The following is a 1153433-nucleotide window of genomic DNA, read 5'->3' as shown; positions in this document are numbered from 1 at the left end:
GGTAGTCATTTTTCAAAATAACCCGTCGTGGAAATGACCAGAATAATTCTCAGAAGATAAACCACTGGGACCTCATTATTTTGCAATTGCCACCCGACTCTTGAGATCTCACTTGAATTCTGTGACTCTGAGATTTTTATTGCTAAATGGTGACCGGGGAAACTAACAGCATGTCTTCCAAGCACTTTGAAGTTTTTAGGGGCCATTTATTGCTTTAGTGTAATAGCTTCTCCTCCTGGCATGTGTGTATATTATTGTTTGTTTGTGAACAATGGGTCCCAAGGAGGAAGAAGACTCGTCCCTGGCAAAGAGTTTGCCTTCCCTTCCTTACATCTGCAAGAAAACACGACTTTTCTCAAGAAAAGTGTTAGCACTGAAATCTCTAAACTTTATTCAGAAAGATGACTTTAAAAAAAAAAATAAAAAACTAGCTGCATCTTGATCAGCAAGATTTTTTTCACCCCTGTGGTGCTTTTAAATACACGTAGAAAGACGGTCAGTGACTGAGAAGAAGGCAGTGCCTCTTGCTGTTGGGAGTGAAGGAGAGCCAACAACATCTGTCCCCTGAATAGGGTCAGGGAGATGCAGGTGATGGAAACGGGGGTCGGGTGAGCTGCTCAGTTCAGGGGAGGACGCCAGGAAATAGCATCCCTGGTCGGCCGTAGGAGATTTAATCAACTTCAGGAAACAGAGGGAAAGTCTGGGCATTACCTAGCGATAGATCTTCTAGTGTCCCCTGTTATCGTAGTTTGTGAACAAATCACTCTTTGAGTCACATCTTCGTCTTGGGATGATCAAGCGTTAGCGATGGGACAGGTGATCATGTACAGAGTGTCCGCGGGCCCCAGGCTCCGTGAGAAGCGCGCTGCAGGTCGGTCGACCCCGTTCGGTCCGTCCCGGAGCCTGCGGGGCCGAGGCACTAGATGGCGGTGCTGCACCGCAGAGTTAACAGTCCGCTCAGGGGTCAAGAGCTGTAGGTGCAGGGATGTGAGCCGAAGCAGACACCGTCCCCCTCCCTTCTGCTGGCCGCCTTTTCCAAACGGTGGACTGAGCTGCAGTGCCCGAGGGCGAAGTGCCTGTCGTGACAAACCCAAGTTACGAACGAGGAAGCCTCCTGGCCTGCTGGGACTGAGCACCCTGAAGCGTTGACGGTACTGCTAACAAAATAAATGTTCCCGGGGCAACGGTTCGATATTTTAACGTGTTCTCTGCGCTCCCGATCGTTTACTTAGTCAAGCAAACCGAGAGGCCATCCGCTTTGCGAAGCTCGGTGAAGTACTGCGTGTCCTGGCGAGAGAAATCAAGGATCGCTGTTTGCCATCTGGAAAGTTCTATTGCGATGGTCACCCTGGGAGACGGCAGGAGGGTGAACGGATGGGAGACGATGCGGTGAGGGTCTAGTTTCGCACTGGCGTTGCTGATGATTTGAATACCCTACATGGAACAGGGCAATCACGTAGCAGTTGCTCAGCTAATTTCACCTGCGAGACCCCTTAATGGAATAAAGTGTGACTCCCTCGTCGCCTTCCCCAGTCCCGCCCCCATGTTTATTTGCCCTGGTGGAAAGAACACTTGCTTGGACGCGGGGAGCCCGGGGCCATGGTTCCCGTGCTACACACGGACTGCAAGACCCAGGAGGGGCGCCCTGCCGCTGCGCGGACGGCAGAGACGGCCAGAGCCACCGCCGTTTGCATTCACATCCTTTGGTCGTGCCCTCCCACACTGGTCCTGGGCTGGACCGCACGCCTGGCTTTGAATGCTGGACTTGAGCAAAGGTGACCTTGCAGACGTGCAGATGAGACTTACTCGCCTCTGCTGCTCTGGGAGCTCGGACCGCCGGGTGAGGACGCCCGGGTGGGCCTGTAGGGCGCTGACGTTCGCGTGGCCAGGTGTCCTGCCGTCTGGGCCAGACATATGAGAGAGGTCAGACTAGTCAGCGGCTGCTGGCTGCCTCGCTAGCCAGCCCTGCTAAAAGTAGCTGAGGAACCTGCCCAGCTAATTCACAGAATTAGAGCTCAATCAATGGTCGTTTCTTTAAGTCACTGAGTCTGGGGTGGGTTGTTCATAGCAAAAGGTAACAGATGCAAAATCGAATTAAAAATCATAAATGATCAGTAACCGCATAGGCCCTGCCTACCCCCAGGCCTTGCTGGAAAGGGCTGGTTGATGACCGCGCTGTGAACGGCAAGGCTCTGAAGGGCAGATCCGCAGATCCGAGAGGAGGAGGGCGGGGCAGCTGCAGCAGGCGGAGCCCTGGGTGGACGGAGCCCTGGGTGGACGGAGGCCAGGACGGCAGCCCCTCTTGGCCGGGGCTGACCAGCAGGGATTCCCCCGAGTTTCTCGCCACGGTCAGAAGGGCATTGCCAGCTGCTGTCTTTCCCTTTGACATTAACGTCTTCTCAGTCATTTGACTTCTATCCTCTCTTTCTTTTTAAAAATACTCAGCATGTCTGGATTCTATCTGAATATCAGTCACATGGGAATAGACATAGAGTCCATAATAAAAAAAATTCTGAGAGTCCAATATTGAGACAAGGAAAAACATTTCTAGTCTGTGGCAACACGAGGAATGCAAGGTCAGTAAACTAGAAGTGTTCAAAACGGGGGAAAAATTCTTCCTCAGCTAAAAATGTACTTGAGCCAACTGGGTCTGTAAGTGATAGATTTGTGTGTGTTGATTCACGTTTGTCTAGTGAACAAGTACTTCTTCATAATCTGGTGCTACTGTGAAATATAAGTCGTAGAGAGAAAAGTGCACAAAACCTAGAGGTACCATTTTTTGGAAAATTATAACGCAAACACCTCTGTGACCACGCTCAGGTCCGAGGAGGAGCCTTGCTCACACACCAGCGTCCCATCCCATTCACACCCAGTGCTAACCACAACCCTGACCTGTATGCAGTCAAGTCCCTGCTTAACTGGATAGTTTTACCGCCTCTGCAGAGTTTAACCATCTACGTGTGTATCCCCGAAACACGGCAGTTCAATCTTACCTCTTTCAAATTTTATATAATTGAAGTCATTCTCTATATACTCCTTTTTGTCTTGGTTTTTTTGCCTAATGCTCTTTATTGCTTGCTTTGCGTGGCTGTAGTCTATTCATTTTCTTTGACAAGTATTCCATTCTACACATACGCCAGAGAATTTACTGTGGAAGGACACATCTGTAGTTTCCAACATTCGGGTCTTACAGGCAGTGCTGCTGTGCATCTCCTTGTGCACCGGCGCCCATGTTTTTCGAGGGAGTGCCCTTTTTTGGGCCATAAGATAAATGTCTCCTCAAATTTAGTAGAATAGGCCGAAGTATTTTTTAGAGTGGCGTGACCATTTCGGCTGCAGGCTAATAGCGGGAGTGTTTCCAATGTTCCATATCCCTGTCAGCACTTGATTTTGTCAGACTTTTAATTTTTGCCAGTCTGGTGGGTGTGTGGTAAAATTTCCTTATGATTTTAATTTGCATTTTTTAATTATTAATGAGGCTGAGCATTTTTAAATGTTTTTAGCCATTGGATTTCTTTTTTGCGAAGTGCTGGTTCAAGGTTTCTTTTTTTTTTCTATCGTGTGACCTTTTTCAATGCTTTGTAAAACATGTTTTGAATATGAAAGTTTGTCTAGTTTTATGTGTTGCAATAGCTTTTCCTGTTTGGGGTTTTTTTTCCTTTATTAATATGTGTCTTTTTTTTTTCTGGTTGCTTGTTATATCGTATTTAAGAAAACTTTTCCTGCCCTGAAGTCACAAAGATAGTCTCTTATATCAGCTCCTAAAAGCTTTACAGATTTGTCTCTTACATTAAATGTGTAACACACCAGGTGTTAATTCATGTATGTGTTTGAAATAAAGCTGTAATTTCATTGTTTTCCATATGGAGACACACTTGCTCCAGAACCATTCATTGAAAAGAACACAATTTCTCCTCTGCCCTGTCCTGCCATCTCAGTTGTAACTCAAGTGTTCAGATACCCATGTGTTCATTTCTGGCCTTCTTATTCTGCTTCCCTGGTTAACTTGTCTGTCCTGGCACTAAGGCCGCATTCTCCTAATTCTCATGGCTTTATGGTAAGTCTTGATATCTGGTAGCACATATCTTGACACCTAGTTTGTGTTCAAGAGAGAGTCTTAGCAATTCCTGGTCTTTTCCACTCCCATGCAAATCTGCAATGAGCCTGGGAAGTTCCGATCACACACACAAATTGTTTGTTGCTGGTACATGGAAGGATTATCACATTCATTTTTATATGTTGAACTTGTATATTTTGACAGGGAATTGACACAATCAGAGTGTTAAAGATAACTCTGGATGTAATTTGGAGGACTGGATGGGAGGGAAAATACAACTGCAGAATCTACTGGAACTAGGACCAGGGCAACAGCAACAGAGGAGGCAGGGGAGCTTGTTTAGGAGCAGTTTAGGAGACAGTGGGGAAGAAAGCCAAGCCATTGTCTCCAAGTGACTGATGTAAGGGACGAGGCTTTGGGGGAGGAAGATTACATGAATGTTCCAAAAAAAAAAAAAAAATTACCGAATGGATGGGAACTTCAAAATAGGCTGCCCAAAGGCTATGTGGAAATGTTTACAACAGTAAAATTTCAGAAAAAAAAAAATCAGAATTGTAGAGAACTTTGAAAGAACAGAGATATGTGGTTGATATGAAACTAGTGATTGACAAATATGCTAACACAGGAATTACGCCTGGCTCCACTTTGTTTAATATTTTTCCATTTTTGACATTCCTAGCAGTAGGTTTTTTGATTTCTACATTTGGTGCCTTTCAGGTAACTTGATTTCCATTTGTCACATCATACATCTTGCTGGAAATGCATTTAAATATTTTTCAGTTGATAGTATCTTCCAGGGTTTGACTCAGCCTGTGTTTTCTTATAAATGCTTATTTTTTCTCCTACGCTGAATTTTTTTTTTTGTTATGTTCTTTAACAAGTTTAAGAAAAGCAGATCAGACAATAACTCGACTAGTATGTTTCAAATTTATATTTGGTCCTGTTCTTGTTGAGAGGTTAATAAGATACATTAGTTTGTGGCCACCAGGCGATGATTAGGTAAATTTCATTTGCTTTGAAATGTACGAATATGTAACGTGGTCATTGCCATCAGATATTTCACACTCAAGATCACACTTTCTCCTTCCACTCCTTGGCCTTCTGGGTTTTGCACTTTTGAGGGAAATGGGCCCTCTGGAGCGTGACAAATTTGATTCAAAGGTATCTGCGATAGGATGTTATTTTATCTGTCAAAAGCTAACGTAACTGTGGTCTCTCTCTTCTCAGTTTGGGACTCGTAGGCTTGGGAACTGTTAATGTAAATTCTAATCTTAGGCATGTGCAAGGCAAACATGGAGAAACCCCTCAGATAATTGCCCAGGAGATATGGATTAGGGAGGATGCAAGCCCCGCAATTAAGACATTTTTGAATTTAGTAAATTATAGCCTGATTTTCAAAAGCAATGGTGGTATTTGCAAATGAGAGAAGGGAAAAAAATGGTAGGATGTAGGCATAAACACAACTCAGGACTCAGATGTAAACAAAACATTTGTGCGTGTGTGTGATGGTGATACGGGTGAGAAAGGACATTTGAACTTTTTGCTGTTAACCTTTCAAGGTGAAACATCAAAATTTCTGAAGCAACGGTGACAGGATGCCTGGAGAAGAAAGAACCGGAGCCTCGGTGCTCCCTAGAAATGGATGACAGGCTGACGAACATACCGATGCCACGGAGGTGTGCCCTCCAGACTCGGGATTTAGTGAAAGTCACAAGACTCGAACTCAAAGCCCAATTATGTTTTTGGATATGTCATTTCATCTCTGTGTTCTGACTTCCGTAGAACCTGGTCCGCTGTGGATCTCTGACTCACCCCTTACTGTTTACTCAACGGTGGATGAAAGGGAATTCTTTAGCCATCTAACGTCTGATTTTGAACCTATCTTAGACCCCTGTTGTTCTACGTAAGTTATTCTACCTGCCCATTTCTCGTCACGCATAAAATGGATGTTTCCAAGGGGCGAGCCAGTCACACTTGCCCTCGAGGAACATGGTATCAGGAGCGGAGCTGGCCCACCAAACCGCTCGAAGGGTCTGTAGCAGCCTGGGTCTAACTGGGAGACAGAAACCGCAGAGCGGGTTAAACAAGGAAAGTGAAAAATGCTGCCTGCCATGTCAGCAGCCAAAGGATGTTGCAGCCCTCAAGCCACTACAGCTGCCCTAGGGACTGGGAGCCCTGAGGGGACTCAGCATGGAGACAAACGGGCTGCCCCCTGCCAAGCGCTCAGTCACCGCAGCCACCCAGACGGTGCACCTGAGGGGATTCGGGATGGGAAGGAACAGGAAGCTGGCTCCAGAGCGCTGAGGTGCACATCAAAGGAATGGTACCAGTGAGACCACACTCGAGCATCTTCCCATGCAAAGAAAAGCACTGAATTCCTTAACTTGAGATGTCTGGTTTTCTTTAATTAACAGTAATCTTTTGAAACTGTGAGTACCTGGTCTTTGTTGCAAAACCTCCTATATATCCCGGCCCCTCCCTGACCTCTGCAGAGCAGTCTATCTGAGAGGCTGCATCCTGGGCTGACGTCCTCAGTTTTGTCAGCCAAATAAAATATAATTCTCAACTTTCAGGTTGTGCATTTTTTTCAGTCGACATTAGCATAAGAATTTTAACTCTAATTAAAGAGTAACTAAGACACAAGGAAACTCTATCTAGTACCAAAGGGCTGAGGGAGAAAACCCGAGGAAGGCGACATCTGGGAGGAGTGCAGACTTCTTAAGTGTGCCTTGGCCTCCCAGTAGCAGAGAGGTTGGCTGGGGTGGATTTGGGGGAAACAGCAGGCGGCAGCCCTGCAAGTGCGGGTGGGGAGCAGGTGATCGATCAGCAGCAGGTCGTGGAGGGGGGCATTGGGGGTCTGGATGCCGGGGGGGGGGGGGGGTAGAGGCCTTCAGAGGGTGGGATGCAATGGATTCCTGAGCAGGCTGTCACCGGGCCACGGTGGCAAGGTTGCGGACGGATTGTGGTCTGGCCCTGCGGCTTGGGCAGGCTCCTTCCACAGCGGGAGACGTGGCCTGTCTCCCCACCCGTGGTGGGAATGGCCAGAAGCCTCTTCCTCTTGCTGAACGTCACGCTCTGCAAAGGAGACGTGCTGAAAGGAATTCGTGGTCATAAAGCATTATATTCCAGGATGTGCTCGGACTCCTGAGGCAATAGACTGATAACCGACGCAGAGTCCAGAACAGCGAAGAGCATGGCAAAAACGATCGGGGGCTCTTTGCAGTCTGCAAAAGGGGAGCCTTTAAGAAGACGCTGGCAAACAACCTTTTCTTCCAGTTGACAAAAGACTCGGAAACTTTAGTATTTCTTCAGTGGACTCTGGCATATTAATTTGTGCATTTCTAAGTAGAGCAGTTTCTTATCTGTATTTTTAAAAATACATGCAGGGCTTCCCTGGTGGCGCAGTGGTTGAGAGTCCGCCTGCCGATGCAGGGGACGCGGGTTCGTGCCCCGGTCCGGGAGGATCCCACGTGCCGCGGAGCGGCTGGGCCCGTGAGCCAGGGCCGCTGAGCCTGCGCGTCCGGAGCCTGTGCTCTGCAGGGGGAGAGGCCACAGCAGTGAGAGGCCCGCGTACCGCAAAAAAAAAAAAAAAAAAAAAACATGCAAACCTTAGAGAGTGATATTCAAACACGCATGTCCAAATAACCAAAAGTAATGAAAACACTCAGCCTCTGGAAAACAATAAAGGGAATGCAGTGCATAAACCCGGGGGATGCTTCTCAGGTCCTCTGCTTCTCTATCTCACGGTTCTTTTTCATACCACGTTACATGGAGCCCCTCGTCTGCAGTCCTGCCCTCCCAGCGCATGGCGAAAGGCCACAGAATAAACCCTCTTTTTCTCCAAACCCTATGACTCACTCTCCTCTCACACCTGCTCTCGTTCCCCCGCCTGGACTTTGTCTCTTTTTCACCCTCCTACTTACACTTCCTTCTCTCCGTAGGCTCTCGCTCCGTCTCCTCTTTTGCATTTTTAGCTCCAGTCCTCTTGGCCCGTTTCCTAATTCAGCCTCCCGAGAGGAGAGTCCTTGAACTCGTCTGTCAGAAGGCAGAGGCGGGGCAGTGGCGGGGCCCTCGTTCTCCCCACTGGGCTGGGCGGAGGCTGCAAACCTGCACCGATGATAAACGCTGTCCGCTTCACACTGTCTCCTCCTCAATCTTCCGCTGACTCCTGCAAAGAGACAGTCAATATTCGATATGTAAATATCCTTCCAGAAGCTCCTTGAATTTACAATCTAGGCCACCCTCTTCTTTCTCTTTACTGGGCTGTACATAATCTCTCGGTTCCTTGAAAGGGCAGCCAGCTGAATTGTGAGCGTGCACCCCCCCCCCCACCACGCAGACACACAGCACTCTCCATTCTAGAAAGCCATGAGCATCTGTATTAACATTTTTTTTGTTTGTTTTTTTGGGGTTGTTTTTTTTTTGTATTTTTTTTATTTTGTATTTTGTATTTAAACTCCTTGTCCTTTAGAGACGTACCTGTGTGCCCTAAGGCCCCGTGTTGGCAGTGCCGCGTTCTTTGTGGGCACCGAGACCCTGCCTGCGCTTGGCCCTCCCACGCTGCATGCGTCACAGAAGGCCCGAGAGTCCGCGCTGAGCCTTCAGGCGCCTTTTACTTACTGACACACCAAGAAAAGGAAGTTTCTAGGGTTTAAATACATCTTAGTTCATCATTCTTTTAAGATGTATACAGGACGTCACGGTTTTAATGGAGATCAGTCAGGATTTACTTTCTAAATGTGGTGGTCAGTTGGCGAGCTTCCTTTCTCTTCTGGACGCGCAGTCAGACGGTGCATTTCTGCCCCACGGCACTGAATTGCCGTTGCAGTGAGCTCGCTTTCTCTTAGTCACGCTGACTGGTCACTTTCGAGATGGTTGGTGGCTGCTCCATCAGCCAGACCCCAGCATGGGAAGACGTAAAGCAGAAAACTCTTTATAATTTCTCCCCTTTGTTGTTTTAAGGAACTAAGATTTGGGGCTTGTCTTGTACGTGGCGTAAATTGATGCTTTTCTGCTTAGCCCATCCTTGCCAGCTCCCTGAACGTGAACGTTTCTCCTTGCCCGAATGATTATATTTTTTATTTTAATTATTTATTTATTTTTTGCGGTACGCGGGCCTCTCACCGTTGTGGCCTCTCCCATTGCGGAGCACAGGCTCCGGACGCGCAGGCTCAGCGGCCACGGCTCACGGGCCCAGCCGCTCCGCGGCACGTGGGATCTTCCCGGACCGGGGCACGAACCCGCGTCCCCTGCATCGGCAGGTGGACTCTCAACCACTGCGTCACCCGATGATTATATTTTTTAATCTTAATTAACTATAGATTGTCACAGCGATTGTACAAGCTTCCCCATCTTGTGATGTTTCTGCTGTCGTTTTTTGAAAGAAAAATTTATGGAATTATATAAATAAAACTATTTTTGTAGCAAGGATCCCCATTTATAGGCCATGACTTTAATGTGTTAAAATTATTGCAGAGGGAGAGCTTTTCATTAGAGTACATCTTCTCTAATTTTCTGTACTAACTTCTAAGTGATTTCCTTCATTCACTTTCCTTCACTTTTCATTCATGAATTCATTCATTTATGTTTTTGTTCAGTAAACTATACTGAATGCCAGGCACAGAGCCAGGCTGGGGCTATCAGTGTGAATAAGACACAGTCTCTGTCACTATTCTTTTTTTTTTTCTTTTTTTCTGTCACTAATATTAAGTTACCAACCCATGTCTTGTTTAGAAAGAGTAGGAATATTTAAAAGCAAAAAAGAAAGTCATTTCTAGGGCTTCCCTGGTGGCGCAGTGGTTGAGAGTCCGCCTGCCGATGCAGGGGACACGTGTTCGAGCCCCGGTCCGGGAAGATCCCACGTGCCGCGGAGCGGCTGGGCCCGTGAGCCGTGGCCGCTGAGCCTGCGCGTCCGGAGCCTGTGCTCCGCAACTGGGGGAGAGGCCACGACGGTGAGAGACCCGCGTACCGCAAACAAACAAAAAAGTCACTTCTAAATAATCCTGCATTTAAATATATAATACAACGTCTTGTACACAGTGTGCAGGTTTAAAGCTATGAAAATGTATTTTAGACAGGGAGTCTCCTGCTGGTTCCACCCACATTTATACCTTACCAATTTGGGAGAGCTAACTTGAAGTACTGTCTATATAGGCAATACTAGTTTTCATGTGCATTTGGTATAATTGATATAACAGATCTGGAGATATAACAGAAACTTGGAAACCTGTGGAGGTAATTTTTTTCATTTGCCACGGCAGCTGAGCTGGTGTTGCCTATTTCCCACTCTTAATGGCAATTGTAAAATACCGCGACAGCGCCCTCCAGTGGTTGAATTCACTCATTTTAGGCGTACTCGGCTCTCATGCTGGGGCCTGCTGTGTTCTTTTTCTGGATGGCTTCCCACCACTGAGTATTCAGTTGGTTTTTTTAAAAAAACACCTGCAGATAATACTTGCCAAGACAAAAATTGAATTACGGAAAATCAACACCAAAAGAACAGAGCCCTCACAGGTTGGGCCCCCCTAGGCAGGAATGTAGAGAAGAAAACATATTAGAAAATGTTTACAGTGTGGGTGATGAGATGTCAAGGTAAGAAGTGGCGTGGGTGGATCAAGGACATGATGATGGTAAGTCTCCCCCACAAACATGCCTTGTGGCCGGTTTTCAGGTAAGTGCTTCTATTCAGGTTGACTTATCATATCTTCGGTGAGGGACTATCTATCTGTTCTTCTCTGCTGTCTCTTTTTCTGTGTATATCCCCGCATCTCAGTGATAATCCTAAAAATGTCTGAAGTGTGACAATACATGCTACAGTGTATGCCACACCTCAATGTCATATTGACATTTGGGAAGAATATATCATTCTATAATACTACCTTGAAGTATTTAAATGTGAAATAAGGACGTCTTTCTCTTCTCCTATATTTGTCACCAGGGATACTTTTGTTTTTTCCAGTGAGGTTTTAAAGGCCTTTTTAATCCTACATTCCTGCCAGTCCAGACAACAGTTTGTTAGAAACTTTGCAGCCTAGATCAGGTCCTGGGGGACGGAGCAATAAAATACAGTCCATTATGCTGAAATCATCCTGTCCCTTGGTACTAGAATTATAAAAACAATAAATTTGGCTCGTGCTGCTAAGTACAGGTGGCAAAGAAGGTATAAAGGACATACTGTGTCCTTTTTTTTCCTCTCTCCTAATAAACCTATAGAGAAGCAATTCTGATCATGAAGAGTCAGAGGAAAAAGGAGAAGAAATGGGGAAGATGGCAGACCGGATGTGGCATCATTTCTCTGGTGGATGCCTTTTGTAGAAGCCAAGTGGAATTGTTATATTTCCGTATACATAATATTTACCATGTATTTAAATAAGATTTAAATATAGTAGAGAAATTTAAAACTATCTGAGAGATCATGGCCGTCTTGGAGAGCTATGGGTGCACATGTAATGACATAACTGAGAGCTACAGATAAATTAAATGAAGCTATTTAATTTCTGGCTCACATTTTAGAGAAAGCCGTTTGAGCACACACGTGCACACACAAGCACATTCATTAACCATCTGTTCTAAAGTCAAGGAGCAGAAACATAAGCCTTTAGCCAATATATCCAATAAATGCTAAAAGGCACATTTCGATCCTCTGTGGGTACCATTCAAAGGTGAGAAAGAACAACGGGAATGCAGAGAAGATCCAAGGCTGTGAGATGCCTACTGGACAGTGCCGTCACTGCAGCTGCCTGGGCCTGGGGCTTGAGTGCCACCTAGTATCCAGGAAGATGAAAGTGACAGCTTCCTCACCAAACTTCGCACATAGTTCTTTAACTAATCTTCTTCTTAAATGGAGAGGTTGGTTTGGAAGGAATAGCTCCGGTCAGCCAAAGCTCAAGGCAGAGCTCTCTTAGATACACCGAGTTTGATACAGCGATGCTACCTCACGGGGCACCTGCTAAGGCCGCTTAGAGTCAAGACGAGGGGGCTGGAAAATGCAGGTGGGCTGAGGGTCCCCCAACCCCACCTCCAGACCTGCCCCTTCCCCAGCTCTGTCTGGCCTATCCAGTGGAAAATTCTTGCAATGAGAATTAAGATTCTTGCCGTGTCATGTTGCAGCAATATCACTGCCACTCTTGGGCCTGAATTCACCTATGTAAGCTGCAGAACAGCGGACGTTGATGGTGGCACCCTTCCTTGCCTACTGCCTCGTGTTAAAGAATTCTGCGTGAGACACGTAAAGGAAAAATGTTAACACGTATTTCTTCTGGGCGAAGGGTACGTGAGTGTTTATTTTACTCCGTATAGTTTGCTGCATGTTTGAACCGTTCCAAAATTTTTAGTGAGAAAAAAAAAAGCAGTGCTGAAAAGTTAAAAAAAAAAATAAATAAAGAATTCTGAGTGGCTTCAGAAGACTGTGAGATCCAGGGCCATCCCTATATCAATATTATCTACATACTTATAACCATTTAACAGTCCTCTGATGCTTACTGAGTGACAGGCACTGTATTGGCTATGGGCATAACTTCATGAGCACACAGACATGTACATTCTCACCTCTGTGTCTTCCCTTGTGCTAGAAGGCCTTCCATCTTTCTCACGGTGTTTGTTCTACCTGAACTTCAAGGTCAAGCTCAAGTCCCCACCCGCCCTGTGAAGCTTTCATGCACCCCTGTTTTCTAGAAAACTTTCTCTACTACATGCTTGGTGTTTAATTGTATCCTGCCTGAGCTTCCTGTTTTCCTATTTCCCTTAGCACCGTGCTGACCATGGAAATTACCCAGTAAGCACTGCAGGTTGATTACTATTATAGGCAAACGAGACAATAAAAACAACGTGCTTTGGACACAGTCAGATAAAAAAATGCAGTTGGAAGTCTGATATCTGGTAAGAATGCCATGATCTATAACAGAAAAGAAAAAAAAATTAGCTTGCCCATCAAAGTGAAGTAACAAAGGTTCTGCAAGCTGCTACAATTTTGTAAGAACGATAATGGCCCTCTCTAATGTGGTTTGAAAATTCTATATTTGTACCTGAATTGTGTTTTGTTTAGTTGCAACCTGGATATGTGAGAGTAGACAGTATCTCTGAGCCTTACTCTTTGTTTTTTGACTCTGTCGCTAAATGACTGCGGCATGCAAATATGTTTTCTGTGCCCAAAGCAATAACTAGATGTTTAAAGAAAGGATACCCCTGCCAAAAGAATTCTGGTTGGCTGTCTATCACACAAATTATTTCTTCCAAGAACAGGCTCTTTTCTCATTTGCTTTAATGGCGCTCAGAGCAGGTAGCTGTGATTTTCCGCTGGATCTTATGCTCATGAGCCCTCTGAGTATTTTATTTTGTGATGGCCCATTAAAGAGCGGGCTTGATAATGTTCCATCATTACGCAATCGTGCAGAGGATGGATTTCTTCTTCAGACAAATGGAGTTAGAAGACTATTATTCTTTCCCCACTTTCTTCCCCAACTAACGGATCATTTAAAAGTCATGGGGGGGGGCTTCCCTGGTGGCGCAGTGGTAGAGAGTCCGCCTGCCGATGCAGGGGATACGGGTTCGTGCCCCGGTCCGGGAGGATCCCACGTGCCGCGGAGCGGCTGGGCCCGTGAGCCGTGGCCGCTGAGCCTGCGCGTCCAGAGCCTGTGCTCCGCAACGGGAGAGGCCACGACAGTGAGAGGCCCGCGTACCGCAAAAAAAAATTAAAAAAAAATAAATAAATAAAATAAAAGTCATGGGGGAAGAGGATCTTAAAAATCTCCAAGAAGCAGTTTTAATAGTCATGATACATTCAAGACATAAATAAAATAAAATTAAATTAAATTAAAAGACATAAAAAATCTTGTGGGAAAATATTTCCAGTTAGTGGCTTTTCTTTGTTCTTCCCCAGGGTGTGTTTCTCCACAACATTCAAGAGAACCAACACAGAGACTCAGCTCAATGTTAGGTTAAGAGTATTGCAGCCTCCTGATTGGATATTGCAATCATTAAATGCATACCGATCAGCCAAACTACTTGATTCAGGATGAATCAGGTACTGCAATCATCAGAGTTGTACATTTGTATTTAAACCAACTGAATAATAATGAACCAGGGCTTCCCTGGTGGCGCAGTGGTTGAGAATCCGCCTGCCGATGCAGGAGACACGGGTTCGTGCCCCGGTCCGGGAAGATCCCACGTGCCGCGGAGCGGCTGGGCCCGTGAGCCACGGCTGCTGCGCCTGCGCATCCGGAGCCTGTGCTCCGCAACGGGAGAGGCCACAACAGTGAGAGGCCCGCATACCGCAAAAAAAAAATAAAATAAAATAAAATAAATAATGAACCAATGTAATTCGAAAAGACTGAAACTAAGAAAGATCATGTGACCATTTCAATATTTTCTAAATGAAATAAGTCACTATCACGGCTTACATAGAATTCATAGTCAATGGTTTTGAACTCTGTTTAAGAAAGGTTAAAGAGAGCATTTTTGTAATACCTTGCAAATATCACATATTAGACACTTATACAATCCTAACTAAGGAATATTCTCCCTGATGAGCATGTAACTTGTCAGAGAGCAGTTATGAATGGTGATAATTTTATATACGTCCCTCCCCCTGAGGTGACATTGGCTCAGGAGCTCTCTTTTAAAGGCGGAGGGGTGTTTGCAGGCCATCAGACAATGCATGTGTTGACATTCACTCACTGGCCAGTAAGATCATTATTGGCATCTGCTCTTTCCATTTGAGTTCCCTTTGGTCACGTTAGACAACTATGTCCTCTTGGTGTTGTATACCCCACACCCATGATATTCAGCAGGGCATCTGGCCACTCCGTGAACGTTTATTGAATGGAAACATTTGGGAAATCTTTGGTCCAGCACAAGAAACCACTGCTCATTTCTTTTACTGTTTTTGTCTCCGGGATAAGCATGGATAGTTTTCTTTCTGCTTTTTCCATTGGTGGATCACAACCAAATGGGAGGCCTTGGCGTTATAATTGAGTGATGCTATCTTTGCATCTAGGACTAAAGCATGAAAAGTGCACTTAGGAGGAGGAGGAGACAGGAGACTGAGGCCTGTCTGTGGGACCAGCTGAGCCTTCCTTTGGATGGCTCATGATTTCCCCCTGCTCTCCAAGTCTAGGCCAAGCTGCAATGGGAAACTTGAACATCCTTACTGCCTTTGTGCAACATGATGATCTAAACCCCTGGGAGGCTGTGGAAGCAGTAGAGGATCAGTATTATATAGTAGAAGCTTTACAAATGTGAACTTAGCATTTTAAATCAATAACTAGAAACGATCAAGATATCTTCCAGCCGGTGAAGAGTTAAACAAATGTCACATATCCACACCACGAAATACTACTCAGCAATAAAAAGGAACAGACTACTGACACACACAACTTGGGTGAATCTCCAGGAACTATACTGAGCGAAAAAAAGCAATTACCAAAGTCACATACTATGTGATTCCGTTTATGTAACATTTTGAAAGGGCAAAACTATAGAAATGGAGAACAAGCTACTAGGAGTTAAGGAGAAGATGGTGAAGGGAGGGAAGAAGGGTCCTCGTGGAGGTGGAATGTTGTACCTTGATTGCATAGATGTCAACATCCTGATTGCAATTTCCGCGCGGTGATTTTCCACGATGCTGCTGTTGGGGAAATCGGGGCAAAGGTTACATGGGATCTCTCCATTACTTCTTACAACTTATGTGAATCTAAATGATCTTGAAATTAAAAGTTTAATTATAAAAATTCATAATAATAGGAGGATGAGAAAAAAAATACTATCGAGTAGAATAAGTTGCTTAGATATCGTCCTCTACTTCCTACCTGTAAAAAGAAAGGGAAATTGTGCTAAGCATTGCTTTACAATGAAAATAATGTGTGTGAGAGAATATAGAATGGGAAACTCATTGATAATATTGATTCCTGTAGCCATAGTAAGACAGAAGTAAGATAGAATCCTAGTGTGATTAAATAGCACCATTATTTGCATTATCGCTAAATTAGGGGTATTTTCAGCTGCTTAATTCTCTGTCATTTCTCTTCTTCACTTTATGTAGATCAAAAACACTAGTAGTGCTATTGTATGAGAGAGAAATCTTAGTTGAAGGTATATTTATAACAGTACTAAGACTCAAATTTAAATGATGCAAAACTGAGGGTTATTTCTAAGACACTGCTATAAAACTGATGCAAAATAGAATTCTACCGTTATATTTATTCAAAAGTCAAAGTGATGTAGGGTGATTTGAATGAAGTAGGTCACTGCATTGCAAAATGATGTTGCTGGTTGCTTACAATTTGGGAGAGGGAGGAATCTGGCCATACAAAATGGCTTCAAAACCTGCATGCAACTGACTTGGAGGATGATTTATATTTCAAATTTATTTTTCAGGTGGAAAATAACCTATATAAATCTTAGTCACAATAGTACACAAACATGCGCTCAACATAGAATCATCTAATGTCACAAAACTTTTAGATCAGAAAGACATTATTTGCATTTATAAAATACCTTTATTTTTCTGAAAAGAAAACAAGAACACTTGATTTGATTGCTTATAATACCACACATGCAATGTAGAAACACACCAATGTCTGAACTAAGAAATAAATTTCCCTACATTTCTGCAGTAGTTTTATTCATTTTTGTTTCCTTTTAGTGTGTAATCAGTTAGCTTGTGGTCCTCTCTGGTGACAATTTTCCATGCCACATATATATCCTAGTCAGCTGGCATCAAACCAAAATAGCAGGTCTAAATAGCTAGGCATATTTATTTCCAGGCACTGTACTCAGTCTTTACATGGATTATCTCATTTAATCCTGACAACCACCGTATGAAAGGGACACTATTATTATCTCCATTTTCCAAACAAGGAAACAATGTTACTTTCTGTTTTGGTATCTGGCACAAAGCCACACAGTGCCTTGGTCTAACGATTTGATGTATGATTTAATGTGGCAATTTATTTTCTTCACACCCATTTCTTCTTAAAAAGCCAAGGGGGCTATATTTATTGTTGCCTGATAGTAATTGTGGAGTCACAAGTCTGGATTAAAACTCAAGCAGGTCAGCTACATTCATCTTCCCTTCAGATGGTTCCTCTCCCAAATTAAAAGGACCACGTAACATCACTTGGTAGAAAGAGAGAGAGACTCAGGTATCTGGGGACTCCGTCTATGGTGACACTCTGGTTGGAAATCAGAGAATAGTGTGGAGGTTCCTTGAAAAACTAAAAATAAAACTACCATATGACCCAGCAATTCCACTACTGGGCATATACCCTGAGAAAACCATAATTCAAAAAGAGACATGTACCACAATGTTCAATGAAACACTATTTACAATAGCCAGGACATGGAAGCAACCTAAGTGTCCATCGACAGATGAATGGATAAAGAAGATGTGACACATACTCAGCCATATGTAGAAACGAAACTGAGTTATTTGTAGTGAGGTGGATGGACCTAGAGTCTGTCATACAGAGTGGAGTAAGTCAGAAAGAGAAAAACAAATACTGTATGCTAACACATATATACGGACTCTAAAAAAAAAAAAAGGTTCTGAAGAACCTAGGGGCAGGACAGGAATAAAGATGCAGAGGTAGAGAATGGACTTGAGGGTGCAAGGAGGGGAAAATGTAAGCTGGGACAAAGTGAAAGAGTCGCATTGACATATATACACTACCAAATGTAAAATAGATAGCTAATGGGAAGCAGCTGCATAGCACAGGGAGATCAGTTTGGTGCTTTGTGACCACCTAGAGAGGTGGGATAGGCAGGGTGGGAGGGAGATGCAAGAAGGAGGAGATATGGGGAGATATGTATACATTTAGCTGATTCACTTTGTTGTACAGCAGAAAATAACACAACAATGTAAAGCAATTGTACTCCAATAAAGATGTTTAAAAAAATATTCTGTAATAACCTATAATGGAATAGAATCTAAAAAAGAGTGGAGATATATATATATATATATATATATATATATGTATAACTGACTCACTTTGCTGTATAGCAGAAACTAACACAACCTTGTAAATCATCTATACTCTAATAAAAAATTAATTAACATTATCAGCTATATTCTCTATGTTGTAGACTGCATACTTGTAATCTATCTTACACCTAATAGTTTGTACCTTCCACCCCTATATCTCCCCTCCCCCTACACTGGTAACCACTAGTTTGTGATTTATATGTGTGAGTCTGCTGCTTTTTTCTTTTTATTTGTTATATTCAGTAGTTTGTTGGGGTTTTTTTAGGTTCCACATATAAATGAGATCATACAGCATTTGTATTTTTCTGTCTGACTTATTTCACTTAGCATAATGACCTCCAAGTCCATCCATGTTACTGCAAATGGCAAAATTTCATTATTTTTTATGACTGAGTAATATTCCAATGTGTGTGCATGTGTGTGTGTGTATACACACACACACATGCACACACATACCACTTCTTCTTTATCCATTCACCTGTTGATAGACACTTAGATTGCTTCTATATCCTGGCAATTGTAAATAATGGTGCTATGAACATTGGGGTGCATGTATCTTTTCGAATTAGTGTTTTTGTTGTCTTTGGATATATATATCCAGGAGTGGAATTGCTGGGTCATATTGTAGTTCTATTTTTAGGTTTTTGAGAAATCTTCATACTGTTTTTCACAATCTACATTCCTACCAACTGTGTAGGAGGCTTCTCTTTTCTCCACATCCTCACCAATATTTGTTATTTGTGGACTTTTTGATGATAGCCATTCTGGTGTGAGTTGATATCTCATTATGGTTTATGGTTTTGATTTGCATTTCTCCAATGATTAGCAATGTTGAGCATCTTCTCATGTGCCTGTTGGTCATTTCCTCTTTGTAAAAATGTCCATTCAGTTCTTCTGCCCATTTTTTCATCTGGTTGTATTTTTTTTGCTGTTGAGTTGTATGAGCTATTTATTTATGTTGGATATTAATCCCTTATTGATCATATCATTTTCAAAAAGTTTCTCCCATTCAGTTAGGTTGTCTTTTTGTTTTGTCAATGGCTTCCTTTGCTGTGCAAAGGAAGTTTAATTAGGTCCCATTTGTTTATTTTTGCTTTTATCTCCTTTACTTTAGGAAAGGGATCCCAAAAATATTGCTCCAATTTATGTTAAAGAGTGTTCTGCCTATGTTTTTCTCTAGGAGTTTTATAGGATCTGGTCTCACTTTAGATCTTTAATCCTTTTTGAGTTTCTTTTTGTATATGGTGTTGGAGAATGTTGTAATTTCATTCTTTTAAGTGTAGCTTTCTAGTTTTCCCAGCACCACTTATCAAAGAGACTGTAGTTTCTCCATTGTATATTCTTGCCTCCTTTGTCATAGATTAACTGACCGTAAGTGCATGCGTTTATTTCTGGGCTCTCTATCCTGTTCCATCGATCTGTATGGCTGTTTCTGTGCCATACTGTTTTGATTACTGTGGCTTTGTACTACAGTCTAAAGTCAGGGAGTGTGATTCCCCCAGCTCTATTCTTCTTTCTCAAGATTGTTTTGGCTATTCAGTGTCTTTTGTGTTTCCAGACAAATTTTAGAATTATTTGTTCTAGTTCTGTGAAAAATGACATTGGTATTTTGATAAGGCTTGCATTGAATCCTTGGGTAGTATGGTCATTTTGACAACACTGATTCTTCCAATCCATGAACATGATAGTTCTTTCCATCTGTTTGTGTCATCCTCAGTTTCTTTTATCAGTGTCACAGTTTTTGGAGTAGAGGTATTTTGCCTCCTTATATAGGTTTATTCCTAGGTATTTTATTCTTTTTGAAGCTATGGTAAATGGGATGTTTCCTTAATTTCTCTTTCTGGTAGTTCATTGATAGTTTTTAGAAATGCAACAGATATCTATATATTAATTTTGTATCCTGCAACTTTACCAAATTCATTGATGAACTCTAGTAGTTTTCTGGTGATATCTTTAGGATTTTGTATGTATAGTATCATGTTATCTGTAAACAGTGACAGTTTTACTTTCTTCTTTCCAATTTAGATTCCTTTTATTTATTTTTCTTCTCTGATTGCTGTGACTAGGACTTCCAAAACTATGTTGAATGAAAGTGTTGAGAGTGGGTATTCTTGTTGTGTTCCTGATCTTAGAGGAAATGCTTTCAGCTTTTCACCATTGAGTATGATGCCCTCTCTGCCTGTTTTCTGGGGAGTTTTTTTTATCATAAATGGATGTTGAATGAAGTTGATTGAGAGTTAGGAGTGGAGGTTGTGACTACAGAGAAAGCTAAGGTTTTTTCCAGGTTCCAGGTTTCAACAGCGAGCCCCATGTGGTTTGGGGGGTGATTTGCTGATGTGGGGTGAAGGAGGTCATTTCAATCTGTTGAAGAACTTAGAAGCCAGTCTTTGGGCAAGTCATCTACTCAAATATTCAGTCACCCAGGACAATGGAAGGACTTCAAAGTCTTAAATGTATATGCAGTAGTGACCTGGAGTTCAACAGAAAACAGCAAGGAAAGGTGGTTACAAGGGAACAGGAACAGTAGCCAAGCTTCAAATAAACCAGAGAATGAGGAGAGAGGGAGAATGAAGGACGAGGGGACTTGAGGCAGCAGTCCGGTTTGGATAAGGTTGTGACTCCACCTTCAGATTCTGTGGAATTGGGAAAAGAGCAGTGTCCCTGTGAAAGGGCTGCAGGGGATATTGAGCCTCTGGGCAAAGCCAGTCTCAGCGAGGGCCAGGGAGTCAGGGAGTGGAGTGGAATTTCCAGGATAAAGGCTGGGATTAGGAGAGTTTGGAAACCCATAACTGAATTTCCACAGAATATAGGTGGGGGCTGGAAGGAGGCAGAGGAGGATGCAATAAGACACTTGTGTTTTTGATCAGGATTACTGTTCACTTCTAGAGGTTGTTTCTGCCCCATCGATCATCTCTTGAGGGGAGTACTGATGTCTGCTCTCACCTAGGGATCGTCTGTCACCTCATTCATTTTCTAAGTGTTCTTCAATGTGACTTTCATTTCTTCCTTTTAGGGTCTTTATTCTTTGTAAAATTCAAGTTACTTCTATCTCCTTAATCTCACTTTCAACTTTTATTTGACCTTTAATGCCTTGTTTGGATAAACTTTTAAATTTCAGGTATTTCGGAGTAAGATCTAGGAAAATTCGGTTATCTAAATGACAAAAAGGGAGCCATTCTCTCTTTTCTATCTTTTCAAGTAACTTAGCTCTTCTTCCTGCCCCTCCCTCCTTCCTTTCCTTCTTCCTCTCCTTATTCGGATGATAACATTGTCGTGTAAGGATCACAGTGCCTCTTAGCGGTTCTCCATGAGAGCTCTATTATTTTAATTGATATCTTTCTCTCAACATGTTAAAACACTTACTCCCTTCTCTTTGCACAGTATAGAGGACCTAATACCTACAAAATCTGCTTTGATGGTGGGTTGGCAGGTGTTATTTCTAAAACTAAAAGGTGTCTACCACTGAATGGGCTTAAATTCATGGAAAGGATTCTTGTCTGAGGGAGAAAATGATGCTGAACTGAATAAGATAATCAGGGACCAACTATCAAAATGAACTGACTATTTTAGAGGAAGGATGATAGTCTTCAATAACACCTCCTGGTTTAATTATGCATAATAAATGCAGATGAACTCTATATTTACTCTTTACTGTATCTCTAATCATTATACGATGTATTCCCATTTCTAGAGGGGAATTTAAGTTATTTGCATCCATGTGCTACAGGTGGTATCTAATGTTGCAAATCTTCTTGGAACATATTTATTTAACATTGAGTAGAGTAAGGCACCATGCTGGGTGTAACATTAAGAAAAAATATCTTATAAGGTTATAACGTGGAAAAAGAATTGTGAAAGAATTATCACATCTCTTTTCCTCATGTAATCTTACCTACTTTAAAATATACCTTAGGGTTTTAAAGCACGTAGCATTTATTGCTCTGTTTTAAGTAAAGGCAGAGCTTAAGAAATTGAGTTTTTAAAAGGTCACCACTTAAATACATTTTGTATCCTGTCTCCTTCAAGACACCTTAGTACATTAATGAGTGACATAAATAAATAGATGTAAAAGATGCATATTACAGACACACTCAAAGTGTGAATTTATTATAATCAAGTGTTATTATCTTGAGGAGGAAGTTCTGTTAATATTTTTATGTCTTTTGTGTGTGGCATCAACTGTGTTTCCCCTCCTTGCTAAGTACTAGCAGTTGTATGATCAAGTTATTTAATTTCCTTCCAAGTTTTATTTTACAGTTGTAACATAAATATTGAATTATTTGAATGTGAGAATGTCTCACATTTAAAGCAGACATCCTATCCTGGTGAGTTTTCTATTTTCCAGGTTTAAACATTCTCAGGGTTTCCAACTGACTCTTTATAAGCACAGTTTTTAATATTCTGATTGTCTTTGTCTCAAGGAACCTGTTTGCTAATATCTGATTAAAAGTTTAACACCTAGAACCATGTATAATACCCTTAATAAAGTCTAATTAATTAATCAGAGGTTTCATTTTCCACCTTTGGTACACTTTACTATTATTACTAATGTAGTAGAATTTATATTAGTTCGTTTGTCAATACATCACTTATATTTTATTCACTGTCAACTAGAGTTCTTATGCTATTTTAACTCATGTTAATGAATAATAACCATAACAGTTGTAGCTAATAGAGTGTTTAATAGCTGGCAAAGACTGTTTTAAACAGTTGGCATGATTAACAATTTTATTCCTTTAGTAACCTTATGAATTAGGTATGATATTCTTTCACTTTTTTTTTAACATCTTTATTGGATTATAATTGCTCTACATGACAGAAATTGTTTAGTTTCTGCTGCATCACAAAGTGAATCAGCTATACGTATACATATATCCCCATATTCCCTCCCTCTAGCATCTCCCTCACACCCTCCCTATCCCACCCCTCTAGGTGGTCACAAAGCACCTAGCTGATCTCCCTGTGCTATGCAGCTGCTTCCCACTAGCTGTCTATTTTACTTTTGGTAGTATGTAGAAGTCCATGCCACTCTCTCACTTCGTCCCAGCTTACCCTTCCCCCTCCCTGTGTCCTCAAGTCCATTCTCTACGTCTGCGTCTTTATTCCTGTCCTGCCCCTAGGTTCTTCAGAACCATTTTGTTTGTTTGTTTTTAGATTCCATATATATATGTGTCTGACTTACTTCACTCTGTATCACAGACTCTAGGTCCATCCACCTCACTACAAATAACTCAATTTCTATTCTTTCACTTTTAAAGATGAGTAAATTTAGACATTGCATAGGAAGTTAGGAGGTGGCAGAACTGGGATTAAAATTAGGCAGTCTGTCAAAGAGTGTTCTGCCTATGTTTTTCCCTAGGAGTTTTGTAGTATATGGTCTTTAATCCATTTTGAGTTTATTTTTGTGTATGGTGTTAGGGAGTGTTCCAATTTCATTCTTTTACATGTAGCTGTCCAGTTTTCCCAGCGCCACTTATTGAAGAGACTAGCTTTACTCCATTGTATATTCTTGCCTCCTTTGTTGTAGATTAATTGAACATAGGTGCATGGGTTTATTTCTGAGCTTTTTCTCCTGTTCCATTGATTTATATTTCTGTCTATGTGTCAGTATCATACTGTTCTTATTACTGTAGCTTTGCAGTATAGCCTGAAGTCAGGGCGCCTGACTCCTCCAGGCCCACTTTTCTTTCTATGTTTTTCTTTCTGTTTTGCTTTGGCTATTCAGGGACTTTTGTATTTCCATACAAATTTAAAATATTTTTGTTCTACTACTGTGAAAATATACCATTGGTAATTTGATAGGAATTGCACTGAATCTGTAGACTGCCTTAGGTAGTATAGTCATTTTGACAGTATTGATTCTTCCAATCCAAGAATGTGGTATATGTTCCTATATGTTTGCATCATCTTTGATTTCCTTTGTGAGCATCTTATAGCTTTCAGAGTACAGGTCCTTTTGCCTCCTTAGATAAGTTTATTCCTAGGTATTTTATTCTTTTTGATCCAATGGTATCTTTTGGATCTGTCTCCTAAAGCAATGGAAATAAAAACAAAAATAAACAAATGGGACATAAGTAAACTTAAAAGATCTTTCACAGCAAAGGAAACCATAAACAAAACAAAAAGATAACCTACAGAATGGAAGAAAATATTTGCAAATGATGCTACTGAGAAGGGATTATCTCCAAAATATATGAACAGATCATACAACTCAATATCAAAAAACCAAACAACCCAATTAAAAAATGGGCAGAAGATCTAGATAGACATTTATCCAAAGAAGACATACAGATGTCCAAGAGGCACATGAGAAGATGCTAAACATCGCTAATTATTAGAGAAATGCAAATCAAAATTACAATTAGGTATCACCTCACACTGGTCAGAATGGCCATCATCAAATGTCTATAAATAATAAATGCTGGAGAGGATGTGGAGAAAAGAGAACCCCCCTACACTGTTGGTGGGAATGTAAATTGATACAACCACTATGGAAAATAGTATGGAGGTTCCTTAAAAAACTAAAAAGAGAGCTACCATAAGATCCTGCAATTCCCCTTCTGGGCATATATCCAGACAAAAACGTAATTCAAAAAGATGCATGCACCCCAATGTTCATTGCAGCACTATTTCCAATAGCCAGGTCATGGAAGCAACCTAAGTGTTCATTGACAGATGAATAGATTAAAAAGATGTGGTATGTATACAATGGAATATTACTCAGTTATAAAAAGAATGAAATAATGCCATTTTCAGAAACCTGGATAAACCTAGCTATTATCATAATGAGTGAAGTAAGCCAGACAGAGAAATACAAATATCATATGATATCACTTATGTGTGGAATCTAAAAAAACGGATACAAATGAACTTATATACAAAACAGAAATAGATCCACAGACACAGAAAATAAACTTATGGTTACCAAAAGGGAAAGGGGGTAGGGGTACATTAAGAGTTTGGGATTAACCCATACAAACTACTATATATAAAATAGATAACCAACAAGAACCTACTGTATAGCACAGGGGACTATACTCAATATTTTGTAATAACGTATAAGGGAAAAGAATCTGAAAAAAATATATTATATGCATGTATAACTGAATCAATTTGCTGTACACCTGAAACTACTACAACATTGTAAATCAACTGTATTTCAATTTAAAAAAATAGTTAGGCCGTCTGGATCCAGACTCATGCTCGTATCTTGTGGATACTCTTTCTATATGATCTGATTTACTTACTCAGAAACTATAGATGCAATTATTACTATTTTTAAATAAACATTTTATTTAGAATAATTTTAGATTTACAAGAAAGTTGCAAAGAAGTACAGAGAGTTCCCATCAGTCGTGCACCCTGTTTACCTATTTAACATCTTACATAACCACTTGTAAAAACTAAGAAACCCACATTGGTGTATTACTATTCATTAATCTCCAGACTTCATTTGAATTTCACTAGTCTTCCCACTAGTACCCTTTTCTCTGCCCCCAGGTGCCATCTAGGACACCACATTACATTTAGCCATCTGACTCCTTGGTCTTCTCTGGTCTGTGGCAGCTTCTCAGTCTTCCCTTGTTTTTGATGACTTTGGCGGTTCTGAGAAGTATTTGTCAGGCATTTTGTAGAATGTCTCTCAATTTGGGTTTGTCTGATTTTCTTTCTCACTATTAGACTGGAATTACGAATTTTGGGGAACAGTGGCATAGAGATGAAGTGCCCTCCTCATCACATCATTCCAGGGTTACATGATATCAACATGATTTATCCCTGGTGATATTGTCCTTGACCACTTGGCCAAGGCATTGTTTGCTAGGTTCCTCCATTGTAAAGTTACTTTTTTTCTCCTTTCAGTATTCTGATGTATGGGAGCAATTTACTAAGTGAAACCCAGGCTCCAGAGGCCAGGAATGAAATTATTTTTAATCTATAAGTTTCAGATCATAACATAAACCTTTCCCTCCACATCATTTCAGGTATCCTCTAAGCATATCAGTGGCTTAAAAAAGTCAATAAGAGCAATGATTATTATGCCTTTTATGAATGACGTGAAACCGATAAGGATAAGGGGTGTATGAGATGAATAGGCAAACATTTACTCAGGCTCCTATACAGAGCTATTTTAACCTGTATTTTTAAAATTGGAGATCTTGATCCAGTGTTTCCCAATGTGAGTTACACAAAAATACTAGCTTTGTGGGAAGTTAATTGGCATTACTTGAATTAAGGAATCCATTACCAAACAAATATGAAAAACCTTGGTAAAACAAAGGAAACAATTTTTCTTTATTGAGTACTTTCCAGAGCTTTAAAAATGCCTATATGCATTGTACCTCTCCAAAAGAATATAATATGCAGTGTTTCCGAATTTTATATGATATCACAACACTTAGAGTATTCGAGCATCTCAAGGAACTAGAACTTTTGCAAATGTTTCAGGAGTAGCTGCTTTATTTTAGATCCAGTGAAGCCTTCTGGGTCCATAAGCAACTTGGTGACTTAGAAGACATTGTGACAGAGAGTCACCTGCAAAGGCCAGCTACAGACACTAATTATACTTTCTTATCATGTGGATCAAATTATTTACAAGATGCCTTGTGACTTGTTTTTACTTGTCACTATTTCCATTAGCAGTCTACTTGAGTACATTTTTTCCAAAATTGTTCTCTAATTGGCTATAGAGTAAGCATTACAATAGCGTAGTCATTATTTTTTTTTTAATTTATTATTTTGTTTATTTATTTATGGCTGTGTTGGGTCTTCGTTTCTGTGCGAGGGCTTTCTCTAGTTGTGGCAAGTGGGGGCCGCTCTTCATCGCGGTGCGCGGGCCTCTCACTATCGCGGCCTCTCTTGTAGCGGAGCACAGGCTCCAGATGCGCAGGCTCAGTAGTTGTGGCTCACGGGCCCAGTTGCTCCGCGGCATGTGGGATCTTCCCAGACCAGGGCTCGAACCCGTGTCCCCTGCATTGGCAGGCAGATTCTCAACCACTGCGCCACCAGGGAAGCGCCAAGCGTAGTCATTATTAAACATTTCTTTGGAACTGTTATTTTGGAGCACCTATAAAAGCTATAAAATACTTTTCATAAACTCATTGTCAGCAAATTTTCATTCATAATTTCAGAAGCAGTGAGAGTAACTGAGAGCATGAGGAATGAAGTCAGTGATCAAGCTGGGTAGTCCAGATTTGAAATTTTAAAAATGCAACTATAAAGTAAGTAAAGTGATTTTTGTGTGTGTATGTGTCTTGAAAACTATTCTGATGGTTTTTTCAGGAAAGGAAGACCAAACATTTTTGGTAGAATCACAGGAATAGCTACATAACCTCTAAGGTTTGACAGGTCTTTAAATTGGCATGTGAGGAATATTTTAAATCAGACAGCGATTTTATCCAATGGATAAGGAATAGCCATAAAACAGCTAGTAGGGGCTGATGTCCAACTAGCCAAGACAGGGCATCACCTTGCTGCAGCCTCCCCTGGCACCTCGGTGAGGTCTGCACTCTGGATCCCCTTGGTCTCAGCTCTCTTCTTTGCTCAGCCGACTATTGGAAGGTACACTGATTTAGATGCATAAGTATTGGAGAATGTGTGTGTGTGCACATGTGTGTATGTGCTTTGTCTTATTACAATACCTGGTCATCAAGTCTTCTGAACAACTGAAATGAAAGAACAGTCACAAATGTATTCAATGTAACTTTTAATTTTTACACAATAAATATCAGTGTTCCAAATTCAGGAAACACAGAGAAATGGATGTTGAAGTCAGTGTCTTGAATCAGGAGGCATCTCCTTGAAGCTTCAGGAGAATGGCTCGTTGGTCACACCTGCTGTCTGGACAATACTGCTGACTAAAGGGAGGGAGTTTTTATTACTACCTCATTTTTAACTGGTAAAGAATCAAGGACTTAGAAAATGCTACATTCACTTCGAAGAATAAAATGATACTGAATACTCTCCAGAACTGGGATACAAATGATTTCTCAGAATGTTTGATGCTTTGAATTTAATAATGACACAGAGAACTCAATATTATTATGATATTATTTAAAGCTTCATTTGGTTTTATTTTTAATACCATTACTTTGGTAATGCTAGTAAAATACTGTTTTCTTGTTTGTTTTGTTTTTTGCATGGGTTTTCTTTTATTTTTTTGGTCTTTTTATTGAATGAAAGATGCTTTAAATTCTACAGTGCTTTACAATTTTTGAGTTGCACGCAAATAGTTTCATATAATCCAATAATAACCCTATTTTCTCCTACCCCTATATAGCCTCTCCCCTCTTCCCTCTCCCCACTGGTAACTACTAATTTGTTCTCTATATCTGTGAATCTGCTTCTTTTTACTTTATTCACTACTTTGTTGTATTTTTTAGGTTCTACACATAAGTGATGTCAAGTTTAATACTATTACTTCTAACTTGTTCCCAAAAGTTCAAATAATACATAAGTTTATAAATAAGAAGTGAAATCCCTGCATACCAGCATCTAGTATGAGAAGCTGTTCACAGTTTGAAATGTGAACTGCTAGATAATATTCTATGATTATACAAGTACTCATACATAGGTGGTTTAAAAAACTAGTATGATGCTAAACACATTGTTTTGGAACTTTTTTTCTCTACTTAGCATATTTTGAGCATTATTCCCTGTCAGTATATGTAGATTTTGAAGGCTGCATAGTATTCCACTGTGTGTGTACGACACAATTGAAATATCTGTTCCCATGTTGATCAAAATGTACTTTGTATCATCTTTTTTTTTTTTTTTTTTTTTTTTTTTACAATTTTAAACAAAGCTGCATCAAAGACCTTTGTTCATATTTCTTAGGCACCGTAAATAAAGTTTCTGTCAGGTACACTTCTAGGTGCTCATTGTTACGTTTTGTTAGAGCGTGACTGTTCTCATGGACTGGATGAGCAGCTTGTCCAGATCACGCAGCTGCAACCAGCTCTCCCTAACCTATGCTACCCAGTGACCTTGTGTGTTACCAGAAGGATGTTTTCTCCAGGGCAGCCATGGCACACGGAGTGAGGGCATCTTTCCTCTCCAGCTGATTCCTGGTGCCCTCACTGCATAACTGGTGCTATAGTGGATGTAAAGCCTGGAGGGCAGTGGAATTGTCATCAGGAAGTGAGCCTGTGTGATAGACACAAGGACTGTGTCAGGGTGAATGTTGAGGAAAATGGGGATGTTTCTATTGTGTTTCTGGGAGAAGACTGCTGCAGTTCTGAGCTTCTGAACTGCCTCTGCTTTCTTCTCTAAATTCCTTTCATTTGGTTATCCTGAACATTTAATTCAAGTGATCACGGGGGTTTTCAGACTTCACCAACGCTCGGTTATTTGCTTCAAAATTTTAAATAACCCTAATAAGCCCAGTTATCTCATACTTTATGTTTTTACTTTCAATATATATTTTTGTCTGCTGAAGAAGTTAATATGGCTAAAGGTAATGCCATGAAATTCACTGAAACAACATAATTTCAGTGAGACCAACATGATTTCATTCAAAATAGGTCCATTCTGGAGAGAATTGCATTTTCTTTACATTTTTCCCCCTTAAGGTATTCCTATGCCCCTGGTCTAAAACTGTTTGCAGGAAGTCACCTTTAAAAGCCATTTTCTGCCACAGCCTATTTTTATCCCTCTCTTTTGAATTTATATATATACATTTTATATATACCACTGTTCCATACCTTAAATTATTTTGAAGAGTAAATCCACTCAGTTTACTATGACTTCTCAGAAATACTTTTCCCCTTCAGTCTTACTTTGGATTCTTTTTCACGGATCATTAGGAAGGGTAAGACAATTTAGAACCAATGAAGAAGAACTGGGTTTGATGTCAGGAGACGGGGGCCATGACATTTACACTCTCTGAGCCTCAGGATAGCATGTAAGCCTCAATTGCCTGACTTCCCCTTGGGTATTATATCTTTGGGGCACCCGTATGTACAAAACTAAATTTGCTTTTCTCCTGTTAACCTGTCTCATGTTAATTTAATTATTAGACTAGCCAAAGAACCTGGAAGTGGAGAAGGGAAAAATTTTCCACCCTGACACCTTACCCAGTAGCAAGAGTTAGTGTAACCTCAACTAATTTTCTTTATTAATGAGGTAGGAATTATTCTATTTTTAATTTTAAAAATTAAAAGAATTAAAAATTAAAATAAAAGAGCTGTGATTTCTGGACAGTTAAAGTTGAGATGAATGTAGGCTAAATAAGCACCAGTACTCTGTAAGTAGAAAAATGAGAACCAAACTCAAACCTTTGGATTCCAAACCCTGTATTTGTCCCCACTCTCCAGACTGAGGAAGATATAGGGTCGTTTGTGTCTAGAGTAGATGTAGGGACCAAAGAGGAAACATCATTCTAGGTAGTCTTTGCATAGAGACTACAGCAAGAATTAACTTCTGCTGAGGCTGGAAATGTGTGTGAGGAGAGAACCTTCTCCATCTATTCTCACACCACACAACTCTCAAGTTAATACATCTACAGCTATATTTCCATATAGGGAAATAATGTTTCTATATCCATATAGACCCCTCCATGGTGTGGGCAAGTATCCTCTACTATTCTATGAGGTAGGGATAGTCATCTGCACTTTCTTCTCTCACAAATGAGGAAACTGAGGCTTGGTATGGTTAAGTAATTTTCCCAAGATCACAGTTTCTAAAAGGAAGGGGCAGGATTTTTACACGTTTATTTATTTATAGCTCCTGCTAACTTTATATGTCACTCAACCGCTATACTATTTACAAGATGAGAAAAAAACAGTAAATAATATTTTACTATTATCATGGAAAGCCGAAGGTTGAAAATCAAACAAACTAAAGTGAGGTCTTGTATATATCAACATCTCTTCCGTTCATCCACTCTCAAAACCACGTGACAGCAACTAAGATAAATAAACTTAAAGGAATCCAGTGTCAATGCTTTTAAATGATTTTCAAATTTTAATTGTAGTTCTTTAGTCTGTATTTATGGACATCAGAAGGATCCAGTGACCTGATTATAGGTGTTTCACACAGATTACAAAGTGTGGGAATTGAAGGATAAAGTTGGAAGATTTATGTTTTTAATCCTATTCTGCATTTTAAAATACAATTTGAGAGGAAGCAGCAGGTATGTTTTGACCTACTGAATCACGGGAGTTCCCAAGGCCAACTGTTGCTTATCCTTAATTCATATTTCCTCGGGGGACTGAAAGTTCTCATCTGGTTGTCTGAACAAAGCATGCTATTAATTCTTTTTCTCTTTTCATGGCTTGATATTTCTCTGAGTTGGTAACTTAGATCAGATGCAGGAAAGTAACCCTCTCTGGAAAAAGAAGAATATTTTTATTTGTTCTGACTTGGGTCATCTGAAGTCTGTTATATTTGGAGCATTAAAATATTATGTGCTTGACCCATCAAGAATGGCAACCATTCAGCTACACAGAAAATCTGTATGGAAAACTATCTCCCTGTGGCTTTTATAAAGCACAAACAGTATAGTCAATATGATGACAGTTCAGTATGATACTTGTTTTATGTAATCAAATGAATAGTGCATTTATCCAGACAGTGCTAATGTAATAGCATTATTATCAGCAAACAGGAGACTTTTATATCCATGCTATAATGTAATAATGTATGTGAAATTTCAATAATGACCTTCTCTGTCGGGAAAGGGTGGTCATTAGTTGAGTTGGTTTCCCATCAAAGAGTGGGTAATGGTGTTTTCCAGTGGTGTTGATTTTAATATGAACACAAAATACCAATCCATATTATTCTTACTGACATCTACAGTAATCATAGTGGTATTAATTCAAGTTCCTCTTTCATTTTCCAGACCTTTATATTTACAATTTAGTCACTCTGTTTTTGTTCAAAAGGAATAAGTACAGACCTCAAGGGAAACAGATATGAGTCAGACAAAGACAATGCCCTGGAGGAGATAGATGTGTCAACAAATAATTGAAATGAATGCGTTAAGTGTTATGTCCACTTTTCACCTCACTTTTTCCCCTCAGTCAAACCCATCACTTTATCAAAAGCTAAATCCAATACATGTTTCTGTCTTAACTGACCTCCTGGATGCATTTCCCATCATGAGCCATTTCCATTCCCTCAAATTTCTCTTGGCTTTTGGTTTCCATAACATCACTAATCCTGTTTTTGAAGGCTACTACTTTATACTCTTTTCTAACAGCTTTTGTTTATCCTGTAGTGGCCTCCAGAACTTACTTTCATTTCACTCTGCATATTCACCTTTATTTCAGTGATCATCTTTGGACTAATCACAGAATCTGAACAGCCAGAGCTGTGAAAGCATAGGAGCCGTGAAAATTGCAGCCTAGGGGACAATGTAGAAGAGCAGGGACCCCAAGGGCTAGAGCCAATGTGCTGTGGGGGAAGAGCAGGTCCCACATTGAGTCTCAGTTTTTTATTCAACTGAGCCTATAATTTTAGGGTCGAAGATCAGACAGCTGTCTCCAAAGTGCTTTCTCTGGTATACTTAGATGCTAGCATTTTGTCTGATAGAAGCTAGCAATCTTTTCCTCGAAAGCATATTCTCCTAGAAGGTGGTGGAGCAAGAAGATCCTGAGCTCACTCCCTCCCACAGGCACACTGAAATTACAGCTATTTACAGAGCAACTGTCAACGAGAGCAACGTAAGGACCAGCAGAAAACATCTTCCACAGCTAAAGATACAAAGAAGGAACCACAGTGAGTCCAGTAGGAGAGGTGGAGATGAAGTATAGTCAAGACCAACACCCCACGTAGGCGACCCATAAATGGGAGGAAAATCACAATTGTAGAGTTCCTCCCCAAGAAGAGAGGGGTTCAAGCCCCACACTGGGCTCCACAATCTAGAGAGTCCACATCAGGAAGGCAAGCTTCCAGAATGTTTAGCTTTGAAGGCCAGTGGGGTGGCTGTCAGGAAAGCCAGAGGGCCATAAGGAACAGAAACTCTACTCCACTATTTTGAGAACCAGGGCAGAAACAGTAATTTGAAAAGACCTGGGTCAGACCCACTTGCTGACTGTGGAGAACCTCCTGGAGAGGCAGGACGCAGCTGGGAATCATCTAGGGGACGGGTTCAAGCCCTGGTCTAGGAAGATCTCAGATTCTGCAGAGCAACTAAGCCCGTGCACCACAACTACTGAGGCTGAGCTCTAGAGCCTGCAAGCCACAACTACTGAGCCCACGTGTCTAAAGCCTGTGCTCCACAACAAGAAAAGCCATTGCAGTGAGAAGCCCGCACACTGCAATGAAGAGTAACCCCTGCTTTCAACAACTAGAGAAAGCCCAAGAGCAGCAAGGAAGAACTAACACAGAAAAAAAAAAAAAATACAAAACCCAAGACCTGAATAGACATTTTTCTAAAGAAGACATACATATGGCCAAGAGACATGAAAAAATGATCAGCATCCCTTGTAATTGGAAAATGCAAATCAAAACCACAGTGAGATAATACCTCACACCTGTCAAACTAGCTATTATTAAAAAGAGAACAAATAAATCTCAGTGAGAATTTGGAGAAAAGGGAACCCTCTTGCACTGTTGGTGGGAATGTAAATTGATACAACCACTGTGGAGAATAGTATGGAGGTTCCTCAGAAAACTAAAAATAGAACTACCATATGACCCAGCCATCCCACTACTGGGCATTCACCCAAAGAAAATGAGAACACTGACTGGAAAAGAAATATATACCACCCTATGTTCATTGCAGCATTATTAACAATAGCCAAGATATGGATGCCACCTAAGTGCCCATTATAGATGAATGGATAAAGAAGTGATTTGTATATATATATATATACACATACATATATACACACACACACACACACACACACACACATACAATGGAATACTACTCAGTCATAAAAAAGTGGAATCTTGTCATTTGCAGCAACATAGATTAGATAGAACTAGAGGGTATTATGCTGAGTGAAATAAGACAGATGGGAATGACAGATATCATATGATTTCATTTCTTTTTTAAAAAAATTTATTTATTTTTTGGCTGCATTTGGGTCTTCGTTGCTGCACATGGGCTTTCTCTAGTTGTGGCGAGCAGGGGCTACCTTTCGTTGTAGTGCACTGGCTTCTCATTGTGGTGGCTTCTCTTGTTGCAGAGCACGAGCTCTAGGCACGTGGGCTTCAGCAGTTGTGGCTCGCAGGCTCTAGAGCGCAGTATCAGTAGTTGTGGTGCACAGGCTTAGTTGCTCCGCAGCGTGGGGGATCTTCCCGGACCAGGTGTCAAACCCATGTCCCCTGAATTGGCAGGTGGATTCTTCACCACTGCACCACCAGGGAAGTCCCTGATTTCACTTTTGTGTAGAAACCAAAAGCAAAATGAATGAACAAATACAACAAAACTGAAACAGAGTCATAGATACAGGGAAGCAATAGCTGGTTGCCAGAGGAGAGGGAGGTGGAAATAGGTGAGGGATATTAAGAGATACACACTCCAGTTGCAAAATAAATGTGTCATGGGTATGAAATGTAGAGTGTGAGGTATATATTAAATAATTACATAATATCTTTGTATGGTGACAGATAGTTACTAGATTTATCACGGTTATCACTTTGAAATCTATAGAAAGATAAATTTCTATACTGTGCACCAGGCACTAACATAGTGTTGAAGGTCAATTATACCTTAAAAATAAACAAAAAAATAAACAAGCAAACTCATAGAAAAATGGACCAGATCTGTGGTTATCAGAGGTGGGTGCTGCAGGGAGGGGGAATTGGAGGAGGGAAGCGTAAAGATACAAAAACTTCCAGTTATAAGATAAGTACTAAGGATTTAATGTACATGATTAGTATAATGAACACGGCTGTATGTTATATATGAAAGGTGATAAGAGAGTAAATCCTAAGAGTTCTCATCACAAGGAAAATTGTTTTCTATTTCTTTTATTTTGTACCTATATGAGATGATGGGTGTTCACTAAGCTTATTGTGGTCATCATTTCGTGATGTACGTAAGTCCAATCATGATGTTGTACACCTTAAACTTATACAGTGCTATACGTCAATTATATCTAAAAAAAACTGGAAGAAAATACAACTTCTTCTATTCATTAATGCTGCTTAAAATTCAAGAATACAATTTCTCTCTTCCCGTCATGAACACAATGAAAATGTATTTATTTTGAAAGGAATAATATTACGACACATATTTTTCTCCTTCAATAAAGTTTGTGTAAAAAGTGTTACCCAATTTTGCTTCCATCATTGGAATTACCAGTAGTCTTTGGGAGAGAGAGGCTACAGAATTGGGAGAATCATTGAGACAGGCAATGCAGGAGGGTTTCTATACAGGTGAGACTATGGAAATGGGGTATGTGTGTGTGAACGAGAGAGACAGAGACACGTAGACAGAGATAGAGAGAGAGACAGGGACAGACAGAGTCAGAGACAGATTTTTGTATCACGGGCTGGAGGGCTTCTCCAGCTTCCGATTTGTGTACCTCCAAGGAGAGAATAAAGAAGCAAACATGTAGCCTGGCAGAGTCCATAGCATTGTGACCTTCTCACATGTCAAGGTGAAAGTTTAGAAATTCTTTGAAAGGTTCTGTTTTACTTTGAAAAAGAAATAAAAATATCTCAATCCCTATTATAACCATGTTTGTTTTCATATAAAAAGAATGTTTCAAGTACTTTGCTAGAAATATGCTATTGCAGTAAGTCAAACAAATTTCAGAAAATGGTGCTGAACTGAACAAAAGCAACCTCATCCAATAGGTTCAGAGTCCTGGCAGTTTTGAGAACCCAGTTTCACATGAACATTAACCTACCAAAGGCATTAGTTTTTTAATTGCTTTTCAAGCTTTGCCATACTTGGAAGCGATATTCTGATGTTACCAAAAAGGCAGCAGTGCGGAATGCTTTCAGCCCCTTTGAGTGGAAATTTTGATAAATGTAGCTTCTTGCTATTTGCCAGATGAAAAAGGCCTTTGTACTGTTTTATTGCCCTAGGGAAATCCTTTATTCATTCACCTCAATAAATATTCCTTCATGTGACAGGCAGTGCTCTGGAATCATCAATGAACTTGACAAGGAGTTTTTATAGGGAAGAAAGATAAGATACTGATTATTTAAATGATAGTGCTATAGTAGTTTTTAATCCACATGTACCTGATCAAAAAAAGGACTGTAATTCCACAGTATGTTTTCTCATCTAATGTTTAAACTTATTTTCATTATAGTGATCAAGCCATATATATTGAAAGCATTCATCTATTCTTTGCAATCCTGGAATGAGATGGTTACTTTTAAAATATAATATTATCTGATAAATAAGTCAATTTTGAGAGTTGTTCCTAATTAAAGGGGGATAGCTACAGGTCAGGATCATACATTTCCATGAGCAAGTTTTCAAAATCACTTCTGTTTTCACTATAAGTTTAAATAAAGGTAAACAGCACACTTTATGGTGTAATACTCCAGGCAAAGGGTACAGTCTCTCTGCTTGAGTCTTCAGGCCGTTTGACGAGGGCCACTGCTCCCACAGTTTGTCATGTTTAAACCACACTTTGACCACATCCATGCACATATAGTCCAAGCGAACAAGGGCTTATGAAATATCATTTTTCTAAAACATGAAGACAACTTGTTAAAGATTTTCTCAGGGCTGGAAATCTCAGTCTTGAACTTTACTGCCTATGGGTTTTAGTTTGTCTTAGAATAATATTGTTTTTTACATATATAACTAATATACATTTATTGCAGAAAATTTGGAAAATCCTGAAAAGCAAATAAAAATGATCAGTAATCATACCACCTTAGGTAATCACAGCCAACATCTTTCCTTACAGTTTTTTCCATGCATACATATGTATTATGTGTAATAGGTCTCATTTATGGAATATGTCCTATGTACCAAACACTATTCTAAAAGTTTTTAATCCTTAGAACAACCCTAAGAAATAGATATTATTATAATCCCTATTTGCTTTGTGAAAACTGAGGCACATTAGGTTAAGAAACTTGCCAAAGATTACACAGCACCACTAGTAATAGTGGAGGTGGGATTTTAATCCAGGCATCTGCTCCATGGATTATACTCTTATTCCTGATATGACACTGTCTCTCCTTTGTCATAACAGATAATCTTAAATAATTTAGAGATAAACTTTTAAAATTTAGCACCACTATATTTCTTTTAACCTAACACATCATCTGCTGTAATTTGCACCATTATTTTACGTATCACTAAGGAAGAAAAAGAGCTACCAATTATAATTGTAAGACACCATTGATTATAACACACATCTCTCATAAAATTTATATGCTACCATAAAAGACACAGAATTGCCAAAGAAATTCTGAGGAAAAAGAACAAAGCCAGAGGCATAACCCTCCTAGACTTCAGACGATACTGCAAAGCCACAGTAATTAAAACAAGGGGGTACTGTCACAAAAACAGACTAGAGAACCCAGAAATAAACCCACACACCTGCAGTCTATTAAGCTTCAACAAAGGAGGCAAAAATATACAGTGGAGAAGACAGTCTCTTCAGCAAGTGGTGCTGGGAAAGCTGGACAGCCACATGTAAATCAATGAAGTTAGAACACTCCCTCACACCATGCACAAACATAAACTCAAAATGGCTTAAAGACTTAAGTATAAGACAAGACACCATAAAACTCCTTAGAAGAGAACAGAGGCAAAATATTCTCTGACATAAATCTTAGCAATGTTTTCTTAGGTCTGTCTCCCAAGACAATAGAAATAAAGGTAAAACTAAACAAATGGAACCTAATTAAACTTATAAGCTTTTGCACAGCACAGAAAACCACAAACAAAACAAAAAGACAACCTACAGACTGGGAGAAAATATTTGCAAATGATGCAACTGACAAGGGCTTAATTTCCAGAATATACAAACAGCTCATACAACTCAATAATAAAAATAAAGAAATACACAACTCAATCAAAAAATGGGCATAAGACCTAAATAGACATTTCTCCAAAGAAGACATACATATGGCCAAGAGGCACACAAGAAGATTCTTAACATCGCTAATTATCAGAGAAATGAAAATCAAAACTACAGTGAGGTACCACCTGACACCAGCCAGAATTACCATCATCAAAAAGTCTACAAAAAAACAAATGCTGGAGAGGGCATGGAGAAAAGGGAACCCTCCTACATGTTGGTGGGAATATAAACTGGTGCAGCCACTATGGAAGACAATATGGATATTCCTTGAAAAACTAAAGATAGAGTTGCCATATGATCCAGCAATCCCACTCTTGGGCATATATCCAGGGAAAACTATAATTCAAAAAGATACAGGGCTTCCCTGGTGGCGCAGTGGTTGAGAGTCCACCGGCCGATGCAGGGGACGCGGGTTCGTGCCCTGGTCCGGGAAGATCCCACATGCCGCGGAGCGGCTGGGCCCGTGAGCCATGGCCACTGAGCTTGCACATCCGGAGCCTGTGCTCCGCAACAGGAGAGTCCACAACAGTGAGAGGCCCCAACAGTGAGAGGCCCGTGTACCGTGCAAAAAAAAAAAAAAATGGCCCACATCAAAAAAAAAAATCTTAAAAAAATAAAATAAAATAATATAAATATAACTGAATCACTTTGCTATACATCAGAAACTAATGACATTGTGAATCAACTGTACTTCAATTTTTAAAAGTCTCAATTTCAGATATGTTAAATTATGTATGTATCATGTATGTACTGATGTATAGTTAATTTATATTACTGTCTTAGTTTCAGGTGTACAACATTGTAATTAAATATTTTATAACATACTCCACTTAAAGTTATTATAAAATAATGACTATATTTCCCTGTGCTATAAAATATATCCTTGTTTTGGGGCTTCCCTGGTGGCGCAGTGGTTGAGAGTCCGCCTGCCGATGCAGGGGACACGGGTTCGTGCCCCGGTCTGGGAGGATCCCACGTGCCGCGGAGCGGCTGGGCCCGTGAGCCACGGCCACTGAGCCTGCGCGTCCGGAGCCTGTGCTCCGCAACGGAAGGTACCACAACAGTGAGGCCCACATACCACCAAAAAAAAAATATATATATATATATATATATCTCCTTTTTTCTTATTTATTCTATACAGAGTAGTTTATTTCTCTTTATTCCCTTCCCCTATCTTGCTCCTCCCCTATTCCCTACCCTCACTGGTAACCAATAGTTTGTTCTCTATATCTGGGAGTATGTTTCTGTTTTGTTATATTTGTTTGTTTTATTTTTTAGATTCCATTTAAAAGTGATACCAACAGTATTTGTCTTCTCTGTCTGACTTATTTTACTTAGCATAATACCCTTCAAATCCATTCATGTCATTGTAAATGCTAAAATTTCGTTCTTTTTTATGGCTGAGTAATATTCCATTGTGTGTGTTTGTGTGTGTGTGTGTATGTATATACACACACACATATATATATATATCTCACAATATATATACCACATCTTTATCCATTCATCTGTTGATGGGCACTTAGGTTGCTTCCATGTCTTGTCTATTGTAAATAATGCTCCTATGTACATTGGTGTACAGGTATCTTTTCAAATTAGTGCTTTGGTTTTTGGGGTTTTTTTGATAAATACTCAGGAGTGGAATTGCTGGGTCATATGGTAGTTCTATTTTTAGTTTTTTGAGAAACCTCCATACTGTTTTCCATATTGGCTGCACCAATTTACATTCCAACCAGTAATGTACTAGAAATCCCTTTTCTCTACATTCTCACCAAGATTTGTTATTTATAGACTTTTTGGATAGTAGCCATTTTGACAGATGTGAAGTGATATCTCATCGTGGTTTTGATTTGCATTTCTCTTATGATTAGCAATGCCGAGTATCTTTTCATGTGCCTGTTGACCATCTGTATCTTCTTTGGAAAAATGTTTATTCAGGTTTTCTGCCCATTTTTCAATCAGGTTATTTGTCTTTTTGTTATTGAGTTGTATATATTTTGAATATTAACCTATTCTTAGTCATATTATTTGCAAATGTTTTCTCCCGTTCAGTAGGTTGTCTTTTCATTTTATCCTGATTTCCTTTGCTGTGCAAAAGCTTTTAAGTTTAATTAGCTCCTATTGTTTATTTTTGCTTTTATTTTTTTTGCCTTAGGAGACTGTTCCTAGAAAATATCACTATGGTTTATGTCAAAGAGTTCTATGTTCTCTGCTAGAATTTTTATAGTTTCAGGTCTTATATTTAGGTCTTTAAATCATTTTGAGTTTATGTTTTTATATGGTGTGCAGGAATGTTCTAATTTCATTCTATTACATGTAGCTTCCCAGTTTTCCCAGCATCACTTATTGAAGAGACTGTCTTTTCTCCATTGCATATTTTTGCCTCCTTTGTTGTAGATTAATTGACCGTAGGTATGTGGGTTAATTCCTGTGCTCTCTATTCTGTTCCATTGTTGTATGTGTCTATTTTTTGTGCCAGTACTACACCATTTTGATTACTATAGCTTTGAAGTATAGTCTGAAGTCAGGGAATGTGATACCTCCAGCTTTGTTCTTTTTTTCTCAGGTTTGCTTTGACTATTGGGGGTCTTCTGTGGTTCCATATAACTTTTAGGATTATTTGTTTTAGTTCTGTAAAATACTTCCTGAGTATTTTGATAGAGATTGTATTAAATCTGTATGTTGCTATGGGTAGAATGGCCATTTTAACAATATTAATTCTTCCAATCCATGAACATGGGTTATCTTCCCATTTTTTTATATAATCTTCATCAACGTTTTACAGTTTTCAGAGTATGCTTTTCACCTCCTTAGTTAAGTTTATTCCTAGGTGTTATATTCTTTTTGATGCCATTTTATTTTATTTTTTTGGCCACGCCGTGTGACATGTGGGATCTTACTTCCCTGACCAGGGATGGATTCTGTGCACCCTGCAGTGGAAACATGGAGTCTTAACCACTAGACCACCGAGGAAGTCCCATTTGATGCCATTTTAAGTGAGATATTTTTTCCTGGTAGTTTATTATTAGTGTATAGAAAAGACACAGATTTCTGTATAATAATTTTGTATCCTCAACTTTACTGAATTCACTGATAAGTTCTAGTAGGTTTTTGGTGGTGTCTTTAGGATTTTCTATGTATAATATCATGTTATCTGCAAACAGTGACAGTTTTACTTATTCATTTCTAATTTAGACTCCTTTTATTTCTTTTTCTTGTTTGATTGTTGTGGAAAGGACTTCTAATACTATGTTGAATGAAAGTGGTGAGAGTGGGCATCCTTGTCTTGTTCCTGATCTTAGAGGAGATGCTTTCAGCTTTTCACCATTGAGTATGTTAGCCATGGGTTTTTCATAAATGACCTTTATTATATTGAGATATATTTTCTTTCTACTTAGTTTGATGAGAGTCTTTATCATGTATATGTTCAATAGTGTCAAATGCTTTTTTGCATCTTTTGAGGTAATCACATCATTTCTTTCCCTTCCTTTTATGAAATTAGGTGAAATAGTTACCAATTTTGGCTTTGAAGAGGTGTTCCTGTGTGGAGCATCCCCATGCAGTCTGCATATGCCCAGTGCATTTGGTGCGAGAGCTAGATCTGATGTGAGCACTGGTCAGGTCTTTCCTCAGGGATTGCTGGCAGCTATCACCTTGATAAGAGGTGCAGCTGAAGATGGAGGGCTTATGTTCACAGCCAGGTGTGAGGCTCAGCTTCCCCTCTGCTCAATGGCTGTCACCTCCTACTGGGGGACAGGTCCCCAGTTGATGGAGCAGATGCCCTGAGGTTTGGGTCTGAGCTGGCTCCGTTCCCTCTAAGTTTGCACTCTTCCCCCTTGCATCACTGGTACCCTATCCCAGAGTGGAGCAGTGCTGGGGTACAAGGGTCTGGGCAGGCCCCTGTCATGTCTGTGTGTGGGCTGTGATGGTTCCAGCCACAGTGAGTCATGGACAACTTCTGATGTGCTGCCTCCATAAGTGCCAGTAATGGCTGCCTACCTGCCCACACCACCCCCCCTTTCAGGTGCTGTTCTGGATCTGGATGGGTCTGTCCCTCATAACTGACAATCCCCTCACCTTTGGCAGCCTTCAACCTAGTGTGGAACTGCCTTGAAGAGCAAGTAGGACCAAAGCAGCCACTCGGCTTAGGCTGGGGTGCATGTTGGGGCAATCATGGGAAACCAGCCAGAGTCCTGGGCAGTTTCCATTGGCTTCATCTGCCTTGTTTCAGGAGTAAGCAAGGGTATGCACGCTCTTCATGAGTGGTGTCTAGATTTCTTACAGCCCTCCTGTTAGTCTCAGTGGTTTTCAAAGCAGCTAAGTGGATTCATCCTCCCAGTGTTGGATTGCAAGTTGGGGGTGACAAACTGCTCACTCCCCAGGGAGGATCTCCACCTATATAACCCTCCTCTTCTGTGTCCTCTCCCAGGGCCACATGTCCCCACATAATTGCTTCTCTTTCCTTCTTACCCAATTCCTTGTGGATCTTTCCTAGAGCCTCGGTTATACAAGTCTTTCCGCCAGTCTCCAGTTAGTTTTCAGTAAGAATTGCTCCACAAGTAGATGTATTTTTGATGTGTTCATTGGGGAGATGAGCTCCATGTTCTCCTACTCTGCCTTCTTCATCTGATATTAATTTTTTTAATGGCTTTAAGAAGATATGAAATCCTATATGTAATGAATATTCCCTGTCACTAAAAATCACCATTAAAAAGCATCATTTAAAAGTAGCACATAGTATTGTAAAATATGCATATGCCCTAATTTGTTACTTGGTCCCTAGTTTTTTTTTTTACTTTTTCCCAACTAAAAATAATGTTGAAATTAGAAATAGTTCTCTGACTGTAGGTATCAATATTTTTGCACTTCTCCAATCAATTTCTCAGAATAATTTTCTGGTTGTGTAATTTTTGTCAAAGTGTAAAATTTTTACTATTTTTTTCTTATAGATTTTGGGGAGGAGATTTTATCAGTTATCATTCTCATCTTCAATATATGTACTAATTTTACGTTATTTTACGGTGGGATTTCTCATTTCATTTCAACATTTTCATCTTCTCCTGGTAAACACAAGTGTCCCCCCAAAAAGTCTTAAAATGAATGCATTGTAGGGTTTACATTGGAGTCTAATCAAGTCTAAATCAATATTTTTAGAAATATCCTGTCTAGGATACATTTGTTAAAAAAAAATAGAAAGATATGTTAATTGAAAACCCAGGCCTAACTTTCATACTTTATCATGCCTCACAGTGTTTTATTTCTACATGAACTTACATCTTATAGCTTGTCCTTCATAGTTTATTTCAGTTAATAGTTCCCTGGAATTTTAATTCCGGAATTTGACTCTGATTCTTTTTATAGTTTATACTTCTCTGTTGACGTTCTTTGCCTGTTCATTCATTAAGACCCCCTTTTCCTTTACTTCTTTGAGCATGTGCTCTTTTCATTCTTGAACATGTTTGTAATAACTGCCTTAGAATCTTTGATAAGCCCAATATCTGGGGCTATCTTAGATTGGTTTCTATTGATGGCTTTTTTTAAAAAAAAGTTACTACAGATCATATTTTCTTGTTTTTTTCTTTCTATGTCCAGAGATTTTTGGATTGAATATTGAAAATATGGAAATATGTTTTTCAGGTTCTGGCTTCTGTTATATTCTGAAAAGTATTGACTCATTTTAGAAGCCAGTTCATTTGCTGAACACTTTGAATTTGTTTAGATTTTACTTTGTGCTTAGCTATTGCATATTTGGGGAAAACTTATTTCCTCTAAATTAGAAAGTCTCAGTCTCCAAAATCGGTCTCTTTCGCTACTCTTGTTGGAACTTGGTTTTAGGCTTTCTTATGCATGGTTAGAGCAAGTATTATCAGGGCATGATGCATTCTTCTATGGTGTGGTGTTTCTGATGTCTCATCTGCATACTGGTGTGGTTGTTAACAAACTCTCTCCACTCTGGTGGAGCCACACATCAGCTGTTCCATGGAGCTGCTTTTCTGCAACACTGCTTCACATCTGGGAACTCTCTACTCTCAAAGCAGCCGATATTTCCTAGGCCACGTGTGGTCTCTCCCCAAACACACAGCCCGGCTCTCAGCTGTGGAGTCATAGGAGGCTCCCTCAACATGGACTTCGGTCAGTCCCGTCTTGCTCAGTTCCTTCCTGTTTGATGTCTTTCCTTGTAGATCCCATACATTGCAATTACTCTGAATTCTATTCTCTGCTTCCTCAGCTCTTCAGGCACATCATGCTCTGCTAGGACTCCAGCTCTTTGGGCTTTGATTGGAAAATTGTCCCCAGGCAGAAAGCAAGGGTAACAGTGGGGCTTGCCTTGTGAGTTTCCCTTGTTTCTGGGATTGCAGTTTTGTACTGTCTGCTGTTACCTCACTGAAACAGTTGCCTTATGTATTTTGTCCAGTTTTGTAGTAGCCTACTGTAGAGGTCTAGCTCAGTGCCAGTTACTCCATCCTCGATGGACATTTTCTGCAAAGCCTAGTTTTACACCTCTTCTCTAAATGCACTCGTATTGCTTTAGGAGACACAGGAGGACAGAATGAAGAATAAATTATGTAACTTCATAATCAACCTTTCCGGACGCGCAGGCCTAGCGGCCATGGCTCACGGGCCTAGCCGCTCCGCGGCATGTGGGATCTTCCTGGACCAGGGCACGAACCCGTGACCCCTGCATCGGCAGGCGGACTCTCAACCACTGCGCCACCAGGGAAGCCCATAATCAACCTTTTTTTTAAAGCAAATCTATTAGCACCTTCCATGAGTTAGAGGCAGGGAATGTAGAAATGGGATAGGCTCTTTTTAAGGTATTCACAGTGACAAATGCTTTCAGGACCCATGTTGTACATTTCCCAGAGACATGGTCATGGGAAGTCTGAGTTGAGAGCAACTCACCCTGTTCACTCACTCATTTGTTGTTAGAATCTTCACCACTCCACCCTACAGCACTGGTTTCTTACTTTTCTTTGATTATTTCCAATGACAGGGAATTCCATGCCTTATAATGCAGCCTATCCTGTCTTTAGATGACAAGAGTTAAAACTAGATGTTTCATTTTGATGAGCTGAACTCTGTCTCTTGAAGCCTTCCTCAGTTGTTCTTAGTTTTATTGGCTATAAATAAGCAAGAAAACTTATCTTTCATTACCGCTCCTCAAACATTAGCAGGCAATATCTGCTGCTCTTTGTGCTATGGTTGGGAAATTGTTACCAGGCAGACAGGGGGGGCATAGTGGAGCTTGTCTTATGAATTTTACTTCTTTCCGGGATTGCAGTCTTGTACTTCTTGTACTGTCTGTTGTTTGATGCCTGAAAAACAGTTGTTTTGTGCATTTTGTCCAGTTTTATAGTGGCATACTTTGGGAAGTCTAGTCGAGTACCACTTACTCCAGCTTGTGAAATAATGTGTTTTATTCAAAACATAGTCCAAGATTGCATTTTTGAAAACATAAGCTGTGATATCATGTCTTGGAATAATGCTCAGTGTCTTTATTACTTTATTAAATGTTCATAAAATCTTTAAGAGGTAAATATAATTTTATCTGCATTTTATATATAAGGATCCTGAGGTACAAATAGGTCAAATAGCCTGATATTAGAGAGAAGGTGAATATTTCTGAGCTATATCTGGACTAAGAAGTAAAGTTCATTCAATGTGGCTTCATTTTTTGTTTTTTTTTAAAAATAATTCATTTATATGTTCAATATTTTTAAATTTATTTATTTATTTATTTTTGGCTGTGATGGGTCTTCATTGCTGCACACAGGCTTTCTCTAGTTGTGGTGAGCAGGGGCTCATCTTTGTTGCAGAGCATGGGCTCTAGGAGCATGGGCTTCAGTAGTTGTGGCACAAGGGCTCAGTAGTTGTGGCTAGCGGGCTCTAGAGCACAGGCTTAGTAGTTGTGGCACACGGGTTTAGTTGCTCTGTGGCAGGTGGGAATCTTCCCAGACCAGGGCTCAAACTCATGTCCCCTGCATTGGCAGATGGATTCTTAACCACTGCACCACCGGAGAAATCCCCTGTGGCTTTGTTTCCATTACCTCTTTAGTTGAGTGAAAATCTGATTTCTTTTTTCCCTTTTGATAGCTTTTAGGAAGCTTGATCTCTGCTATCTCTTACTATTCAGTATTGGAAACCTAAAATTACATCATTATCCTATTGAAAATTATCCCATTATCCCATTCAAAAATAAATTTTGGAACCAGAAATCACTTTTGAGGATTACAATCCTCTAACTGGAATGTACAGTCCCAGAAGGCACTAACTTTTTGCCTGTTTTGTCCACTGCTGTATCTTCATGCTTAGAAGAGTATTTGGAAAGAAATGTGCCCTTAGTAAATATTAGTTGAACAAATAACATTTTAATATTTTGTTCAATTTCATTGAGGATAGGACTACATTTTCCACCTTCCACTACTTAAAACCTAATTATACTTATCCTGCAATTATAAAGGACAACTTTTGACTCTTCCATATTTACCATTTGCTATAAAATCTTCTAAAACTACCGGTTATCTCTGTTTTTTCTCATTTAATTATTTTTATACATTTATCTTTTGCCTTATGCAAATGTTACTCTTCATGTTAGAAGGTCGCCTATAACAAGGCTTATTTTAAGGATAATTTGATACTGGTAGAGTGTAAGAGACTTCTCACCACTTCAACATAAATAATAATACAGATAGAGCAGATAGATGCATTTGGGCAACATGTGCAGTATATTTACAAAATACATGCTTCCTTTAACAAAGTTATATTGGCTTGTAGTTTTCTTTCTTTAAGACATCTTTGTCTGGTTTTGGTATCAGGGTGATGATGGCCTTGTAGAATGAGTTTGGGAGTGTTCCTTCCTCTGCTATATTTTGGAAGAGTTTGAGAAAGATACCTGTTAGCTCTTCTCTAAATGTTTGATAGAATTCACCTGGGAAGCCATCTGGTCCCAGGCTTTTGTTTGTTGGAAGGTTTTTAAACACAGTTTCAATTTCAGTGCTTGTGTTTGGTCTGTTCATATTTTCTATTTCTTCCTGGTTCAGTCTTGGCAGGTTGTGCATTTCTAAGAATTTGTCCATTTCTTCCAGGTTGTCCATTTTTTTGGCATACAGTTGCTTGTAGTAATCTCTCATCATCCTTTGTATTTCTGCACTGTCAGTTGTTACTTCTCCTTTTTCATTTCTAATTCTATTGATTTGAGTCTTCTCCCTTTTTTTCTTGATGAGTCTGGCTAATAGTTTATCAATTTTGTTTATCTTCTCAAAGAACCAGCTTTTAGTTTTATTGATCTTTCCTGTCATTTCCTTCATTTCTTTTTCATTTATTTCTGATCTGTTCTTTGTGATTTCTTTGCTTCTGCTAACTTTGGGGTTTTTTGTTCTTCTTTCTCTAATTGCTTCAGATGCAAGTTTAGGTAGTTTATCTGAGATGTTTCCTGTTTCTTGAGGTAGGATTGTATTACTATAAACTTCCCTCTTATAACTGCTTTTGCTGCATCCCATAGATTTTGGGTCATCGTGTCTCCATTGTCATTTGTTTCTAGGTATTTTTTGATTTCCTCTTTGATTTCTTCAGTGATCACTTCGTTATTAAGTAGTGTATTGTTTAGCCTCCATGTGTTTGTATTTTTTACAGATCTTTTCCTGTAATTGATATCTAGTCTCATAGTGTGTGGTCAGAAAAGATACTTAATACAATTTCAATTTTCTTAAATTTACTAAGGCTTGATTTGTGACCAAGATATGATCTATCCTGGAGAATGTTCCATGAGTATTTGAGAAAAATGTGTATTCTGTAGTTTTTGGATGGAATGTCCTATAAATATCAATTAAGTCCATCTTGTTTAATGTATCATTTAAAGCTTGTGCTTCCTTATTTATTTTCATTTTGGGTGATCTGTCCATTAGTGAAAGTGGGGTGTTAAAGTCCCTACTATGATTGTGTTACTGTTGATTTCCCTTTTTATGGCTGTTAGTATTTGCTTTATGTATTGAGGTGCATCTATGTTGGGTGCATAAATATTTACAGCTGTTATATCTTCTTGGATTGATCCCTTGATCATTATATAGTGTCCTTCTTTGTCTCTTGTAATAGTTTTTATTTTAAAGTCTATTTTGTCTGATATGAGAATTGCTACTACAGCTTTCTTCTGATTTCCATTTGCATGGAATATCTTTTTCCATCCCCTCACATTCAGTCTATATGTGTCCCTAGGTTTGAAGTGGGTCTCTTGTAGACAGCATATATATGGGTCTTGTTTTTGTATCCATTCAGCCAGTCTGTGTCTTTTGGTGGGAGCATTTAATCCATTTACATTTAAGGTAATTATTGATACGCATGTTCCTATTCCCATTTTCTTAATTGTTTAGGTTTTTTATTTAAGTCTTTTCCTTCTATTGTGTTTCTTGCCTAGAGTAGTTACTTTAGCATTTCTTGTAAAGCTGGTTTGGCGGTGCTGAACTCTCTCAGCTTTTGCTTGCCTGTAGAGTTTTTACATTTCTCCATCAAATCTGAATGAGATCCTTGCTGGGTAGAGTAATCTTGGTTGTAGGTTTTTCTCCTTCATCACTTTAAATATGTCCTGCCACTCTCTTCTAGCTTGAAGAGTTTCTGCTGAAAGATCAGCTGTTAACCTTATGGGGATTCCCTTGTGCTTATTTGTTGTTTTTCCCTTGCTGCTTTTAATATGTTTTCTTTGTATTTAATTTTTGACAGTTTGATTATTATGTGTCTTGGCGTGTTTCTCCTTGGATTTATCCCGAATGGGACTCTCTGTGCTTCCTAGACTTGATTAACTATTTCTTTTCCCATATTAGGGAAGTTTTCAACTATAATCTCTTCAAATATTTTCTCAGTCCCTTTCTTTTTCTCTTCTTCCTCTGGGACCCCTATAATTCGAATGTTGGTGTGTTTAATATTGTCCCAGATGTCTCTGCAACTGTCCTCAGTTCTTTTCATTCTTTTTTCTTTATTCTGCTCTGCAGTAGTTATTTCCACTATTTTATCTTCCAGGTTACTTATCCGTTCTTCTGCCTCAGTTATTCTGCTATTGGTCCCTTCTAGAGTATTTTTAATTTCATTTATTGTGTTGTTCATCATGGCTTGTTTCCTCTTTAGTTCTTCTAGGTCCTTGTTAAATGTTTCTTGCATTTTCTCTATTCTATTTCCAAGTTTTTGGATCATCTTTACTACCATTATTCTGAATTCTTTTTCATGTAGACTGACTATTTCATCTTCATTTGTTAGGTCTGGTGGGTTTTTACCTTGCTCCTTCATCTGCTGTGTGTTTTTCTGTCTTCCCATTTTGCTTATCTTACTGTGCTTGGGGTCTCCTTTTCTCAGGCTGCAGGTTCATAGTTCCCGTTGTTTTTGGTGTCTGTCCCCAGTGGCTAAGGTTGGTTCAGTGGGTTGTGTAGGCTTCCTGGTGGAGGGGACTAGTGCCTGTGTTCTGGTGGATGAGGCTGGATCTTGTCTTTCTGGTGGGCAGGTCCACATCTGGTGGTGTGTTTTGGGGTGTCTGTAGCCTTATTATGATTTTAGGCAGCCTCTCTGTTAATGGATGGGGCTGTGTTCCTGTCTTGCTAGTTGTTTGGCATAGGGTGTGCAGCAGTGTAGCTTGCTGGTCGTTGAGTGAAGCTGGGTTTTGGCATTTAGACGGAGATCTCTGGGAGATTTTCACCATTTGATATCATGTGGAGCTGGGAGGTCTCTTGTGGACTGGTGTCCTGAAGTTGGCTCTCTCACCTCAGAGGCACAGCACTGACTCCTGGCTGGAGCACCAACAGCCTTTCATCCACACGGCTCAGAATAAAAGGGAGCAAAAATGAAAGAAAGAAAGAAAGAAAGGTAGCATAAAATAAAATTATTAAAATAAAAAATAATTATTAAGAAATAAATTTTTAATGGCCATCATCAAAAAATCTAGAAACAATAAATGCTGGAGAGGGTGTGGAGAAAAGGGAACACTCTTGCACTGCTGGTGGGAATGTAAATTGATACAGCCAGTATGGAGAACAGTATGGAGGTTCCTTAAAAAACTACAAATAGAACTACCGTATGACCCAGCAATCCCACTACTGGGCATATACCCTGAGAAAACCATAATTCAAAAAGAGTCATGTACCAAAATGTTCATTGCAGCTCAATAGCCAGGACATAGAAGCAACCTAAGTGTCCATCAACAGATGAATGGATAAAGAAGATGTGGCACATATATACAATGGAATATTACTCAGCCATAAAAAGAAATGAAACTGAGTTATTTGTAATGAGGTGGATAGACCTGGAGTCTGTCATACAGAGTGAAGTAAGTCAGAAGGAGAAAAACAAATATCATATGCTAACACATATATATGGAATCTAAGAAAAAAAATGTCATGTAGAGACTAGGTGTAGGACGGGAATAAAACACAGACCTACTAGAGCATGGACTTGAGGATATGGGGAGGGGAAGGGTAAGCTGTGACGAAGTGAGAGAGTGGCAGGGACATATATACACTACCAAATGTAAAACAGATAGCTAGTGGGAAGCAGCTGCATAGCACAGGGAGATCAGTTCGGTGGTTTGTGACCACCTAGAGGGGTGGAATAGGGAGGGTGGGAGGGAGACGCAAGAGGTAAGAGATATGGGAACATATGTATATGTATAACTGATTCACTTTGTTGTAAAGCAGAAACTAACACACCATTGTAAAACAGTTTTACTCCAATAAAGATTTTTTTTTTAAAGGAAAAAATTTTTAAGTAAAAAAAAAAAAAAGAAAGAAAAAAAAAAGGACGGAGAGAACCCTAGGACAAATGGTGAAAGCAAAGCTATACGGGCAAAATCTCACAAAGAAGCATACATATACACACTCACAAAAATAGGAAAAGGGAAAAAAATAATATATCTTGCTCCCAAAGTCCACCTTCTCAGTTTGGGATGATTCGTTATCTATTCAGGTATTCCACAGATGTAGGTACATCAAGTTGATTGTGGAGCTTTAATCCACTGATCCTGAGGCCACTGGGAGAGATTTCCCTTTCTCTTCTTTGTTCGCACAGCTCCCGGCGTTCAGCTTTGGATCTGGCCCGGCCTCTGCGTATAGGTCGCCTGAGGGAGTCTGTTCTCTGCTCAGACAGGACGGGGTTAAAGGAGCCGCTGATTCGTGGGCTCTGGCTCACTCAGGACGCGAGAGGGAGGGGCACGGAGGCGGGGCGAGCCTGCAGCGGCAGAGGCCGGCGTGACGTAGCACCAGCCTGAGGCGCGCCGTGCGTGACGTTGCACCAGCCCGAGGCGCGCCGTGAGTTCTCGCGGGGAAGCTGTCCCTGGATCCCGGGGCCCCGGCAGTGGCGGGCTGCACAGGCTCCGGGAGGGGAGGTGTGGAGAGTGACCTGTGCTCGCACACAGGCTTCTTGGTGGCGGCAGCAGCAGCCTTAGCGTCTCATGCCCGTCTCTGGGGTCCGCGCTGATAGCCGCGGCTCGCGCCCGTCTCTGGGAGCAGCTTGTTTACGCGGCGCTCTTAATCCCCTCTCCTCACGCACCAGGAAACAAAGAGGAAAGAAAAAGTCTTGTTTCCTCTTCGGCAGCTCCAGACCTTTTCCCGGACTACCTCCCGGCCAGCCGTGGAGCGCTAGCCCCTTCAGGCTGTGTTCACGCCGGCAACCCCAGTCCTCTTCCGGCTTCCGTAGCCCGGGGCCTCAGCGCCCAGTCCCGTCCGCCCTGGCGGGTGAGCAGACGAGCCTCTCGGCCTGGTGAGTGCCGGTCGGCACTGATCCTCTGTGCGGGAATCTCTCCGCTTTGCCCTCCGTACCCTGTGGCTGCGCTCTCCTCCACGGCTCCGAAGCTTCCCCCTCCGCCACCCGCAGTCTCCGCCCGCGAAGAGGCTCCTAGTGTGTGGGAACCTTTCCTCCTTCACGGCTCCCTCCCGCTGGTGCAGGTACCGTCCCTATTCTTTTGTCTCTGTTTTTTCTTTTTTCTTTTGCCCTACCCAGGTACGTGGGGAGTTTGTTGCCTTTTGGGAGGCCTGAGGTCTTCTGCCAGCGTTCAGTAGGTGTTCTGTAGGATTTGTTCCACATGGAGATGTATTTCTGATGTATCTGTGGGGAGTAAGGTGATCTCCGCGTCTTAGTCTTCCGCCATCTTCCTGTGCATTTCCTATAGTCTTTATATTAACAGAAAGAGTAACATTAAATTTAGCTTGCTTTTTGTATCTAACAATACACCTTGGTGACTATTTTATTATGGTATGCAAACGAACTCTCTTATTCGTTTTAATAACTGCATAGTAATCCATTTATTGATGTACAATTGATGGGCAACTGGGTAGATATCAATGTTTGCTCTTATATAATACAATGACTATCGTGTGCATATGTCAATACAGCCGTAGGATAAAGTTCTAGTAAAGGACTTGCAGGATCAAATAACATATGCATTTTAATTTTGAAATATACTGCCAAATTTTCCTCCATGGAAATGTTACCAATTAACACTTTCTCTAACAGTGTATGAAGATTTTTATCCTATTACTCACATGTTATCAAAGTTATCAAAGATTTTGTGTCATCAGAGGTTTTGATCTTAATAAATTTATTTCAAATCAATGCAGGCCTATAGTAAAAAGTAAAAACACTAAAATAGTACAGAAAGTACAAAGTGGTGAGTGAAAGCACCCAAGTCTTTCAGATCCTAATTGGCAACCTGTGAAGCTGACCATATTCAGCTGCATCATGCATATACATTCAGAAACTTTCAATACATATATAATATTATATACAAGTATAAACATAATATAATACTTTGTAACTTACTTTTTCATTTGATAATATATCATGGATATTGTTCCAATCAATAAATACAATACTGCTTTATTATACATATTTTTTAATAGCCACTCAGTAGAATATGTACCATAGCTTTTAAACCTAGTTTGTATAGATGAAAGTTTAAAACGTTCTGAGGATTTTAATTGCAAGCAAGGCTGCAATGAATGGCTTTATATATATGCATCATTACCTTATTATTTGTTAGTGCAAATACGTTTCTAACAGTCAAAATATATGTGCATCTAAAATTTTGATAGTTCTTTCCAAGTTACCCTCTAAAAAGGTTGAGTGCTTTTCTTGGAATTAGATATTTGGTTTCTCTACACACTTCTGTCCTTTATCATTGTTACCTGTTTTGTTTGCAGAATCAGTTTTTGTTCAGGTGATGTGGAATGGTGTGTGTTCTAATGGGATGTGACACTGGGAAAAGAAACAACCTTTCCACCACCGTTCTGAGACTTATACAAAATGCTATGTGTAGCAAACCCAGTGCATTTCCGATCTCTGGAGAGGCCTGCATTACAACTGGCTGCCTAGGAGAAAATGGCATCATGGCACTTATGCTACTGAAGTTAACAGAGAACTTTGTTACTTTAAAAATTTTGTACTCATAGGTCACCCTCCTACTGAAATTGTTTCCCATATGTGCCCTCAATTCTTCATCGTGACTCAGAGTTGCTATTACAGAAAATGAGTTGTCATGAATTTTGCATTATTGTGATCACCCTTAAATGTCTTTGCATGCTGCCTAAGCTCAGGAGACAGAGTTATTTACATATATTTTCAGTCTATTTAAAAACGATATATACATAGTAATCCAATGGCTCATTTATTCTATGTTCTTGATAGGAAAGCTAGGCAAACATAATGCAATAGTTTGCTCATGATTGCACGTATACAACAGAATGAACTATAAAATAAATTACTTCTTGTACAGATTTAAAGGTTGTGGCAAAAAAAAAAAAAAAAGGTTGTGGCAGGCACAAAATCCAGCAAAGTTGTTGTTGCTCTTATTTTGTTTTCCCAGGGGTAGGAAAACTATTTATTGAGTGTCTGTGCCTGATCTGTTTTATCTGTCAAATGACTTCCCTTTGTTTACTTTAGAAAGTGTTTCCTTCTACCATTTTATAGTGAACATCTTAGCTAGTTAACGCACTACTCTTTGTAGCTTCTAGACTCATAGGCACTGCTCAGGACGACTTAACAGGGCAGTTATTTATTTCAATACCAGGCCAGAGAATGGAGCGTGGAAGCAATCATTAAACATAGTCACCCTGTTATGCTGCAGATTGGGCAGTGGTAGAATAGGGGCAGATAGAAGGCATCCTGTCTGGTATTCAGTTCAGTGAGAGGGCAGTTTTGTAAGAAGACTAAAGTTCCAGGAAGGTCAAGATCAAAGGAAGTGAGGCAGGAGGACCTCTGGCTTAAGTCGAAGGCAGTTATTCCCAAGTTGAGTGATCATAAGATCATAGAATGATGTTTGTTACAAAACAGATTCCAAGACCTCACTTTGAGGCTCCAATTGAGAAGTCCTATTGGGGTGGGCGGGGAGAGAGGTGTGTCTAGGAATCTACATTTTAGCAAATGACCGTGCTGCAGATAGTCTACCTACTGCATGTAGAGAGATAGTCAACATCTGGGGAGTTGTCTCCGTCTAGCGGATCAGAGGTTTAACTAGAGCATCTCTGGTAAGCAGGGTTGCTGCACTCCAGTTCTAGATGGAGGATGCATCTTGCATCTGGTTTAATCTGCCTCAAAGATTTGAATCACCCTTGCACGTGAATCTGAGCTCTCATGGAGAGAGAGAGGTAAATATTAGGGTACCCCACGTCCAATACCAAACAAAGGTAAGGTTAATTAATACAAAGAGTCTCCTACTTACAGTTTAACTGAGGATTTTTCAATGTGTGAAAGTGATAGGTATTCAGTAGGAACTGTACTTTGAATTTTGATATTTTTCCAGGCTAACGATCTGGTGTAGGTCCTCTCCTATGACGCTGGGCAGCAACGGTGAGCACAGCTCTCAGTCAACCCCCCAATCATGGGGGCAAACAACCCGTACACTTAAAACCGTCTTGCTTTTCGTTTTCAGTACTGTATTCAATAAATTACATGAGATATCCAACACTTTATGATAAAATAGGCTTTGTGTTGGGTGCTGGTGCCCCACTGTAGGCTAACGTAGGTGTTCTGAGCACTTTTAAAGTAGCCAAAGCTAAGCTACGATGTTCAGTAGGTTAGGTATAGTCAATGCATTTCAATTTACTGTATTCAACTTTCGCAGGGAGTATGAGGACATAACCCATTGTACACTGAGGAATATCTGTAGTTTTCATTTAGTTGCGCTGCTTTGACATTTGTGACTTGGATCCAGACCTAACCTTGGACAGCTGGCATGGTATTCACTTTTACTCAGCTTTTCCTACTTAAGAAACTATTTTGGCTCTGGGTCCAAATTCTCCCCATCCAAGCCTCTATTTATACAGCTTCTGTGTGTTGTTTATTCTTCCATTATCTTCCAAATGTAAGTCTGTTTTCTCAATAGGAATAGACAATTGTTTTAAATCAGACAATTCAGAGAACTACTAGTTTACATGGATTAATGGTTGACCTTAATCAGAGGGTACAAACTTGAATGTTTTCAAAATCTGTGTGGGGAAGAGTGTATGTGGGGAACAGAGAGGTGAATCAGAAGGGAATGGTAGAAACTGCAAACCGACAAATGTACAACCTGCCTAAAAACATTAAAAAATCAAAACAAGGCACCATGTCAAAACAAAACAGGTCTTCAGACTAAATTCTGATGCTGGCCATTCTATCCATGACCTTGACTTAAATTCTCACATTGGTTGACTTGCAGCCCCTGTCTCAGGTGGTATGACTTCATGGTGACACTATTTTAGCGACACTACAGTAAAATGTGGTGTGCACATTAGAACACAATATGATACAAGACAGACACTTTGCGATACATTGGGAAGAGCAAGAATAAGAATGGGGCGGGGAGAAAGAATATACAAGTACCTACTTTAAATAAGCTACCAAGTTTCTCTAAGCCTCTGTTTCATGTATAAAATGGGCATAAGACTTCTGTCTCAGGGCTTCCCTGGTGGCGCAGTGGTTGAGAGTCCACCTGCCAATGCAGGGGACGTGGGTTCGTGCCCTGGTCTGGGAAGATCCCACGTGCCGCGGAGTGGCTGGTCCCGTGAGCCATGGCCGCTGAGCCTGTGCGTCCAGAGCCTGTGCTCTGCAATGGGAGAGGCCACAACAGTGAGAGGCCCGCGTACCGCAAAAAAAAAAAAAAAAAAAAAGACTTCTGTCTCAGAAGATTGTCTTAAGGTTTAAATGAGATGATACTTGTAAAACTTTATTCAATGCTTGAAGCATAGTAGGCACTAGATAAATAATATGTGGCAAAATTTACTGGGAGTATTCTGAAGAAGATGGGATTTCTCTAGTGCTAATATAGGTTCTTGGTGACATGAAATGTGATGTACAGATGCCTTCCCTCTTGCCTCGACAAGGCTGTTGATTTGTCTCTTGTCCAAGGCTAAGTGGAAACGTCCAACAGGTATTGTTCACAGCTGAGAACTACATCCTTTACCTACTAAGTTTGAGGGCATATTCTTACTGGGTTTTTTTGTGCCTTTTCCCCTTTTTCCTCACTTCTTGCTTCCAGGCGTGGTACACAATTCTTTTCTTGCATTTTCTGCAGGAAAACCCTTCTGTTGACCATCTTAAAGAGACCCTCTCATTCCACCCCCTTATTCCCTGCCTCTTTGGGTCGGGGAATAGGGAGGTGGAATGAGAGGGTCTCTTTAAGGTGGTCAACAGCAGGCTTCAAGGAGGGCTCAGCTGGGCACCTCAGGCCCTCTAATATGCCTCACAGAAGAGCCGGTGCCAGTTTCCTCTCAGAGAACAGTTTGAGTTCCTTAGCCTTGGAAAGCTCCTATAGCCTTGGAGCAGATGTGTACTCAAATGAGGGGTGGCCAGATCCATCCTTTGTTCACCAATGCCCCCCCCCCGCCACACCTGAGCTCTATGAAAAGAGGGTCACCAGCTAGAGGGTGAAGAGAGCTGTGGGAAAGAGACAGGTACTGAATTACCATAGGGATATCTGAACTTGATTATCTTTAGGAGATAAAGTGTTAAATCATAAGTGAGGGGAAATTTGTTGGATTGGATTGAACATAGTGCAACAGGTAGAATACGTTTTTTGGTCTGGATAGGGATGGAAGGTGAAGTGATACATGAAATTTTGAAAACACAGCAAATTCAACATATACTCGACAACATATATGATTTTACTGTTCAATTCATACATGCCATGCATATTCTCTGAGAAATATTCTCTGCTCTCTTTTTGGGGTTACCTTGTAAGTAGCTGCATGCAGGTTATAGTTAGAGAATACCAGCATGGGACAAGCATACAGCATTCATTTCTGCTCTGAACTGCTTAATTTCTATGGTTATCACATCAACAACCTTGACCTCAATAAATAGGGAGTTAAAAATATCATCTGAATACCTCATGTGATTTGAGTACTGGACTATACTCAGTTTTGCATTTCGTCATTCAAGAGTAATATTTATTGAGAGCCTGCTTTGTGCCAGATACTCTTTCAGGTGCTGCAAATGCATCTTTGAACAAAACAAAGGTCCCAGTTTAATAAAATTAACACTCCAGTGGAGGAATGAAGACCAAAGTAAAAAAAATCAATGGCAGAGGAGGTGGCACTTGAGCAAAAGGTTGAGACAAATAGTCGGGAGCTATATGGATAGCCACCTGCTATCCACACGGCTCCATAGCAGAGATGACAGTTCTACAATGACCCTGAGGCAGGAGGGCACCTGGCATGTGTGAGGAATAGCAAGGGGACCCATGTAGTTGGACGTGAAGAGGCTGGTGACAGTGGAAGTAGATGACACCTGAGAGATTCTGAGGGGCCAGGTCACAACACATCCTTGTAGGATTTTGGATTTTATTCAACTGAGGTGGAAGGACACTGTAGGGTTTGAATATGGAACTGATGTTTTAAAAAGATCATGGCTACTTTAGAGGGGAAAGGTCAGTTGTGCTAAGCAGGGCACAATGAACATTTTATCATCTTGTTTGCACACACAGGGATGACTTATAAAATCAGTCCACAGATTTTGTTCCATATTTATATGGCAAACTGGGCTCAACAATTGTTATTCATGGTATGAAATGCTACACATGAGGAAACACCTTTTAGGATGAAGTGCTTGAAGGACTTTTTTTCCCCCTTAAGTGTGTCTTTAGTTTAAATCCGTACAATGGTCTGTCCTGCTTTCAAAAGTTGTTGTGTTCTGCCTCTTTCATTCTGTACATGTCATAAACGCCTTATCATAGAGTGGTCTGTTTGCTAGAATTAGGGAATGATGGTAGATATCTTAGTTCGCTAGGTTCTAACTTACAGTAACGTGACTTTAAAAATTCCATATTCAAAAACTGGGATATTTTTGAAGTATTATTGACAAGCTTGGAATAATGTCAAAAGTAACTATCGAATGAACAATCCAGCTTGTTTCCATAGAATTACAAATTAAAGAACTCCAGAGGTGAGCAAAGTCAGACAGTTTTGAAAAAAAGAAAATAAAACATAAACGGAACAATTTTTAAAAGTTATAAGGACTCAATTATGACCAACAGAGAGTTTGGGTCAAAGGTAAAGGGACAGGTGTGAGCCAGGCAGGGACTTCCAGGAGACAGTGAGACATCACCAGTGTTAGACCATTTTGAAATATCTTGGTGATGCTCATTAAATGTTCTTTATTTTTAGAATAAGCTGAAATGTTACTGGACTATCATGAAATAGCTAAAAAATAGGATAACATATTCACCACATAAGTTAGGAAGGCCTTAGGGAAAGAGAATATGACATTTTCCCTCACAGCTGAGTCTCTTGGTGAATTAGGCTCTAAATGTCTGTGAGAAATTATTACTGAAAAATGAAATAACACCCAAATACTAAATAGAATATATTGGCATTAAAGACAAACTTGCATCTTTTATTCTTTCCTATAAAACAGTAAATTATACCCATTTTGTCAGTATTGGACTATTAGTGAGCTAAAATTTAATTTAAAATGAGGGAATTAAGTCAATTTATTCTATTAGGGAGATTATAAATGAGAAATATGACCTTTCCAACTTAAAGAGGTTAAAGTTTTGATACTTTGATAGATGTCTTTTTAGGAGATGCACAACTTTTCATAATTTATACTACTGTCTCACCATTTTTGACCATTCCAATCAATGTAAAAATATTTTACAATTAGGCCCTGAACCAAGATGGTGTAGTAGAAGGACATGCTCTCACTCCCTCTTGCGAGAACACCAGAATCACAACTAACTGCTGAAAAATCATTGACAGGAAGACACTGGCACTCACCAGAAAAGATAGCCCACATGCAAAGACAAAGGAGAAGCCACAATGAGATGGTAGAAGGGGCGCAGTCACAATAAAATTAAATCCCGTAACTGCTGGGTGGGTGACAAACTGGAGAACACTTATACCACAGAAGTCCACCCACTGGAGTGAAGGTTCCAAGACCCACGCCAGGCTTCCGAACCTGGGGGTCTGGCAACAGGAAGAGGAATTCCTAGAGAACCAGACTTTGAAGGCTAGAGGGATTTGATTACAGGACTTTGACAGGACTGGGGGAAACAGAGACTCCACTCTTGGAGGGCACACACAAAGTAGTGTGTGCATCAGGACCCAGGGGAAGGAGCAGTGACCCCATAGGAGACTGAACCAGACCTACCTGCTCATGTTGGAGGATCTCCTGCACAGGCAGGGAGTGGCTGTGGCTCACCATGGGGACAAGGACACTGGCAGCAGAAGTTCTGGGAAGTACTCCTTGGCATGAGCCCTCCTGGAGTCCGCTATTAGCCCCACCAAAGAGCCCGGGTAGGCTCCAGTGTTGGGGTGCCTCAGGCCAAACAACCAACAGGGAAGGGACCCAGCCCCACCCATCAGCAGACAAGTGGATTAAAGTTTTACTGAGCTCTACCCACCATAGCTACAACAAGCTCTACCCACCACCAGTCCTTCCCATCAGGAAACTTGCACAAGCCTCTTAGACAGCCTCATCCACCAGAGAGCTGACAGCAGAAGCAAGAAGAACTACAATCCTGCAGCCTGTGGAACAAAAACCACATTCACAGAAAGGTAGACAAGATGAAAAGGCAGAGGACTATGTACCAGTTGAAAGAACAAGATAAAACTCCAGAGAAACAACTAAATGAAGTGGGGATAGGCAACCTTCCAGGAAAAGAATTCAGAATAATGATAGTGAAGATGATCCAGGACCTCGGAAAAAGAATGGAGGCAAAGATCGAGAAGATGCAAGAAATGTTTAAGAAAGACCTAGAAGAATTAAAGAACAAACAAACAGAGATGAATAATACAATAACTGAAATGAAAACTACACTAGAAGGAATCAATAGCAGAATAACTGAGACAGAAGAATAGATAAGTGACCTGGAAGACAGAATGGAGGAATTCACTGCTGCGGAACAGAATAAAGAAAAAATGAATAAAAAGAAATGAAGACAGCCTAAGAGACGTCTGGGACAACATTAAATGCAAAAACATTTGCATTATAGGGGTCCCAGGAAGGAGAAGAGAGAGAGAAAGCACCCAAGAAAATATTTGAAGAGATTATAGTCGAAAACTTCCCTAACATGGGAAAGGAAATAGCCACCCAAGTCTAGGAAGCACAGAGAGTCCCATACAGGATAAATCCAAGGAGAAACAGGCTGAGACACATAGTAATCAAATTGGCAAAAATTAAAGACAAAGTAAATTATTGAAAGCAGCAAGGGAAAAATGACAAATAACATACAAGGGAAATCCCATAAGGTTAACAGCTGATTTCTCAGCAGAGACTCTACAAGCCAGAAGGGAGTGGCATTATATACTTAAAGTGATGAAAGGGAAGAACCTACAACCAAGATTACTCTACCCAGCAAGGATCTCATTCCGATTCGCCAGAGCAGAGAAATCAAAAGCTTTACAGACAAGCAGAAGTTAAGAGAATTCAGCACCACCAAACCAGCTCTACAAGAAATGCTAAAGGAACTTCTCTAAGTGGGAAACACAAGAGAAGAAAAGGACTTAAAAAAAAACCCCAAAACAATTAAGAAAATGGTCATAGGAACATACATATCAATAATTACCTTAAACGTGAATGGATTAAATGCTCCAACCAAAAGACACAGGCTCGCTGAATGGATACAAAAACAAGACCCATATATATGCTGTCTACAAGAGACCCACTTCAGACCCAGGGACACATACAGACTGAAAGTGAGGGATGGAAGAAGATATTCCATGCAAATGGAAATCAAAAGAAAGCTGGAGTAGCAAAACTTATATCAGATAATATAGACATTAAAATAAAGAATGTTACAAGAGACAAGGAAGGACACTACATGATGATCAAGGGATCAGTCCAAGAAGAAGACGTAACAATTATAAATATGTATGCACCCAGCATAGGAGCATCTCAGTACATAAGGCAACTGCTAACAGCTATAAAAGAGGAAATCGACAGTAACAAAATAATAGTGGGGGACTTTAACACCTCACTTACACCAATGGACAGATCATCCAAAATGAAAATAAATAAGGAAACAGAAGCTTTAAATGACACAATAGACCAGATAGATTTAATTGATATTTATAGGACATTCCATCCAAAAACAGCAGATTACACTTTCTTCTCAAGTGCCAATGGAACATTCACCCGGATAGATCAGACATTTTGGGTCTCAAATCAAGGCTCAGTAAATTTAAGAAAATTGAAATAATATCAAGCATCTTTTCTGACCACAACGCTATGAGATTAGAAATGAATTACAGGGAAGAACACATAAAAATTACGAACACATAGAGGCTAAACAATACGTTACTAAATAACCAAATGATCACTGAAGAAATCAAAGGGGAACTCAAAAAATACCGAGAGACAAATGGCAATGAAAACATGACGATCCAAAACCTATGGGATGCAGCAAAAGCGGTTCCAAGAGGCAAGTTTGTAGCTATACAAGCCTAGCTCAAGAAACAAGAAAAATTTCAAATAAACAATCTAACCTTATACCTAAAGGAACTAGAGAGAGAAGAACAAACAAAACCCAAAGTTAGCAGATGGAAAGAAATCATAAAGATCAGGGCAGAAATAAATGAAATAGAAACAAAGAAAACAATAGCAAAGATCAATAAAACTAAAATCCGGTTCTTTGAAAAGATAAACAAAATTGATAAAATATTAGCCAGACTCATCAAGAAAAAGAGGGAGAGGACTCAAATCAATAAAATTAGAAATGAAAAAGGAGAAGTTACAACAGACACGGCAGAAATAAAAAACATACTAAGAAATTACTACAAGCAACTCTATGCCAATAAACTGGACAACCTGAAATATATATAAAGGTATAACCTTCCAAGACAGAACCAGGAAGAAATAGAAAATATGAACAGACAAGTCACAAATAATGAAATTGAAACTGTGATTAAAAATCTTCCAACAAACAAAAGTCCAGGACCAGATCGCCTCACAGGCAAATTCCATCAAACATTTAGAGAAGAGCTAACACCCATTCTTCTCAAACGTTTCCAAAAAAGTTGTGGAGAAAGGAGTACTCCCAAACTCATTCTCTGAGGCCACCATCACCCTGATACCAAAACTAGACAAAGATACTACAAAAAAGAGAAAATTACAGACCAATATCACTGATTAACATAGATGCAAAAATCCTCAGCAAAATACTAGCAAACAGAATCCAGCAATATGTTCAAGGATCATACACCATGACCAAGTGGGATTTATCCCAGGGTTGCAAGGATTCTTCAATATATGCAAATCAATAATGTGATACACCATATTAACAGATTGAAGAATAAAAACCATATCATCATCATCTCAATAGATGCAGAAAAAGATTTTGACAAAATTCAACACCCATTTATGATAAAAACTCTCCAGAAAGTGGGCATAGAGGGAACCTACCTCAAGATAATAAAGGCCATATATGACAAACCCACAGCAAACATCATTCTCAATGGTGAAAAACTGAAATCATTCCCTCTAAGATCAGGAACAAGACAAGAATGTACACTCTCGGGCTTCCCTGGTGGCACAGTGGTTGAGAGTCCGCCTGCCGATGCAGGGGACATGGGTTCATGCCCTGGTCCAGGAAGATCCCACATGCTGCGGAGCGGCTGGGCCTGTGGACCATGGCCGCTGAGCCTGCACGTCTGGAGCCTGTGCTCCGCAACGGGAGAGGCCACAACAGTGAGAGGCCTGCGTACCGCAAAAAAAAAAAAAAAAAAAAAGAATGTACACTCTCACCAGTATTATTCAACATAGTTTTGGAAGTCCTAGCCATGGCAATCAGAGAAGAAAAAGAAATAAAAGTAATGCAAATTGGAAAAGAAGAAGTCAAACTGTCACTGTTTGCAGATGACACAATACTATACATAGAGAATCATAAAGATGCCACCAGAAAACTAGTAGAGCTAATCAATGAATTGGGTAAAGTAGCAGTATACAAAATTAATACACAGAAATCTCTTACATTCCTATATACTAATGATGAAGAATCTGAAAGAGAAATTAAGTAAACAATCCCATTTACCATTGCAACAAAAAGAATCAAATACCTAGGAATAAACCTACCTAGGGAGACAAAAGACCTGTATGCAGAAAACTATAAGTCACTGATGAAAGAAATTAAAGATGATACCAACAGATGGAGAGATATACCATGTTCTTGGATTGGAAGAATCAATATTGTGAAAATGACTATACTACCCAAAGCAATCTACAGATCCAATGCAAGCCCTATCAAATTACCAATGCCATTTTTTACAGAATTAGAACAGAAAAATCTTAAAATTTGTATGGAGACACAACAGACCCCAAATAGCAAAGCAGTCTTGAGGGAAAAAAGCAGAGCTGGAGGAGTAAGACTCCCTGACTTCAGACTATACTACAAAGCTACAGTAATCAAAACAATATGGTACTGGCACAAAAACAGAAATATAGATCAATGGAACAAGATAGAAAGCCCAGAGATAAACCCATGCACCTATGGTCAACTAATCTATGACAAAGGAGGCAAGGATATACAATGGAGAAAAGACAGTCTCTTCAATAAGTGGTGCTGGGAAACCTGGACAGCTACATGTAAAAGATTGAAATTGGAACACTTCCTAACACCATACCAAAAATAAACTCAAAATGGACTAGAGACCTAAATGTAAGACCAGACACTATAAAACTCTTAGAAGAAAACATAGGAAGAACATTCTTTGACATAAATCACAGCAAGATCTTTTTTGATTCATCTCCTAGAGTAATGGAAATAAAAACAAAAATAAACAAATGGGGCCTAATGAAACTTTAAAGCTTTTGCACAGCAAAGGAAACCAAAAACAAGACGAAAAAACAACCCTCAAAATGGGAGAAAATATTTGCAAACGAATCAACAGACAAAGGATTAATCTCTAAAATATATAAACAGCTCATGCATTTCAATATTAAAAAACAACCCAATCCAAAAATGGGCAGAAGACCTAAATAGACATTTCTCCAAAGAAGACATACAGATGGCCAAGAAGCACATGAAAAGCTGCTCAACATCACTAATTATTAGAGAAATGCAAATCGAAACTAGAATGAGGTATCACCTCACACCAGTTAGAATGGGCATCATCAGAAAATCTACAAACAACAAATGCTGGAGAGGGTGTGGTGAAAAGGGAACACTCTTGCACTGTTGGTGAGAATGTAAATTGACACAGCCACTATGGAGAACAATATACACGTTCCTTAAAAAAATAAAAATAGAATTACCATATGATCCAGCAATCCCACTACTGGGCATATACCCAGAGAAAACCATAATTCAAAAAGACATATGCACCCCAGTGTTCACTGCAGCACTATTTACAATAGCCAGGTCATGGAAGCAACCTAAATGCCCATCAACAGATGAATGGATAAAGAAGATGTGGTACATATATATAACAGAATATTACTCAGCCATAGAAAGGAACAAAATTGGGTCATTTGTTGAGACTTGGATGGATCTAGAGACTGTCATACGGAATGAAGTAAGTCAGAAAGACAAAATCAAATATCGTATATTAACACATATATGTGGAACCTAGAAAAATGATACAGATGAACCAGTTTGCAGGGCAGAAATAGAAACACAGATGTAGAGAACAAACGTATGGGCACCAAGCGGGGAAAGCGGCGGGGGGAGGGGGTGGTGGTGGGATGAATTGGGAGATTGGGATTGACATGTATACACTGATGTGTATAAAGTTGATGACTAATAAGAACCTGCTGTATAAAAAGTAAATAAAATAAAATTCAAAATTCAAAAAAATTTTTACAAATAATCATAAATATATTTCTTCCAGATACAATTACATATCTTAGTTTCCACATGCAAGTATTTTATATTAATAATATGCAACTTTACCTGTAATGACTTGTTACTACTGCCCTTCAGTGTGGTGTAGTGATTCCAATCCCCAAATAACTGGGCTATTAGAGCTAAATGAAAAGGAATCCTTTGTATAAATCAGGTAAATGGAAACCCATGAAATGTATAAACTCAGTCAATTGGTTTAATGTCTTTAATTGTAATTTTTTTCATCTATAGAAATGCAGTTACAGAAAGATTAAATTAAATATTATTTATAAATGTCTAGTATGGTAGATCCTACATAAAATTTGAGTTATATTTCTGTACTGTCTAATGAGTCATTTGAGGTATATCATGATGGTAGTTACATATAAAATACAGAAATGGCCCTTAATTGGTAAATTCGTAGATTTAAGGCAACAAGGGACTGAATCACTCTTCCCTGAACTATAATCTTAGCGCTAACATGACCTATTTCTCACCTCCAAACACAGGCAAATTTGGAGTGAATGGCTTGTTTTGGTGCCTTCAGCCTTATTTTGTACTCATTTTCTTGTTCTGTCGTTCTCCCTTTGTTTGCTTTTTGAGAAAACTATATGATAGATTCACAAACTCTTGGAGTATGAAAAACTCTTAGATTGGAACATGAGAAACCTTTATTCTGATGCAGGAATTCCTTTCACAGTACATCAAACAGGTGTCATCCATCCTCTACTTGCATACTTTCGACAGAAGTGAGTTGAAGCCTGTCTAAACATACTAATGTAGAGCAGTGACAGTTTTCACAGACTCCTTTGAAGTTGGGTTTTCACTGCTTACTATACTGATCCCAATGGAATGTGAGCAAAAGTGATACACACAATTTTAAAATCAGAGTTTTAAAATATTGAGGTTTCCATTTTCCATACACTCTCTGTCTACTTCTTATGAGCCAGAATGTGGATGTATCTGCAATCAATCAGACAAAAAAAAACAAAATCAAAACACCAAAAACCAAAATTCCTAAAAACAAGGTTGAAGAAACAGGTCCTGAATGACATCCCTCTCTGTCTAAAACACCAACCATGGATTGTTATGTAACAGAAAAACAAAATTATATCTTCTTTAGGCCACTGAATTAGTTCTGAGTCCCTGATACAACACTCTATTGTTATCCTAACCCATGCAGGGATACTTCACATTTTCTATTCTCTGGAAGAGATTGGTTAAGATTGGATTCATATATTCCTTGAATGTTTCATAGAACTTCATTTCATAGAATGCTTAAAAGATCATCTAAAATGATGTATTCGCTAGCAGAGGATTTTAAAGATGAGATTTAATTTATTTAATGAATATATGACAAGTCTTGTTGTTTACTTCTTCTTGAGTCAGTTTTGGTAAGTTAAATTTTTCTAGGAATTTTTCTATTTTGTATAAATATTAAAATTTAATTCCAAAGTTGCTGATAATATTCTCTAATTTAAAAAATCTCTGCTACATCTTTGGTTATCTCCCTTTTCTCTCTTGATGTTATTTGTTCATGTAATTTTTTCCTTTATATTCTCACAAGTTATGATTTTAAATTATATTTGTCATTTCCAAGAAGCAACTTTTGTTTTATTGATTCTTTGTTACCTGTTTGATTCCAGCTTTTAACTTTATTTTATTCCTTATTTTCTTTAGGTTTAATTCTATTCTTTTTTCTTAGTTATTAAGTGAGAAACTTGGTTAATTAATTTTGAGCTATGAAACCATGAATTTTATAGAAGTACATTTTAAAAATGTATTATTTATTTTATTTTATTTATTTTTGGCTGCGTTGGGTCTTCGTTGCTGCACGGGCTTTCCCTAGTTGTGGCAAGCGGGGGCTACTCTTTGTTGTGGGGTGCGGGCTTCTCATTGCGGTGGTTTCTCTTGTTGTGGAGCACGGGCTCTAGACATGCAGGCTTCAGTAGTAGTGGCTCGCGGGCTCCAGAGCACAGGCTCAGCAATTGTGTCGCATGGGCCTAGCCACTCCGCGGCATGTGGGATCTTCCTGGACCAGGGCTTGAACCCATGTCCCCTGCATTGACAGGCGGATTCTTAACCACTGCACCACCAGGGAAGCCCTAGAAGTGAATTTTTAAATTTCAAAATTTAGAAATGTAGTAGTTACTTCAAAGAATCGGTATTAATCATTGAGAAGGCTGTGTTAAAAAATGTGTCTTGATAGTAGATTTTTCAGTTTCTCCTTGAGGATCAATCTTTTTTTCTTTATATATTTTGAAGCCATGTTATTTGGTGCATATAAAAATGTATATACACTTACTGTATTTGATCTGTTTGGAGTTACTGCTACCTCTCATATTTTAAAAGCAGAGATTTTGGAGTGTCTGCTATATATCATTGATTTCCTTTCTTTTAGGTTCAGAAGTTAGTAGGAGAAACAACTCAATGTAAAAATCATGAAATGCTTCATGGACTGGGTTGTAACTTGGAAGATGAAGATTTATGCTCATATATAGCCTAAAAGTAGTGAGGATTAAATATCAAGACAGGAAACCAATATGTAGGTTAGAATTTTTTTTTTTTTTTTTTTTGCGGTACGCGGGCCTCTCACTGTTGTGGCCCCTCCCGTTGCTGAGCACAGGCTCTGGATACTCAGGCTCAGCGGCCATGGCTCACGGGCCTAGCCACTCCGCAGTATGCGGGATCTTCCCGGACCGGGGCATGAGCCTGTGTCCCCTGCATCGGCAGGCGGACTCTCAACCACTGTACCACCAGGGAAGCCCTACGTTAGAATTTTTAACCAGAGCAGTTTGTGTTGCCTTTGCAGTGGGATAGAGACCACACTGAATAATTTGACACTGAAAATAATATATGTGATCTGAAATTGACATCAAGCAGGTTAATGCACTGGGCCTGACAGGTTCCAGATCATCCCTAAAGTCAAGAGTAGCCTTGACCATGGGCTAGGCTTGTTTAAAGGAGTAACCTAAGGAATGAAGTCTGGCCAAGAAGCATGAGTTTCCATGGCTTGTGCATTTGCTCCAGGCCCTCTGGAAGGAGAAGCAGAATGGAGTTGAGAGGATGAGGTTTCCTCTGTGAACAGAGTCACGAAGGGCTTACAGAGCTCATCTCTGCTCAAACCAGGAGCTGTGGGCAGAGTGGATGAGAGAATTTTCAAATTGGAAACAGTCCAGTGTACTTTTCCTGTTCCTTTGATATATAGAAAATAACTCAGGAAAGAGGCAGAGGACCAAATCTCCTAACTTTTGTGAAGTAAAACATTATTCTGAAGTGGCTAGTCAATTCAGACTGCTCTTAAACATTCATAGACCACAGACATGTGGTCTATATGTAAATTTAGGGACCAGGTGGAGCGGTGAGTCATTATTTACAATCTTCCTCCTAGCTCTTTACTCTGTAGTTACTATTGCATATCAAATGAAGGGTGTTTGGAAATGGTGGTTGACTTTCTGATTACAGTTACCTTGCAGTTGTGTTCTTTCTTTCAAAGACAAGGGAGGCAGCAAAGCAGAAAGAAGAAAACATTCCCAGGTAGGCATAGGCAGTTAAGGCAGCACAACTGGAAACAAACCACACTTGGAACATTTGCCATCAGGCTGTGTCAGCAAATAGAAAAAGAAATGCAAGCCAAATATCACCCTCAACTTCACCCTCTATGCTTGACAGAGCTGACTGTGATTCTCAAGCAATGTCATCCTCAACTAAATTCCACGTTCCTCCTCCCCTTTGTGCATCTTTAAATGCCCTGGTTAGAAATGTCTCATTCAGCTTTTATCAAGGAGAGAGATTGAACTTCGTGGCCAAGGTGAGGATATTTGTAGTCAAGTTTCTGATGTCCAGAATAAGGTTAACAGGTAAAGTGCCTCCTTTATGGAATGCTCCCTGCACAAGGCCTGTTCTTGTGTGCATGTCTGTGTGTGTGTGTGTAAATCTTGCAAGGCATCACCATTGTATATAATTCACACATTAAAACTGCTGATAGGGGGCTTCCCTGGTGGCGCGGTGGTTGAGAGTCCGCCTGCCGATGCAGGGGACACGGGTTCGTGCCCCGGTCCGGGAGGATCCCACGTGCCGCGGAGCGGCTGGGCCCGTGAGCCGTGGCCGCTGGGCCTGCGCGTCCGGAGCCTGTTCTCCGCAACGGGAGAGGCCGCAGCAATGAGAGGCCCGCGTACCGAAATAAAAAAAAAAAAAAAAAAAAAAAAAACTGCTGATAGAAGCAAACTCAGGAAAATAATTTTTTTGGTATCACTGTTACATAATGAAAAGAACAATAGTGTATTCTAGTTTTTTCCACTTGGTTTATTGCTTTCATCACAATCCTGCTCCAGTACACTTTATCTCCTTCTCCTTTTCGTTCCAATAAGCTTTCTTTATCTGCTCCTATGTATTCTGTTATCTCTTTTCTACCTTTATGCTTCTAAGTACTCCTTTCATTTATTTGGAGTTAGTTTTCCTTTTTCCTTTACAACTCTCTCATCTCAGGAACTGCCACAGGATTCTGCATGGCTGTTATTGACCTGCTGACATTGTTCTTGATCAAAAGTCTGAATTATAATTTCAATTACATTGCTGAAGATTTACCTACTAATTGACTTGGGATATAAATTTATTCCTCAGGTGAAAGAAACATGGCTGGTGAAAAGCCTCTAATGGGGGGGGGAAGCAAACAAAACAACATGGAATTCTTATTTGTTCATTTCTAGAGCAGTGTAGGAGAGATATGTAAATAATGGAGCTACTTATATCAGCTGTCACTCTGCTTTACCCAAGAAGTAACTTTGCAGCTCCTTTAAACACTTGTGCTTGGCATCTATTTGGATGGGTGATAATTGTAAAACATTTCAGTGTCAAGATCTTTACATTTTAATGCTATTTTTCATTTTAGTGGAGTTGGAAGCTTTGAGAACAGTACTGATGGAAAGCTACCACTGACCCTGAATCCACTGTTACATTATACAGTTAAAGGAAAAGGCAACTATTTTGTCTCTGAAAATACATAATCCTGTGCCCAACCAGTTTTTAACTGAGAGTGAAAGAAGAAAAAATAACTGTAATGTTTTGGAACTGATTAGACATATTTCCCACTAGAGATAGGATTTTCCCAAATTAAAAACACAAACATTTTGGAGTATTTAAAATAAGTTTGTTGTTGTTTTGCTAACTATTTGTTGAAACATGTATCAATATTTTGCTTTTCTGGAAAACGTCCTCTGCTCTAGGCTATGTGATTCCTTCCAAAAATTTCTTTTAGTTTAGTAAATGTTTTTATCGAACTGATTGGTCCTGTGCTTGAGAAAATATGTCTTTATGGTTTTATGAAAAAAACCAATTCATTTCCTTTCTCCTTGTCTTTTATAGTTTTGACTACACTTTAAAAATCCAAAACATATGAAGCTAGCTCACTGAATATGTATTTAGAGATAATGGAATGTAAAAATTTGATATTTAATTCTTTTCATTGATGCACCATATTTAAAAACTTTGTAGGGCTTCCCTGATGGCACAGTGGTTGAGAGTCCGCCTGCTGATGCAGGGGACACGGGTTCGTGCCCTGGTCCGGGAAGATCCCATATGCCACGGAGCGGCTGGGCCCATGAGCCATGGCCGCTGAGCCTGCACGTCCGGAGCCTGTGCTCTGCAATGGGAGAGGTCACAACAGTGAGAGGCCGGTGTACCACAAAAAAAACCCCACAAAACTTTGTAAATAGTTTTTGTTTTCTTTTGTTTCCATCATACAATTGGATACTACAAAAATTGATACACTTTGTAAATCATTTTGTTTTCTTTTGTTTTCATTGTATACTTACGTATTATAAAAAATTGATACTGTGCCTGTATGAGGAAAAAAACCTCTCTTTTCATTTTCAGGGCCAGGAGACCTGGTTTAATTCATTTTTCAATGTGCACAGTACAAAAAAGAACAATTCTGCCTCTTTGAAAGTCATGCTGTGGAGCTGATGTTATGACTTTAGAAATGCACAATCTTTAGTGTAAAGAATGCGTATAAACTGTAAGCTCGTACAACTGGTTAGTGAGATTCCAGCCACAGCTCTGCACATTCTGGCATCATTTCACTTATCTGGGTTGTGTTTTCCTCACTGGTAGAACTGGAAGCCATACTGACCTTAATTTGCAGGGTTTTGAATATAAAGTAATCGATGAAAAATATTTTGCAGTATGCAGCTCTTTCCTAAGGCAAGAATTGAGATTGCCTTTAACTTTGCATATCTTCACATGATAGCTCTTCTGTGACCTGTGAAGCCCATGTGGTGCAGTTGAAAATAAATTAAAACTGTCTGGTAACCCAAACACAAAATTGCTTACTCTAGCTATCTCACTCACTTGTTAGTGATGCTGGCAGTTTATTTCACTTCTCTGTCAGTGGTTTCAAATATACTGTCAAGATGAGATTGACTTGTCTTACAATACTACTGTGATGAATAACCAATAAAAGAGACTTCCTCTATTTAGAAAAATCAGGAAAGACATCATAAATGCTATACAACAGTGCTATAATTCTACCTTCCCATCATAGCCTCTGGGATTAATGTATTCATGAATACAAAATAATGCACCGGCTTTAGTACGGAGTAAGCAAATGTCATTTTCCTGCCCATTCATGCCATAAAAATGCTCTTACTTCCTGAAATAGTTCATTCAGATTTTCAAGATTTGATAACAGTTGCATTTCACTGTATATGTGCAACTCCATTGCTTAACATTTTCATAAACCTAGAGAATTCACAAACTTGTAGTCCCTAGTTTTTCACTGCTATTGAACAAAACTAAAAACACAAGCTAAATGATGTTTAGAAAACATTCCTGGAAATACCCTCTGATCATGGGGAGAAAAATAAAATCTTACATGGTCAAACCACTTTATTTGAAATACTTCACTTATCTTATATGCGAGTACCAATCTGCAATCCCATGAGGTAAGTGGAAAGTGGAAGAGGTGCACAGCTCTATCTTCTAAATCTCCAAAAGGACCAGGTGAGATGGAGGATAGGATAGGACTCCCATTGGAGCTCTTAGGTGTGTTTGAATGACAGGGAAGTGCTGTGTCCTTATCCTGCATCTACCTTGAAGTAGAACTCAACAACTTGCCTAACCCTCTTCTGGCACGGCCCCGCCCACACCAGACAAAATTCCACTGCTCATTAGCAAGCTAATTAAGTTTACCTGTGGTTTGATGGGGAATATGGAGGGTGTTTAAATTGGATACCACAAGGCAAACTTCACAAAAGTTCCCATTGGTTGTCCTCCCCTCCCCAGTTCGTTCTCACTCTGAACTGCTTCATCATTTTCCTCTCCTTCTCCCACAACTACTCAGTATCCCCAAGTAAAGCTGCATTTTCCAAACAGTTTCCACATAGCCAACCGAGTCATCGCTGCCTGCCCTGTTTAGCCAAACAGAAGCCCCAGATGTCCCAACGTTGTCTTTGGAAAGCAAGTCAATGCTTAGAGAAGCCTGCCTGGGGAGCTCTCAACTGCCCCTACCATGACCTGGCAAGTCCTGACTCTGGGAGGCTCAGGAGGGAGCACAGAAAGTCCCCAAGTAAAATAAAGTGTTTCTCCTGTAACTTATTGCCAATCAAAAAGTATTTGTGAAGAACGTACTCTTGGGAACAGACACAAAGCAGGCATTTGAGTATGGCAAAGTAACAACCAGTAACAGTATAGCAAAACCAGAAACGAGGCTGGTGCCCATATAGAGGTAGCCGTTCAGTAGGAAAGATAGTAACTAACCAGAAGGAGACACAGATGTATGTGCGATCCTAATGGAGATAGGAATGAAGATGGGGAGAATCCCACTGTGCTATTAGCACGTAACACTGACCTGGCCTGGGATGGCACGGGGGAGTCTTCTCTAAGAAGCTGAGACACGAGGGAAGAGTAAGGTCTCAGTAAGCAAAGGAAGGGGTACGTGGTGAGTTGTTTCAGACAGTGAGGACAGCACAGGCAAAGGAGAAACACGATGTGCAGTGAAATGAAAGGAGGTAAATGTGGCTGGAAAGTGAGCAGGAACGTGGTATGAGATGAGCTCGGGAGAACAAGGGGCTGGTCTTCGCGGGTCCTTGTGGGCCAAGTCAAAGGCTTTGGTCTTTAAGTCCTTTGAAGGCTGTTAAACTGGAAGGGGGCATGGAGAAAAGGGAGGCCACACACCATATTTATGTTTGGATACAGTAGCTCTGAATAGAATTACAGAATGAATTGAAGTGGGCAGGTGTGGGCAAGTGGATATGGACAAGTAATTGGAAAGCTGTTGCCGTGGTCCAGTGCAGACAACAGGGTCTGGCACCAGAGGGTGGTAGCTGAGATAGAAGGAAGTGAACGCATGTGAGCGTTAACTTGGGTTTGATAAGGAAAGTGAGGAAGGGAAGTCTTAGAGTAGTAACTGATGGATTTGAGGCTTGCATAAGAGGACGAAGGCAGGTGGCATGTGTGTTAGATGGAGATACTACTTGAAATAGGTCACTTGGGAAGGGAGGCCAGGATGGCTTTTTTAATGTGCTGATCCAGAGATGCATTTGAGAAATGCATGTGGAGATTGGCTGTATGAGTCTGGAGTTCAGAGCAGAAATCTAAGTTGGACATAAAAGTTGGGGTAATTTCCATATAGTTGTTTTGTTGTTAATTTTTTAAAAATTAGATTTACTGAGATATAGCCCACATGCCATAAAATTTACCCGTATAAGGTGTATAATTCAGCGGTTTTTAATGTATTGCAGATATGAGCAACCGTCACTACTGCAGGGCAAGACCATGGGCTTATTTAAGGTGATGTTTATGAATTTATAGTGGAATCAATCAACAATCAGATATTTATTGTTACCTCTTGTGGCGGTTTCCCAAAAGTCTTTAAAAATGGGTTACTTTCCTTCCATCACAGTTCATAGCCTTGAGCATGAGGTTTGTACCTTATTAGTGGTTTAAAGATAACAGGGAATGAAAGTCGGTATATCAAGAAGATCCACTCAGGGGTAGCTTAATTACACCAGCGAGAGCTAGTAGCTAAAATCACAACTTTTGTGTTATTGGACCTCACTTTTCCTACTCTACTTCTGTTTTATCCGCTACCACTCATTTGCTTATTTATTGATTCAGAAATGTTAGTTTAGTGCCTACATGTGCCAGGCTCTCTATTACTTCAGAGATTACCTCTTCCTCCCCAGCCCTGCCTCATTGCTTCTCACACGAGCCTTCTCCCTTTCCTTTATACTCTCTCTTTTTTTCTCTTTGTTTCTGTATCTCAGGTTGGGAAGGAGGAGGTATCAATATTTTCCCAGACTCTCATAGCTTTCATCCATGGACAGAGGAATATGTCAAGCCTTGAGGTGACATCCGTTACGACACACAGCTGAGGCGTCTGTGAAGCCTGTGTTTCTGTGATACCCATACAGACCTGGGATTATGCAGAATATGTCACATTTGAATGGTTTATTTATATATTCTCCTTACTAGACTGCTAGTTTTTATGATAATTTCTGTATTTTATTAACCACAGTTGTTTATATAATAAATATTTATTGAACTACTCTGCACAGGAGGGGATGAGGGAGGATAGAGTATTTCGAAGAAATGATCTTTTACAAGGAGCTGAGTCCCACAGAGTAGATACACAGGTGTACATACATGAACATGATGTGACATAATGCCATAGTGTAAGTATGCAGGAGAAAAGAGTAACACAGAAGAGTTTGGGTTAGTCAGGAAATGCTTTTTGGTAACAGTTAAATTCAAAATAGATTTTGAATGGTGAATTGTTTACCAGGGACTAAGAAGATGGGGCCAAGTGAGAGAGACTTGTACCTTATAAGCAGATGGAACTATTAGAACTGCTAAGGCCTGAAAAATATGGAAAGATTGACTTGAGAAAAAGCAGAAAACATAGGCAGAAGCCAGATTGCAAAAGGCCTTTGATCCATGCTAAGTGTTTGGGCTCTGCTAGGCAATAGAAAATGGGTGAAGAGCTTCAAGGAGTTGGAATGTCATAATCTTAGTTGTCTTTTGGCAGAGTCATTCTGGTGGCAATGTGGAAGACTGCCTAGAAAGACCGAAACTCAAAAGAAGAGGATCAGTTAAGAGTTTAGACAAGTGATAAAGAAGTCCAGAACTAGGTTGTGGGAGTGTGAAGGCTAGTCTTCAAAGACAAATGTTCTGGGGGTATGTCTTTCCAGATCCCCAGGCGAGGGAGCCCAGTGTGGGAGAACCTCTGCATTGTAATTATTCTCTAGTTTGTGGGTCACCCACTCACAACCTGATAATGTCGTGAGTCTTCACCTCCTACTAGACTCATTGTGGTTTCTTCTTTATGTCTTTAGTTGTAGATCTTTTCTGGTAGGTTCTGGCCTTTTTCATTGATGGCTGTTCTGCAGATAGTTGTGATTTTGGTGTGCTCATGAGAGGAGGTGAGCTGAGGGTCTTTCTACTCTGCCATCTTGGCCACTCTCCAATGAAGATTCTGAGGACTAGGTGAGGAATAGATTTGGGGAGAGTAAAAGACCAGTTTTATATCTGTTAATTTGGAAGAGCCTCTGGAACATCTGGGTGGAGATACAAAATAAGCAAATTTACAGAGCTTAGGAAAGAGGTCTGTGTGAGTAGTAAAGAATTGTAATTTGTTAGCCTAAGAATGGTAATCATAACCATAAGAGCCAATGAGGTTGCTAGGAAGAGGTAAGAGTGAAAAAAGAAGAGAATGTAACATGGAAAGCTGAAAAATACTGGTATTGGACGGTGTGATAGAAGAATAAGATACATATAACACTGTAAAGGGGCTAGTGAGGTAGCAGAGAACTAGGAAAAGCCAGTGAAAGTGACAGATTAGAGGAAATTGGTGATAAATGTCAAAAATAGGTAATGTAGGAAGTTAGTCTTGTCCATTGGTCTGATAGTTAGCATATCTATCCTAAATGTCTTTTTTTAGAACAATTCCAAAGGTAGGCATGAGGAAATAGATTGGTGAGAAAAATCTATCAGTAATCAGATGTTACTCGGTTGAGGGATAAACAGAAAGTGAGGAAAATAACAAATGGAGTGTAGACATTTTTAATCATAGCACAGCCTAGATGATGAAAGGGTAAGAATATTCACTGTCCTAGGGGAGGGGCTCATTAGGCTTTTTTCTTTTAAATACTCTGAGGGCAACAGGTGGAGGTAGGAGTTTTTCTGCTGTGTGTTCCACCTGCTACTACTGTCAATGGTGAGTGACTATTACCAAAAAGAGGCTCTTCTAATAATTAACAGTTTTATAACAAGAATGTCCTTCTTAATAAAGAAAGAAATTCATTACCTAAGATATGTTAAGAAGATGCTGAATAGCCACTTATCAAAACACTGGAGAGGCAGGTGCTTCATCATTTAAGGGTTTGAGAGAGTCTTCTTAACATGAGACTCCATTAAATTATTACCATTTGTTTATAATGGCTGACAATTGTAATGTGAATTAAATTAAAACTCTAGATTTCAGTTCTCTTGACTTGCTTTATAATTCTCTTCTTGTCTGTGTGCTCTCTTTTCTCGTGAAACCTTAGCTTGTGCTTCCAAGAAACTCTTTCTCTTTCGACTTTGTCCCATTTTTTACAAAGGCTACCCAGTTGACCGAAATGGTCTCTCATCTCATCTGTATCACCTTTCTGTCCTTCTTGATGCCTGTCTTTCCTCAGACTAGTCTTCATCTGGTTCCTGTCACATCAGTTACTCAGACCACTGTGTCCTGGCATGGGACAGGTCTACAGGTCAATGACGCAGCCACTGCTTTTCAGAATGTCAGCGAACACACATGTGCTTTTAGATGAGTCATTTGCTAATTTGTCTAGCAACAGCCATCCTAAATCAGCATCCTCTAAGTCCATGCAAAAATTAACAAATGAAGAAAAGATGGACTTTGCAAACCATGAGCAAATGGAGAAAGGCGATTATTTTATATGCTAAACACCTTGTTCTTTTTTTTTTTTTTTTTTTGTGGTACGCGGGCCTCTCACTGTTGTGGCCTCTCCCGTTGCGGAGCGCAGGCTCCGGACGCGCAGGCTCAGCGGCCATGGCTCACGGGCCCAGCCGCTCCGTGGCATGTGGGATCTTCCCGGACCGGGGCACGAACCCGCGTCCCCTGCATCGGCAGGCGGATTCTCAACCACTGCACCACCAGGGAAGCCCAAACACCTTGTTCTTTAGATGTTTTCATATGAGGGAAAAACCCAAATTCAAATAAATTAAAAAATGATAATGTGGAGGGTACAACAATGAGGATTTGATTACTATTTTCTACCTATTTATATGAATTCATTGATTTATCAGCAATAGTCCTGAACTTTATCTACTTCTGTTTTATGTGCATTCATAAATGGAATTTTTATGAATTCTGTTCATAATTCTTAAGCTGGAACCATTTTAGGTACCTGTTTTTCAAATAATTGAGGGCTTGCATTTTTGAGTATAAACACTGCTTTATCTTTCTGAAATAGACTATACCTTACGTTTCTTTCTTAAAATGAAAATGCTAAATATAAATCTGACATTTTGCTGATTCAGAATTAACATTATATGATCAACTGATATACTCATCTCATGGAGTGACTCAGCCTTTTATGGAGCCCTGACCAGCTATCAAAGACCAACTTGGGCTCCGAGGCTGTAGTGTGGAGGGCGTGCTTGCCCTCGATGGCCACAGTTGGCTCTGATTTCAGACTTTCCGTTTTAGACTCCTGATTCAGGCTCCTGATTTTAGCTGTTTTTGAGAGTGGACTCACCTCTAAGCAACACCTTCCTTCACCTCTAATATTTGGGTAGATTTTATGTATATATAATACAAATGAATATATAAATTAAGTATATAAGTTAAATGCAGATCTGCCGTGAGTGTCCTAAAGGGGCTGTCCTTTGAGTAACAGCATAATTTTTTTTTTTTTTTTTTTTTTTTCCAGTATGCGGGCCTCTCACTATTGTGGCCTCTCCCGTTGCGGAGCACAGGCTGCGGACGCGCAGGCTCGGCGGCCATGGTTCACAGGCCCAGCCGCTCCGCGGCATGTGGGATCTTCCCGGACCGGGGCACGAACCCGTATCCCCTGCATCGGCAGGCGGATTCTCAACCACTGCGCCACCAGGGAAGCCCAACAGCATAATTTTAAGCCCAAATGTGTCATCAGTTTTAGGTGCGGAGAGGCCACACATACGTATAAAGAGTAGAAAATAGAAACATTGTTTCTACTAAAAATAGAAACAGATTGTTTAAGGGAGCGCAAACCATAATTGATCATGTAGCTGCCATTGCTTTTTGCTTTCATTAAGATTGTGGATGGGGCTTCCCTGGTGGCGCAGTGGTTGAGAGTCCACCTTGTGGATGTATAATCAATATTTATTGAATAATAATCTTTGGTTTTACACTCAAAACTTTAGATTTTTTAGCATTCCTCCATTTACTGGGTACAACTTTACTGACATAGAAAAAATTGTGTTCATAGAATTTGGGGGAGGTTGGGTTTGCAAAGATAATAAATAGCTCCCTGAGACTAAGTGGTATAATTCCCAAGCAGTTGTGGACAGTGGGGAGGGTAATGCGGAGGGAGTGTGGGCTGTGGAATCTAACCAGGCATAAAGGGAGATGAGGACTCAGTAAACTTACCACACTGCTAACATTGTGTGGTCACATATTTTGTGGAAACAAGGATGGGGCTGAGCTTCATTTCTGAGATAGAACTTGAGGAAATAAGGTTAGGAATTTGCAGAAGTCACAGGAATGATATTTCTGGACTTTCCAGGCCAAAATATTGGCTAATTAATCCAAATTTACTTAAATTTTTAAGGGAAAGAGAGCCTCAAATGATCATTAAGTTACATTTAAAGAAGAGTAAGTGCAAAAGTGAAAGACAAAACAGACCAGTTGTTCATGAACTTGCAAATGGTTTTTAACTATAAGTATGCATAAATTGGTAGTTACCATATGGGTTGGTGTTTCTGTCATTTTTTTTATAATGTAAACATATGGTTTTTTGTTTGGTTTTTTTGTTTTCTTATTACTCCTATTAGATTAAATTGGTAATTCTGGGGAGGGGTCTACTAGGTTTTCCATTCTTGCAACTCCTTACAGAGTCTAGTAGAAGCATAGTTAATTAATGTCGTTGATTGTTCCACTAACTGAATGACAGCAATAGTAGGTTTCTGTTAGCCTGAGTGAACCCAAATATGGAAAGAACAGCAGCATTGACAGGAGAATTTGAAAGATAGATAAAGGAATTGGTAGAAAAGAAATGGTATTGAATACTCTAGATCTCCACAATGGAATTACCTAAATATTAAGGTAAATATCTTGATTTTGACCCACATTATGATATGTCATTAAGGTTTCAACAAGTAATGTATATCATCCATCAAGCAAAAAAACAAAATTAAACAAAATCCAAAACTCTATGGCTTAAGTAAATGAAAAAAGGGAGGCATTTTAATAAGAGGCAAGCTTAGATATGGTCTGGTGGGATATAAATGGAAACAGCCTGTGTTTCTCAAAGTATGATTCTCAGACCACCTATATTATAATCAAGTGATGCACCTGTTAAAATGCAGATGTAAGTCAGAATTTCTGCAGAGAGGGTTCAAAAATCTGCATTTTTAATCTGTACCCCCAAATTATTCTGATGTATTCAGGTTTGAAACCTGGAATACAGATTTCAGTATGGTGTCAGAGTTGATGGATATGACTGATATTATAGGGTAGGGGGAAAATGACAAGGGAGTGTTTGCTGGGAACTAGATAGGCAGGATTGAGAGGCAGTGAAATGGGCTTTATAAATAAAACAGACCAGGATTTGACTACATGATGCCTTGAGCAAGTCATTTAATTTTCCCAATTCTCTGTCTTCCTTCCTGGAAAATGCATGGAAGAGTACCCCTGTAGGAGGACTGTGGTCATGAACAGAGATAGTTTGTTTAAAGAGGCTGACACATCCAGGGTCCTGATAAGTAAGTGCTATGATTGGGCCTTGGGAAAGGAGATTTTACTGTGCTTAAATTTTGTAACCTCAGGTCCCAGAAAACTGCTGAGAAGCAGGAAAATGGCACATTTGAAGAAAATATTTTGTAAACAGGTCCCCTAACCCAATCCAATCATCATCAATGCCACATACATGGAGAACAAATTAGAAATTCATGGCCTCAGAGAGAAGGAAATAAAAGCAGTTGCAGGAACATGGTAGAATAATGCTAACTTGCTACTGCTTTGCACCAGGACATGATTACAAATGAAATGTGTAACTTCCTGAAGAGCAAAAAAGAAATCCTTGTGACTAAATTTGATGGGCTAGAAAAGATAAATGCTGCAGATAACAAAGAAACTAAAATTATAGCTCCAAGGAAGCAAGAGAGGAACATCAAATTTTTGTTGTCTGTGTGATTAAATCTCAGAGAAGCATGCATGACAAGAAGACCTGAAGTGAGAAGAAGAGAAATGGTAGGTAAAATTTATAAACCTTCAGTGTCCTGTTAGCAAATTGGAACAGTTTTGTGTTTGTCTCTATGAGGAAATCACACTTCCAGGCATTAGGCCTTGGTGAAGACAGATTACAGGTTATGGTTGAGGTAAAACATTAATGACAAAGACTTTCTTTAAAATGGAGCATATTTAGTCATTTTTCTTCTCAAATTTTAAAAATGAGTATTTGGACATTTGAATGATTGTCAGATGTAGATCTTAATTTTTCCAGCGTTTTTCTTTTAATCGAGTGGAAAGGGGGAGCAAGGGGGAGGCATTGTCTTCCTAGACAGTCTGAGTAATTATTTGTAGTTTATTGTGTGGTTGTAGCTCCAGTGTTCAACTACTAGAAAGAGAATAATCTGGTATTTACATTATTAGCTTCAGGCAATTAGCAAAGAAAGTAAGGCTTCCTTATAAATCAGTTCATGTCGTTTTCATCCCCAGCTTTTTAGAGTTAAAATTGACATATGACCTTTTATAAGTACGTGTATATACATTCATATGTTGCAAAATGATAACCACCTAGCGTTAGTTAACACCTCCCTCATGTCACATAATTAATATTTCTTTTTTTTGTGGTGAGAACATTTAAGAACTGCTGTCTTAGTTCCTTTCAAGTATATGATACAGTATTATCAACTATAATAACCATACTGTGTATTATTAGACCCGCAGAACTTATTCCTCATATAATTGGACGTGTGAAATCTTTGACCACCATATTGCTATTTCCTCTAAGCCTCCAGTCCCTGGTAATCACCACTCTACTCTGTTTCTATGAATTTGTCTTCTTTATATGTTATATGTAAGTGAGATCATACAGTATTTGTCTTTCTCAGTCTGACTTATTTTACTTAGCATCATGCCTTCATAGTTCATCCATGGTCCACCCTTGTTCCCTCAGATGGCAGGATTTCCTTCTTACTCATGGCTGCATAATATTCCACTGTATATATCTACCTCATCTTTATCCATTCACCAGTTGACAGGCACTTGGATTGTTTCCATATCTTGGCTATTCTGAATAATATTGCTTTGAATATGGACATGCAGATATCTCTTTGAAATACTGATTTCATTTCCTTTGGATATATATAGAGAGAAGTTGAATTGCTGATTTATATAGTAGTTCTATTTTTAATTTTTTTGAGGGACATTTATACTATTTTCCATAATGGCTGTATCAATTTACATTCCCACTAACAGGGGACAAGGATTCCTTTTTCTCCATATTCTCCCCAACACTTGTTACTGCTTGTCTTTTTGATAATAGCTATTCTAATAGGTGTAAGGTAATATCTCATTGCCATTTTGATTTGAATTTTCCTGATGATTAGTGATGTCAGGCACCTTTTTGTGTACCTTTTGGTCATCTGTATGTCTTCTTTTTTTTTTTTTTTTTTTTTGCGGTATGCGGGCCTCTCACTGTTGTGGCCTCTCCCGTTGTGGAGCACAGGCTCCGGACGCGCAGGCCTAGCGGCCATGGCTCACGGGCTTAGTTGCTCCGCGGCATGTGGGATCTTCCCGGACCAGGGCACGAACCCGTGTCTCCTGCATCGGCAGGCGGACTCTCAACCACTGCGCCACCAGGGAAGCCCTGTATGTCTTCTTTGAAAAATATCTATTTAGTTATTCTGCCCATGTTTTAATTCGGTTGTTTGTTTTTCATTTATTAAGTTGTATGAGTTCTTTATATATTTTGGATATTAACACCTTGTCAGATAAAGGATTTGTAACTATTTTCTCCTGTTCCATAGGTTGCCTTGTCATTTTGTTGATTGCTCCTTTTGCTATACAGAAGCTTTTTAGTTTGATGTAGTCCCACTTGTTTAATTTTGCCTTCATTACTTTTGCTTTTGATGTCAAATCCAGAAAATAATTGCCAAGGAGCTTATTTCTTTTTCCTCCGATTTTATTGAGATATAATTCACATACAGTACTGCAAAAGTTTAAGGTGTAAGCTTAATGATTTGACTTATATATCATGATGAATTGACTTATATATCATGAAATGATTACCACAATAAATTTAGTGAACATCCATCATCTCATATAGATACAGAATAAAGAAATAGAAAAAACTTTTTCCTTGTAATGAGAAGCCTGAGGACATACTCTCTTAATAACTTTCATATTTTTAATATACATCAGTGTTAATTATATTGATAATGTTGTACATTATATCCCTAGTACTTATTTATCTTAAACTGGCAGTTTTGTACCTCTGGACCACCTTCACCTAATTTTCCCTCTCCATACCCTCTGCCTCTGATAACTACAAACATGATCGCTTTTTCTATTAGTTTGTTTGTTTTAGAAATATAATTGACCTACAAGACTACGTTCCTGTCACTCAGCATAGCAATTCTGTATTTCTATACATTTCAAAACGATCACCATGAAAAGTCATAAAAATATCACCATAAAATTTATTACATAGTTATCGACTATATTGCCCACACTGTACATTTTGTACCAGTGACTCATTTATTTTACATCCAGAAGTTTGTACCTCAATTTTTCTCACCTGTTTCTTTGCTATCCCCACTCCTCTCCCCTCTGGCAACCACCTGTTTTTTTCTCCGTATCTACAACTCTGCTTCTGTTTTGTTTTATTTGTTAATTTGTTTTATTTTTTTAGCATCCACATATAAGTGAAATAATACACTATTTATATTTCTCTATCTGACATATTTCACTTAGCACAATACCCTCTAGCTCCATCCATGTTGTCACAAATGGCAAGATTTCATTCTTTTTATGGCTGAGTAATATTCCATTGTGTGTGTGTGTGTGTGTGTATATATATATATATATATATATATATATATATATATATATGTATATATATACCACATCTTCTTTATCCATTCCTCTATGGTGGGCACTTAAGTTGCTTCCATGCCTTGGCTATAGTAAATACTGCTGCAATGGACATAGGGGTGCTTATATATTTTCTAATTAGCGTTTTTGTGTTCTTCAGATAAATACCAAGGGGTGAAATTGTTGGATCTTATGGTAGTTCCTATTTTTAATTATTTGAGGAATCTCTGTGCTGTTTTCCATGGTGGCTGCACCAATTTACATTCCCATTAACAGTCCACAAGCATTCCCTCTTCTCCACAGCCTTAACAAAACTTGTTATTTGTTGTCTTTTTGATAATAGCCGTTCTGACAGGAGTGAAGTGATATCTCATTGTGGTTTTGACTTGCATTTCCCTGATGATCGTGATACTGAGCATCTTTGTGCCTGTTGGCCATCTGTATGTCTTTGGAAAACTGCCTATTCCAGTCTCTCCCCTTTTAAAAATTGGGTTGTTTCTTTTTTGATGCTGAGTTGTGTGAGTTCACTGTATATTTTGGATATTAACCCCTTATCAGATATATGTTTTGCAAATATTTTCTCCCACTCAGTAGGTGGACGTTTCATTTTGTCAATAGTTTCCTTCACTGTACAAAAAGTTTTTAGCTTGATGTAGTCACATTTGTTTATCTTTGTTTTTGTTTTCCTTGCCTGAGGAGACATATCCAAAAAATATTACTAAGACTGTTGTCAAAGAGCATACAGCCTATGTTTTGTTCTAGGAGTTTTATGGCTTTAGGTCTTATATTTAAGTTTTCAATCCATTTTGGATTTATTTTTGTGCATGTGTGAGTAAGTAGTCCAGTTTGATTCTTTTACATGTAGCTGTTATATTTTCCCAACACCATTTACTGAGGAGGCTGTCTTTTCCTGACTGTATCATCTTGCCTCCATTGTCGTAAATTAATTGCCATTTAAGTGTGGGATAATTTCTGGGCTCTCTATTCTGATCTGCTGATCTATGTGTCTGATTTTGTGCCAGTATCATACTGTTTTGATGACTGCGGCTTTGTAGTATTGTCTAAAGTAAGGGATATGATTCCTCTAGTTCTGTTCTTCTTTCTCAAGATTGTTTGGCTATTTGGGGTCTTCTGTGTTTCCATACAAATTTTAGAATTATTTGTTCTAATTATGTGAAAAATGCCATTGGTATTTTGATAGGGATTGCATTGAATCTGTAGTTTGCCTTGGGTAGTATGGTCGTTAACAGTATTAATTCTTTGAAACCATGAGGATGGTATATCTTTTCATCTGTTTGTGTCATCTTCAGTTTCTTCTGTCAGTATCTTATAGTTTTCCAAGTGTAAGTATTTTATCTCCTTAGTTAAATTTATTCCTAAGTATTTTATTCTTTTTCATGTGATCATAATTGGGATGGTTTTCTTAACTTCTCTTTCTGATACTTCATTGTTAGTGTATAGAAAGATAACAGATAATTTTGCATCCTGAAACATTTCCAAATTCATTTATGAGTTCTGGTAATTTTTGGTGGCATCTTTAGGATTTTCTATGTATAGTATCATGTCATCTGCAAACAGTGACGGTTTTACTTCTTCCTTTCCAATTTAGACTCCTCTTATTTCTTTTTCTTATCTGACTGCTGTGGCTAAGGCTTCCAAAAGTATGTTGAATAAAAGTGGTGAGAGTGGACATCCTTGTCTTGGTCCTGATCTTAGAGGAAATGATTTCAATTTTTCACTGTTGAGTATGATGTTAGCTGTGGGCTTGTCATATGTGGCACGTATTATGTTAAGGTATGTTTCATTTATTCCCACTGCATTTTTAAAATCATAATTAGATGTGGTATTCTGTTAAAATCTTTTTCTACATCTCTCAAGGTGATCATCTGATTTTTGTTTGGAAGAACAATTGAAAATTTTTAATGTGGTATATCACATTGATTAATTTGCATATATTGAACCATCCTTGAATCACTGGGATAAATCCCACTTGATCCATTGTTTGATCCTTTTAATGATTTCTTGAATTTGGCTTGCTAATGTTTTCTTGAGGATGTTTGCATCTATGTTCATCAGGGATTGGGCCTGTAGTTGTATGTGTGTGTGATATCTCTGTCTGGATTGGTCTAAGGGTGTCTGGTTTGCTATCAGGGTTATGTTGGCCTCATAGTATGAGTTTGAAAGCATTCCTTCCTCTGCAACTTTTTGGATTAGTTTGAGAAGGGTGTTTACTCTTCTCTAGATGTTTGGTAAAATTCACCTGTGAAAGAATCTCGTTGTGAAATACTGTTAGGATTATTTTTTAATAACTGATTCAATTTTATTACTGATAATTCATCTGTTCAGGTTTCTCTTGCTTCCTGTTTCAGTCTAAAAAACTGTACATTTATAGGAATTTGTCCATTTCTTCTAGGTTGTCCATTTTATTGATGTATAATTGTTCATAGTAATCTCTTAATGATCTTTTGTATTTCTGTGCAGTTTTAACTATTCCTTTTTAATTTCTGATTTTATTTATTTGGGCCATCTTTTTCTTGATCAGTCTGGCTAAAGAATTATTGATTTTGTTTTTTGCAGAGAACCAGCTCTTAGTCTCATTGACCTTTTCTATTGTATTTTTCAGTCTCTATATCAATTATGTCTGCTCTATCTTAATTATTTCTTTCCTTCTACTAACTATGGGTTTTGTTTGTCTTTATTTTTCTAGTTTCTTTAGGTATAAGGTTAGATTGTTTACTTAAGATTTTTCTGTTTCCTGAGGTAGTCTTGTATTACTATAAACTTCCCTCTTAGAACTGCTTTTGCTGAATCCCCTAGATTCAGGATCATTGCATTTTCATTTTCATTCATCTCCAAGTTTTTTTATTGCTTCTTTTATTCCTTCAGTCACAATTAATTGCTTAGCAGCATATTGTTTATCCTCTACATGTTTTGAGTTTGTTGCCGTTTATTTTTTTCTTGTAGTTGATATCCGGTATAATAGCATTGTGGTTGGAAAAGAAGCTTGATATTTCATTTGTATTTAACATCTTTATTGGAGTATAATTGCTTTACAATGGTTTGTTAGTTTCTGCTTTATAACAAAGTGAATCAGCTATACATATACATATCTCCTCATATCCCCTCCCTCTTACATCTTCCTCCCATCCTCCCTATCCCATCCCTCTAGAAAGTCACAAAGCTCTGAGCTGATCTCCCTGTGCTATGTGGCTACTTCCCACTAGCTATCTATTTTACATCTGATAGTGTATATATGTCCATGCCACTCTCTCACTTCATCCCAGCTTATCCTTCCCCCTCCCCGTGTCCTCAAGTCCATTCAATAGGTCTGCGTCTTTATTCCTGTCCTGCCCCAAGGTTCTTCAGAACCTTAGTTTTTTTTTTTTTTTTGGTTCCATATATATATGTTAACATATGGTATTTGTTTTTCACTTTCTGACTTACTTCACTCTGTATGACAGACTCTACTTCCATCCACCTCACTACAAATAACTCAATTCTGTTTGTTTTTATGGCTGAGTAATATTCCATTGTATATATGTGCCATATCTTCTTTATCTATTCATCTGTCAATGGACACTTAGGTTGCTTCCATGTCCTGGCTATTGTAAATAGTGCTACAATGATCATTGTGGTACATGGCTCTTTCTGAATTATGGTTTTGTCACGGTATATGCCCAGTAGTGGGATTGCTGGGTCATATGGCAGTTCTATTTCTAGTTTTCTAAGGAAGCTCCATACTGTTCTCCATAGTGGCTGTATCAATTTACATTCCCACCAACAGCGCAAGAGGGTTTCCTTTTCTCCACACCCACTCTAGCATTTAAGGTTTGTAGATTTTTTGATGATGGCCATTCTGACTGGTGTGAGGTAATACTTCATTGTAGTTTTGATTTCAAATTCTCTAATGATTAGTGATATTGAGCATCATTTCATGTGTTTGTTGGCAATCTGTATATCTTCTTTGGAGAAATGTTTGTTTAGATCTTCTGCCCATTTTTGGATTGGATTGTTTGTTTATTTCATATTGAGCTGCATGTAAATTTTGGAGATTAATCCTTTGTCAGCTGCTTCATTGGCAAATATTTTCTCCCATTCTGAGGGTTGTCTTTTCATCTTGTTTATGTTTTCCTTGGCTGTGCAAAAGCTTTTAAGTTTCCTGACATCCCATTTGTTTATTTTTGTTTTTATTTCCATTTCTCTAGGAGGTGGGTCAAAAAGGATCTTGCTGTGATTTATATCATAGAATTTTCTTTCTGTTTTCCTCTAAGAGTTTTATAGTATTGGGCCTTTCATTTAGGTCCTTAATCCATTTTGACGTTATTTTTGTGTATGGTGTTAGGGAGTGGTCTACTTTCATTCTTTTACATGTAGCGGTCCAGTTTTCCCAACACCACTTATTGAAGAGGTTGTCTATTCTCCATTGTATATTCTTGCCTCCTTTATCAAAGATAAGGTGACCATATGTGCATGGGTTTATCTCTGGGCTTTCTATCTTGTTCCATTTATCTACATATCTGTTTTTGTGCCAGTACCATACTGTCTTGATTACTGTACTTTGTAGTATATTCTGAAGTCCAGAACCTGATTCCTCCAGCTCCGTTTCTCTTTCCCAAGATTGCTTTGGCTATTCAGGGTATTTTGGTTTCCATACAAATTGTGAAATTTTTTGTTCTAGTTCTGTGAAAGATGCCATTGGTAGTTTGATAGGGATTGCACTGAATCTGTCCATTGCTTTGTGTAGTATAGTCATTTTCACAATGTTGATTCTTCCAATCTAAGAACATGGTATATCTCTCCCTCTGTTTGTATTATCTTTAACTTCTTTCATCAGTGACTTATAGTTTTCTGCATACAGGTCTTTTGTCTTCTTAGGTAGGGCTATTCCGAGGTATTTGATTCTTTTTGTTACAATGGTAAATGGGAGTGTTTCCTTAATTTCACTTTCATATTTTTCACCATTAGTGTATAGGCATGCAAGAGATTTCTGTGCATTAATTTTGTATCCTGCTACTTTACCAAATTCATTGATTAGCTCTAGTAGCTTTCCGGTAGCATCTTTAGTATGCTCTATGTATAGTAGCATGTCATCTGCAAACAATGACAGATTTACTTCTTCTTTTCCAATTTGGATTCCTTTTATTTCTTTTTCTTCTCTTATTGCTGTGGCTAAAACTTCCAAAACTATGTTGAATAATAGTGGTGAGAGTGGACAACCTTGTCTTGCTCCTGACGTTAGAGGAAATGGTTTCATTTTTTCACCATTGAGAACGACGTTGGCTGTGGGTTTATCATATATGGCCTTTATTATATTGAGGTAAGTTTCCTCTGTGCTTACTTTCTGGAGGGTTTTTATCATAAATGGGTGTTGAATTTTGTCAAAAGCTTTTTCTGCATTGATTGAGTTGATCGTGTGGTTTTTCTCCTTCAATTTGTTAATATGGTGTATCACATTGAATGATTTGTGTATATTGAAGAATCTTTGCATTCCTGAGATAAACCCCACTTGATCATGGTGTATAATCCTTTTAATGTGCTGTTGGATTCTGTTTGCTAGTACTTTGTTGAGAATTTTTGTATCTATGTTCATCAGTGATATTGGCCTGTAGTTTTCTTTCTTTGTGACATCTTTGTCTGGTTTTGGTATCAAGGTGATAGTGTCCTTGTAGAATGAGTTTGGGAGTGTTCTCTCTCTGCTCTATTTGGAAGAGTTTGAGAAGGATACATGTCACCTCTTCTCTAAATGTTTGATAGAATTCACCTGTGAAGCCATCTGGTCCTGTGCTTTTTTTGTTTGTTGGGAGATTTTTAATCACAGTCTCAATTTCAATGCTTGTGATTGGTCTGCTTATTTTTTCTATTTCTTCCTGGTTCAGTCTCAGAAGGTTGTGCTTTTCTCAGAATATGTCCATTCCTTCCAGGTTGTCCATTTTATTGGCATATAGTTCCTTGCATTAATCTCTCATGATCCTTTGTATTTCTGCAGTGTCTGTTGTAGCTTCTCCTTTTTCATTTCTCATATTATTGATTTGAGTCCTTTCCCTCTTTTCCTTGATGAGTCTGGCTAATGGTTTATTAATTTTGTTTATCTTCTCAAAGAACCAGCTTTTAGTTTTATTGATCTTTTCTATTGTTTCCTTCATTTCTTTTTCATTTATTTCAGTTCTGTTCTTTATGATTTCTTTCCTTCTGCTAACTTTGGGGGCTTTTTGTTCTTCTATCTCTAATTGCTTTAGGTATAAGGTTAGGTTGTTTATTTGAGATGTTTCTTGTTTCTTGAGGTAGGATTGTATTGTTATAAGCTTCCCTCTTAGAACTGCTTTTGCTGCATCTCGTAGATTTTGGGTCATCGTGTCTCCATTGTCATTTGTTTCTAGGTATTTTTTGATTTCCTCTTTGATTTCTTCAGTGATCTCTTGGTTATTTAGTAGTGTATTGTTTAGCCTCCATGTGTTTGTATTTTTTACAGATTTTATTTCCTGTCATTGATATCTAGTCTCATAGCATTGTGGTTGGAAAAGATACTTGATACGATTTCAATTTTCTTAAATTTACCAAGGCTTGATTTGTGCCCCAAGATATGATTTGTCCTGGAGAATGTTCCATGAGCACTTGAGAAGAAAGTGTATTCTGTTGTTTTTGGATGGAATGTCCTATAAATATCAGTTAAGTTCATCTTGTTTAATGTATCATTTAAAGCTTGTGTTTCCTTATTTATTTTCATTTTTGGATCATTTGTCCAATGGTGAAAGTGGGATGTTAAAGTTTCCTACTATGATTGTGTTACTGTTGATTTCCCCTTTTCTGGCTGTTAGCATTTGCCTTATGTATTGAGATGCTCCTATGTTGTTTGTATAATTATTTAGAATTGTTATATCTTCTTCTTGGATTGATCCCTTGATCATTATGTAGTGTCCTCCTTTGTCTAATAGTCTTTATTTTAAAGTCTATTTTGTCTGATATGAGAATTGCTACTCCAGCTTTCTTTTGATTTCCATTTGCATGGAATATCTTTCTCCATACCCTCACTTTCAGTCTGTATGTGTCCCTAGGACTGAAGTGGGTCTTTTGTAGACAGCATATATATGGGTCTTGTTGTTGTATCCATTCAACCAGTCTATGTCTTTTGATTGGAGCATTTAATCCATTTACATTTAAGGTAGTTATCAATATGTATGTTCCTATTACCATTTTCTTAATTGTTTTAGGTTTGTTGTTGTAGATCTTTTCCTTCTCTTGTGTTTCCTGCCTAGAAAAGTTCCTTTAGCATTTGTTGTAAAGCTGATTTGGTGGTGCTGAATTCTCTTAGCTTTTGCTTGTCTCTAAAGGTTTTAATTTCTCTGTCAAATCTGAATGAGATCCTTGCTGGATAGAGTAATCTTGGTTGTAGGTTTTTCCCTTTCATCACTTTAAATATATCCTACCACTGCCTTCTGGCTTGCAGAGTTTCTGCTGAAAGATAAGCTGTTAACCTTATGGGGATTCCTTTGTATGTTATTTGTTATTTTTCCTTTGCTGCTTTTAATATTTTTTCTTTGTATTTAAGTTTTGATAGTTTGCTTAACGTGTCATGGCGTGTTTCTCTTTGTATTTTTCCTGTATGTGACTCTCTGCGCTTCCTGGACTTGATTGACTATTTCCTTACCCATATTGGGGAAGTTTTCAACTATAATCTCTTCAAATATTTTCTCAGTCCCTTTCTTTTTCTCTTCTTCTTCTGGGACCTCTATAATTCGAATGTTGTTGTGTTCAGTGTTGTCCCAGAGGTCTCTAAGACTCTCCTCAATTCTTTTCATTCTTTTTTCTTTCTTCTGTTCTGTGGTAGTTATTTCTATTATTTTATCTTCCAGGTCACTTATCCATTCTTCTGCCTCAGTTATTTCGCTATTGGTCCCTTCTAGAGTATTTTTAATTTCATTTATTGTGTTGTTCTTCATTGTTTGTTTTCTCTTTAGTTCTTCTAGGTCCTTGTTAAACGTTTTTTTTGTTTTCTCCATTCTATTTCCAAGATTTTGGCTCATCTTTACTATCATTACTCTGAATTCTTTTTCAGGTAGACTACTTATTTCCTCTTCATTTGTTTGTTTGCATTGGTTTTTACCTTGCTCCTTCATCTGCTGTGTATTTCTCTGTTTTCTCATTTTGCTTATCTTACTGTGTTTGGGGTCTCCTTTTCGCAGGCTGCAGGTTCGTAGTTCCCGTTGTTTTTGGTGTCTGTCCCCAGTGGCTAAGGTTGGTTCAGTGGGTTGTGTAGGCTTCCTGGTGTAGGGGACTAGTTCCTGTGTTCTGGTGGATGAGGCTGGATCTTGTCTTTCTGGTGGGCAGGTCCACATCTGGTGGTGTGTTTTGGGGTGTCTGTGACCTTATTATGATTTTAGGCAGCCTCTCTGCTAATGGGTGGGGTTATGTTCCTGTCTTGCTAGTTGTTTGGCATTGGGTGTCCAGCACTGTAGCCTACTGATCATTGAGTTGAACTGGGTCCTAACGTTGAGATGGAGATCTCTGGAACATCTTTCACTGTTTGATATTACGTGGAACCGGGAGATCTCTGGTGGACCAACGTCCTGAACTCAGGTCTCCCACCTCAGAGGCACAGGCCTGACACCCACTGGAGCACAAAGCCCCTGTCAGCTACCCAGCTCTAGTCACAAACAATAAAGCAGGACAGTCAGGCAGTTTAACACAGCTTGAGTTCAGCAGCCACCTTACACTACGATCTTCATCCAAATCTCAGAATGAACTCACATCAGATTTGTCCTTAGTTGGCAGAACACTCTCAAACTCAACCATGGCGCTTCTTCCTTCTTCCATCTTTTCTCACATCACATCTCTTTAGTTTATCACCTGCTCTACTCATCTTTAAATTGTTCTTACTCCTTCTTGGCTTCTATAGTTGATATGAGTTCTTTTTTTTTTTTTTTTTTTTCTGTACGTGGGCCTCTCACTGCTGTGGCCTCTCCCATTGTGGAGCACAGGCTCAGCGGCCACGGCTCACAGGCCCAGCCGCTCCACGGCACGTGGGATCCTCCCGGACCAGGGCACGAACCCGTGTCCCCTGCATCGGCAGGCGGACTCTCAACCACTGTGCCACCAGGGAAGCCCGATATGAGTTCATTTTTGAAAAATTTACTGAGAATTCTTTTTTGGCCTCACATGTGCTCTATCCTGGAAATTGTTCCATGTACTCTTGAAAAGAATGTGTGTTCACTGCTTTTTATTTTATTTTATTTATTTATTTATTTTTTGGTGGTACGCGGGCCTCTCACTGTTGTGGCCTCTCCCGTTGCGGAGCGCAGGCTCCGGACGCACAGGCTCAGCGGCCATGGCTCACGGGCCCAGCCGCTCCGTGGCATGTGGGATCTTCCCGGACCGGGGCATGAACCCGTATCCCCTGCATCAGCAGACGGATTCTCAACCAGTGTTCACTGCTTTTGAGTAGGGCATTCTATCGTTGTCTATATCTATACCTATACCTATACCTAATCTAAATCAGTATGTATATGTATATGTATATTAGTCCATTTGTTTTAATGTGTCATTTAATGCCACTGTCTCCATACTGATTTTCTGTCTGGGTGATCTGTCCATTAATGTAAGTGAGGTGTTAAATTCCCCTACTATTATTGTTTTACTGTCAATTTCTCCCTTTATGTTTGTTAATATTTGCTTTTGGATTTATATGCTCCTATGTTGGGTGTATATCTGTTTGCAATTTTTATATCTTCTTCTTGGATTGATCTCTTGATTATTATGCAATGTCCTTCTTTCTCTCTTGTTACAGTCTTTGTTTTAAAGTCTATTTTGTTTGATATAAATATTGCTACCATGGCTTTCTTTTGATTTCCATTTGCATGGAATACATTTTTTTACCATCTCCTCACTTTTAGTCTGTGTGTGTCTTAGATCTGGAGTCTCTTATAGGCAACATAAATATGAGTTTTGGTTTATATCCATTCAGCCACTCTATGTCATTGATTTTAGTATTTAGACCATTTACATTTAAATTATTAAGTATGTATTTATTACCTTAATGTTAATTGGTTTTTGGTTGTTTTTGTAGTTCTTTTTTTTCTTTTCTTCTCCTTTGGCTCTCTTCCCTTGTAGTTTGATGTTTATATTTAGTGTTATGGATGGATTCCTTTTTCTTTTATTGTGTGTATATCTATTATTTATTTTTGGTTTGTGATTACCATGAGGTGTATATATAGCAATTTTTATATATACATGATTATTTTGTTTCTTATCTTTTAACTTCAAACAAATGTTTAACCTTCCCTTTTTAACCACCCCCTATGTTTACTGTTTTTGACATTATATTGTACATATTTTTGTTTTGTATATCCCTTAACTACTTTTTGTGGATATACATGATTTTTGTCTTTTTACCTTCCTACTAGATTTATACATGGGTGATTTATTACCTTTAGTGTATATTTGCCTTTATCAATGAGATTTTTTACTTTCAAAATTTTATTTTGTTGTGGTCTTTTCTACTTATAGATGTACTTTAGTTTGTTTTTTTAATTGATTTTATTTATTTATTTGAAATATTGTTGATTTACAATGTTGTGTTAATTTCTGCTGTACAGCAAATGTATATATATATATACTTTCTTTTTCACATTCTTTCCATTGTGGTTTATCACAGGATACTGAATATAGTTCCCTGTGCCATATGGTAGGACCTTGTTGTTTATCCATCCTATATACAATAGTTTGCATCTGTTAATCCCAAACTTCCAATCCTTCCCTCCTCCATACCCCTTCTCACTTGACAACTATAATCTGTTCTCTATGTCTGTGAGTCTTTCTGTTTCATAGATATGTTCATTTGTGTCATTTTAGATTCCACATATAAGTGATATCATATAGGATTTGTCTTACTTTCTTCACTTAGGAAGATAATCTCTAGGTCTGTCCATGTTGCTGCAAATGGTATTATTTCATTCTCTTTTATGGCTTAGTAATATTCTGTTGTATATATGTACCACATCTTCTTTCTCCATTCCTCTGTCTATGGACATTTAGGTTTCTTCCATGTCTTGGCTATTGTAAACAGTGCTACTATGAACATAGGGGTGCATGTATCTTTTCGAATTATAGTTTTGTCTGGATATATGCCCAGGAGTGGGATTGCTGGATCATATGGTAAGTCTATTTTTAGTTTTTTTTCTTAGTTTATTAAGGAACCTCCATACTGTTCTCTATAGTGGCTGCACTAATTTACCTTCCCATCAACAGCATAGGCAGGTTCCCTTTTCTCCACACCCCCTCCAGCATTTGTTATTTGTAGACTTTTTAATGATAACCGTTCTTACCAGCCATCATTAAATGATGGTGGTAGCTCATTGTAGTATTTTTTAAATATATATCTTTACTGGCATATAATTGCTTTACAATGTTGTGTTATTTTCTACTGTACAACAAAGTGAATCAGCTATATGTATACATATATCCCCACATCTCCTCCCTCATGAGCCTCCCTCCCACCCTCCCTATCCCACCCCTCTAGGTGGTCACAAAGCACCGAGCTGATCTCCCTGTGCTATGCAGCGGCTTCCCACTAGCCATCCGTTTTACATTTGGTAGTGTATATATGTCAGTGTTACTCTCTCACTATGTCCCTTCTTTCCCATCCCTGCCATGTCCTCAAGTTTGTTCCCTACATCTGCATCTTTATTCCTTCCCTGCCACTAGGTTCATCAGTACCATTTTTTAGATTCCATATATGTACGTTTTCATATGGTATTTGTTTTTCTCTTTCTGACTTACTTCACTCTGTATGACAGACTCTAGGTCCATCCACCTCATTACAAATAACTCCATTCCTTTAATGGCTACTATTCCATCATATATATGTGCCACATCTTCTTTATCCATTCATCTGTCGATGGACATTTAGGTTGTTTCCATGCCCTGGCTATTGTAAATAGTGCTGCAGTGAACATTGTCGTACATGTATCTTTTTAAACTATGTTTTTCTCAGGGTATATATTCAGGAGTGGGATTGCTGGGTCATATGGTAGTTCTATTTTTAGTTTTTTAAGGAACCTCCATACTGTTCTCCATAGTGGTTATACCAATTTACATTCCCACCAACAGTGTAGGAGGGTCCTCTTTTCTCCACACCCTCTCCAACATTTATTTTTTGTAGAATTTCTGATGATGTGCATTCTGACCCATGTGTGGTGATACCTCATTGTAGTTTTTATTTGTATTTTTCTAATAATTAGTGATGATAATCATCTTTTCATACACCTGTTGGTTATCTGTATGTCTTCTTTGGAGAAATGTCTATTTAGGTCTTCTGCCCATTTTTCTATTGGGTTGTTTTTTCTTTTTTTTACCCGATTATTCCATCTGGATAGCAATGACTCATTATGACCAGGAACATGGCCCTAACAGTCTTATTTGAAGCTGGAAGTGCTATACATTTTGAGCAAAGACACATTATTCTTTTACAACAGGGAAAAATCACTGTGAATAGTTGTACAGAAAAGTGATGTTAAATACAATAGATAAAATAGTTATTAACCTTCCTTTAAGTGATTTCAACAAGAATCCAAATCTTCTTATGGAGGAGAATCTAATTTTTTCATGCAGTGTATCATTATTATCTGGGCATAATTCATTGGCAGGGAATGAGTCCTCACACAGACACTGGTGATAATACAGCATTTGCATTTTCCTTTCATTCCTCTGTAGTTCAGAACTTTATGTTTAAATAATGAATAGAGAGTAAGAATGGTATCTTAATCTGTTCCTACCTTCACTGAGACAGCAGTACCTCTCTGGCATGATTCCACCATGCTAGTTCAGGCTGGAGTTGCCATTTTGATACTTTTGAAAATATCTCTTCTAACCATCTCACCTAATGCTTCAAAGGTGATTATTTCAAGCTCAATTACATCTTCCTGGTGAATTTTGGCATTTCTGGTGGAGGAAGTTGGCTTTATTCTGACATATGGTAGGATGATCATCTCCAAGTGGATAATATGGACTTTAGTCAAAGGATGTGGACATATTCCTTCAAAAGGTATTTGGTATTCTAAACTAGGCAGCTGCAGTCATGCTTTTAAATCTTCTGTCTGACTTAGTGGAGGAAGAGAGAGACCCAGCCTGACTATTTGTGTATGTATAAGTAGTTCAGTTAGTTTTTCCCCCAAATTCGTATGTATGGAGTCACATATGAGAGTAGCACCTTCAACTACTTCCTGTGACTAATTACTGAACAACAAAGGCTTCCGCCAAGCCACTGGAAGAGCATCTTTCTGGTTTGTAATTAATGCATCTCCTTTGACAAGTCACTAGTAGGAGGGAGGAAAGAGCTTACCTTAAATAGTGAACATACCTCTGTTTGTCATAAACCCAAGCTGAGCTTTTCACAGCCACTTTCCATTTTTTTGTCTCCAGCCTAACAATCTCTAAACAAGGGAAATCTCTCTCTAGTTATGATGTGTCTGAGGCACATGTGTTAGCCTTTTGAAACATTCCAACCTAATATCCTTCCTTTCTTTTAAATACTAGGCATGAGGTCATAAATGAGAAAATGCATAGATTTTTTTCAGTCCTAATCTCATTTATTAAGGTCTGACAGAAAACTCCATCTAGTTAAATCTAGTTGCAGAGCATTAAGATTTATTAAAGGGAACTGTAATGCATCTCTTTAAAAGAAGAGCTGGGTACATCCACTATATTCAGAGTTAATGGTGATTCAGCATAAATGTATAGAACATTTTTTTTCCTTCTGACATACTTTATGATATTTTGAAAATCTCAAAAACAATAAACTATAAAATGTAATTTTTCTCTCTAAAAGATTGTCTTGTGGGTTTCTCACTGTCTAGAGTGCATTACTGTACATTTTTTTGCAGGTACATATATCTGATACAGCAGAGCCCTTGATGACAAGGAAGCAAATTGCAACAAGTCCATTTCCTGTGGAGTTAGAGGTGTTCTTTAGTTACTTTCTGATCTAAATTGTCCCATAAGACACAGTGTAAATATGACAATAAATAGTTTATCTGGTTACTTTTTAAATAGAGATATAATTTGGTCTCAATACAGATGAAACATTTTCATTATGTTTTGAGATGAAAAGTTAAAGTATGAGGATAAAAAAGTAAGTCAAATGAGGAGTAATAAGTAAGAAGATTAGCCAATTCTTTTTTTTTTAACATCTTTATTGGAGTATAATTGCTTTACAATGGTGTGTTAGTTTCTGTTTATAACAAAGTGAATCATCTATACATATACATATATCCCCATATCTCCTCCCTCTTGCACCTCCCTCCCTCCCACCCTCCCCATCCCACCTCTCTAGGTGGTCACGGAGCACTGAGCTGATCTCCCTGTGCTATGTGGCTGCTTCCCATTAGCTATCTGTTTTACATTAGGTAGTGTATATATGCCAATTCTTAATTAGCATTAGCTGATTATCCAGGTAAATGAACTTTGCTCTCTTTCGTTCTGTTTCTGGCAGGTTTACAGATCAAAGACAAGTAGGTTAAAGCAACATTTACAAGTTAAACATTTTTGTCACCTCAATCACTCATTTCACAAGTAATAAAAGTTACTACCATTTATTGGTTAACCAGTGTCAGTCTCTGAGTGAGGACTCGACCCACATTAGCACACGTTTAATCTTCACAGCAAGTCTGTTAGTTAGACGTAATCCTAGTGTTACAGATGTGAAAACTGAGATTTATACAGGCTGAGATCATATAGCTACTTAGTGGCAGAGTTACGTGATTCCAAAATCTGTGCTTGTAAACTTATACTCTTCTGTGACTTTGATGAACTAACCTGCTGACCTCTAAGAGGACATCAACTATTTGGGGCACAGGCTTAAACGAATCATTAAAATTATGTTTGAGTTTGTATCTTGATCTTATTTGCTCATTTAATCTTTGATTTTTTTTAAATCTTATAAGGAGAAAAAAGTTAAGAGTAAAGATCAGGCTTATATTAATCAAATCTCATCCTAATACAGCCATGACCACAACCTCAGGCAAACCTACCAGACTTCCACAGTTGGTTTCCTCTCCAAAATGACCATCTTATTCATCCTCCTCTCTCTGTTTTTTTCACCTCTCTGCCATTTCACATCCCCTGACTCAGCTGATAAGGTAGCTTCATTTTTTTTTTTTTTTTTTTTTTTGTGGTACGCGGGCCTCTCACTGTTGTGGCCTCTCCCGTTGCGGAGCACAGGCTCCGGACGCGCAGGCTCAGCGGCCACGGCTCACGGGCCCAGCCTCTCCGCGGCATGTGGGATCTTCCCGGGCCGGGGCACGAACCCGTGTCCCCTGCATCGGCAGGCGGATTCTCAACCACTGTGCCACCAGGGAAGCCCAGCTTCATTTTCTTTTAGGAAATCAGTACAACTGGAAACCTCTCATCTTCCCGTTATAAGCCCTACCCCGCTTACTGCACCTGAAGCCTCTACTCCTTCTACAAATGATGAACCATCTGCCCTTGCCAAGGACACCCCCATTTGAGTCCTGGATCCCAGTGACTCTTGCCTTTCAAAGATCTTCCTCCTGTGTTTATCCTCTCTCTCCCGCCCCATTGGTTTCTTCCTTTTACTGAATTGTTCCTACTTGTATATAGACATACTTTCACCTTGAAAAAGCATCCTCTCTTTAGCCCTCAAAACCCTGCTCTTCATAGCAAACTTCTTGAGTGTTCTGTAGTAGCTGTCTGTATTTTCTCACCATCCATTTTCTCCTCAGTCCACTCCCACCAGGCATACGCAGTCTCAGTCCTGAGACTGTGCCTGAGACGATGGCCGACGAAGTCCATTTCCCAAATCCAGTCATCACTCCCACGGACACTGACTTCTCAACAGCATTGGACACAGCTGACCACTCCCTTCTTTTTGAAACATGTTTCTTCTCTTAGCTTCCATGACATTTGCTTTTCTTGGTTTTCTCCTACTTGATCCTCTGTCTCTTTTAGCTTCTCCACTGGACCTATAAATGTGGAGCCACCTTTGGGCTCTTCCGTTTACACACACTTGCTTAGCCAATAATGGCTTTGAATGCTCTCAAAATATCTCTAGCCCAGCCTTTCTCCAGAATCGACTCACCTACTTAACATGTCATTTGCCTCATAACAAATGTCTCAAACTTTTATTTTTTTCCTTCCTGTTCTTCCTCTGGTCTTCTCATCTCAGTAAATAAAATCAGCATCCTCTGAGTTACTTAAGTTATTCTTGATTCATCTCTTGTCTTCTTTCTCCACATCCAGTACATCCATCAGAACGGCTCTTGGTTCTACCTCCAAAATACATTCTGCCCAGTGCTCTCGATCATTACCACTATCACCTTAGACCAACACGCTGGACTGCTGCTATGGGTCCCTCACTCTCCCCTGCTTGTCTTCTCTACAGGTGACTCTTTGCATTCACCCACATAAAACATTCCGCAGTACTGTCAAAGAAACCATTTCTTAATCTGCAGGGCAGATGCACTCCTAATATAAATATTACTTTATTTTCCATGAAAGATTCAGGTGTGTATATCTTTGTAGATGCCCCATGATTACTACAGCTAATTTGCAAAGTGCTCAAAAGAAACTAAGACATGAAAGAGCACAGTGAACAAGTATCTGCATCTCTTATTCTTGAGGAAATAGATGTAGGTTTCAAATATCTTACATACAAATGACCTTTTCACTATGGTTTCTTTGCCATGCAAAATAGAGAAATAAGCTGATGCTAATGGATTCCTACTGAAAGGCCAAGAACATAGTCCACTGACTATAATGAATTTTGGTGCATTACCACGACTGAATAAACAAATGGCAAGCCACCACTTCCACAACTGTAAATTCCTCCTATTTCGTTTTGTTTTTAAAAAGTCAGGTTATCTGTCTCTTTATTTCCACTGTCTGGCCATGATTGCAAACAATTACAACCAGACACATAGTTATTATTTATAAGTAGGAATTTTTATAAATACATATTTAACTTGTAGATGAGAAAACCTGCCTGACTTACGGGCTGAGCAGGAGGGGAAATTGAGGGTACACACTCTACCTGGGTGTGTGCCTTCAGTTAATGCTATTTTTTTGCTTCCTGACATGTCTTTTGATGGATGTCAAATCAATAACCCTTAATGCATAAGAGGGCACAAGAGGCTAAACACTTCTAAGAAAAAAAATATGTTTGTATGAGGGAACTGGATTCTAAACATAGTAAGAAGCAGAAGCTCAGTACTGAATTTGGTTACGGGATGGAGATTGGGTGACAGGGATTTTGAAGCTGATCCCTAGTAACAGCCTCCCTCCCTCATAGGTCTGTGGATCTAAGAGGGTCTTCAAAGCCTCCTAATTTGTGCTCCCCTCTGGCAGTGCTCACACGTAAGACGGTCTAGGCATGCCTGTTTGTGCATTCTGTGGTCTTTTGCTTGTTCTGTTTCTCAGTTCTTTGATTCGTCCTTCTTCCTGACTTTTCAGACCCTGGACATAACTAAATTAATGGCTTATCTCATAATTACTCCTCTGTTTATTCAGTTTAAAGAACAAGAGGAAAGAAAGTGGGGGAAAAGGTGTTAACAGAGCAAACTATCAATTGACTGCCCCTCTAAAATGTATAATGAAAAGCACTTTCAAGTTTTTATTTGATTTTCTAAAATTGCATTGTGGTTTCAATTCCCTAGCAATATGACTATTAAGTGAGGAAGACCTCTATGGCTGTCTCTTAGCAAACCAGCTAACTGGAAGGCAAATTTTTTTCAAGTAGTGTGCAGGTGTAATAGGGAAGAACAAATCTGACTCCATATTGGATCTGTTTCTTTTACTTTAACCTTTGTGTTCTATTGCTTTTGCTGCAAGAATGTTGGTTGCCTAGAGCCTGAAATATACAGGATAGCCCATTCTCAATGTTACCACGACGACCTTTAAAGCTATAATACTTTTCCATTCATATAGAGATAAAAAGTGGCAGAACAGAGAATAACGCCTGCCTTGTTGGAGATTTACAGGAACATTGTGACTGGACCTACCTGGACAGCTGCAAGAACAAAGGATTCTGACGCCAAGACATATGCAGCAACCAACCACAACCCCTCCCCTTTTAGTATAAAACAAGCCTGAATTCTAACTCGGGGAAGATGGGTCCTTGGGACACTAGTCCACCATCTTCTCAGTCTGCTGGTTTTCTGAATAAAGTCACTATTCCTTGTCTCAACAACTCATCTCTTGATTTGTTGACCTGTCATGCAGTGAGCAGTAAGAATTTGGACTTGGTAGCACGGTACTTAGGCTAACAGAAGAGACATCTTGAAGCTCCGCTGATACTGATGGGCATTTAATATACAAAAGGATACGTGCAATATTGATGGTTATTTTTAAATTCCTTATTAAATTATTTACTATATGTGGGCCTCACGAAGTATTCATTGCTGGCTCCTTGATGAGGGTGCTGTGCTTTTTTTTTTTTTTTTTTTTTGGTGGTATGAGGGCCTCTCACTGTTGTGGCCTCTCCCGTGGCGGAGCACAGGCTCCGGACCCACAGGCTCAGCGGCCATGGCTCAGGGGCCCAGCCGCTCTGCAGCACGTGGGATCCTCCCGGACCGGGGCACGAACCCGTGACCCCTGCATCGGCAGGCGGACTCCCAACCACTGCGCCACCAGGGAAGCCCTAGGTGCTGTGCTTTTATACACACTTTTTTGGCTACTCCCCATGGTTACAATATAGGCTGACTATATTTTAAGTTATTTTTTTTAAAAGCTTCTTGGATATTTTGGTTCCAGATTCTTCCAGGGCTGACTAAGAGTGCCTATGTTGTTTTTAGCTATTTTTTAAGAGGCAAATAATAATTTATATTATTAGTGGTTAGTATAGAAGTTTTCTTTCCTTTCAGAATTGGAGAACGCCCTGAGGCTGGAGCTAGCATTTGGTGGCACGGTGAGACCTTTGTGCTACATTTGCAGTTGAGCACCTAGTACCTGGAGGGATGAAAGACAATTTCAATGGTTCCTGGAATTCAGGTGTTCTTCTTGAACCCCCCTGTGTTACAGAAAAATGAACACGGGAGCTTCCTCTATCTCTGGTCAAGGTAAGAGTTTAGGGATGATGGTTAGGGAAAGTTACTTCGTTTGCATCATATTGGGGGAGAAACTAAGAACTCCTGTGATCATTTGAGAAAACTGTGTATGCCGGCGCTTGAACCTCTCCTTATGATATGCATGCCCTCAAATCTGTAATAATATCACCATGCTTTCCTCTCTATAAACTAAACCTCTTCCCTCTGATCAATGTGAATATTTTTGCTATTTATCTGTTTAGTTCTGTTATAACTATTCCACTTCTGTGGTTAAAAAAATCCTCTGTTGTTCTTCAAGTTACCTTATAGAGATTGCAGTGTGTCTTATTGTAAGCAATGGTTCCCAAAAGTAGTCTACTGTGGCGAGCATTGCCCTCTGAGGAAGGCGCCATTAAGACCCTCACAAGCCTCAGGGCCCGACTGTACTCTCCTTGGTCTGCATCCTGGACTTTATGGTATGAACGTAAAAAAGGAGATGGCCTTTGGCCAGATCGCCCCAGGGACCTGCTCAGTTACTGGGAGTCCCTGGTTGTTCCCTAAAGCTAGGAAAAGAAACCCTGGAGGGGAAGTTGGTGCCTTTGAGGGAGAAGCTGAGAAGCCAATCAACCAGCTGATGCCGATAAGGCGTGACTCAGCAAATTCCCTGCTTTAGGGGTATATATACGGCTACGCTTGGTTGTTAAACTTGCCTTGCAAGCGTCAGTTGTCTGTGCCCTTCTGATCCCATACCTTGGTGCGTTCAGTTCCCTACCCCCTCTCGTCGGTTGTTGCTGCACTTTGAGGACCCGCCGCGGCTGGCGGCAGTCTACAAGAGACTACATCAGAAATTACAGTCTTTTAATGTATGTATTTTCCCACCCTCATATGTTGGGGTGTGTGTGTGTGTGTGTGTGTGTCTGTGTGTGTCTGTGTGTGTTCGTGTTCCTGGGTCTCACCTCATTTATCAGGCAATTCCTGTACAAAAGCCTGTGTGGGAAACCCCCTAACTAATGTCACATTCCAAACCCCCTCATTCGGCCTTTATAGAAAGAAGTAGCAAGTCCTCATGTTATCTGTTGGGTCAGGTATTCAGACAGTGAAGTTTTTATGTGAGTTGTGAAGAGACAGAAATTTTTATCTTTGTGTAAGAATATCACTCTTGTAGATTTTGTGTCTTTTGCAGGCTTTTCCTGTAGGATTGGGGTGTTAAAATTGAAGCAAGTCTTCTCCATCTTGTGAAGATGTGCTAAAATCAGGCCACGGCTCAGGAGAAAGTAGGCAGGGTGTTGTATCTAGGTGGGCTTTCATCTAGGGCAGGTCTTGAGTTAGAGTGGAAACAAGCAGATTGGGTCCTTGTGGCCTTTCTGAGGTTCAGGGAGCAGGGTCCTGGCTTGTAATAAAGTATTTATGTGCCTGGAGGACATCATCTTTGTTGTAAATACTGCCGGGGGAACTTGCTGGTGTGTTACTGAACCAAACTTCGACCCACTTGCCCCTGGGCAGTAAAGTCAATCTACTGACACCAGGTTGGGGTGAAAGAGGGTGCAGCATTTATTGCAGGCACCAGGCAAGGAGTCTAGTGCTGAAAACACCCAAATTCCACTTGGGTTTCAGCAAAGCATTTTTAAAGGCCGGGGGTGGAGGGGAGTCCTAGGGTATGTGATCAGCTCTTGCACAATTCTCTGATTGGTTGATGGTGAGGTAACGGGGTCACAGGGGTTAACATTATCAATCCTTAGGCACCAGTAGGTCTTGGAGCTCGTGGTCATCAAGTAGTTAACTTCTTCCATTTGCTGGGGCTTTTAGCATCTGTAAAACAACTCAGGAATGGGCATCAGATACTGTTATCTAGGTCCTTCGGAGGAGCTGCGGTACAGGGTATGGGGAAGGCATCTGTCCCAGGAGGGCCCCGTGTGGTCCTGCTTGGTTACAGGTGTCGCTGCGCCCTGGAAGGCAGTTACAGACTTGGTGGAGTTAGAATTCTGCTCTCATGTTGTGGGAGACACCAATACTCACAGCTGCTGCAGTAAGGAAATGTGTACCTGCAGTCAGCAGGAAGTAACCGTCCTCGAGCGTCCTGAGCGGGTCATTACCTAGGAGACCTTAACTTTTTTGACCTGACGTGTCATGTTAAAAAAACAAAGCAAAATAAACAAGATCCAAACCTGTTATAAAAAAATCAAGGTTATCAGTATTAAAAGGCCCTTTTAAAGTCTTGGCCTTGATATGTGCTCTTGGACTGTCACTATGGACTCTCTGCTCTTTAATTCCTAAAATGAAGATTTGTTTGGGTCACATCTGACTTTGGGCTGCTCAGAACCCCAGCACTTCCCACTTTCAAAGGGGTTCAACTGCTGAAATGTAACACCCACTGGAGAGAAAGGAAAGCTTGAGGAGCCTTCCCAGGCCTGAGCGTGCCTGTGGAAGGGTTTACGAACTCTCACAGAGGGATGGTTTAACCCAAGTTTCATCCTATTTAGCTTAACCACTTAAAGGGCTGACCTTTTTTTATAATGTAGCAACTCGAAAAGATTCCACATCTCTTTCATCACTGAACTGTTTTCTTTTCTCCAACGTGTTATTTTTTATGTGTGAAAGGCTTTAGATCAGATACTGAGATGATCATAACACTAAAGGGAGCTTAATTAACATCAAAGGCAAATTCAAAGTAAGAGAAAATAAAAGCAAGCAATAGAAAGCACAGAGGCTAGACCTACAAGCCCCTCAGGAGTAAACCCACGAGGCTTAATGCCCTGAAGACTGTACCAAATCAAGGGGGGCAGAATAAAAAGTTGAATCTCAGTTAAAAGAGAAATCCCCTCCTTGCTAACCCCAGATTCTGCGTTCAGTATATCCTCAGCACAGACATCCCACAGGGGCAAATCCCTTTTCTTTTTTCTTTTATATTTACATTAAACCAGACTTTTGCGATCCCGTGGCATGTTCTGGGGCAGCCTCCGAGGAAGCCTTTCACGGGTGGACATAGGGGCTTGGTTCGGGAGTGGAAGGGTGACTTGGAGTGTGATCACCTTTGTGGCCTTTATGTCACGAGCAGTGTCCCTGTGGATGAAGCCAGGAGAAACGTAGCATCTGAGCGTACGCTGGCTCTACAGCGACTCTAGATTCCTTGGGTCACTGTCCTCTTCTGAGTTTCTGATGGCCTCGGCCCATCTGATTACTCAGCTCTTTGCTTGGTTTGAGCCTTTGGAGGTGTGGCACGGCACGCTGAACCCGTGCTAATGAGAAGAGCACAAGGGGCTGAAACTGACAGGATCGTTAACACTTCAAAATCTTCCCGCGGCCTCTTGATCATGTTTGCCATTTGTGGATCATGTGTGTTCCAAGGCCTAGGTTATAAAAAGAGTCATACATTTTCCAAATGGCCATTTGGCTGTTAGAAATTCTGATAGAAACCCCAACCGATTTTTATGCACAGTACATAGGTTGCCGTGGGAATATCATGAGCTTGCAGTCTCTCTGGTAGCCTAGCAACAGTTCCAGGCGTGACGGCTCCTCAGCACAGTCAGCAAAGCGGCGCGTTCAGTGCTTTCCTGTGAGATACTAGCCGCTGAGCCAACATCTGACTAAAGCCTGGCCTTCACTGATTATGCCGTGGGCGGCGCTCATAACGTGAACAGCAACAGAACTCTGCTTCAAAGCGCTTCCCTCTTCCTAAGAGAAAGTCGTGTGTAAGGGTCTTTGTTATTATTTATGTCTATACACATGAAACATGCCGTATGATATTAAGATCAAAGGGATCCTCTTAAATTTCATTTAAGATGTTAATTCCATAAATGATTAAATACTTACTGAAAAAGGAGAGAGGTCCATTGGTGTGATTGTCCGGACATTATTTTACAAGCATTGGCTTCATGTGCTCCCCTCCCCTCGAGGATCTTCTAAAACAAAGCGAACCCAAGCCAAATCCAATCAAAACAAGACAAATAAAACCCTGCAACAACAAACAGCTAACGTTTGAGCATGCTTCCTGTCTGCGCGAATAAAACTAAGCATTTCACTGATATCCTCATGAACCCATTACCCCCATTTTGCAGATGCAGAAACTGAGGCTCAGAGAAATTAAGTATGTTATCAAAACTACAGAGAAAGTTAGAGGTGGGATGTGAGCCCAGGTCTATCAGACTCTAAAACCTGTTCTACAAGCCACCCTCCCTTTTTCTCCAGGGACTGTGATCTGCCATTGTACCTCCAGCGGTGGGTCCAGTGCCTGATGCTTTAGGCATATGGTAAATATGTCTGGAGTGACTTGATCCAGCTCCACACAGATATTCAGTTAGTCTGAAGAGTTTTCTCTGTTTCTCTAGGCACTTTAGATTATGTTTGGAATTCCTTTCGAGAAGTCAGAATTCCAGGAACTCAGTTTAAAACTCAAGGACCCTGTAGCTTTGGTACAGGCAGCAGTCTTACTCGGGGACTTAGTCCACGCAGCCTGCATGACAAGTTGGCAAATGAGAAAAGTGAGGGGCATTTTGCTGAAGGACTGGAGTGAGGTGAGTAAGCAGGGAAGGGAAATGGATAAATTTGTTGTTGCCTCGGAGGTTAATGGAAAATGTCTGTGCTTTGCTGAGCATAACTCACTGAATAAAAGATGGAGCAAAGTTGCTTAACAAGGTCACTCAGCTCTGGGGAGATTTTGGATCTATGCTCAATCAAATCCTTTCACCTGCAGTGGCCGATCAAACCTTGCAAGTGGAGTCAACCAAATTAGTCACCCGGAATTCAAGGGCCTGGATTACACTTTCTTAGGATTTAATTCCTCTTACTGTCACACCTGGGAATGACAGCTCCTGAGTGTCTTCAGTAATGCCCAGAGGCTCCTCTGTGATAAGCCCCAGAGGACAACCATTTACCTTATTTGGATTCGGACTACTTGCTGAAGAAAGGCATTTGTGTCAGCAGAAGAAGCCAGCTTTGGAATATAAGGAGGACCCCAACACTGTATCACCTTCCAGATGAACAAAAAGGAGGCACGGTTTTTTAAACTATTGAAAGGCATAAGCATAGGGTTAAGAATTAAGAGCAGCATTTTTGGTCTCAGCTGCCATTAAGGAGCAGAGTACCTTGGCCCAATTCCGAACCACTCCAGACATATGGTGCTTCTACTCAGAGCCCAGAGTAACAGGGAGAGATGTCGAAAACACCCTATTTACTGCAATGGTGGATTATTTGCGTTCGGTTTCCTGGAAATCCTTTAACCTTGCTATTTTAAACATTATGATGGTGAGCTGTGATGACATGTCTTGCCTGATTCTATTTCTGCAGGTATTACAGCATGTAGACTACACACTGTGGTGCTCAAGGAAGACTAGTTTCCGTAGCATTGGATCTGTAACTTGCTTCTCCCCACACCAATTATTCCTACTCATCGCTGAGATATGAATCATAACTTTGCCTAAGACACTTTTTCTGCATGTACAATTTTTGTCTCCCTAATGCTTACAGAATGAAATCTAAAAATCTTAGCACAATCTTCCAATTATTTGTTGCACACGTTTAGCTATTCTGCAGTGAAACCTAGAGGCTTTTTCTGTGTGCAACATATATATTTTTCTTCCTTATTTTTATCTGTGCTTTTACTGTCACCTGAAATTCTTGTCTTCCTCATCTAGAGGACAGTCTTTCCATCTCTAAGTCTATCTTTTCCATGAAGTTTTCTGATGTTCTCAGAAAGATGTATTTTCTTCCTTTGAACCTGTATACTTAATGCTTCTCATGGTAATTATTCTTACAGTTTATTTTTATTCTTTATTTATTCTATCTTTATTATTGTTTATACATTTATATTATCCTCTAATCAGGTTGTAAGTAACAGGAGGTTAGGGATTATGTCCTATCTTTGATTTGCATATAGTAGGATCTCAGTTAAAATTTATTGAACTGATCTCCTGCTAATAAGACTGATTTAATTTTTCTTCTGTCTCCACTTGTTTCATTTCCATCTAGAAAGCAGTGTGTGTCATTGGTGATAATCTAGCACCTGTAAATTCTTTTCAGTAGTATGTTAAATACTGATGTCTGTCAAGTGTGATCCATTTCTAATGTTAAAAGGAAGTGGGTTAAAGCCCATGGGAAAAGGTTACATTTGTGCCTGAATTTCCGCCTACTTTTAATTCTCTTTGTCTTCAAAGGAATTACCCCTCTGCAGCATTTGATTACTTGTAACACTCCAAACTACTTGACATTCCACAAAACTAGTTAAGCACTGTGTTTTGTTGAAAACGATCAAGAAAACTAATTTTCATGTAATTTTACATATATTTAACTCTGAGAGGAACTAGAAAATGAGACTGCATCCGGTAGCCTTCCTACATTGAATTTGCTGTTGTTCTCATTGCTGTTTTGATTCTCAGCATTCTCCTCTGGCATTTAAATACTCCAGAGAGGGAACTGACGTCTGTGAATTACAGTGCTTTGCCACTATACTGAGACTTGACTGAAGAATGCTAGCATTTCAAACAGAATTGAAATAAAAATTAATCAGTGACATTCATGCTTCAGCAGGATTCACAGGACAAGAACTTGCTAAATGTTCAGTGGGCTCTTCAGTGATACCTAGTTCTCTCAGGTTCACAAGCTTCAGGCTTAAAAAATTTCTCAGAACTACAATGAAGTTTCAAGTAGAAACATAAATTGGAATTAACCTTAATTTCAAAACTACTATTCAGAATTATTCTGGCAGCTTAAAAACTGTAATTCAGGCTTTCCATATAAACTTTTAAATATCTAATATGGTCTATTGTCTTGCACCTGTGGAGACTCAAGAAAAACTAATAATTATATGAAATTATTAACTTCCTTACTATAATGATATCTTATTTTGTCACTTTTGTCATCCAGGGTTTTTTAGGGCTGTCTTGAACAATTAACTAATTTCAAGAAAAAACCCTCTTTATTGTTAGGCATGGGCCGGATACCATGTTTTAGGACTCAGCAAACTCTCTGAACCACAACTTGACAGTGAGTCTATATGTGTCTGTAGTTACCATCAACAAAAAGGTGATTATTTCTCTTCCTGATGATTTTAGAACTCGTGTATTTGCCAGCCTGACGCAGCTTTGAGGTGTTGTCATAATGGGCTTTTTACAAACTCCCCGTTTCTGTTATTACTTTACCCTTTATTGGAATCTAGCAGCAAAATAAATGACCTTTGAAATAAACACGCACTAATTTTAGAATAGTTTCTAGCTGCTCTAGAAATGTTAAGACTTTCTGCAGGGACAGTGTCTGGAGGCCAAGCTTAGCTTGGGCCCACCCCCGCAGGAGGCCGGGCACTCTTAGTGGGTGTCGGTTATCCCACAGCCACATGATGCTGTGGTGTGCAGAAGGTTTGCGAATATGCTCAGGAAGGTCCTCTCACGATTGTTAGTATCAGAGGCAGATCCCAGATGAAGAAGCAGTGAGTCCCAGTCACCATAGGAGCCTACCTTTGAGAAAGACACCAGATCACTGATGCTGTCACCTCAGCAAGATCTTAGCAGAAAAATACCTGAGAGGGCCACACAAGTAAAGAGACTGCCAAGTTTGGAATATGCCTGAATATACTGACTTTGTATGAAATAAATAGAGAATGGTCTAACTGATAACTGTCAGTGAATTCTGCTGCCTCTCCAGTATACATTTTCACAATTTATAAATAAAAATTTTTATTGAGGTTTAATTGACATACATCGTATCAGTTTCAGGTATACAACATAAAGATCTGGTATTTATATATATTACAAAATGATCAACACAGTAAGTCAGGTTAACACCCCTCACCATACATAGTTACAATTTTGTTTTTCTTCCGATGAGGACTTTTAAGAACTACTCTCTTAGCAACTTCACATATACAATACAGTGTTATTAACTATAGTCATCTTGCTGTACATTATACCCTGATGCTTTATTTATTTTATAACTGGAAGTTTATACCTTTTGATCCCTTTCACCCATTTTGCCCTCCCTCCCACCCTCCACCTCTGGCAACTACCAATCTGTTCTCTTTATCTATGAGCTTCGTCTTTTATTTATTCATTTGTTTTTAGATTCCATATACAAGTGAGATCATACAGTATTTGTCTTTCTCTGTCTTATTTCACTTGGCATAATGCCCTCCAGGTCCATCCATGTTGTTGAAAATGGCAAGAGCTCATTTATGGCTGAATATTATTCCACTGTGCATATAGATATCTGTATATAGATATATAGATATCACCTTTTCTTTATCGAGTCATCCATTGACAGACACTTATCCATACCTCAGCTATTGTAAATAATGCTGAAATAAACATGGTGGTGCATTTATCTTTTCAAATTAGTGTTTTCATTTCCTATGAATAAATACCAAGAAGAGGAATTGCTGGATAATATGATAATGCTATTTTTAATTATTTGAGAAATCTCTGTACTGTTTTCCATTGTGGCTGCACCAATTTACATTCCCACCAACAGTGCACAAACATTCCCTTTTCTCCATGTCCTTGCCAACACTTAATATCTCTTGCCTTTTTGATAATAGCCATTCTAACAGGTGAGCAGTGCTTTCTCCTTGTCATTTTGATTTGCAGTTCCCTGATGATTTGTGATGTGAACATCTGTGTATGTACCTGTTGGATAAATAAATAACTTTTGAATATTTGTTTTAAAAATCAGTTATTTATCTCAACTTTATAAAATGGTAAAAATGCATAATTGACAATGTTTCAGTGTACTGTAAACTCTCTGTTAATTTTTATTTTCTTATGAGAAAACAAATTTTTCTTTAAGAATATTAAAAGTAACTTGATTTTTCTGGTGGTCCAAACCAAACTGTTAATGGAAAAAAGTTAAGCCTATCACAATGTGAACGGTGGGTGAAAAGTGTTTATTTCGCTGTTTTTTGTTCGCAGCCATTTCACATAGACTTCTCTGGGTTAGTACTATGTTAAAAAATAATTTGTGCTTATCCATCTTTTGGTCAGAGTCCTGGCAAGAAACAGGTGAAACTGTCTTTGGGGTAATTGAAGAGAGTTTAATGAAGGGATTGTTTTAAATTCGTGAGCAGCTTAAGATAACCAATAAGAAACTTAATAGTAACTATGGGAAACCGTTACCATCTTCAGCCTGATGAGGAAACAAAGGGAGTTTTTACTGGAACCCTGGGAGGGCTATGGCTACAGGAAAGGGACTCCCGACAAAAGAGATATGCAGCAACTGTCAACCATTTTGGCACAGCGGGAGCCAGGGGAGGAAACACATTCTCTTTCCAACAGTATTCCAATATCCTGCTGTGTCCTCCACTGGCCAATCCCACCTGGAAGCCACTGGCAAGGGAATTGGTTAATATGATGCTTAGTGGTCGGCCTTCTTGGGCCATAGATCAGGGTGGCAGTGGGTAGAGTGTGGATCTGGTAGGGCAAAAGAAATGCCAGCACACCTATTGTCAAATCTTTTAAATAATGACAATGCACTTATTCATTCACATGAGTTGATAGAAAACCTGGCAAAATATCTCAAAACCTTAAAAATTCCCATTTTAAGAATGTATTATAAGAAAATGGCATAAATAGGCAAAATAACTAAGCTACAAGAATGTTCTTCAAAATAGTATTCATAATAGTATAGAGTTGGAAGTAATCTAGAGGCCTTAAAGCAAGAAATTGATTAAGAAAACTTTTTTATCAATATAGAGAAGTAAAATTAAGTCAAAAAATGATATTGAACTATAACTTATGACATGGTACTACGTTTCATCATAGCTTTTTATGAGATAGACTTATGGTTGACAATTATTTTGTATATAAAGAAATAAGATATATGTATATAAAGCAAAGGGGTTAGAAAGATTGTCATCAAAAATAGTTTTTAAAAAAACAGTGTTTTTTTCTGGTAGACGATAGATGATTATTTAAAGTAAACATATTGGTTTGTCCATAATTTTAATATTTTATTTATAATGAATATCTATATTAATTTGGTTACTCAAATAATATTTTCAGTCTGGTCAAGTGGAAGCTGTTCTTTTTAAGGGGGAGCCCTTGAGGTCCCAGTCAAGAAGGTGGAATAGGAAGCTCCTGAGCTCACCTGCCATGGACACGCTGAAACCACAAGTACATGCAGACTAACTGTCCCAGGTAATGACCTGAAGACTAGCAGAAGAGATCTTCTGCGATTAGAGGTATTAAAAGAAGGCCACATGGAGACAGGTAGCAGAGGCAGAGACATGATCCAATCAGAACCCCCATCCCAGCGCGGTGACCCACAAGGGGTATCACAACCGTGGAGGTACTCCTTGAGGAGCAAGGGTCCAACCTCCACATCAAGCTCCCTGAGCCCAGGGAACCTGCACTGGGAAGGCAAGCCCCCATAATACCTGGATTGGAAAACCAGCAGGTTTACACCTGGAGACAAAAAGGATTATGGGAAACTGAGACCCGGCCTTTTGTTTTGTTTTTTAATTTTATGTATGTATGTATGTATGTATGTATGTATGTGTTGGCTGCGTCGGGTCTTCCTTGCTGCGCGCGGGCTTTCTCTAGCTGTGGCGAGCGGGGGCTGCTCTTCGTTGCGGTGCGTGGGCTTCTCATTGCAGTGGCTTCTCTTGTGGCGCACTCGCTCTAGGCGCGCGGGCTTCAGTAGTTGTGGCGTGCGGGCTCAGTAGTTGTGGCTCGCGGGCTCTAGAGCGCAGGCTCAGTAGCTGTGGCACACGGGCTTAGTTGTTCTGCGGCATGTGGGATCTTCCCGGACCAGAGGTCAAACCTGTGTCTCCTGCATTGGCAGGTGGATTCTTAACCACTGTGCCATCAGGGAAGCCCCGGGACCCTGCTCTTGAAGGGTTCATGAACAAACTCACTCTGAGTCCCAGTGCTGAGGCAGCAGCTTGAAAAGCACCTGGGTCATATGAGGAGATTCAGTGACTAATTTTAGGGCGTGTGGGTAGAGATCTGGTTGAACTTTCCCAGTTGTGAGCGGACTGTTCAGCCAGGCAGGCCAGGGATCAGCCCCCGCACCAGGGTGTCTGCGGCAGTCACAGCTGAGCTACGTAGCTAGCTGGGCCGGGAGTCAGCCCTGCCACTAACACACCTACAGCAATCATAGCCCAACCGCGGCAGAAGGGCATGCACAGCCCTCACAGGGGGTACCCTTGGACACCTGGCTCCAGCGACCAAGGGAGATCGTGCCATAGGGCCCCACAGGACACCTTCTACACAAGGCGACTCTTTCAAGACAGGTAGATGTAACTGATACACCTAATATAAACAAACAAAGAGAGTTAAGCAAAATGAGGAGACATAGGAATACCTTTCAGACAAAAGAACAAGACAGAATCTCAGAAAAAGAACTAACCAAAGCAAAGATAAGCAATTTACCAGGTAAAGTGTTCAAATTAATAGTCATAAAAGACTCTCACTGAACTTGAGAGGAGAATGGATGAACTCATTGAGAACTTCAACAGAGATAGAAAATATAAAAAGAACCAATCAAAACTAAACATTACAATAACTGAAATGAAAAATATACTAGAGAGACTCAACAGCAGATGAGAGGATTCAGAAGGATAGATCAGTGATCTGGAAGACAGGGTAATGGAAAACATCCAATCAGAACAGTAAAAGAAAAAAAAAAGTAAAAAAAAAAATAAAGGATAGTTTAATGGACCTTTGGGATAACATCAAGCATACTAACGTTTGCATTGTAGCATTCCTAGAAGGAGAAGAGAGAGATAAAGGGACATCAACCCTATTTGAAGAAATAATGTCTGAAAGCTTCCTTAACCTAGCAAAGGGAACAGATATCAAAATCCAAGAAGCATATAGAGTGCCAAACAAGAGGAACCTCCAAAGACCCACACCAAAACTCATAATTAAAATGTCAAAATTTAAAGACTGAATCATAAAAGCAGCAAGAGAAAAACAACTAGTTATGCACAAGGGAAACCGCATAAGACTATAGGCTGATTTTCAGCAGAAACTTTAGAGGTCAGAAGGGATGGCACAATACATTCAAAGTGCTGACAGAAAAACAAAGTACAACCAAGAATACTCTTGATAACCCGCAAGGTTACCATCAGAATTGAAGAAAAGATAGTTTCCCAGACAAGCAAAATCTAGAGGAGTTCATCACCACTAAACTGGTTCTTTAAATGTTAAAAGAACTGATTTAAATGGAAAAGAAAAGTCCATAACTAGAAATAAGAAAATTATTAAAGAAAAAATCCCTCTGGTAAAGGCAAACATATAGTAAGTGTAGTGGATCAACCATCTATAAAGTTTTTGGGTTGGCCAAAAAGTTCATTCTTTTTCTCTGTAAGATGGCTCTAGGAGCACTTAGTTTTCTTTAACTTCATTTGAAACAATTTTGTTCGATTGTATGTGACAGTTCTTATATCAGCATGCATTTAAAAAAAGACTTATCAAACTGGTGAGTTTTTGTGTAGCCATTTTAATATTGAAGATGGAAGAAAAATGCAACATTTTTGGCATATTATGCTTTATTTTTCAAGAAAGGTAAAAACAGAACCAAAATGCAAAAAAAGAAAGAAAAACATTTGTGCAGTGTATGGAGAAGGTGTCAACAGTGGTTTGCGAAGTTTGGGGCTGCAGATGTCTCGCTGCACAATGCCCCACAGTCGGGTAGACCAGTTGAAGTTGATAGCAATCAAATCAAGACATTACCGGCTTCCCTGGTGGCGCAGTGGTTGAGAGTCCGCCTGCCGACGCAGGGCACGCGGGTTCGTGCCCCGGTCTGGGAAGATCCCACGTGCCGCGGAGCGGCTGGGCCCGCGAGCCATGGCCGCTGAGCCTGCGCGTCCGGAGCCTGTGCTCCGCAACGGGAGAGGCCACAGCGGTGAGAGGCCTGCATACCGCAAAAAAAGAAAAAAAAATCAAGACATTACTTGAGAACAATCAATGTTATACCACATGGGAGATAGCCGACATACTCAAAATATCCAAATCAAGTGTTGAAAATCATTTGCACCAGCTTGGTTATGTTACTTGCTTTGATGTTTGGGTTCCACATAAGTTAAACAGAAAAAACCTTCTGGACTGTATTTTTGCATGAGATTCTCTACTTCAACGTAATGAAAAGATTCCATTTTTAAAACGAATTGTGACAGGCAATGAAAAGTGGATACTGTACGGTAATGTGGAATGGAAGAGATCATGGGGCATGTGAAATGAATCACCACCAACCACACCAAAGGCAGATCTTCATCCAAAGAAGGTGATGTTGTGCATATGGTGGGATTGGAGGGGAGTCCTCTATTATGAGCTCCTTCCGGAAAACCAAACAATTAATGCCAACAAGTATGGCTCCTAATTATTAGTCAACAGAAAACGCATAATCTTCCATCAGGATAACGCAAGACCACATGTTTCCTTGGTGACCAGGCCCTAAATCCAATGACAAAGGTCCTTGTGAGAAACAAAGAAGAAGATACAGAGACACCAGGAGGAGTCGCGTGGAGAAGGAGGCAGAGCTTGGGACTGTGCTTCCATAAGCCAAGGAACACCTGGAGTAACTGCGAGTTGGGAAGGAAGGGAAGGATTATCCCCTGGAGCTTCCAGAGGGAGCATCTTCCTGTCGACACATTGATGTTGAACTTGGCGGGCTGCAGAACTGTGAGAAAATAAATTCTGTTGTTTTAATCCATCCAGTTTGTGGTAATTTGTAATAGCAGCCCTAGGAAACAAAGCAAGCAAGCAATTACTTAGGAGACCTCTCTTTGGGAAGCAGTATCTAATTACAGCCACACATGAGGACTTTGGTTTCAGGCAGACTTGTGTTGAAAGCTCACCTTTTTAAGAATAACTGTGATTTTGGGCTAAATAAGTAACCTCTCTGAGCCCAAGGTTTTTTTCTTTAACCTGTAAAAAGGGGTAATAATATTTACTTTATAAGATTGTAATAAGGAATTAAATGAGACAACCGTGGGAAATGCCCACAAGATATAAGAGCTCAATAAATATGAGCCGTGGTGTTATTCTTCTAAAACCCCACCCCCGGTCAAAACTGAGTGCCCCATTTTTCTGAGTTCCCATAGCATCTTTTATCAGCCTCTCTTATGGGGCTCATTACTCTGTAATCTCTTTACTTTTAAGTAAGATATGTTTATAAATCTTTCCCCCCAGTGCCTACTAAACTCAATAAAAGCAGAACTATGTCTTTTTCCTTCCTGTCTGCCTAGGGTGTTGTACAAAGCCAAGCACATGGTAGGCAGGCAGCACAACTGAAATGAGGGACTGTGTGTGGCACCAGGATGCTTTCCAGGCAGGGCCTGGCACAGCGCTATGAAAGGATGACAGGATGCTTAACAAATATTATTCTCTGATGCTCTACAACAAGAGTCCCCAACAGTTACCTGTCCGTGGCCTGTTAGGAACTGGGCCGCACAGCAGGAGGTGAGCAGCGGGCGCACGAGCGAGCGAAGCTTCATCTGTATTTACAGCCGCTCCCCACGGCTCACGTTACCGCCTGAGCTCCGCCTCCCGTCAGATCAGCAGCAGCATTAGATTCTCATAGGAGCGCGAACCCTACTGTGAACTGCACATGTGAGGGATCTAGGTTGAGGGTTCTTTATGGGAATCTAATGCCTGATGATCTGAGGTGGAGCTGGGGATTGGCTGCAGATACAGATTATCATTAGCAGAGAGGTCTGACTGCACAGAGACCATAATCAATCAGTTGCTTGCAGACTCGTATCAAAACCCTATCAGTGAGTGGCAAGTGACAATTAAGCTACATCTTACGGAGTAGACTGGCCATAAGCAACACACTTTGGGTATCACTGTCTCCCATCACCCCCAGGTGGGACCATCTAGTTGCAGGAAAACAAGCTCAGGGCTCCCATTGAATCTGCATTAGGGTGAGTTGTATAATTATTTAATTATACATTACAATGTAATAATAATAGAAATAAAGTGCACAATAAATGTAATGCATTTGAATCATCCCCAAACCATCCCCCCACCCCGGATCGTGGAAAAATTGTCTTCCACGAAACCAACCCCTGGTGCCAAAAAGGTTGGAGGCCACTGCTTTACAAGACTAACGGAAAAACTCTTGAAATTTATACAGAGACAGCAATGGACCCACATAACTCCATTTATTATTTTATTTTATTTTTTAAATTGAAGTATGATCGATTTACAATGTTGTGTTAGTTTCAGCTGTACAGCAAAGTGATTCCGTTATACATCAATATATATTCTTTTTCAGATTCTTTTCCATGATAGGTTATAAAAAGATATTGAATATTGTTCGCAGTACTATACAGTAGGTCCTTGTTATTTATCTATTTTATATGTAGTGGTGTGTATCTGTTAATCCCAGACTCCTAATCTATCCCCCCTTCCAGGTTCCCCTTTGGTAGCCATAAGTTTGCTTTCTATGTCTGTGCATATAACTCCATTTATTATTGAACTACTTCATTTTCAATTTTAAGATCACAGAATCTTACATTAATATGGGCCTGTATGCTCGTGACCTTGCTCAAGATAACCAACCAGGACCTACTGCAGAGCACAGGGAACTCTACTCAATATTCTGTGATAACCTGTATCAGAAAAGAATCTAGAAAAGAATGGACGTATGTAGATGTATAACTGAATCCTTTGCTGCACACCCGAAACTAACACAACATTGTAAATCAACTATGCCCCAATAAAGTAAAATAAATAAATAAATAAATATTTTTTAAAAAAGAAAAAGTAATTTCTTGCGCTGTGAAATTCTACCTCCCCTTCCCAACCAAGTTAGTTATTTCCTTTTGTCCTTTGTGTATGTTTCTGCTCTTCCGAATAGTGCGTACTTACTTACTTCTTTAGTTGTCTAGGCTGTGCACTGCGTGAGAACAAGCTCGTTGTGGTGTGCTTCTCTGTATCCTCAGCGCCTAGAAGGTGTTTAGGTGCATGATAGGCAGCAATGACTATTTCTTTTTTTTTTTTTTTTTTTTTTTTGCGGTATGCGGGCCTCTCACTGCCGTGGCCTCTCCCGCCGCGGAGCACAGGCTCCGGACGCGCAGGCCCAGCGGCCATGGCTCACGGGCTTAGTTGCTCCGCGGCATGTGGGATCTTCCCGGACCAGGGCACGAACCCGTGACCCCTGCATCGGCAGGCGGACTCCCAACCACTGCGCCACCAGGGAAGCCCAATGACTATTTCTTGAAGGAACAAATGAATGAATAAAATCCCATTGTTTACAGGCGATAAAAAGCAAGATCCAGAGATACCGAATTGCTTACAGTACCTATTTGAAAATTTGGGATTAGAACTCAGAACTCCTAGTATCAAGTTTTGTGTTTATACATTGAAAGGCAAATACTCTTTGGGAGAATATTGAGTAAATATCCAGTATCGGCGCTAATTCTCAGAGGGACTTTGATACTCTGCAACAAAGTTAATCACTCATCACTTCCGATTTATCAGCCCACTGAAACTTGGAACACAGAGGAATCAGAAAGCCCGAATTGCTTGTCATGGACTAGACTGCTCTCTTCCCACGAGGTTGTTTGCCCACTTGAATCAAAGTTCATATGCTGTGCTTTCTCGATTTAGGCTTCATGGAATGTCAGACATTTTTTTATCATTGGTTGCATAATGCAGCCCATGTATGAAGGTCAGTGGGTATAACAGTCTTTTCCATAAGGCTAGTCCCACAGAGGGGAGGATTCTCTCATGACACTGAGGAAAGCTCATTACGTTCCCCCTTCCAAAATCCTTGTTCCGTCACGCCAAGAATGACTATCAGAGGATGGCCAGTCGAGCCGCTCTCCTCTCTCACTCAGACTCCGTCAAGAACTTTATCTACCACGGAGATGGAAAGTGTCTTTCCCCTTTGCCTCAGGGCTTCTACGTATAATTTTGACAGCCTTTACTTTATCAAAGAAATTGTGTCAATTTAAAAAACCATAGCCTTTGTGACTCCAGTTGAAGATCAGATTTTAGACACAGAACGATCTCTTAAATGCCACACTTGAAAAAGACTTTGAGCCCAAATGAGTGAAAATTTATACTTTTGAAATGCCATTAGTGTTACAATGATCACTGTGGCGTTCCTTCAGAAAGATTTCCTTAAGTTTGAATTTTCACTGTACACCACTATCGTTTTAAGCCGTTAACAGGTATACCTGCCACATGCATGCCAGGCTATATATATATATATATATATATATGTGTGTGTGTGTGTGTGTGTGTGTGTGTATATATATATATGTATCTATATAATCCCAATCTGCATAACTTTAGGCAAGGATTTCTGATGGAAACACAGAGCTAAGCATCTCTGAGGCTGGTGCATCTCAACAAATGGCAGAGCAGGTGCCACTAAGGATTTGATGGATCCTTTCCAAATAGCAGCGGAAGTGCCCTTATAGACCAGAGCATACCCTGTCTTTGTATTGGGCATTTTTTCCCTGCTTTCCAGGGGTTCTGTGTCCTGGCTGCACGTTAGAAATATGTGCACATTAGAAATGCCTGAGGGAGCTTTTTTAAAAGTTTGAGAATTGGGTCCCGTCCTAGTCCAATTAGGTCAGAAAGTCCAGGGATGAGAGAGATCCAGGCATGGGTACTTTTAAAAAGCTCCCTAGGTCATTCTGGTGTTCTTTAAAGCCACATCCAAGCTAAGTTTTAACTTGCAGTCACATTAGGGGGCTGACAGAGTCCCCAGAAATGCCTTCAAAACATCGTAGCCCGAACCTCCCCTGTCAAGGAGCTACCGAAACAGTTATGAATGGTGTTCTTTGGCTTCGGTCCCCTCCCTGCTCACGACCTCGAACTCCCTCCCCAAGGCACAGCTTCCAAACAACTACAAATTTAAGTGAAAGGTCAAATCAAAGTAAGACCAGGGTGAGCAGAGGAGCCAGCCTTATACTATGCCCAGAGCAGCCTCTAGCTTGAAATGCCTAAACACACAGACATGACCAGAGGGAGAGAAATGGTGCAGCAGAAATGTTCTAGGCAGACAAAAGCCTTTTCTCAATTTCAGCTGCTCTTCTTTCAGTCTAGTCGGATCGTGAGGGCTGTCCTTGTGTTTCTCGTATTGCCGCACTGTCTTTTCACTGATGCTTCTACTGAATTCGCTGCTCCTTCCCCAGAATTTGAATTCAAGGTAAAGTTACTACGAAAAACCTTACCCGTCCTGAACCAGTTATTACGGAAAGAAAGACTTCACGTGATCAAATCAAGCCTTTCTTCTCAGCTATCAACCACAACGCCTGGTCCACAGCGCTCCGCAGAAGTTGAATCCCGGGGCTGAGACCCATCTCTCAGGGCCATGATGTCTGGTGACCTGAAAGGAAAAGTATTTGGGCTGCTCCTTCCTATTTAAGGTTCAGTACTTGGCGCTGACTAGAGTAGACAGACTGCAGCTGTGGTAAAACCTCTCTTTGTTCGAGTTGGTTCTTTGAGTCTCTCCTGGGCCATCTTTTCAATGGGCAGTTGTAAGTAATGACAAGGAGACCCCCTGAAGGTTGGCAGGTATGATGAGTAACAGGCTGACATATCACCTGCAGTAGAAGAATCTCTCAGCTGTCCCCCTGAGATGGAAAAAAGCCTGTTCACCTTTACCAGCTCCCCGCAATGAATCCTGAAATCTCAGCTTCTCTTCACCATGAGCCCTGACCCTTGGTTTGATTTAATCTCACAGCAGCCTCTAGTTTCTTCCTCTAATGAAAGCCTAAGCTATTTAAAAGGAAATGGAGCGAGCTGGCATACCTATTGGCTTCATTTTGGTAGGTAAGTTCACTGGCTGATGGAAAACATAATCCACCAGGATAGAAAGAGCCACAGACAGCAGCCCTCGGGCACACTAGCAGTTCAGGGTTGGCCTGGATTACAGCCATCAGATTCAACAACCCAGAGTGAAATCCACCAATGCATCACTGATAAAAAAACTCAACCGTTTTATAGAGTCATTGCCGTTTTAAAGTTGAATCCAGTCTATCAACATGTCATCAATTTAAATTTAGAAGGATAGATGTATTATGTATTTACATTTATTTTATTTAATTCTATTCTGTCTATGACATCAAGGGCAAATGATGTAGCTTTTAATCTGGTTTTTCACATAGCCCACTTCCTGCACGTCAAGCACTAGTAACTGATTTTCTGGATTATTAATCAAATCAATTTAAATTGATGAGGGCCTTTGGTTTGGGAATATTGTAATTCAAACTTTGTTGGTTTTTTTTTTTGAGTGGCTATTGGCCCCGATGTGTATTTTTAATTTGTTTTGTTCTCAGTTACCACTGTGGGCATATTTCTGGCACTAAATTCAATAATAAATTCTCTTTACTAATCTCCCAGAAAAATCAATTTAATTTTCATATACTTGGATTATAATAGCTTTTGAAAGCAATATGGATTAAAAGGCAAGGTTCAGAATTCTTGACCTATTATGAAAAAGAGCTATAATCATTATTACATCTATAATATTGTTAGAGACTCTTAATCCAGTGATTATTCACCCACTAGACCAAGAATTAGTCACACTTCTTTAGAAACATTGTGATTTATCATCTTAATAGGAATTTGAGTATTTTAGAAACAAGATGGGCTACAATGTCCGGACTCTTTTCTGCTGTTGCCAGAATGGTTATTCACTGGGAGGTTTCTATAATGAACAGTTAGCATGCCCAGTGAATGCCACCTCTGCTGTACACCTGGAATTGCTTTTTCATTTTTCTTACAAATGCCTCTAGGCATTAGGCCACTATGGAATAATGACCAATGACTCGTTGCTGCTAAAATGGAAAGGGCCCCAATCCACCTCAGCTTTGTGCCTTTCTCCTTGTTTTATATTACACATAACCTGATACCTCCAGTTATTGTCTTTTTAGATGAAAACCTCCTCTCTTGTGGTCTTCTTCATGCCCGTAAGCAGTTTCTCATTCCCAACTCTTGGAACCACAATGGAGGGTAGAAGAACAATGCCACGGTTATGGACCAGGCACCGATTTGGCTAAAAATAAAGTGGAATCCTGAAGTTCTCAGGAAAACTATTGTGGAAAACAGGATTATTTCAACATCAAAGATCTCTCTTACTGACTGTTTTGTTCTCTGTTAAAGAGAAGGCCAAGGGTGTCATTGGCTCCATTTGGTTCAGATTCTGGAGGTCACTTGGGACATTGGTCTGGGTTGGTAATAGAGAGGCATGTCAGCATTTCTAGGATCAAGACCAAGTACATCTAAACCCTGCATGGCCACGAATAAACAGTATCAGCTTTATTGATGTTTGAAATAAGAGTCAACAGCAATGTCTACTGCAACTGGCTTAAAGCTAAAGTTGGAAACAGTGGTGTTTTTTGTAATGGAGAGGCATTGTTTTGTCCCTTCCCTCCCAGGAACAGATTTTTCCCTTCTTTGGGGGAGCTGCGTTTCCTTCCACTTCAACTAATTATTTCATTTCATTCTCTTAGTCACAGGAGTAATAGCATAACCCAGGCTGGAGTACTTAGAGCACTTGTTCATTTCTTATTTTGTTGCTTGTGCTTTAGGTGTCATAACTAAAAATTTTTGCCTAGACCAATGTCAAGGATCTTTTCCCTTATGTTTTTTTCCAGGAGTTTTATGGTTTCTGGCCTTACATTTAAGTCTCTAATCTGTTTCAATTTATTTTTTGTGGTTGGTGTAAGATAGGGTCTAGTTTCATTCTCTTACATGTGAATATCTAATTTTCCCAGCACCATTTATTGAAGAGACTCTCTTTTCTCCATTGAGGATTCTTGGCTCCCTTGTCAAATATTATTTGACCATATGTGCATGGGTTTAGGCCCTCAATTCTATTCCATTGGTCTATGTATCTGTTTTTATGCCAGTTCCATTCTGTTTTGATTACTATAGTTTTACATTATAGCTTGAAATCAGGAAGTGTGATGCCTCCAGCTTTGTTCTTTCTCAGGATTGCATTGGCTATTCAAGGTCTTTTGTACTATCCATGATGGATTTTTAAAACATCAGGGCAAATAGACACTATCACCAAAACAATACACTCAAACTAAAAGGGTTTTATTCTAAGTATTTTTCCTTAACAATAAAAATATGTTTGTTTTATGAAAACAAATTTTGATTAAAATTTTAAAAATACTTTGTAAGTATGAAGTGTACTTTCTTTTTTTTTTTTTTTTTTTTTTGCCGTACGCGGGCCTCTCACTGTTGTGGCCTCTCCCGTTGCGGAGCACAGGCTCCGGCTGTGCAGGCTCAGTGGCCATGGCTCACAAGCCCAGCCGCTCCGCAGCATGTGGGGTCTTCCCAGACTGGGGCACGAACCCGTGTCCCCTGCATCGGCAGGCGGACTCTCAACCACTGCGCCACCAGGGAAGCCCTGAAGTGCACTTCTTATTAACAAAAATAAATTGAACAATATGTTGAAGTAAGGGATTGTACAATTTAGTCTTATTTATTTAGTCTTATTTTTTATTTATTTAGTCTTATCTAATAAGACACTATTCCTGTCTTATTTAAAGACTAAAAAATCAAAACAAAATATTCTGCCTTTTTCTTTCACAGTTTCTTTATTTAAATTGAATAAATAATATCTCAAAAATAAATTTTTATTTTCCAACTGCAGAAGCAGTTACTACTATCATAACCTAGATTATCTTAAATAGCATATGATGTACACAGTTCTCCAGTTTCTTTCTATAAAGTCACTTGGGGAGAAGTACTTCAAAGCCACACCAGGCTCCTGAAATATTTCACTGTGGTTGGTATTATAGAACATATTTGTAACATCCCTGTGTCATTTGTGGTTTGTTGCCCTGAGAGATTTTCTTCCTATCACACTGATTGGGACTGAGCTTTTGGAGGCATCAGCAAAGGCCAGATTATAGAACAAAAGAACCGAGGTCTCTGCAGCCTGACAGGGTTGAGTATGAAAAAAGGAAAAGAAAAATAGGAGACTGTTGTTTGGGGCATGAATCAACCTGGGAAATTTACCTCTGCTTATTTCCCCAAGGTGGTAGAGAAAAGGCAGCATGAACATGCTGTTGGAAAAGGTCAGACAGAGGAGGCCCAGATATCTGCTCAACTAGATACGGTTTGGGGTCTGGGTGAGTGGATTTGGGCATGTTGGGAATATCCCAGAATGACTATCAGGGACCTGGAAATATTGGGATATTCCAGGAATCTAGACTTTGGGTCGACATTGACCCCAGACAGGAAATTTCATCCCTGGAAGGAGTGTCCTTGGTGCCAGAATCTGGATAAGAGTTAAGTCACTGAGGACCTGGGTGCTGGTTGGGAAGCTCACGTTGCCCTAGTTTGTGAGGAAGGGCCTCGCCACAGGGAACTCAGTCAGTCCCGACCTGCTACTGGCATCCTATGCTTGAAAGAAGATGCTGGGATATTTCCAACTTGACTGAAAATAGTATCACTGATACTAACAACAGCTAAGAATTACCGAGGTCTTTCTAAGCACTGTTCTAAGTTCTCCACACGTATTGTCATTTAAATCTCGCAGCAACCCTGTGAGGTAAGCTCCGTCTTTGTCTGCCTGGTACAGAAAAAGAAACCAAGGCTAAGTAAGTTGCCCACAGTCCTATAGCTGGTAAGTGGTGAGCCCAGGTTGTAGCCAGGAGTCTGGTTTCAGAGCCTGTGGTCGTCACCACTTTACCATTGGGTGATTACAGCCTACTGAATGCATCAATGTATCAAGCACTGTCCCAGGTGGGGTTTCTGAGAAACAGATCCCGAGATGGAGCGGAGCATGCAGTATGTCTACTAGGGAGTGCCTTCGAGATCAACGCCTGGGGGAAGCGAGACAGGGCTGGGCGGAGGAAGAAGCCAGCCCACGGGGGCTCTGGAGCCAAAAGGGCCTGAAAATACTCCTGTGCTGGACTGAAATGGCCTGGGCTGCCCCAGAGGGCAAGATCTTGGGCAAAACAGTCCTCCATAGCTGAGGTGTTTATGAAGAGGCTTGTGGTGAAGGCTGCCTATTGACAGTGGTCCTAGGAGTTGGGGAACAGAGAGGAGGTCTGATCTGGGTAGTGCATCTCTATGTCCACTACAGGTACCCTCATGTTTTCTGAAAGTCTCTAGAAAATATTATTAATAGCTTTCCCTTTTACTCTTGAAACTATCTTCGTTGGATGTAAATTATTTTGTTTTTCTGATGATCTACTGCTTCTCCTTGTTCCTCGACTTATAATCTTTTATTAACTTAGTTTCTAGAAAAAAATTAATTTTATAGAAATAAAGACCATGCCTTTGTTTACAAAATCTTCCAAAGAGAAAACAATCATCAGGTCTGCCATGATTTATCCATTATAAGCATACTAGCTGAGAGAAAAACCCAAAGTTTGAAAACCACAATTAAATACATTTCTTATACAAATATTCATGGCATAGTTTTCTTTAGTCTTGTGTAATATAATGTAAAGATGACTCTCTAATTCCTTAAGACTGGGTACCCAAATTGAATAAGGTCTGTTGTGACACTTTCATCAAACGTTTATTTTAAAACTGGAATGAATGAAATACCTTCAGGTCTTCTTACACTGTATTCAGATGAGGTAACATCAGCATGGACACATGAATTTTACTAAGGCATCACCCCCTACCCCCCGGGGCATGTCCCTTACTTTAAAACCAAAGCATCTTTATCAGTTTTTCTCCGTTACGCTTGTGAATTTCAAGGTGGGTATACCCTGCGGTCTGAGAAGTAAGCCCCTGCGTGAACCTCTGCTGTGGTCTCCTGACTGAACTCCTTTTCTCACAAACCATTGGAAATGGGAGCGTGGAAGCCAGTCACCGCCGCCCTCACGGTCAGCTTGCTTCCCTGATGCTCACGGGGCTCTCTGCGGTGTGAGGGCCTCGCTCCCCCGCGGTCCCGCACACGTATTCACCTCCATTGGGGATCAGATGTGGCGCCGGTCGTGCTCTGAGGTCCGTCACAACAGCCTTCCTTGCACACCTGATCACAGTAGATCCCATCTGATCCCCAGACGGGGCCCGGGGTGAACCATCTACCTCTCTGTTCTCGTCTCTCTCAAAGTTGGTCTAGGCATCTATGCACAAAATATCAAAGGCAGTATTTGCCCAATACACAGACACTCCTTAAACAGATATCTGGGGCTTCCCCGGTGGCGCAGCGGTTGGGAGTCCGCCTGCCGATGCAGGGGACGCGGGTTCGTGCCCCGGTCCGGGAGGATCCCACGTGCCGCGGAGCGGCTGGGCCCGTGAGCCATGGCCACTGAGCCTGCGCGTCCGGAGCCTGTGCTCCTCAACGGGAGAGGCCACAACAGTGAGAGGCCCGCGTACCGCAAAAAAAAAAAAAGAAAAGAAAAAAAAAATACACTTATTACGTCAAATACCATATAATTAGAAGGTTATAATACTACCTTGCTGAAAATGGCCTTTAACTTGAACACGCCTATAATTAACTTAATGTAAATTTTTAAAAAGATAAAGTGATTTAAAGAAAAACTAAATCAAATAATTCATAAATCAGTTGCTTAAAGTATTTAACGATTATGGCGTTGAACTCTCAAAAACCTGGATTTGAATTCTAGTTTTAATTGGTTAGCGCAGGGAACTCTACCCAGTGCTCTGTGGTGACGTAAATGGGAAGGAAATCCAAAAAAGAGGGGATATTATGTGTATACGTATAGCTGATTTACTTCGCTGTACAGCAGAAACTAACACAACATTGTAAAGAAACTATACCCTAATTTAAAAAAAAAAAAAAAAAAAAAGAGTATTAGGAGCCCTGGTAGCTCAATATGAGGACAGTTTGGTTTGCATTACATTTTTAGCAAGATCATTTATCTGTGAAGAACTTCCTCAATTCTACATGTGGATGACCCATGGCACATAACAACATATCAGCACATTAGTGTCTCAAAGCACTTTCTGAATTTTAAGTAAAAATCAAATATTTTATAAATGCATATAAATATTTTGTGCATGTGAACATTAACAATAATGTAATTGTATGTAATGTAAATATTTTTCTTCTTCTAATGCAGGAGGGACTGTATGAGTTCACTAATCTAATGTCTAATATGGCAGCAGCTTTTGCCAACTGGCGTTTCTCTAGAACTATTACTTGTTAATGTTCCTAAATGTGCTACTATCATTGCTGTCCAATAACAGAACGTTCTGCTGTGATCTGAAGTGTCTACATTGAACTGAGAACAACACACTGCCCTCGCTTATGAAATATTTTATTTTTTTATGTAGTTGGAAAACATAACTGAATCAAGTAATAATTATTAGTTATTTATTTAAATATATCTCATAGGCTGTAGAAGTCTCTGGCAATCAAGGGCAGTAGTTGCTCATATAGAAAATTTGGAACTAGTTTTTCCAGTGAAAAGAAACTTTTACTAAACCCTAAGCTGTTTTCTACATTAATCCACAGTTTTAGAGATATATTTATCTTTTCAAAGAGTATTGTCTCTTTATTTATATTTTGTGCAGTTCATATATGAAACAAGGCTTCAGATAAGACTCAATTCTGTTAAGCACCTTGTTTACTCTGCAATGAAACTCATTTACTGAGGGAAATAATTATTCATAAAGTCTTCAGAGTTTTTCCAGGAAGGCACACAGTAAATGTGAAATATTCATTATAATGGGAACATTTCAACATTTTTCTCTGCTTGTTATTTTGCTACAGAGAATATCTACACCAGTATCTACTAAGAAGTTCACATTTGACCATTTTTAAGAAACTTCAAAAAATTGGTGATGTTGAACCTAATTACTTTTTCTTTTTTTTTTTTGCAAGAGTCACATTAACCCTTTTGCCTACTAAATATTTATTTTATTAAAGTTAGGCCTAGGTCTGCCACACCGTGGAGTATCTTGTGGAAAATCATAGAAAATTAAACTTGGTTATCTATTGTTGATCTGATATTCAATAGAGTTATATTAAAATCTATCTTCAATGACTGCTTTCTCAGAGGTCATAAATCCCAACTTCTGTAATCACTGAACTGTTTTTCTCATATTATTTTGCAAAATAATATATTCCATATCAGGGAGATAAGTTAAAATGCAGCTTATTGAGGCCAACTTGATCAGATTGCAATAGGTAATTCAGCTCCCATATAGATAGACAGATAGATAGATAGATAGATATTTTCAAAGTTGTTGGTTTGTTGGTTTATAGTCAGACTAAGCATCAAGAAACTGTATTTATCCAATTGTGCACAGCAGGGACAGGAAAGAATGTACATAGGACTAAGAGCCCTGGGGCAAATCAAACAAAATTCAGAAGTGATAGCATCGTATTCACATGCAAAAGTAACTATTGATTGATTCAACTCTATAATGTAGCATCAATTTTATACATATTAAAGAAATATGGAACACTTCTTAAAAGTTATCAAAAATATAAAATATTTATAGAGCTAACAGTTTTTCCAGTTTCCATAGTGCTCAGAAATATTTTGAATTTCTGTTTGGTCCTTTTTGTCTGTAGCACTTACACTATGTTCATCCAGAATGAGGAAAGAAATTCCTTAAATATATGGGTCGACTTCTGAGTCACAATGAAAGATTTACTATCCTTAACGACTTAGTATATGTTTTTAAATGTACCATAATGAAGATAATTTCTTTATTTTTGAATTTTAAATGAAATCTTAGTTAAAGATGAGTAGCTAAGATACAGTCAACTCCATCATTCAAAGGGAATCATCACTTACCATTCTGATTATAATTCCATGTGAAATAAGCAAAAAAAAAAAAAAAAATCTTTTAGCATCCAAACAATATGGAGAAAAATCACTTACTTCTTCATTGAAGCCAAATGCTTTAAAATTCTATTTATTTTTCTAATTACTGGCAGAGGGCTGGTAAAATGAATTATGGCATCTTTGCAAGGGAAAGTTCTGTAGCTTACTGGGGTCCAGGGCAGGCCACCCCTCAACGGCATATAGGTTATCTTGAATTAAAGATACTTAAGAAATGGCCAATACAAGAGGGATACTCAGACCCTCCCCTGTATCTCCCTGAAAGCAGGAAATAAATATCCACGTGAAAGGTCCTTTCCCAGCATCTGGACAGCCTACCCTTAGAGATCGGGAGTTTGGGCAGAGAAGCCTGTATAAACAAACATTGTTTCTTCTTTACTACTCCAAGCCCAGACTTTCTTTAGGTTCCTCCCTAATTAAGCACCCAAAGCCTAAATCCTCTGTCCTGTTAATTCCTCACAAATTTGTTTCTTTGTCTAAAAAAAATGTAAAAGCTCTTTGCTTTGGCCACTTCTTAGGTCCCATTTCTGAGAACTCCATGCAAATGAATTTAAATTTGTTTCTTTTTCTTCTCTTAATCTGTATCATGCCAATTTTATTAGTCCAGCCACAAGAATTTAAGAGGAGAGGAGTTGAGGGGGAAATTTCCCCCTCCCCAAAACTCATTAAAAATAATGGAGTAGATCCATATTTCTAGGAAGAAAGCAAATGGTGAACTAATATGTATTGTGTGATACTAATTGTTTAAACAAAGTTTAAAAGGTTGCCCTTTGTACGTCTTTTATCTTTGTGTATATGCTAACCATTTTCTAGAAGGGACTTTAGACATTTCCAGTGAAAATCTGGGCTGTCGATTTGAGTGGGGAGACATTTTTATGCAATGTTGGTTCATGTTCCTGCTTTACTTTCATAATTTAAAAAATGAATTCGTTTATTTTAAAGATCAATTGGTTTTCTCAGACCCTACTTCCTCAGTGTTGCATAGTAAGGAGGGAGGTTTAAAATTACAGAAACTGAACTTAAGCCAGTTTATGTAGAAAGCAGAAAGGATATTTTTTATTTGAGTTGGCCTCCTTCCAACTTTACCACATTGTGAAGGAAAGAGGTGCTGCCAGCAGGTAGGCTCATATCCTCATGGACTTTCCATTAGTCCCTAGAGGGCTCTTCGCCCCAGTCACATGAAGGAACTCAGATTATCCAGCTTGTGTCACTTGCTAAGGCCGTGGACCAACCCTTCACACAAGGAGTGGTGTTTGCAAACATATGCAATGTTATTGCCTCAAGACTCAAGGCCATTTATCATGGCAAAGAAAACACAACCAGGGCAAAAAGGGGTAGCCTGTTTCCCAGATAAGGGAGAGGTGCTAGGTGGGCAAAACCCACAATATACACACATAATATTTGGGACATTTATCTAGATATTATTTTGACTAATAAAATATAAATCATTTAAATGTACTAATGAATCAATAGTAGCTTTTGTCAGTATAGATTTTATCAAACATGGGCACTAAAATCATAAGTTTCTTTTTGTAGGAAGGAATAAACAATGTTATAACACTTTAAAATTTCCTCATGTTTAGAGTTGAAATCACTGGTTGAGGTCTGAACTAGATTGTTGGCAGTATTAATGGAGAACAGGTGCAGATGAAGAGAGGTACAGAAAGTAGAGAAGTTGGAAACTGTCAATTATGGGGGCAAAGAGGCGTAAAAATTATATTCTTTCAATGTCCTGCTAATTATTTTTAAAACTTCACAATAAAACAAGAGTGTCCAGATATATGACAGTCAAGAATCAAACTTAGTAACAAATATTCTGCCTTTCTGCTTTGTATTGTACTCAGTACGCTTATGCAGAAATAATACATCCTTTATTATTGTTTATTTTAGACAGGAGGGCTATCGTGTGTAATGGTATGGCAGTGCCAGAGCTGGGGAGAACTGAGCAGATTCGGTAGACATGTGCTGGACGTTTGGATTTGGCCTTGGTTTCTGCAAGGAGTATATAGTGAATGTTTGATGGTACAACCCAAATGCTTTTGGCAGAACAATACAGAGAAAACCCCACTGGACTCCAGGGACAGGAAAGAGTGATTGAATAGTGACACTGTGTCCTGGGCTGCTCTTTTGGTCCGATAGTGAGGACACTTGCAGCTGTGAGTAAACTGAGGTGCTGAGAGGTTGAAAGGACCAGCGAATACATTTGAGAAATGCTTTTCACTGTAAGAAACATCACCACCATCATGCACAGTACAAACATATTTTTGAATACCTACTATTTGATGTAGCTCTTAGGTTTCTGGAATGAATTTGAATTGCCTTTTGCTTGAAACAAGGACATTCGTTAAGGGAGAATATGTCATCAATCTCTGCTTCCTAATATAACTTAATGAATACCGAGGCCATACAAATCATGGGTAATTCAATGCTTAGTTAATGTTTGTTGGCTCAAAGAGAAGTCGATCCTACTGGGACACATTGTGATAAAGGGTGTTTTCTGGGACTGTCCAATGTGCGCTCTATAATATTCCCTGAAAATGGTAGATTCAGTCTATTCTTGACAGATTTTTGGAAGAACTATTTATCCTAGGATTTTAACGAAAGCCAAAAAAAGAAATTTTAGTGTTCCATTATTAAATGTCCTCCTGGCTGCTGTGGCTAGGATAAACAATAAATTGCTGTGTGAGCTGGGAGTGGGCGTTCAAGCACCTAGTTCTTGGGGGAACAGAGAGAGGCTGGTGGCCCAGTGGCCATGGATTTGCTGAGGTCCAATAGAGGCAGCCTTCTGCCCAGGGAGGCATGTGTCACGCGGTGAGGGTCTTGCGTTGTATATGGCTCTCCTGGTTGGTGGCCCCATTGCGGTAGGAAATGAGAAGTGAGCAGGCAAGAGAAAGACAAAGGAGGAGGTTCAGCTGGTAGCAAAGGGTCACCAGCTGTAGCTTCAGGCCCCGCAGGCCTAGGGCAGAGATCTGGCCCCCTCCACCTTTTTTCAGATGGAAGAAGAAAACAGACACCCAAGGGTCATCGAAATTGTGATTGGCTCACCAGTATCCCCAGGACAAAGTCAGAGATCACTACCCAAGCATAAGTTTTCCTAAGCTGCAGAAAGAGAAAGACTTGCTGAGCATGTCATAGAATGAATTATGGAAGACCCATAGGCTTCCTTACAGCAGTTAGATTGGCCCTGCCCACTTGTGCCCAGCAAGTGTAAGCTCTCCTGGAAACTGGTCCTGTGGACAAAGACCAGAGAAGAGGAGCAAAAGAAGAAACAAAAACATCTAGAAAATATTGCAAAAGCTAAGCATCTAACAAAGGATTGAAGGAATAAACAGGCTCTGCAACCAGAGCAAAATCATTTGATTATGAATCTCTGGGAGGAACACAAAGATTTCTTCTTTGGATTTAATGAAGATATTATTTAGTAAATGAAGTCTGACCTATGGAAACATTGTGTTAGTTGTAAACTCAGTACCATAGTAACTTTTAAGCTTGGGTGTTGTTTAAAAACAAACTCCAACTGAGCAAATTTAAAGATCTACTTGGCTTTATTTAATGATTCATGAATCCAGAAACATCCCACCTAGTAAATAGAAGGGCACTCTGCAGAGCTATACAAAATGGAAGCTTTTATAGAAATGGTGTGGGACAAGGAGGTTATTAGCCAAAAGAAAAGCAAAAAGAATTGTTTCTGGCAAGGTTATCTCACTAGTGCTGACCAGGAAATTCCAGAAATTTTATTCCTGGGAGAGATTGAAACTGCAATTAAGTTTTGGTTTGCTGTTCTGGGGGCAAGTGGCTTCACCTTCAGTTTCTTTCTTTCTTTCCTTCTTTCCTTTTTTCTTTTTCTTTCTTCCTTCCTTTCTTTCTTTTTTTTCTTTCTTTCCTTCTTTCTTTCTTTTTCTTTCTTCTTTCTTTCTTCTTTCTTTCTTTCTTCCTTTCTTCCTTTCTTCCTTTCTTTTCTTTCTTTCTTACTAGATGTATTTTCTGATAAACCCCTGCACAGAGATGTACAAAATGTTCATATCAGCACTACTCAATAGCAGTAAATAAAACCATTATTTCTATTTCACTTTATAGATTCAATTTATGTTTCTGAAAGAGTAAGACTTAAATGTAAAATCAAGATCTCAAAACTTTAGGGAACAATACTGAGAGAAAAATTGTCATAATTTTAGAAATCAGAACAACAAAAGATAAAATTACTATGTTGACACTAAGGACTTATTTCCTTATTAAAGACACGATAAAAAGTGACAAGACAAATACATAAGATATTTATGATATATACAACTGCCAAATAACTCATGTATATCAATAAGAAAACACAAAATGAAATGGGAAAAAGAACAAAATATGTGGACAAGCCTTCCACAGGAAGAAAACATGAATTATAAGTGAGCATTTGAAAATGTATTCAACCTCATTAATAAATAGAGAAATGAAACGTAATATAATTTACAGCTACTAGATTTGCAAAACTTGAAATTCGTTAGTATCAAGTGTTGCAGAGAATGTGACTCGGGAACATCTCATATGCTGTTGGTGGGAGTATAAATCGGTGCTACCAAATGGAAAAAAATATTTGGCATTATCATATACCCTGTGATACAGAAACTCTTATTTTAAATGAATTTTCTAGATAAACTCCTCCACAGGAAATATTCAAAAATGTCCTTAGCAGCACTATTCATCATCATAATAATTTAGAACAACTCAAATGTCAGTTAAAAGTAGAATTGGAAAAAGAAGTACAGACGTTGATGAGGGTATGTCAAAGGGGCACAGAAGCCAACTCAAAGAGCTCCCAGTGGCCAGAGCAGTATTTGGTTATAACCCCAAATTAGAATTTGATAGTGATAAATGTGACACAACATTATGAATGCACTAAATGCCACTGAATCGTTCACTTTAAAGTGATTCATTTACTGTTTATGTAAATTTCACCTCAAAAAGAGGTCCTGAGCTGCAGGATTAGAAGCAACCTCTGAAGAGCAAAATAGTAATAAAGTCAACAAAGTAGCATGACGTCACTCCACATTCTTCCATAACATTCTCTGTTTTCTTATATTTCTCGAAAAAATAAATGTTATGGTGGGAAATATTGAATTTCCATGGTAAAGAAACAAGAGCACGGAGCATTGATGTTTAGAGATGTGCTCTATTTGGTGTATACTTAGCAGAAAGTGAAGCTTGGGTCATAACAACTCAAAGTATTAACAGTTGTTATTAATGACTAAAGCGATCACACATTTACTGAATTTGTTTACAAAAAAGTGGTACACTGGAAAGCTGATTGGAAGTCTTTTGCACATGCATGTAGAGTGTTAGCAGGGACACTGAATGTCGAAGTCTTTAGGTGTTTCCTCATGAGCTGTTCAAATTCTTCAAACAAGTAGGTTGCCAGATTTAGCAAATAAAAATATAGGATGCCCAATTTAATATTATTCTATTTAAGCGAAGAGTAATTTTTTATCATAAATGTGACCCAATTATTAATGGGGATATAGTTACATTGAAAAATTACTCATTCTTTATCTGAAATTCACATTTAATTGAGCATCCTGAATTTTACCTGGCAACCTTATAGACAAGCCTCTTTTAATCTCCTGCCTGGGGGTGTAGAATCCTTGCTGCTGACATTCTTGGAGCTAGGTTCAAGCAGAAGACTGAGGTTACCATATTTCTTATATAAGTTTTCAAACAAATGCCTGCTTTGAATATAGTTTCCTATGGTCTGTTTTATTCCTGCGGAAGAATAAAGTTACAGTCTTCTGCTGGGGTGGAGAAGACCATTTGGCAACTCAAATCTTGTTAATCTACTTTAAAATTTTACATCTATTTTGAGTTCCTTGTTTACACCTACTTCACTTCTACATCCCCACTTCTAGATGTACTTGTTACCACCAGTTCCTGAGAGTTTTGCCATCTGTGGTGGAAATTGTGTTTCTTCTTGACTTTCTTTGCAGCCAGTTTAGGATTAAATTTACTCCAGTCTTCTGTGACAGTTATCACTTATCTACCTATTTTTCAATTTTATAAATCCATCCATTTGGGCAGGGAGAAGAGGCGAATATACGTCTTCAAATCTTCTTTAACTAGAAGACAGACTGTCTTTGTTCAGGCTGGTGTAACAGAATATCATAGACTGTCATACTGGTCATAACAATAGAAATTTATTTCTCGTCGTTCTGCAGGCTGAGAAATCCAAGATCAAGGTGCCAGCACACTTGGTATCTGGTGAGGTACTGCTTCCTTTTTCACATACAGCTGTCTTCTCCCTGTGTCCTCACGTGGTGGAAGGAGCAAGGGAGCCCTCTGGGACCTCTTCTGTAAGGACACTAATATCATTCATGAGGGCCCCACTCATTAACCAATCACCTCCCTAAGGTCTCAACTTGAAATAACACTACATTGGGAATTAGGTTTCAATATATGAATTGGGGGGGCCCCCAAATATTCAGTCCGTAGCACAGATCTAGATGTTTTCGTAGTGACAAAGAAGAGATCATCTTAAGTAAACTCTTCTTGAGAATAAAAAGTGAGAGGATAATTACTGACTCATTTTATGAGGGAATATAATTTGATCCAAAAAATCAGAAAAATATTTACAAGAAAATGAGTTTAATTTTTCTCACAGATATTAAGAAACCATGCCACACAATTTATTGTGTATTGTGTATATTAAAATACTTAAAAACATCTTGAGCAAGTTGAATTTACACCAGAAATATAAGGATATTTTTAATATTTTAAAATCAGTTAATGTAATTAATCAAAAGACACAAAGAAAAAATATATAGCTATATCAAATAGAAGAGGCATCTGATAAAATTCCCCATCTGATAAATTCAAGAGAAAAACTCACAGAAAATCAGAAATTTAAAAGTAGGGATAGGGCTTCCGTGGTGGCACAGTGGTTGAGAGTCCGCCTGCCGATGCGGGGGACGCGGGTTCGTGCCCCGGTCCGGGAGGATCCCACGTGCCGCGGAGCGGCTGGGCCCGTGACCCATGGCCGCTGAGCCTGCGCGTCCGGAGCCTGTGCTCTGCAACGGGAGAGGCCACAACAGTGAGAGGCCCGCGTACCACAAAAAAAAAAAAAAAAAAAAGTAGGGATAACCTATATTTCTACCAAATAATCAAGACTAAATTTCATATTTATCTACCAAATATCAAAAATAAACTTAATATTCACCATTCGTAGCATTCTAGTCCATGTCAAGAACAACAAAAGGATGCCCACTATCTCTACTGCTAATCAATTTATACTGGAGGCTTTGATCAATTCAGTAGTTTGGGAGTAAGAAATAAAAGGTGTGAGAGTATTAAAAAAATACACACTTTACAGACAGAAAGATGGTCTACAAGAAAATTGAAAATAATCTACAGGCAAATTATTAAAACTAAGTGCAGCACAACTAATGTTGCACAGAAAATATACAAAAGATAATTGCAATTTCATACATCAGAATTTTTTAAATTAAAAATGTACTTTAAAAAAAATGTACTTTTTGAAAGACAGGAAATGTAAGTGCCTAGGTAAAATCTAACAAATGAGGTTTTAGACTTTTATAGGGAAAATTATAAAACTCTATGAAAAGACATATTAAAATACCGGAGTAAAATGATGTTTAAGTTTGGAAAATTTAAATAAACAAAATGTAATTTAGCTTCTAATTAATTTTTATTTTTATTACAAAATCGCTTAAAGTTCCAATAGAGTTTTTGTGATTTTATATGGAAATTTAAAAGCTGATTCAAAAATTCTCTTGTATCAGTAAAGGGTTATGAATAAACCTAAAAATTTGAGGAATACAGATAGTGTGGATTCACCTTAGCAGATATGAAGACTTTTGATGAAGCTGTAAAAATATAAAATGTGACAAATTGATGCAGAGTTTGAATGCTAAGTAATGCAACTGAGAGCTAAGAATGAGACTCATTCATATGAAGACACTTTGTATATTATAGAGGTGTCATTACAAATCCAGGAAGGAAAGATGATCTATTCAACACATGGTGCTCAGGTATTGGAACAATAAAATTAAATCCCTGTCTCACAGTATATATAAATTAATTTCAGATGGACTAAAGGCCTAAATGTGAAAAAACAACACTTTAAAGTATTTAACAAAAACATTGAAGAATATCATTGTCACTTCAGCATAGAGAAGGCTTTCTTAAATAAGATGCAAAAAGCACCAAAAATTAAAAGAATTTATGATTTGATTTATATCAAAATTATAAATTTCTGCATTTCTAAAGACACTATAATCAAAGACAAGTCTTGTCTTGAGAAAAAAATATTTTCAACAAACGATTAGCATCCAGAATGTTTAAAGAAATGAAAAGCAATACGAAAAAAGACATCACACAAAACTCATAGATTAGGAAGCCCAAATTGGCAATAAAAATATAAACCTACATAATTATAAGTCAAGGAAATAAAATATTTCATACTCATCAGATTGGAACTCTTTTAAATATGAAAATACTAAATGTTGAAGACGCAAAGAACAGGAACACTCATACATAGCATGAAGAAGATGAGAGTGTAACACTACAACCATTTTGAAAAATAACTTCATCATATATAATCCAGAAACTTCACTTCTAGGCACAAATCTTTATTGAAGCATTGTTTTTAAGAAAGGAAAACTGAAAACAACTTAAGTTTTCATCAGCTGGATAACAGATACGTAAGTGTGGTGTTTTCACACAGGGGAATACTGTTTAGCAGCTAAAAGGAATGAACAGTGCTATATGCATCAGCAGTGACAATGCTCAGAAAGACCATAGGAAAGGAGGCAGGACTCAAGGTGGCAGAGTAGGAGGACATGGAGCTCCTTCCTCAATAAACACATCAAAAGTACATCTACTCCCTCCACCTGGTAACCATAAGCTTGTTTTCTACATCTGTGACTCTACTTCTGTTTTGTAAATAAGTTCATTTGTACCATTTTTTTAGATTCCACATATAAGTGATATCATATGATATTTGTCTTTCTTTGTCTGATTTACTTCACTTGATATGATAATCTCTAGGTCCATTCATGTTGCTGCAAACAGCATTACTATGTATAAAATAGATAACTAATAAGGGCCTGCTGTATAGCACAGGGAACTCTACTCAATACTCTATAATGACTTACATGGGAAAAGAATCTTAAAAAGAGTAGATATATGTATACGTATAACAGATACACTTTGCTGTACAACAGGAACTAACACAATATTGTAAATCAACTATACTCCAATAAAAATTAATTTAAAACAAAAAAATACATCTACATGTGGAACAATTCTCACTGAAAACGAACTGGAGACTGGCAGAAAGACTCCCGTACAACCATGGCTGTGAGAAAGATACACAAAGAATTGGGTAGGAAGTTAGGAAAGCAATCAGACCAGGACCTATGCCCGTGGGAAGGGACTCAGAGGAAAAAGGAGATTACATGGGTGGAGATCCTCCCTGGGAAGTGAGTGGTTCAAGCCACACATTGGGAGTCCCAGCCTGGGGTCCGACACAGGGAAGATAAACCCCTTTCAGTGGTTGGAGGGCTAGTGGGACTAGGAGGAGGGCTGTGGGAAGGCTGGACTCTGCTCTTTAGGAGACAGACTCACTTGCTTGCTCCTAGAACAGGACAGAGAGGGCAGGTTGAAACCACATGTGTGGCTGACTGGTATCTTGTGACCGCCCCACTGTGTACCCCAGCCTGAGCCAAGCGAATGCTCCAACAGCAATCAACTTAAGTACCCATATATATATGGACGTATATATAATGAAATATTACTCAGTCATTCAGCCATAGAAAATAATGATACTTTGTTCTTTGCAAAACTGTGGATGAACCTAGAGAGTATTTTGCTTAGTGAAATGAGTCAGACAGTAGAAGACAAATGTTATCAGTTATATATGAAATCTAAAAAATAAAACAAACATATATAACAAAACAGAAACAGACTCACATCTGTTGAGGACAAACTAGTGGTTACCAGTGGGGAGAGGGAAGTGGGGAAGGTCAAGATAGTGGTATGGGATTAAGAGACACAAAGTACTACATATAAAATAAATAAAGACAAGGATATATTGTACAGCACAGGATAGTATAGCCATTATTTTGTAATAACTTTAAATGGAGTATAATCTATAGAAATATTGAATCAATATGTTGTACACCTGAAACCAATATAATGTTCTACATAAGTCAACTATTCTTCAATTAAAAAATTTAAAAATTTTTAAATTAATATAAATTAAAATAAAAAGAACTAGAGGCAAAGAAGTTTCAGGCACATTATCAGCATTTTCAGCTAAAAGGAAATGAATAAGGAAATTGCTTCATACCTTTTGGCCATTTAAAAAATTAAAGTCTTTACAAAAAAATAAAGAACATATAGAATCAAAAATGCAAATTAAGAAATAATATGTAAAGTTTAACAGCATTATAAAGTCATGTGTAGTAAATCAAAATATTGTCCTTGGATTCACGCACAAGTAGCAAAATCATAAAAACATACATGAAAATGATAAATTCCAAATTCAAGATAGATGTTATATCTGGGGAAAGAATGAGAAGAAGGGAAACCAGAAGAGATATACAGTAGGCTTTACCTGTATCTGAAATGTCTAATTTCCTAAAATCCTCCAAGGCAAATTCAGTAAAATATTAAGATAGACAAGATTTTTCAGTATATTATTCTGTAGTTTCTCCTATATGAAATATTTAATGATACAAATTATTATTAAAGACAAATACTGTATGATATCACTTATATGTGGAATCTAAAGAATACAACAAACTAGTGAATATAACAAAAAGAAGCACTCATAGATACAGAGAACAAACTAGTGGTTACCAGTGGGGACAGGGATGGGGGAGGGGCAAGATAGGGGCAGAGGAATAAGAGATCCAAACTATTAAGTATAAAATAAGCTACAAGAGTATATTGTACAACACAAGGAATATAGCTAATATTTTATAATAGCTATAAATGGAATATAACCTTTAAAAATTGTGAATCACTATATTCTACACCTGTAACTTATATCGTACATCAAATATACTTCAATAAAAATAAAGTTACTGATATAATCACGCACACCCCCAAAAGATTTAGGCATAAAAATAAGAAACTTCGGGAGATAAGTGAAAGTTATTTGCTCTATCATGCGACAGGTCACTCTAAAAATATTTAGCCTTCTTTCTTCACTTTTTTCAGCAGGCAGTCTTTTTCTAGCATGCCTCACCAGTGAAGAAACACTCATCATATTTTAAAAATCTAGATCAAGTCTTATTATAAGTCACTGGGCCCATCTAAATGCACACAGTCCACTTGGCCACCCTCTCTCCTGTCTCCAATAATGGTCATTTTGTTATCTTTACCACCCTTTTCCCAATTTCTCTCAGCCCCACTCTTTCTTGTCCTTGTCCAATGACCTGCCCCTGAGAGGCTTCTCACACACCTGCTCCTATCCCTGCCTTTCCCTTGAGGCCCAGAGGATGTCAGGTCCCTCCTTTTATAAGCTTGTTGCTGCACACTTAGGCATCTCTCAAACACATTTCCTTGTTTTACTGTGTCTTTCTTACCTTCTCTGAATCTGTTCTCTTATCTGTAAAATGGGGGCAGTAAATACTAATTTCCAACGTTGTTATAATAATCAAGTGAGATCAAACAGAGAACCTATGTCAATGCTAACTTTTACTGTATAAGCCATATGTCTTAAAAGAGTTGTAATTTATAATCTAGGTTTTTAAGTGTAGGAAAATTTTATTGACTTCCTTAGAAGAGTTCTATTTATATAATATTTGTTTCTAAAATACCAACAAAAGCATTTGCAAAAATAAATTCATGAACATAAATCAGGGAAGGAAAAGAAAAGTAAATGTGTACCAAGTGTTAAGATGGGACTGCAGGAAAGATTTTTGAAAGTTTGCAGAGAATTATTAATTTGATAGTCATTTTGGTTTCTCTCCACTCTACTTTTTTCCCATAAGGTGATATTTTCTCTGCCAGAACTAGCCAGAAGAATGCTTGAGTTTTGAAAGTACATGTTTTAAAATTCATGAAAATGATGAATTATCTTATGTTTGAATTAGTAATTTGATATAATGCTTTGAATGAACAGCAGGACATCAAAACACTTTTGAACAGTATTATGAAGCATTAAGGATGCTTCTTTTGGACTAACTGCTCATTTCCTAAATAAATTTGAGAGCTTTTCTCATTTAATAAAAGGATGAATTGGAAAAATATGAACAGATTGTAATAACCAGAAATAAATGAACTCAACAACCTGGAAGAGGAACGATTGCCAAAAGACTGAATAATAATGTAGACGAACTCTGGCACGTACAATCGACGTATAAATAAGAGATACAATTTTTGGCATTTAATTTTAGAACAGACTGCCTAGAAGTAGATTTGAAAAAAATAACCTTTTTAATATCCTAAAAAATGTTTTTCTAAGATATACAGTCAGCTGTTTTACCTAATAATTTTAAATATCCTGTATCTCTCTCTCTCTTTCTTCCTTTCTTACTTCATTTCAAAAATGCAAAAAAAAAATCCTGTAAAGTATGACTATAATGAAGATTATAGTTCTTCCTATTTTGATTCCATAATACACACAAAAAGTGGAAATTTTGCTCTTTTGCTTAAATATCTTGATTATAACTGATATCTCTGAAAAAAGAACCATTATCTTAATAGAAAACTGGCATTTTCATTCCAGCCATTTCCTGCTACCTGTGCAATTTTGTGCAAGTCACTTAACATCTCTAAGTCTCAGATTCCTCATTTATATAAGAAAATAATCAAGAGTGTTGTGACAATTAAAATGAAGTAATGCATCTGACAGTATGTTAAAAACTATAAACTTTACACACCATGCAAAACTAATATATTTTACGTATTTTCACACATTATTATTTCCCCATTGGAATTGCCTGGCACCATATATTAAGAGCATCCAGGTAATGAGCTTTTATTTTTCATTCACATATTTGTCATTGTGTAGAAACATCCAAGCAGCCATAAATCAATTGAATCTAGTTAAGCATTTAAGTAAAGGGCCACAAAGAGGTGGTCTCCTCTCTTCATATCATAGCTAAAGAAACAAAGGCACAGAGAAGTAAAGGGAGAAACCCAAGGACAAACCAATAGCTCAGTAATAAGAGCAGGACTTTGAGCTCAGGTGTTCCAAATCTCTTTTTACTATTCCGTACTATCTTTATTTACATAGGATAAGAATGGAAACCAGTGCCTCCTGACCGTGAGTACTGTGTTAGGCGTTTTATATACCTTCTTCCAAACATGAAATGTTTGTTGAAAACATACCGTGATAGGAAATGGGAATTGAAAAATAAAGATAAATGGTGGGGGAAGGATGGTTTGGGGGTTTGGGATCAACGTGAACAACTGCTATATTTAAAATAAATAACCAACAAGGGCCTACTGTAAAACATTTTTTTAAAGAAAATAAATAAAAATAAAAGGTAAATAAAACAACCGTTGGCCACAAGGAATCAGAATGCAATGAGGAACAAATATATATGAAAAGAACAGCAATAAACCAGGATGTGTGCTTTAATAGAAGTAGGTTAAAAAAAAAAAGGTTCATTGACGATACTGAAAAAGGGAACAGAGAGGTTGTGGTCAAGTAAAAAGGGGGACACTTGACTGATTTGGATGAGGAGTTTGCAAATTGTGTGTGTGTGGACATGGGGCTGGAAGGACCTGGTGGAGACAGCTGGAAGAGAACATCCCAAGGATAAAAGGAAGAAACGTGCAAAAGTACTGAGGAATCAAAACACCTTGGTGTGTTGGTGAAAAGCAGGATGTGGAGCGTGAGGGAGGGATCAGCTGAGGAGGGAGTTAGGGAAAGAAGTGGTGGAGAGAGGTCCACCCCATCCAGCAGACCCGAGTTAAGATGTGGGAATGAAGAGGAAGAGTAAGCAGTACAGTGTGGAGTTCTTACCATCAAAACCACTGGAAAGATCTTCATGGCTTTAATGTAGGCAGTCTGGTCTCACTTAAACTTTTTTTTTTCCAATTAAAAAAAAATTACTGCCTGGAGCAGAATGGAAAAAGAATTAAAGTGGTAGGAATTCCCTGGTGATGCAGTGGTTAAGAATCCGCCTGACAATGCAGGGGACATGGGTGCCAGCCCTGGTCCGGGAAGATCCCCCACACCACAGAGCAACTAAGCCCATGCATCACAACTACTGAGCCTGCACTCTAGAGCTCGCAAGCCACAACTACTGAGCCAGCACGCCACAAGTGCTGAAGCCTGCGTGCCCTAGAGCCCACACACAACTACTGAAGTCTGTGCACTCTAGGGCCCTTGTGCAGCAACTACTGAGCCCGCGTGCTGCAACTACTGAAGCCCATATGCCTGGAGCCCATGCTCTGCAACAAGAGAAGCCACCACAATGACAAGTCCACACACGGCAACAAAGAGTAGCACCTGCTCACCGCAACTAGAGAGAACCCACGCATAGAAACAGACCCAGTGCAGCCAAAGGAAAAAAAAAAAAAAAATTAAAGTGGTGAAAAGTGGAGTGGGAAGGCAAGTTAGGAAACTATTGAGAGAAATGATGGGAGTTTGATCTGAAGTAGTGGCAGCAGGGATGGGAAAATGGATAACAAAAAAGATGAGGGTATTGATATCCCCATGCTTCAGGTGAACAAGTGGAAGCCCAGAGAAGCTAAGTAATTAACTCAAAGTCACACGTAAGGAGAAAAATCAAGATTGACTCTAATGCCAGGACCAGCTTCCAAACTGCATTCCCTTGGTGGGTCACATCCACAAAGAGGATGGAGACCTCCAAGTTGAGGTCCTCTTTCTTAATCAGAGGAAGGGGACCTCTTTCTTAATCAGCAAAAGGCACTTAATGAGCCCAAGAGCCATGTTCAAACATAACACTTTCTAATGTGGCACCATGTGTCCTGGGTCAGACATTTTACTTTAGCAATTTTATTTTATTTTGACAAAACTACTACAAGAGTACATATGACTTGCTTTTTGGAAACGCTATTCCTAATGATTAAGTAATATCTCTGAGCTAATCTTGGTCCCTGAGGGGGGAAAACAAAATGTTCTTTAAAAAAACTATTAATACAACACGTCTGTACTTCGGAACAGGCTTGCTAATCCTAAGTAATTTGCCTAGGCTCGTTTCCTTCCTTCCTTTCTAACTCCCTCCCTCTCCTCTCTCTCTCTCTCTCTTAGAGAATACTGGGAAATACAGTCAGCCCTCTGTATCCACAGGATCCACATCCTTAGATTCAATCAACTGCAGATGGATTTGCTAGAACCTGAGGATGTGGAACCAGCAGATACAGAGGGTCGACTGTATTACTGCACTACTGCCTCTTTATATAAGGGATTTGAGCATCCAAGGATCTTGGAATCCATGGGGGATCCAGGAACCAATGCCCCCAGGCACTACGGGATCACAGTAATCTGCAAAAATTATGGAGGTAGAAGAAAGTTAATAGAAAGTTTTAAAAAATCAAAGCCTTGGTTAGTACTTGGAATCATTTTTTTAAACATCTTTATTGAAATATAATTGCTTTACATAGTTGTGCTAGTTTCTGCTGAATAGCAAAGTGAATTAGCTATATGTATACATATATCCCCATATCTCCTCCCTCTTGCCTCTCCCTCCCACCCTCCCTACCCCACCCCTCTAGTTGGTCACAAAGCACGGAGCTGATCTCCCTGTGCTATGCAGCTGCTTCCCACTAGCTATCTAGTTTACGTTTGGTAGTATATATATGTCCATGCCACTCTCTCACTTCATCCCAGTTTACCCTCCCCCCCCCCCATGTCCTCAAGTCCATTCTCTATATCTGCATCTTTATTCCTGTCCTGCTAGGTTCTACAGAACCTTTTTTTTTTTTTTTTTTTTTTTTTTAGATTCCATATATATGTCTTAGCATATGGTATTCATTTTTCTCTTTCTTACTTACTTCACTCTGTATGACAAATTCTAGGTCCATCCATCTCACTACAGAAAACTCAATTTCATTTCTTTTAATGGCTGAGTAATATTCCATTGTGTATATGTGCCGCATCTTCTTTATCCATTCATCTGTCAATGGACACTTAGGTTGTTCCATGTCCTGGCTATTGCAAATAGAGCTTCAATGAACATTGTGGTACATGACTCTTTTTGAATTATGGTTTCTCAGGGTATATGCCCAGAAGTGGGATTGCTGGGTCGTATGGTAATTCCATTTTTAGTTTTTTAGGAAACCTCCATACTGTTCTCCATAGTGGCTGTATCAATTTACATTCCCACCAACAGTGCAGGAGGGTTCCCTTTTCTCCACACCCTCTCCAGTATTTATTGTTTGTAGATTTTTAGATGATGGTCATTCTGACTGGTATGAGGTGATAAGTCATTGTGGTTTTGATTTGCATTTCTGTAATGATTAGTGATGTTGACCATCCTTTCATGTGTTTGTTCACAATCTGTATATCTTCTTTGGAGAAATGTCTATTTAGCTCTTCTGCCCATTTTTGGATTGGGTTGTTTGTTTTTTTGATATAGAGCTTCAGGAGCTGTTTGTATATTTTGGAGATTAATCCTTTGTCAGTTGCTTTGTTTGCAAATATTTTATCCCATTCTGAGGCTTGTCTTTTCATCTTGTTTATGGTTTCCTTTGCTGTGCAAAAGCTTAAAATTTCATTAGGTCCCATTTGTTTATTTTTGTTTTTATTTCCATTTCTTTAGGAGGTGGGTCAAAAAGGATCTTTCTGTGATTTATGTCAAAGTGTGTTCTTCCTATGTTTTCCTCTAAGAGTTTTATAATGTCCTGCCTTACATTCAGGTCTTTAATCTGCTTTATTTTTGTATACGGTGTTAGGGAGTGTTCAATTTGTATTCTTTTACATGTACCTGTCCAGTTTTCCCAGTATCACTTATAGAAGAGGCTGTCTTTTCTCCATTGCATATTCTTGCCTCCTTTTTCAAAGATAAGGTGACCATATGTGTGTGGGTTTATCTCTGGGTTTTCTATCCTGTTCCATTGATGTATATTTCTGGTTTTGTGCCAGTACCATACTGTCTTGATTACTGTAGCTTTGTGGTATAGTCTGAAGCCAGGGAGCTTCATTCCTCCAGCTTCGTTTTTCTTTCTCAAGGTTGCTTTGGCTATTCGGGATCTTTTGGGTTTCCATACAAATTGTGAAATTTTTTGTTCTAGTTCAATGAAAAATGCCATTGGTAGTTTGATAGGGATTGCATTGAATCTGTAGATTGCATTGGGTAGTATAGTCATTTTCACAATGTTGATTCTTCCAATCCAAGAAGATGGTATCTCTCTCCATATGTTTGTATCATCTTTAATTTTTTTCATCAGTGTCTCATTGTTTTCTGCATACAGGTCTTTTGTCTCCGTAAGTAGGTTTATTCCTAGGTATTTTATTGTTTTTGTTGCAGTGATAAATGAGAGTGTTTCCTTAATCTCTCTTTCAGGTTTTTCATCATTAGTATATAGGAATGAAGAGATTTCTGTGTATTAATTTTGAATCCTACTACTTGACCAAATTCAGTGATTAGCTCTAGTAGTTTTCTGGTAGCATCTTTTTTTTTTTTTTTTTTTAATCTTACATATACTTGTAAGGGTCTTTTTCAATGGCAATGGGAAACCTTGATTCCATACAAGGACCAATAAATGGCTCTCTTCACTAGAACGTCTGTGTTTTTGGCTTTCAGTAACAAACAATTTCCCATTGTCTTTCTTTTTTTTTTTTTGAATTTTTGAATTTTACTTTATTTTTTTATACAGCAGGTTCTCATTAGTTATCCATTTTATACATATTAGTGTATCCATGTCAATCCCAATCTCCCAATTCATCACACCACCAACACCCCCCACCACTTTCCCCACTTGGTGTCCATACATTTGTTCTCTACATCTGTGTCTCTATTTCTGCCCTGCAGACTGGTTCATCTGTACCATTTTTCTAGTTTCCACATATATGTGTTAGCATACAGTGTTTGTTTCTCTCTTTCAGACTTACTTCACTCTGTATAACAGTCTCTAGATCCATCTACGTCTCTACAAATGACCCAATTTCATTCCTTTTTATGGCTGAGTAATAGTCCATTGTATATATGTACCACATCTTCTTTATCCATTCATCTGTTGATGGGCATTTAGGTTGCTTCCATGACCTGGCTATTGTAAATAGTGCTGCAGTGAACATTGGGGTGCATGTGTCTTTTTGAATTATGGTTTTCTCTGGGTATATGCCCAGTCGCAGGATTGCTGGGTCATATGGTAATTCTATTTTTAGTTTTTTAAGGAACCTCCATACTGTTCTCCATAGTGGCTGTATCAATATACATTCCCACCAACAGGGCAAGAAGGTTCCCTTTTCTCCACACCCTCTCCAGCATTTGTTGTTTGTAGATTTTCTGATGATAACTATTCTAACTGGTGTGAGGTGATACCTCATTGTAGTTTTGATTTGCATTTCTCTAATAATTAGTGATGTTGAGCAGCTTTTCATGTGCTTCTTCACCATCTGTATGACTTCTTTTTGTATCCTGCAACTTTACCAAATTCATTGATTATCTCTAGTAGTTTTCTGGTGGCATCTTTAAGATTCTCAACATATAGTATCATGTTATTTGAAAACAGTGACAGTTTAACTTCTTTTCTAATTTGTATTCTTTTATTCCTTTTTCTTCTCTGATTGCTGTGGCTAGAACTTCCAAAACTATGTTGAATAATAATGGTGAGAGTGGACATCCCTGTCTTGTTCCTGAGGAACAGGGAGAAAATGCTTTCAGTTTTTCACCACTGAGAATGATGTTTGCTGTGGTTTCTCGTATATGACCATTATTATGTTGAGGTAGGTTCCCTCTATGCTCACTCTATGGAGAGTTTTTATCATAAATAGGTATTGAATTTTGTGAAAAGATTTTTCTGCATCTATGGAGATGACCATATGGTTTTTATCATTCATTTTGTTAATATGGTGTATCACATTGATTGATTTGCATATACTGAAGAATCTTTGCCTCCCTGGGAAAATCCCACTTGATCATGGTATATGATTCTTTTAATATGTTGTTGGATTCTGTTTGCTAGTATTTGTTGAGGATTTTCGCATCTATATTCATCGGTGATATTGGTCTGTAATTTTCTTTTTTTGTAGTATCCTTGTCCAGTTTTGGTATCAAGGTGATGGTGGCCTCATAGAATGAGTTTGGGAGTGTTCCTTGCTCTGCAATGTTTTGGAAGAGTTTGGGAAAGATGGGTGTTAGTTCATCTGTAAATTCCTGATAGAATTCCTCTATGAAGCCAGCTGGTCCTGGATTTTTGTTTGATGGAAGATTTTTAATCACAGTTTCAATTTCAATGCTTGTGATTTGTCTGTTCATATTTTCTATTTCTTCCTGGTTCAGTATTGGAAGGTTATACCTTTCTAAGAATTTGTCCATTTCTTCCAGGTTGTCCAATTTGTTGGCATAGAGTTGCGTGTAGTAGTCTCTTAGGATGCTTTGTATTTCTACAGTGTCTGTGGTAACTTCTCCTTTTCCATTTCTAATTTTATTGATTTGAGTCCTCTCCCTCTTTTTCTTGATGAGTCTGGCTAATGGTTTATCAATTTGGTTTATCTTCTCAAAGAACCAGCGTTTAGTTTTATTGATCTTTGCTATTGTTTTCTTTGTTTCTATTTCATTTATATCTGCTCTCATCTTTATGATTTCTTTCCTTCTACTAACTTTGGGTTTTGTTTGCTCTACTTTCTCTAGTTCCTTTAGGTGTAAGGTTAGATTGTTTATTTGAGATTTTTCTTGTTTCTTGAAGTCAGCTTGTATTGCTATAAACTTCCCTATTAAAACTGCTTTTGCTGCATCCCATAGGTTTTGGATCGTCATATTTTCGTTGTAATTTGTGTCTAGGTATTTTTTTATTTCCTCTTTGATTTCTTCCGTGATATCTTGGTTATTTAGTAACGTATTGTTTAGCTTCCATGTTTTTGTGTATTTTTACATTTTTTTCCCTCTAATTGATTTTTAATCTCTAGTGTTGTGGTCCAAAAAGATGCTTTATGTGATTTCAATTTTCTTAAATTTACCAAGGCTTGATTTGTGACCCAAGCCTATGTGATCTGTCCTGGAGAATGTTCTGTGTGCACTTGAGAAGAAAGTGTAATCTGCTGTTTTTGGATGGAATGTCCTATAAATATCAATTAAATCTGTCTGGTCTATTTGTGTCGTTTATTTATTTTTGCTGTGTTGGTTTTCGTTTCTGTGCGAGGGCTTTCTGTAGTTGTGGCAAGCGGGGGCCACTCTTCATCGTAGTGCATGGGCCTCTCACTATCACGGCCTCTCTTGTTGCGGAGCACAAGCTAAGTAGCTGTGGCTCACGGGCCTAGTTGCTCCGTGGTATGTGGGATCCTCCCAGACCAGGGCTCGAACCCATGTCCCCTGCATTAGCAGGCAGATTCTCAACCACTGTGCCACCAGGGAAGCCCCTATTGCATCATTTAAAGCTTCTGTTTCCTTATTAATTTTAATTTTGGATGATCTGTCCATTGGTGTAATTAAAGTGTTAAAGTTCCCCACTATTAATGTGTTACTGTCGATTTCCTCTTTTATAGCTGTTAGCGGTTGCCTTATGTATTGAGGTGCTCCTATGTTGGGTGGATAAACATTTACAATTGTTATGTCTTCTTCTTGCATTGATCCCTTGATCATTATGTAGTGTCCTTCCTTTTCTCTTCTAACATTGCTTATTTTAAAGTCTATTTTATCTGATATGAGTATTGCTACTCCAGCTTTCTTTTGATTTCCATTTGCATGGAATATCTTCTTCCATCCCTCACTTTCAGTCTGTATGTGTCCCTGGGTCTGAAGTGGGTCTCTTGTAGACAGCATATATATGGGTCTTGTTTTTGTATCCATTCAGCGAGTCTGTGTCTTTTGGTTGGAGCATTTAATCCATTCACATTTAAGGTAATTATTGATACGCATGTTCCTATAACCATTTTCTTAATTGTTATGGATTTGTTTTTGTAGGTCCTTTTCTTCCCTTGGGTTTCCCACTTAGAGAAGTTCCTTTAGCATTTGTTGTAGAGCTGGTTTGGTGGTGCTGAATTCTCTTAGCTTTTGCTTGTCTGTAAAGCTTTTGATTTCTCCATCAAATCTGAATGAGGTGCATGCTGGTAGAGTAATCTTGGTTGTAGATTTTTCCCTTTCATCACTTTAAATATGTCCTGCCACTCCCTTCTGGCTTGCAGAGTTTCTGCTGAAAGATCAGCTGTTAACCTTATGGGGATTCCCTTGTATGTTATTTGTTGTTTTTCCCTTGCTACTTTTAATATTTTTTCTTTGTATTTAATTTTTTATAGTTTTATTAATGTGTCTTGCCATGTTTCTCCCTGGATTCTTTCTGTATGGTACTCTCTGTGCTTCCTGGACTTGATTATTTCCCATGTTAGGGAAGTTTTCGACTATAATCTCTTCAAATATTTTCTCAGACACTTGATTTTACTCTCTTCTTCTAGGAGCCATATATTTTTGGTGCATTTAATGTTGTCCCAGAGGTCTCTGAGACTGTCCTTCTTTTCATTTTTTTTTTCTTTATTCTGCTCTGTGGTAGTTATTTCCACTATTTTATCTTCCACGTTACTTATCCGTTCTTCTGCCTCAGTTTCTGCTATTGATTCCTTTTAGAGAATTTTTAATTTCATTTACTGTGTTGTTCATCATTGTTTGGTCTTTAGTTCTTCTAGGTCCCTGTTAAAGGGTTTTTGTATTTTCTCCATTCTATTTCTAAGATTTTTGATCACCTTTACTATCATTTCTCTAAGTTCTTTTTCAGGTAGACTGCCTATTTCCTCTTCATTTGTTAGGTCTGTTGGGTTTTTACCTTGCTCCTTCATTTGCTGCATATTTCTCTGTCTTCCCATTTTGCTTAACTTACTGTGTTTGGGGTCTCCTTTTCTCAGGCTGCAGGTTCATAGTTCCCTTTGTTTTTGGTGTTTGCCCTCAGTGGGTAATGTTGGTTCAGTGAGTTGTGTAGGCTTATTGGTGGAGGGGACTGGTGCCTGTGTTCTGATGGGTGAGGCTGGATCTTGTTGTTCTGGTGGGCAAGGCTGTGTCTAGTGGTGTATTTTGGGGTGTCTGTGACCTTAGAATAATTTTAGTCAGCCTCTCTGCTAATGGGTGTTGTTTTGTTCCTGTCTTGCTAGTTGTTTGGCATAGGGTGTCCAGCACTGGAACTTTCTGGTCATTGAGTGGAGCTGGGTCTTAGCATTGAGATGGAGATCTCTGGGAGAGCTTTCACCATTTGATATTACATGGAGCTGGGAGTTCTGTGGTGGGCCAGTGTCCTGAACTCAGCTCTCCCACCTCAGAGGCTCAGGCCTGACACCAGACCAGAGCACCAAGACCCTGTCAGCCATATGGCTCAGAGAAAAGAGAGGAAGAAAGAAAGAAAAAGAAAAGAATATAATATAATTAAAATTTAAAGATTATTAAAATAAAAAAAATTTTTAAAAGAGAGCCTTCTGCACCCCTGTTGCTGCGCTCTCCTCCATGGCTCTGTAGCTTCTCCCCTGCCCACCCCCCATCTCTGCCAGTGAAGGGGCTTCCTAGTTTGAAACTTTTCCTCCTTCACGGCTCCCTCCCAGAAGTGTGGGTCCCATCCTTATTTTTTTGTCTCCATTTTTTTCTTTTTTCTTTTGCCCGACCCAGGTATGTGGAGATTTTATTGCCTTTCAGAAAGTTTAAGGTCTGCCAGCGTTCAGTAGGTGTTCTATAGGAGTTGTTCCACATGTAGATGTATTTTTGATGTATTTGTGGGGAGGAAGGTGATCACATCTTACTCTTCCACCATCTTGAAGGTCCCCCCAGTACTTAGAATCATTTAAAATTGTTCATGTATATCAGATTAAATATACTGTTTCATACATCTATTTTCTAAGAAAAAGTAAGATGAAGATTATTGATTTTTCCTTTTACCTTGAGACTAATCTATAAATAAGAAAACTACACTCTGATTTCTTGTAGGAATCTTTTACTAAACTAAAGGAAGCTTTGTCAATGGAATGCTAAAGAAAAGAAAAACAAAATAAAACATTTTTTTCAAAAGTGTACAGTTTTGAATTGTCTAATTCAAATAGTTAATGGTTTATTTTAATCTTGGCAGGCTTGAGAGGGGACAATTTTAGGGAATACAACTTTGGTGAAAGAAGTCAAAAAATTTGCAAAATCTAAGTTTGATGATGACACAGAATCAAACTGTTAAATGCTTTAGTTTATAATTGCTCTTGATAAATTTCTTGTCTGTGGAATAAACAAGCACATGTTAAATGGTGTGTCTTCTTCTTTAAGTGCCTTGGTTTCAGTTGCCTTGAAAAGTAGAATAAAAAATGGGTTTAAGAAACTGTGAAGATTGACTCAGGGGGTACAATTTGATTCAAGACATATTTGACTAAAATTTTTCAATTTTCTCATCTAAGAATAAATAATACCCATCTGTATTAGTCAGTGTTCTACAGTGAATCAGAAACAACAGAAATGTTGCCGGGAGAGTTGTAGTTTGAGTCCAAAGACAGTCTGATGGCAGAATTCCTTCTGGCAAGGGGAAGCCAGTCTTTGGTCTATTAAGGCCTTCAACTGATTGAATGAGGCCCAACACCTTGTGCAAAACAATCTACTCAAAGTTCACTAATGTAAATGTTAATCTCATCCAAAAAAACACCTTCACAGAAAGATACAGAATACTGTTAGACCAAATATCTGGGCATCATGGCCACATAAAACTAAACATCACACCATCTCAAAAGAATATTCTGAGCATTAAATGATTTAATACATGTAAAGCACTTAGGACATTGCTGGCACCTAACCTTCATCAAATGTTAACTCCTATTATTGTTGCTGTTACTAATATTCAAGGTTACTTTGTTAAAGTGGTATTTTAAAAATGACTACTGTCTTATCGCTTGTATAAGATATTTCTATTGTTTGAACAATGAGGCATTTTAAGTGATCATGAAAAACAGCAAACATGATGTAGATAAGAGCTTCCTAGTAAATGGCCTGGTGTCCTCATTCACATTAAACCTTTCCGAAGACAAATACATTTATGTATCTATCCCAAGGTAAATACACAAAGAAAAAAATGTCTTTTACAGTGCTTTCCTTGGCACTTTTAGAGATACAACTCTTTCCTTTCCAGTGGTAGAAGGAGCTCCGTTCCTCAAATCTGTTGAGGAGAAGTGGCTTGCTTCCTTTTAAAGTTTGTTCTTTCTCTTTCTCTCTTCCTTTTGCTACGGCTGGGGAATCAGTGTAAAATAAAGGTCCACCTCACAAAATCTTAGGCTGCAGTGCACCTTTTAGTTCAAGCGGAGATGTTCATTACAACCAGGAGAGTTATGAAAGATGTGCAGTTCCCAAGAGGATTTGGCCTCCCACCAAATCAATCATTCATGAATGCACAAGGTCAGGAGCTGGCCTTTCCTCTCTGCACCCACTTCATTGTCGGGTCCCTTACTGCCCGGCTCGCTGATCTAACACCTGTAGCCCAGAGTTCAGAGGTCAGCGGTTTCTTACCCTGACAGTGATGATGTTCTCTCTTTCTTCATTAGTTGTGAATTCTGTCAAAGCTTTTTTTATTTTTTTGAATCATAGTTTTAGGAATGCTCAGATTCCTTAATAAACCATGTCTTTTCTCAAACAACTTTTCTGACCTCCCATGTATTGCAAGACGGTTTGACATTACTACCTTTGATTATGACACCCTTGGCTCTTATTATTTTTTGCACAGACTTTGAATTGCTTATTTCCTTCTCCTGTCCTATGGGAGCTCATTCCGTGTGCAGATAGTTTTGCTGCTTCTGGTATGAAAAAGCACTATTCTGCTGCTTCTCTTTTGTCCCAAGTTCTTTGTTTCTCAGCTTTATTAATAGTCAATCTTCTAAAGGCCTCTGCTTACACTGTGGTTGTATTTGTTCTGGGTGGAGACTGACAGGGGGGAGGGTAGGGCAGCTCAGTTGGGCCAATTGAGGAAACGAGGTAAAGGTGTTTGGGGTACCCTTTGTGCTAATTTTGGATTCCCAACCCTCCAACTCCTGAAGCCTGCTCCGCGCTTTTGCACTCCCCAGACAGTGCTCTCCCTCCCTTTAAGATCCTTCTACCTCTGAGAGGCTCATTTTTATTCAAGTGTTAGGTTACTCCTTAATTTCCATTATATATGAGGGCCATAGGAAGAGAGCAATATTCAGCCCAAAGAAATATGAGCTGAATACCCAGGAACGCATAATGTGTCCTTTCAACCATGTTATATAGGTGATTACATACTCTGTTTGTCTGGGGGTCCTTAGAGAAGGTCTCACCGTGAACTAGATTGTGTTGGATTCCTGGTAAGCACACCAAATGTAACGGAACCTCCTGGTTTCCCACTCTTACCCCCTATCCTGCAGGTGTTGTCATCCTCCAGTTGCCTACCGTGTCAGCTGCTAAGGATCACACCTGTACCCTTCTCAGAAGAATCCCCACCCACCAATCGAAGGCACCTAGCTTGAAAATTCCTGGGCAGTTATTCTCACCTCAGGGACAGCCCATGGCCATGGCCATGGCTAATGGCAGACTGATACACAGGACAAAATCCCAGGCACTCAGCTAAAGCTGGAACTGCACTGGGTTACCATTCAGTCTCTTGAACTCCTCATGGGCTCAGCCTGAAGCTGGTTTCAGCTGAACCCGCATCTTTGCATAGCTTCTACCCATCTTTACTCTGCTTCCTTCACCTCATAGGGTTCTCCCAAGAGCACGGCCTCAAAACCACTTGCACAAAAACACACCCTTAGGCTCTGCTTCTAGGGGACATGACTGAAGGCCCTGAGCATATACTTAAGGAACCAGCAAAGCATGGGACCTAAAAGAGACGAGGGACATTTGTTGCAGAGAGAATTTGGTATTGCAAATTTTAGAAACTAACATTGCAGCACTCGCCATGAAAGAAATCAGAATTTTGACTTCTAGAGTTTCGTATTGTTTTTCTTTTGAATTACATCAGACAGGGCACCTCATCTCTCGAGTGCTTAGTTACCGTACACATCTTAACCAAGCATTGGTAGTAAGAAAGGGCATCTGTTGCACATTCCTATTTGTTTTCCATTCATTCATAACCACATATCTCTGTGGATTCATGAAAGCAAAAACATAGCTAAACTGTAGAATTCACAAATTTAACCATGTGCAAATCTCATAACTACAAATGAATCTTCCAAAAGAAGTGCATAGGTGAGTTGCTGGGCGACAACGCCTACTGTAGGGATTTGCACTTGGCCACTCTAGGAGCCAATTCTGGTCCGGAGAGTTGTGGGAGGCTCTGATATATTCTGTATGTGAAAGGAGGTCGACCACTTCCAGAACTCAGTCACAACTGAGGGCTCATTTTGCTGGGCACCCTGTCTAGAAAACTTCCACAAGAACAGAGAAAACCCAAAGTTTTTCCGTCCGTGGCAGCAGGCTTCTGACTGACCATGGAACTGTTCAAATTTGGGTGATCCTCTTCTTAGATGGGCTGTATCTCTTCAGTTTTTCACAAACCCAGAACCATGTCTGTCTATGCTCACATCTCACATTCTAAGGCAGCTAGATTTCGCCCATGCAAGGAGCAATCTATCCATAAAATTGGCACCTTCCTTGTTACTCTGCATCTTCTCTGGTTCTGTCCTGATTGAACGGTTTTGCACCCCATCTCTGATCTGCCTCTGGACCTTCTCGTTTGACATTGTTATCTGGGTTCACTTAGTTTTGATTCCTTGCTCCTCCTTTACTTACCCCTCTTCCCTGCCTCTTCACAGGAACTCCTGCATATGGATAATCCATTTGGGCATATTTCAGGTTAGGTGTGCCGACACCAGCTCATCTCTCAGGCACCACTGCCTCACAGCGTCTTAGAAAATGTTCTCAGTGTATCCCTTAGGATAGGATAAGACAAACAGAACCCAAGGGAAACCAGCAAACAGGCAGGCAACTTTCCACTGTCAAGCTTCCAAGTAGATTAAGCTCTTAAATTCTACCACCTTTGCTCCAAGTACCGTGAGGTCCCAGTGGGGTGGAAGGTGAGCTGATTTCCTGAACCTCTCGGTTGACCTCATCTTGTCGACCGGGGTTTCTCACTACGGGAATTGCTAGCTTATAATCACTCCCCGGCCCACACCTCCGTCCATGTTGCAATTACTAGAGCTCTAGGAACAGGGTCAAAAATCTTTTTTTTTTACTATGACTACACCTACTGCTTGCTGTCTTTCATTGCACACCCACTATGGGACAGGAACTGTGCCAGATACTTTCAGAGTCATCATTTTTAATCCTTCCTGCTATGTGCAGACTACGTATTAGCTCCATCCTGCAAATGAAGTTGTGGTTTAGAGGGGTTCAAGTCAGATATTAGGTGATATATTTGAATATAAACCCACATGCGCCTGCGTTCCAAGCCTTTGTGCTATTACCTCCCTTTTTATTTTTATTTTTTTAATTTATTTATTTTTTTTGCGGTACGTGGGCCTCTCACTGCTGTGGCCTCTCCCGTTGCGGAGCACAGGCTCCGGACGCGCAGGCTCAGCGGCCACGGCTCACGGGCCCAGCCGCTCCGCGGCACGTGGGATCCTCCCGGACTGGGGCACGAACCCGTGTCCCCTGCATCGGCAGGCGGACTCTCAACCACTGCGCCGCCAGGGAAGCCCACCTCCCTTTTTATTATCGTCTTCCAGCCGCTCACTTCAGCCTAGCAACTCTCCATTTGCAGAGCCCCTCGTGTTAGTTACCTATTGCTGCCTAACAAGCTTAGCGGCTTCAAACAACACACATTTCTTATCTCAGTTTCCATGGGTCAGGAGCCTGACCATGACTTAGCTGGCTCCTTTGCTCAGGGTCTCAAAAACTGCAATCAAGGTGTCAGCTGGACTTCCTTCCTTTCTGGAGCTTGGTGTCCTCTTCCAACTGTTAGCAAAATGTGTTTCCTTGCAGCTGCATGCCTGAGAGCCCTGGCTTCTTACTGCTGTTGGCTGGGGGGTCCTAAAGGTCTCCCCTTTTATGTCCCAGGGACCCCCTCTCTTCTCCAGTGTGTTACCATGGCGTCTTACAAATGTAACATAACCAAAGGAGTGACAGCCCAGCACCTGTGCTGTATTCTGTTGGTTAGAGGCAATTCACAAGTCTCTCCCACGCGGACTCAAGAGGAGGGGATCCCACCAGGAATAGATTACTGGGGGGTGCTATTCGGGGTGTCTGCCAGACTCCTTTGCCAAAGTTCTCACAGGGCTGCTGAGGAAGGTTAGGAAAGCACGGCCCAGAGCAGGAGGGGTGACGTTTCTGCCACAGCCACTGGTCCCAGCTGCCATTTTCCTGCCCCAGTTAAGTGGGGAGGATATTATTTATCCACTTTGCTGGGCCAGGGTGACAATTTGGCCATAGAGTGCTTTGATACCCGTGATGGAAGGTTCTTTATAAAGCCAAAGTACATTTTTCCTCCACAAGAAAAATAGAAGTCATCTGTTGCTAGGGAAACCACAACCTTTCCCTGTGCTTATTTAGAAAAGACACATATTCAAGACTCTTCTCTGTAGGAAGAGAGATTGTGCTTTATGATGGTGAGAATAAACAAAGAAAAAAATATTCCACTCAAAAAAAAAATCCATTATTTTGTGTCTTGCGGAAAATAACTTTATTCTCCGCGGGTAGGGTGGGGTTCCATTCCAAATTCACCCCTTTTCCCCCTTGCTATTTACGTCTTGTTGGCGTATGAAACTTCATTTGAAGTCGTCAGAATCCTTGGGTCTGGGCCAGACTGGAGAAGCTGAAGGGATCCTGGACGAACCAGCAAACACCCGTCCCAGGAACGCCTCCCCCTCGCGCCCGGACAGTCAGGAAAGAGCCTCCAAGCATTTTAAATACCCTTAGGGCATCATCATACTGCTTGATTATTGCTAAACTGTCACATTCTTGTTTAATCTTCGGGTGTCTGGAATTTGAGCTAAGCCCCGCCGCCGTGGACCTTGCGATCGCGGCATCATGTCCTTTGGGGCAGGGCTGGGGCTGCCTCCTCCAGCGCCCGCCACTGGCTGCCTGAGCGATGCCTCCAGCCTGCTGGCCAGGCTGCCACCGCTCTCGGCCCAAAGGAGCTACTAGCTAGAATCTCTGCAGTGATCTCCTGGGGGTGATTTACTTGTAAAGTGTGGAGGAGAGACAGGATGGGGCACGGAGGAGATAATAACTGGAGCGAGCGTCCCGACCTGCAGAAATACGATCGCATAACGATGGTGGGTGTCTAGGAACGGGACCTTGCGTAGACTCAGAGTCGAAAATGAAGAGAAGAGGCAACTGAAGATGGAGGAGAATATTATTTTGGATTGGCCTTGCGTGTCTTCTCTACGGGACTAATTCTTCTGCTGTTAGTTGCTGTGGGGAAACTATCCCAAAGCGGATGTTATGCCTTCTCTTCCTAGGTGAGGAGCTGTGTGCTCTGGGAGATTTTCCTCACCTCCTCCTTCCAAAGGCTCCCCCCATCATCCAGGGGCTGGAGAGAGCGGGGTGGACCCAGGAACCGAGTCACCCAAACCCCATCTTCTGGGCAAGCACAGCACTGCAGAGGGCTAGCTGCAACTGAACTATAGGTAGTTAACTAACAGATGAACAATTGTTTTATTCCTTGCTTGTCTCAGACATCCCTTTCATATTGATCTTTGCTCTGTGAGTCAAGGCCTGTGCTGATGGCACAATATTTTTTATTCATTATTGTGCTGACTATGTTAGGGCTTGTTAAGTCAAGCTGTTAAGTTCTCTCTTGGAAAACTTCCCAAATGATTGCAACCACAGTTTAAACTAATCTTAATCATAAAACAATAGAAATAAGTGTGGAATAAAAAATGCATTCCTTAGTTTAACATAAAGAGTTAAATGTAACTTTTAAATCAATGGTTTTAATCATTATTTTGCCGTAGTCATTTGAATCATACTAAGAAAGAACTGTAGGAACTAGATTTCTAATGATCAATAAGGTTTAAATTTCTACAGGAAACTTTTTACGGGGAAACGACAGCCATTTTGAACTCTGCATCTGCCCACAAAGGAAACATTACAGGAGGCCAGATGTGTGAATTCCTAGAAATTATATGGAATACTTTATCTAGGGAATATAAGAAGGATAAGGGTTTCAAAAAGCAAACGTGTCCGGTTTCCCTGGTGGCGCAGTGGTTGAGAGTCCGCCTGCCGAGGCAGGGGACGCGGGTTCGTGCCCCGGTCCGCGAGGATCCCACGTGCCGCGGAGCGGCTGGGCCCGTGAGCCATGGCCGCTGAGCCTGCACGTCCAGAGCCTGTGCTCCGCAACGGGAGAGACCACAGCAGCGAGAGGCCCGTGTACCACACACACAGAAAAAGCAAACATGCCATTGAATTCCCTAATTTTCAATTACTATACTGATAATTGAAGGATCAAACATTTTGGTTAGGAGTGAAAATGCTAATATTCTTCTAATTACAAGTTATGGGCAGCGCAATATGTTGTTAATAGCACTAGATATTTTGTTGGTATTCTGTAGTAAAAGAAAAAACATTAAATCCAGTCAGTGGACAAGGATGCATACCAATAAGGCATAGCTGTTTTTAAGCTCTTCTTAAAAAGTGAAGCTCACACGCTACTCAGAAAATATGTAACTATATTCTCTGCCTCGGGTTTCTATGTTGCTGGTAGATAAAAGCATCAGGACGGTAAATGAAATGGTGAAGAAGAGAAAGAATAATTGGAAACACTTAACCGTGGTTGGCTTGTTCTGCCTGAATATAAGATTACCATGGCTTACGGTGGCAAATTCACCAACCAAATTTATTTATTGGTAGTCTATCGAACTGCTATTTTAGATTGATTCACAGCCTACCTAACACTCCGGGAGAGGTAATTTCATAAACTGGAAAAGAGGACTGAAGATTAAATATATTTCTAGAAAATAATTCAAGAAAAAATTTGCTAAGTTTGAGAAAAACATGTCTTTTAACATCAAATTAAGCCTAATTTCAGACCACACAAAAATATTTTTCTTCTTTTAAAAAACTCTTGGAAATGGAAATAACCATCAAATTATTTAGAAGTCACTTAATTACTTTGAATCAGATATCAAGCCATGGACATGGTCTGCAAAGTTACTGATTACAGGACTTAGAAGTAAGATTCATCAAATGAGGTTCTTAGCCAGCCATTCTAAAAGTCAATAATTGTGTTCTTATTCTACCTTCTCCATATACTCTGCTGCCTGTGAAGTTGTCCTGAAAATATTTTCAATGGGAATTGACAATTGAAATGGCAGAGAACTTTCAAATATACGTTTAGAGAATCTCCTAATCTTTTTCATCAGCCAGATAATTTCCTGTGTCTTGTCAGTAAACAGTGGGGTGATATAATTACAGACTCATTGTCTCTACCTTGTTTTGCTCTGTGGAAGGTGGGCAGACATGACACCAGATTTGTATTTTTCAAAGCCCACATTTACTTGTATAAATACAAATGCAGATATAATATTATATAGTTGAAAGGGACCTTAGCAATCAACAAATCCTAGATCTGAGACCTTGAGAGGTTAAAGTGATTCGTCTCAAGTCATGAAGACAGATAGTATCAGAGCTGAGATAGAAGTGAAGATTTCCTGGTTCTTAGCCCAGTGCATTCACAACCCACTACTGAGGCATTGGGATTTGTTTTAATTGTTTGAAGTAAATATAAAAGTACTACATTGTGATTTTCAGAACTCTTTGTGGACCTCCATAGGATGTGTTTTCCAAATGATTTTAGAAGCTTAAGTTAACATCTGCTGCTTTTTTTAAAAAAATTTTATTTATTTATTTGTTTGTTTTTATTTTTGGCTGCGTTGGGTCTTCATTGCTACACACGGGCTTTCTCTACTTGCGGCGAGAGGGAGCTACTCTTCGTTGCAGTACGTGGGCTTCTAATTGTGGCTTCTCTCGTTGCGGAGCACAGGCTCTAGGCATGCAGGCTTCAGTAGTTGTGGCACGTGGGCTCAGTAGTTGTGGCTTGCGGGCTCTTGAGCACAGGCTCAGAAGTTGTGGCACATGGACTTAGTTGCTCCGCGGCATGTGGGGTCTTCCTAGGCCAGGGCTCGAACCCGTGTTCCTTGCATTGGCAGGCGGATTCTTAACCACTGCGCCACCAGGGAAGCCCAACACCTGCTGCTTTTAAATAAATGAAAACATTTCTATTCTTTATACATTTTCCTTGCTTACACCGCAAGTGCCAAACAACAGTACACAAGCTGTCAGTATCTCTGTTACAAAACCCACAACAGACAGTGGTTTAGAAATTCTTTTTTTTTTTTTAACATCTTTATTGGAGAATAATTGCTTTACAATGTGTGTTAGTTTCTGGTGTATAACAAAGTGAATCAGCTATACATATACATATATCCCCATTTCCCCTCCCTCTTGTGTCTCCCTCCCACCCTCCCTATCTCCCCCTCTAAGTGGTCACAAAGCACGGAGCTGATCTCCCTGTGCTCTGAGGCTGCTTCCCACTAGCTATCTGTTTCACATTTGGTAGTGTATGTATGTCCATGCCACTCTCTCACTTTGTCCCAGCTTACCCTTCCCCTTCCCCATGTCCTCAAGTGCATTCTCTCCATCTGTGTCTTTATTCCTGTCCTGCCCTAGGAAGCAACATAAGTGTCCATCGACAGATGAATGGGTAAAGAAGATGTGTCACATATATACAATGGAATATTACTCAGCCATAAAAAGAAATGAAATTGAGTTATTTGTAGTGAGCTGGATGGACCCAGAGTCTGTCATACAGAGTGAAGTAAGTCAGAAAGAGAAACACAAATACCGTATGCTAACACATATGTATGGAATCAAAAAAAAAAAAAGGTTCTGAAGAACCTAGGGGCAGCACAGGAATAAAGACACAGACATAGAGAATGGACTTGAGGACACGGGGAAGGAGAAGGGTAAGCTGGGACGAAGTGAGAGAGTGGCATGGACATATACACACTACCATGTGTAAAACAGATAGCTAGTGGGAAGCAGCCGCATAGCACAGGGAGATCAGCTCGGTGCTTTGTGAATACCTAGAGGGGTGGGGTAGGGAGGGTGGGAGGGAGACGCAAGAGGGAGGGGATATGGGGATAGGAAACATGTATATGTATAGCTGGTTCACTTTGTTATACAGCAGAAACTAACACACCATTGTAAAGCAGTTATACTCCAATAAAGATGTTAGAAAAACACACACAAAAAAAACATTCTTTGCAAATCTGCTTAAATAAATAAATAAATATATAAAGAGACGATGTCGTGTATTTCAATCTTCTTTGGAGAACTGCTATTATTGTTTGTGCTCCTTGGGCCTCCTGGTTGTGTGAGGGAGTGAAACCAGTTTTTATAAATACACCTCTCCTTTCTTGGACTAAATTACTATGATGCAAAATGAGGGTGGAAATTTTCAGACCATTAAACTTAAATTTAAGCATCATCTTGTCCTTTTCATTAAAAAGAATAATCCAGCCTACATTTCCACCTTGATAAAATAGACTGCTGACTCCTAATTGGTCATTTTAATAAAAGAAAGTGACTTGTAATCATATAAGCTACAACTATTAAAAATGTTGTTTCAATAACTCTTTCTTTTTGTGTGTGGTACGCGGGCCTCTCACTGCTGTGGCCTCTCCCGCTGCGGAGCACAGGCTCCGGACGCGCAGGCTCAGCGGCCACGGCTCACGGGCCCAGCCGCTCCACGGCATGTGGGATCTTTCCGGACCGGGGCACGAACCCGTGTCCCCTGCATCGGCAGGCAGACTCCCAACCACTGGGCCACCAGGGAAGCCCTCATTAACTCTTCTATGTTCCTGCTCTAATGAACTCTTCTAGTTCTCTATGTGCTAAGAGGTTCACTCACGTGGGTCATTTAAAGTCAATTGTATGAACCTTTAAATATGCAAAATGATGTTAGTACTCTATTCTAAGGCTTCTAAAGTTTAAACGAGGGCTGAAATGCTTTTTATTAAGTTAATTGGCTCAAATATGAAGTTTATAATTACCAAGTACATGCCGTATAGAGGGGAAAATAGATAAAATGGTGCTTTTATAGAAAAAGATAAAGCTATTTACAGCTTCAGTTGGCTAACTGTTGAGATAGTAAATAAATAAAGCAGCAAAACACTCAGGAAATACTTTCCTTCCTGGAATGTTTTTGCTCTCTAGTTTTCTAAAACAGTTATGGAACTTCCACCATGACAATTTTAAAAGGCTGGGTTTGAAATCAGGATATCTGCATTTCGATCCCAGCCCTGCTCCTCACCTTTTGTACAAAACATAGTATCATTTCACTTCCCTTAGTTTGTTTGTTGCTGTTGGTTTTGGTCTATAAAGAACTTCAGAAGATTGCTGTGATCCCCAAATGGGAAGATGTAAATGAAGACACTTTTCAAGCCTCTAACAAGGTTTGTGCTGGCGTCAAATATTATGATTTTTTTTTCTGTATTATCAAATCTAGAAAACAGATCCAGCTTATTCTGAGAAAAGTTATTAGGTGTTTTGTAAGGAAAATGGTCAAGTCGATATTAGTATCAAGACACCGTTATTACTGTACCACGAACAGCTTGGGAAGCTTTAGAAGATGTGGAGTGACTGTGAGTAAATTCTACCACTTTGTACACAGTGCGCTCTGTCTCTCGTGGAGTGTGAGTCAGACACTAGTCTTTGCGCCGTATTCATCTGCTAAGTGACTGTGCGTCTCTGCATTTGAAATATATATACGTGTACATATATGCGTGTATTTGTTAAGAACTTTTGAGTTTTTATATAATGTACTCTTGCTCATATATTCATACACACGTAAACTCTAGTTTTCCTTCTCCTTTTAATCTTCCTTTTTTGTCGTATTTTTAGTTAAGGAATTCTACTTGTATTGAGCCATATGTGGCCATAAGTATAAAATTATACAGCAAGAAGCCCCTTTCGTGACATGACTTGAACCAACATCGTTCTCTTCCAGCAGGACGGCCTTTCCCCTTAACTATCCCTCCGTGTCCTGGAGCTCCTCTCCAGAGATGTCTGCAACGAACACGGGCCACCTGCGGCTGGGGAACCTCAGCGGGGCCTAGCGATCAGAGACCGCTCTGTGTCCCATCGTCTCTGCCTGGCCCAGCAAATGCTTGTTTACCAAACATTTGCTTCTCCACCTGAATTGCCTTCCTCCCCTCGGAAGTCCACAACCACTATCCCAACAGCGGCTTTTATGTCATTAGCTGAAGATCGTATTTAAAGTGAGGCCTTTGCACATTGGCTTGAGTTACTCATTTTTCCTGGGTCTCTCCCATATACACGTTATTAAACTCTTATTTGATTTTTCTCCCATTTATCTGTCTCATGTCAATTCAAGTCTTAGACCAGCCAGAACAACCTAGAAGGGTTGAGAAAAATGTCTTCCTCCCGGATCCTTTGAAAGCAGCTCTTTTGCCCCTTTCCTGTTTGCCCGCTTCTGTTTCCCTCTAACCTTGAAAGAACCTAATTGTAGGAATGAACCACTAGGCAATTTAACCTAACTCCTGACTTATGCTCTCCCGAATGCACACTATGTCTTGTCTAACCTGTTGACTATTTTCCTAGTAAGAATGAAGAATTCAGCAGTTGAGAAATGACTAGCACTCTACCCCAAACAGCACCCTTAGCAATCCTGCAGGCAGGTCACACAGGGAAGGTAACCTCTGAAGTGTCAGCTGGTCTGCACTCAATGGAGAATGATGCAGAACCCAACCTCCAGCCTCGATGACTCACTGAAATTCTTTCCCCCCCTTTTTCCCTTTAAAAACTGTCATGGTTGAGCAGACTCTTTGGAGTTGGTCTCCGGGCATGAGTCCATCTTCTTCCCAGATTGCTGGCTGTTCTAACTAAAGCACGTTTCCTCTCCAACACTTCCATTAACACTCCTCAGAAGTAGCAACTTTTATCGGTTTGTTGTGCGTCCTTTCGGAGCGTGTGTGTCTGTGTGTGCGTGTGTACTACTGTTCTGGTCAGGCTGCTCTAACAAAATACCATAGGCTGAGTACATTAAAAGACAGATATTTAAGACATTTCTTTTTCATGGTTCCGGAGATTCTGAAGTGTAAGATCAAGATGCCAGCCATTCCGATTCCTGGAAAGGCTTGTCTCCCTGCCTTGTAGACAGCTACCTCTCACTGTGTTCCTCATTAGCGGAGACAGAGCTGCCTCTCCCTTCCTTTAATAAAGTCACGGATCTCCTCCTGAGGGAGCACCGCCATCATCTCATGTTGCCCTAACGACATTCTAAATGTTTCCGTCTCCAAGTATCATCTCATTGGGAGTTAAGACTTTGACATTAGAATTTTGGGAGGAACCCAGTTGAGTCCAAAGTGTATGTATCTACACACACACACACACACACTCGCACACACACATTTAAATATATATGTGTATATATATAAAACAATTTGAATCATATCAAAACAATTGTAAAGTTTTTCACTGGAGTAATTTTTAAAATAGATTTCAGTTTTACAGAAGTTTTAGTTTCAGAGCAAGACTGAGTGGGAGGTGAAGAGACTCCCCATATAATTCTGTACTCCCACACGGGCCTAGCCTCTTCCATTATCAACATCTTTTACTAGAGTGCTACATGATTACAACTGATTAACTTACGTTGACACATCATTATCACCTGGAGTCCATAGTTTAAATGGGGTTCACTCTTGGTCTTGTACGACATTCTATGGGTTTGGACAAATTTATAATGACGTGTATTTACCATTATAGTATCACACAGAGTATTTCAAATGCCCTGAAGCCCCTCTGTGTTTCGTTTGTTTATTCCTCCCGCCCCCCTAAAACCTGGCAACCACTAATCTTTTAACTGTCTCCATACTTTTGCTTTCCAGAGTGTCATATATTTGGAAACCTCCAGTATATAGCTTTCTCAGACTGGCTTTTTTCACTTAGTAATATGCATTTGAGATTTCCCCATGTCTTTTCATGTCTCGATAACTCATTTCTTTTCAGCACTGAGTAATATTCCACTGTCCAGATGTACTGCAATTTTTTTTTTTTATTCAGTCACCTCCTGAAGAACATCTTTGTTGCCTCCAAGTTTTGGCAACTACGAATAAGGCTGCTATAAACATCATCAACATGCAGGACTTTGTGTCAACCTAAGTTTTCAATTCCTTTGGGTAAATACGAAGGAGGGAAGTTTCTGGATTATATGGTAATAGGTAATAGTGTGTTTAGTTTTATAAGAAATCACCAAACTGTCTTCCAAAGTGGTTGTACCTTTTTACATTCCCACCGGCAGCGAATGGCAGTTACTGTTGCCCCGCACCCTGGCCAGTTGTCAGTGTTTGATGTCAGTGTTCTGATTTTGGACATTCTAATCGGTGTGTTATCTCATTGTTTTAATTTGAATTTCCCTGATGACATTTGATGTGGATCATCTTTTCTTGTGCTTATTTGCCATCTGTTCAGTTATTTTGCCCTTTTTTTTTTTTTTTTTTTTGTGGTATGCGGGCCTCTCACTGCTGTGGCCTCTCCCGTTGCGGAGCACAGGCTCCGGACGCGCAGGCCTAGCGGCCATGGCTCACGGGCTTAGTTGCTCCACGGCATGTGGGATCTTCCCGGACCAGGGCACGAACCCGTGACCCCTGCATCGGCAGGCGGATTCTCAACCACTGCGCCACCAGGGAAGCCCATTTTGCCCATTTTTAAATTGAGTTGTTCGGCTTCTTATTGTTAAGGTTTAACAGTTCTTTCTATATTTTGGATAAGTTCTTTATCAGATATGTCTTGCAAATATTTTCTCCCAACATATTCTTTGTTTTGCTTTTCTCTTGACAATGTCTTTCACAGAATGTAATGTTTTTAATTTTAATCAAGTCCAGCTCATCAATTCTTTCTTTTATGGATATTATGCCTTTGGTGTTATACCTAAAAAGTCATTGTCATACCCAAGTTTGTCTCAGTTTTTCTCTTATATTATCTTCTAGGAATTTTACAGTTTTGTATTTTGCATTCAGGTCTGTAATTCACTTTAAATTAATTTTTTTTGAAGGGTAGAAGGTCTATGTTTATATTCTTTTTTTTTTTTTTTTTTGCATATGCACATACACAGTTCCAGCACTGTTTGTTGAAATGACCGAGTTTTATCCATTGTGTTGCCTTTGTCTTTGTCAAAGATCAGTTTACTATATTTATGTGGGTCTACTTCTGGACTCTCCATTCTGTTCTACTGCATTTTTTCACCAGTACCACACCCTGTGGATTACTATAATTTTACAATAAGTCTTGAAGTTAAGTAATATCAGTCCTCTAACTTTGTTCTTCTCTTTCAGTGTTGTGTTGACTATTCTGGATCTTTTGACTCTCCATATAAATTTTAAAATCAGTTTGTTGATATCCACAAAATAACTTGCTGGGATTTGGCTGAGACTGCTTTGAATCTATACATCAGTAGTTGGGAAGAGCTAACATCTTAACAGTATTCAGTCTTCCTATGAAAGAACATGGAATATCTCTCCATTTACTTAGTTTTCCTTTTATTTATTTCATCAGAGTTTTGTAAATTTCTTCATATAGATCTAGTACATATTTTGTTATATTTATACTTAATATTTCATTTTTAGGGGTGCATTTGACTAATTTTAACTTGAGTAACTTTCATTGTGTAAATAATGCAATAACAATATGAAGAGAACTTCAGGAAACCAAAATCACTAAAATAATGTTACCCATATGGTTTTGTTTATTAATATTCTCTTCCAGTTCTTTTCCATAAGAATGTCTGCTTTGCATAGTTATAATTGTGTTGCACACACACTTTTGAATCTCATGCTTAAAAATTGACATTTATATAAATATTTTCCTTGTGACTATGTGGTCTTAATAATTAGCCTTGTCAAAAATTGCAAGTATGTATATCATTATTCATTCCTATTGATAACTGATTTTTTTACTTATGACTGGGAAGTTGGTTTTAAAATTCACAACTTACTAGGAAAAGTAGTTTGAAAATACTCATATATGGCTACAAGTGTTCTGTTACTTTCTAGCTATGTGACTTTAAGTAAGTTCCAAGCTTACTGACTAACTATGCCCTGTTTTTCTCATTTGTAAAGTGGGTCCAAATAATGCATCTATCCTTTTCCTGGAGTGTAATGAGGGGTGACCTCATAATTAATTTTAGTTCCTTAGACTAGTCCAGCACATAGAATGTGCTAAATAAATAACATATATATATATATATGTTTATTAAAGATATTATTTACAAATGCTTACGTAAAATGTTTAACATATTTTAAATGTTACATATACGGTTAAATCAATATCAGAAAATTTGAGGTCCACAAACTAAAATATCAACCAAAAAACACTGCATTACTTCTATCAAAAGAAGTCCAATGATTATAAAGCTGTTTTTCTTTTCTGTTAGCACTTCAGTAAAAGATGAATAGACCAGTCATGGATGATTCAACTTTCCCCATTAGGCCAAAACTTCCATTGATTCAGTTGATTGCTGACAACTATTTTCTGAATATTTGCAAAAGTCACTGAATGGGTAACCTACAGAAAATATCACTGAGAGAAGACTCCATAAAAAAATGCAGTAGACCATTAAGAGTTTACTGCACTTAGCAGAAAACATAATACTCCCAGGTCTGTATCCTTGTTGGTGATGAAATAGTAAGTCTTTATGCCTAAAATGTTCATATCCTAGAGACACAGATGTCTTATTTCAAGGTTCTTCTGAAGAAGCCATGAAGGAACAGCATTAGCTTACCCTCAGGGTATGATTGATTTTGCTATACAGGGCAGCAAGGGCAACCTCAATTCTGTATCCATCAGTGGAGATTTATGATCTGATTATAAAAAGCAAAATGCAGAAAATGCATTAAATGCTAATAGAATCCACATGAAAAAAACTTACAGAGTTTTGCACACATGCACATACATGGATGCATTTTGGTTGTTGCTTTGCCAGAAAGAGGTACAGAGGAGCCTTCAGTGTATGACTTTTCTTGATCCAGGAATGACTGAAAATGATGAAAAAGTATACTTTGAAGTAAATCATGGTTTTATACCCCTTCCTTACACTTCTAATGATCCTGAAAATTTCCCTTAAGGTTTTTTTTGTTGAGAAGAAAGTCTGAATAGGTTGGATCTATGCATAATTATTTTATGGTTGAGCAAAATTTTATATTTCTCTACAACAATCCAAGAGAAGCTGGGATTTCTTCCAGGAGCTGTCCCATGCTTCATTAATTTTAAGGCCACCTTCATCTGCAAAGATCATGGTTACTTAAGAAGAATTCTTTTATCATAAGGACAGATAAAATTACTATTGGTTATTTAGGCATTTGATTCTTTTCCAAAAATCATAGGGGATGTTTCCTGAAATTCTGGGAACACATGCAAATGGATCACATTCAGGGATGGGGTGATCTTGTTTAGCCATAGTTTATATGAAAAATATTTGAGTATATTATTCATCAGAAATTGTTTCCTGCTGGAGTTAAAATAATCAAGTAGGATTTCAATAACACCATTGGCAACTTAGAGAATGATCCGAGGTCAAAATTTGGATTGCCATCTGATGTTGAATAATCTAAGAACTCTAGTCTTGTATCCACAGAACCTGGGGGAACAAAAAGATAAGGAACAGTTACATCGCATGGGGGTTTTTCAGTTAGTGGAATCTTGGACTCTAACGGAGCCTGGACATCACTAGCTTCCCACCCCACCGCATTAAAAGACCATCTCCTGTGTCTCCCATGGCGTTTTTGTCATATGGTCCTTCCGCTTCTTCCTTGGTATCCCAGTGTAGGAGAGCAAAACTTGTCACCCCCAAACGTGTCTCTTTGGCATGAGGGTGAATTTAGGCTGATTTTTTTTTTTTTTATTTTTGTGGTACGCGGGCCTCTCACTGTTGTGGCCTATCCCTTTGCGGAGCACAGGCTCCGGACGCGCAGGCTCAGCGGCCACGGCTCACGGGCCCAGCCGCTCCCCGTCACGTGGGATCTTCCCGGACCGGGGCACGAACCCGTGTCCCCTGCATCGGCAGGCGGACTCTCAACCACTGCGCCACCAGGGAAGCCCTAGGCTGATTATTTTTAAGAAACAGTCTAGGAAAGTTTTTCTTGTTACCTCCCTCTTAACTGCCTGAAGGATTTAGATAAAAGGTCCCGTTCTCAGAACAGAGCCATCTGCACCAGAGACATCTCCAAAGAGCATGAGCTATAGGTGTGGAGGGGGAAACCGCACAGGGCCTGGACTGTCTCCGGCTGACCCAGCAAACATTTGTTTACCAAGCATTTGCTTTTCCATGTCCACATGAATGGCCTTCCTCCCCTTTGGTGTTCCAAACTACCACCCCAACAACCTTTTTTGTCTTTGGCTGGAGACGTTGTTTATTAAGGCGAGGGCTCTGGCCATCTTGATGAGTTACTCGGTCTTCCTAGGTCCCTCCCATGTGTACATGTTACCAAACTTTTGTTTGATTTTCTCCAGTTAATCTGTCTTATGTCGATTAAAGTCTTAGACCAGCCAAAAGAACCTAGAATTGTAGAGGAAAATTTCATTCTCCACACCAGCAATTTCACTGTTGGACCCATCTAGTTGCTGAAATCACTTATATGGAGATGAAACTCCTCCCCAAAATGCTCACTAATTTCTCCTGGATCTGCCTCTAAATAGGAGAGAAGATTTGTTCCTTTTGTTTACTGATCACTATCTATATAATTAAAATATTGTAACAGCTTAAGGAAAACTATTATATTCCCCCCACCCCCATCTCTTCTTGCTCAGGCTAAGCAAAGTCACACGCACAGGTTTTGGGGCCCAGCTGAGATAAATTCCTTCTTGCCTCTTCCTAGCCGTGGGGCATTATTGAACCTTTCTAAATCTAAGTTTTATTGCCTGTAAAATAGCTACAAAGCAACTGACCCTATACATATTCTCTGAGGATTAAATAACAATGCAGGCTCTCAGCAGATGTTACCTACTATTTTTGTTCTCTTTAACCGTTCCTTGTGTAACGTAAATCCTTAAGAGCTAGAATAGATCCAGATAATCTTAATTTGAATCCATTTCTTTGAAAAAGGTCAATGTTTAATTTCTGTAATTTTTTGAGAGCGGGAAGGTGGAGAGAGGGGGTGAAGGAGAGGAAAAGAAAGAGAGAGGGAGAGAGAGAAAGAGAGGAGAGAGGTGTTTGGGTGGTGCAGATGCATTTCTCTCGTATCTCAGGCTCTGGCATTTTAACTCCATCGGAGGCCTGCTTTCTACTATGTAGGATGTGGCACTTCCTTGATTTATCCTGGAGTCAATTAAACATGAAATTCAGCCCCTTCCTGATAGCACACGTTCATACATAGGCACGCACACGCGCACACACACACTCACCAGGTCTCTGAATATGTAGCAACATTAATAAAGGTTTGAGAAATTAAAACGGCTTGGCTTTGCAGTATATGAAAACTTAAACTGAATATCTGACATGTTTGTTCTTGTGAGGGAGGAAAAATAATTTTCTCTTTACTCTTCTAGGTCCTTGGCTTAGGTTCCTCTGTAAGAAAAAGACAGATTAACAGGGAAAAAAAGACAGAAGTTTAATAACATGTATATGTTCTGGTATACAAGGGAGATACCCAGGAAAACTGAGTAACTTCCCCAAATGGACCAAGCAATCACCTTAAATATAATTTCCAATTAAAGACAAAAGAAAATGTTGGGGAGTCAGGGGAGAGTCAGTTATGAGAGGTTACCAGTAAAAGCAAAGTAAAACAAGGGTAAAGTTGTTAAATAATTTTAAATAGTTGCTGTCTCCATTGATAAGAATTTCTAGAGATTTAGAGACCACCCCCTCTTCCTGATACAGAGAGGAAGACATCTTTACAAATGGAGATTTCTCTTATATATGTAAATGTCCTTACAGAAGGGTAATTTCTACTCAATTTTCATATATCTGCTTTTAAAAAAAATCATCAGCCTATTGTGGGCTGGCCAATTCTGCTCTCCATTGCCAATTAAAGAATGTCACTTGCCAGCTGGTTCTACAAGGATTGAGTCACTCTCTGCTGTAGTCCCGGACCCACAATATATACCCTGGAAAGAATTGGGGGCAGGGACCCAGATGAGGCACACTGAGTCCTGGGAAAACTGGCGGGACAGGCTCTGAGATAGTTAGATATTTACATGAGAAAATTTGATGAACCCAGGTTCTGGCCTCTTCCCATTCTTAGAAATGCACTAAAATAATTGACTGAGGTATCTGTTCCTAGTGACTAGCCGTATCCTTCTATTCAGATGTGTGCTTGACTGTGCATACCTCGTCACCAAAATCACATATGTCCTGGCCTCTCCCCTTACCTATTCAGAGCATTTCTCAAAGCTTTCTGAGTGTCTGTCTCAGGGCTACAGACCTCAGGAAGTCCCCAAATAAAACCAAAACTCACAGCTCTCACAGCTCTTGTGCATTTTTTCCCCTCAATGAAGGATCCTTCATTGTAAATATTTCCTCTACAGTCAGCTATGTACCTTTGCCACCTTTTCTGGTCTCCTTCCGCTCTCCCGGGAGCAAACCAGAAAAATTCCTCTGAGAAGAGTCTCTTTCATTAAGGGATCAGATTCTTAAGATTCAATTGGTTAGACTCTAAGCGTACTAGTGACAGGTATTACAAAAGTGATTTGGCTCTAATTAATAAATTCCTTTTTTCAGAGATCTTATCCCTTTATAAAATTCAATAACAAAATAATGTAATCCTACAGAGAGTTTTTGCACTGCCAATTTGAGAAGGCAGTGTAGTTATTTATGGAAGATCTTTAAACAAGAACAGTTTTTATTACTTTGAAATCACTTGCAGATGTTATTCAACATCTTTGCAGTTGCCATAAGATCAAAACTAAGATATGGCACTTGTAACAGCCATCTGTTTAATGCTTTGTTGAGACACTTCATTTCTTCTAGTTTTTCTAGGATAATTTCTGTGAGTCCAAGTCTCTGCTAAGGTGAATGTTTAAAATCATTTTCTTCGTAAGTACCTAGTACTTGTGAAACTGCTAAAATACATCTCGTGGGGCTCTGAAGAGCTCTGGTCCTTTATGTCTCAGCACAGAAAGAATTCAGTGAGAAGCCAAGTGATAGATAAGAAGTGATTTATTAGAATAGGACACTTAGGAGGCTTACAAGTGGGCAGGTGAGAGGGTGCCGTGCCCTGAGAACTTAGTGGGCTACAGTTTTCTAATCAAAGGAAAAGTGGGGAGGGGGATAAGACCACCTTCTTCCTCATTCTTGAGTAGATGTCAAGCTTCTATTATCACCTCCTCCTCCATGTCGGGTGGGGGAGTTTTCTTGTGGTAGAAAGACCTCTTCAGGTGGGCAGAGCTCCTCGCCCACAGAGGCCTGGGGACGGGCTCTTATATATGGTAAAACTGGAACTGTCGTGGTGCTATGGAAATGATCAAAACGGCAGTAATATATACTAAAAATGGTAAATCATCTCAGATTTCAGTATAATGTCACCTTTTCCTTATACATTTGTTTTTTAGGGTGCACAGAGGAGCATGTACTAGGAATCATTAACTTACTGAGCTAACTGGGCAGGATGTGGGTCTCATTCCACCATTGTTTTTTTGTTTTGGGGCAGGTCTCATGTTTCTGTTGCATGGTTTTTTTATTTTTCTTTTTTGTTTTTTTTTTCATTTTAAGTAGACTTTATTTTTCAGAATAGTTTTAAGTTCATAGAAAAATTCATCAGAAAGTACAAGAGTTCCCATATACTCCCTGTCTCAAACACATTGCATGGTTTTGTTGCTAAGCAAGCTTGCTTGGCTTTGTGGTTAAGCAAACCTGCTTTCTTTCTTTTTTTTTTTTTTTTTTTTTTTGTGTGTGTGTGTGTGGTACCCGGGCCTCTCACTGTTGTGGCCTCTCCCATTGCGGAGCACAGGCTCCGGACGCGCAGGCTCAGCGGCCATGGCTCACGGGCCCAGCCGCTCCGCAGCATGTGGGATCTTCCCGGACCGGGGCACGAACCCGCGTCCCCTGATCGGCAGGCGGATTCTCAACCACTGCGCCACCAGGGAAGCCCAAACCTGCTTTCTTGAGTGATCATTAACTTACAGGGGTCTTCCTTAATTTTTTCTTTACTTACAATCCCCTAGTAGGATTTAACTATCTAATCACCTACTTTGTCCATTTACTCTGTCCCTATCATCCTCCCTGCAGGTGTTTACCCTTTTATGCTTAAAAGGGGGGTAAAGGGTGATGACCGATTGTTAACTGCTTCCTACTGAGAAGGGACACAGGCCTGCCTGGGGAAGGAGTAAAACACCTGGCTGACCGTCCCTTCTCTGTTGGGAGAACTATAAACCAATGTCACTTTGCTTAGTATCCTTTAGCCCTCTTTGATGTTAAGCAGTGGAGGATGAGTTTGTGAAAGATGTAAATTAAAAGAAATACAGTAATAAGCGTTAGAAAAGTCACTAAAAGAGATTATAAATGTGCTTTTGGAGATCCAAACCATTTTTTAAAAACAGTTTCCAAATCTGGAAGAGGGTCAATTAAAGTCTCAACCTGTTTGTTTTTGACTAGGTCTAGAACCTCAATGTTTCATACTTTGGGGTCTATCGAGTCTTTTATCTCAGTTATAGATTTAATCTGTTCTTTAATTTCTGTTGATATCTTTTGGTAATAAGGGTGGCTTCCTTGTCCCTCAAGAAACAGAGGGACATGGGCTTCCCCGGTGGCACAGTGGTTGAGAGTCCGCCTGCCGATGCAGGGGACATGGGTTCGTGCCCCGGTCTGGGAAGATCCCACATGACTGGAGCCGCTGGGCCCGTGAGCCATGGCCGCTGAGCCTGCGCGTCCGGAGCCTGTGCTCCCCAGCGGGAGAGGCCACAACAGTGAGAGGCCCGCATACCGAAAAAAAAAAAAAAAAAAAAAAAAAAAAGTCAAGAAACAGAGGGACAATTTAGTTAATAAGTCCCTTCCATTAAAGAGATAGGACAGTCAGGCACAAACAGACAGGAATGTAAAAAGATCAGTTTTTGCTGGTACACAAATGGGGTTCCGGGAAAGTGTGCCCCTGTCTCTTTCCTGACTCTCCCATTACGTAATTTTTTATGATTATTAAGGCTTCCAATCCTTTGGGTTAAGACTAAAAGGGTTGCACCAGCGTCTATGAAAAATTCTTTCAAATGGCCCACCGCATCAATGACCACCTGGGACTTCACACTAGTTATGTAAATGCATCTCTGGGCAGAGCCACTTTTGGCCTTGGGCCCCCTCAGCCTTCCGATTGCAAAACCATCAAAGGCCAGGGGGCCTCTGGGGAATTCCCTCTGCCAATGTCCTGGCTGTCTGCAAAGGGCACATCGACCACAACCTTTCCTCCAGTGCCCCGTTTGCCCACACATGGTATACTGGTTTCTTCTGTGTACCCATGGGCCTTGTGGTCTACCACAGCCAGATTGGTCTGGAAAGTCCGGCCTCCTATTTGGTGGTCTCCGAGTGGACAAAGCCACTGCCATCATTTGGGCCTTTTGTATATTTTTCTGGGTGTGTTCAGCCTTTTCAGCTATATCCCTAATATTGAAAACTGAATAAGCCGATTGGAGCAAAGCGTTCATAGGGGTCTGAGGACCAGCAGTTGCTTTTTGAATTTTGTGCCTGAAGTCTGGGGCAGACTGGACAATGACATACATAGCCAAAAGGGCCTGTCCCTCGGGGGAGGAGGGCTCCACATTCGTATACTTTTTTTTGTTTGTTTGCGGTACGCGGGCCTCTCACTGTTGTGGCCTCTCCCGTTGCGGAGCGCGGGCTCCGGACGCGCAGGCTCAGCGGCCACGGCTCACGGGCCCAGCCGCTCCGCGGCACGTGGGATCCTCCCAGACCGGGGCTCGAACCCGCGTCCCCTGTATCGGCAGGCAGACTCTCAACCACTGCGCCACCAGGGAAGCCCTCGTATACGTTTTAAAAGCTTCCTCTAATCTCCCTTGAAAACTGCCAGATTTTCATCTGGTCCCTGTTGGGCTTCTTTCACTTTTTCATAATTGACAGGTTTTACTGTAAATTTTTTCATACCCTCTATTAAACAGTTAATCATATGGGCCCACCTATGCGTATCGATAAAATTTATCTGGCAATTTCGTAGTGGATCCGAGTCTGGGACAGCATTGTTCCCCACCCGCTGAACAGCATGGCCCTGTTGGTCTCAGGCCGCCCCGTGGTCAGCAAGGACTCTGGCTGCCAGTATTATATGCTATTCTTTCTCAGAGAGGCAGCAGTGAGATAAGATCTGTAAATCCCACAGGTGAGATCAAAAGCTCTCATCAAGCTGTAAACTCCTTTGTAAAAAGTTCAGAATCCTCAGAAAAACTTCCCAACTTATCCTCTGCCAGACTTAGATCAGGCATTGAAAAAAGCACAGGAACGCTTGCTGTCCTTGATTTCTATCAGAAATTTCTCGCAGAAGCAGAACTGTAGGGGCAGTTGGTTGGTAACTTAGGCTGCTGTGGGTGCTAGCTAGGCTGAAAATGGGTCCCTTGGGTAACTCAGGGTACAAAGGAGCTTCTGGATACGGAGGTCTCTCCTCACCCTTGGGTGTGTTTTCCTCTGGGATAATGACCTCGGCTGGAGCCACGGCTCCCACCTGTGAGATAGCCGTTGTTGGAACAGCCTTTTCCCTGGATACAGCAGCTTCCATCAGAGCAATAGTTTTCTATTCAAAACTTTCATTCCCTTTGTCAAAATCCACCATGCAATTTAATTAAGATTTGTAGTTACAACTATAGATGTTATCCCGTCCAAAGCAGTCTCCCAATGAGGTGTTAACACCTGAGAAATTGCCACAAAGGGATAGTATAGGTATGAGCAAGAACTTGTCTGACTGCAAATTGGAAATAGAGGGTCAGCATTTGTAAGGGTTGGAGGGAGAGGAAGACTGATGTCAGGGCTCAGGAAGTCCTCTCTTGGGCACTTCTAGTGATTAGAGGAAAAGTACCTTAAGTCATGGAAGTTCATTCCCTTCAGTTTTCTTGGGCATCATGTACTTAAGAATATCTGATAAGAGGCTGGTTTTATCTAGGTTGGACATAGTGCTTTAAACAATTTTTGTCTAAAATGTATAATCCCCTGGTTATAGACTATGGGCATCTAACCTTCATCCAATGATAGATTACAGTGACCAGCATCAGACACAAGTTGAGAATATCTTCTTAATAACTCAGTTAAGCTTTACAATAATATAACATAGCAAGAAAGAGCTATTTGAAAAGTAAGTTTTAAACAGTAGGTACTGACCTCAATTAGCAAAACTAAAATTTAATATCATCTATTAAAACATAATTTCTTTTTCTCTAAAATTACCCTTGTTCTTACCAAACATAACCAAATTAAGATTAATTTGTTTAAAAAAAGTCAAGTTAATTGATCACACAGACTTGTTTAATTTGTCCAATAAAGTAGTTGCCTTGATTGCTTGCTAAAAATTGTAGAAAGTATACTCCAAGTGAGAAACATATCCCGTTGCGGAGCACAGGCTCCGGACGCACAGGCTCAGCGGCCATGGCTCACGGGCTTAGTTGCTCCGCGGCATGTGGGATCTTCCCGGACCAGGGCACGAACCCGTGTCTCCTGCATCGGCAGGCGGACTCTCAAGCACTGCGCCACCAGGGAAGCCCTAACCTTTCTTTTTTCACTATGAGGGCATCAGTCTTGTAGCCAAGAAAGGTTTTAACACATTAAATAAAAAATGAGGTTTGCCAGGAAGCTGGGAAGAGCCAGGTGACCATCTTAGAGTTCTCATAGCCCTGCCTGCTTAATTTATGCTGATGTTCACACATTTTTTTTTCTCTCATTTAACCATACTACAGGGACAGCAGGATGGCAAAAGTCTTGACAATAGGGGTGAATTTTCTTTCTGACAATTTACAACAAATATAAACTTACTGACTTTTAGTAAAGCCAGGTACAATAAAGTATTATACTTCATGGTGATGACTGTAAAGACATGTCTGTGTTATGCAGCAGAAACTCACACACCGTTGTAAAGCAATTATACTCCTATAATGATGTTAAAAAAATTTTTGAAGTTAAAAAAAAAAAAAGACATGTCTGTATTAATTAACAAACCTTAAAAGTGAAGTTTACAGGCTTGAGTTTAAACAGGGATAGACATAGAACGTAGGAGAAAAGTCTCAGAATTAAGGCGAGTATAGATTGCTAAATCCTGTCAAAAGCAACCCAGACAGTAAAATTTTTTTCCTTTTCACATACCATTTCCCTTGTCTCCTGCACCAGCAATAAGACCCCTTCCTCATCTCTAAACATCCCCACCACCTTTCTATGGCAACCATGCTGATTTCCACCATCCCTCTGGTTCCCTGTCTTTGGACGTCCATACCATCGTTCCTCTGGTCTGTACCTAGTACCCAATCAGAGCCCCAAAGCACTTGGGGTTGATCAGCCTGACTAAAATGGGCGGTCAGTCACTGGCTGAGCGTCCTCTCCAGTGCTCCTGGCTTGTGGAGTCCCATGGCCCTATTAGGACCCGACCCCTGACCTTCTTATTTACCACATCCCATCTGGGTCGCCAGCTGAAACTGCCAAAACATGTCTCAGGGGGCTCCGAGGAGCTCCTGTTCTTTATGTCTCAGTGAAGAAGGAATTCAGTGAGAGGCAAGTGATAGATAAAAAGCGATTTATTAGAATAGGACACTTAGGAGGCTAATAGGCAGGGGAGTGAGAAAGTGCCTCACGCTGAGAACGTAGTGGGCTACACTTTTTATAATCAAGGAAAAGTGGGGAGGGGACACTTCCTCCTCATTCCTGGGTAGACATCAAGCTTCCATCATCAGGTTCTCCTCCACGTCAGGTGGGGGAGTTTTCTTGTCCCTACATGGTCAAGCTGGGACTGTCCTGGTGCAATGCAAATGAGCAAAGGGGCATTAACATATACTAAAAATCGTTAATCTTGGATTTCAGGGTAATGTTACCTTTTCCTCCTATTTTTGTTTTTAGTGTGTGCAGAGGAGCATGTCCTAGGAACTGTGAACTTACTGAGTGCACTGGGCAGGATGTGGGTCTCAAGCCACTATTATTATATCATTTGGGGGCACGTCTCATGTTTCTGTTGCACGGTTTTGTTGCTAAGCAAGCCTGCTTGGCTTTGTGGTTAAGCAAACCTGCCTTCTTGAGCCATCATCAGCTTAACAGGAGTCTTCCATACTTTTTCTCTACTAACAATCCCCTAGTGGGATTAACTATATAATCACCTACTTTGTCCCTTTAGTCTGTATCACTTGTGGGGTTTTAAGTCTCTCTTTACTCCTAGATGCGATTGTAAGCTCTACAAGGGCAAGAATCCCGGTGTGTTGTTTCCTGCTTTTGCTCATCGCTTGGCAAAATGTCTGGCACACGGTAGAGTTGTGCAGTGGAGGGAAGACTTTCCTCTACCCTTCTAAGTTCTTCTGGCTGGTCTAATAATTAACTTGACATGAGGTAGATTAACAGGAGAAAATCAAATTCTAATTTCACACATATGGGAGTTTATAGAAATATGAGACTCAAAGAAATGACTAAAGCAGGCAGCTTTCATTCCTTTTAGACAAAGAGGCAATCAATTTGTGAAGAAATGACAAGACAGAGACACTTAGGTTTGGGTATTAATTAGTGGGGAAACTAAGCAGAGCTTGTTTACATAGCCTTTGGTTCCTGAATTCCCTGTTTCTGGCAATAAGCATGTGTCTCTACTTCCTGATCAGAGAGGGTACCTCCCACATGGGAGATTTATTTTTGCTTTGAGGAGGGCAGAGAGGAGGGTCAGAGTGTCTTTCTTGCATTGGCTGCTTCTCAAGTAACTTTACTTCAGAATAATCAATATGCCAAAGTGACATTTTGGGGGCAACCCCCCCGGATTGCATCAATTTCCATAAATATTGGTTGAATAAATAAATGAATGAATGAATAAAATTTTTAAGATTTGTTTGTTACAGAATAGAAATGGCAAAGACTCCCTGTAATTCATTTTTAGAGAAAGGAAATCAAGATGTTAATATCTGCCTAGTTGCCCTAATTTAATTTTTAAATTAAAAATTTAAAAATTTTTAATTTTTAAAAATTAAAACCATAGTTTTAATAATTACAAACATTGTAATTGCAATTTGGCACTAATCATAATCACATAATCATAATGCCTAATTATGACTTGACATTAAAATAAAATGTTATGGAGAAAAGCAAAAAAACCAGGGCTTCCCTGGTGGCGCAGTGGTTGAGAATCCGCCTGCCGATGCAGGGGACACGGGTTCGTGCCCCGGTCTGGGAAGATCCCACGTGCCGCGGAGTGGCTGGGCCCGTGAGCCGTGGCTGCTGAGCTTGCGCCTCCGGAGCCTGTGCTCCGCAACGGGAGAGGCCACAACAGTGAGGCCCGCATACCACAAAAAAAAAAAAAAAAAAAAAAAAAAAAAAAAAAAAGCAAAAAAACAGACCAGTGAGGCCTCATTTGAATTACTTTGATAACTACTGATATTTCTTTTTATGACTCACATCGGAACAATGATTATTGGTGAAAAACAGTATAGGAGTAACCTGTTATCATTTGTATAAATGCAGATAGAATTTTCACAAGACCCTTTTGTTAGAAGTCAATGCACAACTGCCTCCCTCCTCTCTCCTCCCACCCATAAAAGGCAGTTTAACACAAGGTCCAAGAGGGTGAACTCTGGAACCAGGCTGCCTGAACCCATACCTCAGCTCTGTACCTGTCCTAACTCTCTGCGCAAGCCGCACAGCCCTCATCAGCTCAGTTTCTCACTTGGAAAATAGAGATGATAATGAACCTGCACCTCAGTGTTATTTACTATTTCTAGAGGTCTTGAACAGTGCTCAGTCTTCTGCCTCCTCAATTCCCCTTCCTTCCTTCCTTCCTTCCTCTTTCTTTCTTTTTCTTTCTTTCTTTCTTTCTTTCTTTCTTTCTTTCTTTCTTTCTTTCTTTCTTTCTTTCTTTCTTTCTTTCTTTCTTTCTTTCTTTCTTTCTTTCTTTCTTTCTTTCTTTCTTTCTTTCTTTCTTTCTTTCTTTCTTTCTTTCTTTCTTTCTTTCTTTCTTTCTTTCTTTCTTTCTTTCTTTCTTTCTTTCTTTCTTCCTTCCTTCCTTCCTTTCTTTTCTTCTTTCTTTCTTTCTCTTTCAAAGTTGTATCCCCTTAAGTGCTGCTTCTTTCTATAATAATTTCCTAATCTACTTTATATTAATTTGAAACGTATGAAATGTGTTCAGTGTTGAAGGGAAGCAGAAAATGCCATCCCAAAATATGCCTCCTGGGCAAAAGGATGATTTTAGGCTGATTATTTTTAACAAATAGCAGACAGAGGAAATGCTCTGAAAACTGAGTATTTACATTCATAAGGGCAATCTCCATTTGTAGGGTGTCTCCCTCTCTGTACCAGGAAGAGGAGGATGACTAAATCTCTAGAAACTCTTATCAATGGAGAAGGCAAGGACTTAAATCTGCGTAACAACCTTCCCCTTGTTTACTGTGCTTTTCTTGGCCGTCTGCTGTAACTGGACTCCTCCCTCACGGCCACCCTCTTTTGCCTTTAGCTGGAGATCATATTTAAGGTGGTAGCTTGGGCCATTTCAGGGAGTCATTTAGTTTTCCTGGGTATCACCCGTGTATACGGGAGGTGTATATGTTATTAAACTTCTGTTGTTGTTGTTGTTTTTTCTCTTGTTAATCTGTCCTTTTATTACAGAGGGGTATCAGCCAAGAACCTAGAAGTGTAGAGGGGAAAATATTTTTCCTTCTCCACAATGTTTTTTGAGGACTACAAATGATAATTTATAGCCTTCAGAAAAAGATACAATAAACATAAGTAAGCAGGTAAATCATGCTTAGAGATAATGTTTCAATTAAGATTTGGTCTATCCTTTATTTTCCATATAGAACTTTTTTCCCCCATGCTGAATAGGACTATTGCAGCTATCACATTATTATCTCCATAACTTAATTTTATTTCTTTTAAGACTTTTTTCACACTTCAACCTCTCTGAAATTGAGATGCATTTTCCAATCCATAGAGGATGGTAACCACTGTCAGCCATGCTCCTGGCATTGTGTGTGTACATGAATTTAGTCATAGGTGTACATACTGTCCTACCTGCACCGGGGTTATATGCATTGCTGATACTGCACATTTTGAGTTTAACTGTGATTTTAAATGTCTAAAATGTATTAATTTATGTTTGGCCTTTTAAAAAAAGCTATGGGAAAAGCAAAGGAAACAGAACAGTGAGATATACTTTTGATATTAATGAAGGAAATATTCATTTGCTGTATCAATTCACATTCCCACCAACAGTGCAAGAGGGCTCCCTTTGCCATTTTGGTAGTTTTTTTCTGTTTTTTATTTTTGGGGTTTTGTTTTGTTTTTTTGCTGTACACAGGCCTCTCACTGTTGTGGCCTCTCCCGTTGCGGAGCACAGGCTCCGGACGCGCAGGCTCAGTGGCCACGGCTCACGGGCCCAGCCGCTCCACGGCACGTGGGATCCTCCCGGACCGGGGCACGAACCCGCGTCCCCCGCATCGGCAGGCGGACTCTCAACCGCTGCGCCACCTGGGAAGCCCCGTGGGGTTTTTTTTCTGTAGTTCTTTTTTGTTCCTTCCTTCTTTTGCTCTCTTCCTGTGAGTTGATGACTATATTTCGTGTTAGTTTTGTATTCCTTTTCCTTTGGGACATGTGTATCTTTTATAGGTTTTTGGTTTGACATTACATGTGGTTCATATAAAACAACATATACACATACATGATTATTTTAATTTGATAATCTCTTAAATTTTATCACATTCTAACAACCCTGCCGTTTTACTCCCTCCCCGTGTTTAATGTTTTTCACATCATGTTTTATAATTTTTTTGTTTTTTATATCCCATAACTACTTGCTGATATAGATGATGTTACTATTGTCTTTTACCTTTCTTATTAATTTTATATGTGGTTTATCTATTGCCTTTACTGTTTGTTTGCCTTTACCAAAGAGATTTTTCCTTTCATAATTTTCATACTTCTAGTTGTGCTCTTTTCCAGTTAGAAGACTCTCTTTAACATTTCTTGCAAAGCTGGTTTAGTGGTGCTGAACTCTATTTTAAGGTTTTGCTTATCTCTAAAACTCTTTATCTCTCCATCAAATCTGAATGAAAGCATTGCCAGGTAGAGTAATTTTGGTTGTAGTTTTTTTTTCATTGCTTTAAATATGTCCTGCCACTCCCATCTGGAAGGCACAGATTTGTACATTTTGTACCAAAATGTTCATTGCAGCTCTATTTACGATAGCCAGAACATGGAAGCAACCTAAGTGTCCATCAACAGATGAGTGGATAAAGAAGATGTGGCACATATATACAATGGAATATTACTCAGCCATAAAAAGAAACGAAATTGAGTTATTTGTAATGAGGTGGATGGACCTGGAGTCTGTCATACAGAGTGAAGTAAGTCAGAAGGAGAAAAACAAATTCTGTATCCTAACACATATATATGGAATCTAAGAAAAAAAAATGTCATGAAGAGATTAGTGATAGGACGGGAATAAAACACAGACCTACTAGAGCATGGACCTGAGGATATGGGGAGGGGGAAGGGTAAGCGGTGACGATGTGAGAGAGTGGCAGGGACATATACACACTATCAAATGTAAATTAGATAGCCAGTGGGAAGCAGCCGCATAGCACAGGGAGATCACCTCTGTGCTTTGCGACCACCTAGAGGGGTGGGAAATGGAGGGTGGGAGGGAGGTTGACCCAAGAGCGAAGAGATATGGGAACATATGTATATGTATAACTGATTCACTCATGAATTAGAAAATTTAATATTGTTAAGGTGTTACACTACACAAGGTGATTAACAGATTCAATGCGATCCCTCTCAAAGCACCAGTGACGCTCTTTACGGAAATAAAAAGAACTATTCTAAAATTCATATAAAACCATGAAGAATGGGTTAAATATTTAAACATAAGGCCTGGAATTGTAAAACTTTTAGAAGAAAGCATAGGGAAAAACTTCATGACATTGGTCTTGGAAATAATTTCTTAGATATGACATCAAAAGCATAGGCAAAAAAGCAAAAATACAAAAGACAAGTGGGACTGCATCAGACTAAAAAGTTTCTTCACAGCAAAGGAAACCATCAAAGAGTGACAAGGGGGCTTCCCTGGTGGCGCAGTGGTTGAGGGTCCGCCTGCCGATGCAGGAGACACGGGTTCGTGCCCTGGTCCGGGAGGATCCCACGTGCCGCGGAGCGGCTGGGCCCGTGAGCCATGGCCGCTAGGCCTGCGCGTCCGGAGCCTGTGCTCCGCAACGGGAGAGGCCACAACAGTGAGAGGCCCGCATACCGCAAAAAAAAAAAAAAAAAAAAAAAGAGTGACAAGGTAATCTGTGGAATAAGAGAAAGTATTTGCACATCGTCTATCTGCTGATGGATTCATATCCAAAATATATAAGGAACTCCTGTAACTCAATAATAACAAAAAAATAACCAAATTTTTAAAAGTTGGCAAAGGTCTTGAACAGACATTTCTCCAAGGAAGAATCAACAGGGGAAAATTAAATCAAAGTCACAATAATACATCACACCTGTTAGGAAGGCTATTATCAAAAAAAAAAAAACCCAAAAGATGTTATCTTGACAACACTTATTAGTGTTTTCAAGGATGTGGAGAAACTAGTTCCTTGTACACTGCTGGTGGGAATGTAAAATGGTGCAGCCACTATGAAAAACAGTATGACAGTTCCCCCAAAATTTAAAAACTGAATTAACATAAGATCTAGCAATCCCACAGAAGTATACATCCAAAATAATTAAAATCAGGTTCTTCAAGAGGTATATGCACTCCCATATTCATTGCAGCATTATTCATAATTTTGAAAATATTGAAACAATCTAAATATCCATCCACAGATTAATGAATAAAGCAAATGTGATTTATACCTACATCAATCAGCCTTAAAAGAGAAATAAATCCTGCCATAGATGACAACATATATGCAACTGGAGGACATTATGCTAAGTGAAAGAAGCCAGTCACAGAAGGACAAATACTGCATGATTCTCCTCATATAAATTATCTCAGTCAAGCCCATAGAAACAAAGAATAGGATGATAATTGCCAAGAGCAGCATGGAAGGGAAATGGGGAGTTGCCATTTAACTGGTATAATATTTCAGTATGTAAGATAAATAAGTTCTAGAGATCTGCTGTATGTACTTATGCATAACAATACTGTGTATTTAAAATTTTGTTATGAGGGTAGATCTAATGTTTCATGTTCTTTAGCATAATTTTATTTTTAAACCTATGGGAAAAAAAGTAGTAACCACTATTCTGTGATTTGATTATAAAAGTCGAAACCAGTAAACATTAGTACACATTCATTAATTTTAGAGTCTAAAATTAAGAAAGTTAAAAATTTTGTTTTATTCTGGGTTCAATGCCCTGTTCCTCACAAAGAATCCTTCTAGTATTACTTCAAGTGGATTTTCCTTTTCCATACTCCATCAGTTATTTTCAGAATATATTCCAGTTTTTCTGAATTCTCAATTACTTTATCTGTTTTATTTATTCTTTACTTGTGTTTTGGACAATCATCTGTTTACCTTCTCCACCCTGGAGGGCTTTGTTTCTGCAGGACTGCTGCATAGATATATGTGTGGAGGGGTAAACTTCATTGCTTAATTGGATTAGTTGCACTGTTTCTTAGATTACAAACGTTTCTTAGTTAACTTCCTCATAACCAGAAGTAATTTACCAAGGAATGGTTTGTGCAAAATAGGCTTATCTTAGCATGTTGAAAAAAGGTTTTTTTCTATTTTTACATTAATTTATAATTTTAAACCATAACAATGTAAAACAATCCTCAGGCCACTGATTTTTAGCATTCATTTTTGTTGGTGAGAAGTCTTACATTAGTCTGGTTTTTGTTCTTTTGTAAATAAACTCCTTTATTTCTTCCTTGGAAGGATTTAAAATCTTTTCATTATTGATGTTCTGAAATTCCACAGTCATATATCTTCTCTTGGTCACTTGTTTCTATGTTTATTTACTTACTGTTCTGGGTAGACCTTTAAATATGAAGGCTTGGGTCTTTCAATTCTAGCAAATGTTCTTATATTATCTCTTTTATAGTTTCCTTATCTACATTTTCTTTAGAATTTCTAGAATTGGAAGGTGGACTCTTTCATTCATGTGTGTATTTTATTTCTCATATCTTTTTTTGTTTCTTTAAATTGGAATAAAATTGCTTCACAATGTTGTGTTAGTTTCTGCTGTACAATGAAGTGAATCAGCTGTACATATACATATATCCCCTCCCTCTTGGACCTCCCTCCCACCACCCCCATCCCACCCATCTGGGTCATGTATCTTTTGAATTTAATCAATCAAGAAGTGTTCAGGCATAAGTGTTTTGACTACTTGTACACTGCATTTCTTTTTTATCTTCAGTCTTGCTTTGGATTTATATTAACTTCTGCAATCATCATTTTAATCTCAATTTTTTTCCTTTTTCACTGAACAAACATGCTGTTCTTGTTCTATGTATGCAATGTCATTAAGTGAGTCTGAGGTACTAATTTTTTTTAAATTTTCTATCCCTTGAATTATCCTTGTCTCCTTCAGTCTTTTTTTTTTTCAGTTTGAAATTTCTCTTTTATGTTCAAAGCACTTAAATATTGGATACTTCTGGTTTGTCCAATGAAGGATTGAGACAAAACAAAACGTTGATTTGAGGCTGGCGTATTGAACTTACTTTTTGATGATTAGGCATCACTTTAAGATGTTTCAGTGGTAGCTCTTTTAGCCATCTTAGAGCCTGTGGAGGCCTGCTGGGAGCAGGACTTCTAAAATGACAAATATGTCTGGAAGACTGTCGTCCAAGGCCATTTTTTCTGGCTATAAGCTCTGTCTATGGAACAAGAGGGAGCGTACAAGTCTTCTGAAAATTGAAGGTGTATATGCTCGAGATGAAACTGAATTCTGTCTAGACAAGAGATGTGCTATGTGTACAAAGAAAAGAACAACATAGTAACTCCTGGTGGAAAACCTAACAAAACCAGAGTAATCTGGGGAAAGCTAGCTCATGCTCATGGAAACAGTGGTATGGTTCATGCCAAATTCCAAAGTAATCTTCCTGCTAAGGCCATTGGACACAGAACCCAAGTGATGCTGTACCCTTCAAGGATTTAAACTTACTGAAAAGTAAATAAATAAAAATGTGGATTTGTTCTCTTGAAAATAAATAAATAAAAAGATGTTTGACTGGTAAACTATGGTGGGACACTTCCTTCTAATTGACAATATTGAGAGCATTGCCCAGATCAAGATCCCAAGCCAGAATATCCATTCAATTTCCGTTCATTTAGAGAAAAACTATTAGGTTTTTGTGCTTTGGTTTCTTTGTTGAGGAGAGAGAGTTAAACAATTTGGGAGGCCATTGTGAGAGGAATATTTGTATGTGTGTTATAAATACACCTATATCTGTATATGTTCAAAGTATTTTTATTGATTTTGGAACTCATTGTTGACAACAGTATATCCAGTTCAAACAAAAATGATTGAATCATTAAGCTTTGGCTTATATGATACCAAATTAAATGGCCTTGTCCATTACTTTAAATGAATAGTTAAATTAAGTATGTTATCTACATAATCAAAATTTGGATGTGGGATTGAGACTGGTGAGAACATGAAATTCATTTCTATATTCAGGTCTATGTGTTCAAGTTCATTAATATAAACTGTCGTGATGTAAAATCACTCTAAATAGAATAGTATCCTACTTAATATATTTACACATTGAGCTCCTTTTTTAGGAGAATCATTTGAGCTTCTGAAGTACAGAAGATGTAGTACTATAGTGCCCTATCCAGAATGCAAGTCAGCAGAATTCTGCGGAAGTTCTAACCATGATAGGGCACCAGGACACAAATGAGTAGTCTGGCTAATTCCTCAGGAGATCATAAGAAAGATCTTTTCTTACTGACACTATCTAGTTTCCGTCTTCTCAGCAATCAATAATACTTACCTTGTGCAGGTACTCTATAAGGCAGTGTGAGAATAATAATAATAATAATACACACAAATACCAAAATATTCCTTAAGTGTGACAAAAACTTAATATAATTTCCACTTTTCAGAAAGTTTTCTTTTTCTGGATGCAAGTATATATTTACTTTTTTGTGGTAAGAACACAATATGGTATTTCCTCGGTTAAGTTTTTAAGTGTACAACACATTAATGTTGACTATATTCTACAATAAGTAAGCTCTCTTTATTTATCCTGCATAACTGAAACTTTACATTTGTTGACTAGATACCCCTCATTTCCCCCCCAACCCCCAGCCCCTGGCAGTCACTACTCCACACTCTGAGTTTATAAATGTGACGACTTTAGATACCTCATATAGGTGTGAAGGGCCTCAACTATACTCACACCCCTACTTCCCTATCGATACCCAAAAAGTTTTTGGGCTTTCCGGCTGGCGGGTGTAGATAAGATACTGGAATGTCAGCGGGTGTAGATAAGATACTGGAATGTCCCTCTGGGCAGAAACCGTTCTGAGAAAAAGGCCTGGAAAACAGGACATGTCTGAGACATGCCCTAACCGCGAACAAACAAGTACGGCGGGGGCAAGAATGCCTAAGCCAATGAGTTTAAAAGTCGCCCCAGCCAATGAGTTTAAAGGTCGCCCCGTTTACCCAATCATTGTGAAACTCCAAATATACCCGCCCTATAAGTGAATAAACCTATAAAATGTGTGTGATTCCGTTTTTACGGGTTCCTCTTCGGCCTCCTGCATGAGGACCAAGGAACCCTGGTGCACCGGCTCCTAATAAACCTCTTGCGTGTTGCAACGACTCTCGACTCTTGGCGGTTCTTGGGCGAGCTGGGATCCCTCGGAGACCGTTCAGGTCTAACAGGTGGAACCATGCAGGATGTGTCTTTCTGTGACTGGCTTACTTAACTCAGCCTCATGTCCTCCAGTTTCATCCATGCTGTCACATATTGCAGCATTTTCTTTTTTTTAAAGGATAAATAGTATTCCATTATAGGTATATACCTTGTTTTTCCTTATCCATACATTTGTCAATGGACATCTAAACTATTTCCACAATATAATTTTGAATAGTGAATAATGCTGCAATGACATAGGAGTGCTGATATCTTGAGATCTTGATTTCAGTTCTTTTAGATAAATACCCAGAAATGCAATTGCTGGATCATAGGATAATTCTATTTTTAATTTTTGGAAAAACCCCCATAGTCTTTTCCATAGCAGTTGCATCATTTTACTTCCCATCAAAAACATGTAACAATTCAAATTTTCCCATATTCTCACTTGCTGTCTTTCTTTTTTTTTTTTTTTTTTTTTGATGATAGCCACCCTAACAGGTTTGATAACTGCACATGGTGTTGACTTGCATTTCCCTGATAATTAGTGATGTTGAGCATTTTTTCATATATCTCTTGGCCATTTTATGTCTTTTTTGGAGAAACATCTATACAAGTCCTTAGCCTATTTTTATTTGGGGGGGGTTTTGGGGGGGGTTGTTTGTTTGTTTTTGGCTGCATTGGATCTTCGTTGCTGCACATGGGCTTTCTCTGGGTTTCTCTTCATTGCAGTGTGCAGGTGTCTCATTGCAGTGGCTTCTCTTGTTGTGAAGCATAGGCTCTAGGTGCACGGTCTTCAGTAGTTGTGGCATGTGGGCTCAGTAGTTGTGGCTCATGGGCTCTAGAGCACAAGCTCAGTAGTTGTGGCATACGGGCTTAGTTGCTCCGCAGCACGTGGTATCTTCCCAGACCAGGGATTGAACCCATGTCTCCTGCATTGGCAGGGGATTCTTAACCACTGTGCCACCAGGGAAGTCCCCCTTAGCCTATTTTTAAATCCAGCTATTACTTTCTTTAAATTTATTTTTAATGAACCCTAATTTATTGTGCAAAGGATTTTCCAACTTATTTTGTTAGATCAAATAACTAAAATACACAGGGAAACTCATTTTTCCCTGTCATCCACCTCCTTCTCAGCTACTCTCGATTTGTTCTTAAATCTGAAGTAGAAAGGAGTAAGGGCTCTGGTGTCAGAAAGGCTCTTTCTAACACTCCCTAATTGTGATCCTGAGCAAGTTGGTGGCTTTCTCAACCTCAATTTGTCATCTGCGTAAAGATAGCAACAACAGTGACCTCATTGCATTGTTTGGAGGATTAAATTAGACAACACGTGACAGTGCCCAGCATTAGCTAAGTGTACAATATGGTCTTGAGAGTGAAACCCCTTTTCCAGTCGAATTTGTACCCTTCCTGGCGAGGTTTCCCATATTCCAGTTGACATTTAGCTAAGTCTTTGCAATGTTTTTTTCTCCAGCCTAGTACACAGTTTCCTTCACATCTTGATCTTTAGAATATTTAGGCCCTTCAGAAAATAAAGCCCACCACTGTAAGATCCCATAGCCAAGCTAGACTCATTCATTCTTTTATGGACAATTTTCCTTTGTAAGAGAAGCCAAAATCAAAGTTTCCTGAAACATGAGGGTTTTCTGTGCCACAGACCTTAAGGAATTCCTTTTATTCTCCAGTACCTTAAAAACAACAGCAACAGAATTTTTGGAGATAATTTCATTATTTCATGGCATCACTAACCAACTGTTGGTTTTTACGGGAGTAACTTTTTCATTTGTAGATTATCCTTGTCCTTGATTTCTCTGCCCTTATCTTGTCTGCCCCTTGGCTATTTTTATAGCTCATTAGTGCCTCCAATGGGAAATGGAAATTAAAGAAGGTGAAACTCAAACTCAGGCAGCACCTATGCAACAGAAAACGGAACTTCGGGGATGAAAGAAAACACACCGGGTTGTCTGTGGAGGTCTTAATGCCGGAATTAGGCTTACTATTTGATTTCAGGCTGTTGTTCACACAGTGCAGGTTGGCTACTAAACTCGATTTTCTCACAATCCTTAAAATGGTTTATCGCTACTCATTACTACAACGATATCCCTCAGGCAGCCAGGCCATCCAGCATGCTGACTGAGTGTCTTGGTCTTTGATCAGTGGGCAGGTGTCTTCACAGAGCTTCCAGCCTCATCCTGGTCTGTATGCTGATTCACGTCTTCCTGTTAGGGCTTTGCATCTCATAACAACTTCAAATTTAGCAGGAACCTGTCAGACACACTGAAATCCTGGGAGCCAATATAGCTAGTGACTTCTAGGACATAGAATGAACTGACTTCACTCACTTTTCAGGCTAGAATGAAGGTAGGATTGGTTTACATTCTTGAATGATGTATTCTCTGTAAGGCTTGGCCATCAATAATTTTCCATTTTTTTCCTGAGAGTTTGTTATTCTGTAAATGACGTACTCCTTGCCAAAAATATAACCTTGACAAAAACTGACTTGTTTTCCAAAACATAAAAATTCAGTTTATTACAACCCATTACACCATCTATAGTTATCTTAGTGTTATATTTTGTTAACACAGATTTGGTTGTGAAACTATAGATGTCTGTGGATTTTCAAGTAAGTCTGCTTTAACTTCTCATTAGCATGAGAACTAAGAGTGGGGTACAGTCAGTTGAATTGTGTGTAACTAAGTTATTGTTTAGAAACAGTATTAAGAAATGCTTGGCCAGAGTGCTTTTGTATTATTTAACTATATGAATTTTAATACAACTTTTTTTTTTTTAAGATGTTGGGGGAAGGAGTTTATTAATTATTTTTGCTGTGTTGGGTCTTCGTTTCTGTGCGAGGGCTTTCTCTAGTTGTGGCAAACGGGGGCCACTCTTCATCGCGGTGCGCGGGCCTCTCGTTGCGGAGCACAGGCTCCAGACGCGCAGGCTCAGTAGTTGTGGCTCACGGGCCCCGTTGCTCCGCGTCATGTGGGATCCTCCCAGACCAGGGCTCGAACCCATGTCCCCTGCATCGGCAGGCAGATTCTCAACCACTGCGCCACCAGGGAAGCCCTAATACAACTTTTGAAGCACCTATATATTAAACATTTGTTTTAAATTCAGTGTCTCCCAGGGAGTTTTCTTTCCCATAGAAACAGGAAAAAAAAGAAACCATGAAAAACTTCTAGTCAGACAGTCTTTGGATGTTGCAGTTGCCTGAGTGGGCTTAATACTGCTCTTTGCAGTTCCCAAATCTTATTCAGGTTTCCAAAAAAAAGTGCACTTGAGGGCTTCCCTGGTGGTGCAGTGGTTGGGAGTCCGCCTGCCGATGCAGGGGACACGGGTTCGAGCCCCGGTCCGGGAGGATCCCACGTGCCGCGGAGCGGCTGGGCCCGTGAGCCGTGGCCGCTAAGCCTGCGCGTCCGGAGCCTGTGCTCCGCAACGGGAGAGGCCACAGCAGTGAGAGGCCCGCGTACCGAAAAAAAGAAAAAAGTGCACGTGAAAACTGAAATATTGAATCTCCCTCACCCCATTAACTGAAACTGCCACAATCAACCTCTAATTGTATGAATGACCCTAGTAAGGAAATTTGATGTAACCGTGGCAGTTACTCCAAATTTTCTGGCAATATTTTTGCAATACTTAGACTGAAAACATTAATGACAGGACATGGTGAGGAGGCAAAGAAAACTGGGATTAGAAAGAAAAGGGAGGAACAGAAAACTAGTAAGGAATTTGTATGAAGAACAAGGAACAATAGAGCTGTAGTTTCCTAAGTTTAGGGCTGTATGACTCTGCTCTGTGTCCTGCAGCTTGAGAGACAGGTAAGCCAATTGCTGAAAGTCTGTTCTTCTTTGAACAGCTTTTAAAATTATTATTTTTAAAATAATTAGGCTGAAAGGAAAATGTGTAAGGTAAGTTGGCAACATGTAAAATTCATTTCACACCCATTACTGGGTCTTGAGAAACTGGCTCAAAGATTTGAAAGGGCAAATCACTGTATGTGTGAGAAGCAAGGACCCGGTCTTGAAGACACTGCCTTGGCAGACAGTAACCTCATTGTGAAAATTTAGGACAGCTGTGAAATTAATTAGCTGTCTCCTCCAACCGTGTGAGGCTACAGCAAGAGTTAGAACTCAGAGGAGCCCCCAGCAGTGGGCATGCAGTTTACAGGGAACTACGAACGGGGGTACTTTTCTCTCATCGAATTGTCACGTTGATGTCACAAAGAAAATGGATGAAAACAACAGAAAAAAAACACTTTTTTTCCCCCATCTTGAGCATTTAATTGAGATCTTAGTTGCTTTTAAAAATGAAATATGGTGGTGCAGTGATTAAGAATCCGCCTGCCAGTGCAGGAGACTCAGGTTCGAGCCCTGGTCCGATCCCACATGCCGTGGAGCAACTAAGCCCATGCGCCACAACTACTGAGCCCACGTGCCACAACTACTGAAGCCTGTGCACCTAGAGCCTGTGATCCGCAACAAGAGAAGCCACCGCAATGAGAAGCCCGCGCACCGCAATGAAGAGTAGCCCCCCGTCGCTGCAACTAGAGAAAAGTCCGCGTGCGGCAGCGAAGACCAAACGCGGCCAAAAGTAAATAAATTAATTAATTTTAAAAATGAAATATGGGATAATTAACTCTCTTATCAGACAACAGCCAGACTGCAGTGATTACTTAGGAGAGTTAGAAAGGATGTCTGTTCTACAGTCAACATGACCTTCATCATTTATTAGGTTGTTTATCTGGTTGCTTTAAAAAGTTTTTTCAGAATATTTTCTTTTTAACGACATGGGTAAATATCATCGTAGTCTTTACTAATTGATTTTTAAAGTCGCATTCAGAGTTCAACACCTTGCATTTGCAAAGGTCAGAAATGTTTTGAACAGAAATGGCATTGGGAAGGGAGCATCTGTAAATACTATTTCAGATTTTAAAAGGTCACGTGAGAAGGAAGAAAAAAATTCATCTTTGTACTTTGCATTTCTCAGACATATCATGTGCTTTTGTAAATGAGTCTTTTGCCAATATACCATATGATATGTTCTTATTAATGCTAACCTTTCCCCCTCCATAGTCTGGATTTTACTGTAACTTGGTTAGAAGGAAAGAGTATCCCTCACATGGCTCAGCAGTTGATACCCATCTAATTAGGGAGATGTTTGGAACCTCGAGACTTTAGAGTTGAGAAGAATGTTAAGGATTAGCTTAAATACCTTCTTTTACTAAAGGAGAGATGAAGACCAGGCATTTGACATGATTTGTTCTAGTGAGAGAACTAGTTATGTCAGAAAGGATCTAGAACAAAGGTACCCGGATTCCCAATTTGTGCTCTTTAGCGGTGCAATCTCTGTGAGCTACTAGAAATGCTTCCTTTGGAAGGAAGGGCTTCAAAAATCTAATTCTCAAAAATAAAGTCCTAATTGGAATTTATTTTATTTTAGTAATATTTTGTTTAAAATAAATCTTTATTGAAGTATGGTATAAATACAGGAAAGTGTCAAATGTAGCATGTATAGCTTGATGAATTATCACAAAGGAAACACATTCATGGAATCAGTACCCAGATAAAGAAATGGAACATGGCAAGCACGCCACAAGTCCCCCCTTGGGTCCTTTCTCAGTCACTACTACTACCTGCTCCCCAGAGAAATAACAGTCCTGATTTCTGTCACCTTACATTGGTTTTTTGCCTGTGTTTGAACTTGTGAGGCAAGGTTATAGAGAAAAGGGAACTCTTGCACTGTTGGTGAGAATGTTATATAGCCACTATGGGAAACAGTATGGAGTTTCTTCAAAAATTAAAAATAGAACTACCATATGATCAAGGCATTCCACTTCTTAGTATTTCTGAAGAAAACAAAAGCATTAATTCTAAAAGATTTATGTACCCCTGTGTTCACTGCAGCATTATTCACAACAGCCAAGTTATGAAAGCAACCTTAGAACCATCAATGGATGAATGGATAAAGAAGATGTGGTGTATATATAAAATGGAATATTAGCCATAAAAAGGAATGAAATCTTGCCATCTGTGACAACATGGGTAGATCTAGAAGATATCTTGCTAAGTCAAATAAGTCAGATGGCAAAAGACAAATACCGTATGATCTCACTTATACAGGGAATCTAAAAATAAAACCCCAAAAAACAAACAAAAAATAAACTCATAGGTACAGATTGGTGGGTGCCAGAGGTGAGGGGTTGGAGGATGGGTGAGATGAGTGAAGGGGATCCAAAGGTACAAGCAAACTTCCAGTTAAGAGACTAATAAGTCCTGGAATATAATATACAGCATGGTCATGACAGCTAATAATACTGTATTGCATATTTGAAAATTGCTGGGCTTCCCTGGTGGCGCAGTGGTTGAGAATCCGCCCGTCAATGTAGGGGACACGGGTTCGCGCCCCGGTCCGGGAAGATCCCACGTGCCGCGGAGCGGCTGGGCCCGTGAGCCGTGGCCGCTGCGCCTGCGCGTCCGGAGCCTGTGCCCCGCAACGGGAGAGGCCACAACAGTGAGAGGCCCGCGTACCACAAAAAAAAAAAAAAAAAAAAAAAAAAAAAAAACAGAAAATTGCTAAGAGAGTAGATCTGAAAAGTTCCTGTCAGAAAAAAAAATTATGTAACTAACTATGGTGACAGATGTTAACTAGTCTTATTGTGATGATCATTTTTCAATATATACACAAGTATTAAATCATTATGTCATACATCTGAAACTAATATGTCAATTATACCTCAATAATAAAAATCATTGCTTTTTATTTTATATAAAGGTGTTACTTATATATGTTCTGTTCAAATAAACTTTACTATATTGAATAATATTCATTATTACAACATTTGTAATAATGAATTGAAAGTTTAATTCAAAAACTACAAGGGGAAATCTTTCCTTTCTGAGGTCCTCCGCCCACAGAATATTGGCACTGAAAGCTCCCGTAGTTTGCTTTTTCCCATTTACATTTCATATTAACTTTAACTCATCTCTCCCCTGTCCTCCTTTGCCTAATAGCAGAATGGAAGCTCCACCATGCCTGCCATGTCTGATGCACAGGAAAGGGTACAAACCTAAGTCAATGCTTCAGTGAGTGCGTTCATCTGACCAGATGAACCAGAGACTTTTCCTACTGTTGCCCCATCACTAGCTGCTCCAGAAGCCAGGTCTCATTATATATACTTGGAGGCAAATATACAACACTCTCTTTCAGACTGATGGTCAGAAAGATTCTGGGCTTAGCAAAGAAGCAGATAATGAGGGGGGAAATCAAGGAGAGCAGAGTTGGAGTTAATTCATCATTGTGAAGAATTTTCATGGCAAAAACACTGGCAGAACCAGCCTGAGATTCTAGTTGAAGGTGAAAGGAAGAAAGTCTTATTTTCATTCTCCTGGAGAAATAAGGACGAAAAATGGATTGGACTTGGGGGAAAAAGTGAGCAGAACATTTTCCTCTGACTGATCAGATGTCTTCGTAAAGCTCCATATCTAAGATTTTCAACTTGCTCCTGCAAAGAACTGGAAACATGGAGAGATGCAAATTATAGGTGCAGTAAGAATGAAAGTAAATCCAACAAAAAGCTCTCATTTTCTTTCATCTTAGTGAAATATCTCTGCATGTCTTAGCTGCTACTTTAGTTTTTATTTCTGTTGTAATTCATGTAATTCGTAGTTGGGAAGATCAAACCATCAAGCCTCCATCCATGCTAATGTGTTAAATGGGGATCTTTTTCTTTTGTATCATCAGGATTTAAATGGTCCCTTGGTTGTAAGTTGTCTGAAAGTGGAAATCAACTGGACGTGAGTTGAGAGTAATTTCGCACTGAAACAAAATTTTATTGCATTTGTTAAAATCTCAGAATTTTAATAATGGATGATTTCATGTTTAAAGTGACAGAATATAATTTTGATTTTATTTGGTATATATCTTTTAAAAAGTATCGAGTGAGTTTTATGTGGGATGAACTATGGTGAATATTGGCTCTTATATTAGGTAAGGAGAACATATGAAGTGACTTCCTTTTTTATAGGTGCTGGTAGGTGTGGGGTGAAACGTACCAGGCTGACACTGAGAAGACTCACATTCTAAACCATCTCCCCTTTGCCTGTCCCAGAATCCTAGCTCCAGTTGAAATGCAAATGCTCATGTCACTGTTATCTTTCCCATCTCAATAGCAAAAAATTTAATCTTGCTGCACATAGAGGTTGGCTATTTACTGCAACAAACAAATTAAATCACAGAGAATATGGAAACTGCCCAGAATTCTCCAGACTTTTCTAGTCATTCTTAGTTTGACCAAATGCTAAAAGTAATTCGTCTTGTAGAGGTAATAACAAATTTAAGGCCAGATATATAGCTAGGTTGGAACTAGATTATATTTCGTTAAAAAACCTTATATTTATCTAGTAAGATTTGGTTCTTTGTCCAATCAGAAAGATACAAGACCAGAAATCTAACTGAAATTTGCCTGTTTGTGACTTTCTATTTTTCTTTAGCTCCAGTGAAAATAAATGTATTCTTTACCTTAGAGTCATCTATGAGTAAGTAATACCTAAAAGCTAATGTTTACTGAAAACCCACCTTAGATAGAGTTTTACAAGCACTATCTTACGTAAACTCGTGAAAGGTTCTATTCTTGTCACATTTATCTCACGTATGAGAAAACTGAGGCTTAGCAGTGGTAGAGCTAAGGTTAGAAATCAGACTTTTCAAAATCCAGAAGAAATCAGGACTGCCACATATGAGGCAATCCAGGCAGCTAGTCAGTGAATAATTAATCTAGCTGTCTCTATCAATATCTACCTATCTATATATCTATCTATCATTCATCATCTGTCTATCATCTATCTTCTATTACCTATCTCTCTATCATCTATCTGTCACTGATTTTCACAGAAATGTGTACAAAATTATGAGTATATTTACTGTAAATAGATGGTATGTGTGTGTATGTGTGTGTGTTTTTACAGCAGAGGAACATGTTATTGAATTTGCTTAGCTCTCTAAAATTAACTCATGTCTCTCTTAAGATTAAATTACACAGCATCGGTTAGGGTTCTTTTTAGTTACAGGAGATGAAAGCACTTAAACTGGCTTAAACAGAAAGAACAGTAGTAACATACTGGCTTATGTGAACTAAAAGGTCCAGAGATGGTGTGATTAGTGACACCATCAGGGCCATATTCCTCTTTATGTGGTGGTAACCTGGCTGCCATCAGTATCAGGTTTCTGTGCTCTGAGGACAAATGTAAAAGAAAACTTGCTTATTTTTCTTCAGCAGATCCCCCCACGTCCCAGAACAAATTCTGCTGACTCTTTGTCATGTGGCCATTCTTAAGCTATCATTGTCCGAGGGAAATGTTATGCTTTCCTTGTCCAAGTCTGGGTCATATATTTACTCCTGTAACTGGGGTTGAGGGCATGGGCAGCCCCGTGTAATCCATGTGGACTAGTGATGGACATGAGTAGTTTTCAAATGAAATTCAGCCAATTATTATCATATAAAGAGGGATGGATACTATTTGGCAAAAAAACCCCAAGTTATACTACAGTGTTCCCAATAGTTCAAACATTTTACAAGGGATATTGAATCCCTTTGCAAGAATGCATATCAAATACTGAATTTTGTAATAAAGCATTTGAAAATGCTGAGTTTTTACCAAAGACTAGGGTATGATTTTTGTGAGTTAGTTATATAATTGATGGATAATGAAAATAAGATGATCCATTATAATTGCTGACTAAAAATAAATCCTTGATGTTATTATATAGGAGGGCAAGACATTCTACATTGAACTACTGATCTGGTCTATCCTCCAGTCCAGAATTGTTTGCCAAGGGTCTTATTTTGTGGAGAAAACGAATGGTAGATGCCCACAGTATCACTTTTTCTAAATGATCTGATAACAATGTAACTGCCAGGTCAATGAACTTCACAAGTTCCCTGAGTCATTAGTTCCAAGATTGTTGTCTCTGTCGGTCTATATCTCTTCTCTTGGCACTTTGAGTAATGTCCGAAATATGGAGCTGGTGTGATCTATCGATCTTCTTGCTGGCACCCTTAACAAGATTATTGGAAAAGGAGTTCAGTTAGTAGGAAAATAAACACAAATTCCAACAGCAGAAAAACATTTGCAAGCTGAAATCTTTCATGTCAACTCACGTCAGTGCTTTAGATGCATCCCGTCTTATCCTCAGTGTCTGAAACCATGGAGAGACTTTCTTTGATCACTGACCTTAGAAAAGTGTGCATGATTTAACCCTGGCTAGAGTAACCAACATTTCCAAGTGTTAGATTGAGTCTATCCCTTTCAGGTGATTAAGATTTTTTTTGGTCATCTTACGGCTGTCATTAATGGAAGAGATTTTTAAGATTTTCTTTTCTTTCATCTTTATTGAGATATAATTGACATGTAACATTGTGTAAATTTAAAGTGTACAGTGTGATGATTTGATACACGTACTTATTGCAAAAGGACTATTGCGATAAGTGAGTTAAGGCTTCCATCACCTCACATAATTACCGTGTGTGTGTGGTGAACATTTAAGATCTACCCTCATAGCAGCTTTCAAGTATGTACAGGCATACCTCAGAGATACTGCAAGCCTGGTAACAGATCCATGCAATAAAGCAAATATGTCAGTAAAGTGAGTCTCATGAATTGTTTGGTTTCCCAGTGCACATAAAAATTATGTTTGTACTATACTGTAGTCTATTAAATGTACAACAGCATTATGCCTAAAAAAAGAAAATGCTAACCGGTATCTAAAAATGCAGCATTGCCACAAACCATCAATTAGTAAAAAATGTAATATCTGTGAAGTTCAGTAAAGTGGAGCACAATATGAAGTTTCCTTATCATAGAGTATTGTTAACTAAAGTCACCATTGCTGAACATTAGATTCCCAGAATATATTCATCTTATAACTGAAAATTTTTACTTTGGGGCCAACATCTCCCTATTCCCCTACCCTTGTCCCCAGCCCTTGGAAACCACCATTCTACTCTCTGTTTCTATGAGTTCAATGTTCTTAGATCCCACATATGAGATCATACAGTATTTGTCTTTCTCTGTCTAACTTATTTCACTAAGAATAATATCTGCTAGGTCCATCCATGTTGTTGCAAATGGCAGGATTTAATTTAATGGAGTAATATCCCATTGTGTATATATATATTATGTAATATCACATTTCCAGTATTATTATTATTAATATTATACATATATATATATATATCAAATTTTCTTTAACCGTTAATCCATCAGTGGGCATTTAGCTTGCATCCATGTCTTGGCTATTTCGTGAATAATGCTGCAATTAACATGAGAGTGCAGATATCTTTTCAAGATACTGATTTCATTTCTTTCAAAAATACATCCAGAAGGATTGCTAGATCACATGGCCGTTCTTTTTTAAATTTTTTGAGGAACCTCCATAATGTTTTCTATAATGGCTGTACCAGTTTACAGTTCCACCAGCAGCGCATATCCTTGCCAACACCTGCATCAAGCAAGGCTATCAGGGCCATTTTTCCAAGAGCATTATTTTAAAATTAATGTTTTTTTCTTCCAGTTTTCTTGACACAATAACTGACATACAGCACTGCGTAAGTTTAAGATACACAGCATAATGATCTGATGAACATATGTCATGAAGTGATTATCACAAGTTTAGTGAACACACATCATCTCATATAGGTACAAAATTAAAGAAATAGAAAAAATTTTTATTTCCATATACAACATACAGCAGTGTTAATTATATTTATCATGTTGTACATTATATTCCTAGTGTTTATTTATCTTATAACTGGAAGCTTGTATCTTTTGACCCCCCTTCACCTAATTACTGCCGTTGCCCTACACCTCTGGTACCACAAATCTGATCTCATTTTCTATGAGTTTGTTTGTTTGGGAAGTATAATTGACCTACACCACTGTGTTAGTTCCCGTTACACAACATAGTTTTTCAATATTCTGATACATTTCAAACTGACCTTCATGATGTCCAGTTACAATATGTCACCACACGACAGATATCATGTAGTTAATGACTATATGCCTCACACCGTATATTTCACATCCATGCTGTTTTTAACGTTTCATTGTTTTTTTAAAATGTAATGCCATTGCACACTTAACAGAGTACATTATAGCATAAACATACCATTTATATGCACTGGGAACCCCCCCAAACTGTTACTTGTTTCATTGGATATTCACTTTATTGCAGTTGTCTGGAGCTGAACCCACGATATCTCCCAAGTATGCCAGTGTTCGTTCCAACAGTTGTTTGGTGGAATCTTTCGAATTTTCTACATATAAATGATATCACCTGCAAACACAGATAATTTTAATTCTTCCATTCTGATTTGGATGTCTTTTTTTTTTTTTTTTTTTACTAATTGCTCTGCCCAGAGCTTCCAGTATTATGTTAAATAGGAGTGGTGAGAGTGAGCTTCTTTGTCTTGTTCCTGATCTTAAAGGAAAAGATTTCAACTTTTAACCACTGAGTATGTTGTTAGCTGTGAGATTTTCATCCGTGGCCTTTATTATGTTGAGGTATATTCCTTCAACCCAATTTATTGAGAGTATTTATCATGAAAGGATGTTGAATTTTATACATTATTTTTCTGCATATATGGAGATGATCATATCATTTGTATCTTTCACTTATTAATGTGGTATATTACGTTGATTAATCTGTAGATGTTGAACTATCCTTGTATCTCAGGGATAAATCCCACTTGATCATAGCATATGATCCTTTGAATGTGCTGCTCAGTTCTGTTTGCTAGAATTTTGTTGAAAATTTTTAATCTATATTTACTAGGGATAATTGCCTCTAGTTTCCTTCTTGTGGGTAGTGTCCTTATCTGGCTTTGGTGTCAGGATAATGCTGCCTTGAGGGAGTGTAAAGTGAAACTGGTCCTCTTACCCTCCTCAAAGCATCTAATTTTGGATTTCTTTTTCTCTAACAGTGTGCTGGAATTCCTGTGTTGGACTCCTGGACTTCCACAAAGACTCTCTTGTCTTAGGGTGAGTGTCTAAATCAGTGTTCTTCGAGGGGAAGATGGCAGGAAACTCTTGCTCTGCCTTGGTGATGACATCACTCTCCATTACTGAAAGGATTTAAGCTAAAGCCTGGAAAACTCTGAAAAGCAATTCATTAATTACAGGGGAGGGCTTCCCTGGTGGCGCAGTGGTTGAGAATCCACCTGCCGATGCAGGGGACGCGGGTTCGTGCCCCGGTGCGGGAGGATCCCACGTGCCGCGGAGCGGCTGGGCCCGTGAGCCGTGGCCGCTGAGCCTGCGCGTCCGGAGCCTGTGCTCCGCAGCGGGAGAGGCCACAGCAGTGAGAGAGGCCCACGTACCATTAAAAAAAAAAAAAAAAAAAAAATTACAGGGGAGAAATGTATGTTACCAGAGGTTAAGCAATGAATGGAAAGCTTGACTAGGATGCTCCCTCACGAGGCATAGGAGTGTAGGATTTTTCTTTATTACAAAATTGGATTATGTTTATATTTTCATTGGGTGTAAATTTACCACCATTTCAGAACGAGTAAAATGACTTTTTAATGTCTGATTGGCTTTAGTTCTCTTAGAGTCCTTTCTGCGTTGGTAATGGTTACATTTCTAAGCACTGATACGATATTACTCATAATACTATTACTAACAAATACAGCTGACTCTTATTGAATGTTTAGTATGTGCTATGTATTTTGTTAAGCACTTTTTAAGACTTTTTCTCAGCCCAGACTCCTGAACAGAAATCCAAACCCGTACACCTGCCTACCAGACAGCTTCCTTCGGGTATTTTTAAGGTCTATTATCATCTTCAACCCCAAACTTTCTACTCCTCTGTGTTGTCTGGGTTAGTAAATTGCATCCCTGTTACTCAGCTCCTCACTCTTGGATCTGGACATCATAGTTGGCTGTTGTTCTCTCTCTCCATCTTAATGGATGAAATATCAAGCCCTTGTTTATAAAGTTGTCAATTCTAGCCTTGCAAAGCAGCCTATCTTTCTTCATCTCCATGCCTGTCACCTGGCTTATACCCTACCTGTCCCTTTGCAAGGGGCTCTTAATGGATCTTCATATATCCATCCTTGCTGCCCTCTGACCTGTGTTCCACTCTGTAGCTAGAAACATGGTTTAAAAAGCCAACATATTCATGTCACTTCCTTATGAAACACCCTTCTGTAGAAGAAACATTTACTTCCCTACTCTATCTACCGCCCCCTCCCTTACTCCATACTTTAGCATTTCTGAACATTCAGGTCTTAGTTTAGAAGGCACTTCTTCAGAACATGTCCTTGATTTCTTACAATTGTGTTGGTTTCTCTATCATGAGTCCACAGTACATCTTTTCTTTTTTAAGTCTTCATAATTATGTTTATACTGCCTATCTTCTCCACAGGACAAGAACTGCATGAAGGCAGGAGATACAGTCATGCTGACCACAATATTTATATTGTTTGGCATAAGGTAAGACTTCATAAATGTTTTTTGAATGAACGAATAAATCCTACATGGGTCCTCCACTTCTAAGCCTGGCCCCTTTACGCTATGCCATCCTGCTTTTAGACACATTTTGATTTAACATTCATGTTATAAAAAGATAGTATTTGCCTCAGGGCTGCAAGAGGATCACCCAATATATTCAATATAGACATTTACATTTTGTTTTCTACTTAGCCAATATCTCAGTTTTTCTTATTAATAAAGATCTCAAGGCTCTTTTTGAAATCATTAGCAAAAAGATCAGAGAAGAATGGACATTTCTGAGTTAACGTGATTAAAGTATATTTTAAATAGTGCTGGATTATCCTAAGGCAAATTAAAAATGTTTTTCGGGCAAAAGATTTCGAACATTGACATTTCTCGAAAAGAAAAAAGGTAATCCTAATGGAAAAACCAGAAATTTATTAAATTTCCTAAAACTCATCTTGATGTTAATTGTTGTTACTTTCTTTTAATTAGACAAGAGGGCACAATAATATTAGAATCATTAAAGGTCTTAACAGGACTCAATTTTGAATATTAGTGTTAAAGAAAAATACTTGATTTTCTGCATTTTCTAAACCAAGTCTCTTTCAGTTTTTATGATAATAAAAACTGAGAAGTGTTGCCTCTCAGATAGTATGGTAGGTATTTCACGTGTATTTACTAGCTCTAATTCATGTTACCATGAAAGTTAAGTGATCTATATATATTTCTCATCTATATTCTATACATGAGAAGAGTCAGAGTTAGAATGGGGAGGTAACAGTAAGCTCCCCCCCACCCCCCCGCACGCTTTCTGCCGGGTCCAGCTGTTCACTCTGTGTGGCAAAGGGTGTGCCTTCTTCCTCTTCGTATTCATTCTGATAACACAGCTCCGATGCTGACTGTGCAGCAGGATTGCATATATCGCTCCAATCTGCTTAAACTGGCTCCTGTGCAAACCTGAAGTGAAGTCCTAGCAGCTCAATAGGAAACCTATATATTCCAACGGGATACCCACAGGGAAGCTGCAGATCTCTAATTTGTACCAATCAGCGTAGCAGGGAGTGTGACAGGGCTGCCGTGAATAAACGTACAAGAGTTTCAGTCCTTGTAGTTGTGGCAGAAGAACTGAGATTTAGTGTAGGAACTAAGCGTTTCCTTTAGAATCAGTCATTGCATGGGTCAGGAGTCAGCAGCTAAATTTCCTTTATTCAGGGGTGCATCTATGTCGCTAACTGGCCAAGTGATGTTATTTAGACAGAGACCAGTATTCAGTATTCATAATGCTATGGATAAAGTTTGAGTAAATTAGTTCCCATGGTAAAACTATTTTGATCCAATAAAGTGTATTGAATATATCAAATTTACCTAAGAAAGTCTAGAAATAGCTACGATGAATTGGGAAAATGCTACAGCTGTAATTTGTGACTGATATTCCTTGAAGAGATGGTCTGTCTTAACCCTCAGAATCTCTGGCTTCCCTCCCTGAGGTAGGCCCTTGAGTGGCCTGGGTCAGTGCCAGCTGCTCTCCTTTGGTGGCATGGGTATATCCTGGATGCCTAGAAAGAATGCTGCCGCTGAGCTGGACCTGGACTCGTGTCAAGGGGAACCCAACGTGTACAAGTTAGTACGAGTTTCCGAAGAAATACATAGGAAAAGCAGTGAGAAAAGTTAATAAATCATGCAGTAATTTAGTCAATGGAAAATGGATAGCTAAAAACCAATGAACCACCTTTACCTCAAAGGTAGAGTAATAACATTTTCCCTTAGTTTTAATTTACTAGAAAATTTCCTCTTTCTTTTTTAAAAAAACATCTCCTTCATAATGCACAAATTGCAGGCAGTCCTTCCCTTTACAAGCCAACCTCCCCTGCTAGATTACTCACCCTCCCCCATTTTCTTGATGCATCCTCATCCCCCGAGATACTGTTTGACAGACTCACTTTCCACCTGACACCTTCTTGCCTCTTCATGTGAATTTCAATGAGTCACAGTGACTGCCTATTTTAACAGTTCAGCACGCAGCTAGGTCTGTAGTTACAAATGCATCAACTTTCTCCGAATCATGGAAGCTGATGGTTAGAATATGGTGTGAAGGATAAGTGTGCTTATCCTCTTATAGGTAAATTAGCATTACTCAGAGAAATGGTCTGTTCTAAGTGTACCATTAAGGATGATATCTCTGACCCCAGGGATGGAGCATGCCATGCATATAAGGTGAAGCCAAGACTGCCCTTGACTGCTCATATCCATTCTGCTTTGACTTTAATCAGAGTGAATAAACACAAAGGACAAAATGCCTAGGACAGCATTTCCCAGCTTCCCTTGGAGCAGAGTGTGGTCATGTGTCCAAAGCTATACTGTAGGGATGGGAGTGATAAGCTGGAAAGAGCCTGAGTACCTGAAGCTTCAGAGCAGGAAAGCTCAACCCTGCACCGCCCGTGTCCAGATTTCTCTGTGAGAAAGGGATTAACCCCTGTCTTGTTTAAGCCCCTGCTGTTTCTGGTCTTTGTTACTCAGAAGTGAACCAATCCTAACTGATTCATGAGGCAAAAACGTGAATGTTCCAGAGACTGTTAAGAAAACCGTTGGTGTTATGTAGAAATTATATCTTCAGAATATTAGGCAAAACGATGAAGTAGTTAAGCACAATACTTAATAAGTGAGCATTCAGGATCCTATTTTGCATTAACTCTATTTAATAAAAAGTTATTGTGTCGTCAGATTAAATTACATGAGAACAAATATAGGTCACCTGATAGAGTACCAAGTACATAGTGAGCGCTCAGTAATAATTATACTCTCCTCCTTCTAAATAAAGGTACTCTGTTTCCTTTGTAAAACTCTTGCTACTTATTTTTATTACAAATATCATGATAAAGTAGTAAAATAGGGTTTTTTTTTCCTGACCTGAGTGAAATGTACCCCACTATAAAAGCATTCAGATAATCTGGTTATACTCTCTAGAATAATTTTGTCGAAACACACAAGTTGTTTATTTCAAAGTAGTAGTTTTTTTTCCCACTGTGGCACGTGGTCACCCAAGTGGCCCTCAATGCACAATGCCTCCTAGTAGCCACACTGTCGTGTGTTGCTTGTCCCCTCACATTTTGACACTGGGCTGGGCCAGGTGATTTTGCTGGCAAAATCATCAGCAAACACATGGCAAGCGGAAGCTTGATATAAATGTACAATTGGAGCTTGTTCTTTTGGAATATAGCTGCTATCCCTTGAAGAGGCTTGGGCTAGCTTCCTGAAGCATAAGAAATCACATGGAGTGAAGGGCCCAGCTGTACCAGATATCCCAGCTGAGTCCAGCCCCGAATAACCCTTCAGCTGAGGACAGCTGTTTCTGTGGCTCTAGGTTGGATCATCGGAAGACCTAGAGTCACGAGAAATAATAAATAATCATAGTTTTACACTAGTAAGTTGATTTGTTACTCATCCATAGATGGCAGATATGTTCACACACACAAACTTCTTTGTGTATGATGTATTTTATAGTAAGAGATAGAAGTAAAAGGTTACTGAGAATAGAATAGAATAAAATAGGGCTTGACTTTTCTCCTTGTACTTTGATATAAACTTCGGAAAAAAAAACTTACTTCGTATTTTGTGTGTTTGACAGCTAGAAATCAGAGGAATATTAACTATTAAATTTGTGCACTGTGTAAGATTCGACCGGTGACTGATGCTTTTGTTAGCTGCATTAGGAGCATGATAACACATTTTAATAAATGTGTTATAATAAATAAATGTATTATAATAAATTTTAAGTAGTTTATATTTAAATTTCACAAACTTTAGTGACACCAAAGCCCAAGTTGGGAGGGAGGGAGGGAGGGAGGGAGAGAGAGGAGACTGAGATTGTCATTCTATGCATATTTTTAACAAGCAAAGAACTGAGGAATCAATCGTATAACTCACTAGGCTATTCCCTAAGAGTCCGTTTGGGTTGAAGGGAAGCAGAATTTGTCACCACAAAATATGCCTCTTTTGCATATTGATTATTTTAACCTGGTTGTTTTTAAGTAACAGCACACAGTTGAAGCTCTGAAAACTGAGTAGAAGTTACCCTTGTGTAAGAGACATTTGCATTTTTAAGGGAAAGCTCCATTTGTAATATTTCCCTCTGTGAACCAGGAAGAAAAAGATGACTCTAGAAACGTCTGCTCAATGGAGCAGGCAATGACTTAAATCTGCGTAACAACTTCACCCCAGTTTACTATGCTTTTCCAGGTAACCTTTCATAACCCGCTTCCTCTCTCCCCCTGTGTCCCCCAACATCTTTTGTCTTTGGTTGTAGATGATATTTAAGGGGATGGCTTGGGCCATTTCAGCAAGTTATTTTTCCTGGGTCTCTCCTATGTTTACTGTAGGTATACAAGTTATTCAACTGATGTTTGTTTTGTTTTTACTGTTAATCTATCTTTTTATTATAGGGGTATCTCAGCCAGGAAACTAGAAAAGTAGAGGAAAAATTACTTTTTCTCTCCTACAGTTTGGCAACATATGTAGGGACTTTCTGAGACACCATATTCTCTCTGAAGACCACAGCCTGGACCCTAGAAAGCTAGCAGAAGCTGACGAAGGATAGGAGTTCTTACCAAGGTCAATCTCCTCGATCTCACTCTGTAGAGCCCAGTCAAGACAGTGTAGCCCAAATTCGTCCTCTGTGCACTGGCACCAAATTGGATCTCAGAGACAGAGTTTTGAGTGAAGTGGAGAAGAATAACTTTATCGCTTCCCCAAGCACAGGGGGCCATAGCAGGCCAATGCCCTCAAAACTGTGTGCTCCGACCTGAGGGGGCTTGTGAGGAGTTTTAGAATCAAGGGGCAAGGGTTGCTGATAAGGATTAGGGTGCCTGCAGTGTCTGCATTCCGTCAATCCAGAGGTCATCTGGCATCAAGTGGTTTCATGACGGACTTTTGTTGTTCTTGGGCTTATCAAACGATGACCTTCTCTCCGGACTGAAGAATGCTTTATCAGGTAGTTAACATCTTCCATTTGGTGGGGTTTTTAGTTCTGCAGAAGAGCTCAAAGATATATATATATATTTTTTGATTTTTGTAACAGCTTTACCAGATACAACTGACTATAGAATTCATCCATTCAAAGGGTACAATTCAGTGGCTTTTAGTATATTGGAGTTGTGCAACTTTACCACAGTCAATTTTAAAACATTTTCATCACTCCCAAGAGAAATTCCATACCCTTTACAAGTCACCTCATTTTCTGCCAAATCGCCAGCCCTAGGCAATTAGTTCCTTGGTTATAGTGACTTTGGTAACAATTTGTTCCGAGCGCTCTTGTTTTCTATTGGTCCGTTTTCTCCCAGAGATGGTCCTGGTTTTCTCTTGTCTTGGGTGTCATTTGTCGTAAGGCGGGAAATCATAGGTGTAATGGGGTTTTCCTTTCATCTCATTCTATATGCTCAGAGTGTGGCTTTGTGATCAGTGAGAATCGTCTGTCTGGTGTGTGCCAGCTGAAGGACGCATGTGCCGGCGAGCATCTATCTGGCAGACAGTCCGACAGGCTGAAGATCCAAGGAGTAGCAATCTCTTTGTCCCGCCTTGTGTGCTCGCTCCGGAGTCTGTCAGGACAAGTCCTGGTACACAAGGGATCTCTGTTCTCTCCGTGTCTCATTACTGCCGGAAATGTCCCTTTGCAGCAGAACCTGCCCGGCGTCACAGAGTATTGGGCCTGTGACCGCAGGTGTCTCACTTTTTTGTGGGAAACCAGGGACGCTGTTTTCACCACACCATTCTTACCACCTGTGGCAACAAAGATCTTTGCTTCCTTGGGCAAGCTTTGGGTGTAAACTTTCTGGATCTTGTGAGGACCTCATCTCTAGCACTCTCTTTTGGGATGTAAGTCCTAAAAAGCCTTAGTGGTTTGAGTGACCATTGAGATGATAAGATCCTGGCGGTCAATGGGCAGATGATGGGTCCTGTGAATTAGAAAACTTTCTGTCTTGGCGAAAACACTTAGAGTGTTTTCATCTAAAACAACTGTTTTATTGGTTCCTAGATGGGAAGACAAAGTTGAAAAAAGGCCATGAGAGTATGGTGGTTAGTGTTAGGGACTGCCTTAAAAAGATGAAATTACAAAGCTCTTTTTGCCTCCACTTTTAGAAGATTCTACAAAATTTAGAGGGGTGTTAAAAGATTCTTGGTAATTCACAACTCCCACTCATAGGGACCTTAATTAGCTGCTAAAGGCTGCTCTTTCCTCCCCTGATACTATACTTCATCAGATAAGCCAAACAGCCCCCTGGGCCCCCCCCTCCCCCCCTCACACACAGAACACAGAAGACTAGACTTTTTCCTAGGCCTTCCTAAAAATATCAGCTGAAGGCTGATATTCAGGGGCTGACAAAAACAATAGTAGAGGTTTTTCCCTCTAAAGGGAATTGGTCCCACTTTGATTTGTGCACTTAGAAAGAAAGCCATTGTTGAATGAATGCTTCCTACAGATTTTTGCAAGGTATACTACATCAGATTCTGAAGTTCCAGAAATCTTTTGATTTACATCTTAGTTAGAAATCTCCCTGATTTGATAAAGAAATAAAGTAAAAATTTAAAGATTAAAGAAAATATAGTTATATGGGCTGATCAGCTTTTTGATATCATTTAGTCTACAACTCAATGCTTTGAGGATTTGGAAACCAAATGCTTTTGTCTTGGAAATCTCTACAAAACCAGAATTGCAGCTCTAGGAGCAATTCAACATCCACCTATCCTTACCAATCTCAAAACCTTGCCGATTCATCTCAAAATGCTTACAGGTATTGCCAAAGATTAGGACATTGGAAATAGAACTGTTATGCACTTAAGAAGAAAACATTTCAATAGAAAGAGAAAAATGAACTATTTGGAAATTGGGCTAATAAAAAAAAAATCTGAAATGTCCTCTTCATAAATATTAGGAAAAGGGGGGCTTCCCTGGTGGCGCAGTGGTTGAGAGTCCGCCTGCCGATGCAGGGGACGCGGGTTCGTGCCCCGGTCCGGGAGGATCCCACGTGCCGCGGAGCGGCTGGGCCCGTGAGCCGTGGCCGCTGAGCCTGCGCGTCCGGAGCCTGTGCCCCGCAACGGGAGAGGCCACGACAGTGAGACGCCCGCTTACCGCAAAAAAAATAAAAGAAGAGAATATTAGTAAAAAGCTTTAGCCATATAAGTAGGCGAATTTAACTTATTTCAACTGCCGAAACAGAATTGGGATCCAAATGTTCTTTTATAAACGTTGTACTCTTGGACTTGACTCATAACTAAAATTTTAGAAACAATAGTTATCTGTTTGCATCTGTCAGTATGTTTATGTGTGTCTATATATGTATGTTGTATTTGTCTTATTTTTCTACCTCTGGATGGTATTGCCAAAATTAATTCGTAAAAGAGCTCTGTTTAGTTGAGTTGAAGGACAAGCACTTGCAAAGATTGGGGTATTCTAAAACTCTCAGAAATATGGAATTAATCCAAATGTTTCTCAAGTTCCTGTGATCTGGGACAATCTTTGATAGAAAAGCTAGTTGAACTTTGTTTATTTAATTGAAATAGGCATGTCTTCAGAGTTATTCAAACTGGGTTTGCTATTAAAATTTGTTACCTCTGTTAAAAAATCTGTCAGCAAGAAAAATAGCTTGACATGATGGCTAACTTCATCTAATGTCTCATGAAGTTTTCAAGTGTAGTCTAAACACAATTGTTAAGAACAAGTGATTTAGATAGATGCAACTGGGATAAGAATTTTACGGTGAACTTTTCACCTACAATAAGGTTTTATGTTGTGTCTACTTAAAAACAGTTTCCCAAATCTTTTGGTAACTTCCACTGTTCGTTTTGTTAAGTTAAATAGTGGAAATTCATTGACTAGGGCACATGCTTCTATAAATTATTAAATATATTCATAAATTTGCCAGTCTTCAGAATGTTGGTGTAACATACAGTTTGTAACAGGGAAGAGCCACATCGGACTCCATGTTGGATCTGTTTCTTCTACTTTAATCTTTGCTTTCCGCTGCTTTTGTTCACTAAAAGGATACTGTCTATGCATAATGACCTGCCTCGGGGAACCCTGCCCCTCAGCCTGCGTGTTAAACCCAAGTGCCTTTGTTCAGGGAAGCATCCGGACTCTGTCCGCCTGTGGACGGCTGCAGGAAAGAAGAAATTAACACATCCCCTCCCCGAGGCTGGCCATTCCAGGGGATATCTACAAAACTTATGGCCTTTTTACTTCATCTCCTCCCCCTCTCTGTGCTATAAAAGAAACTGGCATCCAAACCCCGTTAAGATGGTTATTTTGAGAGTTTAGTCTGCCATCTTCTCGGTCTGCCAGCTTTCTGAATAAAGTCGTATTCCTTGCGTCAGCACCTCATCTCCCGATTTATTGGCCTGTTTTGCAGCAAGCCGGGAGAGCTTGGACTCGGTAACAAGTTCACATCGTGTATTTCTTAGTTTTCACTAGAAATTAAGGTTTCTAAGGGTTAAAAATTCCAATTAATATATGTAATTAAAATTATTAGAAATAGTAAGGGAAATAACTCTGCAAAGAAGGTAGGATGTGTCTGGGGGGGGGTTGTTTGGCTTTTTTTGTTTTTTCCTTTTTTTGGTTAGAAAAGTCATGAAGTACAAAGGTGCATTTTTGTTGAGGGAAATGAAAGTGATTTTTTTTTCCTAAAGTAAAACTGGTTGTTTCAGAACAGGAAGGAGGAAAATGAAGGATAAACTAAATACAGACATTTGAAGAGTTACCGTGCGTAATCAAGCTGGCAAAAATTGAATTATTATAAGGGTTTTTAAATTAAGCTTTAATATCAAGTGTAGTTAGGTAAAACTGGAACTTAATTTTCTTACAAGTTCTATAAAGATAAAGTATATTGGACTATTGTCTACTTTAATAAGAGTCTGTGAAAAGTTTTTCTTTACCCTTTAAGTAATCTGCTTAGAAAGAAAAGATTCTGTTTTACCAAAATAATTTCCTAAGCTTTGTGTTGTCATAATTATGTCTTTGATTACCTAAGAAATTTAAATCTTCTCATTATTAAGAGCTAAATTTTGCTTACAACTATATAACCTTCTGTATTTGTCTTTGAAATCTTTTATTGTTACATTGGTTAAATAGATAACAAAGTATTGTTTTATAATGCTCCCTGAATCTTATTTAGTCAAGTGTCCAAATCTTTTGATCTTAACAAACTTCTGAAAATCAAATTCTAAATGAAGTCCTTTTGACCTGGAAGTAACTTTGAGATTTTCCAAAGGGACTGTGTAACATCTCAAAAACTTTGTTCTTTTTCCTTATAAAAGAGAGATATTAAACTAATCGGGTTTATTTGATATGTTAAATTAAATGAGATGCATTGTCAAATGAGAAGAAATACTAAGCCTTCTTTATGTTGTATTTGTGTATAAGTGTTTCAGAAGTTATGTGAAATTCCTAAAATTCTGATATGTGCTGGTAATGTTAATCAGTTATAATTCCAGCTATTATCTTAAAGTGTTATACGTAATGGAAATGAACAATTTCCTTGTCAACTGCATTGTAACGAACTCTCATTAAATTTTTAACCATGACAATTTTTAAGTCTTCTGTCATTTATAGTTATTATTATACTGTGATGCTTTTGCAAAAAGTGTTCCTGCAAAAGTGCTTCACCTTCAAGGAAATTCATGGAAAGCACTGTGGCAAACACAAGTTTCTGATAACTTTAAGATAATAAAGATGAACTGGGTAAGAATTTCCAGAACTGATTGTAATGTGTATGACTTTTATTTGGAACACTGATCGTTCTTTAATGGTTCTTTCAGGTTTGCTTTGTGGCTGCTGCTTTGTGGCCACTCAGAAAGTTTCGCTGAACACCCGATTTACATCATCAGGAACATCCAAATTGCAAAGGATACTTGGACCCTGAGATCTAGAAATCTTTTTGACTGGCTGCCCCTGAATCAGAGATGGTTTCTAATTTACTCCAAACGTTAACCTTTGTTTTTCTTTTATTTCTATAGAAATTCCTTTTACTAAATAGCTGGTTTCTTGAATAATATAGGCCTAACTTTGGGAGCCCATCTGCATCACGGCCTCCTGAAATGAGACGCAACAGTTTAACTGAATTTACCAATCTTCTGGACTAGGAGAGTGTTTCCATAAGCTGGAGCAGCTCAACCTCTGGATTATAAAGCTTCTGGGCGTAGTTCCAAAGGCAAGACTTAAGGGAATCAGGATTTGTCATCCCAAAATGTGTCTCTTTGGACTTCCCTGGTGGCTCAGTGGTTAAGAATCCGCCTGCCAGTGCAGGGGACACGGGTTCGAGCCCTGGTCCGGGAAGATTCCACATGCCGCGGTGCAACTAAGTTCATGAGCCACAACTGCTGAGCCCGCGCGCCAAAAAAGAAAACAAACAAACAAACAAAATGTGTCTCTTTGACATATTGATTATTATAAGCTGGGTTTTTTTTGAAATAGCAGACATAGGTGAAGCTCTGAAAATTGAGTAGACGTTACCCTTTTGTAAGCAACATTTACATTTATAAGGGAAATCTCCATTTGTGAGGGGTGTTTTCCTCTCTGTACAGGGAAGAGAAGGACTCTAAATTTCTAGAGACTCTTTACCGGTGGAGAAGGCAATAGCTGAAACCTGACCCTTGTTCACTATGGTTTTTCTGGTAACCTCCCAACACAGGCTTTCCTCCTGCCCAGGATCTTTTTGTCTGTAGCTGGAAATAATATTTAAGGTGGTGACTTGGGTCATTTGGGGGGAGTAACTCAGCTTTCCTGGGTATCTTTCTTTTTTTTTTTTTTTTTTTTTTTTCTGTATGCGGGCCTCTCACTGTTGTGGCCTCTCCCGTTGCGGAGCACAGGCTCCGGACGCGCAGGCGCAGCGGCCACGGCTCACGGGCCCAGCCGCTCCGCGGCACGTGGGATCCTCCCGGACCGGGGCACGAACCCGCGTCCCCTGCATCGGCAGGCGGACTCTCAACCACTGCGCCACCAGGGAAGCCCCTGGGTATCTTTTATGTATACAAGAGATACACATATTATTAAACTTCTGTTTGGTTTTTTCTTGTTAATCAGTCTTTTTATTACAGAGTGTCTCAGCCAAGACCGTAGAAGTATAGAGGGAACGTTTTTTTTCCTCCCCACAATGTGTTTATTCCATTAGCGAAAGACAGTAGTTGGAGGCTACCAGTAGATGGAATTCATTTGCAAACCAGGCAGAATTGAGTTCACATTTGCTTTTCCGTCATGATAATCTGCTTTCTGGACCAATGTTTTCTAAATGTTATATCTTGAAGCATTTTAGGGCATATAGAAACAAAATATCATTTATATTTAGGTGGTATTTGTTCCATAATTTCAAAATCACCTTCCCAGCAATAAACTGCTGGTATCATTTGCAAAACAAGTGAACTCACTCCTAATGAGTGTCTTTCCCCTTGATTCAGTCTTATGATAAGTCAGACACATAATAAAGCATATATTTTATTATAATTTTGCTATTTTGTTAATTAATTTCTTACAGGTATCCCAAGGATCTTTTTGTATATTCCTAATATTGTGGGTAAATACTGAGTCTGAAAGCCAGAATTCCTGAATTCTAGACCAGATGTAACATTGTCTAGTCACATGACTTACAAGCAAGCAATTTAATTAGTTTTTACTTTAAAACATGGGCTTAGTAATATCCTCTCTGTTCTCTTCAAAAGATTTTTAAAGAACAGAAGATCACATATGTGAAGGTATTAATATTAATGATACCTTATAATTTAGAGTAATAATAAAGTATCTCAAATTATAACTGAAAAATTCTTCCTTAAAACCTTCTTGATAGTTCTTAAGTATTTATGCATTATCAGTTTTTGGCACTGTACACTGCTGGTAGCCCTATGGTTAGTGGACTAAGAAATAAACATTCTCTCAATGCATTTGAGAGAATATTATTGAGGAGCAAACAAAAAACTTAAATCTGGAAAAATAAAAGCATGAGAAAATAGCACACTTTTGTAAGAGAACTTTCCAAAATCACAATAGAATTATTTGGCTTTTGAAAGTGTTGGTTAAGGATGATGTGAACTTTATTCAAAGTGACATTTGATCTACCTTGCTACATTTCAGTTACATATTAATTCCCTGCTAATAATTCTCAGCATTTGATAAGTAAAATGTTTATCACTTCCTCTGAACACCGTTTTCTTTGTACAGCAAGCACTTTGGAAAAACTATCCTAGAATATACAGAAAAATATATTACAGACAATGTTATGCATACTATCAATCTTATTTTTGACTTCAAAAACTACTGGAATCATTTGCATAAAAATAAGATCTTTGTCTTTTAAGAGTTTATCTCCTGCTATTTATCTTACACTGGATTATGCCTTCAAATGAGGGGAAAACAGCAGGAACAGGTGAATCCTTAAAAATAAAGATCCTGTTTTTGTGCAAATACCTCTCATAATTAAAACAGAGAAATAGGAAAGCCATACACAAATTCTCTGACAAAATCCAAAAGAGTTTTTCAAGAATAAAAAGGCTTTCATGTTTTGATTTAACATCTGATGTCAGTGGAGTTTGCATGCGTTACTTTGATCTTTAAAACCCTATGTGGTCCTCGGGCTGGTGACTTTCAATGAGGCCTTTTAGGCCTCCCGCAGCCCTCTTCAAAAGGGCTGAGGGGAAACTAAACATAATTGTTTTCTCTCAGAGTTTAGTTTGCAAGCATTTGTTGTATTTGAAGATTATAATAATGTGTGCGGTATATAACACAATAACGTGTGTATGTGTCTAATTGCTATAGTAGTTTAGATTTGATTAGCTGTATCCATTAAAAAATATTTCTCTAACAAAAGAGTAGCTTTCAGCCATTTCAATTATTATCCAATAATTTTGTAAGTCTCCTCTTCACATGATAAATGTTACATTTTTCTTTATTCTAACTTTGGACAATGCATATTGTGTATATAGATTTTGAACCTCTTTTTTTTTGCGGTCCTCACTGTTGTGGCCTCTCCCGTTGCGGAGCACAGGCTCCGGACACGCAGGCTCAGCGGCCACGGCTCACGGGCCCAGCCGCTCTGCGGCACGTGGGATCCTTCTGGACCGGGACACGAACCCGCGTCCCCTGCATCGGCAGGCGGACTCCCAACCACTGCGCCACCAGGGACGCCCCTGAACCTCTTTTGATCGCTGTCCTTACCCCAGTCCTCTTTGCAAAATAGCCAAGTCAGTATGTATTTGATTTGCTTGCTGGTTGCTGCGTCTCTGCTCCGTGCGCTGTGTACAGGGCAGCTTGACCGGGTTGGTGGACCTCCTTCCACCTTGGCTCACTTACATGGCAGCCAAGATGGGTGTGGGCTGGTGGCTGGGTGCTCCGCTGGACTGTCGGCCAGGGACCTAGCTTGCTTTCCACCAGGGTCTGACTATAGGGTGCTGGGGCTTCTTTGCAGTTTGAATGCTGGGTTGTAATAGGGAGTGGAGTATTCATTCCACAAGACACTGGAAGCTACAGATCACCCACTGGCTGGGCTCAGAAATGTGCCCAGCATCACATCTCCTGTACTTTTTCTGTCAAGCAGTCACAGATTCACACTCAGATTCAGAGGAGGGGACACAGACCCCATCCTTTGATAAGACTGTCAAAATCTTTGGCTGCTTTTAATGCACCACAGTTTGTTTGTTTGTTTCTGATTCAGGATCCAGATATTGGCAACCAAGCTTTACTTCATTCCTTCAAAAGTCAGCGTCCTCTGCTTCTCCCTGTAGTGGGCACAGCACATTCCAGAAGGCCGGCTGTTCCCTCTGTCCTGTGCTAGGGTCCCTTGAGGACTGCAGAACAGCTCTGCAGCTCTACAGATCCGCAGACCTTCTTCCAGGAGTTGTTTTTCGCACGCCACCAGTGGGCAAGGAATTCATCCTCATATCTGAGGTCCTTGGTGACCTTCGGGCCTTCACTGGGAATACTCAAACCTCCTGTGGAAATGGTAGCCGAAGATCAATGGAGGGAAACACTGTAATAAAGAAAAGCATGGAATCCATGAAGTGTTGTTGCTGCTTATCCCCTCCAGGAACCTCTCTCTGAGCCCCTGCTCCTAAGGTCTGGCCTCTTTCCTGCCCACACAGGTATGAGGAGAGTTGATTTTTCCTTTTTTGAATGGTTGGTGTCACACCTTTATAAATAGCAAGAGGCCTTACCTGAGTCAGCTCTAACTAAGAATGCTGGATTGTATGCAAATGAGTGGAATGTTGCTATCTTCTAGGCGTAAGGACTGGTGGTTTACTTCTCCAAATGGAGACTTTGTGGTTTAGATAAGCCATAGCTCGTGTAGTGGCCACCATTTCAGAGGACAGCATTACTGGGATATATGACTTACACTTGGGACAAAGGTTAACATTTGCAGGCAGCCCCTACTTCCTTCCCAGGTTTTCACCCACTCCGAGCCTCACCCAGTACCTCTTTTCTTCCTGTCACCTCAGGCTTAATATAAAGTTTCCAAACCTCCCTCCTTCTCTTTTGCCATGACCCAGGCTTTTGTAGGCTTGATTTGTACGTATACACATCCGTTTAGTATGACTTCGATTTATTCATTTTTAAATAGAATGGAGGTAGGTGGAGGATTTGAACTCAGTATAAAAAAGGAAAAATGACAGCCATGCTCCAGACTCTTAAGTTCAGACCTCTAAGCAGATTATACTTTTCTCTGAAAGAGAAATAACTGGCCAGGTCAATCCTGAAAGTATTATGCTTCTCACTTATATAGAACTAAAAACAGGTTGTGAGAATAATCTATTCTTATATAACCATTCAGTTTTAGTTGTTCCTGTCATGTTTCACTTTCATGATAAATAATGAAATATGCAGAAGCAGTAAGTTGATTTTCAATTGTCCTCTTGTCTACAAATGGCTCACAAGAGCCATTCATTTTCCTTAAGTTGTAAATATAGGAATGGGGAAAGACATCCATAGTTCTGTAATTCCTTAGTAGGTCTGCATGATCATAGCACAGGCAGGTGGTATCCTAAATACGTGGGCGTGGACCGTGCGTGGTCAGTGACAATCCATGAGTGGCACAGACTGCATTTCACACTGACCTTGTCAATCTGACCCTGGGAACACTGGACCTTTTCTCCTATCCTGGGTCATTAACTTAAGGTAGGTATCATCAATTCGTCTAGTGTGAGAAATGCACCCGTTTTTAGATTAAACCAGTTTAAGCTGTGAATTGCTCAAATAGAATGTTAAGAATTAAAGAGCGTATCAGTGAGGGCTAAAATTTCTAACATTTTGGGGAATGATTCTTACTTCTAGTCTTCTCTCCCCCTAATCATTTCCTCCTTTGTTCACCATAGACGTGCCAGTTTTCTTCTCTTGCTTTTCCATTCCCTTTGGATTTCGGGCAAACTATTTTTGCCTAAACTTTTTATTAATGGTGCAACTTTAGATAATAATCAGAACTTTACTAGCCTAACACCTCCTGTGATCTGACCCCTAAAATAAGCACATTTTAATTAGGGTGCCTCTTGGTACCATAGAATTGTCAAGTAGGAGAAAATATTTTCCTCCAAAAATCTTTACCAAATGAGCTACCTGATTGACCACTGGATATTAACAAAGTCCTGTGGTGCAAGACACCCAGATTAAGAGCAGTAATAATGAAAAGGTGAAAAAAGGGAAGCCTGACTCTGTCAACTGCAAAAATGAGATAAAACTATTTCTTCTAAACTTCTATTATTTTATTAACACTACCTTTCCCTAATGTAAGACTTCCATTGGATTTGAAAAGAATAGTGGTGACTTAAGGGAATGTCTGATTAAAGGATCATTCTTGATTGAATATCAGCAGAAAGCTCCCTAGAATAAGTACCTTTTGCATCTTCACCCAGAGTCCTCTCATTCTGTACCAGGACATAGTCTGGTCACTCAATCCAATCTACCCATCTACTCTGCTTCCTTACAGGGCTATTCCATAACTGTGGAGGTCCACAGTATGTGTTAGAAAAAGAGACCACAGGCCCCAAATGGAGTCCCTGTGCTAAGCCCTACACTTGCAAGCTAAGACTTAATACCTAATCTGACTGCAGTTTCAGCCTTTCCTGGAAACGTAATCTTAACCAGTCAGTCTGGAATTTCCTGGCCAGCACTAGTGAGGTACTCTAGTTCTAGGCCCCTGCCTTCCCCTCAAGGAAGGTGATTCTGCCTGAAATGATCCTTTTTTTTATGACTTCCCTGTCTCACCTCTTTCCTGTGTTGATAGCTCTTTCCTTTTCTGCGCCTCTTTGGAGCTCCTTTCTATTTGCTAGACAGCATGCTGCTTGATTCATGAATACTTGAATAAAGCCAATTTGTTCTTTAAATTTATCCGGTTGAATTTTGTTTTTCAACATATGGAAAACAGATACCAGCCTATTTCCCTTCTTTTATTCCTAGTTAACTTCCCCCTTCCAGTATAACAGATACATCAGCAAAGTGTTTCACAGTGGTGCAATTGTTAATTTCATGTGTCGTTTGGTTGGGCCGTGAGATGCCCAGATACTTGGGCAAGCATTATTCTGTAAGGGTGTAACATTTCAATCAATGGACTTTTCAAAAAGAAAATGGCCTCCATAATGTGGGTGGGCCTTCTCCCCTCAGTGGAAAGCTTGAATAGAATAAAAAGACTGGCTTCCCCCGGCAAGAGAGAATTCTCCAGCAATTCTCCCTTTCGTCTGCAACATCAGCTCTTCCTGTCTCTACAGCAGACAGACTTCAGACTCAAACTGGGACATTGGCTCTCCTGGGCCTCCAGTCTGTGGGCCTCTGCCCTGCAAATTGGGAACTTGCCAGTCTGAGGCCGTTCCTTTAAAAGTAACTTAAGACATAATAAATACATAAATAAATAAACACACACACATCCTATTGGTTCTGTTCTTCTGGAGAATTACCACAAGTAGGTTTCAATGTGACTTCAGCTAATAGTTTATTACCAATTAGCAATCATTTATACTTTAATTTCTCTTAATCTCTGTCGAATGTCTTTCGTTAAATCTTTCTAGGAATATTGATACATGGAATACAATATTTACACACTATACGCAGATATGCAAAAAATTAGTTTCCTCTTGTGTTTATAAAGGTCCTATTGTTGCCGCTGAACCACCACCCCACTATCTCGTCAAGTTTAGAACAGTTCCTTTAATGTCGTCTCAGTTTGTTTGGGGTAATAATTTAATGAAATTCAAGATTGCAACAGCCAGTTTTGCTCCTCTCTAACAATTTTACCATTGCCCCACCTCTTCCTCAAAATATGCTACTCAGATGTAGGAGGAAGGTCATGGTGATGGAAGAGAGGACACGGGAAGGGCTGGCCTGCATTCTGGCCTCTGTGTACTTCTCGCTGACCTCGTGGAAGTGTCCCTAGTCCATCTCGGTCTAGGGCAAGCTGTTGAAATCTACCATAGAGGTACATCACTAATGAAAATCATGACCGGTCCTTTCTAAATTGGCAAGAGTCCTGGGAAGTTGGGACCTTACCCTCCACAGAGGAAGATCCATTTTGGTTCTGGCTGGCGCTAAAGAGCTCTCTGGTTCTGGCTGTGACTTCCATTCAGTCTTAGGCTTGCTGGTCCACCCGGTCATTTTCCGTGCAAGAACACTTTACCTCTGCCACAGTGACCACCACTAGTCCCACCCACTAGCAAGATCGTTAGCCAAGAAATATCTGCTTGCTTCTATAGTTCCCCCTAGGTCACATAGGACTGGGGATACCTCTTATACTACACATGAACCTAGGGACATCACTCATACTTTTTCCAGGTAATAACCTCCTTGAAGTAGCCTTAAGGGTCAGAAGGAGTTACAGGGGAAATAATTGGATTAATAAGAAGGGAAAATACATTAATATTTTTAAAGCGTAATTCCTGTTGCTTTCTGATAGAATATTTCCCTTGATCGCTTGACCATTATGATATTATATTGCTATACTTATATCTTGTGAGTCTCTACTAATAGGAACAGCATTCTTTATTTTTCGGTTTTACTGAGAGTTGAATCTGAATAAATAAAAACATCAATATTCTATAGATCCTACTACTTAAAATACAAAGATTTTGGGTTCTGTGAAAGGTATTAGTAAATCCTTTTTAAAAATAAAGAACTTTAGGTATGTGGTTTCTTAACATAAGATTACCTTCAAAATGATTAAACAGTCCAAAGTATTTTGTGGAAATGTCATGATTAGCTGCAATTATCAAACCATGCCAAAGATTCTTAACGTTCAGCTGAATATTGTGCAGTCTACTAATTGCTAGTACTGCATTATTCTATACTTTGCATATAATGATGATTTATTTATTATTTTTAAATGTCTCAAAAATTGGAATAGGTTCTGCTATGGCTGGCTAGTTAATCTTTTTTTTGCCACACGCAGTAAGTGGGGTTTATGATTTAAGTCGGTTTTTCCCTGAGGAATAATCTGACCTCAGCTGCAGAGGCTGGTGGAAAAAAGAAGAAAATCTAGGTTTAATAGCTAGTATTCAATGTCCTATGTCCAAGGAGGCGTGAGAACTCAGTCCTGCACGGACCAAGGGCTCTAAGTTGGTGTTCTGGGCGCTGCAAGAACATAGGATGGGTCACACCTAAAGCGAGAGGGGTGGCACGATCAAGACGTGGGAAACGAGAAAAAGAGTCACAGAGGCGTAGGAATATGTGTCTTAGGGAGAAGATTTGTGACAGCTAGACGTGTGGTAAAGTGCTGATCAGTTACATTGAGGTCAGAAAGGGCTGCAATCCCAGTGAGGGACAAAAAAATCCACTGATATGTCTACTAGAGCTAAGAAAATATGGCAAGCGTTAAAAGAAAACTGTGGGGCTTCCCTGGTGGCGCAGCGGTTGAGAGTCCGCCTGCCGATGCAGGGGACGCGGGTTCGTGCCCCGGTCCGGGAAGATCCCACGTGCCCCGGAGCGGCTGGGCCCGTGAGCCGTGGCCGCTGAGCCTGCGCGTCCGGAGCCTGTGCTCCGCAACGGGAGAGGCCACAGCAGTGAGAGGCCAGCGTCCCGAAAAGAAAAAAAAAGAAAAACGAAAACTGTGGCCTGTGGGAAGGGAATAATTAGCACACTCCCACAGGTGGTCCCAGTCTTGGCAGAATGATTAGTTCTACAGTTCATCTGCTGACATGTAGGAGTCTATGGTCAGCACTGGGTCGGGAACAAATGATGCTGAGCCTGAAGGGTGAAAAATACGGGTGATTATCAGATAATACGGGACTGGGTGTTTAAAATATAGACATTCTTCTGGTGCGTCTAGTTCTCATTAAAAAGTTGACCTTATGGGCCATCACTAAAATACATAAAAATCCTGGATGTTCCAGACAGCCCTACTCTTTACTCTGTCATTGATTCAAGCAGCAAATGGTATTTTGGTTCCTACAAGGTTCTAGGAAGTGGGATGGGGGCTTAAAGAAAACAATGAGCCATCTTTCTAATGATGGGATACAGAGAGCAAGCAAGTAAATAGAAAATCAAGAAAATTTCATGGTGTGATAGGTTCTGTGAAGGAAATAAGCCAGGTAAGTGACAGAGAGTGGCCAAGTGGAGGGACTTGAGGTTGCATGGTCAGGGAAGGTATTTGTGAAGGGGCAAGTACCGAGCCGAGGCGTGGAAGCAAGATCAGAGACGCCACAGGTAAAGCATGCGAGGCAGGGGCATCTTGGGTCAGTTGAGTTGTACTGAAAATGCTTTTGAGGCCAGATCATAGCGAGAGGGTGAGCAGAGGTCCATTATGAAGTAGGTAGATGTGAGGTCTAGAAAGCATGGCAAGGAATCGAAATTTTACTCGAAGTACAAAGAGAAGCATTGGACGGTTTTAAGCAATAATGTGACAGTCTGGATAACACTTTAAAATTTTTATTCTTTTCAGGGGGAGACGGTGTTAAAGAGTGAGATTGTTTGCCAGGTTTCTTCTCCACTGTAAAGGTACCATTTCTCCTTTCCATACACTAGTCTTTGAAAGTAGGACACTAGGTCCAACCCATATTCAAGGGGAGGGAAATTAAGCTCTAATTCCTGGCAGGGGTTATCTCCATATGTTTGGAATTATTTGGATACTGTTTTATGCATGTTAAAGATTTAACCCTCATTACAATCCTATGGGCTACATGTGCTGTCACCATGACCCTATTTTACAGATGAGAAAACTGAGGCATAAGGGGATCATGTCATTTTCTTGAGGTTGTCCAGCTGGATTTGATATGGAGCATGCAGCTCCATGAGGCATTTTGTTGACCCTTTACTACTATTATTTTTCCCCATAGAGCCTGATTAATAAAAACAACCTGGAAAGTCAATTATAAAAAGAATGTAGACTTATGGTTCCCTAACCAATACCATTAAGAGTAAAAATAGAAATTATTCTATTTCTTGATGTTTCTTGAAATTTTTGAGCACCTGACCACTATTTCTGCATGATAATCATATATTTTCTAAGGTTTAAAAATTTTTAATGTGTATTTGATCATTTACAAAGCTAAACAATTAGAAGAAAATACAGAAGGGTGTGCATAAAATGGTAATTTAATCGCTGTTACTGTATCAGTTCTGTTAGCATTATTCTCACTTTTAATGTGAATTGCGTTTCATTGAACTTATATATAAAGTTATTATAGTATTAAACAGCATAATATGTTTGAATAAGCTGATAGTACATAAATATGGCTTAATCTACTTTGTTTACTATTCTTATATTACATATCTGGTAATGTCTTATAATCTAGAGGTGAATGTTTCTATGACATTATTCCAAAGCGTGAAAATTATCGTTGATAAAGAGTATATTGTTTCTTTTTTTTTTTTTTTGTCTTACGCGGGCCTCTCACTGTTGTGGCCTCTCCCGTTGCGGAGCACAGGCTCCGGACGCGCAGGCTCAGCGGCCATGGCTCACGGGCCCAGCCGCTCCGCGGCATGTGGGATCTTCCCGGACCGGGGCTCGAACCCATGACCCCTGCATCGGCAGGCGGATCCTCAACCACTGCGCCACCAGGGAAGCCCTATTGTTTCTTTTTAAGGTGATGAAAATGTTCAAAAATTGTTGTGAGGATTGCCCAACTAAATATACTAAAAATCATTGAACTGTATGCTTTCAGTGGGTGAATTGTGTAGTATGTGAATTATATCTCAGTAAAATTGTTAAAGAAAAGAATATTGTTTAATTCTGTCCCAGCAGTGAGCAGTGTTTAAGTCTATTTGCCTTAGAGCAGGGCGCGCTACGGCGGAATGTCAGTTTCAGTTTTTCTGGGTGGCATGTTCTCCTGTGCCATCGGTAGGCAGCGTTAGAAAGGAAACAACAGGCCCTGAATGGAGTCCTTTGTGCTCAGTCCCATGTCCGCAAACCCAGACTTCATACCTAACCTAACTGCGGTTTTAGCCTCTCCCAGGAATGTGACCTCTAACCAGTCTGTCTGGAATTACCTGCTCAGCACTAGTGGGGAAATCTACCTGCGAGACCTCACCTTCCCCCAAAGGAAGGTGACCTTGCCTGAAACAATCCACTCTTTGCTAGAATAACTTCCTTGTTCCACTTCCTTCTGCCTATAAATGTCTTCCACTTTGTACAGCTCCTCTGAGCCCTTTTCTATTTACTAGATGGGATGCTGACTCATAAATCATTGAATAAAGGTAATTAGGTCTTGAAATTTACTCAGTTAATTGTTTGTTTGTTTGTTTGTTTTTTTAACACCAGCATCAGCCTTGGGAGTCCCAATGGTCATAACAACTACTAGTGTCTGAGTTCTAATATGCCAGACCCTGTGCTGAGCATTTTGTGTACATTATTTAATTCATTGAGATAGGTAGGTGTTAGTGTCTCTGTTTAACGGATGAGAAAACGGAAACTGAGCATAGTTAAATAATGTAACTTCATTTGCATAGATGGTAAATAGTAAAATCAGGAAGGGAACCAGCTCTGCTTGATTTCAAATACTGTACTTTAGTTTCCTGTCCCCTCATAGGATCCCCTCCTCTTGTGATATTCCCTTGCATTAAGATGGTGAAGGAGGGCAGAATTTGCCACGCTAAAATATGTGTCCTAGGCATAAGGATTATTTTAGGCTGGTTTATTTTAAGAAACAGCAAACACAGGAAAAAAGCATTGAAAATGAGTAGAAGTTACTCCTTCGTAAGAGACATTTGTATGTAAAAGAGAAATCTCTATTTGTAGGGTGTCTCCCTCTCTGTACCAGGAAGAGAAGCGTGACTCAATCTCTAGAAACTTATCAGCGGAGACGGCAAGGACTTACATCTGTACAACGACAGTTCCCTTGATTATTGTGCTTTGCCGGATGAATTCCCGTACTGCTCTCTCGTCCCCCAACATCTTCTTTTATCTTTAGTTAGAAAAGGTTTTTTAGGTGGCGACTTGGTCCAGTTTGGAGAGTTACTCAGTTTTCCTGGGTGTCTCCCAGGAAATGTATACGGGAGGTATACATGTCATTACACTTCTGTTTGTTCTTCTCCTATTGATCCATCTTTTCTTTACCAGGGACATCTCAGCCACGGACCTAGAAGGATAGAGGAAACATTGCTTTTCCTCCCTCACAAAGGGAAATAGTTTAAATAATTACAAATATTTTCTTGAACAGTGCCCTTTCCTCCGGTAAGTCATTCTTTCCGGCTCCATCTCCTCCGCCCCCTCCTTCTCCTTGGCAGCCTCCTTTCCTCCTCCTCTTCTTCTTTTCTTTCTCCTCCTCTTGCTGCTTTGTTTTGAGGCAGGAGACAGATGGGCCCCAGGCTGAGAGGCTGGAAATCTGTCCCCTGTGGACAGATACTCCAAGATGAAGATAATGGCAGGGACAAGGCAGAGCTGAGCCCTGCCCAGATAAGAGAGAAAGAGACCACATATTTCTCATTCTTGAGGTCAAGGAGACCTCCTGACTACACATGCGCAGAAAAGCTCCGCAGGGATCAGAAAGGAAGGGGGTGCCACCCCATAATAGGTGGTGTCAACCTTCCCACCGGCCTCTGCACTGGAATCCATCTTCGCTAAGAGACGCGCGCATGCACACAAGGGAGGACACTGAGTTAAACCAAATATGGGCTCAGAGCCAGGCAGAGCAAGATGATTGGCCAGAGGAAACCCGGAAGACATGCCCCATAGAAGTCACTCAAACTACCACGAGGGCGTGACTCTCTGAGCCGCCCCGTGGGAGTCTATTCACAGGTACTCTTGTCCTCCTAATGAACACTTTAGTTGTTTCACTGCTTTCTGTCTCTGTTGAAATTCATTTCTCCAGAGCAGACAAGCCAGGGCCTTGTCACCAGCCATTGGCCCTTGTGGTCTAGTGGTTAGGATTCAGCGCTCTCTCTGCCGGGGCCCTGCTTCAGTCTCTGGGGAACTGAGATCCTGCTTCAAGCCGCTGCAGGCCGAGGCCACCCGAGATCCGTTTGAAGCTGAAAACTAAAAGATAATGAAGAACTTTGGAAAAAAAATAGAAACCTGAATACGTAATTCAGGAGTAATGGCAGTTTAATTAAATTCTGGCTCCTGTTTGCAAGTTTTATAGAGGAAAAAGATGTCGTCTTGGACTTTATCGTGTTATAAAATCTTGATTCTAATTCCTAAGAATAGACTTCCTTTTTAAGGTTGCCATCTGTCTGGGACTGGCTCAGAGTGGCCACAGATCACTGGACTGGTATAGTGGGACATTCCAGATGGGAACTGGGGCAGGGGAGACAACTGCAGACTGTCCGCTTTTTCATGAGAATATTGTCCTCTTTAATATCTAGGAAGGCACCTGATGTTTCCTGTCATTTGAATCTTCTCATATTAATAAAATTATACATCGAACATTCATTAAGTGCCTCGCATGTACATAGCACTATTATATAGCTTTGGGGCTGAGGGGTAATGGGGAGTCTTTATCAACCCAAAATTCTATCACGGGCTTCCCTGGTGGCGCAGCGGTCGGGAGTCCGCCTGCCGATGCAGGGGACGCGGGTTCGCACCCCGGTCCGGGAAGATCCCACATGCCGCGGAGCGGCTGGGCCCGTGAGCCGTGGCCGCTGCGCCTGCGCGTCCGGAGCCTGTGCTCCGCAACCGGCGAGGCCACATCGGTGAGAGGCCCGCGTACCGCAAAAAAACAAACAAAAAACTACAGGCCCAAAGTTGTGCTTGTGCATATTCTTTAAAACACATATGCTGGATCCTAGGAGTAGAAGTTTCCGTTTATGCTTGCTGAGTCACCCTTCAAATGGAGAGATTTTACTTGGAAAGGAGGGAAGCTGCAAGATACAGATAGTAAATCATATGATCTAAGAAAGAAGAGGACAATTTTATATTTTTTGTAATTTCTGCTTGAAATCTAGTGAGAAAAATACTTTGCACTGATGTTGAAAAAGTTAAGTAGAATATGTGGTAACATTTTAATAATTAGAATTCTCAAGGGCTATTTTCCTTAGCAAGGCACTTGAAGCATTTAAAGAATCACGGAAATTGGGACCTGAAACAAGAAAGGCTTAACCATGCTTGGTCTCAGAGAATATCAATCATCTCCGCTTTGCAAATGACATGGGAACCAGAAGTACACTCAGGCTAGATGCAGGAACTTAGGGAACAGTCCAGTGATAAGCCATTTCCTTGAAAACAGAAATGAAAGAAAACAGGAAAGGAGAAGGTGTAGGAATTTCAGGGGTTGAGAGCATTGAGAAAGGGTAAAAGATTGGTGTTTAAAATAAATGTGCTTCAGCCTGAAGTCTGAAAAAAGGGGGGAAAAGAAAGGAGGGAGGGAGGGAGGGAAGGAGTGAGGAAGTTTTTGTGGTCAAATTGGGAATTTTCCTAGTCTGTGCCAGAGCTTAAAAGGAGCACATTAGAGGAAGAATTAAGCTTCTTACAGATCAGGGTAAGAAAAGTTCTTGGGAGAAAACCAGAGAAGGGCTTCTCAAAGGCCTCAGAATCTTTGTGGATATTACAGTGTAGTAAGTTGATTTTTCTGGTAAACTTATTTGGGCGCATGTTAAGTGACTAATCGATTCTAATTCTCATCTCACTTTGAAGAAGAGGGTAGTTAAAGACCATTTTGTTTCTATTTTCCGCTGTGTAAACCTATTCACATGAAGTAAGCAAGTTAAATATTTCAACTGTGTTTTAGTATGACAATATTTTGTTGTAAGACTAGAGAAGAACTCAATCTTAAAATATAGATGAAGCCCTCTCATTTCCTCATCATGAAATTTATCAAGAAATGTATCATACACTCTCTCCACTTGCTTTTCTTCCACTTACTTTTAACTCACTAAAATAAAGTTTTACTCCCCCGTCAATCATTGACTCTTCTTATAAGGTCCCCAAGTTTGCAATGGAAACACTTTAGTCTCTATTTTCACGACTAGGGTAAAGCAGCTGACGGTAACCTGTACCTCATAAAATTCTCTCTTCCCTTGATATCTGTGACACAGATTCTCCACGTCTCTCTAGATTCCCTCCCTTTGTCCTTTAAACACCAGTGACCCAAAGTTCTATTCTGCTGTTGGAACTCTTTACTTTTGTATTTGCCATAGTTTTTCTTGTCAATATTATCTATCCTCACCCAAAATTTAAAAAACATTTTTTATTATATAAGTTTCAGGTGTACAGCATTATGATTTGTAGGGTATGTGTATACCCTACAAAATAATCAACATCACAAGTCTAGTTACCACCCATCACACTATACAGTTGACCCTCTTCCCCCATAGTTTTTATATCACCAGCAAGTTGTTTACTCCAACGTCTGTGTCTTTAGTCTTCTGTCTCAAGCTTAAAACTCCTATATTCAACTGTCATCTGAGCATCTCCTGGATGTTCCTGGCATCTAACACTAACTTACAAGACAGAAACTTGAGTCATCCTTGACTTTTCCCTCTTTTTTACCTTAAAACCCAATTAGTTACCAAGACTTGTTGACTAACAGATAATTAGGAAAAAATCTTTAGTGTCTCACTTCTCAGATCCAATTATAATATTGCCTTAGAGTTCTCTTTGTAAAACCCAAATAAATCATCATCCTGCTAGAGAACCTTAGGTGGTCTCTCATCCTCCTCCAGAGAGCTCACACATTTTTTAGCCTGGTAGAAGCGAAAGCCTTCACCAGTGGCTTCATGGTACACTTCAGCCTCATTTGCACCCACTTTCACTGCAGTTAATGCTGCTAGCACAGAACTATTTTGCATTTCCTGAATAGAGCATGTAATATCATGCTCTATAGCCTTGTACTTGCTAGTCTATTGGCATGGACACTCTTCCTCTCTTCCATCAGGTTATGGAATAGATTAAGGAAGGAAACATTCCTTAAGACACAGCTCACACACTCTTTGCCTTATGAAGTCATTCTCAACAGTCTCAATTTTTCTTCCTAGTCTTTTATATGTACTTTTATATAGAACTTATCACACTGATTTATAATCATTTGTCAACAACAGGGAACTTCAAATACGCAGTCCCTAGTGCAAAGCTTGACCGTTGGTATGATAGATAAACCAATCAGATGGTTTATTAATGAACGAGTGATAGCACTTGATTTTTTTATGCCAGAATCTCACATTCCTTGTCATACTTCTAATGCAGACTTTCAAGCTGAACTAAAAATGCATGACTTTGTAATATGAATGTTTCTTAGTTAGTATTTCCTTTCAAGAAAATGTGCTGGTAAGATTGACATTAAGAAGACAAATGTTGATGACTTGACTACTGCTCTCTTCTCTGTGCCCCCCCCCCCGCCCCCGAGCTAGTTTCTGAATCCCTGGGTTACTGATTATAATATTCCCGGCAATGTTGATTTTCATCTTGTTGAATGTAAATTATAGATTCAGGTCTCTAACCTAATCAAGGTTCTTCTTCATCTGATTTAAATTTCCACATCATGAATAACTCTGTCACTTTGCACTTTCACTGTGTTTGTTTAACTTGGTTTAGAGGCTCCACACATGGCTCTGTATACCTCACTGAAACTTAAGTGCAGCAGTTATTTAGAAGATTTTAGAGTGATAGGTGGTGTTTAAAAAGCCTAAAAACAAAGCATATATTGGCTTTTAGTGGTGACTGTTGATTTTATTTAAAACACTCTTTAAAAAATTATGCCTTTTCCTGGGTCAGGTAACCAAACAGAAAATTCTGGCTAAAATAGCACTTCAAGGTAGAAATCCAGAGATTTTGCTTATATTTGTGTTTTTTTGTCCTTTGAATGGTCACATTCTATTCCATTGAATAAATGAATCAAAATTTAACTAAAGAACAAAATTAGACCGGAGGACATTTGTACAGCCTCCAAGTTTTTACCACTACCTGCAATGCTATACTGAGCTCTTTTTAACAAAAATCTGTTGTCCGACTTTCAAATTGTTCCCAGACTGATAGAGGAGAAATGATATCTCAGAGCAGTTTTAAAATTTCATTTTCCATTATGATTGCTCAAGATCAATTGCACATCTTATTACATGTTTAAGGACATTTGCGTTTCTCTTTCCACAAATTGTTCACATATCATGCCCATTTTTCTACCTGATTGTTGCTTGTTCCCTCTGTTTTAAGCTACTTAAATATTAGGATTATTAATACCTTATCAGGATTTCCCTGGTGGTTGGGTGGTTAAGAATCCACCTTCCAATGCAGAGGGTTCAGGTTCAATCCCTGGTCAGGGAACTAAGATCCCACATGCCGCTGGGCAACTAAGCCCACGCGCTGCAACTACACTGAGCTCACTCACTCTGGAACCTGCGCCACAACTAGAGAAGCCTGCGCGCCACAATGAAAATATCCCACATGCCACAGTGAAAATCCTGCATGCTGCAACTAAGACCCAACACAGCCAAATAAATAAATAATTTTTAAAAACCTCATCAATGATAAATATCCTATAAGTTGAATATATGACATATAAGTTAAAAAAAGTTAAAAATATTTTTCTGGGTTTTCATTTTTTTAAATCTTGATCATGATAATATAAAATGCTTCCATACACAAGAGTACGGAATTTAAAATTTATTTAAATTTAACATTTTATTTAGTCCAACTTATGAATCATTCTCTTACTGCATCTTGATTTTGAGTAGAGTTAGAAAAGTTTTTTCCAGCCCCAAGTTATAGAAGAATTTAGCCGTGTTTTCTTGTAATACTTGAATAATTATATTTTTTACATTTAAATATTCCATCTATTTAGAATTTATCATAGTATACAGGAACAGATTCAATTTTATGTTCTATTATTTTGCTGTCCAGTTATTTCGATACCATTTATTAAAATGTCCATATTTTTCCCAATGATTTAAGATGTAGCCTTTATCATGTGCTAACTTTTTATATGATATTGATTCTATTTCTGTGTTTTCAATTTGCTTCCATTGGTCTACTCACTTATTCATGCTCTAATGCCACACCATTTTAATTACAGAAGCTATATAATATGTTTTAATATTTGACACAGCCAACTACGTCCTAATCCCCAATTGCTTTTTTTAAAAATGGAGATATAATTAACATAGAAGATTATATCAGTTTCAGGTGTACAGCATAAAGATTCAATATTTGTATATATTGGGAAATGATTGCTATAATAAGTCTAGTTAACACCAGTTAACACCCATCACCACACATAATTACAGAATGGTTTTCTTGTGATGAGAACTTTTAAGAGCTACTCTCTTAGCGACTTCCAAACATGCAATACAGTGTTATTAACTATAGTTGCCATGTTATACATTACATCCCCAGGACTTATTTAATTTATAAAATATCAAAGTTTATATCTTTTGACACCCTTCTCTCATTTTGCCCATTCCCCACCCCATCTGGCCTGGCAATCACCAATTTGTTCTCTGTATCTATGAACTTTTTTTTTTTTTATTCCTTCTACATATTAAAGAGATCATATGGTATTTGTATTTCTCTGTCTGACTTATTTCACTTAGCATAATGACCTCGGGGTCCTTACTTTTATGGCTGGATAATATTCCGTTGTGTGTATATATATGGAATATTATATATTGATATATATGGTATATATACCATATATATATACATATCACATCTTCTTTATCCATTCCATCTATAAATAGACACTTAGGTTATTTCCATATCTTGACTATTGTAAATAATGCTGCAATGAACATGGGGGTGTGTATATCCTTTCAAATTAATGTTTTCATTTTCTTTGGATAAATACCCAGAAGTGGAGTTATTGAATCATATGGTAGCTCTACTCTCAATTTTTTGAGGAACCTCCATACTGTTTTCCATAGTGGCTGCACCAATTTATATTCCCACCAGCAGTGCACAAGTGTTCCCTTTTCTCCACATCCTCACCAGCACTTGCTATTTCTGGTCTTTTTAATAGTAGCCATTTTAATAGGTGTGAGGTGAGATCTCATTGTGGTTTTGATTTGCATTTTCCTGATAACAAGTGAAGCTGAGCATCTTTTCCTGTACCTGTTGACCATCTGTGTCTTTTTTAGAAAAATGTCTACTCAGGTCTTCTGTGTATTTTAAAACTGGGTTGTTTATTTTTTGGTTATTGATTTGTATGAATTCTTTATATATTTTGGATATTAACCCCTTACAGATACATGATTTGCAAATAGTTTCTCCCATCAGTATGTTGATGATTTCCTTTGCTGTGCAGAAGCTTTTTATCGATGTAGTCCCACTTACTTATTTTTGCTTTTGGTATCAATTTTAAATAACCATTACTAAGACCAATGTCAAGACCTAATTCTTTTTGTTTTTAGTATTTTCCTGGCTATTCTTATTTTTTCTCTCAAATAAATTTCATATTCAACTTGTCTAATAGCAGAATAACCAAAAAATTAAGTGTTTTTATTATAACAATTATAATTATAATTAAGTCTTCCTGTTTGCTTTTGAATCCACCCCCAAAAATCCAACACTTCTCTAGACAGAGCCAACAATGTCACGTTTCAAAATACAATGGCCAATTTTCAGTTCTCCTTCTACTGGACAAACCCTTAGTATTTGACAAAGTGGGTCATTTCTTCTTCTTTGAAACACTTTCTTCACTTGATTTCCAGGACATCACTCTCCTAGTTTTTCTCCTACCTTATTGGAAGTTCCTTCTCCCTCTCCTCACCTGGTTTCTTTGAATCTTTCAGATCTCTAGACTGCAGGGAGTCCTGAGACTCAGCATTCTAGCTCCTTTTTTCTATCTAAACTCAACTCTTGGTGATTGTGTCATGCCTTACCGGTTGAAATATCATCTATTTGCCTATGACCCTCCTGCCTGGCACCTCTCCCATTTTCCAGCACCTGCATCCATCTGCCGTCACCTGAATATGTGATCGTCTACACCTCCACTTAGATTTCTAAGAAGCTCAAAGTTAGCACATCCCAAACTGAAATCCTGATCTTCCAACCTCAAACCTGTCACTCCCGTTCCCTTTTCCTAGTCTTGTAAATGGCAAATATATTCTTTCAGTTGTTCAGTCAGAAGTGTTGGAGACATCACTGACTCTCCCTTAAAAAAGTTACCACCATCTCTCTCTCCTGGATTAATGTGCTAGCCTCCTACCTGGTCTTCCTGCTTCTACCTTTGCTGCATGTCATATTTTCTCAAAACAGCAGGTAGAGTTATCCTGTTAATACACAAGTCAGACCATGTTACTCCTTTGCTCAAAATTCTGTGTTCCTATCTTACTCATCAAACCAAAGACCTTACAATGCCCCAGAGCCTAACAACATCCAGTCCTTAGTTGCTTTTCTGACTTCATCTCCCAACTCTCACCCTCTGTTTCAGCTGCTTGTACAAGGAAATGCTTTTTGCCAACACATCTACATCATTTGTCCCCTATACCCTTCAGGTCTTTCTCAGATGTCATCTTTATTAAGAACTTACCACACCACAGTGCTTAAAATTGCAACTAGGTTCTCATTCCTTGGTACATCCTACCCACCTTCCCTGCCTTATTTTTGCCCATGGCTTGATCATTTAACATTCTATTAATTTTATTTATTTAGTTTGCTAGTTCACTTTTGATATATCCTGCTGAAAAAATGTAACCTTCAAGGACAGGGTGTTTTTTATACTGCTATATCCCCCGCACCTAAAACAATATCAGGGACTGTTCACTAAATATTTATGGACTGACTCAACAGCAACAACAAAAAAGTGTGTATGCTTTCATTTCACTTAATATATTATTGATTTTGTAAGATGATCAATATTGAAAATGATCATATTAACCGTTAGATTATTAATTTATTTGACTATTAAATAGATTTCAAGACATTTCTTTTTTATTTTATTTGCATTTTTAGCTTTCAATATTTCCTTCCTTCTTTCAATCTATCAGAGATAGATGTTATTAAAAAGGCAAGTAACCCTAACACAACATTGTAAAGCAACTGTACCCCAATAAAAAAATAAGATAAAATAAAATAAAATGAAAAAAAGGCAAGTAACTGAACTCAAAAAGCTGAGCCAGCTTAACTTATAAACACATTACTAAATGAATAGACAGATTATTAAAATTTTTAAGAACATATGATTAACTAGGACTCTTTCAAGGAAATGTAAATCAGGCAAATATTTTTTCTACGGGGGTCAATGAATCTTTAAGTGATCTGAGGTCTTTTCACTTCCAACATTTTTATGATTCCATATGAGAAAATGGCCATTGATATTTTCCGGTAGTAATGTAATGCAAGAATCTGGTGGTGAATCATCAGTTTAGTAATGTTTTCCATAATATCTGTTCTGAAACAAAAATGGAAATACATGAACTTATGAGTTAAGTTCATTGGGCTCATAGACAAGATTATTCAAAATCAAAAGGGGATATTGGAAAATTTATGCCATGTGGTAATCATAAAATGTCTTACTGCTTTCCTATATCCTGGTGAACTATCTTCAAAGTTCAAGCTAAATAAATTAGGCCAATCTATGTTCCAGCAGGTTAGTCAGCCATACACAGTGTGGTTCAAAGACAACTGAGGAACCCCCCCTAACCACCACACACACATTTCCCTGCCCAAACTTCTCCTACTCTTGCAGTTCTATTTTTGAACTTTATTTTAGCCATCACATTAAAGGCATCTAGTAATATGTGTTTCTTGGGTGGGGTATCATTAGTTTTTGTTACCTTGGAACAATGAATTTCTCAATTTCTTAAGATGAAGAAGGATCTGGAGAAAATGGAACACAGGGCAAGGTAACTTGCAATGGTGAGAGAAGGAGACAGGAAAGACTGAAATCTTGAAGTTTTGCTTGCCTTGATGTTGGTAGTCCTCAGTAATGGGGAGGTAACATGACTAAATCAGCTACCTGTCATGGAGTTCTGGAAGGGACAGGTTTGATAGTGACATCTGATCAGATTTGTAACATCAGCTTTGCCTCCTTCGTGTTTTGGATAAAGGCAAAGGCAAGCAAATAGCGGAAGATGGTTTTCCATAGGTTACCCAAATAGAGGAAGCTATAGCTATAAGAAAATTATGAGGTAGTCAGCCCTCATGTAAGAAGATATCTTAATTGTTTCACATTACATCAGCTCATTCATTCTCTTTTAGTGTAAGAGATGAAAATGGAAAATCACAACATTAAGTAGCATGGAAAAAGTACCAGTGCACAAGGTACATATGAAGCTGAATTTCAATTATTTTAATCTTAATGTTGTTCGTGGTTGAATTGATTATCAAGCCAAACTCGAAAAGTGATTACCCCTGGGCAAATGCTAATGTTCTGAACACTCCTAACACGAGTATATTGAGAAAGGTGAAAAGAGGTTAATAAATTGCATCATGAGACCGTCCTTTAAGCTAGATGTGTCCACCAGAAGATCACATCTTCTCTTAAATGTATGAGTTTCCTTGAAATTATCCCAATTAGAGAAGCAGTCAGCTTTGCATGCCTGAAAGCCACAGCATAATCTGTATGTGAGTAAAATTCTTATATCCGAAGAGAAAAGCTCATTATCTCACAACAACAGCACCAGAAGTGCTGAGAGTGACTTTGTAATGGTTCGACTATACTCTGAAGAGGAGGAAGGGAGCAGGGGAGTGTCATCTCACAGATGATATGCTATGCCATGTGTGACACTGGACACTGGAAAGGGTCATGCTAGAAGGTGGGGATTTACAAATATACTTACATCATAAGCATATTTGTAAAGAGAATTAGTGTTAAACGTGATTGAAAAATTAAATTTCTGTCCTAAAACTTATGCTAAGCATCAATTGTTTTCTTTTTATTAATTTTTATTTTTAATCTATCACTGATTTATCAGATGATTTTAGGCAAGTTGACAGACATCAGCTGGACTGTAAGTGACAAAACTTATAAAACAAGAATAATTCCCTTAACTTGTTTGGAATGTCCCTGGTGTAACTGCTACATGAATATTGGGGTTTTGAAGCTATTTTAGGGAAAGTCTTATGTAAATAAATAACCATATATATTTATTTTATTGTATCAGCCAATATTCTTTGGATATGCAACAGATTCTTCCTTTTTATTACACCTCTGTATATGGTAGTAACATAAGGACTTGAGAAACATATTAACCCCTCCAAAAATCTTAGGGTCTTATACCGTGGCAAAATACCCAGTATATGACTTTGCGCCTAAATAAATAGTTGTTGCCACTTATAGGTCATCATTTGTATCCAAATCATTTCTGTCTATCAACAACAGTATAAAATTTGTTCAAGATTTATTTTAGATTACTAATAAATTCCCAGTTTTCAGATAATTTCATTTTATAAAGTATCTCAAAAATGTCTGCTCTTTTTTCTTTTTGTAACAATGAGAGCACTGGAGATATAGCATTGAATAACTAACTCAAAATCACAGACACAGTAAAGGATGGGACCCAGACTCAAGCTCTGGGTTTTGGACTCTACATTTTCCTCTGTTAACACTCATGTCAAAAAGAGGATATGAACATTTCAGTATACTGTCCAAATTGTTTATGAGTTCAACCAAAAAGAGCAAAATTTTCCAACAAATTGTCTCTGAATGATATGAGGGGCATAAGTATGTTAGAAATGAGATTTTTAGATGTGGTATAAGCATATTTAGCATTTGAAAAAACACTGTTAGTTCTGTGTCAAAATATGTGAGAAGGGCATGTATTTCTCTCTGAAAATTATCTCCCTGAGTTTCCCACATAATACAACTGTGAATTTCACATAATACCCTTTATAACGTTTTCACAAAATGTTCTTTAAAAGAGAGAGTTTGAAGATTATGCTGATCGCATTCTGTCTTCCCAAAGTCAAAATAAACTTTAAAAAGTAATCCATTGTTTTCTTTTCTGTTTTTATGATGCCAGGAATGAAAGGTTGAATGTTTCATGAAATTGGCTGATATTTTTATGGCAAAATTGACTGGATTTACTGGTTGTTTCAGTGGTGGGTAATGATAACTAACATGGAATAAATAAAGAATTCAAGGAAATAGATTGTGACTTGAGGCATTATTTTCAATGGTTTTACCAGTGAAGGTTTCTTAGAGGAGGTAACATCTGAACTGAGTCCTGAATAAAATCAGGAAGACGATACCTGGGGAAAGAATATCATAAGAAGAGAAAACATTCAATGCAAAGGCTTTGAGGTAAGAGCATGCTTGGCTGATTGGAGAAATGCCAGAGGCCAGAGTGGCTGGAGTTATAGCCACGGGAAGTTTACAGATTTGATAAGAGTTCAAGAAAGTGTATTGGAAGTATAAAACTGAATGGTGGGCTTCCCTGGTGGCACAGTGGTTAAGAAGTCGCCTGCCAACGCAGTGGACATGGGTTCGGGCCCTGGTCCAGGAAGATCCCACATGCCGCGGAGCGGCTGAACCGGTGCGCCACAACTACTGAGCCTGCGCTCTAGAGCCCGTGAGCCACAGCTACTGAGCCCGCGTGCTGCACCTATTGAAGCCCGCGTACCTAGAGCTTGTGCTCTGCAACAAGAGAAGTCACCTCAATGAGAAGCCAGTGCACTGCAACGAAGACCCAAAGCAGCAAAAAATAAATAAATAAATTTATGAAAAAACAAAACAAACCTGAATGGTGCCTTTAAATTTACCAGAAAAAGTGAAATGTTTTCAGGACCAAAATTGAATGACACTGTTTGATGAGTAAATGTGATGCTGTTTTCATTCAGATTTAAAGACTAAAGAAATAAACACAGCTTTTATCTTGTGACAACAGAATGCAGGCACGTCCATCTATGCAGATGATATTTTGTTTTGTTTGGTGAACTAAACCAAAGCATAAACTGATGAGGTGTGTCCTTGGATGGAGGGCATTTAACGACAGAGAGCACAATATCCTGCAGCACAGTTCTACAATCAGTAAAGAAAGCCTGTGCACTCTTTTTATTTTTATTTTTTAATCAATCAATCCTCAAAGATAGAGGGTTCGGCACTGAATTGTAACTGAGCAGAGTCCAAGCTGTGAGGCGTGAAGATGAAGTTGTGCAGAAGCTTTGCTCCTGATGGTCAAGCTTGAAGCGATGTCAGAGCTGATGCCTCTCCATTGAGTTGAGTAATTAACACACTCGTTAGGAAACAGCTCTCAGATATCCAGTATCATAAATGAGTTTTGTGCAGGTGTTGGAATTCATTCGTGGGTTCAAATGCTATGAGAGATCCTGAGTCACATATTTTACAGTTATGATCACAGCAAAGCCTGGTGACCAGATGCCCAACAGGAGGGAAGATGGATGAGATAGCAGATGTGGCATCACGTGGTCCAGCCATGTAAGGCGGCTATTGCCGCAGCTCTGTGAAGGCCCCCACTTAGCCTTGGAAGAGGGGGCCTCACCCACGCGGATCACACCAGTCCCTGCAGGGGAGTCGGAACTCTCACGTAATTTCCTGCTTAATGATGAGTTCCTTACCTAGTAGAACCTGATAAATTTGAACTCAGTATTTCATGGCTACATAGATCAACATAAAATTGATTCACAGATTGTGAGTTGCTCCTATAAGGGGTTTTCTTATGTATCCTATGCCAAAGAATAAAATTAAATTAAAATATTTCCCCCTTTTTGCCCTCTTGCTTATATATTATATGCGTTTTATCCTGTATAATTCGTTACATAGAATGCCTAATTTCTATTTTGGTGTCATGGAACTCAAATTCTATTAAGACTGTGTTTTATTAAATCTCATACTATTCTTTTTCCACCAGCATGATTTTGTGGCAGATGAGTAATGACTGCTTTCCAAAAGAAGAAAAAAAAATTACTCTTATTCACCAAAAGCATTGAATAGATATGAGACAAGTTAAGAACCAAAGAATTTGGCTATAAAAAATATGATACTCCCAAATATAGTTACATTTCAGATAATAAAAGATTATGTTTTTATTTTTACTTTTCCGTGTAGCTCTCTTCTTTTTTTGTTTTGGTACGCGGGCCTCTCACCATTGTGGCCTCTCCCATTGCGGAGCACAGGCTCCGGACGCGCAGGCTCAGCGGCCGTGGCTCACGGGCCCAGCCGCTCCGCGGCACGTGGGATCCTCCCGGACCGGGGCACGAACCCGCGTCCTCTGCATCGGCAGGCGGACTCTCAACCACTGCGCCACCAGGGAAACCCGTGTAGGTCTTTTTTAAAAGAAACCTTAGACATAAGATGACTCAGCTATTTTATAGAGTGTGTGTGTGTGCACACAAATTTTTATATAATTGATGATTTTTGGACACATAGAAACCTGCTAGTGGCCAATTTTCATTAATTTCCTTTTTGAATGAATACCTGATTTGGAAGATAAACATTTTATGCAATATGTTTAGCTGCTTTAGGTAGTATTTGATACACTGCATACTCTTCATGTTTTATTTTTAAAAATAGTGTGTTTTTTTTAACATATTGTGGAATTAATTGTTTAAAGCTCAATGCAACACCACTTAATTATGGGTATATTGTTTCAATTTAATGTATTATTTAGTTTTGAAGTAAAATACTTTTCCTTCTATCCACATATCACCATAGCATATGTTCTCTCTACTAAGTAAAATTGAGAAGGCTTCTTAATAAAGGTTTTGAAAATTCACTAGTAAAGTGACTCTAAGACAGAGTCCTAATTCTGCCAGGGGTAACCACAGAATCTTATAAAAGCCTCTTATCCTTTTGGGGCCTTAGTTATTTTATCTAAATATGGTCTAAATAATTTCTGAGATCCTTTTGAGCTTAATATTCTAAAATTCTATGAAATTGTCAAGCTGTGTTGAGATTTTTATGAAAATAGATAACAGTGTAATTACAGTGCTATGTTGGTATGTTATGAAAAGCTGTCATAATAAAGTCTAAACATTTATCAGCAGAAGTTTGTTTAATGACTGGTGTACTGACCACCAAAAAGTTAGTGTTATGTTTTCCTCTTAAGAGGATTTAATTTTTAAAATAAACCCCCTCATGTTCTTAAATCCACAGGTGGGAGAGCTTGCTACAAAAGGAAATCCCAAAGAAATATGCTTACACAAGATATGATTACTTTAAGGATAAAATACATAATGAATATATCAGATTAGAAAATGACTTCTTTTAAAAAGAATGATGTAAATATAAATTTCCCCTTGAAATAACTTATTTTTTAAAAAACCCTGTAAATATAAATTGACTACCTAATTTAAATATTCAAAATAAATACTTTTTAATTGAAATATAGTTGATTACACTGCTTCAAGTATACAGCAAAATGATTCATTTTTACATATATATGCATATATTCTTTTTCAGATTCTTTTCCATAATAGGTTATTACAAGATATTGAATATAGTTCCCTGTGCTATGCAGTAGGTCCTTGTTGTTTATTTTATATATAATAGTGTATAACTTTTAATACCAAATTCCCAATCCCCCCCCCCCTTGCTCCTTTGGTAACCATAAGTTTTCCATGTCCAAAATAAACAGATTATTAATGACAAAATCAGCTCTTAACAGTTTCAGATGCCTTTCAAATCCGTGTACTCATTAGATACTCACAACGCCTTAGTGAGAGTTGCAGTGCCCAGATGACCATTTCTAATTTACAGGAGAGGGAAATGGAGAGAGAGGCATAGTGCACTTTCTAAGGACTTACTAGGAGTCCCGCACCCCTCTTCCCACCACGGCCCCGCCTGGGCAACGGGGAGGTGAGACAGGAAACGCAGTGCCAGGCTTTCCCAAGCTGGGCCACGTGTAGGTCCGCAGCTCCCTTCGCTCATCCTCAGAAGCGGGGCTGGCGCTTTCTCAGCCTCTGCTTGCTTGGGTCAGAAATCAGACACCGGCTCCTCCGAGGACTGCTTACCCCAGAATAAAACGCACAGTTCTTTTCTTGAAGGGTCAGATTCATATTATACAAAAATATAAAATAAAATATACACAAAACAAACCCAAGAGCGTGGACCTTATTAATAGTATTGTCCCTGTTTTACGCAAGAAGGGAGGTCCTCCTCGTACTTTAAAGGCAGGCCCTCCCTCTAACCCATCTCCTTATTTCTTCTCCAGCTCCTCCTTCCAAGAGGGCTCCTTGCACCGACCTCTCCATGTCTCCGCAGGAGAGAGGCGTCCTCCTGGGGCCTTGTTGATGCACAAATGTCAGCTTCAGCCCAGAGGCTGCAGGGAACTTTCCTGCTGGCTCCTTCCTGATGTTGAAGGGAGCAGGCGGGTTCTTTCCTCAACAGGCAGTGGGTTCTCACCCTAGTCCGCCTTTCCCCTCCCCCAGCAAGTCACACCTTACCTCAGACTTCAAACCTTGACCTCACACGGTGAATGCTGATTTTCTTTCGAAGGCTGCAAATGTAGTATCCCGTGAGGAAAGTTTATTTGCACTATTAATGTGACTTAGACAGTCCTACCTTTGAGGGGATAATCCTGACTTCATGGTTCTAACAGCAGTCGACAAATTGCAGGGCCTGCTTAGGTTACAAGGACGACCTCATTAATCAGGAGTGACTATGAACCCACTGGCGGGGCAGGAGTCACCCCAATGCAGATGATTTTGATACCAAACTTTCTGCTGACTGGGGACGAGTTTGCCTTCCGCTCCCCGTGATGATGTAGCATGTATATGAATATTATATATGTGTACACACACATATATGCATATGTCTGTACGTGTACATATAGATATAATATCCAATGTTCACTATTTCACGTTGCCTTTCAATTTGGTAAATCTCTGATTTTTGCTTTCGTGTTACTAATTACCAAGAAAGACTTTACCAGTGTTTTCCGAGACTTTCAGTTTTCCTTTCTTTTTTGCCACACACCTCCTTGAAACTAAGTGTGGCAAAGTGACTTGCTTTGGGCAATAAAATGTGAATGAAAGTGGTCTGTGTTACTTCTGGGTCTGCCTTGAAAGCTAATGCAGTTTCTTCATTCACCTACCTCCTGCTATGATAAACTTTAAAGCCATATATCAAGGTGGTGATGTTATAAGATGTAGACATCTGTCTCTAGCTGAATCCGTGTTGGACATAAACAGTGAGTGAGAAATAAGCCTTCGTAATTTTAAGGGTGAGATTTCGGGGTGTTTTGAACACAATATAACCCAGCTTATCCTGACCATTAAAGCAACTCTTACCAATATGTTTTATTTTTTCTTTATAAATTTATTTATTTATTTTATTTTTGGCTGTGTTGGGTCTTCGTTGCTGCGCGCAGGCTTTCTCTAGTAGCGGCGAGCAGGGGCTACTCTTCATTGCGGTGCGTGGGCTTCTCGTTGCGGTGGCTTCTCTTGTTGCAGAGCACAGGCTCTAGGCACGTGGGCTTCAGTAGTAGTGGCTCGCAGGGTCAGTAGTTGTGTCTCACAGGCTCTATAGCTCAGTCTCAGTAGTTGTGGCGCACGGGCTTAGTTGCTCCGCGGCATGTGGGATCTTCCCGGACCAGGGCTCGAACCCATGTCCCCTGCATCGGCAGGCGGACTCTCAACCACTGCGCCACCAGGGAAGCCCTATCTTTTAATTTGTTTATTAAAATCAACCTTCTGAGCCTTCTAATGCTATTTCACTCTATTGAAATACCTTTTTTACTTACATTGCTTTGTGGAGTGTTTGTGTTTGTTCGTTTTTATACATACAAATTCTGCCACATACCTCAGGCTAAACTGGTTGTCTATTTTTTCCTGAATATTTTAAATACACAATACACTTTTGAACCCAATGGCACAATTTTTAATATTGCTACAGAAATTTTTTTATTAATTATTTGAAAATATTTGAGTATAAAGAGGGGAATAAGAAGAGGAATACACAGGCAAAACTCATAAGATGTGTTAGGTGTGGACATAAAGCATGTAAGCAAGTAGTTTGCAAAATATAGTAGATAAGTAAGGTAATAAGCAGAGCCTGGGTGAGCTGAAAATAGATACAATAAATAGAAAGGTCAGAAGGCACCTAATATTCATGGTACCCTAAACCTTATGTAGTATTCATGAGGTACTAAATAGATGTAAGTCATTGAGTGTTCATAAGGTTTTTTTTTTCCAGCATCTTTTATGGAGTACAATTGCTTTACAATGGTGTGTTAGTTTCTGCTGTATAACAAAGTGAATCAGCTATATGTATCTATACATCCCCATATCCCCTCCCTCTTGCGTCTCCCTCCCACCCTCCCTATCCCACCCCTCTAGGTGGTCACAAAGCACCGAGCGGATCTCCCTGTGCTATGCGGCTGCTTCCCACTAGCTATCTATTTTACATCATGAGGTTTTAATTTGGTCACTTATTACTAACGTCCTCTGGCCTATGTCCTCCACTCAAGAAGCACAGGTGAAATCCATAGCTTCTTACAGACTGAGTCCAGTGATTGGTTGGGCATATTTCCCTACATCTCTGTGGCAGAGCAAGTATGTGTGCTGGGCCCAGGCCTCTTCTGTCTGTTGAGTCTATTTACTCAGACGTCAACTCGGTGCTTATAGCTATACCATTAGGGGCTAGGGCAGCTCGGGAGAGAGAGAGATGAAATTATATAATATTATAATGTTATATAATAAATCTATGTGTCTATATATCTATTATATATTGGAGATATGTGTATATATCTATTATATAATCTATCTATCCATCATCTATCTCATCTTTCTATCCATCTATATAGAAAGAATCACCCAGAAGTTGGTGTGGTGTTCCATTCTTTACATTATCTTAAGTGTATTATCCTGTGCCATCTTTCCCCTTTGCTTCTCCCTGTGTGTTTCAGTTGACTAAATAAATCATGTTATTTGAGCATTTTAATTTGTTCTGTGAGCGTTTCTTTTCTGTGGCCTTTGGGATCTTGCCACCAGCGGATTTGGAGAATGTTGTCATGAAGTATGTAAGATAACTTACTTCATGACAGCATTTTTCATAACAGGAAATATTCTAAGGAAGGACTAATAGATATTTTAGCAATAACAGTTTGGCTGCTATATTTGATGATCATTAATTCTGCTGCCCTGTCAGCAAAATTTATTTGTAGAAACGCATATTTATTTTATTTTTCTGAAAAGTTACCGAAAGAAGAATGCTCTGAATACCACAAAGCATCCTTCAGCCTATATTTCTTTATAGGAGTTGTTTTCAAAGTATTTTACGACTCTTTCATAAACTTTGTTTAAGGGCTTTCTATGTGTAGTGCATTATGTTACATAATATGGAAATTACAAAGGTGAAGATATACTCTTTGTCTTCACGAAACTGATGTTTAATGGGGCAAGGAATGTTCATATAAGGTGAAACAGTACAAAAGATATAAAATGTAAAAATATGCAGAATAGAATATTATAGGAATCTAGAGGAGGGATCCAGAAGAGGGAAAGATGTCATTTATAAAAAGGGAATCTGGAAAGGCTTTCTGAATTTAGGAATAGAAGGCATGTGTAAAGATAAAAATTTCCCAAGAAAAGCCAACTGTCTGCTCAGGGAACTTACACAATAGCATTAGATTGGAGTGAATTTACCAATTGGTAAGGTCAGTTCAGAAGTTAATTTGATTTACCTTCAAATGCACTGAAACAGAAGTAAACTTAGTTATTATGCTACTGTAGTAGGAGCACAGTGAGAATTTATAATTCTGTAGTAAAATATTGAAAAACATGACTGCAAACATCTTTGGGGCAGAAAGCATATACTGGCCATGGAATTATCTTCCAGAGAATAATATTATGTATCTGTTCTTAAAATATCCTTTATTTAAAAAAATTATTGGCCATCATTATTATTTACATAAATTTTCTTTTAATGTCAAACTTACATAAAATTTGCAAACAATTCCATATATCCTTTATGCAGAGTCGCCGATTATATTTTGTCCATTTATTTTATAATTCTCTCTGTACATATGTGGGTACAATATACTCTATGTTCTATATTTTGTATATGTATAAAGTATACATAGTATATACACTATACACGGTATATATACTATACTTTGTATATATACACGTACACACGTTTTTCTTTTTGAGCGACTTGAGAGTCAGTTGAAGACATCATGCCTTTTTACTCCTAAATACTTTGGTGTACATTGGTTAGGACAAAGATATGCTTTACAGAACCATGATGCAATTATCAAAATCATAAAATTTAACACTGATACAATATGATACAATGCTGTTATCTCATCTGTAGTCCATGTTCAGATTTCATCGACTGTCTCAATCACGTCTCCTTTATGTCTATTTTTTTCCTGTTCCAGGGTCACCAGTTGCATTTAGTTGCCATGTCCCTTTAGCCTCCTTTAATCTAGAAGAACTCCTCAGGCTTTCTTTGTGTTTCTCGAACTTGATAATTTTGAAAAGTTCAGACAAGTTATTTTATAGAAGGATGTCACTCAAATTCTGCTCGCTGTCCTCATTATTAGTTTCAGGTTATGCATTTTTGGCAAGGTTACTACTCCAAAGGTGATTTGTGTCTTTCTCAGAGTATCAAATCAGGAGACACATGATGCCCATTTTCCCATTTATTAGAGAAGCTGTCTTTGATCCCTTGGCTTAGGTGGTGGGCACCCAGCTCCCCCACTGTACAAATGCTATTTTTTCTTTGCAATCAAAGAGCAGTTGTGGGGAGATTCTTTGAGAACATGTCCCTCATCAAGTCTTTACCCACTAGTCTTTATCCACTGATGATTTTCTAGTCCATTATTCCTTCCTGCTAATTGGTCCACTCAAACTCATTCCCTTGTCTTTTGACATGTCTCTATCAGTGTCTGAACACATTCTTACTTCGTGGCAGAACTAGATGTTCCAGGATCGTCTTGTGTTTCCTCTGCTCTGGCAATGATGCAACCATTTCACCAAGGAGTCCGATTTCCTTTTAATGGAGTATGGTATTTAAAAACCAAGATGTGGTGCTGTGTGTGCTTACTGATACTGGTGTATTATTGCTTCTAGTTGACCATTTTATTATCTGTTCACTTGGATGTGATGGTGGTGGGAACAACAAAGAAAACACAGCTTAGAAACGAAGGGAAAAGAAAGAGAAAGATGACCAGGACAGAGATTCCCCTCTTCCTCGATAGCTCTCTGAGTCTTCCCCACCTTCTCTTTCCTTCTAGTCACTCTTCATCATGACCGTATCTCCCTCATTTAAGAAAATTTTATTTTATTGGGGTATAATGGACATACTGTTATACTGGCTTCAAGTGTACAACATAGTGATTCAATATTTGTATACATTGTGAAATAATCGTCACAGTAAATCTAGTTACCATCTGTCATCATACAAAGTTAACTCTTGGGATTTACCCTCTTGGTAACTTTCAAGTATGTGCTACAATATTATTAACTGTAGTCGCCATCTGTACATTACATTCCCATGGCTTGTTTACTTTATAGATGGAAATTTGTATCTCTTGACCTTCACCCACTTTGCTCAGGCCCCAACGGTCCTCCCCTCCGGCAACCACCACTCTGTTCTCAGTATATATTGTTCTGTTTTGTTTTTTAGATTCCACATGTAAGTGAAATCATATGGTATTTGTCCTTCTCCCTCTGACTTATTTCACTTAGTGTAATGACCTCAAGGTCCATTCATGTTGTCACAAATGTTAAGATTTGATTCTTTCTCAGGAATGAATAATATTCCATCATATATATATAGTGTATATATATATATGGTGTGTATAAATATATATACTATATATATATACACACACACACACACACACACACACACACACACCATATCTTCTTTATCCATTCATCCATTCATCTATCATTGGAGACTTTGGTTGTTTCCATATCTTGGCTATTCCAAATAGTGCTGCAGTGAACATGGGGGTGCGTGTATCTTTTCAAATTAGTGTTTCTGTTTTCTTCAGATAAATGCCCAGAAGTGGAATTGCTGGATCATTTGGTAGTTCTATTTCTCATTTCTTGAGGAAAATCCATACTGTTCTCCATAGAGATTGTACCAATGTATATTCCTATCAATAGTGTATAAGAGTTCCCTTTTCTCCACATCTTCTCCAACACTTGTTATTTCTTGTCTTTTTGGCAATAGCCATTCTAACAGTGTGAGGTCATATCTCATTGTGGTTTTTATTTGCATTTCCCTGATGATTAGTGATGCTGAGCATATTTTTGTGTGTCTTTTGGCCATCTGTATGTCTTCTTTGAAAAATATCTATTCAGATCCTCTGCTTGTTTTTTAATCAAATTGTTTGTTTTTTTTGTTATTAAATTTTATGAGTTCTTTATATATTTTAGTTATTAACTCCTTATCAGATACATGATTTACAAATATTTTCTTTGATTCAGTAGGTTGCCTTTTTATTTTGTTGATGGTTTCCTTTGCTGTGCAGAAACCTTTAAGTTTAATGAGATCCTATTTGTTTATTTTGCTTTTGTTCCCTTTGCTTTTGGAGTTAGATCTAAAAATTCATTGCTAAGACCAGTGTCAAGTAGCTTACCATCTTTGTTTTCTACTAGGAGTTTTATGGTTTCAGGTCTTGCATTCAAGTCTTTAATCCATTTTGAGTTACTTTTTTGTGTGGTGCAAAGCAGTGGTCTAGTTTCATTCCTTTGCCTATAGCTGTCCAGTTTTCCCAACTCCCTTTATTGAAGAAAACATTCTTTCCCCCCTGTATATTCTTGCCTCCTTTGTTGCAAATTAATTGACCATGTATGAGAGGGTTTATTTCTGGGCTCTCTATTCTCTTGCATTGAAATATGTGTCTATTTCTTTTAACTGAAGTATAATTGGTTTACAATATTGTGTATTGTCTATTTTTATGGTTATACTTTACTGTTTTGATTTTTATAGCTTTGTAATAGAGTTTGAAATCATGAAGCCTGATGCCTTCAGATTTGTTTTTCTTTCTCTAGATTGTTTTGGCTAGTTGGGGTCTTTTGTGGTTCCATACAAATTTTAGGATTGTTTGCTTTCTTTCTGTAAATATGTTATTGGAATTTTTATAGGGATTGCATTGAATCTATATACTGCTTCGAGTATATAACAATTTTGAATATTTAAAAAAATATTAATTCTTCCAACTCATGAACATGAAATATCTTTTCATTTCTTTGTGCCTTCTTCAATTTCTTTCATCAATGACTTACAGTTTTCAGTGTAGAGGTCTTTCACCTCCTAGGTTAAATTTATTCTTAGGTGTTTTATTCTTTTTGATGCATTTTAAATGGAATTTTTTTCTCAGTTTCTCTTTCTGATAGTTTGTTGCTAATGTAGACCAAGTTTTGTATATTAATTTTGTACCCTGCTACTGTATTAAATCTGTTTATTAGTTCTAATAGTTTTATTTTTTTTTGGTAGAGTCTTTAGGGTTTTCTATATATAAAATCATGTCGGGCTTCCCTGGTGGCGCAGTGGTTGAGAGTCTGCCTGCCGATGCAGGGGACATGTGTTTGTGCCCCGGTCTGGGAAGATCCCACATGCTGCGGAGCGGCTAGGCCCGTGAGCCATGGCTGCTGAGCCTGTGCATCTGGAGAGGCCATAACAGTGAGAGGCCCGCGTACCGCCAAAAAATTAAAAAAAATCATGTCATCTGCAAATAATGACAGTTTTACTTCTTCCTTTCCAATTTGGATGCCCTTTCTTTTTCTTTCTTGCTTTCTTTCTTGCTTGCTTTATTTCTTGCTTTCTTTTTTTCTTTTTGTCCCTTGCTTAATTGCTCTGGAAAGGACTTCCAGTACTATGCTGAATAAAAGTGGGGAGAATGGGCATCCTTGTCTTTTTTTCCTGATCTTAGAGGAAATCTTTCAGTTTTCCACCATTAAGTATGATGTTAGCTGTGGACTTCTCATATATGGCCTTTATTATGTTGAGGTAGGTTCTCTCTATACCTACTTTGTTCCATGTTTATCATAAATGGAAGTTGAATTTTGTCAAATACTTTTTCTGCATATATTGAGATAATCATATGATTTTTATCCTTCATTTCGTTAATGTGGTTTGTCACACCGATTGATTTCCAGATGTTGAACCATCCTTACATCCCATCCCTGGAATAAATCCCACTTGATCATAGTGTATGATCCTTTTAATGTATTGTTGAACTTGGTTTATTAATATTTTGTTTTGCATCTGTGTTCATCAGGTATATTGGTTTTAATTCTTTTTCTTTTCTTTCTTTTGTTTTTGATGTCCTAATCAGGCTTTGATGTCCAGATAATGCTGGCCTTGTAAAATTAATTTGGAAGCATTCTCTCCTCTTGAATTCTTTTGAAGTGCTTGAGAAGGATAGGTATTAATCTTCTTTAAGTGTTTGGTAGAATTCACCAGTGAAGCCATCTGGTTTGGGACTTTTGTTTGTTGGGGGGTTTTTGACTACTGACTTAATCTGCTTACTAGTAATCTTTCTATTCAGATTTTCTATTTCTTTCTGATTCCATCTTGGAAGATTGTTGATAATAAGAACTTATTAATTTCTTCTAGGTTGTTCAATTTGTTGGCATATATTAAAACATCTTTAAGTATGAACTTCATACAGTACAAACGTTGCTATTGACTAAAATAAGACTTATAAAACATTATTGTCATATCTTATCAATCTCATGAATTCTGCCACTTTAAGTATTATAAGTTCCACTGCAATAAAAATATATAAATCAATGCTTTAAAAAAAAACAGGAAAATACCAATATGCATTCTTTAGGTGCAACTAGAAATATGGGAATAATATAGCACTGCTGAAATTTTAGCTATTCTTTTCTTCCTTGTTTAGCTTTTGCTTGAGATATTTGGCAACTAAAATGGTCTTGATTTCTTGGGCATAGAATAATTAATGGTGCTATATATACAAAAGATTAATGAAATTATATACGCATGTGTGTATTCTTGGTCAAATTTCTGAAACATACCCGGTTTCTTCTTATCGTGCCTCTTTGCTGAAGACCGTGAGTGACTGAGCAAGTGTCAGCATAGTGTGTCCCAGCAAAGTGCTGTCCATGGTGCTGAACCCAGCCTCCCGGAACCAAGCGCACGGCTTCATCATGAATCCAGCAAAGCACTTGCTCCTGCTGTACACGCGTGTGACTAGAGGACTCTCAACTGCATGCCCAGGAAACAGCCATCAATTTCTTATAGGTGACTCACAAATTAAGGCCTATCAGTCAATCCATGTCTAATCTTATGTCTCATCCTTGCATGTACTTCAGAACTTGTGGAAGAAAATTCAGTTTAGTAAGTATACAGTAGACTGATCTATAAATTGGAATAATAATTTATTAATTTTCATATTAAAAAGTAACTAAATGAATGCTTGCCAAGAGGATAAATGCTCATTTTAGTCAGAAATGATTAATAACCAGCATTTAGTCTGTGCTAGGCACTGTTTAAAGTGCTTCGTATATATATTAGGTGATAAAATCATCACAACAAACCTATAAAATAAATACCCATAGTTTTTGTTTTATAAGTAAAACACCTGAAGTACACAGAAAATGATGGAACCGGAATCCTGCCTCAGGAACCAGTCAGGTCAGGAATATAGGCCAGGGTCAGGAATATGGGCCCAGGGCCCTTATTTCTAATGCTTTTGTGTGTGTGTGTGTGTGTGTGTGTGTGTGTGTGTGTGTCCTCACTAATAATTGATTCAACTAGCTATTTTTTTTAAGTAAAGGCAATATCGCATAGTGATTAAGAAAGCTCAGAGGATAGACTTCCTGGGTTCTAAATACCACCTGGAACATCGGTAGTTCCATGACTTTGCAAGTTGCTTTCCATTTCTGCACCTCAGTTTTCTCATCTACAAAATGGGAACTATTAACACCTGTTGCATAAAGTTGTTGTGAAGGTTAAATTAATTAATGAAAGTAAGGTATTTAGAAAAATACCTGGCACATAACAAACCTCAATAAATATGAGCTATCATTATTGCAGTTTTCATGGCATTAATTACATTGCAATCAGATATTTGATAAACCTTATCTTGTTCACAAAAACCTTGTGGCCAAAGGATGTGGTTTAAATATTTATTTTCTTTCTTACGCGTTGCTTTTTTATAATTTAAATATAGAAGTTTGGCTGCTCTTCCAGCCCCATACACATCTTCTAAATTCGGTATATCTGACTGGCTAAACAAGAAACAACATAAATTACAAATGAAGACATCCAGATAGAGAGTGTTTTTCACTTTGCAGCTGATTTACAATATATAATATTGATAACAGAAAAGTCATTACTATCAGCATTCGTATGTGAACCAAGTCAATTCAGTTAACAGAAAAATTGACGTTTCTTAGCACGTATGATTAGTTAATCATTATTGGGCAACCAAGGAAAAAGTGGTCAGAAGAGACACCCTGTATAAACATCAAGCCGGTATTGAATCAGGGATTTAAATAAAATAAGCACTTTTGGAAATGTTGCAGTGCAACAGTTCCTCATACAAATTGTTTCATTTTAATATTAAAAGCAGTGTCATTCATTTACCAAGCATTAACTGATTAAGAAATCATTCTAGGTTTGATAGCTAGATACTCTATTAAATTCTAATAAGCAAAGTAAAAAAAAAATGAACAAACAGAATGCAAGATGAAGTTTTCACCCCTAAAATATTTGAAACTGATGAGAGTGATAAACAAGTAAACAAATCACGGTAATGAACTATGAAGAGGTATGTATAAAGTGTCATGGGAATAAACACAAGGAGAGGCATGTGAGGGACATTTCAAAGAGTATGTAATTTTCTGACCTTCTGGACTAGCATCTTATGAGAAAGTATAGTTTAGTTTTAAAGGTGTGGGTTTGAAGTCAGGCTTAAGTCTTAATTTTACACCTTATCTTTGGGTGAACTTGTACAAACCCCTTAAGCTTCATCTCAGCGATTATAATGAGTATTAAATGAGATAATGCATACAAAGTACTTAAACTCTAGCCTACTGGTTTTCAATATAATGTTTCTATTATGAAAAATGAGAACGAATTTGCCATGAAAAGTTTATGGAGGGTAGGTGAGTTCCCTTCAGAAATGGGAAGGAAATTACCTAAAGCAGAGATGCAGAGAGAGTGTGGCACTTAAGTAAAATGTAAGTACATGTGGCCGAGCGATAGAAGAATAAACTAGAAAATTAGAAAGAGTCTAGACTTTATTTTGAGTATGAACTTTTAAAAATACACACAAAGGAAGATTGAATGGCCTGGGCAAACACATAATGACAAGTCAGTATGAAGTCAGTCATGTTTTAAATGAGCTGGCATTTAATTAATCACAGTAGCCTAATTTTTTAAAAAATAGTAGTTTGCAAATGTAAAATAGATAGCTAGTGGGAAGCAGCCATATAGCACAGGGAGATCAGCTTTGTGACCACCTAGAAGGGTGGGATATGGAGGGTGGGACGGACATACAAGAGGGAAGAGATATGGGGATATATATGTATATGTATAGCTGATTCACTTTGTTATAAAGCAGAAAGTAACACACCATTTTAAAGCAGTTCTACTCCAATAAGGATGTTTAAAAAAAGTTTGTGTATAAATTAGACTGATTATTTCACAGAAAATTCTTGGGTGTATAAGGATTTGTAGATCATTTGCAGCACGTCTGGTTGGAAACTATTGCCAATGATGATGTAAAACACTGAAGGTATTGTTCAGGGAAGTGACATGATTAGGTTTGCATTTGAGAAAGGGTACTTTGCATGGTTGAAGGATGTGCAGTAAAAGGGCTGGGGAGAGGGTGAGGCTGTAGGCATGAAATCAATTAGAGGCCATTTCAGTGGTTTGGAAAAGGGCTATGTACCTGTGTGTGTCTTGATAGGAAACAAAGGGCACAATCTGCTAGTGTTTATTACAAGACTTTTTAGTAAAGGAAATCCTTAGTGATAGGTGAGTAGAGTTAAAGAAACCAACAGGTTAGGACTGGCAAGAATAGAAGCCACTACCACCCTTAAGCCTTACTATCCTTCTACTCTTAAGGTATCATGGGAGGCTGTTTGAGGGCTGAAATCCTGGGGGAAGCTGAAATCATGAAGCAAAGTCATAGCCATCAGAACCGCACTGAAACAGAGAGGGACTGGGGAAAATATCAAGTCAGCTCTCTCTCTTCCCACTCTCCAAACCCAACCCAACCAGAAGGCAGGGGGCAAAAAAACCCTCCATGGGAGTCAACTCTCCGGGGAACTGAGAAAAACAAAGAAGAATATAGAATGGAGGTAGGAGGGGAGACAGAGAGAATAGCCAGCACAAGATGAAAAGGGTCTAAATGAAGGAGATGGCAAGGGGGAGAAGAAGAATACCCAGAAGAGATTTTTGTGAAGTAGGATCCATAGGGCTTGATGACTATGTCCCATCCCTTAAAACTCTACTAATCCACATGATAGCATTTGATTGGAAAACATATAATGACTGAATCCTATGATGTCAGACATGTTTAAAAGGACTGGCGTTTAATTAATCAAAATAGAATAATCTGTTAAATAATAGTTGTATGAAATACAACTGTTTGTATGTAACTAGTTGTATGAAATACAACATGAAATAGTATGTTAAATAATAGTTGTATGAAATTTAGATTTCTTGCTTGAAAACTTGGATGAGTGGGGAATTGTTTACTAAGGAAAGAATTACAGAAGGCAGAGAAGGAAGGAAGAAGGGCTGGAGTTGGAGTTAAGAAAAGGAAGATGCATGAGATTCATTTCTAACGGTTAAAATTGCTATTTTATTATACTCTAGTTGGGTTAATTTAGTTCTCAAAGGCTTCAAAGTTAATACTGCTCTAAAGTTGCAGTACTAACTTTTTTGGAGAGAGGGACAGCATACAAGTCTACAGTGGAATATAAGAATTTATATTATATTTATATTATATATTATATATATAATATATATTATATATTTATATTATAAAAGTAAGTCATCACTTACTGTGGAAAAAATGTGTCTGCACTAAAAATTACCCTCCCACCTGATGACGACAACTTCAGAGAAAGCTCTCCCACTTAGATATATGGCTTCGGGGTCTCAGGTTCCCTGGCAACAACTCCAGAGAGCTTATTAATGTGATATCAGGAACTAAACTATGATTTTACAACGTTGGCAATTCTGTTAGGCTCAGCAGTGTCTTGAAAAATGGCATATTAGTTGCCCCAAACAATTTTGCATTGGTTAGAAGTTATTTTATCGACAACGTGACTCTCGGCCTTAAAAGCACTTGTTTCCTTTTTTTATATTATAAATCACTCTTTAATGAACATTTTGGCAGATAAAATTTTCCTCTCTATTTCTGGTTATTTCTCTATGGTAGATTTAAAAAAAAATCAACTCACTGCCTCAAAGGCTGTGGAAAATTTTAAAGCATTTGGCACATATTATAAGTTATAAGAATCTTTACTTGATACTTGAAAATTTTTACCTCAATTTCTAACTTTGAACTTTGGACTTGAATTTTCACACTTGTTTTGCCACTGGCATTTCTTTTGTTGTAACTTCTTTATGTCTTTCCTTCTCATCTACTGAGGTCCTAGTGCTTTTTATTGATTTGTATGAACTCTATATATTTAATATATCAACAATTTGTTATAAATATTCAATAGTTTATTAAACTTTAAATTTTTGATATTCAAATTTTTTGGGGGTATTTTTGATATTCAAGAAATTTTGTTCTTTAATAAAATACATTACTCTTTTAGTTTTTTATTTCCTTCATTGCTTATATCTTAGAAAGTCCTTTCCTACTGAGATAAATGGCTAACTATATATTCCTCTTAACTTAATTTTAAATTTATTTTTATAACGTTTAACACAAATCCTTCCAGACTTATTTGGTTCATAAAACAAATAGAGCAAGTGATTTAACCTTGTAGCACATCAGGTTTCTCTTCTATAAAATGGGAAAAATAATTGTACCTACCTTAGAAATTTGTTGTGAGGTTTAATTAAGTTAATTCATGTGAAGTGCTTCGAGCAGGACCTGACACATTGTAGGTACTTAATAAATGTTACCCATTATCATTCACAATTAATTTACTAAATTCTAAAATCTAGAAATCTCTGAATATTGGAAACATTTTCATGGCTCATTTGGTACAACATGACCTGAACTGACTCATGGCTTCTTTTATCAAGCTGGATGTGAACCTTCAATATTTTACTGCAGACATATTGCTGTGTTTGATTTCAGGGTGCTTACCTAGACCACTGTGGGGATATTACACAAAAGACATTATATACTCCTTTCTTTCTAAAAGGATAAATGAATAAAAACTTTTAGAATGCAGTTAGTCTCCAAACCCAGGATTTGGGGCCGTGTTAGTTACTGATCAGCTGCTAAATGCCAGACACCATCCTAGGTATTATCATTCTGTTATTTTACTTAATCATCATGATGATCCGGTCATATATTCACTCATTCAACCGACAGTTTCCAGATCCTGTTCAGGGTGTTTGGGTGTAGCATTAATAAAACAAATTAACTTCTCCTTCCTTCTTTGAGATAGCATCTTGTTTCTTTGAGACTCTATCACCAATTCTTGTTATAGTTAACAACTTTTTAGGCGTGGTGAGAAATAACACTGTATTAAAATTACTCTAGAAGTACACACATATCTTGATTTCAGAAACATTGCAATGAATTAAGAAAAAAATAACTTTAGTTGCGTTTTACAGGAGAAAGTGAGGTTCAGAGAGATTAAGATATTAATCAAGGTAAACGGCAAAACTGGAGGTAGAACCTTTTCAAAAGCCACTCTCTTTTCAGTGCTCTATTTTTACATCTGTTGGAAAAACTCCTCAACAGACTCGATCTTCCTTTCTTCTCTCTTCCTCTTCCTTCTCCTACTTCTTGTTCTAGTCACCAAAATCGACCACACATGACTGAATGTTCATTCTATCTGTACAAGACACAGCTCGGGAAGCCCATTTACATTTATTAAAACTATTACCCTACCTTTATATCACACTTCCAACTCTACTTTCTTTTCTCATAAAATCCTCTCAAGTACGACAGATGTCATAAACTTGCTTTCCCAAATGAGAAAGATAAGGTAGCTAGGTTAAATAAATTGCTTAACTCATAAAAGACATCAGTAAGAGAGTCAGGTCCAGAAGCAAGGTCATATCACTCTGAGCCCTTTGCATATGGCTCTCAGTGTATGCTGTACTTCAGGAATTAAAGTTGACTTGGAAAACCAGGAATGCCTACTAGGGTCTTTCCTCAGTAAATACGTTTGTTAGTGTTTTCTCCCATAATAGTTAAACAAGATATAGCCTTAGAAAAGCAGTATGCTATAAAGATTAAGAACTATGACTCAAAAATCAGAGAACTATCTCTCTGTTGTGAATATTTCATTGTGTTGTCCTTAATTCCATGCTTATAAATGGGGTCAGCCAAGGTAAGTGAAGTAATTTGAAGATATATACATGATCATGGGATACGGGTGGGAATATTGAAGGCAGATCATTCATGCTATTATGACAGCTGAATACCGTGAGCATTTGATTAAGAAAAATTCCCACTTATTGTGATGAAGAACTAACATATGCGTAGATAAATCAGCCTCTCTACTTTTCAAATACTTTTTTGTAAGAAGAGATTGTATACATACACTTTTTCAAAGCCTGCTGCTATTATACATAACTTCCCTTTCCTTTCACAAGCAGTATGCCCATTTCAAGAGAACTTTCCCTCATCCTTTCATCCACCTTTAAGCAAAAGTGGTTCCTCTATGACCATTTCTATGTCATGTGAGTGCCAGTGACCTGCTACAGACGCCATCGACAGAGCTCCTGGAAAATGAGCATAAGAATGGGACAAGCCTCCAGTCCTGTAAAATAAGCATGTTTAATGACAGAAGAACACTCTGAAGCCAGAGTCAAGATAACATAATATTTATATCACATGTGTGCAATAGATTAGTTGGCCTGCTAGCATATGTTATGAATATAAGGAGTCCCATTATTTGTTTACGTTTTTATTTCATAAATGAGAAATTAATACAAAAAGCTAGGTTAGCAGCACACCTTCGAAGAATGATAATCTGTGATGTGTACCTTTTAACCTTTCCACAAATCCATTCAAATAATCCTTGTTAGCAGAGTTGCTGAACATCACCCAACTATCAAAAAGGTGAGATAAAAAAGGATTTTGGAAAAATCTATATACTAAAACTTTAAAGAAGCTTGGTTATACCTCTGTGCCCAGGGAATATTATGTTCTGTGATGAAAAATGTATGGGTCCTTTGAGATACAATGTTTAAAATGATCTGTTTTCCTTGTTAATATCCAGAGTAGGGCGGGAAGCCTTTGGATGGCTGATGCAGTTTGCCTTCTCAGATCCACTAGTGGACTAACTATATAGAGAAGATAGCTGCTGAGGTAGTCTTTGTCTTTATTTAAATTGTTAATTTTTTTTTCTTTTTTATTTCATTTTACAGTGATCTGTCTCCAAGTATAAAATCACTGCACCTTGCTTTCTGTCTGAAACTCTTTAAGGATACATTAGAAACTAAAATGTATTTGGTATCCTGAGATTCCTTTTCTTTGTAAATAACTTTGGAAGCATTTCATTAACAGGGATAATGGAAATAAATTTTGTGATGGATTTAGTAACTGATGGCAAAGTTCACAAAGGCATATTGTCCACCTCACTAAATAGGATACGTATATAGAAAATCATCATGCTTTTACTCTTTCAGAGGAAAAATTACCTAAAAGTTGCTAGTGTACCATTATGAGGGCAGGCTTTATGTGTTTAGGCTGATATAATAAAATCTTAACTTTGACTAGTTACTGGTTTAGTTGCCTGGACAACTTTTGTAACTTTTGTATCTGTTTCCTCATCTTCAAGAGAGGTTAATAAGACATTCACGTCATGAGGCAATTTTAACGATCAAAGGGGCATATGCATGTAAGCATTTAGCACAGCATTTGACATATAACAAGGGCTTAATAATATTAGTTTTGCTTATTATGTATTAACAAATTCATATCTATGAAAGCTAGTTTTAAAGTCACTAGCTATTAATGAGTCTATTAATTAGGATAAACCCAGTGTAAAAATTTTACATTTCATGAAATCCACAAGGGAAAATACTAAAATGTGTTTATTTCCCCCCTGAACAGTCATTGTTTTTGTGAAGAGAATCATGTATCAATATGAAAGTGGTGCAGCCAAGCATCAATAATTGAGGCAAAGTTAATAATAATTGAGGCAAAGTTAATATTTCCCCTCTGAATCTTCAGTTTCAACGTTTAATATATTCACCATTTAAATGAAATTCTAATGTAAGGTTTATAAGATATGACTTCAGATGTAATTTTCTAAGAATTGTGATACTTTTTTCAATGTAACAATTGGATATTTTATCTTAGTTATTTATAGCCATCCATTTGGATAAAAATATCTTAAAATATTCAAACAGCATGACTTAAAAAATTATTAATAAAGAAAAAAGCATGTTTAGAAGTGGGAAATGTCAGTGACAGAGTCAAGGATCTTAGTAGGTTAACACACAGAGAAAAAGTTCTCGTAGAGATGTAGTCAATTCACTTTGCTAAGGTCAAGGGCCACAGCGAAGGCCACAGCACAGTAATTTTAATTCTCAAAGACGGCCAGAATTATAAACTGGAGACTTTTCCACAGGACCGAATAAATGAACACATATGAATGCATTTCATTTTTCTTAAAGTAAGAGATAGAGGTTTTGCTTTAACCCTTTAGAGCAGTGATAAAAATAAAAAGTTGAGGGACACATTTTCTGATCTTTTTGGTTATTTGTCTCCGTTTCCCAGATCTGCTAAGTCCCTATGACCTTCTCTTGTGTCTTAGTCCAGAGAACGCTGAAGAACGTCAAGATCAACCGAGGCTATGAAGATAGATGGGGATCAGAGAAGCAATCTAGGAAGGAAGGTTTACAACTTAACTTCTGATATACTTAGAACAGCATCATTAGCAGTTCTAATTATTACCGTCTTTCAAGCAATTAGATCGTTCTTCTATTCTCCAAGAGGGTCATTACTTACATTACCAAATTCTTACCTCTCTTAGTTTTTTTTTCTATCTAGTTTATTTCCTAGTTGCCTTGAATTTTAAAAACTTCATTATTTTGCTATTTAAAAATACTTGTTTCTAAAGTTGTTCGTGCATTTTACATGTCCTTTTGTACTTTGATTTGAAGGAAAGAATGTCATTAGCCTTAAAAGTTTATTTTAATCTAAAAAAAGTAAGAATTGTTAACGAGGATGTTAAAATACATATTTCTAATATATATATAAATGATACCCAAAATATTTTAACTTGAAAATAAATAAATGCAAGTCAACACAGATTTCCTACATTATTTGCAAACTATGTACTTCCTGACCTTTTTGATATTAAAAAAAAATAATTTCTGATCTTGCTTTCAAACAGTGTATTAACTTTTCTTAAGGAAAGTTCCAGTGAACTTTTATGAACACTTTTATGAACAATTTCATAATTCATAACAACACCTGTTGAATACAGCACATAGCCTTCAGGTTGTTATTCTACTGAGTCCTCCGCCTTGTATGTACAAAGATTAAGGAGTTCCTCATTGTACCCATATTTACAATCAATGCTGTTCCTAGTCTCTCCTTCTAAAGGATGATGGTGGATGAACCCGCAGGCAGAGTCCCATGTTCCTACCTAAGCACTCTCAGGACAGCCTGCCTCACTAGCACTGGCTGTTGGGTGGTCTCCTCTGCAACCTTCGTTTCTTCCAGGGGTGAGAGTGGTGGATAATCTTGAGGGTCTCGATAGACTCCCTGAAGCGCTGATTAATAAGAGCACAAACTCTCACTTGTCGGATTCCGTTCTCTGAACAGCCAGCGTTTTTAACATGAAGCTGCCCTAGATTGAGGGAGGGCTGGGTCCCAGATCTGGCTGGCGCGCGCGCGCGCGTGCGTGTGCGTGTTTCCCTTAATACGGGGAAATCTTCAAAAGTCCTGTTTGCTTACTCCTCTAATAAAACATTTATTGATTTTATAAAGAATATTAAGTAAAAAGAATTGGTATTACATCTTCTGTGGCTCTTAATGAACCTCTTGTGATTTAAATGGTTTTATCAGCTAGGGCCGCCCCTGGGTGAGGCCACGAGGAAGTCACCGCTAGAGTGCCCAACAGTGGTGGGGAGGAAAGGAGCAACATACTAGGGCCGCGGGTGAATCCCTGCCATTAGCTTCTCTCTGGGGAGCCGAGGTTTTTGCGCGTTAGTTTCCTGGGTCATCGCGCCCCCCTAGTCTCCGAATGCTTTGTTTCAGATTCTTTCACCCGTAATCAGGACACGCCTTTCTTCATCCTTTCAGCGGCTCGTCTCTGAGGCTGCCGCCGGCCAGGCATCTTAAACTCTCTCGCTGAGGTTGGGGCTCCGGTGTCCCGGGGAATCTGGTCATTCTCTAGACTGCAACGTAGGTGTCCGTCCGCGTGCTCGGGCGCACGAGCTGCTGAGAAGCCAAAAAACTTTCTCCTCACCCTACGCATCTGCCGTCAGTCCCAGCACCGAGATAGCAATCTTCGCAGCTGCGGCCGCTCTCCTCCTGGGCTCCTCCCACCCTCGCCCGGCCCGCACTCGCCCTCGGAGCCCCCGCGCGGCAGACCCCTCCCCGTACCGCCCTTGACTCCCGCGACCCGTCCGGCAGGGCCCCGGGTGCGCCTCGGGCTGCGCGCCGCCTCCGCCCGCGCCGCGTCCCCGCGTGCGCGCCGGCTTATCCAGTCTTTGAGCATGGCAGATTTCCGCCGGATGACATCATGGGAGCGAGTGAGTGCCGGCTCCGCCGGGGGGACGGAGAAGGGGAGGGGGAGAGGAGGGGAGAGGCTGGGAAGCGGAGCCGGTTGCCTGCCGCCGGCCGGCCGCCCGCCAGCCGGAGAGGAGCGCTCCGCCCGCCGCCGACAAAGGATGGGAGGATGCCTGCGCCCTGGGAGGCGGGCTGCGCGCGGCCGGGCGGCCGCCTGAGCGGCTTCTCCCTCCGCCGGTGAGTGACCGCCAAGATCCCCCGGGCAGCGCCGGTGCGAGCTCGCAGCCCCTCAGCCCGCCGTCCCGGAAGCCTGGGTCTCCGACCCGAGCGGGGCTCGGCGCGGCGCCCGCCCGGGAGCGCAGGCGGCAGGTGCCCGTGCCCGGTGGGTCGGCGTCCGCGGGGCTGCTGGGACCCGCCTCCTCGGCGGCTGCCTGGGCGGTCGCGCCCGCCCGCCCGCCGGCGCTCGCCCTGTGCGCCGGCCCTTTCTGGTGGGCCCCCCGGTGCGCGGCAGCGGCTGACACCGGCTTCGTGCTGGCGTCCGGCCGCGCCCCTCGGGCGGCGCGGAATCGATGCCAGTCCCTCGTGAGGCTCGAGTGCGGGCTTGAGGGGCTCAGACGCCGGCTCCCCGGGGAGGGCGCGCGCCGCGGGCCGCCGAGCGCCGCCTTTGTTTCGTGGGAGCGCCGGGGCGCTCAGCCCTGCGCGGGCCCTCGGCCACTGTCGAGGGGGGGATCGCGTCCCGGCCTCGCCCGCCTGGCGGGGGTGCCGTCGTGTGCTGGCCGCCGGCGGGACCGAGACCCCGGCAGGGTCTTGCGCCCGAGGGTGAGTGTCGCACTTGTCCAGGTGCGGAGCGAGCTTCTGCAGCTCCAGGAAGTGAAGTGACCGGTCGAGGCAGAAAGACGCGCAAGTTCTGTCCCCAGGTGATACGAGTGAAAGGGCAAACTTAGCGGGACTCCCTCGCGCTTTGTGTTCTGGTTTGCGAAGCGCTCTTCCCGAGGCTCGTTTGCGGCAGGTGGATGCAGTTAGAGGCACGTCTTCCTGGCAATCCCTTTTGTTATTCAGTAGTGCCGGAAGAGGTCCGCTTGCTAAATATTTTTGGGGCCGGAATCAGTTCTGTTAAAGAGCTTTGTGGGCCGAGCGAGGAAAGTGTGGGGACCTGCTCACGCCCCTTCGTTTAGCGTCGGGCTGCCTCTGCGAGCGGGAAGCCGCCGTGCCACACCCACGCCTCCTCGCCGCCGGGCGGTTCCACGCACCTTTCACCCGTGAATTTCTTCTGTTTGGGGAGAGTCCAATTTTCAGATCGTAGCGAAGTAGCGAAACCTATTGGAATATTTGATTTTAATGTCAGTTTATTTCCAGAAGAAACACTTGGTGGAAAAGGGGAAAGACAGTGAAAGTTTGCCACTTTGGGGTTCAGTTACTTTGTTCTGGAGTTTCATCTACTGTCATTGCCATGTCAGATATTTAAAATTTTAAGAGCTCCTTCATATTCATGAATTTAGTGTATAATAAATTATCTCGGAGTACTAACGAGATTCTTGGTGTACGAATTCGATATTCCAGCATCTAACATAGAACGAGGGTATAAGGAAGTAATCACAGTCATAATTCGGAGGGTCAGTTTATTGCCTTTTTATTAAAAAAGATTTGCGGTTTTCCTTTAGAATGTTTCTTTTCCTTTAAAGACAGGACTTCCTAAGTAAGCTTTTCCTGAACAGAAGCATCAAAGTGATTTTTTTTTTTTGATCAGTTCAAGCTCTTGTGACAAACTTGAGGTCTTTTCAGAACAGACTTGATAGAAAATTGTTGGAGTAAGAAATGGGGTGGAAGTGAAAAAGGAACTAGGTGAGATCATACCGTGGAACGAAGATGGGTCTCAGAGGATGTCACATCCGTTTTGCTCATTGTGGCTTTTACATGCTGCTTTCTCTTTCTGGGGAGGACATAATTAAATGTTTGATTGTGTTATGTTCTGTTGGCCGACCCGTGATCTAACCAAAGAGAGCCTATCTTTATCCAGAACTTCTGGGTTTGGAAGCAACATTTTCTCCCGTGATTCAGAAATAATTTTGACTTCATTATTTGTTTCCTGACTTCGTATCAGAAAGGGCTCCACCAGTTTCTTCAAAAGTTTTCTCTCTTTCTAACTTTGCTGTGCTCATCTCTTTGTAGTAAAGCTTAAGGAGCTTTACATGAAGGTTCTTAGAGAGCCTGTTGCTTATATTGGCTGTTCTCCTTAAATATAGTCATACCCAAATCTCTTTGAAACTAGCCCAGTGAATGTACGGTTTACCGATGTGCTCATGTGGTGATGTGCACCGGACATAATAATGTACATTTATGTAGAACATATAATCCCGATCTGACAGTCAGCCAGCAGACATAAGCAGGAGGTGTATGGTATTTGGCTCATGGTTTTTGGCACGCTAAGATATTTTGCTGCCTTTATATGGTGAATGACAATGTACATTAAGGCAACAGGTTATACTTTACGTCTGAAATCTTTTATTTAAAAAATATTTATCCAAGCAGGTAAAAATGCTCTGACGCTTCGCTACACACACACTAGAATATGTGAGGAAAGTCCTCAGATAGTGTAAGCATCTTAAGAAGTCTATATTGTTTAATATATTTGATAGGCAGTACAAAATGATTTTTAAAAAATGTATGAAGTAATAGTCTCATAATATTCTTTAATATATTTCACAAATATTTTGGCTGTTTTGTTACACTCGGACTCTGAATTGGGAAAAATGAGAGGAAGAAGAGGAAGTTGTAAGGGAAAAACAAAGCTATACAGTATGTTGCCCAGAGTAGGCCACAGTGGTGTTTCAAGGTCATGGAAAAAGAGTGCTATGTCAGAAGGCTGGAAGATTTCCAAAAAAGATTATGTATGAAGATTAAGTCTATACTATTTGGTGGCCTCTTGGTTTGTTGTTTCAGTTGTCTGATTTGAACAGGTAATGTAGGATTTCTGTGATACAGTAAAAGTCTCTTCACCTTCCTTGAGGCCAGATTAAATCTTGAACCCAATCAGAAGTTTGTTTTATGGTATTTTCTGTGGTGTAATTCAAATTCTAGCTTAAGGATGCTTTATGGATCACAAAGCGTCATGACTTTAACTTTTGTGTAGGCCTTGGATATTGAAGTTGTTTAGTAAAAGTCTTTTGGCTGAAAGGTTTTGGCATTTCAGCCTTTTCTTGGAATTATAATTTAAGAGTGAAAACCAACAGTATGGAATTGTTGAAAATATTCAGGAGTGTGATGATATTTATAGGGATAAGGTAATTTTGTCACTGCAGTTTTTAAAAATAAAATTTTAAAAAAATTGAGAAAAAATCCTCAGAAGCCAAAATTATCCCCTTTTTATGTATTGGACACGTTTTGCAACTTAATGGACTCCTTTGATACTATTAATTCATTTTCTACTTCCCAGTGTAAGAATGTGGAGCACTGGGTAAGAAAAATGTGTTCTAGCTTTGACTTTGTCATCTAATTGAGGACAAGTCTCTGAACTTCTTGGATAACACTTCCATTTTACTTAAAATAAGGATAGTATCTGCTCTGACTTTCTCACAGGGAGTGGTGTATAGTAAATGAGCTAATGTGCAAAAGTGACTCTAAAAATAGAGGAAAAACTGTCTAGCAAATATCATTTATTAGTTAACTTTTAAACTTCAGGTATTTTCAGTTAAAGAAGTAAACTTATATAAGGGTGAATTTAGTTTGTGATTTCTACTTTAAACATCTGGTATTTTTAATTAGTGGCATTCTTGACAACTCATTTATTATAATCTTAATAAAAATTGTTAAGTGGGCTGTTATATATCTTTATTATTGCAACTTTCCTGGCAACACATTCTCTCATTTTTGTGTGTGTGTCTGAAAATATTTTTATACAGCCTTTATTTTTAAAGAATATTTAAGGTGGGTATACAACTTTTATTTGGCAGTTGGTTTCTTTCAACACTTTACCTTGTTATTCTTTTGACTCTGGCTTCCATCAGACCTCTCAGTCTTGTTGCTTTAAAGATAATGGGTCTTTGTCTCCGGCTAACTTTAAAATTTTCTTTTTTTTTTTTTTTTTTTCACTTTTATTATGATGCGCCTGGGTGTGATTTTCTTTTGGTTTAACTTCCTTGGAGTTTGCAGAACTTCTTGAATTTATGGATTGATGTCTCTTATCAAAGGAAATTCGTGGTAGTGCATTCTTGCTACTCTACTCCATTCTCTTTTCTTTTTCTGAGATCTTAATTATATGTTTATTACATGGTTTCACTGTGCCCAGCATGGCTCTTATACTTATTTCACTACTTTCTCTCTTTATTTCTCTCTATGCTTATTTGGAAATTTTTCTTTGACCTTTTCTTCCAGTTTACCAATCATCACCTACACTATGCTGATTATGCTCTCAGACTCATCTATGGGTTATTACTCTAATTATTGTATTTTTTTCCAGTTTTCAAATGTGTATTTCATTCTTTTCTGTGGATACCAATTTATCTATTTTCTCCATCTTTTTCTGTTACTTTGCCCATGCTAATCAAAATTATTTTAAAGTTTTTTATGCTAATGCCAATAACTGGATTACTGTGAGCTTCTTTTCAGTGTCTCTCTTTACTCTTGATTTTAGTAATTGTGTATAAAAATCGTAGAGGCTCCAGACAAGTTCATCCAAGACCAAAGACTTGTCAACATTTCTTCTGCTAAGCAGATAAAATGGAGTGGTGGACAGTCATTGTAATCCAGTGGGTGATAGAGCTAACTCCAGTGCAAATGGACTTCACCCTTTGCAGGGTTACGTAGCTGCCAGGGCACGGACATCCAGAGGCTTCCACGGGTGCATTCACAAGTACTAAACACAGTCAGGGCAGGACTTCTGAGAATCCTGCTCATCTTTGCAGAAGCTTTCTTCTCACTGTCTTAGCCTCTCATCATACATGCAAACATCATATGAGCATGTGGGTAAAACCAGGCATGTGCCAGGTTGGTGCTTCATCTTTGGTTTCTCACTGGGATCTTGGCCCGTCCTGTATCTAATCTTTTATCTTTCACCCCCAAAGCGAACATTTCTTCTGGATTCTGTATCCCATCTCAGTAGTCCTTTGCTCAGGCAAAGCCCATATTCTCAACCTTTTGCCATGTGTTTAGAATGACACATGCCCCCATTCTCCATTCCAGGGGAGAAAAGCACCCTCAACAATTCAGTTTACTTCTTCAGTGCTTCCTTTATCTGGAGTCTTGAAGCCTCTAGTCTTGGCTTCTTCAGAAGATCTTCAATAGTTTAACAGATTTTTTTCTTATATCTGGCTTTTCTAGTTGTTCCAGGTGGTAATGTTGGTCCCTGTGAGTTACTCCACCTTAACTTTCAGCAGAAGTGAGTCGTCACTTTTCACTGAGTACAAAATAGATGTGTAGAGATGCAAGATCATTACTTTGTGATAAAGCTGGAGTTAGTAATCTCAACCTTACGGGCTCCTAGGCAATACAGCTAACTCCAAACCCATTTGATTTAAAAACGTATTGTCATAAAAAGAGGTCAGATTCTACTAATTACATATTATAATTATACCGTAGTCATATTTTGTACAATATGATTTGGAAACAGTTTGACTGTTTCCTTTTTGAGTTAGAATTTAGCAACAGTGAAAGACAATGATTCAGATACCTAGTAAATTTACATTCACGGTTAAGTAAACACAATAAATTGGCGAAACTTCTTCTTAGGAGTGATACACACAGCACACACGTGTGTATAAAAGATAACATTCCTTTCGGAACATAAGCACCCCATGATTTAGGACTCATCTTAATTTACAAATAAATTCTACATAAAAGGAGTGAATAATGTGGGAAGTCTAGAGCCTCGTTCTTTGTAGAAACAACTGTCTTTTGTTTTTCAAATTGTTACTCTGGAAAACAAAGATACAGACTGATAGCTTGTCATAGGCATGTAATAGAGTTAACAAGTTAATAATAGTATATCAGGTTTTTTCTTATTGGTATATCGATGAAACTCAGAATATATTTCTTCCAGAAGAAATGTTGTAAATGATGGTCAGTTGTTTTAGAAATAATGTCTTTAACAATGTACTTAAAGCATGACCTAATTTAACTATATACTTCTATGGATTAGCTTAGAAGTTTTATTGAATCTGTCTGTGGATGGGTGGATACTCAAGGTGAACTAAAATATGTAATGCTATTTCTAAGTGATTATATATTCTAGGTAACATAGAAGAAACCACTGAAGTTTTGGGGACACAATCAGGTGGACATTGGAGAATGCCCAGAATGAACTCTTTTTCTGCCTTCTATTCAGTGTCCTAAGGTCCGTCAGGAAACTGAGTAATGCTTGGTGGGAGTGTTCAAGTAGGCACTGTGGAGTTGCTGGCTCGCTATTTGGGGCCGACACTCTGTTGATCAGAGCTTTGATTCTCACAGGCATATCACATGCCTCTTGGGCCCTTCCTGGCCTCCCTTCAGCCTCACTTCTGATTCTGTCTGTGACTGTGGCAGACATTGTAAGAAGGCTGGGACTCAGTTGTGTTGACTTTGCACCTTGAGCTTGTGCTGAGAACTTTTCCTTTCTGGTCTGTGATGTAGCAGCATGTCTTAACCCCTGCCCCTGGAAGTGCAGTGCAGCCTGGAAGTGGGAAGAGTGGGACAAGTGGGCAGTTCTGAGAGACTTTCTATGGGGCCTCAGAAGGTCCAGGTTGGGTGGAACCTCAGATGGCCATGATCATGACCCAACTCCTGTGGTGGCTTTTTTTTTTTTTGTACGCGGGCCTCTCACTGCTGTGGCCGTTGCGGAGCACAGGCTCCGGACGCGCAGGCGCAGCGGCCATGGCTCACGGGCCCAGCCGCTCCGCGGCACGTGGGATCCTCCCGGACCGGGGCACGAACCCGTGTCCCCTGCATTGACAGGCGGACTCCCAACCACTGCGCCACCAGGGAAGCCCCCGTAGTGGCTTTTATTCTTTGCGTGTTTCACTTTACCTGGGGCTTCTTTCTTATTCTCTGAGATCACCTTATACTGTTTGCACGTAAATTTTTATTTCAGCCACTGCTTTTGAAGGAAGCTTGGCCTGAAGTATGTGGTAAATTAGCTTCTCTTCTCTAGAGGAAAATGAAAAACAAACAAGCAAAAAAAAAAAAAGAAACAGAATCAGGACTAAAGCCTAAGCCACATCCATTTACAATTCGAGAAAAGTGATAAGGAAGAAGTAAAACAACATATTTCTCAAAGGTATTTTATTTACAAAGACATCATTTTTCAAGTCATCAAATGGGGCCATTTAAATAATCCTTTTAGTAACTATGAGGTCACCTGTTGACTTAATGATTAATTTCCCTCCTTCCCTTCTTTTCTGCTTCCTTTTAATATATATTTACTGGTGATCCACTCTACATCCTGTACTCGGCTGGGTCCTGGTGATACGATGATTGAAAAATGTGGCATGATTCGTGCCTCTTTGGAGAGTTTTATTTTGTGAAATTAATTAAACACTCAGACAAGCAGATTGCACATATGGGAGAGTGAATGCATTGAAGGACCAGGTACACACTGATTAGAAAGCCGGTTACAGGGGAGTTTGACTTAGTTCAGCCATTATAGGAGAGGTCTGGCCAGGCCTTCTTGAGGAGGGGACGCTTGAGCTGACAGCAGAAGGGTGAGAGCGAGTTAATCAGGCAGCGGGAGAAGCAGAGTCTTCTAACAGAGGGACAAATGGGCTGTGCTCAGGGCCTTGTTGGGGGAAGTTTGACAATCTTGAAGGAGTCGTAGGCAGCCTGAAGGAGGGAGTGTGATATGGTTGAGGAGATGTGCCACATATGAGGGGCTGTCCCAGAATGTTCCAGATGTCGACGACTGAAGTGTGTGTGCATGTGTGTGTGTAACTGTGTTTGTGTGTGATGGTGGCAGTAAGGAGGGGCCTCAAAAGTAAATGAGAGGCTGTATTAGCAAAAAAGAAATAGGCGAGGCATCTGGGGAGAACGCTGTATAATATATAGATTAACAACTAGTAAATATTATGAATGTTTGAAAAATGTGAGAATTGTAGGAACGGATCATTCTAAATTAGTGCATTTCTAAAAAGATTTGAGAAAAAAGGGGAGTGAGATATTCATTTATTTGTTGCTCTATTTATCTTAAAAACTGTATAAAAGGCTTTTTAAGTTCTATGTATCTAAGTAGTTTTACATTGCTATAAAATTTGTGTAGCTTTACTAGTTATCTGTCGATTTGTAGGATGGTAGAACTGCAGGTAGACTTTTCAACTAAAATTTTACATACGGTTGCTTTTAACAGTGTAACATAGAAGGCATCTACACGGAGGTACTGCGGCACGGTGCCCGGCCACATTTAATTACCCAGTCCCAAGTCACTTCTGCACTGAGATTTTAATAAAGTTAAATTGCCTATGTACCCACATAAGTTTGGATCCTGGTTCTGCTAATTTCGCTCTAATTTAAAATTCAAGGGACTAGAGAAAAATTATTTTCCACTTATTATCCACAAGTTATTTTCCATATTTCCTTTGATATGTCTCAGGAATTTTGCCTTAATAGAATCCGAAGTTATATTCCAGGCACAGTGTGAAATGACCCTTTAAGATTTAGCGTAATATATATAGCAGCTCTTGCTAGTTATTCTCTCTTCTTGATGAGATAACTTGGTTTATTTTTATGTTACTTTTAAACTTAATCTTTTATGAAATCTCTTAATCTTGTATGTCTCATTTTTAAAAGTTTATTAAATAAATGGATATACAAGTATTGCTTTAGCAAGTACAACATGAGAGAAAGATTCGTTCCAGAGAATTAGACAGAAATGGGGGAATTAATTGGGCAGATTATTAAGATATTGAATAACAAGTATAAAAGCTAAAGTCTGAGATTCTTTGATTTGTTCCTTATGATGGTGGAGGATAACCACGCCTAGGCTCAAAAAGAAAACTTAGAAAAATCCCTTCCCCTATTTTTTGTAGACCAAAAGTAAGAAAACCAAGTCTTAAAAGCAATGACAATAGATATTATTTTCATGGACTTTTGTTATGGGGATGAACCATAGTTGTCAACTTACAGAGATTGTTAAAAATGATGCAAAAAGTGTTAAATTCTTTTTTATCACATATTGCCCAGTAACCCAAAAAGCCCAAAACTATATTTTGGGGACATGTAAAAGAGATCTTAGTATTTGAAGTCTAATTACAATAAACTGTTTTCCTTTAAACAATGGAAGGAAGTATTTCAAAATATTGGTATTAGTCATAGGAGTATGGTTCGTTGATTTCCTACTTTTTATTTTCCAAATAACTTTTCAATAAGTGTGATTTATTTTCATAATAAAAATGTAAATAAATACTTCTTGAATGGAAAAAATGAATACCTGAAGCAAACTTCAAAGTGATAACCCCTGTTAAATTTGAATCAAGGGTTCTTTTTGTGGATGTTTGTTATTTTTTAATACTTTTCTGCATGATATATATATTTTATGATAACATTAATCATAGAGAAAAAATGATATGAAAGGAATCTTCTATTTCATGCTAAGTTACCCTCTATGGTGATACATCTAGTGCAAAAATTATTTGAATAATGTGCCTCTCAACAGTATAAGAGACAACATATGTTTGGCTTTTTCTTACTGGGATCCAAAATTATGTTTGTTTCAAATGAATTGTTTTAAGGAAATTGTGTTGATTATCCTAACTTGTCCTAATGAGTAAGAGAACAATTTAATATTGCCGACTTTTACTTTTATGTGTTTTCATGAAGAGCAAAGAGTTCTCCACATTTTTTGCCTTCCTTTTTTTTTTTTTTTTTTTTTTTTAAATGGTGGTAACAGTTGTGTGGATTACACACTCTGAACTCACAAGCCCCTTAGCCCTGATTGGAGTCCCACTCAGCAGCTGTGTTGTAATTTGATCATGCACACTTCACCATGTAGGTGCTAAGGGTGTCCATGCTTTTAGAGATGCAGTGCTTTTACATTAGTTCTTCCTCGATGAATGAAAAATTATTATACTTAGGTTAATATTTGTTATATAGAGAAATTTTGAAAATTGGTTTTAAACAAAAAGACTCTCAGTATCCCTAATAGAGGAATGGTACACAGTGGTATTCAGAAAAAGCTCAGACTCTTAAGTCATTGAAATCCCCACGCATTAGTGAGGTACGCTAATCAAATTGCTTAACAAATGTTTGAATGTTGGCTCCCTTATCTGCAAAACATGGATAATAGTACCTTCCTACTAGGGTTGTTCTGAAGATCAAAGGTAGTAAGGAAATTCCCTAATAAATAGTAGGTATTTAATTAAAGTAGTTCATACCATTATTAAAGCTAGTATTATATATTCTCTATGTTGTCTTGGTACTTTTTAGGTGTGGATGAAATTTGAAGATTTAGTTGCATGAGAAACTAAGAAAGTTGGCAACTACCACTGCCACCTCCAAATGAATTAATTAATGCATGTATTCATAATTGGTATCAATTTACAGTCAGTGCTTTTATTTTTCCTTTTTCTCTTTATTTTTAAAACTTTCAATGATGAGAGCACAACACTTTGATAATAGCAATATGAAGGAAACTTTATTTGAAAGATGGATTATTTGCTTAATTATTAGTTTGTGAATCATAGACAACAAACATTCAATCTGATATCCAAGGGTATTGTTACTGTATCATAGTATGATAATAAACGGAATGCAAAAGAAAAGAACAAATGTGGATTTTTTCAATGCTTTTGTAGCTATAAAACTACAGGGTAAAACAGGCTTGTTGTAAAAAGTTTAAACAATATGGAAATATCTTAGTAAAAAGTGAAAGGCCCTCTTTAATTCCCTCCAAACTCAAAAGTATTGACTTTCTTCCTGAGATGTAGCCAAAATATAGACATTTTATGCTTGTATATATCCTATATATTTATGCTCAGCTGTATTAGAACATACACCATTTACTAAACATGTATCGGGCTGTGCCTTTTCTTTTTATCATATCTCTTGGATATCTTACTAGTATAGTCTACAAATTGTATGACATTACATTTCTGGGAGTATTTAGCGATTTAATTTCTAGAAAAACTCTTGAATGTGGGCACAAAGAGACATGAGTTTATGAGAGTATCTTTGTATTAATTTAAAAATTCTAAAAATCATCAATTATGGTATCTCGATGCAACTGAATACTAAATAGAAGTTAAATGAATGACCTAAAATGTACATGTCGAGGTAGATAAATCTGTAAAATTTAGCTTGAGTGAAAAAGAAGGTTGTAAAAGATAATTATAATGTTATATCACTTTTACAGTTTTACATACAAAAATGTAATTCTGTATATCAGTTACAGATACTTAAACATGTAGTAGAATTGTGAAAATGTGGTCACGGTGTTGAGAGAGCAGTTTCTATTTTCAATAGATCTTCATAGACCTATCTGTCCTCACAGATATTACAAAGTCTCTCTCCATAATGGTTGTAGCAGTTTACATGGCCTTCAGCAATGTATGGAGTATTATCAGACTTCTTAGTTTTTGCATGTACACGTTTAAATATCTCATAGATGTTTTATTTTCTTTTATCTGATTGGTACTCTTGAGCATCTTTTTATATTTATAAGGACTTTTCAGTTCTTCTCTCTCTCTCTCTTTTTTTTTTTTTTTTTTTTTTTTGTGGTACGTGGGCCTCTCACTGCCGTGGCCCCTCCCGTTGCGGAGCACAGGCTCCGGACGCGCAGGCTCAGCGGCCATGGCTCACGGGCCCAGCCGCTCCGCGGCATGTGGGATCTTCCCGGACCGGGGCACGAACCCGCGTCCCCTGCATCGGCAGGCAGACTCCCAACCACTGCGCCACCAGGGAAGTCCCGCTTGTGACCTTTTGATGTCAGCGGGCCAAAAACGCCACCCTCAGAGCATGCGGACGCAGCTGTTCGCTGAGCGCGCGCCCATGGAGAAGCCTGTAACTTCGTTGTGTCTTTGCAGGATGATTACCTCACCTTTTTCTTGTCGGCAGTTACCTTTCCCTGTGCCTCAGCTTTATCCCATAAATATTCCGAGCCCCTCACCTTCGGGTAGGCAGATTTGAGATTTATTCTCCCGTCTCACTCGGCCGCCTCGTGAATCCTCCCTTTCTTGGCTGCAAGCAGACCTTAGCATCTCAGCATTTGGCTTGCTGCATTTCAGGCAAATAAGCCTGGTTCAGTAACACTAATTCTTATTTTTTTTCATTGTCTTGGCTGTCCTTATAAACTTGTCCGTATTATTTTAGAGTCTGCCTGTTAAGTTCCATAAGACATTCTACGGGATGGATATTCTTTGGTTGCTTCTTTTGACCGTTTCTCCATGGAGCTACATCCCTCGTGCTTCTCCCTCTGTCTTCTGACTAGTGGCCGAGTTTAGCCAGTGGGAGACAGCAGCGGGAGATTGGGGTGGAGAAGAGAGAGGTAAGGGAGTTTTATTTTCAGGCCTCCCCTCTGGCCCTTGGCAGATGTGGCCGTAAATGCACAGTTCTGTGCCTGCAAGCCCTTCACGCTAGTCCCCCACCTTGTCCCGGATTTTGCTTTCTGAGGTTTCATTACCGTGGTCAACCTCCGTCATAAAATATTAAACGGAAAATTCCAGAAAAAAGCAAGATTCATAAGATTTACGTTGTGCGCCATTCTGAGTAGTGTGATGAAAGCTTGTGCCTCGCAGCTCCATCCTGTCCAGGACGTGAATCACCCATCCCTTTGTCCGGCGTATCTGCACGGAATAGACTCCCCGTCTGTTAGTGCTATAGGAGGAAACATAGTGTATAGGAAGTTCACTACTGGCTGAAGTTTCAGGCATCCACTGGGAGTTTTGGAGCATATCCAAGGTGGATAAAAGGAGGCTACTGTGCTACAAAGCTTCAGTTCCATCTGGATTCTGTAACTCCATACCTTCCCCTTGTCCCATCAAGCCTGGGAGGTAGTGGTGGTTGTAGTAGCGAAGGGATAGAGAACAGCATCCTTTTTTTTTTTTTTTTTTTTTTTTTTGCCACATGGCATGGCACGTGGGATCTTAGTTCCCTGACCAGGGATCAAACCCGTGCCCCCTGCAGTGGAAGCGTGGAGTCTTAACCACTGGACCGGAACGCCAGGGAAGTCCTAACAGCATCCTTCTTTTAACTATGATCATCTCTCAGCACTTTGTCCCTTTGGTTGTGATATCTGTTTCCTTCAAGCTTCTGACATACACCTGGTGGGATTGGAGGTGCATTTTGATCTTATAGTTTAACTTGAGAGAACTGTCATTTTTACGATAGAGCCTTTTTTAGGCATATATATGTTACACATCTCTATTTGTCGAATTCTTCTTCTGTGTGCTTCCATGAGGTTATAAACTTTTTATTAAATAAAGATCTGGCTTAGTTTTTTTTTCTGAGATTTATTCCCGGGATTATTATCATTTTTGTTATAATTATAAATGAGATATTTATAAAGATGTATGTTCTAAATGGTTATTGGTGATGGATATTGATTTTTACATGTTGACTTTCCATCCAGCAAACTTATTAAACTATTTCATTTCTTCTAGTAGATTTTTTTGGAGGTTCTCTTTTATAAGCTAGGTAGATAATTATACTGTGTCTTTATAATAAAAATAGTAATAACAATAATTACTAAAACTTATTAAGAACTAACTTTTCTGAAAGACATAACATTAGTCACTCATTTAATCTTCATTTCAATCCTATGATATAGGTATTATTATGCATTTATACTTAACATTTTTATTAAAAATATATACTATTTCCAACTTTATTGAGATATAATTTACGTATAACACTATACGTTTAAGGTGTACAATGTGATGATTTAATACATGTATATACTGTGAAATGATATATTTAGTTAACATATCTATCATCTCATATAGTTTATTTTTTTGTGTGTGGTGAGACATTTAAGATCTACTCTCTTAGCAGGTTTCACATATACAATGCAGTATTATTAACTATAGTTGCCTCCTTGTACATTACATCTCCAGGAGTTATTTAACTTATAACTGGAAGTTTCCACCCTTTTATCATCTTCACCTATTTCCCCCAAACCCCAGCCCTTGGCAGCCATCATTCTACTCTCCGTTTACATGAGTCTGGGTTTTTAGATTCTACGTATAAACAAGATTGTACAGCATCTGTTTCTCTGACCTATTTCACTTAGCATAATGTCCTTAAGTTTCAGTGTTACAAATGGCAGGATTTCCTTCTTTTTATGATAATATTCCAAAATACACACACATGTATATTAACATATTAATATCTATCCATCTCATGTTTTCTTTATCCATTCCGTCTATCAACATTTAGGTTGTTGCCATGTTTCCATGTCATGGCTTTTATGAATAGTGCTGCAGTGAACATGTGGGTCCAGATGTCCCTTTGAGATTGTGATTTCATTTCCTTTAGTTACATACACAGAAGTGGAATTGATGGATCATATGGTAGTTCTATTTTCAATTTTTTGAGGAACCTACATACTGTTTTACATAGTGGCTGTACAAGCTTACATTCCTACCAATAGTATACAAAGGCGTTCCCTTTTATCCACATCCTCACCAGCACTTGCTATCTCTTTTTCTTTTTTTTTGATAACACCCATCCTAAGAAGTGTGAGGTAATATCTCATTGTGATTTTGGTTTGCATTTCCATGATGATTAGTGATGTCGAGCAGCTTTTCATGTACCTGTTGGCCATTTGTATGTCTTCTTTGGAAAAATATCTATTCAGGTCCTCTGGCCATTTTAAAAATTGGATTATTATTATTTTTGTTGTTATTGAGTTACATGAGTTTCCTACATGTTTTGGAGATTAACCCCTTGTCAGATAGTTTGGTTTGTAAGTATTTTTCCCATTCCATAGGTTGCCTTTCTGTAGGTTCATTTTATTATTTCTTTTGTTGTGCAGAAGCTTTTTAGTTTAATGGTAGTCCCAGCGGTTAATTTATTTTTGCTTTTGTTAATTTATTTTGTACTTTTTGTTTTTTTTCGGTACGTGGGCCTCTCGTTGTTGTGGCCTCTCCCCTTGTGGAGCGCAGGCTCAGCGGCCATGGCTCACGGGCCCAGCCGCTCCACGGCATGTAGGATCTTCCCGGACCGGGGCACGAACCTGTGTCTCCTGTATCGGCAGGCGGACTCTCAACCACTGCGCCACCAGGAAAGCCCTATTTTGTACTTTTTTTTTTTTTTTTTTTTGTGGTACGCGGGCCTCTCACCGTTGTGGCCTCTCCCATTGCGGAGCGCAGGCTCCGGACGCGCAGGCTCAGCGGCCATGGCTCACGGGCCCAGCCGCTCTGCGGCATGTGGGATCTTCCCGGACCGGGGCACGAACCCGTGTCCCCTGCATCGGCAGGCGGATTCTCAACCACTGCGCCACCAGGGAAGCCCCTATTTTGTACTTTTGATGCCACATTTAAAGTATATTGCCAAGACCGATATGAAGAGCTTTCCCCTGTGTTTTCTTCTAAGAGTTTTATGGTTTCAGATCTTGCATTTCAGTCTTTAATCCATTCTAAGTTAATTTTTGTAAGTAATGTAAGATCTAGGGGTACAATTTTACTAATCAAGAAAAAAAGAGAGGACTCAAAATCAGAAATAAAAGAGGAGACATTACAACTGATAACCACAGAAATACTTCAGGGACATGAGACTACTATAAACAATTCTATGCCAACAAATTGGACATTTCTACCAAATGATTATTGGTGTTAAAATTCAGAACAAAGTATCTGGAAAAATAACAAATATGGGTTTATTAAAACAGTAACAGTATGAAAAAACTGGGGTTATTTCTAGGAGTACAATGAAAGTTTAATTTTGGAATACCTATTAATATAATTCATCCAATGAACATTTTAAGGATAAAATTGCCAGAAATTTTCAATAGATGCTCAGGTGATTTTTGAAAATACACAAATACATTTCTGGTTAAAAACGGTTAGTAAAACAATAGAAGAAAATTTTGTAGCATGTATGAATACATATCTAACTGGTTATAATTTCAGAATAACCTTCGGTGAAAAATTAGGAATAATACAAAAATCTCCACTATCACCATTATCATTTAGTATTTTTCTGTTAGTGGTAGTCAAAAAGTAAGAAAAATAAAATAAGCAAAAATTTGGACAGGAGTAGGGAGATTTATTGTTTTTTGAAATCTGACTTTCCCAGGGTGTGGTAGTGGCTTCTGTGATCACTCTCCCTTCCTGTGGTGCTTGGGTCCTCTGAACAGTTGTCATTCTGTAACAAGATTGTCTCTTTTTGGTAACTAGACTGCACCTGAAAGTACCGAAGAAATGATTATGAGATAATCGTGGGACTTTGCTATAGCAAGTGATCTGAATTTGAGTACAAATGTTATGTGGTTGTAGTTAGTGACGACACAAATGATGAGGAAATTATTTTGAACTGCTCTCGAACACTTAGAAACAAATCATCCTGTTTTTTTTTGCAAATGTAAATAACATGTACATTTAAATAAACATGTAAAATGTTTACAATATAAAAAGATATGCTGGGGCCTTCCCCGTTGGCGCAGTGGTTGAGAGTCCGCCTGCCGATGCAGGGGACGCGGGTTCGTGCCCCGGTCCGGGAAGATCTCACGTGCCGCGGGGCGGCTGGGCCCGTGAGCCGTGGCCGCTGGGCTTGCGCGTCCGGAGCCTGTGCTCCGCAACGGGAGAGGCCACAACAGTGAGAGGCCCGCGTACCGCCAAAAAACAAAAAAAAGATATGCTGTGACTTCCCTGGTAAAGTGGTAAAGAATCCGCCTTCCAATGCAGGGGACGCTGGTTTGATCCCTGGTCGGGGAACTAAGATCCCACATGCCACGGGGCAACTAAGACCGTGCGCCGCAACTACCGAGCTCGCGCGTCTCAACTAAGCCCGCCTGCCACAACTACTGAGCTTGCACACCTCAACTAGAGCCCGCGTGCCACAAACTACAGAGCCCACATGTCCCGGAGGCTGCACGCCACAACTAGAGAGAAGACCGCATGCAGCAACGAAAGATCCCGCATACCTCAACGGAGATCTCACGTGCTGCAACTGTGACCCAGCGCAGCCAAAAATAAATAATAAATAAATCTAAAAAATATATATGTTAAAAAGCGTACTAAAGTGTGTACTCTATGAATGCGATTATATAGATAACTGGCAAGTATTAGGCAAAAATGTAAATGTATTGTTACAATGATAAGTTTATGGTTGATTTCTTCCCTTTAAAAATGTATTTAATATTGTTAAATCATCTTTTTAATAAACTGCTTCCCCCAAATCATAGCATCTGTTATGTGGCTATACAGAAGAGTCAGGCCTAGTCCTGTTGATATAAGACAGACCCTTGCGTCCTGTGAATTTGAACACATGCAACGTAAGAAAAAGAATCACAATTTTAGCCTACATTTATGGTATTAATTTTCTAAGAGCTTATATTCACATGCATTATTCATTGTAGTTATAACTACAGTCTTTTACATGCTGGTCCTTCAGCTGAAGGTAAACTTTAGAAGAGCCAGGATTGTATATCCTTAGAACCCACCCATATCCTGGCCACAGTTAATTATCAGGTACAAATTCAATGGACTGTTTGTTGGGGTGGAGAACCCCTATGAAGTATGCAGGAGAAGGATTATTCTTATGAATGGGAAACTCTTTTAGAAAGGTTAATGATCTTGCCCTGATTAACACTGGCAGAAAGTGTTCTTTCGTATTAGGAGCCCTGTTCTTGTGCTTGCTGGGTTGTACATCGCTGATATCTCTGGACCATCTCCACACTCTCTGTTCAACAGGAGAATCGCTGAGGTGGAATATGCTGTAGACCCAGGTTGTGCAATATAGGGAAACACACACATATGCCTCTTGATATTAATATAATTGCTGAATAATGCAATACAGGCAATTACATTGAATGCCGGTCTTGTTTACAGTTCAGTGGCTGGTTTGAAGTCATCACCTGATCTTTTAAATTCTTTTAAGTCTTGAATAGCCCTGACTCCACTTTTGTTCTTTCTTCCTCCAAAGTCTCATGCCCTGGAACGATGGAGATGAACTTTGGTGGCTTCTCTTCTGATGGGGTCCTGTGGGTCCCTTTTAACGGCTGATGTTACTCTCTCTGTGATCCTATCTTAATTTGCCAGCTAAGCAAGAGAAAATTTGCAAGTGTTTGTTTTGGGACCTCTTTCGAAAGATAAGAACTAGTTCTATTTGCTTTAAGCTGTTTGTCAAACATTCAGTATTCGTATTTTCTCACTTCTCAGGGGAAAGAAAATTGGCCTGTCTTAAATATACCTGGTTTCTGCCCTCATTTTTTTTTTTAGATTCAGTCTGTATTTAGTAAATTTTTAATTTTACATCATCTGGAAATGTCTTTTCTTGTACCATTTATTGGTTATGTAAAAGTTTGCCACATGTAAGTTTGCAACAGAATGGAACATGATTTATGTTTAAATGGAGCATGTTTTATGCATACAAAACTGTTTTCTTACAGGATTTACTATTAATAAGTCTTCTTCTGCCTGGAGTATTGGATTGTTAGGGACTGTGGCAGTTGTGTGTGCAACAAGAGGCTACTTACCCTAGTCAGTAATATTTTTGTTGTTGTGAAAAGTGATTCTAGCAATTAAATTTTATAGAAACACATGTTTCCAGAAAAACAGTTGGAGCAAAAATGAGACAATCTGGTAGGACTGTAAGTAAAAGAAAATAAAATTTCAAAATAATAATTGGAAAAGAGGAACACCTATTTGTAGGTGATATTTGTAGATGAGTTTCTGTTCATCTCTGTTGCTCGTGAAACTGTGTTAAATCTTGTTATGCAAACTCCCTGCCTTTTTCTATCTTTGATCGTATCTTCACCTGTCATACCTGACTAGCCTTTGATCAATCGCAGATAATTATTTAAATTTAAACTAGTGACAAAACACACCATTTGAACCTCAGTTGTGTTGGTTATTACTTTATGTTATAAAGGAACGTTCCTGGCCACCTCAGGGTAATAAAAGGTGCCTGTTTTCCGGTCCAATTAGTCTTAGGTGTCTGTGTGTCTATAAACTTGGGTGCGGTCCAGTGACGCAGGCAGAACTTCTTATGGCTTCTGTATGGCCCTGCCTTTCACCCACATAAAGCATATGCTCCTGGACTCATGTCCCTCAGACATTCACACCAACCAAAACAGTCGTTGTTCATTTAGATCCTTCTGGTGTGGAATACACCACTGTTTTCTTCCAATAGTTTAGAAAATAGAGAGTTGGCCGTTTGAAAACAAAATAGATTGTTCCCATGTGTTTGAAGGATTATGTGTTTTAACGTATGTGTATCTGTGTATGACACACATAACTGTCCATAGGTTTTAGATATTATTCATTGTTCCCTAGAAAATATTTTCTACATAAGTCAATTTCTTTGTTTGTTCACCCACTATCTTTTACTTCAATACCTGAGGCATATACTTAAATTCAAACTGCGTGTTTGGTGATAAAGCCCTTTGATGTTCACTGAGGGTAAGAACATGAACAGTCAATCTTAGAATCCTACAGATGCTTAATACACCCAGTGTGCTCCAAACATATTGGATTTATGTTGATACTTTTGGGCCAACTAGGTAGGGATACATGATTAGACTTGTTGGTGTTCATTGTTGTAATTGAAATTAAACTCTGTGGTTATTACAGTACAGTGTTATGTACGTAATTTTGAAATCCATTCCAAAAGTTCATATCATGGAAGGCAAGTTCCGCCTTAGTAAATTACCTTTTGAAATTGTCCATGTTTAAAAGTAAACCTCAGAAAGGCATGACAAGGGTTGATGTTTGATTAATAACTTCTCATGGTGAAGTGTTCTTTCTGGTATATTCACCTCTCCCTACCCAAACCAGCTTCCTAGTTGTAGTGAAATACAGGCAGAGTTAATAGTAGCATGAATGTCTACAGAAATGAGAGAAGCATATACAAATATTGAATCATTACGTTGTACACCTGAAACTAATACATTGTTCTATGTCAGTTATATCTTAGCAAAAGCACCTAGAGAGTGGTTACAGAGGCAGAGCTCAAGAAAGAGGAGAGAGGGAAACTGACTCTGTTTTCAGATAAGTAGCACTTGCAGTAAACACTGCAGATTTTTTATTGTCCGTAATGGAGGGATACAAATCCCCTTATGGATTTATACTGTACCAGTCTATGTAATAGTAAATTAGGAAGTGTGACAACAGCTGCAGAGAAAGGAGGAGGGTGGCTGATGAAGGATTTAATTTAATTTGAACTTTAAATAACCGTAAACAAAGAGAATAAGAATTCTTGTAATGAGTACCAAAGGTTTGCTGTGAAGTAGCTATTTTGAAAAGCAAGTGTGGAACATACAATACTGTAGGAAAGGGAAGGGAATTAGCTAATCAAACACCAGAGGAGGAGGAGGATACAGTCAGGGCTGAGCTGCTTCAGCCTCATTTAGCCAAGTGTCCTTTATGTGAATGACTGATCCTTAGGACCAGAACAGTGCATATCATTAGGTTCAGCTTATGTGTATTTGCTGAAGTTATTTGTCAACAAACCATATACATATGGTTCCCTATCAGTTGTTAGTGCAGGTATTCCTCACGAAGTATTTCTGTTTCTATAAAATTCAGAGTTAGAAAATGCTTTCAGCTCTTATTATAAATAAGTATATGAAAATGATCATTGCAGTTGAAATTTTGGTGCCCACAGCTGGGAGAACAGTGCGAGGGCCATTTCTTCAATGTTTTCCCCAAGCACATCCATGGAGAGACTTTTAGAAGGGCCGTTAAAATGCAGAGCCCTCTTCCCAGACCAGCTCTTCAGGTGGAGCTGGGAAATCTACACTGAACCATCTCCCTGGGGGATGCGTCTGTAATAATAGGAAGAACATTTTGTATTCTATTACAAGTTAATCACTAAAAGGATGTGAACTGTAAGCTTAAATTATACATATGGCCCATCTCTAGGCACCCTGCTTCCCAGGTCATGAACATTAAGCTAAAATACCTTTGTTTAGCTCACAGGAAGCAGGAAACATCCCGACCAGGCCCACCTGTGAATGCCTGCAGGGAGGAAGAAATGAACACCTCTCCTCCAGAGGCTGATGGGAACCAGGAAGTGTTTGACTTTACTCCCTCCCCTTTTAGTATGAAAGGGTCCTGAATTCTAACTCAGGGAAGAAGGTTCTTTGGGACCAGAGTCCACCATGCTCTTGGTCTCCTGGCTTTCGGGATAAAGTCGCTATTCCTTGTCCCGGCAACTCATCTGTCAATTGTTGGCCGGTCGTGCGGTGAGCAGAGTGTGAGTTTAGACTGGGTAACACGTGTAGATAATGAGCCACAGCTTAATAGAATAAAGCCTGTTCCTGTTTGTCTGTGACCACATGCCACGGCCTTACCGAGGGCATTCTATTTTGTCTTATTTTTCTTTTAAGCCTTCTCTCTCAAACCGTTTTAAAGTGAAGAAATAATAGAGATGTAAAGATAAACAAATACCAGGAATGTTTGTTATGGATCCTTTGGGGACTAAGAATTCCTCTTCTTCTCCCTCAGTGAGGGCCAGATGCCTGAGAAGCCTTCTGCCTCTGGAAGCCTGGCAAGAGGCCACCTGCTGTGTTAAACATATTGCAAAACTTGGAAGAAAAAGAAAAAATTTTTTTTCCCCCCTTTGGGTAAAGCTGGAAGCTTTTATCTTGTACGATAAAGCCAGTGGGAGGAAAGTCAGTGGCTCTGCTGGGTCACAGAGTCTTAAGTATGATGCTCTTTAGTGAGTACACGAGACAGTTCTCCTGGGGCAGGTGCTGCAGCAGTTGAGGCCTGGTACCTGCCGGGCACACCGGGCACACGGATGGTCCTGCATCCAGTGGAGGACCTGCTCACGTGGGCTGCTAAAATATGCCACTCTCTGAAATAGTGCCATTTTAGATTTAAAAGTCTGTATCAGTAGCTCGCAGATTTTGGTGTAAATCACAATCACCTGTAGAGCTGCTAACGGTCCAGATTCCCGGGTCCCACGGCCAGAGATTCTGACGTTTTGAGTGAGAACAGCAGTCTGTCACTTTCCTAGTGGCCTGTGTCTCGCGGAGAGATGGACTTAGAGCTACAATGTAAGCACCTATGTGGTAGCACTACCCATACTTGTGAGGCTATTTAAAAAAAAAATAGGCATTGTTACAGCAAAGAACTCACTATAGGAAGAAAAATGAAGCTCTAGAGGGTGCCTTCTTTATTTCATAGCACAGCTAGTACATTGGAATTGCAGCATAAATAATTTGAATATTTTCTTGTGGGTACAGTTGGTTAAACTGTATTTTCACCACGTGTAGACTATGGACTGTGGTCTTCCATAACTTATTTACAGCACACCAGGAGTGAGGACTGCAGAGAAAATCTTTCTTCTCCACAGAAGCAGCAGCTAAGGGATCTGTCTTGGTGTGTAGCAGAAGCAGTAGCTTGATCGAAGGGTTTCACTTCAGACAGACCTGCTGAAGTTGAGAGCTTTTAAATGCCTCAGTCAGCAATATTGAAAACAATGGCAAATGAGAGAAAGCGTGAACTCCTCCCCAAGCATCGCTTCTTGAGTAGAACACTATCTCTCAGAACCAACACCCATGTGATGACACACTTCACTGGGGTTAATAGAATGCTTAAAGGCACCATGCAGACGTCCACATCTTCCAAAGGTTCCGTAACAGCTGGGTGCAGAGGAATGGAATTGCCTTCCTTTTAAGTACACCTATTGCACTAGCAGTGTTCTCTCTGAATCCCCAGAAGAAAGCTCATATCTTTGTGTTGTTTGAGGTTACAGTTTGTAGAGTAATTAAAGAAACTCCTTTCTTAAATGGATCGAGATATCAGAATTTATTAACATATCTTTTTCCAGACACTTTAAAGAAAAATGCTATTGCTATAAAAGTACGTGAAAATAGATTCAGAGACCTTTGGAGCTTCTTTTTACATTTCTATGTTTTTTATTTTAATGTCTGGTTGCTGAATGTCCCATATCATCAATACTTAGGAAAAGCCAGTTCTTACAATAACAAATATTACTCAATAACTTCTTCTTTTTTGTAAACTATGCTGAACTTGGTTTAGTAGCCAGAAAAATAGATTTGATTTTCTTGGGATGATATTAATAATATTAATCTAATTACAACTTGCTTTACAGACTCATGATCTTATTCCTTGACTTCCTTCTTCCTTAATGATATCAGCATAAATGAAATGATAAACTGCTTCTATTAACCAGCTCTCCTCATTCTCATTTGCCAAGAGTCCTCTCAGTGTACGCTGTCTTTGCACCCTTTTTATGTCCCCGAAGCAAAAACTGTGTTGAAAATGTCGTTTATTTTTGTGAAATTAATTTCAGATATTGTTTAGTAAGTCTCATTTTAAAATTCTCACTGTTCTGTTTCTTATCTTAGTTTTTCTTTTTTTTATTGTTTTTCAAATTTTCCTAGGTTTTATTTTACATTTTTAAAATTTTGCATTTTGATCATGAAGATAAACTAGGGCATTACCATTGTGTTTTTTTTTTATTTTTTTTTTAAGCATAGGTCTTCTTAGAAGCCCGTATGATTTAAATTTATTTATTTATTTATTTATGGCTGTGTTGGGTCTCCGTTTCCGTGCGAGGGCTTTCTCTAGTTGTGGCAAGCGGGGGCCACTCTTCATCGCGGCGCGCGGGCCTCTCACTATCGCGGCCTCTCTTGTTGCGGAGCACAGGCTCCAGACGCGCAGGCTCGGTAGTTGTGGCTCACGGGCCCAGTTGCTCCGCGGCATGTGGGATCTTCCTCATTGTGTTTTTCTAAATTAATTTTTATTGTAGTATAGTTGATTTCCAGTGTTGTGTTAGTTTCTGCTATACAGAAAAGTGAATCTGTTATACATATATCCACACTTCTTTAGATTCTTTTCCCATATAGGTTATTACAGTATTGAGAAGAGTTCCTTGTGCATGCAGTAGGTTCTTTTTTTTTTTAAGATTTTTTTTTGATATAGACTATTTTTAAAGTCTTTATCGAATCTGTTACAATATTGCCTCTGCTACATGTTTTGGTTTTTTAAGCTGCCAGGCAGGAGGGATCCCAGCTCCCTGATTAGGGATTGAACCCACACCCCATGCATTGGAAGATGAAGTCTTAACCACTGGACCAACAGGGAAGTCTCCAGTAGGTTCTTATTAGTTACCTGTTTTATATACAGCAGTGTGTATATGTCAATCCCAATCTCCCAATTTATCTGTCCCCACCCTTTCCCCTTGGTAACCATAAGTTTGTTTTCTACATCTGTGACTCTATTTTTGTTTTGTAAATAAGTTCATTTGTACCATTTTTTAAAGATTCCACATATAAGCGATATCGTATTTGTCTTTGACTTATTTCACTTAGTATGATAACGTCTAGGTCCATCCATGTTGTTGCAAATGGTATTATTTCCTTCCTTTTTATGTCTGAGTAATATTCCATTGTATATATGTTTTTCGTAAACCAAGCCAAGGTTTCTTTTATCTTCTAGTTCTTTCTCTGGCACAAAGGAAGCTTCCCTTTGCTTCATATTCAGTGTGACTTGGCCCGTGACTTTCTCAGCCTTATGCCCCTCAGTCACCTTGGTTGTCTCTAGGCTATCCGCTTAGGACCTCTATTTGTAGTCATGCCAGGAGATCCTGGGGGACCCTGGCACGCATCTAACTGTTCCCTCTCCCCTGGGCTCCCTGTCCAAGGAGCAGATATTCCCTAGCAGAGGATGCTCTGCAGTCTTTCCTGAGTCACACCTTGGGCTCTAGTTGTAGGCTGTGGACTGACTTTTGTAATCTCAGCATTGTTGTAGGGGAGATGTTTGTGCCTTCTTGGGGAGTAATTCGTATTCTATTTATTAGAAAACTATAGTCACAGTGTACAATTTGTGCAGTCTTTCCCTCTCTTTCTTATGATTCTCATCTTGCCACCCGTCACCTGAGCACTGGGAATTTACAGAATCTGCAGGAGAATCTGAAACTCTTCCTGATGTTATTATGATCCCTTCCAGAAAATGGATACTTCCTTTTCCTTACAAGGTTTTGGGGAAAAATTATTTCTCAAGTATCTTTTTTGTACAAACTTAATACTTAGCTGAAAGTTTTGTCAATATTGGGGAGGACAGAAAATACCTAGTTTTGATCAGTTACAAGATATTTACCGATTGACATTCAGTACTTAAGATAAAATGATAACTCACATTCATTTTTCCAATGCTTCCCTCACTGTAGGATTCAGACTTTCTTCTGTATTGAAAATTGATTGAACTATAATCAGAATTTTTTAAGTGTATTTTATTACATTATAATTTTTTTGAATTGGCATTTCTTATATGTCTTATGTGGGTGTGGTAGGTGGAATAATGGCTCCCTGGTCCCAAGTCTCCATTTCCTAATACCCATAGCCTGTGGAACTTACTTTATATGGCCAAAGAGAGTTTGTGAGATTAATTTAGGGATCTTGAGAAGGGGATGTCATCCTGGATTATATGCGTCGGCCAAAGGTTATTGCAACAGTCCTTATGAGAGGGAGGCAGCAGGAATCTGAGTTAGAGGAAGAGATGTGATGACAGCAGAGAATGAAGTGATATGCTTTGAAGAGGGAAGAAGAGGCTGCAAGCCAAGGACCGTGGGCGGCCACTAGAAGCTGAAAAGGCAAGGAAACAGAATATGTCCTCAGAGCCTCCAGAATGAGCCAGCCCTGCCAACACCTCAACTGTAGCCCAGGGAAACTGATTTTGGGTTTCTGACCTCTGCAATTATAAGATGATAAATTTGTGTTGTTTTGAGATGTTAAATTTATGATAAGTATTATAACAACGTCAGGAAATGAATACAATCAGCATTAGACTTGTTTCTCCCTGAAGATGACAGACAGTATTTTACTGTACTTGGTATGATGTGAAATTGGATTGGCACACATGATTTTTAAACACAGCCTCTGTGCACAGATGAAGCAGTATGGATATTTACAGTCCCAGGATAATACAAGTAATAGTAGCTTTTTCTTTTCTAGGATTATTGGAAATAGGTGCGTGTGTGTTTGCTTAAGTATTTGTGTGTTTATTATGAAACATTAATAGGTTTTAAATGCATTACAAAGATTACAAGTTAATCCTCACAGTTCTGTGAAATATGTGCTGTCATCCCAATTTTATGATGAGGAAACTGAGGTTTAGTTAACCAGAGTCATTCAATCACTAGGTGGAGAGTTGAAATTCCAGCTTTGATATTTCTGACTTTGGAAGCCAGATATTTACTTGGTAACCTTCAGTATGTTTGAAATTTCTTGAAACCTTCTGAACAATATAAGGTGATAAATTTGAAATGCACTATTACATGTGACTTTACTGTTTTACCTCAAATGCTAAAGAAATATTTTTTTCTTTTTCCTCCTTGTTTCTCCTTTTGTGTTATATTCTTCAGCAAGTAACTGCTGTGTATTGATAAAACATCTGTATAGGTATAGTGGCTCTGATTATGATATTCGAGTTCTATAAATTATAGAGTGTTTGAAGTCTTATGAAAATCCTTACTCTCTAAAATTGCATTAATTCCAGAAGCATTCTTATAAAAGGATATAAAACCTACAGTATTGGACAAACACTGGAAAATAAGTACTATACTCTAAAAAGGATATACTAGGGAAAAAATAATCACCAGCATTTCTTATATCAAGATTGGTGGTTCTGAATAAGATTGTTAGTGGAAAAAGGGTAATTCAAATGGGGAGCTGTTGAGTGGCTGATGTTTTGATATTATTAACTTTGTGCTTTATTTTAATAATACTGTCGGAGATGAGAAGAATTTGAAAATGCAGAGGCCTTGTAATGTTCTCCAAATTTTACTTCTATTCAGGAGTCGGACCAGAAATTCTTGTAGTTCATAGCAGATTGCATTTTGAGAAGTGCAAAGAACTCTTTCAAGTCACTGGTATTGTCTTTGGAGGACATACGTTAGATACCGTGAAGTTAAACATGAACTTGTGAGTGGGAGTACAGATCTTTTTTGGAAACGAACTGTAGATTGATTTGCAGAATTGATTCAAGAACTCTGTCAGAGAGAGGGCTTTCATCTTCTCCCCGACCACTACTGCACTCTGTTCTGTGTGCATCAGTACCACCCCTGTGTGTCAGGAAGAGTGAAAGTCCCAGGTAGAAGAAGATCTTCTGGTGTACGGAAGCTTTGCTTACCGCTAGAACCTCAAAGCAGGTTTTGTTGATCATAAACTAAGTCTTCACTAGAGTATAAGGTGCTCTAACACGGGGAGCTTGTCTGGCTTATTCTTTGGGATGGTATCTTCAGTATCTGGAAAGGTGCATGAAATATAGTAGTGTCTCAATAAGTAATGTTTGAATGTATGAATGAATTGGCCAAACATCCACTGCCATGGTCACATACAGCTAAAGACCAGGAGATCATATATTAGTTTAGGTAAGGATCACGTCCATGATTTTCTTTTTGCTTTGTTTTATGATGCTTACTTTATTATTATTAATTCATTCTCTGACCCTAGTCTCATTTCTATGTAGAAATGATATTGTTATTAACCCCCATGGAGTTTAGAACTTCATGGCTCTCAGACCAGGCTCTACGCCTTCTCAGAAGAGTGTGTTCTCTTCTGTTTGGGTCCTTTGTGAGGATCCTAGCACAGCAATGTCTATTTATAAACAAGGTATCTTATATCTGTGTATTTGGTTCCTTCAGATCATGGGAACACCATGAATCTCAGAAGTTGGGATGAGAGAAATCCCAACTTATTACATGAAGTAGAAGAGCCTTGTTCTCATAAGTAAGTTTTTTTTTTTTGTTTTTTTTGCGGTACGCGGGCCTCTCACTGTTGTGGCCTCTCCCGCTGCGGAGCACAGGCTCCGGACGCGCAGGCTCAGCGGCCACGGCTCACGGGCCCAGCCGCTCCGCGGCACGTGGGATCCTCCCGCACCGGGGCACGAACCCGCGTCCCCTGCATCAGCAGGCGGACTCTCAACCACTGCACCACCAGGGAAGCCCATAAGTAAGAATTTTAATTAAAGATTATCCCTCAACTTCTCATTTCTTCTTGCAACTAACCAGTATGAACTCGCCCCATTTCCCCCCAATAAAGGCAGTTTATAAATCAGCGTCGGCTGAAATGCAGTCTGGGCTGCTGAGCAAGCTTTCTGCTTTTAAATAAGGCTGATTTTCTGTAAAGAAAGTCAGGTAGATTCTCTTGATGCCAATTATTGGGCAGAATGCTAGATTTTTATCTCTCCCTCTTCTACCTGCTCCTAGAAAACTGCAGAAGTATCAGATTGCCACTCTCCACCCTGCCCCCAACAAGGCAAGTGTTCAATGTGCTTTCATTTAACGTAGTTTGTTATTGAATTCTACCTGTTCTCCCTTTTAAAAACAATATTTTGAAGTCTAATGGGATTAGAGATAAGGCTAACTTCTTAAATGCTCTGTACGGACAAAACGAATGTATAGAATACATTGTGTTAGATGTCATGAACAAACATTTTCTGTTCATTTTATTTAGCACTAAAATAGATTATTTTCATTTTGTTTCTTTGACCACCTTGATTTGGCTTTCAGTTTACTCTACTATCTCTAAATTAATGTCCAGGAAGCACAGAAACTCCTCAGGGACCACAGAACTCATAAATAACAATTTTCCTTAGTACTGCTCTCCATTAAACGGCTATTAAGCGTTTCATCAGATGTTTCATTTTGGGGACTAAGATTAGGAATATGTTTTGATTCTTCTAAAAAAATAGCAGCATAGTGCAGATACAAGAACTAAATAATTTACCCACTTTGGGAAATGGAATAAGCTGCCTTTTATCAGTATGATAAATGAAAATAAAATAAAAATAGCTAAGAACAGGCAAACGAGGTAAATTCAGCATCATTCATTAACATGACACAGGGGGCACAGCAGCCCCTTGGAAGAGATTGAGAGCAACATCTGTCCCCTTTGCTAAAAGAGACGCTTGTTTCTGGCAAAGAAAAGAACTTACCCGGTTCTCCATTGCTTCAGCTCTGTGGGCCCTTCCTTAGCTGGGAAGTCACCAGGGGCGGCTCTCGCTCAGCCGCATAGAAATAAGGGGCGGAATCTCTGCTAATGCAAAGTGAAGGATTAAATACAAATAAAGATACTTGAAGGAGATTTTCTGGAACACACGTAACTTCTTCTTTCAGCTTACTCCAAAATCAAGCTGTTTCCTACCATTATGTGGTGTTCATTTATTCATTCAGCAGGTGTGACGCACCTAGGATGGGCCAGACCCAGGTCAAGGAGCACGTGGGAAGCATCAGTAAATAAAAGCACAGCTCCACTCTTGCCCAACACACGCTCACTCGGAGACTGGTCCCATTTGTGAATTCTAGCATAGAATGAATGGACTGAAGAAATCTAGAAATGTGAATGCTGGCTTGTAAGTCTTAAAAAAAAAAAAAAAGAGTGGAAAAATGTTAAATTAAAAAATTAAATTAGTTTCTACTTACATGTACATTTTTTTCCTAAGGACCTGTAAAGAGGAGTAGTCCAGGGTCACTGAGGCATTATGAGAGTCCCTGTAACGTATATAGCTCTTTGTAAATCTGCATTCACTCACTTGTTCATTCATTGATTCGACAAATTATTAACGCTCGTGCCAGGTACCAGTGCCAGGTGCTGCACAATGAATCCATCTTTTAAAATGACGCGTCAGCATCTCTGAAGTGAAAAGACTAAGCATTTCTTACTATGTTTGAGTATATGCACAGCGGTTTGGGGATATCAGCTTTGACAGGATTGTTCAGCACGTGGTCCTAGAGATACCAGCAGATGAGACCCAGGCCTCCATGGCCTTTGGGTCTAGCCATTGCACATAATCTTTAACGACTAAAAGTATGTGAACAATGCAGTTTAGATACATAGTCTCTTCAAAAAACGATGGATTGTAGAGAATCACAAAATGTATTTGCTTTTTTTTTTTTTTTTTTTTTTTTTTTTGTTGTATGCGGGCCTCTCACTGCTGTGGCCTCTCCCGTTGCGGAGCACAGGCTCCGGACGCGCAGGCCCAGCGGCCATGGCTCACGGGCTTAGTTGCTCCGCGGCATGTGGGATCTTCCCGGACCAGGGCACGAACCCGTGACCCCTGCATCGGCAGGCAGATTCTCAACCACTGCGCCACCAGGGAAGCCCTGTATTTGCTTTTTAAAAGTATAGGGGATTCTTATGGCAATGAGTCTACCTATTCAATACCAGTATTTCTTTTGCCTCTTTATTACTTGAGCCCAACTCCTAGAAGACTCGTTTCCTATATCCTGATATACCTTGGCATTATCTGTTTAGTTCCACTTAGCTCATGTATTCAGAGCTAAGGAGAACAGAGTCTCAGCTCTGAAACCCAGGTATGTGTGGTCATGGGCTGCGTCCTTGCCAGATCAGCTTTAACGTAATGTGACTTTGTCTCAGTAGCAATTACGCCACTGGCCTGATAAAATTCATGTTATTGTTAAAACAGTCTTTATATAAATACCTGATCTTACTTACCTAATTACTAATAAAGGCATTATGAATGATTTTTATTACTGTGAGAATCATTAAAACAGGTTTTAGTATATTCTTATTAAACTCTTCAGAGATCTTCCAATATTTGCACTGTATTATCAGGCTCTGGAACTCAGAAATACTTTAGTGTTGGTGAAAGTGAGGAAATAAACACCTTGGAGAAAATGGCAACAGATGATAAAATAACAAAGTTTCATTTAATAGGGAAGCCAAGTCCTAACATTAATATTTGCAGTTAACCACAGTACAGTGGTAAGCAGAGTGACATCTGCTTGATGGTATTACAGAAACAATTTAAAGTCGTGGCTTATCGATTATAGATTTAGTACCTAGCAGCGTGCTTGGCACATGAAAACTGTTTCCCACAGGGAAAAATTCACTAAATGAGTCCACGAACTGCCTTTAGTTATGAAGAACCAAACTTTTGAAACACAGAGAACAAAAGACTTCTTTAGTTTTAATAATCAGTTTCCTTAGTTTGTAGGACTGGGTGGTGGGTTTGGGGTGGGTGTGTTCTTTTGTTAGAGGAGGTCAGTGAGAGGATGTGACCACAGGTTGACCCATGAGCTGGTCCCAGGGACCCGGGTTCCCCTGACCCTCCCTGTCCTTGGAGTGCACGCTCTAGCCCCTGTTCCCACAGTGGGCGCTGTTTTCAAGGACGCGGCCTGGGGCTTCCCTGGTGGCGCAGTGGTTGAGAGTCCACCTGTCGATGCAGGGGACACGGGTTCCTGTCCCGGTCCGGGAGGATCCCACGTGCCGCGGAGCGGCTGGGCCCGTGAGCCACGGCCGCTGAGCCTGCGTGTCCGGAGCCTGTGCTCCGCAACGGGAGAGGCCACGACAGTGAGAGGCCCACGTACCGCAAAAAAAAAAAAAAAAAAAAAAAAAGGACGCGGCCTGGAGAGAGCAGTGTGTTGCTGAGACCATGTAGACTGAATGTGGGACTGGGCACTGAGCCCCGTTGAGGCCTCTGTACCTACGTTTCGGATTCTGGCTGGTGGCCGTGGAGATCTTCTTGTCTGGTGGTGCCCACGACAAGCCGCACATGTTCCGTTCCCTGCTTATTAAAGCTGCCGCCTGCCGGTCTGGAGTGGCTGTCTCTTCTGTCTCTCCTTACTCTTTGTGTCCAGGGCCAGTTCAAATGTCACTTGGGGAGCTCTCGAGATTGCAAACAAACCACTTTTAGACCTGCTTTGTAGGTGTGCAAATGTATGGACCAAAAGGTTAGGTTTCGCCAGAATTTATAGTTAAGTAGTGGCAACAGTACCGACTCCAAATTCATTTCTGTGTACTGTTCTAGATCCTCTTTCTTTTCCTTCTTTCTTCCTTTCTTCCTTCCTCCCTCCCCCCCTTTTCCTCTCCTCTCCTCTCCTCTCCTCTCCTCCCCTCCCCTCCCCTCCCCTGAGATTATTTCATTCTCACTGTGGTGTGAAAGATTGGCCGGGCAGAATTTCCTTGAGCCATTAAAAAGCCAGTTAATAGAAATCATCCCTAACTTGTCGGATACAAAGCTTTCTGTATGATGCCGGCCTCATTGAACCCCTTTCCTGTGATGGGACACAGCCTTTGCTCTGACTCCCGACAAGAGCAGAAAAACAAAGCAACCTGGGAGTAAGCTTTGAGAGCTCACCCGCCACACCTGCAAACAGAGGTGAGAAGAGGGTGGCCCTCATACTGACAACATTCACAGACTGTATCCTTAGAGCAAATGTAGCCTTCATACAAGTATAAGCAACTCCTACTGTGAATGAAAATGTTCTTTCAATAGATTGGTTACAGCTTCCAAGATTCATCATTGTAAAATATGAATATTTGCTTTAAAAGGAGAGAAAAAACAACTTGTCCCATAACCATTGCTACATATGCTAAAATAAATGGAGTTAGGAAACTGATTTGTATGAAAAAATGACGGTAGTGACCTCTGGGCCCTTTGAGGCTGGTAGTTTCCTTTACAGTAGGTAATGGCACATCCCGTACCTAGCCCGGAAGACAAAGTCCTTTGTGGCTAATATTTCCATTCCCTTTGCCTCAGCCAAATACCGATACTACGTGACTGTTACCGGACCTCTCCCTGCTGTTGACTGAACACTCCTGCCTGACGTGGGCTCTCCTGCAGGCATCCTGGCAAGTCTCAGAATAGTCAGTTTGGGTGTTTAGTCTCTCATCTATCACAAAGACGGCACTTGTTTTCCCTTTGGTGGTCGGGGCAGAAAATCCCTTTCACAGCTCTGAACTTTCTGCCTCAGCATTTTATATTCATGCATTTGATACTGATGTTGTCTTTGGATACAGCAAGTGCAAGTTCATTAACTCCCCTTGAACAAGTAACTCTGTTCTTTCCTCAACTACTTGTTTTAAGTAGAAAAAGGAAAAGGTTGCTATTGAAAATATTACATAGTATATATACATTACTAAGCTTGCCTGATTGGCGATTGGAGGAGAGAATATATATGTATATATGTACATAATTTTATAATGTTTACATTTCATCTTATCTTTATTCTGTAAAATCGGAAACATAGACAGTATCAGTGAGGACAGTAAAATGAACACCCGTGTTTCTGCTACCCAACCATAACAGTGATCAAGTGGTGGCCAATCTTTCTTTTTGTCTTTCTTCCACATTCCTCCCATTGCCCCAGATTATATTGACGCAGTCCCAGACATTTCATTTCACGCATATATTTTAAAATACAAAGACTATTAAATATCTATACCCACAATTCCAAAATCCTACCTGAAAATTAGCAACATTGGAAGCAGAGTTAATAGAGGCAGCTTCTAACCAACTGATTTTATTGAAGTGTTCCCTTTCTAAGTCCACTTGCAGAAGCTCTCACTCAAAACTACAGTCTTACGATGCTGAGTTGGCATCCAGACTGTATCACAGATGGCCAGTTAATCAAGATGCAAGTGTGGCACTAATTGCATTGAGTTCTAGGTGCTGAAATCAGGGCTTTTCTTTCCTGTGCTCAAGGCCAGCCCTAACATAAATTTCAAAATGCAGTAAAGCTCATCTTCTTTTCTGCATCTTAAAAGCCAGCTCAAGCCTGTATCCTGCCCCCAGGGCTCTCAGTCTCTGCCTGCTGCCTACCCACCTCCCTTTGCTCCTTACTCCCAACCCTGGCGCAACATCTGCTTCTCTCAGAATCCCATGTCCAGAGTCAATTTTGGTGGAAAGGCCACACTTGTATTAATATACACCAAATGCATGAATTAGAAATAATCATATTTTGAAAAGCAACCTTTTTTATTTTTTTAACTTCTTAAATTTTTAAATTTTTTTAACATCTTTATTGGAGTATAATTACTTTACAATGGTGTGTTAGTTTCTGCTGTATGACAAAGCGAATCAGTTATACATATACATATATCTGCACATCTCCACCCTCTTGCATGTCCCTCCCACCCTCCCTATCCCACCCCTCTAGGTGGTCACAAAGCACCAAGAGCTTATCTCCCTGTGCTATGCGGCTGCTTCCCACTAGCTATCTATTTTACATTTGGTAGTGTATATATGTCCATGCCACTCTCTCACTTCGTCCCAGCTAGCTGACCCTTCCCCCTCCCCGTGTCCTGCGTCTTTATTCCTGTCCTGCCCCTGGGTTCTTCAGAACCTTTTTTTTTTTCAGATTCCATATATATGTGTTAGGATATGGTATTTGTTTTTCTCTTTCTGACTTACTTCACATTAGGGCAGTCTCTAGGTCCATCCACCTCACTACAAATAACACAATTTCATTCCTTTTTATGACTGAGTAATATTCCATTGTATATATGTGACACATCTTCTTTATCCATTCATCTGTTGATGGACACTTAGGTTTCTTCCATGTCCTGGCTATTGTAAATAGAGCTGCAATGAACATTGTGGTACATGACTCTTTTTGAATTATGGTTTTCTCAGGGTATATGCCCAGTAGTGGGATTGCTGTGTTGTATGGTAGTTCTATATTTAGTTTTTTGAGGACCGTCCATACTATTCTCCATAGTGGCTGTATCAATTTACATTCCCAACAACAGTGCAAGAGGGTTCCCTTTTCTCCACACCCTCTCCAGCATTTATTGTTTGTAGATTTTTTGATGATGGCCATTCTGACTGGGGTGACATGATATCTCATTGTAGTTTTGATTTGCATTTCTGTAATGATTTAGTGATGTTGAGCATCCTTTCATGTGTTTGTTGGCAAGCTGTATATCTTCTTTGGAGAAATGTCTGTTTAGGTCTTCTGCCCATTTTTGGATTGGGTTGTTTGGTTTTTTGATACTGAGCTGCATGAGCTGCTTGTATATTTGGAGATTAATCCTTTGTCAGTTGCTTCGTTTGCAAATATTTTCTCCCATTCTGAGGGTTGTCTTTTCATCTTGTTTATGGTTTCCTTTGCTGTGTAAAAGCTGTTAAGTTTCAGTAGGTCCCATTTGTTTATTTTTGTTTTTATTTCCATTTCTCTAGGAGGTGGGTCAAAAAGGATCTTGCTGTGATTTATGTCATAGAGTGTTCTGCCTATGTTTTCCTCTAAGAGTTTTATAGTGTTTGGCCTTACATTTAGGTCTTTAATCCATTTTGAGTTTATTTTTGTGTATGGTGTTAGGGAGTATTCTAATTTCATTCTTTTATATGTAGCTGTCCAGTTTTCCCAGCACCATTTATTGAAGAGGCTGTCTTTGCTCCATTGTACATTCTTGCCTCCTTTATCAAAGACTAAAGTGACCATATGTGTGTGGGTTTATCTCTGGTATGTCTATCCTGTTCCATTGATCTATATTTCTGTTTTGTGCCAGCCATACTGTCTTGATTACTGTAGCTTTGTAGTATAGTCTGAAGTCAGGGAGCCTGATTCCTCCAGCTCCATTTTTCGTTCTCAAGATTGCTTTGGCTATTCGGGGTCTTTTGTGTTTCCATACAAGTTGTGAAATTTTTTGTTCTAGTTCAGTGAAAAATGCCATTGGTAGTTTGATAGGGATAGCATTGAATCTATAGATTGCTTTGGGGAGTATAGTCATTTTCACAATGTTGATTCTTCCAATCTGAGAACATGATATATCTCTCCACCTGTTTGTATCATCTTTAATTTCTTTCATCAGTGTCTTATAGGTTTCTGCATACAGGTCTTTTGTCTCCTTAGGTAGGTTTATTCCTAGGTGGTATTTTTTTCTTTTTGTTGCAGTGGTAAATGGGAGTGTTTCCTTAATTTCTCTTTCTGATTTTTCATCATTAGTGTATAGGAATGCAAGAGATTTCTGTGCATTACTTCTGTATCCTGCTACTTTACCCAATTCATTGATTAGCTCTAGTAGTTTTCTGGTAGCATCTCTAGGATTTTCTATGTATAGTATCATGTCATCTGCAAAGAGTGACAGTTTTCCTTCTTTTTTCCCGATTTGGATTCCTTTTATTTCTTTTTCTTCTCTGATTGCTGTGTCTAAAACTTCCAAAACTATGTTGAATAATAGTGGTAAGAGTGGGCAACCTTGTCTTGTTCCTGATCTTATTGGAAATGGTTTCGGTTTTTCACCATTGAGGATGATGTCAGCTGTGGGTTTGTCATATATGGCCTTTATTGTGTTGAGGTAAGTTTTCTCTATGCCTACTTTCTGGAGGGTTTTTATCATAAATCGGTGTTGAATTTTGTCAAAAGCTTTTTCTGCATCGGTAGATATGATCATATGTTTTTTCTCCTTCAGTTTGTTAATATGATTTATCACATTGATTGATTTGCGTGTCCTGAAGAATCCTTGCATTCCTGGGATAAACCCCACTTGATCATGGTGTATGATCCTTTTAATGTGCTGATGGATTCTGTTTGCTAGTATTTGTTGAGGATTTTTGCATCTATGTACATCAGGGACATTGGCCTGTAGTTTTCTTTTCTTGTGGCATCTTTGTCTGGTTTTGGTATCAAGGTGATGGTGGCCTCACAGAATGAGTTTGGGCGTGTTCCTCCCTCTGCTATATTTTTGGAAGAGTTAGAGAAGGATAGGTGTCAGCACTTCTCTAAATGTTTGATAGAATTCACCTGTGAAGCCATCTGGTCCTGGACTTTTGTTTGTTGGAAGATTTTTAATCACACTTTCAATTTCAGTGCTTATGATTGGTCTGTTCATATTTTCTAATTCTTCCTGGTTCAGTCTCGGAAGGTTGTACTTTTCTAAGAATTTGTCCATTTCTTTCAGGTTGTGCATTTTATTAGCATATAGTTGCTTGTAGTGGTCTCTCATGATCCTTTGTATTTCTGCAGTGTCAGTTGTTACTTCTCCTTTTTCATTTCTAATTCTGTTGATTTGAGTCTTCTCCCATTTTTTCTTGATGAGTATGGCTAATGGTTTATCAATTTTGTTTATCTTCTTAAAGAACCAGCTTTTAGTTTTATTGATCTTTGCTGTTGTTCCCTTCATTTCTTTTTCATTTATTTCTGATCTGACCTTTATTATTTCTTTCCTTCTGCTAACTTTGGGGTTTTTTTGTTCTTCTTTGTCTAATTGCTTTAGGTGTAAGGTTAGGTTGTTTATTTGTGATGTTTCTTGTTTCTTAAGGTAGGTTTGTATCGCGATAAACTTCTCTTGTAGAACTGCATTTGCTACATCCCATAAGTTTTGGGTCATCTTGTTTTCATTGTCATTTGTTTCTAGGTATTTTTTGATATCCTCTTTGATTTCTTCAGTGATCTCTTGGTTATTTAGTAGTGTATTGTTTAGCCTCCATGTGTTTGTATTTTTTACAGGTTTTTTCCTGTAATTGACATGTAGTCTCATAGCATTATGATTAGAAAAGACAGTGGTACGATTTCAATTTTCTTAAATTTACCAAGGCTTTATTTGTTATCCAAGGTATGATCTATCCTGGAGAATTTTCCATGAGCATTTGAGAAGAAAGTGTAATCTGCTGCTTTTGAACGGAATGTCCTGTAAATATCAATTAAGTCTATCTCGTTTATTGTATTATTTAAAGCTTGTGTTTCCTTATTTATTTTGATTTTGGATAATCTGTCCATTGGTGAAAGTGGGATGTTTAAGTCTGCTACTGTTATTGTGTTACTGTCGATTTTCCCTTTTATGTCTGTTAGCATTTGCCTTATGTATTGAGGGGCTTCTATGTTGGGTGCATAAATATTTACAAGTGTTGTATCTTCTTCTTGGATTGATCCCTTTACCATTATGTGGTGTCTTTTGTCTCTTGTTATAGTCTTTTATTTTAAGGTCTGATATGAGAATTGCTACTCCAGCTTTCTTTTGTTTTTCATTTGTGTGGAGTATCTTTTTCCATCCCCTCACTTTCAGTCTGTATGTGTCCCTATGTCTAAAGTGGGTCTCTTGTAAACAGCATATGTATGGGTCTTGTTTTTGTATCCATTCAGCCATTTTTTTTGGTTGGAGCATTTAATCCATTTACATTTAAGGTAGTTATCAATATGTATGTTTCTATTACCATTTTCTTAATTGTTTTGGGTTTGTTATTGTAGGTCTTTTCCTTCTCTTGTGTTTCTTGCCTAGAGAAGTTCCTTTAGCATTTGTTGTAGAGCTGGTTTGGTGGTGCTGAATTCTCTTAGCTTTTCTTGTCTGTAAGGGTTTTAATTTCTTCGTCGAATCTGAGTGAGATCCTTGCTGGGTCGAGTAATGTTGGTTGTACGTTTTTACCTTTCATCACTTTAAATGTGTCCTGCCACTCTCTTCTGGTTTGCAGAGTTTCTGCTGAAAGATCAGCTGTTAACCTTATGGGGATTCCCTTGTATGTTAATGTTGCTTTTCCCTTGCTGCTCTTAATATTTTTCCTTTGTAGTTAGTTTTTGATAGTTTGAATAATTTGTGTCTTGGCATGTTTCTCCTTGTATTTTTCCTGTATGGGACTCTCTGCACTTCCTGGACTTGACTGACTATTCCCTTACCCATATTAGGGACGTTTTCAACTATAATCTCTTCAAATATTTTCTCAGTCCCTTTTTTTTTTCTCTTCTTCTGGCACCCCTGTAATTCAAATGTTGTTGTGTTTAATGTTGTCCCAGAAGTCTCGTTGAGACTGTCCTCAATTCTTTTCATTCTTTTTTCTTTATTCTGCTCTGTGGCAGTTATTTCCACTATATTATCTTCCAGGTCACTTATTCGTTCTTCTGCCTCAGTTATTCTGCTATTGATCGCTTCTAGAGAATTTTAAATTTCATTTATTGTGTTGTTCATCACTGTTTGTTTGCTCTTTAGTTCTTCTAGGTCCTTGTTAAATGTTTTTTGTATTTTCTCCACTCAATTTCCAAGTTTTGGATCAAGTTTACTATCATTATTCTGAATTGTTTTTCAGGTAGACTTCCTATTTCCTCTTCATGTGTTTGGTCTGGTGGGTTTTTACTTTGCTCCTTCATATGCTGTGTATTTCTCTGTCTTCTCATTTTGCTTAACTTTCTGTGTTTGGGGTTTCTTTCTTGCAAGCTGCAGGTTTGTAGTTCCCTTTGTTTTTGGTGTCTGCTCCCAATGGGTAAGGTTGGTCGAGTGGGTTCTGTAGGCTTCTTGGTGGAGGGGACTGGTGCCTGTGTCTGGTGGGTGAGGTTGGATATTGTCTTCCTGGTGGTCAGGACCACGTCTGGTGGTGTGTTTTGGGGTGTCTGGGAACTTAGTATGATTTTAGGCAGCCTCTCTGCTAATGGGTGGGGTTGTGTTCCTATCTTGCTAGTTGTTTGGCATAGGGTGTCCAGCACTGTAGCTTGCTGGTCATTGAGTGGATCTGGGTATTAACGTTGAGATGGAGATCTCTGGAAGAGCTTTCGCCATTTAATATTACTTGGAGCTCGGAGTTCTCTGGTGGACCAATGTCCTGAACTCGGCTCTCCCACCTGAGAGGCACAGGCCTGACACCTGGCCGGAGCATCAAGACCTTGTCAGCCACACGGCTCAGAAGAAAAGGGAGAAAAGGAAAGATAGAAAGAAAGAAAAAATAAATAAATACAATAAAATTATTAAAATAGAAAAAATTATTAAAAATAAAAAAGTAATAAGCAAAAAGAAAGAAGGAGAGGGCAACCAAACCAAAAAACAAATCCACCAATGATAACAAGCACTGAAAACTATAGTAAAAAAAACCAAACAAAGAAAAAAAAGCATGGACAGTCAGAACCCTAGGACAAATGGCAAATCCAAAGCTATACAGACAAAACCACCCAAAGAAGCATACACATACACCAAAAGAGAAAAAGGGGGAAAAAAGATATATATATAAAATAGGAAAGGAAGAGGGCAATCAAATCAATAAACAGATCTACCAATGATAATAAGTTCTAAATACTAAGCTAAGATAAACATTAAACCAGAAATAAATTAGATGCAGAAAGCAAACCCCAAGTCCACAGTTGCTCTCAAAGTCCACTTCTTCAATTTTGGGATGATTCGTTGTCTATTCAGGTGTTATACAGATGCAGGTACATCAAGTTGATGGTGGAGATTTAATCCACTGCTCCTGAGGCTGCTGGGACAGATTTCCGCTTCTGTTCTTTGTTCGCACAGCTCCCGGGGTTCAGCTTTGGATTTGGCCCCGCCTCTGCCCGTGAGCCGTGGCCGCTGAGCATGCGCGTCCAGAGCCTGTGCTCCGCAACGGAGAGGCCACAACAGTGAGAGGCCGGCGTACCACAAAAAAAAAAAAAAAAAAAAAAAAGTGGCAAAAAGGGTAGAGACATGGGGTGAATTAAAGCTTTCTTTTAAATGCTTTACAAAGTGACATGTTAAGGCCCATGATTTTAAAGAAAAAGAATGGAAATGCACTCCTATGGCATTTTAATGGCCTGGTAATAATACCTAAGAAATACATGCAAATATGCATGTAAAACATAAAAGGCTGAACAAAAGAAATTAAAATGCTAAAATCCGCTTGTACAAACGAGGAGTCTAGAATCAGAGATGTGCACTTTCCATCTTTTTATTCAAAATCTTGTGTTTCAAGGTTGCTTTGTAAAGCATTTGAAAGGATGCTTTTTTTTTTTTTTTTTTTTTTTTTTTTGCGGTATGCGGGCCTCTCACTGCCGTGGCCTCTCCCATTGTGGAGCACAGGCTCCGGACGCGCAGGCGCAGCGGCCACGGCTCACGGGCCCAGCCGCTCCGCGGCACGTGGGATCCTCCCGGACCGGGGCGCGAACCCGCGTCCCCTGCATCGGCAGGTGGACTCTCAACCACTGTGCCACCAGGGAAGCCCCTGAAAGGATGCTTTAAGTCACCCCATTTTACTTTTCTTCCTTTCATGGGACCTTAATTATTCACCATTATAATTAAATCTTGCATTTATATTATTTTTTAATGTTACTTATTATGAATGGCCTACTTACTATTTACTTTCCTATTACTTTGCCACCGGTAAATTCTCTAAGATTGTAACAAAAGTACTATTTACTTAGGAGAGGAAAAAAATATATATGTATGTGTATACATATACAAAAAGAGGCTTTCTCTGTGGTCACCCCAGGGGGCAGGTGCTGAAGCAAAAGAGGAAAACCGAACAGATGCCGTCTGCAGGGGCAGCTGGCAGACTGGTGTGTGAGCTAGAGGTCCTAGTAGAGCCCCAGGGAACACGGGGACCCTGGGAGGAGGGGGGGGCATTGATACAAGTATGACTTCTTTTCCCTCTTTCTTCCCTCCCTCCCTCCCTTCCTTCCTTCCTTCCTTCTCTTCCTTCCTTCCTCAAGCTGGTGAAACCTGGAGCACATCAACTACTTTCCTTAAATTTTAATTGAAATATATACTGTTTTAACACTCTGGGCAGGAAAAGCTTATAACTTTCAAAAGAATCAGTGGTCACACTTTCCATAAGTAAAAGATCGTCGTGGAGGTCAAGGACAGTTTACTTTTGCCAAAGCACATCTGTTAATTTCTGATGATAGTGAGGATATTATTTGTCTCTGGCAGTTTTTAATCTCTTTTCCAGCAATCAAATGACAGAACTTTGTCTGGGGTGGTGAGTCCCCTTCCTTCCACAGTGAGGTAAAAATGTAGAGTGTTGAGGGAATCACTAAGGGATATTTAAGTTCTAAACGTACAATGCGTTCCACATGCTTAGGTGGGTAAGGTGATTGAGGCACAGTCGTGATCCTGCCAGGAGAAAAATCTTTACTGGAAGTTTATTTTGTGGCAGGGATGCTGAAACTAGGGATCTTTGGTGATTTCCTCCAGCAGAGTGTTACCATTGAATGATGTAAATTAACATTTAATTTAAAAAGTAGATATTTTGTCTGTTGAAATATATGGCACGTAAGCCGAGATACTGACTTAGCTATACACTGCGTCTTTGTTCTTCAGTTGCCATGTTAGGCGTTAGTATTTGGCTGCTTTAAGAAATAGATAAAGGCTGACACTGCAATAAATTTTTCACACCTGACTGGGTGAACACATTCTTTCTTTAACTGTTTTAAGGTTTTGAAGTATCTCCTTGCATTTGATATACAGTTGTCGAATGCATAAATCTAAATATTATGTCTTGCTGTTTTAAAAATAAAACAAATAAGTGTTTGAGTGTTGTTAACATTTCATTATCTTTCAGAACACATCTGGTGTGTTGCGTCATTTTTCCTTTACTTATTTTGATATGAGAAAACGTCTTTAAGTGAAATATTCTAAATCTGATTTTAGAATTTTCTCCACAAATATTTTTAAAGCCCCTTGAAAATCCATGCTCCACAGTTAGCCTCCTGCTGTTTTGTTTCTCTAGGGTATAGGAGAATGTCTATCCTCCATTGAGATGGCACGGATTTTCACTTCTGAGTCTCAACCCCGATGCTAACTGCACACTAAGCATCTTTACTTGGACTCCCTGCATATGGCATGCATAGGACCTGCCCCACCGCGGGCTTCTCCCCATCTGCTTTTCCTCCTGGTCTACAGGATGCCCGCACCAGCTTTCCAGCTGCACAGGCTAGAAACCTCCCGAGCTGGAAAGTCGTCATAGATTCCTTTGTTTGCCCTGAATTCCTGTATCAAATTAGAATCCAGGTATTAATGACAGGTTTCCTTTGTTGCTGCTTTTTGTTTGTTTTTCCTTCTCTCTACTGACATTGCTTTAGCATAGCTATCCTCAGTTCTACTTAAATTACTGGCGTGTCATTCCAAGTGGCCACTGCTTCCAGTGTCGCCTTCATACCCATGGCTCAGGAGTATCTGAACTTGTCACTCCTTGACTTTAAAGCCTTTCACAATCATGTTCAGATTCCCATATGTACAGTATCCTTCCCATGTTACGTCTGCTCTTCTCACTGATTTTAGCCCAGCCATCTACCGCATTTTCCTCCCTCTTGCCCCCAACTTAAGTCCAGCTGTTACAGAGGTACCTGAGATTCGCTCTTTAATGCTCTGATGCTTCAGTCTACCCTTGCTTTGCACAAACTGTGCTCCTCAGTTTCCCTTCCTTCTTTAAGGCTCATCTCAAGAGTCACATCTAGCAGGGGGTTTTGTTGACTGTCGTTGATCTGTGCCACCCCTCTGCTTTCTCAGGCTCTGCGCGGACCTGGCAGAGGACTTGTAGCTGCTGGTCAGCTTGCGCATCTCCTCATTAGATTACTTGAGGTTGAGGTTGTATTTCCTATTACTTTTGTATGTCCAGTGCGTATAGCATCTGATGTATAGCAGACTCTCAAATATCTTTCTGCTGTCTGAATACAAGATGATAACAGTAGATCACATTGATTAGTACCTATGCGTGTCAGGGATTGTTCTAAGCCCTATACGTGTTTTCACATTGAATCCCTTCCAACAAGTCAGTGAAGGAAGTACTGTTATTAACCCTGTTTAACTGATGCAGAAGCTGAGACACAGTAAAGTTAAGTAAAATACCCAGGTAACAGCAAGTCAGCAGAGAATGTGAGCTTAAAACTACAGGCAGTCTTTTTATTTGGCTCCAAAATTTATTGTTTTTACTCATACCTATGAATAAGTGAACTTTGTGGTTTGGTTAATAGTTACTTCAGAAAATCGGTAGTTATTGCCAATCTCGGTTATATAAATAAAACGATACAATCAACACCTTGAACTTGTCAGACAGGCACTGCTCTACTCTGTGTATCCTCACATGCTAGCTTCCTGTAGCACTTTGCTGTGCTCCCAATTTCCTACCTACCAACTCGCGGGCCTTTGCCCGTCGCCTTGGTACAGTTTCCCCTCTAGCAGCCACAATTCTCCTAGCAAATTCCTATAGAGTCACACGTTCTATTTTCTTTATTATTACTTTTATCTCTCCAGGCATCCAGTTAATCCTTGTTTTTAAAAAATAACTTTCCTTTCATCAGAATTTGTTTACTTTTGAATGTGATGTAGAACTGGCTGGCTGTTTCTGGAGGTCAGAAGACGGTCTGGACGGAAAGATCCAGGCATTTTGCATCTCAATGTCCTGTAACTGTGACCACGCCCAGACTGTTTTGATGTTGCATTTAACCCTGTTTAAGAACTTGCTGTTTCCATCATGGTATCCTCAAAGGAAAGCTGTAATCCTAGTGAAGGCAAGGATAATATATGGAAGAGAGATGTGAGAAGAAAAAACATAGTTTGAAACTTAAAATAATAGCAAGCTTTATTTTGCTGACTAATGAGACAATATGATGGTTCCGGAGTCTGAAATGAAAAATATTATGGATTTTCTTACTGTTAAGAAAAGTTTTCGGGCTTCCCTGGTGGCGCAGTGGTTGAGAGTCCGCCTGTCGATGCAGGGGACGCGGGTTCGTGCCCCGGTCCGGGAGGATCCCACGTGACGCGGAGCGGCTGGGCTCGTGAGCCGTGGCCGCTGAGCCTGCGCGTCCGGAGCCTGTGCTCCGCAACGGGAGAGGCCACGGGGGTGAGAGGCCCGCGTACCGCAAAAAAAAAAAAAGTTTTCAAGCACTTATAACTGAAAGCTTTAGAATAGAAATAAAAATGTAAAATGATGAAATGTGACTAGTACATAGCAACTGTTCCATATGTTTTTAAATCTTAATGAAAAAATTTTTTATTTCTGCTTTTATTTTTCCTCTTGCTAGTAGATATCATTTATTTTGTGTATTGTATCTTTTGCTATATTATACATTTTTTATAAAGTAGAATGTTTCTGTCACATTTTTATACATCCTGGGATTCCTCTTTTAGTCAAGAAGGTGTGATTTGTACATGTAATCTCTCAGCTATTTGGTACCCTTCTTCCTAAATTGGTTTTGTAAGTTTTCTTTAACTTAAAACAATTTTAAAAAATTCAACAATTTTTCATTTAAATTTCAAATCATCTGAAATTAATTGTTGTATATGGAGTAAGATAAGGCTCCAGTGTAACATTTTTTAAAGTGTGTAGCTAGTTAAGCCAATAATTTTTATGTAATCTGTCATTAAAAAACCCTGTATTCAACTACAACTTTCATCAATACCTGTATAGATACATATATATATGTATACACACACATCCATATAATATTCTTATGCTAGTAACATATCAATATGATTATCCTGTAATATTTTATAAGGCAAATCTCTCCCCTTTCATATATATATATATTTTTGTTTGTTTTGTACTGTTGGATATTCTTGAAAATTTATTTTTCCATATGAGCTCCAATATCATTTTATTTAATTACAATTTATTGATATTTTAATTCAAGTTGCATTAAATTTATATATTAATTTATTATTATTATATAAGTTGCTACATAAGTCATCCAAAAAAATACAATGCATTTTAATTCATTACATCTTTTTCTAAGTCCTTCAAAATTATTTTATATTTTTGTCATATAGATCCTGTGACTTTCTTATTAAATTTAGTACTAAAGATTTTATACTTTTGTTGCTCTTGCAAATATTTTTCTTTTTTCCCTTCAAATTACTTATTGCTAAAATAGAGAATAAATATTGATTTCTTCAAGCTATTTTTATATGCAGAACTTTATCAAATTATCTTATTTAATATAACAATTTTTAAACCTAGATTCTCAAGTTTTTAAAGAATAAAATCATGTCATTCATTCATTACACAAACTTTCGTATATTCTTTTCCATTCTTTATACAGGTAATTTCATTTTCTTGTCTAATTATTTACTATAACTTCCAAGGTAATGTTGAATGATACTGTGATTTCCTGTGCAATCTCCAATTGTAATTGAAATTGTTTTAATGTTTCAATATTTGGATCATATTAGCTGTTGATTTTTCTTAGGTAATTGTCATTGTATATCTGTAGTGTTCTTTTATTTCTATTTCACCTAGAATCCCTTTTAGGAATATATGAAATGTGTCAAATGCCTTTTCTACCCATAATTATATGATTATATGATTTTCTCCCTCTGTTTATTGGTAAAAATGATGATTGTTATCAGACTTCCTGAAATTGAATCACTCATGCATATTTTTGGTATATGAGTGATTCAATTTCTGGAAATCTGATAACATATTAATCTGTAATAATTCATATTCTTTGCATAAACCCTGCTTGGGGCATGGGATTAATTGTTTTACACCAGACTAGATTTTACTTAATATTTTCTTTAAAATTTTGCATTGAAATAATTTAAATTGGTCTCTTTTTGTTTGGTTTGATCTTTATTAGGTTTTGGTGTTAAAGTTTGCTGTCTTTTTCAAATCAACTGAAGAATTTTCCAATGGCTTTCACATTGTTGAATATTGTAAATAACTGAAAACATTTGTTCTTTAAAGGTTAGAGATTAGATTGAATTTGCTATGAGTCCATCTAATCCAGATTCTTTTTAAAATAGATTTTTCATTACCTTTCCAGTCTCTTTATAGGTAATTGATATATTCCAAAATTTCTATATACTTCTTCTTAGGTTTAACTTGGAAATTTTGACTTTGCTATGAAATATTTTACTTCCTGTTCATTAAAAAGTTTATTGACATAGTTTCAATTATAAATTTTATCATGCAGTGTAATAGCTGGTTATGTCTGTTTTCTCAACCTTTATCTTCTATATTTTTTGCTATCTAACCACTCCTTAATCAAAGTTTTTATCTGCTTTATTTGTACCTTCATAGAAGTTTTTGATGTATTTATCCTCTCTAGTTTTAATTAATTTCTGCTTTGTTTTCTTTTCCAACTTTTAAAGTAAATTTTGTTAAAGGTATCTATGTTTCTTATAAGTTCTGTGTTTATGTGCTTTCATCTTTAATAATGATAAAGGCATGAAAACTGTATGGTTTCCTAAATCAAGCTTTTTCTATGTCCCATGTGTTCTGAGATGGTGTTTACCCATTTGTTTGCTTTTCATATTATTTATATTCAGTTTTGCTTTCCTCTTTGATCCAGGGATTATTTTAGGAATATATGTGTTAGTTTGAAATTGGTTAAGATTATTTGACATTTTAAAATTTATTGGAATATGGTCAGTATTTCTAATTTGTAAGATCTTCATAAAAAAAAACCCCACAAGGTTTCCTTGTGGCCAACTATGTGACTTATTTTTGTTAGTTACCCACGAACATACTAAAAAGTATAAATTTTCCAATTGAAGAATGTAAGGTTCTATATATATTTAAAATCAGTTTTCTTGATTTTTAAAAGTAAATTCTTCTTTGTATTTATGATTTCCATTTATATTTTTCTTGTTTTTAATATCAATTTTTCTTTTCATTTCTCTTTTTAAATACTATTTTTTTGGTAACAACTTTTTTGAAATATAATTCACATACTGTACAATATCACAAATTTAGAATGTCTGATTCAGTGGTTTTTCATATATTCACAGAGTTGGCCAATAGATACATGAAAAGGTGTTTCTTATTTTACATATTTAACTAGTATGTTCTGGTATCTTCAGGTTTATAGGCATCATGTCTCTTCTAATTACATAATATTCCCCTTTACATATGTAACTGTGTAAACCTTAGGCACCAGGTGATCTGATAATATTGCCATCCTAGTATTATTTTGTTTGCATTTATACGTGTTTTTTGTGGATAACAGCTATATTCCCTCAAAAGAAATTGTCCTTCCTTAACTGTCTTCTTGCACCCACTGCAAATTTAGAATATTTTTACTTCTCTGCTGACTCCCTCTAGGCTGAAACATTTAACACTGTATTCTTCCACCCACAACTCTTTGTTCTGAAATCACTGCAATAAAAGTTATGGGTTTGTTGTGAGAATTAAATGAAAAATAAGTGCGTGAAACCTTGCTTTTGATATGTAAGCAGGCAGTGTTTGCTATAATTATTACCATTAAGTCCACTATTTTCCACTTGGATTTATCTGTTAGTAATTGTGTTACAGGTCATTGGTCACCTTTATTGACTGTTCTATGTACCTTCCCATCTCCAGGTGTCTTGTGCTTTCTTTTCAGTTCCTATTTCATTTGCGGGAACATGGGTAATGTACTCGCAGATCCTTTGCCTAGCTTCAGAAGTCTTCTTTTAATGCTAACCGATGAATGAGAGTGATTCTTGGGTTGCTGTCCTTGAATTTCAGTCTCTCGTGTTTTTCCAATACCTTCTTGCTTCTGATGTTGCAGGTGAGAAATCATATGCAAATCTGATCACCTTTTCCTTTGCATATAACTTATTCTTTGTATATGGAATAGTGTAATACTTTTTTCTTTTTTGTCCTTGGCATTCAGACATTTTACCAGGCTGTATCATGATTTTTGTCCCCTTGTATCTTTTCTCCATTACTAAAATGTTTTTTTTACCTGATATTTCAAGCTACTAAAGCAGGTCTCAACAGGATCTATGCACTCTTTACATTTATCTACTGAATCCTTTACTTTGGGAATCTTTTAATTTTTAAAATGATTTTGTTAAGCAGTATTTTCTTCAGCAAGACTTTTCTTTGTACTGTAAATGCATCTCCTTAGGTATTCTGATTATAATTTTTGTTGAAGTCATCAGCTGTCTTCTCCAGTGGTTCTCTATCACTGGCATGTGCTTATTTTTATCTCCCTCTCATGATTATTGGGTCCCTTTAAATGTAAATATGCTGTTAAGTTACTTGAGAATCATCTCTATTGGAGCAGCCCAAGTGGCAACTGTCTCACGTGAGTCAGGTCACTCTCAGAGGCTGTGTCCAGACTCTCACTCAATCTGTCGTTGAGAAAAACCACACCAATTCTCCATCTTGAGACTAACCAACACCTCACACCTGGCTGGCCTTTGGCTCAGAAGAGACCGTGAAGCTGGAGCAGGGAATGGAGGGACAGTAAGCCATGTCTGAAGGCCATCTCCCCAGAACATTGGTTTTCTAAATTTTATATCCTTGATCATATTTTAAGGCCATGACTATAGATTTACCTATGGGAATCTTTTGTTACTGTGGGATCACCAGTTTCAAGGGCCTGGGTTTCTTGAAAGGATCTGAATCCCTAGATCTTTCCCAGTTATGGTTAATTGACATGTTTTGGGGTTTCAGTCTTCTTCTCTTTTGTTTGCTTGTGCATTTAATGTTCATGTATATCTGGGACGGTGAAGGGTTTAGATTTTGTAGGTTTCATAAGGAAACCTGTATCAGACCAGAAGCCTGTATTTGCTTACTGGTGGCTCTCAGCCTGCAGGTGGAGACTGGGGTATGAGGACAGCCTTGCTCTGTTCCTTTCAGAGCTGGGTAACTTCTGTGACATTATGTTTATGAGAAGCAATTCATCTTGTCCACTATTTCTCATAAATTGAGGAGCAAGAATTTCTTAGTTCTGCTTCTGGTGTTCTCCTAGGCCTTTCCTCTCAGAGATTTTGGGAAATATCTGGCAGAGAATTCTGGAATTAAATCCCTAATGAGTGAATTCTAGCTCATCAGAAAATGTTTGTGATTTCTATACAAGTTAAGTAGAACGCAAATTCCATGAAGATAGAAAGATTGTTTTGGTCTCCATTATTTCTCCAGCATCCAAGATAAATGTCTGGCATAAAGTAAATGCCAATAAATACATGTTGAATGTAAAGTTGGATTCAGTAATTGACTGAAAAAATTGCATATTGTTTTGCTGTTCTCATTCTGGGATATAAATATGACCCAGGCATGGCCCCAAACAGTGTATAAATCATTCACAAAGCCTATTATCTCATCTCTGTCTTTGTTTTCCTCTTCAAATAAATTATCTGAACTAAAAAGTAATTCTTTAACATGAGGTTGAACTTTAATAATATAACATTTTTCATGTTCTTTCTTTATATCAAAGAGCCTTATTAATGACAATTTTAAAGAGATCTACCACACATGGATTTATTAAAGTAGAACTTTTTAAATTAAAATATTTTTTCTCACTTTTCTCTGGAAGAACTATTGCATGTAGCACGGTTAGGGGCAGTCAGCCAGGGGAAGGCTCCTCTGTTTGAGGTGCTGCCTGTTTTGTTTGCTCACTGTGGCATCAGGAAAGTGTAATTGTCTTTGGGAGTCCACTCAATCAGGTCCAGACAACACCTGAAGAGGCTGTTTAACTCCATACTTTATAATGACAACCAAATAAGATGGGTATTATCGGGTCACAGGGTGAGCTGAAGATTATATAATTAATTTAAGAATAAAAACTTGTGTTCTCATATGGAAAAATATTACAAATGAAATAGATTAGAATTCTGGCATTAAATTTCAATTTCTCCTATAAAAAGTACTTCAGTGGCTAATATGATCTTGCATTTCCACTCCTGGGCATATATATGGAGCAAACTATAATTAGAAAAGATACATGCACCCCAGTGTTTATTGCAGCACTGTTTACAATAGCCAAGACATGGAAACAACCTAAATGTCCATCGACAGGTGAATGGATAAAGAAGATGTGGTACATATATACAATGGAATACTACTCAGCCATAAAAAAGAATGAAATAATGCCATTTGTAGCAACATGGATGGACCTAGAGATTATCATACTAAGTGAAGTATGCCAGACAGAGAAATACAAAGATCATGTGATATCACTTATATGTGGAATATAAAATATGACAAAATGAACTTATTTACAAAACAGAAACAGACTCACAGACATAGAGAACAGACTTGTGGTTGCCAAGGGGTGGGGAGCAGGGTGGGGAGGAATGGATGGAGAGTTTGGGTTTAGCAGATGCAAAGTATTACATATAGAATGGGTAAACAACAAGGTCCTACTGTGTAGCACAGGGAACTATATTCGATATCATGTGATAAATGATAATGGAAAAGAATGTAAAAAAGAATATATATATATATAACCCATCACTTTGTTGTACAGTAGAAATTAACACAGCATTGTAAATCAACTATACTTCAATAAAATAAATTTTAAAGAACAATAAAAAAATGTACGTTAGTGGCTAAGTGAAACGTAAGGGCAGTCCTTTGTAATTCAGGTTCTGCGGGGTCTGCCGACCTTGTCCTTGTCACATTACACACATTCCTTCCTGCTTCAGGGCCTCCAGTAATAGCTGCCTAGACTTCACAGTCAGTAAAAGGCCTCAAGGTTCTCCTTTACACAGTCAGCATTCAAAGGCATTTCTATAGACCAACTATCCCAGTCCCTCACTGTACACAACTTGACGCAATTCCTTCTGTATTTACCACATTTAAGAATGCGACTTCTTTTGTCCTATAACACGTTCTCTCTCTTTGTAGGGTACTATTTCTCTCTGACATCAGCGTCTATGTCCTTCCACATAATATCCAGTCATTTTCACGTCCCAGTTTCTGAATTATGTTGTGGTAGTATGAAGATTTTGTGCTAGTTCTCTCTTCAGAAGAAAAAAATAAATTCCAGATTGAGTATATGAGAAAACCCATATCTCCCCCACTAATATCAAACACTTCCTCAGACTGTGGTTCTTACATCTTTAGCCATCAACTGCATGGTTGCAGGCTATAGTGCACTGTTTTTTTCCAGAATACAAGTCTGCAGTTGATAAGAGCTAGCATTTTTTTGAACAAATAGCATGTGCAAGGCCCTATAATAAATATTTACAACTGTAAATTCATTTAATTCCTACACCAACTCTCTATCAATTAGATTTTGTTATTATCCCCATTTTTGTAGATGAGGAACTGGGGTGGAGAGAAATTAAATAACTTGTCCAACTCACAGTTTTAGTAAAAAGAGAACTTGAATTGAAATTCAAGCAATCAGGCTCCTGAGTTTGCACTTATGACCGTTACACTACGATGCCTCTCAAGAACTTGAATTTTCACTCTTTCTGGGGTTAAAAGCAAAGTGCAATTTCTGTCCTGTCAATGGTAATGATATATTTCAATGAAGAACATGGAATCAGGCTGGAGTCCTCAATCCTAGTTGAAAACGATCCGAAATTGCACAGACCTGGGTCTGAACGTGTTATCACCTGGGTCTTATGGCTGATGACTGTATCCTGAACATTGCTTTTTAGCCAGACCATAAGTGCCTCGCGAGGAAGGTACAAGTGAGCAGAGAAGCAACACACAATCTACACAATCCAGTCTCCCATTTTCTCAAGCCTGTGCAGAGCTATGCATCCTTTGGCTCTCAGATTTTTCAGCCATGATCAGTACAACTGGTATCCTGCCCTCCTGCCACAGGGCCGTCTGTTCTGCATTCTTTGATGTCCTTCCTGAGGCGGAGTCTGCTGCTTGTCTCCCAGTATTCACTCTCCCTTCCTGAGCAGAAGTGGGGCTCAGCCAAGCTAGTTTCCAGCTCCACTTCTTCGTAGGAGCGATCAGGGGACCAGGTTCCTGTCAATAAGACATGAGCAGGTGTGTTCAGGGTGTGGAAGGCGGCTATTCTCCCTGTTCCCCCTCTTGCCGGACGGTGGATGCTAGGATTGCAGGTCTGGCAGCCATCCTAGACCATGAAGAAATGGGGCATCGTCCACGGATGGCTGGAAGGAGGCTGGATCTGAGGACACCCTCGAGGGACTGCTCTGCTGGCCATGGACACCACGTGTCCAGGCGTTTTAAATGTAAAAGAAAGAAACTCCTGTCTTGATGAAGCAACTCTTATTTTGGGTTTCATTGCATCATACCAGCTGAACTTAACGGATTCATTCTAAGTATCAATAGAAGTGATGAGTTTTGAGCAATAGAAAAATGAAAGGACAATAGAAAATCAGGTAAACAGGTTAATAGTAATTTCCACGTGCTGTGGTTTAAAGTAGAGTTAGTTGCTGAATCTTGGACATGAAATTTATTTATTTTACTTGTATTGCTTTTCAAAGAAAATAGTATTTATCAAAGATATGTCTTCCAGACATTATCCACCAGAAAGAAAGTATAGTGATCAAGTCTACATTACAATAACTCAGCATAAAACAAGTACTTTTTCAACAAAAAGATATTCTTTTGTTCTCTTACAGGTAGGTATCTTTCACTTCTCTTAGGAAACTTTTTTGCGTTGTTGTTGCTTTAACAACAGGACGTGTGGAATTTGGATATTTTAAAATAGTTTAGATAGGTTTTGTTATTTTTAATTTTTTCTTTATTTTTAAAAACACGATATTGGTACTAATATTTAAGCAAAACTTTCCTTACTTTCTCTTCTTTCCTATCTCTTCCTCCTAAATCTCTTATGAATTTGTTGTTCCCTAAAAATGAGCCAACTGAGATCTGAATACTAACTTGCGAACAAAAGTCTTCTGTTGTTCTCAAAAGTTGTTGCTAGTGTGACCTATTCATCCCCATTTTTACCACCCCCTTACCCCAAACACTGAAGTTGTTGCCGTCTTCGGCATGACTGGCTAGCTGGGTCCGGGAGCCGGTAGACATGACTTCCTGTCCTGACTCTACCACTGAGGACTGTGAGGAATGGTAGTTGCTGACATTGTTGAGCGTCCCTGGGTGCCAGGCACTTGTCTGCACACTCTCTGGGTTTTAGCTCATTTAGTCCACACAACTACCCATCGAGATGAGTATTATCACTTCCAGGTTACGTATTAGGAAGGTGAGTCAGAGATTAAATAATTTGCTCAAGTTTTTGCAGTTAGAAAGTAAAGAAGCTAGACTTACACTCAACCCATCTGGTCCAGATCCTGCATTCATCACCTCTACTCGGGACCTCAAGGTATATAACCTCTATAAGACCGTTTACTCATCTCTTAAATAAGGAGGCCTCTTAGCCAGTCCTTTTGATAGCTTATATTTTCAGAGTTTGTTATTAACACCGTGTAGCTAGACTGTTATTGGGTATGACCTGGTTTTGATCTCATATAACTAACGGTTTTCCAATACCTCCCAGTGAAGCAGCCAGGTATTTTGTGAAAATAAGATTTCCTTAAAAAAAGATTTCCTGAGGCCACTGAAAGACTCCAGCTCTCTGATACAGGTGACTAGCTGGCCTGGAACATCTAGAACAAGTTCTAAATCATCAGCAAAATGGACTATGAATTCAGACACCAAACACATTTGTCTCCATATGGTATCTTTTTTAAAATTAATACATCTTTATTGTAGTATAATTGCTTTACAATATCGTGTTAGTTTCTGCTGCACAACAACGTGAATCAGCTATACATATACATATATCCCCATATCGCCTCCCTCTTGCGTCTCCCTCCCACCCTCCCTATCCCACCCCTCTAGGTGGTCACAAAGCACCAAGCTGATCTCCCTGTGCTATGTGGCTGCTTCCCACTAGCTAGCTATTATACATTTGGTAGTGTACGTATGTCCATGCAACTTTCACACTACATCCCAACCTCCCCTTCCCCCGCTGTGTCCTCAAGTCCATTCTCAATGTCTGCATCTTTATTCCTGCCCTATCCTAAGTTCATCAGTACCATTCTTCTAAATTCTATATATATGTGTTAGCACATGGTACTTGCTTTTCTTTCTGACCTACTTTACTCTGTATGACAGACTCTAGGTCCATCGACCTTACTACAAATAACTCAATTTTGTTTCTTTTTATGGCTGAGTAATATTCCATTGTATATATGTGCCACATCTTCTTTATCTATTCGTCTGTCAATGGATGGACACTTAGGTTGCTTGCATGTCTGGGCTATTGTAAATAGTGCTGCAATGAACATTGTGGTAAATGACTCTTTTTGAATTATGGTTTCTCAGGGTATATGCCCAGTAGTGGGATTGCTGGGTCATATGGTAGTTCTATTTTTTGTTTTTTATAAGGAATCTCCATACTGTTCTCCATAGTGGCTGTATCAATTTACATTCCCACCAACAGTGAAGGAGGGTTCCCTTTGTTCACACCATCTCCAGCATTTATTGTTTGTAGACTTTTTTTTTTGTTTGTAGACTTTTTTTTTTTTTTTTTTTAGGTACGTGGGCCTCTCACTATTGTGGCCTCTCCTGTTGCAGAGCACAGGCTCCGGACGTGCAGGCTCAGCGCCATGGTTCACGGGCCCAGCTGCTGCGTGGCATGTGGGCTCTTCCCGGACCGGGGCACGAACCCGCGTCCCCTGCATCGGCAGGCGCACTCTCAACCACTGCGCCACCCGGGAAGCCCCTGTTTGTAGACTTTTTGATGATGGCCATTCTGACCTGTGTGAGGTGATACCTCATTTTGCTTTCGATTTGCATTTCTCTAATGACTAGTGATATTGAGCATCTTTTCATGTGTTTGTTGGCCATCTTTATGTCTTCTTTGGAGAAATGTCTATTTAGGTCTTCTGCCCATTTTTTGATCTGTTGTTTGTTTTTTTGTTACTGAGCTGCAAGAGCTGCTTGTATATTTTGGAGATTAATCTTTGTCAGATGCTTCATTTGCAAATATTTTCTCCCATTCTGTGGGTTGTCTTTTTGTCTTGTTTATGGTTTCCTTTGCTATGAAAACCCTTTTAAGTTTCATAGGTCCCATTTATTTTTGTTTTTATTTCCATTTCTCTAGGAGGTGGGTGAAAAAAGGATCTTGCTGTGATTTATGTCATAGAGTATTGTTCTGCCTGTGTTTTCCACTAAGAGTTGGTTTTTTTTTGGGGGGGGGGGGCCACTCAGTGTGGCATGCAGGACCTTAGTTCTCTGACCATGGATCAATCCCATGCCTCCTGCATTGGGAACATGGAGTCTTAGCCAATGGATTGCCAGGGAAGTCCCCCTCTAAGAGTTTTATAGTGTCTGGCCTTACATGTAGGTCTTTAATCCATTTTGAGTTTATTTTGTGTATGGTGTTAGGAAGTGTTCTAATTTCATTATTTTACATGTAGCTGTCCAGTTTTCGCAGCACCATTTATTGAAAAGGCTGTCTTTGCTCAGCTGATAATATTATGGGGATTTCCTTTTATGTTATTCATTGCTTTTCTCTTGCTGCTTTTAATATTTTTTTTTGTATTTAATTTTTGAGAGTTTGATTAATATGTGTCTCAGCATGTTTGTCCTTGAGTTTATCCTGTATGGGACTCTCTCCGCTGCTTGGACTTGATTGACTATTTCCTTTCCCATGTTAGGGAAGTTTTTTTTTTTTTTTTTTTTTTTTTTTTTGCGGTACGCGGGCCTCTCCCATTGCGGAGCACAGGCTCCGGACGCACAGGCTCAGTAGCCATGGCTCATGGGCCCAGCTGCTCCGTGGCACATGGGATCCTCCCAGACCAGGGCACGAAACCATGTCCCCTGCATCAGCAGGCGGATTCTCAACCACTGTGCCACCAGGGAAGCCCTAGGGAAGTTTTTGACTATAATCTCTTCAAATTTTTTCTCAGACCCTTTCTTTTTCTCTTCTTCTTCTGGGACCCCCTATAAGTCGAATGTTGGTGTGTTTAATGTTGTCCCAGGGTCTCTGAGATTGTCCTCAATTCTTTGCATTCTTTTTTCTTCTTTCTGCTCCATGGATGTTATTTCCACCATTCTATCTTCCAGCTCAGTTATCTGTTCTTCTGCCTCAGTTATTCTGCTATTGATTCCTCTAGAGTATTTTTAATTTCAGTTATTGTGTTCATCATTGTTTGTTTGCTCTCTAGTTCTTCTAGGTCCTTGTTAAATATTTTTTGTATTTTCTCCATTTTATTTCCAAGATTTTGGATCATGTTTACTATCATCAGTCTGAATTCTTTTTCAGGTAGACTGCCTATTTCTTCTTCATTTGTTTGGTCTTACTGGTTTTTACCTTGCTCCTTCAGCTACTGCATATTTCTCCGTCTTCTCATTTTGTTTAACTTACTGTGTTTGGTGTCTCCTTTCTGTAGGCTGCAGGTTTGTAGTTCCTCTTACTTCTGTTTTCTGTACCCAGTGGCTGAGGTTGGTCCAGTGGCTACTGTACGCTTCCTGGCTGGTAGAACTGCTGCCTGTGTTCTGGTGGCTGGAGCAGCATCTGGTTTTGTGTTTTGGGGTTGTCTGTGAGCTTTGTATGACTTTAGGCATCCTGTCTGCTAATGTGTGGAGTTGTGTTCCTGTCTTGCTAGTTATTTGGTGTGAGGCATCCAACAATGGAGGCGTCCCGCAATGGAGCATCCAGCAATGCAGCTTGGGTGGAGCTGGGTCTTAGTTTTGAGATGGCCACCTCTGGGAGAGGTGTCACTGATTAAGAGTTTTATGGTGCTGGGAATTCTCTGGTGGTCCAATGTCCTGGACTCAGTTCTCCCACCTCGGAGGCTTGGGCCCAGCCCATGGCCAGAGCAGCAAGACCCTGCAAGCCACATGGTGGGGAAGAAAAGGAAGAAGAGGAAACAGGAAAAAAAAAAAAAGAAAAGAAAGAAAGAAAAAAAAAAGATAAAACCCCTCAAAAACAAAAAAGAAAAACCCAAACAAATGAACAGACAAAACCACAAGACAAATGATAAAAACAAAACAGACAAAATTACACAGAGAAACACACATGCAAGCAGTCACAGAAAGAAAAGAAAAGAAAGAAAAAAAGAGAAAACAAAGTAGAAGAGAGCAAACAAACCAATAAAGAAACCCCAAAATGAAAACAAACACTAAATGCTGAACTATCAAAAACATAAAACCAGAGACAACTCAAATGCAGAAGCAAACTAAAAAAAGGCAATGAAAGCATAAGACAAACACACAAGAACAATCGAAAATAAAATAAAGGTAAAGACAAAAGAAAGATAAAAACAAAAGGGAAAAGTACAAAACAATGAAGTAGTACATTAAAAACAGAAAAATGGGAAATATAGTTAAAGTAAAATGAGAGAAAAGCAAAACAAATGAAAAAACCAACACGAGGAAAAAGCACAGTATAACAAAGAAGTCCAGCAGAAATAGGAAAATAGAGTAAAATAAAAATATGTTAAAAATGAAAGCATAAAAATGAAAAGAAAAAGTAAATAAAAAATTAAAAGAATAATTAGACAACAGCAACAAGAAAGCAGTGATATTTTCCTGTGGCTTTAACTGTCAGTGTCCTTGCCCTCACAGTGAGCCCCAGCCAGTCCCTGCCTGCCCAGAACACCCTCCAGTAATTGTAGGTTGGTCTCTGGACCTGCTGTGGCCACTGAGGGGGCCGTTCACACTCTCGTCTGGTGTTACTCCCGTGTGTACTTGCCCCCAGAGTCCACAGTTGCCTCCAAAGTCTGCAGTCTCAATTGTAGGAACACTCGTTGTATATTCAGGTGTTCCACTAGTGCAGGGTTTACCCAGTTGATTGTGATTGTGAGGATTTCATCTGCTGCTCCTGAGGCTGCACAGGGATATTTCGCTTTCCTTTCTTTGGTAGCACAGTCCCTGGGGTTCAGCTTTGGTTGCGCCCCACCTCTGTGTGTGGGCCGCTGTCAGGTGTCTGTTCCCCACCCAGGCAAGAGGGGGTGAAAGCAGCATCTGATTAAGGCTCGCTTGCTCATTCAGGCCGGAGGAGGGAGGGATTCGGCAGTCACAATTGGGATGTGCGGGGAGTGCCTGCGGCAGCAGAGGCCAAGGTGAAGTTGCAAGAGCCTGAGGCAGGCTGTGTGTTGTCCTGGGGAAGCTGGCCCCGGCCCGTGGGACCCTGGTCGTGGCGGGCTGCGCAGGCTGCTGGAAAGGTGTGGACAGTGACCTGCTTTGCACCTAGGATTCTTGGGGACATCGGCGACAGCCTTGGGGTCCAAGCTCACAGCCGTAGCTTGTGCTTGTGCTCGTGTAGGTGTGGCCCTGTTGTCTGTGAGTGCACAGAACAGGAAACTCCTATGGTGGGCTGCCCCTCCAGCACCCCGCAACAATCGTCTCCTGCCCCTTCGGCAGCTCCAGACTCTTTCCTGGACTTCCTCCCGGCCAGCCGTGGCGCACTAACCCCTTCAGGCTGTGTTCACGCCGCCAACCCCAGTCCTCTCCCTGGGATCCGACCGAAGCCCGAGCCTCAGCTCCTGGCCCCGCCCTTTCCGGCGGCTGAGCTGACGAGCCTCTCGGGCTGGTGAGTGCTGGTTGGCACTGATCATCTGTGTGAGAATCTCTCCACTTTGCCCTCCGCACCCTGTGGCTACGCTCTCCTCCATGGCTCTGAAACTACCCTCCTCCTGTCCTCCACCAGTAAGGGGGTTTCCTAGTGTGCAGAAACTTTTCTTCCTTCAGATCTCCCTCCCAGAGGGGCAGGTCCAGTCTTGATTTCCTTTGTCTCTTTTTCTTTTTTCTTCTGTCCTACCCAGTTCCGTGGGGATTTTCTTGCCTTTTTGGAAGTCTGAGGTCACCTCCCAGTGTTCAGTAGGTGTTCTGTAGGAGCTGTTCCACGTGTAGATGTATTTCTGATGTATCTGTGGGGAGGAAGGTGATCTTGTGTCTTACTCCTCCGCCATCTTGCCACGATTCTCCGTATGCTTTCTTCCTTGCTGCAGTGTGACTACCTCCCTTCCTCATGATAATGTGGTTGGCTGGACCTTACTGGTATGGAACATAGTTTTGCATCTTAGAGTGATTTTTACCTTGTAGAATTAGAAAACTTTGATGTAAACATTGCCCATTGGTGTATTAAGTTCTCACATAGCTACCGTATTTCTGCAGTGGTTTGCTAACTGCTGTATCAAGATGGTAACGAGTCTTGCATTGCTTCAGTATTTTCCACAAGATGGTATTGTAATTGAAAGTTAAAGGTCTGTGGAATTTTTTTTTTTCCTTGAATTAATCTAATACAGAAGAAAGCTGAAGTTGGCCTTAGATGGTCTTATTGGCATTGTTCACTTGGTTTTAATGAAATCTGAAGTGATTTATGGGGCATGGACAATCTTGCTGCTTAGTGTTGAAAATGTAGCTTGGCCAACTCCCTCAGCATCTTGCCATACCCAAGTAAATTGCTCAGTAGCGTAATTCCTGTACCCTATTTGACGTTTACTTGGCAAGTGACTTCTAAATCATTTCTGAAAGTTGTATTGTCACTGTCATAGAAAAAAGTTTTTTGTGCAGGTGTTATCAGCAAAATAGGAATTCCTCGGTCCTTGTCCTCCTGAGGGAAAGAATACAATCAGGAAACACAGAGCAGTTTTAAGTAGCAAGCGTTTTATTAAGCGAAGTCAAAGTGTGCTTCCCGGAAAAGGGAGAGTGGGCTGTCTAGAAAGCAGAAGCAGCCCCACAGTGGGGGTAGGGTTGGCTTTTCAGAGTGGTGGAAAGTCCCTCCTTGTGTCCTGTATCATTTGATTGATAAGTTGATTGACAGCTTTAGGTTATATAACCTTTCTGCTTGTGCACAGGTTCTTACCCATAAGCACCTGAGTGAAACCCATGGCGGGGCAAAAACTGCAATGCTAATTTATTACAAATACGGTGTGATGAACCCTGGGTTGCTTTGAGCCACTTTTTGGGTCTTGGTGCACCTGTGCCAACCTGTGCTGGTGGCTTCATCTTGCTTGGTCCTGAGAAGGCTGGAAACTTAGTGGTGCTCGACCGCAAACGGGAGGCTTTCTGGGCACGCCCTGGTCCCCGGTGTCCAGGTGGGGAAGGAAACGATGCCCCCAACCGGGACAGGGCAGGGACCTGCTCATGCCTGACCTACTACCTAACACAGGTAGTCGAAGTATAAATTTTCCAACAATTTCTTGGCTGAGAAAAGGGACAGAGACCTGAGAGATTTCATTTTGGTTAGTACAGTGGAATAAAATCCATTGCATTGTAAACATAAGTGAACATAGCAGACAGTAAGGATTCAAGATATGTTAACTATATGAATAAGAAGCGATTAGGAGGTGGTAAGTAAAAGCCATGATGGCGAGGGCCACATGAATAAATTACCAACAAAGGACTAACAAATACTTATGTACAGTTTCTGCATGGTCTAAAAATTGCATCACATGATGTAGTCTTTAGAATATAGTAAGTTTTCTAACACTTATTATTATTAAGTGTGTATTAGTTTGGTTGGAGTTCTCAGGGTTAAAGTCTCACCTACCCCAGTGGGTGCATATATAAGTATTGACTGGCAACACTCCTGTTCCCAAAGTAACGTGTTGCTAATAAGCAGAACAAAGTGAATTATTTAGAGTCAGTGGCTTACATACAGCTGAGAAAACTTCTCAGGTAAAATAAACAGTTGAGTGCTTCCTTCTATCCCTTGGGTGGTGTGGAAGGAGACGAGTTATTTCCAGGTGACTTTCCCTAGAGAAGGGAGATGCACAAGATTGGTACGGTTAGTTCTCTCATTGTATGGATCTGTCATGCTGGCAAATAAGACCGAAGGGTAATTACTCCTGTAGACAAGTTGTGATGAACATTCCATCTTTAGGTCTGAACTTGACAGAAGTGTATCTTTCTCCAGTCTTCAGCAGTCATGATGAAAGAAATGATCCATTCTGATGCAGATCAGGCAGTGCCAAGGAGCAACTTGGGATAGAGGGCACAGTCACAGGTCATGCTGCATGAGCGTAAGTGAAGGATTCTGTGTAGAAGCTGAAGGATAATAACTTTATCTTCGAAGCAGTGAAGGATTTTAAGCAGGGGAATGTTGCAATTTGATATATTGTCAAGTTGAAGCCCTTCCTCTGACATCTGAGTAGAGAATGGATTAAAATGGATGCAACTGAAGCTGGGGAAGCTGTTTTCTTTCAGGCAAAAGATAACAAAGATCAGAACTGGGGCAGATTAGTACTTATATAGGAGAAGTAGTGAATTTGAGAATTATTAATAAGAAAAAAATATGCCAGGCCTTGATAATTGATTGAATGTGGGAGAAGAAGTTTCATTCTGACTCTCAGGGTGCTGGAGTGGGTGACTTGGGTAGATTTAATTGTCATTCACCAAGTTAGGCAATCTAGGGAGAGGGATTTTTTGGGAAGATGATGCATTCAGTTATTCATGGCTTTTGTTTCCTTTAAAATACACATGATTTTGGAGAGGAAACTCATTGAGCTGAGGAGCTGTTTAAAGCTGGTGATATTATCATTATGGGTCTTACTTGAAACTTGGGGAGTCAAAGGGAAGCAAGGTGGGAAAAAATTGGTCCAAAATAAAAGACAAGGGGCTTCCCTGGTGGCGCAGTGGTTGAGAATCTGCCTGCCAATGCAGGGGACACGGGTTCATCAGTCCCGGGAAGATCCCACATGCTGTGGAGCAACTAAGCCCATGCTCCACAAATACCGAGCCTGCGCTCTAGAGCCTGCGAGCCACAACCACTGAAGCCCACGCGCCTAGAGCCCATGCTCCACAACAAGAGAAGCCACCGCAATGAGAAGCCCGTGCGCCACAAGGAAGAGTAGTCCCCGCTCGCCGCAACTAGAGAAGGTCCATGCGCGGCAATGAAGACCCAACGCAGCCAAAAATAAATTTAAAAAAATAAAATAAAAGACAAGAGAATCATTGTTTAAAACATTACTGAGAAAGTCATATAGCTTCTCTCCATCTCAGGAAGAGCTTCATGACACATTTAGTCACATTAGATAGGATCTTTCTTATTTGATGCGTAAACATTGTTACAATCTAATCCCTAGTCTCCATGTAAATATGTATTCCGTATATGAAACACATCTGCATCAAAAATTTTTGGGAGTAGATGTAACCCAGATGAGATTGCAAATCCTTGACAAATTTCATCTAATCAGATTATGAAAAAAATGTTCACACACTCAAAATAATCACCAAGGTTAATGTGACTCAATATTTGGAACCATAATTTTTTCTCTGAGTTCCATAGCAACTGAAAATTAACTAAACTGATCTCTTTTTAAATGTTTCAGAACTTAAACACACGGTTTGGACAGATGGTCAGTGGAAAGGTTTCTTGAAGAATTGTTCAATGAATTGTACTCTTTAAGAAAATGTTATTTTTCCTTAAAATATGCATAGTAGAGGCATCAGTTAATTGTATGTATCCCATTCCAAGATGTTCGAAAATGTTTAACTTTGGTTACTTTCATATTGAGCCATAAAGCTAAAGAAGCTATTTCTGTAACTGAAATTCATATTTTATCTTTTTTCTGTCCCAAGATTACTAGAGAGTGACTGAGAGCTTGTTTTAAGAGAATCTTGGGTATTTTGAATAGTAATCCTCATAATGATAGCTCAGTATATGTCTGTCTACAGTTCAGTATAGAGCACAGTCAATGAAAAAGAATAACTAATTCAAGAACACTCACTTTTTTTTTTTTTTTTTTTGTGGTATGCGGGCCTCTCACTGTTGTGGCCTCTCTGTTGGGGAGCACAGGCTCCGGACGCACAGGCTCAGCGGCCATGGCTCACGGGCCCAGCCGCTCTGCGGCATGTGGGATCTTCCCAGACTGGGGCATGAACCCGTGTCCCCTGCATCGGCAGGCGGGCTCTCAACCACTGTGCCACCAGGGAAGCCCAAGAACACTCACCTTTTAGCATACTAAATAAATGATAAAGAGCAACTTCTTTGTCCCTGGAGTCAAATGCAACATGTACAAAGCTTTTGGAATGGTTCCACCTCTTGCTTTCCCTGGAATTCTTTAAAATGAGTTCTAAGGCAAAACCTCATAAGAAGGAAAGGGTTCTTAGTGGAAAGTTTGAGCACACAATCTTGAAACTAGGTTTTTAAAATTGAATCTGTTTCAGATTTTAATGTAGACCCACAAATTGCCAAATGGAGAAGGAAAGAATCAATATTCATTCTCCACTGTCATTACTAGAAAAATTTCTAAACTGTGTGATAAATATATTTTTATATTTTTTCAATGATCTCATTTGCTATGTTCTCTGAGTTTCCTTATGAAACTATATTTCTACTGTTTTGTTTAATGATTTAAAATGAAGGAGCTATATAATAATTTAAGCAACTAAATTTCTTGCAGGGCAAATTGTTACACATGGTAAAGGACTAAACACCATGAAATAATAAGTATATCATCTACTGTTGTAAATAAATTTCAATTATCTGATAAAGATACAAACATTTTCAGAAACAGAATGGTTTTAATGGTCTCTTAAATCAACATGTTCTTTATAAAAACACTTTCTTCTCAAGGTAGTTCAGTAAAACTCAAATTCTATTTTTACTAATGAGTTGGAAAATAATTTAAAAGGAACATCATTTTATGTGTTCATTTTTGCACTGCCTGAGTTTGGTTTTACACATCTTGATAAGGGAGCTGTCAGGCATCAGCAAAAGAGCAAGCAACATAATCGCTCTTTGTGATTCACTGTTAAGTAATTAAACAAAGCACAGAGTTACCATTACCTGGCTTGCCCAGAAATTCCTCATACATATTCAGTTTCTGGCTCAGTTCTTTTCCCCCTTAATATCTTTGGGCTTAGCATCAAATGGATCTTATTCTATTGAACTTGATTCATTTCCACAGCTAGTTAGTTATTGGTTGGTTACTGTGTCCTTGAGCTGTGCTAAGCCCTGAATATAGAAATTAAAAAGTACAGGAAGACGTGAATTACTTCTGTCCTCAAGGTACATACAAATGTGTTGAGTGCAAGTCATAGTTTATTCTTAACAGTTGTGATGCCTGCCACAATAGCCACTTTTCTAAACTATACTGCCTTGCACCCAGCCCCCTGCTTGAGGGTACTGTGCCTCCTGTTCTTGACCCAGAGGTGAACTGTTGACCCACAGCACACCATCTGTAGACTTGTAAGCAAACTCTCAGACGCACAGGAACGGTTCTGCCAAAAAGGTCTCATTACCATTGACTTTTTCAGAAATGTAGAGGGTGGAATAGGGCAGACACACAGAGAGAAGCAGAGACAAGATACGAACACACACACAAGGCGCTTTATGTATATATACTATGTATGTATGTATATGTGTGTGTATGTATGTGTATACACACACACTAAGAAAAGCAGAGACATGATACAAACACACAAGACGCTTTATGTATATATACTGTGTATGTATGTGTATGTGTGTGTATGTATGTGTATACACACACACACTAAGTTCTGGTTATGAATTAACCGGCACTTGGTAGTTTCCCAGAATTATAGAAATGCATTAAAAATTTTTTGCCATATACATCAATGGTAAAATAGACCTTCTTTAAAAATATCCAGGACAACTAATTCTATATAATTATATTTCTATCCTGTTTTCAAGTTTATTTGTTCTTTTGCTGCTTAATTTTTCTTTATGCCTAAATTGATGCTCTCTTTGCACAATATATATTTTTATTATCTATCTGTCCATCTATTTTTACTAATATGGAAGTTTTATATGATGTCAAGACAACACTCTTTTTCTCTGTTTCTTATCTGGTGATCATTTTATGAGATCATACGTCTTTTAAAAAATTTATACTTTGCTTTTTCTTCAATAATAGCTTTTGTAATCATCTCACATAATTAGTTGATCTCTTCTGGAGCTTGGGTAATCAGAGAAGTACAAGGAGTGCAGAGGGAGCTGCTTTTCTGAGAAAATGATCAGGCTCACAGAGCCATCTTTAGAGAGCGTGATTTGAAATCAATAGATTCCACCAATGATATCATTACCATTCTCTACTGATTTCTTTGTCCTGGAATCCAGAAAGGAAAATAGTAGATAATTTATCCTCCACATATGCTTCACAGTTTAATGTAAGTATAAACTCTCAGTTAATATTTGCTGATACATCTCACATTCAATGGTAGGCTTCAGTGAAATGTCAAGATCCTCTGTGAATTATGTCAAGTCATGGCATCATTGTGATTTTGTTCTACTTAGAATTAACGATATCCTATTAAGCTTTGTGATTTCTGAAAGGACGCTTGATCTAAGTACTCTAGGTAGAGAGGCACATTTTCTGGTCCTCTCACTCCAGCTTTTCTCATATATTTCTCTTTATTCATTAGTGTATAGCTACCCCATCTGGCAGATATAAAAGAGTCAGTGTAGCTATAAGACAATTTGAAAATTTGACATGTTTAGTAGGCTCAAGTGGCCAATAATGTGAATGAAGACACATGATTTGAAAGCATTACAGCACAATCGTTTTGAAGACTTGAACATTGAGCTCATATATTCTTCCAGAAAGGAGTCACATTAGGGAGTTGCACCAGCTTAGAGCTTCTTGGTCTTGCTATATTACACGTTGTGCCTATACTCTGTCTCCTAGCTGTAGCACCAATTTAAGGGCATAACCTGTTTTTTTGTTTTGTTTTTTGAATTAATTTTGATTGGAGTATAATTGCTTTACAATGTTGTGTTAGTTTCTACTGTACGGCAAAGTGAATCAGCTATATGTATACACATATCCCCTCTTTTTTTGGATTTCCTTCCCATTTAGGTCACCACAGAACATTGAGTAGAATTCCCTGATCTTTTTTTTTTTTTTTTTTTAATTTTTTTTTTTTTTTAAATTTATTTATTTATTTATTTATGGCTGTGTTGGGTCTTCGTTTCTGTGCGAGGGCTTTCTCGAATTGTGGCAAACGGGGGCCACTCTTCATCATGGTGCGCAGGCCTCTCACTGTTGCAGCCTCTCTTATTGCAGAGCATAGGCTCCAGACGCGCAGGCTCAGTAATTGTGGCTCACGGGCCTAGTTGCTCCGTGGCATGTGGGATCTTCCCAGACCAGGGCTCGAGCCCGTGTCTCCTGCATTGGCAGGCAGATTCTCAACCACTGCGCCACCAGGGAAGCCCTCCCTGATCTATTTTTAAATTAATTTGTACCTTTAGCATTTAGCACAGTCTCTTATGTAGAGGGTGACCGTCTCAATCCACAAACAGAATATTTCTCTTGCTGTTGTTGAATTTAATTTCTCATGGCGGTCTCCATTCCTTGAGTAGCAGAAATGCAATGGCATTGGATTCAGGCTTTTCCTTCCTTTTGCCCAGTGGGTTGGGGGTAGGAGGTAGGAGACAGTGGGGTAATACAGGGATTACATGGGGTTGGGATGGCCACACATACACTCATGGACCACTGACACATCCATCACTTTATCTCAGCCTTGGAGGAGTGAACCCATTGCTGCTGATTTTCCCTTCCATTCCAGAGCCCAGAGCCCCTTCAGATCCATCCCCTTTAGATGCATCAGAGTTCATTTGGTTACCCCCTTATCATGCTGGGCTGTAAGGACCTCTGGGAGGCTTTGTCTACCTAAATACTGGAGTGTATTTTTCCAAATATTTGAAAAGCACAGCTCAGTTTTTCCCTCTTCCCTAGATTTTATAAACTTATCTTAGAGTTCTGTGCTCAGTTCAGAAAATCTAGAGAAGCTATATTTTGCTGGACAAGACATGAGTTGTGGGTTGTGAGGGCATCTACTTTCTGTTCCTTTTGTGTTCACCCTAATCTTTAGATGTTTTGTTCAAGCAAGAGTTTTTCCTATTCCTCCAGGCCTGAGGGCTTAAAATTCAAAAATCAGAAGGAAATAATTGAAGATTAGAGGGCCACAGTGTAAGAAAATACAGAAAACGAGTGTGTAATATCCCTAAATATTACCTCTCCCAACATTTAAAATTACTCTATGAGTAGATGTTTCATTGATGATGATTAATTTATGGCACCTTGAATACCAAACTTTAATCAATATCTTTTGTGTAAGAGACTAAATTAATATTTTCTTTTTATTTTATTAAATATTGTCCCTCTTCCAGAGAGGACTCATTGTTTTGTTTTAATTTATAAACTTTCTGGATGTGCACTGACTTACATTTTGACATTCATTCATCTTTTAATCACCATTTGTTCACCTCAGTTTTAAGAGGAATATTTTACCGTTTGTCACAAGTATAGATTATAACCTCAGTTTAAGGAATATTGGAGAAAGGTCTAGGAGGTAACTTGAAATCAAGTGAGTATTAATGATTTCCTGAAACAAGGGAGGAGAGAATTGTCTAAAGCTGGATTGTGCAGGAGGATGAGTCTGATGTGGCAAAGGAAAGGGGAAGTGAGTTTAGCCACAACTATGAAACGAGGCTTGATTTCTGACTTGGACTGTGACCTTGGACTAGTCACCTTTTCTTTCTGGAATGCAGTTTCTTCTCTAAAAAATGAAAGTGTTTGATTTTAGTAGATAATTTCTCAAGACTTCCTAGAATTCTAATAAAAGAAAACTGCTGTTTGTATGTTCTCTCCCTGCTTTTGGACCCCTGCTCCTACTTCTTTGTCTGATTTCATCTAAATAACAGCTTCATCCTGAAGCCACAACTCAACAATGTTAGTCTTTCTCAAAGTAGTCTGTCCTTTTCCTTCATAGTACTGACTCATAGTTTGTAAATTTTGTATCTGCCAGTATGTTGTATTTATTTGGTTAGTATCTGTTTTCCCACCTCGAGTACAATGTACTTGAGGGAAAGGATCCTGCCTTTTTTGGACTACAGTTGTTTCCCATTTCCTGGGATAGTGTCTGACATACGTAGTGCACATTAAATTTGCAATGAGTAAATTAAGGTGTGACTTGATGACTGAGGGTGTCCACTATAATCAAAGCAATGTGTTTTGGGGTTTTACAAATGATGTTGGAAACTTAGACTATGTCTACATCCATAAATCTATTTGACGAAAACATTCAGATTCACCAAACACCTAAAAATCTAAAAAGCAACTTTTCTAAACAAAAACTAAATAAAAATGGTTTATTTACTAAATTTAGCTTTCTTCTTCCCACAAACAAAACAAAAGAAACAAAAACCTGTGGACCCCATAACAGACACAATTCTGCTGCTCAAGGACATACTTTATAAAGACCTAACAGGAGAAAATGATGGATGCATCAAGAACATAAAATTTTGAAGTGAGTATTTAAGGAATCAGGAAGCATTCATAAGTTCTAGGATCACAGGTGTTTTTATTGTAATTTAAGGAAATTACATATCTTGTTATGTGCCTTGCTGTAACCCATCTCAATATAAGGTATTTGCATTGGAGTGAGTTAACACTTGAAATCCAGAATAGGTAACTCTGAGAATTGATGTAAATTCTCGGAAATTATCCTTAAAGAAGGCTGAGCCATATTTGATCACTGCTGCTGACTGACTCTAAATAGTTTCAGAATGAAAAAAGACACGAAGAAGTGGCAGGGAGGGTCACTGGGAGGTCACACATGATTTCTCATTTATTTCAAAATGCACTTGCGGTGTAGGTAAAGGCTCTTAGTTTACATTAGTAACACATCTTCTATGTTACTGGCTTGGTTTGCTTCTTTGGAATGTCATCAACTGTGGCTAGAGATCTCACAGTTTGCATTTTCCTCCTGTAACTTGCTCTGAGCTCAGAGATGATCTTCTGGGATGTTTATACTTGTTTTTCTCCCTCTGGTTATAGCTAATCATTTAACATAATTTCTGGCATCTCTTCTGCAATCTCCTATCTATGATCCTAATTGCCAGCTTCTGTACTATTGCGTGGCTTGCAATCTCCCAGTCTTTAGGGATTCATTCATAATTTGATTGTTTTTAAGAATGTGTTTTAGAATGAAATAGCTTGCAGTAAGTAGTCCATTTGGAAGGGATTCAGTAGCATGTCAGCTTGATGTCTTCAGTGCCAGCAGTGGATTAGGGGTAGCGGAGCTTTGCTCAGACTTAGCACTCAGGGTGTTGATCACCACAGTAATGCCCACGGGGGCTGTAATTTTCTTCTTTCCTAATAGCAACTAAGAAAATCAAATTCCCTTTACTCTGTCCTCATGAATTTCACTTAAGATCCCAGACCTGAAATGTGTGTGGGTGTGTTGGTGGCGCAGGTTGGGGGCATGGGGCATGGGTAATGGGTACTTGGGGTAGTCAGGGCTTGGTGGAGTGAAGTCAACGCCTCCCCCCCCACCCCCAGCCCTGTGGTTAGTTAATATCACTTGTGTGGTCCAAGAACAGGTGAAGGGGCGTGACTGCAGTTCCATGTAGGGAGGAAGGATGGTGATTCGTGAACACCTGCTCTGTGCCGGGCACACTGACAGGTGGTCCACCCGCCATCTCATTGATCCCTCATTTCATCCTGTGAGGTAGAAAGGAGGAGGAGAAGGAAGCAAAGACTCAGAAAGTTAGATCACCTGTCCAAGCTGGCCCCTTTCCTCTGGGTGCTTCCAAGAAAGTACTCTCCTTCACCATGAAGACAGTCTTCGTTTCTTAGAAGAGAAACGTGCACTCTTATTAAAAGATTGAGTTTCTTAAGGTTATTCTACAGACACATCATAAAGTTTGGTCACAAGTCATTAGGCAGAGAGGGGCCTACTAAGCTCCAGGGGCCCCTTATGGAAAGAAGGAAGGCAAACATGAGCTGGGCAGCTGACAGCCTGTGTGTTCGCCTGTAGGCATGTCCAAACCAGAGACAGAACACCGCTCAGCTCCAGTGGCAGAGAGGAAATTACAGATCCCAGCCTGGTGTCCAGCTATTCCCACTCCAGAAAGATAAACATCTATTCGTGATTTTAAAGATCTCAGTTTGAAGCCTTATATTTGTAAGCATGAAAATATGCTTGTGATTATGTCTAACTGAACTTCCTTTTGCAGATAGAGTCCTTCTCCAGGCCTTCATTGAGTATTCTTAAAGAATATTCTTAAAATAAAATAATATTCAGGCCTAATTAGAATATGCTTTATAATAGAACTCATAAACATTAAAAAAAAGTGTTACTAGGCTTCCTCCCAGCCTTATCTTCTGTAACTGAACTTCTCAATTTTTTAGGAGTTGCAAATAAGTATTTGTGTCACACTTCATTTCGACTCCTTTGTCGAAGTCAGCCAAATTCATGAACTCTGCCAGCCTTCAAACCCTCCTACAATGTTTTTCCTTCCACTTTGGGACATTTTCATTCTTTTTGCTGTCTGTGATGTTGAACCTTTGGCAATCTTCCTTTATTGCCTTGATTTTTTTTTTCCCCCTGTTGGTTTTCTTCTTTGACTCTTTGACTCTCATTAAATATATGAGTTCTTTAAATTTCTGACATTGGCCTTCTTTCCTGGCTCAGTGTTTTCTCCTTGGGTAACTGCACCCACTCCCAAGGCTTAGCTATCTGCACTGTGCTCATGTATCCCTAATGCACAAATCCAGCCTTGTCCACTTTGCTCAGCTCCAAAGAGAATGCTTTTTCTGTCAGATGAACTTATTCCCTCTCTGTTCTACAGAATTCAGTGCAGTTAGGTCCAAATCTAATTTAAGACAGCCTTACAGTTACTCTGTTTCTTGTAACTATTTTTCACCCGAGCTAGAAAATACACAGTGGTCCACTTTCTTTTCCTTATTTGTCGGGTCCTGGCAATTATATCTTCAAAATACTTATGTCTTCCACTCTCATCTTTGATTTCTGCTGTCGCCGCCATGGATCAGTATATCTGGTTCCCCAACCTCTAACGCCTTTTCTCCTTCACCATTGTCTCAGAGTCCTGGAAGTTCGTGCTCCTTTTTATAAAACTTAAATGTCTCCTGTTGTCAGCACATTAAATAGTTAATTATGTGTTTGGGCATTTTAAGTTCTGGTCTCACCTTAATTTTTAGTGTTTGTTATTCATGATATCTCTCCAAAGACCCTATCGTAGGCAAATTAGGCAGGCACATATTCACATTTGCCTGGATGAGCTTTTTTTTTTTTCCTATCTTTTTTTCCCTTTCTATTCACATCTTCCTTATCCTTTAATGTTCACTTTAAATGCCACCTCTTTTTTGTCACCACCCTGAGTCAGATCAGGCAAATGAGTAAATCTCCCTCTTTTATTATTTTGCATGTAGCTATCTGATGCACTGATTGGACTTATTACCTGCAAACTAGTATCACTGTTAATTTCATGCATGTTTCTCTCCAACAGTATTATAAAGATGTTAGTTCAAAGAGTGGAAATTGTCAGGAGACTGGAAAATCTCTAGAGGAGATTTGGGCCTTGGGGGAAAGTGCCCTTTTTGCAATTTCAGGTTATATTGAGACCTCCGTGGGCAGACAGAAAGCTAGGCTTTAGCATTTATGTATCTCAAAAGCTCATTATGGCCAGCAGTAAACTCCCATAAGGATACACCATTTGGCTCCAATCAGCCTGGTGTACAATTCATTGTCTGAAATATTGTTTCAGCCAGAGGATTTTGAAGGTGAGCTGAGAGAGCCATTAAGGCAGATTCTTTGTGATAATGAAGATGATTATAAGGATAATGATATTCTGTGCTGGGGGAAGGAGTAGGAGGGGGAGAGAGAGCCACTTAGGGCTGAATTGAACACCTAGTCTTTTATAAATATCCTGGTCCTGGGAGATTAGGCTTAGGTAACTTAAGTTTTGACTTTTATTCAGTTGTTTACGGGTTCCAAGGCTACAAGTGGATGCCATATTTATTGATTTAGATGTTTTTCTTCCACTGAACACACTTGTTGATAGAATTTTGTTAGATAGTGTGTGAATTCTATTGAAAATTGAGATATTTTACTTCGAATAAGACATCTGTTGAAAATTGGTGCACTAGACAAGCAGCTCAACTGCTGCCCAACCTCAGAAAATCATGGAACAGAGATTGGAACACTATTTGAGATCTAGGTTATTTTCATCAGTTGCACCAAATAGGAAAACTCCTTTGTACATCTAGGGTCTTGCAGCCCTGGCTGGAATGCTTAGATTGAGTTTATCAGATTTAATTCAGGCCACAAAAATCCAGCTTCCCTAACCTCCAACAAATTGTGCCTTATATACTTTGGTTACTTGATTTGTTTCCTTAAGCTAATACCCCATTTCAATAATAAAGGCGAGTTCTAAATTTCTCTCTTATTATGTTAAGGCCTGCAGCTTTCAGTTGCAATGATTTCTTTCCATTACATTATTTCTAAGATTTCTATTTAACATGTTAATGTTGCCAGGACTTTTAGTGCTAGTTTTTTTCCCTCCATTAAAAATAGATTTGAGAACTATAAATTATTGTGGACAATTAAGGGATTTGGCCAGGAAGTGCTCTTAATGGAGGGAACATAGCTCTAATGGAATGAAAATAATGCTACCGTCTCGCATAAAGACTGGCACATAGTGGACAACAATAAATATTTGTTGGATGAACATGTGCTTAATACATATATATATATATATTTTTTTTTTTTTTTTTTTTTTTTTTGCGGTACGCGGGCCTCTCACTGCTGTGGCCTCTCCCGTTGCGGAGCACAGGCTCCGGACGCGCAGGCTCAGCGGCCACGGCTCACGGGCCCAGCCGCTCCGCGGCACGTGGGATCCACCCGGACCGGGGCACGAACCCGCGTCCCCTGCATCGGCAGGCGGACTCTCAACCACTGCGCCACCAGGGAAGCCCTCTTCCATTTCTTTAGCAAATGCTGCAACTCACTACCTGGTCTTCCTACTAATATTCTTTCTTTTTTCTCTTATGAGAGCTATCTTGATCACGGGGCATTTTTTCCTTAAAAGTTCCAGTGCCTTCCTGTCATATGCAAAATTGATATTCAAAGATATAATGCCAGGTTGTTTAAAAACGTGAGACCTGTCCAATGGTTCTACCTTAATCCAGCAAATGCTCTCTTGGGATCTTATACTCCCACAATATTGACTGTAGTTTAGTTCAAATAAAATCTTGTTTTATTTTTCTATGACTTTTCACATACTATCCTCTTGTGTGAAATGTCTTCTAGTGTCCTCTATGACATAGTAAGTATTTAAGTTGTGTATTTAAGTTGTCACACCCTTAAAAACTTTGTAATTATACACTCTGTACATTTTTTGAGACCAGGAATCATGAGATATTTTATTTGTGTTCACAGTTTCCGTGACAGTGCTGGACATGTCAAGTGGAAGTTCAATAAATATTAAATTGTATTGGAATGTATAATATGTGCCATGCATATACTTAATTGATGTGTGACTCTGCTAAAAATGTCTTGATTTGAAAAGATTTCATAGAGAAGACAGAAGAAGGGGATTGTAAAGGAGAGAAAGGAAAATTTAGAAAACCTTAGGAACCAGGTGGTTTATGTATATAGTCTAGACTTGGGACATCAAATAGATTCTACTTGTCGTATTGTCTCTAGTGAGTTGGTTGAGCCACGTGTGAGGAGAGTGTTGAGTCTGTGGCAGGATTCAGAAGGAAAGAGAGATACAGTTAATTTGTAATGCTGCCCCGGTCACAGGAGGAAGGATGGGGGGCCCTGAGCTTTGAATTGGTTGAGTTGCATCTCGAACAGTAATTCTCAGGCTATTTTGTCGTGGAACATGTATTGACAGGGGAAATTTCCATGTTTGGATCGAGGCAAAAGTAAGAGTCTTTTCAAGCTACTCCCTTTCTTGTCGCTTATGTTTTCATAATTGATCATGACACCAGAGTGACATGACATCAGGTTGAGAATTGCTGGTTTTCAGCAGTGACTTCCAACTTTGGGCCTTAGATTCCTGAAGCACCCTTGCTAGGGTCCTTCATGTTTATAGGCATGAGAAACATTCTGTTAATTTTTAAATAATATCATTTGATCATATGTACTGTAATTTTAAAATTTATATATCAGAACTGTGACTCTTAATAAAAGTAACATTTATATAAACAATTTATTAAGTGTATAGTAGCTTCTTGTCATTATGGGTTTTTTTGATTAATGACCACTAAAATATTTTTACTGTCATATAGGAACACATGATATTTTTTCATTTTCAAATGGTTTCTTTTTTTTTTTTTTAATTTTTATTTTTTCGGTACGTGGGCCTCTCACTGCTGTGGCCTCTCCCGTTGCGGAGCACAGGCTCCGGATGCGCAGGCTCAGTGGCCATGGCTCACGGGCCCAGCTGCTCTGCGGTATGTGGAATCCTCCCGGACCGGGGCACGAACCCGTGTCCCCTGCATCGGCAGGCGGACTCTCAACCACTGCGCCACCAGGGAAGCCCTCAAATGGTTACTTATACTCAAAAACAATGAAAATAATTGTTTAAGAAAAGACAGTGAATCAACTTTGACTTTCATGGGTGTTGTTAAGGAAAAGTGATGGGATGGTCGAATGATTAGTTAGTTAGGAGAAAGAATTAATATATAGTATATTAATATATATTAATATATATATATAGTATCCCGAATCTTACAAGATTAGTAGAAGATTTTAGGGAGGGGTGACATTGTATAGCAACACATGAAAAACAGTTTGCCAGTAGAGTTTGAAATGGTTACAAAATACACATACTCTTGATTTTATTATCATAAAAACATATATGGGAAAAAGTTAGTTATAATAATATTACTGTGAATTCATGGCCGCTGTTGTTCAGTGATTCTAAGATGTGCATATAATACACATTTTAACATTTCTGAAATTGATATACAAACTTGCAGTTGCTATTGGCCAGTCGGAAGTTGAGATACAGTTTTTATTGCCTTTACATTGGTAGACTGAGTCATGGCACGTGTCACTCCTGGAGGCATTACAGTAAAACCGCACCATCTTGGCAGTTTATAACAACCCATGTGAAAACCATTTAAGGGGGAAAATGATTCCTGTGTGTTATCTGGAAACTGTTTATTGACATCTGCTAAGATCAAGAAAGCATCAGCATCGAAACCTGTAGTGTGGGTGTAAGAAGCTTGGAGACAATAGTAGAACTGTCTTTTAAGAACTAATACTTCATCAGTTTCCTTGGTGGAATAGAGGATCATTCTGTATGAAAGAAAAAAAAATCAATCACTTTGAATTATAAAACGTTTCAGAGACTGTAGATTCTGAATATGAAAAAGCTTTAGAAATAATTTTAAGCCACTTATTTTGCATTTATTTTTCAACAGGAGTTGGTAGTAGTCTATGTACAAGTAAATCTAGAAGAGCCTTTTCAATAAGAATTAAATAAATATTCTGAGTGACAAGAAATTACAAGGTCAAAATTTTAAATAACAGATGTGGTTTTTCCTTCCTTAGTGATACATGAAATAATGGGATATTTATAATTGATGACATCTTAAAATCAATCAAATATGGAAAATCTTTAGTAGCTAGCATTATGTAAACCAGAATTGCTCTTAGTTGATACTTCAACAAAATTTATACAACAGTCTCAATAGTATTTGTGGAAGGCATGAATGAGTAAATTATACTAAGTATAAATGACATTAAAATACCTGAGAGAATATAATACATGTAAAGAATCCATGAATCATCAAGGAAATATGTAATTGTATTTTATTGTATATAAAATGGTAATCCAGACATCACTCTTTACAAATCAGATAATTTTGTTACCAAAACAGTGATTCTGTAAACCAGTAGTTTAAAGAAAATTTATTGTGTTTACATTCATAGCACTACAAATAATATGCAATAAATTATTTTACTTATATGTATGGATAATCCTCTACTTACAGTGGGGTTACATACCAATAAACCCATTGTAAGTTGAATATAGTAAGTTGAAAATGCATTGAATACACCTAACCTACCAAACATCATGGCTTAGCCTAACCTACTTTAAACGTGCTCAGAACAACACTTACATTAGCCTATAGTGGGGTAAAATCATTTAGCACAAAACCTATTTTATAATAAAATGTTGAATATCTCACGTAATTAATTGAATACTATACTGAAAGTGAAAAAACAGAATGGTCGTCTGGGTCTAGAATGTTTGTGAGTGTATCAGTTGTTTACCCTTGTGTTTGCATGGTTGACTCGGAGCTGAACTGCATGGAACTGCATATCACCAGCCAGGAAAAAACCAGAATTTCAAGCTCAAAATTCAAAGTGAGGTTTCTACTGAATGTGTATAGCTGTCTCACCATCAGAAAGTTGAACCATTGTAAGTTGAGGATCGTCTGTAAGTGAAAATCGATTACATTAGATCTTCTCTAAAACAGACTTCTTCTGTTACTGCAATCCAAGTTTATCCAAGTGCTCAAGAACTTCAATTATAGTGTTGGATTATAAAATCAGAATGGAAAAGCTGTAAGCAATCTTTCACAAATCCTTAGGTATTAAAAAATTGTAATTTGATGACATGCTTTATCATCAGCAGAGTTTGAGTTCTTTGATCCTTAATCATAGTCTCAGGGTTACCAAGTATTTTTTTTTTTTTTTTTTTTGGGGGGGGGTGGCGATACGCGGGCCTCTCACTGTTGTGGCCTCTCCCGTTGCGGAGCACAGGCTCCCGACGCGCAGGCTCAGCGGCCACGGCTCACGGGCCCAGCCGCTCCGCGGCACGTGGGATCCTCCCGGACCGGTGCGCGAACCCGCGTCCCCCGCATTGGCAGGCGGACTCTCAACCACTGCGCCACCAGGGAAGCCCCAAGTATTTTTTTTTTAATTTCAGTTTAAAAATCAGGATAAATAAACAATGGTAATACTACAGATAATCATCATATTAAAAAATGTCTACTTAAGATTAACACATGTAAAGGGAAGATACTAGTGACATATCTCAAGCTAAAGTTATTTAGATCTGTCTTCTTTGTCCTTGTTTGAAAAATGTGTATATTTCTAGAAGTTAAACAGAAGTAGATTTTAAGGATAATTTTTCATGATCTTTCCTTCATGAGCTATTATATGACAATTTGAGATACTGAGCATAAAATCAATTCTTAGCTTTCACAAAAATGAAGTATGAATACTTTTCAAATTATTTTCATTATTTGTCAGCACTTCCTTTTTGAACTACATGATTAAATATTCATTGATGCATTTTATCTTTAAGCCACATAATTGAGATTCTCATTTACAAATTAGCAAAAATTAGGCAAGTAAGTAAGTACTTACTTACTTACTGGAGAGGGGACGTTCTTGAGTTCTTAACTTCTTCTGAAGCAGTCTTTTTCTTTTCCCCCATCATGGTGCTAATTTAATGACATCACAAGAGTTTAAAATAGAGAGGATTTGTTTTTGAACTTTAAGAATGGTTTTGACTTTTGAAAAGCAGTAAGTTAGTAAATCTCAAAAGTTTATATAACGTTTTTTGTAATGCAATATCTTTTTGTTTCAATTGATGAAACTTCAAATAACATAGGAAAGAATAGGTAGGTCTCCTTGATTTTTTTAATGTAATCTTAGAGACATCATTATTCATCCATTCATCAAACTTGTACTGAGTGATTGGCCAGCCCCAAGGACAAGTGAAGGTGCAAAGAATGCCTCTTTGACTTGGGAGTACATTTGTTAGTGGGGAAAATAGATATGCAGATTGATAGTTCCAATCCTTGTGCGAGTGCTGTTGTAGAGGCGTATATGATGTGCATCAGGACACAGGGAAAGAAAGGTGTGTGTGTGCGCTCAAGGATTTCAGAGCAATCTCAGAGAGACCTGAAACAAGACATAAGAGAATTCCAGGAAGTCATAAACTTACTGGGAGACAGCAGGTCATTTGTTACAGCAGAATTGTAGACCCCAGTGGTAGATGAGGCTGGAAAGAAAGGCTGGGATTACAGTATAAAGGGGCTGAGTGTTTTGATCTTTATATTTATAGTGATGATAAACTACTGAGGTGTGTAACGTGGGGTGTGATACGATCAGATCTTTTTTTTAAATTTTTTAAATTTTTTATTATTTATTTATTTATTTATTTATTTATTTTTGCGGTATGCGGGCCTCTCACTGTTGCGGCCTCTCCCGCTGCGGAGCACAGGCTCCGGACGCGCAGGCGCAGCGGCCACGGCTCACGGGCCCAGCCGCTCCGCGGCACGTGGGATCCTCCCGGGCCGGGGCACGAACCCGCGTCCCCCGCATCGGCAGGCGGACTCTCGACCACCGCGCCACCAGGGAAGCCCCTACCAAGTGCTTTTTACATATTTTCAGTTATTTTTTCCTATTGAAGCCACTGTATTTTCATAGAAAACACATTAGTAACTCTGCCTTTGTTTGTTTGTTTGTTTTTTGCGGTACGCGGGCCTCTCACTGCTGTGGCCTCTCCCGTTGCGGAGCACAGGCTCCGGACGCGCAGGCCCAGCGGCCATGGCTCACGGGCTTAGTTGCTCCGCGGCATGTGGGATCTTCCCGGACCAGGGCACGAACCCGTGACCCCTGCATCGGCAGGTGGATTCTCAACCACTGCGCCACCAGGGAAGCCCCGATCAGATCTTTGAAAGGTTTTTGTAAGAACAGGATTGAGGATGGGGTGGTGGAGAGTGAATAGAGACGCGAGGATTTGTAGCCTATGAAAGTCTGGTCAAATGTGGGGTAAGGGAGGTAAACGGCAAGGTTGATTGACTCTGTTATTGCTTCAATCAGGGGAATGATAGTTTGACCATCATAAAGAAAACAGAAAGTCTGTTTTCTTTAATCACTCCCCCAAACTCACTAACTTCCCTCCTGCAACCCCTTGCCTCCTTCCATTACACAGAACTGGCTACATCCATGAAAATATGTTTGCAAGTCAAGCCCAACAGTTAAAAATCTGTTTCATAGTGATTATAAAACCCCAGGTAATGACTGATATATTTCCACGTTCATTAAAAAAAAACTCAAAAATCCAGATATCAAAAAATATAAACCCATCTGTTAAACCATAGAATACCAAACTACATAGAAATCTGTCCTAAGACCAGGGCCATGAGCAAGGCCACCCTTGGGAAGTGCCCAGACCTCCTGGGACTGGTATCAAACAACACCAAGAGTGGGTGTCACTTCATTGTTTGGCTCCCATGCAGAAAGCCCTGGTTACTAGAATTTGTTTTATATAAATGAGGCTTGATATATATGTAGCCAGAAAAATATCTGTAATAAGTGAATGAGGACATCAACTTAGTTAGGATAAATTGGCACAGTGTTTGTTAAAAAAAAAGAAACAACCCCCCCCCCCCCCAAACAGTATAGCAAATACCAAAAAAAAAACCCCCACAAAACCCCTCAGTATCCATAAAGTATTTTATCTGGAATAGTCCAAGTCTCAAGCATTCAAGATTTGAGTACTTTTTACCTACCTAATTCTAACAAGTACAGTGAAACAATTTGGATAGTCAAGGAATGAGAGAATTGGAAGTAATAGCAAGTAATAGGATTAGTTCATAAGTTTTCTTTATTGATGGAGAGCTAAATTGGTATATACTTCAAAGACAGTCAATTAGGAATGTTAAGTGAGTTCTGAGAATTTAATGGTGAAAACTCCTCATGATTATCTTGAGTCTTCCAAAGATTTCAAAAGGACTCCATCAGTGAATAGAGCAGGTCTCTAGAAATGGGGTGCAAGGTGAAAATGTCACTGGTACTTACATCATCATATAACTATGAGGAGAGAATCATGATTACTGAATGGTAGGGAAATCTCTTTTGTGTTTCTTATCTTTTACATTTCATCTGGCTTGTTGACTTTATGTTTTATCTTCACTCACAGTTAGTCTGCATTCATTCTGCTTTCACATGTAGAAATTGTCACTCTGTGTATTTCCTTTTTAAATCTCTTGTTCACATAGCCACCTGTTTTGTAATACTGCTGAATACCACCGTGGCTTGGGACGGACTCTTCTGTGACCCACGGGGCTGTCACTGAACGTCCTCGGCAACATTTGCTTTCCTTTTTCACTTCATTTCTTGGAATTCATTCCAGTGGATTCACTTTTTCAACCCCTACTAAAAATGCTCATTTTAAAAATTAAAAAATTTATCTTAATCTATTTTAAAGTATTCTAGGTAGTTCTGGCTCTTGGGGTAAGCTTTTTTATGTCTTTCTTTCTTTCTTTTTTTTTTTTTTTTTTTTTTTTGTACGCGGGCCTCTCACTGTTGTGGCCTCTCCCGTTGCGGAGCACAGGCTCCGGACGCACAGGCCCAGCGGCCACGGCTCACGGGCCCAGCCGCTCCGCGGCACGTGGGATCCTCCCGGACCGGAGCACGAACCCGCGTCCCCTGCGTCGGCAGGCGGACTCTCAACCACTGCGCCACCAGGGGAGCCCTGTCTGTCTTTCTTTATTCTATGCACAGTGACAGTGGCTGCTTCTAAAGTTTGTGAAAATTAAGACCTCCACACCAAGTCTCTTAACGTGAGGATTTGCAGCCCAGGATTTCGAACCATACGGATCATGGATTTAATCTTGCCTGTGACATTTCTCTTTCTTTCCTACACTCACACAGCATTTCTTCTTTATATACTCATAAGCTTCCCATAGCAGCCTGAGTTAAATTGTATTTTTGTTTTTTTTTTCTGGGCCAGTTTATATTAGCAGTTGTAGAATTCATTTTAGTATGCTCTGATTTTCAGCTTCTCAGGGAAATATATCACTGTAATCTAATGGTTTAGTAATAAATTTCTAAGAACTTGTTTCCACATGCAAAACCTTACATAATACAGTCAACAAGGAACTATTCTCAAGTGACCTTCTGGAATTCTTATGAAGACAAAGATACTAGTTAAGTTTTCATGCGGTGCCAGCACCATTGCCATCACAATGATGAAAAAGATGTTTTTCTTTGGCACATCGTAAAGTGAGAGAGATTGTGCAGATCTCGAAGTTTGAATAGAGGACTACTTCTCATTTAAGTTCTGCGAAGGCTGCACTCACGGTAGCCAGGAAAAGTGATGCAGTCTCAGTGACTTACAGGTTTGACTGACTCTAAGGAATGCCTTGGAGTGTGTTCTCTTAAATCTATATGCCCACCAACATGTTTGCTGCTCTGAAACTGAGATCTGTGTTATAACATGGCTACTTTCTCTTAAATTGTGTTGTCGTTTAGCTTATCCTGGAGGCGGTCCTTTGGAGTGACAGGCAAGGAACTTCATAGTGAAAACGATGACAGGTAGTCCCTTGACTACTTGCCCTTAAAATGGGTTCATTTGCCCTGAGGATGGGTTGTTTTTCCCTTGTTTCCATTTCCATGAAATCCTTGTCATATGCTTGAGTATTGATAGTAGTGACTTTGCAGAACCCTTGACCTGAGTGATACAGTGACCTTTAATGTAAACTTCCACCATTTTGCATTTTACACAATGTAATTTTATATACACATATGATATAACATATTTTATAACAATATAACATATGCACATAAAAATAATACATAAAATCATTTACGATATATTTCCAGGCTCCTTAAGGAGGGATTAAGATTCATGATACCAAAGAATTGCATCAGTTTTCTGTGTGCCTCTAGAGCTTTGTACATTTTCTAAAGAAATTTGTTATTCTGAGGAAATAGTTGGAACAAATGATCCAGTAATTATAAATTAATTGGCACCAAGCATTGCTAAAATATGTGAATACATTTATAGGTAGTAGCTAGTTTCAAGGATGTTGAGGGATTGATAAAGGAAAAAAATGACACAGTTCACTGTACAGTAATAGTCATGTGGAGGGGGAAACATTTTACTTAAAAAAAAAAATAATGTTGTGTACTGATTTCCAGTGTAGGGGTACCAGATAAAATTCAGGAGGTCCAGTTAAATTTAAATTTCACATAAACAATGAATGACTCTTTGTGTGTATGTATGCAATATTTGAGATACATTATACTAAAACAATTATTGCTTTTTAGTCTGAAATTCAAATGTAACTGGGTGTTCTGTGTTTATATTTCCTAACTCTGGTAATCCTACTTCTGTGCATGTTTATTCACCAGTTAAGAATTATCTCTGATCCCTTGATGGAAAGCGGCTTGCCTGAGAGATGTGTTTCCAAACATACTGATCATAAGTCATGTGTGGGACTTGTGAAACATTTCCAAATCACATTTTATTTACCCAAAACACGATGTCTACGGAGCTACATGCCATTCTCAAGCAAAGGAGTTGAGTCTGACTTCTTCCCGTCTCTGAGTCTTTTTACTGAATTTAGGAAGGCTTTGTCTTCATCGTCAGTTCCACATCGTTTATTTATTATTGTCATGGTTTTCATTATTATGTGTTTCTAGTGTTTGTCCCTGTGTCTAATCATTGAATCCAGAGTTTGACCACAACACACTTAACTCTGCTTGATGACCAAGTTGCATGTTGCTACTTATGAGAATAATGTGACAGGATTGTGATGAACTCCGACTTCTGGAAGGGGAGGGAAGACTAAAACAGTGATCACGAATAAGAGTTGACACATATTGGAAAAGGTTTCTATACTTGTAGTTTCCAGGTATTCATGCTTTAATTTTATTATATATCAGCTCTTTCCTAAACTTATGCATTAAACCAAGGTGACCAAGTCCACACGTGTGAACTCACAAAGCTGTATATTTTCTGTTCACTTTATGGGATGAATATTTATTTTTAATCTCAGTGGTGTCAGGATATATGGAGAGCTCTGCTCAAAATTAGCCTTCCTTAAAAATGAATGTGGTTTGGGTGACAAATTATTCCTCTAAGAGAATCAAGGAGAAATTTGATGTGTTATTGCAAAGAGATGAGGCAAAAATTTAAATTTTGTCAGTTAACAGAAAGAGAGAGAGAATGAAAGTTCAATTGTGTTTGAAATAAAAATGACCCGTCATCCAAGAGACTTCATGACGCATGTTGAAAGACGCTGCCTCTGTCTGTGCCAGCTTTTCCTTATAACTCCATGGTTCTCCACAGAAAACAGAAGACAGTAATCGTTAAAACAAGTCCTGTCAGGTCATTAGTTTGTTAAATTAATTTAGGTAAAATGTTTTGTGTTAGTATTTTTTTCATTCCTGATGGAATTATTTGTTAATCATGTAAACTTGCAATAAGTAAGCCCTTAGGAAAAACAAGATAAGTGAAAAATAGAGTTTTATTTTAAGACTAAAACTTAAACAAATTACGTTTATCTTGATTTTGTTTCCAATGAAATACCTTGCTTTCATTGAATAACATTTCAATGAAATATTATCTCACTTCTTCTATATTTATTTTGTTTATTAATTTTGGATCTGTTGGGTCTTTGTTGCTGTGCACGGGCTTTCTCTAGTTGTGGTGAGCAGGGGCTGCTCATCGTTGCAGTGTGCAGGCTTCTCATTGCCGTGGCTTCTCTTGTTGCGGAGCACAGGCTCTAGGTGCACGGGCTTCAGTACTTGTGGCGCGTGGGCTCAGTAGTTGTGGCTTGCGGGCTCTAGAGCGCAGGTTCAGTAGTTGTGGTGCACGGACTTAGTTGCTCCGTGACATGTGGGATCTTCCCAGACCAGGGCACGAACCCGTGTCCCCTGCATTGCCTGAAGGATTCTTAGCCACTGTGCCACCAGGGAAGCCCTCATTTATTCTATATAAGTGAGATAATATATGTATAATGCTCAAGGTAAATGTTGGACATATATTAAAAACTCAGAGGTTAGATACTGTGGTGTTTTTTATTATTCACATGATGAACTTCCGAATGTAAGTTTCAGAAAAATCACACAGCCAGGGCTTATGATTAAAATTTCCCTTTATCTTTTGGGGAGTCAAACACAAGTAGACTGCTCTGCTGAATACTGGGAAAAAGAGTTCCATAGCTGTTTGTTGTCATGATTACAGTTTTTGAAGTATTTTTCCTTGTTCTTATTAGTTAAATTTAGATTTCTATATTGTTTTAAAAATATAGAAATTATTTATTGTCATTGTTTTACTTGCATGTTTACTCCTCCCCAGGAGTGCTGGTAGGGATGAGCTGAGACCAAAGTAGTCTAGTTTGCTACTTTTTATCAGATATTCTGTTGGGAGAGCATTGCCATTAAATTTTCATTTTATATAATCTGTGGCCTCAGTTTGGCCTCTTTTAAAAAAATACAGTGAAAATGACACAATTACTAGGATATTCAATTCAAAACGTAAAGTAGGGCTTCCCTGGTGGCGCAGTGGTTGAGAGTCCTCCTGCCGATGCAGGGGACGTGGGTTCGTGCCCCGGTCCGGGAGGATCCCACGTGCCGCGGAGCGGCTGGGCCCGTGAGCCGTGGCCGCTGCGCCTGCGCATCCGGAGCCTGTGCTCCACAACGGGAGAGGCCGCAATAGTGAAAGGCCCGTGTACCGCAAAAAAAAAAAAAAAAAAAAAAAAAAAAAAGTAAAATAGCTTGATCAGTAAATAGCAGTTCAAATTTTAGGCTTTTTTTGGTTATAATGAAATAATAGTTCCTAGTGACATGTCTTACAATTGTCTTTGTTCTGAAGTTCTCACAGTTCTTAAAATTTTAATCATAGATGTGTTCTAGTTCAGCAGGGTCAGGTAATTTTTTTGTTGTAAATAATATTTTGCACTCCCCCCTGAAATAGTAAAACCACTTTTGTAAAATGAACACTTGCTGAAGAGACGGCAGTTGATTTTATCTATTATTATGTGATGGGTTCATGAAGGAGGAACAAAATCAGCCACCATAAATGAGTATGCATTTTAGCTAAGGTCACTGAAAGAAGCTTCACTTTTTGTAAGTTAAAAACCCAAACATATTGGATGACTTTGTATCTAATTTTCCCATGTTGTATTTGGAAGAGTTGTGCTAAATATATATGTTGTTCTACTAGTTTTACTTCTCAGTGTGTATCAAGGAAGGAAAATTGTTGTGATGGTTGAATATCTTTGTGGTTTTGACCCAGTTGTCTTATAACGTAGAAGGTAGGTACTGGAGCCAAGCAGGCATCTGAGAGGCAATAGAGCGTTTCCTGGAAGTCAGAGAGTGGGACCAGCCTGTTCTTGGTTTTCATGTGTTCCCAAGTGTGTGGGAACTATGTAAAACTATTTAAAAGGTTTTCTTTTTTAAAAAATATGAATTGGTTTTTCATCTCTTCCAAAGTGAGTTGCTTGTTTTAAGATATGTAGCGATGACCTGAAGACTCAAAGCCTTAGTGACCATGATTTGTTTTATAAAGGTGTAGGTGTCCAGAAACAGTATAGGACACCCTATTTCCTGTGAGATTTTTCTACCCCAGTGCATTGAAATAGACCAACTATCTTTTTTTTTTTTTTTTTTTTGTCTTCTTTAGCTTAAGGACTGGAGTAAAGACAAACTGAGTGACCTCCTAAATCTCTTTCCGTTTGGTCTACACTTACATCTGCATCAGAATACTCAAATGAATTTTCAAAAACATTTCATCCCGCACCACATGCAAACTGAGAATGTGTTTTTTTTTTTTTTTTTTAACATCTGTGAGGTGATTTGGATAGCCATCCGTCCAAAATCTTATTATCTCCTTCCGCAGTTTCAGTATGTTTTATATCCAGTTCATTGCTAAGTCTCTCCAATGGAGTTGATTTCAAACATACCACAGATCAATTTTAATTGTTGAATCGGTTGTCTTTTTAAAATGGCAGGCATTCTCTTACTTAACCTCAAGTAGAGTTTGACATTTAATAACTGTTTGAATCAGAAAATAATTTCTGTTCCTTCTGTTTATAACAAAATAGTTCCTTGCAGAGAAACATCGTAATATACTAGACCAACTCAGAATTCAAAATCTTTTTAAAAAATCCTTTTTCCCTTGGTTGCTATGATGTTCCCTGATGCCATCACCCTCCGTATACACTCCTGCCTGAGTTTTCTCCCATCTTCTTCTACCTGCTTGTTTTTTTGGGGCAACACCTTTCAAGGTTTTTGTTGGTGTGTCTGGACTCCATTATGCTTTTTTCTTTTCTTTATTTTTGCTTTTGTTTTTGTGTTTTGGCTGTGCAGTGTGGCATGTGGGATCTTCTTTCTCCAACCAGGTATCAAACCTGCACCCCCTGCATTGGAAGGGTGGGATCTTAACCACTGGACCACCAGGGAAGTCCCATTCTGCTTTTTTCTTACTGTATAAATCTCTATGGGTTGTCTTGACTGCCTACAAAGCCTTCAGTGAGTACACGTATATATACTGATGGGTTCTCAAGACTTTCTGGGTGCTGGCACTGCTGCAAACAATGCTCTTATTCCCCTGACCCCCATCTCTTTCTCTGTGTTCTCTCTCTTAGTGCGTAACACCATCTTTCCTCAATTCCCAGGCATCTTCCTTGAGGGCAAGGGTGGAAGAAGATAGACTTTGTGAAGAAAAGATGAGGAATTTCCTCTAAAGTGGCTTATATGTGGTGTGAATGTGGTAAGGGAGGTGTATTTGATATTGAGGAGAGGAACACCATGACCTACTGAACGCAGAGTGGGTAAATGAAATTAATAAATAAAAGAAGTAGGCTTTTGGGACAATATAGACTTTTTTCCCAAGAATAGAACGATCAGTGGAATAGCATAGAAAGAGTAGCAATAAACCCAATTAAAGAAACTAGTATATCATAAAGGTGGCATTTCAAATTAGTGGAAAGAAATGAATTATTCAAGAAAAGGTGTTGAAACAAGTGGCTCACCATTTGGAAAAAGAATAACATTGGTTCATTCCTTGTGACATAAAGCAAAATAAACTCCAGATGGATTATAGATTTATATTCAAATATTGAAACCAAATTTATTACACTTGTCAACTTGGCCCAGCAAATAGAAGGCTAGATGTTTTGTTTACAGATTTAGGTATATTTCAGGAACAGGTATGAGGCCCTTTAAGGTATAAATTCAGACTTCTGGTTTCCACTTCAAATTTCTTAAAATTTATTTTTTTCTAATATTATTAGACTCATTATACTAAGTGAAGCCAATGGATAGAACTGGAACAAATGTTTCTATTTTTCTATCCCTGAGCTCATGCTACCTAACTATAAAGATTTTGGCTGTGATTTTGTACTCCTGAACATTTCCCTGGTTCTTTTAGAACGAAACTGGTGGTGACTAAGAGAATCGTTGAGCAATTATACAGTACTTTGGGGAATGAAGAGGGGACTGAATGGGATGTCTTCTAAAGCTTTTACGTCTCAGGACAATATGGAAAAAATACATTGCTTATAACCAACCTGGATTCAGTTGTCTCTCAATGTCCTAGTCATTGTATTTTTGTCTGTATTGTGGCACATAATCTTCAGGAACATGAGCATCATTTATTGTGTTGCAAAAATACGTAAGGACACAGAGTAGTGGGATCAGTTACCTGGACTCTTCAGGCAGAAGCCTGATTGTGTTATGACTGTTTTTAGTTTGCTCGGCTCATTCATACTATAAAGAAGTACTGAGTGAGTAACTACCACGTGCCTGTTTTTCTTAAGGGCTGGGTGTACAAGTCATAATCCTTTCCATCCGAGAGCTTCCACTCAAAGTCAAAGATGACGTAGTGCAGCAGGCGCTCTCATAGAGATAAAAGACGTTACGGGAGCATTGCTCTGGGACCGGCGCGTAAAAGAAGGCTTCCCCGAGGAGCTGATGCCGAAGCTGAATCATGAATGACGGCTGCAACGGTCAGCCCAAACCAGGAAGGTGGAGCGGGTGGGAAAGGCATTTTTCAGGCAGAAGGAAAATATGTGTATAGATCTGAGGCAAGAGAGGGTGTGGAGTATTCAGGTGAACTCAGAGGGGTTCGGCAGGGCTGGACTGACATGTTCAATGCTGAGAGGTCGCTAAGGAGGGGCGTCAGGGATCCGGGTCATAAGAACCCACACGTTACGGTGAACTCACTTTATCATGAGGGCTCCGTGAAATACCACCGAGGGGGCACAGTGTGTGCCACCTGGGCTGCACGTGACACGCGCGACACACGTGACACGCACGACACACGTGACACGCGCGACACACGTGACTGCGGGCTGTGGGGCCGCCGATTGGTCCTCCTCCTTCCAAGAGATGATCTGAACTAGTCGCCAGACGTCCAGGCCTTCTGAAAGCTTGCGTGGCACCCATACGTTAGATCTCTCCGACTTTCAGTTACTGTAAGGTGATCCCGAGACCAGCGGCACATCCAGCCACACTGGACGTCTGAGGGCCCAGTGTCTCGTGTTTGCTTCCCTCCTTCACCTGTTTGCTCTGCCCCCTGGGCCTCTTCGTTTCTAATTTATAAACTCTCTCATACATCGCTTTCTTGCATGAACTGAATTTCATTTAACGGAGTTTGTTTCTTCTCTCTCACAGCACGTATCTCGTGGAAGGATCCTCCTTGCTGCCAGCAACCACTTTCACATCATTTTGACTCTTTGCTTCTCCGGTCCCGGGCGTCGTGAGCGCTCGGACCATCCGTTTGTACCTCTCTCTCTGCCCGCTAACAAACACCGACCCCAACTCTCCAGCCCACCCGTAATTTCGACTCTGCTCAAATCTTTTCCAACTTTATCATCCTGTATCCTGGCCTCCTAGCTCCTTGCACTCCTCACCTTTATCCACCTCCGTCACCCACTGGCGTGATTACACCTGCACTCTTATTATCACCGATCATTCCACTGTGTCCAGTGTCTCAGTTTCAACGAGCTTGCACTCAGACCACCGCCTCCCAGCTCCCTTTATGTAGGAGCAGTATTTCCAGCCCATCAGCCCTCCCAGTACGTTTACCCATATGGCCTCACCACCTGTCACCACTGTCCTGCTTCACTGCCCATAGAGGTCCTCACTATAAACACTCCCTTGCAAATGCCCTCAATTCTCTTGTTCCTCTTTCCCTCAAAAACACACAGCTGGTCTTTTGGACAGAATGCTCTTCGTTGCAAGTGTCACGAACACAACTCATTTGAATAAAGAGGGAAATTTGTTTTTCACAATTTGGAAATCTGAGAGTCCAGAACAGCTGGATCCGGAGGTTCTAGAACAATCAACAGGCTCTGTCTCTCTGTCGCTATGCTCTCTCTTCCTCTGTAGGAGTGTTATTCCCATGCCGTGAGAATGACCCCCCAATAACACTAGACCTAAACAGTCCTTAAAATCCGTGGCCTTAGAGAAAGGAGATCTCTTCGATCACTTATAAGTGACTCTGACCCTATTTGCATTATGTGCCCATCTTTGCATCAGTCACTACGGACAGTGATTTGTTGTTGTTAAGAGTTCAGTGTTTGAAGTCATACGGGCCTCTCTTCAAGCCTCAATTCTGCTTTCTGTTGGATTTGTGAATTTGAGGAAATCACCTTTTTAAACTTTAGTTTACTCAATGCTAAAATGAAGATAATTATGAAATGGGTATACCAAGAATCTTTCTTGTAGAATTATTGAGGGTCTTAACTGAGATAATCTATGTACATACTTAGTATAATTTCTGCACACATTAAATTATCCAATGAGCCATTAAATCTAATAATCTGTTATGAGGTGGGACAATGCCCCTTCAATTAACTTCTGTTTTAAGGTTTAATTTTTCCTATTTTTTCACTTCTGTACTAACACACAGACTTAAGAATCATTGTGTAAAGTTTTCAAAGAAGGTTTTTTGGCATTTTGTTTAAGGTTTATTAAACCTATGGGTAAATTCGATGGAAACTTTGAGTTCCCCCAAAGCATGGTGTGTTTCTTACTTTTATATCCCTCAGTAAAATTAGAAGAGCCTTTACATTCCTTAATATATATATTTATTGCTATAAAATAATGTTGGTTGTCTTTGAAAATGGAACCAAATTTTAAAGTCTTATTTTTCACTGATTATTGCTGATAGAAAGTTGCTGCTTTTTGAATATGAATTTTGTCATCTGCCACCTTCCTAAATTTTCTTAGTTCTAGGAGTTTTCCATTGTACTGATTGGATTATCAGGTAGACTGTCTTGTGCATAGATAACTTACACTCTTCCATTTTATAACATAAAAGTTTTATTTTGTCTTCTCTTATTTATTTGAAAAAGCTACAAGAATCTTTTGATAAACTGTACATTAGTGCAGGAATTATGTTACCTTTTTAACTATGTTTCTGACTTCTAGCACAGGGCAAGAATATAAAAATTTACCTTTTTTATTTTTATTTTTTTGCTTTTGGCACCTGGGGAAAAGAATATATAATTGTATTATTCAAATTATTGATGTAATAAATTATTCTAATCAATACTCAAAAGATAAACTATTTAAAAATTTCCAGAATAATACATACTTAGTTGGGTATTTGGTTCATGCTTTACAAAGCTGGTTTTAATTTGATAATATTCTATTTAGGAGTTTTCATTTGTATTCAATACTTAGATTGGTCTGTGGAATTTTGATTTTGTTTCTTTTGCCGTATTTAGTATTCAGGTAATTTTTGCTACACACAATGATTAGGTAAGCAATATTTAGACAAAATTTTTAATTGCCCCTTGTGTACTTTATCCATTACAATTTTTATTTCCTCCTAATTAAGTCTGGTATACTTATCTAAAACTGTTCAATTTATGAACATATAATTTTATTATTCCACAACTTTAAATAGAATTTCTCTCATTTTGAAAAATGTTCATTTATGTATGGAACACCTTTTATTTATGTTTGTTAAATTAATTTTGACCGAGGTGTTGTATTATATTGTTCTTTCTTATTTATCAATTCTGTTTTCCTATTTTTTCTAATATATTAATTTATGCACTTATTTAAAAAAATCTTTATACACTTTTAATTTTGTTTTCTTTCTATACTTTCTTCAATGATTAGTTCAGTCATTTTTTTCTTGTATAAAATTTTATCAGGTTAGAAATTTTAAATCTTGTGTAAAATTTTATCAGGTTAGAAATTTGGCTGCATTCTTTAATTTTTATATAGTCTAAATTTTGGCTTTTTTCCCCCCTAAACTAAGAGTTTATAGATCACATTTTAAATTGTATACAGATTTTGGTTAACCATGTAAAAGCATTTGTTGATTTTTAGGTGAAATAGAAAACTGAGTGATAGTGACAAAAACTGTGAATGGGCTTAACTAATACACTATTAGGTGTGTATATGCATGTATACGTGGAGATTTTGGTAAATTTGTGTATGGTGCATCTGTGGGTTTATTTTTACCTTTCCTAACTCATCGTCTAGTCTAAATTCTGGGGAGGGGGTGGGGATACAGCAATCAGATGGTGTGAATAAGAAATCAAGTCTGTAGAGGCAAGCAACTATTTTATTTTAACTCTCCACCCCCCTCAACATTTTGTACATGTAACAGATTGACTCCCAAAAGGAATTAATCCATATTGGGTTTTATCATACATGTTTCAAAAGCTGCTGCTAACAAAAGGGGATCTAAGAGTAATTTGATCTGCTGCTACTCAGATACATTTTATTTCAAAAACATACACTGAAGCATTGCTGATAGATCCTTAGAAAAACATATTCACATGTAACTTCCAATCACACTGAACCATATTTGAAAGATTTTTTAAGGTCAGCTCTGGCATAAGCTAACATTATACCATTTAATCCAGAAATTATTTTAGCATTTGATTAATGACATGTTTGATACATAATATAATTTTGTGAACACTAAATTAACTTTTAACTTTACTAGGTCCATTTAGTGGTTTTGGAGAAAGCTTTAAATCTTTTCTGCTAATTTGTTGCTTAGTTTTCTGTTTTACGTTTTTAAAAATTCTTATTAATCTTGAACCTGCCTTTTAATGATGATTCCCTTTAATTGGGAAGTAGTATGAAGGCACTACAGCAATTTGGCCAGCTTTCTGTATATGAGCCCTGCTATCCGGACTGAAAAATACATCAACTCTTTCTTTTCCTCATTCATTCCATGAACCCTTACTTTAAAAACAATTTTATATTGGGGTATGGTTGATTAACAATGTTGTGTTAGATTCAAGTGTACAGCAAAGTGATTCAGTTATACATGTACATGTTTCCATTCTTTTTCAAATTCTTTTCCCATTTAGGTTGTTACATAATATTGAGCAGAGTTTCCCTGTGCTATACAGTAGGTTCTTGTTAGTTATCCATTTTAAATATGGCAGTGTGTACATGTCAATCTCAAACTCCCTAACTATCCCTCCCCTCCACCCTTCCCCTCTGGCAACCATAAGTTCCGTGAACCTTTATTGAATACACCTAAGTGCTAGGTAGCGCAGTCAACATTGGAGAAATCAGTGGTGAGGAAGAGCAGAGTCCCTGCTTCCAGGAGACTTACAGTCCAGTATGGGAAATATAAATTGTTAAATGTGAAAGTGCAATTCATGTACATACAGTGTGCAGTACATGCTGATATGTGAGCACACAGTAAATGGTTGGGAGGCCGGGATGACTGCAGAGAGAGTGGATCTTCTGCTGAGACCAAAAGTTGAGCAGGGATTGGCTAGGCAAGGTGGAGAGGAGATCCTTTTTGGCGGGGGGAGGAGCATATGCAGAGACCCTGCGAGCAGGGGAAACAAGGTCTATAGAAAGAACTGAGGAAGGGTCTGAGTGGCCTGGATATTGAGAGCCAGTAGAAGGGGCGTTAAAAAGAGGCCTGAGAGGGAGAGGATGTCTGCACTGTGGAGGGCCTTATATTGTAAGAGAAGATGTGTCCTCTAGTCTCCATGCAATGTGAAGGCCAAAGAAGTTCTTAAAAGGGGTGACATGGGGGCTTCCCTGGGGCTTCCCTGGTGGCGCAGTGGTTGAGAGTCCGTCTGCCGTTGCAGGGGACGCGGGGTCGTGCCCCGGAGCGGCTGGGCCCGTGAGCTGTGGCCGCTGAGCCTGCGCGTCCGGAGCCTGTGCTCCGCAACGGGAGAGGCCACAACAGCGAGAGGCCCGCGTACCGCAAAAAAAAAAAAAAAAAAAAGGGTGTGTGTGTGTGTGTGTGTGTGTGTGTGTGTGTGTGTGTGTGTGTGTGACATGATCCGACTTACATTTATCACTTCATTTAACAAGTGCTTATCAAGTGCCTACTGTTCATCAGACATTGCTATGGGCACAAGAAATACAGCAGGGACTAAAACAGGCAAAAGGAACCTGTTCTCATACTGCTGGTTATGCAGTGCAGTGTGTAATAGGTCAGAGAAATCCTCGTAGAGGAAGTGACATGTAAGCAAGAATCTGAAGAAAACGAGGAGATCCAGGGAGGGACTGAATGCTACCGAAGCCCCGTGAATACACATCAGCCAGAAGAAACAGTTGCAGCCGGCCTGGCTCTGGACTCTGCAGCTCGGAGGGCATTGATGAGCTCTCACAAATATGTATGTTTGTGCATGCACGCATGTAATGTGCGGTAATTTAAGAAGTGGACATGAAGAAAATAGGCTACAGAGATAGCGTAGGGTGAGGGGAGAAACAGATGAGGACGAGATTTTATGGCTGGATGGAAAAAGATGAAGCTGCTCTGAAGATGGGAGAAAAAAGCCACAAGTATGTTGTGTGAACTCAAGGAAAAAGGAAGGCAGTGGTTTCATCGTTAAAGGGTGTTGACAGGTAAGGGTAAGAACGACTTTTTTGGGGTTTAGTGACTGGAGGGTTTTACTAAATCCTGTTTTGATGGCGTAACGGAAACCAAGTCCATTCGAGCGGAGAAAGGAGAAGGGGAAAGCGTCAGAATAGCTACATTTTTGAAAATTTCTCAAAGATACGAAAAAGAGAGACTAAAATAGCATCTGAAGGAGATGATAGAATCAAGGAAGTTTTTGTTTATTTGTGTTTAATGGGAAAGACTGTTATATATAGAACTTGATGAGATCCAATCAAGATGGAGATGTTGAATATACAAATGAAAGAAGGGAAGTTTAATAATACTGTTTAATGGGTAACTCGAACTCGGCAAATATTATAAACTTTTGTGGAGGCACAACTACAGAGGCAGTGTCTCTCTAATAATAATCACAATAATCAATTCATTTATTGTTATCACTTTAAATGTATTTTTCCAGTGTCAACAAATAATCTCTATTTAACTAATGATGTTGATTTTTAAGGAAAAAGGGAAAATGCCTTTATCTTTCTCTTAGTTGAGTATTTGACTTCAGTGATTCATGCTTCAGTCTCTCTTCACCAAAGATAAATGAAATCTACATATTACCTACTGTTACAGTGCATGACAGTTTATAAATAGCTAAATTTTAGGAGCTACTATTAAGTCTTTGAGTGGATTTTAATAAGCCATTAATCTTTTCTCACTTCTGTGTTATTTATCAACTTTATGTCAAAGGACAAGGACAAATTATCCAAACATTGTTTAGTACAATCATCATTAATTAATTAACACTTATCCAGTGGGGATTTTAACCTCTTCTCCCCCCAAGGGCTATTCTAATGTCAGAGTAGGATAGAAACTATCTATAGCGTCCCTTACCTCTTTCCGACTTAATGTTTATCGTAAGTCAATTAGCTCTCTACTAGAAGCAAGGAGGTGAACAGCTGGTTGTGGAAGTCTGTACAGCAACAGCAGAAAAGGAACACAACTTCCAGAAAAATCCTTCCTAATTCCTCTCTCATAATTTAAAATATATGACATAATTAATGACCCATCCTTCTTTACTTTCCATTTCTTTTCTTGGAACTCTTTGTTGATATGCAGTTACTATACTTAGATTAAGGGCAAACAAGTCTTATCTCATTACATTTTCACAACTTTCGGAATAGTATCTACTTTTTTTTTTTTTTTTTTTTGCGGTATGCGGGCCTCTCACTGTTGTGGCCTCTCCCATTGCGGAGCACAGGCTCCGGACGCGCAGGCTCAGCGGCCATGGCTCACGGGCACAGCCGCTCCGCGGCATGTGGGATCTTCCCGGACCAGGGCACGAACCCGTGTCTCCTGCATCGGCAGGCGGATTCTCAACCACTGCGCCACCAGGGAAGCCTAGTATCTACTTTTAAAAGTGGATTCTAAAGCACACGCCGTGTGTCATGCAGAGAGTTAATAAATCCCTGGGCCAGTGGTGACATTGCAAACCTAATCAACACTGGCATTCTTTACTTGCACAAACAGCCATGAACAACAGGGGGTTTGAGAATGGTCTTCTCACATGTAATATAACTTTCAAATTGACTTTTCTTTTAATAATTTTTTCCTGGCTGATCTGTATGAATCCCCTTTATTAAGACAAGTAATCTATCCAGGATTCAGTGAAGAACCAGCTAACCCTTTGTTAATCATTCTGGGAAATATTGCAGGCTTAAGCACTTTTAGAGGTAGATATTGAACCTACTACTTGCTGTAAGCAAACTTTGAAATACAGATAAGGCCCTATGAGTTATCTTCATCGGCTGAAAGGATGGTTAAGCTGCATATGCACAAATTATGATTTTCTACCCACTTGCTAACCAACAAGGAAAAGCTCCAGATAGAGTAGAACCTGAGTAAATAAGACTTGTTTGTTTCAGTAGAAAATAATTTACCATCACTGTCTAGTTAGTTTTAGACGAGATAAATTTAATTTTGTGATTTATTTCGTAAGATACTGTCTTCTCTACTGTAAAGCCTTGTGCCAAAAACAGTGATTTTGAGGGTTGGTGGCCTCTGATAAATTACCTGAAATACTGTCAGTTTGAGCTGAATATTGATTTCTTTATTCCTCTTTTAAGAACATTTTTATTTGTTTATTACTTTTTCAAAAAATTTGCAATAGATCTCATTTGCCTGTTTTCTTCTCTCTTTTCATGGTATTAGGGATTTGGCTTGCTTCTATGAATAAGCTGGAACATCTTCAGAAATTGTTTGATTGAAAACACCACCAGTGGGGTTTCATTAAATTTTAATTACTGTGACTAGTGAAACATATACACCTATCTTACTGAGATTATTCTACTATAGTTAGTGTTATAGTCATAGCTCTGTTTAAGATCAATAACTTGAATATTTTCTAAGGTTTTGTACCGGTTAATTTTCTTTCTTAGGAGGTCATATTCTGTCTTACAGCTAACCAAATGAGTTTTATGTCTTAGCATAGATGGTTTACAACTTTCTGTTTATTCTTTACTAAGAATTCTATTAAAACATTAACTCGAGGCAGGATTAAGATGGCAGAATAGGAAGACCCTGAGCTCACCTCTTCCCATGAACACGTCAAAACAGCAACTACATACAGAACAACTCTTTCTGAGAACAAACTGAAGACTAGCAGAAAGGTTCATCTACAATTATGTATATAAAGCAAAAGCCACACCCAGATGGGTAGGAGGGGAAGAGAGGTGATCTAGTCAGGACTCATACCCCTGGTAGGCAACCCAGAAGAGGAAGGGGATATCACCACCTCGGAAGTCCCCTTTAAGGAGCAAGTAATTTGAGTCCCACATTGGGCACCCCAGCCCCTGGGAAACGCCTGGGGCCTTCTGGTTTTGAAAACCAGCGGGCTTACAACTGCGAGAGCCAGGGGCTGTAGGAAACTCAGACTCTGCTCTTAAAGGACACAGACTTTGCTCTGCACAATCTTACTCCCAATCCCAACAGAGAGGCAGCAGAATGAAAAGTGCCTGATGTTCTAGCTGGCCCGACAAAACCACACCAGAACATCTCTTAGCCCTTCCACCACTGCCAAGGCAGCAGCTCTGGTGAACTCCAGGAAAAGCCTAGGCTCCCATGGCTTCAGCTTCACTCCCTGCCAAGGCAGAAGCTGCCAGTGTGCCCTGGGAGAAGCACCAACCTATGTCAGGCTCCAGCTCCATCCCCGCTTCACCAGTTTTAGCCCAACCCTGCCAAGGCAATGGCCCTGGTGCTTCCCAGAAAAAACCTGGCCCACAATCACTTCAGATCCAGCTCTCCCGCCAAAGCCAATGGACACATGTAGTCTGTAGTCTGTATAGGGATGCTCCTACACAACGACAGCCTTTGAAGAGTGGGATAGGTGATTGTTTTGCCTAATTTCATAGAGACAGAGAGAAAGAGTCAAATAAAATAAGACAGACGGATACATTCCCAACAGAAGAACGAGCTAAAACCCTAGAAAAAATCCTAATGAAATGGAGATTAGTAGTTTACCTAATAAAGAGTTCAAAGCAGTGGTCATAAAAATGTTCACCGAACCAGGGGAAAGAATAGAGGAACACAGTGGGAAGGAACTTCAACAAAGAATTAGAAAATATAAAAAAGAATCAATTAGAACAGAAGAATGTAGTCACTGAAATGAAAAATACACTAGAGGGAATCAACAGCAGATTAGGTGATACACAAGAATGGATCAGCAATCTAGAAGAGAGAATAGTGGAAATCACCCAATCAGAACAAGTAAAAAGAAAAAAATAATAATGAAGATAGTTTAAGAGGACTTTGGGACAACATCAAATACTAACTTTCACATTATAGGGTTTCCAAAAAGAGGAGAGAAAAAGTAGAAGAAAATGTATTTGATGAAATCATGGCTGAAAAAATTCCTAAGCAAAAAAAGGAAAGAGATATCCAGGTCCAGGAAAGACAGTGAGTTCCAAACAACTTTAACTCAAAGAAATCCATACAAGGTATATTATAATTAAAATGGCAAAAGTTAAAGATCAAGAGAGAATTCTAAAGGCAGCAAGAGAAAGACAAAGTGTCACAAGCAAGGGGACTCCCCACCATGAGGCTATCAGCTGATCATTCAGCAGAAAATTTGCAGACCAGAAGGTAGTGGCATGATACATTTAAGGTGTTAAAAGGGAAACAAAACAAACAAACAAACAAAAACTACAACCAAATATATTCTACTCAGCAAGATTATGATTCAGAATTTAAGGAGAGATAAAGATATTCTCAGACAAGCGAAAACTAAAAGAGTTCATCGCCACTAAACCAGCCACACAAGAAATGTTAAAAGGTTTTATTTAAGAGGAAAAAAAAATAGTAATAAAGAACATAATAAGAAAATATATGACAGGAAAAATCTCACTGGTAAAGGCAAATATATAGTAAACACAGTGGATCAACAACTTAAAAAGCTAGTATGAAGGTTAAAAGACAAGAGTTGTAAAGTCAGCTATAACTACAAAAATATGTAAAATATGATTTCAAACAGCAAAACATGGGGGGAGGTAAAAAATGTGTTTGAACTTAAATGACTGTCAGTTTAAAACAAATATATACCAAAAACCTACAATAGATATCAAAAAAAAAGAAAGAAGGGAACTCAAACATTACACTAAAGAAAACCATAAAACCACAAGGGAAGAAACTAAAAGAAGAAGAAAAGAGCAAAGAAGAACTTCAAAAACAACCAGAAAACAAGAAACAAAATGACATATAGGTACAATACCTATCAGTAATCACTTTAGATTTAAATAGACTGAATGCTTCAATCAGAAGACATACGGTAGCTGACTAGATACAAAAATCAAGACCCATCTATATGCTGCATACAAAAAGCTCACTTTAGAGCTAAAGACACACAGAGATTAAAAGAGAGAGGATGGAAAAGATATTCCATGCAAATGGAAAGGAAAATAAAGCTGGGGTAGCAATACTCATGTCAGACAAAATAGACTTTAAAGCAAAGTCTATAACAAAAGACAAAGAAGGGCATTATATAATGATAAAGGGGTCAATTCAAGAAGAGGATGTAATATTCATAGACATATATGCATGCAACATAGGAGCACCTCAATATATAAAGCAAATATTAACAGACATAAAGGAGGAAATTGACAATAATACAGTAATATTAGGGGACTTTAATAATGTACTTACAACAATGGCTTGATCATCCAAAATCAGTAAGGAAACAGAGGCCTTAAATGGCATATTAGACCAGATGAACTTAATAGATACTGACACATTATTCCATCCAAAAACAGCAGAATACACATTCTTTTCGAGTACACAAGTACACAAACACTTGCTGGGTCACAAAACAAGTCTTAATACATTTAAGAAGACTGAAATCATATCAAGCATTTCCCCAACCACAGTGGTATGAAATTAGAAATCAGTTACAGGAAAAAAACACAAACGTGGAGACTAACAGCATGCTAGTAAAAAATAAATCAGTCAATGAAGAAATCAAAAGGGAAATCAAGAAATACCTTGAGAGGAATGAAAACAGAAACAAAACTTTCCAAAATCTATGGTATGTAGAAAAAGCAGTTTCAGGAGGGAAATTTATAACAATACTGGCCTACTCCAAGAAACAAGAAATATCTCAGATAAATAACCTAACACTTCACCTAAAGGAATTAGAAAAAAGAAAGCTCATAGGTATCAGAAGAAAGGAAATAATAAATTGCAGAGCAGAAATAAATGAAATAGCAAAAAATGATTGAAAAGATCAACAAAATTATTATTATTTTTTTAAAGATAAACATAATTGGCAGACCTTTATCCAGAATCATGAGGGAAACAAAAAGAGAGGGCTCAAATAAATTAAATTAGAAATGGAAGAGGATAAGTTTCAACCAATACTACTAATATATAAAGGAGATTAAGAGATTACTATGAACAATTAAATACTGACAAATTGAGCAACCTGGAAGAAATGGATAAATTTCAAGAAACATATGATCTCCCAAGACTGAATCAGGAAGGAATAGAAAACAGGAGTAGAACAATTACCAATAATGAAATTGAATGATTAGTAATAAAAGTTCCCAACTAACAACATTCCAGGAACAAATGACTCCACGGGTGCATTCTACCAAACATTTAAAGAAGACTTAACGTTTATCCTTCTCAAACTATTTCGAAAAATTGAAGAGGAAGGAAATGTTTAGAACTCATTCCACAAGACCAGCTTCACCCTGTTACCAAAACCACACAAAGACACCACAAAAAAAGAAAATTATAGGCCAGTATCATTGATGAACATAGATGCAAAAATCCTCAACAAAATATTAACAAACAAAATCCAACAATACATTAAAAGGATCATACGCTATGATCAAGTGGGATTTATTCCAGGGATGCATGGATGGTTCAACATCTGCAAATCAGTGTGATACATCACATTAACAAACTGAAGCATAGAAATCATATGATCACCTCAATGGATGTAGGAAAAGCTTTTGACAAAACTCAACACCATTTATGATGAAAACTCTCAACAAAGTGGATATAGAGGTAATGTACCTCAACATAATAAAGGTCACATATGACAAACCAAAAGCCATCATCGTACTCAATGGTAAAAAGCTGGAAGCATTTCTTCTCAGATCAGGAACAAGACAAGGATACCTACTCTCACCACATTGTTTCAACATAGAATTGGAAGTCCTAGCCACAGAAATAGCCAAGAAAAAGAAATGAAAGGCATCCAGATTGGAAGGGAAGAAATAAAACTGTCACTCTTTGCATATGACATGGCACTATATATAGAAAACCTTAAAACTTTACCAAAAACTATCAAAGGAATTCAATAAAGTTGCAGGACACAAAATTAATATGCAGAAACCTATTGCATTTCCATAAACTAATAGTGAACTATCAGAGAGAGAAATCAAGAAAACAATTCCATTTATAATTACATTAAAAAGAATAAAATACCTAGGAATAAATCTCACCAAGGAGGTGAAGACCTATACTCTGAAAATTGTGAGACATTGGGCTTCCCTGGTGGCGCAGTGGTTGAGAATCCGCCTGCCAATGCAGGGGACACGGGTTCGTGCCCCGGTCTGGGAAGATCCCATATGCCGTGGAGCGGTGGGGCCCGTGAGCCATGGCCGCTGAGCCTGCGCGTCCGGAGCCTGTGCTCCGCAACGGGAGAGGCCACAGCAGTGAGAGGCCCGCGTACCACAAAAAAAAAAAAAAAAAAAAAGAAAAGAAAATTGTGAGACATTGATGAACCAAACTGAAGACAACACAAATAAATGTCTTATAATCTGCATTTCCCTGTTCATTTATGAGAGTGAGCTTCTTTTCATGTGTTTACTAGTCACTTTTTTCCTTTTTGTTTATGTATTTTGCTCACCTTTTCCATTTTATGATTCCTTTTACTTGATTTTTGAGAATCCATTATATTATGTATTCTGAATATATATTCATTCATTATATATGTTGTGAGGATTTAAAGTTTATATTTTTTCTTGCCACTTTGTGGTGTCTTCAAAATATAGAAGCTTTATATTTTAAGGCAGTCATAAATGCAATTTTCCACTTTAATGTTTGTGTTGCTTATTTTATGGCCTACCAAAGGACACAAAAATCCTTATTTATTTTTATGTAAAAGCTTTCAGTATCTTCCTGGAACCCATCTTGAATTAATTTCTATTTATGGAGTAAGATAGGTGATGCAGTTCAATTGTTTCACATATAGATAACCACTTGTTCTATAGCTGCTGTAACACATATCACAAAGTGGATTAAAATAACACATATTTACTATTTTATAGTTCTGCAAGTGAAAAGTCAGAGGTGAAGTTCACTGGACTAAGATAAGTTGCCACCAGGGTTTCTTTCTGGTGGCTCTAGGGTAGAACTCAGTTCCTTGACATTTCCAGCTTTTAAAGACCACCCACATCCTTGTCTCATGGTCCTCTTCCTTCAAACTTCAAAACAAGCAATGTCACATTTCTCTGACCCTTTTTTTCCTTGTTACAATTCTCTTTCTGCTCTCAATCAGAAAAAGGTCTCCATTTTTAAGGACTCGTGTGATTAGATTGAACACATCTGCATGACCAAGGAAAACAGGCCCACCTCAAAGAGTATATTCTTTTATTTTTAAAAAATTTTTTCTTTACTTTTAAACATCTTTATTGGAGTATAATTGCTTTACAATGCTTTGTTAGTTTTTGCTGTATAGCAAAGTGAATCAGCTATATGTATACATATATCCCCATATTGCCTCCCTCTTGTGTCTCCCTCCCACTCTCCCTATCCCACCCCTCTAGGTGGACACAAAGCACCAAGCTGATCTCCCTGTGCTATGCAGCTGCTTTTCACTAAATATTTATTTTACATTTGGTAGTGTATATAGGTCCATGCTAATCTCTGACTTCGTCCCAGTTTACCCTACCCCCTCCCTGTGTCCTCAAGTCCATTCTCTACATCTATGTCGTTATTCGTATCCTGCCCCTAGGTTCATCAGAACCATTTTTTTTTTTTTTTAGATTCCATATGTATGTGTTAGCATACGGTATTTGTTTTTCTCTTTCTGACTAACTTCAATCTGTAGGACAGACTCTAGGTCCATCCACCTCACTACAAATAACTCAATTTCGTTTCTTCTTACAACTGAGTAATAGTCCATTGTATATATGTACCACATCTTCTTTATCTATTTATCTGTCGATGGACACTTAGGTTGCTTTGATGTCCTGGCTATTGTAAATAATGCTGCAGTGAACATAGTGGTACATGACTCTTTTTGAACTATGTTTTCCTTAGGGTATATGCCCAATAGTGGGATGGCTGGGTTGTATGGTAGTTCTGTTTTTGGTTGCTTAAGGAACCTCCATACTGTTCTCCATAGTGGCTGCATCATTTTACATTCCCACCAACAGTGCAAAAGGGTTCCCTTTTTTCTACACCCACTCCAGCATTTATTGTTTGTAGACTTTTTGATGATGGCCTTTCTGACCGGTGTGAGGTGATATACCGCATTGTAGTTTTGATTTGCATTTCTCTAATGATTGGTATTGTTGAGCATCCTTTCATGTGTTTGTTGGCAATCTGTAAATCTTCTTTGGAGAAATGTCTGTTTAGGTCTTCTGCTCATTTTTGGAATGGGTTTTTTTTTTTTTTTTTTTTTTGATATTGAGCTGATTGTATATTGTGGAGATTAATCCTTTGTCAGTTATTTCACTTGCAAAGATTTTCTCCCATTCTGAGGGTTGTCTTTTCTTCTTGTTTATGGTTTCCTCTGCTGTGCAAAAGCTTTTAAATTTCATAAGGTCCCATTTGTTTATTTTTGGTTTTATTTCAATTTTGCTGGGAGGTGGGTCAAGAAGGATCTTGCTGTGATTTATGTCATAGAGTGTTCTGCCTATGTTATCTTCTAAGAGTTTTATGGTGTCTGGCCTTACTTTTAGGTTTTTAATACGTTTTGAGTTTACTTTTGTGTATGGTGTTAGGGAGTGTTCTAATTTCCTTCTTTTACGTGTAGCTGTCCAGTTTTCCCAGCACCACTTATTGAAGAGGCTGTCTTTTCTCCATTATATATTCTTGCCTCCTTTGTCCAAGTTAAGGTAACTAAATGTATGTGGAGTTATCTCTGTGCTTTCTATCCTGTGCCATTGATCTATATTTCTGTTTTTGTGCCAGTACCATACTGTCTTGATTACTGTAGCTTTGTAGTATAGTCTGAAGTCAGGGAGCCTGATTCCTCCAGCTCCGTTTTTCATTCTCAAGATTGCTTTGGCTATGATTTTGATAGGATTTTAATTTTAATTAAATTCTGGGTAAATTTAGGAAAATGTTTTATTGCTATGAGTTTTATTGTTTTATACACAAATAGGGTGTATTGTGTCTTTTTTTGTAGTTTGATAAGATTTTTTTTTTTAACATGGATGAGTATTTAATTTTATCAAATGTTTCTCTGCCTTTTCTGGCTTTATTGTGGTAGTGATATGATTTAGCTCCTTTAATTAGTTAATGTAATATTTTACATTTATGGATAGTTATAACTATTGAAAGAACCTTGAATTCAGCGATAAACCCAATGTGATATTTTTTCACCAGATATTTATTGAGTATGTCTATTATGTTACAAATACTTTAGGAATACTAGTAAATCAAACAGACAGAAATATCTGTCATTATGTAAGTTATACTCCAGAATTTGCAGACAGGCAATAAACAAATAAACATGTATATTTATAGGTCATTAAGGATTATAAGTAAAATGCAGAATATTAAAGTAGGAGAGAGCGTGGGAGTGTAAGACTGGAATTTTAAATAAGATGATCAGGAAGGTTTCTCAGAGAACGGGATATCTGAAAATACCCTTGAAGGACATGAGAAAGCAATTACTATGTTTATACGGGAGCAAAATCTTCCAGGCAGAAACCACCATAAGGCAAACGCCCTGATGTAGGAGCATCTTGGAGATTTTAGTGAACAGGAAGGAGGCCAGGATGATAGTGGCAGATTCAGCCAAGGGGGTGGTTAGAAGGAGATCAGGACAGACAATATATGGATACCAGATGGGGGCCATTTCCCAGGCCAATGCAAGGATTTCACTTTTACTATAAATACGATGAGAAACTATGAGAGATTCTAGGACAAAAGAAGTGGGATAATCTGTTACATGTTTTCAGTGAACTCTCCAGCTCTGTGTTAAGGATCAATTGTAGGGCCCAGAGCAGAAGCAGAAGGGGGCATTCAGAGGCTGTTTTGCAAAAAGTTTCATGAAAAGAACAGATTCCTAAAATAAAAGGAACATGCCCAAGCTGAGTTAAGGAGAAAGAGAAAATCCGAATCTTATCTTCTCATCTTGAATTAGTAGGTGAAACCTCCCCCTCTCCAACCAAAAAAGGAAAGCTAAAACGAAAACCAGCTCAGACAGTTTCACGCAAGAGTTCTAGCATGTAATGAACAGTTAATTTTACTCTCACAGAAACTCTTCCAGGGACCAGAAAATAAGGCACATTCTCCATTAATTTTTTTTTTTGCGGTACGCGGGCCTCTCACTGTTGTGGCCTCTCCCGTTGCGGAGCACAGGCTCCGGACGCGCAGGCTCAGCGGCCACGGCTCACGGGCCCAGCTGCTCCGCGTCACGTGGGATCTTCCCGGACCCGGGCACAAACCCGCGTCCCCTGCATCGGCAGGTAGACTCTCAACCACTGCACCCCCATGGAAGCCCTCTCCACTAATTTTATGATAGTCATATAATCTGCCCATTAAAGTTAGATAAAAATAGTACAAGAAAAGAAAATTAAAGGCATATCCCTTTCAAGAATATAAATCCCTGAATCATTAGAAAATGGTAAGGAACAAAAGAGCTAGTAAATTGTAATCGACATCTCAAAGTTAACAGAAATTCAGACCTTCCCTACACTATCACTGACAGTCTTTTCTCCAGGTAAATGGCAACTCTTTCTGTCACGTTGCTGAGGTTTCTTACTGCCTGTTTCATCACATGGTATTCAGAATTGAACCACTTCTCATCACCTCCACTATAATCATTCCTAGTCCAAACAATTACCCATATTTTCATTATCAAAAGTTTAATGTGTAGTTTTTTCTCATACCTTTCTGGACAATCTTTTTGTACTCTAATATTACTCAGAGTCTGATCAGGAAAACAAAAGCCATGGTACGTATTCCAGTAATCATAGTTTCATATTAATTAGGGGCTTATACGACTATTGGAAGGACTAGGGGAAGTAGACATTAGGAAAGCAGCTAGAGAAGATTAGAGTAGCTCTGTTTTATATCTGAGATCTCAGCCTGAGAGACCAGAGAGTGGGTACAAACACTAGAGCTTATGGAATTTCTGAAGAATTTGTAAATCCCACCTAGACTGACAGTGAGGGCTCCTGAAGGGGTCTGCAAGCCATCACATCCGCCAAAGCTGCCATAGCTAAGCCCAAACATCCTGAGTCCGAAGACCTTCTCTTCACTTTCCCTTCCAGCTTTCAAGAGGTTCTTTCGTTAGGAAACTCAAATCTGCACCAAGGCACGTGGAGGGAGACTTTGGTCCACACAGTTCCCGGCTTACATGGGAGTGGAGGTGGCACGCTGGACATCCAGCTGGGTTTTCTTGTTCTTGACTCAGAAGTTTGATTCCTTCTTTTATTTTTTAACCGCATTAGCATATTATTTTATAATCTCTCTCTGATAATGTAGACATGTGAAGTGTTCTCAGGTTTGAGTCTGCTGCTTGTGATTCTGCTCACGCTTGTCGCCTTGTGTTAGTGTCACCGAGTCCACGCTGTACTCCTGGCTGCCACTAAATCAAGAGACTAGTTGTTGGGGCAAAGAATAGCCACTTTATTCAGAAAGAAGACGGTGGACAAGCATCCTAAAGAACCGTCTTCCCTGAGTTACGATTCAGGCTTCTTTTATTCTAAAAGGGGAGGGAGTGTGGCTGGTTGTTGCAGACTTCTTGGTGCAGGAACCCTTTGTTCTTGCAAATGTCCACGGAGGTCAGGTCGCCTGTTCCTGTAAACCTCTAGCAAGACAAATGTTGTTCTCTGTTCTGCAACTCTTTATCTCTATATGAATGGAAGAGTGTTATACCTTTAAAGGTCAGAGGCTTAAGAAAGTGCTATGCTGTACATCTCAGGCTCTAGGCAACATTCTTTTGTGGAGGTGCAGAGCCAGCTTGGCTTAGCACAGGCAAGAGAGCACAAGGTTTAGAGCTAAAGGGATAGATCCAGTGCGGAGTCAAGTTTGTTCTTCTCTGTCACATCAGCATGTATTTTGTGATTTTTGTCGTCAGAGACTCATGGTCTTTGAAACCGGATATCTAGGTTTCCTGGGGGCCTGGTTGGATGGGGTGTTCCTCCAGAGAGGATTTTTCTCTACCAGACACTTTGGACAGTTAGTTACCAACCTGAAACCCCTTGGAATTAAATTCTCAACTTGCAGGTTTGGGCAACACACAGGTAGTGTGAGTTCAGGCTGAAACCTGTTTGAGAGCTGAATTTTGGTTACAAACCGCACAGGGACCATTCTCTATCCACTGGCACCTGGGGCCATGGGAAAACTTGCTGTCTGCCTTGCAGCATTTATTTATTTTTTATTTTAGTTCACACTTTTGCTGAGTGCATAGCATTTATGTGAGGATCTCCAAACCAAGTTTGTACTTTGTGTGAACCCTGGCTTTGTCCCCCTGCTTCCCGACCTCCCCCCACCTCCCATACGCTGTGAGACTCAAGGCATCAGCCGTTACTATGGTCACCTCAAAGTTTTGGGGTGAGTCCTCCTCCAAGTTCAATCACAGGATGCTTGTCGATATTCAATTTCCCTCAGGTTTCTCGCACATGGACCTTTTCATTGGGCAGCGGGACAGCTGGCTCCATCCAAGCGAGCCACCAAGAGGGAGAAAGAGAGGGGAGGAAGGTTGGAGGGAGGGAAGTCATGATATTTTATAACCTAATTTTGGAAGTGACATCTCATTACTTTTGTTATATTGTACCAAATAAAAGTAAGTCCCCAGGTCTGGGCCACATTCAGTGGGAAGGGATTACACAAGGGCATGAATAGCAGCAGACAGACATCATTGGGAGCTATTTTAGAAGCAGCCACAATCTCTTATCCACAATATATCTTATTCAGGGCTTCAAACATGATCTTCTCTGGTCACTCTAATAAGAAATGACTCTTCTACATTCCCCCATCTCACATTTTCTCTCTCATCACAGACCTGTGTTAGAATCTGTGTCTGTCTTGATTTGTCATGAATGCTGGACTGTGAGGTTCACAGCATTTCATCTCACTAAACCTTAGCAGCTTTTTCAATCTTGAGCACGTATGTGGCTCTTAATACATACTTCTTAAATTGTGGTATTGAATTAGTATCATACCTCCCTTGTTTGTCAGCTAACAGGAGGAATTTATCATGTCTGTATTTCAGTGAATGGTTGTATTAAAAGTTGCTTTTGTCCATGTTATTGCGTTAGATTTGAATACAGATGTTTAAGGCTAAAATAAATTCTCAATATTTTGTTGGAGTCACAGCCTCCAGTTTGTATATCAGACCCCTATTTTCATATGTAAAGTTCTTCTTGAAATGGGCAGCTGTTAGAGGGAATTCATCAATCCTGTGTCCTTTTCTGAATGACAAAAATAAATATTTAATTTGCAAATTTAGAGACATAAACCTGAAAGTCAAAGAGTCAGGTGGGATATGAGACCCGTTGGCACTGCTTAGCACAATAGTGATAAATGTGGGTCCCAAGAACTCTGGATTAGAATCTCGGAGGCACTGTGTGAGCAGACGTGTGTTTTGAGAATGGACCTAACCAAGTGATTCAAGGCTGTCGTAGATACTGATATTGTTAGTTGGAAATGTCATTGGTTTCTGATCGTAACAATAATGTTAAGGATAATAGCGACTGGTAGTTTTCTTTTAATGAGAGGGGTTTACGGTTTTCCAACGCCCGTTTTCCTTCATCTCACTTGATCCTCAGTAACAGTTTGAGGTGGGCAAGACAGCTCTGCTCTGGTCCATGTTTCCTCGTCTTTATTTAATTTTAATGTGATAAGAACAGTTGACGTGAGATCTACCCTCTTAACAGATTTATGAGTATATAACACAGCATTGTTGTAGGCAGAATGCAGTATAAGCAGATCTCTAGAAATTATTCATGCTGCTTCATTGAAATTTTATACCCATTGGTTAATAATGTCCCCTTTCCTCCTTTCTCCAGCCCCTGGAAACACCACTCCAGCCTCTGTTTCTGTGGGATCCCTCACATCAGTGGAATCTCTCACTACTTGCCCTTCCATGACCGGCTTGTTTCACTTAGCATAATGTCCTCAAGTTTCATACATGATGTCACATGTTGCACGATTCCCTTCCGTTCCCTTCCTTTTTTTTTTTTTCTTCTTAACATCTTTATTGGAGTACAGATGGTTTACAATGTTGCATTAGATTTTGCTATATAACAAAGTGAATCAGATATATGTATACATGTAACCCCATATCACCTCCCTCTTGTGTGTCCCTCCCACCCTCCCTATCCCACCCCTCTAGGTGGTCACAAAGCACCGAGCTGATCTCCCTGTGCTATGCGGCTGCTTCCCACTAGCTATCTATTTTACACATGGTAGTGTATATATGCCCATGCTTCTCTCTCACTATGTCCCAGCTTACCCTTCCCCCTCCCCGTGTCCTCAGGTCCATTCTCTATGTCTTTATCTTTATTCCTGGCCTGCCACTAGGTTTTTCAGAACCAGTTTAAAAAAAAATATTCCATATATATGTGTGTTAGCATACAGTATTTGTTTTTCTCTTTCTGATTTACTTCACTCTGTTTGACAGACTCTAGGTCCATCCACCTCACTACAAATAACTCAATTTCGTTTCTTTATATGGCTGAGTAGTATTCCATTGTATATATGTGCCACATCTTCATTCATTCATCTGTCAATGGACACTGAGGTTGCTTCCATGTCCTGGCTATTGTAAATAGAGCTGCGATGAGCATTGTGGTACATGACTCTTTTTGACTTATGGTTTTCTCAGGGTATATGCCCAGTAGTGGGATTGCTGGGTCATATGGTAGTTCTATTTTTAGCCTTTTAAGGAACCTCCATACTGTTCTCCATGGTGGCTGTATCAGTTTACATTCCCACCAACAGTGCAAGAGGGTTCCCTTTTCTCCACACCCTCTCCAGCATTTACTGTTTATAGACTTCTTCATGATGGCCATTCTGACTGGTGTGAGGTGATACCTCACTGTAGTTTTGATTTGCATTTCTCTAATGATTAGTGTTGTTGAGCAACATTTCATGTGTTTGTTGGCAATCTGTATATCTTCTTTGGAGCAATGTCTGTTTAGGTCTTCTATGCATTTTTGGATTGGGTTTTTGTTTTTTTGATATTGAGCTGCATGAGCTGTTTATAAATTTTGGAGATTAATCCTTTGTCAAATGCTTCATTTGCAAATATTTTCTCCCATTCTGAGGGTTGTCATTTCTTCTTGTTTATGGTTTCCTTTGCTGTGCAAAACCTTTTAACCTTCATTAGGTCCCATTTATTTATTTTTGTTTTTACTTCCATTTCTCTACGAGGTGGGTCAAAAAGGATCTTGCTGTGATTTATGTCATAGAGTCTTATACCTGTGTTTTCCTCTGAGAGTTTTTTACTGTCTGGTCCTACATTTAGGTCTCTAATCCATTTGGAGTTTATTTTTGTGTATGGTGTTAGGAAGTGTTCTAATTTCATTCATTTGCATGTAGCTTTCCAGTTTTCCCAGCACCATTTATTGAAGAGGCTGTCTTTTCTCCATTGTATGTTCTTGCCTCCTTTGTCGAAGGTAAGGTGACCATATGTGTGTGGGTTTATCTCTGGGCTTTCTATCCATTGATCTATATTTCTATTTTTGTGCCAGTACCATACTGTCTTGATTACTGTAGCTTTGTAGTATAGTCTGAAGTCAGGGAGCCTGATTCCTCCAGCTTCATTTTTCTTTTTCAAGATAGCTTTTGCTATTTGGGGTTTTTTGTGTTTCCATACAAATTGTGAAATTTTTTGTTCTGTGAAAAATGCCAATGGTAATTTGATAGGGATAGCACTGAATCTGTAGATTGCCTTGGGTATTATAGTCATTTTCACAATGTTGATTCTTCCAATCCAAGAACGTGGTATATCTCTCCATCTGTTTGTATCATCTTTAATTTCCTTTATCAGTGTCTTATAGTTTTCTGCATACAGGTCTTTTGTCTCCTTAGGTAGGTTTATTCCTGGAATTTTATTCTTTTTGTTGGAGTGGGAAAAGGGAGTGTTTCCTTAATTTCCCTTTCAGATTTTTCATCATTAGTGTATAGGAATGCAAGAGATTTCTGTGCATTAATTTTGTATTCTGCTACTTTGCCAAATTCATTGATTAGCTATAGTAGTTTTCTGGTAGCATCCTTAGAATGCTCTATATGTAGAATAATGCCATCTGCAAACAGTGACAGTTCTGCTTCTTTTCTGATTTAGATTCCTTTTATTTCTTTTTCTTTTCTGATTGCTGTGGCTAAACCTTCCAAAACTATGTTGAATAACAGTGGTGAGAGTGGGCAGCCTTGTCTTGTTCCTGATCTTAGTGGCAATGTTTTCATTCTTTCACCATTGAGAACGATGTTGGCTGTGGGTTTGTCATATATGGCCTTTATTATTTTGAAATAAGTTCCCTCTATTCCTCCTTTCTGGAGAGGTTTCTGTTGAATTCTGTTGAAAGGTTTTTCTGCATCTATTGAGATGATCATATGATTTTCATTTGTCAGTTTGTAATATGGTGTATCATATTGATTGATTTGCGTATATTGAAGAATCCTTGCATTTCTGGGATAAACCCCAGTTGTTCATGGTGTATGATCCTTTTAACGTGCTGTTGGATTATGTTTGCTAGTATTTTGTTGACAATTTTTGTATGTATATTCATCAGTGGTATTGGCCTGTAGTGTTCTATTTTTGTGACATCTCTGTCTGATTTTGGTACCAGAGAGATGGTGGCCTTGTAGATTGAGTTTGGGAGTGTTCCTCCCCTCTGCCATATTTTGGAAGAGTTTGAGAAAGGTGTTAGCTCTTCCCCAAATGTTAGAATTCACCTGTGAAGCCATCTGGTCCTGGGCTTTTGTTTATTGGTAGATTTTTAGTCATAGTTTCAATTTCAGTGCTTGTGATTGGTCTGTTCATGTTTCCTATTTCTTCCTGGTTCAGTCTCAGAAGGTTGTGCTTTACTAAGAATTTGTCCATTTCTTGCAGGTTGTCCATTTTATTGGCATATGGTTGCCTGTAGTAATCTCTCATGATCCTTTTTGTTTCTGAAGTGTCAGTTGTTACTTCTCCTTTTTCACTTCTAATTCTGTTTGAATCGTCTCCCTTTTTTTCTTGATGAGTTTGCCTAATGGTTTATCACTTTTGTTTACCTTTCTCAAATAACCAGCTTTTAGTTTTATTTATGTTTGCTGCCATTTTCTTCATTTCGTTTTCATTTATTTGTCATCTGATCTTTATGATTTCTTTCCTTCTGCTAACTCTGGGGTTTTTTTTGTTCTTTTTCCATTTGCTTCAGGTGTAAGGTTAGGGTGTTTATTTGAGATTTTTCTTGTTTCTTGAGATGGGGTTGTATTTCTATAAACTTTCCTCTTAGAAGTGCTTTTGCTGCATTCCCTAGGTGTTTCGTCATTGTGTTTTCACTGTCATTTGTTTCTAGGTATTATTTGATTTCCTCTTTGATTTCTTCATTGATGTCTTGGTTACTTAGTAACGTTTTGCTTAGTTTCCAAGTGTTTGTTTATTTTACACTTTTTCCCCCCGTAATTGATATCTAGTCTCATAGAATTGTGACCAGAAAAGATACTTGATATGATTTCAATTTTCTTAAATTTACCAAGGCTTGATTTGTAACCAAAGATATGATTTATTCTGGAGAATGTTCCATGAACACTTGAGAAGAAAGTGTATTCTGTTGTTTCTGGATGGAATGTCCTATAAATATCAGTTAAGTCCATCTTTTCCAATGTATCATTTAAAGCTTGTGTTTCCTTATTTATTTTCATTTTGGATGACCTGTCCATTAGTGAGAGTGGGGTGTTAAAGTCCCCTACTATTATTGTGTTACTGTCGATTTCCCCTTTTATGGCTGTTAGCATTTGTCTTATGTATTGAGGTGTGCCTATGTTGGATGCATAAATATTTACAATTGTTATATCTTTTTCTTGGATTGATCCTTATGTAGTGTCCTTCTGTGTCCCTTGTATTAGTCTTTATTTTAAAGTCTCTTTTGCATGTTATGAGAATTGCTACTCCAGCTTTTTTCGGATTTCCATGTGCACGGAATATCTTTTTCCATCCCCTCACTTTCAGTCTGTATGTGTCCCTAGGTCTGAAGTGGGTCTCTTGTAGACAGCATATATACGGGTCTTGTTTGGTATCCATTCAGCCAGTGTATGTCTTTTGGTTGGAACATTTAATCCATTTATATTTAAGCTAATTATCGATATCTATGTTACTAACCATTTTAAAAATTGTTTTTGGTTTGTTATTGTAGTTGTGTTTTGTGCCTAGAGAAGTTCCTTTATCATTTGTTGTAAAGCTGGTTGGGTGGTGCTGAATTCTCTTGACTTTGGCTTGTCTGTAAAGGTTTTAATTTCTCCATCACATCTGAGTGAGATCCTTGCTTTGTAGAGTAGTCTTGGGTAGTAGGTCTTTCCCTTTCATCACTTTAAATCACTGCCACTCCCTTCTGGCTTGCAGAGTTTCTGTTGAAAGATCAGCTCTTAACCTTATGGGGATTCCATTGTATGTTATTTGTTGCTTTTACCTTGCTGCTTTTAATATTTTTTCTTTGTATTTAATTTTTGATAGTTTGATTATTATGTGTCTTTGTGTGTTTCTCCTTGGATTCATCCTGTATGGGACTCTTTCCACTTCCTGGACTTGATTATTTCTTTTCCCATGTTAGCGAAGTTGTCAACTGTAATCTCTTGATTACAGTTGATTACAGTTGACAACTGTCTTAGACCCTTTCTATTTCTCTTCTTTTTCTGGGACCGCTGTAATTTGAATGTTGGTGCATTTAATGTTGTCCCAGAAGTCTCTGAGACTGTGCTTAGTTCGTTTAATTCTTTTTTTCTTTATTCTGTTCTGCGGTAGTTATTTCCACTATTTTGTCTTCCAGGTCAGTTATCCATTCTTCTGCCTCAGTTATTCTGCTATTGATTCCTTCTAGAGAATTTTAAAGTTCATTTATTGTGTTGTTCACCATTGTTCGTTTGCTCTTTAGTTCTTCTAGCTGCTTGTTAAACGTTTCTTATATTTTCTCCGTTCTGTTTCCACGATTTTGGATCATCTTTACTATCGTTACTCTGAATTCTTTTTTAAATAGACTGCCTATTTCCTCTTCATTTGTTTGGTCTGGTGGGTTTTTACCTTGCTCCTTCATCTACTGCATATTTCTCTGTCTCCTCATTTTGTTTAACATACTGTGTTTAGGGTCTCCTTTTCACAAGGCAAGTTTTTAGTTCCCATTGTTTTTGTTGAATGTCCGTAGTGGGTGAGCTTGCTTCGTGACTTGTGTAGGATTTCTGGTGGAGGGGACTGGTGCCTGTGTTCTGGTGGGTGTGGCTGGATTTTTTCTCTTTGTTGGGCAGGGCCGCATCCAGTCATGTGTTTTGGGGTTTCTGTGACCTTATTTTGATTTTAAGCAGCCTCTCTCTTAATGGGTGGCGTTGTGTTCCTGTCTTAATACTTGTTTTGCATGGGACATCCAGCCATGGAGCTTGTTGACCATTGGGTGGAGCTGGGTCTTAGCATTGAGGTGGAGATAACTGGGAGAGCTCTCTCTGATTGATATTATGTGAAGTCGGGAGGTCTCTGGTGGTCCAATGTCCTGAACTTCTCTCACGTAGCTCAGAGTTCAGGCCTGACACAAGGCCGGAGCACCAAGATCCTGTCAGCCACACGGCAAGATATGTGGGGTTTTTCTTGCCTTTTGGAAAGCCTGAGGTCTCCTGCCAGCTTTCAATAGGTGTTTTGTAGGAGTTGTTCCACTTGTAGAAGAATTTTTGATATATTTGTGTGGAGGAAGGTGATTTTCACGTCCTACTCCTCCACCATCTTGAAGGTCCCCCTCCCTTCCTTTTTAAGGCTGAATAATATACCCCACTGAGGAATCTGAAGTTATATGAGAGTAAGAGACATATCAAAGCCATGTATCCAGGAAAAGGTGGACTGGACAAGATATGTATCTCTCATTAATGACCTGTGTGAGTAGAGCTTTCGTGACCCCTTTAGCACTTTATTGTAAACATGAGATATCCACTCACTTACATACTCATTCATCTAGTACTCTTTTGGCATTTACTGAATATTCCAAGAACTCTATTGACGTTATGTAGAAGTGAAAGAAGGCATGGTCCCTGCCTTCGTGACAGAAGCTGATGTTAAATCATGAAACCTTCCAGCTGTTTTAAAATTATAAATATGGTGAGATCCTATATGATGACCATACAGAGGGAGGCAGTTAAGGAAGTCTCCCCTGAATCAGTGCCACTTAAGCGGAATTATCATTGATAATCAGTAATTTGTTTGGGTTAAAATTGTCTACACAAGAAAGAGCAGGTACAAAGACCTGAATATGGGGAGAGGTTGTCCTGGTCTAGGAACTGCAGATTGTCAGAAGGGCTGGATCAGAGTGATGAGGGGAAAGTGCTGTTAAATGAAGCAGGTTCACGTTGCCCTGGGCCCTGCAGACCACGCTAATATATTAATGTAAATACAGACAACTGGGAGTATAAGCTACGAGTGAAAGCATGATTCTATCAAATATATATCTGTAAAAAGTTCTTTTAAAAATGCCATTTAAACATTTTTGGTGTTCATATTTAACAAATATTAAATGCTTACTATTAGCCTGCTACAGTCTTTAGCTACTTTGAATGAGACAAATATTCTAAGTTGGCAGAATTTCTTCCATGAAGAATCCAGAAAAGGTGTTAATAACAGTGTCATCGGGATATTTTATGAATGCCTTGGAATGATTTTTATGTATAGTTTTTAGCAGAATTATAATTGTGAAATAGGTAATAAGTGTCTTCTGTTCTATTTTCAAAATTTATAATTACTTAGTAATTTCAAAATTTCTAAATACTTATCATATAAATTTATCATCAGTCTCTTTGTCAAATTCTGAATAACTTATTTCAACTTAATATTTACGCTAAGGCAGACAATCCTGCAGCCTGTGGAACTAAAACCACATTCACAGAAAGGTAGACAAAATGAAAAGATAGAGGGCTATGTACCAGATGAAGGAACAAGATGAAACCCCAGAAAAACAATTAAATGAACTGGAGATAGGCCACCTTCCAGAAAAATAATTCAGAATAATGATCGTGAAGATGATCCAGGACCTTTAAAAGGAAGGGCAGCAAAGATCGAGAAAATGCAAGAAATGTTTAACAAAGACCTAGAAGAATTAAAGAACAAACATCTAGAAGAATTAAGGGACAAACAGAGATGAACAATACAATAACTGAAATGCAAAATACACTAGAAGGAATCAATGGCAGAATAGCTGAGGCAGAAGAATGGATGTGACCTGGAAGATAAAATAGTGGAAATAACTACCACAGAGCAGAATAAAGAAAAAAGAATGAAAAGAATTGAGGACAATCTCACAGAGACCTCTGGGACAACATTAAACACAGCAACATTCGAATAACAGGGGTCCCAGAAGGAGAAGAGAGAGAGAAAGGACACAAGAAAATATTTGAAGAGATGAGAGTGAAAAACTTCCCTAACAAGGGAAAGGAAGTAGCCACCCAAGTCCAGGAATCACAGAGAGTCCCAGGCAGGATAAACCTAAGGAGAAACATGCTGAGATACATAGTAATCAAATTGACAAAAATTAAAGGCAAAGAAAATTATTAAAAACAACAAGGGGAAAAAGACAAGTAACATACAACGGAACTCCCATAAAGTTAACAGCTGATTTCTCAGCAGAAAATCTACAAGCCAGAAGGGAGTGTCACCATATATTTAAAGTGATAAAAGGGAAGAACCTATGAACAAGATTACTCTACCCAGCAACAATCTCATTCAAATTTCATGGATAAATTAAAAGCTTTACAGACAAGCAAAAGATAAGAGAATTCAGCACCACCAAACCAGCTTTACAGCAAATGCTAAAGGAACTTCTCTAAGTGGGAAACATGAGAGAAGCAAAGGACCTACAAAAACAAACGCAAAACAATTAAGAAAATGGTAATAGGAACATACATATTGATAATTACCTTAAATGTGAATGGATTAAATCCTCCAACAAAAGACACAGCCTCGCTGAATGGATACAAAAGCAAGAGCCATATATATGCTGTCTACAAGAGATCCACCTTAGACCTAGGGACAAATACAGACTGAAAGTGAGGGGGTGGAAAAAGATATTTTATGCAAATGGAAATCAAAAGACAGCTGGAGTAGCAATTCTCATATCAGATGAAATAGAATTTAAAATAAAGACTATTAGAAGAGACAAGGAAGGACACTACATAATGATCAAGGGATCAATCCAAGAAGAAAATATAACAATTTGAAATATATATGCAGCCAACATTGCAGCACCTCAATACATAAGGCAAATGCTAACAGCTATAAAAGAGGAGATTGACAGTAACACAATAATAGTGGGAGTCTTTCATACCTCATTTACACCAATGGACAAATCATCCAGACTGAAAATTAATAAGGAAGCACGAAGTTTAAATGACTTAATAGAGTAGATAGATTTCTTTGATATTTCTAGGATGTTTCATCTGAAAAAAGCAGATTACAATTGCTTCTCAAGTGCACACGGAACATTCTTCAGGCGGATCACATCTTGCGTCACAAGTTGAGCCTTGGTAAATTTAAGAGAATTGAAATCATATCAAACATCTTTTCTGACCACAACACTATGAGATTAGAAATAAATTACAGAGAAAAAAGTATAAAACACAAACACATGGAGGCTAAACAATATGTTACTAAATAATCAAGAGATCACTGAAGAAAAGAATAAATCAGAAAATACCTAGAGACAAATGACAGCAAAAACACGACAATCCAACACATATGGGACGCAGCAAAAGCAGTTCTTAGAGGGAAATTATAGCAATACGTTACTATCTCAAGAAACAAGAAAATCTCAAATAAACAATCTAACATTACACCTAAAGGAACTAGAGAAAGAAGAACAAACAAAACCCAAAGTTAGTAGAAGGAAAGAAATCATAAAGGTCAGAGCAGAAATAAATGAAATAGAAACAAATGAAACATTAGCAAAGGTCAGTAAAACTAAAACCTGGTTCTTTGAGAAGATAAACAAAATTGATAAACCAGACTCATCAGGACAATTATGGAGAGGACTCAAATCAATAAAATTAGAAATAAAAAAGGAGAAGTGATAATGGAAACTGAAGAAATACAAAGCATCATAAGAGACTACTACACGCAACTCTATGCCAATAAAATGGACAAATTGTTAGGAAGGTATAACCTTCCAAGACTGAACCAAGAAGATATAGAAGATATAAACACACCAATCACAAGTAATGGAATTGAAGCTATGATTAAAAATCTTCCAACAAACAGAAGTCCAGGACGAGATGGCTTCAAGGTGAATTCTGTCAAACATTTAAAATAGATAACACCCATCCTTCTCAAACTGTTCCAAAAATTTATGGAGGAAAGAACACTCCCATACTCATTCTACAAGGCCACCATCACCCTGATACCAAAAACAGACAAAGATATTACAAAAAAATGATACTACAGACTAATATCACTGATGAATATAGATGCAAAAAATCAGCAAAATACTAGCAAACAGAATCCAACAACCCATTAAAAGGATCATACAACATGACCAAGTAGGATTTATCCGAGGAATGCAAGGATTCTTTAATATATGGAAATTAATCAATGTGATAAACCATATTAAAAAATTGAAGAATAAAAACCATATGATCATCTCCATAGATGCAGAAAAAGCTTTTGACAAAATTCAACACCCATTTATGATTAAAAAAAAACTCTCCAGAAGGGGGCATAGAGGGAACCTCCCTCAACATCATAAAGGCCGTATACAGCAAACCCACAGTGAAAAAGATTCTCAATGGTGAAAAACTGAAAGCATTTCCTCTTAGTTCAGGAATAAGACAAGGATGTCCAGTTTCGCCACTATTATTCAACACAGGATTAGAAGTCGTAGCCATGGCAATCAGAGGAGAAAAAGAAATAAAAGGAATACAGATCATTAAAGAAGTAGAACTGTCACTGTTTGCAGATGACATGATAGTATACATAGAGCATTCTAAAGATGCCACCAGAAAACTACTAGAGCTAATCAATGAATTTGGTAAAGTTGCAGGATACAAAATCAATGCACAGAAATCACTTGCATTCCTATACACTAACAGCCAACGATCAGAGAGAGAAATTAAGGGAACAATCCCATTCACCACTGCAACAAGAAGAATAAAATACTTAGGGATAAACCTACCTAAGGAGGTAAAAGACCTGTACTCAGAAAACTGTAAGACAATGAAGAAAGAAGTCAAAGATGACACAAACAGATGGAAAGATATACCATGTTCTTGGATTGGAAGAATAATATTGTGAAAATGACTATACTACCCAAAGCAATCTACAGGTTCAGTGCAATCCCTATCAAATTACCAATTGCAGTTTTCACAGAACTAGAACAAAAAATCTTAAAATTTATATGGAGACACAAAAGACCCCAAATAGCCAAAGCAATCTTGAGGGAAAAACTGGAGGAATCCAACTCCCTGACTTCAGACTATGGTACAAAGCTACAGTAAAGAAGACAATATGGAACTGGCACAAAAACAGAAAAAAGATCAATGGAACAGTATAGAAAGCCCAGAGATACCCATGCACCTATGCTCAACTAATCTATGACAAAGGAGTCAAGGATATACAGTAGAGAAAAGACATTCTGTTTAATAAGTGTTGCTGGGAATACTGGACAGCTACATGTAAAAGAATGAAATTAGAACACTCTCTAACACCACACACAAAAATAAATTCAAAATGGATTAAAGACCTGAATATAAGACCAGAAACTATAAAACTCTTAGAGGAAATCATGAAGAACACTTTTGACATAAATCATAGCAAGATCTTTTTTTGTCCCACCTCCTGGAGTAATGGAAATAAAAACTAAAATAAATAAATAGGACCTCATGAAACTTAAAAGCTTTTGCACAGCAAAGGAAACTACAAACAACGAAAAGACAAGCCCCATAATGGGAGAAAATATATGCAAATGAATGAATGCACAGAGGATTAATCTTCAAAATATACCAAGCAGCTCATTGCAGTTCAATATTAAAAAAAACAAACAACCCAATCAAAAAATGTCCGAGACATAAATAGACATTTCTCCAAAGAAGACATATAGATGGCCAAGAGGTACATGAAAAGCTGCTCAATGTCACTACTTAGCAGAGAAATGGAAATCAGAACTACAGTGAGGTATCACCTGACACCAGTCAGCATGGGCATCATCAGAAAATCTACAAACAACAAATCCTGGAGAGGGTGTGGAGAGAAGGGAACCCTCTTGCACTGTTGGTGGGAATGTAAATTGATACAGCCACTATGGGGAATGGTATGGAGATTCCTTAAAAAACTAAAAATAGAGTTTTTATGTGACCCAGCAATCCCACCACTGGGCATATATCCAGTGAGAATCATAATTTACAAAGACACATGCACCTCAGTGTTCATTGCAGCACTATTTACAATAGCCAGGTCATGGAAGCAACCTAAATGCCCTTCGACAGATGAACGGATAAAGAAGATGTGGTACATACATACAATGGAATATTACTCAGCCATAAAAAGATATGAAATTGGCTCATTTGTAGATATGTGGATGGACCTAGAGAGTGTCATATAGAGTGAAGTAAGTCAGAAAGAGAAAAACAAATATCGCATATATGAGGAATCTAGAAAAACTGTACAGATGAACCTGTTTGCAAGGCAGAAATATAGACACAGACGTAGAAAACAAACGTATGGACACCAAGGAGGAAAAGTGGGGTGGTGGTGGTGGGATGAACTGGTAGGTTGGAATTGACATATATACACGAATATGTATAAAATGCTAACTATGGGCTTCCCTGGTGGCGCAGTGGTGGAGAGTCAGCCTGCCGATGCAGGGGACGCGGGTTCGTGCCCCGGTCCGGGAGGATCCCACGTGCCGCGGAGCGGCTGGGCCCGTGAGCCATGGCCGCTGAGCCTGTGCGTCCGGAGCCTGTGCTCCGCAACGGGAGAGGCCACAGCAGTGAGAGGCCCGCGTACCGCAAAAAAAAAAAAAAAAAAAAAAAAAAGGCTAACTAATAAGAACCTGCTGTATATAATATAAAATAGATTTCCAAAAAAAATTAAGGCAAAAATCACAAACTTATCCTCCACATTATGAATGAGATTTCTAAAAGGAGTGTGATAATATATTCTGTTGTGGTTGTATATTAAATAATGATGATGAATTGAGGGTTAATAATTTGTCAAGAGCAAAGCTATGAAATAAATCAAACTGAGGAGCAGTTCTGCAGAATTAAAATTCGTTTAGGAGCAGCTCTGACCGCCTCCACGAGGGGAACATTTGTAACATGATGGTGGCAGATCTTATATCTCAATTTGGACATTTTGTAACTCTCCACGCCTCAGTTTCCTCATCAGCAGAAAGGAATGAATAAAAGTAAAGTGCTTCTCATATTACCCTGCAGATGATAAGAAGAGCTTAATTTTCAGTAAGTGTTTGTATTATTCAGTGGAGCTGCCTCATCTAATCTGAGCATGGTTTTTCGTTTTAGAAAGGATAAAGAATATATTAATGCATATTAACTGTTTCAGTATATCTTTTAAAATATATATTCATATATAGATATATACAACTTGCAAATATCCAATGTGGTTTTGTGGTTTACACTCACAGCACACACTTCTCTGCTCCCCCCTTCTGCCCGTTGCTTTCTAAGTGTGTCTCTTCTGCCTCAACTTTCCCCCACGATTCTCATCTCCTGGTCTTCCCAGGTTTCCCTGTCTGCTTGTCTCTCACTTAGTAACACACACACACGCACATGAACACAGAACTTGAAAAGTACCCTCTTCTCTTTTTCTTATAGCTTCCCCCCAGATGTCCTTAATAAACTCAGCCCTCGTGGGCTCCCATCCTTCTCCAGTCCTCTTCTTGCCCCCATTTTAACTCACTCTGTTACAGAAGAAAGGGGCAGTAAATACTTCTATTCTTTCCTGTTATCCTGATCTTTACAAGATCTTTGTGGTTTCCTTGGATGCAGGAGCAGGCCACAGTATTTCTTTGATTCACTATAAAATCCACCCCACTTGCAATGAATACCCACTCATTCCTCCACCTTCTGTAACTGAGAGATTATAACTGCCATTGTGACACACACTTGAGCATCATTAAAACTGAACACTCTGGTTCCCTGTTTCATACCCCAAATAAGTGCTGGCATCCCACTTGCCGAAAGTTCAACAGGGTCCAGTCTTGGTTCTGAGTTGTCCACCATGCTTACAAAATGAAAAGAGATTGATTCCCCATTCACAATCATAATCTCATTTCTACAGTTGGAAAAAAATAATTTGGTTAAAGATACAAAGTGACTCAGGCCTGACTGGGGGTGGTGATCAGAACTGACAGAGCAAGATCCTTGCTTGTTGGGGATCTAATTTTGGTGAGCTGAGGCATATTTTCTTCCCACATCTGTCACGTTGTCATGCATTTCCTATTTTTGAACATTTTTATTTTATATTGGATCACAGTTGATTAACGATGTTGCATCATTACCTGTTAACAAGCACTTTTTATGTACCAGGGACTATTCCAGGCTCCGGGGATGTGTTCACTTCTAGGGAGGTGCACGAAATCATTCAGACTCATTGTCGCATGTGGCATTCTTCTCATGTTAATGGAAAGGGACAGTCAAAAAAAGTTTTTATCAATTGATGATATATTAAGTTGGTATAGGAACTATGATTCTATATTTATACATTTATTAATACATTCTGTTTTACTTACAAAATAAAACAGTCTTCATGGTCAGGAAGCGTTATTGTAGAAGTGATATTTGAACAGAGACCAAATCCCTGAAGTAGCTAGCTCTCTGAAGAGTGGGTGGGAAGGTATTCCAAGTAGAAGGAAGGGCAAGAGGAAAGGACCTAAGCTGGTAATTCCAGCCACTCTGGGGAGACTATAAAGATTGAGGAGAAGAGGGGTACAAGAGGGTTGTCACCAAGATAGTCAAGAAAGAGTTAATGTAGAGCTGTGATCAGAGTTTGCATTTTATTCTGTGGAGAGAGAAAGCCAATTGAAGATTTTAAGCAAGGACCTAACATGATTTGCAATACACGTTTTACAAGTTGCTGAAAGGAGAATGCATTGGAGTGGATCAAGAGTGGATGATTTTGGACAAGTCCCACTCTGAGGCATCACCTCCTCATATGCAAAAGGGGTGTAATGATAGTATCTGCCTTACTGATTATAAAGTGTACCCGTTTTCTATGGCTGCTTAACAAAGGACATCAAAATGAGCTTAACAGAAATGTATTGTGTCACAGTCCTGGATGCGAGAAGTTCAAGATTAAGGTGTCGCAGAGCATGCTGCTTGCAAACGTGCTGGGAAGGCTGTGTCCCAGGCCTTTCTCCTAGCTTCTGGTAGGTAGTTCCTTGACCTGTGTGCAGAACTCCAGTCTTCACGTGGCATTCTCTCCATGTATCTGTCTCTGTGTCCAAATCCCCCCTCCCCTTTTAAAAAATAAGGACACAGTCACAAGGGATCTGGTCCCTCACCAATGCCTCATCTTAAATAAGTACATCTGCAGTTTCCAGATAAGGCCCCATTTTGAGGTACTAGGCCTTAGGACTTTGTTATAGGAGTTTTGTGGGAGCACAGTTCACCTATACCGTGAAGATCAAATGAAATTGTATAGGTAAAGAATTTAACAAAATAGCTTCCAAACAGAAAACACTCAGTCTTTGTTATTTTGTCATATATAGCCATACCTTTGTGTTACTGGTAGGTATGTAGCTTGTGAAAGGTAGAGTGATTCATCTCCTGTCCCCGCTCCCCCGTAGCTCGTGGCGTGGGACCTTTGCATACTCCAGGCATTGAATATCTGACGAAGGCACTTTGGTCCTGTATAGACTGTTACACAGTTAATCTGTACGTTAATAAAGTGGGTGTTTCTGTGAGTATCTGTGGTCATACACGTTTACCCCAGTAAATACCTTGAATGAGGGAAAACAGCGTGAGTGGAATTGTCAGCCAGGGTTTGCTGAGCTCAGCTGTGTGTCACGTTACATTGGTCAAGAGGGATATCTAGTGAGGTGAGGCCCTGGAGCATGGTGGGTAGGTAAGCACCCCGGGTGGAACCCTTAAAACTGGAGAGAGACAGAAAAGGGATAGAGGGTTAATTTACCACTTGCTGGAGTGAAGACTGATCCGCAATTTCCACAAAACTTAAGTCATCTTAAAGAGCATGCCATTGACAGATTTATCTTTGTCTATAACTCTGGGCTAACAAATTGCTTCAAAACAAAGCAATTTATTCAACCCCGTAGGCTCATGATTCTGGAGGTTTATAGGTTACAAATACCTGGAGTTTTCTGAGCCGTAGAGCATGAAGTGGGACATGAATAGTGACGTGTGTGTTTGCAGCACCTGTGAACACAGAGACTGAAGCTTGAGGGCTGATGACGCTGAGTTAGAGGAAAAGAGAAGGTCAAACTTTATGTTAGATTCTTCTCAAAGTCAAGAAGAAAAGAACTTACCTCCACGTTCTAGGATATTATCTTTTTACAACTTAGTCACTGGTTCCTGCTCCTGGTTATATTAGAATCACCTGGAGATATCTAAAAAGTATGCTCAGCCCTGCTCCAAGTTCATTGAATTATTGCTGGGGGTGATGGACTGGTAGCCAGGGTTGAGGGCAGTGTTAGGCCAGAGGTTTTTGGTTTTTTAAAAATGTTTATTGAAATATAGTTGATTTACAATGTTGTGTTAGATTCAGGTGTACAGTAAAGTGATTCAGTGATACGTATACATAGTTATTCTTTTTCAGATTCTTTTCCATTATAGCTTACTACAAGATATTGAGTAGAGTTCCCTGTGCTCTACAGTAGGTCCTGTTGGTTATCTATTTTATATATAGTAGTGTGTATATGTTAATCCCAAACTCCTGCTTTATTCCCCCCTTTCCCCCTTGGTAAGTTTCCTTTCTATGTCTGTGGGTCTATTTATGTTTTGTAAATAAGTTCATTTGTATCATTTTTTTAGATTCCACTTATAAGTCGTATCATATGATATTTTTCTTTCTCTGTCTGACTTACTTCACTTAGTGTGATAATCTCTAGGTCCTTCCATGTGGCTGCAGATGGCATTATTTTATTCTTTTTTATGTAGTCCAGATATTTTTGGTGGCAGTCAAAGATATGTGAATTACAGAATGGCAACTGAACGTAGTTTAACTTATCTCCAAAGAGCTGAACACCTTTCAACCTGATGGTTACTGGAAAGTGACTAAATCTATGCAAATGCCAGAGGTTATGTCCATATACTTATTTCAAGGGTCACACAGAATTTACATATGTAACCGTCCTCAAGGGTCACAGAAATTCACCATTCTGGAAGAAAGCAGAAAGCTTAATAGTGCAAACTGCTGAAATGTTATCCTACTTATATTTATTGCAACTATGCATCTTGAGTAATCATTACAGAAGAACCAGTGTTGATGGGTAGGTGATTCACAGAGATGGCCTGAGGTCAGCCTTGCACCATGGGAGATTCAATTTAATACAGATTTACTGTTTATTGCTAATTTTTTTGTTAGAAATATACCTAAATCTCCTCTTTAAATATTATAAACATGGTGCCTATTGTATAGGAAGTCCTCAGTAGGTTTTTGTCTGCTTTTTCTTTGAAAATGAATTAACCATCTGGCATAAAGGATGGACCAACTTTTAATGACTATATACTTGATTTTATAATCTCATTTATGTTGGTCTGTAAATATGGAAATATCTTCGGGTCCCAAAGGTTAGTATCTGCTTCTGTAATCCTGAAATGTCATTATTTTTCACTGTTAATAAAAGCCTTTGACTTAAAAGAAAACAATTCCCCAGAATAATCAAGCTTGAGCTATTAAAGTGAGAAAAATGATGAAAAATAAATCCAGACCTTTTTTGAATACATATTTATAATTAAAGGGCTACACTATATTTTGAAGCTGAAAATGGAAATGGATTATAAAGTGCCTGCATACAATTATCAAAACATGAGCCCCAAGTGCATTTCCTTGATATAATCTTCACACATTGCAAAGACTCATTTTAACAGTTGCCATCCAGTGGCAAAGAACACTAAGACTCAAAAGTTAGATTAACTAGGATCCCTGGGACAGAAGATGATTAAAGCCCTGAATTAGAGAGTGTCACACCCTATTTAACTGTGGAACAGAAACCAGAACTCAGATCTCCCCACTCTTACTGAGATGGTGTTGCCTTCTATGAGTCCAGGCTACTTTTCTTAAAAAAGCTTTCTCTCTTGCTTGCTTTGTGGCTCTGTTTTATTGCTTTTGTGCCAGCTTTCCCTTATATCATACAAAACATGACAATATAGAAGTTTAAAAAGTATTATGTTTCTATCTTCAAAAGACAGTTTTATTTTTCTGTATTTTCCTGCAGAACCTATCCATATGCACACTTACATTTAGTACAATTTTCATTTTTGCATTCTACTAAATACTGAAAAATACCTTATACATTGTGTATTTATATTTTGTGTATTTTCAAGTTTTCATGTACATATTTTATTTATTGCTAACCCATGTTTTACCCCCAAATATTTACATTATCTAACAAATAGTTATTAGGTCATAATAAAAGTTAGCCTAATAAAATATAAAACAAATATGTTAGAAAGGAAAAGGGAACATAAAATGGCAATTTATTTTAACATACAATCAAATATTTTTTTGTGATTGGGCCTCCAATATAGATCTACGGTTTTTAATAGTCATACAAAGGGAAAAATCTAATCTATAAAATTTATTGTGTCTATAAGAAAAACAAGATAAATCATCTGATTATGTACCTCTCTTTTTTTCAACTCTAAGATAAAATTAAGGGTATAAGCAGATATTGATCAGTCTTGGTGTAGACATGCTTGTGTTTATATTCTGAATAGGCAAACTTTTTTTTTTTTTTTTTTTTTTTAGGGTTCTCTTTTCTCTACATCCTCACCAACAATTGTTATTTCTTATCTTTTCGTTTTTAATACATCTTTATTGGAGTATAATTGCTTTGCAATACCGTGTTAGTTTCTGTTGCACAATGAAGCAGATCAGCCATATGCATACACATGTCCCCATATCCCCTCCTTCTTGAGCCTCCCTCCCACCCCTCTAGGTCATCACAAAGCAACGAGCCGATCTCCCTGTGCTATGTGGCTGTTTCCCACCAGCCCATGGAACCAACCTGAATAGGCAACCTTTTATCTCTGCATCACATTTTAGAGTTTCACTGAGTAACTGCATTGAAATTTTAAGTGAGAATTCACCTATTGATTAATATTTGTGATATTTCCAAATTTTGTATATATTACGTGATGAACAGTTTATGGGTAGCTATTCCCTCTTTTGACTACTTCTTAAGGATAAATTTCTCTGATTATCTTTGATTTTCCCATGAAAATCTTTGATTCCTGGTGTGTACTGTTAGGTTATTTTTTACAAGAGTTGTGACAAATACACTAGTATAATCGATTTATGAATACATCAGCTTCCCCTACAGCCTCACCATCTTAAAGTATTTCTTCCTTTTTAAATAAGGTACACTTGGAAATAAAATTAGTAAGTGATGGGGTATGAAAGTTTAAAAAATAATTATGACCAAAATACACACCAAATTGTCTGTATCACCTTATATTCTTGCCTTTAAGTATGCTTTTTGGGCATAGTTATCGAAGTCTTCTAGTTTATTTTACATTACTTGTTTCAGCCATGTTTTCAATTTATTCTTGGACTTATTTTGAAGATTTATATTTTAAAAAATGTTATCCACATAAACTAGATTTAGAACTTACTTTAATAATATTTTCATGGTATTCTTTATAATACTTAAGTGTTTTCTCAATCTCTACAATCAAGTGCCCTTTTTCACATCTCATAGTGCTTGCTTTTGTCTTTTTTTCCTTATTTTTCTTGTCTATTCAATTAGTTTTTTGACAAAAACAGTGCTTTTTATATAGTCAACTCATTGTTATTTTATCTTTGTTATAGTCTTTTTCTCTTTTTCTTTTTTCCCTTAGTCTTGTGTTACAAGTAAGTACACATTTTCAGTCTTTTTGCTTCACCAAAATGCATTTAGGGGTATCAGTTTTATTTGGATCACCACTTTGGATATATCCTAACGTTTTGGAAAACAGTGATACCATTTGCATTAAATTTCCAAAACTTGTATTTTTATTTAACTCACAGTTTGTTTTCTAAATATTATATTGTGATCAGTGATTAGATAATGACTTTTATGAAATAATTAACACAATTTTTTCCTTGGAATGCCTCTGTGGTCTACTAGATAGTCAAATTTTATAAATACTCCTTCAGCATATGATTAGAAGGTATATTCTCTACATATTCGAGGCAGAAAGCAATTATGTCATTTGTTAATTATATAATTCATAACCTCAATGCATTCTTTAATGTATTTGGTCCATTAGTTTCTTTGAGAGTTATATTGTTATTGAATATGCTTTATGATATTTTGACTTTTCTGAAATTATATTTTTCTTTATATATTTTAAGGCTACTGTATAAGGTACATAAATATTTGGGACTCACATCATTTGTTATCTTTCTTTGTCCATTTGAAAAATTTTCCTCTTTGATTTTAATAATTCAACAGCTATTCTATTTTATCTTATGATATTACTTTTGGCATCCTATTCTTTTCAACATTCTTCTGCCATTTGATTTTAAGTGGGTCGATTATAAGCAACAGAATTTGGATCTTGTTGTCTGTGATATTCTCCATCTTTTAAATAAGTGTGTATAACTCATCTTTATGCATGGTACTGTTGAGAAGTTTGGACTTATTTTTGCCATATTATTTTGCCTTTTCTTCTATTTTTGCTTCTTTATTTTCATTTTTATTTCCATTTGTCTTTTTTTTTTGAAAATAAGTGCCTTTTTTTAAACATCTTTATTGGAATATAATTGCTTTACAGTGGTGTGTTAGTTTCTGCTTTATAACAAATTGCATCAGCTATACATATACATATCTCCCCATATCTCCTCCTTCTTGCATCTCCCTCCCACCCTCCTTATCCCACCCCTCTAGGTGGTCACAAACCACCAATTTGATCTCCCTGTGCTATGTAGCTGTTTGCCACTAGCTATCTATTTTACATTTGGTAGTGTATATATGTCCATGACTCTCTCTCACTTCGTCCCAGCTTACCCTTCCCCCTCTCTGTGTCCTCAAGTCCATTCTCTACGTCTGCATCTTTATTCCTGTCCTTTATAAAGGAATATTCCTTTATTCCCTAGGTTCTTCAGAACCATTTTTTTTAGATTCCATATATATGTGTTAGTGCATACAGTATTTGTTTCTTTCTTTCTGACACTTACTTCACTCTGTATGACAGTCTCTAAGTCCATACACCTCACTACAAAAAAACTCAGTTTCGTTTCTGTATATGGCTGAGTAATACTCCATTGTGTATATGTGCCACATCTTCCATATCCATTCATCTGTCAGTGGACACTTAGGTTGCTTCTGTGTCCTGGCTATTGTAAATAGAGCTGCAATAAACATTGTGCTACATTCCTCTTTTTGAATTATGGTTTTCTCAGGGTATATGACCAGTAGTAGGATTGCTGAGTAATATGGTAGTTCTATTTTTAGTTTTTTAAGGAACCTCCATACTGTTCTCCATGGTGGCTGTATCACTTTACATTCCCACCAACAGTGCAAGAGGGTTCCCTTTTCTCCACACCCACTCTAGCATTTAAAGTTTGTAGATTTTTTGATGATGGCCATTCTGACCAGTGTGAGGTGATACCTCATTGTAGTTTTGATTTGCATTTCTCTAATGATTAGCGATGTTTAACAACCATTCATGTGTTTGTTGGCAATCTGTATATCTTTTCTGGAGAAATGTCTATTTCGGTCTTCTGCCCATTTTTGGATTGGATTTTTGTTTTTTTGATATTGAGCTGCATGAGCTGCCTGTATATATTGGAGATTAATCCTTTTTCAGTTGCTTCATTTGCAAATATTTTCACCCATTCTGAGGGTTGTCATTTCTTCCTGTTTATGGTTTCCTTTGCTGTGCAAAGGCTTTTAAGTTTCATAAGGTCCCATTTGTTTATTTTTGTTTTTATTTCCATTTCTCTAGGAGTTGGGTGAAAAAGGATCTTGCTGTGATTTATGTCATTGAGTCTTATACCTGTGTTTTCCTCTAAGAGTTTTATGATATCTGGCCTTACATTTAGGTCTTTAATCCATTTTGAATTTAGTTTTGAGTATGGTGTTAGGAAGTGTTCTAATTTCATTCATTTACATGTAGCTGGCTAGTTTTCCCAGCACCACTTATTGAAGATGCTGTCTTTTCTTTATTGTATATTCTTGCCTCCTTTATCAAAGATAAGGTGACCATATGTGCATGGGTTTATCTCAGTGCTTTCTATACTATTCCACTGATCTATATTTCTATTTTTGTGCCAGTACCATACTGTCTTGATTACTGTAGCTTTGTAGTATAGTCTGAAGTCAGGGAGCCTGATTCCTCCAGCTCCACTTTTCTTTCTTAAGATTGCTTTGGCTATTCGGGGTCTTTTGTGTTTTCATACAGATTGTGAATTTTTTTTTTCTAGTTCTGTGAAAAATTCCATTGGCAGTTTGATAAGGATTGCATTGAATCTGTAGATTGCTTTGGGTAGTAGAGTCATTTTCACAATGTTGATTCTTCCAATCAAAGAAGTTGGTATGTCTCTCCAACTGTTTGTATCATCTTTAATTACTTTCATCAGTGTCTTATAGTTTTCTGCATACAGGTCTTCTGTCTCCTTACATAGGTTTATTCCTAGGTGTTTTGTTCTTTTTGTTGCAATAGTAAATGGGAGTGTTTCCTTAATTTCTCTTTCAGATTTTTCATCATTAGTATATAGGAGCGCAAAAGATTTCTGTGCATTAATTTTGTATCGTGCTACCCTAGCAAATTCATTGATTAGCTCTAGTAGTTTTCTGGTGGCATCTTTAGGAGTCTCTATGAATAGTACCACGTGATCTGCAAACAGTGACAGTTTTACTTCTTTTCTGATTTGGATTCCTTCCAAAGGTATGTTGAATAATAGTGGTGAGGGTGGGCAACCTTGTCTTTTTCCCGATCTTAGTGGAAATGGTTTCATTTTTTCACCATTGAGAAAGATGTTGGCTGTGTGTTTGTCATATATGGTCTTTACTATGTTGAGGTAAGTTCCCTCTGTGCCTGCTTTCTGGAGGGTTTGTATCATAAATAGGTGTTGAAATTTGTTGAAAGCCTTTTCTGCATCTATTGAGATGATCATATGATTTTTCTCCTTCAATTTGTTAATGTGGTTTATCACATTGATTGATTTACGATTATTAAAGAATCCTGGCATTCCTTGGATAAACCCCACTTGATCATGGTGTATGATCCTTTTAATGTGCTGTTGGATTCTGTTTGCTAGTATTTTGTTGAGGATTTTTGCATCTATGTTCATCAGTGATATTGGCCTATAGTTTTCTTTCTTTGTGACGTCTTTGTCTGGTTTTGGTATCAGGGTGATGGTGGCCTCATAGAATGAGTTTGGGAGTGTTCCTCCCTCTGCTATCTTTTGGAAGAGTTTGAGAAGGATAGGTGTTAGCTCTTCTCTAAATGTTTGATAGAATTCGCCTGTGAAGCCATCTGGTCCTGGGCTTTTGTTTGTTGGAAGGTTTTTAATCACAGTTTCAATTTCAGTGCTTGTGATGGTCTGTTCATATTTTCTATTTCTTCCTGGTTCAGTCTTGGCAGGTTGTGCGTTTCTAAGAATTTGTCCATTTCTTCCAGGTTGTCCATTTTATTGGCATATAGCTGCTTATAGTAATCTCTTATGATCCTTTGTATTTCTTTAGTGTCAACGGTTACTTCTCCTTTTTCATTTCTAATTCCATTGATTTGAGTCTTCTCCCTTTTTTTCTTGATGAGTCTGGCTAAAGTTTTATCAGTTTTGTTTATCTTCTCAAAGAACCAGTTTTTAGTTACATTTATCTTTGCTAATGTTTTCTTTCTTTCTGTTTCATTTATTTCTGCTCTGATCTTTATGATTTATTTCCTTCTACTAAGGTTGGGTTTTGTTTGTTCTTCTTTCTCTACTTCATTTAGGTGTAATGTTAGATTTTTTTTTTTTATTTGAGATTTTTCTTGTTTCTTGAGGTAGGATTGTATTGCTATAGTCTTCTCTCTTAGAAGTGCTTTTGCTGCATCCCATAGGATTTGGATTGTCATCTTTTTGTTGTCATTTGTCTCTAGGTATTTTCTGATTTCCTCTTTGATTTCTTCAGGAATCTCTTGGTTATTTAGTAATGTATTGTTTATCCTCCATGTGTTTCTATTTTTTACAGTTTTTTTCTTGTAATTGATATCTAGTTTCATAGTGTTGTGGTCGTAAAAGATACTTGATACGGTTTCAATTTCCTTAAATTTACCAAGGGTTGATTTGTGCCCCAAGATATGATCTATCCTGGAGAGTGTTCCATGAGCCCTTGAGAAGAAAGTGTAATCTGTTGTTTTTGGATAGAATGTTCTATAAATATCAATTAAATCCATCTTATTTGATGTATCATTTAAAGCTGATATTTCCTTATTTATTTTCATTTTGGATGATCTGTCCATGGGTGAAAGTTGGGTGTTAAGTTCCCATGGTATTATTGTGTTATTGTTGATTTCCCCTTTTATGGCTGTTAGCATTTGCCTTATGTAGTGAGGTGCTCCTATGTTGGGTGCATAAATATTTACAATGTTATATCTTCTTCTTGGATTGATCCCTTGATCATTATGTAGTGTCCTTCTTTGTTGTAAAAGTCTTTATTTTAAAGTCTGTTTTTTTCTGATATGAGAATTGCTACTCCAGCTTTTTTTGATTTCTATTTGCATGGAATATCTTTTTCCACCCCCTCACTTTCAGTCTGTATGTGTCCCTAGACAAGATATATGCGGTCTCTTGTAGACAGCATATATACGGGTGTTGCTTTGTATCCATTCAGCCAGTCGATGTCTTTTGTTTGGAACATGTAATCTGTTTACATTTAAGGTAGTTATCGATGTGTATGTTCCTATTACCATTTTCTTAATTGTTTTGGGTATGTTATTGTAGGACTTTTCCTTCTCTTCTGTTTCCTGCCTAGAGAAGTTCATTTAGCATTTGTTGTAAAGCTGGTTTGGTGGTGCTGAATTCTCTCAGATTTTGCTTGTCTGTAAATGTTCTAACCTTCGAAGCTGAATGAGATCCTTGCTGGGTAGAGTAACCTTGGTTGTAGGTTTTTCCCTTTCATCACTTTAAATATGTCCTGCCACTCCCTTCTGGATTGTGGTGTTTCTGCTGAAACATCAGCTCTTAACCTTATGGGGAATGCCTTGTATGTTATTTGTTGTTTTTCCTTTGCTGATTTTAATATTTTTTGCTTGTATTTATTTTTTAATAGTTTGATTAGTATGTGTCTTGGCATGTTTTTCCTTGGATTTATCCTCTATGGGACTTTCTGCACTTCCTGGACTTGATTGACTCTTTCCTTTCCCATATTAGGGATGTTTTCAACTATAATCTCTTCAAATATTTTCTTAGTCCCTTTCTTTTTCTCTTCTTCTTCTGGGATCGCTATAATTCGAATGTTGGTGCATTTAATGTTGTCCCAGAGGTCTCTGGGACTGTCCTCAGTTCTTTTCATTCTTCTTTCTTTATCCTGATGTGTGGTAATTATTTCCACTATTTTATCTTCCAGGTCACTTATCCGTTCTTCTGCCTCAGTTATTCTGCTGTTGTTTCCTTCTAGAGATTTTTAAATTTTATTTATTTTGTTGTTCTTCATTGTTTGTTTGCTCTTTAGTTCTTGTAGGTCCTTTTTAAACATTTCTTTTATTTTCTCCATTCTATTTTCAAGATTTTGGATCATCTGTATTGTCATTACTCTGAATTCTTTTTCTGTTAGACTGCCTATTTCCTCTTCATTTGTTTGGTATGGTCCGTTTTTACCTTGCTCCTTCTTCTGCTGTGTGTTTCTCTGTCTTCTCATTTTGGTTAAATTAGTGTGTTCAGGATCTCCTTTTCACAAACTGCAGGTTCATAGTTCCCGTTGTTTTTGGTGTCTGCCCCCATGGCTAAGGTGGGTTCCATGGTTGTGTAGGCTTCCTGATGGAGGGCGGTGGTGCCTGGGTTCTGATAGATGAAGGTGGATCTTGTCTTTATGGTTGGCAGGACCACATCCGGTGCTGTGTTTTGAGGTGTCTGTGACCTTATGATTTTAGGCAGCCTCTCTGCTAGTGAGTGGGGTTGTGTTCCTGTCTTGCTAGTTGTTTGGCATGGGGTGTCCAGCACTGAGCTTGCTGGTCATTGAGTGTAGCTGGGTCTTGGTGTTGAGATGGAGATCTCTGGGAGAGCTTTCGCCATTTGATATTGTGTGGAGCTGGGAGGTCTCTAGTTTACCAATGTCCTGAACTTGGCTCTCCCACCTCAGAGGCACAGGCCTGGTACCCGGCTGGAACACCAAGACTCTGTCAGCCACATGACTCAGAAGAAAAGGGAGAAAGAAAGAAAGAAAAAAAGAAAAAAAGGAAGTTATTAAAATAAAAAAAATTAGAAATAAAAATATAAAAATGTAATAAGGAAGAAGCGAGCAATCAAACCCAGAAACAAATCCACCAGTGATAAACAGTGCTAAAAACTATACTAAAGAAAAAAAAAAAGACAAAACTGGACAGACAGAACTGTAGGACAAATGATAAAAGCAAAGCTATACAGAGAAAATCACACAAAGAAACATACATATACATACTCACAAAAAGAGCAAAAGGAAAAAAAAATACATCTATAAATAAAAAAATAAGGAAAAGAGCAACTAAATCAATAAACAAATCTACCAATGATAATAAATTCTAAATACTAAACTAAGATAAACATAAAACCAAAAAGAAATTATATGCAGGAACAAACCCCAAATCTACATTTGCTCCCAATGTCCACTGCCTCAATTTTGGTATCATCTGTTGTCTATTCAGGTGTTTCATAGATGCAGCATACATGAAGTTGATTGTGGGGATTTAATCCACTGCTTTTGAGGCTGCTGGGAGAGATTTCCCTTTGTCTTCTCTGTTCACACAGCTCCTGGGATTCAGCTTTGGAGTTGTGCCTGCCTCTGCGTGTAGGTCGCCTGAGGGCTTCTGTTCCCTTGCCCTGACAGGACGGGGTTAAAGGAGCAGCTGATTCGGGGGTTCTGGTTCACTCAGGCCAGGTGGAGGGAGGCATACGGAATGCGGGGCGAGCCTGCAGCGGCAGAGGCCGGCGTGACGTTGCTCCAGCCTGAGGCGCGCCTTGTCTTCTTCCCAGGGAAGTTGTCCGTGGATCCCGGGACCCTGGCGGTGGCGGGATGCACAGGCTCCCGGGAGGGGAGGTATGGATAGTGATCTGTGCTCGCACACAGGCTTCTTGGCGGTTGCAGCAGCAGCGTTAGCATCTCATGCCCATGTGTCGTGTCCATATTGATAGCTGTGGCTCACGCCCGTCTCTGGAGCTTGTATAGCAGTACTCTGAATCCTCTCTCCTGGTGCACCCTGAAACAATTGTGTCTTGCCTCTTAGGCAGTTCCGGACTTTTTCCCAGACTCCCTCGCATCTAACTGTGGTGCAGTAGCCCCTTCAGACTGTTCATGTATCCAACCCCAGTCCTCTCCCTGGGATCTCACCTCTGAAGCTCAGGCCTCAGCTCCCAGCTCCCGCCCACCCTGGCAGGTGAGCAGACAAGCCTCTCGGGCTGGTGAGTGCCGGTCGGCACCGATCCTCTGTGTGGGAATCTCTCCGCTTTGCCCTCCGCACCCTGTGGCTGCTCTCGTCCACGGCTCCGGAGCTTCCCCCTCCGCCACCCGCAGTCTCCGCCCGCGAAGGGGCTCCTAGTGTGTGGACACCTTTCCTCCTTCACGGCTCCCTGCCACTGGTGCAGGTACCGTCCCTATTCTTTTGTCTGTGTTTTTTCTTTTTTCTTTTGCCCTGCCCAGGTACGTGGGGAGTCTGTTGCCTTTTGAGAGGTCTGAGGTCTTCTGCCAGCGTTCAGTAGGTGTTCTGTAGGAGCTGTTCCACGTGTAGATGTGTTTCTGTTGTATTTGTGGGGAAGAAGCTGATCTCCACGTGTTAATCCTCCGCCATCTTGAAGATCTCTCTTGCCATTTGTTGATCATTACATTTTCCCCTTCACTGGTTCGGCAGTTATAATTTATATTCTTTTAGGGGCTGTGCTTAGATTTTTGTTTCTATTTTTTATACTTTGTATTTTGAAATAATTATAGAATCAGAAACAGTACAGATATATCCATGTACCCATCATTCAGTTTTCTCTAGTGGTAACATTTAACATAACTACAGCACAACATTGAACCCCCAAATTAGCACTGGTATATATAATCAAAGAGACTTTAGATTTCACAGTTTTTGTATGTTTCAGTTATGTGAGTGTGTTGTTGTATGACATTTATCACGTGTATAGACTTTTATAAGCAACACTGCAGTCAAGATACAGAACTGCTCTGTCCACAAGGAATCCCTTCGTAGTACCCTTTATAGCACCTCCACCTTCCACTTACCCCTGGTTAGCACTCATCTGCTTTACTCTACAATTGTGTCTTGATAAGAATGTTATAAAAATGGGATCATACAGTCTGTACACTTTGAGATGTTTTTTTCATTCTATATCCAAATTTTGTGCAATTCTATAGTTTCTTCCTTTGTAATGCATCCATTGTATAGGTGTCCTAGATTCTTTTTATCCATTCAGTTCACCCCTTGAAGGAAATTGGATGATTTCCAGTTTGCGGCTATTACAAAAATCTGCTGCAAATATTTGTGAGCAGATTTTTGTGTGAACATATGTTTTCTTTTCTCTAGAATAAATGCCTAGGAATATGCTTACATTTTTAATACAAAATTATTCTTGTATCTTTTAAAACTATGTATAGAGTAATCAATAGTCATATCCTCCCCTAAAGAAATCAATATATTGAATATACTAAATAATCAGATTGTACTTTTGTTGTAATTCACTACTATTATCCTATTGTCTGGAATTTTCGTTCCAACTTCTTAAAAACATTGTTCCTAACTGATACCTATTTAAGTATTACAATAGATTTTATTCATTCACTTGCTTTACTGTTTCTGCATCTTATTATTTTCTTCTAGCATTTTTTTTTCTTCTTGGTTATATTTAGAAAAGGTTTTGTGTGTGGTCTATTTTTCAAGTCCTCAGATGTCTGCAGCTGCCTTTACTGAACCTATCTCCCTTTAATAAAAATTGGACTATTAGAGATTTCTAGGTTTAAATTCTTTTCCCACAGCATTTTAAAGATATTATTTCAATAGTTCTTATATTTAATTTTGCAGATCATAAGATTGAAATAGTATATTTTCTTCATTTGGTGTTAATCTATCATTTCTATTTGAAAGCTTTTAGTTTTTTTTTTTTCTTATCCTTTGTTTTCAAGTTGCATTTGGATTACATTATTAGGCCCTATTGATTTGTTTTCATCCTTTTCATTAGGCAGTGGGCTCTTCCAACTGGAGAACTTGCCTCCTTTTCCCCCTCCAAGCTTGGAAAACACTCAGGCATTCTTCCTTCAAATATGAATTAGTTTACATTCTTACTTATGTTCTCTCTTTTTTTCTTCTTGGGAGCTACTTAGAGATAGATTTTGGAAACTTGTAAATCCATGTTCCCCATTTCCTTCTTCAGTCATTTATTGAGTTTCTACTATAACAATTATATTTTTCATTTGTAATCATTTTACTACGGTTAGATGTTTATTGCATTACCTTCTATGTTTATTTCATGTAAACTTTTCCTTTCTTTCTCTGAGGATATTAACCTTCTTATTTTAATATGTTAATACTGATTGATTGATTGATTCATCTTATTGTGTCTAATTGTTTATTATGTGAAATTTGTTGATTCTTTTGATAGTGTTACCGAACCAAACTTGCCCCAAACCAAGATTGCCCAGTAAAGCCAATCTACTGACACTGGGTTGTGGTAAAGGAAAATGCAGAGTTTATTGAAGGTACCAAGTAAGGGGAACAGGCAGCTCATGTTCAAAATACCCCAACTCCCTGATGGCTTTGAGGGGAAGGGGTTTTAAAGGAAGTTTGCGGGAGGGAGCTGCAGGCAGTGTGAGGGAGGGAGCTGCAGGGTGTGTGATCAGCTCTTGCACAGTTCTTGGCTTGATTGGCATCAAGGCGTGGTTTCAAGCATCATGTACCATCTAGGTTTTTTTTTTTAATAGTTATTTTATTTTTGGCCGCATCATGTTTTAGTTGAGGCATGGGGACTCCTTGTTGCAGTGCATGGGCTTCTCTCTAGTTGTGGTGCGTGGACTCAGTAGTTGCAGAGCATGGGCTCCAGAGCGCATGGGCTCTGTAATTGCGGCATGTGGGCTCTCTAGTTGTGGCCTGTGTGTTCAGTAGTTGCAGCGTGCAGGCTTAGTTGCCCTGCGGCATGTGGGATCTTAGTTCCCTGACCAGGGATTGAACCTACGTCCCCTGCATTGGGGGGCAGATTGTTAACCACTGGACCACCAGGGAAGTCCCAACCATCTAGTTTTAACCAGTCTAGGGTCTTTGTACTTGTGGTCAGGAGTTTTCATCTGGTGAAGGTATGCTTCCTGTAAAAACAATTTAGGAACACGTGTTATACCTTTATAACTTTTGGGGAACTGGGAATTCGGTGCTTCTGCCACATGGCATATTTAGAGTCTAAATTGTTACCAGTTTCTCCAGCCAACAGCTATTCCTTGTTTCTACATCTTCACATTCCTAATCATTAACTCTGCAGCTGCCTTTAGAGACTCAGGGGAGGCTCCAGAGACTAAAGCAAAAGCCTTTTACTTCAAAAGACAGGGACCCAGGGGCTTGTATATGGTTTCTGTAGTGTTGGTCTTTCTGTAGTGTTTGGCCTCCCAAATGGCACACCTCTGAGGCTGTGTCTCTTTGGTACTGAAGCTGGTACTGAGCATGGGCACGGCTATGGGGGTGAGGATAGACTGAGAGGAAGTCCCAGTGCTTCCAGGTGGAAGTTTATTGCTAGGGCCACATCTCTTCCCTTTCCCTAGGTTGCCTCTACTGATTTTCTTTTTTTAAGGATGTATACAGTTATTAATTTAAAAAATGTGTATCTCTTCTACCTTTTCTAAAGGTTTGGTGCAAGAATGGGAGAATCCAGCTTGTGCCTAATTTTCTTATAAGTCAAACATTTTGACATATTCCTAGTAATAGTGGCCTAAATTATACTTAGTTATGTAGTAAACTCTCTTTCTTTATTCTATTGCTTGAGTTTTAGAGGATAATCAAATATCTTTGGATTTTTTCCTTGGCATCCATATACAGGGAAGTTTTAAAAAGTTCAAATGCATTTGAGGTTGGTTTAGCAATCATATTATCTCTATAATAATCTGTATATTTTTTCCCCCAATATTATTTTGTGATGCTTTATCTAAGATGAAAATTACTGATCCTTTAAGCACTCAAAATCATTTAAAAAATCCATTGGTGTTTTGTGCCTTTTTTGAATAAAATTAAATAGTTATATTTTATATTTCTCAATCTTCTTAAAATTGAGTTATCAGTGTATTATTTTGTCAGTTTTCAAATGTATCTTTTTATTTCCCCAGTGACTTCCATCCTGTTAAGAGTGTATTTATTAGTATGCAGCTATGGTGTATTCTGTTGCTATGTGGAGAATTTTGCTGGAAGGGATGGTAAGGCAATACAGAAGTGTTTTTATTTAAGCCAAGTCTTGGATTTCTCAAAAATCACTGTGCATTATAAAGAGGAAGCAATAAAAAGTTTCGTTTTATCAATACTACATAATTTGCTTTTACCATCATCCTGATACATAAAGTGCAAAGCCATATCCATTTACACATGGTGTAAAACAACAGTGTAACAATTGAAAGTGAACATTGTTTCCATGTGAATTTTGCTTTGGCCTGAGGCTAAAATTTGGCATCTGTGTGGTTGTGCAGGATTTGACTAGGAGGGGAAGGGCCAAGAAGAAGAGCTGCCGGGGCAGACATTACATTTCTTTACACATAAGCATCCTCAAATGTTCTCAGTCTCATGGCTTACACTGTATCTTTTTTCTATTGATCATCTCATAAAATGGCAGTAAAACATTGTGAGTTTGAACTGGGTAAATATAATTATACGTTCTGTGTTTGAAGTGGTATTATGCCTTAGAACTGTGGAAAGAATGGCATACTGTGCAATGTTAAGCAAAGAGCAAGTTCAAATAGATTTTGCGAGGGAAATACATTTCACAAATGAATAACTCAGCAAAGAAGAACATAAGTCTTCTATTAAATATTTAATTTTGTGTAATGACTAGCACATTGTTGACCATTTATTTATATTAAATCATTATGCTACTAATAATTGTTCATGGTAATATATTTCCCTATTTTTGTTGTGGTTCTATTAAACATTAGTAAGAAATGATATCATTCAAGTCTTCTCAATTCTCCTCTCCCAGATTAAAAAAGAACAAAATGAAACAGGTAGGGAATAATGAATTCACTTGATTAGGACACATTTAGATACTCCTGGTTGATGGATTTGAAGGCCTTGATTGATTCTTCCTTGTCCATTTCCCTTTTACACTATATTTCCTCCTTTTTCTTGTTCTAGTGTTGTTAAAACACTTTCTCATCCTATTTACCTAGAGTCTAGTTGTTTTTAAAAAGTTAAACTGCTTTTGTTGTAACAGATAATGCTATTGGTTTTTTAGTAATTAAAAAAACCAAACTCTAATTTATCATTTTACAAAACATGATTAATTATTGATTTATTTACTTAATCAACCTGGGATCACCTTGGGATGAGAAGTAATTTCTCAAAATATAATTAAAATAAATATCATTTATTAATATAATGTATGTGATATTAGTTTTATTAATTAAGAAATCTCGAAGTGGAAAATTATGTTACCATTTTTCCTCTAGATTTATTTGCCAGTTTACACAATGACATCAGGGTAATACTGGAATTATTTGTCCTATGCAATTTTATCTTTTAAATTTTCTATATTCAGAGCATCTTCAATGTTTGCTTTGTGAGAGAAAAATTCTAAATCTGGTAACAAGTGAAGATCTGTAAGATGTAATGATTCATTTAACTCTTTACTCTTACAAATATTTGCCTTCTATTTTCTTTGACTACCTCTCTTCCCTCGTTGCTTTAATGCTGTTAGACCGTTAAAGCTCCGTAACTTAATGGCTTGTATTGTGCATATGGCTTGCTCAAAATCTGCCTTGGCTCTGCCTTTTTTTGGAGCTCCGAACTCGGTACCCCATACCATCCCCTGAATTTTTCACCTCTTCTTCTAACTCAGCATGACTCAAGCTGACCTCGTGGTCTTCCCTGGGTCTGTCACTCACTCGCTAAGTGATCTTGGGCAAGCCGTCTTAACGGCCCCAGCTTCCCCGGCCAGTGTGAGGCTGAACGACGTACCACCAGGGACATGCCTACAGTTGTGTCTGGAGGCACCCAATAGTTGTTTGCTCTTAGGGCCAACTCTTCCCTCCCTGGCCCCCTCTCTCCAAGGAGTGAGTTTTCCATTTCTCTCAGGGCAACTGGCATCCACTCACTGGGTCATCATTTTTCAGCTTGTGATTTTCCTTGCCTCCCATATCAAATCCACGAATTCCCACCAATTGCATTTCTTTGATCCCAAGTGACTATCTTCTGGGTCAGGGTCTACTTGCCTGGTTCATTTCATAATTGGCTTTTACTGTTCTTCCTGACCGCTGGCTCTTCCTTCTTTGTTTAGTTTTTATATCTTGCTAGGAAGAACTTCTGAAAGACAGTTCTCAGTGTCCTTCCACTACTAATAAACTTTCAATGGATTCCCCAGAATCTACAAGATAAAGTCCAACTTGCATCGTTTTAGGTTCAGGACCCTCAACAGTGCGGTGCCTAGGCCTTTCCCCTGTCTTTACTGTTCTCTTTGCGAGCCTAGCCTCACATCACAGGAAGCCACTTTGATTAGACGCATCCACCACTCGATTTCCTTTCTCAGACTCTTTGTTTATGCTCCTAGTGCCTCAGAGCCTCTTTCTCCTGATGCCCATATGACCAAAATCATACACATATTTTATAGGTACAACTCAGAGCCTTCTCTCTTTCTAGTGATTTCCAGTAATGCAATTATTTCTCAATCTGAATTTTCACTTTACCTGTATGACTTGCCACTTTCTGCTTTATGTTAGTCATATGTCCTCTCTCCCCATAAGTTTCTTGATGGCAGAATCCATATCTCCATCTTGGAATTCACTCAAGGGTAATAACTAAAACTCTTCCTATTCTACTTCATAAACATTTGTTGAATAAATAAATGGATATGTATTGATTTAGTTATCACTCATGTGATTCCCCAAAGGATTTAAGAAAATTTGTGAGGAAAATTAATGAATATAGCAATAAAAATGTGCAGTCCTTGTTACAGTAGACTTTCTGTTGTATGAGAGTGGTCTCAGCATTTGCCACTTGTTGAGTATAAAATACTCTGAGACACTGAATGAATTTATTTTTACTGTGGTTTTGAATTTACATTCAGAAGTACTGAGCCAGTTGGATCTTAAAAAATTTAGACTCAAGTTAAAAATGTGAGAATCATTCCTTTGTTTCTTTTGCAAAATATTTTTCAAATTATATATTTATTAAGCAACCTTAGTAAGGTGGTGTTTCCCATTCAGTAAGACACATCATAGGAGAGGAAATATTTTAATTGATGATAATTTTTAATTCATGAACAATACTTATTTCTGCATAAATATCTTGTGGAACTGGGATTTTCCAGATTTTATTGCCATAAATATTCAATGATGTTTTAACAGTGGTTTAAATTCTTAACAACTTTACTGAAAGATTTTTTACATTTTTGACAAAAGTAGGTTATGTGATTTTTAAAGAGACAGCAAACTATTTGGAATGAACTATTCTCAACATGTTTTATGAGATGCAGAAAAGGTTATAATTGCCAATATACTTAACATTTTTGTCTAACAGATGAAATTATGAACTTTGAAGAATTTTTTTTAAAACATACTTTTCAGTGATTCATTTAGCCACAACATATTCTGCCCTTTAAAAAAGAACATCTCTGTCAGTACTCCAAATATATTCTATAATTTAAGCTTCTAATTAGGAGCTTTACCGCAAAAACTTTGCATTAGGATTTTGGCATAACATAAATATTGCACATTCTTGGTCTTTCAGTTCCCAAGACATACAGTTAGCCATTTGTGTGTGTGTGTGTGTGTGTGTGTGTTGAATTCTTAACTAGTAGCTTTTCTTTAATTTACTTTGAGATAATTATTGAATGTCCTAATTTTAATTACTACTTGGTTTTGTTGTATTATTAATAATAGCATAGCTTTTACTATGCTGATGAAAGTTTACATGGTAAATGTTTTATATTTTTAAAAGCTTAAGACAAAGGGCTGAAAGCTAACCATGCTGAATTTTAGTCTCAGTGTTTTCATGTACTCGCTTGTTTATTAATTCACACATTTGTATGTTCAACAAGTATTTCCTGAGTGCAATAAAGACAGAGTGGAGCTGCAGGATATCATAGATTTTGGAACTACCCCAACTCCCATCTTAGAGTCAAGAGGAAGAAAGGCTCAAGGCTTCCAGAGCTTGGATTAGTTGTCCAAACAGGAAACAGTGGAATCTGTGCCGAAAACCAGATCCAGCCTTTCCTTTATGCCGTGATCCATCACCACGAGGTCATTAAATCTCTGTGCCACACATTCTGTTAGGTTAAATGAAGGGAATATTCTGGATCTTCCCAACCAAAAGAATATGGTGGGTTAAATGAGATCATGTAATTGAAAGCTTTTTGAGCTTCTGTGAAGAATGATGCCATAAAATTTTAAGGTACCATCATGTGATAGTGGTAAATTTTATGAATCCATGATCTTTTTCTCTAAGTAAGAGGCTTAACACCCTGATAGTATTAGCCTGTGTTCCAACAACGCTTATATTAGAAATTGTTCTAGAAGTCTTATATAAAATATGAAAGGATATTCTTTTTCTCTAGTGTCTAGTTTGGTGTCAGGGTCTGGTTTTATAGTGTTTGGTTTTGGCCACTTAGAATGAATTTGGGGGACTTGCCTGGTGATCCAGTGGTTGAGGCTCTGTGCTTCCAATGCAGGAGGCATGGGTTCGATTCCTGGTTAGGGAACTAAGATCCCACGTACTGCGCGGCATGGCCAAAAAAAACCAGGAAAGTGTTTTTAAAAAATTGGATTTGTGAGTGTTCCATCCTCTTCAACCTTTTGGAATAATTTAAGAAAGATAGGTATTAGTTGTTCTTTATGTTTGGTAGAATTCCCCTGTGAAACCATCAGGTGCTGGACTTCCATTTGTTGGGAATTTTTTGATTATAAATTCAGTTTCACTACTAGGAATTGGTCTGTTCAGATTATCTATAAAGACATAGAAACAAACTAGTAGTGGTCACCAGTGGGGAGAGGGAAGGGGGTGGGAAAGATAGGGGTAAGGGATTAAGAGATATAAACTACTGTGTATAAAGTAAATAAGCAACAAAGATGTATTGTACAGCACAGAGAAATATAGCTATTATTTTATAATAACTTAAAAATAAAACATAAAATATGAAAGAATAACATCATAGTCATGGAATACAAATGATGTTTAGTGATGTGTAATACACATGCACTTGAAACAAACAAAAATCTTTCTAATTCAATTTATAGTTTTTGGTTTTGTTGTTGCTAATATTGTTATTAGCAGATTGGAATAATGAGGGAGAAAATGTTTACCTTTAATTAAAAAATATACATCTCGTTTCAAAATTGTTAAGGTTAGAGTTCATTTGTTTTTTCACAGATCTCACGAAGTAATTTCTGAACAAAATGCCAGCAACACTTGGTAAATAGTTTTGTCTTTGAAAAATAATAATCATGTCTTTATGGATCAGATTTGGTTTATTTACATATTCTAGTGAATTTATTATGAAATTTAAAATTTTCTCATTCTTATATGTAAAATAGTACAGTATACCGTGATCTTTATTTTTTAATCCTCCGGGTTATAGGAAGAAATAAATATAAAGGAATAAGTAACAATTGCTTTAAAAATAAGATACCCCCATTACTGTTTTTTACCTCTTCGGCAAATGTTCTTCTGAACTTACATTGCCAGTTGTAAATGCTGGGCAATTTATCATCCCCATGAACCAACGCAGAATATATTGCATATTTATTTTGATTATTAAAAATCATTATTCATTTATTCCTGTTCTGCTTATTTCCTCTCTTGACATGTAAAATAATTATTTTTCATATGGAAATTTAGGTTGAGTTTCAGAAGCTGCTTGAGGATTTGCTGGAACCTTTGATAATGTGAAGGGGAAATAATGGAGGCACAAAAGTCAATTTCTAAGACAAGTGTTATCATCATTTTTAAACCAAGAATCAATGTCACCATCACCACTGCAATCATTATGCAACCATTACTAGGCAGACATTTAAAAGTCTTTAACAATGGGACATTTACTCTCACCATGCACCTTGGAACTGATGCATATTAAATGTAGCTGCTGAAGTTCCAAGATGGTAAAAGACTTGCTCAAGGTCAGAAAAAAATTACAGAGTTTGAGAAAGAACCCATGAAATTACATTACTAGCTTAACTAGATCGGTCACAATAACCTTACTCTTCCACTAGTGTTTAATGAAAGCATTGTATGCCGTGATTGATGTATGGGGCAGTATTGCAGATGTAGTACAGGTCACCTGCTAATTTCTCTAGGGCCTGACCTTTGTATAGCTGTAAGCAAATCATTTTAATTTCTAGATCTTTAAGAGTGTGATAGTGTTCACCGATGACTTACCATGTTTACTAAGTGTGGGTTACTGTGGGGTGATATGGGTGGATTATATTTTTCAATATGGCCTCAACAGCATCTCATACTCTGCACGTACTCTTGAGCACTGTGACCTCGCCATCTCCCATCGAGGGTAAGGGTGTAATTCTGCTCACCTGACCTCTAAGCTGGTCTAGGTCACTTACTTATAAACAATAGAACCATCCAAGAATGATGCGGCGTGAATTCCCAGGCCAGGTCAGAAGAAGCCGGACCCCTTCTCCCTTGGTCTGTTGGAGCTCTCACTCTTCTTCCTCTCAGACTTCCCCTCTGGGAAATCTCAACTCATCCTGAGCTTCCCATCTTCCTGAGACGCCACATGTAGCATTTACAGTTCTAGCTGAACTCAGCCTGTACATCATCCCAGTTCTAAAGCCAGACTTCATTAGAGAAGGAGCCTCCAGATGATTCTAGACCCCAGCTCTTTGAGTCGTCTGAGACCCCAGGCAGCTAGTACTAGATACAAGCCACCTGTACTGCACACTCTCCAAATTCCTGACCTACAAAAATATATAAGCAAAATAAAATGATTTTTGTTTATGTTACTAAGTGTGGGGAACTTGTTTATGGCAGCAGTAGATGATTTGAACAGAGGGTAAAACTAAACTCTTTGGACAAAATAAAAATTGTCGTACTATCTATCTCTTGAGATCTCTGCTGGAGCAGAGAAGTTTTGATAGTGGAAGTGTAGAGACAGGTAACGGGGTCACCACCACCATGCATATTGAGCTTCTTATGCACGGGGCATCCTATGCCAGGGTGTCAGCAGCCTGACTAGTTGCACGTCTTTTCCATGAGATCAGTCATCTCCCTCACAAATTCTTCCCATTTGGATCAACAAAACTAGGAGTGTAAGCACTGATCTGTAAAGTACCTACCGCAAGCCAGTGGGCAGGGGTCTTTGAATTTGGGACACACCCACAGTGCTTAATGATCTCTGTAGAAACTTCGGAAGTTGGAGTTTATTTTGGTACAGAGGATATAGCCTCCTGGAAGACGGCAACCTGGGTGGGGGAGGGGAAGTCCCTGACCTTACCCAGAATCCTTCAGAAGGCTCTCTATGTCTACTCGTTTCTTTCGCTACCCCTCCTCCTAGGGTTGATTCGAGTAATAGTAAAAGGGTTAAGATAAACCTCTGAAGAAAACAGCAAGATTCTAACCAATACATATACCATAATTCCATTTTCGTAAAAGCTGTGTGTGTCTGCGTGTGTACATGCACACGGGAAATCTGTGTGTAAAAGAGTGAAAAATAGCCTTTTGGGGAATATACCACATTGTTGAGAGTGGGTAATCGCCTCTAAGGAGAGAATCAGAAGAGTTGAGAGGACAGTTTAGGAAATGAGGATTAAATCTCTGTCTCTGTCTTTGCCTCTCTCTGTATCTTTCTCTCCTTCCACCCTCCCCACTTTCCCCCTCTGTGCTGAATATGGCAGAACCAAATCATGACCACGTAGATCTCACCTTGGATCTAGATTTGTATCGTGTAAGACTCGGTCTCCTAGCCGACGTGTATGTTCCATGTTTGATCAGACATCCATCGCATGTCACCAAAGATGCTCTTGGGCTATTTTGTTTCAACTAGTACTGAGCCAACCAGGTCCACGTAGGTGCCAGTAGACTCACTCAGGTGCAACATGACAACCCCTCACCTCGTGCCCCAGCTACGTAACTGTGTTCCTTGCCCGAGAGCTGCTTTGTTGACTCCGCAGTGTGGGGTGCTCAGCACACGTGCAGGCAAAACTCAAGTGTGAGGGATTTAACAGTCCCTCACAGACACTTTTGACCCGTGGAAAAGGGAGGCGGTAGGTAACATTTTTCCCCTTTCCCCCTCCAGATGGAATGTCTTAAGGTGAAGTTTCTGTGGCTACTCACAAGGCAATTCTATGAGATTGCAGTCACATTGCCATGGCCAGTTTGATAGAGCAGCCTCACATGATCTCTTCCTTCTGTCCCCTTTCATTCCCCTTGTCTAGCACTGGTGTTGCCTGGCATTGCATTTCCTTATAAATTAGTAACATGAGTCTATGCTTCAAGCTCTGCTTTTTGCTAAACCCAAAATGCAATACGTAGAAAAGAGGAATTTCTCAATCGTAGGTCTCTTGTCAAAACCTCAACCACACATTATCTTGACAAACTATTGTCGAGCAAAATTAAGACTGTGGCTAAATATTAAACTATCTAAGGCTTAAACTCATGGCATCAATGCGTTCTGAGTGACCACTGGCCAAAATATCAAATGCAAAAAGTGAAAATCACAATTTTATTTTAGTGGATGCCATTTGTTTGTAGAGTGATTGGTGGGAACGAAGGTAAGAATGGCTTAGGGCCACTTATTTCCTGAGGGATTAAGGGACAGGCAGAGGAAGAAGAAGTAGTTCTTATTAGAAAAGAGCACTGGGAGTGCTGGGAGGAACCCGGGAGGGAGTGAGATCTGGAGGTAGAGCTCAAATGTTGCAGGAGTGTAAAGTGAGGTGAAGAATGAAAAGTCTCCACTGGACTTGGTCCTGGAAACTTGTCCAGGCAGCGGTATTTATTGTGGAAAACGCTCTCTCAAAAACATGGCTGAAGTTCTTTCAGTACAAAACCCAATACAATAAATAACAAAATATTATATTCAAGTTACCCTACATGCTAGTACTTAGTGGTCACTTCTAATGACTTGTTTACTACTTATATTCTAATGGAAAAATTCTGTGATCTAAAACTGAGCTTGAAGAAACTCATTGAAGGCGTGGGGACAGAGCCACATGGCTGATTGATGGTACAGCTGGGCGGGAGGCCAAGTCTCCTGGTTCTTATTCTGTGTGTGTCCCTTCAGGTCATACTGTCCTTGGAATGACCAAGTCTGTCTTACTCGTCCTATAAGTCTAGTGTCTACCTCAAGGCCTACCACCTAAAGAGTGCTTGATGAGCATTTATTGAATTAACAAATAGCTGTGACCACACCATAAATGTTTAAAGCACAGATGCTCTATTGCTATATTTAAACATGTGCTAATCAATACAAGATAAGGAGGACAGGAATGCTTTCATAGGATAATCATAGTGTTTAATTAAGAATGCTTTCTTGCTGTCAGAAAGATTTTCATCAATGGGAAATCAGTATTAAGTTCTGGAAAACTGCTAAGGGAGTCAAAGGTATGAAAGAAACACATGGCACACACACACACCTTTTAAAAAAATATTCTGTGAGTTTTCAGTTTCTCAAGAGACAGTCTATTTTAACATCAGTGCTTGCTTAAGATGTGATAGTTTTACTACTGGAAATGTTGACAGAGTCATGATTTAGATGGGTTACCGAAGTCTCTAAGTACAAGGCATTTTCAATATTGTCGAAACACTTCCTTGGGCTCAGAACATATTTGAATTACTGGTAATGTACTGCCTCCCAACAGAGTGACCTGAATGCTGTGTAATCCAGCAGGAAAATCAAAGATACCAAGGACAGCCTCACTCTAGTCATGTCAAACCACACGATTTAGACGGATCTCTGGGGAGGCTGTTTTGTGTTTTGTGTTCTTGTTTTTTTGACATACTACCGAAGTTTTTAAACAGTTCTCAAATACTGAAAAGTCTCACGATAAAACAATTAACTATTGGCAGATTTTGAAATAATGTTTTTGAAAACCACAGTAAGGCCTTGAGTGTTGTTACTGAACCAAACTTGGGTCTGCTTGCCTACAGGCAGTAAAGCCAATCTACTGACACTGGGTTGTGGTGAAGGGACGTGCAGCCTTTATTATAGGTGCCAGACAAGGAGTCCAGGCAGCTAATGCTCAGAAAGCCCCAAGTGCCCGATGTGTTTTAGCAAATTATTTTTAAGGCCAGGTGAGGAAGGGGAGTCACAGGGTAAGTGATCAGCCCATGCACAATTCTCTGATTGGTTGATGGTGAGGTAACAGGGTGGGGTCGCAGGGGTTAAGGTCAGCAATCCTCAGGCTCCAGTAGGTCTGCGGGCTGTGTCCTCATGGTCATCAAGTAGTTAACTTCTTGGTGGGAGTTTTCACATCTGTAAAATAACTCAGGAAATGTGCATCGGACACTGTTATCCAAGTACTTCGGAGAGGAGAGAAAGCAGAGGATGGGGGGAGAGGTCTGTCCGGGGAAGGCCCTACAGGGTCCTGCTCAGTTACAGTATCTGCATACAGGCAGGAATTAGTAAACAAGTAAAATTATGCCTTTATCCAAACAAAACAGATGTTCCAAACTTCTTGAAGTAAAGCGAATGTGCTTGATCATGACACAGCCACTTTGCCCCTCACTCAGGGCCGATTCACTTTTATTGATACAGATTTAAATACAGCCTCAGTCTGCAAATTAGGAAGGGTGACAGGAAAACTTTAAAAATGAAAAGATTTGACACTAATAGAAAGTCCTTCTTTTAATCAGAAATATCAGTACAGGGCTTCCCTGGTGGCGCAGTGGTTGAGAGTCCGCCTGCTGATGCGGGGGACGCGGGTTCGTGCCCCGGTCCGGGAGGATCCCACGTGCCGCGGAGCGGCTGGGCCCGTGAGCCGTGGCCGCTGAGCCTGCGCGTCCGGCGCCTGTGCTCTGCAAAGGGAGAGGCCACAGCGGTGAGAGGCCCGCGAACTGCAAAAAAAAAAAAAAAAAAAAAAAAAAAAGGAAAGAAATATCAGTACAAACTTGATCAGAATTTGGTTAATTAAGGTTTTATTTTATATGTTTATAAATACACATTGCTTCATTAGAGACATGGTTTCTTTTTCTGGAAACTCAGTAACTCTGTTTTCTAGATTCGACTGTAATCTTGCTACTCTAAAAATATCTTTCTATACCATATTTTGTTAAAAGCATTGTATGGGTCAGACCACTCAAGGTGGCTGCTCTCTTGCTCTCTGTGCATCCCCTGCCCGACCAGTGCCTGCTTCACCTACACCTACTCACATGACTGACCTTCCTACATACTTGCCCCAGAACTCAGCTAGTGATCGTTCTAGCTTTAGATCAGAACTCTCCACTATACTTATCAAAGCGGTGGTGAGGGGCCAGCCTTTCTGTTGGTTTCCCTGGTAACTGATGGGCCAACCTGATGTCAATCCCCCCCCACCACCAGTTATGGTAGATTATCAAGAAAAGCTATATAAAGAAGAGTAAGGTTGGTTTGCATATTTAAGTCATTGTCTTCGGCATTGATAAGAGGTTCTAGAGATAAGGTCATCTCTGCTTCCTGGTACAGTGAGGGAGACACTCTTAAAAATTGAGATTTCCCTTATACATGCAAATGTCTCTTTCAAAAGTTTTCAGAGCTTCATCTGTGTCTGCTGTTTCTTAAGAATAACCAGCTTAAAATAATCCTCATAGCAAAGGGACATATTCTGGGGTGGCAAATTCTGGAAACTGAATCTTCCCCCAAGAAGTTTCGTAGTCCAGAAGCGAAGTTGACAGATTCTTACCTATATTACTAAACCGTCTCAGTTTTCAGAATGGCTCGCTTCAGTTAAACAGTTGTGTCTCATTTCAGGAGATGGTCTTGCATGTGGGCTCCCAAAGTTAGGTATCTAATAAGAGGCATTTTTATGGAAACAAAAGAAAAACAAAAGACAATGATTTGAAGCAAATTATAAACCCAGTGTCTGAGTCCTGTGTGCTGCCAGTGGAGAAGATTTCTAGGTGTCAGGCTCACAGGATCTTCAGATTGAGTGAGGGCGGGTAGTGGCAATGGGACAGATTTTCCTGGTTTACAGTGTGACTGTCTCTGACGTCATGGAGTATATTGGTAAACTTTCTGAGTGAATCACACAGCAACAGGCACAAAGAAGATTGTTTAAACATGAACTATTGGAGTGATTTCACTGAAGTTTATATCAAGTTGTTCAGCTTCAGTTTGCAGGGCTTCAGGAAGAAGGGCAGCTTTAGTTCTCAATGATTCCAAGTCAAAAATATAAGAGAGAATTGAAAATGTTAATTTGGAGACTTGTAACCAGATGTTGGAGGAAAGTAGAAGAATTTAGGATCCTGGACAGTTTACAGTAAACAACAAAATGTCATCGACAAGGAACAACAGTGGAATCTAATAGCCACAGAGGTGTGCGCTACTGAAACATAATATTCCTCTATAAAATCATCCTCATTTCTACCAAAAATAGCCAAATTAAGACTAATTTGTTTGCAAAATAAGTGTAGATTCAATAAACTTGGCCTGGTTATTTATAAAAGTGTAGCAAGAATGGTGATTGATTGGATAGGCTCTTTTAAATCTGCTTTGCTGGAACTTTTCTAAGGAATCTCTTATTTAAACTGCAAACAAACAACCTCTTGAGGCAAGAAACCAGGCCAAATACTTGCCATCAGACTGTGCCTGAAATACTTATAGACTTGGGTGAATTTCTCTCTTCTTGAGAGAAAAATCCTGAGCTTCCTACCCCTGCCAGGAAGTGATCTTCCTTACTCACCTGGTAAGGCTGCCAGGAACCCTGTAAGCAAAGTACCAGACGAATTGTTCCAAGGGTCTTTATTGGCTCCATAAAGCCAACCATAGTTCCCTAAAGCTGTGGGTTAATATCTGAATCCATGCACGTCATTCACAAATACGACATTCCAGTCAAAGCCTTGGAATTATAACCACTGTTTCCAATTGGGTTCTGTTACAAGGTGAACAGGTTCTTATTGAACTTATGCAAATAAATATATAGTCTTGAAAATAAAAATACTAAGAGTTTTTGGATTCTGGAGGTATCAGGTAAGGAGCAAAGATAAATGTTTCATCTTTGTCCACAAAGGTATATTTTAGCAAATTGCTCTAGGTCATAGGTAGCTTAAGAGAAAAGAGGAGTTTCATTAAATCTGGAGAAATGAAACATTAAAAAATGAGCAATGTCGTAAAATTATAATCATCTTTAGCTCATTCAGGGCTATGTAATGAATTCTTATTGATCTTGATCTTTCATTAGCAGTTTTATGAATCCAGTATTTCCATTAAAATTCTGTAAATTCTTACCCAGTTCAATGGTATGATCTTAAATTTATCATAAACCTGTGTGTATCAAAAGTCCTTTCCATGAATCTCCTTGAGATTGAAGCATTTTTGCAGGAATATTTTCACAAAAGCATCTGAGTAAAACAGTGACTCTCTGTAAATGACAAAAGACTTAAAAATTGCCATGGTTAAAGATCTGATGAGAATTCATTGTAATGGAATTAACAAAGAAATTTGTTTATTTCTGTAACATAGCACATTTTAAGATAATAATTAGAATTATGACTGGTAACACTGCACCAGGATCTAACAGATTTCTAGGAATTTCACATAACTTCTGAAACACTTACATACCTACGTAAACACAGCACAAGGAAGGTTGTGTGTTACTTCTTTTTTTAAAAATTTATTTGTTTATTTATTTTTGGTTGTGTTGGGTCTTCGTTTCTGTGCCAGGGCTTTCCCTAGTTGCGGCGAGCAGGGGCCACTCTTCATTGCGGGGCGCGGGTCTCTTTCTATCGCAGCTTCTCGTTGCAGAGCACAGGCTCCAGACGCGCAGGCTCAGTAATTGTGGCTCACGGGCCCAGTTGCTCCACGGCATGTGGGATCTTCCCAGACCAGGGCTCAAACCCGTCTCCCCTGAATTGGCAGGCGGATTCTCAACCACTGTGCCACCAGGGAAGCCCTGTGTATTACTTCTTGACAATGTTTCTCATGTAATTTAACATATCATATAAGCCTAATTAGGTTAACATCTCTCTTTTTATAGGGAGAGGGAACAAACCTTTTGAAATGTTCCAGGGGCCCTCTGGAAGATTTAGAAGTTAGTTTGAGGTTAAAAAAAAAAAAAAAAAAAAAAAAGACTTTATTTAGAATTTGATTTTGAGAAATTTGTCAAAAAAATCAAAAAGGTTTTAAAATACTTGGTCAGATAGGCTCATGGATCAGTGTGAAACAATGCTTAGTTTGTCATTTAGCCAGAATGATGATAGGAGATGTTAAAGGTAAATACAGAAAGTTAAATCATTGTAAAAACAAACAAACAACGTAGTTCTTTTAATAGAGAAGATTCAGCTTTCTGAACACAGAAAATTGTGACAAAACACAAAATCTTGTTTTTAGACAAATTATTTTAAAAGGTGCAGAAGAACTTTTTACAGTATGTTATCAAGAGCAGACCAATAACCCAGAAACCTTTGTTCTTTCTAATTTTGTGGGATCTTACTTTTGATGTTAAAACTCACTTAATTAAATTTAGTTCAATCTTAGCCAGTCGTGACCACAAATGAAATTCATTTCCAAAGACTCCTTTTTCATGAATTTTCTTTTACTAAAAACACACATCATAGTTTCCTTGCACATGGAGATGGTTTCCTTATTGTTTGTAGTAGTTTTAACCACATATATATTTTTTTAACCCTTGAGGCCTTTAATTTCTAATGAAAACTAAAAACTAAGCAATTATGAACCATCTTTTACATTAGCATTCTGCAGATTGGTAAATTCATACTTTTTATAATTTCTAGAAACGTGCTTTCTCATAGAAGGTTTCTCAGTGTGGTACCAAATGTGTTTATTAATAAACCCACATATCTTTAGTTTGTCTGTAAGAGGAAGCCAAAGTGGATAAACCTATTTTCAGTAATTAATGTTTCAGTATTTTATCTTATTTGGGAATGATCTAGGTATTCAATGGCTATCCACCATTTAATCTAACTTAAGAGAACTTTAAGTATTCAGGTTTTCAAAAACACATGGTGAAAGTGTTTGAAAAGGTCACCTAGAAACTTTTATATCACTTACATCCATTTAATTTACTTGTTTTCAATGATTATGTTTGGATTCCTTATGAAAATTTCCTCTGACCAAGTTATTTTCCGTACTGACAAGTTATGTAACAGAGATAAATGAACTTATTTGACTAATGAATTCAGGAAGAAAAAAGTTGTATGTCTGCATTATAACCAATGTTGATAACTCTAAAGACAGGCATATTTTAATTAAACCGACAAATTTCAACTAGCTTTAATACCAAATAATTTCTCAAATCTTGTGAACCTGAAAAGCATTTGGGTTGGTTAGCTTCTATTATATTTCTGATACTTTTAGAATACCCAATTCTTACAAGCACTTGCCTTCAACCCAACTAAACAGACCTCTTTATAAATTAATTTTGGTAAAACCCTCTGGAGATAGAAAAATATCACACATCATATATATCTATATCATATATGTATGATATAGATATATATGAGAGATAGATATATATGAGAGAAAGAGAGAGAGAAACATACAGATAGATGCAAACAGAGATCTTACAACCTCTGTGGCTAATGCTTTTGTTACTAAAATATATGGAGAAGATTTTTAAGATTTCTCATTTGCCCAACTTCCAAATAGTCCCCTTCCCCCTTTATTTTTCCCCCTGAAGGGAATAATTTTCCTAAAGTTAGTGTTTCAAAGAACGGTTCTTAAGTCCTAGAGCAGGTAGGGTAGAAGAACTACATGACAAAGGCACAGAGAAAGTATCTAAGTTTTTTCAACCATGGAACTTTGGGGGCATATTTGACTATTATCAGAGGTCTAGGCTAGTTATTGTTTAAAATTCTTCTTCTTAAGTGCAGGACAATTCTATTTCTGATGTCTCAATAGCCACAAGCATTTTGACTTGAATAGGGGAGGTTTGGGGCTGGGTGAGACTGTTTCTGGAAGCACACCTGTGTTTCAGTAAAGACTAGGTTTGTAAAACAAAGGACGGCTGTTTTGAATTCCTCAGAGAATTGGCTTGTTGCCTGACTGGTATCAATGGCCTGATCTGCCCGTCCAACTATGTTATTTCTAATTTGCCTCTTTCTCTCTGTGTGCATAGTTAATTGAGGATCTGCTCTTGTCCAGGGGACATAAATTCTTTGTGGTGGGGATCCAGGATACACCCACAAAAGACATCCTACAGGAAGACCTGAAGCTGGCAGAGCCTGACTACAGAGCCCTGGCAAGTAGGAGGAATTGTCAAGGACAGCAAAGCAAGCCCTACTGCCCCTCTTGAGGCTTCCGCTAAGTTTATTTCCTGGATTTTTAATGTTTACACTAGTAGGTTGTATACTGCAGGCCTGGAGATCAGGCTGGAGTGTTCTCTGTAACTCTTGCAAAGGGAGGGAAATCAAAACAGGCAGCTGGGTATTTAAGGAATTTTCTGGAGAAGCCGGAGATTTTTTGGGTTCTGAGGGAATTTGCTAAGGCAGTGGGTCTGGATTTTGAGAGGGAGTGTTTAGACGAGGAACCCAGAGATCAAAAAGATCTTCTGGAGGGTTGGGTCAGGGAGTTGTGGATAAATGGGCATAGAAAAGGGTGGAAGTTACGTTAGATGTGGATTTTAATTTTTATTCTAAGTTTAATTTCTGTTCTTTCATCTTGTTAAAGGAGTCTTTAAGGCTAGTGGTTATATTTCTTTGTATCTGCTTTTTATTTATTTATTTTTTTTGTGGTACGTGGGCCTCTCACTGTTGTGACCTCTCCCATTGTGGAGCACAGGCTCCAGACGCGCAGGCTCAGCCGCCATGGCTCACGGGTCTAGCCGCTCTGCGGCATGTAGGATCTTCCCGGACCAGGGCACGAACCTGCGTCCCCTGCATCGGCAGGCGGACTCCCAACCACCGCGCCACCAGCGAAGCCCAAGAATGAGCTTTATAGAATGTTCAAAGTGGCAACGCGGAACAGGTATGAATGCCTGAGGTTGTGTATCTGACCTTAAGTAGAAAGATCAAGGGACAAGGAAGTAAGTGTAGAGCCCCGAGTTGGTGGCATTTGGGGATCAGCCGAGTAAACGTACAGCACTTCTGGTCATTTACAGGAACAGGAAAGTTCAGTTGGCTGACATGGCACCCTGGATGGGAGTGGTTCCATCTTGGGTCTAGAAATTTATTTCAACATAGTCAAAATGTTTGAACGTCCTTGGTCTTAGAAGTGCCTGCGGAGAGTGGGAGAGAAGCAAAGGAGGAGATGGTTGCAGAGATAGAGAAGCAGCGGCATCGAAGATCAAATGTCAGACAAGCAGGAACAGCATGATGTATGAGTGGAAAGAGCATGAAGCGGCAAGTGCCCCATGCTTAAGTGACATTGGAGCCAAAGCCCTCAGAACTGGCAGGAAAGAGCTTTTTGATGTCAGCGAAGAATGAAATTTTAATTGGGTGTTGGATGCAGTGGCCCAGACTTTTAAAGAATTAAGGGCTAATAGGGAGATGAAGTCATGTTATTGGATATCAGTGATCTATTCAAAGATTTGAACATAAAACAGAAAGAAAATGAATAACAGTTAAGGAACATGGCACAGTCTCAGAGAAAGTTGTTCAAGATGGTAGGAAGTTGAGTCTATTTGAAAGGAATGCTTGGATGTGGAAATTTGAAGAACCGAATGAGAGAGACGAAGGCGGAGTAGTTATGTGATGCTGAAAGCCGAAGGCGGAGTAGTTATGTGATGCTGAAAGCCGTGGCGGATTTACTGGCCTGCAGTTAACAGAGATACACAATGGCCACTGAAGTGGGGGTGGTCAAATAGGAGGATGTTGGAAAGACATCAAATGAACCCAGTGTGTAGGAGGCAAAGAAAAATATGGTCTTTAAATTTCAAGGGCGTTTGAAGTGTGTTCTAGTTCTTCACGGGTTCTGTATTTGTGGATCCATGTACTCGCTAAAACGGATTTGTTACCCCAGAGCCAGCGCTCTCAGTGCTCTCCCTGTTGCCCACACGCACAGAGGATGTAAGAATGTAAGTACCAGATGCACACGTTCCCAGCTGAGGTCAAACGCGGGGACGTGCTGACTTCTGGGTTTGTTACCAAACTCAGGTTCAGCCACTCAGCAACCAAACCTCGAGACCCAAGTGTTGGTTGGAAAGGAAGGGCTGCTGTAGTCAGAAGGCCAGCCACCTGGGGGGAAGGTGGACTGGTGTCCAGAGAGCAGCTGTAAAGACCAGAGATTTTAGAGGGAGAATCGTTTGGGGAGGGGGTCAGAGTATTGTTTATCTTCCACTGTGTGCAGACTTTCCCCTGATTGGTTGGCGGTGAGGTAACAGGGCGGGGCTCCAGGAATCTCGTGCTCAGTCTGAAGTTACCATCCTCCCCTTGGGTGGGGGAGGGCCTTAGTTCCTGCAGAAGATCTCAAAGATCTTGTTATGTGTATTCCTTGAGGAGGAACACACCCTGCTCCAAGGCTGCACTATTGTTTCTTGACTGCTCCTCCCTCCTCTCTGCCTCCCCTCCTTCCCTGATAAGCAACTCTTTGAACCTGGCCTTTGGAACTCAGGAAAGGTCAAGGAGGCTGAATGAAGCCCATTTACCATAAACAAGAAACGGGGGACAAGGATAGACTTCTGTGCCCAGGAGCCCCACCGGGTCCCGCTCTGTTTCAGTTTCAGTCTCTACTGTGGACAAGCCTCCTTTTGCAGTCTATTTAGTGCCATGTTTTTCACACTTTTGTGAGTTTCGTCTGTGATTTCACTGTTTAAAATGGCCCCAAGCCTAGTGCTGAAGTGTTGAGTAGCATTCCCACGTGCCTTTTAGAGAAGTTACGTGTGTGAGACAAGCATCATTCAGGTGTGAGTTAGAGTGCTTTGGCTGTGAGTTCAGTGTTAATGGAGCAATGGTATATATGAAAGAAGGTGTCCTAAGGCAGCACAGCTTGCCACCCCACCTGTGGCATGAGGGTTAAGGTAAGCTGGGTATTTTTTGTTTGTTTTTTTTGCGGTACGCGGGCCTCTCACTGTCGTGGCCTCTCCCGTCGCGGAGCACAGGCTCTGGACGCGCAGGCTCAGCGGCCGCGGCTCACGGGCCCAGCCGCTCCGCGGCACGTGGGATCCTCCCGGACCGGGGCACGAACCCGCGTCCCCTGCATCGGCAGGCGGACTCTCAACCACTGCGCCACCAGGGAAGCCCTAAGCTGGTTATTTTTAAGAAACAGAAGGCCCAGGAAATGTTCTTTTTACCTCCCCCTTAGCTGCCTAAAGAATTTAGATAAAGGCTCTGTTGCTGGTATAGAGCTCCTCCCCAGAGATATGTGCAAAGAATATGGGTTGGGTGTGGTAGGGGAACAGGGCCCAGACACCGGAGTCCACGAGTCCACGCTGTGTCCCATGGTGATCTGCAGGGCCCAGCAAACACCTGTTTACCAAACATTTGCTTTTTCATCCTCACCTGAGTTGCCCTCCTCTCCTTTGAAATCCCAAACCACTACCCCCAGAGTCCTCTTGTTTTAGCTGAAGATGGTATTTACGGTGAGGGTTTCAGCCATTTGGGGGAGTTACTCAGTCGTCCTGGGTCTCACCCATGTATACATGCTATTAAACTCTGTTTGATTTTCTCCTGTTATAATCTGTCTCATGTCCATTTAATTCTTAGGGCAGCCAGAAGGTCCTAGAAGGGTAGAGGAAATTTTCCTCCTCTCTGACAGTGTCTTTCAACAGAAACAGACCTAAAGCAAGGTTATTTATTGATCAGTTGGTAGAAATGTGACCACGTGTTTGCAGGGACCTAATCCAGTGTTTCCCCTAGAAACAGAGGTTCAGTGTTTGCTAATTCTTGTTCAGTGACTGTTCAGATCCTAACTACTGCCAATGACAAGAACGGAGTGTACTTATAAACAGCTCCAAACTTAAATGGGTGATTAAAATGGAATATTGATAATCCTTTAAAATATTTCTCAGGTCTGTGTTTTATTCTGCCATAATCATAAATTAACTGTTTTTTGAGTAGGGGACATGGTTATTGATAAAACATTTTTCAGAAGTTTCTATATTAAAGCAAAGAAAATGCATTTTATTAACTGTCCACAAAAGCTCAAACGGATTATTTGCAAGAAATTTCACAGTAATTTATTCAGTTGTTATGGATCTTTCAGATAATGAGCCATTCAAAGTGGCTTGTGTGTTAAAATGATTTTTAAACAACGTTTTTAAAAAATATTTTAAATGGTTTTATCATGTTTTATGCCATAAATAATAGAATATCGGGATGTGTGTTTTCTTCATCTGAATTTGTATCTTCAGTGCACACCCTTTTCTAAAATGTGATCAATATTCTGAACAATTCCTTAATGTTTCCTCAGCTTTCTGCTTCATTGGTTCAACTATTTTTCCTATAAGCATTTCTGGGATAATGTTGCTGTTTGTATCATAAGCTAGAAAACCTGGTAGAGAAGCAAAAATAGAAAATAAAATAAGTTAAATAAAAGCAGTGAGCTTTATCGTAGTTTTTGTAGGAACTATGGAACAAGGGTGGTTGAGATCTACCTTCCTCTGCCTATAGCTCTCTGCTTGCCAAAGAGGAATCACGTGACCAATCAGTTAAGTTACCACTGTTTGCATCAGAGGGCTCAACACACACAGCTTTCTTAATATTTAATAGAGATCCTTCTGAGAATTTAACAGAACGGCACAGACCGTTCATCAGTTTCACCAGCATTTAATAAACCAAATGAGGTTAAGTGGAGAAAGGGGTGAGAAAGTAAGCTTTCTGTGGTAAAGAGGTAGAAATGATTGAGAGGAGGAGTGACCAGGTGAAGCCTGCAAACTCCTTAGGGGCTCTGAGCCAGAGCCCCCGGGCCTCAGGGAGCGTGTGAGGTAACAAGTGCATGGTGTTTTAGTTTAGATTTCAGAATACAGGCGATGCCGTGTCCCCTCGTGCAAAAGGCCAGGCCGGGAGGTGGAGGAATGAGGCAAAAAGAAAGAATGGATTTAGCCAAATATAGCCAAATTCCCTATGTAACTGGGTTTCTTCACTCATAGCTTTGCTGGAGAAGAAGAGCAGTAAAGAAATTAGACAAGAACTTAGAAAGTAAGTTACAAGAAACTTACTCTTGAGGTTCTGAATCTCAGCACTTATCATAGGGGAAAAATACTAGGACAAAATTTTAGGTTAGGATCAAGAATTTTCCCGAAATATATGTTCTCTTGTAGTTGAAGGGGAGCAAAATATGCCTCTTTGGCATCTTGATTATTTTAAGCTGGTTATTTATTTATTTTTTCACCTCTATGGGTTATATTATTATTATTATTTTTTAACATCTTTATTGGAGTATAATTGCTTTACAGTGGTGTGTTAGTTTCTGCTTTATAACAGAGTGAACCAGCTATAGGTATACATGTATCCCTCCCACCCTCCCTATCCCACCCCTCTAGGTGGTCACAGGGCACCGAGCTGATCTCCCTGTGCTATGCAGCTGCTTCCCACTAGCTTCTGTTTTACATTTGGTAGTGTATGTATGTCCATGCCACTCTCTCACTTCGTCCCAGCTTACCCTTCCCCTCCCCGTATCCTCAAGTCCATGCTCTACATCTGCGTCTTTATTCCTGTCCTGCCTCTAGGTTCTTCAGAACCATTTTTTTGTTTTTAGATTCCATACATATGTGTTAGCATACGGTATTTGTTTTTCTCTGTCTGACTTACTTCACTCGGTATGACAGACTCTAGGTCCATCCACCTCACTACAAATAACTCAATTTCATTCCTTTTTATGGCTGAGTAATATTCCATTGTATATATGTGCCACATCTCCTTTATCCATTCATATGGAGATTTCCCTTATACAAAATGTGACTTTTTCTCAGTTTTCTCAGCGTTTCACCTGTGTCTGTTTCTTAACCACCTAAGCTGGTTATTTTTAAGAAACAGACACAGGTGAAGCACTGAGAAAACTGAGAAGAAGTTACATTTTGTATAAGGGAAATCTCCATTTGGAAGGTGTCTCCCTCCTGAACCAGGAAGAGGAGGATGGCTCTAAATCATCTCTAGACGTTTATCAATGAAGGAGGCAAGGACTTAAATCAGCATAAACCACCTTACCTTCATTTGCTGCGCTTTTCCTGGTCACCTCCCGTAACACGTCTTCCTCTTCCTAACAGCTTTTGTCTTTAGCTGTAGATGATGTTTAAGGTGATGGCTTAGGCCGTTTCAGGGAGTTACTCAGCTTTCCTGGGCCTCTCCCAGGTATACAGAAGGTGTACATGTTATTAAATTTACCTTTGTTTCTCTTCTGTCAGTCTGTCTTTTTATTACAGGCGTGTCTCAGCCAAGAAGAATGGAAGAGGGAAAATTATTTTTTCTTCCCCACATAATAGATGTAATACATTAAAACTAACAGAAAGTAAAATGCAACATTCTAAAGAGTGAGTTGACGCTTTCGTGTAGTTTTGTTCTGCAGCGCCATCTGAGATTTGGAATTTGAGATACAGGGAAATAGGGAGTATTCCCACAATCCTGTGTGTGGAGAAGGCAGGAAATAAGCTGGATGTAAGCAAGAATATTTTCTTGGAAACTTTACAATGTACACATGAGGAGAGAGTGATCTGAAAGGAGAAGCCTAGGGGGACAGTTTTAGGGAAAGTCCTTATTTAAGGCATGTGAGGAGAAAGAGGTGTGAAGAAAGGGAAATTAGAAATTAGAGCTAAACTGTAGAAGGAAAAACAGGATAGGTGTTACAAACGTATGGATACCTCAGCTTAATTTAAGAGTAATTAATTTGGTATAAATTCGCTTAATTTGGTATAAATTCACGTTTTCGCTCTTCATCAGCAAAGACTGTCAGAATCTCTTTAACTCAGTAATACCACTGGGTAGAAATTCAGATGCTGAGGTAAAGAAGGATCCTGGTAAGGGTAGTTTAAGTGGGAACCTTTCCCATTTTATCGGATGCTGGAAATCTTTAAAAGAATTCTGTATCTGTCTTTGATTTAAGATCTTATGGTGCCTCCAAATCACATCATTTTCATTGTCTATTTCTGTGGGTTTAAGAGAGTACGGAGAATTAGTTCTAATACCAGGGCATCTCTTGAAAAAGCTTATTCCAAGTAAATCTATTATAAACTTTCATTACCTTTATCTTTGACTGTTCCCCTTAGAAGTGCGTTACAGTTATGCATTTTGCCGAGGAAAAAAAGGACAAAAGGACAAGTAGTCTGAGATTCTGTATTGGTCACTTCTTAGTACTGTCACAGATGTCAGTAAAATAATTTCACTGGCTAAAGCAAGGTTTTAACAGTTTTATTGTTTTTATGGTCATCTCTTGTTATTTTATTTGAAGTTCCTGGCAAAATATATCATAGAAAAGGTAAATATACATGACATTATACTTTTGTAGGTAGGTACCATAAATAGCTCTTGTATAGTTTATTCAGCATGTGCATACATTATAAGACATTATAAAAAGGTATTAGAAGCCTATCAAATAATTAATATTACATATTTTTCTATCGGTTACCCAGATGTAAATAACTCTAGGTTGTTAAACCATTTTATAGCATCCAGAAGGTAATTTTTGTCCTTTCTAGTAATTTTTGATAGGAGACAACTCTGATAGGAGTTACCCAGAGATTCTCTACTTCATCTTAATTCATAGTGTAACGTAGAACTCAACTGATAGAGGTATTCCAGAAAGAAAATTTCTGGAATTTTCAGAAGCATAAATTCTCATTAAAAAAAAATTTCAGAAATAATGTCCCATCTGATTTGAACTTCAATTTATAATATTCATGTGGCAACTAAATTATAAGGAAGACTTGACTTTCTTGTAAATTAAGATATTTATAAAGTGACTTTATAGAGGTAACATTTAGATTTTACGCTTAGTTTTCTTTCTTGGTGGCGATGGTATTGGTATATCCTTCCTTTAAATTTCACCAAACCTGATTCAATTTTCAAATATATAAGATGAAGGAGATGTTTATTTTTCTATAGACTGAACTGACCAGGGAAGTAGTACTTCAGGATCTGCCCTTTTTGGTTGGGCTAGTTGCAGAGGGAAACGGCCCCCTGGGAGGGACAGGACACACAGTTTGATGTCCGGTGGGGGCACAGCCTGCTCCAGGCCTGGATTTTAAAGGTGTGGACCCCGTTCACAGGCACCGGTCCTGCTGCATTGTGGGCCCTGAGGGGTTACGTCCAGTGTGTCATGACAGGTAGACAGAGACGGGCCCTGACGGATGTAAGAAGAGAAATGAATAGAAGGCAGGCCTGCAGCTGTGCACAGAGATTCCGGTCTTGGCAAGATCCCAGACCCTAAGTTCTACTAGGGGGATTCTTTAGGGATTTGGGGTGTTGAGCAAAAGGTCGGGATGCTATACCCAGAGAGATGATGTCACCGGGCAGGTTGATAAGACTGCAGTTTTGAAGCAGTGAGCACGATTGGTTGTTGGTACCCTGTGAACTGTAGGGTTGTTATTTTAGAAATAAGCAGAAATCCTGTTATGAGAGTTGTACCCCAAGCTAAGAGTTAGAGAGTAAACTTGCAGATAACCTTTACTCTTGAATTTAACAAATACAAGATATTTGTATCTTGTATCCCTTACAGGGATACGGTTAAATACCAAATACTCTGTTATGATTCTGAATCCAAGAATACTACTTATTAGGTGCTTAGAAACCTCCTGTGTAATTCCAGAGTTATTTCTAAAGCACAGCTGAGCCTAGAAATGGGGTTCAGGGCGAATTCTGCAGAGGTAGGAGATGAGGAGGACCTGACAAAGGCAGCAGTTACACACAGTGCTGAATGAACCTCATATTAACTAAGCAAGACACTTTACAAAATGGGCCGTAATACAGCACCGGCATGCATTTATATATGTGTGCGTGCACGGATGTGTGTGTATACTTGTGTCACACTTATTGCGTCTTGCGCTGGAATTGAAGATACACCTTGAGTTGCGTGTACACAGGATTTCTTAAACTTAAAAATACTCCTTGATCAGCTAAGCAAAGGATATATTATTTTATAGACGCAATCCAATATAACACATTAGAAAATATTTTTGTTATGATATCATTGAAGACCTGGATTTTAAATTTAATAGATTAAGCATATTATTCATGGATCAGAGGTATAACCACATATTAAATACATTATTATCAAAATCTATAAATCCTTTGATGGCTGCATATAGGCCAAGGGTGAATTTGTGGTGTAGGAGTAGTTTTTCTAATCTTCAAGATATGAGAAACAGGGATTTATATTTTTTGGTTTATTGGTTATCATCCGCTGATATCAATAGGTCTGTGTCTGAGCCCTGTCATGTGTTTTTCCTTGTCATTATACCGTCTTTTGTCATCACAAGGCATTGTATACTCCCCTGACTTCAGTTACTCGTGTGTGTGTGTGTGTGAGATAAGATTTTATATACACAAAGACACCTAGGTAGATTCAGCTGTAGTCCCAAGAATAATATTTAAGCATTGTGAGGAATGTGTGGTGTTTTATAGCAATGGACGTTAAGTGTATGTAGTATGATAACTCTTTATATTAACCTTCAGAATTTAGCAATCATTTTTGTTCAGCGCTCAAGTGAAGACGGTGATTATAGCCAAAAGATGATGAATGAAAATGGTGTTGCTTGATTAAAATTATGTTTTCCTAAAATTAGTACTGCCTTTGTTCTTTGTGCACTAACCAAGTTTGTCCTGTAAGTGGTTGCCTTCTTTTCTTTAGAACAGACTTTATGTAAATGAAATAATAGGATGACTTAATTCCCAAATTTCTCACTGGTCAGTCATTCTATTGTACGTTTTATGATATTGTTATATGAGCTAACTCAAGACATTTATTGATGATATGACTAGAGGTCCATTCAATCACTTTCATTACAATTATAGAATTAGAGCTTATAAGTTGTTCATAATCAGTGATGTGTCCAAAATTAGAGTTGGTTATAGATTTAAGAACTTATTCTCCTGTCAAAATGTATTATCCTCTCTTAACCTTTATGAGTCTGACCTATAATATTAGAGGTTCAGGGAAAAGAGTGTAGAGGAGAATATGTCAATACTTTTTCAACAGTTTAATGTTGGGCATTTATGTGTAATTTGGGCTGAGAGCTAGGAACCAAAGACAGGACATTTGGTCTAAAGCCATGAACTTGGATGTCCAGCTTTTAGTCTCACACTGCGCACATTCATTGCATTGCTCTTTAATTCTGTTCTCCCTTAGGAGTGTGTGTGTCCAGTGCTTCACAATGTCCTTTTCACACGTTTTTGCTGGACTTAAAAGCTCACATGTTCACTATTCCAAATTTGAAGGATTTACATGCTAATTTTTTTCTATTTCCATCTGAATAGCAGAAGTACATCCAAGGGGAAAGGGGGATTTGACCCTACCAAGAATCTAACATTTGGGGTTTCTAAATTTTAGCATGCTTTAAAAAGTAAATTGACCAATTCTCCATCAATGCAATTATGAAAGAAATAAGCCGCATTAAGATATGTCCGAAATATTGTGGAAGAAAATTCTGTGGAGGCTGAACTTGATGGCTTGTATTGTTATTCCACCTCAAAACCTTTTTAAAATTATTTTTTCTTCTTATTTTAAATATCTCTTTTATGCTCTTTCTTTCCCCATCAAAGCAACGTAGAATTAGTGTTGGGGACAGACTTTGGACAGAATTTGACAAGCTGAAGAAAATACATCATTTCTTTTTGCTCTTCATTTTAAGTACCAAACTTTTATATCCATCCACATCTTGTTCACTAAACTAGGATTCATTAACCCTTTGTGTTCTGTTTTTATATTTGTATTGTTCCCAGATTTCTAGGCAGCAGTGCTTTCAGGGGTAGGATTATTCTGATATACCAGAGATTTAAAAATTTTAGTACTATACTTATTTGAAATGACACTCCATTATTATCTCATAAGTCAGTACACTAAGCAGTAAAAGCAAATGCACATTTAAACTCTTTACCAAAAGTAAGAATAGTAGCGTGTATTAGTTATTTATTGCTGCGTAAAAATTACTGTCAAATTTAGCAACTCAGAACAACTTAAGAGGGCCTGAACTTGGTGTTTCTAGCTAAGAGTCTTCAAATGCAATTGTAGTCAAGATGCCAGTTTGGAAAATGGGCAGAGACCTAAATAGACATTTCTCCAAAGAAATTTAAAAACAAATTTTTAAAAAAGATGTAACTCTGGGTTATAACTAGATGAAGCTGAACTGGGGCTAGAGGTTCCACTTTCCAGAGGGACCACTCACGTGACTGTTGACCAGAGGCTCAGTTCTTCGTTGGCTGTCGGCAGCTGGCCTCAGTTCCTTGTCCTGTGGGCCATTCCACACTGCTGCTTGGGACGTGACAGTTAACTTTCCTTGGAGCGAGTGATCCAAAGAGAGAGAGCACCACGGAAGCCACAGAGTCACAGAGATGGTTTTTATGTCCCAGTCTCTGCAATTACGTACTAGCACATGCATCTTATCCCATTTATCATTGGAAGCAATGCACCAAGGCTAGCCCACGCTCAAGGGGAGGCAAGCAAGAAGTATTAAAGAATTTGTGGACATTTAAAAACTACATGACACAACTATGGATAATAGCTACCATTTAGTGAGGACTTATTATAAATTAGACACTGTTTTCTACAAGCACAAAGCTAGTTCTACGTCACTTCCCTTTCTTTCTCCTTCACATTTGCCTGACGCCCACAGAAGCCCCTGCCTCAGACATCCTCACAAGACTGTGCTATCCATCTTTCCCTGACTTCCTCTTATGGTTCTGGTTTAAATGCCAACTTTTCTTTGTGTATTGGTTTCCTTAAGGGCTTTCTTTCATGTATCACTCTGTCCTCTTCTCCCTCTGTTGAGATGGGGATTTGGTCTACCCGTCCCAGACACATCTGTTTGTTTTCCATGATCGAGAAAGTCAATAGGTTTATGCGCGTTTGTTCACATGAGCTAAAACTTTTCAAGCAATCCTTAGCAAAGGAACTAGAAAATAAAACTATATCCTTTCCTATGCAATGCCTGAAGGCAAGGGAATTGTGGAGGACCCTGAATTTCCCCAAATGTTTTTGTTTTAATAATTAAAAAGTAAGAAATAGTCAGATATACACTCTGAGTTTATTCCTGGCAGTTGCATTAGGATTAAGGGAAACATTTTTTTGCCTAAATCTTATAGGTTTGTCCATCATTCAGTCTAGTGCTTTTTGGAGTAATCTCCATGGTAAATGAAATGGTCACACATGAAGATTAACTGCTAAGGAGAACTTTTCAAAGTCAAGGCTGTTAACCATGATAATTAGTAGAATAAAGCTACTTATAACATTCCATTAAACCCAATTAAGGAAATGCATGTGTTTAATTCAGTCTATGGTTATTCTCTAATAGATTAAGGAATATTTAAGATAATAGGGCCAAATAAATAAAATATAGCGATCGCAAAGAAAATTCAACCTCCTGTCACCAAGGGGGGAGTCTGTGCCCCGAAGCTGAGCTGGAATCTCTGCAGTATTTAGATCACATAGTTTCCTGAGCTGAGTGGGTGCTTCTCCTCAAGTGTTACTGTTGTTATCATCAAAATCATCAACATTTATTGAAGACTTATTTTGTGAGTAGTCTTTCACAAACATTCTGCAGTTTTAACTCTAAAAACATGTCTATAAATCAGTTCCCTTAAAAAATCCATTTTAGAGGTGAGGACACTGAGGCATAGAGAGATTAAGTGGCTCGTCTAAGGTTACATTTCTAGGGAACAGTGAGGGGGGGACTCAAGTCCAGGAGCTGTTGAGGTACCTATGTTTTCAAGTTACCTTGCCGTATCATTCCCTGACTATCCCATAGAGCCTCCTCCATGTATGACACCTCCTGGCTCTATCACAGGGCCACAGCGTTCCTCACAGCCTAACAAGGCATTTGTCTTCTCCTCAAACCCTTAGCAAAGGGAGGAGGTCCTGAAGTTGGCTGAGTGTACAAATATAGATGGTTTTTTATGAGCAATCTTGGGTGGGCGCACCAGGAAATGGCGGGATATATCCAACGCTACAAGAGCACTCCTCTAGTCCTCCTTTTCCACACTATGTGTGTGTGTGTGTGTGTGTATATATATATATATACATACATATATTTAAATTTTAATAAGGTAACACAGAGGTAATATAATGCCTTTGGCTAGTTTTAATATATTCGTCCACATCACTTCCTTTATCCCCAGCATAGTTTGTATAAGGAAGTATTCCTGTCATCAAATATTGGCAAATGCCATTCTCTTCAGATTCTTTGACATCCTGACATCCCTGACCACAGATTTTGGATCACCGTTAACAACTTTGTTATTCAGTGTTCCTTGTTTCCTGTGTTTAAGATGCTGATAAAAATGGGGTGTGGGGGGGCACTTCTCCCAGTCTCTATTTACTGACTCGTACATTCTGTGTCTTCACTAATTCCTTGGGGAAAAATGATATTGTAGTAAAACCTGCATTTCAATATTTTCATTAATAAACCTCTTTGGCTTTTTGGCTATACTTTCTGTCAACCATTAAGGATGAAAACCTTTCAACCAGAAAGCAAATTAATGTCGGAGAGATCGGGGTGGGAGCTTGGAAGGAGAAAGACTTACAGAGCGTAGTCATCTGATATGGTTCATGGCTCTTTGAAATGTCTTGTTTGTATTCTCTATACCTTAAGTACACAACTGTATATATTATTTTCTATTATACAAGGTTCTATTATATATATACGTTTAGTAAGGTGTATTACATTTATATACACACATGTATGTGTATAGGCACACATGTAGACACATACATGAACATCTGGTGTATTTATATATATGTAATTGCTGCCTTCATCCCCATCTGTATTTGTATATGTGTGCACGTATGTAAATGGATAAATGTGGGTGTATATATAATGCACATATATATGTCTTAGTAGACATATTTTACAATGTCCTATTCTGTCTTCTGTGTCTCTTCTCTCTTTTCTCGCATTTTTCATTTGTGTTTCCGCACTGAAGTTTGCAAGAATCTTTTGGGTCAATCTTTCATCTCAGAAATGTGATTTTCAGTTGATTTAGTCTACTCCTCAACTGATTTTTCTTGTTCTTTTATTTGTTTTCCACATGTTTTTATTTGGGCAAACAGTTTTTTTCCCCAGACAACTCTAGAAATAGTTTCTTTTTTTTCTCCCATAACTATCTTTGTTGTTGATTTGTGGAGGTGATAGTCTTCCGAATATCTCTGAAGGTATTTATATTTACTTTACTGAGTTTTTTCTGCTTCCTTTATTAATGATGATGTTGTTCAGAAGTTAGCCTGTTTGCAAAATTTGACTTCCCTTGTTCTTTTTTTTTTTTTTAAAGAAACATTTTTCATTGTCACCAAGGTCTTTATTTATTGATTTTTGCCTGTGTCAGGTCTTTGTTGCCACATGCGGGCTTTCTCTAGTTGTGGCGAGTGGGGGCTACTCTTCGTTGCGGCGCGCAGGCTCCTCATTGCGGTGGCTTCTCTTGTTGCGGAGCAAGGGCTCTAGGTGCGCGCGCTTCAGTAGTTGTGGCTCACGGACTTAGTTGCTCTGTGGCATGTGGGATCTTTCCGGACCAGGGATCGAACTCACGTGCCCTGCATTGGCAGGTGGATTATTATCTACTGCAGCACCAGGGAAGTCCCTCTTGTTCTTAATGTTAATTTTCTTTAATTTTTGGTAATTTGAGGTGATCAATTTATATTTGTGGTTAAAATTTTATATTAAATAACACTGGCAGCTAGAGTGCATTTAAAGTCTAAATGTAGATTATGGAAAACCAGTGTTGTTGCTCACTAGTTGCAGGATAGACCCAGGGGTGTGTTTTTTGAGTGCGGAGTCTCCTGACCTCTGCTCTTGGCCATGGTTAGCTGAGAACACTTTAATTCCAGGACCCATTTAGAGAGCCCAAGCCAGAATTACAGAGCTGCAGCTTCAGCTGTACACACATAGTTTCAGGGAGGCTTAAAAATAATTATATAGTACTGTATCCTGGTAGCTAAAACCATACAAACTAAGTGTAAAATAAATGTAAACGAATCAGTACAAACACAAGTAAATGTAAACGAATCAATACAAACACAAATGAATCAATACAAACACAAAAGAATTATTGAGCATCTGCTATGTTCCAGTATCTCAAGTGAAGATAAAAAGCTGATATGAAAGGGAGAGTAGGGCTTCCCTGGTGGCGCAGTGGTTGAGAGTCCGCCTGCTGATGCAGGGGACGCAGGTTCGTGCCCCGGTCTGGGAGGATCCCACGTGCCGCGGAGCGGCTGGGCCCGTGAGCTGTGGCCGCTGAGCCTGCGCATCCAGAGCCTGTGCTCCACAACGGGAGAGGCCACAACTGAGAGGCCCGTGTACTGCAAAAAAAAAAAAAAAAAAAAAAAAAGGAAGAGTAGGAATGAGTTCCTAGGGAGCAGATGGATATTCAGGTGAAGAGCTGGTAAATCGTAGTAACTGGAATAAGGTCATGCTGTGATCTCCTTTTTCATGTACTCTGCCAGTATTTTCACTTTCCTAAGCTAAGTTGGTATTTACGTAAAGGAACTGTAAAGCATGTATTTGTTATGCTCACAGCAGATATGTAGTTTCTGCAGAGCAAGTGTCAACATCTAAAGCATGGGGCAGTGCTAAAGGTTCAACCTTGCTTCCCTACACAGACCCTAAGTCAGCGTCCCCCAGGAGCTGAGCGCATCAACCTTGTATGTGGAGTTTGTGAAACATACAGATGCATGGGTCACGTGGTGGAGCCCAGGTCTTTACTATTTTTAATGTCTACACGTGGTTCTGAGGAACATCTTGAATTAAGCATCACTGGCCTAAGCAAAAGAGAAGGACAAAGAGGAAAGAACAATAAGTAGAATGTAAGAAAAGAAGACCAAAAATGGAAGACAGTAAATGATGGACGTGAGTTGGTTGTATAAAATGCGTTATGTTACAGCTGAAGGTGTAAAAGCCCTCCTGCACTTGCTAGTTCTTGATCTCCTAAGACTATTTCCATCAGTAACCTCCCTGCAAGGTGGGATGGAATAACTGAAATTTAATCAGGATAAGGAGATACTCAAAGCAGGAAATAATAGTTATGCTTAAATTTATGGCGGCATGCATTAAAACCAGTGGGAAATATTTCAAATGGCTGCTTAAGCCTGACAAACTTGGTGAAGAATTGGAAGTATGTGTCATTTATAAGAAATGGCCAAACTCTTTTTCTATGTGGCTGTTCCATTTTATATTTTTATTAGTAATATATGAGAATTCCAGTTGCTTCACGTTATCACCAGGACTTGATTTAGTCAGTTTTTTAAAAAAATGTTTTAAAATTTAAATTGAAAAATTATAAATTGTAGTATTTAGGTAGTAGAAAATATAAGACTATGAATAACTCACAGGAAGCATGAGTAGCAGGTTTTCTTAGTTAGAAAAGGCACACCCTTTCATTTGATCGTTAATATACAGTAGGATGACCTAGAAGGAATAATGAAGTCAGAGGCCAGTCTAATACCTAAGTAATATGAAGAGAACATACAATTATGATTGATAATGCTCATTAGTCCTAGTGCATTTTTCCAATTTTTTTCCATGTTTACAATCTTCAGTTTCAATTATCAGAAGAACCCCTTAAGAGGATGTCAATCTTCTCACGGGATGCCATAGGCAAAGAGAAATAGGCAGTTGGCAAACTTTCTTGAATGCCTATACCATTTGATTTTACACCATTCAATTTCATTAAGTTTCTTTTAAAAGTATATTGACAAAAGAGAATAAATTTGAGACAAAATAATCTATGCATTGAACAAATGCTTCTTAAATGTCTACTTTATAAAAGGCATTCTGTTAGACACTGCAGCAGACACAAAATAGAATGTAATTTGGTGCAAGCAGGATAAGACAATTATACAGTTATCTCTGGTCCAAAGTAGACTGTGAAATTTACCATGGGAGACACACTCCACAGAGCTGTGGAGTTGGGAGGCAGAAGCAATGACATCTGTTAGGGGGAATTAGGGAAGGTTTCTTGACAACAAAGAAAATCAATTTGTCCCTGAAGAATGCATAATGGTTTGTCTGTTTGTTTATTTGGTTTTAATTTTTTTGTTATGAAATTAATGTTATTGTAAACAATTTTGAAAATCCAGATGCTTAGAAAAAGTTTTAAAAAACAACAAAAAGACAAATCTTAGATTTCACCACCCAGATAAAATCATAATTAACACTTGAGCATATTTCACTTTAGCCTTTCTCTGTATTACTGTTACCAGACTGAGGTTCATTTACTTGCCACTCATAAGCCAATAGTAGAGAGACAAGTGTTGGCTGGAAAAGTAAAGGTTGCTTTATTCAGGAGGCTGGGAACCTGAAGAGAAGGTGGACTTGTTTCCAAAAACCAACTCTGAAGATTCTGCTCAACCATGAAAGTTTTTAAAGGGAAAAAAGGAAGTTAATCATTTGGGGAGGGGGTCAGAGTCCTCTTTATCTTCCGCTGTGTGCAGACTTTCTTCCGATTGGTTGGTGGTGAGGTAACTGGGTGGGGCTCCAGGAATCTGGTGCTCAGCCTGAAGTTACCTTCCTCCACTTGGGTTGGGGGGGGGGTGTCTTAGTTCCTACAGAAGATCTCAAAGATCTTGTTATGTATATTCCTTGAGGAGGAACCAGGACCCTGCCCCAAGGCTGCACTATTGTTTCTTGACTGCTTCTCCTTTGTTTCTGCATTCCCTACTTTCCGTGATGAGCAGATGTTTGAATCAACTCTTTGGAATTCAGGGAAGGTCAAGGTGGCTGAATGAACCATATTTCCAACAAACTAGAAACGGAGGATACGGAAAAGATTTGTATCCAGGAAGGCCCCTCAGGGTCCTGCTGCATTTCATTGCCTCACATATTTGAGAGAATAGTGTGCTTATAATTTTATATGCTGCTTTTGAAAATTAATATCATATTAACAGATAAATAAGAGTTGTACTATATTTTAAAACTTTTAAATAATTATTATAATGTTAATGATTGTTTATTCCAACCTTTCTGAATATTCTAAATACTGAGCCAGCCCTCTCCTATAGGACATTTAGGTAATCTCTTAGGTTTTGCTAATATAAGTTACATTTTGAACATCCTTTCACGTAAAGTCATTTTCTACATTTTAGAATTTTATAGCAGAGATTATTAGGGAAGAGGCTACTAGATCAAAGTCTGTGGAAGTTTTTAATGCTAGTGATATGCAGGTAGATTGGAGAGAGAAGGTAGGGGCTGGGATGTAAGTAAGCAGAAATGAGAGAAGAACACAAAATTAAAATAGCAAGAGAGGTAAGAAATCTAAGATATATATGGAGAGTATCTAGTCCTTCACTTTGACTAATAGAGTTGGGAAGGAAGAAATTTTCCTCACCCTTCCAGGTTTTTCTGGCTGGTCTAAGAATTAAATTGACATGAGACAGATTAACAGGCGAAAATCAAACTAAAGTCTAATAACACGTATACATGGGAGAGATCCAGAAAAACTGAGTAACTCGCCAAAATGCCCAAAGCCCCTAGCTTAAATACCATCCTCAGCTAAAGACAAAAGAGGATGTTGATGGCGGAAAGGCAGGTATGGGAGGTGACCAGGAAAAGCACGGTAAAGAAGGGTAAGGTTGTCATGCAGATTTAAGTCCTTGCCTCCTTCACTATTATCTCAATTGTAGAGATTTGGTCATATTCCTCTTACTGGTACAGCAAGGGAAACACCCTTACAAATGGAGATTTCCCTTATACGATGTCTCTTATGAAAGTGTAACTCTTACTTAGTTTTCAGAGTTTCCCTCTTGTCTGCAGTTGCTTAGAAAATAACCAGCTTAAAATAATTAGTATGCCAAACAGACGTATTTTGGGGTGGCAGATTCTGCTTCCCTGAAATAGTGTATATGGAAAGATGCTGTAAAAGAGAATCCTGGAAATGTCCTGAGGCAAGACTAAAATTTCCTGAATTGAAATGTTGGTTTCTTTGGATGCTAGTGGGTAGCAGGAAAGAGTGCTCTGGTACAAATAAATTCCGAAATTTGACAACTGAATAAGTTAATCAAATTAAAAAATGTTTTTCAGGAATTTTTAGAGCCTTTAACATATTAGTGTGTGTCATTATTCTCTAAAAGGAGAATATAATATGTTAATAAATGTTTCCTACATATATTTTACCAAGGAACATTCTTTAAAGAGCAGGATTAAATAGTTCATGAAACACACTTTGGAAAATGGTAGTCTCTGCAGGAGGGATTTGATTGATGAGGAATCTGAACTCAGTTTGAAGGGCATAAAAAATCACTGGGGTGAGCCTCTCTCCTCACTGTTACAATAAACGGTGAAATTTTTATCTTTGGATCTTCTTCCCAAAACACTGGACGTAGTTCACATAAATATCTGTTGGTTGAAGAAAGAATGAGATCAATGTTTTTCATCTGCTTTTCCAAGAAGCTTGTTATTGCACTGATTATTCAATCTTTTGACTTCTCTGGTGCCTTTTCAAGAAATGCTCAAGTCCTCAGATGTTGCTGTTAGCGGTCACAGCCGTCAGCATGTGTATGCATTCACCAGTTTCCCGCTTCTCCCTTCACTATTCTGGTTAATTAAGAATGCAATAATACAAGCGTTTTGCCTCCCTGTAGGTTTACTGCTGTCATTTTGCATTTCTAAAACTTCATTATTGGCTCAACTCTACAATATGCCCCTTGAGGTCTTCCTCAAATTTCCCCACATACTTTCTTATTACTACTGAGTTAATTGATACATAGTTCACATGCCCTATCAAATACTGCCCTTCAGGTAGTGGAACACATATCATGAACACTGAACAGTCATAATTTGTAAAACTGCCATCAAAATCTACAATCTCTCCTTACTATATTTGATTAATCAGATGTTTGTTATAAATGATCCATCCTCCCCCCCTTCATCCCTCCCTTTCTCTCTGCTATTTTTTCTACCTGGCAGACACTGTTAGAACTCCCTATAGGAAACGCTCCCTAGGAAAATCTGAATGAAAGCTATCTTGCCTGAAGATGCCAACAGGGCTTATAATTTCTGTTACCACTACAAGTCTATGCTAGTAAGTCCTTTTACTTTTACAAAATTATTTTACTCACAATCCAGTCTGCCTTCATTCATAATATACATAAATCATATATTTCATACATATACCTGAAGAACCACCTATTTTTATGATGCCTTTCTGAAATATTTCCCATAAATTAATTTCCTCAAACACATAAAGCATAAAAATCATAATCTCAATGAACAAGAAGGTAAGAGAAAATAAAAAGACACATGTCGATTTAAAATCTAAAATGCTAAATATCTAAAGGGTGTTGACAGGTGTTATTCAAATACATTTTCTTTTTTTAAATAAAATGACAACAAAACAGCTCCCATTTGTCTTTCTACAGAGTGTAATAATAAAGTGTAATAATAAAGCCTAATAGATTGAATTAAAGGTCACCTACATAAACTTTCAAGCTTTCTAGCTTATTCAATTATAGTCAATTTCTGAAGGCTGTTTAATAGCAGACACCAACTATTGTTTTCCCACCCTCTTGCCTCACCAGGTCTTTTTCTTTGCTGCCTAAACGCTGATTTCTTTAAATACTGGCATATGTTCCTTGAGCTCAGGGAATGTGGTTCAGAGAAAGATCACAATTGATCCAAACCAGTCCTGGTAAGCTCATTTTTTCTTGACGTGAAAATGGACATGTTACCCGGTTTTTGCCAGTAGAATGTAAACAGAGTCTGCCAGATAGTAAAGCCATCCTCCTCTTCTTCTTTCTGCTTGGAACTCTGTGATGTTCAGAAGGTAGCAGCAGCTGTGTGATCATGAGGCAACAGCAATAGCATAAAAACCAACAAAATATAGATGGTGGAGGAGAGAGGAAAAAAAAAAGTCCTGTGTATCTGAAAGCATCACTGAGCATCTGTAGTCATCCCTGGATTTCTATCTCTGGATGTCTGTTTGCATGAGAAAAATAATCTATTATTTGTTTTATTTCGTAGGCAGGTTGGTTATATTTTCAACAAAGATCATTTCTATTGGATGCAAATTTGATGCTATATATTGTTTTTTACTTAATTATGGTTTACATGAATGTAAGGGACTCTGAAAATGACATGATCCTATATTTTTATGAATTTTATTTTCTACTCTTACATCAGATATCAATTGTTATTTAATTCTCCCATAATTACTACCATAATATCATGTGTTTCTCCTCAGTTATAGTTCAATTTTATTTATGTAATTTCTTATTTAATATCTGCTTTATCCATTAGATATCTGCCATCTCTGATGTTCTGAACATTGGCGCACAGATATTTCATAATGTTTAGTCTAACATAAATTTAACACAGTAATATAGAGATTTGTTCTCTTGTGTCTTCAAGAATGGTTTCAGTGTGGAGATATATCCTTACTGTCAACAATTCACCAGCAAATTCATAGACTACTCTAGTTATATGCACCCTAAATCGACTGTACAAAATGTGATAATCTCCCAGAGTGTATGTTTAAAATTATGGACTACATCTTTTGAAGGATAAGACCAGTTTTAAAGGGAAGAGAGGTTCTGTCTTTATCCCTTTTTTCCCCCATACAGTTCTTTCAGACTCCATTAGGAGGAAAAGCAGAACAAACAAAAATATTTTGAGGCAGGAAAAGATACTTGCCTAAAATGCCCCTAAAATTTTATTATCCAATGTCCCCACTGCTTTATTTTTGTTAATATAATGGACTTCATTTCTAATAACTTTGACTATGATCTGTAGAGATGAGCAATTATAATTTTCAAAAAGTTTTCAGTACTTTCCAGAAAATATAATTTCCAGAAAGTAAAAATATAGCCCTCATTCAAATACAAGATGATAACTATTTTATTCAAATTGTTAATTAGGTAGGGACAAATAAGATGGTAAATCTGGTTTCAAGTACCTTTGAGAAACAGGGATTTTGGTAAAGTATTTTAAAATGTTGGAATAAGATTGCTAGGTTAGATATACACAAAGCTGATTGATGTATCCTACAAGGTGATGAAACCATAACCGTAGGGGTATCTTCTTTAATGGATGGAAATCTACAAGTTAACATGTAACTTCATACTGCCTATAATTAACTGTATTCGAATAAAAATGGAAAAAACAAACATAAGTATATCCTCTTGGAGATTTAAGTAATCCTGAGTGGCTTTGTTAAACTATGTCATGGTGTAATAGTAAAAGAACATATTTCCCACCATATTTTTTTGTTTTCTTTTTCCTGAGTTTTAATTAAATTTTAAGAGGGTAGTCAGATACACTGTACAGTTAATAACTTTTTTAAATGTACAGAGGTATTGAATTTTTAATTAGATCCTTTTGAGACTTGAGAGCTCTTGTTTTCTAAATCATTTTAGTGTTATGAAGGATAGCCCAGATATTACCTCCTACTTTGTGATAACATTTTATCAGTGAGACTGAACTGAAATTTTGAATGTTCCATCCCTCTAAAATTCATAAAATGAAAAACTGCTCCAACCTAAATGTAAATACACTAGAATTTCAAGTTTTATATAATAAAACTTGATTTTATTTTGCTTTTATTATGATAAACTTGATACATGTTCTTTATATTGTTTATTACCATATTGCTTTGAAGAAAATTTATTTGAAGATCATTGGTTTTAGACTAGAGATAAAAAATACAATCTGAACTGATTTCAAAACTGGGATAGGGCTTCCCTGGTGGCACAGTGGTTGAGAGTCCGCCTGCCAATGCAGGGAACATGGGTTCGTGTCCTGGTCCAGGAAGATCCCACATGCCGCAGAGCGGCTGGGCCCTTGAGCCATGGCCGCTGAGCCTGTGCGTCCGGAGCCTGTGCTCTGCAATGGGAGAGGCCACAACAGTGAGAGGCCCGCATACCACAAAAAAAATCAAAAAACAAAAAAACAAAACAAAACATAACTGGGGGCTTCCCTGGTGGTGCAGTGATTGAGAATCCGCCTGCCGATGCAGGGGACACGGGTTCGTGCCCCGGTCCGGGAAGATCCCACATACCGTGGAGCGGCTGGGCCCGTGAGCCATGGCCGCTGAGCCTGCGCGTCCGGAGCCCGTGCTCCGCAACGGGAGAGGCCACAACAGTGAGAGGCCCGCGTACCACAAAAAAAAAAAAAAAAAAAAAAAAAAAAAAAAACTGGGATAAAAACAGCTTGTGAGTGTGGGAAGACAGGCATCATTTTGTTTATGAATGGATCTTTTGTTCTTGAGCCATCCTGTTATTGTTCTTTAGGCACCAATTGTGTTTACAACAGGACAAAATATTCAACTTTAAAAAGGATGGACATGTACTGGAGCTGAGGGGTCTGTTCTTCCACTTTGTTCTCTAATTATTTTAATAACATGTATAAATGTCTGGGCAGAATGTGTTCCTGAGAAAGAAGTAAGCCTTCAGGACTGACATCTGACAGCGAGTCTTTATCACCCAAGGTGACATAGTCATCCCTGGGAAACCATTACTTATTTGATGGTGATTATTTAAAAATAATTTGGGGGGAAGTATTATTTTTTTCCATACTAATAGGTTATCCTCAGTCCTTAACAATACTCGTTGGCACTTTTCCAAAAAACTTTTACATAGACATTTTAGGATTTTAGCTTTTTTAAAAAAAATTAAAGTATAGTTGACTTACAATTATATATTAGTTTCAGGTGTACAATATAGTGATTTGATATTTTTATAGCTTATGCACCATACAAATTTATCATAATACTATTGACTATATTCCCTGTCCTGTACATTACATCCCAGTCATATATTTTATAACTGGTGAGTTGTACCTCTTAATCCTATTCACCTGTTTCACCCAGCTAGCCACATGCCTCCTCTCTGGCAAACACTGTTCTCTGTTCTGTGAGACTGTTTCTGGTTTGTTCATTTGTTTGTTTGTTCATTTGTTTTCTGTTTTTTTTTTTTTTTTTTTTTTTAAATTCCACATATAAGTGAAAATATGCAGTATTTGTCTTTCTCTGTCTGACTTATCTCACTAGCATAATACCTTCCAGGTCCATGTTGATCATGGTATGTGAACCTTTTAATGTATTATTGAATTCAGTTTGCTAGCATTTTGTTGAGGATTTTTGCATCTATATTTATCAGTGATATTGGTCTATAATTTTCCTTTTTTTTGGGTGGTGTATTTGTGTTGTTTTGGTATCAGGGTAATGTTGGCCTTGTAGCATGAGCTTGGAAGTGTTCCCTTTTCTATATGTTTTTTTTGGAATAGTTTGAGAAGGATCAGTATTAAATCTTCTTTAAATGTTTTGTAGAATTCCTCTGTGAATCAGTCTGGTCCTGGACTTCTGTTTGTTTGGATTTTTTTTTTTATTATTACTGATGCAATTTCATTACTGGCAATCAATCTTTTCATATTTTCTGTTTCTTCCTGTTTTAGTCTTGGATTTATATGTTTCTAGGAATTTATCCATTTCTTCTAGGTGTTCCAATTTGTTGGAGTATAATTGTTCAAACTATTCTCTTACGATTGTATTTCTGTGGTGTTGGTTGTAACATTTTCTCTTTTATTTCTACCTTTATTTGGCTTTCTCTGTTTTCTTTTTGATGTGTTTGCATAAAGTTTAATCAATTTTGTTGATCTTTTTGGAAAAAAACAGCTCAGTTTCATGGATCTTTTCTTTTTTGGTTGCTATTTAATTGATTTCACTGTGATCTTTATTGTTTCTTTCCATCTGCTAATTTTAAGCTTTGTTTTAGTTCCTTTAGGTGCAAAGTTAGGTGCTTATTTGAGATTTTTCTCATTTCCTGATTTATGCCTACATTGCTATATACTTTCCTCTTAGAACTGCTTTTGTTGTATCCCATAGATTTTGGAAAGTTGTGTTTCCATTTTCATTCATCTCAAGGTATTTCTGTATTTTTCTTTTTATTTCTTTGTTGCCCCATGATTTTTTTAGTACCGTGGTTTTAGTCTTGAAGTATTTGTGCTTTTTTCCAATTTTCTTCCTGTAATTGATTTCTAGTTTCGTTCCATTGTGATCAGAAAAGATTAATGATGATTTCAGTCTTCTTAAATGTATTGAGAGTTGTTTGGTGGCCTTACATGTGATCTATCCTGGTGAATGTCTATATGCACTTGAAAAGAATATATTCTCCTATTTTTGGAAGGAATGTTGAGCAGTTATCTATTACGTCTGTCTGGTCTAATATGTCATTTAAGATTACTGTTTCCTTATTTATTTTCTGTCTGGATGATCTGTTCATTGATGTAAATGGGGTGTTAAAGTTCCCTACTATTATGGTATTATTGTCAATTTTTCTTTTTATGTCTGTTCATATTTGCTTTATATATTTAGGTGCATATATGTTTATGACTGTTATATCCTCTTGTTGCATTGACCCCCTTTATCATTATGTAGTGCCCCTCTTTGTCTTTATTATAGTTTTTGTTTTAAAGTTTATTTTGTCTGATATGACCATTGTTACCCCAGCTTTCTATTCATTTCCATTTGCATGTTATATATTTTTTTTCCATCCTCTCACTTTCAATCTCTATGTGTCTTCTGCTCTGAACTAATTCTCTTGTAGCCAGTGTATTATTGATGGGTCTTGTTTGCTGTCCATCACCTTGTTTTTGGATTTGAGCTTTTAATTCATTTACATTTAGAGTGATTATTGATAGGTACTAACTTATTGCCATTTTGTTCCTTGTTTTCTAGTAGTCTCTAGTTGTTACATATATATATGTACATATATACATACACATGTATATATACATATATATGTGTGTTGTATGTACGTAGACATTTTAAACTGATAGTCATTTAACTTCAAACACATTGTAAAAACTACATTTTTTACCCCTCTTGTTTTATTTTATTTTATATTTTTTTGCGCTACATGGGCCTCTCACTGTTGTGGCCTCTCCCGTTGTGGAGCACAGGCTCCGGATGTGCAGGCTCAGTGGCCATGGCTCACGGGCCCAGCCGCTCCGCGGCATGTGGGATCTTCCCGGACTGGGGCACGAACCTGTGTCCCCTGCATTGGCAGGCTGACTCTCAACCACTGCGCCACCAGGGAAGCCCTTGTTTTGTATTTTTTATGTTATATTTTACATCTTCTTTGTATCCTTTAACTACTTATTGTTGTTATCAATGCTTTTCTGACTTCTGTGTTTTAATCTTCATGCTAGCTTTTTAAGTGGGTAATCCAGTGCCCTTACTATATATTTGTCTTTAGCAGTGAGATTTTTTCTTTCATATACCTTCTTGTTTCCTGTTATGACCTTTTTTGCTTAAAGAACGTCTTTTAACATTTCTTGTAAGGATGGCTTAGTGGTGATGAACTCTTAGTTTTTGCTTGTCTGGGAAATTTTTTATTTCTCCTTCAATTCTGAATGATAACTTTGCTGAGTAGAGTATCTTTGGTTGAAGGTTTTTGTACTTTAAATATACCGTGACACTCCCTTCTGCTTCCATGATTTCTTCTGAAAAAAGTGGCTATTAACTGTATGGGGGTTCCCTTGTATATGACTCTTTTTCTCTTGCTGATTTAAAAATTCTCTATGGATTTTTAACTTTTGACATTTTAATTGTGATATGTCTTTGTGTGAGTCTTTCTAAGTTCATCTTGTTTGGGACTCTTTGTACTTCCTGGACCTGGATATTTGTTTCCTTCTTTAGATTAGGGAAGTTTCAGCCATTATTTCATGAAATAAATTTTCTGCCCCCTTTTCTCTTTCTGGGAACCCCATAATGTGAGTATTAGTATGTTCGATGTTGTCTCAAAATTCCCTTAAACTAACCTCATTTAAATTTTTCTTTCTTTTTTTGCTCTTCTGATTGGATGAATTTCATTACTCTGTCTTCCAGATTGCTGATCCATTCTTCTTTATCACATAATCTACTCTTGATTCCCTATTGTGTAGTCTTCATTTCAGTTACTGTATTCCGATTGCTCTCATTGGTTATTTTATATATTTTTAATTCTTTGTTGAAGTTTTCACTGTGTTCCTCCATTTTTCTCCCGAGTTTGGTGAGCATTTTTATGACCTCAGCTTTGAACTCTATTGGGTAAATTACTTATTTCCATTTCATTTGAGTATTTTTCCTGAGGTTTTATCTTATTCTTCTGTTTGGAACATATTCCTTTGTTTTCTCATTTTGTTTAAGCTTCTGTGTTTTTTCTCTATGAAATTAGGTGAAACAGTTACTTCTTCAGGTCTTGAAAATATGTCCTTGTGTGGGAGCACCCCTACGCAGACTGTGTGCCAGGTGGTTTTGGTGGGAGGGCTGGGTCTGAATCTAGCGTGGACTGTGGGTTCTCCTGGGGCACCTTGGACCCACCATCTTAGCTGGATAATTTGAATTGGAAGTGGAGCCTGGCGGGTGCTGGGGCTTTTCCTGGGATGTGTCAGAAGCAACTTCCTTGGCTGGGTTGGGGGGTGGGGTGGGATTTGAGCCATAGCCCAATGCAGGCCAAGGCTTCTCCCAGGGAGTGTTGGAACCTGCCACCTTGGTGGAGGTTAACTGGAGCCAGTGGGGATAGAGTCAGGGCCCCGTGCAGGCAGGGCTTCTCCCAGGGCATGCTTGGGGCCACTGCCTCGGTGGTGGGGTTGGAGCCAGAGCCAGGTTTGGGCCTGGAGATGTGCTGGGGCAACCTTGCCAAGTGCTTTCCATTCTGCTGTACCTGGGCTGTGACTGGAAGTAAGTCTGTGCATGTGTCCTTTAAGTGCAGAGCGTCAGTTCCCTACAGCCCTCGCATTCTCCCAGTTGTAAATCCTGCTACTTTTCCAAACCACTTAAGGGGGATCATCTTCCTGGTCTGGTCCCCAGGGCTTGGGTGCCCAACGTGGGGCTTGCGCTACTCGCTCCATAAGGAGAACTTCTGAGTGTGTGACATCTTCTTCCTCTTCTGGGTTACCTGCCAGGGGTGTGGGCCCTGACCAGTTTACTTCTCCTCCCTCCTACCAGACTCTGTGTGGTTCTTACTTTTTATCCCTGGCTGTAGAAGTGCTGTTCTGCTAGTCATCAGGTGGTTCTCAAAGAGAGTTGTTCTATGTGTAGTTGTAATATTGGTACATGCATGATAGGTGGTGAGAGCTTTTAGCCTTTGATAAGTGAATACACAGGATCAGAGTTTTGTTTGTTCGTTTGACAAAGATCTCACATTTTTTGCCTTTAGGAGAATTCTTGTTTTATTCCCAGCTAAATAAATTAATGCCTATGTCAGAATCTTAGCTAGTGGGATAGGCAAGGGATACTTTTCCCACAGTGGTTTTGGGAAGTTATCTGGTCTGACTGAGGTGAGGATATCAAGAAAAAAAATAGGCTAATCATATGTGAGTGGTAGTTTAGTATTAATATTTAGTCTGGAGTAATGTAATTCTGTTGAATGATAGGAAAGAACTGTTGGCAAGCAGTTGAAACATTGACAATTTGTAATCTTTAATAAATGAGAGTGAAAAGGTGCTTGCTATAAAGGTTTCCATTTATTTCTAGTAGTTCTAATTCTGCATTTGTACTCCAAGGTATATTTATTTTCATGCTATCAGTTTAATTAAAATATCCTGAATATTTCTATAATATTTCTATAAGCACATTTGGTAATGTGTAGTTATATATTTTAAAAAATTAATATTTTTGGATTTTAATAGTTAAGTAACATAGATCACAGAGAAAGGTGGACATATTATCATCTTTTTAAAGTCAGGAATTTTCCCTGCAGCAGCAGAGACCCTTGAAGAACCCTGGTTTCAACTGGTTTTCTCATAGATTGTGACACCTGTAGGCCATAGATAATCCCTTTATTTTTCAAGAGGTAAAAACTGAGAACGAACTATATATTCAATCATGAAGCTCAGGATAATTAAAATTTAATTATTTTTCTTTGTCAGTAATCAATCTAATCCAAGAAATGACTTCACTTTATTAATAGAAAAATTAACTAAACGTGATCATTCCATTGTTAGCAATTGGGCTCCAACTAATTAAATTTTCACTTAATTATATTTTCAATTTGCTGCCATTTCTTGTAAAGCATACTTTTTTCTGCTTTTTCCCTTATTAGCATCACATACCCTTTCACCTTATATTGGGAGATTTAATGAAATACTAATGAGACTTTCAGATTCAAAAGAATGTTTAACAATGCTATTTTGTAAGACATTTAGAATAAAGAGCTGTAATTGCATTTTTCCTTTGGCTACCTGACAATTTCTTATAAAAGACATATTTTTATTTCTAAACAAATGAGTCAACTGCCACTGTTAATACTTATGGTGTTTTCTTTTATAAAGATCAAGGGAGAAAATGGCTAAGCCATAAACGGAAATACTTTCATGTATTCAAATGTTGGCATCATCATAAAAACATTTTTTTCACAAAGTCATTAAAAAAATTTTATACTAATTATTATTATTATTATATATTTATTTACTTTTGGCTGCTTTGGGTCTTTGTTGCTGCATGCAGGCTTTATCCAGTTGCGGAGAGCAGGGGCTGCTCTTTGCTGCACTGTGTGGGCTTCTCATTGTGGTGGCTTCTCTTGTTGCACGAGTTCTGGGCGCAGTTGCTTCAGTAGTTGTGGCACGTGGGCTCAGTAGTTGTGGCTTGTGGGCTCTAGAACTCAGGCTCAGTAGTTGTGGCACATGGGCTTAGTTGCTCCGGGGCATGTGGGATCCTCCCGGACCAGGGCTCGAACCTGTGTCCCCTGCACTGACAGGCGGACTTCTAACCACTGCGCCACCAGGGAAGTCCCTCACAAAGACTTAAAATGGAGTTTATGTTTGTTGTATCCTTGGGAAACATTTCCTATGTTGCCGACCCCACACAAAATTGAGTCCCAAGTGTCCTCATTAACTATTATAGGCCTTATATGAGAACCAACTTATACACAAAAGTAATATTTTTCATATATTTTCACTGTATGTTCTTTGATCATTTCTAATTATTTTTCAGCAATTTTATTGTATCAGTTTTTATAGAAAAAGATAGTTCAGAATTTTCTCTAGCATGGTTGACTGAAAATTGTTTTTACTGTTGTTACTTTAGAAAAGTATATTTCAAGTTCACAACTCATCCCTGGTAGTGCTATACAATTCCTTAGGATAATTATCAGTTTTTAAAATATTTGCCCTAGTGTTCTGACTGTTCCTGATCAGCCTTATCTCTTCCTCCTCAAATCCCTTAAATGTTAGATTCTTCTCAACTTCACTTAATTTTGTTGTTTGAAGTTCTTGGCCAGAGTAGCACAATCTGATTATTTAAAGAGTTGAATAGTAATGAGAAAACATGATAAAAGTTTAGGACAAGAGGAATTGGTAGAGATTATGGTGAATCTTGGAATGTGTGTCCTACCAAAATGCATTAAAGTTTTAAAAATGTACTAAAACTTTCTGTCTACCAAAAAAACCCTACAAAAACAAAAAACAGACTCTTGGCCAGAAGTTGCCCAACAATCTACCAATGTGTGACTTGTCTTCTAAACTGACAAAGACTCTGAAAATCAGAATTTTAAGCCCTTTGTCTAATGTCACAATATGATGGTAGAGCTATGAATTGGATCTAGATTTGCCATTTACAAAATCTTTGATCTTGGCTTGATAGTACTTTATTATATCCTATAATATGATATAATATTATATGATAATATAATGTAGTTATATGCGTATAAAATGTAGGGACATTTTCATGAGGATAATGGGGGTTCATTGAAGGGAGACACTATAACCAAAGGTGTGTTTTAGAAGGAAACTTTTTTATACTAAAAAATAGATTGTAGACTTGCAAGTGCAATGTGGTTTCATGTTAACCAGATAGGAATTTGTGTAGCAAGTTATCATAAATTTAGTAACTTAAAACCACATCCATTTATTATCTCACAGCTCTTAGGTAAGAAATCTGAGTGGCTCCCACCCAAAACTACTGCTGCAACTTCTGTTCCTAATACTACTATTTCTTTCTATATTTTAGGGCCTATACTAAGTACCTTATTTGCTTTAGCTCATTTAAAGTTCATAACAACTCTATGAACCAAGTTTTTAACATTTTGCCGATTTTAAAGATGAGGGAACTCAACAGTGGTGGTCATTAGAACTGACTCCATCAGTGATGGAGTATTTCTCCCATTGAGTTTCTTTACCCACTTCACTTAAAAGTGGAAAGTAAAGAGTTTCTGGGATGAAGAAAAAAGTAGGGGAAGTTACTGCTCTGCTGAGGTATTCCCTGGAGTCCTAGTGATGTCACTTTAATTTAGCTAAAATAGTGCTGTCCTTTCTCCTTCTCCCAAATATGCAAGAGTAACCTCTCACGAAAAATCTCTCAGTGTATCGCTCATCCATCATACAAGAAAACAAAAACCATTATAAATATTGACAACAAATACAAAGAGTTTTTAATAAAAGTTTCCAGACTGCTGGAGGAAGGAGGAAGTTGATATATCCTTGATATTAATAACAGTTGGAAGCTCTTTTTATCCTGCTGGGATAAATAAAGACAGAGTGAGGAAACCAGAGTCCAAGAGTAGCTCTGCGTTGGGAGTTCACTGCTGCCCGAAACCTCTGATACTCTGCAGAAACCAAAGGCCACTGAAGTCTAAGGCCACACACTGCTGACAACAGGACAGACAGACACACCACTGGGAGCAGAATAAAGAAGTTCCTCCCTCCCACTTCTACTTTCTTCTAGTGCTTTCCATTGGTGGGGCCCAAACTAATACAGCATGAAGGAAAGTCTAGAGAATGTAACTTGTGGCTTTTCCAGGTCTTTGAGATATAAAAGCAGAATAGAAAGTGGCTGGAGAGTAGCAACAAGCAAATAGTCGGATTTTAACATACTGGGGACCAGAGTTGTGGGAATCTTGTGTAGTTCTTCAAGGTCCTTGTTTCCTCTTCACACCCATCCATCACTATTCATCAACCCTGGGCCTTCTTCCTCTGTTTCAGGGGTTTTGATGGAAGGAGGTGTCTATTTATTTTCCAAGGGTCCTTTCGCCTGTCTGAGGTTGCTAGAGTCTTCCTGCTTCATAGTACAGTCCAGTCACAATCTCTGGTCCTGTTCATAGCATCTATCCAGGTCCACAGTGGCATAGATCTTACTGTTTCTAATTTGGGAGAGAAAAGCAGTAAATTCTTGGATTAGCTTGTTTTGTTGAAATCAGAACTTCTTATTGAAATTGTGAATGTGAAAATGTTCAGTTGTTGAGACGTTTTCCTACATTTGCTCCATAAGCTTTGATGTTTTAGCTTTTACATATATGTCCACGAGCAACCACAAATTAATTTTTGCATATGAAATGAGATGGAGTCGATTCATTTTTTCCATAAGTATATTTCTGTTGCACAGCCTCATTTATTAAAAGGTATTCTTTTCCCCATTTATTCAGCATGATACTTGAAATATTCCATTTTTCACTTTTGATAGTCTTTTAGTTATGTTTAGCCTTCTTTTTATGATTGTAGTTTTTAACAAGCATTATAAAAAATTCTGTGTTTTTATTTGTGTGTGTGTGTGTGCGTTTGTCAACCATAGAAAATCAAATAGTGTTCAACTCATGTCTTGGCAGTAAGAACTGTCTTTTCCCCTGAAGAAGAATGACCTTACTGCTGTAAATTTATTTCAAAAGAGGTCTGCTCATATTCCCACGATATACTCAATTGTATATGAAAAATAAGGTGTCACGAATAAGTGACACAAAACGCTCATTTTAATTTTAATCGTTTTAATAATCCCAGGAAAAAAGTCCAGAAAGTTATGTTAGACGTTTTAATGTATCCATTGTTAGGGCTGAACTGTTAAGATCTCTCCCCAACTCTTCTAACTCCTCAGAGTGATGGGCGTTACCCACAGTGAACTGTGTCTCACGAGATATACAGGGGGGTGAACAGCAGTCTAACAGGCAGAGTACCTCTGAATCGCTTAAAATCCTCTTATGTCTCAATATTTCTGTTAATGAATCAATTTTTAACATACACACCACATTTTTTTCTCATTATAAACGTCACTGCTCCTTTAGTTTTCATGTTTCATTTTTAATTTCGTTTTAATTCACAGATTTTTAAAGGAATAGAAGAATGTCATGAAATTATGATAACTAATGACTGTCATTCTCAGGCTTAGTCATATATTTATTTTTACGTGAATATTCTCATTAGAATATATTTACTAATACTGACAATATATAAGTTTTTTATTAGGGTGAAGACTGTACATTTTACCTGAAGGTTCAAACTTAAAAACCCCAATTACTTGTTTTTGAGTTAAGGTTTTATTAAAATTTCCATTTCCTGCTGTCCAAAAATTGTTCTTGCAAACTAGTTGAAATGGATTGCATTTTAAAAAATTTTTCAAAATTGAGATATAATCGACATATAACATTATTTTAGTTTAAGCTGCACAGCAAAATGATTTGATATTTCTATATATTTTAAGATTATCATGAGGACATCCATTACTACACACAGTTACACATTTTTTTTTTTATAATGAGAACTTTAAAAATCTACTCTGAGCAACTTTCAAATACACAATACAGTATTATTAACTATAGTCACCATGCTGTACATGACATCCCCAGGACTTATTTATTTTACAACTGGAAGTTTACCTTTTGATCACCTTCACCCATTTCCTCTACACATCATCCCAACCTCTGGTAATCACCAATCTGTTCAATGTTTCTATGAGTTCATTAGTTTTAGATTTCACATATAAGTGAGGTCATATGGAATTTGTCTTTCTCTATACGACTTATTTCCCTTAGCATTATGCCCTCAAGATTCATCCATGGTGTTGCAAATGGTAAGATTTCCTTCTTTTTAATTATATATATATATATATATATATCTCACATCTTCTTTATCCATTCATCTGTCGATGGACACTTAGGTTGCTTCCATGTCTGAGCTATTATAAACAATGCTGCAGTGAACAGTGGGGTGCATGTATCTTTTTCACTTAGTGTTTTCATTTCCTTCAAATAAATAACCAGAAGTGGAGTTGATGGATCATACTGTAGTTCTATTTTTAATTGTGTGAAGAGCTTCCATAGTGTTTTCTGTAGTGGCTGCATCAATTTATATTCTGTGCACAAAGGTTCCCTTTTCTCCACATCCTTGACAATATTTGTTTTTTCGTCTTTTTGATAATAGCCATTCTAACAAGTGTGAGGTGATATCTCATTGTGGTTTTGATTTGCATTTCCCTGATGATAAGTGCTGTTGAGCAGCTTTTCATGTACTTTTGGCCATTTGTATGTCTTCTTTGGAAAAATACCTGTTCAGGTCCTCTGCCCATTTTAAAAATCAGATTGTTTGTTTTTCTGCTGTTGAGTTGTATGAGTTATTTTGGATACTAACCCTTTATCAGATACTTGATTTGCAAATATTTTCTCTCATTTGGGAGGTTGCCTTTGTTTTGTTGATGGCTTCCTTTGCTGTGCAGAATCGAATTACATTTTAATTCATAAGATGTTTGTTATTTATCATGTACATATTTACATTTCTAAATGCACTTTCATAGAGCAGAGAATAAACATTTTAGAATAATATAATTTATTGGGCCCAAAGAACATCACATATTTGATATATACTCTAAATTTTTCTGAAATTAGCTTCTAATGTTAACATTTAAAAATATTAATGACATAATATAATTTATTAAAATATATTTATATATTATTAATATTACTTTTTTGTTGCCTGTTATCAATGTGCTTTGAAAATAAAATTCCAGAGGAAAGTGATTAAAGGCATGTTGAAAATTTATCTGAGTTAAGAAATGAATTACTGATGATAGGGATTTTTATGTGACATAAAAATACGCACGTATGATATTAGCACACATACGTATGTATAGGCTTGTCATGCCTGTTTGCCATCAGTCGCATTTTTGCCCTTTGCTGTTTTGCCCTATCTTTCAATGTGTGTGAATCTATATCTATATCTACATCTCTATATCTCTATCTGTATCTATATCTAATCTGAAATAAGATAGTGAAACAAAGTGTGTCTTCTCTCAACCCATGAAATAACAAAAATTTTTAAATATAGTAAATCTGTTAACATCTCTGGAAAACTAGAAAACAGAAAAACGTATTTAGTTAAATAGCACAGGCTCTGGAGACGGACACATTGGCGTTTTCAATGTTTGACTCACCGCATCATGGCTGGATGATCTTATGTAAGACACCTTAGATTTCCTCATTTTTCTCCCTTGTAAAATGGCAGAAATAATGGTTCCTTGTATGGCTGTCATGAGGAATAAATGAGGGAAATGTACGTCAAGAGATTTGCGTAGCACTTAGAACATGGTGAGCGTTCAATGAATGTGGTAGCCCCTCTTATTCTCCTTCTCCTTCATATCATCATCTTCATCATCATCATCGTCATCATTGCTATTATTCATTGCTTTTAAATGAAGTCAAACACCACATGACACCACAGTAATATTCTTCCTTCTCGAGGACTTGGCTCCATTGTTTTTCTACATTATTTCCTTGACCTCTCCCTTTCCAAATTTTTTCCCATAAGTATTCAAACGAGTTGTATTGTCCTCCAACTTAAAAAAATATATATTCATTTAAATCTACCTCTTCCCAATCACTCTAGGGTAGCGGTCCCCAACCTCTTTGGCACCAGGGACCAGTTTCCTGGAAGACAGTTTTTCCGTGGACGCGGGAGGGGGGGAGATGTTTCAGGCGGTAATGCGAGCGATGGGGAGTGATGGGGAGCGGCCAGTGCAGCTTTGCTCTCTTGCCCGCCGCTCACCTCCTGCTGTAAGGCCCAGTTCCTGACAGCCTGTGGACTGGTACTGGTCCCCGGCCCCGGGGGTTGGGGACCCCTGCTCTAGGGTCCTTCAAAGCAAAATTTACTAAAATAATTGCCTAAAGGTCACCTTCCCTTCCTTCGTTCCAGTTCTGACTCACATTCCCGTATAGCTTCTGAGTTGGACAAATCCTCTGGCTGTGTTTATCCTTTACTCACACATACGGTACTTCTGTCCGCAGACGTGTGGGGTTTTTCCACATATCAAGCAATTCTCTGCGACATCAGCTGAGTGTCCTACAGTTTAGTTCTGGCGCTAACAGGAGTTAGTGCAGACACCACAGGTTTGGGGCTCCATCCCATCCCCTAAGATTGCCCCCCATTTCAGATGCCAACTGCCAGTAGTATCCCCACAACGTCTAACTTTCTTAAGGCTCAGTATTGGATTTACTTATTTTTAGCTCTGTTAATCTACTCTCATAGCATTTAACTCTATTTATATGCCAGGGTATGCTAATATTTGTATCTCAAACTTAATATGCCCCAAACTGAATTCTTGTTCTTTCCTCCACATCTAGCTTCTATTTTTCTCCATTTCAGTTTAAGGAATCTACATTCAGCCCATTGCTCATGCTAGAAACTGAGCAGTTAGCCTTGATTTCTCTCTCCTTCCCCTCCTCTATGGAACCTACCATGACACTGTCAATGCTACTTCTAAAATGTTCTGTAGCTTTAAGCCATCAACCTCTCTTCATCTTCAGAGTTGCTGGTTAATGATACAACCCCTCTCACACTTAGGCACATGTAATTATTTGCTTATCAGTCAATGTTTCCCCTTTTGTCTCTTTCTAATCAATACTCCATACTGCAAGCAGAGTGCTATATCAGTTTTTCTTTACATATTCTTTAATTTGTAACTGAAAACTGGAATAGTACAGCAGAACTTACTTTTGCACTACTCATAGAAAAATACTTTTTGAGAAAACAAGTAAAAAAACAATTATAGGGAACTTGCCTAACCAAGATGTTTACTCAACTAACTCATTTCAGAGTCAATAAGGCCTAATTATTTTTTTTTTAACTGTGTTTTTTAAACACTTTTTTTTTCTTCTGCTGGTGGTTGAGATACTTCTCATTATTAATTCTAAATTACACATACTTTCCACAAGACTCAAATTTTCTTCTAGAGGCCACTCAGTAAAATTAATTAAGAGATTTTTCACATTAGTGAAATATTCCAATTACAGATACATATTAAATGAAGAGGACTGGTTATAGGAGAAGAGGCAGTCACTCATGAAGGAAAAAGGCAATTTGTAATGCTATATTTATACAACAGGGACAATTAAAATCACTGATATGGTTAAAGTGTTCCCCAAGAAGACACAGGAATCTTTGCTTCCTCATTAGGATTTGCCTACATAACATCAGCTGGGCATAACTGCCATTTCTCACTAGCGGAACCAGTAATGAAGCCAATGAGGAAAGGCAAGGTGCTTTACCGGTGGCATCAGATAAGAACATTGCTACAAATGGGACCCAATAGCCCTTGTTTTGTTTCATTCTGTTTTTGGCCATTCCTTATTCTCCAGAAATATGGATCACTTTGCCTTAATGTTGGCCGTTTTGTGTTGCAGAATTTCCAGAAATATATGTCCTGAGGCAGCCTTGTAGTACCAGAGACTGTCTGGCTATGAATCCAAACTTCTTGTTCTTCCTGGGTCCACAGACAGACCGTCTGTCCCAGACTCCATGCAGTTAGGTAGGACTGAGCTCTAGCCAGTGGATTCTCAACTGTGAACTGTGAAGATTCCAGCCCTGGGCCATATAAATATCCTTTGTTTGATGTTTCCTGCTCTTGCTGAGGTTTGATGTATAGGTGAGCATGGAGATCTTGGAAATCACATTTTCAAGATGACCGAGCTATCATTTGGAAGGAAATATTCCTGAATTACCATTTGGAGGAGAGTGGTCTGATCAGGAAGAACATTTTGCCTTTGACTTGAGCAGAGAAACTAATGTGAATCCACTAATATTAGTTAAGCCACTGAGATTTTTGGAACTGTATGCATCACAATAGCATCACCTTAATGACTGTAAATGCCATAAAATGGTGACCTGATTCTCTTGCTTTTTCATTTAAGGCTTATAATACAAGGACGCTTTTAAATGTTCAATTTTCATTATTCAGAGCTTTTACTCACTTCCTTCTGAAATAACACTATTTTTATATGATAGGACCTGTAAAGATTCTGACCTTTTTGCTCTTGCTTGATCATTTCTTCAGTTTGTGGGGAACGGGACTTATCCCCAGACTGATGTTATGTAGGCAAATACAAGTGGGAAGGCAAACATTACTGTGTCTTCTTGGGAGATATATTTAAATGGCATCTAGAAACTGGACTCTGATTTAATTTAAGGTAAACTTCTGCAGTTGGTCCATGAAAGTTCGGCTTCACGTTAAACTCCTTTCTGGGTCCTTCGGCCTGGACATTAAGTAAAGCTCCTATTTCTCAATTTGCAATAGAGGCAGAAGGAGACAGGAAGAATCTAGCCCAGGAAATCTGAAGAAGCCATCTTTCCTCCATAAAGCCCTTCAAATACCTTCTCATTGCGTCTGAGTCAAATTCCACAGTCTTAATGTGGAATTTTAATGACCAGGCCCTGGCCCCTGCCTGACTTTCCAGCCTCTTCTCAGGATTCCTTTATTTTGATTCAGCAACTCTGATTATTTCATTCCTTGAAGATACAGAGCTCTCTGACCTCAGGGATTTCCCTCAGGCGGTGCCCGCAAGAGTGCACCTCCCAGAAACCATCGCGGGTTGGCTCCTCCCAGAAACCATCGCGGGGAGCCTCCTCTCAAGGCTCTGCTTAAATATCGTGTGTTTAGTGACGTCTCGTCTCTTTCAGTCTCAGTCAGCATTGTTTCTTTCTTTAATAAGTTTTCTTGATAAAGTATGCTTTCCCTTTATTGAAGCTATCACAGTTTGTATTTGTAAATTGGCTTTGGGATAATTTGTTTAATGCTGTGTGTTTTATTCGCATCTGCGTTTGTCCCCATTGTCTGTAACCTAGTAGTAGGAAATATTTATTAATATGAATAGATGAATGAAGTTAGAGCAGAAAGTTGACAGTCTAGTAAATTTATTGGCCCACAATTGACTAAACATTTCCAAATCGGCAATGCTATACCAGTGTGATCATGTTACACAAATGTATTAGGAAATAATGTTTCTATGCATTATAAAATGCAAAATAATGATGACTTGTTTTGGCATAAATATTACTATTCTTCAGTTTCCTTAAGAATGGCTTCCATTCTATTAAGATTTTATTTGGTATATATGCTACATTTTAATGGTAAATTGGTATATTTTTTATTTGGTAAAATCATGTTTGTTAGTCTTGTTTTTTCCTTATTTTAATTTGCAGTGTTTTTTGGTTTTGTTATTGATTTAAGCTCTTATGTTGAGCAATTGTTTTATATAATTATTACATATATTGACTATATTCCAGTTAAATATATGAATATCCTATGATTACCTATATGAAAAATTGAGCCTAGTTGGTAGTAATAATTAATTTTAGAAGGAATGAGGCACTGGTTCAAAGGAGTTTTATGGCTCTGAAAACTAAATAGACTTGGGCTTCCCTGGTGGCGCAGTGGTTGAGAATCCGCCTGCCGATGCAGGGGACATGGGTTCGTGCCCCGGTCCAGGAGGATCCCACGTGTCGCAGAGCAGCTGGGCCCGTGAGCCATGGCCGCTGAGCCTGTGCGTCCGGAGCCTGTGCTCCGCAACGGGAGAGGCCACAACAGTGAGAGGCCCGCGTACCGCAAAAAAAAAAAAAAAAAAAAAAAAAAAAATTAAATAGACTTTATTTGAAACAAACAAGAATGTGAAGGTTGTGTTGTAATAAGTTAAGGGGCAAAAGTTTTTCTTCTTTTATATTTTAATTCTTAGTTTGATGAGTGACATAGAAAAGAATTGTGTTTAAAAATTTTGGGAAATTGAAACTTCCTTTTGTTTTGGTTTTAATGAGTAAGGTTTTTTGGAGCAACTTTGGCCCCATCCAAGAGAAAGTGAGCAAATAGTACAAACGTTTCTCTTGGTCTGTGCGGTATAAAGTAAAAATTCATCATCTCTCATTTCCACTTCTTGCCAAAGGTAAGTGAGGGGAGGGGGTGTCATGCTGTTTTAGTGTTCAGAGCGGAAATCTAATAATCCAGAATAGAGTGACTCGTTTACAGTTTTCAGTCTTGAACTTAAATTTTATGTTTACATTCTTACAGCTGAGCCTATGATTAATGGTTGTTGTTGATGAAGTATGAATTTAGTTGTATCCCCTTCGGAAGATATTACTAAGAAATATATCATTCTGAAAAGTTTTATCAAATAGTGTAGTGTGCTGAGGTTTTTAGTTTTCTTTGGCTTCCTTACAATTTATTTTTACTATCTTTTTATGGTTGTAGAAGTATCTTACAGTACTTTAGGTTAATTGAATTTCAAGAACAATTAGATCTTATTTTAAGTAGAGAATTTTGGCTTACCGTATTAGTTAGATAGTCAGAGCTGAGAAATCACAGGAATATTTCAAATTTCTAGCAAGTATTTCACAGCAAACAAACAAAAGCCATCGCTTCATAGCATCACCAAATCCTCAATGGGCAGGCAGCGTAGACCTATGTGAGTACTCATTTAGAACACTTTTGTGTGTTTTAAATTCAGTGAGAGACTTAAACTCCTTCTTCTTATTATATAATCTTAATCCCTGATGGAAAGAGACAAAAGGAACAGAATAATTTAGAGCAGGGACTTTGCTATTGTAGAGACCAAGGTTCCAGCCTGGGTTCTTTTGTGTGATTGGACAGCTTATCATGAACAAACTTTATTTTCATTTTTCAAATACAGATATCACTGTGTTGTTATAAGTATAAAATAAAAGCTCTTTGCCTAGGTTGGGAACATATTGACTGGTCAATAAATATAAGCTCTGGGCCATTAAGTGCTAAAATGTAGCCAGTTTTAATATATAGGTTGTTTTTCTTTCTGTCAATGGCTAATAATGTAATTAATTCTCAAGCAACAATTTTTTATACAGAATTAATAATAAGGTTTTTATTCAGGATCAAAAAAGACTACAGGATTTTAAGTTATTAAACTGAAGGAAAGAATACAGTAAAACACTAGAGAAAATTAAAACATGTCCTCAAAGAAAATGTTCACGACATTTCGATAATTTTTGCTTTAAAATAATTGAATACTATTTTGTTTAACTTTGCTTATACTGAAAGAAATTAGGTTTCTTGACTGCACAGAGACATCTAAATACTGGAATGGTAGGAGAGAATTTCATGTTGTAAATGTAAAATTAAATATTTAATGCTTCCAGTTACGTTTACAAGTCCTCAAGGAAATTACCTTATGACAAAGCTGAATGAGGCTGGAAGTGTTGCTGCAGAGAAAGCCCTAAGTCCTCTGCTCAGGACATCTTTTGACCCCTCCATCACTACCTTTGACATTGTTTTCACAGCCTCCACCATCACTGGCTTTCTGACGCGGTCATTGGAGGCATTTTCAGGATTCCAAGGTTTCTGAATCAGACAAGCTTCTTGCATATTTTATTAAGCACAAAGCTTTTAACCCAGAATGGTTAGATATAACTGGGTCATTGCTACTGAATGGTGAAGGACACATTTCATGTCATTTTTCACTGGCAAAATCTGCTCTGTATTTACAGTGAAATGTGACTCACACAGAATGAAAGGCTCGTATTATTTTCCCTATTCTTGTCTGACTCAAAGAGCAAAAAGTAAAATCGTGATTTTTTAAAAACAGGTTCTTTTATGGAGGTACATGTCTGAAGTCAGGAGGAAAAAAAAACATTCCTCATCCCAAAGAATTTCTGTAAGTGAAAAACGGGTATTTTTGGACTGCTGTTATATGTTGATTTCTACTGTTTGTTCTTTTAACTATGTTCAAAATGGTGAACAATCGAAGGATATCATCTTTTACTTTGAGTGAATGACATCATCTAGGAAATTTTCCACTTAATGAAACTTCATGCAAGAAGCTTTTATTTAGCAGCTATCAACCGTATCTGGACACATAAAGAATTAATAGAGCCTGTGCCTCACATCTAGGGTGAAAATATCACCTCAAAACACAGTGGAGGGAACAGGTGCCAGCAGAGTTAGGTGCAGACACTACAGTGATGATTCTAGAATATAACACGTCTGTTAATACATAAATAAGTTATTGCTTATAACTCAAATTAGCTTATCTGTGGATCTGTATTTAAACATGATAGTTGAATAAAGCAAATTTTACAAGTTAATGTAACTCAGAACTTCCGGTTTACAGGTCTGTCTGTTATCGTCTTCAACTTTCTCCCCAGTTTCCTCCACCAGCATGTCTATTCTCAGTGAGGGTGTTTACCCCAATGTTCTGGACTGAACGTAAGGCAAATCTCTGACTCTCAAGATCCTCCAGTGATGGTTAACTTTGTATGTCAATTTGGCTGGGCCATGGCGCTCAGATCAGATCATTGGTAAAGTATTATTCTGGGTATTTCTTCTTTTTTTAAAATTTGTTAACTTTTTATTTTATATTACAGTATAGATGATTAACAATGTTGTGTTAGTTTCAGATGTACAGCAAAGTGATTCAGTTATACATATACATGTATCTATTCTTTATCAAATTTTTTCTCATTTAGGTTATTACAGAATATTGAGCAGAGTTCCTTGTGCTATACAATAGGTCCTTGTTGGTTATCTATTTTAAATATAGCAGTGTGTATATGTCAATCCCAAACTCCGTAGCTATCCCTTCTCCCCACCCTTCCCCCTTGGTAACTGTAAGTTCTTTCTCTAAGCCTGTGAATCTGTTTCTGTTTCATAAATAAGTTTATTTGTATCATTTTTAAAGATTCTGCATATAAGCAATATCATATGCTATTTGTCTTTCTATGTCTGACTTACTTAGTATGATAATCTCCAGGTCCATCCATGTTGCTGCAAAAGGCATTATTTTATTCTTTTTAATGGCTGAGCAGTATTCTACTGCATATATGTACCACATTTTCTTTCTCCATTCATCTGTCCATGGACATTTAGGTGGCTTCCATGTCTTGGCTATTGTGAATAGTGCTGCAATGTACATTGGGGGGCATGTATCCTTTTGAACCATGTTTTTCTCCACATATTTGCCCAGTAGTGGGATTGCTGGGTCGTATGGTAGTTCTATTTGTAGTTTTTTAAGGAACCTCCATACTGTTCTCCATAGTGGCTGTATCAATTTACGTTCCCACCAACACTGCAAGAGGGTTCCCTTTCCTCCACACTCTCTCCAGGATTTATTGTTTGTAGATTTTTTGATGATGGCCATTCTGGCTGGTGTATGGTGACACCACATTATAGTTTTGATTTGCATTTCTCTACTACTTAGAGATGTGGAGCATCTTTTCATTTCTATTCTGTGAGGATGTTTTTGGATGAGGTTAACGTTGATATCAGTGAACTTGGAGTAAAGCAGATGTGTGTGGGGGCTCATCTAATCAGCTGGCAGCCTGAATAGAACCCTCCCTGAGCACAGAGGAATTCTGCCAGCAGACTGGCTTTGGATTCAAATTGCACCTTTCCCCTGAGTCTCCAGCCTGCCCGTGTAGCCCGTCAGATTTTGGACTCACCGGTCGTGTGAGCCAGTTCCTTAAAATAAATAAATCCTTTTGGTTCTGTTTCTCTGGAGAACCCTGACTAAGTCACCTCCCCTAACCAGTTAGGTTTCTGTGGAGTTTTATATCAACTTCCTCTTAACCCCTTGACCCTGAGGAGAGGGTACAGCACTGCAGGGTCCCACACGGCCGTTCTACAGCCATCATCTTCCTCTGTCTTCTCCAGACCCTTCTCAAGTCCAGAAGGTTCTACCTGCCTGTCGTCCTCCCTCCCTCCTTGTCTCTCTCTCTCTCTCTCTTTCTTTCCTCCCTCTTTCCTGAGTATTCAGAAAAATGGCTGCATTTTATATTCTCTCCTCTCTGTGGTAATTATCATTTTTGCTTGAGTTTGCAAGTTTTTGACATGCAGACTTTTCTAAAAATCCCATAAAACCCCAGTAAGTACCTGATTATAGGAATTGAAGTCCAGGGCTTTCATGACTATTGTCCATATCAAGACAGAAAAAGAGAAAGAAAAAGCAAATGAAAACAAAAATCAGAAACTCAGTCCACTCCGTTGTTCTCTGAGTGTGTGTTTGTGTGTGTGTGTTTGTGTGTGTGTGTGTGTGTGTGTGTGTGTGTGTGTGTGTGTGTCGCTGTTTTGGTTTAATGGTAGACAGGATTAGGTCAAAATGAACTAAGAGAATGAAAATTACATTGACTATTTCAAAATGTTGTTCCATTACAATTACTGTAGGTTGGTTAAGGAAATTCAAAGGGAGAAACATGGAACTTTAGTTTTAAGCACCTTGAAGAATGCTTTTATATTCTGCAGATGACATAAGCAAATATTTGGAAGTATTTGGGAACTATGATTATTGTTATATGGATACAACAGAAGGAGGTGACAATATAAAGCAGCAAAGTACTGTGGAAAAACAGTGGACTTTCATCAGACAAAGTTAGATTTAAATGCTGGTTGTAATACTAGTTATGTGCCTTGGACAGGTTGCTAAGCTTTATAAAGATAAATCTAAGATAAATCAAAGCTAAGCTTTGATTTATTTTCACATATATAATGGGGATAATAATAAATATTTGCCTGATAAAGTTTTTTTGAAAATTAATTTTTATACATTCTGGTCTTTTAAAAATGTGTTTCAAAATTATACCACATTTCTTCTTTGAGTATTTTATTTCCTTAACAAGGATTAAGACACCTTATTTCCTATAACCATGACCCTTAACTCCTTCCTGCCTCTGCAGCCATATTTCACCCCACTTTTACCCCAACCCTCTATGAGTCAGTCATACAGAACACTTTCAGTTTATGAAGTCTCCTGCATTCTCTCACCTTTGGGTTTTGTTGTAGATGGTGTCCTTTGCCTGAAACTCTCCTTGAACCATCTTAAAGAGATAGCTTAAGGAGCTACCTTGGGTCAGGCTGACGTCTCTTCAGATCATCTCAACGTAATGCCGTTTGTTTCCTCGGGCTGACTTCCCTGACCCCTAATCAAGTCAGCTCCCCGAGACCTGCGCTCCCATACTGAAACCTCTCCTCACACAACCTTCATAACACCTGACATTATTTTCTGCATGTTTCTCTTCTCTCCAAGTTGCAAACTCCAGCACAGCTGAAATAGTTTTGTTTTGTCCACCACTATATCCCTAGGACCTAGTCTCTGACTGTCAGTGCTCAATTAACATTTGTTTAATTGAGTAGAAACTTAAAGTGTCTGGTTCAGTGGATGAAATAATTCTTACTTACATTTTCCCTTCTCTCCCTAATATTTTGAGAAACACATTATATATTGCATTTATAGCAAAAAGATTTAAAACCTTCTACGTTATACTAAGGAATTTGGACATTAAAGCCAAACTATCCTTTCGACAAACCAAATTCTGAGTTTCTGCCCCCAAATTTGTTCCTTTCCCATTTTCCCCCATTGAGATGACAGCACTGTCCCTCTAGCTCAAACCAAGAATCAAGATGTTGTTCTTAATTCTCTCTCTCCCTTGCCTCCTATATGCAACCCGTTAACAATTCCTCCGGACTTTACCTCCCAATTCACCATTATTTCCTTTTGGAAGCCACTAACGCGTCTCTATTGTACTAGGGCAATAGCCTCCGGACACTGGTCCTGCTAAAAATCTATTTTCTCAAAGCAGTCTTTTTTAAAACGTAAATCAGGTTTCATGCCCAGAAGGTGTCAGGATCTTCTGTCATTCTAAGATAAAACCCAAATGCCTTTTGGCGATTTGTAAGGCCAGTGTGAGTTTCAGCATCCTTATCTCCTTCCACCACCCTCCCCTGTGGCTCACTCTTCTGAGCCAGGCTGAGCTGGCATTCTTTCTGTCCCCATACAGTCCCATCTGTTGCTGTGCTGTGCCTTTGCACTGGCTGTTCACCCTGCCTGGAAAGCTCTCTGCCCACACGCTCAGGGGTCTTAGCTCAGTTGTCACCTTCCCGGGAAGATCTCCAACCATCTGTCTTCATGACCCTCCAGTTGCTCCCTATACATCATTCTGTTTTCTTCACTTCCCTACCACTTGGTACTGTCTGAAATTATCTATTTTTGTTGTTTATTTATTTTTCTACTTACTCTTACTGAGATATATAAGATCCATCAAAGCAGGGCTCTTTCTGGATTATTTACTGTTGGAAACTCAGTGCTGGGATTGTGGAAGACATTCAATATTTGTAGAATGAATTCTTGAAGAAATACACCATTTTTGTAGAAAGATAATTGTGGGAGCAATTTAATTTACAAACTTTTGTTCAGTATCTTTGTATTTGACAAGAGAACTTGAGGACTTGGTAGAAAAAAGAGACATGAACAAAAAAATACTTTACAGAACCGTACCTTGAAAGATGAATGGAATTGACCTAGTTAGGGGAGAGGTACATGAACAAGAAACAGGTACAAGATAAACTTGGAAAATGGCAGGTCACCATCTGAGTGAAACTCAGAGCCTGACACGTCAGAGGGTGGAGAGGCAAAGTGTCCCTTATTTCTCAGTTATTTTAATCATATTGCGATGATGCCATCTTTGATACTTCTTCTGGAAAAATCTCAAAATGACTGTTTAATGTTCACAGTGGCATTTTACAGATATCTAGTTCACAAATAACCCGGCAGGCACTAGGAAACAAAAATAACATGATGGATAAGTCACTGTAGAGGGGTGACCAGATCCATAGCACATATAAACGTGGTACCTGCAGCGTACAGATGTGGGTGCCATGTTTGCACGCACAGAGAAGGGGCACTTTTTAGAGACCAGAATCACCCAGGAAGGCTTAGTCAGAAGTGATATCTTAAGTGGTTCTTAAAGGAGAAGGTGACCCAAAGCAACTAGGAATTGCAAGGAGGTCCTGGGTGAAAAGCATAAGGGCAAAAGTAGGGCACTTCTGAGGATGCTTTCAGCAGTTTGTTTCTCTGGAACACGCAGCCTGGGGGTCCTGTGTGATGAGCGGGGAGACTGAACACACGCATAGGCCCCGGGACACCCACAACCGTATGTGTCATGAAAAGACGGTTGGGAAGCCGTTGGGAAGCTGCGGAAATTTTTTTTTTTTTTTTTTTTTTTTTTTTTTTTTTAATCTGGTACGCGGGCCTCTCACTGCTGTGGCCTCTCCCGTTGCGGAGCACAGGCTCCGGACGCGCAGGCGCAGCGGCCACGGCTCACGGGCCCAGCCGCTCCGCGGCACGTGGGATCTTCCCAGACCGGGGCTCGAACCGTGTCCCCTGCATCGGCAGGCGGATTCTCAACCGCTGCGCCACCAGGGAAGCCCCTAGCTGCGGAAATTTTAAACCAAGGTTATATCTGTTCTTTATATTTTTATCAGCGTCTAGTTGATTTAGCGTGCTGTGTTAGTTTCAGGTGTACAGCAAAGTGATTCAGTTATATATATGTCTAGATATATATTTATTTATTTCTATATGAATGGCCGAGGAGGGATAAGTTAGGACCATGGTCCTAACTTATCCCTCCTCCACCATTTCCCCTTTAGTAACCATAATTTTTTTCTATGTGTGCGGGTTTCTGTTTGTAAATAAGTTCATTTGTATCTTGTTGTTTTTAGATTCCACATATAAGTGATGTCACATGGTAGCTTTCTTTCTCTGACTGACTTCACGTAGTATGACCATCTCTAGGTCCATTCATGTTGCTACAAATGGCATTATTTCATTCTTTGTATGGCTGAGTAATATTCCACTGTGTAATGGAGTATTCCAGACATTCTTTACCCATTCATCTGTATCTTTTTGTCTCAGTATTGTGGATGGATTTGTGGGGAAGCAAAGCGGGGGGGTGAAGTTCAGTGTCAGAGGCTTATTGGATAGTAGCTGTGTGTACAAGGGAATGTTGAAGGTCTGAAAGCCAGTACTGGTGGTCAGGATGCACAGAATGGAAATATTCGGGGTATAAAGTAGGCAAATTTTGAGACATTATTTTGAGACAGTTGGCTTAAGCTCATTAGACTATCTCAGCGCTCTCTTGCTATGTGTGGGTTATAGGATTTGGAACATACAGTCAATCTAAGCACATATAAGTCAGCAATCTGAATAAGATTGTTAAAAATCCACAAAAATTTTACTGCGCATATCTGGGATAACTTTTATTTACTATTTCCCATTTTATTTGAATCTATTGCTCATATCTTTATAGTAAGGGTTTCAGGAAGTGTATTTATATTTGCTTAGAATTGCAACCATTTAGTTCTGTGCCTTTCCCTTTGGTTATGTTATGTATCATAATATGGGACAAAATGATACTTCTATTCTCAGTTCACTGATTGAAAAATGAGACACCCCCTCCCCCCAAAAAAAGCACCCTGTGTCATTTCTTTGAAGCTATTTACTGCTGGAATTATGGCTCAGACACAAGTCCCTAATGCCTGCTCTTCTAGCTCTTCTCAATGGACCAATGTATTAACTTATCTTCTTTCTGAATGTTTTCCCCTAAGTCCCATACATCTGTGAAAAAAATATTTTAGGGAAATATTCTTTTCTAATATAGCATGTTTAGTAAATATAGTACACATGCCTAGTACCTGCTGAAAAAGATCTCAAGATCCTTGTGGAAAAACTGACGAAAACCAGCAATATTATTTTCTTTGCTTACTAAAAACAAAGAAGTCTCAGAAAGGAGAAAATTATTTCTCTGTAAATAATTATATGCTTTTTAATTTTACTCCTGTATACTTTACTATATGTAAAATTGGTTAAATCTTATGGTTTTAGTTACGATTTGACAGAACAGATACAACTGAGATCACATTATAAGTGAGAAATGGAGAATTCATGATATTTTATAACACTAGAATTACCAATTACAAATCAAGCTCTTTATTTGTGAGCTTTTTGAAAGATTTTCAACCTAAAGACAGCCTGTATTGTTAGGTGTTTTGGAAAACACCAATGAAGGATATACTTAGATTTTTAAAAGATGATTTTGGCATTTGACTTATTCTTTCATTTGAGAGGAAATCTCACCAGAAAGATGTCTTTTTATGTTCACTGTGTTATTTACTTTCTGTTATGAATATACTCAGGTTACTTTTCATGTAGTGTATAGATTCAAATATAAATCATCCGGTTCCAGGTCTCTAAAACAAAGAAGTAGTGGGTACTTGTGACGAGTGACAATAGGATAGAGAGATGTTGCCTGTTCATGTAACAAGTATTCATCGTGGGCACGAGGTACCATTTCTTTTCATCTCCAGTGACACATAGCTTCTTACAAGAAAGATTTTATGCTAGAATAATTTTTCTGCTTGATCCATGTTACCTGTTATTTTCTTTACACATCAGAATGCAGCTTTCTAGAGCATTTATCTATCAATTATCTTTTTTCTCTCACTCATTCTCTTCTTTTTCTTTTTTTAAATGTTTATTTGGTTGCACTGGGTCTTAGTTGTAGCAAGTGGGCTCCTTAGTTGCGACAAATGGGCTCCTTAGTTGCGGCAGGCTGGCTCCTTACTTGTGGCAGGTGGACTCAGTTGCAGCTCGTGGGCTCCTTAGTTGTCGCATGCAAACTCTTAGTTGAGGCATGAATGTGGGATCTAGTTCCCTGACCAGGGATCAAACCAGGGCCCCCTGCATTGGGAGCTCAGAGTCTTAACCACTGCACCCCCAGGGAAGTCCTGTTCTTTTTCTTTTCTTAAATTCTTTCCCATAGAGGGAAAGACACTACAACCCGATTAATACTTCTTGCTCTTGTTTTCAAGTAAAATAAGCTCAGTGATAAAAAAGAAAAATGTAGAAAGAAACAAATTTACAATGAAAATAATGTTAAGAAGATGAAACAAATTACAGTGAACTTATTGCTAAAGCAAATTTTATGTACCTTTTTGGGAAAAGAATATTGTGCTTTATACCTGATTTTATATTTTAAGACAATGATTCATAAGCCTAAAGAAACTTAATATACTTTTAATTTTCATAATATGTTGCAAATTATTTAAATGATGCAAAATCATTGTCCAGAACCAATGAAGCATCCTCGGGGACGTTACGCATATATCTACTTTAGCAAAAAAAGTGTGGAAAAGGGATATCCTCAGAGAGTAATAATAAATAACAGTAATTGATAGTAATAATAACAGCAATTAAACACTATAACTCAGGGCATTGTCAGTGATACCTTTATCAGTCAAGGTATTTATCAATGTATTGATTGTTGGAAAATTGCAGCAGCACAACTAGATTCTAGTTGAATTTTCAGCACCGACTGATGTTTTTTATTGTTATTGGAGACCTCAGTAAATTCTAGTTGTAAACCAATTTTAGTTGTTAATATCAGATTTCAGTAGTCCCTAATAACTCACTGAAGTTACACCATGTATAAAAATAAAAGTCTACAGCATGTCAGTAAAACTCAAAAAAAGATTTATGGGCTTCCCTGGTGGTGCAGTGGTTGAGAGTCCGCCTGCCAATGCAGGAGACACGGGTTCGTGCCCCAGTCCAGGAAGATCCCACATATCGTGGAGCAGCTGGGCCTGCACATCCGGAGTCTGTGCTCCGCGACAGGAGAGGCTGCAACAGTGAGAGGCCTGTGTACTACAAAAAAAAAAAAAAAAAAAAAAAAAAGATTTATACTTTTTGATTAATTCCAAACCCAGTAAGACTTTATGTATTTGAAGTGTTGCTGGTCTACATTCAACTCTATTGCTAGTCTCCATGGTCTGTCAGGTCCGTTTTAGTTCTGAAATTCCCTAGTTCTTTCAGTGATGAAAATGAGACCATGAGCATTTGAATTCTAGATCCTGGGCACAGGACAGAGAGTTGAAGAATCAGGATGAGGGCACAGACTGTGTAATCCAGGGGCCCTGTGCTTACACAATGGGAAAGTAACTTTCTGTTTCTATTTGCCTTGGAAGTTGTTGGAATAAAAAGTTTTGGAGATCTTGAGGTATATACTTTACTTAGTTTCACTATATTTTACCTCATAAGTCTGTTTAAAATATTTTTAATATCCTAAATGTCATATTTCCATGAAAACATTAATATAAAAAGTCGATTTTGCTTTTTAAATTCTTCATTATTTTCTTAATAGTAGCATAAGAAACCTGAGATTTTAACACTTAAAGTTATATTCGGGTGCTTCCCTGGTGGCGCAGTGGTTGGGAATCTGCCTGTTAATGCAGGGGACAGGGGTTCGAGCCCTGGTCTGGGAAGATCCCACATGCCGCAGAGCAACTGGGCCTGTGATCCACAATTACTGAGCCTGCGCGTCTGGAGCCCACAAGCCACGAAGACCGTGCTCCGCAACAAGAGAGGCCGCAATAGTGAGAGGCCCGTGTACCGCAATGAAGAGCGGCCCCCGCTTGCCACAACTAGAGAAAGCCCTGACACAGAAACAAAGACCCAACACAGCCATAAATAAATAAATTAATTAATTTAAAAAAATTACATTTGGAAAAACACTTTCCTGTTATTAATTCAGTAAACATATGCTTGTTACATGAAAAAGAAGTGGTTAGATATTGATGGAGGTGTGGTTACAAAGAGTAGTAAAAAATGAATCATGTCCTCAACCAACTTAGAATGAATGGAGTGCTGTAAGGAAAATACGTTTTCTTTTCACAGTCAGTGAAGTTTTCACACCTTTCAGCAAAGGTGTGTACATTGGTGAGTTAGAATTTAGTATAATGTAATTCATTTTAGAATTTATGAAATACTAGAATTTTGAATTTTACTATGTGATATCAAATGGTTAAAACCATGCTTCTCTTTCTTTCGTATGGAAATCCATTAAATGCTCGTAGAACATGGCCTTAACATTTTGATGTTAGTCAAGAGTATCGTGCTAAATTTCGCTGTGGAATGACAGCATATAATTAAGAGATGGAGACAGTGAGTATGAAAAGCTAATTAACTGCACGATTTGACAGACACCAGGTAATTAAAAATTAAAATGAAAATAGTTTTTTTAAAAAAACTGAATTAAGTTTTATTTCATGTTATGATACCAAGAAAAATGGAAGGGGATATTTCCCATTAGAGAGATTTGTTCATCCATCATGGCAGTTCTCACATTTTGCTCCCAGTGAAGTCATAATGCACTTCCCACCTGCAGAGCCCTTAATCTGTTTCTGAAAGCAATTTTAGAAATTAGAATACTGTGGCATTAAAGTTTAATACTTTGTTGGCACCAGGGGCAGAAACTGCTAGTTGAAGAAAAAATACCAAGTTGAAACTAAAATTATGTTTTATGCCCTTTTCTCTTTTCACAAAGAAATGGAACTTGTGTGTAATATAGTCATGAGGACAAACAATTTAATTTATGACTCACTCATCAGCTAAACCTTGTTATGTCTTGAACTCAGCTTCCTGATATTTTTGTTGTTGTTGTTGATGATTCTGTTTGATTTCACCCATTTTTGAAAGAGACAACTCATCCTTGAGAGTCACCATGATCACCAGGATCTTTTTTTTGTGTGTGTGATACACGGGCCTCTCACTGTTGTGGCCTCTCCCGTTGCGGAGCGCAGGCTCCGGACGCGCAGGCCCAGCGGCCACGGCTCACGGGCCCAGCCGCTCCGCGGCACGAGGGATCCTCCCGGACCGGGGCACGAACCCGCGTCCCCTGCATCGGCAGGCGGACTCTCAACCACTGCGCCACCAGGGAAGCCCACCAGGATCTTTAAAACGGGTTTTGGTCTAGAAATCTTTAGACCGTTAAAGATGCTGATTTAGAACTCTTAACCACAGAAATCAAATTTCTTGGGGTATTTGACCAAGACAGTGATTTAGAACTCTTAACCACAGAAATCAAATTTCTTGGGGTACTTGACCAAGAGCCAGTTGCTTCTTAAAGACAGACTTGTTTACTGTAAGGCTCTCGGTTTGAGATTATCGGGGGAACTGGAGTACTGGCCTGAATATTACAGATCTCCCTAGAGGACTCTAGTTGACAGGGGCTGGAAGATTCGTGGCAGCATTTATTCATTCACCAGATGTTTATTGAATGTTTATGATGTGATGATTATTATTATAGCATTGAAGATGAAATAATACCAGACATGGTATCTGCCCCCAGAGAACATCCATGAGACATCCATGATGTTCAATGTGAACAGGATTAAGTAAAAATGTAGAAAGTGGATATGTATCTATCAGTGAGTGTGATTATAGCTATTTCAAAGAAACCCATTTAAATATAGGGCAAATGGGAAGTACAACTACTACTATAAAAAGTTGGCCAGTATTGGTTTAAAATAATCCATTTGCCTCACGTCTCTAACATATTACTTATCATAAAACTTTACCAAGAAGTGATTTTCAGAACAAGTACAAAATCACATTTCCAGTACAAATTTGATTAATTCTGCAGTTGTTTGTAGAGAAGGGGCAAACCTCCGAGTCATTGCTCAAAATTGCACTTCTCAAAACAGGAAATATGAATAAATAACACTATTTCCAAGAAATTTTGTAGAAACAGTTGCAAAGGTAATTCCAAATATTGTACTCAGAGAAAAAGTGGAACAAGTTAGCCAAATATCTTTGTTACATGACACTGCTTAGTGCCATGCTGTATTAATTGTGTACATTGTAGAAAAGTAATTACTTTTTAACTTGTATTCTAACAGACATTTGACTTTATAGCTGGATTTATCAATTGATGTGCAGATTATAAATCAGTTCTGGGCAGGTGTCCAGAGTATGGGGTAGAAGTGTTCAGTGGTGATTCAGCCCTGCCTATGTGAGGATTAAGAAAGGACATATTTACTTTGAGAGGATTTTGCACTGAATTTTGATTATATTGCATATTGTAGGAAATAATGAAAATTATTATTATCCAATTATTACCACCAAATATTATTCTTTTCAGTATGCTAAGAGAACCATGTAACTTTGCTTGTCTACTCTGAGGTCAGCAGACCATTGATGGTAAAGACAATTTCTCAAGTGTTAGAAAAGAAACAAACGAAATTCAAATATTAAAACAATTGCTTCTTGATAACAAAAACACAAGTAAAGAGAAGTTCTATGATTTCAAGGGACATGTCCTAAATTAGCTATCTTAGTAATGTTTCTGAAGCCCTTCAAAGCATAAACCTAATTGCATCAAGACCGAATGAGAAAGATTTCTTATCATGTTGATATGATATCAGGATTTCATATGAAGAAGAAACTCAATAATGAAGAATTTGACACTCTCCTGACCTCTTTCTAAAAATTTTTCTTTTGGGAAAGTACTTTTTATATATGTTTGGGCATATGTAAGAACCACAATGAAATGTAGCAGAAGCATAGGGAAATTCTTTCCAGGGCCGTCAGCAGTCAAAAATCAGATATGAATTCCATACACTGCCCTTTCTCCTAAAAGAAAACCTTCAGCCTTCTAGTTTTGCATGTGCCTTGCTCACTGACTTTGCATCTGAAGGAGAGCTGCACATGACCCTCAGTGAGAAAACACTCATAATTTCTAGGTGTTTCCAAACTCAATCTGGGCATTCGGAAGGGCTTTATAGTGCCAAAAATCATTACTACTTAGAGTACTTTATGTTAGGAAATTAGATTTTCTAATCTGTGGAGTTAAAGGGAAAAGATGTGGAAGCTGACAGGAGGTACAAGCTCTGTGCTGTTGAGAAGGTGGAAAATATCTTCCTTGGTGAACGTGATTATAAACAATACAACTATCATTATATGAAACGATTGTGACAGTCATTGCAAAAGATTATGCTGTATTTTGTATCGCTGAACATTGTATTAATTTCTTTCAATTCGCCTACAGTTGTGACCCACCTTGCCCGGCGCGCAGCAGGTCCTGACGTCAGCACTGTTGCAGATGCTGGGCTGACCTCCCGGGCTCCGTTGATGTAACCAGGGAGGTGACCACAGGCCACATGATTTACTCAGTTTATTCGTCTCAGCACAGGAGGCGGCATGAGCTTCACGTTCACGTTCATGTCAGTCGCCGAGGTGGAGCGGTTGGGTAGATGGGTGTGGGTCACAGGGAGAAGCTCAGGAAATCCCCGAGTCGTTAGGGGACTGCTGCGCAGCCCGCTGGTCCTCCGTCCCAGGGAGAGACATGATCCAGCCGCCCTCTGACCCAGGCGACGCACTTTCTGTATCACCCTGGAATATCCCCGGGAGAGACGGGGAGCTTCACTCGAGACCCCGCCTACAGAAGCAGATCTGTCCCTGCCCCACAGCAGCATTGCAGATGTCCTGGGACAGAGCCGCCAAAGCCCTCTGGCTCAGGCGTGCAGAAACGCCAGACCCGTGGCGACCATCTCCCTGCACAGGTGCGTCCACTGCCCTTAAGTGGTGCGCAGGCGCTGAGGGTCTGAGCCGGATTCGATCGTAACAGGGATTTGCACTCCAATGAGGATTGCTTCAGTCATAGTTTAAGGCTATTTGAAAACACTTCAAGTCATATTATTTTTGGTGAGAACTTCATATATATTGATTTACAAACATGAAAGCAACTCTGTCACACTTAGACACTCTCGATCTGGGCCAAAGCCTTTGGATTAACCTCCACCTACCCCGCTGGTATTGAGATTAAGGCACATACCTGCAAGGCCCTGTCCACAGGTAGCAAATTGAGGACTATCCCTTGTATTATAAAGAAACCGATAACACCTAACTAATTACGTGGGAGGAGAGAAGAATGAACTCTTCTGAGATCTTTGAGCTACAACCTAAGAGTCCTTGAGTAATTCAGCTTTGCCCTGAGGCTTTTACTCTTGTGAGCCCCTCATTACTAAGAAAGTGTATAAAGACATAGATCTAAGCAGACTGTAGGTTTATTTATTTATTATTTTTTTTGTTTTTAAAACTTTTTATTTTTTTATTGAAGTATAGTTAATTTACAATGTCATGTTAATTTCAGGTGTGCACCACAGTCATTCAGTTATATATATATATATTATATATATATATGCACATGTATATTCTTTTTCAGATTTTTTTCTATTATAGGTTATTATAAAATATTGAGTATAGTTCCCTGTGATATACAGTAGGTCCTTGTTGGCAATCTATTGTGTATATATTAATCCCAATCTCCTAATTTATCCCTCCCTCACCTTCCCCCTTTGGTAACCATAAGTTTGTTTTCTGTGTCTGTGTGTCTGTTTCTATTTTGTAAATAAGTTCATTTGCATCTTTTTTTTCCTTTTCTTTTTTTAGATTCCACATATAAGTGATGTCATGTGATACTTGTCTTTCTCTGTTTGGCTGACTTCACTCAGTATGACAATCTCTAGGTCCATCCATGTTACTGCAAATGGCATTATTTTGTCTTTTTTATGGCCAAGTGATATCCCATTCTAGATATGTACCACATGTTCTGTATCCATTCCTCTGTCGATGGACATTTAGGCTGCTTCCATGTCCTGGGTTTTGTAAATAGTGCATAGTTTTTCATTACAAGTGGGAGAGCTCTTTCTCTTCTCAGAGTATACCATGTCCTCTCTGCAGAGGGGGTGACAGGAGTGGTAGATACTAAGAAATGCTCCCCTCCAAATAAGAGCCCAGGAGATGGACTGGTCCACAGGGTGGTCCCTGCTTGGATGACAGTTGGTGGAAGGAAGTTAGGAGCACAGTTTCTGTTCTCAGAATTTCACACATAGAGCTTGGCTAACAATGGAACACATTCTATTAGGTTGATAGGTTTTTAAAGGGAGAGCTGTATACTAATATAACAATTGATTGAGGCAATTTTCCTATCCTTGAAGAGATCCTGAACACTGGGGGGCTTTAGGATTGCCCCGTGTTTCTAAAGGTTACTGAAACCAGAAATCAGCACTTGTCCTATTAAACCCTCAGCTAAAATAACAGACTGTTGCGAGGAAATTTAGATAGTGGCCTGAAAAGTTTTTTGTAACTAGTTCTATCTCCCGCAATATAAAAGGAGTTTTAGTGTTTTGTTTTTTGTTTTTTTCCTGGAAAATAAATGACCTATTTTTATAAATCATCTGGGTATAGTCTCATTTCAATGAGGAAAAAGAGGTTTTATTTTTGAATCTCCCCAGAGTTTACAGCAAAGATTTGCTCTTCCTTTAAAGGAACTGAGTCTCAGATGACATGAAAACCAGCAGGAAATTTAATTGTTGAAATATATTGCTTTTCAGCAATCCTTATGCATCTAAGGACTTAATGTTGCTTCAAAGTGTAGATGATTCTATAATAAAATCTGTTGCATTAATACATGGTCACATTGGATAAGAACCTTTCTGCTGTGTGCAGAACTTGGAGATTGATTAACCTTGGAAAGAAATTTTCCTAACGAAGTTATTGAATGCACTAATTGCAGTATCTTTGTCATTGAAATAAAAGCAAAATTCAATAAAAATTAGCAGTCACCTAAATGACTTATGTGTGCCATATGTTTATCACCAAATGCCAGCGTTAGAGCCTTGGTCAAAACTAATTTTGTATGCTAATACCACATAAAGCTAGTCCAAACAGAAACAAGCCTCAGAGTAGGAGTTTATGTGGTATTTTTTCCCACATTTTTACCACCCATCCTGAGTAGCTAAATATAAATTCTAAAGAATTTTATGAGGGCCAATGAAAATGGTTTGTTTAGAATTTTATACTGTTTAATACAATTTGTAAAATTTTTGTTTTGTTTTTTAATTTTATATTTTACTTTAAAAATGTGGTAAAATACACATAACATAAAATTTACTATCTTAACCATTTTCGTGTGTACAGTTCAGGGGCATTAAGTACTCTGACTTGCTATGATGTCTTCACCACCATCCACGCACAGAATACTTTTCATCTTGCGATACCAATATTTTTATACAGCACACTCCACGCAGGTTTCGGTGTTAGTGTCCAACTCAAAGTCGCTAAGAACTTAGGCTAATCTGAGATCAAGGGGACAGTTTTTCTCATCAGGCTCCGTTCCTTCTGTGTACCAAATGGTCAGCTCCACATTGAAATCCAGTGCTGCTTCAGGGGCCATTCCGCCAAGGGAGTTAATGTTTGATGATGTCCTTGCTTAAGTGTATCATTCTCTCCTGAGTTTTCATCAGCTAGCTTCTAGGCAAGGTTTTCCTTCTGTCAATAGGCTGCTGCGCAGCATTCGCGAGACTTTTTTTTTATTATTATTTTTTATAGGAGTATAGTTGATTTACAATCTTATGTTAGTTTCAGGTGTACAGCAAAGTGAATCAGTTACACATACACATACAACCTCTTTTCTTTTTCTTTTTTTTCTGGATTCTTTTCCCATAGAGGCCATTACAGAGTATTGCGTAGAGGTGACACTCGTAATTTCTGGCTGAGTCAGCATTTTCAGTGCAGCCTGTATCCTTCTGTGTACATAACGATGGATGTGTAACTTTGGGTAGAAAGGGTTACTTTCTCTTTGTTATGGAGGCTAAAAGTGGATTCCCAGTCACGCAGTAGTGAAGATGGAAAACCTAAATGAGGTGTGTAGTGAAAGCATATAAATAATATTCACTGGAGATATTATTTTCTAAGCTTATTTCAAATCAAATCTTGCAAGTTGATACCTACAATCTGTGGGTGGTGGGGAGAGAATATAAAAAATAATGAGATTACCTAGAGTGAATTGTAGGGGCAGGAACCAGGATGTGAGGTGAATTTTTCAACATTCAGTAGTACTCTTTTTTTAACTTTTTAGTCTTTGAACCCTGAAATCATATCACCTATTAAAATTCAGTAATACAACAGTTAGAGAAAGGAAAATGTTTAAAGTTTTAAAAATATAAAATATGAGGAAAGTATAAGAAGTGGGGCGAGTTTATAACAGGCAGAGGGAAGGTAAAGGAAAATTGGCAACGGTCTTTGGGCTTAAATGCTTTAACTCAAAAATGAGGGATTTAGGCCTTGATCTCTTGGTCACTTCAAATGCTGAGACGTTATCATTTGACATGAAGGGTTTTTATAAAGTCTTATGTCCAAATATTTTCTTTCTCCATTAAGAAAAGCTCAAAGCAATGTGGGCTTAAATTTTCAAAGGAAATATACGATGTTAGATTTGGGAGAATTTCAAATTATCCATTTTTGATAAAACAGGCCAACTTAACGTGTGTCAGATATTTCCAGGTAGTTGACTTTGAGACCTCCCTTTTTGTTTTATTTAAAATTAATTTATTTAATTTTAAATGACAGATACAATTGTTGTACAACCTCTAGCAGTATAAAAGTGTATAAAGTTAGGAAAAAATGACTCCACCTTCTTCAGTCCTACTCTGCAAGGGTGGTTATGGTATTGTAACTGCTTTTTCTTGCACATACATCAGACATTTTTATAAATCTACATGCATGTACTAAAAATGTGTGTATTATATATGAAAGAAAGAAAAGAGAAAGAAAGAAAGAAAGAAAAGGGAAGTAGGAAGGAAGGAAAGAAAGGAGGGAGGGAGGGAGGGAAAGAAAGAGGTTTTCTTTGTAAAAGAAATGAGCTTACATCATCTCAAGTTGCTTTTTTTACTTACAAATGTGGCTTATTTAATCTTCCTGATACCTTTACATCTACCTCAGAAGATAGGTTCTGTATGACTTTTGCTTTTTGAGATATATTTTTGTATTATTTGTATTCTTAAGGTGCTCAATTTTGTTTTTGAAAATATTATATGGTAACATTAGTAGGATATACAATTGGCTGTATGTCTGTTGGTCAAATATATTGACTATATTTTGCAATTGTTTCTACATTATCCTTCCTTTATTCATCTTATTAACCTGTGGTCGTCTCCCTCTGCACAATGCCCTCCAGGGAAGTGCACTAGAGGGACACTGACTTGGTACAAATTTTAAAGTCTTTATGATTGCCTTCTTAGCGTCGTCTAGCTATTCATCATTTCATTGGCAGTGAAACATCTATCTGTGGATTTTGTTCTTTAGTTCATTTTATTTTATTAAGTTTCTGAGAAAAGAAGAGAAAACCTACCTGAAGTGTAGGTTGGCAAATGATTGATTCTGTTTACATTCAGGGAATTTGTAATGTGATACTAAGAGAATTTCAAGAAGCTGTGACATAGTTCTTAGCAAAAAATACGTTAACTTGACACAGAATTTAAAAATAATATTAGTTGTGCTGCAGCAATTTATAAACAAGTTGACATATCTAAAGAACACAGTCTATTTAATTATAGAACATCTTTGAGTTGGGACCATATTGTCCTGTTCTAAGCAGTACTTAGGCCATCTATTTGATGGTACTAAAAATATAATCACCTTCCCAAAGAAGCATCATAATTTCACGCTATTCATTATAGAAAATTCATCAAAAAACTGTGGTGGAAATAAATAACTTGGAAGTGATTTTGTTTTACAAGACTTCAGAATTATGATGCCTCTTCTGTGCCCTCAAATTTGAGTCCTTTCTTTGGCCATCTAATCCGTCCATGGAATTTGTTGTAGTTCTTGCATGTAGTTGACATAATTTATACTTATCAGGCCTTAGTATGTGCCAGAAATTAGGCGTGGAAGTAGAGATAAAATTATGAATGAAAAGTAGGTACAACCTCTGCCTTCATGGAGCTTACAGTCTAGTAGAGTAAAGTAGATTTACATTCATCAAATAATCTCACCCACATCGTATATGTATATAATTAATATATGTATATATCTTATATTCCTCATTATATGTGTGGGTGAGTGTGTGTGTGTGTGATATACACATAAATGTTTATGTGAAAGTGATACAAAAGATACACAGGACTATGCTGGGAGCTAAAATTGAAGGTTGAGTAGGAGTTACCTAGTCAATGAAGGAGGCTCATGTATTCTAGCAGAGGAAGTACCCCAGCAAATGCTTTGAGGAGAAGAAGAATTGGTGGTGGTGAGGAGCTGAGGAAGGCTTAGAGGGCTGACATGGGAGAGGCGAAGGGGACCCAGCATTATGGGGAGCTTGCAGGCCATAACTCAGATTTTGCTTTTGTCCTAAGAGCAGTAAGAGTCTAGTAAAGGATTTTAAGCAAGGAAATGAGGCGATGAGGATTTTAGTTTGAGAAGCTTTCTCTGGCTACAGAATTGAAAGTAAGTTTTAGGGAGGCAAGTGGTACCTAGCAGGGATGCAAATAGCATGGTTCAGGTGAGAGCTGGCAGGTTGGACTCGAGATGGTAAGTGGACATTGCACTTCTAATGGCATTCGTCCCTTAACTACTACGTTCTACATTAATCTAAATTTAGTTAACTTCCTAATTACTTACCTACTAAATCTGACTTACAAAACAGTAAGATTTAGAGTGACTTGTAAGAGACTTAGTAATCTAACTTGTCCCTGAGGTGCAGGTAGATTTAGGATACCTGCACACATATTTGCTGTCTTAATGTAAATAAAAAGTTCGTTATCTGCTTAAAGATGTATATCACTGTCTCTCCTGCTACATAAGCCTCCTTATAAAGTAAAGGAGCTTCAAGGCAGTTACCATATTTTCATTTTTTAAAAAATTTATTTTACTGACATACAGTTGATTTCCAGTGTTGTGTTAATTTCTACTGTACAGCAAAGTGATTCAGTTGTATATATATATATATATATAACTGAATTCTGATTCATATTCTTTTCCATTGTGGTTTATCACAGGATAGTGAATATAGTTCTCTGTACTATACAGTAAGACCTTGTTGTTTATCCATCTTATGTATAATAGTTTACATCTGCTAATCCCAAACTCCCAATCCATCCCTCCTCCACCCCCTCCACCTTGACAACCACAAGTCTCTGTGTCTGTGAATCTGTTTCTCTTTCATTGATAGGTTCATTTGTACGATAATTTAGGTTCCACATATAAGTGATAGCATATGGTATTTGTCTTTCTCTGTCTGACTTAATTCATTTAGTATGATAATCTCTAGGTCCATCCATGCTGCTGCCAATGGAATTATTTAATTCTTTTTTATGGCTGAGTAATATTCTGTTGTGCATATATACCACATCTTCTTTATCCATTCATCTGTTGATGGGCATTTAGGTTGCTTCCATGTCTTGGCTATTGTAAATAGTGCTGCTATGAACATTGGGGTGCATGTATCTTTTTGAATTCGAGTTTTGTCTGGATATATGCCCAGGAGTGGGATTGCAGTATCATATGGCAGGTGGTTACCATATTTTAACAAAACTTACACCTCAAAATACTTTATTGTTACCAAGCGCTATATAATTTTCATGGTCAATGTGACTTTGAATTATAATTTAAAAATTATTAGATGTAGAGTGGGTTCAAGATAGCAGAGTAGAAGGAAGTGGACTTGCTCCCTTTGGCAAGAGCACCAGAATCACAACTAGCTGCTGAACAATCATCTACAGGAAGACACTGGAACTCACATCCAAAGACAAAGGAGAAGCCACAGTGAGACGGTAGGAGGGGCACAATCACAACAAAATCAACTCCCATAACTGCTGGGTGGGTGACTCACAAACTGGAGAACACTAATACCACAGAAGTCCACCCACTGGAGTGAAGGTTCTGAGCCACACATCAGGATTCCCAACCTGAGGGTCTGGCAACAGGAGGAGGAATACACAGAGAATCAGACTTTGAAGGCCAGTGGGATTTGATTGCAGCACTTTGACAGGACTTGGGGAAACAGAGACTCCACTCTTGGAGGGCACACACAAGGTAGCGTGCACATGGGGACCCAGGGGAAGGAGCAGTGACCCCATAGGAGACTGAACCAGACCTACCTGCAAGTGTTGGAGGGTTTCCTGCAGAGGCAGGAGGGGTGGCTGTGGCTCACAGTGGGGACAAGGACACTGGCAGCAGAAGTTCTGAGAAGTACTCCTTGGTGTGAGCCATCCCCAGAGTCCGCCATTAGCCCCACCATAGAGCCTGTAGCTGGGTCGCCTCAGGCCAAAGAACTAACAGGGAGGGAACTCAGCCCCACCCATCAGCAGACAAGGGGATTAAAGTTTTACCGAGCTCTGCCCATAAGAGCAACACCCAGCTCTACCCACCACCAATTCTTCCTATCAGGAAGCTTACACAAGCCTTTTAGATAGTCTCATCCACCAGAGGGCAGACAGCAGAAGCAAGAAGAACTACAATCCTGCAGCCAGTGGAATGAAAACCACATTCACAGAAAGATAGACAAAATGAAAAGGCAGAGGACTATGTACCAGATGAAGGAATAAGATAAAACCCCAGAAAAACAACTACATGAAGTGGAGATAGGCAACCTTCCAGAAAAAGAATTCAGAACAATGATAGTGAAGATGATCCAGGACCTTGGAAAAAGAATGGAGGCAAGATCAAGAAGATGCAAGAAATGTTTAGCAAAGATCTAGAAGAATTAAAGAACAAACAAACAGAGATGAACAATACAATAACTGCACTGAAAAGTACACTAGAAGAAATCAGTAGCAGAATTAATGAGGCAGAAGAACAGATAAGTGGCATGGAAGACAGAATGGTGGAAATGAAAATCACTGCCATGGAACAGAGAAAAGAAAAAAGAGTGAAAAAAATGAAGACAGCCTAAGAGACCTCTAGGGCAACATTAAATGCACCAACATTCACATTTTAGGGGTCCTAGAAGAAGAGAGAGAGAAAGAACCCAAGAAAATATTTGAAGAGATTATAGTTGAAAACTTCCCTAACATACGAAAGGAAATAGCCACCCAAGTACAGGAAGCTCAGAGAGACCCAGGAAGGATAAACCCAAGGAGAAACATGCCAAGATACATAGTAATCAAATTGACAAAAATTAAAGAAAAATTCTTAAAAGCCCAAGTGAAAAATAACAAATAACATACAAGGGAACTCACATAAGGTTAACAGCTGATTTCTCAGCAGAAATTCTACAAGCCAGAAGGGAGTGGCACTATATATTTAAAATGATGCAAGAGAAGAACCTACAAACAAGGTTACTCTACTCGGGAAGGATTTCATTCAGATTCAATGGAGAACTCAAAAGCTTTACAGACAAGCAAAAGCCAAGAGAATTCAGCACCACCAAACCAGCTCTACAATAAATGCTAAAAGAATTTTGCTAAGTGGGAAACACAAGAGAAGAAAAGGACCTACAAAAACAAACCCAAAACAATTAAGAAAATGGTCATAGGAACATACATATTGATAATTACTTTAAATGTGAATGGATTCAATGCTCCAACCAAAAGACACAGGCTTGCTGAGTGGATACAAAAACAAGACCTGTATATATGCTGTCTACAAGAGACCCACTTCAGACCTAGGGACACATACAGACTGAAAGTGAGGGGGTGGAAGAAGATATTCCATGCAAATGGAAATCAAAAGAAAGCTGGAGTAGCAATACTCATATCAGATAAAATAGACTTTAAAATAAAGAATGTTAGAAGAGACAAGGAAGGACACTACATGATGATCAAGGGATCAATCCAAGAAGAAGATATAAATATTATAAATATATATGAACCCAACCTAGGAGCATCTCAATACATAAGGCAACTGCTAACAGCTATAAAAGAGGAAATCAACAGTAACACAATAATAGTGGGGGGACTTTAACACCTCACTTACACCAATGGACAGATAATCCAGACAAAATTAATATGCAGACATAAAATTTAGATGACACAATAGATGAGATAGATTTAATTGATATTTATTGGGCCTTCCATCTGAAAACAACAGATTATGCTTTCTTTTCAAGTGCACATGGAACATTCTCCAGGATAGATCAAACCTTGGATCACAAATCAAGCCTCAGTAAATTTAAGAAAATTGAAATCATATCAAGCATCTTTTCAGACCACAACACTATGAGATTAGAAGTAAATTACCACGGGAACAGAAAAAGCACAAACACACGGAGGCTAAACAATACGTTACGAAATAACAAAGAGATCATTGAAGAAATCAAAGAGGAAATCAAAAAATACCTAGACACAAAGGAAAACGAAAACACAACAATCCAAAACCTATGGGACTCAGAAACAACAGTTCTAACAGGGAAGTTTATAGCAATAAAATCCTACCTCAACAAACAAGAAAAATCTTAAATAAACAATCTAACCTTACACCTAAAGGAACTGGAGAAAGAAGAATTAGAAAATATAAACAGACCAATCACAAGTAATGAAATTGAAACTGTGATTAAAAATCTTCCAAGAAATGAAAGTCCAGGACCAGATGGCTTCACAGGCGAATTCTATCAAACATTTGGAGAACAGCTAACACCCATCCTTCTCAAACTCTTCCAAAAAATTGCAGAGGAAGGAACACTCCCAAACTTATTCTACGAAGCCACCATCACCCTGATACCAAAACCAGACAAGGATATTATGAAAAAAGAAAATTACAGACCAGTATCACTGATGAATATAGATGCAAAAATTCTCAAGAAAACTAGCAAACAGAATCCAACAAAACATTAAAAGGATGTACACCATGATCAAGTGGGATTTATCCTAGGGATGCAAGGATTCTTCAATATTCGCAAATCAATCAATGCGATACACCATATTAACAAATTGAAGAATAAAAAAAATATGATCATCTCAATAAATGCAGGAAAAGCTTTGGACAAAATTCAACATGCTTTTATGATAAAAACTGTCCAGAAAGTGGGCATACAGGGAACCTACCTCAACATAATAAAGCCCATATATGACAAACCCACAGCAAACATCATTCTCAATGGTGAAAAACTGAAAGCATTTCCTCTAAGATCAGGAATAAGACAAGGATGTCTAGTCTCACCACTGTTATTCAACATAGTTTTGGAAGTTCTAGCCATGGCAGTCAGAGAAGAAAAAGAAATAAAAGGTATACAAAATTGGAAAAGAATAAATAAAACTGTCACTGTTTGTAGATGACATGGTACATAGATAATCCTAAAGATGCCACCAGAAAAGTACTAGAGCTAATCAGTGAATTTGGTAAAGTTGCAGGATACAAAATCAGTGCACAGAAATCTCTTGCATTCTTATACACTAACAATGAAACATCAGAAAGAGAAATTAAAGAAACAATCACATTCACCATTGCAACAGAAAGAATAAAATACCTAGGAATAAACCTACCTAAGGAGGTAAAAGACCTGTACTCAGAGAACTGTTAGACACTGATGAAGGAAATCAAAGATGACACAGATAGATTGAGAGATATACCATGTTCTTGGATTGGAAGAATCAATATTGTGAAAATGACTGCACTCCCCAAAGCAGTCTACAGATTCAGTGCAATCCCCATCAAATTACCAATGACATTTTTTACAGAACTGGAACAAAAAATCTTGAAATTTGTATGGAGACACAAAAGACCCTGAGTAGCCAAAGCAATCTTAAGGGAAAACAGAGCTGGAGGAATCAGATTCCCTGACTTCAGACTATACTACAAAGCTACAGTAATCCAGATATTATGGTACTGGCACAAAAACAGAAATATAGATCAATGGAACACGATAGAAAGCCCAGAGATAAATGCGTGCCGCTATAGTCAACTAATCTATGACAAAAGAGGCAAGGATATAAGATGGAGAAAAGACAGTCTCTTCAATAAGTGTTGCTGGGAAAACTGGACAGCTACATATAAAAGAATGAAATTAGAACACTCCTTAACACCTTACACAGAAATAAACTCAAAATGGATTAAAGACCTAAATGTGAGGCCAGACACTATAAAACTCTTAGAGGAAAACATAGGAACAACACTCTTTGACATAAATCACAGCAAGATCTTTTTTGACCCACCTCCTAGAGTAATGGAAATAAAAACAAAAATTAAAAAATGGGACCTAAGGAAACTTAAAAGCTTTTGCACAGCAGAGGAAACTATAAAGACAAAAAGACAACACTCAGAATGGAAGAAAATATTTGCAAATGAAGCAATGGACAAAGGATTAATCTCCAAAATATATAAACAGCTCATGGAGCTCAATATTAAAAAAACAACCCAATCAAAAAATGGGCAGAAGACCTAAATGGACATTTCTCCAAAGAAGACATACAGATAGCCAAGAAGCACATGAAGAGCTGCTCAACATCACTAATGATTCGAGTAATGCAAATCAAAACTACAATGAGGTATCACCTCACACCAGTTAGAATGGGCATCATCACAAAATCTACACACACAAATGCTAGAGAGGGTGTGCAGAAAAGGGAACCCTCTTGCACTGTTGGTGGGAATGTAAATTCATACAGCCACTATGGAGAACAGTATGGAGGTTTCTTTAAAAACTGAAAATAGAATTACCATATGACCCAGAAATCCCACTACTGGGCATATCCCCTGAGAAAACCATTATTGAAAAAGACACATACACCCCAATGTTCATTACAGCACTATTTACAATAGCCAGGTCATGGAAGCAACCTAAATGCCCATCGACAGACGAATGGATAAAGAAGATATGGTACATATATACAATAGAATATTACTCAGCCATAAAAAGGAATGAAATTGGGTCGTTTGTAGAGACATTGATGGACCTAGAGACTGTCATCCAGAATGAAGTCAGAAAGAGAAAAACAAATATCGCATATTAACACATATATATGGAATCTAGAAAAATGGTACAGATGAACAGGTTTGCAAGGCAGAAATAGAGATGCATATGTAGGGAACAAACGTACGGACACCAAGGGGGGAAAGTGGAGGGGGGTCAGGATGAATTGGGAGATTGGTATTAACCTATAGACACTAATATGTATAAAATAAATAATAAGAACCTGCTGTATAAAATTAATAAATAAAATTTTTTTTTAAATTAAGAAAAATTATTAGATGTACGTTAAATGGACTGCTGGAATGCCAGTAGATTGCAATCTCATGTAACTGATGTCTTGAAAGGTTAGTTGTGCTAATAAATCTTCAGTTTTAGGCAAGGGTATTTTACAAACTTACGTAAAAAATTAAATGACACAAAGTTCTATATCTTCAAATTTAGCACACACTGAACTTATCTAATCAATCTGTATTTATTATATCTAATAAAAACTTCTTACCAGAGCAGAATCCATAATTCAACATAAATTCCTACTTTAAAAAATGTGTAAGTATGTGTCTAATATGACATTTTTGACAACTAAAGTTTGGAAAAATTGTACTTGTCTTTGAATTCATTGTAGTTACTACTAAAGGATACTACCATTATCCGTATCCTGTGATCTAAATCAAGAAACAGTTATTCAGCACTTAACGATATACAAATACTAGTCACTGTTGGTGATTCAGTGGTGAAGGAAGCAAAACACTCAACATCAAGAGTTTTAACATCTCGTATGGAGTCATATTTTGCTAGTCTGTCCTTGCTGTGAACAATCAGCCAGTGTTCAAATTCTCCTCCCTCTGGAAATTACTGGAATATTCTTAGGTTGAGCAAAACTTTCTTCTCAATACTTTCCCCATCTTGCTTTGTCTTTTTATAGGTTAGAGGCCATCTAATTGTTTTTATGCAAAATTTTCTTTTGAGAAGAAAAATGTCTCCTAGAGATTTTACCAGATGGAGAGTAATTAACTGCACATGAGAAGGCATACTAATAGTATCTTATAGGTCATAATAGCCTATAAGAATGAATGTGCAAAGTTTCCTCATTAAAGTGCCCTTTATGGTGTGTGTGTGTGTGTGTGTGTGTGTGTGTGTGTGTGTGTGTGTGTGTGTCTGTCTGTTTTAATTCCAGGCAATTAATTTTTATAGTTGACTTTTATATTACTTCCTAACATGAATTAGGAAAATTGCATTTTTCAATGGTTTCTGTGCCACTTTGTGGACATACTGTGACTTTAAAACTATTCAGTATTCGTATACTCGTGTATTATCTTATAATTCATATAACCTGATACTTTTCCCCTTTATTTGTTCAAGTAGTACAGATTTTGCCATGAAGACATGGCTATGAAAAATGGATGAGTAAAGAAATTACATTACAAGGCTGTTGGCAAGTGGTGCTTGTTAATTCTGAATACTTTTAGGTTAGATACAATGAGAGTTTCCTATATGCAGGACCCTATGCTAAGTGATTTTCTTAAAAAGTATTTTTATGGAATCCTAGGAAGAAGCAGCCGTGGCTTCCTCCTTATCTGTCATCTGCTGCCCCTGTTCCCTGGGGTTACCCACCCAGTAATTCAGTGGTTGAGAAACCACATAAGGATCCAAAAGACTCTTGGGGCAGCGCTGGGAGAAGGACAGGTCTCTTCCTGAACACGCCACCATCCCAGGGACGGCTGGTGCTGTGTGCTTTTCTTCTCTGAAAACTGAGGCCTGGAATTTATTGTGTAGATAACATCGCCTCTCCTTTAAAGAAAGCCAGCAAACCACTATGAGGCAAAATTCTTCAATTCACAGGAGAAACAGTACTCCATGTCTTTGTCATTCTCATCTTCCCTAGGCCTACAGAATGATTATACTCTTCTTACCACACTTTTATTTTTTTCTCCTTGAGTTACATTTCTTTCTCTTAACTGCTGTAGTCAAATAGACCACTGTTTTGGAAATAAGCCAAAATTTTATCATTATCTGACATAAATCTTCGTTGTGAAAGAGAAAACGCCAACTCCTCAGATGTGGTATAGTATTAAAATTTGTGGCGACGTATAGATTTTCATATACAGAATAGCATCCTCGGTAATCTGTGATTTATTCTGGGAGCATACATCAATTACTGCCTGAGCTCCTTAAGTCTGATGGGAAGTTCTTAAATAATTACGATTGTTTCTCAGTCATCTCATTAGTTGCAACTGTTAACTTGAAGTGGGTGAGGAAACCTCACTCCTGCTATATCCATCTTGAACCCTCTCCTGCCACCCGGTTGGCTTCCCCATCTTCCTTTAGAAAACCCAGATCTCCCCTGGACCCATAACTTAGCTCCTGTTCCTCCTCCTCCCTCCGTCTGTCCTGCATTTCGGCCTCTCTGTTAGTGTTATCTCTTTCCCAGAAGCTTTCCTATCTACTCTGGCTGCATCAGCGGGGTCTGGGCATCTGCAAGCTAAAGTTACTGTGTGTAAAGGCTTTATCCCTTTGGTAAGAAGGACCCTCCCCAAGAGTTACAAGCAAGAGATGATGCGGCTTTGTTGTAGAGGAGTATTTGAGTGTAGAGGCGGGTATTATATTTGAATGATGAGTGTAATTGGGTTCAAGGATGTATTTTCAGAAAACTGAGGGGTTATTTGCGAAACTGTCACTGCACATCAATGCCCAGTTTTAGATCCACAAGAAAAAGCATTCTGTGACATCCCTCTATAGGGCAGAGTGTTACAACTGAAGGACTCTGGTGATGGAATTACTGTCCCTCCCTGACCAGTCAGTGTGGGTGCAATGCTTATTTATGGTCTGAGGCGGGCCAGGACTACACTTACAGCCAAGCTCTCTCTCCCACTCTCTCTCCTCTCTGTCTCTCTCTCATACACAAACATGCACGCAAATCTACATGCATCTCAGCATGGTATTCTACCTGAAATGGTGAAAATTGCAGCCCTGAACTTCCCCTGGGTTTGGGATCATCCATTTTCCTCTTTAAGAAATACAGTACTTCCTAGGTGTCCACATTAAAACTTGCTTTCATTTAACTGACATCTGGTGAGTGTGTGTTCTTCATTAAAAGATCCACCTTGTTAGAGGGAGAGCACCTGTTCTTATTAGTTCAGCCTTAACACTAGAAAACGTGTCTGTATTGAGTCTGAAACACTGGACATTTGCTTCTTTCCACATTCATCTCCTTTGGTGGTTACAAGCCATGCCATTCTTGGTGCATGGCAATTGCACGGTATTGGAAGTCAGAAACCTTGGGTTTTGTATTCAGTTCTGCCCCTTCCTAATGGTGTGATTTCAGCAAATAGCTTTACATCTCTGTCTTGATATGATTGCCTACAAAACGATCTCTCTTTTGACCACAGGGAAGTTACTTGCGTGAAATAATGCATATGAAATGATTCATACATTTAGTCATTTGATCAGGATTTATGAGCAGCTTTTTTTTTTAATGTCCATGCTTTATTTTTTTTTCATTGTAAATGGAGGACCACAACAAAAGCAACAAGGATTACAATTAGCAGACACGAAACACACTCACACTACGTCATAAGATTGACATTCGGCCCAGTCATCCTCCACTGTCACAGCTCCTTTACTTTGCAGTGAAAATTGATTTGTATATTTTTTGCCTCTGAGTCCTTGTGGGGATTTTTTTTTTTAATTCAAACAGAAAGTCACAAAAATTATAATCATCCTCATCCGTTCACTCAGTCCCATGTAATTAATTTTTTTCCATCTTGATCTTTTGTTAGCACTTTTATGAATTCACCAGTTTTCCATTAGAGTTCTGAAAATGCTTATTCATTCAGTTCAGCAGTGCAGTCAGTAACCAGAAACCTGTACTTGTCAGAGTCCTTTCCATGAATTCCTTGAAGATGAAACCCTTTTATAGGAGCATTTTTGCAAAAGCATCAGAGCACACCCAGAACTGTCTGTATATGACAAAAGACTGAAAAATGACCACGGTTAAAGATTTGATGAAAGTTCATAATAATGCAATTGACAAGGAAATTTAGTTATTTCTGAGCTATACATTTTAAAGTAATAACTAGAATTATGACTTATAACATTGTACCAGAACATACGATGAGCAGCTTCTATGATCACACAGGTCCTGTTCCAGATGCTGGTGAATGAGGATGGAGCAGGACAGAGCTCCTACTTCCCATTAGCTTCATTGCAATACACTTGACACTTGAGTACTGTACAAAGGTAAATGTTAGAAAAGGCTGTCTAACTTTAGCGTATATTATTTATGTGACTATTTATGCTGTCCACTTAATTAAATTCTAAGCTCCATGGGGATAAGAAACATGCCTTAATTCTGTTATATCCTCTGCTATATATATATATATAAAACAAAGTACTCACACATATGTGAAATTCAATTATAGCCAGTTTTTATAAGGAGAAGCTCTCCTCCAAATTAGAAACAATTAGTTAGCTATTAATGCCTTTAAAAAGGGGTGACTCCTTCTTGCTCCTGAATAATTTGTCAGATTAGTTTTCTTGGTCAGTATTTTCTAAGAAGATTGTGTGGGTAGTTGGCACAGCTATACAACTATTTACTAACTGTTCAATATTAGTGTATCTACTTTTAAAGAACTGGTTTAGAATAAGATACGTTCAGTTTGACCTTTAAGCTGTGGGGAAGAAATTAAGGCCTCACAAGCTTAATCGAAGCTCTTCACTGACATCTATCTCTACGAGAGCGACTGCCTCGAGAAGTGATCTCAACAGATCCAACGATAAGGCTGAGTTTGCTCTGCCGGCTTTCCGAATGTCTCACCACGGCTTACCTCACCCCCGTGGCTGCAGAGTCCTTCTCAGGTCTTTCTGTCGGCCGAACATCGTACCGGGGTCCCTAATGCCTCAGCCGGTGTATAGTGCCGAATCAGTCATTCCAGAGAGAAAGGAAGGCGGGAAGTTAGGAAGGAAGGAATATTCCTAGAAACACTCACTTTTCAGCTCTGCATTTTCTTCACGTCAATTTATTTGCTTCTTTACTTCCGTAACACTCTTACTGGTGTACTTGGCCTCGCAGCAGCTGAGAGGCTCCGGAGAAGGGAATCAGTGCGACGCGGGCGCCGATGCCATCTTTTCAGCTCTCTTCCTTCATCGTTCCTCTGCATCTCTGGCTACTGGTTTGTCACACATTGTGAGACCCAAGATTGCACCTCTGGAGCTCAGCATGTGCTGAGCCACACTGAAAAATACTTACCATCTTTGAACTTTCTTATTTTAATGCAAAAAGTAATACTGATCGGCTTTTTCTAATAACAATTTTAGAAGATTGGTGGACACTGTCATGTTCGATAATTTCTGCAGAGTGATGGCTTATGATATTGCTTATATGTGGAATCTAAAAAAATGATACAAATGAACTCATTTACAAAGCAGAAGCAGACTCACAGACATAGAAAACAAACTTATGGTTACCGAAGGGGAGGGGGGGAGGGATAAAGTAGGAGGTTGGAATTAACATATACTCACAGCTGTATGTAAAACAGATAACCAACAAGGACCTACTGTGTAGCACAGGGAACTCTACTCTATATCCTGTAATGACCTGTAATGGAAAAGAATCTGAAAAAGAATAGATGTATATATATGTATAACTGAATCACTTTGCTGTACACCTGAAACTAACACAACATTTTATTTTATTGTATTATTATTATTTTTTTGTGGTACGTGGGCCGCTCACTGTTGTGGCCTCTCCCGTTGCAGAGCACAGGCTCTGGACGCGCAGCGCAGCGGCCACGGCTCACGGGCCCAGCGCTCCGTGGCACGTGGGATCTTCCCAGGCCGGGGCACGAACCCGCGTCCCCTGCATCGGCAGGCGGACTCTCAACCACGGCGCCACCAGCGAAGCCCCTAACACAACATTTTAGATCAACTGCACTTCAATTAAAAAAAAATTAAAAACTCAAAAATAAACAATAAAACCCAGCAAGAAATTTTCCCTAGACTGGAATGACCCGTTATAAACTTGGGAAACATGTTTTAAGTATGAGAAAGGATGGAGATTGCATGTATCATTGTTACTTTAACCTAACAGTGTGTCTGATCTGCTATTGTGAAAGTAATCTTTATTGATAACATTCAGTACACATAGTCAACCTCATTCAGCTTTTGTTGGAAAGTAATGACTTGAAGAACCAGTCATAATAAATAAGGTCTTTTTTGGGCCAAGTAAAATTGGGTAGCCAGTGTTATGGCCAATTGTTAATTGTATTTGTTCTCATTTAAACTCAGTCATATTTGACATTAGATTTCCTTAGAGTAGGCATCAAGAAAAAATTACTCTTCAGGTTAAAAGATTTATTTGTTCTGGAACTTTATAAAAATTGCTCCAAGAAGTCTAAGTGGAAAATGCAAAACCTAAATATTTGGAATTAAATAGCTGGTTTCTTTTTTACTCATAACTTGAACATTGTACTTTGTCACTTGTCACTCCATTAGATTTCAATTTTAAGAATTCTGTGAAATAACTGTTATAGCGGTATTTAAAAAAAATTGCTTTTTATATAGTAATCCATCAAAATCACAACAATAGTAGAACTTTAAGATTGTGTGGGTAGTTGGCACAGCTATACAACTATTTACTAACTATTAAATATTAGTGTATCTATTTTTAAAGAATATATATATATAACCTTAATTTTGTCCCTTAATTTTCTTTAAAAAAGCTATTGTTGCATGGGAATGGAGATAGTGTATTGTGCATCCTGAGTATGTGATGAAGAGGGAGAGAAAATATAACTTTTTTTACAATGTGTAACTTGCAAAGCTCTTTCTTCTATGATCTAATATTGTTTCTGGATATAAATTACAGACTTGGAGGCAGCAAATTGACTCTTAACTCAAATATTGGTTTGTGTGTGCTACTGGAGATTTATTATTATTATTCTAAAAATAATTTGTCATTGCCTAGTCTGTATATGGGAAGACATTGATAAAGAATAAACTTAGTAAACTCAATGAGCTTACAATATTCCGAGAAGCAGTGGGTAAGGCTTGAATTTTTCATAGTAATCTCTTATGAGAGAAAAAAAATTAACTTAGGTCTCTGATGCTCAGAAAATATTACTTTCTAATATTCATTCTAACTTAACAAACTTTTACTAGAAATGATGTATTGTGTTTGCTGCCCGTAAAGTGATTACAGACTGGTAAACAGTCATTCGATTTCCTTATAGGTTTTGATGAACTACTTTACTTATACTCTCCCTTCTAGTCACTAGGGAGAAGAATAAGGCCACACAGATGGTAAATTGTAATTCCTGTTCCAACAGACAAGAGAGAATGGGGGTGATGGATGATCATGAGTGAGACAAGAACTGAGCATCTGAGTATGGGGAAAAGAAGTGATTAGTATAAAGGTTCCACGTTGGAACACAGGGCTCATGTTTGGCATCTTAATTCTACCCCAGGGCTGTGATGTGGAGACCATGGACCAGGCCTTATGGGTGGAAGCAATGGTAAACTCTGCTGAATAGAGTGGAATATTCCCCGGCCAAAACAGAATGTCATTCTTACAGAGACATTGAAAAACTAGAGAAATACTGGATTTGCTGTAACAAGCATTGTTTTCTTAAACTCAGATTTGCATATTGGTTGGGAAATCTCCAGAACAGCAAAGTTTAAAGAGTCTAATGCATTTTTAGTTTCTCAGCACTCATTCCCGATATCGTGAGGCTTATAAGTGACAAGCAGACTCAGTGTACTGAGGAACTCGATAATGAGTTTTGTTTTTTAACTTATTATTCTTTACAAAAGTGTGCTTAAATTTCTCTTAGGCGTTGGATTCCAGTAATTTGCTTTTCTTAATAAGTTTTGGGAAAAAATAATGTACCCTTGCTTTTTCCTTTTAATGGTGTAATAGTATAACTTTGACAAATTTTTTTATTTTAAACTATTATTTGAGAAATAACCATTCCTAGAATCGCCTAATCACTTAATTCACTTAATATGACACAGTATAAACATGGTGATAATTTGTGGTCACTGGGCAATACACTTTAAAGGCAGGCGGGTAGACATAAACACACATATATATTAATTATATTATTACTCTATTGTGGATCTTAACGTTGCTCGATTATATAATCGTTTTTCTAAGTCAAGAGTAAATTACAGTAATGGAAACACCCAAGCTCATAAATAATCAATCTCTCTATTTACCATTTAAGATGATTGGAATTCGTAAATTTTTCGGTATTCCCATTGGAAAGGAAATCTTGAAATAAATGGTGAAACAGTGAACATTTACTAAAAGGGCAAAATTACTGTGAAGTGCAAATACATCATAAGACCTTTTTTCCTGGTAGGCTAGTTACACTTACCGCTGAATTCATTACAACATTTATTGAATCGAAGAATAAACATTTTAAAACATTGGTTGCTTCAAAGGGTACACATTAGTTTTTTTCCAGTTGGGGGCATATACTGGTAGCCAGCCATAATGAGTGATATAATTCTAGGTGAATTTCATCCGAATTTTTTTTTTTTTTTTTTGCGGTACGCGGGCCTCTCACCGCTGTGGCCTCTCCCGTTGCGGAGCACAGGCTCCGGACGCGCAGGCTCAGCGGCCATGGCTCACGGGCCCAGCCGCTCCGCGGCACGTGGGATCCTCCCGGACCGGGGCACGAACCCGTGTCCCCTGCATCGGCAGGCGGACTCTCAACCACTGCGCCACCAGGGAAGCCCTCATCCGAGTTTTTTGATGTCTTTATTAAAGCGCATGGAGCCATCACGGTTATTCGTGAACACGGGTAGCCTGTGAGTGTGAATGAATTTTTCATGCCTGTCGGCACGTCCTAATGGCTTCTCTTCTGTGTCTGGATCACCTTTACTCTCCCCTCCACCGGGATTTGCTCCACCAGTTTTGAATAAATTTCTTCCTGGCATTTACCTAAATTTTATGTATCCTTCAAAATTAATTTTAAGTGTAATCTCTTGTTAATCATGTTTAAACGCCTCTGCCCTGCTCTGCTCCTGCAGCACCACTGGGCCTGCTTCTCCCACCAGCGGTAAGTTCGCTGTGGTCAGTGATTGTTGCGCAGTCCTAACAGACTGCAGGCTCTCTGAGGGCAGGAACTGTAGATAAACCAATATTCCTTAAACACGTGCATGGTCATGTCCGTTATCTGGTTACGTCATCTCATTTAATCTCCACGGCAGCAGTGATGATGAAAGGTAACACTATCCCTGACCCAAATACAATAAACATTTGTTGAAGTATTATTTATGACATTAATAATGTCCCTGGTGAGCCTGGAAGCATCAGTCTAAAAAAAGAGTTGTAAACTCCATCACCCAGTTAATAGGTGCCACTGACATTTATAGCAACTCTAAATGTATTTTCATTAAAGGCAGTTAATTCCTGTTAAGCTTCATGAACTATACCTTTGCAACATATGCTAAGGCTTTTTATGGCCAAAACAAAGTAGTTTAACTTACTACGTTCTTAGAATGGCACACTGACATTTTCTTCAAAATGTGTTTACTGTTTCCATCAAAATATGAAAACTTAAATTTTCATGATAAGAGCTGGCTCATACTTAGAGGACCTAAAGTGCTATCTTTTCATTTCTTTTTTTCCTTTTGTTTGGTTTTCCTGGGCACCTGGCTTTCTGGGAAGATAGCTAAGAGTTCTGGCTTTCAAAATACTCCTGAGTCCAATTAAGCAGGGCCGAAAACACAGGAGCAGTAAGAGTAGGAAAAACTGCCCAGGAAATGGCATGCGAGCTGACCTTGCTAAATGAAGGGTAAATGTGTATGCGTGAGATGATAGATTTTTTTCTTTTTTTCGTGACGCGGGCCTCTCACCGCCGTGACCTCTCCCGTTGCGGGGCGCAGGCTCCGGACGCGCAGGCTCAGCGGCCACGGCTCACGGGCCCAGCCGCTCCGCGGCACGTGGGATCCTCCCGGACCGGGGAACGAACCCGCGTCCCCTGCATCGGCAGGCGGACTCCCAACCACTGCGCCATCATCAGGGAAGCCCAAGATGATAGATTTTTAATTCTCCAAGTGGTTTCCAATTACTTGGCTGTGCTGTCTGCCTGAAAATGATGTATGGGTTACTAAGTGAACGAGTCATTCTCACAGGTAAAGGTGGTGAATGGGGAAAACTGGGTAACTGACGCCAGGTACCCACGGGACAGAAATGCAACCGCTGTCCAACAGCTCCGCCTGTGCTCATGGTCTTGTCCAATTTCTATCGTTTCAATAAATACCCTTTTTAAAGGTATTTATTGAAAACTCTGCTTTTATACTTATTTGACATTACATACATTAAAAAAACCCTTACATTTCTTTTTGGGGGTTTATAAATTGTCATTATCCCAACAGAATACACTTTAAAATTAAGGACAGGTTTATTTAGAGACTAGTATTTTCTTTGTAATACGTGTCTTTTGAAAGCACTCAGCATTCTGATGTATGATTTTTTGGATTTTTTTGGATAACTTGATTATATAAGTGAGGACATAATGAAAAGCCTTTAACTAGCTTCACACTTCATTTGGACTTTGATGGAATTTTCTTAGACTGAACAAGCTCACCCAACATGCCTATGTAGGTATCATCTTGTGCATGAAATAAGGGCACCAGAGGAGAAGGCATAAAAGACAAAGGAGCACTTCAAAGGCAAGGATCCTGATGAGGCTGATGGAATTCTAGCCCCAGGTTGATTTTTGATAGGCATAAAATTCTTTGAAATTCTTATCCCAGATGCCAGTGAGAGTGGGTCTTGTTAAGAGTTGAGCATATCAGGCTCTGTTCCTTGCATGAATTAACTTTAAAAAATTCTTGGCACCTGAATTGCTGCATTCTTTGCTGTGTGTATTCAGACTCTGTGCTTTGCCATGTGAGTCAAGCAAACAGGAAAGGGAAGGGGCAGCTGGGTGGTGTTTCACTCCCGTGGGGCTTTGCTCACGGAGGTCTGTGATCAGACGGGTGGCGTGGCAGCCATGTGATGTGCTGGAGTCGTAAAGACAGGAGAGAGAGGGAGTTGAGAGGGACGCCCCAGCTCGGCTGATGGTCTCAAAGGAAGAAGCAAGACATGGGGTTTGGGGTCACCAGGAAAAACGGAGCTCGAGTCACCGCACATCCCCTCCGTGTCTACCCCGGTGTTGATACCAAACGCAGGACCTTGCAGCTCATGCACACTTTGTGTTTTTGTTCTACAAAAGGTTCTTTACTACGTAATCCTCATTCACCAGGCACAACCTGCATAATGTAGTGAAAATAAAAGCCAGAGGTGTCTTAGTCAGCTCTGCTGCCATCACAAAATACCACTGGCTGAGTGGCTTAAACAACAGAAATTTATTTTCTCACAGTTTGGGGGGTGGGTGTCCAAGATCAGGATCCCAGCATGATGGCTTTCGGGTGAGGGCCCTCCTCTTGGCTTGCAGACTGTCCATTTCCCCCCATATCCTCCCATGGCAGGAGGTGGAGGGGGTGGGACCTGGGGGCACAGAGAGAGAGAGATGGAGGCAGACAGTGTCTCTGTCTCTTCTTATAAGGATGCTAACCCTATCAGATCAGGGCTCCACCCTCATGATCTCCTTTAACCTCAATCAGCTCACAAAGACCCTGTCTCCAGATGCACTCACAATGGGTGTTGGGGCTTCACTATATGACTTTTGGGCCATAACAATAGATATATAAAAAGACGGGGTAAATTAGGAGGTTGGGATTAACATATACACACTGCTATATATAAAAAAGATAACTGACAAGGAACTATACTGTATAGCACACGGAACTATACTCAATGTTTTGTCGTAACCTATAAGGGAAAAGGATCTGAAAAAGTATATATATGTGTGGGGGGGTGTGGGTGTGGGTGTGGGTTGTGTATATGTGTATATAACTGAATTGCTGAGCTGTACCCCTGAAACTAACACGATATTGTAAATCAGCAATTGTCTCTGGCCCAAAGCCTTTATCAGAAGGATAGCCAGAACCACTGCTTAAAGATTCTGTCTCTCTATTCACAGAATCCTTGAGTTTTCTAACATGCGCTCTTTGCATTTCAAGTCATCCGATCCCCTACTCTTGGTTGTTTCCTGTTCTTTCTGCATTTTACTGATATTGGTGTCTCCAATCCTGGCCACAGCCAGGCTTCTTTCTCTTATGATGGGATGATTCTTGCTCTGTCAATAGATGCTTTCTCCTAATAGTTGAATGAGTCAGGGAGGGAGGAAGGAAATTGGGGAGGGTCTGACTTACCGCATTGCTATTTTCTTATTAGAGTAAGAGAAATAAATTTTATTCACAGAATAAGTCTCCTCATCCTTACCTGTACTGCTGCATTTTATCTTTACAAAAGCACTGTACGATAGAGTTGAACCCATGTTCATGTTCATTCAAAGGCTTGGTTATCCTGTCAGTCCATAGAGGTTTCTCTGCCACCAAATTAAAGAGTTATTGAACCATTATTTTCTTACAAGACCACAGTGGTACCCACTTGAGGCCACAAATTATTTGTGTATATGATTTAGTACACAACTCATTTCAGTCACTAAATTGGTGTGAACACTGAGCGCTTCTTTTTCGTATACATAACCTTTTTATATCATCTCTGAATGTGGACGGAATTTATCAGGCGTTCCTCTGCTCACTGGATCTAAATGTTTATTGATTCATAGTCTCAGCATATTTCATATTGTTGTGCATAAAATTCTGCCATTATCTTATCATATGCAGTATCTGAATTATGTCATTTTTATCATTCCTGATATTGGTAATTTGTATCTTCTCTCTATTTTTCCTGATCAATCCAGGTAGAGGTTTTACCCATATTATTAATATTTTCAAAGTGCCAGCTTTTAGTTCATGGATTTTTAATTTTTTCATCTATTTTCTATTTCATCATTTTTCCTTTAATATTTATTATTTCCTCTATTCTGCTTTCTTTGGGTTTAATTTGCACTTGCTTTCCTCATTTCTTAAGAAAGAACTCAGGTCTTTGAGTTGAGATCTTATTTTTCCCCCCCTTTTTTTAAAAAACATCTTTATTGGAGTATAACTGCTTTACAATGTTATGTTAGTTTCTGCTGTATAACAAAGTGAATCAGCCATACGTATACACATATCCCCATATTCCCTCCCTCTTGCGTCTCCCTCCCTCCCTCCCTATCCCACCCCTCTAGGTGGTCACAGATCTCCCTGTGCTATGCGGCTGCTTCTCACTGGCTATCTATTTTAAAATTGGTAGTGTATATATGTCCATGCCACTCTCTCACTTCGTCCCAGCTTACCCTTCCCCCTCCCCGTGTCCTCAAGTCCATTCTCTATGTCTGCGTCTTTATTCCTGTCCTGCCCCTAGGTTCTTCAGAGCCATGGTTTTTTTTAGATCTTTTTTAATATAGGCATTTAGTCCTGTAAATTTCCTCTAATAAATGCTTTAGCAGCATTCTCCCAAATTTTGATATATTTTTGTTTCATTTACTTTCAGATCAATATATGTTCTAATTTTCCTTTTGATTTCTCCTTTGCCCCATCGGTTATTTAGAATGTATCAACATTACTTTGTTTTGTTTCCAAATGCTTATGAATTTTGCAGATATCTTTGTTCTATTGATTTTTAATTTAATTTCCTTGTAGTCTGAGAGCATACTTTGTATTATGGCAAATTTTTTATTTGAAACTTATTTTGTCACCCAAATGTGGTCTATCTTGGTAAATGTTCCATATTATCTTGAAACAAATGTATATTTTGTTCTTATTTGGTGAAGTGTGCTGTAAATGTCAACTGGGTCAAGTTGGTTTATAGTACTGTTTAAGTGTTCTGTGTACTCACTAATTTTCTGATTACTTGCTCTATCATTTATTTAAAGAAGGTATTGAAATCTTCAGCTGAGTCTTGATTTGTCTGTTTTTCCTTCCCGTTATGTAAGTTTTTGCTCTATGAATTTTGAAACTTTAGTTTGTCCTGTCTTTTATATTTTTATTTTCTCTCCTTCTTGACTTCTCTTGGACTGATTTACTATCTTTTTCTCTCCAAGTGTTTCCCTCTACTAATCTGAAAGTGATACATAATAGAACTATTCTTTTAGCACTTGCTCTAAACCTTTAATTTACACACTTTAAAGTTAAACATCAATCAGGATCATAACCTCCCTTCCAAACACTGTAGGGAAATTTCAGTCACTTTATCTCCAGTTACCTTGTGCCTTACTTGCATGCTATTTTGGTTTTGTATTTTAGTTTTATCTTGGTTTCTGATTCCCTCAATATTACTAAGATAATTTTATAAATCCTTTTTTTTTTCTTTTCAAATATTACCACATAGCCATCAGTCTATTTGGTTTTCATTTCTTCCTGTATCTAGGATTTTCTGTGTGGGGTAACTGTATTTTTGCTTCAAAACCATTCTTTGCAATTTTGAATTTGGTCAACAGCAAAATCTGTCAGTATTTTTCTAAAATTTTCTTAATTTATCTTCATTCATGAATGATACTTTCATTGAGTATAGAATTCTAGGTTGACATTTATTTTATTGTAGTACATAGAAAATAGAATTCCACTGTTTTCTGGCTGCCAGTGTTGCTCTGGAGAAGTTAGCTGCTTAAATCAGAGTCTTTTTTGTGTGTGTTCTGCTCTTCCCTCATAATTTTGCTTAATGATGTTTTCTTTTTATTTTTCCTGCTTTGAATTTTCTGAGCTCTTGTATCTGATAATTAGGTCTTTCATTCCGTTTAGAAAATTCTTAGGCATTTTCTCTACATTTTGCCTGAGAACTCAGGTATGTATTATTCTGGATATCTTTTTTGACCTCTTATCGACTCATCTCTAAGAGGCTGACTTGTGTGAACTGCAGTAATGACCTCCTTTGCCCTCTGGTTTCCAGTGATGTTCAAAGAAGGTAAGGCACAGGCAGTGGATTAGAGAGAGGGAGGAAAGTGAATTTGGCCACTTACTACCGTTGTTCCTCAGCCAGGCTGATGGACCATTTACTGAACACCATGCTCCCGTCAGGCAGCCCTTTCCCTATGGCTATCCTCTCTGGGTTCCATTACCGCTCCCTTACCTTTCCTCACTAGCCCTAAGGAGGTAGTGCTCCCCCCATTTACTGACCTGAGGATACTAAAATGCATCATGCAGTTTCCTTAAACTATGGCCCCAAATTTATACATGGCCATTCTTAACCTCTCCCTGCACTGCCCGGTTGGACAGTACTGTTCCCAATTCAGACTCTGACACATACCAATGTGCATGACTCTCTCAGTCTCTGGGCCACTTAACCTGCCTGTCATAACTGGTGTCTCTATATCTGTGTCACATTCTGAGTCATTCCTTCCAGTTCAAATCTTACTTCTTTAGTTCTAAAGGTTTTTGGACTAAATGGTTATACTTGGAACTTCTAAAAGTTCTATTGGGTTTCTTTATCAAATATGTTTGGTAATTGATTTATATAGTCTGTGGTTTTCATTTATATTTTATCTTCCTGGTTTACATCTTTGAACATACAAAACATATTTCTTTTTTATGCTGCCAGATGGCTCCTGTACTCGAAGTCATCGTGAGGCTGATTCTGTTAACAGTTGTTTTCATTGCCTCTTTCATGCTTTGTTTCTTTTAGTGTTTTGTGCTTTTTTGAGTGTGAATTCATATTTCTTGGAATTTAATTTATGGACATTTTCTGAGTCCTGGGATAAAGACAGTTTCCTCTAAAAGATAGGTTTTTCTTCTGCCAGGTCCCTCAGTGAACAACATTATCAAGGATCACTATAAATTAAAATGTATTATTGGAATTTAGGTCATATGAGGGATGGTTCATAATTACTGCTAATTATTAGCAATAAGATAGGTGTATATAATTCATTCTTACATTATGTTTATAGCCATTTGGTGTCCTAGATCTTTAGAGTGAAGTTTTTCTTTTAGATCCTCTACTGAGAGAGGCTCCAGGCTTTGTCTCTTAACCTTTAAGCTATACAGGGCCATGAAAACATCAACTCAAGTTTATGAGGTCTAACAGTTACCTTCAAGATGAGAGCTGTCATCAATGCTTCATTTTACTTCCCACTTTCACTGAGGTTTGGCCTGCAATATTACTATCATCATTATTCTTTTATTATTATTATTTAAAATCTTCTGGTGAGATTTAAAAATATGCTTCCCTAGGTTTTATCCAACATTCATACTTTTTTTCAGTTGAATGGTTGCTTAGCATATCTTGTTAGCAAAAATGCTGAAAACAGCAGCCATTATTTTATTCTTATCCTTTTGCCATTTTGTGTCATTTGTAAAGAGCATAGAGTTGATTCTACTTATATTGAATCTGAGATTCTGTGTCTTTTAATTGCGTGGTCTGTCTTCTGTTATCTTGTTACAGTTCTTTACGTGGGTTATTCTTTAAAAGTTTCATGGAGAAGGTAAGCCTTAAGCTGAATTGTGATGAAAGTGTACCTGTCAGTTGGGGTTTTGTAATGAGAAAAGAAGGAAAGAGCACTAGCCCTCAGTGGTTGAATTCATATGTTCATTTTGGATCATGCTGTTTCCCTTATTTTAAAAGCAGCATGTAAAAAATTACATCTTATCCAAAGTTTTTAAATTTTTTATGTTAGTTATCTTCCTAAGTAACAAGTTTTTCTGATAACGGATATATTAAAGTTCTTTAAGTACAAAACATTTTCTAATTTTAATATTCACATCATAAATATAAAATCAGATTATGATAGTGAAATTTTTGTATATTCCTATGAAATATGGAGTTTAAAAAGTAAGAAAGTCTTTAGAATTTATCTGTGATTTGGATGGCTGATTAAATTTATATTTTATACCACTTAACAATAATAATAAACATAATGGTAATGGCTCTCTTGAGTATAATATTATGAAGGATACTAGGGTTAGGTCCTGGCTCAGGAAGAAGGATGTCTTGAAGGAGAAGTCATGTTTTTCAGAAGCATTTTACAGGCCCAAACACCGACAGTTGCATATTTAGCCACAGTGATTACGCTCTCTCTGCTCAGGGTACAGATGGAGAATAAGGTCCTGATCAGAGATAGGATCTGCTGGGGTGAGGCAGCACTCAATGGCAGAGACAGGGTTTAGCTCCACTCTGAGTCCAAGTTCACTTTTCTCTCCAGTACACTGTATTTCCTGTTAGCTAACATTTTTCCATGTCTAATTATCTCCCCCAGAAATGTATCATAAATATTTCATTTATAGCTCTTTCACACCAATTTTACAAACTTTTCTGCTCACCTTTACAAATATCACCTCGGCTAAAGCAAAGCTTATACTGAGAATATTTCATAATGCTTTGCAACCTAAGAAAGTCCTCTTGCTTGCCTGAGGTGAGGGAAGTCTTTATCAACTACTTTACTCATCATTTCCAACATGTTTTAAAAAGTCACCATTCAGAATAAAGTCCTAATGAATTTATTCCTTTTCATTTATTCCTTATTCATGTCTTTGATTCACATTGTCTATTTTAAAAAGCGAGAAACATCTATTCAGAGAAAAAATTAGATTTATATATTTTTATCTTAAATAGTTTTATTGTAGAGAAAGCCGTCTGTGACTATGCAGTTTATTTAACAGGGATACAATAGATATTTGCACCATTGTATCTAATCTATAATTCCCAATAGTTTCACCGTAACACTTTTTTTAGCTTCAACCACGTGTGTGGTATTTGACCCTTATAGTGGCCTTATGAGGTCAATGACTTTATTATCTGAGACTTGGAGAGATTAAGTAATTTGGCCATTGTCACCCAAGAATTAGGGAGGTGGAGTCTAAATCTGTCTGGAGGCAAAGCCTGAGTTCTCAACCCCAGTGATGTACTGAAATCGGCAGCACATGAATAGTTGGCATAATGCAGCATAAATATTTCTAGAAATATACATGTAACATTTCTGACTACTGTGATTATTATTGAGGCTCAGGCTTACGAAGAGTGTCTGTAATCATTTCATAAGTTGGCTGCTTAAGTGATACATTTTTTTCAGAGTTCAAACTTATAAACATCTATGTTTATGAAACCGGATGGTATCAAAACAGTTGTCTTTAAAAATAAGAGCCACAATGAAAAGGAAATATTACTGGGATAATATCTGACCAAGAGTAGAAGCAAAAACAGGAAAAAAAATACTGGCCAAATTGAGAAAAGAAACAGACAAGAGCTCATTAGAGTTTGAGCAAAATCAATGGAAAATTAGAAGAATCTGGAAATCTCAGAGGACAAATACTTACTTAACACTTTCTATGGGTCAGGCCCTGTACCAGATGGTAAGAATTTGCAGATCAATAAGATATGTGTCTTTCTCTGAAAGAAGTCACAAATCAGTGCATAAACTCATAAACAGCTAACAATAATGAGTGCAATCAAAGTACCAAAACAACTAAGGGCGATAGAGAAGAAGGGATTAATTCCATGTGTGGAGGGTAGGGCAGGGCAGGGGGTGCAGGGGATGGAGGCAAGAATGGCATCTAAGCTGATGCTTTAGGGATGACAGGATTTGGCCAGGTAGGTAAAGGGAAGGGCATTCGAACCTGACCATTAAGGAAAAGGCCCGGAAGTAATATTCTGTGTTTTAGGTAGCGATGTAATGGGAACAAGGAGTGTTTATCCTTGGAAGGAGTATGTATTCGTTTTCTATCGCTGGGTAGCACACTGTCAAGAATTCGGCAGTTGAAAACAGCATTCCTTTTTGTCTCACACTTTCCATAAGACAGAAGTCCAGGCGTGGCTCCGCTGGGTTTTTTCCTAAGGATCTCAAAAGCTTAAATCGAGGTGTCAGCCCCTCTACATGCTCTTCTAGAGTCTTGACTAAGGAAAGCTCTGCCTCAAAGCTGTCTAAGGTTGTGGGCAAAATTCATTTCCTTGAGGCTGTAGCATTCGTGATAGTTTGCATCCTTAAAGCCAGAAACAGAGGTAAAATCTCTGCTACTTATAGTCTATGACTTCCAGACCCTTTTTATTTAAATTAAAAATAACTTTATTTGTATATTTTAAAATTTTTATTGGAATATAGTTAATTTAAAGTTTTATTGGGGTATAGTTGCTGTGTTAGTTTCAGGTGTACAGCAAAGTGAATCAGTTATACATATTCATATATCCCCTCTTTTTTAGATTATTTTCGCATATAGTCATTAGAGAGTATTGAGAAGAGTTCCATGTGCTCTACGGTAGGTCCTTACTAGTTAACTATTTTATATATAGTAGTGTATATATGTCAATCCCAATCTCCCAATTTACCCCTCCCTACCCTCCACTTTACCCCCGGTAACCCTGAGTTTCATTTATTTTCAAATAGCTTGGAATATAGGAGCAAATTGATTTTCCAACCTTAAGGCTCCAAGTTTTTTTTTTTTTTTTTTTTTCCAGCCTGTCCACTGTTTTGGTTTTAACCTGTACCTTGGCCAGTTCATTGATGAGCTCATTCATGTTTTTCATACCTTTTTGCCAAAGGGAGTCAACAGAAGTCAAATGCACAAAACTAGAATTCTTTCCGACCAATGCCTTCAAAGCTCCAGATTCAGTGGCACATGTTTTTCCTTTCAAGTAATCTCAGGTGACAGCTTGAACAGATATTTTGCCATCACATAACGTGGGTCACCATTTTTTTCAGCTTCCAGTTTATCTTCTCTTGACAATTGACAGTGAAGTGCAATGTTAGATTTTTTTTTTTTTACAAAAACAAAACCCTTCCTTTTTTTTTTTTTTTTTTTGCGGTACGCGGGCCTCTCACTGTCGCGGCCTCTCCCGTCGCAGAGCACAGGCTCCGGACGCGCAGGCGCAGCGGCCACGGCTCACGGGCCCAGCCGCTCCAAGGCACGTGGGATCCTCCCGGACCGGGGCACGAACCCGCCTCCCCTGCATCGGCAGGCGGATTCTCAACCACTGCGCCACCGGGAAAGCCCCAAAACCCTTCTTGAAGGCACCAATTTTGGTACTAGTTATGATATGTTCACTAACTAACAATCAAAAATCTCACCTCCTAATGCAGTGGGAGCTGAGTTCTCACATCACAGTCCAGAGCAGGTTGGCAGCTGCGCCGGGGTTAGTCTCCGCTCCTTGCAGTCAACTCGGGTCTTAGGCTTCTTTCATCCAAAAACTCTTCATCCTCTAGGGTCTTATGATTGCTCTGGATCTGACCAGAAGAGAAGAGCAAGAAGGTGGAAGATTTTTGTCTAACCCTAAACCTAGCCCTAACTGTAGCCCTAACCAGGTAGTATATGTCACAGACGAGGGGATATTTTTCCCTTCTACTCAAATTCTACTGACCCAACACTGTAACAAGTCCACATCTAACTGCAAGGGGTTCTGGAAAAGGATGGCCGGCCATATCCTCAGGAGAAAATGGGAGTGGTTTTGTGAACACTTAGCCAGTCCCTGCTATACCATTAGAAAATTATGTAACAGACCAGGCAAGATATGATAAAGACCTATATTAGGCACTGAAAATAGCAAAGAGGTAATTCATTCATTGATGTACTCATTCAGCAAATGTGTACTGAACATTGGCTCTGAGCCAGCTGCTGTATTTCAGATCTGGCAGGTCATTCCATCATAAGTTAGATAGCCAAGGTCACCATCCTCTTAGATCTTACATTACAGTGAGGTTTAAAAGCATTGTGGTGAATCTTATTAGGTGTCCTATATAAGTATGTCACGTTTAAATAATTTTATAGGGTACAAGCCTAACATGAGCATTATTAAAAAGCACACAGTAAAAAAATTTATTGATTTAATTAATTTGCCACGTACACTTCTGGGTATGAGAAATGGATGGTGATCTAAATCAGTGTATGTCTTAGAAGACACACAGTTGGCTAAAAGGCACATGAAAAGATGCTCAGCAGAAAAATAGAGACACAAACTTAGAGAACAAATGTACGGACACCAAGGGGGGAAAGCGGAGTTGGGATAAATTGGGAGATTGGGATTGACATATAAACACTACTATATATAAAATAGATAACTAATGAGAACCTACTGTATAGCACAGGGAACTCTACTCACTGCTCTGTGGTGACCTAAATGGGAAAGAAATCCAAAAAAGAGGGGATATATGTATACGTATAGCTGATGCACTTTGCTTTACAGGAGAAACTAACACAACATTGTAAAGCAACTATACTCCAATAAAAATTTTAAAAAAATATTATTAACCAGAAAACTTCAGAAGTACATACAAATCAAAGAAACTAAACAAGTGAAGGAAAAGTTTACAAAGGATATATGGAGGCAATTATCACAAGAAACACAAATAGTCAATAAATATGTTAAAAGACTTAAAAAAATAAATCAGTGTATGTCTTTATCCTTCTTTACCTATGTAACTGGCATACTTTCCAAAGAAAACACTAGTAAAAGTAGCTTGGTGTCCAAGGCATGTGAGGCCAGGCCAGTGGTATAGTCAATGTGACAGGATTCTTGGTGGAGGATAGTGGGGAACAGATGGAGGAATAGGAACAGCAGGTATGGAAACAAATGGGCCAGTTTGGCTGGGGAGAGGCTGCTGTGGGACCCTGAGATAGGATAATTTTGCAGTTAGAGACTTCTTTCATTTTCTATATTCCATGTATTTGGTTTAAATTTCCTTATAAGATTGCAAGTACAAAATACATAGGCATTATCATTTTTAAGTGAATTTGTCCTCATCAAAATTGTACTTGTCATGACCACAAAAAAGTGCAGTGCTCATCTGATTAGATATTGAAATATAGTAGAAACGGAGTCTATTTTAGCCAATGAAAACATTGACTTATTTCTAAGTGTGACACTGATTAAACATAAGTTTTAAGAACAAGAACTTGTCATTTCTGCTGTGTTTTAAATATAGCACCAAGTGCATGTGTAATGGAGCAGGACCCAATGGGCCCTTCCTGGGACACAAACCCCCATCTCCGCTGCCTGTCTCTTGTTTGTAGAAAAACTTTAGCTAAAGGACAGAATTAATCAGAGAAATGAGGAAATACAGAAAATAAAGGAAAATAAGCAAAACAAGATAATAATAGTTTAGTCATTAAACAAAGTCAAGGACCTTTGGTCCTTGATAGCCCTCAAGGGCTATCATAATATTATGAGCCATATCCTGTGAGCTGTGTTGTAGATGCTGGAACTCCCCACCAAGTGAAAGAAGTTAATTACGTGATGACCAGGCTGTACCCATGACATAAGCTGTTCCATCTTACACAGTTCTAAGAACTGGCCTCAAAGAAATGGCAACAAAGCGACCCTGAAACTGAAGATTAACTGTGCTTAGAACAATCAAGATGATGCTGATCAGACCCGCCACATGACTAATTTCAGGATGACGGTCAGAGCTGACTGTGCTGTGTCTGCATGTAGCCCCCTCCCTCCATCTATACACCCCTGAAACTCCCCTTTAAAAACTTCCCTCCAGGGCTTCCCTGGTGGTGCAGTGGTTGAGAGTCCGCCTGCCGATGCGGGGGACGCGGGTTTGCGCCCCGGTCCGGGAAGACCCCACGTGCCGCGGAGCGGCTGGGCCCGTGAGCCGTGGCCGCTGAGCCTGCGCGTCCGGAGCCTGTGCTCCGCAACGGGAGAGGCCGCAGTAGTGAGGGGCCTGCGTACCGCAAAAAAAATAAATAAATAAATAAAAACTTCCCTCCTGGTCAGCAGCAGGGGAACTGGCTTTTAGACATGAGTCCACCTTCTCCCCAGGTTGCTGGCTTCCTGAAAAAAGCAACCTTTCCTTTCCTACCACACTTGTCTCCTGTATATTGGCTTTTTAGTAGCAAGCAGCCAAACCTGAGTTTGGTAGCACATACACATACTTCCCTGTATGCTGTTGATGAATTTAGCCAAGTGAATGTAGAAGAACCACTGAGCATGGTAATGACTGAAAGATGCTTCTGAAGACTCATCCAAGAAAGCATTGGGAAACATTAAAGAATTAGCTGTGAAATTGCATTTTTTTAATGTGTGTGATGAGTTGAATTGTGTTCCCCCCAAAAAAGATATGTTGTAATTCTAACCCACAGTAACTCAGAATGTGACCTTATTTGGAAATTGTGTTGCTACAAATGTAATTAAGTTGAGATCATCCTGGAGTTGGATGGGCTCCTGGTCTGACATGACTTGTATACTTTAAAAAAGATGGGCACGTGAAGACACAAACACCCACAGAAAACATCATGAGAAGGCAAGGCAGAGACTGGAGGTATGTAGCTGGAAGCCATGGAATGCCAAAGATTATGGACAGACCAGGAGCTGGGAGGGGGCAAGGAAGGGTTCTCCTGTAGGCTTCAGAGGGACCGTGGCCCTGCCAACACCTTGATTTTTGGCATCTAGAGCTCTGAAACTCTAAGTCTCTGTTCTTCTAAGCCACCCAGTTTGTGGTGTCTTGTTATCTTCAAACCTAGAAAGCTAGTACAATGTGCAGTGGAATAAATCAGATGCACAGAACAGTTTCCAAAACAGAGTAGTCTGCATTATTTTCACAAACTATGAAGCCTCTAATTTCTTAAGGAAAATATTCTGCTTTATCCTGAATAATGTTATGCCCAGAAGTTGTCTTTCAAAGTTGTTAAAATAATTATCTTAACATCAGTTTAAAAACTATTATTTTTAAAAATTTATTTCTTATTCAAGTATAGTTGATTTATAATGTTGTTTTAGTTTCTGGTGTACAGTGAAGTGATTCAGTTATATGTGAAAAGTATTCAGTTATATATATAACTGAATATGAAAAAATAAATGCATGTATTCTTTTTCATATTCTTTTCCATTATGTTTTATTACAGGATAATGAATACAGTTCTGTGTAAAAACTGATGTTTGCTAATGCTGTTTTTAGGGTGATTCTTCAGAAGCATGTTTCAGTCATTGCTATACTTATTTCTTTTTAAACATCTTTATTAGTATAATTGCTTTACAATGATGTGTTAGTTTCTGCTGTATAACAAAGTGAATGAGCTATACATATACAGGTATCCCCCTATCTCCTCCCTCTTGCGTCTCCCTCCCACCCTCCCTATCCCACTTCTCTAGGTGGTCAAAAAGCACCAAGCTGATCTACTTGTGCTATGTGGCTGCTTCCCACTAGCTAGCTATTTTACATTTGGTAGTGTATATATGTCCATGCTGCTCTCTCACTTCGTCCCAACTTCCCCTTCCCCCTCCCCGTGTCCTCAAGTCCATTCTCTGCATCTGTGTCTTTATTCCTGTCCTGGCCCCTAGGTTCTTCATAACTTCTTTTTTTCTTTTTTCTTCTTAGATTCCATATATATGTGTTAGCATACGGCATTTGTTTTTCTCTTTCTGACTTACTTCACTCTGTATGACAGACTCTAGGTCCATCCACCTCACTACAAATAACTCAATTTCGTTTCTTTTTATGGCAGAGTAATATTCCATTGTATATATGTGCCACATCTTCTTTATCCATTCACCTGTTGACGGACACTTAGGTTGCTTCCGTGTCTTGGCTATTGTAAATAGAGCTGCAATGAATATTGTGGTACATGACTCTTCTTGAATTATTGTTTTCTCAGGGTATATGCCCAGTAGTGGGATTGCTTGCTCGTATGGTAGTTCTATTTGTAGTTTTTTAAGGATCCTCCACACTGTTCTCCATAGTGGCTGTATCAATTAACATTCCCACCAACAGTGCAAGAGGGCTCCCTTTTCTCCATATCCTCTCCAGCATTTATTGTTTGTAGATTTTTTGATGATGGCCATTCCGACCAGTGTGAGGTGATACCGCATTGTAGTTTTGATTTGCATTTCTCTATTGATTAGTGATGTTGAGCATTCTTTCACGCGTTTGTTGGCTATCTGTATGTCTTCTTTGGAGAAATGTCTATTTAGGTCTTCTGCCCATTTTTAGATTGGGTTGTTTGTTTTTTCGATACTGAGCTGCACGAGCTGCTTGTAAATTTTGGAGGTAAATCCTTTGTCAGTTGCTTCATTTGCAAATATTTTCTCTGATTCTGAGGGTTGTCTTTTCATCTTGTTTATGGTTTCCTTTTCTGTGCCAAAGCTTTTAAGTTTCAATAGGTACCATTTATTATTTTTATTTATTTATTTTTTTGTGGTTTTTTTTTTTTTTTTTGTGGTATGCGGGCCTCTCACTGTTGTGGCCTCTCCCTTTGCGGGGCACAGGCTCCGGATGCGCAGGCTCAGCGGCCATGGCTCACGGGCCCAGCCGCTCCGCGGCACGTGGGATCTTCCCGGACCGGGGCACGAACCCATATCCCCTGCATCGTCAGGCGGATTCTCAACCACTGCGCCACCAGGGAAGCCCTGGTACCATTTATTTATTTCTGTTTTTATTTCCATTTCTCTAGGAAGTGGGTCAGGAAGTATCTTGCTGTGATTTATGTCATAGAGTGTTTTGCCTATGTTTTCCTCCAAGAGTTTGATAGTGCCTTGCCTTACATTTAGGTCTTTAATGCAGTTTGAGTTTCTTTTTGTGTATGCTATTAGGGAGTGTTCTAATTTTATTCTTTTACACGTAGCTGTCCATTTGTCCCAGCACTGCTTATTGAAGAGGCTGCCTTTTCTCCATTGTATATTCTTGCCTCCTTTATCAAAAAGAAGGTGACCATATGTGTGTGGGTTTATCTCTGGGCTTTCTATCCTTTTCCATTGATCTGTATTTCTGTTTTTGTGCCAGTACCATACTGCCTTGATTACTGTAGCTTTGTAGTATAGTCTGAAGTCTGGGAGCCTGATTCCTCCAGCTCTGTTTTTCTTTCTCAAGATTGCTTTGGCTATTTTGGGGTCTTTTGTGTTTCCATACAAACTGTGAAATTTTTTGTTCTAGTTCTGTGAAAAATGCCATTGCTATTTTGATAGAGATTGCATTGAATCTGTAGATTGCTTTGGGTAGTATAGTCATTTTCACAATGCTGATTCTTCCAATCCAAGAACATGGTATATCTCTCCATCTGTTTGTATCATTTTTAACTTCTTTCATCAGTGTCTTATAGTTTTCTGCATACAGATGTTCTGTCTCCCTAGGTAGGTTTCTTCTGAGGTATTTGATTCTTTTTGTTGCAATGGTAAATGCGAGTGTTTCCTTAATTTCTCTTTCAGATTTTTCATCATTAGTGTATAGGAATGCAAGAGATTTCTGTGCATTAATTTTGTATCCTGCTACCATACCAAATTCATTGATTAGCTCTAGTAGTTTTCTGGTAGCATCTTTAGGATTCTCTATGTATAGTATCATGTCCTCTGCAAACATTGACAGCTTTACTTCTTCTTTTCTGCTTTGGATTCATTTGATTACTTTTTCTTCTCTGATTGCTGTGGCTAAAACTTCCAAAACTGTGTTGAATAATAGCGGTGAGAGTGGGCAAGCTTGTTTTGTTCCTGATCTACGAGGAAATAATTTCAGTCTTTCACCATTGAGAAGTATGTTGGCTGTGGGTTTGTCATATATGGTCTTAATTATGTTCAGGAAATTTCCCTCTATGCCTACTTTCTGGAGGCTGTTTATCATAAATGGGTGTTGAATTTTCTTGAAAGCTTTTTCTGCATCTATTGAGATGATTGTATGGTTTTTATCCTTCAGTTTGTTAATATGGTGTATCACATTGATTGATTTGCATATATTGAAGAATCCTTGCATTCCTGGGATACACACCACTTGATCATGATGTATGATGCTCTTAATGTGCTGCTGGATACTATTTGCTCTTGTTTTGTTGAGGATTTTTGCATCTATGTTCATTAGTGATATTGGCCTGTAGTTTTCTTTCTTTGTGATATCTTTGTCTGGTTTTGGTATCAGGGTAATGGTGGCCTCGTAGAATGAGTTTGGGAGTGTTCCTCTGTCTGCTGTGTTCTGGAAGAGTCTCTAAATGTTTAATAGAATTCACATGTGAAGCCATCTGATCCTGGGCTTTTGTTTGTTGGAAGATTTTAATCACAGTTTCAATTTCAGTGCTTGTGATTGGTCTGTTTATGTTTTCTGTTTTTCCTGGTTTAGTCTCTGAAGGTTGTGCATTTCTAAGAATGTGTCCATTTCTTCCAGGTTGTCCATATTATTGGCATATAGTTGCTGGTAGTGATCTCTCATGATCCTTTGTATTTCTGCAGTGTCAGTTGTTACTTCTCCTTTTTTATTTCTAATTCTGTTGATTTGAGTCTTCTCCCTTTTTTTCTTGATGAGTCTGGCTAATGGTTTATCAATTTTGTTTACGTTCTCAAAGTATCATTTTTTAGTTTTATTTATCGTTGCTATTGTTTCCTTCATTTCTTTTTCATTTATTTCTGATCTGATCTTTATGATTTCTTTGTTTCTGCTAACTTTGGGGTTTTTTTTGCTTCTTCTTGCTCCAGTTGCTGTTGGTGTAAGGTTAGGTTGTTTATTTGAGATGTTTCTTGTTTCTCAAGGTAAGATTTTACTGCTGTAAACTTCCCTCTTAGAAATGCTTTTGCTGCATCCCATAGGTTTTGGGTCGTTGTGTTCATTGCCGTTTGTTTCTAGGTATTTTGTGATTTTCTCTTGGATTTCTTCAGTGATCTCTTGGTTATTATGTAGTGTACTGTGTAACCTCCATGTATTTGTGTTTTTTACAGATTTTTTCCTGTAATTGATATCTAGTCTCATAGTGTTGTGGTCGGAAGATACTTCATACGATTTCAATTTTCTTAAATTTACCGAGGCTTGATATGTGACCCAAGATATGCTCTTTCCTGGAGAATATTCCATGAGGACTTGAGAAGAAAGTGTATTCTGTTGTTTTTGGAAGGAATGTCCTATAAATATCAATTAAGTCCAACTTGTTTAATTTGTCATTTAAAGCTTGTGTTTCCTTATTTATTTTCATTTTGGATGATCTGTCCATTGGTGAAAGTGGGGTGTTAAAGTCCCCTACTATGATTGTGTTACTGTTGATTTCCCTTTTTATGGCTGTTAGCATTTGCCTTATGTATTGAGGTGCTCCTATGTTGGGTGGCTAAATATTTACAATTGTTGTATCTTCTTCTTGGATTGATCCCTTGATTATTATGTAGTGTCCTTCTTTGTCTCTTGTAATAATGTTTATTTTAAAGTCTTTTTTTCTATAAGAATTGCTACTCTAGCTTTCTTTTGATTTCCATTTGCATGGAACATCTTTTTCCATCCCTCACTTTCAGTCCGTATGTGTCCCTAGGACTGAAATGGGTCTTTTGTAGACAACATATATACAGGTCTCGTTTTTGTATCCATTCAGCCAGTCTATGTCTTTTGGTTGGATCACTTAATCCATTTGCATTTAAAGTAATTATCGATATGTATTTTCCTAATACCATTTTCTTAACTGTTTTGGGTTGTTTGTGTAGGTCTTTTTCTTCTCTTGTGTTTCCTGCCTAGAGAAGTTCCTTTAGCATTTGTTGTAAAGCTGGTGTGGTGGTGCTGAATTCTCTTAGCTTTTGCTTGTCTGTAAAGGTTTTACTTTCTCTGTCAAATCGCAATGAGATCCTTGCTGGGTAGAGTAATCTTGGTTGTAGGTTGTTCCCTTTCATCACTTTAAATATGTCCTGCCATTGCCTTCTGACTTGCAGAATTTCTGCTGAAAAATAAGCTGTTAACTTTATTGGGATTCCCTTGTATGTTATTTGTTGTTTTTACCATGTTGCTTTCAATATTTTTTCTTTGTATTTAATTTTTGATAGTTTGATTAATACGTGTCTTGGCATGTTTCTGCTTGGATTTATCCTGTATTGGACTCTCTGTGCTTCCTGGAGTTGATTGACTATTTCCTTCCCATGTTTGGGAAGTTTTCAACTATAATCTCTTCAAATATTTTCTCAGTCCCTTTGTTTTTCTCTTCTTCTTCTGGGACCCCTATAATTCGAATGTTGGTGTGTTTATTGTTGTCCCAGAGGTCTCTGAGACGGTCCTCAATTCCTTTCATTCTTTTTTCTTTATTCAGCTCTGTGGTAGTTTTTTCCACTATTTTATATTCCAGGTCACTTATCCTTTCTTCTGCCTCAGTTATTCTGCTATTGATTCCTTCTAGAGGATTTTTCTTTCATTTATTGTGTTGTTCATCATTGTTTGTCTGCTCTTTATTTCTTCTAGGTTCTTGTTAAACGTTTCTTGTATTCTCTGCATTTTGTTTCCAAGAATTTGGATCATCTGAATCATTATTCTCCTTTGTGTTTCAGGTAGACTGCCTGTTTCCTCTTCATTTGTTTGGTCTGGTGGTTTTTACCTTGCTCCTTCATCTGCTGTGTGTTTCTCTGTCTCCTCATTTTGCTTATCTTACTGTGTTTGGGGTCTCCTTTTTGCAGCCTGCAGGTTCGTAGTTCCCGTTGTTTTTGGTGACTGCCCTCAGTGACTAAGGTTGGTTCAGTGGGTTTTGTAGGCTCCCTGGTGGAGGGGACTGGTGCCTGTGTCCTGGAGGATGGGGCTTTATCTTGTCTTCCTGGTGGGCAGGACTGCGTCCGGTGGTGTGTTTTGGGGTGTCTATGACCTTATTATGATTTTAGGCCGCCTCTCTGCTAATGGGTGGGGTTGTGTTCCTGTGTTGCTAGTTGTTTGGCATGGGGTGTCCAGCCCTGTAGCTTGTTGGTTGTTGAGTGAAGCTGGGTCTTGGTGTTGAGATGGAGATCTCTGGGAGATATTCGCCATTTGATATTACGTGGAGCTGGGAGGTCTGTCGTGGACCAGTGTCCTGAACTTGGGTCTCCCACCTCAGAGGCACAGGCCTGACACCCGGCCGGAGCACCAAGACCCTGTGAGCCACACAGAGTTGAAAAAGTATGCTGTTACTTGTTCTCATTTTCTCATCTCAAACTGAGAACCAGTTTCCAGGAGGGCCTTGAGCCCACTCGTCAGGGTACATGGTTTTCGTAGCCGAGGATTGAGGTGAGATGGAAAATGCACCCTTCTTCACTCCTCTGTTCTCTTCCCCCCACAAATGCAGTGCTGGGTGAGCGGCCTTGGGGTCGAGGACGCTCATCTGGAGCCCCTTTTTCCTCCAAGACTCGCACGCTAGCCGAAGTGACAGTGGCCGTGGGTTGGAGGGAGCCTCAATCATTCCTATTCTTAGTGTTCTTAGTGTTGTTTTGATTTTGGATTTGTTGCGAATATAAGTATCTAAATATGTAATAATATCTCATAATATCATCTTAATTATGTGCATTATATTCTGGTTTTGAAGATTTTCTGTCTACAGAAAAATGAGTAAACTTACATCTGGGTATAAATCGGGATAAAAAGCAAATTACAGGATTGAGAGAGGCAGCAAAATCAGAGGAAAACAGCTTAAACTAATAATCAAAATAATTGACTTTTAGTCTCAGCATCATTATTTAGATACAGTATGTCCTTGAGTCATTTATTATTTTTTTATTTTTAATTTTTTTTTGTGGTAAGCGGGCCTCTCACTGTTGTGGCCTCTCCCGTTGCGGAGCACAGGCTCCGGACGCACAGGCCTAGCGGCCACGGCTCACGGGCCCAGCCGCTCTGCGGCACGTGGGATCCTCCCGGACCGGGGCACGAACCCGCGTCCCCTGCATCGGCAGGCGGACTCTCAACCACTGCGCCACCAGGGAAGCCCCTTGAGTCATTTAATCTCTAAACAAACTTCAGTGATTTCCTCCGGAAACTTGGTGTGATGCTGGAATGCTTTAAAGATCAAACAAGGGAGCACATCTCTTCAGCTGATACATTTCTTGGTGCATCATAAGTACTGACAATGTCCTCAGATACGTGGATGCCAGGCTGGAGGACTCCTGAGTTTGGAGGGAGTGTATGTGGCACTCTTAGCCCCCTGTAAAATGACAAGAATTTGAGTTTTCTTTTCCCTGTTTCTCTATCAGCACTACTTTCCCCTTATTTTTCTATTGAAGCCAGAGCTAATTTTATTTAATTACTTTAGATTAGATTCAAACTATGCACCAGACATTGTTTTAATGGATACTGAAAATCTAAAGACAAATATGAAGTTGTCACATTCTTCACGAACTTAAACGGACATTTGGTGTGAATAAAATTCATTTGGAATTCTTGTTAAAAATGTGCACTTCGGGCTTCCCAGGTGGCGCAGTGCTTGACAGTCCGCCTGCCGATTCAGGGGACATGAGTTCATGCCCCGGTCCGGGAGGATCCCACATGCCGCAGAGCGGCTGGGCCCGTGAGCCATGGCCGCTGGGCCTGCGCGTCTGGAACCTGTGCTCCGCGGCGGGAGAGGCCACAGCAGTGAGAGGCCCGCGTACCACCAAAAAAAAAAAAGTGCACTTGGAGGCATCACTTCTTAGAAATTGAAGCTCACTAAATTCTGTGTTTTAACAAGGACCCTCGGTAATTCTGGAGTGAGTTGTCTATAAGCCATTAAAAAAAAAAAAAAACCCTCTGGTTTTAATGATGAAAACCAGACTGAAACAGGACATTAAGTCTTTTGATAGTTCTTTATTACTAAATAGACAGTACTTAAAAATTATGATTTATTTCCACGAATATATGTTACTTTGAATCACAACTGCAGGGTGAAAATCCTTTTGATGGGGAAGGTGAGATGAAGAGGAGGGCATTATAGAAACTAAGTTGTTTTACAGGAAAAAACTATTTCAGTAGAAATACTTAGGTCCAAAGCCTGAGGGGAAACTCTTGAATGTGGAGATTAGAGGCTAGAGAACATTTATTTTGCTGCCTGAAAACCTTTGAAATTCAAATAATTAAATGTTGGTACTACATCTTTAGTAGAATGAGTGGAATTTTAATGAATTATCAGAGTTTTTGAAATGTTGAATAATGTTTATCAAAATCATGAAAATTGCATTTCTTTTGGTTTTAGAAAAAGTTCGTTTTGCTTATTTATAATGAACAGGTGAGATTTCAGGTGGGTCCCAGGTGTGGTGAAAGTGGAAAAGACCCAGTCTCGGAGCTGTGGGCCTTGAACTTGATCACACTGTGTCACTAACTATTCTAATGAGATTATCAAGGCCTGAACGTGTCTGGAGTGTTGTTTTCTGCATCTGGAAAATGAGGACCAGAAGTTAAATAAGGTTTAGGGTTCATTCCATTTATAAAAGATGTAATTCTACACCTGTGATTTTCAAAGCATCCATTAGCAAATTTTACCAAATGATTAGAAATGTATTCTTCGTCTTTAAAATGGCCTAATGACAAAACATTTGTCATATTTAAACAGCTATTCTGGAAGTTTATTATTGCTGGAATTTACTTTATGAAACATGCAAAAGTACATGTAAATTGTTATACTGTGGTTTTTTTTTTTTTTTTTTTTTTTGTGGTACGCGGGCCTCTCACTGTCGGGGCCTCTCCCGTTGCGGAGCACAGGCTCCGGATGCACAGGCTCAGCGGCCACGGCTCACGGGCCCAGCCGCTCCGCGGTATGTGGGATCTTCCCGGACCGGGGCACGAACCCGTGTCCCCTGCATCAGCAGGCGGATTCTCAACCACTGCGCCACCAGGGAAGCCCTGTTATACTGTTTTTTAAAGAGTATTCATTTACAAAACATCTCACATGTATAACTCACAATGTATGAAATGTATCCTGCTCACATTTATGTTAGCTCTTGAGTGGCACAAAATAATATAGAACAGGTACATAGAGAAATCACACTTCTCTCGTTTTTTATAGTTTAGAGAGCAATTTCTGAAAGTGTCATCTCACTTAAGGTAAAGTTAGAACTTCAAAAAATACAAGAATATGTTCATGTATTTTTTATATTCTTGTATATATCAGACATGTTTTATCTGATTTTTAAACAGTATATGTATTTTAAAAATCTGGATTAAGATTTAAAAAATCAACTTATATTTTAAATGTACAAGAATAGGAGACTTTAAAATAATCTGTGATGGATTTTTCTTTTTAATTTTGGTGATTTGAATTATGTATATTCTGAAAGTCAGCATGTTTTGTCTGTGGAGAGCCCTTTGCATAAACATCAAATTTATTCCTAAGTGGTGATCTGTGAAAAGTCAAGCCGTTCTTCCTCAAATGTGACAGATACTTTCCTTCATATGTGGCATGCTTTCTTTTTTTTTCTTCTTGTTTATTTATTTTATTTGTTTGTTTTTATTGGAGTATAATTGCTCTCTTTATTAAAAGGAGTATTATATCTATATGGTGATATAGAGATACACAGGTGATATTGTATAATATAAATAATAGTGTTTGGCTATTTCTCAACATTTTCAAACTTTTAATTAAACATCTCATATTTATATATTTCATTTCTTCTCCAAGGTTATTTATCCCTGACACTCCCTGGTGAGGTACTTGAGGTAGAGTTATTCCTTCCACAAACTGCTTTAGAAAGTTTTCTTTTACTTTAAAAGGATGTGGGTGGTTTCAAAGTAGATAAGCAGAGAATAGGTATGTTACAATAACAGATTCATTTTGTAACTGTAAGATGGTTTGAACTACTGCTTCGGTCATTGAGGGTTGGTGCATATTTGTGTAATTTGTGTGTGTGTGTAATCTAATCATTATTTTTGCCTCTACTCTCAAATTCTCTGGAAGGATGGGGGAGAAAAGTATTTTTAAAGGCATAAGTGACAAAGTGAGATAGTTTTTTTAAAAAATCCAGAAATAATTTTGATACCATCTTGGCTGAAATAATCTCCTAAAATAATCTCTGTGTCACTCTGGTTCCCGTTGTTTTCTTTTACTCATCAGCACCTGAACTTATAATTTGGTGTGTGTAGTCTAAATGAACGTGCCTGTCTGTCGTTTTGCTTCTGTCCTCTCACATCCCCACTAGAAGATAAAACTCCATTAGAGAGTTTTTGCCATCCTTAGTGTTCCTTGCAACCGCAGGCCTTGGAACGGTGCTTGCCAAACTCACGAACGGATGGACACGTTAAAGTCACATGTGCTGACAAAAAAAAAAAAAAAAAAGATAAAGTCACATGCGCTGACGTGCACTCAACCAGCTTTTCCCAGTAGGGTTGCCAAGGGTGAGAGTCAAAAACACCTAAAGGATGGGAAGGTCAGGAAAGGCACCATTTATAACAAGCTAAGTAAACATTTCATGGGATTAGTGGTTAAGAGATTAAGGGGGTTAGCAAATAAAACTTGGGGTATGTGAGAAAAAAAGCACTTTAGCCGTCTTCTCCTATTTTAGATAAAAGCACAAAATGCAGTAATGTAGAAAACATTTAGGCCAGTGCCTGGCTTGCTGGTAGCAGCTCCAGTGGAGGAGGGGATCCTGTCCTTGGATGACCTTGAGGAAGGTGACGCAGCTGAGGAGTTTTCATTCAAGTCCGGGAGCGCGGCAGAGTTCAAAAATGGACTTGAGGGGCCTCTGATCCTCAGTGACACTCGGTTCTGAGCACCGTTTCCTCCACGTGCGGCAAGTGCCCAATAGGAAACCTTACCTTAGGAAAGGGCTGTTCTTCACACCGTAGAAAGGAAATTCCGTTCTGCCTTTGAGTTACAGCACATCATAGGTAAGAATAAAGCGTTGCCCAGGAACCAAGGCTGTCAGCTTTGTCACCATCGACAGAGGGCGTGGGTTGCCGTTTTCATACTGTGCGTTTGAACTCACAAGTGAATGGACTTGCAGCCAATCTTTCAAAATCCAAATGGAGGGGTTTCTGTGATGTGTTTCTACTCAGAACTCTCTTAACTCTCCTGTTCCTCCTTGTCTTCGTTTTCTGTTGCTGGTGAAACAAATTGTCACAAACTTATTGGCTTAAAATAACTCACGTTTATTATCTTACGGTTTGGATGTCAGAGGTCCAAAATGGGTCTCACTGAGCTAAAACCAAATGTCAACAGTGTGTTCCTTCCGGAGCATCCAGGGGAATCTGTTTTTCCTTGCTTCTTTTCCAGCTTCTAAAAGCACCCACATTCCTTGGCTCCTGGCCCCTGTCCGTCTTCAAATCCAGCCGTAGCCGATCAAGTATTTCTCACATCATATCACTCCGACACGGGCATTTTTGCCTCCCCCTTCCCATTTAAGGACCATTGTGATTACATTGGGTGTGCTCAGAGGATCCGGAGAAGGTTAGCTGATTAATAGCGGTACATAACTCCGCCTGAGACCTTAAGTCTCCTTTGCCATGTAATTAACATTTTCATAGAGTCTAGGCTTTAGGAAACATACATCTTTGGGAGACAGTTATGCTGCCTACCACATTATATATTTTATTTATAAAGATTCGGGCTTCTCTAAAAACGAGCACATCTCTAGAAAAGGAACAATTCTACTTTCGTGTCTGGTTGAGATGGCCTAGATCCAGGAAAGAACAGCATCTAAACCTTTGTTTATTTCTAGTCAGTTTATTCTTCTACGAGGACCAATCTCTCGGTTGCTGGAAAGGGATGAGGTCAGAAATGTCACAGCTGCACTTGTTTTTTTTCCAATTAGACTTCCTGCTGTTTAGAAGAAATACCTATTCTCTTGTGAAGAAAGCAATCCTATTCATTGTTACAGGTAATTACCTATTTGCAGACGCACAAGTCTCAGATAGGACTTTATATACATTGTTTTTTGGTACACTCCCCACACTTAGTGGGAACATTTGAACTAGTGCTTCACATTTGCAAAGAACACAACACTTCAGGCACTTGCAAAGTTTTTAGAAAATAAAATTAATAACAGATCTTTTGAAATCATTATTATCTGTCCAAGTGAGATTTAATAATGACTCATATATTTGACCCTCTGTGGTAGATTCTAAATAAGAATTAATCTCTGTAATTAACTTGCAGTGGAATTTCGCTTTATAATGGTGTGCAGGCAAAACCAACAGTTGCTTATTTTTTACTGTTTTTGTCAGTAACTGTTCCATCATATTGTTTTATGAGGCAATAATATAGCATCTAAGTAGAAAAATTCTGGGCACAAAGAATTTATCCTGTTGAATAACAGGTTTCCATCAATAAATCAGGAAATCAGATTATTATTCACATGAGGCAGGCCCAAGTGAGACACATAACTACAGTAAGAGCCATGATTAATGATGTTTGAATGTCAAAAGTTTGAAAACTTGATGTGACTTTATTAAATATCCAGATATCTATAACATAATCCATACCTCAAACAAGCTGTCTGAATTTCTTTACATCACTCATCCAGCACTTAGTACACTGGGGAAGCTTCTGATTTATCTGACTTAATTATGTCCCAAACTATGTGAATTCATGGTATTCCTGACCAAAAATGTGAAGTTTTACTACTGACTCAAATCTAAAAATAGTTGTTTTTACTGAAAGAGTCCTTGAAGCTGTTGCTAAGGAACGAGCTTTGGAAAATGAAGACAAAATATCATCGAAATCTCTTAGTTAAAACGGAGAAAAATTCTGAAAAGCAGCCCTTTCTCAGGGAAGCTGATATGTAAGTGATCAACTTTTTCAGGCCTGGCCCATCCTGCGTTGTCATGCATGAAACTGTCTTCGACTTGACTCTCTGTAATCCATGTTCTGATATCCACCGAGATGTCACCTGTTAGATTTAATAACAGTTCACTTTTCAAATGTGAAGGTTTCAGAGAAGTCTAGAGTCCTCAGGCTACATTAAACACATATGCCTGATCCTTGCCTGTAGGAAATTAAATATCATGTTAGGCTATCATATATATATATATACATATATATAAAACAATCACATTAGTGTCTTTTAAATTGTTATGTATGGTCACAAGGAAGAAAAGGCAACATTTGCTTGAATCTCTAAAATCACATATAGGAATTAATCATTTCTTTTAAAAAAGTATTATTCACATTGCACAGTTGTCAGTTAGCCAGAGTCTTCTAAAGGCCTTAAAATGTACTTAACAATCGTTGGCTTGGTGAATTGCTTTTTTGTTGAAATGACAATTTTTGTTTCTATTTGAGGACCTCCATGGAATGCTATAGGAGTCGTAGCTTCAGGCAGTGGCTGAAATGGAAGCAGTGTAGAAGCAGCCCTGCTAACAAACTGAAAACCTATTGGGAAAGCTAAGTTTTGAAGAAAGAAAGTAGGAGAGGGGTAAAGACCTGGTAGAGTGGGGTGGTGATTAACTGAGGAGAAGACGGCCGTCCATCATTAGCAGGGACAGATGACTTAGCTAGGATCTCTGGACTGCGGAGTTTTTCGGAAGAGTCTGAATTGTCTGCTCTCATTAGTCAAGTAGTGTTCTTTTCACGCTGACTCATTTTAGAATTTTATTCGAGAATTGAGCAAAAGCCAGTGAACTGACACCGTGTCAGCATCCCCTACTGGTCCTCTGTTAAATAGATTGCCTCAGTTAAATGCATTTGTGTCTTCTTTACCTGGGCTCAAGATATTTTTGTTATAAGCAATTAAAAGAACTGAGTACTTATTCTCAGAACATGACTAATATCTTAATTCAATTTTATTATAAAAAAATTAAATATGATTGTAATTTTATGAAATTGTTATCATATTTGAATGTTCTGTTGGTTATTCTTTCCTATATTTAGCTAAACTCTAGAATGACTTTTTAAATTTAGCTTGTATTCATTTGAGTAATTATATGGGACAAGCAGCATTAAATCTAAAGCTCACTGAAACTGTTATTTCCGTGCTGTTTGGAAGGGTAAGGTGAAGACTTTGTATTTTCACCAAGTAGCCGTCTTACCTGAAGCTCGCACGTTACCGGTTGGAATGATGAACTCCATGTTGCAACTAGTAGGGATGTTTTTTAAAATTATTGCTAAAATAGCTAACCTTAGTGTGAAAAGTTCACTGCCTGAAGGCAGGACAAAACATAGTATGATTTTGTCCGGTAAGGTACATACAGACTTGTTATCCTAATGGAGAGGATGGGAGAAGTTCTTTACAGCAGTTTCTTTATAAGACTTTCCTTTATAAGGAGTTACCAACAAGAGAGCTAAAGGAAACTTGCTACCACTCTTTTCTAAATGAAGCAGATAGAAAGTAACACTGATTGATCCCCTCAAGAAGGAGTCAATAGCTGTTGCAGAGACAAATTTCAGATCTTAAAATAATATTGGACAGGGAAAGATTCTAGAAGCCCTCACCCTTAGCGAATGCTTGTGGTGGGGTTTATTTGCCTCATGAACTGTTAGAGACTTCCCGACAGGACAGTGTTAGGGCACTGTCCCGACAAAATTTAGAAGGTCATGTTCAGGTTTGTTGAGGAAGGATGTTGTGATTAGCTAGAGACATCCTTGTGGATGAGGGTGTAGTGCTGTAGGTGTAGCCTGAGTCACTCTTAGCAACTAGAGTTCAGGTAATAAATATCAGTATCCTTAACTCCAGGGTATATTTTATGGTGATACGGATGGAGAAATGTTGATGCGGTTAGTCCAAAAGATAAAAGTTTTAATCCAGAGATGGAGACCTTGATTTGTTAACTGGCCCTTGGATTCATGACATAGATTATACCTGATAAAATAGGATAATTAACAAACCTTTGTTATTGGGGGCAGGGGACAAAAGATGATGTGAAGTGTGTCATCTTTTGTCCAGAAATTCTAGTGACTCTAAATCTAACTGAGCGTTTCCTTATTTCCTAAAAGTAAACATAGTTCATGATATATATTATACATTATTTTTGAGCATTCGCAATAGGCATTAAATACACATACTTGTGTATAGCGTTCTTTGAATTTTAATTGTCATGTAGGTGTAGAGCTGGCTCCCACAGAGAATACTCATCGTTCATCTGTGTCTGTGTCCCGACCCATCCCAAGCCCACGACGGCTGCCTGTCCTACAAGCACAACTGTACTCAGAGCCTGGGCCCTGAGTCTCAGGAGTGACCCAGCCTCCAGGGTCAGGCCTTGCTCTTCTCTCCTACTTCTGGTTGCAGCATCTCACTCTTCTTTGGTTCACCGACACTCTAACCCTCTTGTGAGAACCGCAGGAGTGCTTGTGGGCAGTCACATCAGCACATTTCCCAGAATGGCATCTGGCAAGCCGCATCATACACGGGACATGATTTTATAGTGCAGGCGGGGCTCACTGGAGCCCAGACACTTGTCTTTTTAATGTCTTTCCTTCAACAAATGTCTTTCTAAAGATCTCGGCGGAAGTCTTAGGGGCTCCAGCCTAGGTTATGTAGGGAATAACTTCTAAATAAGCACGTGCGTACACACTGAACAAGCAGTAGTCAAACTAATACAAAATTAAGGCAGACTTCTCCCAGAGATGCATTCATGTTAATGACCTTCTCCAGACACAAAGGGAGATGACTCTCTTTATATTTAGGTAATAAAGAGCCTTCTCAAGTTAGTTTTTCAGAACTAAAGAAGAGACTCAGTCCACAGACGCAACCCAAGGTGCAGCGCAAACTAGTTGTAATTTTAAAATGATAGTTCCTTCATAGGTTATGCCCTTCAAGGTTCGCATACAACCAATCAAACAAACAAACATTAAATATCCTGTAAACATTGATATATTTTTAATTGAAATATATTTGATTTGCAATGTTGTATTAGTTTCAGGTGTATAGCAAATTGATTCAGTTATATATATATATATATATATATTCTTTTTCAGATTCTTTTCCCATTTAGGTTGTTACGGGATATTGAGCAGAGTTCCGTGTGCTATACAGTAGGTCCTTGTTGGTTATGTATTTTATATATAGTAGTGTGTGTCTGTTAATCCCAACCTCCAACCTCCTCATTTATCCTTCCCCCCTTTTCCCCTTTGGTAACCATAAGTTTATTTTCTATGTCTGTGGGTCTCTGTATTCTTTTAAAAATTTTAACTAACAAGCATATTTTGTTTTTGTTGTTGTTTATTAACAAAATTATACTGTTGTTAATAAGTATATAGACTTTCCTGATCTCTTCACCATAAATAATCTCTTCTCCCACAGACCTTCCACAGAGCCCTTTGACCCTCTCTTGTGTCCCTGGCTTTTTAATCCTTTGGGTACTTCTGTCTTTATACTACACTGTAAACTCTTTGAGGACAGAGACAAAGTGATTTTTATCTCAGGGACTCTCCTCACACTGCTGTATCCTCCTTTCAATAAATATGCCTCCATTCTTGGGAAATAGATGTCTTTTTGTGTAACTTTCTTTCTTTTAACTTTTTATTTTATATTGGAGTAGAGTTGATTAACAATGTTGTGTTAGTTTCAGGTGTACAGCCAAGTGATTCAGTTATACATATACATGTATCTATTCTTTTTCAAATTATTTTCCCCTTTAGGTTGTTACATAATACTGAGCAGCGTTCCCTGTGCTCTACAGTAGGTCCTTGTTGGTGATCCGTTTTAAATATAGCAGCGTGTACGCGTCAATCCCAAACTCCCTAACTAACCCCCCCGCCCCCCGTAACCATGAGTTCGTAACTGTTTCTTAAGAGTCTTGCATTATGTAAGACTGCTGCTTTAGAGCAAATAGTAATAGAATCTCAAGGCTACTGGGCTGCTACCTTTAACGCGCGTGATCGCTGACATAGAGGTGTGAGGGGGATGGTTCTCTTGTGTGTAAGAATGTCAGGCGCAGATGTGAGCAGGTTACTTCGCACCCTGCACCACGAGTTTTCTCATCCATGAAATGAGGATGCTAATGGTACCTTCTTAGTGTGCTGTAAGGATATTTGAAACTATTTCATAAAAAGCTTTTAGAACCGTATCAGATGCGCATGTTTCTTACTCAAGAAGGGTTAGCTGTTACTACTGACATTGCCTTGGCGGTCTGAAAGAATAATATCTTTTTAAGTCAAGCCCCAGGGGAAGAATTAAATATACTAAAAATATACAACATCTAGCCTAGGCTTCTCTGTCAACAACTTGTTATTTGTTTAGTGAGTTCAATTCAGATATCTTAGTTTTGTGGTGTGCAAGCTACCAAACTTCAGTAGCCCATTGACACAGGCTCGGTGTATATAGGGGCATGCTCGTTTCTAGGATTAAAAGAAAGTAAAGGTTACAATTACATAAAGAAAAGAAAAACTATATCATGTGAGAGATCAGTAAAAAAGTAAACTAATAAACTAAAAGAAAAAGAACTTAAAATAATAAAATGTCTTGCTTGGTCCAGGAAGTTCTCTAAGAAACATACACACATCCTATCCCTGAGTTCACAGGTGCGGTCGCTGTACAACGGCTGTGAATTTCAGAAATTACCACTAGGGACAAGCGTGCTTTCAAGTCCTTTACATTGGGTTCACTTCACAACCATTTCCTCAAAACCACCCTTCAGGAATTCCACTGCCGTCAGTTCTTCTGACTAACTTCTTGTCATTTGTATGTTTATTTTGTTTGTTTTATTTGTAGCCTAAAGATTTTGCTTTGATCACAGCAAGGGGAAATATTCCCCCAAAGATATGGAAATAGTACAGATGACTAGATGTAAAACTGGAACTTACCCTTTCATCATTAACAACATACTGTGTTCCGCGTCATTCTCAAAAATAAGATACTGAATGTTTCTTTTCTACTGTGACATATTTTACCAGAAATACATATTTTGATATATTCTGGAAAAAAAGAGCTATTAATATTAGATATTGGCTTAACGAACCTAATCCGTAGCATTTGGCTGAGCAATCGGAAACTTACAACTCATTAATATTGTGAAAGGATGTTGATAGCTGAATTTTCCTTGCTGCTATTAAAAACATCATCACTCTGTGGATGTTGCATGAAAGATATTACCACGTATTTTATCATCAAGTTTTGTCTGTCATGTTCTATTATCATGATATTATAGAAATATATTCACATAATTATTTTATTCAGAATACTTCTCCTTTTGACATATTCCAGATTTTCAGTCTACTAAGTAAAACAGTTGTCTGTTAAGAAGACAACAACAGAAGTCCTGACAACTTTAAAGCTGGAAAATGTATAAAATTAATAGAAAGTAGACATCAATGGTAAAAATTACCATAATACTTAGGTAAATAATGAGAGCTGTGAAATTTGAATTGAATAGAGAGAATTAAAATAGCAATATTTTTGACTAAAGTAAATTTTGTCACATGGTTTAAATCTCAAAATAGTTTTTAGTTCCCTTTAGATATGAACAGGTTATTTAGAGCATTAGTTCCTTTCATACATTCCTCTGGGACCCAACAAGACCTTAATGTAAATCTTACTACTAATTCTCTTTCCCAGAGATGTCTGAGTTTTAAAGTAGGTACTGCTTTCAGCAGACAACAGACATTTAAATGAGAGTGCCTTTTAGCATAATGAAATTTATCTGAGTTTTAAGATGCCCTCTTGAGACTGTAGCAGCCCTGGTAAGCAGTCACTTGTTCTGGCAGAAGAAGGTCACTGTGCACCTTGTAGTAAAGCAAGTTGAAAGTAAAAGGGGAAGTTGCTTCCCTTGATCCATTCATGAAATTTCTTTGTAATACCAAACTGAAAAGGTTTTAGAAAGATAAAAAAAAATCGTGGCCAAAAAATGGCGAAGTTCATGACTGATCATTGAATGACAATGACTTTGAAAACAAAACTTTAATTGAATATCTACTGTTTATAATATACTATGCTAGGGTTATAAAACACCCTTGAGGAACTTTTAATATCTTTAGGAGATGACATATAGGTGAAAAAAAATAGTCTTTGTCTAATGCAGTGCCCATTTAGAAAGTGAGACCACCGTAAGTGGACTCTGAATCAGAGTCTCTTCAGACATAACCTACTCTGTTTTTTTTTTTGCAAAGTGCAATAGCTTATCCAGGTTAATGAGAGGACCACCAGCAATAACAGGTGGATGGGTTATACCCACTGTTGGGATGACCCAGATGCTCCTTTAGTACATATCAAATTACAAGCATTTTAGTTTTCTTTTAGGCTGTACTTCTACTAGCCCTTACCAACACCCTATGTCATTTATTTTTGGTAAAGTTATCAACAACTGATTAGTCTTTGGGCATTAGAGTTTATGTAGGTCAAAAACATATCATCTTTGTGTAGGTAAAATTCCACGATCTGTTGCATAGCACCCAGCATGCGTGTATCCTGATGAGATCTCCTTAGAAAGGTACCCTAAAGTGACCAAGCTACAGTTTCCTTGGGTCTGCTCCCAGGTGCAGCAATCAGGAACATTTATTATTCTTCCTTGACAGGAAGTTAATTTCAGATCTGGGGCAACTGAAGTACAAGTGGTGCCTCGGACATTGTATTCTACGAGAAAGCAAGGGAGCTCAAAGACTGATGGGATCATGTTAAGAGGAAAGATGACCCAGTTTGAAGGTGTTCCTGCTGGGGAAATTATGAGATATTTGAGCATCAGAAAAACGATAATGTCTGCAGTGGATTATAATATATGCTATAAAATATCCACGAACCCTAATCATAATAAATACCTACATGTGTACCTATGTATGTACATACATACATAAATGAGAAAGGGGAAAAAATAACTTCTGCTGTGAAAGATGTGCTAGAAATAAAAGTCTATGGAATGATAGAATTAGAAATTCAACATTCATACCCGATTCAGGGAAGGGTACTCATTCAGGGCTAAAACCGTCATATAGATGGTCGTTGGGGGGCAGGATATTAAAATGTTGGCAAATCCAGCTCAGATTGCAAAGAGAAAATGTACATTTACTACAGGACTGGCCGTCATCCTCTGAGCCAAATGAGTACGTTTACAGTTGACTGTCACTAATGGTAGGGCAGTGCGATGATTTTTCACTTTCTGATACGATGCATCATGAAGAAAATTATTAGTATTCTTGCTAATAATGTTAACCTGAGTCTAATAAAGTCTCTACACTCCATTCCAGAGCCTAGCAAGAAGGAGAAAAAGGGAGGGAGGGAGGGCAGGTGGGAAGGTTACCTTCTTTGTCTACCCTACAACAATTTCTCTCTTGATATGTGAATCCTTTTTTCTGCTAAGCACACAGATAGCTACCGGTTTTTGTTTATTTTGTTTTATTTTGTTCTATTGGCTGTTATGTGTAGGATTTCTTACTATTAGAATTTAGTACATATCAAGGGGTGATTTAAAAATTAGTGTTAATATATAAGATTTGTAAGTAAATGTCCTCTTGTAATTTTTCTGGCAAGGCATAGTCAGTCAATGCATTCTGGAGACAAGCATTTGCTTTTCTTAATAGAAATTTACATGACATGTCTTACGTGTATTCAATACAGAAACTTCATGTGAAAAGTTACATTTCTATGTAAAGCTAGTTAATTCACTGAAGGCCCCTCAAGAACTGTGCTAATTAAAATGTGCTATTTAAAGGACTGAGCTACTCAGAGTATCAGATGCCGGAAACGAGTTTGCAAACAGGGTCATCCTCAGTAGAATTTTAAAAGGTTTGCTATCCTCTCTGATAATTAATTCTTAGAATTTCCAGTGTCAGACCTTAAAAGTACAGTCACAAATAGTTTCCTAGATCTGTTTACCCGTAACCTTACAAAAGAGGCAAGTATAAATTCATATTACTAATGTAATATTAATGTGTTTTTCTCAACCAGTGCTTAGAAACTATCTTTTTCCTTAATGAGCATTATGCCACCATTATAAAAACTGCTCTTTCAAGTTTTATGACAAATTAGGTTTACAATTATGGGATCGCTTTTCCAAACATGAAATGGAATTTGCTCTGACAGAAAATTTTACCTGTAGGCAAATGTTCAAGCGCTTCCATTGTTTAATGGCAAATTAAATAGAACACTTTTCATACCTGCATGTACTTTATTTAGCTTCTTTCCATCTGCTCTGCAAATGTCCTTATAAAACTGTATCCCATGGTAACCCCCACTGGCATTTTAGCTCCCTGACTCCCAAGAGAGCTAGCTATTCTCTCCCAGGGAAACCACCTTACCACTTCAAGGACAGCATTTTTCATTAATTTAGAAGGGGCTTGGTTAGTGAGGACCACTTCCACAATATCCATGATTGCATATATGTTCCTTTATATGGATAAGAAGGTACTTGATTTTCACATGGTTTGTGAATCATGTTTCAAACCCAGAGAAGTGAAGGCATCCCGTTATTTCACAAAACCACTACTCTCCTGTCTGTAGACAAAGAGGTAATCGTTTTTATCAATGTGAAAAAAGTCTCTATCCTAGAAAGCTACTTGAAAGAAAAGCTTATAAATTTATTTTCATTTATTAATTTTTTTTTTACTTGTATGCTTTTATTTTTTACATTTTTTAACATCCTAATTGGAATATAACTGTTTTACAATGGTGTGTGAGTTTCTGCTTTACAACAAAGTGAATCAGTTATACATATACATATGTTCCCATATCTCTTCCCTCTTGTGTCTCCCTCCCTCCCACCCTCCCTATCCCACCCCTCTAGGTGGTCACAAAGCACCGAGCTGATCTCCCTGTGCTATGTGACTGCTTCCCACTAGCTATTTATTTTACATTTGGTAGTGTATATATGTCCATGCCACTCTCTCACTTCGTCACAGCTTACCCTTCCCCCTCCCCATATCCTCAAGTTCATGCTCTAGTAGGTCTGTGTTTTATTCCCGTCCTACCCCTAGTCTCTTCAAGAGACTTTGAAAAATGTGTATTCTGTTGTTTTTGGATGGAATGTTCTATAAACATCAATTAAGTCCATCTTCTGTAATGTATCATTTAAAGCTTGTGTTTCCTTATTTATTTTCATTTTGGATGATCTGTCCATTGGTGAAAGTAGGGTGTTAAAGTCCCCTACTATGTGTTACTGTCGATTTCCCCTTTTATGGCTGTTAGTATTTGCCTTATGTATTGAGGTGCTCCTATGTTGGGTGCATAAATATTTACAATTGTTATATCTTCTTCATGGATCGATCCCTTGATCATTAAGTAGTGTCCTTCTTTGTCTCTTGTAATAGTTTTTATTTTAAAGTCTATTTTGTCTGATATGAGAATTGCTACTCCAGCTTTCTTCTGATTTCCATTTGCATGGAATATCTTTTTCCATCCCCTCACTTTCAGTCTGTATGTGTCCTGAGGTCTGAAGTGGGTCTCTTGTAGACTGCATATATGTGGGTCTTGTTTTTGTATCCATTCAGCCAGTCTGTGTCTTTTGGTGGGAGCATTTAATCCATTTAATTTAAGGTAATTATCGATATGTATGTTCCTATTACCATTTACTTCATTGTTTTGGGTTTCTTCTTGCAGGTCTTTTCCTTCCCTTGTGTTTCTTGCCTAGAGAAGTTCCTTTAGCATTTGTTGTAAAGCTGGTTTGGTGGTGCTGAACTCTCTCAGCTTTTGCTTGCCTGTAAAGGTTTTAATTTCTCCATCAGATCTGAATGAGATACTTGCAGGGTAATCTGGGTTGTAGGTTTTTCTGCTTTATCACTTTAAATATGTCCTGCCACTCCCTTCTGGCTTGCAGAGTTCCTGCTGAAAGATCAGCTGTTAACCTTATGGGGATTCCCTTGTGTGTTATTTGTTGTTTTTCCCTTGTTGCTTTTAATATGTTTTCTTTGTATTTAATTTTTGATAGTTTGATTAATATGTGTCTTGGTATGTTTCTCCTTGGATTTATCCTGTATGGGGCTCTCTGTGCTTCCTGGACTTGATTGACTATTTCCTTTCCCATATTAGGGAAGTTTTCAACTATAACCTCTTCAAATATTTTCTCAGTCCCTTTCTTTTTCTCTTCTTCTTCTGGGACCCCTGTAATTCGAATGTTGGTGCATTTAATGTTGTCCCAGAAGTCTCTGAGACTGTCCTCAATTCTTTTCATTCTTTTTTCTGCTCTGCTGTAGTTATTTCCACTATTTTATCTTCCAGGTCACTTATCCTTTCTTCTGCCTCAGTTATTCTGCTGTTGATCCCTTCTAGAGGATTTTTGTTTCATTTATTGTGTTGTTCATCGTTGCTTGATTCCCCTTTATTTCTTCTAGGTAGTTGTTAAATGCTTCTTGCATTTTGTCTATTCTGTTTCCAAGAGTTTGGATCATCTTTACTATCATTATTCTGAATTCTTTTTCAGGTAGACTGCCTATTTCCTCTTCATTTGTTAAGTCTGGTGGGTTTTTACCTTGCTTCTTTATCTGCTGTGTGTTTTTCTGTCTTTTCATTTTGCGTACTGTGTTTGGGGTCTCCTTTTTGCAGGCTGCAGGTTCGTAGTTCCCGTTGTTTTTGGTGACTGTCCCCAGTGGCTTAGGTTGGTTCAGTGGGTTGAGTAGGTTTCCTGGTTGGGGGGACTAGTGCCTGTGTTCTGGTGGATGAGGCTGGATCTTGTCTTTCTGGTGGGCAGGTCCACGTCTGGTGGTGTGTTTGGGGATGTTGGTAGCCTTATTATGATGTTAGGCAGCCTGTCTGCTAATGGATGGGGCTGTAGTCCTGTCTTGCTATTTGTTGGGCATACGGTGTCCAGCATTGTAGGTTGATGGTCGTTGAGTGAAGCTGGGTCTTGGTGTTGAGATGGAGATCTCTGGGAGATTTTTGCCATTTGATATTACGTGGAGCTGGGAGGTCTCTTGTGGACCAGTGTCCTGAAGTTGGTTCTCCCACCTCAGAGACACAGCCCTGACGCTTGGCTGTGGCACCAAGAGCCTTTAATCCACACAGCTCAGAATAAAAGGGAGAAAAAATAGAAAGGAAAGAAAGAACGGAAGGAAGGAAGGAAGGAAGAGAGGAAGGAAGGAAGCAAGAAAGGAAGGAAGAAAGGAAGGGAGGAAGAAAGTAAGGAAGAAATGAAGGAAGGAAGGAAGCAAGGAAGGAAGGGAGGGAGATAGGAAAGAAAGGAAGGAAGACAGGAGGAAAGGAGGGAAGAAAGGAAGCAAGAAAGGAAGAAAAAAGAAAGAAAGAAGATAAAATAAAGTAGGATAAAATAAAATTATTAAAATAAAAAATAATTATTAAGAAGAAAAATTTTATTAAAAAAACAAAACAAACAAAAACAACAACAACAAAACAAAAAGCAGTTTGGTCAGAACCCTAGGACAAATGGTGAAAGCAAAGCTATACAGAGAAAATCTCACACAGCAGCACACACACACACTCAAAGAGAAAAAGGGGAAAATAATAATATATCTTGCTCCCAAAGTCCACCTCCTCAACTTGGGATGATTTGCTGTCTATTCAGGTTTTCCACAGATGCTGGGCACTTTAAGTTGATTGTGGAGCTTTAATCCGCTGCTCCTGAGGCTGCTGGGAGAGGCCTCCCCTTCTCCTCTTTTTTTTTTTTTTGCGGTACGCGGGCCTCTCACTGTTGTGGCCTCTCCCGTTGCAGAGCACGGGCTCCGGACGCGCAGGCTCAGCGGCCATGGCTCACGGGCCCAGCCGCTCCGCGGCATGTGGGATCCTCCCGGACCGAGGCACGAACCCGTATCCCCTGCATTGGCAGGCGGATTCTCAACCACTGCGCCACCAGGGAAGCCCCCCCCCCCTTTGTTCGCACAGCTCCTGGGGTTCAGCTTTGGACTTGGCCCCGCCTCTGCGCGTAGGTTGACGGAGGGCATTTGCCCTCCACTCAGATAGGACGGGGTTAAAGGAGGAGCTGATTCGGGGGCTCTGACTCACTCAGGCCGGGGGGAGGGAGGGGCACGGATGCGGGGAGAGTCCGCGGCGGCAGAGGCCAGCGTGACGCTGCGCCAGTCTAAGGCGTGCCGTGCGTTCTCCAGGGGAAGCTGTCCCTGGATTCTGGGACCCTGGCAGTGGCGGGCTGCACAGGCTCCCGGGAGGGGTGGTGTGGAGAGTGACCTGTGCTCGCACACAGGCTTCATGGTGGCAGCGGCAGCAGCCCTAGCATCCCACGCCCGTCTCTTGTGTCCGTGCTGACAGCCGTGGCTCGCGCCCGTCTCTGGTGTCGGTGCCGATAGCTGCGGATTACGCCCGTTTCTGGAGCTCCTTTAAGTGGTGCTCCTAATCCCCTCTCCTCGCGCCCCAGGAAGCAAAGAGGGAAGAAAAAGTCTCTTGCCTCTTCAGCAGCTCCAGACTCTTTCCCGGACTCCCTCCTGGCCAACCATGGCGCACTAACCCTTCAGGCTGTTTTCACGCCGCCAAACCCAGTCCTCTCCCTGCGATCCGACTGAAGCCTGAGCCTCACCTCCCAGCCCCACCCGCCCCGGCGGGTGAGCAGACAAGCCTCTCGGGCTGGTGAGTGCCGGTCGGCACTGATCTCTGTGCGGGAATCTCTCCGCTTTGCCCTCCGCACCCTGTTGCTGTTGCTGTGCTCTCCTCCACGGCTCCGAATCTTCCCTCTCCGCCACCCGCAGTCTCCGCCCGCCAAGGGGCTCCTAGTCTGTGGAAACCTTTCCTCCTTCACAGCTCCCTCCCGCTGGTGCAGGTCCCGTCCCTATTCTTTTGTCTCTGTTTATTCTTTTTTCTTTTGCCCTACCCAGGTATGTGGGGGAGTTTCTTGACTTTTGGGATGTCTGAGGTCTTCTGCCAGCGTTCAGTAGGTGTTCTGTAGGAGCAGTTCCACGTGTAGATGTGTTTCTGATGTATTTGTGGGGAAGAAGGTGATCTCTGCGTCTTACTCTTCTGCCATCTTCTCTACACCCCCTCATGATAAAAAAAATCTTATAAATTTAGATTTGAGGGGGAAGAGAAAAATTGAAGTCCATTTACTTATAATATATATCAACTTGTTAATTATTATTATTATTATCTTTTTTTCAGTACACGGGCCTGTCACTGCTGTGGCCTCTCTCTCCTGTTGCGGAGCACAGGCTCCGGACGCGCAGGCTCAGCGGCCACAGCTCACAGGCCCAGCCGCTCCGCGGCACGTGGGATCTTCCCGGACCGGGGCACGAACCCGCGTCCCCTGCATCGGCAGGCGGACTCTCAATCACTGTGTCACCAGGGAAGCCCTAACTTGTTAATTATTGCTGAGAGGTTTATGGATCCTGGGAGGGACTATGAGCCCAAAGCACTCACCTCAGGATCTTCCCAGGGAGTCACTTACAGCTTTAAGATTTAGAGGTCATTTACTCTCTCTAAACCTCAATTTTCCAGTGTAGAAAATGGGTGTAACTTTGCAGAGTGTTGTGAAAACAATGGGAGATTCTTATAAAAACTCATCATTAGCAACAAAGCACTATGCAGGGTTTATTATTACACTCTCCTCTTCAACATTTAATAAGTGTAAGCTGTATGCAATTAAAACATAATGATATTGTAGCTTTAAGCATTTTATTCAAAATAATGAAATTAGTGAAATTCTAAATGAAATCATTGTTGGCATTTGAAAGCATGTGAAAGGAACAGTAAACTGCTTTCTACGTAGTCTTTCTTGTGAAACCAAAGCACTCTTTATTTGAATTTAAAATTGCTTTTGGGGGCTTCTCTGGTGGCTCAGTGGTTAAGAATCTGCCTGACAATGCAGGGGACACGGGTTCGAGCCCTGGTCCGGGAAGATCCCACATGCTTCGGAGCAAGTAAGCCCGTGCGCCACAACTACTGAGCCTGCGCTCTAGATCCCACGAGCCACAACTACTGAAGCCTATGATACGCTTATAGCCCGTGCTCTGCAACAAGAGAAGCCACCACAGTGAGAAGCCTGTGCCCCACAACAAAGAGTAGCCCCTGCTCACTGCAACTAAAGAAAGCCCGCATGCAGCAGCGAAGACCCAATGCAGCCAAAAATTAAATAAATGAATAAATTTAAAAAAATCCTCTCCATTCAACAATAAAATTTCAAATTATTTAAAAAAAATTTAAATTGCTTTTGTACCTTTGAATACACATCCATATTTTAATAACTTTTCAAATCATAATTATTTTGAAAAATGCTTTAGCATTCTGTTGTGACAAACCACTATGAAGAAACTAAAATTCATATGTGCTTAAAAAGATATGTTTATTTTTTAAAATTTTTATTCCATTTTTCCTTTCAGATGTTATCATTGGTGCTTAAATTTAGAATGATTATGTTTATGAAAGTAATGTGTGACTTTTGCATTCTAATGAGTCTTAACCAAAACATTATGCTAATTTATTTCATTGCTTTTACAACACTCTAGATGGTAAATTGTAAATATACTTGATCAAAATTCAGTAGCATAGGATTTACTTTCTAAAATAAATGTGGTGATTTTAGAAAAATCTTTAAACTGGAAATTTATTTAGAACAATAATTCATTTAAAAAACCAACATTTGATTGTGCCAACTGATATGGAAGAAACGGAAAAATCTATACTGAGTCAATATTTCTGTATATAATAAAAAACATATAGTGAGTAAAATCATACTGTGAGTATGTAATAAAATTATATTTAGCTAATGTAGAGAAAAGTTCATATAAGAAGTTGGAGGTGCTTATCACCGAAGTTTTCAATGACCATTCTGAGAGTCTATGACAGCCCTCTGGATAATTTATTCTCAGATAATTCATTCCAGCTTCCAAATTAGGAGAGCCTCAAATACTTTTGTATTTTTGCTTAAGTGCAAACAATCAGAGTAGGAAAGTACAGATTCATAGTATTAAATTGTATTAATTGGTTTCCTTAATCAGTTTTTCAAGCTGTATGTTTTCTTAAAGAGTACTACCAAGCCATTATGAAACATTTTATGAAGTTTTAAAATAAATTAGATTTATCATTGTGAGGTTGAGTTTCCAAATGACAAATTACATCTGTTGTAACAGGAACTTCTTCCTCCTTCACCTTAATCACTACTATTCTGTTGTAGAACAGAAAGAGAAAATCACAAAAAATCTACATTTCCAGATGGGCTAATATTTTGCTACAGTAACACTTGCAGTTTCTCTGTGTCAACCATTTCTCCTAGGAGCCCTACTGCCTTTTATTTAATAGGAGTATTTAAAAATCAAGATCTACATTCTTTATTGTCCCCTGCTTTCCCTTCATTTCCCTTCTCTTTCTAAAAATCTAGTTCAAAAGCTGTTAGGTGGGACCAAACAAGTAGGGCATCCGTTCTGGGGGTAGGTTGAGCTGTGAGCAGACAGAGCAGGGCTTGGAGTTCAGGAAGGGTAAAGCGGACCGTGATGGAGTGTAAGGTGTTGGCGTTGGGGACCACATCAAGGGGCTATTCCATGCCGGGTTTTCGAGCCCGTAGAGGGGACGTCCATGAGCGGAAATGGAGCAGAGATGGTGAATGTTCTTTCATGTTGGCCAAGGAGTATCTTCAGTGTAGAGTGTGGTCACTCGGTTGATGTGTAAATCCATGAACACTTCCGTAGGATTCTGCAGAGATGCCGTCGTGCTGAGTTCTCATCAGCAGTGTGCTTGTGTGTGTGTGCGCGCACATATTGCTTCCTTAGAGCTTTGCTGGGGTGTGCTCTCAATAAATTTTTTTTTTTTTTTGGCAACCTAAGAAATGAGGGATAGTATCTTTGAGTATTTTTAAATTGTATTTTTTTTATTATGAGTACATGATTTCATGTGTTTAAAGGTCATTTTTATATCTTGTGAATCCTCTGTTTATACTTTTTGAGCATTTTACAGGCATTTGGGGGTTTTAAATACTTTTCTACATAGTTAGAAAGAATGTGGTCAGTACTCATAGCTATTTGTCTTAAGAGCTTATAATTTATCTTTTGAATTTGCATATGGTTCATTTTATAATTTCAAAAACATTAGTGAGTGTATCTGTATTTTAAAACATAGGTGAATATATCTGTGTTTTCTTTAATTGCTTCTGGATTTTATGTCATTTTTAGAAAATTCGACCTCAAAGTTATAAGGAATTAATGCATGTTTTCTTCTGGTGTATGTTTTTTTGTTTGTTTTTGCTTTTGAGTTGGATGTCTGATCTACTTAAAGTAATTCTGCTCTGTAGTGGTATAGATTCAGGTTTTTCCAGATGGCTACACATTTTTATTTAAAAATCCATTTTCTCCCAGAGTTATATTGATGAATCTGATTCTCGAATGTCTTCTCTGGGTGTATTTATGGCCAGTACAATACTGTTTCAGTTATAGTGGCCTTATGGCACATCTTACTTTCACTAGGGCTAAGGACTCTCATTTCTTTTGAAATGTTTTCTGGCTGTTCTCCACCATTGATTTTTCCACTTGTATTTGAGAGTCAACTTGTCCGGCTTTAGAAGGAAAAACAAAAATGAAGAAAAGGTAAACCTCTCATCATTTTGTAGGGATAATTAAAAATGCATATATTAACTTGGATAAAAATTATTGTTGTATGTTTACTTTGCATCTTTTATAAGTAATTTAAAGTTTTTTATATAGATTGCTTTTTTCTTGATAAATTTATTCTTAACCATTTGATCTTTTTGTTGTTTTATTGTAAGTGAGATATTTCCTTGCATTATATCTGGAAATATGTGACAAGACCATTGATTTTCAATGTCCATTTTACATTTTTCTATCTTACTAAATGTGTAGTTTTAACATGGGTTGTAGCATTCTTTCAGCACATGGGTTTTGCATGAAACCATCCCCGCCCCCAATAGGCATAGTCCACTTCTTTCTTTTCAGTGTTATGTCTCTAGTTCTTTTCTCCTATCTGATTCCTTTGGCTACTAAATCAAATAGTAGTGAGCACCACTGTCTTGCTCTTAACTGTAGTGAGAAAGCTTGATAATTCTCTATTAAGATTTTGCCTGGAATGAATGGGTTGGGAACAGAACCAAAACAAATCCTTTGACCCTACTGAATGAAAAGCAAGCTTATTCAAACTCTTTGTAACATTAACTCAGGAAATATATAGCAGTATACCAGATGCGACATAAATGTGAATTTCTCTTTACTGAGCTGAGTACTCTGTACCAGGTAGTTGGAATTGTCTTTTTGTAAATACATAATTCATGATGTGAAGCAAACGGTGCAAGAGAATGAGAAGAGAGGATAAAAACTGAGGGCTGTCAATCCACTGGCTTCCCCGAGCTGAGATGGTTCACATCCTTACCTGCCAAGCCATATTTCTCAGAAACATGCGCCTCCTAGAAATGAGTGGTGACTGGGATTTACAAGACTCTTGACATGCATGCTGTGTTGCCTGTTATATACCCTTTCTCCCTTTTTATCCCAACTTTACTGAGGTATAATTGACAAATAACATTGTAAGATAGTTAAATTGTACAGCATGATGATTTGATATACATATACATTGTGAAAGAATTTCCCCTTCAAGTTAATTAATACCTGTTACCTCACATGTTTGCTTTTTTTGTGTGTGTGTGAACATTTAAGCAACTTTCAATTCTATAATACAGTGTTATCAACTAGTCACCATCCTCAGATCTTATTCATGTTATAACTGAAAGTTTGGACCTTTTAGCAATCAACATCATTTATGAACTAGAAATTGGTCTTGGTTAAAGTCTATTGTGTCTCATGAGTTTGGCTGTCATTCTGAGGTTACAATGTAGAGTAGGAGTTACAGTGACTTTTGGGTGAGATGTATTTATTTTATGATCTTAAGTATGTATTTATCAATTCCTATCCATAATTTTCTTATTGAGAGTGGATGTTGAATGACAAAAACATATTCAGCGCTTAAGATGACTGTAAAGTTTTTCTCCATAAATCTATTTATATGATGAATGCTGTTAATGAATTTCTTAGTATTGAACTACCTTGCATTCCTGGAGTAAATCCCACTCTATAATGATGCATTAAGTTTTTTTAATGTGCAGTTGGATTCTATTTGCTAATATTTTACTTATGATTTTTCATGAATGGGCATATATAGATTGATCTGTAGTTTCTTATGCAGTGCAATTTTATCAACCTTTGGTACCTCTTATATTCACTTCATAAAAATAATTTTAAAATATTTCTTTGTGTATTCTCAGGAACAATTTAAATAGTCTTGGCTTTATTAGGTCTTTTAAGATTTGATTTCATTTGTGAAAATATCCGAGCCTGGTTCTTTTGTGCGTAGTATTTGTTTTATAACTTTATTTTTCTGTAGAAATAGCTCCACTTAAGCTTTTTTCTATGCTTTGTTACATTTAAAAAAATATGTTTGCTTATGAAATTATCCATTTCAGCTAGAATTTCAAATTTATTCACATAAACTTGTGAAAAGAGTCAAGATCTTTGAACATTATCAGTTTCAAAAGTTATTCCTCCTTATTATTTCTCAGGTGGTGTCATTATGATTCTGTTTTCTATTCATTAGCTTTGTTCATGGTTTTGTTGTTTTTATTAATTTTTTCTCAAAGGATGATTATTACTCCTTAAACATTTTTTTTAATTTCAATTTTTGTATTATCTTTATACGTTCTTCCTTTTGCTTTCTTTTGGCTTAATTTTTCCCCCAAATTTGGCATTTAATATTTGATGCACTTATTTTTACTTTTCATATATACTGACCTATGGATTTAAAGATGTGACTTTCCTTTGATTAATGCTCTTATTATATCCCATAGCTTCTGATATCCTAATTTTCATAATCGTTATTTTTTGAAATATTTCAATTTTGGTGTAAATTATCCCTTCTAAATAGAATTGCATAAGTAAGATTTTTTAAAATTTGAGTTGACAGAGGCTTTACTAATTTTTGGTATTAATTTTTAGTTTTATTTCATTGTGACTAGAAAATATTGTTTGTCTTATTTCTGCTATAAGACTTGCTAAGGTTTTTAAGGACCTAGTATATGGTCACTTCTTATTAGTATGAAGAAGATGTGCCTTTTTTGGGGGGATGTGCAAAAAACCCTTAGTAGTTAACCCATATTAAAAATCCCTTATTAATTAATATATAAATTGAATACATTTATATTTTAAAAATATGTTTCCCACTTGTGTCTTGGTCTGAAAGTCTTGTATTATTAGTGTTTTCCTGTTAATTTCTTCCTGAATCTACTTGTTTTGTTTATTTTGAAGGTGGTTCTAGTGTTACTGCATTCAGATATTTATAACTTATAAATTCATTATGATTTTTGGTCTTTAGCATTACAGAATGTTCTTTATTGCCTATTTTAGTGTTTTGGGATCTGAATTTTACTTTCTTACATCAGAATGAAAAATTAATGGCATTTGGCTGGCATTTTATTTGATTTGCATTGGGTGGAGCACCTTTGCACATCCTTTTAATATTTTGCTTTTCTGAACAATTTTGTTTAGCTGTGGATCTTGTATACAAAGTAGAATTGTATTTAGTTTTTTAGAAAAAAATACAAAAGTGAATTAAGCATCTTTACATTTATTTATGTATTTTTATTTTTTAATATTTCATGGGATTTGCATCTTTTTCTAGTGATTATATTTGTTCTAATACTTGTTACCATGCTATCACTACTTTCCCCTCACTTATCTTCTACTGTTTGGCTTGTCAGGATTAGCATTAAATAATATCCATTATTTACCTCTTCCAACACAGCGATTAGACTAGTATTTTCCTTCTACTTCTCTTCTCCTTTTTTAGTTTAATTATTTCTGCTTTAATTATTTCTACTCTTAATTATTTGTACTGTATCTAAATTCATAACCCTTCCTTACTAAATTCTTCCACAAATGTCCCAACCTATCTTTTTGGCTACGTTCACAAATAAATACTGTATACAATGCCCATCACTGTTTGTTTATTTCTTTTTAATCAAAATTTTCTTAATCATCTCTTGATTAGACCTACTTGATCAGAATTTGCATTTTAAAAAGGTCCCTAGATGATATGTATGCCCATTAAAATGGGAAAAGCATTGACCTAAAATAATGAGACAGTTATTATTTTTTAGTAGTGTAAAATATTCTCTGAAAGTATGAATTATTCTATTATTTAAAAGAGCTTGATTTGGCATGTTGATATGGATTATAACTTTGGATAAAGATGGACTAACAATGGAATTCATGGTCAAATTAAGCCATCTTTTTAATTCTGGCATTTTCTAAATGGCATAGATTAGTATCAATGTCAAGAGATTCAGCCCTTATTACCTTGGTTTTTCCTAATGCTTTCAAGGGATACACACACACACACACGCACAAATGCACACACCGACTTTTTGCATTTTTTTTCCTCTAAAACAATACTGTGCAATAGAACTTTCTTGGCATGCTTTCTCTCTGCATTGTTCATTACAGTTGCCACCAGCCACGTGTGGCTATCGAGACTTGGAATTATTGAGAACTTGAGAATTTTTGTTGCTTAAATATAAATTTACATGTGGCTAGTGGCTACTTCATTAGAAAAACTCTAAAATACAAACTGCTAAACTATGGCCTGCTTTTGTATGACCCATGTGCTAAGAATTTTTAAAATGTTTTTAAAGGATTGTAAATACACACAGACACAGAATGAGCAACACAACAGTATTGTTGTGACAGTATGCAGCCTGCAAAGCCTACAGACTCTTACCCTCTGGCTCTTCACAAAAAGTTTGCAGACTCCTGCTCTAAAATGTTAAATTTACTTAGTACAGCATGCAGAATTAAGAAATAAATTTAAAAGCAGATATTTTGGAAGGTGCACCATCATCTAGCCTTGTCATCAAGAGATTTATTTGAAACAGTGCCTGATAAGCTTTGAGTTTTTCATGGTGTGTAGGCATCGATTTAACTTTCCCATGGAATATTTGTAATGTTTTAATGTTTATGATTGACAGATATTCAATATCATTTAAAATTTAATTGAAGCCAAGGAAAGTTGTTAAGATTTTCAACCTTATAAGACAAAATCAGGTATGTCCAAAGAAATTTGTGCTGTTATTAAGTATTCATGCTTACAGACTAGACCACAAAAGAATTTAGAATTCCTCAGTTTTTTGTGAGTATTTTCTCCTGAAATAAAAATTTTACTGAAATCTATTATGTTTTCTGTGTATTTTGTGGCAGCTATGGTGTCCGCTTAGTCATCAGTTTTTCCCCCTATATTTGGAATTCAAGAATCTACAAAATTTGTATCTGTTGTTGTACCTCCTGGAAAAAAAATCTCAAAAATGTTTACATAAAAATAGTCAAAATTTCAAGTGATCAAATTCTCAATAATTATATTTTGTTATACAATGCTTATAGTGTGAGCTGTATGTAAAATAATTTGAGTAACATTTAGCATTTCCTTCCAAATGAATGATTCATTACTTTTGCAATAAATCTAATTATTCAGTTTGGTATATCATTCCTTAAATGATGTGTCATATTACTTGATGCTAGTGTTCTTAGTCTGAATAAACATTCCTTCATAATATTAACAAGTTTTTCTATGATCTTTGCCAAATGCAGAAACTTTCCATTATAGCTCATAAAATTTCTTTGGATGATGTTCTGTACACAGTTGCCTTGCCAAAACCAAATTTATGTATATTATATGATCAAGAACTTATCCTTTCTTATTTTCATTTAGGGTCTGTTCTGCAACAAAAATAGTTACTGATTTTTACAAATTAGATTTTAAGTACCTAACACTGTGATAGCGATCCAGTTCACTTTATTCCTGTTTATTCACTGCCTATAATTGATTTTGTTCATTCTCACCTGATTCAGAGATTTTATATCTGCAGAAATTCAGACTAACTGCAAGTTGCTTTGCATAAAGGAACCAGAATGTAGTCTTTTTTTTTTTATTTGAAAAATTCAGAGTGTAACAAATATCCCAAAACCTGAGCTATCTTTTGTATGGTCAAACTTTCTTTTATGAAATGTATTAATTTTCAGCAAGAGTAGCTCATTGATGAATATTTTAAAATATGTCTACATTCTGGGATTTTAAGGGAACACATTTGATTTGATGGGTTTTTTTTAGGATTTTTTTCTCTGCTAGTTTTTCTTGAAAGTCACTAGTTATTGCAGACTGGGAGATGGGCGATAATATCATATCCTGTTCCATCAGGGATGACTTATGCTACATTCTGCTAAAATTAATAGCTCTGAGGTTCTTGCTCCTTTTTTCTTTTTGATCATTGAATCCTCATTCTTCAAAAATATTTTTGATGTTCCAAATAATTTCCTCTTTATTTTTTTGTGTAAGGTTTTCCACTTTTTGTTTACTTGTCTCAATGATTTTATATTATAATAAAATACATTAATTTTTTTGTGTTTCTAATATTTAGGGAAAATAATAAAATAATTTGATATGCTATAATATATAACCTGTATTGGAAAGAAACAGCAACTTTTAACACAGCATTTAATAGTGGTACTGACCAACTATTTACACTAAGAAAATAGCAATTCTTGTACTATAACGAGTGGATCATTATACAGTAATTTTAATTTAAGCCTGTTAGTGTTTACTTTAGGGTTATTAATGATTAATTAATAACACTTAATGTAATGATTTGTATCATATTTAAAGCACCTTCTAGATTTAAATGGGGGCTGAGCAATATCTTTATGTTTCAGTAAACAAAAACCAGATGATGCAAACTACTGTAAAATTGTATTAAGTATAGCCATTAGTAACACTAATGAGATTTTTTAAATTGTGTGAATATATATACATATATACGTGCATACATACAACTGTAGATAGATTAGATACATAGGTAGGTAGATCAAGCAGATTGAATTAAAATAGAATGATAGAAAGGTTGATGGTTGTAGCAATTTGAAACCCAGCCACTTGTTTAGAAGCACAGATTATCATAGATGTTTTTAAATCAACACTATTTTTTGATTATCAAATCTTTAGTTTAGCAAACTTATTCCTCCTTTGTAAATCCAAGTAAAGTGATGTATATTGATCCTTCTATAATAACAAAGCAATTTATCCCATTTACTGGAAGTTTGTCATAATAAACATGCAATATTTATTATAAATATTAGATATTTATAATAAAAATATACAAATAAAAATGTTTGCAATGAGTGAGGCACCCTTAGATGTGCTAGGCTCAATCTGAGGAACAAGTGCTATCCCACATTTTTAGTGAAACAATAGTTTCACCTTTAATTTACATTCTTCCTCCCTCCAAAAACATCTTCAACAGTCACAGGGAGTGGTTTGGAAGACAAATCTCATGTCTAATCATTATGTACCATCTGTTGATTAAACCTTGACATCTCTCCACTTCCACCTGGGTAATTTATTTCAAGGATAAACTTATCTATTCAATTTCCTATTCACTTAGTTCTGTCTCAGGATTCTCCTCAGTCACCATCAAAGATATTTTTCACACCCACCTCACGAAATGCCCAAATATATATGAACGCCTGTGGTGACCACAGTTTAGTCTCAAAGTCTCTCTTTTCCCCAGATACATCTCTCTTTATGTGAGCTTTGCTCTTTTTTTTTTCCTCCCTTCCTCCCTATTTCCCTTTCTTCTTCCCTCCCTTCCTTCCTCCTTTCTCTCCTTTATTGTGTCTCTTGCCGTATGACACAAAAGGAAGTAAATGTTGGACAGGTACCTATGAAGACAGAAAAACAGCTGGAGAAACTACAATGATGAGGCAGTAGAATGTGTAATACTAATCTCACTCATGCAATTAATGACAGCATAACTTTTGTACAATTTGCTACGGTTTCTGTTTGCTTTCATTATGCTAATTGATCCATTGATATTTCATGGTACTTTGTATTTGGAACTCAGATTTTGATATCTAAATTCCATTTAAATTATGTGATCTGTAAAAATGATCCTTTGAAACATGGAAAATTTTAAAGTTATTCAATTTAATTTGAGCATAACTGAAGTTAGCCTGAATTAAAACTGATAACAGTAGTTACACTATTTTGAGCCAAAGACGGATACTATTCTTTAATTCATAAAGATGTCATTCGCAATTGTTGATGGATATTTGAATGCTAACACTTTTTATTTAGAGGTAGTTAAAAATGCACAATTTATTAAAAAAATAGTGAAAGAAGGTATAATAACAATGACCTGTTTTTGGAATTGCATTGAAAATATTTAAAAGTTGAAGGAAATTCTCAAAGGTCTCTATGGAAACAGTTTTGTTATTGTTATTTCTCTAATTTATCTGACATTCTATTTGTTGTACATAGTCATGGTTACAGTGTGTTTCCAGGTGGAAGAAGTGGACTTTCGTAAATCAACTTATTCCATAGGCACGCTTATTTTAGATAACTATTACACAACCTCAGCTCACACCTCTCCACAGTAATTCTGTAAATAAATACAACTCTGATGTGAAAATGTCATATTTTATCTACTACTACAGTGTTGCTCTATGCATTCCTTGAAAAATGATCAATAATTTTCTCTATTACTCCAGTTTGTTAAAATACCATCTTGTGATCTTTCTTTATTTAAAACAATAATATGGAGAGATCTTAAGAGGTTGATGCCAGCTCACCGTATGGACAATTGGCCTTCTTAGCCCCTTCAACCAAACATAGCAATTCCATATTTTTTCATGAATATATCACACTTTGTTTATCCTATTATTGAGTCCACTTGAGTTGTTTCCAGATTTTGTCTATTCCCAATAATACTGCTATAAACATTCTTAGATACGTCTTTTGGGGGAACGTATATTGTAGTCAGCTCTGCGTTCTACTGTAGTGGACCCTAAAACAAATAAGAACTAGTTGCTGCTGTGTTATATCTGGGATACAAGAGACTGTGAATCACGTGGGCGGTGAATATTTCCTTTTGTAAAATAATTTTTTATAGATTTATTTATTTATTTAATTTATTTTTGGCTGCGTTGGGCCTTCGTTGCTGCTTGCGGGCTTTCTCTGGTTGCGGCGAGCAGGGGTTACTCTTCGTTGCGGTGCACGTGCTTCTCATTGTGGTGGCTTCTCTTGTGGAGCTCACAGGCTCTATAGCACAGGCTCAGTAGTTGTGGCGCATGGGCTTAGTTGCTCTGCGGCATGTGGGTCCGTCCCAGACGAGGGCTCGAACCCATGTCCCCTGCATTGACAGGCAGACTCTTAACCACTGCACCACCAGGGAAGTCCCTGGTGACTATTTCCCCTTGATATGCTGTTTGAATATATAAAGATCCCCAAATGAAACTTGTTTAGCTTCACACAGTGTCTCTTGCTTGTCCTTCAAGTGCTTCATTTTTTCATTCATCCTCATTATGTTTACAACATTCTATCAGGGACTTCCCTGGTGGTGCAGTGGTTAAGAATCCACCTGCCAATGCAGGGAACACAGGTTCGAGCCCTGGTTCAGGAAGATCCCACCACATGCCACAGAGCAACTAAGCCTGTGCGCCACAACTCCTGAGCCTGCGTGCCACAACTACTGAAGCCCATGCTCCACAACAAGAGAAGCCACAGCAATGAGAAGCCTGTGCACCACAATGAAGAGTAGCCCTCGCTCACAGCAACTAGAGAAAGCTCCCGTGTGCAGCAACAAAGACCTGATGCAGCCAAAATTAAATAAATAAATTTATTTTAAAAAACCCATTCTATCAATTTCCAACTATCTTTATAAAGCAACTGTATTAAACTGGAGCCAGATATTGTAATCTGATTTTTTTTTTTTAGTTTGTCATCTGTCTTTGGGGCTTTTGCTGAGTGTCTTAGTTGTTCAGCAGCACATAAATGGCATAAAAAGCCTTTTTATGTCTTACACTAGAAGAGATCATTATGAACTTTTTTATTAGAAAATAAAACTTCAGTTGACTCTTCTTAATATACTAAAAGTATTTAAACATTTTGAAACTGTATGGAGATTGATATAAATTCTTTCACATGATCTGAGTATTGACACAAATGACATTGGAAGCACTCCCTATTACATTATAAAGACTTTAGACCCACAATTTGTACATTTGTGGGTTCTTTCCATTACACAGAATTAGTTTCCTTAAAGTTAAATTTTTTTTTTAAGTTCAGCCTTTAAGCTTATTTATTTCAATTTTCTTTTTCAGGAAGTGTACCCAAGAGGAGTTCTGAGACAATGTCCTCAGATGTTCTGCTGGGATTAAACAAGACACTGCTGTATTTTGTAAGTTCATCTATTTTTATCTTAGTAAAAAAAGACTTTCTGCTGCAGAGAACCAGTTTTTTTTTTTTTTTTTTAATTTGGAATTAGAGTCAAATTTTGATTTAATAGAAGACTTAATTTTATTTTTTCAAGATTTCTTTTACCTAAATTTTATTCAATTTCAGTGGATAGTGAAAAGCATTTCTTTGTTAGATGAACTCTGTTTCATTGTATGTATTAACCAATATTTTAATGACCTGTGAGAGGAACTTCATCAGTTGTTTAGCTAATTTAAAAGGGCAGTGCTCTCAGTAATACCAATTTGTTGGCCTGTGTGAATATATTGGTAATTATAATGTCCTCTATTTCACTGAACAAATAGTTTCAATTTGATCTGTAACAACTACCTCCTGTGGCCTGATGAAGGTAACTGAATACTGACCCTCTTTAGGAAACATATTGATTTCCTTTTTGTTACTAAAACTTAGATTTTACATTCTGGGATTATTCATTATGATGAGATGTGTACCACATTGTTTGGATGTACTAAAATCTGTCTAACACTCATGAATTTTACATGATGTGAGGCAAACAAAAGCTACTGTGTGGAGAGTCATGAGTGACATTAAATTGAATGTTTTCTGAACCTTCAAATTTACAACCCTTCTGATTACCTTAAAGTTGAGAATTTTGCTATTTCAGTTTCTAAAACACAGTATAAAGCAAATCAATTTTTCCCTCTTTTACAAGCTCTCTTCTGATATTGATACAGAATAGCCCCATTGCCGCTAGTTACTTTTCTATGACTGACTCAGGAGATTGAGAATGTAATACACCTCATGTAATTTGACATTTGCACTTTTCTTTTCTCTCTCTGTGTGTGTGTTTTTCTTTTTATTCAAGTAAACTATTCCCAATAAACAAGAGAAAAAATTGTGCTATGTCCCCTCATAGTAAGTGGATGGGGGGGTCATCTGGATAAAACGATGTACCTAGAGATCTGTAATCAGCAGTGCAGTGGCTATTCCAAGTGCATTCAGCAGGGGTATTTTGTTGCTCCAGTATTTTTGAACAAGCTGGATTAATACTGATTATGGTAACATGAAAAACACACTCAAAAGTTAGAATAGATTTTAGAAATGTATATAGTATTTTGGAAAGCATAAATCAGTCAAAAAGATCTTGAAATTGGTGAAGAATCACTCACAAAAAAGGAGGGAAATTTTGTAAAGATAAATATTAACATCTCATAAATAAATAAGGATTTATTTAGAAGATTAAAAAATAGAAGATTATATAGAAGACAAAAAATAAGGATAATATAGAAGATTAACAGAAAAATCTTTATCTTAAATTTAAACTAAGACATAGCAATTCTACTTTTTTCAAGTCCTATCCATTTACATTATTATTTTTCTAAATGGAAATTTAGAAAAATTTAGGGAATTTAGGGAATTCTCCCTAAATTTAGGGAATTCTCCCCCTAAAACACTGCATTTAATAAAAATGTTCAATTTTCTATTTTTGTTAAGGATTTCTCTACGTATGTATCTTCCTCATAAATTCCAAGTTTTATCATTGAATAGCAAGAGCATTTAAATGACTTTATACAATTTTATATTAATAAGAAACATTTGTTGAATATTTACTATGTATCAAGCCTTATGCATGAAAAATGGCAAAGAAATTTAGTGTTGAATATGACCTGTGTCATCTGATCAGTGGTGAACATACATTTTCTATTAGGATTTCACAGAAGTTTCCTGTTCCCCTATTACTACATCAATCCCTACAGCTCTAAGAAATCCAAGTTGGGAACTACGGATGTATTATTAGAACTTAGATTAATAAGAAATATTTTTAAGAACCAGGAACAAATGTATTCTTGGCTGGATCACACTTGTCTTGATTTCTCTGAGCACCTGTAATTTATTCAGCTAGTGTAGAATCTGGAATGTACCAAGAAGGTACAGGGGAGAAATATAAATTTTGATTAAATATTCTCAGTAATAGAAGTATATTCCAATAAAAAAAAATTAAGGAAGTAGAATAATTCTATTTGAAAAAGAAAACATACTGAAATAACTGAATACGATTCTTCAATGTATATTAAGAAATCTTACAAAAACATGACCCATTCTTTTTTTGTAGTGATTTTTTAAAAATTCAAAAACCTGGACTATTAATAGTGCAGATTTCCATGCTGAGAGAATTTTTAAGTGCTAGAATAACTACAGATACAACTTTGAAAATCCCTTATTTTGAAAGACTTTTCAAGCAACACAGATCCTATCTTGCAGAGACTATCTGAAAGAAAAAAATGCTAATTAATTCGACATGAAATTTTCCAAACCGAGGATTATATGATCATATGTTGGTTGCTGCTTTACATTCTGTAATAAGTCATTAGCTTCAGTCAACATTGACTTTGCTTTGACTGTACAAAGGAGGAAGCTAACTGGTTTAGCAAAGCATCTCCTGCTCCACTATGGTCCCAGTTGAATACTGTCTAGTCGCTAATGGGGAATTAGTACACTTTCCTCTAAGGGTGTGAGGGATGATCAAAGTGGACCCTCTGCCTTTGGAATGAGAACCTCCCTGGGAGCTCTACTCATTTCATCTGACTGGAAGTCATCTAAACAGATGTTTTAAGGAGCACATTAAAAAAAAACAAACTCAGAGCTATCTTTTTGCTGTCCAGTATTGCTGTCCTTAAGAGAGGATTATACTTCACAAGGTAGTATCTATCAATAGAGGCTATTTTTCTGGTATTTTACATCATGAATGATTCTAGCTTAGAAATCACTCTATCTTCTGGCTTATAATGCTAGTTACTTTATAGACTTTCTTTTCCAAGAAACCCAGTAGTGATGAAATCAGCACTATGTTTTGTAAGATTTTTTAATTCAATCAAATGATTGAATTATTTAATTCAATCAAATGAATATTTGTGCTAAGAACTGTGGAGAATATAGGAAAATTGCAAAAGACCAGTGCTTCCAAATTGCTACAGTTTCATTGTGGAGAAAAAAATCAATTATATAAAAATTAAATGTAGGATTAAAGTCAGTAAAAAAACTCAGACTGTATTATAACTCTCTGACTTCCTGCAACATCTTAAGTGTACCCTCGTATGCCACATACATATTTAAAGAGATGAAGAAAAGAACAATGAATGAATGAATGAAGTGCTGCAGTTACTCAGAGTCAATGTAATTAAATTTGAGAAATGAAACAGGAAAAACTAAGGACTCACATCACAGATTGGACAAAGTAAAGAGACTTGGCTTAAGAATTTACTTAGGATATGGTGATAGATTCTATCTTTAAAGGTCTTGGAAAGCGAATTTTATAAAATGAGTAGTGAGCAGCAAACCTAAGAAGTAAGATTGGTCTAAATGAGGAAAGTTCTTAACTCCATGCTGGGCAGCCTATACTTTATTCTGTGGGAGGGTCAGTTGCCAGAGACATTCCTATCAATTCCTGAATAACTGACATGGGGGGAAGAGGTGAGAAAAATCAAAGACTATGTCATACTTCTAACGCTGAATAAGTGGAAAAAATGTGCTATGAATGGAAATATGAAAATTAAGAGGTTGGGGTGAAGAGGGCAGTTGGTAAGGTTGATGTAAGTGGTGAAATCTTCCGATTTTGAAACATCTTCAACTTATTTTCCAAGAGCGACTTATCTCTACTTATATTCTTAGCTCAAACCTATTCTTTTTGCTTTTAATGTTATTGGCATTTTTGATAGTAAAACCAATGGGTTATTTGTATTCATTTATAATTAATACTGTCAGTGAACCTCTAGTCTATCTAAAAGTGAATTTTTAAGTGAATAAACAGGAATTATTGAAATGGTGAAAGAAATGTTCATTCATTTTGGAGTAACTTTTACTCACATAAAGTCCTGAGTTGACATTCAGGAGTAATTATCTGCTTCGTTATAGACATTTTACAGTTTGTTTTATAACTTTGGACATTTTGTAGAAATAAAAAGGATTTGAAGTTTTTGTTCTGTTGACAGAGATTCTTCTTACTTTCCTAAAATACAGAGACACTTGGTCAGAAAGAGATAACTGTGAGGTAGAGGCCTAGTCATTTCATGTGTTGATTTTTCTCATCCATTAATAGGCAACTATTTATGATGTGGCCAGAAACAACTTAGACGTTCTCTGAGGAAGACAGAGCTATGCTTGCCCTGATTTGAAGAACATTTGTAAAAATATACATAGTGTATACAAAAGAGAGTAGTGCAGATGGTATAGCTACCTACTGAGGGAAGTTGACATAAAAGAAAAACAACATAATATTTCCCAAAGTGTCAGTGAAAAATAATTTAGAATAAAAATATTTATCAGTGACTTTCCAAGAGGATTGTGAAGCACAGGGAGATGTGCCCACGTGGATTCTTTTGGGGCCTTTGCAACCAGTTGTGAGACACTAGAATTGATAACAATGATTTCAGCAAGACAAACTAATTTCTCATAATCTGTTCTTCATCTGTTTTCACCATTTTGTTTTTAATATATATCATCATATATTTTTAATGTTGTTAAATATTTTCTAATCTAAAAGTTATTTGATGATTGCCAAGAAAAATACAAACTGTGAGCCAGAATCCACTGGTATATGATGAAGGACATGAGCTTAGCCCAGAATTGGACTGGAGATTGTTTATGTCCAAACAAAACAAATAAATATGTTGGGGAAAGCTACGGCGTTTCAGTATAAGGCTTTAAGTTTGTTAGTCTAACCTTGTCTAAAAGAAAGGATAACAGTTCATCAAGAGAATCATTTTTCTCCCCCATACGTTATAAGGATGCTTATACGATTGAACCACATAATGGCACGCATTCTCAACAGCAACTTTTAAAAATATATGAAAGGTCTTCTGCATACAGTTGGTTGTTTCTTGTATGAGCCTTTGGTAGTCACCTTGAACAAAACTTAAATGCAATTACACAAGGAAACAAAGTGATTATGGTAGCTTTCTGATTATCTACATACACAGGGAAGAAGCCTGAAGAATTGTGGAGGAATTAGTTAGTTGACAGCTTATTCCTTAGAGTTCTTGAACATCAACTGTCTCCAGCAGGTTTAAGGTAGGAGTTTTATGGCAGACAACTCATAAGTGAAGTTCTACTGAGGACCTGAAGGGCGGGAATTTTTTCATTCCTGACTGAAAAAACACCTCTGTGTTATAGATATCAGCCATGTTGAAAATAAAGACATTTCATTATGAAAGTTAAAGGTTATCAATTCATTTACTTAGCTACACATATTCTTTGGTAGCATATATTGCTGGCCATTCTTTTTATCGCCAGAAGTTGAGGCACCCATGTGCAGGATGAAAATTTTTGTCAGGAAGGGAACTCTAAATGCTTAAGAGTGCTAAAAGGATATCTAAAAGTTCTGTATGTCTTTGTCTTAAAGATACGGCAGAAGATCTTAAAGATACACTACAAAAAAAAAAAAAATACACTACATACCATCAACACAGTAAAACCTAAGTTTGCTCTCTTAAGGAGTTTAATCTGATTGAAATTCCATTGTGATGCATCTGCTAGGGAAACACTGTGTCCAAGTAGAGTGATGGAAATGTGTGCACTTCACCCACTCTTTCTTTCCTTATCTGTGTTCTGTACTAGGAAGTTATGGCTCTTTTATTATTTGGAGTAAAGCTCTTAATGCCTCTAAATGGGGAAAAAAAACTACTGTGTAATGTAAGTACAAGCAAGTAAGTTTAAGTGTAAAAATTAGAAGTCACTAAAAGGAAAAGTCAGTTTCTTTTCAGTTAGATATTCATGCAACACAGTAAGCATCAGTTCTAAAAATAACAAAATTTTATACATTATTTTTTCTCCTCGGCTGTACCAGTGGTCCTTGCTTATTAGCAGAGAAACACATCTCTTCTTCTTTGTTCATAATTACCATCAATTGCATCATTGGGCATCTGTGATACACACTACTATATATAAAATAGATAACCAACAAGGACCTTCTGTATAGCACAGGGAACTATACTCAATATCTTGTAATAACCTATAATGGAAGAGAATGTAAAAAAAAATACATGTATAACTGAATCACTTTGCTGCACACCTGAAACTAACACAACATTATAAATCAAGTATATTTAAATTATTTTTTTAAAAAATTAAAAAAGAAAATATAACAAAATCAAAAATCATTAGTTTCTCCATTTTTATTGTTTTTGAAAAATTCGTACATATATAGACACACACATTCCTGACGTTATAGCCTCAGAAACAATATTGTCAAAACTCTCCTTTTGAATAATTTAGTTATTTAAAAAAGAATTTCTTTAAGTGTGACAAACTCTAATTTGTTTCCTCGGCATAATTAACCACTGTGACTTTCTATTTCATTTGTCTTAACATTCACATTAATGAATTCACCTTTTGTCCTGCTTTGAACTTGATATTGAAAAAGGTTTTATGCATCATTGCTTCTTAATATGCCTCAGGTAATTGGCCCTGTTACGGTAGCTTGTATAATACTTCTCTGAGAAAATGAGAGGGACTTTCCCAAGAAATAGAGTTTATCTCAAACTGAATGTGTTTCAGTGAAGTCATTATGAAAATGGAAGATGTTTTGACAAAGAAATAGATGAAATTACAGAAATTGAAAAAAAGTTTTTATACACAGACCAACAGACATTTAGTATTGTTGCATGTAGCCTCACATCTCCTTAATATTAATGGTCTACGCTCCAACTTTCTATTATTAAGTAAATGAAAATGAGCTCCTTGCGAATTTACGTGGGAGCAGAATAGTACATAAATATCAATCTGCTGAAATAGACTTTTCCAGACTGTTATTCTACCTTTGCCAACTCTCTGAGTCTCCTGTGGATTAAAGAATGTGTATGTACAAGTAAGACCTTTTTTTTTATGCTGCTTAGAATCCTGGTTTCAGATTTTCTGTTGTATTTTGAAAAGACTGGATCGAAGCATAGTTGATGGTGACAAACGCAGGCATTTAATTGTGTTTTGAGGGTTCCCCACCCAAACCTAACATTGGGCATATTTCAAATGCTGTATCTGCAAAAGGTTTTCTTTTCTGCTTTGCAATGGTACAAAAACTCTTTATCATTTGGAGCCCAAAAGGGGAGAATCGTCTCCAAATGACGTAGAGTTTTCTGTACTTTTCCAAGGGTTAGTTTGAGTGGTTGCTCAGTGCTGTTAGCCTAAAGGCAAAATGGTCATGTGTCTAAATGCATCACTCTTTACGTTCGCGGTTAGACAAGAGTTAGGAATGTAGGTATTCAGCTTCAGCCGTTGCACAAAAACAGTCAAAAGAGTTTTTGCATCACATTCAGATCTCCATCTGAGTATGTCTCTCTTCTATGATTGAAGAGAGAATGTAAAGCTCTCCATTCTAAAATGGCTGGGAATATGTTCCTATATATCAGTGATGTTATTCTGTCACTTGTGTTGTGACACAAAAAAATCACATAAATTTCTTAAAAAACAACTCTAGAGTAAGACTGATATATAAGACTCAATGTTATGCCATTGGGATAAGACTGAAGTGTATTATGAACTCAACTAGAAGCAGAATTAAATTATCCTCTTGACTTGAGTTGTGGCACTTTAGAGCTGCCCTAGAATAATTCATTCTCACCCTTTGAAGCAAACCCTTTCTGGGACTATTTTCTGGTTTTTTTTTTTCCTCTTCTGCTCTCCATTTCAGGGTTGTTTTCCTGACATATCCTGACCTGAAATCACTAGATATTGTGGTATGTGATCAAATATGTGACTAACTTGTGATTAAACTGTTTTATTGTGAAGTTAACTTACATACATTCTCGGCCGGAAAAATGTCAGCCAGTACTTCCTTTTAAAGTTAGAATAAATGTTACCTGATTTAATGGCCTTATAGTTATCAGTGTCTTGTGATAATTCAAAAACTTTGTTTTAAAACAGGGTTTCTTCACATAATTTTTGTGCTGTATCAGTTACTATTCCATCAGAGAAGTTGAAAAATTAGAAAAAGCATATATTTGTTATAAGAGCTTTTTTATAAGGATTTACATAATTATAGGAGCTGGTTAAAAGATGTCAGTAGGGCTGCTGTCTTTGCATGTGTCTAGAGTTTAGATCCACAGGACAGGCAGCTGGGAAGAGGAGATTGATGTAATGTGGGAAAGAGTATGCAGTAACTCACAAGCGTTTGCTGAAACCGCGCGAAATGGATTGCAAGTCATGTCAGTTCTTACTTTTCGCTGCTTTCAACCTTGGTGATACAGATGTCATTCAGGAGAAACTGGGGCCATGGTCATCACAGAGCTAAACACACATGCGACACAGGAGAGGCTGAAGGAGTATGAATAGATAAGATGCACTGTGCGTGATCTACAGAGGCACCTCATGGCTCTGCCCTGCCCTTCCAGCTAAAAAACAACATGGCTGCTGCTTCACTTGTGCCCACAAATCTCACACAATCGTCCCCGTGGCCCACACTGTCTGGAATCATACAGGGTAGGGGGTTCTGAGCAATGTTGTTGGGTCCCAGCGGACCCAGTACAGAGCTACTGCAGTGCCTTGGGCCCATTTGGAAGTCTGATGAGGTTTATGCATCCCCTTTCAAAAGGATGATTTAATATTTTAAATGCATATAATCAAATGCAGAGGATTACACAGAGAATCAATTTTATTCGAATACAGTCATCAAAACATGAGAAATCAAATTTGTGGTGTAGTCAAACACAGGCATCATAATACGGTAAATAAGGTCTAGGCAAATGCTTAATAATAAGAGTAATTCCAAGACCGTGATGAGTTTAAATCATACTTTATGTAATTGTAATACAATATATGAAAATATAATATTCTGTATGAAGAAAAGTTCATAAATATTGCTATTCCTATTGCGCTTTATTGACTAACATCATAATCCAAGAAAATGATAAACTTTCACTTAGAATTCAGTGAGGATATGACTTTTTTTCCCAATACACATGCACAGATCTATTCTATTCATTGCCTTCTCATCGATAAGATCTGTAAATCCTAGGATAGTATCCCTCCTTTGGAGTCACAAACTCTCTTGGTGAGTGATCTTTACCTGTACTTATTTTTTAAGGTAAAAAGTTCAAAGAAACATTTTTGAGGTCTAGATACCCGGCTGTGGGTATCACATGCTAAATGATGTCTGTAGTATAATGAACCTCACACTAATTATTTTACTTGTTTATAGTTATAAAGTCTTAATCATAAGGAACAGCATCTTGGTATGTCTCTGTGAAAAGTAAAATCAACATTCCACAAGAAGTGGCCACACTAAATTGTTAGTAGGGTCCCGGGGTTTTTCTTCTTGCTATGAAAGCGTCAATGATTTTTTTCACAGTTTAGACGTAGTAAAATAGCGCCGTTTAGACTCCTGAGTATGGCAGTTATTAAATGTTTTCAAATGAATTTCTTTCATTCTGTATTATATTTCATAAGGAAAACTTTTCTCTTTGCATGCAATAAGACTGCAGAGTAATACACAGCTTATTAAATAGATACTGTAAGGATACAAAGTGAAGTAATATTCAGTATTAGTATAGAATGTCAAATTTCTGTCTCATTCTTTTTTTTTTTAATTCTGTTTTCTGTAACTTTGGCCTTTTTAAACTTTCTGTTCAACTTTGTTTTTGCATACTCTTAAGAAAAGAAATCTAGAGGTACAATTTTGTTTCTTTTCTTTTTTGTATGTGATAAATTTAGCATGTTACACTTTGCGAGTTTAAGGTGTACAGTATGTTACCTGATACATTTATATATTGTACTATGATTGTCATTGAAGTAATATTGATCATGTTACATCATTATAGTACAATATTATTATCTATATTCATTATACTGTGCATTCGATCTCCATGGCTTATTTACTACTCATTGCAAGTTTGTATCCTTAAATGCCATCAGTCTTACCCCTTCAGCCCCCATCCCCTGGTAACCACCATTTTACTCTCTGCTCTTTTACAGTTTTAACTTATTTTTAGACTACGCATATAAGTGGTATTATACAGTACTTGTCTTTCTCTGTCTGACTTATCTCGCTTAGCATAATGTGTTCAGAGTCTATTCATATTGTCACAGACGGCAAGATAGCCTCCTTTCTCCTGGATGAATACTATTCTATAGTGTACATATAACATTTTTTGCAAACTATATATTGGATAAGGGGTTCATGTACAAAATTTGTAAATAACTAATACAACTTAATAACAAAAATCCCGAACAATGTGATTAAAAATGGGCAGAAGAAATGAAAACAGTTGATTCTTGAAGATCGTAGGTTTGAACTGTGCAGGTCCACTTATACACACATTATTTTCAATAAGTTACAGCACTGCACAGTCCTCAGTTGGTTGCATCTGTGGATGCAGAATGGTGGAGGTGGAGGGCCAGCTGTAAAGTTAACACGTGGATTTTCACCTGCGTGGTGGTAGACGGCCCTAACCCCTGCATTGTTCACAGGTCAGCTGTGTACACATTTTTCCAAAAAGGACTTTGAAATGGCCAACAGGCACATAAAAAGATGCTCAACATCACTAATCAGTCATCAGAGAGATGCAAATAAAAACCGTGAGTTATCACCTCACACCTGTTGGGATGTCTGTCAACAAGAAGTTGAGACCAGTGCTGATGAAGATGTGGTAAAAAGGGAGTCCTTATACACGGTGGGCGGGAATGGACATCAGCCCAAACACCATGGGAAGCAATATGGGAGTTCCTCACGAAATTCAAAGCAGACCTACCACACGATCCAGTAATTTTACTTCTAGGTATATACCCAAAGGAAATGAAAACAAGATGTTGACTAGATATATGCACACGTGTTTATTGCAACGTTACTCACAATAGCCAAGGTGTGGAAACAACCCAGATGCCCATCAACAGATGAACAGAGGCACGGTTTTTAATAATACATTAAAAATGTTTGCTGAATTTCTGTTATTACCTTATTTTTAGAATATTTTCAGAGGTAGAAAGTTTGGTGACTTGTTTACAGTAACAGATACTCTTCACAATTAGGAATTAATAATTATAATCTATTCTAATTGTATTGTAACATCTAAAAATCACTTTAATGAACATTATTTCATTTGATAATCTTGACACTATAGTGCTGAGAGGGAGATGTTTATTCTCTTTATTTTATGGATAAATAAGCTCCAACAAAGTGAGGGAAAACGATTTGCCTAAGGTTACATGGATGAAACAGAAGGTGCTTGTTCTAGAATTTAAGGTTTCATACTTTATGTTGTCTTTCTTTTATAATGATAATAGATTATTTGATGTTTAACTTTACACCTCATAAAAGTGTTTTATAGATGAATAAGGAATTGTAGACTTCCATAATTCCTGTATCTGCTTTTGGAAATTATAGGAAAATCAGTAGCCCAATATTTAATTAAGTGGTTTTAAAACAATTCTGGTTACTCCATCAACTGTGTTCTCAGGTGTAAATTCTTTCACAATTTGACTTTCTGTGTCTTTCTTGGTTTGATTTTTTTTAATGTTTAGGAACTGATTCTTGGTGGCATGTTCATCATAGTACTAAGGGTTCATGTTGGATTGACTGCTGTTTTTGCAGTCATTTTAATTTAATTTCCCTTTTTGTCATTGGTGGATGGAGTAGTAGAATTTACACTGTGTAACCTATGTAGCTGGCTTCTGAACGTTAGAGCACCCTTTCCTCCCAGATGGTACACTCATCCAGACCTTTGTCACTTCTTTCTCACCCAGCTTTCCAATCTGTCATTCTTCCTGGCTGAAGTTAGATAACTCTCCACCACCGCCATCTTCCTCAGCCCTTTGGCCTAAACCTTCGTTTGTGACTGCTGGGCTGTACCTAGTTCCAGCTTTCTCCCATCTCTGGGTGTGCAGTAAGCGTGGTTTTATAGTTTCAGTGTTACTTTTTACCTTTATTTAAGGACATAAATGTTGTATATGCTTTAGCCATTAAAATAAAAGATGAGTGTCAGCCAGGGTTCTAAATGGTTTCTGTATCAATTCATTTAATTCCTTTAAGGTGGGAATAATTATTATTGGTATGTACCTTCATATTCCAAAAAAAAAAAAAAAAAAGAAACAAACGTAGAGAAGTTAAATAACTTGGCTGAGGTAATGCCATTACCACCCAAAAGTGTTTGGATTGGAAACCAGGGGGGAGCACCAACCTTATTCTACCACTTGGGTACGTAGACTGCAGTGGATTATATTAACCCTTCTAGCACCATGAGGTCAATGAAAACCTCAAGCTTTGGAAGGAACTTAAATTTAGATCTTGACTGTGATCCTTTCTCATTGAGTAGACTTGGGTTTTGGACCAAGTACTTCCTCAGTATCAGCCCAGTTGAACCTGTTTGTAAAATGGTCATGATCAGTCTTCATCCTTTCATGGTTGTTATGTGCTTTTCATGGCACAGAGCAGGCCTTAATAAATGTCAGTTAGATTTTCTTTATATAATGCCTTGGGCATTTAATTTATTAAACATTATAAATATTTAACTAAAAGATTATTTTAAAATAGTGTGGCAGTTGCTTTGATATGTCTTCTGAATGTTAACCTATTTTTAAAAATTTTCTATGACACTATCTTCATTTCCCAAGTAATATGGACATAAATTCTCCCAATATATCATTGATTCTCTTTGTTTTTTTTTCCTTTTGGATGCTTTGTGGGTCTCTAGTAATTTTTATGTATTCTGTAATGTCAAACTAGTCACTTTTGGTCTTCTTTGTCTCTGACCAGTTTTCAGAGGTGTTGAATTCTCCCCAAATCCCTCAAGTTTGGAGCATTTCATTATGCACTGCATGTGGTCAAAAAGGTACTTGACGTAGGCCCCTGTCAGCGTTCTGCCACGAACGTTGTCACCTGGGAAAATCCATTTGGTTTCTCTGGGGTGCACTTTCTTTTCTTTTTTTTTTGTAAAAGAAGAGGAATAAACTTTATAAAATACATTGCCTTTCGAAAGGCAAAGATTTCTTTATTTATTGCACTTGCCCTTCTAACTTTCAAAGCATATTTACATGTACTCCAAATCGATCTAATGGTCATCTCTTTTTAAAAGATGAGACACCTGAACAAAGGGCTTTATGATGTGTCTAAGGTTTGATCACTGGTAGCAGAAGTAAAACCAAGTCAAGTTTTTTCACCATATTGTTGCCTTCTATAAGGTATGAGACAAATAACAATATTAATCGTAATTTTATTTTCCTTTCTAACTATAGAAGTGATACGTATCAAAGTTGGAAATCATAAATTTGACCTATGTCAAGTTTGAAAACAGGGAAAACATTTTGGGTTGTATTATATTTACATTTATTTTAAAATGTACATATTTATAATATTTATTCCACCCATTTAAAAGCATTATAAAACTCTTTACTTTTCAATTTATTTTTCTTAGTAAAGATGTGTAATGTTTGAAATGCAGGATCTGAAGATATCTTATTTATTGCTATATATTTTAAGTTTTGATGCAATCACAAAGGAGTACTTTTTAAATTATATTTTTAACCAGCTATTGCTAATAATATCCATATGTTTAATGAGATCTTTAAGCAAATTTTCTGCAATCCCATATATTAGCTTTATTAGGTTATCAGTTGAATCTTTGTTTCCAGGGTTAAATTCATATATATATAGCATAATAGCCAACACAGTTACCACATTTTCAAAAGTACTTCATCTATATTAACTCATTTATCTTTACAATAACTCTTTTTGATATGTGCTATTACTAGTCTTATTTTACAGATGAGTAAACTGAAGTACAGAGGTCAAATAATTATCTCAAGGTCACAGAGTTCTTTGCGTGGCAGCTAGTGAGGAGTATAACACAGGTCATCTACCTCTGAAGTCTGAGCTCTTAATTTCTGTGCTATGAGGCCTCTCATAACTCATTTTCTCCTTTCCAGCTCCTAGGTGTATTATTTCTGGTTGGTGTTTTGTTGCATCAATTAAAGCTTTTAGACCATTGTAAAGCATTAGTGATGTTATGGTATCTTTTAACTATATTCAGACTTTAATAGGATTGCTTTTGGTTGTTTACTATTAAAATTTCTTGGGGGGAGGGGTGTTATGACAAAGATACACTTCATAATGTAAAATGTATTCTTATATTTCTGTTGAACTCAGAATGTTTCTCAGAAATGTGTTTTGAATACTGTTAAATGGCTTTTAGCATCAAGATGGTCAGAGTCCTTTTTTTCTTTTGAATCAAAGTTATATTTTATTGATACGTTTCTAAATAGCTTAATAGTGTTTTTTTTTTTCCAATCTAGCAGTAAACAGCCCTTAATCATGGCTCTGAATTCAATCTGCATAAGGTTTGCTTTTCATATCTGCATTTATAGTCTTACAGTAGCTTTATGTTTTGTATAATCCTTGGCAGGCTTTTATATCAAAACCGTATGAGGTAATTAATTGTCTGTCTTTGGGAATACTTGTACATGGTCTCTTATTTCCACACCTTTGCTCTTTCAGCTGAGAATTGGTTTTAAACAGGGAGGGCTTATATACCCTGTGGTATCACATTCGTGATGACTAAAATGTGATTACGGGCATCGCTGGATGCCAGTCTTACTCTGTGCTCTCTGGACTTTGTTAGAGCCCGTGACTCCTTCCGGGGCCAAGTTGGCTGCGCGTTGGACCGGGTTGCGTTGTGTTAACCCTGTATTCTTCCCCCCTCTGACGTCTTAGTTCAGCTGGTCCGTACCTGTACGCTGCCGCAGCGTCATTCTCCCCTGCCACGTGGCTGCCCTCAGGGTGTGTACACGGATTTTCGTGCCGGCCGTCTGCCACGTGGCAGTGGCTGAGAAATAAGGACAGATTATTTTCTTTCCTTTGCCTCACCACGGTTCTGCGCTTTTTGGCATTCTGGGCTACCCTTCCCCTTACACGCATGTCCCGTACAGCAGACATAAGAAGTCCAAAACGGTGATTGGAAAGTAACTTCTAGACCTTAAGTATCTCTCTCAGTCAATCAGCTGTGTCCCTCCCTCATCTGGACTGAACCCTAGAAGAGTGAATGGGGGCACCTGGCAGTTAGATAACAAAAACCAGTGTCGTTGCGTCAAACAGAGAAACATTAAATTAATACTCTGTTAGAACCGTGTTGGAAGAACTGGAGGAACGGAAGAGAGTAAGACAAAGGTATGGGGCAAAAAGAAGAAAAGATAAAGCAGCTCAAGATTTAGTACCTGGTTTCCCTTTTCTGGGCTGGAGATGCGAACACGTCCCCATACACTTAAGGGTGCCATGCCGAGAATCTGTTGCCGGATTCCAGATGCCCCGAGAGCTTATTCTCGTCTAAAGCAGCTGCCTGGACCCCTCACTGCCACCGTTCTCTCCTCCAGTGCTGAGAGTTTTCCTGTGCTGTCCTGCTGCAGATGCTCCAGAAACGTGAAGTGAAGAGAGTCACCGTTCTCTTTCTTCTGCCTTCTAAACTTTAATACGTGCCTCCTATTGGAAGCTTAACCAAGAAGATCTTAGAGAAGTGCCTTTTGTGGTGTCACAGAGGCCTTATAATATAATATAGCACAGGAGGTAGGAATGGAGGTTGAGAGCAAAGGGATGAAACGTTTCTTGGTGTCTGTCCTCAGCCTTCTATGCGTATATAAATTCCAAGCAACAATAACAACACTTTCATGTTCTTACCTGATGTGATAAAGCCACTGTCATACAAGTGAAAGGCTTTTACCCTCTTCCCCCAAAGGAAGAAACAATGTTAATCAGTCCTCAAGTCCATCTCTGGGGATAGTAATTCCTCTTGTGGTTTAGTAATACTCCCATTGGATCTATTTTAACTTAAAAAACATTTTAAAGTATAAAATATTAGAGGAAAAAAGGGGGGAAAAGTAAGTTAATATAGTCAAATAAATAAGGAAGAAACTATATAAATGTACCGCTAATGTTCTCATTTCTACAACTTGCTTATTCGCCATGAACTTCATCTTCCCCGGTGATTAGCCAGAACCCTAGTTTGTAAAGGTTCTTCTCCAGAGAAGTGACCCAAGCCTTTATTTCCAGAAGCTTTTAAGCTCCGTGATCAAGAATTTATAGAACTGTTGCAGTTTTCCATTAACACTCACCATTGAATGTGGAATGAGAAGAGAAGTTCCAGAGAATCTCCTGGGCTCCAGACATAATCCTTCCTGTCCTAGTATGTATCAGTAAACCAATTTCCTTCTGTTAATTGAGATCAGTCAACCTAACCAGTAAAGCTACTTTCTTCTTTACCAATTAGCTCAACGGGAAAAGAATTCAGTAGTGAACTGGTGGCAGTTTCAATGTCCAACTAAATTAACACAGTATTTTATCCTTTGGGGAAAGCATTACATCCTCAGGAACCAAGAACTCGAAACCATCAAAGGCAAAAGTTTTGAGAAGTAAAAATTCTGCAAGTAGGTTATTAGGTCTGTTAGAGGAATCACTTCCACTGAATCCTTGATTTCTGGACCCAAGTATTCTAGCTCTAGGCTAGAGCATTTAACCTTGTTTACTTTATATAGCACACCTCATTGAACTGCCCTCCAGCTTCACAGATGTCTGGAACTGAGCCATCAACACCGTACTCTACTATCCTGTCAGCTGAGTGACCACTGAGTAACAGGGTACATCGTGAGAGAAATGAATTCCCCGACATAAACCCTTTGTTGTTCTTTGGTCCAAACCAGTGTTGCATGGGATCCACAATGGTATTAAGTAAGACCTGATAAGTTCACAGATGTCAAGGTTTGCAACGGCATTTTGGTCAGGGAAGACAAGTGTATGTTCAGAACAAATGTCTATTCCGGTGAGTACAGCTCCCTATCCGTATCAAGATGGAGAGAGATTCAGTGGAATTAACCCACTGCCAAGGGGCCTGCTGGTGCAGTACTGAGGACTAATTGCTGGTCTTTGCTGCGGGCAAGTTAGGCCCCCGGCAGTGGTAGCCAGACAAGCCTCGAAGAGGAAAGCCCATGTTGTTAAGCGATGTATAGCTTCTACCCCTGCCAACGCAGTTACACTCTAACCCATTTCACTCTTGGGTGAGTGGAAAAAGGTGACAAAAATTCACATTTTGGTTCATTTAAAATCTTTGCACCTGATTTTTGAGATCCTACACACACACACACACACACACACACACACACACACACCACTTTGTTAGCTCTTCATGGCTCTGCTTAGATATCATTTACTCCTACAGGTTTCCCTGAAATTCCAAGAATTAGTTCGATGATGTCTGTTTCTCCCATACTATCCACACTATATCTGTAACACTATATTGTCTCTTAAGCAGCATGCCCAGTTTGACTGTAAAACATTTGGAGACAGTCCATCTCTTGTTTATTTTTGAATCTCCAGTGTGCTAGCCCTTTTCTGTCACATATTACTTTATGCTGATAATTATTGACAATGGTTGCAAGTAGTTCTTACTTTATTCTTTGCATTTACTATTTAGACCATGAGTTATATATTTTAAATTTTCAAGTGATTGTGCTTTTCTGAGTGCCTATCCAGACTTCATTATTAATAGATATTTTTGTTAAACTATTTTCTTAGAATACGACATTTAATTTTTCTTTTTGGAATTTATTGAATTTTCTGAATGACTGTTTGAAGACTTTGTGTTAGAAAATATTTCAACATTTTAAAATACGTATACTTCTGTTATACAATACAGTACCTGATGTATAAGTTTTGAAATCAAATAGATATCATAAAATAATCTATATCTTTTATTTCTTATTTCTTTATTTTTAATTGACAGGATCTGTCAATGCCTGAGACAGATGTGTACAAATGTCCCATTCTATCAAATGCTGGTAGTTGTTACCAGACTATTTTGAGTGACCTGATTTCTTTCCATTTGGATACTTGTTACATTATCTCCTAGAGTTGGAGCAGGAGTGCAGAGCTTAGCCCAGCTCCTGTGTTCTGCAGGCATTTTTAAGGTTGCTCTGTTGTTCTGAAATGGGGTGATTTCCTTGGACCACAGCCAGGGTCTTGACCAGTCCATCAAGTACGGTTTCTGGAGAGAATGGTCTTCACCTTTCTTCAGGATCTTCTTCTGCCCTTAGCTTTCATGTTTTACTCACGGTGTTCAAATGACAGCCGACTCCCTCCCCCACCAGCTTTCTCTGAACCTTATACGCTTCCTTTTTTACACATTTACTGGAGTATAATTGCTTTACAGTATTGTATTAGTTTCTGCTGTATAACAAAGTGAATCAGCTGTATGTATACATATATCCCCATATCCCCTCCCTCCTATCCTCCCTACCCCACCCCTCTAGGTGGTCACAAAGCACCCAGCTGATCTCCCTGTGCTATGCGGCTGCTTCCCACTAGCTGTCTATTGTACTTTTGGTAGTGTATATATGTCCATGCCACTCTCTCACTTCGTCCCAGCTAACTGACCCTTCCCCCTCCCCGTGTCCTCAAGTCCATTCTCTACATCTGCGTCTTTATTCTTGTCCTGCCCCTAGGTTCATCAGAACCATTTTTTTTTTTTAGATTCCATTTATATGTGTTAGCATACGGTACTTGTTTTTCTCTTTTTGACTTACTTCACTCTGTATGACAGACTCTGGGTCCATCCACCTCACTACAAATAACTCAATTTCATTTCTTTTTATGGCTGAGTAATATTCCATTGTATATATGTGCCACATCTTCTTTATCCATTCATCTGTCAGTGAACACTTAGGTTGCTTCCATGTCCTGGCTATTGTAAATAGAGCTGCAGTGAACATTTTGGTACGTGACTCTTTTTGAATTATGGTTTTCTCAGGGTATATGCCCAGTACTGGGATTGCGGGGTCGTATGGTAGTTCTATTTGTAGTTTTTTAAGGAACCTCCATACTGTTCTCCATAGTGGCTGTATCAATTTACATTCCCACCGACAGTGCAAGAGTGTTCCCTTTTCTCCACACCCTCTCCAGCGTTTATTGTTTGTGGATATTTGGTTGATGGCCATTCTGACCCGTGTGAGGTGATACCTCATTGTAGTTTTGATTTGCATTTCTCTGATGATTAGTGATGTTGAGCATCCTTTCCTGTATTTGTTGGCAATCTGTATATCTTCTTTGGAGATTTTTCTATATGAGTCTTCTGCCCATTTTTGGATTGGGTTGTTTGTTTTTTGATATTGACCTGCATGAGCTGTTTGTATATTTTGGAGATTAATCTTTGTCAGTTGCTTCATTTGCAAATATATTCTCCCATTCTAAGAGTTGAATTTTCGTCTTGTTTATGGTTTCCTTTGCTGAGCAAAATCTTTTGAGTTTCATTAGGTCCCATTTGTTTATTTTTGTTTTTATTTCCATTTCTCTAGGAGCTCGGTCAAAAAGGATCTTACTGTGATTTATGTCATAGAGTGTTCTATGTTTTCCTCTAAGAGTTTGCTAGTGCCTGGCCTTACATTTAGGTCTTTAATCCATTTTGAGTTTATTTTTGTATATGGTGGTATGGAGTGTTCTAATTTCATTCTTTTACATGTAGCTGTCCAGTTTTCCCAGCACCACTTATTGAAGAGGCTGTCTTTTCTCCACTGTATATTCTTGCCTCCTTTGTCAAAGATAAGTGACCATATGTGCATAGGTTTATTTCTGGGCTTTCTATCCTATTCCATTTATCTAGATTTGTGTTTTTGTGCCAGTACCATACTGTCTTGATTACTGCAGCTTTGTAGTATAGTCTGAAGTCGGAGACCCTGATTCCTCCAGCTCCGTTTTTCTTTCTCAAGATTGCTTTGGCTATTTGGGGTCTTTTGTGTTTCCATACAAGTTTTAAAATTTTTTGTTCTAGTTCTGTGAAAAATGCCATTGGTAGTTTGATAGGGATAGCATTGAATCTGTAGATTGCTTTGGGTAGTATAGTCATTTTCACAATGTTGATTCGTCCAATCCAAGAACGTGGTGTATCTCTCCATCTGTTTGTGTCTTCTTTGATTTCTTTCATCAGCGTCTTATAGTTTTCTGTATACAGGTGTTTAGTCTCCTTAGGTAGGTTTATTCTGAGGTATTTTATCCTTTTTGTTGCAGTGGTAAATGGTGAACCTTATATACTTTCTGATTAGTTTTTGGCCACCTTGGTGTCTGCCCTGATTTTTTGGTTCCTAGTAATGATTGGCCACTCATTCTCTATCCCATTTTCTCAATCTTCAAGTTAGTTGATTTCACCCAGATTTGGCCCCTTTATTGGTTGTTATCATGCATTTTCTGTGTTATGAGTCTTTGCCTTTTTAATATTTTCATAAGTATTTTATTATGAAACTGGATAAAGCGATTCAAAAGAACAGATTATATTTTCAACCAAAATTCTACAAATATTAATTTTAATGGATGCCTACTACAATGTCTTAGATTACTCTTTCATGGATTTTCAAAATTTAATGCTTATAAACAGAATGACAAAAGTCATTTGTAGAAAGCTCTATTTTAGATTTCTTTAGAATAAATTCACAGAAGTAGAATGACTCAGTCATTTGGTATGAACATTTCTGAGCCTTTGCTATATAGTGAGAAAATTCCTTCCACAAAGTATGACTCCATTTATGCTTACATCAATACCACATGAGAGCCTTTGTTTCAGTAATTCTCAGCTGTATTGGAATTTTTGTTGAAATTATGTTCATATCAAATTGCATGACAAAAGTGATATTTCATTGATTTAATTTATATTATTTTTAGTGATTTTTGTGCTTTATTCACACTGTTTCCTCCTTGTGTTTCCAGTTTAGCATGTTGGGTGATAACATGCTGTGCTCATTATCAGTTGACTTTTAGAATATTTCTTATCAGTAAATGTTCTGCTTCCGTATGAATTACCAGTCTTTTATTATTTCTGTACAGAAATACATCTTTTAAAAATTTTAGCAGAAATTTTATCTAATTAACATGTATCCATCTTTTGCGAATATAAGTATGAAGATAAAATCTAATTTATGTTTGATTGCTCAAGTTCTGTCAGATTATTGAAGATATATACCCAGAAATTTGTTATCTAATATTTAGTTGCATGGACAATATTAATGTGATATTTTCATATTTATTTGATTCTTCCTCAAGAAGAGAAAGGAAACAAAACATTGTGAACTGAATGTTATCCGTTTTTTACAAGAAAGGGGCACTATTGCCTTGGACAATAGCTTTTATAGTTAAGTGAATTTAAGTGGCTGTAAGGAATATAATCCTAGGAGCACTATCATTGACTCTAGAAAAAGAATTTTCCATACATTTATAAGTTGATTCTGTTTCCATATCAGCATACATCTCTTCTTAGATGTCATTTAAAATAAAAGAATCTCTATTGTATAAAACATACTTTTTTTCCAAAAACCCTGTCTCTCCACTTTCATGATTATCTTATCAAGTTGTCTCTTAGATTTGCACACTTTAAACAGATGCCCTCTGAACCTTTACAACTCCAGATTATAAATACTTTTTAATTATAAACATTTATAAATATACAATAATCTTAGTAAGGAAAATATTAAATCACTGAAATTAATTATATTTTAACTTTTCAATCTATAGAATTATCAAACTTTATTCATAGGAACCTTTGAAAGCCAGTTAATCTATTCCCTTATTTTGAAGTAGAGTAATACATATTTGTGATCAGTCTATAAGTAACAAATTCTGAAAGTATCTATCTTAAAGACTAAGCACATTGGGAGAAACACACAAATACATTGTTAACAAAGTTGGTTATGTTTTCTGACATCTAATTATCCCTGCTTCTGATTCCTGATTTATGGTTCTAGGGAGGGGAAGTGCTTTTCTCTGTCTCTAAATCCCTTCATGTGTTAGAAGACCCCTTTTAGGTCATGTCTCAATTCGACACCTCTGACTTTCTTCTGTATTCCAGGGTCAGCATCCTCTCCTTCAAGTGTAATAACAAGTCTGGAATTACTGGAGTGATGAGGGCCAAACAAACGCTTCCATTTTTCCAAGATCCCAGCTGGGTTTTGTGTCTGTTAGCTTGGAGGGTCTGAGAAAACTCTTAGTTATGGACTGCAATGAGGATTTATTTCTTGATGACACTACAGAGTCATTTTGTCTACAATCCCTTGGATTTATGCTAGATCAATAATTATTTTATCCTAGACTGGTGTGCACATAGCTGGGAACTTGGGATGAAGATAGAATTGGCTTAGGAGTAAATTGTGAGTAGGGAATGCCCATCTTGTATAATTTTAACTGATTTTTTGGTGTTTCCCTGACTTTAATCCATGGATACAACCTAACTGACCTAATTGATGGGCATCACAAGAGTCTACGTTAACTCCCTTCACTCCACGATCTATTTTACTTTTCTCACTGATTCTTCATATACACTTTGCCTGTCTGTATTTCTTTTCTTATTTTTTTAAGCATCTTTATTGGAGTATAATTGCTTTACAATGGTGTGTTAGTTTCTGCTGCATAACAAAGTGAATCAGCTATACATATACATATATCCCCATATCTCCTCCCTCTTGCGTCTCCCTCCCACCCTCCCTACCCCACCATCACCCTGATGCCTGTCTGTAGTGCTGTCTCTTTATGTTCTCACTCATAACAATTATAGCTACTTTACAAGAAGACTACAAACTTTTTTCTTAAGAATCTGGTTATGATAATTGACTTACACAACATCACTCTGAAATATTTATGAAATATATTTTTGCACATAATAGAGAATAGTTCTAGCCAGCACTAGTAGAGAAAGAGGAAAATATTTAATCATAGACATGTGCTACTTTTGCAGTTATTGATTCATTTCCAGCATTCTTAAATCTTTACAAAATAGATTAAAGATCAGTAAGTGTCCAAAACATCCAAATCCAGCTGGCTGAATTAACTGTGCTTCATTTCTGAGGCACAGTTGTGTGGCAGCACTGGTCTCATTGTACATCCACAATTGCTAAGACATATTAATTTTCTCTTTCGTCCATTAAATAATTATTTATTATATAATACTATGCTCCACATATTGTGATTGGTGCTTCATTAAAACAAAACCTTCTAAAGGAGTTTTTAAACCATTATGATTTTAATAACTTCCATTTTGTGATTATTGTTTTAATATTTCCTTTCATTCACTTCACAGATACTTCTTCCTCTTCTCAAGCCACCATCCATTTCCCAAAATTATATCAGTGATTTCAGTCCACATCCATGATGGCAGATCATTAACAGAGATTATTTTGAGTTCTTGATGATAATCCACATTTTTAATTAGTACTTTCAGTTAACATCTGTCAGTTCCTTAAAAAAAAAAGTGCTGTGTGGTTTACTGATTAAAAACAGAGTATAAATTCTTCTGCACTTGAAGATCAACTCTGCCTCTTTTTAGCTATGTGGTTGCTAATCCAAACACTTGGGTTCTTAATCTGTAGCCTGGGTAGATGAAAGAGTTCAGTGAGATAATATGCAATATGCAATTAACACTGAATGAACATCAATCTTAATAACTGGTATTGACAGTGGTAAAGCATGTTGAACTTGTCATGACTAAATGTGAAATGTATTATATTCATGAAGAATCTAAGATTATTGTTGGCCATTTATATATTTGTTTAAAAATGGCTCCATGTCTTGAAACAAAAGTTTAGTTAAGAAAAATCATAGTACAGCATGTTTTTCAAGTGATAATTGTTTGATAAGTTCCATGATACACCTCCATGGCAAATGTATATTTTTAGCCAGTGTTCATAAAAATTACATAGTGGTCTTAGCTACAGGAAATAAAAGTGTGCCTTGGTGTGTCAAACCTAACCAACACTTGAAAACCTGAAGCATATTTAGAAAAAGAAAAGTAAATTTTCATCCTTTAGGGCTAGTGGTGTTCAGCCTTTAATAATATTATAAATCCCAAGATTGAAAATGAACCAGCCAAATATTATTTTGGAAGATTGTATTTCCAGGAGGCATATCATTTATTCTCAATTTTTTTCCTTCTTTTTAGTTATATTTATTAACCAAAGTCATCAATTCCTTGTAAAAATTCAATAACTCATTCCCATACAAAAATGTTTCTATAACTCATAGAACAAGGATGTTTCGCAAGATTTTTTTTCACAGTTCAATATTTACCTTGTTCCAATTTTATCCTCTCTTATCTCCCCCAGAAAAGTGGTGAGGAATGCATAATCATAATTATCCTTCATAATAGAAATGATTTTCATGCATCAAGACCAGGGGTGGGAGGGAGACGCAAGAGGGAGGGGATATGGGGATATATGAATACGTATAGCTGATTCACTTTGTTATACAGCAGAAACTAACACAACAATGTAAAGCAATTATACTCCAATAAAGATGTTAAAAAAAAAAGAATTGCACTACAGAATTGTTGCAGGTATAAAGAAGAAAAAATGTCAATGGCATTTGCCTTTGAGAAAGTTGTAATAACTTCTTTTTAGGTGCCCTAGAGTTTTATTCTTGATAACTATGTATTATTTTTAATGCACAAAAGCTCTTAAATAACAATATTCTTTCTTTAGTCTGTTCCTTAACGTCAATGGGAATTTGGCAAATGAAATGAGAATAGGATGTGTTTAAAAGGTAAAATGCTTTGTTGAGAGCATAATGTGACTTGTTATTATTATGACTTTGTACTATTGGGTTGAAGAATATAATCCTTTTGGATCTGGATATTCAGAATTTTTTAAAAAAATCTTAGCTCCATTATGGCACTGTACATAGTGAGATAAATCAGAGATTCTCCTATAACACGTGGTTTTGAAAGGGTTGAAAATCTCTTTTTATGTAACAGCAAATTTAACTTGGAGTAAATCTTGACAGTTTATTGCCTCAAGATATCTCATAAAACTAATATTTTTGGCTTATCTAGCGATTTGAAATAAATTAGAAATCAAAGTATATCTTAGATTGATATGAAGACTTAGATAAATAGAATTGTGACATACAAATTTTGCTGTACCTCAAGTAATAGATCCACGATGTGGAAAATATTTCAATTGCTGGAAAAATAATCCTGTATTTTTGGGTATGTCAAATTAGATTATGTAGATGAAAGAAGTATATTAAAAGGAGAAATGGAGAGAAAACTTAGTAAATGGTCCCTAGGTTAAGATTATATAATTAAGCAGTAGAAGGTGGCCAGTGACAGCATAAAGAAAGATCTTCTTTGGGCTCTGTGGTCTTATTAATAAGTGAATTCCTTCAGTAAAATATAAAGTATAAATATTTGATTTCATTCGTTAAAGAAACATCATTAACCTTTTTACTGTCACAGAAGCATTGCTTCATTTTATATATTCTCATAAAGTCATCACTGAGTTTTGTTTCTTTGACATTAATTATGGTTCAAGCAATATAGCTAAAGAAGTGAATCTTAGCGTAAAAAGCTGTGAAATACAAACACGTGTCTCCCAGTTAAAACAGTGATAAAGTGGTGCTCACTTTGTAGTATTTCTTACTTGGATTTTGGAAGTCTGCAAATCTATAATTCATATAAAACACTAGAAGAGCAAATTATAAACACTTAATCTTGGAAGCTGGCAAATTTATGACATGTAAAATACTAGCTTAGAATAGCAAATAATAATTGCTTATTTTAATAAGCTTCTGCAACAGCTATTGCATTTGTATAATTAAGTTATTCTCCAAATTCAGAAAGTATTTCTTATCTAAAGTATGGAAATTCTTCTCTTTTCCTTATTTAAATACTTCATCTTAAAGATAAGGTATCTAAAATGTGCCTTATCTAAAGTATGGAAATTCAATTCAATTTAATTCACCACATATTTATTTTATACCTTTATATCCAAGAAATGAATTGGTATAGCTGGGAGAAATAATAAATAATAATCCATGATTTCATACCTTAGATAAATTATAACAAATTACAGTTACTAATGCGAGTTCAACATCTCTGAAACAGAATTTTTTTGTCCTAGAAAATTAGATAAGAGAGAGAACATAATTTCAACTTCACTTACTGGCTGTATGACGGAAGCTAATTTATCCTTATTTTATGATCTTTAGTTTCTTTCCCTGTGAAATGGGATACATCACAGCTCCCTGACGATGCAGTGATGGTGCAATGAGATAAGCTTATACTCAAGTGGCTAACATAGTCCTTAGTAAATGACAAATGCTCCTTTTAGCAGCCCCTTCGCTAAGTCGGAGATATTTTCCTATGAGAGGGTAGTGGAGAATACGCCACAGATGCTAAAACATGTTAAAAAAAATCACATCCCTAGGTTAAAATAATCTAAAAGAAGTATGGCTAATGGAAATAGAAATTAAATGTACTACAAATCATTTCTATATTTTTTTCTGTTTTTGTGCCTTTATGTTTTATGTCGTAGTGTTGGAAATTCGTGATAAGGGGTCCTTTTAGGTCTCTTCTTCTGTGAACATGTGGAATCAGATATTTTACAACGTGACTGAAGCAGAATTAGGTGGTGCTAGAATTCAATAAGGCCACCAGAAACATTTGCTCACTTTGGTTTTGTTTAAACATTTGCTCACTTTGGTTTTGTTTCCTCCGGGATCTAACCGAGTGCCTTTCTGTACCAGATCATCGGATGCAGCTTAGACTTGGGGGAATGCTGTGCAGTTCACTCCATTAAAAAACAAAGTGTATTCTTTTTGGAATAATCTGTCTGACTATTGCATCTGTACTGTTTTCTGCATAAAAGCAGGGCATTTCCTTTGTCCGGCTGTTGTCGCCGCCCTCATGCCCTTGGTACCAATTCCATATTGCCCCTTTATGAACCGGCAATGGTGCCGTCACACCAGCACTCGGCCCTAAAATGCCCCTTTGGCATGTGCCAACATGAATCGTCGGCATATCAGTTTAATTTTTTATGGCACTTGGTCCAAGAGAAAGCCAGATTATTGCAAAAAGAAACGAAGGAAGGAAGGAAGGGAGGGAGGGAGGGGAAGGAAGGAAGGGAGGGAAGGAAGGAAGGGAACCCAAACTACAAAGCTTTCAGCTGCATCCAACCTCATTTGACTATTTCTCGTCTCTTACCCACCTGAGCTCCTCCTTTCCTTCAGTTTTCTGACCAGAGGCAGTGGAGGCCTCACATTGGTGACTCCATTTGTCCCCTCGGAGTATAAGTAAAATGCCACGTGCTCCAAGTGAGGGGAGGGAAGGCCGGAAGTGTAGCAAATGGGAGACCTTCCCTTTAAAGCCACCATTTACATATCTTTTCTAGTGAAATGTAGGGAAAACAAAATCTCAACATGTAAGAAGAGCTTTGAGACTTGAGATTCCGGGTAGAATAATGGCAACGTGAGTTTTTAACGTGGATTCTAATTTAAGCCTCCCACCCGGCTGGTGCTGATTTGTAGCCGTGATTTGTGAGGTGTGCTGCGGTACCATCCTGTTTCTCCTCTGCTGAAAGTGGATTTTGCAAATCAGGATGAAGCACTGAGTTTGGCTAATTTCAAACACGATCACATTGCTTCCTTCATGGGTTTGAAAATGAGATACAATTTATGAATTGGTCTATTTTTAGCACAGACATTTCTTTGCCATTACTCGAAACAAATGAAAGTAATAATGTGATGCCCAGTTACTTGATTTTTTTTTTTTTGTAGAATGGCCTCAAAATAATTATCTCAGTTAAAGTATAGATAGTGTTTGCATGTTTGCTTTCTAGGAAATGTGTGAAGCTTTTTAACGAAATGAAATTTTTACTATCCCTTTCTGCTTTTTCTTTGAAAATTCCCTGTAAAATTGGCATCTTCTATATTGTAAACAAATTCAAAGACATATTGAAGACCAAATTGGGGGGGGGGGAAGGCACAGATAAGAATTACTGTAAAGGTCTTTCATCTGTTGCTTCATTTCTTATTATGCAGATTTTTTGTTAAAAAGATATAATGGGGTCTCTAAATTAATATATTTAAACTGATGGCAATAAGAAATATAGCATCTGTTCCTGGTGTTCTTGAGGAAAATTTACTTCATTAATACATGATTTCATACCTTGTGAAGAAGAGAAACTCTTGACTGCTGAAGGTGAAATGAGAAGTCAGGCTTCACTGGAGAAAAGCAAACTCGTGTTCTTTGGAGAATTTGATATTTACAGGGAATATGCATATGCATATAGGGGGAGGAGGAAGCTTTGGGGAAAGGAGTCTCCTGGGGCTGTTGCCAGAAATTGGAAAACACTGATACATGAATAACTTGCTCTGCTCTGCTGATGAGGTAGACAGGATGACATGCCCAGGACAGAGTGGGCAAGCCTGTGTACACTTACCAGCCAGAAGGCATGAGACAGTTTCCTTATTAGATGATGTCTTCATTCGCTTGTTTTAGTCAAGTTGACTGTTACTCTAGTATGGCTTTAGTAGAGCCGTGGATAAAATGCAACCATAATGGGAAAAACCAAAGGCTAAACATGTCCGTAGGTAAAGGTCTAGTTACCAGATTTCCCAATCGCTCATGAGGAAAGAGAAGGACCCAAGATCCTTGGGATTCCGCATTTGTGTGTGTGTGTGTGTGTGTGTGTGTGTGTGTGTGTGTGTGTGTGTGTTTTCATGACTTCCAAATCAAGCTAGGAAACCTTGCCTACAGGGAAGGCATTTTTTCCCTTTTGTCACAAAACTAAGAAGAGACATTGCTGTGCTGTTAAGTGATGAGTAGAGGAGAACTCACAGAAATTGTTTAAATCCCTGTACACCTCTGGAGATCCTAGGATTCTGAGAAGAGCAAGGAAGAGTTTTAAGTTTTATTTTTTATTTAGGGACATGTCAGAACAGTTCTTATTTTACAAAAATCTTTCTTTGCTAAGTTATGCCAAAAAGTGCTTACATATTAAAACAATATCATTTTCCATAAAAAACTTAAATAAAATCAGTGAACAAAATCTGCTAACATAATTGTATTTGTATGCTCTTCTGAATCAGAAACATTCCTAATTTCAACAGTTTAATATGTAAATAATATCTCTCAACTTCAAGAATTTATCTAGTTTGGCTTTCTTAAATTGTGATGTGCAAAATTATATATAACTGGTTTGACCTTTGTCCAATAATAACTGGTTTAACTTTTGTTCAGTAACTTTTAGAGTTTCCTTAGTTTTGAAAGTAACTGCAAATTTCATTTATAAATCTCCAAAAAATTAGGGAATGCTGTGTTTTTCATGCTTTTGAAATATTTATATCTTTTACTTTCTAAATTTTTATTTTATATTGGACTATAGTTGATTTACAGTGTTGTGTTAGTTGCAGGTGTACAGCAAAGTGATTCAGTTATACATATACATGTATCTATTCTTTTTTCAAATTCTTTTCCCATTTACATTATTACAGAATATTGAGCAAAGCTCCCTGTGCTACACAGTAGGTCCTTGGTGATCTACGTGTATATGTGAATCCCAAACTCCCAATTTATCCCTCCCCCGCACCTTTCCCCTTTGGTAACCATAAGTTTGTTTTCTATGTCTGTGAGTCTGTTTCTGTATGGTATTGGCACAAAAACAGAAATATAGTTCAATGAAACCAGATAGAAAGCCCAGAAATAAACCCACAAACCTATGGTCAATTAATCTCCGATAAAGGAGGCAAGACTGTACAATGGAGAGAAGACAGTCTTTTCAATAAGTAGTGCTGGGAAAACTGGACAGCTACATGTAAAAAAATGAAATTAGAGCATTCTCTAACCCTCCACACAAAAATAAGCTCAAAAGGGGGATTAAAGACCTAAATGTATGACCGGATACTATAAAACTCTTAGGGGAAAACATAGGCAGAACACTCTCTGACAAAAATTGCAGCAATATCTTTTGATCCATCTCCTAGAGGAATGAAAATAAAAGCAAAAATAAACAAATGGGAGGTAATTAAACTGTAAAGCTTTTACACAGCAAAGGGAACCATAAACAACATGAAAAGACAAACCGCAGAATGGGATAAAATATTTGCAAATGATGCAACTAACAAGGGATTAACCTCTAAAATTTGCAAACAGCTCATGCAGGTCAATATTAAAAAGCAAACAACCCAATCAAAAAATGGGCAGAAGACCTAAATAGACATTTCTCCAAAAAAGACATATAGATGGCCAAGAGGCACATGAAAAGATGCTCAACATTGCTAATTATTAGAGAAATGCAAATCAAAACTATAATGAGATATCACCTCACACCAGTCAGAATGGCCATCATCAAAAAGTCTACAAAGAGTAAATGCTGGAGAGGGTGTGGAGAAAAGGGAAGCCTCCTACACTGTTGGTGGTAATGTAAATTGATACAACCACTATGGAGAACAGTATGGAGGTTCCTGAAAAAACTAAAAATAGAGCTACCATATGATCCAGCAATCTCACTCTTGGGTATATATCAGGAGAGAACTATGGTTTGAAAGGATACATGCACCCCAATTGTCACTGCAGCACCTTTTACAATAGCCAAGACATGGAAGCAACCTAAATGTCCATGGACAGATGAATGGAGAAAGAAAATGTGGTACATATATATATAATGGAATATTACTCAGCCATTAAAAAGAATAAAATAATGCCATTTGCAGCAGCATCGATGGACCTAGAAATTATCATACTAAGGGAAGTAAGACAGAAAAAGACAAAAATATATTGCTTCTATGTGGAATCTTAAAAAATGATACAAATGAGCTTATATCATTTACTTTGGACTCTTCTGCTAATGTGTTGCAAGAATATACATTTCACCGTTATCAAAATAAAACTGAACAATATGTAATAGATTACTATTAAGTAAGTCTTTGAAGTCAATGAAAGATAATGGAGAATAAGACTTAGTAGAAGTTTGTGGTTCCCTAAAGATAAATGGAAGAAGAGATTCTGTGGAAAGGTTTCTATAATTTATGACTCAAGAATTTCTTCTTGTGAAAATCTATGCTCCATTCTCTCCCTCAACCTTTCCCTCCCTCATTTTTGAAATAATGAAAATACAATAAAAACATGTAATTGGATATTCAGAAATAAAATAAAGATTTTATCTATCATGCATAACCAACCACACTCCAAAATTTATTGGCTTAAATAAATTCACTACCGCGTTCATGATTTTGCAACTTGCGCAGGGTTCAGCTGGATGCTTCTGCTGATGCTGCCAGTGGTCGGTCATGGGACTAAAATCAGTTGGCGTGTTAGCTAAGGCCTGGGCTCAGCTCCGATGCCAGAAAGCCTAGGAATCTGTCTTATTCCACATAGTCTCAGGACCTCTTCTTCTCTTATGTGTCATATCCGAATGGCCTCTTCAGCCAGATAGCCAAAGAACTCACTTGGTGTCACTGAGCTCCCCAGACCACAAAAGCAGAAGCTCTAAGGGCATCTTAAGGCTTAGGGTGAGAATTGCACATTGTCAATTTAACTGTCTTTTATTAATCAAAACGAGCCACAGGGAGAGCCCCAAATCAAGAGAATTTGATTTCACTAAGGCACGAATACTAAGCGATGACTCATCATGAACTACCAATGTACTAATATATTGTGTATAACATTATTCACTCTTTCCGTACATAATACATTTGTAATATTAATATTATGGAAAGATATGCAACTTAAAGTGCAAGTAAATACTTCTTTTAGTATTGTGTTGTAAAATGTGTAAATTGCATTGTAAAATTTTATTTTATTTTGAAAATGGTCAAATTATGACTACTGCAAAGTAGATCAACAGACATAGAAAAGTAGATAAAATTTACCGAAAAGAAAAAACACACTAATCCTTTTATAAATGAGTATAAGTCATTAGCAAAGCTTCTAAACTAGAAGATTCATTGAATTTCTATGTTGGAAACTCTTACTGTTTTATTAAATTAGAAGTTATATGAGGCCACAGGTTTATTCACAGTTCTGGTAATATTTTCTTAGGTATCCATTTCATAATGAGCTCTACTAAAAATAAAAAGACATGCTGTCTAGACAAATATATTACAATAAAAATTAAACATATTCATTAACAGTATAAAGAATAGAATCTCTATAAAATTACTGGCTTTGGCAATCACTACAATTGTTGATTACTTTATGGTAAAGAAGTATAATCATTGTGATCATCTGATTTCCATTTTCAATTTGTCTGAAAATACAAACTTCTCTTTGGTTCACTGATTTTTCCCCTGTGTTTCTTAGAATAATGGTCTTCCTGAAATAGTAGAACCATTTTTTGACAAAGAATGAACAAGGGGAAAATAGTTGCCATATGTAACACACAGAATGTTAATATCGTAATAGAAAATATATTTTACAGTGGAATAAGAAGCAAGTACATAATTCAATAGGAACAGAGACAAAATATCAATAAGCACCTTACAGAGGAAGATATGAAAAAGGCCATAAGTGGATTTTAAAAATGCTCAAACCTTTATTTTTAAAATAAAAGATGCAAACTAAAGTAATAATGGGATACAAATTACTATCTATAAAATTGGCCAGGGTTTTGAGAAAACAGACTGATACACTGTTGGGATTTTAATGTGATATCTGAGCATCAACACAGAATTCTAGACCCAGAAATATACTAAAAACATTTCTTAACAAAGAAAGTAAAGTAGTCATGTCTAATGTGCTCATAAGCTAGTCCTTGAATTTTTAACTTCAGCTATAGTATGTGTTTCTAAAAGTCGTATGTAATTCTTTTGCAAAAAGACTAGGTTATTTCTTATAGTTTCCTGTTAATTGGTATTAATTTAAATATTGTCTTTTATTTCTTTGACCACAGTAAGCATAGTTTTCTTTGAATTCTAATATCTAATGTATTTCCAAGTCCTTTCTTGCTCTTTGTTTCTTATAGGTTTTGTTCATGGTTTCTTATTTCCTAATGTACTTATTAACTCCTTTTTTTCTTGTGAGCTGCCTATTATTGCTATTATTTTTTTTGAAAATTGTTTGTTGGGATTCTTCGAGTCCTAAGACAAAACCTGTCTTTTGTCAAAAAGATATTTGATCTTCCTCTTTCAGACACCTCAGTCACTATGACAGGGAGGTGGCCTCTTAGATTCCACCCCTACCTTGGGGCACACCCTGGCATTTAATGCTCTCTCCCAATCCCTGTAAATACAGCAAAATAAAAGCATGTACAGCACAATGACTATAGTTAATATTACTGTATTTCGAAAGTTGTTAAAAGAGAGTAGACTTAAAATTTTCACAATACACACAAAAAATGTAACTACGTGAGGTTATGAATGTGTTAACTATCCTCATTGTGGTAATCCTATTACAAGATATACATACAAAAAAAAGCATAAATTCATTCAATTTGGCAAATGCCCTCAGGACAAATGGAGTTATGGGTCCAGTTGATCATCTGAGTTCCAACTGTCACTTAGATTTTATTTTTTATTGAAGTATAGTTGATTTACGATATTACATTAGTTTCAGGTGTACAACATAGTGATTCAATATATTTTTATATATTATACTCCATTTAAAGTTATTACAAAATAATGGCTATATTTCCCTCTGCTGTACAATACATCCTCGTTGTTTATTTATTTTATACGTAGTAGTTTGTATCTCTTAATCTCATACCCTTATCTTTCCCCTCCCCGCCCTTCCCTCTCCCCACTGGTAACCACTAATTTGTTCTCTATATCTGTGTGTTTCTGTTTTGTATACATTCATAGTTTTTTTTTTTTTATATTCCACATATAAGTGATGACATAATTTGTCTTTTTCTGTCTTATTTCACTAAGCATAATACCCTCTAGGTCCATCCACACTGTTGCAAATGGCAGAATTTTATTCCTTTTTATGGCTAATATTCCATTGTATATTTACCACATCTTCTTTATCCATTCATCGGTTAATGGACACGAGGGTCACTTCTATATCTTGGTTATTGTATATAATGCTTCTGTGAACAATGGTGTATCTTTTCGAATTAGTGTTTTTATTTACTTCAAATATACACCTAGGAATGGGATTGCTGGATCATATGGTAGTTCTATTTTCAGTGTTTTGAGAAATCTCCATACTGTTTTCCACAGTGGCTGCACCAATTTACATTCCCGTCAACAGTGTAGGAGGTCTCCCCTATCTCCATGTCCTCTCCAGCATTTATTACTTGTAGACACTTCGATGGTAGCCATTCTAACAGGTGTGAGGTGATATCTCATTGTGGTTTTGATTTACATTTATCTGATAATTAGCAATGTTGAATATTTATTTCTTTGCCTGTTGACCATGTGTAATCCTCTTTGAAAAATATATGTTCAGATCTTCTGCCCATGTTTTTAATGAGGTTTTTTTGTTTGTTATTTTGACATTGAGTTTTATGAGCTGTTTCTATATTTTGGATAGTAACCCTTTACTGGTCATATCATTTGCAAACATTTTCTCCCATTCAGTAGGTTGTCTTTCATTTTGTCATTGGTTTCCTTTGCTGGGCAAAAACTTCTAAGTTTAATTAGGTCCTATTTGTTTATTTTTCCTTTTGTTTCTTTTGCCTTAGGAGACAGATCCAAAAAACATACTGCTACGATTTATGTCAAAGAATGTTCTGCCTGTGTTTTCTTCTAGGAGTTTTAGGTCTTCAATCCATTTTGAGCTTTTTTTTTTTTTTTTAATATGGTGTGAAGGAGTGTTCTAATCTCATTCATTTACATGTAACTGTCCAGTTTTCCTAATACCACTTGTTGAAAAGACTGTCTTTTCTTCGTTGTATTTTCTTGGTTCTTTTGCCGAAGATTAATGACCTTAAGTGTGTAGGTTTATTTCTGGGCTCTCTCTTCTGTGTTGGACTTGGGCTTAGATACCTGTTCTCTATTCCTGTAATAATGCTATGTAACAAACAGTCACAGTACTTCGGTGATGCATAAAAATAGGCACATAATGCTCACGTATCTGGGGTGGTCAGCTAGGCAGCTCTGAGGATCTTGCTGGGGTTTGTCTAGTTGCGCGGGGTCAGCTGGCAGGACTGGGGTGATCTGAGGCTGCTCTCTTCCTCTGCCTGGGACTGTAGAGGACTCGCCTGGGTGCGCCCCTCATGGCTGCCTCGCAAGATATTGCTGCTGAGCCACGTTGCTTTGCCTGGTGTGCAGGGCAAACGCTGAGACACCAAGGTGTGCAGCACAGAACAGCTTTCTTCACGAGGCGGCCAGCAGAGGTTGGGAGAACATCTCAGATGCACCTCCCTGCAGGTACGAGGCCCAGGATATTTACGTGATACAGAAACAGCGTGGTCTGAGGTGTGGGAGAGGTGATTGGCGGTAAGAAAAAGGTGAAGTAATCGGTGTTCTGTGCAGCATATCTGAGTTACATGCTTCTTCATTCTATGCATGTTCAGAAAATGGCAGCATTAGCATGATCCGAGGGTGGCGTTTTAGACCCTCTGCCAGTTGGAGGGTTGGTGTCCCTCCCAACTAGTCTTAACCAGCAGGGACCTGAACTGAACAAGAGCTGACTCCAGCTTCCTAAAAACTTATGTAAGCAACTGTTACTATCGTGACCCCTAGCTCAGAGGAGTTACCTGTAGGGAGCTGCTGAGGAGTCTTGTGATGTACTGTCTAGGCTTCGTGAAGCTTAGAAGGTATGCAGTTCACAGGAACGATTAAAGCAAGCTTGGTCAGTGAAGGTGGTTTCAGGTGGTTATGTATTAAGCAAGTTACGGTTCAAGAGATCTAACTGATGATGGCCCCAGTTCCAATACAAGTGAGAAAATCCAAAGCCATAAGCGCCTTTCAGGTCCTGCTTAGAGCATGCTTGCCAGCGTGGCACTCGACCAGGGTTGCTGTGTGACAAAGGGGTGGATACACTTCGAGGTGAAGAATGGGGGTATAATTTACAATTTAACTTACCTCAGTAATTTCTTACTATCTTTTCAGTTCTGTGATGCTATTAGAAGTTTATTGTTTTTATATTTATCTAATATTTTTGCTATTTTCTTTGGTTTATTTGGTTCAAATAGAATAGCCTGAGAGAACAGAGCCTGTTTTCATTGATTTATTTTTTTCCCTTTCTATAATTATTAATCTATTTTAGCATTTTGAGGCAGATGTCATCAAAATAAAGCACATGTAATGTTACCATTACAAATGGTGAATTGCTTGGACCAAACAGGGTAGCATTTTTTTGTTCTTATAATTAGATAAAATATTAAGTTTTTTCTTATAAGACAATCAAATATATAGATTTATACAATGAAGAAAATATGAACCGTACTTAGCCTAAAGCATCTAGGAGAAATCACTGCAGATAGATTTAAAAAATAATAGGATAGTGCTGTTCATACTATATATAACTTGTTTTCATTTCACGTCAAAACACACTGAGGAAAGCTTCTCACGTCTATAAATATTCCTGTAGTACATACTTTTAATGACTACATATTATTTTATTCTGTTGTTTATCACTATTCTTTCAGCCAAACACCTATTTTTAGACAGATGGGCTCTACTCTTTTCAGTATTATAAATAATGCTGCAAGGAATATTCATATAGATTTTTGTTTTTTATATTAATTTCTTCAGGATGAATTACCTGAATTAGACGAATTGATTAGAGTTTATACCCCTTTTCAGGGATGTGATACATATTTCTATATTTGCCCCTGGAAATCGTTACCCGTTGCACATTCTTGAAATGAATGAGGAGCACTCCGCTGGGAACCAGTGGAGCATGTTTGCACAGGCATCAGTCACCAGCGCCTGCACATGGCAGTGATGCTGAGGCCGTCAGGCACATGGGAAAGCTTTACAGACAAAGGGGAGGTTTCCGATCGGAGGTTATTGGCATGGAGGCAGGCTAAGTAGCAGCTGAGCAGTGTATGTGGTTGGTTTGGGAGCATATTTAGCTTTCTCTGGTTGGTCCTGAGTTGGAAGCAGGGGAAAAGACAAATTACTTGTGGATTGTTGGTGAAGTCCTGACTCTTCTGGATCAACAGCTGCAGAGGTTTGGCTGTTTGGCCTGATTGTTGCAGAACCTGTGGTTTGGCTTCCAGGGCTTCCTGTGTGATCGGAAGTCTCTTGCCATATAGGGTCTGGCTGTTGCTCAGCTGTATATTCAGTCTTTAAATATTGAAAAAGTCATCTAAGAACTAATGCTTAATTTGCATTGTGATTTTATATCGTTTTAAAAAATTGCTTTTACAATTAAATATTTATGGAAAGATTTTAGCAAAATAATTAATCCGTAGCAAGGTCTCAGCAAATACTAGCGCTTATTTTTTACTCACTTAAGTTTAACTTTCTAAAATAGTGTGTTCATTATATTACCCTTTATCAAAACTCAGTGGATAGGGAGGGTGGGAGGGAGACGCAAGAGGGAGGAGATGTGGGGATATATGTATATGTATAGCTGATTCACTTTGTTATACAGAAGAAACTAACGCACCATTGTAAAGCAGTTATACTCCAGTAAAGATGTTAAAAAAAACACAAACTGAATGGCATTTAATATCCTACATGGTTGTCTTAGTTCAGGCTAAAAATGTAGCAGAATACCATAGACTGGGTGGCTTATAAACAACAGAAATTTATGTCTCAGAGTTCTGTAGACTGGGAAGTCCAAGATCAAGCCACTGACAGATTCAGTGTCTGGTGCGAATCTTCCTCTTGGTTCATAGACAGACTTTTTTTTTTCGCTATGTACTCGTATGGTGGTAAGGGTAATGGAGCTCTGGGGTCTCTGTTGTAAGGACATCTATCCCATTCATAAGGGCACCAGCCTCATGACCTAATCACCTCCCAAAGGCCTTACTTCCTAATACCATCCCACTGGAGATTAAGTGTCTACATATGAATCCTTGGGAGATACAACATTCAGTACAGCAATGATGATATGAGTGTATTTAACTGATATTCAGAGACTTTCATATTTATTCTGTCCTAATGTGTACATTTGTGTACTATGCATAAACTCAAGGCATGCATCATAACTTACTCATAATGTCTGCACAAGACACTGTACTACAGAGAAACTTTGCTCCTGACACTATTTACATTATTTTTTTTTTCTCGAATTCCTTCTCCCTTTCTATGTGAATTCTTCAAAACTCACTCATTTTCATCTTCTATGTTAAGACTGGTTACCAACAAACTCTTTCCTATGAATTTTTATTATATGTACTTGATATCCCTATTACCAATTTGATATCATATGCTAACTTTTTTCCTATCCTATCTGACCAGATCAATTACGTGCAAAATTCTCACACTTGTTTATATCTTCCTTATCACCTAATGTAATAACTTTCATTAATAGGTACTCAATACATATTTTTTATCAATTAATATTTTCTTATGAAGCCAAGGATCTAGGGCACTAATAAAGGTTTTTTTAGAGAAACTTACTTAACTTCATGGTTTTAGTGCTCCCATTTTTGTAAAGGACATAATGCTTCAATTTCCTTTCAAAGAAATAAGAATAATGAGAACATTTAAAGTTTATCTGTTTTTAGTGAAGGCACTGAGGAGTGATTAATTCTGCTGATAGGTAAACATGAATAAACATTGGGAAATAATTAAGCTTTTATATTTGGTATAGGAAAAAAAACGACCTAACCTCAACAGTTTCTGTGTTACTTTAACTGCATATCTCTGACGAAGCATCAAATAGGGAAGAAGTTGTGGCTTTTGCTTGTTAGAAATTACTTTGTTTTCTAGATTTCTAGATTTTGACCAGCTCAAAGTGCAGAGCAAAAAAACATTTTTATTACTCCTCTCTCTGGTTTCAGTATCTTTTGAAAAAAAATCTACAAATGCATGCTCATATTGTTAGCATTGGAATTATCTATTTGATATGAATGCCACTTTCTTGCTGCACTAAAAAATGCATAAGAGATACAACGAAATATTTCTCTTTCAGATCAGAGTAAGGTAGCTGGTAAGAAGAAGGAGGAAAGTTTTATTTCATATAGTGTGTATGTACAGCAGGGGCCAAAAACACACAGCAGGGTGAGAATTTTAAAAGCAAAGTTTAGCATTAGGGGCTGTGGGTTGTCAGTAACAACCTGAGAAGGTGTCTTATGAAAGAAGTCAAAGCAGCAAAGCACCTCAAAGGAACAAAACAGCAGTTTAAGCATTGATTATAACAAGTTGGATTAATTCGGGCAAATGTCATTGTCTATGTTTGCTTTATTAAGATTAATTTTTAAAAGCATATTAAATAAAATACAATCTTTTATTAAACACACATGAGATTAATAACTATAGTTTTATTCCTTGATGGACAAAAACACTTTGTTTTTTCTTACTGTGTTTTTAACTAGTATGTTTTTGGTTTTATTTTAACATCTTTATTGGAGTATAATTGCTTTACAATGGTGTGTTAGTTTCTGCTTTACAACAAGTTGAATCAGCTATACGTATACATGTATTCCCATATCTCCTCCCTTTTCTGTTTCTCTCCCACCCTCCCTATCCCACCCCTCTAGGTGGTCACAAAGAAACTAGCTGATCGCCCTGTGTGTGCTATGCGGCTGCTTCCCACTAGCTATCTATTTTACATTTGGTAGTATGTATAAGTCCATGCCACTCTCTCACTTTGTCCAAGTTTACCCTTCCCACTCCCCGTGTCCTCAAGTCCATTCTCTACATCTGCGTCTTTATTCCTGTCCTGCCCCTAGGTTCATAAGAACCAATTTTTTTTTTTATTTTTCAGATTCCATATATATGTGTTAGGATACGGTATTTGTTTTTCTCTTTCTGACTTAATTCACTCTGTATGACAGACTCTAGGTCCATCCACCTCACTACAATTAACTCAATTTTGTTTCTTTTTATGGCTGAGTAATATTCCATTGTATATATGTGCCACATCTTCTTTATCCATTCATCTGTTAATGAACACTTAGGTTGCTTCCATGTCCTGGCTATTGTAAATAGAGCTGCAATAAACATTGTGGTACATGACTCTTTTTGAATTATGGCTTTCTCAGGGTATATGCCCAGTAGTGGGATTGCTACGTTGTATGGTAGTTCTATTTTTACTTTTTAAAAGAACCTCCATACTGTTTTCCATAGTGGCTGTATCAATTTACATTCCCACCAACAGTGCAAGAGGGTTTCCTTTTCTCCACACCCTCTCCAGCATTTATTGTTTGTAGATTTCTTGATGATGTCCATTTTGACTGGTATGATGTGACACCTCATTGTAGTTTTGATTTGCATTTCTCTAATGATTAGTGATGTTGAGCATTCTTTCATGGGTTTGTTGGCTGTCTATATATCTTTGGAGAAATTTCCATTTAGGTCTTGTGCCCATGTTTTGATTGGGTTGTTCGTTTTTTTGATATTGAGCTGCATGAGCTGCTTGTACATTTTGGAGATTAATACTTTGCCAGTTACTTCATTTGCAAATATATTCTCCCATTCTGACGGTTGTCTTTTCATCTTGTTTATGGTTTCCTTTGCTGTGCAAAAGCTTTTAAGTTTCATTAGGTCCCATTTGTTTATTTTTGTTTTTATTTCCATTTCTCTAGGAGGTGGGTCAAAAAAGGATCTTGCTGTGATATATGTCATAGAGTGTTCTGCCTATGTTTTCCTCTAAAAGTTTTATAGTGTCTGCCCTTACATTTAGGTCTTTAATCCATTTTGAGTTTATTTGTGTGTATGGTGTTAGGGAATGTTCTAATTTCATTGTTTCACATGTAACTGTCCAGTTTTCCCAGCACCACTTATTGAAGAGACCGTCTTTTCTCCATTGTATATTCTTGCCTCCGTTTTTAAAAATAAGGTGACCGTATGTGTGTGTGTGTTTACCTCTGGGATTTCTATCCTGTTCCATTAATCTATATTTCTGTTTTTGTGCCAGTACCATACTGTCTTGATTACTATAGCTTTGTAGTGTAGTCTGAAGTCAAAGAGCCTGATTTCTCCAGCTCTGTTTTTCTTTCTCAAGATTGCTTTAGTTATTTGGGGTCTTTTTCGTTTCCATACAGATTGTGAAATTTTTTGTTCTGCTGTGAAAAATGCCATTGGTATTTTGATAAGGATTGCATTGAATCTGTAGATTGCTTTGGGTAGTAGAGTCATTTTCACAATGTTGATTCTTGCATTCCGAGAACATATATCTCTCCATCTGTTTGTATCTGAAATTTTTTCTTGCATTCCAAGAAATTTTTTCTTGCATTCCAAGAACAGGTATATCTCTCCATCTGTTTGTATCTGAATTTTTTTTCATCAATGTCTTATAGTCTTCTGCATACAGGTCTTTTGCCTCCTTAGGTAGGGCTATTCCGAGGTATTTGATTCTTTTTGTTGCAATGGTAAATGGGAGTGTTTCCTTAATTTCGCTTTCAGATTTTTCACCACTAGTGTATAGGAATGCAAGATATTTCTGTGCATTAATTTTGTATCCTGCTACTTTACCAAACTCATTGATTAGCTTTACTAGTTTTTTTTTTTTTTTTTTTTTTTTTTTTCGGTATGCGGGCCTCTCACTGTTGTGGCCTCTCCCGTTGCGGAGCACAGGCTCCGGACGCGCAGGCCTAGCGGCCATGGCTCACGGGCTCAGTTGCTCCGCGGCATGTGGGATCTTCCCGGACCAGGGCACGAACCCGTGTCTCCCGCATCGGCAGGCGGATTCTCAACCACTGCGCCACCAGGGAAGCCAGCTTTACTAGTTTTCTGGTAGTGTCTTTAGGATTCTCTATGTATAGTATCATGTCAGCTGCAAACAGTGGCAGCTTTACTTCTTCTTTTCCGATTTGGATTCCTTTTATTTCATTTTCTTCTCTGATTGCTGTGGCTAAAACTTCCAAAAGTATGTTGAATAATAGTGGTGAGAGTGGGCAACCTTGTCTTGTTCCTGATCTTACTGGACATGGTTTCAGTTTTTCACCATTGAGAATGATGTTGGCTGTGTGGATTTGTCATATATGGTCTTTATTAAGTTGAGTAAGTTCCCTCTACGCCTACTTGCTGGAGGGTTTTTATCATAAATGGGTGTTGAATTTTGTCAAAAGCTTTTTCTGCATCTATTGTGATTATCATATGGTTTTTATCCTTCAGTTTGTCAATATGGTGTATCACATTGAATGATTTGCATATATTGAAGAATCCTTGCATTCCTGGGATAAACGCCACTTGATCATGGTGTATGATCCTTTTAATGTGCTGTTGGATTCTGTTTGCTAGTATTTTGTTAAGGATTTTTGCATCTATGTTCATCAGTGATATTGGCCTGTAGTTTTCTTTCTTTGTGACATCTTTGTCTGTTTTTGGTATCAGGGTGATGGTGGCCACATAGAATGAGTTGGGATGTGTTCCTCCCTCTGCTATATTTTGGAAGAGTTTGAGAAAGATAGGTGTTAGCTCTTCTCTAAATGTTTGATAGAATTCGCCTGTGAAGCCATCTGGTCCTGGGCTTTTGTTTGTTGGAAGATTTTTAATCACAGTCTCTGTTTCATTGCTTGTGATTAGTCTGTTTATATTTTCTATTTCTTCCTGGTTCAGTCTCGGAAGGTTGTGCGCTTCTAAGAATTTGTCCATTTCCTCCAGGTTGTCCATTTTATTGGCATAGATTGCTTGTAGTAATCTCTCATGATCCTTTGTATTTCTGCAATGTCAGTTGTTACTTCCCCTTTTTCATTTCTAATTCTGTTGATTTGAGTCTTCCATTTTTTCTTGATGAGTCTGGCTAATGGTTTGTCAGTTTTGTTCATCTTCTCAAAGAAACAGCTTTTAGTTTTATTTATCTTTGCTATTGTTTCCTTCATTTCTTTTTGATATTTTTCTGATCTGATCTTTATGATTTCTTCCCTCTGCTAACTTCAGGGTTTTTTTGTTCTTCTTTCTCTAATTGCTATTGGTGTAATGTTAGGTTGTTTATTTGAGATGTTTCTTGTTTCTTGAGGTAGGATTGTATTGCTATAAACTTCCTTCTTAGAACTGCTTTTGCTGCATCCCATAGGTTTTGGGTGGTCGTGTTTTCATTGTCATTTGTTTCTCGGTATTTTTTTTGAATTCCTCTTTGATTTCTTCAGTGATCTCTTTGTTACTAAGTAGTGTATTGTTTAGCCTCCATGTATTTGTATTTTTTACAGATTTTTTTACTGTAATTGATATCTAGTCTCATAGCGTTTTGGTCAGATAAGACACTTGATATGATTTCAGTTTTCTTAAATTTACCAAGTCTTGTTTTTTGATGCAGGATATGATCTATCCTGGAGAGTGTTCCTGAGCACTTGAGAAGAAAGTGTATTCTGTTGTTTTTGGATGGCGTGTTGTATAAATATCAATTAAGTTCATCTTGTTTAATGTATCATTTAAAGCTTGTGTTTCCTTATTTATTTTCATTTTGGATGATCTGTCCATTGGAGAAAGTGGGTTGTTAAAGTCCCCTACTATGATTGTGTTACTGTTGATTACCCCTTTTATGGCTGATAGCATTTGCCTTATGTATTGAGGTGCTCGTATGTTGGGTGCATAAATATTTACAATTTTTATATCTTCTTCTTGGATTGATCCCTTGATCATTATGTAGTGTCCTTCTTTGTCTTTTGTAATAGTGTTTATTTTAAAGTCTATTTTGTCCCATATGAGAATTGCTACTCCAGCTTTCTTTTGATTTTCATTTGCATGGAATATCTTTGTCTGTCCTCTCACTTTCAGTCTGTATGTGTCTGTAGGTCTCAAGTGGGTCTCTTGTAGACAGCATATGTATGGGTCTTGTTGTATCCATTCAGCCAGTCTGTGTCTTTTGGCTGGATCATTTAATCCATTTTCATTTAAGGTAATTATTGATATGTATGTTCCTTTTACCATTTTCTTAATATTTTGGGGTTTGTTTTTGTAGGTCTTTTCCTTCTCTTGTGGTTCCTGCCTAGAGAAGTTCCATTAGCATTTGTTGTATAGCTGGTTTGGTGGTGCTGAATGTCTTAGGTTTTGCTTACCTGTAAAGGTTTTAATTTCTCCATCAAATCTGAATCAGATCCTTGCTGTGTACAGTAATCTTTGTTGTAGGTTTTTCCCTTTCATCACTTTAAATATGTCCTGCCACTCCCTTCTGGCTTGCAGCGTTTCTGCTGGAAGATCAGTGGTTAACCTTGTGGGATTCCCTTGTATGTTATTTGTTGTTTTCCTCTTGCTGCTTTTAATAGTTTTTGTTTGTATTTTATTTTTTATAGTTTGACTGATATGTGTCTTGGTGTGTTTCTCTGTGGATTTATCCTGTACGGGACTTTCTGCGTTTCCTGGACTTGACTATTTCCTTTCCCATATTAGGGAAGTTTTCAACCATAATCTCTTCAAATATTTTCTCAGTCCCTTTCTTTTTGTCTTCTTCTTCTACATCCCCTGTATTTGGAATATTGTTGCGTTTAATGTTGTCCCAGAGGTCTCTAAGACTGTCCTCAATTCTTTTCATTATTTTTTCTTTATTCAGCTCTGCAGTCGTTATTTCCACTATTTTATCTTCCAGGTCACTTATCTGTTCTTCTGCCTCAGTTATTCTGCTATTGATCCCTTCTAGAGAATTTTTAGTTTCATTTATTGTGTTGTTCATCATTGTTTCTTTGCTCTTTAGTTGTTCTAGGTCCTTGTTAAATGTTTCTTGTATATTCTCCATTCCAAGGTTTTGGATAATCTTTACTATCATTACTCTGAATTATTTTTCGGGTAGACTACCTATTTATTTACTTTCATTTGTTTGGTCTGGTGGGTTTTTGCCTTGCTCCTTCATCTGCTGTGTGTTTCTCTGTCTTCTCATTTTGCTTTACTTACTGTGTTTGTGGTTGCTTTTTTGCAGGCTGCAGTTTCGAGGTTCCCTTTGTTTTTTGTGTCTGCCCTCAGTGGTTAAGGTTGGTTCAGTGGGTTGTGTAGGCTTCCTGGTGTAGGGGACTAGTGCCTGTGTTCTGCTGGATGAGGCTGGATCTTGTCTTGCTGGTGGGCAGGACCACATCCAGGGGTGTGTTTTAGGGTGTCTGTGTCCTTGTTAATGATTTTTGGGAGCATCTTTGCTAAGGGTGAGGTTTTGTTCCTGTCTTGCTACTTGTTTGGCATAGGGTGTCCAGCACTGTAGCTTGCTGGTTGTTGAGTGGAGCTGGGTCTTAGCACTGAGATGGAGATCTCTGGGAGAGCTTTCACTGTTTGATATTATGTTGGGTCGGGAGGTCTCTGGTGGATCAGCGTCCTGAACTCAGCTCTCCCACCTCAGAGGAACAGGCCTGACACCTGGCTGGAGCACCAAGACCCTCTCATCCACATGGCTCAGAAGAACAGGGAGAAAAAAAGAAAGAAAGAAAGAATAAAATAGAATAAAATGATTATTAAAATAAAAAAAATAATTGTTAAAAATAAAAAATATTAAAAGTAAGAAAAAAAGAAAGAAGAGAGCAACCAAATCGAAAAAACAAATCCACCAATGATAACAAGCACCAAAAACTATGCTAAAAAGGAAAAAAAAAAAAACGAAGAGACAAAACCCTAGGACAAATGGTAAAAGATACAGACAAAATCACGCAAAGAAACATACACACTCACAAAAAGAGAAAAAGGAAAAATTTATATATATCTTGCACCCAAAGTCCACCTACTCAGTTTGGGATGATTCGCTGTCTATTCAGGTATTCCACAGATGCAGGTACATCAAGTTGACTGTGGAGATTTAATCCCCTGCTCCTGAGGCTGCTGGGAGAGATTTCCCTTTCCTCTTCTTTGTTCACACAGCTCCTGGGATTCAGCTTTGGTTTTGGCCCCGCCTCTGCATGTAGGTAACAGGAGGGCGTCTGCTCTTTGCTCAGACAGGACAGTGTTAAAGGAGCAGCTGATTCGGGGGCTCTGGCTCACTCAGGCCTGGGGGTGAGAGGGTGTATGGATGTGGGGCGAGCCTGCGACGGCAGAGGCCGGCATGACATTGCACCAGCCTGAGGTGTGCCGTGTGTTCTCCAGGGGAAGTTGTCCCTGGATCCCGGGACCCTGGCAGTGGCGGGCTGCACAGGCTCCGGGAGGGGAGGTGTGGAGAGTGACCTGTGCTCGCACACAGGCTTCTTGCTGCCGGCAGCAGCAGCCTTACCCTCTCATGCCCATCTCTGGCGTCCGTGCTGATCGCCGTGGGTCACGCCCATCTCTGGAGCTCCTTTAAGCAGCGCTCTGAATCCCCTCTCCTCACGCACCAGAAAACACAGAGGCAAGAAAATGTCTCTTGCCTCTTCGGCAGCTCCAGACTCTTTCCCGGACTCCCTCCCGGCCAGCCGTGGCGCACTAGCCCCTTCAGGCTGTTTTCACGCCGCCAACCCCAGTCCTCTCCCTGGGATCCGACCGAAGCCTGAGCCTCACCTCCCAGCCCCACCCACCCCGGCGGGTGAGCAGAGAAGCCTCTCAGGCTGGTGAGTGCTGGTCGGCACCGATCCTCTGCGGGAATCTCTCCGCTTTGCTCTCCGCACCCCCTTTCCTGCACTCTCTTTCGTGGCTCCGAAGCTCCCCCGCTCCGCCACCTGACGTCTCTGCCCACGGAGAGGCTTCTAGTGTGTGGAAACCCCTTTCCTCTTTTACAGCTACCTTCCAGAGGTGCAGGTCCTGTCCCTATTTTTTCTTTTGCCCTACCAAGGTATGTGGGGGAGTTTCTTGCCTTTGGGGAGGTCTGAGGTCTTCTTCCAGCATTCAGTGGGTGTTCTGTAGGAGTTGTTCCACATGTAGATGTATTTCTGATGCCTTTGTAGGGAAGAAGGTGATCTCCACGTCTCACTCCTCTGCCTTCTTGAAGGTCTCCCCCAACTAGTGTTGTTTTTTTTTTTTTTTTTTTTTTTTTGCGGTACGCGGGCCTCTCACTGCTGTGGCCTCTCCTGCTGCGGAGCCTACACACAGGCTCAGCGGCCCTGGCCCACCGGCCCAGCCACTCTGCGGCATGTAGGATCCTCCCGGACCGGGGCACAAACCGTGTCCCTTGTATCGGCAGGCGGACTCTCAACAGCTATGCCACCAGGGAAGCCCAACTAGTATGTTTTTAATCACTATTAATTTTTGTTTTTATGTGAATAATAGAGAAAATATAGATTCTTCACTTATAGGTTTTATTTCTGAAAACTATTATATATAGTCTAAACCAAAACAACTCAGCTGATACAGAAGAATTATGATTTTTTTCTATTTCTTTTAAATTTGAAAACAGTGGTATATTCTTTTGAGAATACTTATTTATAGTTATTATCAAACTAAATTACCACATACAATAAAAACCCAGATGTTTACTCTGAAAGGGTCATGAAATGCTGCTTACTTATTATTACTTTTTAAATTTGAAAAATGATGTTTGGCTTTGTTTGTAGCTTAAAGATCAAGGTCAGAATAGATTCTTACATTATGTAACTGAATAGTCTAACAGAATGAATTGGGGCATTTAGTCTGGCGTAAACAGGGCATTGTGACTCTGCCTACATTGTAGGTATTTAGTTGCTGATTAACATACAGGAATAGAATTTTCTTTGACTTCTTAAAAGTTCTTCCAAATGAAGAAGTCCTTGTTATAGAGTCAGGATAAATGTGTAATTTGTCATCTAACCAGGATCCTACTGAGAGGTAAAGGAGTAGCATCTAGATATTATGGTGGGCCAGCTGCAATGGACATGGGCCATTCCAGAGAAATCAGCACATGTGGTTGTATTCTTCAAAGAATACACATTGAAACCTTCCCCACATCTCCAACTGATCAGTCTTTTAAATGAACCCCCTTTTAGTCTTATATACATTTATACACTTTAGTGAAATTCTAGTTAAGGACCTTCTCACATTCATGAGTACCATCTCAAACCTCTGGGTGGAAAGTGACCTCAACAACCTTTATAGGGTAGATTCATTTTTTTTTCATTGGAGTATAGTTGCTTTACAATGTTGTGTTAGTTTTGGCTGTACAGCAAAGTGAACCAGCTATATGTATACATATATCCCCTCTTTTTTGTATTTCTTTCCCACTTAGGTCACCATAGAGTATAGTTCCCTGTGCTATACAGTAGGGTCTCATTAGTTTTCTGTTTTATACATAGTAGTGTATATGTGTCAATCGCAATCTCCCAGTTCATCCCACCACCCCCTCCCCCCCACTTGGTATCCATAAGTTTGTGCTCTACATCTGTGTCTCTCTTTCTGTTTAGCAGATAAGTTTATCTGTACCATTTTTCTAGATTCCACATATAGGCGATATTATACAGTATTTGTTACTCTCTTTCTGACTTACTTCACTCTGTATGACAGTCTCTAGGTCCACCCACATCTCTGCAAATGGCACAATTTTGTTCCTTTTTATGGCTGAGTAATATTCCATTGTATATATGTACCACATCTTCTTTATCCATTCCTCTGTTGATGGACATTTAGGTTATTTCCATGTCTTGGCTATTGTAAATACTGCTGCTATGAACAGTGGATTGCATGTGTCTTTTTGAATTATGGTTTTCTTTGGATATATGCCCAGGAGTGGGATTGCTTGATCATATGGTAGTTCTATTTTTAGTTTTTAAAGGAACCTCCATACTGTTCTCTGTAGCGGTTGTACCAATTTACATTCCCACCAACAGTGTAAAAGGGTTCCCTTTTCTCCACATAGGGTACATTAATATTGAAGGCCTTTACATATCACTTAAGTATATATTTAACATTAAATGCCATGACACTAAATTCTTTCAAAATATCTATTCTACATGTTTTGAGGCATTATTTGATACAACTCAGTTTTTCTGACTATACTGATGTAGAGAGGGCAAAAGTACAGTCTGAAATGTTAAGAATGATATTTGGATTATAAGAGTTCAAAATAAAGCCTAGAAAAATTTAAGCATGGTGAAATAGGCTCTAACTTTTGTTGAATTTGAGAGAAATAAAAAGGGGCTAGGCTACTTACAAGGAGCTAGATGATGTAATGGTCACAGGTGGCAAAATCAAGCTACTTGAATACAAGTTTACTTATCTTTTTTTTTTCCCCATTGGACTACTTCAATGGAATTATTCCAAAGTGAATTAAAATTGTAGGAAAAGTGAATTCCATCCTAAAGCACTGATTGAAGTTTTGAAGATGAACCAGTTATTCCTATTTGGGAAAACATAGTGAATGAAAGAATTAATGAAAGACCAAGATAGTTAAAGTGGGGAATGTTGGAATTCAGAAGCAAAGTGCCCCCAAGGCATGACAATTTATGAAAGAACTTATTTTTAAAAATAGTTTATGAGCAAGTAGAAATAACAACACTGTAAGTGGGAACCAACAAGGTTCTGATGTGAATGATGTGATTAATTAGCCTCTTTTTTGGTCTTTTTGTTGTTGATCAACTCATAACTTGTTGGACTGTTGTAGATGTAGAAAGATAATATGTATCTTGTATATATAATCAAGATGTATAATAATCTCTTACGATGACTTAGCAGAACAAATGGATGAAAGAGAGCACAACGATAGGTTAGTTGGTTGAGTTTGTAAGTGATCGAACAACCATTATCAGACAGTATTGATTAGTAAATTGATGTAACTGAGAGGACCACCCTTTAGCATCATGTAACTTGTCTCTTCAAGTTACATGTGGTAACTTGTAGAGTTACATGTGGTAGAATGGGGAGGAGACTGTTTATACGTCTGGCAAATCAGAATGTGATGCATAGATGAAAAGGATAAAATACATGGTTTAGGAGAAATGCAGAGAGGAACATCTCCAGTAGTCCTTCTAAACATCCATGTCATGTTTAGAATATTACAAACTTTTAGAACGTTCTTAAGATTATGGAAGGAAATTTATCTCCTTGAAACTTCTACTTAGTTTTTTGGTTCTCTCCCTTGGGGGCTATAAAGAATGTTGGACCTTATTTTCTAAATGAAAGCCATTTAAATATTTGAAAGCTCTCGTGATTGTTCCCACTTTGTCCTGGTAAACATCCTCATTCTTTTTTCATTATTAAATGACATGGTTCTGCACTTGTGTGCAATCGTTCTTAATACCCATTGGTCACAAAATATTTTTGTATACTTTATTACATCTCATTCCAAGACTACAAATAAAATAAAAAATATTCTCTGGTAAAATTAGAATAGTGTATGATTATCTCCCTTAGAACTTCTGCTTTCTGTTAATATAACTTGAAAGTGTATCAGAAAGTTGTTCTCTAGTGAGGTCACTCTCTTTTAAATTCTCCAATACATTTAAAAATATATGCTTTTGCTGAACCATTGTTTAGATAGTAAGATTAAAGTTCAAGTCCTTAGTTAAATTTTTATAATTTTACATTATAGTTATGGATCTTGTATCAAAATATGGATATTTGGGGAATAAAAAAAGGACCATACTTGATTTAAAAATCCTTTATTTTGTTTGTACAAAAAGTACACTAGAAGCAGAATGTGACCCAGAAAAAAACCTAAAATTATTTGGTTTTGCAAATTGACTTATATACTAAATTACCTAATTTACTTTTTGACAGAATTTTCATTCCACACATGAGAAAACTGGGACACAAAGAGGATAAACAGCTTGACAATGTTTGTATCTATAAGAAGTGGCAGACTAGAGATGCAAGCAGAGGGGTTATTTACCTACCTCCCATGTTGAATGTGTTGCAAAAATAGTTTGTTAACTTAATTTTGCCCATCTTTATGAAAAATCGTGGTCTAATTTTATTATCAAATTGTATTACATGAAAACAAGTGTACAATTGTAAATCATCAGATGGTGCAGATTTGTGAGTTTCACATAGTGCGCCATTCAGAGCGGATTCCTTCGTTAGGAACTACCAACGTGTATCCGCCATGATGATTGTGGACATCTGTATTTATTTACATCAGGTTAATCTTGATTGGAAAACATAAAAATACTACAACAAAGCTCACATGTTTGATTTCATTTTCATTGCTAAGCTTGATGGTGGTGCACAAAAGCTGCAATGCCTCTTACATGACCAGGGTATTTTGCCAATAAATTCATATAATGCCGAGAAAGCCGAAGAAGCGTGTTTTATTAATCCATCCTGAAGATGTATAAATCATGTGGAATTTTTGATGAGAAATGTCAATTTGAAAAGGCGAGAACTTTATCAAAACGTGAATTTGCTTAAACACAGAAGCCTTGTCTTGAAGTATCCTACAGAATTGCCTATCACGTTGCTAAGGGGAAGAATGTGTATGCATTGAGAAGCTCTCAGTGAAGTCATATGCCCTGAAATATCAGCGTGGTTTATGAGAAAGCAAGCCAGATCAATGCCTCTGTAACAAGGCATCATTTACTCCAGTCCTGATACTGCTTTAATATTTTCAAGCAGATGATGGAGAAATGGGTAGTTACTTTCCTTCAGTATACAACTGGAAGGAACCCTGCACTGTTCTTAGTACAGGCAGCTCTTATGTATAAGCATGAAATATCTACAAAGAACTCCTTTTCTATGAGTCCCTTTTGCAAACTGTTAAGGACGTCAGTATCTTCAGATGGTGAAGAATGTCTATGCCAAGCCAGACTTCCACTGGGAAGAAAATCTTGTTCCTCTAAATAGACAGCACCTGCAGTTTTTGGCAGCGTATCTGAATTTACAATTTTAGGGAACAGAGAAGTTCCACAGGCCATCACTGTGACTCACTGGTTCCTGTATCTGTGAATATTTGCATCAAAGGCCGCCAGCCACTCCAAACCCGTCTTTCCCGTTGGCCTCAAAGTTGTCAGTTTTGTCAGAAACAGGGGTTTGAATAACCACATTTTCAGGAGGTGTTTTTTTATTTTTTAATTTTTTAAAATTTTATTTATTTATTTACTTTTTTAACATCTTTATTTGAGTATAACTGTTTTACAATAGTGTGTTAGTTTCTCCTTTACAACAAAGTGAATCAGTTATACATATACATATGTTCCCATATCTTCCCTCTTTTGTCACCCTCCCTCCCACCCTCCCTAACCCACCCCTCTAGGTGGTCACAAAGCACAGAGGTGAACTCCCTGTGCTATGCTGCAGCTTCCCACTAGCTATCTAATTTACATTTGAGGAGGTGTCTTTTTAAATCAAAACATGGCATAAAATGTGAAGTTCCTTTTTACTGTCATGGATGGACATGGGCTTTCAATGGATGTGTCTCAAGGAGACTGATTAGATTTTAGACATTTTAAGGGAAAACAATTGCCTTTTTTGTCAGCTGAGGTTAAGTTTGCCTACATAAAGGAAGTACAGATGTAGCCAGTCCAGAGAGATATGGCATTTCCATTAAGGATCTAGGCTTCTGTCTTTCCAGTTTATTATCTTCACCCATTGTTTCTATTCACACAGCTGTCTCTTTGGCCGGGATGGTTGTTTCATGTCTGAGTTTCAACCTCTAAGAAGGGTGGAAGACAAATTGGCAGAAAAATTTCCTTCAGCTATAAGGCAACTTTCATGGAAGTCCCCCCAACATATATATGTTTAGGTGTCAGTGGCCAGACCTTAGTCACATGGCCATACCCAGATACAAGGGAGACTGGAAAATCTAATCTGAATTATGTAAAATTATGTGTCTAGAAAAACAGTCAGGTATCTGTTACTGAGAACAAGTGGATGAAATGGAACTTGGGTTAAGCAACCAGCAGTTTCTACCACGTTGATTCAGAACAATTTGCTGGATGCAGTTCTTCTTAGCTTGGCTTAATTAGTGGATATTCTTGGGTTGTTAACGAGGTAATACTTTTTCTCAAGGCACTGCAGTCTTTATTATAATTATTACAAAGAAAAAAGTATGATGAGGGCCAGCTACCTAATTTGTGGTGTCCACTGCAATATGAAAATTTGGGGTGCCTTGTTCTAAAGCAGGAAAACAAGCTTTTTGCTTTCTTCTGCAGTCTCTCTCTTTAAATGTCATTGTGTTTTTATTTGCTATTTAATGTCGTACTCCCCTGGCAAATGGATGCTTCTGAAGTGAGTACTAAATTTCACACGTGCTGGCAACCCACCGTGCAACTCCATGCAGCCCTCCCGGAGCCCACCCTCAAGCCGCAGTGGGGGCACAGAGGCTGCAGTTGCTGAGTCAGTGCGGGCGAGCGAGTGGGGGCTGTCTGTCTGGGCAGACCCCGTCTGCCCCAGGGAGTTGAGGGGGCAGGATGCAGGACCACAGATAAGCTGAGGCCCCAGGACCCCTGCTACCGCTCCAGCGTCCCGTCGTACCTTGCTAACAAAACATAGACGCAAAGATGAAATTATTAAGAATTTCAAGACGGCGGCCACAGAGTACGAACCCCAAGTGTCATCACGGGGTCCCCGTCTGAGCATGGAGCCCTGTGCACTTACACTGGTTACAAGCCCCCAAAGCCAGCACCGGTTATGAGTTCTTCTACCCAGTCAGTTGCTCTAAACGAACAGGTTGGAACCTGATAGCACCATTAATATGTGTAGGTAGAATTTTCCCGTGGCAGACCCTGACAGGCGTTCCTATGAAAGTGGTTCGCTAGGCAGTCTTCCCAGAGAAGCGTGGTAGGAGCCTGGAGAAGTGGGCTGGGAAATACAGGCACCCAAGTGACAGTCTACAAGTTCTGAAGGGCAACTTGTCCCACATACCTGGGAGGGCTCCTGAGTCAGTGTAGGCCAGACCTGTTGAGTTGTCCTGACCAGACCACAGGCGAGCTAAGAAATGTCTGTCCACACCGGGCAGTCCCCAGTTCGGGGATACCCGCCAGGAAAATAAATTCCCAAGTACTTTCTGTTTTCCCGGTGGCACTCAGCCAGGGTTGACTGGGGAGCCCTTCAGCAAAGAGATGGGAGATGCTGGTTGAGGGAGAGAAAGCGGAGCGATCCATATCCCCGTGGCCCTAGAGGTGGTGACAGGCACAGGGGATATGGCCCAGGCACCAGTAGCGTGCCCTGCAGTAACATCCCCAACTGGATGGCTGCTTTGCAGGCAATGGTTGGACTTTTTTTTTTTTTTTCTGCTGCAGGTATCTATAGCCGATTGAATGCATTACAAATTCTTTGAAGGTCACTTCTGCAGGGTGGACGTTTGCACCTTTCCTTGGTGACGAAAATGAGTAGCATTCATAATGCAGATGTGACTAAAGAACAAGTTTTCTTGCACAAAAAAATCTAACATTGAAATCTAACATTCAGAGACCTTCAGGAAACCAGGTTCTTCCTGTTACAAGCCCCATCTGGCACAGTTGATAATTGGGATATAAAATACGGAGGCTGGAGAGTGTTGCATGCATATGTATACGTGCATTTTCCTATAGAGTAACTATAAATTTAATCCAGTTTCAAAGCAATAGCCCCCAGAGGACCCTTACTCTGGGACTGTATTCTTTTCCCTAATCCATGCTACTTAACATGTGTTAAACCAAAAAGAAAAAATGTTTAAGTGAACTAAAAGTTCATTATAAATCTACATTTATTTACAACTCCTCTCCTTCTCAGTTTACTTATTTGTTCATCTAATAAATATCAATTTAGTACCTGGTGCCTGTGTTCTGGGAGAGAAAGGCTCAGGGAGGATACCCTTGACCCCTCCACAATCCAACGGGCTTCCCTTTCCCCAGTGTCTCATCACATGGTCTAGGGGTTTTGCCTCCACTGTAGTTTTCGCTAACTTACTGTACCTTTTTCATTTGCTCTCTTGTTTATCTTTTCATACCCCCCCGAGCACGTAAGCCCCAACAGATTTAACAGAGGCTTGAATTAAGTCATATCCGAAGTCACTTGCAACTTTCATATTACCTGATGCTGTAAAGAATAATTTCCTAACGATTAGAGCCATCTCAAATCAAGGTGGCCTTCTTCATGACACAGTGAGTTGTTTCTAGCTGCACTTTTTCAAAGATATTCTGACTGTTGACTTAAGATGCCGGAGAGATGATTCCTGCATTAGAAAGTGAGGTTGCGTGAGATACCCTTAAATATCATTTTCATCTTCAAGAGTAGAAGCCAAAAAAAAAAATAGTAAAAGAAGAAGAAGAAATATGAAGTAAAACAAGGAAGGATGGCAAGGTACTTAAACTGTTTCTTTATGGGCTGAAACAGGGCTATTTCAGGAGATTAATGGAAGAAGCAGGTGGAAAACACAGTTAAGCACTACTTTAAATGGTTCCCAAGGGCTGGGCACAGTTAGAAAAAACATCTTTTTCAGAGGAAAAGTGTCCTGGGCCTTAAAACCTGGGATTTAAGTATTGCTAGTCAAACAGAAGTTTACTGTAGACAAACTGGAAAGCCAGGAGATGGATTATGCTGGAACCTTTTTAATCACATGCAGATGTTGCCCTTCTAAGCATCACTGTCACCATGATGTGTGCCAGCATCACAAACCGTTCCAGGGCTTTTACTATATTCAAACATGGCATCATCGAACGAGAAATATCATCAGACTCCTGATTTTCGTTTCTTTTTTTTTTTTTTTTTTGTCTGTACCACGCGGCTTGCAGGATCTTAGTTCCCTGACCAGGGGTCGAACCTGGGCTCCCTGCAGTGAAAGCATGGAGTCCTAACCACTGGACCGCCAGGGAATTCCCTCCTAAATTTCATTTCTCAAATCATATGTATGGGATTGACCCATGGAAATGATATTATAGGTCAAAAATGCTCAAAAGTCAAGAATTTCATATGGTTTAATCTAAGTCCATGAGACATAGTCATTAATAACTTTGAAAGAAGCATCAAAGGACACCCTGCCTTTTTTATGAATTCAAATAGACTTTCTTCAGACCGAATTTAGAAACGTTTTTCAGTGTACACTGTATGTTAAAAATCCCAAATTTATTTCTAAATCACTATGCTTCCTTCCCCAGTAATTTACTAAATATTTTGAAGAATTTAATAATTCTGTTATTTTTGACTATCAAATAAGATTTAATTACATTCTCCTTTGAAAGAACTCCAAAACTGGAAAAGATGACGGAACTGTAAGAGCCAAAAGCAAAGAGGCCGTGTGAGTGTGGAAGGCACTGTTGGGAAGGAGAGTTCTGCAGTGAGTCGATTCCTTTCATGGTTCTACTCTAGGATAATTTTAAGTACCTCCAATCCGATTCTCCTAAGTAGTTTTTACCCCCATTGCTGGCCACCGTGATCTCCCACCCTGGTGTCGGGAGCTGGCGTGGGATTTACCCGCTCGCAAGATAACAGGTTATCCTGCTACTTTCTAGATGCTGGCACAAGACACAGGCCACCGGGTCAGAGACAAAAGGCCGCTATTCACAGCACAACAGGCCAAATGGGCTTCTGTAGCATCCGTTGATTTTATTTTTTTCTCTCTGTTTCCCGGGAGTGATGAGAAGCGGCCCAGGTGGGTGCTGTGCACATAGTAGATCTGTGTCACAGCCAAGGAGCCGTGAAGTTGGGGAACCTTGAATCTTATAAGGGGCTTCTAGCAAACCTATCCAATCGTTGCCCAGGAGGAAGGCATTATCTTTATTTTCCTGATTTGAGAGAGACGCAGTTTTCAGCTTCCAAGGCTGTGTGCTTTGAAAATGTCCTTGAAGAGATAATACAAAACAGAAAAAAGCTGTCATAGATGTAGGAAACACCTCAGAGAATTGTCTTATAACATGGGTAACCAGGATTTTTTTTTTTTTTTGTAGAAATAAAATAGCAAGCATTGTCATTTGACTTCAGCTATATATCAGTAGGTCAGAGTCATATACATATATATACACACATATATATGTATATTTATATGCATATACATGTACACATACACATATGTGTGTGTATATATATCTTGATGAGGATATTAATATCTGAAATCTCATTGTTGCAGTATTCACTTTCCACGGATGCAAATGAAAAGTCTTACATTTTGAAAAGGCTACATTGTTAAAGTAGAAGTGTCCTCTAAAGTATTCAAAAATGCTCCATTATTTTGAAGGAATCAGGCTAATTCTCTAGAAATCTTGTATTAACTCTAAAGACCTCAGTAGCCCTAATGCATTGCCTTGTTTTCCCTGAACATTACTGAATGACATGGCAGTTTAGTATCTGAACGGTGGCATCAGATGGACCTAAGATAAATGCTGGCTCTGCTGCTAACTAGTTGCATGTTCTCGGGAAAGTTACCTCTCCTCTGTAAGCAGTGGGTACCTCTTCTGGTAAGGGAGAAGATATTATAACCGATTTCATCAAAATGTGAGACTTGAGGGCTTCCCTGGTGGCGCGGTGGTTGAGAGTCCACCTGCCGATGCAGGGGACACGGGTTCGTGCCCCGGTCCGGGAGGATCCCACGTGCCGCGGAGCGGCTGGGCCCGTGAGCTGTGGCCGCTGAGCCTGTGCGTCCGGAGCCTGTGCTCCGCAACGGGAGAGGCCGTAACAGTGAGAGGCCCGCGTACCGCAAAAAAAAAAAAAAAAAAAAGAAAAAAACCAACAAAAAAAATGTGAGACTTGGTAGAGGGGGGTCTGGTCCAATGTCAACATGCAAAAAGTTACCCCGTAGATTAAGAATGCAAATTTAGGATATATAGAAAAGCATGAATAAGAACGTTAAATTTTTCCCCACTAGGAAAAAGCTCTATTAACATTCTGGTTTATCTGCTACATGAACACATGCTACATGAACACAGACACACAAACACGTATGGACCATATCACACCTACTGTGTTCTAAACTACTGTTCCTTCTTAAAAGTATGTCAGGTACGTTTAGTCAACTCAAGTTGGCTAAAAATTTTATAAAAGACATGCTTATCTTTGTGACCTAGAGGGGTGGGATAGGGAGGGTGCGAGGGAGATGCAAGAGGGAGGAGATATGGGGATATATGCATATGTATAACTGATTCACTTTGTTGTAAAGCAGCAACTAGCACACCATTGTAAAGCAATTATACGCCAATAAAGATGTTAAAAACATAAAAATAATTTTTAAAAAGACATGCTTATCAGTGGCTCCACATTATGATATCACAAAGATGTATTATAATCCATGTCACAGACAGTCCATTTCCACACATAAATGTGTATATTCTTTTATGTATACCTCTGAGATGCATCATTATATACGCGATAGAATCTGAGGAATGGAATGAAAGGATTAAAGGGAGTGAGTATATTAAGATCTCTGGAAACATGGTAGCAAATGGATCTCCAGCATTGAGCAAAAGTGTCATGTAATCTCTCATCTTAAAAGAACTACTCTGGTTGCCACACACATAGAAGGGCAGGGGAGGAAGCAGGGATGTGAGCTGGAATAGGACTTAGCAGACTTTAATTTGCCTCTGACCACGTTGGGGTATCATTCAAATGCAGAGTGTCCTTCGCTTGTCCAGTGGGCCTGTGACCCTGCATGTCCAGCCGACTTCCAGGTGATGCTGCTGCTGCTGCCTGCTGGTCCGTGGACCGTGTTTGAGCAGCAGGAAGTTAGGCGAGTAATATTCCACTGTATATATATGTGCCACATCTTCTTTATCCATTCGTCTGTCCACGGACACTTAGGTTGCTTCTGTGTCCTGGCTATCGTAAATAGAGCTGCGATGAACGTTTTGGTATATTACTCAGCCATAAAAAGGAACAAAACTGAGTTATCTGTAGTGAGGTGGATGGACCTAGAGTCTGTCATACAGAGTGAAGTAAGTCAGAAAGAGAAAAACAAATACCGTATGCTAACGCATATATATGGAATCTAAGAAAAAAAAATGTCATGAAGAGACTAAGGGTAGGATGGGAATAAAACACAGACCTACTAGAGCATGGACTTGAGGATACGGGGAGGGGGGAGGGTAAGCTGGGACGAAGCGAGAGAGTGGCATGGACATATATACACTACCAAACGTAGGGTGGATAGCTGGTGGGAAGCAGCCGCAGAGCACAGGGAGATCAGCTGGGTGCTTTGTGACCACCTAGAGGGGTGGCATTGGGAGGGAGACGCAAGAGGGAGGAGATTTGGGGATATATGTATATGTATAACTGATTCACTTTGTTATAAAGCAGAAGCTAACACACCATTGTAAAGCAATTCTACTCCAATAAAGGTGTTAAAAAAAAAAGTTAGGCGACAATTTCAGTAATTGAGATGAGCGATCATGGTGTCTTAGATCAGAGCGCAGCAGTGGAAGTGCGAATGAATGTTTGATGTAATTTGAAGGTAAAGCTCACAAGACTGAGAGAAGACTGAATGATATTCTCAAGTCCTTGATCAGAGCTACTGGGGGGATGGAAGTGATGTTAACGGAGAGGTGGAACACGGTCGGAGCAGGCGTTGGAGGGGGGCTAAGGTCAGAGTCTTAGTTTTCGACATATCCAATTTGAGGTGCCTAACAGGTATCCAGGTGGAAACGTTAAGTAGCATTTGAAAACGTACGTGCAGAATTCAGGGAAGAGGTCTAGATAGATACTTGCATCAGAGACGGTATCGTGCTGTAAATATGTGCCTCTCTTAAAAGATGCAAGGAAACAGTGGCAGTAAAGATATGATTTTATTAGGCTTCTCAGATGTATATGTGTGTGTGCGCAGGTATGCAGTATATATGACAAGAATGAGATGGTATGATTTCCTTTCTGGGAGCTAGACTGCCATGTTTTAATTCATCAGTTTGTAAGGAAAAACAGGTGAGGTAATTATTTTGTGATATTTTCTGTTAATTTCATTTAGAAAAAGGGATGAACAAATGTAGCCAAGGATATGTCCTCAATGTGTCACAGAAATGAGTGTGGTTTACCACAGTGGTTAAGGCTTTATGTTTTGTGTCAGAAGTCATGGGTTTAGTCACAGCTCTAATCCTTAATATCTGAGGCAAGTTAGTCAAGTGAATTAACCTCTCTGATCCCTCGTATCAACATTTGTGAAAATGGATTAAAATACGTGTTCCCCAAGATTGTTGAGAAGAATAAACCAGAAAGTGTTTTTAACCTAATAACTAACATTAGGTTCTTACCATCTGTTAATTCATATTCAATAAATATTCTCTTTTAATAATTAGCATATAAGCCTACGATTGTGTTGTATTTGGGAAAAATGTAGTCCAGATAGCCTTTGTTAACCTTTTGGCAACCTTATAAGAGGTACAGAAAAAGACACTGGTGATTCAATTTGAATAAGGGCAAGAAGACTATAAATAGGAGTAGCACTGTCCATTGCTACTATAATATGTTCTTTTGCTGAAATCTTAATAGGTTATTCTTAGGGGAGTTTTATTTGTAGGCCTGAAGTTTAGAAATTAGAAAAATAAAAGTTTTCATAAAATACCATTGATTTTAGTTACAGGAGTTTCATGCTATCTTGAATAATAAATGATAGAAATTTGGTTTGAAAAAAAAATAATAATAATTAGAATATTTTTTCATTGGATTAGAAATTTTTGTGTAAGGCAATTACATAGAGTTGATTTTTTTCTGTGCTTTGTCCCCCCTATAGGTAGGTAAACAATAAGTGAAGGTGTGTAAAATCTTTTAGGAAGGCAGCTAAAAGATGGTAAGATTGAACATATTTAAGGCAAAAAAGGTGAAAAAACCCTGAAAATCAATTCTGGAAGGAATTTGCAATCGCTTTTTGTGTTGATTGGACCACTGCAGTGGGAAAAATAACTAAGACAAACGTTCTCAGGAAATTGCTAAACTAGATAAATTGAGATCTGCACATTTTTAAAAGGTCAAAGGCAAAACCTCTAAGGAAAATGCTTTCAATGTCATGGCTGGGTAGGCGTGAGACCAGAAGACTGAAGTGAGAAAGGAAGAGGAATTTGAAGGTCCATAGATGCAGTATAATAATATCTATGTCAAGAGAAATCTAGAGTCATAGTGAAATTTTCAGAAGTACAGATCAGCTGTGTACTTGGTGGTTTCTGAAGGACCCTTAAAAAGCCAGCACACACTAAGACAAACAGTCTGACCAGGTCATAGTGAAGGAAGATGCGCAGCTAAAAGGGCGGTCATTTGACCTTTGTCTTCCTTTCAGCTCTTGCATTTTTGTGGAAGCACTCAAAAAGGAGCTGGAAGGTATTGCTAATGTAAGACTATGTTTTATGTAATTTGATTAAGTTTTTGTTGTTGAATTTACATTCTCTCTTAACATTTTCAGCCATCACTGATTTGGTCTCATTAGTTTTAACTTTTTCCCTGTGTGGAATAAACTATTTCATATATTAGATTCTTGAATTTTCATTGTGCACTGTCACGATATGCTTCCTGGGTTAGTCTGGAATGACTAACAATATTCAGCATCAAAATTTATGGGGTTATGTGCTGAATTCGAAGGAATTGCCTAGTAGTTTTAAAGTGTAAATCAGAAATAAAAGTGTAGGTGTGTTTAAGCTGATTTTTAAAAATTTGTATTTATAAAATTGGAGCTGAGTAATAATATATTTTTTCATGTGACCAGGGAATATGGCATCTAACAAAAGGTGATGGACCATTTTTCTTACAATTTAATTTTTATTAACTTTATGTTATATTGCATATCTATTGAGATTTTGTATTGTTTTGTCTTTTGATTTTGCTTTTTGCAGTAGAAAGAACCAAAAATGTATTAACTATCATAGGCTTCTGAGAGAATTTTGGATGTGATAGGTAGGCACTTCCTTGGGAAGGAAGATGGTTACTAGAGGGTAAAATAAGATCTTTCACCTTTAGGAGGTACCAATTGCAACTGGGAAATGAAGTGAATAAATGACAAAATATAATTATAAGTGCAAGGCACTAAGTATCTGCCCACAAATGGATTTGTATAATATGAACATTGGTGTTTATCAAATTAGAAATGTCTTTAGGCCCAGACGCTCAAAGATAAAAATCATTTTACTTAGGATTTAGGCTAAGCCTTGACGGATGGATATGATCTTATTCAGCAGAAATGGCCCACAGAGGTCTTTCTGGAAGACTTAAAAACAAAATAATAGTGGTTGACGAACATATGTATGTTCAGGAAACAAAAGTGGAGAACAGATTAGAATTAGAATATCTCTGTGGTCCAATATGGGGCAGGGGGCAGTGGTAAAACCTGCAAAATGAAGTCGGGATATGTTTACAGAATGTCACTGTATTTGTTTTCTATTGCTGCCATAACAACTTACCACAGATTTAGTGGCTTAAAACAATGTTCTTTTACTATCTAATAGTTTGGGGGGTCAGAAGTCCCTGTGGACTCAGCTGGGTCCTCTTCTCCAGATCCCACAAGACTCAAATCAAGGTATGGATGGCCTGGGCTCATATCTGGAGGTTCTGGAGAAAAGTCTGCTTCCAGGCTCATTCAAGACAGAAGTAATAATTGCCAGGTGGTTGTAGGACTGAGGTCTCTGTTTCCCTGCTGTCTGTCAGCTGAATGTCATTCTCACCTGTTACGGGCATCGTCTGGTTGGGGCTGAGTATATATGAATGTCTCTGGGATTAGGAGCAGAATCATCAAACGAGTGTTTTAAAAAATATATATTTGGGCTTCCCTGGTGGCACAGCGGTTGAGAGTCCTCCTGCCTATGCCGGGGACGCGGGTTCGTGCCCCGGTCCGGGAGGATCCCACGTGCCGCGGAGCGGCTGGGCCCGTGAGCCATGGCCGCTGCGCCTGCGCGTCCGGAGCCTGTGCTCCGCAACGGGAGAGGCCGCGACAGTGAGAGGCCCGCGTACCGCAAAAAAAATAAAAATAAATAAAAATAAATATTTGGATATGCCTTTAAGCCAATTTTTTTATTTCAAATATATGCATTACATTTAATAACATTTATGAGAGGTTATATTTCCTTGAGGAAATATTCATTTATTTAATGTAATTAAGTTTGTGACAGTGATTTTGGTCCTGAGGTTTCAAGTCTAATATAGCATATTCTAACCTTATAAAAATATTAATCTGTGTTTAGTATGCATTTTCTTATTTTCCACCAAAATATTCCTTTCACATAAACAGATCTGGACGTACTTCATCCATAAAACTTTTTCTGTGAGTTCTCATCAAAATAACTGGCCGTTCTCCTTCACTCTGTCCTGGATGATCATATTTCTATAGTTATTTCCACTAATCCTCACACTAATTGTGTAATTTATCTTTCTTCTCATTCATAGACGTGCAGTGGTGTCTTGAAAATAATGCTCTTCATGTTCATTCATGTATAGTAGGTCCAATATATTTGCAGTTTTATTGATATTATTACATTGAATTATAAACTCGTTGCAGGACAAGGAGGTGATTTCTGCCAATAAGCTATAATTTCTAGTATTGGGGAAAGATATATTAAGCATTTAATGAGTTATTTTAGTAGGAAAGATGAAAACTATTTTATTCACATTGGCCATTTAAGGATATACCAATAATTAGTCTGTGATAATACGATGAAATAGTGCTTATAACTGGACAAATTTTCATCAGTTAATAGGAAACTGGAAACGAGCATCTATTATGTGTTAGAAGATAATTCCCCATGGGTCTTTTGTGTTTCTGCACATCTAGTGAACAGAGGCACAGATAGCTTTTGTTCTGGATGATCTTTTCAAGAATATTTGTGGAGCAAACAGCCTTGGAAAATAGAAGTAGTGTCTCTTCTGGGAAAGAAGGAAGATGTGTTGGCTGTCCAGTGTAATAAAGATCATGTGTCCATCTGGGGCAAAGGCGTGTTATAAAACATTAGGATTAAGCCTGAGGTCCCGTTCCTGTTGTGCAAACCACTGTACATGCAGGTGTCTCCTCCCTTTTGTTGTGTCAACCTGTGATAAGTGGGGCACAGGGCACCGGTACAAGAAAACGATCATACTTTGGCTAGTGCAATTGCTATGAGTAATTAACTGCCTTTCGCCTTGTTTCCTGCCAGCATCCGTGAAACTGAGGCAGGCTGGCTTGTTAGCTTGCGAACAGGCTAAACCCACACCCTTCCTTGTTTTCGACATGTTTCAGGTACTTTGCTCCACGGCTAAGGTAAAAGAAGCTGTACCTTACCCGCATGTAGTTAATCTATCTTGGGTTGCTTTTATTTGAGACAAGAATGACGGAGAAGAAAATCAGGAGATGGAGGTTTTTAGGGGTCTTTTGTTTATTTGTTTTGGTTCTTTGCTATTTTTTAAAGTAAGCCACAATACTTTCATCGGTATAATACAATTATTTCTACATTAAAAAAAAGAAAACAACTAAACTAAACTTGAATAACATACCCCTAAAATTTGCCAAGAGGATATCAATTTTTAATTAATCAAAATTGTATGCATTTAGAAAGTTTAAAATTCTTTAAAGGGTCTTTTTTTTTGTTGTCTTCTTGTTTTAGTTGGTTAATTCGGGGTTTTTTTTTTGAGATTTTTAGGAGTGCTTTGACTTTTGTTTTCAGTTATCATACGGTAATATTGACTCCTTTTTCTTTTGATGTCCACTTCTGTGACTTTAGATATGCGTAGTCAGAGCCCCATCCGTTCTATAAGCCCCCAAACTCCTAGCGGGTCCTTATTTTAATTTCCATTTTCCTGAATTACTGGACAGGTCACCTTTTCTTATATTTGCTGAGCGTTAGAACCTCAGTTCCATCCCCCATCTCCTTCCAGACAGCCCTGGGGGAGTTGTTTTAGGATTAGGGGAGGGAAATGCGTTATAAAATAAAAAGTGATGATACAGGGTGATTTGAGGAGGAGAGAGGAGGACGGCTAGGAGCCGGGTTCCCAGGCCTGAGTCCATTATCTGCCACCCATTCCCTCAGACGCTAACTCTCCTCCCATAGAACAATCATTTTAAGTAGTACTTGAATTCTTATGCAGTCTGGAGGGACACAGGGGTCTCATTCTCGGATCCTGGCCAGGATGAACAGTCCTGAGGACAAAAGGTGGAAGACAGTGATAGTCATGTTTCAGTCTTTCAGAAAATATTCATTAAGAGAAATAAAGTGAGAATGGCTGGTTGGGCCATCCTGCAGCAGAGCTGGCGACTGGAGACCAGCGATGGTAGTGCCGGCGTGATGCATCATGGGAGTGAGGAGGGGCCTCTCCTTTTCCAAGCCCAGATTGATCATTTAGACCCGGCATGGGACCATTTTTCCCCCCCCACAATTCCCATCTTAATTCTAAGGCTCTATTTGGTGCCCTGTAATGACCTACATTGAGAACGGACTCTAGAAGAGCGTGGATATACGTATATGTATGACTGATTCACTTAGCTGTACAGCAGAAACTAACACACCACTGTAAATCGACTAGACTCCAATAAAAAATTAACTAAACAAAGCTTACTTAATGTTCTATGGGAGGTACAAAGAAAAGCAAATGAAAGATTATAAGCCTGCCATGAATCTTTAGACCAACAGTTCTCAAAACTTAGCCTACATGGGAGTAACCCAGAAGGTTTGTAAAACCATTGGTCGCTGGGTCCCACCTTCAGAGTTTCTGAGTCAGTATATCAGAACCAGAGCTAGCACTTATAAACTCTTAGCGCTGCTGCTGGTGGTCCTGGAACCACACTGGGAGAACCGAAGCTCCAGGCTGTTGGTAGAATGAATGGAAAAGAAAGTACATTTAAATATTCTAATCTAAAATACAGTGCTCTTTGTTATAAGATAGGTACTAATTTGGCTCTGTGATTCATGTCTTCATCCATTCCACAAATAATTGCTAAGGACACATCAACCAAGGAACCCCTATGTTAGTAGTTGTGGCAGATCATCTGAGGAGGTAGGCGTACATCCCATCCGCAGATGGCTTCCAGGCTCAAAGAAGAGATAAGGCATGTAGAAGACAATGATTTCCAATAGAAAGGCTAAGAGTCACAACACAAAATGGAGCTTATAGAGCTCTGGTGGGGAAAGGAGGGAGGATCTGACAGAGATCTGCAAGGTGTGGAGGTTCTGGTGACCAGCATAGGTTTCACAGCTCCACTCGTGGCCAAATTCTCTTCTTGCCATATAAGATATATTTGATTTGCACGTTTAGGTACTGCCGTGAAATTCTCTATCTACTTGTATGACAAATATCAGGGAGCTGGAGCTGGTTGGCTTCATAATATAGTATGTGGTAATAGGTTTATTATGTTATGATTCTATTAACATTGTCATTATATATACCTATGAGATTTTAAATTAAATTTAGTATCTGAGAGCTAATAAAATTGCACACTGTCAAGAAAGGTAGTGGTGAGTTTATATTTGATAAAATACGCACACGATTTTCACGAGGTAGTTTTTCAGCATAACTCAGATTGATATTAGATTAAGCAATTCAGAGTTTCCTGTTATATTCTATTATGCTTAGCTTAGACAATGGTCACTGTTATCAAGTGACCAATCAATACAAGTTGCTACTTTGATGCCAGAAGTTCCACAGAGAGTCAAGTTATATACCAGCTGATGACTCCTATTGCTTTCCAAAACATCTTAAAAAGATAAATTTGCGTATATGCCCAGTAGTGGGATTGCTGGGTCATATGCTAGTTCTATTTTTAATTTTTTAAGGAAGCTGCCTACTGTTCTCCATAAAAAGGAATGAAATTGGGTCATTTGTAGAGACGTGGATAGACCTGGAGTCTGTCCTACAGAGTGACGTGAGCCAGAAAGAGAAAAACAAATATCGTATACTAACATGTATATGTGGAATCTAGAAAGATGGTATAGATGAACCTATTTGTAGGGCAGGAATAGAGATGGAGACATAGAGAATGGACATGTGGACACGGGGGGGATGGGGAGAGTGGGATGAATTGGGAGATTAGGTTTGACATAAATACATTACCATGTGTTAAATAGCTAGTGGGAACCTGGGTTATAGCACAGGGAGCTCTGTGATGACCTAGATGTTGGTGGAAGGGGAGGAGGGAGGTCCAAGAGGGAGGGGATACATGTATACGTATAGCTGATTCACTTCATTGTACAGCAGAAACTAACACAACAATGTAAAGCAATTTTACTTCAGTTAAAAAGAAAAGATAAATTAGCAAACATCACTGTATTTGAATTTTAAAAGTAAAGCAAATATACAGAGCTATTTCCATTTCTCTAAATGAATGACTAGAGGTGAATAGCTTATTTTATTCTCTAACCTAGTGTATATGTATCTGCTCAAATTCCATGTTAGAAGTCCATATTGACTATGAACTTGAAGGTATGTGTTGAATTAATGAGTTTTCCTTCATCTTATTTTATCTTACTTGAGGTTACAGGTCTCCTGTAATCACATTTTATTGTTTTATTTTATGTTAGTTTATTCATAGTCAATTATATAAATTATTGATTTATCACTTGAAAACATACAATGGGAGATAATGAATTTGATAATATAGAATTTCATAATCTCAACTCATAACAAATCATTTTAAACATCAAAAATGCCATGGGATTAATAAATGTACTACTTATAAATTAGCAAACAGTCCTCTAGACACAGGAGGAAAGAGAGAGATGGGAGTTTGCCAAAGAGAACCATTCTACCTTGCAATTTTCTATACTTTGTTGGTCTCTCCTCCTACCTGAATTCAGAGTAGAGCTAGAGAAACTATTAAATCATCAAGAAAGTCTAACATGAAAAAAAAGGGCCACTTTTTTTTTCATGACTACTTCTAGCTTATACAGCATCTGTACAAATTTTAATAAGATGGTCATCAACCTAGGTTTAAAAAGTATACTATATTAATAGAAAACTACAGGTATAGTAAGGCCAACATATCAGGGGATAATTTCTATTAAAAACACAGTTTATTACTCACAGTTTATCTAATTCCATTAATTTTTTCATCTATATAAAGAGAATCCACTGTGTTTGATTTTAGTACTCTCATTAAAAACATTTAATATATTTTTGCCAGTATTTTTTTCTTTTCAGCCCTGGTGATTTATTTACATGGAAATGGAATTTTATATAAACCATATATATGTATAATGGAATTTTACTCAGCCAATAAAAGAATGAAATCTTGCCATTTGTAACAACATGGATGGACCTTGTGGACCTTATGCTAAGTGAAGTAAGTCAGACAGAGAAAGACAAATATTGTATGATCTCACTTATATATGAAATGTAAAAAACAAAACAAAGACAAACAAACAAAAAACGAGCTCATAGATACAGAGAACAGATTGGTGCTTGCCAGAGATGAGGAGTGGGCAGAACGGGTGAAGGGGATCAAAATGTACTAAAAAAACTTCCAGTTAGAAAATAAATAAGCCATGAAGATGTAATGTACAGCATGATGGCTACAGCTAATAATACTGTATTACACACTAAAGTTGCTAAGAGAGTAGATCTTTCATCTCATCACAAGAAAAAAGTTGTAATAAGGACTCAACGAAGTTTACTGTTATTATTCTTTCTTTGTATTGGTAACTATTTTTATGACATTAATAGTATCTGCATATCAAAAGAATTAATAATTTGGGCAATGAAAACTTATTTCACCGTATAATCATTCTGAGCATTTTAGCTTCAAAAAATTTTTCTATTGTACGTGGTATTTTGAATGTTTTCTGAAAGTCTGTTTTTTTTTTTGATGAAGCTGATGAACAGTGAGTCACATTTTAACATTTTAAATTGGTTACAAAAATGAACAAGGGAACATTAGAAAAAGTGCAAAAATAAGGTGAGATTAAAAGGCGTGTTTTTGAGCCCAGAGTATATTTGCCACACAGGAATCATTGCGCTTCCTTGTACATATTTCAGTTGTTTTTTTTAAGTAAATAAGATTTATATATTAAGGTGCTGCTATGTTGGGTGCGTATATATTTACAATTGTTATATCCCCTTCTTGGATTGATCCCTTGATCATTATGTAGTGTCCTTCTTTGTCTCTTATAACAATCTTTATTTTAAAGTCTATTTTGTCTGATATAACTATGATACAAATAAACTTATGTACAAAACTTAAATAGACCTTCAGACATAGAAAACAAACTTATGGTTACCAAAGGGGAAAGGCAGGGAGGGATAAATTAGGAGTTTGAGATTAACATATACACACTACTATATATAAAATAGATAACCAACAAGGACCTAGTGTATAGCACAGGAAAACTGTACTCAGTGTTTTGTCATGACCTATGGGAGAGGGGAATCTGAAAAAGAATATATAGATAGATAGATAGATAGATAGATAGATTTATATATGTATAGCTGAATCACTTTTCTGTATACCTGTAACTAACACAACATTGTAATCAACTATACCCCAATAAAAAAGTAAAAATAAAGTAAATAAGATGTTGAGAAATATACTTTTAATAAAATATATTTGAATTTGAACCCTTTTTAGGTGTAATACACCCATTTTCAGGAAGTACACTTACATACATTGGAATTGTAATTGACATGAAGCAGGCACACGTTCTAAAGGAGCGATATTCTACTCCAGTCCCTTGTTCCAAGGCAATCACTGAAAACCATCCTTGCTTTTACTTTTCTCAGTGCCTGCATTTGTTGGTCTCCATTACTTATACTTTAATTCTTGCCAATACCTTCGACTCACACCAGGACAGATGAAATGTAGCTGGTTTTCTATCCCCGCCCCCATCATTTCCACCCACCCCACTCTAATATTTTAAATGAGATTACTGTGATTCAGTTTCTATTGATAGCTTTGTAACTTTATTTTTTATCATTAAATGCTTTTATTTCATCACTAATTCTCATGTAAGAAATGCAAACATTTCCAGTTAAATACATACAGAATCTTCTATTTCTTGTTCCGTAAACATTAGACATTAACTTGGGGCTCTTGACGACAAAATATGAGAATTTTACATCCTCTACCATGGATTCCATCATTTATTCCCTTTCAGCTTCCCATGAGAGTCTCATAAAGGTCCATCCACGTTGTTACAAATGGCAAGATGTCATTCTTTTTATGGCTGAGTAAAATTCCATTATACATATATATGGTTTATATAAAATTCCGTTATACACACACACACACCCCACATCTTCTTTATCCATTCATCCATTGATAGACACTGACATTGCTTCCATATCTTGACTGTTTAAGTAATATTGGGTGCACTTAGGGGTGCATGTATCTGATGTCATTTTTTTCTTGTAGAATAAAGTATAGCACAGCATTCCCATATACTCAGAATTGTCTTCTCTTACCATCTCCTTCACTCCCGGCCACTTACATTCTCTTCGCAACATTTTCAATTCACACTCCAATCTCACTTTCTCAGCAAAAAAAAAAAAAAATTAACCTCTTATACCATACGGATTCATTCATCCTGAAAATTATGTTGCAGTTATTATCCACACAGATTTATGTGTGGTACTGTATTATCTTAATTGCTAAATAGATCCTGTTTTATAAGTCTGAACTCCTCTGTAGAGCTATATCCTCACGCTTTCTTGCACACACCACAGTGCCTAATACCATTCCGGACACTCAGTCAACCTTCCATAGAGTTGTTGGATCGTAATGAAAAGATGATGACACTCAGGCATGTCACTTGTGATTAGGCTGTTGAATCTTTTGTGTTAAGGGGAATCGTTAGTGTCTGTAAGCAGGTAGTTTGATCTTGAAGGGGATGCAAAAATACGTGGCAGATTATTATACAAGGTTGTCATAGAGCAGCATTTCATCACTGACAGAGAACTTACGATAAGAATAAAGTCTTTTAAGGAAGAACATTAAAAATGCCTTTGCTGGGCTTCCCTGGTGGCGCAGCGGTCGAGAGCCCGCTTGCCGATGTGGGGGACGCGGGTTCGTGCCCCGGTCCGGGAAGATCTCACATGCCGCGGAGCGGCTGGGCCCGTGAGCCGTGGCCGCTGAGCCTGCGCGTCCGGAGCCTGTGCTCCGCAGCGGGAGAGGCCACAGCGGTGAGAGGCCTGCGTACCATAAAGGAAAAAAAAGAAAAAAGGATAAATTGGACTTGATCAACATTAAAATATTTTAGTATTCAAAAATTTTTAACTGGAAAGACTCAAGGGAAGACCCATATATCAAAGTATTTATAGGGGTTGAGGAAATAAGAAAGGGAAGGGGAGACCCAGAGGCTGCAGCAGCTGGGCGCCAGCGCACCAGAGTTAACGGCCAGAGAGTCAAACGATGTTAGCACAACCCAGTAAGAGCTGAAACCCTGGAAGGGGGCTGCCCAAGAGAAGCTTTATTGGATGAGGAAAGCATCCACTGGAAAAAAAGAAATCTACTTCTAACTACCTGCTACAATTATCCTACTTTGGCATCGCAAGTGGAATCCAGAGGGTGGAGGACCTGACTGACATAGTGCACAGAAGTCATCCTTTTAGGGCACCCACAGGGACGAACAGTAAAGGCAAGTGGATTAGAGGAAATGCCCCCAAGATTCTACTCTCTTTACCAATCAGCTTCTGTTTTTGTCCTTTGGTTAATTTCAGAAAAATTCATTCCCTACTTAGAAGAAATACAAAGTCCCACAGTCACCATATCTTTGCAGGGTGAAGCCAATTGTCAATCAGTCAGTCTTACCTGGCTCTTAGGTTGTACAGAAGGTCTAGGTATGTAGCTGTTTTTCCAGAGCTTTTTCATCTTGATAAATGGTCAAAACTGCCTCTGGAGAAAGCTTGGGGGAAGATTTACAGTGTATACTTGTTGCCATGTTGCATTTTTTCAAAATAACCAAAACCTCCCTTCAAGTTAGTACACTGCGAGTCTGTAAACGGACTCGGGTCTAGGGTGAGGTTAATGGGTCTGTGAAACCCCAGTGGTGTTTGATTCAAATGTATCCCCACCACACACAGATGCTTTATCTCATATTTTATCCAGAATCCTTGGTGAATACTCCCCTATGGATAGTCTGGCTCAGTCCAATGTCACAATGTCTCTTCCTGCATATAACATCATTAGAATATTTCCCAAAACTCTCCCTTGGCTCTTGACAAATGAAATTATCAAAGGTCTTGCAACTCCTTCGGCGTATACAGATTCTCCTTTCGGAAAAGACTATGCACTTTTTTTCCTCTGGTTAATAACTCAGAACTTAATCTCATTCGGAGACCAAAGGCAGTGAGGGGTGGTGAAGATAGATCCTGAGAATTCTCTGCATATTATTTTGAGGCAACCACCCAAATGAAGTCACTGAAACATTGCTTTGCAAGGAAGATTAGTTCCCCGAGCTGAAGAAGCAGAGCTGCTTCCACTGTCAAGAGCGCTGCAGGAGGACTTTTAGATTCCACATTTCGGCTTTGTCTGCTTTTGCCCGATGTCATGGCTCCACTCTTTCCCAGCAGATTTTCTTTCCTTAGGCATACATGACTTTGCAAGTCGTGCATTTCAGCGACATTGCAGCTTTGCATCCCCTGCAGTCAGACCCTGGATTTGATCTTCAGCCCTGTCTGCCCTATGCTACTACAAATTAGGGGTTATTTTAAGGCTGCTATTAAGGTTTTCTGGCTCTCCACCTGTGACGTCAGTTGAGAATTCAGGGTTTTGAACGTATATTTAATCTTTGTACTCTTCAGAACAGTCAGAAACAAACGTCCCATCCCATAGTCTTTGCGATAACCTTTGGTTTTTTTGGCCATAGCCACTTAAGTGCCAAGGACAGTTGATCACTGAATGATCTGCACTCAGTCGGTGACGCATTGCGTGTCGTTCCAGTGAAAAATGGAAATCTGTGATATGCCGCGCCGTCAGCTTCTCAGTCTGGGGTCACATACAGGAGAGGTGCCCGAGGCAGCATCCTGCTCACGGTACCAATTATTGTATCAGCTCGGGTTGCAGCAGAAAACAGAGGGCACGTTCAAAATGGTTCTAATAAAAAGAACTTAAAGAAGACAGAGCCAAGTGAACCGAAAAGAGATGGCGAGACAGGCGGCGGGGACTTGGTGGTGGGAATCCTGACGGGAACAGCCCAGAAAGCACGGTGCGTCTGCAGAGATCTGGAACAGCTGGCACAGCACTCAGCACAGCACTCACTGAAGAGGAGAGCAGCTACTGTTAGAAATGCCAGGACACAGAGAAGGAAGAGGGAGAACAAAAGTACCCTGGCCTCGCTCTCCTCCCACCCTCCACTCCCTCCTGGTGCCCTGCACTTACAAACCCAGCCAAGGTCGGGGGATAAAGCAGTCCCACCGATGCGGTCTGTGCTGTATCTTAGGATGCAGAGCAGAGCAGAGAAGAGAAGAGAGGCCAACAGGAAATAATGGGCACAAACACTTAAAAAAAATCTCAGGCAGTTGCAGAAAGACCAATATGTTGACTTCTCTTGTGACTACAGATTTTAAAATAAAACTTAGGGGAACTAACTAGTAAATGGATCTTGTAGTATCATCTATATGGCCTCCAAGAGCACCCTATCTTGTTATATTAAAAGCATTATAACTTGAAAACTACAGTGGCATTCTGTGATGAATCCATTATTATTTATAAAATATTTGCATTCGGTATGCATTATTATGGTAAGCAAAAGTAACTGTAAAATGCAGAAGTTCAGTTTACCAGGAAATTCATCAATTATACAATTATATATAAATGATAATAAGCATATGTATTATAATTTTTATTTTCTTTGAATGCCTTTATTGTGAGTATATAATGGTATCTAATTATGATTTAATTTGCTTTTCCAGATTACTAATTATGTTGAACACTGCTTTATATACTTATCAATTGTATATCTTATTTGGTGTGACATCCATTAAACTAATTTGACAACTTTATATTTGGTTGTTTGTCTTATTATTGAGTGATAAGAGGTCTTTTTCATTTTTGCAATGTATAACTATGTCTGAATAGAGAGGTTTATATATTAATATAGATATGCTAAAATAGATATAGATGTTTATAATCATATATATTAAAAATATAGAATTAATAAATAGTATGAATGGAAAGGTAAGCTGTGGAGTGGGAGAAAAATATGTATATGTTATTATATATTATTTATATATTTTGTTATAACAAAATATATGCAAAATATATATATGATATAATATTTTCTCCCACTCCCTAGCTTACTTTTTCATTTATTTAATAGTATCTTTCAAACATGGTGGTTTTATTTGAATTAAATTTATCAAATGTTTTTCTTCTTTATTCATGGCTTTCTTCAGGCAAAAAATATTTGCCTAACCCAGCATTACAAAGTTTTTCTCCTATGCTTTCTTTTAGAGACTTTATTGATTTAGCCCTTATACTTTGGTCTTTGTTCTCAGTTGGGTGAAATATTGTCTATGGTGTAAGCTAAGGATCAATATGCATTTATTTCCAATTACAGATATTACAGCACCATTTGTTAAAGATATATAATTCTCTTTGTTGAATTAACCTGGCATGTTGTAGGAAAATCAGTTGACCGCGGATGTGTAGGTATATTTGAAAACTTCCTATCTGTTTCCCTTGGCCCATTTGTCTATCCATATACTAATACTGCACAGTTTTGATTAGTTAGCTTTATATTAAAATCTGGTAATCCAAGCTCCTCAGCTATGTTCTTATTCAAATTTATTTCATGTCTTGTTTCTTTGCATTTTATATAAACTTTATCATTAGTGTATCAATTTTTATACAAAATCTACTAGGATTTTTATTTATTATTTATTTATTTATTACTATTATTGTTATTATTATTTTTTGAGGTACGCAGGCTTCTCACTGTTGTGGCCTCTCCCGTTGCGGAGCACGGGCTCCGGACGCGCAGGCGCAGCGGCCATGGCTCACGGGCCCAGCCGCTGCACGGCACGTGGGATCCTCCCGGACCGGGGCGCGAACCCGCGTCCCCTGCATCGGCAGGCGGACTCCCAACCGCTGCGCCACCAGGGAAGCCCCAGGATTTTTATTTTAATTGCATTGACTCTATAAATAAAGTTAGGGTGAATTGACATAATATTGATTCTCTAAAAAACATCCATTTATTTAAATCTTCTTTATTTTCTCTCAGCAATATTTTATAGTTTTCATTGTGTAACTCTTACATACACTTTATTTAATTTATCCCTAAGTAATCTTGTTTTTGGATGCTATTGTAAATGGTGTTTGAAAATTATATTTGATCATTGTTTGTGTCAGTATGTACAAATACAATTGATTTTAGCAATACGGATTTTCAATTCTTTAGTTTGTCTTTTAATTGCTAGTTGCTTTTTTGTGAGATTCCTGAAGCTTGTCTGCTTACCTGATCCTGTTTTCTAAAAACAAAGACAGTATTGACTAGGAATTGTGAATCATCTGGTCTTGTTTCTGATCACAGGGAAGAAAGCATTTGGTTTGTTTGTTCGCTTGTTTAACATTAAGTATGGTGTTTGCCAGAAACATTTTATGCTATATATATAATAAACTCCACAGTGCATTGTTTTAAATAATCAATTTTTAAGTAAAAAATTTTAATGAGACAAGAAATGTCTTTTATAATTACTTATACATATACCATTTCTAGCTCCAGATTTCTGGAGCTCTTTCTCTGAGGTCCTTTCTGGTTCTTTGGTTCACAAATTTCAGCCATCTTCATTTCCCTCCATCTCAATCTGTATCTCCTCAGTTAAGATAAACAACCAGGCTCTGGTTTTGTTCTTCTTTATACCAGAATCCAGAAGTTGCCTCCAGGCAGAAAACCAGAAAATTGTAAGAATCTTCTCATTGTTTCCCTTTTTAAAAAAAATCATGGATCTGTGTTGCCTGATTGTCCATTGCCTGGAAACATTCGTGTAATATATTTCCCCAGTTGTATATTTCTTTACAATTGTATATAGTTATATATCGTGGGAGAGGAAGCCTCGGAACATCTAAGAAAGAAATCTCCCCACCATCACTTTTTTTTTTTTTTCCCCCACCATCACTTTTATTCTCCCGTTGCTTCCTTCCTCATCCTGTCTCCCTTGCCTCTTGTATACCTTATTCTGTGATTTCCTTTCTGTTCCTCGGTATTTGTAACTTAAATTATTTGAGTACCCAGAATGTGTCATGATCTGTCTTGTGCTTCACACATATTGTATAATCTAACCACATTCTTTTTAACTCTTCATGTGCTGGCCTTAGATGAAGTTATTAAATGTTTTCCTAGTATTCATCTCGTATAGACTTCATATAACAACAAATGGTTGTCTTCATTTTAAAGTAATTTAAGGAATCACATATATATATTTGCCTTTTCTTTAAAAGAAAAATTAGATCACTGCACAATATGATTGCAGATGCATTGAACTCTCTGTTCTTAAATGGAAATTTTATATGGTAACTTTAATATGAACTAAATGGTCATTACTTTCTTTCATGTCTTATTAATTTGCTAATTGTAGCTATTTTTAGAAAAATGATCCTTGGGCGATTGCAGACTCTTTTACAACACATGAAAAATCACCAGTTAATTTTAAAATTCTAAACAAGAGATCTATGTTTTTATTCCTTCATTATATTGATGCAGTTTTATATAGTAGTAAACATTTTCTTAGGTAGTTGTTCTTCTATGAAGGAAAGGATATCAAATTTTAAATTATGTAAAATGTTCATAATAGAATCATAGTTCAGATTGCATTTTATTTTCAAACCAATTATAGATATCTGTCCACTGTGTGGAATAAGTACTTCTTAATATTCTACTCAAGTGTTCTTTCTTCCTTGGTGGACTCCACAGGGACTAAAGATAATTTTTAAATTCCTTCCAACTCAGTAATTGTATCAGTAAATATTCAACACAGATAATCCAGTGTATTCTTTTTGGTAGTTTAGATGAAGTTGTTCGGTTTCTCTGTGTGTGTATGTGGACCTCTTAGGGGAGGGAATTAAGTTTGTTTTCTAAAATTTAGGTACTTCTTATGATTATTTGACATCCAGGGCGACGACCATCTGTGAAAATTTTCAGGAGATAGTGTCTTGCCAAACACTCAACGATTTATAATCTGGCATAAAAATAGTTTATTTTTCCCACCTTTTAAAAATGAATTTTCTAGATTTTTGACCTGTTTCAGTACTCCCTTGGTTCCACATTCTTGAGGAAATGACCTAACAGTATAGGAGCTTGTGATGGATATATTTGTGTGCCCACTAGTATGAAAGTAAAGACGTCATGATAGACTGCGTTGAGCTGGGTGTCGCTGTTACGAAAGCTTTAAGAACGTCCATTGACTGGCTTTGTGGTGTGCGCTACAAGGACGGCACAACCAGGGTGCCATATGCATCTGATCAACACTCACACGTCAGTGTCGTAGTTGTTCTGCATTCCATCAGTCCGTTCTCTCTGTTAACATGTCGTCTTAAAGGTGTTTGGTGTCAGGCAGAGTTATATTTCATCTTAAGTCTGTCATTGACTGTATGTGGGAACCTGGACAAGTGATACACCTGTCAGAACCTCATTCCCTTCTCTGTTAAGGGGGACAAGTATTTTGCCTAGAAAGCTTATGGTGAGAGCCAAGTTAGGTAACGTATATATGTAGAGGGCCTGATACATTGATTGGCAGATGGTTCGACAAATAACAATTAACTATTGTCATCATTGGTATTTTCTGCAATGTAATAATTCAGATTTATAGTAACTGAACTGAGCTGCTGCAACCCTGTGATCATGAAAAGTTACATTGTATGAACTATAGGTACAAGGTGTATGCTGTTTTCCTATAATTCTTAGTTTTTCAAGAGTGCAGTTCAACTTAGCATACATATTTATGCTTAATCAACAAGTGGAAATAATTCCCTTTACGTATGAAATATCAGGTTTTACTGTGTGTTTGAATACTCCTTTCTTAGGCAGAGTTTGAAGGAACATACTCAATTATTTCTTTAAAAAACTATATTTAATCTTCATTATTCTTTTAAGTATAAGGACATTTTTTGTGGTTGAAACATTTATTACACTTCATCAAATATGAATGATTAACACTTACTTAGTGCTTCCTCCACAACAGGCCACATGCCAAGAAGTCGACATGCATTATTTCATTTATTTAAGTATTACCATAGAACTCCTGTTAATAATTAGTGCTATTTAAAAATCTTACTGCCTTTGAAAGTTAAAAAATCTAGATGATTATTAATACTGTTAAAAATAAGAAAGTAATTGAATGATTACTGTAATGCTCTAATTTATCAGATTTTGCAGACCAAATCATGAATATAGAGAGCATCCTATAAAAATGAGATAGTGTCCATCTGATAAAGTTATTTATTTATTCTTCTTAAAAAGTAGTTACAGTAATACTGTTTATTTAATGTTTATTCAATAGTCCATTTTCAAATATTTTATAGTATTTCATACATTTTACACCCTTTAATCTTTTTATTGAATGTCTTTTCATTATGAATTTTTTATAGTAATAACTTTTTAAAATCTTCAGTATTTCAAAGTTAACTATGTTAGGAGTCTGTTCTATTATTTATGCCTCCTTTTAGACCTTTTACGTGTAGAATCCGTGTGTGTGTGTTTTAATCATTTTTAAATTGTAGGAAAGGAATGTATAATTGATAAGCAATATAGTCAATAACTAGACAGTTCAGTTCTTTACACTGTTGCCCCAAACTGATGACTGAAATCTTCTGTGATAAAATCTAACACCTCTTATCCCCTGTGCGTTTTTCGTTTATTTTTTCTGCTCTTTTTTTATAGTAAAAGTCATCAATAGCAGCACTCTTCCTACTCACGTTGAATCCCCTTTGCCAAAATCTGTCGCTTCAAAATGTTACTGTCCTGGGCTTCCCTGGTGGCGCAGTGGTTGAGAGTCCGCCTGCCGATGCAGGGGACGCGGGTTCGTGCCCCGGTCCGGGAGGATCCCACGTGCCGTGCAGCGGCTGGGCCCGTGAGCCGTGGCCACTGAGCCTGCGCTCCGCAACGGGAGAGGCCACAGCAGTGAGAGGCCCGCATACCGCAAAAAAAAAAAAAAAAAAAAAAAAAAAATGTTCCTGTCCTTATACGAGGAACAATAATAGGTACAAAGGATAAACACAAGATCTAATGTCACCGAATCCCCAATTAAAAAGTCCTTCAGAATTTACTGAATCCAGCCTCTAAAAAGATTCTTTGGTTGTGTCTCTCCTATTTGATCAATAAAGTTCGTTCCTAAACTATAGAATAAAAAAATAGCCGGTTTTTATTTTCACAGAGCTCTGACCGTCATAATTTATCTTCTTGTATTGACTCGGATGGGCCTCTAACTGCTAGACTATATTCAAGGCAAGAGGTACGTGTTCCGTTAGTTCAGCACACACCAGCTGGCCAGGCCACTTGAGTTCAGCCGTCTACCACCCTTCCCATGCTTTTTTTCTAGCTCTGTCAAGGCCCTGTAACCACACATAGGGCAACAAACAAAATGCAGACCCTGGTGTGTTCTCTTCAACCTCAGGCTGCTTTTAAAGCTGTTTTTTCCTGCCCGTGGCTCTCGCTGCATGAACCTTGGTGTCCTCTTTCTATCCGTAGCTGTTTCCCCAGGACTTGAGGCCCACTGTTACCATCTGACTAATGTTTGGGTTCTTGTTAACGGTTACTCTCCTTTCCCAGAAAGATATGCCGTTTCAGGACCCAATAGTTACTGCTCTTCTGCTAAGACTCCATTCTCAGGACCATCTGCCTTCGCCTGGCCCTTTGTCAGCCCTCGTGTCCTATGTATCGGGCCTCAGAGGCTCCCCAATTTGTCCCTCTCGCGTGGGCCCTTTCCTGTTGAACACGCCTGCCTGATATGGAAGCCTGGACGCCCCCTGGAATATAATTTCCCCTTTCCCACTTATCCGAGTAGCATGTCTTTCTTGATGCTCAGATTTCAGTAAATTGCTTTCTAATTTTTGGACACCTGTTATTTGCCTCTTACTGGAAAGTGTTTCTGGTCTGAAGAAAAAAGTCGCTAGATTTGATGAGGAGTAGAGTCTATTGTAAAGTTAAAAACAAGGATATCTGAGTGCTTTTATTAATTCTTTTAGTCAGCATTTGAAATGTAGAAATGCAAATGTATCCTTTGAATTTATCCTTCCTTTCCTCTTTTCTAGAAAGAGATTAGACCTATCTTAGCTGTCTGAATATGGAGTAGGTAATGTTTAGCCAAAACTGCATTAATTCATCAACAAAATATGTAAGCAGCCAATAGGGAGTAAAGGTTTCAGTTGTTCCTTATTTTCCATTCATGATATTGTTTTCATAATGGTAAATTCAAATGTTGACATAATATTTTCATCCATATTAGATTATAAATTAGAGCATAACATTAATTTTAAAATCACGATACGTGCAAAGAGAATATTTAGTGAATTTAGTACACTTTGTCTCTTCTGGGACCATTACATTAGCTATTCACAATTAATGAGTAGCTCATTTATTCTTTCATTTACTTACTTCTGAAACTCTGCGAGGAAAAACATGCTGGTTTAAAAAATAAGAATAAGCAACTTTGTTCTCAAAAGGATCCAGAGATAGTTTTGTATACTCAATGGTCTCTTAAAATACATTGTTCCCCTGGGGTTATACCCAGTTGTTTTCAGTAGCTCATTAAAAATTACTTATACACTTTTAGAACATGGTTAGTAGTCAAAGTGGTTCAAAGGACCTGTCAGTAGAGGTCAGTTTCCTGGGGCTGCGGTAACAATGTACCAAAACTGAATGGCTTAAACAGTAAAAAGGTATTGCCTCACAATTCTGGAAGCTAGAAGTCCAAGATCAAGGTGTCAGCTGAGACACCTACTTCTCTGGACCCTAAGGCAGCGTCTATGCTGGATCCAGGCTTTCGGCAGTCCCCTGGCTTGTGGTAGCAGAGCTGCAAACTTCACATGGCATCTCCCTCCATCTCTGTGCCCAAATTTTCCCTTTTTTTGAGGAATCAGTTGACTGGTCTGGAGCCCAAGCTGATGACTCATTTTAAATGTATTACATCTGGAAAGGCCTTTTCTCCAAATAAAATCATATTCTGAGGTTCTGAGGGCTAAGGCTCTGACATATATTTTTAGGGAGACATAATTTAACCCATAACATGGAGTAGTATAGCTCCCTGACAAGAGATATTATTAAGTTCTGATGGTATTCTATGCCTTATGTCTAAAAGTCTGCAAGGAATATACATGCTGGTTTAAAAAAATTAGAGTAAGTACTTTTGTTCTCAGAAAGATCAAGAGAGAGTTTTGTACACTGAATGGTCTTGTAAAAATACATTTCTCAGTTGGGGTTATACCCAGGTATTTCTCAGATTCTATTATTTTGAGTAGAAAAACCCTTAATCTACAAAAACTGGGAAATTAGTGGTAACTTGTTATTGAAGGTAGCATATTTTTCTATCTTCCAGAAAAATTTTAAAAGATTTTAGTAAAATGAGATTACCAAAGAGGAGATAACATGTAATTCACAATTATACCATAAAATATATTTCCCTCAGAACAGGTAACACTGACAAAATAAGTGTATCATGTGCATAAATAAATGTATTCATTACATAGCTTGTTTTTATTTAAAACACTTCTAATATACAGATTGCCAACAAACATATGAAAGGATGCTCAACATCACTCATCATTAGAGAAATGCAAATCAAAACTATAATGAGGTATCACCTCACACGGGTCAGAATGGCCATCATCAAAAAATCCGCAAACAATAAATGCTGGAGAGGGTGTGGAGAAAAGAGAACCCTCTTGCACTGTTGGTGGGAATGTAAATTGATACAGCCACTATGGAGAACAGTATGGAGGTTCCTTAAAAAACTAAAAATAGAACTACCATACGACCCAGCAATCCCACTACTGGGCATATCCCCTGAGAAAACCATGATTCAAAGAGTCATGTATCACATGTTCATTGCAGCACTACTTACAATAGCCAGGACATAGAAGCAACCTAAGTGTCCATCGACAGATGAATAGATAAAGAAGATGTGGCACATATGTACAGTGGAATATTACTCAGCCATAAAAAGAAACGAAATTGAGTTTTCTGTAGTGAGATGGATGGACCTAGAGTCTGTCATACAGAGTGAAGTAAGTCAGAAAGAGAAAAACAAATACCGTATGCTAACACACATATATATGGAATCTAAAAATAAAGAAAAAATGGTTCTGAAGAACCTAGGGGCAGGACAGGAATAAAGACGCAGACGTAGAGAATGGACTTGAGGACACGGGGAGGGGGAAGGGTCAGTTAGCTGGGACGAAGTGAGAGAGTGGCATGGACATAGATACACTACCAAATGTAAAACAGATAGCTAGTGGGAAGCAGCCGCATAGCACAGGGAGATCAGCTCCGTGCTTTGTGACCACCTAGAGGGGTGGGGTAGGGAGGATAGGAGGGAGGGAGACGCAAGAGGGAGGGGATATGGGGAGATATGTATACATACAGCTGATTCACTTTGTTATACAGCAGAAACTAACACAACATTGTAAAGCAATTATACTCCAATAAAGATGTTTAAAAAAATCTCTAGCTTAGACAACATGTAATTTTGATTAAGTCTATGCATTGAAGGAATTACAAATCAACACCCTTGATTTTCAAAAAATGAAAAATAAAAATAAATAAATAAAACATATCTAAGCTTTATAGTCATAAGGTTGGGCCAGATCATGGTGAAAGGGGAGGAGTCTCTGTGAATCCGGAGCCCATTCTGCATTCTCTCTGTCGTCAGCTAGTCTCCAAATATGTCACAACATTCAGTCTCCTGGGACTTGATCTGGTCATCTATAAAATGCTAGGGTGCTTTCCAATTTTACTTCCAAATATAAAATTCTATGATTCTATTTTCAATTTACACTGAATAAAGACCAGTAAGAAAAATTTATTTATAGAGAATTCAAATAAGTAATATTTGAGCAGATATGTGTATCTCTACATCTGGACTTAAATTTTATGTAGGAGTCCAAAGTAATGTTATTTGTTTTGTGTTTTTGTGCATGTGCTTGTATATGTGTGTGTGTGTGTGTACACACCTGATTAGGAATGTCAGGGCCCAACTGTCCTTTGCTTAATATCTTAAAACCATACAAAGCACTTAATTAAATTCGCTCTTTAATTTTCTGATGCATTAAGTCAGAGTTTTGACACGAATGAGGAGAAACTACTATTTCCATAGAAACTACTATTTCAATGACTACTAAGTCATTGAAAGTGTGAGAGTAGCTTTCCTGCTGAGCTCTGAGGAGGCTGGGGTTCCTGAGACCCTGGAGATGCTGACGGTGACATTCCAGAATATAGAGGGCAGAACATCACTACCCGTGTGAGCATGACTCCTACCCCCTTCCTCGAAGCCCCGGGTGGAAAGGTTCTGAAGCAACACGTGACTTGAACACCACCGTGATTCCGTCTCCCATCTCAATGCCAATTCATGCTTTGGGATAACTGCTTTCCATTGTCTGAAGATACGTGCAAAAATAGATATTTGCCCTAAGATATTTGTTTTTTCTTATCTGTTCCTTGTTCAACCAGATATACTAATATTTTGAAAGTTATAGAAGACATTAGCAAAGACTAACTTGTAGATTTATATGGTAGGAGAGCAAGGCTGTTTAACTTTATTTTCCAAAATAAATCTTGGCTTTTAAACAAAATTTTAGTTCTATTTGTCTGGCCAAGAAAAAAAAATAGAACATTAAAAACTCACCTTTATTTAATCCTAAACTGTGTCCACAAAGCTAAGTAAATAATAATATATGCTTATGTTCCTTAGAATTTTGATTACTTTTAACATGTCATTTTTTTAGATAATTGAACAAAATGACCTTTTTTACTTTCCCTTAGCAAATTAGAAGGTAGCAAAGAACAGTCCTATGAAATTAATAAGGAGATTCTGTTTCTGATGATATTCTTTTGTCATGAGCATAATATAAAAGTACAAACTAGTACAACTGACTATTTCAGCACCTGCTGTAATTATCACACATTTTATGTGACTGAGGATTGCTTTTGATTCTCCAAAGGACTGAAGTGAATTCCTTGGCTTCATTGTAATCTGCTTCGACCTCAGACAAAAGCCATCATCCTGTCTTCAGTTTTGTAAGTTGATCATCTAATTGCTTCTGAAAGGTCTTCAGGGATAAAATGTCTACATTAAATGGATGTGCTTCTAATTACAAAAGATGCTTGTCTACACCAAATATAATCACAAAGTGAATTCCAACTATCAGACAAAACACAGAGAAACACACCACTTTGGAAATGCTTCATTACAGTAAACATTTTTTATAAACCCAGAGCCAGAAATTTTAATTATTCCCCCCCCCTTTTTTTCCCTCTCATTATTCCCATTGATCTTATTTTGCTTGTTTGAGTTTTTCCCTAACCCTACATAACTCTACATAAGCGTATGGTTCAACACTTGCCCAGTAAAAACAGCATTTTCAATCCAAGTTCCTTTCTCCTCTTCTTTTACCAGCTATCATAAAGTCTTTGTGTGATGCTATCTTGTTCATCCGTTCTTCCTGATGACCTGTGACAGTGGCCGTCCAGTGCCTTGTGCAATGGCACCTCGAAAACTCATTCCATCCAGGTTTCCTCCCATTCAACAGGGATGCGTTATGAAATCTCCCTTCCCCAGCTCAGAATGTCTTGTTTCCATTTTCAGAATTCTCTTAAAGTTCTTATCTTTATTACTTCCATGCCCTCTATCAATGCACGTATAACTTTGATACTGCTTTACGTAGACTTTCTGCTTGAGTCCTTTGGCCTGATTTCCTCCTCCCAAGTTTCAATCAGTGTCACATTCGAATGGCCATACATGACCTGTGACAGTGGCCATCCAGTGCCTAAACAACTTGATAACCTGAAACAAATTTTCTGTGGTTTTAAAAATAGTGTCCTGAACTTGAACCTGCTAATCTCACATTCATCTCTATCACTTGAAGTGACTTGGTCACCTTCTCTCTACTAAGCCCCAAACCGGACCCCAATTCCTCCTTAAGATGAACTATTTAGACCTATAATGATTTCTTGGTGCTCAAACCTTCTTTGACCCTTACATTCAATATTCTCTATTATGTTTTGAATGTTGATTGTATTGTGCCCTGTATTTTTCAAACTGACATACCCGTGGAAGTCCTATCCCCCTAAAGACACAGCAAATTGCTTGACTGCTGAGATTGTCCCATGTAATTTTATATATTACCTCCTGCCCCTTAATTCCTAGCGTGGTTCAGAAAACACAGAAGATGCTCAATAACTGTTTGTTGAATTATCAGTTTCTCCAGCAAAGCATTAGCAGATGTTGACTTGGTTCCTTGTCTTTGCCTAATAATGTGTTTCTTTTCTTGCTTAATTACAATCAAACTGAATAAACCTTTTAGAGGTCATGTTTAGCTCTTGAAGCTGGCAAAGACTGAGGTAGGTCTTATAGTAGAGGATCAGATGTATATTTCATTTTGTTTTCCTTTTATTTTTATTTTTTTATTTTTTTTAGTATGCGGGCCTCTCACTGTTGTGGCCTCTCCCATTGCGGAGCACAGGCTCCGGACGCGCAGGCGCAGCGGCCACGGCTCACGGGCCCAGGCGCTCCGCGGCATGTGGGATCTTCCCGGACTGGGGCACGAACCCGTGTCCCCTGCATCGGCAGGCGGACTCCCAACCACTGCGCCACCAGGGAAGCCCTGTTTTCCTTTTAAACTAGACCGAAGCTCTTGAGAGCAAGGAGAAGCGCCAAATTGGAACCTCTTCAGAAAGGCCGAGGTCCCAGCATTAGAATCATAAACTGCGAACCCCAAAGTTATTAGCCAGAGGAAGTAATTAGGGTATTGTCCCCAGAGCCAGGGGTTGGAAGCCAAAAGAAATGCAATTCAGGCGTGTGTGTGTGTGGAATAGTATCCAGGTAGAGAGAGAATATTCCGGGGTAGTTTCAGCAATAATTATGGTCAGTAGGATCTACAAAATCAAGTTTGGAATCTGGGTCATGTCTTCTGATTGATTGTGCATGTAGAGACAGATCAGCTGCGTGATTCTGGGATCTGGGGCTCTTCTCTGATGTGGGGGCCAGTGGCTGGTAGTGCTTAGCTGTTGAGCCCATTGCTTCTTGTTTACCCCGTAGGGTTAATCAGTGCGCGAGTCGGCCTGTGCTCCCGCGGGAGAAATGCATTCCATTCCGTTTCTCTTAGCTTTGGATGCTTACATGCAGGGCCCTCCCAGCCAGACTTCATGCTTCTAGCTCGCAGAGCGCCCTGGGAGCTGCTTAAGCAAAGGTGGTAGATGAATGCATCTCTGACACCGGCTGGTACGGTTTCCAGTGTTCAAAGGCTGTACAGTAGTCGAACCCACAGAGTGTTGAAACCGTTTTTTCCCCTGATTTGAAATTTTTAAAAGCTTAATTTGTGGCCATACCTCATACAGTACTAGGGCAGGGTTTATTAAACATCCTGATTATTAATTATTCCTGTTATATGTGAAGCATTTAGTTGAAAAGACATGATAAACCACGTTTATTATGTTAATAAGAACTAAACTCTTGTTTAGTGTGTAAAATACTTGACAAAGTAAATCTTTTTCCTGATTTATATTCTAAACTTTAAGATAAAAGAAAGCTAACTGAAATGACTTAACCACATAAGTAAAATTAACCTGAAATTCAAATCTTGAGTTTTTAAAAAAACCTCAGAGCAAACAAGGGATAACAGCACATGCATAATGAGGTAAAGGATTAAGACACCAGTTTAGTTCATTCAAGCCAAAAATCTCCTTTCCTGTAACTTCAATAAATATTTTAAACCAAAGTATTTAAGTCTAAATTATCTGGAAAGCTGCCTTAGCCTTTTACGGAAATTCTCATGGATGTAAACACAGACGATACTACTTTTCCAAACAGGTTCATAATTTACATTTTAGTATTTGTCACACACTATTAAATTTACAGATATCTGTTTACATCCTTTCCTTAATTAAGACAATCCTTTTAGATAGAGGGATTAATAGTTATTTTTAAAGTAAGGAAATACCAGCCTCACAATTACAGGTCATAGATGTGATCCTTGAGCTACAGAAATGTTTAAGCATTATCTCCTTAACTTTGGACCTGGCAGTTTTGGAAGAATTTGGCTTTTAGTCCCTTCATTAAAGCTTCACAGATGCACTTTGTGACCTCAGATGATGAATAAATGCTAGGTTTAGGGCTATCTAACTCTATTTTTTACTATTTTAAAGCAAGACATTTGTCACTAGGTAAACTTGAAATAGCTTATTTTTTTTTCCCAAGGTTATTTTATTGATATGCTGTGGTGATTCTCAAACTAGGTTTATGTTAGAATCCTCTGTGATATATTAAAGAAGTGTCTACTTCACATTTTCCCTGCAGACTGGCTGAACCTGAATCCATCATAAACAGAGTCTCAGATACCCCCCCCCCCCGTTATGAAATCTCCCAGATGAGGATGGTGGCCAGAGAGCCAGGGCGCCTGTGAGGGGGCAAATTTAGGCTGAAAATAGATTAAACTTGCAAGTACATCGAAGTGTTCATTTCAGTAAACATTTAAAGATTTTTAGCGATCTTTGATGATCTTTGGGTTAATTGGCAATGAGAATACTACCCTTTTTGCTTTTTCTCTTTGCCTGAGTTTAAACAAATTGGAATGTCGTGTAGAAATGGCATTATTGTTATGAAATACAAAGCTAGTTAGAGATGAATTGCAGCCAGAGACTCTACTCTGAATATCTCCTATGCGATTAGGGACACATTTGAACACAGAAGCGCCTGAAGACATGTAAAAACAATAAATTTCCTGAATGTTGCTTTTTTTGGGGTGAAGAAGCACAAAAGAAAGATAGTGGGAGATTTGCTTTACTCGTAACGTCTGGATAATAGAAAGTGAATGTATTAAAATAAGAAAAGAAAAGTCTGTCCTTTTAAAAACAGAATAGCAAATATCCTAACAAAGAAGACATGATCACAGGAGAAAAGGGATTTTTTTTAAAGTTAATATATTTTGAGAATTCACTCCACTGAGAGATTGGATTTTTTTTTTTTTTTCAATTTGAAGGGCAGAAATTTGGATTAACCATTCATGTTCTCCCAACTGTATATCTATAAAGACGACAGTAAAGTCCTTTGCAGAGTCTCCTCCCTTCCTGGAAAAGCAAGGAGGAAATACTCTTGGTTCTGACAGGTATCTTTCCGTGAGCACAGGAGTTGCAGTTGAAGCAGAGACGGGCAGTTGGGGGCTCCCAGCCTCGGAGTAAGGATGCCCTGACTTCTGTCGCTGATGTCTTCCTGAGGAAGTGCAGGCGGTGGGCAGCTCTCTCTAATAACCAGTCAAAGAAAGACATTTGCCCTTGTTCCCAGCCTCTTGCTCCGTCTCTTATTTTTTCAACACCTCGTTGGATGCTCTTCACTTCCAGGCAGATCCTTTAACCTAAGCAGATTACTGTGATGCATTAAGGGCACAGCCAGCTAGCCGTGTCTCGCAAGGAAGAGATTTGGCTCCAAATAGGACACTAAGCTTTTCGGCCTCCTGCTTACATGCGTCGTCAGCGGGGTGCGGTGTCCCCGGGTGCTGAGCGGGCTCCCGGGGGGTCAGGGAGAAACAAAACCAGAAGTGGCAGCCGCTGCAGCCATGGGCGTCCGTGCCATTAAAGGAAGCAGTTGCTAATAAGGGCCCCTGAGACCTGCGTTTCCTTGGTTTCCACGACAGTTATTAGGTACCGTAGAAATTGAATTGTCTCCCACAATGCTCTTAGGGGAGAGGGGATGCTCCATCGACAAAGCGGCGCAGTTATGACTTGCAGTAAATCGCTCTTCTGAGATGCAGCCCTCCCTGGATTATTTGCTCTTGCCCTTCTTTTCCCTTCCCTTTCCGCGTGTTTGCCATTTTGGCCAGAGACCCTGGCTTCTGCTGCACGGTGTCTCCAACGCTATGTTCCCCCTGTTTGTTTAGAACTGAGCTTGGCAAAGCCAGGATAGGAACAGTCGTGCAGGTGGGCGCCTCAGGGTGACCGAAGAGCTAAGGCACCCGGTCAGGGACTGACCGCCCGCAGCCCTGCCAGTACGGCCCCGCCACCAGATTTCCCTAATCCCCACCCGGGAGACGGCCGGCAATGAGCGCCGTTCAAAGGGCAGAAGCCAGGAGAAGCACAGGGAAGTCAAGGTAAGAGGAGGTTTGATTTGATCAACTGGGCCCGCCGAGCCGACCGCGGGGGCGGCCAAGGCTTCCGAGCAGCTGGGCTGCCCCTCTCACCGTGTGATGGTCCGTTGGAGGAGAATCACTGGGAACGAACAGGAACATATCAAGTGTAACCTTTATTTTCTGAAGGAAGGAACCAGATCCTTAAGGACACTTGCCGCTTGAAAGATAAAAACTTCTCTTTTGTCTAAACAACCCTACGGGGTCACTTTGGACCCGGGTGGCTTCCAGGGCCGCGCCGGGTGGCTGTGACACTGCCATCGCTCATCTTCAGACAGTGGCGCTGCTGTGCTCACTGCCCATTAGGCCGGAGTGTTTGAAAGTAACTTTCGTAACGAAGTGACAGGGAAGGAAGAGCTGCGACAGCTGTGTCGCTGATGACATAATGTGAATTAGGGCGGCACTTCACTGCCTCATACGATCCGCTGCTTCCGTATCCATCCTCGGGGCTGTGTGTGTGGATTACTCTTGTTTGATGTCTGTTTCATTTGTATTGTTTTTCTTCATGAAAAAAAAGCGTTACTTGGAACTTACTTGGGCTAGAGAAATAGACTACTCGACTTACGACATTTAAGCTTTATTTTGCAGGGAAATCTAGCCGGGGCTGTTCTAAGTGAAACTGCTTGAAAGATACTGGGAACTTACTTCAAAGCATTTTTAACGAGGTTGAGCAGAGTCAAGGATACTGGGTGAAAATATTATAAATGTTGCCGTGCTCCCCTAAAAGGGGTCTTGAGACAGAATGCTAGAATCTGTAATCCTCTCGTTCCTCTCAACATAACTGTTGTCTAGTCCTCAGGGCTCATTAGCTTTGTAGAAAATGAGCTTTCCCCACGTCTAGTTCTGTATGTTCATTCTTTTTTCTTAAGAGTGGACGGTAGGGACAGAAGGGGCAATGAAACGAGACCAAAACGAAAGAAACAAAGGGAGGTGCAGTGTCAAGGCGAGCCTGAGAGGAAGAGAGTAATGAACTCGAATCACCTTCAAGGGAGAAAAGACATGTGTAGCCTCTTGGTACTTTCTTCGTACTGATTTTGAAAATGTCCTGGAAGAGCGAGCAGATTGTGACGTGTCTAGAGTTTGTAGGAAATGTCGGAAGATGTGTCTGACTCACGCAGTGACAGACACTTTGACTCCAGTCATTGCCCTGCCGTATTTGTGGAGTTTCCGAGAAGGAAGTATCTGCAGAGTGAGGAAATTTATCAGCTGAGTGTTAACTGGAGCTATTCTCTATGATATGGCGCTTTCTTTTGACTTGGTGGTGTGATTGTTCGGATATCAGAGAGCCATCTCTCAAGTTTATTGGGTGGGGTGTGGAGTGAGGGACACTGATCAGTTCTGAAAATGGGTATGAAAATGCTAAAAGCAAGATGTATGAAAGTTGTACATTATTTGCTCATCATCTAGATTCTTTGCGTGATGCTAAGGTGATTTGGAAGGAAACTTCATATGCGAATACTGGGTGGCTGTTTGTTTAATATCCATAATGACCACCATCTGAACCATATTTGGAAATGAAGACACTGTTTTGATCCTCACCCCCTTTGGCATGACGTCATCACCAGAAGTCTCCTGCTGTTCATGTCTGCTTGGCAATGAGTCAGATAAAGCTGGAGTGGCTTACGTGTCTTTTAAAATAAATCGCACTTGGTTGTTTCCTTGTGAGAAATAATAATGAGATTATTCAACCTCAACTATAAATAGCCACGATCTTTACCCTGATACTGATGTTAAGCCAGATCTTTAGAAATCCTCAAAAGTGTTTTGAAAAAGTTTCCATGTATGAGCAGCTGTGTTTTCTTCAGGGGCAAACACACTTACTATGTCACAGTGTGAGTCAGTGGACATTCTACAGGAAAATTGGGTTAATTCTGAGAGAAATAAAGGAAATTCCCAGCTTATAGATTACTTTCTTAAAGAGACCTAGTTCTGAGCCTCAGAAAGGGAAGCTCATTTCAGGTTCAAGTACATCTTAGTTTTCTATAGGATGGAGTTAAAAGTATCTCTTTAAGAGTATATTGAAACATACTGTTAAATCTTATGATCCATTAAATTGTTTGTCTTGATGGACTAAATGGATAGTCCAGAAAACTTGTGAATGCCATTCAAATTGGATTAATTAAACAGCATACCCTGCGTGTGGAAAGCAGAAAGAATCTATTCAGGGCAATGATTTCTGTAACTTCAAGTCTTGATTCTCTCCGAAGGAACACAAAACATCTTGTATACGTGGGGACATTTCCTGATGGTTGAACAAATGAGACATATCCTCCTTTGAAGTTTCCTTAATGTATTTTGCCTGTGCTAAAGTTATCCAGATAATACATGTGCATTTGGGGCAAACCATCTAATTTCAGAATTAAGACTCTGCTAATTTAAATGTGAGTCAATTTAATTTGTTCTTTTAGAGACTTAGAGTCTTTCAGATATACTAATCTATTAACTTTACATCTAGTGTTTTTGTTTGTTTTTGTTTTAAGGCATATAAAAAAAGAGAAAATGTGGAAACTATTTCGCAGCTATTATTACACTCCAGAAGATTTAAGCTGTAAAAAATACATAAAGATCTTAAAAAGTAATAAATCTAACCCCAAGCTTTATAATGCATATACATTTTGACATATTTTGCATGGTTTAACGTTAGAATCATTTATCTATTCAGTTAACTAACCCTGGAAGTGCAAAACACAAAATAACATAATCCGTCCAGTTTGGACGTAGTTTGTATTAGGGCTCAAGGGAAGGATGCAGATTCATCTTCCAGAGACATCGGCTCTGGAGGTCCTTGGGCAGTTAAAGGGTAGTGTGCCCGGGGCTTGCATTTCAGACGCAAGATTTTATCGGCACAACCAGAGATGATCGATCTCTTACGCAGTGAACGGACGAATCAGAATTTCAGACGGTATATGTACAATGCAGTTGGTCGAATTTATTAATTTGTACCTGGCGATATTTATTTTAGTGATGACATGCTTGACTGCAAGCAGGAAAGTTCTGGAAAGGAAATTTGTAATCAGACTTTCCCTCATAGCATGGAATCGGGAAGGAAATCAAATGGTTTGGGGTGGGGTTAGTTCATCTACCCCTGGGGAAAGCTGGGATGTGGAGAAGGCCCCGGGAGAATCACGCCTCTGATGAGGTCCATAGCTCCAGGTCTCTCCGGAGCTCTCCTTCCCTCACTGAAGACAGAGACTGACCAGTTTAGCTTCTTTACCTCTCATTTGCATGCTTTTCCAAATTGCCACTTTTCTATTAATCCAGTCTTTTCCTTCTTTTTTTACATAGATTAACATCACTTATTAGGCTGCAATTAATTCACACTAGGGCTCTGGGCCTGTAAGACATCTGTCTCTTACAAGGGCAATCAAATTCTTAGACCTCAGGGGTCTTTTAATTTCATGCTCTATAACAGGAAATTAGAAGGATTGTACAAAGTCCAGTGTGTAGTTAACCTGTAGCACATACTCCCCATGGCCTTCTGGAATTTATAAGCAAATGTCCCTAAGATCCATTGTATTTCAAACGTGGAGATAAACCAGGGACCAAGCCCAGCGTTACTGCTACTTGCCCTGCCTGCTGCCCCGCCTGCATCAGCACACTTCATCTTTCCTCAGATGATGGGGGCCGCGTCAGAGGAGAAAAGGCTGGAACCCTTTCCTTCCAACTTTTCCTCACTCTCAAGCTGACCGTGCACGGCAGCCATGCTTTGGAAGGGTTTTGGGGGGAAGAAAACAAAAACAAATAAACCTTTGTTTATATGTACATTTTCCTTCCCTGCGTTCACAATTTTATGATATTTCTCTCTCTACTTCAATTTTCCTTTTTTTTTTTAAAGACTCTTTAACTTCCCTTCCTTTTTCCTAGGATACCCCTTTCAAGATCTTGTATTTGTCCTTCCAGTGATAGCCCCAAGGGACGCCCTCCCTTACTCCAAGTAGCAGCTGATCTCTTTTTTTTTTTTTTTTTTTTCCCGGTGTGCGGGCCTCTCACTGTTGTGGCCTCTCCCGCTGCGGAGCACAGGCTCCGGACGCGCAGGCTCAGCGGCCACGGCTCACGGGCCCAGCCGCTCCGCGGCACGTGGGATCCTCCCGGACCGGGGCACGAACCCGCGTCCCCCGCATCGGCAGGCGGACTCTCAACCACTGCGCCACCAGGGAAGCCCAGCAGCTGATCTCTTACTTGGCAATCCCTTCATGAACTTTGGCGAATTGAAAAAAGTATGGCTTTTGGAATCTTCTTCATTTTGAAATAGTGGATATGTTATAGAGTTATTAATTCTATTTCTAGAATTAGAAAAATCATAAAAGTTAAATAACATGTTTAATCTCAGGGCCAGAGCCTAATTTGAGATTAGCCAATCTAATTCCAAATTCTATGTGTTTCTTTACAATTAAGGTACCACAAACTTCTCCCATTGCTTAACCAAAATCTGTGGATCAAAGGGTTCCAGAATCAGAAAGTCCCTTAAAAAGTCTTTATCTTAATTCCACAATTGAAACCCACAGAGGATGAATAACTTGCTTACGTCATACGAGTAGTTAGTGGTAAATCTGGGACAAAAACATGGGCCGTCTGACTGCCAGTTTCTTTGTCCTTTCGATGATTACTGAATTTACGGATGTTTCTCTTTCAAGGCACAAAATGACAATCCCCGAACTTAAAAGCGTTCGTGTAACCCTCCAAGCTGCTAACCTCCGAATGGGGGAGTTTGGGTTTCTTATTGTTAGGGTCAGCTGCCCATGACTCATAGGTGAGATGCAATATAACATGGGTCCAATTTATAGAATATACCCAGAATTAATTTTATTAAAATTTAGAAAATAAGGTAAAAATGAACAATAATGCTCAAAAGAGTTTGGTAGGGAGGATACTGTACTGAGATTCAGAGTACCGGAAATGCGGTCCTGGCTTCACCGAAGCCTTTTAACCTTGAGAAACTCACCTCACGTCTCAAGCTTGTCCCCTAGAGGAAAAAGTATGTTTACCGGTAAATGCAGAGAAAAGTAAGAAGCTTTTGCTAGAGCTCATTTCAAGAGCGAGAGCCTTTTGTTTCCTTCTGCTACTCCTTTAACATAACCCTGTGGTCCAGCTTCTCTCCGGACACCCCGGGACACGGCTGCCCCCAGAGGCAGGTCTGGCCGAGGCCGAGGGTAGGGCTCACGGTCAGTGGACACCTGCTGTGTGCCGTCTACCGTTCACTGGGCCCTCTAGTAACAACGCCCAGAGAGCCAGCCCTGCCGGGCCCAGCCACGCGCCTCGGGCCAGCCTCGACGGGCTTAAGCCTATCACCTATCATAATACTCTGTCATAGGAAATGGCTCAGGCCTGGAAACCTACCTCCGTCAGAATCGACAGCACACGTGGAGCCTTTAGTAAACGTCCTGGGAAGAGAAGCCTTACTCTTCGGGAAAACCTCTGGAATAGACTAGCTCTCTTCTTCTGTATGGTTTGTGTGAGGACTTCAGGTCTGTAACAGGGTGTTGTGAGGGCAGAGGTTGGTGCTTCCAGGGGACCAGAGATGCTGAATCTGACTTGGAAACAGGCAGGACAGAAGGAGAGAAAGAAGACATACGTTCTACGTGATGTCGGTTGAGCCACGGGGTCGATTCTTGCCAGAAACCGAACCTTGTTCAAAAGCGAACAAAGTGATTCAATATATGTTCTTTATTGTTTAAGCTGTTTTCTTGTTTGGATGTTAAGTCCCTTACAACGTGACAGGGTCCTAAAGGATTCTTTGCCAAAGTGTAGCAGCTGACTTCTGAGGTTGGAGAGAGCCGGGTTCCAGGTAAAGCCACCACAAACATGAATTTATGAATAACTTGTGCACATTTACCCAGAATGCTCTGTATCATCCAAGTGCAATGCATGTTGAGCAGGGGTGGTCCTGACGCTACAGGGAGGACGCCACGGGGTAGAAAGGCTAATTCACTTTTCATTTTTCCAAAAGTACACTTTCCAAGGGCTCTCCTGAGTCTAAATTGTGTATTAGAGTCCCACGCGCTTAGCGTGAACTCCACTGAACACGCCGATAGTACTGAAAGACTTTTCTATAATGAAAACCAGGACATTTCCATCTTATTATTTGCTTTCAGAAACAAAATTAGCATAATTCACATTAATTTTTCTTGTTCAAAACAGACGTTGTGGATAACTGCATTAATCGGTAACACTGAGTAACACATTTTATTGACTATTAAATGAAAATAGTAATTGCCGACAAACCCTGGTCAATAGTTTTTAAATTGTGGGCTCAGTTAGGCAGGTAGGTTGTTGAAACTCCTCGGGTGTGGATTTTGGAAATTCTTATGGATTCATGGCCGATTTAATGAGACTCAACGTGACCACTGTGTTTGAAAGATTGTAGAACAAAATGCTTGATGCGGAAGTGTCTAGGAGCATGGGCGGGGCAGGTGTAGCTACCCATGTTTTATTAATCAGGATATTTAGAACTTGCTGATTAGCCAACATGTAACTGGATTCTTTGCAGCACAAAGGGGGCACTGCGGGTGCCAGCATGGATTTAGCATCTCTCGGCCTGAGGTTCTGCTGACGGGGCAGGATGGCAGTGTCGGCATTGCTTTCCCCTGGCCCGTTCCTACGAAATCACCTCGAGCCACTGGCAGCCGCCTTCATAACCTCCAGGTGGGGCTGAGAAAGAACTTCTATTCAATACCAATTCTCTGCCCCGTCTCTGCAACCCTGTTAAATGATTGAAATCGGCATGTAGAACTGGTGATGAGACTTGGCTCTTAAAAGAGGACAAAAGGCAGAGAGGCAGCCAGAGGGCTTCTGGGTGTGGGGCTCCTGACGCGATGGCTCCATGCATCATCTGGTGCAAATCTGGATGCGGCAGGCAAAGAAGACAATTGCCGAGGGCTCCCCCTTACCCCAGCCGCTGCCAGAGAGCGCACAGTCTCCGATACACAGGAGTGCTTGGAATTCTTTAGGGTTTGTGCTTTTGATGTCAACATCAAAAAGAGAGCTTCTTAGAAAAGAATTCCGGCTCCAGGAAACTGCTGGACACGCAGTGCTGCAGGGCGCTGCAAAGCTCAGGCGTGAGATACAGAGTGAACAAACATTTGTTAAGTGAGGCACGGGCTCTGTTTTCACAAATGGTCACATTTTTTTAACAGAGAGTACTTATTCCTACCTGTAAACCTAAACACTTAATGCTAAACAAGTTCCACACAGTGGTGTGGGGCTGTGAATGCTTCGTGGTGGCTGAAAGTTGGGTTCAAGTTGTGCAGACTTAGATCCATAGCAGTTTTACTTTGCAATTTTGTTCAAAATTAATTTTCATAAAGTTACAAAATATGAAAGAGATTTGTTATTGTAAATTTTACAAAGCTTTAAAAATGCAAATTCCACCAGGATGGTTTTGTTTTGATCTAAAACTACTTTCTCTATGACCATTTAGTATGAAACGACTACTGTAGTACATTCACGTTTTGGAAGAAGTGATATCTGCTCATCATTAGCCAATAACACGGTAAAGGATTTGCCCGTGACTGGCAATGTTACCTTCTTACTCAGGCATTCTGTTTGGTGTCCAGTGAGCGCATAAGAGAAATGTCATGGCTTAGAATTAGAAGAAATCTCATGCTTGTTACATACGGAGAGGCAACAGAGCAAGGTCGTTAAAGACGTGTCTGCACGAAAACTACTTGGGTTCAAATGTGAGCTTTGCCACTTTTAATAGTGGGTCCTCGGCAATATTACTTGACACCTTTGTGCCACCGTTTCCTCGTGTGTAAATAGCGACAAATGTGCGACGTTCCTCACACAGTTATGAGAATTAAAATGAGTCAATATTTCTAAAAGGCTAGGAAGATTCATTGAGACAAAATACCATTAAAGTGTTTGATAAATAAAAGTGGAGAAAGGAATCAAATCCCTGTTTTTCATCAACATAGTTTATTATTTGCAGTGAATAAGACCCATTAGTTGGTATCTCCCCTTCGTGATGAAGTGATGAAAACCCAGATGGAGCCTTTCATAATAATGATGGTGATAAAAAATAATGAAAATCAAAAGCGAACTCTTGCTATTCGAAGTTTGCCCACACTCTGACCTTTATGTGTTTAAACCCTCTGTTTGCCTTAGATAAGTGAAACCTAACCTATGGCTTTTCTTTCCTGTCGGAATGTCAGTCTCACAGCTGCTAAAGCAAGAAGTTTCTAGAGTCAAGCATCTGTAGAAGACTGCATGCCGTCTCTCACTTCGGTTCCATGTACTTATTGCCAGGTGTTTTTTTTTTTTTTTTTTTTTTTCCCGGTACGCGGGCCTCTCACTGCTGTGGCCTCTCCCGTTGCGGAGCACAGGCTCCGGACGCGCAGGCCTAGCGGCCATGGCTCACGGGCTTAGTTGCTCCGCGGCACGTGGGATCTTCCCGGACCAGGGCACGAACCCGTGACCCCTGCATCGGCAGGCGGACTCTCAACCGCTGCGCCACCAGGGAAGCCCTGCCAGGTGTTCTTATGCTACCATTTCTCAACATCTCCTGGGCCTTTAAATTTAAGTATTGTAAATATCTCTTGGATAATGCTTTTTACTTTTCTTCATCTTAATGGAGGTGATGCTCTCAATTTCCTCTTGTTTTACCAACGCTTTAGTTATTATGTAGAATAGCCCGTGCTGTGAAAAACTAAAATAACCAATGATACTGAAAGGGAAAGTTTGTGGAAAGTTTACATGCATAGGATTGTCTTGTGAATATCTGAGCACTTAGGGTAATGGTAAATTTTTTTTTCATTTTTCTAAATCAAAATAACACTCTTCTTAACAAAGTAACATTGTTCTGAAGATCCTTTAAATGGTCCTCAACCGAAGGAGGAAGGCTTTATTTCAACTGTTGAACCTACAGCGTTTACCTGAGGTACTGGCCTGGTTTAATTCGAAGTGAATTGCTCTATGAAACGTTTTATTTTTTTTTTCTTCTGATATTCTTTACGGACATTAGTGCTTTCAACTTCAGTGAGATAACTTGGAGAGTAGAAATGCCTGAGAAAAAGCCACTACCCTGAATTTGAATCGGGGTAACAGAATATGAGATCCTTGGGAGTTGATTTACACGGACTGGCTAACACTACACGTGATATTGAATAGGTGTCAGTTACTCTGCCTTTGCGTGATGTCCGCGAAGGAGGTGACCATTTTCTCCCAGGTGCCTCAAGCTGCAGAAATTCTGGGCTTAGTATGTAATTTCTGGTAATCAGCCTTAACAGATAATCTCTCTTCCAAACCTGCTAAATGAATGTGCTATAAGGGTAAAGGCAGTTTTCTCTAATCTCGACATTAATATAATATGTGTAATGTATTTAATGTATTCATAATAATCATCGATATTATATCTAATCTTGTTAAATACTACATGTCCAATAGGAATAGTTTTATGTGCTTTCCGTGGTAACTCACAACTTCTCCGTGAGATCATATTCGGGTTGCTATTTCTGTGTAATGAATTGCCCCAAAATTTAATGGGTTAAAGCAACCATCTTATAATGCCCATGGATTCCGTGGGTTAGGTGTTGGACAGCACACAGTGAGATGCTTTGCTGTGCGTGGCTCTGACTTCCAGTCTGTGACTCCCAGTCTATGACACGGAGGTGCCTCAAATGCTAGGGACTGGGAGAGGTCATGCACTCGGATGTTGGGCACCTGACCTGGGACTGTTAGAAGACCAGGACTACCCACCGAATAAGCTACGCATGACCTCTTCACGTCTCTGCACCTTCACGGCAGGCGTGGTACTGCAGGCTAGCCAGACTTCTTGCGTGCAGACACAAAGTTCTAAGTGTGAATTTTCCAACAGACAAATCAGAAGCTGCATTGATTTCCATTTTCCAGCCTCACAAGTCACGCAGCGTCTCTTAGGCAGTAACCTAGTAGTCAAAGCAGTGGCTCAGGGCTTCCCCGGTGGCGCAGCGGTTGAGAGCCCGCCTGCCGATGCAGGGGACGCGGGTTCGTGACCCGGTCCGGGAAGATCCCACATGCCGCGGAGTGGCTGGGCCCCGTGAGCCGTGGCCGCTGGGCCTGCGCGTCCGGAGCCTGCGCTCCGCAACGGGAGAGGCCACAGCAGTGAGAGGCCCGCGTACCGCAAAAAAAAAAAAAAAAAAAAAAAAGCAGTGGCTCACATTCCTACCCAGATGCAAGGACAGCAGATATAGAGCCCACCTTTTGATGGAAATCGTGTCAAATCAATTGGAGCTCATGTTTTAAAGCCACCACAGCTCACCTGTGGTCACAATTACTTGCACACCTTCCTTTGCATTCCAGGGTGCAAACTACAATTATTCCTTTCCCCAAGCCCTCTCAGGTCTCACTCCATTTTTTCATCAACTGACAAGTCCAGGATCTTGTCACCTAAGCTATCTAGGTGCAAGTGAGGCTTCTTGGGTGCAGTTGTTCTAGGATGGTTGTTTTCAATATGATGAATTCTAAAATAAAGGAACAGACTGTCTCTCTGCTACACACTCAACACTCAAAGGTTGAATCACCTCCATAGACACTCCCATTCACGAAGAAAGAAGTAGGAGACTCACAGCAGACCCGGGTCCCTAATAGTCCTGAAATCTGGGTACTTGTTGCAAATCCTTTGACTAGGGCTTGTTCTTGCCTCCCAGAAGCACTTTCCTGAGGCTCTTGGCTCTGCTCTCTAGGGCTTGGTTATTCCCTTTTCCTTCTTCTTTCTTTTCCATAAGATGCCGTCTGTCCTTCAAACGAGAAGCCCTCTCAAACTTGCTCCCTGCTCACAACAAGTGGCCAAGGCCTCTTTTTCACTTTGGAATGTCTCTGTCCTTTTCAGTCACAGCTGACCAATTTCCTTAAACATTTTGTAGGTCTCGTGTTCTGATTTATAATCCATTTAATTAGACAAAAGTCATACGCAAAATTTTCTTCAAGGTCAGCTCAACTATGTTGGCTTCCTGTGAGGCAGCTGGAGACAAGGACCTTAACCTTCTCAGAAACCCCATGTTTAACAGGGGGAACTTTCCAGGGATGCTCTTAAAGTCTTTAGAGGGCTTTTCTCTCTTGGAAAGGCTTTACAGGGCACTCTTTCTAATCCTTCCAAGCTCTTAGAGTTGGGTTTTTAAAAAATTTATTCTTATTTATTTATATATTTGGCTGTGGTGCATCTTAGTTGTGGCACGCAGGATCTTCTTTGCGGGCTCCTCTCCAGTTGTGGCATGTGGGCTCAGTAGTTGTGGCGCAGGGCTCTCTAGTTGTGGCGCACGGGCTTAGTTGCCCTGTAGCATGTGGGATCTCCATTCCCCGGCCAGGGGTTGAACCCATGTCCCCGGCATTGGAAGGATGATTCTTAACCACTGGACCACCAGGGAAGTCCCCCTGAAGAATTTTTATAATCATTCCCTTGAATTCGTTTTAACTCAGAGATGTTTACCTGAGAGAAACCAGGATTTGAGATTTGCACTGAGGCATTTTCTGAATTTGAAACTCTTCTGCTGGGAGAGACTAAGGATAGAAAAATAGGTTTATTTCTAAGCAAAAGGAGCAAGGCCTGGTTCCCTTACATTTCCTCTAAATTTTGCTTCAAAACTGAAGTTCTCTTTCCACTTGTCTCTACACTGGTATCTTATCATATGCAGCCTGTAAATCTCTTCAGCTTCTTTCTCATCATAAGTGAGTGTGGCCAAGCTTTCTGCCACCAACAGTGTTCACTCTTTTTTTCAACCTCCAATACCGGTTTCTTCCGAAATTTCCCATCCGTGATCAAATCTCCTTGAGATGTTTCCACCTGTCCCCAACAGTCTCTTAAAGGTTGGTGTTAGGGTTCTTCAAAATACCAATATATGGTCAAGCTTTATGTTCCAAAGCCTGCCTTTACACTTGATAAATTTGTACGGCTTGTTATAAGAGTCCCTGAGGATGTTAAATACGGATTTTGTGGTTGCCACACTGTTTTTTAAAGGATATGACAACCTATTTTAATACCACGTTTATATATAGAAATCATCTCTGCCATTGCCGGATTGGTTAATCGCAGCTGCTGAATTAACTTTACAACTGTAACAGATACTCTGATAGTGACTGATTCTGATTCTTCTAAATGGAGCCTTTTAGATTTCCATAGCTAGCTGAGTTCTTAAGGCATATATTTAAGACTTTTTTTTTTAGTACAGCTCTCCCTTGCAATATGAATAAGTCTAATACTGAAAAGTAGAGTGTATTTTAATTTTTAAAAAATTGAACAATATCAAATTCAAACTGCAGAATCCTTTTGACAGGGCTCTTTCCCTTGGCTAATTCATATTTCACTCTTTTTATAATATTCTGAATGACAATATAGAAGGCATACATCTTAAATATGTAATATCGTATTTGGAAGACTCAGTGTTTGACAGTATCTGAAGAGATCACATCTTCTCACCTAGCCCCTAGATCTTTGAATACAGTAGCTCTCCAGCACACCTTTTTCATGGAGAGTGTAGTTTTTCAAAGGTACGTGGGTGAAGACTCTGTTTTAAGTCTTTCCTTGCCCCATGCTCTCCACCAAATTTGGTTCTGTGGGATTTTCACTAACACGAGCAACCTGTCTGGCAAATCCAGCGTGATGAACTGGAATTGGTCTAACTGTCAGGCACTACAGTCACGTTACACGTAATAAAACTGTCCCCTGGGTTTTCTTTGGCCAGTACCCGCGAGCTTTTCTTCAGTTTTGGGTACATGAAGCTCATTTCCGCCTCAGGGGTAGGAATTACCGTTTCCATTTACCTGTGATGCTTTCCCCCTACTTCTTTATATGTCTGGCTCTACCCACCTGTCTGAATTTGTCTTAGTACTGCAGCTCCCTCCCCGACTTTCTGTCCCACTCCTTGGTATTATTTACTTGATTAATACAGATCCCAATCCAAAATTACCTAACCTGTCTACTCCTCCTTGAAAATAAGGTACAGAGGGAGAAGTGCTTTGCTTCTGTCCTTGTTTATGGCCACAGCGCCCAGAGCTGGGCTGGTGCGTTGCAGCCCTACAGTAAATATTTGTGGGAAGAAGAAACTGTGTAGCACTCGTGAGACGATGATCTTCCTCCTGTCTGTACTGTTCAGAACTTGCAACTTGCTGGCAGTGTTGGGTTTAGTTCCACCTGTTGCATTTTAAAAGCACTGTTGACAAGCCAAAGCATTCCAAGAAATGGACAACCCAGGAAGGTGAGGAGGCTCAAAACATTTTTCTATAAAAATTTAGGAGCATATGTAGAGTATGTATGGCTTAGAGAATAAACATTATGCATAAAATCACATTTTTTCCCAAGTATTTGGAGAGTTGAGCTAGGGGAGCGATTAAATATGTTCTATCTAGTACTAGAATGGATAACCTAGAATTAAGAGGACACAATGTCAGAGTCTGATGATAATTTAGATTAAAAGTAAGCAAACTCCTCTTTTCAGATTCAAAGAAAAAAAACCAGAGTGTTCATATCAAAATATGCCTCAAGACGTTACAAATTTTGAGATGCATGTAAAAGTAGAATCCAGGTTTGCTGGCTCTCGCTCATTGCTCTCTACATTCTAACGTTCCTTCTTTCTACGAAACAGCACTTTCAAGCCTTTGAGACTCCATTCACTTGTCATTCGTTCACTCACTCAGCTACCAAAGACGTTCAAGTTCTAACTATCTGCAGCGTGTAGCACTTGGTGATGGACTTGCTCTGCACACAGACGAATCCCTGGTCCTCAGAGAGTTCACATCCATCATGGGGGAGGAGAGGGAGCCCACCGAGTATGATTACGGAGGTCAGAAGTAGTCCTGTAAGGAGGTAGAACCTTTTTTCACTATACGTAAGGACTCACAAATCTTGAGAACTGGCTGTTTCATTCTGACAAGAGAAGGCCTGGTTCATGAGGCAGAAGGGCTCCCGAGCCCCTGAGGGGTTCAGTCAGGCAGGGAGAGGATTTGGAGGGAATATTCTAGAGGGGATTCAACTTCCAAATGGGGAGACAGTCCTGTTCTTTTTCCTCCAGAGTCTGCTTTGCTGTGTGTTGAAGCATACCCCATGCGTGTCTGATCTGTCATGAAGGACTTAGGGGACGCTTCAGTGTAGTTCCTGGGTGGTCTGATTGGCCCCAGGATCCTTCAGGACCCAGGGGAGAGCACAGTAATTAGCGGTTCTCCACTCAGACAGCTTGATGTGGTCCTGGATCGCAGTGCACCCCTGTTCTCAATCAGATAATACTCAAGGCAGTGAAAATAGAGGTCCACAGCTTACTATAACTTTTCAAGCTAGTAGGTTTACCCCCAGAGAATTATTTTTATTTTTAACTTTAATTTTGTTTTAATTTTATATTGGACTATAGTTGATTAACAATGCTGTGTTAGTTTCAGTTGTACAGAAAAGTGATTCAGTGATACATATGCATGTACCTGTTTTTTTTTTTCAAATTCTTCTCCCACTTAGATTATTACAGAGTACTGTGCAGAGTTCCCTGTGTTGTACAGTAGGTCCTTTTTGATTATCTATTTTATGTACAGTAGTGTGTATATGTCAATCCCAGTCTCCCAATTTATCCTTCCCCACCCCCTGCTTTCCCCCTCGGTAACCATAAGTTTGTTTTCTACATCTGTGACTGCATTTCTGTTTTGTAAATAAGTTCATTTGTTTCATTTCTTTTAGATTCCACATATAAGTGATATCATATGATATATGTCTTTCTCTGTCTGACTTCACTCAGTATGACAATCTCTAGGTCCATCCATATTGCTGCAAATGGCGTTATTTCATTCTTTTTTATGGCTGAGTAGTATTCCATTGTATATGTGTACCACATCTTCTTTATCCATTCCCCTGTTGAAAGACATTTAGGTTGCTTCCGTGTCCTGGCTATTGTAAATAGTTCTGCAGTGAACATTGGGGTGCAAGTACAGTTTTGAATTGTGGTTTTCTCTGGGTATGTGCCCAAGAATGGGATTGCAGGATCCTATGGTAGCTCTGTTGTTAGTGTTTTAAGGAGCCTCCGTACCGGTCTCCATAGTACACCTACTATTCTGCCCAAGGCCGTGAAGACATGACGTGAACGGAACCTGGAAAGGTGTCGTGCCGTGACAGTGATGTCGTTGTGTCTTGTGTCCGAGGCTCTGTCCCTCTGGCTCTTGGAATGAGTGAGAACAGCTGTCCTATCACCCTCCTGCCCTTCTCCTTTGCCAAATGTCACTCTGGTGAAGCGATTTAATTACAAATCTGTTTCTTGGACTTTAAGTCCTGTTTATTTAAATAGTGGTCACACATTTCAGATTATTTTGAGACTGTTGCTGTTCTCCTTAATTCTTCCCCCAAATGTGTGTTATGAGCTGAATAATTTCTGCATTTCCTCTCCCACTTCATTATCCACTCGAACCTACGTCTGTTTGCTGAATGATAAATGCATTGATTAATAAGCTACATGGCATCAAGTTTAAGAAAAATGGGATCATAGAAGCAAGTTGCACGTAGCTTATATTTCTGTTTCACGTCATTTGTTTTGATCTGTTGCCCATCCAGATGGACTCCAACATATGCCACTTGATCACAAAAGATAAATAATGGAAAGCTGAACTTCCAGTCTGAGGAAAACCATTTTCACTTTTACATTAAATACAATTTAAGTGTCTGTAAAAGGAGACCGTTAAAATACATACTCCTGTTATCCTGTCACACACCAGCTTTATGGTCAAGAATCAATTCCCCAGAAAGCGTTATTTCTTCCCTGAAATCTATCACCACTCTGACTGAGATCTCTTTGAACAGATTTTAAAGCATTTTTATTCCAGCACAAAAAATTTGCTTTAACTTGTAGAAAATGCTGTAGGAAACATACTGAATTCCATCGTGCTGCTCTTATATGTTCTTAATTGAAATGGTCCTCTTACATATTGAGCTAGCACAACACATGAACATGCAAGCAAACAGAGTGTGCCAGCTGTGCGTGTGTGCGTGCGTGTGCGTGTGTGTGTGTGTGTGCGATCCCATTTCCCTGGCAGTGTGCAGGCTTTGACTCTCTCTCAGGAGCCACTCCCCACTCCTCTCTTGTCAAAGCTCTTGGAGAGACAGGTGGTCACTCTGGAGAGTACCTGCTGCAGCTGCCCCACTGGGTCTCTTCTGAGTATGACTTCCAACCCTGTGCCTGTGGCTAGCTGCAATGCCTAGCTGCTTCTCCCTTGTCAGCTGGGCATCCTGGCTGTTCCCAGGACCTCGAATGCTGCGGACCAAGCTCTGCCACAAAGCCATCTTCCTCCCTGCTTTGCGTGGGCCAGGGCGAGTAATTCAGCTTAGCCCTCCTAATTAATGCACTGTGGCTAGACGTGGTGGATTTGGATAAACAATTCCTGAGCCAGGAAGTCTACTTTTTATTTTGTTGCGTTTTATTTTCCAGGGCTAATTTCACTTCAGAGCTGTTGGTTGGCTGAGGGGCGGACAGAGGAGGAGCGGTGCTAAGAGAGGAAACGGTTGCCGAATATTAGGATCTGGGTGTTTGTGTCTACAATCCCAGGCTTCTCTTAAGTGCGAATGATGTAGGGTGCCCGACTGGGAAGGATGCCCCAGAACTGTCAGAAAACAGAAAGCCTTTATTCGCTGCTGGGCATAGAGCAAGAGCTCAGCAAATGTCGGGCAAGTGTAATGGTGTTTTTGATTAATGCTCTTTGTATGCTTTAAGTGCTGTAAGTATTATTTAATAACGGTAATACATGGACAGTGATTGACATTTTTCTGTATTCAGAGAAAAACAAATACATGTTGGTCATCATTGTCTTTGAAACAAGTGGTAAAATGTTTCTAAATATGCCAAATTCGGAAATTACCCAGGTAGAAATTTAAGTCTAACTTTTCCTCTTGCTTTATTTATTTTTGCCCTGTTTCCACAATAGGAGTGTCTTTAAGTGAGCATTAAAATGCCTTTCAAAAACCAGAACAGGACTTGCATTTTTCACGGGTCATAAGGTATAGTGAATGGGGGGGGTCCAAGGAGCATACAAGAAGCTATTTGCAAATAAAGGGTTCTCGTGCAGACGGGTACAAGGAGGCTTGAATTTGATGCTCTCACTAGGGGAATACTTGCCGCAAATGAATACTTAAGAGCAGCAAATACCAGTGGGGTGAAAGATATTTCCAGCCATGCCAGGGGGACTCTCATGACTGCTTAATGGATAGCATATCAACTAGAAACATGAATGGCCACTTGGATTGTTAATTCCACGTGTTGAATTGGATGTTTTTCAGTGAGATTAATACTTAAATTGGTAAAGCAGCTTGCTGTTCGTAATGTGAGTGGGGCTCATCCAGTCAGGGGAAAGCCTGAATAGAATGAAAGTACCGGACTCCTCAAGGAAGAGGAAATTCTCTGGTCGACTGCCTTCAACCTTGTCTGTCATGTCTGCTCTCCTGGATCGCTGCCTGCTGGCCCGTGCGCTGCACGTGTTGGACTTCCCAGCCTCCGTAATTGCATCTGCGCCAGGCCCTTACAAAACAAAAGGGATTTATATATGTTCTATAATACCAAGTGCAGTATGCGAATGCACTGTATATATATCATTTTCTATTTATATGCATATATACGTATATATCTCCTCTTGGTTCTGTTTCTCTGGAGAACACTGACCCACAGGACCACCACTAGCCTTTGAACGTCTCTCTTTGTTGCACTGGCTGAAGGAAGTAGTGGGGCCTGGGGCAACTAGCTGGGTGGTGGGGCAGAAGGTGAGAGAGCGGGAAAAACACTGCCAGCTGCAGTTTATTTTTTTTTTAATTTTTTTTATTTTTTGTGGTACGCGGGCCTCTCACTATCGTGGTCTCTCCCGTTGCGGAGCACAGGCTCCGGACGCGCAGGCGCAGCGGCCACGGCTCACGGGCCCAGCCGCTCCGCGGCACGTGGGATCTTCCCGGACCGGGGCACGAACCCGTGACCCCTGCATCAGCAGGCGGACTCTCAACCACTGCGCCACCAGGGAAGCCCGCCAGCTGCAGTTTAAAGCGCGGCTCTGGTACCGCTTTCATTGTGTCCGTCATGCAAATTGCCAAAGTGATTTGCATTTCTTCAGACGTGTCTTCAAAGTTAAAAACAAATAGGCCAGGAAGACGGCAGTAGCACAGTGAGATCAAGTACTGATCCCAGATCACGGTCACTTATTTCCTCTTCCTTCCCCTCACCGCTTATTGCTCCTGACTCCTCTCTGTCAAGGACCACGCTTGACTCTGTCAACAGGTTAATAACTCCGTAGAGGATAATTGGACAATATCGCGCCTCTGCTTAAGTGACTCTGATTACTTCCCACTGGCTTCCCGATAAATCTAATTGCCTTGTCATGGTACACAAGGTCCCCTAATGATTGGGTGCCAAAGACGTTTCTCCTTCCAGGTCTCACTAGCGTCATTTCACTCTGATTGCTGTGAACTTATTGATCGACTGATCGCTGCCTGAATAGACAGCTGTGCTGGCATTTCCCCCTCTACCCTGGCTGTTCTTTTCCCGTTCTTTGGTGGTTGAGTTTTTCCCCAGCTAAAAAGGGAAAATATTTTCCCTCAGCTGTAAAATATTTTCCATTCCAGAGAATCAGAAAAATCACCTCCTTTCTGCCGTCAGAGCATGTTTTTGCATGTCTGTGATAACGCCATCACACCAGTTGTTAGCAGACTTCACTGCGTACGAGGCTGATTCTTCCGCTGGAGCAGACAGACCTGGCTTGGAAACTCAGCTGTGCTACACGATAGCTGGGTGACACGGAAGGTATTTCCTCCTAAGGCCCATTTCCTCATCTGGAAAATGGTGAAAATAGTACGACTGTTAGGAAAATTAAATGTTTTAATACATGAAAGTATTTAGAACAGTGCCTGGCCTAAAGAAAGAGTTCTAAAATATTGGCTTTAATTCATGTATCTATTGATTCTTCAAGAAATATCTACTGAGTATCTGTTATGTACAGGCATTATCATGATCACCCTTATAATTACTGAGTTCACATTCATTTTAAAATGCTGAACACCTAGCCCAATAAACGGCACATAGATGTTCATTGTATGTTTATCAACATAAAAATTCCTTTGGTCATTAGGCTTAACTACTGGGAAATTGGATACTCAGTTTCCATTCTATTTTTTAGGTAAAAAGATACTGCCTGTAGCTATGATAAACATGCTTTATACCCGAATGCTGTTTTCCTTAATGGTTCAGAATTTAAATAACCTAATTAAGATAAAACAATACCTTCTTTGTATGCAAAATAACTCTACCTATAAAGATAATACCGTATGAAATTATATTGGAAACACCAATTTATAAATGGTATGATTGTGTGTTTTCATCTTAGTGTAATATAGTAAAGTTTAGTATAATTAGATATAAATTGTAACCTTTGAAATATTAATAATCTCAACTCCTTGAAACTAAATCAATATAACCTTGCGAGAGCTACGTATATAACCTTAGCTGTTAGTAATAACACACGACCTCAAATGCCAAATATACTTACATTTTATAATTTTTACATTATTATAGCTAACATCTCAGTCTCTGGTGTATTATAAATTCCACGGAAAATTGTGAGAAATACAAATGAAAGTATGTCCTTTTCCACATATATGTATCCTTACGTAGACATGGAGGTAGTGCATACGCTCTTAGGTATCAAATACTGGACCTATGAAGTGACTGGACCACAGTCTGTTACATATGCAACTTCACTGTAACTCATTCGGTTCCTCGTTTAAAACATGAGTAACAAAGCAGACTCCTTGTTATGTGCTCCATGGGGTCTCCCATACGCCTAGCCCTGTCCATTTGGGGATAATTGGTGTGGGTCAGCTTGGTTTAACTATACAGTGTTGCCGTCTTTTCAGGCTAATGGTACAGATTTTATAAATTCAGAGCTATTGTAGATGTTAACCTGTCAACCGTTCTGGTAAAAATGTCATGCACGGTAGGAGTGGCGCCAAGAAAGAGACAGATGGGTGTTCTTGGTGCTGCCATTTGGCGCCGTTTTAGGATTGTTCTGTCTAATTGCCTGAAAAGAGAGCACTGCAGCCTAGTCACAAGGACCCCAGAGTCTAGAACCAGTCTGCCCAAGTTCAGTTCTATTAACATATTCTCTGTGACTCAGTTTCCTGATCTGTGCAATGGGGACACTGAAAAGAACAGTCTCTGTCACACAGGGTAACCATGAGGACCCAGTGGGTCGGAATATGTAGAGTATACATGAAAACATGTGTATAGTGTGACTATATAAAATGCAGGCACATGCTGCGGCAAGCATGCGCCTGAATGCCTCACTGCAACGAGAGAGATCTTTTCTGTGTTTGAACAGAGCGCCTAGAACCTCCATAGCGTAAAGCAAAATCTCATCTGTCCCTCTGTTCTTGCCCGAGTCTGCAAGTAGCTGCGATTGTGCCCTATTCATCATTCTCCCTGGTTCTAGTTAACACAGGGACTTCACAAGTGTCTGTCGTTGCCTGTGTTGTCTTGGGTTTCTGTTTGTTTGTTTAGTTAATCAATTTTAATAATTTTTATTGAGTCTCGTTGATTTACAGCGTTGTCTTAGTTTCAGGTGTACAGCAAAGCGACTCAGTTCTCCACATACACGCATCCACTCTCTTTTTAGATTCTTCTCCCATAAAGGTCATTACCGAGTACTGAGTAGAGTTCCCTGAGCTATACAGCAGGTCCTTATTAGTTATCTCTTTTATATACAGTAGTGTGTATGTGTCAATCCCAGTCTCCCAGTTTATCCCTCCCCCCATTCCTCCCTGGTGACCCTCAGTTTGTTTTCTACATCTGTGACTCTATTTTGTAAATAAGTTCATTGGTACCTTTTTTAAAAAAAAAATTCCACATATGTGATGTCATATGATATTTGCCTTCCTCTGTCTGGCTTACTTCACTCTGTATGACAATCTCTAGTTCCATCCATGTTGCTGCAAACGACGTGATTTCATTCTTTTTTATTGTTCTTTAAATCACTTGAAAATCAAATATTGGTGTTTTATTCCTTTTCAGTTCACAGACATAATTCTTAAACTTGTATAGAATCCTTGCCGTGTAGCACCATGGCAAAATGATCAATAATTCACACTGTGCATTGAATTTTTATTTAATTTTACCTAAAAACAGTTGGGTACCAACGCTGTACATCAGACACTGTGTTCTTGGGCACTGCTGGTACAAGAATATACCGGTATAATGCCAACCCACGATGAGCTCAGACTTGATCATTGAATGCAGTATTTCTGAATCAGAGGTAGAAGGCAGTGAGAATTTTGGCGTGTTCCGTATGTTCGGAGGACTTTACACGGAGAGGCAGGATGACCTAAAGGCGCTGCCCGTGGAGAGGGTTATAAAGCCAGAGGGGCGCAGCCCAGGATGAGAAACGGAGAAGCGCAGCGGACAGACTTATTTTTACCTGATTTATAATTCGGGGCGACTGACAATCGTAGAAAATACTGTTTGGGGGTCATCTTAACCCTGAGGTTCTCAAAACGCGGTCCGGGACCTGCAGCGCCCGCGTCTCTTGGGAACTTGTTAGAGATGCACATTCTTGGACCCCATTTCCGACCTTGTGAATCAGAAACCCTGGGGGATGGAGTCCCCCAGTCTGGTCTGCACAAGCCCTCTAGGTGGAACCCCTGTCATAACCTAGCCGGATGGCAGGTAGACAGTCACTGACGTTCAGTGCTTATTAAGTAAAGGAAATGAAACAATGTTAAAAATACCACTGTCATCTCTACATAACTGCCGCAGATGGAGGTCAAGCAGAGGAAGAAGCAGCTATATTCTGCTTTCTCGTTAGAGATAAAGAAGTTATAAATAGACAGCTAACCATACAAAGCAGTGTTTGCTTAGTTATCCAATGATTTTTTTTTTTTTTGTAATAAATACTATAGATATTCAGAGGAGGTGGTGATACCCACAGGGCAGGTGACTGTAGACAAAGTCAGGACATAGGGCCGTCATCGTGGTGTTCCAGCTCTGGTTTCTAGGCAAGTCTCCAGATGATTTATTGCTGAGTAAAAAAATCACCCCAAACTTGGGAGCCTAACGCAACATTGTATTATTATCTCTCTTAATTCTGGGTTTGCCGGGCTCAGCTGGGAGGTTCTCTTGCCTGGGATCTCCTCTGCGTGTGCAGTTTGATCGTGGTCTTACCGACCAGGGTTCTTGGCCTCCTTAATCAATAAAAATTGACGAGAGGCCAGACAAAAAAGTCAGGCAAGGCTTTTCTGGAGCCCCTGCTGCACCAGGGGCGGAGCAAGAACAAGTAACAGTTTCCCTTGCTCGCTTGCCAAGGAGGGAGTGGGCAGGTCCCTTATATGGGGTGAAGGTAGGGGTGTGTCCAGGTATCAGGCCAGAGGGGTGGCTTAGGTGTTTTGACCACCCCTTTGGTGGTGCTGAATGCAGGGGGCACGTGCTTGTGCTTTTGCTCCAGATACCCTGCTTTTCGGCTCTTCAGAAGTGGCAGTTGAGGTTTCTCGGTCTTTTAGTATCTTACTGTCCGTAATTTGCACCAACTCTGCATGCATACAGTTATTTTTAGTCCCTTATAGTTTCTTTGTATTTTGTTGCTTGAGGAGATATTTGTCCAAGTGCAAGCACTGCAGCAAAGGGTCCCAGGTCCCAGGTCCCAGGTCTCAGCCTGTCTCAATTGCAGCTGGGTGGAGTTCTGCAAAAGTCTGAGGAGGATGGATTCAGTGAGCCCTTTTTCACTCACAGGTCGTGATATCGTCGTCAGTTTTCTCTCCCATGGCGTTTGGTTTTCAATTGGTTACCAGTATGGGCTGTTGAAATACACAGAGAAATTTCTCTTCAGGTTGTAAAACTACCAGCAACCTCCCAGAAAAAATATATCCTTATGTTGGTGAAGCATCTTGGCTTTAATTTCATCTCTATAATCAGACCACACTAATCATAATCTCAAAGTGGTGATATATGACCAATGCATGTGTGTATGTAAGTTTCTTAAAGTCAATAATGTCCTAGAAATTCATTTTAGTGTACTTAGGGGAACTTTTAGCCCATTTACAATCATTATTCCTCAAAGAATAATGGTTCTGTTCTGATCCAGATGTTTTGAAATATAAGGTTCTGTAGAGAAATGCAATGCCCTCTAGGAAATCCTGATGAGTGAAAATAAATGTGGATTTTCTTATAATTTTATGAATGTATAGACTCCCTTGCTCAGAGTATCTCATGAGATCAAGCCAGATGCTATTCCTTGTATGAAAGTCATTAAAATTTTACCAAAGAAGCAAAATTACAATTTAAGCTCTAAATAATTAAAAATTACTTTAAAAATTGCTTATTCTCTAAAAAAGTAGTAAAGGATTTTTATGTTTAAATTTATACTAAAATATTTATAAAACAAGTCTTCATCAGAATGCCAAAAACATCTCTTCTTTAATATATTACTATAGCATCTAAGGTTTTAAAATGAAAGAGAATGGGAATGTTTATATTTTATTTCCTAGACAGTTTCTTTCTTTCTTTTTTTTAAACACTCTTCAGATTTGAACACCCAAACAGTACATTTTTCTCTATGGTTATAGTACACTATAGTACAGTATACTATCCTACTTGCTATTCAAATTTAGGTCAAGGTCATAATATATTTTTTAATCGTTCTCTACATCAGTTAATTAGGGGCTGTGGACTTCTGAATTCCCACAGATGGCATTTTGCTTTATCTTTCTCATCCAGCCACCTCCACCTTGAAGCCTTCCCGGAGCACTCCGTATAAGTTGCCCCCACCCCTCTACTCATCTCATTGCTTCTAGCATCTAGCACGGGCCTGCCAAAATGAATGCACAATAAGTATTTGGTGAATGAATGAAAACCTTTGCCTCCTTAATTGGATGGAAAGCATTCCTGGTCCCAGATGACTTCAACGTGTACCTGAGTTTCTAAGATCACCTGGATCAGGGATGACTCCATCATTTTTAAATTGCAGCTTACCCTAATTGAAAGCTTTGCAAAGCCTAGGTGATTGGCCTTTTTTGGGTGAAAATATTAGAAAAACATTTTAGAAATGAAATTTAACATAGATACCAACAAGTTATATTTAGTATTAACTTTTAAAACATTCTATTTTTACAGATTAGTTCAAATGACAGTTTAAACATTTTAACAGACAATGTTTCCTAATTTCAAAGTAAAAAAGGAATGTTAAAATTTTCCTCTTTGTCCCCAGAAATCTGGGCCATATCAGTAAAATGAATAGAAAAAAATGAGAATCGGTAGAGCATCGAGAAACGATGAGTATTCTCTTCTAAAAAATGATGATATGTTCTGCTAGTTACAGCCTTTCATCAAGGAGTTCCAAGTATGCTGATGAAAATTAGCAGTTATCCTCAGTGTATTAGTACCGTTAGCCTCAGGATGTATTTTTAAGTACAGTATTTAAGAGAACGTGCTTTTTTGTTTTGTTTTGTTTCTTTTGTGGTACGCGGGCCTCTCACTGTTGCGGCCTCTCCCGTTGCGGAGCACAGGCTCCAGGCGCGCGGGCTCAGCGGCCACGGCTCACGGGCCCAGCAGCTCCGCGGCACGTGGGATCCTCCCGGACCGGGGCACGAACCCGCGTCCCCTGCATCGGCAGGCGGACTCTCAACCACTGCGCCACCAGGGAAGCCCGAGAACGTGTTTTTAATCTTATTTTTTAACCTTGGTGCAAAGGAGTCAAAAAGAAGTTACCTAAAATATTAGATCAAAGAATAGCAAGGTCATTTGCTGAGAAAGAGATGAATAAGCAAGTCTCTGGACCAGGCTGGCTTGTCACTTTGATCATTAATGCTGCTTCAGCTGATGGCAGACTGTGATAGGATAAGAGTTTGTCCCGGTTATGGGCAAGGGTAGCACGTGACAAGTTTTAAGGGAATGGTACCATGTAACTTTCTTTTATTATTATGTTTTGCTTCCACTTAAGGGAACTCGTGGTTAAAAAAATCCATGATACTCAGCTAGTCTCACACAATAGCAATGGTAGAAGCATTTGACTTTTATCATTTTAAGTGAGAGCATTAGCGCTCATTTTAAATATAAGAAAGAGCAGTGGCACCTATGTTAGGACTATTAATGGTTGGCATTTATTATATGGAAGGTCATTATGGGCTTAATTGCTCCTTAATAACTATTCTGCAGCCATAAGTTCTCCATTGCTGCTGTTACGGATTGAATTGTGTTCCCCCAGAATTCGTCAGTTGTATCCCTGCCCCCCAATGTGGCCGTATTTGCAGGCAGGGCCTGTAGGGAGATAACGGAGAGTTAAATGAGGCGATAGGGGTGGTACCACATCCAATAGGATTGACGTCCTTGTCAGAAGAGGAAGAGACCGAGCGTGTTCTTTCCGCGCGCATGGGGAGAGTCGGCTGAGGACCCGGTGAGAAGGCGGCCGTCTGCAAGCTAGGAAGAGAGCTCCCACCAGAAACCAGCCCTGACAGCGCCTTGATCTTGGTCTTCCCGTCCCCAGAACTATGTGAGGAAGTAAATTTCCACTGTTTAAACCCCCCAGGCGGTGGTATTTGGCAGCCTGAGGAGACCGTTGCAGCCACTGAATGAGCCCCTCCGAGCCTTACTCGCTCGGAACCACCATGATGCTCTTTGCTCAGCAGTTCCGAGGATGAGGAATTTGGGTCCAGTTTGGCGAGGACAGCGCTTCTCTGCCCTCTCTGGTGTTGTGCAGGGCAGACCAGCTGGGCAGGGAGACTCCCAGGTGACCCGGTGCTCACGGGTGCTGGCTGCTGGTGGGAGGGCCACAGTTTTCTCCACGTGGCTTTCTCTTCCCACGCGTTCCTAATTCTCGAGGGATGGGCTGGCCTAGACTTTCTTACATGGCAGACAGATTCCCTCTTTGTGAAAAAGTAGGATCTGTGAATCCTTCGGAAAGCTCAGGATCAGAGCTCCTAGAATGTCCCTTTCACTATTTTCTTGGTCAAAACAGGTCAGTCAGAATAGTCTGAAACTACTGGGAGATTCTGTGTGTGGTAAAATGAAACAACGTTTTCAGGAATGAACTCTCTCTTTTTTCAATAATTTCAGCTGATTGTAGACTGTAGTACACTTTAAAAGACCAGCCTAGGTCACTAAGCAATAAAAAAGAGCATCAAGAAAATTTTAAAAAATCAGAGTGAAGAATATGGTTTTAAAATTGATTATTACTCTTTTCCTGAGAAAGGCTAAATTTTATCTGTTTTATGTTGTATGATCCCAGGTTTTTCTCAATATGTAGGATAGTCAATATCTTATATGAATAAGAAAACAACTTACAAGAATGTATAAGAATCAAAGGACAATATATATTAATTCACTGATTTACAAAGTTAATAATTGTCTGTTACATGCTTACTATCTGTTCTGTCAGAAGCTTCTGGACAGTGGATGCACCAGAGTAAACAAAGTCGCCAACCTTGTTATCCCTAAGAATGTTCCTCACACAGTCCTCAGAGCTGTAACTTCCTAGGGGTCAGGTAACTAACAAACACTTATGTATTAAGTCACATCGTGAGGGCGATTATTAAAAATAGAAAAAGAGATAAAGCGATTGAGGGGCAGTTGGGGAAGGGAAAGTTTGATATTTTAAATGAATTGGTTAAAGCTGTCAGAGAAAGGTAAAATTGGAACATCTGAAGGTAATTAGGGAGTTAGATCTGCAGTGTCTGGTGGAAGCTCCTTCTGTGCAAAGCTTCTATGGCAGGAATGCTCTGGAATGTTCTAGCAAGAATGGCTGAAGCACCATGAAGGAAAATGGAGTTGAGAAGTATCCAGGGGCCAGATGTGCAGAATATTTCAAGCTATTGTAAGGCTCTGATTTTTATTCTAAGTGTGATTAGAAATTATGTAAGTTTTTAAACGGCTCTCTGAAGGCAGTATGGACAATAAACTGGAGAAACATGAATTGAACAGAGAGCCCATTAGAAAGTGGGAAAAGTGATGATCCAAATCAGACCTTGGGTGATGCTTGCGGACGTCCAGCAAGCCGTCAGATCCACGACACACAGTGAAAGTAGAGTAGCTCTACTTACGAGAAGGAGGTTGGGTGTAAGGATGTAAATAGTCCAAAATAACTTAAAAATTTTGGGCCTGGGCAACTCAGTGAAAAGTAAGAGCTATTTCCTTAATTGGAATAATGGGAAAAGAGCAAGTTTCAGTATAAAGGAAAGCACGAGTTTAGCTTATATGTGGAAGGAACTAACACTGTATCTGGCACACATTTCAGTAAATGCTCACGCAATGTGATATCATCTTTCCCTCTTTCATTCCTTTTTTTTTTTTTCCTACAACATAATAAAGTGTATGCTTAAAAAAGAAAAGAAAAAAGAAAGGGCAGAAAAGAGCCAAGCTGTTGACTTACCAGCAAAACAGAGCATTCTGGGTAGGAGTTTTCATATATTCAAAGAAAATTTGAAATCAGTGGATCGTATGGTTTCCTGCCATCCACTGGGTTTGATACCAGTTTGGTTTTGGTTTCATGAACTGAAATTAAAGAAATCCTAAAACCACTGCTAAGATTAATTTCTCATCATAGTCACTACGCATCTACACAGAATTTCAGAAAATAATTTGCCACATTACATTAATGATTATACAATTTAATAAAGTATTTAGAATTTAGTATCACAGTTTCATTACACAGCTATATTTTTTTCCAAAGAAAAACTAGTCTCAGCTGTAACTATGAAGTTTCTGTTAGTAAATTCAAATTTGTCTGTTAAAACATGCAGAACTTCTATTATATACTTTCATACACTTCTTAAACAGTTGAAAATAGTTATTTAAGTAATAAAAGCTACATAAAATTTCTATATTTGGAGAAAAATAAAAATTATTTTCTGAGTTTCTAATAATATAGATGTCATGTAGACACACATTCTGGGATAAGTGGAATTAGTAAGCAGGAGAGATTCTTATTGACTGAATACTTATATACTTATTGGCTAAATGTATAACCATCACAGTGTGTGCAGTTTTGAAGTCTTCTGATGAAGAAACAACCTTACAGGGATTATTTCAAACTGAATGGTAAACATACTATTTAAATGCTTATAGAGATCTTTACTATAGAAAGTCACTTTGCCATGCCATAATCTACTTGTTCATTTTGCCCCAAATCATTTGTCAGTTATTTCAGCCCAGGAATTATACTATCTAAAATAATTTGTAGATCATATATTAAAATTTTACTCTTAATATTTTACTGACATCTTTCTTATTTTGTTGCCCTTATAGAAAATGTTCTCCTTGGTGTTATCTTTATTTGTTGCTTAAAGAAGTAAGATAAAAATCGTCTTACAAATTGGTAGTGGGCTGAAGGTCGTATCGTCTGGTGGGTCCACTCGGACCGGGGCATTCTGGCAGCGGTACTGACTTCCTTCGCCGGCCGCCTCCACAGTGACTTTAATGGTAGGATTTCTAATTCCAGAGTGATCACGTGCTATGTTATTCCTGTAGCAGTGGTCCACTCAACAAATACCTTTGAGCCCCTACTATATGGTAGGCATTTCAATAAATATTGAATGACTGAATGAGTTGAGGATTTCTGGCTTGTCACTGTGACTTGAGCAGAATTTTTCTTTGACTTTTTACTTTGGAATAATTTTAGATTTACAGAAGAATTATGAAGATGCTAGAGAATGTTCACATATACCCATCATTCAGGCTCCCCTAATGTAACGTCTTACATAATTGTTATTTTTTATACTGTTTTTGTCAAAATTAAGAAAATTAGCATTGGTACTATTCTATTCACTACAGACTTTTTTGAGTTTCATCATTTTTCCCATTCATATCTATTTTCATGTCCCAGCATCAAATCTTGGATTTAGTCATCGTGTCCCCTTATCTGTTTCTACCTGAGACCATTTTTGAGCAAACTTTTACGTCTATGTCCAAGTAGTTGAATGGTTGGCATTTCTAATATATTTTATACAGAAATGAAATCTGTTTCATTTATTTATCAACTCATTGAACACTTATTAAGTGTCTATTATAATACACTGTTCTCGGCACCGGAATATAAACATGATGAGATTATTCTTATCCTAGAGGGGCTCATAATCTACTGTGAGCAAATAATTCCAGCAATGTCTTAAGTGCCCAAGAGAAGGATTGGGAGGATGTTAGGGGAAGGATCTGACTCCGACTGGAAACAGAGGTTAGATCTTCAAGGAGCATAAGTGAGACTTCTGCGGGTGGGTAAATAGGGTTGTTCAGACAGGGGACGTATGCAAAGACACAGAGGGGAGGAGCACGGCACAGTTACTGATAAGACTGGCACGTAGAGTGTGAGGATGAGTGCTGAGACAGTAGGATGGCAGGTGGGGCCGTGGCAACTCAGATCCCGAAGGACTTGTCTGTTCTGCTCAGAAGTGTGGGCTTCACCTCATAGGCAATGAGAACCACTGCATTTTTTGTTTTTAATGGAGCCTGTAAAAATGTTTCTCTATATTAGGTGACAGTGATCGTTATAAGATCATTGGATCACTGTGGGGAGTTATTCTTGTCTATTAGATTTTTATTCAAAACACTGTGTCTTTCTCAAAGTTTCATTTTCCCTTAATGTTTAACTAGGATTAGGAAAGACTTCAAGACTAAGGCTATCATTCATAAACATTTTTAGAAGTTATTTTTCTCCATAGGTAAATTTTAGTAATAACCAGTAAAAACATACCTACATTTCACATCCATTGTCCAAATTTCCCGTATTTTTTCTTACAAGTCAGAAATACAATGGGACACTAAAAGCAAAGGCAACAAAAGCAAAAATAAATAGGTGGGACTACATCAGACTAAAAGGGTTCTACACGGTGAAGGTATCCATCAACTGAATGAAAAGGCAACCTCCTGATGAGAGAAAATACTTGCAAATCATGTATCTGATAAGTTGGTTACTATCCAAAGTATGTAAAGAACACGTACAACTTGACATCAAGAAAACCAGCTGATTGAAAATGGGCAGAGGATCTGAGACATACAGACGGCCAACAGGCACATGAGAAGATGCTCAACGTGGGTAATCGTCAGGGAAATGCACATCAAAACCACAGTGAGAGATCACCTCACACCTGTCAGAATGACTATTATCAAAAAGACGAGAAATAAGTGTTGGAGAGAGTGTGGAGGAAAGGGAATCCCTGTGCACCGTTGGTGGGACTGTTAATCGGTGGGTGCAGCCGCTGTGGAAAATAGTACGAAGGTTCCTTAAAAAACATTAAAAGTAGAACTACTTAAAGATCCAGGGCTTCCCTGGTGGCGCAGTGGTTGAGAGTCCGCCTGCCGATGCAGGAGACACGGGTTCGTGCCCCGGTCCGGGAAGATCCCACATGCCGCGGAGCGGCTGGGCCCGTGAGCCATGGCCGCTGGGCCTGCGCGTCCGGAGCCTGTGCTCCGCAACGGGAGAGGCCACAACAGTGAGAGGCCCGCATATCACAAAAAAAAAAAAAAAAAAAAAAAAAAAAAAGATCCAGCAATTCCACCTCTGGGTATTTATCCAAAGGAAATAAAAACACTAACTCAAAAGGATATCTGCACCTCCATGTTCATTTCAGGATTATTAACAATAGCCAAGACATAGAAGCAACCTAGATGCTTATCGATAGATGAATGGGTTAAGAAGATGTGGTATATGCATACAGCGGAGTATTAGGCAGCCATGAAAAAGAAGGGAACCTCGTCATTTGTGACAACATGGATTGATCTTGAGGGCATTATGCTAAGTGAAATAAGTCAGACAGAGAAAGGCAAATAGCGTATGATCTCACTTGTATGTGGAATATATTTTAAAAAACCCAAACTGATAGATCCAAGGACAGATTGGTGGTTGTGCTAGAGTGGGGCTTGGATGGTTGGCGAACTGGCTGCAGGTGGTCCAAAGGTACAAACTTACAGAGGTAAAGTAAATAAGTCCTGGGTATGTAATGTACAGCATGGGGACCACAGTTGAGTTCTCATCACAAGAAAAAAAAAATTGTAATTACTTGTGGTGATGGATATTAACTAGACTTCTTGTGGTGATCATTTCTCAATACATACAAATATCCAATCATTACTCTGTACATCTAAAACGAATATAATTTTATATGTCAGTTATATCTCAGTGAAAAGTACAGTGGATGTGGACAGAACAGAAGACAGTAGAGGCACGCAAAGAACGTTGCTACAATCTGGAATTGGTTTTTAAATGCGGAACAAGGTGTGACTTTTGCAAAAGGATTAACATTTTAAAATCCCAAACAGTATTAATAGTTTGTTGAAAACTCCAGGTCATGCCCCAGGGGAAGGAATTTTACTCTGAATTTATGCCAGGTAAAAAGAACAAAATTATAAAATTTCAAACAAGGCTATGCTGCTCTTTTGTGTGTGTTGGAAGCCAGTATTGTTTAGCCCTTGCACCTCACTGTGTGCTGAGCATGCCCTGTGAGCTACTGAATCAGTACCTGCGTCTGTAACCGAATCGCCTGTGATTCATGGGCACTTCAGGTTTTAGGAGCACTAGTTTAAGACACTGTTTATTAGATTTTAAATTTTTTATGAACAAGAATGTGAGAGCCAAAAATAAAATCATGGCTGTAATTTATGTTTAAAAGAAGAAAACTTGTCAGGACTATGTGCATGCTAAAATTCTTCTAGAAAGGAAAGAATATTGCTCCTGACTGTGGGTCTTTTTAAATATGAATTTTATTTTTACCTGAGAGCCTGCAGGGGACAAATGGGAAAATTGTTTTTAAGCATCTCTAAATGTCACCTCATTACATTTCACTCCTTCTGATTATGCATTTTTAATGACTGAATGAAATTTATTATATCCATCTACCAAGAAAGTTTTAGATATGGAATGTTAGAGGCAAAATTCTTTCAACTACCAGTTAAATATTTGGGTTTGTGTTAAACATGACTTTTTAAAAATTCTGAATTTCTTGGGAATTTAATTATGATATCTTAATATTCTATATGATTTCTGCAAGAACTATAGTTCCCTATGTGTATTTTTTTTTTCTTTTTTTTTTGCGGTTCGCGGGCCTCTCACTGTCGTGGCCTCTCCCGTTGCGGAGCACAGGCTCCGGACGCGCAGGCTCAGCGGCCACGGCTCACGGGCCCAGCCGCTCCGCGGCACGTGGGATCTTCCCGGACCGGGGCACGAACCCGTGTGCCCTGCATCGGCAGGCGGATTCTCAACCACTGCGCCACCAGGGAAGCCCCCCTATGTGTATTTTTAAGTGAAATTTTAATAAATGAAAGTTAGAAATTATTTACCTTTCACAGAACCGCTGTCCTTTATCAAATTATTTCTTTATATACTTAAAAGTGTCTACTTAGGGCTTATTGTACACAAAACTCCTGTTAGAGCTACAGTGATATTTGTCTTCAGGAAATTTGCATCAAAGTCTGGGGCACTTGCTCATGAATCATTCTGATTCAGTTCTCTGTTGTTACTAATCTAAGACAGGGGTCAGCTGTCCTTTTCTGTGAAGGCTCAGTAGTAAATATTTTAGGGTTTGTAGCCCATATATAATCTCTTATCGACTCAACGTTGACCTCTCAGCATAAAAGGAGCCATAGCCAGCACGTAAACAAGTAAGCGTGGAGCTGTCCCAGTAAAACTTCATTTGTGAACATTGAAATTTCAATTTCATACAATTTTATTTTTCTTTTGATTTTTTTTCAACCACTTAAAAAACGTAAAAGCCGTCCTTAGCTCGAGGGCTTCACATAACAGCCAGTGGGCTGGGTCTGGTCTGCAGGCTTGGGTTGCTGGCTTCTGATGTAAGTCACTGAGTCTATGAATGGTTATTCAGAGTGGTTCACTACTGACTATAGATTCCATAGGAACCTGATGAGTCCTGGTACCTTAACTATGACATGGGCTTTATGTTTTTGTTGACTTTAGACAAAAACCAGAGACTGAAAGAGAAAGAGGTAGAAGCAAAGAGAATGAAAAGCCATTGTGAGTCTACTGTATACTAAACTCCGTGTTCAGCATTTTATATCTTCATCTTGTTTGAACTTCACCACACGCCCGTGAAGGAAGTAGCATCATTGCCATTTGACACATGAGAAAAATTGAGGCGTAAATAACTTTTCCAGGTCATTCAGCAAGTGAATGGCAGAATTAGTCCAAGTCTGATTCCAAATCCCGAGAGATTCGCACTGGACCCCACTGGCTGCGTGACTCGCCCGACAGGAATGCACGCAATATACTAAAACGGCACATTTTTAGAGGAAGATGAGGGAGAGTGTCACATAGAATGTAACGCTTCTTTGGAACCTCGGAGGGAACTCTGACAAGCAGTTAGAAGGTAGAGAAAGGCAATCCAAATATAGGGGTGCAAAGCCAAGGAGCAGGTATTTGGAGGCTGAAAAATAGGCAAATGGGAGAGACCACTTTTAAATTCCCAGTGGACGTGACCTTGTCTTTCCTTTCACTCCCCTTCATTTAACTTCCTCTTCCCTTGGTAATGTTTAGCCTTAGTAGCCTGACCAAAATAGAATTTGTTCACATTCTTCTTTTTACTTTTCTGTTTTTTTGTTCTTGGATAAAATTTTTCAAAAAGTGAACTCACTGCTGCTCACCTGGCAATTCAAGTCCCCGAGAAACATTTCCGAAGGCGCCTCTAATCTCCAGCAGTTGTACTTGGCAGTGGGCTGTAATAAAAGACAAAGGAGGCAGGTCATAGGGGTTGTGTCTTCCATACACCATTGCCTTCTGTACTTTCTCAAAGCAGATTACAGCCACATAGCTCTTTCGATCGTTATATCTGGTCACAGTATTTGAGCTGGGCGATAATTACTATGTAGGTGGAGTGGTGAGTGTTTCATTAATACAACTATGCACCTTATGCAGACTCTGCCGGGTGGTGAGTGTTGAGAAACACAATCTATGGTCTCCTCTTAATAATGCAGTCATATTTCATATCCACTCATTTTTTAGGCATTTTAATTATTCTTTGTTCAGGAATCCCTCACAGCCGAAAGAGCTGAGGTAAGACAATGAAGAAATTAGTCCAGAACATTTGCACAAGAGTCTACAGTAAATGTTAGAAAAATGATACGAGAAAGTTACACCCTAACAGAGATTTCACATGTCGTTGTGTTGGCATCTTCTACGGAGTAGGATAATGAAAGAATAAAAGTATGTGTGAAAGATTCTATGATATTAAATAGCATTCAACTCTGATTCAGGAGATGGAAAATATAACTTTGTATTTGGAAGATCAAATGCAAATATTATGTTTCTCATGCCCTAATGTTTATCTAGAGAGAGTTAAGCAATTTTCATGGAGTCTTAAAGAGATAAGAGATCAATAGAATTTTTGTTGCTACTAATGACTATTTTCCAAGATGAAGAAGTGTTCTATCCTTTATAAATGTTAAATTATAGGATGAAATGAAAAATGAGGAAACAGGCAAGAAATATTTTATAAAAGTGTTGACTTCTGTAATTCACAGTATGTAGCATATTTTGAAATAGTGACCTGGGGACTGTCTGCTTATGAAAATATTATTCTAAGGTGCCTTTAGCTATAGCTCTTTGAAACAGCAAATGTTTGGGGAGCTACAGCCATGAGTCCAACTGTTCCTTCCTAAGTGACACTCCGGGATGATCTGAGCTGTCCCTGGAGCTTTAAACTCAACTCACTCCTCCACACGGTCTGCCCAGGCAGGACCCGGAGAGCACTCTGTGCACCTCAGTACTTGCTTTTGACGATTATCCCGGTCCCCTTTCTGCTTTATCTTTCTGCTTTTACTCTTGCTCTCTCCTCCTTAATTCCCAGATTTCAGTTCTCACTCCCTTGGAGCCTTCATTTCACGACTACCTTCAGTTAGTCGTGTAGTTTCTCCTCTCTATTTGCCAGGACTTTCCTTTCTTCTTGGTACTTGCTTTGGTTTTAGTTTGGGCTGGTGTATTTTCCACAAGGATGAATTCGATTCACTTCAACAGGCACATTTTTCAAGCTCTACTATCCCTAACCTTTCCGCAAGGTTACGCTTATGTTCATGGTTTTTTGCATCTATATAGCAATCTGTTCTGTGGGTGAAAGTTCAGGACAAGTGTTAATTTAAAGGCAGTGGAGGGAGAGTAGGAATTGGTGATAGATTTAAAGACAAAATTGCAGATATGGTTAAGAACGAGTGCAAATACAGTTGACTATTTCCAGAAGTAATGATCCTTTTTATCTACTTTTTAAAAATTTGAAGATCAATTTTCCCTCTTTTCATCTAATATTTCAGATGAAGTTTAACGAATTTATCAGAATACCATCAAAGTGAGTGAAGTAATATTTTTATGTGCTTTCATTTTCTGAGAGCTAATCTGTTCAGTCTATGTGACTTCACTCTGGCCAAGACTGTGAGATGTCAGCCTTTGCAATAACTGCAGTAATCTCTAAATTATTAAAAGTCACTTGGCTCATTGCCTCCCTTGGAAAGTGTTCTGTGGAGCTGATATCAAGGTGAGGTTGCTTCTAATGTCAAGGAGAAATGTTTATTTAGGTTAATTTCTTGAAAATGCTCTATTAATAAACTTACTCATAAAATACAAATAACCCTATAAATTAATATCTTTTATCACCCTAAGAAATCATTTGTAATAGTTAAGCATCACAGCATGAGCTACAGGAATTTCATGTGTCACATGTCGTAGATCCTTGAAGGGCCAGGTGGCTCCAGGATTACAATCTTCTTATCCATTTACACTCTCTAAACTTGGGGTTTCTGGTGTTTGGTTTTCACAATCTTAAACCCATTGTGCTAATCATTGTTTTTTAATGCTTTCATCACTTCTGCTTTCTTGCTCAAGTTTCCTCAGTGTTTCCAAGTTGCTGCTGACTGGTCCACTAATTGTGGACTTCTCTTCTTGTTTATTCTAATTTTCCACGATTCCTCCATACTACAAAGTCACAGTCCTGTGCTTAGGTTTTTCTGTGTCTTTACTCTTGTTGTTTGTCTACTTGGAATATCTTCTCTCCTCTTCTACACACAATTTTAAGTCCAGCTCGTGTCCCGTCTACATAAAAGTCTTTCCTGAGAAACACACTCTCTTTGATCATCTCTCTTTATGCATACCATTATGACTGAAATGCCTGGCGATTCATCATGTACTACTTTTTTCACTAACTTGTGTTGTTTCCCTAACTTGACTGTAAATTTCACATAGGTGAGGAATTAAAGTCTTTGCTCCCTAGAGTTCTAAAATACTACGCATGTAGCAAATTCTTAGAAGACTGCTCTTTCTAATGAAAATAAATATGCTCTCTGTACTATATTAGGACAGCTACAATTAGCTTAAACTCAAAGAATTTGCTTCTTAATATGAAAAAAGTGTAGCTACTGATACTGTCTGATTTGACAGGAGTATTGTTAGTGAACCATTGAAACGTAAAATGCACCACGCACTGCCATTTTAGGACAATGATTATTAGTTTAAAATGCTGTTGCATGTTTTGTGCCTTTAATTTTATAGCTAGATTTTGGTTTTGTACATTATGTAGACTAGTAATGTGCTGTCGCAGAGGACATGATATGGAAAAGTAGATGGTAAGAAGGCAGAACACGTAATCACAGGGAGCAGTGATGGTTGAGGATGTTACCCAGTCCAAGCTCATAGAGCTCCCTGCACGACAGGCCAGTAAATGGAGAGACAAGTTGCTGGGGTAGGGAATAGAGACTTCATTCAGAAAGCCAGCAGCCTCAGAAGATGGTGGACAAGGGTCCCAAAGAACCATTTTCCCTGAGTTAGACTTCAGGCTTCTTTTATACTAAAAGGGGAGTGGGTGTGGTTGATTGTTTCAAACTTCTTGGTTTGGAATCCTTTGTTCTTGCAGCTGTTTACATAAGTCAGGTCACAATGTTCCTATAAACCTCCAACAAATGTTATTCTCTGTTCTGCAACGTTCTATCTCTGTATGAATGGGAAAGCACTATACCTTTAAAGGTTAGAGCCTTGAGACTGAGCTATCCTGTATATTTCAGGCTCTAGGCAACATTCTTAACTTGTAGCAAAAGCAATAGAACACAAAGTTTAAAGTAAAAGAAATAGATCCAATATGGAGTCAGATTTGTTCTTCCCTATTTACAAGGATGGAAGCAAAGACGTCTGCATTGGGGAACATTACTGCATACCTTTAGAATTTTCATAATAGTCAACAGAAATAGAAGCAGTTAAATCATGTTTATTTTTCTCCTAAGAAGGTATAATAACTACAAAACAGCTTTTAGTACCCAGATGTGAAAAAGAAGAAGAAGATAAATAATTATGAACTAAATGTGGCTCAGCATACACATAAAGAAACTCAGCTACCTAGAAGGCAATATAAGCTATGCTGCTAGTTCCTATTTCTAATGTAAAAAATTACCACAAATTTTGTGACTTAAGTCAAACCCCAAATTTATTATTTTATGGTCTGGATGTCAGAAATCTAAAATTGGTCTACAAGGCTGTGTTCCTTCAGGAGACTAAAGGAAAGAACCCATTTCTTTGCCTTTTCTGGTTTCTAGAAGCTGCATGCATGTCTGGGCTTGTGCGAACACATCACTCTGACCTCTGCATCCATTGTCATTTCCCCTCTTTGACTCTGACCCACCTGTGATTATTAGAGGTTCCCCTGGATAATCCAAGATAATCTCCTATCTCAAGATTCTTAACTTAATCATAACTTGAAAACCCTCTTTGCCATATAAGGTAACGTAGTCATAGTATTTGGGGATTCAGACATGGACATCTGTAGGGGGACAATATTCTGGCCACCATCGCTACTAAGGGTATAAGGACCATAGCTCATCATCTTCCTACTCTGAGTACCTGGAAAAGAGTCACCAAAAACTGTTTAAATCTGCAATTTTTAGACCATCTTTTTAGTAAACTATTATCATATAAAGTGAAATACCTTTCTCCAAGTGAATTTAGTGATGATTTTTCACAAGTCACAATCTTCAAATGTATTGTTCCACATTTATACCATTTCTTTGTGCGCATGCTGATTCAGAAATGTTCAAATAATTATTCATTGTTTGACGAATGTGCTATTTTTATTCATATTTCAAAAACATGTTTGAAAGGCAAATGCTGCCTACATTTTAAAAATTCTGTAAATAGGTGCCCTGTATTTAAATACAGATCTGGACTTTTGTTATCTTTGTAGAATTTGGTAGAATTTTCTAACGGTATAGAGGTAACATCTCAACAAAATGTCGCAGTGGTATTTAAGGGATATTTTAATACATAATGCAAATTCATCCTATGGAAAACAGATCATGGAAAATGTAATCATTTTTAATTACTGAGGGACGATTAAAATGCTGTGACTTTAAAAAGCATGACGACAATCAGATAAAGTTCGAAGATTACTTAAAAATAAATTAATTAACATCGTCCACTGTGCTCAGCATAATCTGAAGCCTTTGGGGGACACAAAAATAATAGAAGCGTGACCTTTTCTACTAATCTATTTGGAGAGATTAGGTAGATATTCAAGTAAATTAAATTGCAGTAGAAATTGGGAGATAAACATAATTGTCTTGGATTAGAGGAATCAGCAACCTTTTCTGGAGGAAACCACTTCACATTGATGAACTGGATAGGCAGAAATGACACTGGACTAAGATATGCAGTTGATAAAAAACAGTGTGAAAAGAAAAGCAGGATATTATGGACTCTATTTTGGATGGACACAGTGGGGTCAGATTAAAAGGTTCTTTAAGGGCAGTTTAAAAAATTTAGGCTTAATAATACAGGATATTTAAAAATCAGTCAAACAGACAAAACCCTAGAGTGTAAGGTCTCCGCACCCCACATGCACACAAGAAAAGTATGCAGTGATGGGGATTTTTGTTTATTTTGTTTATTTTTTGCTTGATGAATGAAGCTTGATATACATTTATTGAATTTTATTGAATGAATGAATGAATTACTTGAACTCATTTTCTGTGGAATGCTTTTGTAAACAATCAACTTTAAAACTAATGGTTTTCAAATGTAAAATAGATAGCTAATGGGAAGCAGCCACATAGTGACCACCTAGAGGGGTGGGATAGGGAGGGAGGGAGGGAGACACAAGAGGGAAGAGATATGGGGATATATGTATACATATAGCTGATTCACTTTGTTATACAGCAGAATCTAACACACCATTGTAAAGCAACTATACTCCAAAAAAGATGTATAAAAAAAAAAAACCCCAAAACTAATGGTTTTTGTGTAAATGCTTTAACATCAATTTGATGCCATATAGGATTAGGTTTTTCCTTTTTCCCTAAGTGTACTAAAAGTACAGGATGAGGAGCTGAGTTACATATTTTCCATACCCCAGACCTAAGAAGTAGGGAAGCTGTGAGACACACTGAACTGTCCACTTAGCATTAGAAAGATGACTGTTTGGGCTCTTCTTCAAGGCTGAACCATCCTGGACTCTCCAAGGCAGAGAGAAACCTTTTCCTGACAAAAGCCTGTTTCTTAAACTGACCAGAAGGCAGAGTATTCTAACAACTTTCCATAATATGCTGGTGAATTCATCCCTGTTTTCTTTATTTTATCCTTTGAAATATCAAGATGACTCAATAAATGAATTAGGTATACACAGGGGCAGTGCAGTTTTCCATTAAATTCATATGCAAGATATTGAGTTGCCAATAGTAAGCTAGTATACAGAGCTAATGAAATTTGAAACCGATGTAAAGATCTGTGATTGCAGCACTGTGGGAGGATGAGCTCAATAATTCAGGAAGACCTAGGCTTTGGGGGTTTTGTTGGGAACTTAACTATTAGACAAGCTAATTCTGAAGCATTATTAGTGATGATCTTTGATGCCATTTGAAAATTATACTACTTGCACCTACCCACCATAATGAACCCCAAACAGATTGACAATCATATCATATATATTATGCTCATCATAAAATATCTCATCTTACATGACAGCAGAAATTTTTGGCTACCTGTTTTGCTCCTTGGAACACCTACTCTCCAATTAGTGACCCAAAATAACTCAAAAGTTTTCATGACAAAGAATCCCAGAAAACCTTTTGGCTGGTCTACAAGCAGGAGTCCAAAGAAAATTCAGAGAAAAGCATAGTTATCTGTAAAGCCAGAGATAACAGATGAGACCTTATTTTCCTGACATCTGTGGGAGTAGAGGCTAATGTGGGAATTACAGGGGCATTTCATGTAGGCGCGACTCAGCTTTTGTGGGTGTTGTTCATGTGTGTAAGACAATATCATTTTGTATTTTACCTGTACCGCTCGGACTGTACCATAAATAAATAGTTTCATGGAGATGGCAGAGTGGGCAGCACCCTGAGCTTGGAGCCCCGCGGATATGGTCGTGAACCGATGCAGGTGACTTCATGATTTCTACCTTGCTGCTGCATCTAATCATTTTAGTACCAAGTCCTGCAAGGCTCCGTCTACCAGACTGTCGTGGAAGAGTGACATCAGGCAGAACGGAAGAGTAGAAACAACACTGGATTTCCCGTCAAGAGCCACGTGTTCTAATGATGTCTCTGCCTCTAGTTAACGTGACTTTGAACAGGCTACACTGTGGGTATCGCCTCAGTTTACAAGCGTTACACGTTGGACTTTCTGGAGCAGGTGTTAAGGGGAGTTTAGGGTTCAAGATGTTTCTTAGACATCAGCACTTGACACAAAGGAAAGAAGGTAAGAGGAAGCAGGCTTGAGGTGAGGAAGGCTTTGAACTGCAGTACAGACCCACCAGCGCTTTGGCCGAGGAGGCTGAGACCTCAGGAGAGGATGCGGCAGGTCAGAGTCTCCCTGGCTTACTCAGTCGCTGGGTGTGAACGGCCCCTGACACCTGCCATCAGCAAGGTGGCTTTCTGCTGCGGAAGCAGACCGTAAAGGGGGTGACAGCTGGGGACTGCCTGCGGTCCATGCTTACCCCAGCGAGATGCAGCCTTCCCTAAAGGGAAGCATATTCCGGTGTCTGCTACCCCGAGGTAGTAAATGGCAGATTGTGATGAAGGACTCTAGTGAAGGCATTTTGGATGAATGGTAATGGGTGAATTATAAGATGAATATAAGATTTAACATTCTATAAAACGTATGATTGTGGCCAAATTAAGCCCAAGGTCAAATTCCCAGGAAGTCTCTAGAACCAGCCCAAGGACAGAGGTGCGGTTTGAAACACTGTAAGCACTTACAGAACACAAATGCCAGCATGTCCGTTAGTGATAGTCTATGAGTTGAGTTTTGTTTGTCTAGAATCCAACTCTTTTTTTTCTCCTGAACAAAACTTTGATTTTTCTTTTGGAAAAATGACAGCTCTCCTCCTGTTGTGGTGCTGTGCTCTGCTGTCTCCTGGCCTAGATGTAGGCACGTAAGACTAGTTCAACCAGTGAGATGCATTCCCCCTGGAATTTGAATTTGGGGAGGAATGACAGGCGTTGGAAAGGGAGGGTTGAGGCTGATTCATCAAGGTGGCAGCTTCCTGAAAAGATTGCCCTCAAGCCTCAGGGCTTTCCTGGCTCTTGCTCTGCTTGAGATCTGCGTGTTAACCTGCTGCTTTGATTCTGTGAGTGATGTAGTAGTATTCCAATAAATTCCTTACTTATTTTCTCTTAGTTGACAAGAGTTGGTTGAGTTGCTTATAAAGTGGTCCCCTACAGATGGTGCCCGGGCTAATCCAAACTCACAATGATAAGGATAATAATAACAGTGTCGTGATGATGTACTCTGAGCCGCTTTCTGAGAATGCTGAAGGAACCAGTATACCCAGTATACCCATTTTGTTCTGTGTTTGAAGGAGAGTTCTCCACCAGATCAACACAGTTCCACACGAGAAAGGTGGTAATGGTGGGCGGTGTAGAATCCAAAGGAATTAACGTATGAAAACAAGGAGAAATCTTACTTGAGAGGAAATAATTTCAACTTATTATAAGGGAGAATTTTCTATCAAAAACAACTTTCCAAAATAGAGCTGGGGAGGTAATGAGTGCTCCCCTCTCCGTCCCCATCAGGAGGAAAAAATAGAGTAGAGAAATGTCCGGCTTGTAAGCTGGGTGGTGAGGCTGGATTTCCTGTCCGTTCTCCCAATGTGGTATATCCACCACCATCTCTCTGCCCAGATAGTACCACACCTATTCCATCCGCCCAGGCTCCGAGGAGCACTGCCTGCCACCATATGTAGCACAAGGTCAGGAAGCTGCCCAAGAGGCTTACAGAACAATCGCCTTATTATCTTGATGTGAATCGTAACTGGAGCTACAATTAGACAGAGAAACAAGTGGCTTAGCCAGGAGGACATGTTTCTAGAAGTCCTGGATATGAAGGAGATTGTTAAAACCCATGACTACTTTCTTTGCTTTACTACTTCATACTACTGCACTCTGAGGATGACTTCCAAATTGGCCGTGGTAAATCTGACCACTTTTCCAAGGTGAACACGATGTGGAACATTGCAGCTTCACAGATATTTCACAAAATCAGGCCATGACTCATGAAAGTTGTAATATAAAGCAATGGAAAATAAATATTTTAACATGCTCTTTTGTTGTCCATGACCCCAAATGCAGCAGTTTTATTGAGAAAGTGTTTCTAGTTTAACCAGTCCTTCACACTGAATTGCATGTATTGTGTGTGTGACTTTGGCCAAAAAGTAAACACAGAAGAAAGTTCTTTGGCTTAAGAAACGTAATATGGGAAGAGGCAGACAGGTTTTACTTTATTATTTTTTTTATCTGAAGTATTTCTGAGTGTAAGTTAACACTTTAAAAAATTGAATCATAAACTTAAATAGTAATTTTAGAACACTTTTATAGCATTTGCTATATGCCAAGCACTGTTTTACGTGCTTCACATGCATTGAATCCTTTAGTCCCTGCAACAGCTCTGTGAATCTCCTTTCCACAAATGAGAAAACGGAGCTACTTAAAGGGTAAACTGTTCTTCAAGGAGCAACCAGAAAACTGAGGAATGTCTCTGTAAAATCAGTGATAAAGGGAAATCTGCCCTTTGGGCAGAACTTAGAATAGTATATTTTGTTGTCGGTTTTATATGGATTGGGAAATACCCAAAAAGGTCCCACGGAACTAAGTAGCAGGACCACAGCTGGAGAGCAGGGAGGGTCCCGCACAATCCGAGCCTGTGTCCCTCACTGCTGTTTAGCACACAGAGCTACTTGTAACCCGAAGGCTGTGTTTCCTTACTGCTGTCACATCTGCAGCATTTGTTCGTGCCCTAACCGTGGTCCATGCTCTTTCACTCTCATGGTTTCTTGGAATATCCTTTTCCTCCCTTTACCTTATTCGCCTCCATTCAGCACCCAGCTCAACCCCAGATCCTTCACAAAGCCTGTCTTGACAACCATAGTGAAGACAGTGTTTGCCCTTCTTCTTCCTCTTGCTACTGAGTCCAAGCTTGTACTGCTCCAGGCCAGTAGACGGAGAGATGAGTTGTTGGGACAAGGAATAGTGACTTTATTCGAAAAGCCCACAGACCAAGAGGATGGTGGACTCATGTCCCAAAGAACCATCTTCCCCGAGTTAGAATTCAGGACCCCTTTATACCAAAAGGGAAAGGGGTGTGGTTGGTTGTTGCAGACTTCTTAGAGTCGGAAATTGCAGACTTCTTAGTGTAGGAATCCTTTGTTCTTGCAGCGGTCCATGCAGGTCAGGTTGTAGGTTAAGTCATGGCGTTCCTGTAAACCTCCAGCCAGACAAATGTTATTCTCTCTTCTGCAGCTTTTATCTCTCTATGAATGGAAAAGTGTTCCACCTTTAAAGGTCAGAGCCTTGAGAAGGGGCTCTCCAGTATATTTCAGGCTATAGGCAACATTCTTAACTGGTAGCAAAAACAATAGAAAAAGTTTAAAGTAAAAGAAACAGATCCAGTGTGGAGTCAGATTTGTTCTCCCCTTCAGTGTCCTATCTGGCCACCACCCGGTCTCAGCTCTCAACCCTCTGAACAGCAGAGATCAATACAGGCTCCAACGTGGCAGCTTTCTCAGGGAGACCAGCCGGCCACCTCGCTGTCGGATGATTACACCGAATACCTTCCAACAGGGGGAGGCAGTAATTTGCCCTTAGAAAATGGGACTGTATTCTGGATATACATTTGCTTTCCCTGTTTAAAACACTTCTACTAGCACCAAAATCTCTGGACTTATTTACTTTCATTATGTTCCTAGGATGTTGCCTAGGACCAAAATACTCATTTCACACAAAGAGGAGTGTGCCAGTGGGCTCGTGCCCATAAAATTATCTGGTCTCCTTCATGCACTTCTTCAGTTGAAAGTAGGCACCCTGATCAAATGCTGGAATGGTCTATTTAAAACTTCATTACAGTGCAGTTTAGAAATTATACCCTTAGAAAACTAAATTTTATTGTGTAGGATGGGTAATATGTTTTAAATTGGTGACCAACATGTCATGTCATTTTTCTCTAGCTAGAACATATGGGTCTGATAGTCAAGGAGTGGAGGAGAAGTGGTGTCACTCACTATTTCACTTAATAACCCTTTTGCAGAATTTTTGCGTTTCTTTCCCATAACTTAGACGCTGCTGGTTTTAATTTCCTAAGGGAAAAAAAAAAATTTCACCAGGGGACATAGCAATGGTTTCACTGAATTCGAAATTGACTGACACCTGGCCAATTTGTGCCTCTCCTGTCATAGACCCAAAGGCAGGTTATTTCGCTGGATGACATGATTGATCCTGATTACAAAGAAGCAGTTGGGTCACTGATATGTCAGCAAGCCTGAAAGATGATCTGTGATGCCTCCACCCAAGGGCACAAGTTAGTGGGAAATTATAGCAAACCCAAATATTAGTACACAAGACCACTGAGGATTTGGATTTTTTAGGAATGAAAATTTAGGTTGGCCTAAATTTGTCATTGCTGCCAATGACAAAAAATCTGTGGACTTGAGAGTAGAATAAAGAAGTTACAGAAACCAGTTACAGCTTCATAACCAGTTACAAAATGATAACTCCATTTAGTAACTGTTAGTGCAATCAATATACATATTAAGTACTTGGCTATATGAGTATGCATACATGTGTATATATGCTTGTATGTATGTATTCACTAATTTCTTTTTTCTTCTCCCTTATTTTAATTATTATTTTACTTAAAACTTGCTGCTGGTGGTTTACTTCAAAATTTAGCCTTTAGGTTACAGAATATTCAGTGTGACTGAAATAGGGCAGTAATGAAAATCTCTAGAGAGGTGTAAACTACTGTCTCTAGAGATGGATCCATAATGGTTTGGATTTTGTACCTCCCTTTCTAGGGAGCAGGTGAGAGTTCTTTCATTTACATGAAATCTATTTGCAACTTGTTATACAGAAGCAGAAAATTGGTACTGTTTAGACTGGGGATGGATTGTGTTCCAAACCCACTCTTATGTATTCTGCTTGGAGATGCTGAACCTGAGATTTTGAAAACTACCTTCTCCTTTGTCAGCTGATTCCCTGTGAGCTCACCCAACCGGAGATCCTGGAGGGAGGTGGAAAGGCAAGAAGAAGAATCTCGTTCATGTCATATCATCCTAGCCAATGGTGTTTCACTCAATTAGCAGCAGTTGCTTTACACCTCAAGCTTCTTAGTCATTTCCAGAACCAGCCTTAATGTTCCCACTCAGAGATCCCAGCAGCAGGGTGGGTACCGTCTGCTCCCCTGAAGTCTCATAAAGACCCTATCTGCAGATAGACTTACATTGGGGGTTAGGGTTTCAACATATGAATCTTGGGGGAACACAGTTCAGTTCATAGCATTCCCTGGCCCCCTAAAATCTGGGTCCTTATTGCACAGAAAATACATTCATGCCGTCCCAACAGCCCCCAAAGTCTAAAGGTTATTCCAGCATCAACTGTGAAGTCTAACGTTCAAAGTCACATTTAAATATCATCTAAATCAGGTACGGGTGAGACTTGAAGTATGATTCATCCTGAGGCAAAATTCCTTCCAGCTGTGAACCTCTGAAGCGACACAAGTTATGTGCTTCTAAAATTCGATGGTGTGACATGCATAGGATAGACGAACATTTCCCAGAAACATCCAGAATAACATTTGACCAAATTTCTCTGCACCATGGCCCCGCCAAGATGACATGTGAAATCAGTTGTCACATAAGACATCACATCATCTTTAAAGGTCTGAGTCCCAGCTCTTCTGGGACCCTTCTTTGGGCTTCTGAGGTACCAGTATCAGCCATTGGTACTTTTTCTCCAAACAAGTTGAATCTCAGGTCTGTGGCGACCCTCCATTGAACTTCTAAGGATTAAAAATCTCAATATCTTTCCTTTAATCTCCCTAGTCCAGGAAGTGATAGTTGATTCTGGCAACTATTGTCTAACTATACCGTTCCCTTTTTGTTTTTCCCGTTCTGTAACGCTGTCTAACAAATTCCCCATGTTAAGTTCTGCATATTAAAATATTTGATGCCATTTGGCAGAGAGCAGAGAGTGAAGCAAGATCTCGTGTCTTCTTATAAGGACACTAATTCTACTCATGAGGGCTCCATCTTCATTATATAATAACTTTCCAAAGGACTCACCTACTAATATCATCACATTGGGGGTTAGGATTTCAAACATACGGATTTTGGGGCAACACAAATATTCAGTCCATTGCAATAATTCTGGTTTTCCTGGGACTGTCCTAATTTATGTCTATGTTCCCATTGTGTTTTTAACTCTCATTGTCTTTTACTCTCCAAAGTATCCTAGCTAAACGATAAGCGATACAATCATGCTAAAGGTATGCAACAGTGCTCTAGTCAGGACGCCTGGGATCTAGCACTGACTCTGTAAAAAATGCATGTGACTTTGAGCAATCGCTCAAATCCACTCTGAAGAGTAAGTGACTGTTTCCACCATTCCTTCCTTACAGCTCCAGAACTCTCGGATCTTGTAATCTATCATGGTATCATACAATTTATTTATCCAAATATATTCAAATATGTTGCCATTGAGATATTGACATAAATCTGAGTAGCATTAGAAGGTGCCAGAATTGACATGAATTTTGAGCAGTCGTCTAAGAAACAGAAAGCAATCTAATTGGCAAAGATGAACAACCTGAAAAAGGGTTGTTAAATCAATCTGATCACTTCAACACCCAAATTATTACACCAAGAAAGGATAGAGATATTTGATAAGTTTAATGAACATACAACTATATTATTATGTTACTATTCACTGATTTTTTTCCCTCTGTATAGGCACTAGTTTAAGTGCTTTGCATATACAGGTTGACCTTTGAAAAACATGGGTTTGCACTGAGTGGGTCCACTTATTTGTGGATTTTTTTCAATAAATACTGTAGTACTACATGATCCAGAGCTGGCTGAATCCAAGGCTGTAGAACTGCAGATATGGAGGACCAACTATGAGACATAAGCACCTGTGGGTTTTGGTATCCCTGGCGGGTCCTGGAAGCAACGTGCTCAGATACCAAGGGATGACTGTAATTATTTAACTTTGACAATAATCCCGTGAAGAAGACATTATTATTATATCTATTTTATAGATGAAATATTCAGAGAGGTTAATCAACTTCTCTGAATATACATAGCAAGGAAGTGCTGATTCTGGGAATTGCACCCAGCAATCTAGTTTTATAACTGCTATACCGTAATTTTAATTATCAAGACCAGTACAGCTTCATGTGACACGATGGAGGTATTAGCTAACCCTACCCTGGTCATCATTTTGCAACAGATAAGTGAATCAAATCAATGCATTGTATACCTTAAGCTTACACAATATTAAGTGCTGTTTATATCTCCATAAACCTGGGAAAGAAAGAATATAGCGAGATAAAGCAGAAATATAATTATGATGCAAGTTTGATTAGAGAAGATCTTCTGCTTAAGCTCTGTTAAAATATATTTGGATTGTTCTTTATCAGAATGACCAGAAAATATTCCTGTGAAGATGAGAGTCGTAGAGTATATGGCTCTAGACTGTCTAAAATTGATCACCACATCCCGCAATAATCAGATGTTCTGATTCAGTAGGCCTGACGCGAGGCCCAGAAATCAGCATTTTAATTACATTCCCAGTGATAGTTTTGTACCCTCAAGTTTGAGAACACCTCTTTTCTAGCTTTTGGAATAGGAAGAAAGCAATGAAGTACCTGATAGGTACGCTGTATTTGTGTGCTAGGGCTTCCATGACAAATAGCACAGGCTGATGGCTTAACCAACCAATTTTATTTCTGGAGGCTAGAAGTCTGAGGTCAAGGTGTTGGGAGAATTAGCTTCCCCTGAGACCGCTCTCCTTGGTTTATAGACAGACACCTCCCCAGCCTGCCCCCGCACGGCTTTCCCTTGGTGCCTGTGTTATCTGTGTCCCGACCTCCTCTTCTTATAAGGACACCAGTCATATTGGGTTAGGGCTTATCCTAACAACCGCTTTTCAAATTAATTCCCTCTTTAAAGATCCTATCTCCAAATACAGCCACATTCTGAATGACTAGGGGTTAGGACTTCAACATACACATTTTGGGAGACACAATTCAACCGATGGCACCCCTGACCATGCACCCCATCTTGTTCAGAATAACCCCCGTTTACATCTGATGTGCTGGGATGATTTTTATTAAAGCCCCCTTTCCATCTCAAGAGTATTCTAGTTTGGACCATAAGTTATGTGGTCTCCCTATTTAAAGGTTACAAAGTTACTTAAATAGAAGTATAACTCTCTTACTTTTCTATTTTGTCCCACTGGTATCTTGAGTACAATTCTTAAAGTATAGAAAATATTAGATCAGTGACCTTTCAAAAGTTATATTAAGGCAATTATGTTTTAAAAATTATATTAAAAAGCATAATTAAAATTAAAAACCCAGTGAAAGGAAGTTAAAGTGCTTACAGTAGATTTTACCACTCTCTGCATGTGCTATTTTTCTTGATTTTCTTATGTGACCTATTACTTGTTCATAGCTAGTCTTCATAATATTAATATATGACTTAAATCAGGACTTTAAAGTTTCTGTTCAAAGACTGCTACAGACATAATTGAAATGTCACTTCTCGCCAGAGTTTTCAGTCAAAAAGAATATAGCAACTGATCTTTCTGAAGTTGTGATGACGCCAGTTAGATTACCCCAAATCAATTAAATTCTCTTGGTCCTAGTTTCCTCATCTGTAAAACCTGAGTCAAAATATCAACTACCTTAGAATTAGAAAATTGTAAAGTTCACACAAAGGCTAAGAAGATACCTCTGCCCCCATCCCTAACTCTTCTTCCTTTTCATTTTCTCCCCGCACTTGTCATACTGCTTTATCTCTTATCTTCGTTTTGTCCTCACTGTTGGGGTGTTGGCTTGGGGCAAAGGCTCTGTGTTGGTGTGTTTGTATTCCTTGGGCGCAGCAGATGAGCGACCTAGAGATAACAGTAAATATTCATGGAGGGAAAAGTAAATTAACACAGAAGGAATGAATGGTTGAAGCTGCCAAAGGCAATTTGCTTCAGTTGTCTCTACTGTAAAGAACTACATAAGAGAATTGCATAAGGCATCGTTCAAGGACTTGAACATCTAATTGAGACTTTTCTAATATGAGTAAACTATATATACACAATTCAAGCATCAAGTGCTTAATTCAGAAGTGGGCAGTCAGAAAAAGAGAACTTTCTCTCAACAGATAAGTGAAAGAAAACGTACAACTCTTCCTTCCTCGTATTCCCTTTGGCAAAGAAAAAAAATTTAAATCTTAGTATCGGTACAGAAGCCTCTTGCTCCTGCGTCTTCACTTGCATACGTGCACACGTTCCATATTTAAAGAGAAGTTAGTCTGAAAAATCAGCTCAGTCTCATCTAGTTAGTTCATCTTGGCATCCTTACAAAATGGATGCACTGTAACTGCAGAGGACATTCCTCATGTTACCCAAGAATCCATAAGAATTCCCCCATCTTTCTTTCTGGGGTACAGTTTTATGTTATTTGCTTTAACTTTGTATCTAGTCTATTCTGAAATTACTCTGCCCACTAACCAATGCACCTGTTTCATGTCATTTCTCTTGATTTCATTTCATTTCTCATTTTATTTTATTTTACATCATGTCATGAACATTTCCCAATTCTGTTAAAGAACGACGATGGGCAGATTTTATTTAAAGCACTCCAGGAAGGCACGTTCCACCTTTGTACTTTTCCCTTTCTTGGTGCGACGCTTCCCCTGGCACCTGCCTGTGTGGCCACAGCGCTAGGGCGCCTCGTGCAGGCGGAAAGGAACGGTGGTGGCTCGCTCAGCTCTTTGAGATGCCGGTTCTCCCTGCCCTCCCCCCGCCCCCCGCCCCACGGCTCCTGGGTGAACCAACTTTGCCAGGTACATACGTAATGTGCCCCCCCCCCCCCCCCCCCCCCCCGCGCGCGTTGCTTTGTTTAAACTAGCAGATAACAAGCGGTGCCCCGGGCAGAAGCTGGCAACCCCAGCATTGTGAGATTTCCGACTTCCGGGCGCGGAAGACGAAAAGCCTGAGGCCGCTCGCGTCTCGGGACACGTGTAGCAGAGGCCGTAGTCCCTTCTGTGGTTTGCGGCCGTTTTTAAGTGTCACGACTTCTGAGCTTACTCACTAAGCCCTGGACTTCAGAAAATCAGTGTTTCGGATTGGTTTGAACCTGTTTCATTTTAGAAGTGGAAAAGCTGTCTCTTGAACTTGTTAGGATCGTTCAACGTGAAGTGTCAGAATCACGGAGTCATACGCAGAACTCTCCTAGATGCTCACTTGGAAAATAGAAAGGAGGCCCCTCCCTCCAAGACATAACGCTTGCCTGGTTTCGTGAGTGCAAAGCAACCTCTTCTCTTTCCCTTCTTTTTCTTTTGTGCAAGTGTTTTTAGGCCAAGTATGATACCCAGATTCACACACTAAACTTTAGTTTCAGTGGACGTAACTACCTTTACCAGTTTTTTACAGTTCTTTGAAACCTCAGTTAAAGAGTTTACAAAGCATATTCTCTATGACTCGGTTTTATTTGCATTCTGTACTTGAATGCAACTAAAAAAACTCAAGAGTACTTTGAAACTAAATACTTCTGGGGGTAGGAAGAGCTTTGGAGAAGTATTTCCAAATTTTAATCACTAACTTTCTTTTTTATATTAGACATTTTATTTTTCTCCATTACGAAGACGCGTTTATTAACGTCAGAATTTCTGTTTAGGTTTCAATTAACAAGTAATAGATTATTAACTAATAATTAAACTATAACCCCCCAAATAAGCAGTTGCTTCAAGAGATTTGGTCTAGTAAAGGTCTGTCACACTTCAGTCTCGTCTACCTAACATGTTCTACCCAAATATTTATCTTCTATTTTCACATGACAAGTGTTAGATGTTTCTGAAAGCTCAGTCTCCAAGCTTCTTTGAAAGGGTGACAGATACAGATTTTCATAATTATTTCTTCTGAACAAAATTCTTGATATATCTCACTTGATCTCTATAATTTTTTAAAGCATCTCACATGTACACAAAATATACAAAATAATGTAGCAATGGGTTGATTTAGAAGAATGATTTCAATTGCCAGATAACTATTTCTCAACAGTAAGGATAGAGGCGCTCACTAGGGAGTATTTCCACCCGGACCTTCATGGAACATTCAGTTACTGAGTTATTGAGATAGCTGAAGAATGGACATTCTGTGCACAAGTAAACGTGCGGGCCCCTGGGTGCCCAGCAAGTGCCGCATGTGTGTGCTTTTGAGTTGAATGGTTTCACGTATGAACAAACCTTCTACCCATTTTCTTTTATTACTCTTTTCCTTTCCACTCTTTACTTTTTTAAAAAAATTGAAGTATAGTTGATTTACAGTGTTTCATGTGTTCAGCAAAGTGATGCAGTTATTGAGATTCTTTTCCACTATAGGTTATTACAAGATACTGAATATATAGTTCCCTATGTTATACAGTAGGACCTTGTGGTCTATCTGCTTTAGGTACAGTGGTATGTATCTATTGATCCCAAACTCCTAATGTATCCCTCCCCCTGCTTTCCCCTCTGGTAACCATAAGTTTGTTTTCTATGTCTGTGAGTCTGTTTCTGTTTTGTAAATAAGTTCACTTGTATCATTTGTCTAGATTCCACATGTAAGTGATATCATATGGTATTGTCGTTGTCTGATTTACTTCACTTAGTATGATAATCTCTAGGTCCATTCATGTTGCTGCAAATGGCATTATTTCATTCTTTTTTATGGCTGAATAATATTCCATTGTGTATATGTACCACATCTTCTTTATCCCTCCCTCTCTCTTTTTTTTCTTTTTTAAACATCTTTATTGGAGTATAACTGTTTTACAATGGTGTGTTAGTTTCTGCTTTACCACAAAGTGAATCAGTTATACATATACATATATCCCCATATCTCTTCCCTCTTGTGTCTCCCTACCTCCCTCCCTATCCCACCCCTCTAGGTGGTCACAAAGCACAGAGCTGATCTCCCTGTGCTATGCGGCTGCTTCCCACTAGCTATCTGTTTTATATTTGGTAGTGTATATATGTCCCTGCCACTCTCTCACTTCGTCACAGCTTACCCTTCCCCCTCCCCGTATCCTCAAGTCCATGCTCTAGTAGGTCTGTGTTTTTTTGTTTTTTTTTTGCGTTATGCGGGCCTCTCACTGTTGTGGCCTCTCCCGTTGCGGAGCACAGGCTCCGGACGCGCAGGCCTAGCGGCCATGGCTCACGGGCTTAGTTGCTCCGCGGCATGTGGGATCTTCCCGGACCAGGGCACGAACCCGTGTTTCCTGCATCGGCAGGCGGACTCTCAACCACTGCGCCACCAGGGAAGCCCAGGTCTGTGTTTTATTCCCGTCCTACCACTAATCTCTTCATGACATTTTTTTTCCCTTAGAGTCCATATATATGTGTTAGCATACGGTATTTGTTTTTCTCCTTCTGACTTACTTCACTCTGTATGACAGACTCCAGGTCCATCCACCTCATTATAAATAACTCAGTTTCATTTCTTTTTATGGCTGAGTAATATTCCGTTGTATACATGTGCCACATCTTCTTTATCCATTCATCTGCTGATGGACACTTAGGTTGCTTCCATGTCCTGGCTATCGTAAATAGAGCTGCAGTGAACATTTTGGTACATGACTCTTATTGAATTATGGTTTTCTCAGGGTATATGCCCGGGAGTGTATCCCTCCCTCTCTTGAATGGAGTATGTGCCGGGAGTTATTGTCAGGTAGATAGAAAAACAGATTTCAAAACTGACAGTCTTTGGCCAAACATGGTCACTTCTTGTGACAAGTTCTTTAAAGAAGCTTATCAGTGATTTCAGTCCTTCCTGGAGAGACCAAATTGAACTCCACGGGAGAGCAAGAACAGGGCAATAACCTGTGCCTCTGGGATGTTAGAAAACTCATTGAAACTTGAGATTCTGCAGAGTTTCACTCCTGAGTACGAGCCATCGTCATGTTATTTTATACCTGTACCCATAGGGCTGGCTGGACCAAAAATCAATTGGCTCATGGAGATAAAGGGGTATCTATGGAAATAACTTTGTGTAAGTATGTATTATGTTGCTGTTCAATTTCTTTTTCCACAAGTTTATTACATTATGAATTAATTATAAATGATGGGGTGGGGGGAAGGCAGCAGAGCAAGTGTCTTAGAGATTGAACTTTGAAGCAAAACTTTCTGGTTTTGACATCAAGTTCTAGGACCTGCTGGCTGTGTATCCCACGCCTTCAGGTTTCCATCTTCTCCACCCACCCCCATTTCCTCATCTGAAATGTTATACCCATCTCACCGTGTCAAAATGATCAAGTGAATTTATGTGTATGAAGTTGTAAGAGAACTTCTTGGCTCTAAATGTGCTTTGTTAAATAAAATAAGTGAAACCTCCACAGAAATGAAGTAAAGAAAGGGAAAATCCTTTATTTGTTACTACACTGTTTTCTGTTGCTGTCCCTTGTTCTGTAAGACGTCTGTGCCCTCGAGCCTGCCTGCATCGTGTCACACTTGCTGAGATGCTGAGGTGCTCTGTCCCTCCTGCCCCTTCCCTGTACTCCTTGACTTGCAATGTTCCTTCTCCTCCTGGCATGTCCAAGGTCCGGCTGACCTCGAAGGCTTAGCTCAAATATACGACTCCTTTCATTACTCTCTAAATGAGGATGTGAATTTCTTCCTCCTCGGCAGCTGTAAAGCTTATTGTTCTACTATAGCATTTAAGTTCTTTCTATCTTGTGTTAGAGCTCCTTGAATATGACACTTCATCTAGATGAGAGGTCTGTGGAGAGGTTGTGCAAATCCTTCTGTATACTTCATGAGTTGAGCACTGTTCTTTGCACAAAGTAGATGCTCAACAAATACTTGTTGAATGGATTAATGAACCTTGATTTAAATATATTTTACAACTAAAATATATTGTTTTTAAAAATGAAATATTCTAAGAATATCTATTTACAGGACAAAATACTCACGATATAATGTTAAGTGTTAGAAAACTCTATAAGCAGTATGACTCCAATTTTCTAAAATGAAATATCTGTCTATCCATCTATTTCTCTCTTATCTATCTATCTATCTACCTACCTACATATCTATAAATTCCTACCTATCTATTCTGAAAAGATTGGAAAGAAACTTCACAGATGTTGACAGCATTTATGTCTACATTATAAGATGCCGGTGATTTAAATTTTCTTTTAGTTTTTGGTGAAATCTCTACAATCCCAGTACATCACCTTGATAATTATAAAAGCTTAGTATTGCAACAACATAAATGCTTATACAAAAATAAGATTGCTTTAGCCTAGAAATATAAGAACACACCACATCATCTTTGAATAGTTTAGATCAAATAGATTAAAATAAATTGATTTAATAGATTTATCTGCTGGCTTTTCAGCATATAGACTTTAGACATCCTGGGGAGAGACAGCAGGTAAGACAGTTTCCCTCGCTCTTGCTTAATTCTAAGTGCAATAAATAGTTTGTAATAAAAACTGGAATGTTCCTCTTAGAGAAACAAAAAGTAATTTTCTATAAGAAATCTTAAAAGAACTACTAAATATTTTCCATACAGAACTTTGAATTATTGAAAGCAAAGTGTATTTTTGACTTGCTCGAAATATGCAGAAAGCAAAAAGCATGTAGAGAGAAATTAAGAGATACCAATAGGGAATTGAAAGGAAGCTGGCCATATATGTCTATAGAGTGGTTTTTTTTTAATGATTCGTTTTGAAAATGGATTTTATAGTGCACACATAAAGGAATAATGAATATCTATTTTGTTGATATAAAGGTGAAATATTTGTCATTTCAAGAAAGCAATTAGAAGTGAGTTCAACTGATCATCGAAAATGTATCTCCAAGAGGTTATTCTATTAAGTAGACTCATCTTGTGTTGTTAAGCAACCATGGGTCACCATTACTGTGCTCTTCAAATACTTCTTTTTTTTGTGTGTGTGTGTGTGTGTGTGTGTGGTACGCGGGCCTCTCACTGTTGTGGCCTCTCCCATTGCGGAGCACAGGCTCCGGACGCGCAGCCCTAGCGGCCATGGCTCACGGGCTTAGTTGCTCCGCGGCATGTGGGATCTTCCCGGACCAGGGTACGAACCCGTGTCTCCTGCATCGGCAGGCGGATTCTCAACCACTGCGCCACCAGGGAAGCCCAGTGAGAAGGTTTTTAGTGTCATCCTCAGGCAAGGTTAAGCTTAAGCTACTGCAGCTGAGTGAGGGTCTCCTCAATTTCCAGACATCCACAGGGGAATCAGATTCCACCACAATTCATAGCATCATGAGCAGTTTAAGAACATTCTCATCAGGCTGTTTTCTTCTCCTCATTTAAATGTCTTATTTGGTGTCTTCAATCGTTGTAGCCTAACTTTGCTCTCCTTAGAAACAAAGACGGTTGCCATCGTTCTGTTTGGAGAACAGTGCTTTGATATAATTCAAGATTCAAACCTGCTACACCTTTTCAAATTATATTTGTTTTCAAATTTAACATTATTAAAACTTTCTAACTTTTATTTTCTAAACTGTAGCCAGTTTGGTGTTTTTTGTTGAATCCTTTGTACTTTTTATGAGTTTCTTTTTTTTTAAACTTTTTATTTTATATTGGAGTACAGTTGATTAACTATGTTGTGTTAGTTTCACATGTACAGCAAAGTGATTTAGTTATACATATACATGTCTCTATTCTTTTTCAAATTATTTTCCCATTTAGGTTGTTATATAATATTAAGTAGAGTTCCTTGTGATACACATTAAGTCCTTCTTGATTATCCATTTTAAATATAGCAGTGTGTACATGTCAGTCTTAAACTCCCTAACTGTCCCTCCCCCCAACCCTTCCACCTTGATAACCATAAGTTCCTTCTCTAAGTCTGTGAGTCTGTTTTGTAAATAAGTTTATTTTTATCTTTTTTTTAAAAGATTCCACGTACAAGTGATATCATATGATATTTGTCTTTGACTTAGTTCACTCACTATGACAATCTCTAGGTCCATCCATGTTGCTGCAAATGGCATTATTTCATTCTTTTTTATGGCTGAATAATATTCCATTGTATATATATATATATATATATATATATATATATATATATATATATATACACACACAATAGACCACACCTTCTCTATCCATTCATCTGTCGATGGACATTTAGGTGGCTTCCACGTCTTGGCTATTGTAAATAGCGCTGCAATGAACACTGGGGTGCGTGTATCCTTTCAGACCATGTTTTTCTGCAGATATATGCCCAGGAGTGGGGATTGCTGGATCATATGGTAGTTCTATTTTTAGTTTTTTAAGGAGCCTCCGTACTGTTCTCCATAGTGGCTGTATCAATTTACATTCCCACCAACAGTGTAGGAGGGTTCCCTAGTTTCTGTTTATAAGATTCTTACATTGTTCAAATCATACTAATTAAAAATCTGCTCAGTCCTGGAAATTCAAACCCATAGCACAGAGGCATCGTTATTCTTAAGACTTATTTTTGCAAGAAGAGTAATTCATTTCACTCAACATAAAATTAAAATTTGACATTATGGCAAAACTGCTTCCAATTCTCCCATCTCCTGACCAACCAGGAGAGTTCTTATGCAGACTAATTCCTGCAAGAAAGTGAACAAATCCATGGGTATCCTGGTTCTTACACGTGGACAGTGTTTAGTCCATGTTTCCAGCTGTCTGTTTATTCTGGGTAAAGAAAGCAGAGCTTGACCTTCGACCATTTCTAAGTATACCATCTACCATTTCCTCACTGATCTGGGAGCCACAAAGTGGATCTACCTTTGAATACCATCTCTGCACCAGATCCTACATATATGGTTATCTCATTTTAAATTAGTGCTTCCAATCTTTCTAAGAAGCCCATGAAATGTTAGTTATTATCCTCATTTTGAAGGTAAAGATATACAATTATGAAGATTTAATTTCTTACCAAAATCACACTCCTTGACAGGAGCTGGATTCAAATTGAGTTGTGCTCTCTGACTTAGTGAGACATCTGTTTTCCTGTAGATTGCTAGATCTAATGTCTTCCAGTTAATATTAAATGCCATTAAAATAGAGGAGTCCTGGGCTTCCCTGGTGGCGCAGTGGTTGAGAATCCGCCTGCCGATGCAGGGGACGCGGGTTCGAGCCCCGGTCCGGGAGGATCCCACGTGCCGCGGAGCGGCTGGGCCCGTGAGCCATGGCCGCTGAGCCTGCGCGTCCGGAGCCTGTGCTCCGCAACGGGAGAGGCCACAACAGTGAGAGGCCCGCATACCGCAAAAAAAAAAAAAAAAAAAAAAAATAGAGGAGTCCTTAAGATGTAGTGTTAAAGTCAGTTCTCAGTCCAAAGACTGGTTAAAATATTTCTGGATATTTTGAGTTATTGAAACACCTTAGCAAACTTTTTTGAAAATAAATACATTGATATAAGAGAATTCATGTCCATACTACAATATACACAATTCATTAGACTGAGCTACATAATTGGGTGTCATGACACGAAAAATGGAAGTCTTTTAAAATGTATGTTTTAAATTTTTTAAATTAAGTTTATGTATTTATTTCTAACTATAAATAGTTTCTATTTGTCATACAAAATCGGAGAAAATAAAGTAAAATACACAGAAAAAAAGAAATACATACATAAACTTTCCAGTTCAAGACATTGTCATTTTTATATCCTTCCCAATCATATTGGTAAAATATCTTTTTGGTTAATTTGTAATTTTCAGTACAATATTTTAGATATTTCATATTTTACTTTCTTTTTTTGAGAATCATTTGTTTGCATCCATTTTCCCATGTGTTGTTAATTTTTTTGTTTTTGCGGTACGTGGGCCTCTCACTGCTGCGGCCTCTCTCGTTGTGGAGCACAGGCTCCGGACACGCAGGCTCAGGCGGCCACGGCTCACGGGCCCAGCCGCTCCGCGGCACGTGGGATCTTCCCCGACCGGGGCACGAACCCGCGTCCTTTGCATCGGCAGGCGGACTCCCAACCACTGCGCCACCAGGGAAGCCCAATTGTTTTCTTAATGGAAGTACTTACTCTCACCTTCTCGAAGGACTTCCCCTTCTCTTTCATCAGCTCTGGCCAGCTCTAACATCTTTCTCCAGTATTTTCACAATGGATTTTAAGCCAACAAAAACTGCTTTAACATTTGCTCTTCAAATGAAATCCAGTCCGTAATAGCATCCGAGAGTCCATGGCCACTCTCTGGATTCCTGCTCATGAAATCAATATCATCTCATGCACAATGTGTCAGTATAGTTTCTTAACTTAAAAGGAAGTTAGTAGCCTTTTGCTTTAGAAATGTTTATAACCTTGCAACAACATATCTCCCTATAGAAAAAAAACCAAAAAGACCGAATATGTTAGAAACAACTTAATTTCTCCTGAGTTCATACCACAGGAGAAAGAGTATCTATTAAGGCCAAACCATTACCAACATCCCTGCACAAAATCCACACTGATGGGGAAACACATATAAATTGATGCAGATAGTATATTTCTTTTTATCACAGAGCTTATCTTGAACAAATAATACATTGCCCCTCACGGTTGATTTCTAACCAATTAATTTCCCAGTTAATCCACACATTAGCAAAAATAAGCACACAACAAATACATAAATGAATGAATAACAAATAGACTCCAGGTATAAACTTCTTTATTGTCTGAAAGAGTAAAATGTTAGACATACTTTGATGGACAAAAACGTCCATAGTTATGAAGTAAAGTGGTGTATTTCCAAAGATGCAAGTTTTTCACATCATTCTTTATTGCCACACACCTTTCAAACCAAACATGCTACATTTTCCCCAACATTCTCACATTTTGGCCTCCTTAACTTTAGTTGATTACAAGTACTTTCATATATTTCTCCACCTCACCTTGTGTTCTCTTAGAGCACATCCCATAAAAGATATAACACAGTGAAGAGAATGATAAGACAAGCCACAGATTAGGAGAAAACATTTGCAAAAGACATATCTGATAAAGGTCTTGTATTCAGAATGTCCAAAGAACTCTTAAAGTTCAACATACAAGAAATGAGAAACCTGATTTGTAAATGGGCCGAAGAAACAATACCTCACCAAAGAAGACATATAGATGGCAAATAAACATATGAAAAGATGTTCAGCATTGCAAACTGCAAATTAAAGCAATGGATACCTATCGCAATGGCCAAAACACTGACGACACCAGATACTCGTGAGGATGTGGGACTCTCCTTCACCGCTTGAGGGGGGTTCAAAATGGTGCAGTTACTTTGCAGATCAATTTAGCAGTTTCTTGTCAAACTAAATATACTCTTACAATAGATCTAGTAATCATGCTCCTTGGTGTTTACCCAAAGGAGTTGAAAACATATGCCTATGCAAAAACCTACACACTTGTGTTTACAGTAACTTTATTCATAATTGCTGAGACTTGGAAGCAACCAAGATGTCCTTCAGAAGGTGAACGGATAAATAAACCGTGGTCCATCCAATGGATTATTATTTGGCGCTAAAAAGAAATGAGCGCTCAAGGCCTGGAAAAAACATGGAATAACTTCAAGTGCATATTCCTAAGTGAAAGAAGCCAGTCTGAGAAGCCTACACACTGCATGACTCCAGCTGTGTGATACTTCGGAAAAGGCGTAACTATGGAGACAGTGAAGAAGGATCAGTGGTTGCCAGGGGCTGGGGAGGAGGAAAGATGAGCTGGTGAAGAAGGGAAGGTCTTTAGGGCAGTGAAATTATTCCATGTGATATGTTAATGGCGAGTACGTATCATTACACATCCGTCAAAACTCGCAGACTGGGCAACACCAAGAATGAACCCTAACGTGAACTCTGGCCTTCCTTTGGGTAATAATGATGTATTGGTGCAGGTCCGTCAGCTGTTAGAACGTGTCCCTCTGGTGCGGGACTTTCATGGTGGGAGTCTGCGTGTATGCGTGGTGGCAGTAGCTACGTGAGGAGTCTGTACCTTCTGATCCATTTTTCTGTGAGCCTAAAATGTCTCTAAAATTAAAGTCTGTAAAAAATAAAGCACGGAGAAGTTACCTGTAGCATGACTTGTCCGATGGGGCCCTAGAGAATTTAGCCCACTTAGTGGGCCAGTTTCTGTGACTCATGGGCCATCAGAAGAGCAGTGATCAGATCTCTGGCCATTTGGAACCCCACTTTCAGAGCTGCCTCCTCTCTTCATTCCTTCTACCTGCACTGCTATGCCCTCGCACACCTGTGCACCTGCCCCCCGTCTTGCCTCAGACTCTGGCCCGCCGTGGTTCTTCAGATGACCTCTGCTGTGCTAGAGTGGACGAAGTCCTCATTTTGGTGCCCGTTTTCCTCACCTTGGATCCAGGGGTGGGGTAAAGGAGGTCCCTGAGTCTGGGACGAATGTATCAGTGCCTGGAGCAATTTATGGGGACCCATCTTTTGAAGGACTATGGGAAACTGACATTACACGAGAAAGTGATTTCTGCTTTCTACCTGCCCTGGTCTGGCTCCACAGTTACAGGTACTGATACACGTTTTTTTTTTCCAGAGATGCAGGTAATCCTACCTGATCCTGGTGTTCGTGGGGCTCTGAGCCCCACAGCTTATCTGAGAAGTTTACAACAGATTTTGCTCAGATTCTGACAGGGTTCCTTGGGAAGACCTGACTGTCCTAGTGGTGGAATTCATTTCTGTTCTTATAACCCCTCAGTGGAGTATTAGGATTAAGTGTTTTACACCCTAGTACTTAAAGCAGCAGGGTTTTGGATCTAACCACTAGTCAAGCAGGACATCAGGCCAACGCTCACAGACCTACCAGCTGCCTTTTTAGGGGCCACGTAACTATCCTAACAGCAATCCCTACTTTAATAAATACAGTTCAATAGACTGTATTCATTTTTTATTAATAGACTTTATTTTTAGAGTAGTATTAGATTTATAGAAAAATTGAGCAGGTAGTACAGAGGGCTCCCACATACCTCTCCCACTGTTTCCCCTATTATTGAAATCATATTACATTAATATGGTACATTTGTTATAATTAATAAGCACTTATTAACATATTATTAACTAAAGTCCATCGTATATTCATATTTGCTTTTAATCTACTGTCTGTTTTTATCTAATGTCTGTTTTCTGTTCCTGGATCCCATGTGGGATACACATCGCATTCAGTTGTCAGGTCTCCGTAGGCATCTCTTGGCTGTGACAGTTTCTCAGGCTTTCCTCATTTCTGATGACCTTGACAGTTTTGAGGTGTACTGGTATGGTGCTCTTCTATTGGATTTATTCCTGATATTTTTTAAAAAATTAAACTGGGGTTATGGGTTTAGGGGAGGAAGATCACAGAGATAAAGTGTCATTTTCATCACAACTTATCAACGAAGCAACTACTCCTTTTTTTTTTTTTTTTAATTTCAGAGCAACCTAGGAATTTTCTTTATTTCTCTTTCCCTCTTCACTCCCCCTTTCTAATCTTGCTCTCTCACATTTTAATCTTCACATAAGAGCAAAATGTACTTTTTTCTTTAAAGGAAACAAAGCCTGTTCCCCTTTAGCTACCCTCCCCGCCCATGCACCCCACTGCTCTTAGAACAAGATATATACAAAGACCTCCCTTGTTTTGCGATGCCCTGCGGTGACCTGCTCCCTGCCTATCTCTCCAGACTTATTCCAGCTACTCCCCGCCCCCCTTTGCCGCAGCCCTGCTGTTCCTCAGACCAACCAGCTCCAATTATCCAGTATAGTTATCTTGCAATAACAGCTGAAGGACTCACTGATAATACGCACTGTACACTCAGGCTCTAAGGAACAGCTCACACCTCCATGAAGCAGAAATGACAGTGAAGCCGACCTCAGGTCTGAACAAAACACAGCAAGATTTGTTTAGCAAAAAGGCTTTTATCATCTGCCAGCTTCACCCATCGTTCTTTCATTTCCCCCAAAGTTTTAGGTGTTCTTACCTCTGCTAGTTTTCCACATACACTTTAGAAACTCATCAGTTTCTTAAAGAAAAAACAAACAAAAAACACTGCTGGTTCTTTGATTGGAATTACATTATATTTATAAAATAATTTGAAATATTTGCTAGTTTTATTATACTTGCCAGAATGTTGTACATTTAATTCTTTTATTCAAAACAACCAGCATTCTGATTTATAAATTTTACTTTTATTGATATTATTTTTAAAAATAATTTAAAAATACTTGTTTTTTTAACTTATTAATTTTGCTTTCAATCTTTAATCTTTCTTTTCTCATATCCTCTTTAGACTTGTTTCTAGTATTTTGAAATGAGTATTTATTTATATTCATTCTTATATATTTATAAATAAAAAACTTTTTAAAAAAAGAATTTACTCTAAATATAGCCTGATCACTTCCCTTAAGTTTTATTTGTAATTTTTTGGATATCATAATTTTCTTAAAAATCTGTGTTTTGCTTTCTCTTCAATCAAAAGTATTTTTAAGAACAAGCCTTTTTTTTTAAAAATAAAGGGACCTGTTTTATTTTAAGAACTTTTAATGTAATATAAACTTCTATTTTATTATGTTGTTTAAAATATTATACCTGTATAAGTTTTGATTTGGGGGATATTTTCAGGCATTCTTAATGGCTTAATATCTGAGTGATCTGTTATAAATTTTTAGCATGTGCTTGAAATATACTCTTAATAAGGTACAAAGCTCAATTTCTTTTTCTGAATTTAATCTTAATCATCATAAAACCATATACTCTATTCTTTTTACTTTCTGGGGTTTTTTAATATTGAAAAAGCAGCCATGTTTTAAATCCCATACCTTAACAATTGTATTTGTTATCTCCTTTTATAACTGACAGTTTTATTGCATGTCTGTATTTAATAGTATGTAGGGAGAGGATTAAAGTTTTATGACTATTTACAGGCATTCTCTTCTCTTACATCCATTGCTTTCTGAAAACATTTGTAAAAGTCAAGCAGTTTCTTTCCAAGGGTTTTCTTTAAAACCCTTCACATATAGTAGGGCAGAATTACAGTTGAGAACCTTTTTTAAGGCTTTATCAAGATTATATCCCTTGTAAAAAAGTGATTCTCACTTCCATGAAATGGTCCTTTACCAAAGATTTGATGAGAATGTCTATAAAAGAAAAGAACATTAGTCCATAGTTGAGAAACATTTTAAAGGATGTAAAGGAGGTTGTAAAAAGTCACTTTTATTTATTTTTTAAAATATAAATTTATTATTTTATTTTTGGCTGCGTTGGGTCTTCGTTGCTGCGTGCGGGCTTCTCTAGTTGTGGCGAGCGGGGGGCTACTCTTCGTTGTGGTGCGCTGGCTTCTCATTGCCGTGGCTTCTCTTGTTGCAGAGCACGGGCTCTAGGCACGCGGACTTCAGTAGTTGCAGCACGCGGGCTCATTAATCGTGGCTCATGGGCTCTAGAGCGCAGGCTCAGTAGTTGTGGCTCACGGGCTTAGTTGCTCCGCGGCATGTGGGGATCTTCCCGGACCGGGGCTTGAACCCGCGTCACCTGCATCGGCAGGCGGACTCTCAACCACTGCGCCACCAGGGAAGCCCAAAAGTCACTTTCAAATTGAAGCTTTCATACGTTTTGATATCCATTCTCTCCCAAATAGAGAATAAAAAATTTCCATACACTATATAAATTATGTAAAACTTGAATAATAACTGCCAAAAAAAGGTCCTTATTCCTCTGAATGCACAAAGCGCAAATCCAAGAATGGAGACCGCCTTGCTATGGTCTCTGATGTCACCAGCCTCTGCCTGCTGGGCAAATGTTAAAGAAACAAACGTATAATAAGGGGAACGAAAGGCAGAAGTCTAATCAGTTAGCATTTATTGATGCCCAAGATATGCTGGGTTTGTGCACTTAGACTGTGATGACAGTTATAATCAGTGACAGTAAGAAATGTCAGGGAGAGGGACACCAGGGCACCAGTGTCCAGAAAACGGTGAAATTGGTGTTATGACAGCTTCGCACATCCAATAAAAGTGTGGCCATTACAGAGTCGTGCTCAGTTTCTCTTCAATTATCTTCCTCTTTATTAAAAAAAGTGTTAAATATAGACTAGCAAGTTGTGTGGGGTTTAATACCGTAGTTTTTAGTGCACATCGTGGCCTAAGGCAAAGGGAATTTCCTGGCACTTTCCCATTGAGTAATGTAAGATTCCACAGAGGTAGTGGGATTTCAAGACTTGTATGCAGGGAAAGTAGAAAGTTTCCTTGGTAAAGGCAGAGGGTTCTAGACATGAGAATATAGCACTGGAAAAGATGGTTACTGCTTCCACAATAGGGTCTCAGAAAAGGCTAGGCTCTGAGTACAAGGCAGTGTTTATTTTCATTACAAACTAAAGCAGAAGCAAGTCCCTCTTTGGGGGCACAAACGTTAATCAGGAACCTATAACCATCAAAAATAGAGACCTGAACAGCAAGCCCTCGAGTGTATGATGAACATCATTACACATGTGTGTAATTCACACAAAATGCAGAAAACATATGGGCCTTCTAGCCCCGCCCCGTGGGGCACTTGGATTAGTTAAAGAGAAATAAGTAAGAAGATCTTCCACTTTTGTATAACTTTGTAATTGAAAAAACCCAAGGCCTTAATCTCTAAATGTCTCAAAAATCTCTTCAGATACCATTTATTATTAGACTCTGTTCCACAAAGGAAACTTATATTTGATTGTAAACTGTAAAGAAAAGCAATTTAACATTCATAATGTATCACTTATCTAGGAAAAATGACTTGTTTCAAATTAATGAGTGATTTGCTTTATGATAATGTGTCTTAATTTACATATTTCTATTAGTCGCAGTATTTTTACACACTTTGTTTCATGTGACATTACAATCATAGTGACTTCCTAAATAATTTCTCTTATTCCTGCAGGATTCTTTTTTGATTTCCATGGATTTTAGACCAGGGTTAGGGCCACTAGACACCTTTGCAAATGCCAATCTTACACTGACAGGCCACGGGACTGTTTTTGCTCTGTTCTGCTTTGCGTATTCCACTGTAACAGACAAGAAGAATGGTGAGCTGTCTTAATGATCAATGTGGATCACCGCCTAATTGAGTTGAAGCTAAGCAAATGGTAATAACCAGGAAAATGTCAAAGCCATCAAATCAGCCTCGCTGAAGTCCAATTCAAAAGCCAGCTCTTGTGGATTTTAAGGATAATTTCTTGTATGCAAATGCCTTTTTCCACTCAAATCTGTCTTTGAAGACAATCTAAATGATCACTTCCTTCCCCATTCCATGGAGCTACCTCTAATACTCTGGGTAAATCCGCATTTAAAAGTTACCGGTTCTTTAGGGGATAATTATGTAACATTTCTTTCTTTAGTTGGTTTGGATCCAAATGAAAGATGGTTCCTTTTTGTCACTATCTCTTCTCTTTCTTTCCTTAAGTAAGAGAACCTTGAGTTTTGTTTTTTTTAAAGAAGATGTTGGGGGTAGGAGTTTATTCATTAATTTATTTATTTTTGCTGCTTTTGGTCTTCGTTTCCGTGCGAGGGCTTTCTCTAGTTGCGGCGAGCGGGGGCCACTCTTCATCGCGGTACGCGGGCCTCTCACTATCGCGGCCTCTCCTGTTGCGGAGCGCGGGCTCCAGACGCGCAGGCTCAGTAGTTGTGGCGCACGGGCCTAGTTGCTCCGCGGCATGTGGGATCCTCCCAGACCGGGGCTCGAACCCGTGTCCCCCGCATTAGCGGGCAGATTCCCAACCACTGCACCACCAGGGAAGCCCGAGAACCTTGAGTTTTGAGCTGGACAGATGACTTCCTAAAATAATGGCCACATGGTACAGTCTCCCTCCCAGCAACTACGTGTGGTGATGTATCTTCGTTCTGCCGACAGTATGTAAGCAGAAATGCTCTTACACCAAGGATGCCTGCTTTCTCTCCTGATTTTTCTTCCTCTTGGCTGGAATGCAGATGTGATGGCTGGATCTGAAACATGGAGATAACCTGTATTCCTGGGGGCCTCACGGTGCTGGTTTACCAGCTCCAGATGAAAGATTTTGTTTTCATAAGAGAAGCCATATCTCTTGCTTTAGCCACTCTGCATTAGATTGCAAGGGCTGCCACAACAAAGTACCATAGACTGGATGGTATAAACAATGGACATTTATTTTCTCACAATTCTGGAGGCTAGAAGTCTGAAGTTAAGGCGTTAGCAGGGTAGGTTTCTTCTGAGGCTTCTCTCCTTGGTTTATAGATTGCCATCCTCTCCTTGTGTCTTCACATGGTCTTCCTCTGTGTCCAGGTTTCCTCTTCTTATACGGAAACCAGTCGTATTGGATTACGGCCCACCCATATGACCTCAGTTTACCCCAATTACCTTTCGAAAGGCCCTCTCTCCAAATACAGTCACCTTCTAAGGTACTGGGGTTAGCACTTCAACATATGAATTCTAGCAGGACACAATGTAACCCATAGCAACTCTTTTCTCTCCTTTTCTTTTTTAACCTGTTGCCAAACGCATTCCTGACACTACATGGGGATATTCAAATGCCGTAATTACTGATGGCAGCTGGGTCGGTAGATGGCCTGGCTTAGATGTCTGGACTTCAAGGGCCTCCTAGTTCTTTGCTCCTCAGCAACCTGACTTCTCGCCCAGTCTAGGCACACACCACCCCCTGGCGGGCAAAACCTGTCCGAGCAAGTTCATCACTGCCGGGTAGAGAGCGAACAGGAAGTGTGTTTCCTGTGCTCCAAGGAAGAGACGGGACGCAGGAGACACTAAAACACGTGTGTGAACTTCTTCTCCCAAACCCACCAGACAGATCGCTCAGTCCCTGCACCCGCTGAAGATAAGGGTTGAGCAGGGAGGCACAAACCTGAGTCCTCTCATTAAAAATTCTCTACGTGGAAACACGAAGCTAAGTAGGAAATGACTTGGTTCTCTTTTCTCTAATGCTGGATAAACTACCTTTCCGGTACCTGGTACTACTGACTTTTTAAATTTTATTTTGCATTTAAATTTTTATTGAAGGCTGATAACATTGCAAGCCAGAAGCCTTGAGCACATGGCCTATGAGTTTATCAAAGTTATTATTAATTACTCAAACTGTCTCTTGTAGGAGAGACTTTTCACCGGGCGCTTTGGAAGATTACTATCTGGGAAACTTGGTAAAATTTGGAGCACTCGAGGTGGTATATTATAGGAGTCACAATACATAGGGAAGAGAACATATTGCTGGAACTTAAAGCCACTGGCAGTGCTGTGGTCTCAGGATTTAGTCCATTTGTTGGCACGGACCCAAGTTTGGCAAACTATGGCAGTTTCAGCCCTTTGACTATTTTGCAAATAGTTTTATTGGAACACACTGTTTATACAAGGTCTATGGCTGTTTTGTGCTAAGACAACAAAGTTGAGTCATTATGAAAGAGAACGTATTGTCCACAAGGCCTAAGATATTTATTTGGTGGCCTGATCCGGAAATAGTTGCTGTCCTGGGTACAGAAGAGAGTCATGTGATACTTTCATTTTTAGCCATTAGTTTGCCCCTTTAAAATGCCAAATTATCATATGTAATTGGTTATGTTTAATTTAGTTATTCGTAGAAAAATTTTATGGATTAATTCAGATATAAACTGATGAATTCTACATTTCTTCACAAAAGCAAGTTTTGGTCCTTGTATGTAAAATGTTCTGCTAGGCTTAGAAAATTGTAAAACGCCTCGTCATCTAAGCTGAGAGCCAGTGTTCTAGTTAAGATCTGATTCGATAATTTTATTCCCAGTGCACCCTAATGGCCAAATGGGTTGATAATTTTTTAAACAGATTTAAAGTGTAGTTAGTGAAATTTTTTCTCAGTGAATTAATGGTTTAGGATACTTATTCACGGACATGTCTCGGTTTCCCTAATATGAAATACAAGCTAACTCTCAGACAATTCTCCTTTAAATATATGTATGCAAATAACTTGGTGGTTTTCCAGGGCACAGTTAAAAAAAAAAATCTCTAAAGTAACTTAAGCTGTGTCACCTAATTTTATTTTCTATGAAATTAAAGTTCCTTAATTCTTCAAAATCTAGTCAGATTTCAATCACTACTGTAATAGGTTAGATTATGGGAGATAAGCCTTTATTTTAAGCTCATAAATCTGAATAAAACTTCTGATTGAATGCTGCTTAATGAAAGAACAATGAGATTCCGTGTTGTATTATACAGTAAGCCCCGCCCACTGGACTGTTGAACGCAGTCTCTTACGGAGGGCACACATTTTCAATTGCAGGCGTAGAACGCTTTCTCTCTGCCTTGAAAATATTTGTAATGTTTCATGGTAATTATAGTGTGAGTATGGATGAAACATGATTGTACGTGTCATTCATATTTACCACAGTAGTATACAATTTGTGGGCTCGCAATGAGAGAAATGCCATGTTTATGCATATAAAAGATAATGTTAAGCCTCTGAAACCAGGATCCTGGAGCGCTACAAGAGTTTGTTATCATCTCACATTTAAACATTTACTGTTTCTCTTATTGCTGGTAGTTTTCCGTAGTAACCACTACCTGAACACAGTTTAATTACATTGTGCAGCAATTTAAATTAAATTAGGTTAATCCAGAAGGGGCTGTTTAAAGAAGGATATTACACTGTAGTGTATAAATTAACACTTGTGAAAAGTAATTTTTAAGCCTAAGAGTGCCACACAAAACTGCATTACTGGGAAAAATTATAATGTTAAAAAAGAGAAAAGAATGAAGTGTGTTACTGATTTTCTTAATGTTATATTCTGGCAGAATGAGATAAACTTTATTGATCCGCTGGTTTTACATTCTCCGTAGACTGTTACGTCTTTACTGTGTGTTGATAAAACTGTTTAAGAAAAAAGTATATAGCCTTTAAATCCATTAGTTCCACTTCTAGGAATGTAAATGCAAAACTTACATGCAAGGATGCCCACCATAGATTATTTGTGATAATTAAAAATAATCAACCTTGGTAATAAATTAATTGAGATCCAGTCCTATGATGAAATATAGCACAGCCATTTAAAAAGAGGTTTAATATGAATTTCAATTAAATCAATAAAAGCCCATAAAATTATAAATGCAGTATCTATACACACATAAATACATATATATACATAAAATACATATATATATGTATAAATGTTTAGTAGTTATCCCTAGATTGTGGCTCTTACATATTTTTCTTTTATATTTTCCTAATTTTCTACAGTGACCATGTTTTATATTTCCTACTGGCTAAGAAAACTGTGAAATCTATTTAAAATACAAAAGTATTGATCAGTTACGAATTCTAGGAACACTTGCTCTGTGTAGGGCAGAGCTGTTTCCGTGGTCCGCCTGGGCTGTTCATACCCCCAGAGATGTATGAACACACCCCATAGTCATCTATTTACAGCTGTCCTTTCAGTTTGACCCAGCGATGCTGCCTTTGTTCAGAGGCTGCAGAGAAGATACATTGTACCTATAGTGACCGTTTCATTGGCAGGTCAACCATTTACAGAAATCGAAACCTTTTAAAGAAATGGGCTTTTTCACCTCAGGTGAAGAAGCTAGTAGAATCAATAAACTTGGTACCTGGAAATGATCTCTTTTAATCATGTTCTCCCCCTTCTTATTTCTCACCTTACTGCTCTGGCTAGGACTTCGAGTGTTATATCGGTAAGAGTGCTGAGGATGGGCACCCTTTTCTTGTTGTTGATCTTAGAGGAAAAGCTTTCGCCCTTTTACCATTGCGTATAATTTGTAGGCTGGTCATAGATGGCCTTTAATGTGTTGAGGTACTTTTCTTCTCAACCCAATTGGTTGAGAGTTTTTATCATGAAAGGATGCTGAATCTTGTCAATGCTTTTTCTGCATCTGTGAAGATGATCATGTGTTTTTTATCTTTCATTCTGTTGCTGAGAATTATCATGCTCATTGATTTGTGTGTGTTGAACCAACCTTGCATCCCCGGGATAAATTCCACTTAATCGTGGTATATAATCACTTAAACGCTCTGTTGAATTTGGTTTGCTAGTGTCTTTTTGAGAATTTTTGCATTTATATTCACCAGGGATACTAGTCTATAGTTTTCTTGTAATGTCCTTATCTAGCTTTGGTATCAGGGTAATTTTGACCTCATCAAATGAGTTTGAAAGTGTTCCTTCCTCTTCAATTTTTTGGATGAGTTTGAGAAGATTTGGTGTTAATTCTTCTTTAAATGTTTGGTAGAGTTTACCTGTGAAACCATTCGGTCCTGAGCTTTCCTTTGTTGGGAGGTTTTGATGTTTGATTCAATCTCCTTACTCATTGTTGGTCTGTTCGGAGTTTCTGTTTCTTCATGATTCAGCCTTAATGGGTTTCACGTTTCTAGGAATCTACCCATTTCTTCTAGGTTTTCCAGTTTGTTGGCATATAGTTGTTCATCGTAATTTCTTATAATCCTTTGCATTTCTGTGGTATCTCATAAGTTTTGGTATATTGTGTTTCCATTTTCATTGTTTCAAGATATTTTAAATTTTCCCTTTCAATTTCTTCTTTGACGTTTAGGTTGTTCAGGAGTATATTGTTTAATCTCCCTTTATTTGTGGATTATGCAGTTTTCCCCCTGTCATTTCTTTCTAGTTTTATTCCATTGTGATCAGAAAAGGCACTTGATATAATTTCTTTTCTCTTGAATTTGTTGAGACTTCTTTTGTGGCCTAACATGCAATATATCCTAAAAATGTTCCATGCATTGTTGAGAAGAATATGTATTTTGTTCCTGTTGGATGGAATGCTCCATATATGTCTTTTAGGTCCATTTATCTATGGTGTTGTTCAGGTTTGCTCTTTCTGTATTGAGTCGCTGTCTAGAGGATCTATCCATTGTTGAGAGCGGGGTACTATAGTCTCCAATTATTATTGTACTGCTGTTTATTTCTCCTTTTAGCCCTGTTAGTATTTGTTTTACATATGTACGTGCTCTGATGTTAGGCACATGAAAGTTTTCAATTGTCATATCTTCTTCATTAATATATATAATGAATGTATAATGACTGCCTCTTTTGACCATTTTTAATTTAAAGTGTCTTTTGTCTGATATATATATATATAGCTTTCTTTTGGTTATCATTTCCTTGAAATAATTTTTTGCATCTCTTCACCCTCTGTCTATCTGTGTTCTTCAGGCTGAAGTAAGTCTCTTGTAGGCAGCATATGGTAGGATCTTGTTTTCGATTCATTCAGCCATTCTGTCTTTTGATTGGAGAATTTAATCCACTTACATTTAAAGTAATAGTTGATAGGTAAGGACTTATTATTGTCATTTTGTTCATTTTTTTTTCTGGCTGTTTTGTAGATTCATGTTCCTTGCTTCCTCTCTTGCTCTCTTTGATTTGATTACCACTTGTAGCAGTGTGCTTTGACTCCGTTATCATAACCTTTTGTGTATCTCCTCAGTTGGACAAGGGTCCAGAGTTCCTTTCAGTGTGCTTCACGATTGGATGGAGTCACTGGCTGGGCCCCCTGCCTAGGCAAGGTCACAGGCTGCATTCAGCAATCAGGCAAGGCTGTTGGCTGGGTTGTACTGCAAGACAGGGATGTAGTCTGGGCCTCATGGCTGGGTTGAACAACATACTGGGTGCTAAGGCTGTCCAGGGTCACTTTCAGGCTCCATGGTTATGCAGGGCCAGCAGCTGTACTTAACAGCTAGGTGGGCTGCTGACTCAATTCCTTGCTCAAGTGCAGCTGTGAGATGGGCTCTGAAGCTGTCAGGATTCTCTGGTCAGGCTTCCTGGTTGCATGGAACTGGCGTCTATATTCAGCTGTTGGACAAGCCTGCAAATTTGCTTCCATGTCCAGGCAGGGTGTTAGACTTCCCACCAAGCTCCAGTCAGAGCCACTGGCTCTGCTTTGCAAATGAGCAGAGGTGTTGGCTGGGATTTCTGCTTTGGTGCTGCTGCAAATATATGTAGGATGGGCTATATAGCTGCCCAGGTTCTCTGGACAGGCTCTCTGGTCAGGCTGGACTGGAAGCTATACTTAGCAGTAGGCGAGGCTTTGAATTTGCTTCCCTGCCCTGGTGGGACTGTAGAGCAGTCTCCGTGGCCAGTGTAGCCCCATTGGCTGACGTGAATCAAGCAAAACTGCCCACTGAGCTCCCTGGCCAGGCTGGCTGTGCTGTGTAGACGGGCAGAGCTGCTGGCTGGGGTGTCGCTCCGGTGCAGCTTCAGGGAGGAATGTGGTCTGACAACATCTGAGCGCTGGTTGCCTTAAGCCTGCCCCACCTCTCCGTTTCTATCTGATCCTAGGTGATCAAGCCCCTCAGATCTCTCTCCTCAGAGATCGCTGTGAGGCAAGACCCAAGTAGGCCTCGTAGGAAGTGCCCCTCGATGCTGGGGAAGCTGGATGTTCACCTTGGGTTCTTTTTTTTTTTTTTTTTTTTTCCTTACTGGAGAAACCATAGGCCATCTGGTTCCCCTTGGTGTGTCACTACGCCGGCCTGGGAGGAGTGATGTAGTTGGAGTTTAACTGTTCCTTTTACCCTTAGGATGCAGTTTTTTCCAGTCTCTGTGGTCTAGGAAGGAGCATGCTTCAGCCTCATCCCTGGTTTCTGCATGCATCTTGCCATTGTGATGATATCACTCCTAGCTTGTAAGTATCTAGGACTGAAAATATGTATTAGTATAGTATATTTTTGGTCTCTTACTCTTTCTATCTCTTTCTCCCACTCTCTTTCTCTCTCTCTGATGGTGGCAATAGAATATCTTTAATGAATGCATGCAACAAGCATTTTGAATGTCATGGGTACATGGTTAATATTGTTGACTGAAACCCATCAGCTGTGTCAAGGTGAATTTTCATTTGGGTATGTGCAGAAGACGGTCGCAGACTTTCCTGTTATTAGCTGATTAAGATCTTTTGTTTGGGTAAGATGTAGGCGGGGTTTTGGTCTTCTTCCTCCTGATTACTGAGCCACGTTGCTGAATTCATCCTGTGAGATGAGCCGTCAACGCTGTGTGGCTTCTCATATGCATGCCATGGGTAGGCATCGGCTTGTAGTAGCGTTCGGAGAAGTGGCTGGGCAATTTGAGAATTGAGTAGCATTTGGAGAAGTGTGTTGTGTAGCCGGTTGAGTTGTGGGATGCAACAGATGTATTCCAACACCAATCTCCAGGTCCCTTGTTTCATTGTCTAGGTACCTCGCTCCCATTGATGCTGGAATATAATGGGTGAGCCAGGTGCTGAGAACTCCTACGTGATCTTCAACATGTATTGTCCTAAATTAATAAACCCTGGTGAAATTATTTAGGAGTAAGAATTTCCTAGTAAGTGGCATAGTTCAGTTTGATTTAATTTCTAAATAGTGGAAATGAACCAAAATGGACAGGGCAGACTGACCAGATCAAATAAGAAATTACAGTTCCAATTCATTCCAGCCTGTCAACTCATCTAAACTTTGTTCTCCCTTATACACCATTATTATCTTATTTGATTAACAATTCAGTCTAGAAGTTAAAGTTATTGCAGAATGTTCAGATCTCAGATCTCTATACAAATTGTACCTGATTGGTTTAGAATGAAATGTTTTATTCTGTTATGATCTGGGTGCTTTGTGTGGATGGGAACATTGCCGGACAATCAGGTAACCTATACATCCCCTAACCTATACATTTTTATTCAAAGCATTACTGAGTTTTATATTGTAAGCTATTACTGCTCTTACAACTCATTCTCCTGTATACACCCTATTTTTTCTTAAAACAACTAAACAAAATGACACACACACACGAAGCCAACCAGCTTTTACTGACATGTAAAGTGTATTCCTTTCATTTACAGTTTATTTTGTTAAGAAAGGTATAAAACAAAGATCTTACAGTAGAAATATAAAATTAAAAAGTCATATGAATAAGAAATACAAGTATATAAGAAAAAAATAATTCATATGATTAAGCATAAAATTTAGCTGTGAGCTTCCAAAAACAAGGCAAGTATGGAAAAAGGACTGCTGTGTAATTCTTGCTATCAGACCAGATGAAATACATACATTATTGAAGAAACTCCATTGTTTCTGACATTCTATAAAGAAATTTATCACATGGATTCAAAAACAAGAGTTAAAGACAGTAGATGATAATATCTGAACAATGGATTGGTAAAAGATGCAAAAAATGTTCATAAAAATATTCTATCTATTGATTTTCAAGGGAAACCAAAGCAAATGATTAAATTAATACTGAATAAAAGTATGCTGGTAACTTGGTGTGTGTGTGTGTGTGTGTGTGTGTGTGTGTGTGTGTGTGTGTGTGTGTGTTTAACTTGATATCAAAGTCAAGCCTTAGATACCTGATCTCTAACAGACGAGAGATAGTGTGTCCCTTAAATAGTCTTCGTCAAATACCAGTGTTCTTACTAAGGACTCACTTGGCTAAACCGTCACAGGCAACGTGAGAGCTGTGGGTTCGGTTTCATTTGGGGCTGACTGAGGACTATAGCCTGGGAGACAGTCTCTCAGAGAGCTCTGAGAAACTGTTCTGAAGGGTAGGGGGAGGTCAGTACATATGTGATTTTGGTGAAGGGGTACATGCGATCAAACACACATCTCAGGAGAAGGTTGCTGCGAGCCTCGAGGAGATGTCTCTGTTAACTCCCTTTAGTGCTTTTGAAGACATAAGAAGATGGAAGAAATTGGGTTCATAAAATCTTCTGAAATTACCTGTCTGTCTGAAAGCCTGTTCTGCCAGTTTTTTCCAGAGCAGAGAGGGCCTCCTTCCTGGTCTTCACCCTGAACTTTCAAGGTGTGTTAAAGGTCAGCAACTGCAGTGGCTAGTGACTTCATTCTGGTAGGATCAGACGGTGAGTGGTATTTTTTTAGTTGTCGGGACCTGGAGAGGCAACAAGAGAAAGTTAAGCTTCCTGTCCATAGCTTGAGGTGCAAAACAAAATGCAAACCTGGTTTATTGCTGATAAAAGAAGAAACATGTTATTTGGAATCTAGCCAGATACATAACAAGCTTTCTCTTCTCTCTTCTTTATCTCCTCATCTCCATTCTCCTCTTTTCTTTCTGTTCCCTTGAAGCAGAGCAATATTCTAGCCTCTCCAAGGTAAATCCTAATGAGCCCAGATACATCTCAGGTTCTCCCCCAATACCCCCTTTTATTTCCCCAGTTACACATTAAGGCCCAGGAGAGATGCTTAATTCTCTGTGGGTAGAGGTTGGTGGAGAAGATGAGTATAAGCCAGTGGCCAGCAAGAATTTCCTCCTGTGGAAGATGGAAAAAAAAAAACTTTTACTACACATCTGCTAACAGTTTTGTATTAAATAAACTATACTTTGTTCTACTAAATTTCAGAGGTAAATTATAGTGATACTACTTTATGTATCCATTGGATAAATCTTAGGCTTTCCACAAAATACCACAGAGATTTAGTATCAGTATCTTTTATGTGTCTGAGATGCATGGCGTTAATACGAACGATGAAGCCACATATGTTAACAGGGAAAAGTATGAAAACCATTTTTGAGCTTTCCTTGCAGGTTGGGAGAGCCATTGATAGAGTTTGGCTGGTAACAGGTTCAGCTGATTATGTGGCTGGGATACATTGTCAGCAGAAGAATACATTCAGTCGTGCTATTATCCAGCTTCTCTTCCAGAGGTCAGATGGGAAAGGAAGCATTGGTAAATGGGGATCTTCCCACCCCAACAATTATCTTAGGAGTCTGAAAAATCATCTTAGCCTTCTCACACCTCACAATCACCCTCAGAAGAGGCTCACAAGTAAAGCAACAATACAGGTTGCCTGAATCTGAGGCACTCCAAAATGAACCCTTCAGGGATTTCGACCGGACATCATTTACACAGCAGACCTGTCCTTACCCCTACTCGCGCCAGAAATTCCTCCTTTAAATACTTTATTTCCTCTTTGTCTATGACATCTCAGCTATATATCCTTGAAAATATTGGCAAAATAAACTTCAGATTGAAGTAAACTCAATATTGGGATAGTCATATTCTGTTTTAGAAGTTCAAGCCATTAAGCTTTAGATGCAAGGTTTAGAGAAGAATCATTAAAGGAGCATGTTAAGTTTGATTAGGATTCAGTAGGTAGTTCAAATAGATCATCAATTATGTGAGTCAGTGTCCCTAACGGTCACTCAATAAATATTTGGTGAACGAAATTGAAAATCGTAATAGTCTTGTCATTTAGAATTATTTAATTTTTTTCACTTTGTTGGTTCAAAATCAAAGTACAGTAATGTTCATTATGCCCTAGTTTCTTCATCTGTAGTATTAGACCTACTACCTCCTCAAATGGATGATTGTAACTTTATTAAAGTAGTATCAACATAAGGCACCTAAGAAGCATTGTTCAATATACTGGACATATTTGCTCTAAAATATGAAACATAGAATTTTTATTAATGACATCGCTTAAAATATAGAAGCAAATTGTGTGAAGCATCATAGAAACAATGTCTTTGCTTTTATAGCAGAGCAGGTTCTAATTTGCTTTCCTTAAGCAATGTGAAATACAATATTGGAGTCGTATGCATCTGTTAACACCAAGCCAAAAGAACCAGCATTGGGAGTTTCAGAATAAGTTTAAAAGTGCATACATACTCACACACATACATTTTTTAAAATTTAAAACTATCCAGAATATGCATTAACTGTTCCTCTATCCAGAATGGGGTGTAGGACTGTTTGATTCATAATGGTAGTGGGATCTTCACAAGGTGAGGTCTTTGCAGACAGCGCAGTCATTCTGTATTCAGTGTCAGCAGCCTTGGTGAGCAGACAAAGTAATGAGGGCATTTCAGCTCGGGATGCTGAGGTTTACTCATTTCTGGGTCTGCTTCTCAAAGTTTTACTTCAGCCTTGGAAATGGATGCAGCTTATCTCAAGATATTCCTGTGAATTAGAGATGGTTTAGTCGGCAATGATTTCAGAAATACCTGTTTAACTCTTTTAAATAGAAGAAGGTCAGCATACAATGGTTCGGTTTGCTGTTGTAGTTGAAAATGGTATTACTATTTTAAATAAATGAACCTAAAATCTCCAGTTAGTAATGAACATAAAGTTTATGTAGAATATTCAACAGTCAGTAGAATAACAAGGTTTTTATTCTACATAAGCTTTTAAAATGTCTTCTTACTGTGTAATGAATTAAATAAAATATGCCTAATTTATAATTGAAATGATTGTACTTAAATCAAATCTGTCCTAGTCAAAAAGTACAAATGTAGATCATCTGAAGAGCATAACCCAGAAACAGTTACTTTTTGTTGAATGTATGTCACGCTTGTAAGAATCATGAAACGTTTCCATGTGGCTAAAATGGCTAATTCTTACAAATGCAACCCTTTTAGACTTCAGCCTTGAAATCTTAATACAACTTCTTTGAATCATAGGGCTCCCGGCAAACTACATGCTGAACAAATTCAAGTTAACCTGAGATTGACTAAGTTCTAAAATGTTCAGTGAAGTTGGAATCTTCTCTGTTTCTTAGCTCCTGAGAAAAACCTTTTTATCATGGTTATGTCAGGACCATAGTAGGATTGAAAGTTTAAGATCCTTGGAAAGGAGATACATAGAGAAATCTTAAAATGTGAAATATCTACTCTAATGGGGTAGGTGCTGAGTGTTAAAGGTAATCAGCTAAAAAGGAAGAACAAGATAATGGGTGTGTCAAATAGACAGCCTTCAGACATCAGGAAGGTCCAGCCAGAGAAATGGAGTGTTTGCTGGGGAGGCCGGACACAGCTGGAGAAAATTCATATCCAGTGATACAGCCCTTGGCACTGTAGCTATTAGGGAAAGTCCGTTATCAGGTAGCAAGTCGCTGTTCCAAAGTAGAGAATATTTATTTATCACTTATATCACCTGGGCCCAGGCTCTAGGTTTCTTCCCTGAAGGAGCTTATATTTTCTTTTCTCAGCATGGTTTTCGGTAGTGTCTGTGTGTACACGTGCGTAAGTGAAGGAAAACATAGGAAAGATAATTTAAAAACCAAAAATGACTTCACCTCCAACACAAAAAGTTAAGCATTTGGGACTATCTTTCAGACACTTCAAGCAAGCCTTCCAAGATTGTGTAATTTGCCTGAACTGACAGTAACCTGAGAATTCTGGCTTCTCAATCCATTTTGAAGACATAGTAGTTATTATTATTTTTTTTTTTTTTGCGGTACGCGGGCCTCTCACTGTTGTGGCCTCTCCCTTTGAGGAGCACAAGCTCCGGACGCGCAGGCGCAGCGGCCACGGCTCACGGGCCCAGCCGCTCCGCGGCACGTGGGATCCTCCCGGACCGGGGCACGAACCCGCGTCCCCTGCATCGGCAGGCGGACTCCCAACCACCGCGCCACCAGGGAAGCCCCATAGTAGTTATTAGAGGTCGTTTTAGAAATGGGGCTCACCAGGGACAGTCTGCAGAGGGTGAGGGGGGGGCGGCAGCGGGTGTACAGGTTGAAGGCGTGGGTGAGGACATCGACAACCCTTCAGCAGAGGGGAACAGGCAGGGTTTGGAGAAGAAGGGCCACAGCCCACGTTGTGCTTCAGCCCTTACCGTAGCCCCAAAGCACGCGTGATGGTAGAGGCGACAGTAGCTTTGGGAAGTGTAGCTGCACGTATAGCAGGGAGTTAAGGCATATGACGTTTGGGAGCTGAACAGAGCACTTATTTGCAGAGGTAACAATCAAATAACCATATATGTTTATTGTGGTGGATAACAGGGTGCTTTCTAGAAACAAACGGGTCCATTCTAATTATTTCCTTCTGATAGAAACACTAAGCTCTAGTTACTCCGTCTCAGTCAGGGAATCTGGAATCTGACAGTTTTGGCTTTTCTAGAACAGCACACAGAGGAGTTCCTTTCTGAAGCTCTTTGTTTAGGGATGAAAAAGTCATTAAAGATGCAATAGGTGGTTCGAACAACGGTATGCACATTACATTATGATGGAAATCGTGTCTCAGAGGTTTTCTCATTAGCAGAAGGGCCAGCAGTCGGTTCATAGAAAACACTTCATGTCTGTAGTCTGATACACTCACCATTTCAGTGCTACTTACGGTTCTCTGAGAGCCAGCGATAGCATTCTCCTGGTCTGTGTGATCGACGGTCTCTAATTAGGGCCTCGCATCACTTGAAAAGGTGTGTATTGCCTTCTTAATATTTCATTAGATTGAAGAAATTAGCCTCCTGTGAGGGTAACGTGGGCCCATCGCAGCTGCTAGAACTCACTGAGAGCCCTGCGGGCTTCCAGGTGTGCTCAACGCCGGTTTTAGAACCTTGTCCAATGTAACAAACAGTGCTTTTGATGCATCCTTTCCCATAGGCTTCTCATCACCCCTCTTTGTGGAGTATTGGGGGGTATGAAAAATACCAGCGGGCGGGGTTTCTTCCGCACTGGCAACATCTTCTGCTCATGCAGAAATTTTACAGCAGAATTTCTCACTCAAGTGATGCGGGTATAATTCCATCCGCTGCAAGTGTTGGAGTTTACTTGATATTAATTTTAAAGAGCTAGAGCTTTGGAACATCAAGACCACAGAACCAAACACTTGAGGCAGAGCTATATTTGCCCTGTTGTTCATTCTGAAGTTCCTGAAATGACTGCTTCTGTAGATGGGATAAAAGGGGAGATTGTAGATATTTAGTTGTTCCCATCTATTTCGCAAAAACCTCTGAATGTTTGAAATAGGACACAGCGGTTGCTCTAGTGGGAAGAGAAGTGTCATTCTTGTCCATTTGTTAGTCTGTGCTTTTCTATAACAATTTTAACTCTGAAAAAATATCCTCAGGGTCAGAATCTTATTAAAGCTCCGTGTGGAGTAAGTGTGCTGCCTTGGGGTGCGCTAGAGAGCCGCAGAAAGAGAGCAGCTTGGTCCTGCTGGTAGGGGCAGTACATCTAATAAAAGCCACAGGCAGATAACGAGGACTGTATTACAAATAACCGTATTATACCAAGAACAGGACGCGCGCTATTGCTGGTGCTATTACTAATAGTGAACACCCTGAAATCCTCTTATGCTAGACAATTGACTTACCTTGTATTACGTCTTTACCACAGCCCAATAAGATAGTGTAATTATCAACTGAGAAGAAAGGTAACTGGTTGGTTTTTTTATGAAGACTATTTTTTTAAGAGCAATTCAAGGTTCACAGCAACATTAAGGGAGGTACAGGAAGTTCCCATCTACTGCACCCAGACATGCACAGCTTCCCCTATTGTCTCCATCCCCCGCCAGAGGGGTACCTTTCTAATAACTGATGAACCTACACTGACGTGTCATCACCCAAATTCCACAGTTCAAATTGGGGTTCACGTTTGGTGGTGTACATTCTACGGGTGTGGACAAATGTATAGTGACACATATCCATCACGATGTGGACACGGATACAGAGCATTTTCAGCGACCTAAACACCCCCTGAGTTCCACATATTTATCCTTCCCCCTGCCTCCAACCCCTGGCAACTGCTGATCTTTTTATTGTCTCCATAATTTTCGAGTTTTCCAGAATGTCATATAATTGGAATCATACAGTGTGTAGCCTTTTCAGATTGGCTTCTTTCACCCAGTAAGATGCATTAAAGTTTTCTCCTTGTCACTTCACGGCTCATTTCTGTTTAACACTGAATCATATTCCACTGCCTGGGTGGACCACAGTTCATTTATCCAGTCACCTCCTGAGGGAACATCTTGGTGGCTTCCAGGTGCTGGCAGTTAACGACTAGAGCTGCTGTCAACATGTGCGCATGTTTTGTGTGAACATCAGGTGTTCACACCTTTGGGTAAAAGAACAGGGAGCACGATTGCTGGATCCTAGGATGAGAATATGCTTAGTTTTGTAAGAAACGGCCAAACTTCTTCCGGAGTGGCCACACCCCCTTTTGCATTCCCAGCAGCAATGAACGAGCATCCCTGTCGCTCCACGTCCTCACCAGCATTTGGTGGTGTCGTTACTGCACCAGGATTATTTTGCCAGATGCACGGCAAGTCAAAACAGTGAGACCCCGAGGTTCGCAGCAAAGGGAGCGTTTATTCGTGAGGCAGCTGAGCAAGGAGATGGGAGAACCAGATCTGCCTCCCTGAAGGTGAGGGGTTTGGGATTATGGAATAACGAATCAAGCAGCAGGGCGGCGTGAGGCGCGGGGAGTGTGGGGAAAGGTGGTAGGGAGAAGCCGCAGGAATGGTCTTTCTGCACAGGTGAAACTGAGCTGCAGGCCTGTGCACGTGCAAGAGGTTACAAGCAGACACTAGTGCATGCCTGGCTAGCGGGGCAGTGGTCCCATCCAGTCTTAACCAGCTCAGTGCAAACTAGAATTAATTAACTGCCTCCAAGTTTCTAGAAAACAACTCAGGCAAACATCTTACTATGTCGTCGTGCCTCTTGGAGGACCTGCAACTCTTAAAATCGTCTTGATTAATGAAGGCAGGTGACATGCATTTCGCCTCCGGTTTCACTGTCAGTGCTCTGGATTTGGCCATTCTCACAGATGTATGGTGGTATCTTGTTTTACTTGGCATTTCCCTGATGACACACGATGTGGAGCATTTTTTTTATATGCTTCATTGACATCTGTAGATCTTCTCTGGTGAGTGTCTGCTTAGGGTTTTGGCCTTTTTTTTTTTTAGAAATAGACTTTTTTAAAATTAACTAATTAATTATTTTTGGCTGCTTTGTTGCAGCGCGTGGGCTTTCCCTGGTTGCGGTGAACGGGGGCTGCTCTCCGTCGCTGTGCACGGTCTTCTCATTGCGATGACTTATCTTGTTGCAGAGCACGGGCTCTAGGTGTGCGGCTTCAGTAGTTCTGGCACGTGGGCTCAGTAGTTGTGGCTCACGGGCTCTAGAGCGCAGGCTCAGTAGTTGTGACGCAGGGGCTTTAGTTGCTTTGCGGCACGTGGGATCTTCCCCAACCAGGGCTCCAACCCGTGTCCCCTGCACTGGCAGGCGGATTCTGAACCACTGCACCACCAGGGAAGAGCTGGCCTATTTTTTTAATCAGGTTTTTTGTTTTCTTATTGTTGGGATTTGAGAGTTCTCTGTTTATTTGGGGTAACAGTCCTTCACCAGATGTGATTTTTGCCAATATTTTCTCCCAGCCTGTGGCTTATCCTGTCGTTCTCTTGACATTGTCTTTCACAGAGAGAAAGTTTTAAATTTTAATGAAGTCCATCCAGATTATCAATCTGTTCTTTTATGGATCATGCTTTGTGTTGTATCTAAAATTCATCATACTAGGTTTTCTCCTATGTTATCATGTAGGAGTTTATAGTTTTATTTTTACATTTAGGTCTATGTTCCATTTTGAGTTAATTTCTGTGACTCGTGTAACGTCTGTGTCACGATTCATTTGTTTGGGGCTTCCCTGGTGGTGCAGTGGTTGAGAGTCCGCCTGCCGATGCAGGGGACGCGGGTTCGTGCCCCGGTCCGGGAGGATCCCACGTGCCGCGGAGCGGCTGGGCCCGTGAGCCGTGGCCGCTGAGCCTGCGCTTCCAGAGCCTGTGCCCCGCGAGGGGAGAGGCCGCAACAGTGAGAGGCCCGCGTACTGAAAAAAAGATTCATTTGTTTGCATGTGGATGTCCAGTTGCTATAGCACCATTTGTTGAAAAGCCAGCTTTTGCTCCATTATATTGCCTTTGGACCCTTGTCAAAGACCATTTGACTTTGAAAAGTAAGATTTGAAGAGGCAACTTTACTTAGCGAAGGTCACCCAGATGGTGGGTTCAATAAATTATATATCCCACTGGGGTTAAAGAATTGTTAGGGTCAGATACTTGAGGTAGAGAGTTGAAAGATACGAATTATTGTGAAAAGAGTAAGATGTCTGGCCTTGAGATTAAGGATGTAATGTAATGACAAGGAATGTATGCGTATATACGGTGACTCAGTGGTGATTGGCCTTGGAGGGTGAAGATAAGATAAAGGGACTTAGAGGCTGCTGTGTTGGAATGGTCATCTCCATGGATTTTGAACTTATCAACGTTCAGGAGTTGTGGAGAGGATGAGCAATGAGATAAGAGCTCAAATATTCAAGAAATGAAGGGGAGTAGACCAAGGGTGGATTGGTTGTACCTGAATTAATATGGATGGTGTGGTCTGGTGATACGCATTTGATGACTGAGGAGATTCAGAGAGGAAAGCAGGACAGTTATCTAGAAACATGGGTGGCACCCATCTCCCAATCCTGTGGTGCCAGGGCTGTGGTGGGAGCATGGGAAGTCACCATTGTACAGGTAAGATAATAACTTCGTATTTTGTTCAATACTCTTTGTGATGCACTTGAGAAAATTAACTATTTTTATTAGGATAGTGTCAGGATCAGAGATTGGTATCCAGAGGACTGATATGCCAACTGTAGTTAAAATAGATTAGAGACAGAGGAGAAGAGAGAGATCGAGAATAAGGCTATTTATTATACAACTGCTAGTGAGAAGTTACAGGCATATTGGAAGAAGGGATGACATAGCAGGACAGTTGGAGGAAAACCAAGAAAGACACTGCCTAAGGAAGGAATTCCAAGAAGAGAACAGCCATCCTTAGATTCTCAGAAATCCTAAACACAATAAGGGGTGGAATGCCTTATATTGACCATGTCCAGATCTGAAAACGGAAGCACAAAGAAATAAATGATTAATCTGAATTGCATGACTGATTCCAACGTGGTAGAGCTGAAACCAGAGTTCAGCCTTCCTGACTATTAGTGCCATAGAACAAACAAAACCACCAAGTCCAGCTGAATCCTGTAGTTTCTGTTCTTGGCTTTATCGTCACTATAATTGTCGTTATAATTAATCACATGCTAATAGACCCTAACTTGAACAGAAAATTATTCTCGATTCTTTTTCAGCATAATGTATATTTAACATAAATTCAACAGAAAACAAGAAGACACAGTCAAAAGAAAATATAAAAGTATAATCAGAGGGAAATGTTTGCACACGATGTTTTATAATTGGTTATAGAAAATCATTTTTATTTCACAAAACAGTGATTTCGAAGTGTCTTATCAGTGAGGTAACTGAGCCACTTTTGCCGGGAACTCCTCTCTCCCTGTTTGCAGTTGCATGTGCGTTTATTGTTGGGTGGTGGTGCCGTGCGTACTGTGTGACCGAACAGCGATGGCCAAAGGGAGAGTCAAGGATTAGTTCTGGGGGAGATGAGGCCCAGTGTCCCTCCACTCCCTGCATCCAGGTGGTAACTCAGCGCTCACTGAGTATCCCCCCAGCAGCGTATGCAGTCAAAGCCTCGACATCATCAGTAGACCAGGAGATAAAACGCAAAATTAGCAACACCCACCCTCCACGTGCAACCTGGTCAGAACAGAAGAGCATCAGTCAGACTGCCCTCAGTTTGCGGGACGACGGGCTTGGAGATGGAAACCCTCAAACCCGCCAGCTGTCCTTCCTGCCCCCATCTGTGCTGTGCGCCGTGCACCTCAGACTTCGCCAGGGCAGGGGCTGACCACACGAGCAAGGAGCCGGAGAAATACTTTCAGCCCCTCTTCTGGTCCAGGTGGCGGGCGTTGGGTTTAGGTTGAGATAGTTCCTTTTACGCAGCAAACACGGCGCTTGGCCTTGGCCAGGCATCACCGAGTCAGTTCATCAAGCACCCAGGAAGTGTAGCTGTCCCAGGTGAGCGGCTTATCCTAAAATGATTTATTCCTTTCTAGTGGAGGGTTTAATGGGCACTTTTAAAGAAATGAGGGGGCTTCCCTGGTGGCGCAGTGGTTGAGAATCCGCCTGCTGATGCGGGAGACACGGGTTCGTGCCCTGGTCCGGGAAGATCCCACGTGCCGCGGAGCAACTGAGCCCGTGAGCCATGGCCGCTAGGCCTGCGCGTCCGGAGCCTGTGCTCCGCAACGGGAGAGGCCACAACAGTGAGAGGCCCGCGTACCGGAAAAAAAAAAAAAAAAAAAAAAAAAAAAAAAAAAAAAAAAATGAGGTAGTGGGGGCAATAATGGAGCGAAACAATTCCAAGTAATTGTTACCCTAATTGTAGAAGTACACAACACAACTTAATCATTTAAATTGCTGAAAGCTTTGGTGCTGCAGACTTTCTATTTATTGCAAATGCGTTGTTATACGTGCTTGTTTGTATGTAAAACTACATATATGTGTGCATATGTAAATGAGTGTACTTATGTTTCAGCAAGATGATTTTAAAGTGCCTTCAGTATGTACCTATCTTCATTCTTAACAAAGGCTGGCAGTGAAGCTTATCTCTTCATTAACTGATCATTTATTCATTGATTCTGCATATATTTATTATAAATCCAGATAGCTTGGTACTGAATGTTTGGGGTATTTAGCCAAGATTATGGTTCAATTCTTGCTTTAAATTTTCTTATATAACTACATGGAGATTTAGACAATAGACAACTACGATATAAAGTGCCGAATGCTACAATTAGGGTACTATAATAACATAGAGGAAAGTTGCCAAACCAATCCAGCCTGGAAGGAAGGTTTACTCTCACAGTTAGCTGAGTCCTAAAGGATGACAGACTTCAACCCACTGTCCCTAATAGGAAAATTAATTTGTACTTGAGAGTCAGTGGTCTTGTAATTCTGAATCACCATCTTTTCTTAAAAGCAGCTTTATTGAGACATACTTCACATATTATATCATTCCCCCATTCCAAGTGTACAATTCAATGAATATATACTGAGTCACCATCTTGCACTGTTTTATTTTCTGGGATTATGCAAGAAAAATGAGGAAGTGGGTGAAACAATTTATTTGAGGTAGTTTGATTAAAGTCAGCCTTAATCCAAGTTACTGAGGAACATCACAAGTGTTCCTATGCCATTTGACCAGTGGTCAAATTTCGAGTAGGTAATCAGTTTCTTTTCTGGCTGAATCATCCGCACTGCCTGTGAACACTTCTTTGACGTGTTGGCTCCTGGCTGCCTGAGTTCTGGTGGCTCCCTGGTTCACGCTTACACGCTGTAATGAGACTTCAGTGAATGTTTTAGGGAAGCTACTAAGTGTCCCTTCATCTTAACCTAAAAGAAAAATCATTGCTATTTATTCAAACACATTTAACAAACACATTTGTTAAACTATGTGTGAAAGGCTCAGTACGTTTCCTAATGTTTTCTCATATAAATTTTAGAAATAGCAATTAGGTATTCAAACAAGTGAAGAGAATATTATGTAAATGTTTGATAATTATTTACCCAGGTTCCCTATCCATTTGTGTGCTTAATGAGTTGTAAGACAATTCTCCATGGGTGTCTTGGCATTTCTGCACATTTTGCAAGTGGATGCATCAACTATCTTTGTTCCAAACTATCTTTTCAAAGACGTTTGTATAGCAAACAGCCTTGAAAGGTATAAATGATACCTCCAGCCAGAACAAAGGCAGGTTTGTTTACTGTCCATTATAGTAAAGATAATGTCTCCCTCCAGGGCTTACTGCCTTTTTTTTTTTTTTTAACATCTTTATTGGAGTATAATTGCTTTACAATGGTGTGTTAGTTTCTGCTTCACAACAGAGTGAATCAGTTATACATATACATATGTTCCCATGTCTCTACCCTCTTTCATCTCCCTCCCTCCCACCCTCCCTTTCCCACCCCTCCAGGTGGTCACAAAGCACCGAGCTGATCTCCCTGTGCTATGCGGCTGCTTCCCACTAGCTATCTAGTTTACATTTGGTAGTGTATCTATGTCCATGCCACTCTCTCACTTCCTCACAGCTTGTAAAAGATCTGGGTACCTTAGTTCAGGGTTCCTCTCCAACTGGGAAACCCATGTGTGTACAGATATCATCAAATCCTCTTTGCATTAGCGTGTGGAAATTTGGGTTCAAGGAGCTGGTACAAATATTAATCCTCTGGCTATGGCTGTTGCTGTGAGTAACAAAGTCACTTGCCTCTGATCCTGGAATCTCATGTCTTATGCCAGCATCCAAGAAATTATTGGCAAACTAATTAGCTTGCAAATACACCCTTCACGGTTCTTGACACATGTTCTCTTAAATTACCTCTTTTCTACCATCATCTTGTTTCCTTATGGTGAAATAAATAATAAAAAAATAATAATAATTCCTCTTTTTCAGTTTTTTAATTGAAGTATAGTTGATTTACAATATCATTTTAGTTTCAGTGAGCAACAAAGAGATTCAGTTATATATTTTTTTCAGATTATTTTCTGTTATAATTTATTATATGATAGCAGATATTGTTCTCAGTGCTATATAGTAAATTCTTGTTGCTTATCCATTTTATGTACATTAGTTTGTATCTGTTAATCCCATACTCCTAATTAATCCCTCTCCCATGTCCCTTTCCCCATGGTAACCATAAATTTGTTTTCTATGTCTATGAATCTGTTTCTGTTTCATATATAGATTCATTCATATTATTCTTTAGACTCCATATATAAGTGATATCATATAGTATTTGTCTTTCTCTATCTTACTTCACTTCGTATGATATTTCCTAGGTCTATCTACGTTGCTGCAGATGGCAATATTTCATTCTTTTTTATGGCTGAGTAATATTCCATTATATATATATATATATATATATATAAAGCATACCACATCTTCTTTATCCATTCATCTGTTGATGGACCTTTAGGTTGCTTCCATGTCTTGGCTATTGTGAACAGTGCTGCTCTGAACACTGGGGTGCATGTATCTTTTCAAATTATGGTGTTCTCCAGATATATGCTTAGGACTGGGATTGCTTGGTCACATGGTAGCTCTATTTTCAGATTTTTAAGGAACCTCCATACTGTTCTCCATAGTGGCTGCACCAATTTACATTCCTATCAAAAGTGTAGGAAGGTTCCCTTTTCTCCACACCCTCTCCAGCATTTATTATTTGTAGACTTTCGGACGATGGCCATTCTGACCAGTGTGAGATGATACCTCATTGTAGTTTTGATTTGCATTTCTGTAATAATTAGTGATGTTGAGCATTTTTTCACGTGCCCATTGGCTGTCTGTATGTCTTCTTTGGAGAAATATCTATTTAGATCTTCTGCCTATTTTTTGATTGGGTTGTTCGTTTTTCTGACATTGAGTTGTACAAACACTTTGCCTGTTTTGGAAATTAAGCCCTTGTCAGTTGCATTGTTCACAAATATTTCGTCCCATTGTGTAGGTTATGTTTTTGTCTTGATGATGGTTTTCTTTGCTGTGAAAAAGCTTTTATATTTTATTAGATCCCATTTGTTTATTTTTTGCTTTTATTTCTTTTGCCTTCAGATACTGATCTAAGCAAATATTGCTGTGGTTTATGTCTGAAAATATTTTGCCTATGTTCTCTCTAGGAGTTTTATGGTATCATGTCTATATTATATTTAGATCTTTAAACCATTTTGTGTTTATTTTTGTATATGGTGTGAGGGAGTGTTCTAAGTTCATTGATTTACATGAAGCTGTCCAGCTTTCCCAACACCACTTGCTGAAAAGACTGTTTTTTCTCCATTGTATATTCTTGACTCCTTTGTTGCTGATTAATTGACCATAGGTGTGTGGGTTTATTTCTGGGCTCTCTATTCTTCTCCATTGATCTATGTGTCTTTTGTGTTTGTTTGTTTGTGTGTGTGTGTGTGTGTGTTTGTGTGTGTGTGTGTGCCAATACCATGCTGTTTCGTTTACTGTGCTTTGTAGTATAGTCTGAAGTCTGGGAGGGTTATGCCTCCAGCTTTGTTCTTTTTCTTCAGCATTGCTTTGGCATTTCTGGATCTTTACTGATTCCATATAAATTTTAGGGTTATTTGTTCTAGCTCTGTGAAAAATGTCATGGGTGATTTGTAGGGATTACAATAAATCTGTAAATTGCTTTGGGTAGTATATCCATTTTAACAATCTTAATTATTTCAATTCAAGAGCATGGGATATTTTTCCATTTTTTTGCATCATCTTTCATTTCCTATATAGTTTTATAGTTTTCAGCATATAGGTCTTCCACTTCCTTGGTTAGGTTTATTCCTAGGTATTTTATATTTTTGACACAATTTTAAATGGTATTATTTTTTACTTTCTCTTTCTGATATTTCATTGTTAATGTAAGGAAGTGCAACAGATTTCTATATATTAATCTAATATCCTGCTATCTTGCTGAATTCATTTATTAGTTCTAATAGTTTTTGTGTAGAATCTTTAGGGTTTTCTATACAGACTATCAGGTCAATAATTCTTTTTTAAAAAACTCATTTAATATGTCTTTTTTCCTTGTACCTGTATTCTTTATGACAAATATTTGCTAGATGATAAGAGCTATAGCAGCTTGTACCTTCCCAACTCAAGCAACATATTTCTTAAGGAGTATTTTTTAAATTAAGCTGTACAGAGCCTCAGTGGGCCTTGTGGTTGGATTGTGAGCAACTTGAAGGGTCTGTCCCATTTCAATCATGGCAGTTCCACTCTTATATATTCTGTGTGTTACATATCTGTCTAATGTTTCAGGCTGTAAATGAATGAATAAAGGAATATATAACAAGGAAATGTTTTAAATCACTATTCTATATGATGCATGTAAAAGGTTTCTAGTCTGGGAGAGAGCTGCTTAGGAACTGGTGCTCAAGCTTTTCCCACCTTATTTCCCTTCTTAAAAATGTGAAATTCAGTGAGTAGATGAGGCCATCTGACATTTAAAAAAAACTTTTCTTCATGTTCATAATTAACTTGTTAAGATGACAATGGGCTGAGGGTTCTTTTTTTTAGTTTCTGTTTTTTTTTTTTTTTTAAATCTGTGGAGACCCTTTACTGCTTTATTGAACAGGGTCAGATTAATAGCGTCCAGTCTCATTTGATGATGGTGAAGTAGAAAGCAGGACACGATCTTGTACAATAATTATTTGCCATTGTGTGTGTTATTAATCACCACTTGCAGGATGATTATCAAGACATACATGTCAGAGGAGAAGAAACAAAGTGCAGGGCAGTTTGCTGTGCTTTCTGCCGTACCCTGCTTTGGCTCTGGTTGGATTAGCCCTGAAAAGGTAAAGGAATTAAAGCTCCCCTAATTCCCAGTGGGGAGCAGGTCCAGTCCTCAGGTGGCAGAGGTCCCATCCTGAGGGAGCAGGGCACACATTTCAGGGGAGCAGTGGACAGCCTCTGCTTGTCCTGTGTGATGATGACTGCTTTTCCAGTTTTTTGTTTCATTTTTGTGAGTTGAGAGAGTTCATAAATTTCCATAGGCAAAAGTACTGCTTTGTGAAACATATTTTGGAATAAATGCTTTGGATCTATATCCACTGGAATTTTATTTTAAACTTTAAAAATCAGAAAACAAAGCACAAAGCAGGAACAATGTACAAGTAATTTAATTGGGAATCTCAGTTTTGTGTTCTTTAGTTAACACATTTTATTCTAGATTTTCCTCTTAGACAATCAAGTGTTAAAACTATACAACATATGAGCTAGTGAAGCCATTTATCTTCATGGGACCTAGGCAAGAAATTGGGAAGACAATTACTCACTTTCTTAGGGTGAAAATTTAATTACTGTTTGTATGCTGCCAAGATAAAGCATGGAAATAATTATTACTAAGACATATACAACAGAGCAATCAAAATTGTGACCTGACAAGATTTTGGTGACCTTTTCTTTCTCACATGGTGTCCCCTGTGCTTTGAAGCTTGTTATTGTCTCTGGTGTTTGAGATGCAGGTTAATTATACGAAGTAGTATGAAATCAGAAAAATAAAATGAATATAAGCAAGAGTAGCATATTTCAAACTTGCCTGACAAAATTCTCTGAATATTTATTCATTTATTAGGCACAAGTCTGTTCCTGGTGTTGAACTAGGAAGCAAAGAAAAAACAAAAAACCAAAAAAGGCCAAGTTTGAGATCCAGCAGAAATTTTACTAGTGATAAAAGAGAGCTGGCTTGTCCCAGGTTAATGACATTTCCAGAATTTGAATATTATGAATCCAAAAATACACAATTATTATAAAAAGTATGGTGGCTCAGTGGTTGAGAGTCTGCCTGCCGATGCAGGGGACACGGGTTCGTGCCCGGGTCTGGGAAGATCCCACATGCCATGGAGCGGCTAGGCTCATGAGCCATGGCCGCTGAGCCTGCGCGTCCGGAGCCTGTACTCCGCAATGGGAGAGGCCACAACAGTGAGAGGCCCGCCTACTGCAAGAAAAAAAAAAAAAACCAAAAAAAAACAAGGATTGGTTAAAGATGGCAGAGTAGAAGGACATGTACTCACTCCCTCTTGCGAAAGCACCAGAATCACAACTAGTTGCTGAACAATCATCAACAGGAAGACACTGGAGCTCACCAAAAAATATACACCACATCCAAAGACAAAGGAGAAGCTGCAGTGAAATGGTAGAAGGGGCACAATCACAATAAAATCAAATCCCATAACTGCTGGGTGGGTGACTCACAAACTGGAGAACACTTATACCACAGAAGTCCACCCACTGGAGTGAAGGTTCTGAGCCCCACGTCAGGCTTCCCAACTTGGGGGTCTGGCAATGGGAGAAGGAATTCCTAGGGAATCAGACTTTGAAGGCTAGTGGGATTTGATTGCAGGACTTCGACAGGACTGGGAGAAACACAGACTCCACACTTGGAGGGCACACACAAAGTAGTGTGTGCATCAGGACCCAGGAGATGGAGCAGTGACCCCATAGGAGACTGAACCAGACCTACCTGCTAGTGTTGGAGGGTCTCCTGCAGAGGCAGAAGACCTTCTAGTCTTTCTAGTCTGCCATTAGCCCCACCATAGCACCTGTAGGATCCAGTGCTGGGTTGCCTCAGACCAAACAACCAACAGGGAGGGAACTCAGCCCTACCCATCAGCATTCAAGGGGATTAAAGTTTTACTGAGCTCTGCCCACCAGAGCAACACCCAGTTCTACCCACCACCAGTTCCTCCCATCAGGAAGCTTGCCCAAGCCTCTTAGATAGCCTCATCCACCAGAGGGCAGACAGCAGAAGCAAGAAGAACTACAGTCCTGCCACCAGTGGAACAAAACCCACATTCACAGAAAGACAGACAAAATGAAAAGGGAGAGGACTATGTACCAGATGAATGAACAAGATAAAACCCCAGAAAAACAACTTAATGAAGTGGAGATAGGCAACCTTCCAGGAAAAGAATTCAGAATAATGATAGTGAAGATGATCCAGGACCTCGGAAAAAGAATGGAGGCAAAGATCGAGAAGATGCAAGAAATGTTTAACAAAGATCTAGAAGAATTAAAGAACAAACAAACAGAGAAGAACAATAGAAGAACTGCAGTGAAAATTCACTAGAAGGAATGAATAGCAGAATAACTGAGGCAGAAGACTGGATAAGTGACCTAGAAGACAGAATGGTGGAATTCACCGCCGTGGAACAGAATAAAGAAAAAAGAATGAAAAGAAATGAGGACAGCCTAAGAGACCTCTGGGACAACATTAAATGCACCAACATTTGCATTATAGGGGTCCCACAAGGAGAAGAGAGAGAGAGAAAGGGCCTGAGAAAATATTTGAAGAGATTATAGTTGAAAACTTCTCTAACATGGGAAAGGAAGTAGCCACCCAAGTCCAGGAAGCACAGAGAGTCCCAGGCAGGATAAATGCTAGGAGAAACACACCGAGACACATAGGAATCAAACTGACAAACATTAAAGACAAATTATTAAAATCAACAAGGGAAAAAGGACAAATAACATACTAGAGAACACCCATAAAGTTAACAGCTGATTTCTCAGCAGAAACTCTATAAACCAGAAGGGAGTGGCAGGACATATTTAAAGTGATGAAAGGGAAGAACCTACAACCAAGATTACTCTACTCAGCAAGGATCTCATTCCGATTTGCCAGAGAAATCAAAAGCTTTACAGACGAGCAAAAGCTAAGAGAATTCAGCACCACCAAACCAGCTCTACAACAAATGCTAAAGGAACTTCTCTAAGTGGGAAACACAAGAGAAGAAAAGGACCTACCAAAAAAAAAACCCCAAAACAATTAGGAAAATGGTAATAGGAACATACATATCAATAATTCCCTTAAATGTGAATGTATTAAATGCTCCAACCAAAAGACACAGGCTTGCTGAATGGATACCCAAACAAGACCCGTATATATGCTGTCTACAAGAGACTCACTTCAGACCTAGGGACACATACAGACTGAAAGTGAGGGTTTGGAAAAAGATATTCCATGCAAATGGAAATCAAAAGAAAGCTGAAGTAGCAATACTCATATCAGATAAAATAGACTTTAAAATAAAGAACGTTACAAGAGACAAGGAATGACAGTACATAATGATCAAGGGATCAATCCAAGAAGAAGACATAACAATTATAAATATGTATGCACCCAGCATAGGAACACCTCAATACATAAGGCAGATGCTAACTCCTATAAAAGAGGAAATCGACAGTAACACAGTAATAGTGGGGGACTTTAACACCTCACTTACACCAATGGACAGATCATCCAGACAGAAAATTAATAAGGAAACACAAGCTTTAAAAGACAAAATAGACCAGATAGATTTCACTGATATTTATAGGACATTCCATCTGAAAACAGCATATTACACTTTCTTCTCAAGTGCAGATGGAACATTCTCCAGGAAAGATCACATCTTGGGTCACAAATCAAGCCTTGGTAAATTTAAGAAAATTGAAATCATATCAAGCATCTTTTCCAACCACAATACTATGAGAGTAGAAATAAATTACAGGGAAAAAACATGTAAAAAACACAAAAACATGGAGGCTAAACAGTACATTAAGAAATAACCAACAGATCACTGAAGAAATCAAAGAGGAAATCAAGAAATACCTAGACACAAATGACAACAAAAACACAATGATCCAAAACCTATGGGATGCAGCAAAAGCAGGGAAGTTTATAGCAATACAACCCTACCTCAAGAAAGAAGAAAAATCTCAAATAAACAATCTAACAATATACCTGAAGGAACTAGAAAAAGAAGAACAAACCAAACCCAAAGTTAGTAGAAGGAAAGACATCATAAAGATCAGAGCATAAATAAATGAAATAGAAACAAAACAGTAGCAAAGATCAATAAAACTAAAAGCTGGTTCTTTGAGAAGATAAACAAAATTGATAAAACTTTAGCCAGACTGATCAAGAAAAAGAGGGAGAGGACTCAAATCAATAAAATTAGAATGAAAAAGGAGAAGTTACAACAGACACCGCAGAAATACAAAGCATCCTGAGAGACTACTACAAGCAGCTCTATGCCCATAAAATGGACAACCTGGAAGAAATGGACAAATTCTTAGAAAGATATAACCTTCCAAGAATGAACAAGGAAGAAATAGAAAATATGAACAGACCAATCACAAGTAATGAAATAGAAACTGTGATTAAAAATCTTCCAACAAACAAAGGTCCAGGACCAGATGGCTTCACAGGTGAATTCTATCAAACATTTAGAGAAGAGCTAACACCCATCCTTCTCAAGCTCTTCTAAAAAAATCACAGGGAAAGGAACAGTCCCAAACTCATTCTACGAGGCCACCATCACCCTGATACCAAAACCAGACAAAGATACTACAAAAAAAGAAAATTACGTATCACTGATGAATATAGATGCAAAAATCCTCAACAAAACACTAGCAAACAGAATCCAACAACACATTAAGAGGACCCTACACCATGATCAAGTGGGATGTATCCCAGGGATGCAAGGATTCTTCAATATATGCAAATCAATGTATGTGATACACCACATTAACAAATTGAAGAAAAAAAACCATATAATCATCTTAATAGATGCAGAAAAAGCTTTTGACAAAATTTAACACCATTTATGATAAAAACTCTCCAGAAAGTGGGCATAGGGGGAACCTACCTCAACATAATAAAAGCCATATATGACAAACCCACAGCAAACATCATTCTCAATGGTGAAAAACTGAAAGCATTTCCTCTAAGATCAGGAACAACACAAGGATGTCCGCTTTCACACAATTATTCAACATAGTTTTGGTAGTCCTAGCCATGGCAATCAGAGAAGAAAAAGAAATAAAAGGAATACAAATTGGAAAAGAAGAAGTAAAACGGTCACTGTTTGCAGATGACATGATACTATACATAGATAATCCTAAAGATGCCACCAGAAAACTATTAGAGCTAATCAATGAATCTGGTAAAATTTCAGCATACAAAATTAATGCAGAGAAATCTTTTGCATTCCTATACAGTAACAATGAAAGATCAGAAAGAGAAATTAAGGAAACAATCAATCCCTTTCACTGTTGAAACAAAAAGAATAAAATACCTAGGAATAAACCTACCGAAGGAGAAAAAAGACCTGTATGCAGAACACTATAAGACACTGATGAAAGAAATTAAAGATGACACAAACAGATGGATAGATATACCATACTCTTGGAAGAATCAACATTGTGAAAATGCCTATATTACCCAAAGTGATCTACAGATTCAGTGTAATCACTGTCAAATTACCAGCAGCCTTTTTTACAGAACCAGAACAAAAAATCTTTTTTTTTTTTTTTTTTTTTTTTTGTGGTACGCGGGCCTCTCACTGTTGTGGCCTCTCCTGTTGCGCAGTACAGGCCCCGGACGCGCAGGCTCAGCGGCCATGGCTCATGGGCCCAGCCGCTCCGCGGCATGTGGGATCTTCCCGGACCGGGGCACGAACCCGTGTTTCCTACATTGGCAGGCGGACTCTCAACCACTGCGCCACCAGGGAAGCCCCAGAACAAAAAATCTTAAAATTTGTATGGAGACACAAAATTCCCTGAATTGCCAAAGCAATCTTGAGGGGAAAAAAAAAAGAGCTGGAAGAATCAGACTCCCTGACTTCAGACTATACTACAAAGCTACAGTAATCAAGGCAATATAGTACTGGCACAAAAACAAATATAGATCAGTGGAAGAGGATAGAAAGCCCAGAGATAAACCTGCACACCTATGGTCCACTAATCTATGACAAAGGAAGCAAGGATAAACAATGGAGAAAAGACAGTCTCTTCAATAAGTTGTGCTGGGAAAACTGGACAGCTACATGTAAAAGAATGAAATTAGAACACTCCCTAACACCATACACAAAAATAAACTCAAAATGGGTTATAAGACTGGACACTATAAAACTCTTAGAGGAAAACACAGGGAGAAAACTCTTTGACATAAATCACAGCAAGATCTTTTTTGACCCACCTCCTAGAATAATGAAAATAAAAACAAAAATAAACAAATGGGACCTAATGAAACAAAACCCACCTCCTAGAATAATGAAAATAAATAAATAAATAAATGGGACCTAATGAAACAAAAGCTTTTGCACAACAAAGGAAACCATAAACAAGATGAAAAGATAACCCTCAGAATGGCAGACAATATTTGCAAATGAATCAACAGACAAAAGACCAATCTCCAAAATATATAATCAGCTCATGCAGCTCAATATTTAAAAAACAACAACCCTATCAAAAAATGGGCAGGAGACCTAAATAGACATTTCTCCAAAGAAGACATACAGATGGACAAGAGGCATGTGAAAAGCTGCTCTACATCACTAATTATTAGAGAAATGCAAATCAAAACTACAATGAGGTATCACCTCACACCAGTTAGAATGGGCATCATCAGAAAATCTACCAACAACAAATGCTGGAGAGGGTGTGGAGAAAAGGGAACCCTCTTGCACTTTTGGTGGGAATGTAAATTGATACAGCTACCATGGAGAACAGTATGGAGGTTCCTTAAAAAACTAAAAATAGAACTACCATACGACCCAGCAATCCCACTACTGGGCATATACCCTGAGAAAACCATAATTCAAAAATACACACGCACCCCAATGTTCATTGCAACACTATTTACAATAGCCAGGTCATGGAAGCAACCTAAAAGCCCATTGATAGATGAATGGATAAAGAAGATGTGGTACATATATAGAATGGAATATTACTCAGCCATAAAAAGGAATGAAATTGGGTCATATGTAGAGACATGGATGGACCTAGAGATGGTCATACAGAGTGAAGAAAATTCAGAAAGAGAAAAACAAATGTCGTATATTAACACATATATGTGGAATCTAGAAAAATGGTACAGATGAACCAGTTTGCAAAGGAGAAATAGAGACACAGACGTAGAGAACAAACATATGGACACCAAGGGGGGAAGCAGGGGAGGGTGGTGGTGGTGGGGGGGTGAATTGGGAGATTGGGATTGACATATTTACACTAATATGTATAAAATAGGTAACTAGTAAGAACCTGCTTTATTTAAAAAAATAATAAAATTCAAAATAAAATTAAAAAGCAAGCCTACTCTATCACATGACATATTGACCAAAACTGCAGTGAAAAATTTTAAAGTAAATAATAAGTATGTAATAAATATATAATTAAGAATGTGCATCTGTCTAATTAGGAAAGTAGAAAATGCTCTGAGTATTTAAACAGCGGGAGTGTAATGCAGGGAGCTGGTGCTGCCGGTAAAGGAATTGCTGATAAGCCGTTCCTCACTCCTCTCTCTGTTACGTGATATAATTCCTAATTCCTTTCAGATCACCATGCCTCCTTCTTCCCTAAAAAAACACTAGCATCAAAGCTCATTCTGTCACCATGTACTACCTAATAACTCTCTTTGTTATAATCACCCACAGGCCATTGATCTATCCCTCTTATACCTTGAACATGTTAGCTCCTGGATAGCGATCTTCAAAACTGTTCCCTATTCTGTATGGAATTGGTATCGCTCTTAAAATTTGTTCCCGTAATAGTTGATCCTTCCAATGATCTTGTGTATCATTTCCTTGCCCTTCAATATCCTAGCCTCCATCCTAACTAAGCCATCTCTTCTTACGGCTGTATCTTACACCAGTTCTGTTCAGTAGTACCTTCTGCAGTGGTGAGAATGTTCTGTACATTTGCTATAGATGGAATGTGTGTCTCCTAAAACTTATTATGTTAGAACCTCCATCGTGATGGTATTTGGAGGCGGAGCCTTTGGAAGGTGATTAGATCATGAGGGTGGAGCCCTCACGAACGGAGTTAGTGCCCTTCTAAAGGAGCTCTCAGAGAGCTTCCTCATCCCTTTTGCCATATGTGAGGATAAAGCGAAGAGATGACCATCCATGAGCCGGGAAGCAGTTTCTCACCAGACGGTGAATCTGTTGGCACTTGATCTTGGACTTCCCAGCCTCCCAAACTGTGAGAGATAAATGTCTGTTGTTTAAGCTCCCCGGAGAATGGCACTGTATTATTGCAGCTGGAACAGAGTAAGACAAGTAACCAGAAGCCACATGTGGCTATATTGAGCACTGACATGTAGCTAGCATGACTAAGGGAGTGAATTCTCATTGTACTGAATTTTACTTAACTTAAATAGCCACATGTGGCTACTGTCTTATACAGTGCAGCTTAGACCTTGTCATTAACAAGAACTATACCCACTTCTTAATCTCGTTGCCATGTACTTCTCTCCCTGACCACCCTGCCTGTATTTCTAGCTCACTCTCTCTAGAATCCATCTCCAACAATCTTTAGATATACTCCCCTTAGAACTTGAGTCCATTGATCTTACCACTGTTCACCGTCTTTAGTCCAGTGAGCTTCTCAGTGTCCTTCTGACATAACTTAGATTCCTCGATCCATCATTGTAATCACTCCCTTGTATGTACCATTCATCTTACTTGCCCTTCTCCTCCTTCTAGTGTTTGGTTGGAAAACTTCTAAGTCTTGTTAAATCTAATCCTCTGTCTATTCTGGACACTTAGCTGTGCCCTGAATGTGACTGAAGAAAAACAAGCCTCCCATGCCTCCATTTAACTTCCTGGCCACTTACCGCAAGCAGACCCATAGAGCCCCTATTTCTCTGGCTCACTCACTCTCTCACTCACCTAACCAGCTACTTTATACCTTCACCCTGAGACCCCCGAGGCCTCCTCTCTCATCCTCCCTCTCAAGTGATGTCCTTGCTTTGTTTCTCACCAGAACGGAAGCAACCAGAAGAGAACTTCCATGAATCCACAAGCCCTTTCACCGTCATCTACCCATCCACTGATCCATGCCCATACACTTGGCACTTCCCTCTTTGGGCTGAGTAGTTTAAGAGTCCACGATCTCAGCTGAGGCAATGCCTCAACTTGTGTGTTAGATACAATTTCCTCCCTCTTACTCAAAGTCACTGGAGAAATTCTTCCAGAAATCATCAGTATTTCCCTTGTACTCCATCATTCCCATCAGCATTCAAGCATATGCCATTAATCCCATCTTAAACAACAACAAAAGACCTCCTAACCCAACCTACCATTCCTGCTAAGCCCATTTCTCTATTTCCATTTACAGAAAAAAAAAAAATCCTCAAAACTTGTCCATATTTTCTGCATTCAGTTAATGCCTTCCCTTTCTCTCTTGTGCCCACTTAAGCAGGCTTTCTCCTCTTCATCAAAACTACACTGTCACGGTCACCAGTGACCTTCGCCTTGCCAATTTAATGGTCAAGTCTCAGCTGTCAGAGCATTTGATCTATGTGGCTAATTCCTCCTCCTTGTAACTGTCCTCCGAGTTGACTCCCAGGACACCCCACTCTCTCATGGTTATAACCTCCTCCTCACTTCATTAGCTGCTCTTTTTCCTCAGACTACTTTATGGCTCTGCACATTCTCCTTATTTATCAACTGTGGACTCCTCTGGGGCTGAATCCTTAAACCTCTTCTCTATTTTTACTTACTCCCTAAGCGATTTCACCCATCTCTTGGCTTTAAAACTCAGCTACATGCACATTACTCCCAAATTTATCCCTGTATCCCAGATCTCTCTCCTGAAATCTGTACTCACGTATCTAACTCTCTTCTTGACACTCCTCATGGAGTCTAATAAACACTGCAAATTTAAATATGGTTAAAAAAATTTCTAATCTCCCCCTTCTCAGAAACCTAAATGTTTTTGGTTTTGTTTTTGGCTGGATCGGCGGCATGCGGGATCTTAGCTCCCTGACCAGGGATCGAACCTGCTCCCCCTGCAGTGGACGTGCAGAATCTTAACCACTGGACCGCCAGGGAAGTCCCCCAATCCTAATGTTTTATATTGCTCCCATCTCATGAAATGACCACTCCATTGTCCTAATTGCTCTGATCCAAAACCTCAGGGTCATCCTCTATTCACCTCCCTCAAACGACATCCAAGCCGTTAAAAATAAATCCAGAATCTGGCTACCTCTCTTCAGGGCTTACCCAAACCATCGTAATCTTTCTACCAGATTACTGCAAGTGCCTCTGCATTGGTTTTACTAACTTGCCCTTCCTCCCTCGTCACAACAAAGTAACTAGAGCAAAACTTTTATTGCCAAATTAAATGTCTGCTCCTTGGCTCATTCCCCACTGCTTTCCAGTAGAGCTTAGGAGTCTACCAGTAGAGCTTCTGGAGTTCTTGAAATTCAAGTCGTAAAAAGCTCTTCCGTACTGATGGCCACGATCTTTGGCAACAGATACCCTGACCTTCCCTCCCCGGCCTTTCCAAAGCTTATGCAAGTCTCTAGTGACTGACACGAAAACACTACATACTTGGAATTCAAAGAATGCCTTCTGTTTTCCTGAGTGAATCTGACATACACTCTGCAGGGAAATAAACTTCCTATTGAAGCTATAGCCTTCTTCATTTCCTTCAGATATCTACTCCCTACTTTGTATTAAATAATACCCCCATTCTCCAACCCCCTTTCCTGCTTTCTAGGCATTGGTGTATGTCCACAGCACTTATCACCAGCTGACACACTTATATTGACTCATTTGTTTAGTGTCTGTGTCCCCGAAGCAGGAAGTAGGCTTCTTACGGCCGGGATGCTTTCTCTTTAATTCAATGCTACGTTCTCATTGCCAGGAGCAGGTCCAGCATATAGTAGATTCCTAATACATATTTGTTGAGTGAAAGGAGGAATAAATCTGGTTGTACTTAAAAAATGAACATAACACTAACTAATGTTTAAATAGTGTTTGCTATTTGCCAGAAACCGTTGTAAGGGCTTTATATAATATTAATTCATTTAATCCTTCCAACAACACAACGAAGAAGTCCTTTTCACTCCGTTTTCCAGGTGAGGAAACCGAGGCACATATAGATGAAGTAATTTGCCCAAAGTCACACAGTTAATGGAGGTCAAGGGTCAGGGTTTGATCACAGTCAGTCTGGCTCTAAAACCTTATGTCTGGCATTTTATTGGCACTCAAAAAACAAAGAAAGAAACAATAAAGAATAAAAATGGGGAGGGGGCTCATTTTTAAATTTCAAAACACCCTGAATATTTTGTAATATAAACATAGAAAATTATTTTTACTTACTAATTCTGACACAAACACATCAGAACTTACAGTATACATTCCTACATTTAAGCTGTAACAAAAATCATATATGGTATTTATTATTAAGATTTCTTTTTGATCTGTAGATCGTGGTCTGGAAGTAATAACTTAAAAGGTGGATTTTTTATAAGGGCATGTGCAGAAGTGTAGTAAGAGGGTGATACAGTTTTCAGAGTCACCACCTTGGGAATGCAGGACTTCTGGTCTGTAAAATAGAGTATAAAAGGGAAATAGGATCAGGACATGATTCTTACTGCACGGGAGGGAGGAACAAATGTTACTCAGGAGATACTCGGGCAGTCCTGGGACTGAGGTCTGAGAAATTTAAGCAGGATCTCTTCTGTCAATCTTTCATCTATTATCTTAACCTCTTCCACCCTGTAACACACATCTGTCAAATGTGTTTGGCTGTACTCTATGGTGGTGAGACACAATTCCTGCTCTGATTACATTTATAATTAAGTAGGAACACATAAGAAATCACCATATTATGTAGCCTCTTCGTTAAAAGTGAAGCCTCTGGACTCCCACACCCTGGGTTTCGGTCCTGGTTCTAAGACTGTATCTGAGCAAGATATTTAACCTTTCTGTACCTCAGTTCTTTTTTTTTTTTTTTTTTTTTTTGTGGTATGCGGGCCTCTCACTGTTGTGGCCTCTCCCATTGCGGAGCACGGGCTCCGGACGCGCAGGCTCAGCGGCCATGGCTCACGGGCTTAGTTGCTCCGCGGCATGTGGGATCCTCCCGGACCAGGGCACGAACCCGTGTCTCCTGCATCGGCAGGCGGATTCTCAACCACTGCGCCACCAGGGAAGCCCTTGTACCTCAGTTCTTTATCCTTAAAGTAGAGATGAAAAGAATATCTACCTCATAGGATTATTAAGGCATTAAATGGTTTAATATTTATAAAGCACTTAGAGCAGTGCGTGGCACATGGTAAAAACTCTATAAATGTCACTTGTTATTTTAATGCAATATGCATAATATTACACTAAATTACGATAAACCATTTGTGTCCCCAGAACACGGCGTTTCATTCCAGATGGCTCTATTTTCTCCATTCTTTTCCTTCTCCTAACACTTTGTATTGCAAAAGCCTACAGTTCTCCTTTTGGGTCTTAGCTGTATTGTCACACTGCTGTCACATGTACAACACTTCCAATGTCAGATGTATGGGAGTTTTCCCCCCACCAATCAGTTCTCTGTGGTACCAGCTGGGTGTGCGACAGTTTAACTCAAGTCTGACACTTTCGACCTGGAGGTAGCGTCAGATCCCACAGGCTGAGGGCTCTGTCCCACAAGACAGCTCCCATCCCACTTCAGATGCCGATTACAAGTAGTAGGTCCCTAAGCCCCCCATAGCGTCTGTCTGACGGCTACAACCCCCTTTGCGGGTTCAAATAATTTGCTAGAGCAGCACGCAGAACTCAGGGAAACACGTACATTTACCAGTTTATGAAAGGATCTGATAAAGGATACAGATGAAGAGACACCCAAGACCAGGTCTGGGAGAGTCCTGTGCCCAGGAGTTTCTGTCCCCGTGTACTTGGGGTGCGTCACCCTCCCAGTATGTGGATGTATTGAGCCACTTGGAAGCACCTAGAAACCTGCGCGACGGGGATTTTTATGGCCGCTTCTTCACATAGCTGTGATGGATCACAAACTCTGTCCCAGCCCCTTTCCCCTCCCTCAAGGATGGCGGATGGGGCTGGAAAGTCCAAGCTTCTAATCATGGCTTGCTCTTTCTGGCGACCAGCCTCCTTCCAGGAGCCACCCAGGAGCCCACCTGGAGTCGCCTTACCAGACCAAAGATGCTTCTAATGCTCTTATCACTTAGGAAGTTACAAGGGTTTTTGGAGTCCTGTGCCCGGAACCAGGGAGCGAAAGACCAATACATAGACTTTCTATTTTCTCACACATGTCATTCCCTGGTTCCTCATTAACTCCAGCTTGTTATTGAAACTCAGGTAAAGCATCAACTCAGAGCTCAAGTAGCATTTATTATAGCATATGTAATAGCTGATAGAATTTACTGTGGATGTTGATTTACTTAGATACGTTTTTCTGGCTCACAGGGACCGTAATGAATGATCTTGCATCCTCAGCATCTAGCACACTGTCTTGGCGTGTAGTGCAGGAGTTAAGCAGGAAAAACAAAGCAGTGCTCGCTGAACGCAAAACAGTGAGGCTATTGGAGCGATAGGCTCTCCAAGAAGAGGGCCTCAGGCTACCTCCCAAGAAAGCTGCAGAAGTCTTGTGTCTTGATGAATTTCCACTGTCTGTCTGGTCCTCAGCCGTAAGAGCTTAGAAAACGAACTGGAATACACACCAATACTTTATTCATTTCTCAGGAGGGGACTCGGACCTAACTGATCAGATGAAACCAGACTGCAGTTTATCAATTAACTGTGCGAAATGACTGTCACACAGACAGGAATACTCAAGTGCAAAGATGAGTGTGTTTTCTTGCTAAGGACAGACGTTTGGGAGGATCTTCAATAAATACGTGTCGAATGAAGAATGAGTTCAGGTAGAAATACTCAAGGGAGATTTTGGGGTTGGAAAGTGTGGTATTTGAAGGTGTCGAAATGGAAAAGGCTTTTAGGCATGAGAATTGGGGGCTGGGTGAGAAGAGGGTTCAGAGCGAAAGTTTAGGTAATCCTTGACTTTTTCATCTTATCTTTCAAAAATACCTCTTCATCTTACAGGAGGAGGGTTCCTTGTGTCTGAAACCTGATATGGGCTTTGAACTTTTTAGCATCAAGGATCTTTCAGATTTTCTCCTGCCAAACGCCCCTTCTTTCAAAACCCTCATCAAGGAAAATGAAACTTGCCTTTCACTTTGGAAGTGAGAAATCCTATGTCGGTTCTCTCCAGTCACAAAAGGTTTTTCTTCCTTCAGTTACATTTACATTTCCCACATTTTTTCTCTATATGAACAGAACAATCTCCAACCCCCAACCTCTTCTTTGCTTACTGTGCTGACCTTACTTAATCTCAAGATTTGGGTGATTTTTGGTAATGCCTACCTAGCATCTATTTTCTTTACAGACTGCCTCACCACAGCTTAAACTAGGGGTCTCCAGATTTTTTTTTTATTGAGTCTCTTTATTCTTTAAAAATATTTTCACACTTTCCAAATATATTTTATTTTGCTCTATTTGTTAATAAGCTATATGCAATAAGCTATATGGTGGATCATTACATTTGGTAGACTATAAAACACATAAAAATAGAAATTTTAAAAGTGATAGTGGTGAAAAAATTATACATTTAAAATGTATTATATTATTATATTTTAAACGTTATCTATGATGATGATGATGTCATACAATTATTTCGTTAATATTTCAAAGTCCAAAGCACAGAGATAGCCAGGCACACCTCCGGTGATGGAGGACGGAAAGCAAGTTTCAAATCATAATCCTAAAGTTTGTTGTTTTTGTGACTCTGAGATCTGATTAAATCATCCCTACTTTGTAACTGTAATGCGCCCGAGGAAGGGCTTGCTATCCCTTTTGACAATTATATTTTGCTTGTGTTACTTTATTGTTTATTTTCAATCTGTGGTTTCTTGTAAGGTAGCTATAAGCCACTTGTCCAGTGGATGAAGGTTAATTTACTAAACCAGATTAAATAACCTTGAAATCCATTGAACAGGGCATGTCTAAACTAAGGGAGGTTGAAATATGCTTCAGTTAAATGGCTGAGTGAGGCAGCCGCTGTCCGTTCCTCCTCAGGAGGGATGCTCTCTCCTCCGGAACGTGGGCGGTGTGATGTGTGTTACCAGCGTGGGAGAAGATGCTGCGCCAGTCACTGACTAGTAGAGCTGAGTAGAGCTTAGTTTTCTTTGTTGTTACATGTGTGGACATACCTATTTTGTTCATCCTAAGCCCTCCTCACGACCTCATGTGTTTGTTCTACGGTGGACTCCCACTGATGTAAATGGAATACTTTCCCAAAATTATCCCCAAAGGTCACCAACGGCAGAGGAAAGTAATTCACACTCCTGGAAGTTTGGGCATTAGCTTTAAAATGACAGTCACTAAATTGTTTTGAAGTTTTCTCATTATATCTTTAAAAGTCCTTAAAAGTAAAATAGCTTTAGCCTTCAGCATCATATTGATTTTTAGATAAAGTGTCTTTTCAATAATGAACCATTTTCTAAAATGTATATGTATACCATGTCTGTCTTCTGGCTTGGTCTGTCTCCCGGCAAATAACTATGTTTATGTAAGTTTGCAAGTTTAAGGATTGCAATTTTGGAACAAAGATACAAGAGATCTCTTTAAATGTGTTCAGGGTAATTTGAAATAGGTCGGCTCTGTTATGTTGATGTTTCAAAACCCTGGTGACACCAGCAACACCTGTGACCTTCTCAGTACCAAGAGATCTTGGAACCGGTGTCTCTCAGTAAACATGGAGACAAGGGGAATAGGACAGAGGTGCAGCCCCAGTGCTACTTTATCACATTTGTACCCGTGACCTCTCAGAGGGAAGAGAGGCTCAGACCCTCCATTTTTAAATTTTATTTATTTAGAATATTAAGAAAAATGAAGGAATACTCAAATATGGTCATAAAATGCAGTTCATTTTCAGACACTATTTATGAAACTTAGTAAATCAGGTATTTCTCCCTCATTGAGTAAATAAGGAGCTGTTTCTTAGTTCAGTACAGTAATTGCCAGAGGATATGGTTAGTAATCATGGTATTTGCAATGCAAAAACACTAAACATCAATGAACATCAATTCGCTATTTTTTGACAAATCTATTAGCTGTCCCTAGATTAGACACAGACGGGGGCAGGCAAAGAGCTCAGTATGGCAGTATATAAGTTGGATATTTACTAGCAGTGCTCGGTAAATAGAGTTGCTAGATTTAGCAAATGAAAACATGATACATCAGTTAAATATGCATAGTTGATGAAAACAAATAGTTTTTTAGTACAGGCATGTCCCCCACAAAATTTAGGGCTCGCTTATACTAAAAATATTCATTGTTTATCTAAAATTTAAATTAAAGCAGGCATCTTGTATTTTATCTGGCGACCCTATCTTAAAGCCTCAGGGAAAAAAATATCACCACCGTAATGTCCTTCTAAAATTTCCAATATTGGCAGTCAATACTCTCTTACCAGATAGTACAATATCTGATCATTTTTTATAACAAATCTTAAGACTCCTTAACTAAGAGTTGGATCACTTACTGGAACCTTTCAGCAAGTCAAGAAACAATAAAGAATATGGTTAAGAAACCTTAATGACTAGGTGATTATGAGCCCTCAAATCTTCATACGTAAAATGGAAAAAATACCTCTGTATGTAATTCTCAGTTTTTTAATAAGTATCAATAATAAGTTAATTAAATGTATTGATTTGTATTTATCAGTGGAATGGAACGTATTACCATTGTTCATACTCAGTGATGGAAAGTGGAAGGAAAGAGATGTTAACATCTGCTTTCCTTTTCCAATCTCAGTTCAAAATCTAGGCTTAACATTAAAAAATATAGAGTCAAATTCTTAATCGAATTTCCAACCTTTTATCTGTGATACAGCAATCGCTCATTTCTAGCTAGATAGTCTTCCAAAGCATCTTGAATGTGTTTTACTTTTGACTTTGGCTATGTTTAAAACACCCTAAATTTCTATAAGGTCAGTCCTATGCACGTTCAAGTGTAAGTATAAAAATGCACTTCAGAGATTATTAGGTATGTATGCCATGGTAGGAAAATGGATTATTTGGAGGAAAGCAATAGATCTGACGCACCAGACTTCACCAGGCATCAAATTCTCACGTGAAATCAGCAGATCAGGTAGAAAGGTGCCAATGTCCACATGTCAGAGTGGAATCTAGCGGATACAACATAACCAAAGTCAAACCGGATGCCAGCATCTCCGGGCATCTTAGTTTGTATGAATGATGTGTGGTTGACTGAGTCTCCTTTTAGTAAAGTTATTTTCTAATCATTAGGTATACGTGTCTATTTCCAGGGGTGGGAGCTGTACGGGCAGGGCACAGCGAGAGCAAAGGGAGCTACTCCCTAGCCTCTAGGATAACCGGAAGTTACGGTATGAGGCGAGGGCAGTGGGCTCGCTTCCTGCACGGCTGGCTCCCGGGTGCTGAATTATGTATATTTCACCTCCTCTGGAATGTAAACTATGTGTCCATGAAATTATTTTTTAATATTTTTATGTGATTTCAACATTGAACATCTAATATAATAGTGAGAGGAAAAAGAAACCTTACCAGAAAAAGTGAGCTAACAGTGGTCTTCAGCAGGCTATGTCTTAAGAGGCAGAAGTCAAAATAGAAAGACAATAATTTAGACGATTTCTATAGACGATGAAATTGAAGAATTTGTTTATACATTCATAATCCCTTTAATATGCTGTAGCTGCTTAGCTGACCAATAGGGCGTGTTTCCTCCTGAAGACAAGAGTTTCCCTGGGACCCAGGAGCTCTCAGGCTGTTTGGGTTCTGACTTTTTAAAAAATTATTTATTTTATATCAGAGTATAATTGATTTACAATGTTGGGTTAGCCTCAGGTATACAGCAAAGTGATTTAGTTATACATATTCACATATCTATTCTTTTTCAGATCATTTTCCCATATAGGTTATTACAGAGTACTGAGTAGAGAGTTCCCTGTGCTATATAGTAGGTCCTTGTTGATTATCTATTTTTAAAATAAATCTTTATTGGAGTATAATTGCTTCACAATACTCTGTTAGTTTCTGTTGTACAGCAAAGTGAATCAGCTATATGTATACATATCTCCCCATATCCCCTCCCTCTTGCGTCTCCCTCCCTCCCACCCCTCTAGGGGGTCACATAGCACCGAGCTGATCTCCCTGTGCTATGCAGCTGCTTCCCACTAGCTATCTATTTTACATTTGGTAGTGTATATATGTCCATGCCACTCTCTCACTTTGTCCCAGCTTACCCTTCCCCCTCCCCGTGTCCTCAAGTCCATTCTCTATGTCTACCTCTTTATTCCTGCCCTGCAACTAGGTTCATCAGTACCTTTTTTTTTTTTTCAGATTCCATATATGTGTGTTAGCATCCAGTATTTGTTTTTCTCTTTCTGACTTACTTCACTCTGTATGACAGACTCTAGGTCCATCCACCTCACTACAGATAACTCAATTTCGTTTCTTTTTATGGCTGAGTAATATTCCATTGTATACATGTGCCACGTCTTCTTTATCCATTCATCTGTGAGACATGTACCACAGTGTTCATTGTAGCACTGTTTACAATGGCCAGGACATGGAGCCAACCTAAATGTCCGCCAACAGATTATCTATTTTATATATAGCAATGTGTTAATCCCAACCTCTTAATTTATCCCCCCCCCCACCTCTCCCCTTTGGTTGGGTTCTGACTTTCTGATCATCCTCCATGGTGCAGGTAAGCATTACTGTGTCACCTTAGCACTGGCAAAAAGAGGTTAAGTGAGTTCACTGGCTTAATATTACCAGCAAGTCCCAGAGATGCAATCCTATGTTTATTTCAGTGACAGAGCCTTCCCCAAATGGTTGACTCTTTTAAAATCAGTTTCAAAACCAGACATCCGAAAACTTCCTCTTTCATCTCTGCCCTGTGAAGTACTGTATTTCTGCAAATTTGGAAGAGAAGCAAATCTCTTGACCTGTTGAAAACAGAAAGAAATCAGTAAGTAGGATCTGATACTGCAGACAGTACCCACAATTCATTGTTTATGTAGTTTTCTTCATGAAGTGACAAAGAACTTATGATTTTATTTATAGATGTTTTCACTGGAGTAGACTCATAATCAAGTTATTTTATTTTCATGACACTCCCTTGAGGGAATGACAGTAGAGAAACATTAGACTGCCTTGTTTCCTCGTGTACAAGAGGTAGTGTTCAGATTTAATAAATCGTGTCTATCTACATGACTTTGACTGTTATTATCGGTGTTATGTGCCCAAGTAAAGTTCATAGATATGTTTGTGTTCTTAAATCGTTTTCATTGATTCCTGTAGAGTAGCTCCTATATTTCCCGTATTCCTTATCTTTTCTCCCCCTGATCCCAGGCAGGTTGACTGGTTTATTATTTCTCTTCCTCCTCCCCTTGTTATACATTCAGTTATTTCGTAGATGAGACACCCTGAGGGCAGGAAGCCTGTCATGTGTCTTCTCCCCCAGAGCCCAGCAAAGGCACAGAGTAGGCACCAATTATGTGTTTGCTGGATGGTCTTATTCCTCGTACTTCACAGAGTGAGTCAGCTATGTTCTGAGTGTAAATGTGCGCTTGGGTGTGGTGGGTGATGAGGGCGTCAGGCTGTGCAGATTTCCACCTCCCCCACGTCTGCTCTGCGCCGTTGTCCTGATAATGTCAGTGTGCCTGTCTCCTCAGTCCTTTCTTTGTCTCTATTTATGTCTCACTTATTCTGCAGTCACACACTTCCCTCCTCCTCAAGTGAATCTGTCAGTGTGGAAGCCTGGAGGCTCGCTCACAAGGGCATGAACGGGATACTTGGAGCAGGAGCTCAATGGAAAGTTAGGATATATGTGGAATATTTAACAGTTTTAAATCAAGCTAATGCATTTAAATTAAATATACCCTCTTCCCCTACATTAAAAAATACAACTTTATGCAATAAATTGCTTTTAAGAAATATAAAGCTATATTTTTAAACAACGATGAATTGACAAAAATTCACAGACATATTAATTTAACTATTTCTGCTCACATCTACGTGTTATTATTATGTATTTATTCACAAAAAGTTATTTTCTTGCTTTCAGCAAAATAATTATGTTGTTACAATCAATATTTTTTATATAATTTGGGTTTCAGCAAAAGTAATCATCTAAATGATTAAAAGAGTAAAATGTAACTATTCAAAATATAGAAAATTCAAATATATTATAATAACAATGTCCTTTAATGTAAATGTAAAATATAAAATTTAAATTATTTTCATATTACTTAAGAATTATTTTTCTAAATATTCAAAGTTACCTGTTATAATTAAAAGGTAAATTATAAATTTTATTTATAAACTTCAAAATCTGAAAGCAAAATTATTTGAAAGGTGAACATTTTAAATTTATTTTCTGAAAAGTTTCTGGCATTTTATTAAATAATTGTATAAAAATAAAAGTATTTTCAATTCTATTATCAACCTCTTTGCTAATGTATTGATCAGCATCAGATTTCATATATAACTCAATCCACCCATATTTATATATATACACATGCTATATGCATGTAGTATTGGTTGATTAAGTATTTATAGTATCTACTTTAGTACTATATGTGTACTGTTATAACATTTAAGAAGATTGTAAATTGTTTAGTATTGCGCATTTTTCCTTATCCATGAGGGCGGCCATTGCAGATGCTCTGCCCGTGGTCATTGCCTCAAGCATTGTGTGTGGGAACCTTAGGACAAGCGAAATCTCCAAGTACCCCCCAAACTATATCCACCAGCTTTTATCCTCAAACTTTTGATTTTAAAAACTATATACGCACACGCGCACACACACACACACACACACACACGCACACCACTCCAACTCCTTTGTCTGATAGATTCGTTTTGAATTACCGAAATGACATATACTCCTTGTAGAATTCAAGCCATATGTAGCAGATAACATGAAATCTGAAGTCCTTTTCGGTTACTCCACTCCATCCATAGTTCACTTTTCCAGGAACTATTGTTGCAGTTTGCTATAAAACGTCCTAGATATTTGCACGTGTATGTAACACACACACACACGTGCACACACATACACACGCTGTTTTTAAATGGAGGGGGTGGTACTCTCTTTAGCCTTTTTTACTTTACACGAGGTATCATGAGCGTCAGCCTCCTTCTTTGTTTATAATGTAATTGATTTAATTGCATCCCGTGAAGGACATTTAGATTGTTTCCACTTTTCTATAAGTCTAAATAATGCTTCCATGAAAGTTATATTTATATACATGGTATGTAAATGTAGCTGGTATGTGGGTGCACTTGTGCCACCTGAAAACCATGCTGCTGTGCTCGGCGCCCAGGCCCCCAGGGATCCCGTCTCATCGCCCCAGCCGCCCCAGGGCCCTGCACCCCTCCCTCTGATGGAGAAACTACAGAGGCACCGTGTGGGCCACGGGCGGTCTCCGGGACTCTGCTACGATGCGCTCAAGTTATGCCAAATCCTAACGGCCCTTTCAGGGTCACCCGAAAAACGAGTTTCCCTTCTCAAATTCTTCCTTGGTGAGCGTCTGAAATTCCTTTCTGTTGATAGTCGAGGGCTTCGTCCCGTTTCGTCCCGTTTTACCGTGGAGCCAGCTTGTCCTTTGTTCGCTGTAACTTCTCAGGGCACAGATGTGTTGGGAGTCTCTTTATTATGCGGTGCCACTGCGATGAAGGTGCCCACGTCCCCACCTGAGGCCAGTCCTGAACGTCGCATGGTGGAAAGGGGCATCAGGAAGCAGCCAAAATAAATTTTCCTAGTGAGCCTGCAGTGGCTGGTACAGAAGGCCAGCTGCAGGTGGTGCACAGGTAATGGTATCTGTAATTTATTTTTAAATTCTGCCTAAGCCAGAAACTGCTAAGGAGACTATTTTATGGCTGAGGGAAAGAGTCCTTCAGTTATATGAACACAGAAGCTCTACGGTCCTCCTCAGCAGCCACCAGAGAAATGGACTCACGTGTCCCAGTCCTGCCTAAGCTTCAAGACAAAGTCATGGGGCGCAATTAATCCAAAAAGGCACTGAGGGCCTCCCAGATCCCGAGTTAGGAAAGCCTTGTGAAGGCCAGGAGGATACCCTAAAACCCAGGAAGCCCCAAAGCTGTGCCTCCTTGACTGACTAGCAGGTTACAGTTTCCATCAACTCACTGTCCGAGCACAGGTCAAAGTCAGAGCAATTACAGATTCTAGTGGGTGAGAAAATATCCTTTTTTTTAATACCAATACCTCGCACGTTTGCTGCTTACCTCCTCCTCTTTAATGCTCACCAGAGGAAAGAAGCCGGTGCTATGCAGAATCAAACTTGTTCTTGGAAAGCGTCTTCCAAAAATGTATGTGATCGCAGGGCATCTGGCAGAATTCCTGCAAACGCTTGCCAGATGAGGTCAAGGAGAACAGGAGTACGTGAAAGAAGCAGAGGGCTCTTTGCTCCCGACAAAGGGGCTGGAAGAGAAAAGTGAGAAACATAGGAGAGAACATCTTCAGACAGCTTGAGAAACTTCCTGTGACTCCATATTTGCATCCCCTCCTCTCCCTACCCCGCACTTTCATGCCTGTGTGTATATGTACATCTAGGTGTACACATACTTGCATGGACATATATGAAGAGGCCACGGGGAGAGGCTGGGCTTCGTTCTCAGTATAACCGCATGGTTGGAGGGTTGTAAGCAGACATTATCCGATTTACACTTTTTATTTATTGTTTTTAAAATTGCAGTCGAGTTGATTTACAATGTTGTATTAGTTTCAGGTGTACAGCAAAGCGATTCAGTTATACGTATATTTTTTTCAGATACTTTTCCCTTATAAGTTATTACAAAATATTGAGTAGAGTTCCCTGTGCTATACCATAGGTCCTTGTTATCTGTTCTATATATAGTGTGTTTACGTGAATCCCAAACTCCTAATTTTTCCCTCCCCCCTCCCCTTTGGTAACCATAAGTTTGTTTTCTATGTCTGTGAGTCCATTTCTGTTTTGTGAATAAGTTCACCTGGATCATTTACATTTTTGAAAGCTTGCTCTGCCTGCTCTGTAAAGACTGCTATCAGAGGACAAGAATATAAGCAATGATATCAGGGTGGCAACAGTGTAAGTAAAATCCAAATCCCATACTTCTTAGCTATTGTGCGTGTAGGAAGGTGTACAGTGCACATTTCAGAGAGCAGTGGTCAAGAGTTTATTTTTGGACATGTTAAGTTGAGATTTCGAAGAGGAACTTGGATTTATTCATCTATACATGAGGAAAGTAAGACATTGAGGTGAGATAAAATTTGAGAATGTAATAGATTGTTTTCCAGAAATTGGGAGAGAATGTAGAGCAGTGATTCTCAGCCCTGTGTTTCCTTTAGAAAAGAAAAAAAAAAAACAGTGCCCACATCCAAATACACATTAATTGAATAGAAACGACTGGGATGGGACCGAGGCAACGGTAATTTTTTAAAACTCTCCGACTGATTCTGATGTGCAGCGAGGGTTAAAAAACATTGTTAAAGAGAGAGAAGAGGACTAAAGCCTGGACGTGTAGGAAGAGAAAGATACATTGTTGAACGTATTGGGATTAAATCACTGATGTTTCTGTCACTTAGACATTTAATCAAAACCATTTCTGTAGTGATGAAAATAACTGATCTTGAGATCACAAGTGATGACAGATGAAAGGGCTTATAATATAAGGCTGTCATTATCATTTATACAGTACAGTTCTTAATACAGTCTCCATAGAGTTAAGCACGGATAATAGCTATTATTCCAAAACCTGTAGAGATTTTAAAATATAATTTGGGGCTATTTTCTGCTCCCTGAAACTTCAAAGAATTGATGCTAATTAAAGAATGATTTGAAACAATTAAATTTATGCTTGAATCCATAAAGTTATTTTAAAGTATCTGATTAATCATCAAACACCATTAGCTTAACATTTTGCTCTGTGTAGTCTTTTCAACTATCAATATTTCTTCTTGTAATTATTTGAAAAGTCTGGCTGGTTAATTTTCTGATTTAACTAGCGAATTGATGAAAGAATATTCCACATCCACACGGAAGACGGGAGAATATAATCAGCAGTAGAACTGTAAAAAAGCAAAATACATCGCTTTGTATTTCTATCCTCACCTCTTTTTCACCATCCTGTTTTGGGGCAATACCATGGATTTCTATGGTTTCTAATATTACTTCTATACCGATAACTACCATTATTTCTATACCAATAAGTACAACCCTAGCCCGGATCCCCAGCCTGTTTTCACAAGAGTACTTCACACCCTTCAAACTGCCGCTGAGCTGGAGGCTCTTCTGGCCTCTCACACCCCACGTGTGGAAAAGGGGGACCAGTGAGGAGACTGGAGCTGAGGAATTGGAATCAAGCCAGCGGTAGCAGGAAATGGAGAGAAGAAACTGGATTTGAGATGCGTTCTGAAATCAGTCTTCATAATCTGGGGGCTGATTAGACATATGGGGAGGATGGTAGCCACGGGTGGCGTCCACATTTCTAGTTAGGAAGCTGAGGGGAGGGGAAGTCTTAACAAAAATGGGAGTTTTAGGTGACAGAACAATTTTGAGGAGAAGGTAAATCCATTTTAGACATAGTAATCCTGCCATTCCTTTTTTTTTTTTTTTTTTTTTAACACGTCAGGTAATTTCACATATTGCATTCAATATTTTTTTAAATTTTGATTTTATATTGGACTGTAGTTGATTTACAGTGCTCTGTTAGTTTCAGGTGTACAGCAAAGTGATTCAGTGATACATGTACATGTATCTATTCTTTTTCAAATTCTTTTCCCATTTAGGTTATTACAGAATACTGAGCAGAGTTCCCTGTGCTACACAGTAGGTGTTTGTTGGTTACCTATTTTAAATGTAGCAGTGTGTACGTGTCAGTGCCAAACTTCCAATCTACCTGTGCCCCCAGCCTTTCCCCTTTGGTAACCATAAATTCGTTCTGTTTCTGTTTTGTAAATAAGTTCATTTGTATCTTTTTTAGATTCCGCATATAAGCCATATCTGTCTGACTTACTTCATTTAGTATGATCATCTCCAGGTCCACCCATGTTGCTGCAAATGGCATTATTTCATTCTTTTGATGGCTGGGTAATATTCCATTGTGTGTGTGTGTGAATATATATATATGACATTGTATGTATCAAATGTATCCACGCAGGACATTGACGTGGATACGTTTGCAGTTAGCTGTTGAGTTGAGTCTGGATTTGGGGAAACAGGTTAGAGCTACAAAGTAAAATTTGGTATTCCCGTGTTGTGTCAATTTATGCTGTCTAGATTGTCAAGACAGTTTCTCTGGGAATTTCTTCATCTTTAAAATGAGAAGAATGTGTCTAGTAAGGGCTGATAAGCAGTAATAATATCTAATCAGTAATTTATCTAATAAGGGCTTTTAAAATTCCAATTCTAATAGTTTGCTTTTCTTTATCTACACATCTTTATGGTTCTGTGTTCCCTAAATTTCTACCATTATCTCTGCCTGAAATCTACTTTCTTCCTTCTTCCAAAGACCAGTTGGTCACTCAGCCTTCCAAGGTGTGCTAAAGTGCCTCTCAGTTCTTCTGGTCAGAATCACATACTCATTGCTCTGGATGGGGAACAAGCCACATCCCCCAGGCAGCCTACTGAATGAGAGGACTTAACCTGACTCTGTAGTACTGTTTGCACAAGTCCTCACAATTTACAAAAACCCTAGTAAAGCAGTTCAGTAAAGATTTTGTAGTTTGGTTTAAACATGGAAAAACTGAGTTCAGTTTTCACACGTTGGTACCTGCCATACAAGGACAAATAAAGGTTTCGACATTTTATTCAAAGCAAAAGAAAGTTCATGAGCCCAATTTTCATCGTGTCATTGAGCGGGATGGGTCACGCTGTGGAATATGTAAGCAGTTCTCGTTGCTTGCCGTGTTGCGGAATGTAATGAAGGGAGTGAATTTTCTTTGAGATTGTGATTTTAATCTTCACCACTTTAAGGCAATTTGGGAAGAAATTGTGACAGCTTATTGAAATTTGGCATATTTCACTGCTGAGTCTTGCTGAGTTGCTTTTTATCACATCAGTGACTTTGGAATTAAAGAGTTTCAAGAGATTCGAAACTGGGGGACCTCCCAGTGCGTCACTCGTGTTTGTAACATTTGTATGAGCACATTTAACTGAAGACTAACTGAAGAAGAGTTTTCAAAAAAGCATCAGTGATGTGTTAAAAAGAAGTGCAGGCGTTCAAAATCAAATCCAACGCATGTTTTCAGGTAAGACCGATAAAATCGAGCTCAGTCCACCATTATGAATTATCCTGGACTGACAGATCACAGAAGAAGGCAGATTATTGAGGTATCACGTAGACACAAAGACAAAACTTCCGAAGAGATTCACGAATCTTACTGCATATAAAGATACTTCATATCTCTGTGGTTGGAGTGCATACCTGAAGGTGTGTGCTTTTTCTTTTTTCTATACATTTGGATCCACTTCAGGAAGATTGGGTAGAAAACTTTCCTTAAAGGAGGACAACATAAAGCCGATTATATGAAGTGCAGAAGTTTCCTGAGAATTTAAGTAATCCAATGCTTCTACACAATAAAATCTCAGTCACATGGATATCCATTTACTTAACGTGTCTTCGGGACTTCTGATACTACTACACACCAGGACTACCAGACCAGCTATTAAAATAGTGCAATACCTCTGCTCCAGGTGATAAATAAGGCGGACCTCGGTCTTCTGAGTGAACTCTTGCCACCTGGATGCCCTAGCAGCTCTGGTAATCCAACATCCAAAAGGATAATATCTGCTGTCACTGGTAGTCCTCACGCAGTCCTGGTCGTTGAATATTTGGAATGTCACTCAGTTGGTGACTCTCGCCCTAACCCCTCTCTTTATCTCTTTTGCTACACTAAGATCTCCGTAACGACTCAGCCTGGACTATATTCATGGGTGTAGCCTTCCAGTGCCTGGTATATAGAAGGGAATGTTTGTTAAATCGAATTTAATTCTTTTAAATTCTTTAAAAATAAGAGTTGACATCAAAATTCAGGTTTCAATTCCTGTGTTGGCCCAGGTAGTCTAGAAAAACTAGGCTGAAGTAAGGTTTCCACACTAATGCTTAAGTAGGGGTGCAATTGCAGAACAGCACAGGGGAGGGAAAACACGTAAAGACACTGCGTTATCTTTCTTCCCGTAGCTTAACGAGAAAATGTGACCAGTCGGCTTGCACAGAGGACGTGTCCAGGTGGAACACGTAGAACCAGCGTGCCTAGGACAGTCCGTGAGCCGGGAGGAAGGGCAAGGAATTCTTTTCACGTTATCTCTCACTCATCTTGGTTTCCCTGCTGGGCATTAAGTCCCACACACTTTTGGACGGTGTCACCAGGCCAGTAAACGCAGATGCTGGGGATCCAGAGCGCCAGGGACCGGGGCTGTCGGACCAAGTCCAGCCCTGACCACTGCCTCGGTCTGAAAGGAGCTGAGATCAACCAGAGGTGTCAGGGAATGAGGCAATAGCAGCAGAGGCCGAGGGGCTCTGATGTCGCTTCCAAGTCCCAGGGGCCAAGGCAGCCTGGATTGACACATAAGTAAGGACCGGAGCAATTTCTAAGGGGCTTTGCATTGGAACACTTAAACTCGGTCACCTCTACCCTGGCCTAATCCCTGCGACCACTGCGTGAGTTGTGGACTTGGTAGATAGGAAGCTTCTGCGTGAGTTGTGGACTTGGTAGATAGGAAGCTTCTGCGTGAGTTGTGGACTTGGTAGATAGGAAGCTTCTGCGTGAGTTGTGGACTTGGTAGATAGGAAGCTTAAAGGGAAACTTGACTTAGGCTTCAACTTTGTCAGTCTGATAGAAAGAGGAAGATTGTCTACTACCTGAAAAGGAACCTTAAGAAGTTGATTTTTCTTAAAATTGGCGGTGAATTGGGTCTTCCCAGTATGACTTTCTTATTTTTAAATAAATGCTGAGAAATATCACAACATATGGCCATATATATATACACATTTCTGGTATTCTGGTACAGAATATCTTGAATGTATCTTTTCTTTTTCTTTCTTTTTTTTTTTTGTGATATGCGGGCCTCTCACTGCTGTGGCCTCTCCCGTTGCGGAGCACAGGCTCCGGACGCGCAGGCGCAGCGGCCATGGCTCACGGGCTTAGTTGCTCCGCGGCACGTGGGATCTTCCCGGACCAGGGCACGAACCCGTGTCTCCTGCATCGGCAGGCGGATTCTCAACCACTGCGCCACCAGGGAAGCCCTTGAATGTATCTTTTCTTAAACAACTTTTGGTTTTCTTCCAGCTTTACTGAGGTACAACAGACAAACAAAATTGTATATATTCAAAGTATATGAGATGACAATTTGATGTACGTACGTATGCATTGTAAAATGGTTACCGGGGTCCATTCCTGCAGATGGTTACATGTCTCTTGGCAAATGTCAGGTGTATGATAAGCTGTTACTAGTTCTAGTCACCGTGTGATACATTGCATCCTCATGACTAATTCATCTTGTAGCTGAAAATCTGTGCCCTTTGATCAACATCTGCACTTCCCCGCCCCCAACCCCTGGCAACGCCATTCTACTCTGTCTCTGTGAGTTCCACATTTTTCTCTTGAAAGTATTTTGAAAGTAAAATATGAATTATTTGTTTTGGCCAAAACAGTTTTTGAATGCAGGTAACTTGTAATTGACCATGTTTATCTTTTTACTTAAAGATATAGCATTACTGTGATATCTCTTCTGATGTATAAGCAAGAAACGTGTCTTACTGAAGAAAAGGAAAGCATGATTATCAAGTATTTCTTACATCAGGTACATTCTTTGCTGAGAGCTTTTAGCTTCCAATCAACTCTGCAGAGATTCTGCTTTCATCGTCTATTGTGGATACAGAGTTACCATTCTTGGGTCTACTGGTGTAGATGTAAGTGAAAAGTTAAGTGTTCTTTGGCATTTCACTCTAATCAAGTGTCGTTTTGGTCTTCCCTTTGGGAAGGGGATTAGCTTAGTTTCAATTCAAGGCGATAGACTTGCTCAGACAGCTCCAGTGAGTGTTTTATTCACTTTACGTACGACATAAGTATTGGCTCGAAGAATGCAGGATACCTGAGGTTATTTTGAATTAGAATTAAGTATCGCTTACACTAACGTATTTAGAACTTAGTTCTGCTGTGTCTAGTAAAACATCCAACTCCATGTAATGGTTGGTTTTATTGTATTACTTCTCTTAAATTTTTTCTCTTAAGCATCTTCATTTCGAATACTTTAAGCTGCTTTTTGACTAAATTAATGAATAATGAACTCCAGTATCAAATATCCTCCTTGGCTAATAAAACTCAATTGTTTTGGACACTATAGATCATGAAATTAGTCATTTTAATAAGCTGTCTAAAATAAACTTTTCCTACATTTAATTCTGGATTACTCATTAACTGGGAATTCCTGGTCTCAAATACTGACAAATGAAGATGTATTGTACAGAACTACGTAATAAAGGAAGAAGCATACAGTTTTCATTTAATTCAAATGGAGATATCCAGTGCACATCCTGTGACTATTACCTTCTATGTGTGGTTTCTTAGAGTCACATACATATACTTTAATGTAATTAACCAAATTTAAAATGTGTCTTTCATGTCAATGCGTTCTTCTATTCTGCCTTTCACATTCCTGCACCTTTTACTGTGAAGCCCTCTAGAGAGCAAAGACTGTGTCTGAAGTTCTCTGAATGAGCCCTACACAGCACCACGGGCAAGAAGGAACTTCAGGAGTGCAGTTCTGGTGTTGGGATAGACAGTATTAGGCGTAACACCAGTCAAATACTAATCCTGTTATTATCCTCTACCCAAACAAGTTTTCCCCTATTAGATCTTTCACTAAACACCTCTAATTGTGCCATACCATGTGGAAAATAATGCTGTTTTTGTACTGACTCTTCAGATATGACTGGGGATAAGAAGCTTACCATAATACATAAGGGGAAAAAAGTACTTTGTCTCTCATATATGAAAACCCATGATTTATGTTTCATTGATTTAAAAAAATGTTTAAGTCACCTTAATCTTCCTCTGAGCTGTGATGAGAAAGGCAACGTCTCTAGACTGACAGTTTCTTTAAATTCGTTGCACTTTGCTTCACTGTAGTGTTGGGTAAATGTGACAGCCATTAGGAAGAAACGTGCACTTCAGCTTCTTTGTCATGTCAGTTAATTAATTGAAAAAATATTGCCCTTCTGCAGGACGTAAAACACTATTCATAATATGCCAACAAACAAAACCAAGCCAAACAAAAAACTTGGGTACTAGGCAGAAATGCAACATCTCTGCTCTGTTTTGTCCATATCATAAATATTTGGACAATGACAAGAGTAACAGAAAATAGGATTGGTTTGAATGGCAAAGCTTTTCAAGTGGAAAATGTTTGTGACACAATCTTAATGACAATAGTCATTTGGAACCACAAGACATTTTAAGTATAATACAGAAATTTAGAAAAATTCTATATACATAATTGAAAAATCATTCTATTATGAATTTTTTCCCTCGTATATTATTGTACTTGAATCACATAGAGATTCTGTTTAGGCAGAAAATTGACTGTTAAACAGTCTGAAGTGTTATATGTTGGACCTTTGACTCAGTAACTAAATTGAGTTTCAGATTCCTAGGACAAGACCAGTATTTGAATATATATTGAATACATTTCTTAGGCTTAAGATTTCTCTAATATTCAGAGACAGTCTTGGGAGAGTTCCCTGTTTTGCAAGATGCCTATTTCCAATATTATTTCCACCAATCTTCTTGCATGATGACTAAAATCCAGCTTGAAATTTTGGTGCATGGACAATATATAGTAATGACAAGAGAGTCTTGACTTTAACAGTATAAAATCTGGACAAGGTTTTAGATTAACTCACCTAAATCATGAGGCAATTAATAAATATAGCTACATAGTGTTGTGTAATATAGAGTAATTGTTGGTTTCATATTACTTAATAGCCTTAGTGTTTTCTTATCTGAACAAAATAGACCTTTATAATGTTCTTTAATAGATAAACTGCTGGAAAATGCTCTCTTATTTCAGGATTATTCTATTCCCCTTGGGTTGTCAGGCAGAAACTATATGGGGAGAGTTTTCAACAGTAGCAACATATAATGTGTAACTTGTGTTTTTATTTGGTGGCGAATTCTGGGATCAAAGAAAACAAGAGATGAATGGCCCCGAGGCAGACCTTACGCCTTTTCTGGGACTGCAGTATCTCTGGTCAGGGTTTCATTTCTCAACCTACTGGCACATTGAGTCTGCCTGCAACTTGTCTGAGCAAATCCATTGGGTGGTTCTCGTTATTGGGATTTACCGTTGACAAAGGTCATGAAGCATCTTTACAGTAAATTCCCTAAAGAATATCTGCTATTTACACCTGGCTGCTCAGAAGCCCTAGTTAGGCCTGCATAAATCAAGCTATCATGGATCTAGATTATGATTGGGAAATACGGCATGATACCTCAGCTCAATCATGTAATTCCTTCCCAGGTTTTTCTGTAGGTATCCTTTTTTCTTTGGCTACAGTGACCTTGTTCCTTTTAAGCTATTGTTTAAAGCTTCAGACATTTCTTGTGCATTGTGAATTAAATTTTAAGAAACTATTTAGCATGTTGTAGAGGATCTATTAAATGTTACAGAAAAGTGTGCAGTCAGGAATCTGGCAGCAGGACATAGTGTCATATGAGAACTTTCTATTTCCTATTCTGGAAAAAAAAATGCTCTTAGGGTCAATACTCCTCGCTTGTCATCACACAAGCAAAGTTGCTTTTTATCTTATTGTGTCAAAAACAAAGTTTCCTTCTTCTTTTTATCACCAGTTCAACCTTTTTTTTTTTGTCCACAATGGAGCAGGATACATTTTAAATGTCAAATTTATCTTCAGATGGATCTTCACAGATTCTGTTTTAAAGCTTACTATTCACATATCCAAATTTAGCTCTCATGGGATCAGTTCCAAATTACACATTTGCTTATGTATATACATGCATGTTCTTTTTTCTTTTGTGGTGAAATTAGTGGCATTGGAATTCTGCAGAAGCTCATGTCTTTTTAATTGTATTTTATTCAAGTATAGTTTATTTACAGTATTGTGTTAATTTCTGCTGTACAGCAGAGTGTTTCAGCTATACATATACGTACCTTCTTCTTCATATTCTTTTCCATTATGCTTTATCACAGGATATTGAATATAGTTCCTTGTGCTATACAGTAGGACCTTGTTGTTTATCCATTCTCTATATAATAGACATAATTTTTTGATGCATTCAAATGAAGTTTTAATTTTTCCCTTTGAGAATGAACTGTTGAATGGTTTTCTCTATCTTATAGTCTCTGGTTTGGTGCCAACTTCCTATTTGTCATAAAAGTAGTTTGTAGTTTTTGTCATATCCTCACAAAATGACCTCTCTTTATGACTTTTATTCTAACTTACATTTTTATGGCATTCTTTGGGTTTTTTTTTTTTTTTTTTTTTTTTACTTTTGGCAGCGTTGGGTCTTTGTTGCTGCGAGCGGGCTTTCTCTAGTTGCGGCGAGCGGGGGCTACTCTTCGTTGCGATGCGTGGGCTTCTCATCGCAGTGGCTTCTCTTGTTGCGGAGCGTGGGCTCTAGGTGCGCGGGCTTCAGTAGTTGTGGCCCGCGGGCTCTAGAGCGCAGGCTCGGTAGTTGTGGCGCACGGGCTTAGTTGCTCCGCGGCATGTGGGATCTTGCCGCACCAGGGCTCAAACCAGCGTCCCCTGCATTGGCAGGCGGATTCTTAACTGCGCCACCAGGGAAGCCCTTATGGCAGTCTTATACATAATGTATGTGGACAGTATTAAAAGATGGCTCAGCACTGAGTAATGTTTTTGCTTTTCATTAACGTATGGAAAATATTTTCTTTATTTTGACAACGTGCATTTCTTCTTCCTATTTCAATATTCATCTAACATTACTGAGTATCTGCTTTGTGCTATGATTTGGTTTTGTTCCTAACGATATAAGAGACTTATTTGAAGACACCCTCACCCCTTTCTCAGACTACCCTCAACATAGGTAGGGAGGCACACAGGGAACAAATAATAATGAAATGCAAAAGACTCTCTGACGGTGGAGTAAATAAACCACCACATTCTCATAGGCAGGGAAGCAGGTAAGGAAGCAGGCAAGATATCGCAGGGTTGCTGCTGACGTAGTCTAGTGTAGACTGATGACAGAACTAGGAGAGCTGAGAGGAGACATCGTAGGGAGATGAATACAGAAAAGGAGACCACAAAGAGGCTTACAAGGATCAGCTTCTCAGGAAAAAAAAATCAAAAGTGATTTATTAAAAGTTAAAATACCTTTTCACACTGAATTTTAGATATCGGTTTATAATCAATTAAACTGTGATATTTAAAACCCGGATATTACTGAATATTTAAGGACAAGTAATTTCTGGAACTGGCAAAGATTAGTTTGTGGCAAATAAGTGTGCTACTAAAAAAAATCTTGGTAGTCGATATGTGAATTATTAGTCAGGCCGAGTGTCCAAGATAAAAATAAGACTGAGTATGCAATAGCATACTCATCGTATTTTGGACACTGAAATGTAATTCTGATTAGGTCATATGCAGTAATTTTAATGTTAAAAATAAATAAATTCTGTATTATGGAAACTGTATGTTCAGTTAACCTCATATATGAAAGGAAATCCACAAAGAGGCTTCCATATGTTTAATATTAAAAATTTTTGCTTACAAATCTTACACTTACCATGATTATTACTGGTTATTTAAGAACTTAAAAGAAATGAAGACGGCCAGTTTAAACGATGAAATATTAGAACCGTATGACCTTTTTTCTTCCTTTTAAAAAATTTGTTTATTTATTTTTGGTTGCTCCGTTGCTGCGAGCGGGCTTTCTCGAGTTGCGTCGAGCAGGGGCTCCGCGGTGTTGCGGGCGCGGGCTCTCCCCCAGTTTATCTGCAACCTCCCACTCCGGCACTGAGGAACCTCGCCCTCCTTACTTGCCAGCCGCTTGCGTAGATCCCAGCGTAGCTGTCAAGCTGTGTCAGAATTGTCAACCCGTACTTCCGTGGGGAACAATTATATGAACTAGAGCAGAGTGCTGATGTACGATATTTTTTGCTTTAATCTAACAGATTCCGCCCTTTCTAAAGTACTTGGATCACCACATCTTCCCTCATGCTTTTCGGGGAGGTCCCTTCGTACATGTGTCACGTATTTAGACCGTATTTTTCACATCGCATCTTGGGATCTCCCAGCCTTTTAAATGACACGTTTTAAGTTGCATCCATTTTCAGGTTTACACTCTGTGCTGTGAAATCCTATAGACTGTCACAATCCCACAATCTATTACCGTGTCATACAGAATAGTTTCACTGCCCTATCACTGATTATTTTACCCTTCCTATAGTTTTGTCTTTTCCAGAATGTCATATAATTGGAATCACACATAAAGTAGCCCTCTTCAGACTGGCTTCTTTAACATGGCAATATGCTTTTAAGATTTCATTTATGAATCTTTTTATGGCTTAATAGCTCACTTCTTTTTATTTCTGAATAATGTACCATTATATGAATGTACCACAATTTGTTTATCTATTCACTGACTGAAAGATATATTAGTTGCTTCCAGCTTTTAGCAATTATGAATGAAGCTACTAGAAAAACTTGTGTATAGGTTTTTGTGGAAACATAAATTCTCAAATCAGTTGGATAAATAGCTACAAGTGCAATTGTTTGATTGTATGGTAATATTTAGTTTTGTAAGGAAGTACCAAAGTGGCTGCACCATTTTGCATTCCCACCAACAATGAATGAGAGTTGCTGTTGCTTTGCATCCTTGGCCAGCATTTGGTGTTGTCAGTTGGGTTCAAAGCCATCCTAATAGATATGTAGTGGTATCTCATTGTTTTAATTTGCAATTCTCTAATGACCTATGATGGTGAGCATGTTTCATATGCTTATCTGCCATCTGCATATCCTCTTGGTGAGGTGTCTGTTGAGATAATTCGGCCATATTTTACTGGGTTGTTTGTTTTCTTATTATTAATTTTTAAGAGCTCTTTGTATATTTTGGATACAAGTCCTTTATCTGATAAGCAGTTTTCAAATATTTTCTCCAAGTTTATGACTTGAGTTTTCATTCTCTTAAGTCCTTCAGAGAATAGAAATTTATAATTTTAATAAATTCTAACATCAGTTTTTCTTTCATGGATCATGATTTTAGTGTTTTATCTAACACTTCATTGCTGAAGCCAAAGTCACTCACATTTTCACCTTTGTTTTCTTCTAGAAGTTTTATAGTTTTTATTTAAATTAGGTCTGTGATCCATTTTGAATTATTTTTTGTGAAATGTGTAAGGTTCTGTGCCTAGATTTGATTTTTTTCATGTGGATGTCCAGTTCTTCCAGAACCATTCATTGAAAAAACTATTTTTTCTCCATTGCATTGCCTTTGCTCTTTTTCATAGATGAATTAATAATAATTATGAGTTTGTTTGAGTTTGTTTTTGGACTCTCTAGTCCGTTCCATTGTTTTATATGTTCATTCTTTTGCCAATATCACTCTGACGTGATTACTGTAACTTTATGGTCAGTTTTGAAGCTGGGTAGTGTGAATCCTTCAGCTTTGTTCTTCTTCGCTATTGCCTTGGCTATTTTAGGTGTTTCGCCTCTCCATATAATCTTCAGAATAAGTTTGTCAATACCTATAAAACAGCTTATTGGAATGTTGATTGGGATTTTGCTATAGCTCAAGTTAGGAAGAATTGACATCTTAACAATATCGAGTCTTCCCATCCATGAACACAGAATTTATTGGCATTTATTTAGATGTTCTCTCATTTTTACAATCAAGATATTGTAGTTTTCCACCAAGATTCTTTAAGTATTATGTTAGATTTATACCTAAATATTTCTTTTGGTGCTATTGAAAATGGTATTGATTTTCACAAATTCCAGTTGTTCACTGACAGTATATAGGCCTTCAGGTATATAGGAAAGCAGTTGACTTTTGTATATCAACCTTGTGTCCTGCAGATATTTCTTCTGCTTTGTTATCTTTATTTCTTCTTCTGGTATTCCAATTATGCCTATGTTACATCTTTTGAAATAATCCCACAGTTCTTGGATGTTCTGGTCTTTTTTTTCCCCCCATTCTTCATGCTCTTTGCATTTCTCTTGGGAAGTTTCTACTGTTCTATCGTCACGCTCATTGATACTTCTCTTGGCCATTTCCAGTCTATTGATGAGCCTGTCAAACACATTCTTCATTTCTATTACAGTGTTTTGATTTCTATCATTTCCCTATTTTTCTTTCTTGGAGTTTCCATCTTTCTGCTTACCCCACCCATCTGTTCTTGTCTGTTGGCTACTTTTTCCGTTACAGCCCTTAATACGTTAATTATAGATATTTAATTTTCCCTATCTGCTAATTCCAGTATCTTTCGTATCTGAATCTGGTTCTGATGCTTTTTTATGTCTTTTCAGACTTTTTTCTTGCTTTTTAGTATGTTTTCTAATTTTTGTTGTTGAAAGTCACATATGTCGTATTAAGTAATATAAACTGAAGTAAACACACATTGAGTTTCTATTTTTCTGGCTAGAAATAGGGCTGTATTTAATGTTTGCTATCACTACCAGATGCTCCAAATCCTTCTAGCATCCTTGTGTTTGTCTGTTCTGTTGACTTGGAGCCTTCCGTAAGTGCTTCTCCTCCAAGGAGTTTGTATCTTGCAGTGCTTTCAGTTATAATCTGCTATTATTATCCTGAAGCCCTTTTGGTGTGGTGGGAATGTAGAGTAGAAGGAAAGTATTCTACAATTGTATGATTAAATTTCCAAGTCTTTCAGTGGGCCTGTGTTCCTGGGCTGTGGTCTTCACAGGTGTTTCTTAGCTCCCCTCCCCACCTTAGGTGAGGCAGAAGGCCTAGAAATACCTGGAATGGGAACAGTGCCCTTCACTCAGGTAGGTTAATCTGACTCTGCTAAGATATTTTCCCTGAAGAATAGGTCTTTGTTAGGCGTGTTCTAGGGCACTTCATGATGGTTACTCTTCCCTTCTCCCTAGTAGTGCCACAGTGGCACCTTTCTCAGCTGTTCATCATGAGATCTAGGAAAGCTTCCTGGTGGTGAGACCCGGGAAACTCTGGGGCCTCCACTAAGAATGCAGCCTCCAGGAAGTTCTTCTTCTCAAGCTAGGCCATATTGTGCCTCCAATAATGCATCAAAATTACTGTGTGCTAACACCAGTTTATGGTTCTAGCAGCTTCTCTGCATGTATTCTGAAATTGGCCATGCATCTCTGTAGGTATCTGTCTCTCCATATTTGGGGGTAGTAGTTTTTATTACCACTTCATTCTCTATGGTTCCAAGAAATATCATTAATTTTCAGTTTGTGCAGGTTTATCTCTTTGTAAGGATGGGAGTGATGATTTCCACACTCTTTACATGTCAGTGTTTAAACTAGAAGTCCCTCACACTTCACTTTTGATATCTCAAAGATTGGCCCAACCTATGTGCTAAGTGTTGACTACCACACTCTCAATGAAGAAGCTTTCTCTGGTGTGGAAATGTGTGTGTGGCCTTCCCTTCATCTGCGTCTCTATTGAGACTGGAGTAGTCCCTGCTATTATAGCTTTCCCAAGGTTGCTGACCTGGAAGCTGCCCCTTCCTCCTTTTCTAATGACCTCAGTGTTACGGCTCCTACTGCTACCAAGACTGTCTCTTCAAAGCCCTTCTCTCTGCACTGCCCCAACAGAGGGGGAATAGGAGCCCCCTCCCTTTTCTGTGCCACGTCTTCATTCACCCCCAGGCTTCCTCGCAAGGCTAGAGTGATTTATAAGACTTCACAGAAAGATGGGTGCTTCCAGAAGGGATTGCAAGGTAGAGGGAGAGTTTTTTTTTTTTTTTTTTTTTTTTTTTTTGCGGTATGCGGGCCTCCCACTGCTGCGGCCTCTCCCGCTGCGGAGCACAGGCTCCGGACGCGCAGGCCCAGCGGCCATGGCTCACGGGCCCAGCCGCTCCGCGGCACGCGGGATCCTCCCGGACCAGGGCACGAACCCGCGTCCCCTGCATCGGCAGGCGGACTCTCAACCACTGCGCCACCAGGGAAGCCCAGAGGGAGAGTTTTTCAAAAGAAAACTATGTACTAAATATGTCTTTCCTATAGTCCAAGCAAAAAAGCATTTAAGAATTTAAACTTCTCTATGACTCACGTTATGGTTGTTCCCATTTCTTAACTTTACTCAAAAGGGGAGAGCTCTTATTTATTTTCTCATTTCTTTTATTATCAACAATTGTTTATCAGGCTCTATATCAGTGAGTGTTCCACATCTTAGAAGGCAGCTATGAACCTCTCTGTCCATTTGAGAGACCTCACAACCTTCTCATAGAAATCAGAAGGCCCTCAGGACATACTTCCATTTGATAGCAGTAAATTTAATAAATAGTTACCTAGTGTAAAGACTATCTGGTCTGAAGACTTCCCAGCAGGCAGTTCTTGATGGTTGTTAGGACTCCATGTCTTCAAGGACAATTCGCAGTTGTGTGTGAGCACTGCAAAACATCCATGCAGGCATCCAGTGCAGCAGTTGGTGTGACTTTTAGGCATGTATGTCATAGTCTTCTGAGGGTCTAGGGAGTACTCTTGGAGCGCGCGCACACACACACACACGCGCGCGCGCGTGCCTTTTCAAAAAACAAACAATTTGCAGAGATATTGCAGCCTACTGAGGAAGGGAAGCATGTTCTTAACTGTCCCTTCCTTCTCTTATTTGCAAGTTGTTCTTTCATAATGGAGATTGATCTTCAAGTTTATTCTGGTGGGGTGAGGAAAGTGTTCAGTTGTTGAGACATATTTCCTAAGGACACTTAGCTAAGGAAATATATAGTCAAATCTCTAAAATTTTCGTTTGAAAAACCCTTTCAAATTCTTAGAAAAGGATTATCCTCAAGTTTCCAATTTGAGGATGGTTGTGTACATGAGGAGGTGGGGGAGACTTTCTCAGTTACACGTATGTGGTGAAGAGGGAAGGACTTGACTAGGTCCTTAACTATATATACTCTACTGGATGTGGCAGGGAGTGGGTGATGTTTTAGGAAGGAGAGACTTGAGGAGGTAGGCGGGCAAAGTAGAGGCAGGCAACTGCGTTTTTTTCCTGAGAAAAAAATGTTCTTTTTTTTCTTAACACCTTTATTGGAGTAGAATTGCTTTACATTGGTGTGTTAGTTTCTGCTGCATAACAAAGTGAACCAGCTATACATATACATGTATCCCCGTATCCCCTCCCTCTTGCGTCTCCCTCCCACCCTCCTTATCCCATCCAAAGCACCGAGCTGATCACCCAGTGCCATGCGGCTGCTTCCCACTAGCTGAATTACGTTAGTTTTGGGGTACAGTAAGGTAATTTTAATAAGCTCACCTAGAGACATCGGCTGGGCTTTCTTTCCGCCGGGCAGCATAGCTGCAGGAGCGCCGCTCACGTGGCGGTTCTGTGGAGTGCACCCCTCGGAGCGGAGTGCCATTTACATGGATTACAGTGGGAAGGAGGCCCCCTAGCGTTGGGTGGCAAAGCTGGTTGTGGCAGCCTTTGGAGTAGTGAGAATTGTAATTTTCCTGTAAGTTATTTGTGATTGTATTTTCTTGGGAGAGTTGTCCAAGATCAGGGGTCTCCTTCAGCTGATATTAAGTCAGACATCTGTTCTCAAGGTCTTCCTAGTACTCATTGCACCGCTCTCAGAAGTTGAGTGACTTGTCAGTTTCCCCTCTCCCTGGAACTCCAGATCGCTTTAATCCCTTTACCAACAGTTCCAAGCACACTGTCTGGCACAAAAGAAGGGTTTGCTAAATGTTGCTGAATTAAAAGTAATTTTCTCTGTGACATCCACCCAATTGCCCTGCATTTTTTTTTTCTTCCTAATTTTAATTTGTTGTCAATTTAGTTCACAGAGAATGCACTGTTTCTATTTATTAAATTAAATATCTCCTAGGGGTAGCATATTAAAAATTAAGCTTAGTGAAATCTCAGTGTCCTCTGATCATTATACAAGCTGCTCATTGCTGCGTCTCATATTAGCTTGGTTCAATGGTTAGATGGTAATTGACACGAATACGTAATGAGCACTCTTCCATTCTGATATCTTACTAGTGATACTTACACTTTAAAGTGCATTAGGGTTAATTATAAATGCTCATAATTTTCCCACCCTTCTGACTGACAGTATATTCTTACACCTCAGAATATGATGAGCTCTCCAGACCTGTGTAGGAAGAATACTGGTCTTCAGAGGCTCAGCAATTACCATTATTAACCCTTCAGTTATCTCAAATCTATAACCTAAACTATTTCTGGAATTTCTAGTTTGTCATCCACGTTGCCAAAAAGATCGTTGTGCAGTGTAACCTAGTCTGAGGGTTTTGTGTTCATAGAGAAGAAGATATTATCTTTAGCAACGATCACAGCCTCTTACCCACAGGAATTTACAGGATGAGGCAGTGGAGCTCTCCCTTTCTTCCCTGTCTCCCTTTCTTTCAGCTCACCTACACCAGTGCTGCTTCCTTGGAGGCCACTGAAACATTGGTTTCGATCAGATAGGATTCTTCGACTCAAAAGTAGCTGGTAAAGTGGGTGGATGCAGATTATACTGAGCACGTCCTTAGAGAAAGCTTTTCTCTTATAAGATGATGTGAATGTCCAGATGTAGTAATGTAAACATCAGAGACCTTTCTTAAAATCTCACACATTCTTCATTCATGTGATAAAAGGTGAAGTGATGCTGTCTAGTTAGATTGCTCTGGTCATTTCACACATTTAACTTTCTTTGTGAATATTCCTATGAATATGTCCAAGTTCGAAGAGAAGCTTTCCAGTCTTCCAGGCCATAGCCATGTATCATGTTTCTTTTCTGTTTTCCCACAACAGACAGGACAGTGTCCATGGTAAATATTTGATGATGATTATTAACACATTATTTAGGGAAAAAGAGTCTGTATTTTAACTGGTTGAATTATTTAACCTACGTAATCATCCTAGAATTAAGATAATGTCTGTTACGTGCAAAAAAAAAAAAAAAAAAACCCAAAAAACTAAAACACAGCTGACGTTTTATTACACTACATCAGCAGGTGTAGTCCAAAGTTTAATAGCCCTGCCATGATGACTTGTTCAAGAAAACAGTTCAGAAAGATGGTTTTTGCCCAAGCAAACTTCAGGGGGGACGTCTAAGACCAAAAGGGGCAGGCAGTCGCCTTGATGTTGAGCATATAAGTTCACAAATTAAAAACGTAGGGAGTCAGGAAGATCCTAGTTATGCTTGGATTTTAAAATTCTCGAGAATATTGCATTGAATCTGACTCAAATCAAAAATGAAGGTAATCTTCCTCTTATGGCTTTTCCGTGCCTTCTTCAGTACTTACAGTACAGCAGAGGCTCAAGAAATTCTTAAGGATTAATATTGACTGAATAAGGAGGAATATAGCTATGACCACCACCATCACAAGAGAATGCTGCAAAGGAGGCTAAACGGCTTTGTTTAATCTCAGAAACCGAATAGGAAATAAGAAGTCGACTGCTTTTAAAAACACATCCCAGAATGGGTACTGATGATATAATTTTTGTGGGCCACTTTATTATGCTTTTTGTTCATGCATGAATTCAACCTTTTATTATAAGCACTAAAGTGATATATTTAATTATGGAGTTAAATTTTTTTTTTTAATTGCCAAACGACTTACAAGTAGAACATTTGTTTGTACTGGATTAAACTGTTTTGGTCATTCACTCCCTGCTTTTGAGCAAAGATACTCATTTTCATTTGCTGTTAGTACGCTTCAAGAAATGTAGTGAAAAACTGATGACTAGCCAAGATACTGTGTACCAGGAATGTGGAAATATTTACTTTCTGTGGAATGCAAATTAGTTGGATATGCAGCTTTTGCATTACACAGATCAGAGTTTTCAAATAAAATCTCAAGCAATGTGTTTGAAAGGGCAAGCGTTAATCATTCGTTGCTCATTCATACAATTGTTTTGAAGCTCCCCTCCCCGTTTTCCTGCACCTCAGATGAAAGATTCACCCATGTAAGATTGCCAGTCTTATTTAAAAGGCCATTCCATTAAGTATCTTAGACTTAATTGTTATGAAAGTTTTTAACAAATAATTTCCTATTTACCTTCTTCAGATCCATGTCACTTGAGTATTTTGTCATTTAGAGTAATAACTCATCAATCCGTTAAGGCAAACTTTCTTGATGTTACTTTTCTTAGTCCTATGAAATGTGCTATTTTGAACCTCTGAAATGTTATAAACCACCAGATTGCTAATTGCTTTGGATGCTGTGAAAAATAATTACTCCACATTATTTTCTGTATTTAATTGACAGTGTAAGGCATTTAACTAAAGATCGGCAATGAACTATTTCTAATTACTGAGGGTGGTGGAGTGGAAAAACTAGGCTGTAAAACTTTACAAGGAAACAGTATTTTCTTCATTACATTAAAGGTTCTTGTTGATGTAACTTTTTCAGAGACAAACAAACAAATTCCTTAAATGGGAAGTTCTAAAGCTAGAAAGAATTGTGGAATATTTTTATTCATGATATAGTAAGGAGATTTTTTAAAATTATTATTTTATCAGATTGGTGATGGGTGTCATCTACTAAGTTTACCATCCTTGCACTAAAATGTCTCCTTCTTTAGTTGGCAGAATTTTATGAGAGAGATAATTATGCCACCGCCAGAATGAGTAATGTTCATCACTGGCCTGTGTTCAATTCATTCTGCATCTGTAGGACATTCAGCTGAAAAGCTATGCCAAATTTTAGATATTGAAATATGTAGATATATCAGGAACTGGGTCTGTTCTTAGCTCTCAAGGTAAGAACTTCTTGTTAGAAACTGATCTTTGAAAATAACTTAGAACCTGATGCAAGGAATTCCCACCATCTAAAAGTGTCACAAATTGGGGTGTAAAACGTGAGGCTCTTGGAGTAGACGTGTACTGTTTTCATTGCCTGTGGTTCTGAGGTTATTATGATCAGCGTATGTATTCTTCTTTTCCCCCCTATAACACCTGGCTAAAATAAAGTGCCTCCACTGGTATTGCATTAAATTGCTTATTTCATTTCAATGATGTACATTTTCCAAAAACAGACATCTAAAACAAGTGACCTGTTTCAGGGAATGTAAATTATTTTCAGAATTTCAGAAATTGAAAAGGGATAAGAGGAAGGAGAAAATGCTGGGCTGGTGTGAAGCGATAGCGCGTAACCCTCGCAGGATCCCTAACAACACGCGGACCCCCGAGGGCTCAGAGGAGTGGCCCGACGCCTCGCAAACCTCCACACTGGTGAGTGCAGCCGTGGTACCTCCAATGGCTTGTGTGAGCGGATGCGGAGGGAAAGGGGAGGGGGCCGGGGAGGGCTTCCTCAATAGTTCTCTGCTTGGCAATGTATCATAGCGCTCATACAGACGTCGCTTAATCAACGGGTAGTAATAAAAACATCTTCATTTCCTAGAACCTAGAGTTTAATTCAGATTAACAATTTTTTTTTTCTTTCTGTTTCTTTGGACATCGCCCGTCCATTATGTCAGGGACCTTACAGAGACATTTAAAGTTTATACCTTGCATTCTACACTTCGGTAATGGAATCGATGGAGGAAAACAAGTACCGTTATCCAAAAATAATGAAAATTAAGAATCCTACCTTCTGTATTTTCATATATTGAATCCTTTTTAAAGGCATTTTTAAGAATATATAGGATTCAAAAAATTATAGTTTTGATATAAAATCGTGAATTAATTGCTAAAATGACTTGAAGAACGAATCGATAATATAGTCTTAATTGTTTTGTTTTCTGCTTTAAGTTTACATGTTCGGCTTTAGCTAGCTTTTACTTCCCAGTGATTAGGAAAAGAGAACTCATTAGCAAAAGGAGCTTTGTAAGTTCTTTGTTTAGATTTTGGCTGCAACATACTTCATTTTGATTTAAGGAAGGAAAATTCCATTCAATCTCTAAGTTTTAAATTGACATGTTAGTTGTATTTTAATTGCTATTTTACCATTTTATGAGAACACGGACTTTCATTAGCCTGATTTATTAGTTGATGAACATATAATTAAATATAAGCAAAGGTTTTAGGTTTATTTTTTTACTTCTGAGTTCTTTGATAACTTCTATCATTTTACATAAAAACGATGGTCCTGAGCAAACATCATTGAGTGAATTTCAAGAGAAACTGTCGAAAGGAATAGGCTTTCAATTGACAAAACACAGAAATGGGAATTCTGTTTAATTCCATCATCGTAGACTGTAGAGAGCGGGCTGAGGGTATGAAGAAAGTATGCAGTGTGATTGGACAAAGTTCTAGGGACTACATTCTTTGAAATTATTATCTGCAGTGTTTCCTCTCACTCATATGCTGTTTTGTAAATTACTGTTTTCAGTAAAACCGCTTGGCATGAGTTAACACCATTTAAATACACATGTTGCACAATATTTATACATAAAGCTGGATTTTGTAGGTACCATGCAATAACTAAAATTTTTTAAATAAAAATATTACTTCTGTGATCTCATTAGAGTGGCTTTAGTGCTTAATTCCTGTTTCACAGAACCACAGATCAAAACCATTCAAAAAATCTTGAGCAAACATTTGGCCTGACTTTCTCTTATAATTTTGGGTAACCTAATATTAGCTTCATCTTACAAATGTGTAGTGGCCCAGAGAAATTAAGTGACTTTCCCAGTGTCACTTAGCTAGTCAGTGTCACTTCTAGGATTACTAGAAGCCTGGCTTCTGAAGGTAAGGCACGCTGTATTAGGGCAATAGTCTTCAGTCACTGTAACCTAACCCCCAGATCTCAGAAAAATAAAATATTTCTTATGTCATAGCTCATGTGTCTAGGGCAGCTCTCTTTGGAGGTTCACTGTCAAAGGTTTACTGATTATTCAAAGACTCCATCCATCTTTTTTTTTGTTTTTTTTTCTTTTTGCGGTACGTAGGCCTCTCACCGTTGCGGCCTCTCCCGTTGCGGAGCACACGCTTCGGACACGCAGGCTCAGCGGCCACGGCTCACGGGCCCAGCCGCTCCGCAGCACGTGGGATCCTCCCGGACCGGGGCACGAACCCGCGTCCCCTGCATCGGCAGGCGGACTCCCAACCACTGCGCCCCCAGGGAAGCCCCATCCATCTTTTTATGCTGCCTTCTTAAGTACGTGGCCTCTTAGGTCACTGACGAAAGGAAAAGTCTATGCTGTCCATTGTGCGTGAGCTATTATGGAGCAACCTGAAATGTGTAGACACCCTTCCATTTGCCCAAAGCTAGTCTCATAGCCCCATCTGAACTGCAAGGGAGGCTGGTGAATATCAGGAAGCCACGTGGGCAGGCAAAGCAGATCAGGACACCTCTGCCGAAGTCCACTCTGCTGGTCGCCAAACGTTCATGTCATGTTTCCACTCTTTCATTAAGAAGGGTTATTATTTTCCAAGAGAGATAACTAAAAATTCTTTCAGTCACTGGATTCAGTTCAAATTAATGGTCTCTGGTTATTCACTGTCCTCATCTAATGATGATGATGATGAATCACCTATAAATAAATGATTTCTATTCTGCAACCAGCTCCCAACATACATATGCACCCAATATGCACCCAATATGAAGGAGACGAGTAGGAAAAGGGAAACCACCATAAACACTCACATTTGGAAAGAGAAAGAATTAAATGTACACGGAGGGCTTCCCTGGTGGCGCAGTGGTTGCGAGTCCGCCTGCCGATGCGGGGGACGCGGGTTCGTGCCCCGGTCCGGGAAGATCCCACGTGCCGCGGGGCGGCTGGGCCCGTGAGCCGTGGCCGCTGCGCCTGCGCGTCCGGAGCCTGTGCTCCGCAACGGGAGAGGCCACAGCGGTGAGAGGCCCGCGTACCGCAAAAATAATAATAATAAAACAAAATAAATGTACATGGAAGTCAGTGGTGTATTCCTGCTGGACAGACACTGTCAAGTCTCCCTGACGTCTAGGTCAAGGAGTATCCTTGAATTGGCATTGACTGTGCTCCCTGGGAGATCTCCCTTGTCCATGCTTTTCTCTAGCCTCTGGATACGCCCTCTGGGAAGTTCTTCCTTTTCTGTTATTCTCCTTGTCCACATTTAAAGTGCCTAATGAAACTTGTATAGCCGTAAAATATTTTATTGTCCTGTTTGGGGAAAATTATGGAACCAAGAGTTGTTTTAAGTCTTAAGAATTTCAAGGCTCATATACTGCTGGCGTCATGGTATTTCAGTACAGCGGTCCTCTGAAATCTGCTAGGGTTCTGATCTCTTTGCTTTCTTATAGTCCGTGTGCCTAGCAAAGTTCTATCCTGGTTGCCCTTGATTTCCGGTTCTCCATGTCTCTATCTCAAGGTGATCGTATCTTGCAAAACAGGCAGGAGGAACACATCTGTAACCTCTTTGTCCAGAGATGCTTTGCTCAGCTGAGAGGGTCCACTGGGTGTCAGCTCCAAAAATCGTACTAGCCTTGAGTCACTTTATTCAAATGTAACTTTTCATTGGACCTTTGTTACTCAACACTCACTTCAAGGGCAGGTCTACCAGTTGGGGTTTACAAGAAGTCAGGCATTGGGTCCAAGAAACCTTGCAACTTTCGGATTCTCTCTATTCCTGGTCAGATCTGCTTTCACACAAACCACCTAGTTCCCGAGCTCACATTTCTCCTGTAACACCTTGCTGAATGTAGCTGATAGTAGTTAACATGCATTATTAAGTTCTGTTTTTCAATCTGTTTTGAGTGTGGCCAGCCCACCAGGCCCAGGGTCTGCCTCTTGAGTCAATTCAAATAGAGGTTTTGCCAATAGCAGATAAATAGCTTTCTACCTTTGGAATCAGTTTCCTCCCTCCCTGTTGCTTAAACATTAAACAAATGCCACGTATTTTAGACTTTTCTTACGGTAGCACAGACTTTGGCTACTGATTTCTGTATTCGGATAGTTATAAAAGTTGGGATACAGTCAAGAAAACAGAAACAGGCAATTTTAACAATATATAATGTGAAAAATTATTTAATCTGCGATTGGAAGGTTGAAAATGTCAGAAAGGTACACAGGGTTGGTAACTGCAAGAAGTGACAACCACCCATACAGAGGAGTTACACAGGGAGGAGACTAGAGCTGCTCAAACCTAAAAGGTTGACGGAGGGACCCCTCAGAACTGCACCCCGACTCTGAGGAGGGATGCTTGTCAGCCGATGCAGGAACCTTGGAGCTCGGAGGAAGGACCCTGAAGATCTAGGGCCCAGACCCCTGAAGGAGATGCACTTCTCAATCCTTATATATTCAAGTGGGGGGAAGGGGCTGGTGCAATAAAGGTAGTCCAGGGAGTGTGAAAAAAGCCTAGAAACTGGACCCACCTTCCACTGCCGACTGAAGTCTTGTGGGATAGCACTGACAGAAGCAGAATCCTCTCTCTCCTCTTGTCTTCTGGTTTCTTTTAACACTAGCATTGGCAGAACCTGACCAAGAAGTAAATGTCAAAGGAGACATCTGGTTTGAAGGCCCCCAGCTCCAGCATCTCGGTGTAGAATACAGGAGAACGGATTTAGGGCTGAGTGATATTAGCTTAGTAATCAGTATGGAAAATTAAGAATAGAAGCTTTAACGAACCCAGAAATTTCATAGGCTTAACATCATAAAGGTTTGTTTTCACTCATGGCTCAGTCTGATACAGGACATCTGGTCCTCAGACAGTGAATGCAGAGATCTCTGCCCCTCCCATCTCCCTGGGCTGCCGTCTTAAACACAGGCCTCCCGGTAGTGAGTTTATCAGTTAAGGGGTGGAGTATGAATGGGTGACTGTGTAGATATCACGTTAGGTTTGGAAGTGCTAAGCATCACTACCCTGATGCCGTTGGCTGGAACCGGTGACATATCCCAGGGTCTCTGTCAGAATCATGGGCAATAAGGTCTTCCTCTATGACCAGAATAGGGAAATTGAGAGCATTTGGCCGGCCTCTACCACAAATGCATTCATTCTTTGAGTGGTAGCAGTTTTGTCCTGCTTTTCCATTTTATATCCCCAGGATTTAACTGTTACTGTCTGCTGTCACCCAGAGCATTTGAGGCTTTTCTGTACAGATCATACCCCATCTAATGATGATAAGGAGGCGGGGGGCGGAGGAGAAAAAGGAGGATGAGGAAGGTATGGATGATGATTATTTGCCAGGAGCCTATCTACCCATTTCACACACATTCCCGTTTGTAACCCTACAAGGATCCGATGAGGGAGGTATAGGTATGATCATTATCCCTATTTTGTGGATAAAGAAACGGAGCTATAGAGAAATGTAAAACCTGCTGAAAGTGACTTCGGTAGTGACTGGTGAAGCTGAGATTCCAACAGTCCAAGCACTCTGAAACCAGAGGGCTGCTCTCCTGTCTCTCAGGTTGGGGGAGAGAGTCATTATTTGAATTGTATACATTCGGTTAAACACAAAGATTGTAAAGGAGATAATAATACATTACAGTGTGTGACATAAAAACAAATAGGGCCTTTTCTTTATAATCTCTTGATTACATGTGTCTGTTAGATTACTCTCTGCTCTGCATTGACTGACATATAAATATGGCCAGGATCACCATTGCATCCTCAATAACGGACCTAATGGAAAAAAATAGCACTATTTTTAATCTATAATGCAGTTCAAACTATCTGCTTTTTAAATTCAGAAAGTGCTTACTTAGCCTAAAATCCCTCAAGTAGAGTAAGAACATTGAAGGGTTTGAGAGATACTTATTAAGCAACCGTCTTCATAGCTTTAACCTATGGGGTGAGGGAGCCCTTTGTATGACGGCCAGGGGGGAAGAAACCTTTCAAATTTATTGTAACACAAGTTTACATGTTAAAAACAAAACAATAAAGTACCTTATACTGACTAAGCAATTTCTTGAATCAAATCCGAGTTCAACATTCAATTCAAAATGAGAGCAAAGGATATCATAAGAAATAGAAATAAGAAGGTGAAAGGTTTTATGAAGAATGGAGTTAAAAAGAAAATCTATGCAAGTCAAAATAGGGAGATCGAAAAATGCCATTTTAGGTAGCCATCAGTGACTCCAGAAAAAAATTACTTTCCTCTAATCAGTGATGGTTCTTTAAGGCTATAAATAGCCTATGGTTAGGTAGAAAAGAAGAACAAAGTGTCACTCTATGTGTCAGACGAGGTGATTCGCCACTTTCAGTCATGTATGCGTCAGCTCAGGGCACATTTTTCCAGGCTTCTGTGTACATGGTCTGGGATGAGGTACTTGCTGCTCTAGAAAAGACTGAAGATACGAGATAAGAGAGCTTTCAAGGAGAAGTATGTTTTATATATATACACACATTTGTGTATATAATTATTTGTCATAAGACATATATTTATAAAGCTTTATAGTTTTCAAGCAGTCTTTATGTCCACTGTGTCGTTATAGCCCACAACCATTCTGAAATGCGCGAGTCCTCAGCCTCCGGGCCGCGAACCGGCACCGGTCGATGGCCTGTTCGGGGCCAGACCGCATGGCCGGAGGCGAGCGGAGGCGAGCGAGCGAAGCTTCGTCTGTACGTACAGCCGCTGCGCGTCGCTCGCGTGACCGCCTGAGCTCCGCCCCCCGTCAGATCAGCGGCAGCGTTCGAGTCTCATAGGAGCGCGAACCCTGCCGTGAACTGCGCATGCGAGGGACTGAGGTCGCGCCCTCTTTATGAGAATCTGATGCCGGATGATCCGAGGTGGAGCTAGGCGGCGAGGCCAGCGCTGGAGAGCGACCGCAGGTACAGATGATGATTAGCAGGCGGGTTTGAGTGCACAGAGACCACCATCAGTCAGTGCCCTTGAATCATCCCCAAACCATCTCACCGCCCGGCCCGTGGAAAAATTGCCACGAAACCGGTCCCGGGTGCCAGAAAGGTTGGGGACCGTCGCGGAAATGCACACAGTACAGTTTAGTTATTCAAATACATAGTGAAACAGAGATGCTGTGAAGAGTTTAAGTAATTCACCGCAAATCATAAGGACTCAGGACTTCGAATTTCCAGGTTATTTATATACCACACCCATTATGAGAAGTTGATAGTGTTTTTGGCATAATATAAGTGAAAACAGTGTAACTCAAAAAGGTGAAGTAATTCACCCCGGTGGCAAATCAGAATTTGTGATTCTGTCTAATTTTTTTTTGTGTGTGTGGTACGCGGGCCTCTCACCGCTGTGGCCTCTCCCGCTGCGGAGCACAGGCTCCGGACGCGCAGGCTCAGCGGCCACGGCTCACGGGCCCAGCCGCTCCGCGGCACGTGGGATCTTCCCGGACCGGGGCAGGAACCCGCGTCCCCTGCATCGGCAGGAGGACTCTCAACCACTGCGCCACCAGGGAAGCCCTCTGTCTAATTTTAAATCCCAAGATTTTTCCAACTTGCTGTAAACTCTTTCTAGGAATCATATAACTTAATAAAACACAGTTTAGAAATCAAATTTTCAGCTACTGGACGACTAAGTACCTCCTTACAAAGCCTGATAAGTATTTATTAATGAAACAAGCAGCTAAAAAGATTCATGTTTAATTACGTCATAACCTTATTTTCAAAATAGAACAGTTGGGTTGAAGGTTAAAGTTCCACAGTTATTAAGCTTATGAAAAATCAGAAATTAAAATGATGCACTTTTATTTTTGCTTCTTTTTGTGTTTTAATTGAAAAGCCATACCATCATCAGCCTTTTGTTGTTCTTGTTGCTCATAGACTTTACTAGTATTTTCTTTGGTTTATATTAAACCAGCCCACTTGGACATTTGTGTAGTATAGATGAAATCAGCCCCTGAACTTGAGACTTCTTCATCTGGGATCCCATTCTTTATGATTTACTGAACATTGACTGGATATCATACAGAAAATGAATGCATGCCTAGCATTTATGTAACTTTAACTAATTACAAGTGATCCTACCATTTCAAAGATAATATCACAAAAGAGCAAAATTAGATGAAAACATAAAAGAAAGTCAGGTAGAGCTTTTGCTATAGACAGATGGATATAACATCTTTTTCCTTAGTCTCTGCCAAAATTTGTAACGTTGATATCATTTGCTACTGGAAATAGCCATATTATCCAAGTCTAGTAGGTTGAAGTATTTTGTATTCAAAATTAACAAAATGTTTTCAATCATTTGCCTTCTGTGTGTAACTTGCAGCATGGTGTTGTTTGAATTTGATTAGAGTGTGGTATATTGAATGTTGTATATAATATTTAATCATTAAATTGGAGTGAAGAAATACATCCTTTTGATCAATGACCATAATATATGATCCAAGTCAACTATCTTTAGGCAAGAATGGTAACAAATAAAACTGAGGGAAAAAGGAATCTGCTTCATAAATTAGTAATATGGAGATGCTGTTTATTATGCAAATGAAGGAGATGAGAACAGGGAGTCTATGTGTACTCCTAAGAGATCTAGATTATATGCTGAAAAGCTTCTTTTCCTAGATCCTTGCATGGCTAGCTTCTTCCTGCAAGACTTGGCACATCTACCACAGCAACTTTGACTGGAGCTACTCCTGATTTTCATACAACTGTGCCTCACCCATTCCCTCTCTACACCAATTCTGATTTTCTTTTTCCTTTTTAATAGATTCATCCCAATCTGAAAATAGTTACATAAATATGAATGCATGTTGGTTTATTTTCTGTTTTCTACACTAGGATATAAGATGAAAAGGGAAGATCTGTCCTATTTACCTTCGTATCCCTGGTGTTTGGAACAGAATAGGAACTGAATAAAATTTGTAGAATGGATAAACAGCTTGAGCAGACAGCATGAACTGAGGGAAAGCGAACTTATTTTTTGTTTATAAAATTCTATTCGGTACGATAGCTCATATTAAATCCCTTCTTACTAGAAATGCCAATGCCTTAAAATATGGAAGAACTAGTCTGAAAGATCAAACAATTCGGAGATGGTTTCTAAGACAAAAATACATAAAGTTTTGGAAACTGAAATCATGATTATAAAAGCTACATTCCGTTGGAATAAGGCTCCCCTTTGGTAAGAATTTAAAATATTGCAGATAGCTTCCCCAGTGCGTGAGACGATGAGATGTAAATGCATCCTTATTAAGAAAACACATTTACCCATGACGGTTCACCAGAGTCATCTTCCTTACTCTCTTTCTTTCCAATTATCCCCTTAGTCGATTTTTAGTCTTAGCAGGCTGAAGGAAATCATATATCTGCCTACAGCAAATGGACTGGTATTGCCCCACAAACATAACCTCTCTTAGGAGCCAAATAAATGGTAAATAAAAAGAGGAGTTTGACTATATTAAATTTCTCATTAAACATATTGACTTATTTTCAATAGGTTCACCCTTATTTCTTTCAGTCTCTGAGCAAGTGGGCCAGCTTCTCATTGTGTGATGGCCTTTATACATTCTGAAAATAAGTAAGTCAGGGCAGCTAGAGTTTGCAAGGTTTTTTTTAACCTCATTTTCTTCCTCCCTTGGATTCTTTCTTATTTGATCGTTTATCAGTTATTGTGTTTACTTGCTATTACAAAGCCTTTACTAAGTACTGCCAAAGGCAATAGTGAATGAAATCTAAATTTTTATTAGAATAAGTATAAAAAACAAAGGAGGGAAATGGCATAAAAGACATTATGCCTTTCAAGAGCTTTGATTTTTGTAAGGAAGTAAATCATTAAAAATGTACCCCAATGGCTTTTATGGAAACAGATTGGACTGAAGAATGCAAATTGTGGGAGACTGGTGCCGCAAACATCACATCACAAAGCAAGGTTACATTTGCCGTGCCGCTTAAAGTAATGCATTAAGTTTAATTGTATAGTTACTGAACAATGTCAAAACATGATTATTCACAATAGTAATGATTGATCTAAAAATGCTCCTCAGAGGAAGAGATCTTTTCCTCTACAGAGTAAGTCACGAGATCATACTCAGAGCTGTTCTCTATCAAAACATGTCCTGTCTTTCTGTTTCATTTAGATATAAATTAAATTGTGAGCTCCTCAAAAAAATGTTTAATTCTCAATAGTTGTTTAATTCTACTGTCTGTATAGTATTTAAAACGTACTGATTTTCCAATATACTGATTTAATTTTCTGAGACCCAGTGGCCATTTTTGTGTGTACCCAGACAGACAAGTGTGGAGTTGAGCTGCCTTCTTTCTCTCCACTCACAAGTGATACAGACAGCAAAGCTGTCTTCTTTGTGTTGGTTTTTGTGGGAGTGTCGTCATGTTTTATAGCAAGGGACCGAGACCAGGCAGGACACACTGACGTGATATTTGTCAAGTCAGCTTGTTTTGGCCTCAGAATAAAAAATTGTACCTGGAAGTAAGTGGAACATGTCCGAGTGGTCCTGCAGAATCCAAGCTATTTCTGTGCAACAATCTTCCTACTCAGTCTTCTTACTCAAATAGGACAGAGTTCATTTATAGCTCAGATACATTTATATCTCAAAACACAATTACCAATAACATAGTAAGAGTATTTTTAATGCCTGTTCTATGCTGACGAGTTTAGATGTGTATCTCAAAATGTCCTGGTAACCCTGAAAGCAAGTACTGCTCTTCTAATGACACCTACAGAGAAATGAAGATGCAGGAAGATTAGAAAAGTGGCAGAACAGGAATCCAGAGTTCTTTGCTACTTCATAGAGTGTATTTTGTTCATTGAAGTATCTGATAGTCACATCATTTAATGTGATGATGCTTAACCTAGAGTAACTACCCTACTAATTTGTCACTATGGTCATTGAAAGGCCTGATGAATGAATTGTTTGACATCCAGGGCTGTCCATTGTTGAGTTTCAGTTTGGGACTCCAGAGCTGTCTGTTGTCATGGAACAAAATAGGGCTAAGTAAGTCTTGGGGGAAATCGAGTGATGCAGAGCTCTCTGAATCACAGTTATCACCCAGCTTATAACGTGTCTTCATTTATTCATTTAACTAACTCTGTATTGATAGTTAGCTTTTTGTGAAGCCCTGCACTATGCAATACATATACAGTACTGAAAAAAAAGACAGTCCTTATCCTCAAGAATCTAGGCAAGAAAGCAAATAAATGAGTAAGTCAAAGGTAGGGTAGGAGAGGGAGTAAACATAGGGTGTTAGAAGACCCCTTAGGTGACGCTGGTCCAGCCGTGGGAGTTCAAGTTCCCTGTAGACACTGAGAGTTGGAGATACGAAGGGGATGGTGGTGAGGAGGGATGAGAAGGGGCGTTCCAGGACCCCGTGTAAACCATTTATCATGTGAAAATTAAACTCCTGAATTTCGTTGAGACATATTATCTATTTTGTGTAGTTAGTAAACAGAACCATCTTCAGGAGTTGAGTGAGAGAAATGCACTTGACCTAACACAAGACTGTACTTTTGTTCCTGGTGAGTGTAAGGTTCTTGTCTCCTCACAGAAAGAATTCAGAAACGAGACAGGGAGGTTAAGGAAGGAAAGTGAGGATTTATTTAAGCAAGAATATGCTGTTAGAGGGAGAGCGGGCAGACAGGTGAGGAGCTGCCCTGAGTTTTGAGGGGCATAGAAGTGAAGGCGCAGAGTGTCCATTGGGGAGAAGGAGTTTGGGGGTCGTATTCCCTGATTTTCATCCCAGCTCCACCTTCCGGAGCTGAAGAGGGATTTTTGTCCTTATTTAGCTTAGATCAGAAGTATCATGATGTCGGTGCATGATGGGTACTTCTTATCTTCAAGGCTAATTTTATTGTAATGAGCGCATAATGAGCAACAGGTTACATTCAGATGCAGGAGAGTCCCACTTTTTCCCCCGCCTTTCTTTGTCTCCAGGACACTTATCTCCCCCAAATGCATGGTTTCCTGTCAGTCTGAAGGTTCCTGCTTTTCTTTGTCTGCCCATGGACCCCCCGCTGTTTACAAGATGTGTGGTTTCCTGCCACCTGGCCCTGTTCCCCTTTTTCTGATCATATCATATCTCGCTACCTACCTGCTCTAACACTTTCTATAGGTGGTGGAATTAACTAAATATTTTGGTATATTTTTTTCAGCCTTAATATCCAATATGTTGTCTTATATATGCAGACTATAATAATTTGGTGGTCCCATGAAGCTAGGTTCCTTTGAGAGCACAGTGAGACTTCCTAGTGAAGAGAAGCTGTGTGTCAAAACACATCCTTTGGGAAGGAAACAAGGCCATGTAAATGTACTTGTATTTGCTCACTTGGCAAAGCACATGGTGGGAAAACGATACGATAAAAGCTAATGTTTGTTGAATGCATACTGTGTACCAGGCTCGGTTCTGAGCACCTGACATTTTAACAACCCATTTAATCCTTCCTACAGCAGAGGAAAGAGGTAACTTGCCCAAGTTCATTTTGCTAGCAAATCTTATTCTAGAATCCATGCTCTATTACACTTTTCTATGCTGCAAAGAATATTCTCAGGAAAAGATAAAAACACTGACTTTATTAGAAATAAGCTTAATTCAGATCCACATTTAACTCTGAATTTGTTGCGCACTTTGAACACATTTTATGTACATATATACATAAATGTATATATATTTTATATACATATATTGTATGTATATAATAGTATTCTCTAAGCAGTATATGTTTATATTTATATTATATATAATATATATTTTTTAATTAGCAAAACAGCCCTCACATTGCCCATTTACAGATGAAAAAAACCTAGGTTTTGACTAAATATCCTGCCCAAGGGGATTCGCCAGCATCTAAAATAGCTCAATTTAGTGCATTTTTATAGGAGTGGTGATCTCTTCTGAGTTTTTTATTTGCACCTACTAAATGGTAAAGTGCAAAGGCAAGGTAGTTTAAAATAGTGTTTAAAATGAATTTGGGGTGACAAGCATACTCGTTGGATCTATATTTGAAATCACTGGTTGATTATCCTCACGTTCTAATAATTATCAATGACATTTCTGGAGGAAGGGATAAGGTTATTTAATAGATTCTCCTGTGTAGGCTTAATTCGTTTTAACTATTTAACACAATATCATCCAGTAAATTATCTGTTCTACGTAAGAAGTGAGTCCTGTAGGTTAAAAGCCAAAAGCAACCTTTTAGTTGATGGTCTGTTAAAATATTTTTATATCACCATAGTAATTGTCAACTGTATTATTAGGTGAAATAATCCATGAGTACAGCCCTGTGATCTCACATTAGGAAACCAGCAACTCACATGCAGATACGGGGACTTACACACCTGGTTTCTATGTGTCTGATACATCCTACAGGAATAAAATTTAACAATCCAGTAATTCTTTGAAGATAAAAATGAAATAGTTTTCACATTGCAGTTACCACCTGTCAACTTTCACAGACACAATGTCACACCAACCAAATGCTATTACACATATTGTAATGAGACTGCAAACAAAAATGGGTTGTCTTGTTTTCATGGGTTGAGTAATTTCGCCTATGGAAATTAGACAAAGCAGCACTGTTCACTGGGAGTAACATCGCTGATTTGTTACTGCCTCTCACTATGCAAGAATAAACTCAAAAATTAGTGCAGTCATATGCATAGTGTTTAATCAAAGCCCAGAACCACATTATTCACTATATTTTCTGAAAAGCCTTAGGATTAGCTCCACTGCCACTGGTTTGTATTAATTCTTTTACAGAGACATATTTATACTTAGCGAAAGACATTTAAGAAAACATGTTCTTTTACCCAGTCTTTATGCAGTGTATGCTTATCTTTGCATTACTATAATACATTGATTTAGGGCACACAAGTAAATGCAGAGTAGAGGTTAAAAATACGTTTGCTTTTATAAAATTATTTCCAAATTTATTTTTAAAAATGATCTACTTTCTGATTTAAAAGGAATCAAGTGATGTTTTCTTATTAGATTAAAAGTGTCTCTCTCAAATCACCTACTTTTCTTTAAAAATAAAAATACTTGCCTTTCTTCTCAAATGTCTATTTCCCTTTCAGGGTAGTGATTCACCCCCTTTTCTTCCTGAGATCCCAAAGAAGGAATATATAAAAATACAAAAATGAATAAATCCATAACAGCAAAAAGAGATTTCAACAAATTTCAGAAAAGTGGAAAGCAGAATTTATCTCCTTTCTGTTTCAGTTTTGATAAGTCATGTTTTTCCAGAAACATGGTAATTTCATCCACTTGATAGTAGATTCTGAAATTTATTAGTGTAAAGTTGGTCATTTTTTTTTTTTTAACACTTACAGGATCTATAACATCATCTTTTCTTTCTGATACTGGTATTTGGGGCTAATCTCTTTTTATCATGATATTTCTTGCCAGTTTTGACCAGTATTTTCCAAAGAACAACTTTTATACTTTGTCAATTTTATTTTATTTTTTCTTAATAGCTCTATTGAGATATATTTTAAATACCATTAAGTCAACCCATTTAAAATGTACAGTTCAGTGGTTTTTAGTATATTTACAGAGTCGTGCAGCCATCAGTATAACCTCATTTTAGAACATTTCTAGCATTCCCCAAAGAAACTTGTACCCATAAGTAGTCACTCAGCAGCCCTCCCTCCAGCCCCCAACCCTTGGCAGCTACTAATCTACTTAGACTCTATAGATTTGTCTATTCCGGATATCTCATATAAATGGACTTGTACACTATGTGATCTTTTGTGACTGACTTCTTTTACTTAGTGTAATGTTTTTGAGTACTGTCCATGCTGTAGCACGTATCAGTGCTACAAATAGTATTCCATTGTACAGATACACCACATTTTGTTATCCATTCATCAGCCGATTCGAGTTATTTCCACTTCTTGGCTATTGTGAATAATGTGGTTAAGAACATTCATGTACAAGTATTTATATGAACATATATTTTCATCTTCTTGGTTAGATACAGGTAGAGTCGATTGGTCATATGGTAACTCTTTATTTAACAATTTAAGGAACTGCCAACATGATTTTCATTGTGACTGCACCATTTTAAATTCCCACCAGGAATATACGAGGGTTTCAATTTCTCTGCGTTCTCTCCAGCGCTTGTATTGTCTGTATTTCTGATTGTAGCCATCATAGTGGGTGTGATGTGGTCATGATTTTGATTTTTAATTTGCTCACTAGTGATGACGAGCATCTATTCATATATTTGTTAGCCACCCATGTGTCTTCTTTCAAGAAATTTCTTTTAATTGTCTTTTTTATTACTGAGTTGACAGAGTTCCGTACATGTTCTGGACACAAATCCCCTACTATAACTATGATTTTATGATAAAAATATTTGCAAATATTCTCTCCCAGTTTGTGGATTGTCATTTCACTTTCTTGGTGGCGTCCTTTGAAATCTAAGTATCAATATTCTGTTTTATTGCTTGCGCTGTTAGTGTCGTATGTGAGAAATCACTGCCTAAACAAAGATTGCAAAGATTTACTCCTGTGTTTTCTTCTAAGAGTTTTACAGTTTTAACTCTTACTTTGAGATCTGTGAGCAACTTTGAGTCAATCTTTGTGCAGGGGAAGTAGGGATTCACATTTATTCTTCTGAATGTGAGTATTCGTGCAGTCTACTTGTTTTAGCACCATCTGCTGCTAACTAGAAAGACTAAATAGAAAGACTATTCTTCCCATCGACAGACAAATGGATAAAGAAGATGTGGTACATGTATACAATGGAATATTACTCAGCCATTTAAAGGAGCAAAATTGGGTCATTTGTAGAGATGTGGATGGACTTAGGGACTGTCGTACAGAGTGAAGTAAGTCAGAAAGAGAAAAACGAATATTGTATATTAACGTATATATGCGGAATCTAGAAAAATTTGGATGTTTAAATCTACTATCTTAGTATTTTCATGTGTGTGCCAACTGTTTCTTTGTTCCTATTACTTTAATTTGAATTATAGCTCTGCTGCTTCCTACTTGTATAATCATGGGCAAATTAAGGCTCGGAATGTTTAAATGATTGGATCAAGTCTAATAGTACTGGGATGGAGAATTCAGTCCTGCCTGCTCCAAATACTGCCTCTAATTGTGATTCAGGGTATTTTCATTTCTGAATCTGCCACTGACTAGTGGTGTGTCTTTAAGTTAGATACTCAACTTCCGTGTGATTGTAAGCGTATGGTGCTTTTAATGTCCTCCCTGCCAGAAAGAAATCATGCATTTTGCTCTCTCCAAAACAATCCTGTGGTATATTTGGAGCAATTATTAAAACCCACAGTAGAGAGGTTTGCTTCAACTTACTCACCTAAAATTCAACCTCCTCAATTTGTTTTCCAGTTCCTCTGAGAGTTTTCAGGGGGGCCGAGTCTTTTTGAGCTCAGAAATAATTCTCTCATGTTCTCCAGTCACAGCCCTCTGGTCAGGCAGCCTCTGAGCTTTTTGCTGCCAGTGGCCCACTTGGTATCCCTGTTTCGGGGGAAGACAGTTTCTTCCGCTGATGATGACTGTTTCTGCTACTCTGTGAGCTTCGGCCATTCCTCATTTCTTGTCTTTGTCTACCTTATTCCAAAGATGACGCTTGATTCCTCATGACAGAGAGACTGGGGTATGTCTTTTAAGAAGCCCTAAGTGCAGGGTAAAGAATAAGTGTGCATCAGAAGATAAATTACAGCTATTAGGTAGGTATGGATATGAAGATGGGTCCCTCCAAAGCCAGCTCCTTCCGGTTACATGGAAACTCCTCCTGCAAACACTCTAATTAGCTTCATGCTAATTCCTGACACTAGAAAAAGAAGTAAATATTTCATTCAATCTGGCCTAAGACCGCCATATGTGGTTCATCACCAGCCTTTCCAAGGGAACTGTGCCAAGCCAAGTCAGTCCATTTTTATTTCTCTTTCAAGAGGCTCATTGTTATGTTACTTTTCCCATGTCACAGATGGGGAAGCTGAAACGAAGACGTTTGAAGCAAATTTTTCCTTGTCACTAAGCCAGGTAACAATAAAGAAAAAGAATCTTTAATTATATGACATTAACTCTTTCTATAAGGTAATTATATATGCTGCTGTGAGCCACATGGGAAATCCTCAAGTTTCAGATATACAGCCAAAATCCATGGATGATTTCTGACTCTGGGATTCTAAGAACCCTGGATGTGGCCTTACCTGTTCCATACATTGATTATAAATGATAATAAGTATTCTATCCTAGTTATTATACTGGACTTTATTTACTATAAATATAATATATAAGTATTGAATATTTATTTGCATTTATAACAACAGCATATGTCTACCTGTCCAGAAAGCTGCCCTGACCTGAGTAGATGCCCTGTGAGGACAAGGTATAAATATAGAGATTGACTTAAGATCCACTATGTGAAAAAAAGTTTTATTGTCTCAATACAAATTGATATATGATATGATATACTGATATATTATAGATATATATCATATATATAATAATTATATATAATATATAATAATATTAATATCTAATATAATATAATAATATATAATATATTGATATATTATAAATATGATATATTATCATACACGTCCTATTTTAGTTATATATAGCACAAAAGTTGTTTGGGAGTACACAAAGCAGTCTGTGTAATTTCTCTAATTAGTAAGGTTATTTGACAGGTTTTATCAGGTGACCAGTTCCTGCTACTTATTCTCTTAAAGTTCCAACTCTGATGTACCTAGAGCAAGGTTGTTTTTTTGCATACTTTTGTTTCTGTGTCAAACAGGATATTAACTCAGGTGCTGACTTACAAATTTTTGTTTTGTTTTGTTCTTGATAAAGAACATATTGACTCTTTCTCTTCGAGAACAAAGGAGTGAAGTACAAAAACATGGTGCAAATGTTGTAACACATAAAATGGCTTACGTTCATTGCCTTTTGCTTGTCAGAATGGCTGAAGAATGAGACCGGGTTTCCACCTGTGTCTGCTGCTTACTTGTGGACATGGACTTAATGATGAAGCTGCAGTTCACTGTGTGTTTCTAACTGCCTCTGGAAAGCTTTGACTGATGTTACACAAGGCTGTGCACCATAAACCGAAGTGCATTATTCCATGGTGATTGTCCCCATTTCCATGGACACCTCTGACTCATGTCCACTTTACTCAGTTGTCTTTCTAAATAAAATAATGGGCTCCAAACCATTATTCTTTTTCATACAAAAGGAGCCCAGTCCTCCTGGTCTGAGGTTAAAAACAATAAATAACATTTTGGATCAAACTTTAAACTGAGCTAGATGAAGGAAACGAAATTTAATTTTTCAAGGTTGGGGACTTTGTACAAGCATTTCTAGTTTTTCCAAATGAGTTAAAAATCACAATGAGAAAAAACAACTTAATCTTCAGGTCTCTGTCAGATTAGCTCCTTTTCTTCACACATGAAATTCATGTGTGATGGAGGACAGATGTTCGTACCTCCATTATACAAACGAGGGACTTGAAGATTAAGGGATTTATTCAGGGTCACACAACTCATCAGGAACAAGACCATCCACAGAATCATGTAATCTTGACTTTCTACCTTGCTGGGTCCTACATTGTTCTTTATTCACATGAATTCCATGCCTGGTCTACGTCTTTATAAAAGGCATCACAGTTTGTCCATTTGTGCACATTAGAAAGTGCATCCTTTCCTGTCGTGTACCTCCAGTCCCTCACTCACTGTTTTATCAAATTTACCTGATAACGTCTTTTTCCTTTACCTGATAATGTCTTTTTTAACCTGATAACGTCTTTTCAGTCCTCATTTCCGTTCATGCCACCATCATGTCCGCCCTGTAATAGTTCAGTAGTCTTCTAAGTTGTCTTTCTGTTGCTAGGTGTTATTGTTTCTAATATGTTTTGAACTTTGCTTGAAAGTTGTCTTTCCAAGACAAAAAATAGAACCCAGTGCTCTGAAACCAGCAATGCTCAGCGTTGCCGGTAACACCAACTCCGAGCTTGTTAGTGTGGTGTGTGAATGAGGCTCTTCAAATTCAAGCTCTGTATTTACTACCACAAATTCCTTTAGTGGCCCAAGCTCTGCCACACCAAAGTGTTGCCACATACCCTGCAAAAAAGACCACAGAAATGCTGGCTGGAGGAAACTCTGTACCTGAGAAAAGTAAGTACAGAAGGGAGAGAGATGAATTTGGGGGCTGAAAAATTCCTGTGGACCGTTGCCTGTTACGCTTCTGCATGAATTACCTTTCCTGTGTCCCTTTTCCCTGAAAGCTCTGTTTTGGCCATTGGCTTCCTTTTTTCCTTTAATTCTGTTTTGATTTGGATTTAGTAAATAGACTGACTTTGGACCATAGATGTGGTTCTGACCCAGCATCACAACACTTTGGGTGTTGGTCCAGGAAAAGTTCCTCGGTTCTCAGAACAGAAAATCCCGTTGAGAGCATCGGGCCCTCGCTCCCTTGATCAGTCAGGGTTCAGTACCAGAAACAGAAACGACGCGAGGAATATGGTTAAGATGGGATTTAAGTTGTTGGAAGGGCCGAAGACTACTTGGGCTGAGCTTCTTGGACATAATCCCACGACACTCTTGTCCCCATAAGGGAGAGGTCACTATTTGTCCGGAACCAGGCTGGAGCCAGAGCCCCGTCTGTACTATCACAGCTGCCTCGCAGCATCTCCAAAACTCATAACAGCTACTTCACTGTTGCTGCTGGGACACCTGAACATTTTCACACTCAGGACTGAAAACAGCCACTGCCACACAAGCAATAGAAAGGAGACCTCGTTTCCACTTTTCCAGATCTCGAGACGGCGTGTAATTGATGGGCCTAATTTACATTGAGAACCCTAGCTGCAAGGGAATCTGGGAAAAGCAGTTTGGAGCTTTTCCAGATGTTGAAGCAGGGAGAACTGCGGGTTGAATGAATCAGTCCAGGGTCCTCAGCAACCTTCCAGCTCCTGCTCCCACGCAGCTCCTCTGTCGGCCTGACGTTCGGTTCCTCTCCCTGCTGTACTTTCCTTTTTTCAGGTATAGAGTTTCCTCCTTTAGCCCAACTTGACCCATCAATATAGTGTGATGGTACTGACAAAGTCCGTGGATTTAAAAAGAAGCAGAAAAAAAAAAAAGAAGAAGAAAAACATTCCTAGGTAATATATGAAAACTTGGGAGTTTATCAGGCATTGTTAGATCTAGTTTGTATTTATCTTCCAAAGCAGTAAAGCAGATACGAAACTGAACTTAACTATAAAATGAATACAATTCCCGGAAAGCGCACACATTTTGAATTAAACTTTTGGAGGTTTTAATTCAGTTGTTTACAATTTGACCTTACTCACAAAATCCTGACATTTCAGCATTGCTCCAGGCTATACACAATATGTTTTAGAAACTAAGCCCCAAAGTGGATTGGCTAGATACAATCTATCTGCTATTTAAAAAATTAGTCTCAGAAAATGAGGAAGTCAGGCAAGGCCAAGTTATTAACCTGTCTGCTGGAATAGGTGAGAGGGTTATCTCCTGTACAGCCTGGCCTTCAGTTCAATTGTTTGTCGAATCTGTAGGGAAAAACTTAAATTCATAAAGTACCTCTGCACTTATAAAAGTAATGCTGGCAGAAACAGCATTTACAGATGGAAGTGTGGGTTTTTATTGCTGGTGTGTATGTGGTCACCATCCTGTCCAGGAGAAGAGCTGCCTCCCTTCCTTCTGCACTTTCCTTTGGGCCTTTGTGTACTTCCTAGAGATCCAGGGAAGGGGGCCCTGGGAAGTATGGCAAGAGCTGTATGGAGATTTGGTAATTTCCGGATATTTAAGTGGGTGACTTGAACTGCCACATATGAAAATGTGTAAGTCATAAGAGAGAGTCACAAATATGCTAGTGACACATGGCGTCTAGAGTAGGTTCCAGGAGTCGCGATGCAAGCAACTTGAATTTTGGTTTTCTGTTAACTGATGCAGGTCTTCTAGTCTTTCTCTGCCTCTTGATTGCAGAGTAAAGATGACAAAATTCTTATCGTCTAACTTGTTACTGTATGGTGGTGTTTCACAAACTGTTTTGGGTTTCTCTTAGTAAAAGGAGTTCTTAGGCGCTGAGTGAGAAAGTATGCATCTGATGCTCGGAAATCACGCTGATAACAACAGATCTTTCTTTGGAGTGCCCTTTCCTCTTGCACTTTTGGGTGTAAAGGGGTTCTGATGGTGGTCTGCAGCACCCCTAGACTCGAGGGTTGATTCAGCTGCTCAGCTTGACTGCCTGGGGGTCCCTGCCCCATCTGTGTGCTCCTTGTGTGTCCTTCCTGGGCCTGTATGTTTGTTCATCTGTAGAGAATTAACGTTACTAGGATAAGATGGGTTTCAGTTCTTCAGTCAGATGTAAACGTGGCTCTGTACTCCCTGCCTGGAATATCCCCAGACTGTCTTCTGCTTTTGTTTAACGGGAGACTCACAGTGTGAAGTTATAAATGTTTCTGATGAATTTGTCTCCAAAACAAATCTAGAACCCAAGTACTTATTTTTTGACCCCTTTTCTCCTGATGTATAACACAGATTCACACAGCCAGAATAGCCAGGGTTCAGGGCTGAGGGAGAAATTAAAATGGTGTTTTATTGGCCATAGTGAGTTGCTTTACCAACCAATTTTTTTCCTTGTAAGTTGTTTTTGAGGCTTTGTGTGTATGTGCATATAAAACTGAATACATATTTTTTCTATTTTTAACGTAAATGCCCCTTTATTTCTCCCTCTCTTGACATCAGCTTCACTTGCCTTGCAAAAAGAGCTCCAGGGCATCAATGAATACATTTTTACCAAAGTTTCTTTAAAAATGTTTATTTAAATCCCTTGAAATGTGCGTCCGTTCAGCTGCCTCATGTCGAAGTCACATTTATATAAGAAAAATCACCACAGAACAAAATTCCATAATGTCTGAGGCATTAGGTCTTATTGTAAAATGAGGAAAAGAAGAATACTATAAAAGGTAAAATCAGGTAAAACCAGAGGAATATCAAGACTCAGTTATTTATTATGTTTTCTTTGACGCTTTCAACATGCTTCTATAAAGTTAAGAGCAAGTATGAAAGAAAGAAGGAACACTTTAAAAGCAAACCAAAGGCAAACGTTTTTGATCAGGATGGCCATAGGTTCACACGAGGAATCTGTGTGTGTGTCTGAGTGTGTGTTTGCTGATTGCAGAATATCCATAGCTGTGCCTCTCTCAGATCCACTGAATCGACACCCACGCTGTGCATTCTATAAACTCACTTACACGAGACACTGATTTCAGTTCAGATTTGTGCTTATTTAGCTGTATTGATTTACAAGTCTCCAAGAAAAAGAAAGGTCTTGTTTTCATTGGCTATATGTCTCATTGTATGGTCCATTTCAATACTGCAAAATTGCAAAATAAAGTTCAATTAATAGTGTACAAAGAATTAACAATATTATCCGTAACTTACAAAACATCCTTGGAGTATACCCAGGATTAACTAGTGCAAAAGGGTTTTTCTGTTCAGCCATATCTTACTGAATACTCACCACGTGGCAGGTATGGGCTAACCTAAAGGCCTTGCCTTGCTTTCATGAAGCAAAGGAACTTAGGCCTTACATGAACTTATAGTCTGAAAGGAAACATTTAATTCAGTGTCAGAAATAATTCACTAATCACTATTTTAACCAATCTATGTATTCAACAGATTTATAAATCATGTCAGTGAAAGTAGAAACATAATCTCAGCTTTTTCAAAGACGTTATTTGACATAAGTTCTTATTTTTATAATGGAATTAATTAAAATAATCTCCTCCAGAAGCGTCAGGTGTTGTAATCTTCAGCTAGTTTTTGATGCCTTTAATGTCGAGGTCCCTGTCCCTGACTCTCCCGATCCAATGGGAAAAAAGTCAATATGTTGGTCAGAAATCTGATTTTTGAAAGTTCCCTAAAGCATCAGCATGCTTAGAAGAGGTTTGTACGGAAACAGTTCTATACCACTACATATCTTATTTTTAACCTAAGATAAAAGGAGACATGCATTCCTATCTGCCTCTCAAAGCTGCTGTAAGAATGAGTATAATATGAATACTTTTAGTTTCCATTGGGAATGGCAGCAAAAAAAGATATGTTTTTATTACTGATTCTCTTTTTCATTCTAAAGAATAAAAATATTCATATCTTCCATATGCAAAGGGAACATAAGTTTATATAACCTTAGACTGTAGAAAATATTCTGTAGTCATTGATTCTGCAGAGAAAAGTGTGAGGAGACCATAAATTTTACCTACTTTTTCTGTCTGGGAATTGTGGGAAAGGCCTCAATATTGTAATTTATAAGTTAGGTTTGCTAATACTATTTTATTTCTCTGTTGTGCCTCCTTTGTTCCTCTGCCGGGAGCAACCCCATACGCTTCCTGGCCACTCCCTGAATTACCCATGAAGATACAGAGCTAAGCATAAATACTGTGGTTATCTTTTCAAAAAATCTATTTTATTGAAGGACAGTGCATGTACAATGTACAATGTTGTGTTAATTTCTACTGTACAGCAAAGTGATTCAGTTATACATATATATGCGTTCTTTTTCGTATTCTTTTCATATGGTTCACCATAGGATACTGAATATAGTTCCGCGTGCCAGACAGTAGGACCTTGCTGTTGATCCATCCTCTGTGTAATAGTTTGCACCTGCTGACCGCAAACTCCCAGTCCATCCCTCTCCTACCGCCCTCCCCCTTGGCAACCACAAGTCTGTTCGCTATGTCTGTGAGGCTGTCTCTGTTCAAAGACAAGTTCAATAGATACTGGATCTTCATGGCAGCCTTCTATCCTTTCAAAGTAGGGAGGCTCTTGTGATTCTGGCAATACCTGTTGTTTGCTCATAGCACTGACCATATTTTCTCATTATTTAATCAACATATTGTCCTGCATTTTGTGTATCCCCCGTGAACTCTGTGAAGCGGGGTGCGTGTTGATTTTGCTACATGTTGTACCTTAGTGCCTGACGCAACACTTGTAGACTCTCAGGGAATATTTATGGAATGAATAAATAGCACTTGAATATTCTGGGGTTCAAGGAAACCTATGTTTATGTACAGCTTTGGGGTATTCATTTTCATAACTGTATGAATTTGGGGCATCACTTTATCACATATTTCAAAGTTTTTCATCAAGAAGGATAATGAAAATGTAAAATCTTGAGTGAAGTTTTAAGATAATAATAAATTGTGATTATTTTTCTTGTGTTGCCTTTTTCCTAAACCAAAGAGAGAAGAGATGACTTCTCTGATGCTTTTTGGGCACTAATAGCTTTCTAAGATATCTTTATAGCTGTTGGATATGTAACGTGCAAGTAAGTTGCCAAAGCCAGATTATAAATGGTACTACAAAAGTTGTTGAATACTAGATAATAATCTAAATAAATTAACCGAGGTTAATTAACTAGAGAATAACACATTTTGTCAGTTATTTTTAACAGCTCATAAAATCATATTGTTTTCCAGCTAGTCCATTTTCATCATTTCATGTCTGTAAAAGTTTCATGACAAAACAAAGACCTTTCAGTGCTCGATGCTTAACATTGGCTCAAAACCTATTGGTTCCTATTTTCACTCATTGATCAAAAGTAGTTTTACTCATAGGCTGAGTAACCATAGCCAATCCACTCCCACACTCTCCACAGGAAGTGTGTAGGAGAACATGTATCCTGTCTGGATAGCCAGACATAACTAGCTTTGATAAACCCGCGTTCATCACAGGAAGAGCTGAAAGAGGAATTGGTAGGAGCTGATTCAAGTTATTATTTCACTGAAAATCTGAAATCAGTGAGTATACCTTAAAGGAAAAATGTTTTAGTGAAGAATAATTAATTATTAAATAGATAATTTAAATGATCAATTGTGTAAATAAATATGAAGTATCATGTTGGCATTTATATTTCAAGATTTTAGAACTGAATAGTTTATAAGCTCAGAAAGGACAGATTGTGTGCAAAGATAATGCATTAATTTAATGGCAAAATCCTATATAAGTGAGAAGTATTGCAAAAAGAAATAATAAAGCACCTTCTTGAGTGGTAAAACCTCTAGGTTACATTGACAACTGCTCCGTACGACAAATGAACATCAACAAAATAAGGCTCAGTGTTGGTAAAAAGTGCAAAAGAAAAGTACCTCTGAGTATACAGATACTGAGAGCATAAAGCACCAAAAACCAAAAACACATGAGGTCAAAGGTTACTGTTTCTCACAAACGGCAGTCCTCCTTTATCCATGGAGGAAACGTTCCAAGACCCCCAGTGGACCCCTGAAACCACAGATAGTACTGAACCCTACATATACTGTTTTTTCCTATGCATACGTACCTGTGATGAGGTTTAATTTATAAATGAGGCACAGTGAGAGACTATCTGAACTGCCGGCATCACTGCGCTTGCGTTTCGGGGGCGTATTATAAAATAAAACAAGAGTTACTTGAACGCGGGAAGTGCAGCACCGTGACAGCCAACCTGATGAACACGATGGCTGCTAAGTGACTAAGGGGCAGGACACGCAGGACAAAAGGGGATGAGTCATGGCCCGGGCGGGACAGAGCAGGACAGTCAGATTTCATCGCACTACTCAGAACGGCATGCAATTTAAAACGAATGAATTGCTTCTTCCTGGAATGATCCACCTAATCGTTTTAGGTGGTTGTTGGCTGAGGGTAACAGAAACCCCAGCAGCCAAAACCACAGGTAAGGCGGGGCTGGTGTCACAAGTTTCAGACCCTCAACACCTAACAGGACAGGTGTTCACCGTGCCCAATCATACAGCCTCTAGTACCTACCGTGAACGTATTTATAATTCAGCACTGACTCCGCACAGCGATCTGATGGAAGGAGTGGAAAGGAAAAGTGCGAGATCAGTAGCACAGAGAAGCTGGGGGTGGGAGTCCCGGAGCAGGAAAGCCAGGAGAGCAGAGAGAAACGCGGGAAGAACACAGCTCATGTAAGCGATCCCAGCACAGTTAAGGTAGGCTGGGCGAAGCTGGGATGTGCGGTAGGTTATGTGTAGTAAGTGCGTTTTCAGCTTACAATACCTCCAGTGTACAATGGGTTTAAAAGGATGAGCACACAGTAAGTCAAGAAGGATCTCTATATGACTTTAATTTAAACTAAATACATATGACACGTGTGTGTGTGTGTATGAACTTTGAGTGATGACATTAAATATCTATTGGAATGATCAAAAACTGATTCTTTGTACTAAGTCTAAACTGCTCATTTGTTCATGTGCTTTTTTTGTAATCCCTCCCCTCAAGTTATAGTTCGGTTTTATTTCTACTCTTCCAGAAATTGTGATGCTGGGAATTCATTCATCCTTTAGATAAAGACTGAGGTTAAGGGGATTTTATGATTTTTAAATTTTTATAAGAAGGGAATATATTATCCACACTGGCTATAATTTCTTTTTCTCAGTTTCTGTTGTTGAATCTCTAACTTAATTTTCAATGTATTTTTGGCTCAAAGTACATTGATTGTGTTTTATTAAATGTAGAAACTGAAATATAATTTTCCTGAAGGTTTGACATTATTTGATCATCCTCCTCATTAGTTTCCTACTGGTCACATTATCTCAGCGTACTTTAATTACTTCTGATCATTCTGCTTTGTAAATGTTTAGGCTCTCGCAGCAATAATGCTGAAATGGTTGAATCAGGATAGAAAACCATCAGCTCCGTTAATTACCTAAGACTAATGTAAGGACCACTGGTGTGGTTTTCAAAACAACAGCAATGGTTTATATTTGATTGGTTAGGACATTATTTTACTGTAAAACTAGAAAAGTAATGGTTCTCTTAAATCTCTGCTCTCCTAATGTATACCTTGTATCTTGCATTAGGTAAAATTCAAGTAGTGGACAGAACAAGATGTTTAGAATTGATTAGATTTGTGTGTAGATTCCGGTCCTGCCATTTATCAGCTGCTGCCTCCAGGCCAACTTGTCTCCAAGTCTCTGACACTCCGTTTCTTCATCTGTAACCGGAGGGTGATGATGCCTTTCTTGCTGGGTAGCTCTGAGTTAGTGAGGCAGACGAAGCAGCTGGCAAAGCACTCAGCATTGTAAATGGGCTTTTGGACACAAACTTGAGACATCAGAACACTTTGGAGGTCTAAGTGGACATGTGAAGGAAATTCTTTGTCCATTCCCTTGATCCTCTGACTTCTGGGGGTCTATAATTCTGTCACTTTTGTAGGTGTTACGGGTACAGATGGCATAAGACTAAGGAACATATAGTGAGACTCTTTGTGCTGGAGGCACAGCGGATTTAACAGCAGGTGCAGAAGACTGTAAGTAGTTACAGTCTTTAACGGGGTTTCTACACTCAGATCCATGAATGGAATTCAGGACACTACAAGCCTCCTGACGTTTTGTGTAAAATTGTACGTGAAGAGTACTTTTCTGGAAGGAGGACTCAACAGATTTCATCCTGTTCTCAATGACATCTATCAGCTCCACACCTCAAATAACTGGCTTAAAATCTAGCACTTCTTTTTTTTTGCCTTACCATTCAAATAATTGGCAAATAAATAGATGGCGATGATGCTTTAAATAATTACTTTTGTATTTTCCCAGTTGTGTATGCATGTGGAAGCGAGTAGAAATAGTTATAGATCAGGGGACTTTCAGAACGGAAGGTCAGCAAGGAGTGAGCCTCCTTAGTGAAAAAGAATCCTGTGATGTGTGCACAGAATAGATGCTCGTGAAAAGGAATGCAAGCCTTTAATCTCTATAGTTACATATTCCTTTGGATTCCCTACTTAGAAATCAAACAACAAGTAATTTCTATCTAAGAAATTCAAAGTTGAGAACATGGCTGAAAAAAACAACAGGTTAAACGAAAAGTAATTAAGTCTTTGCAAAGCATAAAAAGTCATGCAAAGTTATGCTTTTATTAATTTTATCTAATGACATTATCTCATAACTCTACCAATTTCCTTGCTTGTCTGCTGCCGGTGGCTGTATGAGGAGAAGTTATAGAGGGAAGTTTGCTCTGTGCTTTTTTTTTTTTTTTTGCAGTACGCGGGCCTCTCACTGTTGTGGCCTCTCCCGTTGCGGAGCACAGGCTCTGGACGCGCAGGCGCAGCGGCCACGGCTCACGGGCCCAGCCGCTCCGCGGCACGTGGGATCCTCCCGGACCAGGGCACGAACCCGCGTCCCCTGCATCGGCAGGCGGACTCTCAACCGCTGCGCCACCAGGGAAGCCCTGTGCTTTCTTTTGCCAAAGGAGCTTCTGTTTTGTGACAACAGAGCCACAGATGATGCTTTCCTGAAGTGAGATTACAACTGAGTAGTTTTTCCAGGGCCTTGACAATAAATGAGAGGTTCAGGATTTGAAGCTGGAATTTTCTACTTTTGCAGTCTTTTATTCTAGGAAGGACACCTTTTTCTTGATTTGTGGAACTAGTCATTTCTCAGTTGAATTAGGAAAGAGATGAAAATTAGGGAGAACCTAAAAACTAAAGCAGTCATTTTTGTTTAATCGTGATAAAATTTTCATGATTAATTTTTAGTTTACCTTCTTTGAACTCAATTTGGGCCCATAGTATTTTTGATTTACCTCTTAGTGTCAGTGATTTAATTTACCACAAATTTATCAACTTGGATAATTGAAATTATTTATGTTTAATATCGTTCCCCAAACATTCATTGATTGCCTACCGTTGCCAATTCCGATACTAAGCATTGGCCATACATGTTTCTAGGCCTCATGGTCTGAGTCAGAGAAATAGCCATTAACGAAATTACCGAGCACACACAAGATGTAAAATTGAAATTGTGATGAATACCAGAGAGGTGATTGAGGTAAAAGTGTGTATAATTAGAAAATGAGAGTGTCTTGAAGAAGTGGCATGTATTGAGAGCTGAGGATTAGAGCTAACTAAACCAAGAAGGGAGGAAAGTGTGCCCTGGAATAAGGAAACCGTGTACAGGCACCCCTGGAAACAAAGACTGTCTGAGAGTATCTGAAGACCGGGAGGCCCAGTGAGACTGTCAAGAATAGTCCACGATGAAGGTGGAGAGGTAGAGGTGGGCCCAGGTTGGACAGTGCACGCTGGGTTGATGAGCTTTCGTTTTACACTAAGAGCAGCACAGAAGTTTAAGCAGGTAGGTGGTGTGATTCCATTATCTTTTCATTTTAAGCTCCTCCTGCAGCATAAAGAGTGAAGTGGCACAAGAGCAGAAATGGGTAGAATACTTAGGAGATTATTTCAGTAGCCCAGGACAGAGATGACGATAATGGAGTAGAACTCACGGGAGGTGGTGTTTGTGGAAACTAGGAAGTGCACGTGAATGAAACTTGTAAAGTCAACTTTACAGGATTTAGTGAGGGGTTGGATGTGGAAAGAAGGGAGAGAGGATGCAAAACCACCCTCGGTTTCCAGCCAGCATAGTTTGGTGACTGGGTTACTGTTATTAGAAGCAAAGAACACTGGAACAGAGCAGGTTTGGTGGGCTGTGAGGAAGATAGTAAAATTCATTGTAGGCATTATGACTTTGCATGTTCAAACTAAGACGTCAGTAGACTTGGAGTGAATGATTTGCAGAGTAAAGAGTGGCCTGCAAAGTGTGGCCATACATTTGTGTACCATTGAATCTGTGAGCATGAGTGATTTCCCCAGTGAGAAAGAATAAAATGAGAAGATGAAAGGACCCAGAAGAGCTGGAAATCCTCATGTGAATGGCCAGGTAGAGAAGGATGAATTCGGACAGTGGGCACAGAAAACGCCTCTGCGGAATTTGGCTGTGAGGGAGAGAGGGCGCTAGCTGGAGGGGGGAAACATAGGGCCAGTTTTATGGTTTTTTTTAATACTATTCAGATCTATTTTCTTTTCTTGATTGCACAGACTTGTGCCAATTTGGAGACGTAGGAAGTTATCAGAGGTACAGTGAGACTCAAGAAATTCTGAAATGGTTGTGGTGAATTGGAGAGGAGGCTTTCCGAGAGACAGAGTAAGGTCTACAGAAGATACTTCAGGGCATTTTTGAGTTTGCTAATCATTGATTTATAGTGGATTGAATATGTCCTGTTGTGAAACTCTCCCAAGCAGCACTCAGCTGCTCTGGGGAAACCACAGAACTCAGATGTGCAGGGGTTTCATTACAGCCAGTAGTTCCACCATCAAATGTGATGAAAAAAGAAGAGAGGCTGAGACACCGGAAAGTGTATTATTAAAATAAAGAACTCTAGAGTATCAACGTGATAATGAGAGAAGCAAAGACCATAGAGGGGACCAAGGAGTGGGATGTCCAAGAGTGGTTTAAAAATGACTGTAGTGGGTGTGGTCGAAAAATAAAGGTGGATTTGGAGGTGCGTTTGTGAGAGCTGATCACCCGTGTCGGCTGTGACTCGGGCGCGCTGTCTGAAGCGCCAAGGTAGAGACGCGCACCGGGCTCAGAGGGCCGCCGTGATGCTGGATCAGTACGGTGAATGTGGTCCTCAGGCAGATGGCCAGCAGGCTCTGGGCCAGGCAAGTAGACTGTGAGCCTGGCGCCTGAATCTTCAATGAAAGTAGAAGTGTGAGCAGGATGTCTGCAGACATTAAGGAGTGAGGAGGTCTTGAGCGTGAGGGCATGGGCTTCAAAAAGAGAAGTAGCTGCCTGGGAGTTCTGAGTGCAAGTGAGAAGAACGTCAGTTTCTCTCCTTGACCATGAGGTTCACAGGATGGTGAGGAAAATAGCCAACACTGAAAAACTACCGTCTTCAGAGGCAAACCAGAATTCAATTAAAACATGGAGAGGATACAGGGGGGCTTTGCAGGTTTGGGAATGGCAGTTCCAGAGGGTGACATGGCAGGGTTTGGGAAAAGGGGGAGAGATTAAAGCCTGAGTTTGGGACAAAGGAAACACAACAATATGGGAATGGTACTTGATTTGAAATGTTCCAGTTTTATCAAGAAGTATCAGAGAATAATTTTCTAGCTAAAAGTAAATGTTTATTCACGTTGATTTTAAAAAAATATATTATGACATGCATCCCTTACCTCTGTTAGGATTCGTGAAACATGGATAAAAGAATATTTTGCAAAATCCCATAAGAGCAACAGGATAATCTTTTATTATCTTCCCCTTAAAAAAGGAAGCAGATTAAAACGTAATAATGAAATAGGAAAAATTGAAATATTAGTAAATGAAGCAACATAGAACAAAGTAAAACATCTGAGTAATAATTTCATTGCAGATACCTTCCCAAGTAGTTTCAAAATCTATGTAAATTCTTGACAGAAATGCCACCAAATCCTGATTGATATGTAAATTGTATTCTTAATCCACCTGAGCATACACGCTATTTGGGTGCTATTCTGTTGGACACAGACATATTCTTGGGTGCAACAGATCATGAAATGTGGCTTACAATTGTATAAAACTAGCTCCTTTTAAGGAGTAAAGAGATATACTGGTGAGGGCATAATTTTACATCAGGGAAAGATGATATGCTTCTGAAACGTATGATACACATAAAACAGGAGAGCAACCGGAGCTGAGGGGTAACACAGTGAATAGTGGTATAACAGACATGGTTTATTGCAATCTTGAGTGAGTCCTAATTATTAAAGACATGTCTGACCTTGGTTTTCATCTTATGACTATTTCCAAACCATTCTGGCACTTGATCTCATGCAACTAATGTAAAATTGCTGAGAAAGTAACTGGCAAGGCCAAGGCACGGAAGACTAGACAGGGAAGAGGTTTGGGGTGAGAAAGACCTAAGTCATAGTCTCTTTTCACCACTCGGTAGCTATGGGCCTTGACCAGGTTTGTTCAATCCTCTGAACCTCAGTTTCCTTAGTAAAATACGGAGCATCGTAGCTACTGTGAGCTTGCTTTCTGAGCCAGCAAAGTGAAGTGATGTGGACAGGGTATGGCCAGTGCCTGGCAGCCAGGAACCGCTCTGGCACTCTCATAGAACTTGCGTTGTGTGATCACCGAGCCTGCACCTGGCAACCAGACTGCTGGTTTCAAACCCCAACTCTGTTACTTCCCAGCCACGTGCAAGTCACTTACCCTTCCTGAAATTCAGTGTTCTCCTCTGTAAGTGGAGATAACACCACTTATCTCAATGGGCTGTGATCAGAGTTAAATAAACCTTTTCCTCTTTGAGCACAGCCCGATACATAGTATCCAACAAATATTTATTTGTAGAATTGTATTAAAATTAATTATACAATAGTATTGATGAATAAATTATTATTAATAGTATCATTAAAGACTTTTTGGCTAGGACATCCAGTCAAGAAGGGGAGAGTGTATGCAGGCAGAGAGTTTTAGCTGAACCACAAGATACTTTTAAAAATCACACTGAGGTAGTATTTCACTCATCTGATGTGGTCCGTGTACTTTTTTGAAGATCAATGTAATTGTGGTGATTATCTGCCAACAGGTGCACAGGCCTATATGAGAAGTCATCTCCCACTTATTGATCAGCCCCAGGTTTTACTCCCTTTTCTCAGCTAGTTTTCAACACCTTCGCAGCAGTTTACGTGTAGTTACAAGCATCTAGTCCCACTGACATCCCCTTAATTTTACTGTGTTGTTGCTCAAGCCCCAGACATTCCTTTTAGAAGTCCCCTTGTATTTGTCATTTAGTAGAAACGCGGCAACTCTGAGTGCAGTATGGTTGCTGTGAAATAGTAATTTCTGGCAACCCATAGAGACAAATGTTTACTACTTTGGTCTGGTAAATACGTGCGTTTGCGTTTTCCTTGAACATATCCTATTACTTGGAGATTATATTTACTTTTCTCCAGCCACAGAAAGGGACGATGGAAGGAGTTAATTTGATTGCAAAAAAGATGGTCGCTATTTTAATTTTCATTTGGTTGGCTCATTTCCCCACATTTCTGCATTAATTGTTAGGCTGATAGTTCCCACAATTTTTTCTGGGAAGGAAGAACTAGGTAGTTTTCTGGAATGTCTCTTTTTTTAATCATTTGTCATTCTCATACAATTTAAAGGTTACTTTGCATTTACAGTTATTACAAAATATTGGCTATGTTCCCTGTGTTGTATAGTACATCCTCGGCCTATCTTATACCCCATAGTTTGTACCTCCCTCTCCCCACCGATAATCCCAAGTTTGTTCTCTGTATCTGTGAGTCGGCTTCCTTTTTTGTTATATTCACTCGTTTGTTGTATTTTTGATTCCTCATATAAGTGATATCACAGTATTTATCTTGCTCTGACTTATTTCACTCAGAATAATGCCCTCGTGATGCGTTCGTGTTGCTGCAAATGGCAAAACATTGTTCTGTTTTATGGCTGATTGTATGGAATGTCTCTTACATAATGTTCTCATATCTTACACAATCTGCATAGACCGGTCATTTAAATTATTGAGTCTTGCAAGATTATGATAGCCCTAAATCTTTGACATCTTTGAAGAAAAGTCTTACTGTGTGGAACTATGAAAGCACAGAAAGATAGACTGTGGCAGATTGCAGAGAAACTGGGCCTTAGGCCTGGCATCTGAGGGCCGGACTCCTGTCCTTTCCATCAGACAGCCGTGGAATCATCATGAAGGTATTTCATCTCTCTGAGCCTCTGTACAGTAGGACTAGTAATACGTATCCAGGTGTGCTGTGAAGATTTCATGCAATCGTGTGGATAATGCAACAGTACCAGGCATTACTCATAATTGATGTCCTGTTAAATTTCTTCCTTTCTTTATCAGTAAGAAAATATAGCACCGTTTTCTAGATCTGCCACAAAAGAAGTTTCTTCCAAATCTGCAGTATGGTTACTTGGGTGTTAAAGGAATAAAGACTGAGACCATTTTATTGATAAATATGTACATGTTCACTAGGATCCTTGGGAGTTTTAAAAATCTTGGCTTACATGGAAAACTTGTGAGAACATGTTACAATAAAAGTAAAGTATCCAGACTCACTCTTGTTTAACATGTTCATATAAGATTTAAGGTAGAATGCCAACTTGAACTTTATTATAATAATATTGCCCTTACTACTCTATGTTCTGGACAAACAAGCCAAACATACTAAAGACAATTCTTTGTCCATGAAAATATCTGGTTAACAACTGTGATATTTTCATTCCATCTTAACTTTTAAAAAATGATGTTGACCATTTTCTAGCACAGATAAACTTAATTTCAAAACCAGTAGAAAAGAATCTTCAAAATTTCAAACTTGTACAAATGTATTTTTTTAACAGTAAATCATGAGTTTCTAAAAAGAGATACTTACATTTTTCGGCATTATAAAATTTTTAAATTATTTTCACTTGTTTATATAATTTCAACACCTCACGTTCCTTTAGTGTTTGTTGATAGTTTTTTGCACAGACCAGAAAGCTGAAATAGAAAGAAAATATATGATTTGCCCAAAGTCCCATGACAAAGAAGCTTTTGAACCAGAAATAATAAGTTTTCTGACTTGTAGAGTCGACCTCAATTTACATTACATTGTACTGTAAAGTTTTCTTCCCCCCAAAAAAGTGTGGTTACAGCAAATAATTTTCTAGTCATAGGAAAGTAATTTATTTTTTTTCACATATGTTACTTATTGGCTTCTAGGGTGTGTGGTATTTGCAACTAATTTAGTCATTTTATATGTTTATTTTAGAATGAAACTGCTTAACAGAATAATCAGAATCTTGTACATAACAAAATTGAGTGAAAGTAATTTATGTATTAAAATATGGGCAGATGTGATGCAATTTCAGCTTTTGTTCCTTAATTTCTTTTTAAAAATATAGTTGACTACACAAGCTTTGTAGAAGTCACATCCACGTAATATCCTAGTCTAGCGTTTTGGTTGGGTTAGCGGTAATGCATGTTGTGTATTGTCCTGAGGAAATCTGAGGGCAGAATAGTCCCATGAATAATAATGCTTATTTACAGGTGACCAGCCATGGTAATAAAGTACGTTAGCAGAATCGAAGCAAGATATCAACTAACATGCAAAAAAACTGACCCAAGAGTCTGAAAGCAGAGTCTACATGTTGGGATTGGACACATATGGGTTTGAATTCCAGGGTTACTTAGACACTCTGGTCCTTGGATTCCTCTTCTTTGAAGCCACTCAAAGTGGCTTAGGGGCAAGTGCATGGGCTGAGAAATCAGCCTGACTGTTTAAGGCTCAGTTCTATCGATGACCAGTCATGTAACTTCTAGCGTGTGATAAGTCCCCAATTCTTAAATCCACAAAGCTCTGAAATCCCGATGATTTTTATAGCTCTGACTACAGTACCACCCGTCCTGAGCTGACACGAGCTATTTATAATGTTTACTTCTCCCACTTAGTGTGTGAAGAGTCTATGTTTGCTGGTATCACCCTGTATGCTATTGTGAGCTTGTACGATTTATGGTTCATGTATGATGTTACCTTCTAAAAACAATAGTAAATGATAGCATTTCTGAATTTCAAAGATCATTTAGTTCCAAAAGGTTTTAATCAGACACTGTGGACCTCGGTCTAATATCTCTAAGCCTCAGCTTCCTCATGTGTGAATGAGGGTGAAAAAAACCACAGCTGAGCTACTAAGTCGTCGTGGAGATTAAATGGCGTGTGATCCAAGTGAAGCATAGCGCCCGGTCCCTTGTTAAGTACTGAATAAGTAGGAATCATGATAATTACACTAGAGTTTCCCCAGTGCCTCCGATTGTCAGCTCTTTTCTAATACATTTTCTAGGTTTGACCTTTACCTACAATTGAATTATATTTTTCTTTCCTGCCCACATACAATTGCCACCAAGGCGTCAGAAATTTGATTCTGCTATTTACACCTCTCCCTCTCCATTTTGGTTTTCTGAAGACTAAAGGTACTTAGGAAATTTATTTTGGCAATCAGGGACTCTCCAAAGTAGTCTGTTGAGTGGATTGAAAGCTTAGAACTTGGGCCTGTCTGGTGTATAAATAGTAATATAATTTTGCAAAGGAAGAAAGTTTGAAAATTAGACAAACCACATTCTGAGAGTTTGAAAAAGTCAAGAAAGGAATGACTCCAAATTCGACTAGATGAAAGACTTATGGTCTCATCTGTTGTGTCCTGGAGCAGAAAAACAGGCAAACTGACAGATTTCCAATAAGACAGCCCTTTACTGCAGTGAAATTTCTTTGCACTAACACAGATGTAACAGATAAAACACAAAAGCGGTGATACTACCACTCCTTGACATTGGCAGTAGTGCCTGAGTCACTATTGCTTAAAGATTTACTCAAGCAAATTCAGTGGTTTTGTGGGTATTTTTGGAAATGAGATGAAGGAGGGTGGCTTCAAAGTGATTTCTTAACCGTGGGTGAAATTACTTTATAAATGTCAATAGGTCATATTTATATTCACTATATTAGTGGTAAGAATTCAAAGACATTTCTTAAAAATATTAACATTTCAGATTTATAAATATAATAAACAATCAAAAATATACTTAGCTAATTTTAATTTTAAATTCAAGCAGTATTTTGGTCTGTGAATGAACTTTTTTTAAGGATAAGAACTTCAATTCTGGGACTTCCCTGGTGGCGCAGTGCTTAAGAATCCGCCTGCCAATGCAGGGGACACGGGTTTGAGCCCCGGGAAGATCCCACATGCTGCGGAGCAACTAAGACCGTGCGCCACAACTACTGAGCCCATGTGCCACAACTACTGAAGCCCGCATGCCTAGAGCCCGTGCTCCACAACAAGAGAAGCCCGTGCACCGCAACGAATAGTAGCCCCCGCTCACCACAACTAGAGAAAAGCCTGCGCACAGCAATGAAGACCCGATGCAGCCAAAAATAAATAAATAATTTTTTTAAAAAAGAACTTCAATTTTAATTTTAACCTAGAAAAAATGTTCATACCATCATGGAAATTATTGTCATATGAAAAATATGCCGAACCATTTGAGACCACATGGACACGGTAAACCCAGAAAACTGCGGGCCACAGAGGCAGAGATGGATTCACCTGTCGGCTATACATGCTCAGGCTCCAGGGAAGCAGTAGAACCTGATTTTTTTCAAGATTTATTGAGATAGAATCGGTATACAAAATACTGCACATGATTAACATATAGAGAAAATTTGGTGAGTTTGGACATACACTGCGTTACCTTTACCGTTATCAAGGTAAGAAATATATCCTCCACCTCTAAGAGTTTCCAGTATCCCTCTGGCTTTCTTTTCTTCTTTTTTTTTTTTTTCACGGTAAGAACACTTAATCTGAGATCTGAACACATTTTTAAGTGCACCGTGCCTGACTGCTAATCACAGGCGCTAGGGTGTACAGCAGAACTCTGGCACTTGCTCGTCTAACTTTTTACCCAGAACCTGATTCTTTTTGAGTTAACGTTTGTATTTACTACCTTGTAAAAGAACATTGAATGCAAAAAGGAGACCTCACGGGAAAGTTCAAAATATTGCTGGGTATTCTTAAATGTGTTTAGCATCATTTAAAAATTATTAACAATTTAAAAAAAAAAATACTGTTGAATTACAGGTAGTGGAAAGCACCATGACGGTTCTGAGTTTAACATCGCTAAAGATCTTTAGTCAGCCCAGAGCAGGGGCTTCCTCAGACCGATACACTGACTCTTCTCCTTACCCACCTCTTTTTCCTTCACTTTATACAACCTTGGCAACCTCGGTTTGTCCACATCAAAGGTGGAGGCCACACTTGTGCACTTGTGAGGGCAGTCCTGGAGAGTCACTGTAAATGGTTTAATTGTGGGCCGCCAGGCTCCACGTCAGTCTTTCCCGGTTGTCTTGGGGGTCTGGCGTTCAAACTAAAGGTGTCTCCCAATCTGAGAGTTTTTGCTCAGAGCTTTTAAAATGGTTATCATTTACAAGAAACCTTACCAAAGACGGAAAAAGAAGTGAAGCTTTATAGAAGTTACTGAACTCAGTGAAAATCCATAGCCTTTCTTCTTTCTATCTCTCCATTATCTATACAATAGGAGTCAGTCCTTGACATTTTAAAATTATATTCTTATTTTACAATATTTTTATTTTGACCAAAAACTTATCACATATGTCATATATATGTGTGTGTTTGATTTTTATATAACTTATATGTATATACACACATGTATAAAAGTAATGGAAGTGAAAGAAAAGAAAAAATATATATATATATATCTTTTTCACTTAATAATATCCGCAGCAGATGCTATGTGCCTCATGCAGTCCTGGTTTTCAATATAATTGTGACCTTTCCTCTGACTTATTCTGAAATCGTGGAGGACTCTATAATAAGAGAGAGCGAACCAAACAATGTAACATTTTCAGTTCTTGGGGAAATTTTTTCGTACCAAAGAGATGGGCATAAGTGGTATTTATCACTAAAGTGCTATTTTGAAATCAATAGAAGTGCGAAATATTATAGATGTCATTATAAAATGCAAATATCACTGCAGAGTGGATTAGACATTGAGGTCTCAGCTGGATTTTTCTTGAACCTATTACTTTATAAACACTGGTAAAAAGTTTTTCTTTTTGCTGTTAGCAAACTACTCTGCATAACCCATAGCTAGTCTAGTCTTACACAAATCATGAGCCCTTTTTAAGGTTTCGCATAGAATAGGTCTTAATTGGCTTCACAGTAGCAAAGCATTTTAAAATTTTAAATCATGTGTTAATGATCATTTATAGGGTTAAGTCAGGGAGGGATGGTGAGTGAAAGCTGGGAGTCAGTTGCAAAGATACAAGAAGGGAAGGGGACAGGTCGAAGGAGGGTGGACTTGCTGTGTTTGGGATGCAGTGGCAGAGATGGTGCGGAGCTTTGAGGTCCTGGCTCTGTGTGAAATGAACGAGGCGGTCTAATCTGGCCTCCACCCAACCAGCGTACCTCATTTTCTCCTTAAATACCAAAGTGGATTTCAATGCATTTCCGTGTGACCTGTCCCTCGTTTTCACATCTCCTAGGCCTCATTCAGGTGACATCAGTGATCTCTCAGACTCTAATGTACACACTGCTATATTTTAAATGGATAACCAGGGACTTCCCTGGTGGTCCAGTGGTTACAACTTCGCCTTCCAATGCAGGGGCTGCAGATGCAATCCCTGGTTGGGGAGCTAAGATCCCACATGCCTTGCGGCCAAAAAACCCCCAAAACATAAAACAGAAGCAATATTGTAACAAATTCAATAAAGACTTTAAAAAATGGCTCACATCAAAAAAATCTTAAAAAAAAAAAAAAGGATAACAGCAGGACCTCGTGTATAGCGCAGGGAACTCTGCTCGATATTCTGTAACAACCTAATTGAGAAAAGAATTTGAAAAAGACTAGATGCATGTATGTGTATAACTGAATCACTTTGTTGTACACCTGAAACTAACAAAACCTTGTTAATCAACTGTAGTCCAATAAAAAGTAAAAAGTTTAAAAAAATTAAAAAACACATCTGTTAACCAACATTTAATGTCCAAAATTAAATTGAAAAGATGTTTTAATTGATACTTATATTTGAAATTTCCTTTCAGCTGTAGCATTTCCAATTCAGGCTGCAGAACTTCTGCTAAACTAGGTCAGTCAAGCTGGAGCAGACTGGCCGATTATGTACTTGAATCAGAAAAGCTTATATAGAGAAGCCATGGAGAAAGGACGGTCCAGTCAGGATTTGATTAGTGAAATGGATGTTTTATTTTATGTGAGCAGGAGTTATAATTGGGTTTTGGTTAGCTGTGGTTTTTGTTGCAGTTACATTGCCTAGTTAGAAGAAGCTAATGTCACTCAGTATCTGCATATAAGTAATTTTTTTTTTTCTCTCAATATACTGTGTCACAAATGAGCACAACAGGAAGCTAGCAGTTCAGGAAATGTGTGTAGGACTGAGGGGAGAGAATCCCAGGGAAGAGGCTGAATTTTACTCTGATTACCTGAGACTCTGAATAATCACGTCAGAGTCGATTCTGTAATTCAGAAGCGATGTTTTAAAAATACTGCTAGAAAAGTCTTAAGCCTTTGCATGTAACAATTTTATAACAAAAATAGTAAATACTTATTGGGTAAAATACAGAAAATCATAAAGAAGCAAATAAAAATGACCTATGATTTCACTACTCAGAGTTAAGGACTATTAAATCTGGGGTATATTTATTTCCACTATTTGTTCTATATCTATGTTTGATGTCATTGAAATAATTCCATGGGTATAATACCATACTTTTCTTCTTTACATTGAAGCAGAACCATTTTTATTATCTTACTATAAATTCTTCATTAGTATTATTTCAATAGTGAAATAATAAATGAATATGTCAAATTTTATTTAAAGTGCCCCTTTTGTAATACATTTGGATTACTTCTAGTTTGTCATTTCCACAATCATCTTTAGGCATAAGAATTCTTTGGGTAATTTTGAATTGTTTTCTTGTAATAGATTCCTAGAAATGTAGTTGTAAGATGATATTTGGAATGAAGATTGTAAAGGCTGCTTGGAAAAAGTACTGAATTGCTTCCAAAACAGCAGTTTACATATCCATAAATTGTGTATAAAAATACTCATTTCACATGTAAGCATGCGTATGTGGGGGTTTCTTAATTATAATACACACACACACAGCGTATAACATTTGACTGAAAGCTGTAATTTACATTTCTTTGTATCACTGATACATTTTTAAATGTTTGTTAGCCATTTGTGCTTTCTCTTCGTGACTCGTCTGTTTATAGATCCGACCCATTTTAATGCTGTGAACATCGTTTCCATCCTTTATCAATTTATATAACCGTTTTACAGAGTAATCACTTTGTGAGATTTTTAGTAAATATTGTGCTATGTTTCTTCTGTCCAATTATGTTTTTTTGTTTAGGATTGTGACAAAGAGAAGGGCTTATTATTTTTGTTTTTCCATGTTATATGACATTTCCTTTGTATCATCTTTCATTTTCAAGCTTGGAGAAAAAGTTTTCATCTGATATTTATGAGACATACTTTTTTGCCTTCTTTTAGATTTTATGGCATTTTTTTTGCATTTATCTCCTTAACCCATCTGAAATTTAGTTGGTTGAGTAGTGTTTTATTAGTCTGGAATTGTTTTATTGTGAGTGATCACATTGTTTTGGACTAAAGTGGGCAGGTTTATTCTATAACATTGGGAAGGGAAACATTGTACCTGGGAACAAGAGCAGTTGACATCAGACAGGAGGCTGTCTCCCACCTCTCCTCCTCTCGGCATACTGGTTTCATTTTTTCTTTGCGGTGGGGAAATGGTGCCCATCTATTTGTATCTTCAGAGCTTTGCCACCAGAAAATAAGTCCCTCCCCGCTAAAGCTTTCTTAAGAAAGCACATCAGTTGTCACATCTTGGGTTACGTGTCTACCCCAGTGGCCAGAGAACCTAGGGTCCTAGGGTTAGTGGTCCCCACTGGAGCCCATGGCTGGAGTAGAACAGCAGTCGTTAACCAAAAAAAAAAAAAAAAAAGAGGATGCTGCAATTAACAGGAAATGAGGTGCTAGACGGATGGAAGGGGACTGGAGCTCAGAGGTGGGACCGAGACGCTTCCGTCAATGTTCTGTTTCAGTTTGTTTCCCCTTTTTGGAGTTTAGGGGGTTGCTAATCCTGCTGTCTTCCCTCCCATTCTTTCCCCTCCCCCAGAATGTGAAGCCAACTGAGAAAGAAAGGAGGATGTCAGATAGATGGCAATTAACACGTTAAGCCATCGCCCATAAAGTGGATTGGAGAAAACCATGTGCCTATTTGCCCTACAGTTGGGTTTTACGTGTAACTCCTAAAGTGAACCCATTCTTTCCTGCTGCCGGCCTGCCACTAGTAAGGGCAGAGCCCCCTGGTAAGCCTCGCGCATGTAGAAGCAGAGAATCCAAGCATCTCCCCCAGGGCAGGCACTTCCGAGTTTGCAGATTGTTCCCAAGAAAGTGAAAAAAACGAAACTAGAATTAGGGGGATCTCTGGAGAATCACGTTATTTAAGGGGCTGGTGACGAAGAATCCTAAAAGAGTCTTCAAAAAATGGGGGTAAAGAATTTTAACAAGGTAAGGGGAAGACAAGGAAGGAGGGCTTCTACGGGTGAGCCCCGAGTTTGTGCTGGTGCTGTGACTGTTTAAAGCACCAAGGACTCTGTCCACAGCAGCTGACATGCTGGCATGGGACGCCCAAAGGCCAGAATTCTGCGCGCAGCCCTGTGCTCCAAAGCTGTCAGACGCGCGTGCTCGCCAGCGCAAAGAAAGTCGGCGGCCTCGTGTCTTACCTCTTGAACTTCACGTCCTCACATTTTTCAGCTAGGAAAATCGAACTGAAATTTGGTGTTGAACACTTTTTTTCGTGTTGCCTCTGCCCTGCAGTAAGTTTAATTTGGGGGGTTCAAAAGTGCCATGCCAGATTTTGCTTGGCAGTGGCTGCTTTGGAGTCTAAGAATGTTTGATCTTACGTCTTTTAGAAACCGTATTTTTAGGTTTACTAATTACCGACTTGCCAACTTGCTGAATCTTGAAGAAAGAGTGTGTGTGTGTGTGTGTGAGTGTGTGTGTGTGTGTGTGTATCTTCACAGATTTCCATCTTGCCTTCGTGGATAATGCAGGTAACCCCGTTGTCTGGGCCATTATCCAAAGGTGAAAAAATAAGCTTTTCAAAGCCTCCTTCGGAATGCGTAACTTTATTACAGTCATTTCAATATTGGAATCATTGAAATTTCCAAAAGAGTTGTGTTCTCTCATTAAAGTGAGTGATTTGAAACACAAGGCGCTAAGAGTCAATGACAGACATGCAGCTAAGGATGAAGACAGGACAGGGAACAGATCAGACAGGAATGCTTCAGGGAAAAATAGAGGTGCAAGTAAGTCATTTCTACATTTTTAGTGTTCTAATGCACCAGTGGGCATTAGTACAAACTTTGGATTTCTACTCTATGAATGACTCATTCACCTTTGCATGGACTGTTATTTTATTATAGTCATAGATCTCTGGGAGATAAAATCTCTTCTGTTTTCTCACAAGAGGTGGGAAAACAGGAAAGTTTTAATTACGTTGATTTAGTCTGGTGGTTTTTTTGCTTAATTTAACTGAAAGTTTAATTACTGACCTCTAATTTTTCGTTTAGAGCTTCCCATATTCTTTTAGTTCAATATTTCTTTTTTTTTAGGTTTCATAGAAAAGTTTTAATTCAATTCAAAGTAATAGACAATAGAGAATTTTGTTTTGCACAGTATATACAACTTGATTTTTTTAAATATTTTTTCTACTTTCTTTTTTATTGAAGTGTAGTTGATTTACAATACTGTGTTAGTTTCAGGTGTACTGCACAGTGATTCAGTTATACATGCATATGTATATATATATAATATATAAATATATATAATGTATATAATATATATAAAATATATAATATATATTATACATATATATAATATATAATATATATTATATACATAATATATATTATATACCTTTTCAGATCTTTTCCCTTATAGCTTATTACAAAATATTGAGTATAGTTCTTGTTAGAGTAGGTTCTTGTTGGTTATCTATTTTACATATAGTAGTGCATATATGTTAATCTCAACCTTCTAATTTATCCCTCCCCTCCTCCCCTTTGGTAACCATAAGTTTGTTTTCTATGTCTGTTTCTGTTTTGTAAATAAGTTCGTTTGTATCTTTTTTTTTTAGGTTTCACATATAAGTGATATCACATGATATGTGTCTTTCTCTTTCTGACTTACTTTACTTAGTATGATCATCTCTAGGTCCATCCATGTTGCTGCAAGTGGCATTCTTTCTTTTTTATGGCCGAGTAATATTCCATTGCATATTTCTATTAAACGGTGGTTTGCAAACTTTGGTGTGCTTCCGAACCCCCTGGAGAGCTTGTCCCAAACCCTAGAGTCTCTGATTGAGTAGGTCTGGGTGGTACCTCTCAAGTTCTCAAGATGATGTTGACAGTGCGGATCTGAGGACTGCATCTAGAGAGCCAGTGCTGCAGAAAACTGATTGTGACTCAAAAATAAAGGTCCTTGATGTGGTTACTTTTCAGATATTTCGGTTCTTGGTTTTAAAGTCAACCGTGTCTCTGGATGTTGGCTGCTTAGAGTTAGAAATTTGTGAGTCCCCCAGGAATACCGTTTTATGAGTGAGTGGCGATGTTATGAGTAGTGCTGTTGTGGTTCCATAATGGCAGTTCTTTAAACAGATCATCCCACTGTGATCTTAGTTTGGCTCAAGAGCTGCTTCTCGAAGATGATTTTGTCTCAATCAGAGTGCACTTTAAGCATTAATGTGAAAAGTGAGGCCATACTGGAAGTAAATAAATAAAATCATGCCTGCCATGCTGCATGTCTTAAGAAGCTACTGTTTCAGCCGCAGAAATGAGAAATCCAATGCTTGGCTTACAAGTGACTTCAAACAACTCTTCCAAGATAATCTCTTGTATTTGTGTAAGTATAAGAATATACTTACATAGAAATATTTTGGTAAAATACATTCTTGACTTTGCAATGGGGATTAAAGACTGAATTTAATATTCTCCCCCAATCCACATGGAATTGAAACGAAAAGATACAAAAGACCATTACATTGGGAGAAAGCCTGACTTAAGCTTCAAGTAGAGATGCCTACCACCTTTTACTAACAGTATAATAATCTCAAGTGGGTACTGCATTTGAGCTGTATGCAAAGTATTACATTAAGGAGAGTGTGATTGCAAAGTTAAGAGCTATTTAACACTTGGCAGATCTAATTAAAATGCAAAGTTTAGAGACACCTCTAAATTCAGGAGACTCTTTGAATACATGTTTTACATTAAGAAAACATTATTTTAAAATATTCAAAATAGACTTACTTCCCAATGTTGCATAGCTGTGAAGACCACTTCTTCCAGAAATTCCAACTGGAGTTTTAGCACGAATTCAACAGACATGGAAGTCTAGAGTCAGAGGAAACACCTTAAAATGAGGCTTAATGGGGTGAATCAGGTAGTAAATGAGTGTTTCCTTTACCACTTGAATGTGAGGCAAGAAGTCATTTTTGTATGTGAAAGAGAAGTTCTAAATTAGTATTAGGATCATCAGGACAATGACTTTATATTAACACTGCATTCCCTGTGATTGGAGCAAAGCACCTGTATTTCTTTAACTGATTCATCTTATTATTCTCACCAGAGGAAAGAGAATAATTTATCTTTTTTATAAATCAAATAAGATCCTGTTAGTATTATGTTCAAAGTTACAGAGTACAGACCCTGGGCAAATCAAGGGAAATTTTGGTCAATGATTTCCTCTCAAGACTTGAATGTATCTAATGTATGTTCAAAATTACTTTTGCTTTTCAATTTCAAATCCTTCCTCTCCATTACAAAGAAATCATCTTAAAAATACTCCTGTAAAAAAATCCTGAAACTGAGAAACTATATTCTGGATATAGCAATTAAAACTAGGAATGAAAACATACACATGCCACACCATGGATGACTCTCAAGATCTTGTGTTAAGTGAAAGAAAAAGACACAAAAAGTGTATTCATTGTTATTCTAGTTGTATGAAGTTAGAGAACAGGCAAAATTAATGGAATGTGATAGAAGTACAACTAATAGTCACCTCTTAGGAAGAGGAATTGACTGGGAAGAGGAAAGAGCAAGCATGGGTTGCTGAAGATGTGTATTTTGATCTGACTACACATGCTGGTGTGTACAAATGTAACACTTCATTGTGCTGTATACTTAAGATTAGTACATCTCGCCAAATTTATGTTATACCTTAATAAAAAATAAAGTAAAAGCAAGTCACTGTAGGTAATTTATTTCAGTGACACAACTCAAAATATTTAAACATAGCATCGTGAAAATAGAACAAAAATCAGAGTTTATTTAGAGATTTTCAGGAAACTGGTAGATAGGTAGATACCCAGGGACATTTTCTTCAGAAACTGGTGCCTCAAATATTACAGCCCGTCCTTGTGTTGACTTTTGGATGATTCCTAACAGTCCATTTGAAATCCTTCCGTGATCAAAAATTCATGGATTGTCTGTAACTAAAAAAAAAAAAAAAAAAAAAATTTAGGATTTGTCCTTTATAAGTTCTGGGTAAAAGATTAGCCAGAATGTATAGGTGGCTTTTTTTTTTTTTTTTTTTTTTTCGGCTTTCTTTCAAAAGCAAACTATAACCTTTGTTCTCTCTCTAATCCACAAGTGATATGGAGATGGTATTACAGATTCTTTAAGATATCCAGTGGAAAGATGGGAGCGTTAGTGAGTGTGTTCTGTGAGTGTCAGTTATAGCCAAGGTGGTATTCTTCCCGTGAATATTTCAGTTCATGGCATTGGGCTCGTCTACAGAACTTAAGAGGAAGATCACTGATTTCAGAGCCACCTTGAGCTTCTCAATTATTATCTGTTTGCTGATGTGAAATCTGGGCTTGTTTCCTGGAGTTTGGAGAAGTTGAAGACATCTTACCCAACGTCTTTTCCCTGATGGAACATCTACAATGGTATTATCATTTTAAAAGTTTTCAATTTCTTTTTGCAATGATTCTTGATGTTCTGCGGAGTCAGAAAACTTTATCTGTAAAAAATCAGTTTTAAAAGTAAATCATGTCAGAATAATTATCTAAAGTCTCAATATCAGATGATACATTGTTGTTTCTTGCTTAAATGTAGGGAAAAGGAAGTCAAATATATTTTATCATAGAATATAGCCTAGAATTATGTTTATATATTTTTTTTATTGTTACCAGAATCCTGTGTTTAAGACTATTGAGAGGAGATGGGAGAGAGGTGTTTTATATGGCTCAATGCCTATTAATTTGTATTTAAGGTACTATTGTAAAGAGAAAAGGAATTATATGTTGTGTGTTTTAATAAAGTAGAGTACCAGAGGAAAATGATGTTGAAAAGACAGGATATGTGCCAATAAAATAATAAATAGTGGTTTATAATTAATAACATAATTTAAAATAATTAAAATTAAAATTAAGACTGTTACATTTTTAGTTTAATTCTTCACGATTAAAAATCAAATAATGGTTAGAGCCTCATTTTTAAGCTCTGTAAAGATACTGAGTGTTGTGAAGAATTTTTTTCTTAGAATCTAGTGAAGAAACATCAAATATTAGTAGGTGTGGACATTTGTTTTTTTATTATTAAGCTTCAGTTGACTTAGGCTTATATACCTTTATACATGCTGGTTCATACTTGCCTGATTTAGCAAATAATTAAATCTATTATTTTATTTGTGCCTTTTTGAATATTCTCAGACATTATATTCACTTTTAGAAGGGTATACAACATTTTTGCAAGCATGCTAGAAAATGTACATTCTTTCATCAGTAGAGCTTAGAAATTAAGGAGTGCCCAGAGACAATGCTTTGTCAGAATCATCAGAAATTATTCACTGAGAATCTCTTTGAAAGTGCTTAGATGAGTGCGATCTCACAGAACTTCTGTGATGATGGAAATGTTCTGTCTGTACTACACAAAAAGATAGCTGCTAGCCACATGTAGCTATCAAGCATGTGCAATGTGCCTAATATAAATAGGAAAACAAATACTTAATTTTATTTAACTTAAATTTAAATATCATGTGGCTGGTTGCTATTGCATTGGACAGTGCAGCTTTAAATATAAAAAATCAAGCAGAGGGCTTCCATGAAGACAGCAGTACTACCTGACACTATCACTGAGAAGATTAAACGACCTAAAATGGTGAGGTGCATACATAGTGCCTGGTCCATACTAGATGTTGTACTTAAGTCACTTTCCTTCCTTTCCTTTTGTAATTCAGTACTTAACCAGTACTGCTGATCCTTGAGATTTGTTGACTTTTCTACTATTTTTATAGTTTGTTCGTTGTTCTCTCTTTATGTTCCCCTAAAATTCTCTCTCTTGTTTAACTAAACAGTCCATTTTACTTTTATTTGTACTTATCTACTCTTTTGTTTTCTCCTTCCCTTCGTGACGGGAAAGGCTACTCAACAATTACTTTTCTTTCCCCAAATGCTCTATCCTGAGTATAAATATGACCTGGAAATGAACTTGCTTGATTAGAATTTGGCATTGAGTGCAGGGAAATAAGTCTGCCCTGATAACGTGTAACCATCTCCCAGACCTCATGTAATGTAGAGGTCCAAATACCCCCTCAAAATGAGAATCAAATGTAAAGTGATATTACACTCGTAATGCTCCCAAGTGCAAATACGTATCCACTCTTAAAGAATACACCTTCAACTGAGGCCTCCAAGAACTTCCAAAAGTTCCAAGAAACGTGAGCTTTGAGATTAAAATCACACACAAACACAAACTCACAAACTCTCACAAGAATGCACACAAGAAGCAACAAGGACCACAGAATAAGGCCCAGAAAATTTAGAAGTTGAAATGACCAGGCACAGAATATTAAATACCTATGTTAAAAAAAGTAAAAGAGAAACTAGAAATTATGTGTAAGAAAGAAGAGATTATTTTAAAAATCAACAGAATTAGAAAAGAGTCAAATGAAACTCTATAAATTTAAAAATATAATTAAGACTAAAAACTCAATGGACAAGTTAGAAACATTAAATGTAGCTCAAGAAATTAGTGGAGTGTCAAACCAAATACCCAAAATGCAACACAGAGAGAAATAAATGTAAATTATAAAAGAGATTTTAATCAAAACTGGGAATACTGTCTAATATATATCCATCTTGAGTTCTGAAAGGAAATAGAAAGAAATGGTATGTGGAAATATTTGAAGAGATAAATTTGGCAACTTCAAGAGTTGTTGAAAAACACTAATCCCAGATCAGGAAGCCCAAATAATCTCAAATGGAATAAACACACACACACACATACACACACACACACACACACACCATATCACAGTGAAGCTGCATAATACCAAAGACAGAAAGAGCTTAAAGAGCATCCACAGAGAAGAGATAGACCCCTTAGAAAGGACCACAGACTTCCCGACAGCAAGAATGGAAGCTTCAGGCAGTAGAAAAATATCCTCAATATATCTGGAGGAAAAAAATAAACTCAGCAAATATGAACTACATTTCAAAAATGGGGTGAAATAAAGACAAAGAGAAATAAAAGCGTTTGCTACCAGTAGACCATTGTGAAAGGAAATTCACTGGTATGCCTCTGACATTAAAAAATAATCCTAAATAGAAGGAATTAGATAAGACTAGCATAAAGGTGTGAGATGTGGTCAGATTTAAAACATTCTTAGGCCATTTATTGTTTAGGAGGAAAGTAAATGTGTTCTATACTTCATACTTTATTAAGTAGGAAGATTAAAAGCTGTATAACTAATTAAAAAAAAGAGCAAAGAATGTAATTACCAAAGAGTGAAGGGAAAAGAATAGAATGAGGAGTAGTCCAAAATAAGTCCAGAAAAATGGTGGGAATAAATATCAAAATAGATATAAATGAAATATACTCACTAATTAAAAGAGAAAAAATGTCAGACTATATTAAAACATACATAAACATAATGATGTACTATTTTTAAGAGATGCACCTAAAACTTGACATGGAAAAGACAAAAGATAGCAAGGTGGATGTAAAGCTAAACATCACCCCTTTAACCTTTCTCTGCTGCTGGCTAAAACAAAAACAAAAACTGGTGTGGCAGTAGTAATGTCAGACAAATTAAACTTTAAGTCAAATTTATTGCTAGAGATAAAGCCTGGCTACAGTTGATAAAAGTTTCAGTTTCCTAGGAGAGCGTGATAACTATAAATTTACATATGTTAAATATTCTTCATAACTTGACAGAATTACATGGAATACTTGCTAAGTCATCATCATAAGGGGAAATTTTTAACATATTCTATTAGTAAATGATAGATGGAGAAAACAATAAAGCTAAAAAAGACCTTAACAGCATAATGTGAATATTTAACAAGACTGCACTTCTATACAGGCATACCTTGTTTTATTGTGCTTCCCAGATATTGTATCTTTTACAAATTGAAGGTTTGCAGCAGCCCTGTGTTATACAGGTTTGTCAGTGCCATTTTTCCAACAGCATTTACTCACTTCAGTCTGTGTCGCGTTTTGGTTATTCTTGCAATATTTCAAGCTTTTTCATTATTATTACATTTGTTATGATGATCTTCAATGTTACAATTGTAATTGTTTTGGGGTGCCATGAACTGTGCTCATGTAAGATGGCAAACTGAATCAATAAATGTCATGTGTGTTATAAATGAATTCTGTAAAACTGCAGGATACAAGATTAATATTCAGAAATCTGTTGTTTTTCTATACACTAATAATGAACTATCAGAAAAAGAAAGTGAGAAAAAGAAAGTGAAAAAATCTTATTTAAAATCATATCAAAAAGGTAAAATACCTAGAAATAAGCTTAACCAAGAAGCTTATACTCTGAAAATTACAAAACACTGATGGAGGCATTTGAAAATGATACAACAACATGGAAAGATATCCAGTGTTCTTGGATTGGAAAATTTACATTGTTAAAATGGCCATACTGCCCAAAGCCATCTACGGATTTAATGCAATCCCTATCAAAATACCCATGACATCTTTCACAGAATTAAAACAAACAATGCTCAAATTTACATGGAACTATAAAAGACACCAAATTGCCAAAACAATTTTGAGAAAAGAGAACAAAGCTGGAAATATCACACACCTTGACTTCGGACCATACAACAAAGCTATAGTAATCAAAACAGCAAAGCACTGGTACAAAAACAGACACATAGAGAGTCCAGAAATAAACCCACACACTTATGTTCAATTAATCGACAACAAAGGAGGCAAAAATATACAATGGAGAAAAGACAGTTTCTTCACTAAGTGGTTCTGGGAAAACTGGACAGCTACATGTAAAAGAATGAGATTAGAACATTTTAGCACACGATATACAAAAAATAAACTCAAAATGGATTAAAAACCTACATGTAAGACCTGAAACCATAAAATTCCTAGAAAAGAACATAGGCAGAACACTCTTTAACATAAATTGTAGCAATATTTTTTTGAGTCTGTCTCCTAAAGCAACAGAAACGAAAACAAAAATAAACAAATGGAACCTAATTAAACTTTAAAGCTTTTACACAGTGAAGGAAACCATCAACAAAATGAAAAGACAACCTCCTGAATGGGAGAAAATATTTGCAAATGATATGACTCAAAATCAAAATAGTTAAACAATATGATTAATAAATGGGCAGAAGCCCTGAATAGACGTTTTTCCAAAGAAGACATACAGATGACCATCAGGCACATGAAAAGATGCTCAGCATTGCTAATCAACAGAGAAAAGCAAATCAAAACTATAATGAGTTACCACCTCACACCAGTCAGAATGGCTATCATCAAAATTTCTACAAATAACAAATGCTGAAGAGGGTGTGGAGAAAAGAGAAACCTTGTGCACCATTGGTGGGAATGTAAATTGGTATAGCCACTGTGAAAAACAGTATGGAGTGTTCTCAAAAAATCAAAAATACAACTACCATATGATCCAGCAATTCCACTCCTGGTATATATCCTAAGAAACTAAAAACACTAATTCAAGAAGGTACATGCACCCCAAGGTTCATAGCAGCATTATTTACAATAGCCAAGATATGGAAGCAACCTAAGTGTCCATAAAGAGATGAATGGATAAAGATGTTTTGAGATATATATAAAATGGTGTATTAGCCATAAAAAGAATGAAATTCTGTCATTTGCAACAACATGGATAGACATAATTAGTATTATGCTTAGTAAAATAAGTCAGAGAAGGAAAAATATTCTATGTTATCACTTATATGTGGAATTTTAAAAAATAAAACAAATGAATATATATAACAAAATAGAAAAAGGCACACAGATATAGAGAAAAAACTAGTGGTTACCAGTGGGGAGAGGGAAGGAGGAGGGGCAAGATATGAGTAAGGGATTAGGAGATATAAACTACTACGTATAAAATAGATAAGCAACAAGGATACACTATATAGTATAAGGAAATATGGCCATTCTTCTGTAACAGGTCTAAATGGAGTATAATCTATAAAAATATTAAATCACTATATTATATATCTGAAACAAATATAATATTGTGCATCAACTATACTTCAATAAAAAAATAAAAATAAGTGTTGTGTGTATTCTGACTGCTCCATCGACCAGACATTCCCCCATCTCTCTCCCTCTTCTCAGGTCTATTTCCAGTGGCACAGCAATATTGAAATTAGGTCAGTTAATAACCTTACAAGAAAGAGTCACATGTTTCCCACTTTAAAACAGAAACTAGAAATAAATAAGCTTAATGAGGAAGGTATGTTGAAAGCTGAAATAGGCCAAAAGCTGGGCCTCTTGCACCAGATGGCCAAGTTGTGAATGCAAAGGAAATGCTCTTAAAGGAAATTAAAATGATCCTCCAGGGAACACATAAATGATAAGAAAGTGAAACAGCCTTATTGCTGATATGGAGAAAGTTTTAGTGGTCTGGATAGAACATCAAAGCAGCCATAACATCCCTTTAAGACAAAGCCTAATCCAGAGCAAGGGCCTAACTTTCTTTCTTTTGTGTGTGTGGTCAAATAAAAGATATTACCATTTATTATTAGCAATTAGAAAATTTCCACATCTTGCTCCAATTACATAGATTTAGCAAATTCTCCAATTACTATGCATTCTCCAATGGGATGAACTGATTTATTGTTACCTTCCTGTGTGCCTTCCAGTCTTTTTTAACATCTTTATTGGAGTATAACTGCATTACAATGTTGTCTTAGTTTCTGCTGTACAGCAAAGTGAATCAGCGATATGTATACATATATCCCCATATGCCCTCCCTCTTGTGTCTCCCTCCCACCCTCCCCATCCCACCCCTCTAGGTGGTCACAAAGCACCGAGCTGATCTCCCTGTGCTATGCGGCTGCTTCCCACTAGCTATCTATTTTACATTTGGTAGTGTCTATATGTCCATGCTACTCACTCACTTCATCCCAGCTTCCCCTTCCCCTAGGTTTCTTTAATTCTATGAAGGCTGGCAGAAATTAAGAAACTGCAAAATAAAAAAAAGTTGGAAGGCAGCAAAGGTTGGTTCATGAGGTTCAAGGTAAGAAGCCATCTCCATAACATGAAAGTGCAAGGTGAAAAAGCAAGTGCAGATATAGAAGCTGCAGCAAGGTATCCAGAAGATTTAGCTAATTCATGAAGTTGGCTACACAAAACAACGGATTTTCAATGTAGACAAAACAATCTTCTACTGGAAGAAGATGCCATCTAGAACTTTCATAGCTAGAGAGGAGAAATCAATGCCTGGCTTCGAAGCTTCAGAGGACAGGCTGACTCTCTTGCTGGGGGTTAATGCAGCTGGTGACTTTACGTTGAGCAAGTGCTCATTTACCCTCTGAAAATCCTAGGGCCCTTAAAAATTATGCTTAGTCTACTCTTCCTGTGCTCTATACATGGAACAACAAAGCCTGAATGACAGCACATCTCTTTACAACACGGTTTACTGAATATTTTTTTAATAGATCTTTATTGGAGTGTAATTGCTTCACCATGCTGTGTTAGTTTCCATAGCACAACAATGGGAATCAGCCATATGCACACATATCCCCTCCCTCTTGAGCCTCCCTCCCACCCTCCCTATCCCACCCCTCTAGGTGGTCACAAAGCACCGAGCTGATCTCTCTCTGCTATGTGGCTGCTTCGCACCAGCCAACTGTTTTACACGTGGTAGTGTGTATATGTCAGTGCTACTTTCACTTCACCCCAGCTTCACCCTCCCAGCCCATGTCCTCAAGTCCATTCTCTATGTCTACCTCTTTATTCCTGCCCTGCAACTAGGTTCATCAGTACCGTTTTTTTTCTTTAGATTCCATATATATGTGTTAGCATATGGTATTTGTTTTTCTCTTTCTGATTTACTTCACTCTGTATGACAGACTCTAGGTCCATCCACCTCACTACAAATAACTCAGTTTCATTTCCTCTTATGGCTGAGTAATATTCCATTGTATATATGTGCCACATCTTCTTTATCCATTCTTCCATCGATGGACACTTAGGTTGCTTCCATGTCCTGGCTATTGTAAATAGTGCTGCAGTGAACATTGTGGTACATCCCCAGTAGTGGGACTGCCGGGTCATACAGTAGTTCTATTTTTAGTTTTTTAAGGAACCTCCATACTGTTTTCCATAGTGGCTATATCAATTTACATTCCCATCAACAGTGCAGGAGGGTTCCCTTTTCCCCACACCCTTTCCAGCATTTATGGTTTCTAGATTTCTTGATAATGGCCATTCTGACTGGTGTGAGGTGATACCTCATTGTAGTTTTGATTTTCATTTCTCTAATAATTAGTGATGTTGAGCATCTTTTCATGTGTCTTTTGGCCATCTGTATGTCTTCCTTGGTCAAATGTCTATTTAGGTCTTCTGCCCATTTTTGGGTTGAATTGTTTGTTTTTCTGATATTGAGCTCCCTGAGCTATTTGTATATTTTGGAGATTAATCCTTTGTCTGTTGTTTCATTTGCAAATATTTTCTCCCATTCTGAGTGTTGTCTTTTTGCCTTATTTATGGTTTCCTTTGCTGTGCAAATGCTTTTAAGTTTAATTAAGTCCCATTTGTTTATTTTTATTTCCGTTATTCTAGGAGGTGGGTCAAAAAAGTTCTTGCTGTGGTTTATGTCAAAGAGTGTTTTTCCTAAGTTTTCCTCTAAGAGTTTTATAGTGTCTGGTCTTACATGTAAGTCTTTAATCCATTTGGAGTTTATTTTTGTGTGTGGTGTTAGGGAGTGTTCTAATTTCATTCTTTAACATGTAGCTGTCCAGTTTTCCCAGAACCACTTATTGAAGAGGCTGTCTTTTCTCCATGTATGTTCTTGCCTCCTTTGTCATAAATTAGGTGCCTATATGTGCATGGGTTTATCTCTGGGCATTCTATCCTGTACCATTAATCTATGTTTCTGACCACAACACTATGAGACTGGAAATCAGTTACAGGACAAAAACTGTGAAAAAAACACAAATACATGGAGGCTAAACAATATGCTACGAAATAACCAAGAGATCACTGAAGAAATCAAAGAAGAAATAAAAAAATAGATAGAAACAAATGACAATGAAAACACGACGACCCAAAACCTATGGGACTCAGCCAAGGCAGTTCTAAGAGGGAAGTTTATACCAAGTCAGTCTCACCTCAAGAACCAAGAAGAATCTCAAATAAACAATCTAACCCTACACTTAAAACAACTAGAGAAAGAAGAGCAAAGAAAACCCAAAATCAGTAGAAGGGAAGAAATCATAAAGATCAGAGCAGAAATAAATGAAATAGAAACAAAGGAAACAATAGCAAAAATCAGTAAAACTAAAAGCTAGTTCTTTGAGAAGATAAACAAAATTGATAAACTCGTAGCCAGACTCCTCAAGAAAAAAAGGGAGAGGATGCAAATCAACAAAATTTGAAATGGAAAAGGAGAAATCACAACCGACACTGCAGAAATACAAAGGATTATAGGAGACTACTACAAACAACTATATGCCAATAAAATGGACAACCACGAAGAAATGGACAAATTCTTGGAAAGGTACAATTTTCCAAGACGGAACCAGGAAGAATTAGAAAATATAAACAGACCTATCACAAGTAATGAAATGGAAACCATAATTAAAAATCTCCCAACAAACAAAAGTCCAGGACCAGATGTCTTCACAGGCGAATTCTATCAAACATTTAGAGAAGAGTTAACACCAATCCTTCTCAAAGTCTTCTAAAAATTTTCAGCGGGAAAAACACTCCCAAATTCATTCTATGAAGCCACCATCACCCTGATACCAAAGCCAGAAAAGATATTACAATAAAAGAAAATTATAGACCAATATCACTGATGGACATAGATGCAAAAATCCTGAACAAAATACTAGCAAACAGAATCCAACAGTACATTAAAAGGATCATACACCATGATCAAGTGAGATTTATCCCAGGGATGCAAGGATTCTTCAGTATCGGCAAATCAATCAATGTGATACACCACATTATCAAATTAAGGACTAAAAACCATATGATCATCTCAATAGATGCAGAAAAAGCTTTTGACAAAATTCAACACCATTTATGATAAAAACTCTCCAGAAAATGAGCATAGAGAGAACCAACCTCAACATAATAAAGGCCAGATATGACAAACCCACAGCAAGCATCATACTCAATGGTGAAAGACTGAAAACATTTCCACTAAGATCAGGAACAAGACAAAGTTGCCCACTCTCACCACTGTTATTCAACATAGTTTTGGAAGTCCTCGCCACAGAAATCAAAGAAGAAAAAGAAATAAAAGGAATACAAATTGGAAAAGAAGAAGTAAAATTGTCACCGTTTACCAATGACATGATACTGTACATAGAGAATCCTAAAGATGCCACCAGAAAACTACTAGAACTAATCAGTGAATTTGGTACAAAATTAATGCACAGAAATCTTGGGCATTCCTATACACCAACAATGAAAAATCAGAAAGAGAAATTAAGGACACACTCCCATTTACCACTGCAACAAAAAGAATAAAATACCTAGGCATAAACCTGCCTAAGGAGGTGAAAGACTTGTACTCTGAAAACTATATAACACTGATGAAAGAAATCAATGACATAAACAGATGGAGAAATATACCATGATCTTAGATTGAAAGAATCAATATTGTGAAAATGACTATACTACCCAAAGCAATCAACAAATTCAATGCAATCCCTCTCAAACTACCAATGACATTCTTCACAGAATTAGAACAAAAAATTTTACAATTCATATGGAAACACTAAGGACCCCGAATAGCCAAAGGAATCTTGAGAAAGAAAAACGGAGTTGGAGGAATCAGGCTCCCTGACCTCAAACTATACCACAACACTACAGTAATCAAGAGAGTATGGTACTGGTACTGAATATTTTAAGTGCACTTTTTTTTTTTTTTTTTTTTTTTTTTTTTGCGGTACGCGGGCCTCTCACTGTTGTGGCCTCTCCCGTTGTGGAGCGCAGGCTCCGGACGCGCAGGCTCAGCGGCCACGGCTCATGGGCCCAGCAGCTCCGCGGCATGTGGGATCTTCCCGGACCGGGGCACGAACCCGTGTCCCCCGCATCGTCAGGCGGACTTTCAAACACTGCGCCACCAGGGAAGCCCTTAAGTGCACTATTGAGAACTACTACTCAGGAAAAAAAAAATTCCTTTCAAAATATTACTGCTCGTTGACAATGCACCTGGTCACCCAAGAACTCTGATGGAGAAGTACAGCTAGATTAATGTTGCTTTCGTGCCGTTAACTCAACATCCCTTCTGCAGCCTATGGATCAAGGAGTAATTTTTATTTCAAGTCTTATTATTTAAGAAATACATTTCATAAGGCTATAGCTGCCATAGAAAGTGATTCCTTATTTAGATCTGGGCAAAGTCGACTGAAAACCTCTGGAAAGGATTCCCCATCCTAGACACCATTAAGAATGTTTGTGTTTCATGGGAAGAGGTTAAAATATCACCATTAACCAGAGTTTGGAAGAAGTTTATTCCAACCCTCAAGGACAACTTAGAGGGGTTCAAGATTTCAGTGGCGGAACTAATCGAAGATGTGGTGGAAATGTCAGGAGAATTCGAATTAGACATGGAGCCCAAAGATGTAACTGAATGGCTGCAATGAATGGCTGCAATCTCATGGAAAAATTTTAACACATGAAGAGTTTCTTCATATGGATGAGCAAAGAAAGTGGTTTCTTGAGGTGGAATCTACTCCTGGTGAAGATGCTGTGAAGGTTGCTGAAATGACAATAAACGATTCAAAATATTACATAAACCTAGTTGATAAAGCAAGTGGCAGGGTTTGAGAGGATTGACTCCAATTTGGCAAGAAGTTCTACTGTGGGTAAAATGCCATCAAAGAGCATTGCACGCGTGCTGCAGCGAAAGTGTTCCTGAAAGGAAGAGTCATTGTCGTATTTTAAAAATTGCTCCCGCTACCCCCGTCTTCAGCATCGACCACCCTGATCAGTGAGCAGCCAGCAACATGAAGGCAAGACCCTCCACCAGCAAAAACATTATGACTCATTAAAGGCTCAAAGGAGGGTTAACATTTTTTAGCAATAAAGTATTTTTAGTTAAGTTATGTACATTTTTTAGGCATCACGCTATTGCAATGTAGCGTGAACATAACTTTCATATGCACTAGGAAACCAAAAAATTCATGTAACTTGCTTTACTGCGATATTCATTTTATCACGGTAGTCTGCAATGGAGCCTGCAATATTTCTAAGGTATGCCTACACAAGTAAAAATTTGTTAGAAAATATTCTTAAAATACCTGCAAATTCATCCAACCAGAAATGTGTAGCATCTTTTATTGAAACACACCGAAAAAAGATTAAATAAATATAATTGGATAGAAAAAATCAATTTCACAAACAGATTTTTATGAATCTGTAGATGCAATTCCATTCCAGTGTAGTTTGTTCTGCAGCTTGATAAAATGAGTCCCAAATATATATGGAAAGAAAATAGGTGAAGAATAATCAAGACATGGTAGGAAGAGAAGAACATTTAACACCCAAATCATTTTTCCTATATATTTTTATGTACTCTATTTCAGAACATTTATTTTAAAAAACTAACAGTGTAAATCTGAGGCTCATAGCTCTGCAGAATTGACAACTGAAAATGAGGATATTTTACCATTTTATATATGGAACTCAATAGTTATTCGCTTTTTGCAGTAAAATATATTTTAATATAAGTGGAATGCATGTGTAATCAGGGGAATTTGGCATATACAGAAAGCATGCAGAAATAAATAAAAATCGTCAGGATCCAGGTTAAGCATCATGAACATCAATATACTTCTAGCCTTTTTCTCTGCGAACGTGTGCATCTGTTTGTGAATTTCTCCAGAATTACTGTTTTATTATAGATCCATTTGTGTTACACTTTTTCGTTGACTATTACAACTTTATTATTTGATGTGTTAGGAATTTTGGAAAAGTATACCTTTTACTATGAAAAAGTATAGTTGAAGCTGATGTGCTTGGCCAAGCAATTCTCGGCAGAAACAGCAATATTTTAGAAACTAAAACTTGAAAATGCATCAGAGGTTACATCCCCTGAAAGATATATAGTGTGCAGGAAGTATATATTTTTAGTAATCCAAACAAAAGGAGGGGGAAGACACAGGAAACATGTATTTCTTACACTAATGTCAGTCGGAATCGTCAGCACCCTGCAGCCCAGCTGCTGCTTTCATTTGTTCGTTATTAAAATGAAGGAATAAGGGTTTTCCTTAAGCAATTCCCTCTCAGAGGCTGTCCCCAATAATTTTCGTAAATGACATTTATTTTCACAATTACTGAGAGAGAAGATAGCATAGTGGACTTAATCGTGTGACTGAACACTTTCTACACTGTTCTTTCTATCACAAAAATCGAATTTATTTTCAAAGCCAGGAAATATCTTGAGTAGTGTTTCAAGGGAGAGGAAGGGGACATTTCTTAAAGGTTGAGAAATTCTTCCCTTGAGGTCCATATCTGTTCCTCCAGCTACTTGGGAAGAATTACAGGCCTGGGAATGGATCTGTTCTCCAGCAAGTAACTTTATAAATCCACCAATGCCAGTCACACCTGAGCCTTTTCGAAATGCTGTTGTCAATGTGTGAAATATATTCCTGTTACTACCTAAGTAGAGAGAATAGTACGATGATATTTTCATTGCCATGGCAACTTGCATCCCTAGATTGAAATGACATTTTTGACTGTTCTACTTTTCATTTAGGGATAACATTTTTTTACAGTTTAATCGAAAATGGCAAATGGTGTTCAAACAAAGGGGCACTAAAATTTACTTAACACCTACTATATGTCAGGCATTGAGTTGAGTTGTTTGTACACACCATTGGGCATTGAGTTGAGTTGTTTGTACACACCATTGGGCATTGAGTTGAGTTGTTTGTACACACCATTGCATTCAGTTCTCCAAGGACTCTTGGACGGTAGTGCCATTTTAGGAGGAGACAGAGAAATTTCAGTACCTTGCTGTGCTTAAGGTCAAGTTATGTAGCAATGGTTATGCTACAAGTTATGTAGCAATTCCCAGGCCAGGGCCGCTTCACTGCTCCACACTTCTTCTTCCAAGCTTCCTCCCTGGATTCCTAGTCTAACTCTCCTCTGTAACTAACAAGCACCTTGTGAAACGCCAGTGTGTGCATTGCAATATTCATGGTTTTTTTTTTTTTTTTTTTTTAACATCTTTATTTGAGTATAACTGTTTTACAATAGTGGGTTAGTTTCTCCTTTACAACAATGTGAATCAGTTATACATATACATATGTTCCCATAACTCTTCCCTCTTTTGTCACCCTCCCTCCCACCCTCCCTATCCCACCCCTCTAGGTGGTCACTAAGTACAGAGGTGAACTCCCTGTGCTATGCTGTAGCTTCCCACTAGCTATCTAATTTACATTTGGTAGTGTGTATATGTCCCTGCCACTCTCTCACATCGTCACAGCTTACCCTTCCCCCTCCCCATATCCTCAAGTCCATGCTCTAGTAGGTCTGTGTTTTATTCCCATCCTACCACTAATCTCTTCATGACATTTTTTTTTTTTTTAGATTCCATATATATGTGTTAGCATACGGTATTTGTTTTTTAAGTGGTGTGGTTTTTCGTGTTTAATTCTAAATTCCATGTATAGCAAATTGCGTCTAAATCAGGATCGACTTGATTATGTTTTACTTCTCAGTTAAAATAGTTATTCAGATGCTTTCACTGCATGCCTTGTGCATTAGAAGACGATACCAATTAAGTAGTTAGGATTTCGCTGTACATATGATGAGGATTTAGTTATGTCACTATGGAAGAATTATATCTATACTTTAATACAAATTTACAGAGATAGATTGTGTGAAATGTGCCTTGCAAATATTAGATTTTGAAGATCAGCATGCATTTGTTGAACATAAGAGGATGTCTGTGTTGGATCAGAAGAGCAAAAGAACAAACATGAATTATATTTATAAGCCATCAAATTAAAATTCAGCTGATTGCTAAATTCTCCGTAGAATCTAAATATTATTTACTGAAAATTGGATATCATTTTCTTTACATTTTGTTGCAGAGATTTTTTTTTTAATCTCAAATAAAACAATGTAAAGACTTACGCAAAGAGAAGATCCTTTGTAGTAGACTTTAGGAGATATGTAAATAGTTTTGTTGTGATAATCCGTTAACCTAGAAGCACTGGTGGCAACTGCAGGAATGGAACACTGAAAATTCTGTTCATGGATTCTGTCTTTATGAAGCTGCAAGTGGAAGGAAGTGTTTTGATAGTAGAAAAAAGGTGACATCATGGTTTAAGAACCACATTTTTTTTTCCCCTCTTGATTCCCAACAAGAAAAGTTCTCAGAAACAGTTACGAGGGGCATTAGTATTTGAACGCAAGACCATTTCTACTAGAGTGACATGGGCATAAATGCAGAGAGGAAGCTTTTAAGGACTGGTGGGCGATGAAAGCAGAAAGCACAGGAGAAGTTTAGGAGTGAAGAGTAAATCAAAGGAAAGAGACAGATTGAAGGTGCAAGATTAGGTTGGAAAAGTTGTGTTGGTCTTTGGAGCCAGGAAGGAATGCCTGGGTGACTAGATCTGCTTTGTAAAGAGGAGGGGACCCTGTTCAGGAGCCCGGGCCTCAATCCTTATTCTGTAGTCCCGTAATACCCACCCTTGTTGATCAGGGGTGAGGTTTACACTGGTATGATGTCATAGTCTAACATAAAAACACTTTTGATTGACACGTTATTCTGAAGTTAATATGAATGTGTATAATTTCCAGAGTATGAAAAATGCTAAGATGTTATAACTCATATATAATTACCTTTGTCAGCTAAAAAAAAATGCACAGCCTAAAAGTTGAGTTATGTTTCATTCGGTGGACAAATCTCAGGACTTAAGCCCCAGGGCACAGCATCTTACATAACTCTGAGAAACTGTGATGAGGAAAGGAGGGCGCCAGGATATATAGGAGCGTTGTGCAGCAAAACCAGGGGTGGTCGGAACATAAAAAGATTACTATTAATAAAAAATAATATACAATACAATAAAACCAGCTCTCTCATGTTAACGGATTTAGCACTTCTCTATGTATGAGAAGATGCAAGAATCTGGGCTCACTGAAATCATTCCTTTGATGTGCACCTCAGGAATCTGGGGCCAGTATCCTGTGCTTCTCATCCTGAGTCTCCTTAGCGGGTACCAACAGGGGTGACTGCAGCAGCTGACTGCTACGTGGCAGGCATTCTTTGTTTCCGTCCCGAGCTCCCTCAGGGCTCACTGTGGGGGTGGCTGTAATGTGGTGGCTTGATGGCTGCAGCATCCTTTGTTCACTGATGTGGCAGGAGGCATTCTTAGTCAACACCTTTAAATGAAACTGTAGCCCTCAAAATAATTACTCTAGGGCATTCTTCGGGACTTCAGTCATACTATATATGGGCTTGGTTTGTACAAGGGACACATGATGGTGAAAACCCATCTGTGATAGAATAAATGCAACAGTAGAACACAAAATATAGGTTGGTAGGACGCCTGGGCTGGCGTCTTCTCTCTCCTTTTGACCTTTCCCGAATTCTTCCAGTTGGTGGTAGCTTGTGAGCTCCACATTCCTCAGCAGGACCTCCTGCTGTAAGAGAACTCATGCAAGTGGTTACTATTGGATCCGGCCAGGGTGGGCGGTTTCGGTCAGTGGTTCCCCTAACAATTTTTCTAAGAACTCTTCTTTGAATCTATCAGTTTCTAGGATAAGCTGAGTCTGATTTTACTCTGAGATGCAGGTGGTTTTTATTTCAGGTCTTTGTATAACCGAAGAGACATTATTAGTACCTAAGTGAAGTTTGTGTAGAGAGGCGAAATATTCTGCCTTCTGAGCCCTTATGAATATCCATCCTATGAATAGCGCTATGTTAGAAGGAGGACATGGGTTTTTGTTGTTTCAGCATCTTCTATCAAGTGGTTCGTTTTCATCCACATCACTAAGTAATTTAAAAGAGCCACTACCATTTGTCTTTCCAGGGCTGTGGACATTTGATTTCATGAATAACAATAAAGGCTTGTCTGACCTTTCGGGAAGATTAAAACAGTAGGAAAATAAAGCACTGTGAAGCTGGAAGCTTCTTTTAAAATTTCCTTATTGAACACGCTGAGCGAGTAATTACAATACCTTTACTTCTCATATTTTTTAATATCACCAGGGCCCAAGAATGCCAAGATCACAAAAAGACACTGTGCTCTCAGTCAATGACACTCTCAGTGAGAAAGGTCTCTGCATATATACGTTGAAGGTGAAATAATACCTTTTGTAACCTAACTTCCCAGGCCCTACATAGGTCAATCTTGTGTTTCATTCAAAGAATAACACCCAGAAGTAAAAATATTACATTTCTATTTAACCATCTCAAGGAAGAGTAATGGAGATTTAATATAAAACTCATCACATTTCTCAAAATCTTCCTTTTCTCATTCCTTCTGATCTCAAAGAACCCAAAGCCACCCCAAAGACTCCCTTTCTTGATGCTTCACTTTTACCTCCATGTCAAAATGACCTTCCAAACTCATGCCATGCTGCATTTCTTTCTCTTTCTGTCAACCTTTACCACCATATTTTTTCTGTTATCTTTATGAGCTACATCAAGTTAGCATCTCTGGCTTCTTTGCTTTCTCTCTGAGATTTACCCACTAATCAAAATTCTCAAAACAACTCAAGCCCAGAAGCTGACACAGAAAGCAAGTATCTTTTTTCCTTATAAATTGGGTCAAGAGGAAAGATACGGACACTCATGTGTTAAGGATTTTTACCTGGTTTACATACATTAACACACATGTGCTAAAATACCTTTCAGGAACTGTTGCTATGTTTCCATAGTTTCAGTACCAACTGTAAGAAATACATTCTCACACTGTATTAACGAACTTTTTAAGTTGACTAAGAAGTGGGTGTAGTCTACAACTTTAGCAGGAATTAAACTTCAGCACCAGCTAATGTAAGTCTTAGCAAACCACAGAGTCTTTGCACATTAACTGAACTTTGAGGGAGGTACCTTATGCACATAAGTGCTAAAAAATACATCTATGATGTTTCTAATTCGTGTCAACAAATTTGTCTTTGGTTAGATATGTCCTAAAAAAGTGAACTTGATATCTAAGACGTTGAGTTATTAAGAATAATAGGAATAGTAATAATAATAACTTGCCAAATATTAGGTTTATGCCAGGTGTTTTGGTACAGAATTTAAATGCAGTGTCTTATTGTATTCTGTGGGATTTACAGGGGTAAAATAACTTTCCATTGTCATAGCTAGCAAAAGGCAGAGCTAGAACTCAAACCCCATTTATAATTCTTTTATTTTTTTGGCTGCGCTGGGTCTTCGTTGCAGCGCTCAGGCTTCTCTCTGGTTGTGGTGCGTGGGCTCCAGAGAAGGTGGGCTCTGTAGTTGTAGCGCGCGGGCTTCTCTCTAGTTGCAGCACGCAGGCTTCTCTCTGGTTGTGGTGCGTGGACTCCAGAGAAGGTGGGCTCTGTAGTTGTAGCGCGCGGGCTTCTCTCTAGTTGCAGCACGCAGGCTTAGTTGCCTCTCTTAGTTCCCCGACCAGGGATCGAACCCCCATCCCTTGCATTGGAAGGAGGATTCTTAACCACTGGACCACGAGGGAAGTCCATATAATTCTTTTTAAAGTTCCCGTGAGTGAATGACCACCTTTTGTAAGCATCCTTTGCTTATACCTACCGAGTGCTATAATGAAACCAATAAGATGGAAGGCAATCAATAAAGTATTTGAAAGGATGAAAATTCTCCTCACCGTAGATATTTATCATGCATATTTTTTGTGTGTGGCTGTTCTTACCGAACTGGTGCTTCTTGAACTTGTCAATGGTATTTTCAAATTTGAAAGATATAATTTTTACTTACATAATTCATGACTATATTAAATAAAACGGATGTAACACTGAACTTACGGCATTCTTAAACTTTTTCTTAATACGTGACCTTTTCTAAACATTTCCCCTTAAGGTCCTCCAAGCAAGTTCCTACAAATCCATTTATTCACAAGTAGAAAGAAAGAAGGAAGCTTAAGTACTATACTTTTTCCCACATATTAAACAAGTGATATTATTGATGTTTACTTCAAGCAATATATAGCAAACTTTTTCATGTGTACATATCAGAATCACCTGGCATATCTATTAAAATGCCAGTGTTATACCCCACCACAGACCTGCTAAATACACAAATACAAAAATACAAATATATGGAGGGAGGGCCAAGGATCTGCATTTTATCAGGTTCCTCAGCTGAATCTGACATGCATACCTTTACATTTATTTTTAATATTTTACAGAAAGAATTTATATCATTTATATTTCTATCCCGCAGTATTTGCATGTTTTAAAATATGAGGTTAAAGAGCAACAAAATTTGAAATGATAGTTTTAGATTATAACCCAAAGAATAAAATAAATATCCATGAATCTCTACTGATATTAAAAAATGTCTGAATATATATATGAAAAGAGACATATTGTTGCACAAAAATTTCCAATTAAATAATGAAGAAAAAAATAAGAGAAATGTAACATCACCATTAGAACATCCCAGTAAGAATTGCTGGGCTTCCCTGGTGGTGCAGCGATTGGGAGTCCACCTGCCGATGCAGGGGACGCGGGTTCGTGCCCCGGTCCGGGAAGATCCCACGTACCGCGGAGCGGCTGGGCCCGTGAGCCGTGGCCGCTGCGCCTGCGCGTCCGGAGCCTGCGCTCCGCAACGGGAGAGCCCACAACAGTGAGAGGCCCGCGTACCGCAAAAAAAAAAAAAAAAAAGAATTGCTGCTGTCAAGATTCACTAATAAATGCTCAAATTAGTGGGAAAAACTTTGAGGAGAAACAGAATATTTGCATAGCCTCAAAATATCACCACCAAAATATTAATCATGTGAAGCTTCTAACATATTTCCGTGGATTCATTGATTCTGCTCCCCGCAGGAGGTGAAGCTGAATTCCCCACCTCTGAAGTGCAGTGTGGGTTTAGGGAAAAACACTCTGCAGAAACCTGGCAGACAGCCTGTACCAAGTGATCAAGGTTAACATCAACAGCAATAGGTCATATTGATAGCGCGCCCCTGCGGAAGGGATGCAGTCGGAAAGGCCCTTCACCTCCATGGTGTTCCTTTCCCAAGAAAAAAAAAAAGTGTTAAGATCATGAAAAACAAGGAAACACTGAGAAGATTTCACAGATCAGAGGAGACTAAGGAAACTTGATGAACAAATGCAATATGGTATCCCTGATAAGATCCTGGAACAGAAAAAGACATCAGTGGAAAAACTAGTGAAATCTGAATAATGTCAGAAACTTAGTTACTATCAAGGGAGCAATGTAAATTTATTCATTTTGATAAATATACTTAGGTAAATGTTAGCATTGGGTTAATGTTAGAAAATTATACAGGAACTCTATCATCTTTATTAACATTTTATTGTGTTTATAACCCAAAATTGTTAGAAAGCCAAAAAGCTTTTTAATATATAATAAGTTTAACATTTAGTTTTCCAGGAATATTAGCAAAATTCATGATTTTGTGAACACTAAATATTTATTTACTCTTTTTTATTTTATATATTTACTATAATTTTTTTTTTTTTTTTTTTTTTTTTTTTTGCGGTACGCGGGCCTCTCACCGCTGTGGCCCCTCCCGCTGCGGAGCACAGGCTCCGGACGCGCAGGCGCAGCGGCCACGGCTCACGGGCCCAGCCGCTCCGCGGCATGTGGGATCCTCCCGGACCGGGGCACAAACCCGCGTCCCCTGCATCGGCAGGTGGACTCTCAACCACTGCGCCACCAGGGAAGCCCTACTATAATGTCTTATTATTGTTAACGTTTAAAAAGCCAATTTAATAATTTCCATTACTATTTTATTATCATTCATTGTTTATATGAAAAATTTGTATAATTTTAAATATTATATATAATATATATATATATGTAGAGAGAGAGAAAAGATTTCTACTTAATTGCTACAATTAGTTTGAAGTGCCATTTTAGGAATAATTTTCATTGTCTGTATCTTCAAATCTATCCCAAATATATGATCTGAATTTTAACACCCTTAATTTAATTTCCATTAGAGATTTATAAATGTTGAAATTCAAAAAGTAGAGGTGTGATTGAGTGAATGTATGAGCTTCCTGTTATAACAAATAGCCACGGACTGAGCGGCTTGAAACAACACGAGTTTATTATCTTACATTTTTGGAGGTCAGAACCCCTAAAAGCCAGATGCTAGCAGGACTGAATTCCTTCTGCCGGTTCTAGGGAAACCCATTTTTTGCCTTTTCCACCTCTTGCAGCCACCTGCTTTCCTTGGCTCCAGGCCACTTTCTCTGTCTTCAAAGTCTGCAGCATAAAGTTTGCGAATCTCCCAATCTCTCTCTCTCCCTCCCCACCAACCCCCTCTCTTTCTCCACCCTTGGTGTCCTCCTATCTCCTTCCCTGACTCTGACCCTCCTTTCTCCCTTCTAAAAGGACTCTTTTGATTATACTGGGCCCACCAAGATAATCCAGAATAATCTCATCATCACAAAATCCTTGATTTAATCACAGATGCAAAGTCCTTTTTACCGTGTGTGGTAACATATGCACAGGTTTTGAGATTTGGTTGTGGATCTCTGTAGGGGGCATTATTCTGTCATTAACAGTGACTTTTCTTCCTCTGACATCCATTAAATTGGGCGTAAATGTGTTACTTTTAATCAGATACTGTGGGAAGATATTTGACAGACACTGTGGAAATATATTAGTATTATCTGCCTCTTCTAACAAAGCACTGTGGAAATATATTAGTATTATCTGCCTCTTCTAACAAAGTGTAAAGCAGAATCCTTTATTCTTCAATTAATAGCCTCGAACAGCAATGGCATATTTTCACATTGTGTTTCATAAGTAAAATATTTTTTTTGAGAATGAAGAAAAAAGGCCACTGTCTTAATTCTGCTTCAGTTCTAGCTAAATGAGAATAATAGAAGAATAAATTGAGATCAGTATTTGACAACACCTCTATTAGAAAAGCCTCCTTAACTATGATTATCAGGGTGTGAAATACCAGCTGCTTTAGATAAAATACCTGGCACACACTTTGAATCAGAGCAAACGATAGACATGGGCAAGTAAATTGTGGTCCCCTGTATGAGAAACTGTGGAGAAATTTTCAAATTATAAATTAATATATTTGGAGAACTAATGCTATGTATGTCGTTTTCCTACGTGCAGAACTGCAAGCTGAAATACTTAATTTTTCCTCCTGCTAAGTTCTCAAATCTGTGATTCTGATTTGAAGCAGCACTAGACCTACAAACTCAATGCACCCCAAATGTAACTACTTTAGAGTTTTTTAAGACTAATTATTCCTCTGGTATTTCTCTTGTCCTAATGCTGTGAACACATTTCTCCGCTCTGCAGTCAGTATCTTGGCTGGTACAAAAGGATATTGATTGAGATCAGGCAGTGTTTTACAAGAATGAAGTTGAGAGGCCTACAGATCAGAGAGAAGTCTTTGCATGTAACATTTGAATTTCTCAGTGAGTGCTGGGGAGATATGCAAATCAAGAATATCTAAAGTGGAATATCTATTGGTGGGAATCAGGTTTTTCTATCAAAAGTTGCTGTTTGGGAAAAGAAAAACCGTCATTTGAAATTAATCACTAGAAGGATGTATATATATTGATTGCTTATTCCATTCTTTATTTGCTAAGCAGTTAAGGTATGTAACAATTACGGACTTCAGGGCTTCCCTGGTGGCGCAGTGGTTGGGAGTCCGCCTGCCGATGCAGGGGACACGGGTTCATGCCCCGGTCTGGGAAGATCCCACGTGCCGCGGAGCGGCTGGGCCCGTGAGCCGTGGCCACTGAGCCTGCGCGTCCGGAGCCTGTGCTCCGCAACAGGAGAGGCCACAACAGTGAGAGGCCCGCGTACTGCAAAAAAAACCAAACAAACAAAAAACAATTATGGACTTAAGCAGTCCCTATGAAATAGCATTATCTCCCAGTTCTTATTTTTCCAGAAATGGAGAGCCAAATAGTAAGCAAATTATCAAAGATCTTATATCAGCAGCATAGGTAGAAACAGACCTACTAGCTGAGTTTTCAGTCTGTGACTTGGCTGAATTGCTGTGGTCCTGTAGCTCCAAAAACTTCAATAAACTTAGGATTCGTTAAGGAATAAAAATATTCTTCCATCCATCAGATCATTTCACCTTCCTCCTAAGAGTATCAAACAACACCCCAAGTGAGAGGATAACTCCATCTGAAAGAACTTGGTCCTCTTACGAGTATAGGTTAGCTGATATTGTAAAACTTTTCAAAATGAAACTTTCTTGTCATCTTTTGTCACTTAAGATAGGACAAAACATTTCAGAATATCTGAAGTTCGGGCCATAAACATTAATTTTACAAAACTAAAGAACATTAATGAATATTAAATAGAGTAGCTGTCCTCTTCACCAACAAAATCAAGAATCCACCAGTGTTTGGTGGATTCATTGAAAAAGTTGGTTAAAGATGTAACAATACAAAATATCTATATATACCTTATATTTTTAAAAATAAAATTACATAAACGCATGTCATTCACTAAGTTGTTTTTATTAACATCTTTATTGGAGTATAATTGCTTTACAATGGTGTGTTAGTTTCTGCTGTATAACAGAGTGAATCAGCCATACGTATACATATGTCCCCATATCTCCTCCTTCTTGCGTCTCCCTCCCACCCTCCCTATCCCACCCCTCTAGGTGGTCACAAAGCACCGAGCTGATCTCCCTGTGCTATGCGGCTGCTTCCCACTAGCTAGCTATTTTACATTTGGTAGTGTATATATGTCCATGCCACTCTCTCACTTCGTCACAGCTTACCCTTTCCCCTCCCCCATTCACTAAGTTTTAGAGGACACACACTTCCTTTGCCATCTTGCTTAGACCACTTATGATTTGCAATTTTGTAATTTTAGTTTCTTTAGATTAAAACAACCATTTAAAAATATTTATTAAAAAATAGAACCACTCTGAGATGTAAATTCTTCTAAATATTAACATTGTTTAATCCAGTCTTTATATTTTCTTCATACACTCTTTATTCAACAGTATTTTTGTAAATATTTCCTAACTTTTTTTGTACCTTTGCAAAAATACAGCATAGTTTTCACGTAAGCAACTCTTTTTATAATTGTAGTCAATCAATTTACATAATATTTAATTAAATTGTGCAGTTAATACTACCGTAGAAATAGCTAGCTTTCCACAAAATCACTTTCCTTTTTACTCCACACATGCAAGGCTTTATTTCCAAACCTCCCTTGCAGTTAGTTAAAGATGGCTATGTACAAAAATTCTCCCCAGTAGAATGTGAGAAAAAGTGTGTTGGTTACTTCTCACCCTGGCCCACTGACCCTCCCAGGGAACGGGCTCTGTGTCCTTGTTCACCATTTGCAGACTGGTACCGTGATGACTAAAGCAATGTTCAAAGTCACATGTTTGAAAACAGAATAGCTTCTCTTTGCCTGGGTCCCCACAGGCCTAATGGAAAAGTACTTCCTCTCAATTGGGAACGCTCCACTTTAGAGAGTGAGAAACAACTTCTGCTGGTTTGAACATTACATTTTCATTGACCACAATACCGAAATTTGTATCTTGAATTGAGGTGCCGCTTTAACAAAAACTTAAAATATTTAGCATCGGTTGAATGCTGCAAACGGCAAGCACACAGACACTGCAAACTGGAAAGCTGTACGCTGTGTTTTGTCAGGGTAAAATATTTGATGAAACTATGACCTGTGGTTTCTAGAAAGGCAGACCTAGTGCCAACCAAGCCCGTAATTCTAGGAAAAATAGTTGCACAGAGTCAGAAGATTGGTGTGTGTTGGCTGCTGCTCCAGGCTACAAGCAAAACCTTACAAGAAAGGGGTGAGATTTGCCTGGTTTGCAGGCATGCAGAAAGATTACGGAGTTCATAAATATAGAGCCAAGGAGTCTTGGAAAAGCCAACAGCTCCTGTACTTCAAACAGTAAGAGAAGAAATTGTACAAAACTCCGTAAAATGTCTTTCTTCACAATTTGATATTTTCTTACAAGAAAATTTCTAAATTTTCAAGACAAAGAAAAGAATTCTTTTTTCTTAAAAAGTCTGTCTTGCCTACCTCTCTTGAGGCTAGGATGAAGACTGACGACTGGGGTCTGGGCCCTGGGCTTGTGTAAGGAAAGCAAGGAGCCCACTTAACAAAATTTAAGGAAGCACTCACCCTCCATTGCTTACCCTGCACATGCATGACCCTGAGAATGAGTGCCTCCTTAAATGTTGTCTTTCCCTGGCCCCTACCTTGGTTCTGACCCTGAGATGTATGCCCTCAGACTTTGTTTCAGAAGTGAACTGGGAGATATGACTGGTGCAGATGGCAGCAGATGCAGTGTGTTTTTTGGATACTGTGGTGAGACAGGTTTATCATGAAAGCAGAAGAAATGTGATCCTGGTTCATGGGAGTCTGCAGCTCACTTGTCAGGCCAATTCCATGCTGTGTTTCTGGAAGCCGTCTTATAAACTTGACCTATAGCCAAGGACCCCATCATCGTTTCCAAGGATTCTGTGAGCGGCATCATATCTTACATTAAATCTCTCCCTGTTTAAGCTAGGTGGAGTAGATTCTGCTGTCTAAAATCTAGAACTTTGATGGTCAGAAATTTTGACTTTGCCATTTGCTAGTTTCCATTCAGGTTACTTTAGTCTGAGCTTCAATTTTCTCATCTGTGAAAGGGTAATAATAAGTGTACCTTACGGTGTAGGGGAGGAAAAAATATCTTTTTTGTCTACCCTTCTAAGTTCTTGGCTGGGGCCACTCTGAAAACAAGGCAGATTAACGAGAGTAAAGCGCACACATTTATTAAATATAAGTTTATTAAAGTTGTACCTGGCATGGGAGCCCTCGTATGAACACTCAGAGAAGCAGTTAAACCTCACTATTTTTAGGCAAAGTATGACGAAGAGTGGAGGGTCATGGAAAAACGTGATAGGACCAAAAACGGTATGAGCTAAGTGTAGTAAACTGGAGGAAAGAGCAGGGCCTGTTCCTTCAGATTCCTCTCTCTGCATCGTGGAGATAAGGATGCTCCTTTCCTTCAGGTATAGGGAGGGCTCCCCTCACATAACCTGCTTCAGGACAAGGTCAGAAAGTCCTTCCTACACAAGCCGTCTCTCACATTCCTCTGGCTTAAATAATTCAGTATGTCAAAGTGCTACATTCTGGGGTTATTTGGGGCTTATTTTGAAAATTAAGCATTTACGTAACAACACAGTGTAAGACATACATCGGATAATCCTGTTTTGTTAACATTATTTATTAATTTGGGGACTTAAGTCATCCATGCATCTGGATCTTGCTCTATCTCTAAGTTAAAATGACCAGTGTAATTTCCCTTGTTTTCTGTACCTGGTTTTGCCTGACACTATTATTTTAATAATCAGGGTCTCTATCCTACCATTTTCCTCCCAGTCCAAGTTCTTTACATTGATAGTCTACTGTGCACCTCGGTTCCAATGAGACTCAAATTCCGCAACTCCCTTGCCCGGCTCTTGGAGACTGGAGTCCTAAACCCCAGGGCTAGCACTTCCTGTTCTTTCTCCCTGAGGCCCTTAGGCACATGCCTGTCTTCACAGCACCCCCGTGGGTTCACGCTCTTCCCCCCTGTGACTGCGTGCCTGCCTGCCCATGACCATCTGCAGGACATTCCAGTGCCTACTCAGTCTTGACTGTCATCATACTGGCGGGCAATGCCAGCCTGCCTCATTGTTACCACGAGATACGCCCTGAGCACCGACCTCATCCCAGAGAGATTACCAGGTCTTTGAATCCGAGTGCCTCTGCTTCTTCCTACTTAATTCCCATATTTGCAGGGGTTGTCATAATACTAACGCTCTTCTGTTCTCATTTAGAACATATTGTTTTTTTCGCTTTTGAGTCAATAGTAATAGTTTTCTGCAGGTAACCATAGAAGAGGGCTTTCCTTAATTTTTAAGATATATACATATATTTTTCTAGATAGTTGAACACATGCACAAAGAAGCTGTAGTGTTACTGTGATACGAGGGGACCTATTACTTTTAGTGGTCTTAAGATGAACATCATCTATAGTGACTCAGAGTGTAAGCTCTGACCTTATCCAACCTTACCTGGGTAAGGACTCTGCAATGCCACAGGTGGTTTTGTTAGCTTAATGGTCAGATGGAGATCTTGACTTTGTAAAGGCCAGCTCTAACCATAAATAGGCATAACTCCCATCTGACCACTCCGAACTTGTTCTCCTTTGGCCTTGGGCCCTGTATCAGAAATCTTTTCCTGTTATCTCTCTCCTTTCTATTTTTTCTCCTTTATTCTTGCTGCAGAAAACACTGAACCTGTGCAAGATGGCCTGTGGGAATTCACCACTCTCAACACAACTCCTGCCTGTTTTTTCCTCTCCCTACTCCTTTAGCAAACATGGATCACTTGCCAAATTGGAATCCTACTTTCAGCTGAACCCCCTGCACCCCTTGGCCATTAGTGACCTTAGCCCACCTTCCCACCCAAGGCATCAGTCAGGACTCCTTTCATTCCAAATGACAGAATGTAAAATGATACCAGATGAGTCATGCTACAGGCTCCCTCCACACCCTGCAAATGTGGCCACGGACAGAAAAGTCCAAGACTACATCTGGCTCCATGCCTGACAGAACGTAGGTCAAGACGTTTTCTCTCTTCTTTTAAACTGACCTTTCCTTATGTCTTCCAACAGTCAAAGCTCATGTCCCACCAGCCTGCTGGTCCCAATTGGAAAATGGTGTCTTCTACTTAGGCTCTGGCAGAAAACTACCAGAGAGGGGGCCCGACTCACCCCGCTTCAATCACATGCTGTTTCCCAGACGAGAACTGTGGCCAGGTGTGAGGTGTAGCCCTCTGATAGGCCGGGGCTCGGTCACAGGGATGCCGCTGTAGGAGACGCAGACAGTGCTACCGACCTCACAAGAGAAAAGATGGTTCTCTCATCAGAAGGAGGAAAGTGTGCTTGGAAATCAGAAACAACAGTCCACTCATTGCCCAGTACCCACGCACACTTTTTTCAGATGTGATCTTCTCAAGTGTCCCATTCACGTAAACCAACTAGTCTTGTAAAATCCAAGTCAAAGTTCCCCACTTCTAAATTATTTTCTCCTCACTGCCTTCACCTGTAAGTCCAGGACCACTGAATCGTAAGCCTTCCTATTTTTATGAGCTGCAGAGTGTCTCCTCGTGAACAGTTCTGGTAAGATGTTATAGCTTCCTTTTATGATTAGAAATGACGTCTGGAAAAAGCTAACTACTTTCGCTAGGGAATTACAGGGAATTCATGGCAGATTTAGAATTCCCAGCCTGACTCTGACTTCGTTATCTGATCAGTTGACTTTTTCATTTTTCTGCTCACATCGGGGTTTGTACTCAATTCTACTTCCCGAGAGTCACAATTCAGTAAAGGACAATCTGCAGAACCTCAGTAATATCTGTTCCCGAACCAAACTTGGGTCTGCTCGCCTGTGCGCCGTAAAGCCAATCTACTGACACCGGGTTGTGGTGAAGGGTAGCGCAGCCTTTATGGTAGGCACCAGACAAGGAGTTCAGAGCAACTAATGCTCAAAATCACTTGAACTCCCCAGTGGGTTTCAGGAAAGCATTTTTAAAGGCAAGGTTAGGGAGGGGAGTTGCAGGGTATGTGATCAGCTTGTACGTGATTCTCGAATTGGTTGACAGTGAGGTAACAGAGCGGTGTCATAGGGGTTGACATTATTAATCTTTAGACTACAGCTGATCTGGGGGCTACGTGCTCATGGTCATTACATAGTTAACTTCTTCCATTTGGTGGGGGTTTTATCATCTGTAAAACAACTCAGGAATGTGCATCAGATACTGTTATCTACCTCCTTCAGGGAGGAACTAACGATTCTGTGACTGCTATATGGCTGATTTACTATTTAAATTCTTATCAGTTTTCCTGGCCCAACTGCTATATTTGTCACTACATGTTCACATCCTTTCAATCAGTCATTCCTGAGCCAGGCTTTTGTGACTCAGGGGAGGCCTGGGAGACTACAGCTTTGCTACAAATAAGAAGCAGGCAGAGGGCACGGGGTGGGGGGGAGTCTGTCCTGGGAAGGCCTCAGAGGGTGCTGCTCGGTTACATATCTTTTCATCTTGAAAAATGAGTTCTAAAAACTTGATAGGTCACGCGGGAGACGAGGAAAAGACACCAAGAAACCGTTAAGCATCCAGAAACTTTTTGAGTTTGCCTAATGTGTACTAAGCATGATTCTACTTGCTTGGACAGAATTCATGCCTCTTATACCTTACATTTCAGTGACTTTCCCTGTGCATCCCATTCTAAGAAGGCAAAAGCAAACACAGTAGAATCATCCTGTATTTATTCCTTACCTATGAACAAAGATTACGGGCATAAGAAAAAAATCTCAAATAATCTTTTCAGGACTCAGACCCCTTTATTAGAAGTTAGTTTGGGTTGTGAGTACATTTTAATATTTGAGAGAATATTAAAAGAGAGAAGTTTGTTTAGCAAAATGTTAGATTCTAACAACGTGTCCCTACATTTGTGAATAAGAGTGAATAACGGTTCTCAAGGGTAAATCAGAGAAATGTCTGATCTAATGATCTATGTGGAGTCAGTTTGCCCGCTGTAAACTCCATGAGCCAATGCAATTTCCCCTAATCAGACCTTTCACCAATCATACTGAAGCAGGGGTGAGGTGGATTGGTGATGGAGGGAAACAGTGGTTTCAGGGCGCAGAGAAAAAAGGCAGCATTCCAATCCTTTTTCTGAAGCCAACAGAATGCTTCAGAATAATGACACCTTTGGAAAAGTTGCCATTGGTAAAATGGATCCAGGGTCGTTTAAATGTTTTGAAGTAAATGCCATCGTTTGTCACTTCTGTCTGGATTGTAGCTTGATTGGTGTAAACAAGTTTTTTAAAACTCATGTTCAATTCCTACCTTTACCTGCTGCTTAGAATACTCCTACATTTCTATGCTTCAAGTTGGAATGTGAAGCTAACAGAACTACCAGTGTTTCATTGTAAAGAGAAGTCAGGTTTGTGACATCAACCTGTGAAAAAGAAACTCTAATTTTTTAGCATCGTCTTTATACTTGTTACTGAGCTAAATACTCAAGAAATGCCCAGTAGCTGTTGATTAGGTTGCCCTATCCTTGATTCTAGGAAGTATATAATTTACAGCTTTACTTATAAGAAATTATTAACATACTGCGTCCAGAAGTCACACCAATCTGAGGTATCCAAAACTGTAAGGAATAGCCTAATTAGCCACTGAAGTCGTCTCAGTAAATTAATAAACAGAATTTTGCATTGAAAAGATTCCCCACAGCCAGATGTAACATGGTAAAAAAAAAAAGAGAGAGAGAGAGAAAAATACTCTCGTGGGGTTTTCTTAGAGATAGTATTAGGTGTAGGGAGAGAAATTAATATGTATTTAAAGAGCCTTATAAATAAGTCTATCATTTTGTCTGTTCAAGACTCCAGTTCTCAAAATTCTACTCAAGACTTAGTCCCTAGGCTGTGGGAGTTCAGTGACCAGATCTTGTTGCTTGGGTGGCAGACCTGAGGGGGCTATGGCAGATGAAAGTCAATCTTTTGAAGCCAAATTTGGGTTACTTTCTTTCTTTTACTGCATTCTTTTAAAATAAATGATGTAAGAAGACAAATAGTCCTCACAAATGGGCAAAAGATTTGAACAGACACTTCGCCAGAGAAGATATATAGATGGCAAACAAGCCCATGAAAATATTCTCAGCATCATTATTCATTAGAGCCATACAAATTAAAATCAGAGTGAGATACCATGGCACACCCACTAGAATGGCTAAAATTTGGAAGACTGGCAATGCCAAGCATTAGTGAGCACGGGATCCTTTTGCGATGATGTAAATATTCAGAATTATTCCTGTGATGATCATTACCCAGCTAGATACATTCGTCAAAACTCAGCAAATTGTACATTTAAAGTTGGTTATACTGTGTGTAAATTACAGTCAATAAAACTGACAGTAAAACGGTACAAAATATGGTGAAGGAAAACTTTACGTAAAAGTATCATCACATGTTTGGATAGGCTTGCCTCTTGTGCCTGATATCCTAATACTCTTGAACATTTTTCACAAAATGAGAATTAAACATGCTAAAATAAATAGAGGATCCTTGAATAAAACAGATGGTCTCTCTGCTGATCCCAAGCTCTCGGTTTTCAGTGTTTATCACTGTGGTATTAAGAAAATATTTTTTTAAAGAATCAATTGATAATAACCCATATAATTTTTCCACAATAAGCATGTAATATATTTCAATAGAAGTTCTGAAGCACAACCCAAAACATCCACAGAAGCCACAAGAGACCTTAAAATGACGCAATGCAGACATCTGAGAGAAAAACAGATATGCAACTCTGTGTTGTGTTGTTAATTTTAGAATACAGCCTTTCATCATTAAAGAAAAAAAAAGGAAGGAGTGAGCGGTCCATCATTAGCAAAAGAAAATATCTTTTTGTGGCATTTATGTTCTCATTAAATTCTAGCTGCAGGGCTGCCATGTGAAAGGCCCATCTATCTTCAGGGAAGGCACAACCCCATCCTCGCGGAGGTTAGCGTGCAACCTAGACTTGATCCATCGACCAATCAACGCTTCCGAGAAGGCGGTGTCTTGACCTAGATGCACATCGTCATAAAACGCTCTGACCTCCATCACAAGGATTGAAAGTCTATGCATTGTCCCTTTAAATATCAATTACAAGTGATTTCCTTTGTAAAGAGTTTGAATTAAAAAGCCAAAGAGGCTAGAGCAAAAGGGTTCGTAAAGAGAGTACAGTGGCAGTGTATCTTGAGGGTAGAAAGATTGCCAGAAATTGTTCCCATCTCTCCAAATGACTATTTTATCAACATGTTAGTAGAGGATCTATACTTTCCATTCAACTCTTTTTAGATAGTCCAAATTCTGTGATCAAACCCAGCCTCTCTACAGCAGTGATGATATTAGCAAATTGCCTCCGTAATGCCTCTTTGGATTGTCTTGTTTCTAAAATGTTAACTATTTTTCACGGAAGATAATTTGCATATCTTCTGTGTTTAAAACGATATGCTTAGTCTTGGCGATACAGAGCCATGGGAGAAATGTGTCAGTCCCCGGTGGATGGATAGTCTAGTGAAGAGGAAAGCAGGAGAACAGTCAAGCATCACAAAAGGCAAAATGCATTAAATATTCAAATAAAAGTAAAAGCTTAGCTCCAACTTGGACATTTGAGCATTTTCTTGGATACACATTTTAAAAAACTTTCTTCTTTCAGCATCTGTTAGGTTGGCAAATCTCAGTTATATAAACAGCAACCACAAAAACGGAACAAGAGAGAACAGGGGGAGTGAATGCTGAAAAGTAGATATGGACTTGAACACTGATTGTAGTAGGATCTAAATAAATTGCTAGTTTTCTTTTTTTCTCTGCCACCCCCCATGCGCTTTCACATCTATATGGCCTTCCTGGCAGAAATATATCCCAAAGTTGTGCTCTTTCCAGGACACGGTTAGCAATGTTTCCAGGGCGGTTCTTCACCTGCGTTCTCACTGCGTCTTCCGGGGCGGTTCTTCACCTGCGTTCTCACTGCGTCTTCCGGGGCGCTTCTTCACCTGCGTTCTCACTGCGTCTTCCGGGGCGCTTCTTCACCTGCGTTCTCACTGCATCTGCCGGGGCAGTTCTTCACCTGCGTTCTCACTGCGTCTTCCGGGGCGCTTCTTCACCTGCGTTCTCACTGCGTCTTCCGGGGCGCTTCTTCACCTGCGTTCTCACTGCGTCTTCCGGGGCGCTTCTTCACCTGCATGCTCACTGCATCGTTGCAACTACTTTGATCACCTGCAGACACTGATAGCACTTTAGACAGAGTGCAAACTCTCTCTCCTTGACCATCCATCACAGGCAGCTCTAAATGACCCCACCACCTGGTCTCCCCCTTTTCTCCCTCTTTTCTTTTATACTCGACTCAGATAAATTAACTCACCGTTTCCTCCTTGGAAATATTCTGCTTCACCCCAAACTCAGCACTTTTTCTAACATCTGTCTTAAACCTGCCATTCTTATTATATTATCTTTAAATCAGTGAATCAAGTCCTTTAATCTGTCCCTGAAAATTATATCTGCTCTCTGTAAAGCCCTGGCTGGACTGAGGTTTGGCCACAAATGCCTCTTAAACCTTCCTGAGCTGAATTTGAGACTTTCAGGGCCTGGACACATACTGCATGTTCTCCTTTGATATTATAAAATATTAATAATTCATATATTCATGCAACAATATTGGAGTGACGACTACATAAGAGGCTTTGTTCTAAGAGTAAGGGGCATAGCACTGAGCAAAACAGAGCCATATGCTCATGCAGAGAGAAAGGAGACAGGCAACAAACAGGTAAACAGACACATAAATAAGTACTGTGATGAGATATAAAGCAAAGTAAGGGGAGAATGATTAAAGGTTTGTCTGGTAAGTTGACATCTGAGTACAAATATGAAAGAAGTAAGCAAGTAAAGCTTGCCGATGTTGGTGGAAAGAGAATTCGGGAAGAGAGAGCAGCAGTGTAAAGATTGAAAGCAGGAGCTTGCCTGAGTGTAGCTGGAGCAGAAATGGGGTAAGTAGGTGGTGGGGATGCTGCAAGAGCGAACTCAGGACCTGCCTGGTAGGAAACAATAATGGTTTCGGATGTTACTGAGAGAGAGGCGAGTCCATTAGAGACTTTGGAACAGAGACGTGACACACATGACTTTTCTTTACGGGGAAAAATATCAAAGCAAAGTTTAGACACAGATTCCAAATCTCCTACTAGACTATGATGAGATAGCCCCACATTTTTGAGGCTCGCTTTCCAAATTAAATGAGTGCTTCACCAGAATGCCTAACACGCGATGAACCCTTTATTGAAAGTACAATAGTAAACCTTATCGCAAGCGCGTTTGTCAATATCAGCTTTACCTCTCTCCGTAATGATGTTTTTCTTGGGATCACATCTAAACAACTGTGGTCACTTTGGATAGATACCAAAGATACCCATGTCCTTATGCTTTATGTATGCAATCTTGAGTCATCTCAAGCAAAACCCCCAAAATATTTGGATTTAAGGGAAAGCTGCAAAACCAGGTATGATTCTAACTTACTGTGAATAGTGACTTGACCTGTTTTATATGGTTTTAGAGGCACCATTCATGGCTTTAAGTGTTTTTTATTGTAAATGAATTCATGAACCTGTCTTAAGGGAAACAGACATGTAGAATCTTTGTCTTATTCTCACCGATCAATTCTCAAATAGACCTTTCTTCAAAACCTTATGTAAAATGTCAACACTTTGCAAAGTATTTTGGCAGAAGTTTGTACCCAGGGAAAAAGGAGATTATTATGTATAAAACCATAATAAATTTGAATTCTTTAATTCTTTTCTTTCACTGAAACTCAAACCTACTTTTGAAAATTACATTATGAGACTGCCTGTGTATAATGGGAACCTGTTTAGCGTTTTCTAAAATTATTATTCAGTAAACAAAAGCAGAACATCGATCTAAACCCAAAGTGAGACAGCACACCATTACCAGAGAGGCCTGACGGTGAGGGGTAAGACAGAAACCTTGCCCTCTGCTTGCCTACAAAGGAGCAGGTGCCAGGAAGCAAGGTGTGGAGGACCAGAGCAGCCCCAAGGTCGGGAGCCTGTGAGGCATATGACAAATGGGGTGTCACCCATTGCTGATGTCAGCCAGCATCTCTTACCCGTAATGAAGTGGGAGGGAAGATAAAGTCACTTCCCTCTATTCTATGTTGTGTTTGAACATCATTACCATGAATCTATCAAGAGGATCTTCACTCCTAGCCGGGCAACCCCAGCCCTGGCCCCAGAGCCCCAAGGAGCAGGATGAAGTGGTGACATTCTGTGGCTTAGAAAAGTCTGAAAAAATTAATTCAGTGCTGTCACCCCCCTACTTAAAATCCTGAAGCTCACAGGATGTGGGATCCTCTTTACTTCAAATTCTCTTTACAATAAAGAGGAGACAATACGTTAGCAGATTTCTCCCCTGGGTGTCACCTGGCTTGGGGGGACCCAGCCCCCCGTTGAGGACACTGTGCAGGGGAGTCTGCTCTTCCTTCTCTCCCCGTTAAGTCAGCCCACATCCAGCCCGTGGCGGCGGCGCCCTCGTGTAGACCACCCTGCTCCTCTGAGGCACATCCGCCTCCTGCTGGAATCTCTGCTCTCTCCGACAACATTCCTTTCATTTGTTTTCTGTTAAACTTCTCCCCCGTCGCCTGTAGCAGCGTCTTAAAACTTTCAGTCGCCTTAAAGCTTTGAGACTGAAATGCTCCCATTTACTTTTAGCAAATTAAACACTAACGTGACACATAGAGTAGAGGTCTGCAGACATCCTGCACAGCACAGCCAGATTTATGTTTACCATCGCACCTTCCTACCTCCTTTTTTTTTCTGGTGCCACAGGGGTTGCCTTTCCGTGTGGGGCTCATCACTGCAGGGACTCTGTGCGACAGGCAGAGTTGCCCCCCAAGATTCCCTGCCCCCCCAGCATAATCCCTGTGGATGTGAATATATGGATTTTATTTTCATGCTAAGGTTATTTTATGGGGTGGTTGACTTTAGGAAAGGGAGTTTATCTGGGTACCTAACATAATCACATGAGAAAAGCAGAGATTTTTATCTGGCTCCTGGCAGAAAAGAAAGTCAAAGATTCAAAACCTGAGAAAGGTTCAGTGAGCTCTTGCTGACTTGAAGATGGAGGGTCCCATTGGCAAGGAATGTGAGTGGTTAGAAGCTGAGAGAAGACCCCCGTTGACAGTTGTCGAGGAACAGGAACCTCAGTCCCACAACCACGATGAACTGAAATTTGCCAATATGAAGAATGCGTCTGGAAGCTGACTCTTCCCTGGAGCTTCTAGACGAGGCACGCTGGTACCTGGTTTCAGCATCGTGGCACCCCAAGCAAAAAACCCAGTCACACCTGCAGAACTGTGAGATAATAATGGGTATTTTAAACTATTAAGTTTGTGTCAATGTGTTATACAGAAATAGAAAACGAATACACTCTACATCTGTTCTTCTCTCTTTTTAGGAATCTTTTCATTAAATTGTTTTCAGTCTTCAACCTCTCCTTGCAGCCTCATTTATACTGTCATCACCACCATCACCACCACCACCACCTCTAATAGTGAATGAATATGCTAGACACTGTGTTTAGATTCTGCCAGTGTATTATTTTATTTAAAGTTTCACAAAAGCCAGGGCTCTTATGAAACCGCAAATGGCGTCTGTGGGTCTAGGTTGGGGTTTGAGATTCAAACCAATTCCCAGGGGATGCCTCATAGCTTTGTTTGTGGATATAACTCAAGAAATTCAACTAAAATTTGTGGTTGCATGACTAGCCCTATTGAAATGTGTAATTCCTCTTAGGCACCATTCTTATAAGTTAGATAATGGTCATCAAGTAGTGTTGAATTGACTTGGATTGAAGTAACTACATAGTCAGTCTGATGTTCCTCAAAATGTCACCTGAGAGAGGGGAATGGAATGTAACCTGAGGAAAATAACCAGGCACTGATTCCTGAATTCCATCTCTACCCTTGAGATCAGAGCTGCTGGAGGCAGAGCCCAAGAACTTGTGTCTTTAATAAGGTCCTCAGATGCATCTTATGTTACTCAAAAGCAGGGTTTCTCAACCTCAGCACTGTTGATGTTTTGGATGGATAATTCTTTTTGTGAGTGGCTGTCCTGTGCACTGGAGGATGTTAATAACATTTCTGGTCTCTACTCAGTCGATGCCAATAGCACACCCCCTCCCCAGTCATAACAAAAAAGAGTCCCGCCAGACTTTGCTAAATGCCCCCAGGGAGCAAAATCCCCCCTGGCTCTAAATTTCAAAGATTGTTGTTTTAGGCTTTATCTAGAAAAGACATAACTGAAAGTGTGTTTAGCACAGGACTCAGTCACTTTTTTTTCTATAAAAATAGAATAAATGTATATCCATAAAAATAAACTATGAAAGTTATAGCATGACTTAACTTGTTTAGTTCAAAGTATCTAGATAGACACTAATTTCTAAGTGCAACTTTTTTCAATCAATCCCTGCTTAATTCAGTTTGAACTTTGCAATAATTGGCTTTAATTTGTGAAGTCCTGGTTAATACTCATGCCTTTATAAGGCTTAGCAGTTCTTCTACTTTTCAAAAGACTGTAACTGTCTGATAAAAGCTATGAAAAAGAGTGCTTTTAAAAAAATTATGTCCTCAACATTTCTCATGAACTATGAAATACTGTTTCCAACCCCTCTCCATTTTTTCCCAACCAGTTTAGTGGTCCTTTGCTTCTGGCAGATATCCCTGCTGAATAGCATGTCACGCTTTTCTCTCCACAAATGAGACAGATCAGTAAAAATCTGACTCTGAAACTTTCTACGGGTCTGTGTAGATCCCCACCACTCTTAGATGACTATGTGTGTGTTTTCAGTGAGGAAAAATGTATTCTGACGACCATGCTTCTATATCACCCGTAATAATGCCTCCTTTGAATTCATATTTCATGTTGCAGTTTATTGTTAAGGCAGTCTAGCAAATAAGCCATGTGTGTGTCTGAGTAACTTCAACTCCTCATTTTGCCCTCCTAACGAGACACAATCCTTTCTTTTCCAGCTAACTATTTTAAACACAATTGTAAGGTGAAATCACTAAAAGCGTGATTTGAAATATGTACACAGTGAAATAGTCTGTGTGGTAGGTGCAATTACTCATTTAAAATTAAGTCTGTCTCTTTGATTGGAGCATTCGGTCCATTTACATTTATGGTGATTATTGATATGTATATTCTTATTGTCATTTTGTTAATTGTTTGGGGGTTGTTTCATAGGTATGTTTTATTCCTTTCTTCTTCTTTTGCTTGTTTCTCTTGTGATTTGATGACTATCTATAGTGTTATCTTTGGATTCCTTTTTCTTTTGTTTGTGTATTTATCATAGATTTTTTTTTATAAAGAAGTTGTGAAATCACACACACACACAAACACACACAGTGGAATACTACTCAGCCATAAAAAAGATAAAAAATTTTGCCATTTGTAGCAACATGGGTGGACTAGGAGAGCATCATGCTAAGTGAAATAAGTCAGACAGAGGAAGACAGATACTGTGTGATATCACTTATATGTGGAATCTAAAAAACAAAACAGGGAATTCCCTGGCGGACCAGTGGTTAGGACTCCACGCTTTCACTGTCAAGGGCCCAGATTCAATCTCTGGTCAGGGAACTAACATCCCGCAAGCTGCGTGGCAAGCCAAAAATTAAAATTAAAATTAAAAATAAAATGAATGAATGGATATGACAAAAAAAAGCAGATCACAGAAATAGAGAACTAACTAGTGGTTACCACTGGGGAGAGAAAAGGGCGCAGGGCAAGATAAGGGTAGGGAATTAAGAGGTACAAACTATTATGTATAAAATAAGCTACAAGGCTGTAATGTACAGCACAAGGAATATAGCCAATATCTTATAATAACTATAAATAGAGTGTAATCTTTAAAAATTGTGAATCACTGTATTGTACAAGTGAAAGTTATAATATTGTACATCAACTATATTCAATAAAAAGAGAAGTGGAAAACAACTTAAGTCTATCCCAGCTACTGCTAATTTCTCAAATCCAGAGGCCATCCTAGAAGAAATGGTTTACTGAGCAGAGTTTAGTCACTCTGTTAAAGGTGGCCTGAATACTGCTCATTTATTCTCATGTCTGTCACTTCGCATTTATTTGGAAAAACAATGCAGAGCAGTGGAATTAGACATGGTCTTCAGAGTAGACAGACATGGGGGTGTGCATGTGTGCACAAACTGTGTGCACCATTTTAGCAAATAACGTAAATTCTCTAAATCTTAGTCACCTCATTTGAAAAGGAGATGAACCAACCTCATAGATTTCTTGTGAAGATAAAATGCAATAATATAAGTTCAATGATTAGCACAGGACTAGGCCCATGGAAAGTATTCCATTTTTGTTATCAGTAAATAATATTATTAATTAATAATATAGTAATATCATTTTACTTCTCCTGAACTAGTGCCTGTCTGGCTATTTGTTTTCCTTAATCTTAGGGGTAGACATAAAGGCATGGCTAGATCAGAAATTTGTTTATTCATATTAATTCCTATATATATATTTTTTACATATATACTATATATATAATTAACATATACATTTATATATAGCTATAAGTCACTTGTTAAAATATCCTGGTCTGCTTTTAAAAAGCACAACACAAAAATCATCTCTACAATGGCCTTTTGCTAACTGAGGAAAAACAACACTTATTATTACTTGGACTTTTCACATAGTTGAAGATATATATTCACACTAAATATTTTCAGGATTATTGTAGACACCAAGATGTCCAGATATTTAAGACACAGAGATTTAATGTCAATTGAAGAGCTAATGGCTTAATGAAAAAGAAAGTATAGGAAAGTTCATCCTATTTCTACAGGCAGGAAAATGATTGACTTTAAGTTTTTACTTTGCTACTTGTTTGTCAAAACTCAAACCAAAGAAACGAGGCTCGATTTGGTTTGTAGAATTTTCAGAAACTCACTACAAAGTGCAAAAGTTACACTGAATAGTTCCATAATAAGCATTGTACTGAAGATGACTCACTCCGACTTTGACATTTATTCAGGCTCTTGCAAAACAATAATTACCTACATGTTACTGAAGAAAAAAGAAAAGAAATTATTGTAGCATTGTATTAATAAAATATTTCGAACTTTTTTCACCTGACTTTTTAGATTTAGGGCAACTGAATGACCTTCCCTGTTAGCAGCACTTTTCCTGTTTTGTTTTTCCGTCAAAATCAGAGTAGAGCTACCCGTACTTCTAGCTAGTTTGAATCATATTTATGATATATTCATAATTTTTTACTGTAGTCAGTTCAGTGTGTCTCCTTAACTCACTGGGGTTGTGTTCATGGTGTTCTTTTCAACATGAGGGGTTTAAACACATTATACTGATAATTATGACTTTTTTCTAGTTCTTCTACCTTTTAAGAATTTCAGATTGCATTATAAATGACACATGAAATTGTAAGATATTTAAACTCTGCATCGTGGTGATTTGATATACATGGTGAAAAGGTTCCCCTATCGGGTTAATAAACAAATCTATCACCTCACATATTTTATTCATTTATTTATTTTTTGATGGGAACATTTACATTCTCTTCTCTTGGCAAATTTCGATTACACTAGACAGTGTTGTCAACTAGAGTCACCACATTAGATCCTGAGACTTCTTCATCTGACAGCTGAAAGTTTATACTCTTTTGCCAACCTCTCTGATTTTCTTTTTAATCTAAGAATATGTGGCAGTTGAAAGGGTTTTAAAATGTTTCCTAACATCAACCAAATGAAATCCAATTCCACGTATCACCTGTAATTTTTTTGGGAGGAATTCCTGTCTGATGACACAGCGGGAAGAGAAAGTTAGACAAGCCAAGAGGGTCCGTGTCTCTGCAGAGAGAACCAGATGAGATTTCTCTTCTGTGTTTATGTGGGGAAAGAATGAGGCATCCTGGAGATCCGTTACTGCAACTCAGGTACTTAAATCCTGTTTTGCTTATTGGTAACATTTGGACTATTTTAAAGGGAAAACGGGATCTGTCCTTTTAAAGTAATACAATGGTATTTTAAAAGAGAATGGTGTTCTGTTTGGGAGAGAAGCAGGTCTGAGTGTCTGAGAGTTTTATTGTGTTTTAAGAGTCAGAGTGAAGATCTCCAACTGGGGAGAAGATGTTACAGTGAAAGCAAAGGGTGAAAACAAATTTTTTGTAAGTAAAATTAAGAAAAAATGTAGTCCAGCATGCTTCCAGGAAGCATTATCATAGGTTGTGCAAACTCGCAGACACTCTAGACAGTATTCAGTTCAACTTCGACACCGAGAAAATCAAACCTTAGAATCATATTTTTTAAATTTTCCCTTAAATCTTTTAATAAATGATTGCTCATTATTAGCTTTTTTTTTTTTAAATGAAGAAGTTTTGTTTTGTTTCATAAATGCACTCTTTCTAGATAAATCTGGCCATTCCTATACAGAGAGCCCCAAGCTGAAAATTTAAACCGAACTGGGAAAAACCCAAATTTCCCACTTGGTAAAAGGAGATGATGGCAATATGCAGCTACAAACATGAGTAGCAACATTTATAAGTCACATAAAATTAGGTTCTTTCATTTTTAGTTTAGTTTTTCTTTTTTTTTAAAGAAAAGCCTGTTTTGAGGTCCAGTAATACTCACTGAAATAAAAGAAGTAAAAGCAAACTTTTTGCAATGTAAACTTGAGGGAACAGATAAAACCACGCAATCTGTAGATAAGGATAGAACAGAACCTTAGAGCAGGGAAAAGGCCAGCCTAACACCTGGTGTCACCGCTGGGTCAAAAATGGCAATAATGGGGCTGAAGACCAGGCTCTGTGTTCTCTACCCACAACTAAGGCAGAACCAAAATTCCTCGTATTTTCACTGCTTATTTAAAAAGCAGTATCCTCTGGTCTAGGTTGCTCTCCCTCCCCAGTGGGAACGAGTGGAGTTTCTAGGAAGGAAGCTTAGAATCAGGCGGATATCCAGCACCGACAGGCTGTACTCCCTTGGGCAAGACACTTAACTTTGCCACATCTCCGCACCCCTATCTGAAAAGACACAGCAGCACGTACCCTGAAGATGTTTCCTGGGGGTTAAATGAGATAATGAAAAATTGCACGTCATAATGCTTGGTATATAGTCATTATTATTTTTACAACCGATGATAGCAATCTATGTATTATGTTAGAAAAATCCCCGAGGAAAACTTTTTTTACCTGTAGATAAAAGTTGCAACATTTCTACAGTAGATGCAAAAAGATTAAGAAAACTCTCGATGTCTCCATGGCTTGGAAACATTGTATAATCCCAGAGGTTTTCTTTTTGTTAGTAAGAGGTAAATAATCCATATAGTTGGAAAAATGAAGCAAATGTTTATTTAATTGTCCCTTTGAAAGCATTTCCTGTTATGAGGTATGTAACCCGTGTCCTGCAGTGTTTCTGTGACTGAGTGAAGCATTGTAGTGAATTAACCTGCAGAGGCTCGGTTTTCTCCCTTATTTGGGGGAGAGGCCTTTCCATCCTCAGCCAGGGCCCCAGGGTACGGTGGGTGGTCTACCGGTGGGAGGTGGTGGACAGGAGAGGGGAACGGGGTTGACAGGCTGGGAAGGCCGCTTCTTAAAGGACCTGTGACGGGGCACTGATAAACTAGCTGCTTTGGAACACTGACACACAGCGAGGTAGGAAATTCAGAAGCAAATCCCAGTCTGGTAAATGTGAACCTGCCTCTTAGATTTAAGGTTATTGGAAGTCAGACATGTACACTTGGAAATCAGTGCAGTTGTAGTTTTTCTTATTTAAAAGTGGCTTTGAAAAGCCTCTTTTGTCTCATGTCTGCTAAGAAGAACCAAGTAAAAGATCTTTGGGCCATATTTTGTTTGTTTTGCTTTTCTAGTCGTTGTTTGGGGTTTGGGTGTTGTGATTTTTTAACAAAGGGGAGTATTCCCCTGTAGGAGCAATCGCCCTCAGGTGGGCTTCTTGATGGGAAAATACCTTCTGGAGCCAATTCTGGCAGCTCTACATTAACAATGAGCCTGTAGGTGATGCCCAGCTGCTCAGAAATAGAACAAAGGTGAAATGTGTTCGTCTATTAAAAGGTATGGGGTGCCACCCTACCTCTTTTTCCTCCTTAAGACTGACTCACCTGAGGAGATTGAGTTTCAAAACTTTGGATTCGGTCCCTTCTCCCAGGGGCTCATTTTAAAACGTGATAGACCTGCAATTAGATTGTGCTTTCAAATAAAGATATTTCTTGAGAAGCCATGATCAGCCATTTATATTTTACTTTTAATGTTATGTGCTAAATTCTCAAACCTTTAGAAGTGCAGATAAAGTGTAAATACGGGGTGAGAAGAATTGAGACAGAAAAGCATTCTCTTCTCCAATTTACATAAGCATCAGAAGACTTCTGGATCTTCTTCTTTTCTCCAAGGTTACATTTGTTTTCTCTGGATGACATTTTCTGTGTACATGTTTCCCTTAGTTTCTCCAAGTGAGAATAGAAATCTCAAGACGAATGCCTAGATGATATATAGATGTCACCACACCTCTGGTTTAAAAATATCATCTTCTGTGATACACCATTTAGGAGTATTTTATTGTTTTCTAACTTGTCAGGAAGTTGCTGAAGTTTGACTCATGATTGCATGCTCATGTGAGAGCTCATTGAGAATCATAAAAAGAAACTCAAAACATAAATTAAGGTAAAAAGCAATCTTAAACCTGTCATTCAGGATTCAGAACACAGAGAGGAAGCAATCCTTCTCCGAAATCCATGGCAGACCTCCTTCAATGCCATGTCTCTTACCTGGGACAGGGAAAGAGGACCCCAAGCCCACAGTCAGCAGTTACGCAAGAAAGGAGAATCTGTGTGACCAGGCAGTACAAGTTCACCAAAAGTCCTGAGTTCTGTTCTCAGCTCTGGCAAGGAGTAGCTGTGCACTGAACACAAGTGAAGCTGCACACAGCGATATCCTGAGCTGTGGCTCTTAAGATAATAATACTTTCCTGTCTATTCGCAAACTTTATGGGGAATCCATGAGGTTATGTAAAAATGTATGAAAACTGAAAATTCCATATAAATAGAAGGTATCTCTTCTAGACCCTAATCTGAGAAGTCAATTAGACTTGAGAAAACTTTATATGATATGAGAATAAAGTCAATAAAATGTTTACATGAATAATATTATTTTCTTAGTTTTAATTACCCATCTCATTTGCTTCTAATATATCACTTTAAAATTATGACTGCAGAGCTAGGGAATATTCCATGAATATTTGCTGAGTTATTTCATAATACAGCCAGCTAGTTCCAAATGTTGCCATTTGTACACTAGGAAAGGGGTCAAACCATTGGTTCTATGTCTGAGACAGTGGAGTTTAATAGGTATTCACCCCCCCCCAAAAATAATCTGCATACCTATCCATATATACATTTATTACAAACTTTACTGACATGAAGGATCTGTAGCACACGGTTTACAAATAATAGTACAACAGGTAATACTTGCATTGTAAATGCCATGTAGTCTATTGATGGTCATAGAATGCTTGAATTACTTTTCGTGATATGTTCTATCCGTACATAACCTCTAGCTGCAATTAACAGATGAGTGTTGTTCCGACAAAAATGCCGGTTGATGCTTTTGTTTTATTTGACAGTAAGATGAAAGTGAAACATCAGAATTGTATGTTGGAAGGTCATGTATTCATCAGTGGTCAGTGATGAATGTTTTCTTTGGTGAATTGGAGAATACTCTCCAAATACTGGAAGAATATAACCTCAAATTTTTATGTTACTTAAACGATAGTGGCTACAGACAAAACACACTTTTAAATATAATCTCCATTCTTAACATTTTCTCTGCAATCTTTAACAATCAAAGAAACAATAAACCTTGATTTGTAGCTTTTGCCAATCTCGGTGGTATGCACTCACCATGACTGAGATCGAGCTACCAAGGTGACCTCATTAAATGCAGAGCTGAGAAAAGAAGAAACAGTAGCAGACGCCGTTCCATAGTGTTTCCGCCGTACAGATATAATAGTCAGCAATAACCTTAAGAGCTTAGGCGGTAATAGTAAAATGTAGTAAAAATGTAAGAAATAGTGAGATTGAGTGTTTTTTATTTTTGTTTTAGTATAACTCATTTAGTTGTGACTTTACATAATTTAACTTCTTAATAATAATGCCTCTGATGAACAAATGCTCACAATATTCCTGAAGCTTTAACAGTTGGCTCTCATGGGCCAGTACAGACCAGCTCCAACATACTGATACTATTGGTCCCAGTTATGGTATCATAATGACACCCTGCGACAAAGTGGGAAATGGTTGAAACTAGTAATGCTCAGTTGCTGACTCGCCACTATGTCTCACCTCCATTCGAGATTATAATCTTACAACCCTCTTGGGTCTTCTTCTGACACATTTATGTGGTCACAGTTGTCGTCACAGAGAGCTTGAGACCTTGAGGCCATATAATATTCAGAGAAGGGTGTGTTTTAGGAATTTCTCGAATCTTAGTGGATTTCCACTACAAAGATACATTTTTCTCAAAGTGAAAAATGGTGCTGGGTAGGAAAAATTTTCCTCTACCCTTCTAAGTTCTTTTGGCTGGTACATTCATTAGATTGTTATAAAACAGATTAACAGGAGAAAAACAAATTTAAGTACATGCATATGGGAGCTTCGGAGATTTGAGACCCAAGGGCAAGTTGAGCGGTTGAGGCTACACGAATCCTGAGCTAAGGAAGGGGTAGGAGGCGGGACTTCAAAGAGCATGAGGGCATGAGGGCGATTCACAGGAAGATGAAAAGAGCAGATGTTTATTAATTAGATGTTTGTCCTGCCAGGCAGATCGGTCATTCAGATGAACGTTATCTCTGGTATTAGCTTTCTCTCTAAGCCAGGTCCATTATCTAAATTCTTTTAGGTAGTTAAGGGGGAGGTAAAAAGCTCTTGCTGAGTCTGTCTTCAGCTCAAAATAATCCACTTGCTGAATTGGCACAGTTTGGGGAGGCTTATTCTGCACCCGTTCAATGGCTCGCAGTGAAGTTCTCTTATGCTCTTCTGTGGACACATGGGCCACCGTCTCTCCAAAGAATTAGCAAATAGAGAAACCTTACAGATTTTTCCTCTGTGCTCAGACCTCAGTTTTTAGTGCAATAAAATAAGAAGTTTAGCCTCTGAAAATATTTTAAGGAGCTTCTGCTTCTGCTTTCTACCCTTTAACATATTCTTCTTCCTATATTATTTGTCTTACTAAATGTCACTTCTGTCCGCCAATCATCAAAGCAAGAAACCTGGATGTAATGCTGGGTTCTTCTTTTTCCCTCATTTTTACAGCTTGTAAATTGCCACAACCTGGTGTTTCTTCTTCCTGAATAGTATTACCAGCTATTACAATCTAAAGTGCTGGAACAGTACATAGACCTAGGAAGCCCCCAATAACTCTTTTGATGAATGTATGGTTCGGGGGGGTTGACTCAGGTTCAGGCCAAAAAAAAAAAAGAAAGGAAAATGAATTGGGTCTATTCCTTGTGGTGAAGGAGTAGAGTCTTGTATTTTTTACCTTAATTGCCTGCACTGGTATAGACTTGGAATGGTGTTTATTTCTTCATGAAAAATTTAAAATGACAGATTTCAAAAAAGGTGGGGTAATGGGGGTTACGTGACTCTAGCCTTATAGCTGGTTTGAAATTTGAAAACAGATTTTAACTTTTTTTTCCCTTGAGTCTAATTTACTTGCACGCTTAATACATGATGTTTAAGACTAAATAATTCACTGCCTGTATAACAGTCTGACTCAGTTAAAAAGTAGAGTTATGAGTCCTTAATATCAGAGGCTTCATTGTTCTCAGGTACAAAATCTCCCCAAACAAGGTATGACTGTGAAATGCCACACAGTGTGTGAAGACTTTATTAGCAGACAGTAGAATGCTCAGGGGAGGTCGTTCAGACATGCTCTAAAGCAGTGATTCTTAAACTTTTGTTGGTCCGAGTCCCAGTGAGGGTCTTATAGAGACCTGAGGCTTCCCTGGTGGCGCAGTGGTTGAGAATCCGCCTGCCGATGCAGGGGACACGGGTTCGTGCCCCGGTCCGGGAGGATCTCACGTGCCGCGGAGCGGCTGGGCCCGTGAGCCGTGGCCGCTGCGCCTGCGCGTCCGGAGCCTGCGCTCTGCAATGGGAGAGGCCTGCGCACCGCGAAAGAAGAAAAAAAAGAAAAGAAAGACCTGGTTTCCTCTCCCCAGAAAAATGAGTATCCACATATAACAGATAATCGTGCATGAATAGCACAGGGCATTTTACAGTCTACAGATTAAAAATGCTCCATCGAAACTCAGTTTGGGCAGGCCTTGGCAAATAAAATTAATGACTGTTAAGCCAGGGGAGGGTTAATTCTCCTCTGGAAGGGATGAGAATGCTGCAGCCCTGCAAATAAACATGCCCCTGGTCAGCGAACAATAGTGCAGGAGCAGGTATGGAAACGAGGACAAGCACAGGTCAGGAGCTCATCTACTCACCAGAGGCCTTCCTAGGGCTTCCCTTGATGTCTGTCCTCAGACTTCATTAAGGGTAGAATGAACTGCAAAGGTTCAAGTGCAGGAAAGAGCTGCATCCTGACAGATTTCTAAAGAAATAGGAGCCATAAAGTCTTCTCATTTAAGCTTTCCCTTTTACTACGTGTATATAAAAAAAAAAATGTTAAAATTGTGCTCAGCATGCAGTAAGCACAATTGATGTCCCAATGCCAAGAGCACTCACTGCATTTTGCCTCAAGGGGAGAACAAAGGGACTGCAAGGTTTATGTTATCCCTTGAACATTTCAGTGTAATTAGAGCCTTGTTATGTGCAGTAGGGAGATTCATGATTATTTTATAATGAAGAAGACCGGAGTAAGCTTATCAAGTGGCCATGTATGTTTTCACTGTGGCCCTACTCTTTTTATCGTATTCGTAATGAACATCAGGGAAGTGTCTGGTAAGAAAATTAACCCCAAAATGGTCAATACATAATGTCCAGCTAAGATACATGATCACATATTAACCCTCTAAATAAAAAAATATATATATATTTATATATAAAACACTACACCAGGGTTTCACATATTCAACAAATATATGCTAGAAACATTTTTAAAGATTTTTAAATTATTAAAGTGTGCTATTTGTATAATTTTAAATCTTTATAATATATATTTACAAAGATCAAATAAGTGATAATCAAGGATGTATTTTCTTCTAAAATATTCTAGAATATAAAAATCTTCATTCTTACATTTAGATTGACTTTGATTACATATATCATGCATATATACATATGCATGTATATACATATATATTATATATATTATAATAATTTATCTAATATGTAAATATGTGAATATATTATATATTATATAAATATTCTAGGTATATATCTCTGTCCAACTTTCTGTGCGCATTATGGGATCTGGACAACCAGGACAATTTTGAAGATAAAGTAGCCCAAATAATGCAATTTTGCCTTAAATATCCAACTAAAAAGGTATTTTTTCTTTGTACCTGATCCAGGTAATTGTTGGAATTCTTCTTTTGATTATGTACAACACATTCATAGTTACTTTTGCCATTTTCTTTAAAACAAAGTCCAGGTTATACTTTTTTTCACCATAGTTGGAACAGAATTTTCTGAAAGCTGGTTTCATAAAAAGCTGTGTATTAATCATATAGGCCAGACATACAAATGTGAAATAAAATAATGAATAAATGGAAACATCTGAATAATACAAAGTAAGCATGCTATTTTTGGGAGAATAAAATTCAAGTGAGAGAGGCTTTTTGAAGAAAAACCTGAAATAACACAGATAACACCTCAATTTTCTATTTCATTTAGCTAGTAAAAGTATTGCTCTACTACATAAAGGAGTACCTTAATTCCTGTCCTAGTCCCTTATTTCCCTTTTCTGAAATAGGATAAATTATTATTTGGCTTGAAAGACCAATGACATCTGACAATATACTGAGAAAGAAAAATGATAAATCTAAAGTTTTTATCAGTGTTTTTTATCCCAAAGAAAAATATTCTATAATGTGTATTTCAGTAAAACAGCTCAATACCCACACTGCGTGTGGAGAAGGGAAAGGGGCAAAGCAAGGTTATGTGTTGTTCTTATGGTCCGAGACTCGCCAGAGATGACGATTTTATTAGAACGTAAGTGTTCCCGGACCGTGTGTGGTGGCTTTGCGATGTGTCCGCTTGGCAAAGCTGCACAGACTCCCTGTGCTGCCTGTGTGTGTTTCCAGGTAAGATGAGCAGCAAAGGGCGACTGTGGGACTTGAGTCGGGAGGGCTAGGCAGCTGCCCTTACATCGTTCTCGGTCTTCCTGTAGCTTCTCCTCCTCCTGGACTCAACGACAAAGGGCCTCAGATTCTGCAGAACACCAGTGTCTTCAAGGGCAGAGGCAGCAGGAGCTGAATGGGTTCCGTTCTGTTCTCCTGGGCCTGAACCCATGCTCGTAGCCTACAGCTTACGCTCGCCCTCCCCTTCTTCACATCTATCTTTCCTCCTCCACTTCCTGCTCCAGAGACTTTAAGCTGCAGCATCAGACACATAAAGGAGAGAAACTGCTTCACCAGCTCCCATAGTTGTGGAAGGTCAAATCTGTATAACAGAGTCAATGCATGTTAGCCGAGCCTCTTGTGGTAATCGTTTCACAATAGGTGTAAATCACGCTACACCTTAAAATTATACAGTGATGTATGTCAATTATTTCTCAGTAAAACTGGGGAAGAAACAGCCTCCCAAAATAGTAGTAACAATAATAATAAAGGGGTTGGCAGGAAACTTTGGGAAGTGATGGATGTGTGCGTGGCCTTGGTGGTGGTGATGGTGTCACAGGTGTATACTTATCCCCGAACTCATCAAACTGTGTACTTTAAATATGAACAGCTTTTCACACATTAATCATACCTTAATAAAATGGGTTTTTAAAAATGAAAAATAAACCTAACACACCTTTTCATATGTAAATATATATTCTAATGTCTCTGGCTGTCTATTAAAATCTGACTGATTGATAGACTAAACATCTTAGCCTCAGAACTTCTTATATTTTTTTAGTTTTAAAATGATTGTGTCTTCCAAATGCAAATAATTTTATGCTTGCATTATCACTATCCTAGTAGTAATCCTTTATGGTTATTTTGTTGGGTACATTTTATTTGCAGAAAATTGCTAGACATTTTCTTTGGAGTCTCAAACTTAGAGTTGGATTAAAATTGCAAATTCAACAAGCAACGTCTAATGTCCTACCTATTTGAGTTTAACAGAAATACATTTAACTGATGAAAAATAAACACTTTCCACTTTCCAAAGAAAAATAAGATGGAAAATAAATTTATAAGATGGAATATTAGCCAACCCATAATAACTAAGTTAGTGGCTTTAAAAATTGGGTATACTATAAGACCCAGTGTGAATTTCTGAGTTAATTTTTTTAAAAAAACTTCAGCCTTTCCATGCAAAGAAATGGAATTTTATATGAACTCAATTCTACGTTGCAATAATACCCAATGAAAGAATCTTTTCACATAAGTTTTATCTCCATTTCCTCATCCCTTGGGAAAATCTATAACTAGAAACACTTGTCAGCCTATGTGCAAATTGGTAAACATCAGCCAAACCAGAAAAGAAAACTTTTCTGGCATCATTCTACTCTCTAGCCAAGCATTAGGATTAGAATAAACCGGTTACAATGTGTGGAGGATAGAAGAATGGCCTTCCCAAAATGTCCACATCCCAATCCCCAAAACTTGTGAATATGTCATGTTACACGGCAAGAGGGAATAAGAGTTGCAGATGGAATTGAGGTCACTAATCAGCTGATTTTAAGACAAGGAAATTATCATGTATAATGTGGGTGGACTCCACGTATCACAAGGGTCCTTTAACAGAAAGAGGGAAGCAGAAGAGTCCTAATCCGAGGTAGCATCATGAGAAAGACCTGATCATTCACTGCTGGCTTTGGGGACAGAAGGGGGCCACAGGCCAAGGAATGTGGGTAGGCTCTAGGAGCTGGGATAGCAAGGAACAGAGTCCCTCCAAGAGCCTGTAGAAGGAGCACCATCTTACTTATAGCTTTATTTTAACCATGAGACCCACGTCGAACTTATGATCTCCAGAACTGTAAGTTAATAAATTTATGTTGTTTTAAATCACTGAGTTAGTGGTAAATTTTGACAAGAGCAATAGGTACCTGATACACATGGCATCAGGACAAAATGAGTGATTGAAGTCTGCAGCTTTGAGAGAATGATGCACTCACATCAGCTCTCTCAACACTACTAAAAATCAATGGGGAGCATAAGAATAAGTGTGCAGTTAGACAAGATTCACATAAAGGGAAGTGTACCCATAATGAGAAAATCATAAGGAAATGTTGTTTTCCCAGGTTTCTACCTTTTATAAAAGATAAAAGCATCAAAAGAGAAGGAAAAGAGATTTCAATGAACATGTGCAACACTGACTGACTAACTCCCCGTGTCTCCCACTGCATTATATCTTTTGATTATGCAGTGTTCCTTTCAGCTCAACGTAGATTAAATCGAGTAGCGACATTCCCAACAGGGCTACCCGATGGAATCACATTTTAATTAACTTTTCAACCAGCACACAGCTGTGCTTCTTGTGATCGTTATCAAGAAATCATTTGCAAAATGAGAAGCCCTGGTAGCAGATCGTAGTTTAGAATGATTGATCCCATCGTGAGATCATTAACCTTAAAATGCTTTTAATCATTTATTGACCAAATGAAGAGAAAGCTTTTAAACCGTTATTGAATATATGTAAGCCGAATTATCATGTACCTTTTGGGAGATTAAATTAAAGGAAACACTGACATGATAAAATAATGATCCATGCATGTATATTATAGTATTCATTTCCCCAGAAAGCCACGTGGTTTCTGAAATTATACTTCCATACATTAAGGACAGCTCAGACCATAAGAAAAAGAACTCACCCACTTCCACCCTTTCGTTCTCCATCAACGTAAAATAATTCCAACTCATATTTGATGCTTTAAGAATAATAAATAAAGCCCCTACCTTCCAAACCTTTACACTTTGAAAAGTCACCAGCATGAATAATTTGTTCTTAAATAGAAAAATTAAGTGATTATAAATGAAACATAAAAGATAATTAAAAATTACGTAGAAAAGATGAAACAGCTTGTACATATACAACTTATTATTTGATTGAATATTTACTTCAGTTCTTTCAAGCTGTAACTAGTAACTCTAGTAACTAGGATTCTAGTAATTAAAAGCACTAGTAATAAGAAGACTTTCCTAATATTTGAAAAACTTTTATTTGCTTATTCCAAAATTTATAGGTGAAATTCAACATGTAAGACATTTCAATCGTTATCATTGTGGACCGAAACAAAAATGTTCAATGTGAGAGCTGTGAGTGCGTGTCACTTTTATTGGGGGACTTACTGAGGACTATAGCCCTGAGACAACTTACCAATGCTGAGAAACCGCTCCTAAGAGGTGAGGGGCGAGGCCAGTATATATGTGAGTTTGGTGAAGGAGGGTACATGTACTCAAGCACACATCTCGGTGACTCCTAGTCACAAGGAACAGATATCTAAGTTAATGACTTTAGTGCTTTTCTAAGTATGGGAAGGTGCAAGAGTCCAGGAAATTCATAAAAATTTCTTCTGAAATATTTCTAACTATCTGAGAGCCCATTTGGCTCGGTTCCCCAGAACACAGAGTACCTCATCCTTGTTTCCTGGGTGTATTGTAGGCCAGAGACTAATAATTCAATCCTTGAAGAACTGGATGGTGAGTGACGTTCCTTAGTTCGCAGCGCCCCCTGTAGGTCATATCAACCAAGTTTGGGGAGGTATTTCATGACCAATTTGCCCCATGGGGCTTAGGAAGACTCATTCCGAGGTCTGGTAAGGATTGCTTTTGCTGGGGTCATATCTAAATTGCACTCAAGTAGCCTTGAGTCCAAAGGAATCCTAGGGTACATCTTTCTGTCCATCCTGGCAGCAGCCAGGGCCATAAATTGGTACCATAAAGCTGTTGAGTTCCATTAGGTACAACCCAGTATATCCCTTGTCATCTGATCCAGCCTGTACCAATTGCTATCTTTAAGGATAATAATATATTGGCATTTTTTACAAGGCACCCAGCCCAATCTCTTAGAGTTGCTAGGCTTATTATCCGTAGTAGGATTTAATTGTTCCCAACATAAAGGGAACTTTAAACTCAAATGGCCATGGCCTTGTGTTATCCATATAAATCCGTCGCATAATTGCAGGAGGGTTCCTCCTAATAAGCAGGAAGTTATGGTTTTTGACTGAGATTCAGCTCTTTGTTCTGACTGAGTTTGAGAAGGTAGTTTTGATCAGCCAAGTGATGGGATCCCATCTAGTAATATCAACAGTGGCCTGAATAGAACTATAACTTCTTTCCTCTAAAATGAATTTTCTGAGGGCCATCCAGTCAGAGCCTTGCAGAGAATAAATCCACCACGGTAACCAGAAGTACTGGATGTAGATAATTGACTATAAACCCAACAATTGGATTGATTTCTAAAATTTGCATAGGATCATGCCCATGATAGAAAAACATTTGATTCATATGCAAAAGTCTAAGAAAACACTGTAAGTGATCATATGGCTCCGGTCTGGGCATCTTAGGATAGCTGTCTTCTTCTTGTCTTGGTGTGGGTGTCATTTATCCTCTGTTTGAGCATACTTTTAAGGTGATTTTGAGGTCAATAGTCCTCTCCTTAGACCAGTCCAGCACAGATTTTTGGTAACTTGAAACATACGTTAATTAGAAATCTCAACTCTTGAAAACCTTAACTTCTAGTGAAAACTAAGAAGTAAGCAGTTATGAACTGTATTTTCCATAAGCATTCCGTAGATTGGCAAACCTATAAACATTATTTATAATTTATAATTTCTAAAAACTTGCTTTAATATAAAGAATGTCTTAGTGTGACACCAAACATATTTATTAATAGACCTAAATATCTTTAGTTTCTCTGTAAAAGGAAGCCTGTGTTAAGTAATTAATGTTGCAGCATCTTATTTTATTTGAGAATGATCTGGATATTCAATAGACTTTCATCATTTAACTTAATTTTGCAAAACTCTGAAGTTTCAAGTTACCAAAAATCTGGAGAAACTATTTTAAGTAGACGTACCATAAAACACAATTATTCCTAAAGAGGTCACCTAAAGAAACTTCTTACCTTATTTATATTTAATTTACCTATAAAAATTTTATCATTTTTCTTGCTGACAAGTGTTGTAACAGAAGTAATATCTTATTTGACTTCTAGAAAACCTAGGTACAATAAAAGTATTTATGCTGATGACTCTAAAGACATGTCTGTATTAATTAAACCAACAAAATTAAATTTATTTTTTTCTTATTTATTTTATTTTTGGCTGTGTTGGATCTTCGTTGCTACGTGTGGGCTTTCTCTAGTTGCGGCGAGCGGGGGCTACTCTTTGTTGCGGTGCCCGGGCTTCTCACTGCGGTGGCTTCTCTTGCTGTGGAGCACGGGCTCTAGGCGCACAGGCTTCAGTAGTTGTGGCACGTGGGCTCAGTAGTTGTGGCTCGCAGGCTCTAGAGCACAGGCTTAGTTGCTCCATGGCATGTGGGTTCTTCCCAGACCAGGGCTTGAACCCACGTCCCCTGCATTGGCAGGTGGATTCTTAACCACTGCACCACCAGGGAAGCCCCCAACAAAATTAAAATAACTTTAGTATCAAATATTAATTTAATATTGAATATTTCTCAAATCACATGAACCTGAAATTCATTTGGGTTAGTTTCTTTTGTATTTCTGAGAATTTATGTAAGTCCTTAATTTTCTTTAAGTCAATTAAATAGAGCTCATTTACAAATTAATTTTGTCAATACCATCCAGAGGTAGAGACATATCGTATCTATAACATACTCCAGACATATAGACAGACACAGCCAGAGATCTCTTAGCTTCATTTTGAAACTTAGTCGTGAATGAGGTATTAAAACTCACTAATTTATAAATAACAGTTGAGATAAGTTTTTAAAAGTTCTCTTTGTCTTTGTCTTTTTTTTTTTCTCAGTCTCAGGAATTAGAGATGGTCTAGATAAGAGTAAGATAAGAGTTCCTGAAAGCTCTGGTAGGACATTTACATCTCAAAAGCACAGGGAGAAAAATGTAAGCTCCTCCAAGAAGGACTTTACCCCTTAGGGTAAGAATTTTGAAAAGATGCTTCATCAAGCTGGCTTCCTCTAATTGCATCTGCAAAAGTAAGTTTTCAAATGTAAAAAGAGCCCCAATTTGACCCATTTGAGGTCGGGATCTCCTTTAGTATAGCTTCCCCAATTAAATAAGTCCTTGCAAGTATAAGTTCCGTATCTACATAAACCTGGCAGGGGTGTTAGTTGGAGGTTGGCTCTTTGACACCCCTCATTTCTCTGTCTGAGAAACATTTTTCCCCATTTTAATGTTGGTTTGCCGGGATAAAATTACTAACTGTATGAAACTGTATGGTGAGTTGATGTGCTGTTTGTGAGCTTAATTCCTCTAGGTGTCATGCTAGAGTCACTGCAGCTCTTTTATGTGTCCCTCCAGCAGGCGAAAACAGCTGTGACTCTTTGGAGCCCTGAGTGACGAACTCGTACATTGTGCGTCGCTGAAGCTAGTTTTTAATTAATGCGGGGGTTTACCTATGAGACGGCTGCTCGGTGAGAGGGGACTTGCCTCCGTCACTCCCATGAATTTCCCAGGTGTCTGAGAAAGCCATGACCAGCTGGGAGAGGACCTTTCTTTGGAGCGGAGAGCTCTTATACAATATGTTCCCTTGTATCCTAACAAATTCTGTTAAATTGTTAACAGAATTTGTCAAATTGAGGAAAGATCTTAGGCCGTCCTCCTACCAAATCATCCGGTCCAAACCACTCAAGGTCTTTTCAACTGAGCAAATCTTCCTAAGTGTCTCAACTGAGAAGTCAGGTGCCTTTTTATCAACCCCCTAATAAAACTCGGACTGCCAACCAATAACAAGAGATCTGAAACCAGGGGACACTCACACAAAGTCATCTGGACTTGCCAAGGAAGGGACCCTTACTGATACCGAGGCCCCAGATCTTCGTAGAGCTCAAGGGAAGGAGAGAAGTCTGCTCTGGGTCCCTCCATGGTTGCCAGAACCGTTGCCTGAGATAAAAATGTACAATGTCAGAGCTGTGAGCTTCAGTTTTGCTTGGGGACTTAACTGAGGACTGTTGCCCCAGAGACAGCCTCTTAGATAGCCCCGAGGAGCTGCTCAGAAGCGGTGGGAGGGAGGCCAGTATAGATTTGATTTTGGCGAAGTGGTTCATGCACTGAAGCGTGCATCTTTGTAGAAGGAGACCGCTAGACACACGGAACAGGTATTTCAGCTAATGATTTAGTACTTTCCTAAGTACGGGAAGATGCAAGTATCCAAGTTCATAAGCATTTCCCCTGTAATATTCCTGACTCTCCGAGAGCCTGCCTTTGTCTTTTTTTCCCCAGGGCAGAGGGTAGTGCTTCATCCACACCTTTGCCCTGGATTTCTTTTCCGTGGGTCCTGTAGGTCGGCGACTATAGTGGCTAATGATTCAATCCTTGTAGGGCTCGATGGTGAGCTGCATTCCTTCGTTTGCCTCCGTTATTATAATATGCTCTGCGTCAAAGGAAAAACCAAGAGGCATCTGTCTTTGGAAAGTTTCAGACTGTGAGAGGATCCAAAGCAGGCATTTTAGGGGGTCCAAACCAAGCGCAGATTGTCTGGTTTGTCTTTTACGATGTCAAGGTGGAAAGCATTCCATCGTTCATTCTGCCTTAACCCATGACAGTCACACACGTCTGTTAACCTGCCGCGCTCACTGAGTGCATGGAAATCGCGGTTCAGGCTTCGGTCTTCGATTGCAGGGATTTACTGCACGTCCTAAGGAGTCTCCTTCCAGCTGGCTCCAGGTTTACTTGCTCTATGACTTTGCATAAAGCATCCTTTTTGCTCTGTATCCCAATGTTCATTCTTGTCTAGGGGCTATTGTGATGTTCTAAATATAAATTGTATGTGGAAGTATTTGTAAGCTCAATGTTGCTATAAGTGTTCAGTAGTATTTGAGTTGCTTTGAGGAGTCACAAGTAGCCGTAAAATGAGAAGCATCTGGATCACTTAGGCTGCAACCATAGGTCAGGTCAGATTACATCATAGGGTAAAATCTCTCTCTTACTCATTGGAAGGGTAAGGTTGCCACCAATATATATCTGATAGTAGGTAAGGCCCAGTAACTTGGATTCAACTGTAATACCCCTTACTTCCCCGGAATGACAGAGCTTGTGTGCACCTTTACCTGGTTCTCTGTGTCCTCTAGGAAATTGCTCATCTAGCACCAAATTTACCGAGCTTGCTCGTGCAATCTCAACCTCACCAAGAATTCATATTCTTTACCAGCTCCCTTGTTATAATAGAAATACAGCATTGCTTCCTCAACTATTTGGGTGATTTCATTTTCCTTTTCAGATGCTTAACAGTCCAAAGGTGCCTGGACCAGCCAAACAAATCGTTTCACCTCTTGAGTCCTTTTCTTTTAGGAGCGAAGTTAGATCTCTGCTCTGTGGCTCACTTTTCCGCATGATGTGCTCAGAATGAGAGAGAGGCAGACACAGCAAGACAGTTGTGTTCACTGCTGACGCTTAAGTTTGGGAATTAAATCGACAGAAAAAACCAGAAGTTGCAGTGTTGTCGGGGACTCAACAGGCAACATCTGCTCCAGTGGGTACTTCCCAGCCCTACAGTTAGGTGAGCTGGTGGCACGGGCTTGACCTGCTCTTGGAAGCCCGAGTCACACAGAGTGCCAGCCCGTGGGGTCGCAGAGGGGGCAGCCTCACTGTAGTTGGTTGATCCAACAGTCTGACGATAAGTCTAAGACCAGCGTTCTCAACCTCAGCAGTGCGCCTGCTGTGCCGGCTGGATAGGGTTTGTTGTGAGGGGCTTGCCTTTGCCTCGTAGGATGTGACACGTCTCTGGCCTCCACCTGCCCGATGCTCCGTCTCATCATCATCACGGCCCTCCTCATTTGGAGAAGCCAAACACTTCTCCAAACGTGACCAAATTCCCCTCGGGTGGGAGACCACCCCGGTCGAAAACCACGAGTGTAAAAATAAAGGGGGAGTTTCCCTGGTGGTCTAGTGTTAGGATCCCAGGCTTTCACGGCCATGGCCCAGATTCAGTCCCCGGTCCGGGAACTGAGATCCCGCAAGCCATGCAGCCAAAAAGGAAAACAAAAACAAAAAAATTCAAAAAATAAAAAATAAAGGGGATAAATGAGGCAGGAGCCAAATTGCAGAATTTATCCTTGTGATCTTTGTTTTCCCTTGCTGCTTCCTCCCCCCCCCGCCGATCTTCTCCCCCTCATCTCAATGCTTCTGAAAAAAATTCTTATCCCTGCGTAAGTGTGAAATGCCATTTTACATTCTACCTATAGGAGCAGAGTCCTTCATCGGCTTAAATCAAAGCAGTAAAATTCTAATCATGGGGCTTTAGGTGTTGAGCTTTCGCAAGGTCCTGGTGGTAGAAATGGATCATACAAAAGTATTAATTTTCCCCAAAGATCACCCCCAGATTGCAGCCAGTGATCCAAGGAATCCAGTCCTCGTCATTGTCAGGGAGGAAGAAATGGCCCTCTCCCCTTACGGGTTCTTCTAGCTGGTCTAAGGATCAAATTGACATGAGCCAGATGAAGAGGAGAAACTCAAACCAAAATTTAATAACGTGTCTACACGGGAGAGACACAGGAGGGTTGAGTAAGTCACCAAAATGGCCAAAATCCTCACCTTAAATACCATCTGCAGCTAAAAGCAAAAGAGCATGTTGAGGTAGTGATTTGGGACTTCCGAGGGGAGGAAGGCACTTCACGTGGAGATGGAGAAGCCAATGTTTGGCAAACAAAGGTTTGCTGGGCCAGAAAAAGACAATGGGATACAGAGAGGAATTTTAACAAGCAGACTTTGCTAAGTTCCTCCCCGCCCACAACCCTAGTTCATACTAGTGAACTATGGTGGCAGCTTCATTCGTGGAACAGGTCCTCTGTCCACTTTCTCGTAGCCAGATAGGGGGAAGATCAAAGGTCCTTCCTGAGTCTTTTTACCTCCGATTGTTTTCAGCTTGAAATAATTATCACGCCAAAGGGACGCATTTGGGGATGGCAGATTTTGCCCTCTACATCCTCTGTATCAGCTTTTTATTAGTAGTAGCGTCATTATCAGTAGTAACCAATTTGTTCTCTAGTACCTAATCTCATCTGAAAAATCCAGGACATCTAGTCTTACGAATTTCATCCTGTATAGTAGAGATTTGTTGTTTTCCTCTCCACTTTCTGTTCTCTTTCTTCCAGCAACAATCAGGGAAAAGGGGTGTGTGTGTGTGTGTGTGTGCTCATGACAGCATTGCTTTAAAAAAAAAAATTTATTTATTTGTTTGGGCTGGGTCTTATTTGCGACAGGCAGGCTCCTTAGTTGCAGCAGGCGGGCTCCCTAGTTGTGGTATGAGAACTCTTAGTTGTGGCATGCCCTTGAGGTCTAGTACCTTGACCAGGGATTGAACCCAGGACTCCTGCATTTGGAGCGTGAAGTCTTAACCACCGCGCCTGATAGGGTTTTTGTATTTCATTATTTTTTAAGTATTCTATGTATATTCTGTATATTAATCCTATGTCAATTATATGTTCTGCAAACATTGTATTCACATTTGTGATGTCTTTTCTCCCTTTTATAATAATAACATTTAACACTTATGATGATCCCACAATATTTGAATGGAGCAAGTGAGACCAAAGTCACATTAAATCTATGTATCACTTGAGAAGTGATATTCTTCAATATTGTATCTCTCAGTCATGAATATTAGGTATTTTTCACTATTTATTTAAGTCTATGTTACTGTATTTCAATAAAATTTTATAATTTCCTAATAAAGCTCTTGCTCTTGCTCTTGATGTTATATCTATTCATATATCATATATTATAATTTTTGGTAGTACATAAATTTGCATTTTATTGTAATATATTAATTGTATATCTAGGAATTTTCTAAAGGCTTTTTAAGTTAATTATGATTATTTGTAGATACTTTTGAATTTTTCTGTTTAAAATTGTATCTCCTGAAAAAAATGGCTATTTGATATTCTTTCTCTCCTCTCTTCTTTATTTTCCTTTTGTTGTGCCTTTTTTCATGGCTCAGACTCTCAGACAATGTTGCATAGAAGTGGTGGTAGCTGATATCCTTGTCTTATTCTTAATCTTGAAAACAATATTTTTAGTGTTCTACATTAAGTATAATATAAATATGCCCTGGTTCTTTTTTTTTTTTTTGGTATCTGTTCTTACATCAGTTATAGAAAATTCAATTATATTCTTATTTTACAAAGAATATTTATATTGAATTTATCCTGAAGTTTATCATTTTCCTATATCTTTTAGTATAAACATTTTAAATTTGTTAATGTGGTAAAATGGAAAAATTCTTTCTAAATTTAGCCTACTCTTACATACCAGAGAGAAATACAAATTTGTTAATTTTATTATCTTGTTCTATATCCATAGATTTGGTTACTAGCATTTTGTTTAGAATTTTGCATCTATGTTTATGAATTAGACTATCTTTTAATTTTTTCTCTTAACTGTTCTAGTTTGGGTATCAAGGTTATGCTAATGTCATAAAATGGGGCAGAGGCATCCTTTGTTATTTTTCAGAGGAGTCTGTCTTGCTTGAAACTATTTTCTCCTTGAAAGTTTGAGAGACTCATAAGTAAAGCCAGCTGAGTCTTGTATACTCTGTAGAATGTTTTTCACTCTTGATTGTGTCTTTAATAGGTATAAGGTGTTTGGGCCTGGGATTTCTAGGAAGGAGAATCACCTTAAACGTTTCATTCACAAGAAGCAAGAATGAGGGACAAAAGGAATGAGATAGAAAAGGACAAGGACAGAAGCCAATACTTGGATATATTAAGGATTTAGCCTCTGTTAAGTGCTTCTGTTGGCTGATTTCACAAAACAGTCCCTGAGAATCTGTGTAACCACATCAGACCATCAAGTCGGTAGATTCAGAAGGTACAGTTGACAAAATTTAATAACTGTTCGTGATAAAAATTCTCCATAAACTAGAAATAGAGAAAAGACCCCCCCCCCAATTTAATAAAGACCATCTACAAATACTTATAGCTGACATTATACACAGTGGTGAAGACAGAACTGCCTAAGATGTGGAAAAGGCAAGGATGAATAAATACCCTCATCACTTCTCTTCAGAATTTTACTGGTGTTCCCTGCCAGGGCAAGAAGCAAGAAAAAGAAATAAAAGTCTTAAAAATCAGAAAGCAAGAAGCAAATCATTTTATTTACAAATGACCAGATGGTGGAGAAAATCTATTGTATTTCTCTTTATTTATGAAAATAATTTTCAAATGAAATAGAAAATCAATACTATTTACAATGGCATTCAAAATATAAAATACTTGGGAATAAGGTCAACAAAATAATCCACAATACCAGTACACCTAAAACTATGAACACCTGCAGGGAAAAAGATTTAAATAAATGTGAATAGATATGCCACATTCATAGATTAAAGACAGGAAATCACAAAAATACCAGTTCTTCTCAATATGATTATAGTTGCAATGCAATACTATTAATAATCTTAGCAAGCATTTTTTTTGTTTTTAGAAATTAGCAAAAGGAGTCTAAAATATACGTGGAAAAGAAAAAGACTAGAATACCTCACTCTGTCTTTTCTGGCTGGATAGATCTTACAACTTCTCACTCATTTATTCATCTCTGCACTTCTCGATTGTATTTTATTTCTTTGCCATATTCTGTAAAAGTTATCTTATCAGCAAATCTGATTTATTGTTAAACCCAATCCCAGAGTTTTTAATTTAAATTATTACATTATTATATATCATTTTAGTTCTAGAAGTTCAATTTGATCTCTCTTGGAATCTGCTGGATAATTTTAATAGATTTTTCTTCTTGAGTCATATATTTAATTCCTTCATTTATTTTATTAAACATTTTAAATATATTGTTTATTTCATACTTCCAGAATTTGAAGACTTTGTATGTCAAATTCAGCTGTCGGTTAATTTGCTGGTTCTCATATATGATACCATGTTTTCTTGTGTATTTTGAGTTTTGACTGTGAGCTCATCTATCTTGGAATATTACCTGTGGGAATTGTTTTGAGATCTAAAACTAAGTTCCATCAGAGAAAATTTATATTTGCTTCTGCCAGTACCTCAGGGCACTACCAGCTTGAGATCACTTTAAAATAAATTCTCAGCTTGAGGTATTTTGGTCCAGCCAGATAATGTGAATTCAAGGTAGTTATAGTTACAAATTCTCAGGGGAAAGTACTTTTCCCCTCTTATAAGTGCTATGCTTCATGAAAGACAATTTTCTTTCCCTGAAAGGAGATGAAATTTTTCTATTCCCTCATGACACTGGCAATGTAATCCTTTAATGCTTCAAATTATGTGTCTCTCCTATTAAACAGTGCCATTGGCAGACTGAACTTTGTTTCCTGTACCTCGGCAGGGTATTAGATTAGAAAATGTTGATCAAGTTCACCCAGCTTTGAAAATGTGCTCAAGGTCAAAGACCATTTTAATGGTCTACTTATCTTTCTTACTTTGTGCCTCTGAGTAAGAAGCCTCAGTCTACAAAACTCCCCCACTGCTGATGTACCATGATGAGGATAAGGGATCCTGAGATGAAGTCACTTTGCTAGCTTATGAGTAGCATGGTATGGGTGCCAGGTGCCTTAGCCTATGTTTCTGAAGAAATAGAGCCTGAGGCAAAATAATAAATGCAAAATTCTAAGTGAAAGAAGCCAGACTGAAAAGGCTACATAGTGTATGATTCCGGCTACATGACATTCTGGAAAAGGCAAAACTATGGAGACTGTAAGAAGATCAGTGGTTGCCAGGAGTTAGGGAAGATGGATGGATGAAACATGCAAAGCACAGAGGATTTTTAGGGTAGTGAAAAATACTCTGTATGTTACTGTCGTGGTGGATACAGGTCACTCCAGATTTGTCCAAACGTATAGAATGTACAACACCAGGAGCGAACCTTAGTGTAAACCACGGGCTTTGGGTGATAATGATGTGTCAATATAGGTTCATCAGTTGTATCAGTTGTAAGCTGTAGTACTGTGATGCAGGTTATTGATAGTAGGGGAGGTGTGCATGTGTAGGATCAAGGAGTATATGGGAAATCTCTGTCCTTTCTGCTCAGTTTTTCTGTGGACCTAAAATTGCTCCAAAAAATAGTTGTTGTTGTTTTTTTAAATGAGGGTGTCTATTACAGAAGCTTCCCAGCTTCCCAGCAGCCCAGCTTCTCTCAGGTGAAAGGGAATTCCTAAACTCCGCAGAGGAGAAGAGCAGCGTCTTGCATGCAGGATGCTCCTTGCTGTCACGTTACCAGCTCCTGAGGGGTTTCCCGTGGCTTGCTGCTGCGGGGATGAGCAGTTGAAGAACGTCACTTTTGATCAGATGCTGCGCTGTTTGAGCAGAATGCGTGAGAAGGTGCAAAGGGTCAGTACAAAGCTTTGTGAGAGCTGCACACCAGGAGTCAGCATGCCTGCCCACCTTCCAGCAGAGGGTGTTCGTGGGTTAACCTAGCATTATGGCCTCATTAAGGGATCTGCCCTACAGTTTTTTTTTCCAGTTGTTAAATTGTGGTAAAATGCACATAGCATACCACCTTTAACCATCTTTAAGTGTACAGTTCAGTGGTCATGAATAGATTCATAATGCTCTGCTACCATCACCACCATCCTTCTCCAGAAGACCTTGAATCTGGTAAGACTGAGACTCTACCTAATAAAGAATAACACCGCGTCCCTCCAACCATCCAGCCCCGAGCAACAACCCTTCTCCTTCTACTTTCTGACTCTATGATTTTGACGACTCTAAGTACCTCCTAAAAGTGGACTCACACAATATTTGGATTCTGTGATTGGCCTATTTCACTTAATGTCCTCAGGGTGCATCCATGTTGTAGCATATGTCAGAATTGCCTTCCATTCTTGAGCTGAGCAGTGTTCCACGGTGGTGAATACCATGTTTGCCTGTTCATTCACTCATCAGTGCACACCTGGACTGCTTCTCCCTTTTAGCTATTGTGAATGACGCTGCTGTGAAGATAAGTGTACACATATATCTTCAAGACCTTGCTTTCAGTGCTTTGGGGTATATACACAGAAGTGAAAGTGCTGGATTATATAGTAATTCTATTTTTAATTTTCTGAGTAACTGGCATACTATTTTCCACAGGAGCTAGAAAAAAATCTTGCATTCCCACCAACAGTGCACAAGGATTCCAATTTCTCCACATCCTTGCCAACACTTGTTATTTTCTCTTTTTTCTAAATCCATAATGGTGTTAGGTGGTATCTCCTTGTAGTTTTAATAGTAGTGATCAGTTATGTTGAGCAGCTTTTCATGTGTTTATCGGCCATGTGTATATCTTTTTGGAGTCATTTCTATTCAAGTCTTTTGCCATTTTTGCATTGGATTTGTTGTTGTTGAGTTTTAGGACTTCTCTATATTCTGGATATTAATCCCCTATCAGATATGTGATTTACAAATATTTCCTCCCATTCTGTGCATTGACTTTTACTCTGTTCATCAGGGCTTTTGATATACATTAAAAAAAATTTTTTTATCAAGTCAATTGTATTTTTTATTCAGTTGTCTGTGTCTTTGGTGTCATTTCCAAGAAATTATTGCCAATCTAATGTGAATCTTTTACTCCGTGTTTTTTTTCTAAGAATTTTATGCTTTTACCTCTTACATTTAAGTCTTTGATCTATTTTGAGTTAATTTTTGTGTGTGGTGTTAGGTAAGTGTCAGACTATTCTTTTTCATGTGATATTGTTTTCCCAGAACCGTTTGTTGAAAAGACTCTCCTTTCTCCATTGAATTATCTTGGTACCTTTGTCAAAAATCATTTGACCATATGTGCAAGAGTTTATATCTGGGTTTTCAGTTCTGTTCCATTGTTTAATATATCTGTCTTTATGCCAGTACCACACTATGTTGATTACTATAGCTTGTGGTGAGTGTTGAAATTAGGAAGTGTGAATCCTCCAGGTTTGTTCTTATTTTTCAAGATTGTTTTGGATATTTGAGGCCCCTTGAGTTCCATATTAATTTTAGGATGGGATTTTCAATTTCTGCAAAAGCAGAATTGGGATTTTGATAGAGATTGCATTGAATCTGCAAATCACTTTGTACTGACATCTAAACAATAAGTATTAAGTTATTGATGTCTTAACAATATTGCCTTCCAATTCATGAACATGGGATGTGTTTCCATTTTGTATGTCTTTTAAAATTTCTTTCAGTAGCATTTCAGAGTTTTCATTGAACAAATTTTTTACCTCCTTGGTTAAATTAATTCTGAGGTATTTTATTCTTTTTGATGCTACTGTAAATAAAATTATTTTCTTAATTTCCTTTTTGGATTATTCATTGTGTATAGAAACGTAACTGATGTTTTGTGTGTTCACTTTGTATCCTAATATTTTTCTTATTTATTTATTAGTTCTAATAATTTTTTGTGGAATTACATTTGACATCCTGAAATTATAAGACACCAATTTGAATTTATACCAGCTTTACATCAGTAACATACAAAAACTCTGTTTCTTTACAGCTAGCTCCATCCCCACCCCTTTCCGTTGTTGTTGTCACAAAATTATATCTTTATACATTGTGTTTCCAAAAACTTACACTAATGATTGTTTACATGTATTAGTTTTTTTAAAATTATGTAGAAAACAAATTATAGAATTACACATCAAAATTATAATAGTGCTAGCTTTTAAACTAGTAATTTTTTTTTAGTGTACTAATCTCTTAAATCATCTAGAAAATAAAAACTGGATTAATAACCATTGTTATAAAATATTAGATTTTATAATTGCCCATGCATTTATCTTTACTGAGATCTTTTTTCTTCATACGGCTTCAATTAGCTGTCTAGCATCCTTTTATTTCAACTTACAGGACTCCCTTGAGCATTTCTTTCAGGGCAGATCTAATGGTAATGAACTTCCTCAGCTTTTGTTTATCTAGCAATGTCTTGATTTCTCCCTCACTTTTGAAGGACAGTTTTTCCAGATATAGAATTTGTGGTTGACAATCTTCCTTTGTATACTTTGAATATATTGGTCCCTTGTCTTCTGGTCTCCAAAGTTTCTGATGAAAAATCTGCTGACAGTCTTACCGAGGAGCTCTTGTATGTGATGAGTTTCTTCTCTCTTGCTGATTTCAAGATTTTTTTTTTGTTTTTGTCTTTGTCTTTCAAAAATTTGGTTATAACATGTCCCTGGAGGTCTCTTTGAGTTCATCTTATTGGAGTTTGTTGACCTTCCTGTATTCATGTATTTCATGACATTTGAGAAGTTTTCAGCCATTCTCTCTTTGAGTTCTCCCTGTGCCCCTTCTATCTCTGCCCCTTCTGGGGCTCCCACAATGCATATGTTGGTCTACTTGATGGGACTCAAAAGGTCCTTAGGCTCTGTTCACTTTGCTTCAATATTTTTTCTTTCTGTTCTTCAAACTTGATCATTTCCTTTGTCCTAACTTCTAAATTGCTAATGCTTTCCTCTGCCAGTTCAAATTTGTATTTGAATCCCTCTAGTGAATTTTTCATTTCAGTTACTATACTTTTCAGCTCCAGAATTTACTTTTTCGTTTCCTTTTAGATTTTCTCCTTATTGATGTTTCTGTTTTATCCATACATAATTTTCTTTTCACGTCTTTTTCAGCTCTTTGAGCATCTTTAAAACAGTTGTTTTAAAGTCCTTTTTCTGGGACACTCTCTGTTGATTTTTTTCCTTTGAGTGGGCCGTACTTATCTGTCTCTTTGTATGCCTTTGGGTATTTTGTTGAAAACTGGACTTTTGAATCTAATAATGTGGTAACTCTGGAAATCAGATTCTCCCCCTTTTCCTGGATTTGTTGAAATTTTTTGTTTTTGTTTATTTTTAAAAATTATTATTGTAGGCTGTCTTTGTGCTGCATATCAGCCTGAATTGTGAACTCATGGTCATCTCAGGTCTTTTCTGAGACTGCTCCTTTCCCTAGGCACATATAGTACTTTCTAATTTCTCCCATTTATGCAGTTGCTTTTGAACGTCATAGTCACTACTGTCTGGCTCCCACAAGAGAAAAAAGAGAAAAAAGAAGGGAGTGGGGAAGGATGTCAACCATTTAAATCCCCTGGGAGTCCCTTCAGCTGGAGGAGGTGGAGGTGTGTGTAACAATTGGGGTTTGGGGTGCAACAGTAGCCACCTGCCTCTTTGTCCTCATGTCGGAGATCAGAAACAGGAACAAGCAATCAGAGCACAGATCCCCGATATTTGGAGGACAAGGTCCCTTTTGCCCACCTGGCTCCTGCGAAGTGCTCTTGGACCACATGCACAGCCACCTGCCACAGGGCCAGGCAGTGGAAGGTGGTAGCTGCTACTGAGTTAAGAGCTGAAACGGACTCAAATTAGCCATCATTTACCATCCAAGCTTTCCCTTGGAAATTCTAAGCTTTTAATGAACTCCAGAGTTCCCAAATCATTCCAACAGACAGATTCTGCCAGTGAGATTGCTGTCTAGGTGAGGAGACGGATTCTTGGAGCTCTCTACTCTGCCATCTTCCCAGGATCCCATTCCCTCTGTGTTTTTGAGTGTGTGAGTGAGTACATTACCTACTACATTACTATGTCCCTTGAAAAATAAGCCATACAACAATTTTTGAAGCTAAGTATTATGAAAATTTTCATTTCTGGTGTGAGATTGCTAGGTTTTTTAAATAGGTAATCAAAGTTTGAAACTGGTTTTGTTTTCGTTTTGGCTTTGGTCACTCAGAACCAAATTTTCAGCCTTATTTAGTGGAAAAAATGTAGAACTTAATGTCTATTTTTCATAATCTGTATATTATCTTACTCTCCAGTTTTACACTTTTTAGTCTATCAGTATATTTTCTGGCTCAATTTTACTTTCAGTTTTATTGTGTTTTCTATATTTTTGTAAGTTGTCGCAATCCTTTGTGAAATGAGGCAGTCTACATACACATACATAAAAGGAACCTTACATTTTACTTTAGGGCCAACTTATGGCTGGGCTCTCACCTTTCAACTGTGATGTAATGCATACACAAACAAGCGGCAGTGGGGGGAAATTCTCTACAAATATACTTCTTCATTTGCCAGGTGTTATTCTAGGCACATTGATATCTTACAAATTTGACATTCACACAATATGTACCAACAAATTAGGTATTTTTCTTTACATTTTACAGACAAGACAACTGACGATCAGAGAGCTTAATTAAGTAACAGTAAATTCTGACTCTATAATACAAGCTCATTTCAATACATGGTACTGATATTTATCTAGACAAGACCTGAGGAAATGCTTATTATATAGAGAGTCCATTGAACTCAGATGAATAATATGCTATTTTCCCATGTTATTCTTGGAATGTGTGGACTTTTACTATAACTCTGCACCTGAAATATGCAAAGCATCGCCCTAAACAGAATAAGATAAGAGTAAAATGTCTATTTCCTTTTGTACTATAGGGAAAAAAGACTTTGGTTTGATAATACAAATAAAATTCTGTGAAAACTCACCCAGTGGGTCCTTGGGGTCTTCTCGTAATGACAACATATTCCCGTACTAGTAACGCAGCCAGTGCTCCCGAGAACGGGTTAAGTACAGTCACTTCGAAAACTGCTCCAGCCTCTGCTCGTGAAGTAGAAATTGATTTGAAAATAGAGGTCTGTTTTGAATTTGATATTTTATGGAATAATTCTCTTTGAAGTACTTCTCACTAAAACTAAGGTGATTTATTGCATATACTCAACCAAAGCTGCAGCTACAGCCACAATTTATTGTCACACATTTGAGAGTCTGAACTGATACAGAATGCATATTTCAGCATCACATTCAGGGTATTTTTCTGTTATAATTTTGTTAAGTCTAAGAGAGATTACCAATTTCAGCAAATTGTTTAGCACTACTCTGTGAAAGAAGGTGTATCACCTTCCCATTCTTTATTCTTATAATTGAATCTATTTAAACGGAGAAGCAAAGTTAGGTGGGGTAATTAGTGTCCTTTTCTTTATACATTAACTTTACCATAATCAGCCACAGAGATAAGAGCCTCAATATTACCTCTCTCATATACCATCTTATTTTCCTGTCTCTGATTACCATAGAGAACAATCTCCTGACCTTGACTTTATTAGTCCTGATTTCTACTGACTGAGCTATACGATCTGAACTATTCCCATCTGTTTGCATTCCTACGGTGCAACTGCCCTCCAGGAATAATCGAGTAAATGAGAGTTTCTCATAAGGGATCCCCATGGAGCTAAGGCCCACATAATAGTCCCAGAGATGTTGCTGGAAATATCAGGAGGGTAATGAGTGAGGGGGTGGAGCGTGGTGACTGGAGATCAGACTGGAGTTCCTCAGTCTGAGGAATAGTTCACAAAAGGGCAAGGGTCTAAGTGGAAGAAAGGAGAGGTCCCTACTGACAAGCGTCACTTATTAGAAAGGGCAAGGCTCTTCTTTGCAGTAGATGACATGGAATCTCCTTTTCTCCAATTGCCACCGTGTGTCCTCTGGTTGCTCTTGAGTAGCAAGATGCGTAGCTTGTTGTGAACTACCTGCCTTAGAGTTTCTTCATTTCACTCTTGACCTATTCAGGGAAGACAACAAAAATGCATTACATTAAGTTACATTTATGTTGGAACACAAGTCTCCACGAGTCTCTTGCATTTCTGCGCATCTTGCTAGGAGAGGCGCTATGTTTGTACCGTCTCTCCGAGGATGCTATCTAGGAAGAGCCTTGGAAGAGAGAGCCTACGTGTCCCTCCAAAGCACCGAGCAGGCGTGCTTTCCGGCCATTACAAGTGATTCGCGTTCCTAAAGCCCCGGGTTCCTCTCCTGTTACACCTCCCGCTGCGTGTAGACACTTCCTGGCTCTCTCCGCTTTGTCCAGGGTAAATTAGCCATGGACAACCAGCATCAATGCTGGTGCTCTGACTCCAAGTAACAAACTGTCTTTGTCTCTGATCCCCAAGTCTTACATCTAATGCCTGCGTCAGTGAAACAGGACCTGTCCTGGACCGAAGCATGTAATGGTAGGTGACACCGACAAGGGTGCTCTGCATTGCGGGGGGGTTAGAGCAGAGCAGCCTGGCAGGGAGGGGACAGCGGATGAGGTTAGCTAGTTTTTACAACGCCGTCGGTCTTTATCCGGGGCTAAAACTGAGCCCTCTCTCAGCTGGTGTGCAATGCTCAAGTCTCTCATTTCAAATGACTGTGAATCAAGGTCAGGTCAAGTGTGCAGCCTGCCTGTAATGACCAGGTCATTTACATGTTGGTAAGTAAATGGCAAAAAGTGATTGCAATGAGAAGAAAGTGAATCACAATTTATTATTTCTTTTACCGCCACTCAGGCATTCCGACCTATGAGTGGAATGCCATATCAGAGGGAATTAGTCTCCACTGAGAAGTGAGAAAAATAGAGTTTTTTACTCTACAGGACAAGATGCTTTGAAGTCTTACGTGTTGATTGTTACTATATTTTAAAGAAAATGGACTTTAATCTTAACATGAAAGTGTGAATAGAAGTTATCTCTGAAAATTAGCATATGAAAGAAGTTTAAATGACTGAAAACTTTGCTCTTGAGAATTTATTCTGAATGTCATGTTAGTGAATTTTATTTGATTATCTCTTACACTATTTTAGATGTTAAATACCAAATAGTGTTCTTAAAGGCTTTTAAAAGTGTGTGTAGTGGGGCGGAGGTTTGAGTTCATGGCATTTCAATTTAGTGTTCTTTTACTAAAGATATGGTGTACTTTGAAATTACCTTCTGTCATTCACACATACAGGTTTTTTTTAACATCTTTATTGGAGTATAATTGCTTTACAATGGTGTGTTAGCTTCTGCTTTACAACAAAGTGAATCAGCTATACATATGCATATATCCCCATATCCCCTCCCTCTTGCGTCTCCCTCCCACCCTCCCTATCCCACCCCTCTAGGTGGTCACAAAGCACCGAGCTGATCTCCCTGTGCTATGCAGCTGCTTCCCACTAGCTCTCTATTTTACATTTGGTAGTGTATGTATGTCCATGCCACCCTCTCACTTCATCCCAGCTTACCCTTCCCCCTCCCCGTGTCCTCAAGTCCATGCTCTAGTAGGTCTGTATTTTATTCCCATCCTACCCCTAGGCTCTTCATGACTTTTTTTTCCCCTTAGATTCCATATATATGTGTTAGCATACGATATTTGTTTTTCCTCTTTCTGACTTACTCTGTATGACAGTCTCTGGGTCCATCCACCTCACTACAAATAACTCAATTTCGTTCCTTTTTCTGGCTGAGTAATATTCCATTGTATATATGTGCCACATCTCCTTTATCCATTCGTCTGTGGATGGACACTTAGGTTGCTTCCATGACTTGTCCTTCTACCTGGCATAAATGTCAAGAGAAGGCACGCCCTTTTCATCATACTGAATTTTCTCAGATGTAACAATTAGCCTCCGTAATCCGTGAATAATCACTTGTTCAGTGAACTAGTCCACTGTGTCCTTTCATGATTTGTCTAGTTGTCCTCGTATTTCAGTGCATAAAGTCTGATTCAGTGACCACCCTGCCAGGGTCTTTGTAATGTAGCACAAGGAGGAAGAGTGTAAAATCTGTTTACAGTCAATGTGTTGTACGGGGTTGTAAGATTAGTTGAGATGAGAACAAATATTTATTCCACATGTAAACTCTTTTTAGAGAAAAGAAATGAAAATCAAAATGCTATCAAATTCTATTTTGTAGAATATTTGCTTGATTTTTGTGACAGACTAGTATTTTCTTCCATAAGGCATATCACTAATCTGAAAAGAATCTGACAAAAAGAAAAGGGCCTTCTGAAATTTCAGCCATGGGCTTACAGATCTCTTTTCCTTTTTTCATCCACGGATTCTCAGCAGCAACTGATACCTCAACTAGAAATTAGTTAGGAAGGAGGTAGAGGTTAGTTACTGTGCCTGAGTATCAGGAAAATATATGATGTTTGAAGCAATTTGTAATTTAAAAAGATGCTTCAGGTTTTAAAGGTTCATGAATGCTTTTTTTTGCCATTTATCCAGCTGTGGTTTTGTGTTTATAGCAGTGAAATGTTTTTCTCAGGCTAAATCCTGAACAGAAGAATGAAATTCTGTTCTGCTTTGCATTTGTGAGAACTGCAGTTTGGGAGATGGTAATCACCTGGCATAAAGCACTCTCTAAAAATACCATTTTGAATAAGCCAAATAGCCCTTTATCATGTACATAAAGACATTTGGGGCATGTTTTGGTATCTAATACGAAAGTACCAGGTGGCAGATAATACATTACTTTTCAATCTGAAGAAGATTTTGTTGCATAAAAATGTATTGTCTCATGTGTCATATTACATAAAAGGCAATAATAGATGATGAAAATAATCTTTAAAAAATATGTAACAGTTCTCTGATGCTAAATATACTTAGGGATCTGATGAGGCTTGAGTGAAACAAAACCCCAGGCCCATAAGCATTCAGCTTTGTTCTTTCAAAGCCCGAAAGAAGGCTTTGGTTCTCTTGTGGAAATTTCTAAAATCAACTGAGAAAGACTCATGTTTGCTTCAAGGGCCTGAGTTGAATATAAAATATGCCTTTGGAATTTTTCTGTTGACTCTACTAATTAAGGCCAATTTGAAACCAGACTCAGATCTCCTTCAGCCTTTTCTGAAGCACCGAGAGTCAGAACTGAACCACTTTGGACTGGGAGTTTGCGGTTAGCAGATGCAAACTATAACATATAGGATGGATAAACAACAAGGTCCTACTGTATGGCACAGGAAACTATATGCAGTATCCTGAGATAAAACATAATGAAAAAGCATATAAAAAGAGTTTATATATATATATATGTATAACTGAATCACTTTGCTATACAGCAGAAATTAACACAACATTGTAAATTGAGTATACTTCAATAAAAAAAAAAAAAAAGAAGAAGAAGAACTGAACCACTTTGGTAAACAAGGTCTACAGGGCAGACCAGCCTGCAGACTTCAGAGTAACACAGAACCCTACCATGCACCCTCAATGCATGCCTACCAGACCACCAGGAAGCCTAAACTGCTTCCAGAGGAAGAGACAAGAAAGCTGTGAGTGCTGGAAGGTGATTTGACCGAAGGGGCGTGCCCACAGGCTTTCTCCAGTTGACAAATGCTTAGACAGAGGCCCTGTCGACCAGTGGTTGCTCCCTGACACATCCTCCTTTTCTCTCCATGAACAGAGGGCTCTGCCTCTGTGCCTGAGCCACGAGGATGGGGTTTAAAGAAGTTGCAACACAGCGCTACGCTTGTTTCTCTCCTTTCACGTGTGCGAGTTATGATTTGTTTTTATGTCGTCTGCAACTGAATATGTCAGGTCCATCATAAATTTATGAGCCTTTCACTTTTGTGTACTAAGAGAGAAAACTAAGAAAGGAATCAGGGTTAAACGACTATGAACAAAGTAAAGTATATCTTATTCAAGATTTCATTCGTAGTGAAAAACAATTTCTTGCTCATACATGCACAAAAACTGTTAACTGTAATAGAATAAAAGCATTCTAGTTGAGCACTTTGGAATTTTTTATTATATTTCTCAGATATGATATAACTTAGTGTCCTTTACTATTGATTTTTACAGCTTGGAGTTTCTTTAAAATAGCCCATATTTTTCGCCCTATATTTCTTAGGCTTCCTTACCTCCTAGACATTTTACAGATCACTACGCATTTCAGCATGGTTCTTTTCACTTTGGGAAAAGGTAGGTTGGGAGCGGTATGTACAATTTTTAAAAAATTTTTATTGGAATCTAGTTGATTGACAAAGTTGTGTTAGTTTCTGCTGTACAGCAAAGTGAATCAGTTATACGTATACATATATCCACTCTTTTTTAGATTCTTTTCCCATATAGGTCATTACAGAGCATTGAGTAGTGTTCCCTGTGCTATACAGCAGGTCCTTATTGGTTACCTGTTTTATATATATATATATATATATTTTTTTTTTTTTTTTGTGGTATGCGGGCCTCTCACTGTTGTGGCCTCTCCCGTTGCAGAGCAGAGGCTCCGGACGCGCAGGCTCAGTGGCCATGGCTCACGGGCCAGCCGCTCTGCGGCATGTGGGATCTTCCCGGACCGGGGTATGAACCCGTGTCCCCTGCATCGGCAGGCGGACTCTCAACCACTGCGCCACCAGGGAAGCCCGTGTTTTATATTTAGTAGTGTATATATGTCAATCCTAATCTCCCAATTTATCCCTCCCCCCTTGATTCCAATCCTAGCACATAAACTACTCCAGCATATCATGAGAATGACCACAAAAAAAGGAAAGGAAGATTTTAAAGAAACGACAAGGGCTATTCTGGAACACTAGCATAGAGCAAAAGGTTTAGCGTTGTCTAGGGAATTGCATGAATATATCTTTATTGAGTGCATAATATGTTAGCTAGTGTCCCAGGTGATGGAGTTCTAAGACAGAACAGAACATACAGGTTCTCCATTGCCATAGCTGTTCTTTCAAATGGGGAAAATGGACAATAAATAAATAAACAGTTATTTAATATAATACTGGGTGGTTATGATAGCCAGGGAGATAAATGGGTTGGGGTAACGGAATCAAGAGTGGAACGTGATGAGTTTGTAGGGGTTCCTTTACATGCTGTGGTCAAAGAAGACTTCTCTGAGGAGGCGGCATTTGATCAGAGAATAAAGAAAGTGAGGAAGCATCTGTGAGGATGCGTAGGGAAGATGTGTGCAGTTGAGGGAATAGTAAATGCTCCGATCGGGGGCACGTCTGATATATTATGGACCAGGAGGGAGGCCTGATGGAGTTACAGGGGCCAGATTATGTAGAACCTTTTAACTCAAGGTAGGAACTTCAAATTTTATTCCAAACCAATGGGAAGGCAATAGAGGGCTTTGAGTAGAAGTATGGTAAGATCTGATTTAATATATTTTTACAATGTCATTGATGTATAACTGACGTACTATAAATTGCCACTGTTAAAAGTGTACAATTGGATACATTCTGATATATGTATAGACCCGTTGAAACCATTATTGCAACCAATGTAATGAACATGACCTTCTCCCCAAGGAGGTCCTGTGTCCCCGGGCAGTTCCTCCATCCTGCCCCCCTCCCCCCACCATTCTCATCCCTAGGAGGCTACCCATGTTTCTTCTATCTCTAGAGCAGTTTGAATATTCTAGAATTTGGACATTCCATACTATAATTGGAATGTTACAAAAAGTGTGCCCTCTTCTTTTGTCCAGCTTTTTAAAAAAATATATCTTTATTGGAGTATAATTGTTTTACAGTGTTGTGTTAGTTTCTGCTTTACAACAAAGTGAATCAGCTATACGTATACATATATCCCCATATTTCCTCCCTCTTACGTCTCCCTCCCTATCTCACCCCTCTAGGTGGTCACAAAGCACTGAGCTGATCTCCCTGTGCTATGCGGCTGCTTCCCACTAGCTGTCTATTTTACATTTGGTAGTGTGTATATGTCCCTGCCACTCTCTCACTTCGTCCCAGCTTACCCTTCTCCCCTGTGTCCTCAAGTCTGTTCTCTACATCTGCATCTTTATTCCTGCCCTGCACCTAGGTTCATCAGTATCGTTTTTTTTAGATTCCATATATGTGTGTTAGCATCTGGTATTTGTTTTTCTCTTTCTGACTTAATTCACTCTGTATGACAGACTCTAGATCCATCCACCTCACTACAAGTAACTCAATTTTGTTACTTTTTATGGCTGGGTTATATTCCATTGTATACATGTGCCACATCTTCTTTATCCATTCATCTGTCGATAGACACTTAGGTTGCTTCCATGTCCTGGCTATTGTAAGTAGAGCTGCAATGAACATTGTGGTACATGACTCTTTTTGAATTATGGTTTTCTCAGGGTATATGCCTAGTAGTGGGATTGCTGGGTCATATGGTAGTTCTATTTGTAGTTTTTTAAGGAACCTCCATACTGTTCTCCATAGCGGCTGTATCAACGTACATTCCCACCAACAGTGTAAGAGCGTTCCCTTTTCTCCACACCCTCTCCAGCATTTATTGATTGTAGATTTTTTGATGATGGTCTGGCTTCTTAACTCAGCACAGTTATTTTAAGAATCATCCACTTTGTGTCACGTCAGTAATTCAATCCTTTTTATTGATGACTAATATTCCATTGCATAAATATTCCACAGTTTATTTCTCCACCTGCTAAAGGAAATTTAGCTTGTTTCCAGGTTTCTTTGCTATTGCAAATAAGGCTTTTATGAATATTTGTGTACAAGTGTTTCTATGGACATATGCTTTCATTTCTCTTGGGTTAAAACATCTAAGAGTAGAATGACTGAGTCATATGGTAGATGTGTATTTAACTTTTTCAGAAACTGCTACATTATTCTCCAAAGTACTTGTACTATTATATATTACCACCAGCAGTGGATGAGGGCTCCCATTTCTCCATGTCCTGCCAACACTTATACTGGTCAGTTGTTTTGTGTTTTGTTTTTAAATTTTGGCCACAATAATTATTTTGTTGTGGCAGCTCACTATGGTTTTAATTTTTATTTCTCTAATGATGGACTCCTGATGTTACGTATCTTCACGTGCTTGCATGCTATCTGTATGTCTTCTTTGGTTAAGGGTTCAAATCTTTGCATATCTTTCAAATTGTTTGTTGTCTTTTTGCTGAGTCTTGAATCAAGAACTTGCAGTGAGTAATGCTCACAGGATTCCTATTCCTGAGTGGCCTGATTTGCTTTTAAAAGAATAATCTTAATTGCCATGAGGAGAATTGATTGTGTATGTGTAGTGGTGTGTTGGGCCGTAGGGAGCTTTTATCCTACTTTTTTCTGAACATAATTAAAATTCAGTTTTAAAATTTATTCTTTTGGTTAAACACCAAGGGCTTCATGAAAGGTGTGGACAGTGGTGTCTCCTTTCAAGTGCAGTTATCTAGAGCAGGCCCTAGGTTATCTGAGTTGTTCGACAAGAGTTATGAATTCATAAGTATAGATAAAGAAGAGAAGAAATTCAAGAGGGTAATCCCTGGGGCGCTCCAACTTTTAGGAGTTTGAAAAAGGAGAAGAATTCAGCAAAAAGACTGTTACCATGGTTAATGGAGGTGGTGGTGGCGCTGAGAGGGGGAGAAGCAACAAAAAAATCATTGACTTTTTTGGGGTGTGACGCCAAGAACTCACTGAACCACAATTAATAGGTACATGTCCTGCTGTTTGGGTATGGAAGAAAGAGACCAGCAGTTAAACAAGTAAAGAAATTATTAAAAGGGCACTCCATCTCTAATGGAAGATGTGACAGGGCTGTTTTCAGTTTCCTTAGGCTTGTGTGGGTGCAAATCCTGAGTGACAATCAGCTTTCTTAATGTCTGTACTTGAAATGAGAAGCGAGGTACTTATGAAATAAGCCCATAAACATGTGTCGGTTCTGCTGTATGACTTTATGCTATAAGACGGGGAGGTAAATGACTACATTGGATTTCCCAGGGCTCACCCAGTTGAGGTTAAGGTAATGGAAACTCACGTGCTCAGGTCCAAAGGTCTTAGCACTATTGCTGTTGTAGGTAGCAAGCTGATTACAGCTAGTTGAAACATGGCCATCATTTCACCTGGTCTTCTCTTTCCTATGTGAAGGTTACAGGGCACATAGACCTTACTGTCTTTAAAACTCTTCTCATCATTTCCTATTTCTGTGAAGTTCAGGTTGATAACCCCACAGATCACTTAGTAAACGTTCTTTAACATCAATAAAATTTATATACGTACACTATAAATGTTAGTTATTTTATGCCCTTTACATTTGCATTTTACTCACTGTATTGTCAAAAAGCAACAGAGGGTTATAGCTGGGTGTCTGATACCCGATATTATTTGTGTCAATAAGTGTTTGTTGATTGAATGAATGAAATAATGAATATTTGAATAAGTTCAGCTGAATAAATGCTAGATTTATGGCAGAAACAGAGGTGCCACAAGTTAACCAGGGCCTCGAGTAAATTACGTCACTCATTCGTATCTATTTCATCTGTAAAAATAGAAAGTTCAGAAGGTTCATCTTGGGGCTTCCCTGGTGGCGCAGTGGTTGAGAGTCCGCCTGCCAATGCAGGGGACGTGGGTTCGTGCCCCGGTCCGGGAAGATCCCACATGCTTCATGCACCATTACTTTTAAAATATTAATTTGATAAAATGTGTAATTCTATGCAATAAAATGCAGTGAAATGTTAAAAGTTAAGGACAAGTGATCACTTATGTTTCTCATCATTAAAAAAATTTTTTTGCATTATTAGATCAATGGAAGCCATGAAAAATAAAATGTGTCATTCTAAACATGCTAGTTTAATAAAAATGAAAACCAGATATTAACTTGTTATAGGCTAAAATATTTAGTATCCCATTTAATTCTTACAGTAAAGGTATTTAATGATAAGTACCATTGTTACTTAACTTTTACAATTACAGAAATAGGCACAGAGGAGTTAAGTTAGTGTCCTAAGATTGCACAGCTAATCAGCAAATGATAGAGCCAGAACTCCAGCTTCGGAATTTCCGACTTGAGATTCTATGCCCTTACATGCTGTTCTATACTGCCTCACAAATACAGACTATGAAAATATTGAGGATTTATTTTGAAATTAATTTTCTAAACCACTTATTGAATAGAAAGTACATTACTATTACCACTTAACTTCCCATTTTTAAAATTTTCCTTCACCATACTTTGTGTTTTCTTCTTTTGTGCTACTACATTTATCACCAATTTTTTAAAAGCTTGAAATGGAAACTTCTCAGTAAAACAAATTAATCAACCAACTATCTTGTTATACCACTCAGGGCATTAATTTTTTTCAAGAGACACTATAAATTAACATGTTCTTAACTCAAGAAATTTATACTACTCAAGAGAAGCCGTTAACGTCTATGGGAAGACTTGCTAATTTGTCCATTTAGAATAACTATGGATAGTATCCTTCTAGATTTTGAATAGTTGCTCAACTTGGAGTTGCTGCTTAGCAGCCGGCTCAAACTTGGGCAGTTCCGCGCCCCTTCGGTTTTTAGGTGGTGTCCTTTTGCACGTGGCTGCCCTCCAGCGCTGCCAGCTGCCCACGGCTGATTTACCCGCGGGTCCCCGGGGACGGATGGGAGGCACGGTGGCGCCCTGCATCAGGGGAGTCAGCTGCCGTGCAGAAACAGAGGGGGCAGCGTCTCCCTGGGGCCCCACATGCCAAGGGCGCAGGTCCACAGTTCGTTAGCATGATCAGTTCTATATATATGTTTATAAATCAAGCTTCTGCTTCCCTATATCCGTACATAGAAAGAATGGGTTTTTATGGTTTTGCAGATTGCCTGATTTGAAGTTGACTTTAATTCTGTCTGGAAGCACCATCTTAGAACCATCAATATTATCATCCAGAAGGCTGTGAAATGACTCTCTTCATCTATTACTATAAAGGCAATTTGCAAATTTCTCCGTACATATAAACGTTATAAACTTGTGCATCTTCTACTCTGAAGCGAATTTTAAAATTAGGACTAAGGAGAAATGATTGTATCTGTTGAGTGCTTGTTTTTGTTTTTACCTAATTGGAGTCCCATTTACTAGATTTGATAGGCTTCTTAGAACCTGCCAACAAGTGAAGAGCCATCAGAAAAGTTCGATTTTGTTCTTCCATAAAGACTTGCAGAAAACTAGTTACATAAGCAAATAAATCTTCTTGGTGATGAATGATAATTCACTAACGTTTGTTTTGAACCAGAGATATTTTGATGACAGCCCGTATTTATCTTACTGTATTCTTGGGAAGAATTTCTTAACTTTACGTTTTTTTATGCTTTTCAAAAATTTCAGAAACTGAACTGTTCCCTGGACTGTCTTATTTTTTTTTAAACATCTTTATTGGAGTATAATTGCTTTACAATGGTGTGTTAGTTTCTGCTGTACAGCAAAGTGAATCAGCTATACATATACACACGTCCACTCTTTTTTAGATTCTTTTCCCATATAGGCCATTACGGAGCACTGAGTAGAGTTCCCTGTGCTGTACAGCAGGTCCTTGTTAGTTATCTATTTTGTATATAGTAGTGTGTATATGTCAATCCCAATCCCCCAATTTATCCCTCCCCCCCATCCCCTGGTAACCATAAGTTTGTTTTCTACATCTGTGACTCTATTTCTGTTTTGCAGATAAGTTCACTTGTACGCTCTTTTCAGGTTCCACGTATAAACGGTATCATAGGATATTTGTGCTTCTAACCATGAAAACCCAGTGAGAGAATAGCATGAGGCACTGAAAAGGAAAGTGACGGGGCCAAGGTCACGCGCCAAGTGAGAGGTGGACTAACCTAGAATGTGAACCGGGACCACCTGACTGCAAAGTCCTTCTTACGCTTATTCAGTATCATTACTGTCTTACCACATATCTGCTATTTGCTGTCTCACTGGGTAGCCATCATCGTTTCTGCCCATGTCCTCAGACTTGCCCACGACAGTGTGCTGACTTGCTGAGCCTTTTCTAGCGGCGGCCAAGCCCCACTGAGGCTGTTGCTTGTGAGTGTCACTCAGGAGACAGCCCGAGGCAGGTGTCCCGCCTGCACTGGCTTTGTCCAAGGGGACGCGTCAGGATCTCACCTCTACCACTACCCGTAGGGGTAGTTCGAATTTTATGAAGAAATGCTTCATAACGTATTTCTAAAACGAATCTTTCCACATTTTCAAGAAATGGATTCAGAACTTCTATTTTTAACAGAGTATGCCTAGAGTGTAATGAAATACAGCCTGCAGAGAAATAAGATTGAAAGTTTTTATAAAATATGTGATTAACTATGCTACCATTTCTTGAGCCCATAAGGTACCGTGCTGAACACATGATCCCATGCTCCAATTTAATTCTCACAAGCACCTTGGGAGGGCTGTGTCCTTATTGGCAGGCTACACTGTGTCAGCAGGAGTTGCAAATGCATCCGCAACTTGCCCAAGATGGCATCATAAGTGATGTAGTTGGAATTCGGGTCCAACCCTCCTGGTAAATTTACTCTTGGTTAATTATAATGCTCTATGAGATAATCACTCACAGTGCCTTTCCAAATCAGCCCCTCCTGGATCCAAGGGAGCGCCTGTGGGGAAAAATTAAATTCGATTTCACTATGGGCTCTTGTGAGGTCACTTGTTTTCCTACCTTCTTTCATTTGTCTAATAATTATTCTAACAAGAGTAGACAAGAATCCTGAAATGTGTGAATCCTAAAGTGTGAGTTCGGTTTTTGTGTTTGCCTTTTAAATAGCTACTGAAGGGATTACTCTAGCAATGGAAGGTGAGCAGTAGAAAAAGATAAAGACAGAAAGGCTGTCTTAAAGCTGCTATCAAGATTTAGAAACAGTTTGGCTGTGATCTCTGGCGTGCATGCTGGGATTTGCATTCATGCAAACTAAGTTTGACTTTCAGGCTGTTTTCCTAAAATAACCCATAAAATGTTGCCTCAAGATTTGTAAGTCCACACTCCCTGGTGGACCAATATTATCATATAATGAGGAATATATGTATATGTATAGCCGATTCACTTTGTCATGCAGCAGAAACTAACACACCATTGTAAAGCAATTCTACTCCAATAAAGACATTATTGAAAAATGGACCATAAATAAATGACAGTGAGGGAAACGTGTGACACCTGGGCGATATCACCTTTTCTGTGACTGTATTCTGGTCCCTGTCTAGGTCACTGTCCCCATTTGCCCAACTAGGGAAATCTCATGTGTCCTCAGCTGTTTTACAGAAGCAGAATGTGCATAGCCAGGGAAAAAAATGTCATCACATTTCTTTATAAATTACTGACGGCGGAAGGAGAGAGAAAGTTGCATCATAGAGTTGGGGGGCACAGGAGACGGCTATGGCACAAGAATGGGACAAACAGCCTTGAAGTAGCAACACCACAAGGTGAGGCTTTTCCACAAGTACCGAAGTTGTACACAGGTACAGAATTGCCAACCTTTGCACAGACCCTAAAACTGCCGAAGCATACATTTGCCGAAACATATGTGTGTGTGCTCCATGAAGGTTTCAGAATTTGTTAATCCTATTCCAGAATTTAGTAAAAAAAAAACTTAGCCTGAATTTTCCCTGACGGTGTCTTAAGAAATAGATGTTTTAATCATTAGAGTGTTTTTGTAATGCGCTTCCAATAGAATGGAAGATGAAAAATACTAATGCAGGCACCTGACCAAGTGACACATTTTAAATGCTTGGTCTCTAATGTGTATACTGTCTTATAAACATGTCTCCAGTCTTAAATTAAACCCATAGAAGAAAACAATATAACTCTTATACCAAAAGTGGCTTGAAAGCTACTTGATAGATTTCCTAGCAGCTGCAGACTGTGGTTGATAAAATATGACTGTACCTCCAGAGTAAACTTCTAAAATCTTAATTTGACTAAAAAAAGCAAAAATTATTAATAATAATAACAGTAAGGCTAGACAAAGAATACTAAAGATGACTTTTCTCCATCAGGGTCTAGAAAGAAACAGATGGCACTTCCAAATTGGATAATTAGGGGAGAATTAAGAGTCTATTTACAGCGAATTTGAGCATAGTATAAGAAAATACAAGGGAAAGGTCAGTACCCCCTGGCTGGAAGCAGCAGTGGGTGGTTACCACCTACAGGCTTGAAAAGGCGGAGAGAAGAAGCATTCCGTGGACCAGAGACAGAGAGGGCTTTGTGGACAGGGCCACCTGACTCCAACTGAGGGACACAGCCAGCCTCTGGTAGGTCTCAGGGAGGGGACCAGGACCTCTGACCTCATCATCCTCTGTTCCTACAGTCTCCTACTGGGCTCTGCAATGGTGGAATGAAACTGCAAGTTAGAGAGGAAAGGAGGCTGTGATGCAATTCTTGCCGGTGTGGTGTACCTTCTGGGCACGGAGCATCGGGGGAGAGTGGGGCGTGGATCCCAAGGGACAAGTACAAGCTATCAAGCACGCCTGCAAGTACATTTGCAACTCAAATGAGCACATGAAGTCTTTATTACTGAAAGTCTGAAATTCCAAGGCAGGAAGAAAAGCGTAAAAGTCAGTGAAACGTTAACTAATTATAAGAAAAACAGTCAATTAATTAATAAGGAATGAGTAATTAATAAAGAATGTTTTTTAAAAACTTTAAGGAAACCGGTGGCAGATTTTCCTCTTGGCAACGTGGAGTAGGAATATTATCGTGAAAGAAGGAATATGACCAAAGGGAATTGTATACATGGGTCAATACGAAATCTGAGAAGTTTTGTTAATTACATGTAGATTCCTCGAAGACTTGAGGTTGGTGAGCCTCCCGCTTTTAATGTGAACATAGTCATGTAGGACAGAATGGTGGGAATGAACAAAATCGCTTACATTTCAGTTTTATGAGTTCAACTGCTGTACGCTAAGAGCTTATGCTGACCTGACTTTCTATAATGTAAAAATACTGTGTGATATCACTTATATGTGGAATCTAAAAAATACAACAAACGAGTGAATATGACAAAAAAAGAAGCAGACTCACAGATACAGACAGCAAACTAGTGCTTCCTACTGGGGGGAAGTGTGAGGGGAAGGGCAAGACAGGGGTAGGGGATTAAGAGATACAAAGTAATTGGTATAAAATAAGCTGCAAAGATCTATTGCACAACGTGGGGAATAGAGCCAATATTTTATAATAACTATAAATAGAATATAACCTTTAAAAATGGTGAATTACTATATTGTACACCTGTAACATATAATATTGGTACATTAACTATATTTCAATTAGAAAAGAATTACAAAAAAAAAAAAAGTAGTAGCCACTTTTCACACAAGCCCCTGAACTGAAGCCACCACCTCCCGCATTTAGCAGCCATTCTGTGCCCCTTATTCTCCGTCTTTTCATAACTGTAAAGATGTGGGAATTAAACCCTCACAGTCTTTTCCCTGGTGCTCTGGTAACTTAGCCAATAATCACTTTTCTATCTTAGTTTTTTTTCCATCCAAATAAGACTTGGTTTGAAACACTGGAGTGTGCAACGTTTTTAAAAAGCTCATCTCCTTTTGTCCACTTGCTGGGGGTCACAAGCACTAACTTGTCCAGAAGGCCGACTCCCTCATCAGGAGACAGTCTTTCTTTCAGAAGTGTGGACACTGCTTTTATGTAGAAAGGTTCTATACAGTAGTTTTTAAAGAAATGAAATCACCCTCTACACATTGTTCTTTAACTCTTTTTTACCTTGATAACATATCATATGTACTACCATTTGCCTAACTTCATATGTGATTATAATTTCTGTGCGTGCATCACATCCATATATAATTTTACATAAACGATTTCCACATGCTCTTTTGCTTTATAAGGACTTTTTCCCCTTATCTTCTCCATCTGCCCTCCCATCCGCACCCCCAGAAATTCATGCGTATCTTTCTGTGACTTTTTCCATCTTCACATAGCCGTGTAATGACACGTGTCTACATACAAATGTGTGCACACACAGACACTTACAGAGGGTCTGCCCTTATATGTTTTACAAATAGTCCTATTATGCAACTTCCCATTTTACTTTTCACACTCAGTCTTATTTGGTGGGAATCCCTTTAGGTCACATGGCAGAGAGCCAATTCATCCTTTTTCATTATTGTATAATATTCCAAGGTGTGGCTCCACTATAACTTATTTAATCATTTCTCTCCTGATGAGCATTGTTTACTCTGTTAATCAGGTTCTAGTCAGGAGAGAGAGAACAGACTTTTTGTTTTATCACAGAGAATTAATTGTAAAGATTTATTGCCTGGCTGTAAATGATCACTAAGTAAGAGAGAAGGGGGGAAAAAAAAAAGAAAAACAGAACAGCACGATATTACAAATTGGATTTGCAGGAAGCAGTCATCTCGCCTAGGTCTGGGTGAACAAAGGAGAGAAATTGGAATTATTAAAAGCTTGGAAGAGGGGCCCCATGGAACTGAAACTCAGACTTCTGAGGAGGGAGCCAGCTGGCGGGTGCTGGTGTCTAAAACCTGTTTCTGCAGGTGTGAGAAAAGCTGCACAGGCTCAGCAGTGGCTGCAGGAAGGAACTGCTGCTGCCACGTCGTTCCTAGACTAATGCTCAAACACAAGAAGCAGATAAGAAGCCAACAGGAAGCAAATTCTGTTTTCTTTTCCCAAGCTTCCAGTTTCCCTGCAGTGTCCTTCTTCAGAGGGCGCTGGGTGACTTCGCAGAGTCCCAGCTTCAGAGTAGAATTTAGGAGGGTGGGTTTAAAGGTTCTAGACATTAAATTAACGACTGGCACATTTTTACTGCCAGTATTTTTTTGTCAGTTAAGAATAGAGCTGTATTGTGTCCTTATTTACATATCCTTTTGTACCAGTGATTTTATTTCTCTGGAATAGATTCCCAGGGGTGAGATTACTGCATAAAATGATATTTTAAATTTTAACAGATGTTGCCAGATGTTTTTTAAAAAATGATACTGCAAAAATCCACACTCCTGCTAGCAATGTTTGAGAGAAATCTTTCTTCTTATCCCCACCGGAAATAGAGGCTATCACTCTTTTCCATTTTTCCAGCATAATGGGTTAAAGCAATGTCTTGTTACTTTAATTTGCATTCTCCTGACTGCTTGTGATTTTACGTATGTTGTCATATGCTTATTAACAATCTGTAGTCCTTTTTTGCGCATTTCTATTCCTATCCTTTGCTTGATTTTTTTTCGATTGGGATTCTTTCTGTTACCTTTTTTTGTGACTAGACAAAACCTCTTTGACGATTATAGAAATTGAGCTTTATCAGTCTTCTGTGTTGTACTTTTTTCTAACTCAATTGTTTGTTTATTCACTTTCACTTTTGTATTTTTTCCAATATAATCTAACCAAAAGCAACTTACAGCTTCTGGTTCCTGTATTAGTTACACAGATCTCCCTCACTCCAAGACTGCATTTATAATATAGGCTTATTTTAAAAACTTTATTATTTTTTACATTTTAGACTTTGTTTTATATGGAGTCTGACTGTATGTATTATTTGATATGGGTTTCACTTTTTCTTTCACATGGATAGCCAGTTGTCCAGAAGCATATATTATATCAACTATCCTTTCAATATTAACTTGAATACTAGTTTTTTTAAATGTGAAATTCTTATGCCTATTTTTGGATTTCTTATTCTGGATTTTACTGACTTTTAATGAATTCTTATGCCAATACCATATTGACTTAATCACAGTGACTTAATGTGGGCAGTACCTAGCACAAGGAGATGTCCTTTTGTTTCATTGTTTTTTGGATATTCTCAGGCATTTCTTTTTCTATATATGTTCTTTTTTTTTTTTTTTTTTTTCGGTATGTGGGCCTCACACTGTTGTGGCCTCTCCCGTTGCAGAGCGCAGGCTCCGGAAGCACAGGCTCAGTGGCCACGGCTCACGGGCCCAGCCGCTCCGCGGCATGTGGGATCTTCCCGGACCGGGGCACGAACCCGTGTCCCCTGCATTGGCAGGCGGATTCTCAACCACTGCGCCACCAGGGAAGCCCACTACATATGTTCTTTAAGATCATTTTATCTATCTCCTTTCTACTTCCAAAAAGAAGAAATAAACCCCACTGGTGATTTCACTGGAACCACATTCTATTTATATGGCAATTTGTAGAGGATTTATATTTTATGAAATATTCTTGCCATCAAAGAATTTGTTCAGATCATGATTTATACTCCTAAGATATTATACTTTATTGTTTTAATAAGACTTTATGATTTCCTTGTTAAATTTATTCTTAAATGTTTTATAGATGTGGTTTTTATTTTTACATTTCTGGATATTTAAAACTAGAAGAGAGAAAGCTCTTGATTTTGCAGTATTTCCATTAGGCTAGACTAAACTGCTATACAAATAAATCCAGACATGTGGTGGCCCCAAAGAAATACAAGTTAATTTCTCTCTGGTGATGGTTTAGAGTGTGTGTTCCAAATTGGCACATGGCTTTTCACTGTGTGGTCATTCAGGAACTCAGGGGAATTCAGCTCTACCATCTTTAATACGTGCTTCCTGGCTTGCGCTGCTAGACACCATCCTAGCACAGAGCAGTAGAAAGGAGTATGGAGGGAAGTTTAGATTTACGGGACAAGCAGGAAACTGACAGTTGTTAGCTCTGTCCACATCTCACTGGAGGGAATTTGGCCATAGGCAACCTGTAACTGGAAGGAAGCCTGGGAGATGTCGTGTGACTGGCATGGTGTATACCAAATAACTATTTTCTCAGGACAGAAGAAGGGATAGTGGGTTTTAGGAAATTTAGTAGACTCTGCCATGATACACATATCCTGTATCTAGCCATTGTACTGAAGTTGCATTTACTGCAGTTTTCTTTTATGACTAGAGGCAGTTGGAATTTCTATAATATCATATCATCAACCAGAGAAAATTGGTTTATTGCTTCTTTTTCAATAATTTTTTCTATCAAATATTTCATTTTCTTGTTGTTAAATTTGTTAAAAACTCTTAAGTCAAGTCGAATAATAATAGCAAGAGCAAGCAGCCCTAATAGAATTTCTTTTTTTTAATTTCTTTTTTATTTTTTTGTGGTATGCAGGCCTCTCACTGTTGTGGCCTCTCCCATTGCGGAGCACAGGCTCCGGACGCGCAGGCTCAGCGGCCACGGCTCACGGGCCCAGCCGCTCTGCTGCATGTGGGATCTTCCCGGACCGGGGCACGAACCCGCGTCCCCTGCATCGGCAGGCGGACTCCCAACCACTGCGCCACCAGGGAAGCCCTAGAATTTCTTTAATTAACATAGTTCTAGTATTTTACCATTTAGAATAATATTTGGTAATGGTTTTTAGGATATTGTCTTTATCACTTTTAAAGATTTCCTTCAATTTTTATTTTACTTAGAGCTTCCATTCTAGGAACACTGTCGAGGTTTGTTAAACACCTTAACTATAAGATCATAGATTTTCGCTTTTGATGTATTAATCTAATGAATTGTTGATCGATTTCCTGATAAGGAAGTATCAGGAATAAATCCTATTTATTTTATTCCTTCAGCATTTTTTGGTACATTGCTGGTGTATCAAAGATACATACTACTATTAGATATATGCTAATATTTTAAAAGAATTTTTGTGTCTGTAGTCCAAAATAAGACCAGAGCATAATTTTCTTTTCACTCTTTATATCTTTTTGGATACGGTCTTAACACATTTGGAGATTAATTTATGCAGAATTAATAATATGGATTAAGGAAGTTTATGTTCCTGTGGTTAAGAATACTGTAAATGAAATTAGAATTATGTGTTCTTTAAAAGTAAGATACAACTGAACTGTGAAATCCTCATGCCCTTGTCCTTTTCAGGGCATATAGGCTTTTATTTACTTATCCAATCTCTTCTTTGTTAATTATCTATTCAAATTTTCCTCTTCTTGAACAAATTCTGACAACTTTTATTTTGCTAGAATGTGATTCATTTCCTCTAGGTGTTCAAAAATTTGTTGTAATACCATTACATGGAGCATTTTCTTATGATTTTTCTAATCTGTTCTGTGTCCTTGATTATCCTGTCTTATTTCTTACATATTTCTGTTCTCCTTAATAAGTCTTATAGGAAATGCATCTATTTTGTAATTATTTTCAAAAACCTGCTTTAAGAAATATTTCTTTTTCCTTCTTATTTATATCCATTTAATGAGTTTTAGCTTTTATATTTTATTATTTCTTTTTACTGCATTCCTTTGTTGCTGTGTTCTTTAATAACGAAGGCCTTTATAGTCATAAATTTTTATCTGGATATAGCTTTTGTTGTGTTACATAGGTCTTAGTATAACATTTTCCAGAATTTCTGTCTGTAATTTTCCAGTTAGTTATTTCTTTGGACCAAACATTATCTTAAAATGTGTTAGTTTTGAGGTGATCAAGATGTATTAGTAACATTTCAAATTTTTATTTCTGATTTTACTGACTCAATATCAAAAGAAGTACCCTATAAAATCTCTACTTGAAGATTTTTGTTGAGGTATTATTTGAAGCCACATAAATTTTTAAAGTATTTTTTATTTAAAGGACATGAGATTTTTAATACATCTATTAATTGAGTTTTATTGTATTATTCCGTTTCTCTGTGTCAGTTAATTTTTGTTTACAAACCACATTGCTTTCAAAGACTTTTCTTCTTTTTCAAGTTTTAATTCTTTAATTGTTCTCACAGAAATAGTTTCATGGTCTACTTAGAATTTTTCAGATGACCCTCCGAATTGCCTCACTTTTTTTTTCTCCTTTCAAATATCTTAAGTTTTAGCCTGGGGTGAGAGGGAGTGAGGCAGAGGACAAAGGAGGAAAACTACAGAATAGCATCATAGCAGTGGTCTGTGCGAGATTGTCCTATTCTGATTTCTGAAGTCAGAAATAATTTGTTTTTTCCTTTAGTTTACATAAAAAACAAAAAACAAACAAATAAAACCCTCCTTCAAGCTTCCTTCCTGCCCCCTTCTGATCGATGGATATACAGAGTGTTCCTCTGTAGATAAATACAAGTCCACTGAGTTATGCATTCTTTAATACAGAGCATCCCCTTTTAAAGGAACTATGTCACTTTCCTTAGACTACAATATTAAATATATTAAAACAATTTAGTAATGATTTCCTCATTTGGTAATCATTTTTTCTTGCTGGTAATAAAAATCCAACCATGTTTATAGTAAGGTCAAATTTGAAAAACAATTATTATGTTAATAATAATAATCACAAAAGAAAACGAACAATATCAGATGCATTCGTATCAAACCGAAAGTTAGAAATTTTTGAAAAGATTGAAACATGCTTATGAAAGTAGAAGTCTCTCCCTCTGCCCAAAGTGAACAGTCTGCTAAGATTGATCTACTAAGACAGCTCATCAACGTTATTTCTGGAAGATCCCATAATTTTCCTGTGGACTTGTCTGGAACTCTTGTTGCTTTCAGCTTTTAGTGACCTACAAGGTCACTATAATTTGGGTACCAGTGAGTTATGTTAGATTCTGAGACAGCTTCTGTTTAATCTAAGGTAAAGAATTTAAACGGATCATAATGAGGTATGGCAACCGTATTTGGCGAATCTACAAAGAAGGATATTCGGCACTGCCGTAGTAATGGGACAAGCCATTCAGTTAATTAGTAGCAAGTTGAACAGATTGCTTTGGAGGTGTTCCAAGAGGGAAAGTGCTTGTGGAGCTTTGCTTCAAAAGCAAGGCAGACCAGACTTCCTTAATCCCCTATGGTAGAGAGAAATTTGATTTTCCATCCTTGAATTTTATATGCCAGAATCTAATCCACAGCAGAGGTAGAATTTCAGGATAGAGAGGTGTTTATGTTAAAATTATGGGTCTAGTAACCTGTGATGATTGTCATGATTTTTGAGGGGGCTCTCTGGGTGTTTCCTCTACCTGGGAATAATAATGGAAATATTATAAACTTGTCATCTCTAAAATGTTTTCATCTGTAACTCATTGGATCCAATCCCCAGGTATTATCTGCCCATTTCACAGTGAGGAATTTGGAGGTCTGGGATCTCTAATACATTCCCGCTAGAACTAGTGCGCGGGTGCAGGTCTAGTTCAAGTCAAAACCCCATCTTATATCACCGCCGTTGCAGCAATAGGGTAACCTCTCTGTCCCCATGTGTTAACTGGAATAGAGATAGTAGAGACCTTAGCCACGGTGAAAAGTTAGCCTTTGCCTAAGCTTGCTTATTTCCTTCAATGCCTAACCTTGCCTTAAGAGGAAATAGAGCTAACTGATTTCAATGTGAAAGGTCTCAGGTCTCTGGAAGTACGAAATAATAAAGCAGAGGTCTCCTCCCATTAGATTGGGGGAGGCTGAAGCATATGGGAATTATCTGTTTATTGCGACCTCACACTGAACTCGTTCACAGTTATGGAAGGACATGGCCCTCCTTGTTTTTAATCTCAAAACACGACAAAGTCCTGTTTGGTTGGAAAAATTAAGTAATCTGATGCCAGATCAATTTCTTGTACAAATAGTACTTCTTGCTTCTTGCTGAAGAGTTTTCAATTCTAGTTCCTTGATCATGTTCTCAAATATCATGTAAAAATAGAAAACACAGTAAAACAACCAGGACAACCCAACTCCTCTCAAAGCCTGTTGTATCATTGACCTCTGTTCTATACAATAGTGTGTCAAAATCCTCAGTTTCACTGAGAAGGAAAGATGGATTGGTTTTGTTTTCTTGTCTCTAGAAGAGGAGTTGAAATGTCAGTAGAAAAGTACCTCTCTCCATCACCAGAGGAAGCTAATCAAGGAAAAATGTCTTCAGGGAACACACACATTAATCTCCAGCTGGATCACGGGGCTGTTACGAGGTGTAACTAATCGTACAGTCATGACTCATCTCGGTCTGTAATAACATATGCTCCGTGCCATCCGTGGGCGGATGAGATGGATGTCGCATGTAAAAGAAAAAGTACTGTTCAGCGGAAACGTCTGCAAGCCTGCGCCGGACAGTGACAGCTTGCAATGAATGCAGCTACTGTGTTTCCACAATAACACGTTTACGCTGTGTTTCTGAAACTGTCTCGAGCAGTCATCACAGGACAATTGCAGACCCACAGGTTGTTATAACAGCTTCGTTCTCAAAAATGACCCCTGTCAAGATGCACTGTAGTTGTCTACTCAGATCCATTGTGATGTTGAATCCAGATGCTCAGAAATGGTCTTTAAAAAGAATCCTAGGGCTTCCCTGGTGGCGCAGTGGTTGAGAGTCCGCCTGCCGATGCAGGGGACGCGGGTTCGTTCCCCGGTCCGGGAGGATCCCACGTGCCGCGGAGCAGCTGGGCCCGTGAGCCGTGGCCGCTGAGCCTGCGCGTCCGGAGCCCGTGCTCCGCAGCGGGAGAGGCCCGCGTACCGCAAAAAAAAAAAAAAAAAAAAAGAGAGAATCCTAAAGTGCTATCAGATCCTTCAGAAATTTTGGTTTCCGGAACAGGCTCTTCCAACACTTTCGCCACAGCAGGAGAGGGATGCTGTGATCTCTTGGTATATGTACCACACATTCTGATTTGTCAAGTCAATTTCCCGCCACCTCTGGCCATAAGGCCCTGGACTGGCCCTGTTTACAGGCAACAGGCCTCCAGGCTTTGAATGAGGTAGCGCCACTCTTCAAGGACCCATTCTACTTTACGTTGTGTGACTTTAAAAAAAATGTATCTATTCAAAAGCTTTGTTTCATGTTTCTTTCCTCTGAAATTGGAAATTCCTTAAGAGGCAAGAACTGAGGTATAATTTTTTAAAACTTATTTTTAAGTTTTAAATTTTAAAATAATTTCGAAATATTTTTAATTTAAATGATTAAATGTTTTAAAATATTAAATTACCTTTATTTTTTTTTTTTTAATTTTGAAAAGAAAATAACTGAACAGACAGATAAAATGTATTTTAGCAGAACAGGAGTTAGATGTTATGTACCATGTACCCAGAATGCAATATTTACTGACACTGAGAACTGGAATTTACTGGTAGAAGAAGAAAAGGGGAAATAATGGACTATATTTTCATTTCTAATTCTATTTCAAAGGAAGTTTCATGTGTTTTTCAAGAGAAATAAGTGTTTCCTGGAAATAAATATTCCTAGACTGATATATAACCTGATAATAATTGAAACATTTTCAAAAGGACACCGATATATACTAGAGAAATAAAATTTGGTAAAAGAAATACCATCCTGGGCTTCCCTGGTGGCGCAGTGGTTGAGAATCCGCCTGCCGATGCAGGGAACACGGGTTCGTGCCCCGGTCCGGGAAGATCCCACATGCCGCGGAGCAACTAAGCCCGTGAGCCATGGCCGCTAGGCCTGCGCGTCCGGAGCCTGTGCTCCGCAACGGGAGAGGCCACAACAGTGAGAGGCCCGCATACCGCAAAAAAAAAAAAAAAAAAAGAAATACCATCCTGTGTAAGCAATTTTTATGTCTGTTAGAACAATACAGAGGACATCTACACATTGGCCTAGGCTGTGCTTTCTTTTCTTAGCAGCAAAGAATACTGCTATATTTTTATTTTTTTTAATTTATTTATTTTTTTACTGCTATATTTTTAATCAATGTCTCTAATTTTATTTTTCAGAATGACAAATCCCCAGGGCGATCTGCAAGTCGATCAAGTAATATATCAAAAGTAGGTGAACTGCATTCACTTTCTTAATTGTTTATTAACTTACATATTCTATGAGTTCAAGTAAATATTTTCTAACATTTAACCTGCTGTTGTTATCTGTGAGCAATACACAGGTATGACTTGTTAATGGTCTTAAATGTTTGAAGAGTTTACTGTGATTGATTTCATACAGCAAAATGAGTGAAGCTATTTTTCCTCTTCAGTGCTGTATGCACAAGATAATTGGCTGCTTTCCGAGTGTCACTCAAAATATGTTTCTTCTCTCACTTCGGCTCAGAAAGCTACCACACACCAAAGGTGAAACTCTATCAACATCATGGTACAATTCCTATGAATTCACTTTTTCCAGGAGTATGGGCTCAACTATGCTGGAATCTAACCAGGACAGGTTTTGGAAAACAATTTAATTTAAGACACTAGTTTGGACATATTTGCTTTATAGAGTCCATAGAGGAAGAAACCAAAATACTCCCTAGACTGCCTATAAATCCAAGCAAGACACGAGGGTGTTGAAAATCTCATGGCATGGGAGGGATCCTCTAGATTTTTACTTCTCCTAGAAAACAAAAATTAAGATGAGGCACTATGCAGTTTATAGACTTGGTACCTGGGGAGTGAAAAATCATCTAGGGCCATGTGTGAAATTGGAAAATTATGACTTCCAAAAATATAATTCTGACAAAGCTGAATTTAACATGATGAGAACTTGCACAGCACGGCCCCTCACTTGCCAACACCACAGCCCTGAGCTCAATTTTGTAAATGTAATTTTGTATTATTTTCCTTCAAGGGGGCCCCCCAAACAGCAATAAACCATAGGCACTACAGAACATAGACCCACTTCCAATTTAGAAAAGTTTTTGTTTTGTTTTGTCTTGTTTTCACAAACAAAAGACTTTATCAGTCATTGAAAAATAGCAGTAGCCAGATTATCAGCATTTTCTTAAGTGAGTTTCCTGAGGCTGATTCTTACGAGACGACGTTAAGATGGTCAGCTGACACCTGTCAACACACTGCGTTGAGTATGGGAATGGAATCCTGCTCTTAGGAAACTCTAGTATTTTTAATACACAGGATGCCTGTGCAGTGCTCCATAGGGAGATCACGTCACTGTGTTGCAATGCTCTCCACTGCACATGCTCAGTAAGATAGTCCAGAACAAAAGCAGTCAATGTTTCTGCTTCCAAGAGGTGCCAAGATGCAAGAGACCCACAGAGAATTGTATCTCAGTAGTTGGAGCTGTACATCTCTAAGGACATTGCAATCTGGGCACCTTCCTAACGTTTGAGAGCCCATGTGGCCAGTGGTTAAAGCACTAACCGTGTAGACAGAGGATGTAAGTCATCACTGCCACTTCCTACTAATGGGACCCGAGTCACTCACTTAACCGCCCTGAGACACACTTGCCGCCACTGGGACACGAGGCGACGGTATCAGTCATTGAAGGTTTTCTTAAGTGGTTGTAAATCAAAGCATTACCTTTCAAATGTCAGTCCTCTCCATCACATCATGGAGAGCCTTGCCTGCAGCTACAGAGCATCATCCTCTTCCTGAATGTGAGTGTTAATGTTGACCTAGAAACCTGTAGGCGGTACTGACAACTCCTTTGTCATGCCAGTTGCTTCATGGTCCAGGGGTAGAATTGTATCTGCGTTTCCAAAGTGCTGTTTGACTTTGACATAATGCAGCTTCTTTATAGCTTTTACCTTTTCATTTATTCTTTAAGAAAAAGTCAGATGTGTAGTTTCCCTTCTATGAATTCGCCTTCCTGGCTCTGATACATTTTGTGTGTGTGTATTTGCATCTCCAAGAACAACGCCGTTGATTTTATTGGTACAAACTATTGATTTTATTACTGTTTAATGTATATCTTTCATGTACATCTTATTACTCTCAGAAATACTTTTTTTCTTTTGTATTAACAGTATTCACAGACTACTGATAACACTTTTAAAATAGGAGTAGTATGAAGAAATTTTATTCAAAGATGATACAAGTTTGGGACAATAAGACAAGTGTGAGCTGTCATCAATCTAACAGCTATTTGCTAATCCATATTCTATTTATAGATGACCTGCAAAAGGTGTTAGATATAGATATTGGTTGTTATCCTTTTTTTTTTTTTTTTTTTTGCGGTACGCGGGCTTCTCACTGCCGTGGCCTCTCCTGTTGCAGAGCAGAGGCTCCAGACGTGCAGGCTCAGCGGCCATGGCCCATGGGCCCAGCCGCTCCACGGCATGTGGGATCTTCCCGTACCGGGGCACGAACCCGCATCCCCTGCATCGGCAGTCAGACTCTCAACCACTGCGCCACCAGGGAGCCCTGTTATCCATTTTGATGGTAATTTATCTTAGATTAGGGACATGAACTGGTAGGTCTTATTGACTGGTTTGCCAAATTGCATCATAAATGTTCTAGACTCATTCTTTTTTTTTTCAGTTATGTCTAAACAGTTTATTTGATACATTTTAATTGCAGGCTTGTGTGGGAGACAATTAATGATAAAATGCATTCTATTCAGAGAGAAAAGAAAAGCTCTCCCCTTAAACAGTCATTCTAATTGTACAGTCACAAAAACTCAAACCATCACACACCCATAGGGGTGAAAAGATTTCAGTGTGCTTAACTTTATTAGACTTAAGCCAATATAATGCTACTTTTACTTGTATTCAGAATGACAGCCACAAATCCTAAATCCACTGTTGAGCCATCACTAATTTTTAATGAATTACTAAGTGATAAATTCTTCATTAAGACCACATAACTCACTAAGAAGGAGGTGGCAAATTCTAGTAATATTTGAGTCCTTTAACTTTTTTATTTTTAACATCTTTGAGTATAATTGCTTTACAATGGTGTGTTAGTTTCTGCTGTATAACAAAGTGAATCAGCTATATGTATACATATATCCCCATATCCCATCCCTCTTGCATCTCCCTCCCACCCTCCCTATCCCACCCCTCTAGGTGGTCACAAAGCACTGAGCTGATCTCCCTGTGCTCTGCGGCTGCTTCCCACTAGCTAGCTATTTTACATTTGGAAGTGTATATATGTCCATGCCACTCTCACTTCGTCCCAGCTTACCCTTCCCACTCCCTGTGTCCTCAAGTCCATTCTCTACGTCTGTGTCTTTATTCCTGTCCTGCACCTAGGTTCATCATAAACATTTTTTTAGATTCCATATATATATGTGTTAGCATACAGTTTTGTTTTTCTCTTTCTGACTTACTTCACTCTGTATGACAGTCTCTAGATCCATCCACCTCACTACAAGTAACTCAATTTCGTTTCTTTTTATGGCTGAGTAATATTCCATTGTGTATATATATATATATATATATATATATATATATACCACATCCCACATCTTCTTTATCCATTCATGTGCCGATGGACACTTAGGTTGTTCCATGTCCTGGCTATTGTAAATAGAGCTGCAATGAACATTGTGGTACATGACTCTTTTTGAATTATGGTTTTCTCAGGGTATATGCTCAGTAGTGGGATTGCTGGGTCGTATGGTAATTCTATTTTTAGTTTTTTTGTTTGTTTGTTTGTTTGTTTGTTTGTTTTGCGGTACACGGGCCTCTCACTGCTGTGCCCTCTCCCGTTGCGGAGCACAGGCTCCGGATGCGCAGGCTCAATGGCCATGGCTCACAGGTGTAGCCGCTCCGCGGCATGTGGGATCTTCCCGGACCGGGGCACGAACCCGTGTCCCCTGCATCGGCAGGCGGACTCTCAACCACTGCGCCACCAGGGAAGCCCTATTTTTAGTTTTTTAGGAAACCTCCATACTGTTCTCCATAGTGGCTGTATCAATTTACATTCCCAACAACAGTGCAAGAGGGTTCCCTTTTCTCCACACCCTCTCCAGCATTTATTGTTTGTAGATTTTTTGATGATGGCCATTCTGACTGGTGTGAAGTGATACCTCATTGTAGTTTTGATTTGCATTTCTCTAATGATCAGTGATGTTGAGCATTCTTTCATGAGTTTATTGGCAGTGGTATATCTTCTTTGGAGAAATGTCTGTTTAGGTCTTCTGCCCATTTTTGGATTGGGTTGTTTGTTTTTCTGATATTGAGGTGCATGAGCAGCTAGTAAATTTTGGAGATTAATCCACTGTCAGTTGCTTCATTTGCAAATATTTTCTCCCATTCTAAGGGTTGTCTTTTCATCTTGTTTATGGTTTCCTTTGCTGTGCAAAAGCTTTTAAGTTTCACTAGGTCCCATTTGTTTATTTTTGTTTTTATTTCCATTTCTCTAGGAGGTGGGTCAAAAAAGATCTTGCTGTGATTTATGTCATAGAGTGTTCTGCCTATGTTTTCCTTTAAGAGTTTGATTTCTGTTTTCCTTTAAGAGTTTGTTAAGTGTCTGGCCTTACATTTAGGTCTTTAATCCATTTTGAGTTTATTTTTGTGTATGATGTGAGGGAGTGTTCTAATTTCATTCTTTTACATGTAGCTGGCAAGTTTTCCCAGTACCATTTATTGAAGAGGCTGTCTTTCCTCCATTGTATATTCTTGCCTCCTTTATTAAAAATAAGGTGACCATATGTGCGTGGGTTTATCTCTGGGCTTTCTATCCTGTTCCATTGATCTATATTTCTGTTCTTGTGTCAGTACCATACAATCTTCACTACTGTAGTGTTGTAGTATAGTCTGAAGTCCAGGAGCCTGATTCCTCCAACTCTGGTTTTCTTTCTCAAGAGTACTTTGGCTATTGGGGTCTTTTGTGTTTCCAAATGGTGAAATTTTTTGTTCTAGTTCTCTGAAAAATGTCATTGGTAGTTTGGTAGGGATTGCAGTGATCTGTAGATTGCTTTCGGTAGTATAGTCATTTTCACAATATTGATTCTTCCAGTCCAAGAACATGGTATATCTCTCCATCTGTTTGTATCATCTTTAATTTCTTTCATCAGTGTCTTATAGTTTTCTGCATACAGGTCTTTTGTCTCCCTAAGAAGGTTTATTCCTAGGTATTTTATTCTTTTTGTTGCAATGGTAAATGGGAGTGTTTCCTTACTTTCTCTTTCAGATTTTTCATCATTAGTGTATAGGAATGCAAGAGATTTCTGTGCATTGATTTTGTATCCTGCTACTTTACCAAATTCATTGATTAGCTCTAGTAGTTTTCTGGTGGCATCTTTACGATTCTCTATGTGTAGTATCATGGCATCTGCAAACAGAGACAGCTTTACTTCTTCTCTTCTGATTTGGATTCCTTTTATTTCTTTTTCTTCTCTGATTGCTGTGGCTAAAACTTCTGAAACTATGGTGAATAATAGTGGTCAAAGTGGGCAACCGTGTCTTGTTCCTTATCTTAGTGGAAATGGTTTCAGTTTTTCACCATTGAAAATGATGTTGGCTGTGGGTTTGTCATACATGGCCTTTATTATGTTGAGGTAAGTTCCCTCTATGCCTACTTTATGGAGAGTTTTTATCATAAATGGGTGTTGACTTTTGTCAAAAGGTTTTTCTGCATCTATTGAGATGATCATATGGTTTTTATCCTTCAGTTTGTTAATACGGTGTATCACATTGATTGATTTGCATATATTGAAGAATCCTTGCATTCCTGGGATAAATCCCACTTGATTATGGTGTATGATCCTTTACATGTGCTGCTGGATTCTGTTTGCTAGTATTTTGTTGAGGATTTTTGCATCTATGTTCATCAGTGATATTGGCCTGTAGTTTTCTTTCTTTGTGACATCTTTGGTTTAGGTATCAGGGTGATGGTGGCCTCGTAGAATGAGTTTTGGAGTTTTCTTCCCTATGTCATATTTTGGAAGAGCTTGAGAAGGATGGGTGTTAGCTCTTCTCTAAATGTTTGATAGAATTCTCCTGTGAAGCCATCTGATCCTGGGCTTTTGTTTGTTGGAAGATTTTAATCACAGTCTCAATTTCAGTGCTTGTGATTGGTCTGTTTATATTTTCTGTTTCTTCCTGGTTTAGTCTCAGAAGGTTGTGTTTGTCTAAGAATTTGCCCATTTCTTCCAGGTTGTCCATTTTATTGGCATATAGTTGCTTGTGGTAATCTCTCATGATCCTTTGTGTTTCTGCAGTGTCAGCTGTTACTTCCCCTTTTTCATTTCTAATTCTATTGATTTGAGTCTTCTCCCATTTTTCTTGATGAGTCTGGCTAATGGTTTATCAATTTTGTTTGTCTTCTCAAAGAAGCAGCTTTTAGTTTTACTGATCTTTGTTATCATTTCCTTCATTTCTTTTTCATTTATTTCTGATCTGATCGTTATGATTTCTTTCCTTCTGCTAACTTTGGGGTTTTTTTGTTCTTCTTTCTCTAATTGCTTTAGGTGTAAGCTGAGGTTGTTTATTTGAGATGTTTCTTGTTTCTTTTTTTTTTTTTTTAATTTTTTTTTTTATTTTGCGGTACACGGGCCTCTCACTGTTGTGGCCTCTCCCGTTGCGGAGCACAGGCTCCGGACGCGCAGGCTCAGTGGCCACGGCTCACGGGCCCAGCCGCTCCGCGGCACGTGGGATCTTCCCGGACCGGGGCACAAACCTGCGTCCCCTGCATTGGCAGGCGGACTCCCAACCACTGCGCCACCAGGGAAGCCCGTTTCTTGTTTCTTGAGGTAGGATTGTATTGTTATAAGCTTCCCTCTTAGAACTGCTTTTGCTGCATCCCGTAGATTTTGGGTCATTGTGTCTCCATTGTCATTTGTTTTTAGGTATTTTTTGATTTCCTCTTTGATTTCTTCAGTGATCTCTTGGTTATTTAGTAGTGTATTGTTTAGCCTCCACGTATTTGTATTTTTTACAGAATTTTTCCTGTAATTGATATCTAGTCTCATAGCACTATGATCGGAAAACATACGTGATACGATTTCAATTTTCTTAAATTTACCAAGGCTTGATTTGTGACCCAAGGTGTAATCCATCCTGTAGAAAGTTCCATGAGCACTTGAGAAGAAATTGTATTCTGTTCCTTTTGGATGGAATGTCCTATAAATGTCAATTAAATCCACCTTGTTTAATGTTTCATTTAAACCTTGTGTTTCCTTATTTATTTTCATTTTGCATGATCTGTCCATTGGTGAAAGTGGGATGTTAAAAGTCCCCTACTCTTATTGTGTTACTGTCAATTTCCCATTTTATGGCTCTTAGCATTTGCCTTATGTATTGAGGTGCTCCTATGTTGGGTGCCTAAATATTTACAATTGCTATATCTTCTTCTTGGATTGATTCCTTAATCATTTTGTAGTGTCCTTCTTTGTCTCTTGTAATAGTCTTTATTTTAAAGTCTATTTTGTCTGATATGAGAACTGCTACTCCAGCTTTCTTTTGATTTCCATTTGCATGGAATATATTTTTCCATCCCCTCACTTTCAGTCTGTATGTGTCCCTAGGTCTGAAGTGGGTCTCTTGTAGACAGCATATATACAGGTCTTATTTTTGTATCCATTCCGCCAGTCTATGTCTTTTGTTTGGAGCATTTAATCCATTTACATTTAAGGTAGTTATCAATATGTATGTTCCTATTACCATTTTCTTAATTGTTTTGTGTTTTTTATTGTAGGTCTTTTCCTTCTCTTGTGTTTCCTGCCTAGAGAAGTTCCTTTAGCATTTGTTGTAAAGCTCGTTTGGTGGTGCTGAATTCCCTTAACTTTTGCTTGTCTGTGAAGGTTTTACCTTCTCTGTTGAATCTGAATGAGATCCTTGCTGGGTAGAGTAATCTTGGTTGTAGGTTCTTCTCTTTCATCACTTTAAGTATGTCCCACCACTCCCTCCTGGCTTGCAGAGTTTCTGTTGAAAGATCAGCTGTTAACCTTATGGGGATTCCCTTGTATGTTATTTGTTGTTTTTCCCTTGCTGCTTTTAATATTTTTTCTTTGTATTTAATTTTTGATAGTTTGATTATTATGTGTCTTGGAGTGTTTCTCCTTGGATTTATCCTGTATGGGACTCTCTGTGCTTCCTGGACTTGATTAACTATTTCTTTTCCCATATTAGGGAAGTTTTCAACTCTAATCACTTCAAATATTTTCTCAGTCTCTTTCTTTTTCTCCTCTTCTTCTGGCATCCCTAAAGTTCAAATGTTGGTGTGTTTAATGTTGTCCCAGTGTTCTCTGAGACTGTCCTCGATTATTTTTCTTTACTCTTCTCTGCAGTAGTTATTTCCATTATTTTATCTTCCAGGTAACTTATCCGTTTTCTGCCTCAGTTATTCTGCTAATGATTCCTTCTAGAGAATTTTTAACTTCATTTATTGTGTTGCTCATCATTGTTTGTTTTCTCTTTAGTTCTTCTATGTTCTTGTTAAACGTTTCTTGTATTTTCTCCATTCTATTTCCAAGATTATGGATCATCTTTACTATCATTCTGAATGCTTTTTCAGGTAGACTGCCTATTTCCTCTTCATTTGTTTGGTCTGGTGGGTTTTACCTTGCTCCTTCATCTGCTGTGTGTTTCTCTGTCTTCTCATTTTGCTTAACTTACTGTATTTCGGCTCTTCTTTTCACAGGCTGCAGGTTTGTAGTTCCCTTTGTTTTTGGTGTCTGCTCCCAGTGGCTAAGGTTGGTTCAGTGGGTTGTGTAGGCTTCCTGGTGGAGGGGACTAGTGCTTGTGTTCTGGTGGATGAGGCTGGATCTTGTCTTTCTGGTGGGCAGGACTGTGTTCGGTGGTGTGTTTTGGGGTGTCTGTGGCCTTATTATGATTTTAGGCAGCCTCTCTGCTAATGGGTGGGGTTGTGTTCCTGTCTTGCTAGTTGTTTGGCATAGGGTATCCAGCACTGTAGCTTGCTGGTCGTTGAGTGGAGCTGAGTCTTGGTGTTGAGATGGAGATCTCTGGGAGAGCTTTCGCCATTTGATATTACGTGGAGCCGGGAGGTCTCTGGTGGACCAGTGTCCTGAACTCGGCTCTCCCACCTCAGAGGCACAGGCCTGACACCTGGCTGGAGCACCAAGAGCCTGTCAGCCACACGGCCAAGTATGTGGGGAGTTTCTTGCCTTTTGGGAAGTCTGAGGTCTTCTGCCAGTGTTCAGTAGGTGTTCTGTAGGAGTTGTTCCACATGTAGATGTATTTCTGATGTATTTGTGGGGAGGAAGGTGATCTCCACTTCTCACTCCTCTGCCATCTTGAAGGTCTCCTCGAGTCCTTTAACTTTTAAAGTGGTGAAAAAAAGACATTAAAGTCGAACAAGGGTATATTTTCTCTAATTTTGTCAAAATAATTTTTATGTCAAAAAAGACTGAGTTTCTCAAGGGTGTGATAATCAGCATAACAGAGTAATTAAGAGTATGGATTCAGAGTAACTGCTTCGAAGCATATTTAACTTCCTTACTAACTTTATTTGTAAAATAAGAATATCTAACAATATCTCTCTCAGAGGGGTACTTATTAGCACAGTACCCAGCACTGTGTACGTATGAGCTGCTCTTATTATGGGGCTCTTAATACTGATGTCTCACAGTACAGTAAGTACTCGGTAATCTTTTTGTGAGCAAGTGAATTTGTGACACGGGTTATAGTATATATATTGTTTTCTCGGCAGAATAAGAATAAGTAACAGATTGGACAGGATTAAGTTAAATTTAGGATTAAGTAAAACATTTGTGATGTGACATAATTTTATTGAAAAAATACTGCACATTCTTGTTTCATTAAAAAGTGCATGTGTTTTTAACAATAAAATGTCTGTTAGGTCAGTAGCACTAAAACTCATAATGGGCATCTTCCTTAACTGTTGTCAAGTTTGTGCCATCCCTGATGCTTTGATAAAGGGAAGTCACAGTTCAGAGAACTCCATCCAGGCTGGGATAGCAGAACCATCCTGCATGCCATGGAGTCTGCTTTCCAGCCTGTTTCCTACAGTTTCGTAATGAATCAGACCTTCTAGTCGTTGGCATTTGTGGAATGTCTCCGTCAGCAATCTTATTCTTTACTGGGAATGACGGAGTAATGAAAAAATCCCCTCCAAGTCCTCAGTGAGCTTACAGTGAAGGAGTTGAGATATGACATAGATATATAACTTGTAATTTAATATATACATACATTATAATTTAATATATATTAAGTAGAACTATGTGCAAAAAAGAACAAAGCAAGCAACCCTGCGCCTCTCACCTTTAGAAAGGCCCGGCCCTTGGTCGGCATCTGGGATTTCAGTAGTGGGGTACCACCTCCCTAACTGGTAAGAATGGCGCATGATGCCTAAATTGTGCAAAAGAACCCCAGTTTATCCTAGATTCCTGCTTTCCTTCTGGGAGTCTGGGGTTTGGGTGCATGGTAGACAGTTGGCACCTATAAGACCAGCCCCCAGTAAAAAGTTGGAAGTGGGTCTCTCACGAGTCTCCCTGGTAGACAGCACTTCTCATGTGTTGTCACAACTCACAGCTGCAGGCCTTAAGTGCATCTGTATGACTCCCCTGGGAGTAAACTTGGGGAAGATTGGAACTCTGCTCCTATGTCCTCTGGACTTCACCCCCGTGTGCCCTTTTCCTTTGCTGATTTTGCTTTGTGTCCTTTCACTGTAACAAGCCGTAGGGATCAATGTGGCTACAAGTTCAGTCCTACGAGGGGTCCTAGGAGATCACTGCCCTTGAGCGTAGCCACGGGACCCTCTGGTGCTCCAGCCCAAAGAGTACAGACCGCAGGCTGTGAGAGTTCAGGGAATGACCGCTTCCATCTGTTGTCAGGATAGCACCAGGGAAGAACTGTATATTCACAGGGACTTGAAGAAGGGGTGCAACTTGATCAAATGCAAGGAGAGTATGTTTAAAGGCATATAAGTACAAGGCATGGAAGCCAGAAAACATGGATTAGAAGAAGAAAGGTGCACAAAATAGTCTTTCGGGACCTTTGACATGGACCGTTGGTCGTAGGCTACATTCTCTTTAATAGTACAAGTGTTCCCTGGCTTGGAAACAGAGATGGATTTAGAATCCATCAAGATCCTTGAGACATTTTCTTAGTAAACAGAACATTAGAAACGCAACATTATTATTTTTGATATTCAGGATTGTGTAAGTCCTGAGTGATCTTGCTGCTGTGAATACAAAATATCCACGTGTGGGATAAATAACAAACGTTGAATTGTTCGTAAACATTTAAACTTTTTCTCCTTAGTCTTTACCTCCGAATATTTCTACCCTATATTATTCAGCTGCGATTATACTTTGAGTTTTCTGGTCATTCCAACTTTGAGTTTTTTATTAGTTTATATTTCTAGCTTGTTTTAGGACATACAAGATATACTTGTGACTGTTTTTTTTTCTTTTACTCTAATAGGATTTGTGTGCCTTGGATATGCTAATGCTGCCCCAAAAGCTGCAGAGAAGCTATATAAGTTTAAAACAATGTATGTGAGATTGTCAAAATATCAGTGTGAACGTGCCAGGTTTCATTTTTTCCTCACTTACTTTTCCTCTGAAAAGCTGCTTTTGATATTAGTGTTTGTTGCTGCTTTTTAACACACATATGGCTCACAAATAGGTTCCTTGGGAAGCAAAATTAGCCACATTTGGCTTTTCTTTTCTTTTTTCTAGGGTGAGCCCCCATTACATTCAACTCGCAACAGTGTATTATGTATTTCACAAGAAAATCCTTCCAAGAGCAAACTGTCAAAAGGAAAGAAAGGCTTGTACTTTCAGTTGAAATCAACATCTAGCATTTTCTTTTAAACGAAACACTTTATGCTTTTTGGTCTATGTAGGAAGCAGCTCATGAAATCTGATCTACTTATGGAAAGAAATTTAAAAGCTAGTACCTTAAAATGATGTTTCGGTTAGCCTCCATTATTCCCTATTATATGCCCTAGACCTCACTTACTTGACAAAGCGTCGTCTAAAATGTTCAGCTGGGGGCTTCCCTGGTGGCGCAGTGGTTGAGAATCCGCCTGCCGATGCAGGGGACGCGGGTTCGTGCCCCGGTCCGGGAAGATCCCACGTGCCGCGGAGCGGCTGGGCCCGTGAGCCATGGCCGCTGCGCCTGCGCGTCCGGAGCCTGTGCTCCGCAACGGGAGAGGCCACAACAGTGAGAGGCCCGCGTATCACAAAAAAAAAATAATAATAATTTTAAAAATAAATAAATAAAATGTTCAGTTGGTATCTACCTGGAAATACCATGTACAATGTGAAGGTAAACACAGTACGTAGCGTATGAAATATTAATGCTAAAGTGTTTCCTTTCCCTCTCTGTGTGCCCCAGCTTATTCTGCAGTAAATAAAGGTGTATAGTATAGTGAACGCAATTGATTCAACAAACATTTTTAAGGCTGTACCTTTTAAATAGGTGTTTTCTTTTGATCGGATAAATACCTTGATTCTACTTCTGTAAATCCTCATCTCTTCCTATCCTGCCAGATTTGCCTTTAAGATTCCACTGTGTTTTCCAGCAAGGTCAAGGTGAATGTGGTCCCCCAATTTAACGTGTATTGGGAGTTCGTTCAGCTGAACCTGAGCCGAGCATTTGCATCTCCGAACAGGCGTTTAATGTTCTGAGTTAGTGAGAGATCCATCTTGGTTTGCTTATATACAAGGGACCTATAAATCAGCCATATGTTCAGACTACATACCTTGAGAGGGTAAATTTGACAGGTTGATGAAGTAAAATGGGATGTAGAATTAGGAAACAGCTAGAAATGAGGTGGGCTAATTTGGGAACTCTCATAGAGCCTGGGTCAGGATCTGTCCGGAGACCGGAACTGAGGAAACGAGTAAAAATGTAGTTGAATTAGTAAAAGTGGTGGTGGTAGATTAAGAGAGCCTGAGACCTTCTTATATCGTGGGCCTTTTTCTTTATATACGCTTACTTCTTAGGTGAACTCATCTACCCTCATGACCACATAGAATCAATATGCCAGCAACTCTCAAATAGATATTTCTAGCCCAGATTTATGCCATGAATTCTAGGCTCAAATATCCTACTCCACTTTTCCATATGAATGTGTAATAGGAATCTTTCTTATGTCATGTGTCCCACAGCAGATACTGAGATGGGAATCTTTTGCAGTGATGTATTGTGAGAGTATATTAGGAGAAGCAGGACAGGAAGAGGAGGAAGTCAAGAAAAGTCCCCCCGGGCTTCCCCGGTAGCGCAGTGGTTGAGAGTCCGCCTGCCGATGCAGGGGACACGGGTTCGTGCCCTGGTCCGGGAGGATCCCACATGCCGCGGAGCGGCTGGGCCCGTGAGCCGTGGCCGCTGAGCCTGCGCGTCCGGAGCCTGTGCTCCGCGATGGGAGAGGCCACAGCAGTGAGAGGCCCGCGTAATGCAAAAAAAAAAAAAAAAAAGAAAAGTCCCCCCAACCCTGCAAGGGGACCCTGCAGTATGAAGTGAACTTGACGTTGTCCCCACCTGAGGCAGAGAAGCAGGGCTTCTCTCCTCCTCACCAGCCATCCAGGCTCAGGTCACTTACACAGAGGGAAACGTCCGGGTACTGTGACTCTCTCACATCAGGAAGCTAAGATGCCCAGGGCAGTTTTCCAAAGAGAACCCCAGTTGCAGAACCTTAGAAACCAAAGTGCCCAGATGCTTCAGGAGTCAGGGCATCACATGGTAAAAGGTGCCAAACTGGATGTTGGTGAACCCTGGCAGCATCCACTATGGTCTGTCCATCACGGTACCCAGATCTGTGTGAGCCCACAGATACTTAGAGATGGTGACTGGTCACAATTTCTGAGGAAGAGATGAAAAGATGTGGGCCAGTAGGAAGAGCGTTTGCGGTTGCCGCTGCCAAAGCCACCACTGATTCATCCCCTCCTTCTACCCACTCACCCCACTGGCCCTCATTCTTTTTTTCTGAATTTTTTTAAATTTATTTTTTATACAGCAGGCTCTTATTAGTTATCCATTTTATACATATTAGTGTATATAGGTCAATTCCAATCTCCCAATTCATCACACCACCACCACCCCTGCTGCCACTTTCCTCCCTTGCTGTCCATGCGTTTGTTCTCTACATCTGTGTCTCTATTTCTGCCCTGCAGAACGCTTCATCTGTACAATTTTTCTAGGTTCCACACATGTGCGTTAATATACGATATTTGTTTTTCTCTTTCTGACTTACTTCACTCTGTATGACAGTCTCTAGATCCATCCATGTCTCTACAAATGACCCAATTTCGTTCCTTTTTAAGGCTGAGTAATATTCCATTGTATATATGTACCACATCTTCTTTATCCATTCGTCTGTTGATGGGCATTTAGGTTGCTTCCATGTCCTGGCTATTGTAAATAGTGCTGCAGTGAACATTGGGGTGCATGTGTCTTTTTGAATTATGGTTTTTCTCAGGGTATATGCCCAGTAGTGGTATTGCTGGGTCATATGGTAATTCTATTTTTAGTTTTTTAAGGAACCTCCATACTGTTCTGCATAGTGGCAGTATCAATTTACGTTCCCACCAACACTGCAAGAGGGTTCCCTTTTCTCCACACCCTCTCCAGCATTTGTTGTTTGTAGATTTTCTGAGGATGCCCATGCTAACTGGTGTGAGGTGATACCTCATTGTAGTTTTGATTTGCATTTCTCTAATAATTGGTGATGTTGAGTAGCTTTTCATGTGCCTCTTGGCCATCTGTATGTCTTCTTTGGAGAAATGTCTATTTAGGTCTTCTGCCCATTTTTGACTGGGTTGTTTGTTTTTTTAATATTGAGCTGCATGAGCTGTTTATATATTTTAGAGATTAATCCTTTGCCCGTTGATTCGTTTGCAAATATTTTCTCCCATTCTGAGGGCTGTCTTTTCGTCTTGTTTGTAGTTTCCTTTGCTGTGCAAAACCTTCTAAGTTTCATTAGGTCCCATTTATTTATTTATTTTTTATTTCCATTACTCTAGGAGATGGATCAAAAAAGATCTTGCTGTGATTTATGTCAAAGAGTTTTCTTCCTGTGTTTTCCTCTAACAGTTTTATAATGTCCAGTCTTACATTTAGGTCTCTAATCCATTTTGAATTTATTTTTGTGTATGGTGTTAGGGAGTGTTCTAATTTCATTCTTTTGCATGTAGCTGTCCAGTTTTCCCAGCACCACTTAGTTAAGAGGCTGTCTTTTGTCCATTGTATATCCTTGCCTCCTTTGTCATAGATTAGTTGACCATAGGTGCATGGGTTTATCTCTGGGCTTTCTGTCTTGTTCCATTGATCTATATTTCTGTTTTTCTGCCAGTACCATATTGTGTTGATTACTGTAGCTTTGTAATGTAGTCTGAAGTTAGGGAGTTTGATTCCTCCAGCTCCGTTTTTTTCCCTCAAGACTGCTTTGGCTATTCAGGGTCTTTTGGGTCTCCAAAGAAATTTTAAGATTTTTTTGTTCTAGTTCTATAAAAAATGCCATTGGTAATTTGATAGGGATTGCATTAAATCTGTAGATTGCTTTGGGTAGTATAGTCGTTTTCACAATATTGATTCTTCCATTCCAAAAACATGTTATATCTCTCCATTTGCTTGTATCATCTTTAATTTCTTTCACCAGTGTCTTATAGTTTTCTGCATACAGGTCTTTTGTCTCCCTAGGTAGGTATTTTATTCTCTTTGTTTCAGTGGTAAATGGGAGTGTTTCCTTAATTTCTCTTTCAGCTTTTTCATCATTAGTTTATAGGAATGCAAGAGATTTCTGTGCATTAATTTTGTATCCTGCAACTTTACCAAATTCATTGATTAGTTCTAGTAGTTTCCTGGTGGCATCTATAGTACAGTATCATGTCATCTGCAAACAGTGACAGTTTTACTTCTTCTTTTTCAATTTGTATTCCTTTTATTTCTTTTTCTTCTCTGATTGCCATGGCTAGGACTTCCAAAACTGTATTGAATAATAGTGGCGAGAGTGGCCATCCTTGTCTTGTTCCTGATATTAGTGGAAATGGTTTCAGTTTTTCACCATTGAGAATGATGTTTGCTGTGGGGTTGTCGTATACAGCCTTATTATGTTGAGGTAGGTTCCCTCTATGCCCACTTTCTGGAGAGTTTTTATCATAAATGGGTGTTGAATTTTGTCAAAAGCTTTTTCTGCATCTATTGAGATGATCATATGGTTTTTATTCTTCAATTTGTTAATGTGGTGTATCACATTGATTGATTTGCATATATTGAGGAATCCTTGTATCCCTGGGGTAAATCCCACTTGATCATGGTGTATGATCCTTTAAATATGTTGTTAGATTCTGTTTGCTAGTATTTTGTTGAGGATATTTGCATCTATATTCTTCTGTGATATTGGTCTGTAATTTTCTTTTTTTGTAGTATCTTTGTCTGGTTTTGGTTTCAGGGTGATGGTGCCCTCATAGAATGAGTTTGGGAATGTTCCTCCCTCTGCAATTTTTTGGAAGAGTTTGAGAAGGACGGGTATTAGCTCTTCTCTAAATGTTTGATAGAATTCACCTGTGAAGCCATCTGGTCCTGGACTTTTGTTTGTTGGAAGATTTTTATTCACAGTTTCAATTTCATTACTTATGATTGGTCTGTTCATATTTTCTATTTCTTTCTGGTTCAGTCTTGGAAGGTTATACCTTTGTAAGAATTTGTCCATTTCTTCCAGGTTGTCCATTTTATGGGCATAGAGCTGCTTGTAGTAGTCTCTCAGGATGCTTTGTATTTCTGCGGTGTCTGTTGTAACTTCTCCTTTTTCATTTCTAATTTTATTGATTTGAGTCCTCTCCCTCTTTTTCTTGATGAGTCTGGCTAATGTTTTATCAATTTTGTTTATCTTCTTAAAGAACCAGCTTTTAGTTTTATTGATCTTTGCTATTGTTTTCTTTGTTTCTATTTCATTTATTTCTGCTCTGATCTTTATGATTTCTTTCTTTCTACTAACTTTGGGTTTTGTTTGTTCTTCTTTCTCTAGTTCCTTTAGGTGTAAGGTTAAATTTTTTATTTGAGATTTTTCTTTTTTCTTGAAGTAGGCTTGTATTGCTATAAACTTCCCTCTTAGAACTGCTCTTGCTGTGTCCCATAGGTCTTGGATTGTCATATTTTGTTGTAATTTGTCTCTAGGTATTTTTTAATTTCCTCTTTGATTTCTTCAGTGATTTCTTGGTTGTTTAGTAATGTATTGTTTAGCCTCCATGTGTTTGTATTTTTTACGTTTTTTTCCCTGTAATTGATTTCTAATCTCATAGCATTGTGGTCAGAAAAGATGCTTGATATGATTTCAATTTTCTTAAATTACTGAAGCTTGATTTGTGACTCAAGATGTGATCTATCCAGGAGAATGTTCCATGCTTATTGAGAAGAAAGTGTAATCTGCTGGTTTTGGATGGAATATCCTCTAAATATCAATTAAATCTGTCTGGTCTATTGTGTCTTTTAAAGCTTGTGTTTCCTTATTAATTTTCTGTTTGGATGATCTGTCCATTGGTGTAAGTGAGGTGTTAAATCCCCCACTATTACTGTTACTGTCGACTTCCTCTTTTATAGCTGTTAGCAGTTGCCTTATATATTGATATCCCTCATTCTTGATTATCAGTTCTTTTAGACTAGGCAGTTTGCTGGTGAGGTGTCTCTGATTACCTTGCCCTTAACAGGTTGTGCTTGATATAATCAACAATTTGAAGTTAAACCTGTGTTTGGATAAATGGAAAAATGCTACAGCAGATCCCCCAAGTTTGAAACTTATCTTGATTCCTCATTATGTATCAGCCACCCTAGCTCCTCATGATGGCCAGGTCTGTTGTTGAGTGAATTGCTGCTCTGTCTACCAGACCACATAACTTGTGTCACTCTTGAGGGAAAGCTCCATTCCTGTGGTCCACTGATGTCCTGACCAGTCTTTCTAGAGCCAAGTAGCACACCAGGAGTTGTGTTCTATACCATGAGAACTTTGCAATGGTGTGACCTTGATCCAAAACACTAAAGTTTTCCCTGTAATTCTCCATTTGGGACTTGACAGAGAACCTGCCTGGCATTCCTATTTACCATGGTAATTATAATAGTATGGGACTTGCCACTTATTACGGCTTTGGCTTTGGCTTTGGCATCAAGGTTGCTTGTATTGCAGCTGACACTGCTGCGGAAACTTCTGTCATATTCTATTCCACGCTCAAAAGTGGTAGCCTTCTGAGTCATCTGATAAAGGGCCTGAGAATTATTCCAAAGTGTTGTCTTGTTCTAAGACTCAGAATCCCACCAAGCATTCTGGGTCTTTCTTCATAGCAAGATTAGATGCCAGATGTGTCTGAAGGGAATGTTTTGACACGCACAACAAAATGGGATCCCCAATATTTTCACTGGTTTGGCCAATTCCTGAAAGTTTGTGGAATTTTTCTCCCTCCCTCATGTCCTAAAAAAGCCTTCAGATTATTGGCCTTTCCTGCTCATTAGACCTGATTAACATGATATCATCACAAAATGGACTAAACTGATTTTGACAATTGTCAGACAGTCAAGGTTACCTTCAGTCCATATTGTGACGTATCTCTGGTGCAGGACCAGGAATGTGTACTGCTGTCCATGCCAGGTGAATGCGAACTGGGTTTGATCCTCATTTATGATAAATATTGAAAGAACACATTACTAGGAAAGTAGCTTCATGCCACATGCTGGTCTGCTCTGATGGTGAGGGTGCCTGGCCCACCAGATTTCAGCAGGAACAGACTAGAAATTAAGTGACATGACGGAACAACCACCCTTATATCCCTTTAAGTCTATTCTCATGAAACAGCCAATATGATCCTTTTCAAATATATGCCAGATAGTGTCTTGCTCCTGTTTCAACCCTCCAGTCGTTTCCTATCTCACTCCGAGTAAAACAGAAACCCCTAAGCTGTCCCTGCAGTCTCTCTCTAATTGTATTTCTTATTGCTCTTTCTCCGGGTTACTCAGCTACAGACTCACTGAACCCTTCTGCTTCGGGGCATTTGTCTCTGCCCTGGCTGCTCAAAAGGCTCATTCCCCACACGTCTACATGGCTTGCTTTCTCGATTTTTCTACTTAGATACCACCTTATCAGTGAGGACCTATCTCCTTTCCTGCTTTATTTTCCCTTAAGGATTGTGCTGTAATCTGAAATATTACATATTTTCTTTTTTTGTTTAGTGTAAGGTCTAGGAGAGCAAGAACTTCATTTCTTGGTTCAATATTGCTTCCTCAGCACCTAGAAATGTAACTGATAAATACTCTCAAAACATATGTGCTGAACGAGAGGCTAGAGCCTGTTTTGTTTTGTTAGCTTTAGAATGTATGTTCCTAGTGTGGAATCTGTGGGTGCACAGAGCAGTGATCCTCGGGCCAGGCCAGTCCACGACTCACGGTTCCAATACACACAAGATAGGCAAAAGTACACGTGTTTATAATGGATGCAGTTGATGCCCCACCCGGATGCCCAACACCAGCCACCATCTCCCAGCTTCTGAGTGTTTTCATATAATTCGCCAGCTGCCTCCTTCTTCAGAGATTTTCCCTAAGTCAAGTGGGTGAGGTCGAGCCTTTCACCCTAGATACATAACGTGCGAGCATTTTTAAAAATCATACTTTAATACCCACCAAAGAGCATCTGTTGCAGAGGAGGTGCTTAATAGGTGGAAAGGATGGCTTATCCGGTGGATTTCAGCCAGGCTCTGTCCTAAACTCCCCCATTGCTGTGCCAGAGCCCATAAATGGAATAGCTCTGGTGGCAGAGAAGGACGCCTTACGTAGGCACAATGCCATGGTCTCCTCCTCACCAGGGGTGATCCAGCCACCTGCCTTGCTGAATGAACGCTTGACCCGAAGAAGCAGAGGCTGATGTCGAGCCCCCTAATTTAGTACCGTTTATCAAGAAGACCAGCCAGCCCCTGATAGCGGCTTGATTGCATCACAGGCCCTCTGGGTTTGCCTCTTTTGAAAAGTTAGAGCTACGGTGAAGTAAGAAAAGCACTAGGCTCGACACAAACTGCAATGGGGTGCCAAAAAACTCAGTAATCAACATAAATTTTAATGCAATACTTTAAGAAACAAATGTCTTGCAAAAACTCCATTATAAATAGGATATCAACATTTTAAGTAAAAACAGGATCAGTGCTATGTCAGGCCATATGCAGCCAGAGGCAAAAGGAAAATTCTGTATTACTGATTTTCTCTATATTTAATTTGTTGATATTTGTTCATCATGGATTTTTTGCATTTTTTAAAATATTGTTTTAAAGTTTTTTTTTTTCTCTTGATTATTGAGTGTTTCGGTGCCCCCTTACATTGCATGCCTGAGGCGAGTGTCTCATTTCCTGGTCGGAGCCCTGGCTCTGTGCCTCATGTGACAGCCTCCAGCTACTGCCAGCAGCCCGAGCTCAGCATCTCATCTACCACTGCAGGATTCTGCCAACATCACATCAGACCCAGGGACTCCGCGTAAAGCAGAAAGGTGCAGCAGTGTGTGTGTGACTGAGAGATTCACAGGCCACCTGCAGCACACACCCTGTCTGCCAGCTGCTGTCAGTCTGATACAGCAATTCTACAGACTTTTGAAGATGGCTGCGAGCTACCAGCCTAGAGGAGACTCCCCGGGAGAATGGGACACCGTCCCACAAGATGCAGTACGTGTTTGAAACCAGCACCCATGAAATGGTGCCTTGTTTCTTACAGGTCCAGTTACTCTACTCCCAGTGATCCATTTGTGGACTTTGTACGTCCCACAGCCATCACTTTAGGCTCGGTGGGTTTCTAAGTGCTGGTTCACAAGGCACACAGTGCCACCGGACGACACGGTAAGAATCCCACTCAACTTCAAGCTATGACTGCTGTCCAGTCCCCTCGAGCGCCTCCAGCTACTTTCCCAGCAAGTAAAGAAATCTGTTACCATTCTAGCAGGAGCAATTAAACTTATCCTTAACCTTTATACAAAACTGGGACGGGGGGGAGATATGTTTGGCTCCCATGTGATTTACTAATATCTCTGCTCCATTCACTGTGTCTGTAAATGGGCAAGTAGAACAACTGCAGCCTGATAAGGACTTAGTAACCAGGGCTCAGTCCCTCAGGCAAGCCACCTAGACCAGCAGAACGGTTGACACAGGTGAAAGGAATTTAGAAGGGGTGTGCAGTCAGGAAGATGAGGAGTTAGCACTCGTGATCTCTGGACCAAATGCAGCAACGGGGGCTATATTTCATCCCTCTTGACCTCCTCTGCTGAGATTTTCCTGAAAGTGGAACCAGTCAGAATCCTGGAGAAGCTGTGTCAGGGTGGGGTGAACTTGATGGGAACTGCAGGTGGATCTGAGTGGTCCAAGGCATCATCTCAAGTGGACGCCGTTGAGTCCCCACCCATATCCCTACTACAGACCCCGTCACACAGCTGCTGTGAGCGCTGGCTGATAATGTAACTCAAAGCTGCTCCCTCCCCAGAGACCTGTCATTGGCCATACGGGAACTTTATTGCCCACGAGGCCAAGGGCCGCTGGAAGGAAGGGGGCACTGACCCCCTTGCCTCAAGGTGGGATTAATGCTTGGTTCAGTGTGGGTGTCAGAGCCGCCATATGGGATCAGCTGAAGCTAACATTCAGGTAAGACAAAGTTCTGCCCGGCTCTGTAGCTCCTGTTCTATAACTGCTCGCCTCTTTCCACTTCTAAAAACACCACCCTAGTAAATCACTTGGACAAGAATTCTTGTCTCAGGCTCCGCTTCTAGGGAATCTGACCTAAGCAGCTTAGAAATTTCTTAGCAATTTTACATTCTTACAGCACGCAATCCCACGGCAATTTTTAATTGTATTTTCAAGTGTATTAGTCGGTAAAGGATTGTAGAGAAAAAAGAGGGAAAGAAAGGGTGGGGGAGGGGAAGAGAGAGAACGACAGAATTGGTTCTTTACTACAGATAATCTGCCCTGGGGCATCTAATATGTTTTTAGAAGATCCAGATTTCTTAATTGTCTAGAATGCTTTAGAAAGTCCAGAAAAAGAAAAAAAAGAAATTCCTGCAAATGAACTTGAGTGTGTGTATATGTAAGCATCTGGGGAGAGACTACATAATTTTCATCATCCAAAAAATGTGCAAAGATGAAAGTTATGTCTCCACATATCTATAGAGAAATACACATGAAAGATCAGTCTTTTGGATCAACATGAGCTTCGTTTGTTTGTTTGCTAAAACTGGCTTGATCTGCCCTACTACTTTTTGTAAAACAGAATAGGACGGCATCTGTGATTTTTCACTCATACCTTGAACAGTTATAGAATGCCCAGTTATTATATGCGAGAAATTATTTTAGATGCTAAACACTGAAAACTATTAGAGCTACTATAGTCACGGCCATTATGAAATATATATATTCCGGGATTATTGAACATTTCTCTGGTTTGTTATCTTTAGCTAAAAGGTTCATTTCGGCTTTTGTTTGGTTGGTTGGTTGGTTGTTTCGGAATTTCCTCTAGGACGGGTCTCCGTAGCTCTCTTGGATTTCAAGAAGTAGGAAAGGCCATACGTTTGGGAAGCTTTGGGTGTGGTAACAGGTCCACTCTGCCTTCTGCTAAAGAATTTTGAAGGTACGGTGGTCTAGTGCAGGGAGCCAGCCTGGGGAAGGCTGTTGACAGGACCATTGGTTGAGGTGACCTCATGACCACACCAAAGGTGATAAAGGATCGTGATTTGGATACTGTAATGCTAGCTGGTTTTTGTTATCCAGTTAAATTATGTCTGTGGCTTCCTGTGTATTCTGGCGAGCACTAGGTAGCAGAGGGCTTGAAATATGCTCTCTCCTTTTTCCTTCCCTGAACTATGTAATCTTTCTTTAGTGGTTGTTTCTTGCAACAACCGTACCACGTCAAGCCTTCTGACAATAGGAAGAGCTGGAGGCACTTTTTTCCTTTAGTTTCTGATTTACCTAAGAGGTAATTAAGTAGGGTGGAGCCCAGGCATTGGTGTTTTTTAAGATGTTCCCCGAGTGATTTGAATGTACAGCTCAGTTGAAAGCACCTGGGGCATCTGGCAGCATCTGGAGGTGTCTGGGGTTGTCACAGCCGGGGCGGGGGATGCTCCTGGCATCTCGCGGATGCGGGGGGGGGGGGGGGATGCTGCCCAGCACCTCGGATGCGCGGGACCGCCAGCCCCGCAGCGACAGTGCCGCCGCTGGAGGGCGCACGGGGGCTGGAGACGAGCCGATCTGAAGGCAGAGGCCGGGTGGGTAGAAACTGCCGGTCCGGGTGGGAGCTTAGACGGTCCACCGAGGCAGGATTTCGTGGGCGGGTAGGAGACGTGTCGGAGACAGAAGTTTTCCGCCAGTGGCCGGCGTCATCGGGAATGCTCCCTGGGCTCCCGGGCAGGCTGGGAGGAGCAGGTCTGGGCAGAGACCGGTCAGCACAGATCGGGGCGCCGCGTTCCCCAGGTCGTGCGGGCCGTCGGGGTGAGATGGCCCGGGGGTCATCTGGCGTCTGTGTGGAGGCTTCCTAGCAGGAGCCTCTGCTCCTCCGTCTGCAAAACCACCCCGTGGCTCTGGGTCACTTCCCCGCCTTTGCACTGCGAAGTACTGATGATCGCCATCCTCCGGGAACCTGCTCCGGCTCCGAGGAGGATTCCAGCCCAGGGGTCTCCCACAGCGCGTGATGCCAGGAGCAGCGTGGGCGTCGGAGGCGGACGTCCAGGCCTTCAGGCCGTCGTCGCTGCTCCCTTGTGATGTCGGGGTTCCCCGTCGCGCCTTCGGTCACCGCTGTTGGCATCTGAAATAGGAAATGTGGGGCTGATACCCCCACCCCCGCCCCCAGCACGGGGCCAGCGGGGTCCAGCCTGGCTCCTTGGCAGGCGGGGAGCTGAGTCTGGGTAGGAGTGTCACTGAGATCTGGGGTGAGGTTGGCCCTCCTTGGAGACACTTTTTAAATGTACCTTGATGTGACCGACATGTGGATGGTGGTGGTGAATTGATTAAACCCCTGAACGGAACACCTGCTAAGAAGTGAGGATCGGTAACATTTTATCTCTCCCACGGGGCGGAGTAGATGGATATCATCTTCTTTCAGTGTTTAATCCGTTTGCATTGTATTGCCTCTCTAGACATCCCGTAAGAAGAGTGACTCACTTTAAGTGAAGTCCAGAGTCCAAGGAATTAACAGAGTTAGTTGATAATAAGGACTATGTTTGTGGAGGTGAAGTTCAGAAACAAGGCTGCAGGCTGGCCCGGGAATCAGACACCAGTGAGGAGTGGAGATGACTGTTGGCCTTTAGTCTGTGTACCCTGGGTCTCCTTAGGTGAAGAACTCTGGGTATCATGACAAGTGTAGACAGCTCAGATCTCCTGACCCGATGCCCAGCTAAGTACAGGCTCCTAAAAAACTCAGAAAATAGGTCATGCCAACCACTCAGTGGGAGAGACAGGCAGAAAGAGAGAATAGTGCCAAGATATTAAGTAACACTGGCAGTGGCCAACCAAACATGTAAGAAAGGGACCAGTTCGATTTAACGTAATATTTTAATTTCTTTTTTTAATTTCTTTTTTTTAGTATAATATAAATTAGTAGATTCATGAGATGAATTTAGGATATCCTGTCATATACCTGTCTAATGATGTAGACAGTTCTCATCCATCCTACAAGTAATGGGGGAAGTCTGTCTCAAAGAGTCTGGGTCCTTTGGGGCGAGATGAAAAAGATTTGTTTTATGACACATATGGAAAAAAATATTCTATACGGGTGAATTTACAGTAGTAAGTAGCTGGTTATTGATTCTTAAGCAGCATGGTAGCCATTAGCCATGGGTAGCTATCTAAATTTAAATTAATTGCAATTATATAAAATTTTAAAATAAGTTCTTCAGTTGTGCTGGCCACATTCCAGTGGTTACCATATTGGACAGTATAGGGACAGAATAATCACATCGTCACCAAAAGCTCTATCAGACAAACTCTGCTGCTCTAGAAAATACATCAGACTCCTCTGTGGAAAGAGGTATGTGAATGTTGCCTAGACAGTTTCAGCACAGTTAGAAAAATAAGCCCAACCTGTGATAATACTTAGTTATCTGTGACAGTTTTTATCTGTGATCATATAATATGTGATAATACTTAATTCAACAATTTGCAAGCTCTTAAATCCTGATGCCTGCCATTCAGCCTTGCTTGGCTTAATGTAATATTCTCATAACAAGAAACACTGAAGATCAAGAACTATTGATCATGAATAGGTGTCAGGGGACAAATGACAGGGCTTGAATTTTTCACCTATGATTTTATTTTAGGAAATAGTTTAATTTTTGAGATTTCCCCACTCCTGACAGTAGGCTGCATTTAGCTCCAGCAACCATAAAGATTGATCTCTTAAGGACTTAGACACATGCTAGTTCAAATACTACAAGTAAATAAAGGAACCATTGTTCAAGTCATTAAAAGCCAAAGAAGTAAGTTTTTGATCATCTTTAACCCACTTAAACAAAAGATGCTGTATTGACATATTTTCTCTGGCATTACACTGACTTCTCCTCTATGTCGCTCTCCTTCTCTGTTATTTCTGACATTATTAGATAATAATTGTCTGTTTAAATTTGTTGGGCAGGTCTTGGCTTTTTTTTTCTTTTTTGCAGGTTATGATTGAATCCTGTATTTTTGCTTTTCTCAGTTTCATTGATTCGTTTACTTGCTGTCACCTAATACTTTTTTCCTTCCTGTGGCCTTCATCACCCCTTTCTTTGAGCTCTTTCCATGTATCCTACAGTGCGGGGAATTTTGGCAGCTGTGTTGGTAACGTGATTAATGTGCATAGTCAATTTGGATTGACTAGGCCATATAAATCCACTTTGAGACTTAAACTACCCAATTTGGCTGTCTTTGCCAATCAGATTAGCCGGATAATTGTCAAATCTCTATCTCACTACTTACTGCAGAGACGCATGGTTTATTCCCTCATTTGATTCTCATTTCGTCGTAATTTACAGTCTAGGCTCTATGAAGGCATGGTGACATATAAACAGCACCAATTTAAAATGAAATTCATTAACCACTTGCATTGTTTTCCGTAAGTGAGGAAAGGGAAAAGTTATAAGAATATATCGTTTGTGCTGCCACCAGGGAAAGGGAGAAAGGGAGAAAGAGGGGACCCTACACCCACTAAAGCCAAAGCTCATACACATACTTCCCCTCTCAACATACTGAAATTCTCAGTCTTAATAGCTTTTGATTTTTAGCGTTAAAAATGAAAATAGAATAATTAATTACCTTTTGGCTCATCATGACCCCTTATGGGACTGAGAAGGAAATGTTATCTCTAAGGCTGGCGTCAGAAGAAGAAAAATGAATCTTTATGGCGGAGCAGGTATTTCTGCCTTTGGGGAGGTCTGGAGAACACATAACACAGATGCACAATGCACCCCAGAGGGGAGGCAGGAGGCCAAAGGCCAGGAACAAGTTGTATGTTTAAATTTTTGTTGTTTTGCCTTAAAATAGGAATTTTATTTCATCACTTCTAATGGAAGATTATTTGGTTTTGAGAAAACATCTTTGTTCGGAGAACTGAACAAATAGCTAAAAGTAATAAAAATTATAATAATTATTTAACGGTTCCACAAATATTTCAACTGAGTCCTGTATTCCTAGGTTTTTCACAGTGAATTGTAATGGCAGACTTGTTTTCTACATGGGCATACCCTGTATGAAAAAAGCATTTTTCTTCTGTCAACTGAGTCTTTTTTTTTTTGTGTGGTATGCGGGCCTCTCACTGTTGTGGCCTCTCCCTTTGCGGAGCACAGGCTCAGCGGCCATGGCTCACGGGCCCAGCTGCTCGTGGCACGTGGGATCTTCCCGGACCAGGGCACGAACCCATGTCCCCTGCATCGGCAGGCGGACTCTCAACCACTGCGCCACCAGGGAAGCCCTCAGCTGAGTCTTTGACTTGCTTTTTCTTTTCTAAATGGACAAATTACAACAATAATAATAATAGTTAACTTTTATTGCAAATTTATGTGTTTGCAATTAAAAAATGTTATGAGCTCAACATTTAACCCAGGAGATGAAGGTTTTTCAATGTGGGTACTCAGAAAATCAGACCTTACGACAGAGATAGTTCAGTGAGTGTATATTTAAGGTACTTGAAGTAGATTTGGAGAAAGACATTAGCAGAGATACGGACCATCCCTCCGTCTTTCCACATACTTTATCCCCTGCCGTGTTCAATGACTCACGTACGAACCCGAGTGAGGAAACAGAACAACATACGATTTATATATAGATCTTTCTGCCCCAGTGTAAAGAGAAGCTTTGCTGGCTGTTTAATGCATAATAAAATTATATTTAAAAAATATATATCTGAGGGAAAGATATTGTTTTCTATTGAAAATTGTTTTGTTATTAGCACAATACCAGACTGGGTTTTAAGTTTCTTGAGGTTGGAACTTTTCTGTGTCTTATTAACATTAATAAGAATCCTTAAGGACACGGGCTGTTATTTATTGAGCACCTACTATGTGTCAAGCCTCCTAGTTGGTACTGTACACGTATTATCACTAATAAGTGTGAGCCTTTTTAGATAGATTACAATTGAAAGATTAGAAAACTAAGACCTAAATTAAGTAGTTTACCCTAAATCACAAGACAATTTGGTGGCAGAGCCTGGATTTTAAGCTACGTGTTACACTCCAGGAGTTACTCATACACGGTCGCAAGTGACAGACCACCCCACAGGACTCCTGACTTTTCTTCAGCGTGACACATGCAGAAATGTGAATGGCCATCCCAGATTATGTAGGACTCACAGCACAGAAGGAAGAAAAGTGATTGCGAATATAATTGGAGAACGAATGTGGTTGTATTAGGGGAAGATTTGGGGCGGCTTATTTTGGTGGAGGGTGGGGAGCCATTTGGGTTTCTTGAGAAGGGGAATAGCATCATAAAAATGGCACTTAAAAAACAGTGCTGTGTCAACTTGTCACATGGTGCGTTTATGATATATGCCTTTCACTGTATGTGAATTTTACCTTAAAAAATTATTGTACACAAATACTGAGTGCTGGTTACTGGTATACATTCTAACTTATTTGCCAATAGAGTGTACTTTTACATGCAATTTATTTAGACATGAATCATAAAAATATGATGGATTTGTAACTGGATAGAAGAGGTATGGATAAACAGCTAAATATGTGATAAAGTACAATTAGCAAAATTTTAGAAATTTGTGTTTTGGTATACTGGTGTTACTGCATAATCCTTTCAAGTTTTATGTATAGTTGACATTTTTCATAAGATGCTAGAAAAAATAGAAACATTGGTAGCCATATGTGGGCGAGATTAGCAGAGCAGAAAGCAATGCTTAGAGACATAACAATAAACTGGATCTGAGCTGCTGAGTACTTGGGCTAGTTAGCAACAGTGGGAAAGAAGAAATATTGATCATGATTGATATGTAAAATAAAGAAATGGGTTACTTTTTAAAAATTAGAAATAAGGGATGAAATAAGGAGAAATGAATCTTACAGAGAGATTCTAGCCTGGGAGAAAGATCAAATGATGGTGTTCTGTCCTCCGGCGTTGAGGTGCTGGTGTGACAGGTGCCCAAATCTTGGCTCCCTTGAGGCAATTCTGTAGCAGGTATTTTTGGAGACTGCCCAAACCGACTTCTCCCTGATGTTGACAACAGACTTTGTACCTAGCATCTCCTGACCCTGCTAGAGCTCCATTTACTGGCTATGCCAATGCATCATACCGCACGCCTCGTGCTCTTCCTACAACGTGACATCCCCACCTGTCCATCAATACCAAGTGGAAGACCCAGGTTCCCTCCCCTTGAAAGTAGGTGGACCTTTGTAATTTCTGCAACCAGTTGAACATAGCGGAAGTGCTACCGTGTGTCTTTTGCGTAGCTACCTGTCTCCCATGACTCACTCCTTGAGAGTCTGAGATGCCAGTGGAAGGATCCTGGCCGCCCTGAGGCCACCATGTTGGAGAGACCACATGGTCAGCAAACGGAGAGAGAGACAGATGCCCGAGGAGCTTCAGATGCTCCAGCCCCGGTGGTGGACACGTAAGCCAGTGAGCCTCCACGGAATTCCTGCTGAGCCCTGTCCAGGTTGCAGATTTGTAAGCGAAACACATGTCATCATTGTAAGCCAGTAAGTTTTGGGATACTTTGTCACTCAGCCATCATAAGTAGAACACAATCACACAGACTTTTTCCAGGAAGGTCACGTTGTCCTAGAAGGAAGACCCGACTTCTTTCAAGACAAGTTAAGCCCACAGGAAACAGGAACCCATGCTCCTTAGTAGTTATTCTTATTCCATCTTATTCCAACTGGTTTCTCTCCTCACTCAGCAGTAATGCCTAGATTCAGTTAGTCTCTCATCTTTAAACTTTTCTAAATGAGAGACAGACTCTCTATAGCTTCCAAAATTTAGACAATAAATACCAAACTCGGGCCAACCACCAGTGCGTATGTGCCCTTTGTGCAAAGTAGAGAAAGGCACCACTTACTCAAGATATCATACTTCCCTCATGAAATTCTCGTCATATTTACTAATCTTATTAGAACAAAATATTTTACTTCTGCCACTCTGAAAATTATTTTAACTATACAAAACTATAATGCCTATGATGTGAATGGCACCCCTAGAGTGCAGTATACAACCTGCACAACTGCACATGCCAGTCTGAAAATTCTTCTCCAAGGTTTCCTTACTTGGCTTGAAGTGGATGGAAGCGTTCTCTCAATCACACTGAATAGCACTTCTCCCCGTTCAATCTTAACCTGAAGATGATTAATGATCTAGAAATGTTACATAGCTAGTTTGAGGGGGCCATCTCTTAACAAGACCTACATAGATTCAGTAGCACAGCCCTTTAAAATATGGGGATACTGTTTACTTGTTTTTAGGTGCAGTTCAGAAAGAAAAACAGTCCCGTTTAACATAGCCCAATAAAATCTGGTTATTCTCTATTTAGCCAGTATTTATTGATTTTATGTATATATAGGTATATATGTGTGTGTGTGTGTGTATATATATATATATATATATATATATATATATATATATATATATAAAATCAGACAGTGCCAGGCACTAGGAATATACTGACGAGCCATGGAATTTACAGTGTAACGGGTTATTCCAACAATTATAAGATCATACAGATATATAAATATATAATGGTAAACGCTGATGAGTGTTATGAAGGAATATCAAGTCATAGTGGAATGTTTGGAGCACAGGTCTGGATTGAGAATAGAGTCAGGATTTATCCCGTAGAAATGGTGGTTCTCAATGTAAGAAATGATAATCACAGTGAGTAAAGGTATGAGAAAAAAGAGTTGCAATGAACACCCTTTGTTCCACAGAGGAAGGTGCCCTGGAGGAACGGGAAAAGTGGCAGAGAGACACGAGCAAACCTGAGTCAGAGCCTCAGAACACACCAAGGAGACTTGTTTCAAAAAGAGCTGGTGCTCCAGAGAGCAAGAGTCCTTAGTTTAGGGAGGATGAACACTGAGGAGAGATTATCAGGTTGGACAAATATGCGAGCACTTGGCCGCCTTCAAGTTTAGAAAAGGGTCCTGAGGTTTTTGCTAAGGACACAAGGAGAATATTACAGCTTCATGAGGAAGAGGAATTCAGATTTAGGCTGTGGCATCCAAGGAGGCTTTTGGGGTAGGCTGAGCTCCAGCTGAGTTTTAAAGGTAAAGCAATAGTGAGATAAAAAGGTGTTGGAAGCCACGGAGAAACAGGAGAGGGTGGCGTGCTCTGGAGCTGCCAGCGGTTACATCTGAACAGATGGCAGAGACGGGGCTAGGGAGGTAAGGGGGTGGACGAGATCACCCAAGACCCCTGGACGAGGTCCAGGAGTGGAGCCTGGTATGAAAGGTTATGCGAAACGTTGGAAGGTTTAAAACAAGAAAGTAACGTTAAAAGAGCTAAGTTTTAGTAAGAGTACTACAGCAGTAAGGTTGATCAGTTTCAAAAAAAAAAAGACAGACACAAAGCAAGAGATCAGGTACGAGGCAACTGCATTTGACCAAGTGAAACATGGGAGTTTCAGAGGTGGAGATACATGTGAGCTCTCCTTTAAAGGCCAAGTGTTAGGACTTGAAGACTGGAGGCTGGGAGCAAGGTGAGGGAGAAGCCTAGGATGCTGTTCAGGTCTCCCCCTTTATTCCCAGCATGAACGTGCGGGGCAGGGACTGTGCGTACCGCTAAGGAGGACAGAGGGCTAGAAGAAGATGGGGTTGAGGTATCCTGGGGTTTTCTAAATGGCAGCAGGCTCTAGGCAGAGGAGTCTGGGCTGTGGGAATAAAGCAGACACATCAGCATATACACTCAGATTTTCTTCTGGAAAATGATCAGCTCAGGGTGTCCTTAAATCTGGAAAAATATTCCTGGAAAATCCAGTGATTTTTGAAACTCATGACACAAGTTTAAACATTAAGCCCAGAAATTCTCACTTCCTATTCTCCCAAAGCACGCTGGCAGGAAGGGAAGTAATTTCACCCCCTCCTCTTTCAATTGGTTTGAATGTTTCGAGAGCCAAACGCTATGATAACGACTCATGGCCACAACTCACGACCCGCGTCGCACCTTGTTCCCTTTGCGCAGATCCCGTAGCGCCGCGCCCGGTGCTGATTCCCAGCATCTTTCACGCATGAGTCCGTGGACTCATTTTTGAAAAATCACGACAGTGGTAGAAATAAAATGTCCTTTTTCAAGTTGTGTTGACAACTGCAGGAAGTGGTTCCATCTCAACGGAGCTGCTTTTGCACTTAGTGAAAAGTTGAAAGCGACTGTAGTTGCCCAGCTGATTGAATGACCTGATGGATAAGACTGAATTATATTATGTGAATATGTGGCAGAACAGCAAGGCACAGACCTAGGTTTTATTAAACGTTGATAATTCCAGGAATTCAATGCAAAGAAAGAAAATATAGAAAACTTCAAGGTCTTCCTGAAAGCATAAGGTGAGTCCCAAAGAGACAGACGTGATGGAGAAGAGTATTCAGTGTAGTGCTGTTGGCTGCATTCCACATAACTCACACAAATAGCTTACTTTCCATCCAGAAAATGTTCTAGGATAGTAGGAGAGATATACTGAGTGTTTATTCTAAAATTACTGAGTGTGAGGCTTAAGACATTTGTTTCCTTAAAGGAGTCTACCTGACATTTGAACTTCCTTCTAAAATCGCATTGAATGTGTATCAGCTTGGAGGGCCTATCAGAATAGAATAATGCATTTTCAATTTTGTCTTGGTTACACTTGACCTGTTTCAAAGCGTTTGTCTAATGAAATGGAAGCTATACCAAAGTTAACTGTATGCAACAGGCAGGGCAGACTCCATGTAACTTAATCACCGTGCACAGCATCCCCTTTGCCTGAGCGTAGAAACGATACAGAGCCGGAGATGTGGCTCTAATCTGGCAGGCCTGATAACATCGTCACAATCATCAGAATGAAGTTCAGGAGGTTTTCTGACCTGAAGGTAACCCTAGTGTTTTACTCTAAGGAATAAGGAAGGGCAGAGACCCAAAGAATTCTGCCATGGCCCTTTTAGCTTATAGTGGTACGGGTAATCCTGTATCAAGGGCAATTGAGCACGGAAGGAGGGGTGAAAACCCAAGCTTCTTCATTATCATCTCCCATGTATCTGCTAAAAGCTGGACACCTTTCTAGGCATTTTCACATGAATTAACTCATAAGAGAGTTCATCGCTACGATCTAGCTCACTTCTTTAAACACACACACAAACGATTTGAGACAAGGAAACTGAGGCCAGAAGAGTTCCAAAATGACACAACTGGTGAGCTGGAAATCTGAGCTTGCGAAGGCCCTGCCCTTCCCTTCTGCCTGCTGCCCTATTCAGTGATCCACGTGAATCACACACAGTGCGTGCCATGTCTGCTAAGGGTGGGCGTGTGCGGTGGATAAAAAGTCCTGTCCCCGATAGAGCTTTCACTCTAGTGGGAGAGCCCAAGAGTACACAAGTCAAGATAGAAGCCACACGGTGTTATCGGATGGTGGTAAGAGCTGTTGAAGACATAGTGGGCCTGGGGAATTGGGGGAGGGGAAGAGTTTTTTGGTTTTTTTGGTTTGTTTTCAATGCACTATGAATAGGCAAGGCCTCTCTGAGGAAGAGATTTTTTTTTAAAATTTATATTGGAGTCGAGTTGATTTACAATGTTGTGTTAGTTTCAGGTGCAGAGGAAAGTGATTGTTATACATACACATATATCTATTCTTTTTCAGATTCTTTTCCCATATAGGTTGTTACAGAATATTGAGTAGAGATCCCTGTGCTGTACAGTAGGTCCTTGTTGATTATCTATTTTATATATAGTAGTCTGTATATGTACCCCAATGTTCATTGCAGAGCTATTTACAACAGCCAAGAAAGAGATTTTTTTTTTTTTTTTTTTTTGTGGTATGCGGGCCTCTCACTGTTGTGGCCGCTCCCGTTGCGAAGCACAGGCTCCGGACGCGCAGGCCCAGCGGCCATAGCTCACGGGCTCAGTTGCTCCGCGGCACGTGGGATCTTCCCGGACCAGGGCACGAACCCGTGTCTCCTGCATTGGCAGGCAGATTCTCAACCACTGCGCCACCAGGGAAGCCCCAAGAAAGAGATATTTTAAGGAGAGACCTGAATGGTACAAAATCACTAGATGTGATTTTGACTGAGAGACTATTGTTGCACCAGCAATAAACTCCAGAATCCTGAACAAGAATGAGCTTGGCAACTTCCAAGTAAGTACCAGTAGAAGGCTAGTCAGGCACAAAAGTAATAAATAAGGGAGAGAAAATAGTGAAATAAGAGGGAGCAAATCATGAGCCGTGAGAGATGTGTAGAACCCTCTAGATTTTATTCTAAGAATAACAGGAAGCTACAGAAGAATTGTGGTTAAAAAAAAAAAAGACATAATCTAATTTACATGTTTAAAAAATTATTCTAGGTTCTGTGTGGAGAACAGATTGCTTATTTTTTATATACTTGATTGCAGTTTTTGCGAGGGATATGTAAAATCTCAAATGACAATTGTTCGTTCATTTACCTGTTTCTCCCTGGAAAGTTTTGATTTATATGTTTTGAGTCTGTCCTATAGGAGCACATATGTTTATAACATCATGCCTACTTTTCCTATTTTTTTTCTTTTCCAGTATAGCATATCCTTGTGTGCTCACATGATATTTTTTTCTTAAATTTTATTTTGTTAGGTTTTCAAATTGCTACGCCAGGTTTATGTTGTTCATATTTTCCCTTTTAAAAGATTTTGTCTTTTTGCTTTAGGAGTGTCACTTGCAGAAAACATTATTAAATCTAATTTGTTATTCCCCAGCCCTCATTTTATTAATATTTTCTAGAACTTAATTTTTAATTTTTATGGATAAACTTACTAGTTTAACTAGGTCCTATGATTTTGTGCTTGTTCTCTCTCTCTCTCTCGTGTCTCTCTCTCTCTCACATGCACACCCACAGACATACACACACGCTAAATGTTACTGAATAATTTGACTACCTCTTCTTCCCCTGATACTTGTAACATCTTTGGGGTTCCTTTTTATTTTTCTTTACTTATTTGAGTACTTACTTCAAGAATGTTTTCATTGTATGACATTATCAAAAGTTCTGAAATTTTCAATGCATGAGAATATGTTTATGTCCTCATGTTTGAAGAATTATTCAACTGGACATTTTTTAATACTTTAAAAATATTACCCCATTTTTGTTGTATTATGTGTGAGCTATCAAAATGTTTGACAACCTGATTCTTGTTCCAACATGGAACTTTGCTTTTCTCTCTAAATGTTTTCCGAACACTCTCATTGTCTTTGATTTCTTGAATTTAATTATATTTGTTAGGTAATTGTTTTCCCTTCTCCCCTTGTTTAAAATCCTAAATTCTTTCACCCTGAAGTCTTCCATCTTTCTTTAATCTTGTGAAGATTGTATTTATTATTATATTTTATGTATATTTCTCTGTCTTCTGGAAAAATTGTTCCATATTATCTTCCAAATCACTAATTTATACTTCAGCTATATCTACCCTGGTATTTATCCCTTCTATTATGTTTTTTATTTCAACCGTTATATTTTATTTTATTATTTTTTTAAGTTTATTTCCAGTTTACAATTCTGATACATCTTTTCTTTTTTTTTTAACATCTTTATTGGAGTGTAATTGCTTTACAATGGTGTGTTAGTTTCTGCTTTATAACAAAGTGAATCAGCTATACATATACATATACATATATCTCCTCCCTCTTGCGTCTCCCTCCCTCCCTCCCTATCCCACCCCTCTAGGTGGTCACAAAGCACCGAGCTGATCTCCCTGTGCTATGCGGCTGCTTCCCACTAGCTTCTGTTTTATATTTGGTAGTGTATATATGTCCGTGCCACTCTCTCACTTCGTCTCAGCTTACCCTTCCCACTCCCTATGTCCTCAAATCCATTCTCTAAATCTGTGTCTTTATTCCTGTCATGCCCCTAATTTCTTCAGAACCTTTTTTTTTCTTTTTAACTTCCATATATATGTGTTAGCATACGGTATTTGTTTTTCTCTTTCTGACTTACTTCACTCTGTATGACAGACTCTAGGTCCAGCCACCTCACTACAAATAACTCAATTTCATTTCTTTTTATGGCTGAGTAATATTCCATTGTATATATGGTGCCACATCTTCTTTATGCATTCATCTGTTGATGGACACTTAGATTGCTTCCATGTCTTGGCTATTGTAAATAGAGCTGCAATGAACGTTTTGGTACATGACTCTTTTTGAATTATGGTTTTCTCAGGGTATATGCCCAGTAGTGGGACTGCTGGGTCGTATGGTAGTTCTATTTGTAGTTTTTTAAGGAACCTCCATACTTTTCTCCATAGTGGCTGTATCAATTTACATTCCCACCAACAGTGCAAGAGGGTTCCCTTTTCTCCACACCCTCTCCAGCATTTGTTGTTTGTAGATTTTCTGATGATGCCCATTCTGACCGGTGTGAGGTGATACCTCATTGTAGTTTTGATTTGCATTTCTCTAATGATTGGTGATGTTGAGCATCCTTTCATGTTCAACCATTATATTTTAATATCTAATGTTTCCAATTTTATGACATTTTTCTTGTTTCTTATTGCTGATGTCTTACCTTTTCTACTCAAGCATAAATATTATACTTATTTTAAATTATGACTACAGTGATTGTGCCTTGAATGGTATATGTTGTTCAATTTAAACCTTTCTTTACAAAGGTTGTATTACCAGGTGTCCAGTATTTGATTTATGAGCTCCTGCTTCCCTGAAGGCAGCAGTTACTCTGGGGAAGGGCTACTAGCTGGGGCCGTGGATGAGGGACAGCAGAACCCCCCAACACCCAAACCCCTGCTGACAACCTCCACCTGCTGTCACTCTTCTGGTTAAACTCATGGGTCAGGGTTTCGTGTCAGCTTTCGAGATGAAATAAGGAGCATGAAGAGGCGTCTTCCTTCCTAGGTGCGACTCTTGCCCTGGGGATTTAGAGGAGGCAAGGCTGCCCATCACTTTGTCTCCCTGTTGCTCATGTTTGGCTCTGGTTTTCGGCCCTGACTGCACCTTAAATCACTATCCCCCAGGTGTTGATGATGAGTTTGATGACGCGACAGGAAACAATGGTTGTCTGAAGGCATGAAGGAGGGAAGCAAAGAGGAACTTGAAACGCCCCTTCGCCACTTCCCACACTCCAGGGTCAAGGCACCGGGCAGTCTCCTAGGGGTGGGTGAGGTCGAGGTGGCTGTTTGTTAACAGGTGATGCCTGTAAGTCATGTTTCTACTCTCATCTTTGGTTTTTCCAAGTTTGATTTTGAAAGAGTGGCTAGGAACTCATGCTAGCTCACCATCGTAACAGGAGTAGTAGTCCTGTTTTTTTTTTTTCATGTTTCTTTGATTTGAATCAATGCAATCTTTATTCTCCAACTGCAATTCATGAATTATACTCATGACAGAGTCCATATATCAAAGTCTGTGGCATATGGCAAGCACTTAAAAAAACCCAACTTTTGCCTTTTATGATATTATGTTTATGGATGTCTCTAGGAAATCACAACTTTCTTTCCTTTTTCAGATGTTGCGACATCTCACATATTTTTGTCACCTGCATTTCATGGAATAGCTGTTTTACGATTGATAGGAAAGCAAATCTTATTTAATAGGATGTCTTTGTTCTGTTAGTGTTGCATTTCAATATAGAAAACTAAGAAAAGTCCTCATTTTGGTATTGAAAACTGACTAAACAAATAAGAAAAAGAACAACTAAAAGCCTAGTGTTAAGATGATTAGAAAGTTTGGAAATTTTGAAATGCTGAACATTAAAATAAAATGCAGCTGTCATGAAATCTGGGTCAGAGTGTAAATTAATACGACATTCTTGGATTTAATTAGATAATGCTCACTCAATTAGGCTCTGGCTAAATCCTAAATAGGGCAATATGGAGCAAAAGTTTTAAATGGACATGTTATTTGACCAGAAACTTATGTCTAGAAATGTATTCTAAGAAATAAGGAAGAAGTAAGCACAAGTTAGTTTCTCCAAAGATGTCCGTGTCCAAAGCCCTGGAACCCATGAAAATGTTGCCTTCCACAACAAAAGGGATTTTGCAGATGTGGTTTAATTAAGGACCTTGAGGTGGGAAGATGATCCTGGATTATCTGAGTGGGCCCGTGTAATCACAAAGGTTCATGAAGAGGGAGGCAAGAGGGTTGAAGTCAGGAAGAGAACATGGAACAAGAGAACCAGAGATTGAAGCAATGTACTTTGAAGAGGGAAGACGAGGGTGGGCCCAGCAGTACAGGTGCTTCTAGAAGCTGGAAAAGGCAAGGAAATGGGTCCTCCCCTGGAGCCTCCTTAAAGAGCACACCCTTGCCGACATCTCGATTTTAGACTCTGATGTCCAGAACTGGAAGATAATAAATCGGGTTTTTTAAGCCACTAAATTTGTGGTAATTTGTTAAAGCAATGATAGAAAACTAATAAAGTACATAACAGGAAAAAGTTAAAAACAAATCAACTACAAAGTGTTAACCAATTAATGACACATCAAAAAGTATGTATTATGCAGCTATTGGAATTGTGTTGTAGGACAATATTTTATGTGCTGCTCATATTATGTTATTAATTAAAAATAAGTCATAAAACAAATGTTAACTCATTTTTAACAAGGAAATTACAAATGAAAATAGCTGCATTTTAAGTGCTTTTATGTGCAGCAGGAAATTTTAAAGAGCTTTACTTGTATTATCTCAATTATTTCTCCTAGGAAGTGGATATACTATCCCCATTTTACAGATGAGGTAATTAAGGCACTGAGTCAGTAGGAGCTCACAGTTTGCAGGTAACAGATTTGAAACCAAGACATGAGACCCCTGAGCCTGCACTCTTAGTCCTCTTTAAATAACCCTGGACAGTAAGCAAAGCAAACTTATAAAGCATGAGAATGTTATGTGGTAGAAGATGTCCATGTTTTATATTCTTCTTTTCTTCATCTGAACAATAAACTTTAATTACTTTCGAAATGAAGAAAAAAATAAATTTAAAAAAGAATAAAACATAAAGGTTTAAAAAATCTGTTGAGATGGTCCTTGAAAAATAGTTTCTAGTCTCACTTTCATTTTTAGAAAAATGAGCACCTGTATAAGGATTTTCTATAAGTATGTAATGGTCTAGAGAATTAAATTATGTCATGACCTACGTGATTACATACCATTCAGAGTTTTGCAAATCTAATGTATGTATATTTAAATACCAACACATTTACTTATAAATACCAGTAAAGATACACATGATAAAATGTAGCATTAGGAACTGAACTAAAAAACTAACCCTGGGGGAAAATGGGATCTGATTAGCCCCTAATATGGCCCACACTATGACACTTACAAGGAAAGTACCTACAAAGACATACAGAAAACTACCGGACTAGAATCACACTAAAAAAAAAAAAAAGAAAGAAAAAGAAAAATGCTACTGTGAAAGATTTACATTGTATTCTTGCTGAAAGAAAACTATCAGACTCTGCCTCTGCCTGAACCCTCATGCAACATGTAAATTCTCTACTAACGAAATCTTGGTGGCTCTCCCTCTGCTGTGGGTCCAGTAGCCAGTGATGATTCAAACACCCTCAGTCACTCTCAGCTTTAGTACATCTTACTGATGATAATTGTATTTCGCAGAAAACAAAAAGGCAGGTTAACAGACAAATGTCTATAATCATGGAAGAGATAAGGCACAAGAGCCGTAGTGACGATTTTGCTTTTTCATTTGAGTCATCCATGTATACGACTAGGCAGAAAGTCTAGGAGAACATCTATGTATCCAAGTGCTAAGACAGAGAACTGCAAATAGTAAAACAGCCATGAACTACAACCTCCATCAACCATCCAGCTAAATGCAAGGGAAAGGTTTTAACGAGCAAACAAGTGAACCCAGAAGGAATGAAGTCAAAGACAATCTCATGGTCTTCCCATTGACACACTAGGTCTGCCTGGCCCTCCTCTCGTTTGAAGATTAATAAACAGAAATAAAAACACACGTATAATTGCCGAGTACTATAAGACAAGAGAAAGGAAACACCTCAAGTTTCATAAAAAAAATAGAACCCTTACAGTGATTGACAATCGGAATAAGAACATTTGTCTTTCTTGTTAACAATTATATCCCCAGCTCCTAAAACATTTGTGTGACTGAGAGTGGGCATTCAATAAATACTCACTAAATTAAATGAATAAATCATTTCATAAAGTATTCCACATTCTCAATGGGTAACAAGTCTTTAAAATCTAGGAAGCATGAATGTAAAGCTATAGAGAGAATAAGCTGAGATAAGAAAAGAAAAGAAAATGTACAAAGTAAGAAAATTTAAAAGAAAATAAAAGTGCATTTGAGAGAGTAATAGATGATGGACATACAGAATGTATCATTATATATGAATCAAATACTTATTCTCAGTCTATAACTTGTCCTTTAACTTTGCTGGTTTTTTCACATTAAAGACTTTATTTTTTAGAAAAGTTTTAGGTTACAACAAAACTGAAAGGGAGATACAGAGATTTCCCATATACCCCTGCCCACCGCAAATAACTTTGCTTTAAAATATTAAAATTAAAAAATATTAAAGTACAGGAATATTTAAATTTTATATAGTAGAATCTCTCTCCTTCTCTCCCTCTCTTTTTGTTCTTTCTGGTTTCTAGTTTTTATGTCTGACTTAGAAAGGCCCTTATCATATTAAGATTATAATTTTTTTCCATTTCTTTTATAGTTTTTTATGTAAGCCTTTTTAACTCAACTGATGCATGATGAAGGATTTGTGTTTAATGAATGATATTTAAAGAAATAAACCCTAAGTCACCATAGGTGACTTCTGTTCTTTATAACTAATTAAGTAATTTGAATCACTACTCTAGCCAAAGACAATTAGAAAAGCTGAAAAAATATTTTAAAATCATTTTTGGTGCAAGAATTTGGAGAATTAACATGACAGGGATGAGATAACAGACAAAGATCCAAAGGGGGTAAAAATCAGGGAGGGGAGCTTGGCATTTGCGGCTACTTTTCCCTGTACAGGGAAATATGTGTAGAGGTAGTTAACAATTTCAGAAGTGGTCCAGCAGCTAACAGTCTGAGATGCCAAAGTAGGAGTCCAGGGCCCACCCAGTCAGGCACCTGGTGAGCGTCCCTCACTTTGGTGGCCCTTCAAGGCTCAACCCTAGGATGAAGTGTGAGCAGGAAGCAGACATGCCTCAAAGCACCTGCGGCTTGTTTCACATCATTTCAGTGCCTGGAACAGAATTAATGCAATTCTGGATCACTAGTGACACCAGGTGCCCAATACGAGCAAACCTAAATTCTCATTTTGGCTCAAAGTATTTCTAAAAAGCACTCTTAGGAATACAATGTCCAACAATAAAGATAACCAGGCATACAAAGAGACAAGACAACAAAACTAGAGCCAAGTCAGGGTCCAGTCAGAAACAGAGCAGCTACTGGATGCGTTCCAGGTACACAGCATTTAATGGGAGCCCTGGAGGCTTCCATCCACCCTGGAAGATGGGAGGGAGGACCGCAGAGCTGAGAAGCTACCACGGAAAATTACTGCCCTCAGCCACAAGTAACAAAGTGGAACTTCTCAAAAGCTTTTCAAAAGCTGCTACAATTCTCAGGAAATTCTCACGAGTTCCCACAGATACCACAATCTGCAGAAGCGAAATGGGTGGATCTCAAGGTCATTGGAAAGCCACTGTGAAGCTCAGGCCAGCCCACACATCAGCTGCAAAAGCCTCTGGGGAATTATGGCTTCCTTTCTATCTTCCCAATCACTTCAGGAGTCTCTCTAATCACTTCTAAGAGTCTCTCACCAAGAGTACCCAGGGAGGGGATCTTGCGTTCTGTGTCCTTCGGCTTATTTTCTTGGTTTCTAGAAGTTATGTAGAAACTGAGAGAATTTCTTAATGATTTCAGAACAGTGAAAGACTTCTAAACTATGATGCAGAGAGCACGAACCATAAAAGAAAAGATTGATTGGACTGCAGTAAAATGAAGAAGCTGCTCATCAAAAGACATCATTAATGGAGTAAAGAGGCAAGCTACAAAGTATGAAATGATATCTTAAACACACATAACAGGCCAAGATTCATGTGAAGAACTATGACTCAGTAAGGAGGAAAAAAATCAACCTGACAGCACAATAGAAAAATGGCAATTAAAAGCATGTCACAAAAGAAGATATCCGAATAGCTAAAAAAAATGTATGAAAGATATCCAAGCTAATGAGTAATCAAAGGAACGCACGTTTAAAGCATAAAGAGATACTATGACACAGATATTAGGATGGCTACAATTTAAAAGACTGAAAATATTAAGTGTTGGAGAGGATACGGACCAATGGGAGTGGATGGGAAGGTTAATTGAAACAACCACTTATGGCATTATCTCCTAAAATTGAAAATTCGTATATGTTCTGACCCAGCATTTCCGCTCATTTATATATTCAATAGAAATGTGTGCACATTTCTACCAAGATGCATACAATAATCTTTCTAGCACCATTAATCTTAATAGTGCAAACTGGACCCAAATTTCTAAATAAAATAAACTGAATCCAAATTTCTAAATATCATAAAAGAAGTTATGGCATGTTTATATCATTGAACACTATACAGCAGTGAAAATGGATGAACTGCTTATACATGCAAAAAATTAAATTAATCTCAAATATAATGTTGAGATACCCGTCAGAACATAATGCACACTATACGATCCTCTTTACATAAAGTTTAAAAACAGGCAAAGCTGTATCATAGTTATTAGGACTACATATATAGATGCTGAAAATACTCTTTAAAAGCAAGAAGGTAATATCATAAAAGACAAAATAATTATTCTCTTTATGAAGGAAAAAGGTGTAGGTGACCAAAAGGGGGCCTGAAGTTTGCTTCTATAATGAGCATTTAATGTTCTAACTCTGGACCTGATATATTTTGTGATAACTCATTGATACTTCTAGCTAATTTTGGTGACTTTTCTGCATGTTATACGACTAAAAGGAAGACATATAGGGGGTTTTCACACTATCCTTTGCAATTCCTTCAGTGCACTGTCAATTGGGAAAGTGATTAAGGAGAAATAATATAGAAACCTTGCTTCTGATAGATTTGGTTTTGAACTTCAGAAGTATTACCCCAAGCCATCCTTACTCTTTCAACTCACCACTCAGCGCTCTGCTGATGCCGTGTTTCAGTGGGAATAAAGGTGCTGTCCACTTGCCTCTTATTTGGCTTCTTTCCCACGTCTGTATGGCAGGTCCTGGTCTCCCCTAAAGACCGCCCCATTTGTTTTTGCTCTAACCTTTCTCTGTCCATTCTTCTCCATCATTCCCCTCTTCCTTCTTAGAATTAGTCACTTCCCCGTGCTATTCTCTGTCATATGCGTGAGCCTTATCAAGCAGGGTATACATTAATTGCTTGCATATCTGCTTCACTTGTAAACTTGTGGCCATTTTTTTAAAAATTAATTAATTTATTTATTTATGGCTGTGTTGGGTCTTCGTTTCTGTGCGAGGGCTTTCTCTAGTTGTGGCAAGCGGGGGCCACTCTTCATCGCGGTGCGTGGGCCTCTCACTGTCGCGGCCTCTCTTGTTGCGGAGCACAGGCTCCAGACGCACAGGCTCAGTAGTTGTGGCTCACGGGCCCAGTTGCTCCGCAGCATGTGGGATCCTCCCAGACCAGGGCTCGAACCCGTGTCCCCTGCATTGGCAGGCGGATTCTCAACCACTGCGCCACCAGGGAAGCCCTTGTGGCCATTCTTGAGGGTGAGTACTGACTATGTCTCACTCATTTTCTATGACCTGCACTTAGATCACTGCCTCCCTGAGATTAGGATCCAGCTTGGCAGTGAACTTGTGAACTCTGGATTTGTTTGGAACATACTAAAAAAAACTATAGCAAAGTTTCTCCAAATTATCGTTGTTTATACCATACAGAGTGATATAACAATTTCATGATCAGTTGGTCATATATTTATATCAGGTCATTCAATCACTAATGTGCCACCAGTGTTTCTAACTGGAAGTATTTGGCATATAGGGGTTGTGCATCCATTCATTCTAACATAGGTCCTTCCAAAATAAGGTTTTTTAAAAAAGCAAGACCATAAAATATTACTTTCCCCTCAAATTTCAAAGCTGTTTGATGTCCATTTCTTATAATGGACATCAAACAACTATATAACCTTAGAAAATATTCTAAAACTAACAAAGATTTCCTGAGGAATTCTCCACTCTTCTAGGGCCTTCTTACATAATTCCAATCTTACTTGAAGATTAAGGCAAGTAAGTGTGTGTGTTTTGATGTCAGTAAAGGTTTTGACCCAATCAGTAGAAGGCTATTTTCAACGTCTTCTAAATTATGGGGCATTGTTGTTGTTAAAGCCTGCAGTGTAGAGAGGAAAAGTACACGTAGTTAATGATTGAAGAGTGCGGTACTTTTCTCTTGCCGGCGAGTCCGTGGTAGCCGGCCTACAGCCCAACCTCAGTTCACCGCCTGCAGTTCTTGGTCAGAACATCCGCAAGTAGTCACACTGCTGGGTTTTCTAGAAGGTATTTTGCACCAAACTAACTGGCTTTAAAAAAAATGGTGTCGAGCCAATTTTTTGTTTATAAGACTTACCCCATATTATTTGAGTCACCAAATATTAAAGATGGCACGGCAGTGTATGGGCAACGCGATGAGATAAAAGGTAAAATGATAATAATGATAAAAATATTAAAAAATAAATGAGAATAATGATAAAAGGTACAATGACAAGATACGGTAAGAGATAAAAAGGTCCCCTTCTTTCAAAAAAGTTGGAGTTCTTAGAGTCCAACGTGAGGATTCCAAAAATTCAGGGCTTTGTGGTTTTAGTGTCATTTCTATTTGCCAATTTAAAAGCAGAATTTAAACTGTTTTTAGATGTATTTTTAAACGGGAACATATAACACTGGTTAGAAACAAGAAGTACGGGGCAGAAACTTCAAGTCTCTGAAAAGAGGCCCCAAAAGAAAATTCTGTCAATTCTGTCTGTGACACGGCATCTGTCGTCTGCTTGCTCTGCTCCATGAAAATAAACCTGAGAGTGGAGACCCGTGGAAACATGGCCACAGCCCGTTCACTGAGAGTAAGCATAGCGGTCAATTCAGCAAGCAGGGACAGTCACTATTTTAAATGAGCGCTTCATGTTTATGGAGATGTGGGTGGTCTAAATCTGCATGTGTGCTTCTTTGACAAGTTCCTGGTAATACATTTATTAAATACCGCTGTTGCGGCAGCATTTACACACCATGGGCGCAAAACCTCAGAGGGTTTATAGTGTGTGTGTGTGTGTGTGTGTGTGTGTGTGTGTGTGTGTGTGTGTGTGTAACTAAAAAGAGGAAGAGTTGGTTGGGAGCAATAAAGTGAAAAACGCTCTTTTTAATGCTAAAGGATTTCTTCAAAATCAGTTTCAAAATCACCTACAAGATGAAGCTCATAAAATAGAAAAAAATAATATCATAAAGCGGCCAAAACTTTAGTCCAACAAAGTAACACTATCAAATGATGTATTTTGTGGTTTTCAGAAGACTCGTGGACAGATGGTCCCGACGCTCTGGTTAATCTTGTTCTGTAGAATCAGATGAACGAGGCACTATTCGTGACGTGGACCATTTATTGATATTTGTTCTTGGGGTTAGAATGACAGTGGGAATCGAGTAATCAATAATGAATTGAGTAAACTACGACATGTTAACTTACTGTATGAGGTTGTTTTTTGTTTGTTTTTTTTTTGCGGTACGCGGGCCTCTCACTGTCGCGGCGGCCTCTCCCGTTGCGGAGCACAGGCTCCGGACGCGCAGGCGCAGCGGCCACGGCTCACGGGCCCAGCCGCTCCGCGGCACGTGGGATCCTCCCGGACTGGGGCGCGAACCCGCATCCCCCGCATCAGCGGGCAGACTCTCAACCACGGCGCCACCAGCGAAGCCCACTGTATGAGATTTTAGTGAGAGTGTCTGCATGCAGCATAAACATGAATGTTTGCCCGAAAGGGCGCGGGCGTGTCACTCACATCGAACCCACTGGGTACAGAGTCTCACGTTCATCCGAAATCTCTCCTTCCAAGAGGTTACGTTAGTGAGCTCAATGCAGTAGAAAACTGGTAACTTTTAGCTATTGAAAGGAAGTTTAAGATGTTTTCAGGAAGATGTATAATAAAATGCAAAGTATCTTTGAGAGTTGAGTCTAGAACAGATTTATTCTGTCTCAGGCAGTGGTGACAAGGGTTAGAGTTTTGTACCTAGCTTGGGCCATTTTTTTTTTTTCCCTATGGAGGAAAGAAAAGCCACAACAAAGGGGAAAAGGATGGTTAAAGGGAATGAATTCATACTTCACCTTAATAATCTTCAAGCACAAAGCTGGCTTATGTAACAGGGTTGTTTCTTTAAATGTTATACACTCTCCAGCAATACTTCCGGGGAACAGTATTTCTATCACACATATAAAAATTGTTGTAATAAAAGAAAACTATAGTGTGAGTGGGAGGACATCATTAGTCATCTCTACTACCTGAAAATGCACTCTGAAGAGGATTTCTTTGAGGTAGCAGGACTGGACGGCTCCTTTAAGCTCCCCTGTCACCTGAGCATCTGCAGCTCTTAGAAGAGGCCGCAGCCAGCCAAGTTCGCAACCAGAGCAGGCTTCCATTTGGGGCAGTATTTTATTCCTTTTAAAAAAATTTTGTTGAAGCATAGTTGATTTACAATGTTGTGTTTCAAGTATCCAGCAAAGTGATTCAGTTATACATATATATGTGTATATATATTCTTCTTCAGATTCCTTTATGTTATAGGTTATTACAAGATATTTAATATTGTTCCCTGTGCTATACAGTAGGTCCTTGTTGTTTATCTATTTTACATATAATAATTTGCTAATCCCAAAGTCCTAATTTATCCCTCCCCTCCTCCCCTTTGGTAACATAAATTTGTTTTCTATGTCTATGAGTCTATTTCTCTTTTGTAAATAAGTTCATTTGTATCATTTTGTTTTTAGTTTCCACATATAAGTGATATCATATCATATGTGTCTCTCTCTGTCTGGCTTAATTCACTTAGTATGATCATCTCTAGGTCCATCCATGTTGCTGCGAATGGCATAATTTCAGTTATATTCTTGAGAGAACCTTTTAAGCAATGTAAATACATTATAATTTGTATCAGTATAGTTACTTCCATCAGTATTACTAAATATTATGACATACATTATAATTTGTATCAGTATAGTTACTTCCATCAGTATTACTAAATATTATGACATCAAGAGTGACATGTGGGGCTTCCCTGGTGGCGCAGTGGTTGAGAGTCCGCCTGCCGATTCAGGGGACACGGGTTCGTGCCCCGGTCCGGGAAGATCCCACGTGCCGCGGAGCGGCTGGGCCCGTGAGCCGTGGCCGCTGAGCCTGCGCGTCCGGAGCCTGCGCTCCGCAACGGGAGAGGCCACAGCGGTGAGAGGCCCGCGTACCGCAAAAAAAAAAGAAGAGTGACATGTGAATTTTCCTGTATACTAAAACTTGTGACAGAATCGCTCCTCTTTAATTCTGCAGAATGTTCCAAAGTTGTTGGGATGAGGAACCCAGCATCCTGTCCAGTAACTAATGAGGCAGATGGATAAGGCTGCCTTATGACTTTCATGGGCCCAAAGCACTGTTGCCTCTGGTGGGCCCCTTACTCCAAAAAAAATTAAAATTATTCCTTATGACCATGTTAGCATAAAGACAAATATAATCTAATCTGGATTCATTGTTATGCATTTATATTTATTATATTAATTTTAAAGAAACTAAAATAAAAATATTTTCATGATCCCTTAAAAATAGCGCCGGGCTCAAGCCCTGCACCTGCTTTGCTTGCTGGATAAACTGACCCTGCAAATGGAACATTTCTTTATTCCATCAGATTAGGAATATCAAACGTGATCTTTAGATTCAATAAGCCTCCGTGCAAGATTTGGTTCATTCATAACTGTTTCTGAGGACTCCTTAATTTTCTGGAGGTGCCTGTCCTGACCGGCCAGGAGGCAGGAGATCCCCTCCCCTTCTTCGAAGAGAACACTTTACTTTATTTATTTATTTATTTTTTATTTTTTTTGTGGTACGCGGGCCTCTCACTGTCGTGGGCTCTCCCGTTGCGGAGCACAGGCTCCGGACGCGCAGGCTCAGCGGCCACGGTTCACGGGCCTAGTCGCTCCGCGGCACGTGGGATCCTCCCGGACCGGGACACGAACCCGCGTCCCCTGCATCGGCAGGCGGACTCTCAACCACTGCGCCACCAGGGAAGCCCGAGCACTTTACTTTAATCTATTTCATATTTAGGACTCCTGGATAACATTTAATTTGGAAAAATGAGCCTTACTGCTTTTTTAAAAAAGATAGAAAATCATTAATACAGAATTTATGTGTTTACAAATAGAAGTCGATTGCTGTGTTTCAAAGTATCTTTTAATTAACCTGATCTTTTGTAAACATCTTGGAATTTTCTGAGCCGTTTGTGCTCCACATACCTGTTGGCTACTAAGAACAGGAGTACTTTACTCTCTTTACCCAGGAGAGACAAATGGAAACGGTGATACACAAGTTCATCGCTTTGAACTCTTTACTCTTTGATTTATTAAACAAAACATTTTCGCCAGACCTTTTCAGCATTACAAGTGCCTTTGAATTTTATTGTCTGTGTAAACCAAGATAGTGTAAATACTCTTACTTTATTTTTTAGTGTTCTATTGCCAGTTCAACAATGCAAATCCGTGTATCACAGCTGACTGCATTTGTCAGCTCTTCGGTATTTTTGTCGTTGTTTTGTTTTGTTTTGTTTTGAACTACCCTGTTTTGGCAAGTACATTGAAACCTTGCCTTAGCTGCGTTGTTAGCTCAAAGTTCTGAAGAACAATCTAGTAGCAAGAGATTTTCAGAAGAGGTAAGAGGTACAGAGTGGAAGGTACGGTGATAAATACGAAAGCTTCGGGATTTTTAGCTTCTATTAATTTCTAGGTACGTGATGCTTATTTCTTCTGAATGTTAGATAATAGATATCAACATGAGCTTGTGTGACGTGATTTATAATAAATGTCTATTTGGTTTTTATCCCTGGCTCTGTCACAGAGTTTCTAAGACCCTTGGAATTTCCTCAGTGATAAGAGCTATAAGGGTGTCTTGATATTCATCACAAAGGCCCTTTCCACCACCCCTGAGTTTATGTTGATGAGATGACTGTGGAAAGCACCTAAGGAAGGGGGCTGTTGCCAGGGGAACCAACCAAAACCGGTTGGAACTTTCAACCCCACCCCTGGCCTCTGGGGATGGGAAAGAGGCCGGAGGTCAATCATTCACCCGTTCACGTTGACCAGTGATTTAATCAACCGGGCCTATGTAATGAAGCCTCCATAAAAACCCAGAAGGAGGGCGTTCAGAGAGCTTCCAGGTTGGTGAGCTAGAACGCTGGTTCTGGACCACCGGCCAGGCCCCCAAGCTCCGCCAGGACAGAAGCCCCTTTGTTTGGGACCTGGCACGAAGTAGCTCTTCCTCGGGCTGTTGATTTGTATCCTTTAATATCCTTTGTCATAAATTGGTAATGTGGTGAGTAAACTGGTTTCCTGAGTTCTGTGAGCCACCCCAGCAAATTGATCGAAGACAGAGAGGAGGTTGTAGGAACCCCTGATTTATAGCCTGTTGGTCAGAAGTACAGGTAGCAGCCTGGACTTTTGATTGGCATCTGAAACCTGAAGAGAGGGCAGTCCTGTAGGACAAATCCCTTAACCTGTGGTCTCTGATGCTATGTAGAGAGAGTCAGAATTGAGTCAAGTTATAGGGCACCCAGCTTGTGTCAGAGAATTGCCACCCCCCGCCACGTACACACACACACATTGGAACTGGGCCTGGCTCCGTTAGCTGGTATACCTTAGTGTATATTAATGTCAAAAGGCTTTGGAAGAGATTCAGGGACACAGTGTGTTGAGGGAACACTGACCAGGAGAGAGGTGACCCTGGCTCTGCCATTTACTGCTTGCTCCTGGGTTGGTCATTTAGTCTACAAGTTTCCGCTTCCTTGCCTGTAAAACCCACTGTTGGCAAAGATAAAAATAAGCCAGTAGAGACTAGTGGTGTTGCAGACCGGATGATCTGAGATAATACCTAATATTAAAACTTAGAAACACTAGATAAAAAATAGCAAATATCCTTATCCGTGCTTATCTGCATGAGCAAGAGGGCGACAGCAATCTCCAGGAATCAGGAAGGAAGAGGACACCATAAGCCGGTGAAGCTGGCCTGAGAGCTGACAGGTGGCTGCCCTGGGAGCTGGTCACTGTGATCAGTGATCAGTAGGGAGTGCCACGCCCAATCAGGAAAGGAGCTGGGGCAACTGGCCTGCAGGGGCTGCGGAGTTAAACTCCCCCCACCCGTACCTTTAAAAAAAAGTGGGGGGGGGGCTCTGTAAAATGCAGCTGTCTCAGGGAAAGTATCTGCCAGGAACAGAAAACAAATCCAACCAACCCACACAGAGATAAAAAGGAAGAATCTTGTCCTTTTTTTGACCTGAATTCTGTGTATACAAGAAAAAAAATGTTCTCTGAGAAATTTAATCACGGATCTGTGTACATTCCAGTTGGGGATTCAAATCTGTCTAATCTGCATGAACTAGGATCCCCCAAATTAAGAAACATTTTTGTTCCAGGCCAATGTTAACCCCAGGCAAATAAACACAAACCCTCAGAAGGGCTGTCCTCCTTGAAGGATGAACCGGTTTGCCCAGATGACAACCTGAGGAAGGTGAGCTCACAATCAAACCTTAAAAAGACACAAAGAAACAGCCACCTGAGGAAGAGTAAGCAGCACCAACAAATGACAGAATTAAATCCCCCCAAATTTCAAGTACTTGAAGGAATTAAATAGAAATTTTCAAATTAGTAGGTTTAAAATTATTAAAGACATTAAAAAAGGACCCCAAAATAAGAAAATATCATGAAACCATGAAAAAATGGGTTTGAAATATATTAGAAATGCTAAACTGAAGAATATAGTAAATGTGTTTTTAACAACTCAGTAAGTGGGGCTTCCCTCGTGGCGCAGTGGTTGAGAGTCCTCCTGCCGATGCAGGGGACGCGGGTTTGTGCCCCGGTCCAGGAGGATCCCACATGCCGCGGAGCGGCTGGGCCCGTGAGCCATGGCCACTGAGCCCGCGTGTCCAGAGCCTGTGTTCTGCAATGGGAGAGGCCACAGCAGTGAGAGGCCTGCGTATTGCAAAAAAAAAAAAAAAAAAAAAAAAAATTGGCAAGATATTCTTTTTAAGAAACTGAGGAAGCAGAGAAAATAGCTGAAGACATTGAGTTGAGGAAATTTCCCCCCAAAACAGTCCAGCCTGATCACCCTTTGGAGAAGACCATCTGTCAACTAGCCCCAAATGCACACATAGAATTTCTAATCAGCTTTTTAGTGACTTATTCTTAAATATGAATCAACGTCCAAGGATCGAGGAAAATAGAGCCAATGAAAGGAGTAGAAGGAAATTTTTAACACAGCACTCCATAGAGAGGAAAGATCTTGTGTCTTTGAAGCAAGACAGGTAACTCTTAAAAAGGAAGATTCAATGAGTAAAAAAGAGTGCTTGGATATTACAAATATGTGAGGAGAAATAAAAAGTAATTTAAAAGTTTGCAAGAAAATCTTGAGGAAAACTTCCAGAAAGCACAACAACAAGACAAAGAAAATAGAAAAGATAGTTAAGGAGCTTCAACATCCAAATAATAAAAGTTCTCTGTGAGAGTAAAAAGAAAGAAAAGTGAGTTGAAATCATCAGGGAAATAATTCAAGAAAACATCCCCAATCTGAAAAGCATGTTTCCAGATTGCATGGACAAAATGAGTGCCCAATAAATTGTATTTAAAAAATTTAAAGCACTGGAGACAAAGACAGTATCCTACACATCCAAAAATAAATGATTTTGTTTGAAGAATCAAGAAACAGAAAGACCTCTAGCTTCTCAATTATTACACTAGATTCTAGGGGGAAAAGGGGAACAATTTCTTCAATTTTTTGAAATAAAATATTTGTAATCTAGAATTTTTTTGTCCCACCAAGCAGTCAGTTGAATGGCAAGGTAGATTAAAATATTTTCAGAAATAAAAATCTCAAACTTACAACCCATTCTCTGATTCCTACTGAAATCTGTATTCCTTGCAAACAAAGGAAAGCATCTAGAAGAATGAAGACTTTGGATCCAGGAAAAGGGCTTCTGAAATGGAATCATGTCAAGTGGTAGCAGAAAGTGTAGTACATGACTCAGTGTTTATACAGTATAGCCAAAATGATTATACAGTTATATTAGGAGAACAGAAGGAAGGGATGTATGGCTGGAGGAGAATTGTAAGAAAGGTAAATTTCTTAACTTCGGTAGTAGGGAGTGAACAAATAACATCCAAATTAAAAAATAATAATAATATATTTAGCAATACAAGGGTAAATTCCAAAAGAAACATCTCAATGAGCTGAAAGTGGTTTATCTGTAGAGGAAGAATCAGAGTGAAAAATTACAACACTTGGAGTTCCATAATAAAAGTGAGAAGAGGGGCTTCCCTGGTGGCGCAGCGGTTGAGAATCCGCCTGCCGATGCAGGAGACACGGGTTCGTGCCCTGGTCCGGGAAGATCCCACATGCCGCGGAGCAACTAAGCCCGTGAGCCATGGCCGCTGAGCCTGTGCATCTGGAGCCTGTGCTCTGCAACGGGAGAGGCCACAACAGTGAGAGGCCCGCATACCGCAAAAAAAAAAAAAAAAAAGTGAGAAGAAGTGGGGAAGACTAATTTTACGGAATTTATGAAAATCATGAATCCTTAGATTTAAGAAGGTCAATGTCACGTAAAAATCCAGACTGCAGAAGGTAGTGAATGCAGAACACCATAGTCAATAGGAAGAGTAAAATAGAGCAAAGACAGGTACCTCCAAGTAAACTAATCCCATATTTTTTTCCAACAAAATGGATAAAATCCAGAAGAAAATGAAATACTATCATGTAAAAACTAAAAAAAAAAAAAAAAATCCACAAACCCTGTCATTGTAGAATTATATACTCAGCTAAATTATCTTTGAAGAGACAGGATGTAATAAGTTATGATGGAATTTACTACAGATCTTCACAAAAGAACTAGAAAATTTAGTTATTCAAGAAGAAAATTAGGTACAAAATGTCACGAGATACGAGAGAAACTGATGACTGAATAAATTAACAAATGTTTGCATAGAGCTAAAGAACTATAACAATAATAATGATTAACTTAAGGGCTTTTAACAGCAAGGTAGAACGAAAAATGAGGAACCATAACTGGTAAGATGAAAGGGGATTATAAACATTTAGCAAGCGGTCAGAGAATGCATGTTAAAAATTTAAGAGTAAACTTAAAAACTAAAAGTAGAATGTATAACTTCCAAACCCATGCAGATGGAGGTGGAAAGGAGGTAAGAAAGGGGCACATGATTAGAGGAAACTTAATTACAAAGCAGGAAAGAAAAAAAGGCAAAGGGGGAACAAAGCATGGTAAATATTAAGTACATTAAAAGATAATAGAAATAAATAAGAATTCACTACGTAACTAATCAAAATTAATATAAATGAGTTGAACTTGATGTTGAATGATAGAAATTGTAAGATGGACTCAAAAGAGCAAAATTCAGCTGTTTGGAGTTTATAAAAGGCATGTCTGAAGTCAAAGACACAATGATTGGAAGTAAATAGAAAAATAGATAACAGGAAAATAAACGGCAAAAGAAAGTTGGTGTTTATATCAGGCAAAATTGACTTTATGAGAAGAACAATTATTAAGGCTGAAGAGGAACATATAAGAAAAGGAACAACTCACCTGAAAGTTACATTAATTCTAAAGTTTTATGCACCAGTAAGTCTTTTTTTTTCACACACACTGTATTTTATTTTTACAAGAGATAAATCAACTGACACCAAGCATTGTAAATGGATGACCACAAGAAAAGCAACAATGACTGCAATTACCGAACACGAAACACACTCATACCAGTAAGTCTTAAAAATATAAAAAGTACAATAATTTGAAAGAGAAATAGAGAAATCTACATTAAAAAGTTTAATACGTCCCTCTCAGTACTTGCTAAATCAAAGAACCCCAAACTTTACAACGTATACAAGATACCAACAACGCAATAAACAACTTTATCTAAGTCGCCATTTCTCAAGGAGGATGCTACAGGTACTGTCCGAACACAGTGACCCCTCAATCAAGAAGATCCTTGGGTCGCCACGGTCCTGAGCCAGGGAACCCAGTCTGTCCAGGGGCTGCCTCTACACACCCTGCTTTCTACAAATATTATTGTAATTTTATATGAAAATCAACACATGAGAAATGTTGGGAAGCCCCAATTTAAGATCAGCCAAAAACGCTGCGGGGTACACAGGTGTTCAATTATAATGGCCTCTATACTCTTTTGTATGCCTACAACATTTTATAATTAAAAAGTGAGAGACTCCAAAGCATTCTTGAGTAACTTTTACAATCTCTGATCTTCAAAAGGCAGAAATTCAACATTTGACACAAACTTCATCTGCCTCTAACTTTTCTTTTCTCTTGTATTTTTCCACCCTGTTTTTTTTTTTGTTTCTTTTAAAAAATAATTCTTTATAGCTGCTGACTTCATTCCTATATTTCAGCTCTTTCTTGAATGTGTTCTAGTCAGGCCTTCTACTCTTGCTGTCAAGGGCAACAGTGATTTCCATGTTGCAAATAGGCTTCTCAGGACATCTAGCACAGTGGTCCTCTCTGGCCTTCTCAAACTGCCTTCTCCTTTTACTTGACTTTCAAGGCCCTGTCTTCAGGCTCTTCTCCCACCCAAATGGTCCCTATTTCTGAATCTCTTTCAGTGGTTCCTCTTCATCTTTCTGAGCTCAATGTCAACATGCCCCAGAATTGTATCCTTACCTCTCATCTCTATATGCAATTCCTAGGTTATCACACCCATTTCATGGTTTTACTTTTTTTGAACAAGAGAAACAGAAGCTTATGAACATGTATACCTCATGTGTACATGGGATCTCCCAAGGAAAAATGAGTAACTCAAAACAGTGGCTTAGAACTCTGACTTAAATATCATCTTCAGCAAAAGACAAAAAAAAAAAAAAAGCTGTGGAGGGGGCCAGTTATGGGGAGATTACCAGAAAAAGCACAGTAAAAAGAGTAAGATCTGTTACACAGATTGAAGTGGGTGCCTTCTCCCTTGATAAAAGTGCAAAGTTGTGTCTGGGGATGAGCCTTTGTCCTTCACGGTAGGGAAGGAGACGAGGGACAGCTTTGCAAATTTATGTCCTGCTTTTAGTCAAATCGGGGGAAGGCAGATCATTTTTTCTTATATCCGCTTCTACTCAGTTGCCTCCAGCTCAAAATAATCCTTATGCCAAAGTGGCATATTTAAGGATGCCATATTCTTCTACCTTTCATTTCCCGCCTTTGAAACTTCCCCCAGAAGTTTCACAGACCAGAAGTTGACTTGGTAGATTGCTGCACATCTCACTGAACCTATCTCTTAGTCCTTAGAAATAAGTCAGTTCAGTGAAGCAGTTGGGTCTCATTTTAGGAGGTGATGGTGAAGGTGGACTCCTATCAAAGTTAGGCCTATAAGGTGTTAGAAATCAGGTATTTAATAACAGGCATTTCTGTGGAGACAGAAGAAAAACAACTTAATGATCGGAGAAGACTATTAAAAAGTTTCTAAGTCTGAAGGTCAGCCTGTAGCTAAGATTTTAAGACGTTGGGCTGAAAGCATCCTTTGTAGTTTGCATACCTCTGGTGATGTCATTGGGTCTTCCAGTGAACTTTCTGAGGTGTTCACACAGCAGCAGGAACAATGGTTGTGCATACGTGAACTGTAGTGGTGATTTCTCTGGAGTTTACATCAAGTTGCCCAGCTTCTGCTTTCAAGGCTTTGGGGAAAAGGACAGGTTTTTTTGTTTGTTTGTTTGTTTGTTTACTTTTTATTGGAGTAGAGTTGATTTATAATGTTGTGTTAGTTTCAGGTGTACAGCAAAGTGAATCAGTTATACATACACATACATCCACTCTTTTTTAAGATTCTTTTCCCAAAAAGGCAGTTTTTGTTCTGAGTAATTTCAAGTCAGAAGGGTGGGAGAAGATTGGAAACATAAGCTTGTAGAGTCATAGCCAGAAGTCAAAGGAGACGAGGAGAATTCCAGTCTAGTTGACAGGTCAATGACCAAACCTCAAAGACAATGAACAGGACTAGAATCTGGTATCCATAAGGATGTACTGCAGAAGTGATTCACTCACCGCAGATGGACGTGCCCCCCTCTGGATCCCTGGTTGGACAGAACCATCCCCAGACAATGGCTAAGAGAGGCTAGAGCTGTACTGCAGGGCTACTTCAAGACCTGCAGTCAGACCAAGGTCAACATGCCTATCTCCAGGGCCATGGACGGCTTATCTCTTGGAGGGTCCCTGTACAGGCAGGAGTGTCCCCAGCCCATGGCTGAGAGGGGCTGGTGCCAAGGTACAGGGCCGTTTCTAGATCTGCAGTAGAAACAAGGTAGGAGAGCCCGCCCCTGGAGCCCGGACGGGCATGGCTCCCTGCGGGTCCTTGGGTGGCTAGGAGTGTTCCCTGTGCAGGATGTGAGGGGCAGGAGCTGGGTCATAGGCCGCCTCAGAGCCCACAGCTTGGACTGAGGTCAGTGAGTCTATTACTGGGGCATAGGTGGGTGTGACCACTGCAGGGTCCCTTGGCAAATGGTGCTGGTGGAGGACCGAGGCCACATGGGTCTGTATCCGAGTTCACAGCAAGGCAGAGCTGTTTCTGGGTCTGTTACTGGGACCACAGTTGGCTAGCCTGCCACCTGGCCATGGGCCTGCCTTCTTGAAATGAGCCTCCTTCGTCTTGGGCCGCACTAGGGTTTTACAGTCTCTTTCCTGGATCTCAAAGCTCCCACAAAGGCATTTTTATGGGTGGCTGTCAAAGTGTGGTTGCTGGGGGGTGGGTATGATCAGAGGACCTATTCCACTATCTTGCTGACCTCACTCAATTCCATGGCTTCAAATACCATTTATATACAGTGTGATTCCAAAATGTATAACGCCAGCCTTCTATATCCACCTACTGACTCATCATCTTTACTTGGGTATCAGATAGGCATCTCAAGCTTAATATTTCCAAGACCAAACCCTAAAATCCAAAACACCTGTCCAAGGAAGAACCTGAGGTATCTCTAGGAGGGCCCCTCATCTTTGAAATGAGCCTACTCTACCCATCTCATCCTAAAGGCCAAACCCTTGATGTCTACCTTCTCTCCTCTCTTTCCCTCCTATTCAACAAACTGTCCCATCATTGACTCGTCAGTCATTTCGTAAATAATCTTCACTTTCAACCCAGATCCTCAATCCAACCTCTTTTGCTTCTCTCCCTCACTACATCCTAGACACAGCTTCTGTGTCTTTCTCCTATTGCAGTAATCTCGTAACTAGTCTCCCCACTTGCACTTCTACTCCCTAAGCTCTATTCCCTATGCATCACGCAGTGCTCAGAAGTCAAGTTCAAATCTGATTGTGTTGCTACCCTTGTTTGTACCACAGCCTACAAGACATAGGTAACCTGACACCTGCTGCTTCTCTGACCTTTTTTTCTCGTCGCTCTGCTTCTCCCTTGCTCTGCTGCAGCCACAGCGGTCTCTTAGCTGGCCCACATCCGTCCCAATGGCACTTGCCGTTCTCTTCCTGGACTGCCCTTTCTCAATGTATGGATCACTCTACGACCTCAGTCACTTCTTCAGAAAGGCCTTCCCAACCGCTCTTTGAGTTGCAAACCCCTCAGCAAAGACTTCCCAGCCCATTGTCCTGATTAACCGACCTCAATAGTTCTTATCCTTTACCTGATGATCACAGAAGGCATTTTCTTGTTGTTTTATCTTTTCAATGTTCTGTCTCCAACCCCCCCCCCTCCCCCAACAAAATATAGGAACTCCATAAGTGAGACATCTTTGTTTGACTTACCGTTAGATCCCTAATGCTTGGCACAGAACTGGAAACATAATCAGAGACCACTAAATGTTTGTTTAATATCGGCTGAATTAATAAATTTGGACTTTACCTAAGCTACTAGCAGACATCAAAAACTGGCTAAGAAAATGCCACTGGGTGTTTCTGTTTTCTTCAGATATATACCAGAAGTGGCATTGCTGGATCGTATGGTAGTTGTATTTTTAACCTTTTGAGGAACTTCCATACTGTTTTTCATAGTGGCTGCAACAATTTAAATTCTCACCCACGGTGTGCAAGGGCTCCCTTTTCTCCACATCCTCAAAAAGATATGTGCACCCCAGTGTTCACAGCAGCATTATTCACAATAGCCAAGATATGGAAGCAACCTAAGTGTCCATCAGCAAATGAATAAAGGAGTTGTGAGATATATATATATATATGTATAAAATGGAGTATTTGCCATAAAAAAAGAATGAAATTTTATCATTTGCAACAACATGATGGACCTAGAGAGTATGATGTTTAGTAAAATAGGTCGGAGAGAGGACAAATACTCCATGTTACCACTTACATGTGGAATCTAAGAAAAATTAAACAAATGAATATATACAGCCAAACAGAAACAGACTCACAGATATAGAGAAAAGACTAACAGTTACTACTGGGGAGAGGGAGTGGGGAAGGGGCAAGATTGGGGTAGGGGATTAAGAGGTACGAACCAGTAGATATAAAATCGATAGGCGACAAGGATATACTGTACAGCCCAGGGAAATATAGCCATTGTTTTGAAATAACTCTAAATGGAGTATAATCTATAAAAATATTAAGTCACTATATTATACACCCGAAACAAATATAATATTGTAAATCAACTATACTTCCGTAAAAAAATAAAAATAAAAAAAGAAAGAAAATACCACTTGGAAATGTGTGTACACATGTGAAGTTATCTGGTTCCTTTCCCTTGACTGGACAGTAAAGCATTTCTAGATCCTTCTGAAACATTTAGAAGAAATAAAACATATGCTGAAAGACACAGGCAGGATTCCTGCTCTCGTGGCTGAAATTTGTGGTAAGTGCCACAGAGCAGATGAAGTTATACGTGAGCTGAAAAGAGGGGCAGTGGACTATCTCGTACACAGCAATTAAGGGCCTTGAGGTGAAGCTGAGTGACAGGTAGAGCGAACCTCCTCTGCCGGGAGTTGGAGGAGAGTCGTAACAGCCAGAGGGGGGCGGAAATGTACTCAGTCTTCCAGGAGGACCTCAGTGTGTTGAAGGAACAGAGAGGAAGAGAGCACGGCTGGCCCAGCGCAAGTAGAGGGAACAGTGTAGGAGATGACGTCACAAAGGTGACGTCACCTGCGACATCTTCGGCCACCATGAAGAGTTTGAATGTGACTCTGAGTACAGTAGAAAGCCATAGGAGTGTTTTTAATTCGGGGAGACCATGCCAGTTTGGTGTGAAAAGGGACTGTGGTAGGAGTAAGTGCAGACTATTATGCGAGAAACTTGAGAGGCATCTAAAACAGTCCAAGAGAATCAGAGAAAGCTTCCTAGATAGTAATCACAAGATCACAAATAATTCGGAAAGAGCAAAGCAGAGGATGGAGAGAGGGAGGGAAGAGACGGCAGAGATAACCAGGGGCCAGATCCTAAAGCCGAGTTAGCCGAAATAAAAAGCCATGAATTGGGGCTTCCCTGGTGGCGCAGTGGTTGAGGGTCCGCCCGCCGATGCAGGGGACGCGGGTTCGTGCCCCGGTCCGGGAGGATCCCACGTGCTGCGGAGCGGCTGGGCCCGTGAGCCGTGGCCGCTGCGCCTGCGCGTCCGGAGCCTGTGCTCCGCAACGGGAGAGGAGGCCACGGCGGTGAGAGGCCCACCTAGCACACACAAAAAAAAAAAAAAAAAAGGAAAGAAAGAATGCCTTGAACTAACACAACTTTGTAAAACAACTATACCCCAATTTAAAAAAAGAAAGAAGAATGCCTTGAACTAAGTTTTGAAAAAAAGAGGGGGGAATTCCCCGGAGGTCCAGTGGTTAGGACTCTGCGTTTCCATTGCAGGGGGCACAGGTTCGATCCCTGGTTGGGGAACTAAGATCCCGCAAGCTGCTCGGTGTGGCCATAGATAAAGTCATGAGGAAAAAAAGCGGGAATGGAGAAATGTGGATAGATGAAGATAGTAAAGAGGAAAAGGTAGTAGAACTTGATGACTGCTTTGGATGTGGAAAATAGTGTAAAGAGAAAGGAGTTAAAGACAAGACCTACATTTTCAGTTGAAGATGCTGTGGCAGAACCCGACTACTTACCTCTACTTTTCTTTAGCCTGCCACTGAAATAAAACTAATAAAACTAAAAACTCTTTTAAAAGCATAAAACCGTTTAAAAAATAGGAAAGAGCATTAAAAACTTGTGATATTTGAGAAGCAGATAGAGCTGTGGGAATTGAAGAAGCAGTGTTAAGAAAGCTGACACCTAAGTTTGCAGCGGGAAAGGCTAAGAAACCACTGCATTTCCAGCAAGGAATTCCCAAAAGGCCAGCCTTTGGAGGTGGGTACAAAGGTGGGAGTGAAAGTTCTAGCACTGGTTGAAAGTCTGTTTCAGAAGCAGTGAAACCTTCAGATCCAGATCGTATTGAGCTTGAACGTCCTGAGAAAATTCCACAAATGCGTAGGGTGCACTGAGAGGAAATTTTATAAGTACACAGAGTAACAAACAGAAACTCATAACATCACAAGGAACTCCAAGGTACCAGTCCCAGCTGGTTCCCAGTGGCAGTCGAAACAAGCCATTCATTCATTTATTAGAAAAATATGTATTGATGCAGCTAAGGTGATGCTTAGATTATTGACTCTGGAACTAGACTTCCTGAGTGCAAATTCCAGCTCCGATACTGGGTGGCTTTAGGTGGACTATGTCACCTCTCTTTGCTTCATGTCCTTTTTGTAAAATAGGACCATAGCAGTATCCATTTCATGTGGTTGTTATGAAGATCAAGTTAATATTTTTAAATGCCTGGCATGTAATAAGCACAACTTTAAGTATCTGCTTCTCCTTCTGTGACTTCAACATGTCCAGTTGTCCCAGGCTCTGGGATTACGGTCGAAAAAGAGACAGCGTCACAATCATTCTAGGCTGGAAGACTAATAAATACATGAAGAACTCTCAGAGAGTGAGAAGTGCTGCAAAGAGAGTGGATTATCCATTGTGAAATTGTTCACTTGATACCTGTTTTCAGATTAAGTAAACGCGGAAGCGAGTGAAAAGATTTTAACTGGCGTTGTGTTGTTGACTCTGTGGAGCTCAGTCCCCAGCAACATATTTAAGGAAGAAGGGAACTCACGCAGCAGGTGTACTAGACACTTTATGCTGGGTTTAATGTAAGCTTTAGGGCACATACAATGCAGCAATATTATCGCCATTTTATAGACGAAGACACAAGACCGGGGGAAATTCGGACACTTGCATGGGGCTTGGGAGGTTTAGGATTCGTGAATTGGAGAGCAGAAATGAAACGTAAGTTTGTCTGACTTCAGAGCCCCTGCCAGAGTCTCATAATTTCTAGATACTTTGACCTTTTCCACTGTATAAATATTTATCTTTTTCCACCGTTAAACTTAGAAAATGGCTTTGTTTTCCCTTTTTAATTCTTTTTTAAAATTAGTTTCTTACTTTAACAGCTACTCTTAAAAGATTCAAATGCTTGATGATGTTTAGTTATCTCAGAGTTTTCAGCACAACTTTTTTTTTTTTTTATCCCAACTTCATGCTCCTCAGTGACCTTACAAAATGATACCCAGTATATTTGGAGAAGTCCTGTGCCACGGTCTTTTATGATATCTCCTATGCTTACTCATTCTTTTCACTCTAACATGTGAATTTTAATTCCTACCCATATCTCATCACTAATCATGTCTTTCACCCCAAAGATCTACCCAGAACTGTTCATTTCTCTTCTTTAGTAAAGGCCTCCTGGTTGCCGGCTTCCTGTGGAAAACTTCTCATGAAGGTGAATTGGAGTGCGTTCTCTGCTCCAGTAATCTCAAGTGAATCGTACTTATTCAGCTACTCATTTTGCCTTTATCCTCACAGAGATATTCTCTCTGTTTTCCTGAGGTGGAGAGAGTAGCCATTAAGCGATTATATCACAGACACAATGACAGAGCCAGGTACAAACAAGGAGAGACTCCACAGTGTATCATAAGAGGCATTTCAGTTAGATGTGTTTGAGGAAAAATGCTGTGTTTAGGGGTTTGTTTGTTTGTTTGTTTGTTTAACATCATGCACTTTAAAACTGACATCAGGCTAAGAGGTGAGGAGTTCTGAGACGTTTGTGTGGAGAGACTCAAACTTCAGCTACTAGGAAACCGGAAAGGCCCAGCTTTTACGTTGCAGACGCTATTTAAGTCCTGAAAACATCTGTGCAAAATTTCACCCGATCAGTCTCTCTGACTAAGAGATTTGGAAACAAAGGCATTGATTATCACCAACTATTTTCCCCCAATATCTTTTTCTTTGGGGCAATTTGTTTTGATTTATAACTCTCTGCCCATAACTTTCTCTTCCATTGTTGCATGAGGTGTTCCTTTGGGTTGAAAGGAAATTAAGAGTCAAGTAGTTAAACTCCAAAAATGCTCCAGGAAAATGTTCTTTTTGTGTGATGTGAGGGCTCCAGTTGCCTATTTCAGAGAATTCGTTCGTCTTAATGGAATATCCAGTCTAATGGAACATATTGTGCTCAAAGAAAAACTCATTCTCAGAAATATGCTGAACCAGGTACATAATTTACCAGAAATGAAGTTAAGTTCAGCATATTTTAGAAAAATGCATCACATGTGGCTTGGATCTTATACTAAGCATTCAGCATCAATAGCACTGTTTGCCTTCAAGAGCCGTGATGATTTGAGGAAAGCCTCAAAATATTGTCACATTGGGAAAAAAAGCTGCATTGAACTCCCTGTGTTATTACATATTTTTTCCCCAACGATGGTATCTGTAGCAATACTATAATCAATATTTTGTAATAACTTAATAAGGGAAGAGAATCCGAGAAAATAGATATACATGTATGTATAACTGAATTACTTTGCTGTACACCTGAAACTAACGCAACATTGTAAATCAACTCTACTTCAATAAAAAAATAAATGATACATGAATGAGCCCATCAAAAGTCGACAGAGAACTAACCAGATGAGCCCAGCCCAAGTCACCAACCCACAGAATCATAAACGAATTAAACGTGGTGGTTTTAAGCCAAATATACACACACACACACACACACACACACACACACACACACATATATATTTAGGGGAAGTTACACAATTAGAAGGATTAAAAAACAAATCATGGGCTTCCCTTGGTGGCGCAGTGGTTGAGAGTCCGCCTGCCGATGCAGGGGACGCTGGTTCGAGCCCCGGTCCGGAAAGATCCCACGTGCCGCGGGGCAACTAAGCTCGTGTGCCACAACTATTGAGCCCACGTGCCACAACTACTAGGCCCACGTGCCACAACTACTGAAGCTCTGCAACAGGAGAAGCTGCTGCAAGGAATTTGTCTATTTTTCTTTCCTGGAGAACAACAGAAACCGAAAGCCAACCCTCAGAATTACCCTCGAGAGAAAGGTCAGCGTGAGTGCCGTCACTGCACTGCCACATTCAATGAGGAGCTGGGCACCTCAGCTCAGTCAAAGTCGTTGAGCAATTGCTCCACACCTGACGTCACATTACTAACTCTTGTGATCTGATCTGTGATCACATTAGGAGATCAGCCTGGATAACACAACCACCGGAAAACGGGCAGGCTTGTCCTTGAGGGAGTGGGCCTGGAGGGGGCGAGGCTCCCCTAAGAATAGGAACACCGTGTCTCTGTTGGTAACCTTCATTCAGCAGCTTCCGAGCTGCTGTACACAGTGCCAAGCCAGCCAAAGAAAGTAGCAAAGTGGGATAATACCTAATTCCAACATAGATAAAAACACCTTTGGTTTTGGTACCACAGATCTCTGGCATTAATCTGGAGAGGAAGAACCGAAGAGCAAGAAAAAAGAAGAAAATACATGGAAAACAGAGAGAGAGAGAGGGAGGGACCACCCAAGAACATTGCCTTTGGAGATTTTGGGGGGTTCCTAAATATATCCATTGGATTGATGTCTCTCAACAAAAAAACAAGAGGAGGGAAGCCCTGTCCCCACTGTAGGGAGGTGACCTTTCTCGTCTGCCATCTTGGGGTTTCCAGCTGGGACAGATTAACAAGAGGAAAAGATACAAGTTGTATTGAATCAAATCTTACAAGTAATGGGAGTTCTCACAGGAAAATGAAGTCCCATAGAAGCGGCCAGGCCTCAGTGCTCATATACCAGGCCGAACAAAGAGATGCAATTGTGAAAAAAGAACTAAAATACACGGGGAGACTCAAGGAAGATAAGAATTATCATAGCAAGGTCTATTTGCTGAGGTCATCTCTCTGGGCCTCAACTTTCTGTCTCTGGTGGTAAGAATGTTTGTTTCCTCCTGGTACTGGGACTGCATCTGTCACGTGGGACTTTCATCTCCTTCTTTCAGGAAATAAAGGGGAGGTCAGAGCTCCTTTCTCGCACCTGCTGTTTCTCAAGAACTTTTACCTCAAAATAATCAGCATGGAAAAGAGGCAGATTTAGGGCATGTCCAGGACTCCCTCACTAGCATGTATATATTTGCTTTCTAGTGAAATAAACGTAAAGATACTTATTGACTCCTGACAAAGTTCAGGAATTAATATCTTCCTTGTAGTTTGCTACCCCTGCTCTAATATGTGATAATCACATAGAGTAGACCCTTGAAGGAATACATCCCAAGACCTTCAGTAAAATCCAGATTTACGAAGACTGTAAGAATTCATTTCCCTTAGAAACCTCTTTTTTTTCCTCCTGCAAACAGCCATCATTTTCTTATATGATTACCAGTCATAACAACTAAATTACAAGAAGCATAATAACTTTAGTTCTCCTCTTTCTTCTCCCAAATAGTATGACTTGATTTCCCTATGCTCTCTCAGTCAAAGTTACACTATCATTTTATTCTTGAAAAGTGACAGATTTGATGAAATAACAACTTGGATGTTAATATTCTTTAGCTTCTTATAGCAGACACTACTTAGAAATTAACCTGTAAGAAAAGCAAGAATGACATAACATTAGGCAAATGTATCATATATGCCAGAAGCTAAAGATGACTAAATGACTTTAGAGATAACAAGGAGAATACACTTATAGGTTGACGTGATAATAGGATTTTGTGTTAAAACCATAAAAACACAAATTATAAATGAAGGAAGTATGAAAACTGAGACTAATATTACAGTCTTTTTCTACATTCCTGTGTCATTGCCCATTTGTACCCCTTTGGCATTTTGAAATACAAAAGTGAACATTGTCTTTGATACAGAGAATATGATTTTAATGAAAACGAGTGGCCTTAACAGACAATGAGCCCAATTAATGTGCTTTGCTTATTTGAAATGTCAATAGTCCTGTATAAAAATCTAACTTATGCAGTGACTTAGGCATGAAGTTGGCAAGATGTCGAACTTGGTGGTTATAGTAGAAGGTGATAGCTCAGGCTGCTAAATATATCGTAGGTGGTTTGCTGAATATTTTTGTATGGACACGGTAAAATGTGGTTGGACACACTTTAAAATTTTTCCAGGATAAAATTATCTATAGTTCTGGCCCATGGTGTTGGCATGTGAGATCTCAACTGTCCTTTTGTCTGTGCACTTGAGTGCACCTCAGATGTTTCTTCTGATAGCACCTGGCCTTGCCTCTGTGTAAATCTTTGCCTAATTTGCTTGTGATTGTTTGCCAGATTTTTATTCAGACACAGTTTTGATGGGATCCTCAATATATGTAAGAAGATATATATTGACCCTGTCTTCGCTCCACACTTAACTAGCCACACAGAATAGCTTCATGGAAGCACATGCCCAGGAATATAGACCTCATTTCAACTCTTCATCAACACCCTTTATGATACATAATATTTGCGAACTATTATCTGATCTGTAGCTTTTCTTCCAGGTGCTCTAAATTTGATTCCTGAATTAAACCAGATAGTAAAGAGGACTTTAGATCTCCTATCTTGTTCTCTTGTAGGGCTGTTTTTCTTGGATACAAACTAAAGAAATCTAGGCCTTCTTGCTCCTAATTTAAGTTCTGCGTCGACTCAAAATGTCATTCAAAAGAAATGCAATTCCAACTCGGACAGCGCTGATGAACTCTTTCATAAGGGTTTTTTCGAATGGTCTGTGGATTAGAGGCAGAGGCGGATATAAAGTTGGAATCAGGGCAAAGGATATACAATAAAGACTCCAAAAGATCCTTTCCTTATCTCCATTCCCCGAGTCCTCATTCATTAACGCAGCGGCTCATCTTTGTCCATTCACAAGACTCTCAAAGCTGTTCTCATCTCCCTATCACTCTGTCTTTACTCCATCTCCTTATTAGATCTTATTTATTTCCTTTTCACACTTTTCCTTTGTAATCTATTCCACTTCCTGTGCTCCCTGAAGTAGCACCATCTACCAATCCAAATAGCATGATAACGACAAGCAGTGAAGATTTTAAAAGGGAGGGGGTAGCGGAAGGAACTAGGAATATCTTGTAATGAACACAGCCAATGAGTTTCAAACACACATCCATTATTGTTTCCCGATGGCATAGTGTCAAAGTAAAACTCCTCTCACGCTGCAGTCTACCTTGACGTTGCGCGACTGGAAAATAATAGTGGGCGTGCGTTTGAAAGCCATCACCGTATTCATTATAAAAGTTTTGGTCTCCACTGGAGTCCATCCACCCCACCTTCCACCTCTGTGACTAGCAGCCACTAGTCTGCTTATGTCACAAAGATTCGTGGACATTTTATAAGTGAGACTGTACTGTATATAGTCTTGTAACTCACTGCTTTCACTGGGCATAATTATTTGGAGATTCATTATATGGAGATTCATTATATGGAGATTATATGGAGGTTCATATTGCGTTTATCAGTAGTTTGTTCCTTTTTATGACTGAGTACTATTCTAAGGCATGAATACACCACATTTTGTTTATCCATTCACCTATTAATGGAGATTTGGATAGTTTACAGTTTGGGCCTGTTGTGAATAAAGCTGCTATAAACATTCATATATAAGTCTTGGTGTGCGTGGACATGTGATTTCATTTCTCTGGGGTAAATACGTTGAAGTAGCATGGCTAGGTCATATTTAACTTTTGATGGAACTGCCGAATGATTTTCCTTTTTACATTTCCTCCAGAAATGTACAAAACTTCCTGTTGCCTTGCATCCCTGCCAGTCCTTGATATTGTCAGTATTTTTAATTGTAGCCCTTCTAATGGGTAGGTAGGGGTACGTCATTGTGGCTTTACTTTGCATTTCACTGATGACTAATGATTTAGAAGAATCTTTTCAAGTGTTTATTGGAAACTCATATATTCTTTTTTTATAAGTGGCTGCTCAAATCTTTAACCCATCTTTATTGGGTATTTGTTTATTTTTGAGCTATAAGAGTCTAAGAATTCTTTACATATTTTTACCCAATATACACCTTGCATTTTATCTCTCATTATAATGCCTTTCTGAGCACAAAAGTTTTAGTTTATATAAAGTCTGATTTACCAGAAATTTATTTTATGATTTGTTGCTTTTTGTGTCTCATCTAGAAAATCTTTTCCTACTTTTGGGTCACAGAGATTTTCTCATATATTTTCTTCTCAGAGTGAGTGGCATAGTTTTAGATTTTTTTAAATTATCAAATCATTTTAAGTAATTTTCTAACCGGTTGTAAGGTAAGGACTGAGATTCATTTCTTACAGGTGGGTGCCTGTTTGTTCCAGCACCATTTGTTTGAAAGATGTTCCTTCCTTCATTGAATTGCCTTGGCACCTTTGATATAAGTCAATTGATCGTATTTGTGAGTCTATTCTGTTCCATTGATGACTTTGTAGGTATTTTATGGTTTGGGTGCTGTTGTAAATAGAATTTTTTTGATTTCAGTTTTCAACAGGCTAATTTTTTAAGAGTTGCCCTCATCTTTATGTCCTAATCAGAATCTTCACTGATTACATATGAGATAATGTAGAATACTACTTAACCCGACATTGAAATCCCATCATTGTCTACAAATCTCCCTTTACAAGATATATCACCAGCATCCTATGTTTCCAATCAAATGAATTACTCACTGCTCCAAATGTATACTCCAAGGTTACATATAAAACTGCACACGTATACTCTAAACTTGCATAAGAGGACCAAGGATGGTGTGCAAGAACACGGTATATATGAAGATCAGTGAGTAGTAAAGGGCCCTGATATAGGAGAGAGACTCAGAGAGTAAGCAATTTCTACTTGGCTTTGGAGGGTAAAACTAGAATTAGTGCTGGCAACTGCAGAGAAACTGACTTCAGTGTGATACTAGGATGATACAGTCAGATGATATAGTTAGAGAAATGCAAGGCGCTTTCTCAGGAGACGGTAAACTTTGTTACTGGCCAAGCAGAGGCTGAGTGATCAGCTACTGAGAATGTTATAAAGAGAATAAATAATGTCATGTGGGGATTAAATTGGGTCACCTTCATAAAGTTCTCCCTAGTGCTGAGATTGCATGAAAAGATTCTCTGAATTTATTTATTTATAGTCGTTAAATATCATTTCACAACCAAAAGGAGTCTTTCAGTTTGTATTCCCTAGAGCCAGTTTAATGTTTCCTCTACCTCTTAACTCTGGAACATGCTACTCAGGAACTACCGCTGACATTAACAGAGGCTTTTTTAAAAAGCAGCTTCTGCGACAGCACCTCCCGTCGGAAGTTCTAGAATCGTTCTTGATAGGGTATTATTAATGCATTACTAAATAAGAGAAGCCATTTGTAAATGGTTGCGCACGCTCATTCTTTGTCACATGCATAAGTTATCTATCGGGTTCTCCTAGCGGAGTGGCTCTAAAGGGGTCAGAGCAGCTGGGGGCAACAGCTTTAGCGTCTTTCCAAACAATAATTAATTTTCAAAATGCCAAGGCCAACGGGCAATAGTTAACATTGCCCCCAGAGCGCAATTAGGGCCTGGATGCCATAGAGACGAGTTGTCTTGTATTGACAATAAATGGATTCTCAGGAAACCTAATTTGAAATTACTGCCTTCAATTATACTGCTGATATAAATAACTTTGATAAAATTCGTGCAGCTGGCCTCCTGTTTGTTTTTCCCACTTGCATGCACTGTACAGTGTAATCATCAGAAATAAACATCCATTACAACGAATGCTTCATTTCAAAGGACACATTATTTTGTTCGTGCAGCCAATTGTTAATGCTTCCGTCCCCCAATACATTTCTTTCTTGTACCTATTAAAGGGATGAACAAATTACCAAGTTCTCGTAATGTACCAACTAGCTAATTAAAACAATTCATTGATGCTGAATAGGGCCATGCATTTCAAAGATTTTCATTCAGTTTTATCCTCAATTACCACGTCTTCTTTTTAAACAGACCCTGCCTGCTGAAAAATTGTTGGAAGACACACTCTTCTCTACACAGTATAGTTATGTCATTTCCTAACTAGAAATCTCTATCTTTAAGAGAAAACAGAGCATGCATCTTGCATTTGATATGCTTTTTAACCCCGAAGTCCATGGAGGGGATCTCAAGAAATATATAAAACTTGGGGCTCTTTTCATTTACTTTGTTACAGAGCAGAAATGCCTCTTTTGCAGAGAGTGGAGCCCTTTCTTCTTGGTTCACTGTAGTGCGATTGTCACATGTCTCTCCACCGCAGTCAGGACGGGATTTACCAAGGTCAAGTCGACTCCATCCAACTACTCCCAAGCTCAGTTCACCTCAATGCAACTATTACCAAGTTCAGTTCAACCCCAGAACTCTTTATTAGATACCTGCTACATAGAGGACGCTGTGAAGATTCCCCCAAATGAGCAAGATGTGGCCTCTTTTCTCAGTCTGGTACAGAAGATTAACCATAGAACATTATGGCAGTTTGGAAATGGTTAGACAGGAACGTGGTTGATAAAATAAATGCTAGAGCAAGGTGGATACCATAAGAGAAGCAGGGCTCTTGGAGTTCAAAGGAAATGGCGGGCATAGAGCTGGGAAAATTAACTGGGCCTTGAGGAAAATTCCAAGCCTTTGCTTTTGCTCTTTTCTCCATGGAGAAAAGGCATAGGAATAAAAGTACAGGACATATTTGATATTAACAAATAAGCTCGGTTTTGCTGGAATCTGGGAATGAAAAGGACGACTGATGTTAATACCAGAAAAGTAGATGGAATGTAGAACCCAAAGGCCCTAAAATCCCCCAGACTGGTCTCTTTGTATTTAATTTATTAGACAGTCAAGAACCATTGAAGCCTTTTGATAAGACAAAGGAAATGACTGGGGAATCTCTCTTAAGAAGATACATCTCAAAGCTCATGGAATACAGACCAAAATGGAGAAGAATGGGAGGCAGTGAGAATTATGAGAAGAATATTTTTCTTCTCTCTGGACAGTTAGCTTCACCAGGGAAAGGGAAGGGCCAGGATCTGGAACTTGATCTTCTTGCAAAGAGACTTAGATTGGGCAGCAGACCTGCAAGTAGAGGGCTTGGGCAGTGGAGAATTCACACAACAGCAGGAGTGTGGGAAGTGGTCCAGGCCAGTGGGTGCAAAGGCGACAGCCAAACCATTGACCTGATGTACAGCCCACCCTAGAACTCCAGGGTCTGAGTTCTCACACAAGCAGGACCCGGGACAAGGACTTGTATGGGTACCCTGTATGGGAAGTGTTCCCTAGGCAGCAGGAGTGAGGGAGAAGGGGAGTGAGACAGAAAAGGGGGAGAAGCCGATAGAAGGGTGTAAAGAGGCCACTGGTGGAGTGATGGGTTTAAATCCCTAGGATCTCCTATGACACGTAAACGACGTCGCCAGATCCTGCGAGTTCTTCAGACTTGGTTTTTGCATCTGTTAAATGGGTATAATAATAACAATCCCTAGTTTCCAAGGTTGTGTATGTTGGATGTATATAAGTAAAGTACGTTATAAGGGTTTAGTAAATGATCACCAATATTTACTCTTTCTGATTATTACTAGCGTTGCGATAATTACCATTGTCACTACTACCTGTAGAAATGCGTCTGACGAGTGCTGTGGTTTTCAAGAGACTGCTATCTGCCTGACTCCTGTCTGCTCTTCCTTTTTTTATTGGAGTCGAGTTGATTTACAATGTTGTGTTAGTTTCAGGTGTACAGCAAAGTGATTTAGATATATATTCATATGTACATTTATATATTCTTTTTCAGATTCTTTTCCCTTACAGGTTATTAAAAAATATTGTGTCTAGTTCCCGGTGCTATACAATAGGTCCTTGTTGGTTATCTATTTTATATAGAGTGCTGTGTGTCTGTTAATCCCAAACTCTTAATTTATCCCTCCCCCCCTTTCCCATTTGGTAACCATAAGTTTGTTTTCTGTGTCTAGCTTAAATACCTAAAAACAGAAACCTAGGCATTCCTTTTAGGCACCCAGAGAATTGTTTGCTTTTAAAATCTCCCAGAACAAAATAAAACTAGTGTACGAGACTTGCAAAAAAAAAAAAAAAAAAAAGAATATTGCCAAGAACTGACCACCTGAATTATTGGGGGCTGGTGCACTTTTCCTCCGGCTTCTGCCCCCCTTGGGTTGAGGGCCGCCTCGGTACCATCTGTACCCTTGGGGATATACACAGAGCCCCTCTGACCAAGCTGAACTGCCCATTCTCTTTCATAGAAGCCGCCAAGGCAGGAAACCGAGCCAGGCAGCTACGTGTCCTTATAACTACCATTGGTGCTTCCTGTACAAAGGCTAGAGCTACTGCACGCTTTCCACCCCCTGCACCTCGGCCAGCCCAGGAATAGCGACGCCACAGCTCGCTAGGCATCATCACCGCCCTGCCTGCCACCAGCCAAGGGTTCCCTGTTATGTCGAGCCGTGAGTGAGCCAGCTCCTAAATTCTATGTGGGTCTGCTTTCCAGCACTATTTCTGATACCAGCTACGTCTCAGTTTGGGCGCCCCTCAAAGCAGTAGTGGCGACGATAGACTTTGGGTGCAGGTGGTGTATTTCAGAAGCCATCCCAGAAATCGTAAATGAGGGATTAAGGCACATAAAACAAGGACAGGCAAAAAGTCAAGTTCAGGGTGCATTTCGAAGTCACGTAAGGGGGCCTGCTTCTAATGGGACTCCTGAGAAATATCCGAAATGTCCCTCGGAATGTTCTTCCTGAGGGGTAGGAGGGTGGGTCATTTATCCACAAGCTCCTGGCCCCTGTGTCTCTGAGGGCTGCCCCTGGACTTAGGAGCTCCCTTGCCTTCAGGCTTATGTAAGGCCAAGAGGGTTCCCGGGGAATTAGGAGCTGGAGGTACAAACAACGTGGCTCTCCGTTGAGGAGGCTCGCTGTCTGCGTGAGGCCAGCTGACTCTCACAAGGACTGTTCACCAGGGCTGCAGCCGCGGGTCGCAGACAGCGGGGGTGTGACACAGGGGACCGGAGCCACCTGTCGGAGTCTGCTTCTCCATCTGCTCCCAGAACGCCTGCCTCTTACTAGATTGCCTGGGTACCAGGATGGGCCCTCAACTCCTTCACAGCGTGGTCCCCATGCATCCCCCAAGAGACCATCCTGGCTCTCAGAATCAGACTTAGCATCTCCCGGCCCCTGGTCTCGACCGCTGCCGAGGCTCACCTTGGATCTCATCTATATCAGTGCGGGTGGGTGCCTTTGAGAGCTGGGAGGTAACACAAGCCGGTACCTTACACGAGATTCCCGACCAGGACCTCCCCGCCCGCAGCCAGCGCCCCATCCGTGTTTCCAGTAGGGCATACGGGCTGGCTCCGTTTGGCCTCTGCAGAGCCCTGCAGCTCCACTCACTGGCCTCCCAGGGCCTTGCAGGGCCGGCTAGGTTCTGCACCATTGGTGGCAGCTTTCCTTTTTGACCTGCAGATCTAGCCCTGCTCTAAGCCTCTCTCCGAATGGTGTGCATCGCCAAGGGTAGATTTGATTTTCCCCTTTGGAAAAGATGTTCGCTGCCTCCCAAGACTTGGTGTCCCAAGAGGAGACGAGTTGCCACCCTGCTCTTTTCTACGCTTTATGTCTGGCCTGCTTCCTCTTTTAGGCACCGGGTTTAATTCACAGGATTATAGACTCAGCTGCAGCAGATTACCTTCTCCTATCCAGGTTTTGTCCTCAGCCAATGGTGCGGACATGTGCTACCCGGTTTCTTCGGGAGCCCACATGGCCCTCAGCGTGTAGTGTGGTAAATTTTTGCACAAGATAGGGAAACAAAACGTGTGACTCTGAAAGTAACTCCAGTCCCCCTATCTTCCTCTTAAAAGCCCTCTTACCTCTGATATGGGAGATGTTGGATATTTTTCAAAAAAAGACCTCAGTCTCTACCCATTCAGAGCTTAATCCCATTCCGACTTTTTCTCCTCTTTTCCCTTCAGTTTTCGGAATAGACTGGGGCAGGGGTTTCTATTTAGACCTTTATCCTACAGGTGTTTACCAGCCCTGTGGCTAAAGCACCAACCCCTGGCCCCTGGAGCTGGTGACCAGCTCCGTCTTACAGTCGAGCAAGGCTCTGACCCTCCAGCCAGTCTGGGTTTTCACCACCCTCGCCAGGCCTCTTGCCTGGGTAGACTTTTCTGTGCCTTCCGGGGTGACGTCACGTTACCTTTAACCCTGGTGACCCTTGCTTACCCCGCCCCCCCAGGCTGGCCGTCTCACACACTCGCAGACGCACAAGGCCTCTGCATGCTTGGCTCACACCAGGGCGGAGCTAGAGGAGCTGCTCAGGCCGTCCGCACTCACTCCGCCTCCGGAGCAGGTGCCAGGCTAGGCACCACCCGTGGCCACCCGGAAGCTGTTCTGAAAGACAAGTTTTTCCGGGGAAGGGAAGGGCGTCACGCTCTAGGTTTTCCTGTCCTGGCGAGCCGGCCACGCCCCCTGCCGTGTCCTCACGCCTCTCCCCAGATTGTGCTGTTGGCGGATAAATGGGGAGGGAGACACACTGGAATGCCATCCCTGGTCTTCTGTCCTGCCCTTCGGCACGAGTGGTGGTAAGCAGAGCGTGATTCCTATTCCTGCGAGCTGTAAATTTCCTTTAAGTCCTTCCCCTTATCGCCCTACACCGTAGGTTGTAGTAAAGTTATGGCCAAAGTCCAAGATCTCTTCTAGATATATAAATCTGATTTGGAAATTCAGAAAATATTTTCACTCTCTCTCAAAAAAAAAATCAGGGGGCTTCCCTGGTGGCGCAGTGGTTGAGAATCCGCCTGCCGATGCAGGGGACGCGGGTTCGTGCCCCGGTCCGGGAGGATCCCACGTGCCGCGGAGCGGCTGGGCCCGTGAGCCATGGCCGCTGCGCCTGCGCGTCCGGAGCCTGTTGCTCCGCAATGGGAGAGGCCACAACAGTGAGAGGCCTGTGTACTACAAAAAAAAAAAAAAAAAATCAGGATTTCAAGAATATTACCCTTGGAGTCTCAGAGGGGAAAGTCTAATAGGAAATTTAAGGTAGACTAGTGTCCCCTTTGACCTAAGTTTTAACTTTGGATATACATGGAGTCACAGCTTTAGGAGCACTGATGCTCAGGTCCTACGCCCGGATCCCCATTCCTCAGAGATTCTGGAATCGGGCACAGGAAGAGGTATTTTTTCTTAAGACTTCCCTGGTGGTTCTAAATTTTAGCCAGGATTGAGAACCATTGAATTACGACTGTTGCGCGTCTTCTTTCTGAAAGCGGGGATATCATTGAGTTATTTGTAGAGAGAAAAAAATTCTAATGTTTCAACATCAGTGTCCTGTTATAACTCTTAGACACGCAAAGAGTAGTTATCTGATCAACGATTTCATACTCTCCTCCTAACAATCCTTTTACGTAGATGTTGTGTTCACTACGTTTAATTGAAGGCGCAAAGTGGAGCTCAAAAAGGCTAAATAAGCAATGACTTTATCACTTAAATATTGGAGGAAAACACCCACAAATCTTGATTCTTGATTTTAACAGTTGTCATTTATCACATCATCATTAATATGATTTAAAAGTTCTTTTCACTTTATTAAAATTAAAGATTTTAAATATTATAGATATATTTAACCTGAAGAATAAAGATAGAATAAAGATTTGAATATTCTAAATATTCTAAATATTTAGAATATTTATTCTAAAGATAGAATACAGAATAAAGATTTGTTATAATCCTTCCTTACAAAGATAATCACTGTTGGTGGCTGGATGTACCCTCCTCCGAGTGTGTCCTAGTCATATGATAACATACATCATGAAAGTGTTATTTACCCAACTGAGATCACACTATATAAAATTTTGAAACTTAGCTTTTCACTTAAAAATGTATCCTTCAGATGTGTGTGTGGGGGTTTGTATGTGTGTGCGTCTCATTCTTTTAATGGCTTATGTATTTCATTTTAAATAACGTGTGTGTTGTTTCCAGTTTCTTGTTGTAATGAACATAACTTTGGCCAGTTGTGCAAGTATTTTAACAAAATTGAGTAAGATTTCTGACTTGAGTAACATAGACAATTTCTATTTTAATAGTTTACCAAATTGCCCTCCAAGTTAGTCATGCAAATTTATGATTGGTTCAACAGTGCAGAGCGAAGCTTGGTCCCCTCCCCTCGGGTGCACTGGGTCTTATCAGTTTTTTTTGAATGTGCTGATCTTATAAGTGAAAGTAAACACCATTGTTAGCGGAATCAGCATTTCTTTGCTCATTGAGATCGAGCATCTTTTTACACAAGGCTTTTGGAATTTCTTCTGCAAATGTGGAATTCCTTCTCTGTCACCTACCTGTTTTACCCCTTTGCCTCGAAGAACAATCGATTTGATTTTTCTTGATCTGTAAAAGAGCTCTGAATACTAGGAAAATTAGCTATTTGGCTTTCATATATGTTATGAAATGTGGCATGATTTATGGCTTTGACTTTCTTTTGTCTGGGGTAGTATTGGTGTGTAGGTATACGTGCTTCCTTTTTATAAATTAGAAGTTTTAATTTTTTAAATTATTATGATTATCTGTCTTTTCCTGTATGAATTTTTTGTTCCATAGCATCCTAAGAGAGATATTCCCTTCCACAGTATTATATCATAGCAGTTATGTTTCCTTCTCATACTTTTATTGTTTATTTTACTACATTTAAGTCTTTCATTCACATAAACTTTAGTGTAAATGGTAAGGAAGGGATCAAGTTTTAAATGACTGTGGTCATTTTTGCCCATGCTATTTATTTAATAACCTAGCCTTTTCCCACCGAAAAGTTGAAATGCAACTTTATTATGTACTAAGGTCTAGAAAGAGAGGTATATAGATAAATACATTTCGTTTTAATGATGTGTCTTTGCCACCCACATATTCTTATTTCTGAAGCTTCACACTATGTTTGCTGTTTGGTAAAAGTACTCTGATTTCACTTAGCTCTTGTGAAAGAATTTTCCTAGATGTTTCCCCATGTTACTTTTTTCAGCTGATCTTTCAAATAATTTTTATCATATTTAAAAATAAAACAACCAGCTGGGGTGGTATTGCTGAAACGTTTCCTTTCCCCCTTCCCCGCTGTATCCTGGATATAACAAATCCTAATTCTTCTCCCTATTTATAGTCAGCTCTGGACCTTCCAATGCTCAGCCGCCAAAGTGAGCTTTCTAGTGCACAAATTTAATCATCTCCATTTGCTGCTGATTCTCTCAGTGACTTTCCGTTTATTTGAGGACACAACCAACGCATGTCGATGTGGCATATAAAACCTCCATCTACTTCTTTCTCCCGACTTTGTATCACTTCCTATCTCCCTCACCACCTTGGCTCCAGCCATTACCAAACTCTCTGTGGTTCCCATAACAAGCCGTGGTCTCCTCGCTCTGCTCTGACACACCCTTCTCCCCGTCTGGAGGGTCCTCACCCACATGACCCTCACCACACTTTCGAGGTGAGGTTTCCTCTTCTCTGGGACACTTCCTTTACGTCTCTGCTCCACCCTCCATGAGGTGCCCTTCCTTCATCAGAACTCCCACTGCTATACTATCAGGATACCCTAGACTGCATTAAACTTGCCTGTTCACTTGCACCTCTTCGCCACTAAACAAGAAGCCCTGTCAGGATGCCATCCATTTCTTTATTCCCAGAGCTCAGCATTGTGTCGGTTACACGATTGATCTTCATTCATGTCTGCTGAGCAAATGAATCAAAGGTGACGCAAGCTGAGATGAATTTCATATCCATCAGCTGGTCAAATAGATTCCAGTCAGTTTAGAAGCCGTCTTTGTCAGGTGCAGGTAGTTTTTCTGGGAAGCACACAAGGCATGAAAAAAGCAAGACAGAGAAAGGGGAAATGCCAATAGAGAGTGTGTTGGTGACCTGTGAACAAACGGGCCCTGATCCAGCTCAGGACCTTTTGAGAAACTCTTGGGAGCCGCCTCTCAGCTCTCCCCTTGGGAAGATGCAATAAGCCAGGGCACTTATCCAGTGACTCCAATCCAAGAACTGTCCCCAGGGGGTTAACTTATTCCCACACTCCCAGGCTGTGCCTGTGTGCAGCCCCGCAAGCGCACGTGGTACCGGGAAAGACCCAGGCAGAGAAATCAAGTGGGGACCAGTCCACAGGCAAGTGAACTCAGCGTGGGGCGAAGGTCCAGGGAGGCACTGACAGCATCTGCTCCAGCAGTAGCCCCACTGCCCGCCCACTATGTGTAGACGAACACCGGATGTGAGCTATTTGAAGACTCTTGAGCGGCAGCAAGGAACAGTTTCAGTTCCCTTCAAAATCCTTCAGGGTTATAGATATAAATGTTAGTTGATTCAGTGTCACGGTGGATCAGAACTCTCTCCAAAGGAAAGCTGCACGTTTGTAAATGTTCTGTGTCATTATTAATTGATAAATCAACTTCCCGTTGCAGCACATGCATTTGCCCAGACCTGTGAGGTTATAAAATTTGTCTTACCGTGATGATGTCTATTGCGGCACCTTTGCCTGTGCAACTTCATGGAATTGGTTTTAACACACCGTTAAGTAGCCATGGACGTCCATTATGATGCTTATATTGTGGTTCACAATCACAGTCACATCCTCAGTCACTGAAGGTCATTTGGGGGCTGCATTGCTTTTTTCTTTTTAACACCTTTATTGGAGTATAATTGCTTTACAATGGTGTGTTAGTTTCTGCTGTATAACAAAGTGAATCAGCTATACGTATACATATATCCCCATATCTCCTCCCTCTTGGGTCTCCCTCCCACCCTCCCTATCCCACCCCTCTAGGTGGTCACAAAGCACCGAGCTGATCTCCCTGGGCTATGCGGCTGCTGCCCACTAGCTGTCTGTTTTGCACTTGGTGCATTGCTTTTTTAAAAACAGAATGAGGAGGGGCTTCCCTGGTGGCGCAGTGGTTGAGAATCCGCCTGCCGATGCAGGAGACACGGGTTCGTGCCCTGGTCCGGGAAGATCCCACATGCCGCGGAGCAACTAAGCCCGTGAGCCATGGCCGCTGCGCCTGCGCGTCCGGAGCCTGTGCTCCGCAACGGGAGAGGCCACAACAGTGAGAGGCCCGCATACCGCAAAAAAAAAAAAAAAAAAAAAAAAAACAAAAAAAAAAAAAAACAGAATGAGGAGCAGACTTCACACATGTGGCCTTTATTCAGTGCCTGCTGTATGCACAGCTTCCTGTGAACCTCAGTGTGTGTACGTGGAATAAACGGTACACGATCTAACGAAACTCAATGCTGACCGTGTCAGCAGAAATGCTTCTGCTTTTACAAAAACTGGCTATGCTTTTGATGGGTAGATATGAAGTTGATCTAAATTAGATAACTTGAAATAAGTGAATTTTAATACAAATATTGAAGGAGATAATCGAACACGGACTGGTGTCCAAAGATGATGTTCAAAGACTTTAAAAATACACAGTGTTCATGGGTTGACAGAAAAGACTCAGAAAGTTAAAAGTCAGAAGGGTGCAGATGTTACAAATAACAAATGCTGGAGAGGGTGTGGAGAAAAGGGAGCCCTCCTGCGCTGTTGGTAAGAATGTAAATTGGTGCAGCCACTAGGGAAAACAGTATGGAAGTTCCTCAAAATCTAAAAATAGAGTTACTGTATGATCCAGCAATCCCACTCCTGGGCATATATCCAGGCAAAATGCTAATTCTAAAAGATACATGCATCCCTATGTTCACAGCAGCACTATTCACGGTAGCCAAGACATGGAAACAACCTAAATGTCCATCGACAGATGACTGGATCAAGCAGATGTGGTACATATACACAATGGAATATTACTCAGCCACAAAAAAGAATGAAATAATGCCATTTGCAGCAACATGGGTGGACCTAGAGATTATCATACTAAGTGAGGTCAGAAAGAGAAAGACAAATACCATATAATATCACATATATGTGGAATCTCAAATATGACACAAATGAACTTATCTATGAAACAGAAACAGACTCAGATATCGAGAACAGACCTGTGGTTGACAAGGGGTGGGGGGTGAAGGAGGGAAGGATTCAGAGTTTGGGATTAGCAGATGCAAACTATTATATAGAGGATGGATAAACAACAAGGTCCTACCGTATAGCACAGGGAACTATATTCCATACCCTGCAGTAAATCATAATGGAAAAGAACATTAAAAAGAATATATATGTATATCTGAATCACTTTGTTGTGCAGCAGAAATTAACACAACATTATAAGTCAACTATACTTCAGTAAAATAAATTTTTAAAAAAGAAGTGCACAGATGTAGATCAGTTTGTTAGAACACATTGAGGATTCCATCCTTCCCTGTCAGGACACTGCTTCCTCTGCCTAGAATATTTTTAATCTCTTCTTTAATAACTCCTTCTTTCCTTTTAAGCTTAGCTAAAATGTTACCTCCTATATTAGTTTCCTGTGACCGCTATAACAAATTACCACAAACTTGTCTTAAAACAACACAAACGGGCTTCCCCGGCGGCGCAGCGGTTGAGAGTCCGCTTGCCGATGCAGGGGACGCGGGTTCGTGCCCCGGTCCGGGAGGATCCCACATACCGCGGAGCGGCTGGGCCCGTGAGCCGTGGCCGCTGAGCCTGTGCGTCCGGAGCCTGTGCTCCGCAACGGGAGAGGCCACAGCGGTGAGAGGCCCGCGTACTGCAAAGAAAAAACAAAACAACACAAATGTATCATCTTATAGTTCTAGAGGTCAGAAGTCAAACATGGGTCTCACTGGGCTACAATCCAGATATCAGCAAGACTGCATTTTTTCTGGACCCTCTAGGGAGAGCTCACTTTCTAGCCTTTTCCAGCTTCTAGAGGCTGACTGCATTCCTTCACTCAGAGCCCCCTCCCTCTATCTTCAAAGGCAGAAGTGTAGCATCTCCCCTCTCTCCAACCTCTGCTCCATCCTTACATCTTCTCTCTCGGACCCTAACTCTATTGCCTCCCTCTTAGAAGCATCCTCCTGATTACACCTGGCCCACCTGGATAATGCAGGACCGTCTCCCCATCTCAAGGTCTTTAATTTAATCACCTCTGCAAAGTCCCTTTTGTCATGTAAGGGTACAGGCTCACAGATTCCAAGGATTAAGAAGTTGACATGTTGGCTGGGGTGAAGGGGTGTATTATCCAGCCTTCCATACCTCCTCTTGAAGTTTTCCTAACCTTTTGTGTTAGAATTTGTTTCTTTTCCTCTGGATCCCACAGAGGAAAAATCCTCTGCATTTACCCATCTGCATGGGTAAATCCCAACTGCATTTACCTTTTTCTTTTCTTTTTTTAGCTTTTTGTAAATTGAAATATATTTGATGTACAATATTATGTAAGTTACAGGTGTACAACATAGTGATTCACAATTTTTAAAAGTTACACTCCATTTATAGTTATATAAAATATTGGCGGTATTCCCTGCATTGTGGAATATATCCCTGTAGCTTACTTACTTTATACATAGTACTTTGTACCTATTAATCCCCTGCCCCTATCTTGTCCCTCGCCTGTTCCCTCTCCCCACTGGTAACCACTGGTTTGTTTTCTATATCTGAGTCTCTTTTTTGTTATATTCACCAGTTTGTTTTATTTTTCAGATTCTACATAGAAGTGATATCATACAGTATTTATCTTTTTCTGTCTGACTTATTTCACTTAGCATAATAATCTCCAAGTCCATGTTTTTGCAAATGGCAAATTTTCTTTTTTTATGACTAATATTCCATTGAATATTATCTTCTTTATCCATTCATCTGTTGATGGACACTTAGGTTGCTTCCATATCTTGGCAATTGTAAATAACGCTGCTGTGAACACTGGGGTGCATGTATCTTTTCGAATTACTGTTTTTGTTTTTTTCAGATGTATGCCCAAGAGTGGAATTGCTAGGTCATTGTGGTAATTCTATTTTTAGTGTTTTGAGAAAACTCCATACAGTTTTCCACAGTGGCTTCAATGTGTAGGAGTGTTCCCTTTTCTTCACATCCTTTCCAAAACTTGCCTTTGTTTTCTTTTTGATGATAGTAATCTTGCTTTGTGTGAGGTGATATACCATTGCGGTTTTGATTTGCATTTCCCTGATGATTAGTGATGTTGAGCAGCTTTTCATGTGTCTGTTGGCAATCTGCATGTCCTCTTTAGAAAAATGTCTATTCAGGTCCTCTGTCCATTTTTATAATCAGGTTGTTTGTTTTTTGATGTTGAGTTGCATGAGCTGTTTATATGTTTAATATCAACCCCTTATCTGTCATATCATTTGCAAATATTTTCTCCCATTCAGTAGGTTGTCTTTTTGTTTGCTTATGGTTTCCTTTGCTCTGCAAGAGCTTTTAAGTTTAATTAGGTCCCATTTGTTTATTTTTGCTTTTCTTTCCTTTGCTTTAGGAGACACATCAAAAAAAACATACTGTTACAATTTATGTCAAAGAGTGTTCTGTCTATGTTTTCCTCTAGGAGTTTTATGGTTTATGTCTTACGTTTGGGCCTTTAATCCATTTTGAGGGTTTGGGGTTTTTTTTTTTTTTAGTTAGTTAGGTTTTTTTTTTTTGTATATGGTGTGAGGAAATGTTCTAATTTCATTCTTTGTGTGTAGCTGTCCAGTTTTCCCAGTACCACTTATTAAAGAGAATGTCTTTTCTCCACTGTATATTCTTGACTCTTTTGTCATAGGTTAATTGATTATAAGTGCATGGGTTTATTTCTGGACTCTCTGTTCTATTCCATTGATCTATTTTTCTGTTTTTGTACCAGTACCATACAGTTTTTGATTACTGTGGCTTTGTAGTATAGTCTGAAGTCAGGAAACCTAATTCCTCCAGCTCTGTTCTTCTTTCTGAAGATACTATTGGCTATAGGGGGCCTTTCCACACACATTTTAAAGTTATTTGTTCCTGTTCTGTGAAAAATACCCTTGGTATTTTGATAGGGGTTGCACTGAATCTGTAGATTGCCTTGGGTAGTATGGTCATCTTAACAATATTAATTCTTCCAGTACATGAACGTGGTATATCTTTCATCTGTTTGTGTCATCCTCAATTTCTTTCATCAGTGTCTTACCGTTTTCCAAGTGCAGGTCTTTTACATCCCTAGGTAGCTTTATTCCTAGGTAGTTTTATTCCAGTTTTTATTCTTTTCAAGGTGATGGTAAATGGGATTGTTTCCTTAATTTCTCCTTCTGATAGTTCATTATTAATATAGAAATGCAACAGATTGCTGTATATTAATTTTGTATCCTGAAACTTTACTGAATTCATTGATTAGCTCTATTAGTTTTCTGGTGTTGTCTTTAGGATTTTCTATGTATGTTATCATGTCATCTGCAAACAGTGACAGTATTACTTCTTCCTTTTCAATTTGGATTCCTTTTATTATTTATTTCTCTGATTGCAGAAGCTAGGACTTCCAAAACTATATTAAATAAACATAACAAGAGTGGACGTCCTTGTCTTGGTCCTGATGTTAGAGGAAATGCTTTCAGCTTTTCACCACTGAGTGTGACGTTAGCTATGGCTTTGTCATATATGGCCTTCATTATGTCGAGGTATATTCCCATTTATGCCCATTTTCTGGAGAGTTTTTGTCATAAATGGATGTTGAATTTTGTCAAAAGCTTTTCTGCATCTATTGATATGATCATATGGTTTTTATTCTTCAATTTTTTAATGTGGTGTATCACATTGATTGATTTGCAGATATTGAACAATCCTTGCCTCTGTGGGGCAAATCCCACTTGATCATAGTGTATGATTCTTTTAATGTGCTGTTGGATTCAGTTTGCTAGTATTGTTGCTGAGGATTTTTGCATCTGTGCTCATCAGTGATATTGGCCTGAATTTTCTTTTTTGTGTGATATCTTTGTCTGGTTTAGGTATGGGGGTGAGGCTGACCTCATGGAAAGAGTTTGGAAGTGTTCCCTCCCCTGCAATTTCTCTGGAATAGTTTGAGAAGGATAGATATTAGCTCTTCTCTAAATGTTTGGTAGAATTCATCTGTGAAGCCATCTGATCCTGGGCTTTTGTCTGTTGGGAGTTTTTTAACTACACATTCAATTTCATTACTGGTAATCGGTCTGTTCATATTTTCTATTTCTTCCTGGTTCAGTCTTGGGAGACTGTACATTTCTAAGAATTTGCCCATTTCTTCTAGGTTGTCCATTTTAATGGCATATAGTTGTTCATAGTAGTCTCTTATGCTCTTCTGTATTTTTGTGGGGTTGGTTGTAATTCACCTTTTCCATTTCTGATTTTATTGATTTGGGCCCTCTCTCTTTTTTTCTTGATGAGTCTGGCTAAAGGTTTATCAATTATGCTTATCTTTCCAAGGAACCAGCTGTTAGTTTCATTGATCTTTTCTAATTTTTTCTTTTTAGTCTCTAGTTTGTTTATTTCTGCTCTGATCTTTATTATATCTTTCCTTCTACTAACTTTGGCTTTTGTTTGTTCTTCTTTACCTGGTTCCTTTAGGTGTAAGGATAAATTGTTTACTTGAGATTTTTCTTGTTTCCCGAGGTAGGCTTGTATTGCTATAAACTTTCCTCTTAGAACTGCTTTTGCTGAGTCCCAGAGATTTTGGATGATTGTGTTTCCATATTCATTTGTCTCCAGGTATTTTTTATTTCCTCTCTGATTTCTTCAGTGACACCTTGGTAATGTTTAGTGGCATATTGTATAGCCTCCACATGTTTAGGTGTTTTTAAAAATTTTTTTGCAGTTTTTTCTTGTAGTTGATTTCTATGTATATATCATTAATATGGAGATTTTTAGAACTACTTTGAAATTTGGGGTTAATCTTTCTACCTTTACTATTATTTTCTTGGTGGCAATTTCATCTGTGCAGTCAGAATGGCCTAATTCTGGACCTGGGACTCCCTCAGTTACCTCTATGTAAAGCAGAGGGGTGCCTTTCTAGGTGGGAATGAGAGCAGATAGAGGAGCAGGATTTCTAACCCAAAGCCCTGCTCTACCACCTACTAGCAAGGAGAAGCACCAATTTCTCAGTTTCCTTATCTGTAACATGGAAATAATTCTAGTATGTGCCACATGTGTTTCCTGTGAATATTAATGAATGAACATATGAAAATTACTTAGAACAGTGATTGGCACATAATATTCCCTCAAAACTGTTAGTTATTACTATTTCTGTTTTGTGAGATTATTGTAAGGATTAAAGGGACAGTAGATAAACCACAGCACCGTGCCTTATGCACAGTAAATTCTCAATACAGTCTAGCTTTTGATTTGTCATTATTGTCTGCACTAAATACAACAGTTAAATAAGTCAAAATAGTGAAGAAAATGTTGTGTTTCAAAGGTAGGAGTTTCATGAAACGGACTCAGATTTGTGCCAACAATCTGCATAATTTCAGGCTCTCTTATCTTAGTTTAAAAGATACGAAGGTTCAATAATGTTGCAATGGCTAGATTTTATTAGTGTCAATGATGAAATAATAATAATCACTGCAGGCTTTTAAATATTATGAAGTGTTTTCAAATATATCATCTCATGGGGCCTTAAAGGGACAGCGTTAACCCCGGACAGTATCTCGCAGTCTAAGGGCTATTTGATTATTTACGCTTCCCGGATTATTATCATCCTTGTCACATAGTAGACATTGTGTCCTTTCTATCATAGGCTCTTCAAGGCTTGCCTGTTTGTTCCCAAGGCGAACTGAGCCATCCCCCTCCAAAGTTTACAGTAAATAGAATAGAAACTTCTGGAATCATCTTCCTGTCTCACAAATGAAGAAACAGCAAAGTGGTACAGCATCTCAGCTGTTCCAAGTTCCTCAAATCAGTTTTACTTTTGCAAACCCGGCCCCCCGACTTCCTATATCCTGTGAGCTGCCTCACAAGCAACATGACCGGCAGCCACATTTGTTGTAATGTTTTAAATATGTGGGGGAAAAGCAAGATATCGACCATGTATTACCTTAACCAAGATGCCAAATTGTCTAACTTGTTTCTCCAGGCGAGCAGCCCGACCCCAGGGACAGCTCCCAGGAGCCAGTCAAGGCTGTCTGTCTGTCCATCCACTCAGGACATCTGCAGGTAAGTGCCCAGCAAATGATCCCGTTCGGGGTGTTGTTAGACCAGGGCTTTGTGCTCCTGCTGTGTTTGCTGAGACTGTGGGACGCTTGCCTCTGCTTTACATTGTCCGTGGATAATTTAGACCAGCCTAATTTTTCTCCCTTAGTGCATTTCCCTCATTTGATCTTTATTTACCAACTTTGGGTCCATGCTATCATTTTTTTCATCACTCACTGTCTTTCTCTCTCTCTCTCTCTGTTTTCTCATGGCTTTCCTCTCCATTCCCATTCTCCATCCTTCGCCTGCTGCTCTGTCTAGATCTGCCATCTTACATGACATGTCAGAAGGCTCATTTGAGCAAAGCACCCCTGTCGTGGTGCTGAGCCCTGCTAGGAAGGAGTCTGGTAAGAAATCAGTAAAACAGAGGCCTAGGAGGAGGAGGAGGGCTGCTCTGAGGTACGAGCACACAGAAGAGCAAGCGAAGGGGAGAAGAAAGGATTTTCACCTCCAAATCCCCAGCCCCCGATGGAGTGGGACTGACACAGAGTCTTCAGATTCATCTTCCACCGACCAGAGTCACTGGATTCAGGCAAAAAGAAGAGCCCAAGTGAAGTTCCGCCTGTCTCGGAGAAGGAGAAATAAGAAACCAAGTGGAAACTTGGATGAGTCTTCCGCTCCTAACGCAAGCCATCCAGTACATTGGGGGTCCGAAGGTAAAAAGCGCCCGGAGCTGACCGAGTGTGAGAGCTGCTCTTTAAATCTCCACAGAGGAAGAGGCACGTCGTACCAGGGATGCAGTGTTTCCCTGCCAAGACGGTCCTCTGACATTAAGAGACCCTCAAGGAAGCATGAGGAAAGCAGAGGCAGGTACCACCACAGGGATCCTGAACTCTTGCACAGGCTTGGGCAAAATGAAACGCTCCAGAGAATGTTTTCAGAGACAGGTTCCAGCCCTGAAATGCTGGCAGTCAAAGCAGGTGGCAAGCCTGTGGAGGATGCAGGATTCCTTCAGAAGCCTCCCGCCACCTACCATGATGGGTCTGATCATTTAAAAGCATGCAGGTCAGTCACTCCAGAGAAAGACTTGATTACATCCCAGTAGATCTCCTCCTGCTGTGAGTTACGTGTGTGTGTGTGTGTGTGTGACCTATACCCTCAAAACATAACCTGTGTTCATACTGTCATTTGTCAAACTGGATATAGGGAGATAAAACAAGCCAAGACATGGGAGGAACAATGCAGAAGTATCCGTGGGTTTGGAAGCTGTTCCACAGTACAGTTAGATTTCCCCCTCCCCTTTCTTTTAACCGAATAATGACTTATCCCGGTCAAAAAACTGACAAACCAACGGAGTCCTGTCCCTACTCTCGGTAAGACAAGGATTGTGGAGGAAACATGAGTGAGAGCGTGAAACTTTAGACTCTTCAATGCAAATCTGGTGAACCGTTAGCACTCTGACAGAGGATATTCAGGGCTTGCGGGGTTTTAAGTTCAGATTTTTGTATCAGAAAAATTTCCTCTGCAGTTGGTGCTAATTTGTTCTCCAGTTATCTGACTCAGCAGGGTAATTCGAGACTGAAAGGGCACAGAAACAAGTCACGGACGTATCTGCGCGGTCGCTGGGGCCTTCGGGGAAAGGAGACCACATTAACTTGGGTGATAATCGTGTACTAAAAGGTTTCAACGTGCAGACAATTCATAGCTATGAGACCGCTTGTTTGCACTTTTTACCCGACTGGATACAATCTTCAAAATAACCTAAAACTTAAAAGAATGATGTGACTGTCCAGGCTAGTATGCACAAACAAGACAACGTTAAACCAAACAAATATTTTGGATTTTCCTATTATACCCAGTCATTTAAGTTGCTTGGATTCTGTTTGGGAGCAAGTGCTGTTTTTGTTGCCTAACGCTTGGTTTGGGGGGCTTCCTTTTATGAAAGTTGGAGTTATTTTATAGAACGTGTATGTTTCACGTGGATCACGTGACCCAGAGAGCACTTCCTGTGTTCATTCAGGGCAGGACGGGAAGGAGAGTTAAGCCCTGGGTGTAAATAATACTGTAATGGTTTGTTTCTCTGAAAGTTTTATGAAATAGTCATTCATGAAATGTGCGTTCATGTTTTCACGCAGGCGTTTATAATGCGTCAGGCACTGAAAATATTACAGTGCATAAGGTTTGTAGCGTCTCTGACATCTACAGCTTACAATCTGATGGAAATAGCAGACACGAAAGCTATTTCACAGTTAGTTACGATTGTGGTAAGGAACGTAGGAGTGTATAATGAGGAAGGTTTACCTGTGCTGGGAAATCAGAGGAGGACTCTCTTAAGGAAGTGACAAGCTGACTGAGAGGCTCAAGCATGACAGGAATTGATCAAGGAGAGAGCAGGGAAGGCCGTCCAGGCAGCCTGCCAGCAGGGCTCCAGGGAACTGAGAGCTGGATGCTGCTGCCGGGGGCGGGCGGGGTGGGGGGCGCGGGCGGGGAGGGGTGGGTGGTGGAGCTGAGGCTAGAGAGGTGGAGAGGGCCCTGTAAAACACGATAAGTGGTTTAAAACAGAAGCGACACCATTTGACTTAGATACGAATACGAGTAAGTTTCTTGTGATCTTTTGACTATGATTTAAGTGTGACTTGGCTAAAATGTCTGGGGATGGACAGAACACTGTCTCTAGTCTAGATGAAGAACTCCGCAATCACAAACATCTGTGGTCATTCACCAAACCTACTTCCAAAGTAATTTAATGAAAGAGAGTCGGAAAAGCTAGTTGTAGGCTTAATGGTAATTGGAGAAAAAAGTAATGCTTGTAATTAAAGTCATAGCGGCTGGCTCTTTGAAGTTAAAAGCACTGCTCTGGAGGAACATTTTCAAAGACAGAATATTTAACATAGACTTCTATTAATGAAAGTGAGATCGATGGACCTGTAGTTACCATTTCTTACTGTGGGTTATCGTCAAAATACACCCACTAAGCAAATCCTGTGAGCCGTATATTATACTGGGAGCTGAGGATAAAGTGACAGAAAGCCTTGATTCTTCCCTTAAGTGGCCTATTTTCTAATGGAAGAAATCAGATGTATACCCGAAAAGATGAATGTTCAAGATAGCACAGGGTGAGTTGAAGAAGAGGAATTTGAAGAAAGAAAAATTGCTGAGAGCTGACATAATCCAGGAACCCCTTGAGAGGTGGGATTGGGGCTGAGAAAAGGAGAAGTTAGCCTGGCAGAGATGCACGGCCCGCATCCAGGCCCTCAAGGCAGGGCCCAGGCAGGGACTAGGCAGTGCCACTGTGCACCCGGGAACTCTTTGTGAACTGTGTGACTAGGTTAGAAGGTTTGCACAGGTGGATAACTAGAATATCTCTTTAAAAGACATTGTGAAGAAAACTTGCATATCCTTCCCAGGAGCTTAACTCTGTTCCGTGCATCCCTGTTTTCAAACTGCCTTGCTGAGCCTCTGGTTGCCAAAGAGGCTGCCAAGGACAGATCAAGGCAATGGTGCTCCCATTAGCCCATCTTTAAGCAGAGGGTTGGGGTTCTATATCACATTCCTTTAAGGAAAAAAAAAGAAGATTCCGCTGTAAAAAATAATGTAGAAAGCCTTTGCTAAATCAAATAGGCTTGATGAAGAACAACATGTAGGAGTAGTCACAGGGACGCCAATAATGTCCTGGAAAGGGAGCTAGATTGAGGAGAAGGAGTGGTGATGTGGTGGAAGCAGCCCGCTTCGGGGTGAGTAGGATGAGGATGGTAAAGAGGAATGAAAGGGAGGAGCACACGACCCGCAGGCATTTGCATCCCCCCCAGGTGAGCAGAATCCCCACCCCCACCCCCCAGGTCACCAGATGCAGTCTTAGCGCTTGCAGTCGGTGAGGCCGGAAGACAAAGAAGTGGAGAAAGACTCCAGACCTTGGAAGCCGGCAGGTAGTAAAAGCCGGTGTTACTGACAGAGGCAGAAGAGGTCAGAGGCCAGTTGGCTAGGGAAAGACACGAGGAGTTTAATTGCAGGCCACCTATTTGTGGCGACGGTGACGTCCCAGGGTCGGCTGTTGAGCAGAGAACGTGAGTCACGCCACTGAAGTGCAGGAGGGCCGTCAAGGCTGGGTCTGTGTGATTTTTCAAGCAGCAGTGAACTATGTACACAGACCAACACTAAACAGATGCATGTTTGCAGTGGTCATGAACGTGGTGTAAGAGCACAGGGCAATCGCATCAAGATATTAAAAATGAAAATCTCAAGGTCACGGAGGACATATAGATTTGGGTATCATTCTCAGGGAGGCGACTGAGATGCCTGGAAAGTGAATGCAGTCTCTATATGAGACCGTATGTAGGAGAAAAGCCTCTGTATGGACCCAGCCCCGGCACCGGGGTCCCCTGCGTATGGGAGGAGGATAAAGTCGTTCTCCTGCCACTTGACGTGGACAGGCGGGTTGAGTCTCAGCTACAACCACAAAGCCGAAGGAGCTCCTAAGCCCTTCTTCCTTTTTTCTCCCTGGCATTCAGTCCCACAGGGACACTGCCCACTCTTGACCCTCACCGAAGCCTCACACAGAGAAAGTTTCTCTATTACCTTCCTGTAACTTAGAGGGAATTTAAATCATCATGCTGTCACACCCACGCTTGTGGAGCAGGAAAGGTTTTGCCTTTTTTTTTTATAGAACATTTACATTAAAAAACTCACGTTAGCTCACGCGTGAAACTTGTGGGTGGCCTCTTAGTTGCCGTCAGTGGCAAGTTCAAAATCTGTGATAGGATTCACAAGGCCCTGCATGATCTAGCTGACCAGCTTTGACCGCGTCATTAACAATGACCTACTCGTGCCGGTCTGTCTTCGGGTCTCTGAAAGAGCCAGGCCTGTCCCTTCCAGGGCCTGGGATGCCTTCACCTTAACTGCTCCGCCCTGCCCCAGGCTAACTCCTGGTCATTCTTTCTTGATTTAAATGTCATTTCTTTAGGGAAACTTTTGTGATCCTCTAACCGACACTCAGGTCCCCTTCACTTCCATAGCATCATTTTTTAAAATTTTATTTGTTTGGAATGTAGTTGATTTACAATGTTGTGTTAGTTTCGGGTGGACAGCATTGTGATTCAGTTACCATAGCATAATTTTTAATTGCCGACATCTATGTATTTTTGTGATTGACGGTATCACATTTGCTCCCTGCGGTGTCCAAAAGTGCCTGGAACAGTGCCTGGTAGATAGCACATCCTCAACATACAGTTTCTGATGGAATAGATTTCGGGAAAATAAATTTTTTGAAGGCAGTCATTCTTCCTATGTGAAATCATAGCAGTAAGTGGTGGATTACCTCTCCTGCAGAGGAGTCCCATGTAAAGAATATTCTTCGCGAGCAGCTAGTGGATATCAGTATCAGCTATGGGGCCTGTAAAAGGCAGACCGCTGTCCCCACCCCCGGAGATCCTGATGCACTTCCTCTGGGGCTGGGCCCATGACTTCGCGTTTCTAAAACATTCCCAAGCGATGCAGAGGCAGCTGATCCAGGGACCACGTTTTGAGAACCGCTGTTCGATGCTACAGAGTCCCCAGGGAAAGGCTGAGTCTGGGAAGCGTAATTAGTCTTCGGTCGTCCTCTGCCGAGTGCTGACACAAAAAGCACCACATCAGATCGCTTTCCTGTATTTCATGCTGTCGTACCGGCGTGGGACAGGCCATCAAGCTAAAACCGTAGGCTGACCAAGTCCCAACTTTAACAGGAACTCAGCTGTCATGGTTTGACTATTGTTTCCCTTCAGACACACTTCCTCATCCCATCTAAGCCCACTTCTGTCAGCGAGTTCACAGATCCCCTGGATTTCCAGTTCTGACTATGTTTCCTGCTCATTGGGTATATCCGGTCCCAACCAAGTTCTGTCACTTCCTCCAGATACCGCTCCGATCTGGGTCTTCTCTCCCGTTACCAGCATCCCCTTGTGACTCGACTCCACACGTCTGTTCTCTCGCCACATCCACCGTTTACCCCCTGTTTTGGTCAGGACTCGTCTCTCAGGTTAAGATTGCCTGAAACCAGTTCAAGTGAGCTTGATGTCTTAGCCACAGAAATAGAAAATCCGGGCACACAGATGCCCTTGGGGCCTCCAGAGAGTCAAGCAGTGTGGTTCCCTCACTCTCTCGCCTTCTCTGTGTGGTTCTTATTTTCTCTGACTGCAGACAAGCTTCCTCTGTACAGCAGAGGGAAGAAACGTTGTGGACAGAGACAGCGGCAGGCTTACATTTTACCAGCAGTGGCTTGACAGTAAAGGGAAATGTTCTCTTCAAGCAGTTACATGAAATCCCAGAGAAGGAGTAGAATTCGCCTGCCTTAGGTCACATCCATGGGCATGGGTCATTATGCTTGGACCCAGTCCTTGGGTGGAAGGCTGCGTTTAAGATGTGGCTATGGGCAACCCCTTCAGAACCTTACGAATTGGGGAAAGAACACGCCAACACCAAAAAGAACAGCACTAGTACCAGAAGAAGTGGGAAAAGAATTATGAGCAGGAAAAAACAAACAAACAAACAATACAGTACAAGGTCCTACTGTACAGCACAGTGAAGTATATTCAATGCTCTGGGATAAACCATAATGGAAAATAATATTTAAAAGAATATATATATATGTATGTATAACTGAATTACTTTGCTGTACAGCAGAAATTAACGCAACATTGTAAATCAACTATACTTCAATTTAAAAAAAAACAGTAGTGTTCAACCACCATCAAATGCGTTCTTTCCTTCCTAAATGTCTTTCTCTTCCTCTCCAAATGCCCATATTTAGATATGCTTTCTCATTTTTATCCTCTTCCATGAAGCTTTTCCAAAGTTTTCTGGTCCATGGTGACATTTTCCTTCTTACAATTCCCATAACCTTTATTCTCAATATCACGTCTTTAGTATTCAGTCATTTTTTTAGTGGTTTCAAGAGTGTTGGTTCCCTTTTCTCTACACAGCAAGCTCCTTGAAGGTAGGACTCGTGTCTCACCCCTATTCTGTGCCCTAGGCAGTACTCAGAGTAACTTCGGAATTTAGCAATGGCTCACATAGAACTTTCGGAACGGCTTTGTAATCAGTGAAACCTAAGAGAGGAGACTTGCAAAAAACATGGGTACTATAACGGGAACTGGGTGACAGAGGGAATATTGAATTCTTTCAATGGTTTCCTTAAAACAGGAAGAGCCCAAAAGTAAATCATAATTCCTGGTAATGTTGTAGATCTATCTTGGGTTGGATGGTGGACTTGAAAGTATACTTTATGTTACTTTTCTCTAGCCTTCACCTTCATTAAGAAAAAATTTTGAGGCAAATTGGATGAGAAAATGATAAAAATAGTCTATATGTTGACTTGTTTAATTGTTGCAATAATTTTGATCTGGGTAATGGAAAGTAGAGACAGAAAATTTCTAAAACTCCAAGCGTTCATAGCAGAAGACTGCCTTTCAAAAGCAACAGAATCATGCTTCTTGACAAAGCACTGGGGTTTAGAAAATTGATTTAGATTATTTTTGAATCATAGGCCTGAGCTCCTACGAAAATTGTGCTTAAAATGGACCTTTTTCTTATCGCTGTCATCATATCTGTGTGCCCACTTATTCATTCACACATTGAGCAACTCTTCCTTGGGAATTTACTCTGTATCAGAGCTAGGTCCTAGAAGCTGGAAATCCAGTGGAAAATGCAGTAATAGTCTCACCCCTAATTAACTTATATTCCAGGTGGTAAGACAAATAATCAAACAGGCAAATGTAAAAAAAAAAAAAAAAAAAAAAAAATCCATGAATAAACAAAGCTAAAGGTGCATACTGATCTAGTAGAATAAAGCAGGTTTCCCTGTGGAACTAATAATTAAAGAACAATCCAAAGAGAAGCAAAGAGAAGAGATAACCTGTTTTAGGAAAAGGATATGGTGCAAGTGAGCACGTAGAGATGAGTGATTTGGGGGAAAAGGATTTCCCTGTAGCCCCTCGGGGAGCAGGAGGGAGGGGGTGCGAGCCAACCACGGGGTCTTTATCGCTACAGTTAGGAGTTTGGACAGCGTTCCAATGACAAGGGGACGTTTCCGTAGACTTTTAAGTAAAAGAACAACACCGTCACTTCTGTGTTTTGGAAGAACACTCAAGCTACGCTTGGAAAACAGATAGGAAGGGCAAGACGGAAGCTGAATGAACCCGGTTAGAAAGCCAGCGTGGTGTCTCAGGAAAGAGCTGGTGGAGGCCGTGAGAATAAAAAGAAGTAGATGGATTTTTTAAAAGTATTTTGAAAGTAAATCAAACAGGACTTGATGATTAAGTACCTATAGATGTGGTCTCAAGTTTCTGATTTAGAAAACTAGGTAGATTCTAGTACCATTTCCTGTGGAGAGAACACACTGAGAAGCAGAAAAGGAGAGGAGTTCAGTTTCCGACATGATAGTTTGAGGCACAAAACAAACATCCAAAGAGAGATATCAAAGAGACATACATAGGTCTAGAGGTCAGAAGTGGCGTTGCGACTTTAGGTGAAGACTAGGAAGTCTTGAGCCGATAGGTGGTGATTGGCGAGATCTCCCATAGAAAACTGCAAACTGAGAGGATGAGGGCACAGAGAACCCCATGGAACAGCAACATTTAATGGCCCTGGGAAAGGACAAGGAGCAGGTGGAAACCCTGGAGTGTGTGAAGGAAAGAGAGAAGAGACCAGGTGGAGGGAGAGAGGAATCGGGGGGCCTGTTTGTGCTTTTTATTTAGAGAACCCTTGGGCTCAGAGAAGTTGAAGATGCAGGAAACTGGGGTATTGCTTATTTATTGAGGTCCCACAGGGAAGGTAGAAAAGGATGGGACCCAGAGCCCAGAATAGAAGGATCACTGTGGTGAGGAAAATAGGTATGTCTTTCTTTCCAATAGAAGAGAACAAGGAAACGGTAGATGTGAACAAATGCAGATCTACAGATTATAAAATTTTCTTTTTATGGCCTTGTAGAATGAGGGAGTTCTGCAGGGTCAAACATCCAGGGAAATTTGAATTTCAGATAAACAACAAATAGTTTGTCACTGGGGCACACTCCTACAGTAAAAAGTATTCGTTGTTTATCTGAAATTCAAATTTTACTGGGCATCCTGTATATTTTTTCTAAGTCTGGCAGTGCTAAGAATAACAAGAGAGAAGAGCACATTGAAAGCGCTGCTGAGACTCATAACTGAGTTTATGGGGCCACAGCTGCAGGAAGTGCAATTTCCCTTTGCAGCTCATCGTTTAAATGCAGATATGACCAAAGGCGGGCAATTGAACAGGGACCTAAAGAAGTGACATCAGGAAATAGCCAGGTTTCACACTTAGCACAGTTTCATGTATTTATCCCTATGTGTCCCCAGGGACACACTTCACATTTACAGTTTGAAATTTAAAAACTTAAGATAAATATGCTTTACAAGCTAAGATTTTTAAAGCAAAATAACATTTCACTGAGTAGTTTTTCTCTCAATATGTATTTAGAGGAAAAAACATATTTCTCTTTACCTTCCCCTTATAGGCAATTATCATGGTCACTGGGAAGACTGGGTTCATAGATTCATGCACCATCCAGGTCGCTTTCCAGTTTGCTCTCTGAGGATCCTTGAATATCAGCGCTCTTATTATCTATTGTTACCGAACCAAACTTGGGTCCACTCTTCTTCACACAGTAAAGCCAATCTACTCACACCAGGTTGTGATGAAGAAAAGTGCAGCGTTTATTGCAGACACCAAGCAAGGAGTCCGGGGCAGCCAGTGCTCAAAACCCGAACTCCTCAGTGGGTTTCAGCAAAGCATTTTTAAAGTCAAGGTGAGGGAGTGGGTCACAGGGTATGTGATCAGCTCATGCGCAGTTCTCTGATTGGTTGGCGGTGAGGTCACAGGGTATGTGATCAGCTCATGCGCAATTCTCTGATTGGTTGGTGATGAGGTCACAGGGTGGTGTCACGGGGGGTTAACATTATCAACCTTTAGTGCCAGTAGGTCTGGGGGCTATGTGCTCATGGTTGTCAAGTAATTAATTTCTTCCATTTGGTGGTGGTTTTAGCATCTGTAAAACAACTCAGGAAATGTGCATCAGATACTGTTATCCAAGTATTTCAGAGAGGAGCTACAGCAGAGGATATGGTGGAGGGGTCCATCCCCAGAAGCCCACATAGGCTTCTGCTTGGTTACATTATCTCTTCCTTGGACATATCATTTCCTGGGAGCCTCTTTCCTTCCAGAGCCTCTAACTGTGAAAGCATTCTTCGTAATAGTTAATAGCCTGTGTCCTTCTATTTTCTATTTGTTAGTCCTAGATTTATATTCACTCAGTAGTAGATTTTTTTTTTTTTTACTTTTGTTACTTATTCTATTACTTCTATTAGTTTTTCTATAAAAAAATGAAACTGACATTCTTTGTCAACGTCCATTCCATGAGTAAAAGATAAGCCGTTCACCGTCTCTGACATTCAGGTGAGAAAGTTTATCCAAAGTGACCTAAAGAGAAGCATTCATTTCCAAGAGGTAACAGACTCTTAAGGAAGTTCACGAATTTATTGTCTTCCTTATGCCTTTGCCTTTGTTTTGCTGAGTCTTGTAGGAATTAATAACAACCTTTCTCCTGTTCATTTTAATAACGGCTGAGTTGGTAGGAAATACAGGCATGAACATTGCTGGTGATCCTCCAGAGATGAGTTACTCAGGGTGACCCGACACAGAGTCACAAGGTCTCACTTTCAATTCTTGCTTTCTCGCTACTTGGAGCAGGCAGGCTGCGAAAGGTGAGGTGGCCCTCTCTTCATTTATGTGATCAAAAATGAGAAAAATGGATGTGTGTTGCAAATAGGTGCATTGCTAGTCTAATACAATGTTTTAAACTAATATCTTTCCTCCAAGTGAATAATTGAATGCATTGCAGTCCTTGACAAAAATTCAGATATACATAATGCTACTTTATTTCACAGAGTGAAGGTTCTCAAAAAGATAAACATTGATGACACCACATTTTAATATTATAAATGTTTGGTGTGATTTCACATAGAATTTCAGCATTTAGCTCAGTACTTTGTATTTTGAATGAACAAAAACAATAAATGAAGGCACTGAGATATATAGATATAGATATAGATATACACACACACACAGTCACAAGAAACATATAAGAAAAAAACTTGAAAGGCTAGCAGAAATGGCAATTTATATCTTTTTTTCCTATCTTTTAAAGGCATGCAGGCTTTTTTCTAATTGTTCTGAATTGGGAGATAATATTTCCAGGGATGGAATGACAGTGTCATCAATAATACTGATTGTCTTGACTGTTAAATTATCTTACATGACCAAAACCAAGCGGGTTGATTCATTCCCTTCTAATTTGGCTAACCAAGTAACTCTGATTTTTGGAAAGAACATGTATTCTGTAGGCAAATCATGTAACAAGTAGTACATTAGAAAGGAAAAAAGAGAAAAAACTGGAATTTTTTCTGCTTATAAAAACGTCTTAAAGTAGATTTGAATCAAGCAGAAATTTTCCAACCTCAGAAAACTTCAGGCAAAGGTACATAGAAGTACAAAGCTCCTTCAGAGGTAAAAGTCAATATCTACATATTACAAAGCTGTTTATACTGTGCTACATTTATCTTTTCTTTGGTAATTTCCATGATTGTTAAATGCCCAATCATAGCAAAGTGCAAAATACTGAGTGAGAAGGAATAGCGATTAGATCAAGTTTATCTACTTCTAATTTAAGAGCAATATGTGTTCAGGATTATAGTTATTTTGAACTATATCCCTTCTCTAATGAACTTATATCTGTTTGACAATATGCAAAAAAAAAAAAAAAGAAAAGAAAAACACCCTCTCTCCTTTTAAAAAAAAAAATCTTTATTGGAGTATAATTGCTTTAAAATGGTGTGTTAGTTTCTGCTTTATAACAAAGTGAATCAGCTCTACGTATACATATATCCCCATATCCCCTCCCTCTTGTACCTCCCTCCCACTCTCCCTATCCCACCTCTCTAGGTGGTCACAAAGCACCGAGCTGATCTCTCTGTGCTATGTGGCTGCTTCCCACTAGCCATCTATTTTACATTTGCTAGTGTATATATGTAAATGCTATTCTCTCACTTCATCCCAGCTTACCCTCCCCTCGCCGTGTCCTCAAGTCCATTCTCTACTTCTGTGTCTTCATTCCTGTCCTGCCCTTAGGTGCATTAGAACCATTTTTTTCTTTTTTAGATTCCATATATACGTGTTAGCATATGGTGTTTGTTTTTATCTTTCTGAATCACTTCACTCTGTATGACAGTCTCTAGGTCTGTCCACCTCACTACAAATAACCCAATTTCGTTTCTTTTTATGGCTGAGTAATATTCCATTGTATATATGTGCCACATCTTCTTTATCCATTCATCTGTTGATGGACACTTAGGTTGCTTCCATGTCCTGGCTATCGTAAATAGAGCTGCAATGAACGTTTTGGTACATGACTCTTCTTGAATTATGGTTTTCTCAGGGTATGTGCCCAGTAGTGGGATTGCTGGGTTGTATGGTAGTTCTATTTTTAGTTTTTTAAGGAACCTCCCTACTGTTCTCCATAGTAGCTGTAACAATTTACATTCCCACCAACAGTGCAAGAGGGTTCCCTTTTCTCCACACCCTCTCCAGCATTTATTGTTTGTAGATTTTTTGATGGTGGCCATTCTGACCGGTGTGAGGTGAAACCTCAGTGTAGTTTTGATTTGCATTTCTCTAATGATTAGTGATGTCGCACATCCTTTCATGTGTTTGTTGGCAATCTGTATATCTTCTTTGGAGAAATGTCTATTTAGGTCTTCTGCCCATTTTTGGATGGGTTGTTTGTTTTTTTGATATTGAGCTGTATGGGCTGCTTGTAAATTTGAGAGATTAATCCTTTGTCAGTTTCTTCATTTGCAAATATTTTCTCCTATTCTGAGGGTTGTCCTTTTGTTTATGTTTTACTTTGCTATGCAAAACTTTTAAGTTTCATTTGGCCCCATTTGTTTATTTTTGGTTTTATTTCCAATTCTCTAGGAGGTGAATTTAAAAAGGTCTTGCTGTAATTTATGTCATAGAGTGTTCTGCCTATGTTTTCCTCGAAGAGTTTTATAGTGTCTAGCCTTACATTTAGGTCTTTAATCCATTTGAAGTTTAGTTTTGTGTCTGGTATTAGGAAGTGTTCTAATTTCATTCTTTTACATGTAGCTGTCCAGTTTTCCCAGCACCACTTACTGAAGAGGCTGTCTTTCCTCCATTGTATATTCTTGCCTACTTTATCAAAAATAAGGTGACCATATGTGTGTGGGTTTATCTCTGGTCTTTCTGTCCTGTTCCATTGATCTATATTTCTGTTTTTGTGCCAGTACCATGCTGTCTTCATAACTGTAGCTTTGTAGTATAGTCTGAAGTCAGGGAGGCTGATTCCTCCAGCTCTGTTTTTCTTTCTCAAGTTTGCTTTGGCTATTCGGGGTCTTTTGTGTTTCCATACAAATTGTGAAGTTTTTTGTTCTAGTTCTGTGAAAAATGCCATTGGTGGTTTCATAGGGATTGCATTGAATCTGTAGATTCCTTTGGGTAGTAGAGTCATTTTCAGTGTTGATTCTTCCAATCCAAGAACATGGTATATCTCTCCATCTGTTTGTGTCATGTTTAATTTCTTTCATCAGTGTCTTATAATTTTCTCCATATAGGTCTTTTCTCTCCTTAGGTAGGTTTATTCCTAGGTATTTTATTCCTTTGGTTGCAGTGGTAAATGGGAGTGTTTTCTTAATTTCTCTTTCAGATTTTTCATCATTAGTGTATAGGAATGCCAGAAATTTCTGTGCATTAATTTTGTATCCTGCTACTTTACCAAATTCATGGATTTGCTCTAGTAGTTTTCTCGTAACATCTTTAGGATTCTCTATGTCTAGTATCATATCATCTGCAAACAGTGACAGCTTTACTTCTTCCTTTCTGATTTGGATTCCTTTTGTTTCTTTTTCATCCCTGATTGCTGTGGCTAAAACTTCCAAAACTATGTTGAATAATAGTGGTGAGAGTGGGTAACCTTGTCTTTTTCCTGATCTTAGAGGAAATGGTTTCAATTTTTGATCATTGAGACCGATGTTGGCGTTGGGTTTGTCATATATGGCCTTCATTATGTTGAGGCAAGTTCCCTCTATGCCTACTTTCTGGAGGGTTTTTATCATAAATGGGTATTGAACTTTGTCAAAATCTTTTTCTGCATCTATTGAGATGATCATATGGTTTTTATCCTTCAATTTGTTAATATGGTGTATCACACTGATTGATTTGCATATCTTGAAGAATCCTTGCATTCCTGGAATAAACCCCACTTGATCATGGTGTATGATCCTTTTAATGTGCTACTGGATTCTATTTGCTAGTATTTTGTTGAGGATTTTTGCTTCTGTGTTCATCAGTGATATTGGTCAGCATTTTTTCTCTGTGACATCTTTGTCTGGTTTTGGTATCAGGGTGATGGTGGCCTCGTACAATGAGTTCGGGAAGTTCATCCCTCTGCTGTATTTTGAAAGAGTTTAAGAAAGATAGGTGTTAGCTCTTTTCTAAATGTTTGATAGAATTCGCCTGTGAAGCCATCTGGTCCTGGGCTTTTGTTTGTTGGATGATTTTAACCACAGTCTCAATTTCAGTGCTTGTGATTCATCTGTTTATATTTTCTATTTCTTCCTGGTTCAGTCTCGGCAGGTTGTGCTTTTCTAAGAATTTGTCCATTTTTTCCAGGTTGTCCATTTTATTGGCATATAGTTGCTGGTAGTCATCTCTCATGATGCTTTGCATTTCTGCAGTGTCAGTTGTTACTTCTTTTTCATTTCTAATTCTATTGATTTGAGTCTTCTCCCTTTTTTTCTTGATGAGTCTGGCTAATGGTTTATCAATTTTGTTTATCTTCTCAGACAACCAGCTTTTAGTTTTATTGATCTTTGCTATTGTTTCCTTCATTTCTTTTTCATTTATTTCTGATGTGATCTTTATGATTTCTTTCCTTCTGCTAACTTTGGGGGGTTTTTTGTTCTTCTTTCTCTAATTGCTTTAGCTGTAAGGTTAGGTTGTTTGTGTGAGATGTTTCTTGTTTCTTGAGGTAGGACTGTATTGCTATAAACTTCCCTCTTAGAACTGCTTTCGCTGAATCCCATAGGTTTTGGGTTGTCATGTTTTCATTGTCATTTGTTTCTAAGTATTTTTTATTTTCTCTTTGATTTCTTCAGTTATCTCTTGGTTATTTATTAGTGTGTTGTTTAACCTCCATGTATTTGTATTTTTTACAGTTTTTAACCTGTAATTCGTATCTAGTCTCATAGCGTTGTTGTTGGAAAGATACTTGATATGATTTCAATTTTCTTAAATTTACCAATGCTTGATTTGTGACCTAAGATATGTTCTATCCTGGAGAATGTTCCATAAGCACTTGAGAAGAAAGTGTATTCTGTTATTTTTGGATGCACTGTCATGTAAATATCAAATAAGTCCATCTTGTTTAATGTACCATTTAAAGCTTGTATTTCCTTATTTATTTTCATTTTGCATGATTTGTCCATTGATGAAAGTAGGGTGTTAAATTCCCCTACTATGATAGTGTTACTGTCGATTTCCCCTTTTATGGCTGTTAGCATTTGCCTTATGTATTGAGGTGCTCCTATGTGGGGTGCATAAATATTTACAATTATATCTTCTTGGATTGATCCCTTGATCATTATGTAGTGTCCTTCTTTGTCTCTTGTAACAGTCTTTATTTTAAAGGCTATGTTGTCTGATGTGAGAATTGCTACTCAGGCTTTCCTTTGATTTCCATTTGCATGGAATATCTTTTCCATCCCCTCACTTTCAGTCTGTATGTGTCCCTAGGTCTGAAGTGGGTCTCTTGTAGACAGCATATATACAGGTCTTGTTTTTGTATCCATTCAGCCAGTCTATGTCTTTTGGTTGGAGCATTTAATCCATTTACATTTAAGATAATTATCGATATGTATGTTCCTATTACCATTTTCTTAATTGTTTTGGGTTTGTTTTGGTAGGTCTTTTCCTTCTCTCCTGTTTCCTGCCTAGAGAAGTTCCTTTAACGTTTGTTGTAAAGCTGGTTTGGTGGTGTGAATTCTGTTAGCTTTTTCTTGTCTGTAGAGGTTTTAATTTCTCCATTGAATCTGAATGAGATCCTTGCTGGGTAGAGTAATCTTGGTTGTAGGTTTTTCCCTTTCATCACTTTAAATGTGTCCTGCCACTCCCTTCTGGCTTGCGGAGTTTCTCCTGCAAGGTCAACTGTTAACTTTATGGGGATTCCCTTTTATGTTATTTGTTGTTTTTCCCTTGCTGCTTTCAATATTTTTTCTTTGTATTTAATTTTTGATAGTTTGATTAATGTGTCTTGGCATTTCTCCTTGGATTTATCCTGTATGGGACTCTGTGTGCTTCCTGGACTTGATTGACTATTTCCTTCCCATGTTAGGGAAGTTTTCAACTATAATCTCTTCAAATATTTTCTCAGTCCCTTTCTTTTTCTCCTCTTCTTCTGGGGCCTGTATAATTGAAATGTTGGTGCATTTAAAGTTGCCCCAGGGGTCTCTGAGACTGTCCTCAATTTTTTTCATTCTTTTTTCTTTATTCTGCCCTGTGGTAGTTATTTCCACTATTGTATCTTCCAGGTCACTTATCCATTCTTCTGCCTCAGTTATTCTGCTATCGATTCCTTCTAGAGAATTTTTCATTTCATTTATTGTGTTGTTCATCATTGTTTGATTGCTCTTTAGTTTTTCTAGGTCCTTGTGAAATGTTTCTTGTATTTTCTTCTTTCTATTTCCAAGATTTTGCATCATCTTTAGTATCATTATTCTGAATTCTTTTTCAGGTAGACTGCCTATTTCCTGTTCATTTGTTTGGTCTGGAGGGTTTTTACCTTGCTCCTTCATCTACTATGTATTTCTCTGTCTTCTCATTTTGCTTAACTTACTGTGTTTGGGGTCTCCTTTTCGCAGGCTGCAGGTTTGTAGTTCCCTTTGTTTTTGGTGTCTGTCCCCAGTGAATAAGGTTGGTTCAGTGGGTTGTGTAGGCTTCCTCTTGGAGGGGACTGGTGCCTGTGTTCTGGTGGATAAGGTTGGATCTTGTCTTTCTCATGGGCAGCACTGCATCTCATGGTGTGTTTTTGGTTGTCTGTGACCTTATTATGATTTTAGGCAGCATCTCTGCTAATGGGCTGTGTTCCTGTCTTGCTAGTTGTTTGGCATAGGGTGTCCACCACTGCAGCTTGATGGTCATTGAGTGGAACTGGATCTTAGCATTGAGATGGAGATCTCTGGGAGTGCTTTTGCCGTTTGATATTATATGGAGCCTGGAAGACTGTGTTGGATCAATGTCCTGAACTCGGCTCTCCCCTGTCAGAGGCACAGGCCTGACACCTGGCTGGAGCACCAAGACTGTGTCCACCACATGGCTCAGAAGAAAAGGGAGAAAGGAAGGAAGGAAGAAAATAAAATTATTAAAATAAGACAAGATTATTAAGAATTAAAAATAATTAAAAATTAATTAAGGCTTCCCTGGTGGCGCAGTGGTTGAGAGTCTGATGCAGGGGACACGGGTTCGTGCTCCGGTCTGGGAAGATCCCACATGGCACGGAGGAGCTGGGCCCGTGAGCCATGGCCACTGGGCCTGTGCATCCGGAGCCTGTACTCTACAACGGGAGAGGCCACAGCACTGGGAGGCCCGTGTACCGCAGAAAAAAAAAAAAAAAAGTAATTTAAAAAAAGAGAAGGAAAGAAGAGGGCAACCAAAACAAAAAACAAATCAACCAATGATAATAAGCACTATAAAGTATACAAAAAAAAAAAAACGGACCGACAGAACCCTAGGACAAATGGTAAAAGCAAAGCTATACAGGCAAAATCACACAAAGAAGCATACACACACACAAAAAAAAAGCAAAAGGAAAAATATATATATACCTACATATTAAAAAAAGGAAGAGAGCAACGAAATTAATAAACAAATATACCAAGGAAATTAAACTGTAAGTACTATAGATAAACATAAAACTAGAAACAAATTATTTGCAGAAAGCAAACTCCAAGTCTACAGTTGCTCCCAAAGTCCACTGCCTCAATTTGGGATGATTCGCTGTCTATTCAGGTTTTCCACAGATGCAGGTACATCAAGTTGATGGTGGAGCTTTAATCCGCTGCTTCTGAGGCTGCTGGGAGAGACCTCCCCCTCTCCTCTTTGTTCGCAAAGCTCCTGGGGTTCAGCTTTGGACTTGGCCCCGCCTCTGCATGTAGGTGCCTGAGGGCGTCTGCTCTTTGCTCAGACAGGACGGGGTTAAAGGAACCGCTGATTCAGGGGCTCTGCTCACTCAGGCCGGGGGAGGGAGGGGAACAGATGCGGGGCAAGTCCGTGACGTCAGAGGCGGCGTGACGTTGCACCAGCCTGAGGCGCGCCGCGCGTTCTGCCGGGGAAGCTGTCCCTGGATCCCGGGACTCCGGCAGTGGCGGGCTGTACAGGCTCCCGGGAGGGGAGGTGCGGAGAGTGACCTGTGCTCGCACACAGGCCTCTTGGTGGAGGCAGCAGCGGCCTTAGCATCTCATGCCCGTCTCTGGGGTCCACGCTGATAGCCCCGGCTCGCGCCCATCTCTGGAACTCATTTAGGCGGCGCTCAGAATCCCCTCTCCTCGCGCACCCTTTTGGGAAGTCTGAGGTCTTCTGCCAGCGTTCAGTAGGTGTTCTGTAGGAGTTGTTGCACATGTAGATGTATTTCTGATGTATTTCTGGGGAGGAAGGTGATCTCCACGTCTTACTCTTCCGCCATCTTTTTGGGGGGGGGCGCGGTATGCGGGCCTCTCACTGCTGTGGCCTCTCCCGTTGCGGAGCACAGGCTCCGGACGCGCAGGCTCAGCGGCCACGGCTCACGGGCCCAGCCGCTCCGCGGCACGTGGGATCCTCCCAGACCGGGGCACGAACCCGCGTCCCCTGCATCGGCAGGTGGACTCTCAACCACTGCACCACCAGGGAAGCCCTCTTCTGCCATCTTGAAGGTCTCCTCCTCTCTCTTCTTTCTGTCACGTAAATTCCTTTTAAAACCTATATATTCATATATTTATGCAAACAAGAAATGAACCCTGTGTACATATGCTGATGAATATTGGGTACAGTGCTTCTTGCTACCATATCATGATTTGTCTCTAAGAATGTATTTATAGCTTGAGCATTTCCTCCATTCCTAATCACCATATTTGAGTTCTCATCTTCCTTGTAACTGTTGCAGAGTAGTTATATATTCATTTCAATTCTTCTGCAACCATCCTCAGACATAGGTAAATTTCAATACAGTGTCTAATTCGGTTCAGAAATTAAAATGCCCCTGGAGCAGCCTCAGTGAGTTGCCTTCCATTCATAGGACTCTGAGAGTCTCAAACTCAGCACCATGACCTTCCTCCCGCCTCTGTTCCAGAGGACTCTTGTCTCCCCTCCACTCACTTGCATGTTTTTGCAAACTGAAGATGCTATAATCCCAGAGTCCTGGGTTTGGGTAGCTTCTTGGATGTGGCCTTTACTTTAGACATTAGACTAAAAACTTTCCTCTTTCCTTCATGGTTATCTAATAAATAATAATCAAAACCTCCCTATTTTCTACCGAAGTTGCACCACTTTGTTCTTGTTGGGGTTTAGGCTCGCTCAGAGCTCTCCGAGGGTGTTAACTAAGGTGTTGTGCCACACTCTCAGCCAGTACCAAGGGAGAAAATTAAGGAGGAGGAAAGAAAGAAAAACTAATAACTAGAATGAAATAGAAGTCATATACACTGTCAAAATGTCCCATGATTGAGAAGTCCTGGTTCCAATCAGCACTTGAGAGCCTCAAAATCCTACCAGGTAGAGCTGGAAAGACCTAGAGAGCTCACCTCACCCAGTGGTTCTCAGTCTGGGCTACACATTAGACTCACCTGGGAAATTAAAAAAAAAAAAAAAAAAGTTGCTGCCAGGGCTTCATCCAGATCCCTCTGGAAGTGATGTCTCAGCACAGGCACGTGTATAAAAGCATCCTAGATGACTTTCATGCACCGTCCGGGCTGAGAATCACTGATTTCCAGCTCAATCTTGGGTGAACAAATTGACCCCCAGAAGACACGTGTGTCATAAGAAACCTACTTCGGGTAGCAGCCCACTTGGTGGCAGGTCTGTGATCTGGACTCAGTAGAATGGACCCTGGGGTGAACGACGGGTACAAATAATTTCCTCTTGGCTCCTGAAACCGTTTGGGACAGGGGTTCCCAAACGTGACAGCTTGATTGGAGGAAATAAAAGATACAATTGTCTTTTACGGTTTTCATCTTTGATGAAACCTCAAATTTCTCGTCTAGTTGCAATTCACTTACACATGACAGGATAGGAAATAAAACCCAGCTAAATCCATGGGTCCCAAAGGATAGTCCCTGCACCCATAGCATCAGAACCATGTGGGAATCTGTTCGACATGCAAACTGTTGGGTCCCAACTTACACATACCGAATCAGAAGCCCTGGGAGGGGGCCCAGCCCCTCGTTTCACTGGCCCCGGCCCTCGGTGTGAGTCTGATGCAGGCTCGTGTCTGGGAACCACTGGAGCAGAGGCTGCAGAGGAGAAAACAGACGATTGCAATAGGGTGTGTTCATGCCCCCATGGGTTGAGCATAGCGTGCTAGGGAGGGTAAGGAGAAGGATTCCAATGTAAGTCACGCATAAGAGACAGCAAAACGCAAAGCCAGTAAAGGAGATGATACGTGTTTGTATATGAAACTTTTCTATGTCCTTTCTAAATTGTTTGACCCCTTTTTCATGTATATATATATGTGTGTGTGTATATAGGTATACGTGTGTATATGTGTGTGTGTGTGTGTACACACAGATACACTCAAAATGGATAAAATAGGAAACTGAGAAAATCAGGACACATGAAAAGAAGGGTAGAAAACTACTAAATCCACCAAAATTCATATATGGAGATTTACTACAAGTTTAATTTTCATAGGCACGGTGGTCAGAGCAGAGAAAGAAACAGGATTCACGGAAAAGCAAACAGAGCGTTCAGATGAAACCCAGCTTTTGCTAGTAAAGAATGACGGAACAAAACTTCTTTCCTTATAATGAGAACATTTCAATATAGTGGATGGCATCCTCGGCCACCTGCGTGTAAGCAACGTGTGCCACTTTCTTTGACAGTCAAGGGGCGTCGGAAACAGGGCTAAGGCCTTATCAAGCAACTAGAGAGCTGCTCAAGATGAGCACCTGAGAGGAGGCTTCTCCAACTCCAAAGCTCCCTAGACACTCAGTATTAGTGGGAAAAAGAATGTCAGAGAAGCAAATGTCCGTGTCCACTGGAAGCCTCCACTTTTTCTTTAGAAATAGCTCAAGATCAATCCTCTCTCGTGTAACAACTTCACTTTCCCATGATGATATGTAATGATTGGCACATGGTTACAAGGGTGATTTTTTAAATGATGCCATGCTTGGTTTTACTTTGTTGTGTCTCATTTACATTTTATTTTAGTCTTAAAGTGTGCCCTTGCAAGAGCCTATTGATTTTATAAGAAATACAGTGATGTATCCTAAAATTCATGGCTCATATATTTCTGATCATTTTGCATGGTCCGCTATACACAATATATCATTTGTGAAGAAGAGAAAAGGCTGAGGTAGAATCATCTTAGATTCCCTTAAGAAGAGCCTTTGAAGAATAGGATAAAAAGCGAATATGCTTCTTCTTCCTCACCACCCCGACTCACCTTCCCCACAATGAACCAACATGACAAAGTATAAGCACAGGTTGAAACCACTCGGCTAAAAGAGCATTCGTACCGAATTCCCACCTATGAAGCCCCAGCCTTCAACATCCCTTGGGAGCTATCTTAGCCCAAATTCTACTCTGTGCCGAAACAAGGCTCACAAGTGAGTTTAGCTTATGTAGCCTCTTCATACCTTTGCCAGTGGTTAGTTAGCTGCAGATTAATTTTCCTGTAGTTATCACAATAATATGTTGCAGCAATGAGGCAGACGCCTTTTGTTCCATTTGCAGCTGTTTGATTCCCTTACTTTTTGTGAAATGCCATTAAGGGATCGAGCGTGGAAATCAGCAAACCCTGCATCAGTTTGGTTCATTGATATACTGTGAATATTCCTTAGGGACTGAAACATATACATTTACGTTTATAACATATGTATATGTGGGTATATATACAATAGATATGTAATCTTCTATAATAGTTAACGCTGTTATAGTTAGACTCAAGTAAAATCCTATTTGTATGAAATCAAACTGAAGCTACTAGCAGTTTATATTCACTATGTACTTCCTTAGAGATTATACACATTAAGATGCTGTTTGAAAATGAAAATATAATTTGAAAATAAAAAGCAGTAACATTTCTCTTTCCTGTTCTCTCTGCCTTATTGTTATGTCTTTGAAGCAGCTGTCTTTATGTGAAGATAGAAACAATTAAAAGTTTTTAAATGTGTAACTTCAACATGGGGTTTAATGAAAGGTAAAGTAGAACATTTCTTTTTCATGCACAAACTACAGAAGTGAAAAATGCAAGTGCAAAATGAAAACCTCAAGCGTGGTGTTGCACTATACATAAAGCAAGATAAATAAAATCAAGAGGAGATGGCTATCATGATGAATTCCCAGTTGGTTTTGGTTTCTGATGATTTATAGCTGACATGTAATATGAGCAACAGGCTGTGTCTTTTTCTTTAATGCACAGAGAAGAGAGAAGGTAAAATTCTGGGCTTAATATTTAGAAACCTCTTGGCTGTTCTACTGCTAATTGGAAAAAAGTCTATTTCAAATAGACTTGTTGGAACTAATTATTTGTTATAGGTAATTCTGTTGCTATTTGGAAAAACATCTTTCAAATATGTTTATTCATTGAAATATCTCAAATCCAAGAAAACTGCATCTATGAGAATGTATGGAACTACTTCCTTCTGCTTTGCAAAATGACCCTCCCCATACAGTGTAACTAAGTTAAAAATTAAATTATGACCGTTATCGTTTCCAAGTGGTGCTTGTGGTGACAAACAAACGCTCAGAGGCCCTGTAAGTAGGTTAATCTTGAGCCTCTGTCCGGAGAAGCTTTTTGCTTTATTTTGTTGGAGTCTAGTTGATTTACAATGTTGTGTTAGTTTCGGGTGTACAGCAAAGTGACTCACTTATACACATACGTATTCTTTTTCATGTCCTTTTCCGTTATGGTTTATCACAGGACACTGAATATAGTTCCCTGTGCTCTACAGGAGGGCCTTGTTTTTGATCCAATCTCTGTATCATAGTTTTAATTAAAACCCTGAAGTCAGTGTAGCCAGTCCTTTCCTCTCCTTGCACAGCTCTTCCCTGTTCCTCTTCCCAAGTTCGTGTCTACCTCCCACCAACTTTACTGATTCAGTATCTCCCGTCATCTTTCCTCATTGTCGCGACGATTACACTAGTGCGTGTTCTTGTTACTGTTGATTTGGACGATTGTAATATCCTCTTCTTTGTCTTTCTAATCTCTGAGGTTACACAGGCAGATTCATCTTTCTTAATCCAATTCTTTATTGAGTTCCCCCTCCAACTGAATATATTGATAGTTAAAACTTTTTATGTGCATGCCTCTGTGTGTGTGTGTGTGTGTGTGTGTGTGTGTGTGTGTGTGTGTGTGTAAATGTTGGCGCTAGATGAAGGAAATGTATTTTAGGCTCTCCACAATCTTAATTTGTCAGCAGGACATCCCAATACAATCCTACCCAAACTTTCATGTTCCTTTCAAACTTAGCCTCATACTTGACCCGATTACCTGGTGATTCCTACTTCTAGGCATTCACCGAAAGGATCTTCTATGTCTGGAGTATTCTACCAACTTCCATCTCCATCCGCCAAACATTCTCCCCAGGCCCCAATTCCAGTTCCTATAAACATCTTCCATTAGGGTCCAACCACCCTCCCCCCACCCCCAGCCTACGCATTCTCTGTCCCTGCCTTGCACAGCATTTGATATGGCATACATCACACGGTGACTGGGGTTCCCGCTACTTGTGCAGGTGTCCAATGTATAAAGTGTCAAAGTATAAGCTCCTTGAAGGACAAAGACTGAGACTTACTCATCTTTGCATTTATCTCAGCACCTCGTATTACCTTGCACACAGGCAACAGATTATTTGGTGAGAGAAAGATTACGTGAATAAATAAACAAATAAAGGAATATGTGAATAAATGAATCAAGAATGCCCAGTGTTCACTCAAGGTGGCTGGAGCTGCTATAAAACATCAATAGTTTGCCAAGACACTCGCTTGCCTATGTAGGAGAATTTATACGCGGAGGCATATTTTTAGTTCATTCAGTGCATTCCTGGTTATCTGTAAATAAATTACCTTCTTTGTCAGTTATGCATGGAAACTTGAGACTTCCTTTGAAGTAATGCTCCACCAGATAAGATTAGTGAATAGACAAAACCAGAAAGAAGTCATGGTTGAGGATGAGGTTACAAAGATTCAAACAGTAAGCAATCGCAAAAAAGTGCTATCACAAAATCAAGTTGAATGAAGAATCTCTGCCACATGCAGAAAAGTAAAACGACTAAAAAATTATAATGATAAGTTTTCTGATAGCTCTGTTATTATGCATGTACAAAAGCCCTATTCTGCATCTGACCAATTATATTTCTTTGGTTATATCTACACAGAAAGCAAATGAGTGTGTGTTATCTGTCCTTTTGTTTTTCCTTTTCACTTCAATGTATGCAGCTAATAAAAACTGAGCCTGACAACTTTAAGAGTTTCTGCTTAGAAATGTCTCTAGTTCAGTTTTGTCCATCTTACGAACACACACAGAAAGGTCTCAAAGCTGACATAAAATGAATGCTGGTGACTTGTGAGAGTGTAGAGAGAATCATTACCTCAGGATATTTATTCAATGTTTATTACCTATTAACTCATCTATATGTCACCAGAATTATAAGGTAGGATCTGGAAAGGTAAGCACCATTGGGGAAAATCCATTGCTCTACTCAGACGTAGACCGTGCTCTGTCTGAACCCACCAACAGAGCGTGAACGGGGAAGCAAGGTGATGGCTAACAAAGGAGGGGTTATCCCATAGGGCAGAACCCATCCTTTGATCTCGCCTGACTTGGAGGAGTTGGACCATCTGAGCTGATACTAAGACTAATGAGAAGGATCTATCCTGTTGTTGGGTACACTTGGGGCTGGGACTCCTGGGGCTACACATGCCAACACACAGGGGAGGAAATCCCACGTACTCCATGCACCCATGGAGACGTCTCAGAAAGCCCTCCAAGAGGACCTAGCCCACTATGAGATTGAATCACTAGGCTAGCCACTAATAGGGGAGTTCTTATGGCAACCTTCGATCCCAATCAGGGTTTAAACTCCTGGGATCAATAGGTTCGAACCATCCCCAGAGGGGATAGGGCTGCAAGGGGAGCAATTCAGATAGCATCTTACCAAGCCACTGCAGCTCACCTAACCCAAGTACCACCTATGAACTCAAATAAGCCTCGGCTTCCTCTGCTTCCATCATTGGCACAAGTGATCGCTATGTTCTTCTCCACTGTTTTCCGTCGTGTGGTATCCGACGGGAAGAAGACGCGGCTGATTAGCTGTGACTGTGGATTTGCCCCAGGACCCAGTGAGGAACCAGGGATGTTGCTATGTTTCTGCCTTTGTTGTTGATCCTTCCCTGCAGCTCTGTGCAGATGGTCTGAGGTTTTGACCAAGTCAGTGGTGACAAATTAGGGCATGAAATCAAACTCAGGAAGTCATGGTATATACCAGGTTTTTCGAGTTGAAAATATTCCTTTGAGAAAACAAAACACTTTAAAAAGTCACTTGTGTGTAAACAGCTGTCACTCATCTGTAGATGTTAAAAAGACTGTAGATTCAGAATGACCAGCCTTATGATCATAAAAATTGTATCAGCTCTCTACAAAATATTTTTATTTCTATGTCATAATGGTACCTTTAATAGACGTTTTCAAAATATTTTAAATCTCAGGTTGAATGGTAGCTCGTAAGACTTATCTTCGTCTCCGTAGGGAAATCTTAGAAACCTGATTTGCAGGCCTTTTTCTTTTAATTCTAAAGATATACTCTGGCTCCATATCATAAGAGTTGCTGGAAACAGCTGCTGGTAAGACTAATATTAAATACTGCCTACCGTCGTCTCTGTTTATTAAATGAGTTACTTCTCCTTTCTACGGCAGAGCGGTTTGCTTGACTTCCTCTGATTCTCAGAGAGGGTGTGAAACTGGTACACCTCAGTTTAGTTCCTCAAATGCAAATAAAGAGTGCATGGTACTTGTAAGGGTCATACATTTCTCACTTTCATTATAAGTGAGTTTTCCCGAAACATAAACAAAACACTGGTAGTTGGTAACGTCTTCTGAGAATTGATAAATCATCTCACTAACCTCGGCTGTCTCTTTTGGTCTGTACATGCTTAAACAGTAGTTTAAAGTATAGCATTCCCAATCCATTTGCGGTCTAGAAATCAGCCATCTTCACCTTGACTTTTTAACACTCTCATCGCTGAAATTACTCTTAATATCCTGCTATTCTGTCCATACAAAGAAGATCCTGACCCTCAAAATTAATAAACAGGAATTTATTCAGCTCATAATAGCAGAACTTGCATAGATGAATCAACAAACAGCAAAGACCGGATCTGTATCTGTGCTAAGAACAATGACACCTCAAACACTGTAGGGAAAGAAGAGCTAGAGTCTATTTCATGAAGGATGTGAGTCTTAGGGCAGCTTAAATTTAAATGAAGTGTGATCAAGAAATAGGGTCTCTAGGGTTTGGGATCATATTGGAGAAGATTCCCAGAAGCACAGCCGCAGAACGCAATAGGCTGAGGAAATAAACATCTGAGCGTTAATTTGTTCAAAAATAGTATTTAACTGTTATTGACACTTCATTAACTTCATTCTTATAAACAAGCCTATGAAGTAGACACTGCTACTTTCCTATTTTATTGGTGAGGAACTTGAAAATACCAGAGATTAAGTGAGGTAACAGACATAGACCGGCAAAAGTAGGGTTCTACTGGTGTTTGTACTATTAAAAACCACACCGGTATTTCCCAACACTTACTACATCATGACATGCGCAGAACGTGGTAACATTTGTGAGTTAACTGGGATTAATGGACAACACACCCAGACCCTTAAAATGCCCTCTAAATGGAGAGGAATCAAGATCTTGGCACAGTGGTAAGTTATGTGTGGCGAAACTCATAGCTTCTCAGCTGGTAAATTCTGTAACGTGCTGCTATGCCTGTATGTTAGGGATTAAGAGGCAATACGGCAGGATGGGTAAGGTAAATCCAAATTATGGAAGGTCAGCTGAAAACCAGGTGAAGTGATTTGGCTTTTATTTGATTGATGATACGGTTCTTGAACAATGGCAGTATTTTAAGAGGATCCGAATAACTGTATGTTTAAAGAATGATTTGGAAGGAGCAAAGGCTTGAAGACAGTTTGTGTATCTGGTGACAATTAAAACTACCAGAGCAATGGCAATGAGGATGAAAAGAGGAAAATAATTTAAAAAACCAAGACACTAAGGGAGAAAAATTATTGGCACATTGATCATTTGAATTTAGAGTATGAAGTCCCTGAAAGGCTCCAAACAAAGGCAAGCAATAGAACGGGACGTTGACGTTGATGGAATGGCGTGTTTGGGAAGAGAAGCTGTTTTGGAGATGGTGAGATGCAGGAACCAGTAAGAACCGGCTGAGGTTTCTTGCTGTTGGAGGGGCAACGGTTGGTTTTGGAGATTAATATTTTAAAGTCACAAGTCTAGGAGCAATGCCTGAACTTGTGGTCCAGGATGGCCTCCCTGGGGCAGTCAGCGTAGAATGGAAAAACTCAAAGGGTTGAGTACAAAACTCCCAGGATAAGCAGAGGGGAAATGCTGACAAAGACATTTCAGGGGGTGGAGCAGGGAGATCGGTCTGTTGGAAAGGAAGGAAAACAGACTCGCAACGCTAGAAATTTTAGGTCATGTAGTTTAAGTACCCTTGCTTGAATTCCTTTACACTGTGCCTGCCATGTAATCACACAACTTACATTTGTTGCTTGAGTACCTTCCAGGGTGGGAAATCCACACCCTCCTGGGCAAGCTCAGTTCATCTTTGGAAAATTCTGTATATATCAATATATATATTCTTTAACTTGTACTCCCTGGATCCAGTTATGGTTCAGAATAAGACCACCTGCCCTTTCACACAATAGCCTGTCATATATCTAAAGACAATTGGCATGGGATGGCCCTTCCTTGCTTTTTTTTTTCCCCCTCCAAGATGTTAAATGTAGGACTTAGTATTTTTTTTTAATTTGTCCCAAAATGAGTACACTCATACTTTAAGAGGTGGGCCTTGTAACCTACAATATTAAATTATGGTAGACGAGTTTTACCCATGAATTTAGATATGCTGAATTGTATACTATTCTCCACATGGTAACTCACCTGTTGTGTCTTATCATAGAATCATCTCCCCCATCATCTCTCATCTTTCCAGGTTCCAGAATACCGACATTTGGGGTTGGTCCTCCATAAGTAGTCACTATTTCAACCCCTACAATCATCCTGCATGCTCTTCTGATTCCACTTTTCCCAAGTTTAAGGGTAGTGATATAAGAGCAGTGTCATATAAGCCAAAAAGGGAGAAGTTTCAAGAAGGAGGGTTAGGGCTTCCCTGGTGGCGCAGTGGTGGAGAATCCGCCTGCTGATTCAGGGGACACGGGTTCGTGCCCCGGTCCGGGAAGATCCCACATGCCGCGGAGCGGCTGGGCCCGTGAGCCGTGGCCGCTGAGCCTGCGCGTCCGGAGCCTGTGCCCCGCAACGGGAGAGGCCACAACAGTGAGAGGCCCGCATACCACAAAAAAATTTAAAAAAATAAAAAAAAAAAAAGAAGGAGGGTTAGTCCATAATGTAAAAGGACATCAGGAAAGACGGAGAACTAGAGAAGGCCCTTGGACTTGACTATGAGGAGGACGTTGGTAGCTTAGGAGAAAAGTCACCTCATTAGTACGGTAGATTAGGAAATATCTCCCTTGCTTACATCACAGTCCTATGAGATGAAAAATGACAGCATCCTGTGAAGTAAAATGCGGACATAAAAAATTATGTTGCTTTAACCTAAATGTCCATCAACAGAGGAGTGGATAAAGAAGGTACATATATACAATGGAATATTACTCAACCATAAAAAGGAACGAAATTGGGTCATGTGTAGAGACGTGGATGGACCTAGGGAGTGTCCTACAGAGTGAAGTAAGTCTGAAAGAGAAAAACAAATACTGTATATTAATGAATATATGTGGAATCTAGAAAACTGGTAGAGATGATCTTATTTGCAAAGCAGAAATAGAGACACAGACGTAAAGAACAAATGTATGGGTACCAAGGGGTGAGGTGGGGTGGGATGAATTGGGAAACTGGGAATGACACATAAACACTATTGATACTCTGGATAAAATAGACAACTGAGGGGAACATACTGTATAGCACAGGGAACTCTACTTAATGAACTGTGGTGACCTAAATGGGAAGGAAATCCAAAGAAGAGGGGATGTATGTATATGTATAGCTGATTCACTTTGCTATACAGCAGAAACTAACACAATATTGTAAAGCAACTATACTCCAATAAAAAATAGTTTAAAAAAACTAAAAAAGAATTGAGTTGCTTTTCTCAAAAAGCATGCATTTATTACCTAGCAGCACTTTTTGTTGACTTTATTGATTGTTTATGTATTGGCAATAATGCCCTACTTTGGGATAATATTTATATTTTGCAGTAGTTTCTCATATATCTTATTTGAGCCTTATGATAGCCATGTAAAATTTTACAGATGAAAAAACCAACTGTCTGAAAACTTGTCTGAGAGCACCCAACATACAGAAGAGTGAAGCTGAATCCCATCCCTGGTTTACTCTACACAGATCTAAACACACTCCCATGCCAAGATTTCTTTGAGACATGTTTGTGACTCAACTAACCTGGGGATTCAAAGGTGTCATAACTAACTCGCCTGGATGCTGTCAGAATTCATGACCTTGGCCTTACAAGCACTTGCTTTAACTGACTTCACAAACTAGCTGCTAAAAGCTGTTAGTCCCAGTGCATTGGCAGCAGTAACATAGAAAAACCAAATTAATAGTAGTAGTAGCAATAGTATTAATCCCATGATCCCATGATAAAATTAACAAATTAGCCATAATAAAATTAACAAGTATTAGATTGCCTACTATATGCCAGACATGTACTCTTTTATTTAATCCTCATGACACCCTAAGAGTTATTTTTGACCTCATTTTACACATGAGTAAACAGAGAACTTCTCCAGTTTACTGGAGCGGACAACAAGAATGTGAGTCAGGATTGGATTTGCTTGTGAACCTCAAGCACCAAATAAGTCTATATTTTTTATTTTCATTTTTTCTGTGACAATGGAAAAAATACAACGGAAGGGATACGAATTCATCCACGAGGGAGATGAATGCATACTGTACACAGAGACAATCTTTGTCCCATTTCCTCCTATTTTCAGCATCTGTTCTTCCACATCGCTGTGTCTTCTGATCTCTCAAACCCATCCTTTTCTCATGAGGTGGTTTCACTAGCTTCCCTGCTCAGTTCATTTAGACTTTATGACAACTATCTTTACACCGTCTTCTCTGATGCACCAGAATCCTTCACTCCTCCTTCTCCAGCCTGAGCTAGTGATCTCGGGACGGAGAGGTGGTGCTACCCTTTGTAGGATCTCTCTGACTGCTCAGCTTACTGAGTCCCAGAACGTCCACCATAAATCCATGCTGTCTCATCTCACCGGGGACCTCATGGCTGCTTCACGATTCTGATATACATGCTTTGTTAATTTTCCATCACATTCTCCCAGCGGCTTTCTTTAATTATTTACAGGCTCTGTGAGACCGTAACCCCGTGCCTTCCTGCCTTCCCTTTAGTTACCTGTTGTCTGTTATATCAGGGAAGATAGTAAGAACCCCCTCGGCCCAGGGGCTGCACCTTCCCTGCCCACTCCTCCTTTCCATCTTCACCTGACATTTCTCCTCTACATCTTGCTCATGGGAAATGGTGTCTGTTTCCCTCCTGGTTACCCTTGCACTTGTCCAAAGATATTCCTCTACCGTTTTTTTCTTTCCCCACACTCTCCTGACTTCTCAAGAAACCTCATTTAACAATGGGCCATTCTCTTGCCTGATTATTTCCGTAAATGTCTCCCTCTCTGTGGCACCTTCACTTCTGCTTATGAACACCGTCAGCTTTTACTGTTAAAATAAAATGAAATGAAAGTGAAAACTTAAATTTTATCTAGTCCACCATCCTTTCATTGCTCTGCTATATATCTCAAAAAGAGTGGTTATATCTCCTCACTTGTTTACTTGAGCACTAATTTCTCGTAACTGCTTACTACCTTTCAACATGGCTTCTGCCCAACATGTGTTCTAATCATTTTTTAGCTTAAGAAAGTGAATTCTAAGAATGGACATCAAAACACAACCATACAAAATCTATGGGATGCAGCAAAAGCAGTTCTTAGAGGGAAGTTCATAGCAATACAGGCCTTCTTCAAAAACCAAGCTAAATCTCAAATAAACAACCTAACCTACCACCTAAAATACTTAGAAAAAGAAGAATAAAAAAACCCTGAAGTCACCAGAAGGTAGGACCTAATAAAGATCAGAGAGGAAATAAATAAAATAAAGGTTAAAAAAATAGAAAAATATCAATAAAACCATGCTGGTTCTTTGAAAGGCTAAGAATGGGCACCAAACTCTGAAGCATGATGACTAGTTTTGAGTAAAGATTAACGTCCAAATTAACCCATTACAAACATAGCAGTGTCCATAAGTACTGTGTTTAATTAAAGCTTATTTAGTTAGAGAGGAGGATGGAAGAAAATGTAGGTAGGGAAATGAGGGGATAGAGAAAGGGAAGAAAATGGCATGGAATATGGGAAAAGAGTTGCAATGCTGTCTGAAGGTTACAGGGATGACTGCCTTTAAGAGTCCCATGTTGTAGATGTGCTTTGATGCCAAAGCTAGTAGTCACAGAAACCAAGCAAGGCCCTCGGGGATCCTGACACACTTTGCAGGCTGTCTCCCATCTCCTCCCAAGTGTTACCACATTTTTCCAGATTCTTAATACCTAGATGTTTGTAATCGTTGCCCAAATGGTGTCCCTGCCTTCAGGTTCTCTTCTCTTCCTCTCAAGTCACCCTCCATGCAGATGCTAGTGTCTGATTTTCTTCGCATGTAACAAGAACTAAGAAAACGTGAATGAATTAAAGAATGAATGAATGAAAATAATTCTAAAGTTACATAATCACTATGGCCCTCACAAAGTTTTTTTTAAGTGATGAATTATTTTTTTTAAAAACTTATACATTAAAAAAAAAAAGTACTAGTTTCCGTGAGCCAAGAAGCCTTGGCAAGGGATGGGGACTGGGGATGGCAGTGGAGGTCATTTTCAGATCTACAAGACTGAAAAAAAAAGCCAACTTTTCTTAAAACTCAAACATTAAGGGGAGACTTGAAGCTGCAAACACACGCACACACACACATTTTCTAAAATTTAATTTGCTCAATAGCATTTTGTGGTCCACTCTTTACAGAAAACTAGAAATTATATGGAAGTAGATGTTTATTCACGTCATAAATGGTGAAAGCCTAACACGTGGTGGTTGGACTGTAAGCAGCCACTTAAAATACTAAAATGCCAATAATATCTGTGAATTCAGCTTGTTCCTGCCGCTAGGTGACAGACACCAATGTAGATCATCAATGATTTTTTAAAAATCACTTAATTCCCAAGTCTCGATTTCCCATAAGGTAAAAATGCATCAAAATTATTATTATTTTACAATGCATTTTTAGTTTATTATTGAAATCATTTTCTCTACACAATTATTCTGTTGGAAAAATCATGTTTATATTTTTATTACTATGCTTTCATTTGTAATTTAGCAATTATGGTTTGTGTGAAGTATATCAATTTAAGAATTGTTTAATTCTTCCTGTAATGGCTCTGTCACTTTATTTTCATTTCTAGCAGATATTTGAAGTTGATATTTAGCTTTTAAATTCATTTAGAACAATCTCAACATAGTTTGAAAAAGTCTCTTAGGAGCCAACCTGAGTTGGATAATTTAGAAAAAATTCAAAATGCTAAAATCACATAAAAAGAAATCTTGTGAAATGGAAATGAAAATGAACCAAGCTTTTGATTTTTCGTATGGGAAATAATCTTAATTTTATGAAAAAATGATATTGCCAGTGATGCTTCAGGTGACAGTTTCAGGAGAAGTTCTTTAAAAAGAATGTGTAAGATATAAGAAGTCTTGACTACAAGCAGAGAACGACTCTGGTCAGTCTGAACTCAGTAATCAGCGAGGTCCCTGTTTACATCTGCTCATGATGAATTACTTCTTCAAGTTAGTAAAAAATCAGAGCCTCAGAATCATCTTGGCAGCTGTGCAGCACTTGACCCCCTTTGTGGTGACGAATTATGAGATGGCATTAACTGCAAATTTTTCTTTTTCAAATAAGAAACTTTACCCCCTGTCCCTGTAGACTGTTACGGATCAGCGGGCTGCAGTGGTGGGTCAGGAGGGGCTTTTGTTTTTATTGTGTGCTTCTCTCTGGAACCTTTACTTCAACTTTTGTTACTTGCAGAATTTGGGGTGATTTATTTTGTGAACCTGTTTTCATCATTGTTGATGATAGTCAGACATTGTCTTTAACTCAGGATCACCATGTTTAAGACACGTGTTTTCTGTAAAGGACCAGATAGTGAAGATGTTAGTTTTTGTGGCCACACATGGCCTCTGCATCAACTCTGAGGTCTACAGTTAAAGTGGAACACAGCTCTAAATAATACATAAAGAAACGTGTGTGGGTGTGGTCCAATAAAACTTTATCTACCAAAACATGCATCGGGAAGAAACGGGTCACGGTGTGCTGGCCCCTGATCTAAGGGAGTATCTTTGTATGGGATCAGGTAGAGAAGAGGTTCAAAGGACTTCAGAAATCTCAGCCGCTCATGATGTATAATTCGTTAGGTTTCAGTGACTCAAAAAAATAAATATTACAATAAAATGATGTGCTATAGAAACCCAGATTCGCTTTCACTGGTTGCTTTTATGATACATCACAGTTTGTTGACTGAACAATTCCTTTAGCCAACAAGCATCTACTGACCAACAGCCTATCAGCAACAGGTATGCTATAAAGTGTACTTAAGCCCTGATCCTAGGACCTACACGTGTGGAGAGAGGACATATCTCGGGCTTTCATATTAAAGAATAGGCTCTGAGATGATTTTTAGTTTTTCCCCATCACACCAGCCTTTGACATGTGCTGCAACATCCAACACTGATACCTGCTAACTGTCCAGGGGAAGGCAGACGCTGACTTTGAACTTTCCTGTGTTCTCATCCTATCACTCCACCCAAAGAACTTTTGAAGTCAGTGTTCCTCTTGGCCTACTTTATCTTTACTTAAGAAAAAGAGATCCAAGATACTAGTGTACTGTGTCATACTTCTTTATTTTGAGGTTAGGGGAGCGTTGGGTTTCAATTCCTGTATCTCATCGCAGTAACGATCTGACCGACCGTCACATCTCCCTGGGGAGACAGCTGAGCTAGATAAATATATTTTAAAATCCACTCTTTAAAACATGCTTCTGGAGAGGAGGGATGAAAGGAAAGGGCAGTAGCAGCAATTCTAACATTCTTCCAGCCTACCACTGTGAGATTCTGCTCCAGAAAATTACTATACAGGTGTTTGGGGAACATTCCATTCATATTGCTAACAGAGTTCAAGTAATATTTCTAAGCAAATTTAGTAACAACTTCTAACAGCTGGTTATATAATAAGAATTATTGAAGTTCTAAGGTTTGAATTTGTGACCTGGTGGTATAAACACTTATCCAGTGAGGAAAACAAATTATTTTTTTTTAATTTGAAGAGGAGAATAATGAAGATTTCATAGACTATGAATCTATGACACTAGAAGTCACAGTAATTCAGTCAACTACTTGAACTAGGGAGTCCTTGGAAGACGTAGTAATTAACATTTTAAAACAGTCGGATTTACTGTACTTGAACTTTCTGTAACCAGTAACTTTTGTGACGATGATTATTGACAGTTTAGGCCTTTCGTTTGGACCAAATATGTGTGCATCTTCCTAGGAAAATCTTCATAAGATTTCCAAGTTGAGACTTTCTATATTCACTTTATTCCATAGTAGCATGTTAACATGTTTCCGAATTCTTCCACGTTGGTCAGATACCATATGTAGTAAAGTATACGCCCTATAAAACTACCATCAAAGTAAAACATTGAAGTTACCGGGTTCCGGCATTACTAAGTTGTAACTTTTGTATATGCAAGCAAGCTTGTGCCTATGGACACTGACTTTTAGTAGACGAAGGTGGGGACATAGCTCAATAGCTATGCTGTTAAAACTGACTTCTGTGTAGGAATGATCGCACATTTTTGATGTATTGGTGTCTAATGCCTTTGACCATGACTTAAGAGTCCAGCAATGACTGTGCAAGGGAAAGGAAATTAGTATTGGCCATAGATTCAGCTCTAGCCTTGAGCTGAAGTGCAACGTCCATGGGTCTGAACGGGAGGTTGCATTTTCTGACCCAGCCTGGGATGTGTGGGAGGAGGATGCCGTGTGCTCCCCGAGGGAGAGATCTCACCCGGCTGCTGTGTCCCCCCCAGGATCTGTCACTGCGAAGGGGATGAGGAGAGTCCGCTCATCACGCCCTGCCGCTGCACGGGCACCCTGCGCTTCGTGCACCAGGCCTGCCTCCACCAGTGGATCAAAAGCTCTGACACGCGCTGCTGTGAGCTGTGCAAGTACGACTTCATCATGGAGACCAAGCTCAAGCCCCTCCGCAAGGTAGGGTGTCGCTGGGACTGGTGTGAGAGAGACAGCCGACAAAGCAGGCATTTTGTTAATTGAAGTATAGTTGACTTCAGTAAAAATGTACAATGCAGTGTTAGTTTCAGGTGTACCGCAAAGTGATTCAGTTACACATACATATTAAAAACCCATTTCTTTCCACAGTAAGATTTTGCTAACATGCTAGTATCCGCTAAGAATACACATCTTGGGTTGGGCTCAATATGTAAAATGCAGCCAAGTGTTTGCAGATAATCCTCCCTACTTCTGTTTTAGAGTCTAGGGCCTCTGATTTTTGTTTCACTCTTCAAAGTCAGAGAAAAGCATGTGCATGTGTGTGTGCGTGTGTATGTATGTGTGTGCACGTGTACATATGTGTGTGTGTGTGTGTGTGCACGCGCAAAATATACCCGTGGGTCAGTGTAACTGAATTGATGAGAGCTGTGAGAACATTGTATTGAAACTTACTGAAGTCAGTTCCCGAGAAGGTTAGATAATAGATCCCACAGATTAAACAATATGAGCTCACCTAATTTCTTGAAAGCCAGGCATTAGGTAATGGAAGAGAATGACGTCTTCTACAAGGCGTGGACTCTTTTTTGTGTTTGCCTCTATCTGGGGATTTAGTTTGATAGTTTATGTATTCTTTTTAGTTTTTCATGTATTATTTTTCCATATTGTGCATCAAGCTGCAAGAGAGAGGTAAGTATTTTTATCTATAAATTTCATCTTCAAATTTCTCATTTGTGTTATATTTTTCTAAAGAATGAAGGTAAGAATTGAGTTAAATATAAAGTTAGCATCTAAATGAATGCTGGCAGAGGATAGCTTGTAAAGGATGCAAACGAAGACAATGAACTTTATATACTTCCTACATGATAGCTGGGACCCTGGATTTTAGCATGTAAACTTATCTTTTAGCCTAACTGAAGCCTTACGTATACGGATGCCTCAATTTCCAAAGGAGAGTATGGAGACTGCAACTTCAATAATGAATCTGCCTAGGGCTGCTTTTTCATTTAAATTTCATGCAAAGAAAAAGTGGATTAAGGTGATGAGTTCCAGGATGAGCAGAGATGTAAAGCAAACAAGAATATTCCAGTAGACGTCTGATTGGTGGCTGGCCATTGCAAATCTTCATGAATTCTGTAAATTACAGAGAGGGAGAACAACCGTCCCTGCTTTCGTGATAGCCTTGATTTTACAAACCTGCCAGTGGTTTATAGATGTCAAAACTGGTGCATACGGATTTTTTTAACATGTGGGGTGACCTGAGTGCCAAAAGGTGACACTCTGATCCTCCAAGTCCCAAAGCAATCGATGCCAGAAATAGAAATGGACCCTACCGCCTTGCCCTTTGCTCTATGCACTGAAGAATGCTGTGTGCTCTCTGGAGCTGCTGCGTGACACATTGTGCTCTGTGATTCTGTAAATTTCTCTTCTTACCCCTCAGGGAAGTACCAATTGTTTCATAACATCTGTATAGTTCTCCATTTTGTTCAACCTACATCTGTATAAAATTTTCATTTCAATTTTTCAGACATAGTATTTCAATATGAGAACAACAATCTAGGATAATAAAATATTCTAATTTTCTCTTCTTCACACTGTGTGCCCCTCCCCCATTTTTGTATCATAAACAGTACATGATGCTGTATGGACCTTGGAAAGTCTTCTACCTTTGGCTTTTCTAGAATCGCCCCTGACATACAGCTTTGATCCTTTCTTAGTATTCCATTCCCAATAAGTTACAGTCCTTTCAAGAGGCCTTTTTGTCCTCAACCAACCTGTTTACAAACCAGAGAAAGACTACGAATACATCTATCTTTTTAATCTGAAACTCAGCCATAAAAAGGAACAAAATTGTGCCATTTGCAGAGACGTGGATAGACCTAGAGACTGTCATACAGAGTGAAGTAAGTCAAAAAGATAAAAACGAATATCGTATAATATCGCTTATATGTGGAATCTAGAAAAATGGCACAGATGAACTTATTTGCAAAGCAGAAATAGAGACACAGACGTAGAGAACAAACTTATGGATACCAAGGGGGAAAGGGGGTGGGTGAGAGATTGTGATTGACACATATATACACAACTATGTATAAAATAGATAACCGATGAGAACCTACTGTACAGCACAGGGAACTCTACTCAGTCCTCTGTCATGACCTAAATGGGAACGAAAGCCAAAAAAGAGGGGATCGATGTACACGTAGAGCTGATTCACTTTGCTGCACAGCAGAAACTAACACACCGTTGTAAAGCAGCTCTACGCCAATAGAAATGTGAAAAACTATATATGGCAGCAACCTAGCGGGCACATCCTATCTTTTGATTGATGAAATACCCTAGTTTCTTTTCACAGACGTTTCCTCTGATTGGTCCTAAGTATTGATGAAAGGCAGCACGTCCACAGCCTTCACGTTGAGTAGCATATATACCTACAGAGGATGTCAGGGTCTAATCCAGAGGCCGCTTGCCAACAGCCCACAGATGTGTTTTACTTGAGCCACAGGGCTGAAAATGTGAATCTGTGATTATTTCATGTAAAATCCCACACATCTGTATGTGTTTGAAAACCACTGCATCTGGCTTGACAGGAACCACATTTCCCTAAGAACAACCAGTGCAGCTGTGGGAGGCTGGCCCCTTTGTAAGCTGTTTGCCCTCAAGGGCCCTGCATTTCTCAGCCCTCCCCCTCTTCTCATCCTGAGAGATCCCCTCTCACTTGAGCATGAGATCTCAGTGATCTCTGAGCATGAGATCTCTCTGTGGCTCTGGTGTACAGATCTGAATTTTCAGCTCCTGGTCTAACATGGTCTCACACAGTCCTAGACATAAGAAACATACATGCTATTCCTACCTCTATGATTTATGGGCTTTAGAAACCTAGAACAAGGATTCCACACTTTCACTTTCTCCCTTAAAATTATGGGGCCCTGTGATAATACTTCAATGGCAGTATCTGAAATGACTTTTCAGATTGCGAAGTGATGTGAACTGTACAGACACGAGGCATATTTAAACGGTTCTGGATGGCTTATTTTCATGGCACTGAGATTCATCAGCAGTTTTCTTTTGGTAGTTTTCAAGTGGTCGTTAAGAATGACAGGTATAGCATTTAATTAGAATATATTCAAAGTACATCTAATTAATTGCTTTCAACTCAGTAATTCTATTACAGTTTATAACATTCTAAAGACCAACCACATGAAACAATTAATTTAGGTAATGATTCTGAATTTCTATCATTAGCCAATGGAGGCAGGAGATTCTGTGGAGATGAAATGGTTTCTTGAAGTAGAAAGGTACAAATCTTCATAGTCTGACAAACCTTGGGGCTTAATAGCCTCTAAAGATATCAGTGAAAGCTCACTTCGTTAATTGCTACTATTACTACACCAAAATCTAAGTTAGTGAATTCATCAAGATATCCTAATATACTATATCCTATATTAGGATATCCTAATATCCTAATATAGAAGAAAATCTTTAAAGTCTAAATAAAAGCAAGGCCTTATTTGAGAAAAAGCAATTTTCATCGCCTTTAAGTCAGTGGCTCAGCTACTTTTATAACACTCAGTAGAAGTCTCATTAATCTACTGAGTTACCAAGAATCAGAAATCATTCTCAGGGCCCAGAAAAGTCATAAATAGAGAAAGCGCAGCAACGACTCAGTGCAGTCTGGAACTGCTTGCAATCTCGGTTAGGACGAGGAAACTAATCTGTTCTGAAGCTGCAGAACTGCAGGGGCTCAGATCTGAATCTCACTCCTGAATGGGAGAAAGCAGCTACTGGACACAAAGCTAAGCTTATGAGGACAGAGAATACTCCCGACACCGTGTCCTTCCCTAAAAGAGTTCTCTACATGGTTTTCCATTTACAAACTATTTGACAAATAGATAATACAAAATATGCAAATCCATGCATCAATTCCTTGTCTCATTTCTACAAATAAAATGAGGCAGTGAATCAATTCAATTACGTTTGCTTTAGTGGCAGTTAGGTCAAACCATGTGCACTTGTCATTTTTATAGATCAAAAACAGTTGAAGATTGGAAAGTTCATAAATGTAAGTTCTGTAGAACTTATTATGCTAAATAAAAAGGAATAATCATTTTGATATTTTAAAATTTATTTTATTGGAGGATAGTTGATTTACAACGTTGCGTTGATTTTTGCTGTTCAGCAAAATAATTCAGCTTATACGTATATATACATGCTTATTCATATTCTTTTCCATTATGGTTTATCACAGGATATTGAGTACAGTTCCCTGTGCAATACAGCATTTTTATATTTCTACATTTCCACCATAGTGACTCACAACGCTTTAGTTGAAATACCTATTTTTAGAAAATAAAGAACTGTATTTAGCAACTATCGTGTTATTTTTTTTCCTTTCCGTAATTTGAGGTAGCATCCATCTTTCAGAGCAGCCAAGAGCCAATGCAAGTTAGCACAGCAGGTCAGCCACCCCGGGGGTGTTACTGATTCTCTGCTGAGCTGGAGCTCTTGCAGTTCGTAGCCTTAACATTGGACCAGGCAGGATGCAGTCAGATTCCCAGCCAGCAGCTTCTAGCACCCTATTGAATAATCATACATAATAAGACGGAAAGGAAATTCAAAATGCATCCTTTGCTTATCATTATGGGTGATGTGCAATTTCACTAATGCACCCACCCCAGAGTGAATTTTCTACTCTGTGCCGGGCATTGGAATGTATTTCTCAATTAATTTCATCTCATTCCAGCCCCATTGTGTGTAGGCACGTGAAGCCCATTTTACAGATGAGCAAAGGAGCCACTTGCTGTCTCACACCCGGAGATTCCTGATGGTGTGAGCTTGCTGCATGGCATGTCACTGCCATAAGCACTGGGAACCTTGCCCTTTAAGCATCCAAACTTCACTTTTCACTTAAACTATCTAGTGGAAATCTTTCAAATGAAAACTTTCTAAAATAAAATTTTTCTCAAACCTTCCTTTTTAATTTTTTTTTGATTGAGGTCTAGTTGATTTACAATGTTGTGTTAGTTTCAGGTGCACAGCAAAGTGACTCGGTTATGTATATATATAAAACGTCTTCAGATTCTTTTCCCTTTTCGGTTATAACAAAATATTGAGTATAATTCCCTGTGCTGTACAGCAGGTCCTTGTTGATTATCTGTTTTATATACAGTAGTGTGTATCTGTTAATCCCAAACTCCTAATCTGTCCCTCCCCCTTTCCCCTTTGGTAACCATAGTTTGTAAAACCTTCTTGGGTGAAACAACATAGTTTCCTAATACTTAGTTACATCATTATATAAACATCAGTTATTTTACAGGCTGAAAACATTAACAGCCTCGGCCGTTTATGTTCACTCCGATTGGCCAGCCTACTGTGCTTTGAAAGCCCTTCTCTCTGCTTTTTCTTGTTTCTCAGAGCATGTGCTTTGCTCCCAGCTACTCCTCCAGTAGCCCTTATTCAACATATTACATGGCTACTGCCTTTTCGCTTTAAACAACAAAAACAACAAAATCAAAATTATAGACTTGGGGCCGTAAAAGGTTGAAGCCAGTTCTAGATGAACTTCTGCGCGATTCTCTTCGGTCATTGGCAAGGGTTTTAGCAAAAGCATGTCATGCGGACGTCGGTCTACTGTTCCTGCAGTTCTCCATAGCATCCTTCTTAATTCTCAGTTTTACTCAAATTACTTGGGATTACTTGATAAGAAAGCCCTCCGCAAGTGAACTTTTGATGTCTCCAGGCTGTTCCCTTATAGTCAGAGCCGAGTTCTTGGGAGCAGGTTTGCTGTTTCATTTCTTCACAGACATGCAAGCCTGGAAGCAATGAAAATCTCTGCCCTAGTACAGGGCCAGACAAAGCTTCCTTCGTATATACTTCTTGCAGAACATCCATACTCATAATTTGCAGTGCATGCTCATTCAACCGTCTTCTTGCTGAGTTTCAGTTTCATAATTATAGGAGCCTTCAGTGATTTAGATACTCTTAGGGAGTGATTCTGTTTTCAAACTCACAGTCTCCAAATGATCCAGGAACTTTTCCACACCGATTTGTCTCCAGCCCGGCACTTCCCTTACCTTCCAAGGGCTTTATTCTGTTAGAAGGAGGGGCCAGCAGCCTCCTAACTGCTTGCTGTGGAAAGGGAGAGAGTGCGTTAACCACCAGATAACAGAAAGAAGGTCATGAAAAGAGAAGTAGTTCAGTTCAATTGGAGCATTACCTTCTCTACTAAAACATTTTTCTTGGTTTTTGTTGTTGTTATTTGTTTTATTGACTTTTACCCCCATGCTCTCGATTGAACTGCAATGGATATTTCGATTAAAATAATATTCCAGGTTGAGTAGATAACAACCCCAACATGTCTGTGTCAGATTATCATGAGATGGAAAATACAAGCATCTCGCATATTTCTCTAGTAGGTACCTGGGAATTATCACATGGCCTCGTCCTTTTGTCTTTTGAGGAAACACTCGTAGGTCAATTAGTCTGTAAAATTTCACAACAAAAAAACAACTGTGTAGCCAACTGGGCTCAATAATAGAGAATCATTGGTTCAAAATAGAAATAGTCTTCTCCGGGGAGCAGATCTTCTTCTTTTGTGAAGCCTGCAACCATAAATAGGCCTAGTGGACCCCACTTCTGCAGCCAGCTGTGTTCTGAATGGCTGTTCTGAAAAGGTGCCAGTAAGCCCAGTTCACTCATTCACTCAACTCCCGGTAGGATCCACCATGTCTCAGTAGAGAACCAGATAGAAAACCCCTGCTCTCAGAGGGCCTAGAGTCCCCTGCAAGAAGGATGGAAAAGGATGAATAACTTACAATAAGGTGTAATAAATTTGAAAAGCATGGTAGTTGGTGGGTAGTGGTGTGGGAATCACGAATTTTCTGTGGGGGTGGGAACGGTCATTCAGAGAGAGCAAGCCACCGTATATTTGGTCTTTATTGTGAGACCATCATATCAAGAGGGTTTTTTTGTTTTTTGTTTTTTTTGCAGTAACTATAGACACATAGCAAAGTGTCTCTTCTCTTTTGTTCTCCACGCTTCCCATAACCTGGAGTAATCAAGAAGGTATTACTTACCTGTTGGACATCTGGGAAAACAGAGCAGGATTTGCTAGGTCTCCCAAAGGCGACATAAGTAAACTATCCCTGAATGATCATTGTTGACTGGAACATTTCTCTTCAGTACTTCCTATTAGAAATCCCAGTTGTATACTAATTTAGTGCAGTTTCTCTCTTTGAACATTATCCCTTGAAGAATGTAACTTCACTGGGTTTGTTAGAACGTTACCTGGTGTTAGTATTCTAGATATGAAAAGAAACACTTAACTTACATTATATTCTTTACTGAAGTCTTTAACCAGACACAGTGCCCCCTGCTTGGGAGAATCTATTTTTCTTTTGCCGAGGATAAGGGACACACAGAATGGAACTTCTTTTATATACTGTGTATTTTGATATTTGAAATGTAAACTATGGTTAAAATGATGGAATCAGTGTTGCAATGATCCATATGGAAAGCATAAAAGCATCAGATTAGAATGTGCAAAAGCAGATACACACAGTTACAAATAAAGCTTTCCCCAAAGCATCATCTTATGGCTGAGGGTTTTGTATGGGAAAAAGGTATGTGTATATTTTGTTAACATCTTTATTGGAGTATAACTGCTTTACAATGGTGTGTTAGTTTCTGCTGTATAACAAAGTGAATCAGTTATACATATACATATGTCCCCATATCTCCTCCCTCTCGCATCTCCCTCCTACCCTCCCTATCCCACCCCTCTAGGTGGTCACAAAGCACCAAGGGCTTATCTCCCTGTGCTATGCGGCTGTTTCCCACTAGCTAGCTATTTTACGTTTGGTAGTGTGTATATGTCCATGCCACTCTCTCACTTCGTCCCAGCTTACCCTTCCGCCTCACGTGTCCTCAAATCCATTCTTTACGTCTGCGTCTGTCTTTATTCCTGTCCTGCCTCTAGGTTCATCAGAACCATTTTTTTTAGATTCCATATATATGTGTTAGCATACGGTATTTGTTTTTCTCGGAAAGAGGTATATTTATATTTGTCTTTCACTTTCATTTTTCTTAAGACGGTGGAATGATCATCAAATTACTTTCATATTTAAATTTTCCTCCAGCTAAACATTTTTCTCTCTTGGCTGGGATTTTTCTCTTAATTCATTGCTCACATCTTGGCATAAAACATAAGAAAAAATTTTCCCTACGTTTTTGGTTTAATATTTTGAATCATAAGGCACTGGGGAATCAACATGGCCTTTTGAAAAACTGTTTAAACCAAGTCAAATTCCTTTTCTACTGGATTGACAAGTAAGAGAGAAATGGGGGAGACTTCGATATGATCTCTCTGGGCGGATGGTGTCGAGCCTCACCTGGTCCGTCAACGTGCGTGTGTGACGCTATGAACATGATCGTGAGGTCAGTGGCTGGAAGATTGCGCTCTAAAAGAGGACCAGTCCCTCAGGAGCAGCTTCCTTGCAGCTTCCGACTCTTCTCTCCCTGGTGCCCTCAAGTGGCTCCTCTTTCTTGCTTCCCACATAGATACACCACAGTGTATCATACCAGTGCTATCCCCGTGCATAGCGACGCTTTGCCCCAAATGAGGCTGACCCACCCCAGCCAGATATGGCAGGACCTGCCCCTGTGAAACGTACAGCGTGAAACATTATAAAAAGTGGGGAAAGTGGGTGAGGAGGCGGAGGGGTTGGCCAGTCCGTACCCCGTTCTCTTTCCCGTTCTCTCTGAGAGGCGAGCTATTCTCCCCTAAGGGAGGTCCCTGCACACGGAGACCTGAAGCAAGGGGCTGGGGGAAGACCTGGACCACACCAGCGCTCCCGTCATAGGGCTCTTCCTCCCGGGGTCCTCGGACTCTGCTCCAAACACAGAGACCCCCACAGTCAGGAATGAGTCATACGGTTAAATCCTCTTGTAACTGAAATATACAGAGAGGAGAAACAGTAAATTCAAAAAGACAAATAATCCATTCAAATAGTAAAGGAAAGAGCTCCAAGTCAGAAGATCAGATTTTTTTTTCTTTAATATGTGATCCTTTTTTTTTTTTAAGATTTACTTACTACTTGTCTATTTATTTTATTTATTTTTGGCTGTGTTGGGTCTTAGTTGTGGCGCACGGGGCTCTTCGTTGTGGCGTGCGGGCTTCTCTCTAGTTGTGGCGTGCGGGTTTTCTCTTCTCTAGTTGTGGCGCGAAGGCTCCAGGGCGTGTGGGCTCTGTAATTTGTGGCATGTGGGCTCTGTAATTTGTGGCATGTGGGCTCTAATTCAGGTGCGGGAACTCGGTAGTTGTGGCACTGAGGGGCTTAGTTGCCCCGTGGCATGTGGCATCTTTTAGTTCCCTGACCAAGGATCGAACCGGTGTCCCCTGCATCATAAGGTGGATTCTTTACCACTGGACCACCAGGCAAGTCCCAGAAGATCAGATTTTAATTCTGGTTCTGAAGCTTCTTCATCTGTAAAACGAAGAGTCTGGACAAGATTATCTTTTAAGTTTTTTCCAACATAAAATTCTATGATTTCACAAAAAAGCAAAGTGAGGAATCTGAAAAAGAGAAAGGAAGGAAGGAAGGAAGGAAGGAAGGAAGGAAGGAAGGAAGGAAGGAAGGAAGGAAGGAAGGAAGGAAGGGAGGGAGGGAAGGGGGAGGGAGGGAGGGAGGGTCTTTGCATTAAATGAATTTTAAATGTTCAGAAGAAAAACTTCACACCCACAGTAGCTCAGGTTGTACAGGACAGGATGCTGCATAATCGAGTCCAAGTTCAAGTCCTGAAGAAGTAATGTGTATGCTTTCTCAATCTTCTTACCCTTCAGAGCAAACCATGGTGGGAAAAACAAGACATACTCTCTCCACATTCTAAAAAGAAAGCCTGTGAAAATCATGATTCAAGGAAGACAGGGAAGAAGAAAGGGAGAGGGTAGAGGAGAAAGAAAGAAGCAGAAAGAGGAAAAGGGAGTGTATAGGGCGGCTGAGTACCCGAGGCGTCCTGGGAGGTGACTGGAAGCTAGAGGGTCCAGGCCACACTCTTTTTTCTTATAAGTTGTAAACAGGTCGTTAAAAACTAAAAAAAGTCAAGCAAATTCAAGTGGTTCTTGACAGCAAGCTTCCGCTACATGGAAGACTCCTGGCCCTAAGGAAAGAGGCAGGCTGGGCTGAAAGTCATCTTCTCTTTGCACAACCAAGAAAACCAATGTAGACTGAAGGGTTAGCTGAATCTAAGAAAGATTCCGTTTTCTCGAAGGCTAGTGTTTCTGTAAACGTAGAGCCAGTTTAATGCAAAAGTTGATATTTTAATGAAGTATTTCTACCAATAAGCAAAGCTAACAAATTTTTGAGCTAGATCTTTTCTGCCTCCAGGAAATGACTTATCTCCCAAGAGACTGATAATGTCCTACTAGACTCTGCATAAATAAGACCACACCATAGATAAGGGCCAACTGTGTCTGAAGGACCACACTGAGAGGGTTCCAGGAATGCCCAGTGCTGATTCACTACTTCCACTTTCATTCAGTCAATCAACAAACATTTACTGAGCATCTACTATGTGCCAGTAAGATTATAGTGATGAACAAGCAAGGTCCTCTGATCTCAGAGAATTTACATTCTTGTGAAGTAGGGATGAAGGCTGAGAGTTTGGAAATGAGTTAGTCAAAATATTTTGAAGTGGACTTAAAAACTATATGGGAGATAATTTTAGTAACTCTGGACAGGGTTAATAAAATTCCAGCTATTACATTATAATCAAAAGGAAGTTTATGGGACTTTTTAGGTATTGTGAATGCTCAGTTTCACAACTACCTCTCTGTTCCATTAGCAGAACAATTTAATAAAGAAAATTAAGTGAAACGGTTGTTGAGTGAGTGAGGAACCGAAGCTGGGAAGATAGACAAAGACGATCTGCCGAAGTTGGCTGGGAAAAATCACCCCATGTCTGTGGAAAGCTGTTCAGTCCCACAGAGAATTCACTTTCTACTGGGAGCCAGGCAGGTAAGAGAAATGCATGAAGCAGCCTGGTTTTAGGAGGATAAATGGCAAATAAGGCAATACCAGCCGTGTGACAAGGAGTGGGAGAGCCCCGTGGCACTCTGGAGTAGACACGCCGACTCAAAGCAGAGCTTGTTACCAAAGCAACTACTTTTCCAGATGAAGCCACAATTCTAGACTTAGCTTAATCTCTTCTGATTTTTAAAACACAGTGAGTCATAACGAATCAAACTCAAAATCTATTCGAGCAAAGCAAAAGAGATCTGAAGGCTAGATTCAGCCCCCAGACCGAGAGTCTATGACCTCTGCAGGGTAGAAATGCCTCTCTATCTTTGCAAATATCTCCCCAATGGAGTAGAGCATAGGATGCAGTGAAAAGAACCTGGGCTGAGTGTGCAGGACAGCGAAAGTCAAACCCCCCCCCGTGTAGCCACCCTGTGGCTGTAGGTGCCTCCTGTGACCTGAGATAGGATGTATCAAATTAAAGGAGCGAGGGTGACAATAATATTGATATCTACTTTGCCAACCTTTCAGTTTGTATTGAGGAATAAAATGATGTAAGTACAAGTCCTTTGTCAGCAGTAAAGTCCCACCAAGTGGCGATGTTATCATCTTCCCCGGTTTCCCGTCACCCGATAGGCGCTCTAGCAAATTCACTTTTCCATTCTTACTAAATCAGCATTTAGCACTGAATTCACTGGAAGGCTATTCAGAGAGTAGCATGCACATTTTCAAAGAACTGTTTCTAAAGCACTGGGTGATTATAGGGGTACATGCACTGATTCATTTATTCAGTGATTCGGGGTGTTTAATCATCCACATAAGAGTTACGTTGGTTTAAGTTTGCAACTTAGTTTATCTACAAAGAATTTGCTGAGCAAATTAATAATGTAAGCACGGTGAAAGCAGGAAAATCATAACATACTGAAAACTTTTAAGGAGTTCATAAAAATGTTCAAGAAAATAATTAGCCTTGCCTGGCGTATTTGACCAAAATTTATTTTGTGTTTACTTTCTAAAGGGTAACTGCTAAGTGTTCTGGGCAGTCATTTGCATATGAACGCCTGACGTTGTTGTTAATCATTTTTATTGATGCATTGAAATATTTCTTTTAAAAACTTCTGATACGGAGTAACGCAATGGCGTGGTTATTTTTGTTTTTTTTCTACCTGACGGTGTAACGATTAGGGCTTGAGCTCTGTAGTCAGCCTGCCAGTGTTTGCACCTTGAAAGGAGTCATTGTAGCTTTAGAGCTTTGGGCAACTTACTCAATTTCTCCATGCCTGTATTTCCTCATGTGTAAAATGGAGATAATAAAAGTGTGTACCACCCGATATGGCTGTTAGGCGGTCTGAATGAGATAATACATGAAAGGCACTCAGCACTGCATCTGGAACATGATGAGAATAAATGTTAACTATTAGTATATGCAAATTTTAAGTGACTTTAATTTCAACTTCTCAGCTTTGTTTATGGCGCTAGAATTTTTAAGTAAGAAGTGTCTTTTGAGATTGTAACCGGTTTCCAAAGCTGTTTAAAGCAGTAGAAACCCCCTCCTTTTTTTAATGTAATTCTATTTAGAATTCAAAAATATGGAAGAGGTAAGAGGACACAGGGTAAGCGGAGACACGACAGCGTGACTCGGGAGTGGCCCCCTGATTGGTCAATCAGGCATTTCCCAGGCATCTGCAAAGCCAGGGCACGCTCGCGGAAGCCACACAGCCTAGCCTGCAACAGCTTCGGGTGTAGGAAGTCATAGACACAGATTGGGTGCTTGACTTCAACCCCTAGCTTTGATGAGCTAGTACCAATGATTTGGTTCAAGAAGCAAGGTGTCAAGTAGAAGAAACAGCAGTGGAAAAAGTCAGCAACACGCTTTGCCAGGAGCATCAAACTGTACCATTTCAGTGAAGGGGAGACCCCGTACCCACCACGGCTGCAAACATTTGTCCTGGGGGTCGCGATGCTTCTGCACCTGATTCACTTGAGCCTCTGGCACTGAGCCACCCTGAGCACAGGGGCCTCCTCTTGGCACTCATAGTGGAATCGTTAGCGTTATGATGTCCGAGAAACATGTCTGGAGTCTCTGGTCTTTCTTGGGCACAGTTCCCCGAGACATTCGTAGACCAATTTGTACAGCTGTTTGCCTTACCTGGGGAAGATGACCCCAACAGCCTAGATACGTATCTCTTCCTGTGGGTGCCCTGGCAGGGGAAGGCTGGCCGGCACTGGTCTTCTTCTGCCTTAGACACACCGTTCTTGAGGAAGGGCTGTGTCCAAGCCCTGATGTCACCAAGCATTCCGGATACCTTTAATGGGTGGACTTGGGTTGAGGGAGACCAAGCTCAGGGATTAATCTGTTTCTGTAAAAAAAATAACCACCCACCTTTCCTCACAGCCTACATCTTCTGTCCGCCCTTTGGGCATCTCCTCGTCCAAATTTCGGAATCACAGAGAGTTGTCAGGTGACTTTGAGGAAATAGCAGAAATTAACCTCCCAACTTACCCCTTGAGTTTAGCTCAAAGAACAGTCCAACCAAAGTCATGACAACTGAAGAATTCCTGCCCCTCACGGGCCAGCATTTATCAACATTTTGATGTTTGTGGAAATTGGAGGATGTCAGGGCCTGTAACTTACGTAACACCAGTGTTATTTAAACACGTCCAGTGGGGAGGGAAAGAATGACATTTCCAGCATTTCTCAGGAGGCTGCCATGGCATTACCATCAGAACTTGACAAAGAAATCTTAATTGGTTAAATTGTATATTTATGTTTTAGGCACCCATCAATTAAAAGAAGTAAACATTTTTCCCTTAGACGTCAAGTAGCTAATAAAAAGCGTTCAATGAAAGACTTGAAAAAGAAAGTTGAACGAATATTCCAGAAACTAAAATAAAAGGGTAAAAGGAGTAAAACAATTTTTTAAGTCATAGAATAGACAAAAAGGCAGGGAAAATTATCAAAGAAATAATGCAAGAGTGCTTCCGAAAAATGAAGAGCGTGATTATCCAGCACAAGTGAAGAAATACTTAGATAAGTGTTTGCTACTGTAAAACTCCAAAGACCAAGAATAAATAAAACTGAAGAGTAAATTCAGGAAGCTTTCAAAAGGCTTCTAATGAATTCCATTGTAATCAGAATTATGGTGATAATTGTTACCATAATTTGGTGATAAAGAGGTGGCTCAGTACGTGCTGGCGTATTCTAAAGGAATATTCAACCACAATTGTCATACTTCGCAAATATACCAACAAAAGGTAAGGGTAGAATATACAGATTTTCAGACAATGCAAGGAGTCTAAAAAGTTACATCCCATGGCCTCTTAGGAAACTTTTCAAGGGAATCCTTAAGCAAAATAAGAGACTTGACATGGGGAAAAGTTAAGATTGGAAAAGCACAGGAAGCAATACAGCAGAGGAGCTAAGACTCTCTCAGAACAAGGTCTGGGCCCCCAGCATTTCTAAACGATTAGAAAGGGACTGTCCCCGGGGAGTGTGCAGAGGAGCAAAGGAAAGACGTCCAGCAAGACAGGGACGTGTTCAGCATGGGGAACAGGGTAGAAGCCTCAGGGTCAGAGGTCAGTGGGAAAATCAGTTTGGTAGGATATCTGACTTGCTTCAGAAGTAAGGTTAAGGGGCTTCGGATAGATGCATCGAAGGATATAGAAAAAAATTAAAGTAGGTACATTTTAAGCAAATAATTAAAAGGGAATTATCTATAAAATGCAACAGCAATTTATTGAGAGAGTGAATTATTTCTCTAGAGCAGCGATTCTCAAACATTTTGGTCTCAAGACGCTTTTACAAATTATGGAAGACACCAGAGAGCTTTGGTTTATGTGGTTATATCTACCAATATTTACCAGGTTAGGAACTGAGACGGACAAACGTTCAAATATGCACTTATTAAATTATTTTAAAATAATGAGAAACATTTCATGTTAAGATAAGTACTATATTTTTGTGAAAAATTAGATTTCCAAAACAAAAAATATTTAATGAGAAGAGCTACACCGTTTCTCACTTTGCTAATCTCTCTAACGTCTAATCTCTTTAATGTCTGGTCTAATGGAAGACAGCTGAAATCTCGTGTCTGCTTCCGTATCCGGTCTGCTGCATGTGCCCTACTTCATGTAGCTTCTGGAAAACCCCACCATACAAAAATCTTTGAGAATTATTATTAAATAGTTTTGACCACACTGATCTCTCGAAAGGATTCCCAGATGACACTTTGAAAAACACTGCTCTCAAGTAACACTTGATTTCTTTAAAGAATACCATTTTATATAGTCATAATTTCTTTATATTGATACAATCAAACTAGCCACACACTTATACTGGGAGGATGAATTTGAGTGAGAGGGGCTGCGGCTGAGCATTAAGTGCTCGACAACAACAATAAGAGATCAGTAGGTGACGTGTGATATCAATGAGCTGTCATAACAGTAGAAGCGTATTACGGAAAATGAGGGAGGTAGATATCAGAAGCAGCACCTACTGTAGCACCTCACACCAGTCAGAATGGCCATCGTTAAAATACCTACAAACAACAAATGCTGGAGAGGGTGTGGAGCAAAGGGAACCCTCTTGCACTGTTGGTGGGAATGTAAATCGGTGCAGCCACCATGGAGAACAGTCTGGAGGTTCCTTAAAAAACTAAAAATAGAGCTACCATACGACCCAGCAATCCCACTACTGGGCATATACCCTGAGAAAACTATAATTTAAAAAGATACATGGACCCCTAGGTTCATAGCAGCGTTGTTCATAATAGCCAAGACATGGGAACGACCTAAGTGTCCATCAACAGAAGAATGGATGAGGAAGGAAAAAAAAAAAAAAAAAAAAAAATATATATATATATACACACACACACACATATATATATATATATAAAATGGAATATTATTCAGCCACAGAAAATAATGAAATAATGCCATTTGCAGCAACATGGATGGACCTAGAGATTACCATACTAAGTGAAGTCAGACAGAGAAAGACAGATACCATATGATATCACATATGTGGAATCTAACATATGCCACAAATGAACCTATCTACAAAACAGAAACAGACTCAGAGACATAGAGAAAAGACTTGTGGTTGCCAAGGGGGGGGGTGGGAGGCTGGGATTAGCAGATGCAAACTATTATATATAGAATGGATAAACAACAAGGTCCTATTGTAGAGCACAGGGAACTAATCCAATATCCTGGGATAAATCATAATGGAAAAGAATATGAAAAGAATGAATATGTATAACCAAATCACTTTGCTGTACAGCAGAAATTAACACAACGTTTAAAATCAACTATACGTCAATAAAATAAGTTTTTAAAAATATGTTAAATTTGAAGAAAAAAAGAAGCTGCACCTACCACATTTAAGTGATCGCCTCTAGATAAGGGTAAAGAAGGGTGCAATAGGGCAGAGCAGGAGATGGTCGTACGATGAAATTCTCGATGGTCTTTGAGATGAACTTTCCTATAGATTTATGGAAATAAATCTCAAGCCATATATCAAGTTTTGATTGTTCAGTAAGCTTCGGTAGACCATGAGATTCTGCATAACTGATAAGCTCCCAGGTAATGCCAATGTACGACCATGCTTTCTGTAGCATGGAGTCACGTAAGGAGAAGTTCTTCCTAACTTGGAACTTAAGACATCCTGATGCCATCAGAGAGAAGGCCTCACTTAGGTACTAGATTGTCGCTTACAACTCCAAAAGTAGTCTCCAAACTTTCTTCAGGGAACAGTGTCTAGTTAAAAGTTAAAAGGAAATCTGTGGGAAAACTGGTGAAACCCTAACAAGTCTGGAGTTTAGTTAATATTAATGTACTAGTGCGGTTTTCTTCCCTTGACACCTGTATTACAGTGACGTAAGATGCTCACATTAGGGGAAGTTGGGTGAGGGGTACATACAGCCTTTATTATCTTTGAAACTTTTCTATAAATCTGAAATGATTCCAAAATTAAAATGTTAATAAAAGAGTGAGTAACAAGGGGTAAAAGCAGAAATACTTTGCTTAGACTAGTGAGAAAAGTTACAGAAGGGGCACTCAGAGCCCTTCCTGTTCTCTGTCCCCTTTGACTTCCGGTAGCCCCTGGCCTCTAAACAAAAAAGATCGGAAATCTTTTTACTTCGTTAGGGGCAGAAAGACACCAGACCCAGAGATTATTACACATCTTACACAGTTGTGTAAAACGAGGGCCAGAAGGCGAGATTTCCTTCTGTGTCGTGTCTGTTGCTTTTCACCCGTTGTAGGTTTTATTTAGATATGCCTACTCTCTGCTCTGAAATAGAGGGCTTTTCTTCAACGTGACCACAAAGACAGACTCATGGATTTCACCCGAAGAGTTCCCATGTGAGACTGACCCCTGTGTGGTCACACTGAGTGGATCAAAGGACAGGTGGGCCACTTATTGATACCTTGAGGAAAGAGGTCATTGGAGAAAGATGAGTCCTGTCTTCGTGGGTGAAATTCCTGTTTCCCGTGGTCCTAGAAGAGTGTTTTGCATAGGAGATGTACCGGTTGGCTTGTCGGCTGATTAGGTTAAAGGACTTAGCTAAGAGCCCAAATTATGGCTTAATATTTGTTTGCATTTCCCATATTCTTATGTTGACTGAGAAATCCTAACGTTTGAGATGGAATCAGAAGGTGTCCAGGGCTCCTTCTTTGGCCTACTTCCCAGATAACACGCCTGTTTTTCTGCCTGGTATCTGGCCAGGGAGTCATCGTTGCTACTCTGACCATTCACCTGTCACTTCTAAAGACACACCTAAAGAGCGGTGTCCCTGGCATCCTTTGGCACCCTCTCGGCTGTTCATCGGCTTGAAGGGATGGGTTTTGCCTCCAAGATACGTAAAAAGCCTCGTGAGTAACACTGGACTTTACTGTAGGGGATGGGGTCCACCTATGAGGGCTTCCTGTCTACTTCGCAGGAGAAAGAAAACAAAGGCCACTTGGAATGAAACCGTCTCAGTTCTTAGCCTCCGCGCTCAGTGGCCCGCTCTGCTGGCTGCCAGCGCCTGCCTGTTTGTACCCTCGAAACTCGCAGGCGTCTGCGCCAGTGCGTCTCACCTTTGTTACTACGGAGGCAGCCCCTCTGCTGCTAATGTGTGTCCCTCTGGTCCCATTCCCTTCCATGATCCTAAAGCCAGGAAATGCAAAAGGGCAGGGCAGGGCTTCCCTGGTGGCGCAGTGGTTGAGGGTCCGCCTGCCGATGCGGGGGACGCGGGTTCGTGCCCCGGTCCGGGAAGATCCCACGTGCCGCGGAGCGGCTGGGCCCGTGAGCCGTGGCCGCTGAGCCTGCGCGTCCGGAGCCTGTGCTCCGCAACGGGAGAGGCCACGACAGTGAGAGGCCCGCGCACCGCAAAACAAACAAACAAAAAACTGTGTACCTAGAACAGGGCCAGAAAGGGTTGCTTTCTGGAGGGTGGGAAGAAACAAGCTTGTTTTCAGTGACAGGCTTTGTCTTTGAGGCTTGACGCTGTGCAGATAAATCTCTCCTCAGTCCTGCCAGGATAATTGGACTAGAGGACATGCAGGTTAACAGGTTTGGTTTTCGCTTCCACTGATAACCATCTTTGTTGTGGTAACTCTTATTACACTCATTATTTATGAATATGCAATACGGGCGTGGGAGACTCCCCACAGAGAAGCTTTGCGGGAGACTGCTGGGAAATGAACCGAACGGGGCGAGGCACCTTTTCTTAGCAGGATTGACTTTCAGAGACGCAGGGATCCCCTGGAGCCCTGCTGGGGGTGCAGGGGTGTGGAGGAGAGTGGGAAAGACGCTTAATAGAACCCTTGAACTTTCTGTTTTCTTCCCCCCGTCCTATCTTGCCCACCGAGATTTTTCATCTATTTTCTAACAAGGTTCATGATAAAAAGTGAGAACTAATATTTCATAGGTCAAGTAGCACTGCCTTGCGGTGGGATTCGTTTTCTTTTAACCTAACTTGCGAAATAGTTTGCAATCTTGACATACCAGAAGCTCCTGCATTGCATGAATTTCTTGTTGCAACTAACCCATGTTGTCAAGGCAACCCACTTTGCTTTCTCCCCTCCAGAAAACCATTTCCAGTGTTGCAAACCCTAAATCTCAATCATCTCTTATAATACACGGGGTCAAATACACCCCCGGCATGCGCAAAGCTATTACTTTTTAATAGGATATTGTGTCATTACAGTGAAAGAATTTGATTTGAGGGATAATGCGTATATTAAAGCGCTAACGTTAATCCCATAGCATTTGTGTCCTACCTCTCTGCATTTCCAGGAGATGTGAGGTTGTTTACCGAAGGCAGTTACATTTTTGGAGCTGTGGTAACAATGTCGGCATATTTCAACTAATTTCTATGTAAATCGATCGCCGTCAACAGCTTTTTCATGGTTTGTGAAATTAAATCACATAAAAGACAAAGTATTTTCTGGGGTTAATAGCACTCACCTGTTGTATATTTCCCCCCTTTTTAAGAGTCAAGACCCAGTTTTGAGAGTTCTTTCCATGTAATTGGGCTAACTCCACGATTCCCTGGGAAGCTGTGACAGCATCACGCTTGAATTCAGATACTGACATCAAAGGGGGAAGGTGTCTCCCCAGAGATCTGGGCTCCCGAGAGGTTGGTTTAAAAGAAAAGCTCAATAGAAGAATAGTAGGGGTCATTTTACTATTTCTGCTAGCTCACTGTTAACAAGAAAACTGGGTTAGGTTAATATTCTTACTGAGGTTTAAAGATTCGAAGACTGTTTTTTTTAAAATTTATTTTATTGAAATATAGTTGATTTACAATGTTGTGTTAGTTTCACGTGTACAGCAAACTGACGAAGTTATTCAAATGTGTACATTCTCTTTCATATCCTTTTCCATTGTGGTTTATCACAGAATATTGAATATAGTCCCCTGTGCTCTACAGAAGGACCTTGTTGTTTATAATTTGCATCTGCTAATCCCAACCTCCCAGTCCACCCCTCCCCCACCTCCCATCCCCCACGGCGACCACAAATCTGTTCTCTGTGTCTGTGAATCTGTTTCTGTTTCGTAGATGGCTTCATTTATGTCATATTTTCGATTCCACATATAAGTGGTATCATATGGTATTTGTCTTTTTCTTTCTGACTTACTTCACTCAGTATGATCATCTCTAGATCCATCCATGTTGCTGCACACGGCATCATTTCATTCTTTTTCACGGCTGAGTAGTAGAATGTGCAATGGAATATGTACCACATTTGAAGACTTTATTTTTAACCTAGTCTTGGCAATACAACTCACAGGCTACATTTAATTATGTAAATAATTGGAAGGAATTCTTAGTCACTCATGCAATACTGCTGGTGCGGGTTTCCAGTTCGTTTTTCAGAAAGTCATATGATTTCCCGCTCCTTACATCAAAGGGAGCCATCTTTCATTTCACAGTCCCCAAAGCTTTGAGACACAAATATAACTGTAACGAAGGTTCTTCATGGCTCTTACTGGCCCAGAGCCTTTGCATGGCGCACGTTTATTAGAGAAAACACACCTCAGCCCCTTTCAGCTGCCATTCTGATCTCAATAAAGAGTTTTATCTGTACAAAATAGTACAGATGATCATATCCGCTATTGAAGCATTGGCATTATTTTCTTCCCATTATCGTGATTTGACAGATCAGGTATTCGCCCGTCGGTCTGTCTACAAAGCCTTTCAGCTGCTCAGCTCAGCCCTCTCCTAGTACAGCCTCCGACGATTATTAGCACCCCATCACAATGCACGAAGGACGTGAGCCTGCTTTCGGAAATACATTTCCAAAACATAAGGGAAAGGATACGGAGGCTGTAGGAAAAGAAGGTGAGTGAAGTAAAATCCTAAAGCAAACATAAGGAAGATTCGTACCGTGGTCTGTACGCTCTTTTCATGGGAAGAGCTGTGTGCTTCCAATAGGTTAGCAGCCAAACCAAAGAGAGAAATGTGGTCAATTAAATAGTTCTTAGTATACAAATAGAAATGTTTCAGCAAATGCATAGATTATCAGGTCCCTGAGGTCCGAAGGCAAATTTCCTCCTGGATTACCATTAAGTACATTCGATAGAGGTGTAGATCATCTACAGTAATGATACACTAAGCTGCGCCATGTTACTGGCCACCATAACCAGCCAGAGTTCACTGGTTGCTTACTGGTGCCAAGCCCCGCGGTGCGTGCTCTGTTATACACCGAACCTCCTTTAACCCTCCCAAGAAACATGAAATAGGTGTTCTTATCGTAGTGTCAGAAGTGAGTAAACAGAGGCCAGCGGAGGTGAAATAAACTGTTTAAGGTCTCAATTTTTACACGGTGGCCCGGGGGTTCAGACTTACATCGACGTTATGCCCAGGTCTGCGGTTTTAGGTTTTAGGTAGAGTCCATATTCTGCCTTTGTGGTTCCGAGTAGGGGTGATCGTGTTTGCTGGATGGTTAGGAGATGCTTCCTAGGAGAGGGGGGAACTGAAACTGGTCATAAACGGTGATTAGATGTCTTCCAGTGAGATCTAGAGAGTGGAGGACATTCCAGGCAAGAAAATAGTGCATTTACGTGCATAGAGTATGAACGATTCACAAGTTGAAGATGGCTGGCTTTGCCAGAGAGAAGGATGACCGTAGGCAAGTTTCTTAATCTCCCATCCTCACCTACAATGAAAGGAATAAGAAGTCCATCATAGCAAGGGTGTGAGAATAAAATGAACCATATAAAGCTATTAATATTCTTGTTAGGACAGATAATAGATGAGGATAAATAGAAAGCAAGTGTCAGGTAATATGGGATGCTTTGCTAAAGAGTTCCAATTTTATCCAGAAGGGAACGGAAAGACACTTCAGGGTATTCAGTAAGGAATCAACGTATTTGTATTTTTGCAAGATTGCGCTGCAGCCGTGTGTGGAGGATGCGTTGCCCGCGTGAGTAAGCCAGCCAGGTACACCATGCAAGCTAGGAAGGAAAATGATTCGGTAGAGCAGCAGCCGAGGGGACGGAGAGGAAGGCGTGTGGTGAGGTTTAGTTCCTGAGCTACTGCAAGGACCGAAGATGAAGGATAAGGTGTAGGAAACCACCCATGACGGCTCTCGGCTTTCTGCCTTGCGTGACGGGGGCAAGAGTCCGATCAGTCACTGGGGGAGAATATACATGCAGATGAGCAACTACGGGGACATAACATCAGAAGCCCACGCAGAACACACGAGCTTGAGATGCCTGTGGTCTGCCAAGAGCGGGAGGTAAGGCTCAGGGAGCTTGAGTCTGGATGCAGAGAGAGAAACAGCCATCAGGGCGTGTCCAGTAGTGGAAGCTTCAGACCCAGATGAGCCAGTGAAGCGTGAGGAAGTGTGATGAGGACAGAGATGAAGATGGAGCCCTGGAGGCCCGGATAAAGGGGAAGGTGGAAAAGAAGAGGCAGCAGAGAAGGATTAACAGCAGCAGCCGGAGGGGGCAAAGGGCCAGTGGAGGAGAGTGACACTCTTGAAACCAAAGTCTGAAAAGAAAGTGGAGGAGAATTGACCTCTTCGCAATATTGAGATACGCATGGCCGATGAGATTATGAATGATTTTATTTCTGATTTACTTTTCCGTATTTTATACATTTTTCTATAATGAACATGCAGTTAAATAAAAAGAAGCAACTACTGTACAATAAAATCTGGGAGACACATAAAAGCAGGTTTTGATATTGAAGGGAAAGGGGCTGTAGCCAGAGAGAGAGAGAGAAGTTTAAAATAAACGAAAAGATACAATCACAGGGTGAAGGGTCATGGGGAACGATTCATGTGGACCGTGGAGGGACATTCTGTCTGCTTAAATAAGAGGAAATGAAGTGAGAAGGGTATGACGCATTAAGTCTGAAGACAGGAAGTTAGCGGAGTTTACCCATGGGAGTATCAGTGTTCTCCAAAGTACAAGTCATAGTAAGACCCACCTGTTGGCACGTCTGTCCATCCAGAGGAGAGAAAACTGGTAGCAGAAGCTGCCGCTTCATCACCCTCTCTCCGGTTCATCCTCCACAGAGCTACAAGAACGGGCTCTCTAAACCCTACACCCTACACCCTAACACCCTTTCCACTTTACCCTTGGGAAGCTTGCTTGAACTTGGCCCAACTGCAAATCCGTGGTCTGGCACGGTCCACATCTTCCTCCTGCTTTTTGCAGGTGGTGCCTGCAGCTTATTTGCCCTACGGTTACATACTCTGTCCATACAGGCTTTCTCACTTCCGTTCATATAAATCTGACCTCAAAAATCAGCCACTTCTTAGGTGTTTGTCCCCCAATCCACTCAGCATTTGGTGCAGCAGCAGGAGAGGAATCTCATCGCGAAGCCAGGGCTCCGGCCTCTCCCCCAGCCATTCCCGGCCTCTCTCCATGCCCCGCATCCCCACGCCTCCTCGGAAGGACAGACAAGCTCTTCGTTGTCTCCCTCCAAGAGAGCAGCCCATATTCCCGTCCTGCCCCTAGGTTCTTCGTAACCATTTTGGGTTTTTTTTTTCTTAGATTCCATATATATGTGTTAACATACGGTATTTGTTTTTCTCTTTCTGACTTAACTTCACTCTGTAGGACAGACTCTAGGTCCATCCACCTCACTACAAACAACTCAGTTTCGTTTCTCTTTATGGCTGAGTAATATTCCACTGTATATATGTGCCACGTCTTCTTTATCCATTCATCTGTCGATGGACACTTAGGTTGCTTCCACATCCTGGCTATTGTAAATAGAGCTGCAGTGAATATTGTGGTACATGACTCTTTTTGAATTATGGTTTTCTCAGGGTATATGCCCAGGAGTGGGATTGCGGGGTCGTATGGTAGTTCTATTTGTAGTTTTTTAAGGAACCTCCATACCTACTAGAGAATGGACTTGAGGACACGGGGAGGGGGAAGGGTAAGCTGGGACGAAGTGAGAGAGTGGCATGGACATATATACACTACCAAATGTAAAATAGATAGCTAGTGGGAAGCAGCCGCAGAGCACAGGGAGATCAGCTCGGTGCTTTGTGACCACCTAGAGGGGTGGGAGGGAGACGCGAGAGGGAGGGGATGTGGGGATATGTGTATACGTATAGCTGGTTCACTTTGTTATACAGCAGAAACTAACACACACACACAAAGAGAGCAGCCCAGGCTCACTTCCCGTGTGTGTCGCTTTGCACTCCAACTCGTCGTGAAGAAATCCCTTTCAAGCAAATTCCATGGAGGAAATCCGGGAAGAACATTTTCTCCTTCTCCCCGCGTGGTAGTGCAGCCGCGTCCATCCCCTGCCGCAGATTCCCACGCTTCGGGCTGGTGCTCAAGGCTCTTCCTCACCTGGCCCCGTCCAGTCTCCCTCCCTCACACTCACACTCTGAGTCTTTGCGGCTTCCTCAGACCAACCTACCCCACACCACTCTAAACTGTCACCTAACCCCAAGGTCACCTCGTCCTCTGTCCCTGTGTCACACTCGGCTCAAGCGTCAGAAGGCTTTTATGATCTTTGGTACAAAGGGGATATTTAAATGGGACTATTAAACCTTCCTTCTTCATTTTCAGTGGGGATAACTGAACTTCACCTCATTGTTTTTATAAGAACACATTACTGGAGTTACGTTAGATTGTCTTACCATTTCATTTGCGTCCTTTTGCAGGGATTCAGTGGTGCTAGAGAAACTGACAGTGAATCTGCTGCCCAGAAAGGTGTTTATTTTCAAAAATTTAATAACTGGGAATGAATGACACAGAGAAAGAAGCAGGGCCAACCCATTTTTATTTGATTTCCGTCAAGACGGGGTGTGGGGGGCAGTGACAGACTATTTAATAAGAACTTTTGAATAAGAGCTTCTTTCATATTCACTTCTCACTCTTAAGCTCCAGGAAGGAAAGCGGAATCTGTTCTAGAATGTGAACAGTTTTCACGTGTGTCCCAAGACATTCCACACACACAGCAGTCAGACCTAAGGGATCATTTCAGGAAGCGGACGCCTTGGCAAGGACCTGAACACGCCATTCCAGTGTCCCCAGAACTGAAAGGAGGTGCTTAGCCACTCCAGCGCTTTCCCTGGTCAAAGCAACTTCTTCATAAAGTGGAGGAAAACTAGCTGTGGGGCTGGTAGGATGGGAACAGTTGCTTTTCTTACAAAGATGCTCTAATGTGAGCATCTCCATGGCAACACGAGCATCATGCATTCTCTCCCACCACCCAGGAGGCTGAGAAGCAGCATCTGGGATTGGGACCCACTCTAGGTTCTGCGAATGGGGAAATCTGGTCAGCTGTGGTTGCAGTTATTATTCATCTCCCAAACTTGTCAAGTCCCCAGACCGCAAGTTTCATTTCCAGCCTGTAGACATTCTATGTACGTCTCATCCTTCCCCGGTCCAGGACTTCCTTATTTTGTGAGAAGTCGGATGCACCCCGTACTCTTAAACCAATCCGAGGGAGAGCAATTTAAAGCAAGGGCTTCTAATCCGGAAAGTGTCTCAGACCCCTTTGAGAATCCAATGCAAAGTACAGATTTCTCCCCAGACAAAGGCAGTACACGCGGCATTTTACATACAACTTAGGGAATTTATATACAGGCAAACCATTTGATTGTGCTTCACTCAATTGCACTTCACGGATACTGCATTTTTTACAAACTGAGGGATTGTGGCGACCCTGCATCGAGTCTACTGGCAACATTTCTCCAGAAGCATCTGCTCACTTCCTATCTCTGAGTCACATTTTGGAAATGCTCGAACTATTTCACACTTTTTCATTATTATTATATTTCTGTGGTGACCTGTGATCAGTGATCTTTGAGGTTACTATTGCAGAAAGGTTAAAACTCACTGAAGGCTCAGATGATGGTTAACATTTTTTAGGAATAAAGTATTTTTTAATTAAAGTATGTACACCGTTTTTTAGACATAATGCCGCTGCACACTTAATAGACGACAGTGTAGTGTACCCGTTACTTTGATATGTACTGGGGAACGAGAAAACTGGTGTGACATTCACTGTATTGTGACAGTCGGGAACTGAACCCACAGCACCTCTGAGGTGTGCCCGTACCCCTGCAAAGTCTGAAGAGCTCTTCTCTTTTTTTTTTTTTTTTTTTTTGTGGTACGCGGGCCTCTCACTGTTGTGGCCTCTCCCATTGCGGAGCACAGGCTCCGGACGCGCAGGCTCAGCGGCCACGGCTCACGGGCCCAGCCGCTCCGCGGCACGTGGGATCTTCCCGGACCGGGGCACGAACCCGTGTCCCCTGCATCGGCGGGCGGACTCTCAACCACTGCGCCACCAGGGAAGCCCCATGAAGAGCTCTTCTCTTTAATAAAAAGTCTTCAGTTCTAGGACAAAATTCTTATCAAAACGTGAGTCGATAAAATGCCAAAAACAAGGTCAAAGGTAGATATATTGAGCCAATTAATTATGCTTGATGTCAAAGTACTGATAAAACTGATGTTAAAATAGATTACCTAAAACACGATTTGTTTTATTTGTATTATTATCTGCAAAATGTGAATCAATATTGAGAGAGATTAAACCTTCATTAGCTTCCATTCAAGCTGAGGAGACCATATATTTATTTATCTGATTTATTTCACATTTTTATCTGGCTAAAATACTCTGAGAGTTAAAAACAACAGTAACAAAGGCAACAAAAAAACTCAACGCAATTACATTACATACAACGTTCAGACATGAAAATAAGCATTGACCATGAGCTGTCGTGAGAATCAGGCTGGCACTACGGCGCCATAGCGATTCCGGGGAGAAACTTCTCTTTTTCTTTGTTGCCACCCAAAGGAATATTTTAGAAAGACAAGTACAGAAAACACACACACACACACACACACACACACACACACACACACACAAAAGACAGCTGGGAAAGGGACAGAAGCACTTATGAAACAAAAGCCCATTATATCTGATTGACGAACAATTATACAGTCCCCTGTTCCCACAAATACCGAAAAATCCACAATTATGACACCAACGTAAACTTCATAAAAGAAGGAGTCTTGGCTGCCTTGCTCCCTGACACCTAGAATAAATATCCGATACCTTGTGGTGCTTCAACAATTAGCTTCTGAATGATAAAAATCTACTACCCAACAAAGCTAGGAAAAAAAAAAATCTACTAACAACTTACTGTATTACCCTGGGTAAATCAATTCAGTGTTCTTGGCCTCAGTTTCTTCATCTAGAAAATGAGGAGGTAAAATGTGTCTTTTTTCAAACATATATATTTTTTTACCGAAGTAGAGTTGATTTACAATGTTTCAGGTGTACAGCAAAGTGATTCAGCTATATATATATATATATTTGTGTTCTTTTTACAGATTCTTTTCCATTATAGGTTATTGCAAGGTATTGAATATAGCCCCTGTGTTCTACAATAGGTCCTTGTTGTTTAGTTTACGTATAGTGGTGTGTCTGTTAATCCCAAATTCAAAACTGGGTCTTTTTAAAGGCTTCTAATCTCCCAGTCTCTGGTTCTACTTAGCACACAGGCAATTTCTCCTCAAGTGCGAGGCTGTGATCGTTTAGGTACAAGTTGGTGCCTGGCCTGTGAAGACCCCACGTGCACTGTGGATACTCGCTAAAGAGAAACAGTCTTCTGCAGAGAGCGCTGTAGACAGCAGGGCGAGTCGAGAGTCCCAGGCGAGGGCTTGGCTCTGCGGGGAAGAGGTGACGTGTCATCTGATGGGACGTAGCCCAACTGTCTTCCTGTTTTCTTTCTGAAGTCTCCGCCTATAATCAAGTCTCCCCTGGACTCAGCTCCCTAGACTTCTCCACTGGTCCAGCATGCCTGAGGCAGTAGCAGAGTCACAGTGTTTCCAGAACGTGCCATGTGATATTTGCACCATAACCTTTGAGGGAAAACGGACAAGCAGGGTTGGTTAAATATTTTTAACGGAGCTTTGTTTAAATGCGTCTATTAATTCTTTCAGGGGTTTGTGTTGTCACATGACAACATCTTAGTCAACCCAGATATGGGGTGGGTGGAATATTTTCACTCTTGTGAAAAAGTAGTAGAAATTACAGCTCCTCTTTAAAATGTTTCTCTGGGTTTCTTTTCCCCTCAGGGAAGTTAGTCTCAGACTTCAGCACACATAAAAATCACGTGGAGTGCTTATTAAGAATGCAGATACCTAGGTTCTACCCCCAGATATGGGTCTGGACAGAGCCTAGGAAATCACCTTTTAACTTTTACCACAGCAATTCCAATGCACATGTTTCCCCAGAGACACATTGTATATCTCCCCTCTAGAGAGACCTATAAAATAAGCCCGTGTCCGTTTCTTTATTTTCCGCTACAATCCCTTCATCTGTGATATTTTTGCACCCTCTAGTGGATGATTTCACCCAGCAAACTTTTTCTGTATTACAAATGCCTTGCTCAAAACTTTTAGGAAATTCCATCTCTCGTGAACTCCTTGAAACAATGGGAAACCAGGAAAAGGCTCATAAGAAAAATTGCTTCAAGGAACATGAGATTCATATATATTTAGATATACATTTAGTGTGTGATATACATACATATTATAGAGAGAAAAATTTAATCCTGATCAAGTTGGCTGAATATAGCTAATCTGTTTTATTAAAATATTGGGGAAACCTTGGCTTTACTGGCCGCAGTATGTTTAGGCCATTTATACGTATGCGATTACTATTCTCTCTCACACACCAGTTCCCTAACACACCCCTTCCAGCACATCAATACGATAACTTGGATCTTCCTGACTGCTCCCTTCTGGGCACCTCCTTAGAACCTACCGGCCCTTCGGACACCTCTCGTGTTGGCTTCTGCGATCGACAGCTCTTTTCAAGATCCAGAAAGCTCCGGATGTGTTCAGCACACTGTGTCTTCCATCGCACTGAAGAACTCTGCTTACTGACGCCACCCCTTGCAGAGTCACAAATTCAGCTGCCCACAGGCACCAAGCGGGTGACACAGAGGAGTGGCTGGGCAGGTGTAAACCAAAGACTGGTGGAGACTTAAAGCAAACTGAGTCTGTTACATTTCCAGGAATCCAAGAATGATTATAATTTGATCACGCCCACGGTGGGCCTACTTAAACATCTGTGAACTGCATGAAACTTTGTTTCATCAACCAGCTAAAGGCCCCTGATTTACTTGACGGCTTACGAAGTGCTAACTGTGTATGGATATTATCCTCATATAATTCTAAGCACGACCCTTTCCAAGGGATAGTTTCACATCCAAGTTGTGCGAACCAGGCAACGAGGGCTTAGGAGGTAGTTTCCCGGGCCCGAGTCCGACAGCTGGGGTTCCCCGGCCCAGGCTCTAATCCACGGTGCCAGGCCCCGGAGTCGCATCCCGTCCCTTCACCCCAGGGCCTCTCGGAGCGGAGGGCTTCCAGCCTTTTCCACCTGAATGTCCCTCGGCTGTGCTCCTCTCCCCTCCCACCGCCTCGGGCCCCCTGTCTCCCAGGTATCTTCTGTTCTCTTGGCCTCCGATCCTACTGGTGTCTTTGCATTGGGACAGTTTCTTATCAGGTAGCTGACACCTCTCTGCACCAGCACTGGGCCGGTTCCAATGCCTACTAGCTCATTATCCCATTGCAGATGAATGGGGCGAGCATATCAGTATATTTTTACCGCTATTGTTTTCAATAGGTGCACGTTTTCCTCAGGTTTTAAAATGATACTTCAGTAATGCTCGGATTTTTGTTACAAGTGGAATTGGCCTGACCATAACACCCCCTTCCTTTCTACTCAATGGAACCGGTCCAGGTACCACTGTGAATCCTGTAAAACGATGGGAGATCTCTGGGTAAAGCCCTGTTGTGTCAGCTGGCCTCAAACCATGTTTTTGAAAAGCAAACAGTAAGAGTCATTACGGATAGAAATCCAAGAGAATTACCTTTGAGGAAAAAGAGCCATTTCTTTACTTATCCGTTCTCAGGTAGCTGCCTGGGTTTTACGATCGGGAAGACAGAACAGCAGCCCCGGGGCATGGTTCCCACCAGGCTGCCTCTGGGTTATGTTACTCGCGGAAGACACAGTTAAAACCACACGCCCGCATCACTGCTGCAGTTTATGTGGAATGTTTTGAGTCCCTTTAACCTTCTGTGGACACTGTCACCGAAAACAGTATTTCTTTAGGTGGCTTTAACATAACATTTGGATGTGAAGTTCCTGGGACATAACATTGCAACCTGTGATACAGTCTCCAGTCCTGACGGTAAAGAGTGTATCGTTGTGTGGTCTTTCAGCAAGAGTCCACCTAGGATATGCATAGTAATTCACCCACTTGCCCTTCTTTGTATAAACAGTTAACAAACACAAACTGTATTTCTCTGCTGTGAGAGTCAATATTCAGAAAAAGCTATTTGTACTTGGAAAGCAGATGGGGGTGGGGCGCTGTGACTGCCTTAATTCTGCAAAATGACCAAATCCCAATCCATTCCTTCCTCATCCTCCAGTGATGGTGGTATCAACATGAAGGTAAAAGCAGCCAGAGCCTAACTGGCTGAGGTGCTGTGGTGCTGCGAGGTCCAAGTTATGATGACCGTGTGTTGAATTCTTTCCAGGTGCCTGATACCCTTCTCGCTGTGTGCACTAACTCACTTAAACTTGACCCTGTGCTGTACGTACGATTCTTTTCTTAATTGGAGTGTAGTAGAGTCGATTTACAATGTTGTGCTGGTTTCTGGTGTACAGCACAGTGATTCAGTTATACATGTACATACGTATCCCTTTTCACGTTCTTTTCCGTGATGGTTTCTTACAGGGTATTGAATATTTTTCCCTGTGCTGTACAGTAGGACCTTGTTGTTTGTCGGTTTCACAGGTAAAATATGGCAAAACCATAATTCTGTTTTCTATGACTGTGAGTCAGTTTCTGTCTTATAAGTAAGTTCATTTGTATCACTTTTTAGATTCTGCATATAATCATATATCATTTGATATGTGTCTCTCTCTGTCTGGCTCACTTCACTTAGTATGATCATCTCTAGGTCCATCCGTGTTGCTGCAAATGGCATCATTTCATTCTTTTTTATGGCTGATTCCATCGTATATATGGACCACATCTTCTTTGTCCATTCGTCTGTCGGTGGACACTTAGGTTGCTTCCGTGGCTCGGCTCTTATAAATAGTGCTGCAGTGAACACTGGGGTGCGTGTGTCTTTTCGAATTAGCATTCTCTCCAGCTATATTCCCAGGAGTGGGATTGCTGGATCATACGGCAACCCTATTTTTACTTTTTTGAGGAAACTTCATACTTTTCTCCACAGTGGCTGCTGTAGATACTATTCTTATCACCATGTTACAGGTAAGGAAATGGAAGGACAGAGGATTAAAGTAACCCAGCCCAGGGCACACAGCACGTCGTGGCAGAGCCCGCATTTTTGGCAGACGTGCTTGGGGCACGGACCAGCTGTGCTCTCGGTGATGGAGTCAGTGAGGTCTGGTATGTGTGCTGGGACCTCCCCTGCCCAGAGGCTTCTGTTAGACAGCCAAGGCTGAAAACGACTTCCACTTCTAAGGACTCCCAGGGCTGAAGAATCTGTATTATTATTATTGCCTCCATGTCCAGGTAACGCCCATTACTCAGTGGTTCTGGGTGCCAAGGGTGGTAGCAAATGAAGCCATTGATCCCATGTTCCAGACCAAGTATTCCTCTTCTTTGTGGGACAATTTGTAAACCACTTTTCAGTAAGACCGCCACTTGCTTGCAGTGCTATCTTTCCTGCCCTGCATGTCAGTGACTCCCTCCCCCGACTCCAGATCAACGTGGGCTCCAAATGTCCTGCAGTCAGAGCTGCCAATCCCGTGGTTACGTGTCAGCAGGAGACGTCACAGGTTCCCTGCACACGGCCCGCCCACGCCCGCTGCCCCCGCTTGCGAGTTCTTTGGATGTGGGTCCCAGGCCCTGCTGCAGCGTGAGGCCGCTTCCTCTTGTCCTGTTACCAGGGGAAATAGAGGAGCCGCATTCAATCAGAACTGTATAATACCCCCTCACGTGGGGCCATGCGTGAACGATGCTAAGTAGTAATTACTGGTGCACCGAAAGGGAACAGAGCCCTGTGACGGGGGTGGCGGTAGAGGCCCGCAGAGCATTTATGGGCGTCACATTTGAGGGTCTGACTCTCAGCGAGAAAACCCGGCGACGGTTGTTTGTAACTGTGTCGAGGGACCAGCTCGCACCGTGTACGCCTTCTGGCTGGCGTCCGCTGTGAGCCGTCTGCAGGCTTGGATTTTGGTTTGTTCGTGTGGGCGCCCGGGCACCGAGCCGCGACAGCCGGATGGCCGCCTCCTTTCATTAATGTCACACTGGCAAGTCCCGTGTAGATGCCGATTGCTCCGAGGGAAGCTCTTTAAGAACCTCTGCCCCGTAGATAAACAACAAGGTCCCACTGTAGAGCACAGAGAACCATAGTCGATATTCTGTGATAAACCACAATAGAAAAGAATATTAAAAAAAGAACGCGTATGTATAGATGTAGAACTGAGCCCCTTTGCTGTGCCACAGTAATTAACACGATGTTGTAATTCAACTATACGTCAACAAAAAATACATTAAAAAAGCATTCTCATTAGGCAGTGCTTTTGAATTTATATTTTAGGACGGGAGGCAAATACAAGTACTTTAAATGAGAAAACTTGCACAGTTTCATCTCGCTAGCGCACATGGAGAATGTCACAGAAACAGTATCTGCGTCAATTCTGGCTCCAATTTGGAAGTCTTTTCAGAACAATCTAATTGTATATCTCTAAGCTGAACGGCGGAGTTCTGTTCAATTCTCTCTATCGTTGAGGGGCCTGGATAAGGGATCAAAGGCGAAGGGCGGGAAAACAGGTGCCAGAGACCCAGGGATCCAGGAAAGGGAAGAGAGGCCCCCGGGCGCTGAGACTGTGAAGCTGGTGTTGCAGGTGAAGGGACGGAGCAGGCCGAGGAGGGCGAGGGCCGGCGAGGAAAGAGGCCCAGGCGCTCGAGCGACTGTGCCGCCTCCCCTCCCGCCCTGCTGCCTCTGGTCACTTCCACCAGCTCCTCTGAGACCCCCTGCAGAGACGAGTCCGCTCAAAACTGAGCACCCAGGAGGCTCCCCTTAATGCTCCACAGGTAGCGGGGGGGGGGGTCTTCACAACGGACACGTAGTCCGTGGGCATAAGCACACATTACTTTATAAAACTGGGCAGGGAAGCCCGGTTCTATGTGCCTTTGTGCAGAGGAGCGCTGTGCGATCACAAAATCTTTTGCGAACGGATGGTGTTGAATTTTAGCATCCCAAATCATAAGTTAGTATTTGCCCTTTCGTGACAACTTTGTTAAAATAAGATGTCTGTCTTTGCCTTCTCGATCCACTTCTCACTGTGGGGCTTGCAAAACGTATTCAAACTTTGTATACAAACCTGAAAGTACAGAAATGGGGACGAACGTTTTATGCAGTTGATACGTTTGTTTCCGTGGATGCCTGGTGCCGGGTACCGTGTGCAGTGATATGATCGTCCGGCGGAGGGCGCTGTGGAACCGCGTTTACTCGTGTGCTGCCCGGTGAATTACTGAGCGGCCCCTGCGAGGATTTATAAGGGAAAGTAGCAACGTTTGCAGGTCCTTTTACGCTCCACTTCTTAAAACGCTGCTGAGATTAGGAAGTGACAGCTCCAGAGCTTCTACTGTCTGGAACTAAAAGGAGTTTGCTTCATCCCTGTCGGCCCCGCTGATATTTTTTCTATTTGAGGCTCATTACTTTTGAAGAATGTGTTTCGCCACTTCATCAAAATGCTCCTTAGTTGAATCAGATTCACTTTTTAAGCGTTTTTCCCAAAGCCAGACTTACAAGTGAGGGTTGATTTGGTATGAATATTTTAGTATGGAGGTATCGCCATCTGCTTGGAACGTGTAGGAAATTTGAACATGTAAAAATGCCCTTCTGCACCATCCTACACTTTTTTCTTTTTCTTTTTTCGGTACGCGGGCCTCTCACTGCCGTGGCCTCTCCCGTTGCGGAGCACAGGCTCCGGACGCGCAGGCTCAGCGGCCACGGCTCACGGGCCCAGCCGCCCCGCTGCACGTGGGATCTTCCCGGACCGGGGCACGAACCCGCGTCCCCTGCATTGGCAGGCAGACTCCCAACCACTGCGCCACCAGGGAAGCCCCCATCTTGCACTTTCTATCTAATTATACTGGATACTGACGTGATCCAAGAAATAGTTATAAAATCACAAAATGCTATTGCCAAACAATAATGTTCTGTTCTATAATCACACAAATTATTCAGATTAGCATCATAATAAATCAATGACAAAATGAAAATTTAAAAATCAATCTTTCCCATCTATGATGTGAAGTTTTGATAAAAGCTAAGATGCACATCCTGAAATCTTCTCAATTCAATATGATTAACTGAAGATAGATTTTAGATTGAAGCATCTGGTTTCCCCATAGCTTCAGTACTAAGATTTTTCCATTATTTACTTAGAATAATATATAAAATATAATTTGTTGGAAAAGAAAGTCCAAGATGAGGTACGAATGGTTAGTTGACTCTTAACAGGCTCTGTAAGGAAAACTCTGTGATGACTAAACCGGCCAGTAAGAGAGGAACAGATAGTGTTTGTAAATAAAACATGTATTTCTCTAAAATGTTTAAGCAGCTTTCTAGAGGGTCATGATCAGACTTTAAGCACTGTGCTCTCTTACAAATGAAATGACAGGACCTTCCCATTCAGCCCGGAAGGGAAGTTAGGTTTCTATTTGATCCTATCAGGAACGGCACTGGACGGCCGGGAACGGAGTCCTGAGAAATCATGGCTCGGTCAGACAGGGCTGTCCTCCCCGCGCATGTGACTGGTGGCTGGAAGTGAGCTGTGGCCGATCGGCTGAGGTCTCTCCGAGTCTCAAGACTTTTCCTCAAGGTTGCAAGGTGACTGTTAGGACTTTTACACCATTAATTAGGAATTCCTAATTAATAGCAAAGAAGAGAAAATGAAGGAGGAAGGGGCAATTCCTGTGTCAGGAAGACCAAAACTCAGCATCTCAGGAAATAGCCGCTCACATCTCACCGGCAGGAAACAGGCCTTGTCACCTCTGCCAGGAAGGGGGGAGAGCAGCTTCAGCTGGCACAGTGTCAACCCCCAGGGGCTGAGTCGGTTAGTGCAGGAAGAGCAGAGAAGTACATGCTCTCCACCACAGCTCTCTGGCACACCCCTGACTCCGAGGAAGATGAGGCAACTGGGCCCGGAAAGACCGACGGCTTCACCCATGTCTCAGAGCTGGTGGCAGGGCCAGGGCTTCATGGAGCATGATGGCGGGGTGGGATGGGAAAGGAGCGTGTCTTCTGAAGCTCTAAGGCTTCTGCTTCAGCAAGAGCGTAACAGGTAAAGAATGTGACGAATCATAGCAGCACTGTTCGCACTACTAGCCGAGATATGGAAGCAACCTAAATGTCCGTCGACAGAGGAGTGGGTGAAGAAGATGTGCTATATATATATATCTCTCTCTCACACACACACACACACACACACACTGGAATACTACTCAGCCATAAAAAAGAGTGAAATAATGCTGTTTGCAGCAACATGGATGGACTTAAAGATTATCATACTAAGTGAAGTCAGTCAGACAGAGACAAATAAAATGTGATATCACTTATATGTGGAATCTAAAAAAAGATACAAATGGACCTATTTACAAAACAGAAATAGACACACAGAAATAGAAAACAACCTTTTGGTCACCAAAGGGGATAGGGTGGGAGAATGGATAAATTAAGAGTTTGGGATTAACAGATACACACTACTATATAGAGAACAGATAAACAACAAGGAACTACTATATAGCACAGGGAGCTATAATATCTTGTAATAATCTATAGTGGAAAAGACTCTGAAAAAGAATATATGTACACATTTACATATATATAAAACAGAATCACTTTGCTGTGCACCTGAAACTAACACAATATTGTTAATCAACTAGACTTCAATTTTTAAGAGAATGTAAAGAATCATGGATTACTGAAATACTCCATGATCTAAAAAGATCATAGTGGTTCGATTTTCCTATAGAAATATGCAAAGAAAAATAAAGAGCAAATCCTAGCACAGTAATCAAGCGATAGTGCCGCCGTCAAGGCATTACAATTTTGTTTGGTAGCAAACGTTTCATTTGAGAGCCTGTCACTTCAAAGTAAATAATGGAGATGTTCCCTCGTGTAACCCTTGATTTCTCGCTGTAAACACTGTGGCCCTCCCCCTCTCGAAGGCTGAGGGGGCAGCCCTCAACTTTCTGAGGAGTGTGACTTGGGGACAGTGATTGTGACAGTAGGTGGCAGTAGAAAAGCAAGGCTGCTCTGAAAGGGGTTGCCGCTGACTTTCTCCCATTGCCGGGAGGATGAAATGTGTCTTCTAGGAGAAGAGTTGTGAACAGATGTTGACTTTCTCTCACAGATCTCATTCAGCCATTCAAATACTTGTTAAATTGACACATTCAAGACTGCAACACTGTATCAGGCTATGTATTAATCCAAGAAGAGACTATGTATTACTGCTTATAACCTAGGACCGCAGAGAATATGCAGACACCTGCGTGGAATGATTTCTGAAAACTGTACAATATTAAAACCGGCCCCTTCGTGTTACAGACAAGGGAACTACAGGGTCGCAAACCAGGAAGGACCTAATTTAATTCATTTGGAGAATAGGAATTTTTTTTTTCATTTTAATATATGCTTAAGTTGTTTTAACTCCACGGGTTATGATTTCAGATCGTTTCAAACACAAAGACGTACGTGAATATTCTAGTGTCATCGAAAACGACAGCTCTTCAGTGCTTTCCCTTGATCCATGATTTACGCCTGGGGCATACGTGGGGAGCAACATTTATGGGCTGGGGACTCAGCTGCGTGTGATTCATGTGTAATTGCAGTGGGAGAAACTGCAGATGACCAGGAGCGAGAGGAGGAAGATATTCTGCTCCGTCACCTTCCACGTCATCGCCATCACCTGCGTGGTCTGGTCTTTGTACGTGCTGATTGATCGCACAGCGGAGGAAATCAAGCAAGGCAACGATAATGGTAAGAGCGCGTGTCCATCCTCTTTCCCTCCTGGGTGCTGGGGCGACACCCGAGACAGGCAGGGAGGACGTTTCCCAGGGCACGTCGGGTGCGCGAGCAACACCCAGTACCGGCGACGGAGTGAGCGCCAGTTATGTTATTGATGGCCACTCGGGCCATAAAGCCCTGAGCATGCAGGGCTCCCACGCGGAGAAATAACGATGTATCAAGTAAACCTTAGTGGGGGACAGAGATACAGAGGCCGCGCACCACTTTAGGCTTTTCGAGGAGCTGGTAAGAATCAGGTTCTGCCTGATGGGAAAAGGCAAACAGCGCTAACAATAGAAGGTCTTTCATTGTATGTAATTCGCCCCAATCACGGCTTCTTGTAACACACAAGTAAGATGGCAGTTAGTAGAGATGTGCTACAGCTTATTAATTAGCACGCTATAGTTTGATAGAGTACATTAACACTGCAGTTTGAAATATTTGCCATGCTAAGTTTGATAGCGAAGGATGGTATCTAGTCTGCAAAGAGAGATGTCTTAAAACCACCGAGGCATGTGCTACCGTGTTCAATGGACAGGTCCTTCGAAACAGGAGCGAAAGTGGCTCATCTTCACCTCCGTACCCAGTTCCGTTTCCCAGCAGGTTCTGCTGGCTTCTCGCCTGTAGCCTAAATCATAGCAGGTGAAACAGTGAGGAATATTCCCCTCGCCTCCCCCCGGGGGGGAAATATTTATATTATATAGAAAACCAGCCGTGAATTTGGAAGGAGAAGGTGTTCAGATGATAACACTAAGTTTGCGTCTCCCTCGAGAAAAGAAGAAAGTGAAAGAAAGGACAAGATGAGAGGCAGTGAGGGAAAGAAAGGAGGAGGAAAAGAATTTTTTAAAGGAGAGGTTTCTTTCTTCTGTGTCTCTTTGTTGGGATTCACAAAAGCAGGGGGGAGGGCCCCCCGGGGCCCCCCCTTCTCCCTTCTCGTGCTGCTTCTGGGCTCAAAAGGACCGGGACCCCAGACCCTCCCGGATATGTTTTATGTAGCTGGAGCACGTGTGTCGCAGGGGTTCTCGAGGCAGTGGCGGGTATTTTTGTGTCAATACTAACTCATGTATATACAGTTTATACCAAACTACGTTGTTTACCACTACACTATGCGTTGTTCCTGAGATGCTGGATTTTAAAATGTCCATCACATCCCTGCTATCCAAGTTCCTCCAGGGTAGGGGCTTTTTATTTATTTATTTTAAGCCCGTATCGCCTACGGCTACGGGAACTGGCTCAAGCCAGGTCACAGAAAGTGGCAACCCACACTGCAACTGGTCGTGTGGATCGTGAAGACAGAGAGGCACCCCATCGCCCTCCCCACCTCACTACACCCAGCCTACGACCTTAGGGCTGCAGCGTTTCCTCACAATCCAGAGCAGAGCTGACGCCGGGCTGGATGCGTTCCAGCGCAGCCTCGCCCTCTCGGTGGCCCCCCTGCCTGGGCCTGGCTGCTGTCGCCCGGCTACAGGGGAGGGAAACAAGATGATGGCACCTGTCCCAGACAGAAGAGGAGGATGCAGTCTCACGCCACCCACAGGCAGGCAGCTCAGAACCTCCCTCTCAGCCCATGTGCTCAATCCCACTCCTGACACAGGTGAGTGAAGCGCAGTCGCTGACCCCACAGTGGACACGGCTGTCGCCACCTCAGCCCTGAGACCCGTGACCCGTGACTCTTTCCATTTATCTCCCTCTCTAGCCCCCCCCCCCCCCGGTGTCACTATGTCTTCAGCGGTGACTTCTATGCTGGTAACCCCCCCCACACACACACACGATCTCCAACCACACATCTGCCTGCCTCCCAGACCTCTCCGTTTTCAAATGGTCTCCCAGGCACGCAGACACGGTGTGTCCAAACTCCGAAGCTACCACCGCTTCCCGCTCTGACCCCTGTGGGAACGGCATCGCTCACCCCCAGTGGCCAAATGCACCCCAGGCTTCACTCCTCGCCACCCCCAACCTCCACCTTCCGTCGCTCACCAAGCCCTATCGGTGCAGCCTGAGCCCCGCAGCTCAGGGACCTGTCTGCCCACTTCTGTCCCGCTCCACTCTCCCGCCGCCCGCGTGCAAACGGTCGTCTCTTTCACGGGAAAGCGGCTCCTTGGCTAGACTTTCTCCAGTTCCACCCACCTTCAACCCACATCCAGAAATGGGCTCGCAGCAAACTTACAAGACACAGATCTGACCACGTTCTATCCCTGTTTATTCACGTCTCTTAAAATACACCCTGGGCTCTGGGACGGGGCTACGCTGACCCCACGGCCTGGCTGAAGCCGACGATGCCGAACACTCGTTCGGCTCCTAGATCTGCTTCCACACCCTCCTCCGCTTTCCCGTCTCCAGGACACCTGTCCTCCCAGCCTCTCGCGTCCACCCCAGACACTCACACGCTCACGGGTCATCCCACGCCTCCCTGGGCCCCACTCAGCCTTCACAGTTTACCTCAGACATCACTCCCTCTTGGAAACTCAGTTCAGCTCCCCGAGCTAGAATAATTGTTACGACCTCAGCAGCTCTCAACGGGTGGTCAGAAATGCAGTCTCTTGGCCTCTCCCCACCCCAGACCTATGAATCCGAGATTCTGCGGGTGGAGCCCGGCAACGTGTGGGTAGCTGACACCCTCTACGTGTTGAGAACAGCTGCTCCTGTAGCCCCGCTACCTTGACTGCCCGCCGCATCCCCTGTGCAGAGTCTATGCCACTACAAAGCGTGAGTTTTACCCCCAAAGGTTTAGGTTTAACTACCCCTCACGTGCTTCTGTTGTGCAGTCAGGCTGAGCTGCTCTGCCCTACCAGGAGACTTCACACCTTGTTACAACCACTTGCTTAGTTGTGTGTCTCCCCTCACCAGCAGACTGAGCTCCAAGCAGGCGGGGCCGCGTCTGTCCCGCCCACTGTGCGCTGGGACCTGGCGAGGGGCCCAGTCAATGGAGGCGGAACGGTGACAGTGAATGCCTCATACACACATTTTTTCCACTTTTTTTCTTTCTTTGGGAATTCTTCTTCAACAGATTTTTTTCCCTTTCTCAGTTCTGGGCAGATGCGGGATTTCGGACCACAGGCTCCGACGGACTGTCCCTCAGAGTCCTCAGTCGTATTTCCCAACAGAAAAGGTTGAATGATAATCAACGGTTAGCTTCTTAATATCTACAGCTATAGCTATCTATAAACACATATATACACAGACAGTATATAGGGTCAGCTTTCTACCATGTACTTGTAAAAGTTATTCTCAGGTTTTAAAAAAATGTTTATTTATTTGTTTTTGGCTGCGTCGGGTCTTGGTTGCAGCACGCGAGGTCTTTCGTTGCAGCGTGCGGGCTCTTCATTGCGGCACGCAGGCTTCTCTCTAGTTGTGGCACACGAGCTCCAGAGCGCGTGGGCTCAGTAGTTGCGCCGCAGGGGCTTAGTTACCCCGCGGCATGTGGGATCTTAGGTCCCCGACCAGGGATCAAACCCGCCTCCCATGCACTGGAAGATGGATTCTTAACCACTGGACCGCCAGGAAAGTCCCTATTTTCAGTTTCTTAAAAGCAAGTGAAAATGAGATAGCTTTTACCTTTGGTGTTCAGAGCTTCGGAAATGGGAAGCAAGGCCTTTATCACGGAGCAGCCCCCGTGGTTATTCCTACAGAGCCACTGACCAGAGGGACAGCCCCTGACTTGGGTAATTTCAAATGGGACCACAGTGACTTTTGGAAAAGTCTTTTAGTAGAAGACTCTCTGCACTTATGTTCAAATTGTATTTAACACCTAACTTCCCAAAGTGCACGTTTTTGGGTAGTGTGGGCATCTGTGTGAGTTATTATTTTAATCTTCCTTTGGCGTTGGAACGGGGGAGCTGATCCTGAATTGGCTTTTAAAGTTTTGGAGAAAACTGCATAATTTAAAAGTCAAAATATTTTAAATCCATCTTGAAAACCTTTTGAGGAGGAACAAATTGCCTTCTTTAACCAGAGTAGAGGTTGAATATAAAACAGCATCTTCTGAGCTGTAATAACACTGCCAGGAAAAAGTCCATGGTATGTTTTTAAGTGGCTGTCCTTTTAGATTAAATAAACATCGTGCCCCAGATCCCTCTCTTTCTATTCCCCGTGATGAAAACAAAAACAAAAATAAATACATGGTACTTGAAACTTTAACTCCCTAAATTATCCATGTTACCAACTCTAATTTGGGAGAACAATTACTCCTCCTGTCTTATCTTCACATATTCTAGAGGAATGCTCCAGGGTACTATCTGTGTGCTGAAAACAAATCACAAAAATACAGACCAAGAAGGGCTTCCCTCGTGGCGCAGTGGTTGAGAGTCCGCCTGCCGATGCAGGGGACGCGGGTTCGTGCCCGGGTCCGGGAGGATCTCGCATGCCGCAGAGCGGCTGGGCCCGTGAGCCATGGCCGCTGAGCCTGCACGTCCCTTTGCTCCGCAACGGGAGAGGCCACAACAGTGAGAGGCCTGTGTACCGGAAAAAAAAAAAAAAAAACAGACCAAGAAAACGAAACAGAAGTTCATGCTGTCTATTTTTTTAAGTAAATTTATTTATTTGTTTAGTTATTTTTGGCTGCGTTGGGTCTTCGTTGCTGCGCACGGACTTTCTCTAGTTGTGGTGAGCAGGGGCTACTCTTCGTTGCGGTGTGCGGGCTTCTCATTGAGGTGCATGGCTCAGTAGTTGTGGCTCGTGGGCTCTAGAGTGCAGGCTCAGTAGTTGTGGCTCGTGGGCTCTAGAGCGCAGGCTCAGTAGTTGTGGCGCACGGGCTTAGTTGCTCCCACGGCATGTGGGATCTTCCTGGACCAGGGCTCGAATGCGTGTCCCCAGCATTGTCAGGTGGATTCTTAACCACTGTGCCACCAGCAAAGCCCCACGCTGTCTCTTAAAGGGACTATAGATGTTAAGGCTGCCGCAGGACCGTTTAAATGCATAGAAGCGAGAGACTAGAATAAGAAATTGATTTTGTCTCACTCCCCTGTGAGCCTCTGAGCACATCCAGGCCGTGCCTGCTGGCTGTTAACATCTGCCTGAGAATGGCTTAAAAATCACCTCCCTGCCATCCATCCATATTATAGTCTCCTTTTCAGCACTGTTGCTTAAACATTCCTTTTTAATGTAACTACACGTGCTCTTATTGTTAACAACGCCAAAGTGGTAAACCCCGACTTGGGCAAGTGATCAGAAGGACAGGGTCTCGTTCTGCCTTGGTCACGTGCTAGTTATCTTGAATAAAATAATTATCACTCTGAAGCTCACTTTTCTCATTTGTTGACTAAATTGGACTGAACATTCTCCAAACTTTCTATGATTCATTTTTCAAAAACACCATGAACTTGCCCTTGCATCAGATAAATGGAAACAAGGTGTTTAGGGCTTCCCTGGTGGTGCAGTGGATGAGAATCCATATGCCAATGCAGGGGACATGAGTTCGAGCCCTGGTCTGGGAAGATCCCACATGCCACGGAACAACTAAGCCCATGCGCCAGAACTACTGAGCTGAGCCTGCGCTCCAGAGGCCACGAGCCACAACTACTGAAGCTCGTGCTCCTAGATCCCGTGCTCTGAAGAGTAGCCACCACAATGAGAAGCCCGTGCACCACAACGAAGAGTAGCCCCTGCTCGAAACAACTAGAGAAAGCCCGTGCGCAGCAACGAAGACCCAACTCAGACAAAAATAAATAAATTGATTAATTTTAAAAAACACATACTAAATTATTTTTTAAACAAGAAAGTGTTTATACAAACTGCACATATATCATTCATGTTTACTCACTGTAAAAACTACCATTAAAACTAGTTAAGGAGAGAGAGACCTTCAAGATGGCTGAAAAGTAAGACGCAGAGATCACCTTCCTCCCCACAGATACATCAGAAATACATCTACACGTGGAACAACTCCTATAGAACACCTACTGAACGTTGGCAGAAGACCTCAGACCTCCCAAAAGTCAAGAGACTCCCCACGTACCTGGGTAGGGCAAAAGAAAAAGGAATAAACAGAGACAAAAGAATAGGGACGGTACCTGCACCAGTGGGAGGGAGCCGTGAAGGAGGAAAGGTTTCCACACACTAGGAGCCCCTTCGCAGGCGGAGACTGTGGGTGGAGGAGGGGGGGAGCTTCGGAGCCGCGGAGGAGAGCGCAGCCACAGGGGTGTGGAGGGCAAAGTGGAGAGATTCCCACACAGAGGATCGGTGCTGACCGGCACTCACCAGCCCAAGAGGCTTGTCTGCTCACCTGCCAGGGCGGGCGGGGCCAGGAGCTGAGGCTCGGGCTCCAGTCGGAAGCAGGGAGAGGACTGGGGTTGACGGCATGAACACAGCCTGAAGGGGCTAGTGCGCCACGGCTGGCCAGGAGGGAGTCCGGGAGAAGTCTGGAGCTGACGAAGAGGCAAGAGACCATTGTTTCCTGGTGCGCGAGGAGAGGGGATTCAGAGCACCGCCTAAAGGAGTTCCAGAGACGGGCGCGAGCCGCGGCTATCAGCGCGGACCCCAGAGACGGGCATGAGACGCTGAGGCCGCTGCTGCCGCCACCAAGGAGCCTGTGTGCGAGCACAGGTCACTCTCCACACCTCCCCTCCCGGGAGCCTGTGCAGCCCGCCACCGTCAGGGTCCCATGGTCCAGGGACAGCTTCCCCGGGACAACGCACGGCGCCTCAGGCTGGTGCAACGTCACGCCGCCTCTGACGCTGCAGGCTTGCCCCGCATCTGTGCCCCTCCCTCCCCCCGGCCTGAGTGAGCAGAGCCCCCGAATCAGCGGCTCCTTTAACCCCATCCTGTCTGAGCGAAGAGCAGACGCTCAGACACCGTCAGGAGACCTACATGCAGAGGCGGGGCCAAGTCCAAAGCTGAACCCCGAGAGCTGTGCGAACAAAGAAGAGAAAGGGAAATCTCTCCCAGCGGCCTCAGGAGCAGCAGATTAACTCTCCACCATAAACGTGATGTACCTGCATCTGTGGAATACCTGAATAGACAACAAATCATCCCAAATTGAGGAGGTGGACTTTGGGAGCAAAGATAAATATATATATTTTTTCCTTTTTCTGTTTTTGTGAGTGTGTATGTGTATACTTCCTGCTGTGAGTTTGTCTATATAGCTTTGCTATCCATGTGTGCTAGGGCTCTGTCTCTCCTTTTTTGTTTCATTTTTCTTTTTAGTATAGTTTTTAATCTTCCTTCTTTCCTCTTTCTTTCTTTCTCTCTCCTCTCTCTCTCCTTTCTCTTTTCTTCTGAACCACGTGGCTGACAGGGTCTTGGTGCTCCAGCAGGTGTCAGACCTGTGCCTCTGAGGTGGGAGAGCTGAGTTCAGGACATTGGTCCGCCAGAGACCTCCCAGCTCCACATAATATCAAACAGTGAAAGCTCTCCCAGAGACCTCCATCTCAATGTTAAGACCCAGCTCCACTCAACGACCAGCAAGCTACAGTGCTGGACACCCCATGCCAAACAACTAGCAAGACAGGAACACAACCCCACCCATTATCAGAGAGGCTGCCTAAAATCATAATAAGGCCACAGACACCCCCAAACACACCACTGGATGCAGTCCTGCCCACCAGGAAGACAAGATGCAGCCTCAACCACCAGAACACAGGCACCAATCTGCTCCACCAGGAAACCTACAGAACCTACTGAACCAGCCTTAGCCACTGGGGGCAGACAACAGAAACAACGGGAACTATGAACCTGCAGCCTGCAAAAAGGAGACCCCACACACAGTAAGTTAAGCAAAACGAGAAGACAGAGAAACACACAGCAAATGAAGGAGCAAGGCAAAAACCCAACAGACCTAACAAATGAAGAAGAAATAGGCAGTCTACCTGAAAAAGAATTCGGAGTAATGATATAGTAAAGATGAGCCAAAATCAGGGAAATACAATGGACAGAATACAAGAAACGTTTAACAAGAACCTAGAAGAACTAAGGAGCAAATAAACAATGATGAACAACACAATAAATGAAATTTAAAATTCTCTAGAAGGAATCAATAGCAGAATAACTGAGGCAGAAAAACAGATAAGGGACCTGGAATATAAAATAGTGGAAATAACTACTGCAGACAGAATCAATAAGAATGAAAAGAATTGAGGACAGTCTTAGAGACCGCTGGGACAACATTAAACACACCAACATTCGAATTATAAGAGTCTCAGAAGAAGAAGAGAAAAAGAAAGGGACTGAGAAAATATTTGAAGAGAGTATAGTTGAAAACTTCTCTAATATGGTAAAGGAAATAGTTAATCAAGTCCAGGAAGTACAGAGAGTCCCATACAGGACAAATCCAAGGAGAAACATGCCAAGACACATATTAATCAAACTATCAAAAATTAAATACAAAGAAAAAATATTAGAAGTAGCAAGGGAAAACCAACAAATAATATACAAGGGAATCCACATAAGGTTAACAGCTGATCTTTCAGCAGACACTCTGCAAGCGAGAAGGGAATGGCGGGACATATTTAAAGTGATGAAAGGGGAAAACCTACAACCAAGATTACGCTACCTAGCAAGGATCTCATTCAGATTCGACGGATATATTAAAACCTTTACAAAGAAGCAAAAGCTAAGAGAAGTCAGCACCACCAAACCAGCTTTACAACAAATGCTAAAGGAATTTCTCTAGGCAGGAAACACAAAAGAAGGAAAAGACCTACAATAACAAACCCAAAACAATTAAGAAAATGGTAATTGGAACATACATATCGATAATTACATTGAATGTAAATAGATTAAATACTCCAACCAAAAGACACACACTGGCTGAATGTATACAAAAACAAGACCCCTATATATGCTGTCTACAGGAGACCCCACTTCAGACCTAGGGACAAATACAGACTGAAAGCGAGGGGTTGGAAAAAGATATTCCATGCAAGTGGAAATCCAAAGAAAGCCTGAGTAGCAATTCTCGTATCAGACAAAATAGACTTTAAAATAAAGACTATTACAAGAGACAAAGAAGGACACTACATAATGATCAAGGAATCAATCCAAGAAGAAGATATAACAATTGTAAATATTTATGCACCCAACATAGGAGCACCTCAATATATAAGGCAAATGCCAACAGCCATCAAAGGGGAAATCAACAGTAACACACAATCATAGTGGGGAAATTTAACACCCCACTTTCACCAATAGACATAATCCAAAATGAAAATAAATAAGGAAACACAAGCTTTAAATGATACATTAAACAAGATGGACTTAATTGATAATTATAGGACATTCTATCCAAAAACAACAGAATAAACTTTATTCTCAAGCACTCATGGAACATTCTCCAGGATAGATCGTATCTTGGGTCACAAATCAAGCATTGTTAAATTTAAGAGAATTGACATTGTATCAAGTATCTTTTCCGACCACAATGCTCTGAGACTAGATATCACTTACAGGAAAAGAGCTGTAGAAATTACAAACACATGGAGGCTAAACAATACACTACTTAATAACCAAGAGATCACTGAAGAAATCAAAGAAGAAATGAAAAATTACCGAGAAAGAAATGACAATGGAAATAAAATGACCCAAAACCTATGGGATGCAGGAAAAGCAGTTCTAAGAGGGAAGTTTATAGCAATACAATCATATCTCAAGAAACATGAAAAATCTCAAATAAACAACCTAAACTTACACCTATAGCAATTAGAAAAAGAAGAACAGAAAAGCCCCAAGGGCTTCCCTGGTGGCGCAGTGGTTGAGAATCCGCCTGCCGATGCAGGGGACACGGGTTCGTGCCCCGGTCTGGGAAGATCCCACATGCCGCGGAGCGGCTGGGCCCGTGAGCCATGGCCGCTGAGCCTGCGCGTCCGGAGCCTGTGCTCCGCAAGGGAGAGGCCACAACAGTGAGGCCCGCATACCACAAAAAAAAAAAAAAAAAAAAAAAAAGAAAAGCCCCAAAGTTAGCAGAAGGAAAGAAATCATAAAGATCACATCAGAAATAAATGAAAAAGAAACGAAGGAAATAATAGCAAAGATCAGTAAAACTAAAAGGTGGTTCTTTGAGAAGATAAACAAAATTGGTAAACCATTAGCCAGATTCGTCAAGAAAAAAAGGGAGAATACTCAAATCAATAGAATTAGAAATGAAAAAGGAGAAGTAGCAACTGACACTGCAGAAATACAAAGGATCATGAGAGATTACTACAAGCAACTATATGGCAGTAAAATGGACACCCTGGAAGAAATGGACAAATTCTTAGAAAAGCACAACATTCAGAGACTGAACCAGGAAGAAACAGAAAATATAAACAGACTAGTCACAAGCACTTGAGACTGTGATTAAAAATCTTCCAACAAACAAAAGCCCAGGACCCGATAGCTTCACAGGCAAATTCTATCAAACATTTAGAGAAGAGCTAACACCTATATTTCTCACTCTTCCAAAATTTAGCAGAGAGAAGAACACTCCCAAACTCATTCTACGAGATAACCATCACCCTGATACCAAAAGCAGATAAAGATGTCACAAAGAAAGAAAACTACTGACCAGTATCACTGATGAACATAGATGCAAAACTCCTCAATAAAATACTAGCAAACAGAATCCAGCAGCACATGAAAAGGATCACACACGATGATCAAGTGGGGTTTATCCCAGGAATGCAAGGATTCTTTGATATATGCAAGTCAATCAATGTGATACACCATATTAACAAATGAAGGTGAAAAACCATATGATCATTTCAATAGGTGCAGAAAAGGCTTTTGACAAAATGCAACACAGTTTTATGATTAAAAAAAAAAAACCCTCCAGAAAGCAGGCACAGAGGGAACTTTCCTCAACATAATAAAGGCCATATATGACAAACCCACTGCCAACATCGTTCACAATGGTGAAAAACTGAAACCATTTCCACTAAGATCAAGACCAAGACAAGGTTGCCCACTCTCCCCACTATTATTCAACATAGTTTTGGAAGTTTTAGCCATAGCAATCAGAGAAGAGAAAGAAATAAAAGGAGTCCAAATCAGAAAAGAAGAAGTAAAGCTGTCACTGTTTGCAGATGACATGATACTAGACATAGAGAATCCTAAAGATGCTACCAGAAAACTAATAGAGCTAATCAATGAATTTGGTAAAGTAGCAGGATACAAAATTAATGCACAGAAATCTTGTATTCCTATACACTAATGATGAAAAGTCTGAAAGAGAAATTAAGGAATCGCTCCCATTTACCATTGCAACAAAAAGAATAAAATACCTAGGAATAAACCTACGTAAGGAGAAATAAAACCTATATGCAGAAAACTACAAGACACTGATGAAAGAAATCAAAGACAATGCAAGCAGATATACCATGTCCTTGGATTGGAAGAATCAACATTGTGAAAATGACTCTACTATCCAAAGCAATCTACAGATTCAATGCAATCCCTACCAACCTACCAATGACATTTTTCACAGAAGTAGAACAAAAAAGTTCACAATTTTTATGGAAAGAAAAGGCCCTGAATAGCCAAAGCAATCTTGAGAAAGAAAAATGGAGCTGGAGGAATCAGTCTCCTGGACTTCAGACTATACTACAAAGCTACAGTAATCAAGACAGTATGGTACTGGCTCAAAAAAAGAAATGTAGGTCTATGGAACAGGATAGAAAGCCCAGAGATAAACCCAGGCACATATGGTCACCTTATCTTTGATAAGGGAGTCAAGAATATACAATGGAGAAAATACAGCCTCCAATAAGTGGTGCTGGGAAAACTGGACAGCTACATGTGAAAGAATGAAATTAGAACACTCCCTAACTCCATTCACAAAAATAAACTCAAAATGGATTAAAGACCTAAATATAAGGCCAGACAGTATAAAACTCTCAGAGGAAAACCTAGGCTGAACACTCTATGACATAAATCACAGCAAGATCCTTTTTGACCCACCTGCTATACAAATGGAAATGAAACAAAAATAAACAAAATGAGACCTAATCAAACTGAAAAGCTTTTGCACAGTAAAGGAAACTGTAAATAAGATGAAAAGACAGCCCTCAGAATGGAGAAAACTTTTGCAAATGAAGCAACTGACAAAAGATTAATCTTCAAAATTTACAAGCAGCTCATTCAGCTCAGTATCAAAAAAACATACAACCCAATCCAAAACTGGCAGGAGACCTAAATAGAAATTTCTCCGCAGAAGACATACAGATTGCCAACAAACATGTGAAAAGATGCCCAACACCACTTATTAGTTGAGAAATGCAATGAAAACTACACTGAGGTATCACCTCACACCAGTCAGAATGGCCATCCTCAAAAAGTCTACAAACCACAAATGCTGGCAAGGGTGTGGAGAAAAGGGAACCCTCTTGCACTGTTGGTGGGAATGTAAATTGTTACAGCCATTATGGAGAACAGTATGGAGGATCCTGAAAAAACTAAATATAGAACTACCGTATGATCCAGCAACCCCATGCCTGGGCATATATCCAGAGAAAACCATAATTCGAAAAGACACATACACCCCAATGTTCATAGCAGCACTGTTTACAATAGCCAGGACATGGAAGCCACCTAAGTGTCCGTCGACAGAGGAATGGATAAAGAAGATGTGGTACATATATACAATAGAATATCAGCCGTTAAAAAGAATTAAATAATGCCATTTGCAGCAACATGGATGGACCTAGAGGTTGTCATACTGAGTGAAGTAAGTCAGACAGAGAAAGACATGTATCAAAGTTAGAACTTAAAAGCTTTCATTCATCCTTAAAATGTCCACTGAGCAAGGCAGGGTGGAAAACAAAGACCAACCAGACGTAGATCCTGCACTGTCAAGACTATGGCACAGCAGAGAACAAATAACTTATGTCAGAGAGCGACTCATGCCACAAGTGTAAAAAATAACATGAATATGGAAGAGTGAGAACGTTTTTTCCCAGCTGGAAATTATTTCTGAGTCAGGTTTTGTGGGACAGGTAGACATTCAGAAATAGAGAAGCAAAATTCTGAGAGAAGAAATATCATGGGCAGAGGCTTGGAAGGAGAGAATCTCCAGGCACTTCCAGGGCACTGACGGTAGCGTCATTTAGGAATCAGAGGGGAAAATGAGATGTAATCCATGGGGATTTCCCTAAAAATGGGAGACAAAATGCACTTCAGCTTGTCTGTGGTTAACATCCTTCTAAACAAGGAGACACTACTGCTCAGTTGAACAGCTGAGAGCAAAAATCCTTCTAAATTTGGAGAACTCCAAGATGTCTTATTTGTATACTGAGTCTTCCCTGCAAATTTCTAAATAAAGAAACGTGATCATCTTCTACAACAGGGTTTCTCAACCTCAGCACTATGGGCATTTTGGACTAGGTTAACTCCTTGGTGTCCTACATGTTGCGGGATGCTGGCAAAGCAGCATCAGAGCACTTACTAAGTCAGTAGCACCCGCCCAACACCAGGTATAAGGATCAACATCTCCAGACACCGCTCAGTGGCCCGGGGGCACACAACCACCCCCAGTTGTAAGCTGCTGGTACCCCCAGCTCAGTGAGTCCGGCCTGTTGTCCTTGCCTAGACAGGATTAAGGAGCAAGGCAAGCCCTTCAACGTGAGGCAAACGGGGCAGGGGTCCATTTTGCTTCCAGAAGCATAACGTATTCATAAATGTCACTCTTACAAAAGATAGACAGGATGTTTCTTATAACTCTATTCACTGTTATAAGTAAGTAAAACCCGACTTCCCTAAAGTGTAGTTTGCAACCCACCCTTCTCTTTTACTTGACAGCCTCTCACATGAATGAAGGCGGCTATCACATCCTCCGTACCATCCTAATGTTGGCAAGAGGTGGTCTCTGGACCATCATATATTTAACATTTATAATTATGTGTGGCATAAATACTGTTGTAGTTATGGAAACGCTCGTGACAGTTTTAAAAACTCCTTGTGAAAGAAAGTCCATTTCTAGTTATGGTGATGGAAATTAAGAGAAAATATTGATTGATGTCTAAGAAAGAGATGGTTCTCAGTAACAAAATATAAGGTTGATAAAGCGAGTGACTGAAATCCTAAATCTTATGCATGTCTGTACTCGGGCACTCTGAGATGTGGCAGCTTCTTTCTTTCTCTCTCTCTTTTTTTGTTTTAATTTTAAAGGTAGTGAGGGTGGGGAGGGGACCCACGGGTACAATCCCACGCATGTACCTATTACATTACCTTAAGAGAATTCTGAAGTCTGATTCTTTCACTCAGTATGTGCACTATCCTTCCTTAAAGACTTAGCTGTAAGGAATACATGTCGAAGTATCTGATGATCACAGTAGGTTCTTGATGGCTAAGAGAGATGAGAGACATCATTACAGTGGTAGGGGAGAGAATTTCTTCATGTACCATTTTGGCAGTACCTCGAGAATATTTAAAGCAATTAAGCAATCAGGTTATAATTTTTACTAGTTGTTAAGAATATATTCCTGATCTATAAACTATTAACAGGCTGGCATGAGCCTTTGAAGGAGCCACAGGAAAAACATCACCAAATCCATCAATAAAGACTTGGTGGTAACGTTCTCTCTTTTATTTCAAAGGTGTCCTTGAATGGCCATTTTGGACAAAACTGGTTGTGGTGGCCATCGGCTTCACAGGAGGTTTGGTCTTCATGTATGTACAGTGCAAGGTCTACGTTCAGCTGTGGCGCAGGCTGAAGGCCTACAACCGCGTGATCTTTGTGCAGAACTGCCCCGACACGGCCAAGAGGCTGGAGAAGAACTGCTCCTGCACGGTGAACACGGATGCCAAGGACGCCGGGGCAGTGCCTGCCTTACAACAAACGGGGACCAACGCACTGCCACCTTCGGAGGGCGGCCCCCCCGAAGTCATACCCGTGTGATGGGGCCAGCCGGGAGCGTGCCACTGGAGTATCGCCTGGCCCTCAGCCACTACAAGTGACAGAAGTGATCCTGAGTTAGTCACCCTCTTTACCTTCTCTCCTCTTTCTGACTCATTTGTCCTTACTTTGCTCAAAAAGGAAAGGAGAAGAAACACCAAATGATCAGGATCCCATGAAGCAGTCTCAAGCGTGAAGAGAAAATGTGAAAAGTTGGCTGGAGAGTGATTTGTGAGACAAGGACCGCTGGAGCAAGGGATGCTTTCAGGCAGTGAGGAGAGACTAACTGGACAGACCCATGAGTCTTCACAGTAACAGGGCAAGGTCAAGAATACGGACTTGAATTGCAACATGTCTTTCTTCTAGGGCCTTGTAATGTTAACGCTCTCATCTGGAAATGATGAACACATTTGGTTTTAAGCTTGAAATTATCTGCATTATCCCTAAGGCACATCAGAAGCAAACTCAGAAGATGCATATTTTGATATTCATACTTCGACAGCTAACAGGTTTTTATGGCTATAGTGGAGTCCAGTTGTTTTGACAGATGCATGTTTTTAAAATAGATGCAATACACGTTTGAAGATATTAATACTTGGAATTATGTTTAAATCATGATTTTCAGAGATTTTGGGGTTTAATTAGCTCTGTTAAATACCCACAGAAGCCTTGTATACTCCACCTGGACCCTCTAAAACAGTGTTGTCCACAGAAATACAATGTGAGCCACAAATGAAGGCCACATATGCAAATTTAAATTTTCTAGTAGCCCCATTAGAAAAAGTAAAAATAAATAGGTGAAATGAATTTTGATAATATATTCTATTTAACACTATATATACCCAAGTTATCATTTCAACGTCATCAATATAAAAAGTATTGAGTTATTTTACAGCTTTTTTTATGAACCAAGTCTTCAAAATCCAGTATGTTTACAGCATAGCTCAATTTGAATTAAACTTATTGGCTAGTGCACCCCTAAAATTAGAGACAAAGCCTCTGCTTCATTTAACAATTGAATCTTTCAAAACAGCAGCTTAATTCATTCTTTTGTTCAAAGTATCACAAATACTATTTTACAAAGCACTAAATTAATCAAATTAAGTATCTTGGTTAAGAGTTAGATGAAGTTACCATTTCTCTAAAGGGTGAAAAAACAAAACTATAAAGCAATCTGCCTGTGGTTAAGTTCTGAAATTAACTTATTTGCTACTATGAAGCACTTATAATAGGGAAAATAAAAATATCTTTTTAAGTCAAACGTACCTTTTTTTTTTTTAATGAGGAGTCAACTTGACAGATGAGTAGTTATGGCCAAGCATTTAGACTGTATTTTAAAAAGCTGACAGTATTCCCCTTGCTCAGCTGGGAGGCAAAAATATTCAACAGATTCTGTGATAAGTAATAAATTGAATTGTTTAGGTTTGACAGTTCAGTTGATTATTGTATTCTTTGCATATTCATGTAAAACTGAAGTGTGAATGACATAGCTGTGAGCTAGATTAATGGTTATAAATATAGTGGCCTGTCAAAGAGAGATGTCTTACATAAAACGAGGTGATTTATTTTTGCTAGCTGTCGTATTTATTATCGTGAAAAGGCAACCGTGATGGCCATAGAACCAAAGCATGGGTATCGCACTGCACAGATCTGGGTATCACACTGATGCACTTTGTAATTGTCAGTGGGCTTTTTCCTCACAGGTTACCACAGGGGAAGAAAAGAGAAATAACCTTTTACTGAGGAGAACTTTGATACGATATGAGTAGTGGCTGACACTGAGTCAAATAGTCCCAGTTCCTAGAAATAAAGCAAAGGTCAACAGTTATCAACTTTGTGTGTGTGTGGCATGTGTTTGTTCCTGTATATACATGAGAAAAACGTCAAGGTATTCAGTCAGGCAGGAAACAAAAGGTTTAAAACCCATCTTTCTTAAAACTTGCCGTAGGAGCTCAGAATGAAGGCACAGGAAAATCTAAGTTGAGGCAACTAACCTGGACCGAAATGTCTGCACAAATAAGGACATGGTGGTGTAACGAAAACTAAAGCTTAAACAACCGGGACTTTGTGTTAACTCCTTAACTTTCCATTTTCAAGGTTTAAGATAAATACACTCACGGATAATGAAGCTTTAGGGGATTTAACCATGGCACCTCACCCAAGGGATTAAAGGGGATTCACTTTTTTCTGATAATTTCCCTACGCATTTTATTAATCCATTTCTCCTGAGGTTTAGCAATGGCAACAGTTGTTTACAAATATTCCCGAGGGAACAAAATCGAGCCACCAGCAAACAAAGAAGTGTTGATTTCTCTTTTGTTTGCTCTGTAAGGAAAAGGATTATTTATATGAATTATACCATAAATACCATTTAAATTCTGTCCAAACTTTAGCAATATAGGTAAGTGCATAATTTCACAGTGGAAGACGACTGGCTTAATAAATAATAATTTATTAAGGGGCATACTGAACACTAAGAAATTCTAGAATGCAAAGTAAAGATAAGCATTACTGTATTAATGATAAAAAATGACATGGTGTTTTAAAACCATACGTAAATTCTGAAAATGAACTTGAATAGGCTTTGACTTTCTTGAAATGAGAAAATGATATAGCTCCCTAACACATTAAAAGTCAACATTATTCTGCTATTCTTTTTTAAACACTGAACTCCTGAATTTAAATCTTTAAAAGTTTTCCCATAATGGCTGTTGGTAGTTCAAACAATCTGAAGTAACTATGTGCATTTAAAACCTAATGTTGATTATTTTCTTTTATGTTCTGTGTGGCAATGGTACATTTGTCCTTTCGATGACCAGGTTTGGCTTTGTGACAACACTTTTGTGGACTGGATATACCCTTCAAAAAGAAAAACTGCTCTCCGGAATGGCAATTTTTTGAAGCATGCTCACCTGCTTATGTAAGAAATAAAATGGAATTGAGACAAAGAACTGAAATTGAAGAATAAACTTATAGTTCTGCTAAAACCTGGGCTTTTTATCATCATGAATCTGTGGTATTATCAATACCAGAAAACATACATTTGTGCTGTTGATTTTTTAAAGAACTGTCACTCTAATTGTGTAAGATCAAAGATTAAATTGTAAAGAAATGAAATCCAGTATTTTTTTTTAAGCGAAGCCCAAAGGGCAAGTAAACTTAAGTACAAACAAAATGTAAAAAAACGAAACAAAAATGTTGCCATCGACTTGGGCTATAAAGCAGTGGAGAAACAGAAGGAAGACAGCTACCTACTCTGGAGTCTTTCCGAGTGCCCTAGGATTCAGTCTCACTCCGAGCTTGTTACATGCGATGATAGTCCCAGAGATGGCCACACAGTCACATTTATCTTGTTTTGCAAAAGGTCCCTAAAACATCTATTTATTTGGGCTGGAAAACTAGCTCATTAGAGCCGTGACATCACTAAGATACTCTAATTGTCATGGAGGTGAGGTGGGGAGGAAGATTTTTGCATCTGCCTGACGCAATTTACCTTTCCTTGCCATGCCAATGAATATTTTGGAACAAAGTAGAGCTCTTAAAACTTATAATTATCATTATTGTAGTTGTCATACGATAATTGTGTAGGACTTACACTTTAATTAAGAAAGATGAAAATTAGTTTTCTTTCCTTAAGTCAGCCCAAAGGTGCTATTTTACCTGTCAATACAGTTGAAAGGAAGTACTGTTATTTTGGGCTGCAGCGTTTCCTCCACATCTGAAGAAAGCCCATTTGAAACTGCATTAAAACAAACAAGGAAAAATTATTTTAACTGTGTGCAATTTTGGGGATTGAGCATTTGTACTTTTTTCGGTTTTACCTAATTCTCTTGCATTAACAATTTACTGTTTTGTGAATAATGTGTACTAAGACAAATTAAGGAAAAGAAAATAATTACCTGTGAAAGACAGACTTTGTATATTAAACAAGTGATCCAAACCTTTGTTGTGGTTTCTATATTTTTTGCCTCTTACCTGGATTTCTGTAGATTTGTATCTGCAACATTCAAACAGCCTTGAGTTCTTAAGATTTTTTTTATATATAAATTTATTTTTGGCTGCGTTGGGTCTTCGTTGCTGTGTGCGGGCTTTCTCTAGTTGTGGCGAGCGGGGGGCTACTCTTCATTGCGATGCGTGGGCTTCTCATTGCGGTGGCTTCTCTTGTTGCAGAGCATGGGCTCCAGGCGCACGGGCTTCAGTCGTTGTAGCTCATGGGCTTAGTTGCTCTGTGGCATGTGGGATCCTCCCGGGCCAGGGATCCAACCCGTGTCCCCTGCATTGGCAGGCGGATTCCTAACCACTGCGCCACCAGGGAAGCCCAAGTTCTTAAGATTTTATAATGGTCTGGGTTTTTAAGCAGGGTCTGAACATATTTTAAGGCCAACATAGGTTGATTAACCCATGACATTTTAGGAAGGATTAAACAGGTGCATTAACAAGGGAAAACCAATGCAAATAAACTATACAGACTTTAAAACCCTGTTTTAAAGAAGAAGAAAAAAAAACTTTAAGAAAAATCACTATGTAATCTAGAGAAAGTATTTTCTCATGAATAAAGCTTGGATATACAAAAAAATATGACAGCATTTTTCTACCCAGAGATAATAAATACTAAGAGAAAGACTCTGGAATCTATTTCTAACCTAAGAGGAGGTTTGCCGATCAGTGCAGAGAACGTCCCCTTCCAAAGCTCCAACTTCTAAGCCTGAATCCAGTGGGTCAACAGACGCCCTGGCCAGGGTGCCCGCCGGTACCAATTGTATGAGCTCGTTCTTCTGCCCGAGTTGGATACCCACACTCCCAAATCACAACACGCCTAGATCACAGATCATTGTCACTGTGTGTTCAGCTCGTGATCTAGAACTGGGAGCTGTGACAGGTACCAAGGGCAGCAAGGGTCGGGTGGATGCTTTAACTCAGGGAAATGGCAAGGCAGGCAGCAAAGTCCTGAACAAGAAATGCCCAGCAAGATTCAGCCAGTAAGGAAACAAGCCCTTGTCAGAGCAAGTTCATTACTTACAGAGATGGCGAAAGAAAGATGAACAGAGGTGCCAACTCCCCATGAGTCTCGTCCCAAGGGAAGGCACGGGAAAAAAAAGGGGCCAGAGGAGGGGATAACACAATATCCGGGGCAGGACGCCCGTTGCTGAGAAGCCAATTCCATGATGCAGCTAAGCAATTTTGCAGCCTGCAGCTACGCCTGAGACCGAGGCAGGAAAAGTCTCATACTTCATCAGAACCTGGGAGGCAATGACAAGCTGTCTCACTTGTCCTCCCCCGAAGACAGGGAGGCAAACGTGGAGTGCCCTGGGGTTCTTCCTCACAAGCATCCTATGTCCTCCTCTTCCAAGAAGACCACACAGCATTCTTCTAAGGCTCAGGTCAGCTGCGACCAAGCCTGGCCTCGGCGGACACACACAAAGTCATGAGGGCGCCAGCAGAGTACCATCCTACCCTAGGAAAGGACAGAAGGCCAGTGTGTCGGAAATGAAGCCAGCCAAGGGCACGTGAAAACAAGCTGAGGTTGGAGAGGCCGTCAGGAATCAGAACATCTCAGGCCTCTCTGGCCATGGTACAGCATGTGAATTTCATTCCAAATGTGCTGGATGTCAATACAGGTTCATCAGCTGTAACAAAGGTACCGTCTGGCAGGGGACGTCTGTCAGGGCAGGCTGGCGGGGACGCTGTGCATGTGGGGCAAGGCGGTAGATGGGAGATCTCTTTACCTGCCTCTTGACTTTGATGTGAACCCAAAACGTCTTTAAAAAATAAAAGTGGTCAGAAATAAAATTATACCCCATCAAATAAACATACCAAAGAGGACACCTATTCAACCTCCTGCCCTGAAGCATAAGCGTTACAAGAGTAGAAAAGGCTATTTGAGGTGAACAGAGTCCCAAAGAGAGATCTATGTCTGCAAGGCAAGAAGTGGCCAGATATTAGGAACAGAGACTGCATATACCAGTTACCGGGTCTGAGCTTAGAAACGTATCATTAGGCCAAGTCCATGGAGTTCAGCTTGCTGATGTAGACCAGGGGTTGGCAAACTGTAGCAAGCAGGCCAAATCCAGCCTGCAGCCTATCTAGGTATGGCCACAATGGGTTTTATATTTTTAAAGGGTGGTAAAACACACACACACATACACAAAAGAATATGCAACAGAAACTGCATTTGGCCTGCAACATCTCAAATAGTTACCATACTATCTGCCATATTCCATTTTACTATTTGCCAGCCACCAGTTTACACAGAAATGCCAACAAAGTGTTACTCTTACTCTGTTCCACGGCCATGGACTGAAGAAGCTACTTTACAGGCAAATGCTATCAGCCATAAAAGGGGAAATCGACAGTAACACAATCATAGTAGGGGACTTGAACACCCCACTGTCACCAATGGACAGATCACCCAAAATGAAAATAAATGAGGAAACACAAGCTTTAAATGATACATTACACAAGATGGACTTAACTGATATTTATAGGACATTCCACCCTAAAACAACAGAATACACATTTTTCTCAAGTGCTCATGGAACATTCTCCAGGATAGATCATATATTGGGTCACAAATCTAGCCTTGGCAAATTTAAGAAAATTGAAATCGTATCAAGTATCTTTTCTGACCACAACGCTATGAGACTAGATATCAATTACAGGAAAAGAGCTGTAAAAAATACAAACACATGGAGGCTAAACAATACACTACTTAATAACGAAGTGATCACTGAAGAAATCAAAGAGGAAATCAAAAAATACTTAGAAACAAAAGACAATGGAGACACAACGACCCAAAACCTATGGGATACAGCAAAAGCAGTTCTAAGAGGGAAGTTTATAGCAATACAATCCTACCTTAAGAAATAGGAAACATCTCCAATAAACAACCTAACTTTGCACCTAAAGCAATTAGAGAAAGAAGAACAAAAAAACCCCCAAATTTAGCAGAAGGAAAGAAATCATAAAGATCAGATCAGAAATAAATGAAAAAGAAATGAAGGAAACAATAGCAAAGATCAATAAAACTAAAAGCTGGTTCTTTGAGAAGATAAACAAAATTGATAAAACATTAGCCAGACTCATCAAGAGGGAGAGGACTCAAATCAATAAAATTAGAAATGAAAAAGGAGATGTAACAACTGACACTGCAGAAATACAAAAGATTATTAGAGATTACTACAAGCAACTCTATGCCAATAAAATGGACAACCTGGAAGAAATGGACAAATTCTTAGAAATGCACAAGCTGCCAAGACTGAACCAGGAAGAAATAGAAAATATGAACAGACCAATCACAAGCACTGAAATTGAAACTGTGATTAAAAATCTTCCAGCAAACAAAAGCCCAGGACCAGATGGCTTCACAGGCGAATTCTATCAAATATTTAGAGAAGAGCTAACACCTATCCTTCTCAAACTCTTCCAAAAGATAGCAGAGGGAGGAACACTCCCAAACTCATTCTATGAGGCCACCATCACCCTGATACCAAAACCAGACAAAGACGTCACAAAGAAAGAAAACTACAGGCCAATATCACTGATGAACATAGATGCAAAAATCCTCAACAAAATACTAGCAAACAGAATCCAACAGCACATTAAAAGGATCATACACCATGATCAAGTGGTGTTTATCCCAGGAATGCAAGGATTCTTCAATATACGCAAATCACTCAACATGATACACCATATCAACAGACTGAAGAAGAAAAACCATATTATCATCTCAACAGATGCAGAGAAAGCTTTTGACAAAATTCAACACCCATTTATGATAAAAACCCTGCAGAAAGTAGGCATAAAGGGAACTTTCCTCAACATAATAAAGGCCATATATGACAAACCCACAGCCAGCATCGTTCTCAATGGTGAAAAACTGAGACCATTTTCACTAAGATCAGGAAGAAGACAAGGTTGCCCACTCTCACCACTCTTATTCAACATAGTTTCGGAAGTTCTAGCCACACCAATCAGAGAAGAAAAAGAAATAAAAGGAGTCCAAATAGGAAAAGAAGAAGTAAAGCTGTCACTGTTTGCAGATGACATGATACTATACATACAGAATCCTAAGGCTGCTACCAGGAAACTACTAGAGCTAATCAATGAATTTGGTAAAGTAGCAGGATACAAAATTAATGCACAGAAATCTCTGGCATTCTTATAGACTAATGATGAAAAATCTGAGAGTGAAATTAAGAAAACACTCCCATTTACCACTGCAACAAAAAGAATAAAATATCTAGGAATAAACCTACCTAAGGAGACAAAAAACTTGTATGCAGAAAACTATAAGACACTGATGAAAGAAATTAAAGATGATACAAAGAGGTGGAGAAATATACCATGTTCTTGGATTGGAAGAATCAACATTGTGAAAATGACTCTACTACCCAAAGCAATCTACAGATTCAATGCAATCCCTATCAAATTACCACTGGCATTTTTGTATGGAAACACAAAAGACCCCAAATAGCCAAAGCAATCTTGAGAATGAAATATGGAGCTGGAGGAATCAGGCTCCCTGACTTCAGACTATACTACAAGGCTATAGTAATCAAGACAGTATGGTACTGGCACAAAAACAGAAATATAGATCAATGTAACAGGATAGAAAGCTCAGAGATAAACCCACACATATGGTCACCTTATCTTTGATAAAGGGGGCAAGAATATACAATGGAGAAAAGACAGCCTCTTCAATAAGTGGTGCTGGGAAAACTGGACAGCTACATGTACAAGTATGAAATTAGAACACTCCCTAACACCACACACAAAAATAAACTCAAAATGGGTTAAAGACCTAAATGTAAGGCCAGACACTATCAAATTCTTAGAGGAAAACATAGGCAGAACATTCTATGACATAAATCACAGCAAGATCCTTTTTGACCCATCTCCTAGAGAAATGGAAATAAAAACAAAAATAAACAAATGGGACCTAATGAAACTTAAAAGCTTTTGCACAGCAAAGGATACCATAAACAAGACCAAAAGACAACCCTCAGAATGGGAGAAAATATTTGCAAATAAAGCAACTGACAAAGGATTAATATCCAAAATTTATAAGCAACTCATGCAGCTCAATAACAAGAAACAAACAACCCAATCCAAAAATGGGCAGAAGAACTAAATAGACATTTCTCCAAAGAAGATATACAGATTGCTAACAAACACATGAAAGAATGCTCAACCTCATTAATCATTAGAGAAATGCAAATGAAAACTACAATGAGATATCATCTCACACCGGTCAGAATGGCCATCATCAAAAACTCTAGAAACCATAAATGCTGGAGAGGGTGTGGAGAAAAGGGAACACTCTTGCACTGCTGGTGGGAAGTGGGAATGTAAATTGATACAGCCACTATGGAGAACAGTAGGGAGGTTCCTTAAAAAACTGCAAATAGAACTACCATACAACCCCGCAATCCCACTACTGGGCATATACCCTGAGAAAACCATAATTCAAAAAGAGTCATGTACCACAATGTTCATTGCAGCTCTATTTACGATAGCCAGGACATGGAAGCAACCTAAGTGTCCATCAACAGATGCATGGATAAAGAAGATGTGGCACATATATACAATGGAATATTACTCAGCCATAAAAAGAAATGAAACAGTTATTTTTAATGAGGTGGATAGACCTGGAGTCTGTCATACAGAGTGAAGTAAGCCAGAAGGAGAAAAACAAATACCGTATGCTAACACATATATATGGAATCTAAGAAAAAAAATATGTCATGAAGAGATTAGTGGTAGGATGGGAATAAAACACAGACCTACTAGAGCATGGACTTGAGGATACGGGGAGGGGGAAGGGTAAGCTGTGACGAAGTGAGAGAGTGGTAAGGACATATATACACTACCAAATGTAAAACAGATAGCTAGTGGGAAGCTGCCGCATAGCACAGGGAGATCAGCTCTGTGCCTTGTGACCACCTAGCGGGGTGGGATAGGGAGGGTGGGTGATGCAAGAGGGAAGAGATATGGAAACTTATGTATATGTATAACTGATTCACTTTGTTGTAAAGGAAAAACTAACACACTATTGTAAAACAGTTATACTCCAATAAAGATGTTTAAAAAAAGAAGCTACCTTACAAAGGTGTAACGCTCACTGAAAAGGGGCCGGGTAAGTGTCACTGCAGAAAGAACATGTTCTACAGACAGTGGCTAAAGGGCCGTTTGAGATCACTAAAGACAAATGATCTCTTATGCTACTGTGGTCCAGCCAGGAGTCACATGACAATTACTGTCCTAAATTCATTCATTCAACAAATATTTACCTGTTCTGGTTCCAAGTAGTATAGCTTTTATACTTTTTGCTTTGAAAGCATAGGGAAAACCAGGGACAAAAGTTTGAGGGGGAGAATGATCTGCCATTTTCACAAGTTATTTACCTAACAGTAATGTTTTTTAAATATCAGACCAGATAAAATGGTTTTTATTCTCTTTACTGTAATTTATGACTCAGTTTTGATGGCAATTTTGAAACTAAAAATGAATCCCCTCCCCCTAAAAAAGGAGAAGGAAATTTTCCAATGACTAAAGAGATAGGAACTTACTATATAACCATAAAACCATACTTTTGCACAGATTACTTAAAGCCAAAGCAAGGCAGCATCAGTTAAATCATTAAACATTAAGTAATTAGAACCTTCAGAAGTAAAATCATAGAAATGTTTTATTTTTCTGAAGTAAAAAAACTGTTAACAAGACTTAGTTGATACCTAGTTACGTCATACAGCATTTTTTTTCCTTGAAAACACTCAGATACTCTTGCATTGCATTCTTTAGAAGACAGACTAGAAGATACCTGCATTTAACAAGTGCTGTGAAGAACATTCAACCACATGCATGTTTTTCACGGTACTAGAAATACAGTTATATGCCAGGTTGACCTATATCTTAGAAGAAAAAATAAGATAATTGAAATAACTAGTTTTCTAATCTTTAGTTCTGTTTCCACAAATAAAACCTATCACTTTTCACAACGAGAAAGCAAACAATAATATACAAACCAAAAGAGCTAACCTGAAATCATTCATCCCCTTTATCAAGATAACAGGTTAAATGCAGGAGATCAACAAAACAAGAATAGTTACTGGTTTTTTTAAACCATTTAACTAACTCTGGCTCAAAGTTAATAAATAACAGCAATGTGCAGTCCATAAATGTATAGAAATTCCGTATCACATTTTCCCTATTCTAAAAGGAAAGAAAATAGCTTTAATGTGTAAGAGGAAGAAGAGTAAAACGTATTACCAGAAGGCAATTTTGCCATCGTCTCAAGAAGTACCATAGTAACCTTCTAGCAAAGAGCTGCTGCCCATGCCCCAAAATGTGAGATTAGGTGATTCTAAGTAAACATGAGGGGAAAAATTACATTTTTTGTCCTCGTTCATATTGCTCTCCCAGCCCCAGAAATTCAGATTAAATGGATTTTGCAAAGCATTTCTACCTAGTCTAACAACTTAATGTAAACATAAAGCAACATTCATTTTTAAGTTAAAATCATAACTGTTTTTGAAACTGAAAATGGGATTCTCATCATATAAGAGAATAAGCTGAACAGCAAATTGTGTAGAGACAATTATTTACCATAATCAATTCAAGTGTAACTTGAAGTTCTCAAATTATTTATTTTCGACTCCAGTAAAGACAATTAGGCCACTGCAGTCATTTCCTCATCTGTGTCACCTGATTCATCTTTCAGTTCCAGTTCTCCTAAATCTCTGTCTACAGCTGTCACAGTTTTCTTCTTACACTTCTTAGGCAGTGCATCATTAGCACAGACTTTTCTCATTTTAATGTTTGGCAATTTCTTCAGGTCAAAATCCCATTCCCTAGACAAAAGAGAGAATGCAGAGGGTTGGTGAGGGGTGAGGTAGGGAAGTAATAAAGTCAATACTCAAAAGTAAGCAGAAGAAAGTTTATAAATTTACAGTAGATTCAAATGCACTAGAAGGAAATAATATAAATGCACTAGAAAAAAATAATGTCCCAAGAACTGAGGTTTGCTTTTTCCATACTTACTGCACTTTCTCATTAATCTACAATAGTGGTTAACTGCACAGAGAATTCCACATATTCAAAATTTCCAAAGCAATGCAGGAAAATACTAGGCAGAAGTTACAAGGAAACTCCGTTCCATTCTTTTATTCTCCCTAACCCGAACACTTCCCTCTATTAGGACATATATGATATCAAGAATCTCAGAAGTAGGAACTACATCATCCTGGAAAATCTCCAAAATGCACAGTCAGAAAAGGTTTTTTTCACACACAATGGTAAATCACAATTGTTTTAGTAATCAAACAATTTTTTTGGTTATAATAGAAAACTTTTAGTTCTTCAACCCCAGCTTTTCTATGACCATCCTATGTTCAATTACTTTATGAGCAATGTGAAGATTCTTCTGAGAACTGAACTCTGATACTAACAGTCTAGGCTAATTTCTTCTCATTTCTGGCTTTCTTTGGGGGAAGCAGAACATATAGTTTTAGGAATAAAGAGAACATTAATATATCTGATTACTTAACATTACAGGCAAAAAAAATTTAATGTATAATCTTAAGCTCCATGTACTTATTAAATACATGTACATAGGCTACAAAGTGAACCACTTCTTAAATATGATCAATAAATTCTACTAGAGCGAATATTTTATGACTATTAAATACTTTCTATGAATTCAGAAGTATAAAAGTATAAAATAAGCTTAAGGGTTTCAAATAATGCGGACTTAAATGTATCTAATTTCAATTAAAATTTCAGACTGATCAACATGGTCTAGCTAATATCAAAATGATTAATAAAAATTATGTTCTAAAGACAAAGAAACCATGTTTGAAAACTGAAAACAGGAAACCCTCCTCACTGGTCGCGGTCACACAGCGCTATCAGAGAGCCCGCTGGGCCACCTCCCCATACCACTTCCCACTAGCCACCTTCTCCAGAGGGGGGCTCTGCAAACAGTATGGGGACAGGACTCAGCCAACAAGTCTGCTGCTGACCATTTATCTTTTTAAAAAATAACAACTGGGGAGGAATAAGAACATCATGTTCTTTAAGTACTGTATTAAAGAATGTTAAAGTATTTTGAAAAACAAATAAAAGCACCAGGTCATTATCATTTCAGTGTACATCAGGCATCTCTAACAAATACTAAACTTAGGAAAATTCTTACTTCAACTGATGAAAGAGGGAAGGTTAAAAAGAACCCCCTAATTTTCTTTTAGCTCTAACGTCTGGACTCAAAAGGGAAGAAAGTTTATCTCTTATGTATTTTACTTGCAGCTTCAAAGAACAAAAGAGACAGACTCACCTAAAAGTTTTCAGATTACCTGCATTTAAAATGTCTGGAATCTCTGGAAAAGAAAATAATTTATATCTATTAGGCAATGTTTTCTATTGTAACATTTATAGTTTCCTCGTTTATTATCTCAGAAAAAATAATAGCTGACAGCAAGCACACCCAAAGAAAAACAGCATTTCAAAGCATGATTATAATGCTGTAATGAAAAGTAAGTTGTGCAAGCATAGAGGACTTACTTTAAGAAGGTGATGCAAAAAGAACACTATTAAATAATGTATTCTACCACAGAATCTATAAAACAGAACAAACCTATCAACAAAATAAACGATGTCCCTTTAAACAGTAGAAGTGCTTGGCACATTCTAACTATCCATCCCCTACAACAACGTGCTCCGTTGTTTTATGTTTTCTTGGTGAAAGGTGCAATTTTTTCAAGCATATACTTCGCTATGGCAAGGTACTTTGTCTGAGGAATGCAAGGATTATTAGATATTTAAAAATACTATTAAAAATGTAAAAAAAATTTAAACTATAATCAATAGATGTTCAATAAAATTTAAACCCATTTAAAATTAAAACTAGGTATATGACACTTCCTTACCATGATTAGAAAGCGGATCTTAAACCTATATGTGTGGACCATCCTTGCTGATGGAACACAAGAGGTGTGTTTAACAGAAAATGGAACACTGCTGCAAAAATTCTGGCCAATGGATAAAATATTAAATAAAATCCAGTATCAATTAATGAAAAAGATAAAAATGTTTGACATGACTATGCTGACTTTTACAATAGCTTCAGAAAATAAGAGTATGAGGGGTCAGGTGTTTAAAAGGTATAAATTAAGCACAATTTTTTTTTTAAGAAATTCTAATGAAATGAGTCAGGAGCAGTTTATACCACCATGGAGCAAGAAGGAGAGATGTCAATTATCTTGTCTTCAACACAGCATTTGGTGACAATCTGCCCACATGTTTCTAGATGCTTGTAAACTCGATAGCTGACGGAGTTTTTTTCACCAGACACATTCTATGCATGTGGAATAAGGGCTGTGGCATAACTGGAAGACAAGGTCTGAGCTTTAGCACTGGCTCCACCACCAGCAGATTTCTGACCCGGGACGTGCCGTCAATTACTGCTGATTAACCTGGCGGCTGCAGGCTGAACAGACCGAGCCCAGAGACCGCCTCGGAGGCTGTCACGATGGCAGGGCTGAGATGGCGGTGGCTCGAGCTAGAGGCGCTGGGGGCAGCAGTGCCAGCCATTAGCCTCTTAAGTACAGCCTGCTGATGCGCCCGATGTGGACACGAGCGAGGGGGCGAGTGGTGATGTCACTGACGGACACACGGAGCTTGCAGGAGGAGCGAGGTTTAGGAGACAAGCTAGACTCTGGGACGTAAGTTGGAGATGCATATAAGACATTCAAGTAGATGCTCTGAGAAACCCAAGTTTGATAATGCAAATCTGGAGTTCTAGCAACAAGTATTGAGAATACAAATTTGCAGTTATGAGCATTTAAATGGTATTTAAAACCACAGGACTGAATGACATCAACTCAGGAATCTGTGTAAATAGAAAAGAGACGAGAGGCCCAAGGACAGGGACCTGGGCCAATAGTTTGTGAGGCTATGAGGGGTTCAACTCAGGACACTGAAGTCATGGCCAGTTAACCTGGAGGAAAACCAGGGAAGGTCAGGGGCTTCTGCCCCAAATAAAAAGGGTGACCAGAAACGAAGGGATCACCTGTATCAAACACCGCAGGAAAGCTGACTACCTGAGGGCCCAGTACAGGCACTGTGTCTTAGCGACTTAAAGGTCATCGGTGACAAGGGCTTTTAGTTGAGTGGCGGCTGCAAAAGCCTAATTAAGGGCTTCCAATATAAATGGAAAAATGAGGAAACGGAGACTACAAGCACAGACAAATTGAGGTGAGAAGGACACAGGACTGGCCGAAGCTCTCCCTCAACCTCCTACCGTAGGTTGTGTCAGGTACTTGATACGTGAAATCTCACTTGACTTTTCAACAACCTGGGAAGGAGGTGCACTTTTCAGCGCTGTTTTTAAACGGAGGGTAGCGAGGCCAGGCAGTGGGTGGGAAGTAACCCGCCCTGTTCTGTGGGAAGCTGTAAGGGTTTCAGCGCAGATCGCTCTATCTAGCTCTGAAGTTACCCTGTCGTCCTCTCAGTGAAGACGCTCCCTGCTTGGGAAGGAGGGAGAGGAGCCGCCACCCACCCAGGGCTGGCCGTGTCGCGGAAGCTCGGTGCCCGATGCTAGCCTTGCGACTGCCGAGGAGCCCCCTGTGAAGACACCCCACTCCGCGGGGCTGCGGCCAGACTGACGCAGCTCCAGCAACACGACTAGGTGAGGGGCCGGGCTCCTCACCCACGAAGTCCCCCTGTTAGAAAGCCCCGGGGGACGCGGGTAACCTCCCGCCTGGGTGGCCCCGTTCCCGCTTGGGGCGCCTTTGTGAAGAGTGAACCCGTGAAGCCCCAGGCATCCCGCCTGCGACCCTAACAAAGGCAGGACCTCAGGTCCCCGTTTCCGCCCTCTTTCTCTACTGGAGACCTCATGTGTGGCCCTCAGGCATGTTCTCTACCAGCCAGGACGTTTAAGCACTAAATCTTGTTTTTTTCAAAGCCCTCTGCTGGTTTTTGCTGAAGTGCGCCCCGCGATCACAGCAACCACCACCAGGGTGGGTCCGGCCACAACACTGGCTCCAGTGGGGCGCACGCCTGTGGAGGCCGCCCCAGAGCTTCCTGGCGCTCGGCATCGCTACGGTCAGGCTGGGGCCAACACAACAGTTACTCACGGGGTCGTTCCTTCAGGGCCCCGTTGTTATTATTACAATTTAAAAACCTAACGTTGCTGTAAGCATCTCAGTTACTGTACTTCCCAAGCAAATCCACACAGGAAGGCCTACAGGGACGAGGCGGGGAACGTGAATGAAAGAAGGCTGGGGAGCACTGAATGCTCAAGTCTCACAGGGACAGCTGCTACTGTGACCTGGCAGACGACAATGCCAGACCGTCATCGCATGTTTTGCGAGAAGCCAGAAATCTACATTTTCACGTGATACCAGGTTTTTTTATACCGACAATTAATAAGCCAATCAAACACCATGTGCAGGCCATGCAGCCCTCGGGTCATCAGCTGACTTTGGGCTTTGCAAGCCCTCCCCGGCGCCCTCTCCCCCCCCAGGCGCCTTTCTCCAGTCGGTGTTCTTAAGTCTACAGCACACTTGTCTTCAGGGACTGTAAGAAATGCAAGCGCTAAGAGAGAAGATTTGATTTCTGTAGTTTCTCAAGAAACGCTGCAGCAAGTGCATGTCTTGACTTCAAAGACAAGAAGGACACAGTACTTAGTCTAAAGAAACGTCGATGCGGTTGAAGGCGGGCGAGTTACAGCTCTAGCGCCAAGCAAGCTAAGGACACGCCGGAAGGGAGGGGAAAACTTTACTGTCACGGGAGAAAGGTACGCCACTGTCAACCCTGACAGTTTGGGGAACGTAGGAGAAAAAAGAATGAATTCAAAAATCATTCCAACCACTCGAAGGGAAAGGAACGCAAAGGAAGAAACGCAACGTAACCTAAGCGAACAGACCGCGGGAAGCCGGATGCGAGCAGAAAGGAGGGAGGCGCCCTGCGAGCCGGCGAGCCCCGCCCCCCGCGGCCCCCGCGCCTACCAAGGCCGCAGCCCTCGAACCGCTGCCGCTCCCGCCCCACGGCCTGCAGGACGGCCGCCTCCCGCGCGCAGTGCCGCCGGCCCCGCCGCGACTTGATGCTGTTGTGTAGCTCAATCTGCTCCAGCTCGCCGCTGAACCGATTTAAATACCTGAAAAACAGGACAGTGATCGGCCTACAGAGTCCGTCCGGCTTACATTCGTTCATTTAAAACACGATCCCTCCGCCCAAAACTACCCTAGCCCCCAGCCTTGGCCTGTCCCTTGGGTTTTTATATTCCTCTGAGTTCCTTGAGCTCTCAGGCCTCAGACCTTCTCTTGGTAACTTAACCACTGTCAACCTTCCTGTGACCACAGCAAAGCCTGCCATTAAAGTGTCTCTTAAACAAACTCCATATCCGCGTACTCAGACACCTCCTGGACGTCTCCATCTGGCTTAACGCGCCGCCCCTGGACTTGCCTCCGCGCTGCCCCCCTAGGCGCCCCACCCCGACCGCTGATCCAGCTGCCCAAGTGAGGAAGGCGCGCGCCCCCTCTGCCTCCTTCCCCTCCCTTCCGTTTACGCCACATCTCAGTCCTCACCAGACTGGGACTTCCACCTCCGTAAAATGTCTGCACCCTTTCATTTTCCTTCACCACACCGCGCCCACCATCACCTCCTGCCTGGACTGCTTCATCAGCCTCTCAGCAGTCTCCCGGCCAAAGCCTGCCCCCTCGTCCATTTTCCTCAGTCCTCAACTGTGACCTTTCTAAAGTTTAAAATCGTGACCATCTCAAGTGCTTGCTGTAACTATGTCTCCCACGGTCCTCGGATAAAGTCCAAACTCTTACACTGATATCTGAGATCTTTCATAAGCTGGTTCTTTAACCTACCTGTCACAATTCCCTCCTTGAACCTATTATTTCAGTCTTATTAAATGTCTGGCAGATCACTAAATACGTGGCTCTCACCCCTGGGACTTTCAGATCTTGTTCTCTCTGCCTAGAGGCTCCAACTACCTCACCTCAATCTGCTAACCCCTATCTTCAGATGTCAGTTTAGATGACATTCCTCCAGGAAGCCAAGAAACTGGGTTAACTACCACTCTGAGGCCCAGAAAGGTTACAAAGCTACTAAAATGGCTAAGCTAGTATAAGAATCCAAAGTCTGGGTAACAAAGCTCATTTGCTCATCTATAAATCCCGAATAGAACTCTGAATCTCGAAGAATCAAGCTGCGGAATTCCTGTTACTGACCCTTTGCTCATAACATGCCCAATGTTTACCTTTCAATTAATTCACAAGCATCTCTCTTTGAAAATGCTGCTTTTTGGGGATCAAGATGAGTGTGAAACCACTGCAGTTTTTCACCTATAAAAACAAGTACCAAGACAGTTTAACACCACAAGTCATCATTCAAGCAGAGGTAGTCATTATAATTTTCAACATCAATGCGTTTAAAACAGTATCAAAATTTATTTCAAAGTTAAATATAAAGTTTTGTGTGGGCTCAAAGCTAACTAAACCAGCCTGTCAGAAATTAAACTGTCACATTTTAATTTGGGCAAGAGACAAGGGTAGGAGGGACACTTTTCTGTATATATTTGTTATCCAGTAAGGATTCAAAAAATTTAAAAAAAAAGAAAGAACACTCTTAACAGAACATGAAGTTCTAAGTATTTATAAAGCAAAGGATAGAACTTATCCGACATAACAGAAATGAGAGTCTGATTAGACTAGTGAAGAGGGTGACATCTGCCGAACATTTAATAAGCAGCAGGCACTGTGTCGAGACGCTTACAATCCTATGAGGAGGAGGAGGATCTCCCTTTAGAAGAGAAAAGGTGAGGTAGCCTGCTCAGGGCCTCCAAGTTAGTGAATATCTTACGCATACAAGATCTGCCAGATACTGCGCAGAGTGACTGACATTTATCATCACGGAGCTAACAGACCTCATCCTTATGAGTAAATCTGACCATCGGGGTGTCGCTTTCAATTAGATTTCTCAATATTACAAATCAAGAAATGGCCCTACCCAGGATTACTGATAAACCGTTTAGAAATACTATTCTATTGCCTGATAAAGCATTAGAGTTAATGGTTCAAATACCTTTCATTTTGGTTATAAAGCCTAACAGCCACTCTTGTGAAATCTCAGACTTGTCTCACACACACAGTGTGACACTGTGTGTGACACTGAGATACAGACTGAGGATGTATACATTCACATCATTAAATATGAACTGCTGTTTTCAAAATCCTCCATAATTCTAATGGTCAGGGAGCTAGAATTAAACTTGAGAGAGAAAGAGAGAGACAGGAAGGGGGGAATGGATACAAACAGGTAGGTAGGGACTAAACAGTTTCTAGAAATCTGAGCTACATATTATTAACACTGTTTGTTCTCAGAGTTTAATGACTGATTTTATTTTGTTTTGATCAAGTCTGGCAGAGAAAATTCACTTAGATAAAAATAGTATTTTATTAAGAAAATCAGAAGAAAATAGGTAGAGAAGAACTTCAAATAAATATATCCACTTACCAATAAGGTTGAGACGCAACGCCTTTTCATTCTTCAGTCTTGGGAGAAAAAGTGTATACGTGTTAGAAAACTTCCAAAGCAAGTTTTAAAAATCTGTCAAAAACAACAAAAACTACCCCAAGAACCTTAATTCAAAAATCATTCTTTTATGCATATGGAATTAATTTTTTAAACTATTCTATTTATTTATTTGGTTGCACCACGTCTTAGCTGGAGCAGGCGGTCTCCTTAGCTGCGGCACGTGTGCTCCTTAGTGGTGGCATGCAAACTCTTAGCTGCAGCATGCAGCTGACCAGGGATCAAACTCAGGCCCCCTGCATTGGGAGCACGGAGTCTTAACCACTGTGCCGCCAGGGAAGCCCCAAAATTAATTTTTTTAAATGAAGAAACATTGAGTACCATGCTTCTCTTTTAAATCACTGAAACAAAATGTTGTTAAAAAATTTTCCTGCTCTGCAATGACTAAATGATACCTATAAAACAAACTGGTTTTGAGAACACAAAATAAAGCTTGATTATATTCTGTAATATGCTGAATACTTGTGCACAAAAGAATAAAGAGGACCTTCTAGAAGACTGAGTGCTGCCACCAAGACCAAAATGCATCACTATCACCTTTTCAACTTCAACAAGAACAAAAGAATGTTTACTTTTCATCAATTTGATAAGAATTATAACAAAGAAAAAGAACTCATTTACTCTCAAAAAAATTGGTCTAGGTGATATATGCCTATTGTTGTTTGTTTGTTTGCGGTACGCGGGCCTCTCACTGCTGCGGCCTCTCCCGTTGCGGAGCACAGGCTCCGGACGCACAGGCTCAGCGGCCATGGCTCACGGGCCCAGCCGCTCCGCGGCACGTGGGATCTTCCCGGACCGGGGCACGAACCCGTGTCCCCTGCATCGGCAGGCCGACTCTCAACCACTGCGCCGCCAGGGAAGCCCTGCCTCCTATTGTTGTTATTCTAAATTCTAATTCATTCAGAAAAGGCCTTTGGATGCTAGTTTTTGCAACACTTTCTGCCAGCCACTAGTACAGCAATGAAGAAAAATAAATCCACTGTCCCTGCCCTAATAAAGCAGACCAGATTTACCCTCCCACTTAAAACAACTAGAAATCTGGAGAACTAAAATGAAGCCTTTTTAGTAAAAACTTTTTAGCCACAGAATGGAGAAAATATTCACAAAACAAATAACATACCTGCATTAAGAATATGCAAATAGTTCTTACTACTTAACAAAAGACAAAATTCAAAACCAAAAGGAAAAAGATTTTAACAGACTTTTCATCAAAGACATAAAAGCGAACAAAAAGCACATAAAAATATATCATTAGTCATAAAGAAATACAAATTAAAACCACACTGAGATACTACTGTACACCTACTAGATTGGCTAAAATCTGTTTTAAAACTGAAAATACAACATGTTTGAGAGGAAATGGAGTGAATGTAACTCTTACACATCACTGGTGAAAAAATAAAACGGTACCATCAGTGCAGATAAGGTAATTTTTTATGAACGTAAACATTACCCCCACCACATGACTTCATTCTTTTAAACAATTTCTTAAAAAACTCAACTTCTTATTTACTTAAACATATATCTTCTGTATGACCCAGCAATTCCAGTTCTAAGAACTGAAAGAAAAATGTTTTATGTCCACAGAAACACCCGTACACGAATGTTCATGGCAGCTTTATCAAAATGTAACAGCAGGGTTGATAATCTTTGCTTAAATGTCAGCTAGTAACAAATTAGGCTTCGAGGGCCACGTGTTCGGTCTGTCATAACTACTCATCTCTGCCATTGTAGCCTCAAAGCAGCTGCAAACAACGTGAAAGGAATGGGCACAGCTGCTTTCCAATAAAACAAACTTTTAAAATAAAAACAGGTGGATGGCCACTGAGTTTGCAGACCCTGAAAAGAGCCAAACCAAAAACTATACACAATCCAAATGACCACCAACAGGTAAATGGATTAAAAAACTGCATATCCATACAATGGAACACTACTTAATAATAAAAGAGAAAGACAACAAATTCCACAAACATTATAATTGAAAAAAACTGGCACAAAAATTACATAGAGTATGATTCCATTTACATCAGATACTACAGAAGGCAAACCTCATCTACCAAAATAAAGAGCAAATCAACAGGTGCCCAAGGCTAGGGGCGCAGAGCTGAGACTTGACTGGCAAGAGCTTTGCGGAAGATGAAAACGCACTACACGTACCCTGATCACAGTGGTTACACCACGTACTGTCAAAACCCAGATGCTGTACACTTCAAACATGTCTACTTTGTTGTATCTTATTCATACCTCAGGGAAGAGTCTAGTTAGAAGTCAAGTTCGCTACAGTTCTGAATGAACGCACTGGGGGCCTGGACTACAGTGGGGTGGAGCTGGGATGAAGAAGAGAAGAGGAATCCGAGACTAATTCTCAAAAACAGCTGTTTCCTACATTCTTACCCATTATGCTTAGCTTCTCTCTGTTAATTTTCCATATTAAATAGTCTTCATTTGCTATCTAGAGTTCTTTGCTACATACCCAATGGGACAAAAGATAAGAGTACACAGCAACAAGATGTCACTACGCTGAGAGTCATAAAATAAAGCTAAAATCATGATACAGAATAACTATTTGCTGCCTATAAATGGTGCACCACTTGAAATGTGCTAGTTTTCAAACCACACTAGTTTTTATTAATAGGAACAGAAGCAGTATTTCATATAGTCCTAAATCAGAGCATTCAAATGCTCAAGATGAAGAGCGTTTGACTCTTACTCTGTGCTGCTATTCACACCTGCAGTATCTTCAGGTAATCAGACTCCACCTCTAAGAGTCTACCTATGAATCCAGCAGCTCTGCACCCTAACAATATCCTCCCCTGACCCTCCCCCACCTCTCTCGCTCCCTAAAAATAAACCTTCGGGAGGAGCACAGAGTTAAAGAACACAGAGCAGACCCTCCGGCTGCCCGGCTGCCCTTCTTCCTTACATCACCAGGTACCTTTGGCAGGCAGGCAGGCAGGCACTACCAGGACGTGGTGATGTCCAAGATGGTCCCCACTGCCGCTGCTTGCTGGTTTGATATTCACACCCCTCTCCTCCCTCAGCGTGGCTGGCCCTAATGACTCCTTTCTAACAAATAAAATAGTGCAACAGCGAAGGACGTGACTTAGAAATGACGTTACGAACATTGTCTTCTCTTTACTTTTTTAAAGTGAGCCAGTGAACGGTGCCTTTATTCTGAGGCTGAGCAGTAACGGACTCCCTCCCTTCTAAATGCTCTGCCCTCCATTTGGGGGGGGGGGGGACAGGCAGCCACCCCTCCTCTACCCTCCCAGGGCTCACTGTCACCCGCTCTAAAGTCACCCTCCTCTCTTGAAAGCTCCTTCCCCCACCAAAGTCCCTAAAGGCCGGGTAAGGCTAACCCCCCCGCTTCTGCAGGAGGCGGAGCTTATGCTGCAGGAGTAAGAACTGGGGCGGCTTTTCACCAATGCATAATACAAACAATGAAGATACTTACTTTTCCTTTTTTTGTTGTTTGTGGGCCTCTCTCATAATTTGAGCCGCTTTTCTACTATATGGATGGATGACTTTTTTTTCTTGTCCTACACTTCTTCCCTTTGGTGCTTTAGGCTAAAATGTAGAGAAACAGATGGCACACACAGTCAGATACATAAATGACTTCTCTCAAAAAATTTTCTTTAGAAATAAAAATTTAAAACAGTAATATAACAGAAATACTGTGAGTCAGAAATACTACACTACAAATCAGGAGAAACGCCAGACTCAAAGTCTTCATTTCCATGCTCCTAACAGAAATGATATACATACAGATGACCCTTCAACATCGGTCTGAAATGCATGGGTTCACTTAAACACCGATTGATTTTTTTGCCCACAGTAAATACTACAGTGCCGCATGAGCCACGGTCATGGAGGAACTGCGTAGACGGAGGGCCGACTATAAATTATATGCAGACTTTTGACTGGTATGGAGGATCAGTGCCCCTAACCCGTGCACTGTTCAATGGTCAACTGTATTCAGAACTATTCTCCATTAATGTAAGAAAAGAAAGAAAGGCACAGAGTCAATGAACCAGCTCTTCAACTGTTCCAGCTTCAAAGCAGATACAAAGAATGCAGATAGTGAGGAGACTCACGGCTGGAAATTTGCATCAAAGCTAAGAACGTTGCAAGAGTGCAGAAGGAACACAGGGTGTTCATGTGAGCCAGACTGCAGAAGCTGCAAGTGGAGCAGGGGCCGTGAATAAAGCAAATCAAACTCGGGCTCACAGGAGATCAGGAACAGAGGAAATAATATAAGCCATCTCGAAATTAGCACATCCCATTCAAGCCTTATGCCAGTTAACTAGGTCCTCTAAAGTAGTGGTCCAGCATTTCAGTTTTTATTCTACATAATTCTGTATCTTATACCTGACCTATATTACTTCGGAATTTTGTTTGGCTGCCTATAATAGAAGGCCAAAAAGTAGTGCCTTAACCCAGATAAAGTTTAGCTCTCTCACGTAAAAAGGAGCGGCAGGTTCTGTTCCACAAACTCCTTCCACCTTGTTATCCCACTATCCTTAGGCTATAAGCTCGTATCTATCCACAGAGTTCAAAATGGCTTAACAGCAGGTCTACACTTCAGCCAGTGAGAAGTGGAAAAGAAAATCAAAACGTATATTCCTTCTATATTATATGTAAGGGAGAATTACATAAGGGGTTAGTAAATATAATCTTTATTCTCAGAAAAAAATACAGGATTACAGAAGAAAAAGAAAGAGGCATTAGCTAACATACCTAATTCTCAAAAAGACTGTGTTTCTAGAATAGTCTCTTCAAACCTACTGTCACTGTCTTAATTCAGTCTCATGATCTTTCATGATTAGGATGGCCTTTAGGTTCTCACTGCTAGTCCTTTTTCATTGGAAGTGACAGAGCTTATCTTTCTAGAACACTAATTAGTAAAGTCCTTCTCCCCTGCTAAAGAGCTCCACTAACTCAGGTCCTAAATCCTTAACATGGAAAACAATCTACCCCAACCTACCTCTCCAGCATTATATCCCATTCTTCAAAAGACCCTTCATCCCATTCTTACTTCTCACCATTTCTAGAATATATCTTGCTGTCTGTTTACATCTGGAGACTATACTTGTTGCTACCTCTGCCTGCAAAATCCATTTCCTTACTTGTCCTTTGACAAGACGCAGCTCAAAGTCACTTCCTTTGTAAAACTCTCCAGGCAGAATTAGTTAAAATGACCACCTCACACATGTACTCATTTCATCAACAAATATTTACTGAAATATTTAATAAATATTTACTGCTCACTTCTTGATAAACCTGACCAGAGAAGATTAACTCCAAGTCCGAAACCCAGGATGCCCCTAGAAGCTGTTCCAAGTATAGGAGTATAAAGTGCGAAACCATCATAAGAGTATGTGCATTCTTTTGTGTGTCTCTGCACATGTGGCGGGGAGGGAGGAAGGAGAAAGGAAGGTGTGAGAAGGAACTTCTGTGCATGCAGTGTGCCCGGCAAACATAAATCAAGTCTATCTGCGCCCACCTGTGACCCCCTCCCCGAGCGCGTGAGCTCAGGTTATCGACTAGCCTGGGGCAAAAGCGATGGGCTATCAATCCCAAGATTAGGTTATGAAAGGACCCTGGCTCCGTCTTGCCCTCCTCTGGCTCACCTGCCCCACATTCGCAGAGGCCCGTGTGACAAGTAACTGAGAGAGGCCTCGGCTGACAGCCACTGAAGGACTGAGGTCCTTGGTCCAGCAGTCCACGAGGAGCTGGATCCCACCAAGAAAGATGTGAGTGAGCCGGGAAGTGGATCATCCACAGCTGTGCCCTGAGATGAAACCACAGCTTCACCTTGACTGAAACTGGTGAGAAACCTTGATGGAGAGGATCCAGGTAAGGGTCCTGCTCTGTGACCCATAAAAAGGATGAGATAATAAATTCTGTTGTTTTAAGTTGATACATTGTGGGATAGCATGTTAAAGAGATAACTAATGCAAGACCAAAAAATAAAGCAAAGATCTCTTTGAAAAGATATCTTTATTCCATGTATTCCAACAAATAAAATGCTTAGAACAATGAAACAAGGTCACAAAAATCTCAAGAAAAAAAGATGGTTTCTGAAGCTGTAAAACTGAAGTTACAGAGCTGTGTAACGTTTCAGCAGTATGTCCAAGTCTATAAAAAATTTCCTTTAAAGATTTAAAAACTTTCTTTAGAACAAGGAATACTGATACCGTTGGAGTATAAAAATGTCTGCACAGCTTTAGATCTCAGTTAAAGAACCTCCAAGACTTAGTACAAAGATAATACAAAAAAACTGAACTTACATTCTGACTCAACAGTATACTATGATTTCTTATAATAATTTATTCATGAAAAGGTTGCCTCAAGGCAGGTTATAAATATATAATAAGGCACAGAAACATGTATCATAAAATATTAAATTTCAAAACAATTTTGTTTCAATATATTACTTAAAAAACAACAACAACAAAATACTTCGACAGGGGAAAAGTGAAGTAAAACCCTATCAATGAAAATTAATCTATTAATTACGGTCTACTCAAGCTAAGTATCTCTTAATTAAAAAGCAATTAATCTCCGTCAATCAGGGATTGTCCAAATTTATTTTGTAAAACATCTGACAATTCATAAAAAGTACAGAATGTAAACATGTAACAAAACTGGGGGGAGAGGAATTTAAGGTGTATTTTCAACTAAAACTTAGTATTTTATGTTTCAAAAAGCACCAAATTAAACTCTCAAAGATACAACAAAAATACATTTTTTTCATATGCATCACAGACTACTCTGAATAACAGAAACTTTCGAAAGTTTCTGGCACCACAGAAATATTCGGGTTAAGAAAACTGATATTAAAAGTCTCTCTTGGGCTTCCCTGGTGGCGCAGTGGTTGGGAGTCCGCCTGCCGATGCAGGGGACGCGGGTTCGTGCCCCGGTCCGGGAGGATCCCACGTGCCGCGGAGCGGCTGGGCCCGTGAGCCGTGGCCGCTGCGCCTGCGCGTCCGGAGCCTGTGCTCCGCAGCGGGAGAGGCCACAAGGCCCGCGCACCGCAAAAAAAAAAAAAAAAAAAAAAGTCTCTCTTACACACAATCTTTAGTGATTACTTCAGAAAATTCATTATAAACTAGTCTTTGGATTCATACTTCAGAGTAACAAAGAAAACACACAAGTAGTTTATTCAAAAAACACAGCAAAAAAGAGAGGTATTTCAGGAGCAATATGCTTTACATATTCCTGTTAAAATCATAAATAACAAAATGGAACTTTTCCTAAAATACTATCAAATCCATCAAAGAATCTAGGCTCAACTAGAAACAAAAGTGTCATTTAGACTGCCCAATTCAACTAGAAACCTAGAAGAATGATCATTTCACCAAACACACTTAAGGTACACAAAGGTATATGAATACTTAAAAAAAAATGTAGAGGAGTAAAGCCATGCCTACAACTGGGAAAGCTTACAGTATATAATACCTTAAACTCCAAATACCCTAAAACACAAAATAAATTCTAGAATATGATATACTAAGTCACTTAACATCGAAGACATAACAGGAATGTAATGAACTAATTAGCAGCATCTGCACCACTTTTTGGCAGGCACTCTATCCTGAAGAACCCTGGGGCAGCTCCCTTGCTTAACAGATAAATTGATGCCAACGACAAGCGTCAATGACAAATACCGAGTTAGAGCACCCAGAAAGGAAGCTAAGGGTCCTCCACATCAGCCTTGCTTTTAAACCCCATTCAATTTTCAAGGACCATTTCCAGTTCACATATTTGTGAAGACATCCACAAATCTGTAACCATTTCACCTCTCAGTATCCTTTCTCTCTGGGTAGCATTTCTCCCACAGCACTTAACATACTGCACTGACCAGTCATTTAAGTCCACACGTGCGCTTATCTCCTACACTGCAGCTCCCTGAAGACTACAAACATCTTCTACTGGGTTGAAAACGATAGTTGGAAAGAAAGAAAAGCGAGTGGGATGTTGACCCAGGTGCATGTTTCACTGTTTACTGTACATTGAGCTACTATGAGTAAAAAATACTTTAAAAAGTTCTTTAAAATAGTGTGAAATACCTCATATAAAAATAACCTTTAAAGGCTCATAAACAATACTCTCCTTAACATTAAGAAAAGATCTTAATAATTCTCTAATGCCGACTTTACCTTTCATGCAAAAATGTAACATCAGGCTCAACTTCATGTTATTCCGGACTTACCCATTGATATCTAGTCAGAATTAACCATTTCTCCCATTCTCCCGCTACCACTCTTTACATCTCTACCTTATACTAATGTTCACCGACCAACAAAAACAACCCACAAACTTACTGAGCACGTACTACCATATATTAAAATAGGCAGTGAGGTTCCAGGATTAAAAACAGACATGGACTTGCTTACAGTCTAGTTAGATCCTAACTACATAATTTACGATCTCGGTATCTCGTGACTAACTATATAACTTAGGAAGTGCTGGCCAGAAAATGGCCACCATACAATAGGCGTAGCTAACTGTGGGAAATCGGGAAGAGGCTCCCCGAGGAGCTGACTGGAGACCTACTTGGCTCTTTAGGGATAACGCAAGCTGCCGTATACAGTTCGGACGGAGACAGAGTAAGCAGCAGCAAGACTATACTTAAGTACTGAGGGCATTAAGAGAACAATGCCAGCTGCGTGGCACAGCCGGGGTGACGGAGAGACGGAGAGACACGGCAAAAGGTACGAGACGCACCTTGAAGACGGAATGACAGGACTGACTACGGACGGTGAGGGAAAGGGCAGAGTACAGTACGACTCCCGCGTGTGCAACGAAGCAACCAAGTGGTCAGAACGCCCACTGATTAAGACAGGAATTGGCACATGGAGACAGGGGGCATCAAGAGCCCGCTTTCAGACTGGTTTAAGATGCCCTGGAGACTGCTAAAGCAGAAATGTAAACTAAGTGAATAAAGTTATGAGTCTGGCACCTAGAAAAAAGGTCTGGACTGAAGATACAAATTTGGGAGAACCTGGGGTTAAAGGAGGTACTTCAAAGCCACAGAGACAAGAGTCTCTTCAGTAGAATAAGAAAAGGGGCTAGGGCTAAGCTCAGATGAACAGATGTTTAATAAGCACCTACAATGTAACACGCACCATTATGAAATCAATGAGAAAAAGATTAGTAACCTAAAATAAAAACAGGTCATAAGAAAGAGCATAGATAAATGCCTTTTAAGTTTTGAAAAGATGTGTGCTCTACCTTAAAATACATGTAAAGTAAAACTTCAATAAACTATAATTTTTAATGTATAAAAAGATTTTTAAAAATGATTTATTCACACTGCATTCACGACACTGTGGGTGAGTCAGTAGTCTCACTAATAAGTGGGATGTAAATTGTACACTTCTGGAAGGTGATTTGACAGTTCATATCAAAATAAAAACTGCACGTCTTTTGATCAAGGAATCCCACTTCAATTAATTTAGTCTACAGACATATTTACACATGTAAAAAACAAATAAGAATAATCAATGCAGCAGTGTTTGTAGTAGCAAAAGGATGGAAACAGCTTAAATGTCCATCAGAGACCTGGTAAATAAATTACAGTAAAAGCAAACAATAGGATGTCAGCTGTTAAAAAAGCAAGAGGTAGATCTATGTGTACTCACGTAGACTGATGTCTAAGACCAGGTAGAAGAAAAAAAGCAAGGGACATAGGAGTGTGTCTAGCATACTGTTTCTATAAAAAGAGGAAGTTCGGAGGACATATATACTGGCACATTCATATAAAGTATCTGAATGGTTATCTAAGAAACTGTGTTCTAACAGTGGTTGTTTCTCAACTGAGCTAGGGAATTAGGTAACAGAATTGGAGGCAGACCTACTTTTTGTCGTAGGTAGAATAATGCCCTTCCTCCCAAAGATGTCCATGCCCTAATTCCCCCACACCCATGAATGTGTTACCACACATGGCAAAAAAGGACTGTGCAGATGCCATCAAAGATACTGAGATGGGGAGATTACCCTGGATTATCCACATGGGCCCAAAATAATTGCAAGGGTCTTTATAAGAGGGAGGCAGAAGGGTCACTGTCAAGAGAAAGAGATGTGCCTTCTCTTCAGGCAGATTTGAAGATGTTACACTGATGGCTTTGAAGAGAAGGAGGGGGCCAAGAGCCCAGGAATGTAGGCAACTCTAGAAACTGGAAAAAGGGAAGAGATTCTCCACCAGAGCATCTTGAAGGAAGACAGCCCCAGCTACACCTTGATTTTAGCTCAGTAAGACTCATTTTTGGACTTCTGATCTCCAGGAAAGTAAGAGAATAAACCTGTGTTGTTTCAAGCCATTAAATCTGTATTAATTTTTCACAGCAGTAAAAGGAAATTAACACACATTTCACGGACAACCACATTTTACTCTGTTTTTTTTTTTAAACCACGTACATGTAACATTATCCCAAAAGTTGGTATACTAGGTAGATTTTCATTAATGTTTTTCTTTAGTTTTACTAAATCTCAGAAACCAGTTTTTACTAGCAGATAATCGCTTTAATACTTACTATGCCTATGGACATAAAAACAGAAACAAGTAGAAGAGAATCGAGAGTCCAGACAAGGGAGCCAAGGTTTTCTAGGAAAGCCTAGAAAAGAAAAGTATAAAGAGCTGGCCACCGCACATACTGATAAATAAAAAGGCTGAATTTACACAAACGTATATAATCTAAAGCAAAAAGACTGTAGACAGAGATGAAAAATAAGAATACAATGAAAAGGAAACAGAGAAAATGGAAAGTGACAGAGAAAGGGGACTAAAGGCACTAAGACCAGAGTATCATAACTTATTACCAAATTATAAACCTTTTTATGCTGTTGTTTTCGTTAGAAACTAATTGAACAGTGACTATCTATAAAACATGTTCCCATTCAAGAATTATTCTCAAGAACATCAGCAAAAAGAAAAAAATAGCAGTTCTGTAATATAAACATAAATGGTAAATATAAAAACAGGCAAGTTTAATTTAGATACTGTTTACCTCTGAGTGGCTCCTGGAAATATAGGTTCAAGGAGAACACAGAAGGGTTCTTAAGGTGAATAACGGATAAACGAGAGTTCCTTATACAGTTTATACTTAAACGTGCTACATAAGCGCTCTTTTGCGTCCACTGCATTTTTAATAAAAACAAAGTGTCAGTGCGGTGGAGGTGATGAGGGGCGTGGAGGCAGGGTCTGGGGCGGGAGTAGGGCACTGGGGGGGTAGTGAGCGGCCGCGAGGACCGGCGACTACGCCGTCCCCGCCGCGCCCCGTCCGCCCCCCTCTCCTACACCGCTGAGAAGCGAGTACGCGGAGACCCGCGGACTTCCCGCGGGCTGGGGGCAGCGGCAGGCGCCCTACGAGCCCTGCAGGACCCGGCCCGGAACCCGTGCCTGCACCGCAGCCCGCGCACCGCCCACCGTTCTCCCTCCGCACCCCGCTCCCAGCGGCCCGCCGCCGGCCCGCCGCCGGCCCGCCCTCCCCGCCGCCGACTGGAGCCTTACAGGAACGTGTGGGACCCACCATGGCGACGTCCTCGCGGCCGGGGACCTCAGGACCTCCGAGTCCACACGGCGAGACCTCAGAGTTAGCGGTTGCAGCAGGTCACGAGGCGACTCCGACCAAATCCACGAGAAGCGGAAGAAGCCGGGCGCACCTGACCGGAAGAGGGAGGGGCGAATGTTCTTTCCTAAAACGTCCCCGGAAACAAGACCTCACCTTTGTGGGCCGCGGCGGACTCTGACGCCCTAGCCACGCAGACAGGGTCCCCGCGTGTTCGCCGGACGCCGTGGGTGGGGTGGCGGAGCTCGGGGCCGAGGGTGAACGGAACGGCTCCGGGCGTGAGGCCGCGACCTGGGCTCGGCGCTCCTGGCTGTGGTGGCCCGGCCCCGCGGGATCTCGGGCGTCTGCCCGGCGCGCAGCTCCCGGGCCGCACAGCCCCTTCGGACGTGGAGGCACCGGGCTCCGGCCTGGCGCACGCCGCCCGCTGACGGTGGCGCCCAGGGCCGCCGCGTACCCCGGGCGCAGGCCTGTCCTCCGCGCTTCCGGGTCGCCTGAGCGAAGTTCCCCCCGAGGCTGTTTCCTCACCCGTGAAGGCCCCTTCTGCCCACTCGAGGCTCCTTTCCACCCGGTTTTTCTGTGTTCTTCTCACGATGTGTGAGTCTTCGTTCCATCTGTACTTGGGAGGATTCCGTGGACAATATATTCGTTCAGCAAACACTGAATGCTCTCCTACTGTGTGCCAGGCCTTGGGAATACGCCCTAGCTCAAGAGTATTCTTGCCCTAGCTCAGCTCATATTCCAAGGCGACATATGAAGAAAAACACCTAATTAATAGTTTCCAGTACCATACTGTTCTGAAAAACATAAAGCTGGAAGGGTAGGCAGGAAAGATGTTTCACACGTGCTGGTCTCTGAATCCGCTTTTGAAAGTTAAGAGTTGAGCAGAGACCTACGTTAAAGGCAAAAAATTGAAGGAAAGGGAAGGCAGACTTTATTCCAGGGGTTCCTCCTCAATCTGTATAAGGATCACTGCAGTGGGGAGAGATACAGGCTCCACTCGGAATATACGGGGACAGGAGGGAATTTATAGCCCAGGAGCAGGGTGGCGGGTAGTGGATGGAAAATTACTTAGAGGAAACCTTAGGGGTAACGGGGCATTCTGGGTACACCAACCTAACAGGACTCTCTCGAAATAGGCAGGCTGGTGTGATCAGACATCACCTGGAAGATGGTGAATGAGCCGGCGTCTGATGAGTTACAGACATGGAGGTTGACCAGATGTGGAAGATGGGGGACTCTGGCTAAACCGACTTTCCTGCTAAAATTGAACAATCAGATACGAACAGGAAATCCAAAATTCCAGACCTAGTTGAAAAAAGCGTTCAGAGGAGCCTGAGTAGAGTTTGGTCAAGGAGAGAATCTTGTCACCTGAATGAAAGGAGAAAACCAGGCATGACAAGGAGCTACAGGTGGGTGAAGTGGGTTATATGTGTGCAGGTGCATGAATTTAATCAACAACTATAGCCACCGTAAACTAGATTAACTTGTAAACAAGAATGAGTGATTACAAGATCCCTGAATCTAGGGGCAAGGCTTTGTAAGTGTGTGAAAGCGCATTCTGTGTGATTCTACACAATGAAGGGCACCCTTGTAGTATCTACTATGTAGTATCTACTCTATTGAGAACTCCGGTTAATCCATAACATTTGCACCCTACTTCTGTACGATAACCGTTTCCTGTGAAGCCAGCTTAACACCCACTCTACCCAGTTTCTGAAATCCGGCCCCCTGCAAGTCATCATCCTGAGTTCTGTGTTACTGCAAATCCAGTAAGCATTAAATTCTTGTTCTGGCTATTTCAGCTGTTACTAATTGCTCTACCGATCACAAAGTTCCCTACCTGCTCCTACCCCATTCTTAATTTCAAATTGCCAACAATCCAACAAACCATGTATCTTCAATGTTTTTTTTTTTCATTTTAATTTGGGTTTGAAAATAAAAGATTATGTATTTTCCCCATTCAGATTCAACCCCTAAATAATATTGATTATGGGCAAGGCACCATGTTCAAAATACACTGTAGCAAATGCAAGAATGAGTTATACAAAGTAAGAGTACAGTGATGCACTATATATATAAAGTACAATAGTGAAGACTGATATTTGGTCATAATTTAGTGTGTACATGCACCACAGTGAAAAGCAGAATGAAGCCGCCTACTTCTCCCCCCCAATATCACACCCCTGCACCCTGCCACCCAGTAGAGAGTTGGGAGATATCTTTAGAGATGTTTCCCTGTGCTTTCACAAATGTACTAAGGCATGTGTGTGTGCATGTGTAGGGGTAAATTATTGATTAACATTAGATATTGATATAATAATACAGGAATACTTTCTAGGGTAACCACTAAAAGAACAGAAAACAGGGTATATGACTTTGAATAGGATACAAACAAGTAGAGAAAATGAAATGATAAAATATTCAGATAACTCAAAGCAATGAAATAAAAAAAAAGAAACATAGGACTGTAGGGAAAATTTTTAAAATATGGTGGTAGATTTAAATCCATATAACAGTAATTATGGACTAAATGCCTGCAATTTAAAAAATGAATATTTTACATTGGATTTAAAACATACAACTGTGTTCTGTTTATTGAGACACATCTGAAACGTAAGGAAACAGGAAAATTAAAAGTCAAAGATGGAAAGAGATATACTAAACAAATACTAACCAAAAGTATAGACATATTAATGTTATAGAAGATAGACTATAAGTCAAAAAGTATTATAGTAGTTAGAAGAGGTCACTTCATAAAGATAAAAAGATTCCATTTTAAATTTATATACTTATATTCACCTAGTAATATAGCCCCAAGTATATAGTGGAAAAACTGATAAAATTTCAAATAATGGTAGAAAACAAACAGATTTGGATGAAAATTACCTTTTTCAGTAATTAATAGAACAAGCTGATAAAATATTTACAATGATTCTGGAAGACCAGACCACCAACACAATTTGACCTAATGGGTCTCATAGAACGCTGCTTCCAGTGCTTGCAAGAATACATGTGTTTTCCAACATATATGGAATAGTTATCAAAAATGATCATATTTTGGGCCAGAAAGCAAATCCAGACAAATTTGAAAGGACTGAAATCCTACAGAATGTGTTCTCTAACCACTGTGCAGTTAGACTAGAAATCAACAAGAAGAAGATAGCTAGACAATTCCCATATAATTAGAAATTAAGAATTACACTTTCAAATAAGTCATGAGTTAAAGAAGAAATCATATGGAAATTGGAAAATATTTGGCGCTGAAATGATAACAAAAATACTACAGATTTGTGAGATACATCTGAAGCAGCAGTTAGGTCCTTTAGTGTATGTATTGGCGCCTCAGTATAAATGTTAGGAAAGAGGAACAGCTGAATCTTAATGAGCTAATCTACACCAAGAGGCCCGGAAAGGAACAATAAGGGAAATTCAAAACAGAAGGTGGAGGGGAGTGAAGACCAGAAATTATTGAAATTGAAAAAATAGACATAATTGAGGACAGGAAAATAAAAATGTGTTTCCTTTTAAAGAATGATAAAATTGGTACATTCCTGCAGGACCACTCAAAAAATTTAGAGTAGACCCAATTAACCAATACTGGAATTGAAACAGGTGATATCACTTCATATGATGCAAGTGTAAGAGGATATTATGACCAAATAAATTTAAATAAAATAGCCAAATTCTTAAAAAAATATACCCTATAAAACTGACAGAGGAATAGAAAACTTGAATATTTCCATCATCATCTCTAAAAATGCTACTCAAATATTTTCCCACGTTAAAATTACAAACACAGATTTTTTAGATTTTATAAATACGTGTAAATAGGAATAGAACACTACTCTTTAATATGAAAAAAATGTGTATGGGTCCTAGTGATAGTAGATATCATTGTCTTATTCCTGACCTCAAAGAGCAAGCTTCTGTTTGTTTATCCACTTTGGGAAACCACTCTCGCTTTATCTGAAAAGTTGAAATGTGGACATCGTCTAATCCAGCAGTGGCATATTCCCAGACACATATCCTAGGAACTCTAGCCCATGTCTCTCAGGATACATATAGGAAAACATTCCTAACAGCACTGTTTGTAACGGCCCAAACTAGAGAAAACCTAATTGTTCATCAACAAAAATAGAAAAATAAGTGTGATAAATTCTAGACAGCAATGAAATTAACAAACTGCAGTGATGATAAACACTGATTAATTTTTAATCGTAATATAAAAGAAGTAATAGACAAAAGGATGCATACAGTATAAGCTCATTTGTAAAGTTCATTTATAATGTTCAAAAACAGGCAAAATGAGCTACATTTTCTAGATATACTTTCTTAAGTGGCCAGTGATATTCTCAACCTGAGCGGTGGTTACCTTGCTGTTTACTTTATAATTTTTCTTCATGTGTCACACTTACGGTTTATGCACTTCTATGTTTGTAGGCTATACCTCACAGGAAGAAGTGTTAAAAAAAATTTTAGCACAAATGTATTACTCCATTGTCTTTTGCATCCAGTTTTACTGTTGAGAAGTCTCACTTGGGGCTGATGTTCCTTTGTGGGTGGTTTACTTTTTGTGTGGAATCTTTTCATAATTTCTCCTGCTTTTGCTCTTCTACAGTTTTACTATAGCGTGTCTAGGTATTAGTATTTCCTTACGTGTCCTGATACTCACAGCCTCTCAGTTCCTTTTGGGGATTTGTATTATCTGGATATGGATAATTCTGTTCTCCCAATCTTTTAGCCTTTCTCCTGTATTTTCTGTCTCTTTATTTGCCCCTTGGATTACTCCTAATTTCATCTCCCAGTTTACCCTTTCATTCTTTGATGTAATCATCCTGCTAGATACTCCATCTTGTGTCTTCATTTTAACTACCTCACTTTTAACAGATATATATCATGTATCACTTGTTTCTAAAAGAGTTTATCACTTTGCTTTATTACCCTATTCTTCTTCAACTCTTGAACATGTATTGTACTCATTTAAAATTATTGGTTCATCTGTTCCAATAACTCTGCTTAAGGTGGCACGTGTTGTTCAATTTCATTATTTTTTAACTTTCTGTTCGAGGAGTCGTCCTCCTCAGGTGTGTATTTTCCTTGAACCTGTAGCACCCCATTTCACTGATGGAGTCAGCTCTCCTGTCCTGTAATGTGTCCTGGGGACATGCGGAAAGTCACACCCTCAACGGTGTCAGTCTTGGAAAGTTTGAGAACTCGGAGGGTGAAATCACAGAGGAGAGGCTCCAGGGGTCAGAGGATTTCTGCCGACAGGAGAGCAGGAGGCGCGAGGGCCTCGGGGCAGCTGTCATCCTGTGCCCGTTTCCATCTCTCCTTAGTGAGCCGGGCTCCCTCTCCCCTGCTGGGGCCTCACGCCACGGGGACACCAGTGGTGCTCCCCGTCGCTAAGCTGAAGGAGAGAGACAAGAGCTCAAGTTAACAACCTCTCCAGATCCTCAGACGGACATCCTCCTCCCAGGCCACTGTCTCCCACCCACGACTCACCAGTTCCCATCTTCCCAGGGGGTTCACAGTTGTAGCCTCACTTCTAACAGCCAATTCCTTCCTGCTGCTGTCATTTTTCAGGGTTTTCGAGGAGCCTGTGCTTCTTTACCATTTTATCCTACTATTGTTAGCCATCCGGATTACATTAATAAAATTAGCCTTTTGTCATATATGATGTAAATTGGTTGGTAATTTTTCTTTTGAACGATCTGTGGCAATTTTTTTGCGGCAGAGAAATTGTAAAATGTCTTTTCGGTAGGGAGCTAGTTGTTATACAAGAGTTAAAGGTGGTCCCCTATAAAGTTGTATCTTGTTTTCTTCCTCACAGCAGGCTGGGACCCAGTAACCCAAAAGCCTGACTGGTGCCCAAATCAAATTTTTACACATCAGATTATTTGAAATATAGCTCCAAAGAGCAGATGTTTAGCCATTTAGAGTCTCCCTGCTTTGCATACCCCGTGAAATATCACACAGCGTCTGCTACCCGTAGGCGAGATCACCCCTGGGGCTGTAAAAGATCCCAAGCCACTGCGGCTCTTCGGGGTTACCTGGGCCTAGGGTCTCCCCTCTCTAATGCCCACACCACCACCCTGCAGGAGAGTGGCTCCACCCTGCCCTGGGGAGGGGTCAGCGCTGAGAGGCTTTCCCCGCTCCCATGCAAATCTGTCGGAGTCGCTCCCCATAAAGCTGGCTGTGCGCTAGTGCCATCTCGTGGTCACAGCCTCGAGATCGCTACTCTAGTTAACAAGTCAAGATTATTTGCTGCTGCCTTAAAAAACGATTTAAATCAGTATGTACCGATGTGGGCAATTTTATAGACTTGTTAAGTTGAAATAGTGAGCTATGAGACAGTGTGCATAAGAAATCCCACTTAGAGCAAACTGTGGAAGGAAGACAGTATAGAAAATATCAGCAAGGATAATAATCAACTGTTAATAGTTTACGAGTTGAGGCTTGAGGTGGGGGGAGCTCGGAAAATAACTCTTCACTCTATTCTTCTCTAGTGTTTGAATTTTTTTTTTTTTTTTTTTTTTTTTTTTCTGTACGCGGGTCTCTCACCGCTGTGGCCTCTCCCGTTGCGGAGCCTGTGTGCTCTGGTCGCATAGGCTCAGAGGCCACGGCTCACGGGCCCAGCCGCTCCGCGGCACGTGGGATCTTCCCGGACCGGAGCACGAACCCCTGTCCCCTGCATCGGCAGGTGGACTCTCAACCACTGCGCCACCAGGGAAGACCTGTTTGAATTTTTTAAAGCACTATTTTTAAAACTTTTCCAATTAAGAAAAGGAAGATTGAGAAAAGCTGAATTTGATGATTAACGTGGTCAAAGACCGTGGTGTCATCAGGTATGTGTTGATACAAACAAAAACATAAGGAGGGCTGGTGATCAAGCTTAGGGTTCAAGTGCACAAGTCCTAGCCTGTAGCACCTCAGAACATGACCTTATTTAGAAACAGGGTCATTGCAGATGTAATTAGTTAAGATGAGGTCATTACTGGAGAAGGGTGGGCCCCTAATTCAGTACGACTAGTGTCCTGATAAAAAGAAGAAATTTGGACATAGACACGCATGAGGGAGGAGGCCGTGTGAATATTGGAGTTATACGACCGCAAGGCAAGTGTTACCATTTGAACTGCTCCCCTCCCACCCCCAAAAGATGCCTTGGAGTCCTAAGCCCTACCTCAGAGCGTGACCTCGTTTGGAGATAGTCTTTCCTGAAGTACTCAAATTAAAAGGAGGTTGTTAAGGTGGCCCTAATCCAAAGTAGCTGATGTCCTTCTAAAAGGGGAGATTTGGATAGAGACGTGCACAGAGGGGAGGGAGCCGCAGGGAGAAGCCAGCCATCTGCGAGCTGAGGAGAGAGGCCAGGCGTGGCCCCTTTCCTCGTGGTCCTCAGAAGGACAACCCCTGCTGACACGTCGATTTTGGACCTTCAGCCTCCAGGGCTGTGAGACCATCACTGTTGTTTTAGCTCCCACCCCCCCAACCCCAGTGTGTGATCCTTTGTTACCGCAGACCTACCTCTCTCTCCACTTCTTGTTCTCAATTTTGTCAGATAATTCTACTTCCTTGCATTAAATTTAATGTTCAGAACTATATATATATTATTTTGGGGGGGGGGAGTTAACAAATGAACTTTTGTTTATTACACACCAAGTTAAACTTACAGGACCTTAGAACATTTGGAAATTGATCTGAAAGAAAGAACATAATAAATGGAACAGAAATAAATAAGTCCCAAAGGAAACCATGACACTAGTTCTGGAAATTTAATTTTCCCTATTATAATTTGTGTTTATGATTCACGAATTGTCTTATAATGTTCTGCTACACTTTTGAACCATACATGTAGCAAACAGAAACGTTCCTAACCACAGCTATGTGTACAGGGGCGTTTGCTATCAACGTTTCTGTAGTCAGTTTCATGTGCCTTGCCCAGGATTCATCCAACGACCGGGATGCCTGGCTTCATACTAGGACAGATTTTTGTGGAGGTAACAAGACGAAGAACTCCCTAGTCTGCCTTTGGCACCATTGCAAAGCCTCGCCTTCCCCACGTTCATTTTATCTCTCCTAACACCATCAGAACAATTTCCCCAAACACTGCCGTGATCAAGATGTTCAGATGATAAAACCCTTTCCACTGCACTTCACCCTTAACCCCAAAGCAAGAGAACAAGACAAAACTCGAAAACAACCCACTCGGCTCTATTTCAAGGCCTTTTCAAAAGCTGGCTTCTTGCTTTCCCCTCACTGTTCTCAGCATGAATCTTCCCTTCCCGTCAGATTAGAAATTCTCTTTTTCTACTTTTGTAACTTTGCTCTTGACTTCCTATCAAGGTTACACTAACCAAGATCATACCCATTCTACAAAACCTGGGTTATCTGGAGAGTATATGCCCCATGGAAGGTATTAGGGTTCAAAATATTTTAAAATGCTGTTCTGAGACTACGGTAGGATATCTAGAATGAGACTTACCCTTTAGCCATGAACAACAACAAAACTAGAGACACGATAGAAAGCAATAGTGTCCGTACGTTGGGAAACAGGCAGGGCAGAACCTGATTCCTAGAGAAGAAAAACAAACAAGTAAAGCCACATCATCTTCCTGGAGGCACTTTGCAGACAGTGCTGCAGGGAAGGCTGTCTCACACAGCGCACAGCAGAATTCTGGAGGTCTCTACTAGGCCAGGCAAAGGGTATTTGGGGCGTTAAATGAAACAGTTCGCAGAGCTCACAAAGCACTGAGTGACACAACTGAATCTTGACAGGCCAAGAGAAGGGGGTCCTTGCTGAACAGTTGGGACCTTCATTGGAGACCCCAGGGAGGTTACGGTTTTTCAGTAACACCAGAGTGAAGCATATTTTATATCGGTCTTAACAAACTTAAAAAAATGCAAAGCACCAAGCTGTCTGCTAGAAGGAAATCCAACACCCTTTAAAAGAATTTAATGAAATAAAATATAGCACCCGCAAACAATGTCCATCATTTAATTTTTAAATTACTAGCTATTTCAAAAAGCAGAACAAGGTAACTCACTGTCCGAAGAGAAAACAGACAACAGGAGCAGATTTAGAAATAATGGACTTAGCAGAGAAGCACTTTATTTTTGTTCTCAGCTTTTCTGAGGTATGATTGACCTATAATACTGCGTAAGTTTAAGGCATAAAATGTGATGATCTGATACACATTTATATTGCAAGATGATTACCACAATAAGGTCGGTTAACACAGCTATCTCCTCACACTTATAATTTGTGCGTGTTTGTGTGTGTGGTGAGAACGTTGAAAATCTACCCTCCTAGCAACTTTCAAATATATAATATAGTATTTTGAACTGTAATCACTATGCTGTACATAACATTCCCAGGACTCCTTTATCTGAGAAGCACTTTAAGAGGTAGGTCTACCTCCTTTAGTATATTACTGTCTACCTCTCTCCCCTACCAAAAAAAATAAGGACTCTATATAAACTATGGAAAAAGTAGAAACATCAGTGATAGCATCTGCCATAAATTTCAAAGCAATAATTCAAGAAAGTAGAGTAGGGCATTAGCCTACCAGAGCATTAAAGCTCCATTTATACACAGAAGGCTTAAAAGCAGGAATGGGAAAATTACCTTTGGCCCAAGTTAGCTGTCTTCGGAAAATTACTAGGTAATCTATTCCTAGAACCCTAAAAGGTATATTTTTATTTCATCTTTTCACCTACACTAAACACCCTTCCCTGAACTATTTGTTCTGATAGCATCTACTCTCTAGGTGACAGATTAATGCTGAATATATAATAGATATTAATTACAATAAAAAGTCACCTAACTCAACCAGCTGTACAAGTCAAGTCTATTTATTAGAAATAAGTTGGTTTGGTTAATTTGGTAGTTTTACTCTTTCTGGGGAATGCTAGGATGTTAGAGTACTTTACCTCTGTTTATACCAACCCACCCCTCACATAAATGCTATTGTTTTCATGTATTTTAAATCCTTCCATACATATTTTTATTTTAAAGACTAACAGATTTACAGTTCGGTGAGTTTTCACGAAGTGGAAACACTCATCTAAACTCATATTGAATCAAGAATCATAACAGCACTCCAGAAGCTGCTTTCTTGCCCCCTCCCATGGATTGTTTCCTCGTTCTTCCTCAAAGTAACCACTACTTCACCTCCTAAGTCCATAGATTACCTTTACCTGGTTTTGAACTTTATATAAATGGAATAATACAGTGTGTACGGTTTTGTACCTGACTTCATTTACTAGACATTGTGTTTATGGAATTTTTCGTATCTACCAGTAGAAAAATTTGAAGGTCATTAAATTTCTCTGCTGTATAGTATTTCAGATCGTGACTATAGCACAACGTATTTATCCATTTAAATTATTGACAGGCATTAGGTTTGTTTTCAGTTTGCGGCTATAATAAATAGTGCTGCTATGAACATTACAGTATTATGGTGAACACAGGGGTTTATTTTTATTCGTTATAGAAATCAGCAGTAATTGCTTTGTCACTTGGCCATACGTATGTCCACCTTTAGTATAAACTGCCAAGTATTTTTCCATAAATGGGTATTCTATATTTTTATTTGCTAAGTCTTACAACCCCTCCATAGTGATTATACTAATTTATACACTCACATCAGAGTATGAAAGTTCAGGTTGCATCCCATTCTCATCAACATCTGGTTTTGTCTATATTTCTTTTTTTTTTTTTTTTTTTTTTTTTTTTTTTTTTTGCGGTATGCGGGCCTCTCACCGCCGTGGCCTCTCCCGTTGCGGAGCACAGGCTCCGGACGCGCAGGCTCAGCAGCCATGGCCCACGGGCCCAGCCGCTCCGCGGCACGTGGGATCCTCCCGGACCGGGGCACGAACCCGTGTCTCCTGCATCGGCAGGCGGACTCTCAACCACTGCGCCACCAGGGAAGCCCTGTCTATATTTCTTTTTACTGAAGTACAGTTGATTTACAATATTGTGTTAAAGAATGCTGTACAGCAAAATGATTCGATTATACATATATATACATTCTTCTTTTAACATTCTTTTCCATATGGTTTCTCACAGAATATTGAATATAGTTGTCTGTGCTGTACAGTAGGACCTTGTTTCTCCATTCTATACATAGAAGTTTACATCTGCTGACCCCAGCCTCCCAGTCCATCTCTCCCCCAACAGTCCCCTCCTCCGGCAACCGTCATTCTGTTCTCTATGTCCGTGATTCTGTCTATATTTTTTATTTTAGTCTTCTTGGAGTTTGTTGTTTAAGTGGCATTGCATCATGGTTATAACTTGCATCTCCTTAATTGACAAATGAAGTTGGGAGTCTTCGTATGTTCACTGGTCGCATGAAAGTGCTTATTCAATTCTTTTGCCTATAGGTTTTTGCCTTTATATTGTTGTTTTGGGGGGCACTTTACATATTTTGCATACACACATTTGTTGGGTACACTCTGTGCACTGCCGTTTCACTCCCTCAAGAATTCTTTTGACGAACAGAAGTGATCATTTTAACATAGTCCTATTTACATCGTTTTTCCCCTCGAGTTAGCACTTTGGGTATTGTGTTTAAAAAATCTTTGCCTTCCCCAAGGTTATTGAAGATATTCTCCTGTGTTTCATTCTGCAGACTTTATATTTTTATCTTTCATTTTCATCCGGAACTGACTGTAGTGTGTGGTGTGAGGTTGGGGGTCAAGATATAATGTTTGTTTTGTCCTTGCTGACACAATTGCACAGCATCATTTCCAAAAACCCATCCGTTTCCTCACTGTACCAGATTGTTGTCTTTCTTTTACATCAGGCAACTGTACATGTGTATGGATTTGTTTCCGTCCCATCGGTCTGTTTATTCTTCTGCCCTTGCTACACTGTCTTAATTATCGTTGCTCTTTCATAAGTCTTAATTCAATAGTTTAAGTCCTCTATTTCCTCTACATTTTGTTTTCAAGTTTGCCTTGGATCTTCTTGGTCCTTTAAATTTCCATATACATTTAGAAATAAGCTGTCAATTTTCACAAAGTTTCCAATTGAATCTTGATGCAGTTATCAATACATCTGGATTATATCCCTTTTAAAGAGGTCACATTATTAAAGGTCCTTTAGGAAGTTAAAGAGATCCCATTAAAGTCATTTCAGCAAGTTAGGTTTACAGTCTTCAAACTCTGACGTACCTTGGGCGGGGCAGGGAGTGGACCCTGAGGACTTTGCAAGTGGGTACGTAATCATGGACAATTTTGAGCAAATCTGTTTCCAGATCCTCAAATCATGTCGTTCTTCCTATAATTGATCGGCCTGAGAATACTCCTGTGGTTTTTCCAGTATTCTCTTTCATAATTGCCTCTCTTCTACTTTTCAGAAGAAATCCATTCTTTCACCTATCCTTACTGCTGTCATTCACTGCCAGCTGGACATCTTCAGAGGGCCAAACAAGGAAACATTTCAAAATATTGATTCTGGCAAAGCCTCCATTACTGAAGTCACCATGAGCCAGCAATAAGTTATTGTGCCTTTCCTCGCGTTACTGGTAATTCTGGAAAGGAATTAGAAAGTTATTTTAACCCACGCGAGTATGTTTTGAATTCAAGATACATTATAGGTTGGAGTGGTGGCAATGATGACATTTTTTGGACAAGTCCTTTCCTCCCATCTCTCGGCTATTGTCAAAGCATTGATACTTAGAATCTCAGGAAAGCAAAACCAAACAACAGTGAGAAATGCTGAAGATGGCAGCATTTTATTTCATCCAGCCCAAACATCCTGACAAGTCACTATGCCTTATCTATGAATTTTAGAAGTGGAATATTCAAACTTGATGAAGAGCATTTTCAGTCTCCTCATTAAAGAAAAGGTAAAGACTCTCATCCGCTTGTGTCTATAGTATGAAATGATACTCTGCATGATTTCAAGGCAGATGACGTGAGAAGTTCCATGTTTATTTCTGGTAGACCAAAATGTAGTTGAATTTTTTGGTGCTATTTGTTTAGACTCACAGGTGACATGTTTTCTTTGACTTGTGACAAGATTCCTGGATAATGCACAGACGAATGCATTGTTTCCTTTGGGGGTAAAGCCTCCTGCTTGTCACTGATAGACCATTTCTCTGCTTTTTCATCTTTGATATTTCTGTTATCTCTGATGGTGCCTATTTCTACCGTGTATTTACTAGATTTGAATGAACCTAAATTGAGTATATTGTGGATTCTACTCTATAAAGAGTTCATTTACGAGACAATAATTTTTTTTAACATCTTTATTGGAGTATAACTGTTTTACAATAGTGTGTTAGTTTTTCCTTTACAACAGAGTGAATCAGTTATACATATACATATGTTCCCATATCAAGAGACAATAATGAATATATCTGTTATAAACCTTACGTTTACTTTTACTTCTTTTATTTTTGACGTTAATTTCCACAAATTAAATAAAAACTTCTCTCTTGGTAGCAGAACATATTAAATGCAGGTGCAGAGCTAAATGTCCCCCTGTTGCAATCTAGGACAATCTAGGGCATGGTGCCCTGAACTTTAGAGAACCCACTTCATTTAGTCAGAATTAATTTGTCTCTTTCAGGTTTGATATGTCATTCTAATTCCATTGGCTATATTACAAACATGAAATAACAATTTCTATTTAAAAGGCAATATTAATATATGACAGAAGTTACATCCTTAAAATAATAACAAAAAATTTGGTGTAACCTTAATTTTCTGGTAGAAGGTGAGGAAAAAAATTCAAGCTCACTGGTTTTAATCAATGAGGACTCACTCGTACCAGGCAGACCTGACAAACTGCTGGCCTGAGGAATGACTCGAGCTCACAAAGGTCATCCTATCCCAGTCCAAGGCTGGAATAAATCTAAAATGTGTTTTCCTTCAAAAACTATCTCAAAAATGTTTTGAGATTCCAGGCTAACATAATTAAGATAACTCTGTGGCGAACAAGACCAGTTTAATAATTTTAGTTTAGTAAAAAGCAAGCTATGTCTTCTCATTCATCACTGTTAAGTATAAAACAAGCTTCTGTTTTATCCTATTTGAGTTTGCTTTCTCTAAACTTAAATAGGTTTACTGATCAAATAGGCTAACTTTACTCTTACATAATATTTATGATGATAAAAGATTAGACTTTGTTCATCTCAATTGAATCAGTTTTTTGATTAGCTTTTTTTCAAGACTACTCATGTTTTGTCATATGTCAGCTTGAGGATAATTTCCAAGATTATTAGGTAACTTAAAACCTTGGAATGGGACTTCCCTGGTGGTCCAGTGGTTAAGAATCCGCCTTCCAATTCAGGAGACACGGGTTTGATCCCTGGTCGGGGAACTGGGGTCCCAAATGCCGCAGGGTAACCAAGCCCACACGCTGCAACTACAGAGCCCGTGCGCCGCAACGAAAAGATCCTGCATGACGCGGTGAAGATCCCGGGTGCCGCAACTAACACACGACGCAGCCAAAAAATAAATAAATAAATAAACCTGTAAAAAACACACACAAAAACCCCAAAACCTTGCACTGATGTTGACAATTCAGAGAATAGACTCTGGGTCCAGGCTTCTGAGTAGACATCATTTAGACAGCTTTCAGACCGTATCACTGAGTCAGGATATTCAGAACTCAGTTTTGGTTCCAGCTAGTAACCAGATCCAGAAGGACAGCAATTCATCAGTGAATTAACTGCTGAGGGGAAATTTATTGTGGTTACCTTTTTGAAATATTTATGATTTTGTCCTTTTTAACTCTAACCCTAACCCTAACCCTATTTTTCTGGATATATAAGGAAGTTCTTTCTTAACCAAAAATGATTTCATAAGTCCTGCTTTTGTAAACAAAAGTGAAAGAATTTTAAATAATGTCTGATTCTCATGACCCCCTTCTCCCCAGAATTGAAAAACTTATAAGATATGCTTATTTGTTTGTGGCAAGTTATCTTGGGGTAGTTATTTCTGTAAGAAACTGTCCTCCTTCTTACCAAGTTTTAATTAGTTACACTGTACAGCCAGACCTTTACCTGGAGAGTCTTCTCTGAGAATGGTGGTCATCAAGGTGGGTGTGCTAAGCTATTCCAAGCAACAAAAAGAGTCTCTTGTAAGCAGCATACAGATGGGTTTTGTTTTTTTTTTCCAATCAACCACCCTATGCCTTTTGATTGGAGCATTTAGTCCATTGACACTTAAAGTGATTATTGATAGATATGTACTTATTGCCATTTTGCTACTTGTTTTCTGGTTGTTTTTGTATTTCTTCTCTTTTCTTCTTTTGGCTTCTTCCCTTGTGGTTTGTGGATTCTCGTTAGTGGTGTGCTTATATTCCTTTTTATCTAGTTTTTGTGTATCTATTGTAGGATTTTGATTTGTGGTTACCATGGGGTTCGTATATAGTGACCTATAACTATATCTACTTATTTTATTTTATTTTTTATTTTATTTTTTATTTATTTATTTTTTTGTGATACGCGGGCCTCTCACTGTTGTGGCCCCTCCCGTTGCGGAGCACAGGCTCCGGACGCGCAGGCTCAGCGGCCACGGCTCACGGGCCCAGCCACTCCGCGGCACGTGGGATCCTCCCGGACCGGGGCACGAACCCGCGTCCCCTGCATCGGCAGGCGGACTCTCAACCACTGCGCCACCAGGGAAGCCCTATATCTACTTATTTTTTTTTTTTTTTTTTTTTTTTTTTTTTTTTTTTTTTTTTTTTTTTTTTTTTTTTGCGGTATGCGGGCCTCTCACTGTTGTGGCCTCTCCCGTTGAGGAGCACAGGCTCCGGACGCACAGGCTCAGCGGCCATGGCTCACGGGCTTAGTTGCTCCGCGGCATGTGGGATCTTCCCAGACCAGGGCACGAACCCGTGTCTCCTGCATCGGCAGGCGGATTCTCAACCACTGCGCCACCAGGGAAGCCCAATATATCTACTTATTTTAAACTGGCAGTCATTTAAGTACAAACCCATTCTAAAAGATCTACATTTTTAAAATCCCATCACCCACATTTTGTGTTTTTGATGTCATAGTTTACATCTTCATGTTTACCCCATCACAGTTTATTGTAGTTATAGTTTATTTTATACTTTTTTTTAATCTTTTAATCATCATACCAGCTTATTTCAATGATTGATACTCAGGCTTTACTATATATTCTCCTTTACTAGTGGGATTTTTCCTTGCCTATAGATACTCACTTCTTTTTCACATAGAGAAGGCCCTTTAACATTTCTTTCAGGGTAAGTTAGTACTTATGAACTTTTTGAGTTTTTGCTTGTCTGAGAAGTGCTTTCTCTCTCCTGTGGTTCTGAGAAATAACCTTGTTGGGTGTAGTAGCCTAGTTTGCAGACTTTTCCCTTTCAGCACTTTAAATAGCTATCACGCCACTCCTTTCTGGCCTGGCAAGTTTCTGCTGAAAAATGTGCTGCTTTAAGAAGCCCGTGGGGCCAGAGTGGGCAACTCCGCTCCAGCTGTGGCTTGTGCCAGGGTGACTGTGGAAAACTAGTCAGAGCCCCAGGCAGTTTCACTCTGTTTCCTCAGCCTTGTTTCAGCAAGCAAGCGTGTGTGCTCTTCTCAAGTGGAGTCTAGGTTTCTGTCAGCCATGCTGTCAGTCCCACTGGTTCTCTAACCAGCTAAGTGGACTCATCTTCTTGGTGTCAGACCCCGGGGCTGGGGCACCCAATATGTGGCTGGAGCTGCTCACTTCCCAGAGAGGACCTCTCCGGGTGTCGTCCCCCTCCTCTTCTGAGTCCCCTCCCAAGGGCACAGGTCTCGAGTTGATTACTTTTCTTTCCTTCCTCCCTGATTATGTGTGGCTCTTCCTTGCAGCCTTGGTTGTACAGGAGTCCTCTGCCAGTTTCCAATTCGTTTTCAGTGATAATCATTCCATATGTAGAGTACTTTTTATGTGTTCTTGGAGGGAGGTGAGCTCCATGTCCTTCTCCTCTGCATCTTGATCTCCCCCTGGATTTTCACAAATTCTGTTTAAAATGGGAGTTGAGCTTCATTTCTCCCACAGGAGTTGCACAAAATATCAGCACTTGATTTTTCAAGGATTTTATATATATACAGATTACATTTCCCAAGAGAGAAATCTGTTAAAACTGAGCTAACACCAGTTACATAAACTTGAGAAAGGGGCTTTCTTTAAAGCAGTATAGCTTTATTTCTGTAGTTCCTAAATTTAGGAATCATTTACTTCACTCTTTGGGTCTGAATTCATTTCAAATGTTTTTTTCCTGCTATTTGGCTTGTGCGTGGGGTCTGAAATGAGACAGACCAAATGCCATGTGTGCTATTTGTTTGTTTTGATTTGACTTTAGTAATTTTTAGTTTCCTCAGATTTACAGTGACCTTAATGAAATCTATGACATGGGGTTATTGTAAGGATTACACATAATAATGCATTCAAAGAAATAGCATAGTGCTTAATAATAGTAAGTGTCTAACAAAAGCAGGTATTATTATTAAAATCTAATTAAAAGATTTTTTAAAATCTTCTGAGATGGATACCTGATTTAGAATCCAAACAAGAGAAATTTCAGATCCAAGGATGATATGTATACAAGGATGATATACTATGAACTGAAGACTGTTACTGTGCTTTAGTATTAAAATTTCAGCCTAATTTGTTTTCTCCTTTAAATTTTTTTTCAAAATAACATCATTGATTATATTTATTTATTATATTTTAGGTCTGATTGTTGTGGATTTTGGACTATACTCAGTTGACTGATTGACTTATTTGATGGGCTGACTGTCACGCATAATTTTTACTTTGAAAATGTATTTATAATAGATGGTAAATACAACTATTACATGATTTTAAGTAAATATTTTCTTGATGAACGTTCCCTGTAAAATTTCTGCACGGCCCCTATATCAGTTTGTCATCTGCAGACATTTTCGGACTTTTCTAGAATTGGATTTTTCTAAACCCAGCGATTTCATTTGACCAGTGGATAGGATAATTTGATTATACTTTGACTTTTTCTGCCTGAAAAGTAAGGCACACCACAATATCCTGTTCATTCTCCATTCTAATCATTTTAGATTATGGATTTTCATTTTTTTGTGGCACTGCTTGTTCCTCTGTAGTTTAATCAAGTGGGCACATTCATTTTAACTACTATTTTTTTTTTCCCCAGAAGTGAAGTCTCAGATTAAAATTGGTATAGCATAGTATAGTATATCATGTCATTTTATAAGAAGTATTTTATACTTTTTGAAGTATTTTACTTATAAGGCAAAAAAAATTAATGACCCCCCCATCTTGCACCAGAAAGAATATAATACACAGGTGGGTTTCTAACGTATATTCTAGATTGATTTTGCTTAATGGCAAATAAAATATGAAATCTAGTTTACTTCTGTTTTAATGAAGTTTTTTTTTTTAAGTTGCAAATGAAATATAGAATTCAGATACACTTGAGGAAGGAGGGAATTTATTGACTTTCCTAACCGACAAGTCCAGGGTTAGAGCATGCTGGATTTGGTACCTAAATAATCTGTCTTTCCGTCACAGTGCCATATAACTCTGTTATCTTTCTTTTTACAAAGATGCTCCTAGGATGATGACCACAATGACCACCAATTGTACCAGGTTTATAAGCAGCCAGATCTGGTGACAATACAGAAACCAAAACCCAAACCCAAACAAAACAAAACAAAAAACCAAACACATTTCTTTCCCAAGAACTACAAAGATCCAAGGCCGACTTACTTTAGCTGAGCCTGCTTAGATCTGGTAATGTTTCTTGATTATCTGCTGTGATCCTGGCTGGCCAGGCTCAGATCTGCCTGTCCTAAAGTACAGGTAGGTTCCACTCTACCCAAAACACATGGCCTGAGAGCGCAGGGCACTAGTTCTCCAAGGAAATCCAAGGAGCCATTACCAATGGTTCCACCTCTTTACCAGTAGGCAGTGAAGTTAGTCCTTTCGATTTTAGTTACTCTAGTGGGTATGGAATGGTAGTTCATTTATGGTTTTAATTTGCAAACTCCCAAAGACTAAAGATGTTAAGTATTCTTTCCTGTGTTTATTGAGCATTAATACATCTTCTGTGGCAAAGTGTCCAAATCTTTGGCTCATTTAAAAAATTGGGATGTTCATATTTTTACTGTTGATTTGTACGTGTTCTTTATGGGTACAAAACATTTGTCATATGTGTTATAAATATTTTTCCTCAGTCTGTGACTTGTTTATTTATTTTATTAGTGGTATCTTGAGGAGCAGAAATTTTAAATATTTATGGAATGTAATTAATTAATTTTCAAGGTTTCGGTCAGTGCTCTTTATGTTCTCTCCAAGAAATTTTGCTGATGCCAGGTTCTCAAAGATAATCTCCTGTTTTCTAGAAGACTTATGGCTCTGGGTTTAATGCTTTGGTACCTGATCCCTATCAAAATAATTTTTGTGTTTGGTGTGAGATATACCACATTTGATTTTAATGCTTTGTTTTTATGGTATTTAGTGAGATATTTTGAATAATCCTCCCTACTGTGGTCTAACCAGATGATTCCTGCATGTACAATAGAAAAGAATCTATTTTCTGTTGTTGGGTACAGCATTCTATAGATGTCTATTAGTTCACACTTGTTGATAGTGTTATTCATATCTTCCATATCTTCACTTTCCTGCCATTGTCCACTTCTAATTAATGCCAGCATATCATGCAAAATTATTTGTAAGCCAGACTCCAATTACTTACTCTCCAGTAAAAATTGGTCATAGGAACTTCCCATGAAGGCTTGGATATAAGGAAAGAGCAAAAGCAACAGAAGTGTGAACATTCTGTTTATGCAACTTCCTTGGGCTTTCAGGACATACTCCGATAAGTATATTCCAGGGCAACACTGAATGCTACTGTGTATAATCTACAGTCTGAGTTGCTCTCATAAAGCTGAGCTCATAATGAGTTTCTCAGTTCTTAATGTCTCCCAGGGTCCAGTGATCAGATGTTCAATCCAAGAACTGTGTCTCAGAAGGAGAATTACATTCCCAAAACTGCTTGGCTTTCCTCCAGAATTCTGAGACTTTGTTGTGATTTTCCTAACAAAGTCAGCCACGGTCTTCATAGCGCATTGAATCATCACTGGATCTGTTAGATCGTAGAGGCAAAAATGAAGAACGGCTTAAACTTCAGCCTGGATCATCTGGAGAGTCTTTTCTCATCTAGACTCCACTGAAAGCTGACAAGTCTTTAGATTATTTAGTAAATATGATACTAAGCATTGTGGTCTTTTAGTAAAGTAGAAACATGTACTTCATTTGATATAAAGTGATAAGTTGAAGACCCTTTTACCACCTCCTCCCCAGACACTTCAATGAGGTGAAAGACCCCTGTGTTTACCAGGGATTCATCCTCTCTATCTTACTAAAGCATCTATTGTAGGATATTTACATTGTTTTCTTTCCAGGTCCAATTAGTATGATGTCACCAGTATAGTAAGATGTCCTTAGGATGGTGAGGTGATTCACGTTTCTGCTTATTAAATGACAGCAAAGAGTCAGAATTGACATAGTTCTGATGTAAAATGCCATGAAGTCCTGCTGTTCCTTCCAGGTGAAAGCAAATTGCTTCTAGAGTTCTCCACTTCTTAGTTAAAAGAAAATCATTTGTAAGAAGTGTGAAGGGCTCTGATGATGTGCCCCAGTAAAGACAGCAACAATTGGTGTGTGACTGTCCCATTAAGCCCATTATATCCACTGTCATTCTCCAGTACTCCAAAGTTTGTCACATTGGCTAAAAGAAACATTAAAGAGAGATATGATAGATGTTATTTTTTAGTCTCCCCCTCTCTGGGGGTTATAAGGTCTATAATGGCAAAGAATTTTATTTATTTCATTCACTGCTGTATTCATCATACTTAGAACCCTGCTTGGCACTTGATCAAATGTGTTAAATTAATGAATATTTAGATATAAATAAATTGAAAGGTGTATGAGGAGATAACAAGGGGTGCAGTTGAAGATTTAAATGGGAGATCATAACTCAAAGACACTTTTATGGAGAGGATTTTGAAATGTATTATGTAAGTAGCAGGGAATTATACTGAATATGATTTAAAGTAATGTGATGATTTATATTTTAGAAATGTGATTAAAATGTTAAGCTGAGGATGGTTTAGAGGATGAAGAGTCTGAAGATAAGGAGGCCTAGGAAATAGGACAAATTAGAGATGGTCATCCAGGCCTTCATGTCAGTCTTATGTTTCTGTCCATCAACCATTATTGTGTGATGGGTTAGCTTAATACCCATCTATGATAAAAATTCTTAAGTAAGAATAGAAATCAACTTTCTTAACCTTCTTAAAAATTGCAGCAAATACCATACTGAGTCATGAAACATTAAAGTATTTCCATTATGGGAGGAAAAAAAAGATCTGACAAGGATGCCTACTGAGAAAGCAAAGAAGAAATCCTGACAACTGTTAGCTGTGTGCTGACCTGATGCTTATGGCAAGGCTATGCTCTTTCTTCCTTAATACAAACAATTTCACAGAACATCCACATCAGCCAAAGTCACTCTGTGAATGACTGTGATAGAGTGAGCAAAGCTGACTATTCCTTTATCATTTCTGATCTTAGGAAAATAGAAGGACACTGTGCAAATAACAAAAACAGCCAAGCCTCCCCCTCTGTGCGCTACCCAGGGAATGACTGCTATTTCCATGATCAATGACAGCTTTAACTCACTCCATTCCACCTACCTCCTAGATAAAAATGCAGATACAAAAATCATAGAATCCAGGGCTAAACGCACTTCTCTGTTCCTCTTCAAAATGACGTAACACAAGCCTCAATCCTATAACAATCCCATCATAATATTCTCTTACTGAGATTCCCCATTGTTTCCCACGGCATTGGTCTCCCGTGCAACAAGTAATAAGCCCAATTCTGATTCTGCTATTTCTCATGGTCTTTGGTTTTTTTTGTTTTTTTTTAACATCTTTATTGGAGTATAACTGTTTTACAATAGTGTGTTAGTTTCTCCTTTACAACAAAGTGAATCAGTTATACATATACATATGTTCTCATATCTCTTCCCTCTTGCGTCACCCTCCCGCCCACCCTCCCTATCCCACCCCTCTAGGTGGTCACAAAGCACAGAGCTGATCTCCCTGTGCTATGCGGCAGCTTCCCACTAGCTATCTAATTTACATATGGTAGTGTGTATATGTCCCTGCCACTCTCTCACTTGGTCCCAGCTTACCCTTCCCCTCCCCATATCCTCAAGTCCATGCTCTAGTAGGTCTGTGTTTTATTCCCATCCTACCACTAATCTCTTCATGACATTTTTTTTTTTTTTTTAGATTCCATATATATGTGTTAGCATATGGTATTTGTTTTTATCCTTCTGACTTACTTCACTCTGTATCTCATGGTCTTTGGCTGGTGAGCAGCTACGGTCCTTTATGGCAATTATTAAACAGAGAGTGGAGAGAAAAACAGATTCTTCTAAAAGGGTTGCAAAAGAAACAATCCTTAAAGGGAGAAGGTAATATGCCATTGTATACATGTATATTGTATATATGTACCACATCTTCTTTATCCATTCCTCTGTTGATGGACACTTAGGTGGCTTCCATGTCCTGGCTATTGTAAATTGTGCTGCAATGAACATTGGGATGCATGTATCTTTTTGAATTATGGTTTTCTCCAGGTATGTATGACTGATTCACTTCAGTACACCTGAAACTAACACAGCATTGTAAATCAACTATACTCCAATTTTAAAAAAATCTGCTGTTAAATCTACCCATGAGTATTCACTTTTTTCCATTTTTTTTTCAGTCCTAGAATTCCCATTCGATACTTGTAATGTTCAATTTTCGGCTCATATAGTTTTTTATCTTTTGGAGCATGTTGGAAATAATTATTAAAGTTTATGTCCAGTATCTTAAAAAAAAGGGAGAGGGTAAAGGGAACTTTCAGAAAAGCGACCGAAGGTCCAAACCACCACTTACAGCTGTGTAGGTTGCATTCTGCCCAAGGGGTTATGCACCTGCCAAAGGGGTTATGCACAGGGGGCAGGGGAATCTAAAATCCAGACTGGGTCCCTCTAGCCAACCTGCATACCTTGATGTGAAGCTCTCACATTGGGAGGGAGGAGTACCTTTAAAAACTGCGTGGCAGCATAGTGTGACTTAGCTACGGCACTCTTGAGGCCAAGGAAGATTTTGCTGTAGACTCAGCATGAGTTCCAGAAGGAAATGTACAGAATTCTATGAGGATGAGAAGCTGAGGGATGAGGGTGGATTTGGAAGTCTTGGGCTTCATGTAGCGAGTGAGGTGATCAGGGATAAAATACATGACATTTGTGGCATGATCAACCCTAACCGTCTCAAGCGCAACGTGGCAGTAAGGCTATGAGATTTGGGGCCGGGGCACCTCCTGCCGGAAGCATGCCGAGCAATGTTCACTTCCTCTAACACCAAGGTGGATGCCGGGGCAGGGGCAGCCTTCCCTGGAACTGTCCTCTCTGTGGGTCTCTCTCCTGACTCCGCAAAACAGGAGACACCGTGGTACCCACGCAATTCCTGCCGACTGAGCCATGGAGGCTGGGGAGGGGCCGTCTCACCTGGAGCACAGGAAGTTCCTGTTTTCCTTTTGTAATTTCTCCTGCTGGGCGTGTGGTGGCCTGCGGAAGCTCACAGAAAGGGATGTGTTCTTTCTTGCTTTTACTTTTGCTCTTTCTCTTTCTTTCTCCTAGGGATACCCTCCCATTTGGTTTGACAAGTAACTGACCTCCCTTCAAAGTCATTTCAGGAATGAACTCTTCCGTGAAGCCTTCACTGACTCCTGAATTGAGCTGACTTCTTTTTTCTTTGAACTCCTATTTTTATTACGGCACCGATTTCTAATTAATACCATCTATTTATTTACATATTCCTTTCTCCTTAAGAGTACGTAATATCTTTTATTCTTTTGTCTCTATCCTGCAGCACAATTCCTGACACATAAAGGTGTTTAATTATACTGAGTCAAATACATTAGACTGAGTTGATCTGAAGGTAAACTAATATGATCTACTGGAATGAATATGGCATCAGAAGGCAGAAACCCCTCCTTCCTAGATTCGCCTGTGCTATGTTCATTCATACAGAGGTCTCTTAACCTCTGTACATTTTCGTTTCTTCAAGTGTAAATGCAATGCATTGGTTGAACCTCTAACATCACTTTCAGCATCGCTACTCAGTGATTCAGACGGACACGGCTCATGCTTGACCTTTTTAGCAGAGTTTTCGTAATTTGTATGAAGAGTGGTGAGCGTTCCCAGGCAAAGAAGGTCGATGTGATCATCGATAATAAGGCTTTTGCTCAAGAACTAAGGGCTAACTAGGAAATCTGGCCTTGAGCCCTTGAACATATCCCAAAGCTATCAGATCTCTCATACTGGCTTAAAAACAAACAGGAATATAATTTATAAAGCTTTTATATATGTAGAATTCATGCCATGAACTTGGGGTCGATAGAATTACCTTGAATACAAAAAGGTTTACATCACTAGGCCAATTTGGAACCTGTGATTTATTGGAATGATTTCAAAACGTATACACATACAATTAACCCATGTCATTAAAGAATAATTTCCTTCCCACATATTGTATAAAAAAACGTTGACTGCCAGGGACCAGTTATCATAACAATGTGATTTCAAATGAGTTAAATCAGCAATAGTAGCTCTAGCTTTATAAAGATGTTGTTTACAAATGATTGAATAGCCTTTGAACTGTTTCCACAAAGAGCTACACTAACGCATAAAACAAGGACATTTCCATTATCAAAATTATGCTGTTTCCTCCAGTTGCTTTTGTAAAAGAGATAAGTGATTTTTTGATACTAGTAGGTGGATAAGAAACACTATAATGTAATGCAAAATAATCTATAAATACAAATAATGTTAAAGTTTAGCAACCAGTATGGATTTATCTCACGTATATCAAGGCAGTGAGGGCAAGGAATATGTCCTTCCAGTGGGTGGCTGCAGACTTATATTTATTATATAGTCTTAGGTAATGGTCATTGTATGGGTTAATGTGCTCTGAAGGGTGGCAAGGGCAGTCCAGGTCATGGTCTTCAATAAGTTATTGCAATTCTGTGTGGAATGTATAAAGCATCAAAACACTGTGGAATTTTCCCAGCTGAAAAAAATTGCTATGATTATATTCAAATGGCTATCAAGGCTTTTAAAATTACTTTCTGTAAAAAAAAAAATAAATTGCCTTTGAGTAAAGAATGCTGTTTGTGTCAGTAGTAGGTCTGAGATATATTCAGTTTGAGATTTGAAAAGCAATGATTATTCCCAAGTAACAGAAAATAGGGCTTCCCTGGTGGCACAGTGGTTAAGCATCCACCTGCCAATGAAGGGGACACGGGTTCGAGCCCTGGTCCGGGAAGATCCCACATGCCACGGAGCAACTAAGCCTGTGCGCCACGACTACTGAGCCTGCGCTCTAGAGCCCGTGAGCCACAGCTACCGAGCCCACGCGCCGCAACCACTGAAGCCCGCGCGCCTAGAGCCCGTGCTCCACAACAAGAGAAGCCCGCGCACCGCGACGAAGAGTGGCCCCCGCTCGCCACAACTAGAGAAAGCCCGCGCGCAGCAACGAAGACCCAACGCAGCCATAAATAAATAAATGAATTTAAAAACAAAACAAAATATGTCTACTTTTTTATTTTTGGTGTAAGGCCAACGTAAATGTGCCAAAACCTTAAAAATATTTTAATACTGGAATGTTTCCAGGAAAACAAAGCACTTGTTCTTAGTGGTAGTCTGTTTGACCAAGACCATATTCCTATGTGAAACAGGGAAAGCACTTCCCCTAAGTCATAGGAACATTGGCCGACGTCACCCTTGGGACTTCCTGACTGGCGCCATGATGCATTAGTGTCCCGCTGCTGCTGTAACAAACTCTCACAAGCGTGGTGACCTGAAACAACACAAATTCTATTCTTACAGTTGTAGAGGTCGGAAGTCCAAAATGAGTCTCGCTGAGCTAAAGTCAAGCTGTCATCAGGCTTCATTCCTTCGAAGGCTGGAGAGACTTGGTTTTCTTCGCCTTTTCCAACTCCCAGGAGCTGCCTGCATTCTTTGGCTCGAGGCCCTTTCCTCTGTCTTCAAAGTGCGTAACTGCAACCTCTGGTGACAGCTTCTCACCTCCTCTCTCTGACTTTCACTCCTGCTTTCCTGTTACAAGGACACTGTGATTACACTGAGCTCACTTAGATACACACTCCAGCATAATCTCCCCGTCTCAGTGCCCTTACCTCGATCACGTTGCAGAGTCCCTTTTGCATGTGAGCTAACACACGCACAGATTCTGGGCACTAGGACGTGAGATGCTCGAGAGGACATTTTTCCGTTTTTGACACAGACTCCTTTGTATTTTGTTGAAGTCTATGGTTTCCTTCTCAGAATAATGTTTTTAAGTGCGTAAAGTAAAATTCGTAAGTATACAATGGAGAAAATTGTACTGAAGTGCAATAATCAAAATGTTTAAAAATAAATGTGTGCTATAGTAATAAGTGTACTTTTAAAATTATTGCTTAAATAATAATTGCAACCACTCATCATAACTATAATAATTTCAAAGTAGTAACAGACATTTGCAACCACTATTATGTGATATGAAAATACCTGATTTCTATTGTACTGCTAATGGTGTTGGTGTGGTGGTGTTTTTTTTCCTGTACGCTAATAATTGGAGGAAATGCAAACTTTAATTAGAATTTAAGGCAAAAAATGTAATTTTTATTTCTACTCATGATCTTGTATTGCAGGTTAAGAAACTCCACTGTCCACACATGGCAGAAAGAAAAGATTGATGACTTGTCAGTGTGTGTGTGTGTGTGTGTGTGTGTGTGTGTGTGTGTCTCCCACTGTCAAATATGAGTGAGGAAACTTACTATTGTTCAATGTTTTTTCAACTGCCTTTGCTTTTTCCTATCATTCAGCTACTAATGGAAAAATAAATAACCTGATTATGGACAATTCTTTATCAGAAACTCTGTTATGAGATTCTCATTGTACTCAATATTAGACACTGAGATATTCATAGACACATGACAGATACTTCTGTATGTATTCAAGGTGCAACATATCATCCTGATTAATTTTAATGTTTATGAAGCAATGGGTTCTCTGTGTTGTCTAGGAGCTTGCATTCAATTTAGCATAATAAGATGTACATATTCTGCTACGTGAAAACCATCTAAATGCACGTTGTGATTTAATCATTTATGGCTTTTATTAGATAAAATTTTCTTTACATTTTTATATAATAACCAAGCTTATGTCCTCATAATTCAAAACAACATAAAAGAGTTATACACGGTAAAGCTTATGGGAGGCTAAAAATTTACCTTCAATGACATTTTTATTCTCAAAGGATCGGCCCATAAGACAGAGTGTTTCATTTATTTACTTGATTTTATTTCTTAATAGCCCATTTTCAATAAGCCCTAATATACACGTATAATATAATCCATTACACAGTTACACACATACACTAAACATATATGTTTGACTAACTAGAGAAAGATTGAACTGTGTCTTTAAAAATTTTTATTTTATTGAAGTGTAGTTGATTTACAGTGTTGTAAAGTGATTTACACTTTTACTGTAAAGTGATTTACAGCGTTGTAAAGTGCTTCTGCTGTACAGCAAAGTGATTCAGTTATACATATATATATATATTCATTTTCATATTCCTTTCCATTTTGGTTTGTTTTAATACTTCCAGCACCTGGTATCTCAGAAATTTAGGCCAAAATATTCAGCCTTATCTTAACAGGGAGACATTTGAGAGTTGGGTTTGTAGTGCTTTTAAAAGTTCTTTAGGGCTTCCCTCTAAAATAATCAGTGTGTTGCACGGAGTTGTGGAGGCTGCTTACCATTTCTAATCACAAGTTCTGCTCGTGTTTTGATTATCCAATGACACATCTTTCCGGTGAGTGGGAAACTGTAGGCCAAGTGCAACTGTTTAACCAAGAAAGCAGATTCACAGGCAGAAAGGGTCACATGAGGATAGATTCTGCGTGTCAAAGCCCCCAGACACTATTATAGCTTTACTACATCTGTGCACCTGGTGAATGACTTGAGAAAAAGAAAGGTTCTGCAGTGGTCACAAGAATAAGAAGCTGCAGCCCTGAAACATCTCATACTACCGTGTAAGTCTTTACTGACATGGTCCCCACTTCATCCCTCCAATAATCAGGGAGTCAGCACTCCTTCATTTTTCCATAGTTTCAAAGTCTATAATTTTGGGTGTACCTGTGTTGTGTGTGTGTGTGTACAATTTACATAAAACAGAAAGCTGCCATGGTGGGCAAATTTGAGAACATTTGAAAAATTCTAATAAGATCAACTATATTAATGTTTTATTTTTTCTTGTTTGAGGCATTTTCTATACATGTTTATTTTTATTTCGTGATTTTTGAGGACAGTCACAGCCTTAATTAAATTATTGTAACATAGCTGAAAAATTCAAGATCTCAACTGCTGCGAAGATGTCCTTATGGAACACGAGATAGTATGTCCCTTTGATCAGGGGATGAGATCCATCTGAGTTCCTACTCTGGGAGTCATAGTGACATTTGCGAAGTGGAATGTTAGGGTGAGGATCAAGGAAGTGAGCACAACTTGAGAAATGTCTTCTTTTAGTTGCCACTAAGTATCATTAAAAGTTTTGACAATGATCTGGCAAAGATATCCTCAAGTGTGACTGCATATAATAAAGTATAAAAACTGAATAATACGGTTTGAAGAGTCAAAAAGTTACAGACCTAAAAATATTACAAGCCTGACAGTATATTTATTATTACTCGTTGCATTTAGTGTTCATTTACCAAATATTTATTATGCCGGGCACGGGAAAGACAAAGATGAATGCTCCACAATTCTGCTCCGAATTCACAGTTTGGCAGAGAAGGCTGCAAAAGAAGCAACCAAAACCACAATACCTTCCACAAAGTGGCAAAATAGATACACATACAAAGTGCTCTGGGACCAGAGAGTGAAGCACAGTGTTAATTTTAAGATATTCACAAAACCTTTCAAGATAGAATTGTATTTCATTGAAGCACACAGCAAGATTGGAATTCTGACTCTGTCACTGACTGAGCTTGTGAAAGACGTTTGATTTTTTGGAACCTCAGATGTAACAGAATAATAATAATAGCTAATAGCACTTACTCTGTACCAGGCATTGTTCCAAACCCTTTCTATGTATTATCTCACTTAATCCTTACAACAACCCTATGGGCCAAGTACTAGTAACATTGTTCCCATTTTACAGGTGAGAAAAATGAGGCACCGAGAATGAAGTAAACCGCCAAGCTCATAGCTAATGCGTAGCGGAACAGGGATTCAACTCTAGTCCGTCTGGCTCTAGAGGCAAAGCTCATAACTAGCACACACACTATAGCTTCTAGAGATTGTGATGATGCTGTATCTGTCTTAATTCAGCACTTGTATTTCACAAGTCATGGACAAGTAACTAGGACTCTTTTTCCACTTTAAAAGACCACGGAATACCTTGAGATGATGAGAACGGTCAGCTTTGGTTAGGAGGCTATTCATACATTTCCTTCCAGTCTCTCCCCACTTCTTTCCACTGACTTTCTCTCTCACACACAGACAACCAGAGGAGTGTATATTCACATACACACACATATATTGTAGAGGGAGAAAGAGAATTAATATATATATTTATTCTTTTTGCAGGATCTTTTGAGAGTAAGTTGCAGATATCATTGTCTTCCTTTACCTCTACATATTTCAGTGTGATTTCCTAAGAATAAGGTTGTTTTTTTTGTGTGGTTTTTTTTTTTTTTTGCGGTACGCAGGCCTCTCAGCGTTGTGGCCTCTCCCGTTGCGGAGCACAGGCTCCGGACGCGCAGGCTCAGCGGCCACGGCTCACGGGCCCAGCCGCTCCGCGGCACGTGGGATCCTCCCGGACCGGGGCACGAACCAGCGGCCCCTGCATCGGCAGGCGGACTCTCAACCACTGCGCCACCAGGGAAGCCCTAAGGTATTTTTTTACATAACCCCAGGACAGTTTCCAACTTCAGTAAATGGAACATTGAAATAATGCTCTTATCTAATTTACTGTTCAAATGCTAAAATCCTTATTTTGGTTTGTGATTCTTTATATATGTTATTAATAATGTATAATATAATCATAGTATATTAAATAATAGATAATAAAAGTTTAAACTATTTTTAATGTAATTTCCTACTAGCTCAGTGATTTCTAAGTTGCTCCATGTATACTTGGGATTTTGCAAATTGGAAAATAAATGTGATTTAATGGAAGGCACACAGGTCTGAGAGTCCAGAGAACCAGGGAAAATCACTCAGCTTTAAGAATTTCTTGAGAGTCATTTTGTAACTGAAAGTGGGGTCTGGCTGTTCACCATTCAAAGGGCAATAAAGAGGCAAGGTTGGTGGAAAGGAAAGTTTGCTTTGTTTTGGAGGCCGGCAACTGTGGGGGAGGGCGGACTCCTGTCCAAAGGCTGACGCCCCTCCCCCTCCCCACAGCCAGTTGCAAGAGTTTTATAGACGGTGGAGGGGGCTACATGCAGAAACAGTACAGTCAGCTCTGACCGTCGTCTTGAAATTGATCAACGGTTGTCTGATCAGTGTCACCTTGATTGTTCTAAGTACAGTTAATCTTCAGTTCCAGGGTCGGTTTCCCATTTCCTTGAGGCCAATTCTCAGAACTGTGGCAGCTTATGTCATGGCTACAGTCTGCTCATCATGTAGTTAACTTCTTCCACCTGGCGGGGGTTTCAGTATCTACATGACAGCTCACAGGACACGGCTCAGAATATTATCTATAGCCCTTGACTATGCTTAATGACTAAACCATTATTATTTAGTCTTGTTGGACTGTTTTTCTTTGTTTCTGTATTTTCTCACTTCTCTGATTAAACTTATTGTTTGGCGAAAGTTTTTTTTAAAGGCAAAAGACAGGCAGAAGATGTGGAGAGGAAGGAGCATAGGGGTCTGCTCCGTTTCAGTTTGCTTTCTTTTTTTTATTGTGGTTCACGGGCCTCTCACTGTTGTGGCCTCTCCCTTTGCGGAGCACAGGCTCCGGACGCGCAGGCTCAGCGGCCACGGCTCACGGGCGCAGCTCACGGGCGCAGCCGCTCCGCGGCACTTGGGATCCTCCCAGACCGGGGCACGAACCCGCGTCCCCTGCATCGGCAGGCGGACTCTCAACCACTGCGCCACCAGGGAAGCCCCAGTTTGCTTTCTTGATTTTTCAAGTCTGCTTTGTGAAATGAGGCTTATGATTTAAAGTTTTTGATCCTTGGCCTCCTTTTAAGAACTGTTTTTGTGGACCAAAATCTCCTGGGATTTATACTGGCATCATATCTACAACAATCGTCTGACTTACGAATTCCTTTCCACATGTGACGAATGAAGAAACAGAAGGTCAGAGAGGTCTGCCTGCATTCCAGAAGTCACACAGCCAAGAAATGTCAGAGCGAGCATCTGAACTCAGATCGGATTCCAGATTGTTGTTTTTAACTGCTTATCAGCTCTACAAGAGTCATGTCCTTTTAAGACTGAAGCTCCACCGTCCGGGTCCCCCATGACGTTAATTCTGACCCTGATCCTCTCCACTCATCCCTGTTCTCCTACATTTAATCTTCTCACCTTCCCTACACCTACGGTGCTTCTTCCTGCCACAGTGGTTTCCCTCAGGGTTTTCCTCCCCCTCTTTATCCACAGCCATATCTCCCCTATCTTCATGGCCATTTCTCCCCACCTCTTTCTCTGGCTACCCCATGATATGTGCTTTCCTGAATTCCTTTCACATCTACTATCTTTATCATCATTTTGATTTTTTGTTGTATTTTCTCCTGAGAGTGTAAGATGTCTCCATTCAGAAAAAAGTCTCCATTATCTCCTAGTGCATCTGCAAGTAATTCATGGCAAGAGTTATACCATATATGGCTTTTCAATCACACTCCATCATTATTTAATGCTGTATGTGAAATGAAAGCTTAGTTCCTACTGACTAAATTCCTTTTTACAGTGGATCTGCAAATTATTTGAAAAGTTAGAAACATGACACAAGCATATGTTAATATAGCTTCCAAATTTTAGTCTTCATTTCTCTTTATCCAGTATTATTTTCTACAATAATTTGTTCTCTTTCAGTTATATTTCCAAACCCATGGTCTTTATTGGTGACTGTTGGTCTACAATAAGAGTCTGTATGTCTATAGGCTTTCAGGTAAGTTTCTCTCAACAATAATGACTGATGCTGCCCATTAAATACCCATAATATGCAAGACATTATTAAAATTTAATCTCATCAAATCTCAGATAAATTGGAATTACTTCATTCTATGTATATCCTCTCAAATCCCTGAACAACTTATCAAGACAGCCACTATTTGTATGAAGCCAAGTATTAAGGCTATGAGGGATTTGTCAAAGACTACCCCAGTAAGGACAAAAGTTACTATTGGAAACTAGTGGGGTGTGATTTCAAAGTCTCTGATATTTCCTCCATGCCACTCTTTCTTCATGTTTATTTTATGCAATTTAAAACTATATTAAATAATCATATATTAATATATTATATGTAGTTAATATATACAAATATATATTAAACATAATCAATAGGTACTTTTTTTCCTGATATAGTGTAGAGGAAGACAGCAGTTGAGGTTAAATATTTTGGTTCTTTTGCTGTACTTTCTATATTAAGTCTATTAAACTTTATGATGATGTTTTAAAATTGGTGGGAAAATGAGCTAGATAGGAAAGAATGTAATACAGGCACTTTGAAAGAAAATCATGTCCATCTTTCACTGAAATAATACTAGTCCGCTGAAATTATTTTCATCTTAAAGTAATTCTTTCATCTAACACAACATAAAAAGCTTGTCTTTTTCTTAGATGCTAATGAGAAAATTTCTAGAATATTGGATAATAGAATGGTTATTTCATACTACACATACATATTTATGAATCTAGATTATTTTGTATTTTGTTAACATCAAAAGTGTTGGTTAAAAACACAGATGGAAGCTGCAGTAAATGGATAAAAGTCGAGAAAATATGTGCTCTCCGTGAAAAACACCAGAGCCATAAAACTACACATAGATTTAATTATTTTTAGGAAACTTCCCAGAAATATTAACTCTTCCTGGACCATGCTTGTGAGATAGTTCATTGATTAAATCAACAAGCCTGGGAGACACAAATCCTGGAAACTGAAGATAAAGTATCATCTTAGAAACTCTAACCTGTTCTCGAGAGAGTGTTATAATGACAGAAATGTTAGTAACGGATAAGGAAGATCAAAAAGTCAGTGGGGAGAGTGGAGGTCAGTGTGTGACAATGGAAAGAGGCTTTGATCCTAGACAGCTGGCCCTGGTTGTGCAGATATAACCAAAATACAGAAAGTTTCTGAATTCCATAAAGTCAATTTATGAGAGAACCAAAGCTTGGCAGATGTGCCTTAGGAGCCTCTACGGGTTATAATAATAAGCTCAATAAACAACATTTTTCTCGAACATTTACTTTCCAGAACTATCAGGGCAAGACTGACCTCTAGATAATAGACTCCAATTATTAGACCAGGACAATATTAGCTTCCCCTCCCTTTGAAATAAATAAATTGGAATTCAGTTTATAAGTCATGTTGTGGTCACGGGATCTGCACATAGTAATGTGATTCAGAGCCTTGGAGTGAGCACCTAAACTTGAGTTTTGGAGATGGAAAACACAGAGAGCAGACGTCCTTGACCCTGGCCCTATCTCACCCTGCCACCAAAGCTGAGGCCTACGTTAAAGAACTGAGAAACAAAGAGTGGAGTTTTGAGTATGTCTGTGACCCAGAAAGTGGACTGACTCTAAAGGAAAAATCTTCATGTATCTTTTTCTTTATCTTTATATCTTGTTCCTTTATGAGGAGAGTGGAAGGCAGAGCCCTCAAAGTGTATAAGTTTATGACTGAAGGAAGAGAAGCAATGATTCTAAGTTGATTTTGATGAAAGATTCTCTAACAGCATTTGCTATTATTAGCACAAGTCATGTATATACAGGGTGCTTACAAAATATATATTCATAAAAATAGTTTTTAAATTGTGTCGGATGGATATTAAAGCACAGACATTTTTGTTCAGACACTCCCTGTGATTCACCACAAGAAATTCTAATTTAAGTGTCCCCTAAGTTTCTTCACTGACAAAGGAATAATTTAATGGTACCAGTTCTTAATCTTAGTTGAGGGATGGCTTCCTTAAGTTACTTACTTTTGCCATTTTCATCTACACAGCTTCAGGAAAACCCAGCTACATGTAGCTAACAGATTTGGGGGCTTTCAATTGTGTCGAGACATATTTGGCTCATAACATAGGGGTTCAATTTTGCTGGATTCATAATGATGTTATTGGGTTTGCGGGTAAACTAGCATGAACGATAACGTTGATCTCAGCCAAAAGTAGAGAAAGATGTAGAGGACTCTGCTGGCCAGTTATAATATTTATGAATACAGTCAAATTGCCTTTGCTCATCAAAAAGAAACAATGATTAGGAAGTCTCCTCTGTAGGGGGCTTTTTAGGTTGTTTATAATTGCCCTGAGCTTCCCCTTTATTCATATTTAAGCTTGCTGTTCCTTATTTTACTCTGATAATTGATGCAATAGGCTAGTGAAAGCTATTCAGGTATGAAGTCTATAGCAGCAAACTTAGTTGAGAAGGGGTCTGAAAAATAGGGAAATCCATATAGCATAATTCATTTCATCTGGTTCTTAGTTTAGGAATTGCTGGAAATTCAGGTTTATTTTAAAGTATGATAGATCCAAAAATCCTAAAACTGACTCTGGAATACACTAAACTCTAGGGAAACACTAGAATAGGGCTGGGTTTTACACCAAGTCCGATTCAGAACCAGATTTCTTGGCTCCATTCAAAACGAATGGAATCTTCCTGGTTTGTGTTCAAGAGAAGTATGTGGAAAGGAGACAAGGTCACAACTTTGGCAGCTGTTAACCGTTCCTTATAACCACCATTTGTGTTTAGAATCAAATGGACATTTGCTGTGTTATTAGAAGCAGATAGATTAATATTTTGCATTTAAACTTAAGTGGAGGAGATATGTTCCCTGAGTATAAGCATCAAATTAAGTCCATGTAAACAAGAGACAAATGGGTTCAAATCTTTTAAGGACAAGTCCCTCTTAAGAAATGTTCAGTTTTCCCTTGGAATGTCCTAGATGTGGCTTGCCAGAAGAGATCTTGACTGGCAGGGGTAATAGTAATACTTAATGACACAGACTTCTCTAATCACAGATTTTTTTTAAAACCAATAAAGGACATTATTAGCCCCATGCCTTCACTTTGTGGATGTTTGGAAAAGTGGAAACCAGAGAGATTAAGTAACTTGCTTAAAATTATATAGTTTCTTAGTGATAAAATCAGGATTTCACATAAACTGTGCCTTTTTTCACACTAATAAATTTATTACAATAAAAGATAACTGTTATGCTTTCAGTGATCTTAATATTCAAATCCACCGACTGCTATACCTAAATCTCAACATTAATGTACCTGATACATGAAAGATAGGATAAGAGACGTGCGCCGAAGGATGTGAGTAATCTGACCTGATTGAGTCTGGAGAATTGGTCTTTGCTCCTCTTTAGAGAATATTTTTCTAAAAATGATTTGGATACTCATGTCTGTCAAATAAGTCAGCGTCTGTCGTCCCTGCCTCTGGATAAACATCGACAAATTCTTCTTCAGTTGTTCTCATTTTCATTATTCCTTATTAACTTCCCCAAACTCCTGTCATTACAAAATATCATGTCTGTAGAATGTTACAGTTTCCAAGATTGCAGCTTTGTGTACATTAGCTCTGTTTTTGGTAGATGCTTCTTCATCACCTTAATTATATAAGTAGAGATTTCTCTGAATCATAAGATAAGTTGGATTTCACTTACCCCCTGCCCAGTGGGCATTGACTCATGTCTTTAGTCTCAGATAATTGCCCTTTCATGTTTTAGAGTTTATCTTATCTATTAGTACTAGAGTTCTGTATTAATGTATTTATATGTGATTTATCACTCAACAGCTATTTGCCGTAAGTCAAAAGCAGGACATTACAACAGATCTTTTTGGAAGCATAAAGATGACTGCAAAGCTATAATTCCCCCCTCGTTCAAATGACACTATCTCTTAAAGTAAATCTGTGGCTGAATAAATAAATCACCGAACTTGCCAATTTCTTCTAAACAAATGATCTATCCGTAAAAATGGCATAACTGCTTGTATTACAAGCAGTTAGGGCAGGTAGACCCTGTATAAAAAAAGTTACAATTCATGAATTTGGTAAGTGCTATACATACAGTACAAACTAAGTAACACTGGAAGCCTGAAGCCCTGAGCAATTAATTCCTTTATTGGAGACATAAACAGAGAGGTAGGACGGGCAGTCAAGTTCTGAGGGTAATTGTGTGCTGTGTTTAATGAGCTGCTGAGTTAAAGATTTCTCTATAATGTCCAGGGGGACTTGACTTATAAATACTTGAAATTATGTTATGAAACCCAGGTTAGAAGAAGGCGTTGAAGATTAAGGTTCAGACTGGTTTTGTACAAATAAAAATGGGTGTGATATCAGATGTGGTGTCTGCTGTAGTTGTAGAAGGGCCAAAGGCATTACTACACAATTCTAACATTTTGAGAGGTGTCATTATTTTAGTTTTGAAGACAATTTTTTCCATTGTTTTTAAACTATGTGATTCAGTGCTTGATCCGAAAGAGCTAGTCTACAAAGCTAAGGATTTAAGGAGCCAGTTCTGAGCTACAACACAGAGTTCTCTCAGTGTCCGGCTAGTGTATGAAATAGTCTGTGAAACATAACACCCAAGGAAAATCGGAAAGTGATGGTTCTGAGTAGTCTGTTACCTAAGATGGTACAGCGGGGGAACTCAAAGCACGAACACTCGAGTCAAGACCTGGGTCCAGATCCTAGTTCCAGCAACTTGCTTTTTTCAGAGCTTTGGGCAAGTTATTTAACTCTCTCTGAGCCTCACCTTTCCATCAGTACCATGTGGATGATAATACCAACCTCAAGTCTAGTGTGAAGATTAAATTTATATCATAGCAAGTAATGAGTGGAGACAGTTGCTCTAAACGTATCATTATCACTAGCATTATTACCGAATGGCAAATATGCTCATTTGGAATTGATAGTGTATCAAAATGGTGTTCGTTGAGCCTTGTGAGATATAGTCGTGATAATCAAATATTGGCCAGTGGCCACATTTTGATGGACCCATATTAGTAAGAAAATAGAGAACTCCAAATAACAACAAAAACCTGAGATTTCATGGACATGTATAGATACAGTTTAGAGAATTTGTGATTAAATTCCTAAATCCTTTAATGGAGACCTATGTTAGATTAGTTTATGCTAAGCAAAAGATACAAGTCAAAAATACACTTTTTGTTATTTCTCATTTTTATGCAAGGCCAAGTAATTTGTGAAACAATATCATTTTCCTTTTTTGGATCTTACAATTTAAGTTCCTAATAATTAGATTTCTTCTCAATTTATGATTATGACTGCATGAGACACACATAGACACATTTCTCTCACACCAAGACTGAGGTCAAAATTAGGGTAGGCTAGGCTGCAAATAACAAACAGACCCCTAAAATTCAGTGGTTTAGAGAATAAGAAGACGGTTACTTTCCTCTGTAACTGTACAGGCAGATACCAAGGTCAGCAGGGTGCTTTTCTTTATGTGATTATTCACCGACTGGCCGACAGCTTCTCTGCCACCTTTGAAATGTCGCATCCAAGGTCACACGGGACATTGCCATCCCAGTCAGTCATAGGGGAAAGGGACATGGCCCAGCATATGCAGGAGACTCTGTGAGCCCTCTCTGAATAAGGCACGTGTGACCTCCAATCATGCTCCATGGGGGTAGAACCCAGCTCACATAGCCAAATTGGACTTCAGGGAAGTGAAACCTTGTCCTATGCCAGAAAGAAGAGGACAACAGATTTTAACGAACCTCTGGCAGTCTCTGCCACATTTTTCAATGTCAAGGCAAATGCACTTAGTGGAAATGGCTTCTGTATTCACTCACTACTTTGGGGAGATTTGTCAGAGTCATACAATTTTCTCTGCTTCAGTTTCCTAGACATGTCACCTCCTGACAAAAAAATGAGACAATATACCCTAAAACTTGATATTAAGACCGTGGGTAAATGTTAAGAAGAATAGGGACAAAAAGGAACACATCTATTAATCTAAAAATTGACCCCTAAGTGAAACCATGAATCCCAGGCAATTTCATGTCCTCTTGGGTCGCCATGGTGATGGAAATGAATAAGCTTTTCATGGGACAAAACCTGCACTTCAAAAATGTGCTTCGTATCTGGAATCATTTTCTTCAGTTTTCATGTTCCTTTTTACAAAATGAATGTTCTGATTTTAACCCCTTTCCCACTGTGTTGGCAATGTGCTTTCAGGGAGTGGGGTTATAATTATTTATAACAGTGGATCAAGTCATTTCACTGTTTACACTTGTGTTTGCTGAAAATTCACACAAAAGATTCCCCTCCTTTTATTTTTCCTGGATATATTTAGACCTAGAAGCAAAATACAGTTGACCCTTGAACAATGTGGGTTTGAACTGGGCGGGTCCACTTATACACAGATTTTTTTCAATAGTAAATACTACAGTACTACCATCGGAGGTTGGTTGAATCCGATGATGTGGAACCGTGGATACGGAGGAACCGTGGATACAGATGGATGGAGGGTCAACTATAAACTCTACGCGGATTTTGGACGACAGGGAAGGTTAGGCACCCCTAACCCCGCGTTGTTCAAGAGTCAACTTTAAATTGATACACAAAAGACAAATCTGAATTAACGTAGGCCAAAATTTTATAGCTAATTCTGTAGCTGTGTGGTTTGGACCTCGAATGTCACAGAAAATGGCCTTAGTTCTTTATTTTCCAGTGAGATTTTAGATAAAAGCTCGCATCACTTGTCAATTTGCTTTCTTGCTACTCTCTAAACTCTGTCTGGGACTGTACTTTGTTTTAACTCAGTTTTGCATGATTAGTATCTCTTCAACCTAGCAATCACCCAATATGTATTGAGAAGCTATTATATATAATGTTCATTAGAAGTAGGTACTTAATGGGATACAAACAAATACAAGACAATAAGAATCCTGCTCTGAGGGAACTTACAATCTGTTGAGAAACCTAGACCACAGAAAAGGTAATTAGAAATAAATCAGTAAGTGAAAAGATAAAAATTACTCATTAGATATTGTTTTATAAAAGGAAAGATCACTGAGAAATGTGATAAAAGGAAGAGACTTAGGCTGTACACTGTTGATGTCCCCCTTGTCAACATCAAGTAAGGTGGCGACTTTGTTATGCATATCCTGCTACTTACTGAATCATTCACCGTGGACACCCACTGTGTGTTAAGTATTTAGCCAAACAGCGATGAATGAGACAAGTCCAGGAAGCTTACAGCCTAGTGAGAAGACAAGCAGGAAATAGGCAATTGCAGTAAAGTGTGACAAGTGCTATGATTTGAAAATTGCAGCATATGACAGGGAGGGGTAGCAAATTTGAGGGCAATAAGGGAAAGCTGCACAGAGGAAGTGAGTTTACTTGAGCTCTAAAATGCGTTCATGTCCCATTACTATGGAAGTAGGTCTGATTTGGATAAACTGCATTTTGTGTTCTATTTTATAAAAAGAAGCCTGATTAGGCCAAAGCATACTTTTTTGAGAGAGTTTATAATGTTTGGGGAAAGACCTCCAAAAGCATCAGTTGTAAGTTCCTTCTAACTGTGTCCAATAAACTTGCCAGCACAGAAATGTGCTTTGGATTATAGTATATATAAAAGAAACCAAACAAAACAGCTGTATTTTAGCCAGAAGCTTTACATGAGAGACAGGTGCTAGAAACTTTTTAGAATTTACCAATAATTTATCAGTAATATACTACCTTATAAGACATGTTAAGGAGGTACAACCAAAACTATTGACATCTAGTGATAAAACATCTACAGAGGATAACCGGGTCAGCAATAACTGACCCCAAATAATTCTATCGTGGCTTCACTCTATTTTAAAATTTTATTTCTCATATTCACTTTTTAAAAATTAATTAATTCATTATTTAAATTGAGGTAACATTGATTTAGAACATTATATAAGTTTCATGTGTACAACATTATATTTCTACTTCTGAATACCCTACAATGTGCTCTCAATCCAAAAATTTACTTTCCGTCAGTCACTACACAGTCGACTCCCTTTATCCATTTCATCTTCCCCTTTTGTAACTTCTACTCTCTGCTCTGTATCTACGTGTTCATTTTTCTTTGGTTTAGTTTGCTCATTTATTTTTTTCATTTGTTTGTTTATTAGTTCTTTTCTACTCCACATATGACTGAAATCATATGATATTTGTCTTTCTCCATCTGACTTATTTCACTTAGCATAATACCCTCAAGTTCTATGCATGTTGTCACAAACGGCAAGACTTTGTCTTTTTTATGGCTGAGTAGTATTCCATTGTAAGTATATATGTGTGTGTATATGTATATATACACCACATTTTCTTTATCCATTTGTCCATTGATGGGCACTTAGGTTGTTTCCATATCTTGGCTACCAAAAATCATGCCGTAATGAATACAAGGGTTCATGTATGTTTTCAGATAAGTGTATATTTTCTCTGGGTAAATACCCAGAAGTGGGATAGCTGGGTCACATGGTAGTTCTATTCTTATTTTTTCTGAGGAATCTCCATACTTTATTCAATAATGACTGCACCAATTTACATTCCCACCAGCAGTATATGAGATTTCCTTTTTCTCCACATCCTTGCCAACACTTATTTCTTTTCTTTCTGATAATAGACATTCTGACAGGTGTGAGGTGATATGTCAGTATGGTTTTGATTTGCATTTCCCTAAAAATTAAATTTAGTGATGCTGAGCATCTTTTCATCTGCCTTTGGGTCATCTGTAAGTCTCCTTTGTAAAAATGTCTATTCAACTCCTCTGCCCATTTTGTAATTGGGTTGTTTGGCTTTTTGTTGTTGAGTTAAATGAGTTCTTTATATATTTTGGATATTAACCCTTTATTGAATATACCACTTGCAAATATCTTCTCCCATTCAGTAGGTTGTCTTTTCATTTCATTGATGGCTTCCTTGCTGGGCAGAAGCTTTTTAGTTTGATGTAATCCCATTTGCTTATTTTTGCTTTTATTTCCCTTGCCTTAGGAGACACATCTAGAAAGATAGTGCTAAGACCAGTGTCCAAGAGTGTATTGCCTATGTTTTCTTCTAGGAGTATTATAGTTTTAGGTCTTACATTCAAGTCTTTAATCCATTTTGAGTTAATTTTTGTGTGTGTTATGATATAGTTGTCTAGTTTCTTTCTCCCTTTCCCTTTCTGTCTTCCTTCCCTCCCTCCCTCCTTTCTATCTTTCTTCCTCCCTTCCTTTCTTCCTTCTTTCTTCCTTCCTTCCTTCCTTTCTTTTTCTCTTTCTTTCTTTCTTTCTCAGTTTTTTCAACACCATTTATCCTTCCACATATTATGTTCCTTGCTCTTCTGTCTAAATTAATATGTAGGTCTTTCACATCCTTGGTTAGGGTACTTTATTCTTTGCCTTGTGATTTAAAATGGGATTTTTTTTTCTTAATTTCTCTTTCTGCTAGCTCATTGTTAGCATATAGAAATGCAACAGATTTTCGTATATTAATCTTATATACTGAAACTTTACTGTATTTGTTTATTATTTCTAATAGTTTTTTGGTGGAGTCTTTGGGGTTTTCTTTATATAAAATGTCATCTGCAAATAGCAATAGTTTTAATTCTTCCTTTCCAATTTGGAAGCCTTTTATTTCTCTTCATTGCCTAATTTCTCTGGCCAGGACTTCCAGTACTATGCTGAATAAGAGTAGCAAGAACGGGGATCCTTGTCTTATTCCTGATCTTAGAGGGATTTCTTTCAATTTTT

General features: G+C 39.4%; 2 protein-coding genes, 1 long non-coding RNA gene and 1 pseudogene across 6 annotated transcripts; 3 read left to right on the top strand and 1 right to left on the bottom strand.

Moving 5' to 3' along the window:
- The first annotated feature begins 187198 nt into the window (after positions 1–187198).
- LOC131758907 (large ribosomal subunit protein eL33 pseudogene) lies at positions 187199–187539 on the top strand (annotated as a pseudogene).
- Positions 187540–261763: 74224 nt separating this feature from the next.
- On the top strand, positions 261764–1082062 carry MARCHF1 (membrane associated ring-CH-type finger 1). 4 transcript variants are annotated; one of them, XM_067035463.1, is made up of 8 exons: positions 261764–261789; positions 546523–546599; positions 768708–768856; positions 907401–907451; positions 992346–992425; positions 1028189–1028369; positions 1065263–1065410; positions 1079936–1082062. In XM_067035463.1, exons 3-8 carry the CDS (start codon positions 768746–768748, stop codon positions 1080235–1080237), a joined length of 873 nt encoding a protein of 290 aa, XP_066891564.1. In that variant the 5' UTR covers positions 261764–261789; positions 546523–546599; positions 768708–768745; the 3' UTR covers positions 1080238–1082062. The 4 variants fall into 4 exon arrangements, with proteins under 4 accessions (XP_066891564.1, XP_066891562.1, XP_066891563.1 ...); XM_067035461.1 differs by lacking the exon at positions 261764–261789 and adding an exon at positions 261818–262003; XM_067035462.1 differs by lacking the exon at positions 261764–261789 and adding an exon at positions 262433–262585.
- Positions 1082063–1091859: 9797 nt separating this feature from the next.
- Positions 1091860–1111533, bottom strand: TMA16 (translation machinery associated 16 homolog). The gene is made up of 7 exons (XM_059066528.2): positions 1111368–1111533; positions 1103288–1103400; positions 1099756–1099793; positions 1098500–1098584; positions 1097238–1097386; positions 1093565–1093607; positions 1091860–1092083 (listed from the first exon to the last, which is right to left on the bottom strand). The coding sequence occupies exons 1-7, from the start codon at positions 1111368–1111370 to the stop codon at positions 1091903–1091905; spliced, it is 612 nt and encodes a 203-aa protein (XP_058922511.1). The 5' UTR covers positions 1111371–1111533; the 3' UTR covers positions 1091860–1091902.
- A 27-nt stretch (positions 1111534–1111560) lies between these two features.
- Positions 1111561–1138392, top strand: LOC136794340 (uncharacterized). Its single transcript, XR_010840953.1, has 3 exons — positions 1111561–1112000; positions 1112543–1112815; positions 1135102–1138392. It is a non-coding gene; the product is annotated as an uncharacterized lncRNA (long non-coding RNA).
- The last annotated feature ends 15041 nt before the right edge of the window (positions 1138393–1153433 follow it).

The sequence above is a fragment of the Kogia breviceps genome, chromosome 6 (genome assembly GCF_026419965.1).
Source record: "Kogia breviceps isolate mKogBre1 chromosome 6, mKogBre1 haplotype 1, whole genome shotgun sequence".
Classification (NCBI taxonomy): Eukaryota; Metazoa; Chordata; class Mammalia; order Artiodactyla; family Physeteridae; genus Kogia; species Kogia breviceps.
Note: the sequence above shows the minus strand (reverse complement) of the source record. Positions and strands in the feature narration are given on the sequence as shown.

Bases quoted from the DNA above. Each gene is read 5' to 3' on its own strand.
- MARCHF1 (XM_059066453.2), top strand. From the start codon at position 768,746: ATGCTGGGCTGGTGTGAAGCGATAGCGCGTAACCCTCGCAGGATCCCT. The intron at 993,467-1,028,188 runs GTCAGTCACTCC...TGTCCCCCCCAG, and splicing joins GATCATTTAAAAGCATGCAG to GATCTGTCACTGCGAAGGGG. The intron at 1,028,370-1,065,262 runs GTAGGGTGTCGC...GTGTAATTGCAG, and splicing joins AGCTCAAGCCCCTCCGCAAG to TGGGAGAAACTGCAGATGAC.
- TMA16 (XM_059066528.2), bottom strand. The intron at 1,093,608-1,097,237 runs GTAGGCGCGGGG...TTTCTTTTCCAG, and splicing joins GTTCGAGGGCTGCGGCCTTG to AGATTCCAGACATTTTAAAT. The intron at 1,092,084-1,093,564 runs GTGAGTCTGTCT...TCTTTTGTCTAG, and splicing joins GGTAATCTGAAAACTTTTAG to GGAATGGGATTTTGACCTGA.